The 1,056,513-nt window shown below is 44.8% G+C and overlaps 10 protein-coding genes, 3 long non-coding RNA genes, 1 other non-coding gene and 5 pseudogenes across 64 annotated transcripts; 13 read left to right on the top strand and 6 right to left on the bottom strand.

The window, feature by feature from the left end:
• Positions 1 to 30,112: 30,112 nt before the first annotated feature.
• LOC112669105 (U2 spliceosomal RNA) lies at positions 30,113 to 30,300 on the bottom strand. Its single transcript, XR_003142070.1, has one exon. It is a non-coding gene; the product is annotated as a U2 spliceosomal RNA (small nuclear RNA).
• Positions 30,301 to 104,648: 74,348 nt separating this feature from the next.
• ADA2 (adenosine deaminase 2) lies at positions 104,649 to 134,187 on the top strand. 4 transcript variants are annotated; one of them, XM_025461604.3, is made up of 10 exons: positions 104,649 to 104,801; positions 107,737 to 108,066; positions 110,107 to 110,332; positions 111,913 to 112,123; positions 123,203 to 123,330; positions 125,246 to 125,336; positions 126,657 to 126,765; positions 131,032 to 131,189; positions 131,782 to 131,984; positions 133,816 to 134,187. In XM_025461604.3, exons 2-10 carry the CDS (start codon positions 107,745 to 107,747, stop codon positions 133,976 to 133,978), a joined length of 1,611 nt encoding a protein of 536 aa, XP_025317389.1. In that variant the 5' UTR covers positions 104,649 to 104,801; positions 107,737 to 107,744; the 3' UTR covers positions 133,979 to 134,187. The 4 variants fall into 4 exon arrangements, with proteins under 4 accessions (XP_025317389.1, XP_025317390.1, XP_025317391.1 ...); XM_025461605.3 differs by lacking the exon at positions 133,816 to 134,187 and adding an exon at positions 132,224 to 133,700; XM_035706886.2 differs by lacking the exon at positions 107,737 to 108,066 and having other exon boundaries at positions 104,678 to 104,801.
• Positions 134,188 to 137,376: 3,189 nt separating this feature from the next.
• On the top strand, positions 137,377 to 140,186 carry LOC112669086 (nucleoside diphosphate kinase A-like; annotated as a pseudogene).
• Positions 140,187 to 153,697: 13,511 nt separating this feature from the next.
• On the top strand, positions 153,698 to 174,072 carry HDHD5 (haloacid dehalogenase like hydrolase domain containing 5). The gene is made up of 8 exons (XM_025461607.3): positions 153,698 to 153,860; positions 162,543 to 162,746; positions 163,804 to 163,916; positions 165,168 to 165,261; positions 166,579 to 166,612; positions 168,275 to 168,449; positions 172,842 to 173,030; positions 173,211 to 174,072. The coding sequence occupies exons 1-8, from the start codon at positions 153,735 to 153,737 to the stop codon at positions 173,542 to 173,544; spliced, it is 1,269 nt and encodes a 422-aa protein (XP_025317392.3). The 5' UTR covers positions 153,698 to 153,734; the 3' UTR covers positions 173,545 to 174,072.
• LOC112668968 (protein PET100 homolog, mitochondrial-like) lies at positions 170,455 to 170,760 on the bottom strand. Its single transcript, XM_025461608.3, has one exon. The coding sequence runs from the start codon at positions 170,719 to 170,721 to the stop codon at positions 170,491 to 170,493; it is 231 nt and encodes a 76-aa protein (XP_025317393.3). The 5' UTR covers positions 170,722 to 170,760; the 3' UTR covers positions 170,455 to 170,490.
• Positions 174,073 to 195,652: 21,580 nt separating the features above from the next.
• Positions 195,653 to 200,545, top strand: TMEM121B (transmembrane protein 121B). The gene has a single exon (XM_025461609.3). It carries the CDS (start codon positions 195,941 to 195,943, stop codon positions 197,711 to 197,713), a length of 1,773 nt encoding a protein of 590 aa, XP_025317394.3. The 5' UTR covers positions 195,653 to 195,940; the 3' UTR covers positions 197,714 to 200,545.
• A 5,755-nt stretch (positions 200,546 to 206,300) lies between these two features.
• On the bottom strand, positions 206,301 to 227,908 carry IL17RA (interleukin 17 receptor A). Of its 3 annotated transcripts, XM_025461610.3 has the most exons (13): positions 227,565 to 227,795; positions 218,173 to 218,197; positions 217,304 to 217,450; positions 216,264 to 216,376; positions 214,874 to 215,000; positions 213,259 to 213,306; positions 212,984 to 213,147; positions 212,283 to 212,366; positions 211,822 to 211,906; positions 211,072 to 211,083; positions 210,734 to 210,835; positions 208,690 to 208,731; positions 206,301 to 208,095 (listed from the first exon to the last, which is right to left on the bottom strand). In XM_025461610.3, exons 1-13 carry the CDS (start codon positions 227,706 to 227,708, stop codon positions 206,594 to 206,596), a joined length of 2,595 nt encoding a protein of 864 aa, XP_025317395.1. In that variant the 5' UTR covers positions 227,709 to 227,795; the 3' UTR covers positions 206,301 to 206,593. The 3 variants fall into 3 exon arrangements, with proteins under 3 accessions (XP_025317395.1, XP_025317397.1, XP_025317396.1); XM_025461612.3 differs by lacking the exon at positions 210,734 to 210,835 and having other exon boundaries at positions 227,565 to 227,908; XM_025461611.3 differs by lacking the exon at positions 211,072 to 211,083 and having other exon boundaries at positions 227,565 to 227,908.
• A 21,718-nt stretch (positions 227,909 to 249,626) lies between these two features.
• LOC112668978 (uncharacterized) lies at positions 249,627 to 265,183 on the top strand. Of its 2 annotated transcripts, XM_049102508.1 has the most exons (3): positions 249,627 to 249,948; positions 252,270 to 252,803; positions 265,039 to 265,183. In XM_049102508.1, exons 2-3 carry the CDS (start codon positions 252,327 to 252,329, stop codon positions 265,111 to 265,113), a joined length of 552 nt encoding a protein of 183 aa, XP_048958465.1. In that variant the 5' UTR covers positions 249,627 to 249,948; positions 252,270 to 252,326; the 3' UTR covers positions 265,114 to 265,183. The 2 variants fall into 2 exon arrangements, with proteins under 2 accessions (XP_048958465.1, XP_025317454.1); XM_025461669.3 differs by lacking the exon at positions 265,039 to 265,183 and having other exon boundaries at positions 249,632 to 249,948; positions 252,270 to 253,220.
• On the bottom strand, positions 263,562 to 1,010,162 carry CACNA1C (calcium voltage-gated channel subunit alpha1 C). Of its 39 annotated transcripts, XM_035706879.2 has the most exons (50): positions 916,215 to 916,714; positions 912,612 to 912,742; positions 856,565 to 856,886; positions 852,110 to 852,215; positions 529,371 to 529,510; positions 521,929 to 522,068; positions 484,459 to 484,617; positions 478,642 to 478,838; positions 467,170 to 467,273; positions 459,395 to 459,567; positions 429,704 to 429,778; positions 426,956 to 427,046; positions 419,820 to 419,846; positions 411,461 to 411,621; positions 410,340 to 410,565; positions 393,953 to 394,160; positions 392,892 to 393,012; positions 391,112 to 391,226; positions 390,232 to 390,352; positions 389,819 to 389,888; positions 373,089 to 373,221; positions 369,917 to 370,046; positions 368,685 to 368,744; positions 363,756 to 363,862; positions 361,460 to 361,547; positions 360,805 to 360,912; positions 359,919 to 359,971; positions 359,448 to 359,594; positions 357,833 to 358,034; positions 356,061 to 356,219; positions 355,362 to 355,472; positions 336,042 to 336,125; positions 335,346 to 335,429; positions 321,476 to 321,508; positions 318,078 to 318,206; positions 315,704 to 315,769; positions 313,839 to 313,930; positions 304,975 to 305,140; positions 304,273 to 304,400; positions 303,578 to 303,674; positions 301,578 to 301,680; positions 287,504 to 287,605; positions 285,024 to 285,151; positions 284,513 to 284,647; positions 282,698 to 283,050; positions 279,640 to 279,768; positions 275,791 to 275,897; positions 275,405 to 275,508; positions 272,989 to 273,324; positions 263,562 to 271,076 (listed from the first exon to the last, which is right to left on the bottom strand). In XM_035706879.2, the coding sequence occupies exons 3-50, from the start codon at positions 856,846 to 856,848 to the stop codon at positions 270,774 to 270,776; spliced, it is 6,495 nt and encodes a 2,164-aa protein (XP_035562772.2). In that variant the 5' UTR covers positions 856,849 to 856,886; positions 912,612 to 912,742; positions 916,215 to 916,714; the 3' UTR covers positions 263,562 to 270,773. The 39 variants fall into 39 exon arrangements, with proteins under 39 accessions (XP_035562772.2, XP_025317402.3, XP_035562764.2 ...); XM_025461617.3 differs by lacking the exons at positions 467,170 to 467,273; positions 912,612 to 912,742; positions 916,215 to 916,714 and adding exons at positions 467,585 to 467,688; positions 1,009,573 to 1,010,162; XM_035706871.2 differs by lacking the exons at positions 912,612 to 912,742; positions 916,215 to 916,714 and adding an exon at positions 1,009,573 to 1,010,162.
• Positions 276,360 to 278,332, top strand: LOC112669100 (thymocyte nuclear protein 1-like; annotated as a pseudogene).
• On the top strand, positions 603,658 to 632,185 carry LOC112668983 (uncharacterized). 3 transcript variants are annotated; one of them, XR_003141982.3, is made up of 4 exons: positions 603,999 to 604,447; positions 608,566 to 608,775; positions 621,305 to 621,455; positions 631,849 to 632,185. It is a non-coding gene; the product is annotated as an uncharacterized LOC112668983 (long non-coding RNA). The 3 variants fall into 3 exon arrangements; XR_007406404.1 differs by lacking the exons at positions 621,305 to 621,455; positions 631,849 to 632,185 and adding an exon at positions 609,465 to 609,557 and having other exon boundaries at positions 604,001 to 604,447; XR_007406403.1 differs by lacking the exons at positions 621,305 to 621,455; positions 631,849 to 632,185 and having other exon boundaries at positions 603,658 to 604,447; positions 608,566 to 608,925.
• LOC125753812 (uncharacterized) lies at positions 642,022 to 658,016 on the top strand. Of its 2 annotated transcripts, XR_007406406.1 has the most exons (5): positions 642,022 to 642,620; positions 643,288 to 643,470; positions 644,322 to 644,570; positions 649,472 to 649,723; positions 650,121 to 658,016. It is a non-coding gene; the product is annotated as an uncharacterized LOC125753812 (long non-coding RNA). The 2 variants fall into 2 exon arrangements; XR_007406405.1 differs by lacking the exon at positions 643,288 to 643,470.
• On the bottom strand, positions 736,422 to 850,010 carry LOC112668984 (uncharacterized). 2 transcript variants are annotated; one of them, XR_003141983.3, is made up of 5 exons: positions 846,799 to 850,010; positions 741,373 to 751,818; positions 740,847 to 741,028; positions 737,370 to 739,276; positions 736,422 to 737,155 (listed from the first exon to the last, which is right to left on the bottom strand). It is a non-coding gene; the product is annotated as an uncharacterized LOC112668984 (long non-coding RNA). The 2 variants fall into 2 exon arrangements; XR_007406402.1 differs by lacking the exon at positions 737,370 to 739,276.
• On the top strand, positions 763,987 to 784,491 carry LOC112668981 (60S acidic ribosomal protein P1-like; annotated as a pseudogene).
• Positions 875,310 to 886,639, top strand: LOC112669083 (mitogen-activated protein kinase 3-like). The gene is made up of 3 exons (XM_049102810.1): positions 875,310 to 875,778; positions 876,407 to 876,591; positions 884,875 to 886,639. Exons 1-3 carry the CDS (start codon positions 875,310 to 875,312, stop codon positions 886,024 to 886,026), a joined length of 1,806 nt encoding a protein of 601 aa, XP_048958767.1. The 3' UTR covers positions 886,027 to 886,639.
• LOC112668977 (40S ribosomal protein S3a-like) lies at positions 918,945 to 919,742 on the bottom strand (annotated as a pseudogene).
• Positions 921,384 to 923,818, top strand: LOC112668979 (ribonuclease P protein subunit p25-like protein). Its single transcript, XM_025461670.3, has one exon. The coding sequence runs from the start codon at positions 923,009 to 923,011 to the stop codon at positions 923,498 to 923,500; it is 492 nt and encodes a 163-aa protein (XP_025317455.1). The 5' UTR covers positions 921,384 to 923,008; the 3' UTR covers positions 923,501 to 923,818.
• On the top strand, positions 949,409 to 950,469 carry LOC125753811 (small ubiquitin-related modifier 1-like; annotated as a pseudogene).
• DCP1B (decapping mRNA 1B) lies at positions 975,980 to 1,030,026 on the top strand. Of its 3 annotated transcripts, XM_025461668.3 has the most exons (10): positions 976,027 to 976,166; positions 979,906 to 980,068; positions 982,402 to 982,442; positions 986,784 to 986,911; positions 1,012,711 to 1,012,777; positions 1,014,945 to 1,015,080; positions 1,022,486 to 1,022,614; positions 1,024,111 to 1,024,968; positions 1,027,253 to 1,027,501; positions 1,029,805 to 1,030,026. In XM_025461668.3, the coding sequence occupies exons 4-10, from the start codon at positions 986,815 to 986,817 to the stop codon at positions 1,029,883 to 1,029,885; spliced, it is 1,617 nt and encodes a 538-aa protein (XP_025317453.1). In that variant the 5' UTR covers positions 976,027 to 976,166; positions 979,906 to 980,068; positions 982,402 to 982,442; positions 986,784 to 986,814; the 3' UTR covers positions 1,029,886 to 1,030,026. The 3 variants fall into 3 exon arrangements, with proteins under 3 accessions (XP_025317450.1, XP_025317451.1, XP_025317453.1); XM_025461665.3 differs by lacking the exon at positions 979,906 to 980,068 and having other exon boundaries at positions 975,980 to 976,166; XM_025461666.3 differs by lacking the exon at positions 979,906 to 980,068 and having other exon boundaries at positions 975,980 to 976,166; positions 1,029,783 to 1,030,026.
• The last annotated feature ends 26,487 nt before the right edge of the window (positions 1,030,027 to 1,056,513 follow it).

Below are 1,056,513 nucleotides of genomic sequence, written 5' to 3'. Positions count from 1 at the left end.
GTACAAGTCGGCCAAGTCCGAAGGGAGAAAAACACTTCCGAACACTTGAGACCGGCTGGAAGTGTGGGCAAACTACAGTGAACCCCCAGGTGGAGGCACTGGCCAGTGCGAGGAGGTTTTCAGTCCTGGATTCATCTCCATCTCTGAGGGCCTTGGCCGGGCCCTGCACCCGCCTCTCGGTCTGGAGACACCACCCCCGACGCCTCCCTAAAGTACTCCGGTACTCACGGAAGCAGGCACGGTTATCATCCTCTTCTACCTCGAGCAGGGTCTGCGCTAGATTGTGGAGTGGGCTGTCTGCAGGTTCTCCCTCAGCTCTCCCTCACTTGATTCTGGTGCCTTTAATAACCTGTTGTGTTTCCATAAAGCAGCATTTAAAGGGGGAGGGGGAGCCAACTTCTTAAACTTAATTGCATCTTTTATGAGTCAAAATACTTCTAACACTGGCTCCCCCACACCCCTCCTGGCTTAGAAACGGCCCCAGAGTTTTGTTTCTTTATTTCCTCGAACTTTTTAATGACTTAAAATTCATCCTCAAATTCTACTGTATGCTTTCTTTTCTTTTCCCTTTTTAATTTAAATTCAATTACATGCTTTCATCTTTGGCAAAAATAAGTGTTTATCTAGATGCTCCCAAAGAGCAAAGGCTACAGTTTTGTGTGTTTATAAAGCTCTTCTGTGGATATCCTATTAATAGATGAGATATGAAAGGGGACAGGAGCCCCTCGAATTAATCACATAACCTGAATTAGATGTTTTCGGACTTTCTCCTCCCGTCTTTCCTCATTTCCTCACAGATCGGTTTGATTTTCCAGAACTTTTCCTTCTCTCTTTTTAAACATTACTGCTTTTCTTCATGTTCATTTCTAATCCATTATATCCTGACTGTTCTTTCCCCCAGTTCCTTTTTGCTGGGTCTCCATCTGTCTTCTCATTTTTGCCTGTATCTGTTACCATGATTTAACCTCTTTTATCTTGCCTCTCAATTGTCACCACCAGCCAGGGAGGAATAATAGTGCCCAGAATATCGACACCACCAGGAAGCAGAAAGGAGACAAGTTGTGGTTACTGCCGAGTGTTGGAGTCCTGGTTACAACCCCCCTTGGTTGGAAGGCTACTCTATTGTCCTCTTCCCTCCCCCACACCACTGCCCAGTCCTGGTCATCAACAAAACTGTCCTGGATCTGGAGGTGCCCCCTGGTGGTGATTAGAGAGTCCTCTTTCTTTCTCTTTGAGCACCTTTTTCTTGCTCTGCCTTACTTGCCCTGTGCTGCCTTTTTTTCTTCTGAGGATCCCATCTCAGTGTTCATATGGACCAGCACTCCAGCTTTACATCTGCCTCTCCTTCCCTTCCTTTTCTTTAAGACCTCCTTCTCTAATTCTGGTTCAGTGCCTGGTTGCTCCCTCACTGTGCTCTCCAGCCACCCCAGCTCTCACCAACAGCCTAGAACCCATTTTGGCCCTGGAGCTAAGAAGTCTTATATGTCTCTGGTCCGGCCGAAAGGATGGTCTGGGAGTTCCCCGAGTTCGGACGAGGGCCTCACGTTTGAGTCTTTGACTCTGCTCTGAACATTTGTCCCACTTGCCCCTGGGACTTCCCTACCTCGGAGTTATTCTCTGGACCGGCTTTTGGGCAGATCTCCTGGAGTCTAGATTACGACCTCTGTACCCATATGTTGGTCACTGGCCCTCCCTTATTTCTCTCTTTCTTTCAGAGTGGTATCTCACTCCAGGCTTTTTCCAGGTTGGCCCATTCTTCCACCCTCTAAACACTGTCTCATCTTCCTTAAAAAAAATGCACACAGCTCATACTTTCCCTTTCGCTCTCTTGCCTCTTTTCCATTTGTGAGTTGTGCCATTAACCTCAGATTCACCACAGCCTTCAGTTCCTTATCCTCTCCTAATCAAATGTTTTCGATTTTAAAAACCCCACAATAATTAGTTTGGCTAATCTGTTTTGTTAATTCATTGATGCTGCAAAAAATATTTCTATTTCTCCTTGCAAATATGCATTTATTTCAGTTCTGATGGAATCTTTATAGATTCCTGGAGGATCATCTGGGAAACTAACCACCGTTGTATAACACTGCTTCTTTGGGAAATACATTGCAAATTCCAAATGATCAGCTAAAAACATTTATTTGAACCTTGGAAGGTATGTGAGAAATAAAAGTGTGGCTTCTCCCATAACCACTGCTAACTAGGACTATAATCTAAATGTTCCAGTGTCCTCTCTAATGATTACACTGTTTCTGTCTTTCTACTTGAACTGCCTTTCTTTTCTTTTTGCCTAACCAACTTAACCTGGATTCTCCTTGTTTCAGTCCCAGAATCCAATTGGAGCAAGAGTAGAGTAAAACCTTACTTTGTCACTTTAGTTGCCTGTGTATAACTGAAGACCAGTTACCTCATAAATCCTTGCCACACCCTCACATACACCCTTCCTTTCTCATTACAGAGCTGCATTCCATAAAGTACCTATTCCCAAAGAGGGCTGTAAGCCAGACAACTTTAAAATTTTAGAAGTTGTAGAAAGTAAATTAGATTAGTAGTCAGGAAATAGGAATTGTCTGTTAGAACTAAGTCTCTTATTCTCTCTGTATTTCGTCTGTGAGACAAAGGGCTTAAGCTAAATGGTCTCTGTGTTCTGTGGCTTTGCCTTTAGAATAGAGCCACTATTTTAAAGTGGGTAGCTCCCACCCCATCCCCACCCCATCTATCCAATGACTTCTCCCAACAAACTGGTTCCCTTACCCACCTGAATTTGCTGCCACCTCCTCCTTTTTCTTTTCTTTTTTTTTTTTTTAAAGATTTTATGTATTCATTCATGAGAGAGAGAGAGACAGAGACACAGGCAGAGGGAGAAGCAGGCTCCATGCAGGGAGCCTGATATGGGAGGACTTGATCCTGGGTCTCCAGAATCATGCCCTGGGCCAAGGGGGCGTTGCCCAACCTCCTTTGTCATCACACCTTTTTAATCGTCTAGAAAGACTTAGAACTCAACCTCTTAGATCATGACCCACTCAAAACTCACTTTCTCCTAAAGCTTTCCCAAAACACCCTCACTTGGGTGTCTCTCCATGTACCCTTACACAAGAAATCACAGTTTGTATGATTCACTTATCAAGTACTCCTTTGGGTCATCTACTATTTATTTTGAAGTGCTACTTAAATTAAAAGATTTATAATTAGAGCTATCTTCTCAACCACATTACACTTTTTGGCGGGGAGGGGAACTGTCCCTAATATCTCAGCAATCCAATGATTAATTTGATTACATAATGACAATGCAAGAGATAGCATGACGCCATAAGACATTCAGAACTTCTTTAAATGCCTGTTGTGGATTCTTTTCCTTCCTTCTTTCCTCTGCCTTTCTGCTCTCTCTTCTTGGAACTCATTCACTCGGCATTAAAGATCAGTTTTTTATCAATACACATCTTCAGTCTAGCTTCTCCCCTGAGTTACAGTGTCATTTCCCCAGATGCCAGTCGCATGCTTCTCATTACCTTAAACTCAACATGTGGTGAGGAAGGAAAATAACAACCATGACAGACAGCTAGCACAACACTGTTCTATCCACCTCAAACACCCTTCCTGACTTTGTAATTCTTTTAATAAAACAACTATATTCCCAGACTCCTGGGTTCACTTTTTTTTTTTCATGGCACTTTCCTTTTTCCTTTCCTCTTAGCTAATAATTACTGTCTTCTTGGTTCTTCCTTCACGATGTCTCTTGTATCCCTTTTCTTTTGATACCCTCACTTTCCACCCTAAGCCAGGTCCTTTTCGTCTTACTGTATTAGATAGAAGCTTCCTGGTTTTCTTTCCTCTAGTTCCCCTCCACCTCTGACTTACTCTGTCTTGCCAGATATAGTAAAACAATACATCAGTTTGAAAAAGATTAATTTTAACAGTAAATTATTTGTTATATTTATTATAATTATTATGAGAAATAAATTAGTTCTTGAAAATATAATTATATTTTCTTAAACACAGTGTCTCCAACATATTATAATTTCAACATATAGGGGGATCCCTGGGTGGCGCAGCGGTTTAAAGCCTGCCTTTGGCCCAGGGTGCGATCCTGGAGACCAGGGATCGAGTCCCACATCGGGCTCCTTGCATGGAGCCTGCTTCTCCCTCTGCCTGTGTCTCTGCCTCTCTCTCTCTCTCTGTGTGACTATCATAAATAAATAAAATTTTAAAAAAATAATAATTTCAACATATAATCGATACAAAAAACATCAATGAATGATTTTACATTTTTTTTTATACCAAATCTTTGAAATCTGCCATGTGTTTTACACTTGAATGCACATCTCAGTTAGGACTAGCCATATTTTAGTGCTCAATCTGCCACATGTGGCTAGCAGCTATTGTATTGGGCCTTATGGATCTACACTACTCACTCTGTCCTCTAAATCATTGGTTCTTTCCTATCCAAACTCTGCTTCTCCATATAGACCTCAGGGAGGCATCCCTAGCCACTCTAGCCTACTGCAACCTCTTCCAACTTCTCTCTTTCATGAATGCTTTGTTTCACTGAGTAAATCTCAGCTCTTCCACGGGGAACAGTCCATAGGGCTCCTTTATTGCTGTCCTCCACCTGCTCCCTTAGAGCAGTCTACAGATAATTGATCATAAATGAATGTTTGTGAAATAAGTGTTTATTACTAATAAGTTCATAGGAAACACTAGTTACCCTCTCTACATATATCTTTTTTTTCATAAAAGTCTGTGACAGAACACAAATTATAATTTTTAAAGTGTCAACATGCTTGCTATTATGTAATCTAGTTAACCACTTAATTTTAAGATTACTCTCAAGCCTTTCATATGAACTTAATTGTTTTTAAGATTTTATTTATTTATTCATGAGAGAGACACACCGAGAGAGTCAGAGACACAGGCAAAGGGAGAAGCAGGCTCCATGCAGGAAGCCCAATGTGGGGCTTGATCCCAGGACCCCGGGATCACGACCTGAGCTGAAGGCAGATGTTCAACCACTGAGCCACCCAGGCAACCATAAACTTAATTTTCTACTTCCACTTAATTTCTCCAACTTCTAGTGATTTAATATTTGAGATTGATCTTCCCAGTTCTATTTTTTCCCTTTCACTGAATCAGGGTTTTGGTTTCTGCCTATTTTCATAAGGTAATCAAGTTCATTTTGTGTGGCACCAAGCTAAGTACTGTACAAATGAAGCTGCCAGGTGTATGTTCACAGTTTTTGCTGGAGGCTAGGAACATTGCCCTGGGACATAGGGCACACATGGGCAGTAAATGAACAAAAGGCAAGTTATAAAGGGATTAAATAAAATTGCCCTTGATCATGTCAGTGATGCTACCATTGCTTATCTTTTTGCTTCCTTCCTCTCTTGACAGCCTTCCAGCTCTGTCCCAACTCTCCTTCCTAACTGCCATGGAACCCGTGGTTACCTTTATCCGCCTTGGAAAGCTCGTCTGTGTTGGATATCCTGTAAAGCAGGTTTCAGAAGTGAGGCATGGGGGGAGAGAGAACCCAAAAAGATAGGCAACTGGTTGGGGAAGAAGATGACAGAAACAATAAGAGATAATTTATTGAGAGAGAAAGTTTACATTTAAAAAAAAAGCATATTGAGATAGGCAAAAGTCACTATAAGGATTCACTGTGAATAGAGCAACAGGTTCAGAACTTCTTTAGCTAAGCAGCAAGTATCATGAGGAGTACCGGGTGATGTATGGAAGGGTTGAATCACTGTATTGTACACCTGGAACTAGTATTGCACTGTATCTTAACTAACTGGAATTTAAATAAAAACTGAAAGAAAAAAAAAAGAAATTCTTCTGCTAACCATACTGTACTCTGTATAAATGTCTCCTTACCACTCACCCACATTTCCAGCAATTTCTCTCAGCATTTCTGTAGTTAATTACTCTTCCTAAAGCCTAGGTTGAGGTGGAAACATGCTCAGAGTAACTTGGTTGTCCTTTCTACCTGTCCACACCTTTCCTCAGAGCTCCTTAGGATGGGGCCTCTCATTACCATAAACTGAGACTTGCAGCCTCTGTGTCCTTCCATTGCTCTGCTCCGCAATAAGAGCTCTGAGGCCACCTGAGACCAGGGCTATGTGAGCAGCTCTCGCTCCCTCTCTCTCTCTCTCTCTCTTTTTTTTTTTTTTTTAACCTTAAGACTGGTAATTTGTTATAGCCATGAAACTGAGGTATCAGGCTTGAAACTCTCCTGACCCTGGTTGAGAGAGGCTGCTGGCATTCACAGTTTCAGCCCTGAACATGGAGGCTGTGGCTCTCTGGAGCATTGCTTCTGCTGCTCCGGCTGCAAGAAGCTCAGAACAGAGCCAGGGGCTAGCAAATACTATCTTAATGCCACATGCAGCCATAAAGGAAACAATTACAAATGTTAGCACTCAGTGGGTGAGAATAGAAAGGAGCTGAGGTGCCTTTCTACCATGGGCCCCCTTTTTGATTTTAGAACTCAGATTTTATTGCCTGCTAAAGAATTCTTCAATTCTGTTCTAGAAACTGAAACTAAGAATCAGCTCTCTTGCTGCCTCTGGTTGCTTAGTCCATGTGTATGCTGTTCTGTTCCAAAATTCCTCTCTGAATTCCTGGAGTGTCCATCCCTGGCCTATCTTATTGTGGCATCTCCCCTTGTTCTTGACACCAGGTCAAATAGCTTTGTAGCATCTCAATTCTTAGTGCCATTCAGAAGCTGGTGAATCTTAATGAGTTCTTTTCTTAATCTCTTTTCAAAGGGACTACAATCCTTAATTTCTTTAACTTTCTTTTTAATTATTTTAGCTCCTGTGTTATTCCTTTGGCCTCAAACCATCTCTACTCAGTTTAAAGGTCACATTATTTTGGTTGACAAAGTGCCCAGGGTTGTGTACAATCTGGCCTCACACTCCTTAGCTGGGCCAGAGTTGTCTCTCCAAATTGATTCATTCAATATAGAAATACACATTTAGGTAAAAAATTCGGTCTCTGGCCTTGAGGTTCTAATGCAGTTGATAGGATTATTCATATTCTATACACTGTTAGTATACCATATAATATTAAAGTCATAAAGAGGTATAAGAAATAATGTAGTGCATTTGGCTCCTTTTAGGAAGGAGTTCAGAGAAGAAAATATTTAGTGTGAGATGGAGTATTTGGAGGAGGAGGAAGATGGATTTTGAACTGAAACACAAGTGACTATCTTCATTTAGAGCTTAAGATCTTGAGTGAAATTCTATTGAATTCAAAACCAACTAAAAAAAACAATCAAGTTAGAATAATTTTTAACTTGAAGAGATATTTTGTGGAGAAAGCAGTATAGTATAAAGGTAAGAGCAGTGTTTTAGGATTCAAAAGACCTGGATTCTGGCTATAACTTTAGTACCTGGCATCTATGTGAGCCTGAGTATCACACTGCATTTTCTCAAATAATAATAATAGCACACACTCACTCCATTTACCTCCATGACTGATATGTGAACCAAAGGAGATAATTACTTAAACTATAAACAGCCATATACATATAAAAATTTACTGTTTTTATTATTTTTAAACCTACTTAATTCAAAAGTGCTATATTTCCTTAAAAACATGAACTTTTTCACTTTATCTGGACAGGTCCTGAGCAAGTTCTTTTCTCTGATGATTTATGTTCCACATCCATAGATTTAAGACAGGTGAGAAGGACTATAAAATATATATTTAACAACAACAACAACAACAACAACAAAAATATATATATATATTTAACATTTGAACAAATATAATCTTTGAAAACAGGAGCTATGGGGACACCTGGGTGGCTCAGCAGTTTAGCGCCGGCCTTCGGCTGGGGGCGTGATCCTGGAGTCTCGGGATAGAGTCTCACGTCAGGCTCCCCGCATAGAGCCTGCTTCTCCCTCTGCCTGTGTCTCTGCCTCTCTGTGTCTCTCATGAATAAATAAATAAAATCTGAAAAAAAAAAAAATAGGAACTATGTATTCTCTGGGATCTCTCATTAGGTACCAAGTATCTATTTTATTATTTCATTGGTTTTATTGATTTGATTGCTAAGTATCAATTAAGGCTATAAAGTTGGGCTTAGAAAATGAAATAAGCTGAGAGGTGTCCCATAATAGCAGTGAAGTCTCCCTCTGGTAGAGTATGCCTTAACCTATTAGCTTAATTCATACAGCATTTTTTGAGTACCTATCAGCTTTAATAAGAAAATGGAAAAAAAAGAAAAAAGAAAAAAAAAAGTGGAAAATAGGGGCACCTGGATGGCTCAGTGGTTAAGCATGTGACTCTTGATCTCTGGGTTCTGAGTTCAAGCCCCATGTTGGGTGTAGAGATTAACTAAAAAAAAAAAAAAAAAAAAAAACTTAAAAAAAATAAAAGCAGAACATGGAAATTAACTTTCCTTGCTTATTATCTTTATTTTTGAACTTAGAATAAAAAGCAAACATTTTTTTATAGTCTAGACTAACTTTTGATAACTATGGTAAACACTGAAGAGCAGACTATTACTCTGTTAAAGCTAATTTCATTCTTTAATAATAATTTTTATTTTTTTTATTTTTTTATTTTTTTATTTATGATAGTCACACACAGAGAGAGAGAGAGGCAGAGACATAGGCAGAGAGAGAGGCAGGCTCCATGCACCGGGAGCCCGATGTGGGATTCGATCCTGGGTCTCCAGGATCGCGCCCTGGGCCAAAGGCAGGCGCCAAACCGCTGCGCCACGCAGGGATCCCTTTAATAATAATTTTTTAAAAAGCCAAACAAAACCCAAACTTTCTACTTTTCATGAATAAAACTGTGAAATTAACATTGTTTTCTAATTTGATTTCTCTAGGCACTATTCAATAAGTATTTATTGAGCAGCTACAATGTTCTAAGGATTGTTTTAAGAGTTGAGGACCTAGAAGTCCCTGCGAACTTCAAATCTATTATGTTTATGGAATCATTTTTAAAGTTAATCAAGCCTCCTTCACAACCGCCTCCCTCATTCAACAACTGAAACAGAGCCTTTATGGTTGTTGCCTGTGTATAGTTGAAAACGTAAAAGGGGAGACCTGTTGGCAAACAAGGAAAACTATGGGAGCACCTTGTGATAACTGCAGTTGTTGTTATATGACTCAGTTATGATTAAGCTGTTGGATTTATTATTTTTTTTAAAAGATTTTATTTATTTATTCATGAGAGACACAGATAGAGAGAGAGGCAGAGACACAGGCAGAGGCAGAAGTAGGCTCCACGCAGGAAGCCGGATGCAGGACTCGATCCTGGGACTCCAGGATCACGACCTGGGCTGAAGGCAGGCACCAAACCGCTGAGCCACTCAGGGATCCCAAGCTGTTGTATTTAACTATGCCAAAGAGCAAGACATTTTTGGTAATACATAGTGCACAAGTTGGCTTTAATTCTGTCCTATGCCACTAAAACATTAGCCAATACGATGGCCTCAAAAAACATTCTGATCTAATGGTATGTCCCTGCCAGACCACACCACAGGAGTTAGCAAGCTTCTTAGTTAACATAGAAAAGACAAATCTCTAGGTACAATATTTAATGCTAAGCCTGGGAACTCGGAAAAGTTCCCAGCTCTCAGCCTTGGCCTTTAGAGCACTTGCAATGTGCCCATTGGAAACCCAACTTCCAACCAAGCTTTTAACTAAAGGCTGGATGATAAGCTGTGATAAATAGATTGATATCATCAATCCATTTGCAGGGGAACAAGTGTCTGTGCCTCAAAACCCATAACACATGGCCAAGAGTCATACTGCTTGTTGGCAATTCTCCCTGAGGCCAAGATAGAGGTGAAAGAACCATCCATGGCTAATTAGGGGGTGCTGGTGGGATGGTTGGTGATGGTCAGCAGTGGTGGAAGAGTGAAAAATCATATAACAAATGAAAAAGCATTATTATCACTCTAAGTTGTGACTGAAACCCAGTGGCTGGGCATGTGAAAAAGGCCTGCACAACAACTGAGCATTTCTTGCCCTTTCTTGGGGAAGAGCAGGATGTGGGCCTGGTATCTCCATGTCTCCCATTCTATTTCCTTTCTGCACAAGAGTCCTTTAATTCTAACAAATAGAAAGGAACCTTGTACCAATTGTTCACTTGAAGCTGCACTGAGATCTGGGCATTGGTGTAAGTGAGCTTCAGACTGCAGGTTACAGAAACTTAAGCATTGAGGGAGATCTGCTCTTTGTCATGCTCTCTGTAGGTAACTATGGGAGCTATAAACAGAATACTCTAGGATACCAGATGACTTTCATCCCCATTGGCTTTCCGACTCAGTTGACTCTATTTGAGATAAAAGGATGATTCCCAACTGCTAGAAACTCTGTCAACCCAAATGGGATATGAAATGTCCAGCTGTGTCCTTTCAGGTCTTCCCATCTCATCATCTGAAATAAAGACTCTGCCTGGGCCATTAGTGAGGAGCCAAGGAGAATAGAATTAGACAAGCTGGATATAGATGTAAAGAGCACAAATGAGATTCTAGATATGCTTATGCATGATAAGGACAGGCTTTGAAAACAATAAAGTGGAAGAAAAAAATAGAATTAAGGTGTTGGTGAGAGATTATGGCAACATGGAACCCTGGAGGGAGGGAACGTGAGTTAGAAGTGCATGGTAGCTTCATGGTCCAGACATGCCTTATAGACCCTCTGGGATAGCCCACCACCCACCCGGGCATGCTGACAGCCTTCATCGGATCATTTCCCACCTACAGGGATGAGGAGAGGATCACTGCATCATCAGCCAGACAGTTCTGGTTTTTATCAATTCTTATCACTCAAAGAAGTGAAATCTACCTCTCTGTAGATTTTATTTTTTTATTTTTTTTATTTTTTTTCTCTCTGTAGATTTTAGTCAATAATTCTTAATTCAGGAGCAAGATAAAAATACATTACTCTCTAGTCTACCTAAGAGAAGGCTCTAGCCATTGCCACTCTAAGATTTCTCTTTTCTCCAAGTAAATACTCCCAGTTCATGGAGTCCGTATTTATTTGTTCATTTATTTAGAGGAGGACTCAGATCTAGATTGTTCATTATTGTATTCCTAGCACCCAGAGCAGTGCTCTAGTATAGTAAAGTAAACCCAAACCAAAACGAAAACAAAATCATTTACTAAGGGCCTTTTCCTTGCCATGCATGGCGTTTGGCTCTAGATTCAGATTTATGAAGTTCAATAAACTAGGGTCTCTGCACTTTGGCAGATAATCTAGAGAGGAAGGCAGACAAATCAAGTGTTACAATTTTAAGTGTAGGCCCAATGTGGTATGGAGCACACACCAAATATATCCAAACTAAAATGGAACACCAGAGAATTCTTCCTGGACAAGGAGATAACTTGGGTGAAGCTTGAAGGATGGAGTGCCAGCTGGATAGAGCAGGGGAAGCAGAGAGACACAGTGGTGTGAAATAGCCAACGGGCTCAGCTGGATTGAAGTGAAGCATTTTGGTTGGTTGTGGTAGGAGGACAGAGGTGAAACCTGGGTCTTTCGTGCTAAGTTCAGAGTTGAAGCCTTATGCTAAAGCATTTGGAGAAGCTATTGAAAGATCTTAAGGAAGAGACTGACATAAACTGATTTTTATATATATTTTTTAAATATTTTATTTATTTATTCATTTATTCACAAGAGAGAGAGGCAGAAACACAGGCAGAAACACAGGCAGAGGGAGAAGCAGGCTCCATGCAGGGAGCCCGACATGGGACTCAATCCCGGGTCTCCAGGATTAGGCCCTGGGCTAAAGGTGGCACTAAACTGCTGAGCCACCTGGGCTACCCAGTAAATAAAATCTTTAAAAAAAAAAAAATGTCAAAGCTGATTTTTTTTTCCCCTTAAGAACTGAAGTGTCCTGTGATTTAAAAAAAAAAAATTTTTTTTTTGTTCCATTTTAGAATGAATATATGATGGTATGGGGCACCTGGGTGGCTCAGTCAGTTAAGCATCTGCCCTTAGCTCAGGTCATGATCTGAGAGTCCTGGAATTGAGCCCAGCATCAGGTTCCCTGCTCAATGGGGAGCCTGCTTCTCCCTCTCCCTCTGCTATTCTGTCCTGCTTCTGCTCCCTTTCTCTCAAATAAATAAAATCTTTTCAAAAAGTGAAAAATAAAAACTAACTGTAATCATAAAGGAAATATTATCGGTCTCTTTTTACGTTGTATAACAACTGATGTCCCCTGACATTCTTTGTGCATTTCTCAAGTATTTTGTTATAATTATGTGTTAACTTTAATAAGGAAAAAGATAGTAAACTTAAATTTTAATAGAAAAAGAAGAAATACATACTAATTATGGAGAATTTACAAATACAGTAAACAAGGGGGACCTGGCTGGCTTAGTCAGAGGAGTGTGCAACTCTTGATCTCAAGAGTAAGCTCAAGCCCAATGTTGGGTGTAGAGATTACTTAGGAAATAAATAAAACTATATATACATTTTGAAGTATATACAATAAAATTAATAATGCCTAAAATGTGCTAAACATTATAAAACTTAAGAAATAAAAAAAAAAGCACCCTACAGAAAAAGAAAATAACTGCCTGTGAAACCATTACCTACAGACTGCTGTTCACATTTTTCTATTCATCCTTCTAGGCTTGTTTCTTGTGTATAACCTTTATAATCAGGAGGAAAAACATCTCTCTCCACTCCAACTGCCCCTTCCCTGTCCCACTCTCACTGTCCTGCCTGGTGCTCACCTCTTTTTCATGGATACCCATAATTGTTTCCTTGTCCCCAGGGTCTTCTTTCCGGCCACCCTTCCTCACTGTTTTCCAAGTATCTGGGCTTGTGACTTCCCACCTTTTTTTTTTTTAAAAGATCTTATTTATTCATCAGAGACACAGAGAGAGGAGAAGCAGGCTCTATGAAGGTGCCTGATGTGGGACTGGATCTCGGAACTCTGGGACCACGTCCTGAGCCAAACGCAGATGCCCAACCACTGAGCCATCAGGTGTCCTGTGACTTCCCTGCTTTAAAAGATTTTCTGGGACCCCTGGCTGGCTCAGTCAGAAAAGCATATGAGACTTATCCCAACCAACTTACCTAGATAACTTTCAATCATCCTGAAAACCTACGAATTCGGCCTCAGATTTAAAGAGAGAACAGCTGGAACCCTACAGAGAGAAGAGTTCACACTTCTAACAAGTACAACTTGTTTTAGCTACTCTGCACTGAGCAAAATGACTAGAAAGAAGAACTCAACACAAAAGAAAGAATCAGAAATTGTACTCTCTCCCACAGAGTTACAGAATTTGGATTACAATTCGATGTCAGAAAGCCAATTCAGAAGCACAATTATAAAGCTACTGGTGGCTTTGGAAAAAAGCATAAAGGATTCAAGAGACTTCATGACTGCAGAATTTAGATCTAATTGGGCTGAAAATAAAAATCAATTAAATGAGATACAATCCAAACTGGAAGTCCTAACAACGAGGGTTAATGAGGTAGAAGAATGAGTGAGTGACATAAAAGACAAGTTGATAGCAAGGAAGGAAGCTGAGGAAAAAGAGAAAAACAATTAAAAGATCATGAGGAAAGGTTGAGGGAAATAAATGACAGCCTCAGAAGGAAAAAATCTATGTTTAATTGGGGTTCCAGAGGGCGCCGAAAGGGACAGAGGACCAGAAAGTGTATTTGAACAAATCATAGCTGAGAGCTTCCCTAACTTGGGGAGGGAAACAGTCATTCAGATCCAGGAGAGAGAGAGATAACCCCCCTAAAATCAATAAAAACTGTTCAACACCCTGATATTTAATAGTGAAACTTGCAAATTCCAAAGATAAAGAGTAGATCCTTAAAGGAGCAAGAGACAAGAGATCCCTAACTTATATGGGGAGAAATATTAGATTAACAGGCAGCCCTGGTGGGGCAGCGGTTTGGTGCTGCCTGCAGCCCGGAGTGTGATCCTGGAGATCCGGGATCGAGTCCCACATCGGGCTCCCTGCATGGAGCCTGCTTCTCCTTCTGCCTGTGTCTCTGCCTCTCTCTCTCTCTCTCTCTCTCTCTGTCTCAATAAATAAATAAAATCTTTAAAAATATATTAACAGCAGACCTCTCCACAGAGACCTGGCAGGCCAGAAAGGGCTGGCACGATATATTCAGGGTCCTAAATGAGAAGGACCTGCAGCCAAGAATACTCTATCCGGCAAGGCTTTCATTCAGAATAGAAGGAGAGATAAAGAGCTTCCAAGATCGGTAGAAACTGAAAGAATATGTGACCACCAAACCAGCTCTGCAAGAAATATTAAGGGGGACTCTGTAAAAGAAAGAGGAAGTCCAAAGAAATAATCCACAAAAACAGGGACTGAATAGGTATTATGATGACACTAAATTCATATCTTTCAATAGTTACTCTGAACATGAATGGGCTAAATGATCCCATCAAAAGGCACAGGGTTTCATACTGGATAAAAAAGCAAGACCCATCTATTAGCTATCTACAAGAGACTCATTTTAGACCTAAGGACACCTACAGCCTGAAAATAAAAGGTTGGAGAACCATTTATCATTCAAATGGTCCTCAAAAGAAAGCAGGGGTAGCCATCCTTATATCAGATAAATTAAAGTTTATCCCAAAGACTATAGTAAGAGATGAAGATGGACACTATCATACTTAAAGGATCTATCCAACAAGAGGACTTACAATCATTAATAGTTATGCCCCTACTGTGCGAGCTACCAAGTATATCAATCAATTAATAACCAAAGATAAGACATACTTAGATAATAATACACTTATACTGGGAGACTTCAACATGGCACTTTCTGTAAACGACAGATTTTCAAAGAACAACATCTCCAAAGGAACAAGAGCTTTAAATGATACACTGGACCAGATGGATTTCACAGATATTTACAGAATTTTACATCCAAGCGCAGCTGAATATACATTCTTCTCAAGTGCACATGGAACTTTCTCCAGAATAGACCACATACTGGGTCACAAATCAGGTCTCAACCATACCAAAAGATTGGGATTGTCCTCTGCATATTTTCAGACCATAATGCTTTGAAACTAGAACTAAATCACAAGAAGAAATTTGGAAGGAATTCAAACACGTGGTGGTTAAAGACCATCCTGCTAAAAGAGGAAAGGGTCAACCAGGAAATTAGAGAAGAATGAAATAGATTCATGGAAACTAATGAGAATGAAGATACAACCGTTCAAAAACCGTTCAAAAGGACTGCAAAAGCAGTCCTGAGAGAGAAATACATCGCAATACAAGCATCCCTCAAAAAACTGGAAAGAGGGCAGCCCAGGTGGCTCAGCGGCTTACTGCTGCCTTCAGCCCAGGGCATGATCCTGGAGACCCAGGATGGAGTCCCACGTCCGGCTCCCTGCATGGAGCCTACTTCTCCCTCTGCCTGTGTCTCTGCCTCTCTCTCTGTATCTCTCATGAATAAATAAATAAAATCTTTAAAAAAAAAAAACTGGAAAGTACTCAAATACACAAGCTAACCTTGCACCTAAAGGAACTGGAGAAAGAACAGCAAATAAAACCTACACCCATCAGAAGAAGAGAGTTAATAAAGATTCTAGCAGAACTCAATGAAATAGAGCCCAGAAGAACTGGGGAACAGATCAACAAAACCAGGAGTTGGTTCTTGAATTACTAAGCTAGATAAACCATTAGTCAGTCTTATTAAAAACAAAAGAGAAAAGACTCAAATTAATAAAATCACAACTGACAAAGGAGAGATCACCACCAATACCAAGGAAATACAAACGATTTTAAAAACTTATTATGAACAGCTATACGCCAATAAATTAGGGAATCTAGAAGAAATGGACGCATTTCTGGAAAACCACAAACTACCAAAACTGGAACAGGAAGAAATAGAAAACCTGAACAGGCCAATAACAGGGAGGAAATTGAAGTAGTTATCGAAAACCTCCCAAGACACAAAAGTCCAGGGCCAGATGGCTTCCCAGGGGAATTCTATCAAACATTTATAGAAGAAACAATACCTATTCTACTAAAGCTGTTCCAAAAGATAGAGAGAGATGGAATACTTCCAAACTCGTTCTATGAGGCCAGCATCACCTTAATTCCAAAACCACACAAAGACCCCACCAAAAAGGAAAATTATAGACCGATAGTCCCGATGAACACAGATGCAAAAATTCTCAACAAGATACTAGCCAATAGGATCCACAGTACATTAACAAGATTATTCACCATGATCAAGTGGGATTTATCCCCGAGATGCAAGGCTGGTTCAACACTTGTATAGCAATCACTGTGATAGATCATATCAACAAGAGAAAAAACAAGAACCATATGATCCTCTCAATAGAGATGCAGAGAAAGCATTTGACAAAATACAGCATCCATTCCTGATCAAAACTCTTCAGAGTGTAGGGATAGAGGGAACACTCCTCAGCATCTTAAAGGCCATCTATGAAAAGCCCACAGCAAATATCATTCTCAATGGGGAAACAGTGGGAGCCTTTCCCCTAAGATCAGGAACACGACAGGGATGTCCACTCTCACCACTGCTATTCAACATAGTACTAGAAGTCCTAGCCTCAGCAAACAGGCAACAAAAAGAAATAAAAGGCATTCAAATTGGCAAAGAAGTCACATTCTCCCTCCTTGCAGATGACATGATACTGTACATAGAAAATCCAAAAGACTCTACCCCAAGATTGCTAGAACTCATACAGCAATTCGGCAGTGTGGCAGGATACAAAATCAATGCCCAGAAATCAATGGCATTTCTATACACTAACAATGAGACTGAAGAAAGAGAAATTAAGGAGTCAATCCCATTTACAATTGCACCCAAAAGCATAAGATACCTAGGAATAAACCTAACCAAAGAGGTTATACCCTAAAAACTACAGAACACTTCTAGAAGAAATTGAGGAAGACACAAAGAGATGGGAAAATATTCCATGCTCATGGATTAGAAGAATTAATATTGTGGAAATGTCAATTCTACCCAGGGCAATTTACACATTTAATGCAATCCCTATCAAAATACCATGGACTTTATTCAGAGAGTTGGAACAAATCATCTTAAGATTTGTGTGGAATCAGAAAAGACCCCGAATAGCCAGTGGAATATTGAAAACCATAGCTGGGGGCATCACAATGCCAGATTTCAGGTTGTACTACAAAGCTGTGGTCATCAAGACAGTGTGGTACTGGCACAAAAAAAGACACATAGATCAATGGAACAGAATAGAGAATCCAGAAGTGGACCATCAACTCTATGGTCAACTAATATTCGATAAAGGAGGAAAGACTATCCACTGGAAGAAAGACAGTCTCTTCAATAAATGGTGCTGGGAAAATTGGACATCCACATGCAGAAGAATGAAACTAGGCCACTCTCTTACACCAGACACAAAGATAAACTCAAAATGGATGAAAGATCTAAATGTGAGACAAGAATCCATCAAAATCCTAGAAGATAACACAGGCAACACCCTTTTTGAACTTGGCTGCAGCAACTTCTTGCAGGATACATCTGTGAAGGCAAGGGAAACAAAAGTAAAAATGAATCATTGGGACTTAATCAGGATAAAAAGCCTCTGCACAGCGAAAGATACAGTCAACAAAACTAAAAAGACAACCTACAGAATGAGAGAAGATATTTGCAAATGACCTATCAGATAAAGGGCTAGTTTCCAAGATCTATAAAGAACTTATTAAACTCAACAGCAAAGAAACAAACAATCCAATCATGAAATGGGCAGAAGACATGAAGAGAAATCTCACAGAGGAAGACATAGACATGGCCAACACGCACATGAGAAAATGCTCTGCATCACTTGCCATCAGGGAAATACAAATCAAAAGCACAATGAGATACCACCTCACACCAGTGAGAATGGGGAAAATTAACAAGACAGGAAACAACAAATGTTGGAGAGGATGTGGAAAAAAGGGAATCCTCTTGCACTGTTGGTGGGAATGTGAACTGGTGCAGCCACTCTGGAAAACTGTGTGGAAGTTCCTCAAAGAGTTAAAAATAGACCTGCCCTACGACCCAGCAATTGCACTGTTGGGGATTTTTCCCAAAGATTCAGATGCAATGAAACGCCAGGACACCTGCACTCCGATGTTTCTAGCAGCAATGTCCACAGTAGCCAAACCGTGGAAGGAGCCTCGGTGTCCATCGAAAGATGAATGGATAAAGAAGATGTGGTTTATGTATACAAGGGAATATTACTCAGCCATTAGAAACGACGAACAACTACCATTTGCTTCGACGTGGATGGAACTGGAGGGTATTATGTTGAATGAAAAATAAGTCAATCGGAGAAGGACAAACATTATATGGTCTCATTCATTTGGGGAATATAAAAAATAGTGAAAGGGAATAAAGGGGAAAGGAGAGAAAATGAGTGGGAAATACCAGAGAGGAGACAGAACATGAGAGACTCCTAACTCTGGGAAATGAACAAGGGGTAGTGGAAGGGGAGGTGGGTGTGGGGTTGGGTGACTGGGTGATGGGCACTGAGGGGGGCACTTGACGGGATGAGCACTGGGTGATATGCTATATGTTGGCAAATTGAATTCCAATTAAAAAGAAAAGAAAAGAAAAGAAAAGAATATGCCTCTTGATCTCCCGGTTGTGAGTTTGAGCCCCATGTTGGGTGCAAAGATTATTTAAATAAATAAAACTAAAAAAAAAAAAAATGTTTCCTTACTCTCCATTGACTGCAGGAGAAAATCCAAACTCTTTAGTCTGGCACGCAAGCTGATGCAACCTTCCTGTCTAGACTCTCACCTTCTCCAAGAGTCCTCCTTTTTTCCACTGTCCCTTAGCAATACACACTTGGCTGCCTCTGTGTGTCTGCTGACCCTGATTCCTGGAATCCTCTTCTTTCTCAATACTTGGTGAGATCATCTCAAGAGTCTTCCTCCAAGATTTGGTGTTGACCCCCACCCCCACACCTCCGCAATACTTAGCCTTTGTGCACACCTCTAGCAGGTTCTCATTTTATTGTATGGTTGTCATGTGTGCATATTCATCCTCACTGAATCATAGTGTATCCCAAATGTATGTCATCATCTCCGTACCTCTAGCACCTAGATGGTGCTTGATGCATGGTATCTTTGTAGCTGAATGAATGAAGGAATGCCTACGTGTGTGTCTTTCACTTAGCTAATCAACTAGTATTTTCAAAGTGTCTACTATGTATTCATCATGTGCAAGGCACATGTGGAGCTGTCAAAAGGCTTTAAAATTTTGAATTTTAATACCACAAAGATTTCTTTGAGTGCTAATTGTTTGCTGTGGAAACATCAAAGAAGTAAAACACACAGTTTCCAACCTCAAAAGATACTTTTAATCTTTGTAGGGAGATACAACTTTGGTCCATGAAACAAATCCAAATAATACAAGCAAGTTCTATTAGATGTAGAGACAAGTGGAAGAAACCTACCCAAGTGTCATGGAAATGGCACTAAACTAAGATTGGGGTTCTTGGTTGTTTCCCCCCATCTATCATTTACTAGCTGTATAACCCTGGATGGGTCACTTCACTATCTCCTTGAATCTATTTTCTCATTTGGTAAAATATATGTTTTGATTTTTTTTTTTTTTATGACTAAGTTTCCTTCTAACTCTTTGATTCTGTAATTAAGTGCTATGAGATGACTGGAAAGGGAGCATTAACCATGATTTAGAGTTGTTAGAAGGAAGTTCATGCTGAAGGTGAAATCGAAGCTGAACTTGAGTGAGATTTTGGACAGCCAGAGAAGAGGCAGAAAGGCATTTAAGATATGGGGAACAACATAAACAAAGAGACAGGCAGAGACAGGATTGAGCAAGCATGCTTGTAGGGTAGACTAGACCAGGCTCTCTGGTGGAGAATGATTATTAGAGAGGGTTGAGAAACAGCCTGGGTAGGTTGCCTAGGGCCAGGAAGGACTTAAGAGAGCACAGGAACCAGTGAAGCTATTTTGGGATACTCGAAAAAGGCAGGACAGAGGTAATAGGGATCAAAATTAGCTTTGCAGCAGTGAGAAAAGCAATGGTTGAAGAGAAATTTCAAAGATAAAATCAGAAAGCTGGTGAGGCTATCCAGTCTGAAGGAAAGGGATGAGTCAAAGTCACATCTCACATTTTAAACCAGAGAAAGTGAATACACCAGGCTCTAACCCAGGCACCAACACCTCTAGAGAGAGGCTAGAATGCCCCCAGCAGCCTATACTGTCTGCCCCCTCTGGTGACTTTAGGGTTGAGGGCTGCTCTAGGATCTTCTACACACCAAATTTCTGGGGACTTTGCTAAGAACAACTCAGACCCAGTTTTCCTTTTTTAATAAAGATTTTTAGGGATGCCTGGGTGGCTCAGCGTTGGGCATCTGCCTTTAGCTCAGGGCGGGATCCCAGTCGGGGGATGGAGTCCCGCATCAGGCTCCCTGCATGGAGCCTGCTTCTCTCTGTGCCTGTGTATCTGCCTCTCTGTGTCTCTCATAAATAAATAAAATCCTTAAAAAAATAAATAAATAAATATAAATAAATAAATAAATAAATAAATAATAAATAAATAAAATCCTTAAAAAAAAAAAAAAAAAAAAGGGCAGGCCCCGTGGCCCAGCAGTTTAACGCCACCTTCGGCCTGGGGTGTGATCCTGGAGACCGAGAATCAAGTCGCAGGTCAGGCTCCCTACATGGAGCCTGCTTCTTTCTCACTCTGCTTGTGTGTCTGCCTCTCTCTCTCTCTCTCTCTGTCTGTCATGAATAAATAAATAAATCTTAAAAAAAAAAAAAAAGATTTTTAGTGTGCCTGAATGTCCTTTGAATCTATCAGATGTTCTGAAATTTCCAAATTTCATCTTAATGACAAACTACAGGAGTGTCTGGCTGGCTTAATCTATAGAGCATGTAACTCTTTTTCTTTCTTTCTTTTTTTTTTTTTTTAAGATTTTATTTATTTATTCATGAGAGACACAGAGAGGCAGAGACACAGGCACAGAGAGAAGCAGGCTCCATGCAGGGAGCCTGATGTGGGACTCTATCCCAGGACTTCAGGACCACGTCTTGAGTGGAAGGCAGACACCCAACCGCTGAGCCACCCAGGCATCTCATGGGTATAACTCTTGATCTTGGGGTCATGAGTGCAAGCTCCACATTGTGCATAGAGTCTACTTTAAAAAAGAAAAAAAGGGGTACCTGGGTGGCCCAGTGAGTTAAGCATTTGATGTCGGCTCTGGTCATGATCTTGTGGCCCCGGGTTGAGCGCGGAATCTGGCTCCTCACTCATTCAGGAGTCCATGTCTCCCTTGGTCCTCCCCCGACTTGTGCATGTGCATGTGTGCATGCATTTGTGTGTTCTCTCTCTCAATTAAAGAAATAAAATCTTAAAAAAAAAAAGAAAAGAAAAAGAAACTATGATGTCCTCCAGTCCCTTAAGAAATTAAAAGTTAGGGATCCCTGGGTGGCGCAGTGGTTTGGCGCCTGCCTTTGGCCCAGGGCGCGATCCTGGAGATCCGGGATCGAATCCCACGTCGGGCTCCCGGTGCATGGAGCCTGCTTCTCCCTCTGCCTGTGTCTCTGCCTCTCTCTCTCTCTCTCTGTGACTATCATAAATAAATAAAAATGTAAAACAAGAAAAAAAAAGAAAAGAAATTAAAAGTTATATTAAATCAGTATCAAAATTTAAAGATTGGGAAGAATGTGAACATCAATTTTGTATATGGGACGCCTGGGCGGCCTAGCAGTTGAGCATCTCCCTTTGGCCCGGGATATGATCCTGGAGTCCTGGGATCAAGTCCCAAGTCGGGCTCCCTGCAGGGAGCCTGCTTTTCCCTCTGTGTCTCTGCCTCTCTCTCTGTGTCTGTCATGAATAAATAAATAAAATCTTTAAACAAATAAAATAAAATATGCTGAAGGAAGATATTGTGTTGTTTTTACTTATTAATATGTATTCATTCTTTAATACTTATTTGTCAAAAATTGTTCTATGATACTGTAAGCTATGAAAAGAAAGATAAAGTTCCCTATTTTTAGGAAACTTCCAGTCTAGGGGAGGAGAAGAAAGGTAAGCAAACAATTATACTGTAATTTTATTGGTCCTGATCAGGAATGAGCAGTGGCAGGCAGCCATCAGCATTCTGAGCCTGAAGGTGCAGGAGGTAGTGACAGCATTAATGAAGACCCAGAGAGGTACCACAGCAGGGAAAGAGCAGAGTAAGAAAAAAACCTTCCCATCTCTCCCTGTGCCCACCTTCTGGTCCTTGGTGGTGCCTCTAAGGGGTGGGAGCCCAAGTGATAAGGTCTTCAGAGGTCAGCCTGTTGGGTCACTTAACAGGATAGAGAAGAGTCAGAGGATGAATGGCAGGGGGAAGTTGTTAAGAGAATAACCAGCCCAACAACGTGCTAGTCTATAATAGAGGCATAGAGAATTAGAAATCATGAGAGGCAGGACTGAGACCCCACCAGCAAGGGACTGGGTAGCCAAGACCTCCAACTTAAGCCCAAAGCAGGAAACAAGGTCTTTGTGAGCAGAGACACAAGTTGCTGTGATGGTGTATCTGTGACAACTAGGTTCAGGAGGGAAGTTGGCCACAAGTAACAACAGCAAGAACAATTACTTAAACGATATAAGATGTATTTCCCAAAAAGGAAGCTAGTCCAAAGGAAGATAGGTACGGAGGCTTTACAATCATCAGGGATTCAAGTTCTTTCTATGGACTCTGCCATCCTCAACACAGTTTCTGTCTCATGATTCCCACAGCTATCCCTCTGTGTTCCAATCAGCAGAAAGAAAGGCTGAAAATGGTCATGCTCCCTCCTTTTAAGGACACTTTCAGGAAGTTGCACACACCACATTGGCTTACATCCTATTGGCCAGAAATTAATCATAGGACCACACCCAGCCACAAGGAGGACTGGAGATAACCTCTCTATTCTGAGTATTCCTTCTTCCAACCAAAAATCAGAGGTTTCATTGAAGGGAAGAAGGAGAGAATAAATGTTAGGAAACAATTTGTAATCTCTGCGGAAGGAAGGGATAGAAGCATAGTGATTCCTAACAGATGCCTTGCCTGAATGGTAAATGTTTTTGTTTTTTTAAAGATTTTATTTATTTACTCATGAGAGACGCAGATTGAGAGAGAGGCAGAGACACAGGCAGAGGGAGAAGCAGGCTCCATGCAGGGAGCCCGATGTGGGACTCGTTCTCTGGACTCCAGGATCAGGCCCTGGGCCGAAGGGAGGCGTTCAACCACTGAGCCACCCGGGCTGCCCATATTTATTCATTTGAGAGAGAGAGAGAGAGAGAGAGAGAGAGAGAGAAAGTGCGAGCCTGCGAGCTCTGTCACACACACACACACACACACACACACACACACACACTTGCAAGAGTGGGGGGAGGGGCAGAGGCACAAGCAGACTGCTTAGCTTAGCAGGGCCCTGGATCATGACCTAAGCCAAAGGCAGACACCTAAGCGACTGAGCCACCCTATTGCCCCCTGGAAGATGTACTTAATAAAAACAGAAAATTAATTTTCTGTTCACAAGGCAACAAGATATGGTAGGAAAGTTGGAGAATTGGGAATTAGAATGCTAAGTTCTAGTTCCCCATTCGTTATTCACTAAGCAAGAGACCTTAAGCAAATCAGTTCACTTTCTGAATCTTGGTTTCTTCATGTGCAAAATGACACAGTTGGACTATATTCCTTTTAAAGGTTTCCCCTTCTATAGATGTCAGAAAGTTGTTTTCTGTCTAAGTTGGTACTAAGATGAGCAGAGGCTGGGGCGCCTGTGTGGCTCAGTTGGTTAAGTGTCTGCCTTCAGCTCTGATCATGATCCTGGGGGCCTGGGATCAAGCTCCACATTGAGCTCCCCGCTCAGCTGGGAGTCTGCCTCTCCCTCTGCCACACCCCCTGCTTGTGCTCTTTCTCTCTCTTTCTGTGACAAATAAATAAATAAAAATCTTTTAAAAAATGATTAGCAGAGGTTGAAAAATAAAAGTGTAGTTAGGGTAGGGTGAAGGATCTTAATGGTTGCTCTCCTAATTTTAATTAATTTAGATGATACATGTTCAGATTTTTTTTTTGGTTATTTGCTCTTCAAATATTCTAGAAACAGGGCAGCCCCAGTGGCTCAGTGGTTGGCACCGCCTTCAGCCCAGGGTGTGATTCTGGGGACCTGGGATCGAGTCCCACGTCAGGCTCCCTGCATGGAGCCTGCTTCTCCCTCTGCCTGTGTCTCTGCCTTGCTCTCTCTCTCTCTCTATCCGTCATGAATAGATAAATAAAATCTTTAAAAAAATATTCTAGAAACAGTCCATTCATAATATTTCGGGAATTTATACATTCAAATGAAAATATATCTGTATGTTTTGTCAAAATATTACTCAAAGGAACATTTTGAAAATCATACTGAATTTTTAAGATATTACATTGATACCTTAACAAAAGACCCCTCTTTAAAATGATTGACAAAAATGAAAGAATAGAATTTGTAAGAGCATCTGTTGGGTATTATTTTCTTTTCAAATTGGACTCCTTCTATACACTCAGAGCAGATCTGAGTGTATACTAAACTCTCAAAGTAGGTAAGTATATTTCTGACACTTCCCACTGTTCTACTTTCTTTTAAACACTCTTTATTTTCCAAGCCCTCAATATCCTCAATTTGTTCTATTTCCACCCTGGGTGAGAGGGACACTATATTACAAGGCAATTCATACTATAATAGTAGCAACTTCTTGTATTATCCCTTCATTTCCATTTTAAAAGTGTAGCTCCTTGAAAGGACAACGCCTTACCCTCAAAATGAGTTTCTATTCTATAGTGAATAGAATTGCAGGCTTCTTGTCACTCATCAGTATCTGAGAATTGTTTGTGTTTGTGGAGGGAAGGGACAGTATCCCTCAAATCCCACTGTTCTGGTCACCATCTGCTGTCCATCAGAAACCCAGCATTTTGAAGATTTTTGGCCTAGTTCTAGGAATAGCCTTGCTATTTTAGACTGAATGGTATTTATTAGAATATAGCAAGCTTTTTGTACATATACTTTGCATATTACTATTTTTGTATTTCAATTATATCTGAAAGTGTGAAATAGGTAATCAAAATGAAACAACAGACCATAAAGGATCAATCCTCTTTTCTGAAGGAGCAAAGCAAAATTACATGGTTCTAGACAATTCTAAGAATAGATTACTTTACGTTAGTAAATTTCTAATATGTAGAGAATGCAACACCCACCCACCTGCACACACGCAGAATTCATAAACTGAGAATATGAAGTGTGTCAAAAAGAGCACCTGGGTGGCTCAGTCAGTCAAACATTTGACTCAGTTTTGGCTTAAGTCATGATCTCAGGGTGGTGAGACAGAGCTCCACATCCTATTCTGTGCTCAGTGGGGAGGCTGCTTGAGATTCTCACTCTCTCTCACTCTCCCTCTGCCTCTCCCCCCCTCAAATAAATAATAAGTGTTTAAGAAAAAGAAGTATGAAAAAAAAAAAAAAAGAAAAAGAAGTATGTCAATGGAAGTTAGACTTGATGTTCTAATGAAAAACTATTGAAATTGAGCTTCCCTGTTGCATAAAACCAAGTCAGGAAAATGCTAGAAAATGAAGGGAGGTACTTAAAAGTGGGGCACACATCATTGGTGAGGAAAACAAAGTAGGATATAGTCATGAATATGTGGCTTTCCTAGACCACCTCTACGTAAGCATGTTATAGAGGATATAAAGGCATGGCTGGGAGACCAGCTGCTTAGGACAACCAACCAGAGCTCACACACAAGACTTTGTGGTCGATAAACTAAGGAACTGGGCACAGGGAAGAAAGAGGGGCTCTTTCTCTTCCCTACAATGTACAGGAGACTCCCTGTTTCTTCTCACTCTACTCCACATTCTTCACTAAAGCCAGATTCAAAAGGAAAGCCTAAATTTTCAGTTCAGTTGATTTTCTGTTCCTATAGGACTTGAGACCACAGGCTGAAACCTGACTTTCTGGTTCCCTGAGAACAACCATCAAGCAGGAGAGAACATATGGTAGTAAACTTGAGGAATTTACCTCTGCCAAGATTAGAATGGAACTGAAATTATGTCAAGAATTTGGGGATGTCCTCCAGTGAGTAAACGGTTAGGTCCATCAGGCCCAAAGCAATTTGATTCAATTCAGTTCAATTCAATTAATTCTTCTCAAAAAAACATAAGCCCCTATTATGTGCTAGGAACTGTATTAATTTAAAGGAACACAGGGGTATAACAGTTATGGACAATGTCCTCAAAGAGCTTGGAAAAATCAGTAGAAGACAGATACATACTTTTTTTTTAAAGATTCTTTTTTTTTTTAAATTTTTTAAATTTATTTATGATAGTCACACAGAGAAAGAGAGAGAGGCAGAGACATAGGCAGAGGGAGAAGCAGGCTCCATGCACCGGGAGCCCAACTTGGGATTCGATCCTGGGTCTCCGGGATCGCGCCCTGGGCCAAAGGCAGGCGCTAAACCACTGCGCCATCCAGGGATCCCTAAAGATTCTTATTTATTTATTCATGAGAGAGAGAGAGAGGAAGAGGAAGAGACAGAGGCAGAGGGAGAAGCAGGCTCCATACAGGGAGCCCCATGGGGACCTGGGACTCCAAGATCACACCCTGGCCTGAAGGCAAGTACTCAACTGCTGAGCCACCCAGACATCCCCAGATACATAATTGAAATGAACTACAAAGGATTCTCAGTAGTAAGGCAAGTAGAAGATGTATGCTGTATCAAGAAATGAGTCTAGTAAGCAATAATAAAGGCATTTCACTAAGTGCACTACTTGGAAATAATGGGGTATTCTCATCCCAGAGTGGCTTTGTGGTTAGTGACATGATAGAGAAACAAATAACTTCATATGTCCCTGATTTGAATTCATAGACCACCATCTGAATTCCTCGAAGTCACTCAGACTCCTACACCAGATAGCCTGGAAACAAATGTCTTCCAGGTGATCTAGACTGTGGCTGTGGACTAGAAATACTTTATTAAAGAATAGCTCTGAACTGGACAAACTCTTTGAGTTGCAGCAGGCCTTCTATCCAGGATTGTAGTTGATGGCAGGTAAGGGCTGGTTCATACTGGAGAGATATGCTGGGGTCCCATAGAGTGTACAGGCTTTGGAGCAGCTTGCCTGGGTTGAAACTCAGTTTCACCACTTACCTACCTGCTGTGTAAGCAGAGCAAGTCACTTGACCCCTCTGTGCTTCCAATTCCTCAAGACCCACGATGAGTGTCTCAAGTACCTTTAAGGCCCATGATGAAAGGGGAGGAAAGAACTTTTTAAATGCCTCCTATGTGCTGCATATATGAAGGGTATTATGTTCCTTTATACATAAGAAGAAATTAAGGCTCAAAGAGGTTAAATAATTTTTTCAAGAATACACAATCAGCAGAATGGGCAAAACTAAAGCAGAAAGATGAATGGTTTCCTCAGGCGGGTAGAGTGGTGAGGGGAGAAGTTTGGGGAAAAGGAGAATGACTGCTAATGGGTATGAGATTTCTTGTAGGGATGATGAAAATGTTCTATAATTGATTACAGCAATGGTTACATAACGCTGTGAATGTAATAAAACCATTTAATTGCACAGTTTAAATACATGATTTGTATAGTATATAAATTAAGTCTCAATAAAGTGATTTTTAAAAAAGCACAGCCAAGAAGCATCAGTGTCTGATTCAGACTTGGGCCAGGAGGATGACTTTAAGGCCAGCTCTTTTTATTACGTCACACCATCTCTCACACAGAACCTGGTGCATCCTTCTCACATAGGACACTATGTACACACACACAAAATCCAGGGATGGGAGGTAAGGGACTGTCCTTAGGTGCCTAAGGAGGGACGCCTGGGTGGCTCAGTGGTTGAGCATCTGCCTTTGGCTCAAGTCAAGATCCTTTAAATCTTTAACAAAAAAAAAAAGAAAGAAAGAAAGAAAGAAAAATAATCACCACTTAAAAATTCTTCTTTACACTTCTATTTTCCAAAAGTTTCACAAATAAACAGAACTTTTACAATAAGAAAATATTATTTGTAAGTGTAAAATTAAAAGAATAGCTCTAGTTTTTCAATTTTCTACTTTTCTAAGTTTTTTTAGATAAGCATGTGTTGGGGATCCCCTGGTGGCTCGGTGGTGTGGTGCCTGCTTTTGGCCCAGGGCATGACCCTGGAGTCCTGGGATCAAGTCCCAAGTCGGGCTTCCTGCATGGAGCCTGCTTTTCCCTCTGCCAGTGCCTCTGCCTCTCTCTTTGTGTCTCTCATGAATAAATAAATAAAATCTTAAAAAAAAAAAAAAAAGATAAGCATGTGTTTTTCTTATAATAAAATATTTTATTTTGTTTTTTTTTTTCCTAAAGATTTTATTTATTTATTCATGAAAGGCACAGACAGAGAGAGAGGCAGAGACACAGGCAGAGGGAGAAGCAGGTTCCATGCAGGGACCCCGATGTGGGACTTGATCCCAGATCCTGGGATCATGCCCTGAGCCGCAGGCAGACGCCGAATCGCTGAGCTACCCAGGCATCCCTCTAGAACCTCTAGAACCTTTTTTTTTTTTAGAACCTTTTTTTATAGTTGCTGTTGTTGTGTTTTTTATAAACACAATAATATGTGTTTTTTATTTATGTACTTTAGAGAGAGATCATGCCTGCAAAGAGTACGAGTGAGGTGGGGCAGAGGAAGAGGGAGAAAATCCTCAAGCAGACTCCCTGCTGAGCACTAAGCCTGACATGGGGCTCCGTTCCAGGACCCTGATATCATGACCTGAGACAAAATCAAGTCAGATACTTAACCAACTGAGCCACCCAGGCACCCCTATGGTTATATTATTTTTTATACTTTGGTCTCTAGTCCTTTTCAAATTAGCCTTTGTGAATGGTGTGAGGTAGGGGGTCAGATTCATTTTTTCTCCTAATTGTTCCAGCACCCTTTGTTAAAAATAATATCCTAATAGGATTGCTTTGGCACCTTCATTGAAAATCAAATAACTGCATATATGTGGGTCTAGTTTTGAGTTTTCTTTTTCTGTTTTTGTTACATTTGATTATCCTTATGTCTAGCCCCATTTTTAACTGAATTTTATAACTGGTCAGTTCAACATAATTTCTCTGGGCCTCAGTTCCTCATTTATACAATGAACTATTGTAGTTGCCTAATTTGTGAGGCCTCTTATATCTATAAAATCCTACAGTTCTTGGTTCTCAGCACCGCACTGTTCTATTTGTGCCAATCGTTTTTTATATTGATTCTATAGCTTGCTGGTTTTGAAAGAAGTTTAGGAATGTAAAGATCTGCATGAATTCCCTTTCTTTCCCGTAACTCTGGTGTCTCATTTCTGCCTCAAAATTTCAGAAAAGTGATTTGCGTTACTTAATGTTGACTAGAACTAGTAACAGAATCTGCTGTGTCTGCTGGTTTCTCTGGTAGAAGTATCTTATAAATGAAGACACCTACCAAAAGTTAGGACCGGGGAGCCCAGGTGGCTCAGCGGTTTGGCGCCGCCTTCAGCCCAGGGCCTGATCCTGGAGACCCGGGTTTGCGTCCCACGTCGGGCTCCCTGCGTGGAGCCTGCTTCTCCTTCTGCCTGTGTCTCTGCCTCTCTCTCTCTATCTATCTATCTCTGTCTCTCATGAATAAATAAATAAAATCTTAAATTTTTTATTTTTATTTATTTATTTATTTATTTTTTAAGTTAGGACCAGGGCACCCCCGGTGGCGCAGCGGTTTAGCGCCGCCTGCAGCCCGGGGCGTGATCCTGGAGACCCAGGATCGAGTCCCACATCGGGCTCCCTGCATGGAGCCTGCTTCTCCCTCTGCCTGCGTCTCTGCCTCTCTCTCACTCTATGTCTATAATAAATAAATAAATCTTAATTTTTCTTAAGAAAAAAAAGTTAGGACCAGCTATGACAATTGGGTATTCTATAAATAATGTACCTGCATACTTTATCTTGCAAATGAGGGCACTTTTGATATTGAAAGGCAGAATAATAATAATATAATCTTATACATACATATTATAACATATATAATTAATATATAATAAAATATAATTAATATAATAAATATGAAGTTACTATAGTGAAATATATAATTAATATACAACATAATTATTCCTGTATAATTATAAGATTGTATTATTATTATTATTTTGTCTCTGAGGGGGCCACCATTCCTGAAAGTACTATAATAACCTGGTTGATGTGTGGAGTGGACAGAACAAGCTCCTTTTCCATCTCCGTTCTCCAAAAATCTATTTAATATGTCCATGGATAGAGGATGTATCAGATATTAAAGTGATAGGAACAGATACTACACTTGATCTAAGCCAAAGGCTGAGAAGTGATGAAATGGGTAATTATTAATAACTGTGCCAGAACAACAGGTGTAAACCAAGAGTGCCCTGGAATGTATAGTAGCCCTGTCAATAAATCTCTTAGAACTCAAAGTCATTCATTCAATAGCCATTTTTCAGATGCCTAAGTGTCATGGTCTGTATTAGGTGCTGGAGAGTCTAAGACAGATAAACTGAAATTCCTGCCCTGAAGAGTTTTCTGTATAGCTAGGGAAGCAGATAAAAAAAATCAGGCAATTATTGTGAAGTGTTAAGTTCCATGATGGATATCAGCCCAGGGTAAGGCAGGCAGGAAAGACACCTGAGCTAAGTATGTATGTATGTATGTATGTATTTATTTATTTATTTAGATTTTATTTATTTATGAGAGACACAGAGAGAGGCAGAGATGTAGGCAGAGGGAGAAGCAGACTTCCTGCAGGGAGCCTGATGTGGGACTCCATCACAGGACCATGGTATCGTGACCTGAGCCGGAGGCAGTTGCTCAACCGCTGAACCACTCAGGTGCCCCAGTTTTTATTTTATTTTTTAAAGATTTATTTATTTATTTGAGAGGGGAGGTGCAACAGAGGGAGAGAATCTTTAAACAGACTTTCTGATGATCACAGAGCCCCCACATCAAGGGCTTGATCTCCTGACCCTGAGAACATGACCTGATCCAAAACCAAGAGTTGGATGCTTAACTGACTGAGCCACCCAGGGGTCCCTTGAGCTACGTTTTTAAACAACAAAGTGTTACCAAAGGGTTTGCTGAAGGTGGCAGAGGGTATGTTGTTGAAGGCTTTCAGGTACCAGCTAAGCAATTGGGACAATGAAATAACAGTATTAATAGCAAGTTAGATTTGCATAGCCTTTTAGAGAATTATCAAAAATTGGGTTGCTTGCCCAGAAGAAAATAGAGAAGCAACAGTGTCAGCATAGCCAGAGGAAATGAGAATAACAATCCATAAAAGAGATGAGCACTCAGCTCCTCTTGCAATTTCCACGGAGGCCAATCAACAGCTGCTCCCAAGGGCCCTGTTCTCCACCTACCTCTCTTTCTGCATTCCCCCTGGATGACCTCATCCACTCCCAAAGTTTCAAAGGATAGTTAGTTGTTGATGCCTCCTAAATGGGTATGCTAGTCCTGGGCTTTCTGCTGAACTGCAGGTCTGAATATTCCCTGCTCATTGACTCAAATTTAACATATGTACTAACATTTCCCTCCCTCCTCAAATCTGCTTTCTTCTCTGGTGTTCTATATTTTACAGAATGACCTCTCTGTCTACTCTGTTTGTTTTTTTTTTGTTTTTTCTTTTTTAAACAGGAGAAAATAAAATCTATTTGTTTTTTAAGTTTTTATTTTTTTTTTTTTTTTTTTTTTTTTTTATTTTTTTTTAAAGATCTTATACTTTAATTTTTTATTTATTTATGATAGTCACACAGAGAGAGAGAGAGAGGCAGAGACACAGGCAGAGGGAGAAGCAGGCTCCATGCACCGGGAGCCTGACGTGGGATTCGATCCCGGGTCTCCAGGATCGCGCCCTGGGCCAAAGGCAGGCGCCAAACCGCTGCGCCACCCAGGGATCCCTAAGTTTTTATTTTTATTTATTTTTTGTTTTTTGCTTTTTAAGTTTTTAATTCCAGTACAGTTAACATGCAGTGTATTTCGGGTGTACAATATAGTGATTCAGGGATCCCTGGGTAGCGCAGCGGTTTGGCGCCTGCCTTTGGCCCAGGGTGCGATCCTGGAGACCCGGGATCGAATCCCACATCAGGCTCCCAGTGCATGGAGCCTGCTTCTCCCTCTGCCTGTGTCTCTGCCTCTCTCTCTCTCTCTCTGTGACTATCATAAATAAATAAAAATTAAAAAAAAAAAAACAATATAGTGATTCAGAATCCTATACATTACTCAGTGTTCATCAAAATAAGTGTACTGTTAATCCCCTCTACCGGGACGCCTGAGTGGCTCAAGGGTTGAGCATCTGCCTTTGGCTCAGGTTGTCATCCTGGGGTCCTGGGATCGAGTCCCACATGGGGCTGCCCACAGGGAGCCTGCTTCTACCTCTGCCTCTCTGTGTGTGTCTCTCATGGGTAAGTAAAATCTTTAAAAAAAAATCCCTTCTTCCTATTTCACCTGTCCCCCCCCCCCCCCCACCTTCCCTCTGGTAACCACCAGTTTGTTCTCTATAGGTAAGAGTCTGTTTCTTGATTTGTCTCTTTTTATCCTTTGTTCGTTTGTTTTATTTTTTTAATTCCACATATTAGTGAAATCATATAGTATTTGTCTTTGACTTACTTCGCTTAGCATTATACTTTCTAGCTCCATCTATGCTGTTGCAAAGATTTCATTTTTTTTAAAGATTTTATTTATTTATTCATGAGAAACACAGAGAGAGAGGCAGAGACACAAGCAGAGGGAGAAGCAGGCTCCTCAAAGGGAACCCAATGTGGGACTTGACACTGGATCCCGGGATCACACCCTCAGCCAAAGGGGCTCAACCATTGAGCCACCCAGGCATCCTGTCTCAGTGCTTTTCAAGCCCTATTTAAATTCTCTTGATTGTAAGATCCCCTTCCCCACCTTTATTTAGCCTCAGCCAAAAAGGAGAACTGAAGCTTTCATTAAGTTACTCTGGCCCTTTATTAAAGGCTTGCTTGAGAGACAGTTGGGATTTGGCTTGCATTCTTTTCCAGCCACCTGAATGGCAGGTTGAATGGGTTTAATGGATCTAAGAGGATGACAGGGAAGGCCGGTGACTAATGCATTTAGCCACCTTATTTCCAGAACAATCACCTGAGTGAAAACCTTCTTGTCATCCTTGATCAACCTTGTTAAAGGGAGTTAGGCTGGTATCAGTCCAGTGCAGAATATGTGCTTGTACATACATGATATTGAGAAATCAGAGCCTTGTTTTACAATATCCCTCCCAGGTTTTGCTTCATGGTAATGATTCTCATTCTCCATGATCTGTCATCAACACTGGCGACTTTTGATCACCTTCTCCCTGAAACTCCAATATCCTTTAATTTCAGTGACCTAACCGTGTATCATTACTTCAAAGGCAAAACAAAGTTAAGAACTCTACTCTCACCACAGGGATCCTGGCTGGCTCAGTCAGGAGAGTATGCAACTCTTGATCGTGGGATCTGGAATTCAAGCCCCATGTTTGGTATAGAGATTACTTAAAAAAAAAATTTTTTTTTTTTTTTAAATTAAGACATGTGGAGTCAAACTGCTGGGGTTTGACTCTGGGCTCTGTGCCTTGTTGAGTGGGCTCAGGCAAAGCTCTCTGACTCTCAGAGAGCTTAAGTGATAGTACTTACATCATCAAGTTATTGTGAGAATTAAATGAGTGAATAAATTTTAAACACTTAGAATAGTACCTAGAAAATGATAGGCACTTAATTCATTGTCATTGCTTTATATTTGAATTCTCTCTGTTGCCTTCTTTGGCTCCTCTTCCAATTCCCTAAATGTGACTCAAAATTTGTCTATTTACCTTTTCTCCTCTACATAATTTCTCTCTCTCTCTCTCTCTCTCTCTTTCTCTTTCTCTCTCTCCTTTTTAGGTATGTAATCCTTCCTGTGGAAGGGATTGTATGGGAAGAACTGTGGACTCCACACTGGTTCTGATTTTTCTCCTGAGCTCCAGCCATACTTTCAGTGCCTACCAGATACCGACTTGGTTGTCTCGATAGCACCAAAATCAACACTCCCAGATCCTGACTCATCGTCTCAGGGAAACATATTCTTTGATGTCTTCCAAGACTTCCATGTCCATCCAAGTAGTTAATGAGCCCTTTATAATCTTTTATCTATATCCCTTCCATTTCTAATGCAATCCCCCAATTTCAGCCTATCTGACCTCATACTTTTCCAATTGCTTTAGGTTTCTTTTACCTGCACATCACCATCAATTAATCACAGATTGTACAAAAAATGTCCCAAGATTTTTCTTTTCAGGAAAACTCAGGACCTCTCTCTTATCTAATATATAAAATCCAAATCCATAACTCAGCATTTAAGGTTTTCCTGGCTCTGGCTCCTAACCGTCTCCCCTTTCTCCCCCTCTACTTCTACACACACCCATGTTCTAGACACCTTCACTTCCTCAGCCTATGTGTCTTTACTCACATCACTCAGCTTAAGATGGCTCTCCACCCAACTTTGGCTATTGAAATCCTAAATCCTACTTATCCTTCAAAACCTTATGTACATACTACTTCTTCAAGGAGGCCTTTCCTGACTACTCAGTTCCCTTAAGCTCTGTCAGACTTTCCACTATTTTTATTATACTTATCACATGCTGTCCTATAATTATTTATTTCCATGGCTTGACTCCCCAGATAGATTGCAAACATTCTGTGGGTAGAGATCCTATTCTGCATATATCTGTGCATCAGACTTGCCTGGTTCAATACCTTTCATATAGTAGAATTTTTTTTTTTTTTGAGATTTTATTTTTGAGTAATCTCTACACCCAATATGGTGCTTGAACTCACAAACTCAAGATCAAGAGCTGCACATTCCACCAACTGAGCCAGCCAGGCGTCCCCATTTATTCTTTTTTTTTTTTTTTTTTCATGAGAGACACAGAGAGAGTGGCAGAGACATAGAGGGAGAAGCAGGCTCCCTGCACGGAGCCTGATGTGGGACTCAATCCCTAGGCCCCGGATCATGTCCTGAGCCAAAGATAGATGCTCAACTGCTAAGCCCCCCGGGGGGGCCCTTATAGTAGACTCTTAATGTGAATGGATGGATAAAATCATAGGTCTACTTGTATCTGTGTATAATTTTTCCAAAAGATTTGGTGGTAACAACTGCTGCCATCAAGTCATAATCTAAACCAGAAAATACATTTGGCGAATAATTAAATTTCCTTGGCTCATTAAATCTTGTAATTTGGGAAGTGGCTTCAGTGATGTGGTCATTTTTCTGATAAGCCCCAAACCCAGACCATCAGTTCATGAAAAGTCAACATGTGGAAATGTTTATCAGCCACTAAATGCCAGAACAGAGTGGTTTTGGTGCTGCCAACAAGCAATCAATCAGAATATTTAATTCTTTATATCTGGGCCTGGAAGCTCATATAGGAATCGTGAGAAATATAAAAACAGTATAAGATGTTACTATTTCATGGAGGCTTTTGATCTGATTATGAGACAAAATCAGCATACTTGAAATAATTTAAAAATAAATAAGGCTAATGTGCATAGTATTGGATATAAGTGTCACAGGAATTTAGAGAAAGGAAAGATAAAAATAATACTACTTACCATGAGTGCATAGTATTTGACAATCTATTATCATTTATTCCATATAATTTCCCCCAAATCTTATGAGCTAAGCATTAGTATTCTCATTTTACAAATGCAAAAACCAAGATATTAGGTAATTTGTCCAAGGTCTAGAAATATAGCTAGAAAATATTATCATTTACCAGCTGGATTTCAAAACTATGTATCAGTGCTTCCATCTGGACTTCCAAAGCCCATTTCTGAAATTACAAATTATTTGTCTACACAAAACCTCAGTAGTTTTTTTTTTTTTTAAAGATTTTATTTATTCATTCATGAGAGACACAGAGAGAGAAGCAGAGACACAAGCAGAGGGAGAAGCAGGCTCCATGCAGGGAGCTCCATGTGGGACTTGATCCCAGGACTCCAGGATCACGCCCTGAGCCAAAGGCAGACCTCAACCGCTGAGCCACCTAAACTTCCCAAAACTCAGTAGTTCTTAAGTAGTTCCCAGCTTCTATATATGGCATTTAAAGCCTGACACAGGGGGATCCCTGGGTGGCGCAGCGGTTTAGTGCCTGCCTTTGGCCCAGGGCACGATCCTGGAGACCCGGGATCGAGTCCCACGTCGGGCTCCCGGTGCATGGAGCCTGCTTCTCCCTCTGCCTGTGTCTCTGCCTCTCTCTCTCTGTGTGTGTGACTATCATAAATAAAAAATTAAAAAAAAAAAAAGCCTGACACAATGTGTCTACAGTAACCTATCCTTTCAGCCTGATGGCCAATTACTCCTCCCCTTGCACTCTGGAAATGGGACATCTCAGACTCTGCCTCTTTGTAGAAATCCCATGGTTTAGGACTTTGTGTCTTATTTGTAAAAGCTTCAGATGCCTGGTTGGCTCAGTCAGTAGAGAATGTGACTCTTCATCTAAGGATTGTGAGTTTGAACCCCACATTGGGTATAAAAAAAGAAAAAATGTCTTTAAAATGTAGAGTTTATTACAAGAATTTGAAGAAATCTCACAAACCTCACAGCCAAAATCTGGTCAAGCTTCAAATGGATTTGGAACCTGGACCTGTAAAATGCTGGCCTTCCCTGTAGCCCCTGGTCCCATCTTCTCTTCTCTAAATATTTATTTTCTTCTTTCTCTTCTCCTGCAGGGTGGGCACATGGTAGAGGATCGCTGCTCCACATTTCCAAGTTCAACGTTTTCAGTTGCAAGGGTAGGGACTTACCAACACCGATGAACCTTGACTTCAATTCACAAATAGGAAGACTGAATGGTAGCTTGGGTCAAATGTCATCCATGGCTTGGGAAACTAGGGTCTCATCAATACAAACATGGCTGTTGCAACCCTTCCCTATGTCGGGGACACATGCTGGTTAGGAGGAGCATTTCTTTTCCTTTTTTTTTTTTTTTTTTTTTTTTAGGAGGAGCATTTCTTGAAAAAAGGCAACTAAAACTTAATTGCACCCAACAGATGTACTGCATTCTGCCTTCCTACCTCACCCTAGAAAAATCCTGACCCTCCTTCCAATCCCAGATCAAAGGCCATTCAAAAAATACTTTTTTCCTTAGAAATACCCATGTAGGGGATCCCTGGGTGGCTCAGTGGTTTGGTGCCTGCCTTTGGCCCAGGGCGCGATCCTGGAGTCCCGGGATCAAGTCCCACGTTGGGCTCCTGGCATGGAGCCTGCTTCTCCCTCCTCCTGTGTCTCTGCCTCTCTCTCTCTCTCTCTCTGTCTATCATAAACAAATAAACAAATAAATCTTAAAAAAAAAATACCCATGTAAAATGTATGCTGTGTGTTTTGCCTGGCTGTATGACCTCTCCTGTCGCACAGTTCCTTGCACGTAACAAATGGTCAATAATTGCCGTTGAAGTGAGTTAAGCAAAGGCAGTAAAAGTGTTTATGGCAAGCGGTGTTTGGTCTGGGCATTAAAGTCGGGACGTGATTCTCATCAATGTGGGAGGGGTCACCATAGCTGAGGGAAATAATGAGCCAGAGCTCAGGAGTATGAGAGCAGAAAAGAGGCCACTCTGAGTGGAGAGTGGTGTGGTCCCTGGGATCATCAGGGAGGGGAAGTAAGGCCCGTGAGGAGCCTTGACAGGTGGGTGTGCAGGGGAATTATACTTCATGCCACAGGCAACTGAGAGGCAGTACAGGAACAGAGAATGGCTTGCTGAAAGCAGAGAGTGGTAGAGGAACATCAGCCTGGTGCACACAGCAGAGCAAGAAGCAGCCAGTGTGGAGAAGGAAAGAGAAAGAGGAAGGAGAAAGGTGCAGAACCAACACAAGTTTGGAAGACTGTGTGTCTGGGACTAGGCCATAAGCTGGTAAGGACCATGGCTAAAGGAACAGGAAGGAAAGATCTAAAAGAGATTTTCAAGAAACAAACTGTAGAATGAGGTCTGTCATATTTGGAAGGCAGCTATGCTCACCACTATACCACCAACACAGTGCCAGGTCTGTCATATTTGCTGCCACTCTCACGGATCTCATTTCTATACATCAACAGCACTGTAAGGTACTCTCTCCCTGAGTTTAAGTGACATGACTATAATCACAGAGATAATGAGTAGAAGAGCCTAGATTTGAAACCATTCCTGTCTGAGTCTAAAGCAGCCACTCCTTCCACCATGCCACACTGCCTGGTTATACTTACAGCATTTTCTTAGAACTGGTGATGTAAGCCAGCATGTCTGAGCACAGGGCATCTATGTCAAGCTCCTGAAACCTTACCTCTACCCTGCAGAACAGTCTCCAGAAAATGATCAGGCTAGGTCTGCAAGGACAAGATGGAGGCAATTATGTAAACTGCCTCACCTTTCTGGGCCTTGAATCCTTCATCCATGAGAGGGGCAAAAATGTGGGATGTCACTTCTAAGCTCAGACTACAAGCCCAGTCCACATCCTTACTAAACCTAATGAGCAATCCTGAGCCAGAATCACCACCTAAGCCACATCTGGATTCCTAACCCTAAGAAACTGGGGGGAAAATATTTATTCTATGCTGCTACATTTTGGGCAATTTGTTACTCAGCAATAGATAGCTGATATATCCTGTGAGCTGACAAGATTCACAAGGACCTGGTCTGATGACAAGGGCTATGGTTTTGGTCTGTCAGCCCACTTTCTCCTAAATGGTAGCACATGGTAGAAGAAAGAGGCCCAGGGTGGACCCAGGACTCAAACCAGGCAGTCTGACCCCAGAGGAAAAGGCAAGGGTGGTTAATGCTAGTGAACAGCCAGAGCCATGTCCTTTTGGCTGACTGCAGAGGAAAGAAGCTAGGAAGGATATCCTTAAGAAACCATTGTGGGTTTTGTTCATCAGCAATGATGAGGGCTCCTTCTTCTGGAAGACTTCACAAGCTACTGATATTCTTTCCAGCATTAGTTTCTGGAACAGCACAGAGAAAGCTTTAGAAAAGCACCCGCTTCACTCTGTGAAGTTTTCTGATATATTTTCCAGATTAACAAAGACAAGTTATCTCAAGTCAGCTTCCTAGGCCATGTAACTTTGGTGGTTCCTTTGCTATTTAAGGGAACTCTATTTTTTTCTTAAGATTTTATTTATTGGGGGAAGCCCAGGTGGCTCAGCAGTTTAGTGCCACCTTCAACCCAGGGTGTGATCCTGGAGACTCAGGATTGAGTCCCATGTCAGGCTCCCTGCATGGAGCCTGCTTCTCCCTCTGCCTGTGTCTCTGCCTCTCTCTCTGTGTCTCTCATGAATAAATAAATAAAATCTTTTAAAAAATAAATAATAAATAAATAATAAAAAAATAAAAAGATTTTATTTATTGGGATGCCTGGGTGGCTCAGCGGTTTAGCTCTGCTTTTGGCTCAGGGGGTGATCCTGAAGTTTAGGAATCGAGTCCCGCATCAGGCTCCCTGAGGGATGCCTGCTTCTCCCTCTGCCTGTGTCTCTACCTCTCTCTCTGTGTCTCTCATGAATAAATAAATACAATCTTTTTTTTTTTTTCAAAAAAAAAAAGATTTATTGTATTTATTTAAGAGAAAGATAGAGCACAAATAGGGAGGAGAGGGAGAAGCAGACTCTCCACTGTGTAGGGAGCCCAATGTAGGGCTCCATCCCAGGACCTTGAGACCGTGCATGACCTGAGCTAAAGGCAGACTCTTAACCGACAGAGACACCCAAATTCCCCTAAATAAAATCTTTAAAAAATAAATAAAATAAATAAAACAACTTAAAATACAAACAAATAAAATACCTACTGGGTCAGATACTTCTTGATCATGTTTATTTCCTTTCCTTACACATTAGAGTGTTCACAGAAAAAATTAAGAGTAACTACTCACCCCTTCTTTTTTTTTTACTCACCCCTTCTTAATACACAAATCACCCTGTCCTTTCTAATGAAAACTTGGAGTTTCCTAATAAGAGACCTCATAGGTTAAAGTGTCCAAAATTATTAATCAGAGGCAGAAACCAGTAAATTATTAGATATTGTCTTGTTTTTCTTGCAGACATTTGGCCTTTGAAGATGATATCAGAGTGTTATCTGAACAAGTAAAAAAAAAGGAAAGAAAAGAAAAGAAAGAAAGAAAGATAGAAAGAAAGAATAAGAAAAGAAAAAGCTATTAACCAGGTTCCAGACAAGTAATCAAATAGTAGGAACAAGCAAGAGATCAGCCAGTCGGGGGAGAGCAGATTTACATCAGAGTAAAGGGGAATTTGCTCTCCACTTTATGCTCCCTAGCTATTTCTAGTCTCTCCAGGTAGCATCCAGTGCTCACCTGCAGGGTGCTTTGGGAGCACAGGTAAGCCATGCACTTGAAGGCTAAGGTTCAGGCAGGCCCGGGAAAAGCCTCCCAGTCACCAAGGTGCGCTGGTGCCTCTCAGGTGACTCAGAGCTCTCCTTTAAACTGAACTTAACAAATATAAAAATCAATTTAATCATAAAAATTGTGAATCTCAGCTTAAATCGACTTAGAGTTTTACCTGGGATCTAACGTACAGCATGGTGACTATAGTTAATAAGACCAAGGTAATAATGACTCACCAATGATTGTTCTGCAGGTCAGGAAAAGGATTCTAGTTCCCCTATTACAGGTGAGTTTTCCTGGTGAAGTTATTCTGTCTTCTAGCCACAATGGCCTGAGCACTTCAACAGATTTTATCTTCCTTTTTGATCTTTTTTTTTTTTATTTAGGCTCCAGGTCCAGTGTGGACCCCAATGTGGGGCTTAAACTCACAACCCCAAGATCAAGACATGAGCTGAGATCAAGAGTCAGATATTTAGGGGCGCCTGGGAGACTCCCTTGGTTTAGTGTCTACCTTCAGCTCAGGTCGTGATCCCCCGTGGTCGTGGGATTGAGTCCTGCATTGGGCTCCCTGCAGGGAACCTGCTTCTCCCTCTGCCCCTGCCCCAGCTCATGCTCTCCCTCACTGGCATTCTCTCTCTCAAATAAATAAATGAATATCTTAAAAAATTATAAAAAGTCAGAGCTGCCCAGATACCACTTAACCTTGCTTTTTGAACCCTCAGTTACTAAGACTCAAAGTCACCTTTATCCAAGCTAGAAAATGGGTAAGATCCCTTCTGCGTGATTTTTAATTTGCTAGGATGAAAGCAAAGAGGAGTAAAGAGAACTGAAAATAGAGAGAGGATCTGGTTCAGGTAAACAGTACCCCCAGACTTAGTTATTGACCCCACAACAAGTTATTGTGAAGCGTTTGGCCACCACTGCACAGTGGCAGTCCATGTAACGCTCTGGTCTATAGAACGCAGAGCAAGAGTTATGGGAAATGACCTTGTCTTAGTCTGTTCAGGCTGCTCTAACAAATAGATCACAGACTGGGTGGCTTATAAACAACAAAAAATGTATGTCTCACAGTTCTAGAAACTACGAAGTCCCAGGTCAAGGTGCCAGTGGATTCAGTATCTGTTGAGAGTCCACTTCCCCGGTCGCCTTCTCCCTGTGTCCTCACTTGGCAGGAAGGGAGAGAACTCTCTAGGGGCATCTGTCCCTTTCATGAGGGCTCCACCCTCATGACCAAATTACTCCTGCAAGGCCCCACCTCCTGATACCATTGCGTCCGAGGTTAGGATTTCAATATAGACATTTTGGTGGACTTACATTCAGTTTGTAACAGACTCCATCTTTAAAATCATACAAAGTTCTCCCTACTTAATTTCAATAGACAAAATCATGTGCTAGTGCAAGGCAAGCACCACAGAGGCTATAAAGATGAAAAGACACAGTCCTTGCCCTCCAGGACAAGGAAAATCCAGTTCACTTACAGAGATAGCCTTGTCAGCAACATTCTAAAAACAAAGAGGACAAAAGTGGGAACCAAGCAGAGAAAAAAACCAACGTGCCAAAGAAGCCCAGAGGAAGAGAGGGTTCAGTCACTCCTAGGAAAGGCATGTGCCAGGGCCTCAAAGAATAAGTAGGATCTGGATAGGCAGAAGCAGCCAGGGATCCGCAGAAGCAAAACCACAGAGGCATAACATGCCAGAGGAACCTGGGAGACTCCAGGAATTGGCAAATGCCTTTTCAATACCCCCATCTGCTTGTAATACCAGGATAATTAGAACAGTTGACTGCCATAGCCATTCCCAAGTAACTGAAGAATTACTGCCCTGACTCGAGAGGATAGGAGCTGGAAATGGGCAAAAACAGAGAAGCCAAGCTTTCGTGTGAACACAGAAGTCATAGGTGGATCATGACATCAAGCAGACATACAACTTCTAGAGAGATTCACCAGGTAAAGTTTCTCCGTGTCAAAGCTGAATGAGACTAGGGGCACTTGGGTGGCTCTGTTGGTTAAGTGTATGCCTTCGGCTCAGGTGGTGGTCTGGGGGTCCTAGGACTGAGCCCCAAGTCCAGCTCCTTGCTCAATGGAAAATCTACTTGTCCCTCTCACTCTCCTTCTCCCCCTACCCTTTCCCCTGCTCGGGCTCTCAAATAAATAAATTAATATCTTAAAGGGAAAAAAAAAAAAGGTAAATGAGCCTGAAGAGGTAACCTGACCAGCAGATGATGAGATATCCCTCATCTTTTCCCTAGGCTTCGAAGAAGTTCCTTAAACCAGCGCTTCCCAGATTTTTCCATCACAGTGTACCTACTTGCCAAGCCTTATCTGCCCTGCCTCTTATGGCACTAAGGAACTACGTGTCCCAGGCTCCCTTGCCCTCTAGCCAATGGGAGGCACCATGGAAACCTGGAGAGTGAGAAGAAGGAAGAAGCCAGAGTGTTCCTCCTCCTACAAAAGCCCAATGCCCCACAAAGACAGAGTCTCCCACATGACTCCATTGCTAGCTGGATGTCTCACTTCATGGTCCCAGCATCCTTCCCCAGGAGGCTCCCCCTTCTCCTGGCCAAACACCAGCCATCATGCCAACTCTGGGAGCCTGGGAACATCACCCAGTCCCCATGTCCTTCTAACACTAGCAGGGGCCATGGTTTCTGCACATTTCTCAATTGACTCATTATCCCTTGTTTGACTCCTTGGTTCTTACAATGCTCGTGAAACCAGCTTCTTGCACTGGAGTGCCCTTTTTCCTGATTGGATGCAGATTGATAAAGCAGAGAGGTCTGCTGCAGAGGGGCAATTTCTGTGCTATATCATGGTTTGCTTAAAAAGCCATGTAAATTTTGTTTATATCTCAGAATCTGTTTATTTTAATATGAAAATAATGTTTCCCAGAAATTGCACCATGAATCTGAAGCTCCAGAAAGATGTCTAACATTTGTCTGTGGCACTATTTTCCGACCCCTTAGCGTATTGATAGGGAGCTCCTGGATCATCCCTGGCCATCTGTGTTATTCTCCTTAAGCTACCACAACAAAATTCCACAGACTGGGGACTTAAATAATAGAAATTCATTTTCTCACCATTCCGTAGCTTAAAAGTCCAAGATCAAGGTGCCAGTAGGGTCAGTTCCTATGATACCCTTCTTCTTGGCTTGTGGATGACCACCTTCTCTCTGTGTCTTCCCATGGCATTTTCAGTGAGCGCATGTTTCCCAGTGTCTTTTCCTCCTTTTACAAGGACACAAGTCCTATTGGCTTAGGGCCCCACTCTTATGACTTTATTTGACCTTAATTACTTCCTTAAAGGCCCTATCTCCAAATACTGTCACACTGGGACTTAGGGCTTCAACACGTGAATTTTGAAAAATTCATGCCACCTTGTAACCTTGTAACCTTTTGGCAGAACTGCAAAGAATTCATCTCCATTATGAAGATGATTATTCCAACATTTCACAATTCCAGTACCCAGAGCCATTGTCTCCCCAAGGTCACTACTAAAAATGAAATTGCTGCCTAGGAGCCTTAGAATATCACCTCTAGTGTTCTCCTATTAGCCATTAGCAAATTACCACGCCAAAAGAGTCACCCTGGGAAGAGAAAGGTTCAAGGGTGTGGGAGTAGGGAGGATGGGAGTGAGTGTGGAGCTGTTTGAGCAACAGCCAGCTGTTTGAGGCTAGGTTGAGCTGGGGATGGGAGAGTGAAATATTCTTTTCTCTTTTTTCTTCTCCAAATTTTTTTCTCTTATTTTTCTCCTCAGTCAACTCCTGCTATGGGGCAAGTCCCACGTCTGCTTGCTCTGGGCACATGGTCATTGCTACACACCTGGCTGGGTCCATCTCTTTCCACCCAGCAAATGGTTATGGGCTGAGAGAGTACTTCAGTGCAGGGACAGCTGACTGGGGAAGCACTGGGGTCCACAGTACAATGAACCGGAACTTAGAGTCTTATGGAGGAACTCAGCTCTCTCCTAGTAGGGCTGTTTGCAGGTGGGTGGGAAGGGGTGGGGGTTAGGGGTCATTTAATTCAGAAGTTCAGAAAGTCAAGGCATTCCCATTCTTTTGTATTTTTTTAAAGAAGTTGCATCAAGTAAAATATGTGGATTTCACGTTTTAGCCAAAAAATAAAAAGGGAAAGGAACTACCATTGATGAAGCCTGAACACGATGCTAGGTGCCTTAATTATTTAATAATCCCCATAATGTTAGGAGATATTACCTCCCCACCTGCCAGCTGAAGACACTGAGGTCCCGGAAGGTAAGAAGCAAGTGGGGAGAGAGCCAGGACATGCGGGCAGTCTGACGCACGACCCATGCTCTTACTTACTTACACTGTGACACAAACCCAAATCTGAATCCACACACTACTTCTGTTTGCTGACTGGGCATAAAGAGGTTTAGTACCATCACCAAGGATTCTCAGCTGGTTAATGGTAGCACATAAACTGGAAAAAAAGAATCAGTTCTTATTATCCCCAACTTGCCATCAAACTCTAAAATGCAGCTCATCTTCCTTATGATTGAAACCACTTTTGGGATGCCTGGGTGGCTCAGTGGTTGAGCACCTCCCTTCAGCCCGGGGTGTGATCCTGGAGTCCTGGGATCGAGTCCCATATTGGGCTCCCTGCATGGAGCCTGCTTCTCCCTCTGCCTTTGTCTCTACTTCTCCCTCTGTGTCTCTCATGAATACAGAAAATCTTAAAAAAAAAAAAAAAGCCATTTATTCTGTATCTTTACTTTTTTTCTTTTTTTGCAAAACTGCAGTTAAAGTTTTACCATCAGGCTTCTTTGGTTGTAAGCAACAGAAATGGATTCTGGCTAAGGTGAGGGGAAAAGGAAGGGGAGAAGGCAGGGGTGTTGGAAGGACAGCTTGCAGAATCAAAGGAAGAGGGCAGCCTGGGTGGCTCAGCAGTTTAATGCCGTCTGCAGCCCCGGGCATGATCCTGGAGTCCCAGGATCGAGTCCCACATCGGCTCCCTGCATGGAGCCTGCTTCTCCCTCTGCCTGTGTCTCTGCCTCTTTCTCTCTGTGTCTCTCATGAATGAATAAATAAAATCTTAAAAAAAAAAAAAAAAAGAATCAAAGGAAGAATTAAACTACCAGGCTCTGGAAGGACAGGAACTTGTGTGTATTTTAGGCTCTGGTTGCAACTTACCTTCAGCCCCTGCGTTTCTGCTCAATATTTAAATTTCAAGGAGAGAACACCTGATTGGCTTGGGATGGGTTAACTGCCCTTCTGCTTGGAAGGGCCTCTGAGACTGACAGTCCCTCTGAAGTGAGAGGAAATGGGGGTAGTGGAGTGGGACTGTTCCTCTAAAGAAGGATGCTGGGCAAATAAAAAGAAAATCCCAGGGGTGCAGTATTGTGAGTAAATACAGTGGGAACGAAGAGAGGGTGGCCAGCCAAGGAGACCAGAGGAGGCCTGAAAACAAGCTCACAGCTGCAAGTTGTTTGTAACTGAACTTGCGAAGCATGGAACAAACACCCTCACCATTTTGTGGGGATTCTGTGGGCCCCAAGAAGAGAGGCAGTAACTATCTTTGCTTCTATCCCTTGGGGAGAAGTTTGGTTCAGTGATTGCTGGTGGAGATTGGACAGCTTAAGGCCATGGCTTTGCCTCTGGCTGCAAACAAGGATCAAGGTGACCATGGAATGGGGTAAAGACAAGGCCAATGTTCCCCTTGGTCATGAGTGGCTCAGAACAAACATGCATCTGCTGGCTCACCTCTGATTTCTCCAGCCTCTGACTGGCACCAAAGGTATGGGGGTGACCCAGAAGCCCCTGTTATGTTCACCTTAAAACTTAGAGATACTGAAACTGTGCTGTCAATTGAGCAGCTGGAGCTACTTGCAACTTGGCTAGAACAAATCGAGATATGCTGTAGGGGTAAAGTACAGAAAAAAGAGCTTGAAATACCTATTAACAACTTTAAAATATTTACTATATGTTGAAATGATAACATTCTGGATATATCGAATTTAAGAAAACATTAAAATTAATTTCGCCTGATTATTTTTTTAGCATGGCTAGTAGAAAACTTCAAATTGCATATGTGAGGGTGCCTGGCTGGTCCGTTGGCAGAGTGTGTGACTCTTGATCTCGGGGTGGTGGATTTCAAGCCCCACATTGAAAAATAAAATCTTTAAAAGAGAAATAAATAAATAAACTGCGTATGTGGTTCACATTCTATTTCCGCTCAACAGCCCAGCACTCTAATACTGAAGCTTGGCTTCATAATGCAGGTTTGGTTTTTATTAATCTCTGTAGACTCCTTGCCTTGCACAGAGCAGGTGCTCAATAAATTTTTGTTGGACAAATTAATAAATTATTAAATTTATTCAAAGCCGTGTTTATGCCATATGTAGAGTTCTTTGCTGGACAGATAATGAGAATGAAAAACTCATACAATCAGTACTTATCTTTTGATCATTCAATGCTAGTATGAGGGTTAAACCCTTCCCTGAGTATCAAGGCTAGAGGCTGGCGGACTCTGTGCCCCTTGCTTTCATCCCCCTGTGGCCCTTTTTTATTATCTCTTTGAACTCTCTCTGCATCGACCAAAAGACAATCCCGTCAAGGTTTAGAGGCTTCGCTGAAATGTGTGTTGTGTGGCAAATAAAGATTTTTATGGAAACGAAAAGTCTCCATAAATGAGGCTGTTGAATTATCAAGATAGATGGGGTTGTTTCCAAATCACTCTGAGTCCTGGAGAGACTGATTCCATGAACAGCCCAAGGCCACATGGCTGTCCTTGGTAGAGGTAGAACTAAACTCTCAGACTCTTATCTGAGATCATCTTCAATTTCACAGAGGAGATCGGGGTTGTCTGGCAGGAGCCCTTTTGGCCATCCTCCCTGCAACATGCGTGATATCTGTGTCCTCTCTTTCCTGCCTCACTCAGAGAAAGAAGGGATATCCTTACTCTTTTCCAAAGCTCATCTTGCCACCTGTGCCCCATGCCCAACCCTTCCCTCCCATTTAGGGGCTTGTTTCTACTCTCCACCACAGCTTTCCTATCAAGATGCCACAACCTCCCTGCCCTGCAAACCATTACTCTTCCCTAGCCCTGTGATCCTGCCCCTCCCGCCCTCTCCTCACCCTCTGTGAGCACAGTCCACCCCTCCTCTGCATATCCTAACTTCATCCTCTGCTGATATGACCCTTAAGGCTCCAATTTCACCTTGTCCCCTCTCCCGACCCTGCTCTCCAACTTCCTATTAGTCATTTCTGCTTGGATATGCCACAGGGACCTAAAGTTCAACGTGCCTAAACCAAACTCATAGAATTCTCCCCCAGACCTACTGCCTTTCATAGAGCCCTGTTTCATTTGCTCACAGATGCTAGATGACAGCCTCTTCTCTTTCATCTTCCCATTTAGCTGTCCTCCTTCAGCCCCTTTTCTGCTGGCGGCTTTGACTTTCTTTTGCCTCTTCCAGAATCCATTTACCCATCGCACACTTGGTACACTGAGTGCTAGGCGTTGTGCGAGGCTCTGGGGCTGCCACAGTGAACCAGACAGATGAGTTCCCTGCCCTCGCAGGTGTGTTGTGCCTGAATAGAGGTCACAGATGAGTCAGCAGGCAACTGTAATCCAGAGCAAGTGCTTTGTTAGGGGGTGCCCAGAGCACTGTGAAAACTTGAGTAGAGGTATCTAACCTTCTGTGGCTAGTGAAGGCAATAGGAAGACAGTAAGTTAGAACTGTAGGAATTATCCAGGGAGAGCAGAATTTAAGAGTGTTACCAGCATAAGTGAAGGAGCAGAGCCAAACAAAGAAACAAACAAACCAGCAGGACACAATGGTGAACTAAGGGTGCTCACTAGGATCCAAGCTTAAGGTCCAGGTGGGGAGTACATCTGAAGAAAAGCTGGCCAGATCACATCAAGCTTGTTGGGTGAGTTAAAGAGTTTGGAATTCATTCCAAGAACAATCCTGAACATTCCAAGAGTTGAGGGCAAGGGGAGGGGCTTAACAGGATTTGTGTGTGAACAGGGCCACTCTGGTCTCTCCTTCTTGTGGCAAACAGCCAGGAGGGAGGCCAGAGCAGACAGCAGCTCCTGCTGGAGACTGCAGCCCTAATCTAGGGAGGAGGCAATGGTAAATGGTGGCTGTAACTAGAGCAAGCGGCACACATTCATTCATTCCTAACCTTGATTGACTTTCTTGAGCACATGCTAGGTTGCAGGCACTGGAGGAGATGCCAAGATGACGCAGTCTTTCTGTACTGAGGAAGCTCATTGTCTGGTAAGAGAAATGATCATTTGTCAACTAAATAAAGGATTACAATGCAGTGTGATAGGTGCTATGACAGAGGTGAGGACAAATGACTACAGGAGTCAGAGGTGGGTGGCTAGGAGGGCTTCTAGGGGCGGCTTCCCCCCTGAGAGCCACAGTTCTTTCCCTCCAAAGGGAATCTCTGCCTCCCAACCCTGGAAGAGGATGTTCTTACTTCACTCAGAAAGGAAATATGGGGACACCTGGGTGGCTTAGAGGTTGAGCACCTGCCTTCAGCCCAGGACGTGGTGATCCTGGGGTCCCGGGATCGAGTCCCACATTGGGCTCCCTGCATGGAGCCTGCTTCTCCCTCTGCCTGTGTCTCTGCCTCTCTCTCTCTCAGGTGTCCCAAACTGTGACTCTTGATCTCAGAGTCATGAATTGAGGCCCCACATTGGAGGTAGTGTTTATTTAATTAAAACAAAATTTTTCAGGGTGGTTCAGCCAAAGTGTCTACCTTTGGCTCTGATCATGATTTTGGGATCCTGGGATTGAGCCCCATGTAGGGCTCCCTGCTCAGCTGGGAGTCTGCTTCTCCCTCTGCCTTTGTCTCCCTCCACCTCCTGCTCTTGCTCTATCTCTTGAATAAATAAATAAATAAATAAATAACATTGTTAAAAAATTTTTTTAATGAGGATAATATTTATTTATGCATATTTTTAAAAATTTTTATTTATAAAAAAATTTTATTTATTTATTCATGAGAGACACACACAGAGAGAGGCAGAGACACAAGCAGAGGCAGAAGCAGGCCCCATACAGGGAGCCTGATGTGGGACTCGATCCCAGGACTCCAGGATCACGCCCCAAGCCAAAAGCAGGCGCCCAACTGCTGAGCCACCCAGGCATCCCAATGAGGATAATTTTTAAATTTTATTATTTCATTGGACTCTTATAAAAATCTTTTGTAGCTGGAAAATAAGCCTTCCCTTTTTCTTCTTGCAGACAGCAGCCAAGGAAAAGGAGGGCTTTTGGTTAAGAATTTATTGCTGTCTCAGTGGGAAAAATTAGAGAGGGAGACAAACCCTGAAAGACTCCTAACTCTGGGAAATGAAGAAAGGGCTGTGGAAGAGGAGGTGGCGGTGGCGGGGGGAGGGGGGGTGTAATGGGTGATGGGCACTGAGGAGGGCACTTGATGGGATGAACAGTGGGTGTTATACTGTATGTTGGCAAATCGAACTTCAATAAAAACAAGCAAAGAAAAGTAAAATAATAAGTTCTCTTTATTTTTTTTATTTTTATTTTTTATTTATTTATGATAGTCACAGAGAGAGAGAGAGAGGCAGAGACACAACAGAGGGAGAAGCAGGCTCCATGCAGGGAGCCAGATGTGGGACTCAATCCCTGTTGTCATCCCTGTTGACATCTCGATCCCTGTTGACATCCCTGTATGACAACTCGATCCCTGTTGTCATATATATATATATATACATATATATTAAAGATTTTATTTATTTACTCATGAGAGACACACAGAGAGAGGCAGAGACACGACAGAGGGAGAAAGGGAGAAGCAGGCTCCCTGCAGGGAGCCAGATGTGTGACTGGATCCCTGGACCCCAGGATCATGCCCTGAACCAAAGGCAGACGCTCAACCACTGAGCCACCCATGCATTCCTGTTGTCATATATTTTACTTCTATCTGAAATAAACTCCACACTACATTGTTATAACTTTTGCTTAAATAGTTACTTTTTTTTTTAAATTTTTATTTATTTGTGATAGTCACAGAGAGAGAGAGAGAATGAGGCAGAGACACAGGCAGAGGGAGAAGCAGGCTCCATGCACTGGGAGCCCGACGTGGGATTCAATCCCGGGTCTCCAGGATCGCGCCCTGGGCAGGCAGGCACCAAACCGCTGCGCCACCCAGGGATCCCATAAGTTCTCTTTAAAAAAAAGAATTTAAAAAATAAATAAATAAGAATTAAGAAAAAGAATTTATTATAGTCTTATACAAGAGCCATAGTCTTCAGGGCCTTTTTTTTTTTGTACAGCTAAGGGAGGTGTATCTGGGATGTGTGGCCCAGCCCAGGGCCTGTGTCTTGTTACCAGATGGTCTGAAAAGGAGAGGGCAAGGGGGTGTGTGGGCGAGGAAGCACAGGAAGTACACACTGCCTGGCATGATAACAAGACCGGGCTGGCTCTGAGGAGGGAGCTGCCTCCTGACATTTTGGCTACACTCTCTCTACCAAGGGTTTCTCCTAAAGCCGCATGCGAGCACATGCTTGATGCATCAGTTGCCTTGCTGGGGATGAGGGGAGAGTGCCCGGACTCACACTGACAGCAAGACTGGGAGGAGCCCAGACGCAGACTGACACCCACCTGGGACCTCACTGGGAGATTTAGAGCCTGGAATGAGCTGAGCAGGATTTGCAGGGTTAAGTCACTGATCATCCAGGGTAGTGGAGGGAAGGGGTGTTCCTCCCTGGGATGGGATCAAGCCTCAGGCAGGGGTGGGGTTTTGTATGAGGTGGGATGGGGAGGGGGTGGTGGAACACGCAGGTATTTTGGCAAAAAGGAGTAAGGCTGGGGATTGGGGGCCAGGCGAGATGGCGGGGAGGGGGCGGGGGCTTGTATTTGGGGGATGCATAGGAGGCGGATTTCTGATTGTGAATTGAGATTTAAAATGCTTGAAAGCTGGGTGGGTCAGCGGCTGACCTTTGGCCCAGAACGTGATCCCAGAATGCTGGGATCCAGTCCCACATCGGGCTCCCTGCATGGGGCCTGCTTCTCCCTCTGCCTGTGTCGCTGCCTCTCTCTCTGGGTCTCTCATGAATAAATAAATAAATAAAATCTTTAAAAAAATAAAATGTTTGAAAGCCACAGTGCTAAAAGCAGCTGATGCTGAAGCAGGGCAGGCATGGAGGCAGATTCTTGGGTCTCAGGTCTCAGAGCTTCCTGGAGGAGCCATTCGATTTCCTGTAGCAGTGTTCTTTGCTGCTCAGGGAAAAGCCTCTAAAAAGGGTGTCGGGCACGTGACGTAGTGAGTGCAGGTGAATGAATCTCTCGCGGTTACATCGTGGGCACCGGTGAAGGGAGGGAGAAACGCTTGGCCTCTCAGATCACACTTCAAAGACCACAAGCTCTTAGAGGGAAAACCTGCACTGCATGGCTGGTTTGTGTGGGAGACAACTCCCTGGCTCTTTCCAGGTTGAACAGAAAGTACTGGGGACCTTAACAGAGAGCCGGGGACTTCACCGGAGGTCACCTAGGAGTAGAGGACAAAGGAATAGCACGAAAAGGGTATCTTTACCCATAAATTTTTCCCCAATGGTGGGCAAGTGTTTCTTGGGGCCAATTATGTGGCTGGTACCGTGATAATGGGCGTGAGGGAGTCAAAACCTACAAACCTGGGCCGCCTAGGAGGCTCAGCAGTTGAGCGCCTGCCTTCGGCGCAGGGCGTGACCCCGGGGTCACAGGTGGAGTCCCGCACCGGGCTCCCTGTATGGGGCCTGCTTCTCCCTCTGCCTCTCTATGTCTATCATGAATAAATAAGTAAGATCTCTTTTTTAAAAAAAATTAAAACAAACAAGCCTGAGTGCTCAAGGCGTCTAAGGTGGCGCGCACATGTACACACGGTGGCCGCACACTCACACAGGCAGGGAAAGGGACCGCCGAGAGGTGAGGAGGGGACCCTTCCTCCAGTTAGGAGGACGGCTACGGGCTGGGACGGGACGGGGCAGGTCTGCGGCGCCACGGACAAGCGCGGCACACTGTCTGGGGCTTTCCACCTGACGACGGTTCATCTGGTTGTAGTTAGCGTCGGTTAGGTGTCCACCTCCAGCATCCGTGATACGGTGAGGACACTCTGGGAAAACCTACCAGTTTAGTGATAGCAGCAAAGAGGGGAATGAAATGAGTGTATTTACCTGGGAAATCCCATGATTTATGAGATCTCAAGGAAGCAGTGTCTCCCAGTAATGTTAGGAGCCTGGGAGCGCAGACTTCTAGTTTTCTTGACTGGCTCTGTCCTTGACATATAGTGTGACCTTAGGACCTTCATCCTGCCTCATTCCCTTCATTTGCTGCTACTGCCCTGGCAGCTCGGGGAGCCTCTCCTTTGGGCGGACCTGCTCCCCGCCTCCCTCCACAGAGGCTGTGTCCAGGGCTCTGCCTTCACCCACACGGCCCTCCCCTCCACACACACACTGTGAGGTGTCCTCTCTCCCCCTGGAAATGAGGCTGTTTCCCGAAAGCCAAGGAAGAGGACACTGTGGGTACTCACCCATCATATACCCTGTGTTGGGGAGCTATTTATTTTATTTTATTTTTCTGGACATGTGCTACTGCGAGCATCACAGCATGTTTTACCCACATTGGACCACAGCTGTCCAGAAGCTAGAGGAAACTTCTCTTCTGGCCTGAACCCACAACCCACACAATGTCCTGTGCAATAAATACCAATCAGATTATTAATGAAATTTATTGCCCATTTTGTAAAGTGGTGACCACAGTTGCCTACCAAGCAATTTTAGATCATTAGGGAGAAAAGAGTCATATAAACATAAATTATTAACTTACAAAACATTTCCTTTGAACAAAACCTGTGAATATTTTCCCTCTTGTGGTTTTCTGATTCACATGAATAAGCTTTACTATAATTTACACATAGCCTCGAATATAATATACTCAGAAAGTTTCGAGGAACCATAGCACCTAAACCTGACATTAGGATTTCGTTTCCAAAATGAAAAATACTATTTTTTTTTCTGATTAAAGTAACTTCTATTGGATTGGGTCAAAGTTAGTAGAAGTTTTCCTAGAAAAGAAACAGGGGAATCCTGGGTGGCTCAGTGGCCCGGGGCGTGATCCTGGAGTCTTGGGATTGAGTCCCTGTCGGGCTTCCTGTATGGAGCCTGCTTCTCTTCTGTCTGTGTCTCTGCCTCTCTCTATATATACGTGTCTCTCATGAATAAATAAATAAGATCTTAAAAAAAAAAAAGAAAAGAAACACAGTTTCTTTGTGTTCTGGAACCTGTTTTGAGTGCTGGTTTTTACATGATACAAATGGTATACTTCATATTTTCTCTACTATATTTTTCCAACATGGTTTCAGGGAATAATTTATACACTGTACATATTCTGTTCTTTGGTGTTAAAAAGTGCCATTTATCGAGCTCAAAGTATGTGCCTTGCATTTCACATTTATTGGACCATTGATCTGTCCCAATAATCCAGGGAGAGAGGTTTCTTTTTTTTTTAAGGCAAGCGCCAAACTGCTGAGCCACCCAGGGATCCCCCGGGGAGGGAGGTTTATTGATGGTATGTTTGTGTCCCATGTGAATTCTTATCAAAAGGCCCCACTTACCAAAAGGCTCTTTACCAGGTGAGCAAGATGACCACCAGGCACCAGGTGAATGTCAGGGAGCTTCCTTCTCCATTACCCCAGGGCTTATACTTTGGGCTCAGGAGCAAAAGGTCATGGTGTCAGGAAAATGAAGATCATGTATGGATGATCTCAATAACATGAACTTCTTACCAAGGCAGACCTGACCCCCCACCTCTGCTGTGAGCTCAATTTGCAGTAGACCAACACTTCGTTATGGTGCTAGTCATTGGGGAGACCAGCCAGCTATCTGGTGACAACTTTATTACATTGGACCCCTTCTGTCATCAAATGGTTGCCTCTATTTTGTCCTTATCAGAATAAGCTCTTATCCTAGATTGTGTTTGCTTTCCTTGATTCTGCTGACACAAAAATTGTGAAGTTAGGGGTGCCTGGCTGGCTCAGTTGGTAGAGCATGCAATTCTTGATCTCAGGGCTGTAAGTTCAAGTCCCACATTGAGTGTAGAGATTACTTAAAATCTTAAAAAGAATTGTGAAGATAATGAATGCCTTAACCATCTCCAAGGTGTCCCACAAACATTGTTTTACAGTGAAAGATAAAAGTAATACACTGGAAAAAAAAAAAAAGAAAAAAGAAAGTAATACACTGCTGTCATAAGATTCAGTAGTCTTACCATGTACTCCATTGTCAAGAAGTCATAAAACAGTGGTGTGCATGGACTACCAGAGACATATAGCACTTTCAGAGATTGGTGTGTTATATTGCAGGATGTAACTTATGCTCTGAATCAATGACCAGCACAAGGATTGGTCCCTTCTACAGCCAAAATACACAGAGCTGAGGCACCTGGCTGGCTCAGTTGGTACAAAATATGACTCTTGATCTCAGGGTCATGGGTTCAAGCCTCACATTGCTTGTAGAGATTACTTTTTAAAAAATGCAAAATATATGGAGCTAAGAACCAGGAAACGAAAGTGGGCAAAATTATACCCAGTGACCCATTCACAATTTTTTTTTGCTTCCTATCCCCACGTATCTGTTCTTTGCTGGTTTAGGGGTTTTAGCACCCATGGAAAGAAAGCTTCCACAGGAGATATATTGAAATATAAGCTAATAGAGCTTCCTGATGTTTTTGTCTCTTTGTGTCATTAAACAAACAGGAAGAAGAGGGAGTTGGAGTGTTGACTGGGTCATTGATCCTTCCTTCCTTCAAGGGAAGTAGGATTGCTGCTAGACAATATAGATAGGGAGGAGGATGTCTTCCACCTCTTAGGAAGTATTAAGTAGGAAGAGAGCTACATACATACATACCCAATACATGTGGATATTGGGTTAGGTTGGGATAGGACTTAGGTCATGCTTTGGTTGTCCACTTCCAAACCTCCATCCTACCCATGAGTCTTTCCAGTGAAGGAGTCCTAGTGGAATAAAGGATCCTGCTTCCCACCATGGAAGGCTGAACCAGCATTCCCTCTTCCCATAGGGAACATCATCTATTTTAGCCCAATTCTTTGAATCTGGGAGGAGTGCCATAAAGATAAATAAATGGTTACTGATAATTCATAGAAATGGAGCCAAGTGTCCCCTAGAGACTTTCTGGGGTTATCAGCCAGACTGTTTCTGAAGTGGGTCTTGGCTAGGGTTCATGCGTGTATGAATAGATTTGGGTTTTGCCCATTTTCCTGGAGATCACCTTTCAGTTAATTCCTTCTCTTCTTGAGTTATCTATAGTTGGTTCTGTTGTCTTCAGTCAACAGCATTGATGGGTACAGAGGGGAAACAAGCACAAACACGAATCTACCTTTTGTGTCATGATTCAGGCTACACATGCTTTTTTCTTCCTTCTAGCACTGTTTTCTTTAGTTCACTTTTGAACAGATAGGGGATAGAGGGGCACCTGGCTGGCTCAGTGGTTGAGCAGCTGACTTTGGCTCAGGGTGTGATCCCGGGGGCCTGGGATCAAGTCCCACATCAGGCTCCCTGCAGGGAACCTGCTTCTCCCTCTGCCTGTGTTTCTGCCTCTCTCTCTCTGTGTCTCTCATGAATAAATAAAATCTTAAAAAAAAAAAAAAAAAGAGAGAGAGAGAGCAGAGAAGAAGCAAAACCTCAAGGGATGATAAAACATATCAATAACAAGATATTTAACATGTCTAGTTACATCTTTCACTCAAACTGAGCTATAGATCCTAAACACCTCAAAACCATAGCAGAAACAACAGAGAGACAGGAAGGAACTGTAGGCTAAGAGCTGAATTTATCTTACCTCACTGGAAAATGGAGCAAGGCTTTGGTTTTTTTATTCCACATGAAAGGAGCTTGGGGGTTGCCACTTCATCCTAGCAATAAGTGAAAAGCTAAACAGACTGAAAAAAATCAACATATTTTCTTGGATCTGTAAAAGAGGAGGACACAGGGCAAACTGCTGCCCCCAAGATTGGAAAGACAGACAAACAAACACAGGAAGTCATGGCTTCCCAGAGCAGAGACACAAAGCAGAAACTGGAAACCAGTGCTGGGGTAAGAAAACCTAAAGTATAATTGACGAATTGCTGGAGGCTCATGTGGACAAGTCTGAGAGTTAAAAACTCCAGGGGACCTAGTAATGAGGGTTCCCTGACAATGTTATGAGACTTGCCTCCCAGAACTCTTCCAGATTCCCATAGTAAGGAAAGAAAATCCCCTTGGGCTTCCAGAAGGGGTGGAGATGAAAGGAACCATTTTGAAATAGCCAGAACATTCTGTTCTTCTTAAGGAGGACCACTATCAGGGGAAACTAGTTAATCTAAACCTAACCTGCTGTGGTGTTACTAGAGTCTAACTGACCTGGAGAAAGGAAATAAAGCTTTAACCTCCTCTAGCCGTTCTATCCCACTCACAAGGGGATAGGCGTCACAAGGAGAATCTTGTGAAGGTCACAGTGTAGGCACAGGCTGATTGAAAGTCTGACCTAATCATAGGATTATAGGTTGCTTCCTCTCCCTCCATGCCCCACCAACTCATGGCTACAGGCCTATTTACAGCAGTTCCTTTTGCCCACTATTTGTCCGGCTATCAAGAAAAAAATTACAAGACGTACCCCAAAGCAAAAAACACAATTTGAAAAGCAAGCATCAGAACCAGATATGGCAGAGATGTTGGAATTCTCAGATTAGGGTGTTTTTTTTTTTTTTTTTAAGATTTTATTTATTCATGAAAGGCACAGGAAGAGAGCCAGAGACATAGGCAGAGGGAGAAGCAGGCCCCTTGCAGGGAGCCTGATGTGGGACTCGATCCTGGGATTCCAAAATCACGCCCTGAGCTGAGGGCAGATGCTCAACCACTGAGCCCCCAGGCGTCTCTCATATCAGGAATTTAAAAGAACTATGATCAATATGTTAAGAGCTTTAGCACCACCTTCAGCTAGGGCGTGATCCTGGAGACCCCAAGTCTTTTATTTATTTATTTATTTTTAAATATTTTATTTATTTATTCATGAGAGACACAGAGAGAGGCAGAGACACAGGCAGAGGGAGAAGCAGGCTCCATGCAGGGAGCCCGACCCACGTCTTTTTTTAAAGATTTTATTGGGATCCCTGGGTGGCCCAGCGGTTTGGCGCCTGCCTTTGGCCCAGGGCGCGATCCTGGAGACCCGGGATCGAATCCCACATCGGGCTCCCGGTGCATGGAGCCTGCTTCTCCCTCTGCCTGTGTCTCTGCCTCTCTCTCTCTCTCTGTGTGACTATCATAAATAAATAAAAATTTAAAAAAAGAATATCTCATTTAAAGGTTTTATTTATTTATTCATTCATTCATTCCTTCCTTCCTTCCTTCATTCGTTCATGAGAGACGAGATAGAGAGAGAGAGAGAGAGAGAGAGGCAGAGACACAGGCAGAGGGAGAAGCAGGCTCCCTGTAGGGAGCAGGATGTGGGACTTGATCCCTGAACTCCAAGATCTTGCCCTGGGCCGAAGGTAGATGCTTAACTGCTGAGCCATCCAGGCGTCCCCCAATTTTTTTTTAAGAAGATTCCTTTGAAGAAAGTTTTTTGCTTTTATCCTTCTCCTGCTCCCTGTGTTCTCCTTCCTGTCACCTTTTTCTTTTTTAAGATCTTATTTTTGGGGTGCCTGGGTGAGGGGGCTCACCTGGTTAAGCAACTACCTTCTGCTCAGATCATGATCTCAGAGCCCATATCAGTCTCTCGGCTGAGCAGGGAGTCTGCTTCTCCCTCTGCTCCTCCCCACTGCTCATGCAGTGTTCTCTCTCTCTCAAATAAATAAATAAAACATTTTTTAAAAGAAAATTTTATTTTTGGGTAATCTCTACACTCAACATGGGGCTCTGTTGTGCCCAAGATTGCGAATCCGAGAAACCACCAAGGAGCCGACACCGATGCAAACACATGAGGGTTTATTTACAAGCTCGAGCTTGGGTCCAAGTATACCCGACTTGGGAGCAGGGACTTGGACCCCGAAGTGGGTTACAGCTGGGTTTTTTATAGGCTGGTCTAGGGGATTTTCTACCATGGGCGTGGGCTCTGTTGTCTTTCTGATATGGGATTCTCTGCCGAGGGCAATTCTGAGCTCTGTTGTCTTTCTGATCTGGGATTACCTGCCAAGGACATTGAGGACATTCTGCAGTTTTTCCCATAAGTTCAGCTCTTATTCACAGGGGCCTAAGATGGCTGTACTTGTGCTAATGCTAAACTTTAGGTGGGACGGCCTTAATTTTTCTCGGCCTCCGCAGCTCCAACTCATGACCCCAAGATCAAGAGGTGCACGTGACACCGACTGAGCGAGCCAGGCACCCCCTCCTTTCCATCATCTTAATCTCTTTTCTCTCCATTTGCACTGTCATCATGCATGTACTCTTCTCCTTCCTTCTCCATCCCCTCTCCAATGGCAAGATCCTGGCTTCTCTGGCTAATAGATTTTGATAATATTCACCACAAGTGCGCATTATATTGGTAAACATTTGTGAGTGTGTATTTCCTGAACAAGTGCTATTTGGGGAAAAGTGAGCAGTTTGCCTTTTTCCAAACAATGTGCCTCTCTTCAGAACCATGCAAAGACTGCTGGAGGAAGAGCTGCCTTCCCATCCTTTCCCCAGAATTAGAATAATTCTGGATTGTAACCACTGTGTGTACAGAAGAAAAAAGTCATGCAATGGTAAACAGGGTTTAGAAATGCTAGTGTCACTCTTGCTTGAAGGTTTCCTTGGAGCTATGATCAAAGCTGAAATGTAGGCACAGGGAGGATGGGCAATGACAGAGGAAAGGGAGGGGAAGGAGAAGGCAAAAGGGAGACCCAGGAGATGCAGGAAGAAGAAAAAGAGTGGGGCACCTGGGTGGTGCAGTTGGTTAAGCCTCTGACTCTTGATTTTGGCTCAAGTCCTAATCTCAGGGTCCTGGGATCAAGCCCTGAGATGGCCTATGCTTACTGGGGAGTCTGCTTGAGATATTCTCTCTCTTTCCCTTCGCCCCTCTCCCCACTCATGCTCACACTATCTCTAAAATAAGTAAATAAAACCTTTAAAGAAAAAAAAGAAAGAAAGAAAAGGGAAAACTTCTCTAGCAGAACCCACAAAGGAGAAAGAAGCATTTAAAGTAACTGGTTTCTGGGGTAACTGGTTGTCTCAGTGAGTAGAGCCTGTGACTCTAGATCTCCTGGTTGTGAGTTCAAGCCTCACCTTGGGTATAGAAATTACTTTAAAAAAAAAAAAAATCTTGTAGCACCTGGGTGGTTTAGTCAGTCAAGTGTCTGTTTTCAGCTGAAGTCATGATCCCAGGGTCCTGGAATCAAGCCCTGCATTGGGGCAGGGGTGTATCCCTGCTCAGTGGGGAGTCTGCTTCTCTTTCTTCCTCTTCCTATCCCCCCACTCTTGCTGTCTTTCTCTCAAATAAATGGGTAAAATATCTTAAAAAATAAAAAATCTGCTGAGTGAAGTAAGTCAGTCGGAGAAGGACAAACATTATATGTTCTCATTCATGTGGGGAATATAAATAATAGTGAAAGGGAATATAAGGGAAGGGAGAAGAAATGTGTGGGAAATATCAGAAAGGGAGACAGAACATAAAGACTCCTAACTCTGGGAAACGAACTAGGGGTGGTAGAAGGGGAGGAGGGCGGGGGGTGGGAGTGATTGGGTGACGGGCACTGGGGGTTATTCTGTATGTTGGTAAATTGAACACCAATAAAAATAATAATAATAATTAAAAAAATAAATAAATAAAAAATCTTAAAAAATTATCTGTCATGATAATAATGGCTTACATTATAGATTATAATTTATAAGCTGTTTTCTTTTTTTTTAATAAGCTGTTTTCAATTACACATTTTTATCTAATCATACATTTCCCTCAAGGTTGGTATTATTATCATCACTTTATAGTTTAGGAAGCTGAGGCTTACATTTGGAGGCCTTGAGACTCATCTAAGCTCTCCTACTCCTAACTGGTCGATGATTTTATTCTGTCCATCACATGGCACTGCCTCTTCAGGGTGTACAGATTGTGCCAGAGACATTTTTCACCTTAGAGGAAAAGAAGAACCATTGAGGAAGAACCTTGGACAGAAACAAAAGGGAAAAAGGTATCTGTCCTCAAGCCCAGGGTGTCTGAAGGGAAATCTTTGCTCCTCTGGGTGATGCTCACAAAGGGGACTTCTGTATGGATGGTCCCTGGTTGGTCTTCTAACTTTGGGTTTCTTTCCTTGTCCTGAAGATGTGTGAGACCAGATAAACTCTAGACTTTGTTCTTCACGAGTGAGAAATATGAAGACAGCATTTTTTGAAAGTTTACTGAAACTTTCCCTTAACAGAAAATCCAGTGCTTTTTAATATAGTTCTTAATTTATTTCATAATTCATGTATATTTAAACTTGATCTTCCCCATATCTGTGAGTATTTCTCACACAATTCAACAAAGAAAGGGTAGTTGAAATTTTATCCACATTAGAACCCATCAGACACTTTCTGTGTTTTATTTTTTAAAGATTCATTTTACTGGGTACCTGGGTGGTTGTCATTTGGACATCTGCCTTGGCTTGGGTCATATTTCCGGGGTCCTGGAGTTGAGACCCACATAGGGCTCTCTGCTCAGCGGGGAACCTGCTTCTCCTTCTCCCTCTGCTTGCCACTTGCCCAGCTGTGCTCTTCCTCTGTCAAATAAATAAACAAAATTTTTAAAAGATTATTTATTTATTTATTTATTTATTTATTTATTTATTCAAGAGAAAGGCAGAGATACAGGCAGAGGGAGAAATAGGTTCCCTATGGGGAGCCGAACGTGGGACTCAATTTGGGGACCTGGGATCATGACCTGAGCTAAGGCAGACATCCAACTGCTGGGCCACCCAGGAGCCCCAATAAAATCTTTTTTTAAAAGATTCATTTATTGGGCAGCCCCAGTGGCCCAGCGGTTTAGTGCCACCTTCCACCCAGGGCATGATCCTGGAGACCCGGGATCGAGTCCCCCGTCAGGCTCCCTGCATGGAGTCTGCTTCTCCCTCTGCCTGTGTCTCTGCCTCTGTGTGTGTCTGTGTCTCATGAATAAATAAATAAATAAAATATTTTTAAAAATTCACTTATTTATTTGAGAGCGAGAGAGAACGTGTGCACACACATGAGTGGGGGGAGAGGTAGAGGGAGAGAGAGGGAGAGAGAGAACCTTAAGCAGATTCCCCACTGAGCATGGAGCCTAAGGCAGGGCTTGACCCCACAAAACCAAGATTGTGACCTTGAGACCATGACCAGAGCTGAAACCAAGAGTCAGTTGCTCAACCAACTGAGCCACCCAGGTGCCTCTGATTTTATCCCTCAGTGCATGCTTCTTTTCTTTTTAAGTAATCTCTACACTCAGTGTGGGGCTTGAACTCACAACCCTGAGATCAAGAGTCACATGTTCTTCCAGGTAGGCCAGCCAGGCACCCCAGTAGAGCTCCTGTGTTTTATTTTAAAGCAATTTTTACAAATATGGTGTCTCAGTTATGTCTCGCCACAACCCTGGGAGGTAGTGCTTATGTTCCCCATTACACAGGTGAGAAAACCAAGGCTCAGAGGAATAGTCCCTTGCCCAAAGACACACAGCTAGTAAGTCATTGAACTAGGGCCTGAGACCAATCCTTAGATCTCCAAATCCAGGAGACTTCAGCTCACATTTAGAAGGGCACCTCAGGGTGCCTGGGTGGCTCAGGCAGTCGAGCATCTACCTTTGGCTCAGGTCACGATCTCTAGGTCCTGGGATAGAACAAGAAGTCTGCTTCTCCCTTTCTCTCTCTGCCCTTCCCCCCTCAAATAAATAAAATCTTAAAAAAAAAAAAAAAAAGAAAGGCACCTCAATGGATAGGCTAAGGAAGGTGGGAGGCAGAGAATATTTTCTTTGCTTTAGGGATGTTTTCACTAAATCCCATTCTCAATCCCATAGCTCAGAGTATCCTATAGCTCAGAGGGATAAAGATGGGAAGAGGATGCCATTTTAGAGAATGTTCTTCAGAAACGCATCAGATTGGGGCACCCAGGTAGCTCAGTCAGTTGAACGTCTGCCTTGGCTCAGCTCATGATCCCAAGGGTCCTGGGATCCAGCCCCACCAAGCCTGGAATCGGGCTCCCTGCTCAACGGGGAGTCTGCTGTTCCCTCTACCTCTCCCCCTCCCCTTACTCATGCATGCTCTCTCTCTCTCAAAATAAAGTCTTTAAAAAAAAACCTTCAAATCTATTTTTGTTTTACTTATTCAAAAGGCATGCCCCATGTTTTAAATTCATATTTTCCCAAAAGATATTTTATTTTATTTTATTTTACCTATTTATTTATTTATTTATTTATTTATTTATTTATTTATTTTTTAATTTATGATAGTCACACAGAGAGAGAGAGAGAGAGAGGCAAAGACACAGGCAGAGGGAGAAGAAGGCTCCATGCACCGGGAGCCCGACATGGGATTCGATCCCGGGTCTCCAGGATCACACCCTGGGCCAAAGGCAGGCGCCAGACCGCTGCACCACCCAGGGATCCCCCAAAGGTATTTTATTTATTTATTTATTTATTTATTTATTTATTTATTTATTTTAAATTTTTATTTATTTATGATAGTCACACACATAGAGAGAGAGAGAGGCAGAGACATAGGCAGAGGGAGAAGCAGGCTCCATGCACCGGGAGCCCGACGTGGGACTCGATCTCAGGTCTCCAGGATCGCGCCCTGGGCCAAAGGCAGGCGCTAAACCACTGCGCCACCCAGGGATCCCCAAAAGATATTTTAAAACCAATTCAATATTAGTAATCAAATCTTTTTAAATTGATAAAAATCTCTGGTTATTGATTTATTTTCTAAAACAAAATAAAGGATGAGCACTGGCTGTTATTCTGTATGTTGGCAAATTGAACACCAATAAAAAATAAATTTATTATAAAAAAATAAAACAAAATAAAATAAGAGCTCTTATTGTCAGTTCAGGAAAACAACTGAAATCACTTAAGTGTTTCCTAAAACTATTGAAGGAGAATATTAAATATTCTCTAATTGCTATTTTCAAATAGAAAATAAATGTTTTGAGGGGTGGCTGGCCAGCTCAGTTGGTAGAGCATGAGACTCTCGGGGTGTGAATTCAAGACCCACGCTAGGTGTAGAGATTACTTAAATAAAAAACATAAGAAGGGATGCCCGGGTGGCTCAGTGGTTTATTGCCGCCTTCAGCCCAGGGCCTGATCCTGGAGATCCGGGATCGAGTCCCACGTCAGGCTCCCTGCGAGGAGCCTGCTTCTCTCTCTCTGCCTGTGTCTCTGCCTCCCTCTCTCTGTGTCTCTCGTGAATAAATAAATAAATAACTTAAAGAAATCAAAATGTGTTGAGATGAGGCGAGTGACTTCTATCCTTGAACCAGCCCCAAGCACCTGAACAATGCTAACTGATCAGGACTTCTGTGATTTGTACTTCTGTAAGGAGGCAAGAGGGAGGAATGTCAAGGTCTTTGAAGTTACAAAAGCTGCTACACTCAGTTCTGCTGTGTGTTTTTGCAAAACGATACATCTTTGGACAAAATGCTGGGATTTAAGTCACTATACAAATAGCACTTTCACAGAAATTCCTATTTTGAGGCTGGATTTCAGTGCACAGTTACACATCAACTCTAAGAAAGTGGTTTTTTGTGTATTCTGGTATTGTTTTTGTTCGTGGGTGTATTTAAATATCCTTTATTTGGGTTGATGGCAGCCAGAGGGGTTCTGAAATTCCCACTTGCTAGTGAGATAAACATTAGTTATTGTCACCCCAATCATCTTGACGGTGTGACAGATCCAGTGAAGGGCAGACCTTGCTGGAGTTCAGCCTTACACTGGGGGGATTCGTTGTGTCAAGGATATTTTAATTGGCTGTCTGCATTGTGTGGACTCATTAAATAATTGCTAAGCTTTTCCTTCATTTTGTGCTACACCAACCTGGTGACCAGAAACGGCGTTAGGGAGAGAGATGCTGGGAGCAGGGGCTGAGGCATAAGAAGCCACCCGGGTGGGGGGGTAGGGGGGTAGGGTGGGAAACAGAAGTCGCCCCCCGCCCCAGGTGGGAGAAAAGAAGGGCAGCAGAGGGGTTCAGGTTGGAGGGGGCACTGGACAGTCCCTCGGAATTCAGGGTTCCGAGCAGACAGGGAAGAAGTGTAAATGGACAAATGAGATCAAGACAGGCGGAGAAAAGCTTCAATAGAGGCAGATAGTCACAGTGAGCTGCCCGCCAGGAGCAGGGGAGAAGAGACTAGAGGGGTTGCGGGAAGGGATGACTCAAGTCCAAAGGGCTCTGGGGAAATGAGAAGGACTGCGGGGAGGGGCCCACTTTACTCCTGCAATGGGAATGAGACACAAAAGCTGGAAATGCTGAGCCTGGTCCATCAGAGACCAAATGAGGGCAATGACTGGTCACCACCTTATACCGGGGTTAGGACACTAACGATGAGAACTGAGGACCGGAGCAGCTCGGCTGGGCAAACAGGCCAAGGTCTTTTTAGTGTGAGGCTGCCTGGCCCTGAAGCAAATGGGCCCTGATTCCAAAGATAGCACTTAACTAAAGGAACAATAAGGGGCAGCCCCGGTGGCTCAGCGGTTTAGCGCCTGCCCTCCGCCCAGGGCCTGATCCTGGAGACCTGGGATCGAGTCCTGCATCGGGCTCCCTGCATGGGGCCTGCTTCTCCCTCTGCCTGTGTCTCTGCCTCTCTCTCTCTGTGTCTCTCATGAATTAATAAAATCTTTAACAATAACAACAACAAAACAATAGAGGTGGATATGATACAGTATTTATCGATTGATCCATTGACGGGCACTCAGGTTGTTTCCATATCTTGGCTATCATCAATAACATAGCAATAAACATTGGCGTACATAAAAGTAAATAAATAAGGAACAAGTCGTACACCCAGACTAAGTCATACTGGGCAGCAGCTAGCAACAAGAGATAAGGGCATGTATTGAAAGATAAATCACAAACCAAGAGTATGATTCCCGCTGACATGCACGTACGTCCAAGTGGGACAGTAGGCCTCTTGACTGACTCCAGATACTTTTATTGTTTACTTGGAAAGAAAGAAGGCGTGGAAAGTTGTGGTAAAGATGACCTGGAAGGAGAGACAGTAGACACAGGAGTCTCCCTACATTTGAGAGATCGTCCATAAGAAGGGAGAGAATGAAGGTATCTGGAACTGTCTGTGGGAATTGAGATTAATCTCAAGTGGAGTACCCTGCCTCAGCTGGGAATGGATGGAGCATAGCTCTGAGAAGGCCCATCTTTTTGTGCAGTGGGTAGAAACTAGAAATTACATGTTGCAACTGATAATAACACTATTTTGGGTCTTGCCTGGGGATCTCACAACACTTTTAAGGAGCACATCTGTTATCCTTGGGAGATAGGCCAATAGCATCGTCCACAGGGAACCAAGGGCTGCTGGTCTAGCCACACGATGAATCATTTTATGGCCCAGAATTGGAACTCTGACTTAGAGCTGGCCTGGGTTCTGGAACATGCTGCCTCCTATTGTTTTAGAACTTCAGCTCCATAGCTAGCTGCAGGTCGAGCCAGGTAGACCCGACGTCTGCTCACCTCATTGTCACTTCTCAGAGATGCCTTCCCTTAACACCCCCCACCCCCACCGGCTTGTGCTATCTACATTGGGGTTCGTGAACTTTAAGGTTTACCCCTCCACCAGACTGCAAGTACACTGGAGGAGGGGCCTGCCTCATCCTATTTGTTTACTGCCATGTCCTTAACACCGGTATTTTGAGAATCACTTCACTGTGGTTCCCTCTAGCTCCAACCTGGCATTTGAAACTCCCTGTTAAGGGGAATCCCTGGATGGCTCAGCGGTTTGGTGCCTGCCTTTGGCCCAGGGTGTTATCCTGGGGCCCTGGGATTGAGTCCCACATCAGGCTCCCTACATGGAGCCTGCTTCTCCCTCTGCCTGTGCCTCTGCCTCTCTCTCTCTGTGTGTCTCTCATGAATAAATAAATAAAATCTTTAAAAAAAAAAAAAAAAATGAAACTCCCTGTTAAGTAGGTGGGGTTGCCAGGAAGGTGCTGGAACATATCCCTGCATTTCCTAGGTAGGTCAGCTGGTGACCGCTTGATCCCACAGCCCCTGTGGTATGTGTGATTGGACTGGCATTGAACTGTTGGGTGAGACAAGCGCCAGAACCCACACCCAAGACTCCAGGTGCTCTGCTGCAAGCCTGGTGCTTAGAGGTGGTGCAGGGGGCAGACCCAGAGGGGAGGGAGGGACACAGGTGACTATATCCATCAGCCACGTGGCCTTGCCAGGCTCCAGGGAGCCAGGGAACAAACTTGGGGCGTTGCCAAGGAGGGTGAGTGTCACCCTTCCTCCCGCTCCCCCACCAGCAGCAGCCCCTGCCCTGTGGGAATGACTCACTGAAAATCCCTCTCCAGGGCCCAGGAGAGTTTTCAGCTTTTCCCTGTTCCCTTGGAGGAAGGTCTACCGAACTGCAGCTGGGGCCTGCAGCTGGGGCTTGTGGCTCCAGAGCTCCACCAGGTCCTCCCACCCCCTAAATAAGGGGAACAATGGCAGGGAGCAGATGTTTGCCTCCAAGCAGCTCAGGGTGGAGGCAGCAGCTCCCACTCCCGCCTCTGTGTAGGAGTCAGCCATAGGAAGGTGATGCCTCCCAGTGGGTGGAAAGGGGGGGGGGGTTGGGGGTTGGGCAGGGTAGGTGAAAGGAAAGAGATCGAAGGCCTGGATGGTGCCCCGATGGTGCTCACGGCAGGGGGGGGGGGTGTTCCTATGTGCCAGAGCTGGGCGTCCTGGTTCTGTGTTCCAGCAGCTCCCTCACCCCGAGTTACATGTCACAGCACCCTTGTGAACCGAGACTTTCCAGCCTTGCCCAGTGCACAGGCCAGCCGACGCCTTCTTTGGCATTAGGCCCCATCTGCATGGGCCTTGCCTCCTGGAGGAGCCTGGATGACTCACTGATGCTCCAGCGCTGAGGGCCTCCTGTATGGCAGCCCCATATGCCTGGCCACAGAGCAGTTCTGCCTGAGACCATCCCTAGCACCCTTGTTTTCTTTAATTTTTTTTTTAAAGATTTTATTTATTCATGAGAGACACAGAGAGAGAGGCAGAAACACAGGCCCAGAGTGAAGCAGGCCCCATGCAGGAACCCGAGATCTGTGGGTCTCCAGGATCAAGCCCTGAGCTGAAGGCAGCCAGGCGTCCCTAGCATCCTTGTTTTCTTTATCTTGACTTCACTTATCTCAGGTCACAAGTAGAGAGTGACAAGGCCAGAGACCCTCTCTTGTGTTTGGTGTGCCTCTGACCGCCCCGCCAGGAGCCTCTTTTGATTTTATGGATTTCGAGTGAGAACCACTGTACAAGCCAAGGAAGGCCACCAGTCATGGACCCCTGGAACCAGTGGATCCCCCAAACCAATGATAGGAGTTTGAGGAGGCAGGGGTGTGGCTCCTTTGGTGGATCAAAAGCAGAGGAAGAAAGATTTCCTTGGGGACCTGGGAGAAGCAGGTTGCTAGTTGTTGTCCATGGCAAATAGACCACTGCCCTCCTCTGGATAGAATCAGAGGTACCCCATCCTCCTCTACACCCCCCCCCATCCCTACTATGGAGCATTTTTATTTTTTCTTGGTAGAACGGGAAGCACCTTTCAAGCTTATTTGTGAACCTTCCAATCACAGCACCATTGGGCATCCGAGTCCCAAGAATCACTTTTGTGTTTTTCCAGGAGAGGGAAATGAGATCACTTGTCAAGAAATGTACATTTTCTCAGAAGACCTTGATGCCACGGAAGCAGCAAGGCACAAAACCATAAATGACGGACGGCTGAAGCACATGGGCTCAGAGCTTAAGGTCAGTGGGGGTGTGTTCCACGGGACTAGAGAGTGACCCCAGACAGACTCCCTCTTGAATGACATTTTGATTCTAAGCCTTCAAAATCCCCTCTTGGAGAGTGATGATCTGCCCCACTGGTACTGAGGTTCGGGTCACCCTCCTCACTGCAGGTTGGTGGCGTTCTGAGATTTCCAGGCCATGCAGCAGCCTTAGACTTACCAGGTCCTGTAACCCATGATCTGCCCTGCCATTGACTCGCTATTACCCAGCCTCTCTGAGCCTCGGGGTCACTAATGTGTGCCCAGAAGCTACAACAGATAATTTATTTATTTTTTAAAAATATTTTATTTATCCATTCATGATAGACATAGAGAGAGAGAGAGGCAGAGATACAGGCAGAGGGAGAAGCAGGCTCCATGCAGGGAGCCCGACGTAGGACTTGATCCCGGGTCTCCAGGATCGCGCCCCCGGCCAAAGGCAGGCGCCAAACCGCTGAGCCACCCAGGGATCCCCATACAACAGATAATTTAATAACTAAGTGAAATCATGTAAATATGAACGGCTCCAATAGATCCTAGGAGCTCTAATATTACTTCCCCTCCTCTTCAGTTTCCGGGAAAGGAAAGCGGGCGGTGGGTCAATAACGTCGGAGTCCTCCCTGGCTCCCTGGCCCAAGGCAAAGCCCCTGACCACGGTCCTGACGTTGGCAACACCAGCTCCTTCTTCCTGAACGTTTGCCTGGTTCTGCCGCGAGGCTGGAGTAGACAGTTTCAACCTCCCAGGAACTCCGCAGTACTCTCTGTCTGTGCAGGTCAGGAAACTGAGGCTCAGAATGATGGAACAGTTGATCCAAGTTCACAGAACGACAGAGGATAGCAAGGCTGGACTTGAAGCCGTCCATGCCCCGTGTTAACTCCTAGACCATGTCGCCTGCCCTTCACCCACCGCTGCAGCAGAAAGGCCCCCTCATTCCTGCGCTTGACTCCAGAAAAACCTTGGCCTTATCTTCTCAGGGAGGCCTGGCGGAGCACCCAAACGACCACCAAAATGGTTTAGGGTAAAGATCAGGACCTGGCCTGAAAAACAGGAGGCCCCGCCGGGCTCTGTCTGGCTGGGATGGTCAGGGCCTGCGCGGAAATCCTGCAAGTGGTTATGGTGGGGGAGGGCCTGGCCAGGTGGGAGTGGGGCTGTTCACGGAGGTGGGCGGCAGCGGGGCGGGCACTTCCAAGCTTCAGACCCGGGCTGTTCCGGTAAACAAGTGCAACCCTCAGCTCCCTGGAGGGCCCAGGAGCAAATGTGCGCATCTCTGCCTCTTTGCCAGCAGCTGTTTGCAGGAGGCCGCGGCCCCGCCGTCTCCACTGCGCTCCTCCAGGCTTTCCCCGCCCGGCTCCAGCCTCAGGAAGTGGCGCCGCGGAGAACCGCTCCTCCAGCCTCGCCTCCTGCGGAGAGTGTCCTCCCCGGGAGCGTTTCCTGACCTAATTAAGCCGGGTAATGAGTAGCTAAGAGGAAGGGCATAAAAGCCCTAGGCGGCTTAGAGCTGGGACACTTTATGACGGGGGCATCTGCAGCTGGTGACACTCTTAGGAAAGTTATTTCTCATAATCCTGGGAAGTGGCACACTGTTGCCACAGCAGAGCGAGCCCTGAGGTAAGGACGGGGAGTTATGTCACCTAGGGGGACCGGCCACAGGGTCCTGAGAGGCGCTGCCTGGTGGGGTGATGCTGTGTGTCAGGGAAAGGGCTGATCCCGGCCTCCCGCCCCAGTGCTCCTGGCTCCGCCTCAGGCTGGGGTGTCCTTGGTGACCGTGTGTGACTCCCTGGGGCCTGGGTTTTATGTTTCATTTGAATGATAGGACTGTGCACTGTGGGCAGTTTCCTAGCCTGGTGTCCGGCTCTGAGGAAGGAAATCTGAGCCAGACGTTGATCCCCACTCCCCTTCGGCCCTCTTTTAAGGTGCTCAAAATTGCATCCTGGAAAATACCGAGTGTCCCAGAAGCCCTGGCCTGGAGGACCAGGAAGACTGACAGCAGCTGGCCTAACTGGGTCCCTCAAAGGCCAGAAGTTGACTGTTTCTACCCCCAGCCTCTGCCCCAAGAACTCGAGACCCACCCCAACGCCTCACGCACAGCCTACTACCAATTCACCTTCTGCTCTTGCACTGTGTCTGTTTTGTTCATTTGTTTAAATCATTTCACATTCACTCTTGAGTTGGCCACCCCCCACCCCACCCCCACCCCTGCTGCTGTGTGTTGGGGAGGAGCACCCAGTCAGGGCCTGGGCTCTGGAGTGGGTTCCATCACTAAAGCCCCTGAGTGAGCTTGCTGGCAACAACATGTGACCTCTCAGCCATCATTCTCCCACGTGTAAAATGAGGGTGTTGGTGCTGCCTTGCCTCCAATATGCTTTGAGCCCACAATCTTCACCCTGTGAGCAGTGGGAAACATAATGTGTGATGGGGGAACACAAGGCTAGCTGAGGACAAGGCACGAGCCTAGAGCAGCACATTGACAAGTCCTTGAAAGAGGCAGAGGGACTCTACGGACTCAGCTGCCTCGATGTTCATGCTTTGCTAAGGGCAGGAGACAATCCTAGCCTGACCCCTATGACCCTGAGAGTCTACTTTAACATATAAAAATTCCTTCAGAAATTTCCTTTATGTCCAAACCCCCAATATACGTGTTGGCAATCATCCCCCAAGCACATGGCCCACCGACATACATCTGAAGGGTCTCATGACTCAGGTTTTATTAGACGGTAATAAGTGACCTTTTCCCAATGAAAGCCAGCCCCCTCAAGGTCCTGGAAACCTTGCTTCCAAAATTCCTTAGAGAGTACACGATGCTGAAACCCCTCCCAACTCCCAGGTCTATAATCTGCCACAGGCCCCGGGGCAGCAGTCCTTCCTACCCACGGGTCCTGTCCCCTGTGCTTTAATAAAACCACCATTTTGCACCAAAGATGTCTCAAGAATTCTTTCTTGGTCGTCAGCTCTGGACCTCACCTATATTTCAAAACTTCATCAATGTACATTTTCACACGGAGGGGCAACTTGCTCCTGTTACCAGCAGGGAAGAGCTATACCCCATAAATGTTCCTGAAGATGGAAGGGCCCAGTCTCCCACACCCCACAGTCACTATTTTGATATATTCTAATTTTTTGTTCTTTTTTTAAAATTTAAAATAGACTCCATGCCCAGTGTGGGGCTCGAACTTACAACCCAAGATCAAGAGTTGCACACTGTACCAACCGAGCCAGGAGGGCACCCCTTGATCCTTTCCAGTTTTCTAAAGAAGACTTGTTTCAGGCCATGTCATTGGAGTCCCATTTGCTCCATTGTGTTCTTGGTGGCCAGAGCCCAGGGCCTGGGGCCACAGGGAGTTTACATAGTCTCTTCTTTCTGTCATCTGTCTTCCCTCTCTCCCCTCTGCTGCTCTCATAATTCATCTACCCTCTTGGCCTGCTTCTCTTTCTTTTTAACCCAGTTTTATTGAGATAAAATTGACATGTAATAGTGTATGAGTTTAAGATATACAACATAATGCTTTGCTATAGGTATACATTGCAAAATGCTTCTCCTTCTAAGTGAGAATAGTCAGATCACAAATAACCTGGCTTTCCCCATCTTTCCCTCTTGCTATAGTGGAAGGAGACTTGGTGGCCAGATGCCTGACCAGGGAGGGCGGGCCTGAGTTGCACCCCCCTCCCTGCGAGGACGGCCAGGGCTCTCAGAATTCCAAGAGGGAGTCCCTGGACTTCAGAAGACGGGAGAGCAGGCCTGGAAGCTTCCACCCCATGACCTGCCCACCCTCCACTGGGTGGCCACGCCCAGAAGCCTCTGGCATCCTCCAGCCCTGCAGCAGCTGGGCAGTCCCTGGGAGCCAACTCCCTCTGAATGTGTAATTCTGGCTTAAAAGAGAAAGGGGGAAAGATCCTGTGATTTCCCAGGACACAGACAACTGAAACCTGATACTCTTGTCAAGGGAGTCCTTTCACTGAGAGAAGGCAGGGAGAGAAAGGGAGAGAGAGGAAGAAAGAGCAGGAAGAAGGAAGGAAGATGTGGGAGAGGCCAGCAGGCAGCACAGCATAGCTGAAGTGTGAGGACTCCGTGTGCCACCTGCCCTGGTCCTCGGCCTGACACTGACCCTTGAGGGGAGCCAAAAGAAAAAGTCTACCCTGTGTGAGAGCTGCGGTGGCAGTGGCTTCTGCGGGCCTGCCATCCTGTCTGCTCCTCGGGAGCCTCTGTTCCTCCTCTGGACAACTGGCAGCTCCTCCTCACCTTCCCTGCCTTTTGTGTGAAGGGGTCAAATAATGCAGTGGATAAAAATGCACAAAGGCTTCAGTACAGACCAATAAGAGGCAAATTCCTTCCTTCATCCAGCAAATACTCATCAATTAGCTGGACGAGTGAAAGAAATGCTATTCCATATGGTCAAATGAGTGGTCAGGGAGGAAAATGGTTCCAGCCCGACTTGGAAGGGACCCAGGTGCTCACCCTTGTCAGCTACAAAGAATTGCGGGGTTATTAAGCTAAATCACAGAAATTTGGGGAAGTTATTCTGTGACCAGCTCTGTTGTAAGTGCAGTTTGGGAGGCACCCACTTTGTATATGGCAAAGCATCTGTACATGAGGCCTTGTGTGCTGTCTAGCTGGGACAGCAAGCCTTCCAGCCCAAACAAGTGGGGAACAATATACAAAGAGGTCCAGTATGGGCTTCTGGGAAGGCCAAATGTGTGATAGGGCCCGTGGACGGTCCCATAAGCTGGTTCTTTTGTATCTTACAAAGAAGGCTTCTTGTAGGTAAAATATTCCTGATGTCACTCTGAGCTGGCAGTGTTTCCTGAGCTTCCATGGTGTGCCAGGCCCTTATGATGCCAATGTGAACGCAGCACACTCACCACCCTGGTGGAGCTCACCTACAACGATTGACTCCAATTTCATCCATGCACTTTTGCATTTTATAGTTCATTCATTCTTTTATGTGCCACCCATGCTTAAAAAGGAATTAAGGCAGTTTATAAGCAAGGGCAGCATACCATAAAACCCATACCAGATTGATGGGTGAGGTCCAAGCTGTAAAGGAAGCTGGGGCAAGAGAATCATGACACCAAAAAAACCTAGGTTCAGGGAAGGGTGGAATTGAGCCTAAAAAGCTCTGATCAGACACCTGGGTGGCTCAGTGGTTGAGTGTCTGCCTTTGGCTCAGGTCATGATCCTGGGGTCCTGCGAGCGAGTCCCCCATTGGGCTCCTTGCGAGGAGCCTGCTTCTCCTCTGCCTGTATCTCTGCCTCTCCCTATGTCTCTCATGAATAAATAAATAAAATCTTTAAAAAAATAAAATCAGCTCTGAGCTGCCTGGTGCTGGTGTCAAGGGAAATGGTGTACCTGATAAAAAGGAAGTGTAGCTTGTTGCAGCTCCCTTCTTTGGGGAACTAACATTCAGGCTCACTTACCACCACTGTCCCATGCACACTCGGCTGTGATCGGGTACATGTAGTTCTGCAGAAGCATAGAGCATTTGGCACCTTTGCACATGTGTTCTCCCATCTGGAATGTTTGGCCTCCTTAACCTGAGTGAAGACCATTGGTTGTGCCTCAAGATCCGGCACAGACATTACTTCCTCTGCTCAGTGTCCTGTGTTCAGGACCACATGCCTTCCCTGGGTCTGAGGTCCTCCTACTCTGCTCTGTCACAGCCGCTGCAGGGCACTGTAGCTGGTCCTCTTTTCTCTCCCTACCATCTGGTGAGCTTCTCCAGAGCAGGAGCATCTCCAGGTTCCCAAGGTGCAGGTGCCTGGTGCAGAGTAGCCAACAATTATTTGCTATCAACATTTTTTTTTTTTGCACTTAATTACAATGCCAAGCGCCGTGCTAATTTTCTTGCATGTATTTAACTCTTACAATTACCCTGTCACATAGGTGCTATTATTGGGTCCATTTTTCAGATGAAGAAACAGATTAAGTGACTCTCCTGTGGGTGCATAGTGTAGAGCCAGTCTTCTAACTCAGGCTGGTCTGACTTCGAAGCCATTGGAGAGTATGAAGCATTTTACATTCATGGCCTTTTGTTAGAATTATTTTTATCTTTAATTAGATTGTGAAGGAAAGAGGGAAAGTCTTCTCTCTCCCACAGTGCCTAGCACAGTGCTTTATGTATAGTAGGAACCTGTGAAAGCTTTTCTGGCAGCGACAGTTTGTAACAAAGACAAGTGGAGAATTACCCTGCTGGTGTGTGGTGCAGTAAGATGGAACTTTACATCGTCCTAATTAGCCAGTTGGTTTAATCATATTTGTGGTGCTCGCAGGCCTCAGTACTTACAGCTGGAAGGGACCTTAGCACTCATCAACTCTAACTCCCACATTTCACAGCCAACGAAACAGTTGCTGAGATGAAATGGCTCGTCTAAAAGCACACATCTCATTAGTTACAAAGCAAGGGCGAGAGCAGAGCTGACTGCCACAGTCCCGAGTCATTCTCCAGTCTGATTCACAAATTCACCCCCTTATTCAAATAAGGTGAGGCCCAAATCCCGCAGTAGGACGTTTACTCGGGGACAGCGCCCCTAGCGGGAGGGACGGGTCAGCGGCTGGCACCTGCCGGGCCTCTCCGCCCCTTCGACGGCCGCCAGGGCTTCCCTCCCCCGCCCGCCGCATTTGTTAGGGGCCGCTCATTGCCTTCTCCAGGACTAGGTCTTCATTCTCAGGTTGTGAGAGCCTCTCTTGCTTGAAAGAAAGGTATCGGCGAGCATCGATCCTTCTGACATGTACTGACCCCCCTTCTCTGAGCACAGCCTTGGCACAGACTCCTACAAGGTTCTCCATCAGGGCCTATTTTGCCCCCAGAGGACATTTGGCAGTGTCTGGAGACATTTGATGATCATAACTGGGGGGAGGGGTGCCACTGGCATCTAGTGGGTAGAGGCCAGGGATGCTGCTGAAAATCCTTCAATGCACAGGACAAGCCTCCACAACAAAAAATTATATGGCCCCAAATGTCAGTAGGGCCGAGGCTACGAAGCCCTGCTCCCCAAGGAGGGAAAATCTGTCCATGGACTTACTCCTGGAGAAGTATCACCTGCCTCCTCCCACCCCATGCAGTGGATCTTGGATCTACATGGACCTCTTCAGAGTCCCTTGATTTGGGACCTGCCATTTCCACCATTTCCACTGTCCACTTTCCATTCGGTGTTTCCATTTTCTCTCCCACAGAATATATAAATTTTATCAAGCATCAACTGGGGCCTCAGCAGAATGCTTGGTGTTTTAGGTGGGTTTCTTTAACTTTGCCTTGTCACCTCACTTCACCTGAAAAATATGGAGTAATTAAATTTGTGAGGTATATTATTTCTGTTTTACTGATGAGACAACAGGCTGAGAGGGGTTATGTGACTTGTCCAAGGTCACACCGCCATTCACTGTTTCAAAACCAGGTCCCGGGATCCCTGGGTGGCTCAGCGGTTTGGCGCCTGCCTTTGGCCCAGGGCGTGATCCTGGAGACCCGGGATCGAATCCCATGTCGGGCTCCCGGTGCATGGAGCCTGCTTCTCCCTCTGCCTGTGTCTCTGCCTCTCTCTCTCTCTCTCTCTCTATTGTAAATAAATAATAAAAAAATTAAAAAAAAAAAAAAAACAGGTCCCAACTCTCCAGCCTCATCCTCCTGCTATGTTCCACAAAACAGCATTGGGCTGTGCAGACAAATCTGAAACACTCGGTACAAATGGAAGCCAGGTTCTTTTTTCCTGAGAAATATCCGCTTCCTGCTTGTCCATAAAAAAGTAAGGAGAGACCTCTGAGGTATATGTCAAGTATACTTCAATTATAATTTTTTACTTTTTAAAAAGACTTTATTTATTTATTCATGAGAGACACAGAAAGAGGCAGAGACACAGGCAGAGGGAGAAGCAGGCTCCCTGTGGGGAGCCCGATGCAGGACTCGATCCCAGGACCTGGGCCAAAGGCATATGCTCAACTGCTGAGCCACCCAGGTGCCCCCATAATTTTTTAAAAGAGCTCTGAAGAAGTAGGAAAGCTTGGAGGAGAAGACAAGCTGGTACACTCTCTTCCCAGTTTCAGTGGCTTAAGCTTCTGAGGACCCAGGTGAGCCAGCAGTAACCCAAATTTAAACTCTAAATTGCCAAGGAGTCCTCTGGGGGCGTTCTCACTAGCCTGCTCCCAGCACCACCCAGCTCCCTTCCCTTGGAGGAGGCGCCCTGGGGTTCCTCTCCGGTCTCCCCCACCCACTGAGGTCTTCAGTAATGCCTGCCATTGGCACTGGGGACTTATTAAAACAGCACCAACTCAGAGCTTCTGACTACCAAACCTAGAGTCTGTTGTGACAACCTTTATTTTGGTGATAAGAATAAATGTGTGTGTGCGCGCGCGCGCCTGCGTGTATGTATATGTATGTGTGTGTGTGAGAGAGAGAGAGACAGAGAGACAGAGAAAGAGAGAGAGAGAGCACCACGAAGGCAGGCTACCAGAAAGGTGGCCTTTATTCAGGTTTATTCGGCCTCCTGGCCTCTGTGAGCGGCTTCAGGCTGCCCTCCAACCCAAGGATCTGCCTCCCTTGCAGTCTAGAATGGAGCTGGGCCCTTCCTGGGTCTGCTCAGATTAACCCCTTCCTTCTAACTTTCCTGTGCCTGGCAGAGGGGCTCTGGGCCAAGTGGCCAGACATTCACTGGCTCCAGGGCTTTGGATGCCATAAACCCATTTTCCTTGGGGACCCTGAGCTCCACGAATTTACTTTCAGAGAGCACAACTGTTTTGTTTGAAATGGCTCCGGGAGGAGGGAGAGCCCAGGTCTCTGTACACATGTTCCTCATTTGCCATTGGTGGGGAGCAAGGGGTGAGGGGGGCCAGGGAGGCGGGTGCTGGGGGTGTGCTGGGGAGGAGGCCACAGGAGGGGAGAGTGGGCTGCAGCTGCTGCTGCTGGGAAGTTTGGCTTGGGGAGGAATGGAGGGAGAGAATGCTAGGAAGAAGGGGTGGGGCTGGGGACAGGGGCGGCATCACGAGGGAGGAGGGAGCAGGTGGTCACTTGTTTATCTGCTCAGCTGTTTTGTGTCCGGGAGCCTGAGAGAGACACAGAGGCAGCTGGGAGGAGAGAAAGAACCCGGCCAGGGGTCCTCTTGGTCCTCCTGCCTTAGCCACAGGTTCTGAAACCGAAGCAGAACCACCAACCACCGGAGAGTGATTCATGGGGGCAGAGCCTGCCCTCCCCCTGCTCAGAAGGGTTTCTCTGGGGCCCAGATGCCGGCTTCTGCTGTGCAAACAGGCTGGCAGTGTCCTCCTGGCCTTGGCGCTGTGGTCATGGTCACAACGGGGCGGCGTTCCTGCTGGGTGACTCCCGGCACGAACCCTGGACATATCCCTGGGCCTCAGTGTGCCGTGCTCCCCTGTGTGATTTGGCACAGCCCTCAGGGCCAGACCGGCCTGCTCCTTAGCCTCAGCTCCTAGCCTTAGTATCAGCCTGACCCTGGTGGAAACGGGATAGCTGATTCCCACCCCTGCTCTGGTCTCCCTTCACTGATTTCAAGGCAGCCCGGTTGGGATTTCCCTCCTCACTGGCCCAAGACCGCATTGGTCCCCTTCTTGCCTCAGTGGTCCTCTCATTTACATGCTAAATCTTTGGGCAGCCAAGCTGGGCTGCGACTTCATCTGCCCTGACATCTTTTGATCAGGTGAATAAACACACCGCCTCTCTGGGCACCTGAGGATCCAGAGAAATTTGCTTTAATGACACTGTGCGGTTCAGGAGCTTGCCTGTTCCCGCCCCCTTGGCTCTTTCTCCACCTTATTATTTTCGTGTTGTTTGTTTGTTTAAATGAGAACATCTACTGGAACTTCCGTAGATGACTCCCTCTCCCTCCTCCCCTGCAGGCGAGTCTGATGCTGGAGGACTTTTTCTGCCCCACCCCCACCCCTTGGTGCACAAAGCCAGGGCATCTGGTTGACAAAGGGTGTGCTTCTCTGGTACTGAGCCTGGTGGCTGGGGACAGTGCAGGAAGCGCAGATGCCTTTTGCATGCGTCTCCGATGCAGTCAGTGGCCGCCAGCTCCTTTAAGGAGCCCAAAACAACCACCTCGTGAGCCCACAAGTCCCAGCTTGCTGCTCTCTGAGCGCGAGGCCCCTCGGAACTGTATGGTGCCTGCAGGGTGAAGGATGGCAAGGGCCCGTGGGAGGGTTGACTGATTTGGGAAAGAACAGTGAGACTCTCCTGGGAGAGGCTGGCAGAGTGGGACGGGCTGGAGCGTGGAGTCAGCTTTCAGTCTAGTTAGTACCTGCTTTGCTACTAAGCGAGTTAGGTGGTCCAGGGCCAGACTCTTCCCGGCTCTGGGCCTGGCTGTGTAAGGATTGGAGCCTCTGATCTCAGAGTCCTTTTGGACTTAGCAAATGCTCTTGCTTTTAGAATGCTAATTTCTTTGCCTATAGCCCATTTCCTTCTCCAGAGGCCAGGTAACCCAATAAAGTGGCCTGTTAATGGTGGTTGGTGACACAGCCACCAGCTCCAATGACTGCTTGCTTTCCAGAGCATGGAACCCAGATGCTCCGTCTGCAGCCCCCATTAAAACTTTCATCATGGGCAGCCCAGGTGGCTCGGCAATTTAGCACCGCCTTCAGCCTGGGGCCTTATCATGGAGCCTGGGCTCCCTGCATGGAGCCTGCTTCTCCCTCTGCCAATGTCTCTGCCTTGCTCTTGTGCTCTCTCTCTCTCTTTGTGTCTCTCATGAATAAATAAATACAATTTTAAAAAGATAATAATAATAATTAATTAAAAAGGAAATGCTTTGTCAAGTGTATTTGCAGTCATAGCAATAATAGTATCAGGACGCGGGGCGGGGGGGGGGGGGCGCTAAGTGGTTGAGCATCTGGCTTTGGCTCAGGTCCGTGATCCCAGGGTCCTGGGATCGAGTACTGCATTGGACTCCCCACATGGAGCCTGCTTCTCCCTCTGCCTGTGTCTGCCTCTCTGTGTCTTTTGTGAATAAATAAATAAAATCTTTAAAAAATAATATTACTAGCTATTGTTTACTAAGTGCCTACTATAGTTTACATATATTATCTTATTGGGTTCTTTTATGAGAGAGGTGCTATTAAAATCTCCATTTTAGGTGAGGAAATTTTCACTCAAAGATCAGTATGTTTTTGGTGGAGGAAATCTTTAACTCCCAGGCCAGCAGCAGCATTTTTTTAAAGATTTTATTTATTCATGAGAGACACAGAGAGAGGCAGAGACACAGGCAGAGGGAGAAGCAGGCTCCCTGCAGGGAGCCCAATGTGGGACTTGATCCTAGGACCCTGAGATCACAACCTGAGCCAAAGGCAGATGCTCAACAACTGAGTCACCCAGGTGTCCCCAGCACCAGCATTTTAGGGAAATTTCAAGCTGTCTTGGCTGTCCTGGCTAATCCTCTATTTATAGGAGGTATTTGCCTCAGCGTCTGTGATGCAAATGCCCAAAGACCCAGATCCCATTGGTCCCCACTCCAGCCTTTTGCAACATGTTGTGAGGAACCCCAGCAGCACAAATTTGGCTGCTGAACTTCTTGGGATCTGGCTTTTGAGGTTTTATTTATTTTTTTTTTATTTTTTATTTTTAAATTTTTTTCTTTTTAAATGTATTTATTCATGATAGTCACACGGAGAGAGAGAGAGAGGCAGAGACACAGGCAGAGGGAGAAGCAGGCTCCAAGCACCGGGAGCCCGATGTGGGATTCGATCCCGGGCCTCCAGGATCGCGCCCTGGGCCAAAGGCAGGCGCCAAACCGCTGTGCCACCCAGGGATCCCGGCTTTTGAGGTTTTAAGTCCCTCCATCCTCTGTGCTGCTGGTCACTGGTCAGGCTTGATGACCCTCTGCCTCAGAGGGATGTCAGTATAGGGCTTTCTGGTCGGTACAGGGAGCTGGCTTCTTGAGTCCACTTTGTTATTGCTTGTTTCAGTCAAATTGAAAATGTTTTGGAATATCTGTTGTATGCAAAATCCTACATTAATGGGGGTTTTCGTGGGGGATAGACAGCCAGGCGTGGTTCTTCTTAAGGAGCTTATCATCTCCAAAAATATTCTTCAAAAAAAAATACTCTTCAAATCTGTATTTTTGTCCCACTTTCCATATTAGCTATGTGATAATTTTCTCAAGTTCTGTAGAATTGTTCACTGGCATTTTATGGAATATATGGTAAGTCTGTTAATTGACTTGGGGAATGTCAACCTCATTTTTGATCTTTATAGTCAGGAATGACTTTCTACTCTGTCAAATGGTTGTAACTTCAGGGCTCAGTTTTTTTTTTTTTTTTTTTCTTCTTTTTTCAGGGCTCAGTTTTGTTGCCCATTGCCTTAGTATGCTATTTATTTTATCCAGCTTTAATGAGATACAATTGACTCATGACATTGTGTAAGCTTAAAGTGTACAGTGTGTTGACTGATACATTCATATTATACTGTGCTGTTGACTTTGTTCCTTTTCTCACCAGGAGAGATGCCCAGGAGTGGCTTCTGCGGTTCTGTATAGGGTCTAGCTCTTTCAGGGGCCGCCTTTATGGGAGACACATTTACCTTCACTCCAAGTCACCAACTAGGAATCCTGCCTGGTTGTCCAGCCCCAGAACCAGCTCCTCCTGATCTGGTTCTAGGGGCCTCAGCAGTCTCCAAGCTCTTTCAAGCCTCAGCTTCCAGGCTGAAACACTGGGGAGCCCAACAGTTGGGCAGAACACCAAGGGAGGGGACCAGGTGGGCAGAACTTGGACAACAGAGGCCCCAGTGTCAGGTCTCCATCCTATGGTCATCTTCATTTAGTTTATAGATAGACTTTGTGTTGTAAAAGGCTTTCCCCCACATTATCTAAAAGATTTTATTTATTTGAGAGAAAGAGAGCATGAGTGGGGCAAGGGGTGTGGGAAGAGCAGAGGCAGAGGGAGAAGCAGACTCCCCACTGAACGTGGAACCCAACGTGGGGCTTGATTCTAGGACCCCAGGATCACAACCTGAGCCCAAATCAAGAGTCAGATGCTCAACCACTGAGCCACCCAGGTGTCCTGTCTCTGAATCATTTTAAAGTAAATTAAAAACTGACTTTTCTCCTTCAAATATACCTCCAGAAAGTAAGGATACTGTCCTATACAGTCATAATAATACATCACACTTAACAAAATGAAAATAATTATCTAATTAAATCTAATATCAAGGCCATATTCAAGTTTCCCCATTTGCCCCCAAATATCTTTTGCAGTTGTTTTTTTCAAACCAGGACACAAAGATCATCCATTGCATTTTGTTGTTATTTCTCTCAAATCTATTTTAATTCAGAACAATCGATTCACCTTTGATAGCACTGTTGATTCTTGAAGAAATAGGTACTGACCTGTTTATCTCATATGCTATTCTAGACCATGAATTTGTCTAATTATTTCCCCATTGTGTTATTTAATTTGTTCCTTTATCTGTATATTTCCTATAAGCTGAAAGTTAGATCTAAAAGGTTTGGTTAGTAAGGCACCAGGGTGGCTCAGTTGGTTAAGTATCTACCTTAGGCTTAGGTCATGATCTCAGGGTCCTGGGATCCAGCCCTGCATTGGGCTCCCTGCTCAGTGCGGAGCCTGCTTCTTCCTGTCCTCCCTGCTCATGTTCTCTCTCTCTCAATCTGTCTTTCTCTCTCTCTCAAATAAATAAATAAATAAATAAATAAATAAATAAAATCTTAAAGAATAAAAAAATTGGGGCAGCCCGGGTGGCTCAGCAGTTTGGTGCTGCCTTCACTCTGGGGTATGATCCTGGGGACCTGGGATCGAGTCCCACGTTAGGCTCCCTGCATGGAGCCTGCTTCTCCCTCTGCCTGTGTCTGTGCCTTTCTCTCTCTGTGTCATGAATAAATAAATAAAATCTTGAAAAAAAATTTTTTAAATAAAAGGTTTGGTTAGATTCTGATAAAAACTTCTTGGCAAGGGGATCCCTGGGTGGCTCAGCGGTTTGGTGCCTGCCTTCAGCCCAGGGCATGATCCTGGAGCCCCGGGTTCGAGTCCCACATGGGGCTTCCTGCGTGGAGCCTGCTTCTCCCTCTGCCTGTGTCTCTGCCCCTCTCTCTCTCTGTCTCTCATGAATAAATAAATAAAACCTTTAAAAAAAAAATAAAAGTTGCCTTTAAAAAAAAAAAAACTTCTTGGCAAAAACATCTTAGGTACTGCCTCTGGTTTTATCTTAATTATGGAAGCTGTCATCAGGAGGTGATTTCCAGGGTGGAGGATAGGCAAGAAAGAGGCAGAATGTGGGGTAAAGGGAGTCTGGGCCTTCCCTCAGGTGGTTACTATAACAAATCTCAGAATGGGTGCCATGGCAGAAGGGTCCACTTTGACTGATTAGGAGCTTGAGAGGCAGGCTCAGGCTCAGGACTCTTGTGCACAAGTCCCACTGCCAGAAAGCAGTTGTTCAGAGCCATGACAGTGGCTCAAGGCCCTTCCCCAGAGCTTGCCTTACTACTATTAGGGCCCCTTCTTGTGGCTCTGAGTGGCTGAGGTGAAGCATAATGTAAGGAGAAAGGGCAGACTTTGGAGGCAGAGTGAGTACTGCAATTTTTCAACTTTTTGGTCTTAGGCAAGTCACTTGAACTCCTAGAGCCTTGGTTTCCTCGTCTGTGACATGGGCCCCTTAATGATCTTGCTTATCAGAGTAGTTTTAGGGATTAGCACTCTGAGGAGGGATACCTGGCACATGGTGGGTGCTCAGTAGACAAAAGCTACCATCAGTGAATACAGCTTTGGGCACAGCCATGGGCCCGTGGCCAGGAATGGGGCTGCCCCCTTAGCATCCCAACAATAGGGTACTGAATACTATTCCCCCAGGTGTTGGGGTGGAGTGAGGCTTGAAGCAGCTGTAGCCCTTCCTGACATAAGGGACTATTAATTCTCTAATTAAAACAAGCCAGTGGGTGGAGGCTGGCAGCAAACAAAGCCGTTTCATAGGTCTTCAGAGTTGGCCACCAGTATGTGGTGTGCCGGGTAACCCTCTTTGCCTGCTTGTTAATTTAATCCAGGACTGCTGGTTGGAAGTACATCTGCTGTAACGAAGTCTGTGCATTTGTCCTTTGTTCCCTTGGTTAACCTCAGAATCTTCTGTAATACAGTTTTCAGGTCTTATCATTTGCACATAAAATCTGGAGTTAAGATGAGGAAAAGCTCAACCTCTTGAGATTTATTTATTTATTGATTGATTGATTTTTAAAGATTTTATTTATTTATTCACGAGAGACAGAGAGAAAGAGGCAGAGACACAGGTCACACAGAGGGAGAAGCAGGCTCTATGCAGGGAGCCCGATGTGGGACTTGATCCCGGGACTCCAGGATCATGCCCTGCGCAGAAGGCAGGTGCTAAACCACTGAGCCACCCAGGGATTCCCCCCCTTGAGACTTAAAAACAATACCAACATAGGGGTGCCTGGGTGACTCAGCTGGTTAAGTGCCCGACTCCAGATTTTGGTTCAGGTCACAATTTCCGGGTTGTGGAACTGAGCCCCATATCAGCTCCACACTCAGCACAGCGTCTGCTTGAGATTCTTTCCCTCTGCCCCTCCTGCTGCATGGGCATACTCTCTCAAATAAATAAATAAATCTTTATTTTTTAAAAATATTTTATTTATGGGACTCCTGAGTGGCTCAGCGTTTGGGCGTCTGTCTTGGGCTCAGGGCGTGGTCCTGGAATTCCGGGATGAGTCCTGCATCAGGCTCCCTGCATGGAGCCTGCTTCTCCCTCTGCCTGTCTCTGCCTCTCTCTCTGTGTCACTCATGAATAAATAAATAATATCTTTTGAAAAAATATTTTATTTATTTATTTATTTGAGAGAGAGAGAGAGAGCACAAGCAGGGGGAGCAGCAGGCAGGAGAGGAAGAAGCAGACTCTCCACTGAGCAGAGAGCCTGACATGGGGCTCAATCCCAGGATCCCAGGATCATGACCTGAGCTGGAGGTAGATACTTAACTGAGTCACCCAGGCGCCCCCATAAATAAATCTTTAAAAACAAAAAGCAAAACAAAACAAAAAACCAATACCAATATAAACTGGTTAGATATAGCTTTCTTTTTTTTAATTTTTTTTTATTTTTTTATTTTTTTTTATTTATGATAGGCACACAGTGAGAGAGAGAGAGGCAGAGACACAGGCAGAGGGAGAAGCAGGCTCCATGCACCGGGAGCCCGACATGGGATTCGATCCCGGGTCTCCAGGATCGCGCCCTGGGCCAAAGGCAGGCGCTAAACCGCTGCGCCACCCAGGGATCCCTAGATATAGCTTTCTACATGAGAAACCCACCCCAAAATATGATTAACGAATTGAGCAAATGATGGAAAGCAGGGAAATATCCCAGTTGGCAACAGGACTTATGATTAGAATGTTATACTTTAGTCGGGACGCTTTTGGTCTCAAATAACAGAACGCATAAGTAGAAGTGGCTGTAACGGTAAGGGCGTATCTTATCTCATGTAACTGGAAGTCCAGCAGGAGATGTCTGGATGATCTGGCCACTCAACAACATCAAGGCTCTGTTTCAGCTTCTCTGTGATTATCTTGGCTCTGTCCTCATGATCACAAGGTGGCTGCTATAGCACCAAGCGTTACATACCGTTGTGACAATAAACAAAGATGGCAAAAGAGGGAAATCTGCTCCCAGAATCCCTCAGCCAATGTCAATATCCCCTTATGTCTCTGGTTAGAGAGACTTAGGAGTCATATGCCCACTCCTAAGTCAATTACTGTCAAAGAAGCCAGAATCTCCAGCATGGGTCAGGCCAGTCATATTTCATTCCCTTAGGCTGGGTCCACCTGAAAATATTGCCACTCTAAATAAAATAGTGAGGAACAAAGAAGGAATTGGGTAGACAACCATCAGTGTCTACTTTAGTAACTAAAGAAAGTCATCCTCAGATTGGCTCTGTCAAGAGCTCCCTGGGAAGTGTATCTGCATCAAGTCCAGCAAATTTAAGCCAAAAACCAAGATTGAGAAATGCCATCTTTATATGTAAGAAGAGGAAGATTCCAAAGAGATAGCAAGAAAAGAAGCAAACCCTGGGCTTTCTTTTGCCACATCAGGTACAAACCCTAATTATGAAGTTTCAAAATAAGACACATGGCTTTTTTTCAGAGGAGGTTGCTCAAGTAAAAAGAGCAGCTCCTTTTTGGTAAGAACCAAAAATGATCTTTGTAAACAACAAAACAGCCACAACGGCTCTGCCATCTGCCAAGAGTTGTACAGCCAGGTGCCTGGGGGCATAGGGCAAATATTTGGGGCCATGGTCTTGGGCCCCCTCCTGGGCCCCCTCAACTGATTTCATGAGGAACTGGCAAGTACACATTTGTTTGAAAGAAGCAGCTTCTAGTTTTGCCTTGTATAAAGGAGGGTCCAATTTTGCTTGATCTCCTGAATTTTTGAGAGGTTCAAAAAATTTTCAAATGTTTTAAATCTGGTGGACCAAGGGCAGCCCGGGTGGCTCAGCAGTTTAGCGCCTTCAGCCCAGGGTGTGATCCTGGAGACCTGGGATCGAGTCCCACATCGGGCTCCGTGCATGGAGCCTGCTTCTCCCTCTGCCTGTGTCTCTGCCAATCTCTCTCTTTCTTAATCTCTCTCTCTCTGTGTCTCTCATGAATAAATAAATAAAATCTTAAAAAAAAAATCTGGTGGACCAAGCATAACATCTGTGGGTTATGTTTCGACCTGCAGGTAAGTGGGCATAAAAGATATTATTGGGGTCATGGAAATGTTCTCAAATGTGTTGAAGATAATGCTTGTACAGTTTTAACTTGGTAAATTTACTAAAAATCATTCAATTGTACAGCTGAAATTGATGAATCATGTAAAATATGCCTTAAGAAAGAATAAAAAGATTTTTAACCTCAGACTGTAGGCCTGCTGCCTATGGACTGGAATATTTATTCCTAAACCCTGCTTTTGGCTTTGTAAAAGCACCAACCCTGCTGATAGCTGAGGATTGACAACACCAATTTGTGAGGAAGGGAGTAAGGCCTTATAGTGACTATGTGGGCCTTGGAGTCACTGGAGTCCAAGTCTACCTTCTCTGGTTACTGGCCATGTGACCTTAGACAAGTTAATTCTCTGTGCTAGCTACTGTCTTGAGACTGAGTTTTCTCATCTCTACAATGGACTGGTAATCTTAATACCTAAAAGATTAAATAAAATAGTGTGATATGGGGCAGCCCCGATGGCCCAGCAGTTTGGCACTGCCTTTTAGCCCGGGGTATGATCCTGGAGACCTAGGATCGAGTCCCACGTCGGGCTCCCGGTGCATGGAGCCTGCTTCTCCCTCTGCCTGTGTCTCTGCCTCTGTGTGTGTGTGTGTGTCTGTCATGAATAAATAAATAAGATCTTTCTTTAAAAAAATTTTTTTAAATTTTTATTTATTTATGATACACACAGAGAGAGAGAGAGAGAGAGAGAGAGAGAGAGAAAGCAGAGACACAGGCAGAGGGAGAAGCAGGCTCCATGCACCGGGAGCCCGACGTGGGATTCGATCCCGGGTCTCCAGGATCGCGCCCTGGGCCAAAGGCAGGCGCCAAACCGCTGCGCCACCCAGGGATCCCTAAAAATTTTTTTTTTTAAGAAATAGTGTGATACGTGTGAAACATCTGGCATAATGGAAGTCTTCAGGTACCAGTATGAGATGAGGATTTCTTGCCACAGAGCATACCTACCCATTCTGAGCCTGGACTGTGGTCTCTCCTTGTCCTTCGTGAGAGATGGGTTATACTCGCGGCTGCTTCCGCTGTGTGCAGTGGGTTGGAAAGACCATTGCTAACGCTCCCCCTCCCTGGAAGGAGGGCTCGGCCCCACGCCTCAGAGGTTCACACAGCTCACAAATTTGCGACCCACATTTTCAGCATAAAGAGATTAGATTCGGGACTTCCCAGGACCTCCAGGCGCCGTGGGCACGCACCCTGGGAGAGAGCCCTCCAAGGCAGTGTTCCTGCAGAAGTGCAGGGGTGGGCTTCTTTTCCTTGGGAATCCGAGGAGGGCTGATTTCCATCCTCTGTCCCTGTAGTCGGAGCAGGTTACTGTGGCCCAATCCCGACGGACGGGTTGTGTCCTCGGCGGTCACACACCCTAGCGGGCCAGTGAGGCGCTGCGAGCCTCCGCCGTGGGCCTGCCGTGCCGGGCGGAGGAGGCCTGCGCTTGTCTCCGTCTGATCTGGCCCCGTCACGGCCCCTCCACCCCAAAGGGGCCACAGGACACTCCCTTTCTCCATGCAAGTGAGTTCTGCTCTACTTGGTTTAGACGGTTTTCAGAGGTTCCCGACGTCTCACCCGAAAGAAGGCGCTTGGGCCGTGGCAGCCCCCCCCCCCCCCCGGGCGGCTCCCCGCGCCTCGCACAGGTAAACCCGCGGGGAGAACACAGGGGCCTCTCGGGAGGGCGTCAGGGCCCGGGACAGCCGAGGGCCACTCAGGACCCTGCGCCCCGAAAACAGGAGAGAAACCCGCGGGAGGCTGAGCGTCGGGGCCAGCCCTCGGCTCCGCGTGCGCCCCCCTCTGTCCGTCCGTCCGTCCGTCCGTCCGTCGCTCCAGGCCCCGCCTCCTGCCCACCTCCTGCCAACCTGCCGCGTGGTGGAGGGAGCCGGAGCCCCAGTCGAGGCAGCACGGGCGTGGGTGCGGGCCGGGCCGGGCCGGGCCGGGAGCCCTCCCCGGAGGGGGCGGGGCCCAGACGGTGTCGGTCGGTCCGCGGCCCGGTCCGTGCGCCTCAGGTGGCGCCGCGGTGAGCACAGCCAGGCCCGCGCTGCGGCGGTGATCTGGGAGGCCGGAGAGGAGACCGCAGCTCTCAGGGATGGCCTTAAAGACAGAGGAAGGACCCGCAGCTCTCGAGTCGTCGAGTGGTGAGTGACGGAGGCCCCCACCCTGCGGCGGGAGGCGGGAGGCGGGAGGCGGGAGGCGGGAGGCGGGAGGCGGGAGCCGCGGCCCGGGCTGACGGCCCGGCCCCAGCATCTCCTCGTTCGGATCCCCCGGCGCAGGGGCTCGGGACTCGCTTCCCTGTGGCCCCGAGGGCTCCGTGCGCCCCGGGAGTCGGGAGTCGGCCCGGCCCCCGCGCCAGAGTTACAGGCTCCTGGGGCTGAGACCCGAGCACAGCCCAGACTCCTTTAACCTCCACCGGGCAGTGAATGCCTCCAGACTCCATCAGGCAACAGCTAGGTTGCAGCAAGGGCCTCGTCCGTCAGCTTCTAGGGCCTTACCTTCACGATGCTTGGCCCACAGGGACATTTAACAAAGGACAAGAATGACATCTCTGATATTTTGCAGAGGGTGCTCTGATCTGAACGTGCTCTGCTGGGACGCCTGGGTGGCTCAGTGGTTGAGCGTCTGCCTTTGGCTCAAGGCGTGACCCTGGGGTCCTGGGATCAAGTCCCGCATCGGGCTCCCTGCATGGAGCCTGCTTCTTCCTTGTCCTGTGTCTCTGCCTCTCTTTCTGTGTCTCTCATGAATAAATAAATAAAATCTTAAAAAAAAAATGAACTTGCTCTGCTGATTCTGACAGCTTTGCTATCTCCTCACTGTCTCTTCCTTCAGGGGCAAAGATGGATTGGTGTTAGTATTTCTTACTCAATAGTACTCTGGGATGAATTGCATCCCCCCAAAATTCACACGTTGATGAGGATACGGCCTTTATTTATTTTTTAAAAGATTAAAAAAATGTATTCATGAGAGACACACACAGAGAGAGACAGGGACACAGGCAGAGGGAGAAGCAGGCTCCATGCAGGGAGCCTTGGGACTTGATCCCAGGATCCCAAATCAGGCCCTGGGCTGAAGACAGCCCTAAACTGCTGAGCCACCTGGGCTGCCCAGGATACGGCTTTTAAAGAAGTTAAAATGAGGCTATTAGAGTGGGCCTTATCCTAGTCTGATGCGTGTCCATTTTTTTTTAAGGTTTATTTATTTATTTGAGAAAGAGAGAAAATGACAGGAGGGGCAGTGGGAGAGCGAGGGAGACTCTCAAGCAGACTCCCTGCTGACCACAGAGCCCAACATGGGCTCAACCCCACCACCTGAGACAGTGACTCAAGCCAAAACCAAGAGTCAGAAATTTAAGCAACTGCACCACACAGGCTCCCCTGGTGTTCTTCCAAGAAGAGGAGATTTGACACCAGGGGTGCACACACGCACACAGAGGTAAGGCCCCGTGAGGACACAGAGAGAGGAAGCCACCTGCAAGCCAAGGAAAGAAACTCTGAAGAAACCAGATGGACTGACACTTTGATCTCGGACATGCAACCTCCAGAATTGTGAGGAAATAAATTTTTCCTGTTCAAGCACCTGGGGCCGTGGCACTTGGCTGTTTTGTTATGGCCGTCCCAGCAAAGCTAGAGAAGTAGAGAAGTTGAGCGCCCCCAGAAGGGAAGTATCTTCTGTCACAGACTAAGCACCCAGGCTTTCTGGAAATCCCCTACAGTTATGTATCACATGCGTGGGAGTTCCCAAAGGGGCCCTACGTTCCCACTGTGTCTTGGTCTTACTCTTTCTATATTCCCTACATGCACAAATATAGGGTCCCTGTCTCCATCAAGAATTCTTCCCTTGCCCCCAAAAAAGAATTCTTTCCCTGATCCTGGACTGTCCAAGCTCTTTTCCAGTCTCTCACATTCTGCCCTGCTTCCTGTAAGCACCCCTGTGACAGGTGTCACCTCACATTATAAGGGAGAACAAGGCGCAAGCCATATGTGGTTGAGAACATTGTCCCAGGGCTTGGTTCTCTTTGCTTGGTTCCATGCATGGGTGGTCTGTTTTAAGCTGTTGTGGCCAGCAAGATAGGTAGCCGTAGGGGCAGGCGGAGGTGAGTTCCTAGGCACCAGCCAGGAAGCTGCACGTCGGGGTGGGCATATGGAGATGTGAATCTAAACAATTCATGGGGGATCCCTGGGTGGCGCAGCGGTTTGGCGCCTGCCTTTGGCCCGGGGCGCGATCCTGGAGACCCGGGATCGAATCCCACATCGGGCTCCCAGTGCATGGAGCCTGCTTCTCCCTCTGCCTGTGTCTCTGCCTCATTCTCTCTCTCTCTCTGTGACTATCATAAATAAATAAAAATTAAAAAAAAATAAATAAACAATTCATGGGAAAAGACAGGGGAGACATAAATGTGCAGAAGACCAAAAGGCACCTAATGAGTGGAGCCCTAGTAGGGCCATTTGGACACCTGCCTGTTTGTTGAAGAGATCCAACAAGCGGCCTAGGGCCCAGGGGCCTGGGTAGGCAGGCTCCCTCTGCAGCACAGCCCACAGAGGCCTGTCAGACTGTTCCCCCCTTTGCTCCTGCAGGTGCCTAGAAAAGCTGCTTTCTCACCCGAATCCCTGTTTCCCAGGTCTGCCGTGGATGATTCTTTGCCAACTTTTGCCCAACCAGAGGGTGTGAGCTAAGTACACTAGAAGACTTAGCTCCTTTAGTTTTAGATAAAACTCCTTTCAAGTTTTATTTTTTTATTTTTAAATATTTTATTTATTTATTCATGAGAGACACAGACCGAGAGAGAAGCAGGCTCCATGCAGAGAGCCCGACGCGGGACTCGATCCCGGGTCTCCAGGATCATGCCCTGTGCTGAAGGTGGCGCTAAACTGCTGAGCCACCCGGGCTGCCCTCCTTTCAAGTTTTAAAAAACGCTTTGCAGTTAATAATTGCAGGCACTTCTTGGTTTACTTGTATTCTGGAATAGTGTTTTCTAGTAGGTCCTGAACTTACATAGAACAGCACTTTTGAGGATGGTGTAGATGGCCACATGGCGCAGTGCCACCCGCAGCGTGTTATCGGGGCAGCACCCACCGGACGCTCTGTAGAGGGCATCCTGCCCCTTCCCTTTATCACCGCCACGCTTGCCTAACCTCGCCAGGTATACTAGTGCTATGTTCGTGCTTGTCCAACACTGAAAACTTCCTGTTGGTCAGGCCTTGGGACTTAGTGGCCACTTGGAAGGATAAATTTAGGAGCCTCTCTACCTTCTGGAATGCCTCTACTCTTTCCCCCATCAACTCTGCCACTCATGTCAGGCACTTACAGGACGACGGTGTTACAGAGGCGAGGGCACGTGACGGTCTTCAACCTTAAGGGTGCGTCAGAATCTGGGGGGCTGGTTAAGGCACAGGTACCTGGGCACCACCCCCGGGGGTTCTGTCTGTAGGTCTGGGGAGAGTCTGAGGGTTCACATTTCTGCTTAGTTTATTATTCTAACTAGCTTATGCTGATGATCGTGGCTCAGGGCTAGGACAAAGGACTAGGATATCTCTTCGAGTGTGTGTAGCGTTTGATTTTTCCCTGCTTGCCTGAACACTCTCTTGAGAATGTGAGGGAAGCCTGGATCAGGGTCCTAAACAGGACTTGACAAAATAGAACCAACAGTGACTCTTTGGACCTAGTTTGTCCTACAATGTAGTTGGGCCTGAGCCTGATTTTTCATGAGCCTCTTCTTGACTCATGCTCTAAATTTCGCTGTGGGAGGGGAAATTACAAAGAAGGAAGAGATTTTCCAAACACCCATTAAGAAACATTATTTTTTAAAATATTGAATGGTCCATTCGTTTTTGTTGCTGATGCAACAAATTCCCACATACATAGCAACTAAGAGAGCACAAATTTATTTTCTCACAATTCTGTAGGTCAGAAGTCCAGGGGGGCTAAGCTGAGTCCTCTGTGTAAACTCTCCCAAGACCCCAAATCCAAGTGTTGGCAAGTCTGTTCCTCGCTGGAGGCTCAGGGGAATAGCTGGCTTCTAAACATGTTCACATTGGGTACCTCACTGGCTCAGTGGGTGGAGTGCGAGACTCTGGGTCTCAGGTTGTGAGGGCAAGCTTCATGATGGGTGTAGAGATTACTTAAAAATAGTGCCTATAAAAAAAGAAGGGGGGCTGCTCAGCTAGTGATCTCAGGGTCATGAGATAGAGCCTTGCATCAGGCTCGGGGCTCAGCACATGGTTTGTTTGAGATTCTCTCTCCCCCTGCCCCTCTTGCTTGTGCTCTCTCTCTCTCTCAAATAAATAAATAAATAAATCTAAAAAGAAAAAAGCAGGAAATTGCAATTCAGGTCCTAAGTTAGTCCCTCTGACCTGGATGGTGTTCAAGCTCTGACTCAAAGCAGTTGCTTCTTTCAAGGCTTTGGGTGGCCTCTGGCTTCTTGGGCAGCGTCTCCCTCCTTCATCTGTTCTCTGAGTTGTCTTCAGTTGTCTGAAGAGGCTTTGTAAGCTGATCCATCTTCACCGAAAATAGCAAACTCAGCTTACTGCAGGGCCGGGGTGCTCAAGGCATATACCGTCTGCCTCTTGTTTTAAGCCACTTTTCTACCCACTCCATGCCCTTGTCTCCACTCCTCTCCATTATCCCCTGGAGAGGCCTCAACTTCCAGCCCCAGTGTTGGATACAAAGGACTGAAGTATCCTGAAGCACTCCTCAGGGGCGGCTCACCAGCAATGAGCCCCTCCCCCACCCCAAAACTTGAGAATCACCGCTGCAAACGGTTCCTAGGGGGAAGTCACTGCAGGTTCAGATTCAGACAGTCATCTATGAGGGAAAGGAGCATTGCTCTGGAAGCCAGTTTCAAGGGCTGTGGAAAAGCAGACTAAGAAACAAAGACAGGGACTGGGCCGCAGAGAAGATCAGAAAAGGACAAGCAGTGAGATGGATGCAAATCTACTTTAATCCACTGGAATGGATTTCTTTGTAATCTCTCAGTGCCCCAGATAGGTAAGGGCTTCTGGATGGAAGGTAACATGCACCATTACCTCTCTACATCCCATGATAGTCTTTCCTGACTTTCCTTTGCTGCTACTCAGCTCCATCCTTCTTCCAGCTCCTTCAACTTTCCACCTCAGGACCTTTGCTCTACTCTTGGCCTGCAACGCTTCTTCCTCTGGCTAATTTCTATCCATTGTTCAGATTTATTTGAAATGACCTTCCTAGTGGGAAACTGTCTTGTACCCCCTGCTCTGGGTTGGGCCTCCCTTCTCTGCTGTTCTTGTCCTTCCATACCCTAACTGGAATTATTTTCAGACTTAACTGATCATTTCTTCACTTTGTCTTTCTATGGACGGCAAACTTCATGAGTGCGGGGACCATACCCATTACACTGCCTGGCATACAGCTAACATACATAAATATACAAATATACATAAATATAATAACATACAGTAAATACAGTTGAATGAATGAGAAGGAAAACAGAAACAAATAATTCATCATTCCTTTGTTGGTGATCACTTAATAAATGCCAGGTACTGGAAATATCAAAATGAAATTCAACAGAACCGTCCACAATCAGTAAACCCTCAGCTGAGCACATTCTTGGAAAGAAGAGTCAGATGTGAGCAGGAGCAGGAAAAGTGAGTGAGGAGAGAAGGTCCAGGCCACGGAGGCAGAGCACTTTACATTTGCTTTGAGTTCCCGCCTTTGGATTTTGGGCAGTACGTTCCTGGCCTACTTTTGTCCCCAGATAACCACAAGAAGTAAAAGTCTTCTTGGTCACCCTTAGTGACTGACCCCAGGAATCTGGTCCCCTTCTCCATGCTGGCTTGCCCTCAAAATTTCTTATCAACTTTCCCTGGTTCTTGCATCACCTTGTTCTCCCCAGCCCTGGTGGGGTTTTTATTATGCACTGGAGCCCACCCAGGTGGCGCCTTCCCTCCAGCTTGCTTCAGCTCATCACCCTGACAAAAACTGCATTTAAAGATTCATTATTTCATTTGCATATAAAAGGTAATCCTTTCTGCCCCTGGGCAATTTGTTTTTTGTATCCCATCTTTAAAAATATTTAAGAGCCCTGTATTTGCATTTTAACACAGACTCTGCAGGTTCCATGTTTGGAGGTGGAGTCATCCCAAATCTCTCCATTTGCGTTTGGAGGTAAAGAACTGTTGCCTAGGAAGTAACTCTGCCATGGAGCAATTCCAGCTGCAAACTGACGTTCCTAGGTAGTTGGTTGTAGTGAGGGTGGCACAGGGGCACACACACAAGCCCCAAGCCTGGATCTGGAGCTCAAGGTACTGAGCTTGCCCTAACCACCAGCACGACTGAGAGGCTGTGGGGGAGTATGAGGGGGTCTTTGGTCAGTCTTGAAAAAAAGTTCTGAAGGTGGGGGTATTCTAAGCCCGATTTGGGGAACGTTTTGAAGACTGAGATGGCCCTCTTCGCCGTTTTGACCCATCTCCTCCACTTGAACTGGTGTTCAGGGTAATTTGCTCTCAGCTCAGAATTTCTGGTGTGTCACTGTCCACAGACTGCGCTCCTCCAATGGACCCTAGTCTCTCCCCATGAAACAGGGCTGCAAGCACATTTTCATCAGCATCTGGAGAGGGGAGTGAGAAGAGGGTGGGGGACTTAGAGGACAGGAGCCCACATCCATCGCTGGTTTTCTAGGCTCCACCTGTGCCTGGGTGTCTGTCCCCAGAGGAAGCTGCAGACGAGGAGGCATTCCTGTCACTTCGTGCCCTGGGAGCAGAGGCCTCAGGCATTGCCCTCTGAGCTCCAGTGCCACACTGGAAGCCTCGTCCTGAGAGAGTCCCTGGGGTCAGTGGTAAGCACTGGGGCTCTTGGAGATGGACGGAGGATGCAGTGATGGGGGCAGAGGAGAGGGAGTGCTTTTCTCCCCTTCTCTCTACTTTTCTTTTCTCTGCAGTTCAGCAACCATCAGGCACCTTTAAATATGCCTCAGAGTAAACCTTTATATTTGGGTCTCTGCTCAGGTTGCCTTTGCTGACCTCTGAACCATCATTGGGGAGCAGTCTGGATGGGCCCCGTGTGGCAGGATGAGGAAAGCACAAGTTCATGTCATCTCCTCTTCTCATGTCTCCTTCCTTCTTCCTCTGGATGCTGCTCAGGGTCACGTCTGATGCCACCCCCTTTATGAGGCTGTCACCAACTCCCCTCCTTGACCCCCAAAGAATTTGGACCTTTTATGTGAGTAGATAATGCCATATATTGCTATTTAACTTTTCCATGTGGACCTGTCTCCTGAGATGCAGTGGCTTTTTACCTCTGGCTGTACATAAGAATCATTAGAGAAGCTTTTTAAAAAATACTAGTACCCAAGTCCCAAGCCCAAGGATTACAATTTAATTGGTCTGGGATGGGGCTTAGATGTGGGTGGCTTGTAAAAGTTTTCCAGGTAAATCTAATGTGCAGTCAAGGTTAAGAATTGGAGAACTGGGACCAGCATTCTGTAGGGCTTTCTTTGGTCTGTGTGGGTGTTGACCACTGACCTTAGGAAAGCAAGTGGCCTGCCTGCTGATAGTGGCCCCTGGGCAGTCTTGGGGGAAAGCGCAAACAGAAGCATCCAGTAAGAAGGTAGTGAGGGCATGTGCGGTGGGCGCTATCAGCTCATTCTCCAGATGTGTGATGTGTATGTGGTCTCCTGGCTCCTCTTGGGGGAGGAGACTGAGGTCCACATCCCTCCTAGTGATCCTTTGTGTGCCTTATTTATTTTTCACACACTTTCTGTTTTCTTCCCCTAGAGGGCTTTAAACAAAGGGCAGATGTAGTACAGTGATCGTAGCTCAGCCACTGACTTCGTGACCTGGACGGAGTTTATTAACTTGCCCAGACTACAAGTGCCTCACCTGTCAAATGGAGGCAAACGGCTTGCTTGCCTCCGAGTCACCATGAGTATTACAAGGAGAGATCCCTGTCCTGGGCTGAAACCCCTCCCCACCATCAGTTGGCAAAGGCTCAGTGTACAGTGCTCTCACTGATTTTACCTGGTCCCACCTCTGGGTAGCTGCAGAACTGACTAGATGGGTCAGCTATTGAAATCTCGGGGCCTCTGTGTCCACATCTTCTCCAGTAGGGATGATAATAGGTCCTCTGGAGATTTGGAAGATGGAAGGAGGTAAAGGGCAGAGCACAAGAGGCAGCCAGGGAGCATGGTTCCTTTTTCTCCATGTGCCCTTCTCTCTATGCCTCTGTCTCTCTCTGTGTCTCCTTGCGCAGGTGACTCTGTGACCTCCCTGAATAGTCACAGATGGGGAGGCTCTGGATGGAGCTTTGGGGAAGAAAAATCTTAAAAAAAAAAAAAAAAGATTTATTTATTTATTCATGAGAGACACAGAGAGAGGCAGACACACAGGCAGAGGGAGTAGCAGGCTCCATGCAGAGAGCCCAATGTGGGACTCGATCCTGGATCCTGGGATCATGCCTTGAGCCAAAGGCAGATGCTCAACCGCTGAGCCACCCCGGCATCCTGAAGATGTATATTAGACAATCATGGAAATATATAGAAAGGAAATTATAAGTTGAGGTACATACTGCGGAAGAAAAGAAGAGGATAGTATGAAGAGTGTACCAGAGGAACTGTATTTAGATTGCAGACTGTTCCCTGGGAGTTTCCCTGAGGGAAAGCATTTACTGTGGGGCCTGCAGGGTGGGCAGGAGTTGGCTTGGTAGAGGAAGGGAAAGCCCGTTCAGGTAAAAGGAGTCACCTTGAAAACTCTTCAAAGAATAAGGCTTCACCACAAGTGAAATGCTACAGGAAGGTGGGTCAGTGGGCAAAAGGGAGCAGGTGGGGCAAGAGAGTGGAGAGATCAGGGTCAGATAAAACATGGCCTAGCAGGTCAAGAAAATGAGTTTGAGTTCTACTATTAGTGTACTGGGTAGATTTTGAAAGGTTTTCAGCAGGAAGGGACAGAGGAACATGCTAAGATTTTGTGAGTTTAGATCCAGAGAATAAATAGAAAGGGACAATAGTGGAAGCTACTGGAGTAGAACAGGTCAAAGATGCTGGGGCCTCGTGCTGGGGACGGTGGAGACAGGAGATGAGCGTGACGGGTGCTGGGCAGGGTCTGGTGAAAGCTTGGTGTGGGAGAGGTGGATGCCTTCAGCCAGCTCCTCATCTACAGGGAGAATCAAATTTCTGACAGAAGCAATTAAGTGGATGGAGGTGCCACGTAATGAGGAGGGTAAAGCTAGAAGAGGATTGGGTTTCATGGGGAGATGAGGTAAAAAAGCCAGTATGAGCGAAGTTGAGTTTGAGATATCAGAGTTTGCTCCGTTACTCTGTCATGACATCAAGAGAGACATGAGCCTAAGGGCTTCTCTCTATACGGTTTCCTTGGTCAGTGTTTGCATCCCAACAAGAAGGACGATAAAAACAAATATTTGCTGAGCACCTACCATATGCCAGCACTCTAGTACTGAGATTCAGCAAGGAGCCAGGTAACATGGAAGGAAGAAGAAGCTCTGGGGATGTGGTTGGTGCACAGCATGGTGACTCTAGTTAACAATACTGTCTCACATACTCGAAAGTTGGTAAGAGGTAAATCTTTAAGAAATAAAGAAAAAAAGAAAAAATGGGTGCCTGGGTGGCTCAGTGGTGGAGCATCTGTCTGCAGCTCAGGGTGTGATCCTGGAGTCCCGGGATTGAGTCCCACATCGGGCTCCCTGCAGGGAGCCTGTTTCTCCCTCTGCCTGTCTCTGCCTCTCTCTGTGTGTCTCATGAATAAATAAAATCTTAAAAAAAAAAAGTTGGTAAGAAGTAAATCTTGATGGGCAGCCCGGGTGGCTCAGCGGTTTGGCACCTGCCTTCAGCCCAGGGCGTGATCCTAGAGTCCCGGGATCGAGTCCCACGTCGGGCTCCCTGTATGGAGCCTGCTTCTCCCTCTCCCTGTGTGTCTACCTCTCTCTGTGTCTCTCATGAATAAGTAAATAAAATCTTAGAAAAAAAAAAAAGTAAATCTTGGGCATTCTTACCACACGCACACTCAATGGTAACTGCGCGAGATGATAGATGTGTCAACTAACCTGATTATAGCAAGTACTTCACAATACACACACGTATCAAGTCATCATGCTGTACAAATTAAACTTACAAATGTTACTTGCCAGTTATCTCTGAATAGAGCTGGAAAAAGCAAGTACATTTAGAAAAAGATACCACGGTTGCCAGCACAGGCTGGTGGAGAACATGGTCCTTGAAGTCTGTCTGCCTGGCATAAACTATTTCATTGAGTCTGGGAAGCTGTGCCTTGGAAGCTGTTATATGGACAAGTTGTCCACCTCTCACAGCTGTCCCGAGAACCACATGAAACAGTGCAGGTAACACATCTGAGCATAGTGTTTGGCACACAGTAAGTGCTAAATAAATGTTCACGAGCTTTGAACTTGTGTCCTAAATGTTGAGATCTCATGAATGGAGACTCTAGACACTGAGCAAATGATTTCAAGAGCCATGGACCGTTGGATCACTCAGTCTTCACTTCTCAGAATTTGCCTCTTAGAGTCTTTTTTTTTTTTTTTTAAAGGTTTTATTTATTTATTCATGAGAGAGACACACACACAGAAAGGCAGAGAGACAGGGCAGCCCTGGTGGCTCAGTGGTTTAGCGCTGCCTTTAGCCCAGGGCCTGATCCTGGGGACCTGGGATCGAGTCCCACATCGGGCTCCCTGCATGGGGCCTGCTTCTCCCTCTGACTGTGTCTCTGCCTCTCTCTCACTGCATCTCTCATGAATAAATAAATAAAATCTTTAAAAAAAAAAAAAAAAAAAGAGAGGCAAAGACACAGGCAGAGGGAGAAGCAGGCTCCCTGCAGGGAGCCCGATGCAGGACTCGATTCCCAGACTCCAGGATCATGCCCTGGGCCGAAGGCAGGCGCCAAACCCCTGAGCCACCCAGGGATCCCCCTGCCTCTTAGAATCTTGACATGGCTCATCTGCAGTTCTCCAGTCTCTGGTGAGTGACAATCTGCTGAGCTCTGCTGGACGTAATGCCCGTGGTTTGTGTGTGACTCCACTCATCTCTCCACTCCACAAGGTCACCTGACCGGCAGGCGCAGCGGCAGGGGAAAACAGGAAGGAGGTGGTCTGACTGGTGCCATGCACTCAAGCCCAGGTTCAGGAGTCAGAATGCTCCACAGGGCTGACCCCTACCCCGCAGGCATGTTGTGCTCTCCAGAGGCAGTGCTCTGAGCTGAACCGTTTAGGGTCTTCCTCTGTATCCCTAAGAACTGTTAATACTGGGATCCCTGGGTGGCGCAGCGGTTTGGCGCCTGCCTTTGGCCCAGGGCGCGATCCTGGAGACCCCGGATCGAATCCCACGTCAGGCTCCCGGTGCATGGAGCCTGCTTCTCCCTCTGCCTGTGTCTCTGCCTCTCTCTCTCTCTCTCTCTCTATGTGACTATCATAAATAAATAAAATAAAATAAAATAAAAAATTAAAAAAAAAGAACTGTTAATACTGCTCCTCTTGATTCTTTCTGTGTTCACCATGACCTGCAGGCTTACTGCTGTGGAAGACTTAGGTCTCTCCCAGTTCCCCCCCTTGCTTCTATCACCACACCCACATTTTTTTATGTCCTATCATCCCAATATATTAATAGGATCCTGTCTGCTCTATGTTTGGTGCTGTATTCATGATCTCGTGTCGACATGGCTGAGCTGTCTAGCCATGTCTAGCCACTATGATGACTTTCCCTTGTCACCACAATTTATATTTCATAGAATTAGTAATTGTGTTTTGTTTTAGTTTTCCACTTTTAAAAAGATTTATTTATTTATTTATTTATTTATTTATTTATTTGAGAGAGAGGCAGAGATGCAGGCAGAGGGAGAGGTAGGCTCCATGTAGGGAGCCCAATGTGGGACTTGATCCTGGGACCCCAGGATCACGTCCTGAGCAGAAGGCAGACGCTCAACTGCTGAGCCACCCAGGCATCCCTTGTTTTAGTTTTCTGTCTTTTCCCCTTATTCATCCTCAAATTCTCTTTTCCAAAACTCCTAATACAATCAAACATCTTAGGCTTTCTACGAATTTCGTCTTGCCAAAATGCTTTCCCAGAGGCTCTTTTCACCAGCTCCAGCTGCTCTGCGACTGGCTGGCCCTGGGTGCATACACAGGTTCGGGCTCGGGCTCTTCCACCACGAATTTGGGAACTTCCTGTGTGCCTTTCTTGTGTTGGATCCTCTGTTTTCTGGATCCCCTGAATTCCCTTTTTCTGGTTCACCCTCTTGTCTTAGATACCTTGGAGGTCTTTCCTTCGTCCTGGGATTCTGCACTCTCCCTGCGATGACCTTGGTGTGGTTCATTTTCAGTCATCTGGTGGGCCTCCCAAGTACCCTTTCAGTCTAGACATGCATGTCTTTCCATTCTAATGTATTCTCTTGGATTATTTCTTTGGTTTCTCTCCATTCTGTTTTCTCTTTCTGGAAAATGACGTTTTCATACCTTTGATTTTTTTTGGCTGTTCATCCTTTAAAAAAAAAAAACTCTTTTCCCTTCAATTTTTCTTTTCTTTTTTTTTTTTTAAGATTTTATTTATTTATTCATAGAGACAGGGAGAGAGAGGCAGAGACACAGGCAGAGGGAGAAGCAGGCATCATACAGAGAGCTCGACGCAGGACTCAATCCAGGGTCTCCAGGATCACGCCCTGGGCTGCAGGCGGTGCTAAACCGCTGCGCCACCGGGGCTGCCCCAATTTTTCTTTTCACTGTCTTTTTGTCCTACCTTCTGGAAGACATTAATTTTATCATTCAACTTTTCTGTAGGTTTTCATTTTCACTCTCCATTATTTGTGCCAACTTAGTTTTCACTCTTTGGCTATCCCTTCTTTATAGCATCCTGTTCTTGTTTCATGGATACAATATCTTCTTTTACCTCTCCGACACTAATAATATTAGATGGAGTTTTCCTCTGTCTCCTATTCTGTTTCTTCCAAGATGCCTTTTGCTCTGTCATAAAATAACATGCCTCAGGGATCCCTGGGTGGCGCAGCGGTTTGGCGCCTGCCTTTGGCCCAGGGTGCGATCCTGGAGACCCGGGATCGAATCCCACATTGGGCTCCCGGTGCATGGAGCCTGCTTCTCCCTCTGCTTGTGTCTCTGCCTCTCTCTCTCTCTCTCTCTCTCTGTGACTATCATAAATAAATAATATAAAAAAAAATAAAAAAATAAAAATAACATGCCTCAAACGTAGGGGCTCCTTGATATCTGCTTATATTTAAGAGTGGGGTAATGAGAGGATGCTACAAGCCCTGTGTATATGGGGGAGTGGTGGTTGCAGGCCATACCTTCTGGTACAAAGTAATCTGGTAAATCTTTGTCAGTATCTTTAGGGCTATTCTCAGGGGCTGGTGAGAGCCCTGGGGAAGTCTTTTCCCTTTTCTTCATCAGGTGGTTGCTGATGTCTGGGAGACTAGTAGGGGAAAATTTTTGTTAAGTGTGCAAAATTTCAATATTATCTTCATTTTTAGTAGGGTATGCCATCCTTAGCTAGGCCAGAAACTGTTTTACTCTTCCCTCCAAGCAAATTTGCAGTACTCTGCTAAAGAGAGTATGGAAAGATGTCTGTGGCTCTAGGGGTTTAGTCTTTGTATTTAAATGGTCTAGTATGGGGGCACCTGACTGGCTCAGTCAGTGGGACTTATCAGTCTTGATCTAGGGATCAAGGGCTCAAGCTCCACATTAGGTATAGAGATTACTTAAAAAAAAACACAAAAAAACTTTTTTTAAGGTTTTATTTATTTATTTGACAGAGAGAGAGAGAGCACAAGGAGGGGGAGTGGCAGAGAGAGAGGGAGAAAAAAGCAGACTCCCCACTGAGCAAGGACCCCCCAATGTGGGACTCAATCCCAGAACCCTGCCTGACCTGAGCTGAAGGCGGATGCTTAATGGACTGAGTCACCCAGGTGCCCCTCCAAAAATAAAATCTTGAGGGGTGACTGGGTGGTGCAGTTGGTTAAGCATCTGACTCTTAATTTCTGTTCAGGTCATGATTTGGGGGTTATAAGATCAAGTCCCGTATGGTGCTCCATGCTGAATATGGAATCTGTTTAAGATTCTCTCTCTCTCTCTTCTCTTCTCTTGCTTGTGCTCTCCCTCTCCCTCTCAGGAAAAAAAGAAAGAAAGAAAGAAATATTTTCATGTGTATCATTTAACACACACACAAACTTACTTGGTAAAAAACTTAGTAAGAACATGTTATTCTTCCCTTCTGCAGATAAGGGCATTAAGCTCATAGATGTTACTAATTTTTTTCAAAATCACACAGCAATTACTTGAAAGAGCTATTTTTTTGCTTCCTGATAATCTTTGGCTATTAAAAGCATAAGGTGGGCAGCCCTGGTGGCGCAGCGGTTTGGCGCCGCCTGCAGCCCAGGGCGTGATCCTGGAGACCCTGAATCGAGTCCCGCGTTGGGCTCTCTGCGTGGAGCCTGCTTCTCCCTCTGCCTGTGTCTCTGCCTCTCTCTCTGTGTGTGTCTCTATGAATAAATAAATAAAATCTTTAAATAAATAAATAAATAAATAAATACGTAAGTTCCCAGTATCTAGAAAAATCATATTATGCCTGATAATATCTGTTCCTGTGTCCCACCTTTACGATTGGGCTCTCCTCCAGGGATCTGCCCTTCTGTCTTTTTTTTTTTTTTTTTTTTTAAGAATTTATTTATTTCCAAGCGGTTTGCAGGTCTTGCTGGTCAGTCTCCTGGGTTTGACCCTACTTCGGTTCATTGTCTCTGATCCTGTGTCCTGGTGTGCTCCCAGCCACTTTGCTCTCTGGTTCTCAACGTCTGGGCCCTCCACTCCCCTGGCCCAAGTAGCTGCCTGATGCAGAACTCCAGCCTCAAGACCTCCAGCCCTCCCCGGCTTTCTGTAGTTCCTGGCTAGGTCAGGAGCAGGTGTCCATCCTTTGACATGTGAACGTTAGTTCTCACTTTTAACCAAAGCTTTTGGAAAGAAAAGCCTTATCTTTAGCTCTAATCTGGTATCTTAAAAAAATCCTCTAATGATTTATGTTCAAAATTGGTGATTTCTCCCTTCTTACCCTTCTGTCAGTCAATTTTGTCTTTAGTACTTGTATGTTTCCTCTGATTTCACTGACTTGTAGAAACATTAATCTTGACCTTGTGAGGAGGGAAATTCTAGTTTCTCTGTATTTTCACTTTTGGTTTTCTCCTTGTTTATGAAACAGATGATCTTTTTACTTTTTGGAGAAGATGATGACAAGGGGCCTCATGGTTCTAGAAGTTTAGGAACTGCAGAAGCAGAAGTGCTGGAGGGTTTGTGGGTATCTCTGAGGCAGAAGGCCTTGAGAGAGGGCTGGGAAGGAGAGAGGCACAGGGCAGGTCTCTGGGGAAGGCGTGTGTCACATAAGTGACTGGTACCGTCTCATATTCTTTTTTTTTTTTTTTTTAGATTTTATTTATTTATTCATGAGAGATGCAGAGAGAGAGGCAGAGACACAGGCAGAGGGAGAAGCAGGCTCCATGCAGGGAGCCCAATGTGGGACTCGATCCCGGCCGGGCCTCCAGGATCACGCCCTGGGCTGAAGGCGGCGCTAAACTGCTGAGCCGCCCGGGGTGCCCATGGCTACTATTTCTTGAGAACTTACCAGGCACTTTGCAAACGTGCTCATCGTGGACCTGTGTAGTCATTGCTTTATGACCTCCATCTTCAGATTAGGAAACTGAAGTATCAAGAGTTTAAATACCATGGCTAAATACCACGGCCAAGGCCTGGGGAACCTGGGTGGCTCGGGTGGGTGGGCAGCTGCCTTTGGCTTGGATCATGATCCTGAGGTCCTGGGATCAAGTTCTGAGTCAGGCTTCCTGCTCAGGGGGCAGCCTGCTTCTCCTGTTCTCCCCTTGCTCATGCTGTCTCTAATAAATAAATAAAATCTTTATAAAAAAAAAATGGCCAAAACCACACAGCTGCGAATGGCCTGGCCTGGATATGAAGGTAGGCCAGACTCCAGCTTCTGGATATCAGGGCTCGAGTCCATTCCACTCTTCCTCTGGACCCTTTATGCTGCTTGCTTTCTTGCCTGTCCTCCCTACCCACATCACTCCTGCTTTACATCTCCCTACTTCCTCAAATAACTTAGATTTTCCCCCTAACACATTTACCTTCTCTCTCTCTCTTTTTTTTTTAAGATTTTATTTATTTATTCATGAGAGACATAGAGAGAGAGAGAGGCAGAGACACAGGCAGAGGGAGAGGCAGAGGGAGAGGCAGGATCCATGCAGGGAGCCCGACGCGGGACTCCATCCTGGGTTCCCAGGATCATACCCCAGGCTGAAGGCGCCGCTAAACCTCTGAGCCGCCCGGGCTGCCTCATTTACCTTCTCTTATATCTACCTTTTCACCCTCTGTCTAGAGGGTTGCCCCACGAATCACATTTGGAGGAGGGGTGTACTTCCCAAAGTGTGTAAGGAGACTTTGGACTCTTTTTGTGGTGCTTATTGTTTAAAACTATGCTCTAGACCCTACAAAGATACCTCAAACACAAACATACATATCCTCCCCCCAAATCTATTAAGCCTGCACGTGCACATGAACTCACACAAACACGCCTATAACTGCCTCAGAAACACATAGCCCCACACACGTACACACATGCACACACACAGAGATGTACATGACTTCCACACAAATACATGCAAACACACACATAGACCACCCACAAGTTCACACACGCACACACAGGTGTAAGCCCATATTCCCAAGCTTACTTGCTGCTTTGGCTCTGCTGGACTCTGTCCTCCTGGCCAACGTGTTTCTCAGGCCTCCAAAGAGAGACCAAGAGGAAGTGAAACCTGCCCCGACAGGAAGTGAAAACAGGATGGTGAGCTTTTCTGGTGCCTCTGACACAGCTGTTGGGGGCACTCAGCAAACAGTGCGCAGTTTTTGGAGCTGCTCTGAGGTAACGAGGGTCCCCTGGGGTGGGGGTCTAGCCATGGGGTGGCTGGGACGCCAGGCCCCTGGGCTTTGCTTACCTGGTGGCAGCCCTCCCTGCCCCCGCCCGCAGCAGCCAGTCCCTTCTAGGGGAGGAAGAAGGTAGCCTGGCTGCAGGGCAGGCTTTTGAAAATGGCTGTGGGCCCCAGGACGTTCTCGCAGAGTCACAGATGTACACGGTCTGTTGCCTTGTTCTTACTCCAGGAACAAATGATCGAGTTTTCATGCAGCATCTTTTAAAAGTAAAAGGAAATTAATGAGAGAGATGAAGCAAGTATGGTGGTAATTGTCATGGGGATTGTTTTCTCAGCCAGCTGGGCTGGGACCTGCAGGCAGGGAAAAGCCCCTAGATGCTGGGCCACACAACTACTTCTGGGGTCTGTGGAGAGGACAGAGGTGGAGATGGTAGAGCACAGTGGCCTCTGCTCTGTGTAGTAAAAAGGGAGGGAAAAAATAATAATAAAAAAATAAAAAGGGAGGGCAAGGGGGCCGGGGCCATTGTTTGCAGGATACAGCATGGGGTGGACAGGATGGTGACATAAATGTCGCTCTCCTCTTGCCCTCGATGTCTCAGCCGTTGCAAACACTGTAGTCCAAAGAGAGATTTGAAGCCTTCGTGAAGTTGCAGTGTTCTTCAGGAGTCCAACTCTCTGATTAGAAGAGTACAGCCCCTACCATAGCTGTGGTACCAGAGCAAATAGTATCCAGTTCCTTCTGAAAATTCCCTCTTGGGAGTTTGATGGACCTTATTTAGGATAATTGAATGTTGGCCTTGGAAAGAATCTGTAATGTATTTCAATGATTAGCAAGCTTTTCATCTTTTTCATATCCCTGCAGCTCTATTTACTTAATATCTTTCTTTTTTTTTTTTTTTTGAAAAAAAGATTTTATTTATTTATTCGTCAGAGAGAGAGAGCATGCACAAGCAAGGGAAGTGTCAGGCAGAGGGAGAGGGAGAAGCAGGCTTCCTGCTGAGGATCATGACAGGAGTTGAAGGCAGACACTTAACTGACTAAGCCACCAGGCACCCCTACTTAATATCTTTCTTTAAGTGAACTTGTTTTTAAAATTTTTTTATTCATCCTAAACAGTGATATCTTGTATTACTGATGATACATGTGTCACACTTTGAGGGCCACTGATTTAGTGGAATTCACCTTTCCACAGGTGAGAAAACTGAGACCTCTAGACATTAAGCAGTTTGCCCAAGGTCTCACAGTTAAAGACATACTAATTTGGGACTGATCCTGAGGTCTTCCAATTTATAGCTTTGATTCTTTCCAGGATACTGTATTATATTTTCAAGTATGCAGAAATAATTCCTTTTTTAAAAAACATTTATTTAAGTAATCTCTACACCCAACATGGGGCTCAAACAACCCCGAGATCGAGTCGCATGCTCCTCTGACTAAGTCATCCAGGCACCCCATAATTCTTAAATGAAATTCAAATAAATGACCCAGGTAAAGTCCTAACACAGAGCCTGGCATGAGGAGACCCTATACAAGCAAATTTCTTTCCTTCTGTCTTAAATCCTTGCTCTTGCCAACCTGGACTAGCTGCTTTCTAGAAGCTATTAACATTGCTTAGAGTTAATGTTCTGAAATGTCAAGATAATATTATCTTGGTGTGGCCATTGAGCAATTGGACTATGCTAGGAGCTAAACAAACCTCATCAACCGAGTTGCAGGTCTTCCATTCTGGCCCAGTTTCTTGTATTATTTGTTTACTTTTTTCTTCTATTTTTTCTTTTTCCTTCTGATATGTCTGTTATTTGGGTATTGGACTTCCTGAGCCAATAATCATCTCATTTGTTTCTCTCTTATTTTGTCCGAATTTCTAAAAGATTATCTTCAATTCCATCTTGTAATATTGCTAGTAAATTTTTTAAATATCAGCTTTTGTATTTTTAAAACTTTTTTTTAAAGATTTTATTTATTTATTCATGAGAGACACAGAGAGAGAGAGGCTGAGACACAGGCAGAAGGAGAAGCAGGCTCCCTGTAGGGAGCCCGATGTGGTACTTGATCCCAGGACCTGAGCCAAAGGCAGATGCTCAACCACTGAGCCACCCAGGCATCCCAGGAAGAGAGAATCTTAGGCAGATTGCATGGTGAGCACAGAGCCCAACTGGAGCCAAAACCAAGAGTCAGACATTCAACTGACTATTCCACCCAGGCACCCTTCAGAACTTTTGTATTTTCAATTTCTAAAAGCTCTTTCTCATTCCATTATTTTTAAAATTTTTTTAATTTTTAAATTTTATTTATTTATTTTAGAAAATCAGTTTTTTTTTTAAGACTTTATTTATTTATTTATTCATGAAAGACACACACAGAGAGAGGCAGAGACACAGGCAGAGGGAGAAGCAGGCTCCACGCAGGGACCCCGACGTGGAACTCGATCCTGGGACTCCAGGATCATGCCGTTGGCCAAAGGCAGGCGCCAAATCGCTGAGCCACCCAGGGTTTCCCTAATTTTTAAATTTAAAAAACATGTTTATGTAATCTCTACAACCATTGCAGAACTTGAACTGACAACCCCAAGACCAAGAGTTGCATGCTCCACTCACTGAACCAGCCAGCTATAATATAAAAAATTATAGGGGTGCCTGGGTCGCTCAGTTGGTTGGGAGTCTGCCTTTTGCTAAGGTCATGATCTCAGGGTCCTGGGATGGGAGCCCCATGTCGGGCTTCCTGCTCAGCAGGGAACCTGCTTCTCCCTTTCCCTCTGCTCCTTCCCCCTGCTCATGAGTGCTCTCTCTCCCAAATAAATAAATAAAATATGGTAATCTGAGAACAGAGTAGGAGAAGGAAAATCAGAGTTTGACATTGGAATTGTAGATTTTCAGTGACCCTTCTTTAGATATGTTGTTTCCAAGTCTGTGCAATTTCCTCTTCCAGGCATCCCAATGTCTGTGGGTGGCCCATCAGGGCGGCCAGCCCTGCTCTCTCTGCTTCTGATGGTGGCAACATCTGTTTTCTGCTCAACCATGTCCATAGATGAAGCACGAACCCAGCTATTGATGCGAGAGAGGATGATGCAGCTGGGGGGGCAGTTGGTGCTGACCCAACAGGAAGAGCTGGCCAACGAGAGGCTCATGGCCCTCAAGAAGGCTGAGGTGGCACAGGCCATGAAGACCCACCAGTTCCCCCCAAGCATGCACTTTTTCCAGGCCAAGAATCTCATTGAGAAAAGTGAGGTGTTTAACATCCTGAAGAAGATGCCAAAAGGTGGAGTTTTGGAGAGGGTGGTGTGGGGTGCTGGGAAGATAGGGGGAGCTAAACTGGCAGCCAGTGTTGTTATTGTTCTAAATGGAGCAGTGAGGAGCATGTGGCTGCCTCAGTCCGCAGAGCGTGGGACTCTTGATCTTGGGGTCATGAGTTCAAGCACCATGTTGCATGTGGGGCCTACATAAAAAAAAATAATAAAACTAAAAATAAATGAACGGAGCAGCGAGAACCCGACTTGGCTACTCTGCATCTTTGTTCTTGCTTGACAAGCTAGAGAGGAGGTGGTCCAGGGTGGCTGCTGGTTTATCCTGGAAACCCAAAGCCCTGCTTCCAAGGGGACTCTGCCTCAGAGACGGTAAGGTGTGGGTGCTGGGCATTACTGTCTTCACAGACAAAGCTGATGTGTCCACCCCTAAGGGAGTACTGGAGCCCATAGGACCTATTCTCCTTTCATGTCTTTTCTTGCATCTGACTCTTCTACCAGTTTTGGGGGGTCAGGTACCAAACAGGGTATGGTATGAACGAGCATCCTGGATAAACACATTTCTAGTAGGGTTTGTCTATAGTATATGAACATTTCTATGAATAGTAAAATAATTACAATCCTGCACACACAAATAACAGTTTGCAGGGACGCCTGCAAACGTGACTTAGTTGGTAATGTCTGCCTTGGGTTCAGGTCGTGATCTCAGGGTCCTGCGGTGGAGCCCAGCATTAGGCTTCCTGCTCAGTGAGGAGTCTGCTTCTCCCTTGTCTTCTGCTCTTCCCCCTGGCTTGTGCCCTCTCTCAAATAAATAAATAAAATCTTAAAAACCAAAACAAACACAAATAGTAGTTTGCAGCTTATAAGGACTTTTTTTTTTTTAAGATTTATTTATTGGGGATCCCTGGGTGGTGCAGTAGTTTGGCGCCTGCCTTTGGCCCAGGGCGCGATCCTGGAGACCCGGGCTCCCGGTGCATGGAGCCTGCTTCTCCCTCTGCCTGTGTCTCTGCCTCTCTCTCTCTGTGTGACTATCATAAATAAATAAAGAAAAAAAATATTAAAAAAAATAAGATTTATTTATTTATTTTAGAGAGAGAGAGAGAATGTGAGTGTAGTGAATAGAGGGGCGGACAGTGGGAGAGAATCCCAAGCAGACTCCCCACTGAGCACAGAGCCCATATGTGGGGTTCCATCTCAGGACCTCATGAGATCACAACCTAAGCTAAAACCAAGAGTTGGACACTTAACAAATGAGCCACCTGAGTGCCCCAAGGACTTTTCTATACCTCTTTATTTTAATGCTATAAATAAGTAGAGATTTAGAAAAGAAACACAAATTGGTGAAATAATATCCCCACTTGATGGAGAACATAAGGTTTAGCGAGGGTGACATGCCAAAGCTCACACAGCTGGAACCCCTAAGTGGCCAGTATCAAGGCCAGGTGCTAAGACAGAGCAAGAAGAGCAGAGGGACAGTGGATAGTGTGCCTTGAGGAGTTCTGCAGTCAAAATTGGTGTCAGGTCTGAAAGAAGCATAGGGCATCAGTGGGAATCCTGACGGCCGGAAGCTGCCTAGATGAGACCAGAAGCAGGGAATGCAAAGCCGGTATGTGGGACACTGGGGAGCAGGCTGAGAGGATCTGGACCAGGTCAAGGGAGGGGCTGAGGCTCCTTCCTGTTACATCCCTTTATGGGGATGTTGGGTGGTGAGATGGAGCCCAGCTTGAACCCCAGTCTAATGATTCCAAGCCTGATGCTCCCCCACCTCCTCAGGTTGCCTCTCTTGAATGAGGTCTAGTGAGGGAAGCTCCCTTCCTAAAGTGGCGCAGAAAAGGCTGTAGCCATCCCAGGGAGACAAAGGTATCTCTAGGCTTAGAAGCTCCTTGCACTGGAGTGGAGAAGGTGCATTATGAGTGTTTCCAAGGAACTCCACCAGACAGACATCCTGTGCTTCTCACTGCTTGCCCATCTATACTGTCCTCAGGAGCCCTAGGCCCTGGAATCTGGACTTCACCTCTTTTGCCTCATCCCCACCCCTGCCTTTCTTCCCTTTCCAGGGGCTGCCTTACACATCCATGACTTCAGTATCCTGAGCATGAACTGGCTGGTGAAAAATGTCACTTACAGGCCCCACTGCCATTTCTGTATCACCCCAAGGGGGGCGCTGAAGTTCAAATTTGCTTATCCAGCACCCCCAACCCCTATGCCAGCAGAGTGCTCAGAGTGGGTTTTGCTGGAGAAATATCGAAAGGAGCTGCAGAATGTCACTGAGTTTGACAACAGGTGAGTGTGGTTCAGAAAGAATAAATCATGTGCTCATTATAGGTAGTGGATGGAAGCGTGTGCGTCTTCCTCGCTACAGATCCATAGATGCAAATCTGGTGTTTTCTTTAAACTTTACAGGATGCTTTTTTTTTTTTTTTAAGATTTTTATTTATTCATGAGAGACACACAGAGAGAGGCAGAGACACAGGCAGAGGGAGACGCAGGCTCCATGCAGGGAGTCTGATGTGGGACTCGATCCCATGTCTCCAGGATCAGGCCCTGGGCTGAAGGTGGCGCTAAACCACTGAGCCACCTGCTGCCCTTTACAGGATACATTGCTTCATAAAAGCATTCAAATAGTAAGTTCCTGGCTCATTTAAATCCAATTTGATCTGCAAGAGGTATTAACAATACTACTATTGTTGCATCAAATGAGATTTGTCCAGATGCTTAATACCAGAAAGATGAAAAGTTCCCAGCTCCTGGAATAATGACAGTGCATTGGTGGGTGAAACACCTTGAAATCATGATAGAGTGACTTCCTAACACACTTGTAGAGTAATATTATAAGTAATAAACTATTTTAATCACAGAACCATCTACGGAGTGCCTTTACAAGGTTACTTCCCTTTATGAATAAGAAATGTGAAGCTCTGTACATGGCTAATCGGGGCAAGGCCTGGGTCTTGTGGTGCCCGGTCCAGAGTTATTTCCATCCTACCTACTGTATTAGCCTGCTGGGGCTGCCATCACAGCATTCTACAGATCGGGTGGCTTAAACAATAGAAATTGATTTGCTCACTGGTCTGGAAGCTAACAATCCAAGATGAAGACACTGGCAAGCTTGGTCTCTCCCCTGAGGCCTCTGTCCTTGGCTTGCAGACTGTGTCCTCCCATAGCCTTCCGTGTGTGTGCACTCCTTGTGTCCCTGACACCAGTCCCATTCTGTGTGGGCCCCACACCTCATTTAACCTTAATTACCACCAGAAAGGCCTTTTCTTCAAATACAGTCACATTGAGGGTGAAGATTTCAATGTATGGATTTTTTTTTTTTTTGGATTTTCTTTTTTTAAGATTTTACTTATTTATTCATGAGAGAGATAGAGAAAGAAAGAGAGGCAGAGACACAGGCAGAGGGAGAAGCAGGCTCCATGCAGGGAGCCTGACGTGGGACTCGATCCCGGGTCTCCAGGATCACACCCTGGGCCAAAGGCAGGTGCTCAACTGCTGAGCCACCCAGGCATCCCATCAATGTATGGATTTTAGGGGGATACAATTCAGTGCATAACACCCCCTAAAGAGAACTTGGTCCGACAGTGGGGTCGAGCTGGGTAAGCATGTGGAGAGGGGCAGGAAAGCCTGGTCGGTGGGAGCATCCCGCCTTGAGCTGGGTCCTGAGAGGCACACGGCGGATCTCAGGGAGGGGGCCCCCATCAGAGAGCTCCATGCTTCCCCTGGCCTCTCATCACTGCTCCTACAAGGCATTTGGGTTTGCTCCTGGCAGGAGAGGCAAGGTGGGCAGGAATCCTGCAGGTAGGTACCTGAAGGCTGTGGCTTGAAACACACTTCCTCAATTTTTCCCTTTGTGTCCTGGACAGACTGCTGAAGAATTTCACTCTGATGACTGAGAACCCTGAGGTGGCTTACGCAAACCAAGCTATTGTCTGGTCCAAGTTTCAAAGCATCTTCTTCACAATTTCTGGCCTTGTCTACTATGCGCCAGTGTTTAGAGACTATGTCTTCCAGGCCCTGGAGGAGTTCTACCAGGACAATGTGCTCTACCTGGAGCTCAGAGCCATGCTGTTCCCGGTGAGTCCACCCTTCTCCTCTGCTCTGGTTCGACTTTCAGATCTTACCCTGTAGGTCTTCACTGGCTCCCCATCCTATTGCTATAGGATTGGATGCTGGTTTTATCCTGAATGGGAAATGTGTCTTTCCAGGGCCCCCATGAGCAAGGAAACCTTGCTCTGTACTGTCTGGCCCCTATGATACCGTGAACATCCCCCTCACTGCCCTTTACACCCTTCTCTCATGACCCCTACTTCTTACCTTCTCCCAGATACACATTATTGCCTGCTGGCTGCTTGGGGTTCCCTGGCCTTGAACTCTGAGCAGTGTCTCATGCCTGGACCTTCCTTATCTGTCTTCTTTCATAACAAAATGTAGTTTCGGGGATCCCTGGGTGGCTCAGCCTGCCTTCGGCCTAGGGCATAATCCTGGAGACCTGGGATCGAGTCCCACGTCAGGTTCCCTGCGAGGAACCTGCTTCTCCCTCTGCCTGTGTCTCTGCTTCTCTCTCTCTCTCTCTCTCTCTCTGTATCTCTCATGAATAAATAAATAAAATCTTTAAAAAAAAATTTAGTTTCCCAGAGTCCCTCAGGACTATGCTCTTGGTCCTGGGACAGCTGATGGGTTTGGCAAATGGATCACCCTGGTAGCACTGGGGAGAATGGACTGCAATGAGAAGGTTGCCCAGTGAGAGAGGTGGGGACGGAGGCTGGGAGAGCAGGGGAATAGCAGGTGTGAGATGACAAAGCTAGGAGACAGAAGCAACGAGGAGATGTGCAGTGTGCTGGAGGAGGACTCCAGAGGTCTTACTGACCAACCATGTGGGGGTGAAGACTTTGGATGGCATTTGGCTTGAGTTGATTGACTTGAGTTGGGTAGTGACCTTGATGGAGATAGGGGATGTAAGAAGAGGAGCAGGATGGGAAGGAGAATAGAAAGTTTGGTTTTGAACCTGTAGAGTTGGAGGTGTCTAGGAGACAACCCTATGAAGATGTCCAGGAAGTGGCTGCATACATGACTTTGGAACCCACAGGAGAGTTCTAGCCTGGAAACAGATGTTTGACATTTGTCTGCAGAAAGGTAATCCTTAAAACTGTCAGAGGGAGGAGGTTCCCACCAAAGCAATCAGTTGAAAAGAGGAGCAGGCCAAGAAGGGGACCCTGCAAACAGAAATAAGATGGAAAGTTCATGAAGCAGGCTGAGAAGGAGTGTTATCAAAGCAGGAGAGAACTAAGATGGCCTCCACTTTAGAGGATGCCTTGTTAGAGCAGCCCAGGTGATCAGATGTTCCTGGCCCATTCCTTTGGGATGTCTGTTGGACAGAACTTCCCTAAGGACTATTTGTGGGAGGGATTTGGGTGCTGTGGGAGTGGGCAGGATTTCTGAATGTTTCATTTGGTGGGCTCACAGAGAGTTTGAGCTGCTTGAAGATTTTAAGTGGCTTGGGGTACGTGACCTTTATGTAGAGCTCTCCCGGATATTGTATCTTAACTAGTCTGCTCATTCATTGAAATATTCATTGAGCATACCAACGCCTTGGTGACTGACCTCTAAGTTTGTGGTAAGGTCTACAGGCTGGCATTATTTTGGCTTTGTTACCATATTCCATGGTCTTTACAGGCTCAGAAATTTTATTGTTTGTACACTCAGAAGTGATAGTGCTCCAGAGGACTGAAACACATTGACCAAATTCATAAGAGACAGAAGTATAAATAAGAAAGTCAGAATGCTGGTTTCCAGAGAAAACTATCAATTAGACCAGACACTTAAGCATCTTGATTGGAAAGTTCTCCCGAGAGAACTTCAAGATTTGAAGGCAAATCTTAGACTTTCCTGAAGCCAGGTTATAGCCAGAAGGATGTTGGTGAGCCAGAGCCCAGTAATAAGCCTGTCACTGGGATCCCTGGGTGGCGCAGCGGTTTGGCGCCTGCCTTTGGCCCAGGGTGCGATCCTGGAGACCCGGGATCGAATCCCATGTCGGAGTCCCGGTGCATGGAGCCTGCTTCTCCCTCTGCCTGTGTCTCTGCCTCTCTCTCTCACTGTGTGCCTATCATAAATTAAAAAAAAAAAAAAAAATTAAGGCTGTCACTAAGCTCTGAGAATCTAAGGGGGTCCATAACAGTGTTCTTAATCTTTGGAAAATCTGATGAAAATTATTATCCTTTTCCCAGGGTGGGTAAAGTGCTAGAATAAATTGACTTTATTGGAAAGTGTTTCCACATGTATCCATTACTTATCTATGAAACATAGCAATGTACAGAGATTCTGATATTTGTGTATTTATGCATTCTAAAAAAAACTTTTAAAAATATTTTATTCATTTATTCATGAGAGAAACAGAGAGAGAGAGAGAGAGAGAGAGAGAGAGAGGCAGACCATGCAGGGAGCTGGATGTGGGACTGGATCCCGGGACTCCAGGATCACGCCCTGGGCCAAAGGCAGGCGCCAAACCGCTGAGTCTCCCAGGGATCCCCCAGTTTGTTTTTTTCTTTTTTTTTAAGATTTTATTTAAAAAAAAAAGATTTTATTTATTTATTTGACGAGAGAGAGAGAGAGAGAGAGAGAGAGAAATTGAGAGAGCACAATCAAGTGGAGCAGCAGAGGGAGGGGGGAAGCAGACTCTCCACTGCTTGGGGAGCCTAATGTGGGGCTCCATTCAGGCCCCTGGGACCATGACTTGAGCTGAAGGCAGACTGAGCCTCCCAGGCACTCCCCAAATTTTTAAATTCTTTTTTTTTTTTTAGATTTTATTTATTCATGAGAGACACACAGAGAGAGGCAGAGACACAGGCAGAGGGAGAAGCAGGCTCCATGTAGGGAGCCCAATGTGGGACTCAATCCCGGGACTCCAGGATCACTCCCTGAGCCGAAGGCAGGTGCTCAACCACTGAGCCACCCAGGCGTCCCAATTTTTAAATTCTTGTTGGGATCCCTGAACTGATTTTATTACCCCCAGTTTGATCTAAAGTGTTCAAGGACCCTGTAATGAAGGATACACCTGTCCCAAGAACCAGTAATTCCAGTTTGTGGATCAGGGCTCCCCTTTCCTTCATAAAGCTTCCTCCTGGCCAATTCTCAGGACTGACCCACCTTTCCCCTTAGATATGTTAATCCCCACCTGAGGTTAGCTTAAGGCCCGGCCCTGGGGGTTCCTGAAGAGGTGGCTCCCAGATAAGGGTGCCTATCTGCCCTGGGGTCTGACGTTTGTGTGGTTGTGAAAGCTCTGAGTATAGTTCCTGGGAAGTGGGAGTGAGGGTGACCTTTGTGCCCACCGTAGAGCTTTCAGCAGTTTTGTGAGCAGAATAAATAAGACCTGGACACAAACGATCCTTTTACAGGAAGAGAGGGTCCATCCACCTATTAAGAGAAGACTTTCAAAAAGAGATGAGCTGGCAGTGGGCCTGGCCTATGTGAGGTATAAAAAATTTCACTTCCCAGAACAATTTATTCCCCTGTTTCAGCCTGTTTATTCTCCAAGTCTGGGCTCCAGCCCCTCTAAGTCTGTCCTCCTCTCTGGGTCCCACAGAAGCTGGTTTGTACGTCAGACAACCCCTCCCTCCCGCCTCCCCCACCCCCGCCCGAGTGCACATCTCTCGTCTTTGTCTCCTGGTGATGCAGATTTCCAGCACCAGGCATTTGTTGCCTCCTTATTTTTGTCAGATCGTGAGGTATTTCAGACGGACACGACACCTTGCGTTGCCAAGGGGCACCAAGAGTGATAGTCATGCTTGGTGGTGGTGGCCCTCAAACTTGGCTGCTGTATGAATAATCTGGAGGTGCTCTTTAAAATTCAGGTTTAAACCCCCACCTCCCAGAATCCTAGTTCTGTGCTCTTGGGGAGGGCCAGGAAGCCGCAAAATCCACTAGCTTTCCCCCCTCCTCTCACTGATTCTAATGCAGATGGTCCGACGCCGAGCACTGGCAGCGAGGGCCTTCTCTGCCTTGACCTTTACGAAGCACTCGGGCTGCGTAGCAAGCTTGCGCCGTACAGGCAGGAAACTGAGGCTAGAGGGGCCGAGGGCTCGCTCAAGATCACACTGGTGGTAAGGAGTGATGGGTAGAGGCCAGGTTGCTGGATTTTGTGAGCACTGAGGCAGCCCTGCCCCACCTCGGAGGAGCTCCCGGAGGGGGCACCGGCTTCGAGTCTCCTCCGTCTCTAGGGCAGAGCCCCAGGGGTGGCCGCTCGGCCCTGCTCAGGGCTCGCTCCCCGTGGGGCCTTCGGCGCGGGGCGGGCGCGGGGGAGGCGGCCCATCCATCGGGGCAGGGCCCTGGGCGCCCGAGGGCCGGAGGGGAGACGAGGGGGCATCGCGGAGGCTTCGGCTGTGGTGAGCGCGGTGACCCTCCTCCTGAGCCGGTGGGGAAGCATTTAGGGGAAGATGCGGAGAACTGGAGGGAGAGCAGTTGTTTCCCGCTTGCTCCCTGCTCTTTCCCTGCGGGGCTGTTTTCTCCTTGCCCCGCGGAGTGGCTCCGGAGTGGCTCCGAGATTCAGCTCCGGGACTTAGCTCCGAGCCCCTGCCTTGCTCCTAACCTCTCCTCCACCCTGCTCACCCCCCCGCCATCCTAGAAGGCGGAAGGCTGCTGGGATTTGGGATTCTGGAGAGGCCGAGGGGGATGGGATTTGACCATTTGTTCTGCTCTGACCCCGGAACAAAGGCCTCTTGCAACGGAGAGTCTCTGCCTTACTGCCCCCCATTAGCCAGAGTAGGGGGAGCCACCGCACATTAACAACTAAAAACCGCCTGCACGGGAATTCTTTTGCTGAGCCGCACAGCCTCCCCCTTCTTGCTTGTGGGGCTAATTCAGGGCCTGGGATGATGTTGATGGACTATCCTGGCTGCTCAGCCTCCTATTGTGTTACTAATGCTTGATAACAAAGGCTACTTGCCTTTAGCAACAGTTGCTAGGCGGGTCTTATCTCCTGGGCTCCAGGCCCTTCCCCCACGGTCGCGATCTGAGGCCCAGACTGGGTCCTGGCCAGTCTTCAGACTGGAGCTCTTGTAAGACCCCAGAGGATTATCAACAGGAGCTTGGCCTGCTGGCACTAACGGACAGGGGGTCTTAGGAGAGAGACAGGGTGGTGCACCCGAGATGGTCGTGCCCAGACGTTTTCTTGGACGCTGCTACTTGTGTAACAAACCCTACCGTTGCTTGGCCTACCCACTCCCTACCACCAGGGTTTTTCCTGGATTCTTGGCAGATCCTCCACTGAAAATTCCACCTGGCTTGTTGCTGAAGTCTCTTGTTACTGGTGTAACTCTGCAAGAACACAGACAATCGAGGTTGGGATAACTCTCTTAGCTGCTCCCCATCATAATAGCATTTATCCTGCTCTGCAGTAATCATGCTGTTTACTTGCCTGTCAAGTCCACAAAAATGGTAGATCTTAACCCTAGCTGGACATTGTACATTAGAAGCACCCGGGAGATTCAAACAAACAAACAAACAAACAAACAAACAAACAAATAATGGATTGTGTTCTACCCCAGAGATTCTGATTTAATTCGTCTAGGGTGAGACCCAGGCATTTCCATCTCCTCAGGTGATTCTAATGTGCAGCCAGAGCTGGGACACTGGGACCTGAGTCACTAGAAGACGGAGCTGCTCTGATGACAGGAGACACCCAGGGTCAGCAAGATTCTGAACGTCCTGTTGGAAAGTAGGACTGAGTTTCTTAGCCTTTCTCAGCCTTGTAATCTCCATCTGTAAAATAAGAACTACATGGTAGTGTAGTTTTGAAGATTAAATGAGATTGTGATATAAAGCTCTTGGCATATACCAGGCACATAATAGAAGCTCAGTTAGTGCATGCTAAATGCATGGTGCTCTAGTGGTGAAAACTAGTTATATTGATTTATGTAAATAGCCAACTTCATAGTTTCACAATTAAACTATAATTTAAAATGGAGATAATCTATATTGAATCCAATGTGTTTTCAACTCAAAAGGGCTTATTACATGGATATAGCAGCTTTTGTATCACATAGTCTTAGAGAAACCTCCTACTTGTACTTACTGATTGCTAAATTCTAGGATATTAACTCATCGTCCTAGGATAACTGCAGATTTTGAGTTGTTTTTCTACATCTAGTCTTAATAATAAGATTGGTAATAGGGACGGCCCAGATGGCTCAGTGGTTTAGTGCTGCCTTCAGCCCAGGGCCTGATCTTGGAGACCCGGGATCGAGTCCCATGTCAGGCTCCCTGCATGGAGCCTGCTTCTCCCTCTGCCTGTGTCTCTGCCTCTCTCTCTCTGTGTCTCTCATTAATAAATAAATAAAATCTTAAAAAAAATAAGATTGGTAATATTATTAATAGCTATCATTTTTTTAAGTTTTAATTTTTTAAAGATTTTATTTATTTATTTATTTATTTATTTATTTATTTATTTATTACAGAGAGAGAGAGAGAGAGAGAGAGAATGAGCTTGAGTACAAGCAGGGTGAGAGGCAGAGGGAGGAGACTCCCGCTGGGCAGAGAGCTGGATACTGGACTCTGCAGAACTCCATCCTGGAACCCTGGGAACATGACCTGAGCCAAAGGCAGATGCCTAACTGATTGAGCCACCCAGGGGACCTTAAGTTTTAATTTTTAAAAGTAATCTCTGCACTCAGTGGGGACTTGAACTCATAACCCCGAGATCAAGAGTTGCAGCTCTTCTGGCTGAGTCAGCCAGGTGCCCCAATAGTTATAATTTCTGAGTGCTTTCCAATTTTTTCTTTTTCTTTTTCTTTTTCTTTTTCTTTTTTTTTTTTTTGCCTTCTAAATATTAACTCATTTGATCCTTGCATCGATCCTGTGCTGTGAGGTATGATTGCCTGGGACAGAACATATCTCCACCGGGAGCCTGACCCAGAAGGCTGTCCAGAACCCTCTAGCCAACTGAGTACTTTACTTGAATGCCTGGCTTCCTAGCAAGTTTCTGACCTATAGTGGAGTGGCTGTAAGGCTGTGAGGCGTTGCAGGTCTCCCCCTGAAACAAGTCTCTTGTTCCTTGAAATCGGGGTGCTTGTGCACATTCAGATCCTGCCCTAGGTGCTTCCATAAAGCCTGCAGTTTCTTGGCCAGAGGCCAGAAGCCCAGGAGTACAAGATATGGGCAGCCCCTGTGGTGATTTACTGAGGTACCAAAAGACTAGGGCTCTGGCATCTGCAGCCCCAGGGGCCAGATTCCTTCTTCACAACCTTCCATGCTATGGGAACTGGCAGTGGGATTGGAACCCTGCAAGGCAGGGGTCCCAGATTCTCCTTCAATAAGTACTGGAATGACAGAATTGATGGCTTGGAAGTGCGGCCATATGCAAGCCCCCATCAGGTTTCTGGTTGTGTCATTTGCATATCTGCACAGACTTGTTTAATATGCCAAGGATCTTCTTTTAGGCAGAATTGTCATTTGTTGATTTTTTTTAAGGTTCTTTTGTTCCCTCAGTTCTGCTAGCACTACTCTATTGGCTACCCCTCTGATATCCATCTATTCATCCCTTCTTTAAAACTGCTGCCTGGGGCTTAGTAATGAAGAGTAAACTCTTCTCTAGTTAATGCTTATTTGTGGAGCTCCTGCACTAGGGCTATAGGAGGAGGTGGTGGGAAGATCCAAAGGACCTGGATCCTGCCGACAGTGGTTTACAATCCAGTTGGTGTGTCTGGGCAGGGAACTCAATAATGACATAGCAGTCAAAGCATGGGGAAGAATTCTGGTCTTCCCTTCTGCAAATCACCTAGAAAATGCCAAGAAAACTTCAAGTACCAGTTCTGGGTTTGTTTAATGCAACTGTTCTCGAATTTTTACACTCAAAAATTTTGGAGGATCCTAAAGAGCTTTTGTTTGTATGGATTATATCTATGATATCCTGTATAACCTAGCTTGTATTAGAAACTAAAACTGAGAAGATTTCAAAACTCAAGGCTATGCAAGCACACAATCCATTATTTGTCAGAGCAATATTGTCACAAGCGATGCAACTTCTGAAAAATTCTGTACCCTTATGCGAGGAGAATGAAAAAGACAAATAAGATCTTAAACTTTTCGGGGATCCCTGGGTGGCGCAGCAGTTTGGCGCCTGCCTTTGGCCCAGGGCGCGATCCTGGAGACCCGGGATCGAATTCCATGTCGGGCTCCCAGTGCATGGAGCCTGCTTCTCCCTCTGCCTATGTCTCTGCCTCTCTCTCTCTGTGTGTGTGACTATCATAAATAAATAAAAAAATTTAAAAAAAAAAGATCTTAAACTTTTCATGAAGAGAGTTTCTGATTTTGCAGACTGCCTGGAAAAGTAGGGGACCCACAGGGGTTCCCTGGCCACACTTGGAGGACTGCTGGGGTACAGCGTATAGGTTCTGTAGGCATCAAAGTTGTGAAGATTCTAGTGGAGCATCTGGAAGTCTGTAAGCCTTGATCAGTGGCAGGAAGAGTTCTTTTAAAAATCCTTGGTAAAGTAGGAGAGGATGACAGCAAACTTTTCTTTACCCTCTTAAGGTTCTTGTTTTGGGGCCTGCAAATCAAACTGACAAAAGCTTCATTAACAGGAGAAAAGGCGGACAAATCGCATTTGATGTTATTATTTAATTTTTAAGTGCTTGGAAGCCTTTGTGTAGAAAAAAGTGAAGCCCTCCAAAAATGGATAGATCAAGTGCTTATACACTATTTTAACCAGTGTTGATAAATTGTGGAGAAACAGCGATATAGAGGGAAAGGGGTTTGGGTTTCTGGGGTAGTAAATTGTGGTAAGGGAGCTATGTGGGGGAAGCTCACACAAGATAAGGGCTACATTACACCCATCTCCATGCTGACCTTGTGTCTCCAGTGATAAGCCTTGTTCTCCTGGTGCAGGGAGATGGGAGAGGGAGCATCTTCATGAGAGTTAATACCTTGCTTTTAGGCAGATAGGAGGAAGTCGCAGAGCTCTGTCTATGTTTATGCTTGATTGCCTTCTACTCATAATAATCCTTATGCAAAAGTAGCATATTTTAGGGTGGCATGTTCTAATCTCCTTCAGTAAAAATAATAATAGTAGCAGGCTATACTAGATTGATACTGAGTTAGCAATACTAAGGATTCTCTCCTCTGGAAAGTTCTGACAGCTTTAACTTTCAGTAAGCCTGAGCATGTCCACTCCTAGGCTAAGCAGCTAGGGAAGATCCACCTGCTGAGAGTGAGCCCAGTTGAGGGGCTGAGGCAGCCTTGTGGGGGACTGCATGAGACATCAGGCTTCAGTGGGCAGCAGCAGAGGAAACCAAAGAGCCAAGGCCAATGAGGCCAAGAGAAGGGGTTGGAAATAGCTGTTCATTCATTCCACTTCCCCCAACCTGGGTTGTAGGACAGGACCCTCGGAGGTGAAAGAGCAAAAAGGCTGCTCTATTGGCCTGGGGAGAAGAGGGTGCTGGGAAGGCTGCCCTGGAACAAAAGGCAGCACCTCCAGGGCACAGCTGGGAGGGAAAGGGCAGGAGCCCTGGGCTGGCAAGAGTGAGCAAGTGATTGGCTGGCAATGAGAAAAGGTTCCTGGAGACCACTGCGTCCTGGGATGCTGGGATGCAAGAGCTGACCCCAGTCAGGAGAAAGGATTTCTCTACTTTAGGTGATGAGAGAGCTCATGACTTCCATTCTGCCTTGCCCTTCAGCCTCTGCTCCCTGAATCCCAGCAGCTCTGGCTCTGTGTGGAACCATTGCTCCCCATGCCAGGATTAGCAATGCTTTAGCCAGAGGGGCCAGTGCAGAGCTGGCCCAGCTTCAATGCCATTTCCCTCAAAAAGCTTTTCGGGGATCCCTGGGTGGCTCAGTGGTTTAGCGCCTGCCTTCAGCCCAGGGCATGATCCTGGGGTCCTGGGATCGAGTCCCACATCAGGCTCCCTGCATGGAGCCTGCTTCTCCCTCTACTTGTGTCTCTGCCTCTCTCTCTCTGTGTGTCTCTCATAAATAAATAAATAAATAAATAAATAAAGTTTTTCTGACCCTATCCCCCTTTTCCTCTGAGGTCCCATAAACCTCTATTTAGCACTTAATTCTTCTGGCTTTGTATCACAAAAATGAATGGAGCCTGTCTTTGGAAACTCCTTAAGGGCAGGTGTCTTGTCTTACTAGCACTGGCTACCCTTCCAGAGCCTAGCCTGTTTTCTTACACAAGGCAGGGTTTTTTTGTTTTGTTTTGTTTTGTTTTGTTTTTAAGATTTTACTTATTTATTCATGAGAGAGACAGAGACACAGGCAGAGGGAGAAGCAGGCTCCCTGTGGGGAGCGCAATGTGGGGCTCAATCCCAGGACCCCAGGGTCATGACCTGAGTTGAAGGCAGATGCTCAACCACTGAGCCACCCAGGGGCCCCACACCATAGGGTTTTCTTTTTGTTTGTTAGTTTGTTTTATTTTGTTTTTTCGTTTTTTCACACCATAGGTTTTTAACTGAGAGTCATAGAAATAACTTCTGCATATTATTTCTTTGCATCTTCCTTTGTCTCACAATCTCTTTGGAAACTCCCATATCCTGTCCTCACCCTGAACTGCCACTTTGGCTGGGCTGAGAGCTGACCAAGTGGCTGAGAGCTGACCTCGTGATGGGGGAGGAGACGGGAGCTGCAGAGGATGCTGCAGGGGATACTACAGGGGATGTACCCACTCTTTTCCTGTCTCTCACAAAGGACACTTGTTCATTCTTGTTGCCTTACCCACAGTCCCTTACTGGCTCTTCGCACTCTGCCCCTAACCATGTCCACTTCAGGGGACATCCCACCTAGGGGTGGTAAAGTGAGGAGATGAAGTGGGTCCTTGGCCTCCTCTTTTTGGCTGTTTCCTATCCCCAGCTGACCTGTTCTGCATTCATTACACAAATGCCTATTGGGCGCTCACCATAGAGCTCCCTTAGAGCTCACCATGTGCTAGGCACTGCTTTAGGTACAAGGACCCAGTAATGAATGAATCAATCAGGCGGACACCCAGCTTTTGGGTGTTCAAGAGCATTCTCCCACATAGGACTAGGACTTCTGATAAATATCAGAGGTTGTTGAAGGCTCTGGACAAGGAAATTGTAAAGTCCGATCTGGCTTTAGATATTTTTGGCCATGAGAATGAAGTTCGCTCACCTCCAATGTCTGATCATGACCATGCTTCCTTCTCAGGTGTATGAACTGAATGGGACCGTCCATAGCCGAGAGTGGTCAGTGAGGACTTATAGAGAAGTGGCTTATATGTTTGCGAAAAAGCATCCTGGGTTCATTGGAATCAAACTCATTTATACGGATCACAGGTGAGAGAGAACATAGCTGAAGCTGCAGGATTTGGGAGAATGGGGTGCAGGCAGAGCCACTAGACTGGGAAGGGAGGGGAGGAGAATGGGAGGCTAGGGGACTGGTGTCAGAGACCTACCCCTGCTGCCAAAGAGCCATGGGCTTGGCAGATATGTTTGTGCATGTGTGCAAACACGTACCTCTAAAGTCATTTCCAGTTTGAATCCACCCCCCCAGGCTGAAATGAAGAACTTTGGTAATTTTCCAGAAAATTCTAGGTTCTGACCCCATGTTGGCCTGGATGACTCAGTTATGGATATGTTTTTGCTTATATGTTCAGATAACTGGCTCATTTCTTTGTTTCAATTTGCCTTTGGGGTTCTGCCTAATGTCAGCCATGTGCTGTGGATGGCTGTGGATGGCTTTGTGCAAGGCCTTGACTGATGACCCAGCCCTGAGGGACAGCTACCTCAGAGTCTGTGTGTGGACGCCCAGCAGGAGCATGGATGTGGGACTTGGTGGTGTGAACAAGGGCCCACTCTTTCCCCCAAGCAAGCGCAGAAAGCTTTATCGCTTAACTTCCCTTCTGATTTTACCAAGGCAGGCTCTCTCCTCCTGTCAAAGGGTGGCCAGTCTAAGGCCTGTGATACACAGGGCTGGGGATGTGGAGCAATCATATGGGGATCAACACTGAGTCAGGGCTTGGGGAAGGGCAGCTCCTCCATTTGCTCAGCTAACTCTAGAGGCTGGGCTCTTGGAGAGCAGTCAGACACCTCCTGCCCCATCCCTGCTGAGGCCCCTCCACTCCTTGTGAGGGCTTGAGGCTTGCTGAGTAGAGGCCTACACCTGTGTGCTAGTCAGCCAGGAGGGGGCTTGTAAGCTGGGCCCCCTGGGTCCCCTCAGAGGCTCCCTGGGGGTCAATAGCAAGAGGATGTGAGGGCTGGGCAGCAGGTGGTAAATGCTCCTGTGTTCCCTTAGAGCTCTGAAGGAGAGGGAATGAGCAGGTATGGAGGAGGGGGTGGGAGGAATCTAAGCCCACAGAACTGAGGAACAAGTGAGTCATCTGCTGTGCAGAGATCTTTGTTCTGTCACAGAGTTGTACCAGACTTTTCCCTTTGGTGCTTCTGTTGTGCTGCTTGCCTCGTCCCTATCCTGGACTTGAGCAGAGGGAGTGTGGAGAGAAGACAGACAGTTTGGTTTTGTGATTTCTGTAGTGCTTTGCTGATTTAATTGGAGGCAGAGGACTTATAGGTGCCAGGTCCAGCTGACCTGACAGGGACTTGGGTGATCTGTTGCATTTCAGGCTCTGCAGGGCACCCACTTCAGGAAACCATCCTCTCAGGGATGCAGGGCAATTTTTGAACGAGGCCTCTTTGCTTCATCCAAATGTAGATAAATGAAACTTATCCCATGAATCTCTCTTCCTCGTTTTGCTTTTCAGACACTATGGGTTCCTCTGTAGCCAGCCAGAGTCCTGGATAGGGTTCGGTTTGGGTGATGTATTTCTTTCTTTTTTTTTTTTAAGAGACAAATATTAGGATTGGTTTATTTATTTATTTATGAGAGACACAGAGAGAGAGAGAGAGAGAGAGAGGCAGAGACACAGGCAGAGGGAGAAGCAGGCTCCATGCAGGGAACCTGACGTGGGACTCGATCCCAGGTCTCCAGGATCACGCCACGGGCCAAAGCGGTGCTAAACCGCTGAGCCACCCGGGCTGCCCATGGGTGATGTATTTCTCAGATGTAGCCACTGGTAGGGATCCCAGTAGCCCGGGCAGCACAGGGTCATGTGGGCAGTGGGGCGAGGGTGTGGGAAGTGTTTGCTGTGTACCCTGGACCAGCTCAGCCCCAGGCACTAGTGGAGCCACTTGGGGGTGCCCAGCAGTGCCAACGCCAAATCATGCTGTTGCCCCCACTTCTCTCTGTCTCTCGCAGATTTAAAAATGTGTCCTTCATCATGAAATCCGTGCAAACAGCCATGGCGCTTCGAACCATGTTCCCCAGGATGGTGGCAGGGTTTGACCTGGTAATGGACTGTGCATGATGAAGCTGAGAGCGGGGCCCAGGAGCTGCTCTTCCTGCAGGACTTGGCAGCTCCCACCAAACCCTTTGTAGAGGCACAGGCCTGGCCAGAGCTTAGCACTGACCTTCTCTGGGGGCCAGCAGGATGAAGACAGCTCCAAGAAGGGGAGCAGAAAGGGCCAGGAGGCTGAAAGGGGGAGTTCCAGAATAAGGAAGGAATTCGAGGAGCTTGGGCAGTAATGGTGGGCTTAGTCCCATTCCCCTGCCATCCGCCCTCTTTCTACCTACCTACAGGGGGCTCTTTAAACTGTGGCACATGGAGGGGGTCGGCGGCGGCAGGGGGTCTGGAAGCAGAGATGGGGATAGCCCTGGGCAAAACTGTCAAGGATATAGAGTTGTACCTTGCCCCTCCATCCCATTTGCTTCCTCAGCTACTTCCGAAGCTGCGCATCCATAGGTGGTGCCCTGACCCTCCACCAAATCAAAGCCATAGCCAAGCTCCGACAGCCAGGGCACACTTCCCAGGTGATAACCCATCAATCTCATGAAGGAAGCTAAATTAGTTGGAGCTAACTGGCTCAAAGGCCATCCTGACTCCCTCTTATGGAAACTACTTTTTACCTGAGCCTGTGCTTAAGCTCTTGTTTTCAGACCATCCACAGTAGCATAAGAGTGGATTTTATTTTCTTCTTCTTTTTTTTTTTTTTTTTTTTAAGATTTTATTTAATTATCTGACCCAGAGAGAGAGCACAGGGAGGGGTGAAGGACAGAGGGAGAGGGAGAAGCAGCCTCCCTGGTGAGCAGGGAGCCCCATGTAGGACTTGATCCCAGGACCCTGGGATCATGACCTGAGCTGAAGGCAGACATTTAAATGACTGAGCCTCCTAGTTGCACCATAGGAATGGACAAAGGAGGCTGACTAAGCACCTCTAGTATAGAGCTTCCAGATCAGTCCCTAGAAGGACTGTAATGGACAAGTCCTGGAAGGAATTTGGGGTTGGAAGGGGGATAGTAGTTGTTCAAAGGGATCTACTTGCAAGGTCCAACTCATTATTAAGTCTGCACTCCATTCTACTACATTGAATATCCGTATTTGGCTTACTATAAAAATGTGTCATTGTCCCCTTCCCCAGCAAATTAAAATAGGCATTCTGAAGGAAATACACTTTTTATCCTAAGGTACTCTACTCGTGGCACATAGCTACAAATCCCGGGGTGTGTGTGGGTATGTGTCATTTAATTTGCAAAGCATAATTTTGTTGTAGTTACAGCTGAGGCACGGACCAAGCAGATGGCTCCATGTCCCCTCTTCTCTGTCCTGCAGGTGGGGCATGAAGACACTGGCTACTCCTTGTTTGACTACAAGGAGGCTTTGATGATTCCCACCTTGCATGGTGTTAAACTGCCTTACTTTTTCCATGCTGGAGAGACAGGTGAGCCATATGGAGACAAGCAAAACAGAGGAGGTGATAGATAGGAGGGGTCCTTATCATCACTCAAGAGAACTGATAGGATCCTGGGGCAGTATTGATATTGTTGAGAGTCGTTTTATTGTATTTGTCCATTTTGTATGGACAAATTATATGGGAATTATTTCACTTAATCCTGATGACAAGCCCCTGGAGAAGGAATAACAATATCTGGCACGTTAAATATATTATTACTGGGGATCCCTGGGTGGCTCAGCAGTTTAGCGCCTGCCTTTGGCTCAGGGCGTGATCTTGGAGTCCCGGGATCGAGTCCCGCGTGGGGCTCCCAGCATGGAGCCTGCTTCTCCCTCTGCCTGTGTCTCTGCCTCTCTCTCTCTCTATGTCTATCATGAACAAATAAATAAATAAATTGTTAAAAAAAATATATATAGGGATCCCTGGGTGGCGCAGCGGTTTGGTGCCTGCCTTTGGCCCAGGGCGCGATCCTGGAGACCCGGGATCGAATCCCACGTCGGGCTCCCGGTGCATGGAGCCTGCTTCTCCCTCTGCCTGTGTCTCTGCCTCTCTCTCTCTCTGTAACTATCATAAATAAATAAAAATTAAAAAAAAAAAATATATATATATATATATAATTACTAATTCTCACTCCAGTTCTGCTGGGAAGGTGTTTTTATCTCCATTTTATTTTATTTTATTTTGAAGATATATTTATTTATTTGAGGGAAGAGAGAGGAGGGGCAGAGGGAGAGGGAGAATCTCAAACAGACTCCCCATTGAACACTGAGCCAGACACCAGGCTTGATCTCAGGACCCTGAAATCATGACCTGAGCTGAAGTCAAGAGTTGGACTTTTAACCAACTGAGCCACCCAGGTGCCCCCCTCCTCATTTTATTGCCCAAGTCTCCAAATACAGTGGTTGGTCCAAGGGTAAGGAGCTAGTTATTAGTGGAGCTTGAGTTTGAGCCCTTTCTGATGTCTATTTTATAATGAATGAATTGTGCCTAGGAGATTAATTCACCTGTCTTAAGTCATACATGGGTTAGGTGGCAGAAGATGGACTAGGACCAGGCCTGCTCTAGCAATTAGGAAGCTTTGTCCACACTCATCAGTGCTGAAGGGGTGACCCCACCCAGCTCAAGCAGACCCCACTGCTATTGTTTCTGAAATGCCATTGGCTTAGCCACCCCTTTGTTTCCCAAAGCTCACTTCATAGGCTCGTGGGTCATCTCTCAGACCTTCCCATATCCCAGTCCTTAAAATGTGTAAACCCTAAGCAAAAGGAATCCCAGATCATGGCTGTAATTTCAGGTCAAAATGAAGATGTTGGGTGCTTAGATCAGGAGGAAAGCTTATTGCTGCATCCCACCTGGCGTCCCTGCATACCTGAGGCACCTGTCATCCTTAGAAGACCAAAGAGAAGGACACCTGGGTGGCTCAGCAGTTGAGCCTTTGCCTTTGGCTCAGGGCATGATCCCGGAGTCCCGGGATCAAGTCCCACATTGGGTTCCCTGCATGGAGCCTGCTTCTTCCTCTGCCTGTGTCTCTGGCTCTCTGTGTCTCTCATGAATAAATAAATAAAATCTTAAACAAAAAAAAAAAAAAGAAGAAGAAGAAGACCAAGAAGATAAGTGGAGAGCATTGGGGGGGCTTGAATTTCACAACCAGGTTGAAATCTTGCCTTATCACACCATCTCTCAGATGAAGGATCTGTGTACATTAATCTCCTTTTTCCTGACATTTCAAGTCAATTTAGATCAAAGGTGTTCTACAGGTTTGAAGAATTGTTTGTGGGGGTTAGGGTAAGGGGGTAGGGGTAGGGGTTACTAACCTTGAAGAGCTTGTGGTCTGGTTGGGAAAATCGTACTTAGCTGTGTGAAATCATCTCAACAGTATGAAACAGCATAATAGGATCTAACCACATTCTAAGATCCATGGCCCTAGGAGAAGATTTTGCCAGGAGCTGAGTATTTAATACCCAAGACTAATGTTCTTATTTTTTATTTTTATTTTTTTTAAGAATTATTTATTTATTCATGAGAGACACAGAGAGAGAGAGGCAGAGACACAGGCAGAGGGAGAAGCAGGCTCCATGCAGGGAGCCCGACATGGGATTTGATCCCGGGTCTTCAGGATCATGCCCTGGACCAAAGGCAGGCACTAAACTGCTGAGCCACCCAGGGATCCCCTGTTCTTATTTTTTAAAAGGAAGAAATCTTTGAAATTTTTAGATAGGAAACCAGTGAAAATCCACCCTAACCATGAAAAACATGCCCTAACCAACAGTGGGAATTGTTGGGTTTTATTCCTAACAGAAAAGTGAATTTTCATATTTTACCTGTAGATTGATAAGGATGCTTTTGGCTGCCGGGAATGGAATACATTTAATAGGTTTTGCAACAAGGTCATCTCTTATTTATTTTTAAATTTTTATTTATCCATTTGAGAGAGAGCATGAGCAGGGATGGGAGGCAGAGGGAGAGGGAGCTCAGCTTCCGCTGAGCAACAAGTTCAACATGGGGCTTCATCCCAGGACTCTGAGATCATAACCTGAGCTGAAGGCAGACACTTAACCAACTATGCCCTAAAGTCATTTATTTTACATAGTAAGTGACCTCTGCTGTTTTCATCAAATCCAGGGTTTCACCTTACTTGGTTGTCATATAGTCAAATTACATTCAGGTTTAACTATTCCAGCGAAGCAAAAGATAAGATATTTCCCCCAGGACATCTCCTTTTATCAGAGAGGAAGCCCAAGAGCTCCCCACCAATAACCTTCCAGGCCAGCATTAAGACTATCCTAGAAAAAAAAAAAAAAAAAAAAAAAAAAGACTATCCTAGCTGCAAGGGAAGCTGGGAGAGTCAAGACCTGTTATTTTCATGCTCCAAAGCAAGTCCTGCCTACAAGGGAGATACAGTGGGATGGCTGATGAACTAGGTAGCCAACAGTATCTGCCACCTCTTCGTGTTGGTCACTGATCTTGCAATTGATACTGTTGAAAATATAAGTTGAGGGGCAGCCCCAGTGGCACAGTGGTTTAGCGCGTTGAGCGCTGCCTGAGGCCAGGGGCCTGATCCTGGAGACCCGGGATCCAGTCCCACGTCGGGCTCCCTGCATGGAGCCTGCTTCTCCCTCTGACTGTGTCTTTGCCTCTCTCTCCTCTCCCTCCTCTCTCTCTCTCTCTCATGAATAAATAAAATGTTAAAAAAAAAAGAAAACATAAGTTGAGTAAGTATACATAAGTACTAATATTGACAGTTTGCAACATATTATTGTAAAGATAAACAAAATTCCCAGAAAATAGCTCCGGAAACGAAAAATGGAAAGACTGGGGCAGCCCCGGTGGCGGTGGCTTAGCGGTTTAGCGCGCCTGCAGCCCGGGGCCTGATCCTGGAGACCCGGGATTGAGTCCCACGTCGGGCTCCCTGCATGGAGCCTGCTTCTCCCTCTGCCTGTGTCTCTGCCTCTCTCTCTCTCTGTGTCTCTATGAATAAATAAATAAAATCTTTAAAAAAACAAAAAATGGAAAGACTATAGACTGTGGAGTCCTATAGACCAAGATTTGTTTTTTTGTTTTTTTTTTTTTGAAGATTTTATTTATTCATGATAGAGAGAGAGAGAGGCAGAGACACAGGCAGAGGGAGAAGCAGGCTCCATGCTGAGAGCCCGATGCGGGACTCAATCCGGGGCCTCCAGGATTGCGCCCCAGACCAAACGCATGCGCTAAACCGCTGAGCCACCCAGGGATCCCCTAGACCAAGATTTGAAACCGAGTTCTACTACTTAACCAAATATGCTCCTTCAATTTATAAAGTCTGTATAAGTTTCACCTTTCTCATGTGTTATATACATACATAAAGGCTTGTCATAGGGATCCCTGTGATAGGGATCCTATCATAAATAAATAAAAATTAAAAAAAAAAAGGCTTGTCATACTTCTCATTAGCATTGTTATAAGGAAAGTATGTGTGTGTGTGTGTGTGTGTGTGAATGTTCTTTTTCTTTTTCTTTTTTTTAAGATTTTATTTATTCAAGAGAGACCCAGAGAGAGTGAGAGGCAGAGACACAGACAGAGGGAGAAGCAGGCTCCATGCAGGGAGCCCGATGTGGGACTTGATAGTCATGTCCTGGGCCAAAGGCAGGTGCTAAACCACTGAACCACCCAGGGATCCCCTAATGTTCTTTTTCTTGCTTTAGAGTCTGGAGCCTTTATCTGAGGATGGTCTACAGGTCAGATCCATCTGATTGAAGACTATCTCTTTTTCCCCAGATTGGCTGGGTACTTCCATAGATAGAAACCTTCTGGATGCTCTAATACTGAACTCTACCAGGATTGGCCATGGATTTGCTTTGACCAAACACCCAGCAGTCTGGGCTGACTCCCGGAAGAAGAACATTCCCATAGAAGTCTGTCCCATCTCCAATCAGGTAAGTGAGATCCATGTGACCAACCCAGTACAATCTTCCCCTCCAGTCTCAATCTCTGTTCTGTTTCCCAAACTTTTTCCTGTATAATTTCTTGCTCCTTAACTCACTTGTTTTCTGTATTCTTCCACTGTCTCACTCTCGTTAGTAAGTTATTTAAGAATGGCCCTTTGCCTAACCCATTCATGACATTGAGGCAGCAATGAGGGTCCCCAATGGGGTGGAATTTTGGGCAGAGCCATAGACAAAGCTAAAGGGACAGTGAGGAAGGCCAGTGAAGTGGGAGGGGCCATAAGATACCGCTGCTTCCACAGTTGCTTGGGGTTCTTTGTGCACCAGCCTCTCTTGCTGTGTTTAGGAGAGCTGCTCTGAGCCAGACCAAGAAGAGACCAAATGTTTGTGGTGGTGAAGAAACTTGGAGAAAATTAGGAAGAGTATGAGGACTGGCTCTATTCTTTGTGTTGTACCCAGAAGTCATTCCAGTGTTCAGTGGTGATAAGGATAAGGAGCTGGTTATGCTACATGGTCTTACCTCACATGACAACTCTTTTTATTGGTCAAAGTTTGTCTTCCTCATTTGCCTATTATTGGGCAGGTTCTGAAACTGGTGTCGGACTTGCGAAACCACCCTGCTGCTGTCCTGATGGCCACTGGGTATCCCATGGTGATCAGCTCTGATGACCCAGCTATCTTTGGTGCCAAAGGCTTATCCTATGATTTCTATGAGGCCTTCATGGGCATTGGGGGAATGGAGGCTGATCTGAGGACACTCAAACAGCTGGCCATGAACTCCATCAAGTGAGTATCCTATGTACTTCCCAGATCTCCACTCCCTTTTCCACTCTACAATTTGCATTTATCTCTCTTAGAGTTTTAGGGTAGAAGCCTGGAAGATTTCTGTGGGTTTTCTTCACATCCTCTCTCTTTCATTATTGTTCTTGGACTGAGGAAAAATATGCTCTGCAAGCATCTGAGATCCCCTCACTGTTCCCTAACCCTTTCTCCTGGGGCTGACCTAGGTGCCTTTTCTCCTACAGGTTCAGCACCTTGTTGGATATTGATAAAAAGGCTGCCATGAAAACCTGGGAGGAGAGATGGGATAAGTTTGTGGCCGACCTGGCCAGGTGGCCAAAGTGAGAAGATAGCCATTTATTACCATATTCCTCTGCTTTCCTCTGCAAGCTGTTTTCACCTTTGGTCAGTCAGTCTTGAACCCACTCCAGTATGGTTTCTATCTCCATTTCTTTATCAAAACTGCCTCATGAAGGTCATCAATGGCCTCCACATTGCTTGACTCTCAGAAACACTTAAACAGTCTACCAAACTCATCTTTTTGAAATATTATTTTCTCTCAACCTCAGGCCATCAATTTTCTTGGTTTCCTCCTTTCTCTCTGGCCATTCCTTCCAGGGTCCCTTTTCCAGAGGGTCTTCTCTATCAGATCTCTGTGTTGAAATTCTTCAGGGCTCAGTTTTGCTGCTTTTTGCTTTTCTGTTCACATCTCTGCTTCTCTCCTCTACTTTTCTCTCTACTCAATAGTCTTTTTCTAGGTAGTCTCATCCATTCCTTTGCTTTGAAATATCATTTATTTGCTGATGATCCCCAGTTTATTCACTTGGATGGTTCACAGGAATCTCAGAAACCTATGTGCAATTCTGAACTTTCAATCTCTTTCCTTTCAATCTTTTCCTGGTCTTTCTCATCTTGGTAAATGGCACCTCCATCCCATCCCACTGAGTTGCTCTAAGTATAATTTCTCAGCAAAATTCTTGATACTGCTTTCTTCCCTGTTCCCTACATCAAAATGTACCTTGAATTCTGCACACCTCTCTATCTGTATTGCTGTTGGCTGAGTTCAAGCCGCTATCACTTCTTGTCTAAGTTATAATAGCCTCTTAGTTGATCTCTCCTTTCTTCTCTTTGCCTACTTCATTACATTTTTCACAGAGCAATGACTTTTTAAAAATTAATTCAGATTACTCCATTGTTTACTACTCAGTGCACTTAGAAAAACTCAAATGTTTCAACAGGGCATATAGCATCCTCTGTAACCTGGATTCCTTCCAGCAGCATCCCACCCTAGGCTCCCCTAGAGCACCAGATTCTGGCCACATTGGTCCTTTGTTCCTCAAATATCTCAAACTCTATGCTGCATCAGGGTCTTTTCTCATTCTCATTGCCTGGGAGAGTCTTTTTTTCCACTTTTGTCTAACTGACTCCTGTTCACCCTTCAAGCTTCACTTTTAATGTCCCTGTGTCAGAAAAGTTTCCTAGACCCCTAACCTGTTAATATCTCTCATGGCACCTTGCTTTTTTTCTTCAAGGAAGGAAATACCATAATAATATGGTATTATCTTACCATAATTTGTAATTACGTATTTATTTCTGTGTTTATAGTCTTCACTTCCACCAGACTGTAAGCTCCCTGTGGGCAAGTACTGATGATTGTGAATCCAGAGCCTTGCTCCATGCCCCAAACCTAGTCAGTACTCAATAAAGGATATGTTGAATGAATGGATATAACCTGTATGTTTTGAGCTGGTTGCTGAAGCAGGAGAGAACAGAACAGAGTCTCCCCCAAAGAAAAGACCTCCCGTGATCAAATTCTGGCTTCTGACCTGGTTTTCAGGAGAAGTAAGGCAAGAAGCCAGCCCTGTCTTCACTTGACTAAAGGAAGTGTAGGAGGATCAAAGAATTCATTAGAAGTCCCCAGAGGATTCAAGTGTCTGCTCATTCATCACCCATCACCTGCACCTGAGCTCAAAGGCCGCAGCCAACCCTCTCTCCATTAGTAGTTTATCACTATTTGGTTCATGACACTGGAAAAACTCTTGGTGATTAGAGGTCCTCAACCACAGGCTGGTACCCAGATGGAACAAGATGACCTTTCAGCTCCTGTCCAATTCTGACAGTCTTTGATTTATTGCCTTAACCAACCCCAGTAGATAGTATATAGGTCCCAACTCTGCCAACTTATGTTTAATAAATGGTGAAAATGGAACTGAGCAGAATGGACTTCTGTAGCAAGTTGTCATGATTATAGGCATCTTCCAGGAGTGTAAGGGCTCTGGCCTGGACTTTGTGTGATCTCTGATTTGGCAAATTAAACCAGCTGCTAGTCTTGTCTGCATGCCTTGTTCAATAGGCTGAGCCCTAGCAGAGAACTAGAAACATCAACAGAATCAGATGCTAAGATATGACTATCTGGGAAACAGGCTGTAGCCATCTTGGAACTAAGTAATATTTCTGCCAGGAGTGGAGTCGTTAAAACTGATTTCACTTATTTCTCCTGTAGGACTTCCCAGAAGGTACCCTGACATATGTTTTTTTGGAAAAACTTATGTGTTAATTGAATTTTTATAAATGAAATCATGCTGCACCTGGGGGCTTGCTATTTATTTCAAGGAAATCTGAAGCAAAGCCTTCTGTAAAACATTTTTGTAATTCGAATTATGTAGTCTATATTTATTTCTTGGAGTAAGGTTAAATGCTTTTTCCCTCTTTGTCAGGTAAATTGTCTGATCTGGAAAAACCTAATAGCCTGAGACACCAAGAGTCCTTGACTTGCCAGTCTTATTTTACAAGTCCCCATTATTTGGCCCATGATGAATTCCCTGGTCCAGCCCCCTCCTTCTGGATCCTGGAGTTTTTTTTGTTTTGTTTTTTTTTTTTTTGGGATCCTGGAGCTTTTTGTCAGCTGGCATAGCTCCCAGGGAAGGGCAGGGAGACTTCTCAAAATTCAAACCAAGGGAATGTTGTTGGAGATGCAAATCATCCTGTTTCTCAGCAGGTGAGAATTTGGGATCCAGCCTTAGGAAAAACCATGGAACATTTTTCTTATGATCTGAAATAATGTGAAACCTTCAGAAAAGTTGCAAGACTAGTACAAAGTACTCTAATGTTAGACTCTTTGTCTAGGTTCTCCAATTATTGACATTTTATGACTTGCAGTATCATCCTTTGTATATATATCTGCATCTTTCTTTTTTTTTAAGATTTTATTTATTTATTCATAGAGACAGAGAGAGAGAGAGAGAGAGAGAGAGGCAGAGACACAGCCAGAGGGAGAAGCAGGCTCCATGCAGGGAGCCTGATGTGGGACTCGATCTGGAGTCTCCAGGATCACGCCCTGGCTGCAGGTGGTGCTAAACCTGGGCTGCCCTCTGTATCTCTTTCAATGTCTGCAAGATAGATCCTATTTTTTTTTTTTAACCATTCAAGACTTAAGATGCAGCCATTATGCCCCATTACTCCTAAATGCTCTAGTATACATTTACTAAAGGCAGTGCTATTCTTCTGTGTAACCATCCAAATCAGGAAATTAACATTGATAAAACACTACCATCTGGCCCTAGCCCTTCCAGGCATATTTCTTTTCTGGCCCCAGAACCTAATCCAGGATCACATGTTACATTTAGTTACACTCTCTGTTGTTTCTTTTACTCTGGAACAGTTCCCAGTCTTTCCTTGTCTTTTGTGACCCTGACATTTTTGAAGAGTCCAGACCAGTTATTTGGGAGAATATCCCTCATTTCAGGTCCATGTACTGTTGCCTTGTGAAGAGATTCCAGGTCATACATTTTCAGGGGAATGCCTCAGGAGTGATGCTTTTTTTTTTTTTTTTTTTTTTAATATTTTATTTATTTATTCGAGAGATAGAGAGAGAGAGAGAGAGAGAGAGAAGCAGAGACACAGGCAGAGGGAGAAGCAGGCTCCATGCACCAGGAGCCCGACGTGGGATTCGATCCCGGGTCTCCAGGATCGTGCCCTGGGCCAAAGGCAGGCGCTAAACCGCTGCGCCACCCAGGGATCCCAGGAGTGATGCTTTGTCCTTCTCAGTGCCTCACATCAGGAGCCACATGGCTCAGGGCCTGCTGAAGGCAGTCTGCACCAGCAAACAACAAACAATTGTAAAAATTTCAGCCTGCTGGTAAACCAATGGTGGTTTGAAACTGGTCTTTGTAGGAACTTTTTTCTAAATTTTTTTTTTTTAAGGACGCCTGGGTGGCTCAGCGGTTGGGCGTCTGCCTTTGGCCTGGGGCGTGATCCTGGAGACCCAGGAACAAGTCCCGCATCGGCTCTCTGCATGGAGCCTGCTTCTCCTTCTGCCTGTGTCTCTGCCTGCCTCTCTCTCTGTGTCTCTCATAAATAAATAAATAAAATATTAAAAAAAAAATATATATTTTTTTAGTGTAAGCTCTCGGTTCCAAGTGGCACTCAAACTCACAACCTTGAGATCAAGAATTGCATGCTCTACCAACTGCACTAGCTAGGCAGCTGAGACATCATGGGAGTTTTTACACTACAGAAATCAACAAATTTTACAAATTTGTAGCACCCCCCCCCCTCGCGCTGTTCCAGCCAGTTTTTTTTTTTTTAAGATTTTATTTATTTATTCTTGAGACACACACACACACACAGAGAGAGAGAGAGAGAGGCAGAGACACAGGCAGAGGGAGAAAGAGGCTCCATGCAGGGAGCCCGATGTGGGACTCCATCCCGAAACTCCAGAATCACACCCTGGGCCTAAGGCAGGCACCAAACCGCTGAGTCACTAGGGCTGCCCCCAGCCAGTTGTTAAACATTTATCAGCATACCAATGTATACAATGTCAATCTGACCCATTATGATGATGTTCCCATTAATGACTTTGTCAAGGAAATGTCTGCCAGGATTTGGAACTGTAATATTTTCCACTTTGTGACTATAAATATTTAATGAAGAAACACTTTATGTAAAAATCTTATTCCTCATCAAATCTTTAACCCATTAGTTTTTGTAGCCGCTGAAGATTATTGCCTGAATATACTATTATTATAATCATTATTGTTCTTATGTCTAACCCTGTTATTTACTTGAGAGAGAGAAGGAAGCAAGGGAGAGCAAGAGCCAGGGAGAGGGAGAAGCAAGCTCCCTGCTCACTGAACAGGGAGCCCATGGAGGGCTCGATCTTAGGACCCTGGGATCATGACCCCAGCTGAGGGCAGATGCTTGACCAACTGAGCCACCCAGGTACCATCAATCATTACTATTCTAGTTACTTATTGATGTGTAACAAATTATCCTGAAACTTAATAGTTTAAGAAATAACATAAATTTATTGTGTCCTATAGGTTTTGTAGGCCAGGGATTTGGGAAGGGACCAGGTAGGCAATTCTAGTTTGGTCTCTCTCTTGAGGTTACGGTTAAAATGGTGGTGGAGCTGGAGCAGTCAGGAGCTGGCCAGGTATCTCCTTGTCTCTATACAATCTCAGGGCTCAGCGTAGGTCCTCACAATGGCCAATGTGAACTTCCTTGCAGTATGGTGGCCAAAGTAAGTGTTCAGGTAATAAAGCAGAAATGCTGTTGTCTTTTCTAATTTGACCTTGGAAGTCACATGGTATCACTTCTGCCAACCTCAGTTGGTCATCTCTCTCTGTTCTAAGCCCTCCTACTTTCAAGAGAAGGGGAGAGAGACCCCACTTTTCAATGGAAAACTCAAAGTCACATGTAAGAAGAACATGTAGGATTAGAGATCCTGGTAAAAAATATTTTAGGGGGGTGCCTGGGTGGCTCAGCCGATTAAGCATCAGCCTTTGGCTCAGGTCATGATCTCAGGGTCCTGGGATCAAGTACTGTGTGGAGCTCCCTTCTCAGTGGGAAGCCTGCTTCTTCCTCTCCATCAGACTGCTGCTACCCCTGCTTGTGCTCACTCTCTCTGTCAAATAAATACAATCTTAAGGGAAAAAAAGAAACAAAAAAGAAAACAAAAACATCTAAAAAAATATTTTAGAAAATATAATCACCGGGACACCTGGGTGGCTCAACAGTTAAGCGCCTGCCTTTGGCTCAAGGGGTGATCCTGGAGACCCGGGATCGAGTCCCACATCAGATTCCCAGCATGGGGCCTCCTTCTCCCTCTGCCTGTGTCTCTGTCTCTCTCTCTCTGGGTCTCTATGAATAAATAAATAAATAAAATATTTAAAAAAAAAAAGATAGGATGCTGCCTGATTCTGTGAATCACTGAATAAAGCCAATTAGATATCTTCATAGCCACTCAACTGAATTTCTGTTACTGGCATATAATAAGACACACACAAAAATATTTATAATATTTTATATTATATATTATTTAATATTTATAATATTAAAATACATGTATATATATTTCCAAATTTATCTGTGGGTATTACTCTTTTTTTTTTTTAAGATTTATTTATTTATTTATTTATTTATTTATTTATTCAGAGAGAGCAAGAGAGAGGTAGAGACAGAGGCAGAGGGTGAAGCAGGTTCCACGCGGGAAGCCCGACGTGGGACTCAATCCCAGATCTCCAGGATCACACCCCGGGCTGCAGGCGGCGCTAAACCGCTGCGCCACCAGGGCTGCCCTATGGGTATTACTCTTAATTGTAGGGTCAAGAATTCAAGCCTCATGTTGGGCCTACAGTTTACTTCAAAAAAGCAAACAAACATGAGTTTGCACTCCTATCTCCAATTCTGTTCAATACCATGGATTTATTCCAGCCTCAGGCCTTGTCATGTCTAACCCTGTTATTATTCATGAAGTGAGAAACCTGGCCCCCACCATTCTCCAGGTATCTCCATAGTTACTGATTCCCTGTGTGTGTAGTCCATCTTCACCCCCACCCCCACCTCAGCTGATCCTGCAGGTCCCTCTGGTCCCAGAGGCCTCAAGGGAAGGGAGGGGAACCAACAAACAAGAGGGAAGGAAAGAACAGAAAAAGATTTGGGGGCGGCACCAGAAGGAGTTGTGGCGGTAGCAGCTGGAAAGGACCATGGCCAACAGTGAACACCTTCATTGCCATCAAGCCTAATGGAGTCCAGCGCAACTTCGTGGGAGAGATCATCAAGCGTTTCAAGCAAAAGGGATTCTGCCTCACTGCTATGAAATTAATCCAGGCTTCTGAAGACCTTCTCAAGGAGCACTATATTGACTTGAAGGACCGTCCATTCTTTGCCGGCCTGGTGAAGTACATGCAATCAGGGCCTGTGGTTGCCATGGTGTTGGAGGGCCTGAATGTGGTAAAGACAGGCCTAGTGATGCTTGGGGAGACCAACCCTGTGGACTCCAAACCTGGGACCATCCGTGGGGACTTCTGCATCCAAGTTGACAGGAACATTATCCATGGCAGTGATTCTGTGGAGAGTGCGGAGAAGGAGATTGGCTTGTGGATCCAGCCTGAAGAGCTGGTGGATTACAAGAGCTGTGCTAAGAACTGGATTTATGGGGAAAAAAAAGAAAAAAGAACTGGATTTATGAATGACAAGTGATGAGGGAGCAGACCTCAGTGCTTTGTCCGTTCCATTCCCTCTCCCTCCTATGAGCAAGGGGCCAGGCTCTTGCAAATCCAGTTATTTTTGAGAACTTCCTTATAACCTGGAGGGGACCTCTTGGAGCTGGGAGTGCTCCCTGTACAGTGGGCCACCATCAGATTAAAAGGTTTCATCAAAAAAAAAAAAAAAAAAAAAAGATTTGGAAGGAGAAAAACTCATGGACTCTTCAGAGTTTGAAGAGATCTCTAAATAGAAAGTGATTGGGCAGCCCCGGTGGCCCAGCAGTTTAGCTCCTGCCTTCAGCCCAGGACATGATCCTGAGGCCCCAGGATTAAGTCCAACATCGGACTCCGTGCACGGAGCCTGTTTCTCCTTCTGCCTGTGTCTCTGCCTCTTTCTCTTTCTCTCTGTGTCTCTCATGAATAAATAAATAAAATCTTTTAAATAAATAAATATATAAATAAATAAGAAGGGATTCCCTGTGGTGTCACTGAAGCCCCTTCCAAGTACCTGCAGGTACCTCTTCTAAGACCAGTTGTACTCGTGGTTTAAAATTCTTTTCTCTTGGGCAGCCCGGATGGCTCAGCAGTTTAGTGCTGCCTTCCGCCCAGGATGTAATCCTGGAGTCCCGGGATCGAGTCCCACATCAGGCTCCCTGCATGGAGCCTGCTTCTCCCTCTGCCTGTGTCTCTGCCTCTCTCTCTCTCTCTCTCTCTCTCTTTGTGTGTGTGTGTGTGTCTCTTATGAATGAATAAAATAAAATCTTAAAAAAAAAAGACTTAAAAATTACTTTTCTCTAAGAGGGTCTTTCAAATATGTATAAGCCTCAGAGTCCCACAAAATCTGGATCTGGGTCTTGCTCTGGGTCAGCTCCTCATTTGGAATGAGGAAAACAAGGAGAAGATATATCAGGTTGAGAAGACTAGCAAAACTGAGATAAACGTTATAGGGTCTCAGCATGGAAGGGATCCTGAAAGCTATCTAAACCATCACCACTTCTGGAACAGCTGCCCAAATAATCAGTAAGAGCCACCCACTTACTTTTTAAAGCTCATCAGAATAGGATTCTGAGGCAGATTACAATCTGCCTCAGCCGCCCTGTCCAGAATCCCAGAACATCCCTCTTCCCAAGACCAGGATATTGAGTGACTGATTGATGGATTCCTTGCCTCTCACAAGAACTATCACTGGAGGATTGGATGTATATATATAACTGTATCTTTAGGCCAACATTAAGTTAGAGTGCTAGATTATTTTTTTAAGACTTTTATTTATTCACAAGAGACACGGTGGGGGGGGGGGGGGGGGCTGCAGAGACACAGGCAGAGGGAGAAGCAGGTTCCATGCAGGGAGCCTGATGTGGGACTTGATCCCAGGTCTCCAGGATCACGCCCTGGGCTGCCCAGAGTGCTAGATTATATATATTATTTTCACATACGTACTATGTTCTTTATATAGCAGTTCCCCTGTAAGTAACTTTTTCTTTGTCCAGGAAGGGTGTAAATAGAAGGTATGGGGGCTGGGAGTGTGGTGGGTCCAGGGAGCACTTTTCGACTGACTTTGCCAGAGAAACCTCCATATAGCACTCTGCCTGCATGTCATGGTGCCGCCAGGGCAGAATTGCCAAGTTTCATTTTGTCCCGGCCTTTAGCAAAAGCTTCCTCCTTCAGGGTGGCCTGGGTCTAGTCTTCCGAAAGTCTTTGCCTGGGGACTGGCCAGAGACCAAATGTGAGGGGGGTGAGGTCTGTCCTGGTCCGGCCCGACCTTCCTGGGGCTAAGCCCCTTCCCGGGCAGGGGAGGGTGGAAGCCTGGTGTTTGGATTCCTAGAATATTGGAGCTGGGAGAGGCCAGAAGATGATCTTATCTAACTGAGGACCCAGCTAAGGCCCAGAGGGGGCACACACCTCCGTCCAGGTCAGCAGTGGGTAACAGCGGGTTTCCAGGCTCCTGCTGCAACGCTGGTGTGAAGCAAGTGTCAGGGGCGGGTCTCCTCGGGCTCGCGGTGAGCCTAGAGCAGAGGGTGGAGTTGGGGCAGCCGCAGCCCTACGGAGCCCCTCACGCGCTCCGCCTGATGGGGACAGACCCGCCAGCCCCCCTGGGAGCGGCGATCCCCGCCCCCGGGACAAGCTGACCCTGCCGCGACCCGGGCCCTGCTCCGCGGTTCCGAGCCCGAGCCCGAGCCCGAGCCCGGAACCGGCTGGGCTTCTGTCCCCTCGAGGGGCTCAGGGCCTTCCCTTTGTCGGGGTCGCCGGGCAGGGCGCGGGGCCCGCCAGTCCGCCCGCCGCCCCGCCGCCCCGGCCCGCACACGGCTGTGGCCGTCCCAGGCCCCGCGGCTGCCACGTAGGGGGGACCGCCCGGGCCAGGAGCGCGTGGACCGCACGTGGCCATCAGCGGCGCGACCCGGCGGGAAGGGGCGTCCCTCCACCTGCGGCGGGCGGCGGGCGGCGGGCTGCGGGGGGCGGGCGGACGACTGCGGGCTGCGGGGGGCGGACTGCGGGAGGCGGGCTGCGGGCTGCGGGGGGCGGGCGGACGCCTGCGGGGGGCGGGCTGCGGGCTGCGGGGGGCGGGCGGACGCCTGCGGGGGGCGGGCTGCGGGCTGCGGGGGGCGGGCGGACGCCTGCGGGCGGCGGGGGGCGGACTGCGGGGGGCGGGCGGACGACTGCGGGCTGCGGGGGGCGGACTGCGGGAGGCGGGCTGCGGGCTGCGGGGGGCGGGCGGACGCCTGCGGGCGGCGGGGGGCGGACTGCGGGAGGCGGGCTGCGGGCTGCGGGGGGCGGACTGCGGGAGGCGGGCTGCGGGGGGCGGGCGGACGCCTGCGGGCGGCGGGCTGCGGCGCGCTGCTGACCCCTGGCGGCCGGCCGCGGGCCTCGCGCTGCGGGTCGCGGGGCTCTGGGGCCTCCGAGCGGCGGGCGGAGGGACGGCGGCTCAGCAGCAGCACCGCGGGGCGGCGAAGGCGCGGCGCGAGCAAACCGGTACCCTTCCGCCGGGACAGACGAAGCAAACGCCCCCGGGCCGCCCCCCGACCGGGCGCCTGGCTGCAGTCGGGGGAGTCCGGAACCCGTGACGCGGGCTCTGAGTTTGGCCCCACGCCGGGTGTAGAGATGCCCTGAATAAAACCTAACAAAATCCACCCTCGGCCTTCTAACCCTGGGGTGACTCCCGGCAGGCGGAGGCTCTTCCCCTCTCCAGGGACTCTGCGGACCCACGTGGAGCCTGCGCCCGGCCTCGGACTCAAAGGCCTCATTTCTTATCCCTCGAGGCGCTGGGCCGTGGGTTTTCTCGGCGACCCTTGTAGCACTCTGCCCTCCCCTGCTCTTCAGCTTAGCACCGCAGGCAGACACCATGGCCTATAGGAAGGCGGTAGAGCGGCAGCCCCGGTGGCGGTGGCGCAGCGGCTGGGCGACGCCTGCAGCCCGGGGTGTGATCCTGGGGCCCGGGATCGAGTCCCGCGTCGGGCTCCCTGCATGGAGCCTGCTTCTCCCTCTGCCTGCATCTCTGCCTCTCTCTCTCTCTGTCTCTCATGAATAAATAAATAAAAATCTTAAAAAAAAAAAAATGAAGGCAGTAGAAACAGTGGATAAAGGGGAAGGGTGTATCATCCTTCGGAAAATCAGACCCTGAGTTAATGCTGGACGGAAGCCCGTGGTGAGGGCGAGCTGGGAGATGGGACCGCGTGGTGTCTTCTCTTCCGCTCTGCTTCAGGAGTGATCGGCAGGCTCATGTTATCCCATGGCTATGTTACCCTGTCATCCTTTGGGGCTGGATCCCAGGATCCTGAGATCATGACCTCAGCCGATCATGAATAAATAATATTCATTACCATTTATCTCATGAATAAATAAATAAAATCTTTTTAAAAAAAGTATAACTAGGCAAGAACTTTGCCATAGTATTACTCTCAGTGGAATGGACTGGATGCTTACTAAATTTTTGGTTTGTTTTTTGTTTTTTGTTTTTTTTCTTTGTAAAGATTTTATTTATTTATTCATGAGAGACAGAGAGAGAGAGAGAGAGGCAGAGACACAGGCAGAGGGAGAAGCAGGCTCCATGCAGGAAGCCTGATGTGGGACTCCATCCTGGGTCTCCAGGATCACGCCCTGGGCCAAAGGCAGGTGCTAAACCGCTGATCCACCCAGGGATCCCTTACTAACTTTTTGAATTAATTGTATTTCCAGAAAACCCATAAGCCATATGTATTTGGAAATAAAAATAAGGTGCAGGTGGTTGAGCAACTCTTGGTTTCAGGTAGGAGGGTGTGATCTCAGGGTCATGGGATCAGGCCCTGCATCAGGCTCTGTGCTCAGCTTGGAGTCAGTTTACCCTCTGTCCCTCCCCACCACATTCGTATGTGTGCCCACATGCTCTCTTTCTTTCTCAAATAAATAAACCTAAAAAACAGAAACACAATGAATTTCTGTATGTTGATTTTGTATTCTGTGACTTACAGAATTAATTTATCAGTTCTAGTAATTTTTTGGTGGAGTTTTTAGTATTTTCTATATATAGTGTCATATCATCTGTATATAGTGAAAGTTTTACTTTTTCCTTACCAGTTTGGATGCCTTTTATTTCTTTTTGTTGTCTGATTGCTGTGGCTAGGACTTCCAGTACTATGTTGAATGAAAGTGGTGAGGGATATCCTTGTATTGCTCCTGATCTTAGGGGAAAAACTCAGTTTTTCACCATTGAGAACGATGTTCACTGTGGGTTTTTCACATGTGGCCTTTGGTATGTTGAGGTATGGTCCCTCTAAACCTACTTTGTTGAGGGTTTTTATCATGAATGGATGTTGTACTTTGTCAAATGCTTTTTCTGCATCTCTTGAAATGATCATGGTTTTTAGCCATTCTCTTATTGATGTGATGTATCACATTGATGGATTTGTGAACATTGAACCATCCTTGCATCAAAGGATAAATTCCACTCAGTTGTGGTGATCTTTTTAATGTATTATTGGATTCAATTTGCTAGTATTTTGTTGAGGAGTTTTGCATCTATATTCATCAGGGATATTCATCAGATCTATATTCATCTGTTCTTTCTTTCTTTCTTATAGTGTCTTTATCTGATTTTGGTATCAGGGTAATTAATGCTGCTCATAGAATGAATTTGGAAGCTATCCTCCGCTTCTATTTTCTGGAATAATTTGAGAAGTCTAGCAAATACCTTTATAACCATTACTTTAAATTCTATATCAGCCATATTACTTATATGTTTCATTTAGCTTTTTGCCATGATTTTGTCTTGTCCTTTCCTTTGGGACATAGTCCTGTGTTTCCTCATTTTATCTAACTCTCTGTGCCTGTTTGTATGTGTTAGGAAAGTCAGCTACATCTTCCGCTCTTGGAAGTCGTGGCCTTGTGGAGAAGAGGTCTTGTAGTGCCCTGTGGTGCAGTGTCCCCTGTTCACTAGAGCCCGGTGCTTCAGGGGTGTCTGCTGTGTGCGTTATGTGCACCTCGAGCAGTGGCTGGTTTGTCACATCCACAATGGTTCTCTTTTCCTGTTGTGAACAGGTGTTGTTAGTTAGTGGGTCAGTCTGGGGCCACCAGGGGCTTGAGTTGCATCAGACCAGGCACTTGTCAGAGCTGCAGGTGCTCTCCGTGTCTTGTCCTCTGAGAAGCTTGCCTTGTGGGCATGGCCTGCCGTCAGACCAGATGTCTGCCCCTAGCCCACTGCTGGGCTGTGGTCAAACTTGTGTGTGTGGTTTTCTTCTTCTCTGCTGTGGGTAGTGGTCATTTTGGAGTGGGGCTGGCCTGTTAGGGCTGCTTGCATGCTGCCATGCTTGTGGTGCAGCTTTGGATGGACTCCTGCCAAGTATGTGTTGGAGGGGACAGTTTTGTAGGACAATGTGGGGACAGGGCATGCTGCCAGCCAGGTCCTAGCCAGTCAGCTGCTGGAGGGGACCTACAGCTGCTAAGGAAAGCTCCTGCCTCAGCTAGGTTGGAGGGGGTGAGTCTGCAGAAGGGCATGGGGGTGGGGCACACAGTGCTTGCTAGGTTAGGTAGAGAATGTTGTTGGCATTGTGCTGGTTCCCACAGGTGTCCATGTGTCTAGGCAGAGGCTGGGGAAGGAAATGGTGCCTGTCCACTCTTTGTTCTTGGAGAGATCTCCCAAGGATCCCTGCCCCTCCAGCACACACTCTGAGGTTAGTAAATATATTTTCCCATAAACTCCAGGCATTTTTCAAACTGCTGCTTCTGTGCTGCATCTCAGTGGGGCTGTTTGTTGTGCTGTCTATTAATGGCAAGGATTCTACCCTCCTGGCTCTCCCAGAGCCAACCCCACTGATTTTGACAGTTCAGATTTTAAGCCCCCCTAACTGTTGGGACCCTCTGGTTTTCAAAGCCAAATGTTATGGAGATTCACCTTCCTCATGCAGGTCCCCTGTGCCTGGGATGCTTGGCCTGGGGACCTGCTTCTCTCCCTTCTGTGCCTGCAGATGGTCCCCGGGTCTGCTTCGCTGACCATGTCTCTACCCTCCTTACCTTCTTTGATGTGGCTTCTTCTCTGCATTTAGCTGTGAGGAATATATGCTGCCAGGCTTTGGGTTCTTTTCTGGGTTATTTATGCTGATATGGATGCTATCTAGTTCTGTCCATGGAAGAAAGTGAGCCCAGGGATATTCCTTAACATGTTTCTCTGGCCTGCATATTACCTGTAGAGTCTTTTTTTTTTTTTTTTTTTTTTAAAGTAATCTCTACACCCAAGGTGGGGACCCGAGATCGAGAGTCACATGTGCTACTGACAGAGCCAGCCAGGGACCCCAGAATTAGAATCTTGATAAGATTTAGGTGTGATTCTTCCCATGGGACTGTTTCATTCCTACCTCCTACCAATGAGGAGCAACCAGTCTGGACAGTCCATGACCTGTGCAGGGCTGGAGATGCAGCGGCAGTAACCAGATGGAGATCACACTGAGTCAGGGCTTGGGGAGGGGCAGCTCCTGCATTGGGTAAGCTTACTCAAGAGTCTGGGCTTTTGGAGGGCAGTTGGACTCCTCCCCACCACATCCCCCCTGAGTCCCCTCCACTCCTTGTGAGGGCTTGGGGCTTGCCGAGTAGAGGCCTGCACCTGTGTGCTAGTCAGCCAGGAGAGAGCTTGCAGGCTGGGCCCCCCTGGATCCCCTCAGAGGCTCCCTGGGGGGTCAGTAGCAGGAGAGTGTGAGGGCTGGGCAGCAAGTGGTAAATGCTCCCCTTAGGGCTCTGTAAGAGAAGGAATGGACAAGGAGCCTTATTTGGAGAATCCTGGCACAGCCCTGACACAGAAGTACAGTGCAGCTTGGGGACCCAGATCTGAGGAGCTGAAAAGGCCTAAGAGGGGCTGGTTTGAGTGCAGTGGTTTCACAATTAATTGATCACAGCCAGTTACAGATTTCTTTGTTCCTTCTTCACTCCCACTGCTTCACTTGAATAGGCCAAAGGGGCAGGGAGGGGCAGGGCAAGCCCAGGAAGGGCAGGTAGCAGGAAGTCAGGGGAAGGGCCACAGTCTTTGAGCAGGGAGGTAGATCCCTGGGGCTGCTAGGAACTCAGCCCAGGGATTCATTTGGACATCACATGCTTCCAAGATGTTTGGACCCTCTCTTCTCTTGTTTTCTTCCTTTTTCTTCACTCATCTCTGTTTGGTTTTCAGCATTTCCTTACCAGTCTTCTCTTGCTTCTTTTTCTCTTCTCTTCCTCTCCAGCTTCCCCTTTCTTTCTTTTTTTTTTTTTTTAATTTTTATTTATTTATGATAGTCACAGAGAGAGAGAGAGAGGCAAAGACACAGGCAGAGAGAGAAGCAGGCTCCATGCACCGGGAGCCCGACATGGGACTCGATCCCGGGTCTCCAGGAACGCGCCCTGGGCCAAAGGCAGGCACCAAAGCGCTGCGCCACCCAGGGATCCCCAGCTTCCCCTTTCACTCACCTCCCCGCCCAACTCCCATTCAGAAATCCACCTGCATTTCACATGGACACTTTGTATAGAGCACAGGTGTGGTGGGGAGGACCAGGCCAGGTGTGCCAGGCTGCCAGCCGCCAGCTCATTGCCTGAGTTTTAAGGAGCCCTCTCCTCATTGCCTGGTCTTGGAGCTCCATATTCAGGACAGCTTAACCGTCACACATGCCCTGGCTCACCTGGCCTCTCAGGCTGCAGTTCCCTGGAGCAGGTGGTGAGGGAGTGGGAGAGAGGGTGGACACAGGACAGGAACAAGAGCACCTGGCAAAGGCACACTGCAGTGGCAGTTCTGGGAGAAGGAGAATCTGAGCAGGAGCATTGGGCTGTGAGTAGAACTCATCAGTGTGGCCAGATGGCTCCCTGTGTTCTTCATTTTATTCTATGGCTGGGACAAGATGTCAGAAAGTCACCCTTCCACCCCTGTAGCCAAGGGTAAGGAAGGCAAAGATCTGGGGATGCAGGTGGGAGGTGGGCTCAATGACACCGTACTTTAGCCTGGGAGGTTTTAAAGTTTTTCTGTAAATGTTATCTGGTTACAAATTAGAGTCACATAATCTGAATGAGACTAGGTCATTATTTTTCTGACCAGGACTGCCACCCCCAGCCACAGCACAGGGCCCAGGGAAGCTCAGACAGGTCCTGGAAAGTGCTTTCTCTTCCAGAGCTCAGCCATACTGAAGGTCTGTCACCCTCACCCCAGGATTAACACAGCCACACCTGCTGTCTGATGGGTTCCAAGCAGGGAAGACTGATGGGCTAGAGAACATGAAGGAATGAAACTGAGCAGGAGCCTGTGGGGTGCTGATGTTTCAAACCCCTGGGTCCCTCTTTGGACCTTTGCTTTGCTCCTGTCATTGTGTCCTTGTGTCTTTGTGTGTGTGTGTGTGTGTGTCCTAGTGTCTTGAGCGCTGAATTGCTTCAACTTCCCATGACCCTGTTGTCCAGGTCTTGAGTCAGAGCTCTAATTGTGGTGCAAAAGATGTCATTCTTTGCTTCTAGAGGTCTGGAGGGGCCGGGAGCTGGCCTAGGCTGCTGGAGCCACCTGACTGCACAGGTGGCCAGTAATTCTGCTAATTGCCAGGGTTTGGGAAGGCAAATAGGGGTTGCTAGTCTGGAGCAAGTGGGGACACAGGCTCTAAGGATAAGTCCATAAATGCTCCTTGATTTCCTGCTTAAATCTTACTCCACTGAAAAATAGACATGGGACAGACAGAATAAATATCAGATTCATTACTGTCAACAGCTTGTTGGGACAGGACACAACAGATGTTGGAGAGGATGTGGAGAAAGGGGAACCCTCTTGCACTGTTGGTGGGAATGTGCACTGGTGCAGCCACTCTGGAAGACAGTGTGGAGGTTCCTCAAGAAGTTAAAAATAGAACTACCCTAAAAATAGCAATTCCACTACTAGGTATTTACCCAAAGGATACAAAAATACAGATTCAAAGGTGTACATGTACCCTTATGTTTATAGCAGCATTATCAACCATAGCCAAACTATGGAGAGAGCCCAGATGTCCACCAACTGATGAATGGATAAAGAAGACGTGGTCTATATATATAATGGAATATGTATGACTCAGCCACTAAAAGAATGCAATCTTGCCATTTGCAGCAACATAAATGGAGGTAGAGTGTATCATGTGAAGTGAAATAAGTCAATTGGAGAAAGACAAATACCATATGATTTTACTCATATGTGGAATTTAGGAAATGAACAGATGAACAGGTAGGAAGGGAAAAAAGAGAGAAGGAGAGAGGGAGAGGCAAACCATAAGAGACTCTTACTGATAGAGAACAAACCAAGGATTGATGGAGGGAGGTGGGTGGGGAATGGGGTAATGGGGGATGGATGGGTGAGCACTTGTTATGATGAGCACTGGGTGTTATACATAAGGGATGAATCACTAAATTCTGCTCCTGAAGCTAATATTACACTATATGTTAACTCACTAAAATTTACTTATTTATTTATTTTTTAAAAGATTTTATTTATTTATTTATGAGAGAGAGAGAAAGAGAGAGAGAGAGGCAGAGACATAGGCAGAGGGAGAAGCAGGCCCCATGCAGGGAGCCCAACGTGGGACTTGATCCCTAGTCTCCAGGATCACGCCCTGGGCTAAACCACTGAGCCACTGGGCTGCCCAACTCACTAGAATTTAAATAAAAATTTGGAAGAAAAAAAAGCTTGTTGTAGAACATGGCTCATTTGGGAGACAAAATGGGCTTACTAGCCCTCTACCCTTGAAACACACGAATCCAGAAGTCATTGGCACAGGTGTAAAAGGCAGCCTTCCTCACTACAGGGGCAGACTGGAACAGCAGGTCGCATTGATGGGCTGGTTCCCTAAAGGGAGAAAGGACAGAGCCACATGTGCCTCCTTCTTTCTGACAAGCCTACTCATCAAGTAAATTAAGTGTTCTGTGTCTGAGGTGGAGAGAAGCTAGTAGCGTTGTTAATAGAAGTTGTATTTTCAGGGGTGCCTGGGTGGCTCAGTCAGTTAAGCATCTGACTCTTGATTTCAGCTCAGCTCAGTGTTGTGACATCAAGCTCCACTTTGGGGTTCAGGCTGGGTATGGAGCCTCAAGATTTTCGCTTTCCTAATCTCCATCTGCTCCTCCCCCCACCTCCTTTTCTGAGGAAGAAAAAAAAAAGTTGTATTTTCAGGGAAACATGAGAAGGGAATAAGTATCACTCCCCAACAAAGATGAATTGTAACCTATTCTCAAAATTCTCCCTCAGCAAGACTAGGTGAGGCCTCTGGAAAGCTCTGTATGTGTCCCTTTACTGACCACTGCCCAGGTCCACCCACCTCCCTGCTGTCTGCTCCCCATCCTCCACTGGCTTTCTTCCAGCCACAGCACTCCCACCCTTCCTCTGGGGACCCATTAATTCTCCGGGTTTTTTTCTTTTGTCGGTCTCCTAGTGTGAGACATAAAATGCCAATTTCCTTTATTACCTTTTTATGTGGAAAAGGAAACCCCCATTTTTATAACCAGGCACAAAGCTGAATTTCCCAAACTTCTTTGCCCCTAGGTGTGGCCATGTGGTTAAGTTTTGGCCAGTGAGGTATATGCAGATGTTGTGTACAGGCACACCTGGGAGACATTGGGAGTTCAGTTCCAGATGACTGAAACAAAGGGAATATTACAATAAAGCAAGTCAAGTATATCTTTTGGTTTCCAGTGCATTTAAAGTTATGTTTATACTATAGTCTACTAAGAGTAATAGTATCATGTCTAAAAAAACTCAATATATCTTAGTTAAAAAATACTATATTGCTAAAAATGTTCACCATCATCTGAGCGTTGAGCAAGTCATAATCACTGATCACAGATCACTGTAACAAATATAATAATGAAAAATTTTGAAATATTTCAAGAATTAACAAAATGTGGACAGCCCCGGTGACTCAGCGGTTTAGCGCCGCCTTCAGGCCAGGGTGTGATCCTGGAGACCTACGTTGGGCTCCCTGCATGGAGTCGCTTCGCCCTCTGCCTGTGTCTCTGCCTCTCTCTCTCTCTGTGTCTCTCATGAATAAATAAATAAAATCTTAAAAAAAAAAGGAATTACCAAAATGTGATATGGAGATATGAAGTGAGCAAATGTTGGAAAAGTGTCACTGGGAGACTTGCTCAATGCAGGGTCACCACCGAACTTCAATTTGGAAAAAAATGCATTATCCATGAAGTGCAACAGAACGAGGTATGTCTGCATAAAACTTCTGGGAATTGTATCTATTCCCAGGCGTGAATATACTTTTTGGTCTTTTTTCATGATGCCTGGAATGTGAACACAATGTCCAAGCCTGAGAAGTGGAAGCTGTGTCATGAAGACAGCAAAGGAGCAAAATAGGAGCCTGGATATTTAATAAGTTGGTGGAGTCACAATACCAAGCCTTATTGTTCTTTCCTAACTTTGTGTATGTGAAAGAAACAAATTCATATCTTATCTAAGCCACTAGTCTTTGGAGGTTTCTGTTATAGTCAATCTTAGTCCTAACACAAAGTATGTATATAGGTAGGGATGAGCAGGCTTATGCACACAGGTGCACATACAAACATGTGAGCAAGGTTATAGTGATAGTAGGAGCATGGACATTCATTCATTTGCCTATTAATATTTTTCTTTATATTTTAAAAAGATTTTATTTATTTATTCATAGAGACACACACAGAGAGAGAGAGAGGCAGAGACACAGACAGAGGGAGAAGCAGGCTCTATGCAGGTAGCCTGACATGGGTCCTGGGTCTCCAGGACCTGGGTCTCCAGGACCACACCCCAGGCTGCAGGTGGCACTAAACTGCTGTGCCACTGGGCCTGCCCTTTTTCTTTATTTTTTAAAAAAGATTTTATTTATTTATTTGAGAGAGAGAACATGAGCAGGGGGAGGGGCAGATGGAGAGGGAGAAACAGACTCCCTACAAAGCAGGGAGCCCAATGCGGGACTTGATCCCAGGACTCCAGGATCATCATCCTAGCTGAAGGCAGACCCCAACCAAATGAGCCATCCAGACACCCCTGCCTACTTATACTAATTGAGCACCCATCAAGTGCAAGTCACCAGGATAGGACCAATAAGGAAGATGAAGACAGATCAGAGAGGATTTCTCTAGTTATAGATGGTTCTTAATCTTTTCTGGCTTAAGAAGCCCTAGAGAATCTTTTTTTTTTTTTCTTTAAGATTTTATTTATTTATGAGAGACACATACAGAGAGAGAGAGAGAGAGAGAGAGAGAGAGAGGCAGAGACACTCTGCCAAGGGAGAAGCAGGCTCCATGCTGGGAGCCTGATGTGGGACTCAATCCCAGGTCTCCAGGATCAGGCCCTGGGCTAAAGGCGGTGCTAAACCGCTGCGCCACCTGGGCTGCCCAGCCCTAGAGAATCTAAGGAAAACTTTTCCATATTTAAACACACACGTTGGGCAGCCCGGGTGGCCCAGGGGTTTAGCGCTGCCTTCAGCCCAGGGTGTGATCCTGGAGACCCAGAATCGAGTCCCCTGTCGGGCTCCCTGCATGCAGCCTGCTTCTCCCTCTGCCTCTTTCTCTCTCTGTGTCTCTAATAAATAAATAAAATCTTAAACAAAAAAGTGAGTTATTAAGTCCAGCTAGACTCAATAGAAACGGAAAAACCCCACCTTTTTAGAAGAGGACTGTCAAATAAATTGTGGATGTATTTTAAAATGACTACACCAAGAAATCTTCTACCTATTAAAGCAATTTCTAGGTAGTTTGATAACAGGAGGTGATTGAGAACATTTCGATCTTGGAAAGCCATTTCTCCTGGCAGGGTTTATGTGTTGGGCTACTGTATCGTGGTCAGTGCGAATCGCTCTGCCAGATGCTGCTCAGTTGCAGGTGGACTGACAAAATTAAGGTCTTGGCTTCACAGTTGAGGATCTAAGGGTATTGCTAACCTGTGAGGCGGCAGAGTCTCCGTCCATTTTTGACCGCAGTCTCGCTTCCTCTCACCTAGTGCTAAGAATATTGCAGGTTCAGCCATTTTTAGTGCGACTATATCCAGGGGACAGGTCAAAGGGTCTCAGGGGAGGGGCCTCTTAACCATTTCAAACGGTGGAACAGCTGTGCTCAAAAGCAAAGATGTGTGCTTACTTAGCTATGTGACCCTCTTTCGGGACAATTATTTTCTACCTTGTATTATAGTCCTGCCTCAGCCTCCCTGCTAAGTGAGTTTGCAGGCTTATGTGTGTGTCTGGTCTCCCCAGGAGTTAGCACAGAGCTGGGCAGGGACGACGATCATATCGAATATTCACTGAAAGTCTATACAAGGAGGGCTCCTCGATATCCTCCGAGGATTCCTTGACTGACTGGGGTCCAGGGCACTTCAACGTCAGAAGAAGGCTTGGCTCCTCGGCCGCCCCCGCCCCTTGCAAATAAGTATTAGTGCGTCCACAGTCTCCGGCTCCCCTGACAGCCGCGGCGGTGAGGGAGCGGAGGTTCCCGGAAGTCCGCAGGTGCAGGGGCCGTGCACACCGCCCCGCTCGCCGCAGGCCTCCGCGCGCTACGACGAGGGACCGTGCCGGCAGCTCTTCCCCCAGCAGGAACCCCACCCTCAGCCCGCGGGGCACGAACCTTCCGTATCCTGCCGGGTCCCGGCCCCGGGTCCCGGCCCCAGGCCCCGGCCCCTGTGCCCCCCACGCCCTGCGCCCCGCTGCCCCGCGCCGCACCGGGCCGCGGGTCACCGACGTGGGACTACAACCCCCAGATGCCTCGGCGCCGCCCGGCCGCGCGCTCTCCGGCCGCTGATTGGCTGTGCGCTCGGGGCGGGGCCGCGGGCCGGGGGCGCTGTCTGCACGTGCGCGCGGCGGGCTGCTGGATGGCTGTGCTCCGCGGCCTCGGGGCGGCCCGCGCGGCGCCGGGGCTGTGGTGGCGGGCGGCGCGGGCGTCGGCGGGGCTGGGGGGCCGCTGCCCCGGGAGAGGCCGCGCGGTGGACGCCGCACAGGTGGGGACTGCCAGGTTCCGGCCGGGCTGGCCCTCGGGCCGGGGAGGGAGGGGCGCGGGCCTGCGCCGCCGGGCGAGGCCGCGGACCTCGGTGCCCGGGTCGCTGCCGCGCGCGCCGCTCTGCGCCGCCGTCGGGGGCGAGGCGTTACTCGAGCCGGGCTGCGGGCACCACGCGCCCGGGGCGCCCCGGGGCTGAGCCGTGGCCGCGCCGCGCCGGCCGTCCGCAGAGCGCTCGGCGGCTTCTGTGCCCGTCTCCCGCTCGGGTTGTGAGCCCCGCGCTGCTTCATGATTATCCGGGCGGAGCCTCTCGGCCTTCACTTCCAGCTGCGTCTGAAAGAAATTTGGGAAGCGGCGATGGACTCCCCTCTGGGAGCCCGGAGACGAATGTGGGTTTCGTGCTCGTGGGCCAGCCCGTGCTGAGCACCGCTGCCTGGAAGGCCTGAGGGGCGAGGAACAGAACAGTGGAGGGTCCCTGATTTGTGCAGGTGCCTCAGTGATGATGATTCTCTCGACAGCTTTGGACGTAAATGTAACCCTGCAGTAAGGAAGCTGAGGCTTGGAGTCAGGTTTTTCTTTCTTTCTTTTTTTTAATTTAATTTTATTTATTTTTTAATTTATTTATGATAGTCACAGAGAGAGAGAGAGAGAGAGAGAGAGAGAGGCAGAGACACAGGCAGAGGGAGAAGCAGGCTCCACGCAGGGAGCCTGATGTGGGACTCGATCCCGGGTCTCCAGGATCGCGCCCTGGGCCAAAGGCAGGCGCCAAACCGCTGAGCCACCCGGGGATCCCTGGAGTCAGGTTTTTAAGTACTTTTCTTAGTAAGGCCAAACAGCTGGCGGACGACCGCGGGGACTCTAAGCCAGTGGGCAGATCTGTCACCCTCACTTGCCCCTGGGCCATTGGCTTTTTTTTTTTTTTAAAGGATAACTTCCTTTTCTAAAACCACAATTTCTGTATGTAATGATAATTTTTAAAAAAGATTTTATTTATTTATTCATGACAGACACAGAGAGAGAGAGAGAGAGGCAGAGACACAGGCAGAGGGAGAAGCAGGCCCCATGCAGGGAGCCCGACGTGGGACTCGATCCCGGGTCTCCAGGATCACGCCCTGGGCTGAAGGCAGGCGCCAAACCGCTGAGCCACCGGGCTGCCCTGTAATGATAATTTTTAAAAAGAAGATTTTATTTATTCATGAGAGAGACAGAGAAGCAGAGACACAGGCAGAGGGAGAAATAGGATCCCTGAAGGGAAGCTGATGCGGAACTCCTTCCAGGACTCTGGGATCATGACCTGAGCTGAAGGCAGATGGTCAACCACTGAGCCACCCAGGCATCCCAATAATGATAATATTGTACATTTTAAAAAAAGATTTATTTATTCATGAGAGACCCACAGAGAGGCAGAGACATAGGCAGAGGGAGAAGCAGGCTTCTCGCAGGGAGCCCGATGTGGGACTCCATCCAGGATCCTGGGATCACACGCTGAGCTGAAGGCAGATGGTAATTTTTATAGTGCTTTCACAGTGACCCCTCGATAATTTTAAATAACTACTTATTTCTAAAAACACATAGTACTTACTTTGTGCCAGACACTTCACAATTATTATTTTGTACAATTTTCATAACAACTCTGTGAGATAAGTACTGTTATTCCATTTTTACAGTTGAAGGAACTGAAGCAAGGAGAGGTTAAGCACCTTGCCCATGGGCATAGAGCTGGTCAGAGGTAGAATCTGGAATCCAGAGCTCTCTGGAGCTAGCTAGAGTGCTGGCTCTCACTGTTATTATTTTGCATATAGAACAGCTAAGATTCAGAGAAGTTAGGTGACTTGACCAGTGTTGCAGAGCTAAAAGTGACCACACTGGAAGCATAGAATGAGAATATGTTGTTAGAAGGACTTTTGCTGTCATTTATAACTATTGCATTGATTGCATCATCTTTGCAAGGTCCTGAGATATTTCCAAGTGACTTTCTTTTTTTTTGTTTTTTTTTTGTTTTTTTTTTTGTTTTTTTTCCAAGTGACTTTCTGATAGAGTAGAAAAAAGGGGAAGAAAGGGATGTAGCATAGCGCAACATTTTGGAGTACTAACTTTATTTTTAAGATTTTATTTATTCATGAGAAAGAGAGAGAGAGGCAGAGACACAGGCAGAGGGAAAAGCACGCTCCACGCAGGGAGCCTGATGTGGGACTTGATCTCGGGACTTCAGGATCATGTCCTGGGCCAAAGGCAGGCACCAAACCGCTGAGCCACCCAGGCATCCTGAGATATTTTATTTTTTAAAACTGTATAAGTTAAAAAAAAAACAAAAACTATATAATTTTCAAAAATCAAAAAACAGAATAATATATGAACCCAATTTCAGTAGTTATTGACATTTTGCCACATTTGCTTTGCTTGTCTTCTTCCCCTCCCTTTTATTCCCAGCTATAAGATTTTAAAATGAATGGCAGATTTCTTGTCACTTAACCCCTAAATTCTTTTGTGGGTACCTCTAAGAAAATGACATTTTAAACATAACTAAATGCTGTTATCATACCTAACAGTATTAGTAATTTCTGAATATAACTTAAAATCATGTCATTTATTTATTTTTTTAAAGATTTATTTATTCTGAGAGAGAGAGAGAGAGGCAGAGACACACAGGCAGAGGGAGAAGCAGGATCCTTGCAGGGAGCCCGATGCAGGACCTGATCCCGGATCCTAGGATCACGCCCTAAGCCGAAGGCAGACGCCCAACCGCTGAACCACCCAGCCATCCCAAAATCCTGTCCTTAAAATTTCCCTGATTGTCTCAAAATTATGGGCAGATAAGTTTTACATGTAAGCTTTCATTTTTTTTTTTAATTTTTATTTATTTATGATAGTCACACACACACACACACACACAGAGGCAGAGACATAGGCAGAGGGAGAAGCAGGCTCCATGCACCGGGAGCCCGATGTGGGATTCGATCCCGGGTCTCCAGGATCACGCCCCGGGCCAAAGGCAGGCGCTAACCCAGGGATCCCACATGTAAGCTTTCAGTAGCAAGTCCATACACTACAAGAAAAAAGTCAGGTCGTGCTCTAGAACAACATAGTTTTTACCTCCAGGGACCTGTCTTCTAAGAGTCACTAACTGTTTGCCCTTGGGAACGGATTTGGTGGTCAGGTAATGCTGCAGGGGAAAGTTCTCTTATGTTGGCTGAACCCTTCATTCATCCTTTGAGTCCTTCAATCAGTAAGTCAACCTTTGTTAAGTACCTGTGAGACCGTAAGGGCTGCACTAGGGGTGGGAGTTTAAGGGAAGATCACACCCCTCCTCCCTCTGGTCCTGGGCAGTGATTCTCTTTGAGAAGAATAAAATGATGACATCAGAAAAGAGCCATAGATTCTTTCCCCAGGAAAAATGGAAATTGAGTTTTCAGGGTTTTTTTTGGCCACTCTAATACCTATCCATGGGCCCCCGGTTAGGACCCCCATTCTAGCAGGCTTTGTTGAGGAAGAGGGGGGTCCTCCAGGGATCCTTGTGGGCCGTCTGGTGCATGAGCACACCGAATACATAGAGAAACCCAATCTCACATGGCTGGGGGCTGGTGGGAGGTGGAACAGTGTGCTCCAACACAGACACCTCAGTACCTCTTGTGTCCCTTCCTTACTCTCGGGTGCTGCCGTGGGGGTCATGGAGTGAGCTCCGACTTTGTCACAAGCCGAGTTTAAGGCCGACTCTGGGTGAAGCGCTTGTGAACTTGGTCACCTTTGAGTTTGGTTTCTTATTCATCCAGTCACATTGCCCAGTGAATCCATATTGAGCATTATGTACAAACCAGGCCCTCTTTGCTAGGTATTGTCAATTGGAGATAATGACACCCACACCCAGAGGATTGGTACAAAGATTAAGTTAGCGTACCTTTGTGATTTGTCCAGCTCAGAGCTCCGTATGGCTATGCCTCTGGAGTACGACCAGCAACAGTCTCTGGAGCCAAGAGTTTAGGTATTTCCCTCGTGGCATGTGAGATTTGACAAGTGTCTGCTGGAGGTCAGAATTTCTTTCCTGCTTATTTGAGTTGCTTGCCCTTCTAGTTTTCAGGGTCCCTTTTCACCTCTGACTTGGCACTGAAGCTGCCTTTGTTGAAGGCTGGAAGGTCTCGTGCATAGGCCAGCATGAAGGAGCTGAAAGACAGCCTCCTTGGGTGGTCTTCCCTGCTCAGGGGAGTGGAGATGGGGGTTATTACTTGATAGGCGCTTCATTTCCTAGTTTTCTTGTTCTGGAAACTTATCCCTTGGAAACTTATACCTCGGCTTCCTTGATCCCACACCCTTTGGATTTTCCTCCTCATACTGTTGCTCCTCACTCTTTTGCTGGTGACTTTTAGGTGGCCCTTCCTTAAATGGCGATATTCTTCCTGGTTCTCTGCAAGTCTTGCTTCAGCTCTCACTCTGCTTGTGCTTCTCAGGCTCTTCTCTAAGCAGAGAGTTTCTGGATTTTCCTTTCCAGGACCTCCTTCTATTCAGTGCCAATATCTTCACTTGCGTGTGTGACAGCTCCAAAGTGGGATGTATCTTCTGCTGTCCCCGACCTCCCAGCTGCCACTCCAGAGTGTCTTGGGCCAGTGAGTAATACCAGCATCCACTCTCCCAGGGTCTCAAAAGTATCTCAAAAGTATGGGAGTCCCTGTGGCCCCTCTCTCCCTCAGCCCTGCATCCTATTGCTACCAGGTCCTGGCTGTTCTGCTTCCGAGTTCTTTTTTTATTTTTTTATTTTTATTTTTATTTTATTTTATTTTATTTTTTAAAGATTTATTTATTTATTCATTCAGAGAGAGCGAGAGAGAGGCAGAGACACAGGCAGAGGGAGAAGCAGGCTCCATGCAGGAAGCCTGATGTGGGACTCGATCCCGGGTCTCCAGGATCACAACCCGGGCTGCAGGCGGTGCTAAACCGCTGCGCCACCAGGGCTACCCTTTTTTTATTTTTTTAAATTGTATTTATTTATTCATGAGAGACACACAGAGAGAGAGAGAGGCAGAAACACAGGTAGAGGGAGAAGCAGGCTCCATTCAGGGAGCCGGATGTGGGACTCCATCCCGGGTCTCCACGATCACATCCTGGGCTGCAGGCGGCGCTAAATCTCTGCGCCACCAGGGCTGCCCTTGTTTTTTTGTTTTTAAATTTTATTTATTCATTTATGAGAGACACACACACACATACACACACAGAGAGAGAGAGAGAGAGAGAGAGAGAGAGGCAGGCAGAGACACAGGCAGAGGGAGAAGCAGGCTTCATGCATGGAGCCCGAAGTGGGACTCAATCCCGGGTCTCCAGGATCATGAGCTGGGCTGAAGGCGGCACTAAACCGCTGAGCCACCAGGGCTGCTCTGCTTCCGAGTTTAACCTGTTCTCTCCCTTCCTACAGTTCTTGTTGCCACTACCTCATTAAAGCCACCATCATCTCTGTCTTAGATTGTAGCCAGTCCCAACTGGTCTCTTTCAACTTGACTTTCTTCGGTTCACTCAGTCTTCACTTTGCAGCCAAGATTTTCTTGTGGTGCTGGTCTGATATGAGGCCACTTGTTTTGGACTCCTTAAATTGGCCTACGAGACCTAGTCTGGCTAGTCTTCACCACCGCTATGGGTTTAGGTACCCCCTCATGCAGGCTCTCAGGTGCCTTACTTTCCCTCATGTCCTGATGTAGCACTCAGTGCAGACTGTGCTGTGACTGCTGGTTGAGTTGTCTTCCCTATTGAACCGTGTAGGCAGTCTGCCTGCTTGTCTAGTCTGGTGCTAAATGTCTAAATAGATATTTATTAAATAAAGCATGTATTTAACTCTTTTGCCTCGCTCAAAATTCTCTTCTAAGAAACTACCTTTGTCTAATTCTGGTTATTTACTCAGAGCTTAAGGACTCAGAATTGATTTGCACTTGTGAAAATGCTGCAGTTTTCATGGGTTTAAGTGTTTCCTGGACTGGTTGCTTTTTCTTTGACCCTAGCTGAAAAATGCAGAGCCTGGAGCACTTGTTCCTCACAGACAGAGCCCTGTTTGTAGAGTTGGTGTGTGCAATAGCAATGGTTTGGCTTAGTAGGCACCAACAACAGGAAAATAGCAAACAGGTTCAGTTGGATTTTTTTTGACATTTGAAAAACATCTTATATGTTAATAATAAATGGAATGAATTTTTAGTTGTATTTATTTTTTAAACTTTTCCTAAAAGATTTATTCATTTATTTGAGGAAGGATGGAGGAAGTGTGAGGAGAGATTGGGGGAGAGGAAGGGGAGAGCAGAGAGAATCTCCAGCAGACTCTGCAGAGTGTGGAGCCCATTGTGGGGCTGATCCCAGGACCCTGAGGTAAGACCCACACAGAAACTGAAAGCCAGACGCTTATCTGGTTGAGCCACCTAGGTGCCTCTAAAATTTTTTCCTGATTTTTATTGATTAATCTCTTCCCCTAACGTGGGGCTTGAACTCACTACCTTAAGATCAAGAGTTACTTGACCAAGCTAGCCAGGTGCCCCTGGGAATAATTTTTTTTTTTTTTTTTTTTATAGAAAGGATGGTGTTGGGGCAGCCCCGGTGGCTCAGCGGTTTAGCACCGCCTTCAGCCCAGGGTGTGATCCTGGAGACCTGGGATCGAGTCCCACATTGGGCTCCCTGCATGGAGCCTTCTTCTCCCTCTGCCTGTGCCTTTGCCTCTCTCTCTGTGTGTCTCATGATTAAATAAATAAATCTTAAAAAAAATAAAATAAAAAGGATGGTGTTAAAAGGGTGCCTGGGTGGCTCAAGTCAGTTAAGCATCTGCCTTCAGTTCAGGTTATGGTCTCAGGGTCCCGGGATAGAGCCCTGAGTTGAGCTCCACACTCATCAGTAGAGAGTCTACTTCTCCCAACCACCCCTCTCCCCCCTCTGGCTAGTGTGCATGCTCTTAAGTAAGTAAGTAAATAAAGTAAATAAATAAATATGGCCTTTTTTTTTTTTTTAAAGAACAATGTTTAGAGCACCTGGCTCGATCTGGGATCTTTAGCCCCATGTTGGGGGGAGAGAGTACTAAAAAAAAAATAATAAAACTTAAAAAAACAAAAGACAATGGTCAACTTTAGAAGTCCCAAGAAATGCAGATTGAGAGGAGATACCATTTTTTTGAATTTAAATCTTTACATTAAAAGATGTTTGCTAAACAAAAAAAAAAAAAAAAAAGATGTTTGCTAATTAAACTCTTCGATGCAAGTGAAAATCAACATAGGCAAGGATAAAGTGAGTTACCAGTGACCATGTAAGTTGACACATGTTTTTGGAGAACAATTTCTCAATAGGTGTTATATTATTAAAATGTTTACACTCTCTTGTCTTGTTACTCCTGATTTTAAGACTAGCTTAAGGGAAAAAGCAGTAAGCATGAAGAAGTTCCTTATAGCATTATTTGTAGTAACAAAAATGTAGGGCAACATAAGTGTCCAAAGGAGGGGAAATATAATATTAGTGGAATATTCACTCAGAATTATGTAGTTAGAAATGATGTTTAGAAGGTAGAGCTATGTGGGCAGCCTGGGTGGCTCAGTGGTTTAGCGCTGCTTTCAGCCCAGGGCCTGATCCTGGAGACCTGGGATCAAGTCCCCTGTCGGCCTCCCTGCATGGAGCCTGCTTCTCCCTCTGCCTGTGTCTCTGCCTCTCTCTCTGTGTCCCTCATAAATAAATAAAATCTTAAAAAAAAAAAAAGAAGATAGAGCTATATATATTGATATGGAAAGATAACTAAGAGATACCATCTTAAAAAAGGTCAGATGGAAAAGAAAGTACAGTATAATGCCATTTGTATTAGTTAATATAAGAAATTATGACTATACAGTTCTGGAGATATATAAGAGGAAACAGCACTGGGTAGAAGGAGGCAAGACATTTAAAATTTTTTTTATATCATCTGTAGCAGTTGAGGTTTTTTTAAAACTCCGTATGTTGTTATAGTAAAACAAAATTGTAAAAGATGATTATGAAGGCTGTTGTAAAGATAAAAATATTTGAATGTCAAACAACAAGCTGCAAAATTGGACATATAGTTGTCTATGTGACAAAAGAATAGAAAAAGAAGAGATAAGATCAGTAATGTTAAAGTCCTAGGATTTTTTTTTTTGTTTGTTTGTTTTTTAAAGATTTTATTTATTTATTCATGAGAGACAGAGAGAAAGGCAGAGACACAGGCAGAGGGAGAAGCAGGCTCCATGCAGGGAGCCTGATGTGGGACTCGATCCTGGGACCCCAGGATCATATCCTGGGCTGAAGGCAGGTACTAAACTGCTGGGCCACCCAGAGATCCCCCCTAGGATGTTTTTGAATTTCTCTATTTTCCAGTTAGAAGTTCTTTTATATTATGTGAAGATAGTTTTTTTTTTTTTTTTTTTTTTTTTTTAAGATTTTATTTATTTACTTGGAGAGTCAGAGCATGAGCAGAGGGGAGAGGCAGAGAGAGCGAGCTTGGGATCATGACCTGATTTGAAGGCAGATGCTTAACTGACTGAACCACCCAGGCACCCAATGTGAAAATAGTTTCAACCAAATAGTTATATGCTTAAAAATCATGAAGAGGGACTAATTATTATAGATGGATTTGCCCTATCAGAAATTGCATGTCCTCATGTGAGGGTCTTTTCCTTCTTCCCTTTTGCCTCTGGACTCAGGCTGTAGTGATTCTCTTCCTTCTGTGCAGAGCCCACCCACTTTCGGATTCTTGTTGGACATCGATGGAGTGCTGGTGCGGGGTCACAGAGTGATTCCCGCTGCTCTGGAAGCCTTCCGCAGGCTGGTGAACTCTCGTGGGCAGCTGCGGGTGCCCGTGGTCTTTGTCACAAATGCTGGGAACATCTTACAACACAGCAAAGCCCAGGAGCTGTCAGCTCTGCTGGGATTTGAGGTAAGAGGCACTGGAGACATGGAAGCCCAAGGAGCTGGTTGCCAGTGGAACCCCCATTCCAACTCTGATTAAGGTGCTTTTCCTGGGTTGGGGTACAGTGTCAATAAGCTCTAGGGCATTGCCAGATGGGTCAGTATTAGAAGATAACTTGAAGTTCAGCCCTAGCCTCATGGGTAGAGCCTTACAGCAAGGGCATTTTTTATATATTAATTCACATTGAGCACAAAAATTCTGCCCATGGATTTGGCAGTTTCAGTCTGCTGTCTTTGTATCCATTTTTTTCTGGGTTCAGTGTTGTCTCTTGGATTATCAGCCATTGGAAAGCGAGGGTCACATTTTTCTAAATCTATATGCCAGGTGGGACTCTGAAGTAATAGCCTTTGTTTCTCATAATGAAGAGGTATATATCTGAGTGAGCATTGTCCCCTGGAAGCAGTCCCTCTTCATTCACTTGCAGTTCCACGTGGCATATCCACGTTGACACATCCTTTGTTCAGAGTGGGTTGAGTTCAAGAGTCCTTCAGAACCAAGAGAGTAAAGTGGCTGATTGACTGGGTAACGCTGCCTGGGGGTGAATGCAGAACAAAGGAGTACAACTGGCTCCCTTCTGTGGTTTCCCGGAGAGAGTTCCGAAAACATTTTGAGTATTAGCTGCATCGTTGGAGTTAGTACTATAAATGTTATAAAAGCTAAGTCTTTGAGTAGAATTGAAACCAGAAAAAAAAAAAAAAGTCAGAGGCCGAGTTCTGTGACTGACAAAGAACATGAATGTAAACCTTGAGGTCTTCAGATGGAGGAACCAAGCAGGACTGGATTGGCAAGTGGTCAGATCCCACCACCAACCGCATTTCCTGCTTTGGTTTTTCTGGCAAGAGCCAAATTAGCTTCTTATACCTGTTTGGGTAGTGTCTAGAAGTGCTGGGTGTCAAAAAGGGCTCCGCCCCTTTTTTCTGGGCAGTTTTTTCCCTTCCTAGGTGAAAGAAGCCATCATGTCCCCATTATTTTCCTTTAACTACTCTGTCCTCTGCTATCCTCTGTGTTTTGGCTGTCCCCACAGGTGGAGCCGGACCAAGTCATTCTCTCTCACAGCCCCATGAAGCTCTTCTCGCAGTATCACAGCAAGCGAATGCTGGTGTCTGGGCAGGGGCCTGTGGTGGAGAATGCCCGAGTGTATCCTTTTGGTGCTTGTTCTGGCTGGTGAGGAAGGCGCAGGACTGGAGTTCTCCTCCCATGGATGAGGGGGAAACCAGAGTGGGGTGTTTCTGGCTGCATAGTATGGGGGCTCAAAGGATACGTAGTGGGCTCTTTGGAGAGGGAGGATGGCTCCTAGGTGTGGCGGGCCCTGGTGCCACAGTTTGCAAAAAGCCAGCCCACAGAACCTACTGGGGAGCTTAAAATACAGATTCTTAGTTCACTAGGTTGAGATAAAAATCAGCAGTCTGTATGTTAAAAGAGAAAAGTAGGTGATTCTCTAATTAGGTTTGAGAACCACTACTCCAGCACTGTTCCTCAGGGTGCTCAGTCAACTTATCAGCTAATATTAATTTACAGTGAACCTTTTGGGTATGTGCACACTCAAGAGGCAAGAAGAGTTGGTCCTTGTTCTCAAGCAGCTTTTTCATTTGCTCATTTGGCAGACCTGTGTTGAGCACTTCTTGTATACCAGCCCCATGCTTCATGCTGTTCAAGGACAAGAGGGACTGAGAACAGCCCACGGGACTCTCTTCATCAAAGGGTTTATATTGGAGGAGGCAGGAATAACATACCCACAAAGGTTAAAGGAGTATTTAAAATGGCATATGATTGGAGTGCCTGAGTGGCACAGTTGGTTGAGTGTCCCAAGTCTTGTTTTCAGCTCAGGCTGGGATCTCAGAGTTGTGAGATTGAGGCCTTGAGTCGGACTCTATACTGGATACAGAATCTTTAAGATTCTTTCTCCCTGTCCCTCTACGCCCCGCCTCTATTCCCTCTCTAAGAAAAAGAAAAGATTCCCAAGCCTTGACCCAGCAGTGATTTGCATTAAAAAAAAAAAAAAAAGATGCCATGTGATTGAAAGCTTGAGAGCACAGTCTGAGAGTCCCAGGTGTTGGGAAGGGACCACCCGGGGAGCGGCTATGATGGTGGCTTTGTGAAGGGGTGTGGCTCTGCCACAGGAGATACTTAGGTTTTCTGTGCAGGGAAGGAGCTAAGGAGGCTGGAGAGAGAAGGAAAGGGTAGGATCCCTGAGGCAGGAGACTGGATTGGGATAGGGTGGGGAATAAGAGAATAGGAGGAGCGGTGCCTCAGAAGTAAAGGCGAGGGGCCAGTGAGTTTACTTAGGCAGGGGGTGAACTAGTTTGGTTGGGACTGTGTTGGTTCTCCTCCCCTTAAAGGCATCTTGCCTCAGAACCGTCCAGCTTTGCTTCCCTGACCTAGCTGTAGATTGGGCTTCGAGAATGTGGTTACTGTGGATGAGCTGCGGATGGCCTTTCCTGTGCTTGACATGGTTGATCTCCAGCGGCGGCCGAAGTCCACGGTAATAAGGAATGTGCTCCTGGGTGTCTCATGTTTAGTTTTGTCCTCTTGTTCTCCACATGGGTTCCTCTTACCAACCTCGCAACCTCTCCCACTGAGAACTACATCTTGTTCACCATAGAGAGGCACATCTGACCAAGGATTTTGTTCCCCAGATATACAAGGATGGCCCAGGAGAGCAACAAGTTCCTAAGGGCTTTCCTTTCTGCATTGTTTGTAATTAGCTGAGAATCCTTTTCAAAGCCCTGGCACCTCCAATGAGGAGTTTTCTATTTTACCAGCTGGATTTCTGACTGTTGCTTGGGGAATCATTAACCTTTGTGGAATTAATCATTGTTGCTCCTTTATTCTGAAGCTTGCTATGGAGAGCTGTCCTTATGAGAAATAGCTTATTCGTAAAAGTAACTGGCAATTCTGAGTATGCCCATGTTCCTTTTTAGGTTTGGCTCATAATTGAACCACTGGTTGAATTTCTTAGTCATGGGCCTCTGATTGATCTTTTAGAGTATGACTGCCTGGCTCTTGATGGCTCTTGGCCGCCCTTCCTCGTGTGAACTCTCTGTCACATGGCCTGCAGTTTAAATCAGGTCACTATCAGGATGTGGGGAAATGCAGTTATAAACAGACAAGCTTTTATTTGTTTATGTAGCTTTAGTCCTCCTTCCTCTAGAGCTTTTGGATTGAATGGAGCACTTCATCTCTTTTCAAAGCTTCTTCCTAGGACCATGCAAATCATGTGGGGAACCAGAATGTCAGACTTGGAACAGATCTTAGAGTATCTCAGAGACTGAGCCTCACACAGGGGAAGTGATCTACCCCAGATCACACAGCTTGTTAGTGGTAGAGCCAAGATTAATAGTTTAGGGAAGGAATGGACTCTGGGAGAGTGGTAAAGGCTCTTGCCTCTTCATCTCATATTAAGAGAAATGGTCCATCATGCCCTGATGGCCTCCCCTGTCTCCATAGGCTCTCCTTCCTCTTAGCTGCCTGACTCTAGACTCTTGCTTGGCCTATATCTCACCTCCTGTCCCCTCTGGAGAGGGGCTACTGACCAGCCCTTCCTCCTGGCTGACCTCCTTATGTGGGTTCCCTCAGTGTGTTCCATGAAAGCCCTGCTTATTCTCTCTTCACTTTTGTTTGTGAATTTTCTTCCTCAGTCCTATCTGGCTTCTCTTTGTCTTGGGCTAGACCATGGGGGGTGGTCTTTGATCTTTCTAGTATGTCTTTTTTCCTGCTACCCCTTGAAACTGGCTATGTGGTTGTCTGGTAGTGGACAATGACCGTGGCATTGATGGGCCTTTTCTTTGTTTCTTGGCAGCCCCTTCCAAGGAATGACTTCCCTGCCATTGAAGGTAATGAGGGCCTCTGCTGGTGCAGATGTGGCTCTGGGCGGTCCTTCTTTCAGCCTTCCAGGTTGTTCTTGTGCAGCTGTTTGCCTGTAAACTGCCAGGGTGGCTGTGGGTGTTGGATATCAGGTCACCGGGGTTCTAGTCTCAGATCTACCACTCAGTACCTCTAAGATAATTGTTTTTAATTTTTCCTTCCCCCCATATCACTTGCCTTATTATTCCAGGAAAATTGTAAGTGTAGAAAACTGTAGCATGGAAAGGCTCCCAGAGGTAACATAGACCAGTATTTCTCAGCTCCATTCAACCCAGTTCCCCCTTGTGTAACAAAACTATTGTAATGTCCCCTTAACTGCCCTGCAATGAAATTCACAGATAATACAACTTTTGTGTATACATGTATTAAAAATTAACTAGTTAAATGTAAAGCCCTAATTGTAATAGGAGAAATAAAAGGAAAACTTTTTAGTAAGGTAATGTGTATTTTAATATGTAAACGATTATTCAGGAAAACATAATGTAGTAAAATGGTTATACCAAACATGGAATCACCATGTTACAGCTACAAATGCAGACTGATGTAGGTATGTTTATAGGTGTGTTTTATTGGTGACTCAGAAATTAGGGGCTGCATTGTCATTGGTGAAGTGATTTTCCAAAATAGGTAACATTGGTAAAATCTTGAAAAGATAAAGTGCAGTCTTCTCTTGACTTACGTACATGATAGTTACATTTTTAGAAAAATTGGTATTTATTAAAACGCTACTTTGTATTTACATGTAGAATGAAATTAGAGTTTAAGCTCAAATAATTATAAACAGGTTATTCACCCATATGAATGTCAGATGGGGCAGTCAGATGTTAATAGAGGGGGCAGTTTCTGATTGTTCCAGACCATCCTGAGCATGTAGCATTCCTGGTCCCCTCCTACCATCCTTGCCACTGTCAGTCATCATGACAAGATACATCCTCCAGTTTCTAGAACACCTCCCTAGGGGGCAGTGTTCCCTCATTGAGACCACTGGTTTGGTTCAGTCACTGGTCTTGTAGCTGATGCTGGCAGCTACCACGTATTGAGTGTTATGTGTCCATCATGAGTTAAGTGCTGTATTATATCTCATTTTTACCCTGAACAGTCATAGGTGTCCTCATGATGTAGCTGAGCTGAGGTTAGGGAAGGTAAGTAGCTTGCCCACAGTCACAGAGGAAAACGGACAGTCAGGTTTGGAATCCAGGTCTTTGTCATTCCAGATCCCCCTCTCCTAGCTGTTAGGTGCACTGGCCCCTGGTGCTCTGAGAAGTAGCTGAGGAAGGTGAGCCCTTTGCCAGGAATTTGTGGGTGAGATGGTTAGGAGAACATGAGTCCGCAGGAGGACGCAGGCCAGTGACTTGGCTGCTGGTTTTCTTTGTTTCAACCTCTTCTGTGAAGCATAAATAAAAATGGAATCCCTTAGGAAGTGCCTTACCAGGTCCTGGGCTCTGTTTACCTCAAGTGAATGAGTGAGTGGATCTTTGAAGGCTGGTTCTGGGAACTGTACCCTTGCATGGGTGTGTTCTGTGGAGGACAAACTTATGGTTGGGTGGCACCAGCTGGTATCAGCTTGCTTCGTGAGGGCCTTTCTCCTGCCTGCCCTGTAACCCTCACCTCTATGCTTTTGCTCTATAAAGGGGTGCTCCTCCTTGGGGAGCCAGTCCGCTGGGAGACAAGCCTGCAGCTGATCATAGATGTCCTTCTCAGCAATGGGAACCCTGGGACTGGTCTGGCAACGGCTCCCTATCCCCATCTCCCTGTCCTGGCCAGCAACATGGATCTCCTTTGGATGGCTGAAGCCAAGATGCCCAGGTAAGGACACAGGGTCTCTGGTCTTGACCGTGGTGGCCACTGTCAGCTGCTGCCTGGGCAATCCTCCTGACACTTTCTTACCATCATTCTGGTACTCTGGGCCATCAGACCCCTGCCTGGGTTGGCCCTGTATTTGCCACAGAGACTTGGCCTTTGGGAGGATTTTCAAGGGGTCACTTTGCATACTAATTAGTAAGTGAAAAGTATAGCTTACTGATCACTGAAGATATGTCGAAATGATCTTTAACACCTGACTTTTGCCGAAGATATGTCGAAATGATCTTTAACACCTGACTTTTGCCCTCCAGAATCTTTTGTTGTTGTTGTTTAAAATTTTATTTATTTATAGCATGAACAGGAGGGGCGGAGGGAGAGGGAGAGAGACACTCCATGCTGAGCCTAGAGTACAATGTGGGGCTCGATCCCATGACCCCAAGATCATGACCTGAGCTGAAACCAAGAGTCAGATACTCAACCAGCTGAGCCACCCAGGTGCCCCTGCCCTTCATAATCTTAACGGAACATTTTTTTTTTTTTTTTAACGGAACATTTTTTTTTTTTTTTTAGATGTTTAATTTTTTTAAAGTAATCTCTGCCCCCATTGGGGGCTCAAACTCAGAGCCCTGAGATCAGGTGTTGCGTGCTCCATTGGCTGAGCCTGCTGGGTGATGCCAGAACATGATATTTTTTGTCTGTGGAACCCAAATGATGAATGACTTCTGAGGCCAAGCAGTACAGCTGCTCTTTCCCTTCTCCTTGTAGCACTAGTTCCTTCCCATTTTGTCTCCTCCTGCCCTTAATATGTAGGAGTAGGGGAGCAGTAATTGTTCTGACAATTATGTGGGCTGGAGAACTGAGACCCAGTGGGTAAGTGACTTTCTCATAGGCACATGGATATTGAACAGGCCCCCATGCCCTGCTCAGCTGTGTAGACCTCCTCTGTGTGTCTGACCCTAAGCACAGTCTAGGCAGCTCTTTTCCTAGCTCTCGAGGGCCTTGCTGGAAGGGCAGCTGTGGCTGCTGTGTACTATTTGGCTGCTCTTATCTGCGGGGCCAAAGTCCAGAGTTTTCTTTCCCTGCTACTGATTCCCAGTGGACTGTGTGAATGATCCATCAACAGAGGGCAGCAGGCCCAATGCTGCCTCAAGTCACATGACTCAGTAACTCCAAAGAGATGGTGTTATGGTGTTTTCTTGTTACTTTATTTTTTTTAACTCCATAATTATTATTATTATTATTATTTATAAATTTATATTTTATTGGTGTTCAGTTTGCCAACATATAGAATAACACCCAGTGCTCATCCCATCAAGTGCCCCCCTCAGTGCCCGTCACCCAGTCATCCCCAACCCCCGTCCACCTCCCTTTCTACCACCCCTAGTTCGTTTCCCAGGGTTAGAGGAGTCTCTCATGTTCTGTCTCCTTTCTAATATTTCCCACTCATTTTTTCTCCTTTCCCCTTTATTTTTTTATTTTATTTTATTTTTTTTAAAGATTTTATTTATTTATTCATGAAAGACATACACAGAGAGGGGGGCGGGAGGGAGGGAGGCAGAGACATAGGCAGAGGGAGAAGCAGGCTCCATGCAGGGAGCCCGACGTGGGACTCGATCCCGGGACTCCAGGATCACGCCCTGGGCCGAAGGCAGGCACCAAACCACTGAGCCACCCAGGGATCCCCTCCTTTCCCCTTTATTCCCTTTCACTATCTTTTATATTCCCCAAATGAATGAGACCATATAATGTTTGTCCTTCTCCGATTGACTTACTTCACTCAGCATAATACCCTCCAGTTCCATCCATGTCGGAGCAAATGGTGGGTATTTGTCATTTCTAATGGCTGAGTAATATTCCATTGTATACGTATACTACATCTTCTTTATCCATTCATCTTTCGATGGACACTGAGGCTCCTTCCACAGTTTGGCTATTGTGGACATTGCTGCTATGAACATTGGGGTGCAGGTGTCCCGGCGTTTCACTGCATCTGTTTTTTTTTTTTTTTTTTTTTTTTTAAGAAACTGTGTGTATGGGCTAGGACTCAGGAGCTCTGCTGGGCAGCGCGAAGGAGCTTCTCCTCCCGCTGCTTCCATATCCTCTCCTTGAATTCTTCTAGCTCCCGACGTTGGTCCTCCTTCTCAGGTGGCCACAGCTCCCTCTTGCACTGTATGACATAGTCCTCAAACCACTCAGCCTGATTGGCAATCCAGAACATAGTGACAGGGAAGGTGAGGTAGAGTGTCATCCGAAACACCTCCAGCTTCACCTCCATCTCGCTTCTCCTCCTGCATCTGTATCTTTGGGGTAAATCCCCAGCAGTGCAATTGCTGGGTCATAGGGCGGATCTATTTTTAACTCTTTGAGGAACCTCCACAGAGTTTTCCAGAGTGGCTGCACCAGTTCACATTCCCACCAACAGTGCAAGAGGGCTCCCCTTTCTCTGCATCCTCTCCAACATTTGTGGTTTCCTGCCTTGTTAATTTTCCCCATTCTCACTGGTGTGAGGTGGGATCTCATTGTGGTTTTGATTTGTATTTCCCTGATGGCAAGTGATGCGGAGCATTTTCTCATGTGCTTGTCCGTGTCTATGTCTTCCTCTGTGAAATTTTTCTTCATGTCTTTTGCCCATTTCATGACTGGATTGTTTGTTTCTTTGCTGTTGAGTTTAATAAGTTCTTTTTTTTTTTTTATAAGTTTACTTTCCTTCTTTTTTTTTTAATTTATTTTATTTTATTTTATTTATTTATGATAGGCACACAGTGAGAGAGAGAGAGAGAGGCAGAGACATAGGCAGAGGGAGAAGCAGGCTCCATGCACCGGGAGCCCGATGTGGGATTCGACCCGGGTCTCCAGGATCGCGCCCTGGGCCAAAGGCAGGCCCAGGGCCTGTCTTTTAGTTTTGTTGACTGTTTCTTTTGCTCTCTTGTTACTTTAAAGGGTATATTTCTGGGCAGCCCAGGTGGCTTAGCGGTTTAGCCACCTTCAGCCGAGGGCATGATCCTGGAGACCCGGGATCAGGTCCCATGTCGGGCTCCCTGCAGGGAGCCTGCTTCTCCCTTTGCCTGTGTCTCTGCCTCTCTCTCTCTCTCTCTGTGTCTCTCATGAAAAAATAAATACAAATCTTAAAAGAAAAAAAAAGGTACATTTCTGCAGTTGGAGGTCAGATATTTTTTCCGAACTGTTCTTCCTACAGTTAGGGTGTGCTGACACTAAGTGGGAGTTTGGTTATGTAGGCTGGAATGGAATAGCGAGGCACAAATTTCAATTTATAAATCAGATTTGAGATTAACTTTCATTCACTCATTTAAGAATTGAAAATAGAATTTGTTATATAAATAAGTGATACGGAAATGTAACCATAATGTGTTGGACAGTATCAATTAGGATTTGGTTTAGCAGCCTGGGATGAAAACTCAAAAGGAGGGATCCCTGGGTGGCGCAGCGGTTTGGCGCCTGCCTTTGGCCCGGGGCGCGATCCTGGAGACCCGGGATCGAGTCCCACATCGGGCTCCCGGTGCATGGAGCCTGCTTCTCCCTCTGCCTGTGTCTCTGCCTCTCTGTCTCTCTCTGTGTGACTATCATGAATAAATAAATAAAATCTTTAAAAAAAAAAAAAAAAGAAAAGAAAACTCAAAAGGAAAGTGTCTTAAACAAGGTAGAAGTTTCTTTCTTTTTCATGTAAAAGAAGCATGGGGTAGGCAGTCCAGGGCTCTGTGGATGTCACACCTGTCTGAGACACAGACTCCTCCTGTCTTCCTGCTGTGCACGTCTTAGCCCTTCACAGCATAGTCCCAAAGGGCTGCCTGAGCTCCAGCTGCCAGACCAACATTCCAGGCAGCAGAGAGGAGGGTGGGGATGGAAAAGAGTACTCGCTCCCTGATTTTACACGTCCTAGAAGTTTAGCCTGGCGAGGTTGCACACCTAGCTACAGTGGAAGGGAGTACTTGTTTGTACACCTGGTTGTCATATGGTGAGCTAAAAACTGGCACTGAGAAAGAAGGGGAGAAGGGCAGCCAATAGTGTGCCACACATTTAAAGTGGAATTTAAACTTAGGTTTGTGGAGTCTGACCACCTGGGTTGTGATCCTAGCTCTACCACCTTTGGAAAGTTACATAATGTCTGTATGCCTCAGTTTGCTCACTTGTAAATGAGAATGATGACAGCTCTCATGGGGTTGTCTTCTGAGAGTTAAATGTGATGTGCTATCTATAGTGCTCAACAAGTGTTAGCAGATAACAAGAGGTCATAAAAGTAGGGTAATAAGTGTAATTCTTACTAGACATAATTATCTGTCACCAGATAAAGGGTGCTGGAGTGAAAGGTTGGTGTATAGGGTCCTGCTTGGAACTGGGGAGGGGAGGCCTGAGCAGCTGAGGTCTCTTCTCTGGCAGGTTTGGCCATGGCACCTTTCTGCTGTGCCTGGAAACCATTTACCGGAAAGTGACAGGCAAAGAGCTGAGATATGAGGGCCTGATGGGCAAACCGAGTGTCCTCACGTATCAGTATGCAGAGGACCTCATCCGGCAGCAGGCAGAGAGGCGGGGCTGGGTGGCCCCCATCCAGAAGCTCTATGCTATCGGGTAAGTGCTGTTCCATCTCATCGTTTTTGGACTTCCCTGCCCTTCCTCCCTCCATCCTCATCCACTGTTCCCCTGTATCGGATATATGCTAGCCCCACAACTATCCTCTGCTCTCTCTGCCTGGTGACACTGAATTGGGTCTTGTTCTCTTTCTTTTTCCGGTATGGCTGTCTCTGCCAGCGACAACCCTATGTCTGATGTCTACGGTGCCAACCTGTTCCACAAGTACCTGCAGATGGTGAAGCGTGATGGGGCCGAAGAGCGAGGGGCTGGTGGCTTGTGGAAGCCGCGGCCCTCAGCAACCCAGAGCTGTGCCTCTATCCTGGTGTGCACTGGTGTGTACAGTCCCAAGGGCCCAGAAGCCACTAGGCCTGCTCAGGATGCAGAGGAGGCTCCGTTCCACGGCCACCGGGACTTCAGCTTCAGTCCAGGGCTCATGGAAGCATCCCACATCGTGAATGATGTGAACGAGGCTATACAGCTGGTTTTCCACAAGGAGGGTTGGGCTTTGTAGTGAGGGCTGTCCGTCGGAGACAGGGGCAGGCGGGATGAGCTCCAGGGGAGTCCTGTTGACTAGCTTCTGGCCTGGGTCACTGGGTGTCAGGTCAGGGTTGCTTCCGTGACACTCTGTGGCCCCACAATGGATATTACTGGTGCCTTGGAAGAAGACACTGGCTTTTTCTCCTGCTGGGCAGTCGCCCCAGAATTGTACCCAGGTAACGTTTTGGGTAGAACAGCCAGGATTTTCTGGCCCTGTTCCTGTCTGCTTCTCCTGGCAGTCTGACCTCAGGCCAGTCGCTTTAACTCTGTGCCTCAGTTTCTTTTTTCATTTCGGTAGGGACTTCTGAAAAAAGGGGAAGTGGTGTGAAATAACGTGGAAATTTCTGCAGAGCCTGGCCTGCACTGAAGGCACCACTGCATGCCAGCAGTGTGTCACTAACACTAAAATACTGCTTTTTACTGTATTTTAGCTTATTGCCCAGAGACTTTTAGGCTTATTTTTTAAACTAAAATAATCATAATAAATATTCATTATGCTGTCTATCGTGAAGCGCTTCTGGAATGTACTAAAATATCCTGTGGGGGCTGGATAGTGGGTGAGCAATGTGGGTGACCCCAAAGCAAAGACATTGGTGCCATTTTGCTCCATAAAGTGCTGATTGATAACTCCTTTCCTACCTCGGCTCTCCTTCCCACCACCAAACCACCGCTGGCCTGCGAAGCCCGAGTCTGTCTAGGAATTAGTTATGACAGGCTTTGGCATGTACTTGACAACTCTGATACGGAAAAGAAAGGATCTTGTAAATGGTTTGTTCTGAAAGAAGGAACTTTTTTCCTTTAGTGATCCTGGAAAGTATGTTTCTTCTCTTCCTCCCTCTAGGGGCAGTCTAGTCACACTTTTCTGTGATCTGTGTTGCCCATGACCCCATGTTTACCAGATCCCCTGCTCCTTGCCCTCCTGTTACTCTAGCAGACACAAGCTGGTGACTCCCTCCTGTCTTCTCAAAATACTGTTACTCGACGGTATCTGACTGCCTTCCTGACCTCTTTGGATGCCTGGTAGTCATTTAGAAGGGAGAGAACATAGGAGATTGGGAAGGAGTAGCCACTGAAACAGGAGGGGAATTGTGAGTGGGTGTTTGGGAAACTGAGTGAACATGTTTCACAAAGGAGGGAGTGATGAGCTATGCTTACTCCGTAAGTATCAGCTTGGCTGTGTCCAAAGCCAAATGTAGCTCAACCCTACTGCTAGCACCCTGAGCAGCCTGGCTCCCGCTGAAGCTCTTCCCCCCCACCCCCTCCCACAGTAGACAGTAGCACTGAAGACAGTAGGCTGAAGGCTTGGGCTCATCCTTGTCTTCTCTAGTCAGTGCATCAGCATATCCTGCAGCTTTGCCTTCAGAATGTACAGAGCATGAGCACTTTCCAGCCTTCAATGTTTCCCTGCTCCAGGCAGCTGGCTTCTCTGGCTCACATTGTTGTCCAGTCTGGACCTCCCTGTCTTATCTCCTCCTCCCTCTCTGAGGCTCTCTGCTCAGTGGCCCAGAAGCCAGATCCCAAGTTTGACTTCTTTTCTGATCAAAACTCTTCTGTGACTTCTTGTCTTACCCAGAAGAAGAACGCACATTCTTTTCTGCAGCACAGATGCCTTTACATCCTGTTCTCTCATTTACCCCTGTTGTACCAGCCCCCCTGGCTCCCTTGCCAGTCCGGCATACCCATTCTTGTCCCAGGACCTCTGGACTTGCAGTTCCTTCTACCCTACTTTCATTGTCCACATCATGGTTCACTCCTTTCCTTTCCCCCTCCCCACATGACTTTTTTTTTTTTTAAGATTTTATTTATTTATTCATAAGAGACATAGAGAGAGGCAGAGACATAGGCAGGGAGAGAAGCAGGGTCCACACAAGGAGCCTGATGTGGGACTTGATTCCAGGATCCTGGGATCATGACCTGAGCTACGCAGGTGCCCCCCTCATCACTTCTTAAATGTCTCATGTATACGTCATCTCAAAGAGACTCCCTCAACTTCCTATAATAAGTAGTACTCTATCCCTCTTAACTGCTTAATTTTTTCTATAGTCCTTATCACCTCATGGTCTATATTTACTTTTTTATTCTGTGTCTTCTATTAAAATACAAGCTCCATGGACTTTGTCCGTGTTGATTCACTCATGTGTCCCCCATATGCCTGGCACTTAGTAGGTTCTCAGACCCCTGAAGCCCTCCCATAGTGTCCTTGAAACAAACATGATTTTTTTTCTTTTCCCTTGGACATTATGGCAAAAATGAAAAGACTATGGGTCTTGGAGTCAGGCAGACCTAGAATCAAATCCTAGCTGTCACTCACTAGCTATGTGGCCTTGGGTAATTTCCTTCACTTCTCCAAGTTTCCATTTTCTCATCTGTAAAATTGGCACTGGCAATGTGTATTTCATAAAAGAGCTATTTTAAGTACAGTACTGTATCATTTAAGATTTTGTTCAGCAGCTTGTTAAAGAAATCTAACTACAGTGGCTTGAATAAATAGGTGGTTATTTTTCTAACCAATAGGAAGTTCAGAGAAGGCATTTCAGGTTGGGGAAACAGCTCAAGGCTGTCATCAAGGAGCCAAGTGCTTGGCCTACCATCCTTACTATGTGTGTGTCTAGTTGCAAGATGACATCATTACACCCTTTGCCTCTCATCCACATTCCAAGGAGGAAGGAGGACAAGGTGAAGACAAAGCAAGTGGAGCTGAATTCCTTCATTTATTTATTTTTTTAAAAAATTATTTATTTGAGGGACACAGCACAGAGTTGCGGGAGTCTGGGGGAGAGGGAGAGAGAGAAGCAGACTCCCCACTGAACAGGGAGCCCGACATGGGGCTTAATCCCAGGACCCTGGGATCATGACCTGAGCCAAAGCCAGATGCTTAACCGACCGAGCCACCCAGGCACTTTGAGCTGGATTCCTTTAAAAGAACTTTTCCAGACTTTGGTTCTGTCTGATTGACTACAGGTGGATCAGACAGGTGGCAGTAGCTACAAGGAGGCAGGGACAGGATGCAGTATTGCTCAAAAACAATCAGGGTCTGTTTATAAGGAAGAATGGATGGTGGATAGGCAACTAGTAGTACAACTCTAGCACTTGAGACCTTAGAAGGCATTTAACTGTATTTCTGCCAAGTGCTTTGAGGAAATGGGTAAGCCCTGGCCTCCGAAGCACCTTGTCTTAACAGTCATCTGAGCTGCTGGGCTGGGTAACAGTCTTGCTAGCTTACATTTGTGCATCACTTAACCTTTTCCAAAGCATTTTAAGTTAGATGCCATTCATCCTTCTTTGTTGGAGCTTCCCAAAGCCTCTAATGGAGAATTCTTATCTCATTTTTATAAATGAAGGCACTGAGGCAGAGACTATTCATTCTTTCATTTCCAAAATATTTATGGAAGGTCTGCTGAGTGCCATAGCAGTGACCACTGTCTATGATACCTGCCCTCATAGAGTTCACCCTTCACTGGGATGTGTCCAAAGTCAGTTAACAAGTGGAAGGGCTGAGTTTGCAGTTCAGTCTCCTAAGCCCAGTGGTTTCCCTGAGACATGCACCATACTCTTCCCCACCCTTAGCACGCTGCCCTTTTCCAGGCAGGTAAAAAGCACTGCTTTTTATCCTGGAGCAGCTACTGTTGTATGTATGGCTCATGTGAGTTCTCCTTGGGCCAAATAGGTCAAGCTTACCAAATGGAATGACAGGTGAGTGCAGAAATGAGTTGGAAAATAAAGCCACTTATGACTATGTGGGGAGGAATCTTGCCAGAGTCCAGATTACTTCACTGCACATTAAAATAACAGAGTGCCAACATCTCTGTGCCTGTCTCTGGCTTTTCCCTTTGGTTGCCTGTCATTCTGACTCTGTGGCCATTTCCTTCTTGTGTTTGGGTTTCCTAAAGATACCACAAGTTATTCCAGACTGGGTGCTGAAGAGCAAGGGCATGCAACGGTACCTAAGCACATGTATGTCAGAGGGCAGGGCCAGCCACTCAGCTCCAGTGCATCTTGTCCTTTAGGGGCGTTGTCTAGACTGTGGAACCAGAACTCACAACCAACTGCTTCATTTGCTCAGTCCCAAACTGAATGAAAATGTTGCCTTTTTGTGTTTTCATAGAGCCAAGTGAACACAAAAAGGACTTTCTAAGTCAATCTGAACAGCAAGTAGGCCCATGTTTTTAATAAAATTATTAGCATGGTACAGAACTATTCCATGGGGTGTTCAGATTGAACAGAGAATTACCTTGGGTCTCCTCAGTCATCACCTAGGAGCCAGAACATAGGGGCACTTCCTTGTGTTCCCTTTGGTGGCAGCAGCTCCTGGCCTCCTGAGGACACCTCTAGGCTGCCGGAAGCAGGTGCATCTAGCAAGTTGGTAATCAGGACTCCCAGCAGAGCTAGGGTTGCCATAGCAACCGGATGCTGCCTTGAGGGTGGAATTTTAAAATATCTCAGCTATAATAGTGTTTTTCCCCCCCAGTCACTGTCACTTCCCCAGTGCTGCATGGTGCTGCTGAGGCTGGGGCCATCTTGGGACGCCTGTTTCTCTGCCTGGGGCTTTTGGCAGCTTCAGGGGTTGGAGGTGGGAGGATTGTCTCAGGGTGTGAACTGCTGGGAAGCTGACAGCTTTAGCTTTTGCTTCCAGGTTCCTCTAGCTCTTGGTTCCAAAAGCCTTCTGTCATTTTCTATTTTTTGGGAGGTTTAGAAGAGGGGTCTAGCTTGAAACTCTCCCCACCTCCTCCCACTCTGATTTGAGCATTCTGGCATACACTCCTACCAGATCGGCCTTAGCATTTCTGTGGACCTCTCTTTGGAGAGGGAAGGGGCGTGTCTCTTCTTGTCTTCTTGTCTTCCTCTTGTAACTTCATTTATTTACTTAGAAAATGATTGTTGAGCACCTACCTACTAAGCCCAAAGATAAGAAGTGAGAAACTGCCCTGGTCTTGAAGGAACTCACTGTTTTGACACTGGACTTGGACCCTATCCAACTCAAAACATTTTTATAAACTTGTTAAGACAGTGTTCTGTTGGCAGAAGGATACAAACCAATGGAACAATGGATGAATCGATAAAATGTGTATGGTTATATATACACATATAATGTATACATATATACAGTGGAATATTCAGCTATTAAAAAGAAGGAAATCTTGGATTTACAGCAACATGGATGGGCCTTGAGGGCATGATGCTAAGTGAAATGAGTTATTGAAAGATAAATACTGTATGATCTCACTTATATGTGGAGTCTAAACAAAAACGAAAAAAAAAAACCACTCTGGGGCTCACAGATTGGTGGTTGTCAGATGGGGGTTGGGGTGGACAAAATGGGTGAAGAGGCCAAGAGGTACAAGATTCTAGTTATAAAATTAGTAAGTTGTGGGGATGTAATGTACAACATGGTGCCTGTATTTAATACTGTATTAAAGGGCACCTGGGTGATGCAGTTGGTTGGGTGGCCCACTCTTTGTTCCGGCTCTGGTCATAATCTCAGGGTTGTGGGGCACCTGGGTGGCTCAGTCATTAAACATCTGCCTAGAGCTCAAGTCATGATCCCATGATGGGGGGCCTGGGATGGAGCCCCACATCGTGCTCCCTGCTCAGCAGGGAACCTGCTTCTCCCCCCTCCTGCTGTTGCCCCCACTTGTGCTCTCTGGTTCTCTCTGTCAAATAAGGAAAATCTTAGAAAAAATTAATCTCAAGGTTGTGAGATCGAATCCCACATTGGGCTCTGTGTTCAGTGTGGCGTCTGCTTGGGATTTTCTCCCTCTCCTACCACCCTCCCGCCCCCCCCCCCCCCGCTCATGCTCTTTCTCTCTAAAAATAAATCTTTTTTTAAATTTCTTATTTATTTATGATAGTCACACACACACACACACACACACACACACACACACACACACAGAGGCAGAGACACAGGTAGAGGGAGAAGCAGGCTCCATGCACCTGGAGCCCGACGTGGGATTCGATCCCGGGTCTCCAGGATTGTGCCCTGGGCCAAAGGCAGGCGCTAAACCGCTGCGCCACCCAGGGATCCCTAAAAATAAATCTTAAAAAAAAAATGCTGTATTACATATTTGAAAATTGCTAAGAGTACTTAAAAGTTCTTTACAAGACAAAAATGTTTTGTTAACTATGGAGATGGATGTTAACTAGACTTATTGTGGTGATCATTTTGTAATATATACAAATACCAAATCATTATGTTGTACACCTCAAGCTAATATAATGTTATATGTAAATTATCCCTCATTTAAAAAAAAGATTATTTTTTTAAGTACTCTCCACATCCAATGTGGGGCTTGAACATACAACCTTGAGATCAAGAGTTGCATACTCCACCAACTGAGCCAGCCAGGTACCCTAATTATACCTCAATTAAAAAAAATATGTTATATGTAAATCATACCTCAATTTCTTTAAAAAGTGTAAAACCAATGAAACAATGGATAAATTTTAACCTTTAAATTATACTGTATGCTGGGATGCCTGGATGGCTCAGTGGTTGAGCATCTGACTTCAGCTCAGGATGTGATCCCTGGACTGGGGATTGAGTCCCATATCGGGCTCCCTGTGGGGAGCCTGCTTCTCCTTCTGTCTGTGTCTCTGCCTCTCTCTCTCTCTGTGTCTCTCATGAATAAATAAATAAAATCTTTAAAAAATGGTACTTTATGCCTCCTTGCTGTATGATCATACAGCATCACAAACTCAGATAACTCAATAATCTCACTCAAATTACTTATTTAATGTCTACTTTTCCTCCTAGACTGGAAACTCTACTAAAGTTTGCAGAAAGGACTATGTTTCAAGGCACTTAGAATATAGGAACTAATATTCAGTTTAACAATTGCAATAAAGCATGGTAAAGATATATAGAAGCATGAATGTTAAGAGGTCAAAGGTAGAAGTAAAGCTTTTCAGTAAAGCTAGAACTCTGAACATAGTAAAATCAGATGAAATTTGTGGTCCATTAAATGGAAAAATTAGTAATTGTAAAAAAGTGGTAATTCTATATCCTTAAAGATTTTATTTTATTTTTTTAAAGATTTTATTAATTTATTCATGAGACTCATAGAGAGAGAGAGAGAGAGACAGGCAGAGGGAGAAGCAGGCTCCATGCAAGGAGCCCGACGTGGGACTCGATCCCAGGACTCCAGGATCACGCCTTGGGCCAAAGACCACTGAGCCACCCAGGGATCCCCCTCCTTAAAGATTTTAAACTCAACACATAAATGCACATTCATTCACGAATCTTTTCATATAGTTAATGCTATATATATTTGACATGGGTCCTACTGAATTTGGATCTTCTTGCATAAGCCATGCCTATAATGATCCATCATGTATCATTTCCACTATGGTTTCTAAAAAAAGAAATACATATATGAAATATATGAAACTATATTATAATATGGTTTAACTAAATTAATGTTGGGATTCCTGGCTGGCTTAGTCAGTAGAGCATATGACTTTTGATCTCGGGGTTGTGAGTTCGAGCCTCATGTTGGGTATATAGGTTACTTAAAAATAATATCTTAAAAGAATGTTTATTGCTCATTTCATAGTCTGATGTGGGTTGGGTGGCTATTCTTGGCCTTTCTCCTCCAAGTAGTGACTCAGGGAACCAGGCACCTTCCATTTTGATGCTGTAGTCTTCAACATATGATTTGCAAGGTCTCTGTGGAAGAGGGAAAGAGAATGGATGGATGACTGTGAAGGGATTTATGGCCAGAGCGGGAAGTGGTACACATCACTTCTGTCCACATCCATTGGCTAGGCACATGGTTCCAATGCAACTACAAAGAGGATGGAAAATGTTATCTTCCTTTGTGCCTAGAAAAAGGAAATGAGATCATTTAGCATCTACCCTGTCTTTGTTGCCATATTACTATTTACTGAAGATTCTGTTTTGCTAAATTTTTGTTTAAATTAATAAATATTGGAAGTTGTTTACTGAATTGATTATAAATGCTTTTCTCCTTTAATCTGTTAATGTGGTAAGTTATGGTAATACATTTTGTTTTCATCTTTTCATCTTCTTTGCATTCTCGTGATAAAACCTAATTGGTTATGTAGCATGTTGCTGTCTGCTATTAGCAAGCGTTTGTTCAGGAGCTCTCTATTTTCATAAATGAGATTGGTCTTTATAACTGTTTCCTACTGTCTTTGTTCAGTTTTGATACTGATTACAGTAGCCTCATAAAATGAATGGTGGTCCATTCTATCTTTTCCTATTTTTTGTAGCAGCTTGTTTATTTTATTTTATTTTTTTTAATTTTTATTTATTTATGATAGTCAGAGAGAGAGAGAGAGGCAGAGACATAGGCAGAGGGAGAAGCAGGCTCCACGCACTGGGAGCCTGATGTGGGATTCAATCCCGGGTCTCCAGGATCACGCCCTGGGCCAAAGGCAGGCGCCAAACCGCTGCGCCACCCAGGGATCCCTGTAGCAGCTTGTTTAGAATAGGATTATCAGCTTCTTGAGTATTGGTGGAACACACAGATAATTATCTGGACCTGGGAAATTTTGTGGGGAATGCTTTTAATTACTGATTCATTTTCTTTAATAATTAAATATATACTCAGATTTTGCCACCTCTGACAGTTTAGGAAGGTCATATTTTTCTAGGGCATTTATGACTTTTCTCTAAGTCTTCAAATACATTGTTATAGCATTGTTCATAATATTCTTATTAAAAATCTCCATTATTTCTATACTTAGGTCTCCTTTTTCATTTCTAATATTGTTTTATTTATACTCTCTCCCCTTTTCCTTAATATATCATGCCAGGTATTTGTGTATGTAAATGTCAATTTTAATTATTTCTGTTTTTAATATTTTCTTTATGTTTTTGTTGCATTTATTCTGTTCTTTCTCCCACTTACTTGGATGCTTAGCTTACTAATTTTTAATCTTCCTGCTTTTGTAACAAACACTTAAGGCTATAAATTTTTTCTCTAAGTCTTTGGCTGTATCACATTCATTTTGACAGTATTTTCATAATCATTTAGTTCTAAATATTTTCTATTTTTACATGAATTATTGGGAAATATGTTTTAAAATATTCCAAATGGGGGCACATGGGTGGCTCAGTCATTGAAGCATCTGCCTTTGGCTCAAGTCATGATCTCAGGGTCCTGGGATGGAGCCCTGTGTGTCAGGCTCCCTGCTCAGTGGGGAATCTGCTTCTCCCTCTCCCTCTGCCTCTCCCCACTGTTTGTGCTCTCAAATAAGTAAATAAAATCTCTAAAAATAAGCAAAACCTCCTAAATACCTGTTTTAAAAAATAATAAAATATTCTAAATGTATGGGGAGTGGTTGATTATCTTCCCGTTTTTTTGTTTGTTTGTTTGTTTGTTTTTTAGATTTTACTTATTTGTTCATGAGAGGCATACACACACACACACACACACACACACAGAGGGAGAGAGAGAGAGAGAGAGAGAGAGAGAGAGAGAGAGAGAGAGACAGACAGGCAGAGGGAGAAGCAGGCTCCATGCAGGGAGCCCGACACGGGACTCGATTCCAGGTCTCCAGGATCATGCCCTGGACTGAATGCGGTGCTAAACCGCTGAGCCACCTGGGCTGCCCCCGCATTTTATTTTTAATAATAAAGCCAAAAGCAGCTTTCTTTTAGTTAATATTTGCCCGGTTTATTTACATAAATGTACTAAAAGTATATATATATATATTTCCAGTCTTTTACCTTTTTTTAAGGATTTTATTTACTTGAGAGAGAAAGAGAATGAGCAGGGTGGGGATGGAGGGGCAGAGGGAGAGGGAAAAGCAGACTCTGCTGAGCAAGGAGACCAACATAGGGCTCTATCCCAGGACCCTGAGATCATGATCTGAGCCCAAGGCAGAAGTTTAACCAACTGAACCACCCAGATAGATACTGCATCAATCTTTTACTTTCAATTTTTGTCTTTATGTTTTAGGGCTATTCCTTGTAAAAAGCATATAGCTGGAAATTTAAAAAAAATCTGTTATTTAATGGGACATTTATTGTGCTTACTAATATATTTAGCTGTATTTTTTAAAGGGCTTATTTATTTGTTTTAGAGAGAGAGAGCAAGCAAGCACGAGTCCGGGGAGTGGCAGGGGGAGAATCTCAAGCAGACTCCCCACCAGTTGCAGAGCTCAATTCCATGACCCAGAGATCATGACCTGAGTTGAAAACAAGAGAGTCAGACACCCAACCAACTGAGCCACCCAGATGCCCCTAGCTATATTTTTAAAAATCATAGTTGCATTTTGGCTTCTCTTTTTCTGATGAAAAGTCTGCTGTCAATCTAACTTGTTCTTTGTAAGTAAGTTGTTTTTACTGTCTGGTTTCTCTTAAGATCGTTTCCTTGTTTAGATGTTTTGTAGTTTCACTTCAAAGCATCTAAGAGCATGTTTATCTTCATTCATCCTGTTTAGGATTCATTGCAATTTCTAAATCTCTGGAATGGAGGAGTTCTTTCACCAGTTTTGGAAAATTTTCAGCTAAAATTTTCTTTCTTTCTTTCTTTTTCTTTCTTTTCTTTCTAAGATTTTTAATTTATTCATGAGAGACAGAGAGAAAGAGGCAGAGACACAGGCAGAGGGAGAAGCAGGCTGGGAGGGAGCCTGATGTGGGACTCGGTCCCAGGACTCCAGGATCATGCCCTGGGCCAAAAGCAGGTGCTAAATCACTGAGCCACCCCGGGATCCCTAAAATTTCTTTATTGTCTTTCTCCCATCATTTCTAGTTTCTCCTTCTGGAACTTCTTTAGGCATATGTGGATCTTCCCAATCCATTCACCATGTCTTTTTTTTTTAATTTTTAAAATTTATTTATGATAGTCACAGAGAGAGAGAGAGAGAGAGAGAGAGAGAGAGAGGCAGAGACACAGGCAGAGGGAGAAGCAGGCTCCATGCACTGGGAGCCCGATGTGGGATTCGATGCCAGGTCTCCAGGATCGCGCCCTGGGCCAAAGGCAGGTGCCAAACCGCTGCGCCACCCAGGGATCCCTCACCATGTCTTTTGATCTCTCTTTTATATGTTCTACTTTCTAGCTCTCTACTGCATTCTAGATAATTTCTTCAGATTTATTATTAAATTTACTAGCTTTCTTCAGTTGTTCAGATCTTCCAGAATGTCATATAGCTTTCTTCAGTTGTATCTAATTTTTTGCTTAATTCATCTATTAAATTCTTTTCAGTGACTATATATTTGAAATCTGAGGTTCTGATTTTTAAAGAAAATTTCTTGTATTAAGTGATTTTTTTATGTGTAACATTTAACCCCTTTTATTTTAATTTATTATTATTATTTTTTAGTTATTTTCTTAGTGGTCCCTCTAGGGCTTATACTATCTTAGTTTATGAGGATCTACTTCAGATTTTTACTAATTTAACTCCAGTGAGATGTAGAAACTATACTCCTATTTCTTTTTATTCCCTTCTCTTTTTAGTGCTACTACTGTTATACATTAATTCTATCTATATATGTTACAAATCCAACAACACTTCATTATAATTATTACTTCATGTAGTTTTATGTCTTTATTTATTGAAAGAGAGCATGAGTTGGGGGATGGGGAGCAGTAGAGGAAAGGAGAGAGAGAATCTCAAGCAGGCTCCATGCTTAACGTGGAGCCTGACCCAGGACTCAATTCCAGGACCCTGGGATCATGACATGAGCTGAAATCAAGAGTCTGATATTTAACCAATTGAGTCACCCAGACATCCCTAATTTTATGTCTCCTAAAGAAAGAGTAGAAGGAAGAGAATGTATATATTTATAAAGTTTGTCATTTCTGAGAATTCAGGTTATCTGATGTCTGATACTTTAATACAGCTTTGCTCCCACCCACCTCCTTTGGGTTGTTATTGTCAAATATATTTCTATGTGTTAAAAGCCCAATAATAGAATTATAATTATATGCAGTGTGTGTGTGTGTGTGTGTGTGTGTGTGTGTGTGTGTGTTAACATAATCTCTATGCCCAGCTCGGTGCTTGAACTCACAACTATGAGATCAAGAGTTGCATGTTCTACCAACTGAACCAGCCAAGTACCCCTGCAATTGTGTTTTTTAAAAGACAATTTTAATAGCAGTTTTAAGTTCTCAAAATTGAGAGGATAGTACAGAGATATTCCATATACTCTGTTCCCAGAAATGCATAGCCTCCCTCATTATCAACATCACTTACTGGAGTGGCACATTTTTTAGTTAGCATAGGATGAACCTATATTGATACATCAGAATCACCCAAAGTCCACATTTACCCTAAGGTACAGTCTTGGTGGTATATATCCTGTAGGTTTGGACAAATGTATAATGACATGCATCCATCATTATAGTATCATGCAGAGTATTTTGACTGCCCTAAAAATCCTCCTGTTTTCCACCTATCCCTCTCTCTCTCCTAACACACAGCAACCCCTGATCTTTTTATATTCTCCATATTTTTGCCTTTCAAGAATGTCATATAGTTGGAATCATAGAGTATTTAGGCTTCCGAGGTTGGCATTTTTAAACTTAGTAATATGTATTGAAGGTTCTTCCATGTCTTTAAAAAAATATATTTATTTATTCATGAGAGACAGAGAGAGAGGCAGAGACACAGGCAGAGGGAGAACAGGCTCCATGAAGGGAGCCCAATGCAGGATTCGATCCCAGGACTCCAGAATCACACCCTGGCCCGAAGGCAGGCGCTAAATAGCTGAGCCATCCAGGGATCCTGTCATTGCATTTATTTATTTATTTATTTATTTATTTATTTATTTATTTATTTATTTCTGCCATTGCTTTTTAAATGAGTTGGAAGGAAAAAGAAATGTGCAATTATATTATCTTTTATAATTACCTACATGAGAACCTTTACTGCAATTGCTTTATACATAATTTAGAAGAAAGGAGTATAAATACACAATTACATTATTTTTTATAATTACCTACATACTGACCTTTACTGGAACTCTGTTTTTGTTGTGTATGGATTTGAATTATTGTTTTCAGCCTGAAGAGCATCCTTTGGTATAACATTTAAAAATAAGGTAGCTGTGCTAGCAACATTTCTCAGATCTTGTTTGTCTAGGAATGGCTTTATTTCAGCTTCACTTTTGAAAGATAGTTTTGCTGGGTATAAGAATTTTGCTTCACTTAAAAAAAAGATTTATTTATTTATTTGAGAGAGAAAGCACATGCAAATAGGGGGGTGGACAGAAGGAGAGAGAGAGAATCCTAAGCAGACTCTCTGTTGAGTATAAAGCCCAATGTGGGGCTTGATCCCATGACCCATGAGATCACAACCTGAGCCAAAAACCAAGAGTTGCTGTTTAGTGGACTGTGCTACCCCATGCCTCTTGTCTTACTTTTTTTTTTTTTAAAGATTTCATTTATTTATTCATGACACACACACAAACACACACACAGAGGGAGAGAGAGAGAGGCAGAGGCATAGGCAGAGGGAGAAGCAGGCTCCGTGCAGGGAGCCCCACATGGGACTTGATCCTGGGACTCCAGGATCATGCCTTGAGCCAAAAGCAGAGCTTAACTGCTGAACCATCCAGGCATCCCACTTTTTTTTCCTTTTAAGATTTTATTTTTATTTATTTGACAGTGAGAGCACAAGCAAGGAGGAGGCAGGCAGAAGGAGAAGGAGAAGCAGGCTCCCTGGAGCCTGATGTGGGGCTTGATCCCAGGGCCCTGGGATCATGACGTGAGCTGAAGGCAGATGCTTTTTTTTTTTTTTTTTTGAAGGCAGATGCTTAACTGACTGAGCCACCCAGGCACCCCTTGTTTTACTTTTTCTTTCAGCACTTTGTATACGTCATCTTACTGCCACTGGCCTTTACTTTTTTTTTCTTATAGTAGGCTCCATGCCTGATGTGGGGCTGGAACTCAGGACCCTGAGATTAAGAGTTGCATGCTCCACTGACTGAGCCAGCCAGGCAACCCCCCAGCCTTTAATCTTTCTGATGAGAAGTTAATTGTTAATCTTACTGGGATTTCCTTGTATATGATGTAGTTCTTTTCTTGATGTTTTCAAGATTTCCTTTTTGTCTTTTTATTTTATTTTATTTTTTAAAATTTTTATTTATTTATGATAGTCACAGAGAGAGAGAGAGAGAGAGAGCGGCAGAGACACAGGCTGAGGGAGAAGCAGGCTCCATGCACCGGGAGCCCGATGTGGGATTCGATCCTGGGTCTCCAGGATCACGCCCTGGGCCAAAGGCAGGCACTAAACCGCTGCGCCACCCAGGGATCCCTGTCTTTTGATTTTTTTTCTTTTTTTTTAAATCTTTATTTATTTATGATAGTCACACACAGAGAGAGAGAGGCAGAGACATAGGCAGAGGGAGAAGCAGGCTCCATGCACCTGGAGCCCGACGTGGGATTCGATCCCAGGTCTCCAGGATTGTGCCCTGGGCCAAAGGCAGGCGCTAAACCGCTGCGCCACCCAGGGATCCCTGTCTTTTGATTTTAACATTTTGACTATGATGTGTCTGGATCTCTGCATTTATCCTCCTTGGAGTTTGTTGAGCTAATTGGACGTGTGGTTTAATAGTTTTAATCAAATTTGGGAAGTTTTCAAGAAATTATCTCTTTGAATATTTTTTTCCTGCTTTTTTATTTCTCTCCTCTCCTTCAGGTACTCTCATTATTGTGTGTTGATATGATTAATGGTATCCCATATCTCTCTGAGATTCTGTTCATTTTTTTCTTCATTCTTTTTTCTCTCTGTTCCTCAGAGTGTTTAATCTCCTTGAATGTATCTTTAAATTTGCTGAGTCTTTCTTCTGCCAACTCAAATGTACTGCTGAATCCATCTAATGAATTTTTTCATTTTAGTTATTGAACTTTCAACTCCAGTGTTTCCATTTGGTATTATTATTATTATTTCTAACTCTTCATATTCTCTACTTGATGAGACATTATCCTCATACTTTCCTATAATTCTGCAAGCATGTTTTCCTTTAGTTCTTTGAACATATTTATAGTAGCTGCTTTATAGTATTTGTCTCCTAAATCCAATGTCTGGCCCCTCAATGGCAGTTTTTGTTGTCTCACTTTCTTTCCCTTTGTATGAGTTACATTTTCCTATTTTCTTTGTATGTTTTATAATGGTTTAAAACTGGAAATTTAAGATAATATAACTTCTGCAAATTGACCATGATCTCTCACTCCTACCTTAAGACTTTTTGTCATTGACATCATGAATATCATGGATATTTATGGCTGGACAAATTCAGTGAAATCTATTTTCCTTGTAGTGCGAAGCCTCTGACATCTCTTCAGTAGCCTTGGGTGTGCACCCGGGATCCTTATCATCCTGGGGTGGCTGCAGTTTTAGCTGGGTTCTCACTGTCTTTTTCCCTGAACGGCCTCTACCGCTATTACACCCAGCTGTTAATCTTCACTAATTGATAGCATATTGTTCTGTTATTTTTGACAATGCTCCACTTCTGATCCACTAGAGTTGGGCCCCTTTGCAGGGATAGTTCTTGAGACCAGTTTTTTTTTTTTTTAAAGATTTTATTTATTCATGAGAGACACAGAAGGAGAGAGAGGCAGAGACATAGGCAGAGGGAGAAGCAGGCTCCACGCAGGGAGCCCGACGTGGGACTCAATCCCGGGTCTCCAGGATCAGGCCCTGGGCTGAAGGTGGTGCTAAACTGCTGAGCCACCTGGGCTGCCCAGGAACAGAATTTCTACACAGAAAGCAGTGGGGAGGGTATTAAAAATCCATTCCTAGGGATAAACTATTATACTAGACTGGGAAATGGGGAGCTCCTTCATGGCTGTATTCACTGCAAGTAGTTTCTACCACACTCAGCTGGTGGAGAGAAAGGAGCAAATTGTGGCTTAAATGCCATAGACTCTTTTTTATTTTTTATTTTTTTTATTTTTATTTTTTAAAATTTTTATTTATTTATGATAGTCACAGAGAGAGAGAGAGGCAGAGACATAGGCAGAGGGAGAAGCAGGCTCCATGCACCGGGAGCCCGACGTGGGATTCGATCCCGGGTCTCCAGGATCGTGCCCTGGGCCAAAGGCAGGCGCCAAACCGCTGTGCCACCCAGGGATCCCTCTTCTTCTTCTTCTTTTTTTTTTTTAAATGCCATAGACTCTTGCTATTCTTACTGAGGTTTAGTATACTTTCTTGAATAAATGTTTTTCGATTTTCTGGATGCCATAGACAATTTTCAGAAATTTTAAATGTTTTTTTTTTATTTTTATTTTTTATAGTTTCCACCAGCTATGGTTGTTTCACTGGGGAAAAAATTTACAGAGATCCACACAATGCCATTCTTGGATGTACTTCTCCCTGCCTTATTCTTTTCTTTTGATATACCATTCTTTTTTTTTTTTTTTTTAAGAATTTATTTATTTGGGAGAGAGAGAGAGAACAAGCAGAGGGATAGGGAAAGGGAGAAGGAGAAGTAGATTCCTCACTGAACAGGGTGGGGCTCAAACCCAGGCTCCTGGGATCATGACCTGAGCCGAAGGCAGTTGCTTAACTGACTGTGCCACCCAGGTGCCCCTATACTATTCTTTTTATTTTTATTTTTATAGCATTATACTCTTTTTTAATGTTTTTAATCATTGTAAACCTATTGGTGGTATGGCTTTCATCATTTGAAGTTCTTGGTGGGGGGAGAGGGTCAAATCTTGCTGTATGTTTCATCTGCTGGCTTTCATTCATGTTGGGTTATTTCCTTATGTGTTTTGTAATTTGGGATTATGAGCTCGCTTTTACTGGTGTTTTATCTATGGGACTTCTTTAGACCTGGGTTGAAGGTATTGTCCCTTAGAACTCTTTACTATATAGTTGCTATATATTTGCTAATATATTTACTATATTTGCTTTTGGTAGGCATCCATGGTTATTACCCACCTACAGCCAATATTTATGTTAATTTTTCAGCATGAGATCATTCAAATTTCAAAATTTTTTTTTTTTTAAGATTTTATTTATTTATTCATGAGAGACACAGAAAGAAAGAGAGGCAGAGACACAGGCCGAGGGAGAAGCAGGCTCCATGCAGGGAACCCAATGCGGGACTCGATCCCAGGTCTTTAGGATCACACCTCAGGCTGAAGGCAGCGCCAAACTGCTGAGCCACCTGGGCTGCCCTCAAATTTCAAATCTATATGTGGTATAGGCCCCTGGTAATGAATTCCCAGGAGAAGTTTTTATTTCACTTCCAGCTTAGGCCTATGTTCATTCATTTACATGTACTCTCCCTGTTTGGATGGTAGATTTGTTTTTCTAATCCATCCCTTCATTGAGGTTTCTGGTTTTATGTAGGAAGGTCAGCTCTGCCTTCTTGCCTCATTTGGGTTGAATGCCAGATTCCTTGTCTCTGTTTGGCTATTAAATCCAGGTCTTCATCTGTGTGGTCCAATAGAACTTGCCACAGTGATTGAATTGTTTTGTATCTGCTGTCCCATATGATAGCCACTATCCACACAGGGCTTTGAGTACGTGAAATGTTGCTAGTGAGACTGAGGAGCTGAATTTTAAGTTACAATTTATTTCAATTAATATTAACTTAAATAAATTTAAATTATATTGCTGTTTATGGCTTATTTCGACCATATTAGACAACATTCCTTTTTTTTTTTTTTTTTTTTTTTTATGATAGAGATTGAGAGAGAGAGAGAGGCAGAGACACAGGCAGAGGGAGAAGCAGGCTCCATGCTCTGGGAGCCCGACGTGGGATTCAATCCCGGGTCTCCAGGATCACGCCCTGGGCCAAAGGCAGGCGCCAAACCGCTGCGCCACCCAGGGATCCCAGACAACATTCCTTATTGAGATAAAATGCATATGCGAAGGCATGCATAGCATCATTTACTTCACTTACCATTGTGGTTTTCAGTTTCCTCTTTATTTATGGCCCCAAGAATTTATCTTACTCTCTCTACTGGGCATTTAAAAGGACATTCAATTTTATCTTGTGTTTTTTTTTGTGGGCTGGAGAGGTTTTATATTATTTAGTTTACAGTATTGCCAGAAGTGGAACATAGTCTGCTTTCATTTTCTCTTCGCTCTAATCCATCATCTTTACTGGAAAGCAACTTTTCCAAGATGCAAATCTGTTGTTGTTACATATCTTCTTTCAAGAGTTCCCTATTCTCTCAGAATACAGCCTGAGTTCAGTGTGGCATATGAGGTCCTCTGTAACCTGACCCCTGCCTGTTTCCTCAGCCTTACCTTTCATTGCATCTTTGTGTTCTTCATATTCAAGCAGTGTCAAAGCCTTGTACTTCCTTAAAAGTGTCCACTATTTCATACCTTAGGTACTCTGCTCATCTTGCTCCTTCTACCTGGAATATTCTCCTAACCCCATCCCACCTCCTATCTGCTAACCAACATCTGCTCATTTTTACAACAGCTCTCACATCTCCACCTCTCTGAAGGCTTTACTGACTCCTGTTTTGTACCTCTTCTGGACCCTGTATAGCATTCGGTCACTTCGTTGCGGCCCCTCCCAGGGTGGACTCCTAGAAAAAGACTTGCTTTGTTTTAGTATCTGGAACCCCAACACCTAGCCCAGGGACTGATGCATGGAGGTGCTGATGTAGGGACTTCTTTATCCAAGAGGGTAGTGGCATCTCTGTGAGACATCCATGGGGCAGTTCAAGGCACATCCTTGCTCCAGATTAGAGGAGCTCTGAAGTGGGGAAGGGGTAATGTCTTCTTCAGAGAGCTCTAAAAGTAGTTTTGAGGCCTCAAGTTCCTAATAAGCCCAAGCTTCACAGACTCATCCTACTTCAGTTCCAGTTTTCTGCTAGCTTTTCTTTCATTTTCTGAGAGTCAGTATTGTGACTGTGTGGTTGAGAACCAGAGGGCCCTGCTTGTGTCTTTTCACCAACCACCTGTGAGGCTCCCCACACCCCTCTAACAGTTCTCTTTGGACCTTTTCTTTACTCTTGCTGTGAAGGTGAGAGGGCCCAGTCAGAGTGGGCAGATCAGGAAAGAGTAGGGCCTTGGATCAGTATGTGGATGGGCTGGCCCTGCCTCACTGAGCTGAGCTGGCTCAGTGCTGAGCCGGCTAGGAATATCTTTCCCTTACTCCTAGTCTGTCCACTGCTGCTCCAGGGAGGCAGGGAGCCCTTGGCCTTTCTGTTCCAGGAGAATAAGGATATTAAGTCTCCAAATGAAACTTACTCAGTGTCCAGTGTTTAGCAGGTTCTTAAGGAAATATATATTGGATTGAAACCTGCTTAGTTTGTCTCAGTCTCCCAGGCTGTTTATGAGCTGTTGCTATCCTGAGAGCACTGGGCTGAGAGAAGTCTAGATCTAATACTAACTCTGCCCTTAACGAGCTGTGTGACTTGGAGTAAGTTGCTTAACCTCTCTGCCTCCCAGTTTCCAGGTATTATGTGTAAAGTATCTAGCGCAGACCCCCAGTGCTTATGAGGTGCTTGGCGATTGTGTCTTCCCTTTTCTACATCCTTGTGGGATGTGTGCTCTCAGTTTATATATGAGAAAGTCTTCCTTTCTCTTCTTGTCATGTCTTTGTCAAGCCCTTTCCAGGCTGAAGCAAAGGCTGTGTGTGTGTGTGTGTGTGTGTGTGTGTGTGTATACACAGAAGATGAGAAAAAAACCTGGTGCCAAGAGGAGATCCCTCCAATACTCAGGCCACCAAATTGTTCTTTTGTGTCCTCTGATTTTTCATTCTTATTATGGGGTCATTTATCCAGGGTCTCTGCTCTGAAAAAACTGGGCTCTTACAGAAAGTTAATCTAACTTATTTATAGTACATTCCCCAGAAATACAAAAGATAGCTTCAAAGGCTGTTTTAATTCACGTTCTGGGGGAGAAACCCGTCCTGGCACACCTGTGAGGGGAGGGGCTGGGCCTGCCAGGTAAGAGCAGGAGGCGAGTACCTCTGAGTGGTGAGTGGGTCAGAGGAGCTCGCAGGTGTGGGGCATGGGGACAGATCTGTTAGTATTCTCTCAGGAACTCAGTTCTTTGCCTTCATCAGCTGCTTCTGCTCCTTCAACTGCTTCATTAACTTGAGCAGAAGTCTTGGGTCAGCTTTCAGGTTAGTTGTTGGCTGGTGTTTTCCCTGGAGGAGAGCTGGGGGACTGGCTATAATCACTTCCATTAGCAGTTGGCAGCTCCCCAATCTGCTTTTTAACCTGGACTGTCTCAGCCCTGACATCTGCTGTTACCTGCTGTGGTGCTCACACATGAGTGCAGGCTGCATCCGCTGTTTGTTCCCCACCTTACCCCACGTGGGTGGGCCTTGGCACCAGCTGCCATAGCAGAATCTCTCACACTGTGCAGTCTGTGCAGACCTGCTCCAAGTACCACTGTCCTAATGAGAGCAGCTTTGCTCCCTGGCACTTACTGGAGTGCAAAGCTGTTGGGGACAGACCTCTGAGTGTGGCCTCAGGAAGGAATCCAGCCCAGAAAACCATCATTAGTGCCTTGAGTAAATGTGTCCTAGGAGGCTAAGACAAGAGCTAAGTGGGATGATGATGATAATACCAGCTGCCTGTAGCTGAGTACATACTCTGTGCCAGACACTAGGCTAAACACTTTGAACTCATGACCTCTCTTAATATAACAGCCTGTTAAGGTAGATATTGGTCCCTTTTTGCAGTTGGATAATGTGAGGCTCAGGGAGGGGAAATAACCCCTAGTTCAAAATCACACGAACTAACTGGCAGAGCCGAGACCACCGTCTCCAGAGCTCATGTTCTTGCCACCAAATATCTCTGGCATGACTGGACATAGAACTTTTTAAAGGTTGTGTATGCCAGAGGCAGGTGGAAATTGTGCAGGTTGGTGGTTCTAAGGCCTATATTTACCACGAATTAGTTGTAGATAGAGACTGACCTGCAAGAGACTGGAGAAACTGACTCTTATTCACCAAGCTGATTGAGGGGCCAGGCACAGGGCAAGCAGCCACCATGGTGCCAGTGGGTCCTCCTCCCTGGCACTGCGTGGTGTCACCTAGGAAGGTGAGCCCTGGTGGCACGAGTTTGAACAGCACTGAAATCAAGGCAAGGAACTTGGAGCCTGAGTATATGGAGAAGGAGGGAGAAGGAGGAAGGGACAGACAGGCTTCCTGCCTTGCTTTGATGTGTCTGGGATGTTTGCATTATATGTTAGCCTCAGATTTTTTTATGTTTGAGCCCCAAATGCTCTTGTCATTGTTTCCTCCCCTAAACTTCTAAAGCCATAACTCTACCTGCTGCCTTCCTGAGTTATTGATGGGTATCCAGCCCCAGTCATGGAATAAATCTGAGGGTGTGAGTCAGAAGGAGCTCTGAGTTTGTTGGTGCAGAGCCTGTCCACAGTGGCAGGTTGTAACATTCACCAGCACCCTCTTGGAGCCTTGGTTTTATCAAGGGACTCGAGCACTAAATGTCCCTTCATTTTCCTCTCTCCTAGATACATCTTTATTATTCCTAATTCCCACTTCAAAGACCTCTGAGAATACGAGAGAACCCACTTGGCTGGGGCCGAATGAATAATTCTTTTACCTATGCTCTCTCCTCAAGTAGTCATATTCAAAGAACTGCTCGGTTCACTGGAAACTGGGACCTGCCCAGGGCGTCTACCGCTGAACCCCTCGCAGGGCACACGGGTAGACTGAAATCCACGTCTGGGCTGCTGTTCCGGGGCTTTTGAATCAGTATGGCCCCATCCCTCCATTGGTTTGTAAGTGCCTGAAGGAGAGGCGGGCTGCCCCAGGGGAAAGGGCACTGGGCAGGGTAGGGTGTAGGGCGAGAGCCGCCCCGCTGCCTGCAGAGCAAGTTGTGCTGACCAGGGGCAGAGGCCCGAGCCTGTCGTCTGTGCCTGCGGCTCAGAGGCACGGTCTGAGGCCACCCGGTTGCTAAGGCTTCAGCGGTTCAGCCGGTTCAGCCGTGGCATCGCTGAGCGGCTTCCCTGGGCATCCTCTGCTGCTCGGGGGAGGTCCCCCCGGCGCCGGCCCGCCCACCTGCCAGCCCCTCTCCCCTCCTCGAGGCCCCCCTCCGGGCTCCCACCCCGCGCTCAGGCCTCAGCTGCCCTTTCCCCCTTTTGTTCCCGCCGATCCAGGGAGCCGGGCTTTCTCCTCCTCTGGTCTCTGCTCCTCCTCCCCCCTCGAATCCAGTCCTGGTTTCCCCGCCGCCAGCCTCCCGTTCCTCCCCGCCTGGGCGAGCTCCCCGCCCCCGCCGCGCCCGTCGTCCCCGCGGGGGGTTCGGCTGCGCCCGACCCGCTGCCTGCCTCGGGGCTCGGCTCGCCCGGTCCGGCGGCTCCAGTCCGCATCTCGCTGCTGCCCAACCCGGTACGAGCCCCAGCCGCCGGGGCGGAGGCAGCGCTGGCCCCGGCCCCCCTCGGCCACCTCGCCAGCCCGGGGTCGGCGGGGAGGGAGCAGCCGGGCCGCCCCCCGAGCCCCTCCGAGGACAATGCGCCCGGCGCTCGGCGACCCGCGCTCGGTCTCGTCCTCGTCCGGCTCCTGCCCCGCGCCCCCCGCCGCTGCCCGGCTGCAGCCCCTCTTCCTCCGGGGGGCGTCCTCCCGCGGCCGGAGAGGCTCGGGCGACAGCAGCACCAGCACCAGCACCAGCCGGGGGGGCGGCGGCGGCAGACGCGGCGGGGGCGGGGGCGGCGGCGGCGGCGGCGGCGGCGGCGGCGGCTCCCCCAGCAGCAGCACCGGCGCGGAGAGAGAGGACGACGACGACGACAGCATCAGCATCAGCAAGCCGCTGGTGCCCGCCGCCGCCGCGCTCCCGGGACCCCCGGCCCAGGGGGGCGCCCCGGCCGCCGACCCCGCACCCGCCGCCGCTTCCTCCTGCACCTCCACCTCCACGCCCACCTCCTCCTGCAGCATGACCGCCGCGGACTTCGGCGGCGGCGCCGCGGCCGGGGCCGTCGGGGGTCCCGGGGGCCGCGCGGCCGGGGGCGCGGGCGGCTCCGGGACGGGCGGCGGCGCGTCCCGCTGCTCGTGTTGCTGCTGCTGCTGCTGCTGCGGCCGCCCGGGCCGCTCGGGCCGCAGGGGTCGGCGCCGCGGCTGCGCGCCCCGGCCCGGGTGCCGCTGGGGCTACCAGGCGCTGTCCGTGGTGCTGCTGCTGGCTCAGGGCGGCCTGCTGGACCTGTACCTCATCGCCGTCACCGACCTGTACTGGTGCTCCTGGATCGCCACGGACCTGGTGGTGGCGGCGGGCTGGGCCATCTTCTTCGCCAAGAACAGCCGGGGCCGTCGGGGCGGCGCGGCGAGCGGCGCGCACAACCACTACCAGCACCACCACCACGCGGCGCCGCCCCTGCACCTGCCCGCCGCCTCCGCCGGGGCGCCCGCGGGGGCCAAGGCGCGCGGCGGCCGCGGGGGCGCGGGCGGCCCGGGGGGCGGCCCCGGGGCTGCCGGGGCGGCGGGCGAGTTCGCCTTCGCCTACCTGGCCTGGCTCATCTACTCCATCGCCTTCACGCCCAAGGTGGTGCTGATCCTGGGCACGTCCATCCTGGACCTCATCGAGCTGCGCGCGCCCCTGGGCACCACCGGCTTCCGACTCACCATGGCGCTGTCGGTGCCTCTGCTCTACAGCCTGGTGCGCGCCATCAGCGAGGCGGGCGCCCCCCCCGGCTCGGCGGGACCCCTGCTCCTGCAGCCCCAGCAGCACCGAGCCGCCGGCTGCTTCCTGGGCACGTGTCTGGACCTGCTCGACAGCTTCACCCTGGTGGAGCTGACGCTGGAGGGCCGCGTGCCGCTGCCTGCGCACCTGCGCTACCTGCTCATCGCCGTCTACTTCCTCACGCTCGCCTCGCCGGTGCTCTGGCTCTACGAGCTCAACGCCGCGGCGGCCGCGCCGTCCTGGGGCCCGGCTCCCGGGCCGGGCAGCTGCAGCCGCCTTCTGCGCCTGCTGGGCGGCTGCCTGGTGGACGTGCCGCTGCTGGCGCTGCGCTGCCTCCTGGCGGTGAGCTACCAGCAGCCGCTCTCCGTCTTCATGCTCAAGAACCTCTTCTTCCTCGCCTGCCGCGGCCTGGAAGCCCTCGAGGGCTGTTGGGACCAGGGGAGTCGGGCCTCCCCCCGGGGAAGAGCGGGCTACGGAGCTCCGGCCCCCGCCCCGCCGCCGCCGCCGCCGCCGCCCCCTCAGGGAGGCGCGCAGCTGGGCCACTGCCTCGCGGAGGACGAGGGGGGCGCGCTCGGCTACGCCAACACCCTGGCCGCGACCGCCCAGAATTGAGGGGGCGAGAGGGACCGGGCTTGCTCTGCCCCTGGTCCTTTGACCGGCTCTCACCCGGGTTCCATCAGGCTCTACCTGGAAGACGGAACGGCCGGTTGGGCCAAGGGCTGCTGTGTCCTGCACCCTTCTGCTCAACAGCCCGGAGGGACACGAGCCGCTAACGGTGACGGTGACGGAGGAAGAGCCGCTTCCTGCTCTGTTCTCCCTCATCCAGCCTCAGGGGTCCGGGCCCTTCTGCCTCTTGCTTTACCCGCCGCCGTCCGAAGTCTTGTACATTGTGGGGGAAAACGGAGGACACGGGGTGCCCAGACAGGGGTGCTGGGCCTCAAGCCTTTCCCCTCGCTTGGAAGTGCCAGCTTCTTATAGGCTGTGGCCGTGTGGTCGTTGTCCCACGCCTTGAAACTGATCCAGAATCCACTGTTTCCCCTGGTGGGTCTCTTTGGATTTTTTTTTTTTTTTTTCCCAGATGGTCGATGCAAAGTCTGTCTGTGTGTATAGTATAGCTTTCTTGTGTCCACACTGTGGCCCCTTGCAATCAGTAGGAGATCTGGGGAGGCCCTGTCCTTCCCGCCACACACAGGACCGCCCTCTTCATTCCTACCTGAATTTGTGGCCATGAATTCCCAGAAAGAGCTGGGCTCCTGCGAGCTGCCCAGTTGCTCCCCTCCAAGGGAGAAGCTCACCCAGGATCTTCCTCAATTCCACTCCTCTCTTCTCAGCTTGGAGGCAGAGAGGGTCCATACACTAATGACCAAACTGCACCCTTTCTTGGGTGAGTGAGCATTTCTACCTCCGTGCTTTCGACTTTTGTTGCATCATGCACTGATGCTGCTTGCAAAAAACAAAGGCAAAATACTCAGAAGTTACATTCAACACGGCCACTGGATCCAGCTGGGGTTTGGTGCCAGTCTTATTACAGGGTCTGTGGAGTATCAGCCATTGGCTTGCCCTCCCTCTCTCTCTTCCTCTGCACCCAGAACTCTTACTCCTCCCAAGGTTTGTTGCTGACTGGGTCAGATCTTGGCTCAGAATGACAGCTTTGGTGGGGCTCCTGGATAGATGTGATGTTGGGGTTCCCATTGCTCAAGGAAATCCATTCCCCATCTGTCCTTCCTCTAGGAAGCCTGGTATAGATCAGAAAGGGTGATGATGACCTTTGTCCTCTGCTCTGGTTAAGGGAATTTCTAAGGAGAAGGCAGGCTGCTTGGAGAGGCTGGGCAAATCCTCCCCCTGCCCCGCCTTCCTCCCTAGGATTCTTGAGATGAATGACAAGGGACACCTAGGGGTTGCCCGCTCATAGTCTCCACGTAGGACATCACTCTTAGAATCTTTGAGGATGGGTAAGTATTTTTAGGAGAGGTAAGAGTGCTGGAGGACAGTTGGCAGCAAGGCCAGGAAATACTCACTTTCTTCCACCCCAACTAGGATGGGGTGGGGGACAAAACTGTAAGAATTTTTGTTTCCTGTCCCCCCTCCTGATACTTCGTGTGGTGTAATGAACCCTGGACAAAGGACCAGAAGTCATGGGTTGTAGTTTTGACTGTCACTCACTAGCTTTGAGTGACACATCACTTTTGCTTTCTGGGCCCCAGTTTTTCACTTGGGGACCTTCTCTCTCAACTTCCTGGGGGTTTGTTGACAAAAGACATCCATATAGACAAGACACAGAGGGGTTGGTATCTTGACCAGAGTTCTGAGCCTCCCCTACTGTCACAGTGGGGAACAACAGAGGAAAAATGTTTACTCTCAGTGGATTGTCTGTGCTTTCAGCCCCTCACCCTACCAGGTCCAATATTAGGGGGTTGGATTTTGCAACTAGTCTTTTATTTTCTGCCTCCTCCTCCCCATATCCTTTCCCTTTGAATTCTCTGTGCTCAAAGTTCTCCACCCAGACCCTGGGTGCCCCCCTCCCCCCGCCACCGACCCCATAGCTGCTCCTTGGATCTCCATCCCCTTTCTCCAGCTTTGCTCTGTTTCTCTGCTACCTAATCTCAGTGGCTAGGAAAGGACAATGTGTCCAAGCCATAGCTAGCTGCTCACTGGACCCTGCCCTACCCCTTTAGTCCTGTTTGGATGGTGGTTTCCTCTGCCAAGCGACTGACTGTAAAATCTGAGTGCTGTTGAGTTTTTTGGTGGGAGGCTGTGATAGGTTCTGATGAGCTACCACTTGCCCAGGTACATCGAGACACAGATGGCAACCGGGTCAGCTCTGCCTTCCAGCCACACTCACCCCTGGACACTGTCCTTCAAACATCTGGTGCAAGTACTTTGTGCTCAGGGGTCAATCCCTTCCTTCTGGTTTTTTTTTTTTTTCTTTTTTTTTTTTCTTGAGTGCTTTTGCTTTCTTTCCTTGCCCTACTCACAAAGAGACCTGACCCCTCAAGTTTCGCTTTTCTTGCTTTCTAGGGGCTTCTGTAGTGGGGGGGGGTGTCAAACGGGAGATGTTTTCCCTGAGGGTCTCATAAACAAGAGGTGCGCTGTCTCCTGAGGCATATGCCTGCAGTATAGTTCATAGAAAAGTAGCCCGCATTCAGAATTCAGTCTGCCTGCCTCCAACGTTTACGAAAGTAAGGTGCGCCCTTGATCTGAGCCTCTGACTCGTAATGGATTGTAAAAGGGGGTTGAACTGGACCCTGTCTCAAGGCTGTTCTGATAGAACATGGCTTGGTTCTGAGTCCATGTATTTTTGGCGAAGATTGCTGGCTGGAAGTTAGAGTCTGGAAGAAGGGAGGTGGCACCTCACTAGCATTGACACATTCTCCCCCCCCTTTTTCTTTTTAAAAATAAAACCAGCCTTTGTTCTGAAAATAAAAAACTTGAGACTTGTGACAAGCTTCCTGTGTGGTTTGTTTTAAGATCTTTCCCATCCTGGTTTCCTTACTAAATTCTTAAATGTCACTGTGACATTTGTCATCATTTTATAGGCTTGTGTTAACATTGTGAGTACACTTGGCCATTTCCTTTTAGGTGGTTGGCACTCTTCGGGGAGGCCTTGACCTGGGGGGTGTCTAGCCAGGCTTCCTATAGGCAGGGCTAACTCACGTGGGCTCTCGGCCTGGGAGACATTTCCCCAGCCACTGGGGGCTTTCACTCCCATTTCTAAGAAAAACTTACCAAAGGAAAGACTGAGCAATTTATTTTCAAATACTTTGCCCTCCTGTATTACTCTTGTCCCAGCCAGAAGCATGAATTATGTGTGAATGAGAAGAACAAGGCTTTTCTTTTTAACATCAACAACAACAATAATAACAATAACAAAACAATACAAAGGAGACTGTGAAGTCTAAGAACATTGAGTCTGCACAAAAATAATAGTGTGTGTGTGTGTGTGTGTGTGTGTGTGTTTTCCTTTAGTACAGAGACAGCCAATACTATTCAAAGGACTCGGTGCTGTTGCCCTGTGATGCTTGTGGCCATTCCAAAGACCAACAGAGGTTGGACCCAGAGGGAGAAAGAGGCAAAATCAAAGCCTCGGAACAACCAGGTCCTGTGCTTGGTCTGCCTCCTACCAGCTGCAACTGCAGGTGCTTACCTCACCTCCTCGGATGTTTTCAAACGGGAGCACTGTTACCCCACGAGGCTGTGGTCATAATGAAATGATGTGGCATATGCAAAAACAGTCCTTTTCCTCAGACATCTATAATCATAATGGTGGACTAAATTCACATGTAAAAGAATGACAGAGAAACATAGGAGCATGTCTTCCTTCCTTTCTAAATCCAGATGTAAAATAAGATGATGAATGTGACTAAGCATGTTATAAATATTCACGTTTCTCGTAGTTAAGCAAGCTAGGTCCACCCCTGTGTCAGTGGGACAATATGTGAAAGCACTTTGTGAAAGATGAAGAAATGGCATATGAGCAGGCAGTGTGTTCTGAGTGGGTAGGGCTGAGGCCACATGTGGGCCTTGCCCAGCAGTTGAGTCGGACTCTGTGGTTCTGGCCCTCGGGAGGAGCCTGGGGATGCGTCCTGTGCTTGCCTGCAGCAGGCTCTTGATGCATGGCGGCTCATTTCCATCTTCACAGCCATCTCCAAGAGAACTTTAGCTCCATTTTCCTGAGGTGCAGAAAAATAGAGTAGCTTGCCGAATACCACATGAAAGTTGGGAAGGGAATCCAGATTTGAGCCCAGGCCTGTCTGTCTCCAAAATCTGCACGACCCCAGGCAGCCTTCAGACTCTGCTGTTGAGTTCAACTTTCCTTATTAAAGCTGAATGGTCTGGCTAAAAAGCAGGGGCTGGTTTTCCTATTCTGTGTGAGTCCCAAGGAAGCAGCATTGAGCAAAAGTCAACCAGCAGGACACCCATGTCAGGGCGCAGGCAAAAGTCAGGGGCCAGACAATCTACTCTTGCTCCTCTCGGGTCACTGTTGTATTTTCTTCCTGTCTAATTGAAATGGAAGGATCCAGTAAACTAATAGCCTTGGGAGCTACTCCTCCTAGGAAGGGAATCTAGGACCTGGGGTCTGGGGAGGCATGTTAGACAAGACCTCTTGGTATCTGTCAAATATGAGAGTGGGGATTCCATGTTCCTCTAACAGACAAGGCTGGCTCGACAGGGCACAGCACCTCCTCAACCAACCCAAATGGACAGCATGTGAGTGTGTACCCAACGCCAAGATCTGGGAGAGGTGTCAGGGCAAGGAGGGCTGGGGAGAGACCCAAAGCAAGCTGATGGACCTTGTAGCCATTTAGGAGTGATGTGAGGCACCCCATCTTCACAGCCTGTACCCATGGGCTGGGGGAAGTCGCTGTATTTTATATTCTCCCACAATATAGAATATTGGATCATACATTGCTTTTGTAATCTGAAAAAGCAAACACTAGAGCAAGAAAGTCCTAACAACAGGAAGAAGCCTAGATAAACAGTGCCCCACTTTCCTAAACTGCTCCGACCCAGAACCAGGTCAGAGTGCTCTGTGCTAAGAGGCACTAAGACCTAAGGGAGCCTCTGGGCTCCTCACGAGGGCAACACCTGGACAGGGCGAGGGCCTCCATGTACTGAGTGCTCCCATGCATGGGACCTGAGACCTCAGGATGATTACCTGATCACATGAGTTGCAAGCAGTGGAGCCAGGGCTCCAGCCTTGGGTAACTGTTGCCAGCCTCTTAAAGAACCTCTCTCTTCCTCCACCTGACTGGAGACACCCAAGGCCAGGGCTGGAATACCAGTTCTGCTTTTTATTCTAAGCTCAAGCATACTTGGGCCCTCCCTTTCTTGCATAGCCTGGGGCAGCCAGTGTCCCATGGCCTTTAGCTGGTAGGTCTTTTCTGGAAGCTCAGGAGCAGAAGTGGGCCTGGCACTCCCCTTATTTATTTGGGAAGGGAGGGCATCAAGTGCAGAGTCTAGAGGCCATTGGATTAAAGCCTCCCACTGCATTGTAAGTACATCTTCCTCTCCTTTGTGCCATATTTAATATTCAAGGACAAGCAGAAACCAACTAAAATCCATCATACCCTGGCATTCAGAGATTCCAGCTCAAACTGCTGAATGAATCTTGAAGTGACTGACCAACTCCCTTAAAGACGAACACCTCTGAAGTTCTTCCTAAGCAGTAAAGAAAAACTGGTGTAGAAGCAAAATTGGAAAGCATGTCTGTATCACCATCTAATCATTCCCCAACCCTCCTCTGCTGGCTTTTTTTTTTTTGGATCAAGACAGCATGCAGGGAGTCCTGCAAATCTACTCAGGACTGGAGCTGGCCAGGTGGCAGCGTGCAGGCCCGTGCTGGACACCAGCCACAGGTACAGGACATTTTGGTCACATGTTGACTGTGGGTCCTTCCACCTATTTGAGCTGCTTCTGCTGTATTGTTTAAGAGAGGGGTTTGACATGAGAGACTCCTGACTCTGGGAAACAAAGGGTTGCTAGAGGGGAGCTGGATGGGGGCATGGGGTAACTAGGTGACGAGCACTAAGGAGGGCACTTGATGGGATGAGCCCTGAGTGTTATACTATATGCTACCAAATTGAATTTAAATAAAAAATTTAAGAGGAGAGGGGCTTGAGTGGTAGGAAAGTCACAGCTTGGAGGACATCTGTTTTTGGAATGGCATTTCTGGATGAAGCAGGATTTTATTAGCCACGTTTCACAATAATACAAAAAGAAAGGCAAGGCTTTATTTATATATACTCCTGAAGCTCTTGGCATTTGGCTGACAGCAGACACCACAGGTTGATAGGACCTCCTGCATTTATGGGGAGCAAAGGCCAGTATGAGACTGGGGACTCGGGAAGGGCAAGGATCTTGGGAGGAACCCAGGAATGACATTAAACGGTCCAGAAGCCCTTGGGAACTTCATGATTCCATTTATGTATGTTATGTCCACAACAGGTAAACCCAGAGATGGGAGGGAGTTTAGGGAGGTTGGTGAGGATTAAGGGGTGTCGGATTTCTTTTTGGGGTAAGAAAAATGTTCTAAAATTGATTATGTTGCTGGTTGCTGAATTCTGAATTCTTAAAAGCCATTGAACTGCACAGGGCCAGCCGATACGATGGTAAGTGTATCAAATCTCACTAATGTTGGTAGGAAAGCGAGTGGCAGTCCTGGAGAGAAAGGGGACACAGTGACCAATGTTAATTGAGGACACTTGGCCTCAAAGGCCAGCAAAGCTACAATTCAAGGTTTGCAGGGAATGCAATCTAAATGGATAGTATGCTTCTGGGCACCGGGACCACGTTGGCTGGGGCCAGTCTACCGCGATGGAGAGCCATGGCTCCAGCAAGGGAGAGTCGCCGTGGTGTTCCACACTCTGGAAGCTGGGAAACGTCCCAGAAACCTTGGTAGGCATCTGGAGCCGGGGAGGCCCACTTCCAGCTTGCTGGAGGGGACACAGAGCCTGAGAGGCGGCGGCCGGGAGACTGCAGCTCCCTCGCTCACGGTCTCAGACTGGGAGAGCTGCTAGAACAGGACCCATAAACTGGGGAGCCTATAGACACAGACATTTCTTGCAGTTTAGCAGCTGGCGAGTCCAAGACCAAGGAGCGGGGGACCGGGTGTCTGGCGGGAGCTTGCTGCCTGGCTTACAGGTGACCATCTTGCTGGGCTCTTGCTCGTGGAGGGGCCGAGGGGGCTCTCTGGGCTCCATCCTCATGACCTAATCACCTGTGCCTCCGCTACTGTCACACTGAGGATGTGTGAAGATACGTATTTTGGGGGTACACAGACACCCCGTCTGCAGCACTGCCCCCCCTGGTCCTTTGCTGTTGTCAGGCTGCGTACGGGCCACCCTGCCTGGGCTCCAGACCGGAGGCCCTATCGCCGTGCGGTGAAATCACACTACTGACGGGACTCCACAGCCAGGAGCTTCTTGACCTATAGCAACATGTGACTCAAAATAACTAGCAGGCGTTCTTACCAGAGTTAATGAATTTATTCATTCTTTTATTGAGACTCCCCCTTTTGCACACGTGTATGCATGTGTGGGACACACACACACACACACACACACAGGACCTGCGATGTTTGGTTTCCCATTACCTGTCAGAGTCCTCCCCCCTTCACTGAAGCCAGGAGCTCCAGCTGAGGGGCTCGAGGACAGGTAACGGAGCACACCCAAGTCCACAGCAGACAGCATCCCAGCATTGTTCACCGGGACCCCAGGCAGACAGAAGCCTCCAGTTTCTCCCCAGGGGCACTTCAGGAAAAACTTCTTCAAACACTGAGCCTTAGCATCTCTCCTCAAATACTGTCTTTGAACGTCAGACTCCTAAGTACAGAGTGGCATATTTTCCTTGCCCCGAAAGAGGTGCCGGGCTCTGCGTGCCTCCCGCTCCTGCCCTGCCTTCCTGCGCCCACCTGCTGTGAGGCCTCCACACCTCACACTCAGGCCTGGGGTCCCAGCTCTGGGGCCTCCCAAGCTTGGGGGCCCTGCTGCCCAGGGGCCCGGCCACGCAGTCCCAGAGACTCCTCTGCCGTAGCTCTCCCACTGACGGCAGCGCCGAAGTGAGAGCTCAGGATTTCAGACTTTTCTCCCAGCTGAATGCTGTTAGATTTCCCACCACACATTTCTATCCTTTCCAAAAATGATCTGAGGTGGCTTTCAGGTATGTTTGGTCCTCAGGACCCTTGTCTGCAGGATAGCAGCTCACCACATCAAAGGAATGCCAGGCTACCCAGCTGATGGCCCAGCCCTCCAACCCCCCAGCCTGGCCACAGCCCTTTTCCAACAGGGGCTCCGGCCTCTCCACCACCTCGCACCGCCCCCTCCCCTGGGACCAGCCCTCTCCAACCACTGTCTCTTGGCCCAGGTGCTCCTTCTGTGTATCCTCACAGCCCTGGGCAGACCTCTACTAAGCCTTTTCATTGCACAGGACCATCCTGTTTACTAATCTGTCACTCTCACTAATCATCAAGCCCCTTGGTGGCTAGGGCACCTGTGCAATTTACCTTTGTTAATCTCAGATGCTTGGCACCTAACAGGTGCAAAATCAATGCTGGATGATTGGATGACTGCATGATGGAGACTCAAGAACACTCTGTCACTAGCTCCTGGGAAGGGGCTGTGGATTCTTGCTGGGATAGAACATGGCCAGAGGGTCAGAGAGAGAAAATTAAGGGGGATGCCCAGGGATCAAGAGGTCTACATTTATTTTATCTTATGATTTTATTTATCTATTAGAGACACACACACACAGAGGAGAGAGAGAGAGAGAGAGAGAGAGAGAGAGAGGCTTCATGCAGGGAGCCCGACGTGGGACTCGATCTCGGGTCTCCAGGATCGCGCCCTGGACCAAAGGCGGTGCTAAACTGCTGAGCCACTGAAGCTGCCCAAGGTCTACATTTAAAGGCAAACATTTCACACATGAACAGATGCATATATACAGACACTCGTGTACACACACACTCCCTTTGCTCAATACCCTGAGTCTGGGGAGGCCCTAGGGCACCTCCAGCTCCACACTGTCCCAGCCAGAGTTCGTCTGAAGTTCTTGGAAGAAGAGCTGTCTCTGGAGGCTTCTCAGGCTCTCCAGATCCTCAGGAGAGAGCTGCTTGGCCGATTTTCCCAGGTCCTGCTCTGCTTCTTCTTCCTCCATTTCCATAAGTCCTTCAGGGGGCTGCGGGGAGCTCCTGGAGATATACCCCTGGTCGGACTGTACCGACTGCCGCTGCTCCTCCTCGTAGGGTGTGCGGAAGTCTTTGAGGGCCACTGCGGCTCTGTCCCACCCCTCCTGGGCCTGGCAGCTCAGGCTCTGTTCTAAGAGGGAGAACATCAAACCTTCGAGCTGCTCCCTTACGTCTTCTGGTAGGTAGCTGGGTGATGCCATCGGGGTCCTGCAGAGGGGAGGCTCCTCCGAGTCCATGGGGAGGCAGAGGACGCTGTTGCGCCAAGGGCCACAACCCTCCAACAGCGGGCAGGCCTCATCTCCCTCCACCACGGCCAACCGGCCAGCTGTGCTGCTCTCAACGGTGTGAGGGACAGGTTCCACCGCCTGAGCGGAAGGGACCTCTTTCACTGGGAACACCACAGTTTGCAGGGTCTGGGCCATCAGCTCTCCCTGGGGCTGAAGTTGAGGTTCAAGTCTTGACGGTCCTCTTCCTTCCTCACCGACAAGCAGATCTATCACCAGGCAGCCCTCAGGGGCAGGTTCATGCACCAGGGGCTTCTGCTTGACGATCCCTCTTCCTGGTGGCAGCAGTGGCTCTTCAAACACCTCTTCGTCCAGGGACGGGAGGTCCTGGTCATCTGCTGAGCCCAGGTTCTCACGCTCAAACCAATCAGGGCACCGAACCTGCCATTCCCGGAACCGCTCCACAGCCTCCTTGAGCTGCCAGCCACTGGGGCTCTGCAGGTAGTTCTCACCTGTGAGTTCCCCAACACGGTGCATCCGGCCAGGCTCAAACATCTCCAGATCTTGTATCCGGAAGTAAACTTCCTCAAATTTGTCCATGAGTGGGTACCTGGAAGTGATGTTGAAGAGGTCAGGGATATCGCTCTCGCTGCTGATGTCACGGAAGTAGCAGATGATGTAGGTGCCGAAGCAGGCTGGTTTCTTGAAGTCTGGCAGGATCATGTTCATGGCTGCTGTGAAAAGGTCCCCCGAGGGCTTCCAGCGGTCACACCGAAGCTGGACGGCGGGCTCCTCCCAGCCGAGGATGGCCTGCCACTTGGCCCGGGTGCCTCGCGAGCACAGGATTATGATCTTGGAGTTGGTCTCTACCATCTCCTGTTTCTGGCGGCCCACCCAGGTCATGACCCCCACCTCTGAGATGACCTGCTCCTCCAGCAGGTCAAGGGCCACCTCAGTGCCACAGACAGTGAGCAGGAACTGGGCGAACTTAAGGACCACATCCACGTAGAGGGGGTGGTCAGCAGAGTAGACAATCCAGACCTTCCTGGGCTTCAGGGGTGGAGGGGTCAGGCTGGTCTTGGGCTGGATATCTGAGAGAAAGAAGGAAAGCAGGAAAGCCAGGCCCACAGGTTCAGGTGTGCACCTGTGCTCATCCTCAAACCACAGGCCAAGGGCAGCACTCCTAGCTGGGCAGCCCAGGGGGCAGCCTGGATTAGGCACACACTGGCTCCCTAGTGTAAGTGATACAACCAAGGCCTCAGAATAAGCCAAATGTTGCTATTTCACTCATTCTGGCTGCCTGCAAAGAATCACAGTCTGGTGCCTTATGGGAGGGTGAATTTCTTTCTCAAGATTCCTATCTGTCTTTTAGCCTGTACTTTAATTATTGTAATTAAAAAGAAAAAAGGTCCAAAGGTCTGCCTTTGCAATACAAACCTGTTCTAGGTAGGAACTCTTTTCATAAAAGATGGTGCCCTTCCCTTCTTTGCTTGTCCAGGTGATTTCAAACATATTATCCTAGCCTCACCATTTGCGGTCCCCTCTGTGTGGGGTCCCAGAAGGTAGGTCCTCCCTGGTGAGGCCTCCTGAAGGAAGCCAGGAGCTAAACCGCAGGAGAGCCCTCCGTTATGCCTCCCACAGCAACACTCACCAAACCCAGCCCACCCACACCAGGAAACACTGACCTGTGTATTTACTGTCATTACCGTATTTTTCACAATGAGACCCTGAAAGAAAAAAAAAAAAATACTGAAGCAGCTTTTTTGGAAGAGAAATAGGGATCAATTTGCTGGGGCTTGTGACGGGATGCTGTCCCACCCCGACACAGGGCAGGCCCTGCACTGTGAGGGGCCGCCAGGTGTGAGCGCCAGGTGTGCCGGGGATGGCTGTGAGGCCTGGGAGAGTTACTGGTATGTCTGAAGCTCAGCACCCTCCTCTGTGAGTGGGTCTGTACAGCAGGGATTCAGCGAGACTGTGTGCAGGGCCTGGCACACAGTACGTGCTGTCGGCAGGAGTCTCAAGCATTCTGCACTGCTCCTACAGTGGTGACCTCTCCTGCCCCCGAGGAAATGCCCCGTGCAGGGAAGGCCCCCAGAAGCGTCCTTGCACAGGCCTATGACACAGCTTCAGACACTGCCTGCTTATGACACTTCCTCCTAGTATTTTTGGCGCGAGGAGGGAAACAACGTTCTTGTGCAAGTGCTCCCTCAGAGATACAAAGAAGGAACCTGCGGTGTAGGAGGCCGTCCCTCAGTGACGTGGCAGGATGGACAGAACCCACGGATGGCCAAATAAGACCCCAAGAGCCTGAGTCCCGATTTCCACCTTCTGGGCCTTGTCCAGAACTACCAGAAGACCGTGGGACGAGCATCCTCTTCTTCAGCCCGTGGTGCGGGGCACTCCGAAAGAAGGCCGGAAGTGCAAAGGCAGAAATGAAGCAGAGGGCCCCGCTGGCATCTAGAGCGAGTTTTAGTTTATAAAGCACTCATGGGGCACCTGGGTGGCACATCGGTTAAGCGTCAGACTCCTGGTTTTTGTTCAGGTCGTGATCTCAGGGTCAGAAGGTGGAGCCCGTGGGGGGCCTGGTGCTCAGTGGGGGGTCTGCTGGAGAGTCTCCTCCTGCTCCTCCCCCACTCTCTAAACTAAATACATCTTCAAAGTGCTCCCAGAGATGTGAACTTCCCTGACCCTGTTAACAGCCCTGCGGAGAAGGGTCCTCTCTGGGGGTCTTCCAATGCCTGGTGTGGTACTCCTCCCCTCGAATGATAATTCATGATGATCCATACTGAATGCTGACTAAGCCGTCAGTGTGGAAACTGCTCTCAGGCCATTGAAGGAAGGGCCCAGGGCTGTGGAGGGCCGTGGAGGGCCGAGCCCCGAAGCCAAAGGCCCATGGGCTCTCCTGCTCAGAATGTGACCAGCGAGGGCTGCAGGGAGAGGGAGTGGGTACTTATGGGCACCCCCTAGGCAGCCCCTCCAGTGGCTGTACCATTTAATCCTCATCACAACCTTGAGAGGGAGGCATTATCACCCCATTTGACAGAAGACAAAACCAAATCTAGGGTTTGTTAAGCAATCTGCCTCTGTCTGCAAAGCAGGGAGGCAGAGCTCAGAGCCCACCCAGAACCTTCTCTCTCACATCATGCTGTCCCTCACTGTTCTCCCCGACTGACGTACGAGCCTGGGGGCTGCAGGATGAGCTCCTTCAGGTTCTCCCATCTGCCTGGCTGATCATGTCTGATGCAGGGAAACCCTTTCCTAGCAACTTCCATCCAGTCTGTTTTAATACTATTGATTTCAGTAGCAATAAACATAATTGTGGCTGACATATGTCGAGCAAATACATGCCAGGCTCTATGCTAAGAATCCATGTATGTTATTTTGTGTGATCCTTATATTCATCTTATGATGTGGGTATCTTTATAATTCCCATTTTATAAAAGAGGAACCCGAGGCTCAGAGAATGAAGTAATTTGCCCAGGTAGTAAGTGCTGGAGCTGGTATCTGAGCCCAGGTCAGCCTTCCTGCAGGCTGACCCCTCGACCACCGAGCTTGCCGTGGCCTGAGAGAGCCAGTGTCAGGACTTCATCTGAGATGGGACGGCTGGCACTCAAGGGTGCCCTCTGAGCACAGCCTCACAGAGACGGGAGCGGAAAGAAGAGGACACAGGGAGCAAGGGGGACAGAGGAGCAAACCCCATGATGCGCCCCCACAGCCCCTGCCCCTTACCGGGTAGCCTCCAGGCCATGCAAACGATCAGCAGGATGACAGAACCCACCAGCAGGATGGCGATGCCCGTGATGAACCCATAAGCCCACAGGGGTATGTAGTCTGTGGGGGGCGGAACAGTATAGTGAGGCGGCTGAAGTGGCCCGCTACAGCAGCCCGGAGGTCCCCAGCGCAGCTGCCTGGCCCCCGGGCTGTCCTCTCTGGCCTGTGCCACGGCCCCCGGGCTGGCCTCTGGGTTCAGCCTTGTCTGCCTGGCTCCGGAGAGGCTTAGGCAGGAACTTCTGATGTGGCCTGAGGAATGGCCCCTGGGGAAGGACAGGAAGGATGGCTGGGCTTACCCGCAATGGAGACTGCAATGAGAACAAAGGGAAACAGTGTTCTTCATTATTAGCAGTTACTACAAAACCCATTGCCAACATCCACCCCGGCCCTCCACTGAGCGCTCCAGGCACCTGCTAAACTTCATGACAACATCTCCATGCAGCAGCCGGTTGTTGGTCTACTGAGAGACGCCCCAACTCCCACCCAGGAGGCCAGCCTCTCCTCTAGGCTGATGTGATGCCTGCGGCTCTCTGCCCCGCTTCTGAGTGAAAAGGCAGCCGTGGCGCAGGGGGCAGGAATGGGCTTGGGGTCAGAACCCAGAGCGCTGCCACTTCCATGGTGTGTGATCTTGGACGACTTACTGGACATCTCTGTGCCTCTATTTCCTCATCTATGAGCTGGGGGAGGGATGCTCTCCTTCATGGTATGAGGGGTTACCATTTGTGAGGATTAGAAGCAAACATGGTAAAGCACTCATGCTCTGTGGCCCAGACTGGAACTCTCGGATAATTACAGTTTTTTAGTCACAGAAGTTGAGGATCAGAAAGGTTAAGTATTTTGCCCACGGCTGCACAGCTAAGGACAGGCAGTCAAGAGTCCAACCCAGGAGTGTCTCCACAGCCCCACATTGCAGGCCTGAATACCTCCAAGGAAAATTAAAGCCCGCCCCCACCCTTAGAACCAAGTCAGGATTCAGCTCAAGTCAAGGAATGACCTTCATTCACTCTCCTCCCTAAAATGCCTCAAAGCAGCGATAGACTTCCTACCTGGAGCATCTGGAATCTCTGGGCAGGGAACAGTCACGGAGTGTCTGAGACAGTCGTTGAGACAGCTACTGAAGAAAGGCTGGATCTGGGAGAGTGGTGAGAGCAGGGCAGAGTGGGACCCTGAGACATTGGGTGGGGGGCTTGGGCCCTCTCCACTACTGCTTCCTTGCCAGCATAGGCAACAGACCCTGGCCAGCTACCCCAGGATCTCCACCTGCCTCCCAGGAAGGTGGCCTATTGCTACAGGGGGCCAAAAAAGCCCTGTCCAGGGGAGGCCTGGAGTATGGGGCCAGGAAAGGCAGAGATGCCGTCTCTGCAGGCAGGGAACCCTGGGGGACCAGGGAGCCAGGTCCTCGGAGAGAGCACGGGTCCTTGAGCTGGCGCCTTCCTTACTGTGTCCCCCAGGAGGAGTGCCCACCTGTGCAGGTGCTCCCACACTTGCGTGCACCACATTCACCCACCTGTACTTGGTGGCGGCAGCACCAATTAGAGCTTGACCCGGTGAGCATGATGTTGGCCCGCTGATGGTGTTCCTTGAGTGTGGGCTATAGGGAGGGGAGAGAGTGGGTCAGGCTGGCTGGGCACGAGCTGCCCACCTCCCCCAGGAAGGCTGTCCCCAGAAAGGCTCCCCAGGCTTTCATTCCAGAAAAGAAGACATTTCCCTGGGGCAACCGGCTCGTTGTTGGCTTGGGAACACATTTAGTGACTGGCATTTCTCTCTTTGCTTTGGCTGCTAGGGACCGTGGAGACAAGTCTGTGTTCATAAGCCAAAGGCCAGACACATGGTTTCTGCAGTAGCCCCATGCTGGCTTCATATTGTTTCATCTTTATTCCCCCTTTGTCTTAATATCTTAAAACTCTTCAGATCCTTTTTGCAACAGGTGGAATAAGAAAACAGAACCAGGGAGACTGTGGGGAAGGAGGAACTAGAAGGATGGGGGAGGTGAGCAAGGCAGAGATCAGACTAGACGAGCCAAAGGAAAGATCCAGCACTGACCTGCCTGGACACCACCATCAGAAGGAAAGGACAGGAGCAGAGCAACGCAGAACTGGGAGCAGCCAGACACAGTACCTGGCCAGGCTCCGGGCAGCAGTTCTGTCAGGACCCGAGGAGGCAGTAGCACAGAGCTACGGACGGGACTCAGGACAGGGCCGGCCTTACCTCGGGCACCATCAGGACACGATGGAAGCAGCTCCGATTCTCCGTGTGGGGAAAACTGGTCAGCAGGATCTGGTATTGGGCAGACTCATTCCACAGGGTGAAGTGTACCTGCAGCTGGTGGGCCTCCAGGGCCTCTGCTGTGATGTTGGGGTCCCACAGGCTGCCTGGCCAGGGTGCAGACCCGGATAGAGCGGGAGGGAGGGTGAGCGTGTGTGTGTGTGTGTGCGCGCACATCCGAGTCAAGACCCCCACCACAAGGCTGCCGGCGTCGTTACCTGAGCTCACACACGGTGTGGTCATCCTCATCCTGGGGTCCTCGCAGCCTGCCAACCCAGAAGAAGGGGAAACCACTGAGCCTCTGTCTTAGAAAGTCTGCCTTTTCAGACTCCTGACACCATAGATAACAAGCTCTTTCCTTCTGGGGAGTCTGTTCAAAGGTGGTCCCTTCAAAGTTCAAAGGACCGACCTGCTGCCCCAGCCGGAGGCCCCACAGAACCGGGTATTGACCTGGCTGTGCCACACCTCCTCTCTCAGAGAACCTCCCAGACTCAACTGCATGCCCCCTGAGCTTGCTTTGAGGGAGAGTTTCAGCCCACTCCAACTCCCCCCTACCCTGCCCCCATCAGCTTTCTCTGCAGCTGGCCTCTGATTCTTGACACGGGCAGAAATACTTTGTCCCCTCATGGCAGCATTTCTCACTTTCCTATATACTTCACCACAGGTAGTTTCTGATCCAGTTGGTCTGGGGTGGGTCCGTGAAAATCTGCATTTCTAACAAGCTCCCAGATAATTCAATGATGCCTCCACAGGCGTGGAGAAGGCCTTGAGGACCACAGCTCCACAGACACCTCCCTGAACTCTCCTCCCCAGTGGCCTTGACTATAACATTTTCACTTTGGTTTAAGAAGACATGTGACAGGTAGGACTTGCCATAGAGGAATAGGGCCTGAGTGGGTCTACTATAGGAACAAGGGAGGGGACTGGGGACACTCACTCATTTGACAAGCACTTGCTGAGCACCCAATATGTGCCAGGCACAGGTTTAGGCACCAGAGACAGACTGGTGAATAAGGTAGAGCCCTTGCCCTCTGGAGAGCACATTCCAGTAGAAGAGACCAAAGAAAACAAAGGCATAATGTAACGTCACAAAAATATCACGACAACGTGTCAGGCAGTGACAGGGTAAGCAGGCAGTGTGTGTCCATGTGTGTGTGCACGTGTGTGCATGTGTGTGTGCATGTGCAGAGTGCTCCAGGAATGAAGAAGGCTGTCATCATCCCTAACAGTTCCTGCTAGCGGTTCCTGAATGCCTACTCTATGCAAGGCAGTGAGGCTCTGGAGCTCGCATGGATGGGTATAGGTCACAGACCCGGTCCTCACGGGGGCTGCGGCTCCAGACGCAGTTGGCTTCAAACAATGGGAAATGTAGGTCATGGCTGCATGCTGAGGAAGACAGAGAACTGGAAGGCACACAGACATAAAATGATGTTTTGGAAGACAAACCCAGCAGTTTTCCCAGGCAGGATGGATTACAGGGGGAAGAGGAGACGGTGTCGCACACAGGATGGTGGTAGAGAAATGCAGGTAGGATGTAGTGTAAAGACAGAAAAGCCAGGCAGGGCAGGCGGGGAATGAAACAGACAAAGGTGCAGAGCAAGGTGATGGGAGCTGGGACAAGGCTCGAAGCAAGGGTTAAACTCTCCTGAGAACAGCTTGTCTTCCTGACGCTTCCTGGGCAAGAACTTCCCGACCACCTCCGAAGGAGCCACATGCTGACAATGCAGCCACAGCCCAGCTGAGCAGGGAGGCTGATGTCTGAGCTACCTGCTGGTTTCTTCTCAAAGAGGAAGAGCTGAGTGGTGGAAGGAATGGCTTGGAGGGCACTCTTACCAGGTACGAGGAAATTCTTGGACTGGTGGTTTGGGTCCCCGTCAGGGATGGGTTTGGGCAGGTGGTGGACAGTCACCTCATACTCCTGGCCAGGTTCTACCACAAAGTGGCTGAAGGTAAAATGCCACTGAAGAGAGGGAGGAAGGGGAGGTTGGACAGGTCACACACAGCTCTTACCCAGTGGCGTGTGCCCAAGAAGTCCACCACCTGCTACCTCCTGGAAGGTCAGTGACGAGGAAGAAAATAACCCTCACAGCAAGATCCAGCATCAGGGTAGGTGCATCTTTACCCTCGGTTTCCTCTGGTCTTTGCTGTCTACCTAAAAACCCTGGGTCTGGCTTCATCAGTAGGCAGTAGCGTCACATATGGCACAACGAGGGGAAAGCCAGTCCTCCTCTGGGTCAGCCCTCTCAGATTCCAGGACGATGGTGTCAGGGAGCTGAACCAGAGGATTCGGGGCTATTGGGAGAGCTAACACACCACGGGCAGTTAAAAGCCATTTGTTAAGTGACTCTTCCTCCTTAAATGGCAAAGCCAGGATCTCTTGAGAATGTTCTGGAGCTCAAAAGGGCAGAGGGAGGGCTACAGACCCCACTCACCCTGAGCCTGCAGACACGTTCGTTGCAGAGACAACAGAAGGTGAGAGGGTATTTTCTGGATGGTGCAGATGACATATATTGATTCCAATTCCCATTCTAATTTGCCTGGGGGTAGATGGGGTGGGGGCCCTTTGCTTTTAAGCTGATCTAGGCACCTGGGCCTCACCATCCACTAGCAGTCAAGTTTGGGATCATCATTAAGTATAGGGGAAGGGACCTATCTTGGCTGAGTGTGTTTGTGGAGATCTGCAAACAGGCACTTTTGCAGATTACAACAGGCAGTTTTCAAACTGGACCTTGCCCCAGAGTTACTTGGTAGGCCGGTTAAACACAGATTGCTGGGTCCTGCCCTCAGAGTTTCTGATTCTGGAACTCTGAGGTGGGGCCCTGGATACTACCTTTCTAACCGGTTCGCAGGGGGGTCCTGGGACCACAGTCCGTGATTCGATGCTTTAAACAAAGGAGATGAGAATCAACATATGACTACTGGGCAGCCAGAAGCAAAGTAAATGGAAAGGGCTGCACACTCCTTTGAGTGTGCCCCAGCCAGTACAGCGCTCTGGTCTGGGCAGAGCTGTTCCTCCTGGAGGCAGGCCCCAGATCACTCTGGGTTACAAAGAAGGAGGCAGGAAAGGGGGCCGTGGAAGTCCCTTTCCATGGGACTTACAACGAACAGTTAGGTAAAATCGGAAGCAAAGGCAGGGGTGGGCATGTCTGGAAAGCTTTCAAAAACCCTTCTGCTCCTCACTATTGTTGGAAGAACACAATCTACTCTGGGGCCGGCTGCTTACCCGCTTGTGATGATGCTTCAGTTTAGACAGAAACTCAAACTTGACACACACACGTTCATTGGTGTTCAGTTGCAGGACAGATAACTCTGCACCCTCCAGGAAGAGGATGCTGGCTGGAGGTCGGAGGGAGAAGAGGCGAACAGACTCAGATCAAAAACAGACAAACCACTGGGTGTGTCACTTCCCTGCCTGTCATGCTTACTCACTCTTAAGAGAAAATCTGCTCATGGTACCTAACCCTCCACTTCCTGTTCCTTCCAGCTCACTCTTGGGCCCACTGCTCAGCAGACACTTACTTCCCTGCTGGGCAAGGACCAGTGAAACTTCACACTGGGCCAGAGGCAAAGGCCGTGCTAGGGTGTTGGCATCATGGCCTGGGTGTCAACCCTGGCTGTCCCCGTGTGCCCTGGAGAGGCTGCGGTAGGCACCAGAGACTGGAGGCTGATAAGGAGGCTGACCTCCCTTAGGCCTTGGTCACACATGTGGGGCTGGCTCTTGTCAACTTCAACTCTCTATCCCTGAAGAGGTTTGGGGTAGGCGGGGGGGCGGTTGTTTTAAAAAATGCCAGCCCCTTGGTGTGGCTGGCTGGCTCAGTCAGTAGAGCAGGTGACTCTTGATCTTGGGGTCATGAGTTTGAGCCCCATGTTAGGTGTGGAGGTTACTTTAAAAAAATGCCAGCCCCTAAATCAAGGGACAAAGCACACTGGCCAATGTGCTACCATCTTCCAATAAATATTTGGTACTGCAGTCAGAGAATTAACCATCTGACTTTCTTTTCCAGGGTAGCAAGGATTCTAGGCTGAAGGAAGGAATGGTGGCTTGAGAAGAGACCATCGTGGGTTAATATCTAAATCACTAAAAACTTATTCATTTATTTCATGAAACAATGGAGGCTTTCAGCATGAAATCTGGACCCTTGTGTCTTGAGCACAGAACTAGGAGCCCAATTCTGAGTCTGGTGGGAGAGGGGGGTGGTCTAGCCTGTGGATTCACCTGGAGGTGGGTAGACCCTCCCGAGCCCCTCTGACATGCCCACTCACCGTCTGTCTGCAGGGTCCATCTGATGCCAATTATAGGCAATAGGTCTCCATGCTGGGTCTGTGCAAAGTCCAGGTGGACCTGGACATCTTTTGGGGATGAAGGAGTCAGATTTCGAGGGTGGATCCAGCTGTCATCCAGGCAGGTACCTGGAGCAAGAAAACACAGAAATCAGAGACCTGCATGCTCTGCAAGAACCTGAAGAAACTGCAAAAGAATGAGGTGTGCAAGCAAGATGCCCCAGCAGCGGCTCCAGAGAGCTAGACCTTGAACACCCAGGGGCCCGTGACCCTCAGCTCGGTTTATTACCCTGCCCCTGTCTTCCCCAGTTTGTCAGAGTCACTGCAAATCTTAGAGGTCTAAAGGGCACTTCAGGAGAGGAGACAAAGCAATGAAACTTGGTTTTGAGATAAAGCAGTGAAACAGGGCACAGGAAGGATGGGGTGGTGACAAAAGTTGATTTATTTTCTAAGCCAGGGCTCATCTCTAATTAGCACAGACACCTGAAGTATGTGCCTCCTTGAATTAAAACACAAAATAGGATCGACATCACAGATGTCTCTCACTTTTCAGTGATAAGCTTTGGCAAATCAGATCGTATCATAGACAAACACCAGGGCAGCACCCCAGACAATATTTTCAAAACCCAAAATAGCAATTCCGTTTCTCACTTTCTGACTTTTGCATAATGGGTATTCTTGATAAGAAACATAGGTGTATGCATCCTGGATTCTCAAGGACACCTCCCACTGAAAGGTGTAACCTTCACCCAGAGCCCAGGTGCAGGGGCGGCACTCCTGTCAGAGAGCAACATGAGGCTAGCACTTTATTAACAAGGCTACAACAGGAAGAGCAAAAACGGATGACTTACTATTCTTGACTGTGCAGTTTAGCCCCTGTGGAAAAAAGGAAGGAGGTAATTAGAGGCGTGAAGGAATGGCAATTCACAAGCCAGGCTCCCCATGCTTTCCCTGGCTCGTGCTCCAGGATAAAACGTACACGGCACCAACCTCAGTTTTGGGGGCCGCTCCTGGGGCAGGGAATCATCTCATCCTCTCACTTCTCCCAACCTGCCCATCCAGCGAAAAACAGGATGGCAGGTGGTGCACCGGACAACACGTAAAGGGCATTTTCTGGTAGCTGTTAATAGCCGGGAACTCCCCAGTTTTTTTTTTTCTCCCCAGTTTTAAAAGATATGGAGAGGGCTCTCCAGGGGCATCCTGCTGAAAAGCCCTCCAGCTATCCTGGGGCTTCCTGCTGGCTAACAGCGCTGCAAGAAGGGGAACAAAACCCACAGCCCTGGGACAGGCTCAGCCAAGGAAGAGTCACCAACTGGTTACCAGCGCCCTTCGATGCTAGGCCCTGTTCTGGGTGACTCGGAGGTGATCTTTCACTAATCCTCACTCATGCTCAGGACAAACTGTGATCCTCAGCCCTGTTTTATAGATCAGGGAGCTGAAGCACAAATATTACCTGATGCTGCCTCCCACTTTGGTGGTATGTGTGAACTCTAGCCCAGGGGAGCTCGGGAGAGCCAAATTTAGAAGCCCTATTTACAAACATCAGAGAATGTAATCACTGGCTTAGGTTTGGCCAGCTGGCTCTACTCTGGAAGGCAGGCACACACATCCTTGGAACTGAGTCACCTACTCACCACTTACCAGCTAAGTGACTTTAGGCAAGATACCAAACATGGGCAGGCCTTGATTGCTTCAACTGTAAAATCAGAATAACCAGAGGTACCAAACTTCATAGCATTGCTGAGAATTCAATGAAACACATAAAGATCTAGGGGCAGGGAGTGCGCTGGCGGTGATAGTGTGTGGCTGGAGGAGGGAGCCCCTCACTTTCCACTTCTAATCTGTCTTACAAAAACTTTCAGAGTGGAAATGTATTTGTGTTAACTGTACAATTAAATAAAGTAATACAGTGCCCCCAGACTGTTAAACAGGCAGCTTACTAGAAGCCCTAAGGAAATCATTATGAGGAATTTTGTTGGCTGCAGTGCCCAGGGAATCATGTCAATTCCTGCTAACGACACAGTATTTGCCAGGGTCTGGCACCTAACGGCTGCTCTTTCATCACTGGCAGCCCTTCCTTAGAGCTTGGCACATAGTAAGCACTCAATAAATGGAAGCTCTTATTATAAGGGGTGACCTCCACATCCTCAGATTTGGCAGTGGAGCAAGGGAAGAACTCAGGCTCCGGTATTTCTAGTTAGCTAAACTGGAAAGGTAGACCAATCATGCCATGTGGAGTCGAAAGTCAGATGGTGAAGCAGATCAGGAATACAATTTTCAGGACAACAGAAGGATTTGGTATAGGGGTGTACACTGGGTGCTGGGGCCAGCCTCTCCCTCAGGAGGGAGTAGAGAGACAGGGTTAAAGATGGGAGAAGACGCTCTGCCACCTGGGTTCATTCACAAAGTGGATACAAGGATAACAGCCTTGAGCACGCTCCAGACTGACTCTAAGCATGGCATTGCGTCCATACCCTACTTTCTGGGACACTAGGTTCATGAGCCCCAATGAGCCATTGAAACCCAGAGAGGTTCTCCTCAAAGTTCAAAACGCACCGGCTGCCTCTGCTCACTCTAGTGCCACTCTGTTTCCTGACCAGTCAGGACATTAGCTTCCATGCACATGCTTGTTTCTTCTTCCACTGGAAACTCCTAGGACTGGGCCACAGAGGACAATAAACTGGTTCTTTTACCTTTAGATGGGAAGCTCTTCTAGGGAAGGAATACAGATACCATTTGGGTAGCCCCCCATTATTTCATGATAGCTACTCCAAAGCCATTGCAAGATGATGGACATGAGGAAAGACTCCTGTTTTCATGCAGACCAAGAGGAAGTTGGAAGGGTCTGAAAAGGCGGTTGGTTAACAATGATGTGGGTGGGTATCCTCTTCCTCCTGGAAGAGCTTGCCTTGTCACCTTTTGGTACTGTTTTTGGTCTTGGTTTTTCACAGTCATTATTATATGTAAGTATTTTCCTTCTATTATGGTTTTGCTTATAGTTTTTATTAAAATGGCTTTGGAACCTTATCAATGACCTCTCTAGCACTTATTTATATAGCTGTCAATTTTCTCCTTCAATTTATTGATGTAAATGAATTATATTGATAGATTTGCTGATAATGGACCAACTTCACAGTCTTGGGTGAGTAAATCCTACTTGTTAAATTTGCTAATATTTTATGTAGAATTGTTTGCCTGTATATTCATAAGTGAGACTTGTCTATAGTTTTTTCTCTCTCTCCCTCCTTTTTCTAAGGGGAGGGGGAAGTGGGTAGAGGGAGAGGCAGAGAGAATTCCCAGCACAGAGCCTGGACCTGGGGCTCCATTTCATGACCTGAGCCAAAATCAAGAATTGGATGCTTAAGTGACTGAGCCACCCAGGTGTCCCCATTTTTCTTTTTCTGTACATAATTTATCAAGTTTTAGAATTAAGCTTGTGCTATTTTAAAAAATGGGTTAACTTTCCCTCTTTTTCTGTGATATTGAATGCCCATGCATTCCCATGGCTGAATAATGTGAGATCTAGTTTGAATCCCAATGTCCATCAAGACAATGGTTACATATTCTACTATCTGCTATGGATTATTATGTAAAGATGAAAGAAAATTAGCTACATAGGGGTGCCTGGATGGCTTAGTCAGTTAGGTACCTGCCTTTAGCTCAGGTCATGATCTTAGGGTCCTGGGATGGAGCCCCACATCAGGCTCCCTGTTCACTGCGAAGCCTGTTTCTCCCTCTGTCCTTCCCCCTACTTGTTCTCTCTCTCTCTCTCTCAAATAAATAAATAAAATCTTAAAAAAAATGAAATAATTAGTTACATAGATTTCTATTGACCTGGAGTGATGCTTAAGATGTGTTGATGAGTGAGAAACATAAGTTGCAAAGAACTTCTTATCCTATGATCCAATTTCCTATGGAAATAAGTGATGAAAAAAACCCTTTCATATATCTACATATATTTGAATATGATTGAATAAGCATATAAAATATAAAAATACACAGACAGAAAGCAGGTCATTAACACATGGATTACTGGGGGTAAAGAGACAGAAGCAGAAGAGATGGAGAAAGGGAAGATGAGGGGACAAGATTTAAACAGAAGAGAAAAATATGCGTATCAGTGAAATATAGAATAACTCATTCCATTAGAGGTCATGGCATGTTGATCATGGACACACATTATCTTCTCCCCCTCCCCAAACCATAGGAAAGTTCTGGGAAAGAGAACACTTTTATAAATTTTCATGGACAAAGAGGAAGCATCAGTGGACAAAAGATGTGAACAAATTTTTAAAAGCCAAAGTAGAAGGAGGAATAAGCAACTGGCTCAGACCAAGTGGAGGAACTTGCATCTGAGTGCTGCAGAAGGGAATAAGACAAGAGAGAAGCCAACAGAACCTTTTAAAGCATCAGGTCTTAAAGGTCTCACGTGTCCAGGGAGGTATAAACAAAGAAGCTGAGGGGGTATGGTTAAATGAAGGTCTGCATATAGAATTTTGGGAACCCTCACCTCTCTCTTCCTGCTCTGATCTCAGCCAAGCCCTGGAAAAGACCTCCAGATTCTGACATGTGAAAGTCCACTGACAGACAGGCATGTTCACCATTAGCCCAACCCCCTATAGTAAAGTCCAATGATCAATAAGCCTTATCTATACAGAGTATTTAATCAGCTTTTTAGGACCATATTCTTTAAACAAATTTTTTTTTAAATTAAGTTTCTCATTTTGGGATGCCTGGGTGGCTCAGTGGTTGAGTGTCTGCCTTTGGCTCAGGGCATGATCCCGGAGTCCTGGGACTGAGTCCTGCATTGGGCTCCCTGCATGGAGCCTGCTTCTCTCTCTGCCTGTGCCTCTCTCTCTGTGTCTCTCATGTCATAAATAAATAAAATCTTTAAAAAAATAAGTTTTTCATTTTAATTTCAGTATAGTTAAAATACAGTGTTATATTAGTTTCAGGTATACAATCATGATTGAACACTTCATTACATTAGTCAGTGCTCATCATGACTAGGACCTTATTCTTAAAATATTCTCAGACAGCCAAAGAGTATCAGATACTTAGGAAGGGCTTCCTGTAATGAAAAACAGATCAAAACATACAATTTTAAAAAAATGCTCTTGGAGGAAATGAAACAATGCTGGGGACAAAACAAATTAAAACAAAATTATAACAGTTTCAAAGAGATAAGAGCAGACGCTGACAAGGACAGGATACTGTGGCAAAATGAGCAAGGAGGGAATAAAAATGAACCTTGGAAATAAAAAATCTCAGAAGGGTTGGGCTGTAATTCAGGAAATTCCCCTGAAAGTAGAATAAACACAAACACAGCAGAGAAAATATATGAATATTAAGAGAATCAATTCAGGGAATCAAGGTATGATTAACTGGATTTCCAGAAGATTATACAGAAAACAGAATAAATTAAAAAGGAAAGAAAACACTCCAGAACTAAAGGATACATATTTCTAAATTAAAAAGGTTCATTGAATGGCCTGGAAAAAAAAGCCCAGGCCAAGGCCCAACATCATGAAACTTCTGGAATACCAGGAATAAAAAAAAAAAAAAAAAAACATCTAAATGTTTCTGTGTGTATGTGTGTGATAGGTGCCACACACAGAGAGTCAGAAAGACACTGGCATCCTTAGCATCTGTACTGTTTGCTAGAAGGCAACAAAACAATGCCCTCAAAACTCTCAGGGAAAATTATCTTTAACCTATGAGTTTTGTGACCAGCCAAATTAATCAAACAAGTGTGAGGACATATATGTGTGTATATATATATCCCTCATCTCCTTATACATTTTCTTAGGAAACTGCAGGAGGATATGTTCCAGCAAAATGAGGGAGGTAAACTCTGGGAAGAAAGACACAGGAGCCAGGACAGGATACCTAGTACAACAGGTGCCACAGGCCTAGACTGTAATCCATCCAGGCTGGAGCTGGAGAATTTGGGGTTCCAGGAGGGAGTTCTCTAGGGGGACGAAGGAATGGAACTGATGGAATATCTGATGTGTGGGGGAAAAGCAACACCTGACAAATATGATAGGAAAAAAAAAACTGGTTACATGGAAAAGTGTGGAGGAATTAAAGGAATTATCATCTCGGGAGGGAAAAGGAATTACACCAGGAAAGGAATATAATCAAAGTACACTTATCTGCCTCAGCAGTGAGGATTACTCGCTTGTTACAAACAGATGATGGGTTTCACTAGAATTGTGATGTAATTACAATGGGGACACGAGAGGAGACGCAGTGGAAGAAGAAATGTAAGAAATTAAAATTGTTATCTATTATGAGTCAATAGCTAATATCTAACGTTGACAAACCAAGAAAAACAATATAAGTACATCTAGAAATGTGGAGGCAAATGCCAGGAAAAAAAAAAAAACTAAAAGAAGTAAAAGTGATAATTTTTGGGAAAAAGTTTTAGGGAGTGGAGAGGGCTGGGACAGAGATCTGTTGGTTTGGGTTTTACTCTGGTATTTTAAAAAGATTTTATTATTTGAGAGAGAGTGAGTGGGCGTGCAGGTGCACAAAGGGGGAAGAGGCAGAGGGAGAGGGACAAGCAGACTCCCTGCTGAGCGCACAGTCCCACACAGGGCTCATTCTAGCACCCTGAGATCAAGACCTGAGCTGAAATCAAGAGTCAGATGCTTAACCAACTGAGCCACCCAGGTGGTGCTCCCCATTATCCCATCTTTACTGATCAAAAAACAGAGACACAGGGTGGACGGTGAAGTGGCCCAAGGCCCCACAGAGCTGACACTCATGTGACTTTTGCTCCAGAATCCATGCTCTGAATCACAGCTATACCACATGAATAATAAAAAGGACACCTACAACATGTAGGGCCAATATTCTCCATCCATAGCGGTGAAGATTAAAAAGAAGAAATTTACTTCACTGTGTCTACCTCCGTGCACTTGATAAACATTGAAAGTGTGGCCTCTGAAGTCAGAGACTGCTTTGATTTTCCGGGCAGCACTCACTAACTGTGTGGCCCTCTGCCAATCACCAGCCTCTCTAGAATGGCTCAGTCGGCTCAATAGTGCAGCCTGGTACGTTGTGAGTGTGTAATGAAGCTGTGCATGTTAACCCCCGTTCCAGGGCCTGGCACTGGGCTTCAGGGGAATGTTAGTGCCCTGGCACCTTCCAAAGCTAGTGCACATACTCTGGTGCTTTCACTTACCTACATCTTATGTGCTCTCCCCATCACCCCTGTGAGGGGACGGTCTTTAATAGGTGAGAACCCTGGCTCCTCAGTAGTGGAGTGACCCACCCAGGGCTGCAGAGCCGGTGAGTGGGGAAGGCTGACCTGGCATGACCTGGAGCCCAGGTCTTCTGACCTGGCATGTCCTCCCCGTTGCACAGCACTGCCATGTGCTGCTGGCTGCTACCTGATATTACAGTCTCTAGATGGTAGGCCTCCTGTGAGCAGTCAGAGGAAGAAGGCGGGTAGGATGGCCAAGGAATCTGTCAGCTATGCTGGTACCAGTGCCAGCAATGACCCTAGCCCTGACTGCCAGAATGCCTCTACATGTAAGAGCGTCCACAGAACACAGCTTTTCACAAGAGAAAAGAGGCATGGCCTCATGCCTTCGGCATGGCCACCCGAAGATAAGGGTTAAATCTAACAGTTGTTCCACCACAAGTCAAAACCACAAAGTGCTCAGGAAATAAAAGAATTTGTAAGACAACACACATCCCGTCTATAAAATTGTATGTTTAACACTCATCCTGACCAAATCCAAGTCACTGTCTTGCCATGAGCTTTCCTCTGGGCTAGCAGGTGTGGCTGGGGGAAGGGCCAACCAGGAGACCGCTCAGGCAAATGCAATTACTTATGGTCACTCCAATACTGATTTCTGTGGGGAACTCAAAGAGTCATCTAGGTTTTGAACCCAGGAAGCCAGAAAGAGCTCTATGCCTGGTCTCAGGTAATCACTGTTTTTTTTTTTTTTAATTTTATTTATTTATTCATGAGAGACACACACACACACAGAGGTACAGACACAGGCAGAGGGAGAAGTAGGCTCCATGCAGGGAGCCCGACATGGGACTCTATCCTGGGTCGCCAGGGTCACACCCTGGGCTGAAGGCAGCGCTAAACCGCTGAGCCACCCGGGCTGCTTTTGAAGCAGAGCTTGACATTCATTCACTCATTGCCCTGACTTTCATTCCACAAATATTTATCAAGCCCCTATATCCTGTGCTTGCATTGGTGGCCTAGGAACAGAACAAGCATGCAGAAGGCCCCTGTCTGTCTTGGGAGAGAGTCACTGAGCACTATCCAGGCTTTGGATAGGCATTTATATTCTGGAAAGTGGTACGGACACACTTTGTGATGGCACTTCCAGCTCTTCCACCGTGTAAGTGAGGAGACCCAGGCCTAGGCTGCCCAAGCTTGCAGAGATTCTAAGTGGTGAAGTCGGGATGCAATTGCAGGCCAAATTTGTGGCCTTCCCTCCCGTCACTATATTGTGCTGCATCCACTGAAATGCCAGTGGAGGCAGAGAAATCTGAAGGGTGTTGTTTCCTCCTTTTGAAGGGGACTAGTTCATGAAGCAGGCAAGCTGTGTGGAGGTGAGTGGGCCATGAGCTGGGTGTATATGTAAAGGCTAGGTGGGGAGAAGGAAGAATGTGGGAGATCACAGACAACTCTGGTTGATGTGTAACTCTCTGCAGCCCTGCCCCTGCTCATGACTCTCAGGAGTGCTTCCCACTGAGCAATTAAACTCTCACCCTCAGTCTAGCTTTGACACCAGGTCACCACGGAGTTCCACCTGCCTTTCTAGCTTCTCTCACTTCCCTACCATACACACCTTATCCTGCCCACCCAGGGGCCTTGGCTCAGCTCCCTTCTGCCACCTGGACTGTTCCACCATCTGTTTTGGAGGCTCTGACCACCCCTCAGGGCTGCCCAAATGTTTTATGTACCGTGAAGAACATCCCAGCTGGAAATAATTTCTCTTTTTTTTGGAATTCTGTATACTCTCTGGCTGCCTGAGAGCACTCGCTACAGGATGCCTCAGACCACACTGAGCACCTTCAAGCCTCTTCCCCTCCTAGAGGATTTAAGTTCCTGGACATCAGGGTCACAAGGGTGTTTCTTTATAGTTTCGTCCAGAGCAACAGTAGTTCCTTATATTTTGCAGGCTCCTGGCAAAGGGCCATCAAAATATGAACATGGAATTCTCTGGGTAGAATAGCTGATACCAAGTCTGTGGGAAGGATCTGCTGAGCGTATATCCCTTGCTTTGCCTAAAAGTGGGAGTCACGAGACTGTTTCCCAACATCTTTCACGTTAAAAAAAAAATTCCTGCTAAACAGTCACTCATCTTCCACCCTCTTGGCCAATCTTCCACAAAATTAGATAAGGAGAAATATCTCCTCGGTCGTTTCACATCCTCTGACTCAGATACTGGGTGAGAAGCAGTGGGGGGGGGGGGGGGGCCCGAGGAACCCGGACAGGGAGTGGAGACAGCGGGCAGCTTGGAGGGGAGAAGCGGAGGACGAGCACGGGAGCACGCTGTTCTGCTGCTGGTCCGTTTCCCTGTGAGGGGCCCGTCGGGCGGCTCCGTGGTTCCGCGAGCACAGCGGGGTGCAGACCGGGCCCCAGCGGTGGTGCTGGCGGGAGCTGGAAAGGCCGCGTCTTACCCCGCGCCCCGTCCCCAGGGCTTCGCCCTCGTCCCTCTGCAGAGGTGTCGGCTCGGCACCGCCCGGCGGCCTCGGCCCGCACGGCCCTCGGCCCGCACGGCCGTCGGGGCTCGCGCTCAGGGCTCCGGGCCCGCTGGGTCTGGGGGGCGGGGGCGGGGGCGGGGGCGGGGGCGGGGCCGAGGTCCAGCGGGTCCCGCGTCCGCAGGCCGGGGCTGGCGGGGCTCCTGGGGGGCAGCCTCGAGGACCGGGGCCCGCAGGGCGCACGGCGTGGAGGCCGCTGGTCCAGCCCCGGCTCCCGAAGGGCCCTCCCCGCCCCCTTCCAGCCGGCCCAGCGCCTCCCTCTGCCCCCTCGAACCCGGGGCCTCGCCGCCGCGCTCCCGCCTCCTGCCCCGGACGCCCGGCAGCGCGTCCCCCCCAAACCCTCCCTGCTCTTCGGCCCACCGCGCGGCCCCAGCGCTCCGAGCGTCCCCCGCGCCGCAGGTCCCCCTGAGCCCCGCACAGGCTTCCCGCGGGTCCCGCCGGGGCACCTCGCCCCCCTCCCCCCCCCCCCGCCCCCCGCAGGGTCCTCGGGCGCGGCGGGCCTCACCTCCTGGGCGCACGCTGGCGCCGGGTGGTCCAGGAGCCGCGGGGACGCGCGAGCCGGGGCCAGCGGGCTCAGGAGCAGGGCCAGCAGCAGCCGCCCCGGGGCGGACCCCGGGGGGACGGGCGGCCTGCGGCGCGGAGGCCCCATGGCCCGCACTGCCCGGGAGCGCCGGCGACCCGCGAGGGCCGCTGCGGGGCACGGGCCCGGGCCTTCCCCTTCCGCCCGGCAGCCGGGAGCCGCCCCGGCCCGGCCCGCTTCCGGCTTCCAGCCGTCCAGGGGCGGGCCGCGGGGCAGGGCCTCCGCCGCGACCGGGCCTCCCGGGCCGTGCGGCCGCTGCACGCTCCTCCCGCGCCCCGCGCCCGCGCCCCCCGCTGCCCCGCCCGGCCCCGCGGCCCGCCCCGCGCACCAGGCCCGGCTCCCGACGCTCTCCGCTCCCGCCTCGCCCACCCTGCGGCCGGCGGTCTCTCGGCCTCCTCGGCCCGCGCCCGTCCCCCGCCGCTGGGCCGCAGGAGGGGAAGCGCGAGCACCGTCGGCGCCCGCTCTGCGACCCCGAGCCCCGGCGGCGGGCGCCGGTCATGCACCGCCCCGCGCGCCCGCAGCGCCCCTGCGACCCGCCGCCGGACCAAGCCACCGGGCTCCCGGCTCCCGGCTCCCGGCTCCCGCCCCGACCACCGCGCCCCGCGGGGCGCCTCCGCAGCCCTCGCGTGCGCCCCACACCGTCCCCACCCCCCGCCCCGCCAGGCCCCGCGGAATCTAGACGCGCTTGGCTTTCCGCAGCGTTTCACGCTCCCCCGGGCGGGATGGAGCTGCCAGGCGGGCGGCGGAGGACCTCCTCCCGGCCCGAGCAGCCGCCGCCCGGGGCCGGCCACCGTCTCTGCGAGCGCCCGCCCGACAGCCGACAGCCGCGGCTCAGCTAGGCCTCAGGCTCCCTGGCCTCCGAACATCCTGAATTATTTCTAAAAGAGCTCGGGAAAGCTCTGCATCCTCTCACCCATGTGTAAGACGACACCTAAAACTTTTTTTTAAGGTTTTATGTATTCATGAGAGACACAGAGAGAGACAGAGACAGAGAGAGGCAGAGACACAGGCCGAGGGAGAAGCAGGCTCCCTGCTGGGAGGCCCTGTGGGACTCCAGGATCACGCCCTGGCCTGAAGACAGGCGCTCAACCACTGGCCACCCAGGTGTCCCCACACCTAAAACTTTTCATCCTCAACTTAAACGGATGTAGAGGATATAAATACTATTAAGATTTGACATTTGTAGCAGGGGGCTTCTGAGATGGCCCCATGATCCCAGTCCTGGTAGTCACATCCCTTTGTTACCTCTCTCCTTTTGAGTGTGGGCTGAGCCTGGAGCCTTGGTTCCAAAAACAGAATGCGACTAGACTAAGACAAAGGGGATGGGATGTCACTTAGAGGATTAGGCTACAAAGAGACCACAGCTTCTGGTTAGCCTCTTTCTGGGTTGCTGTGAGCTGCCCTATGGAGAGGTCCAAGTGTCAAGGAGCCGAGAAGAGCCTCTGGCCAACAGTCAGTAAGAAACTGAAGTCCTCCTTTCATAATTATTAATATATAATTGATCAAAATAATGTAAACACGACACAGGATTGATAAAGTAATTTTTTAAAAAAGATTTATTTATATATTCATGATAGACACACAGAGAGAGAGAGAGAGGCAGAGACACAGGCAGAGGGAGAAGCAGGCTCCATGCCCGGAGCCCGACATGGGACTCAATCCCAGGACTCCAGGACAGCACCCTGGGCCAAAGGCAGGCGCTAAACCGCTGAGCCACCCAGGGATCCCCAATAAAGTAATTATTAAACATAATAATAAACTGTTATTTGAAATTCACTTCTTATGAAATCAATAGTTTTTTCCCTCATGTATCTGTGGACAAATACTGCTTGTTTATAGAATGGGACTGCATTCATCATTTTAAATATTTTACACGTAAGCCTTGAAAACTTTATGTAAATAATTACACTGGTTTTCGTCATAACCATGTTACTCAATTCTTTGAGCCCCATCTGAGTTACATGCCAAAAATCACATAGCCATCCATCATCAAATATTTTTAGTGGTTTGGCAGTTGACACTTGACCTTTGGTTTTGGTAATGAAATATTTGGAACCCTCCTGACCTGAAAACAAAAATGTCCTTAGAATCCTATTAGACACCAATATTCAGGAGAGATACTTTTTTGTTTAGTGCCAAGGAAGTTTTTACATCCCTAGGGCTGGTGAGAGGTCTCCTTTTCTTTTGGAAGTGGAAGAAGGGCAAATGTGAAAAAGAGGTGAGAAGGGAGAAGATTGGACCCATACCTGACCCCTTGACAGCTGGCACCTTCCCAGGCAGGAGTTCTTGGAAGAAGACACAGAAATATTCAGGTTCTAGAAATCCATTTCCTTCAAGCCGGGGTCAGCAAACCTTTTTTGTAAAGGACCAGATAGTAAATATTTTAGGCTTTTCCATATGGCCTCTGTCCCAGCTCTTTAACTCTGCCCTTATAGCACAAAAGCTGCCACAGACAATATGTAAACTAAGGAGTGTGGCTGTGTTCCAGTAAAACTTTATTCATGAGCACTTACATTTGATTTTCATATAATTTTTACGTGTCCCCAAGTATTACTCCTCTTTTGACCTCCCCCCATTATTTAAAACTGTAAAATCCATCCCAGCTCCTGGGGTAGTAAAAGGAGGCCAGATTTGGGCCACAGGCTAATCTTTGCCCCAAAGCATCCATGGAGGCATGCCCCTTGAGAATGTGTATATTCTAGTTTGAACTCGTGATCCTGGTTTTCAACTCTAGCTACATATGAGAATAACGAGATGCTTGCTTTATTTATTTTTAAATTTCAGTTTAAACTATTATTAGTTTCAGGGGTAGAATTTAGTGATTCATCAGTTGCATATAACACCCAGTGCTTATTACCATCAAGTGCCCTCCTTAATGCCTGTCACCCAGTTACCCCGTCGCCCCACCCACCGCCCCTCCAGCAACTCTCAGTTTATTTCCTAGAATGAAGTGTCTCTTATGGTTTGACTGCCTCTCTATTTTCATCTAATGTTATTTTTCCTTCCCTTCCCCTATATTCATCTGTTTTGTTTCTTAAATTCCACATGTGAGTGAAATCATATGGTATTTGTCTTTCTCTGACTGATTAGTCATGCTTAGAACGATTAGATCATGCTTAGCATGATACCCTCTAGTTCCACCCATGTTGTTGCAAATGGCAAAATTTCATTCTTTTTGATGGCTGAGTAATATTTCATTGTGTATAAATACCACATCTTTTTCCATTCATCTGTTGATGGACATCTGGGCTCTTTCCACAGTTTGGCTATTGTGGACATTGCTGCTATAAACATTGGGGTGCAGGTGCCCCTTCGAATCACTATGTTTGTATCCTTTGGATAAATACCCAGTAGTGCATGCAATTGCTGGGTTGTAGGATAGCTCTATTTCTAACTTCTTGAGGAACCTCCACACTGTTTTCCAGAGTGGCTGCACCAGCTTGAATTCTCACCAACAGTGTCAGAGGGTTCCCCTTTCTTCACATCCTCTCCAACTGTTGTTTCCTGAAGTGTTCATTTTAGCCATTCTGACAGGTGTAAGATGGTATCTCATTGTGGTTTTGATTTACTTCTCTGATGATGAGTGATGTTGAGCACTTTTTCATATGTCTGTTGGCCATATGTATGTCTTTGGAGAAATGTCTGTGTCTTCTGCCCCTTTCTTGACTGGGTTTTTATTTTTGGAGTGTAGAGTTTGAGAAATTCTTTATAGATCTTGGATACTAACCCTTTATGTGATATGTTATTTGCAAATATCTTCTCATGTTCTGTAGACTGCCTTTTGGTTTTGTTGGCTGTTTCCCTTGCTATGAAAAGCTTTTTATCTTGATGAAGTCTCAATAGTTCATTTTTACTTTTGTTTCCCTTGCTACATAAAGTGCTTTAAGAAATACCAATACCCAGCCCCACCCTCTCCATACTGATTTAGTTGGTCTGGGTGGAGTCCATGCATAAGCTTTTTTTTTTTTTTCCTTTAAGAGTTTCTCAGGCAATTTTAATGTTGCAGCTTGATTTAGGCCACTATTTTGATTGCCATAGGCTGTGCCACAGCTCTCAGGGCATGATGCTGCTCTGTGCCATGGTTACTGCATTTCATCCAGTGGAAAGCATCACCAGCATAACATAAAGTGCAACCTGAAAGATTATAAAATGTAAGGGCACCTGGCTGGCTCAGGGGGAGGAGCATGTGACTCTTGATCTTGGGATCTTGAGATTAAGCCCCACGGTGAGTATAGAGACTACTTAAATAAACAAATAAATTAATAAATAAATATAAAAAATAAAAGATTATAAAATGCAAAAGGGTGGATGTCTTCAATTGAATAGAATCTTTTTCTTTTTTCTTATTTATTTATTCATGAGAGACACAGAGCAAAAGACGGAGACATAGACAGAGGGAGAAGCAGGACCTCAGGATCATGACCTGACCCAAAGGCAGATGCTTAATCACTGAGCCACCTAGTCACCCCATCTGAGTAGAATCTTGCCTACAAGGCTGATCCATCCTCACAGCAAGGATCCTGGCTTCCTCCCCACTGTGTTCGTCTCATTCTTTGGTGCATTGCTAGGTGTGACATGTTAAATAAATACTTGCTGAGTGCACTATTGGGTTGCTTTGTTTATTTGTTATTTGTTCTCTGGGCTCTGACTTTTTTCTCTTCCTATCTTTTCTGCCCAGACAGAGCCTCACCCTGAGAAAATAGGGGATGCTCTGTAAGTATTTGTGGATTCACTGACTGATTATGAAAGGTGTAGTAGGCTGATATCAGGAATTGGAGTCAGGCAGGAACTGGAAAACTTGGTGGTGTCTTTGATTATGGAAAAAGAGAAAAAAAACCCTGTCACCTGGCCCCCCACTGGCTGAAAGAGAACTTTATTCCTTTCCTGTACAGAAAAGCCAACGGCGTCCACTCAGCCCAGTTTGGTGGCCAGTTCTTTAGCCTTTGCCTTTTCCATCTTAGTGATGCAAGCCACCAACTTCAGACTCAGGACACTGCCTCCCCAGTGATGGCAGATTTTGTCATGTGTCATTGTCATTGGTCCTGAGGGCTTCCATCAGCTTAGTTAGAGCTCCTTTGTCTTCTGAGTTAACCTGTGTGAAGGTGACAGTGGTACAGGTCTTCCTGTGGACCAGCCACCCCAGCCTGGCCTTTCCCTTGATAGTGCAGTAGGGAATCCCCATCTTACGACACAGGGCAGGCAGACAGCCAGCTTGATGGGATCCACATCCTGTGGAATCAACTACCAGCTGAGCCTTCTTGTTTTCCGCCAAGGTGGTGAGAGTATAAACCTGAGCTAGAAGGACGGGGCAGCCTCTCTTTACTGGCAGCTTTCTTCTCAGCCTGGGCCTGCCAACAATCTCTGCTTCTTCTCTTGCTTTGTCTCTGGTCTGTATACTACTCCAGCTGAAGCTGTTGAGTAGTTGTTTGGCGGTCCCAGGCCTGGGTGAACAATTTAATTGTGGAAGGCACTTTTAGATGTTTGCAGAGAAGAGCCCTTTGCCACTGCAGCCAGTTGTAGTGGGGTCATTTGACAAAGTGGGTGAGGAACTTTTGGGCTGAATGTCCTGTCTGATGCCAAAATTCTTGGGCCTTTTCTCAAACAGGGCATTGACCACTTTCTTGGCCTCCTGCTTCTTCGCAACAGCAGGGGCAGGGCCACTTTCTTCCCCTTTGCATTCTTTCCTTTCACATCTTGGATGGCTGGAGGAGAGGGAAACACCACTGTTTCTATTCCTGGATGATGAGAGAGAGGATAGAGTGGTTTTTGCCATGAGGAAGAAGACTTAGAGTCTGGAGATAAGGAAATAATCTCTGATTGTCTCTCAGAGACATTTGTCTATTATCTCCCTGCATTTTCTGCCAGTGTATAATCTCAATGAAGAAAGATCTGGGAGTCTTTATCCACTGGAGTCCAGAAAGCACGTGTCTCCCAGCAGATGATCAGTAAATATATTTTGAATAAACTATCAAATAAATGTGTTCACTGAGGTTTCCTAAAGCCTGAGGGAGGTTTTTGTGTGTAGAAAAATTATTTACAATATTGGTGTTTTAATTTATTATTCATGTGCACTTGAGTTATGAAGTTTAAGTCCTAGTTTTTCCTCACCTTTTATTTTATTTATTTATCTGACAAAGAGAGAGAGCAAGCACAAGCAGGAGGAGAGGGAGAGGGAGAAGCAGGCGCCCCACTGAGAAAGGAACCTGATGTGATGCAGGGCTCAATGGTCCTAGGATCATGACCCGAGCCAAAGGCAGATGTCCAGCTGAATGAGCCACCTAGACACCCCTCCTCAAGCTTTTAAATACAATTACAGATCTTGGTAGTACATTTGGTAATCTAGTAATATTTATTTAAAATAAGAACAATCACTTTTAAAAAAAGATTTTATTTACTTATTCATGAGAGACAGAGAGAGAGGCAGAGAGAGAGAGGCAGAGGGAGAAGCAGGCTCCACGCAGGGAGCCCGAAGTTGGACTCAATCCCGAGACTCAATCCTGAGACTCCGGGATCACGCGTTGAGCCAAAGGCAGATGCTCAACCTCTGAGCCACCCAGGCATCCCAGAACAATTACTTTTATTTGTTCTTTGATTCATGTACAGTTAACTCATAAATTTAAGATTAAATTGTCTTTAAATATTTAACACAACTCAAAACTTGATTAATTACATTTTCTTAGACATTTCAAACCATATCACAAATTTTATGGGGCTGCTTCTCTCAAACATTTCTTTTTTTTTTTATTTATTTTTATTTTTTTATTTTTTATTTTTCTCAAACATTTCTAATGCTAACCAAGCAGACTTATCAATTTAACAAAGTATGTCTAAGCACTTAAGCAACACTTGCAAATCTAATGTTAACAAACTCTAAGAGGTTATTGCAGTAATGTTTCATATCCTGATTTGTTCATACTTTCTTGAGTAATCCCCTCTCACCCTTACTCTGAGTGTTGTCATTGGAATTGCGTTGACCAATGGGACAATAGCGTATGTAACACACTGGGGCTTGTTCTCTCTTACTGTATTGGGAATCCTTAGACTACCATGTGAGGAAGCCCTGGCTAACCTAGTGGAGGGTGAGAGACCATGTGGAGCAGAGGCTAACAGACCAGTCACCCTTCCATCCACCTGACATTGACCATTTAGCCTGACCATCAGTACCAGCTGGAAACAGACCAGATCAGAAGAGCTGTTTAATTGACCTACACAATGAAGAGAAATAATAAAGGAGAATTTAAGTCACTAAGTTTGGGGTATTAATGCAGCAAAAGCAAACTGACATTTAAACTGAAATTCTTCTTATTTCTAATAGGCCTTTTCAGGTCAGAGTTTTTCACTTGAAACTTGGACTGTCCATTCACTTTATGACAGAATCTCTTTCCTAGCCTTTGTGCTCCTGATGTGAGTTGATGAGGTATTGAATCCTGCATCCAGATTGTTACTAATAACTCTACTGCTTGATTGGATTCCATACCCTTCATTTCACTTTCTGTTATCAACTCTCATTTTAAAGTCATTTAAAAAAAAGATTATAGTTATTTATTTATGAGAGACACAAAGAGAGAGAAAGAGAGAGGCAGAGACACAGGCAGAGGGAGAAGGTGGCTCCATGCAGGGAGCCTGATGTGGGACTCAGTCCCAGGACTCCAGGATCACACCCTGAGCCACATGCAGATGCTTAACTGCTGAGCCACCCAGGCACCCCATTAAAGTCATTTTTAGATATTTCTCTAATGGTCAGTGGGGTCAGTTACACTTCTAACTGTAAAGTTTGATCTTTTTATTTATTTTATTTAAAGTAAAAAAAATTTTTTTAAAGTAATCTCTATACCCAACATGGGGCTCAAACTCACAACCTTGAGATCAAGAGTTGCATGTTTCACCAGCTGAAGCCAGAGGCACCCCAAGTTTGATTTTTTTAAACAAATAAATGCATTTGATAATTTCTTGACATAATAAACAATGCCAGTGCAACATAATTAATATTAATACCAAGGTGGTAAGAAAGAATAACACAATCATCGTTAATATATCTTACATAACCATCCTTTTCAGGAGTTGAAATTTTCTCCTAGGACATTTTATGTTTTTCCCCTTCTGGAGAATCATTTTAGGGTCATGATTTTTCTCAGATTTGTTCCAGTGAAATGTAATGATTATTTCTTTTTTATTCAAATTGTAATATCTCAGCCAGTGAAAGAGGCTTTAAATTTGCTCTTGTCTTCTCAGTGCCACTCCAAATGGTCTAAAGCATCTCACTTTCTGGGAATAAGGTATTTAGGCAACAGAGATGGAGTTAGCTACTTTTCACCAAGTTTTGGTTATTTCAGTGGTGTATTAGAAATCCCACTCAGGGCTCTGAGGGTGCATTCAAATTGTTCCATATAAGTCTGAAATGGGTGGTTTTGCTGTGGACCATTTTAATACTAGAAAAGTTGTACGATAGTAACCACCCCCCCCCGCCCCGCCCCTTATCTCCAGTTTTGCTTTCCATGGTTTCAGTTACCCATGGTTAACTGTGGTCCGGAAACAGATACTCTTTCTTCTGAGGTATGGTCAGTAGGTCAATAGTAGCCTGACATTTTATCTCAATGCTATGTCATTCCCCTCACTGCATCTCATCACAGAGGTGTTTCAATATCTCCCATCATCACAAGAAGGCTGAGTATAATAAATATTTTGAGAGAGAGAGAGACTACATTTGCAAAACATTTATTATAGCATATTGTTGTAATTGTTCTATTTTAATTAGCTATTATTAATCTCTTACTGTAACTAATTTATAAATTAAAATTTATAATAAATATATATGTATAGGGAAAAAAGCATATATAGAATTTGATACTATCCATGGTTTCAGGCATCCATTGGGGGCCTTGGAATGTATCCCTGTTAAAAAGGGGGATACTTTATTATACTTTTAAAAGTAGAGTTTGCAATAATGTTTTCAATATAATTTCCACTTTAGCCAATTCTTAATTGTTGTTCTGACATAAAAATATTTTATTTACCACATATGTATTTAAATTCAATACAACATTTCCAACTAAATTTAGCAGAAGTAAGAGTTTTAAGTTGCTAAACATTTGGTCACATTTTATGGAACAGATTGAAATAGAAACATTACATAAGTGGAGAGTTCCATCAAATTCTACAAATGATTAGCTTTGCTTTCTGGCAGGCAATATAAATGCATTGGGCTTTCTTGCCTTTATCACTTATCTTCAAGGCAGAGGAAGTTCCTAGCATCCCAGTCACCAGACTGTATCTATAGGATGTCAGCATCATTCTTCTCAGAAGCATGTTCTTAGCAGGGAGGGAAATTGCTGTTTTTCCATTTCTGTTTCTAAGGGGGATTAGAATTAGAGAAAGAAAGAAAGAAAGAAAGAAAGAAAGAAAGAAAGAAAGAAAGAAAGAAAGAAAGAAAGAAAGAAAGAAGAAAGAAAGAAAGAAAAGTGAAAGAAAGAAAAGAAAAAAAGAAAGGAAGAAAAGAAAAAAAAGAAAGGAAGAAAAGAAAAAGAAGAAAAGAAAGAAAGGCATCCAGTCCAGGGATTGTTAAACTGAAGTCCATGGATAAGTTCTAGGAAGTTTATAAACACTCAGAAATAATTTGCAGAATGTTTATGACTTTATGTCTCTTTCCCTGGAAAGAGAATTCACAAATTTCATCGAATTCTTAAGGAAGTTTTAGTATTACCAAAACAAAAATAAAACCACCACTAGCACCACAATTAAACCACAATATTGACTTAGTCTAATCTTTTCCCTTAGTGGTAAGTAAACTGATAAAGTAAATCACTTGCCTGAAATTACAGTCTGTGGCAGAGCCTAGTTTAGAGAGCCAGGTGGTAAGCCTGGTAAAGAAGTTAAAATTCTGGCAGTCCGGGATGGCTCAGCTGTTGAGCATCTGCCTTTGGCTCAGGGCAAGAACCCGGGTCCTGGGCCTGAGTCTCACATTGGGCTCCCTGCATGGAGCTTGCTTCTCCCTCTGCCTGTGTCTCTGCCTCTCTCTCTGTGTCTCTCATGAATAAATAAATAAAATCTTAAAAAATATTTTAATAGACATTTCACGAATTAATGTATGAATAGCCAATAAGCACATGAAAAGATGCTTAGCATCATTATTCATTAGGAAAATACACATTAAAACCACAATGAAAAAAATCACTGAACTCACAGATGAGAGTTCTTTCTCTAACAAGTCAGAGTAGGGAATCATCACATCCAGGAATAAATGTTAAATTTATATTTTAAAAGGGAACATTGAGATTTGAAAAAAGAGAGGGAAGGGATGTAATGTAATGTAAATGGTGGAATAGAAATGATATTGGGAGAAATTGTGCAAGATGAGTCAAAAGAGGGAATCCCTGGGTGGCTTAGCAGTTTAGTGCCCACCTTTGGCCCAGGGCGTGATCCTGGAGTCCCAGAATCGAGTCCCGCGTCGGGCTCCCTGCATGGAGCCTGCTTCTTCCTCTGCCTGTGTCTCTGCCTCTCTCTCAATCTGTGTCTCTCATGAGTAAATAAATAAAATCTTAAAAAAAAAAAAGATGAGTCAAAAGAATCAGAGGTTTAGAAGTGGTTCCCATTTATGAGAGACAAAGATGTGATGAGAGATACAGAATTTTGTGGAAGTGCTTGTCAGTAACGTGGGTAGAGGATAGTGGTCATTGTAAAGGAAGTAAGATATAAAACATTTGAAGAATATCTCTTAATCTGAATCCCAGCAGGCTTCTTCATAGGAATTGACAAGCTTGATTCTAAAATTTATATGGGGGGATCCCTGGGTGGCGCAGCGGTTTAGCGCCTGCCTTTGGCCCAGGGTGCGATCCTGGAGACCCGGGATCGAATCCCACATCAGGCTCCCGGTGCATGGAGCCTGCTTCTCCCTCTGCCTGTGTCTCTGCCTCTCTCTCTCTTTCTCTCTCTCTGTGTGTGTGTGACTATCATAAATAAAAAAAAAATGAAGACTGTATTTAAAAAAATAAATAAAAATAAAATTTATATGGAAACTCAAAGCACCTAGAATACCCAAAGCAGTCTTGGGAAAGAATAAACTCGGGGAACTTATATACTATTGGACATGAAGATGTTTTCAAAGCTACCGCAATCAAAACTTTTGGTTGGCACTGGCATAAGGACTAAGAAATACGTCAGTGGGACAGAGAGAGATTCCAGAAATCATGCACTTGTACGGCCATTTGATTTTTGACAAGGTGCCAAAGCAATTCGATGGGAAAAGGAAAGTCTTTAAAAAAAAAATAATACTGGAAAAACTAGGGATCTCTATAGAAAAAGTGAATCTCTATCCCTATCTCATACCATACACAAATATTAATTCAAGAGGGATCATAGATCTAAACATAAAAATAAAAACTTCAATGCCTCTAGAAGAGAACATAACAGAATGTCTATGTGACTTGGGAAGAGATAAAAGTTTCTTAGACAGGATGCAGAAAGTAATATCCACAAAAGGATATATGATAAATGACATACCATGAAAATTAAAAATTTCTGTTCATTAAACACACTGTTAAGAAAATGAGAAGATAAGGGGCAGCCCAGGGGCTCAGCGGTTTAGCGCCGCCTTCGGCCCAGGGCATGATTCTGGAGACCAGGGATCGAGTCCTGCATTGGGCTCCCTGCATGGAGCCTGCTTCTCCCTCTGCTTTTCTCTCTCTCTCTGTCTCTCTCTCTCTCTCTGTCTCTCATGAATAAATAAAATAAAATCTTTAAAAAAATTTTAAAAAAGAGAAGATAAGACACAAACAGGAAAAGATATCTTGTGAGACATACATCTGACAAATAATTGAAATTCAGAATATATAGAGAACTGTTTTTTTTTTTTAGAGAACTTTTTAATAGTAAAAATACACTCAATTTTTAAAAATAGGCAAAACATAGAGGTGCCTGGGTGGCTCAATAGTTGAGCGTCTGCCTTTGGCTCAGGTCGTGATTCTGGGGTCCTGGGATCGAGTCCTGCATCAGGCTCACAGGGAGCCTGCTTCTCCCTCTGCCTATGTCTCTGCCTATCTCTGTGTTTCTCTCATAAATAAATAAATAAAACCTTAAAAAATAGGGAAAATGTTTTAATAGACATTTCACAAATTAATGTATGAATAGCCAATAAGCACATGAAAAGGTGCTTACCATCATTTTTCATTAGGAAAATACATGTTAAAACCACAATAAAAAACCACTACGAGAATGGCTAATGTTGAAAATATTGACAATACCAAGTGTTGGCAAGGATTTGGAACAAACAGAACTTGCTACATTGTTGGTAGGAATGTGAAACTATAGCTACTTTGGAAAAAGTTTTTAGAAAACTAAGCATACAACTATTTTTTAGCCCAGCTATTCAATTCTTAGGTGTTTTCCAAGAGTGTTTTCCAAGAGAAATAAAAAACATATGTCCACAAAAGACTTGCATAAAAATGTTCATAGAAATTTTATTTATAACATCCTCAAATGAGAAACAGTCCAAGTCCATTCAACAGGAGAATGGATAAACGATGGTATATTTATAGAATGGTACAAACTATTGTTGGACACGATAGCATGAATAAATCTCAAAAATGCTATGTTGGTGAAGAAAGTCTTTTACAAAAGGGTGCATACTTTATAATTCTAATTTATAAAGTTGGATAGGTGACTAGCAGGCAAAACTAATTATGGTGGCTAAAAAAATTTAGACTAATATTTGTACCTTGGGGGTAGGGAACCAGGACTGACTGGGAAGGAGTGGGAATAGAATTGCACCTCAGGATGCTGTTGCAACAAGAGTATCACCAGGAGCAGCACAGGCCCGGGTGTGATCCTCCTCCTTCCTTCCTGGCATTTGGTTCTCTGGGGCAATATTTGGTAGTGGTGGTTAAGAGGCCACAGACCACTCTCCTCACAGCAATTGTGTGATTTTTTTTTTTCAACTCATTTTGTCTTTGACCTTTCTCAGCCACTCATTCGACATTCTCTCAATTCTCTGAAATTACCTGACTCTGTCTATTCTTGGGTCAGATATTAGTTGGATGTTAGTTTGGCTGGAGGCAGAAGACGTCCAGAAGAATGTTGACTTAAAAACTGTATTTCTATTGCATATGGAAGTTCACATCGGTATGGAGACTCTGCTTATGAGACCATCGCAGGGCCAGACTCCTTCTATCCTTTTATTCCACCACCCCAGGGGGAAGATCCTCATCTGCGTCTGGGGATAGCCCCCCAGCTAGTGGAAAGGGGGGGGAGGGAGAACATTTGAGTGTACAGTCTGAAAGGTGCATGCCTCACCTGTCCACATCCCATTGACCAGAATGTTTCTGATGGCAACAGAGGGTGAGAAGTGTAGTCTTATTAAGGGAAGCTATGTGCCCAGCTAACAATTCTTGTCCTATAAGAAAAGATGGCAGTGTCTGCCAGACAGGCTGGGCTCTTGACCTTTGTTTCCATAGGATAGGGCTGCAGGGCAGTTGTAAAACAATCCTCTACCTGCTCCCCATAGGGTGTATACATTTCCTCCTACCATGTGCCACAGTGTGGCCAGAGTTCAGATTGGCCCAAACCATGCTAGAGGCAAGGTGATTTTGAGATAGATTATGGGATGCTTATGGTCTGTTCAGAGTCCACTATTCCCTTAGATAGGGTGCTGGACTTCAGCTTCACGGATCCCATAGTCACTGCTGCTGAGATGAAAAAGGACTACTTACTGGAACAGTGTCCACATCCATCCCCACATCTGCCCCTCCATTCTGAGTAAGGTTGAATTGAGGATGCTTCCCTTTTCCTGCTGATGTTTCTTATATGTTCCTGTTTTTATAGAAAGTATATCCTCTGGTGTATTTGCTTTTCTGGCAGTCTATGCCATCTTTTATTTACTTCCACTGTCTCCAATAGGTGCTATGATGGAGAGAAAGTCTGGGCTGTGTCCTGACATCAAGCCAAGGGTAATGATATGAGTTCCTACATCAGAGTAATAGTTGTGGTTCTCCCACATGCCAGCCCTTGGTTGTTGGCAAGGACCCTCATAGCTGCAGTAGCTGTATCCGCTCAAACATGCCATGCCATGACAATGGTCTCTCTGGTTAGGGTATATTGCTTGCATATATACCATGCAGTTCTAGTAAATTGGGCTCATGCCTAATACGTGGCTATAAGACCTGTACATTATTTATGGGTTAGATGAAGACCTATTTGGGTCCTGACCTTGTGGGTGCATTATGAGGGGTAGAACAACATTCAGGATGCATCCTGGCACTGTCACTTCCTTATCTTTTGATGCTGGATCATGATCTTGTGCCCAGAGCAACATGATGATTTGCCTTCAGTGTCCTAGCTGCTTATGACTACAAGTCCTTCAGGTGACATGATCTGCCTGAGATTTCAATGGCTCAAGGGGATGTCCTTATTAGGCAAATGCAGACTTGCTCTCAAATTTGAGGTATCAGTTTGCTCTTTGGTTTCTCCATGGCTCCTACCAGACAAGGAATTTCTCTTGATGATAGGTCTTCTGGCTCTGAGTCTTTTTGGTTCCTGAGCACAGTCATCCTCATTGTGATGGCCCTGGAATTTCTGTAGATATTTGGGCTATGACTTCCTTCTGGCTGCTGTTTCAGAGACTGTGGGCATATTGCCTGGGCCCTCCATTTGCAAGAGTACACACTTCTATCATAGTCCTTGGTCTTGGTTATCTGGTTTATTTCTGGGGCCATGTGTAGCATGATTGAATTTAATTCAAACTAAGACAGTGTGAAATACATCATCTTAAACATCTCTCTTAGCTTTAGTGGGGGCTAGTACTTATTACTTATTTAGCTCCTTCAGGCAGTAGGTAGGGGTGCCACAGAGAGAACAGAACAAAGTCCTAATGTGAGCTAGTATTACAAAGTGGTGGTTTGATGAATATTAACCACCTCTAATGGGTGGGGCCACTTGAGGGTTTCCAGGGTGGCTTCCTTACCACACACAGGGTGGGCCTCTGTACTGATGCTGCAAAGTGGTGCCACCTCCCTCAGCTTCCACTAATGTTCACCTCTGTCTCTCTTAACTGGTCTGCTTCTTTTTTTTAAAAGATTTTATTTATTTATTCATGAGAGACACAGAGGGGCGGGGTGGGGCAGAGGCACAGGCAGAGGGAGAAGCAGGCTCCATGCAGGGAGCCCGATGTGGGACTCGATCCAGGGTCCCCAGGATCAAACCCAGGGCTGCAGGCGGTGCCAAACCGCTGCACCACCTGGGCTGCCCAACTGGTCTGCTTCTATGGAAGTTGCCCCTTACTTTGCTCAGGCTCATGCACTCTGACCTCTGGAATGAGGGAGTGAGGAGGTGTCCTGACATTCTTACTCTAATCAAAGACCTGTTCTTGAGATGATGGAGGTTGCCTGGAGTTCTCATACCTGGAACTCATGCGACATTACTTCTTCACTCCCAGTCCACTTCATTAGTACCTTGACTTTCCCATCTCTTGGCTGTCCTGGAGCTAGAGCCTTAGCCCTAACAGCACATACATCCTTGTTCTTTTAAGTCTTTGCTGGTGGCCCTAGGGATGCAGATGGACCTCCCCTCACCTTTCTATTTTCAAAAAACATGTTGCGTTGGATGCAGGTGTTGGGTTTGACCTACTGTCTTCATTTCCTCCTACTCATCATCAGTTTCACTACTGAGGAGTCCCTTTTTCCTAGAGCTGGGCTAGAAATTTCCCATTCCTTGCATTTCCCTCCTAAATTCCTTCCAAGCTCACTTGTCCCTCTTTCGCTAGTTGTTGGCACCAGATCAGTCAGAGCTAGGAAGGTGGAATCCAGTTAAAGATTGGATTGAAAGAGGGCTGGGCAGTTCTATGGGAAAACCCCTTTTAAATGTAGAGGCCTCAGCACCAGAAGCTGCCTTCAGCTCCCAGCCTTGGGCTTGTAGATTGTCCTGATGCCCAGAGAGTGCTACTTGCATTTATTTCACCCAGGACAGGGATGCTACCCTGAGTGGCTAATTCATGGAAAGCTCCACCCAGAAAGTGGAGAGTACCCATTCTGAGAGCCCTAATTCAGCTCCTGCTTCGAGTCAGCAAGCAGTACTCCAGGAAAGGCTGACTTGAACCACAGCCCCTCACTGCCTCTGAAAATTCAGCTCATCTAAACCTCTGGGTCTCATCCAGCCCACAGTGGGGCATCCCCAAAAGAGCCACAGCTGGGGGCCCAAAAAGGTAGCAGGGTACGGGAGCCTTTTGCTTACCTTGAATTTATCTTGTTCCTGCCTTGAACCACAGGTCTTTCAGACAAAATCCTGCCAACATCTGCCAAATGAGATCTTCCAGCTACCAGGTTTGGCTGGTTTTTTTTTTTTAAACATTTTTTTTAAATTTTTATTTATTTATGATAGGCACACAGTGAGAGAGAGAGAGAGGCAGAGACACAGGCAGAGGGAGAAGCAGGCTCCATGCACCGGGAGCCTGACGTGGGATTCGATCCCGGGTCTCCAGGATCGCGCCCTGGGCCAAAGGCAGGCGCTAAACCGCTGCGCCACCCAGGGATCCCAGTTTGGCTGGTTTTGATGAGAATGGTGACATGGTTGTTTTTGCTTTGTTTTATTATGAACCTAGCACCTAGGCTGTACAAAGGCCATCAATGGGCCAGGATTGACAGTGCTGAGGTTATTCTTGTTCCCCATGCCTTCCTGGAATTTTATGGAGGCACTCCAGAAGTTCCATGGTCGTAGCAGCCTCAGGGAGAGAAGAATCTGCCAGGTCGGGTCCTCTTATAATCTCTACTCCCCTGGTTTCTGGGGCTCTCCTTCTATCTCTTTGACCTTTCCATTTCTTTTCCTTTGTGGACTTCTTTCCCAGGTTCTGTCTGCATCCAAGGCTGGGCCACCACCAGGGAAGCTGGTAGGAAGAAGTTAGGGACCCAGGTGTCAGAGAGTGGCATGAGGTCTGAACAAATCCAGAAGTCCAGAAGTTAGCAAATGGGGGAGGGAGGACTGGGGGCTAACTGTATGTATGAAATTGCTGATATTTGATCATTTTTGACCTATAAAATCAGCAATTTTATTTGGTTCAGCTACAACTTCAGAAATTGCCTTATTTTATCTTATTAAAAGATTTTATTTATTTATTCATGAGAGAGAGAGAGAAAGAGAGAGAGAGACAGAGACACAGGCAGAGGGAGAAGCAGACTCCATGCAAGGAGCCCAACGCAGGACCCGATCTCAGGTCTCCAGGATCACACCCTGGGCGGAAGGTGGCGCTAAACCGCTGAGCCTCCTGGGCTGCCCCAGAAATTGCTTTAGTAGGGCCCATGTCCACCTATACTTTAAACAAGGCTATTAGAAGCTTCAGTAGCTTACACAAGGTAAACAGAATCAATTTAATCAGAAAAGGCTCCTCTTGGGGGCACTTGATGGGATTAGCACTGGGTGTTAATACTATATGGTGGCAAATTGAACTCCAATAAAAAAATATATAAAAAAAAAAAAAAGAAAGAAAAAGAAAAAAAAAAAAAAAGAAAGGACTCCTCTTTACAACTAGCAACTTTGCAGTTTCAGGAGGTAGTGAAAGTGCTGGAGTCTGACGTGAAATCATATAAAGCCAGGAAACAGCTCTTTACTTGCTGAAAAGTTAATAGCCGGCCTGAAATCACCCTCACTATTCAGGAGGGTGGAACAGGGCAGGAGATCTCTGTGTCTGAGCCTGGAACACCTGTCTGGGGTAATGTTTCAGAGCAGGCCCTGAAGTCCCATCATTCTATAGGTCTGTAAAACAGGCTGTGAGGAAGAGCATCAGCTAGGCTTTTAGAAAGAGTGGGGAAAGACTTGGTACTTCCAGGGTAGCCCAGACAATTTTCTGCAAACACAAAGGCTTTCTATAAGGAAGTCTGCCCTAGATGCTGGGATGAGCTGCTTACTACCTGTGGGGTCTTAGCCAACTAAAATTTTCCTAGCCTCAGTTTCTTCCTCTATAGATGGGGATGGTAATTCCTACCTCTTGAGACTGTGTTAGTCTACTAGAGGTGCCATAACTAATACCATTGGGTGGCTGAAACAATAGAAATTTATTTTCTCACAGTTCTTTTTTTTTTTTTTTAAGATTTTATTTATTTAACAGAGAGAGAGAGCACACAAGCACACAAGCAGGGGGAGTGGCAGGTAGAGGGAGAGGGAGAAGCAGGCTCCTTGATGAGCAAAGAGCCCAATGCATGGCTGGATCCCAGGACCCTGGGATCATGACCTCAGCCCAAGGTAGATGCTCAACAAACTGAGCCACCCAGGTACCCCTTTCTCACAGTTCTTGAGGCCGGAAGTCTAAGATCAAGGTGTTGGCTGGGTTCGTTTCTGATGAGGCCTCTCTTCCTGGCTTATAGATGGCTGTGTTCTTGCTATGTCCTCACATGGCCTCATCTCTGTGAGGGTGCAGAGAGAGAGAGAGAGAGAGAGAGAGAGATTGTTGGTGTCTCTTCCTCTACTTACAAGGACACCAGTCTTCTCAGTTTAAGATCTTATCCTTATGACTTTATTTTATTTTAAGTATTTATTTATTTATTTATTTATTTATTTATTTATTTATTTATGAGCGACAGAGAGAGAGAGAGAGAGAGAGAGAGAGGCAGAGACACAGAGAGGGAGAAGCAGGCTCCATGCAAGGAGCCTGATGCGGCACTCGATTGCAGGACCCTGGGATCACGACCTAAGCCAAAGGCAGATTCTCAACCACCCAGGTTGGTGAGCCACCCAGGTGTCCCTTATCCTTTGACTTTATTTATTACCTTTGTATGGGCCCCATCTCCCAAAACAGTCACATTGGGGATTAGAGTATCAACATATGAATTTGGAGGGGGGTGTGCAGAGGACACAACTCAGTCTAGAACAGACTATTTTGAGAGTAGCAGGTCATAGATTATGTTCTGAACATGGTAGCTCTTCTGATGTAGGTCATAGAAGAGGTCAAGCAGGTTCCAGTGAATCTGGCTGCTGAATAAAGAAGATCTGAGCAGACTAAAACAAAAATACCCCAGATCCTTGGTGAAGAAGAAATAAAAGTCAAGACACTCCCCTACACTAGATTATCAATATTCTGCAACACTTCTCTTTATGCTTACATGGTCTGTTTATTAACTACTGCTGGATCTCTTTTTCTTGATCCCACCTGCTCCTTCACTTCCTACATTTCATCAACCACAAGCTGTCCTTGATCTATATTTCCCATTCTCCTCTTAGTCCAAGCCTCCACCCTTGATGGATTAGATACTCACAGTGGCTTCCTATGTTCTTTTGCTACCATTCTGTCCCACCCACTTTCACACCCAGATAGGCTGTTAGTGTAAAGTGTACACTAGATCATGGCACCTCTCTACTTGGAATGTTTTGATGGCTTCCTATTATTTTTAGGATAAATCCAAACTTTATACCAGGCTTCCAAGGGCCTTCATTGTGTCTTCTGGCTCTTACCTGGCTCTCTAGTTTCACTGCCTACCAATCCCATTTTCTCATTCTCTGACCCAGATGCCTCTGTGTCACTTCCCAAACTGCTCTGGCTATCCGCACTTGTTTGCTCCCCACACTGTTGTACCAGACTATTTTTCAGATCTCAGGTTCAAAGTAATAGTACCCAGAAAGCCTTTATTAGAAAATTAGGCTGGGTAGCTAGCGCATGTGCTCATATTCTTTCTGTCCTAACAGATATCTCCCCATGTTGAAATCTCCTTAGTAGTCTCTATCTCTCCCTTCAAGCTGGAAGTTCTGGAAGGTGGCTGAACACGTTGATAGTTTTATTTATTGTAATCCCAGCACCTAGCATAGCATCTGGAACACAGTAGATGCCCAAATAAATAGTGGTTGAATTAACTAATTATCTTTTAAAAACCATTTTTGATATTTGTTTACCTATGTTCATAGCAGTATTATTCACAAAAGCCAAAAGGTGAAAGCAATCCCACTATTTACAGATGGACAAATGGATAAAGAAAATGTGATATATCCATACAATGGAATATTATTTAGCCTTAAAAAAGAAAGAAATTCTGACACAGGCTATAACATGGATGAACCTTGAGGACATTATGTTAAGTGAAATAAGCCAGGTACAAAAGGACAAATGTGGTATGATTTTCTTATATGAGGTCCCTAGAGTAGTCAAATTTATAGAGACAGAGAGTAGAATGGTAGTTGCTAAGGATTCAGGGGAGAGAGGAAATAGGCATTAGTATTAAATGGCTACAGAGTTTTGGTCTGGGAAGATAAATAAGTTCTGGAGATAGATGGTGGTGATAGTTTGATAAAGCATTATAAATGTATTTAATGCCATTAAACTATACACCTAAAAATGGTTAAAATGGTAAATTTTATGTTATGTGTACTTTGCCACAATAAAAAACAACACTAAAAATAATTTTTATAAAATTTCAAATGAGAAAAATAAACCTCCAGGTACTATTGGGGAGAGACAGAGAGAGACAGAGAGATAGAGATAGAGATAGAGATAGAGATAGAGAGAGAGAGGTAGAGACACAGGCAGAGGGAGTAACAATCTTCCTGAAGGGAGCCCGATATGGGACTCGATCCTGGATCCTGGGATTACACCCTGAGCCAAAGGCAGACACCCAACTGCTGAGCCACCCAGGCGTCCAAGCCATTGCTGTTTTAAGTTACTGAGTTTTGAAATGGTTTGATTTATATCAAGAGACAACCAAAACTCCATCCTCTACCAAATTAAACACCAAATTAAGCATGTATAATTGTATTACAGAGCATTCTATACATACAATCTAGTTTGTATTCATTATAATAATATCTACATAAGTAAAAAAGAAAGAAATCCACCTACAAATCCACCATTCTAATGCTTTCTCTATTTCTACTTATCTATACATTGTTTATTAGTTCATGATAGGCATCCATAGTGAAATGATGTTGTGGTTATTGAACACATAACATTTTGCAGTTTTTCCCTCTCTGAGCATTGTATTTTTCATTCACATATTCATCAAATATTTATTGAGATCTACTTTATGCCAGGCACTGAGGATTTAGAGCTTAAATGACTGCATACTTTTTTCCATATATTTAATAATTTACATAATAATTCCTGTGAAATTGTGTGAATCATACACTAATTGATCCAAGTGTTTCTTTTCTTGTCTATTTATAATTTTAGTTCTGAAGAATTTGTGGTAACTTACATTATGACTATAGTATTAAACCATAAAATTAAAATTGTCAAGAAAAAAATAAATATGCTATAGACCTAGTCTAATAGAATGACTGTAATTGAACATTTAGGTGTGAGATTTCAGGTAAGGCAAAAAGAAAGCAGTGAAGCAGTCATTCTCATTGCTTGACTTAAAGCAAGCTCATCATTCTTCTAATGGGAATGGAGAGACTGACTTCCCCACACAAGAGGGGCTGACAGTGGATCAGAGAGGTGAGGAGGTGGAGACAGCATAGATAGAGGAGGGCCAGCTCTTTCCAGCAACTTGGCTGGGAGGAAGAGTAAATAAGAGTGTTGAAGCTAGGTAGGGACAATGGGATGCTGGTGGGAAGATTCTGCAGAAAGGCAGAAATTGAGGATTCAGGGGACAGAGGGTCTGGGCAGGGTTTCTCAGAGGGTCCACGAATGGGATCTGGGACTCAGGTGGAAAAGGAGAGAGTTTCCTGGCTGGCAATTTCTGTTTTTTCAATTTAAATGAGATGAGAGTTTAGGAGAGTGGGGCTGGAGGTTTGAGAAGAATGGGAAAGGTACCAGATACTTCTTGTTGAATCTGCTGATGGTCTGTTCCAGATTCAGACTATTGGGCCATCTGAATCCAGGAACAGATCACGACACGAATATCACCAGGGACCTGGCTCAATATTTCGAGCAGGCTCCTGACCTCATACCAATTCTCACTTCTACACTGTAGGAGACTTGAGACTTGATCTGATGGTTCCTCTAGACTTGCTTTTCTGAGAGTGGTGATTCGTAGACACTGTGAAGACAGGCAGGTGGCACAGCCAATGAGGCAGCTAGCTGGGAGATTCCAAGGAGTGGAGCAGTTGGTGAGGAAGGAGGTTTCCGTTGAGCACAAAGGAAAGGAGAGAAGAAACAGAGCTTCAGAGCTATGGCAGCAGAAGCAGGGACACAGGTGGTCCATATGGGATCCACTTTTCCAGATGCTGCAGTGAGAATCTGAGCTTTTAGTCACCATGCAACACGTTACTGGAGATTTGATGCTTTAACTTGAGCTGACTGGGATTTGGCCACAAAGCTGTCTCTGAAGGAAAAAAAAAAAAAAAAAAAAAAAAGCAAAGACCTGTGGGCCTGGACACCAGCTATTTTATTTTCCAAAAGAGTTGGCAGGTGAGATTTCGGGAACCCATGGCCTTCCTCCTTTCTTCCCTGTCATCTCTGGGCCATGCACTAGCGAAGTAGGCAAAGTCCAAAGTTCAAGCTACCGAGTTAAACGCTCTGGTTTCTAATCCTGGTTTGTTTAAACGCTCTGGTTTCTAATTCATGTACTTGGCTGTATAATAATTGTGGAAAAGTTACTTAAGCATTCTAAATCTTAGCCTTCTTGTCTGGAAATTAAGACTACTTATCTCATAAGACTGTTCTGAGGAATAAATGAGATAATGAACCACATAACTGTCCATTTATAACAGAGGACTTAACACATAGTAAATGCTCAGTATTTGTATTGTTTCTCCACTGTCCCATCTACCCCTTTGGCTCTTCTTGATCAGTCACTGTCCTTTGTAGGCTGAGCAGGTAGTCTTGCATAGTACTCTATCCATCAGCTCACTCTGAAGCCTGCCTCTCATGATTCCTGTGTATGAGCTGCTTGAATGATAATGAATGATGTGACCTGATACTTGGGGGTAATTTAGAAATATTGCTGAGTCTCAGGTACCTTTGAAGGAGAATTTTCAGCATTGGCTGTGACAATTTATCAATAAAAACCCAAAGCATCTTAAAATATTTTATTTATTTATTTATTTATTTATTTATTTATTTATTTATTTATAGAAAGGAGGGGGGAGAGAGAGAGAGAGAGTGCACGCACTCGAACATGGGGGAGGGACAGGAGAGGGAGAGAGAGAATCCCAAACAGGCTCCACCTGCAGTGCAAAGTCTGACATCTGGCTCCATCTCAAGACCCTGAGATCATGACCTGAGCAGAAATCAAGAGTTGGATGCTTTACCAACTGAGTCACCGAGGTGCCTCTCAAAGCATTTTTTTAAAACCTCAGAAAATAATAAGTGTTGGCAAGGATATGGGGGAAATTGGAACACTTATATATTGCTGGTCGGTATGTAGGGGACACAACAGCTATGAAAAACATTGTGGTTGTTTCTCAAAAAAGTTAAACATATATTTACCACATTATCCAGAAATTTTGCTTCTCATTATATACTCATAAGAAGTGATTGTGGAAACTCAAACAAATTCATACAGCTATGTTCATAGTCGCTTCATTCACAACAGCCAAAAAGTGGAAATAACCCAAATGTCCATCACTGAATGAATATATAAACAAAATGTATTCTAACTATACAATGGCTGAATAATATTCAGGAAGGATAATTTGACACATGCTACAACAGGGGTGAAACTTGAAGACATTATGCTAAGTGAAATAAAGCAGACACAAAAGGATATATATAATATGGTTTCTTTTAGAGTATTCAAACTCAAAGAGATAGAAGGTAGAGTGGTAGTTTCCAGGGAGTGGGAGAGGGTGGGACTTAGGCTAAGGGGAGAGATCTATTATTTAGGGGCAGAGCTTCTGAAAAAATTCCGGAGGAGGATGGTGATGATGGTTGCACAACAGTGCAAAGTACTTAATGCCACAGAAGCGTATGCTTAGAAATGGTCATAATGGCAGATTTTGTGTTAATGTGTATTTCATTACAATAAAAAAACCCAAAAAATTTTATTAAATACTCTATATCTTAAGTTAAATGATTGGTCATCATCATGTACAAGAACATACATAAGAGAGGACAAGCACTGGCAATTAGCAAAATCAAACTAATAAAAATATTTACAATGTTTTACCCTTCTGTAAAGGTAATGTATCTAAACCACTGGCGCAGGGCTTGATATATATAGGCAGTCAATAAGTGGCCAATGTTTTTTAAATCATCATTACTGTTATTATTGTTTGTATCATTCATTATTTATGTTATTACTATTACTTTTATTATTATTATTAAAGTATGGTGATAGGTACCCTCTGAAGAGTTGTGGATGGAACAGAAGTCATGTGCAAGAAAGAAGGAAATGTTTCATTCCTTTTCTCTATAGTCTTAGGAAATCTTCTGGCAAAGATACGAAGTACAGAGGTTACCATGGGGCTTCTAGAACAGCCAGACACTCTTGATTTGTTAAATTCATTGATTCGCTCCATCCTTCCTTTGTTCATTTATCGAGTCTAATTAGATCCTTAGATGTAATCATCTATACTAGGTGATATGGGCATTGTAAATATGAATAAAGTTTGATTCTCCTACTAGAGACAGTAGGAGATATGTAGTTGTAGTGCATCTGGGCATGTCCTGAATGCATGGCTCTTATCATAGGCTGAAAGCTGAGCCAATCCCTTGGATGTGCTCAGGATTCTTGGCACCTGCTCTTACGTTCTGACCCTGTGTTCTTTTCCATTCCTGCCCTTCCTGAGGCGCTGTCGTGAGTTCTCCTGGTCTCGGGTCCTGTGGTCTCTTGAGAGTCTGAAGAGATGGCTGCAGCGGCAGTAGCTGGACTGATCCCTGTGCTACACTCTGTGGCTGGTGACAAATCCGGCTACTACATTGGACGGCAGCTGTGGTTTGGCTTCATTGCTGTGTATGGAGTGGTGGTGTACGTGGTCCGCATGCCATGGGCCCCCATCCATGAAGATTTCTGGTGCCACGGCAACATCACCAATGTTTGTTTAATTGAGTGTTTTGAGAAACGTTTTAGCAGTCCTGTAGTGGGAATTTGGTACTTCTTTTTCTTTATTTTCTTGGCCCTCTTCTTCCTCATGGAATTCTTCATGGCCCAGATTCGACATAAGCAGAACAAAGCCAAGTCAGTGGAGTCAGTGGCAGATGAAATGGAGGAGGGCTCCATGGTGGGAATCCAGGAGCATGTCCCTTCTCCAAAGAAGTCCATCCTGAACTTCCACCAAGAGAAGATGCTTTTGCTTTTGTACCTCCTCTACTTTCTCCTGCAGGTTGGTGCACAGTGCGTGTTTTTAGTCCTTCTCATGTACCAACACCTGCCCCTGGTGAGCCAAGCCGTCATGCGCTGCAGCACCGAGAGCTGCCCTGGACCCTATTTCTGCCTGATCCGGGGTACTATGGAGAAGCGAATGTCCATCTACACCCTCATTACCTTGTCCTTCATGATCATCCTCTTCTGCTTAGGTTTCTTCATGTACAGCATCCACCATTACCTGTTAAAAGGGCTTGCCAGTGCTAAGTTTTGGCTTGACTAACTTTTGGAAGTTTTCACTGAGAGTCTCCTTCCTTACACTAGGAAGCTTGTGTTCCTTTAAATATTGTGTCTGGGGCAGGGCTTCCTCCTGCTAACTTTCTTTGCTTTAGACCTTCATAATAAACCTTGGTTGTTCTTGTTTCCTTCCTCTACAGCCAGGCTCAAGTTGTCTAACTGTGGAGTGAGTGGTACACACTTGATAATATTTCAGTTTTCTCAAATGTACTATTTCATTTGATCCTCCCCAGAAGCCTGTAGCATTGAGCTTGCTACTTATTCTTCCAGTATCTTCCAATCAGGAAGAGTTTTCATAGTTTTAGAACTAAGAGCTTTAAAGATTCAGGAGAGATTGGTTGACTTGTGCTCTGGCCTCCCCAGTTTGTGTAATAAATACAGAGGACGTAATTCCTCTCCACAGGAGAATTCTCAGCTGGACCGGCAGAGCAGGTTTCCCAAGCTCCTCACTGTGGGCCCAGTTTCACCATCTCACTTGAGACTCCAGTGAGAACTGAATAAATCCGGATGAATCCTACTGGGGAGAGAATGAGTGTGGCTAGGGTGGGAGTGAGGTTTGGCGGAAGCAGTTCACTGAATTTCCCTGTGTCCAGGATCTTGCCTCCCTCCAAGACGGAGGGAGTTATGTTGAAACTATCTTGAGTTATGTTGAAACTCAACTCAAGTGTACACATAGGTTACTTACTAAGCATGCTTTGGGACAACTGATAAGTCCTGCTGTCAGCAAACCCAAGGTGGTTTGACCAGATATGGCTAAAGCTCTTCACATCTGGGGGGGAAGCGAAGATGGGGGTCAGAGTGAGTCTGTTACAGAAAAGGTATGGCTAGTTACCTCATCCTGTGCTGGGCAGTCACCCTGAAAAGTAATTTGAGTGACCATCCCATGCGTGAGGTTTGGGCTCCCTCCAGGTGCTTGGTGTGAGATGTGGAACAGAGGGCAGTGCCAAGAATCCCACTTTTTGGGTACAGTCTGTCTTGTCCAAGCAAGCACAGATGTTACCAAATAACTTAGTTAGAATTTTCTTGAGGCTGAGTGTGACAGACAGATCCCAAGGTGGGCCCCAATGATATCTGCCTCCTGACATCCGTGTCTTTATAGAAGTCCTCCCTTATGAATGCAGGCAGGAACTATGACTTCTACCCAATAAGATGTCACTCCTGTGATTATATCATATGATATATAACTCCATTTTAACAGGTTAGAACAAGACTTTCCCTTTCTGACTTTCAGAGGCATGCATGGCAAGGAATTGCCGGCAGCCTCTTAGAGCTGAGAGTGGCCTCCAGCTGACTGCCAGCAGAAAATGGGGTCCTCAGTCACACAACTGCAAAGGAATTAAATTCTTCCCACAACCTGAGTGAACTTTGAAGTGTATTCTTCCCCAGTTAAGCCTCCAGATGAGGATATAGCCCAGCTTACCCTTAGATAACAGTTTTGTGAAACCATGAGCAGAGGACCCATGCCTGGGCTCCAAACCCATGGAAACTGTGAGATAATATATGCATGTTTGCTTTAAGCTGCTAAGTTTGTGGAGATTTGTTACATAGCAATAGAAAACTAACACACTGACTCCAGGACCCCCTGGAGAGCCAGTGGAGGCCGAGTGGTCTCAGCCTTAACACATTTGCAGAGGCAGCTTTTCTTCCATCTCACGAAACACTTCTCCTTTGCTTTCTTCCAGCAGCTGGCCCAGTCATAGTTTAAGGGGCTTGTATAAATCTTAGCAGAGAGTGCCAGACTGAGGTGACTGTTGCTTCTGTCCCTTCTCCCCAGCCAGCCGGGGAAAGACTCTCATTGTCCTGAATGATCCATCTTGTTCTGCTCTAGTCTCAGCAAAGTGGAATCTGAGGTCCCAGCACTTTTTGTTGCACACACTATTGTAAATATGTGATCTTACTGGGCTCACACAGCACCCACCAGGCACAAAGCTTGGCAGTTGCAGCTGCTAGCTGCTCTCATCCCAGGCTGGACATCTTTGTGCACAGCTGTATGCAGGGGCCTCTGAAGCCCCATTTTGAAACTTAGCTGGGTTTATGGGGAGCCCACACCCTGTGGATGAAGATGCTTAGAGTTGTGTAGAAGGCTGGTTGCCTTTCAAAACTGTGAAAAATGTTAGGGATGAATCAACACTACAGCCAAGTGCTGGGGTATACCAGTGTCCTGAACAGTGTTTGGTACACAGTAGGGACTCAGTAAATACTGTTTGGGCAAATGGAATATAATCATGTGCTCTCAGAGAATCTTGATACTATTTCTAGGGCTTGTGGGTAATGGCAATACTATTTTTAAGTAGGTTTACTGAGAGTCAAAATTCAAAGTCTGGTTTATATCACAAGTAAACCTTGCATATCCTCTTTCCCTGGGCTCATCTTGGTTGCAGGCGATGGTGCCCAGTAGTAGGGTCTGTGCCATCTTGTTTCACAAAAGAGATAGAGGCTGTGTCAGATACTTCAGTTTAGCCACAAGGAAGGACAGTCTGCACAGTAATAGCAATCAGCTGACAGCTAGATTTGAGCATGTATTTATCTGGATAAAAATTGTTTTAGGCAGAGGAAAGAGCAAGGGTGGTTTATGGTCAGGGTTCAATCAGGAACAGAAATCACACCAATAATTCAAATGGGGAATTTGGTATAAAATCTTGGTAACTTGCAGGTGATTAGCTACTGAAGGGGATAGCAGAGGACTCTAAGTGATCTTGAGTAACAGTTGCAGGAAGCAGCTTCTGCCTCCAGGGCTGAGGGAGCATGAACAGGAGGGAATAGTATGACTACTACAGGAACGTGTAACCTGTGGGGATGAGAAAACTGCAAGAGGGTGACAAGCTTGAGTCAGAACTTATCTGTAGAAGTAGGGTAGATTGCCAGAGAGTGCAGGTGGAGCCAATCCATAGGGCTACTTAGGTGAGTGCTACCAAGTCTCTCACATACCAGAGCATTGGTTGCTGCGGCAAGAAATAGCACACTGGAATGAATTCCTTTTTTACTACCCTTGCCTCCTCGCGTCCTTCCAGTATTATCCATTTTATCTAATGACCAATCTTAACATCAAGCTACCTGGCAAAGGAGAAATGTTTACAAGGTCCAATCCCAGTATTACAAAGCTGGGCAAAAAAAAAAAAAAAAAAAAAAAGAGAGGCAATAAATTGGTAACTGGCACAGTCTACCCTTTTGGTAACTCAACTTCCATATGTATTCTCCTACACGCATCTGAACTTCCAAACAACAATGAAACAACTATGTCTCCTACCTAACAAGCCATAGATGTCTTTTGTACAAGGAGGAAGTGCTTACACTTTCTCCCAAATGGAGACACTCAAAATAGACATTACACCCATTGTTGACTGTATTCAGTACTTTCAGATTTGGTCACAGTTCCATTGAAAATTTTGTTACCTAATGGTTAAATTAAAAGTTTAATTGTAAAAAACCTGTGTATATGAGATAATAAGGGGAAGAATAAGAAAGAAAAAAATTATTACAATTTACAAATGAATATGTACACAAAAAATATGCAAAATGAATATAATCCTTGTAATAGGTCATAAAGTCATAGATGATATTTTTCCCTTCTTTACTCAACTTTTCCTTTGTCCTGAGACAGAAACTTAAGTGGTCTTTAATGACCAAATGGTCATTTCTTTTCTTTTTTAAAGATTTTATTTATTTATTCATGAGAGACACACAGAGAGAGGCAGAGACATTGGCAGAGGGAAAAGCAGACTCCCTGCAGGGAACCTGATGCGGGATTTGATCCCTGGACCCTGGGATCACAACCAGAGTGGAAGGCAGACGCTCAGCCACTCAGCCACCCAGGTGCCCCCCATATGGTCATATCTGAAGGCTCTGACTCTTCAAAAGTCTTGACTTTATCTTTTGTTGGTTTCCTATAGTTTTCAATTAACCTTTACTATTGGGCATGGAAATATTCTGGGTTCCAGAAATAGTCTTTAGTTCCCCACTGTGTGGGAGCAACTCAGTTTCCCACTGACAATTGTGATCAGTTACTCCAGCCTATAAAGTAACTCTTTTGTTCTTCTTGCCTGTTGGTTCAGCATAAGGAGCCCCAAATAGTCAAGTGGGAGTCTCATCTTCCAAATCAATGGGACCATTGTGTCCTTTGATAGAAACATTTCCCCATTGAGATCTAAGACCTTCAAACCAGAAAAGCTCATGATTGCTGGATGAGAAGTGAAAAATTCTGCCAATGTTTTTTTTAGGTATGATAGTGAGAGGAGCTTCTCTCACTTCTACCATTTGATTTAGAGGGCATATATATTCTGGCTATGTGAAATAGCACCACATGATGGTCTCTGATTCCAACCATATATTGCAGCCTGGTAAAAGATTGCACCCATATTTTCAAGGTGCCGTCTCATAATTGATATTATAATTGAGTATTCAATAAGTCATTCTACCTTTCTATTTAGAGAGCTGTTTCTGGGTGATGGTGTGGGTGTTGTGGGAAGCTGCCATGGGCACGAGCCTGTTGATACTTTGCTGTAAAATTAGTTCCTTGATCAGACACAATTCTTTGAGGTATATATCTATCTTTCAAGCACCATGAACCTCCAACCTGACACTGTGGGGCACAGTGGTGTTTTGGATTCTTAGGAATTAACATCAATTCAGAGCCTATGCCTACTGATCCCTTAGTAGTTTGGGTAATTCTTTGTCCAGTCCCTAGCCACTCTAATAAATGTCTATAAACATCTTCAGAGAAGTCTTTTTTAAAAATATTTTATTTATTAATTCATGAGACACACAGAGAGAGAGAGAGAGAGAGAGAGAGAGAGGCAGAGACACAGGCAGAGAGAAGCAGGCTCCATGCAGGGAAGCCTGATGTGGGACTCGATCCCAGGACTCCAGGATCACACCCTGGGCCAAAGGCAGGGACTCAACCTCTGAGCCACCCAGGTGTCCCTTCAGGGAAGTCTTAGAGGAATGTTTACTGTATACACTTGTGGCCATTCTGCAGAGGGTCTCTCCTTCAACCAATGGTTTCCAGATCTGTAAATTGGCTTAGGAATGGTAACTGGATGAAAGGTTATGAGTCTCCATTGCAATGACTCAAACCAGATCTTAAACCAACAGAACTAGAAGTTTTAGGTTCAGGTTGGTGAATTTTTCTGACAAAAGCCAAAGAGTAAAAATTTAACTTTGCAGGCCAGTTTCTGTCATAGCTATTCAACTCTCCTGGTGTAGCAGGAAAGCAACCATAGACAATAAGGAAACAAGTGGGTATAGTTGTATTCCAATAAAACTTTATTTATAAAAATAGGTAAAGGGCTGGATTTGGCATTTTAATAGGTGATTTCTTTTATTACTGTATGATCGGTTAACTACCAGTTGAGATCCTAATTGGCCAAAGCATTCTAATTACATTTGTTCCTGCTGCCCTTTATAGTAAATGTATTCACCTTGTCAGGCATATAACTATATGCTGCCTCTTGGCTTCTGTTACTCCAAGATTCCATTAATCCCATTGAAATCAGTGTAGCATTTCCCATGGCAATATCTAGTCTATAAATGTGAGTAACTACAGAGCTTTGAAAAGATGTAAGTACTCCTTCACTAACTTATTTCTCAAAATCTTGGTGATGGGAGGGTCTCCTGAGCCTTTTAAGGAGATGTGGTTGAGGGGATGGATATGCGTGTTGCACATGATAAATACACACCAACATTCCTATCTTCCTAAGCCTTCAGAGTCCTACCTCCCTATCAGATCACAGAAATGAAGGCATTTTACTCTCACTAAAGAGAAGTCACTACTGAGTCCAAGAGTCAGTTGACCATCTAATAAAATGCCAGAGCCTTTTCTAGCTGCATAATTTAAAATACAAGATCTAGAATCCCTAGCAAATGCACATATATAAATTAATTTGTTCTGATATATTTTGTTCTCCATGTTCTAAGTCTCTTAGAATCCACTCCCACACAGATTCCCAAAGTTTCTGCCAACATATATATTAGACAAGTCTTGTAACTCATTTAAAGTATAAGCCATTTCCTCCTGGGTCATACTATGTGTCTGAGTCCCTGAAACATGCTGAGATTTGACCCAAGTTGTGAGTCTAGTAACAACAAGAGGTGATGATAGTGCATCTTGAGGAGAATAAGCATCCTTGTCAAGACATCTGCCCCAGATGAGCTCCAGAGTTTTCTAGCAAAGGAAGGCTAGTCATTGTAGTACTGATCTGCTTCTATTGCAAAGAAATGCTCAGAGTGACTTGGAGATTTTAGAATCTCAACTTGAATCCTACCAGATTTCCTCATTCCAAATTTCAAGGTCTCATTGTTTCTCAGAGTTCTAATTTTCACATAAGAAAGTTGTAAAGGCTGCAAATTCAACTGCTGTTGTAATTCAGCCACTTGAACAGTTAAATTTGATTCAATATTGGTTACAAGAAATAAAATATTATATCAGGGCTGCCATGGAAGCTCTCTGATTCTCAGATTATGATCCTAAGCTTGTTTTTTTTTTTTTAAACAGTATACTCAGGAAAGTCAGTTCCACACCACAGTCCTTGTCATTACTACTGCCATAACAATAAGTGCAGCAGCCTCTTGGGCTCCCAGGGCATTTGCTATAATTAACACTTCATCACAAGTGATAATTTAATTAACTGGAATGCCACTCCTTATCATGGATGACTAGCATCTGATTTTCCACTGACAAGGAACTCAGCACTGCCCTTTGATGCAAACACCTGACCAAACTCATTCTCAAATCCTATCTCTGAGTGTCTGTCTCCCCAGACCTTCCAATATCAATTTGATGTCAGGGTCCAATCAGGAGACAGACCCCACACCAGTAATTTGAACAGGAAACATTTAATATAAAGAATTATAGCTTATAAAAGAGTTAACTACTAAACTAGAAGAAAAACTACTATTTCTAGGGCTGAGAGAGAGTAATTTAGGAAGAAACTAAGAACTTAGAAGAGCTCTCCCAACTACTCAATTCAAGGCTGATTCAGACCTACTTAGAGAGGCGTGGCTGCTATAGGATCACACAGCCTGCCAGTGCTAAGGAAACTTGTTGGAGAGTGTGGGTCAGAGCTAGTCCATAAACATGGTCCGTTGGATGGTGGAGAAACTTGCTGGAGGGCATTAGCAGGCTGGAGCTGGTCTGTAAGAGTTACTTAGGTGACTAGTACCAAGCCTCTAGCATTACCCCTCTACTGTCTATGTGCCTAAAAATAGCAGGCTAAATTGTGAAAGGAAATCTCTTTACTTTTACAATGTCATTTCAGTGCCCTCTATTGATGAAGACTATACTGACACTGAGCCAGCTGACAAAGGAGAAATGTTTGTTAAGGTTGAGCTCCCATATCACAGAGCAGTGTAAAAAGCATGAATTTAGTGCTGAGAAGCAATAAATTGATAACTGGCAAAGGACTGAATAAATTTTGTGCGTTTAATGGACAACAAGAAGGTCAATATAGCTGGAAGTGAGCAAGTAGGACAGAGACGATGGTGGGAAATGAGGTCTGAGAAGCAGAGAGGTAGATAAGGTCAGATGTTTTAGGCTATATAGATCATGGTAAAGACTTTGGATTTTAATTCAAGTGATGAGAAAACATTGGACAGTTGAGAGCAGTGATGTGATATAATCTGATTTATTTAAAAATTAGGTCAGTCTGTGGATACTTGACTTTAGAAGCAAGAGTGGAAATAAAGGAGGGTCAGTCTACCAAGCGCCAGCTAATACATTCCATCCTCTCTAGGCTACACCCTCTCTTGTGTTCTAACCAGGGTTAACAAATGTCTTCGTTGGACTGGGACAACTAGTTTTAGACAACCTACTATAGGGCCACTCTAGTTTTGACACAACTCAAATTCTCTCCTTTCCTGAAAACAAGCCTGACATTTCAAGATTGTTAGAATTTCTAGAAGCGACTGCCACTCATTGCTATGTTTAGGAATGCCTGAAGTCCAGGTAATTCCTCAAGACCTTCTCCCTAACACCTAAGAGTCTTCTCTTCCTTGCTCTTCATGAAAATACTATCATGCCATTAGTCTAATTCCTGATGTAGAGTGCTGGCATTCCTCTAACTTAAGATGCTCTAGAGAGGAGTCAAGGAGAGTCCCATTGACAGTAGATCAACTTTGAGGATCACCATACCCTGAAAGGAGTTTCCAGAAGAAATCTTTCCAGTTTCCTGAAAGGATGTTTAAGATGACAGGCATATGCAGAAGGTAAAGCCATCTTTCATTTCTTGCTGGATCTTAGAACAGAGGCCAGGTCACCTGCTTTATCTGACTCCATTGCTCCCCTAGCCAAATAAAAATTCCTAGGTAGGTGAAATAGAAGTTTGCCTCATGATGCCTCTGGCCCTTTTACCTAAACCATTACCCTCTTGCACATTTTGTCATGCTTTCCCTTCTTGTCTGTGCTCTCTCCTCAGTGCTGATAACCATTGCTCCCATTTTCCATCAAAACCTCTCAAATCTTTTATTTATACCCTCAGACCTTTGGTTTCCTCTGCGATGTAATGGAGTGAAAGAAGCTTAAAAAGTTTCCTCTCTAAGGGAAATTGCGTTTTAATAGAAATGTCTGATACCTGTGGTTCACGATGTTTGGTCTAAATAAGAACAACTTGCAGAGCTTGCTAAAATGCACATTGATGGGCTCCAACCTCCAAGTACCTGAGAGCAGAAGGTTTTATTGAGTATCAGGAATCATGCCACACATATCATTACATGCAAATGTCTTAAGTATATTTCCTGATTCCAAAACCGGGTCACATGGAATCTCAATGGGGCCTCAGTGAAACACCTGGGCTAAATGACCAACCTATTTGAAGGGAGATTTTGATGTTATTTAAATAACTGTAAAGAGTGCCAAGTTCTGCCCTGTGTCTCCTCCCGGTGGGATTCCTTGGGAAATTATATATATGGGCTTGTAGCCAATTAGAAAATGAGTGTTACACTATTATTAGCTGGAATAATGTCTAATCACGTACAACATAGCACGCTGTGAAGGCTGGATTGGAGCCCATTATTTTGGCTCATGGTCCATTCAGGGTCTTTCGCACCCCCCTCCCCACTTTCAACAGCCTAATTCTTGGGCTAATATACCCATATATGCTGTGAAGAGCAAGAGATTGAGAGACTGCTGAGCCCACTTACCCAGCAAGCCATATGGAAATAAATGGAGAGAAAGATTAGAAAGAGATAGAGATTTATAGAAAGAATGCTTAGATCTGCTTATTACATAGAGGCTGGATAATTAAAAAGTACAAGTCAGAGTGTCTTGTATGTATACTGACCTTTTTTTTTTTTTTTTTTTTTACCATGCAGTAATCCTATCCATTAGCAACTGTGGCCCAATTAGTGTCTAGTACTCTGACCAATCAGATCAATAGCCACATCCTTGAGGGGAGAAAGGAAGAAATGCGCAGAAACAGACTTGATGTAGGAAGAGTTTGCAGGTCAGGTCAGACCTAAACAGTTGACACCAAATTATAAAGCAGAAGTGAGGCCCAGTTCATGAGGGATGTCTCAGTTTGGTGACATGCTCCTATGGCTGTGTTTAATGCCTGCCATGGACCATCCCTCCATTCCTTTTACGCCTGTTCAGGAAAGCATACAAAATACAAGGAAGGGTAATTTCATTATAGGGTAAATCCAGTATCTGTTCTAGTTGGTTAAAGGTATGATTTGCAAACCTTGGCACTTTAATTATTAGTGGATCCTCTTATGGGTTGTGACCTTGTGCACAGGTTCTGGGAGAGTGCATTCCCAGCCTGCTCCCGTAGCTACTCTCTCCAGCCCTTCTACTCCTCTGTTCTTCCCCTACCAACCTTGGACTCCAGAGCTCAGGGTTTGGATGGTGGGGCAGGGAGGAGAGAGGCTCTGGAGAAGCAGGGAGGTTGGCTCATGTTCTGTAATTCCTAAAATGGACTCGATCATCCACTGGGTGTGTGTGTGGGGGGCAGTTTGTTGTTATAATTGTATTCAACTAAGATACGTGGATTTCTGGGACAAATTATTTTTACACAGGGAGTTATTCTGGAAGCTTTGTCAGAGCCAGTTTAATAATAAAACAAAACATTTTTAGTCTTTAAATTACTTTAATATACATAATCTTATCTCTTCCCTCTCTCCTTCTTTTCTCCCTCCCCCCTCTTCTTTCCTGCATTTATTCAAAACCAATTTTGTGCATTTCCAAATACTTGGTGGGGGGTGGAGCTGCTCTTCTATCTTGTGGATTATCCATTCAATTCCTCTGTTCTATTTCCTTGTCAACCTTTGGCCATTTTTATGTTAACCTTTTCATTGGAAGGAAGACTGGATAAATTGCTGAAATAAGGTTAGAGATTATCACTGGATTCGGATTTCCCATGTTTTTCCCAGCCTCCTTCCCCTTTGTAGGCTCTGAGGGGGTGATTTGGCCATTCGGTGTATTTTTGTAACCTCTGAGAAACAGGAGAAGAGGAGGGTTGTGGAAGAGGGAAGATACGATTAAACCAGTGTAGACATTGTTAAGAAATTTATTTGCAATTCTTATTTTTTGGTGTTTTTTGTTTGTTTTTTAAATAACATCATTCCTTAGATAAAAATGCAATCTTACAGGAATATACATAGCGTCTCACACAGAGATGACCCTGAAGCTCTTCTCGAAAGGTTACCCCTTCTAGATTCCCTGGCCTTTCTCGAGGGTGAGAAGGCGCAGCAGGCGAGGCCTTGACAATGGGGTTATTTGATGATTACAAACTGTACAACAGTATTTACAACAGTAAGACTGCGACATCGTGAAGCCTGGAGAGGAAAGTGTGGGGTGTACAAGGGTGTGGGGGTGGTGACAGGCAGGGGATGACAATGGAGGCACTGTCCATCTTTCTGCATTGCTCTGAGAGCAAGCATGACACAGTTTGGTTTAGGGGCATGAAATTGGGCCTGGGCAGGAGGACATGAGGAGAGGAAGGAGGAAGGGGCTGTTTCTGGAGCCTCTTATATGGACGGGAGTTTCGCTTGGCAGCTCTAGGGCTTTAAAATAAAACAAGCAGATGACGAGAGTAACAGACCTTCCAGTGCTTTAGCAGCTTGGGACCTGCCACCCTATTTCTTAAGGGACTTGTGTGTTTCTCTGCAGGTGGTTCTCCACTCCTACCGTCACAGATTTGTCTAAGTTTGTTTACGCCTTTGATATCCACATCCTGGTTTGTCCCTGACCCTATTCCCACGAGGCTCTGGAGGAACAGCACACGTTCTGGGCAGGAGAGGAAGCTGCTACAGGGTTGTGCCTAATCTAGTTGAGAAACCAAGAGATGGGTTATGAGTCTGGGAGGATAGGATGCAGCTTGATGCGTGGGTGGTGTGATGTGTGCAAGCAGAAAAGTGCCCATAGCATTCAGGTCACTGGAGTTGCCTCACGGAGGAGCCCTTTGCACAGGGTTGTTTGTTTATAGCGTCCACCTTGCTTCCCAAGGTTTCTTTTCTTTTCTTTTCTTTTAAGCTTTGATGTAGTTTCCCCATGTTGGGAAATCTCAGGGGAGGGGGTTTGGCACAGGACACAGTGACCTGTCCTCTTTTGCTCCTCCTGTGACCCTGTAGAAGGGAGCCTTCTCTTTCCTCTCTGGGTTGCGGGCTCAGGAGAGACTGCATGCAGAGTGTCTGAGGCCCGCAGGCATGCAGTACGGCGTGCGTCAGCAGTGACCCACTGCCCGGCTGGTGCCCGCTCATTCCCGTCCCTCTGCTTACACACTCGAGGAGCATCAGAACAGTTCTCTAGGCTCAAACAGTGAATAGGAAAAATCCTGTCCATTTCTGTGTTTCTTCACATAGAAATTACCCTCCCTTAAGATTTACAACCTCTTCACCAAGAGACCTCTTTAATAATGACATAGGTGAAACACTTTCTTATGTATGAGGTACACCAATGATTTTTAGATGGCAAATTTATAGTAAATGTTGGATTTAGGGTAGATTAAATGTCATGTTGCCCTTTCTAGGAACCTTATCAAGTCAGATTAGATTCTGGAAAGTCGGATGCATGGGACGCCCTCCAAAAGACGGTACAGCTATGAAGAGGCCAGTATGCAATCTGAAGGGAGAATATTTGACTCTGGTGATGTAACATTTCAAGCTTTTGTTTAATTATCTAGTCTTTGTCTTTTGTCTTCCTTAATTTAGTGGAGACTGAGGGGAGTTCTGTGGAAGTCCCAACTCTTGACTCTACTCTCAGTGTTGAATTGATTTGTTCAACTCAGCTCAATATATTTTGCTGGCAATCTCTAATTCCCTTTCAGAGACTGATCAAAGGGCTTTTCCAGTATATCGGAGAGCTGAAGAATCTACCACTGCATCTTTTCTGGAGCAAGCCTCTTAAAATCATGTGAGGGAAAAGTCTGATTGTAGATGTAGTTGTATCTCTCAATGTAGATAAATAATATTTAGTTCACAGTAATAATAGGGCCCGATGGCACTATTTCTACTCAAGGAAGTTACTCTGGTCCTCTCTCCACATCTCTCTATACAGTGCTCAGCCCTTTGGGAGGACAATATCATTTGTGCAGGGCTCAACCCCAGCACCTGCACCTGTCTGTTAAGGAAGTGTGTGTGTGTGTGTGTGTGTGTGTATGAGGATGAAAGTGTGTATGAGTGTGTGTGTATGTGTGGTGTTCAAGTGTGTTCCAACCATGTGGAAGTCTGGCAGAAACCACTTGCTACATTGGTATCTGGCTTCACAAAGCAAGGTTTCATTGCTTTGAAATAAAAAAAAGTTAAAACCAGAACTAGCTTCATAAACTATTTAAGAATCTGCATATTGGACTACTCCCAACTCCCTGTTCTGACAAGACTGAGGGGAGGAAAGGAAAGTGGGGGTTGGGCAGGAGGCTGGAATAGAGAGAATGGCTTGGGGAAAGGGAAAAACTATGCCATCCCTGATAGTTGTAGGACACTTCGTTTCCTTGTCTCTTTTCCTTATGTCTCTTCAGAGGGAGCTGATGAGGAACCTGGATGTGGTGACCAAGAGCTTCACTATGAACTGACCTGGGCTCTTATCAGCGAGTGTTTTACTAAATTGGGGCTTAAATGGGTCTCTTGAAAACAAATTGCCCTTTTGTGGCCTCTTTGCTAAAGGGTTTCTAACTCTTAGACAATGATATTTCATTTTTTCCCCAGGTCCCTCAGGATGGAGATGCCATTATCCTCTTCAGCAAAATTTATAATTATGGTTTGATGAGGCTAAAAGCCTGACTACCAGACTTACTCTGTATGCCTAAATTAGGTTCTTGTTACACATCTTGACCTTTAGGAATGATGGGTAGGTATCAAATGGCCTCTACGAAACCCTTTTGATGACTTCCAAACTCCTCATTTTCAGGGTGTTCTTATGTCTCAGGCATTGAATGGGATCCTTCTCCTGTGGTTGTCTTACTATCTATAGCTTAATGATCAGGAGATAATCTGGAAGGAAAATATTTGTGAGAAACTGATAGCTTCACTCCAGACAAGCCCCGGAAGAAGCAGGGTCGCAGGATAAAGACAGAGTAAGGAAGTCTTGTTCCTTTGTCCTTGGACCTCCCAGTCAGAGGGCAGCCTGTTAGACTCAGAAGGTGATGGGAGGGATTATGACTAATAACCTTTGAAGCAGAGCAGAGAAAAATTCATGGTTCAAGCCAAAATCTAGGAAAACTTTCTTCTCTTTTTGCCTCAAGAGCAAAAGAAACTTCTAGAAACAGGCAGAAAGAAGACAACTGAAAATCTCCCTGTTTAATATAGCCAGACACATGACTATTAAAAGGCCAAAGTGTAGAAATACAATAAGCCATTCAGATGAAAAATAAAAATCATGCTCTCAGAGCTTACACTGCACTTCTTCAGGTCCTTTTGGTCCTCAGCCATTGGCTGCTTTCTCTTTGCCACTCACAAGTTCTCAGAAGACTTGATGGTTATGTTTTACAAGGTCATAGGCAAAGTTCTGCTCTAGGTGGGGGGCAGATATCACTTAATACACAGGGGGTGAGGTTTGTGATTTTATGAATCATTTTATCCATCTGTCATGATGACAGGTATCTTTTTTTAAAGATTTTATTTATATATTAGAGAGAGAGAGCTAAGAAAGAGAGAAATAAAAACAAGTTATTTTTAAAAAATTTTTCTCTAAGAAAGAGAGAGAAAGAGACAGAATGAGAAGGGGAGGAGGGGCAGAGGGAGACAGAGGAGCAGATTCTCTGCTCAGCAGGGAGCAGATGCAGGACTTGATCCTAGGACCCTGGGATCATGACCTGAGCCAAAGGCAGATGCTTAGCTGACTGACCCACCTAGGCACCCATGATGACAGGTATCCTCTGTCAGTACCATACCAGTTGATCATGAGGTCAGGCCATAGAGACCCATCACCCTCCACAGGGAACTCCCATCTAAAACTCCTTTCCTTGCCAGCAGCACAGGGCCAGGTTCCCTTGGCACTGCTGATTTTGCTCTTGTAGGGTGCAAGACCAGCTGGCCTTCTGACAGAGCTGACTAGAAAGAAGGGACTCTGTAGGTGTGAGTGGTGGAGGGCAAGGGGGCACACTTAGGCAGGGCCTTAGGGGTAGCTGGCATAAGCCCAGCGTGTAGCCCATGCCACTGGCCAATGAGATTTGGTGATGCAGAAGACAAGTCCAAAGGGAAAAAAGAAAGCAGCATGAAAGTTTGAGTGAATGTGTGAGTGGTGTGAGTGGTGTGTGTGTGTGTGTGTGTGTGTGTGTGTGTGTATGTGTTTGTGTCTGTGGTCAGTTAAGATGCCAAATTTCTATCTAGGGACCACATGTATAGCAAGAATCAGTTATCAATCCAAAAGGGCTTCGCTCTCCATCACAACTAAAATCTTAGCAGAACGGTGGTAGGTATCTTGGAAAACTGGACAAAGATGACACCTAACTGTAATTTCTAGAAGGCCTCATGGCACTGAAAAGGAACCAAAGAAGTTTGGAGGGTTTAGTCTTGGAGAAACAGGGAGAAACCCTTCTGCTTCTACACTGTTAGTGTACCTGGGAACATTCAGCGTATTTCTCCACTTTTTCATGAATCAGTCCTTAAAAGTGAAACTCATCTTCACTTGTCCCAAGTAGGTCGCTCCTGTAAAGGGCTGGGAACATACTGGCACTGGAAGACATTCCCTGGGTAAATCCTAGATGAATGTTTGGGTCCTGTTTTCCCTAAATCACTCCCTTTTCAACCATCATTGTTGAAATCTATTTGAAGGAAACAGCATGGATAGGATGATGTTCTAGGTAGACGCAAATAGGCGTAAGAGATGCTCCCACAGTGTCTCTGGTTCCATTATCACTGCGAACTCCTGACGTGTCCTCCCCAGTCCTGGTCCCAGTCCTCTCCCTGTCTGCCATGCACATTAGGGGAGACCTGGAGGAAATCCTGCTCCAGAGCAAGGAGAGGATGAAGTGAATGAGACAGAGCTGACTTTGGGATGGACAAAGCTTTTACCTGGTTGCTGTTCTCTGGCCCCTGCTATCTGAGTTTGGGTAGAGCAGTTGCCAGAGGGAGGATTCCCTTCCCTCCAGCCAGCCCGACTCTAGCTCATCCTCTCATTCAGTGTGCGCTTTCCTGAGGAGGCCACCGAGGCAAGTTCACGCAGTGGAAGTGAACAGAAAAGCCAGCCACCTCTCCCATGGGGGATGCTCACGGGGCAGGACTGTCCCGAGACCAAGTCCCAATCAACTGGAGCAGAGTGGATAGAATGAAGACAGGATTAAGACATGTCCTGGTCTCTCAAAGCAAGTTGTAGGATGGATATACTTCTTGTATAGTTTTGGAAAAATGGAGGGAAACGGAAGTGAACACAAGATATGCAAAACAGTAATGTCCAAACCTGTGTGTGGATTGCAGAATAATGATTTACACTGGTGATACCTTTGCTCATCGTACAAATTAAAATAATATTTGTTCCCTTTCCCCCAACCACATATAGGAAAGCACTTCAGAGTTCAAGGGTAAAGCTTGTACACTCCAAATACAAAATGATTTACTTACATGCAGCAAAATATACAAGAAGTGAATTCAAAAACAAACTTAATTCAATTCATTATATTCGCTTGGCACAATTGCAATTCAGTTTTAAAAAAATATTTGTAAAATACTGAAACTGACCTGAATTCAAGTATAACGGTTTCTTCAACAGAAACATTATCAATGCAATAAAACATTACACGGAATATATCGAAGCAAAACGCCTTCTTGAGTTTTTCCCTTAAATTTCTGTGTGTGTGTGTGTGTGTGTGTGTTTTAAATACAGTTTTAATGCCAACACAACTCACAATTGTATTTTTAAAATGAATATTATTGCATTGTTTTTGCATATCTTGTGGACAGAAAATGTAAAGAGTTACTGATTCCCATTTCAGAAGCAGAAACAGTGGTTTGTTTTTGCTTTCAAATGGCCCCAGATTCAGATCTCCCCACGGTTAGACCAGAAAGGGGGAGCTGCACACTCATTCACACATGGGTGCATATACATGGACAACCCACTATGCACACACAGAACACACACACTCGCGGAGACTCTCTCACCCATGCTTCTCTCCGGCACCCACAGACACACCCCGCAGTAAAAAGAGCCCAACTCAATCACCCATATGTGCAAGACCATATCAAGTGCGTTACCTTTAAATTATAAAACCAAACCCAAAAAATTTTTGTTACTACCTACAGAAATCATAACAAATTATTGCGTATACACAATGGCTGGTAAAACTTGCCCACGATGGCTCTATGGATGGAGCCTACCGTAGAAAAAGAAAACCACAACCGTTTAAATAATACAGTAAAACCAAACCCAATTTACATTTGCAAAAGTGAAAACAGTAAGGTGGGTGGCTACAAAGCTTTGTAAACACTTCTTCCTCCCCTCCCCCTGGGAAAACAAAATTAAAATAAAACAAAAACCAAACAAAACCTGAAAACTGCAACATGCCATCAAGAAAAATGTCAAACCACAAAACAAAAGAGCGCTTGACAGAAGCTCAGCAGCACCTCGTCTTGCCAGGGGCTGGTTGCCCCTTCCCTGGCAGGCCCAGCCGCTGCTCTGAAGCGAGGTGGGCCTGTGCACGGCCTGTGATCCTGGGGCAGAGGGATGGGGGTGGTGGGGAGCCTTGGCCGTGAGGCTGCCGCATGCCCCTCATCGTGCCCTCCGCCCTCCTCCACTCCTGTCTCCTGAGCTCCTGAGCTCCTCTCTCTGTTCCTCCTCCCCCCTGGGATGGGGCTGGGTCCTCGCTGAAGTCCCACTCCTGCTTCCTTCTACAAATCCACAGGGCCCTGGCTCTATGGAGACAGTGAGGCTCATACGGAATATGTGCAAAATGGATTTTTTTTTACAAGCAAAGTTGAAAGACACCCGTTTGACATAGGGTCCTTTTGGTGAGGGCTACGGCAGGAAGCTGAGGCTCTCCTTCACGCCCGGAGGTGGGGGCAGGCGTCTCTTCTCTTGCTCTCCCTCCCTGATTCTTCCACTCCTCCTCACCACTCTACCTCTTGGACACGACACACACTAGGCTTGCTGCCTTCCTTCCCCCCGGAAAACGGACTCTGCACACCACCCAACTCTGCGTCTTGTCCCAACGAAATGAATGAAGACGCTGTTCCGGTTAACTCCAGGTCACGAGAACAGTGAGGCACTTCTGAAACGAACCCATTAGGAACATTGAAACAAATAAAAAACCCAGCGTCTCCCCAGCCCTGGCTCCTACAGGCTGCCGGTGTGGGCTCTGCTGTCCTGGAGCTCTTCCTCGCTCTTCTGACATGCCAGGGCGGCCGTGCAGGCGTCGCCCACGTGACCCCCCGCTTTGTCCTGCCCGGGGTCCCTGCAGTTAACAAAAGGTAGGAGGGTGCCGTTGGGGCTCTGCTGGGCGCCCCCACTGAGGATGTTGTCAGCGGCGTTCTCCATCTCCTCTATGGTCATGTCACAGGCGTCAGCCAGCTCCTGGGTTGTGACCTCGATAAACTTGGGATCTTGAGCAAACTGCCCCAGTCCTTCTGAAATCAAGACCTGAAGTGGGGAGGGAGGACCATGAAGAACCAAAGAGGAACATTATTCCCGGAGGACAGCTCTTCTCTCTGGGGCTGGAGCAAGGGGCTTGTAACTGGGAACCTTGGGAAGTGAGTGTGTGTGTGTGTGTGTGTGCGCGCGCGCGCAGGTGTGTAGGTGTGGTGGGAGGCGTGCTCGCAGGAAAGGAGCTGACGCGGAGCATTGCCTGAAGGAATCAGGGGTGTGCAGGCTGGAGGACAGCTGTTTCAGCTGGGGCACTCACTAACTGTTGTCAAATACCTGGAAGCTTGGCTCACAGAGGGACCACAGGGTGCTGCTGTGCTGCTGCCCAGCTGGAACCGGGCCTGCCCTGTCTTCTCTCCCCGCCCCCCGCACCCCTACATGCCCTCCTGTTATTCTTGCCCAGAAACCCTCACTCTCCTTTGGGGAAACCATTACCTCGCGCCCCTTGCCCACTGCTGGCTGGCAGTCTCTGTGGGGGTGAGGATCCTGGAGTATGATGTGTGCAAAACACCATGCATGTCTGCACCTGCCTCTGCTTCCGCTCCAAAGGGCCAGCAGGTGATCCCAGGGCGGCCCCCTCCTTTCTAGTGGCTGCTTTAGTGACTGGTCTTGGGGAAAGTGACTCAGCTACGAGCCAGGGTAGGGGATGCATAGTGAAGCCTGGAATGCCTCTCTCTTGGGTCCCTTTGCCCTGTTCCCCCGCTCCATCACTCTTTATTTCCTCTCCTGCTTGTATTTTCCTCAGAGCTCCCACCCTGTGCGGCATGCTGCATAAATGTTTATTTGTGATCTCTCTCTCTCCTCACCATGGCATGGGCTCATGAGAGCAGAAACGGTCTCTCGGCTGTATCCCTGCACCTAGAACAGTGCCTGTATGTGGTTGGCACTCAATTGGGAGTGGTGAACTGAATGAGAAATAACCAAGGCAAAGGGAAGAACAAGGTTTTGGAGCTAGGAGGGGCCTTAGAAGTCCTCTGGTTTAACTCTCTACCTCTTGCATGAACAGCCCGATGACTGGATGGGCGTTATCTCTGCTTGCATACGTCCAGTGATGGTGGGCTCACTCCTTTATAGGAAAACCCTCGTCCTTTTGGAAAAGCTCTGTTGGAAAGATCTTCCTCACATAACCTGAAATCTGCCTGCCTGTCTGGTAGGTTGATTTGCCACTCCATTTCTGCACTCAAGACACCCTGCCCAGGACGTGAGGCACCTTACAGATTTGAGGTGCCTGTTGTGGCCTCTGGAGCAGTCCCCCGTCCAAGTCTGCTTCCCTAACTCCCTCAACCGGATCTCGTATGAAATCACTTCTGGGGACCTTGCCAACCCCTTGCTGTGTCCTCCTTGGGGCACGTCCCCTGAAATGTGCTGCCAGGATCACATTAGATGCTCTGGCTGGGGCAGAGGACAGAGGAACTGGAAGCACTCTTGCTCTAGAATAGTGATTCTCAACCCTAGCTGGGCCTTAGAATCATCACAGGGCTTTAAAAAATACCCATTTAATGTGTCCCTAGGTTATTTTAATAAGCCCGAAGCTTGAGAACCACAGGTCCTGACTTTGCATGTGCACAAACACAGCCCAGGCCATCTGCACCCCAGAGCCAGTCCGCGTGGTCTATACACTGGGGCCCGGGGCCCTGATGGGGGCTCACTGGCCCACGGCAGGGATATGTACTCCATACTTCCTCCCCTGTGGTGGGCCCAGCCCAAGCAGAAGCCCATAGCATCTTGTGTGATCACACCAGCCTTTCTTCTGGAGGCCCTGGGAGTGAGGATCTTCCTGGCCAAGGGACTTGACCTCCACTCTCCTCCAGAAAGGACCAGAGACTCCCTTCTCAGTTCTTCATGCAAAGAACCCTTGCTGCCCCCAGCCCTCCTTTCCTCCTTGTGCTAGCAGCTCAGAGCCACTCACCGCTTCCACGAGGCTGCTGGCACTGCCGTGGAACTGCCTGCCCCGGGCCCCAGCCTGGCTGGGCACAGTGAGGGACACCGGCCGGGCTCTCCGGATGGTGCTGTCACCTCCTCCACAGGGTGTGGGCTCCTCAGACCAGGAGCTGCAGTGGATGGACGGGAAGCTGCTGTTGAGTTTCTCGTTGGACTCAGCCCCCTCCAGCCGCAGGGTGGGGATAGGCTGCGGGGGCCAGCCTCGGCTGCCGGGTGTGGCTGGGGGGGTGGCACATGGCCTGGGGAGCGTGCCAGGGGAATGGCTTCTCTGGAGGAGGGGGCTCAGGCCTGCCACTGCCAATGCCTGTGGACACACAAGGAGCATGAGTTACTGGAAGCAGTCAGGCTGGGAGGGACGGGCCTCTCTCTCAGCAGCAGATGGTCGCCGCTAGCTCGGCCTGCCTGGATCCCACTCCCATCATTTTCTCCCCTCTGGATCCTACCTCATCGAGACCTGGTGTTAGCTTCCATCACTTTAAAATAGATTTTGTGATTACGCCAGTCTGAAGTGATGGCTTCCTCCTCTAAACTCAGAAAGCTGTGATGGAGTGGACTCAAGATTGTCCACTTCTTAGCACTGGCCTTGTCGCTAGTCAGCTGTGAATTCTCTGGCTTTGGTTTTCTCATTAGTAGTCTAGAAAGAATGCTGCCCTCATCATCTGTAAAACCAGGAACACTAATGCCCTCTATCTACCTATCTTTGGGGTTGATGCGAGGTTCAAGTGAAATCAAGTCTGTGAAGATCTGTGCACTACACTGTGCACCATAAAGATGTAGACAGAACCAGTACTTATTGTTTTAAGTTTTCCATTTACGGGGCACCTGGGTGGCTCAGTCAATTAAGCATCTGCCTTTGACCCAGGATCCCAGGATTCTGGGATTGAGACTCACATTCGGCTCCCCATGGGGAGCCTGCTTCTCCCTCTTCCTCTTCCCACTCCCTTACTCCTGTGCTCTGTCTCTCTCTCTCAAATAAATAAAATCTTAAATTTTTTTTACAATGAACCAGGCCATGAATAGTGTCTTGTCGATCTTTAGCTCAGCTTGTCTCTGAACTGTTGTTCAAATCTTACACTGTATTATTATTTACATGTTGTGTCTTCTGGCCCCCACTCTGCTTAAAAATCCTGAGACTGGAGCCTGGCCCTCGTGTTAGCACCACAACGACCTACTCTGAGCTGATGTGTCCACGGGAGAGTGGCACTGTGCAGCGGGAAGGCCCAGCCTGAGGGGCAGAGGGACGGGAACACTGTGGTATGGGTGGGTGGTAGTGGAAAAGCAGGAAGCAGGGAGTGTAAATAAAGAAGAGGTTCTTGCCCGCAACATGATAAGAACACTGGGTGAAATGAACTTCTAGAAATCTTTAAAAATGGTGCACACAGTGTCCCTCCCCCTCCCCCAGCCTGCCAGCTTCCTCTGCACGTAGCTCTTGAGGGTCCCCAGCCTGGGGTCCCCGGTCCCCTGGAGACCTGAGGGAAGTGTAAGGCTATGCTCAATTTTCTGGAAAGCCCAGTGGAAATCATATTTATGCTGGCAATGCCACACAGGCTAAGTAAAACGGTGAATATTTTGAGTTGAAGTATTATCAACTTAGCTGAGCCACACTGGCTATCTTATGCATTTTATAAGCTTTGTTTGGCAAATGAGTGCCTTTGGGTATTAAAAAAACCCCACCTAATGCATAGGCCTGTGGCAGGAGAATATATAATTAGAGAGGAAAACAGTTTGAGAAACCTGAACCCCAAGTTGCCTAGATGTAAGGGACTGGCCTTTGATTCCTGGAGGTTTCCATTGGTTCTAAGATACTGAGACTATGCTGGACACTAGTGTCTTGGATTTCACTGGCTCAGCTGGAGGCAGCCGCAGCAAGAGGTATTTCAACTCTCGAGTCTCTCTGGACCTATTTTCCTTGAACATCAGTCCCTACTTCTCACCATGTTGTTGGCAGATTCTCTGATCATTTCTACATTTCAGTGGATGGGTTTGTGTGTGGCTAAAGCTCCAGGGATCTTGCAACTCTAGGCGTAAGTACATCTGCCCGAGCACTCTCTGAAGGGTAAGCCAATGTCCGTGCAGGGAACATCTGTGCTATTGTGGGAGGAAAGGTCAGGCAGGATCCTGGAGTCATTGGTCCCTTGGGGTCGTGTGAGGGGCACCTGCTCACAGTGCTTCCTAGGTGTCCCCCACTGCCATCCTCCCGGGGAAATGACAGACCTTGCTAAGGTTCTCACTTGCATGGATGGGCCCCCCTCATCTGGGGCTCCTAAGGCCAGGGGCTAGGACTATCGTGGTCCAACACAGGGAAGACAGAGTGGAGTCTTCAGATTTGCCCTAATCATGGGAGGTGTGTAGCCTGTGGGGTGACGGCTGAAAGTATGGGCTACCTGGTGATGAACCAGGTGCAAGGGCAGGACTGTCTTCTGAGAGATGTCTCCCGCTTGATTCTTCTGCCGCTTCAGACATTCCAGGTGGAAGGAGGCCCTTCGACCTGCAAAGGCAGCCAAAGAACTGTGATCAGTTCAGGGAAAGGGAACACAGGTCTGCAAGGGTCATACCCTGGGGGCGTATGGAGGCGTGCTGCTGGGCCTGGAGTGACCTCCTCTCTACTGTTTGCCCCTCCTAGCACATGGCATCTGGCCAAGTCCCATCCCTGCAAGCCCTGCCTCAGAAGCCCATCTCATTGCTCCGGAAATCTGCCCAGCCACTGCATAGGGGTTGTCAGTCACCCAAGTGCCTGACTGGTCACATCTGGAGAGAGAAGTGTATTTACCCAGGGAGGCAGAGCGGAGGAAACCCCTCTTTGGAGATTGCCGAACGTCCCTCTTGTCTTCCTCAGGTGGTGTTAATTGCCGATTTTCATCATCCTGATAGGACAGCCTGGAACACAGAACTCCTGGGGCTTATTCTGGGAGGCCGAGCAGTGCCACCCCGTAGGGACAGCTGCCGTCCTCTGGAGGCAGTCTGCTTTTTTTTCCTTATTGAAGGGAACCCCTGCTTTGTGCTTTCATAAAGGCTGGGGGATGGGGCAGCCGGAACTCGCCACTCCACCAGCCTAGGCCTGGCTTCTGGCATCACAGATGTTTCCAGCTCCTCATCCATAGCCTCTCTGCTCATCAGCCTCGCATTTCTGATTTGAGACAGTAGAGGGACTCTTGAGTCAAAGTTGGTGAAAAATTTCAGATGAACAAGATTCTTTTCAGGAATAGTTCGGGCTCCTCTGTTTACATATGTGGATGCAATTTTCATGAATACTCCCAACTTCAGCCCAAACTTCTCCCTCTCCCCCTAGTTTCTCCCCGGCCAGCCCCCTTCATCATCAAGGGACAGAAGCAGTTGCCTATGGACAAGTATCCAGTCAGCTGATCAGTGAACAGCAGAGCTGTGAGGGGCCTTAGGGGGCATCCGTCTACATGCTGGTGGCTAGGCCATTTAATGGGGGCTCACAATGAGAAATATACTGTACAGAGTCCCATATACATAGAAACACCTACTCGAACTTAACTTCTTGAACCATACTTACCTTCATTGCATGCCTTGCCCTCTGGTGGTTTCTATACTACCTTAGTCTATTCTATTTCGCTAAACAATATCAGTTGCAACCCACTAAGTTGATTTCACAGTCCCCAGGGGGAGTGACCTGCAGTCCAAGAAGAGGGGTGCATGCTAACCCTTCATTTTACAGATGAGGCCACAGACTCTGTCCCTGATGTGACTCCACAGGCTTTGAGACTGTGTGGCCTTCCCTGCTCCTAGAATACTGGCTTTGAGCCTTTGTAGATGTGCAGGAAATTTTCTGACTAAAGACCTCCAAACCTTTCCTCTCATTCTCAACATGGTAAGCTCTTCCTATTATATTTTCTTCTTATGAAAATTGTACCCACTCTTGAAGACCAGCTTCTGTTTGATCTTGTGCCAGGTGCCTGTTAAGGTCACCTTGACCTGCTTTGAATGTCTGTCCCTTTCATTGTTATGCCTCTTCTGAGATTTTAACTGGTTTGTAAAATATCTTTGAGTGCCGAGGCCTGTTTATTCATGATCTAGCAGAGTGCCGGGATGCACTAAGCACTCAATAAGAGCTAAAATGAGTTGAAGCGTATGCTTTTCCTGATTTCTATGGTGTATGGCCATGTAAAAAATTTGCAGCCTCTAAAAATTGAAAGGCTGAGGGCTGGTCCTTCCTTATTATAAGGTGCTTTTAAGAAAGATTCTAAAACAATGCACCTTAAACTTTATGAACACAACTCACAGTCATAAATACATTTTATGAGACTCAGTACACTCACATACATATTGGCAATTAAACAAATATTTCATTAAATATTACCTTTGTGACATTGGATACACTGTTATCTATTGTCTTATTCTAACCTATGCTATTCTGTATATTCTGTACTATGCTGTTCTTTCTTTTAAAGTGCTGATCACGGCCTGGACTTCTGGCACCTGATGGGGGCTTCTGGGGGGCAGATATAGAGTTGTCTCTTGTATCTCTTGGTTGATTCCAGAATCCTCTGCTCTTCAGCCCCCACAGAGAAGCCGTGCCTAGATCAGGGAAGAGGCTGGCTGGGGCTGTTGATAATAAGGGGCCAGTAGAAAACGAACCAAGACTAAGAACCCAGCGGGGGGCATCAGCTCAAGCAAATAACTCCAGCCCTCAGAAGCCTTCAGCCTCTAAAAACCGTGGGAAGAGTCTGAGCAGTTACTGGCTGATGATGTCAGAGCCAGAAAGCTGACTAGACATGGTATTGATGTGATGTGCAGCACCGGGGATCTTAAAGCACAGCCCAAGGAGACAGCATGCTGGGATGGTGTTCGCGACTCTGAGGCCCAAAACTTCCTTGGAGCCATGAAGCCTTCTAGCATAGCAACTGTGAAGAACCCGGCATTTCAGGACTTAACGAGGCCTGTGAGAGAGGCATCCCCAGACCACACACAGTTTGAGAAAAACAGTCCCCGTTATGACCCATCCAGCAAAAAGACAATCCCAAATGGTCCGTGGTGGATGTCCAGTTTGTTCAGATGGTTCATCATCCTGGCAGCTGAACTCAAAACCCTTCGCCAAGCTCACAGAGCTGCTGGAGGCCTCTTAAAAAACAGGGCTGTCTTCACTCGCTAGACACTTTCAATTGAGCCCCTGACCTGAGAGGAATTTGATTTTATTTTGAGGCTGGAGGAAAAGGAACCAAGTTAACTGGGACACAGTTGCTGGAATGGGCAAGAAAGACAGTCCCCCAGAAAACTCAAGCTTTTATAAAACAAAAGAAGGTGTGAAGAGGCCTGCTTGTTATGTTCATCTGGGTTTGTGTATACAGGTGGTGTTCACGTACCTTTGCAATAAAACATTAAAATAAAAAAGTGGTGATTGTCACAACCTAAGTAAACGTCACAACCTGCTAATGGGGTCTAGACCTGTAGTTAAAAAAAAAAACCCATCTCTTAAAAATTCCATCACTGACCAAAAAAATATATTAAAAAAAAAAAAGTATCTGCCACTGTTTGCCAACAGTGCCCTCTGCTGGGTGGCTTTAGTGTTAAGTACTTTCACGAACATTTGTCAATGCTTGTGTACTGAGCCTTATTATAAAATATACTTATGACAGTTGTTTTTATTTAAAAAAGTTTATGAAACAATGTTTTGAAGTCTTCCTGAAAGCACTGTATCACGAGGAAAGGCCAAGCTAACCAAAGACAGTGTGTGTAACATGTGTATAGGTGTGTGTATGTGTGAACACGTGCATGCTCATATACATGTATGTACACATATGTACATGCGCGCACATGTATGTGTACGTGTGCAAATGCATGTGCATATGTGTATGCGAGCATGTGTGTGCATGCATGTGTGAGCACGTGCATGTGCATATACATGTGTGCATGCGTGTGCACATGCATGTATGTGAACATGTCCATGCATATGCATATACGTGTGTACATGTATGAAAGTGCAAACATATGCGTGTACATACATGTGCACGCATGTGCGTATGTGTATATACGTGTGTGCATGTGTGTGAACGTGCACATGCACGTGTACATGCATGTGCACACAGTACATGTATGTGTGAACATGTGTAGATACCTGTGCGTACATGCATGTACACATGCATGTGTACATGTACACACATGCGAACATGTACATATATATGTGTGTATGCGCAACACACGTGTATATGCACGTGCACGAGTGTACTTGTATGTGTGAACATGTGCACATGCACGTGTATGTGCGTACATGCATGTGAACATGTGCATGCGCACATGTATGTGTATATACGTGAAAATGCGCACACATGTGTACATGAACGTATACATGTGTACATATATTGTGAACATGTGCATGCTCATGTGTATGTGTGTATATATACGTGTGTGTATGTGTGTATGTGTACGTGTGTGCATGTGTGTGAACATGCACACACGTGTGTACGTGTTTGTGTGTGGGGGCGGGGGGCATACATGCATCTCCCTAATAAGGTGATAGATGTTTGTAGGCTCTCTTCTGATATGCAATCTCCTTTCCCCAGGCGATACCCAGCGCAGGGATCCCAGGGGGCTGCCCTTCACCCCCAGAGCCTGTCCTACATGTGGGCTGGCCTGGGGCTGGGGCAGCAGAGCTCACATCTCTGTGGAGATCAGGCTGGGCTCACTGCAGTACTCGGCGTCTTCGCTCATCTTCACGTCATAGGTCTCGTCCTGAGAGACCTCCTCCTGACACACCATGGCTATCTGGCTCTCCCGGGAGTGGCACCTGAAGTGTCCAAGGGGGAGATATGTAGTCAGAACCTGCTAATCCCCATCATTCCCTCAGCAGGTGAGGTGTCACATGCACACATACTCACACGGTGAACACACACACACATGCCCACATACACACAACCGCTGTGGCCTCTTCTTCCCTGATGAAGCAGCAGAGCCACGGAAGCAGTAAGATCAAGATGAGGATTCCATGTGGAACAAGCATCTCTGGGTTAGAACCCAAGGAGATCTGAGTTCTGACTCTAATTCAGGTGCCCTCTGGCAGAAGTCACTGGCCCACCCCATGCCTCAGTATACCCATCAGTAAAACTGGAGTAACATATGCCCTGCTTGACTCAAAGGCTTATTGTGAGTAACAAATGAAGTAGCAGATGAGATGGGGTTTGAAAGGTGGAAAGGACCAGCTTTTAGAACAGGGTCCTGGGCTGCTCTGTCCAGGTCGGGGTGGGCCCTGAAAGGGCTGTCCTCTCCCTCTGCTAGAGATAGCCAGGCCTCTGGGTGCTGATTGGGCAGAGCTGGGAAGTTCCTGGTGTCACATTCTGCCACATCTTTGGGTTTGACATGGGCTCCTTGGAGTGACGGCACAGACAAGAAGCCTCACATCGATGGGTTTGTTCTCCTGGGCAGTCACCCCGAGTCCCTGCTGAGCTCGAGACCCTCCTGCACCAGGGTGTGCCTAGGATTATTCTGCTCACCCTTCAGGCCAGGGTCTCCTGCTCATTTGGACATGTCTTCTTAGCTCTGGTCCAGGTGTATTCTCCCTTTTCCCGTCTGTACCTTCCTCTGTTTTTCTTCCTACTGATCCTGAATGCTGGGGCCCACTTTACTCCCAAACCCGTGAAGATCCCATTTTATCCTCTCAGGGCTGAGTGCTGGATCAAAGCCCTAGATTTGACTGGTGGCCTGTGAGCTGTTACAACTCAAGAAGCTACCCTTCCGGGGCACCTACCAGGTTGTCCGGAGCAGGCCCTAACAGATGGCTGCCCATCCCATGGTAAGGACAGATGAAATGTTGAAGGCTCTTGATTGGTGGGAAGAGAGGGATGTGAGACGAGTTTTAGGGAGGTATAATGGAATGAGCTCGAGACAGAGAATGGTGGCAGGCGGGCAACACCACTTCTTGGAGGCTGCTGTGTACATGACATGCTGGCCCAGCCCCAGCAACAGCAAGGCCATTGCTATGGCCACTGCACTTAGCCTTGAACTACGCCATGAAGGATGAGGCCCCAGAGCTACAACTTTGGTTAAGATTTTCCTCCTCACCAAGCTGAAGCTTATGGTCTTGAGTGTTGTTTTTATCACTGTACTGGGAAGGGAGAGAGCTGATGCTTAGTGAGTACTTACTATGTTCTAAGCATTTTTTTTTATATGTTCTAGGCATCGTGCTAGGTGCTTTGTGTATACCATATTTCACGGATAGAGGTATCTGTGGGGAGAGGAAGAAAATCCCCTGATGTGTCTCTAAAAACCACTGTCCCTTCATTTAATATGGAACATAGTTTAATAGGAAGATACCCTTTGAAGGAGATGTTAGCTCACAGTGAGTTGCTAATGATGGACACAATGAGCCTTCCTTAAGACGAGGTCTTGATCAGCAGAGCAAGGGAGAAGGTGGCACTAGGACAGAGTCCCTGGAGGTCATAGGGGGTTTGCAGAAAAGTGAGGGGACCACCAGGACAGGCATGGGTCAGCCACTTGAATTTTGATGTTCCCCTGTGCAAAGCTACCCTTTCAGATCAGCATACAAAATCCAGCGCTGAGCACACTGCCCTGTGCATAGAAGGCCTTAGTATATATCTCTTGAGTAGAAGGACTCACCCAACACTGCTTTTGGGTGGTTTAAGCAGCCGTTCTTCCAGACAGTGAGGTAGACCGATGGCCAACGTCACTTGGCTGTCATCAGACACCAATGAGTGCCCAGGCCATGTAAGCTTACACGAGGTCACTTGAAAATGTGTTAAGAAGGGAACTGAAAGCCAGGGGGCCAGTATGCTGGCTCCTTAGATGAAAGCAGCTTCAGGACATTTGTCCAGAAAGACACTCACACTTCACGATTATTTTCTAAGCTCGTGAGCAGGAGAGATGTGCCCAAAAACATGGTATGCTGGCGATCTGCCTAGCCTTCTGTGGCTGTGGTGGGGGTGCTGTCCTGCCCTGTAAGAGCAGCTCCACTAAGGCGGAGGGGGCAAGATGCAGAGGCGTGTCCTCTCCCACCCGGCCTTGGGAACCCAGAACTGTTGATAGAAACAGAGAGGAGACCCTTTAGGACCAGGCTGTGCTTCCTGAGGCCCAGAGCATGGAAGGAGGCACCTACCGTCCCGGTATACCATAGCAATGTGTCCTGGAGCACCAGGGGTCAGAGGGTGGGGGAAAAAGCATGTGTCAGGAGGTGGGAGAGATCAGCCAAATTCCCAGGAATGATCCCACACTGGGGCAAGCGGGCGAGTGCTATGGCAAAGGCCTCCTGCCACCAAGATGCCTCTCCCAAGAGGGTTGAGAAGGGTGTAAAGAAGAGGTGGTAGCTCCATTCCCACCCTAAGCAGGCCAAAGGCCAGGTTTGTGCAGATTTGGGAAAGGCCGGGGGAACAGAGTCTATTGTGTAGCCAGGATACCAACATCCTGGGGATCAGGGGCTGGGTTCCTCTGCTTGGGGAGCATGAGAGAGCACAGGAGGTCTGTCCAGAAGTACACACCACAGGACACTCGACTGCCACGGGGCCATGCGCCTTCCCCCAAGGGTGGCTACCACACGTCGTCAAGGGCAAGATCAGGAGGCAGCATTTGCCTATCTCTCAAGAGGGGAAGGGGCAGCAGCCTCCACCCCAGCTTGAGGGGTGAGTGGTAGTCCTGGGGGCCAGACTCTACCCCCATGCACTCGGGGCCCCTGCACATGGGCCCTGGACGCTCACCCTCCCGCTTACCTCTTGGAGCTGAGCTTCCATGCAGCCTCCTGCACCCGGCCGGCAGGAGACAGGGGGGTTCCGTGGCCCTCGGCGGTGCTGGCAGCGCCAGGGTAGCCAGAAGGCGGGGGGAAGCGGCCCAGGCCAGTGTTGTTGGCATTGTTGATGTTGGCATTCGAGCCGGTGGACGAGTAGCTGCTGGGGGTGAAAGTGGAGTCCACCAGTTTCTCGTGGGATGGTGACTCGGCATCGCCTTGGCTGTTGGCCGCCTTATTGATGTGCAGTGGGCGCTGGGTGGTGAAGGTCTGGGGGAAGGCGCTCCTGCCGTCGCTTTGGTAGTAGCTGACGTGGTTGCCGAACAGGCCACCGGCCCTCTGGAGGCAAGACGGGAGGGGTGGGTGGAGGAGAAGGTTGTCTGCCTTCCAGAGAGCGCGGCCCCACTGGGCAGCAAGGGCACTCGGGGAGCTCTTCACCTGCATGGCCTGGCAGCTGGAGAGGGAGGGACCCATGGGGTCCCCTCTGAGACTGCTGGGGCACCAGGGAGGGACCTCTTGAGGGAACTGGTCTGGCAGGAAGGCTGCTGCCCTGGGACTTTCCAGCAAACCCCCGAGGACTGAAATTAAGTTTCAGGGATCAGTGTGGGATGGCGAGCTTTGGCTACTGCCAGTCGCTTGGTTTGGCAGCTGTGAGTCTGCCAGGCACTGGGAGGGCTGTGGGCAGAGGCACCAGAGGTTCTAATGAGAATTTTAAAAATGGAGATCCAACCGGCTCGTTGAGCTAGAAACTATGTTGGCCAAATGGTTTTGAGAATAAGGAGGACACACTGACTCCATTAATTATACTATGGCCTTCTCACCCCCGGCAGGATTCTTAGAGATTTCAAATCGGGGCCCACTGTTTTTTTCCCCTTCCTTGTCCTGGGGTGAGTGGGCAAGTAGCTATCGGCATGTTGGTCTGCGGGGTCTCACTGGGGCAGGGTTAGCATGGTGCTGTGTCCCTGAGGCCATTCGGTGACAGACATTTCACAGTGATGAGAAGGAGGATGGTGATGACAGGGCAGCCACGGGCAGGGCAGGCTGTCTTCCCTCCCCGTGTCCCCACGGCGCAGGACCCCTGAGCCGGGGCTTGCAGGGCAGCTGTGAGCAGGGCTCTGGTGCTGTCCTGGTCGGTGGCTTCTCCCTAGCTTTAGAGGGATTTTAGCCAAACACCTTCGGGGTCCACAGGGACCACAGTGAATGCAGAGAACAGGATGTAAGAGTTCCACCATTCTGGGAGAGTCGGGTTGTTTTTCACTATTCGAACTGACTCAGCCTCCCTATCCAGGAGAGGAGAGGGAAAGAAGGTTGGAGGGGACTTTTGTGATCTGGAGAACACATGCTTATCTCAAGGGGACAATTGCGGCTGGGCTCTACTCCTCTGCTGCCATGTGGGGAACATAAGTCAGATTCTCTGATTTTTAAAAGAGAAGTCAGAGGTCTAGATTTTTATTTGAATGTATCAGATTTCTGAAAGTTGGCAAACAAAATAGGTCTGCAGGTTAGAAGTGGCCAAGTAGATGCTTCTCCTAGGAAATATTTCCCTTAAGAAAACGGCCCCTTCCCTCTTTCTCCGAAAGCCAGTGACATTCTATGAGTTGCCATGTCCTGGGAGCCCAGGCTTCAGATGGAGTCAGACTTGGAGAGGGCAGAGGGATAGGAAGTAGATGAGTGGGAACAATTTGGAATCTGCCAGAGAGCTCAGGGCTTTCTCCCTGGATTTTCTTGGCAGAATGCCAGCCCACCCTCTTGCTTCAAACTGAACCTTATAAAAGAGAGCACTCCTGTGGCATCCACCTACCCTGAAGATGTCGTCTTCAGAGGCAGCAGACACAGCCTCCTTCATGGCCTTGTCCAGCTCCTCCTCAGCCGTCAGATCTCCAGAGATGGCCCGTCGGATCTCAGGCCCAATGTCATGCAGCGTGCGCAAGCCAGCCTGAAACCCAGAGGGACAGCCAGCCGCCTGACCCACCACCTCTGCATAATGCAGGTGGGCCTCCCAAGGGTTTATCTGTGTGAGCTAACCAGGATGTGCTTCGGGGCCTTGCTTGTCTGCCTCAGAGTGGAAGAATCCATTTCTCCACCCAAGAAGGATAAAGGCACGTTGGGACGGGGCTTGGAACAGGCAGGACTGAGGAAGGCAAGGTGTGTGGGAAGCAGTGTGTTCCCCCTTTGGAAAGGCTTGGAGCTTTCTGAAAGTTTCCTTCTGGAGAGACCTGGCCTCCAGCCCACTGCTGAGACCCCTGGCCAGAGGTTGGAAGAAGGTGACCAGGCCCTTCCTTAGGGTGTGGATCCCTCTCCTCGCCCCTTACCTGCAGGGATAGGGCGTTCCTCTGGGAAGGCTTGCCCACCAGGCCCTGTTCTTTGCGCTTCTTGAATTTCCGGAAGTACTCCTGGATCAGGAAAGTAGCATAAAACTTGCCAACCGTGACCTCATCATCTGAGACAGGAGAAGAGAGGACAGAGGGGAGGTTATGGGGGAATTCAGTTGGGCTTCATTCACTGTTTTCAGCATCCAAGCTTTCTTAAGGTTTTTAGACTTAATTTTTTCAAAAAGAGGTAGTCCATTCACATGGTTCAAAAAGGCAAAAATATATTAAAAGGTGTACAGTGAAAAGTCTCTCTCCCACCCTTCCCCCATCTGCCTAGTTATGATCTTTTAACAGATAACCTTTCTAAAATTAACTTCTTATTTTTCCAGAGAATCTTTCTGCAAATAAACAAACGTGTTCTTAGCCTCTTTTTTTTTGTAACAGAAGTAGCCTGTTGTCAAAATTCTCACCTTGCTTTAAAAAAAGCAAAAAGGCGTAAAAACCCTTAAAAAAGTAAAAAACAAACAAACAAAAAACAAACCTGACATAGCTCACTAATTTTTTTTGATCCCAAAACTTGAGGTGCCCATTATAAATTGACCAGTACCCTAAGCACAAACAGCTCTACTTAAAAATGAGGTTTGGTAGAAGTACCTTTCTTCTCTGAGTTTTGGTTTTTCTTTCAACCAGACAGATTGGGTTTTCTTACCATGTGGTTTGGCTGGGCCCCTGCTGGGCTTACCCCCAAGTCACACACGACACAATCAGCCTCTGTGTTGGGAATGAACCAGGTGGTGGAGAAGCCAATGAATCTCCAAGGACAACCCTACATGTCCTACAAGTAGCTTTCTTCTCAGGGAAATGGTCCCACAGGACAGCTGGTAGGTTAGACACAAGGGTCTGAGATGGTTCTCCTACTCCTAGTTGTCCCTTAAGAATAGCCAAGTCACAACAATCATGACCTTCCACATGGCAAACGCCTCATTCCCGTGTGGGAAAGAAAAATCTGAGTCCTCTGTCTAGAGTAGTCAGTGAGGAAGAGCTGCAGGGCAGAAAGAGCATGGATTTCTTTTGCCCCTCAGACCTGGGTTTGAATTCCGAATCTGCCGGGTACTCACCCTATAGCCCTAGGTCAGCTACATAGCTTCTAAGAACTTCAGTTTCTTGAGCAAACTTCACAGAAATGTTATAAGGATTAAATAATGTATGCAAAACATCACGTGGTGTTTGGCCTGTCTAGGTAAATGACTTTTCACTGAGCTCTAGTCTTGCTTCCCTTTGGGAAGTGGTTCTCAATGGGGCTGGTGTCACATTTTAAGGAGTAATTTGGGAACGTGTGGGATTTTTTTAGTTGTCATAGTGTGCTGTAGGCATTAGGTGGTTCGAGATGTGTGCCTTATAACACAGGCATGCTTTGCACAACAAATGATAGATTTGCATTCTGCTAGATGTTCATGTGGGGAAATAGCCTGTTTATAATTACCTGAGCTAAGCACCTAGCTTCATTTTACATATGATCAGAAAATAATTTTTTGCCTGGTTTTAATATACCCAGAATTTTCCAGGAATATAACTGCTGCGTAAATTGATAGAAAACCATATTTTACTTTGTTTCTGCTTCACCAAGATGGCTTTACATTTTGGAAAGTTGTATCCCTGATAGCAATGCTCCTTGTGGTATCTGAGTCACCTGCTGTACCTGACCCACTTATATCAGTCTGCATATGTTCTATGTACATGTGTATTATATTATTTGTGCATGTATGTACGTATATGTATGTATACATGTGTATATATTATATTATTTAATATGCTTAGTTATCCTTTACTTCAAAATGACAAATACAAAAAAAGTCAACATAGATAGTATTGTCTTACTCAATATAAGTGGATGCATGAAAGTATTTAATCAGTTAACTGTAACTTCTGGCATAGTGCCATAACCCATGTCTGAGCATGTATATATTGAAAAACATTTGACTTTAATGTATTTCATATTAAAGTGTTATATTAATATTTTGGAAATTATATCTGTTGGAAGGTTATAATTTTCATTCAGGATAGTAGTAGGTACATTATAAACTGTTCATTATAAAAAGGGGCTCTGGTTTTGACAGGGTAGAGAAGTATTACCCTAGGAAAAATGAAAAGAGTTTCAACCAAGAGGTGATCTCGGGGGAACTCTTATTCTGGGTCCTCATTATTTCCAGAGCAACCTTCCTGGTAGTTTATGGGGAAACCTATACTTTGCAGAGTTCCCTTGGAAATTCTGGTCTGTGAAATGCATGATTAGACCAGGTTTCCAACCTGATATCTTGTGTCTGAGTTTGTGAAGGCATGGCCTTCACCCTCATCCCTTCCAACCAGTAGGGCCTTGGAGCCCCATGGGATGGGCCTGGGGGAAAGCAGGCCTCCCACAAGCCTCATGGACTCAGAAACCAGGCAAGAGCCAAGAGGGTGGAGATCCAGGGAGCACTTACCACCCGCTGGAGGCACCACTTGGTCCAGCAGTTTCATGCTGGTTCGCTTCCAGATCTTCTTGATTATGGCCCGCAGCTCCTCGTTGGCTTGTTCTAGGTTCCCTGGGGGCAGAAAGATGCAAGGCTGAAAATGATCATCAGCCCCTTGGGGGCCTTCCCGTGCATAGGTAGGTCCCTCTGTGCAGACTGGGAAGTTCCTCTGGTGGCACCTTTGCCCACAGAAAGTCCTGGTCTATCATCTTCACTTTCTTTCTCTCCAGTCTGCACATTGTCACCTCCATCTTCTTTCTCTTTGTATTGCTCTCCATGCTCCTACTTCCCCTTCCCTCCGTTCCCTGTCCAGTGCCATTCCTTTCTCTTCCTCCCTGCCTGCTTCTTGGGCCAGCCAGTGGCAACCCTTCAACCCCACATGCTGCTTCCTCATGAGTGGCACTTGGAGCGGACCAGATAACTTGGCCGGACTGAGCTCAATGACCACCTGCCAGAGTATGAGGGGCTGCTCTGGTGCACGGCACTTCTCATGGACCTCCATGGGTGATCAAAAGTTTTCCCCCACACAAAGCATCCATATGCAGGGGGACCTTGAGGTCAAAGCTCGTTGCTGAGTGTCCTGTGAGGAATAGGTGGCAAAATGTCAATGTAGAAGCAGGAATCAGAACACACTGGGTTCTGTTTTGGAGCTTCTCTGGGTCTACTTTCTCGACTGGTGAAACAGGCTTAATTTGGCGCCTATCCCATGTGGCCTCTGGGACACTGGTGGTATAGCAGCTGTAAGAGAGGATGTGATGGGCAGTAGTCTAAGATTCTCTTAAGTTATCTCCCATCACCACTGATATATATACACACACCCTACTTGGTCCCTGGGCTATGATGGATTTTACTCCTGTGATTAGATTATATTATGTGGCTCCTATTGCCTTAAAATAGGGAGATTATCTAGATGGACCTGACCTAATCACATGAACTCTTTAAAAGTAGAGAGTTCTCAGGTGTAGATTTCCAGTTAGAAAATAAGTAAATCATGGAATGCAATGTACAGCATGGTGACTATGGTTAATATTGCTGTACTGCATGTTTGATAGTTGCTAAGAGAGTAAGTCTTAAAAGTTTTCATCATGCACAAAATTGTAACTATATATGGTGGTGGATGTTAATGAGATTTACTGTAGTGATCATTTCTTAATATATACAAATATGTAGTCATTATGTTGTACATCTGAAATTAATATGTTATATGTAAATTATGCTTCAATAAAAAATAAAACTAATAAAAGAAGTAATACATGAAGGAGATCAAAAGATAAAAGTAGAGACTTGTCCCCAGTTGGGAGCAGGAGGAGTGAGAGGTGACTGCTGTGGCCTGGGAGAAAGCACACACAGATGCTGTGAATTGAATGGAGAGAGGCAGCCTCTAGGGGGCCCTATGGTTCCCAGCTGAGAGGCAGTCCTACAATGGCAAGAAATGAATTTTTCCAAAAATGCGATAGGAGCCTCTGGAAGAGGACACATCCTCGTCAGTATCCTGATTTTGGCTTGGGAAGACTCTTAGCAGAGAACTCAATTAATCCATGGCTGGACCCCCACCTACGGAACTGTGGGCTAATGACTAGGTGTTGTTCAAGCCAAAGAATTTGTGGTAATTACACAGCAATAGGAAACAAATATAGGGATGTTTATTGCTACTACACAGGAGAAGCAGCAAAGTTGAGAGCTCTGGTGTTAGATTGTCTAAGTGGCAATCTGCCCTGTGGCCACACCAGAGAGGCTCCCAACAGGAGTAAGCAGAGGTGGCAATGGATGGACAGTGATGGGCCCCTGAGTCCCCTGTCAGATCCAAACAGTACATGGAGCCAGATGACAGTCCTGGGCATTCCAGTTATAGAGGCAATCCTTCATGGTTAAGTGTCCTTCCTGGTTAAGGTAGTTAGTGGTTTCTGACATATGCAATAAAAGAGTCCTAATTAAAATAATGCTCAAATATGCTTGCTTATTTTCTGTAGTGGGTTAAATTCATTCACCAAATTCATGTCCACATGGAACCTTAGCATGTGGCCTTAGTTGGAAATAGGGTCTATTGCAGATGTAGTGGGCCCTACATCCAGTACTACTGGTGTCTGTATAATAAGAGGAGAAGATGCAGAGAGACACAGGGAAGAAGGCCATGTAAGAGGGAAGCAGAGACTGGAGTGATACCACTGTGGCCAAGGAACACCAAGCACTGCTGGCCCCCACCAGAAGCTAGAAGAGAAGTGTGGAACAGTTTTTTCCTTGAGCCCCTGGGAACAAAGCCCATTGACACTTCTTCCACTCAGTAGGTTGTCTTTTCATTATGTTGATTTCCTTCACTCTGTGAAACTTCAGTTTGATGTAAGTTCATTTGTTTATTTTAGCTTTTTGTCCTTGCCTGAAGAGACTGGTCTAACAATATTGCTAAGACCGATGTTGAAGAACTTACTGCCTATATTTTCTTCCAGGAGTTTTATGGTTTCAGGTCTTACATTCAAGTCTTCATTTAAGTTTAGTGTATGGTGTAAGACAGTGGCCCAGTTTTATTCTTTTGCATGTAGCTGTCCAATGTTCCCAACACCACTGATTGAAGAGACTTCCTCATTGTATATTCTTGCCTCTTTTGTCATAGGTTAATTGATCATATATGTGTGGGTTTTTTCCTGGGCTTTCTATTCTATTCCATTGATCTATGTGTCTCTGTTCATGCTGGTACCATACTGTTTTTGATTAATACAGCTTTGCAGTATAGTTTGAAATCATGGAGCATGATACCTCTAGCTTTGTTCTTCTTTTTCGAGATTTCTCTGGTTATTTGGATTTTTTTGTGGTTCCATAGACATTTTGGGATACTTTGTCCCAGTTCTGTGAAAAAATGCCATTGATATTTTGATAGAGATTACACTGAATCTGTAGATTGCTTTGGGCATTATGGACATTTTAATAATATTAATTCTCTTAATCCATGAGCACAAAAGATCTTTCCATTTATTCATGTCTTCAATTTCTTTCATCAATTTTTTTAAATAAAGATTTTATTTACTTATTTGAGAGAGGGAGAGAGAACACAAGCGAGAGGAGGAAGGGCAGAGGGAGAGGGAGAAACAGACTTCCTGCAGACTCCCTACATCAGGTGAGCCTGATGCAGATTCTATCCCAGGACCCTGAGATCATGACCTGAGCCAAAGGCAGATGCTTAACCCACTGAATCACTCAGGTGCCCCACTTTCATCAATGTCTTTTTTTTTTTCATCAATGTCTTAAACAGTATTCAGAGTACAGGTCTTTCACATCCTTGGTTGAATTTATTCATAGATATTTCATTATTTTTGATGCAACTGTAAATGAAATTGTTTTCTTTTCTTTAGTGATAGTTACTAGTGTTCAGAAACACTGATTTCTGTATATTAATTTTGCGTCCTGTCACTTTACTGAATTCATTTATTAATTCTAACAGATTTTGGTGGAGTCTTTAGGGTTTTCTCTATATTGTATCATGTCATCAGCAAATAGTGACAGTTTTACTTTTTCCTGTCCAATTTCGATGCCTTTTATTTCTTTTTCTTGCCTAATTGTTGTGGTTAGGACTTCCAAAACTATGTTGAATAAGAGTGGTGAGAGTGGATGTACTTGTCTTGTTCCTGATCTTACAGGAAGTAAGTATGAGTATGATGTTAGCTGTGGGCTTGTCATATATGGCCTTTATTATGTTGAGATACATTCCTTCTATACTCACTTTGTTGAGAGTTCTTTTTTTTTTTTGAGAGTTCTTTTTTTTTTTATCATAAATGAATGTTGAATTTTGTCAAATGCTTTTCCTGCATCTATTGGGATGATCATATGATTTTTATCCTTTGTTTTGTTAATGTGAGGTATCACATTGATTAATTTGCGGATGTGGAACCATCCTTGCATCTCTGGAATAAATCTCACTTGATTGTGGTGTATGATCCTTTTAATGTATTGTTGAACTTTGGTTTGCTAATATTTTGTTAGGATTTTTACATCTATATTATCAGAGATATTGCCCTGTAATTTTCTTTCTTGTGGTATTTTTGTCTGGTTTTGGTATCAAGGTAATGCTGGCCTTGTAAAATAGGTTTGGAAGACTTCCTCTTCAATCTTTCGGAATAATTTGAGAAGAATAGGTACTAACTCTTCTTTAATTTTTGGTAAAATTGACCTCTGAAGCTGTCTGGTCCTGGACTTTTGCTTTATGGTAGCTTAAAAATTACTGTTTCGATTTTATTACTTGTAATTGGTATATTCAGATTTTCTATTTTTATGTGTGTGTGATTCAGTCTTAGAAGGTTATGTCTTTCTAGGAATTTATCCATTTCTTCTAAGTTTTCCAATTTGTTGGTGTATAATTGTAGTAATCTCTTATTTGTATTTCTGTGGTGTCAGTTGTAACTTTTCCTTCATTTCTGATTTTATTTATTTGGGTCCTCTCTCTTGAGTTTGGCTATCGATTTTATTGATCTTTTCAAAGAACCAGCTCTTACTTTTATTATATTTTCTTTGTCCCCCCATCTTTATTTTATTTATTCCTACTCTGGTCTTTATTATTTCCTTCCCTCTACTAATGTTGGGCTTTGTTCCTCTTTTTCTAGTTCTTTTAGGTATAAAGTCAGATGATTTATTTGGGATTTTTCTTGTTTCTATTATTATGAATTTCCTTCTTAGAACTGCTTTTGTTGCATCCCATAGGTTTGGAAAATTGTGTCTCCATTTTCTTTGTCTCAAGGTATTTCTAAAAATTTCCTGTTTGATTTCTTTGTTGACCCACTGGTTGTTTAGTAACACACTGTTTAGTCTCCACATGTTTGTGTTTTTTCCAGTTTTCTTTTTGTATTTAATTTCTAGTTTTTTTTTACCATTGTGGTTGGAAAAGATGCTTGATGTGAAATTAGTCTTCTTCAACTTATTTGTTTTGTGACCTAACTATCCTGGAAATAGCACTTGAATAGACTGTGTATTCTGCTGTTTTGGATGAAATGTTCTGTATATATCTATTAAGTCCATCTGGTCTAATGTGTCATTTAAGGCCAATATTTCCCTATTGATTCTCTGGATTATTTATCCATTGGTTAAGGGGAATATTAAAGTTCCCTACTGTTATTATATTACTGTCAATTTCTCCCTTTATGTCTATTAATATTTTCTTTATATTTTTAAATGCTCCTATGTTGAGTGCATAAATATTTACAAATGTTATATCCTCTTCTTGGATTAAACTCTTTATCATTGTGTAATGCTCTTCTCTGCGTTTTGTTATAGTCTTTGTTATCTATTTTGTCTGATATGAGTATTGCTTCATCAGCTTTCTTTTTTGTTTCTGTTTCCATAGAATATCATTTTATTGTCTCTTCAATTTCAGTCTCTGTGTGGCTTTAGATCTGAAATTAGTCTCTTATAAGGCAGTATATAAATGGATCTTTTTAAAAAAATCTATTCAGCCACTGTATGCCTTTTGATTGGAGCATTTAGTCCATTTACACTTAATGTAATTATTAATAGGTATGTACTTCTTGTCATTTGGTCAGTTGTTTTCTGGATGCAATTCTTCTGTTTCATTTTTCTTCTTTTGGTCTCTTCCATTGTGTTTGATGGTTTTCTTTAGTTATGTTTGAGATCCTTTCTCTTTATTTATTTTTTGTTTACCTATTGTAGGTTTTGGTTTTTGGTTAGCATAAGGTTCATAAATATTGACCTATATATGTATAGCTGTCTATTTTAAGCTAATAGTCACTTCAGTTTGACACATCCTAAAAGCACTATTTTTTACCCCCCCCAACATTTTATGTTTCTAACATCCTATTTGACATCTTTTAATTTTTTCAAAAAAGATTTATTTATTTATTTGTGGGGGGTGAGGAGGGACAGGGGGAGAGAGAGACTCTCAAGCAGATTGCCTGAACATGGAGCCAATGTGGGGCTTGATCTCATAACTCTGAGATTATGACCTGAGCGAAAATCAAAAGTCACATGCTTGACCAACTGAGCCACCCAGGCACCCTTGCCATCTTTTCGTTTTGTGTATTACTTAACTACTTGCTGTAGTTATAGTTAAATTACTATTTTTGTCTTTTAATCTTCATACTATCTTTTTAAATTGGACAATTTACTGCCTTTACTATATGTTTTCCTTTACCAGTGAATTTTTTTCTTTCATATTTTTCTTATTTCCTGTTATAGCTTTTTCTTCTTTTGCTTAAAGAAGGCCCCGTAACATTTCTGGTATGGTTGGTTTAGTGGTGATGAATCCCTTTAACTTTTGCTTGTCTAGAAAACTATCTCTCCTTCAATTCTGAATGATAACCTTGCCAGCTGGAGTAGTCTTGGTTGCAGTGTTTTCTTTCAGTACTTTGAACATATTATCCCACTCACTTCTGCCATGCAAAATTTATGCTGAAAAATATGCTGACAGTCTTATGGGGGTTCCTTTGTACACAACAAGTTGTTTTTCTCTTGCTGCTTTAAAAATTCTCCCCTTGTCTTTAACTTTTATTTATTTTATTCTTGTAAAGATTTTTATATTTATTCATGAGAGACACACAGAGAGAGAGAGGCAGAGAGAGAAGCAGGCTGCATGCAGGGAGCCCAATGTGGGACTCGATCCCGGGGCTCCAGGATCACACCCCAGCCTGAAGGCAGACGCCCAGCCACTGAGCCACTCAGGCATCCCTGTCTTTAACTTTTAGCAATTTAATTATAATATTTCTTGGTATGAGTCTTTTTGGGTTCATCTTGTTTAGGGATTTCTGTGTTTCCTGGAACTGGATGTCTGTTTTCTTCCCCAGGTTAGGGAAATTTTCAGCCATTATTTCTTCAGATAAGTTCAAATAACTTCAAATAGGCCTCCCTACTCCTTTCTGGAATTCCTATTATGTGAATGTTAGTACACTTGATGCTTTAAGAACTATTTTCATTTTTCAATTAACATATGTTATATTATTAGTTTCAGAGGTAGAATTTAGGATTCATCTGTTGCATACAACTGTGTATGTGCCCTCCTTAATGCCCACCACCCAGGTACCCCACCCCCTTGACCTTCCCTCCAGCAACCCTCAGTTTGTTTCCTAGAGTTAAGAATCTCTTATGGTTTGTCTCTTTCTCTGTTTCTGTCTTATTTTATTTTCCCTTCCCTTCCCCTATGTTCATCTGTTTTAGTCCTTAAATTCCACATATGAGTGAAACCATATGGTATTTGTCTTTCTCTGACTGACTTATTTCGCTAAGCATAATACACTGTAGTTCCATGCATGGCATTGCAAATGACAAGATTTCATTCTTTTTTGATGGCTGAGTAGCATTCCATTATATATATGTAATATATATATATATATATATATATATATATATATATATATATATATATAAAATGGAAATATATATATGTAAAACAACTTCTTTATTTATCTGTTGATGGACATCTGGGCTCTTTCCATATTTTGGCCATTGTAGACATTGTTGCTATAAACATTGTGGTGCATATGCCCCTTCAAATCACTATGTTTGTGTCCTTTGGATAAATACTCAGTAGTGCAATTGCTGGGTCATAGGGTAGCTCTATTTTTAACTTCTTGAGGAACCTCCATACTGTTTTCCCGAGTGGCTGCACCAGCTTGTATTCCCACTAACAGCGTAAGGGGGCTCCCCATCCTCTGGATCCTCACCAACATCTGTTGTTTCCTGAATTGTTCATGTTAGTCATTCTGACTGATGTGAGGTGGTATTTCATTGTGGTTTTGATTTGTACTTCTCTGATGATGAGTGATGTGCACTTTTTCATGTGTCTGTTGGCCATGTATAGTTCTTCTTCGGAGAAATGACTGCTCATGTCTTCTGCCCATTTCTTGACTGGATTTTTAAATTTTTGGTTATACAGTTTGATAAGTTCTTTATAGGTTTTGGATACTAGCCCTTTCTCTGATATGTCATTTGCAAATATCTTCTTCCATTCTGTAGGCTGCCTTTTAGTTTTGTTGATTGTTTCCCTTTTGTTTGTGCAAAAGCTTTTTATCTTGATGATGTTCCAATAGCTCATTTTTGCTTTTGTTTCTCTTGCCTTTGGAGATGTGTCTAGCAAGAAGTTGCTGTGGATGGGGTCACAGAGGTTGCAGCCAGTGTTCTTCTCTGGGATTTTGATGGATTCCTGTCTCACATTTAGGTCTTTCATCTATTATGAGTTTATTTTTATGTATGGTGTAAGAAAGTAGTCCAGTTTCATTCTTCTGCATGTGGCTGTCCAGTTTTCTCAGCACCACTTGTTAAAGAGATGGTCTTTTTTCCACTGGATATTCTTTCATTCTTTGTCGAAGATTAGCTGACCATAGAGTTGAGGGTCCATTTCTGGGTTCTCTCCTGTTCCATTGATCTATGTGTCTGTTTTTGTGCCAATACCATACTGTCTTGATGATCACACCTCTGTAATACAGCTTGAAGTCTGGAATTGTGATACCTCCAGCTTTGGTTTTCTTTTTCAACATTCCTTTTGCTATTTGGGGTCTTTTCTGGTTCCATACAAATTTTACGATTGTTTGTTCCAGCTCTTTGAAAAATGTTGAAGGGGCATTTTGATAGTGATTGCATTGAATATGTAGATTGTTTTGGTAGCATAGACATTTAAATAATATCTGTTCTTCCAATCCATGAGCATAGAATGTTTTTCCATTTCTTTATTTTTTCCTCAATTTCTTTCATAAGTACTGTTTAGTCTTCAGAGTATGGATCCTTTACCTCTTTGAGTAGGTTTATTCCTAGGTATATGGTTTTGGGTGCAACTGTAAAAGGGATAGATTCCTTGGTTTCTCTTTCTTCTGCTTCATTATTAGTGTATAGAAATGCAACTGATTTCTGTGCATTGATTTTATATCCTGCCACTTTGCTGAATACCTGTAACAGTTCTAGCAATTTTTAGGTGGAGTCTTTGGGGTTTTCTACATAGAGTATCAAGTCACCTGCTAAGAGTGAAAATTTGGCTTCTTTGCCAATTTGGATGCCTTTTATTTCTTTTTGTTGTCTGATTGATGAAGCTAGGATTTCCTGTACCATGTTGAACAACAATAGTGAGAGTGGACATCCCTGATGTGTTCCTGACCTTAGGAAAAAAGATCTAAGTTTTCCTCTTTGAGAATATTTGCTGTGGGTTTTTAATATATGGCTTTTATGATATTGAGGTATGTTCCCTCTATCCCTACACTACAGAATTTTTATCAAGAAAGGATGCTGTATTTTGTCAAATGCTTTTTCTGAATCTATTCAAAAGATCATATGGTTCTTGTCCTTCCTTTTATTTTATTTTATTTTTTTCCTTCCTTTTATTAATGCGTTGTGTCACATTGACTGATTTGTGGATGTTGAACTACTTTTGCAGCCCAGGAATACATCTCTCTTGGTTTTGGTGAGTAATCCTTTTAATGTACTGTTAGATACTATTAGCTAGGATCTTCGTGAGAATTTTTGCATCCATGTTCATCAGGGACATTGGTTTGTAATTTTTTTTTTTTTTTGGTGGGGGCTCTGTCTGATTTTGGGATCAAGGTAATGCTGGCCTCATAGAATGAGTTTGGAAATTGTCCTTCCATTTCTATTTTTTTTTGAAACGGCTTCAGAATAATAGGTATTAGTTCTTTTTAAAATGGTTTTTAGAATTCTGCTGAGAAGCCATCTGGCCCTGGACTTTTGTTTGTTTGGGAGGTTTCTGATTACTGATTTAATTTCTTTGCTGGTTATGGGCTTGTTAAGGTTTTCTATTTCTTCCTGTTTCAGTTTTGGTAGTTTTTATGTTTCTAGGAATACATCTACTTCTTCCAGATTCCCTAATTTGTTGGCATATAATTGCTCATAATATTATTTTATAATTGTTTGTATTTCTTAAGTGTTGGTTGTGATCTCTCCTCTTTCATTTATGTTTTTATTTGGGTCCTTTCTCTCTCTTTTTAAAAAAAATAAGTCTTGCTAGGATTTATCAATTTTCTTAATTTCTAGTTTTGTTGATATGTTCTATAGTTTTTCAAAATCTCTATATCATTGATTTCTGCCGTAATCTTTATTATTTATCTTCTTTTGCTGGATTTAGGCTTTGTTTGCTGTTCTTTTCCAGCTCCTTTTGGTGTAAGGTTAGGTTGTGTATTTGAGACCTTTCCTGTTTCTTGAGAAAGGCTTGTATTGCTGTATACTTCCCTCTTAGGACTCCCTTTGCTGCATCCCAAAGCTTCTGAATTGTTGTGTTTTCATTTTCATTTGTTTCCATGTATTTTTAAAAAAAATTTTCCTTTAATTTCTTGGTTGACTCATTCGTTCTTTAGTAGGATGCTCTTTAACCTCCATGTATTTGTCTTCTCTCCAAATTTTTTAAAAAGATTTTATTTATTTATTTATGAGAGACAGAGATAGAGAGAGAGAGAGGCAGAGACACAGGAAGAGGGAGAAGCAGGCTCCTTGCAGGGAGCGCAACGTGGGACTCAATTCCAGGTCCCCAGGACCACGCCCTGGGCCAAAGGCAGTGCTAAACGACTGAGCCACCCGGGCTGCCCCCTTCCAATTTTTTTCTTGTGATTGAGTTCAAATTTTAAAGCATCATGGTCTGAAAATATACATGGTATAATCTCAATCTTTTGGTACCAGTTAAGACCTGATTTGTGACCCAGTATGTGATCTCTTCTGAAGAATGTTCCATGTGCACTCAAGAAGAATGTGAGTACTTTGCTTTAGTGTGAAATATTCTGAATATATATACGAAGTCCACCTGGTCCAGTGTGTCATTCAAAGCCCTTGATTCTTTGTTGATCTGCTTAGATTATCTATCCATTGCTGTGAGTAAGGTGTTAAAGTCCCTTACTATTATTGTATTATTATCAATGTGTTTCTTTAATTTTGTTATTAATTGATTTATATAATTGCTCCCAAGTTAGGAGCATAAATATTTACCATTCTTAGTTTTTTTTTTTTTTTTTTCTTTGTTAGAGAGATCCTTTTATTATAGTAGAGTGTCCTTCTTCATCTCTTATTACAGTCTTTGGTTTAAAATCTAGTTTGTCTGATATAAAGATTGCTACTCTAGTTTTCTTTTGATGTCTATTAGCATGATAAATGGTTCTCCACCCTCTCACTTTCAATCTGGAGGTGTCTTTGAGTCTAGAATGAGTCACTTATAGATAGCATATTGATAGGTCTTGTTTCTTTTTTTTTTCAATCTAATCTGATGCCCTGTATCTTTTGATTGGAGCATTTAGTCCATTTACACTCAGAGTAAGTACTGAAAGATCTGAGTTTTAGTGCCATTTACCTGTAAAGTTGTTGTTTCTGTAGATTGTCTCTGTTCCTTTCTGGTCTTTGTTACTTTTGGGCTCTCTATTCATTCAGAGGATCCCTTTCAATATTTCTTGCAGGGCTGGTTTAGTATTCACTAATACTAAATGCTTCAGCTTTTGTTTGTCCTAGAAACTCTTGATCTCTCCTTCTATTCTGAATGATAGCCTTGCTGAATAAACTATTATTTGTTGCATTTTTTCCCCATTTAGCACAATGAATATATCATGCCAGTCCTTTCTGGCTTGCCAGGTCTCTGTGGACAGGTCTGCTGCCAACCTTATGTTTATACTCTTGTAGGTTAAGAACCTTCTGTCCTGAGCTGCTTTCAAGACTTTCTCTTTATCTCTTAAGTTTGCAAGCTTCATTATTTATTATATGTCGAGGTGTTGATCTATTTTTATTGATTTTGAGGGGGGTTTTCTGTGCCTCCTGGACTCATGCTTGTTTCTTTCCCCAGATTAGGGAAGTTAAAATTATTCTCATTTTTAAAAATTCTTTTTTCTTTTTGGGGTTCTGACTGAGTGATTTCCACTGTTCTGTCTTCCAGATTGCTGATCCATTCTTCTGTATCATCTAATCTGCTGTTGATTCCTAGTGTATTTTTCAATTCAATTATTGTATTCTTCAGCTCTGTAATTCCTGTTTGGTACTTTCTTATATTTTCTAACTTTTTGTTGTAGGTCTTACTGTGTTCCTCCATTCTTCTCCTGAGTTTGGTGAGCATCTTCATGACCATTACTTTGAACTCTACTTTGCCTGGTAAGTGACCTATCTCTATTTTGTCAGGGTTTTTTCCCCCTGGGGTTTTATCTTGTTCTTTCATTTAGAACCTATTCTTCTGTATCCTCATTTTGTTTGACTTTCAAGGTTAGTCTCTACAACTTAGGTGGAATAGTCACCTCTCTCAATCTTAAGGGGTAGCCTTATGTAGTAATGTCCCCTGTGTACATTGCATATGCCTGGAAGTTTTGGCTGGCTGGCTGGCTGGCTGGAGCTGAAGCCAGCATGGTGTGGGGGAGTCCAGGGGTACACTATACCTGGACAACCCTGATGGGGTTGGCTGGAGCTGGAGCAGGCACTGGCTAGAAGTTCTAGGGGTGCACTGAGACCAGAAGCCACGTTGGTGGGGTGGTTGGAGCTGGGCGGGCATGGATGGAGAGCTATCTGGGGGTTAGCTGGTATGGGCCAAGGGCCTGGGGCTCGCTGGAGTAACCCTGGCAGGCCAACCAGAGTGCCTGGGCCCTGCTCCCATCTGCACTATCAAGGTGGAAGGGAATGTAAACAATGGTGCTTATTGGGACCTTCAACCTGGAGAGAGTTCCAGTAGTTCCCCTTCCCTTGCCATTTAGTGGATGTGAGTGGATTTCATTCATTTATAGTCTTATTGCCCTTTAAGCCACTATTTTTCTGGTGTCCCAGGGTGGGTGAGTCTGGGTTTATGGCCAGTGCTATCTTTTCTCACTGCAAATTATCACACTGGTTCGGGGTGTGAGAGGGGTGTTTTCCCATGGTTACCATGTTTTCATCTTTCCTGCTATTCCTCTGTGTGGCCCCTCTAATCTTTGTTGTATAGAAGTTGTTCAATCAGCTCTCAGTTCTTCAGGATGAATTGCTCCATATGTGGGTGTAGATTTGGTGTGTTCTTGGGAGGAGGTGAGTTCAGAGTCTTCCTATGCCAGCGTCTTGGACCGTCTCCTTCGGCTTTTGTTTCTCCTTAGTTCAGCAACGTAACTTGAACTATTTTTAGTTTTTTTAAAGATTAGCTCATTTTTAAAAACATGTATCTTGCTGGTCTGGTTCTTGTTTTCCTTCATTTTAGATGTTTCTGTTATTTTCTGGAAGGATTTAACTGAGAAAAGGCACTTACTTCTCTGATGGATTATTTTTCCACACATCGGTATCTTTCTTATTTTACAAACAAAGAAGCTGAAGTAAAGAGAGAATAAATGACTTATCACATTTTAAACAAGCTTCAACAGCTGAATCTGAGGCAGGTGGTCTTTTGACCACACTCTACAAAACACTGTAATAAGCTAGAAGCTCTTGGAGAACAATCATATCTTCTTAGGTACATTCTTTATACCTTTTTCCACAGAGTGGTTCAGAAATAATTATCTGTTATAGGACAGCAGATTATCCCAGTCAAGGCTGCTGCTAGCCCATAGGGTATCTTTGTGCAAAGCAGAAGTCATCCTTTCAGGTAAACACAGCCTTGAGGGAGCATGGTCCAACTAGCAGGGCACAAATGAAATTTTAAACCCACACCTGTTGGCTGGCCGAACACCTTGATGCAGACACAGCCTGTACAATAGTATGTGATGACCCTGACCATCGTCACCATTTGCCAATATGACCCCTTTCTGACAGTTAAAACAAAGTTAAGCATTTGAGAGACCCACACAGTCAGTAAAATTCCATTTATATGGGGCTTAGCTCTGCTTTACGTAACATTCATCACTGTTTTAATTCTAAAGCTTTGACTTCAAGATATCACCTCGAATAATTTCTAGACATTAATGGAAGGCTAGAATTAAAAATAAATAAGCTAGAGACCAGAAGGCCATTCAAAGACCAAAGGAAACATGAGTAAGCTAGGCCTCTTCAACATCCCTGGATGTAAAGATTATCACTGAACCACTCCTCTGATCCTACACAGAATGGGAAGATCATGGGAGCACTTTGCAAGCTGTTTGGTTAGTCTTCTTGATTTTCTGAGTGGCTCTCCCAGTGACCCTCAGATGATGCTTACCTTCTGTTTTGATCCTCAGGGCTGTCCGGACCAGGGCAAACAGGGTGGCATTGAACATGACCGTCCCATCACTGTTCAGAGGCATGTTCATGGAGACTAGACGCTGGAGGGGAAGTGGAGACAAAGCTGGTGATTACAGCAAACAGTTCTCAAAGGACCCACAGAACCACAATGGCAGGAGAATGCTGGGATGGAGCCTTGAAACTTGTGTGCATGTGTCAGAAGCAGGCAGGGGTTTGAGGCATGGGTCACTAAAATGTATTTAAAACCTATTCTGGGGAGGATGTCAGCTCTGCCACAAATCTCAGCTCTTCCACACAGAGTGAGGGAGGAATAATATTTGTTCTTATTACATCATTGCTTCCACAAAAGGATGTTTAGCCCACCCAAACCTCTCCTTAGTTCAAATGTCTACTCAGGCATATGGGTGTGCTCTCTACTGGCAACAAAGAACAGCTGCATGCCAGGCACTTGCTGAGAGCCCACCTGCCAGCCAGCATTCATCCAAAGCCCTGGTAAGACAGTATCATAAGAATACTGTCATATCATAAGGATAAGACAGTAATGGTAGGTTTGCATGCAGGAGACAGTAATGGCAGGTTTGCATGCAGGATGCAGTGCATCCTCTTTTCTGTATACTGAAAAATATACCTCTGCATCAAGCTGGGCCAAAAGCTTGTTGACTGGTTAGGATTGGATTGCCCTTTTCCATCCTTTCTCACCACCCTAAATTGCTGCCATTGATAGTGCCCTGGTGTGGGACCCTCAATGCACACCAGAGTAATTATGAGAAAGAGCACCATGAAAGTCATTCTGACGTTTGCTCTCAAGATGTGGTCAAAGATGTTACTTATTAGATCACATGGTGTCCTCCTGTTAATCATAGTGCCAAGAGGAGTTATAATTTTCCTGACTGAATGGATCTTCTTGTCTCTCACAGACATTGTGAATTATGGTGCGGTCACTGGGAAGCTGAACATCCAGTTGCTAGCTGTCCAGGCCCATCTGGAGGCCATGATGGATGCACTATCACCTCATGCAGGACACACTTGTCCCTGCTTTTTTTTTCCATTGTGCTTTGACTTTCCATTTGTGCTTTTTCCCCCTCATATCTTCTATAACCTTGGAAATCTTCTAAAATCTTTTTTGGAACAAAGTGGAGATATAAATGAGAAAAAACTGAGTAAAACAAAGCACAATTCAATTTTCCATTTTCCACGAATGGATTATCCACAGTTGAATTTTTGTATCTGTGCTTCTATACAGCTCTCTGACCTCACTTTCCCCAACCCCTTTCAGCTCATTGTTATTCCAACAGGGATTACAGAATGGTGGAAATGGGAATTAAAATAAGAGGGAATAGAGGAGGAATAATACTCTCCAGCAACTGTAGGGCTATCTGGCTGGGATTACTGTGAGGTAAGGGAGGTGCCTGGGCACACAATTTAAGGGAGTGCTCACTCTCAGGATCATGTGAGGACCACACGAGCAAGAGTTGGGTCTAAAGAGTCTAGGATGCTTGTCTTTTACTTTTATGGGGTCATGGACTCGCTTAGAAATCTGATGAACATGACAGATCCTCTCTCTGGTATAATTTGTGAGTGTTTCAGGGATTTTGTACACAGTTTTAGGGCTTTTGAGGTCCCTGAAGCTGAAGCATGGACTCTTTAATAGCCCTCTGATCCCAGTAAGAGAACTCCTAATCCATCCATCCTTGGCTGGACGTCTTCCAGGATGCCTAGGTGGTACAGACTGATGGGACTGCACATGTGGCTCACTGGGTCAAGAGGCATTCACTTCAGTTTTCCTTTATACAATCTGAGGACTTACTGTTGGAAGGAACCTTAAAATATAATCTGGTTCAAGCTCATTTCTTTAATACATAAGTATTGTCTTCATTCCCTTAAAGGATCAATGGCCTGACCACGGTCACAAGACAAATAGGCTTCTTCCCTCCCTTGTTTTCTCTTTTTCTCCCGTGAACCCAGGTCATCTCTTACTTTGCAAGCCACACGGTGAGGGCACAGCTTCCCAAAACCCAGTGGGGGCTGAATCCGCCGGAGCAGTGTCACTACATCTAGGTGTTTGATTCGACCCCTAAAAGAGAGAGGAGAGGAGAGAAAGATCCATCAGAGGGCCATGGTCTCAGCGAGCAGCCCAGGACGTATGTACCAGGCTCTCCATAGCTGTTGCCCTATTGGTCAAACTCGGTACAGAGTTGCAGAATTGCATGGTAAAACCCCAAAACCAGTATATACATGTTTAGATTTTGATGAGCAATTTTCCACCAGGGCCGTGTTCAAGAAAGGGACTTTGAGTAGTGCAATTAGACTCTCACATATACTTGCTGCTGCAATCTAACCATGTGACCAAGAGGCATTTATTAACTGTTAATCAAATGTGATTGTATCCTTGAATCCGAGGTGAGAATAGAGTTGAGATCTACTTGACTCTAAACATTTTCACTTGAATACTTACTAGGATTTCCCATCCTTCTGTTCAACTGAAAATAGTTACATTCTTGACTTAGCCAAAGATGCTTGGCCTGTTATTGCTGGACCTTGACTCTTGATCCTGGGGTCTGGTGTTGTTCAGTGTTTCTAACTGGTCCACCCAATGCTAACCTGTGTTGAACCTCTTCTATAGGTATGGTCCTCTGGGCTTTGGAAATCAGTGTTTCCCTCTAGGAACTTACTTGGCTTCAGGATCATACTCTGCCCAGATTCTTTTAAATTCATCCAGATGATGGGGACCAAGAATTGACCAGTCCCTTGTCAGGTAGTCAAAGTTATCCATGATGACAGCTACAAAGAGGTTAATGATCTGCAGAGAACAGAGATATGATGAGTTTCTTGCCACCTGAATCCATTTTTCCAGCTGGTGCCATGCATGGTAGAAGCCACATTTCTAAAGACCAGCTATATTCATCATTTAAAACACCAGCCCCTGGAACTTGGGTCTCTTTGGTATGAATCTGACACAGCTCTCCTCAGAATGATGTGGAATGAACCCCACATGTGGGCTGGACAGCTTCCCTCATACTAAACTGCTGGGCAGTTTGTCCCCTAAGGACGGGGGCAGCTTTCTCCACCACTCTTCCTCACACTGCTCATCAAAGTGTCAAAAACATATGGGTTGCCTCTAGGCCTCTACACACATCCCTTTCTGTCCCCTGGGACAATGCCACCATGACAAGAGCCAAGAATGCATAAGAAAGATGCTGGTTGGGCTCACTCTGGCCCAGGGCTTTGTGTCCTTGTCTACTGATTGGACATTGCTACTAACTGAGTCTTTCCAAGTCTGTTTCTCTGACTGCAAGATGCAGAGATAGAGGGTGTAGGCTGCCTTGAACTGCATACTCATGACATGTGGGCTGTTCAGTCCCACCTCAGCTTACCAGGAAGGCACAGAGCATGTAGAAGCTGATGAAGTAGAAGACTGCGAAGCTGCTGCCACAGGGTGTTTCACCTTCTGTGCTGTTGCTGGGCTCCGACTCGGGGGCACACTTCTTTCCTGGCATGCAGGCCAGCATGATGTCCTGCCATGCCTCCCCTGTGGCACACCTAGGGGAGAGCAGTGAGAGGGTCTACCACCCGTGGGGCCCATCTCATATCTCTGGATCTTTCCCTCACCCCTTGCCCCATCCTCCTTTCCCAGAGGGAACTTCTAAATTGAATTTGGTGTTTATCATTCCCTGAATGCTCTGGTACATTCACTAAATATGAAAATACATGGCATCGTTTTGAATGTTTTAAAACTTTCCATAAATGGTAACAAACTATCTGTTCTGAAAAATCCCTCTGTTTGTAATTCATGTTAAGTTTTGGAGATTTTCCCATTAGCCTCTAGTTCCTCCATCTTAATGGCCAGATAGCAGTATATTCTATGTATATACCATTTTTAAAAACCTGCCATCTTGTTAAAGGTTCCTCTTTTTCTTTTCTCTTTTGCTATTACAAAGAACCCTGCAATCAACATGCAGGTCCATGCCTTGGATATCTGCTTAGAAAGTGGAATTGCCAGGTGAAGCCGACATGTCTTCACTTTCACTTGGTATTGCTGATTCTCCAAGGGTTTGTGCAATTTATGTTCTGGTCGTCACTGTGGGACAAATGCCATTGCTCTGCAGACCTATCAACTTTTTTCCAGTTTTACTGAGGTATATGGTGAATAAAATTGTAAGATATTTAAAGTGTCCATCATGACAATTTGAGTTGTGGAGGGATTCTTCCCACCTAGTTAACAGATCCTCAGACCTTCCTTATCTTAGAGCTGGAAGTGTGTGCCCTTCTACCAACTTCTCCCTATCCCCACTGCATCCAGCTCCTGGCAATTCCTTTTCTACTTTCTGATTCAATGAGTTTAGACTTGTCAACTCTTTGTATTAGTTAATCTTAAAAAATGTTGCTCATATGATGGATGTGAAATTATATTTCATTGCTGTCTTAATTTAGGTTTAAATGATTAATAGGTTAAGAATTTTTATCTTCTGTGAACTGCATTTTCATATTTTTGTCTGTTTGTCTCATGGGTTATTTGTCTTCTTGTTCATTGTGAGTTTTAAAATATATTTTTTCTATTAATACTTTGTGAGTTACATGTGTAGTAAGTACTTTCTTCCAACCTATGGCTTGTCTACAGCCTTATTTACAGTGAAGCTTATTTATTTTGAATGTATATTTTATTTTAAGATTTATCTATTTATTTTAGAGAGAGAGAGAGAGAGTGAGCGAGCTGGGGGAGGGGTAAAGGGAGAGAGAGAATCTCAAGCAGACTTCCCACTGAGTAGGGAGCCCAACAGGGGGCTCCATCCTATGACCCTGAGATCATGACCTGAGCTGAAATCAAGAATTGGACATTTAACTAACTGAGGCATGCAGGTGCCCCTGATTGATCTAACTTTTAAATTTCACTGCTTTTTGCCATCTTGTTTAAAGAAGTCTTTCCTTAGTCTCGGTGATAAAGATATTCTCCTATATGTTCTAAAACTTCTAAGATTTTGTTTTATATAATAACCCATTAATCTGAAATTTGTTTTTGTGTTCAATATAAGGTAGAAATATGCTTTATCTTTTCCTGTTTAGATAACCAATGTTCTTAATACAATTTATTGAATAGTTCATCTTTATCTACTGATTTGGAATATCCCTTCTGACATAAATTATATTTCTATAGATGTGTGAGTCTCATGATAGCCTTTTCATTCTCTTCTGTAGGTTTGTCTATGTTGGTACCAATGGACCACATTGTCTTAATCACTATAGTTCTATATTAAGTCTTGCTCTCTTATAAACAGTGGGTCCTTCCAGCTTATTGTTTTTCAAAATTGTCTTGGCTATTCATTTTCCTTTTTTCTTATACAGATACATTAGAATCAGCTCATGTTAGATGAATAATCTCACTGTGAGTCTTATTGGAATGGCATAGATTAACTTGGAGAATATGATATTTTTGTAACATTATGTCTCCCAGACATGAACATGGCACATCTCTCCATTTAGTTAGGCCTTATTAATGTCTTTTAAGAAATTTTTATAATTCCCCCATGTATATATTTTTTAGATTATTTCTAGGTATCTTACTTAAACAAAATGTTGCTATTATAAGCAGTACACTCAAGAAGCTATATTTCCTGTAAAGGCATACAATTGACTTTATATATAGAAGTTTGCTGAATTCTCATAGCTCTACAGTTTCTCTTGTGTAGTTTACATAGGCAATTAATTTTTTAAAAAGGGTTTATTTTCTTTTTCATGTAGTAAAATACACATAACAAAATTTACCATCTTAACTATTTTTAAGTATTTAGTTTAGTGGTATTAAATATATTCACATTGTTGTACAGCCATCACCAGCATCCATATCCATGGTTCTTTTCATCTTGTAAAATTGAAACTCTGCCTATTAACTGATAACTCCCCATTCTCCTCTACCCCTCGGCCCTGGCAACCACCACTCTACTTTATGTATTACAATTTTGACTAAGGACCTCATATAAGTGGAATCACATAGTATTAGTCTTTTGTGATGGGTTTATTTCACTTAGCATAATGTTCTTGAGTTTCAATCATGTTGTAGCATACTGCAGAATTTCCTTCCTTTTTCAAGGCTGAATAATATTTCATTATATGTATATACCACATTCTGCTTATCTATTCATCTGTCAATGGGCACTTGGGTTGCTTCCACATTTTGCCCATTGTGAATAATGCTGTTATGAACAGGAGTATATAAATATTTCTTCTAGATCTTGCATTCAATTGTTTGGGATATATACCCAGAAATGGAATTGATGGATCATATGGTAATTTTATTTTTAATTTTTTGAGGAACTATCATACTGTTTTCCACAATGGCTATGCCTTTTCATATCCCACTACCAGGACATAAAGATTCCAATTGCTCCACATCCTTGCCAACACTTGTTGTTTTCTGTTTTATTTTATTTTATTTTATTTTTTTGATAGTAGTAGCCCTTCTAATGAATATGAGTTTATCTTACTATAGTTTTGATTTACATTTCCCTTATGATTAGTGATGTTGAGCTTCTTTTCATGTGCTCATTGGCCATTCATATATCTTCTTTGGAGAAATGTCTATTCAAGTCTTTTACCCAGTTTTAAAAAAAGATTTATTTATTTATTTGAGAGAGAGAGTGAGAGAGAAAGAGACAGTGGTGGGGAGGGGCAGAGGGAGAGGGAAAGAGAGAATTCTAAGTAGATTCCCTGCTGAGCATGGAGTCTGATTTGGAGCTTGATCCCAAGACTCTGAGATCGGGACCTAAACCAAAACCAAGAACTTAGAAGTTTTTGAGGACTAAAACTTTGACTACCTTTTCAATTTCTATTGTGGTTAATTAAAAAAAATTCTTTTGAAGACAATTTTGTATTTATATTTTCCTCTTTTGTTGTTTTTATTGAAGTTCGATTTGCCAACATATAGTATAACACCCAGTGCTCATCCCATTAAGTGCCCTCCTCAGTGCCCATCACTCAGTTACCCCAATCCCCCACCCACCTCCCCTTCCGCTATCCTTTGTTCATTTCCCAGAGTTAGGAGTCTCTTATGGTTTGTCCCCCTCTCTCATTTTCCCACTAATTTTCTCTCCTTTCCCCTATAATCCCTTTCACTATTTCTTATATTCCCCATATGAGTGAAACCATATGTATATTTTCCTATATAAAGTCATCTACTTCTAGATTCTCACTTATATTGGCATAAATTTGTTCATAATATTTTATCATTTTAAAAATCTCTTCCACATCTGTGATTGTGTTACATTTCTTATTTCTGATGTTGTGTATTTTTTAAAAAATTGGATTTGATGAAAGTTTGTCTATTTATTGGTCTTTTCAAAGATTTAGTTTTAGGGTTTACTGCTAAATATTTTTAAATATTTTATTAATTTCTGCTTGTATTTTAATAAGTGTGTTCTTTCATACTTTGGGGTTATCTTTTTTTTTTTTTTTTTTTACTTTGGGGTTATCTTACTATTCTTTTTCCAGCCATTATTAGTTTGGTTATTATAGATTTTGCAAAATAAATTTTGGCTTTGAAATTTTCTTTGGTATTCATTGGTGCAACATGTAAATTTAAGATGTGCTTCTTTCATTCTTTCATTTCTAAGATGTATATCAGTTATGAATTATTTAGAACAGTGACTCAAGCATTTAAGTGTATAGATTTTGGAGGGAGTATTGTTTTTGTGGTTAATTTCTAATTTTTGCAGTACTGAAGTTAGAGAAATTTTAGAATCTATTGAATTCTTCTTTGTGACTTAAATCTTGGCTAATTTTTGTGAATGTTTCTGGGTGTTTAAAAAGGATATATTTTTTTCCACTTATTGAGTACAAATTGACTTAAATTTGTCAATTGTATTTTTAGGTATTCTTTACCTTTTCTTTTATTTTGTTCTACTTGCTCTGTCATTTTTTTACATGTCTCCATTATGTGTTTTCATTTTTTCCTTACCATTATATTAGTCTCACTGATATATTTCCAAACTATATTGTTAGACTCATGTAGTTTTATGATTTTTTTTTTAGTTTTATGATTGTTATATAATCTTGGTAGAATATACCTTTTATCAATATCAAATATCCCTCTTTGTCTTGTTTAATGCCTTTCACCTGGAATTTTATTTCTTCTGATATTGTTATTACTATTCTTATGTTTTTGGAAGCATTGTCAGAGACACAGGCAGAGGGAGAAGCCGGCTCCATGCAGGGAGCCCGACGTGGGCCTCGATCCGGGGTCTCCAGGATCACGCCCTGGGCCGAAGGCGGCGCTAAACCGCTGAGCCACTCAGGCTGCCCTACAGCTAGATTTCTTAAAGCCAACAACATGAGAGTGTCTATCTTTTAATAGAGAAATTGAGCTTTCAGTGATTAATAATCACTAAAATCACTTTGGAATAATCACTTTGTTTTTATTCCTGCCATCTTGTTTTATTTTCTAATTTTCTTTTTCTCCCTCATCCTTCTCCCTTCCTTCTTTTGTCTTTCCTTCTTTTTGCAGAATTACTAAGGTTTTCCTTGTTGATTTTTTTTTTTTTAGTCTAGTGATTTGGAATGTAATTTAATTTCTGTTTCTCTAATGGCTGGCCTTCAAATATTGAACATATCTACACACTTTCTGTTTGCTGTGTATGGACTTGAACGATATCTGTTTCCTTTCCACAAATAAGAGAAGAATGTCAGCACGCTTTCATGTTTTTCATTCTTCCACTATCTCATTCTTCCTATCTTGTTGAGATAATATGAGATTTCACTTTCAAATTGCTATCAAGGTTTTGGACATTTTCCCTTAATAGTTACTTTTTTTTTTTTAAGATTTTATTTATTTATTCATGAGAGACACAGAGAGAGGCAGAGACACAGGCAGAGGGAGAAGCAGGCTCCCGTGGGGCAGCCTGTTGTGGGACTTGATCCCAGGATCCTGGGATCATGACCCGAGCCAAAGGCAGACGCTCAACCACTGAGCTAGCCAGGTACCCCAACATTTACTATTTTTTTGTTAAAACATTTATTTAAAAAGTTTTCAACCATATACAAATGTAGAAAGTACAAAGATACCCTACGTACCCATTACTCAATCTTAACAACCATAGATATTTTGCTGTGTATTTCATTTATCTCTCTGACAACTCCCCTCTCCCCTTTTGGCTGGGGCATTTTATTTTATTTTAGTTTGGTTTAATTTAGCTTAGTTCTTTTGCTCTCTCACCTTTTAGAAAACTTGAAAGAGGAAGGGTGCCAGTGTGGGGGGTCCCTACTCAGTGGGGAGTTTGCTTCTCTATTTCTCCCTCTCCCTCTGCCCCTCTCCCTGCGCACACGCACTCTCCCTCTCTTTCTCTAAAATGAATAAATAAGTCTTTAAAAAAATTGAGAATTGACATACAATAATACATTAGCTTCAGGTGTACAACATAGTGATTCAACAAATCTATATATTATGCTCTGCTTACCGTGAGTAGAGCACCATCTGTCACCATACAACACTATTACAGTACCACTGACTATATTCCCTATTCTGTACCTTTTATCTCCATGATGGAATACTTTAAAGCAAATCCTGCACCTCATGTAATATCATTATATCAACCCTAAATACGCATCTCAAAAATAAAACAATACATTTTATATAACCACAATGTAATTATACTTAAAAATCAACAAAAATTTTTAATAACTAATACCTGTCTTAACAGTTATTTAGACTTAATGTAAGGTTCACAATTTCTTTGCTCATAACTCATAACTATAAGCTTTATGGCTTCTTTACTAATATGATTATTCTGAGATTAATTTCTCATTCTGTGGAAATGCATTCTTGTGTAGTTGTTTCAGATGTTTATGTGAGGGAGTAAACTTTCTGGATTCTTACACTTTTGGAATCAATTTTGCTTTGTTACTTGAATGCCAATTAGGTTGTACTACAGGTCAAAAAATAGTTTCTTCATAATACTGCATACATGATTTGTATTCTAGTATGTACTTTTGCTAGTGAGAAATCTAATGAAAATTGGCATTTTTGAAAATAATTCTCTTTTTTCTCTTTGGACACTTGTAGGCTATTTTCTTTATTTTTGGTATTCTAAAACTTCCTTATACTATGTCTGATTAAGGGGCTTTTTGATAACCTATTCTGCACTTAGTAGGCCATTTCAACCTGAAAGCTCATATCTTTATTTGAATTTTTTGATCATTCCTTCATTTCATTCTCTACATTTGTTCTGTTGTTTTTACCTAAACTTGTATTAGAAAGATGGGATTTTCAGTTCTATCCCCCATGCACTAATTTTTATTTTATATTTTCAATCTTCTTGTCCTTTTGGTTGTGTACTAGACAACCCTAGGTTTGATCCTTCAGCTCATTATTTCATTCTTCAGCTGTGCTCATTTTCTGAATATTTCAACAATGATGTTCTTCTGAGTTCTCTCTTTCATTTGTTCTAATTAATGGCTTCTCCTCCTCCCTTTTAATTTAATAGATGTGGTATGCTCTGAAATCTCTTTAAAAATATGAATTATATTTATTTTCAAATCTTTTGACTTTATATATTCTTTTTCTTCCTCATGTATTCATCCATCTGCTAATAGAGCATAGTGCCTTTCTGTATTGGTATTCATTTTCCCTGAATTACTTTGGGATTGTTATTAACCATTCTTTGGACTGAGAACCCAATTCACATCTCTGTGGCTCAAGTTCTCATTACAGATCTTCTCTGCGCATCATGGAATAAAGAGAACGTGTGCTGCCACATGAGGTGGGCAGGGAGCATCTCTTTGAGGGTGAGGTTCCTTGGGGGGACCTACTCTCCTTCTCAGGCCCCAAAGCCCAGAGGTGTGATGTCAAGTGCTGCTGCTTTCAGCTTGTGAGCATTAGCAACTGTTTTCCAAAGACAGATCCTTGAGGAGCCAGCCTCGTGATGACTCCAGGTCTCTCCTGAGCCTTTTACCTATTGATCCTGGAACTGCTCTCACTTCTTCTATAGACCATGCATTGTTAGAGATATGTTTTCCTCAGATCTTGTTCCTTTGTCTATTGAATCCCATCTGATTTCTTCCATTTACAATTTCCTCAACATTCCTGGTTCACTAATAGTACTATTTCATGTTTTTTTTCCTTCTTAGTACTGTTATGGGTTTATTTTTTAAAGAAATACCTTCTGTCGTCAAAGACTTTAGGAAAGGAGGGGAGGTAGAGCCATGTGCTCAGTCTTATACCTGCATTCAGCTCCAATACTTAAATATGGCACAGGCTTAAGTGTTGTTAAATTGGGACTTAACAATGGCCTTTGTATTCTTAAAGTCTACAATTTGCGGGAGGTGGTAATATCTAATGATATTTGAAGGGCTGTCATTTTGATTTAATACATTTTGAGCAATAATGAGAATTGAGCTTGGGTGTGGGGAAAGGATCCTATAGAACTTGGTGAAGGTGGAGTTATCTAATAGAGTGGATCTCTGGATCTTCTGGAAAGGGACCCCAGGGAGTGGTAGAAAGTTCACTGCCTCTCCCATGGCCAAAAATATGTAAAGTACATGAGCTGAAATGGACTTTAGAAGCCATCTGGTTCAGGGATGGTATAAAAAGTTCTCATCTACCAGCCCTGGCCTAGATGGTCTAGATGGTCTCATCTACCAGCCCAGGCTGTGAGGCACAGGAAAGTGAGAAGGAGGGCAGAGCAAGGGGGCATTAGGAGTCGGATAAGGAAGAAGCAGGCTGTAGCATGGATTCACTCACTCAGAATCAGGCTGAGAAACATTCTTTTCCCCTGCTAGGCCTGAGGTAGTGGCCTTCCAAGAAGGGTGAAGGCTCATGGCTGGCTTAGCTGGGGAGACTAAGTACATGAAGACATAATAACCTAATAAAGCAAATGGCATTGACAATGGCAACTGCACTTGTTTGCAAGGGAACCAAGACTTAGAGAAGTTATATGTCTTACACAAAGAGAATGTGTCACAGGCTTGGATTTGAGCCTGTTTGGCTTCTAAACCAGGGTGCTTTCAGTATTTGACTTGTGATCCTCTAGTATTTTTGGGTGGTTACTGGCAGGTGTGTCTGTGACCAGTGGGCTGCTCACTGGAAAGTATTATAAATAGCAATGGAACAACAGTTTTTTGGTCCAGGGAGGGAAGTCCAGCATCAGTTGTCTCCCTGCGAACTCCTCTGGAAGAGTTCCCTTTCATTCTATATCCAGACCATAGGGCTGTGTCATTTAGGTGTGTTTGTATGCATCTGTCCTCAGAGACTCACCTGAAGAGAAGCAGCACAGCTTGGGGGAAGGTCTGGAAGTTGTTGTTCCGGTTGATCTCTGTGGTGTCATTCAGGGCAATCTTCCCAAACACCTGAGCGAGGGGAGTGGAGGGGGTGTCAGTGAATGGTGGATAGAGAGGGTCCTAGTTCCCACTCATCATCTGGTCTCTTTAGGGCTCATGGGTGACTGTGGAATCAGGCCAGCTCATAGCTTAACTGAGTTCCTTGACATAACCTGGCAGTGCCTCGTAGGGGCAGGCACCTGCTGTCCCATCCAGCCTCTGATCTCTATCCTCCATACTGGATAGTGTAAGAAGAAAAGTACCCATAGGCCCTCAGAAGAGGTCCCTATAGGCCACTGGGAGATGGGCTGAGAGCAGGTGGATGCTGCAACCAGCACTGTGCTTCTGTCCAGGGACAGAGGGCTATCTGGTCTCCTCCTTTTTTTGACTGCAGATTCTTGGGAATGTATATTTTTTCTCTTAAAAAAAACTCTATTGAGGAATAATTAACAAATATAATTGTATATATTTAAAGTGTGCAGTGTGGTGGTGATTTGCTGTACAATGCTCGTGGAATCATTACCAAGACCAAGATAATTAACACATCCATCACCTCACACAGTTAACATTGGTAGCTTTTTTTATTTTTTATTTTTTTTTGGTATAGTGAGAGTGCCTAAGATCTGCTTGCAGCCACTTTCACCTACACAGCACTGTGTTATCAATTCCTGTCACCATCAGTGACAATTCCTGTCCCTCATAATGCAAGTCTCTGGCCTCTTTTCCTTTGCCACTTCAGTGCAGATGCTCAGTCTTCCAAATCCAGTTCTCGGATTTTGGATCGATCTGGGACTTGGGCAAATTTAATCCATCCCTGAAATTAGTGGGTCCCTTATTTCCTAGCCTTTTGAAGCTATGCCACCTTTTAGAAGCTGCCACCTTTGGTGAGATGGCAAGGTAGCTCTTCTCATCTCGAAAGATGTTGGCCCAGGAACCCGAGGTCTTTTTGCAAAGAATAAGCAGGGGCCTCTTTCTTAGAGAGCTGCTGAGGAAAAGCTCCTGGCTAGTGTGGGTGCTGCGCTATGGCACTCTCTGGAGCCCCGAGGAGATGCTGGCTGGAGAGCGCTGCAAGGTTTGAGGTAGGAGAAAGTGCAGTGGGCACCTGTGAGGCGCGGCCCCTGAAACTGCTACATGTTTGATCGGGAGAGCTTGCCTACCTCCCTCCTTCCCTCTTTCTCTCCTCCTTCCTTCTTTCTCTCTCCCCTCCCTCCCTCTCTGTCATTAGCTTCTCCCTAATGGTGCTGGGTTGGGGGTAGTTCTCAGACTGTCAGACCTGGGCAAGGGGAAGCGTGCTGTCTGACACACCCTTCGTGTTGTTTTCTGGAAGGTGCTCTCTCTCCTGAGGCCCATGGTGTTAATCTGGGAGTGTTTTTCCCTATGATCAGCAGAGACCAGGCCTGGGGCAAAGAGGAGAGAAGTTGCGTATAGCACTTGGCCGTTCACCCTGCCTAAGGACACCCTTTGAAGGGATGTTCTTTTTTGTCTTTTTTTAAGATTTGTTTATTCACGAGAGACACAGAGAGAGACACAGAGAGACAGAGACACGGGCAGAGGAAGAAGCAGCTCCTCGCAGGAGCCTGATGTGGGACTCAATCTCAGGACTCTGGGATCATGCCCTGGGTCAAAGGCAGACACTCAACCGCTAAGCCACCCAGGCACCCCCGAAGGGATGTTCTATTTCCTGTGAGCTTCTTGGCCTTGGAAGTGGAAGCAGAGCGGGGGACAGTCAGGTGTCCGGGAACGTGGGGCTGGGAGGTGCGAAGGGAAAGTAGAGGCAGAAGAGCAGCGGGCCAGCTGTCCTACCTGCATCCCAATCACCGCATAGATGAAGAACAACATCACTATCAGAAGAGCCACGTAAGGCAGGGCCTGGAAGGAAGCACAGGAGACAGGGTATGAGGCCGGCAAGGGGTGGCGGCCAGAACCCTTCCTGGGGGGCGCTGCAGCCTGGCTTTAGGAGGAGGCATTTCCAAGAGCTCCACAGAAGTTCTGGTCACCAGGAGGAAGCCAGCCTGAACCACAGCACTGACCTCTCATTTTCCTGTGGTTTTAATTACCTAAGAAGCAGTGTGGTGTACTGAGAAAAGCAGGCTGCAGAGGAAGGAGTATATAGAGTAGGGTACTGCTTTGGTAAAAACAACCAAGGATGAGCAAATGTCCTCCAACTAGACATACGTCTTTGCGCAGCTAGGAGAGACCCGTGGAGGATACACTCCAAGGTTTCCTGAGGAGGCATGGGGTGGAGGCAGGTTACACCCTTCCTTTACTCAGCTTGATGATATTCTGCTAGTTGTAATAAAAATAATTACTAAGGAAAAACTTAAGTGAAGGAAGGATCATGGACTCAAACCCTATTTCTGACACTTTAGTCATGGGAGCTTGGTCATATTACTTAACCTCTCTGAGCCTCAATTTCCTTTTCTGAAAAATGAGAAGAAGATTAATTACCTCTTAGCGGTTCTGTGGAGTTTAAATGACTCAAGGCTCACACAAAATGCGTAGTGTGATGCCTTCCACATAGTTGGGTCCCTTATATTTTATTCACTCCACATATTCTCTGCCTTTCATTTTAGAGAACTAAATTTTCCAGAGTCCCTGCTGCTTCTCCTGGGGAGCGGCCTTCTGGGGCTCAGGGCCTGTTCTGGAATCAGCGAAGCCGCATGATGGAGCCTAGGCGACGCCTCGCCAGTGTCCACACACCGCTAGATGGCACTGCGCGATCACACGGATGCCTCTTCTGTTGGGCTTGGGCTTCTGCTCCTCACAGCTACAGGCTCTGCTGCCTTTTCCTAGCCTGGGCAAATGTGTGTGGGGTTGGGGGAGGGGGGAGGAGTATGCTGACAGCCTGTAGGGTCATCACAGGTGCAGGACCCCAGGGGTGCACCCATGGACAGGGTCAGCCCCCACTCTTGCTCTCACCGGAATCCTCAGATCCCCTGGGATTGGGCAGGGCATGGCACCCACCGATGGGGAAGGGTGGGGTGGGAGGGGGCTGGCAGGGAGGGCAGCTGCAGCTCATCGTGAAGTGGGGAGCCAGCCTGGGCCTGGTGCGCAGAGGACTGGGTCTGAGGAGTGCAGCTAGGCTGGTCCCGTCAAGGGCCTCGGGTGTTGAGTTCCAGGGCAGGCAGTGGCCTGGAAGAGGGTTTATGCCTTTGGGACAGAATTCCAAAGCCAGGCAGGTACCTGTCTGCAGAGCACTTCTGGGGCTGTACCTTCAGTTCTGGGCACATTTGGATCAGGGCCCCACTCTTAGCCTGTCCCCGGGTCCAGACTGGCCAGAGCAGGGGACATGGAAGGAAGCCTGAGATAGGTGCTTCCGAGGGCAGAGAGAAGCCGCCTTCAGCATTGGGCTGAGGGAAGCATGGAGTACATGCAAGGGTCCCTACACTTCTTATCTTCAAGGAATTCGAGTGACCTCACAGAATTTGCTTCTCTTTAACTTCAAACTTACATAACACTCCTCAGAGATGGCCAGGGGCGATCATTATTCTGCTTTCACAGATGGAAAATAATGGCTGAGAAAAAAGAATTAATCCTATAGTTAGGCAACCCTGAGCCCCTGTGAGGAGACCATCTCTCCTTGAGTGGAGCGACAGCAGGGTTCTGGAGAGTCTGGCTAAGTATCAAACAGGTATGGACAGCAGATATTGCAGAAATGCCTACTGGGAGGAAGGTGATGGCCAGATCCTGAAAATGCCAAAAGTGGGAGGGCCACTGAGGTTATCAGATCATCCGGGACCCATGTTTTTCCAATTTTTTTTCCACCACAAAACCTCTTTGTGCAGTCATTTCTTACAGAAAAATACAGAGACAAGAGAACAGAAGGGCTTCAGGCTCCCCCTTAGCTCCCAGCCTTCTCTACCCTGACTTTGAGGGAATCTGGGGCTCCAAGAGCATGCTTTTGAAAACCACAAATTGAGTCCAAGGGCCTCATTACAGGCAAGAGGGAAGCTGAGGCAGAGAGTGAGGATGGGGTCACACAGCTGCCAAGTAGCAAAGTAAGCCTGGCACTTGGCATTCGTACTCAGCACCCAACTCATAGCGCCGCTCCTTCTTTCCCTCCTGTCCAGGGATGCAAGGTGGAACTGTGGGGAGCCTCTCGGGGAGCCCCGCCTCCACCTCCTGGGAGCTCAGGAAGCTTTTCTCCTTGCAGCCTGCTGACGGTGGAGGTGGCTACCTGGAAGGATTTGATGAAGGTCCACAGCAGGGTCCGGATGCCCTCCCCTCGGCTCAGCAGCTTGACCAGGCGCATGACCCGGAAGAGGCGGAAGAAGGTGATGGAGATGCGGGAGTTCTCCTCTGCATTCTGGAATCCATCGGCAATAGGAGGTGGTAGTTAACACAGCAACAGAGGGGGCGGGGTGAGAATGAGGTGGGCCCTGCTCTGAGCAACACAGCCCTTGGCTGGGGGGGAGGTAGGGTAGGGTAGGGCCAGCTGCACTAGATTCTCTCCCCTGGGCCACATGGAAGGCCAGATGCTCACCTCTTCCAGGTAGACAACCCAGGTCTGAGGTCTCTGCAGAGCCAAGCTGTGCCCGGGCCCCTGAGCCCATAGCCCTGTTTATCTGTTCTCCTGTTTCCCGCTTCAGTCCTAATTCTTAACCCTCTGAGTGGAGCAACAGAAGATTCCAAAAGGAATTTCCATATGCTTTGAAGTCTTCAGGTGGAGAGCTAGCTGCCTTGGGTGCACCCTGCCTTAGCTGCATGCTGAGGAAGCAGCCCCAGCCTCGCTTGTGCCTGGCTTGGATGGGTGACATGCATCCTGAGTGGGATCTGGCTTTCTGCAAGGTGGTTGGGCGGGTCGTGGCCTCCATTCCAGCCCTATGTATGACTGCACTGGGGGTCCTGATGGGCAGGGTGGGCTAACAGCAAATAGGGTTGGAATGGGCTGCCCACGGCTGAGATCTTGTGCCCTGGCAGCTCAGAGCTCTAGAACTCCTGCTGTGTGTCACCTCTTCCCACATGGGTACAGGGAGGGTGGGAACAGGGGTGTTGCTGACCTCAGAGAGTGTCTGTTTGCAGCCCTTGCCTCACCTCAGACTCTGAAGCTGTTCCCCCTCTACCGGGAGGCCCCAGTCCTCTCCAGGCTGCAGGCGACCCTAGAAGGGGTGTGGGGCACAGGCAGGGTGAGGTGGGGAACGGTCACTCTAAGGGAGCCCTAGGTAAGTCTGGGCCCTGGCATGAGAGGACTGAGGGATTCTGCTTAGAGCAGATCATCTCCTCAGGGGAGTGCCGGAGTGCAGAGGCAAAGGGAAGGTGAAGAACTGAGTCCAAGCTGAGGCAGGGGAGGAAGGTATCTGTGTGAGGGCTGCTGGGGTCTGCTGGCTGAGGGCCCTCCTCGGCCTGTTGGGCCTGCAGGGGCCTGGGGCCGGGGCACGTGCCTGGCCAGGGCTCAGGGGCAGGACAGGCTGCCCTGTCACCCTCTGCCTCCAGACCTGAGAACAACCCACACTGACCCTCTGACCCTCCTCTTGCCCATGCCCGCCAGAGGGCCCGTGGTGGTAGCCTCCTGGGAGCCACCTTCATGTCCCCCAGAGCTAGTGCAGCTCACCCAGCCCTGTGGACACCAGGAGAGAACGGACCATTGGGCTTCCTGTTACCATTCCCGGGGTGTGCGTCCTCAAGGGAGGAGTCTCCAGGTCATTGGCTGGGGGGGAGGCCCTCCCCACTGCTTGATTCTTTGCTTTCTTTTTAATCACTTCCAGGCCAAGATCCTCCCTGACAACTTCCACCCCTTGGTAGCACCCTTGAAAATCCTGCTAGCGCTAATGCCCTTGAGGGCCCCCATGGGCCCTTTGTTCTAACCCTGTGGCCTGTTGACGGTCACCGGTCACCGACATGGCCAGTGGTTCCCGGGGCCACCCATCTTCCTCCTGTTCAGCATCAGAGACCCATGTGGGCCGCGGAAGCCTTCAGAGGCAGCTGCTCCAAGCCAGCACAGCCTTACTCCCTGGGAGGGCTGCACAGAAACATGCCCGAAGGGTCTCTCCTCTATCTCCCACTCTCCAGACAGGGCAGGAGCCGCAGTATTTCTTCTGTTTTCAAACCAGAGCTGCCTCAGATCCGCACAGGGGGCCTGTTCCCCTCAGGCAGGGCGGCAGGGCTGTGGCAGGAAGGCCAGGCAGGCGGCAGCCTCGTCTTGCCCCTGCGTCCTACCCTGCCAGGGTAACTTGGAGCCTTTGATGCCCTTAATCTCTGCATTTCTATCACCCGTGTCTACTTGAAATTCTATTTTCTCTCCTTAAAAGGAGGTTGTGTTCCCCCAGAGGGGTAGGCAGAAGAGGCTCAGGGTTTTATAACTCAGCTGTCAGTTCCACTGTGTTTGGGAAAGGAGAAAAAAGAAAGAACAAGCTGAAGTGGGGAACTTCAGCTGTGAGTGTCAAGAGTTTGAGAAGTTGGTGCCACAGGGGCATCTGGATTTGAGTTAAAAAATAGAAGTCAAGTTTGCAGTTTGAGTTCCATGCTGGGCTCAAACTCCGTCCCAAACCCCTGCCCCCCGCCCCCCTCCAGCTGAAATTTCCTAATACTCCGGAAGGAGGACAAACACGTCTCCACGTGCACACAAAAATGTCCTCTCGTAAACCAAAGGACAATGCAGTGAAGCAGCAGACCCCAGTGGCGGCCCCTGTGAAGCAGGGTAGAGCATCCAGGCTCAGCCTTTCCCTGGGCAGCCTTCCAGCCAGCCTGGGATGGGCTGTGTCAGGAGGCACCACCTGCTGACCCAATCTTGCCCCCAATAGGCTGACTTTCAGGGAATCAACCTACCCCCTGGTCCTTAAAAAACTCACACCTGGCTCAGTTTTGAAACATGTGATGGCAGCTTTTTAGAGAAGCCTGTTCCAAGGAGACTTCAAGGTCATACCTAGCAGCCTCGCTCACTTTAGGCAAAGTGAATCATAGAGTCCTACATGAGGAGTGCTTCAAACAAACTCCTGAGTTTGTTTTTCTGCATAGCCTAATTTTAAATGAACTTTAGGAATTTAGAAACATTCATGGGTAACTTTGTTGGAGTGATGGTATTTGGCCACACTCTCAGGAACAGATTCCAGCTTATGACCTTTTACTTGGGCCTTGAAGTCAGAGCCCATGGGGTGGGAGGCAGTTATAGACACTGGATGGTTAGTGGGAAGTCACCGTCTGACTTTCTGTCTCCCGGCTGGATCATCCTTCCCTTTCTTCCTTTCTCAGGAGGCCTTTACCATGGTGCTCATGGGTGCCCTGTGCAAATTTCCCCCATCTGATTAAAGCTAGAGATTTTAGCCCATGCAGTCCTCAGAATGTTAATAGGAAATGGCCTTGGGTCCAGTTCTCTCCCGGTAGCTCATTAGATGGTCAAGATCACAGTGAATTATCACCCAGAGGAAAGCTTGGGGAGGGTAAAGAACACCATTACACAACAGCACGTCACAGCTCACACGCGACGGAGCAGGCGAGGCACAGGACAGACACAGTGGCTACATGCAACGGGAGCAAGGCTGGCCTCCCAGAGACACAGGGGACTAGGGTGGGTGAGGGTGGGGGTGTTAGAAGAGGGTCACAAGAAGCTAAGAGCGTCGTCTGGAGGGTCGGTCTTACCATAAAGGGAGAGCATTGGGTATGTTCAGCTGGCTTTAAAGAAAGGCAGATAGAAATAAGCTGTAATGAGTCTCCAACGAAGATGCCTGGTACTCTAGGTCTTGGCTAACACAGGAGCAACACCGTGGCAGGAGAGGGCAAAAGGAAACAAGTGAAAGAAATACAAAGCATAGGCCTGGCAGGTTCTGGGACATCACTGTGAGTGTGGGCTCTGCATAGGTGTGTCTCACATCTAGTGAGGACCCAAAGGCCTTCCCTACTCAGGACCCTCTCTGGCCACAACGAAATAATTCACACACTCGTTACAAATGAGGTCTTCTGAATTTTTCGGAGGGAAGTTTTGTTTCGTTTTGTTTTCTAAAATGAGTTCCGTGTCCTGAGATAACCTTTGAGGGCTTGTACTTTCTGCACATTAGCTTATCCTGGGCATTGCCAGCTGGAGGAGAAGGACTTTGCTTATGCTTGGTGCATGTCCCTGCCCAGACATATTTGAGCAAAGGAGGCCAAAGGCAATGGCCCTTCAAATTTAGGGGAAAACTCAGTTTTAGTTGTCATTGAGGAGGATCTAAAGAGGTGGTTCTCAAGCCTCTCTGTAGCAGGGACTCATCCTCAAGCTTAGATTCAGGTGGGAGATGGCCCTGCTTAGCTACGACTCTATAGGTGTGGAGAGCCTTGGCCATTGATGTGAAATGGTGAATATATATATATAGCGTATCAAGGCTTTGCACACAATTTAAGGTATTACTATTAACACTTCAAATAGCTATTCTCACGGATCTGACTGCTGAGTTCATTTTGGGGCAAGAGCTAAAGAAACTAGCCACCGGTGAGTATCCCATGGCAACCTCCAGTTCCCTGAGCCTATATCCAGGAAGATGCTCCTCCTTTCTGGGCCCCAGCACTCAGAGATCAGCCTCTGACTGGTCCTGATCATCTGAGCTGTTAACTCTTTCGAGAAGGTCATGACTTTGCTTTTACCCTCCACTTTCAGATGGTTGCTCTTGTGTTTCTGCTTTTAAGGTACAGACCAAGGAAAACTATAATGGAATTTTGAAGGATGGAAATGTGCACAGCTAGACATTTACTTTCAGACTGAAAATACTTCTTTGGTAACAGATTTCTCAGCAAATTCCTTTTTTTTCCTACAGCAAATTGGTAAGATGTCTTTTTTCGGGAATGATGGGAGATAAAGGGTGAGGCAAGGGAAGAGAAGGGAAGGGACAGCTCTCTAGTCCTTTACAGAGCACATTCTAGATCTTGGTTTCTGCTTTAGGAGGAATACCAGCTGCCAGGTCAGTCCACAGGCCTGGAGGTGGTGGGATCACTAGAATTTGGCTAGCAGGCAAGATAGAACATAGAAACACACACACACACACACACACACAGGTGCACACAACATACACACATGCACAGAAGACATCTCTAGCTGCTTCAGTGCCTGTCCTCCTGTGTTAATGGCTAAGGAGTTCTGTGTTTCTAGAGCGTCAGTGAGGGAGGGAGTATGAGGGCCAGATGGAGGTAAACCTATGCTACATGTGACGCCAGGGCATCAGATAGAGTTCCCAGCAGGTGGGGGCCATTGTTCTTCTCTTGGATCCATCCTGAAAACTGCCAGAACTGCCCATCAGTCCTAAGAACCCTGGGCAAATGCCTGAGCATCCTCTGGGTCAGTCCCATCCTGAACAGGACCAGAACGGAGACAATTTAGAGAACCCACCTGGGTCATCTGGCCAAAATGAATGAGTCCCAGCCATGAAAAATTTTAACCATTTTACTTCTTAAACGTTGAGAATTCATGTGGGATTTTTAGATGTCTTAACTGTGTTTTCTTGTTGCTTTTTAGCCTGTCACAGCTCTCATTGAGGATCTTGTCTACTATTACTTTGAGACTTAGCTTCAGGTGTGTTCTACTCACTTTGATTGTATCTTATTATTTTAATAATATGTATTAACAATCCTTAGGATACATCTCTATAGTAGGAGTCAAGAAATCAGGAAGAGCAATGAGGGCAGTAGGAAGAAGAAGGATGGGGCTCTCTGGGACTCCTATGTTGGGTTCCCAGCCCAGGTAACAACAGCACTCTTAGGAGTCTCACACTGGGAGAATCCAGAGAGTCATAGATTAATTTTTTTCTTGGGCCTTAAGTTATGCTTTTCAGAGGGCACCTTTGGTGTGCTAGAGCTGTGTTTGTCAATGTCTCATATAGCCTGTTCATATTTGAAGAACTATGTTCATAAGATCCATGGTCTCAAAAACAACTAACCATAATAAAATCAGAAAGCAATCACTGGGTGATTTTGAAGTGGAGATAATAGGAAGAAGCCTAACATATAGCTCTCACCTTTGGAGAACCCACAGTCTACTGACATACTGCCAAACTTCTACAGACATTTTCTCAATGATCTTGAGTAGTCATTTTAGTCTTTGGTACCCTGCCCTGCTGTAAGTGGAATCCCTTGATTAGGTAGAAGGGGAGCTTGGACCTGCTGGGTTTGGGCATCTGCACCTTTATCCCAGAGTCATGTTTATGCTGTTTGCCACTCTCTGTGGTTCCCTGGTACACTGTCTGGAGAGATCATCTAGCATTAGTTCTGCTTTTTGAGCTAAACTCAGAATTGGTTGGTAGCCTGGAGTACTTACGCCTTCCATCTCTGACCCTTTCCCAGATTTGTTCCCAGTTCCCCTTAGTTTATAGTTTCCCTATCTGTGGTCTTCCTGGGGAAGAAAGGGTAGAGAGCCTCCCTGAAGACTCCTCTTCCATGAGCCTGGAGACCCTACTTGTACTGCCCTTCTAGAGGGAGAGAACAGAGCTGCTCACCTACTCTGAACATTCTGGCAGAATTTCATATGGCATCCTTTCCAGTAATGGTAGGCACTGAGCAGCCAATGATTTCATCTTTGTTTTCTAATGATCTGGTAATTTTTAAGGGGTTTAAAGACATTGGGCAATTAACTTACTTTGTTCATGCAATTAGTATAAATGAAGTAAGGCGGTTATTCCATAGGTGAGGCAGGGGTAGAACATTTTCAGAAAGTCCTGGCTAGTGGTTCCAGCTAACAGGCTAAGGGCAATAGACAGGAAAGCCTGTTCCTTCAGTACTTATATAGATTACCTAGGTTTGGTATAACTGACAACGACAATGTGAGTGGCACTGGGCAGCAAATAGGAGATATTCTTGGAAAGTTGTCTTTCTCAATTAAGCTCAGGATCAAATGAGAAGTTATCATCTGAGTGGATGAAGTCTTAGTTTCTGGAATCTTTAGACCATGCATAGGGCCCTGAAGGATGAAATTCAGGGAGTACCAGAAGCTGGCGAAGAGAGGGTTCTCCTAGATGGAGGGGATCTTTCCAGTTGTTAACATTATAGTCTCTCTGGAGAACTAAAAGGTTGTTGAAAAATAGCTCTTAATCATTTAAAAAAAGAGACGTTTTCTCATCTCTTCTTCTTCTTCTTCTTCTTCTTCTTCTTCTTCTTCTTCTTCTTCTTCTTCTTCTTCTTCTTCTTCTTCTTCTTCTTCTTCTTTCTTCCTCTTCTCTTCTTCTTCTCCTCCTCCTCCTCCCCTCCTCCTCCTCCTCCCTCTTCCTCCTCCTCCTCCTCCTCCTCCTCTTCCTCTTTTCTAAACACAGCCAGGAGGCAAGGATTACTAGGGATTAAAGGCTAGGTAGTAGATATCTAGGCTGTAATACCCAATCAAGCTGTCTTCCAGGATGTTCTCTCGAGATCAGGCTATTACGGAACATTCTGAAGAGATCATAAGCTACTGCTGCACCCTCCTGGACATGCTGACTTTGAAAGATAAAGATTACCTTCTGATTCCCCTAGGGAAGGCTGGCTTTTGGCCAGGTTGTGAGCAAACCCTACAGAAGAGAGCTGCACAATCCACTGGTGCCATTGAAACAATGGCTATAATATCAGAGTCACTGAAACTCTACATTCCTCTGAAACAAAGTCAAAAGCAATGTCACAGGAGCATGTAAATCTAGCTACCAAGCTACAGAATTGTTGCTTTTTTTTTTTCTTTTTTGAAGTACTCTTGTCCAGAATTTAGGGAGTAAATCTAATATAAACTCCATTTTAGACGACCTGAGGGTCCGGGTCCAGCTGGCATCCCTCCCTGCTCCCCAAGGCTCTCTGCTTCTCTGTACTCACAGTCTCTAATATCATCTCCATTTGATCTGCAAGACAGGATGGCTGGTTGAGTTGCAAGAGTGTCGTGTGGGATGGTGGAAGCCTGAGGGGTTTTGCTGGTGAGACTCCAGTTAATCTAAGTTGGGAGGACAATTATCAGGCTGGTACACACAGAGAGAGGCAGGAGTCAGAGGCTTCTATAGACATTTAACACCACTGTCATGGTCAGGAGCCAACAAGTGTAGGTTAAGATGGGGAGGTTAGGTCTTCATTATCCTTTTATCTCCTCTTCTAACCAGGAACTAAACTGTGGCCCCACAGATGTGGAGGATATGGGAGATGCTGAATATTAGAGCCACCAGAGATGGCAGCAGGGAAGGGAATTTTAAGGACGCCAAAGTAAAATACATTTTAAACTGTAAATCCTCTGAACTTGCATGAAGAGCTTCTTTGCTAGGGAGATGCAAGGCTTAAGTAAGCACAAATCACCTGGGATACATAGAAGCTGAGGGGGAGATGTCAATGGCTTTCAGATTTAAGGGCAAATGAAAGAAATATGGTTCGTTGAAAGCCATTCTTAGAATTTCCATTTTGGTTTGTGGAGGAGGTCTTTGGTCTTTGGAGATAGATCTGTGGAGGAGGGGTGCCAAGGAGAAGGGAAAAAGGAGGGGATGACAAGGGAGGCAAAAACACTGAACAGAAAAGGGCAGGGAGAAATGAAAGAAAGTCCAAAGATGAGGCGGTGGAAAGTGGAAAGAGCAGCCCCCCTTCCCCTCTGTCCACCATGTTGGAAACCTCCTGGCTTACACTGCTTACTAGAATAAACTTCTGGCCAGAAGGAGAAGGGCCCTTCTTGAATCTTTGTGGTTACGGACACACAGTTGATAGAAATGCCTATTTGGAACTTCCTGTAAGGGGGTCTTTGGCCCCAAGGGGACTGTTGGAGAGGTACCCAGCTGGCGTTTGCTGATTCCTGGCTCACTCTTGCTGCTCCTGCCTCTGTGTGCTAGACTGCAGAAGGGGGACAGCTGTGACCACTGTGTTATTATTGCAAGCAGCCTAAGCCCCAGAAGTCACTGTGTTATTCACCTGCAGCCTGATGGTTCCCCAGGTGCTATTACCTGCCAATAATTCATGCTAAACAAGACTGATTAAATTGCCAAGGTAGTTTTATCTTCCTTGGGAAGGAAAGCCAGTATCCTTCACTCAAATAACAAACCAGAGACCCATGAAGAATAAACGAATGAAATCAGTTTGTCTGCAGTACTAAAACATCAACAAATTCTATATGAAAGAGAGAGAGAAAACAAGCCCAGAAGGACAGACAAGGAAGGGGGACAGAAAGCAAGAGTATGAAAGACAGAAAAGGCACACTAAATAGGAAGAATAAATGGTGAAGGCTATGCTTTTTGGGGCACTCCTGGGTAGTTCTAAACCCACCTGAGGTATAGATCTCTCACATTCCTACTAGCTCATGAAATGTTCTAGGTCCCTTTGCGTTAGAAGCTTTCTGGCAACCACACTGACAGTAGCTTGCTAGCCTGTGGGAACAAAAGTAAGAGACACTGGCTAGGCCCAGATGGCTGTCTGGCCAAACCAAGGGGTGTGTTGTGACAGCTTCCTTCTACTCTTCTATTTTAGGGGAAAGGAGAGGGCTGTTTTTGGACAGAAATGATGAGAATAGGAAGGGAAAGGAAGAAAAATAGAGGAGAAGAGAAAGTGAAGAGGGCAGAAGGCAGAGGCCAGGAGGAGCTCTGATGGGTCATGACTGCCAGAACACTCAGATGACCCAACATAGGCTGAATTAAGAACCCAGACCAGGATGTCCTTGAAAAACAGGTTCCCATGACCTCTCGGGTCAAGCCTGCAGGATACTTCTCAAGCCAACAGCTTTGGGAAAACGTGCACACCAGGCCAGGCCTGACTTCCTATCACATCTGACCTCATGATGCTCTGTGGTCAGCTGCCCACACAGCAAGCCTCACCTTGCAGAGCCATGGGGGCTTTGAAAATGGCTCCTCCATTGTCAACTAGACTGCTTGTACCCAGATGCACTGCTAAATCTCCTGAGGGACAACTTTGTTTCCAAGCAGAGTAGAGAACTGCCTTTGTAGAGCAACTGGATGGGGAGGGTAGGGAATATCTTTCTCACTCAGGTTTCATGTTCCTGAAAGTCTTATATTAGACACACTAAATATCCAAACTTTAGGTTGAGCATCACTGATTTCTTTTTAAGGGTAACATTACTTTTTGGAAGGGTAGCTTCCTAAGTCACTACCACCCTAGTATGAATTAGTATATTGGAAACAGACACCTTGGTTGCATGACTTTTGTTGCGAGGCTGGGGTTGTACTGAAAGTGGGAAGAGGCAGGAAGGGAGATGCAAGAGCAACAGAAGAAGGGGTCTAGCAAAGGGAAACCGAAGTATAGAGAGGTGTCAAGGATCAAGTCTGCCTCATCCAGCTTAGTCTGAGACCGCCAATCTTGGTTTAGTCTACCTTAGAATCAGCTCTGGCCACACTGATCACTGTCATGTAGATAATGTCTGGTTAACCACCAGTTGAGCCCCCTACACTAACGCACCTGATCGGGAGTCAGGGGCCAGGTTCTCAGGGTTGGCCTTGCTATTAACAAGCTGTGAGAATGAGCAAGTTGTTTCTGTCCCTGCCCTTCTGTGTCCTCATCTGTAAAACCGGTATATCCCCAGGCCCTGTGGCACAGCAGATGGCTTGTGCTCTCGTGTGGGATATGTGGAGATGGGCTTGGGCCAGGTGGTGTGCAAAGTTGTGTCCCCTCTAATGTTCTTGGACAAGTCCACTGTCTGCCTGCTCCCTCATCAGGGCTCTGGGGGGGCATCATCCCTACCCTTCTTGTGCCCCTTCTGGACGCTTCCCTACTACGTTGGGGGCAGGGAAAGGCAGACCAGGTGGGCCAGGCCTGCTTCTCCCTATAGGCACTAGGGTTTGAAGGCTGGAGAGAGGGTGTGGAGCTCTCTGACTCAACCAAGGGGTCCATGTGTCACACATTCTCTGTGACTCAGGATGACTCCTTTCCCCGCCATTCTAGGCTCTGAAACCAGAGCAAGGAATGAAACTTGCTTTATTATTTTTATGGGGAGCCAGTAAGGGGCAATTACTTGTCCTATGGGTCTGTGGTGGAAAGGTACCACTGGCTTCAGGGGCCAGGGTGGAGAAGATTTGGGGCAAGCACATAGAGGCCCCTGGGTGACATCTGTGGACGCTCCCTGCAGCTGAGCCCCAGTCCCCAGTCTTGTTACCACCCTCCCCCTGTAACTACCCCCTCCTCCCATTTTCTTCTCAAGCTGCAAATGTCAAGTGGTCAAGGGTAGTGGGGGCTGCTGTACACTTTGCCCTTTTCTCCTGAGCCCCATTAATCAGGCTCATAGGTCAGGAGTATGCAGACCACTGCCTGTCTGAGCATTCCCAGGGCAGCCTGGGCTCCCTTGGTCCAGCGCTGGCAGCGCCAACTCACCATGCTGACAGTGCACTGAATGAGAACCTGTGGATGGCAGGGGCCCCTCCCGATGCCATGGCCAGGCAGCCAGGCCCAGGGAGTTAGCCAGCGGGCTCTGTGGAAGTGGATTTGAGATCCTAGTCTTGCCACTCATTAGCCATGTGATCTTGGGCCACCTCTTAATCCTGTGTGCTCAGTGTCCTCCTGCAGAGAATGACTGCTCTGAGACGGTAATCTGATCACGTGCATGATGCCTTTAATGTAATGCCTGGCACATGCTTCTCCAAGAGAAGCCACCGTTTCCCTCTTCTTCCTCCTCTTCCTCGTCCCTGCCTTGTCCTGATCAGCTAAGATCACAGCTAGTGCCATTGTTAATGAACTTGATTTTCCTGCTCTGGTCACTTCTGTGGACCAGCACTTTGGCACCTAAACAAATCCTCCAGATTGTTTTCCCTCTGAACCTTCCCAGAAGCCCTTACTCTGTCCTATTTCTCTCTCTGAAGGTCCCTCTAGGGCCTGCTGTCTGGAGAATTTTCACATGAGCCCAGCCAAAGCCAAGTGAGCCAATTCCCACAGGCTTTGGAAGCTTTATGAAAGGAATGCCCCTCTAGAATCTGCAAGGTGGTGAGGGGAAATGAAAATGTCTCAAACTAGATCAGAAAATGCCCAGGCCAGCATCATGGAATGCTAGATCTCAAGGACCTGCTGAGACCATCTCAACTTGCTCCTCCTCCCCCTTGTGCCTTGAGGCCCAGAGAATGGGGTTCTTTGCTCTAAATCACAGGGATCACTGCTGCCAGAGCTGAAGACAACAGAACCCAGGCTTCTTAATTCACACTTTGGGACTATTTCTCTGTATCCATAAAGCAAGGATCAGGGCCTCTCAGCACTTTCTGCTTGGGAATGGACTCTAAAATGCAGAACAAACAAGGAGAGCATTGGCAAAGGCTGTTGTCCCAGGCACCAAAACTGATCACAGTTTGGGGTGTTAGGAAGCATTTTTTTGACATTCCATTAACAATCACAGGGATTGCCTCTTTGGGTTTTCCCTCTGGGAAATATCGCTTCAGACCCGAGAAATAAAGGAAGACTGGAACGGAGGTGCTGTGGCGCTCTGTCCTTACAGGGCACACGAAGAACGGGGAGCCTCAGCCAGGGAACAAGGTAACTCCTCAGGGATGATGAGGGGCGCAGCCAGTGCCCAGGGCAGTGATGCAAGGTGGGGCCTCATGATCTGCCTCCAGTTACATCTGCATCTGTTCATCAGCATCTCCCAGAGCGAACAGGAAGGCAGCCACAGAGTGGCTGTGAGCACAAGGCTGCTGCCCTCCTCCTGCTGGAAGCCCTAGCTCAGCCCTTGTCTCTCCTGGGTCTTCTTCCCTCTCTCGGTGCTCTTCAGCACTGTTGTGGCTTTGAAGAGCATCTGTATGCAGCTGACTGCATGCCCCCATGCAGGGTTGTGCCGGGACTGTGCCTGTGGAGTAGGCCCATCGAGGTCTGAGTTGGGCACGGTGATCAGTAGGTGCTTACTTTCATCTGGCTGAACCTGTCCACCATGTTCCAGAGTCTAATCATATCCAGGAAATTAAGGACCCTCACAGTGTCTGTGGGTAGTAAGTTGTAAATTAGACGGTGCGCCCCACTGTCTAGCTGACATTTCCGCTGGCAGGTCCGGGAGACACATCTTCACTGAGCTCCTGTCTTCCTCACTCAAACATGCTTTACCTGCTGTCCTTCCTGGTGGATACCAACTCTAACCTCCCACTGCCGAGGCTTTAACCCCCCAGGCATCCTGGACACCTCTTTCTCCCATACCCATGCCCAGTCTGTCAGGAGACGCTGTTCTATTTTCAAAACAGATTGAGAATCTAACCATATTCCTACCACTTCTAATGCTCCTGCTTTGTCACCAGCTACCATCGCTTCCCACCTGGATTATCGCATTTGCCTTCTGAGTGGTGTTTGGGCTTCCACCCTTGACTCTCATAGACAGCAAGGCGGTCCTTTGTAAACATGTCAGATCAATGGGATGGCTCTTCTCGAAGGCACCAGAGGCTTCCCTTCTTACTCAGCATAAAAGCCAAATTCCGGCCCCCTGGCCAGTCCCCTCTCTCTTCTTCTCCCCTGCTCAGTAGACTCCAGCCACAGTGGCTGTTCCCCTGGGCCCGAAGCTCCTCTCCCGGATACCTGCATAGGTAGCTCCTTATGGCCTTCACATCTTCGCTTTGTGCCAATGTTGCCTCCTCAGGAAAGCCCATCTTAATTTGACACTGAGCCTGTCTTCTCTGTCTCCAGAACCTCTGATCCCCCTAACTTGGCATAATTTTTTCCAAAGTACTATTGTCATTTAGCATACAGTACACTCGATATTCCTATTTTCTATATGTATGGCACTGCTCATCGTCTGGTTATTCCCCCTGCCCTGGAATGCTAGCTCATGAGAAAGGAGCTTTTCTTTTGTCCACTATTGTATCCTAGGTGCCTGAAATAGTGCTTGGCACACACAGAAAGTGAGACTATAAACTTCACAGTGAAGTGAATAAGTGATGGCCTGGGATTGGTGGGAAACCCGTTCCGGAGAGGGAGGCCCACTAGGGCCTATGTATTGAAGGTGAGGAGGAGAAAGAAGGCATTGAGAGGACAAGAGTATACATGTGGGGGGTTTTTGAGGGCAGTTGGAATAAGTATGGGATTTGGTGAGGGAAAAGAGAGTTGATTTCCGTAGTTTTAAAAGAGCTAAAGATGAGTGACAGGTGAAAAGCCCTCATGGATTCCTCTGAGGCTAAAAGCGTGGATTCCTGCCAAATAGAACATGTGTTTGGGAATGGATATCTTGTGATGACAGTATGACTAGAAAATTCTGGGAAGGTCTAGAGTAGCACCAGGAAACCACCCCAGACTCATAAGCTGCTGGTGACTTGAAGGCAGAACCCTGTGGTGGAAGGATCTATACACCTAATACCTAGGTATTGCTATTAATACTATAACACCTCATACGTAGGTATCATTGCTTCTTAGTTTGTCATTCACACTATTGGCTGCTTCCTTGCGTGTAGGGTTGTGCCAGGACTGTGCTTGTGGAGCAGACCCATTGAGGCCTGAATTGGGCACAGTGATCAATAGACGCTTACTTTCATCTGGCTGAACCTGTCCACCATGTTCCAGAGTCTAATCATAGATCCAGGAAATTAAGGACCCTCACAGTGTCTGTGGGTAGTAAGTTATACTTAGATATAACTGGTTGGAGATGAGGCCCTTCCAGCTATTCCAGTAGGGGTTTTGGAAAAAATGTCATTTGCTTGGGTGCTGTAGTCTCTCCCACTCAGTGGTGCTTTACAGTTACATAGAGTTTTAAAATAGATGCTCTTGTTCAGCTCAAAACACACTGCAGTAAATATCATCACATTCCTTTGACAGATGAGGAGACTAAGTCTTTGGACATTTTGTTAACTTCTATGGAGATAAGTTTTGACCTCACATCCGGCCCCTTCTTTCTCTCCTGCACTGCCTTTGGGACTTGGGTGATATTACATTTATTCTCTTTGTTCAGAAGCCATTCACTGGGCAGTGGGTCTCTGGACACCTCCTCTTGCTCTTCATTACACCGACTGTCCCCATTTGATCCCCAGACAACCCTACAGTAATGACTTTTAACAAATTCTTCAATCTGGAGGTGTGAAGAAAAATCTCCGCATAAGGTGAAGGGACGTTTGGAAGAGCTGGGGTGGACCTGGACTCTAAGGTGGTCATAACTTTTTGTTTAGAAAATGGGAAAAGAACCTGGATGGTTACTTAAACTATAAATTACAGACCATAAGAGCTGAACAAATCCTGACTAGTGGGAATTCCTGCGCGGGAGTTATGTGAACTGTATGTGTTTGCTGAAGGCATCTTGGACTGAAGAGACAGGAACTCTGGCCCCAGGCAAAGTGAGCAGGCCATCCCAGGAGGCCTGGGTTCCAGCTGTGTTGTCCTGAAGGGCACTTAAATCTCTCGGTCAGCATCTTTAGGGTCAGCAATTTGAGGATGATAATTCTTGCCTGTCATACTCACAGGGCAGTTAAGAGTTACCTGAGATAAATGCCAGGTGAATTGCAAATAGAAAACCATTATACAAACATAAGGATCTGCATGATAATTTCATGCTCCGTTCTTGCCCTGGCCACCTCCTATCCCCAACACAGCCACTCTTTCTGTAGAAATTTTATACCCTAGTGACTTTTTTTTTTTTTTTGCTTTGTTTTTCATTTAAAAAAACCCAGTAGTTTGGGAGAAAATGAAAGGTTGAATGATACAGGTCTTATTGACAGTGAGGACCAACAGGGTACCCCTTCACCACCTGGGACTTCAGTGGGCCCTCCCTGCATCCAGGGGAGCAGCTTGCTGTCAACTTCCTGCATTTTCCTGCCGGGCTTCCGGTCCCTGGGCACAGATTCGTATGGACCTGCACTGCTGTCTGCAAAACATGACTCTCTGAAGGCAGAGCTGCTGTCTCTTCCCCATCTCTCTCCTCACACACTCTCTCCTTTGAGAGCACTGCCCAGCACCAGCTACAGGCACAAAGGCACAGGCTTTTAGAAATTCGGTGACTCCTGGCCCTGAAATGCACCTGACATACAATGTAGGGCTCCTCTGGCCAGAAAAGCCCAGAGTGTGCTCAGAGTGGTGAGATGAGGGTGGCTGTGAGGGGCAGGAAGGTACAGAGCATGAGCTGAAAGGTGGACTTTTAAAAATAATCTGATGGTTTCCTGGGAGAAGTCAAAGAGCAGTGTGTACACACACACACACACACACACACACACGCGCACACACACACACACCATGAGACAAAGATAGCCCAGGGGGGATTTTGGAGACAGAGGGGCCATCAAATCTATAGCTAAAGGGTGGGCAGGGAGGGTGCAAGAGGGGGATGTAGGGAAAGTGCAACAGGCTCCTGCCAACGTCCATCTGCTGGAAGGGGAGTGGACAGACTTCTAGTCAGGGGAGTCAGGCAGATAAGATAACATGTCAGTTCAACTGCTTGGGAGCAAAATATGGAGTGGAGGGGGAGGGTAAGGACGCAGTAGGGAGATGGTGGCAGTTGGTAGGATTGGTTCAAACATCTTAGAACAAAACTCTATAGCATCTGCTCCGTGCTGTTATTCAATGGTTCAGTGCATCAAAGGTTTGTGCAAGTCTCTTAATTAAGGAAAAATAATAACAACAAATAAAATTAAACAACACGTGTTAAAGACTAACCTCAAGTGGGCTTGCCTATAGATAAAGAAGGAAGGTTTCAACATGCCAGGTAACAAAAAGACATGTGCAGGAACTGGAGGGAGCTGTATAGGAGGAGACAGCTCGGGAGATGATGGCAGGAGGCCCTGGGCGGGGGCAGGGGCCAGGGTTCTGTCTGAGGCCAGGGAGCCAGGGACAGGGTTGTGAGGGGATTGAGGGGTGGGGGAGAAGCAGGCAGGTGTGAGAGTCAGTTCTCTGGGCCACATCATGTGGGAGTGAGGTGCTCATCCCGAGTCTGCTTCCACAGCAAGCGGGAGGCAAGGTCCCCGCCCTCGGAAAGAGCTCCTGATGGACCACACAGCCACCTGGCTCTTTGGCTGCTCCAGGGAAGTGGGACCCAACAGGAGTCCTGACATGGCCCAGATCCCCAAAGAGCTTGGGGGGCTGGGCTGCCTGCACTGGCTGCTGACGTTTTAGTGTCAACATAACACTAGCTACATTACCCCAGGGGGGCTCACAAGGCAGGCAAAGTCCAAACCTTAACTTTGGTGGTCCACCTTGAGAGAGCTCCTTTCCAAGGTGCTGTGGAGGTGCAGGGGAGACAGGGAAACGCAGCAGTGTGGAGGGGAGGTGGGGGGTGAGGAGAGGCTTGGGTCCCTGCCCCAGTTGTGGCCCAGAAGTTGTAAATATCCCCTCATTCTGGCACTCTCTGGCTCCCATAGCTGCGTCCTCCTATACAGTGTGAGTCATGCCAGGCTCATTGGAATGGGAGAGAGAGAAGATGCAGCAATCAGGACGTAAAAGGAAAGGGGAGGCCTAACTCGTTCCAAAAGTTAAAAAGAAAAAAAAAAAAGAACAGAAAAGTTCAAAATAAAGCAACAAGAAAAAAATCCTTTAAACCAATTTAAACAAATAGAACAAATGAAATGAAAATAAGGAGACGGGGAGGAGAAAATAAAATGAAGAAAAAAAAAATGAACCGGGGCAAAGACAAATGAGTGTTAGAGCAGGCACGGACAGTTAGGGACAGACGCCATGTACTTACGTTTACCTCGGTGATTGCTATATCAACAATGCTACCCACAACAATCAAGGCGTCAAATGTATTCCATGCATCACAGAAATAGTGCTGCATGGGGCAGAGAAGCCGAGGAAGAGAGAGAGAGAGAAGAGAAAGAAAAAAAAAAAAAAAACAACCAAGAACAAAGGAGAAAAACAAAACAAAAAGGAAGAGGAAAAATGAAAAAAAAAAAAAAAGCATGAAAGAAAGGAGAGAAGAGAAAAAATGAGAAAAGAAAGAGGTTACGTGGGCATATTAAATACTCTCTTACCACTCTACAGTTCTGGCAGCTCAAACCTGGGCAACCTGGTTCTCACGGGGCGGAAAGGCCTGACAAAAGCTGGGTTAGTACCGAGGTTCCGCTGGGCCGGGCGCCGGGGAGGGGGCCGGGCAGCCCCACGCGGCCGCCCCCCCGCTCAGCTCTGGGCCCCTGGGCCCAGCGCGGCAGGGCAGAGCCGGCCATGCAGAAAAAAAGGAGGAGAAGCTCCCACTTTTTTTCCCCCACAGACGACGGCAGGTTCAATAAAAAGCATGACTGGAGGGGGGTAAAAACAGGAAATTAAAAAACCAACCAAACAAAAGGAGGTAGAGAGAGAGAGAGAGCGAGAGTGAGAGTGAGGGGAAAGAGAGGAGGCAGAGGAGGAGGAGGAGGCTTCCTGGGGAGGGCAGAGTCATACTCACATTAGTTTCACTGAGAATGACGTCAATTATGCTGCCAATTACGATGAGGAAGTCAAAAACATTCCAGGGATCACTAAAGTAACCCTACATAAGGGAGGGGCAGGCAGGATGGGGATTAAAAAGGAATATTAGACAGACAAGAACAGAGCAACATCACCATCAGAATCACCGTCCGGGCACCTCAGTGTTGCTGCTGGAGTTGGGAGCACCCTTACTGCGGCCAGGAGCCCAGGAGGGAAGCGGGGGCGCGGGGCTGGGAGGCGGCTGGCCCAACCCTCCTGCCCCACCCTCCATGGTCACACAGCCCCCTTCCTCCAGATCCATCCCACCTCACCACCCTCCTGCACAAAGGCTCTTTCTGCTTCCCTCTGGGGGCAGGGCTGGGCATGGGAGTAGGCAGTGCGAGTGGCAGTAGCGCAGGGACATGGCTGGACTCCCTTCTCAGTCCTCGCTCAGCATCTCCTATGTCCCCGGTTCTCCTGCATCAGAGGGGCCCGCTGCCTGGAGGCAGGGAGGGACACAGGTGTGTGACTCCCTCGAGGTGAGTGGGCCGTGGTCCTATGAATGATCTGGGAGTTCCAAAGTCCCTGAAAACCACAGCAGCGTGGTTCAGTAGGGTGGCTGGGTCATCTGGGCTCAGCGGTGACTGACGTAAAGCTTGCCAATAACAAGAGGACTGCGTCATTAAAACAATACCTGCAATAAGCTGGACGCCCTGCAGTTAGAATCAGGATCACCCCTGCTCCAGAACTGAACACGCCCTGGTGTTTCCAGGGACAGCTCTGGCCTGGCAAAAGTTGTACTAACTGAAAGGAGACAGAGTCCACGTCTGTCTTATAGTTTGGTAGTGTCAGATATGGCCCCAGCTAGTGCTTTGGGGGTGGGGGTGTCTCCTAAGCACCTCCCCTAGGTTCCTTTCCTAACATCATTAGTTTGAGGTAGAGTCCCATTGAAATGCAAATGCCAACCAAAGTGAAGGAAATTATCAAAGCCTGAAAACTAGATTGAGAGGAGGAGTCTGGGTAGAGGGTATGTGGACAAAGACTTTGCAGGAAGGGAGTGAAGGCAGTCGTGCCATAAAGAGAGATTATGGCCCCAAGTGGTAAGGCAGTGTCCCAATTTCACTGCTGTACCCTGTACACCTGGATTTCATTTGTGTTCCATTGTATTTGGAGAAGGGAAGAGATGTTATTGAAAGACTTTTTTGAGGTCTTGGACAACTAGTCAACCAAGGGATAGGCTAGAGGTTTCCAGGAGTCCTGGGAGGGTGGACTCTTCACAGAGTGGACAGGTCTCTTGTCTCTTTGAGAGGTGGGAGTCTAGAGCCTCTACTCTGTGGCCACATGGGGTAGAGGCTCACAGGTCAGGCAACTCCAGGGACTGGATAGTCATACTCCCCAGGAGTGGAAAGGAAAGGACCTAGTGCTAAAGATACTTGTCTTCTTTTTAAAAGGACATTTGCATCTTCACTTTTCCAGGGAGTGTTCAGTAAAGGAGACAAGACAGGGTTGGACCACATTTGTTTGGCAGGATCAGCATTTTCCTGTTCTCTGGGCCACTAGTTGGGGCTTCCAGGAGATGGGATTCTAGAAGTTGGGGAGTGGGTATGAAAGCATTCAGGGTCCTAGGAGAGTTTCCCAGACTTCTTTCCCCAGTTCTCTTGAGGGCTGCAAACTCTCCCTTTTAATTTTTTACTCACAAGAGCCAAGAGTCTGTGTTCTTCCATTTCCTCCTGGCTCTATCCAGCTCCCTGAACTTCCCCACTTCCCAGCCATGCCCTCTTTCCAAAGGGATCACAAGACATGCTGTCCTAGGGCTGTTATTCTTAGAGTGGGAGGTCAGGTCACAGGGAAAGGGGCCTCTTGGTTCCCAGGCATTTCTGCCAAAAGAAAACAGAAACGCCATGGCGGAGACTTTGGACAGCCAGACTGGGGAAGCAGAGGTTGGCCAGGGCGTGGGTCAGGTGAAGGTCAGCTGGAAATCATGGCTTTCTTGTTGGCTTCCCAGAATCATTTCTGAATATACTAGAGCCTTTGAGGCAGAGAGAGGCTGTTCTTTCCCATTTAAGTCACATGTTATAAGCAGGAAATAACCAATTCCCTCCCCAGTTCTTAGATATTATTCACAGGGCAACTGGAGAAGACTGATTTTTAAGGAGGAGAGGTAAAGAGTGAAGACCCCAAATGAACTATAAATATGCATGTGTCTTAAAATTAGAGTTTGGAAAACACTGGGGGAGTTTCTCTCGATGGAAATACCATCTTTGTGGGGAGAGCTATTTCAGAAGGGAAGGGGAGACAGGGTCAAGGAAGAGAAAGGAGAGAAACAGGAGCCAGACCAGGAATGTTCAGCATCTAGCCTAGAAAATGCCATAACAAAACATTATTTGGGTGTGGGGGCAAGAGGAGAGATAGGGAGGGGGAAGGCTCAGCGCTCAGGACAGGAAGTTGAGTTGGTCTTCTCCTTCATGGGAGACCTGCAACAAAACGGATGAGCCGGCCTGGTCTGCAACGCCTCTGGGAGAGGAGAAAAGGGAAGGAAGGCAGAGAGTAGGGCAAAGGCCAGGATAAATACACAGGTTAGTCAGCTGCCGAGCACCCAGCGAAGGCTGACACTTAAAGGGACCCTGCCAACCTCCCGGTTGGGCATTGCTCATCACCCTTTCCCTGAAACTCATTTGTGTACGTGCAGATGGATGGAAAACACAGGCCAATCCACTCCTTCTTGACTGTGGCCCCCTCCCAATCTTCCATGACAGGCTTCCACAGGTGGGGCTGTCTCAAGATGAATGCCTCATGCCTTGCCTTTGCCCTCACGAGACTGTGCTGCTGGGGCTTTTGATCCACTCCTCCGTCCCGGGGTGAGCCACTTGGTAGGCCCAGTGCCAGGGCCTCCACAGGCTGCGGAGACCAACCAGTTGCCTTATTGGACTCTGCTCCAGGAGACTTACACATAGCTAGAATGCAGGGGTGAGGGAGCCTGCCTAGGAGGGTAGGTGACAGGATCCCTTTAAGAGGCAGCTTTTCACCCCCACCCATCCACCCACCTTCCCCATGCCTTTGTCCCACAAGCCCATCAGTTCTTCAAACTGGACCATGAAAATGATTTTGGATCCAGCTTTCAGGTCTGTTTCCTTCATCCACCTCCTCTTCTCACTCTCAATGGTCCTTCTGCCCACCCAATCCACACCCATCCCCAGAAACAAGGTGATCTCCATTTAGACACCTGGCCAAATCTCTAAGTGGGCAGGCCCTGGAGGGATATTTTTTTTCCCCTGCACACTCTGGAGTGTGAGAGCTTAGTGTTCTCTCTCTCTCTCTCTCTCTCTCTCTCTCTCTCACACACACACACACACACACACACACACACACAAAACCCAAAACAAAACAAAACAAAACCCTGTTTTGCCTACCTCCTCATTTGCTGGAAACCACAGGTAATACAGATATTGGGGGTGTAATGGAAGAAGGAGGGTGGGAAAAAAATCATAAGCTTTTTCTCTTATGAAATCAGGTTGACCTAGAGCCAGGTTAAACCTGTCACTCCTTTCCCTGGTGATGAGGTCCCAAATGGTAGGGTAGAAGTCAAGGTTAGGGAAAGGGTTTTCCTTGCTCTCCCTGAAATGGTGAACCAAACCTCTTAATGTCCAACTCCCCAGAGTCAAGCAGGGCTGATAATCCAGAAGGTATGGTGTTTCGGGACTAGATGGCTTTCCCTTGATGTCCTTAAATCCTGCAGATTCAGTGGGTTTTCTGCTTTCAAATTCCCAACCTCCGTGGGTGAGTTCAGAAGATGGGCCTCTCCTCTAGCCTTCCAGGGGATGCTCTTGTGTGTATCCACTAAGGCCGAGGAGTGGCCACCCCTATGATCTGCAGTTGCTTAGACCCTCAGCATGATCCATTCTCCTGAGAGCTGCTGACCCTCCGCTCAGTGGCTGAGGTGGGTTGAGAACATGTAGGCAAAACTGATACTAGCTTTAGCAAATCATTATTAGAAAGGAACACCATGTTATGCATTTTGAATGCACAAGAATTGTGGATTTTCCTCTCTTGGGTTCTCTGTGCCCTGATTCACCTCCATCATTGAAACTATTTCTTTTTATTTTTTTATTTTTATTGAAGTTATTTCAAATTAAAAGAGGCAGTATTAAGGGTATGGTCTTGGCAGGTAGGGTGTCAGTTCAAATTCTACTTCTGGCACTCATAAACTGTGTACTCTTGAGCAAATAACTTCACCTTTTTGTGCCTCAGTTTCTCTACCTGTAAAATGGGAAAGCTATAGGTCTACAGTGGGGATTACATGAGACAATACACGTAAAACACTTGGACCTGTGCCTGGCCTGAAGTAAGCTCTAGATAAGTCTGGATGACTGTCAGGGTTAACTCAAGTTGATCTACCTCTCTCCTAGTTGAACGGGATTCACAAGTTTCATTTTGGGGGTGGGACTGAGTAGAAAGGCAGGCAAAGCCCAGGTGTATAGAAGGAGGGAAGGGTCAAAGGTCCTGGAATCCTGAGCTTGCCTTTCATCTGCATCTAGGACCTTTTCTGCCCATCTTAAGTCTCTAGTGAGTAGTGTGACTGTCTGGAGACTCTTGCATGAAATCTGGCTGGTACTGTTTTGAGATCGATGACAGTTTGCAAGTTGTCATGGCTAAATTTTATTAGACGTAGGGTAGTGTGGACAGTTAGCTGCCAGGTCCTTAGAAACCACTATTTCCATTGGGGGAGACCGAGGACCCTTTTCTTCTGCCTGGAGGGCCAGGAGGACAGGAATGGACTGTCAGGTGGGCCTGTTTCTCACCTTTAATCCCGGGGAGCAGGGCTGAGAGGTTGTAGGTACGTGCCTTTGCCCTTGAATGCTGGATTCTCAGCAACTTCCCTGCCCAGGGCAGAGGCCTCCTCCGTGATCTCAGAGACAACAAAAGCTTTAAAACAGATTGGTGGTGAGAACGTATCACAAGAAAATCTGCACACCTGGGAGTATGCTGTGCATTCTTATTAGGGATTTTGAGGTAAGAATTCTTTTGCTGCCATCACTCATTTTTTTCCTCTTCTCTGTTCCTGCCTGCCCAATGCAGAATCTACCTCCAATGATAAAATGAAGGAACCCAGAGGGGGTGATGAGGAAACTTTCCTGGCCTGATGTTCAGAAAGCCAACCTGGACTTTAAGTCTGTCTGGGGCTATTTACTTCCAGGGACCTGGAGCTCCAGAGAACATTGCCAGGCACAGTGTTGACGTGAGAGATCTGAGCCAAGATTAGAAGTGGAGGTGCTGGAATTGAGACAGAGAAAGGCCAGGGAAGGAGGAGTGTCAAGAGGGAGGGAGAAGCCAACTGGCAGGAGGTAGTGATGCCAGAGAAGCAAAGGGACTGAGGAATCACGTGAGAAGCAAAAGGTGAGAAGGGCACAGATGGGGAAATTCATGGAAGGTAGATGGCAGAAGCAGAGGGAAGCAGGGAAGGAGGAGTTAGAGAGGAAAAGCTACACAGTTGGTGGGAAGTGGGGAGAAGGAGAAAGGAGTAAGAGGAGGGAGTGGAAGAGAGCATGAGCAGAGGCAGGCGGGACACATGGTCCCGGGAGGCAGGCCTAGGGTCTCTGGTGGCTCTGCTTCTCCGGGCGAAAGCCGGGAGTCTACACAAAGCTGGGGGAGGGGTCAGGCCACCCACTGGAGGCAGGGGCCAAAGATGGCTCATCCTCACCCCAGGGCAGGGGGTCCCTGAAAGAGAACAAGAGCCCCTGCTTGAGTGAGCAGGCATTCGAAAGAAGGTACAGGAGGCAGGGAGCTGCGCAGAGGCAGGTGGTGTGGCCGGGGGAGGCTGTGTCCAGTGCCTTGGGAGCACTGATCTCTCTTGCTTCCAGGTGGTGGGACTGAGACGTGGGGGACAGCAAATGAGTCAGGGAGAGGTGCTGGATGCAGCTGGCAGCACAGCGGCAGTGGGAAGAGTCAGTCTCATGGAATCTCGTGGAACACAATGGTAACTGACACCAAGCAGAGATAATAGGAATTGTATTATGTTAGGACGTCATTTAGACATAACAGTAATCATGGAGATTAGTGGCGTCTACTGGAGAAGTTATAACCAGAGCATGCAGCTGCTCCAGGCCCCCGGCAGCCTGGGGAGGCAGTGAGGATCCTGCCCTCCTCTGGCAGCTGCTACCCTGCGATGTGCTTATTCGGAAGCTCCTGGAGGCTCGGGCTGCACAGACCCCCCAGGCTTGGGGGGGTGGGGGGCAGCGGACACAAGGGGGCAGGAGCAGACTGCGGGCTAGGGTTAGGGACTGGGTCCTTGCCCCAGTGGTTGGTGGGGACATAGCTGCTCCTGAAATTGGTGGAGGAATGTGCACTTTGACCTGGACACCTTCTGCTCCAGATTTTTTTTTTAATTAAGTGTTTTCCTGCCCAGGAACATTTTAAAGGCCCTCTTTCACCGATTTCTCTCACCAACACATAATGAGCACTGACTAGGTGCCTAGGACTACACACAATTGAGTAGGTCTGACATTTGCACCTTCTCTGCGAGCAGATGAAAACGTGGTTATCGGCTCAGCTCCTTTTGGGGACCTCAGCAGGTTCCTTCTGTGCCCAGTGTGCACCTGCGTAGGTGGCAGGGTCCCAAGCTGCCTCCTGCTGCTTCCGAGCTTCCTGCTGCCAAGGTCCCCTCCAGGACCAGGGTGCTGAATGGATGTGTCCCCATGGTGGGGCAAGGGTGGGCAGACACGGTGCAGCGTATGCGGGCAAACCGCGGTTCAAATAAACACCACGGACACTTTTTGAAGGAGAAGGGAAGGGAGAAGACGGGCAGCACTGGGAGCAGATAATGAGGAGGAGCCGTCCGACCCCTCGGCCCCGGCCCCGGGGCTGACTGGGACCTGGACCTGTGACAGCCCTCTGTGTTTGCCTGCCCTGAATGCTCTCTCCTCCAATCCAGCTGGGAAAGCGCTCCCAACCCAGATCCGACAGGTCCCCTCCAAGCCCTCCCTGACCTGAGCCCTTCTTAGTGAAGGGGCAGGTGTGGCCCAGGTGCAATTGTGAGAGGCAGCACCTGCACCTGCCCTAGTGAATGAAACGTGAATGCAGTGAGCTACTGCGCTCGTTTCCAGAGATGTGCTTTGAGTTGAGCAGGCAAGTTCCCACAGCCTGGGCTTCCTTCCCTGTCAAACAGCAACAATCACTGTGCAGCCCCGCAGGCTTTGGGAGGACAACCTGAGTTCCACAGGACGTGTCCAGTACCTGCTGGTCGCCGTGTTGCTGCCCTCCCTCTCCTGGCCTGTCTGGTGGCTGTCCTGCGCCGCCCCCTCCCCTGCGGCAGTGTCTGGGAGCTGGCCGGGCCTCAGGGCTGCTGGGGCGGCCGTGACCCCGAGCCCTGCAGGTCTGGGGATCCCTCTGCCCCTCCGGGACTCGGTGTGTTCTGGTTTCTCAGCGGCAGGGAGGGAGAAGGGAACCACAGTGTACTTTCCACTGGGCTTCTTTACACAGTGTGAATAATTTTCCACATTAAATAATTTAGTGTAATAGCTAATACCACCCTTCCCACACAAAGGCTTTATGCAAGTCATGTAATTATTTTTTATCATTCATAGTGACTTTCAAGCTCTTAAGCCCAGGCAGGAAAGAAACCTGTCACAATGTTGTAACAATATGCAAATCCCTGGGTATAAGAGCCCCAGTGGGGAGGCCCCTCCTTGACAAAGCCCATTTGTGCCTGTCTGCGGGCCCTGTTTGGCATCAGGTACCCCATGGACAACCCACAAGTAAATAATAATCAGGGTAATGCCACCTCACCAGTCAGGCTGCTAAGAAACCGGCAGGAGCCACCCCACCCAGTGTGCAGCCAGGGCGGGGCGGCCGGGGTCCTGTTACACGTCATTCCCTTGCTGCCTCCCTTCCTGCTCCTCTAAATGAGACGTTCATACGTATGTGATGAGGTTCCCCTGCTAGGGGGAGATACTGGTTTCTTAATCATTTGGATAAACAGGTTTCAAATATTTCAAGACTTAAGTGAGAGGCTGAAGGGAGTCCTACCTCAGCGGGAGGCGCTGGTTCTCACGATGGGGCGCGCACTGCCCTCTAGGGGGTGTTTGGGAACTTGCAGGGGCGCTGCTGAAATTCAGGAGGGCAAACTGGCCTTTAGTAATGGGTGGGTGGGCCAAGGACGCTGCAGGTCCTGCTCCTCATGGGGCAGTTCTGCCCGTGAACTGCAGCGTGTCCGGTAGGACTTCTAGAGACATGTAGGGTGCCACCTGCAAATCAGGCCCCTCAGGTATAACTTAGGTTTCAGTCAAAGGTCTCAGATCTCTGCTCTTTCATTAACCTCTGCTTTTTGTATGGAATGATTCTTCTACTAAATACAGACTTTTCCCATTACGTTAAAATTCAGGGTATATATATATATACATTATATAATATATATGTATGCACACATATAAAAACACATATAGGGGGATCCCTGGGTGGCGCAGCGGTTTGGCGCCTGCCTTTGGCCCCAGGTGCGGCCCTGGAGACCTGGGATCAAATCCCATGTCGGGCTCCCGGTGCATGGAGCCTGCTTCTCCCTCTGCCTATGTCTCTGCCTCTCTCTCTCTCTTTCTGTGTGACTATCATAAAAAAATAAAATAATAAAATAAAATAAAAAAACATATTTATATATCTATTTGTAATATTTATATAATATTCATTTTATTTATATTGTATTTATATCTATTTGTAATAAATAGATATTTATAAATATATAAAGTGTGTACATTTATATATAAATACATATAAATACATAATGTAAAATATATAAATATTGCATAACCTTTATATATATAAATATGACATATGTGTATGGATGAGAATTTTGTATACATAAGGATTTAAATTTCCTCCAATCTTCTTTAAAGAAAATAAAGGAGGTATTACAAAGTATTTGTTACAAAAAGGGAGCCTGGTTCTAAAAGATCAAAAATCACTAGCCTAAAAGGATGTCTCTGTTTCTATAGAACTCTTAAAAGGAAATATATTGCTTGCTCTTCGGGTTTTTAAAGTTGAGTTTTCCCAGGTTGGTGAGGAAATAGAAAGTCATTCAATCCAAGGGCCATTCACATTTCTAGGTTAATTTACGCTGAACGTTGGCCACTAACAGGCCACTGAACTGGACACTGAGCCTCATGTTCTACCCATAGCATCCTTGAGATAAGGACTCCACAGATGCTCCCCCAGGACACATGGGCTGGGTCTTCCTTGGGTGGTGCTGTCCTTGCACTACAGGACATGGGCCCGCATCCTGGGCCCTGCGCACTCAACTCTCAGGACCAGCTTTGCCTCCTTGGATCAGTGTGATACCTCTGCAGACTTCCAAAACTATATTCTGTGAAACAGTAGTCCTGGGAGATGTTAACTGGCACAATGAAACAAGACAAATAGACCAAAATACAAGGTCCCAGTCCTCTAAAAAGGCTGCAAGTGTGGAATCTCATAGCCTTTACTTGGGGCTTTAACCTGGAGCACATGACATGCATGACAGGCTCTGTGTCCTGCATGGAAGAAACTTGTCTAATTACACTGAAGGCAGGAGTTCCCTAGTTTAGATGGCCACATCAGGTCCTGCCTAATGCCATTCCAGATGGCTGCTCCCCAGGCATCAGTAGCCACTCCCTTGGCTTTCCATTTCTGCTTCCCTCTCCAGCAAGTTCTTGGGGGTGACCTGAGGAGGGTGAGAATTGAGGGGAGTTTCCTCATAGGAAACTCAAGTTAGAGCTTGAATCAAGGGGCTGGAATAATTTGTGAGGAAGAAAACAGGGTTCCTCAGTTTCCCCAGGGGATGCTGTCTGTGGAGGCCAGTTTTGGTTTGCTCTTACTCTGGTGAGATTTCCAGAGTGCCTGAGAGGTGCTACTGTGTTAGCACCTGGAGGGATATAAATGTGGGTAAGAGGTAGTCTTGCTAAAAGAGGATCCTGACCTTCCTTGACTCCTCTTCATCATCAGACAATGTTGCAACTCTGCCCACCTCTCCCCATCCTCCACGGCTGTCACCTGCATGTCCAGTACCTGCTTCCCCGCTCAGCCCATATCAGTGCATGTTCTTCTCTAGGCAGTCAGCATGCTGGTTCAAACACATGCATCTGATGGTAGAACTCCCCCTAAGGCCTGCTCTGTGTGGATTCTGAGGGCAATCTTCATTAATCCGTATCCCTTCCACATCCTGAAGGACCTGTGTCCTCTGACCCCTCCTCTCGCTCACTGTTCTCAGTTCCCAAAACAAGCTGAGCTTGCCTGTGCCTCAGGGCCTTTGCTCTCCCCTCTTCCTGAAATGCCCTTCCGGCTTCTTTTCAATCCCTGGGTCTCAGTTAAACCAGTACCTTCCTGACTACCTTGTCTGAAGGTGGCCTCTTTCTCCCAGCATAGCACTTGCCCTATTTCATAATCCGTTGGTCTCTGCACTACACCATGAGCCCTGTGATATAGTACCATGTCTCCGCATCATCACTCAGGTGCTCAATAACAATTTATAGAAAAAAAAGATGGAAAAAGCAGTACTAATAGGTGGAAATTACATAGGGGCACATTTCAGTTCAATATAAAGAAGGATTCCCAACAGAGCTGCCCGTAGAAATCTCTCCTGGCAAAAAGGAGGAAGGTTTAGAGATTTCTGCGTTGATGGAAGATTGATGATCTTAATGATGTTTTCTCACATTAATATTTGGACTTTCTTTTCCTTGTTCTCCAGTTTCATAATTTTCATGATGCATTCAGGCATGCATACATTCAACTTTCACTGAATGCCTCTCATGGGACACAGGTATGCATATGAAACAGTTCCTGCCTTCCAGGAATTTGGCAATCTAAGTTTTGTCTGCACATCTTGCAAGTCTTCCCATTTCAAGTGCATCTGCGTGTGTGTGGGCATGTGTGGATGTATACACATTAACTTGTAGGCTATTTGGTGTAGTCACCTCTGAGGTGACTATCTCCTCTCTTGAGAGTACCTGCCACTTTAGGTTAGGGAGGGAAATCCAGAAGGTCCAGACCAATGCAAGCAAAACACAGGTGCCAAGGACAGAATGGGCGAATGAGGGGGAAAGGAAGGTTAGGGGCCTCAGAGGAAGCGGAAGGACATGGGAATGGAGTGACTCTATCAGTTTGCATAGACTTGTTTCTTGAGACTGGCTTGCTTTCCTTTTGTCTCTGATCCGTTTTTAAGGAAGAATGTGAACACTTGCTGAGGACCCACTAGATGCACAACAACATCTCAACATGCTGAGATGATATTTGTTGTTTCAAATATGGGTATGGACAGAGCTTGCTTTTGAATCACCTAAAACTGCATTAAAATGTCCCCCAAACAACTAAAAACTAGCTCTGCCATCTTGACACATCCTTGGATTTTCTCTGACCTTCAGTTTCCTACGTCTCATAGGACTTGTCTCACAAACAGATTGAGAGATCAAGAATGGAGAAAATCTAGTTGTAACGTCTGGTTCTTTAGACAATATGTATTACTCCCTTCCCTCCTTGTTTCTGAGTGTTATTTAATTTAAGGTATTGGAATTGATTCAAAATGGGTTCACGTGTTTATTTATTCACTGCTTCTTAAGTAGGGACAGGAATACCAGCCTGAATAGGTTTACCTATTAATTATTAGATTGCCATCATTAAGATCATCAATCTTCCATAGGGATGGATGCGATGATAACCTGGGGACTCTCTAAGATCCAAGAATGAGCCACAGTTAGGGAGGTCTGTTCTTAAAAAGGTGAGGTGAGCAAGGCTGCGCTCACTAGCCTGCTTCTCGTCATCACTGTGTCCCTGGTGTCAAGCACACTGCCTGCCATGTAGGTGCTCAACATAATATTTGCTGAGCTGTTGATGAACTCTTAGCCTGTAGCAAAACACTAGCCTGGTAACATACAGGCAAAGAGTTCCTGAAATAAAGAGTGTGAAGAAAGACAAGGCCTAGGGACAGAGAAAGAGAGGAAATGGCAAGAAATGGAGCCCAAATCTTGTCCCTGTGATGGGGTTACTTTAGTCACAGGAAAAGGTGAGTGATAGTTTTAGATGTTGTAGCATGGCTTATGCTGTGTCTTATTCTCCAACTTCAAGGATGCATTAGGGTCAGCTTGAAATTATATTATGGTGTTAGGCAGAAATCTGTGTGAAGGGATAGAATAAATACACTTAGGATAAGAGATGACAGAGCACCAGAATTGCTAACGGGTCGATTTTAAAATGGTAATGGACAAGAAAGGCACGATAAAGCAGGAGGCTCCTTTTTTGGGAGTTAGAGGGCTGGTGCAACCTCCCCAGGCTAAGGAGCCCTACCATGTTCCATCTATATGGCACCTTCCTCAGAAGCCATAGGTACTTTTTAGATATTGCTATGATCCACAGGCTTGTGTTTCCACCCTACCCCCACACTCTGCATTTCACATGTCAGAATCCTGATGCCCAAAGACATGGTGTTAGGAGGTGGGGTACTTGGGAGGAGACATCATGAAGGTGAAGCCCACAAGAATGGGATTCATGCTTTTATAGAAGGGTTCCCACAGAGCTCCTTTACCCCTTCCATCATGTAGGGACACAGTGAGAAGGTGCCAGCTGTGAACCAGGGAGATGCCCCTCATCAGAGAATGTAACCATACTGACACCTTGATCTTAGACTTCCAACCTCCAGGACTGTGAGAAATACATTTTAGCTGTTTATAAGCTACCCAGTCCCCAGCATTTTCTCTAGCAGTCCGAAGGAATGAGCACAGGCATCACCTTACTCCATCTCACACAGTCTGATGAGTCTTCCTCCTTCACAGAGAAACGGAGCTAAAGAAAGAACTGCACTAGGAGGGAGAGCCCTACTGGCCCACCCCCAACTTATTCAGTGACGCTGACATGGGAGTTGGGCTTTCTGGTTCTCAATCTACCAGCATTTCTTCTCTTGTTGGTGAGTAGATGATTAAACAAAGACAGGAAAATTTGCTTGGTAGAAAAGAAAGCCTTGCAAAAATGATTGCATCACACAGAAACCTATGCTTAACTTGTTAGCAAGTGGTGCAGTTAGAGCCAAAGGTACAGTTGGAGATGAAGTAGATTTTAGCCGGCAATGTCATTATCTGGCAAAAACAAACCAGGTTTCTAGAGAATATTCAGCTTTCCAGAAGAGGAAATGGCCCTGGTTTGCATCCTTTCCTACTGGTCATCTTACTTCTACCTTCCTCCTCCTGGTCCATTACTGGGCTATAGAGAAAGAGTCCTGAAATAGATGTTGGCCTGTGGAAGAGCGTGGGGTATCTGAGTCTCTCCTAGCCAGGGAGGGGTAGGGAGTATCACCCAGGGGCAGGCCTAGGCTCAGGCCTGAATGGTATCCTGTGTCTGGGGTCTTCTTGGCTCCTTGGTTGCTGCACTGGTGCATCTATAGGAAGTCTGGCCCTGCCATCCTTCTCACTCCATCTGCCCAGGCTGACCCAGGGCCCCTGGGGGGTTGCTCAGGGACTGGATGGCAGCTGACAGAACTCCTGTGCTGATCAGCAGCTTCTCTAACACAGGCTCACATGTCCTTTTCTCCCTGGGCTCTGTTTCTGTCAGAGTTGGCAACACTTTGGCACCCATTCTTTAGTGCACCCCCCACCACTTGCCTCCTTTGGTGGACAGTGAGCATATCTGAGTTTGGAAGCTAATGAATACTGTAGTCCAGATATGATACCCTGGTCTGAATAGGACAGTAGGCAGGGCTCATTTCTGGTAAAAATGGTTTTCTTTTCCTGGGGTCAGAAAAGCAAATGAGCTACTTGCCATGGGGCTTGTGTCATCACTAAGATGCTCTCCCAGCTTCTCTTCCTGCCTTGTGAGTATCAGAACGCTGCTCCCTTTCCCCAGGGGACAGCTTGCTTATGGAAGACAGGCCTCCAACGCCTAAAAGTGGGCCCATGTCTGAACAGTCTGGACCTTCAGCTTCAGAAGCCCCCTTTGCATTTGTAGAGGGCACGGGTGCCCCTGGAGAACCCCAAGTTGGCATCTTTATGACCTCTTCAGGCTGTGTGTGGAAAGCTATTGGCCAAGGGGAAACCAGATGCTGGATCTTTAAGGAAAGAAACTTCCAGACATGGATGGAACTGACAGAGTAGACTGAGAAATTGGACTTCAGACTTTCTTTGCAAGTGTTCTCTCTGAGTGCTTCCTGGCCATCCACCCCTCCATTCCAGCTTTCCTTCTGCCTGCTAATAGGCGAACCTAGAGCCTCAACCTAGCCCATACCTGTCCCTTTTGCCACAAGCCCAGTGGAAAAAAGTTAGCTCCATCTTGATCATGCTAATATCCCCAAACACTCCTCCTTTGCCAGGGCCTATGCCCACCTTTGTCAGGGCCAACAATCCTTCCCAAGAGAAGAATCAACAGAGTATGAAACAAACAACAGAGTATGCAGAGAAAAGATTGCTCTGGGGACCATTGGAAGCCACGGGATGCCCTGCACTGTATAGGCATGATTAGCAGCAGTAAGAAGAAGGTGGCCTTTGGAGAAGATGCAGAGCAGGCTGGCCCTGGCTCAGGCACTGCGCAGTGCTGATCACTAAGAGGACCATTTGAGAGCCTCCTGTCTCTTCCTTCTCATAGCCTGGTGGCTACTCATGTGGGTGGGACCATAGTGAGACTGTGCCCAGTGCTGGGCTATAGGGAGGGGCCTGACAAGTATTTGACCTCCATGGTCCTGAACAGCTCTGATTCTCAAATTATCTCATTAACCAGGCTTCCTTCTAGTTATGACTCATCCTTTGCTCCCAGCCAAAGGAAGTGTGCATGAGCCACTGATGGACTCCTCAGGACAACAGACTGAGGAAAGGAGGATCTGCATTCTTTGCCAGCATCAGCCCCTGCTTCCAATCTCATCCTCTCTCTGTTTCTCTACTCTCCAAGAAGCAGCCATGGCTTCATTGCCCTCACGTCCTCTTTCCAGAAAGATAACAGAGACTACACAAAAAGACCCCCAAAGCAGAGACAATAGAGTGGCAGAACAATTACTGCCCCACTGTTAGCTGACACTATTAAAATGTTAGCCAGGTTCTCTGTGTTGGGGGCAGGGGACAGGAGTCACAGCCCCAGGCAGTTCAGGTTGCTTGTTATAAGGCATGTGGGAGCCTGGCTGTAGAAGCCATTGGGCAGGGTTAGGAGGCCAGGCAGGGCTGAGCTGGGGAGATGATGTGGCTGGAAGGCTGGCACCCCCCTTGGAAGTGACATCAAAGCTACCAGGCAGCCAGTCTCTGGCCAGCATTGGGGATATGTGAGGTCAAGGCTCTACATCCTGGGTCAGGTAAGAACTGGGTAGGGCGTAGGGCTCTCAGATGTCACTTTCACTAGGGCATTAACATACTATCAGGAAACCTAGTCTGAAGTCCAATGGACTGGGAAAAAAGAGTAGCTGGGTGCCCCAGGGATCACCAGGGACACACCTTATATTCAACCTCTGCAGCAGACTAATTCCCGACGGCACCTGCTAGGGCACTTTCTCTGCCTTCCTTTGGGCCTTCCTTAGCTCAGAGACTGGTGGGACAGGATCCATAGGGAAAGAACCTCAGCACTTGCAGGTGACAAGGGATGACTTTGAGAATTGGCCAAGTCAGGAGAAAATCCACACTGTGAGATCCCAGAGCAAGAGACCATCTTACCCTGACAAGAGGGCTTCCACCATCATGAGTCAATTTCTGGTGGAAAATTAACAGCTGGAGAGAGAGTGGGAGGGTGAGGTAAACCATCTGGCTTCATGAAGCCAGCCAGAGCAGCTGGGCTGAAGAAACCAAGATAGACAGAGAACAGCAGAAGCTGGGAATATTATGGGAAAGAGCAGTGTCTAGAGCTGTGCTGCCCAATATAGCAGCTGCTGGCCACATTTGGCTATATAATTTTAAATTAATTAAATATATTTGAAAAACCAATCCTTGGCTGTACTAACTACATTTCAAGTGCTCAACAGCTACAGGAGGCTGGTGGCTATATTATAGACAGCGTGTGTGGAATATTGCAGGAAGTTCTATTAGCTAGAACTGGTCCAAAGACCTTGCTTGATCCCTTAGGTTTGAAATGCCTCTGGGCCCTAATTTGTCCTGCATCATGAAAGTAAGTCCCAAGGCTTCAGCTGCTCTTATTCAAGAAGCCTGGGGTGGCAGGAAGGTCAATGAGCGATTTTACTTTGGTTCTGTTCACCTTTCTAGACTATTCTCAAGTTGGGAGAAACCCGAAAGGGGAGGCCATGGCTCTGATCACAGAGAGCTGCCAGAGTCAAATCCCCTCCAGCATCCTCCCCTGAGGGAGATACAGACCTGCTTCTTCATCTCTTCATGACCCACGTGAAAGTTTACAGGGAGCAGAGTAGTCAGGAGCCTTTTTCACTGGGAGAACTCCTACCTTCCTGGGCTAAGGAGAGCAAACCTGAAGCCCCTCCCCTCCTCCCCTCCTCATGGTGCTTGCTGAGTCATTGTCAACAGCAAATCCCAGGCAACCAAGTGATATCACCACCCCTTCTGGTACTAAAACCTGTAGTTAACAGTGGAGTATCTGTGACTGGCACTGCTTCTGGAACCAGGTTCTTGCCTCTCTCGCTCCATGGTGATGTCAGAGCTGCCCAAGTGGGCTTCAGCCTTGGGACCACCCAGGGTCTTCCTATCAGTGAGAAAGGGTTTGCTGGCAGCTTCCCTTTCTCCTGCTGTTCTCACTCTGGGTAACGTCTAATCTAGAGTTTTCACTAGGATGTTCAGAATCCTTGGATCAGTTTAAAGAGAAAGGACATGTTTATAATACTGAGTTTTCCAATTCATGAACACGATATATTTCTCAACTTACTTAGCTTTCTTTAGTTCCTTTCTATGAAATTTTATAGTTTTCTCTGCAGAGATCTTAGTAATTTTTTGTTAGATTTATTCTGAGGCATTAGATATTTTTCAGTGCTTATCATAAAGAATATCTTAATTTTTTGTGTGTGTCTTTGCTGATGCATTTCAATTCACTATTAAGAGAACAACCCAGTTATCTAGTTACCTTCAGACAATTCTAACCAAGACTTTTCCATGCTGGCCAACTTGGTCCTACACAATCATGTAGGACCCAGGTACTTCTTTGGGAAAAGTCTTTCTTATTTTACTCTATCTTATCACAATAGAAAACTAGGGATTGAGGAACCTAGCAGTCACTTTATGCTTTAGACCATTACAGCTAGCTACTTCCTAGGAAATGGCTTATTTCTTGATCTGCAGGGTGTCTTTCAGGCTGAGGACCCTGTAGGGATCAATTTCATTTGCTTTGTAGGGCAGGTTTGCCCAATATATCTTCTGTGGTCATGAGGTATAATTCACAAAGTCCACTGCAGGGCTCTACAGACTGCATCAGACATCATGAGAGACACATCTGAGTCAACTGTGGAATGACTCAAGGCTCTGAAATATTTAAACCATATGTCTCATGAAATGAGGTAAAAGTGGTGCCAGTTTCCCTGTTAGAGGCTGTCATCTGCGACTGAAGCTCAACTTGGCAATGAACCTGCATTCCCAGCCTCACTGGTCACGTTGCTGTGGGCTGTGAACCTGTCAGTACTGCCAGGCCACATGGTTTGGAATAGGACCACAGGTAAGCAGAGGTACCATGGTCCCTATGGAAGGTGACCAGGGACATTCAGTGGTCTTTTCTAGGTCAGGACAAAATTTATGCCCCTGAATTAGACTGGGCTTGGAATGGAAAGTGAAAAGAGTATACTTACTACCCTGGAGGAGGTAGGAAACACCATTATTATCACCAAATGACATTTATTAGGAGTCTTATTCTCTGAAAATTAGCCAAGACCCCTAGGCATTCTTTGAGAGAAGGAATCAGCATTGCAAGAATATCTTTGAAGTCCCTCAAAGGTTGTTTCCTTCTTTCTGAAAAGCACCCAGCAGAACACCTGGCATGGAAGATGCTTGCTAATAGCTTGGAGTGGTGGAAATTACATCAACTAAAAAGTCAGGTTTTATTACCAGTTCTGCCACTTAATAATGGTGTAATTAATTAATAGTATACTTAATTGCTCTGAGCTTCACTTCCCTCTTCCCTAAAATGAGGATGCTTTTGAGGGTGTTTTGAGGATTACATGCAATGAGGTATGTGTAGCACATGTAGGTTATTCAGAAATGTTAGTTGAATTTTAATTCAAAGAAGATGATAGACATCTTGTTAAAGGAATATGGATCCAACAGCCCAGAAGCACTCCCCCTGCCCCAATTAATCCCAGGACAAGTAAAATTTTGAATAAAAATGGAATATATAGATAAGGACCCTTCCTTTTTGTCTCTTGTTGATCTATGTTGTATTTATAAAAACAGTAAAGGAGGGGGAGAGAACGCTCAAAAAGCAAGAGAGGTTTCCTCAAGTCTATTACCATATAATTATTTTAGAACAAACGCTTTCCTTCTCATTGCTCTCCAAAAGGAGTTGAGCTAGCTAGGGGAGCCACTGAGTTGCAGTTATACCCTCCTTCAGAAGTAGGTGCCTGTGTTGTGAATCCCAAGCCAATGGATGCCAATGATTCTGACCTGTCTTCAGGGGTGAAAGACGGTGTGTGATGCTCAGGTCAGTTTACTCCTACATTACCCAGGAAAATAGGGGTGGGCTGGTTAGCAAGGGCACAGAGAATCCAAGGTGACAGCCAATCCCACCTTCCTTATCCTGCCTCATTCAGCCAATGGTTCTAATCCTTCTCCTAGCCTCTTTTTCCAGAAATTGCTCACAAGTAGCAAACCACAGACATTTGTCCTTCATGTACTGGAAAGTGCAAGAGAATAATGAACAGGAGGACCCCATAGGCTGGAACACTGAGCCCTGAGCAAATGAAGCCCTGACTGGTCCTTTTGCAATGAGAGTGGTCTGTATGGCTGATGAAGTGAGAGAAGAGTAGAACAGCAGCCTGAGTGAATCTGGGGGGCTGGTTGTGAAGAGGTTTGGCTTGCCAGTCTGTGGGCATAGTTCTTCTAGAATATGTGCTGGGGGATGAGGGTGAAGACAGGGTGGGAAAGGGGTGAAGAAGGACCATCATCTGCCTCCTTGGAAGAAGAAGCTTGGCTCACGGAGGAATCTGTTTCCTATATTTTCCAGCCACAGACTAGAGCGGAGACTCTATTTCAAGGGGTTGTTTTGGTACAACTCAATTAGGAGTTGTACAACAATTTGGTACAACAATTTAGGAGTTGCAACAATTATCTTCCAAGAAGATGGGGTCTTTCACTGATTATTTCTGCCCCTCACTCTCCTTCTTTCAGTATTTGCATTCCTCTTCCCCTTCTCTATCCCTTCAGTGCCTACAGACCAGACACCTTTTTCAGAGGCCTACCTTGGGTTTGAAGGCAATGAGCTTCAGAATCATCTCCACGGTGAAGAGGCCAGTGAAGAGCATGTTGAGGATGTTCATGGCAATTTTGAATAGGCAGCTCTGGCCATAGTGCTGAGGGGAGGGGAAGGACTGTGAAAATGAGGCAGGGACAGCCCTACTCCTTACCACCCTCCTCTCAACAGAGATCTTCCTTGAACCAAGCCCTGGAAGGCCATTTTCATCTCCATGGGCAGCCAGCTGGACTCAGGAAATCCTGCAAATTCTTCCCTTTTCTGCTAGCTCTGAAAACACATGTTGGCAGAGTTCTGTGTTCCTGCTTTGACTGGTTATGACAACTTTATGGAGACTTCCAGTTCTCAAGAGAGCTCAAGCACAAGTTGACCTCCCTGAAGACAGGTGGATATAGAATCAATCTCTATAAACATGCCTCATAATAACAAACTCTTCAAGCTCCCCCTGTGTTCTCCATTTCCCTCACTCTTAACATTTTATTAACCCAGGCCTCTATGGATTCTCTTATAAGTTCCCAGAGAGGAGCACATCCTTGAGAAGGGACACTTGTTCTGTTTTTTCCCCCCTCTTGGCCAACAAGAAGGTGACACTCTGGAGACAGCCATGCAGCTCTTCTACACTTCATATCCTTCCCTAGCATTCTCCCTCCTACAGGGATCATGGATCTAGGGACCCCTTCAGACTGACCTGCATGGCCAAGCAGATGGTGTTGAGCAGGATGAGGACGAACATCAGGTATTCAAAGTAGGTGGAGTTGACCACATACCACACTTTGTACTGGTGCTGGTTCTTGGGGATGTACCTCCGCAGGGGCCGGGCCTTGAGGGCATATTCCACGCACTGTCGCTGGGAGGGAGGCAGGAGGAGAGGTGGGGTGGGAATGAAGAGAGGGGATTAGTAACCTGGATGATATGTGTGGAGATGGCAGAGGAGGTAGGATGTGGATGAAACCACACACCTAGGGAGTCACAGAAATAATCTATTTCTCTGGCTCATTTACAGGTTTGCGATGTTATTTGGACTTTTTTCCCCCCTATATCACTCCCTCAGTCAGAGAAAGAATCACCTCTAGTCAGTCTCCTTACCAAGATTTAGTCAAGAGGTTTGTGTCTCCTTTTTTCAACTTGGTAATGCCTGGTATACTGCTGACACTTAGTTGGCATTTGATAAATACTTACTGAATGATGGACAGTTGGTCTTCCCATTGATTTTTTCCTATGCCATAGACTCTCCTTGAGGGGCGAGCACTTCTCAGCTTTTCCTTTCCTTCCTGTCCTAAGTCAATCTTCCTTATTTACCTATATGTCCACATATCAGAAGACATAGTTCAAGGATAGGGGGTAGATCTTGAGCTAGCTAGATTCCTGGGAATCCAGCACATATCCAACTCATTTCTCTGTACCAGGCCCAGATTCCCACATCAGAAACTGGGGAGTCACTCTAGTCTTTTCATTTACCCTCAGCCTCCTCATCCAATCTGTAGGCCTGACCAATTTTATTTCCTCTTATTACTATGCCTACCACCATTATCATTAACCTGACAGTAGATCAGGCTCTAATCAACTCTCATCTACACTTTCTAATTGGCTCCCTTCTTTCCCATCTCACTTCTAACCCGAAGGCAATACAGCAGCAAGAATGATGAGTCTAAACCCAAGAGGTTGACATCAAAACCCATGAGGGGTCCAGCTTGCCTAACTGGTGTAGTGCTGTGTGTCTTGTGCCATGTGCCTTCCCATACAAGATCTTAAGTCACTTATGGACAGGAATATAGTTCCCCCTGACTCTTCCCATCAGAGAGCCTAGTTGGGGAAGTGATGTCAGTGACCATATGCTGCAGCCCTTGTAATAGCTTCATTCCTCACTGATGGAGTTGCCAGCTCTTTCTTATAGACCAACAGAATATCTTACAATACTGTCATTACCATTATCATTCCTACGTAAGCCTCTTTCTTGTCCCCACCTCATGCACAGGCTTTTGTGTTTTACTTAAGGAACCATTTACTAGTGGTTTTCTGAAGCCCTTCTCTTCCCCATCCCTGAAACTCTCACTCCCTCATCATTCTAGTTTCTTTCTTCATTATCAGTGTGCCAACCCACGTGGGCAACTTTCTGACTTGTCAACTTCTGAGACGTAGGGCATGAAGTTTTTTTCTCCACAGAATCTATCATAGAGTCCCTTAAGTAGATGCTTAACAAATATTTGTTGGCTGAATGCACTTGTCAGATCCAGGATCTGCAGGCATTTGCATTTCTTTTGTCTGGGCTCTTGCAGAAGACTGACAGCCCTATTCCCTCATTGAGGAATGGACAGATGATCTTAGTATCTGCATGGAGATCTCTTCTCTGACTACAGCTTCTCTTCTGGGTGGGCCACAAGCTGCCAACTGCTGTCATTTCTCACCTAGCTCTGCTCCCCCCTGCCCTGGCACCTGTTCCTCTCCTTCCTAGGAAGCTACCTGGTTCTTGTCCAGCTCACAGTTCTTGTATTCCTGCTCCCCCTGCTCCTGGAAGGTGACGATAACGAAACCCACGAAGATGTTCATCATGAAGAAGGCAATGATGATGATGTAGATGATGAAAAAGATGGAGATCTCCACACGGTAGTTGTAGATGGGGCCCTTGTCTTCTGTGTGGGAGTCGATGGAACGGTACAGCAGCCTGCAGGAGGAGACAGGCCCCACAGAGGGAAGCAGAGAAGCAGTGTCACCTCTGTGGAATGATGGCACCACTGTTCTCTTAGGGATCCTTGGATCAGGGGAGCTGGAAACAGTTCTAGGCTGGGAGTCAGAAGATCTGAGTTCAAGGCCTAGCTCTGCCACTTACTGGTATGGGACCATGAGCAAATAAGCCTCTTTGAGCCTCAGATTCGTCATCTATAAAATGAAGACAATAATTCCTAACTTTCCTACCTTACAGGGTGGTTGACATAATGTATATGAGGGTGTTCTGGAACTGTCAAGAGTTATTTTAATGTAAAATGAGTCATGGACATTGACTTCAAATACTGGAAACATTAGTAAATATTGAAATAGCTTTGCAAACTGGCATAGACTCAGAGGATGTTATAGTGAACTTAAAATAAATCTATCTGAGAGCAAATATCCATTTAGATAAAAATACTAGATGAAAAATGACCCAGGATTATTCAGATTATCAACAAAGGTTTGGATTCATACTTAGGTAGGTTACATATGTATGCCATTTGTTTGGGCCTGGACTATGTGCCCATTACATTTGTTTCTCTTCATGGACAGGGATTATCTCCTCTCTTTCCTTTGTTATTCTCTACACTATTCTGTTATTCTCTAGGTATTATCTATATTTACCACATAAGAATGGTGACTCTCATCTCAGATCCATGTGCTATTACTGACTTAGATATATTTAGAATTTTCTAACTTTTCAACAATAATTTCCCTGGAATACAGCAGGTAGAGGGCATGGGGAAGCAGGTGTCTATACAAGATATATGGAACACCAATGGACAAGCTGTCTAGTAGAGGTGATGCAGTATAAAAGGCCAGCCTGGCTGATCGAGGCATTATCTCTGCAGAGGAATTTAGACTCAGGCTTCCATCCCTTTCTTACTTCTCACTGTAATTATAGGCAAGTTTTTTTTTTTCTAAGGAGATTGGGGTAGAGTCTAAAAAACAAATATCTCTGTCATTTCTACCCACATTAAGTGCATGTTGGGAGTAGTAATCTTGAATTCTATGGTAATCCAGGGAGAAACTCACTGGTAATCTAGTGGACAAACTCACTCCACTCCTAGATGCCATGAGAGTAATGACAAAGACCCCTATAATTGTGGCTTACTCTGAGGTAGAGAAGGGGAGTTAAAAGCAGCTCACTTTTGGTTGGACTTTCTGAAATGTTGACATCTTCTAGAAAAAGAAGGGTCTATGTTTCAGCAATGACTATGGTACGAGGCTTGTTCTAGAATAAAACCTCATTGCTTAGGAAGGACACAGGTAAGTATGACCTCTGGGAAGGAGTGTGGACAGTAATAAACATTAGGGAATGTCTTGGCCTCTTATATCAGAGTGGACAGGACTTGATTTGTATACTCACTCTGGCCACCCTTCAAAGGTAGAGACGGTAAAAAGGGCCATCATGGCTGCCAGAACATTGTCAAAGTCAAACTTGCTGTTCTCCCAGCTGCGGGGTTGGATGATGGGGTGGTCAACCTCCCCGTCCTTGTATGTGATGTAGTTACCCCTGAAAAAGAAAGAAGAGTTAATTCTCTGGTCTCTCGTCTCCATTCACATGTGACCCACCAATGACTCCTGGCTTGCTGGGTGGGATGAGACTGGCCAGACTTAAATCCCACAGTGCTAGCCATTGGGAAGAACTTCAGTGGGTATACCTTTCAAGAATAGATAATCTTACATGTCATGTCAATGTGATCAAATTACCCATGGGTAAAAGTCCAGCTGTCAGTGCCATCTCAGAAAGAACGGGCTGTCCCTCCTCTCAGGCCAAATTACCAACCTCCCAGAGTTAACTAGCCTCGGTGCTGGCTGCCCTCCAGCTTGTACTCACTTGCATTCCGCCTCGGTCTGTTTGGAACTATCTGAACAGGTGTAGAGCTTTCCCTGGAAGGCAGAAGAACAAAGTGATTGGAGATGTTCATTAATCAATGAATCAGTCAAAAATTGATTAGTGATCATCTCTATAGCCCAGCACTGTGCTAGGAACTTGGGATGAAAATGCAAGGAGAGCAGAATCTAATCAGGAAGATATGACTCGCATATACAAAGCAGTCAGCAAATAAAGATGCTTAGTGCTGCAAGTACCACTGAAATTTAAAAAAGGGGGGGGGGAGGGGACTCTACTCCATGAAAGCTGGACTCTTTTGGCTGGCCCAAAGAAGGTGGAAGTGGAACGGGATTTGGAAGGATAAATTAGATGGGAGGAAATCAGGGGAATTTACATAGTTGGTGGGAGAGGGCAGGGGGAAGAATGCTTCAGATGGGGGAACAGCAAAAATAAAAGGATTGAGCAGAAAGAGCAGAAATCAATAGCCAAGGAACCTAGAAGCAGTGAGAGAGAGCCTGGGTGGATGCAGGGCTCAGAAAGCTAGGTGGAGATGGGTGGATTTGATGCTGTTGATAATGGGGGACCACTGTGGGTTTTAAGCAGGTGACTGACATGAGGTTTTAGAGAATAAGAGTCCCTCTCCCTTTCTTGCTAGAAGGAAGGGCAGGCTGTGCTGTGAGGGTGAAGGGTCCTTGGCTTGGTAGAGAGCACCTCCTTCTAGGCTCTTCCTCTTTCCCTGGGCTAAGCTGAGAGGAAGATTGAGGTTCCGCTCATCCCAAGTCTGATCCGGGCCGCTGTCCTCTTTTTGTTGTATCTGTCAGCTCTCTTTCTCAGGAACACTGACAGGAGGGGAAGGAAGCAGGAGCACAGATCAGAGCCAAGATATTACCTTGAAAAGCTGGACCCCAATGCAGGCGAACATGAATTGAAGCAGTGTGGTGACAATCACGATGTTCCCGATGGTCCGGATGGCGACGAACACGCACTGAACCACGTGCTGCAGTGGGAAGAGAAGAGTTTCAGGAGTGCCTGCAGCTTGAGCTTCCTTTAGCCAAGCGACGAGCCTTTCTGAGGAGTTTGCATGAGCAGCCCCTTTGCCACAAGAGGGAAGATTGGATTCAAACAGGCAAAGTACCTTCTCAGGTTCACATAGTGATGGAATCCAATGGAATTCAAAGTCCCCTGATGGGTTCTAGGTGACTCCATGGACAAAAGCCCTGCTAGCTTCCCATTTTATAGGAGTAGAAGCATGGGGACCTCTTCATTATGTGCGGCCCAGGGCTTGTGTGTGCATCTCCTTTTTGTGAGAGTTTTGCTTAGAAGTTCTGATTTTAAGTGACTGGCTGCCTGTCCTTGTTCTCTTTCTTTGTGAAGTGGAACTGGTGGTATAGGCAGGAGAGTCCAGGCTCCAACACAGCAGCCACCTGCTCTGGCCATTTTTCCTCCCTCCAGCCTCCCCATCCTGTTGCTTAATTTCCACCAACCCATAGCCAGATAGATGCTTGCTGTACTGATGGCTTCCCACCAAGGCCCATGCTTCTCACCTTTAGCCCCTTGGCTCTGTTGATGGCCCTCAGGGGCCTGAGGACTCGCAAAACTCGTAAAATCTTCACCACATTGATTGCACTGGACCTGGGAGAGGGAAACAGGGCAGGAGAGTAAGCTGTTTTAGTGGAGCAGGAAATCATGTGGTGAGGGAGTGTGTTGACAGGCTGAACCCAGGTAAACTTGAGAAAATATAAAGTCTGTTTTGGGAACTTTCTCATCCTGGGACTATTCTCCAGCCCCTAGAAGAGCCTGGAACTTGCTTGGGACTTCTTGTTGGTATGTAAATAATATGAATAATATGTTTACCATGAATCATTAGCAATATAATGGGCTACTCAGGAGAGCTTTAGAAAAGAAAAGAGAAACCCCAGCTCTGCCACTTAACAGTCAATTCACCGAGGATAAATTTCCTAACTTTTCTGAACCCTAGTTTTTCATCTGTAAAGTGGGTCTCATAAGGTTGTTGCAGGGATTAAATGAGGAAACATACCTGCATCATCTAGCGGTGTGCTGGGCACATATTATGAGCTGAATAAATGGTAGCTTTGTTACTATGTCTGATGAAGACATCACTGAGCTTGAAGAAATGCTATACAGGTGATGGAGTTTCAGATCTTGTTGGCTGGAGGTGATGGGTGTGGGAGAGGATATTCTGGTGTTATCTCCAAACATGTGTCCCTAGGTAGTCGCCCTTTATGTGTGCATATAAAACCCACTGGTTCATAGAACACTTAGGACTTGAAGGAACGGATTCTACACAGCAGGTTCCACACACCTGGATGCTAGGGCCTGGCCAAAATTTCTGGGAGCCTCAGGCTTTTGCTGTTTGCCAGTGGAAATGAGGCACCAGGGTGCAGTTCTCCCCACAAACCACTCAGCAGGAAGCCTACATGGTTTCTGCAGTTATTCATCAACCCAGCCCAGGTAGGGTCTATCTTACACACTACCCATCTGATTGAGATATCTTCTCAAGCTTTTGGAGATTCTCATACCCACCTTGGGACCTAAAAAATGTATGACACATCAGCAAATGCTGATTTCATTCTACATGAGGTTAGGATAATGTGCTCAAGAGGGAGCTGGTAGAAAGATCTGATTTCTCTAGTTCATGGCTCTTTTTTTTTTTTTTTTTTTCATGGCTCTTTTATTCCAAAGGGCTCAAAGGGCATTCCTAGTTATCCCAGTGTCTCAGGGAGGGAGTCTGTTTGCACTGAATGGCAATGGAAGGGATTTTTAAGGTTGGAGGTAGGTGGGGAAGGCACAGACTAAAAGGAGAGGGGGGGTTCTTGGTTCACAGTTAAATAGTAGTTTAGTGATAGGGCTGGGCTGATAGAATCTAGACTTGTGGGCTCCCAGGCAGACAGCTGATACAACTGATGATCACAGAAAGGGTCTTACTCCTCATGTCCAATGTCCACTCTTTTTAGGCTTACCACGAAAACATCCTTGGAAAGAGAGACTCCTTTCTTGTGCCATTGGTATGACCTTGGGTAAATCTCATGTCCTGAACCTCCATTTTCCTGTCTATAAAATGGTGGTAACAGTCCCCTGCCCTGTCTGCCTTATAGGTTTTTGTTTTTGTTTTGCGAGGAGTGTAGAAGAATATGCATGTAAAAGTGCTTCGAAGTTGAAGGGAAGGGTTAACATTAGCAGCAGATAGAACATGGGAAAAACTAGTAATCAGGTCCTTTTAAATACGAGCAAATTGGCAACCTTGGCTGTATAATGGAGTCACCTGGAGAGCTTTTAAAATTCTTAAAGTCCCAGCCTGTACCCCTAGACCAACTAAATAAAAACTTGGGGAGAGGGATCCGGGGCAAATGTGTTCCCTGAAACTACTCAGGTAATTCCACTATACAGAATAGATTCAGAATCTAATTTCCTTTCTCTTTCTTCCCCCACCCATCTTCTTCTCATCAGGTTCTCTGACTGAAGAGAGAGAGGGAAGGAGGAAGATCAGAGCTGGTCATGGCAATGGCAGGCCCTTGGAGCTGAGGATAGCCAAGGGCACTGAGCGTGTCGTGGAGGAAATGGGAAAGCCCTAGAGACATTCCTCTCATTATAACTGGGCCTGGCCCTACCTGTGATGGCAAGATCCAGATATTTAAAGTGTCACACCATTAAGGACGTGTACAAAAAGCCATCAGGCTGTACAAGTCAGGGGCTCCACCCCGTTCCTGTCACAGTCACACTGGTGGCCATGCAGGAATGCCCTCCAGAGTTTTGGTCATCCCCTCTGACACCCATTTCCAATTGTGTGTCCCCATCTGGGCCTGAGGGAGCCCTACTCACTGGATGCCAAAGGAAATGAGGGACACGCTGACCACCAACAGGTCCAAGATGTTGAAGTAGTTCCGGCAAAAAGAGCCCTTATGTAGGAAAGCCCCATAAGCAGTCATCTGCAGGGAGGTACAGAGAAACACAAACATTAGTGTTCCCTGCCCAAGTTCCAGAGATCCCCTCATGCCTCCCTCTCCTCCCACAGTATCCCTTGGGCAGGGCAAGCTGAAGAGCAGTGAGAGGACTAGGGGCAGGCAGGACTGCAGAAGGAGAGGCAAGATCAAGGACAGCATTCTGTAACCATTTATACAACCACCACACAGTTCCAAGCTCGAGATGGTTAAGTGGCTCCTTCTACCTATTAGGCCACACCAGACTCTTCCATCCTATACTTGAAGCCCTTTCAAATTGCGCACTGCCATCCCTCTCTCATTTTCCACTGTTCCTCATCACATGTCCATGACTCTGGCCCTGAGGGGCCCTTTGCTGACACTGCCCAGACCAGGTTGCCCTTGGATACAAACTTCCCAATCTCCTCTTTAAATTCTGTCAACTCTCAGGGCCAGCTTCAGATACTAGGCATCTGGGGAAAAATGGGTTATGCCCAATGGGGTGACCAACTGTCTTGGTTTCCCCAGGATTTTCCTGGTTTAATACCAAAAGTCCTGTGTCCCACTTAGGCAATTCCTCAGTCTCAAACCGGGACAGCTGGTCACCCCAGAGCTCAGTGAGAAGTTCTACCAATAATTTTGGCAAATAGCATCCCTTCGCTTCCTAACCTTAATTAGTGTTTATGATCTATACCACATATTCTAAACTCAGTTTTATTATCTTGCTTCTAAACTGATGATGTTCTTTGAGGCCAGAGCTGTGTGTTCAGAGGGGCAATGTGGTTCCATAGTTAAAAGCATAAGCTCTGGAGCCAGGCTGCCTAGTTTGAATCCCAAATCTACCATATTTTATTTGTATGTCCTGGAGCAAGTTGCTTAACTTCTCTGTGTCTCAGTTTCCTCATCTGAGAAATGAGGGTAATGATAGTATCTACCCTATAGTGTTGTAGGCATCAAATGAGTTTTTACAGGTAAAACACACTACCCTGGAAATACTAAGCTTAATCTAAGTATTATTTGTCACCATAAAGAACTGAACTTGGAGCCAGATAGTCCAGACTTGAATTCTGGATTCTTCCTATATAAGGATGTCCAATGTCCTCATGGACAGCAGCAATAGATATCCGGGCATACTATTCCCTGTCTTTGTTAGGCACACACAGAAAAACAACATGTAGGCCCTTTGAAGACTAAAATAGGAGCACCTGGGATGGTGATCGCTCTTACAGGGCTTGGCTATTATTACTTCTCTCTGAGCTCAATATATAGCCACTGTAGACGCTCAACGAATAGCCTTTCCAATTCTGTTAACTTGAATTAGGAGCCAGCAGATTTCCAGGTTAAGGGTTGTAAAAGGCCATGGGCCGTGAAGCATCAGTCAAAGGGAACAATTTGGAGCTGGTGGCTGAGAGACTCAGAATGGCTCCCTGGTCATCTGGGGTCCAGTTTATCTCTTTGGAATTAGAGCATGCCTAGGGCAGTGTGTCCGCAGAGCAATTCAAAAGCAAACATAAAAGAAACTGGCAAAAATAGCTCTTGCAACCTAATTCTTTCCATTTATCTCTTGCTGCAGGGGGTCACAGAGGACTCAGGCACCTGTGTCCTGCAACAGTTTCTAGAAGTAGGTATATTATATAAAAGGCTGGAGGGGAATATAGTTGGAGATTTCTCCTGAAGGCCTACCATCTGGAGGGGCTTGCTGTCCTGTCTCCCGCCAAAGATCTGGGACTCTAGAGACTGGACTTGGGATTCCTATGGTTCATTTAACTAAAGAGTCCCTGTGCCTGCAGAAGGCCAAGCACCTTCCCCAGCCATCTCACTTTCAGTCTTAGAGAAGGTGCTGAGTCTGACCTTGCCTCACTCCTAGCTTGGAAATTGTGAGGATACTACTGAGCACCACAGAGCCCTCCACAGTCAGGAAGAGCACTCCCTGAATAGGTACACTTGTGGGACTCACAGTGCCGATGCCTGTCCTTTGACTTTGGGGTTCTAGGAGACCTAGAATGAGACCAGTACTCCAGAAAGTGTGTGTGTGTGTGTGTGTGTGTGTGTGTGTGTGTGTGTGTATGTAGTGGGTGGGGGTGACACATGCCTAGGTAGAGCCAGAGGAAGACTGGTCAGGAGAGAAAGAGCAAGTAGATGCTGAAAAAATGGAGAATTTATTTGAAAATTATCCTAGGCATTTAAGACAACAGAAGAGGCCAGGTTCAGGTATCCAATGCAAAGTGTCCTTCCTTTACCCTGTTTGGCTGATGGCCATCCACTTAGTTCCTGCTCCCTTAATGTTCTAAGCCATTGCATAGGAAAAGTCTATTGCTGGGGTATTTTCAGGCAGAAGGAAGAAAAAAGGTGGGCATAAGATTGTTGACTGACTGAGCTGGAAGGGTAGGAAAACCCCTCTGTCCATCCACAGGTGACCACCACATGCCCAGGAGCTTTTCTAGTTACTAGATGCATCTTGTAACTTGTACTCACTGGGCCTGGTTCCTCCTCTATGTGATAGTCCTTTGCAGTATGCAGGCCAACCGTCATGGCCAAATGTCCCCAGGTCTTTCTATTGTTCTTGAGACTAAATACCCCTTGGACGGTGGGAAGCTGAGCCATCGGGCAAGGCAGAGGGGCCCAGTGGAAGGAGGTGCAAGGAAGTGGTGTGGGGACTGGGGTTTATATTTAAAAGCACGCTGAGTCACAAAGGGAGTAGAAGAGGGAGAGGGTGAAAAGAAGGAAGGATCTTATGACAATGCTTGCAAAGAGACCTTTCACTTCTGCTTGCATGGCAACCTTGAAGGAAAAATAGCACCATTGAAATCCATGAGGGGAGCTCTGTGGAGTAATCCTGAGAACTGGTACTCAGAGCTTTTCTTGTCCTGGGAAGGAGTTTTGGATAATTGTGTGTCTCCCTGAGTCTGAAGACCAGGAGAACTCAGCTCACCATGGAAAGAGGGTTTTTTTTTTTTAAATAATAAATTTATTTTTTATTGGTGTTCAATTTGTCAACATGCAGAATAACACCCAGTGCTCATCCCGTCAAGTGCCCCCCTCAGTGCCCGTCATGGAAAGAGGGTTTTACAGAGTATATCTTAATGCAGCCAGGCAGCTCTTGGCTCCCCCCCACCCCAGGAATCAGGGCCTGGTCAGATCCACTGTCGTTGAGTAGAAGAGAAAACCCAAGGAATACCCTTGGTCACTGGAACCAGGGATAGAAGGTGGGGGTCTGGACAGCTCAGCCTTTTGGAGAGAAAGACACAGTGGAGGCACCCCAAACTGCACCACTCAACTTCTATCTGGATGTGACAGGATGTCATGTGCATTAAAGAGTTGGGTCATGACTTGGGAGTTGCATTAGTGAGGAAGGGTGTGTCTATAGGCTGGCTGTGGCACATGGTCAAGTGTGGACAGTGGCTTGCAGCACCCCCAGGAAGGGGGAAAAGGGAGCCTGGACTCCTTGGGAGGAGGAGTCTTAGGTCATCATCCAGGAAGAAGACACCAAACTGAAGCATATGCTTTAGAGCCTACAGCCCTTCTGTTCACACTAATGGTAAAATACATTCTGTGGTTCTGAGGAGGCAGCAAATGCTGAAATACACTTTTCCCGGGTCTCAGAACTCACACCCTGAGTCTCAGGTGGAGTGGCTTGACTATGCATTATTTTAGAGGCTCAGAAGTATGCCAGAAAAACTTAGAAATAATAAAATAAATATAAATATTATAGTAATGATAAATTCATATAAGTAATAAAGTAAAACTTAGAAAACAATCTCTCTCATTCCCATGCTCTTAGAGGTGGGCTCCACTGAAAGGATATGTCTGTAGCAGTTCTGCAATCATGGCCATAGACCCTGGGGCGGCCAGCTGCAGGCAGGGCTGGGCTGGTGAGCTCTCAGGACTGGGGCTTGGGAACTGGGTGCTCCAGTTTCTTTCAGCTCTTGGTTCTCCCCTGTGCTCAGCTCTCTAGTACAATTTTCCTTCCTCCATGCTTAGGGCAAAGGGCATTGTAGCAAAGCTTTTCAGTAGGAAACTGAGGATTCAGAAGTAATCTACAGTTGTCTGTTAAAAGCCCTCATTGGAAGACTGGTCCCAAATCTTGCATTAGGCCTATGCTTACTATCACACAGGCCCAACTCCGGCCAAGCTCTGGTGCTTGTCACTAATGCTGAGGAAGGGATTGACAATTTGTTGACAAATTGATTTTTTGACAAAGTGATTGTCCATGCCCCATGAGCTTCTCCACTCTTGGAGTTTGAGCAGCATCTCTTCTGGGCAGGATGAGGGAAAGGAGTTCTAAGCAGGGGTCAGTCATCAATTACCGGAGATGGGGTATATGTGGGTGTGTGGGGCTTAGTGGGGGTTGGAGTCTGGCACATTGCCAAACCTGGCGATAGGACAGCATCAGTGTTGACACTGTGAGTCATATGCCTCTTCCAGACTGCGAGGAAGCACAGCAATAGGGGTGGGTTTCTTTTGCTTCTGAGCCTGAGCAAAGCACATAGCACAAAGTGAGGGGCGCTAATTCTTCCAATCTCAGGACTGAAAGTAAAAAAGAGAGAGTGAAAGAAACAAGAGAGAAGAGAGATAGGCAGATACAGCAGAGATAGATGGGAGAAAGAGACAGAGAGTGCATTGCTCAGATTGCATTACCTTAAGGATAATTTCTAATGTAAAGATACTAGTGAAGACATAGTCTGCATTGCCTAGGATCTGAAAAATAAGCACAATTGGATTAGTGGCTCTGAGAGTGAACTTGACACCAACAGAAGCATGTGTGTTAGCGACAGAGAGCTAGTGCCGGCTCCTAGAGGATGGGAAGAGGAGAGAGGGGTTGGGGCTTTACCTTCAGAGCAATTTCAATGGTGAAAATGGTAGTGAAAACAATGTCAAAATAAAACAGAATCTGCAAAACAAAAAGAAACAGGGTGGGGATGGGGTGGGAAGGGAGGGAAGCAGGCTGGAAGGAGAGTTCAGCTCCAGAACCACACTACACATCACATCAGCTTTCCCACATGGAGACATATGGAAGTGAGTTAGGAGATGAGTAGTATATATACACAACATTGGATCCTGAAGCAGGGCTGGCCTCAGGCAGCTTAGTGGCTCCAGATGAAGTCCCCAGACTGTGAGGGGGAGCCCCCAGGGCAGGACTCAACTGGTCCTGGGTCTGGGCAGCATTTGGTTGGATGCTTTTCTCATTAATCCAATTTACTTACAAACTCCAATCAGACCACTGGGATGTGTGTCAAAAAGACAGAGAGTAGGGTTTGCTTTTTATTGCAGGAAAATGCCAAATGCTTAACTCACGTTGGTGTGACTCAGCTAGCTTCTCATGTTGGTGGAAATCCTGGTGTGTTCTTTGGGGCATGGGAGGGAGCATCTTCCAGGTGAGGACTGCCTAGGCTTGGGGCAGACTACATGGTCTCATCCACCAGACGATGGATCAGACCTAGGACCAACATCTTTCTAAGAAAACTCTGGATCAAGCAGGCTGCAGGACCACCAAGTTGTTTGGCATGGGTAAGGCTTTAGGTCGGTGGACTCCTCTTCATGCCCACCTGGTTGGGATTTTTACAAAGTTTTAAGGCTTCGAGATATAACAATTCTTACTCTAGCCTTTAATGTGGTTCACCAGAGCCTTGGGTGGGTCTCTAAATTTAGTTTTCTCCCCTACACAAGGTCACTGAAGCTATCCTTTATATAAGGTCAGCCTCACCATTGGCACCTGTTTGCCAAGGCTCCCCCTGTGTCCCTCAGGGTTTATTGGGAGCAATGCTGGAAGTCAGTGGCTACTTTTTCTTACTAAGCATACAAGGAATCAGAGCTTTCATGGAAACATGCGTAGGACAATGAGAATCCTAGTTTGCCAATCAGGCCAGCCTGAGGCATTTGGTACATATTCTCTTATTTGTTTTTGATGGTTTCTACCAAAGCCTTAGTGTCTTCAAGAATGTTTATTGTGCATCTGATTATAATATTTGGAATTGGGATCCTGATTGAGGTCAGTAGCAGAGCTGTGGGCCCAGTCCCATTCCCGGGAGGAAGAGGTGCAGGGGAAAAAAACGGAATGCGTACATGGTTCCTGAAGGAGGTGTGCTGGACGGGATCTTCAGCTGCCAGGGAAATGCTGCTGAGCAGAATGAAGAAGAGGATCAGGTTGGTGAAGATCGTGTCATTGACAATGCGGTGGCACTGGAGGCGAAATCTGCGTGGGGTGGAAGAGAGGACAGAAGCATGTCAGGAAGGCAAGGAAAGCAGCTTCCAGGTCTCTGGAACTCATCACTCCTCTCAGCTTGTGAAAGGTGCTTGTTAGTTTGGGGATGGGCTTTTTACCCGATGTCTTACTGCTGCTGGGTAATGACAACCACATCTCACCCCTCTCCATGCCCCTCACTGTGAGGCACATCTGCACAGAACTTTTCAGTTCTAAAGCACTTTCATAGGCAGTAAGTTTTTGACATTTTGGTGGGTTACATCTGAGACTTTGGTGAATCCCCAAATTTTCATATACTTCTGTAACATTAACAACTGGCTTTTTTGGGGGGGACTTCTTTGTCACGTCATTAAAAAATCATTTTATAAGATTTTCATATTTTTATGTATAGGGAATGACAGAGCCACCCAGAGATGTGGATGGTGAGAAGCCAGCTAAACCTACATTCTGGCTAGGCAATTTGTTCCTGTGTAATAGCTTCAAGGCATGCCATTCAATTCTACACTTCAGCATAATTACAAAGAACTACATGTATGGACTTCTGAGCATTCACTGACAGTGCCACAAATGTTAGATCTTTGAATGCCAAGTGTGTCTTATACACTATCTCTTACTGGCAGCTTAGGAAGGGGATATGGTGTTATTATCTCCATTTTATAGATAAGAACACTGAAACCTGAGAAGGATAGGCTGGTCTAGAAAGACAGCTTGTAGAGTGGTGTGTGTGTGTGTGTGTGTGTGTGTGTGTGTGTGTGGTGGGGGTGGTGGGGGTGGAGGTGGTTTCAGGGCTTGAATCCAGGCTTTTAGACTTCTGTTCACAGCATTGTTGGTTGACTAAGTGCTCTGAGAGACCCAACTGCTGTGGAAGCAGCAAATCCTGGGAAGGGTAAACCCTTTGAGATAATTCTGGCTTCATTAGAGTTAGGATGTTTGCAATGATTATCCCTTTCAAACTAACAAATCCACTGACCCAGGGTCTGTGTGATAGGCAGCCAAGAAAGATAGAGTTGGCTGAGGATAGATGCCAGTAGTAAAACTGCTATCAGGAAACTGAATTTCAAGCCAGATATGAGGCAGGACACAGAAGCCTAGGACTGAGCCAACATCCTTTAGAAGCATCTTGAAGAAAGCTTCCCAATCTTAATTTAGATCCACAAGAATCTCACCAATTAAGATGATGTATTGAGGTCACAATCAAAGATCTTTAAGCATATAAGAGAGGATGGGCCACTAAGATGGTAAATCAGAAGAAACTACAAATAAGTGCTTTCGAACCCCCGCCCAAAGACTATGTATACTGGACATATCAGATAGAGAATGCAGACAGAATATTTAACAGAACAAATGATGAGCATGAAGATGATGAATCAACAAAGGAAGTAGTATATATAGACAGATGGATCTGGAAAATCAAGCATCAAATGGAACTGTTTGAAAGAAAAAAGAGTAAGTTGATATAAAAGGTTTAGGGCACCTGGGAGGCTCAATGGTTGAGCATCTGCCTTTGATTCAGGTCATGATCCCAGGGTCCCGGGATCAAGTCCCACATCAGACTCCCCGCAGGGAGCCTTCTTCTCCCTCTGTCTATGGCTCTGCCTCTCTCCGTGTGTCTCTCATGAATAAATAAATAAAATATTTTAAAAAATTGGTTTAAACAGTAACATAGACAAAGTTGAAGAGAGAATGAAGAAATTGGAAGATATATCTGAAGAAACTACCCTGAATACCAAAAGAGAGACAAAGAGGTGAAAGATTTGCAAGACACAGTAGGAGATAGGAGGACAGAATGAGAAGGTCTGACATATATTTAATTGGAGTGCCAGAAGGAAGGATTAGAGAGAAAGAGATTATGGATGCAACATTTCAGGAATTAGAAATTCTTTTTCTAATTTTTACTGTTGTTCAAGAACCAGAGAAAAAGATAAATCCATAACATCCCATGCAGGATAAATGGAAAGAAAAGAATATTTAGATACGTAGTAGCAAACCTAAACAACACAAAGGCAACAGAAGATGTTCAGATCAGCTGATGATAAGGGGCAGATTATCTATAAAAGAATGATAGTAGGAATGGAACAGTACAGTCTAATATTATGTTGAACTGAGACACAAACTCTATTGACCTAAAATTGTGTACATAGCAAAACTATCTTCCAAGAACAAGAAATGAAAACAATTAGAGATAAACAAAGGCCAAATGACTCTATCATAAGGAACACTAGGGGCTTCTAAAAAATGTGTTTAGAAAGAAAGAAAATGATGGCAGAATGATGGACTGAGATGTACAAGAAAAATGATGAATAAGTAAAATGGCAAGTTGTATATTTGTATCCAAATCTAGGGCAGCCCCGGTGGCGCAGTGGTTTAGTGCCACCTGCAGCCCAGGGCGTGATCCTGGAGACCCTGGATCGAGTCCCAAGTCAGGCTCTCTGCATGGAGCCTGCTCCTCCCTCTGCCTGTGTCTCTGCCTCTCTCTCTCTCTCTCTCTCTCTCTGTGTGTCTCTATGAATGAATAAATAAAATCTTAAAGAAAAAAAAAAGAACATAAATCTCTAAAAAAATCCAAATCTACATTGCCTATTAATAATAATAATAATGATAATGATGATAATATCTAACTTGTTAAGTTAAAAATAAAGATCAAGCCTAAAATACCAAGCAATAAGAACATGTAAGGTAGCGGGGCTGAGGGGAGTTAAAATAGTAAAAGCTCCTTCTATTTTGCAGGAGGAGGTTTAGGATATTGCTTAACTTTAGACTTTGTTAAGTTAAATGGACTTAGTGGATCACCAAGGGTAATCACCAAAAGACTACAGAAATAGTTTACACCTGTCAAAAAATGGAGGGAAAAACAGACATTGGTCTACTGATTTGGAATCCAGGATACTTTTCCCTAAATCAGTGCCTGTTTACACAAGTTGTTGGGATCTGGGAAAGTCCCAGGTTCCACTCAGAGATTGGAAGATGCTGGCATCTGCTGTGCTTGTGGCATGGAGAGAGCAGAGTCCCACCTTCCCCACCATTCATACACACCTGTTGTTGGGGCTGAAGATGAAAAACGCACTGGCTTCTGGCATGGGCACTGCCTTTTCCTTAAGGTGCAGCTCAGAGAGTGGTCGTGGGCGGGGGCCCACAGGCATCTCAGGCTCCTCCTCATCCTCTTCTCCTGTAAGAAAACAAAGCGCACCATTCTAAATAATTCCAGCATTCCCATGAGGTTTTACCACTGTGCTGCCTACTTCCAGATACCTTCCTACTGACCAGAATCAAGACATCATTTGCATCTCTAAAAATGAGGGGTATCAATTAAGACACTGAGCTCTCTCTCTGTGAGTGCTAGAATCTTTGTTAGAGAGACTTTTCTGGCAGGAGATGACAAGGGGGGCTATAAGTAGGGTGACTAGTTCAATCCCAGTTTGCCAAGGACTGTCCTGGTTTCTAAACTGAAATTCCCACACCCAGGGGGCTCCTCAGTCCCATGCAGATTCTGATGGTTGGTCATCCTAGTTGTAAAGCACTAGGAAAGGTGATCAGGTAAGATTAGGGCATTGCCAGGTGTACTTGTCCATCTAGGCTGTAGGTAGGGGAATGGGTATGGCTCATAAGCCCTCCAAGCAACCCCATCCTTGAAGGTTCTAGGAGTTTAAAATTAGCACTCCCATTCCCCCAAAATGGTCACATTTACTGTGGACCAAAGGCCAATGGGTTACTCCTTTGCTTGCGAGGTCATTCCTTGTGGTAGGAAACTACTGCATATCCTGTTCTGATCAAATGCATTAAAAAATGTTTGGAAAGGGAATGGGAATGAGAGCATGGGCTCTCCAGCCCATGCCTTGATCCAAATATCAGCTCTGTTTCTTTCTGGTATGTAGTCTCTCTGTGTCTCAGTTTCCCCATCTGTAAATAGGCTAATAGTACACGCACACCTCAGAGTGGCACCTGGCTTATAGCAAGTGCTATATAAACATTAGCTGTTGTTGTTATGATCTCTACCCATGGGAAAGACAGCCTGTAAAGTAGTGCTTAGCATCTTTCTCAGTCTGACCTCTGTCTGCTCTTATTCCCTGACAGATTTTCCACTCACAAACTGTTTTCTGAAGGCTCATGGTAGTGGGTTGAATAATGTGCCTCGCAAATTCATGTCTAGCTGGAACTTCAGAATGTGACCTTACTTTGGAAACAGTGCCTTTGCAGATATAGAGTCATGATGAAGTCATACTGGAGTGGGATGGGCCCTAAATCCAAGGACTGTTGTCCTTATAAGGAGACCTAGAGACACACATGTGAAGACAGAGGCAGTGATGGGAGTGATAAGGCTGAAAGCCAAGGAATGCCAAGGACTGCTGGCCACCAGCAGAGATGGGAAAGAGGCGAGAGAGGGTGCTCTCTGGAGCCAGATAAGGGAAGATGGTCATGCCAACACCTGATTTCAGACTTGTAGGCTCCACACTGTGAGAAAATAAATGTTTGCTGTTTTAAGCCATATAGGTCATGGTAATTTGTTATGAAAGCCTCAGGAAATGAATACAGTTGCCATGTGCTTTCTCCTTTCCTTTCCTCATGCTGTCTCCGTATTTCAACTGCCCTCATCTCCCTCTCCACAGAACTAGAAGGACTCCCATGATAGTCAGCATCATTCATCTGGCTCTATCCTCTATCTGGGCTCTTAAGAATGACCTTCCTGTGATCCCAGAGCCCTGTTGGCCTCCTCCATTCATTGGCACTTAGGACAAAATAGCTTGAATGCCTGATTTTACGTGTACCTGTTCCATCTCTTGATGTGCTGAGAGAGACACTGTGGAGAGAGACACTATGCCCTGCACTCATTTCCCTTATTTTTTGGTGATGATTACACTTTCACACCAGTATTTACTTTATAAGGAAGGGATTTTGTAAAAGAAGAAGGTCAGGTGAAAACCAGCTGTTGGAAGTTTATCTCTTGGACCAGCTATGTCTCTCCATGCTCTCTCTTCTTCTGGTTAAAATGAAGGTAGGTAGTGCAGAGAAAAAAAAAATGCGATATAGAAAGTGTTTCTTTATCAAAGCAAGAGGCATTTAGAGACCCAAGGCTTTTTTGGAGGACCAGCAGAATACAGGCATAAATCAGTTTTTCCCTTCATATTTTTAGCAGGAGAGAGGTGTGAGATGAAAAATTGTTGTCAGGCCACAGGTTGAAGCTTTCTAACAAAAGCCTGGTAGGTAAAAGAAAGGCAGAGTCCCTAGTGAAGCAAAATATATAAAACTGGAGTTGGCCTAAATCACAATATCTTAAATTCCTGCCCAACTGTTTGTATTCTTTTCACTTTTGCTCTCAATGACCCAACACTTTCTTATTAATGATAATTTGGTAACAGGTATTTCAGTACTTATTTTAATCATGCATGTTCATAGAAAAACATATTTACTAGCTTTGTGGTTTTCTGAGTTCCTGGTGAAGAGTTTTGCATGCTCTTTCATCAGCAATAGCCTGCCTCTCTGTTTATGAAGCTCTACCCAGATTTGCATTCCTGGGAGAAGCAAGTCAGTTGATCCATTCAGACACAAGCCAGCTGAATTCCAGGCATAATGCTTAAGGAAACCACTTTTAAAGGACAAATCCAAATTTGTAAAGGGCCAGAAATCTGACAGCTGTCACCCTTCACATGTATGATATATAAGGAGGGAGGCTGACAGAATAAGAAAAATCAGGTAAAGTTCTGTTTCGGGGGTTGGCAACTGACCCACCTAGACTCCTGCAACCAGATGCCAGTGGAATCCCTTGGGAATCTTTATTTCTCATCTCCATTCTCAGAGGTTTTGAAAAGCGTGGTCAGGAAGATATTGCTGCACTTTGGAGGCACTGCTGCTTTCCAGATGGCAGGCATCAGTGCTCAAAAGTAAAACCATGGTGCAGCCAGATGCCCCACTCTTGGTTCTTGCTGATCCTTGCCCCCACCCCATTTGATACTCATTTTCAGCTCTGTGATTTTGTTCATGGCAGATTCAGATAATATTATTTCTAACACCTAGTGCCTACAGCATACTGAACACAAAGCTGTGGTTCCTGCCCTCAAGGGACTCAGAATCTTTAGCGTGGTCCCAGAGTTCAAAGGCATGATTGGTAAGACCACCTGCCCCAAAGTGAGCTGTGTGGGTGGAGATCCAAGAGAGAAGGCCGAGGATGCACCTGCTGCTGCACTGGACATGTTTTCTGCTGGCTCAGCTCTGAAACCTCATCTCCTTCCATTGTTCATTCTCTCTCCCAGGCTTCTGGGCCACTAGCGAGTCCTAAAGAATATACCCCAAGTTCCACCAATTCTCTGTATCTCCAGCACCACTGCCCTGGCCCAAGAGGCCACCACCACACACGGGACCCTACTAATATCCTCACTGCCTCCAATTCTTCCTTTGACCATATATTGCCTCTTCATGAGGCACAGTCTTCTAAAGGTAATTCAGACACCGGATTATATCTTCCTCTGAGAACCCTGGGTGATTCTCCATTGCCTCAGCTCAGAACCAAACCTCTTGGGTGGCCTTTCAGGTACTGCCCCACTTGCTCCTGCCTAGTCCCTGTCCAACCCCTACCTTTCCCCTTCATTCACTTTGCTCCATGCACACAGGCCTCTTTGGATTCCTCCACAGATCATTCTGCCCAAGAGATTCAGCATTTGCTAGCTCTCCACCTAGAAAGCAGTTTCCTCTGACTCATTCAGATTTCAGTCTGAATGTGTCTCCTTAAAGAGACCTTCACAGATCACACAGCCATAGCAGCCCCACACCACTGAGGAGCTCCCTAACATAGCCATTGGCTTCATTATCTCCTTGCTGCTTACTGCTACCTGATATTATTTTTTTAGTTGGCCTCCTTTCTTGCTCATTGCCTGTGTCGCCACTGAAATGTAAGCTCCAGGAGAGCAGCAGCCTTCTCTGTCTTGTATCCCCAGTGCCAGGCACACAGTAGGAGCTTCATAGGTAGTTTTTTTTTTTTCATTATATCTGTGGCAGAGAGTATTACCTCTGGTTCTTTCTTTTGTTGTAAATTCCTTTTTCTAATCTTTTTGTCCAGTGAAGAATGACTGTACAAGTGTGCAGAGTCAAAAATGTCAACGATGACCCAAACAAAATACAGACTAGACAATTCTGAATAGTTCAGGAACCAGAAAATGATAGAAAAAATAGAAAGAAAAAGAAAAGAAAAATGAGAGAGAGAGAGAGAGAGAGAGAGAGAGAGAGAGAAAGAATGGGGGGTGGTGGAATGGGTGGTAATGAGAGAATATAATCTCACAGAGTGGATAAAACAGGGTGATCCACTTGATCCTGAGTGTATTTTGTTCTGTGTTAAAAGATACTAAATTCCAATGGTATAAAAAAGAAAAATTTATATATATATAATATATATACACATATATTTACAAAAATAAAATTGAATACAGATAAAGGAAGTCAAAAATGAAGAATATATTTATAACTTGTAATTGTAAAATTAAAAAAAATTTAATATATTTTTTATTGGAGTTCGATTTGCAACATATAGCATAACACCCAGTGCTCATCCCATCAAGTGCCCCCCTCAGTGCCCATCACCCAGTCACCCCCAATCCCCCACCACCTTCCCTTCCACTATCCCTTGTTCGTTTCCCAGAGTTAGGAGTCTCTCATGTTCTGTCACCCTCACTGATATTTTCACTTATTTTCTCTCCTTTCCCCTTTATTCTCTTTGACTATTTTTTATATTCTCCAAATGAATGAGAACATATAATGTTTGTCCTTCTTTGATTGACTTACTTCGCTCAGCATAATACCCTCCAGTTCCATCCACATCGAAGCAAATGGTGGGTATTTGTCGTTTCTAATGGCTGAGGAATAGCCCGTTGTATACATAAACCACATCTTTATCCATTCATCTTTCGATGGACACCGAGGCTCCTTCCACAATTTGGCTATTGTGGACATTGCTGCTATGAACATTGGGGTGCAGATGTCCCGGCGTTTCATTGCATCTGTATCTTTGGGGTAAATCCCCAGTAGTGCAATTGCTGGGTCATAGGGTAGCTCTGTTTTAACTCTTTGAGGAACCTCCACACAGTTTTCCAGAGTGGCTGCACCAGTTCACATCCTCCCCCAACAGTAAAAGAGGGTTCCCCTGTCTCCACATCCTCTCCATCATTTGTTGTTTCCTGCCTTGTTAATGTTCCCCATTCTCACTGGTGTGAGGTGGTAACTCATTGTGGTTTTGATTTGTATTTCCCTGATGGCAAGTGATGCAGAGCATTTTCTCATGTGCATGTTGGCCATGTCTATGTCTTCCTCTGTGAGATTTCTGTTCATGTCTTTTGCCCATTTCATGATTGGATTGTTTGTTTCTTTGGTGTTGAGTTTAATAAGTTCTTTATAGATATGGGAAAATAGCCCTTTATCTGAAAGGTCATTTGCAAATATCTTCTCCCATTCTTTAGGTTGTCTTTTAGTTTTGTTGACTGTATCCTTTGCTGTGCAAAAGCTTCTTATCTTGATGAAGTCCCAACAGTTCATTTTGCTGCTATGAACATTGGGGTGCAGGTGTCCCAGTGTTTCACTGCACCTGTATCTTTGGGGTAAATCCGGAGCAGTGCAACTGCTAGCTTGTAAGGCAGTTCTACTTTTAACTCTTTGAGGAACCTCCACACAGTTTTCCAGGTTGGGCTGTACCAGTTCACATTCCCACCAACAGTGCAAGAGGGTTCCCCTGTCTCCACATCCTCTCCAACATTTGTTGTTTCCTGCCTTGTTAATTTTCCCCATTCTCACTGGTGTGAGGTGGGATCTCATTGTGGTTTTGATGTGTATTTCCCTGATAGCAAATGATGCGGAGCATTTTCTCATGTGCTTGTTGGCCATGTCTATGTTTTCTTTGGTGAAATTTCTGTTCATGTCTTTTGCCCATTTATGATTAGATTATTTGTTTCTTGGGTGTTGAGTTTAATAAATTCTTTATAGATTTTGGATACTAGCCCTTTATCTGATATGTCATTTGCGATATCTTCTCCCATTCTGTAGGTTGTCTTTTTTTTGTCAGTTTTGTTGACTGTTTCTTTGCTGTGCAGAAGCTTTTTATCTTGATTAAGTCCCAATAGTTTTGCTTTTGTTTCCCTTGCCTTCATAGATGTCTCTTGCAAGAAGTTACCGTGGCCAAGTTCAAAAAGGGTGTTGCCTGTGTTCTCCTCTAGGATTTTGATGGATTCTTGTCTCACATTTAGATCTTTCATCCATTTGAGTTTATCTTTGTGTGTGGTGCAAGAGAATGATCTAGTTTCATTCTTCTGCACGTGGCTGTCCAATTTTCCCAGCACCATTTATTGAAGAGACTGTCCTTTTTCCAGTGGATAGTCTTTCCTGCTTTGTGGAATATTAGTTGACCATAGAGTTGATGCCCCATTTCTGGGTTCTCTATTCTGTTCCATTGATCTATGGGTCTGTTTTTGTGCCAATACCACACTGTCTTGATGATCACAGCTTTGTAGTACAACTTGAAATCCGGCATTGTGATGCCCCCGGCTCTGGTTTTCTTTTTCAATACTCCCCTGGCTATTTGGGGTCTTTTCTGATTCCACACAAATCTTAAGATGATTTGTTCCAACTCTCTGAAGAAAGTCCATGGTATTTTGATAGGGATTGCATTAAATGTGTAAATTGCCCTAGGTAGCATTGACATTTTCACAATATTAATTCTTCCAGTCCATGAGCATGGAATATTTTTCCATCTCAAGTTCTTTCAGAAGCGTTCTGTAGTTTTTAGGGTATAGATCCTTTACCGCTTTGGTTAGGTTTATTTCTAGGTATCTTATGCAATTGTAATTGGGATTGAATTCTTAATTTCCCTTTCTTCAGTTTCATTGTTAGTGTATAGAAATGCCACTGATTTCTGGGCATTGATTTTGTATCCTGCCACACTACCAAATTGCTGTACGAGTTCTAGCAATCTTGGGGTGGAGTGTTTTGGATTTTCTATATACAGTATCATGTCATCCGCAAAGAGGGAGAGTTTGACTTCCTTTTTGCCAATTTGAATGTCTTTTATTTCTTTTTGTTGCCTGATTGCTGAGGCTAGGACTTCTAGTACTATGTTGAATAGCAGTGGTGAGAGTGGACATCCCTGTCGTGTTCCTGATCTTAGGGGAAAGGCTCTCAGTGTTTCCCCCTTGAGAATGATATTTGCTGTGGGCTTTTCGTAGACAGCTTTTAAGATGCTGAGGAATGTTCCCTCTATCCCTACACTCTGAAGAGTTTTGATCAGGAATGGATGCTGTATTTTGTCAAATGCTTTCTCTGCATCTATTGAGAGGATCATATGGTTCTTGTTTTTTCTCTTGTTGATATGATCTATCACAGTGATTGTTTTACGAGTGTTGAACCAGCCTTGCATCTCGGGGATAAATCCCACTTTATGGTGAATAATCATGGTCATGGTGAATAATCTTCTTAATGTACTGTTGGATCCTATTGGCTAGTATATTGTTGAGAATTTTTGCATGTGTGTTCATCAGGGATATTGGTCTGTAATTCTCCTTTTTGATGGAGTCTTTGTCTGGTTTTGGAATTAAGGTGATGCTGGCTTCATAAAATGAGTTTGGGAGTATTGCATCCCTTTCTACCTTTCTGAACAGCTTTAGTAGAAGGTATTGTTTCTTCTTTAAATGTTTGATAGAATTCCCCTGGGAAGCCATCTGGCCCTGGACTTTTGTGTCTTGGGAGGTTTTTGATGACTGCTTCAATTTCTTCCCTGGTTATTGGCCCATTCAGGTTTTCTATTTCTTTCTGTTCCAGTTTTGGTAATTTATGGTTTTACAGAAATGCATCCATTTCTTCTAGATTGCCTAATTCATTGGCGTAGAGCTGCTTATAATACATTTTTAAGATCTTTTGTGTTTCCTTGGTATTAGTTGTGATCTCTCCTTTTTCATTCGTGATTTTATTAATTAGAGTCTTTTCTCTTTTGTTTTTAATAAGGCTGGCCAATGGTTTATCTGTCTTGTCAATTCTTTCAAGGAACCAACTCCTGGTTTTGTTTATCTTTTCTACAGTTCTTCTGTCTCTATTTCATTGAGGTCTGCTCAAATCTTTATTATCTCTCTTCTTCTGCTGGGTGTAGTTTTATTTGCTGTTCTTTCTACAGTCCCTTTAGGTGCAAGCTTAGCTTGTGTATTTGGGTTTTTCCAATTTTTTTGAGGATGCTTGTATTGCAATGTATTTCCCTCTGAGGACTGCTGTTGCTGTATCCCAAAGATTTTGAACAGTTGTATCTTCATTCTCATTAGTTTCCATGAATCTTTTTAATTCTTCTCTAATTTCCTGGTTGACCCTTTCATCTTTTAGCAGGATGGTCTTTAACCTCCACGTGTTTGAGTTTCTACCAAATTTCCTCTTGTGATTGAGTTCAAGTTTCAAAGCATTATGGTCTGAAAATATGCAGGGGACAACCCCAATATTTTGGTATCGGTTGAGACCTCATTTGTGACCCAGTATGTGGTCTATTCTGGAGAAAGTTCCATGTGCACTTGAGAAGAATGTGTATTCAGTTGCATTTCGATGTAAAGTTCTGTAAATATCTGTGAAATCCATCTGGTCCAGTGTATCATTTAAAGTTCTTGTTTCTTTGGAGATGTTGTTCTTAGAAGATCTGTCATTTACAGAAAGTGCTGTGTTGAAGTATCCCAGTATTAGTGTATTATTATCTAGGTATGTCTTTACTTTGGTTATTAATTGATTGATATAGTTGGCAGCGCCCACATTAGGGGCATGAATATTCATGATTGTTAGGTCCTCTTGTTGGATAGATCCTTTAAGTATGGTATGGTGTCCGTCTTAATCTCTTACTACAGTCATTCTCTAAAGTCTAAACTTTAATTTATCTGATATAAGGATGGCTACCTCTGCTTTCTTTTGAAGACCGTTGGAATGGTAAATGGTTCTCCAACCTTTCATTTTCAGGCTGTAGGTGTCCTTAGGTCTAAAATGAGTCTCTTGTAGACAGCAAATAGATGGGTCCTGCTTTTTTATTCAGTCTGACACCCTGCATCTTTTGATGGGATCATTTAGCCCATTCATGTTCAGAGTTACTACTGAAAGATATAAATTTAGTGTCATCATAATACCTATTCAGTCCCTGTCTTTGTGGATTAATTCTTTGGGCGTCCTCTTTCTTTTACAGAGTCCCGCTTAGTATCTCTTGCAGAGCTGGTTTGGTGGTCACATATTCTTTCAGTTTCTGCCTATCTTGGAAGTTCTTTATGTCTCTTTCTATTCTGAATGAGAGCCTTGCTGGATAAAGTATTCTTGGGTGCAGGTCCTTCTCATTTAGGACCCTGAATATATCCTGCTAGCCCTTTCTGGCCTGCCAGGTCTCTGGAGAGGTCTGCTGTTAATCTAATATTCTTCCCCATATAAGTTAGGGATCTCTTGTCTCTTGATGCTTTAAAGATTTTCTCTTTATCTTTGGAATTTGCAAGTTTCATTATTAAATGTCAAGGTGTTGAATGGTTTTATTGATTTTAGGGGGGGACCTCTCTATCTTCTGGATCTGAATTCCTGTTGCCCTCCTCAAATTAGGGAAGTCTCAGCTATGATTTGTTCAAATATGCTTTCTGGTCCTCTGTCCCTCTCGGCGCCCTCTGGAACCCCAATTAAACGTAGATTTTTCCTTCTGAGGCTGTCATTTATTTCCCTTAACCTTTCATCATGGTCTTTTAATTGTTTTTCTCTTTTTTCCTCAGCTTCCTTCCTTGCCATCAACTTGTCTTCTATGTCACTCATTCTTTCTTCTACCTCATTAACCCTTGTCTTTAGGACCTCCAGTTTGGATTGCATCTCATTTAATTGATTTTTAAAATCTGCCTGATTAGACCTAAATTCTGCAGTCATGAAGTCTCTTGAATCCTTTATGCTTTTTTCCAGAGCCACCAGTAGCTTTGTTTTATTCATTCATTCATTCATGAAAGACACGGAGAGAGGCAGAGACACAGGCAGAGGGAGAAGCTGGCTCCATGCAGGAAGCCCAATGTGGGGCTCGATCCCAGGTCCCCAGGATCATGCCCTGAGCTGAAGGTGGGCGCTGAATCACTGGGATACCTGGGATCCCCCACCAGTAGCTTTATAATTGTGCTTCTGAATTGGCTTTCTGACATCAAATTGTAATCCAAAATCTATAGCTCTATGGCAGAGAGTTCTGTGCCTGATTCTTTCTTTTATGGTGAGTTCTTCTTTCTAGTCATTTTGCTCAGTGCAGAGTGGATACAAACGAGTTGTACTTGTTAGAAGTGCAAACTCTTGTTTCTGTAGCGCTCCAGCTTTTCTCTCTTTAAATCTCAGGTTGGATTCATAGGTTTTCAGGATGATTTGAAAGTTATCTAGGTAAGTTGGTGGGGACAGGTGACTTGGGGACCCTACTCCTCCACCATCTTGCCCTGCCCCCCTCATAGGTAGTTATTAAGTGAATGAATACCTCCACGGTTTCTTCCAGCTCCCTGTCTATGACAACAGTACAGTCCTGAAATAACTTCTGTCCTCTCCAGTGTCCCAAATGCAAAGCCCGGCCCAGCCTACCCTTCTTCATAAAGGCTGGATGTCTCTCCCTGCTCTCACCTCACTGCTCTGTTCTTGCTGGAACCTCCAGCAAGTAGTTCAAGCACCCTGCCCCCACAGCACTTGGTGTTGTCCTGTGAATTCTCTGGTGTCATTGGCATTTCTTTTTCAGGTATCCTTCTTAATTCTAAGTCCTTAATGACTCTTAATATCTCTATGTTCACTCTAATAAATGAATCGATTAAATAAAAGCACAACCTTGGCACCCTGCCTAGGTGAGTAGATATTTCTAAAATTTAGTGTATACCAAGCTGGGGGGTGGGGGCATGCTCAAACAACTGCTGAACTTTGGGGATTAAACAGGGAGGGAAGGACTGATGTGCCACTGCTGGCTGGTTGGTACTTTGTGCAAATCAGAAACAGGCCCCTCCGCTGGGTGTTCATGGGAGGGCAGAGGCCCTGGCTCGGGGAGTACAGGCTGGAGCTGAGCCCCACTCAGACACTTCGGCACAAACCTTTGGGTGCAACCTGGACAAGCAAGCACAGCAGCCTGGGCAGGGGGATGACGTCAGGGGGTGGGTGGGTGATATAGGGGTAGAGTAGGAAGCCTGAGGGGGAAGTAGGGGCAGGAAGAGATATGAGAGGATTCTCCAGCCTGCCCTTTCTCTCTCTGGGAGTCTTGGCCATAAGTGGGGCAGGTGCATTGCTTGCCAGCGCTGCCTCCCAAGGGGCATCTATGTGAGGTGGGCACAGCAGAGGCCAGATGCCCAGAGGCTGCAAAGGGCAGGGTTGGTAGGATGATGGTAGATCAGGTTCTCTGCCTTCTATGGTTCAGAAGAAAGAAGAGCAAGTGGGAATGAGAAGTTGACAAGAACAGAGACAGCAGGCCAAGTGATCCTGGGAGGAGTTCTTTGGGGACTTCTGCTGCACCTGGTGTTAAGGTTCAGGGGGGTGACCTGCAGAGACAGGGGAAGGAGGAGCTGGGAAGCAGAGGCTGGTCCCGTGGAGGAAGGGGGGCATATGAAACCACGAGCTTTAAGGGCATACCACCACTGGGTGAGAAAATGGAAAGCAGGGACAGTGAACAAATGGGGGGCTGTTGGTGCTGGTTCTCAAGGCCCGAGTGTGGCGGTGGGCTGAGCAGGACAGCTTCATTATCTACGGACCACAGGTCCCAACATTGGTGTGCTAGATGCCTGGAACCAAGAGAAACCACGTGGGTCTGGGTCTGCAGAGGCTAGAGAAGGGTGGCCACACGACCAGGGAAGGGAAACCACAAAAACCCGAAGAATCCTGAGAAATCAGCAGACTGTGAGAATAGCTTTTCAATTTAAAAGCAAAACCATCCTAAGAATCCTCAAAGCTGAGTCAACAGAGAGACTTTTCTATTGTGGCTAATATGGTGACAATGTCCTCGTTATTATTTTTTCCCCTGACCTGCTTCTCTTTGATTTCAAAGGGCAACAAAGGAGAGAAAAGGCATGACTATATTTAGAATGATGAAACCAGAGATTCTTGTCATGGGTGTGGCTGCCCCACTGCCTGGTACAAGCAGCAGGCCTGGGCTACCTACAACTGGGTGCCTATGTGAAAGGACCCTCAAATCCTCCCTCTGCCCCCTGTGCTGTGTGCAGGCTGGCTCTGCTTGGGGCCCAGAGGGATTCCTTTTCTTTCTTTTCTTTCTTTCTTTCTTTCTTTCTTTCTTTCTTTCTTTCTTTCTTTCTTTCTTCTCTTTTTCTTTTCTTTCTTTCCTTTCTTGTTTTTATTGAAGTTCAATTTACCAACATATAACACCCAGTGCTCATCCCATCAAGTTCCCTCCTTAGAGCCCATCAATCACCCAGTCACCCCATCCCCCTGCCCATCTCCCCTTCCACAATGTGTTGTTTCTTTCCCAGCATTAGGAGTCTCTCACGGTTTGTCTCCCTCTAATTTTTCCCACTCAGTTCCCCTCCTTTCCCCTATAATCCCTTTCACTATTTCTTATATTCCCCATATGAGTGAAACCATATGATGATTGTCCTTCTCCGATTGACTTATTTTATTCAGCATAATACCCTCCAGTTCCAGCCACGTCGAAGCAAATGGTGGGTATTTGTCATTTCTAATGGCTGAGTAATATCCCATTGTATACATAGACCACAGCTTCTTTATCCATTCATCTTTCGATGGACACCGAAGCTCCTTCCACAGTTTGGCTATTGTGGACATTGCTGCTATGAACATTGGGGTGCAGGTGTCCCGGCGTTTCATTGCATCTGTATCTTTGGGGTAAATCCCCAGTAGTGCAATTGCTGGGTCATAGGGTAGCTCTGTTTTAACTCTTTGAGGAACCTCCACACAGTTTTCCAGAGTGGCTGCACCAGTTCACATCCTCCCCCAACAGTAAAAGAGGGTTCCCCTGTCTCCACATCCTCTCCATCATTTGTTGTTTCCTGCCTTGTTAATGTTCCCCATTCTCACTGGTGTGAGGTGGTATCTCATTGTGGTTTTGATGTGTGTTTCCCTGATAGCAAGTGATGCGGAGCATTTTCTCATGTGCTTGTTGGCCATGTCTATGTCTTCCTCTGTGAAATTTCTGTTCATGTCTTTTGCCCATTTCATGATTAGATTGTTTCTTGGTTATAGTTTGATAAATTCTTTATAGATTTTTAGATACTATCTGATATGTCATTTGCGATATCTTCTCCCATTCTGTAGGTTGTCTTTTAGTTTTGTTTTGTTGACTGTTTCTTTTGCTGTGCAGAAGCTTTTTATCTTGATTAAGTCCCAATAGTTCAGTTTTGCTTTTGTTTCCCCTGCCTTCATAGATGTCTCTTGCAAGAAGTTGCTGTGGCTAAGTTCAAAACGCTTGGTTGTGCCACTCCCTCCCGCCCAGCAGCCCAGAGACGGATGGGGGCTGTGGCCACCGTCCCCACGCTGCACGCCAGGTGGCTGGACTGCCTTGTGGGAGCCACGGCCCTCAGGAACCTCACTCCTGCTTCTGGGTGCTGAGCCCGCCTTGGACCCAGCACGAGCTGCCTCCGGGGAGGGGACGGGAGGCCACAGGGAGGCCCGCAGGCGGCCGGTGACAGTGGTCCTGGGTCAGGTCTCTGGTTGCCCGGCACCGTGCTGTCACCGTGCCTCACGGGTGGCCCTGAGGCCTCTGTCTGTGAGCACACCCCCCGCAGCAGGGAGCCAGTTGCTATTTGATGTTGGGCGTTTTTAAAAATTAAAGGTGTTTGAGTAAAGCAAAACAAAACAAAACAAACACAAGCCTGTGTTCTCCTCTAGGATTTTGATGAATTCTTGTCTCACATTTAGATCTTTCATCCATTTGAGTTTATCTTTGTGTCTGGTGTAAGAGAATGAATGGTCTAATTTCATTTTTCTGCATGTGGCTGTCCAATTTTCCTAGCATCATTTATTGAAGAGACTGTCCTCTTTCCCTCTATCCCTACACTCTGAAGAGTTTTGATCAGGAATGGATGCTGTATTTTGTCAAGTGCTTTCTCTGCATCTATTGAGAGGATTATGTGGTTTTGTTTTTTCTCTTATTGATGTGATCTATCACATTGATTGTTTTACGAGTGTTGAACCACCTTTGTATCCTGGGGATAAATCCCACTTGGTTGTGGTGAATAATTTTCTTAATGCACTGTTGGATCCTATTGGCTAGTTTCTTGTTGAGAATTTTTGCATTTGTGTTCATCAGGGATATTGGTCTGCTGTTCTTTTTGGTGGCGTCTTTGTGTGGTTTTGGGATCAAGGTAATGCTGGCCTAATAAAATGAGTTTGGAAGCATTCCGTCCCTTTATATCCTTCAGAACAGCTTTAGTAGAATAGGTATTGTTTCTTCTTTAAACGTTTGATAGAATTCCCCTGGGAAGCCATCTGGCCCTGGACTTTTGTGTCTTGGGAGGTTTTTGATGACTACTTCAATTTCCTCCCTGGTTATTGGCCCATTCAGGTTTTCTATTTCTTTCTGTTCCAGTTTTGGTAATTTATGGTTTTACAGATATGCATCCATTTCTTCTAGATTGCCTAATTTATTGGCGTATAGCTGTTCATAATACATTTTTAAAATCTTTTGTATTTCTTTGGTATTGGTTGTGATCTCTCCTTTTTCATTCGTGATTTTATTAATTAGAGTCTTTTCTCTTTTGTTTTTAATAAGGCTGGCCAATGGTTTATCTGTCTTGTTAATTCTTTCAAGGAACCAACTCCTGATTTTGTTGATCTGTTTTACAGTTCTTCTGGTCTCTATTTCATTGAGCTCTGCTCGAATCTTTATTATCTCTCTTCTCTGTTTGGTGTAAGCTTTACTTGCTGTTCTCCAATTCCTTTAGGTGTGAGATTAGCTTGTGTATTTGAGTTTTTTCCAATTTTTTGAGGGAGGCTTATATCGTGATGTATTTCCCTCTGAGGACTGCTGTTGTTGTATCCCAAAGATTTTGAACGGTTGTATCTTCATTTTCATTAGTTTCCATTAATCTTTTTAATTATTCTCTAATTTCATGGTTGACTCATTCATCTTTTAGTAGGATGTTCTTAACCTCCATGTGTTTGAGTTTCTTCCAAATTCCTTCTTGTGATTGAGTTCTAGTTTCAAAGCATGTGTTCTGAAAATATGCAGGGGACAATCCCAAAGTTTTGATTGTCTTCCTTTTTAAACCTTGAAAATACACACACAAGTACAGAGACTTGTGTAGTGAATCTCCATAGCCAGCTTCAACAGGAGTTGCTGGAGTATATTTTAAAACAATTTCTACATATGTTAGACCCTAGCTATACACATGGCTACATTTATAAGATTGAACTACAGAAACACTACTGCAGGAGCGCCTGGGTGGCTCAGCAGTTGAGTGTCTGCCTTTGGCTCAGGTTGTGATCCCAAGGTCCTGGGATCGAGTCCCACATCAGGCTCCTTGCAGGGAGCCTGCTTATCCCTCTGCCTATATCTCTCTGCCTCTCTCTGTGTGTCTCTCATGAATAAATAAATAAAATCTTTAAAAAGCACACACACATACACACTACTGCAGTAACAAAATAAACAAAAACTACTTAAAACCATTAGTTTCCAGTCTATATTCAATATTCCCTTAATTATCTCCAAAATGTCATTTTAGTTAATTTGTTGATTCAGGACCAAGACAGAATTCCCCATTGACTTTGGTCAGCATGTCTAGCTCTTTCTTTGAAATCCCGCAAGAATTTCCACCCAGAAGAGGTTTCAGACTTCAGACACACTTCCTGCTCTTCCTTTGATCCAATCCCCAGCAAGCCACATTGTCTTTCTCTTGAGGTGGGAGGTAAGTGAGGATGGAATGATTGCAGCGAGCCTGCTTCCCAGGGGAAAGAAAAGATGGCTGCCAGTGCCCTTCCAGATCGGGGCAAGGGAAGGCCAAAAGGACCAGTGGAGGGAAGGCCAAAAGGAAAATCTAGCTTTGTTAATACCGGTAGAGGGTTTTTAGCCACTTAATGTGTTTACCAACCTAAATATAGCTTCACCTCCATAGAGAAGAAAATGCCAGTAAAACAACAGTCCCTTGCTTGTGTGCAGTTGACTGCAGGCTTGAAGTTGGTAGTAACAGCTGCAGTTGTAGGGAAAGGAAGGCAACCTCTGGCTTATATGGGATGTGGAGCTTCATGAAGCAGAGAAGTGAATTCTGGAGGGAGGCTTGAGGACCTCTGACAGTAAGCCCTCTCAAAGGAGACTGTCTGCCAACTTATGTATTAGAAGATGAGAAGGCTGAGTTGCTAAGAGTTCTTTTTATAATAAATGAAAGCATTTCACAAAGCAACAAGTGGGACATCTGTGGTAGCAGCTGTCCTTGTGTTCAGTATTGCCATCCGAGTAAAGGCAAGACAGAGTCGGGATTTACTATTATTATTAAGTGAGTGTCATGCTGCAACATGTTATATTAATAAATCATATAAGATAATGATTTTATGGCATAAGATATAATAAAACCTTAAATGCTTATAGAACCCACCTTCCAAAGGGCATAAAGGCACTGCTTAAACACAATTTATTAACTGTTATGTTGTTTTTATGAGGAAACCTGTAGATGATAATTGGTAATGCTTAACTACAGATACAGAAGACATTTAGCAGTGCAAGGTGCTTGTAGAGGGAAACTGGAACCACTGATCCCTAATACATAGCTACTTCCACGTGGCTTTAGAATCTAGATCCCTACCACCAACCTCCTAACCTCAGGGTTAGGCAGTGGGATTGGTACCTGTATTTTCTGGGTTGGGGTAGGGACTCTTATCCTCATTTTCATTGGGCTGGAGGTCATCCATGTTGATCTAGGCAGCCAAAGGAGAGAAGGAGGAAGAAGCCAGTTAGATACATTCCCTAGTTAGTGAGGCTTGGAGTAGACTCGGAATTGCATCATAATCAGTGGCTGAGCTGTTGACTCAAAAATATATCCTTGTTATCTTGCATATACCCTTTAAGACATCAATAGACGATTGAGACTCAACCAGTCTGCCTTCTCTTCAAATTGCTAGTGCTCCTCATAGGCTTTCTTCCACTAAGTCTCTTTCTTTCCTTCTTCCCTCCTTTCCATGGGTGTCTGACCTGGGAAGACTGTGTCCTCCTTCTCCCAACAATGGCCCTGCCAGCTCCTGGAAGGAGATGGCTTCTTACCTTAGTGGTGGGTGGGGACTCTCCATCAGCTGTAATGGATTTCAGTTCAATTTTTTCCTCCTTGGTTTCCTCCACTGCTGGCTTCTCCACTATCTCTTGTTTCTTCTCTGGGCTGGCAGTCCTGGCCGGTCAGCAGGAGGAAAAATTAAAGGGATGTTTACTGAATGATAGGAAACATGAAGAAATGAACCACTCTGTGGTCTCCTGGGGACTAGTAGGAGCAGATTCCCTGGGCCTATGTCCATGTGCCCTCAATCACAGATGTCACTGGGTTGGACCCACCTGGCCACACCTTGCTCTATCTGGTACTCAGCTGACCTCTTTCTGTTTCTTAGCTGCTCCATTCCCTGTCTGAATCAGAGAAAGGTTCTCGATCTGATTCAGGATTGGTTCCTGGGAGACTCAGTCCAATATCCAGGAAACGTGAGACCTATGATAATCCCATTTAGATAAGAGAAGACAATGCAGGGCTTTATCTTGCTTTCTGAACACTGGAGGTAAATTATCAAGCAGCAAAAGGGACTTAGTTAGCTGGAACTTCATTTCCCCTCTGAGTGGCTGCCTTCCTCCTCTCCCTATCCCTCACTCCCCCCACCTATCATGATTTCCCTTCTCAAAAAAGAATCCCCCAACTTCTCAAGTGGGTGGGGAAATCCAGCACCTTCACAGAGACTGTAACTCACGATGGACCATACATTAGAGCCATGGCAAGGAATTAGGAGAGAGGCCTAACTTTCTGTAGGAAGCCCCAAACCCAGTGCCCTCTAGCTGAGATGGCTGACAGAGGCTAGCGCCCAAGCTTCTCTTTATCACTAAAGGGGATGGCATTCCAGAACTGGGAACTCTGGGGCCCTGGGCCTGGGTAAGCTTAGAGGGTTACCTGGCCAGCTTCTTTCTCTCTTTCTCTTCTTCCTCCTCCTTTTGGGCAGATGTGAGGCTCTCAGCATCAGCCAGGTTGTCCACAGCAATGGCCAAGAACACATTCAGTAGGATATCTGTTTGTGTCCATTCTTAAAGAAAATGACCCTTGGCCTTGGGATTTTTGGTGGGCACAGGGAGCAGGGAAGGTGCAGGACATGCAGTGATAGAGTTCCCCACAGAATGAGCTCCACGGTGACTCACTGTGAGAGTTCCCAGTCCAGGGTGTCCCTCTTCCCCATTACCCTCTTGGCTACTGGGAGTCTTCTAAGGGGTTGAGAGCAGGCTAGTATGCAGGCTTGAGTGGGCAGTGAGTGAGGCCGTGAGCCTGCCTTGCTCTTTAATTGCTAGGTTTCGTTATTGGTTTCTCCACTGAGATGACTGGTTGTAATTGCCATTATAAACAGCACCGTCCCTAGCAGAATGCAGAATGCTCTTAAGAGCGGTTCTTTAAAACCGGGCACCGAGGAGGTGACCCAATCTCTGCCAACTCTTCATGTGAGCCAGTGCATACAAAGACCCTTGGAGTATTGAGCTGGAGCTGGCTGAATCTTGGGAACTTTGAAGTGAAGCGACCATTTGCCTCTTTCTATTCCCCCCCACCCCCCGCCCCGACCTTGAATAGAAACGCTGCAGGTCAGAGAACTGCAGAAGCAAAGGGAGTGTAGCTGCATGGAGCCTCAACATTTGTTAAGTCTAACTTCCACCCCTAGGCCCCCCAGACAGTCACCCCACTTCACATATCAGGAAGCCACAACCCACAGAGGTGATGGGCTTGTCCAAGGACACTAGTATGTACCTGTTCCTGGTCCCCTGGCATTGTGGCAGGGGCTTTGCATACATTATCCCATTAAACCTCACCATGACCCATTAAGTAGGAGTCACTAACGGTTCATCACCCTGTTTTATAGACACTGAGGTAAAGAGCTTTTAGTCTGCTGAGGTCACCAGCTGGTTAAAGGTGAAACCTGTCTGCTGACATCAATGCCCCTGCTCTCAGCACTACATTAAGCTATGATTTAAATGCAAATCTTGGGCCAGATCTGCTTCTACTTTACCATCTGTCTCTGAACACGACCCTCACACGGTTATGACCAGGAGGAGAGAAGACTGCCTGCGCTTGAGACCGTGGAAACCTGCCCATGGCCTGGATCAGCGAGGACCTGTCAGGTCTGCTTGGTGAAGCCTGTCCAACTCTGCCTGGGACTAAAGTTCTGGAGAGCAGCTTCGGAGGGAGGGACACTGAGCAGAAAATAGGGAGGAGAGATGAAGGTCATTTCAAGGATGATGGCTCAGATCCCCTGGACTGTACTTCTTACCTCCAGTGGCACCAGCCTAGGGCAGCCAGGGCACCCAACTCCAAGTGCGTTCACACTGGAATCTATGTGAGTAGCTGTATATGCACGACACCAGAGGGCGTTGTTCACCTAGACTATAACCGAGAACACACCTCTTGGAGTTGGGCGACACTGCATCCCAAACTGGTTCAGGAAGATGAACTTCTATCCCGACCTATGCCAAAGCTCCAGGCTTCCACCAAGACCCACCTCCATGGCTAAGGTGGTTCTGGGACAGGACACATTTTCTCCCCAGAGCACACCTTTCCCCTGCTTGCCTGGGGGCCCTGTGGGCAGGCAGCCACACTTTTCAGCCCTGAGTCAGGACCTGCTGGGCACACGTATTTGGCTGTAGGCTGAGGGAGGGTGGGGCAGCAGGGACGGGGAGGCAGGAGCAAAGGATACAGTTTCCACAGATGAAGAGGATGATGAAGTAAATACAGACTAACATCCCTGGAAAAGAGGGGCCGCCATAAGCCATGATCCCATCATACATCACCGAATTCCAGTCCTCCCCGGTCAGGATCTGAATGACACATTCCCACCAATAAGGGACACAGCGTTAGACCAACAGCAAACCCCAAAACTCCCCTGCCCTGCCCCACTGTCTTAACAAAAATCTAAAATCTCTTTTTCATCTCTTTCCCTCCTCTCAGCCCCCAGTTCTCCTCCCAGGGGCTCTGAGCTAATCACCTGGGCAAGTTTGACCCCATCCTTCCACAAAGTGCATGGGCCCTGGCATGATATTATTTGAGAAGTTACTGGAAGGGCTTCCTGGTCAAAGTATCTGCTTCTACTCACATACACTGCACAAGATGGCGGCCATCAGCCTTCCTCATGGCTTTTACAAATGTGGTCATTGAGAGAGTACTATGCTGTTCCAGCTTTCCCCAAGATTAGTCATTTGGGCACTATCTTTAAGATTTTGGCCACGTCCATATATTATTTTTCTTGTAAATCAATCTACTTTGAAACTTCAACAAGTGCTACTTTAGCTTTTCCCTACATCAAAGTATCTATGAAATGGCAAATTTGATGGGCTAGTTATATTTTTTCCAGGGGCAAGCATGGTGGGTAGTAAAGACGGAGAGCTTCATCACCCTCCCCTCCCCCAACGAGGGCAGTCTGCTTTCCTTTGTTTATACTTCGGGCGTTCATATAGAATTTATTTGAATAAAGGGTTCTATGGTTAAGCAAGAATTTTTAAACTATATTTAATTACATTTTTCCCCCCAGTGGTCCATCTAACAGTGGAATTCCATGGGGGACTGAGGATAGAAGGAACTACGGAAAGAACTCGAGACTCTTCTGGGCATGGTCCCTCCATGGCTAATCTAGGCTGGCTTTGGTTGCCCAGTGCAAGGGTGAAGCTTCCCACCACCCTTTCAAGGCTCTTTCTCCTCCCAGCCCCAACCCCACCACTCAATCACCCTCCCACTCACATCCCAGCAGAGAAGAGTCCATACCTGAAACACGGTGAGGAGGGACTGCGGAAAGTTATCAAATGTGCTCCTCCGAGTCTGCATTTCATCAAAGTTGAACTTTCCTCCAAAGAGCTGCATCCCCAGGAGGGAGAAGATGATGATGAAGAGAAAGAGGAGTAGCAGCAGGGAGGCGATGGAACGCACAGAATTCAGCAAGGATGCCACCAGGTTGCTTAAGGAGTTCCAGTATCTGGGGACCAACATGAGGGAGATTAGTGTCCTTTCTCTACGCTTTTCTTAACATCACTCTTCATTCACACATTCAATAGAAATTTTAAGATAAATTACAACTCCTTCTTTTCCCCTTTCAGTGGAGTAGTAGTAGTGGTGTGGATTGGGCTGGTAAGCTCATGATTAGAGTGTGGAGCTAGTTAATTCAAGGTCCCAGGATAGTAATGTGTAATGGCGAATAGACGGAGCTCAGAAGTCCGAAGCCTGAGTTTCAGCCTAGCTCTGCCAGTTGCCAACTGCTAGTTGCAGTTGGGAAGTCACTTAACTTCCTTTCTATTTGCCTCTCCATCTGAGAAAATAGTGATAACAGTAGCACATACTTAATTAGGTTATTGGGAAGATTACATGAGACAAAAAAACAAAAACAAACAAACAAACAAACAAAAACCCAGCCCACCTAGCAACAAAATAAAGAATAAACAAGTTGGATTACATCAAACTATAAAGCTTCTGGTCAGCAAAAGAAACAATCAACAAAGTGAAAAGACAACCTATGGAACAGGAAAAAATATTTGCAAACATATAGCCGATAAGGGGTTAATATTCAAATACAGAAAGAACTCAGACAACTCAACAGCAAAAACAAAACAAAACAACAACAATCAAAAAACAAAACCCCAAATAATCCAAGTCAAAATTTGGCACAGGGGACACCTGGGTGGCTTAGTCAGTTGGGCATCTAATTCTTGATTTCGACTCAGATCATGATCTCCGGGTTCTGATATTGAGTCCTGTGTCAGGCTCCATGCTCAGCCTAGAGTCTGCTTGTCCCTCTCCCTCCCCACGATTGCACATGTGCATGCTCTCTCTCTTTCTCAAATAAGTAAATAAATAAAATCTTAAACAAAAGAATGGTGTTTAAAAAGAAATTAAGCACAGGACTTGAATAGACACTTTCCTAAAGAAGATATATGAAAGGTCATCAAATACAGGAAAAGGTGCTCAACATCATTAGTCATTAGGGAAATGCAAATCAAAATGATCACCTCACACCTATCAGAATGGATATCATCAAAAAGACAAGAGATAACAAGTGTTGGCAAGGATGTGGAGAAAGGGGAACCCTGGTGCACTGTTGGTGGGAGTGAAAATTGGTGCAGACTCTGTGGAGGTTCCTCAAAGAGTTACAAATTAACTACCATATGATCCAGTGATCCCAATTCTGGGAATATACCCAAAGGAAATGAAAACACTAACTCCAAAAGATATCTGCACTCCCCATGTTCTTTGCAGTATTATTTACAATAGCCAACCCAAGTGTCTATCAAGGGGTGAGTGGACAAAGAACTTGTGGTATATAACACACACACACACACACACACACACAGAGGAATGTTATTCATCCATGAAAAATGAGGAAATCCTACCATTTATGAAAACATGGATGGACCTTGAGGACATTATGCTAAGTGAAATAAGTCAGAGAAAGACAAATACTGCATGATTTCCCTACATGTGGAATCTAAAAGCAAAACCCCCAAAAACCAAAAAACCACCTACCTCATGGAGAGATCAGATTCATGGTTATCAGGGGGTGGGAGGAGGGAGAATTGGATGAGAGTGTCAAAAGGTACAAAATTCCAGTTAGAAGATAAATGGGTCATGGTGATGTAATTACAGTATGATGGCTATAGTTATCACAGCTCCATTATATTAACAGCAGATCCTAAGAGTTTCCATCAAGAAGAAGGATTTTCTCCTTTTCTTTTTATTATATTTATATAAGACAATGGATGTTAACTAAACCTATTGTGGCAATCTTTTCATAATATATGTAAATCAAACCTGCTGTATGCTTTAGGTTCATACAGTGATGTGTGCCAATTATTTCTCAATAAAACTGAAAAAATATAATTCCTACTCTTAAAAAAAAACACCCTACTATAGTGCCTGGCACACAGTTGATAAAGGTTAGTAATTACTGTTATTGCTATTGGTCTTTAGACAGAAAAACACATTAAAATTATATTTTTCCCAAGAATGCTGCTCTCAGCCCAGGCAGCAACTGGTCACCCATGGGTAAGAGAAGGTACAAGCCTTAGTGAGTTTTCCCAGATTTACCCTGCTGTCCAAAGAATTGGTTTTTTTAAAAAGCCTCTCTTCTGTAGATTCTGATTCAATAGTTGTAGTTTGGGCCCCAGAAATCTAGATTTTTAACAAGCATCCAAGATGATTCTGCTAAGCAGGCAAGTCTGGGAAATCCTGGGTTGCAGGAAACCCATCTCACCCACAGGGTGGGAGTCTGTGAGTAAAGTAGAGAGGTCTTCCCGGGCAGAGGTGGGCCATTGGTGGGGTTCCTTGGAGAGGAAGCCCCTAGTCCTTATAATCACAGACCCTTTCTCCACTGTAAATACAGAGGTTCTCCATTATAGCCTAGGGAAAATCCCTTCCTCTTGGAATAGGGGAGAGGTGTGGGCTGCTAATGGCTGCTGGATGTGTCTTGGGTCAGTGAGTGTAAGGAAACACAATGCACCATAGCCAAAGGAACACAGCTTCTAACTGCAGCAGGTACAACAACAGAGAAGTCTTACTTTCTTAGCTCCACCTTTGGCCTGTCTGCCTTCCAGGTCACGATCTTTACCTCCTCCACTTCAGGCATTCCCAGCTTATTACTAGTATATACAGTGAATTGTTTTTTGCCACTTAACAGGGTGACATGCAAATCATTCCCATTATAGTCTCACAGCTGCACCTCAGCCTCGGTACTTCTCTCCAGAGAATAGTTCCATATTAGTTGAAAGAAGCATATGGGCCAACCGTTTGGATGTAAATGCGAACTTCTTCCCAGCCTGAAGTCTTTAATGCTCCTTTCTCCTTCACGAATTCAACTTTTCTCTACCTCTATTTTGTCTGCCAGCCACACTTCCTCTGTTTGCAGAATATTAATATATGTTTATTTGTATTTGTTCTATAAATGCTCTTCAGTGTTTTTCATTTGTGACAGGCTCTGAGTTCTTTTTTTTAATAATAAATTTATTTTTTATTGGTGTTCAATTTGCCAACATACACCCAGTGCTCATCCCATCAAGTGCCTCCCTCAATGCCCGCCACCCAGTCACCCAACCCCTCGCCCTCCTCCCCTTCCACCACCCCTAGTTCGTTTCCCAGAGTTAGGAGTCTTCATGTTCTGTCTCCCTTTCTGATATTTCCTACCCATTTCTTCTCCCTTCCCCTCTATTCCCTTTCACTATTATTTATATTCCCCAAATGAATGAGACCATATAATGTTTGTCCTTCTCCGATTGACTTACTTCACTCAGCATAATACCCTCTAGTTCCGTCCACGTTGAAGCAAATGGGGGGTATTTGTCATTTCTAATGGCTGAGGAATATTCCATTGTATACATAAACCACATCTTCTTTATCCATTCATCTTTCGTTGGACACCGAGGCTCCTTCCACAGTTTGGCTGTTGTGGACATTGCTGCTAGAAACATCGGGGTGCAGGTGTCCCGGCGTTTCATTGCATCTGTATCTTTGGGGTAAATCCCCAGCAGTGTAATTGCTGGGTCGTAGGGCAGATCTATTTTTAACTCTTTGAGGAACTTCCATACAGTTTTCCAGAGTGGCTGCACCAGTTCACATTCCCACCAACAGTGTAAGAGGGTTCCCTTTTCTCCACATCCTCTCCAACATTTGTGGTTTCCTGCCTTGTTAATGTTCCCCATTCTCACTGGTGTGAGGTGGTAACTCATTGTGGTTTTGATTTGTATTTCCCTGATGGCAAGTGATGCAGAGCATTTTCTCATGTGCGTGTTGGCCATGTCTATGTCTTCCTCTGTGAGATTTCTGTTCATGTCTTTTGCCCATTTCATGATTGGGTTGTTTGTTTCTTTGGTGTTGAGTTTAATAAGTTCTTTATAAAACTAGCCCTTTATCTGATAAGTCATTTGCAAATCTCTTCTCCCATTCTGTAGGTTTTTAGTTTTGTTGACTGTACCCTTTGCTGTGCAAAAGCTTCTTATCTTGATGAAGTCCCAATAGCTCAGTTTTGCTTTTGTTTCTTTTGCCTTCGTGGATGTATCTTGCAAGAAGTTACTGTGGCCGAGTTCAAAAAGGGTGTTGCCTGTGTTCTCCTCTAGGATTTTGATGGATTCTTGTCTCACATTTAGATCTTTCATCCATTTTGAGTTTATCTTTGTGTATGGTGCAAGAGAGTGGTCTAGTTTCATTCTTCTGCATGTGGATGTCCAATTTTCCCAGCACCATTTATTGAAGAGACTGTCTTTCTTCCAGTGGATAGTCTTTCCTCCTTTGTCGAATATTAGTTGACCATAAAGTTGAGGGTCCACTTCTGGGTTCTCTATTCTGTTCCATTGATCTATGTGTCTGTTTTTTGTGCCAGGACCACACTGTCTTGATGACCACAGCTTTGTAGTACAACCTGAAATCTGGCATTGTGATGCCCCCAGCTATGGTTTTCTTTTTTAAAATTCCCCTGGCTATTCGGGGTCTTTTCTGATTCCACACAAATCTTGAAATAATTTGTTCTAACTCTCTGAAGAAAGTCCATAGTATTTGATAGGGATTGCATTAAACGTGTAAATTGCCCTGGGTAACACTGACATTTTCACAATATTAATTCTGCCAATCCATGAGCATGGAATATTTTTCCATCTATTTGTGTCTTCCTCAATTTCTTTCAGAAGTGTTCTATAGTTTTTAGGGTATAGATCCTTTACCTCTTTGGCTAGGTTTATTCCTAGGTATCTTATGCTTTTGGGTGCATTCAAATTGGCAAAGAAGAAGTCAAACTCTCCCTTTTGGCCAATGACATAATACTCTGCATAGAAAACCCAAAAGCCTCCACCCCAAGATTGCTAGAACTCATACAGCAATTTGGCAGTGTGGCAGGATACAAAATCAATGCCCAGAAGTCAGTGGCATTTCTACACACTAACAATGAGACTGAAGAAAGAGAAATTAAGGAGTCAATTCCATTTACAATGGCTCTGAATTCTTGAGGACAGAAGTTTCATTCTTCCATTCCCTCCATCTTTGTCCTCACCCAGTAATGTGTGATAGACTGCCTGGTGCCTCAATAGGCTAGAGGTGGTAATACTTGTTCTGCTTAAAGCAAGAAAAGAACCTCTCTGGGGCTAGAATACCTGCCCCTCTTATACTTGAAGCAGTGTTTGCATCCCTGGCTGGAGAGGAAACTGCCTAGGATTTTGATCATATTCTAAATACTGATTGCCAGGCCTCACTTTACAACTATGAAATTATAATCTTTGGCATTGGGGTTTGAGTAATTTTCATGCAACCTCTCCAACACTTGTCAGTAGGCTGGTATTTAGGAATCAATAACTTTAGGGCATATTTATTTATTTATTTATTTATTTAAAATTTTTGTTTATTTATTTATCATAGTCACAGAGAGAGAGAGAGGCAGAGACACAGGCAGAGGGAGAAGCAGGCTTCATGCACTGGGAGCCCGATGTGGGATTCGATCCCGGGTCTCCAGGATCGCGCCCTGGGCCAAAGGCAGGCGCCAAACCGCTGCGCCACCCAGGGATCCCTAGGGCATATTTATAATGAGAATTTCCAGTTCTATCAGAGGGGAGAGGGTCAGCACATGGGTTAAGGTCACAGAACCCTCTAGAGATCTTCTCTGTGTTCAACTGTCATGGAATATTCTGGAAAAGTTTTTATGGCCATAGAAGTTGGAAGCCTTAATTTTCATGAGGTGTATGGACATGAGGGAGATAACTCAAACCAGGCTCACGACTGAGGTTCAGAGGTGTCTGACAGCCACAGGGACCCTATAGGGGGGCAGACAGGGAGGCCCCAGACTGGACAGAGGTTTAGTGGGGTGGAGCAGCCAGGAGGCAGAGAGGGAAGGGGATGTGGGAGGAGATCCTCAGAACACCAGGGGTTCTTGGGAATATGGAGGCCATGGTAGAGAAACAAAATGAGTCACCAATGGAAGAGAGCTCTTTGGAAATGCGGAGCATGACAGATGGCAGATAGTGAGTACCAAGAGGGGCTGGCAGTGGAGCAGGGGTGAGGGCTCTAATGGTCGGAGGGGTTGGCAGTGGGGTGGAGGATTTGATTAAAAGTGAGGACTCTTCTTATGCTTCCCCATGTCTCTCAAGATATCCAGGGAAAGTCTGTGTTTCTCTTGGTCAACCAGTGGTGGGCTCAGAACATGAGATTTGTGGAAGGATAGAACTCTTACCCCATCTTATCACTTAATAAGTGACAATTGTAGTTTCTGGCTCAAGACATAACCCTTGCAGTCACCCTTCATGTATCTTTCGCCCCCCACATCAACAGGTGAAGCCTGAGTCTGGTCATTTCCCACTACTCTGTCACCAGCTGAGCCAGCAATCTTCTAGCTGGATTTCTGCCACTTGATGGACTACCCTGCTTCGACATTTGCTCCATGCAGACTTTCTCCATGTTACACACATTTCAGGTGAAAGGCCCTTAAATGCACCATGCTTTTTTTTTTTTTTTTTAACTTATTAGCAATGAATTATAACACATTGAAAAAACCATCTAAATCCACTGATACTTAAAAAAGGAGGGAGAGTCTTCCTTTACAGAATATATCAAATGAATAATATGAATGAATGAATGAATGAATGAATGAAAGATCACCCTTTTGCAGCAGCAACTAATTCAGGTAAAGATTATCACAGACACTAAAACCATAAGGTGAAACATCATTGGCGAGTAGGGTATTCATACACTCTCAAAGTATGACTCCATAGATTACTTATTAATCACAAAGAGAAAGAGTACCTTAACAGTGGAGAAATCTGGCAGACACTCCCTTAACCAAGTCTCTACACTTAGAATCACCAAAAACAAGACAAACTTATATTACATACTTCCTGACACGCCATGTGATGGGAAGTAAATAACCATCTATGTACTCCATACCCCTGCAGCAGGAGGCCCTTATAAACTGTAAGTCAGGGCAGCCCGGGTGGCTCAGCGGTTTAGTGCTGCCTTCAGCCCAGGGCATGATCCTGGAGACCAGGGATTGAGTCCAACGTCGGGCTCCCTGCATGGAGCCTGCTTCTCCCTCTGCCTCTGTCTCTCTGTCTCTCTCTCTCTCTCTCTCATGAATAAATAAATAAATAATCTTAAAAAAATAAAAAAAAAATAACTGTAAGTCACATCAAGTCTTAACACAACTTCAAGTCCTGTTAGACCATGCAGGATCAGCCTTTACTGCCTCAATGACCATATCCCCTCCCATCTCCCTACTCTTTAGCTCTAGCTCAGTGGTCCTGGGCTGTCCCCTCAGCCTCCATGCATACTCCTGCCCTGGTGCCTGTCTTTCTGCTGTCTGCAGAAGTCTCCTCCAGAACTGTGTGTGGCTTGCTTCTTCAGTCCCTGCAGGGCTCTGCTCAAATGTCCCCTCACCACAGGGGGTCCTCCCTGACCAATTCTATCCCCATTCCTGCTTTTAATATACTCATCACCACTTGCCTCCAGAATATAAGGCCCACAGGAGAAGGGAGTTCACCTACTTTGTTCATACTCTCAGTGCTTACAACAGTGCCTAGTAAAGGAGGTGATTAATGAATATTTTGTTGAGTGAATGAATCTTTCTATGAATATGACATATTTATACTTACTGGAGGGAAAAACAAGGGGACATGGGTTACTCAGACACTCCTGTGCGTATGTGTGTGGTGAGAGCAGGGGTGGGTTGGTGGTGGGACCTCTCACACACATACTTAAGTCAAACATACTTTGCCTGAAAGCAAGGAGTGGCTATTTGCACCTCTTCCATACCATTTCTTTTCCTATAGCTTCTTTAAATTCACAGGCAGAGTTTTTGAGGTTCCTGACTGTAACACTGCCTAAGTCAAACTATTATGTATCAAGGGAATAGATAGATGGTTGCCAGAGATGGGGGGGTTGGGGATGTGTACAAAATGGGTGAAGGGGGTCAAAAGGTACAAACATGCAGTTATAAATAAGTCCTGGGATGTCATGTACAGCATGATGACTATAGTTAATAATACTGTATTGCATATTTGAAAGCTGCCAAGAGTAAATTCTAAAAGTACTCATCTCAGACACACACACACAAATTTGGAATTATATATGGTGACAGATGTTAACGAGATTTTTTTGTGGTGACCATTGTGTAATGTACACAAATATGGAATCATTATGAACACCTGAAACTAATATGTTATATGTCAATTAAACTTTCACAACAAAAAAAGTGATCATGTATCAGTTACCCTACAGAAAACATGGTTGTTCTGGCTTTGAGACCCTTGTGCTAGGATTTCCCCAAGAGCTCTGTGAACATGTGTTTCCCTTGTGGAAGAACTCCCATCCTGGTGGCTCAAAACCAATGCCTGTGGGTTTGAGGCCTTAAACTAGTCTTGAAGAGACAGACTGCACCCAGGTGCACAGACATCAGCCTTCCTCCTCCCTGGGTGAAAAACACCCAGGCGGAAAAGATACTGCATTGAGACCAGTCACACAGTTAAGACACAGGGAAGACAAACAAATGGCTGTTTACTCTGTTTCCTTCAACTTCTCATGTTAATTGGGGCAAGGTGGATGTTGCTCTGTGGCTGGCTTGACACCTGTACTTTTTGTTCCTTTGAAGCAGAATTAAGGTAGGAAAGCTGGTGCCAGTGGCCTAGCATTATAAGAGGTATACAGCTTGTTGAACAGACGGTATCCATCCCTAATGTGCACATGCTTGGAGATGTTTTATGTGCTCTCTAAAGGACTGAGACAAAGGGATTGTTGTATTGATGTTGTGGCAAAGAGCATTATTAGGGTTCAAAGAAGAGCTGGAATTTGGAGCCTGACATGCCTTGGCTGATAGCAGGAGATAGAGTTAGGGGCCTCATTACCACTGATATCGATGATATTTGTAGGTGACAGGTGGCAGCCTCTGAACAGGGTGACATGAAATAGCATTTAAATGAAATGTTGGCAGCCCTGCAGGTCCTGAAGCACTCTCCTCCATAACGTCAATCTGATTGTTGGTGGCTGTTACTGTTATGGCGTGAAGATCAGATGATGCCTCAGGTCCCAGAATCACTCTCCTTTTTAGATATATTAGCTTCTAGACATAAAAACTAAAAGGGTTAACCACATATTAGCAATCAACTGAGGCTTTTATCCTAATCAATTAAAACCATGAAGCACACTCACAAAAAAAAAAAAAAAAAAAGAGCTTTGGAGAAAAGTGAGCAGCAGCAGAACAGTAATGTCTTAGGCCTCATAGAGAAACAGGAAAACAAAATATATTGTCTTCAGTGCACACATGCATCCACATCTACAGAAGTCTCCATTCTATATTTGGGGATTCGCAGCCCTATATGTATATACTCAGCTTTTGAGACTCCCCTCCCCCTATCCCACCACTCTCTGACACTTCACTGGCCATGGTCATCCTTGAGATCAACTTTTCAATTCTCCTGTGGCTCTGAATCATTCTCTCCAAAGAGGTCTTTGCTCTCCCCATCCCCTATCCAACTCGGCCCACTGTTCCCTCTAAAAAGTAGAGAGCATGTGAGGGTTTTCTTACCCAAGCTATTTCTTTGTTACCTAAAATCCCTCACTTGTTGGCTATGGCTTCACTTTGGTTACCTTTTCCCTCTGCCTCTCTTGGCTTAAGTGACCATCGCCTGCTCAGGCATCCTGTATCTCTATCATTCTTTCTGCTCTAAGTCTGTTTGGGCCCTATGGACTTCTTTCTCCCTCATCCTCAATGACAGAAAGTGACCTAAGCCTTGCTTGAACTGGAATTTTCATCCTGTGAACCTTTGCTTCAAATAGCTCAGGGCTGGGTCCTTTACAGTCTAGGTATGGAGCAGATCATTGAGCCTGCTATAAATAAAAGATCTTCAAAACAACAGTACCAATAGCTTTAGGGTGCTTTGTAAATGCTTCAGCCTACTTCCTTTCTGTTCTAAAGAAGTTCATAACTAAATTTATACCTGTCCCATCTCTTCTCCTCCTGAGGGATAAACCACCCCCCACCCCAACAAAATTCCTTTCAGTGTTGGTGGCAGTGATCTATTGTTGGTAGAGTATTTATAAAGCAAATTTCATGTGGTGAATCTATGTGGTATGAGGCTTCTGCACATCATTCCTGAGGGAGGGTGGAAGAATGCAGGTCATATGAGATACTTGGGGGAAGCACAGTAGGCTCATTCAGGGAGGAAGCTCAGCCTTGCCCTCACCTCTCCCTGTGCCAGCCACAGAGACATATGAGGTTGGTGTACAAGGACTAGTCCTTCAGTAAAGTTGGCCCCTGGTTCTGTAAGGCACAATAGATCCTGGAGGAATTAGTGTGATGGGAGGCTGAATTAGGCATATGCTCATCCAGGAAGAGCCAAACAGAATTTTATAATAGGGTCTGGAATAGCCAGGGGCACAAGGCCAAATCTATCAATTTACTTCCTGCTGATACCTACTTCTGCTCTTTCCATCCTAAGAGAATGCACATTTTATGTGTTTTACTTTAGAGTCAAACCCTGCCTTGGATAACAAGTTCAAAGGTCTTGTCTTCTCTGTTTGTATCAGAGGTCTTGGCCACATTGAGAAAGGAACCTCCTGGGGTAATGTAACCTGGTCATGCTGGCAAGGCTGTCTGGTCTTGACCTCCTGTGAGCTCCTGGACCGCAGAGCTACTCAGTTCTGCTAGTGAGCCCCTGTATCAAATGTGTCAGGGTTAAGAAAGGAGCACATTCAAGTCATCCTCACCTGTGTCTTCTTAATCCCCAGTAGATGATACGAGCTAGTCACCATCCCAGAGAATAACCACCCTTCATGCTAACGTCAGTAAGCAGGCTCTTGAGTCTGAGCTGCCTTCTCCATAGACCCTGACCTGGAAACTGGGAGATGCTAAACATATCTCTTTAATAATGGTCTTTAAGGAGCTCAGAACCTTCATGGTGCCCTTAGAGGGCTAGAGTGGGGAGGATGGGGGTGGTGTAGGATTGGATCAGATGCTCATGGCCAGACTGGCAATTGAAATGGAGACATTTAGAGCCTGGGGAATTTGTAAAAGGCTCTCACCTTGGGGCTCTATGAAGCCCATATGTGATCGTGATTCACCAGTAAATCTGTCTGTGCTGAGTCAGCCCAAACTCACATTTCAGGGCCTGGGAAGAGAGCCACAGGGGAGGAGCAGTAGGAGAAAGAAAGGGATTTAAGGTTTAAGAGAGAGAAAGCAAGGGCTGGGGGGATTTTAGTGCATTTAAAAACCAACTGTATAAAAAATGAGATGTGATTAGTAGATTGGAATCACATCCAAATTTAGTCTGAGGTCTTTCTTCCTCTCCACAGAATGTATACATACTTGATATTAAAAACTGGTAGCATTCAAGAGCTCCCAAACCTCAAATCAGGAGAAAGAACTCAACCTATGATGTGGCTGGAAGGCCCAATGTCATGGGTAACGTACCCAAAGATGACAAAGATTTTGGCAATGTGGATGCCTCTCTGTTCTCACTGAGGCAGGAATCATGCCTTCTCTATTCCATAATTTATCACTCCTAATATTATCAACACTTAGGAATTGACTGATTTACAGTAGAGTACAAGGTTCCCAGTCTTCCTTTTTTTTTTTTTTTAATGAGACATAGGATAGGTGGCATTCATACACATAGTATACTCTTTTTTTTTTTTTATAGATGAATGTATACACTTTATTGTCATGGTTAGATTCTGAGTTTCTAGGTGATAAGAATTAAACATTAAAATGTCCTTATATCTCCTCTGAATCATAATACATACACATTTGATACATGTTATTTAATGAATAGAAATCTAATACCTCGTTGACACGGAGGCCTCTATCAGCAACTAAGGCAAAAACATAAACAGGAAGATGGCTGTTGCTAAGCACACTTTTTCCAAAATTTCACATAGTATACTCTTGAAAGCATTCTCAGATTTTGACAAAACACTAAAAAAAAATAAGCATGCTAATTATTCACTTTCATCACATATCATATTCATATTTGTAATATACTGAAGACTTCAGGGAGCGTAAAGAGTGGGAAGTCCAGACCATTCTTGCTCGTTCATAAAAGCATTTGGGAATGCCAATGGCCAAAGGTGAGGGTGTCACAGGAACAATATTGAATTTACTTGTATTTATTTATTTTTTTGGAAAAGAAACTGTTCAAAAACTTTGGTATTGCAGCTCCTATAATAACAAAATACTTGCTACACACTGTTCAACTGCTCTGGACATACTATTGTGTTTTGACATCATGGTGGAAGACTCTAGGTCTAGGTTAGTATTCCAAACTCAGACCACAGGTCAGGACCTATGGTGAGGTGAGGAAAGGGAAACTTGGAATTATAGGAAGGGATACATGAATCCATATATACACCAAGCATTACAGCATTCTAAATAAATAGCCTGTCTTGTGTATAAAATACTACTTTTCAAATGTGCACAGGTGTATAGGAATTAATAAAATTAAAATAATTTAAAAGCTTTGCTGAATTCCTAGTAGCTCTTTATCATTATATGTTTCTCCAGTCAAGAATTCTCAAAAAGTACAATCTTAACATGGTTAGGGGCTACAGTGTAGAGTGTAGATGAAAGAATCAAGATTTCCAATGATATATGAAAGTCCCTATTTTAAGGCAGGGAAGAGGACAAAGGACAGCAGCAGGAAATTAGCAAGGGTTCTCAAGGTGAAGTCATTGAACTACCAGCATGGAACTCTCTGGAAGTTGCTGGTCAAAATCTCTAGTAGTGTGGGTCCTTCATGAGTTCTCTTAATGAGTCCAACTAAGTTTGAGAATCAAAATCACTGGTTCAGAATGCATTGTAAAAAATGCTTCTTAATATACAAATATTGAGATATCACAAAATATTCTCCAAAAGGTTTAAAAAGAAGAGAGAGAAATATGCTTTCTTGATGGCAGGACCATGCACAGATAACCCATCTTGAGGGACCATGATATCTACTCCCAGCCCATATCTTAGGTATTGTCTTGGTTACTAGAGTATATTTGAGACAAGGTTCAGAGGGGCATGGGATTCCCCACATAGTTATAGACTCTATGTTGTTTTCTAAAAGCTCCCAGAGGGGTCAGAGGCTTTCAAACAGGAAGATGATGGCCTTTGCCAAAGGAACTTCCAATTAGATAATTAAATTATTCTGTTTATAGACTTTATAGAGACCTGAAAATACCACCAATCTTTCTTGTGGAGGAACTATAGGACACTCTCTGCAAAGACAGATTTTAAAAAATGACTTCTTGGCAATAGTTTCAGCTTAGATATAGATAAATTATTGATTAGAAGTAGAATGACTGTCAAATCTCTTCAAGATGCTATGACAATATCTAAGAACAAGAATTCTTTTCTATAGGAATCTAAAAAACGAAAGCAAAAACAAATTCCCAAACACACAGACTTTTGAGAATTCTTTAGGGGGCACTGAAAACTGCAAGTGAAAAATAGCTTTCACGAGACCCAAGGAGGAGCAAGCAGAATCAGAGAAGACCTAACATCAAGAACCAACTTGTAAAAATTCTTTAAGTCGTGTCTCTGGGACGAAGATGGCAAGACAGTTTAGCAGTCAACTCCACAGTTCACGGTCATGGTTAGGAGCACAGAACCTGATGTCAGACAGATCTGCTATTTAATCCCAGCTTCACCCCTGAGCAGTTTCTGTGGCCTGGGAAAGTGACTTAAGTCTCTAAATCACAGTTTCCTCATCTGTAAAATAGGAATAATGATAATAGTGCCCTGCTCTGACCCTGTCTTACAGATGATAAAGTCCTGATGCATGTTAATAATAATTGTTATTATATTTCTACTACTTTTACTACAAACTAAGGGTTTTCTGTAATGTCACGATATTCAGGGCATTCAGAAAGAGCTTTTTCTAGGGTGAGAAGTGTTAAACACATGGGGTTAAATTCTGCATGTTCTTGGAATCCATCCTGTAACATTAAACCTTCTTCCCCAGGGACTCTCTCCTGTTCCTGACTTGCCATAGCATGTATTCTTCCCATCCCAACATTTGCCAGCTCATTTTTATTCTGTCTTAGATTTTCTTTCAGCGGCTCTCAGAGCCTCTACTCTCCTTCCTCCAAATAACAACAATGATAATAATTAGATTAATAATAAACCCTCTGACTGTTCAGTGTCCCTGGGTCACTGACCCCTGACCCTTGACAATACCACAGGAATGAGTATATGCTGGGGCATCACTGAGAGAGCCAAGAACAGAACAGCAAACTAAGGGTGGCTTTGCAAGCCCTGACACTCACACAGCTGAATTCAGAATACACTGAGCAGGGTGTGGTTACTTCTGGGTCTTTGAATGAAAGGTACCAACCCCATCCTCTTTTATCCCCAACACAATCGAATTGATGGTTTCAGTGTCCCTATTACCAGCTGGGCTCCCAAAGCAGAGACTCTTATAGAGGAAGCTTGTACCTCTGGGGAGTAGAGTTTGAGCCCCCTCTCTACCACATGTTTCTAACATGTCCCTTCAAGGTTGACCACAACCCATAGTGAGAAATACCTATTATGCTGCAACTGAGACATATGTCCCAAAGATTTTTCTGAAACAATGCTTATGACCATGTGAGGCCTTCTGATATTTTCCTATTCTATTTCATTCTTTCATGCAAAATGAGAATGTGAAGAAATTGGAGCCTGTATACATTACTAGTGAGAATGCAAAATGGTATAGTCTCTTCAAAAAACAATTTGGAAAACAATTCCTCAAAATCTTAAATGTAGAGTTATCGAATGATTTAGAGATTCCATTCTTAGGTATATATCCAAGAGAAATGAAAATGTACAACAGTACAAAAACTTGAATATGGATGTTCATAGCAGCATTATTCATAGTAGCCAAAAGGTAAGATAAACCAGATGTCCATCAACTGATGAATGAATAAACAAATTCAATGTATATCCATACAATGGAATATTATTAAGCCATAAACAGGAATAAAGTACTGACACATGCCATAACATGGATGAATCATGAAATCAATATACTAAGTGAAAGAAGCCCAGTCATAAAACATCACATACTGCATGATTTCATTGATAGGAATTGCCAAGAATAAGCAAATCTATAGAGATAGAAAATAAATTAGTAGTTGCCACTTGGAAGGAAGGTGGGGTAATTGATGAGTGGGTATGGGTTTCTTTTGGGGTGATGAAAATGTTCTAAAACTAAATTGTGGTAATGGTTGCAAAACTCTGTGAATATATAGAAAAAAACTGAACTGTACACTTTAAAGGGGTGGATTACATACTCAACATATGTGAGTTATATCTCAATAAAGCTGATGAAAAATGATGGTTGTGATCCAATCAATTGATTTCACCACCCCAAATGGGTCTCAACATAGTTGAAAATTACTGTCCTGGAGCATGCTGCCCACCCCCATACCCCCGCCTGTGCCTGTCCTCTTCATGAGAATCATGGCTTGACCTGGGGAGTGGGGGAGGCTACAGTCTTTGGGTGGGGGGATGTACAGGCAGATGGAGAGGAGGTGAACGTGTAGAAGGAGGGGTGAGAGCCATCTGTGGCACAATAGCCATCATCTTTCTCCAGTTAAGGAATCCTGACTGCATTTTCGGCGGCACATGCACAGCAAAAGGACCACATTGTTCATTCTCTCTAATAGCTGGGATGGCCACAAGAACAGAACCTTTGGAGAAATCTCTGCAAGAGCTCTGAAAGGGGCTGACTTAGCCAGGGTGGGTGCCCCTTTGGGTCCCTCACCCTTTCTTTTCTCTCTGCCTTCTCCCTGCTTTCAAACATGACGGCTCAATCTCTGGAAGCCACCTAATAACCCTGGAAGTGGAGGGCAGCCCTAAGGCTGTCAAAGCAAAGGACAGAAGGGGACTGGGTCCCTGATGACTTCTTGAAGCTACCTGGGTTTCCCACCTCTGCACTTCGTTTATATAACAAATCCCGAGTTTGCTTATGCCACTGAGTTATCTCTGGTATTAGCAGCCAAAGGAATTTCTAAATGATATGCCATCTAAATGAAGAAAAATTCCCCTCCATCATATATGAGACAAGAATAGACCTTTTAAGAAATAACAGCTACTCTCCCACCCAGGCCTTTCTGCCTTTCTTGCCTTCTGGAAGAACTTCTCCCCGAGTCCCAGTTCCCAAGGGACATGAAAACCAAATACCTTGTGATTTTAAATATCCGTAGGAGCCGGACACATCTCAGCACAGAGATGCCCAAGGGAGACATGATCTTGGTCTCCACCAGGATGGTCTCCAGGATGCCCCCACACACGATGAAGCAGTCGAAGCGGTTGAAGAGGGACACAAAGTAGGCCTGCAGGCCCAGGCTATACATCTTCAGCAGCATCTCTGCCGTAAAAAGGGCCAGTAGTGCCTTGTTGGCCGTGTCTGGTGGGTTCAGGCAAGGGGGCAGGATCCCAACATGGGAGTGAGAGGAGGGAGGCACAGAGGAGGAGAAAGGAAACAGTAATTATCACCATCTCCCTTTCCAGCCAGGACACCTCTCCCCTGTGTTGTTGCCAGAACAGAACAATTGGGGCCAAACTGACAGGAAAGGGGTATCTAGTTATAATCACAGTAAACATGATCTACTACACATCAAGGGTTTGTGTGCTGATCTTTATTCTTCCCAGCCACTTTTTCAGAGATGAGGAGTGAGGTTCTGAGAGGTGAGTAATCTGCCCAAATCAATCAGCCAAAAGGGGGAGCCAGGCCCTTAGTAATTCATCCTCTACACTGGGAGGCCCACCAGCACCCGGATCTGCTTGACTCCCTGGGAGTGGAGCTGAGGCACTGGCTAGGGGTCCAGGGGAGGGTGGTGGGTATTAACAGCCCATCGAGAACAGCTCCTCATGCTCAGGCCATGACAGTCCTCTTTCCTGGCTTTTTGCTCACCTCATCCACACGTGTTCTGGCAGGCCTACCTGAAGGCTATATAGTAAGGCCTGAAGTACTGAAAATCCAATCTGGGAAGTTGGCAGCCAAGGGCCCGAGATGGCCAAATGAGAGGCAGCATGTGTTCTTGTCACCAGCAGTGACTGTTGGGACAGGCAGACTGTGTGGGTCCAGCCAGATGAGACACATCGGTTTACAATGAAGTTGTGCATTTTACTATGGGGCTGGCAAGCTGTCAGGCCCTTCGTGTCCCCAGCATGGTGCCTACAAAGAGTCACAGCCACTGGCGGTGTTCCCATCAACTTTGTGCCTGTGACTATTTCCTCCCTAGGATTCAGGGATGAGTTAGCAAGAGTAAAGCAGGATAGTGCCAGGGATAGCCTCTCACCTTGGACCTCTGTGAGCCAGTGGGGCTGATTGTAGTGTTCTGAGGCGATGGTGAGTGTGTTGAGGAACACCAGGAAGATCACAAGCCAGTAGAAGACATTAGACTTGACTGCAGCACGACACTTTCTTCTGCAGAACCGATTCCACCGGCGCCAGTAGCGGCTGGAAAAGGAGCAAGGAGAGAAGGAAAGAAGGAGGCAGAGGTGGCTGTGAAATTCAGTGTTTTTCCAATCTGAAAGGCACCATCATGGTTTCCTTTCTCCCCTTAATGGACCTGGCCTTAGCAGAGCGGTGCAATCTGGTGGCGAGGAGATAAGCTTCCTGTCAGGTTAACTGGGCTCTGCTTACTTATGTGGTTTTGGGTGTGTGTGGCCCCGACCCTTCTAAGCTTTGGTTCTTCCATTTATAAAAAATAGGAATAGGGCCAAGCTCACAGGGTTGTTGTGGGGATTGATAAAATACCATATAAATGCATCTGGTATTAATGTGTATTTTTATTTTATAATAATGACATTATTCAAAATTGTATTGTACAAATTAAGAGCATTATTTGTAGTGATGGTAGTAGTAGGACTACTAATGTTTACCATTAATGAAACCTCATCCATGCTTGTTATTGTACTAGACATTTCTCATGTCTTCTCTTTAATTCTTTAAATAATCCTGAAAAGCAGATGTTACCCTGATTTTGAGGATGAGAAAACTAAGGACCACAGAGGTTGAGTAACTTGATTGTTACCACATAGTGGCAGAGCCAAACTTGGTTTTCTCCCCCCAGTCCAGTCTCTTGCCCAGGTGCTACCTATCTATAAAGTATAATGGGTAAATCTGGATCAGAGGTTCTTTGCTTTTATGGCATTATAGAACATTTTGAGAATCTCATGAATGGTTACTTCCTTTGTTCAGAAAAAAATGAGCATACCCACACATACACACATCTCTATATGTAAGTTCATGCAGCACACGGCCCCTTGGAAGCTTGGCCATGGTCCATATAATATTGCTTTGGTTTCTTGGTTAGGGATTTATGTCAGTGATTCTCAAACCTGGCTGTACATAAAATTACTGGGGGGAAGCTTAAAAAAACCCATAAGCCCTCACCAGTACCTAGGCTCCAACTCCAACTAAATCTGATTCTCTGGAAGCTGGGTAGTTTTTAAAGCTCCCCAGGTGGTTCTAATCTGTAACTATGGTTGAGAACCATTAAGCTAGATGGTCCCAAGGAGTCACTCACATTTTAAAATTCTATGATGGAAGAGTTTATAGCTTGTCCCTAATTTCATCCTATTTAGATACAGTAAAAACTACATATCTATGTTTGGTAATTCCATTGACCAAACATTTAATACTGACAGTAGCAATAAAGGAGAGAAAGAAGGGGATGCTGGAGAGGTGTTTGGGAGGGAGACCACAGAGGCCAAGCTGAGGATTTCCAAAAAGAGACTGATGGGATTTGATTTTAGAAAGCCAAGCAACCAACAAAACAATGTCTAGATCAGGGGAAGTATGAGAAATGCTCTTTCGGCCATCTGAACTGGAGATGATGAAGCAGTAGCCTTATTAATGGAAAAGAGGACACTGAGTTCGCAATGCCATTTTGGAGGCAGAATCAATTGGACTTTGAGCTTGACTGGATGTAGAGGGTAAGAGAGAAAGGTACGGAAGGGACAGCTAAAATTTCTAGCTGAGGCAATTTGGAAGAGTGGCTCCTCTAACCAATTTAGGTACAGACAAGGAGAAGCAGTGCTCTGGGCAGGGAGGTTGCTATGAGGAGAAAGGAGGGGCACTCAGCTCAGGAAGTAGGCCTGTGGTCATGTATGTAAAGAGACCCAGCAGGCAGTTGGAAGGCAGAGCCCCTGTTTGGGTAATAAAGAAGGCAGGGGGAGGAACAAAGCAGCTTCTCAGAGCAACAGTCCCTGAGTATCTGTATTCAGGTCTATTTTAGGTTTCCAGAAATGCAGACCCCACTCACCCCCAGAATTGCCTTTCCAGATCACTTGACTTTATCTATATTTTCTACCTACTATCTGTGGAAAATCCTGTTACCAAATCTTTGTTAACATCTATTATGAGATTAGAAACGTGAGCAGTACATCTAAGAAGAAAACTGTTTCCTTGGAACAGCAGGGAGAACTTAGCTTTTGGCTTGCAGAACAGGGAGGGAAAAAAGAATTAATCAAATAATATTCTGATCTGACCCTAACTCACTGAAGTGCTCAAATGCCATCTCCAGTGAGTGCTATGCTATGGAGAAGCTGGAACTTGTCAGGGACAGGGACACTTACCTGCTATGTGGGGCTAATTCACTACATAGAGAAGAAATGTATCAGGGTCAGAAAATTAAGGTTTCCAAATGCATAGGAGGTTTTCCTCCCCCAGACATACCACCATGGGTAAGAGTGAGGATGGGGGAAGGTGAAGAGAGGGGCAAAGGATGGGACAAGGGGTCCTAGGCAGTCCTCAGCCTCCTCTGGAATTTGCCAGGTCTTGGTAGTGAGGAGTCCTATCTTGCCAGGGCAGGACACTGCTTCTTTCCTGTCATTGTGGTTATTAATACTATAGAGAAATTTTGTATGACTATTTTCTCCCTGAAAAATGAAATTTCAGGACAAACTCTATCTGACTTTAAATAGCTTACATTGTAGTTTCAAAGGGTGTTTTAAATAGATATAATCTTATGTGAGAGGAATCACGGATAATTGTTATTTGGAGTCCAAAGGAATCAAGTGTGCATTCTTTTACAATAAGTAGAAACGGACTTGGAGTCAGGTTAGTACTGTGAACTTGATTAAGCTACTCTTTTCTCAAATTTGGGACTTGGGGTGTCACGTGGCCAGGCCTGTCCGATGGGTCTGGAACTGCCTGACTCCCTGAAGGAGTGGCTGTCAGAGACAGGGTAGTAGCTGTCAAATGTGCTGTTCCTGTGCACAGCCATTCAGGGGAGTCACATTTTTGCGCTGGGTGGGGGTGGGGGTAATTACTATCCAGAGAAAGTATTTAAAGATAATTATACACCTCCCACTCTTCAAAATATAGCTTTGCTTGACAACTGGTTTCCTGGCAACTCTTCCTACGGTATAATAAATGTAATGATTTATTAGAATGTGTAAATTTATTTGTGTGTTTACATATGCATGGAGGATATAGAAATTAAATGATAAAATAGGGAGGAAAAATTTGCTCGTTATTCACGTTTCCTTCATATTAACTAGAAAAGTTATTTATTACTTTAGAAATAGAAGTTCCCACATGTAGACATAGGACAGAAGGGTGGATATGAATGTGCCTGATCTATTTCTTCAAAATTCTATATCGATGAAGTCCCATGGGAAATTTCTGCTCAACTCACCCTGGGATCCACCTTACCAATTCCTAATTATGGACCCTGCTCTTGCCTTTCCACCTACGTGGACTGTCCCCACAACTGCAGGACCTCCCCTTTCTATGTCCTGCCCATTCTTAAGGGCTAAGCTCAAGTCCCAGCCTCTCCATGGTAAACTTTTCTAGTCATTCCAGGCTCAGAATTCCTGCATTTCTCATTTCTCAGAATTTCTGCATTATTCATTTTAGGCGTACGTTAAAGAAATATTTATCAAATACCTATCCTGGGATAGGTACAAGATATTCGTCAGTCAATGCAATAGATACAGCCTTTTTCTGCGTAACAGTCATGTGGGCAATCAAAGAGTATACTTAGCACCATGATGGCCTTTGCAGAGGTGCCATAGGAGCACAACAAAAGGCCTCCCAGCCAGTGGTGGAGAAGCCAACAAAGGTCACACACAGGAAATGGCTTCCCATTTCCCCAGATTGTCAGCTATGTTTTACTGTTTGGTTCTTGCCTCTCCAGTGAGATCATAAGACTCTTGAGGGGACGGGACTGTGTCTTGCACTTTGATATAGAGCCACAGTACTTAGTGCAGTCCATCTTACATGGTAGGCATATTTGACTGACAGGCTGGGAGAACAGCAGAGACAAACTCTATGCAGATTTTCTTGTCTTCTCGCTGAAGACAAGGCTTGAGAGCTGTGGAGCTCTTGTGACCCAGGGATGAAGGTGAGGGTGAAGAAAGGGCATCACTCCTAAAAGAGTTTGCTGGGCACATAATTTTGTACAGGCATCTAGAAGAGCAGACAACATCAAAATAGTGGACACTTTCAGCTCTTTCTAGTGGCCAGAATAAGTTTCTATCTTTTCTTTAACTGAGAACAAGCAACATGGAAAAATGATTAAACTCTTTCATATACTATACGTAACTTAGAATGGACTATCAGAGAGTAGACATATTTGGATATATGCCTTGTCCCAGCTGCTCATTTCACTGGAGATGGGGCAAGACAATCCTCCCAAATTTTAGAACCCTACGGCGTTCACTTCTGTAAAGTCAAGATCTAGAAACTCCAGCAGGTTATCTGATTAATCCCTGCAAGTTGCACAAGACTTTCTAAATCATTTATTTCTTAGCTCTTTAAATCCTATTCCTAACAGTGAGCCCCACGTGTTGCAAAATCCTTATTGTGACTGATTCCTCCGTGTGGAGACTTGGGTTATTAAAAGAATACCCTAATACTGCCCTAATATTATGTCAAATAATTTGCTGAATTTCCCCTAAAGTCTCTCTTCTAGAATTTCTTTTAAATAAGCTGTGACTTTGTATCATTCAGTATTGCAAAATAGGCTGGCTGGAAACTCAAATTATCTTGTCATTGTTAAACTGAGAAAATGATCAAGATACTTTAATTTTTTTAACTCAAATTTTAGAATCTTTTCTAGAGTAAAACAGGCTCTTCACTGCTTATAAGGTTATTTATGAGTTGCAAAAATTCTCTCTCCATTTTCCCTCTATGCTACTATGCTTTTCAATTGTGCCTGACACAGACAGGCAGAAAGTATGAGGACACATTCTTCTTGCATCTGTAGTGGAAACCTTCGCAGCAGACAGAAACAGCTCTAGGTCTACTTTGATAATTTTTATGGAATTTTCAATCCATTGCCAGCCTTTGATATTTTTTAAACATACACCCTCAGTGGGATGTAGCATCTTAGAGGGCCATCATTTGCTATCTGCTCAGACCTTTTAGGGCCATACTGTCTGGTATAGTAGATATAAGCCACATGTGGCTCTTGAGCACTTGAAATTGGCAAGTCCAAACTGAGACATGTAGTAAGTGTAAAATACACATTGGATTTCAAAGACTTAGTACAAAAAATATCTCATTAGTAATTTTTATATTTACATACTGCAGTGATCATTTTTTAGATGCATTTGGTTAAATAAATTGAGATTAATTTCACCTGTTGGTTTATTTTTTTTTTACTTTTTAATCTTACTACTAGAAAAATTTAAAAAGTGCTAATGCAGCTCAATTATACTTCTATTCAACAGCACTGCTGTAGAGCTATGGGCCTATGCCTAAGATATAATAGCTGAGCAGAAACAGGGTTTAGTATTCTTGGGCAGAATCTTTCACTAAGCTAGCATGGTGATTAGCAATACAGGACCTATGTATGGGTTCTGACTTAGCCAGATGGGAGTGACCCTCAGCCTCTCCCAGCCTCAGTATCTTCATCTGAAAATGGGTTGGATAATAGTGCCATACTACTGGTAGTATGCCTTTTGGGAATACAGAATCTTTTTTCTGTATTTCTGTTGTATCTTGAATAGTAGCAGTAGAGGGAGAAACCTTTCCCAGAGATCTAATGGCTGGAATACAGGAGGTTAAGTAAACAGCAGGTAGGGCTGAGTCTCGAAGCTTAGCAAAGAATCTCAAGGTTTAGGGGGGCTGCTGTTCTTCTCTTTTGTCAAAAGCATGGATTATACCATAAGCAACTGGATAGAAGAATGTTCCCAGTATTTTCTGGGCAATCTCTCACTAGAAAGAATGTGTATAAAGATATTGTTTCTCTTCCAGTCCTTCAGATCATGTTCATCTATTTGTTCACTCATTCATTTGTTCATTTATGATTCATTCATTTGCATATAATGAGAACGATATTTTGGAAAGGTTTTCTTTCTTAAAAAATACTTATTTATTTATTTATTCATGAGAGACACACACAGAGAGAGAGAGGCAGAGACACAGGCAGAGGGAGATGCAGGCTCCATGTAGGGAGCCCGATGTGGGACTCAATCCCAGGACTCCAGGATCATGCCCTGAGCCGAAGGCATACCATCAACCACTGAGCCACCCAGGCATCCCTAGAAATTTTTTCAAAGGGATTTTTATATCCCTCTACTCTTTTTGTGTGGAGGCTTTGTAACTGTCAGGAACACAAAGTGCTTTCTCAGCTTTGGTTGTCAAATTAGATACTTTGTTTGAGTCGGTGTAAGCCTATCTCTTACTGAGGCAAGACCATTCATTCATTCATTCATTCATTCAGCAAATATTAGTTCAGTCCTCATTATCTATTAGCCACTTCTCCAGATGCCAGAGATAAAGCAGTAAAATCTGAGCATTATCAAGAGAGAAAGGATTTTTTATACCTCTAGAATTCTTTTTCATGTAATAAGGGGTAGGTCTGGTAGACTTGACCCTAGATTTTTTAATTAAGGAGGCTTTGGCTTGAGAGAAAGGGGAAGGGGAGAAAGGCCTACATTTTTCAATTCCATTGAATTATGGGAGAAAGAAGGTATCAGAAATAGAGGTGAAAGTCAGACACCAGAGTGCTCACTTAATTCTCAGTCCTGGGTGCCAAGTCTCAGAGGTTACAGAGGGTTGCTTTAGAAATACCCAGAGAGTAATGGGGGAGGCCCAGAGACACTGAGGCTAGTGGGTAGCCTCCACTGAATGTAATATGGTGGGTGGAACCTGTAGGCTCTTGGGAGAATGTCAGCCTTTGGCTCAGAGCTCTATCCAGGCTGGTACAGATACAGTAGCAGGAGGCAGATAGGTAGGTGAGCCTACCACAGTGCTCTGTGTTCCCTGTAGCTTGTTCATGAAGTGTGAAGGTCCTGGAAGTATCCATGCACTCAGATGAGGTGTGGAGATGCTGAAGTCAGTGGACTGACTGACAGAGCTTAGAGGTCAGACAGCTAAGGTGGAGATTTCAATATTAAATGCAAATATGGGGGCCACGGATACTATAGGGGTGCATATCCAAACTAGATGGGCTGCTGTATCCCAGTAAGGACCAGTTCAGAGAGAAGCTCAGACTAATTATCAAACAGTAGAGATAGGCAGAAGACTCAGAAGGATTCCAAGAACACCCTTCACCAAGCCCTGTTGACTTCCCAGGATCTTGAAGTTCCCTGTCCCCATGCATCCAGACTCCATCCTGGAGAAAAGCTGAAGAAGTGGAAATATGAGAGACTGAACATTTTACCTTCAGGGACTATTTAATACATAGCATTGGGTTCCATTTACCCAGCTGGACTAAAATTTAGTGTTATTTATGCTCCTGCTACACAGTAGGTGAGGCTAGGGAGCAAGATTAGATCAATTACAAAATATAAACAACCAGCATTTTTGGCACGTACAAGCTTTGTGGGGGAAAATTCACATCTCCACTCACAAATCCATTCATTAATCCATTCAACATATATGTATGGACAGCCCCTGGACAGGCACTTAGCTAGGTTCTCTAGGAATCTGTCTGAGGCATGCAGAGACTATTGAAGCCTGTGAGGCAATAATTGGAGTATAGTATGCTAAGTGCTCTGACAGAGGTATGAGAAAAGCACTAAAGGAATGAAAGGAGGCGAGCAATTTTCCTGTAGAGTTCGCAGAAGGTGTAGGTGCAGTAACATTTGAGGTTCTTAACAAAAACCTGAATTCTCCAGATGAAGACATGTGGACACAATGATTCAGGTAGAAGAAGGGTTACATGGAAAGGCCTTGATATCTGAGAGGACAGGGAACGTTCTGGTGACTGCAAGAAGTTCCATGTGGTTGGAACAAAGAATATGTGAAGGGGAGTGCAGGAGGTGAGGCTGGAAATGTAGACCAGAGGCTGAAGACCATGGGTCCTGTGGAAGATGCAGAAGCAGAATAGTGTCATGATCCTATGTGCTATCCATAATCCTTAATGTTCCTTTCTTACTGTGTTCCATAAACATGAAGTAGGCAAGAACAGTAGCAAGTGTCCACATTATATTTATTTTAACTGGACTTCATCTTATAAGGAAGACACAGTAGGTCTCACAACCTCCTAGGGATGGTGCTTTCCAAAAAGACCAGCAAAGAAAATGCAACAGATAACAACACCTGAATTATATGCAGGATCTGATCTAAAAGCCTTTTCTTGGTAGTTATACAAAAGAGAGCAGTTTCCTCCTTAGAAGGTGTTACCTTGGGCTACCCAAAAGTGTAGCCTGGGAGAGAGCTAGTGTGCAGTAAGAAAGAACATGCATTTTACTCACCTGAACTTTGATTTAGAAATCCGGTGGCTGAAAGAGAAAAACAAGACATTATCAAGTGACACATACACATATTCTTCCATTTAAAAGATGTCCAGCAATCCCAGAGAAGTTTGATGGCCCTAGGCGACTAGAAATGTGTGCCGGACAGATGTGTGGAGTGAAGCAGAACAACTCTGGAGACAGAACTCTATTTGTGAGCATCTCTTGGTGTATTTATGTGTATGAACATGGAAACTAGGGGCAGGCCCAGCTGACAAGTCTACAAATCTGTTATTTTCTAAGTGGAACCAATGGTCTCTAGAGAGGCAGGGCACCATGTGGCACACAGCATCTGCACAGCAGGTCCCATGAAGTCAGGTTAGGCCATGTGTTGGGAAAGCTACACTTTGACAAGAGCCATGGAGGAGAGGAAGGCCACAGGGAAGAACATGTCATCACAGACCCCACTGCTGTCCGAACAGGAGCCTGGCCAATGCTGGGGTATGAGGTAAAGATAAGCAAAAGGAGCCAACTTGGAACTGAGAGGCCACTACAGTCCTGGCCTGAAGGCTGTAACTGGGCCTAAATGAACAGCCACAGGTCCTGACAGAAACAAAGGAAGCTGACAGTCATGTGCAGCCTTGAAGATGTGGAGGACTTCTGGGCAAAAGCACAGGGCAGGCGTGACTGAAAGGGTCATGGCGTGGGGAAAGAGGTGCACTGGAAAGGTAGATGCTCCAGAGAGGCCCTGAGGCTGCTGAGTTCATGTCAGAGGGTCCAGGGAAAACTAGGAAGAGGAAGAGGCTGGGAGAAGAGAAAGAGGAGAGAGATAGAGATAGAGAGAGAGAGAGAGAGAGAGAGATAGAGAGAGAGAGAGAGAGAAGGGGTGAGAGAGAGGGAAGAAGGGGAGGGGTAGGGAATGTAAGTACTTGAGACAAAACAATTGAAGGCAATGTGTCAGAAAAGGCTTTGATGTTCAGGGTGTGAACAGGAGAGACTGCAGGTGGAGCACCCATGCTCAGATGGACACACAGAGGGATGCATAAGGCAAGTTAGAGATGAAGAAAGTGATGGAGACACCAGTAGGGAGACAAAGATGCAGAGTGAAAACAGGAGCAGGAGTTCAGGAGGCAACTGCTGTGAGCCTGTGTTGTTCCAGCTCAGCACAAAGTGAGCTCTTGTCACATGGCAAGAAAACAACCCCTCTCATTATTTTTTATTAAAAAAAATTAAACTAGAAGATGTGACAGGTGGCAAAGCCACCGTGCATGAGATAATTATATCTCTGGGGCACTGAGAATCCTAGCCAAGTGCCTTTACTGCTTTGAACCGTTAGCTAATAAGCTTTTCCTATCCCCAAGACTGCCTGCTAGGGCTGGAGTGTTTAATCACATGCTAACAAAGCATGTGCGGGGGGGGGGGGGGCAGGAGCCAAGAGTAGCATTTTTATTTAGAGCTACAGTTTAATGGGGGAAACAAATGTTTTCCAGATGCTAATTGGTTGATGGGAAATTGGGGTCCTCTTTTCCCCAGCAGGGCCATGCTGAGCCTGGGGACCTTTAGGGTCTTCACTAGGCTTACTTTCAGACAGTTGACTGTCTTTCTTGTTAGGCATGAACCAAAGTGGATGACCGAGGCCTTTAGTCTCGTGACTCTGTCTACAAAGCCTGCCCATCCCTAGGCCTTCTCTCAGAAATGTCTCAGTGATCCTTTCTGGGGTGTCCTTTAATGCAGACTATGTCCTCTTTCCTCTCAGGCCAAGTGGGTCATAAGCAAAAGTGGGTTGTCAAAATCTAAAATCATATCTCCCAGAGAAATGACTCTGGGACATGGATAGAGGGGGATCAGAACTGAGATGGCTTTTGGAAATGAGGTCCTGATCCTAGTTCCAGCATAGTCATGAGTTATAGGACCTTCCTTGGCATTCTGGCATATTCTAAAGAGGAGGAAATGGGGCAGAATTTTCTTTTCCATGTAGTTACAAGTCCTGATGTATAACCCTTGACACAACACTCGAAGACTGATTTTGTTGTTGCTAATCTCAGGAGATTGTGAGCATGATTTTAGGTTCACTACGTCAGAAATGTTCATCCCCCTTTAAGTACATTACTTAAGCACCCCTACTTAAGAAAGAGAGGGTATTGCTCAAGTGGCAAGTGTCTGGAGACAAGGGAAACCCCAGCTCATGGAGAGCTGAGGTTAGAACTCTGTAAAGCCCAAGTGTCTGGATTCCTCCATACTACTTTATAGAGGTGGGAGTCAACAGTAGGACCCCACTTCATGAAAACAGAGGGACCCCATTGTTCAGCAGTCTCACCTCTTGGGAAATAACCACTGGCTCAGAGTTTGGAACATTGGTCCATCTCACTGTGTGAGTAAGCAAACTGAGGAGCACATGGGACCTGGTGTCATGGCCCCCCACTCCACACCCTGGGCTGGCTGATGTGTGGCAGATGCTTCCTCCTACTGCTTTTTAAACCACTTCAGACTCCTCAGAAGACTAGAAGCACTGGCTTCTCCAAACCCCAATGGGGCATGCAAATTTGCTTAGAAATCTTCTTGGCTTTTTCTATCATTATTGTTCTAGAGAGGTACAATTCCTACTTCGTGTTTTTAGAAGGCTTCTTGAAGAAGAGCAAGGAGGTAGAGAAAGTAACTCACACTTACAACCATCAGAGCAATCTTACTGGGTTGGACCTAAATTTGCTTCAACCCGAGATACTTTCTCTGCCCAGGTCTCCAAGACAAATCTTCTGGGGAACCATGATTTTCTTTGTTGATATTAATGTTCAAAATTAGAGACACCCCCCAAACTCCTTTCATTCGCTTAACTTACTTCTTGGAGGCCTATTTATATTTCAGCTTTTCTCCCTTTCTTAGAGTAATGAGCACAATATGTTTACTACCTGTGATATGAAACAGTATCTCCCTGAATTGTCCCAATTTGCCTCCAACATAAGTCAGATGGCACTGCAGTCACCATCTAGGCTGACACACATCTGACTCAACCTCCTTGACACCACAACTTCAGCACTGTCCACAGCTGTTATTACTGGAGAGTAATGGATCTTGTCATCGCAGAGCACTGCTTCAACAACTGGGTGCTGAAGTCAGTTGCTCCACATTCTGGCCAGAGTCTCCTTCTCTATTCATCCTCCTGCTCTTCTTCTGAACCCCATCTTTTCCCTCAATGGGTCTTCCTCATCATTCAGGCTTAACTTCTAGTTCTTGGTTTGGTCCCACTGTCATATCAATGTTGCCCTCAACACACTGCCTGGGACTTCTACTTTGCCTGCCTAGCTAAATTGCCACCCTGGTTCACACCGCTGTCTGTTTTTAGTGCTTCTGGGCTATGCAGCCTGCCAAAAAATATGTCAAATATTTTGCGAGGCTGCCTTCACATTTATGATGTCAGGCTCCACTGTGGCTTCAGCACTACTCAGTGATCTTTTAGTGACTTCTTGGTGACTCACTAGTTTGAATCTTGTGTACTGTTCTTCAGGTTCCTAGGACACCTAACCTCCACTTTCTGTGATGAGATGACAGGTAATTTGGTATGACTCCTATCATTGACTCTCTGTATCAGAGCCTATTTCTGATTCTATATTCTTTATAGAACTGTACAATTTGAGAGTCTGGAAAGGATCCTTAGATATCACCTGGATCTATGGTTTGCAATTTATTGGGTTGTAGAATATTTCATTCATATGAAATCTTACATGGAGTCCCAATATGTAAAAGACGTGAAAGTGGCCCCCTTCTGTAGTAGCCCCTTCAGGCAGTTCCCAGGAGTTGTGGGCCTCTGCTAGGAGCACCCTGAGCCAATAATCAAGCCAACTCTTTTGTGTCAGAGGGTGAGATCAAGACTCAGATGGGAACTGCTTTGGTTGAGGTCACATGGCTAGTTGGTGGCTGACTTGGGACTTGACCCCAGGACTCCTGATGGCAGGTCTCTTTTCCTATCTTCCATTTAGTCCAAGAGATAAGGAACTCCTTCATCCTGTGTAAATCTAGTGTCTCTAATTGTGTCTTTGAAGTCCATCTCCCCCTCTTTTTAGGCAATGTCTTGCTATAATCACTCATTTCCATTCAGGCATCTTTAGCCCCCTCCCCTCCTTCACTGGTCACTTCTCTACTATGAAGACTGTCCCAGAGTTTATTATGATGGGAAATAAGCCATCACTTGGCCATTGCTGCCTCTTTTTCTACCATCTTATTTTCCCCTCTCCCTTTCATGGCCTCACTTCTGGAATAAGTGCTCTATGCTAGCTCTTTCCCACCCCTATCCTTCACTAAGACTCCAGCTCTCACAAACAAGTCTTGTAGGGTGTGGCTCCAGAATCCACAATTAACCTAGCCACTTTCTTCATCTCCATGGGTGACTCTAGCCTGAGCCAGCATCATCTCACACCTCCGTAATTGCTATCGAGGCTGCTGCACTGTTTTGTGCTATGTTCCCTGTTGGCCTTGCTTCTATCCATTCTTTCCCTGACATCCAAGTAATCCTTCAAGAATGCAAAACTAATCTGATTAACCTCCCTAGCTAGCTCCATGTTCTTGTAATTTCTCATAGTTTTGTGATATAGACAAAGATCATTAGGGGCTACCAGGCCATGTTCCATCTCTAGCCTCATCTCTCCCACGCCCCCCACATGTGCTGGCCTGCTGCACTGGCCTCTCAGTTCTTTCATCTAAGAGTTTAAAACACTGTTGCCTTGGACTAGAACACTTTTCCTTGCTCTTCACCTCAATAATGTATGTTCACTCTTCAGTTCTCAGCTTAAATTGAATTCTTCAAAATATTGTTTCCTGAGGCACCTGGGTGGCTCAGTGGTTGAGTGTCTGCCTTTGGCTCAGAGCATGATCCTGGGGTCCTGGGATGAGTCCCGCATTGGGCTCCCTGCAGGGAACCTGCTTCTCCCTCTACCTGTGTCTCTGTCTTTCTCTCTGTTTCTCTCATGAATAAATAAATAAAATCTTTAAAAACAATGATTTCCTAACTAGCCTGTTACTGACCCTACATTATAGCTACTTTTCCTTCTTAACCCTTGTCCCTATTTTTATGACTTATTTACTTGTTTATTTTTTTATTTTTAAAATATTTTATTTATTTATGAGACACACACACACACAGAGGCAGAGACATAGGCAGAGGGAGAAGCAGGCTCCACGCAGGAAGCCTAATGTGGAACTTGATCCCAGGACCCTGGGATCATGCCCTGAGCTGAAAGCAGACGCTCAACCACTGAGCCACCTGGACATCCCAACTTATTTACTTGTTTAATGTCACTTCTACACCAGATAAAATCCTGGCACTGTGTCTAGGCATTTTATATGCCAGAGTAAATGCATGAATGTGGATATTCATAAGACTAACAGGGACCATTTCTATAGAGTTCTTCCAGTCTGCAGAATGTGTCCTCAAGGAAATGACAGATATACTAGAGGTACCAGCTTCCCTCGCTGGAGAATAATCATGTTCTTCTTCCAACAGATCTTCATGTTCTCCTGAAATGTAATTTCAAGTGGCTTCCTAGGGCTAGGAATTTCCCTGGTCCCTCCTGGTTTGCAACTTGGGGTATGCAGGATCTTCCACCATCTTTTCTACAACCCTTCTTGGTGGCAAGACCACAGAAAGGACTGACAGAATTAGAAGGTATGCAGGGGCCCATTTGCAAAAACCTGAGTGCTTGCTTCGTATGGTTCCAAAGGGAGAAGAGAAAAAGGCTTGGACTGCTGTTTAAAAATGTAATTAGCCCTGTATTTTAACAACATTTTGACAATAATTGTTTCCCAATGATGCCGAGAAATCTGCAGTGCAGACTCCCTGGTGCCACTGTCAGAATGAATGATACTGAAATCCCCGTGTACCCTGGCAATAGAAATTGTAAGGGCTGGTCTGTTCCTAAGCCTTGTTTTTCCTTCCCCTTTCTGGAGACCATTCTCAAAGCTGGCAAGGTTTGTGTTCAGACCTACCTACAGAGAATCTTTTTAAAAGGGTTGGGGTTTGCTCAGACTATTGAGTCATTTTGGGGAAGAAGGGTAAAATAAGATGCTGTTCCACTGATGGAGCGATTTAAAAACTAATTTTATTTGGGACTGGTCCTACTTAGAGCTTTCTGTATGCAGTGCCTTTCAGTGACTGGCGTGAGTTTACAGTTCTTGCACCACCAAGCCAATAGAAAAAGCAGGCTCCACGTCCCAAAGCAGTCCCTGAATGCTCCAGGAGGCCTCAAACCCGAGGTCAATGTAAATCCCTGACAGAATCTGACTTTAATCTTTGGACTCTGCTGAGATGCTGGTAATAGAACTAGCAGTTTGCTTATTTTAGCAATTAAACTATTTTGTCCCCACCATTTTTTTGGTTGGGGAACGTTTCCCAGGGACGACTGGTTTCATTTTTTAAGATAAAAAATGGGTGATTGTGATAGTTCAAATGTGAACTGTTCCTCTGTGCATGTAGCTCAGTCCTGGGCCAGTCAGCTCCCTGAAGCCTGAGGCCTGGGGTCTGGCCCAGCGGAAGAGAAGCTGTGGGCATCTAGGCTGGAGCTTCTTTTGGAGGAGGTTGGCCATGTTCCAGACTAAGCACAGGTGAATTTTGAATTGACTCAATTTGCTCCTGAGGCATCTCTGTTTCCCTTCACTAGGTATGTAACTAGAGTTGCAGAAAAGAACTAACATGTTGATTATATCCCAAGGTATTTTCTTACCTGTTTACTCTTCTTCAGGTCACATTTACCAGAATGGAAAAGGTGGTTAGCAGGACCCAGGGACCCTCACAAAGGTGCCTCATGTGACAGTGGGTGAGATGGGCTGGGAAGAAACAGACTTTGGAGCCACTCCCAACCTCCCCTCTCTGTCCCCTACCCCTGTCCTGTCTTTCTCTGATGTAACGGACAAGGGTTCAAAATCCTGAGTCAGATCCTCACTGGAGTACAGAACTGGAGACTGGTCTCAGTGTTAAGACTCCTCCCCTTGCTTACGAGCTATACTCAACCCAGGGCCCTCTTTTCCCACACAAGTCACTGCTTGAGCTTTCTGTTTCTCTGACCTCTGCCACACTCATGATGGGCCAACCTACTCTGACGTCAAGACACAGCATCCCGGCCCGCACCCCTGGAAAAGCCCCATTCCCTGGGCTCTCTGTGCCTACTCACGCCAGTCTGGCCCCGCAGTTCTCTCCCTCGATGTCACCTCCAGCCACGTTTTCGGTGTTGACAGACTCGGTCTCGCTTGTGGGCATGCTCACTACAAGAGTCAAAGGGATGCAGAACAAGGCATTGAGGGTGGGGAGGAAAGGGGAGAGAAGAACATTAGTTTTCAAAACACCCGGTCCCAAGACTGTGTGCTGCTTGGGAGGAGGAGAGGCTTAGCAGCTTCTGTTAGTGGGGGGCAGCAGTACTGCTGTGAGTAGGTTGGGGCACTGGCACTGCCATGGCCAAGTTTGGGGATTTCCTTGACCGTCATGCCTGCTGCTTGTCTAGGGTGAGTTTACTGATGGAGCTTACTTCCTGAAAATACTGACCATTGAATCCTTTCCTACCCTCATCTCTGTGCCCTCAGAAAAGCTGTGTAAGCTTTTCCATTTGCGTCTGCTACTAGCCATAAAAAGAGAAGCTTTCATGAAGGTATTTTATTTTGCTTTTTTCTCCACCCACCAATTCTAAGAGGTTTCATCCCCAAACTTAGGGTCCAGCTTGTTTGTAGGAAGGATGTTTTTGTTGCCTCATGAAGTCCTAGATGGAGTGGAAGACTGCCCCATTTCTTGTAGTACACACTGGGTCCTAAGTTGGTTCCATCTAGGATGGTATCTGAAATAGGGAGCTTGAAATAGAGGACTATTACCAGAATCAGGTACTAAGATTCAAAGTCGCACTGCAGACACCAGGAATGAGGAGCATAACTGTGGAATCCACCAATTAAGTTTAAATGTGATTTGAAAATAGACTGCAGGTAGACCGAGATGTCACTTCCCCTTCCAGCAATCCTGATGTTCCTACCCCAGCAGGCTGACTGGGGATATAAACCATCTAATTCCACTGGTGCCAATCTGTCTGGTCAATCTCTACTCCCTCCCCAAGGCAGCAATGGGCTGCATTTCCATGGTGGCAGGAATTTTCTAGCTTGGAACCCGATGTAGTGGCTTAGAGAAACATTATTTTATTATTATTTTAAAAATGTAAACGGAAGTTTCGCTTAAGAGAGCTCTTCCTCTTCACCTTCTCTTACCCTTTTAATATGGCACAACAGTGAGTTTTATTTTTGGTAACCCTTGTTCTTCAGAGTGGCCATTATAGCATTGGTCCTGGTTCCATTCTCCTTGAAGAACAGAACTCCTTGAATGGTGAGAAAATCACTAATCCTCTACAGCCACAGAATCTGCAGTTAGTGAGGGTGTGGCATCAGGTGATGCAACACCACGTATGAGTCCCCTAGCCCAGGAAAAACTTTTAGTGCTTATATGGGTAATGTTATTGGATGGAAATTTTCCAAGGTTCTTTTCTTCTGGGTGAAGACAAGATGGGTGGGTGAGAAGAGACTCATTTCAGAAACATGCAAGATCCAAATAGAAAGCCCATGACTTACCATATGTTTGACTGTCATGTATGAGAGACCTCTCTACCCTAGGACTCCTTTTTAATACAGTTGGGTAAAAAGAAATCTAGATGCCATTTCAAATAAGGTAGGCACTGGATGAGACTTTAGATATTACCTAGCTCTAAATGTTCCCTTCAGTTTATAGGAAAGTGAGGTTTAGGGAAGGGAAGTTCACACAGCGTATTTGGGGTAGGACTTGGTTGGGAGCACAAATGTCATGACCCCCTGCACCATGGTCATCTTGATTGGCCCTCTGTTGACTAGTTCCCTACTCTACCTTAAGATAAGATGAGGTTCCTATAGCCAAATCCAGAGATGAGGCTCTGGAATAATCATAGGAGCATGGTGAATAGCCAAATGGTGGTGTTGAGTTTCATAGCATTTACACTCCATTTATAGCCCGAGGTCTGAGGGAGTTGGTGTGTGAGCCTAGACCCTAGGGATGCTTTTAGCACTAGGAGTTGGGAAGACAGCACCTTCAGAGCTTGCCAGATTCCTTGCTCCACCCACACTAAGGAGGAAGTCATACAGTTGAAGAGTCTTCAGTCTTTCAATCCATCTGTCTCTGGCCATCTCTGACCTAAGGTTACTTTAACTCTTCAGGCAACATTGTTTAAAGTTAAAGAGCTCTGGGGCATCTGGATGACTCAGTCAGTTAAGCATCCAACTCTTGGTTTTGGCTCAGATCATGATCTCAGGGTTGTGAGATTGAGCCCAGCATTGGGCTCTGTGCTCAGTGCAGAGTCTGCCTGGAATTCTCCCCCTTCTCTCTGCTCTCCCCTACACCACAAATAAACACACAAATAAATCTTTAAAAAACAAAATTAAAGAGCTCTGACTTTGTGACACTTTGCTCCCAGAAAGCCCCTTATGTGTTAGTGGAGTGGTATGATGGTGGTGGTACTAAGCTTAGAAAGACAACCAAATTAAGAATGGGTGGGCCTAGGCTTTAGAAGAACTATATCATCTCCTAAATAAAGGAACTGCCTGTATCAGTACCAAGGTGGCATCTACAGTGACCTTAATCTTGGTTGGCACTATCCAAAAGAAGGGTTCCATCAAGGAATAGCTGCTGCTGATTGTCATGTCTGCTGACTTCATACATATGAAGAGATGATAAGATAGTGGCTTTGAGGCAGACAAATTACCATCCCTTATAGACACACACACACACACACACACACACACACACACACACACACACATTGATGACCACCGCATCACAAGCCATTGAGAAAAATGCCCTCCCATCCAGTCTGGTATGTACCAATGCACATTTACACACATAAAGCACAGGGGAACATTACCATGGGTTTCTGTGGAGTGACTAAACCAAGCAAACTTCCCTTTCTTCTGATCAAGCAAGCCCGCTGGAGTGCCTCCTTTCACAGACAAGATGGTCAGTGTCAAGAACCAGGAACAAGACATCAATAGAGAGCATGCAGTCAGCCAAGGGCAAAAGAAAGAAACAAGGAACTCAGCTTTCACATAGAACATCCATTTTCATCTCTGAACATAAACTAAGAAAATTATAAAAAGCAATAAACCAAAACACATAAGAAAACATAACAAAGTAGAACCAAAACCCCAAATCACATGAATTAATGACAAAAAACAAATGATAGACCCTAAGAAAAAGGAATTACTCCAGCAGAAGCTTTAGTCTACACTGGTCTATCTAGTTAGTGGCTTTGAGGGAAGAGCTTCTTGGGAGAGGCCATCATTCATCCCTGTTGCCTCCCTGGGGAGGTGCACCTTTTACAGGCTCCAGTCGGGTAAACTGCTACAATCAAACTATAGCATTGGTGCTTCCCTTCACACTGACCAAATGGCCCGATGACTTGACCTCTTCCTCACCTGTAGTGAATCCACCCTCTCTTACCACTTACACTCAGATCATACCACTTGCAGATGGAAAGTCCACAGATCTACTTGCCCCTTTGTCCAGTTCAACTATCCAGTCCCATTCAATAAAGACCCACTAAGTGTTTCAGACCTGGTCATATCCAAAACATATATGTATTAATCAGTTTAAACAGGCAAAGCAATTGCTCAATTGCTTATCTACAATTAGTCTTTTGAGGAGCTTGATGTATAAGGGAGAAGAATTCTGTAAGCTTCTTTTGGCTCTGGGCTATAGTTGAAGAATAGGGTGCTAGGGAGATTGTATAGATGCTGATTACCACAAATGGAAGAGGAGGAGCTCTGTATTCTGCAGTAGACTTTGAGTTCTGGATGTTAAATGCTTTATCTAATTCCAGAGAAAGAATTTTCCCACTCTGCTTGGCAAAACTAGCATGAAATGCACCTCTGCCAGACCTCTACAGGGGTGCTGGGGATAAGCGGTGAGTGCAGTTTAGTCACGACTTATTAATGAGGTGGGAAATCTGCTACCACTTAGGAATGAAGCATGTAATGTGATGAGGAATGGGTAAGTTGCCCCATCAGTTCCAGGAAAGGGCATGAAGGGAAGGCCAATCCAAGTGTTTAGGTGCTTCTCTATTCCCCTGAAACTTGGATCATGTTTAGTGAGCATCCTTGAACACTGCTTGTTAGTGAGGATTCTGAAGACTGGTTCCTGATAGAAAAGGATCAGTCTTATTTTTAACCTAGGTAAAGGGCCATGTCCCAAACACATATCTTTAAAATACAAAGCTTAATACAGAGGAATAAGACACTTCTCAAAAATCCTATATGAAGAAAGCACTGAGGGTCAGGAGCTGAAATGAATGGCTTGGTTTCAATTTGCTTTCTAGCAAAAGATAGATCTCAATTTAATATAAGTCACTTATATGAGCATCTCATAAGCGACCTTTTGTTTGGAGGTGTAAAGGTCAACATGAGGCTGTCATTTACCAAGTTTTTGGCTGCTCACATGGTTGTCTGGGAGAATAGGAGCCCTGGCCAGTGATGGAAAGCTCAGAACATTGTGACCTGCTAAACAACAGAAGCATTATTCAGCTTCTGGCTTTGGTATCAATATTGCCCCATACTGTTTGATTTCAGAAATAACTGCATGATGACTTTAAAAACAATAGAAAGAGCTTGATAAAAACATGGCTGTTTGGTATATAACTGAATTTGACCAGGTCTTTAATGTGGGCAAAGTTGGCAGCCACCGACTTGGCAAGTGATTTGAAGAGCACATAAATCATCTCTCTTAAGAGTGTGCAATAGTGTTGCCAGATTCGCTTTTTTGGGGTCAAGCCGTATATCTGAAGGTTCCTTGCTGAAATGAAAAATATCTCACAAGGAAGGAGCAGTACATTAACATATTAGTGTCAATTTGTGATAGTTTATCCTGAAAATACCTAAGAGAATAAGATGGGTGAAAATGCAGTTTGTGTTCCTATTATTAAGAGGTTAGGCAGCAGGATCATAGTTGATTCTTTAAGGGATTTGTTGCCCTAGAGACACGAACTTGGATTCCTTCTTGGAATCTAGTGCCCAAACTGTTGAAAGATGAGAATTATAAATGCTAGACTCTTTTTTGGTGGATAAGCTGGAGACCCTGCCTCTTTCTTTGGCCACTCAGATGATGAACTGGCTGGAAATTAAAGCAGAAAGATGGCAAAGAACCTCTCCCCTAAAGGCAACTCTCTTGGTGCTTGTAAACTGAAGCTTGATGTCTGCTTCTCTGCTGACTGTGTCATAATAACATGCCCTCTACAGAATGACATGTGCCTCTTGAATGATTTAGGAAGGATTTTACTGAGAAAGAATGCTAGAGAAGAAGCTAGTTTTCTAACTTTCTAACTTCATTGTTAGCAGGTAATATACATCAAATCTCGCTGTCCTGTTCCTTGACTTCTGCTGAGATTTCCAAAGAAAATGAGATTTTCCTGAAAGAGAAATTAACAGCTGCCATTGCAGGTGGTGTATGACATAATTACATTTTTAGTAATATCACAACTGCTACAATGAGTTGTGTTGACTCCATCTCACCAACAACTGATTATATCTTGAATTAAGACTTCTCTCTCCAAAATATTTTCTCTTGGTGGCAACTCTTGTTTGAATAGTGCTTAGTAGATGATTTCTGCATCTCAAGGGAGCTAGTTCTTGTCTCACAGCAACCAATGTCTCCTCTGACTGCTTGGAGAATAGTCGTGTGGATTCTGGGGGGATTATAAAAAGCCATTTCCTATATGGGATAATCTCCTAAGTCTGGAAATCATATGAATTATGCTGGAGGAGCACTAGATCTAAGCCATGGTGAAGATTGGCAGTTCCGAGTACATTTGGGTTTGCAAACCCTCTGATGGTTTATTTACTAAAATTTAAGAATCCTTCATTAAACACCAGATAGTGCTTTGAAAGCATGGTTGCACAGATTAGTTGGCCCGCTTTTCCAAAGCTGTGGTCAACAGAGTTCTCTGTAAAATGAATGTCTCTAGTCAGTTCCTCAAACCACTTAAAACAAACCTCCAAGTGGTGAATCTGCTCCAGGTTGTCCCAGTGTGTTATCACTCATGCTTTCCATAAAAAGAAATTAGAACTTCAGTTAGCTACCATGATGTAATATGTATCCCCAAAGATGGCCATACTCATCCACATGCATAAAAAATGACTCCAAAAGGTGCTCTTATCAAGGTTTGAGAGTAAGACCAATGTTAGTTTTGATAAAGAAAATGAAAGTCACTAAGATTACTTAGCAATCAATTCACAAAGTAAACAGTAAGCAAAATCTCTTTGGTATCCTTTCCTTTACTCTCTTTTTCCTCCTGCTTCTTTTTTTTTCCTACCACAAGGATTAGGGGAGATACGTGAAGAACAATCCACACATAAAATATCTGGTCTTGCTTCTTGAGGCTGTCTGCCTTAGATATTTTTATGCATCACAATTGACTGGGTGACAATAGAACAAAGCTCCACGTAAGGGAATGAGGAATGGACCTGGGAGAAATGGAGAAATCTGCTTCGTTCTGAAATCTTTGGTCACCCAAAGGGCTTTGATACTATCCCAGGAACGGGGCTTTGCAATGTTCTGTTGTGACTTTCAGCAGGAATAGCTGTCCTCTCTCAAGATCTGCTAAGAAAAATGCCCAGTCTTCATTCTGGAATTTAGCTGGCAGCCTCGTTACTCATCAACTGCTATCAATCTTTTATCTCCTTTTGTTGAGAGAGGGTTGGTGCATCAGGGCCAGACATCCCCGGCAGCGGTAGGGGTGTCAGAAGCCCAAGATGCGGAGGGCATTTCTCACCCAACCTGACCTTCTCCAGTGCTGTGGAATGCTGTATGGAGCCAATGGGCTGATTCCTGGGTCTGCCAGACTACTGGGATCCAGTTGCTCAGGCTTCCACGCTCTCTTGGGATGAATGAAACAATTTGTCATTTAATTGGCAGATGCCCACTTTATTATCTTTTCTGTATATGAGTGGTATTATACTAATAATACTAATACTAATAAGTACTAATCAGAGTTATGACTAACATGCAAAAGTATTCCTAATTTCCTACCCCACTGACTCCAATCTGGAATCTAAAGCTCCTATAGTCTGGCTCCATGTATGTGTGATGGCCGAGTGTGCCCCTCAGAAATTCATATGAAGTCCTAGCCCCTGTATTTTAGAGTGCAGCTCTGTTTAGAGAAAGGGTCTTTAAAAAGGTAATTAAAATAAAAATGAGATAACAAGGGCAGGTTCTAAACCAATGTGACTGGTATGCTGATCAGAAGAAGAAATCTGGGCACAGACACACACAGAGAAGACAACGTGAAGATACAGGGAGAAGATGGCCATCTACAAGCCATAGAGAGAGACCTGGAGCCCGTCCCTCCGTCATGCCTCTCAGAAGGAACCAAGCCTGCTGATGCCTTGATATCGGACTTCTGGCTTACGGAACTATGGGACAATAGTCAAGGGGTCAAGAAAAAACAGCCCTTGGACCAAATCCGGACTGCTACTTGTTTTGTAAATAAAGTTTTACTGGAACATAGCCATGCCCTTTTGCTTATGTATTGTCTGCAGCTGCTTTCACACTACAGCAGAAGAGCTGAGTGGTTGCAATAGAGGCTCCATGCAGCTGGCAAAGCCTAAAACAACTATTAACTGACCCTTCAGAAAAAAGGCGGGCTGACTCCTCAACTAGTCAAATTTCATCCATTCCTGGAGGCCCGGTTCTCATTTGCGGAGCCTTTTGTGACCACCCACTGCCACAGAGTCCCCTCTTCTGAGCTCCGGGAACATTGGGATCCACGAGAATTTAAAAATAAAATGTGAATTCAAGTTTTAGTTCCATCTTCTCCTAGCCCTGAAACAGGTAAGTTATTTAACCTTTCTGAGGTTTCTCTATATGTAAAAAGAGATTAATGATACTATTTAGCTCATGAAGTTCTAGTAAGGATTAAGTGAAATAATACTTACAAAAGCTTTGTAAAATGGTGAGTGCTATAAGTATTTGCTAATATTACCAACTAATTTTAATCTGTTTTTCTTATAGTTTATGAGTATTAGATTTATCTCCCTAAGTTATAATTTTCTCAAGGCCAGAATCTTTATATCAGAATTCTTTGGACTCCCTTTCAGATCCTAGTAGTATTAGATTTGGAACTATAATAATAATAACACTTTTTATCTTTAATGGAGTTTTAGGGGCTCTCCTATAAGCTGGACATCTTGAGGGTTTGTCCTTCAGATCATCCTTCATCCCTCTCTGCTATGACTTGTACTCTAATAGGCTGACCTTTGTAAACTACATCAACAACTTCTCTTAGGCTAGGGCTTTGTGCTGCGTTGACTAATGGGAAGTGCCAGTAGGATGTATATGAGGCCTGAGGAAAGTGAAGCTGAGGTATTTATTTCCCTCATACTGCATGCAGGGCTGGTATGGATGCCTCTTGTTGCTAAAGACCACGGGTCTGATTATGTGACCCTCTCCTCATAGCTACTTTTTCTAATTTCTGGAAACTGCTCCTTCACTTTGTCCCTTCAAGTCCTTCCAGCAGGCCCACTGGTACTATCCCTAGGGTACTCCATCATTCCTTGTTGACTTCCTTAAAACTTCCTGCATCTTTTTATTAACCTCTTCTTAAATCACCTACTTTACAAGTCTATCTGTTTTCTATCAGGAGAAAGACTGATGTAGCCCTCTGGTCCACAGCAAGGTAGATAGTAGCATCCCACTGCCAAGTGAGATGTATTCATGAGAAACACAGAGAGGAGAGAGAGAGGGGCAGAGACACAGGCAGAGGGAGAAGCAGGCTCCATGCAGGGAGCCCGACGTGGGACACAATCCCAGGTCTCCAGGATCAGGCCCTGGGCTGAAGGCGGCACTAAACCGCTGAGCCACCTGGGCTGCCCTTTACTAGGTTTCTATACAGTTTGATAGATCAAAAATGGCCAAGTATAGTCTCAGCCTTTATCCAGCTCAGAGATTTATGAATCTCCCTAGTACCATGAGTCTAGGAAATGCCAAAGATGATCCTTGCCTTGGCCTTGCCACAAAATAGCTCCAAACCTTGTACAAATCACATGATGATTTGGGGTCTAATTGTCTTCATCTTTTACATTAATAAATTAAATTAGATGACGGATTGTAGGTCTCTTCTAAGGGAAAAAAAGGGAGGAGAGGAGAAACGTAGATTATAGAAAAGAATGAAGAGATGATGAGAGAGAAAGCAAAATGGAGCCCAGCCATGGCAGACGGTCTGTGTTAAAAGATCACAGAGAAAGGTGCCACAGCCTCCAGAGCCTTCTCAGAAGCTTCATGCCAGCCAAGGCCCAGCAAGGCTTCTTCCACATAAGCAATTAAAACCCAGTTGATGTTAAGGCATCAGAAAGTAAATATAAAGCAGGATTAAATATTAAGAAGCCAAACAAAGTGGCCTTATTAAAAAGGCACAATATAAGCATGATGCGCCATCTTCATAATTATTATTACTGCTATAAACTGGGAGGAGGCATAAATGCCTGCCCTTGATCTGCAGCCATAATCCAAAGAAGAAAACCAGGGTCGTTGTGCTCTCAGCAGGCTCTAAACAGTGTTCCCAAGCAGAAAGTTTCTCTCCACAATTGTGGCGCCACTGAGTCAGGTATCGACTCAGGTAAGGGGAGGTGGGCAGTGGCAGGAGAAGGCAGGGGAAGGAAGTTCAGGTACATCAAACAGATGTCTGAACTTTGGCTCATGGCCCTCCTTCCTCCCCCACCCTTCCCCACTTTCATTAGGGGAGGCAGGACAGTGTGGAACATGTTCAGGCCCTAGGCATGTTGGGGGAAAGAGGACATCTGATCACACAGGAAAGCATGGACATCCCCATGGAAAACAGAGCTCACCAAAGCCACCGGAGTTGAGATGGGATCTTCTGGACATAGATGAAGGTGGCCTTTCTGTGTAAGTTCTCTTTGGAAGCTCAATTCTTTTAGTCACAAAGTAATTTTAGGCTGGAAGAAGGACATTATTCTAGTCTCAAACGCCTGATTTAGCAGTAGCTGGTCCCCCATGTGCTTTGATATAAAAGGGACAGAGAAGACTTGTGTCTCCAATCCCTCTTCAACCCAGGCCATTGATGTCTACTGGTCATTCTTCATTTTAGTGTCTTGTACCCTCAGAGTGCAAATACTTTTGGATGTGTAATAGTAGTATCAGTCATTTCTATCTTAATACTAGTAGTATTAAGTAACAGTTTTTTGATCAGTCATTACATAATGGCTACTCTTTCATGGACTTTACATATCTAAATGATTCAAGCCTCAAATAACCCTATGAGGGATTATATGTTCCCATTATATGCTCCCATTTTATAGAACAGGAAATTGAGGCTTAGGGAATTAAGTCATTTATTCAAAGAAAGCAGCTAATAAGATCCAGCATTTGAACTGTGGTAGATGCTATGCTAAGTCTCCCCTCTTGGCTGTTATGTATATTGCATGAATTTATGAACTCCTTCCCTAATCATAAGAGAGGACTAGAGAGCCGTGCAGATGTGTCTGGATCACTGAGAGGAGAAGAGGAGCAGAAAGTACAGGTGGAGGTTCTTGGGAGAAGCCACTTATTTCATAATCCTGCCCAGGGCCTCCCTGTCAGCTCTTCTGGACAAAGAGGGGGAGGCAGTAAGTAGAGCAGCATGGTTAGGAGCATGGGTTCTGGTGCCAGGTGGCTTGAGTCTGCAACCTGTCTTTGCCACTTTGGAGCTCTGTGACCTTGGACAAGGTACTTCACTCTCTGGTGGCTCAGTTTCTTCACTGCAGAGTGAGATCTGAATTCTACCGGCATTGCAGGGCTAGAAGGGGTAGCCTTCATTTTACAGGTGAGAATATTAAGGTCCAGAGAAGGTCAGTGGTGTGCCCAGGCTCACAAGGCTAGTTGGTGATAAAGGAACAGTCCTCTTTCCACCATCCAGTGCTGCCACCTTCCTCACTTGCCACCCACTTACATCACAGAGAGAATGAAAGTCCACCCTGGAATATCATAGTTGAGCTCACCCCGGAATTTAAAAGTTCCACTGTGGGTGAGTTTTACACTTTGCACCTTGCTCACTGCTGTTTACAAAGGCTATAGAGAGCTCACAATTCACTCTCATGTTCTCTTTTCTCTTGGGCTCTGCTTCCCCTTCATTGTTTTCTGCTGCTGGAGATAATTTTGACCCAGGTCAGATCCTGCCAGGAGAACCTCCAGGGGCCCAGCACAATCTCGAAAGATGTGGTTACCCACAGAGCGGTAGCCGCCTTGGGTAAGGAGCATTGCCTCTATGGAAGGGTCTTAACCTTGCTTTCTCCTCCTGCATGCAAGGAAGTTACTGCCTTAAATTTCTAGGCTGCCTCCATTAGTGGCATTTATGTGAAGTGAGTCACTTTAGCTCCCAACCCCATGGTGCCTCTTCAGCCCCGCCATTTCATCAATGAGTTTATGGGCTGCTGTCAGAGTATCAATCAACTCGCCCTCCTCTGTGGCAAGTCCTTTACTTGGATTAATCTCCCAGCTCTGCCTGCTGGAGGTCTGCAGTTGTTATGTTCCTCCTTTCTGCTCCGTTTGGGCAAAGACCCAGGAAAGGGGCGATCCCTTCCTCTGCATCAGTTAGATCCTGTTAGGATGGGGTTCAGAGCTCAGGATCATGTTCCTGAGGGGCAGCAGCCAGAGAGGTGAAGTTCTCAGGTAGAGAACTTCTGGGATGGTGAAGGGTGGTATGTCATGTTCTGGGAAAAATTAGAAAGGTTTAATCTAGATAAGGTAGGTTAGGAGGCCTCATTGGCCTCCTCAAATATTTGGAGTCTTTTCACTTCAGGGGAAGATATTGCCTGGTTAGAGTAGTTCTACAAGGATAAGGCATCAAAGAATAACTGGGGGGTGAAGATTTTTGCCCTAACATAAGAAACAATTCTAAAGTGGCCTGGCTGCTTTGAGACACTAAGAGTTGCTCATTATTGGCAGTTTTCAAGCCTTTGCTGGGGGTTTAAGTGGAGTTTCCTAAGGTTTCTTTTGCTTAGAAAAAATAAACTGAGCTTTACAACAAGGATGCATCATCATGTTGTGGACTGTGGGGAGTGGAGTGGGGGGCCCACACAGGAGGAGTTCTTGAAGTCCTTACCTGATTCTCTCGTCTACTAGGGGAACCTTCCCTCAGTACCATTTTATCAAGTCACATCACTGTCCTGCTCCACACAAAACCCGAGGCCCACCTCCCGAGGCCCCTGTGATTTGCTTTCACTCTACTCATCCAAACTCCCATTCCATCTCCACTCAGTGAATACTTGGGGCCAGGCATTCAGCTCTCCTCTTCATCTCTGGTATATGCCACATGGGGCCAGCTTGGTTTGGTGCCATTGTATGCAAGGTGCTTGCACCCATCTTCATCTGGTCTTTGCCCTGCTGGAATGTTCCCTGGGCTCCTCCACCAGCACAAGAGCCTCTTTCCCTCCAAGTCCTACTGCCTTCCTGAAGCCTCCTTGAATTCCACAGAATCAGCATTCTTTCTCCCGAAACATGTACTATTTGTACCAAGTATTTCAATGTTCTGGTATATATACAGTCCTTTCTCTGCTCGCTAGAAAGAGTACAGCTCTGTTTCTCATTATGCTCAGGAAATGATGCCATTTTAATTCTCACAACCACCCTGGGAGACAGCCAGGGAAGGTGTCTTCATTCACAGTCTCTAGATGAGGAGACTGAGGCTTTGCAGGAGCAGAGCCAGGGTGAGGATGCAGATTTTGTCTGTCTTCTGCTTGCTGTTGTTCCCCAGCCAACAGTGCCTTTGACTCTGGCTCATGAATGGAAGGAAGAACTGTACCTCACTGACTCACCCGCTTTTTTCTGCTTTACTCGCCTGTCCTTTTCTTCCCACCACAGCTTTGAGCAAGCAGGGCACCTTCTATGGCACGATGCTGATTTCTCTGGGAAACCAGATTGGAAGTGCTGTGGGGCCGGGAGCAGGACTCATAACTTCTGCTGGAGGCCAGGGAGGCCATCCACAAGCACTGGTCAGCACCAGAACAAATATGCCCCATTTAGTTCTCTGCCATGGCTCTTCTTCACCCTCAGAGAAGGGTACAAATGAGCATGTCTGGGATGGGCCAGGGTCAGCATGGTTTCATTCATTCTGTTTCATCAGGGTGGGGACTGGAACATGCACAGTCAGCCACCCACTGAAGGCTCCTTCCTCCCTCTTGGGCTATACTGGGAAGGGCCAAGACTTAGCCACTGCTGGGTAGGGTTGGTCATGCCCACAGCAGCAGGGGTGACTCTGAACCAGGCAGAAAAGCAGAAACCAACCCCAAACCTAATGTACAAGAAGAACTGGTAGGTTTTAATACCAGACAATGTCATTCTATTATTCTATTCAATAGCCTCTCCTTCTAGATTCTTCCTCCCAAGATTTAATCTGACTCAAAGGTATTATTTCACCCTTCATCCTTCCTCCCTCTTTTCCCTAATCTTAGAACTCTTCTGTCATTTCTCAGGAGAGTTGGGCTTGCTGGAGAGGCTGACAGTTCTTCTTTCAGAAGAGAGAAAGGGTTTTTGAAATCTAGAGAACAGGGACCACTGTTTCAACAAGCACAAGGCCTGGAGGCACTGGCAGGAAGCTGGAATGCTAATGCTCCCCAAATCCACTTTAAATGGGAGGCAAGACCTTGGGTTCACCTGAGCCTCACTGCCTGGGGTGCAGTGCTACCTCTTGGTCATTGCTTCCCTTCTGGATCCTAGATTCTATGAGGATTCGTGCTGTGTGCTCAGTGGCTCAGGAAACCTAGAAGGAAGGACACAGAAGTTCTGGTTTTCAGATGGAGTCTCTGTCATGGCAGATAGGACAAGGAACAGACTTTTCAAATATGGAAAAGAAGTGCCAGTTGCGTAGATAACATGATGAACAGGTGCTGGTGGGTCTGTATCATGGGGACATGGGGACCTCAGGCAGATTCACGCAACTCTACTTCTTTTGTTACTTGCACTGTGGGAGTAATCCTTATCTGATGGCTAGCTGAAAAGGAGTGAAGCTAGGGCATTTGCCTGATTTAGGGAAAGAAGAAAGGAGACAGAAGCCCATTTTTTATACAATAAAACTGTAGGATAGTGAGCCTTCTTGCAACAGACAGGAGGGACCAGGCACAGAGGTCGGCACTGGTGAGGAAAGATGGGCTGGATGGGGGTTGGGGAAAGAGACACAGGCTGAGAGGTGTTGTGGAACCTGTCTATGTCAGAATCAGGAGCCCTGAGTTCCAGGGTTCTCCTCAGTACTAACTCAGTGTCTAGGAAAGACACATAGTCTTAACAGCTCAGTGCTTCCCTCATTGGTTACTGGGAAGACCAATGAGAAGAGGTGGGCAATGATGTCAGAAGCACACCCCTAATGGAGCCATAAGGCAGGAGGGAGAGCGGAGATAGAGAAGCAATTAGTGTGAATAATTAGCTGAGTCAGGATAATTAGCACTGCCTTTGGGAGAGCACTGTTGCACCCCTGACACCTCAGACCAGTGTGTGGAAGTGAAACAGCTGCAGGTGTCAGCTCAGGAGAAAAATTTTATAAAAACTGGAGGTGCACAAAAATAGAAGGGGTTTCTTGTGACTGAGTGAGTTCCTCCCACAAAATGTTCAAGAAAGGGGAAAAGACTATTGTATGGATGCTATAGAGGAGTTTCATGTGTAGATGGAGACACCAGGGGAGCAGGAATGAACCTCTGTGACACTTGCTGGTGCTGAAATTCTACCATTCGATGCTTTCAAGGCAAATGAAAGTTATCAGGATACTGGCTCTGGGAACAGAGCAGAAGAATGTGGGCCATGAAGTAGCTGCTGGATGCTGGAGAGAGGCTTCTATCTTGTAGCCACCTGCTGCTCAGCCAAGAGGAGGAGAACCAGGGTCTGCAAAATGAGGACATTGTCTCCCTGGCCCAGCCACTCATCTCTTCTGGAATATAGGACTCAAAGAAAAAGTGCCAGAGGGGGCTCTAAGGGATCAGAATGCTCAAGTATTTATGGAAAACCAGAGACTGGTTATTACTTTTACATCCTAGGAAACTGAGGCCTAGGAGGGGAAGGGTTTGTGAGATCACAGAACACTTTGTAGTGGAGCTGAGACTAGGAACCAGGTCTCCTGACTGCTTTCTGGGGTCTTCCTTCCCCTCTACTTCTCCTACCTATCACCAGGTATTTTGAGGTCTACCTTGTTCTTCGTGCTTGACTCTCTCCTGCCTGACAAAAGAGAAAGGCTGGCCATTAGAGTCAGGCAGCCTTGGGCATGAATCCTGGCTAAGTCTCCTGTTAGCTGCTTGGTCTTGGGCAAATTATCTGAACCTCATCTTTCTCATCTGAAAAAAATGGAGATAATATTACAGATCCTGGAGGCTTAGGTGAGGATTAAATATACTATGAGTTAGAGGAGGTACTTAATAAGTGGTAGCTGTTGTTCATAATTTTCAATGATAATATTCCATGTGTTGAATGCCTGAACACTGTATGTATTTATTGGGGAAAGGAAAAGCAAAATGCAGGCTAAACAGAGGAATCTCAAGATCACTTGCTTTGCAGCTAAAAGGTCATCTGGAGTCTGAACACTTATTAGTGATGATGTATGTGCTCCCAGGGCCAATTCCTAAGATCAGCTGTAGTTAACCATGTTCCCTTTGGGGCCATCAACCTCCTCCATGTCTTCATCATTGTTGTCAGTCCTTTCATGAAATATTCATGAAGTTCCTACTGTGTGCTAGCAGTGACTTACCCGGGCCATGGTCCCTGCCCTGGAAATGCTTAACAGCTCATGAGAAGACAATCTGTAAAAATCTTTAACTACCATTAACCGTGAGAAACCGTAAGTGCAACTGGAAAGAAGGTAGCTGCATTTACCTCCCTTTTGAGCTCCTTTAATTCTTTTTTTAAAACCCTAAATGAAACCAACAACCTGCCAGAGATTGTGTTCTGCTCTCCTAACCTGCCATCTGCCATGCCATAAAAGGCTATTTGTGACCACAACCTGGGCACCATGGTGGCCCTTCTAGCCTTACTCTGGATGCCTCTTTGGGTCAATATGAAAGCACATGGGTCCTGGGCCCTTTTAGAGGGATCCTGCCACAGATTTCTATAGCTTATTTGGAAAGAATCTTTACTTCTATGAACCAGTGACACTAGTAACAGCAAAATGGAGACTCAGTTCCAGTTTGGTTTTAAATAGATTTTGGTCTAAACATATTTATTTATTTTAGTATGCAACAACTGGATTAGCCTAATGACAAATGTCATCCCCTACCATTTCCAGAGCAACATGCCATTTCCGTTAGGAGCCATCCTTCCTAGCCAGACTGAGGCATGGAAAATAATTTTGGGTCATCAACAATTCCCTTCAGTTTCACTGATCTGATTAAACTTAGAAACGGAAAGGGGAATTTACAAATTAGACGCTGTTCTCTATTTATTACCAGAATGGTTGCTTTCCACTACATCCAGGAGATACAGTTGAGATCTCATTAAGTCTCAGCTTGTGATAACATTTACTCCATAAATCTCCATTGCATCCAGTGAATGAAACGAGCATTATGCCAAAGACCACATAATGGATGAAATCAAACCTCTGCCCCCTTGGAAGAGAGTTGACCTTTTCAAGCCTTAAAGTATTCAGCTTTCCCATCCTAAAGAAGCAGCTAAGCATTTATCCTTGGTACTCTCTTAACCATTTCCTGACTGCCACTACTAGCCAGCTAGCTGGCCTCATGGAGAGAGAAACAAAATAATGGTATTTCTGACACTTCTCTGGGTGCATTAGAAGAATAAAGGGGAGAAGAGGCGAGGACCTGAAGAAAAACACCATGGAATGATCCTGTCCTCTTCCAGAAGTTAGAAAGAAATGTTGGCAGATAAGAAATGGAAGATGAAGCATTCAATTTGTATGTTTGATTCATTATATATCCTCTGCTGGATCAGATCTGGCCCTTCCTGGTTTTAGTTCTGACACAGTGACAAGGCAGGCCCCAGTCATCTGCTCCTAATGGCAGAGTTCCAGACATTCGGGCCAACCCCACTTTTCTCCCTCTATCTCCACCCCCTTTCTAGTGGAGATTCATTGACTGCCTATCTGCCAGGCTCTGCGCTGGTGTTGAGAATACCAAGTTCCCACCCTCACAAGGTACGACACACGGCAGATGGTAGAAGATGGATAAATAGACACACTGTATTGTGTAGGCCTGGAGTAGGTGTTCTGGGAGTGAGGAATGGTGGAGGGGGAGGTAAGGGTAGGAAGGTAGGAGCAGAGACAATGCAGTTCCAAAGGCAGATGGTGGAGCTGGGCTTTCAAGGCAGGGAGGGCAGAATGTGGTGCCAGGAGGGTCTGTGGAAGAACAGGCTGGTTTCCAGGGTTCGAGGAGTCCTTCAGGAGACCCTATACCAATCCTTGGAGTCTGGAAGCTGCAGGCTTCTAGAACTGACTAAATTCCTCTGGAGTATGATGGATTGGAAAGACCCAGGTTTGGTTCAGATTCTTAGGACTACAGCTAATGTGTGCCCATTTAGAACTATAGAAACAAAACAGATCTGGAAGGGGTTTTTGCAGCTGTCTGGCCCAACCCCTCCTTTTACTTTTGAAGGGGCTAAGAATGATAGATTGGTGGTTGGTAACTGAGTGGGAGCTGGAAGCTTGGGCGGCCTGTTTATCCCAGGCTCCTCAGTTCCACTACGACACATGGACTCTCCCCACCCAAAAACCCTGATCCTGCTAGGAGAGAGAGGTGAAGGCCAATTCATCTCACATTCCTGTACTCTCAATTCCTCTAATCAAGGGACATGACTGCATGGATTAATGTGATTATGGAAATTATAATTAATGAAAATGATTGTATACCATCTGAAAGGCTCAAGAAGGTTTACAATTTTTACTGAAGTGTGGGATCTTCCTGCTGAAAACCTAGGGCACTTGCTTGGTTGTCAGCAAGTGACCATTGCAACTTCTTAGTCATTGCCAAATGGCAAAACGGGCTGTGGGTCGAGGGGGCTAGGACCTTCTACCATTGGCATTACTTTCCATGCCAAGCAGAGGCTCTCCTTTCAGGTGATAGTGGAGGATCTTTTTCTCTGCTTCTGCTGGGCACAGCAGACATCACGCCAAGCTTCTAGTCATACTGAACTTGGCTTACCGAAGCAAGTGATAATAAATATGAGACTTGAATTCTGAATATTTCTGAAAAGAAAGGGTCCTCAATTTTTTCTTGCCCATGTGGATGGTGTGTGTGTGTATGTGTGTGTGTGTGTGTCTACATGTATGTGTTGCTATTTTCAGAGAATTTTGTTAACATAATAACTGGCCTGATATTAGATACCATTATCATATCTCATGAGTTATTGAAATGAGATACAATGGTTGGACAGGCTGATTTGAAGTTTGGAAATGGTAAGGTAAACAAAGACTTTTCCCCTTATAGCCAGCCTGTCGAGCATATAATTAAGGCTTTCCACCTCATCAGTAAGTCGTTGAGAACAGATCTTTTATATCACACCCAAGCAAAGCACAGACAGGTCCCAGGGCTCTTGTATAATTCTTTAACAGCTTTGGGTCCTGTGTTTGCATTTTCTCTTGACCTCTAATCTTGACTGTTTGTGTTCCTGTGATGAGGCACTGTGAAACCCTGCGTAGAAGAGTTCAGGTGTATTAGTCAAAACCAACTTTATGTTTGGCAAATGAATTTTTGAACATGATTTAGGAAAGCATCAAAAGCTTTTTGATCTAGACATTTAAAAAGTATCTTAAAAGAAGACAAAAAAATATCTTAACACCCATACTTTTTAGTAAAAAACAAACAAAAAAACCAAACCAACACCAGAGAAACTTGTCAAAATTCAAATATATATTTTTGGAAAGGACAAACTTTAAACTTCTTTTATCGAAGCTCTGTCTAGTGAATCACCCTTACAGATCTTTGCTGGGGATAGTTTTGGTCAGTGTGATAAACTAATATGAATTAAGTCTTTATTGCAAAGAGTATATATGCACATGAATCTGAGTAAATGGTTAAATCTTTCTCTTCTCTCTCTTTTTTTTTTCTCCTAGGCTATCTGGAGATTTCACCTGGAACAAGACATTCGACTCCTTTACTTCCATCTTCCTCAATGACCTTCGCAGGAGATCATTCATTCAAGGACAATATTTTGGGAATAGGGTCTTAAGTGCAAACACATTTGCTTGTTCATCCTCCTGTTTGAGGATGGGTGGTGCTGAATGTCATGACATGTGTGGGTCCTGCTGGTGGATCAAAACTGGGGGCAGGAGGAGGAAAGTTATGGTTTTTTCAGTGAAGCCCAAGATTAGGTTTAAAGTTAGGTGTTTGGAAATGAACAACACTGTTGTTCTGTTCCAGAAGGCCTTTGCCCAGTTCCCACTATGTCACCCTTGAGTACATTCTGTGATTTGCCCTGACAGTGTTGAAACCTGCATGCATCTTTGAGAGAAAGTAAGTTTGTAAGCACCATGAATGGGAAGGAAATCTGCCCTTGACTCTCTTCAGAAAACAAACCAGTTCTAGAGGAAATAGGGCCCTATAGAAATATAATCCAGATGCTTCTTTTAGCCTTCAGGGCACTTAACAGGTAGGTAAGGCACAACTGGATGCTGCATGGTTCTGCCCAGAGGCTGGGAGTTAGACTCAGGGATCTAAAGACCCCTTTGTATGCCAGGACTTTAGGATTCTGTGATTTTCTGATTGTGCTGGAGCTATCCACTTGGCTAAAGAAGGAATCCAGGGCCCACTATAGGGATACAGAAAGGTCACTGCAATGGACTGAATGTTTGTGTTGCCCCAAATTTGTATGTTAAAACTCTAATCCCAATGTGATGGCATTTGGAGGTGGGGCCTTTCGGAGGTCATTAGGTCACAAGTATATAGCCTTTAGGATTGGGATTAGTGGCCTTAAGAGGTCAGGGAGATAGCATGCGTTCTTTTTACTATGTAAGGACACAGCAAGAAGACACGCTCTATAAACAGGAAGAGGACCCTCACTGAGAACTTGACCATGTTGGCGCTCTGATCTTGGACTTGTAGCCTCCAGAACTATGAGAAATAAATGTCTATTGTTTAAGCCAGGCAGCCTATGGTAATTTGTCACAGCAGCCTAGACGGAGGCAGGAATAATACTTAACTGGATTGGCCTTCTCCATTCCAGCTTTCCCTCTTCCACTGCCTTCAGCCCAGCCTAACACTGACATTTTTGCCTTCTGGTTTTAAGAGTTCCATCCATCTTCCCAAGGGACCACCTTTCTATTAAGCAACTCCTTTAGGGTGATTCTCTGTTGTTCTGACCAGGCTCTAGTCCTGTCCCACTAACCATGAGGCTTAAACACAAAGTGATCACAATGATTAATAGTCCAGCACTTACAGCAGGTACTATAGTTATTTAAGAAGACGAAATCTTTCCTATTATATGGGAGCATAAATCTCTTCTGGAAACACTGTAGTTATCACCAGAGGCATGTGCATTTCCATTTGATGAAGTAATCCTGAAGGATGGAGCCATCAAAGCCCTATGTTTGGGGTTGTTACTCAATTTTTTTTTCTTTTTTCATAAGTCACTTAATCATAAGGGCAGGGATTAAATGACATAGAGTCACTTGAATTCTATATGTGATACCTGTCAGGGGAAAGATACTGCTTGTTGGTTTATGGTCATGGATAGAAACAGGCCTTGAACAGCTGGGACCGAGGGTTGACATAGCTCCCAAACAAACAAACTTCCAGGACAAACAAACTTCCAGGAGGAGTCTTTCAGTGGGACAGGTCACTGCTGTAATTCCTCCAACCATCCCGGGGTCTGGAAAAGCACAGGGCATTTATTCCAAAGACTCCTTAATCGGCTAGCCCCCAGGACTGTCCTAGTGGATGCAGGTGCCTGGTGGAGTGCCATCTTTGCAATCCGTTCCCCTTCTTTGACCCTCATTTTTGCCATATCAGCTCCTGAAATGACTGACCTCCCTGATTTCAGCTTCTCCCTCCCCCTAACCACTTGCTCCCATCAAGGGTGTGGTGACCTTTCAACAGGGAACTCTGCTTAAGTCTCTTTGGTGGTTCCTTCTTATCCACAGGATAAAGTCCATATCTGAAGCCCTTTGGGACCAGGGTTGTCTTCCTTCTGGTTCTATCTTTGGTTTCTCCCCATGCACCCTAAGATCTTTTTCTTCTTCCTCCTCCTCTTCTTCTCCTTCCTCCTATTACTTGCTTCTACACTTGATATATGTGGCTCCCTCAGTTTACAATGTCCTTTCTCATCCTCTTGGCCTTGTGAACTGCTCTCAGTCTGTGGGTATCACAGTCCCTGTCATGTGTCCACCCAACCCCAGTTGTTCTTCTTCTTCCTCCCCTCTCTGCCCCAGCACTTAGCTGGAGCTGAACACTATTCTGACATGGGGATGGGAGCCACACCCACACTCCTAGGCCTGGCTTTCAAAGCCACCTGCATGCCCCTCCACACTCCCTCTCCCTTCCCTCTTCTGATGACCAGATGTGGAGAATCGGAGGCTTCTGAGGCCCAGGGGATGGTATAGCTGCTAGTAGGAAGAAGTCCTGGTTCCTGAAGACTGTGTGGAGGTAAACTTCCCCTCCTAACAACACCAAATCCACACTGAACTGTGGAACAAGAAGTAACCTTCACTGTTCCAAGCAACAGACTCGATTTGGAGATTGCCTGTGACGATGACTAACCCACCCTGATTCTAATGGCACCCTTTTAGAATCATTCCCTGGGGAGGCAGCCCTGTTCATCCTCTCCCAAATGCTACTCTCGCTCCTCTGAATTTCTCCAGTACCTTGTCCATGCCTTCAACTCTCTGCTGTAATCTGTTTATGCATCTGTCTCCTTAACTAGGCTATAAGTCCTCTTAGGACACTGACTGTGTTTATTTTTTCCTGGTATTCGAGTGACCAGTTGGTACTTAAACATGCATTGAATGAATGCACAAATGTGTCTCTCAAACAAACATATGTATGACCTTAGGAGGTCTTCCCCAAATTGTTCACGACTGTAAGCCAACAATCTCAGTTTCTGTGCTCCTTCCACTGGTCTTCCATGCCACGTGCCCTGATGATGGCAATATAGTATGTGGTTAATCTCCCTCCATTATCAGATGATGATTTTCCACATCAGCAAGCAATGATAGAGGCAAGGAACTGTCACTCCTTCTTCTTCACTAACAACCTTCTGACAGATAATATATCTTGATGTGACATGGGACTTTTGTCTCCCAGTGTTTATATGGAAGGAAGGGAGGGGTGGGTGTTTGAAGTCAAAGGCAACTGTACTGTGGGTGGCTCTGTTTGGGGGCTGAGCACTGGTTATTGGAAGAAATGGATTAAAGGGAAATTTAGGATGTTTCATCTCTCCTTTAATCCCTTTGCTGAGCTACTTCCAGCTCCCAGGTGTGTCAATCCATTTGCAAAACACCAAATTAAAATAAAATCAGTACTTTCGTGGGTGCCTACCCTGGGTGAGGCTGAAAGGGCAGATCCATTGGTCAAAGAGTTTTGTGGCTTCGTGTAGGTGACAAGACTTTTCCAAAAATACCACATATAAACTCGTAATTATGAGGCCGTTCCTGGTCAGAGAGCCTTCTTCTGGGCCCCTATAATGCCGAGGTTCCTGGGATTATCAGAGGCTTAGAAGTGATGACCATGCAGCATTGCACAATCCTGCATTGTCAGAGACAAACTATATCACATACCTCACAGCGGATTTGCCAAGGCAGGAGAGTGGATGGCCAGTGAGCTACAATACCCTATTCCTGGAGAATTCTGGTTGACAACATTCTCCTCTAATCAAGTCCAAAGGGGCTCTGAACTGAAAGAAACTCTAGTAGGTCATATAATTCATATGTTTTCTTTCAAGCAAGAGCACCTCTTAAACCATTTCAAATGGATTTTCAAAAAAAACATTAAATGTATTTTATTTTTATTTTAAATAGGCCCAATGCCCAGCAAGGGGCTTGAACTCATGACCCTGAGATCAAGAGTCACCTGCTCTCTCGGTGTGTCCATTGAAAGATGAATGGATAAATAAGATGTGGTATATGTATACAATGGAATATTACTCAGCCATTAGCAATGACAAATACCCACCATTTGCTTTGACGTGGATGGAACTGGAGGGTATTATGCTGAGTGAAATAAGTCAATCGGAGAAGGACAAACATTATATGGTCTCATGCATTTGGGGAATATAAAAAATAGTGAAAGGGAATAAAGAGGAAAGGAGAGAAAATGAGTGAAAATATCAGTGAGGGTGACAGAACATGAGAGACTCTTAACTCTGGGAAATGAACAAGGGGTAGTGGAAAGGGAGGTGGGTGGGGGGTTGGGGTGACTCCGTGATGGGCATGGAGGGGGGCCCTTGGCAGAATGACCACTGGGTGTTATGCTATATGTTGGCAAATTGAACTCCAATAAAAAAGTAAATTAAAAAAAAAGAGTCACCTGCTCTAATGACTGAGCCAGCTGGGTGCCCCCCACTCTTGTGTTGTTGTTGTTGTTTTATCTCAGTTAACTTCTTTGTTTTTACTTTTTTGCTTGAACAAGATAATGTCACTACTTCCTTTCATGTTTCAAACATGATTTTATAATCATAAAGCTCATATTTTTCTCTTTTTTTAAAGATCAAACTCATGCCCCTTTATGCTAACATTTAAGTCAAATTTTCCCTGCCATTATCTCTCCTCTGTTGCCCTCCCCTCTCCTCCTTTTCTCTGTCCATCTTGCTTTGCCCATTATATTGAAGGTGATAAATGCTATAACAAGGGAGATGAAGAGGTTACTCTGGCCTCTGAGGAGTTAGCAGGGCCCTCTTCTAGTTTCCTTCCAGTTGGAGGAGGGGAACAGTCATGACATCGCTAAGGGGAGGGGCCATGGTATAAGGAGTATATAGGAGTATAAAGGAGTATAGTACACAGTCAGCAGAACTGGCTCAAGGCCTACCTAGCTGAGGTTAGGGGCAATGTACAGGGTGTGACATGAACAAGGTTGTCTCTGAGCCTCGGTTTTCTCATCCATAAAATGAAGATATGAGTCCCCACCACGTAAGATGATCTTGGGGAGGATATAATGAGACAATCTATGTCTTCCCCACCCTCCTTGCATGCAAGGAAAAGACATGTCCCCTGTCATGCCCTTACCCCTGTCCTACCTCTACCAGGAAAGCCCATAAAGGACTGATATGTGTCCACTATTCAATCTCTGAACCCAAAAAGCACAAGCTATGGAACAATGACTCCCTCTCCGAGGGAGAATGTGGGAGTGAGGGATCTCCCCTTCTTGCTCTGTTGACCATCCAGCTTTCTCTTTTTTGTGAATCTATAATTTTAGCTCCTTCCAATTGTTCTTATAGGCCCACTTTCTTAGCCCCTAAATAATTTCTACCCACCCTATCAATGATGATACATTTTTCAAAGGCCTACTGTGAGTATGGCTAAGACTAGACAAAGGGTATTTGGCCAAGTAGGTAAAACCTTAATATTCTTAATCCACAGAGCTGGATTCAATTCAATTCATTTCAATATTTTTTGGAGGGGGAAATGTCTATTAAATATAAATCACTGTCCTGGATGCTAAGTGGGAGAGTGAATAAGAAGTTGGAAAAGCATAGTCTTTGCCTCTCAAAGGCTTTCTGTATGACAAGAGGGCTGATCCAGCCCCACTCGCACTGGTGAGGCAAGGCAAGGCACTGGTGAGGTGAGAGTGTTTGGCAGTACCTGTCCTGAGAGGGAGAGTCTGGGAGGACTGCAAATGTGCTCCTGGTAATGAGCTGATAGGCAGGGTTGGAGCAGGTGAGTAGGTGAGGAGGGAGATGGTATTCTAGGCAGAGATGCATGGAAGTACAGAAGCAATGAAGTAGCAGGCCTATTTGGAAAACAAGAATAGTCTGGTTTTGCTGAAGGGGAGAGGGAGTGATAGGTTGAAGCCATTGACTGGGATAGATCAGAGGTGCTGGGAATACAGATACAAGATGTTTAGGCTTTATTTTGCATCTGTGGGGAGACATTCATAGCTTTGAGCAGAAGACTGACATGTCAACTCTAGAAATACAAATTCCTCTACATCATGCAGGGTGTGTGGAAGTAGGGCCAGGGGCAGAGCAGCGAGGTGGCTACCTTGGGGAAGAGAAGTGGAGAGAAGAGGAGGGAGAGGGTGGTGGGACTTTAGGGGGGAGTGAAGGGGAACAACTGATAAGATGGGGTGGCTGACTGAATGAAGGAAGGATCACAGGAGGAGGGAGGAGAGAGAGGAAGAAGAAGCACTTCTAGTCTAGTACCTGGTAGCTGAGAGGATGGAGAAGCTGCTGAGACAGAGGCTCAGAAGACACTGGATGGGATAAGATCCTGGCTGGAAGGCAGAGGATGCCCTCCTCTAGGCACTGGAGAAGAAGGGGGCCTTCCAAGACCTGGGGCCTCACTGACAAGTCCTGGCTTTGCTTGGTCCTTCAAGAGCTAACAATCTCTTTGCTTTGTCCCTGCTGGGCATGTGATTGGCCAGTGTTCCCAGGAAAATAGCTCCTACTTGTCCCCTTCACACAGCAAGAGCAGCAGGAGTGATCTGGTGGCTTGGTGGGTAATCCTGCAACCCTGGAAAACTGCAGCACTGCCTAGCAAGTGCCTGGCTGGGTGCCTGCTGCCATGGGCATTAGCCAGTAAAGTAAACCAAGAAAAAGGCAGGTATCTAAAAAGGTGTAGGAAGCCCTCTTCTGGTACATTTCTCAGCTGGTGTTGACTATATTTCTCACCATAAATGTAACCATTTGTCTTCTGGAGCTTGTGTGTAACTGTTTTTTGGCATGAGCCCCTCTAAAGACACAGCCCTGTGTGTCTGTTGTCCACCTACAGCTTGCATCACCACGGAGCCCTGGGCTTTGCAGGGATGCAGCAAGCTTCCTTCTGTCTTGAGAGGGCACTATAAACTGGGAGTCTCCCTGAGTGAGTGGTGGTGGGGATGGGGTAGGGAAGGGTGCATAGATGCCTCCAGAGAAGGAACAGGGCCCTAAGGCTGGCTTGGGCAGGCCATCAGTGTCTGTCAAAATGCTATGTGGCCTTTTCTTCTCCATTCCTCCAGAAGCATACAGCCTTCATTCATTGAGAAGGCTGTTGTGGTCTCCAAACAGCTCAAAGTAAGCAAGCTTTACCCCAAACTGGTTTTGTTTTAAGAAATATATGGCAGCTCCCTGAGATTGACATGCCTAACTTCTCACTGTATATTCAATACCATCCCTCAGGTAGCTCTCCATTGCTCTCCAGGCTGGGACCATCTATAAACTTGCAGGGCCAGACAGCACAGCAGCCAGACTGTGCTCCAAAGGCAGATGTGCTACTGGTGGAAAGGCTACCTGGGTCTCTGTTATGACTTGATCCCCCAAGTGAGGTACTACACAAGATACTGGGTCCAGGGGCCCCACCCAGGGGTACTGATTAATACCAGAGCCAGAAAAGTCCATGAAATAGCCTCACTGCAGAGCCCCAGGGTATAGCGGCTCCTACTAGTCACCAGCATCTTTAGGGAACAGCTCTCTGCCATTCCTCAAGAGCCCATACCTTCCCATGACACTGCAATCTTCCTACCTAGCCACTGTGCTTGTTTACAGGGGTTCCATGCCCTTTTGCTGGGCTTCAAATGGCACTTTGCAAGACTGGAGCATGATTCAGAGCTAGTAGAGAGCAGATGTGTGTATGAAGGCACTCCGAAAGGGAGTCATTAGTGATGCCACAAGAGAGTCACTTCAGAACAGGCAGAATGAGAAAGTTACTCAAGTCTGGCAATGGTCTGAGCCTTTCTGTTCTATCGGCCCAGGGCAGGGCAGACGATGCTTTGCCAAAACTGGCTTATGGACAGGCATTCACAAACTTTTGTAAGTCACTTGACTTATATGGGCAGTAATATTTCTAAGCCCAGGGCTTTGTCAGGGAGTAGGGACATAGGGTGAATTAAGGGCAGCTGGCTGAGAACCTCATAGTAGCAGGCATGCAAAGAGGGGAACACACCCCAAATGCCATGGGAACACAGAGGGACGGTTAGGGAGGGCTTTTGCCCAGAGTTGTCTAACAAGGCTTCTCTGAGGAGCACCATGGTGTGGTGGAGAGAGTCCTGTATAGGGAATCAGGGGACCTGGCTCTGAGTCTTGCCCTCTCTAATAATTAGCTCAGGTGAGTTGTTCCCATGTTGGACTCTAGTTTCCTCATTTTATCTCTAAGGCCACATTCCACCACTGAAGTTTCAGGACCCTGATTAGGACCAGTTGGGAATTAATGCAGAAGACAAGAGATATCTGGGGTCTGCACAGAGTTTGCTTTCACGGAGTGGCATGGGGTCAGGATGGTCCTCCAACATGTAATAATGGAAGGGTGCAAAATAAGAATGGAATAAAAAAAAAGACAATTGTTAGTATTTCTTCTCATGATTGCAAAGCCAGATGCATGGTGGGATTCTGTCACAGAAATCTAGATGTGCCGTAATCCCCGACCACAAGTCAAGTCTAGGGTAAATACTGATTATACTGATTAAAATGTAAAAAAAAAAAAAAAAGGTTGAAATAATGATGCACATGCCCTTGACGTGTATATAATGTAAATCAGTGATATTCAGATTACTGCTCTCAAGTCACATGGGGCCCTTTTGTGGGCAACCCGCAGCTCTCATAAGCCCTTACATTTCTGTATTTCAATAATACACTATCCTAGACTCTGCAGGGCATGTGGCAGCCACGCAGCTCTGTCAGTTAATGATGATTGCAAAAGTGGCTCCCAAGTCATGTAACTGAACACCACTGGTGTAAATATTTAATCCTGCTTATCTATGTGGAAATTCAATGTTTTGATTCTACTGTCTGTCTGTCTTTTATATGCTCATCCACATAAATGTCTGTCTTAGACTGCAAGCTTTAGAGGGCTGAGAATGCATTTAAATTGTCTTAATGACATGATACAGAGATGCCCATATGGATAGATATTTAATAAATGCATTTTTTTATCTTGAGGAGGAAAAAGAAAGAAATGTCTGACTTTATCTCTTTCTCTACGGCTCTCTCTCTCTAATGACTGGCCTATCAGGTTCAATATTGAAACTGGAAAATTGGCCTTGTCCTTTGGAGCAGTGTGTCTCTCATGATGACAATGGGCTCTGTGCAGCAATGATAGTTTTATAAGTGGTGCCTTCAAAAGGGATGCTCGTTGCTGCATCCAGGAGGAGCGCAGGCCTCCACATTACCCTAATCCTTCCCCAAGAGGAGCAGGGCTTGGAGACCAAGACCCATGTGGCTGTCTGCTAAATATGCTATAGTGCACAAGCATGCCCCTTGCTTGCTTCTCTTATTATTGGTTCTAAGATGGCTCTTGAGTATCATTTTCTCCTTTTCCCAAGGCTGTCTGTAAGCAGTTGCAGAGGCAATGCCTAGTACTAAAATAACTGTAGGGAATCCCTGGGTGGCTCAGTAGTTTAGCGCCTGCCTTTGGCCCAGGGCGTGATCCTGGAGTCCAGGGATCAAATCCCACATCAGGTTCCCTGCATGGAGCCTGCTTCTCCTTCTGCCTGTGTCTCTGCCTCTCTCTCTCTCTGTGTCTCTCATGAATAAATAAATAAAATCTTTAAAAAAAATAAATAAAATGACTGTAGATGGAGATATAATGCAAGGCTGGCCTTTGGATCCTAGCCTTTTTAGGGCCACAGGCAGCCTAGATTGCCTGAGTCTCCTCTCTCCTTTCTGGAAACTCTTAGATGGCTGGCAGAATGGCCATGTCAACAATAGGAGGTCTGCAAACAATGCTTGATACCGTTCTGTGAAGTATCTAGACTCAAGAGACTCATGAAAGGAGACTCTGATTTGCCCTCAAGCTTTGAGCCTCACCATTTCACCCACTGATGACCTCCACATTGGTAAGCCCAATGACCCACTTTCAGGCTTTTAGGGCTCACCCTGCTTGGCCTCAACATGGACCCTCCTTCACTTTTCTTCCTGTCTTTGTGGCCATGCCTTTCTAAGTCTCCCTTGCTGGTTCTTCCTCATCATTCCTGTCTCCCAACGATACTGGGGCCCAGGTTCTTAGGATGCATCTCATTTCTGTCTACACTATGCTCTCGTATCACAGTTAGGTGAATGCTGACTCTGAAAATTATAAGTCTGTCCCAGACCTTTCCCCAATTCAGATTTATCCCAGTTGCTCACTCAACATCTGTACTTGAAGTCCAATGGACATTTCAAACTTAAAGGCCCAAGATGGTTTTCCTGATACTCTTGCCCTGACATCTTTTCCTGTCACCGTCTTCCCTATATAAATAAATGATGATTCTGCTCTTACCACTTTTGAGGACAATCGCTGTGGGATGCCCTGACTTCTCTGCCTCTCACATCCCATATCTGATATATCAGCAAATGATGCCATTCTGGAGCCTGACTACCACCTCATGTTACCAGGCTAGTGCAACATCATCTCTTGAGGCAGTAGTCTCCTGTCTGGATCTCTACTTCATCCTTGCTCACTTTCATTTCATTCTGCAAATGGTAGCTGGCATGTCTGTGAGGGGTGGGATCCCATTAAATATGTGTAGGCCATGTCACTTCTCAGTTCAAAGCCACCAGTGGCTTCTTGACTCACCTCTTGTAAATATCCAAGTTCCTACAATGATTTTCATGATCTAGTTCTTGGTTAACTTTGGACCTCATCTCCTACCAGTGTCCCTATTACTCACTCCTCCCTGGTCACATTAGCTCCCTTCTGTTTCTATGTCAGCCATCTTCCTGCCTCAAGGCCTTCGCATTGGCTATTAACTCTGTCTAGAATGCTCTTTTACCAAATATCTATGTTTCATTTCCTTCAAGTCTTAATTCAAATGCTACCTTCTCAGTGGGGTATTTACTGGCCACCACTCAATACTTCTGTCTCTCTCTCACTATTTTATCATTCTCCACAATATTTGTGGAGACTCTAGCATACTATTTAATTTATTGTCTGACTCCCCACTAGAAATAATTTCCATGAGGGCAAGGAGTTTTGATTATTTTGTTCATTGCTATATCCCCAGTGCCAAAAACAGTGCCTGGCAGAGAGTTGCCCCTTAATGGATAGATGGAGGGAAGAGAGGAGAAGAATGAATGAACTAGAATATATATTTTTTGTATAATTTTACTGGCCACATCATTTACTCTAATAACTTAGAGAAATGCTTCCCAACTATGCCCTTTCATCTCTATTATCTTCTCAACCCCTGTTTCTTCTACTTCCTCAGTGGTTTTGTAGCTCTTCCCAGAAAAAATGAGTAATTGGGCTCCCTCTAGGTAAGCCCAGCTACCATGGAATGTGCCATGGAACTGTTCCCGTGCTGGAGCCAACTCTGTCTTACCGGTGCCCACTACGTGTGGCATCTCATGAGTGCTGACGGGGATTCTGCCCAGAAGTTGCCAGAGCCATCGATGAAGAGTAATAATATCTTTTTTTCCTTAAAAGACTATTTAATTTTTGAAATTAAAAGAACTGAAAAATATGCTAACTGTAATCTTAACAATTTCAAAGGCTAAGATATTACTTTAATTGAAACACACATGTAAATTGTAGCAGCATTTCTCCCCTCGTATTTGTTTTGAAGGGCAAACTATGAAGTTCTGAAGAAGAGAATATAGTTCCTAAGTCATAAAATTGCCTTTTCTGTAGATCTCTTAGGTTGCCAATTTCTTAATAATTAAATCACATCAACTCTGCTTGTAATTGGACTTCCCCAATAGACAGCTCTTTGGACCCATTTTCTGGCTCCATTCTTAAGTCTTTTATATTCACTTCATTGCAAGTGTCTATTTTTACTCTCTATATCTTGCTTTTTTGGATACTTATTCCCTTGATCCAACCCCTAGAACTATTCCACCATCATCTCTACAACTGAAGGAGCCAGGTTCCCATTCCATCCTTCTAGGACAGGTTGGCTGAGGACATTAAGCAGACCCAAAGGTCTCCTCCAGTCACGGAGAAAGAGTACAAGGTGAGAGGCACAACAGTTTCCAGAGTCCAATTTCATCCATATTTGGGCTTACGAAAATTCGGCAGAGACCCTGTCCATTGGGATAGGCATTCAGTATGCTCTTCCCAAAGCTTAGCCAGAATGTGGGTAGATGGGCCTTGTCAATGTGATCTGCTCTAGCAGCAAAGGATACTCCATGCTGGGAACTCCCTGGAATTTATTCACTTAGTGAGCAAGGCAGAGAAGCAGCATATTTCTCCTTGGAAGCTCTTGCTTTAGCCAGAGAACGAATAACTATATATCTCTGTGGATGACAATGAATTGCTAAGTAAGTAGTAGACATTGCACATTTTTAACAACATGGTAAGAAGCATACTCATCACCATTAATCATAAATTAGGGGCTCCACCCTGACTTAAGGTGAAGAGATGAGCCAAGATACCAATTCCTGTGACTTAGAGGTAAGCTTCTCTGTCACTCACAGGCCAACTTATTTATTCACCATACCAGTCAGTTCACAAATGAATCAACTACTCCACAGTACCATCAACAGTATAATACAAGCTGCCAGGCATTTTTCCAGAAAGACCCTCAATGGCATCATTGCTCACTGTGACAATCCATCAAAGGCGTTGTCTCCCAACTTCAAAACTACTCAGTAGAGCATTTAAGGTCTCCTTATGTTATTAATTTGTGTGTTATGAGTCTCTTGTTATTTATGTGTTTTATTTTTGTATTTGCACCTTGATCAGTGCTATCAGAAAGGGAACAGTTGATAGATGTATTAAATCAGTCTTTGAAATGAAGAGCACAGGTTCTGTTCTCTATTCACATATTTGACTGTCTCCTTTACCTTTTACCTCCACCTGATTTTTCTCCCAGATTCCCAGTTAGAACTCAGTTACTAGTGAGTAGAAACACATAGAAACCAACTGGGGAGTTTGAACATAATGGGCATAATTAATGGCTGTTCATAAGGACAAGAAACTAGACTCACATATTTATATATGTGTGTTAGGATATATATGTATACACATTCCTACGTAATAGGGGTTTTAGGGCAGCCCGGGTGGCTCAGCGGTTTAGTGCCACCTTCAGCCCAGGGCGTGATCCTGGAGACCCAGGATGGAGTCCCATGTCAGGCTCCCTGCTTGGAGCCTGCTTCTCCCTCTGCCTATGTCTCTGCCTACCCCCCACCCCCCACCCCCGCCATCTGTGTCTCTCATGAATAAATAAATAAATAAAATCTTTTTAAAAAAATAGGGGTTTTAAAACTTTAATGGGAAGACCATAATCTGCTCCCCACCCAAAGAGTTAGAGCCTAGAGGAGGATGTATGATTAAAAAGAAAAAAAAAAAAAAAAAAAAGAAAGAGTCCACCTTAGCAAAATCTCAACTGGTTTTTAGACTCTTTGGATTCTAAAAGGGATGTGAGGCTTTACAGGTCAATAGCAATTATTTCACATCTGTGACTAATTTCTATGAGCAGTAAAGATAATCAATATATTGAGTGTTGCTCCAGGAAGACAAACTGTAAGAACAAGTTAGTGGTAGAAGATCTCACTGTTCTGGCCCATTTCCTCCCTCTCCCAGAGCCCAGCCCAAGACAGGATGGCTGCTCACTGTTTCGGGGCTTCTCCTCATCCATGCCTTCATCCTCATTCTCAGGGTCGATGTCCTCTGCCTGGGTGATCCAGTCCAGGTAGCCCTTTAGGTCCTCTTCCAGCTGCTGCTTCTCTCGAAGCTTCTGGAAATCTCCCCGAGCTTTGGCCTTCTCCCTCTCTTTGGAAAACTCTCTGGGGAGTGAGAACATGGAGGAGAAGGGCCAGGTGGGCAGGAAGGGGAGATGGAAATAAGAAACAAAGGGATTAATTTCTTCACAACAGGAGACCTGCCCACCTGCTCCTGCTTTCTACAGTGTTCTCTCCTCATCCTAGCCTTTGTCTTTACTCTCACATAAACAGAAAGTCACCAAAGTGAACATTCTTGACATAGGCTACCAGAGTACAAAGGGATGGATAAAGTCCACTTCCCTTATTCTTGGATCATGGTCACAGCCTTTGCCTTTTAGTAACAACTGTTCTCCAGTGACCTGGAAACCCCTTTCAAACAGTCACTAAAAACCCTCCATGACAGTTATGGATCGTGCATTTTCATTCTGCCCAGAATTGAGTGGTTATTGGAAAACCTCATAAGTGGTTCTGGGTGATAAAGGCGTTAAGGGCCAGTGGTGTGCTGAAGTCCACTCACCCACACTGATTCCTAGGATCCCACCACGCATGGCTCTTCACTGCTCTAGCTTCACTGATGTCTCCTTGTGGCTTGAAATTAGCGTAGTGGGGATATTTACACCATGGAAATTGGCAAATGCCACAAACAAGGGCTTTTTTCCCCACCAAAGAGCCAACTGGTAAATATTTACCAGTATACCACTGATTTAAGGCCCAGGAGATTTAACTACCTCAACCCCCATTCTTATTACTAGAGTTTGTTTTGCCACTTTCAATATGCCTGGAAGGATTTCTAATCTAGGGAAAGTTCTTCCCCACAAGGAGATAAATGAGGACTCCAAACACAAGAAAATGTCCTGGGGGCTGCCCTTTCAGTTAAAAAAAAAAAAATCTAATCAGGCTGGAAAAATACATAAAAGCAAGATGATATAAAAGTTAAATGATGCATTCAGTTTAAAGTAATAATGAGTAGAAATTGGAATTGGATTGGGATTTGCTGGAAGAAAGTTCTATTGAAAAATTTCTGACAGAATGGGTATTTCTTTCCTATTTTCTGATTTTGTCCTTAATTTCTCTCTGACTTCAAATTCACTTTCTGAACAGGAAGGGGCTGGGAGCAGAACATAATTATCAAGAAGGCTAGTTCTCAACTCTCAAAGCAAGTCTTTGTCTTTTCTTCCAAAACAGGTACATTAGGAGCATTTTAGTCTTTTATATTCGGTTTATGGGAAATGGGGGGAAATGTGTGCATGTGTGTATGTGTGTGACATGCACTGAGCATCTTGGTTAATTCATAGAGACATGATTCCTCCTTCTCTCCCCAGTAAAGGCCTAGTTCAGAGCAGAAGCCTGTAGAAACCACCTTGAAGGAATGTCTTGCACAAGTCATACCTAAGGAAATGCACCTTGGAAGGAAGGGCACAGCAACAAATCATAGGAGGACAAAAGCTTCTGAATCCATTCAGTCATATAGGGGTGGCTCTATCACCATAACCACTATCTAGTATTTCCATTTTGTGTGTGCTGCACATCTTTTTAGCATTCACCATTTTTATGGATAAAAAAGGTGTTAGGAATGGGAGTGGTCTAGGGAATTTTGTAATTGGCAGATGTAGCAGTTCTCAAGTTAATGAGTTTTTTCAACTGTTATCTTAATGATGCTCTGCTTTGGATGGAATTTTCTTCTTCAGTTTGATTGAATTCAATTCTAATTGGATTGAACTTGCTCTTTCTCTGGCTTCCTGCCAACTGGCAGGTACCTTCGTTTCCCTCCCAGGGAGTTTAATGCCAGGGAAAGGGGCCAGATTGACAACTCCAAATGAAGATAGAAGCTTTGCCTTGCTTTGTTCCTTCCTTCCTTTTGCTGTTGGGTATGAGCATGGATAGATCGCCTATATCTGGTCTTACCCTCTAGGCTGTGAATTTGCTCTCTGAAGACAGTCACTTTAACAACACTTCCTTCCCAGTGCAAATTAACTCCAGCAACTGCAATTCCAGGACCCTTCCCTCGGCTATCTTCCTGCCCACATACATTTGCATTCTCCATTCTTTTTCTGTGGAGGGGGCTTGGGGATTCATTTTAGCTCTTTTGGGTTATTTCACAGAGGGCTTAAATCCTAGTTATATAACAATTACCCATACTGCTTCTGGAGTCAGGACAACAGGGTTGGGATCAAACTGCAGTAGGGGCAATTGACCCCGTCCTGTGTTCCAGCCTCTGCTCCGTGGAATGAAAGCTCATCATCCATTCCCTAAGACCCTGAGGAACTACCATAGACATCTATGAGGAGAAAAGAAAATGAGGCTGTGTTGGGGGTTTGAAGGGAATAAGAAGAGGCAGGGTTGGATCTGAAGCCCTGCTGGCTCCCATTGGCTCCTATGGAGTGAGGATATAACTCAGCTTGTGGCTGGATGGAAAGTGAGCCAAGTTTCTTTCTCCAGACTCCATGCAGTATGGGATTTGCTGGGTGGTGGTATGTGGTTCTCTTTATCTCCTCACCTGTATGCCAGCCATGTGCCTACTCTGAGGACTGAGCTAATGAAGACATGAAGCCCCAGCCTGACAGGCTGTGCTGGGCCCAGGGACAGAGCTGGCTAGACAGTCAGTCACAGCCATGGGATTTGTCATAGGCAGGAGCAGAGCTCCTGCCAGCAATGGCCAACATGAAAAATGAGGAGTAGAATCGAGAGCTGGGGGCCAGGGCTCAGTAATGTAAAACATGCAGAGGGAGCTGTAGGCGGAAGATCCAATCAATACAAAAGGCTGGGGCTCTAGGCCCTCTGATGATCAATACAGTTGATTCTCATTATTCACAGATTCTGTATTTGTGAATTTGCTTACTTGCTAAAATTTATTTGTAACTCCCAAATCAATCCTTGTGTGCCTTTGTGGTCAAACCCAGACATGTGCAGCAGGGCAAAAAACTAGAGTCATATTCCCAGCTAAGGTTAAACATGGTGACACTCTGCCTTTCTGTTTCAGTTCTCATACTGTAAACAAGCGTACTTTTTATGGTCTCTTTAGTGCCATGTTGTTCACATTTCTGTACTTTTTGTTGGTGGTTTTTCAGTTAAAAATAGCCCCCAAGCACAGTGCTGAACTGCTGAAGTGCTGTCTAGTGTTCCTAAGTGTGAGAAGGTTGTGGTGTGCCTTAGGGAAAAAAATAAATATGTTAGATAAACTCCGTTCAGGCATCAGTTATAGTGCTGTTGGCCATGAGCTCAATGTTAATGAATCAACAATATATACTAAATAAGATGACTTTAAACAGAAACACACATAAAATAAGGTTATGTATTGGTTGCTTGAAAAAAAGGCTTGTTGTGACTAAAGGCTCATAAGATCGTTGTTCTGTATTTCTCCTGAGAGTAGTGGTTTAGGGACACCTGGGTGGCTCAGCGGTTGAGTGTCTGCCTTTAGCTCAGGGCGTGATCCCAGGTCTCAGGATTGAGTCCCGCATCAGGTTCCCTGCGAGGAGCCTGCTTCTCCCTGTCTGTGTCTCTGCCTCTCTCTGTGTGTCTCTCATGAATAAATAAATAAAATCTTTAAAGGAAAAGAAATTTAAAAAAAGAGTAATGGTTTAGTATTCATTAATTCGTGTTCATAGTGACCTCATGGAATACAACTACACAGATAATGAATATGATTATAGATGTTGCTGTCTTTTCTGCTCCCACCTACAAAGAATGCACGTTCTGGCATTTCTTGCTTCCTTCTCGGTCTACACATTGTGTCTTAACTATAGTGCCATGGTCTGGTTATGCTTTCAGGTTGCAAAATGCTTCCCAACCAAGCCACCTGTTGTTTTAGGGAGAGAGACAAGCCATCTCCTGGTGGGAAAGAGGGCAGGATGACTATCCATCTAAGAGATTCTGAGTTCCTTGTATACTGAAGGCACATGTCTGAAGTCCTCTGTTTGCAAGAATTTAAAACAAAAAGTGACCAGATTCCAGAGTCCACAGACTTTTACCTGACTATAGCTTAAGTGCAATTTCAAGAATCTCATTGTCACTGCTTTCATTTTAGTAGGTTGGATAGAAAAGCAAATGTAATCTAATTCTTGTGTGTACTAATACCAGTCCTGTGGCTTGTGAGGATCAATAGATAATGAACATGAAACAATTTTGAGAAATCCCACGATATGTATTCTTCACACTGACTCTATCTGGCCTCATAAAGAATAAGATGTTTTAGGTATGGGAATGTTCCAGATAAAGGGTTACCTAACCCTCTGGTGACTAAAATCTTGGAATATTTACGTTTTGCTTTACAGAGTGTCATCTTTCCTTCATGAAAGTATCTTTCCTTGGTGACTGAAGGACATAATTTATGAGGGGATGAGTTACTGTGTTGGACTGTATAATAATATTGTTCTTAGTTGACAGGTGTGGGGTCTCAGGCCCCTCCAGTTCCAAAATTATCCAAGGCTGTAGTTCTACCAAGCTAGGGGTCTGCTCTCTCTCAAAGACTATTAACATTTGCAGGGCCACCAGCCCTGCTAAACAACTCTGCCCTACTGCACCCTCCTGAGTGGTGGCTCTGCAGCTTCCTCTTGGGTTTTTTTTCTGTTCCCAGTGGCTGTTTCCAACCAGCATCCCATGGATTGCTTCTGCCTTCCTCCCTGCTCCACTTGCTCCTCCTCAGTTCACTTGCTGCTCTTTACTACCTCCCCCCCCCCCCCACACACTTCTTGACTCTAATTTTTAGGAACATGGGTTAACACCGTTAAAACGGTTTGGGAACAGTATAACATAGAGGTTAGAGAGAGAGGCCATGGATTTACATTGTTTGGGTTTAATCCTGGATCTTCCATTTTCATCTGTAAGAATTGAGGTAGTTTCCTCACCTGAAACTCAATTTTCTTCTCTATATTTGGAGATATAAATAGCACTTAGCTCATAGGGTTGTTGTGAGCATCGGAGAGTTATCCATCAAAAGCTCTATGCACTGAGCCTGCCATGGACGCTGGTTTCTGTTAATGTTAACATTGGAACAGTGAATTTCATGGAGCTCTGAGAGCTTTTTGGTTGCTTTTAGAAGGTTGATTTAACTAGAATTCTTACTGATGAATCAGTGGGGGTTTTGTTGCATTCTTGTGGTGACTTTTATGTTATTGTCCTGATTGATCAAGATGCTGACTCAAAACTGAAATCACTGCCATCACATGGTTAGCCAGTAAGAGCCTAATTCCAGGTTTTGTTACTGTTTGGATCCAGGGCAGTGCCTGGGGCACTTTTGACTGGCTCCCTCAAACCAGGAAGGGGAGATGCTTGCCCAGAGACACTTCTCTGTCCATGCAGAGGATATGCTCTGCAGCCCAGGAAACCTTGGAGATGGTCCATCAGCAAATCCAGAGCTGTGAGGAGCAGGGAGCCCCTCTCAGGGAACTCTACTCAAGGAGCAGGTGCTGGGGAAGGTGTCCCACAGAGACCAATGTATGGACTCTAGAGCTCATAGTTCTAAAGTCTGAAAGCCTTAATGTTCCTGTTCAGAGTCTATTCATGTTTGGAGTGTTACTACATGCCAGGCTTCGGTCTAAGTATTTTTACACACACAATCTCAAAGGGACTGAGTTGGTCCAAAACATGGTCTTCAAAAGGATTTTTCTCTCACATCTGCAACTGCTGCCTTTGACTTCTCTGCCAGGAAGACAACTTTACTGGGGAGGGGGTGCCAAGAGTGACTGTGAGCAGATACTCTGCTTGAAGAGGGTCCTTTATGGGCTCATGCTAATTCTTAACTCTGGATTCCTGGAAAGATTTTCACTTGCTTAGATTTGTTCCTTATCTCTTGGGGAAGAAAGTGGAATCACATTTTTTTTTTTTTAAGGTTCAGAGCTCTGGCTTATGTTACAGTTCAAGTTCATTCAATGTATACTCAATGGACAGTGATGGGAAGATGGGATCTAGGCTGTGTCTGCATTCTGGTCCTCATTCTGATACTTATAAGCACAATGACAACACACAAGTCACCTCTGGGCTCACTTTCCTCATCTTTAAAAAGAAAAGGTTGAGGATTTTATTCAATAATTCCAGTTATGACAGGCACCAAGTAAACAATAATCATTGTCATGATGGTACCATTATTGAGCACTTTACTATATGCCAAGTATTTTACACAAATGATCTCCCTCTATCATCACAAAAAGTTATGAGTTGGTATTATTATCCTCATTTTTTTTTGGATGGCTAGGTGAAGTTTAAAAAGGTAAAGTTGCCCAACATTATGCATCCAGCAAGTGCAGAGCTGAGATATCCAAATTTGTCTTGAGTGGGAGTGATGAAGTTATTTTTTTCAATGCTTTGATTTACGTATAAACACAGGGGCATTTTCTTGTGTTGGAACACAAAAATGAAAACCTTTATACCTTCCAGGCAGCTAATATCTTCATCATTTTACCCCTGATGGAAGACACTAGTTTCCTATGTGGCCTTACCTTGGCAAAAGGCATGGTGTCATCAAAGTCCCTAACAGGCCACCCACCATTGGGAAACAGTGAGGGTGGAAGAAGATTTTTTCCTTCACTAAATCCCAATGACTAAACCTGATGCTCCTGCATGGCATTAGGCTATGGCAGGAGATAGGACTAGCTGTTCCCAGTCTATGTACTTGGTAAAAATTAAATGCAATCATTCCTGTCATGTCTGACTTTCTCTCAGCATTAATGTCCCTGGAGACATAGGAAAGGCTATTCAAAGCAGCTGACCTGTCTTGAGCGAGGCAGAAGTAGATTGTCCCCCCTCCCCCTTGTAGCAAAGGCAGCAGAGTAGGTAACCCATGAGCAGGTCACTAGGAGCATTTAGGTGCTAGGCCTTGGCATGGCTGATGTGGACTCATGAAGAAGGTAGGTTGAGGAATGGCCCAGTGAGTCCACAGTGTCAAGGAGGCCATCCCCAGGGCGGCTTGATGCCCCCATTATATGCTATTTCTACCACGTTTTAACTTCATTGGAGCAAAGGCTGGAATTAGGCAAACTTTATGCTTGAAGCTAAGTAGATAAACTTAAAGGAAGGTATGTTTCATCTCCTCTATTCTCAAATAATCTATGGCTTTGAACAGCTAAGAGCCATTTCCATTCAGAAAAGGGGCATACTAGACATGGACTGAAGAGTCTTGAATTAGAATCAGAGAGAATTTTATTTAGTTTGTATTTGTTTATGTATACTTTCAATCAAACTCTTATTACCCCAGCCCATTCGACACTGAATAAAAGCTATCTGAAATCTTTACTGTTAGCCTGCCACCAACTATAATCAGGCAAGTACCTAGTGGCAAGGCTATGGCATGTGTTAAAAGCACAATCTATGAATCTTCCCTCCAATCCCTCCTGCCAAACCCTTTCAACTCAAGGGTCTTATCATGTAGCTTCTCAGGTAGAAGGAGAAGTATCCTGCCTACCTGAATAGCTGCTTGAGGGTGGGAGGGGGTTGGATGAGGTAGCAGGAGACAGGTAGGCCTAAGTATCTCCTCATGAAGCCCAAACCAATGGATTAATTAATCCTTGTACATTTGATCCTCTGTCCAGCCAGGCCAAGGACATTCACTTCAAGGCTCCTGAGGTGCCCTTTTATCCCAGGTTCATCAGAGCCAGAAAAAAGAATAAAGCCAGGAATAGCAGAAAGAGTAAATAAAATAAAATCAAGACCTTTTTCCTTGGTCCTGCTTACCCGCTAAGAACACCGAGAACCAAGTTAAGTACAAAAAATGACCCTATGATGATTAGTGTAACAAAATAGATCCAGGGCCAGTCCCTTCCTACGGCATCATTGACCTGGAAGAATGGAATGATAGTTAGTGAGGCACACTCAGCAGCCGAGCATGGCCAAGTGCCCATCACCGGCTCCTGGACACTGACCCAAACAGTGCCGGGACCCAGGGATCCTCTAGTTGCAAATCAGAGGCCAAATAGCCTGCCTGGCCAATGGGTTGGAATCTGTGGTTGAATGGGGACTTTTTTTTTTTTTTTTCTGATTTTCCTGGCCTGTTAGGATCCCATCTCTGAGGACCCTGGTGATGGATACAGTGGGACCTGGGACCTTGCTCGGCTGCAATGTAAAGAATACATAGAAACAGTCAGCTTACCCGCTCAACACACCGAGAACCAGATTTAGAACGAAAAAGGATCCAAAGATGACCAGACTGACAAAATACACCCAGGGTAACTCATAGCCCATAGCGTCCTGCATCTGGAAAGATGAAGGCAGGTTAGGAAAGAGAGAGCAGAATGAGTTAAAGTGAGGAGGCAGGCAGGAAGGTTGTGGGTAGAACAGGAGGAGACTAGCGAGGCTGAGCCAGGATCCACTGTCACCTCTGGCACCATCAATATTCAAAACACTTCCCCACAACCCTGTCCTGGACCTTAAGGGATCTTTGCAGGCACTGAATGCAGGGCAATCTTTCCTAGCACTGTCTGTTGTTTTATTTTCTGGAACAGAAAGATTTCTACAATGTTTTTACTTGTCTAATAAGGTGGATCACCTAAAAAAATGATTTTTTCAGTGTAGGATGGTTTTAGGTCAGTGAGGTTTCTGTGGTATTAAATCTTCCACTGTCCCCCAGGGCAGCCTAACCTTAGTGTCAGGAGTGCCCCAGCTCTTCCTGACAGAGCCAGAGGCCCAGAAACTTTGAGCCTGCATGAGGAAGGAGAGCCTTTCTTAAGGGGCTTTCCTGAGCTGGGCCCAGAGTTTAGAAGCCAAACTTTGTGCTCCACAAGCATGCAGGGCCACAGCCCAGGAGGGACAGTAACTTTGGTTACTTATCCAGAGAATAGTTCCTGTCCTGCAAACACATTTCCTGTAGCCTGGAGACTGTGACCAGTACCTAAGTGGATAATGGAGGCGGCCTCTGACAGGTGGCAAACCCCTGCAGTAGCTGGGGGCAGTAGTGTGCCAGAGCTGGATCCTCTGGGCTTTGGAGAGCCACCCCGTAGCTCTTTCCAGGTCCGTGTTCAGTGACGTCACTAGGGTAGCCCAGAACTGGCCACGGCGGGCAGAGTGGGCAAATGACGTAGATCAGCCCCCACTCTGCCCTTTGCCCCTAAACAGGTGGCTAAACATTTAGCAGCGCATAGCTGGCTGGAGGGTAGGTATAAACGTGATGTGAAGTCACAGAGCAGCCTTTTTTTTTTTTTTTTTTTTTTTTTTATCAAACTGGAAGTTTGTTCTGATTTAGTTTCTCAAATCTATTTCTTTTAAAGCTTTCGGACTAAACAGGATTTAGTCTTATCTTCCTAAAATGAACCCTGACTCTGTCCTTGTGAAATTGCCTTACAGGAATCCAGTTCTTAATATACAAGCTTCCCAAATGATTGACATTAGTGGATCTCAGAGTGTGGCCCTGACCTGTTTGGAAATGCACACACTCTGCCTTCCCTGAAACTCTTTAAGTGGGTCCAACAACCCATGTTTTTACAAGCCCTACGGCGAGTCTGAGAACCACTGATTTGCACTATTCTCCATACCTCTCAACTTCAACTATAAGGGCACAAGTACTGTGATTCACTACCTGTCTCTGCTTTGTTGCATGGCAGTGTTCCTTAAAGTGTGATCTGAAGACCACCAGAATCAGAATCATCTGGAAGAATTGTTAGCAACGCAGACCCCAGGGCCATTTCTCCCAAATCTGCACACCTCATAACTGTGTGATAATCACCCAGGTAGTTCTAAAGCCAGGTGCCTCAAATGAGTTACATGTGTGCTGGGATAGTACCACCCTCAGCCCTCAGGGCTTCTCAGCCTCCAAGAAACCTTACCCATGTGCCTAGGGATGCTGGACAAATACTCTCTGTGTGCTGTGAGTAAAAAAGATTGAGAAGTACTGGGAGATTTACCTTGTTGGACTGGTTTGAAGTGTTACATCCTGAAACATTCTTTTCAAATTTAATACTACTTATCAGGGGTTACTATATTTTGGTTGGAGGAATCTGCCAATGTGGCCGTGGCATAGAGTAAAAAATTATGCTAAGGGCTTGGGTATCATGGATCTCAACTGAGTCACTGAGCAAAGGAAGAACTCCCAACATATGTCCACTTAACCATGTCATAATACAATTCAATTCAACATGAATTTATTGAGCATTCCCATTCCCATATATTCTTGCTGTTTTCCACAGAGTGTTTATCCCTTTCTAACTGTGCAATTTATTTATTTATTTATTTATGTTTTTATTTATTTATTTATTATGTGCTTGTGTTCCATGCTTGAATGTGAGTTCCCTGAGGACAGTTAGTTTTGATCTGGTTTGTTCACTGGTGAATCCCCAGCTCCAAAAACAGTGCCTCACACATGGCTGGTGCTCAGGAAATGTTGGGTGAATGAATGAACTTGATATGTGCCATAAATAGGAAGCCCTTGCTAGCATGGGGACAGATAAATAAAAGGCAGCTACAATGTGAGGTGGTAAATGCAGTTGTAAGAATAAATATTCAGGGTTATAGAAGTGCAAGGGGAAGAGTGGCTGTATGAGGCTTGGAGAAGTAAGCAAGTGCCAGAGCAGGCAGGACTGGGTAAACCTTGCACTATGAGGCCACTGAAGGCAGGAGTGCAGGAGTGGGCAGGAAGCCCAGAGGCCATGTGAGCCTGTGACAGGATTGGGGGTTTCCTAGGAACTTGGCAGTTATTAAAAATAGAACCCACAGCTGAAAAGCCATTCTGGCTCCGGAATGGAGGCTTTGCCCAGTGGCTGAGGACTAAAATACCCAGCAAAACAGCAGTTGTTAGGAAAGGCAGGGCAGAAAGGTTTGTATGTGTCAGACTCCGCTACCATCACAAGGGACCCGGGAACCTCCTTTAACCAGAAAGTAAATGTTTGAACCAAGGCTGCAAAGGAAACCAAATTCACAGAGGGAAAACCAGTAACCATCATCAGGAAGAGAAAGTCCAATAATCACCCAGGAGGAGAAAAAGAAAACTGCACCCATACAAGAAGGGAAGGGACTGATGAAATGAGGTGAGGGACAAGAAAAGCATGACGGACAGCTAGCCAACCATAGGACACTTAATGATTGTAAGGATGGCCATGTGATCCCAGGGTCTCTATGTCACGTTTTATTATAAGGAACAATGACATAAGCCTTTCACTATTCTTAGCAGTGGTCTCATTTGAGTCCACATTTGTTCAATAGTATTTCCTGAGTGCCTACTGTGTGTAAGACATTGTGTTCAGTCAGTAAGAGTGACAGGGTTAAAAACAGCCCTGGATAGGAGAAGATATCTGTGAGGAGGCATTCATGGAAACTGGATCTAAGTCCATGAAGCCTCTAAGTGTCCTAGCTTTTCCTTTCTCAGGTTAAGTCCTGCCAGTGAAGGTCAGAGTCCTTTCCTCTTGCCTAAGTTAGGGAGGGTGAGGAGGTCAGGAAGAGCTGAGGGAAGCTGTGGACTCCCCCCTGAGAAAAGGCACACACCCATGGTGCTGTGCATACAACTCCATGGATGCATGGACCCCATGTTTCTGACCAACCCGCTGCTCTGTGCTAATCCCAGAAGAGCTTTTCCCAAGAGTGGCAATGGGGGCCTGTTCTGAGTCCGTTCTCCTGCTTCGCCCTGGATCTCAGACGTCCTTACCTTCCTCAGGACAGACAGGAACCGGTAGTTCCAGGAGGCATGCTTGCTGCAGTGCACCCTCCCAGAGCTGCCTCTGGAGCCTGGGCAGATGGTGAGTGGGTGCAAGGGCTGGTTGGCACTCAACCAACTTCCTTAGAATGAAATATCTCCTGACTGGTTCCTCATAACCCTAAATTTATGAACAGTTAACCTCATAGAAAATACAGTTCCCTGAGCCACGTATCTCTCTCAAGTCAACAAACCCATGAATCTCAGAGGTTTCCTTGGGCTCTTGTTCAGTTTGGGTGTCCTTTCATTTGTGTCACAGTTGGGTGACTTACAGCATAATTAAGAACCTCAAATGGAAGGAGCTACAAACCACCTTGCCCCTAGATAGCCCATAAAGAGTTTTGTGATAACCTTATGACCCACAGATAACTTCAGCATCTCATGATAGCCTCATGACCCAGATATTCCACTGATATTCTCATGATAACCTCATGACCCATAGATATTTTCATGACCTATCAAAATTCCATAGAGAGCCAGGGCCACATCTAGGAGACTCATGGTCTCTATCTCTCCCTTGTCCTATCCTTCTGCTTTGGTGTCTTCCTTGCTGTGGGACCGTTCTTTAAAAGGTTTAAGACATAGAATAGCAGGTGAGGGGCAGGAGGTAGGAGGACAGATGGGAGATTAACAAGCTTCCAAGGTGTTCCTAAGACCCCATGTCTTCCTCAGCAAGTAATGCTTGGCAGCCACTGATAGGTGGTTCTCTGGTCTGTCTGGGTCTGGCCTGAGAGGAAAGCGCCCCTTTTTGTTTTCTCTTTTACTTTCTGCTCTTTATTCTAGGCCACCTACTTTGGGGGCAGACTGGATAGAGAGCATACAATGCTGGGTGTCTCTGAAGTAGGGCGATGCCTGGAGTGATGAGATTGATGTCTTAAATCAGCTGGAATGGAGCTATTAAGAAGAGAGAAAATAAATAAAGACGTACTTTTAAAAAATGACCTAGATTGCTGATACCCTTATTTAGAGGTGAAAAAAGAATAGGTTTTCTCAAGCCATTAAAGCTTTATGTTTCCTAGGCCTATAACAAAGGAAGCTTTGTGACTTTTCCAAGGAAGGCATATTTAGGCATCTTGATGTCTACCACCAAGCAGCCATTGCAGCCTCTAGGCCCAAGGACTAACAGGACGACCCCAGCCTTTGCTGAAACACATAACTTACTATTCCAAGAATCCATAGACAGACCAAAGGTAATACCAAATGAAAAACACAGAAGAACCTTCTAAAAACAATATCTAATTCTTTGAGGGCAACCTCAACCTTAAACCTTCAAATCCAACATATTTTTTTTTCACAAAAAAAAGAAAAAATAGGAGGAACAATACCTCCTGGGTCCTAGTGCATCAAGGCCACTCTCAATTCTAGCTGATTTCCATGAGTTCTCAAGACATGGCACTTTTTCCTGTAAGGTTTGTGGCACAGGCACTGTATATCTAAAAAGACTAACTACTTTCAGTGAATGCCAAGAGGGCTATCACTTGACACCAAAGACAGGAGGTATAGACCCATAAAAGTCCCAGTGCTTTCTACAAAGTACAATTAGAGGACAGGGTTTGCTGCTGCCATGAATGCCAGTGCCCAGGGTGATGGTTCAAAAAATCTGTGACTACTCTTGACCTTTGTCACCTTGCCTGTGGACATAGGGTTTTCACCTGTGGGTCCATCAGTGAGCAAGCAAGTTAGACAACAAGCTTCACTTGACTCCTTCTTGTCCCTGTACTTGATTGTCATTGTACATGGAAAAACTGTGAGTGCCTCAAGGTATAAGCAAAAGCCTGCATTATGTGGCGGAAGACAGCAGAAGGCTCCTAACATAAAGGGAAGCCAACAAAATTAACTCCTCAATCTATTAAAAGAAAATCCCTGAACTCAGATGGAATTATGCACTGACATTCTAGGGGAGGCCAGGAAGGGTTTGAGTAGAGTGGCAACCCCAGGTATGAACACTTGTGTAGGAGACAGCTGGTTCACAGCCAAAGGAAGATACATTTATTTGTCCTGGGCAGCCACCAGGTGTGGGCTTGAGTTTGATGCCTGTGACTGTACCTCTAGGCAGGTGGCCTTTCAGACACCTTGGGTGAGAACACTTTAGGGAAGCTGGGCTGTTTCTTGGTTCTGTTTTAGGTTCCCTCAACAGAACCAAGAAACAGTTCTCTCTAATTTCCCAAAATGCAATAAAGCTTGCTTTCCCCATGGAGGGGGGAGCCTCAAAGCCAGTGAAATTCCCCTCTCTCTTGGAAGTGTTCTGTACCAATGCAGAGCTCTCCCTTAGTGTAGTGTTCTGTCCTAAGTCATATTTCCTTGGGTGTGTCCTCTATCTCTTCAATTAGATCTTAATTCCTTGAGGGGAGGACTTCTCCCCAACCCTCCATCCTAGTCCCTACTTAGTCCTACGAACATAGTAAATGCTCAATAAATGTTTGTTAAATAGAATTATTGAATAATAAGGACTCATCTAATACCAGTGAAATGAATAAAATAAAACAATAATTAAATAAATAATGGCTTTGAGAGATGATAATTCTCTTTCTTGATATACTTATAAACCACTAATTTATTTCTTTGTTTAAAACAGCATGGGCACTAAGTGGGGAGAACTCTAACAGAAGCAGATTAGAAGTTAAGGACTGCAGGGTCTAAAGTAGGACCTCCCAGTTTCTCTGCTCTGATACCTGTTAAAGAGCCCAGGATGCTGTTTCTAGGTTACTTGAGGATTTTTTCCCCAGCTCTTCACTTAGAATGAGTCTTAGGTCATAAATAGAACTCAGCTCCTTTTCTGTTTCTTGATGCCTTCAGAGACTCATTTTCTATATTCTGTAGTGAAAAAAAAAGTGGCTTTTTGAAAAAAAGATGGAGTGGGGGAAAAATAGGGTAAAGCCCAAATCAACCTGCCTGAATAAAAGACCTTTGTCATAAATGAGAGATGTTTCAGCAGCTTCAAGAGCAGATATGAGTGGCCGTCTTGGGGTATGTATGTGTGTGTGTGTGTGTGTGTGTGTGAGAGAGAGAGAGAGAGAGAGAGAGTGAGTTTAGTAGGAATATCTTCCCAGCATGTCCAGACACGTAAGTGGGACAAGACAAAGTGTGGAACTGACCACTGACTTATGAAAGGTTAAAACATTAGAATTTTGTTCCCAAGGTCTCCTGCTGAGCCCAAACTATCCCAGTTGCTACAAAAGACACTACTTATGATTCTAAACATCTTTTCTTTATATGACTTCTCATTAAGTATTCTTCCTAGACTTATTTTTAAGTTCAATTTGTATTTTTAAAAAAGTAGTGAAACAACTGATCCTGGAGAAACCAATTGCAGGGGGACAATAAGTGGTGTCAGAAAGAAGTGATCCCACTATGCTGGTGGTAGGTGGGGTAGGGTGTGATTCCAGGAAAACCTGGACCTGAGTGCTTTTACTGTGCTGCACAGTATGAAATATTCTTGGGGGCCCTGGGTCAGGAGGGCATTGGGTAAGCAGAGATCAGTAGAGTCCTCTGGATGAAGGATTATTCAGGCATCTAGATTCCTGAAGAGCTAGAAACATGTATTCTTGGGCGACGCCTATTCTAAGTGCTGCCTCTCTTTCCCACAAGTCTCACCTGCAACCTGTTCCAGGTGTTCCAAATCCTGGGCAAGCAGCCATGTTATTCTGTTTCGCAAGAGCATGGGGCTATGTCAAGTACAAATTCAGCACTGAACAGACACTCGATTGGTGTTTATGCTATCTGTGATCTGGCCAATGTGGAAGGGATAATGTTCAGGATTTCAAACTGACATGATGTGGAAGGGATAATGTTCAGGATTTCAAACTGACCCTAGTCCTTAGACAATGTCTGAGAATCCTGCAAATCATCCTGATTCAGCAGCCTTTTCTATCTTCAGGAAGGCACATGTTCAAACCATGTAAGACAAGTATTTTTAAATTATATGCAGGGAGTTAGGGGTGTTTGTTTAAAAAAATTCATAAATTCGAATGTACAAATGGAAACCAATGGTAATGCCATACAATATTGGATTCTTCCCTGTCTTGGTGCTACACTACTTCTAAAGAAGACTGAAACTTTCTTTTACTCACTTGTCCCCTTTATTTTAGAAGAGGCATGGACATTCTGAGAGTAAATGAGATTGTAGCTTATGAAGACATCGCCCAAGGAAACCACACCTCAAACTGCGTTTTGGCTTAGTTTCCAAATCCTCAATGTCCCCCACCCCTTACCCTGTCACCTGTAGACTTGGTAAAAGAAATGTTTCAACAAATTGTTCACCTAGTTGGAGCCATGACCCAGTGTATGGCCAATAGCTTTAACATCTGAGGAACTCCTCAAGTATTAGTTGGCCAAGTTTGATCTTACTTTTTAGTTCACTAACTCTTCAAGATGATAACAATGGGATGAAATAATGGATGTCACAGAAAAAGAGAAATGGATCTGATATTACCCATAGTAGGAGGCAGGTGTCTGCCATTTGCTACTGTTGACCTCCTTGATCCCTTCCATCCCAAGCTATATCTAGTGATTGAACCTATTGCTTCGTTAGTGCTTTAATGGTTGATTCTCTCCCTAGGAACATCTATCCAGCTGTTTGATAGTTCAGAGTGAATCTGAATCTGGGGTTTCCATTCATTGCTATACTTGAAAATCTTGGTTGCTTCTTCCAACATCCTCTAGACTTGACCCTTGGATTTGAAGGGAAATACATTGTTCTGAGTGGTAGATCCTACTTCCCCAATTTCCATGGAAAAATATAGCTTCATAGATTGGTTCAAATCCAGTGGCATGAAAGCAGCACCATGCAGATTGAATAGGTTAGACTTCTAGGGCATATTTCATATTTCAGCTTGGGCATCAGAATCACCTGGGAAGACTTTTCAAAATGTAGATACTGGAGCCTAACTTTGGAATTTCTCCATTCAGTGGCTTTGAGGGAAGTCTGGGCATCTTTATACTTCGACATCTCCATGTTTTAAACTAAAGTACATTGGGATTTGAGAGGCTGTGGGTTTGGAGATACAGGCCCAGAGGTAAGAAGGAAGAATGCTGAAGGGGGAGGAAGAAGGAGAGAGAGAGAGAGGAAAGAAGGATGAAAGGAAGAAGTGGCCATAGAAAGGTCAAAGCGATTAGACAAATTGAAAGCAGGAGCATTGGGCTGGGAAATGCTTCCATCACGAATACCCAAGTATGAGGCTGTTTAAGCTTTAGAGGTGTGTGTGTATGTGTGGGTGTGCATGTGTGTGCGTATGCACACCCCCCCCCCCCCACACACACACACAATATGGCCATTTTGGGAAGGTGCTGGGAAAATCAGAGACACATGTCCCATGAGCCTGGGATTGTTCCTTCACCTCTGACACTTTTTCCGTTCCCAGCCTGAGCTCTATCACACACACCCCAGGGGAGAAAGCACAACACAGCTGCTGAAAATTGGTAGTTGCAGTTGTGTGCTTCTTCTCATTTCCCACCCTGGCTGTCATTAGGACAGTATTTCTTTGGGTCACATCTGGCTGGTGGGGTATCAATGACTTGTGGTGAGGGAGAGGGAGGGAGTGATGAAGGAAAATCACAAAAATACATCAGGGCCATCAGCAAAGTAAATTATACCTATTCCCCCAGCCCCACACATCCACCCACTCACTGCCACCCTGCCCTCAATTTGCTGCCATGGAAGGCGTTCTCATAGCAACTTAAGGCATGGGTTTGAAGCTCATGTCATGTGGCTCTGAAGCAAAGTTCCATATGATCTTATGTTCTAGGGTCTATCAGAAGCTGCCCATGTGCAGAAGATTGTTTCTGTCTTTAGCCATAGAGATCTACCCACGGTAAAAGGACCACTTGGGAATTTGATCAGCTTTGCTAAATGAAATTAATTTGCCTAAGCATAGTACATTTAATTCCCTCTTTTCCTAGAAATTATTCAAAATAAAAAAATTATTCAAAATCAGTTTTTATCGAGCATGGGTCTAAAAAATGTTTTCTCATGTTTCATTTTAATTAGAGGGAGAGGTGATTTGACTTTTGTCTTTTTTTCAAAGTATCACAACATCACAACTCCACCATGGCACAGGCTCCAGTTGTACCACCATTATTCAGTTTAGATTTAGTGTTTATCTAGACTGAGCTTTTCAGTCTGAACTGGATGTTATTTATATCTGAATATGTACCTAGGAGCTTCCCCGACATGCAAGAAATGCTCAATAAATGTTTGCTGGGTACAAAGTTCTTGGGTAAGTTTCAAGTAGTCATTTGCAGAGAAGTATGCATTTCACAGCAACACGGGGTTTTAGCATGTTGACTAGAACATAAAAATTGGGAAAAGAGGGTTTTGAATCAATAGGACCTGGTGCTTATGAAAAAATTAACAGATACAATACGATACCCTGTATCACATCTCTGTGTTGTTACAAAGCTCTTCTGATTTTAGGAAGAAGTCAACACCTCTCTTGGCTTCAGTTTCTTTCTATCTGGCAGCTCTGTTCAACGGGAAGACATTCACTTCCCTCTCCCTCTTTCTTGCTTTAGTATGTAGGCACTATTCCCTTAAGCAGGCTGTTAGACTGTTTTCGGCATGGCCAAATAAATTTGACTATTTGCAAAACTGTGGGTGAGATGGTATTTTCAAGACTGGCAACAAACATTTTTCACCCAAACGCTGGAGAACAACACTGGATTCTGGCAAGTCATTCCTCAAGCTCAAGTAGGAGATACTACAAAGAATTATATTTTCTGGAGCTTTCACAAATAATGGACTTGACTCTGCCAGATGGAGACAGCTCAAATATGGTGTGTATATTTGCCTGTCCCATAGGCAGAAATCTGGCACTTTAATAGTTTGAAGGTTGGAAAAGTAGTGTTGGCTGCTGGATAATAAAAGGGGCATCTTGAAAGTAAAAGATTTACCATTGACTGGTTGACACTTAGGAAGCGGTATTTCTAAATATGCATCACACAACCAGCAGTGTTTTGTTAGCAGTGAAAATGATGGCAATGTATTGGTCTGATGGACTATTCTAATATTATAAGGTAAGATTAACATGAGAAATAAAAATATAATAGCATGACATCATGCTATACAATTCAATAAAAATGGTTTCTTGTTAGAAGACCAGGCCTGACTTTTCTCCTTAGCCCTAAAAATTAATAACTATGCTCTCTAGCTCTCTTTTGTGGACCGATGCAAGACAAGGATAAAAACAGAAGAAACTCTACAGTAGGAAGGGGAGTTGAATAGAATCCTTGTGTCAGGTTTGGTCAACTCATTCACAGAGCATCAGCTGCATGCCAGTGTTTCTCACTATGGTAGGACAAACTGACAGATGATATTTTGCTTAGGCTGGTGGGCAGACAGAGAGACTCAATAGATGCAAGTTTCATGTTTTGTTTCTCAGGAAAGACCTGGAAGAAATCAAAGACATTTATCAACTATTCCATCAAGGTGTATATGTGACCATAAAGTCATGGGGAGAGTGGAGAAGGGAGATGTTGAAGAAAGGCTCGCAGCCTTCTGGACTCCCCACCTCTGCCCATCTCAAGCTACGTACCCAGTACAGCACATCTGTCCAGCCCTCCATGGTGATGCACTGGAATACCGTCAACATGGCGAAGGCAAAATTGTCAAAGTTGGTGATGCCATGCTTGGGCCCATCCCACCCGGGCTTGCACACAGTGCCATTCTGGCACTGCCGCCCATGGCCTGTTTCCAGAGCACAAGGGGAAGGATCATCTTCTGCTGGAACATCTTGAATGATCAGCGGAAAAGAGAAGGAAGCAGAGGGGATGGAAAGAGATAGGCAGAGAAAGAAGGAGTGAGAAGTCAGAGAGAAAAGTGATAGGATAAGGTTAATGGGCTAGGCAAAACAACCATAGCAACAATAATGTAGAACAAGTTTTCATTAGTTCCCTCATAGAGGAATTAAACAACATAAGGAACCAGATACTCATTTAGGCTATTGATTTTGAAAGTCAGTACTTTCAACTAATTATAAAACTGTATTTTAACCTTCGCAATTGATTTCAAAGATAGTAAGGCTATTGCATATTCTGTTGTAACATGTTGGCATCCTGGTCAAATGGCCAATTAAAAACTGTGATCATGCAATCACTCCAAGTGGAAAATATTCTGAAAAATGATAGGAAGTCTATCTTTTCTTTTTTTTTAGTGATAAAGTATCTATGAACACTTCCATTGGAATACCAGAGTTTAGGTTGAGGGCTATATTGACTGGAAGAGTCTTTCACATAATTAGTGAACAAATCCCATTCGGTAACACTTTCTTCATTACATGTTACAAGATACAATACCAGTGATAAAAATCATTTTATAGTGAATCCTTATGTTGATAAAGGACCAAAAATAAATTCTGACTATAGAGGGGAAGTAGCAACCATAGTGGCTTTTATTACAACCCTTGAGTACAAACACTGCTGACTCTCTTTTATGTATGTCATGTGTAACCTTGTGGCACTGCTCTTTGGTCTCCAGCATTAATACCTTTAAGAAGAGAAGCATCATTTTCTGACCTCTAATCAAGACAGAGCGGCAGTGGATGACAGAGAGAATGCTCCCTAGGTACAAACAGACCTTTTTTCAGGAAACTGTATAACATATGTACTGTGGCTACAGATGGTGTTTGGGCTAATTTCACATGGTGAGAAAAGCTACCAAAAAATCAATAATTAAGATGTAGCTTGTATTTTTGGTGTGGAGGCACCTGGATGGCTCAGTCAGTTAAGCATCTGCCTTCAGTTCATTCATGTCAGGGTCTTGGGATCCAACCCCACATAAGAGCCCCGCCTCAAGACATTGAGCCTTGCACTGCATTGGGCTCCTTGCTCAGTGGGCAGTCTGTTTCTTCCTCTCCCTCTGCTCCTCACCCTGCTCATGTGCTCACTCTCTCTCTCAAATAAATAAATAAAATCCTTAAAAATAGATTAGACTGATCTAAGAATTCCTATTATGGTAAAATACTGGGAGTCTTGACCCAGCTATGGAAGGTAATGGTTTGAAATTCATAGAAGTTTGTGAAATTAAGGACATTGTCTCTTGCTTGTAGAAGGTAACAGTAATAAACAGAACAGACTTCAGTCCTAACAAATAATTGCCTTTAACAATAGTGAAAATATGCTCTCAGATAGGGAATTTGCTTATAGTTCTTCATTTCGAAATAACAGGTCACTCAGGATCTTTTTTTGTTTCATATGCATCAAAACAATTACAAGTGCCTAGGATCTCTGTAGTGAAGATTACTGGTTGGTTGGTTGGCTCTTTCTCAGTTTGTGCCTGCAAATTTGCAACTGTTTACACAGAGGAAGATGGAAGATGAATATTAATCCTAAGTAAGGGACTGATCTTACGAGAATGGAGTTGAGCAGCATGCTTGAAAATATATGCTGGAGTGTGTCTTCTTGGCTTTTTTTCTTTTTTTCTCTCTTAACAGCTTTATTGAAATATAATTTACATGTCTTACAATTCATCAGTGTAAATGTACGGCTCAATTATTTTTAGTAAATTTATATAGTTGTGCAGCCTTCACCACAATCCATTTTAAAACATGTCCATCATTCTCCCAAATTCCTGTGTGCCTGTTTGCAGTCAATCCCTGCTTCTCTCCCCAGCCCCTAGCAACCTGATCTACACTCTGTCTCTATAGCTTTGCCTTTCCAGAAATTTCATAGAAATAGAATCATGCGATATGTAGCTTTTTGTGTCTGTTCTCTTCCACTCAGCATAATGTTTTTGAGGTTCATCTGTGTTGTTGCACATATCAGCATAGTATATTCTCTTTTGTTGCCAAGCAGTACATTTCACTGTACGTCTATCCATTCACCAGCTAATGGACATTTGGATTGTTTCCAGGTTTGGGCTATTGTGAACAGTGAGTGCTGCTTCCTGGCTTATTCTTGGCCTGGTGCTTCGGGTTATGTATGAGTCTTTGTGTGATGACCAAGGTGTAAAGGTCTGCGTCACTGGTCCCTGTACTGTTGGAGAGAAAGACAGCATCCACACCATTTCCTGACTTCGGGATCTGGCTCCCAACAGGACTCCACTCAGGAAACTGAACTCTAGTCAATTTTTTGTGAGTTCTGAATTTTTGAAATCTTTGGAGATTTGGACATGAGTTTAAACAATGGGAGGCTATAAAAGGGGGGAATTCACTAAAAAGTGAACCCCAAACTCAAAGAATACATAAAAAAGTGAATAACAAACACCCCAAAAATAGAGAGACTGAGAAACCAAGAACTAAACAGATCACATGTTCTGTTGGATTTCTCACTCATTCTGGTGATGGCTTTCTACTGTGATGTGTTCAGTCTCTGTGATAAAAGGAGATGGGAGAAAAAGAGAAGGTGAAAAAACAGAGGGACAACTTGCATTTCTTTTTCTTCTGCTTTGCTTTCTAGTGAATAACGATGCTATTAATCTTTGTATTGTGACTGCTCATCTGACAGCCTTCCTTGTATTCTCTATTCCTGAAACAGGCAAAAATAAGGAAAAAGTGAAGGTTGCTAAAGTGAATTCTGAATGTCCTTAAGGTAGAAAAACATATTTTGGAGTTTTACAAAAAAATATATGTTGAAAGGAAAATGGCATCAAGGGGAAGTGATCTCATTAATAAAAAAGAAAGGGATGAGGTTCAGAGAGATTATCTAAAGGCTCAAGCGCCACTGCTATTTTAAATCTATCTTGAACAACAATAAAAAAAGATTTGAGAACAATTAAGAAGCAATGATGATCTGGTAAAAATAGGTATCTATAAAAAGCACTAACGGGAACACTTGAAAAATATGAACACACATCAGCAGGTCCTTGCAACATGCACTTGAGGGTGAGGGGAAATTAGTTTGAACATGAAAATGTGTTGGTTTTCTTTTGCAGAGTCATGAAGCTGGAGAAAGAAACAAAGATGTGGACCCTACGCTTTAAAACAGAAGTGAAGAGAAACAGAATCTTTCTGGAAAGTCCAAATTAAGTTTGTGGTAAAAGAATGGTGAATGGGGATCCCTGGGTGGCTCAGCAGTTTAGCACCTGCCTTCGGCCAGGGGCATGATCCTGGAGTCTCGGGATCGAGTTCCGCATTGGGCTCCCTGTATGGAGCCTGCTTCTCCGTCTGCCTGTGTCTCTGCCTCTCTCTCTCTCTGTGTCTCTCATGAATAAATAAAATCTTAAAAAAAAAAAAGAATGGTGAAGATTAGGAGAGATTTTAGAAATGCAGTTAATACCAACAAGAACATGAAATCCTGGGAGAGTGCCAGTTAGGGGTTCCAAGGAGAAATCAAGAAAGACAAAATCAATTACTTTTTTAGGATCCAACTTTAAGGAGCGAATACAATGAGAGTAATTTCATTTCTAGGTTTGAGCCAACCAATTCTTTGCTGGTCTCAGGGGTAATTAGTGTGCTTGGGAGAGCAATTCAGAGTGACCTGGCTCAGAGTGCCATCAAACAGATGGGACAGCCAGAAACAAAAGGTGTCGGCATATGGTGATGTATCTGTTGAGGAACTAGGAAGGCACCTTGCAAATGCCTCTGGGATCGGAGAAAAATTGCCTCTTCAGAGACCACCTCTACAGGGAACTGGAAGGGCAGCCTAGAGGCTGAATAATGGTCCACCCAGCCAGCTCCAGAGCTTTCTTTATTGAAAACATGGCTCAAAATCCAATGTGTCCTACAATCCACAAGCACATAAAATTCATAGTCTGAGAAATAATCTTAAAGTACAGAAAGAAGAATTTGATCTAAATTCCATTAAAAATATGACAGGGCTCACAAGCACCTTTTATAATCTAAGTTTGCAGAAAAATATGGTAATTTAATCCAAAGTCTGAAATTAAACAAAACAACAATCATTCATTCCAAAGGTGGTACAAAACTCTCCAAAAACACATGGGGATTGGTTTCAAAGATTGCAGATATTTGGTCTTCTTCTCTATGGCTGCATGGAGTACGACCAGATTCCACGTTTTTTTCTTCTCATTAGTTTTAGTCACTATGTAGGTGGAAAAGGCCCTGATAACAGTACTATCATGTTCTGTTGGGAGTGATGCAGTAGGTCCTTGGATTTGTCATCAGATGGCAGATTTAGGAAAGGGAACTACATGAGCTCCTGATTGCAGAGTATTGAGTGAAAAGGCTTCTATGGCCAGCCAGGTGTCCTCAGCCCCTCTTCTCAGCAGGGAGCCTGACTCTGTACAGAGTGAAGTCATCTTCCTGGTGGAGCTGGCATGCTCTTCTCTCTGGAACACTTCTTGCAGTGTCTGTCCTCTGAAACCCTGGCTCCCCAGGCTGTTGGTCATTTTCACTATGGGAACTAACTTCCCTTCTAACTTGTGGGGTGAAGGTAAAATCCACCACTAAATAATATGATGCATCTTCTGGTATCACTCCTTGTTGTACAGATCTGTCCCTACTTATGGTTCCTAAAGCAAGAGGGGTCAAATTTAATTTAAGCAGTACAGATGGAGAGCAATGTGGTATCTTTTAAAGATTCAGACAGATGCTCCCCTTTCTTCACCAAGATGCCAAAACCAAGATGAAAGATCTTGTTGTTGGAAGAAATAATCACATAAATTTAACACTCCCCTTTCGGGGGGAAGTATTTTATTTCAACAAATTTTTATGCTAAACTATTTTATGTATCTAAATTTTGTTAATTTCTGTTTAAATGATTTTTAAAGGTGCAGCTGAAATTTTAATAACCTAAGACAGTTTGTAGCATATTCCACAAACCAAAACTTTAGTCCTTTTCAGAGAAGTGCTTAATGGGTCAGCATTGCTTATTAAATATATCGATTTATAGAAAGGACCTGGAGAGAGAAGTGTCAGAAAGGCCTGCCTGTAACAAGGGGCCAGGAGAAGCAGAAAACACTGAGCACAGAGGAGGCAAGATCAGCCCCGAAGGGTGGACAGAACCCAGGGCTTTTGATGACAAGGGACACTGAAGGACCAATGAACAGAGAGACACACCATCACTACATCAGTTCTGATTTTTAAATTAAAATACTCCAGGTTGTCTAGGTGATGTTTCTAGATTTGCACAGCTCATTTAAACTGTTTAGTAGTGCTGGATGGGAGCTTGCAATTAGCTGTTCCAACAGAGATCTATTTAGTATCTTAGTGCAGGAGGCAGCATATCAGTCTCATAACAGGGATGTATTTCATTAAAAAGAAATATTAGCTGAGAGGAAAAGAACACCAATCTCTGCCTCTCATGTACCCATGGAATGAAAAGATGAGTGCTTCAGTGGAGGACGCCTGCCCTAGCACCTCTGGTCATATGGTAGCAGTTCACCCAGCTACAAGGAAAGTAGTGATAAGACAGGGAAATTTCTTGAGAGCTGGTCACTCGGCATCTTCCCTTACCTGCTATGCCTTCCTGGTTGTAGCAGGTCTTATGCATTTTCCCCATGAAGAGCTCCAAGCCGATTATGGCATAGATGATAATGACAAACAGCACTAACAGGGCAATATGCAGCAGGGGCACCATGGCCTTGATAATGGAATTCAGAACCACCTGGAGACCTACAATGACAAAATCAGACAGTAGTCATGAGCACATCAGGTTCCATTTACTGAAACAAGTGCTATCTTGGATGCCGTAATGACATGATCTCATGTAATCTTTTTAGCACCTCTACCAGTGATATGTCATAAACCCCATTTTTTAGATGAGGAAAGTGAGGCTTAAGGTCACCCAGTCAGTGAGTGACAGAGCAGTGATTGATAACTAAGTTGGCCTGACTCCAAATCTTTCTTGGAGGCACATGCAAATGGAAGGACTAGCAGATTCTGTGCTTCTAAGGGGAAGAACATATTGTTTTATCCAGAATGGTCCAATTTTTAATATCCTGTCTTAGAGACAGCCTAGCATCTTTTTGTTCTAAACCAGTGTCTCACTACAATAGAGTTAACTTGGACTAGAGACAGCCCTGCAAGGACTCACATATTACTCAATGTGGGATTACTAGAGCCTATGGCTGAACCATCTGCCAGAAAACATAAATCTAGTTGTCAGGCATCTAGGAGGGTGGGACTTCCTTTGTTGAAACTGATTCATACCTTCCAGGATACAAGTATGTGGTGGGACCTTCTCTCCAGAGATTACATGAGTGGACCTCTCTGCCTATAGATTTCCAATCAGGCCCCTTTCCCTCAGAGCCTAAATCTGAAGAACATATCAGCCTTCCATTCAAAAACCCCAGTGAAGGGAGTTCATGTTTAATGGATGTGTACTTTCCATCTGGGGAGATGAAAAAGTTCTAGAGATGGATGGTGGTGATGGCTGCACAGTGTGAATATACTTAGTGCCACTGAACCATACACTTAAAATGGTTATAATGGGCAAATTTTGATATGGATATGTTACCACAATAAAAGCTGAAAGTACCCAGATCCTGTCAGGAAAAAAAAGTAAATGAAAAATCCTATTTAGCATATGGGTCTTGTCAGTGCACCCCAAAAGTCTTTAGGCTTGTACTATTGTCTTGTGGCAAAAAGGATCCCTGAATTTATGAGCTCAACCCTCTATGACACCAAGAATGCTCTTTGTTTAAAAGGGATGTTACAAGTTTTCATTTGTAAATAGTGGAGCCAGAGTTATCAGAAAGCCACCCCCAGATTACATCCAGTCCCAAGAAAGCTTTCTGTCTACAGTGACTACACCAAATCTTCATGTCTAAGGAGAGACGTGGGAGAAGGACAGGTTCTCCTTCCTTACCTCTAGGCCAGTTGTGCCAGATTTTCAGTTCCTAGAAAATCTTGTGGCCACCTTTGACATACATAAGGTGGGATACCTACCTGTGGATCTCCTATACAGGGCCACATCTAGCGTCTCCACCTGAGGTACCCACCCAGCTGTGGACATCCTTCCACTCTTCCGTGTATTGGGAGTTTCACCTTTGTACTCACCCATGGCCCTCCCTATGCACTGGATAAACAGTCTGGGTCACCCTCTTCCCAGGCCCCAAGGCAGCCACTGTTGTTTTGTGATTTGGTGGAGTGATTTTCACAAGGCTAATTAGAGGAATTCTCCCTAGCTATTAAGCCAAGATGGGGAGAGGCAAAAAAAATATAAAAGAAGAGAAAAGCTGGAATAATTTTACCTGTGAGTTAATGAGAGTGCTTTTGCAGCTTCCCATTAGAACAAGATGTTTTCAGATCCAAATGATTTCATTAATTAGCAAGTTGTACACACATTAGTGTTAAAGTAAGTGAAGCCATGGAGGAAGTTGAAAACTGAACTGCAAAACAAGTTTCAGAGGTGTCTGCTGGTGGAGGAGTGCTCTGAGTGCTCCTCACTGAAGGGGAGGGAGATCTCTGGCTCAGGCCTACCAGGGCCAGCAGCAGGCTTTGTTATCAGACCTTCGATGCCACCGCCTGGGGTGCTGAGAAAGTGGTGGGAGACACAAAATGGGAGACTCCCCTTTGTGCTGTGGCCAGAAGTTCTTCTGCTCTCAGAATCCTTCCTGTGCCCTTCATGGGGCACAAGGGCTGGAGCCTGAAATACTTTTCTGTCCACTCCCATCCCCTGCCCCTCATTCTCTGCATTGCTGGTCAAAATAGCTTTTCTTTTAGCCTCAAATATGCCATACTGGCAGACCTCAGAGATATTGAAGGTTCAATTCCAGACCACTGCAAGGAAAGGAATGTTGCATTAAAGCAAGTCAAATGCATGTTTTGGTTTCCCGATGCATATAAAGGTTATGTTTACACTACGCTGGAGTCTATTAAAGCGTGCAATAGCATTATCTCTAAAAACTCAACATATATACCTTAATTAAAAAATACTTTTTTTGCTAAAAAATGCTATCATCTGAGCTTTCAGTGAGTCATAATCACCAATCACAGATCACCATAACAAATATAATAATAATAAAGAAGTTTGAAATGTTGTGAGAATTACCCACATGTGACACAGAAACACTAAATGAGCAAATGTTGCTGGGAAAGTGGCTTGGCAGATTTGCTTAATGCAGGGTTGCCACAAATTCTCAATTTGTGAAAAATGCAGCATCTGCAAGCACAATAATATGAAGTACAATAAAGCGAGGTATGCCTGAACTTCCTCTGCCCCAGGGCTGTGAAGCATGCTGTCCCCCTCAGCCTGGAAGACTTTCCCACAGTCCCCTCCTACCTAGCCTTCAGCTCTCAGCCCAAGCATCTCTCTTCCCCAAGCTCCAATATATCTCCTTGGAATGATTTTCCTTCCTTTGGAGCATTAGTCTCACTTCAGAACTATATGTCTATTTAGTGGTTTTTGAGCATTTTTATTTGTCTTTCACATTGTACTGAGTTTTGTGAAGACAGGAACCGCCCGCTCTTTTCACTGCTTTAGCACTAATGCCTTGCTTGGTGCTCAGCATGTGGCAGGCACCCAGCAAGTATTTACTGAAGAAGGGACAAAACTCTCAATCTAGGTTAATGTTCTTGCTGTCATGGTGATCTGATGGACTTTGCTGCAATGGAGTCTGCTCTACAGGTAAGGATGTGAATGGACAGGTAAGTTTCAGAGGCCTGCAAACTTAGGCAGAGACTACTGAGTAGGCTACAGAGAGGCCAAAAGGAAGCTACAGCAGTCCGTGGGGCTCCCTTCCAGCCATCAGGGATGCCACCAGAGTCCTGAAATAATGCTCTGTTCGCCCGTCCCTTTCTCAGCTGGGGGCCATACCACCCACCTGAGCACCCAGTCCAGAAATCTGATTCCTGAGGCTTTTCCCTTTAACTGGTTACCAAGTCATGCAAGTTTGATTTTGAAGTATCCTTGGACGAGAACAAATTATTTTTACTATATAAGTAACATATGAAAAATAATGTATTATAGAGAAAATGACAGAGAACATAGAAAATCATAGAGAAATAGAAAATACTTATTATAGAGAAATTAAAAAACATGGGAAGCAAAAAGAAGAGGGAAGTCATCCCTTATTCCACCACTCAGAGATGACCACTGTTGCCTTTGGCATGTATTTTGGATATTTTGGTTCATGACTTGTTTTCTTCTTCTTTATCCTCTTGGTGTTTTTCATTCAGTTAACAGTCTCTTTATGTCCAGTTTTACCCAATCTTCATGTTACAGTTAGAAAGCTCATGCTGAAGCACAAACTGGGGGCACCTGGGTGGCTCAGTGGTTGATCATCTGCCTTCAGCTCAGGTCATGGTCCAGGTCCTGGGATCAAGTCCCTCACCAGGCTCCCTGCTCAGTGGGGAATCTGCTTCTCCCTTTCCCTTAGACCTCCCCCCACCAACACTTGTGCTCTCTCTCTCTCAAAATAAATAAATAAAATCTTAAAAAATAAGGTACAAACTGGAATGTGTTGCTCCCCTGATGAAAAGTCCTTTGATGACCCTCACCACCTACAGGTAAAACCCACCTGCCTCCTTTCATACTTTGATCACATCCGATTCCAGTTTATACCTTACATTCCAAGAATATACTGAACTGTCTAAAGTTCTCTCCTTTCATGGCTCCCTATCTTAGCATATGCTATTCCACCTGCCTTGAATATCATTCCCTGCAGCCTCTTGCATCTTCTCATCTTTCTATCTCAGCACATAGTAGTGACTCAATGCACATGAAACAGAATTACATTTGTAAGCACAGGCTGCCTTAGAAAACACTAACCACAATTATGAAAGAATTGGAAACCATGTCATGCAATAATCTTTAGAAGAAACTGAAGATATATTGTCAGGAAAAGATAAGACTCATGGAATGGGAAAAGCATAAGCAGAGAGGGTGATATCAATGATTTTCACATGATTTAAACTGCTATTTTGAGGAACAGTTAGATGAATTTGATGTAACCACATGGATGGAACCAGGACTAATGAGGAGGTTTCCAGAAAAGGTTAGGTTCAACAGAAATGAAAACTATCAAAAAACCAGACCTATCTGAAGGTAGAAGGAGATACTTTAAGAGATAGTGGGATAGCCAAAATATGGAAAGAGCCCAGATGTCCATTGACAGATGAATGGATAAAGAAGATATGATTATATATATATAATATACATATATCATATATATATGTAATGGAATATTAATCAGCCATAAATAGAATGAAATCTTTCCATTGGCTGCAATGTGGCTAGAACTAGAGGGTATTATGCTAAGGGAAATAAATCAGTCTGAGAAAGACAAATACCATAAGATTTCACTCATATGTGGAATTTAAGAAACAAAACAGATGAACATAGGGGAAGGGAAGGAAAAATAAAATAAGATAAAAACAGAGAGGGAGGCAAACCATAAGAGACTCTCAACTCTAGGAAACAAGCTGAGGGTTGCTGGAGGGGAGGGGGATGGGGGGATGAGGTAACTGGGTGATGTGCATTAAGGAGGGCACCTGATGAAATGAGCACCTGCTGTTATATGTGACTTATGAATACTAAATTCTACCCCCAAACTAATAATACACTATATATCAACTAATTGAATTTAAATAAAAAAATAAAAGAGGTAGTGGGCTCTCCATCTTCAGATGTGTCCAAGTATTGACTGAACAAGTTCTTGGAGGAGGTGCCTTGTTGTCATTCAGCCACTGGGTGAAGAATTGCCAGGCACACTAAAGTCCCCTATATCCTGATTAACCTATTCTGAAGACATTACCATGGGTCAGGTACAGCTCTCAGCACTCTCCTTGGATTATTCTATTTCCCCCTTCATAGGCAACAACCTATGAAGTAGGTACTATTATTAACTGTATTTTACAGATGAGAAAAGTGAGTCCTAGAGAAGTTAAATGACTTTCCCATAGTTACATAGCTGGTGAGTGGTGGTATGGGGTACAGCGCCAGGCAGCCTGGCTCCAGAGCCTATGGTCTTCATCATTGTGCTAAATGTTTCCCTATACCAACTAGACTGTGGGTCTCAGCCTCTAAAATCTGCATCTAATAAGCAGTAACACATGTTTGCAACATCTGCAGTGAAGGTTGAGAAGCCTACTTCCTGCTTTCAGGAGAGCCCACATGTTTCCAAGCCAAGTCCAGGAAAGGCTTCTAGTTTCTGCCTGCTTTCCTCACAGCCAGGCCAGGATGGCAGAACTCAGGCTGCTGCATGAAAGCATAGGGCCAGAAGTCGTTCTTTCCCATCCATCATACAGACTGTAGCTCTCAAGGCCTGGATGCTTAATATCTTTTCTTTGGGACTGGCTCCCAGCTGTCCCAGAAACAGTTCCTCCAGCTCAAGCTCTAATTTGGAAAACACATTGATATTTTGCCACCCAAGTGTTCTCCTGCAATAAGCCACACTTACAGATAAGCAATTGCTAGGCCCTTCTTCAGGGCTGGCTGATCATGTCGGTGGAAGCAAATGGGCCCTAGGTAAGCCTAGTGAAGAAACTACTGGAAAATGCCCTGGTAACACAAGATCAATAAAAGCCTACAAATGAGATGAGTCTATTTTCCTAGCCTCAACTCAGGATATGAGATCTGACAAATACACGTGTACTAATGGGGACAATAAGGGAGTATATTTGATATGAGAACTATACCAGGAAATTTGGAACATAGAGATCCACACAGGGATTAAACATATCATCTAGAAATTCAGGGTCTGTTAATCTACAATTCATGTCAGGTGACCTCTTGGTAGAAGGAAAATCTCCCAAAATGCCCAATATTCAATGCTGAATTTAAGAAAAGGACAGAGATGGAGCTTAGTTGGCATATGGCCTTTTCTTTTCTCCCTCTTATGTTGCTGTTAAGCCCTGGACTAATGGCTGCATGCCTTCAGGGGTCCAGCCTGCAAATTCAAGGTCAGTAAAGGCTTAGAGGATCTGAGTTTATAAATCATCCTATTTTTTCCTTTAAAGATTAAGAGAAATCATCAATCAGTTATTGAAAGTAAAACCTGGCTTCTTTCCTGAAGGCAGTGTTGAGATTAGCCTGAAAATGCCCTGGCTGACTGAAGTTGGTGCTTCCACACCTGTTACAGATGGTCCACCATGATGGATACATGGCTGAAGACACATCCTACTCTTGTTTTATAAAAGAGCATCCCACTAAAGCCTGCTTTGGTGATGAATTGTTCTTTTCAGGGCCCCAGGAGTCACATCAGGAAGGAATTTGAAAATGACTTTGTGAGCAAGAGCCTGAACAAGGAAAATGAAAAGTTACTGGGGCTGAAAGGTAATGTGCAAAAGAGTTGTCTTATCAAGCGCTAGACCTACAGGCTCTGTTCTTTTCATGTAAACTCTGTTTCCATGCTCCTTCTTTTGAACTAAACTTTTAAGTCATTCTGGTATAAAATGAGAGGAAAGGGAAAAATAATTGAAGACCCCGCCAAATTGGAGATCTTTGCTAATATTAGTTTGATTTCAGTGTTTAGGTTCCACATTGACTTAAGCGTTTTTGTTGGTGGCTAGGAATGTACACTTCATGTCCAACTTTTCAGACTCCACAGTTCCAGCCAAGCATTCAGAAAGCAATAAAAATGATCAAGAAATTCTGATTGTAGAACTGACAAGGAAACTGCTGAGAATCACTGAACCAGCAGAAGAGTGGTTTGGGTTTAGTGTAGTGGTGGTAGGTACAAGTTTCTCATAGATAGACTCAGTTTATCAGAACAGGAGGAGGACTTTGGGATCACCTAATGTAGTATTTTAATCTTCACTCATTCAAAGGATATATATTAAGTTATGTTTCATGGGCCACCTGCTATGTTAGGGTTGGAATAGAGTGGTGGATAAGAGGTCTATAGGCATTGTAATGGAAGCCAAACATTAATCAATCATACAAATAAATAATTACCAATGCGTCAAGAGTTTTAAGGGAAGAGAACAAGGTATGCTGAGGATCATCCTTTGGCACAGAGGGTAGAGGAAGGCTTCCCAAAGAGGAAGGGAACATGGCCAGGTGAGTGGGCAGGTAGACAGGTCCAGGCAGAGAGGTCTATAAGTTCCAGCTGAAGAAGGTTGCCTGAACAGCTCAGGAAAGACCTATGGCTCTCCTAATTGTTAGCCTCATGCTTTTTCTTTGGCTTTGTTCTGCCTATTAAAAACATTACTGGAAGGAGATTTGGGAAACCAGTTTGCTGCTTGTTTGAAGTATGGGAAAGCAGAAAATCACTTTCACTTTCGGAGAAAACAATTCAGGAAGCACAATGAGAAAGACTCTCCTGACAACTTCCTCATTTGTAAAATGGAGGAAATAATCCAAGCCACAGGGAGAGCAGAGGAAGGCAGGGAATTGGGCCAAGAGTGTTCTACAGGCATACCTTGTTTTACTGTGCTTTGCTCTGCTGCACTTTGCAGATACTACATTTGTTTTTACAAATCGAAGGTTTATGGCAACCCTGCATTAAGTCTATTTGTGCCATTTTTCTCGGCAGCATTTTGCTCACTTTGTGTCTCTGCATATTTTGGTAATTTTCAAAATATTTCAAATGTTTTCATTATTATTATATTTGTTATGGTCATCTGTGATCTTTGATGTATCATTGTAATTATTTAGGGGTACCATGAACCCCACCCATATAAGATGGCAAACCTAGTAAGTGTTGTATGTGTTTGCCTGCTCTACCAACTAACTACTGAAACACAATAATATTGAAATTAGGCCAGTTAATAACCCTACAATGGTCTCTAGGTGTTTAAGTGAAAGGAAGAGTTATGTGTGTCTCTCTCTCCTTTTAAATCAAAAGCTAGCAATGATTAAGCTTAGTGAGGAAGGCATGTATAAAGCTGAGACAGGCTGAACTCCAGGCCTCTTATACCAAACAGCCAAGATGTGAATGCAAACGAAATGTTCTCGAAGGAAACTAAAAGTGTTATTCTAGTGAGCACACACAATTAAGAAAGTGAAACAGCCTTATCGTTGACATGAAGAGAGTTCTAGTGGCCTGGAGACCAGATCTCACTAAGCATAACATTCCATTAAACCAAAGCCTAATCCGGAGTAAGGCCCTAAGTCCCTTCAGTTCTATGAAGGTTGAGAGCGGTGAAGAAGCTGCAGAAGAAAAGTTTGAAGCTAACAGAGGTTGGTTCATGAGGTTTAAGAAGAGAAGCCATCTCCATGACATAAAAGTGCAAGATGAAGCAACAGGCACTGATGGAGAAGCTGTAGCAAGTTATTAGAAGATCTAGCCAAGATCATTAATGAAAGTTGCTACACTAAACAGATTTTCAATGTAGACAAAATAGTCTTATATTGGAAGATGCTTTCTAGACTTTTATAACTAGAGAGGAGAAGTCAATGCCTGGTCTCAAAACTTCAAAGGACAGGTTGACTCCTGTTAGGGGCTAATGTAGTTGGTGAATTTAAGTTAAAGCCAATGCTTTGCCATTCTAGGGCCCACAAAAATTATGTTAAATATACTCTGACTATGCTGTATAAATGGAAAAACAAAGCCTGGATGACAGCACATCTATTTACAATACAGTTTACTAAATATTTTAAACCCACTGTTGAGAACTACTTCCCAGAAAAAATGGTTCCTTTCAAAATATGACTGCTCACTAACAATGTACCTGGTCAGCTAAGAGCTCTAATGGAGGTGTACAATGAGATGAATGCTGTTTTCATGCCCACTAATGCAACATCCATTCTGCAGCCCATGGATCAAGGAGTAATTTCAACTTTTACAATTTAAGAAATACATTCTGTAAAACCACAGTTCCTACTGATAGTGATTCCTCAGATGGATCTGGGAAGAGTAAACTGAAAACCTTCTGGAAAGGATTCACCATTCTAGATGCTAGTAAGAACATCTGTGATTCACAGCAAGAGGTTAAAATATCAACATTAACAAGAGTTTGGAAGAAGTTGATTCCAACCTTCATTGCTGACTTTGACAGGATCAAGACTCCAGAGGAAGTAACTGCAGATGTGGTGGAAAGAGAAAAAGAACTACAAGTAGAAGTGGGACCTGAAGATGGGACTACATTGCTGCAATCTTGTGATAAAACTAGAACAGTTGAGGAGTTGCTTCTTATGGATGAGCAAAGAAAGTGGTTTCTTGAATGGAATCTACTGCTGGTGAAGATTCCATGAAAACTGCTGAAATGACAGCAAAGGACTTAGAATATTACATAAACTTAGTTGATAGAGCAGTAGCGGGGTTTGAGAGGATGGACTCTGATTTTGAAAGAGGTTCTACTATGGGGAAAATACTATCTAAGAGTATTACATGCTACAGAGAAATTGTTCATGAAAGGAAAAGTCAAACAATGGAGCAAACTTCATCATTGTAGAGGAATATATTTCCATTAAACAGGTGCCCAATAGAGCATTGTCCTTACCATGTCCATTAAGACCCCTATTGTCCCTAGACCTGAATCACTTTGGACCTGGGACACAGATGTTGAGGAAGTGTAGATAAAATACCAACATTTCCCAGGAGGAGAATCTAGGATGATGCTTTTCTTCTTTAACTACTACTTCTCCTTAAGTTTGCCCTGGCAGAAATACTATCAGAGGGGCTCCCCTTCTCTAATGAGGAGAAACTGATACCTAGACAGTAGAGAGCTCTTCTTCTAAGGTCAAAGTTGTTTTCTCCAGGCCACCACACACAACTGTGCATTCCTTACCTGTGAACCTATTGAGCACCTATGAAGTACTCTGCTGATCGCTATGGGAGGTGGGGGAGAAGGATAGTGCAATGCAGTGGTTAAAGCAGAAGGACCCCTGGTTGACCCAAATGACCAAGTTGAATCCTGGCTCCACCACTTCTCAGACAAGTGACCTTGGATAAACTATTTGATCTCATCTTAAGGTAAGGATGATGATACTCCCTACCCTTGATTAAACCAGTTAATTCACATTAAATACTTAGAACAATTGTGGCGGATAGTAAATGCCATTATTATTGTAAGCATGGTCAAGCTATCAATGGAAACCTAAAGCAGTGAATGTGCACACAGGTTACCTGGAATCTTGTTAAACTGCAGATTCTGATTCAGGCTATGTAGGGAGGAGCCTGAGTTCTATATTTCTGAGCATGCCTGGGTGATACCAAAGCTCTTCTTGCTCCACTGACCACACTTTGGGAAGCAAGGCTATAGAGCATGCTGGTCACCCTGGGAGGTCACAGCAATCAATCTCGTCTGGTCTTGCTCTTAAGTAGTTATTGGATTTTCATCGTAGTAGGGTGATCCTTGTCACATCACTCTTGTCAGATAATTTATATGAGGGAGGAGAGGCAAGATGGCGGAAGAGTAGGGTCCCCAAGTCACCTGTCCCCACCAAATTACCTAGATAACCTTCAAATCATCCTGAAAATCTACGAATTCGGCCTGAGATTTAAAGAGAGAACAGCTGGAATGCTACAGTGAGAAGAGTTCGTGCTTCTATCAAGGTAGGAAGACGGGGAAAAAGAAATAAAGAAACAAAAGGCCTCCAGGGGGAGGGGCCCCTCGAGGAGCCGGGCTGAGGCCGGGGCGAGTGTCCCCAGGACAGGAGAGCCCCGTCCCGGAGGAGCAGGAGCTGCACCGACCTTCCCGGCGGAAAGGGGCTCGCGGGGAGGTGGAGCAGGACCCAGGAGGGCGGGGATGGCCTCGGGCTCCCGGGGACACTAACAGACACCTGCGCCCCGGAGAGCGCGCCGAGCTCCCAAAGGGCTGCAGCGCGCACGGGGGACCCGGAGCAGCTGGGGGGCTCGGGGGCGGCTCCGCGGAGGGGGCTGCGGGGCGGGAGCAGCTCGGGGGGGGCTGGGGGGCGGCTCCGCGGAGGGGGCTGCGGGGCGGGAGCGCGAATCCAACAGCGCACACCGGGAGCACAGGGCGCCGGGACACAGCCCAGGATCCCGCCTCCCCCCGGGACAGGCAGAGGCCGGGAGGGCCCAGGACAGCGAGGACGCTCCTGCCCGGAGCTGAGCAGATCAGCGGCCCCGCCCCGGAGCCTCCAGGCCCTGCAGACGGAGAGCTCCGGAGTTACTGCGGGAGCTGACTCCAGGGCTCCAGAGCTGGCCCCGCCACTGGGGTTGTTCCTCCTGGGGCCTCACGGGGTAAACAACCCCCACTGAGCCCTGCACCAGGCAGGGGCAGAGCAGCTCCCCCAAGTGCTAACACCTGAGAATCAGCACAACAGGCCCCTCCCCCAGAAGACCAGCTAGACGGACAACTTCCAGGAGAAGCCAAGGGACTTAAAGTATACAGAAGCAGAAGATACTCCCCTGTGGTATTTTTTTTTCTGTTTGCTTCCCCCACCCTTTTTTCCCTTTCTTTCTTTTTCTTTCTCTTTTTTCTTCCTTTTTTCTTTTTCTCTTTCCTTCTTTCTCTCTTTTTCTCCTTTTCCTAATACAACTCGTTTTTGGCCACTCTGCACTGAGCAAAATGACTAGAAGGAAAAGCTCACCTCAAAAGAAAGAATCAGAAACAGTCCTCTCTCCCACAGTGTTACAAAATCTGGATTACAATTCGATGTCAGAAAGCCAATTCAGAAGCACTATTATACAGCTACTGGTGGCTCTAGAAAAAAGCATAAAGGACTCAAGAGACTTCATGACTGCAGAATTTAGATTGAATCAGGCAGAAATTAAAAATCAATTGAATAAGATGCAATCCAAACTAGAAGTCCTAACGACGAGGGTTAAAGGAGGTGGAAGAAGGAGTGAGTGACATAGAAGACAGGTTGATGGCAAAGAGGGAAACTGAGGAAAAAAGAGACAAAACAATTAAAAGACCATGAGGATAGATTAAGGGAAATAAACGATAGCCTGAGGAAGAAAAACCTACGTTTAACTGGGGTTCCCAAGGGCGCCGAAAGGGACAGAGGGCCAGAATATGTATTTGAGCAAATCATAGCTGAAAACTTTCCTAATCTGGGAAGGGAAACAGGCATTCAGATCCAGGAAATAGAGAGTCCCCCCCTAAAATCAATAAAAACCGTTCGACACCTCAACATCTAATAGTTAAGCTTGCAAATTCCAAAGATAAAGAGAAGATCCTTAAAGCAGCAAGAGACAAGAAATCCCTGACTTTTATGGGGAGGAGTATTAGGGTAACAGCAGACCTCTCCACAGAGACCTGGCAGGCCAGAAAGGGCTGGCAGGATATATTCGGGGTCCTCAATGAGAAGAACATGCAACCAAGAATACTTTATCCAGCAAGGCTCTTATTCAAAATGGAAGGAGAGATAAAGAGCTTTCAAGACAGGCAGGAACTGGGATCCCTGGGTGGCGCAGCAGTTTGGCGCCTGCCTTTGGCCCAGGGCGCGATCCTGGAGACGTGGGATCGAATCCCACGTCAGGCTCCCGGTGCATGGAGCCTGCTTCTCCCTCTGCCTGTGTCTCTGCCTCTCTCTCTCTCTCTCTCTCTCTCTCTCTGTGACTATCATAAATAAATAAAATCTTAAAAAAAAAAAAAAAGACAGGCAGGAACTGAAAGAATATGTGACCTCCAAACCAGCTCTGCAAGAAATTTTAAGGGGGACTCTTAAAATTCCCCTTTAAGAAGAAGTTCAGTGGAACAATCCACAAAAACAAGGACTGAATAGATATCATGATGACACTAAACTCATATCTTTCAATAGTAACTCTGAACGTGAACGGGCTTAATGACCCCATCAAAAGGCGCAGGGTTTCAGACTGGATAAAAAAGCAGGATCCATCTATTTGCTGTCTACAAGAGACTCATTTTAGACAGAAGGACACCTACAGCCTGAAAATAAAAGGTTGGAGAACCATTTACCATTCAAATGGTCCTCAAAAGAAAGCAGGGGTAGCCATCCTTATATCAGATAAACTAAAATTTACCCCGAAGACTCTAGTGAGAGATGAAGAGGGACACTATATCATACTTAAAGGATCTATCCAACAAGAGGACTTAACAATCCTCAATATATATGCCCCGAATGTGGGAGCTGCCAAATATATCAATTAATAACCAAAGTTAAGGCATACTTAGATAATAATACACTTATACTTGGTGACTTCAATCTAGCGCTTTCTACACTCGATAGGTCTTCTAAACACAACATCTCCAAAGAAATGAGCTTTAAATGATACACTGGAGCAGATGGATTTCACAGATATCTACAGAACTTTACATCCAAACTCAACTGAATACACATTCTTCTCAAGTGCACATGGAACTTTCTCCAGAATAGACCACATACTAGGTCACAAATCAGGTCTGAACCGATATCAAAAGATTGGGATCATCCCCTGCATATTCCCAGACCATAATGCCTTGAAATTAGAACTAAATCACAACAAAAAGTTTGGAAGGACCTCAAACACGTGGAGGTTAAGGACCATCCTGCTAAAAGATGAAAGGGTCAACCAGGAAATTAAGGAAGAATTAAAAAGATTCATGGAAACTAATGAGAATGAAGATACAACCGTTCAAAATCTTTGGGATGCAGCAAAAGCAGTCCTGAGGGGGAAATACATTGCAATACAAACATCCATCCAAAAACTGGAAAGAACTCAAATACAAAAGCTAACCTTCCACCTAAAGGAGCTAGAGAAAAAACAGCAAATAGATCCTACACCCAGCAGAAGAAGAGAGTTAATAAAGATTCGAGCAGAACTCAATGAAATCGAGACCAGAAGAACTGTGGAACAGATCAACAAAACCAGGAGTTGGTTCTTTGAAAGAATTAATAAGATAGATAAACCATTAGCCAGCCTTATTAAAAAGAAGAGAGAGAAGACTCAAATTAATAAAGTCATGAATGAGAAAGGAGAGATCACTACCAACACCAAGGAAATACAAACGATTTTAAAAACATATTATGAACAGCTATACACCAATCTTCTAGATTGCTCTTAGGCAATCTAGAAGAAATGGACGCATTTCTGGAAAGCCACAAACTACCAAAACTGGAACAGGAAGAAATAGAAAACCTGAACAGGCCAATAACCAGGGAGGAAATTGAAGCAGTCATCAAAAACCTCCCAAGACACAAAAGTCCAGGGCCAGATGGCTTCCCAGGGGAATTCTATCAAACCTTTAAAGAAGAAACCATACCTATTCTCCTAAAGCTGTTTGGAAAGATAGAAAGAGATGGAGTACTTCCAAATTCGTTCTATGAGGCCAGCATCACCTTAATTCCAAAACCAGACAAAGACCCCACCAAAAAGGAGAATTATAGACCTATATCCCTGAAGAACATGGATGCAAAAATTCTCAACAAGATACTAGCCAATCAGATCCAACAGTACATTAAGAAAAGTATTCACCATGACCAAGTAGGATTGATCCCCGGGACACAAGGCTGGTTCAACACTCGTAAAACAATCAATGTGATTCATCATATCAGCAAGAGAAAAACCAAGAACCATATGATTCTCTCATTAGATGCAGAGAAAGCTTTTGACAAAATACAGCATCCATTCCTGATCAAAACTCTTCAGAGTGTAGGGATAGAGGGAACATCCCTCAACATCTTAAAAGCCATCTACGAAAAGCCCACAGCAAATATCATTCTCAAGGGGGAAGCACTGGGAGCCTTTCCCCTAAGATCAGGAACAAGACAGGGATGTCCACTCTCACCACTGCTATTCAACATAGTACTGGAAGTCCTAGCCTCAGCAATCAGACAACAAAAAGACATTAAAGGCATTCAAATTGGCAAAGAAGAGGTCAAACTCTCCCTTTTGGCCAATGACATAATACTCTACATAGAAAACCCAAAAGCCTCCACCCCAAGATTGCTAGAACTCATACAGCAATTTGGCAGCATGGCAGGATACAAAATCAATGCCCAGAAGTCAGTAGCATTTCTATACACTAACAATGAGAAAGAGAAATTAAGGAGTCAATCCCATTTACAATTGCACCCAAAAGCATAAGATACCTAGGAATAAACCTTACCAAAGAGGTAAGGGATCTATACACTAAAAACTATAGAATACTTCTGAAAAAAATTGAGGAAGACACAAGAGATGGAAAAATATTCCATGCTCATGGATTGGCAGAATTAATATTGTGAAAATGTCAATGTTACCCAGGGCAATTTACACGTTTAATGCAATCCCTATCAAATACTATGGACTTTCTTCAGAGAGTTAGAACAAATTATTTCAAGATTTGTGTGGAATCAGAAAAGACCCCGAATAGCCAGGGGAATTTTAAAAAAGAAAACCATATCTGGGGGCATCACAATGCCAGATTTCAGGTTGTACTACAAAGCTGTGGTCATCAAGACAGTGTGGTCCTGGCACAAAAACAGACACATAGATCAGTGGAACAGAATAGAGAACCCAGAAGTGGACCCTCAACTTTATGGTCAACTAATATTCGACAAAGGAGGAAAGACTATCCACTGGAAGAAAGACAGTCTCTTCAATAAATGGTGCTGGGAAAATTGGACATCCACATGCAGAAGAATGAAACTAGACCACTCTCTTTCACCATACACAAAGATAAACTCAAATTGGATGAAAGATCTAAATGTGAGATAAGATTCCATCAAAATCCTAGAGGAGAACACAGGCAACACCTTTTTTGAACTCGGCCACAGTAACTTCTTGCAAGATACATCCACGAAGGCATAAGAAACAAAAGCAAAAATGAACTGTTGGGACTTCATCAAGATAAGAAGCTTTTGCACAGCAAAGGATACAGTCAACAAAACTAAAAGACAACCTACAGAATGGGAGAAGATATTTGCAAATGACCTTTCAGATAAAGGGCTATTTTCCCATATCTATAAAGAACTTATTAAACTCAACACCAAAGAAACAAACAATCCAATCATGAAATGGGCAAAAGACATGAACAGAAATCTCACAGAGGAAGACATAGACATGGCCAACACGCACATGAGAAAATGCTCTGCATCACTTGCCATCAGGGAAATACAAATCAAAACCACAATGAGTTACCACCTCACACCAGTGAGAATGAGGAAAATTAACAAGGCAGGAAACCACAAATGTTGGAGAGGATGCGGAGAAAAGGGAACCCTCTTACACTGTTGGTGGGAATGTGAACTGGTGCAGCCACTCTGGTAAACTGTGTGGAGGTTCTTCAAAGAGTTAAAAATAGACCTGCCCTACGACCCAGCAATTGCACTGTTGGGGATTTACCCCAAAGACACAGATGCAATGAAACGCCGGGACACCTGCACCCCGATGTTTCTAGCAGCAATGGCCACAATAACCAAACTGTGGAAGGAGCCTCGGTGTCCATCGAAAGATGAATGGATAAAGAAGATGTGGTCTATGTATACAATGGAATATTACTCAGCCATTAGAAATGACCAATACCCACCATTTGCTTCGATGTGGATGGAACTGGAGGGTATTATGCTGAGTGAAGTAAGTCAATCAGAGAAGGACAAACATTATATGGTCTCATTCATTTGGGGAATATAAATAATAGTGAAAGGGAATAGAAGAGAAGAGAGAAGAAATGGGTAGGAAATATCAGAAAGGGAGACAGAACATAAAGACTCCTAACTCTGGGAAACGAACCTAGGGGTGGTGGAAGGGGAAGAGGGTGGGGGGTGGGGGTGAATGGGTAACGGACACTGAGGGGGGCACTTGACGAGATGAGCACTGGGTGTTATTCTGTATGTTGGCAAATTGAACACCAATAAAAAATAAATTTATTATTTAAAAAAAGATATTTTATATGATCGGTAAAGTGCATGAAGTCAGTGTTGGATACAGAAAATACTACATCCTAATTGATATCAGGGTCCTATAGGATTCTTTACTACAATTTTTCTTCTTCTTTTTTCCTAGACATATGATCATGGCAGAGGGTGAGACAGAGAGACAAATACCTACACTGCACTGCTGGGGAGCAAAAGTGATGTATGCTAGTGTCTCCTTCCAGTAACAATAAAAGCTATCTAACAGAATTATGGAAAGGACCCTGATGATTATGACCCAATCCTGCAACATTACAGGAAGGAATTGCTCAGTGTCAATTTTCCCTCTTGACAGCAGGGCCTATATCATCAGCACTCTTACCAAGCTTACATCTTTAAAGGTTACTTATGTCCACCAACTGGCAAACCCATACTTTTGCCATGGCCATTATTTGCCTTGGCCCAGTTGGTGCCATTCATTACTCCCTTCTTTTTGAAACTCTCTCCCACCTTGTCTCTGTGACAGGTGTACAGCTGTAGTTCTTCCACTTCCACAGTTAATTCTTTGCCTTCCCTCTCCTTCCTCCCTTCTGAACCTCCTTTAATTTGAAGACTATTACAAAGACCAAAAAAAAAAAAATGCAGTTGCTACCTATGAAGAGCTGTAAGCTAGATGGAGAGGCAGACATGGAAACAGCTAATTGCAGAAATGGGTGACAATATTCCTAATAATTATGCCCAAAGAATTGTGGGAGCAATAAGGAAGGGGAGGAATGTACATGTGAACTGTGTCAGTGGGTGAAGCTTCCTTCTGCTCTTTTTATTCAGTTAGTCTTCTACTCCTTGTGTGGCTGTGTCTAACTCTGTTTTTCTCAGGAAATTCATCCACTGTCTCTTAAAAGGTTAGTAGTCACCACCATTAGATGAGCCCAAATTTGCAATTAGATTTTCTTTGCCTTCTATTTTGGGTTCAAGTCATATTACTCTGTAAGCCTATTAGATACTTCTGCTGGGTTGTCCTACCTTCCATCTCCTCACACTCAAGAAACCTAAACCTGAGCTCATAGCCTTTTTCCAAAAATCAGTCTCCATAAGGTTCAACCTTGGCTTACTTCTTCTTCATCAATTGCAGACAATTCTTCATCCCATAGCATCTGTCATATATGCTCTTCCTACTGCAGCCACTGCTGTCCTTGTCATCTTCTACCTGGATTGATTCACTAGGCTTCATGTCTCCAGTTCTTTTCCACTCCAACCCATTCTGCAGCATTGGCCCATTACTCATCCTAAAACTGCCCTGCTCAGAAACCTGCAATGGTTCCATCACAGAAGATAGACTCCAAATTTCCTTTTATATGATCTGCATATAGTAGGTACCCAAAATTTACTTGCAGAAAAAAATGAAACCAAGTGACAAATCATAAGAGTAGGTTCCAGCAAAAAATGGGTGGTTACCAGGAGTGGGAAGGAGAGTGGTTTGTGGAGAGAGTCATCTTGAGAAGGAGGTGTGATGGTGCCAACTCAATAGCCTGCAGGGAAGGATCTAGGGACATGAAAACTCTGACCTCACTCACCTCTCTCCTACTGAGCTCCTGCTCTGCTCCCTATTGATTGGATCCAACTGAAAGCCAGAGGGCAAGGCAGCTTTTTGCTGTACTCCATCTGATCAGCTCCCCTAGGCCTGAGAGCAGAGTAGAGAAGGGTGTGGAGTAGATGTGGTGGGGCAAATGGAACGCTGTGGCCAGACAGAACAATGAGTTTAGGGTAGTTGGCAAAGTATCATGGACTTTCTGTGTGCCACTATCACCATTCTATTAGGAGGAACCACCCTATTGACTCTAACTCTCTAGCCAATCAGAGTTGGTCCTCATCTTCCAACGTCATACCTGACTGACGTTTAACAATGAATGCTCCTATCAGCATTTCTATCGTGACAATCAGATAGATTGTCACCACCATCATCAACAATATCAGCTTGTGACTATTGGTCTAAAGCTTATCTCTGATTCACATGAACTTGTTTGGACTGGCTAGAAATTACAGGTGTGATAAAACTCACAGATTATGTTTTATGCCTTCATTTGGCCAACAAAGAAATGAACACTTTTTAATGGTTCACAGGCTTAAAATGGCTTTCAAAAAAAAAAAAAAAAAAAAAAAAGGTCTAGAACCAGGAAGACAGTTCCTCTTGGGTTTAGGAGTAAGTTTGTCATACTGAGAAGTTCAAGGATGCTGGATGCATTTTCTTACTGGAAAAGAGTATTCCTATTAAGGGAGGAAAAACTCTTGCCTGGATAGCTTTCCTATAGTCTCAAGTTTTATTATTTTTTTTACATGTTCTTATTAAAATGTCTTTACTCATTAGAGGTTTCCATTTCTTTTTAATTTAACCTTTCCATATTAATAAATTTATGCATCTCACAAGTGGTTTAATGAGCACCAAAGGAGGACTGTTGTCTTAGGAAAGGGTTGGCAAATACTCTGTTGCCTAATAAATTTAAAACTTTAAGAGAATTAAAATATCAACCTTGATATTGAATTAATTTTTTGTATTAGCAATATGGGTTGGAAAGAGAACCTCAGAGAAAAAAAATACTTAAGAAATCCTGATATTAGAAGAAAATAAATATGGCAAAATGGAAACAAGACAATCCAAAGTGAACGATAATGATAATATCATTTCTTGAGGACTACAACTTGTTCAGCATAACACACCTGGAGCTGGAATTAAAAGCTAAGCTAAGTTTACTTTAAAACCTCAACTGTTAGCTACTATCTAGATAAGAATGGCAGATATACTGCATCACTCTCTGACACTTGTGACAGATGTTGTTATCTATCATGGCTTCTTTTCCTCCTGTCCTAGTTGGGGCCTTGCAATCCTTCTCAACAGTATCATTCTCATGACAGCTCTAATCCTTTGGAAGTCTTTGGGATCATGATTTGCCATCCCTGTAAATGCTGCCTCCCTACTGGTGACAAACTATTATCTTTCTGCTACAGGCAGAATAGGAAACAGACTTCTTTTGGCACTTGTCAATGATTCAGCTGCCTGGGCCTGCACTTTTTCTTTTGGTTTAAACCTCTTTGAAAAAATTGTAAAATACAGCATACATACAGAAAAGTGCAAAAAAGAAAGAGGTTACAGGATATAAACTATCATAAAATAAAGCCATATAATGAACTATAACTCAGGTCCAGAAACAGAACATCACCAGCTCTATAGGAGCCCTACTCGTGCCCCCACTGGTAGTACCCCCTTCTACATCTAGATAGCCACTACATTATACTTCAGTGGCATGTCAAAAAGTATTTTCTTTACAAAAAAAAAAAATCTTGAGTCTATCAATAGATGAGAAAAAATTTCATAAAATTCAGCATTTATTCTCCAATCTCTAGCATTCTTTTCTGTATTTCCCATTCTTTTAAAAAAATTTTTTTTTTAATTTTTATTTATTTGTGATAGTCACACAGAGAGAGAGAGAATGAGGCAGAGACACAGGCAGAGGGAGAAGCAGGCTCCATGCACCGGGAGCCCGACGTGGGATTCGATCCGGGTCTCCAGGATCGCGCCTTGGGCGCCAAACCGCCACCCAGGGATCCCTCCCATTCTTTTAATTTTGTGATTCATCCTCAGTATTTTCCCCTGACCTGTTTTCAGCTGTGCTAAATCTTTTCTAAATCCATTCACTGCATGTTTTATATTTGCTATTGTATTCTCCATATCTAAAATATATATATATATTTAATCTTATGGTTCTCTGGAAAATGATCAATCTTGTTTTTGATCTTTTTGTATATAGTAAATACAGTTATTTATTTTTTAATTTATATAGTCAATATAGTTATTTTCAAGTCTATCTCTGATAATTCCAATATCTGAGTCCCCTTTGGGACTATTTCTATTGTCCACTGTTTCTACTCATTTTCATTCCTGTTGTCTTGTTTCCTTGTGTGCCTAGTTATTTTGTATTGTGGGTTAGACCTTATTTTTGCAAAATTGCTTTTCAAAATAACTTGAGAACTTTGATGATGTATCCTTTTCCAGAGAAGATTGATATTTGTTTTAGTCAGGCATTTTTTTTCAAGTTTCAGAAGAGATTTAGAATATTTTGTTCAGCCTTTCTAGTTGTACTCAGTAGGACAGTCGATCCAAACTACCTCATGTGGCATTTCAGAAAGGAAAAGTGATCTGTACTTCATAAGAAAGACTATGTACTGAGACACTACCACCCCAGATCCAGGTAACTGGGTCTTTGAATATGTGGACATATTAAAAAGGGTTGGGAAATCTCTGCTAGTCAAATTCTCTTAGTGCCAGATTCTGGATAGAGCTTATTTGAGTGAAGTTTCTGTGAACTGGCTATATACAGAGTGAAATAACTGGTAATAAGATTAAACAGAAGGGAGTGATGGTTGGTTACAGACACTGCTGATTCTTACTCCTTTCAGAAATGTGTAAAAGGTACAGCTTTTAGGAAAATTGAAAAATGTCTCCATGATTCAGGCGGCAAATGAGACATGATTACTATAGAGTTATCAAGTTGGATGAGTTACTAAGATAGTCCCGATTATATCTCTTTTTTCCAACAAACATTATTATACCCAGGCAACTCACAGCTTTCTCTTCCCTAGCTGTTCTTGAGGTAGAGTTTAACAAAGAAACAAACTTGTTTATTGATGCCAACTTATGGTGGCTCTGTATGCTAAAGTCAATCTTTCTATGAAACTCAAACAAAATGTTCTTAGGATTCCAGACTTATTTATTTCCCTTCTTGGCTAAACTCACAAATGAATCAATAGAGGCTTTGGCACTGATCAAATTTTCTATAGAGGGGAACATCTCTAAGCATTATGCTCAGTGTTTTGTTTTGTTTAGAGAGATTTCAGATTTACCGGGAGAAAAAATGCCAGACTATTTTCTCCTCTGCCTATAATAGCTGTGTGATCTTGGCAGCCATGTCACCTTTTTGGGTCTAGGTCTCAAAAAATCTTTAAAAGAGGGTATTGGGTGAGAAAGCCCACTCTGGATCTAAAATTTGCTGAGTTATTTTCTAAATATCTTAAGAAAGATTTTAGTACTTTTTCTTCTTCCAACTACCACAGTGCCTGATATATAAGTCCTCAATAAATGTGTGACTAATGAATTAACACATAACTTTTATAATATAACATAGAATTATATTATATAATATATAAGAAATAATATTATTTGTAATTTATATAATGTTTGGGGAATACTTTACTTCTGCCAACATATTAGTCACCAATTTTGAGATTTAAAAATCAAGCACATTTCCATTCCTAGCCATTTTGGAGAAAATAGTAGCTGATGTGCCCTCTACTATAAACATTAAAGAAGTAGGCAAACTATGAGGAAATTATTTTCAGGAAGTGGACAAAAAGCAGCACAGGACAGTAATCCCTGAGAGAATTGAAACTCAAGAGGTAAACACCATAATTCTGTGACTAGGAACAATTTCCTCATTGCGGCACCAAGAGCTACAGTCAAAGCAGACACACCACTGCAGCTCCACTGATCTGAGAAGGCAGAGATCAGATCAGAATTTAGGCAGCTGTAGTGGCTGTCATGTGACATCAAAGAGGAGGCAGCTAGGTAGATAAGGAGCCCTAGAAGTTTGTGTAGGGGTCTCTTATGCATCCATGGCTGAGGGCTGGGTCATACATGTGCAAGGTGAAACCAATGAGGACTATCAGATAGGGTGAAAAGCAGAAAAAAGGGCAGCCCCGGTGGCGCAGCGGTTTAGCGCCACCTGCAGCCCAGGGCGTGATCCTGGAGACCCTGGATCGAGTCCCACATCGGGCTCTCTGTATGTTGCCTGCTTCTCCCTCTGCCTGTGTCTCTGCCTCTCTCTCTCTGTCTCTATGAATAAATAAATAAAATCTTTAGAAAAAAAAAAAAGCAGAAAAAAATACTATAGGCTAACCAGTGCTGGGGAAAGAGCAATGTCTGTAGGATGGCATTCTGGGCCTGCCATAGTGGGCCCATTAATACCCTGGGCATCTGAGACACCAAAAGATACACCTGGGATAAGTAACTTACCTTACAGTAAGAAAACTCTTGACAAAGCCTGTAAGGAAGTTTGACAAGATCTGAAAGGAAAATGGAGTTTGGAGGTTGGAGGGCTTTGGCTTTCAATCAGTTTGCACCAACAAGCAAAAAAGCCAAGCTTACAAAAGTTCACGGTGATCAGCCAGTAACTGAACTGCCTGCTGAATAATCAACACTCTTAGTAAGAAGACAGAAATCAGTTCTTTATAACTTATTACTCATAATTCCAGTTTTCAGAAGAAAATCACTAGCTATATAAAGAAATAGGAAACTGTGATACATTATCAAGAAAAGTCATTCAACAGGGAACTTAAAATGAGATTGCTCAGATGTCAGACTTAGCAGACAAGGATTTTTAAAACATCTTAGAAAATGTTTAAAGAATTAAAGGAAAATATAATGAAAGAGTTAAAGAAGTATATGGTGTTAAAGAGAGAACAAATAGGGAATTTCACAGGTAAATTGAAATCATAAAAAGGAATCAAATGGTGATCTTATAAAGAGTGACTGAAATGAAAAATTTATTGAATACATTTAATGAAGATGAAGACAGCAGAGAAAAAAGTGAGTGAACTGGAAGAATAATCAATAGAAATTATTCAATCTATGAAACTGACCAAAAACAAAACAAAACAAAACAAAAAGACTGAAGAAAACTGAACAAAAGCCTCAGGAACTAATGAGATAATATAAAATGGCTTAACATAAGTGTAATTGGAGTCTCAGAAAGGGAAGAGTGAGATTGGAGCAAAAAAATACATGGATAGGGCAGCCCTGGTGGCTCAGCGCTTTAGCGCCACCTTCAGCCCAGGGCGTGATCTTGGAAACCTGGGATGGAGTCCCATATTGGACTCCCTGCATGGAGCCTACTTCTCCCTCTGCCTGTGTCTCTGCCTCTCTCTCTCTCTGTGTCTCTCATGAATAAATAAATAAAAATCTTAAAAAAAAAAAAACCATGGATATTTGAAGAAATAATGACCCCAAATTCCCCAAACTTGATGAAAGCCTTTAATCTGAAAAGCTCAGCAAATTCCAAGTAGGAAAAATATAATGAAATCCTCATGGGAGATTGTAGTCAACTGCTAAAAGCCAAAGATAGAAAATCTCGAAAGAACTCAAGAAAAAAAAGAAACATGGATAGGGGAACCATAATAATAAGATTAATGACTTTTCATCAGAGACAATGGAGGCCAAAAAAAAAAAAAAAAAAGAAAGAAAAAAGAAAAAAGGGACAGCAGCTTTATAGTTCTGAGAAAAAAAAAATGTGTCAAACAGGAATTGTATATCCAGCTAAAATATTCCTCAAAAAGAGAATAGAATAAAGACATTTTCAGATAAACAAAAGCAGAGATAATTCTGCAGCAACAGATCTGCTTTTTATAAATCCTAGGGGATGTATTTCAGGGTGAGGGGAAATGATATCAGAAGAAAATTTGGATCTATAGAAAGGAATGGAGAGCACTAGAAATGACAAACAAGTGGGTAAATATAAAAGATTATGTTTACATTTTTCATAATTTACTTAAAAGACCACTGACTATTTAAAGCAAAAAAAATATATTAACACTGTAGGATGGGGTTCAAATATATGTATAAATAAAAAAGATGTATGATAATCACACAAGACAAGGGATTGGGTAAATGAAATTCTACTATTGTTATTATATTTGCGACTATACACTTTAAATGCATGAATTTTATTGAATATAAATTCTACTTCATTAAAGTTAATTTTAAAAAATGAATTGTAGAAGTTCCTCTTCCTCTAACCAGTCCAACTTGGAGCCTGAGGTAGGTAGAGAGTTGGACCCACAGGAATACTAATAGCTAATATTTGCTGAATGCTTCTTATGTGTTGAGCACAATTCTAAATTCTTTATGAGCATTCATTTATCTATGAGGTAAATGCAATTTTAACCCCCATTTTATAGATCAGGAAACTGAGGCATTTAGCTAATAAGTCGTGGCCCTGGGAATTTGAACCTAGCAGTGGGACTCCACTGTCTATGTCCTCACGTACTAATTGTCATGGATCAGCAGGAGGGAACAAACCAAGAATAACAGGTACCTAGGGCTCATTTTCTGTCTATTGATCATTTCACGGGACACTGACCTCACTATATCTTCATTTTCTACCCTCCTCATTTTTCCTTCCAGCCCTTATAAAGCATGGGTTTCTTGTAAGCCTAAGTGGCCTTTATTATTATCATTATTTCACATTAGGTTACTGTCACCTTACTGCTGGCTGATATTTCATGTTTGGGGTTGGGGATCTCCAGGAAAGGGCCAAGCACAAAAGAAAATCAATCACGGAGCTTCCTGAATTTAAGAAGATTTCTCCCTTTGTGAGCTGCACCACCTGCTACAGTCCTGGGCACATGATCAGTGCTTTATTAATATTGTTGACTCACTAGATGACATATTCCCCCACCAATGATTGCTAATGTATTGGGAGGTCAAAGAGTGAAGGGATTTGCCAAAGGTCATGCCCTGTTGATGACTATATTTAGAACAAGTGATTTAAAAAAGAAATTCTCAGGTTATGGCTGTTGAAGCCATTGAAGCACAGGATGATATGGCTCAGAAGAATTTTAGGGTTAGTGCAGCTTAACCCTTTCATTTCCCAAATGAGGAAACTGAAGATCAGAGGTTAAGCATTCAGGCCACCTTGCTGGCTAGACTTAGATCCCTGGTTTCTTCACCTACAGACCTAGAGTACCTCCCACTTTCTTACAAATCCTTAGGTGGCAATGATACCATTTCTCATCAGCTCCTGTAAACAAAGAGGTTCACCAACCATCAAAACATAAATAAACTAGCACTCTATCAATTGTCCTCAATCTTGAAAGCCACATGGAGCCCCCTGATGGGAAAATGTGCCCTCCTCCAGACAACAGAGACCCGAGTCCTATAGGGAGTATTCCTGAGTCGGAAAATAGTCTGAACCCATCTCTGTTCATTACTCTGGGAGAAGCACTTGGGACTATATTTGCCTATCTATAAATTAGGGATAATGTCCCTGCCTTCCTGGACCACTGGGCCGATTAATCAGCCAATAAAGCTCTTGCAGTCTGAAAGCCTTGCACTGATGCCGAATATTGCTTTTAGTTGGTGGTAACCCTAACATTTATCACCGCCTACATTTGTTCTTAAATCAAAAAGGGACATTTTCATCACTGGGGGAATGTCTGTGCTTTACTTCAGTAAATATGAGAAGTTATTGTGTGATTGGAGGCGTTTGTTGTCATTATTAGTTTTTCAGCTACTGTATGTAGAACAGCAAATGATAGAGATTTTCCTGGTTTAGTCAGATACTGTTATTGATATTCAATAACCTCTTAGTAAAACTCCATGACAACAGGGCCTGGAACTTTTGAAATATGCTCATTTTTAAAATTAACTTGTTTTGCTGCATCTGGGTCATCATCTTTTTCTTACAACTATGATGCCATGGCTCATCGCCATCCATAACATCTCTCTTCAAGAGGTGGATTTAAAAGAGTCTTTTTTTTTTTTTTTTTTTTTTGCTAGAAGCTCATGGGGCTTTAGGGGTAAAACCTCATCCCTGTCCATCACTAATCTCACGTTGTAGATAAAGAAACTAAGGCAAAGTGAAGCAGGGAACAGAAAGGCTGGCAGCAGAGCTGGGACTGTGACCATGCCCCTGACTTCCTATTCTGTGGGCCCTTTGGAGGCATCTGGAAGGGAGAGGTCAAGAGCTCCCAAATCAGAGGGAGCTGGTTTTGCAGTGGAATCATGCTGGGTGATGTAGGAGAGGGTAGGCATCAACTTCCAGCTGCCTTGGACCTGACAGGTTTTGGGGACTGGGGGCAGAGTGTATGAGATCCTATTCTAAATTCTATTCTGTTTCTGGTAGGCAAGGCATGCCAATACCAGGGAGCAGACTTCAGACTCCTCACAAGCAAAGCAGGCCATGTTTGTAATGTTAAAAGGCGATGTTGTTTCTAGCTGTCCTCCATAAGGTCTGCTCTGCCTTAGTGAACACAAGCCAGCAGGCTGTCCAGAGCAGGGAAGTGGGAGGGAGCACTGACATTCCCTCAGGCTTCCCTCTTGGGGTGACTGTGAGCTAATGTGTGTGAGGGAGCTCTGTAAGCTCCAAAGACTATACAAAACCAGAGGGTCCTATCACGACTCCTCTCATTCTTCTTAGAGGTGCTGTAGGAATTGAATCCTGTCTGTCTGCCACCAGGGAGCTGTGTGACCTTGAGAAAGCCATTTACGATGTCTGGCTGCAGTGTTCTCATCTGTAAAATGGAAACTTGCTTGGACCAGATATCTAATGTCACTTCCCACTCAGACATTCTTCAGGAATGGCACCATGAGAGGAATGCAGGGAACAAGGTGTCCTGTTTTAGTAAAAGAAAGTGGCAGGGGCACCCAGGTGGTTCAGTTGTTGAGCGTCTGTCTTTGGCTCAGGGCATGATCCCAGAGTTCCGGGATCGAGTCCTGCATCGGGCTCCCTGCAGGGAGCCTGCTTCTCCCTCTGCCTGTGTCTCTGCCTCTTTCTCTGTGTCTCTCATGAATAAATACATAAAATTTTTAAAAAAGTGGCAGACAAGAGACCTAGAAGATGCTGCAGAAAGCATTTCTGAATAGGATGGGCAGTGGGATGGGCAATAGCCTCGTTAAGTGGTTTAAGGTCCCTCATTTTGGTTTTAGGTTCCATTACATTTAAGACATCCTTTTAGGACAAAAGGGATGAAAAGGCAGAGAAAGCAAATTAAAAAGTAAGGGGAAAGGGCAGCCCGGGTGGTTTAGTGGTTTAGCCCTGCCTTCAGCCCAGGGCGTGATCCTGGAGACCCAGGATCGAGTCCCACATCGGGTTCCCTGCATGGGCTGCATCGGGCTCCCTGCCTGTGTCTCTGCCTCTCTCTCTCTCTCTCTCTCTCTCTCTGTCTCTAATAAATAAATAAAATCTTTAAAAATAAAATAAAATAAAAAGTAAGGGGAAGAAGGAAATGAAAAAGAAGAGAGAGCAGAGAGTAGAGAGGCAGGAAGGCCGGCTCCTGGCAGAGAGAAAGAGCATGTGGATGGGCGGAAGAGACAGAGGCCAGGCAGGTCAGGCCCTTCAAGTTACAGGTAGAACAGAGATCCAGAGAGAACTGACCCACCCAAGGTCCCTGAGCTAGGTGGCATGTGAAGGCAGGGCTGAAATCTGAGTCTTCTGCCCACATCAGGCTTGAGCTCTCCTGCATCACCTGCAACATGGGGTTGCAGTTTATGGGATTGTCACATGAACCAGAAGAAAGGGAGGTCCAGGAAGGTGATGAGACAGGCAGAGGAAAGAGCAGGGGGTGAGGAGAGAACAGCATTCACTTGAGTCTCTGCTCTGACTTATTGGTCTTCTCTGGGACTCAGTTGCAGAATCTGTAAATTTCAGGGGCTGAGTTACTTGATTTGCAAATATCAGCTCTAGGCCGACTTTCCCTCACTGAATCTGAAACAATGAGGTGTCCTTAAATACAGGGAGGGAGCTTTTCCTGGGACCATCTCTGGTATCTGAGCCCTCCCTGGCAGTGCAGACATCCCCTGGGAACACTGTCCTGGGAGCAGTAATGGTGACTGCAAATCCATTGAAGCCCAAAGTAAGCAAATTTCAGGCAGGATGGCATAACTGCTTTTGAACCATCAAAGTGTAAAAACACTCAGAAAAGTTGTTTTTAGCAGCTCTAATATGCCGCCAATGGGTCTGATTAACTGGCAGCATTTGCTAATCAGTGTGGCCAATTTCACAGTTACTAATCCCCAGGAGGGGAGAAGCCATTCTGGGGGAAAACTGCATTACAGGATGAGTATGGTTCACCTGGGTACTTGGGCACTTCCGGTGAGTTTTTAACTTTTGCAGCAGGAAGTTTTAAGTCAAGAATCCACCCTACCAATAGCAATAAAAGCAGTGTGTTAGGTGTTGTGTAGTGTAAGATCTCTGGCAGAGTGCTTGGAGAGCAGGATGCCCTGGACTTGGCAGGGCAGGCTGGGCAGGGTGGGAGAATAAGAGGCTGCTTTGGTCTGGTTCTGACCCCAGCTTTGCCATCAGCTAGTTGTGTCCAGGGTGGGTTAATGAATCTCCCCGGAATCCACACTTGCCATCGGTTCTGATACTCTTATTAGGAAGCTCCTGAGGCATTTTGCTGTCTCTCTGCAGTGCAGTCTTTTGAATGTTTTCAGTGCAGAGAAAGAACAGAGTCTGCTTAGAAAACTGCCTTCCTGGCATGGCGTTCAGGACTGCAGTTTGCTCTGTGCCGATTTGCCTCACCGGCTCTTGCTACTTCCTTCTCTGTGGTGGACGGGTCCGCGAATAGACCTATGGGCCGGCCTGGGCTGGCTTGCCCTGGTGACCCAGATGAACGAGGTTTTCACCCTGAATGTCCTTTTATCTCCATCCCTACATCTTCTACCAAAAACTTAAGGCTTGCTTCAAATACTGTCTCCTCATAAAGCTTTCCTAGGCTGCCACAGTCCCTGGGAAACTCAATCCTTGAATTTACCTCTAAGGAACATAATGCCTCTCTGGTAGTTATTGGTCTCATGTTGTTATTTAACAATTAAGTGTTCTTTACCACTTAAAGTATGTCTGTTTTGGAGCACCTGAGTGGCTCATTCGGTTAAGTGTTTGACTCCTGGTTTTGGCTTAGATCGTGGGCTTGAGCCCGGCGCTCAGTGCAGAGTCTGCTTCAGATTCTTTCTCCCTCCCCCTATGCCCCTCCCTGCTTGCACTCTATCTCTCTAAAATAAATAAATGAAATATTTAAAAAATATATCTGTTTTGTCTCGATAGTGATTTTGCCATGTACTCCTATTTTATATGCCTCATGTAATATAATGTGACAGGATATAATATAAAGTAACTGCTAGCATTTAATGAGCACTTACTATAAAGCAAGGCACTGTATAAGTGCTTTGCATGTATTAACTCACTTAGTTTTTCTTTTTTTTTTTTCACTTAGTTTTTCTAACAACATATGAAATAGGTTCAACAATTATTTCCATTTACTGGCACAGAAAGGCTTAGTAGCTTCCTTAAGGTCACAGAGTAAATCAGTGCAGAAGCCAAGAATCAATTCTGATTCAAGAGCTCACGCTCAAAACCACTATGTTCTATCTCTTCTGGCAACTTCTACCTGGTATCCAATCAACAGATATTTGTTGGCTGATTGGTGTTGATTTGTTTTCAGGAAGCAGTTCTAATCTGAGCAAGGAAAAATGGGAAGAAAGGGTTTGACCCTTCTCCACATATGGTTCTTAATGCTCCTTCTCACTTCTCAATTAGGAAGCAAACCCTTGTTCAATAGCTAAATGTTTTCTATTCTGATTCCAGAAATGACACTTTTAACTGAGAAAGAGCTAATCTTACAAAAACTCATACCAGAGGGATAGCATGTCCCATGAAAAGTCTCTAAAGCATTCAAATATCTTAACAGATGGGGACAGTTTCCTATTTATCTCTGTGCCTCCAGGGCCTTGTTTAGGCTTGGCTCACAAAAAGTGCTCAATAAATGTTCACGGTCAATGGATGCTATTTTCTAAGGCTGGTGCTTGTGTTGCATGGAGGTGACTGCTCAATCCAGTCACCTTCACTGTTGAATCAAGAGTTTTTGTGAAAGACCTCACAAATCTAAAAAACACTTTCTCACTTCCATCTATGTCTGCTCTCTTTATTCAATCCACTCCTGAGAGTTCTTCTCCAGGAGGGCATATGGGATTACAAAGGAGGAAATAACCCTTTGCTTATTGCTCCACAAACAAATGCCCTCCTGTTGCATACATTGCAAATATTTAATCACAACCCTCGTTATTGTTCACGTTCACTGTGTAATGTTTATTCCATATGGCCTACCCTTCAGAACAGTATGCATGCCTCACAGCACTCCTGCTGGGGTGAGTGGTGCCTCACAAGCAGTGGGAACTGATTTCCTTAATTGTAGAAGTCTTAATGAAACAAAATGGACAAACCTTTCAATTACACAGCATTGCATCGGAAGAGTCAACTAATTTTACATCTGAAAACTTAAAGCCTTACTGTGTACAACTCCAGGCCCACAGTCATTCTCTTTTCTTTTCATAATTTTCTAGAATATGCCTCCTAGTTACTTATCCTTCAGGGTCTATCCCAATGTAACCTCGTCCAAGAAGCCTTCCTGATTTTTTATCCCCACTCCCAAAAGTATGGCATCTCCAAAGCATACTTGTCATAGACCTCATCACATTTTTCTTAAACTTTTTTTCTGAGGCAGGGGGAAGAGGACTCTCCAAATTTTGTTCCATATCATCATTAGTTTGAACATCTTTTCTTCTACATTTCAGCCTGTTTGAGAACACACTTAGCATCTGATTCATTTTTGCATCTGCTGTAACAGCTAGAAAAATCTTGTATCAAGTGTGCACTCAGTAAGTTTTGTTGAACAAATTAATATATGATTTGTACCCTTACAATCATCTCTGTCACTCTGTGATCTTAAGATTTCAATGATGGAGTTCCTGGGTGGCTTAGTTGGTTAAAATGTCTGACTCTTGATTCCGGCTCAGGTCATGATATCAGGGTTGTGAGATCGAGCCCCAGAGCCTGTTAAATATTCTCTCTTCCTTGCCCCTCCCCCCTTTCTCTCTTACTCTCCCTCTCTAAAAAAAATTCCAATGGCATTTAATACACATTTGGACATTTAAAAAATAAGAGCAATTTTTGAGGCTTAGAGTTATGTATCCTACAAACCATTCAACTAACATATTTATTACAAGAAATAACATACATATCATCTATGTGTACATCCATATATCACACAACTGTCACCAAGATCAAATAAGATAGAAGACATAAACACCATCTGGAAATGCTAAATGAGGCATATATAAATGGAAGGTTGTTTAGCATTAGAATTCTAGTGAGCTGGTTAGTTCTTAGTAACTGCTTTGTATAGCACTGCCACATAGTATAGCCACCACGAAGTGGCTGAGTAGAGATAGTCATTCATTCTACAGAGATTTATCTGGCACTGTAGATGCTGAGGATATAACAGGGAGCAAAATGAACAAAAATTGTCCTCATGGAGATTATATTCTCATGAGGCAAGGGGTAAAAAGTACATAAATAAGTAAACATAAAGTATGACAGATGGTGACAAGTGAAATGGGAAAAATAAAGCAGGGAAGGGGCATAGGAAATGTGAGAATGACTGACATGGGATGGGGGGAAAGCAGGCCTCTCTGATAAGATGACATTTCTGTGGAGACCAAAGGTGGTGACTAGGCCAGCCCAGGGAAGAGCTGGAGAAAGGGCATTCCGGACACTAGGAGGAGCAAGTGTGAAAATGCCATGTTGGTAGTGGGTTTGGAATGTTGGAGGCATGGCAAAGAAATCACTGAGGCTGGCAAGGAGGGACAGAAGAGAAGGTTGGAGGGAAATGAGGTCAGAAGAGAGATGCATGAGACCGTGTAAGGGTCCTGCGGTACTCTGGCTCTCACTCAGTGAGTTAGGGAGACCTGGAGGGCTCTGAGCAAAGCGGTGACGTGTATTTTATCAGGACTTGTTTTAAGAGGATCATGCTGGCTACTGTTACCACTAAGCTGTGGCAAAGGGCAGGAGTGGGAACAGAGAATCCAGTTAGGAAGCTATTATATTAATCTAGGTGAGAGATCTGGTGGCTGGCTGGCACTGGAGGTGAAAAGAAATAGGGAGTTTCTTGGAGGATATGGCTGATATGGTACTTTCTGAGGGACTGGATACAACAGAAAGCAATACATTCAAGATTTTTGGCTGAAGTCACTAGAAGGATGACTTTACAGGAAAGACTTTGGGATCACTGGAGGTTCTGTTATGGATGTGGTAAGTTTGAGATGCTTAGAAATCAAATTAAAGAAATGGACTAGGCAGGTAGGTATACAAGTCTAGAGTGTAGAGGAGAGATCTGATCCGGTGACATAGAGTTTGTAGTTATTAGAAGACACATAAGTTATATTTAATGCCAGGAGGCTGGACATGATAACCGGGAACCAAGTATCCCTGAGATAGAGAAGAGGTCTGAGGATTGAGCCTGCAGCTCTCCAGTGCTAAAAGGATGAGGATGTGAGGAGAAATCAGCAAGTGATTCTGATAAGGCAAAGCAAATGAATTAAGAAAGAAAAGTGTCTTGGTAGCCAAATGATGACAGTGGCTCAAAGACAAGGGATGATCAGCTGTATCCAATGTTGCAGTTAGTTGTTTTTTTTAAATTTTTTATTTATTTATGATAGTCACAGAGAGAGAGAGGCAGAGACATAGGCAGAGGGAGAAGCAGGCTCCATGCACCAGGAGCCTGATGTGGGATTCGATCCCAGGTCTCCAGGATCGCGCCCTGGGCCAAAGGCAGGCGCCAAACCGCTGCACCACCCAGGGATCCCCAATGTTGCAGTTAGATCAAATACAATGGCACCAGGGAACCGACCACTGGACTTGGTAATGTGGAAATCACTGGTGGTCTTGACAAGTAATGGAGGAGAAAGCCTGACTGGTGTGGATTTAAAAGAGAATGAGAAGACAAGAATTGAAGACAATAGATAGAGGCAACTGTTTCAAGGAATTCTGCTAAAACATGAAAGAAGACACCCAAAAGTTCTAAGAAATGGAAGGAGGAGGTATTTGTCTAGGTTTGTAGTGGTAGGAGATATTGCTGACATTTTCCTAGATGATGATATCAACCAAAGTAGCACAGAGTACTTGTTCACCATGGTCTACATACTCTATTTAAAAGTCACACAGACACTTTTCTAGGAGAGAGGGCGACAGGCTGGATCAGCCCTTTCTTTAAACTCCAAAAAGAGCTACTCTGTGGGTGGCCCATGGAAAACAGACAGAGTTGTTAGCCCTATGTGTAAGCATGAAGCCACCTGCAAGGCTGCCCACAACTGCAAAATCATCTCAGTATGATCATCTTTAATGACAAAGATATCTTCTTGGACTGCATGGCAGGTAATATTAGGGCCTTATATTTGAGTTTCTGTATCATGTCCTCATCTTCTTGATAAGAGAATTCCAAGGCATGTTACTTCTTCCTGACCACCACAATACAGTTCTACTATTAATTAAATGCATATGAAGATGGGACATCTTCTTTAGGAAATTTCTACAGTGAAACCCTAGCTACTGTATCTAATCTGATTCTCCTTTTTAATGCATTGAAGCACAAGTGACTTTAAACCATATGCACTTCTAATTACTGTACTAGAGTAATAGCTGGAACTATTTCTGTTAATAACAAACTCCTCAATCTTTTTGTGTTAGACTGTACTGTTTGTTCACAATTATTCACCCATGCTTCTCTGTAGGTACAGTATACTTCTGTGTCCCATTATCCCTGGGACAAAGATAGCAATGTGACTTGCTTTGGCCCCTGGAATGTGAGTAGCCATGATTTAAGCCATTTTGAGCAAAAGCCCAAAATATGCTTGTATAGCTTAGCTCTTTGTCCCTTTGTGAGCATTTGCCCTCTGCCATGAGAACAAATGGCCTACCTGCTGGATGTTCCTTCAACCTGGGCTCTGGAATGAGGTAATATAAAGAAGCTGGTCAAGCCCAGAGTTCAGCTGAGCCCAGAAACATGGCAGCTGGGCAACATCTTTATGTAACATAACCAGGTATAAATGTTTCTGGTTTTAAGTCATTTAGAATTTGGGATTGTTTGTTCCTACAGCAAAAGATGATTGATACACTCTTATTACATAGTCAGATTCCTCAAGTGTAAGGACCATATTTGTTCTTTATGATATGTCCTTATACCCAGAACAGTGTTCTGAAAGTGTGGGCTCCTAATAAACACATACATAAGAGGGTAAGATTCCTTTGTCCACTGTTTGGTGTTTGTTAGATAGTTTGGTTGCAAGTTTGGAATCAGCTCATAGTTCCTATCACTGACACACTGGCTGCACCAACACCATATTAAGCTCCTTACAATCATGTTCAAAGTTATTCTCACCCTCCTCATTCCTTGATTTTGCTTTAGTGAGTTATGGCTGACTAACCAAGAAAGAATTTAGGCTTCACAGAAGGGAAATTGGATCTTGGCCATCAGATACAGTTGACCCTTGAACAATACGACTTGAACTATGTAGGTCCACTTAAAGATACACTTTTCTTTTATAAATACAGAACAGGACTCTAAATGTGGGGGCTTTTTCATATGATTTTCTTTTTTTAAAACAAGTTTTATTTATTTATTAGAGAGAGAGAGTGGGAGAGCACGTGTGGGGGAGGGGGAGAGGGGGAGGGAGAAGCAGACTTCCTGATGAGCAGGGAGCGCAACTCAGGACTCCATCCCAGGGCCCTGGGATCACAACCTGAGCCAAAGACAGAGGCTTAATCAACTGAGTCACTCAGGCACCCTCCCTATATGATTTTCTTTTCCTTTTTTTTTTTTTAAGACTTTATTTATTTATTCATGAGAGACACACAGAGAGAGGCAGAGACATAGGCAGAGGGAGAAGCAGGCTCCCCGCAGGGAGCCCGATGCAGGACAAAATCCTGGAACTCTGGGATCACGTCCTGAGCCAAAGGGAGATGCCCAACCACTGAGTCACCTAGGCATACCTCTATATAATTTTCTTAATAACATTTTCTTTTCTCTAGCTTACTTCATTATAAGGATATATAATATATATTATATAATATAGCATATTACATATATATATGAATATAGTATATGTAACATCTATATAAATATGTGTTAACTGACTGTATGTTACCAGCAAGACTTTTGGTCAACAGTAGGCTATTAGTAGTGAAATTTTGGGGGAGTCAAAAGTTAATGTGAATTTTCAACTGCACAAGGTGGGGGTCAACATATCTAATCCCCATATTGTTTAAGGGTCAACAGTATACTATTTCCATTCTTAGATTCCCTAAAATAGTTAAGGTCAAGTAGAAAGAATTTGTTCCAAATTTATTTGTGTGGCTTAGCTCCACATTCACTTTTGAGTTTAAGACAGGCCACAAACTTTGCCAAGGGGGTCCCACTGTAAAGAAAACATTCCAACTTCTGCCTTCATTTATCTAGTAAATTCCTCTACCTTGTATATGTGTAAAAATTGACGACAATCAACAGTTATATACCAGCTAATCCTTTACAAGAAGTGGTATTGTATGGAAGGAAAGAGAGTTGGTTTGGAAGTCAGGAGACCTGGTTCTAGCGCTCCTCTGATGTTGGTTAATTAGGCTACTTTGGGAAGATCTTTTCACTATTCTGTGCATGTATGGAAAGAATTGAACAGGTTAATATAAGGTCCTTCACATTTCCATGGTAAAGGTTCAGTGTTCAGCGGATTGCTCTGTTTTCCTGTCCTCTGCTCCCATCTCCAAGCTAGTCTGGTTTCAGCCCAGTCTTAAGTATGGGCCAGATCTGATGGAGCTGACTAGAGAGGGAAAAATCTCAGCACACAAATCTAAAATTATGTTCAGGTTGCACCAATAGGTCAAGGAGGAGTGGAATGAGGAGCTCTCTGAAAGCTGACTTAACCCCCAGAAGCAACTTGGGCTGTACTTTGTTGGAGCTGATGCTGGTGCCCAAAGCTTCTGTACTCAGGGCCTGGGGCTGAGCCATAGTGGGGCAGGCTTCTGGAGGAAGAGGTCAAAGAAGAGCTGTCCACATGGCTGATACCTGGATAGACAATATCTCTTCAATGCTCTTCTGCCTGATTCAGAGAGCTGAACACCCCCAACCCTTAGGCAAAATCAGTTCTCATGAAGACGTGCAGCCTGTCCATAAATAGGGCTTCTGAAGCCAGAAATATCCCATTTGACATGAAAGAAGGAGACGGTTGAGAGAAATTGCAAATAGAACTTTTTAAACATTCCACTGATGCATTTCTGATTGTTCTTTGGAAAAACACAGAAAGTAGAGATAATCTCATTGGCTAAAATACCTTGCAAGCCTCCGGGATTAGCCTTCTTTGATCACCTGGCTCCTCTGCTGCAAATGTATTTTGATTCCCAGCCCAGGACCTTGGGGGATGGCTCAGATGGCCAAGGGATTGCTTTCTCTGTGTAGCCTGTTTTCATTTCACTGTTTGGCTGCTGTGGATGTTTTTCAGCTGTTTACAGGAGCTGGGACCACAGTGTGTTTTAATGGACCCACATCAGAGTTAGGTTTTCTAAAGTAAGGGAATTCATTTAAGAAAAAAAAATGCCTCGATCTATATGGAATAAATGGAATAAATATGTGTTGACTGACCATTCAGCAAAGGACAGCAGAGGGTGGTGACAAAATACACTGCAAAGCAGAAGAATGGCTTTACTTACTTGGGACTCCAGACACCAGCCTCAAGGGGCGCAGCACACGGAATGCTCTCAGTGCCTTCACGTCAAATCCAGCTCCTTTTCCTCCTAGAGCATTTGCCCCATCGGCTTTGGTTGCTTGTTCTAAAATTGCACTGAAAAGCCTAGAAGAGAGGAAGAGGCGATGGAGCTATCAGATCCTGAATTCTCTGAAGGAAGCCTGGGATAGCAGAGTTTGCAGGCGTCCCCAGCCCAGAAACCAGAGCCAAAGAGTGTGTGTTGGAAGGACTGTGACCATCATAAGATGACATTGCCTCAGTGTGCATATCACTGTGCCAAGGGCATGACCACTGTCCAGGGAGGTCTGAGAGACAATGGCCAGACCCTTTGCAGTCATAAAGCTGTGCAGGAACACAACTGGTTTTGTGTAAGCTGGGCAGCCTGGACAGAAATATGAAGTTGCTAAAGTTTGCAGCAGTGCCATGTTATGTCCACAATAACCAAACTATGGAAAGAGCCCAGATGTCCACTGACAGATGAATGGATAAAGAAAATATGGTATATATACACAATGGAATATATAAATGGAAAAAATGGAAAAAATAAAATCTTGCCATTTGCAATGACATGGATGGAACTAGAGGATATTATGCTAAGTGAAATAAGTCAGTCAGAGAAAGACAATTATTAATTATATTATGTCATTCCTATGTGGAATTTAAGAAACAAAACAGAGGATCACAGGGAAACAGAGTAAAAGATAAAACAAGAGGAAATCAGAGAGATTTCTTAACTATAAGAAGTAAACTGAAGGTTGTTGGAGGGGAGGTAGGTGAGGGATAGGGTAACTGGGTGACGAGCACTAAGGAGGGCACTTGATGGGATGAGCACTGGGTGTTATATAAGAATGATGAATTACTGACCTCTATCTTTGAAACCAATAATACATTATATGTCAATTAATTGAATTTAAATAAATTAAAAAATATTTTTAAAAAGTTTGTTGTAGTGCGTCCGTCCCTTTGGAGTGCCCTCTCCCCAGTCCATGGTTTCCTAGCTCCTGCCTTCACGTGGCTGGGACCCACATCTCTCTCTTCCCTACCCACATCCTCAGTCCTAAAGATGCCCCTTAGATTTTGCCTGGGCACAAATAAATGATTCCATAGAAATTGGCTTTGTGCTGCAGATACAAGGATGAGAAACTGAACACTGGCTTTAGCAACATGCAGATTACTGAGGCTTTGAAAACATCTCTTTTGATGGAGTGATGGGGACAAATGCTTAACAGATATGGGTTCAAGAGAGGATAGGAAGGAAAGTTTGAGATAGCTCTAACAGAAATATAATGCAAGCCACAAATATGAACCATATACGTAATTTAAATTTTCTAGTAGCCACATTAAAAAAAGTAAAAAGAAAACAGGTGAAATTAACTATGATAATATATTTTATTTAATACAGCATAACCAAAATATTATCATTTCAACTGTAATAAATACGAAGAATTTTTAATTCTTCGCAGCAAAGGAGTTTGTCACTCCTTTTGTACTGAATCTTTGAAATCTGCTGTGTATTTTACATGGACATTATATTTTAATTTATATTAGCCACATTTCAAGTACTGAGTGGCCACAGCATAGACAACCCTTCTGAGGAATTTTGCTATTAAAAGGTAGTAGAATGGGCATTGAGGGGGGCACTTGACAGGATGAGCACTGGGTGATATGCTATATGTTGGCAAATTGAACTCCAATAAAAAATTTTTTTAAAAAAAGGTAGTAGAGGGCAGCCCGGATGGCTCAGCGGTTTAGCGCTGCCTTCGACCCAGGGCGTGATCCTGGAGATCTGGGATCAAGTCCCACGTTGGGTTCCTGCGTGGGGCCTGCTTCTCCCTCTGCCTGTGTCTCTGCCTCTCTCTCTCTCCTCTGTGGCTGTCATGAATAAATAAATAAAATCTTAAAAAAAAAAGTTAGTAAAAGAAAAAAGATGGTTGCCAGAAGAGGGTGTGAAATCAAGAGGGTTGTGTTTGTTTTTAAATGGGAGAAACAGCAGCATTTTTATATGTGATGGGAGTTATGTAACAGAGACAGACAATCTGACCATGCAGAAGTGAGAGGACAATTACTGGGAGGATTGATATCCTTCAGGAGGCAGGAAGGAATCTCCTGCACCCTGAGGGGTACTGGCCCTAGACAGGGGAAGGGATGGTTTATCATGGCTCAAATGGGAAGGCACATTATAGGGGTACAGATGTTTTTTCCTGATTATACCTGTTTTCATAGGGAAACAGGTAGCAAGGTCATCGGCTTTTTACATTGAAAATGTGAAAGGGGAGCAGGTATTGGAAGTTTAGAGGAGGCAAAGGTGTAAGAATCACCAAAGAAAGCAGAAGAGTGAATGGGCTAGGCACATAGAATAGGTTTGTCAGGTATCCTCAAGGACCTATTTGAAGTTGGTTATCACAGGTGTAAAGTGAAACCCATCAACTCAGCTTTGCATGTTTCTTTACCCCTTTCAATGGCACAGCTTCAGGTAGCAGGTGGTTCTCTATCTAGTTGGATTTGACTGGAGTTGGTGTTTTTCCAAATGAGCAAGGTAAATGGAGAAAGAAGGATGTTGACTGTGCATGTAAGTGAGAGATTGTGCTGGGGCTGGGCATCTAAGCTGGTTGAAAGGAGAACTGGACATGATGGGCAGAGGAACAGAGAGAATGGAACAGGAAGAATGGATTGTCAGAGTCAAAGTGCTGGAGGGAGAGAGCTAGAAATACCGATGGTAGTGTTTCCAGAGTAGAATGTTTGGTTTGAGACTATGGGAGAGGGAGCAGTTGTTAGTTATGGCAGGGATATTGGCTATAACCATGGGAGTGGGCAATTGAGACAGGACAGAGTCAGGATTCCTGGCGGGAGGGGGGAAATATCAAGGAGCCAAGAAGATACTGGAGGGGATAGCAGGAATAGTGAGTTTGGACAGACTTGGGAGTGAGCCAAGAGCTCATGTCTTCAAGGAATGAGGAGTCCCTAGAGGCCTATAGAGTACCCCCCACAAAGAGAAGTAAGGGTGGAAGGGTCTGATCACACATCAGAACTGGAGGTTGCTAGGAAGGGGGAAGGGCCAGCAGCCTGAAAGCAGAAATAAGAGAAATTCAGGGCTCCTCTCCGGACTCTGGGCTGTGGATCAAGGCATTTGGGAGAGAGTGGCCATCTCTTGAGAGATTGCAATGAAGCAGGACCCTTGGAAGAGCCAGGAAGTTAAGTGACTGGCTAGAGACAAAGCTGAAGGTTTAGGGCAGCATTTGGGCCATCTGCTTATCTGCAAGTGAAATTTTGTTGGAGTGCAGCTACACCCATCATTTATGCACTGCTGTTGTCTGTTGCTGTTTCCTCACTAGGGTTGAATAGTTGGGACAAAGTGTGAGCTGAAAATGAGTATCTGGCCCTTTATAGAAAATGTTTGCTGACCCTGAATGGGCAGTGGCCTGTGAGGAGCAGAAAGCACAGTGGAAAGGTCTCAGTGGGATGGCTAGGGAGAGGGGGCACAGGATGCAAAGCGCCATGTGGGGATGGGAACCTGGGATCTTGGGATTTTTGTGGTTAACAAGAAAAAGAAGGAATTGGACATGGGGCAATTTCTGTCCTTTGTACTAAAGATGATTACCAATTCACTGTCAGCAGAGTGTGTGCTGGGTCATGGCCTAGGGTCACAAAGGAAGCCCAGGGATCAGGACCAGGTCTCCATACTTGAGGCCAGGCCAACCTTGTTCTAGAGAAATAAGCTTGAGCTCCTGAAATGACTCATGCTCAGGGAACTGGATCTGGAAACAGAAGAGGCTGTAGCCAGGGGCTTAGCTTTGCAGAAACTCATATCAAGGCAGGACCCAGGAATGGGGAGGTTGACCTAGATTAAGAATTTCTAAACTCTGCTCCATGGAACTCCTTGAGGACTTCTTGGACATCAAGGCCAGAGATAAGTGGCTGGAATATAGTGGCTTTCATGGGTCTCTGAGTAAGGCTTTGCTTGAACAATGGGTTCTGAAGCTAAAAGAACTTTGACAACTCTAGCCAGACCACATCTAAAGTCCTTCTCAGCCCTGTGATTCTTTCAGCTTAGCTTGACAATTTGATGGTGTCATATACGTTAGCTAGTGATGCCTTGAACCCCAGGCAGAGTTGCCAGGATGGGGGAATCGGGCTTCTTTCTCTGCAGAGAAATGTTCTTTGCACTGAAGTCTAGATCAGTGAAATCTTAGAAAATGGAGACCAGCTTTGCAAGTCTGTCCAACAACATTCCAAATCCAAGCCAGATTTGGCTCCTAGTATTTCCTAGAAGAAAACAATATGCTTATTAGGGTGCAAGATGTTCACAAAATATTATTTATTGAAGGAAACAGAGGTTCGACAACTTTCTTCTCTTTCCTCAGTCCCAACTTAAAGCAGACACTTTATTAAGTGTCTAATTTTAATTTTGAAGGGGTAAAAATATTCAGGAATGGGTCTAGGAGGTGTTCCTGGCTTGTTGGGTCTGGTGTGATTCTCCTTGATTAGATACTATAAAGCTACTGCTTGATGCCTACCTGTCACTAAGGGCTGGATGCTTGGTGACAGGGAGGTAGGGGTAAGGATTCTCCAGGAGTTGTGTCTCGCAGTTCCTTAGCCAGACATTGGAGTTTTTAAAAAGAGACAATGAGGCTCTAGAGGATCCAGAAAGTCAGAAAGGCAGGGCCACCATACTGCAAGAGAGATAGTAGCAAAAGCCCTTGTGGTTGAAATAGAATGTCTCAGGCAGGGGGATTTAGTGAGGATCCCTAGGTCCCTGGGTTGGTCCCTGGGTTGGGGTGGGGAGAGGTAGCTCACAGAGGCCTCTGAAGTCCCTCCTACTTTCACTCAGCAGTTCCATTTCCCCACTGTACCAAAGAGACCCTTCCACTTTCGGAAGAAAATGTGACAGGTTTGTGGGGGTTAAGAAATGCCTCTTATCACAGGCTTCCAGCATGGCAATGCAGAAATGAGAGAGCAGCTTTCTGCCTGGCACTCAGACAGTAGGCAGGCAAACCCAGCTTTCCCAGGGCAAGGCACATTCCCCTCTGATTGCAGGAGGGCAGAAGAAATTTTCCCCTAAGTGGCTGCAGAGGAGCCTAAGAGAGTAGGTATTTCCCAGGAGACATAAGGGAAACAGAGGGATATCCATTTAATATGATTTTTAAAAAAGGGCAGGGAAAAGAGACATAGCTGAAGAGAGGAGGTTGAGCTACACCGTTTGTGTGTGTGTGTGTGTGTGTGTGTGTGTGTGTGTGTGTGTGTGTGATTTCTCCAGTTAGAAGGATGGGCCAAGATCTAGACTAGACAGAGAGCCCCTAGGACAAATGCCCTTAGAGAAGAGAAAGTAGGTGTCAAATATGTCCATGTGTGATATTAGTGGGGAGGAAGCCCAAAGGCTTATGGTGAACCACAAGCTAAGTAACCTCTAGTATCATGACCTCTGTGGCTTAAACAGTCAACCAGAGGCATCTTTTGGAAGAGGGCCAAGTCTAGATGCTTTCCTCTTCATCAGCCTCATGGCCTAGAACCCAGGAAGATGTGACTGAAATATGGGTTGAGCCCACAAAGTCTGCCCTCTGTGCTTACTGGGAGGAACAGCAGGGTGAGGGATACAGCAAGGTCCAAACAAGCAAAAGATGAGCAAGGGTCACCAAGTGTGCAGCTGCATGATAAGGCATATGATCCCCCCATCCCATAGCTCCTGTTTGAGCTCTGACCCATACTTCCTCTTTCTACCTCCCAGGCTGTAGGGAAGGCCATGAAGAGGGCAGACAACTCTAACTCATTCCATAAACATGAGAGGAAGAGCTTCTCTGCCTAAATAAAATTAGTTCCCGAAGGTACCCTTCTCTCTTATCATGTCATTCCTGGGGCTCTTTTCTATGCATGTGTGAAAGGTTCCCTAGAGTCTGAGGCCTTGAGAAATACATTGAATTTGAAAGGACTAGGGGCCTTTGGAACAAGGCACCTTAAATGCCTTTGCTAGGTTTACCGACTTATTTCAAGGCATTTATTTGTTCAGTTACTCTTTTGTTTATCCTGGTGTAAACAGAAGCAGCAAGATCTCTTATAGCTGCATCCTCACTCTGAGTCCTCAGGAGCCGGATCTATGCCTGGCAAATACTCCAACAACTTTAGTGCTTCTCATGTTACCCAAATATCCTTTGGAGTTAATGTGGCCAAAGTGTGTCATTCATTGGCTATGCAAAAAAAGACAACAAAGAAAACCTCTAAAACAGTTTGAAACAACCTTTATAAGTCATCCAGATGCCCAGATACAAGGAAATAACTTCTAAATGGTCTTGATTTGCTCTTGCTATTTCCTGCAGAAAGACCATACACTCACATGAGATAACCAGCAGTAAGTGCTCTGGAGGAGTCCAGAAGGACCTGTGTCTTCACTGGGATGGCACAAATGGTGCCAATCAAAAATAGGTTCCTGGGATATGAGCCTAATGACATACTGTAGCCTGTTGGAACACCAAGGGAATAAAAATGCAAGGTGGTCACCACATGACCACTCTTCAGGCTCAGAGAAACAACAAATTAGCTCAGAGAAGCCAGCTTCTTCTGATGTAGAATCTGCTGTAAAGGTGCTCTCTTTTCATAAAATAGATAAGTGGTTGGAACTTCATCAACTGTGTCTTAATAAACTATGTTTCACATAGCACATGTACAAATATTTCACAGAGGATCTTTTGGTAAAGTTACTAATTCTTAGATAAGGAGATCATCACTTCCAAATTTTATTTTATGATACTTTACATTGCCTTTTTAAAAAGGCTATATTGATCTTGCTTTATCTTATGCTACAGTAGAATAGCATGTTTGGGGAAGGTGTGTTTGGTTCTACTTATGCCACCAGAACCTTGGCTCTTCATAGTTCTGTCTTCTCCTCACCCACCCACCTCAATAGGCTTGTTTCCTGGGGCCCTGGATGAAGCCCACCATAGAGGTGAGAGCGAGCCCATAGCACCTTGTATTTCAGCTGCGCCCCCACCCCCATGTCCATGTGCTGCTTGCAGGCAAACTGGACTAAACCCTGCTCAGGGACACAGCTGGGGAACTGCCTGAAGAGCTGTCCTGTCGGACAGATGCAGCTGGAGATGGAATAAAAGACCTTAAGCAGGGGAATCTCTTTGGCTGCACAGAGGACTCTGAGTTCCATTAAAAGCACTCAGATTCTACTCTGTGTGTGTGTGTGTGTGTGTGTGTGTGTGTGTGTATGTGATCCTAAGTGAGAGCTCTTTTCACTTTGGAGAAAGTCTGGATTCAAAGTGATTTTTAATGGATCCTCTCATCTTGCCTAGTGCCCAGTGCCATTGTGACCAAATCAAAAAGGGATACAAATACAGAAGGAAAAGGAGGCACGTGTTGGTGGATGGTGAGGCGTGAAGGGAGGGAAGACATAAAGGTAGTTATACTTACCCTACAACCACAATTATAAAATCTAGTAAATTCCAACCATTGCGGAGGTAAGCGTTGGGGTGAAAGAGAAGTCCATAGGCTATTACTTTTAAAAATGCTTCCACAGTAAAAATTATGAGAAAGAGATATTCCACTCGTTCCTAGGAAACAAAAACAGAGGGAGAGAAAAATAAAGTCAATGGGATTGGAGATCTGGAAAGTTCTGAAATAGCAGATCTCACAAGCAGGTGGGGGAGAGTGTGTTGCCCCCTCTGTGGCAGGATCTAGGGGAACACTGGGTAGGACCCTCAAGCCAGATTACCAACTTCACAGTCTGTTCCAAACTTAGAGCTCCACTTCATTGAGCATTAAGGGTTTTTTTAGTCTTTAAATGTCCCCTGTTAAAATGCAAGTGTTAGGGTGGTAGAAGAGTTACACATTTTAGAGAAATATCTTATGTAGTTAATCAGTAAATACTGTTGGCAAATTGAATTCAGATAAAATATTTTTAAAAATTCACACACACACAAAATCAGTGAATGTTTCATTGTACCTTCTCAGAAGAGAAGTCATAATGTCTTGATCCAGAGGGAAATGATGCCAGGACAGAGGAGTATAGTGCTCAGAAAAGAGGGGACAGTACTACAGGAAAAAGTGCACCATAACCTTGAGGTAACAAACCCTGAAGATAACAGAAACCATTTTGGGGGAAGGTACTAACCACATTCTCCAAAATGATAGACCAGAAATATGGCCGCAAAGAAGTTGAGGCATTGAAAATCTCCCACAGCAGCTGAAACACAGGCAATCTGCTCATATACACTGACCCTGGACCTGAAGTCTGTCTCTTTCTTGAGAAAATAAAAATCTTTGTCCAAAGACATACACTTGTCCAAAGACAGAGGAAGATCAGCATTTCCAGGATGGAGGCAGGCACTGAGGTGGGACGGTGAAGAGAAAAGGCACATCTCTTTTCTCAAGGGGTGGAAGGTAGTGTTTTTCCTCCTTCTGCCACCTTGAGGAAGGCTTTGCATTTAAGGATGAAACTGCTGTCCCTGGGAGCCCACACTTAACAGGACAAACTTGTTGGCTCAATTAGAGCGAGCCGACTCTGTGCTGATTCACTGGCTTCCCTCACCACTAATTGCTTTCTCCCACAACCTTATTCCCAGTGCAGAGCCTTAATAGTCCCCACCAGGCGAAGTCTGCCTGGATGCCTTCATGCTCCACTGCTCACCTTTGCAGGAGCCTCAGCCCATCTCTCACTGGAGCCACAAAACACTAGTCCACATGGCATTCGGCCACAGATCCTCCAAGCAGGACACTCCCAATCACAGCCCCCAGGAGGCAGCAGGCTCAGACTCCTGGACCTAACTTCCCATCCTGTTGGGTCAGATGGAGCTCACGGAAGACCTCCAGGTCATACCCACACTGTGGAGACAGGGCATCACCTGCTCCCAGCCTAGATTGCTGGAAAGGTGCTCCAAGACTGGGGGCATTGGAGCCTGATGGGGAGCTCTGTGGGGAGAGGTCAGCCCACACAGAAGCCTGTGCTCCTATCCATTCTTTCCTGATTTTCTAGACTTGGAATAAGTGCTCATTTCACCATGCCCACCTCAAGGTGAAGCAGTTTGAGAATGCAAAGTAAATAAATGCAGAATTCTGGGCCCTACCCAGACCTATTGAAGCAGGTCTCCCAGGTATGGAGCCAGGAAAAGTGCATTGCAGACAATTTAAGGCATTTCTGAGGCACCCTAAAGTTTAAGAACCACTGATCCATGTACCGATGAAGACCCTGATCAGGAAGGAGCTGTGAGAAGGGAATAGAGAGACCAGCATTAACCAGCACCTCAGAGGCAAGCTTGTCTTTTACTCACTACCCATTACAGAATCATAAAGTTGGTCTGGGCACATGGCTGCCTGGGGTGGGGGAGCATGATCCAGGAACAATTAGTATTATGTGGGAACCTCTAGTCTTTAAAAATTAGGTGATGTAAAAAAAAATTAGGTGATGTTGGGTTAAAGTGTCCATCATTGAAAGGGAAAGCATGTTACAAAAGGGCATAGTGCAACCTGAGGGAACTTATGGAAAGTGTGTGTGTGGAGAACGTTAGGTAATGCTGGCATCTGATCAGCTGGAGTGAAAACAATGGGGCTGGAGAGGTGGCCAGGAGTAAGATGACCAGGGGCTTTGTGGCTACATCTGGCTGCTTGGATTCTATTCTGAGGAGATCGTGAATGATGGACTCAGATGTGTACAGTAGTCTGTCATGGACCTAGAGAGCGAGGGTGGTGATGGGATTGGAGGGAGTCAGGGTGGTGACCCATGCAGAGATCATGGAGGCTTGAGCCAAGATAGACAGCAGGATTGGTGAAAACTAGATGGGTCTGAGAGATAGAAAGGATGTGATTTGGTTTCTGGTTGCATGTAGGGGTTGGGGGAAGAGGCGGCAAAAGAACTACTGCCCCCCTCCCTGAGTTTTCTAACTTGGGTGACTCTGGATGGTGATGCCTCTCACTGAAGGGGGAGACTTTGGGGGAGGGACATCAGTTCCAGGTTTGCTGAATTAAAGCATTTGTGGGACATTCAGTCAGGGCTACTGGTGATCAGGTATAGAGGGTTTCGGGGGAGTTCAGCTTGCAGGGGTGGGCTAAAGTAGGTTGCCCTGGTACAACATGCCTAAAAAGAGGAGAGATGAGGCTGGAATCCCTCTACATGAGGGGCAATCTCATCCCCTGGAAACCACTTTCATATTATAGGAATGTACTTCCTTAGCAGAAGTTATAAGATCCTGCTTAAAGCCATTGGGTCAGAGAGAGAGAATCTTGGAGGGTATCTAATTAACCACTTCACAATCTAGAAGAAATGGATGCATTTCTGGAAAACCACAAATTACCAAAACTGGAACAGGAAGAAATAGAAAACCTGAACAGGCCAATAACCAGGGAGGAAATTGAAGCAGTCATCAAAACCCTCCCAAGACACAAAAGTCCAGGGCCAGATGGCTTCCCAGGGGAATTCTATCAACCATTTAAAGAAGAAACAAAACCTATTCTACTAAAGCTGTTCCAAAAGATAGAAAGGGATGCAATACTTCCAAACTCATTTTATGAGGCCAGCAGCATCACCTTAATTCCAAAACCAGACAAAGGCCCCACCAAAAAGGAGAATTATAGACCAATATCCCCGATGAACACAAATGCAAAAATTATCAACAAGATACTAGCCAATAGAATCCAACAGTACATTAAGAAGATTATTCACCATGACCAGGTGGGATTTATCCCTGGGATGCAAGGTTGGTTCAACACTTGTAAAGCAATCAACGTGATAGATCATAGCAACAAGAGAAAAAACAAGAACCATATGATCCTCTCAATAGATGCAGAGAAAGCATTTGACAAAATACAGCATCCATTCCTGATCAAAACTCTTCAGAGTGTAGGGATAGAGGGAACATTCCTCAGCATCTTAAAAGCCATCTACGAAAAGCCCACAGCAAATATCATTCTCAATAGGGAAACACTGGGAGCCTTTCCCCTAAGATCAGGAACACGACAGGGATGTCCACTCTCACCACTCCTATTCGACAGAGTACTAGAAGTCCTAGCCTCAGCAATCAGGCAACAAAAAGAAATAAAAGGCATTCAAATTGGCAAAGAAGAAGTCACACTCTCCCTCTTTGCAGATGACATGATACCGTACATAGAAAACCCAAAAGACTCCACCCCAAGATTGCTAGAATTCATACAGCAATTCAGCAATGTGGCAGGATACAAAATCAATGCCCAGAAATCAGTAGCATTTCTATACACTAACAATGAGACTGAAGAAAGAGAAATTAAGGAATCAATTCCATTTACAATTGTACCCCAAAGCATAAGATAACTAGAAATAAACCTAACCAAAGAGGTAAAAGGATCTATACCCTAAAAACTACAGAAAACTTCTGAAAGAAATTGGGGAAGACACAAAGAGATGGAAAAATATTCCATGCTCATGGATTGGAAGAATTAATATTGTGAAAATGTCAATGCTACCCAGGGCAATTTACACATTCAATGCAATCCCTATCAAAATACCATGGACTTTCTTCAGAAAGTTAGAACAAATTTGGAGTGGAACAAAGATTTGTGTGGAATCAAAAAAGACCCCGAATAGCCAGGGGAGTATTGAAAAAGAAAACCAGAGCTGGGGGCATCACAATGCTGGATTTCAAGTTGTACTACAAAGCTGTGATCATCAAGACAGTGTGGTACTGGCACAAAAGCAGACACCTAGATTAATGGGACAGAATAGAGAACCCAAAAATGGGCCTCAACTCTATGGTAAACTAATGTTTGACAAAGCAGGAAAGACTATCCACTGGAAGAAAGACAGTCTCTTCAATAAATGGTGCTGGGAGAATTGGACAGCCACGTGCAGAAGAATGAAACTAGACCATTCTCTTAAACTAGACACAAAGATACACTCAAAATGGATGAACAATCTAAATGTGAGGCAAGAATCCATCAAAATCCTAGAGGAGAACACAGGCAACACCCCTTTTGAACTTGGCCACAGCAACTTCTTGCAAGAGACATCTATGAAGGCAAGGGAAACAAAAGCAAAAATGAACTATTGGGACTTAATCAGGATAAAAAGCCTCTCTGCACAGCAAAAGGAACAGTCAACAAAACTAAAAAACAACCTACAGAATGGGAGAAGATATTTGCTAATGACATAGCAGATAAAGGGCTAGTATCCAAGATCTATAAAGAACTTATTAAACTCAACAGCAAAAAAAAAAAAAAAAAAAACAAACAATCCAATCGTGAAATGGGCAAAAGACATGAACAGAAATTTCACAGAGGAAGACATAGACATGGCCAACATGCACATGAGAAAATGCTCTGCATCACTTGCCATCAGGGAAATACAAATCAGAACCACAATGAGATACCACTTCATCAACAAGACAGGAAACAACAAATGTTGGAGAGGATGTGGAGAAAGGGGAACCCTCCTGTAGTGTTGGTGGGAATGTCAACTGGTGCAGCCACTCTGGAAAACTGTGTGGAGGTTCCTCAAAGAGTTAAAAATAGAGCTACCTCCTACCCAGAAATTGCACTACTGTGGATTTACCCCAAATATATAGATGCAGTGAAACACTGAGACACCTGCACCCCAATGTTTATAGCAGCAGTGTCCCCAATAGCCAAACTGTGGAAGGAGCTTCAGTGTCCATTGAAAGATGAATGGATAAAGAAGATGTGGCCTACATATTCAATGGAATATTACTCAGCCATCAGAAGAGATGAATACCCAACCATTTGCTTCGACATGGATGGAACTGGAGAGTATTATGCTGAGTAAAGTAAGTCAATCGGAGAAGGACAAACATTATATGGTCTCATTCACTTGAATATAAAAAATAGTGAAAGGGATTATAGGGGAAAGGAGGGGAACAGAGCGGGAAATATTAGAGAGGGTAACAGAACATGAGAGACTCCTAACTCTGGGAAACAAACAAGGGGTAGTGGAAGGGGAGGTGGGCAGGGGGATGGGGTGACTGGGTGATGGGCACTGAGGGGGGAACTTGGCGGGATGAGCACTGGGTGTTATATATTGACAAATCAAACTCCAATAAAAAATATACAAAAAAATTAACCTATTCACTTGAAAAACCAGTATGCTGATAAGATACCAAGGCCAGGGAGGCATATGCAGAAGATGGGAAACCAGAGGTCCAAGAGTCCATTCATTCGTCTTGCCTTCCTGGTGTCAACGGAATGTTTCTCACTGGGCCTCACTTATCCCCAAAGACACAACTGGGATCTGATATAGAACTGAAAAGGGTTCAGAGGACCAGTAAGAAGGAGTCTGGATAAAGAATCCTGAGAAGGGGCAGATGCCTGTTGCTGTAGTGCCTGGAACACATTTATCTGTGCTGCTAATTGAGGGAGTGTGCTGATGGTCCTATTGTATTCATTCTGACCTTAGAGAGATGAATACCCTACAGTTAACCCCACCCCACCCCACCCCACCCCCACAAACCCAAGACAGATACAAACAAAAACTTAAACAAGTGAAACAGCTTGGTTGATCCTTTCAAAACATATGTTGTGTTGCCACAGAACACCTGAGGGTGAAAATGAATGGCGTGGAGAAATGAAAAAGTTTGTCCAAGACCATTCTGTTGCTGCGCTGATGTCTTGGCACCTCTGGTCCTGTGAATACACACTCCTTCACAGCCCTCCTCCTGCCTAAGTTTTCAGGCCAGAGTTGTGTGCTCTCCTGAATTGCGAGGGGGCCACAGAACTCTTTGAGAATGCACAAAATTCAGCCTGTGAATGGCCCTTTTTTTCTGTGATTTTGGGAACTCATGAACTTTGCAAGCCAACCTGGAACAGACTAAGGACTAAGGTTCCCATTCCTGCAGTTCTGGGTTGAGGCTGGAAAGGGTACAGGGGGCATAAACACCTGCAGAAAAGAGGATGTTCAAGGCTGGAATGGGAATACACTGAAATGGAGTCTTTTTGTGGCTCTTGGAGATCCTCCCCAAATCACAGGTGAAGCCCTACCTGCCTGGGGCAGGTGTGTTGACTTTGGCCTCTCAGACTCTCCTGTCTTCCTTCCTTCCTGTCACCTTCTCCTATCCACAGCTATTTCTCCTTACTGCTTCCTTTCCATTCCATTTTCATCTTCTTCTCCCTTCCTTTCCTCTTTCCCTGCTTACTTCTCAGCATTACTGCTGGCAGCTGGCACCCATGGCAACACTCATGTCTAAAATATTAAAAAAAATATTGTGGAGAGAGCCCCAGATTCCAGGAACCATGATGCCTTCTAAACACTTGTAGAACTAATAGACACTGATGAGTACAGTGTCTATTTTAGTTTTCCATTTATTTTTTCATGTACACATATCCTACCTTTCAACTATATTATAAGCTCCTATAGGACAGAGATTTTATTATCTTTTGATGGTAATAATCTTGATTTTGGTACCCTTGGTGGTGTATCTTTGGGCAAGTCACTTTACTTCTCTGGGTCTATCTCCTCATCTATAAAAGAACTAGGTAAGCATTAAAAAAAAAATGCAGCACTGCAGAGAGCCCTAGGCTTCCACAGTGCTTCTCTGGGGGCAGTTACAAGTTAGGGAAGGCTGAGAAAGTGGGGCTTTGCTCACTAACCCCCTTGCTACCTTGAACCAGAGAAGTACCATTTGAACCTACATGCTAAGTTGTCCAAGGATCCTAACACAGTTCAAAAAAGTCCAGAGAACCAATATGATGGGGTGTGGACTCTCTATACAAGATAAAAAAGTAGCCATCTCTGACTAGTCTGGAAGACTTTTATTGGCTTAATATGCTGGTTTCTGCATAAGATTTTGTTTGAGAAGAGGAATCACTGCTTTTTGTTTTGTTTTGTTTTTCTTGGAATTTTGAACACCAATTCCAAAGTGGTAGAGGACTTCCAAAGTCTCTTCAATGCCAATCCCTGGTATGTGTGCAGTTCTGCCTTAAGGCACAGTCAGATTCCAAGACATGGAAAGGAACAAAGAGTTCTTCTCCTCATTTTTCTGAGGATCACTATAAATACAAATAGATTTTTATAATAAAAAAGTTCTTCAGTAAGGAGATCATTAATATTTGGGCTTTAGAGAACGCGGACTCCTTGTGAGCAGAAGCTATGCCAGTGTACAGCTCCTTAGACAAGGACAACTACAGACAGCCTGCGATGTCTATACATATGTGATGTTTCTGCGCACATGTGCGTGCACACACACACACACACACAGCACAGTGGAGTAATAACCACCATCTGCACTGAGCACTATACAGCTTATACTTGCTATATAACAGACCAAGGTGTGAGAATTAATAAGAAGAGAGCCTGTGTGTATGCATTTAAATTTATGCAAGTGTATTTATTGAAGATGCCAAGATTTCTACACCAAACAGAATTGATGAGAAGCCCAGTCATACAATTCCATCTCAGTACAAGGTGCAAAGACAAGAAACGCAATAATAATGTGTCAAATAGCACCCTGTATTCCAGATTGTTTCATAATTTAAGTACCATTCAACCTGACCTCTAAATACAGCCTCCTGACTATCTCAAATGAAGGGAGATGAAGAAACTGGAATACCTTAGTTCCTCACTTTCCAATTACTCTCTTGTTCCTTTATTCCTTCATTCAGTAGGTCACAAACATTTCCTGAGGCTCTGCTCTGCCCCACACCACTTGCTGTGCTGCAAGTGTCTCTTAGGACACTGAGGGACTTGGCAGAAAATAAGAAGCTGGAAGGACTTCATACAAGGACACATATCCCAAGCTCCTCATTATATAGAAGTAAGAGAACTTGTCCAAGGCCACATATCCACCCCATGGATGAGTAGTTGTGTTTCCTGAGGGCTGGTCTGGTGCTGTTTCTGTTGTAGCACAGTGTCTCTGTCTGTGGCCTCTGTCTGTGAAATCCTGGATTACTGTGCCCATCGGAAGCTGCTGGGCAGTAAAGGGCTACCTATATGGTGTGGCTGGAAGGGTGGCATCTGGAAGATCACTCGATCTTCTTCTCTTCTGGTGTCTCTACTGATGCCTGGAATTCAGCTATGAAGAAGCCTTTTTTCCATCAGTGGAGGAATGATATTCACACAATGGAATATTAAGCCATAAAAAAGAATGAAACTCTGATCAGCAACAACATGGATGAGCTTTGAAAACATGATGCTAAGTGAAAGAAGGCAGTCACAAAAGGGCAAACATTATAGGACTCCAGTTATAGGAAAAGTCTAGAATGGGCAAATTCACAGAGACAGGGAGTACAGTAGAGGTGACCAGGAGCTGGAGGGAGGGAGGAACTGTTTCAGGGCATGACAAACTTTGGAAGTAGACAGTGGTGATGGCTGCACAGCATCTACAGTATAATTAGTACCCCTGAAGTGTACACTTAAAAATGGTTAGGATGGCAAATTTCATGTTATATAGAGTTTACCGGAGTGAAAAAAAGGGAAGCATTCCTTTGGATCTTAAAGGCTTTCCAACTTTTAGGGGTCTCCATCTAATGTATATGACATCATGTTTAGCCTATATCAGCCCTCACCTTAACGGACTAATGCATCAGCAAGTTGACAGCATAATCTTCTGTGAAACCCTGGACAGATGCCTGGGGCACCTGGTTTGGGAAGAAGGGAGCTGGGAAGGGACATGGGAGGCCTCTGAAGACAACTGCTTCAATTTCACAATTTTTGGAGGGTAGGTCCTTCTGAAGAGCCTTATTTAGAAGGTTTCTGATGGTTCAAATGGTCTGGCCTCAAGACTCAGGACTTTTAGTAAAGGAAGAAGGGACAGGACAAACAATTTAATGGCCTAAGAGTAAAGCAGCTTTGAGAAAACATGTTTCACCTATTTATTGAGGGCAAGAAGCAACTGAAGCTGAGTGAGTTGAGAAGTATGCCAGTGTCATTGGTTTTACAGTAGCTCAGTTTAAAAAAAAACAACAAACACTCTCCTCCAAATGGACTGTTTCTCCATGCTTATCCATGATGCTAATTTGAAGTGACTTAGCCACTTACTAATTTCTCAAGTTCATGTCTTCCTCTCTGGAGGCCGGCCTTGCCTTGGCTGCCCTAGCACAGTGGCACCTGCTTCAGATCCAGAGTGCCAAGCCGGCCACCTCAGATGTTGGAGTATGGGCCTGTCTGCTCCTCCTGAACCCTCACTGCCCCTGCCTCCAAGATGGCACCTCTGTCCATCCCTGGGTCCCTTCCCAGTCTGGGTTTCTCAGTGTAAACTCCCATAGGGCAGAGACTGGCCTGCTTAAGTTCTTTATCTGATGTCCAGCATGTGGTTGGTATAGAGGGAACAGTCAATGTTTATTACATGTTGCCTGCATCACCCTTGTGGAATGCCCAAAAGGCACATTGGCCAGCCTCCTGTGCACAGCAGAAGATCCTTCCAGTTGACCTCTTCCACCTCAGGCTACCATTTCCTTCTAAGGTGGCCCGTCCTTCACCGGGCAGCTCTGGCTGTCAGAATATGGCCAGCCTCTTCCTCTCTAAGGAGTTCACCCCGGCTCAGGGATATTACCTTTTCTTTGGGGGTAATGGAGTGGAGAAAGTGACAGATTTTACCAATCAGGCCTAAATTACTCCTGGTGACAATGGGGCATTTGCTCAGTGACCTGTGGGCTAGAATGTAATTTCCCAAATGGAGAGAGTTTGCAGCCATGGCCTCAAAACTCTCATAAATGCTCACCTTCTTTTGAGGAGTCACACCAATACCTGGCCCAGGGAAATGGACCCTATCTTTTCACCTGTCTCCACTGCCCATCTCCATGTAGGCCTCCATCACTGGTTGGGTATTAAAGCAGCTTCCTAACCCCTCCCATTGACATCTAGGCTGTTTTACTGCATGAAAATCTTCAACTGCTCCCTTCTGCCTTAAAGTGGAATCTAGCCTCCTTAGCCTGGCTTCCAAGTCTGTTGAAGTCCAACCCCCACCTGTCCCTCTGGCCTCTTTTTTGGCCACCACCCTGAGTGGTAGTTTCTGTCATTACTGCCATCCTAGCACCTGCACACAGTAGGTGTTCTGCACACATTCATGGAGTGGACACCCCTGCTCCAGGGACTTTGAATGTCCTCCCCTGATGTTCTAGCTCTGCCTATTCCCATAGGAATGGACAGCTAGAGTAGTGAGTAGTACCAGCTCTGCTGCCTCTCCCTGTCTCCTCTCCTGCCCCGATCTCAAAGTAGGTAGCACAACTCACTTCTGTGCCTCTTTGGGTCTTCTTGACTTCAACAAAAACTAAAGACTTAGTCCTTATATCTTCTTTCTATGATCAAAGCAATTTAAATAAAATGAAGCCAAAAACTTCTCTGTATCCTGTTTGCTGGGTTCCATGTGTTCCAAAGGTCTTTGCTTCGTCTGTCTCCTTAGTCCTTAGATCTACAGTAATAGGTTCCATTCTGGCTAAAGAAACTCCCAAACCCATAGCTGTGAGCATTTCCCTTGTGTCTCTGGGAACTTGACAACTCTCTGCCTCTTGAAGTGACTTACTTCAGTTATGGCAGAAAAAGGTGAAGGATGTCAGTGCTCTTCAGGAGTGGAGGTATCCATGGATTTAGAAGGTTTGCTAACCATGTCATAATCACCAGTGATAACTCACTGGGTAGTACTTTGCAGTTTGGACACTTTCCCATACATTTTTATGTTGAGTCTCATGACCTCTTTGTGAAACAGAAAGGGCAGATACTCTCTCCTCTTATTCCTCTTACTCTCACTTTCCTTTCCTCCTCACACCACCACCACTACTATCATCAGCACTGCCATCACCATCACCACCACCACCACCACCTGCACCATGTTCACCATCACCATTACCACTAATACCTCTGCCACTCCACAACCACCATCATCACCATCATCATCACCACTGCCATCACCATCACCACCTGCACCATGATCACCACCTCCCCCATCATCACTATCATCACCATCTCCACTACCACTGCCACCATTTCTTCCTCCTCCACCACAGCTGCCATTAGCTCCTGAATTTGAGCCTGGATGCTTTAGTTATAATATTCATAGTAACTCTGAGGGCAGCCCAGGTAGCTCAGCGGTTTAGCGCCACCTTCAGCCCAGGGCATGATCCTGGAGACCTGTGATTGAGTCCCATGTCTGGCTCCCTGCTTCTCCCTCTGCCTGTGTCTCTGCCCCCCTCCCTGTGTCTCTCATGAATAAGTAAATAAAATATTTTTAAAAATAATAGTAACTCTGTATGATGGATTAAAAATATTATCTCTATTATATACATGAGAAAGCTTATCAAAGATATCTGGTAATTTTCCAAATAGCCCTGCAGTTAGTAGCCAGTAGAACCAGGACTCTAATATTTTTTTGTTTTGTTTGTGGTTATACTGATAAATGGACCCCCACTCAGCTCTCAACTACTCCAGATCCATTTATCTGGCACCTCTGTGATAATAGGAAGTGCATAGGGCTTTATGGGGGGGGGGGCTATACTGAATTATTTTTGTCAAAACCTAGTAGTGTGAAGCAAGTGCTTGAGATGCATAGCCTGCTTGGCCCAGGGCACTCTGTATTCCCACTAACAATGTGAAGACATGTGCTCAAAATGCTGGGTATAGTATGGACCCCTGCACTCTCTTCCCACTCCTAACCAAAGCTGGTCACTACTTGTGAGGAGCAATGTGGCCATAAACCATCCGTTAGTCTAACCCAGTGAAGGCCAGTCTATTCTCTTCCATCCATTGGCTATGGAAGGGGCAAGTGACCCATCCCTGGCCAACGTGACATGAAGGGAAATTTTCTGGGATGCCCATAGAAAAGATTCCTCATTGATTAGAAGGGAGAGAGAGAGACATACATTCATAAGAGCACTATAATCTCTTTTTTAGCTGGACATGCTCATGTCTGTATAGGAAGCCTGGAACCATGGCAACCATCTGGGGATCATGAGGATTTCTAGTTGAGGACAAGAGCAATATGCTGATGGTGGCAGACAGAAAAGGTGGAAAGAAGTGGAGTCCTGGATAAAGTCGTTGAACCAGTGAATCACCTTAACCAACTTTGGTGCCATCCTAGTTTGTGGCTTATTTTATGTGAGATAAAATTTCCTTATTGTAGAAACTATTTCAAGCTGAGTTTTCAAGTACTTGCATCTGCAAGCACCCTTACTGATAGGTTCTATTTGCTATCTCTACACATCATTCCTCGTTTAGCATCTTTATCCCACTGCAGTTCCAGGGCTTCCACCCCTTATCAGCCATTTGGGTCCATTAGAACTAAGCTTAGCCTCCCCCAGCCAGGAAAGGCAAGAGCTTGTGAACACTAAGACAAATGCTCCTCTGTCTCCCGGTTAGCTCTCAGCCTGTGCGTGAGATGCTTATTTCAGATTATGGTCTCAGACTAGATCTAGAGAGCTCAGCCCAAATCCTCATCAGAGGGCAGCGCATGTATCACTGTGTTTAGCCTTGTTTCAGCACAGGGTTGCCGAGACAAAGGATATGGTTGTGCGAGGCATTAGCATTATAGTCCTGAGAGAGGTGGGGGGAGGGGCACAGAGGATCCCCATCAACATCCCAGCACCAGAAGCCTGGAGATGGAGGATATGAATGCAGACCTGGCATTTCTCTCCCTAGTGTGGGGATTGTTTGTTTTGGTTTTTTTTTTTCACCCTTAAATGATGAAGAAATTTCTGAGCAAGGAAATTCCTAGAACCTTACTTTTATCATGCCACGCCTCTCCTCAGGCACTTAAAGGATTTTCTTACTGCTCATTCATTAGGCCCCAGCTTTTCTGCTTGAATCTTTCTCTTCCTACATATGTACCTTGTCTTTTCCCAACACCCACCACTCGAGTTAAGATGCTACTTTCCGGCATGACTAGCTCCATTCCAGCCTCTGTGGCTCCTTGCCTGGCATGTTCTTACTTCCTCTGGGGCCAATTGGATTCCTTCTCCCATTGGAGGGTTGCTTTGACTTCTTTAGGGCTTTCAATCTTATTTTTCTCTGGGCCCTACAGACTTATGGGAATTCTTATTTGGAATTTTTACATGTCTTTATGGCATGTTTTATACGTCTTCTGATTGTGGCAAGTGTCCTAGATGTCTCTTCCCCAATCAGGGTGTGACTGCTCTGATTTGAGGGCAGGAACTATGTCACAGTTTCCCTCTGCCCCCCACAAATGCCTTATATAGGGCCAGAAACTGGAGGCTCACAGATTCTTCCAGTGCAAGTTAAAAGGACACCTAGAGGACATCAAGGTCAATTTTGTAGTCTTAGCCTCTTTCACATGCTTATGCTTTTTGCTTTATAATGTGCTTTCACATTTTCTTCTTATCTGCTCCCCAGACAGCCATGTGGGTCAGCAGGCTGTCTATCACCCACCCCATGGTGTGCAACTCCAAGGAGTAGAAAGAAAGGGTTCTTCCCCAGCAACAGCCTTACCCTCCGCCCCTATAAAGACATGTAGCATCGTTACTCTGAAGAACATGCACCCGCCCTGAAGGGCAGAGGCTAAGGACTGAGGCTGCAAAGAGTATTTGACTTTGTTCTGCCCTCCATGGGCTCATAGTTGGGCAAGGAGGCAGGAAGGATGGGCCTGATGGAGAGGAATTCTAGCATAGGGTCACATTTGCTACTTGCCGAATGAATCCTGCAGGTAAGAAGCAGATGAAAAACATGGAGAAAATGTGGGTTTCCAGGGGCTAGAGGCCAGCATATGGGGTGAGCTGAGCCAGAGGGGTGAGCCTGGGTGATTTCCCAGGTGAGGGGGTGATTTCCATATGGGAAGTGTAAGCTCCCACAGACACATAAAGAGGAGACCATTTTTGCTAGAGAGTTTCCATTGTGGGAGACAAAGCTGGAGAGACAGATAGGGTCTAAATTAAAGCAGGTCTCAAGTGACATGATAGAGTCTGTGCTTCATACGAGGGATTTGTCCCTGAGATTTGAGGTCTGTGGTGACTTGGACTCATGATAGTGTGTGATCATGGGGTCATGTGTGCCAAGATGTGTTTTATGAAGACAAATGTGGAAAGCAATCTCTAGGCAGATTAGACTGAAGTTAGAAGACTCTGCAATAGTCCAAGAATGAGGGGGATCCCTGGGTGGCTCAGTGGTTTAGCGCCTACCTTTGGCCCAGGGCATGATCCCGGGGGTCACAGGATCGAGTCCCACATCAGGCTCCTGCGTGGAGCCTACTTCTAAAAAAATAAAATAAAAAAATAAAATAAAAAAATAAAATAAAAAAATAAAATAAAATAGTCCAGGAATGAGGTGACGAGAATTTGAACCAGAGAAGGATGGAGCAGTAGAACAGGAAAGCAGTGACAGTTTCAGAAAACACTAGGATGGGAGGCGGACCATCGAGCATGCCACCAAACATCATTCAGAATGATGGGAAGAACAAATATTGTGTGCTGCAATAGAGTCCCGAGCAGGAGCTGGCCAGAGCTAGCAGAGTGGCCTGGGCATGTCACACCAGCTCTCTGGGCTGTGGTGTCTTTATTCACTGAATGCAAAGTTTGGCCAGATAATCTCCACTCCCCTTCCTGCTTCCAGCTGGAAGGCTACCCAGCATACGGGGAATTCCATCACACCGGCAAATTTGAGTTTTAAATTTTAGATCTCTCACAACTATTGCACCTTAGCCAAACTATTTAAATGTCACATGCCTCCACTTACTTAGCTATAAAATGGAGATAGTATCTTTCTTTTGAGACTCTTTAAAGACTGAGGGGGAAAATGTACACTAACATGTTAAACAGGAAATACTTAAGAAATGTCTCCCTCCCCAATCCTGCCCTCCTCCCCATCATGGTTCTAGAATCCCATGGTATCTGAGAAGTGATACAGACACGATGAGGAGAAGCAAAAGCATCCAAGTGAAAATGTGCACAGGGGACTGGAGATGATAGATGGTGGGTCAGAGCTGAAAGTGTGGATTTGAGAAACCATCTTGCGGTCAAAGCTGTGATAGTTACATACAATCCATGATCAAACAACAGGGTGAAGTTGATGAGAACAGAGGTGAAAGGTTCGAGAGGGGGATGCTAGCAAGGGGGTGGCCCAGAAAGGCATTTATCAAGACCAGCATAATTTTGCCATGTCCATGGATGTTTTGCATTTTATACTTAATACTTTTGTTTTAAATCACCTTGCTTTTCTTATATAGACATTTAGGAAGGAGACTTTTATTTTTTTTTTATTTATTTTTTTTTTTGGAAGGAGACTTTTAATTTTATTTATTTTTTTACTAGAAGTATCCCTGCTACCAAAAAAGGTGACAGTTAAAGAACTCTTAAAGAACATGCCATACTTGGGGAAACACTACACTCAAGAGCTGTCCCTTGAAAGGAGTAGACTAACTTGACGTGGCTATCAGAAGCCATCAGAAGATAGGAGGATGGAAGCAGGACTCATCAGTAGACACAACAGGGAGGCCGATTTTGTCTTTTAGGAGAACTCCTTAGAGCTGGTATTCTCCAGTGGTGGGAAGGGGCTGTTTCTGGGCAAGTCACTTGTGTGCGTGCATTCAGGGGCTAAGCCTCAGGTAGAGCTGGCCACATCTCTTCCAAGATCCTTCTGATGACCAATGGTACTTGATGCCATGAGGTGCTCTCACCTCTGTGAGCAAAAAGGAAGAAATGGAAGTGAATGAATGGATGGATGCACCAAGGCAAAGAAAGGCTGTTTTCCACACAGGCATGGGTCCAGGTCAGCACACTGCTTTGGCTATGTTGACTTGCTGTCTTTCCTCATCATGCACCTGGACTTGCCCAGGCCTGAGGCTGCTCTGGGTCTTGTTGCCTCACAAGAGCATCACCCCAAGAAGGCCAGCTTTGGCTGTGTGTCCACTGGATCCACCAGGCTGGATGCCTCTTCTACTTCAGCGTCTCAGCCTACCTCTTGTGCTGAGACAGGCAAGTGGCACCATTATTCCAGGCTCCTTAAAAACCGACAGGCCAGGAAATGAAATGCCCACCAGCTGCAGCCTAGCCATACTTCCCATGTGGTTCAGAGACATTGGCATGCACATCAATTTCAGTGAACAAGAGCCATGGTTGGGCAGCCAGCTCCTCTGGTGCTGGGTGCCAGGTAACCAGGACCCTCCCTGTCTAAGTGGCCCCTGGCTCCTGCCCCAAAGGGAACACTCCCCTCACCCAGACTCTGTTTCTGCTTTTTTTGCCTCCTTAATGCTCTGGTTCTGTCCTGGTGGCTTGCTCAGAAGGCTTGGGAAGAGGACCATCAGGCTTTGTGGTGTACAGAATGCATCTGGGCATGAAACATCAGGCTGGAGGGAACCTGGAAGCTTTTGGGGTCCACTGCCTTCTTTTCCAGATGAGGATAGTAAGGAACAATGAGGGGTAAGGAGTTGCCCAAAGCCACAAAAGTTTCCTAATACAAATGACATGGTAATAACCCTCATTTGCATGATTTTTTAAAAAGCTTATTGCATATATGCCTTTTCTGATCTATTCATACTTCCTCCAGCATCTAAACTTCCATAGCACTTCTGATAGGACCAGACCACCGTGGGAGAAGAGTGTTTGCAGTAATATCCTGCCCTGCGCTGTAGTGAATTGTGAGCACATGCTAGTTCCTTCATCAGATTATGGTGCTGGAGGTCAGGGTCTAGGATGCACCTGTGTGTGTATCAGCACACCCAAAACAATGGCAGAACCATAAGGCCCTGATCTGTTGCTGGCTACCATGTGCTGTGCACACCACTTTTCCTTTCTGGGCCTCAGTTTCTTTAGCTCTCATATGGAAATAATAAAATCTACCTCACAGGGATGTGGTGAATTTGAAATAAAGAAACATAAATAATATTTATTAAGGCCTTTTTGTAGGTGTCAAAGTGTTATACAAGTACCAGTTATTATGACTATAAAAATGAGCAAAAAAAGAAAAAAACATGACCTAGCATGTGAATTGAGCAGTAAGAAGTCCTAAGTTCTCAGTCAAGATTGAAGCAGACAGAAGAGAAGCTCAAGCAGGTGCTCTATGAAGGCCCTAGAGTAGGGCCACTGCCCCCTGCTCATGCCCACACTCCCCTCTGGCCTCCCTCTGGTGTCAGCCTCAGTCACCTGACCCCGTGGTACTGATAGAAGGGTCCTGGGGTGGAGAATCACAGACTCCTAGAGCAGAAACCGAACCCCAGCACATTAAAGCGAGCCACCCCTCCCTGGCCAGCTCCCCCCTCCCCCCCCTCCCCGCCCCTCCAGCTGCTAGGGCAGGTCTTCCAGGTTGCTCACCAGGATTCCACAGACACTGATGACACCTGAGGCCATAGAGGTCCTGGAGCAGCGATGATGCAAAGGTAGGCTCTCTGCTCTGTGGATGCCCTCGGACCCTTCCTGCCCTGGGAAGTTTGTGACTTTGCCCCTGATGTCTATTCCTAGCCTCTCTGCTAACCGCATGCCTCTCCAACGGGGCTCACTTGCTTCTCCTCCCAATCGTGCTGGACGTCTCATGCCTGAACTTCTCGGAAAGTGGCTGATGCCTATACCAAAAGCAGATCTAGTTTAAAAAGTGTTTCCTTAAAAAAAAAAAAAAAAAAGTGTTTCCTTCAAACTGCAAACAGTCATAATTTTGGCTTTTTATGGGTGTCTCCTTTTTCTTATAAAAACGGGTTTGTTCTCCTTGCTGATCAGTTCAATTATAATGATATAAATCAAGGAGCTATAAAACCCAGGACATGTCCTGAGAGGGGAGTTGTGGTAACAGTGATTCATGGTCTGCTCCTTTGGGGACCTCCGCAGGGGTAAGATGAGTTTGAGCTGTCTCCCAGATGAAGACAGATTTTTGTGATAGGTGACAAGGGGGATGTGACTCTTGGGATCCAGAACACCAGGAGATACCGTGCCTGGGGTTCCTGTGTTCACCCTTTCCCTGGGCCCCGAGGGAAACAGCTCACCACCCAGAAGAGCAATCATTGGCCCTTGAAGTGTGGCTTTTGTAGAGACATCAGAAGTCAGGGACAGTGCTGGGGCACTGGGTGACACCGAGTCAGCAGTCGGTGTGTTTCCAGGGTGGGAGGCTTGGCAGCAAAGGAAGGTTGAGGCAGGGCAGGGTGGTCAGACCTGCTCTCTCTACCAGCCTGTGGTGATAGAACTTTGTGGGGAGAGCTGTTGGGAACACATAGGAAGGACTTTCCATATTCCTGTGAGAATACCACCTGTACAACCAGATCCCCACTGTATGCTCCAGGAAGGACTGTCTAGTGAGTGGCAACCGAAGAGCAGAGACTGGTGCTGTGAGAGTTTAAAGGGTCAGGAGGAAGGAAAGGAAGTAGTGTTTATAGAGTACCTGTCATGTGCTAGCACTGGCTCTCATACATGCCTGACCCCAAGGATCAAAGAGTTACAGGTAACCCTCCCTGGGCTGGGTAGGGAAAGAGCAGGAGGGTGAAGCAGACCCAAGGCAAGTGTGAGGGAGAACAGGTCTGGATTCCTGCAAACTGTCCTGGGAACTATCCAGAAGGCTGTATAATACCACGAATCAAGGTGTCTGGGCCCTGTTGCTATTAACCATCTGTAGGTCCTCAGGTAAGACACCAAGGGTCTCTGGACTTCAGTTAGAAATAAGTCCTGTCCTGCTACGTCATGGGATGAAATATAACACAGTGGGTCTGTAAAAAGTTAGGATCACTGCTGAAGCCTCAGGCCTCTTCTCTCAGTGCACACACTTCCTCCCTTGCCAGAACTGGCCTCAACACCCAGGGTCATGGAAAACACCCTCCTCTATTACCTAAGACGGGCCTACCCAGGTGCAGCTGGGCTCCTGGAGTACTGCGATGATGTTCCTGGGAGTGAGCAGAGCAACAGTATCTACCAAACAGCTCCCAGCAACTCTTGCAAAGCAACAAAGCCATCTCCCAGGCCTCTAATCCACTCTGTTGGTGTTCTTATAAGACGAGAAACAGACACACAGAGGGAGAAGTCCACGTGGCCACAGAGGCTGAGGTTCAAGTGATTCATCTAGAAGCCAAAGAATGCCAAGAGTTGCTGGCAACACCAGCAGCTAAAACACTGTTCCCCTAGAGAATGGCCCTGCTGACACCTTGAGTGTGGACTCCTGGCCTCTAGAACTCTGAGACAATACATCTATTGTTTTAAGCCACCCAGGTTGCCATACTTTGTTAGACAGTCACTACCTGTGATGCTCCCAGCTTCCAGTTCAAACAGACCTGACAATGATGAGAGGCATGGATGCGGGGTCAGCTTCAGCCTGGCTGGCCTCCTGACCACCCACTGCAAAGTCACCATCCAGACAAGCAGAGTACTTTAATGAGCTCTGTTTCTTTAGTCGTGCCTCTAATGAAATGTCCAGCCACTCAGGGGGCATCCCATTGAGTTGGGAGTTCACTGGAACAATGTGGGTCAGAGTACAGAGAAGTGGGGCTCTCAGGTTGGACACCCCTTTCAGGGAGGGCAAAGCTGGACTCAGAGACAGCTCCGTTTGTTTACCAACCCACCATCCAGCTACTAGCCATGGCGCTTAATTAAACATCAGCCAGGTGTCTTCCAGGTGCCATACAGGTGGGGCGTATAGAGAGCGGGAAGACAAGAATTACACTATCAGGGAGGTGGCAGTCTAGGTTGGTAAGATGAGTACCCGAAAGAAAAATTAATCACCAAGTGTGCGATGCCGCAGATGGCCCATGCAGACTGGCTCCATCTGCCATTGAGGCTTCTTAGAGCAGGTGGCCAGGGTCCTGAGCACTGAAGAAGGGCTAGCATGGAAGGCTGGAGGGCAGGGAGGGGATCCTGGGTCAGGAGATAAGCTGCTTAAGCACAAGGCATCTGACCACCTGGCCCTGAGGATCAAAGGGTTACAGGTGACCAGCGTCTGACCACCTGGCTAAAGCAGGGGTCTGCAGGGAAGGATGGTGCAGAGGCTGGAAAGGCAGGGTACAGCCCCATCAGGGAGGGCTTCCCCCATCAGGGGAGTGTTCTGCAGGCAGTGTTGAACCAATAATGCATAAGTGAATCTTACGAAAGCACTTTTCAAGTAGAATTGAAACAGATTTTCAATTTCCAAGCAAGTAATACAAGATAGCCTTTCCTTTGAAAGTATTTCTCAGCTTGAAAGCTTTGAAGTCATGGAGCTGAACGTTTGATCTGATAAGGGCTCACTAATACAGTATAAACACTGCCAAGCTGACATTATTTTGCTTTTAAAAATCTGCCTCACAAAATGCTAGCCATTCTAGGCCTAGCCAAGACCACACCTCCACCGGGAGCCTTCCTTGATTGTGTGGGTCAGCAGCGACCCATCTCTGTGCTACAAATTCTTTTGTCTTAATCAACTGTGTGGTGCTTCCTGGGCTCTTGTCAAGATTTCATGGATCAGTAAAACAGCAAGACCAAAAAGATGTTAGGGACAGACTTGAGTTGCCAACTTTTTATTCTGCCAAGTAGAAATATTAAAAATAACAATGACCATTTATTCCCTCTTTTGTTTTATAAAAGAAAGGAGAAACAAGCCCAGAATGAAGAGCAGTTGGCAGCCCCACCACCCCTGCCATCACTTATCCGCTCACATTGCACTTTGCTTATTTTTCTCATCTAACTGCAGCCCTGTAAATCTTCACTGTGGACTGGCACAAGCTGGTACACTGGCTTTGGGAAACACTGGTCCTTTCCATTCTTGAGCTCATGGCGTACTTCCCATGTCCTTCCTACTAAGGCATCTTTTTACTCTGGTACTCGAGGCCCTCTAGGATTTGGCACCAGCTGACTAATCTGTGGAAGCTGGCAAAAACGGCCATGATATTTTGTCACTCTTCTCATCAAGAATCAGTCTGAACTCTAGGGAACAAATTAGGGTTGCCAGAGGGGAGATGGCAGGGGATGAGGTAACTGGGTGACAGGCATTATGGAGGGCACTTGATGCAATGAGCACTGGGTGTTTTATGCAACTGATGAATCACTAAACTCTACCTCGGAAACTAATAATATACCATATGTTAATTAAATTGAATTTAAATAAAAAATTTAACTGAATTTAAATTTTAAAAATCATAGTCTGTCTACCTCTTGAATCTGTGCTGACTTTGTTGATTGCTCTGACCAATAGGATGCTGTGGCAATGACAGCTAAGCCTAGGCCTCTGAGGTCTTGCAGCTTCTCCTACCATGTGAGTGAGCCCAAGACAGTCTGCTGGGGAATGAGGGATGATGCAGAACGAGCACCCAGGTATCTCAGCCATCCCAGCCAACACCAGTATGAACAGGCCAGCTCTAGTGACCCAGCAGCTGATCACAGACACTTGAGCAAGCCCAACTAAGATCAGTGGACACCTGCTTAGTCTGGAAGAACTGCTCAACTGGGTCTAATACAAATCACTAACCTGCAGAAATGTGAGCTAAATAAACGGTGTTTGTTTAAGGTCACTAAGCAAGCTTGCTGACATATTACCTTTTCCACAACAATTCCCATAGGCCCTCTTAAAAAAAAAAAAAAGATTTTATTTATTTATTCATGAGATACACAGAGGGAGAGGCAGAGACATAGGCAGAGGGAGAAGCAGGCTCCCTGTGGGGAGCCCAATGAGGGAGATCCCAGGACCCCGGGATCCCAACCCAAGTCAAATGCAGATGGTCAACCACTGAGCCACCCCGTGCCCCCCGCCCCGCCCCTTTGCTCCTTTTAAATATAATTCAAGCTTTCCTGTTTCTAAGAATTTGCCCACCCTCTTTTTTCCAGGTCTAAAATATCTGTTCCCCTTCTCCTCAGATTCTGCCCATTCTTAAAGACTCAGGTCAACTGCCTCTTCTTTAAATAGCTTTTGGAATGGTAGCACTGACCATACATGCCACTCCCTTGGCCCTTAATCACACTCATCACCCTATGGCATTTCTTGCACATTGTAATTAATTATTTCTGATAAAGTTAACTTCACATAGGTTTGTCACATCTTGCCTTCTCTATTAAATTTCCAGTCCTTCATGGGCAAAGGCCTGTCTTACATTTAGACTCAGCTTTTAACCCAAAATCTTGCAAGAACAGGTATATTTATTGCTCACTGATTGATGAGATTTGGAAATTCAATGAGTATCTGAAAATAACCATGCTGGATCAGTTCTCACCAATGTACCTTCCACCCAGCTCTGAGCTGTATCCTGGACCCTCATGCTTTTTCATGGGGTCTGAGCTCATTTTTCAGTCTCACCACACTTTCTTGAACATAGGGAATGGTCACCTGCCCCCCTATACTAACACCATGGAAGTCAGAGAGGCACACCTAAACCAAAACAAATATCCCCCTCTTGCCAAATTATGCCTTGGCCTCCCAAGTCTCCAGGAATTTCTAGAACCCTCTGGAAACCTTCTTTCTCATTCCTGTGACCTTTCATTTGTCCTAGGCATGGGCATTGGATAATCTGGGCTTCCTGGGCTTTTCAGCCTTCACTAAGGTCTTTAAAGTGAACTACAAAGCTTTGTGGGAGAAAAACAGATAAAAAGCTTAGCATTGCAAATGAGGAGAGCATTAAGCCCAGGCTGGAAAAATGAGGTAAGTGCATTCAAAAAAGCAAGAGCTCGGAAGACTGGCTGCCAAAGGTTAAACAGTGAAGGTAAAGGCTTCTTGCTCTCCCAGTTTAATCTTCTGGTTCAGTTTTCTCAGATGGCTCATAATGAAGTCAGCAACATGCTGTTCCACCCCCTCTTCCTTCACCTCCTGCCTTGCTCTGAGTCCCTGTCCCATGTTCCCAAGCAGTCCCCTAGCTGGGCCCCTTTCTGTCTTATAATCTTTATCATTTTCTTTTCTTTTCTTTTTTGAGGGAGAGAGAGAAAGAAAGAGAGAGAGAATTCCCCTCACAAGCGGGGGTGGGGTGGGGGGGCGGTGCTGACAGGTCGGGGGAGGGGCAGAGGGAGGAGAGAGAGAGAATATTAAGCAGGTTCCACAGACTGAGCCACCCAGGCATCCCTGACCATTTTATTTCCTAACAGCATAGATAAACTATTTCATGTCAGAAACTGAAGAAAGCTCTGAGGTGAAAAAGGACAATAAAAATGAGCAGTATCCCACTTCTGAAGGTAACCATTGTCAACATTTGGGTATGTATGATCAATCTATTTCCTCAGTCTGTGTATTTTGGTTTTCCAAAATTGTCATCATACTGTTCATATTATTTTATAACCTCTTTTATTTCTACTTAACAGAAGGTTTTAAACATCTTACATATGATTCAATTTTGTCTTCAATATCACTCTCAGTAACCTTACAGCATTCTAGTAGCATGGATAGCTGTATTATTATTTATTTAGCCATTCTCTGTAGAATGGTTAAATTTGGTGTGGTAGGCTTCTACTCTATCTGTAATGACTTGAGGCCTGCCCTCTTTGGGGAGGTTGAGGGCCAGAGGCTTCCTTCAGCCCCTTGCTATATGCCATGACTCTTCTGTGACTCTCCCCTGGATGCTCCTCCTTCCTTCCCATGGGGCAGATTGCCCACCTGCCTCTTGGTTTTGCCATATTCTTTCCTTGGAATACTCAAGGTCCTTCTTTCCATCTTGCTCATTCTTGCAGAGGTATCAGAAAGACCCCTTTCATTCATCGATGACTCTTTCTCTTTTTGTGGATGAGCAGAAGAGCTTCTATGAAAAGTGGAGCCCACCTTTCCAATCAGGAGAACTCACATTTCCCCTGGGGAAGTGGCTTTGGCTTCCAGGGAGCCAGGGTCTTTGTCTCCACTCAGCACAACACAGGAACTCACGCCCACCTCTGTGTAAGCACACTCCATGCCTGAGCTCTCTGCAAAGTGTCACATTTCTCTCCATCTCCCTGTCCTGAAGACACAATTCAGTTGGTCTATTTTTATCCAAGATGCCAAACATCCAAGAAAGAAGAAGTGAATCTGCCTCATGCTGAGTGAAAATGGCCCCATCCTCCCATCTCCTGTCCTCAGGAACAGGCTTCTAGCTCTCTTTTACTCTCCCTCTTCTCTGCCTCCCCATTTGCCTTTATTTTTCCTTTCCCTCTGCCTCTCTAGCTTTTCTCTTATTCCCACCTAGTCCCTCTGTTCCCTTGCTTATCCCTCTCAGATTTTCCCTTCTCCACCTGAGGGACAGGCAGTTGTGCACTTTCAGCATTCACGGAGTTGCACAGGAGTTCAGCTAGTTGAGGCATTTCTTGAAAATTGCTTAAAATTTGCAGAGACCCACTGAAAGTGGAAAAACACAGAGCCATGAGCATCAGCTTGCAAAACTGATGATGCCATTAATGAAACACCAGGCCTTGCTAGCTATGGATGGAGAAAAAATTTCCTGAACAGTGTGGAACCACAAAATGAGCATGAGTTATTAAAGAAACACTGACAGCTTATACAGCCTTGCCTGGGAGGGGAGTGAGAGAGAGCAGGTGTGGCCCACTCAGCCGCCACTGTGAACCTACAAGTACTGCAATGGCCTACAAAGCAGTCTTCACTGTGCTGCTCACATCCTTCACTGGAATGATCTGAGATTGAGGAAGATGGGGCTTTGACTCCCAGCTAAAATTCTCTCCATGCAACATGGGTAAAATGTCTTCTTAAATCTGTCTTCATTTTGTTTATTAGGCTTGTTGCTTCTGACTGATGGTTATAAATCCTGAGGTAGAGAGAGGACAATGAATTCTGGGATCATATATACCTGAGAAGAGTCCTAGCTATGCCATTTGCTAGCTGATTACCAAACCATGGCTAATTACTACTATTATTACTACTACTATTGCTACCACCACCTCAACCACCTACCACCTTCCTTCAACATACTTTATCATGTGGGTTCTAAATTCCAAGTGTCTTGCATGAATGATTTCCTTCATTTCTCACAACATCATATACAACCATATAAGCCCTCCCCTATAGATGGGGAAATGGAGACATTGAAAGATGAAGTCAACTTGGCCAAACCATACAGATTATAAGTGCTACACCAAGTGTTTGAATCCAGACAGTCTGAGCCCAGAGTTCCATTACTTAACCTTTCTTAGCTTTTTTTTACCTATATAATGAAGACAAAATTAAAGCCTACATTGTATGATCATGGTTACATTCATGAAAGTGTTCTATAAACTGTAGAGTGCTCTATAGAGGTACTAGTTGGCATCAGTCCCAAAGTATAGCTTTCCTTTAGTGGCAGAGAGAACCTTCTCATATAATGATCATAGGATCACATAAGTTTAGGGTAGGAAAGGAGCTCAGGTGTCATCTAGTATAGTTTTCCCCTTAATGCAAGATTAGATAGATTCATGATGTAAAGAGACCTTGCAAGTAACCTGGTGTAACATTAGCCAGAAGTGATCCACCCAAGATGGCACAGGAAACCATGAGCAGAGTTGAGTGTAAACTCAGACCTCCTGGCATTTGGCTCATGCACATTCCATTGCCCCAGGGAGAGCTGCCCCTTCGGGAGATACTGCTTAGCTATCACTATAGCTTTACTTGCTGAGCCACACCACAATCTCAGAATCCTTCTCAACAACAGTGCTCCAGGCAGCTATTATCAATCCATCATTGTTGACTTATAAGTTGACAGTTCCACTCTCTTCAAATGATATACAGGGTGACCATATAATTTATCATTCAAACAAGGGCACTTCTGAGAGCAAAAGGGGGTACTATTAATAATTACATGGTGACACAGGAGTAAACTGGGATTATCTCAGGTGAACTAGAAACTATGGTTACCTTAATTATACCTCAGTGACTCTCCCAAAATATCCAAAATACGAACTCCTTATAGGGTAAAAGTGCTAGGAAACTGACTTGAAGGAAGGCCTGTTGGGAGCATCTTCCTACAGGATGGCGGGGGATGTGAAGGAGAAAGGAAGATGCTCTTTTGGTAAAACAGGATGAAGGCTTACCTTTGGTTCATAGATGTGTCTGCAGAAGCCACACCACCAACATGGGTTGATTTTCTATTCTGCCTCTATTCCACTGGCCTGGAAAAGCTTATTACTTTCCCAGCTGAAAGCCCCGGGTGTCTGTGAATGGTCCCCTCCTTCCTTCTTCCCTTCTCTTTCTCCTCTTTATACTGAATAATCGTTTCTATGGTAGTTTAATTAGCCAATTATGAATGTTTTTGGGTATCTTACAGAGGAAGAATCACTTTGTTTACTTGCTGGTAATTAAATGGGCTACATTTGATTTCTGTTTTGGGAGATTTATGGGCATTTTCTTTTTGTAGATGGTAAAATTGAAAAATTAGTCTAATTATTGATGGATTTCCCTAAGCAGAGAAAAGGAGAATAGTATTTCATTCATCGCCAAGTTCACCATGTCTTAGCATGGCCATAAGAAAGGGCAGAGAATTACACTAATATTATAGACCATTAAGGACCATTAAAGAGACAGGAAAGGAAGCTACCAACATCCATGGAGAGAGAAACATTTTGTAATAAGAAGGGATTCAACTGATGAACTGCTTTAGTTGGGCTCTGTTGACGTCTTCCTTCTCAAACTTTGAAAGTTCCTCTCACATAACCCTATTTCTGATGGTGAATTCTATTTGCCCCTTAAAAAATGAACCACAACCAAGAGTTTAATTAACAATATGAAGCCTTGAGGGTGGAAGATTCTAACCACTGTGGCCTCTAATTTGCTGTATGACATTGACTTACCTCTTCTTGGTCCTTACATTTTCTCAGTTATGAGACAAAGTTTCCAGAAGTTATCACATCATTGAGTTATTCGAGCAGATTATATTATAAAAATGGTTGCAAAGCTAGTTAACACAGAAAACATACAACATGTTTTATAGTTATAAGTTCCCTGTAAAGTGTTGTGGTGAGCTCTAAGTTTTTTGACCCTTTGAGTTGACAGTATGAGGAAAAATAATCTGAGAATTTTATTTAAAAACAAATAAAATTGACTTCTTAGAACTTCAGTTCTGCTGTTCATCAGATCCAGTCAACTTTTTGGCTATTACACCACTTTATTTTATTTTTATGTTTTATTAAGATTAAAAAAAAATTATCTTAGAGAGCAAGTGGGCAGGGGGAGGGGCAGAGGGAGAGACAGAGAATCTCAAGCAGATTCCATACTAAATGTGGAGCTGACAAGAGGCTCAATCCTATGACCAAGATCACAACCTGGGCTGAAATCAAATCGAATGCTTATCCGACTGAGCCCCCCAGGCACCCCACTATTACACCATTTTGAACTTAATTCACAGGATCTGGCTGAAATAGAAGTAAGTTCCCTCCAATTAGATATGAGAAAGGACTAAGGTTTTAGTGCACCCATTAGCATATACCTCTCCCCAGATATGCACAAAGAGCTTTGCATACAAAATGTCATTTAATCCTCACAACAACTGTAAGAAATGGGTGTATTTTCTCCATAAGGAGACCGGGCTCAGAGAGGTTAGTGACTTGGGGAGCTAGGACCCAAGTCTGGCTCTGACTAAGCACCCCAGCCAGAGGTTCGATGTTGTGACACAGATTGCGTCTAACTCCTGCTTCAATGTTTCAAAGTTCACAACGATGTTCCAGGAAACTTGCTTAAAGAGACACTGAAAAATCACGTTTTTACAGGACACACTTAAAGGAACTTAGGTAATTTGGATCCCAACAGTGCTCTCCTCTCACCTTGGCCCATACCTGCTTCAGGACGGACACAACTAAATGCATCTCCAGGGAGAAGTCAGTCCAGGACGCAGCTCAGTGACAAGCAGCCTCTCCTGTGGTAGGACACCAGCTCTGTCTACTGAAGGGAGCCCCGTCCACCTTGTGACCCCTCCTACCACCACAGACACTTCACTGGTGGCTTCTCCCTGGTCCAGTTTCTCACAGGGATTAACAGTGGAAGCTGGGAGGAAAGCTATGGCACTGGGTACCAGGTGGAGGGCAGAGAAGCAGGGGATGGGAGGGAGGTGTAATTAGTGGGAGTGGTGCCATGTCCCTTTGGATTCTGTGGCTCCTAATCCACTGGCACTCACTCTCCCTCTGCCACCCACTCCCCCCAACACAGTCACGAGCACACACACTGTTTTGCCTGATGCTGTTGTCCATGTGTCCATGTTGGCCTGAGTTATCCTGGCTGTGGCCAAAATGCCCTCACAAGGAAGAACCTGGCAGTGCCCCAAGCAAGGCTGAATATATTTTGTGAAGACCAGGCAAACGCATGTGGGAGCCACAGATGGTGGCAGAGGTCCTGGTACTCACTGTGACAGACCTCTGAAGCCAACTTTACCTCAGCACCACCTACCCTCTCTCCAATTTGGCTGAAGCTGGATTTCAGAGTTGAAATCTCTTGAGGGGAGATGCAATGTACACCTCTGAGAAGTCTATTCCCTTCCCTAATGTCACAACTGCTCTTAATTGAGGTCTCACTGTGTGTCCTGCAGAATAGGTTTATGCCCCTCTCTGGGGGGCAGGGCTGGGGACCATTCTCTAAAAAGCCCTAATCAGGACTCATGGACCATCAAGCCTGAGTTTATTTATGGGGCCAGAAGGTGTGACATCTAGACCACATTGCCAAATTCTAGGCTGTATGGCCCCCAGTTATGCCCTAACAAATCTAGTTAGATGTGATAAGCGATCCTTGGTAGATCTGGGTTGATGGAAAGGAAAGACACAGGATTGGCTTAGAGGACTCAGTTTGGGGGAAGGCATTTGGCCTCTCTGGGCCTGTTTTCTCATCTTTAAATGAATGCCCCTTCCCTTCACCTCTGCTCAGGCTATGAAAAAGCACATATAAAGTTTGGTGTGCATGTTTATATGCATGTTTCCATAGAGGTCCATAGCTCTCAAGAGACCATAAGGGCTCTGGGACTGCATGAGGTGGTCTAGTTCACTGGGGCTCAGCAGGGCCAGTGTCAGGCTGCAGACACCTGCTTCAGGAAGGTGAAGCTCCCAGGCCAGCTGCCCAGGGGTGTTACCAACTCCATGCAGGCAAGGGTCAGTCTCGCTAATTGGGCTGCCTGCATGCTCTTTAAAGCTCCATTTACTTGCTGGAGGACCGACCCAGGCTCCTGTTGCTGTCTTCAGGGCAAGTAAGTGGGACATCCCACAGGGAGTCTTTTCTTCTCTTCCCACCCTCTTCCTCCTCCTCCCCCTGGCTCCCATTCTCTAGTCACACCTCCCCCACACCGCTCTAGCCTAGCTGGGCAGAAATGTGTGGTGTGGGCAGAATTTGTTTGTTTCCATGGCTCTCCCCCTGCCTCCCTTCAGGTCTACACCCTTGTCAGGTTCTCCATATTCTTAAAACCTGCTCCCAGGAAGGATCGAGTGTTAGTAATTTATACCTTATTGTAAAACAAAATCCTGGAGGTCCCCCTCCTTGGGGTGTCTGCACATTTCTGTGTTCATATCTGTCAGAAATGCAAAAGACCCTGAGAAAGGGTAAAAGAATGTCAGGCATCTTGCCGTGGGAGAGGTGGAGCACTTCAGGACTTTACCAGGGTTCTGAAACCCCTGAAAAACCAGCCTTGATGTTATTAGGGTTCTATATCTAGGGGGACTGAGTGGGATCAGGCACTCAGAAGGTTATAGCAGGGACCCCAGAGTCGGGAAAGGAACAGCCCCTCCAGTCTACATATATGGAAATAAATACTTAAATAACATCAATTTTCTCCACTATGTCTAAGCCCAACAAGGGCTAGAACTGCACCTGGTTTTGCTTACCTGCAAGCCCAGTGCCTGTGTGTGGGAGGCTCTCACTCGGAGCTTGCTGAATAGATGGCTAGAAGATGGTCTGCCCAGAAACACCTCGCTTGCCACTCTGGTGCCACCCTCTGTCACTGGCTGGAGGGGTACAGGGGGAATTGGGGCACAGCGAAAAGTCTCCTGCCCAAAGAACCCTCCAGCCAGTTTCCTGATTTCTCAGCATCCACATCACTCACTTCTCAAGGGCCTTTTCAAGGAGATGTGATTTTGAACTGAATTATAATGTTACCTGGGATGGATGATACCTTAGCACGGATTAGTGTCTCTGATTAATGGCATCATTACTTCTCCTGTCTCATCTGCCCGGACCCCCCTTGCAGCCAAGGCACATGCCACCAGAAAACAGAGGAGGACACAAATTGGGGCCCCTGGCTCCCAAAGGCTCAATGGGGACCATCAGCACCCACTTCTTGGGAAATCCTTTTAAAAAAGTGCTGGGCCCCACCCCCACAGATGAATCCAGTCTGCAGATGAGCCTGAAGCATGTGTGTCTGCAAAGCCGCTCAGAGGACTGTCTGGTCAGCCAGACCTAAGACCTGCCGACCAGCCACAGTTGTCTGAGCCCTGCCATTTAGGGGCCCTGGAGTAAGGGTAAAGGTCACCCCGTTTTCACGCTGCTCACCTCAGGAAACCTCCACACAGGACCAGCCTATATAACATGCATCAGAGTATTGAGGACATGGAGGCCCAGCTCACCGAAGGCTCCAGGTTCAGGAAAAGGTCTCCATCAGAATGGCATGAACTGAACTTGATCTCACCATCAGACCAATGTCATATCCTTCCCTGAAGCCCGATGCTCAGCATTTTATAGGAATGACCATATACCAGATGAGATGATCATAAGCACGCATATGCCGTGTGCGTATGGAAAAAGAGTTCTCAAAACAGGGAGATGCCATCACTAGTGTCAAAGGAACATCTATCATGGAAAGCCCACCAGCGTGAGTAGGGGGAAGAATGCTGGATTTGGAGCTAGGACACCAGAGCTTGAGTCTAGCCCCTGCTGTTACTGGTGAGGTGAACCCCGGCCAGTCCCTTAGCCCCTCTGAGCCTCAAGGTCCTCATTTGTGAAAGTGATGTTGGTAACGCTCTTTTCTGAGGGTTGTGATGGAGATGAGGATGAATGAAATCATGCATGTGGGCCTCTCTCTCATGGTAGGTGCTAAGTAGAAATGAACCCCGCCCCCCCGCCTCCAGCCCTTGTTCCTCATGGACATGTTCCCTGGTGCAGAGGGAGAAGTCCCAACTGCCAAGAGCCAGACTCCTGCCTCGTCCCTACTACTGGCCCCTGAGAGCATGCTGGTTAAGAGTCCAGTCTCTGGAGGGAGACAGCCTAGCCTGCCTCTGAATCAGGTGTTGCTACCTACTAGGGATTTGACCTTGGCCAAGTTACATTAACACCATGCATCAGTTTCCTTATCTGTACAATGGAGATAATAGTAGCTACCCCATAGGGCTGTTATGAGGATTCAATGTATTAACATTTGTAGATATTACAAGTTATCCATCCCTCCCTCCTTCCTTATTTCCTCACTTTCTTTCCCTCCTTCCTTTCCAGTGGAGCTTCTCCAATGTGCCTGGCACTGTCCCAGGCCCTGGGAACATAACAGTGCATAAGAAAAGGTCTCTGCTCTCACAGAACTTGCATTCTGATGGGGAGAGGACACTGAATGAGTGACAAAACATTTTTAATAGGGCTAAGCTGTTAAGAGGAAACACGTAGGACATTAAGGGAAGGCCTCAGTGAGAAGGAGGCGATGAGCTAGGGCCCGAAGGGCAAGTAAGAGCAGGCTCTGTGTACATGGGGTGTCCTGTCTCCTTGAAACTCTGAATTCAAGCTAGTCTGAGACCTGGGCCCCTCTGGGAGGATGAAGAGGGAAGGTGGAGAGACAGACATGAGATGAGGAGCCACCTGTGGACAGTGAGATCACTATGAGCAGGTGTCAGAGAAGGCAGCAGGTGACAGCCTGGAGTGGGGGTGTGTGCAGAGGAAGGTGGGAAAACAAGAAGAAGAATGTAGGCAAAGAGAGGAGCAGAAAAGAAGAAAAGCACTAGGCGCCAGTGGGGACTGAAGGAAGACACAGTACTGATGGAGAATCACTAATTACACCTGTTGTACTACAGTCAGAGCACATGTGATCAGCTGTGGCCACATGGGGCAGGGCAAGGGGACCCAGAACGCATGGGCCAGCCCACTGGCGGCCACCCTCCCATGACTATGGGGTTGATCAAATCAGAGGTGCTTGGGTTCCAGAGTCAATCACAGGTTTTTGTTCCTTCTTGTGGTGATCTTGTTATTGCTGCTATTATAGGTTTTTATTTTCACTCTCTGTGGGTTGGTAGAAAATAGTGTAAAGCGTTTCCACGTGGAAGAAAAGTGAATATTGCCTTTTGTAGGGTAGCAAAGCAGGATGGCAGCTTGCAGGACAGCAGGGGGACTGGCCGGGCCCCACGAGGGGCTAAGTCAGAGTCCAGAGTCAAATCCAGAAATGTGGGTCGAAGAGGTTGATGTGGTTCTTGGAGCATCAGTGGGAGTGTGGGTGGGGATGCCAACCAGGGAAGAAAGGGGGTGAAAGGTAAAAGACAAGTAAAAATTGTTAGAACAGAAAACTGAAAAATAAAAAGGAGGTAAAATGGCAGAAGAGCCAGGAAGAGAAAACATGTAAGAGCTAGAAAGAAAGCTATAACATCTGTTGGAGTCCATTTACCACCCAGAATGGACAACCAGGGTGAAGGTCCCCACAGCCACGTTCATGCTGCCCTGTCTTCCTTCAGTCCCCACGGTCCCTTGCACACTGAGCCCAGTCCAACAGAAGGGGGTTGTGATGCATGTAACAGGAGCCCACAGCGCATCCAGGGGGTCCATCAAATGTGCCCTGCAGGGAGAGCCTGCTGGGCATGAATTGGGCACGTCTTTGTCTCACACTGCCTCTAGGAACCCACAGATCACCTAACTGGATATGAAGGAGCACTGTTTTGGCTTCTCTGGGGAGAGTTGGCCATTTGTATATCGTCTGTGTGGGAGGAGAGCCAGCGATCCCAGTGCCTCTGCCCAATGGAAGCCAGGATCTTCCGCAGACATCTGACTGCCTTCTGGCTAGACGTCAGCCCCTGGCTCAGGCCTGGATACCCTCAGCGAGACGCAAGAGCACAGGCAGCCTCTGCTCTAGGGTAAGTAGCCTCCTCTGTGTCTCTTCTTCCCATAGCGGCTCTCTCCAACCCCTGGGCTTAACAATGTCAGGGTCTACAGAAATGGACTCCATACCCAGCTGGTATCAAACAGACTGCTCCGATCAGATGTGCTGGTGTCAGGGGGCCCAAGTTTTGATGGTTTCAACCATCATTTATTATAAGTTTGTCATGTTCTAGGCACTAGGCTGGGCACTGGGGATCTGCAGATAAAGAAGCAGTAGCCCTGCCTTGAGAAGCCTATGCAGGAGAAGGCCCAGACAGGGAGAGAGACCATTTCAATACAAGATGTGTGCTGAGGACAAGTCATACCGGGGAAGCTTTGAGGGCTCCCTTCCCCAACACCATCAAGACACAAAGGACATGTTAGCCTTATTCTAGACTCAGGCTCCGTGTCTGACACTCACTGGACCACAAAATCCTTTTGGATTTCTTTATGTCAGAATAACTATTAGCATCTCAAAGGACACAGGCTTTCTTTTCCTGTGAGGCCAACAGGCAAGGAGCCCTGGTCTAGTATAAAGGCCCAAGCTGGACGTGGTTAATATTCACACCTCCCTAGAGGTGAATCTGTAACAGCTCTAGGCCTACCTGCTATCATCTGTACTCAGTCAGAATTCGGTCATCCACAGGAATCTGTTCCCCAGAGCTCCTGTATGGCTCAATCTTTTGATCATCTCAGTAAAATTCCCATCCCCAAGCGCTAAATCATGAAGGAACTGGAGGGTCATTTTGGGCAGGGGTTAGTCCTTTGAATGAAGAAATGGGGTGAGGCCAGGGAGGTGAGGAGAACGAGAAAAGAGAGCCAACTTGAGTGATAGCCATGTGTAGACACAGTAAGTCGGTGAGTCCCTTTCCCAGGGAGGCTGCTGTCGTCTCCATTTTACAGAGAAGGAAGTGGAGGCTCAGAGAAGTCAAACAACTTGGCCACAGTCCCATCGCAAATGATGGATGCAGGTCTTGAGCTTGACCCAGCTTCCCCTTAACCCTGTTATCTTCACTCAACTGTGGTGCATCTCCCTCATGCAAGGCATTGCACTGGGGGATGAGGCATGCAGGGGGTTATTTCAACATGCATCAGGTAGCCTCAGCTTTTGAGGAGTTTGTGATCTAGTCGGAGAGGAAATCACATGTTCAAATAACGATAGAACAAGGTAGAATGTGAGAGTGCCGGGGAAGGGGAGTTTCTCTCCAGCTCAGGGGAGGGGAGGCTGCGTGGAGGGGCCATGCAACCAGGCTGTCAAGGACAGGCAGATCCCAACAGAAGGCTCTTTAGGTGGAAGGAACTTAGTGGACAGAGTCACAGAGGTGGGAAAGGACAGGGTGGCTTCAAGGCCTGGGTAGCCCAGATATAGACAGAGGTAGCCACGAAGCCTCCAACAGCAGTTTGCAGTGTGGTACAGAAAGTGGTTTCGAGACAGTGGGCTTTGGGATGGCTCATAGGAGCATTTTATCAGAGCTGTGTTGATGCGTGTCGGGTCCAATAAATTTACATTTCCATCTCAGCCGACTTCATTTGGCAGGAGCAATGAATTCACATGGCAATTAGAGCGGCTAAGGGGAAGGGTAGAGGAGGGCATGAGGGTGGGAGGAGGGGGGAGGGGCACTCACAGCGTATCAAGTGGCTCGCATTGCTTTGGTAGGTCATTCATTCACCACTGGGTGGGCCCCGGAGATGACTGATTTAATGAATGTCTCTTTCTGCCAGCCTCTAAACTTACATTATAAATTTTGCTTAATTTGTTAGATCTGGACAAAACTGCATGTTTCGTGAAGCCTTTCCTCAGTGGTGTGCCCTTTCCTCCCCCTATTTACTCTACAATCCTGTCATGTAGAACAGGTGTGCTGGTGTGCCTTTAGCATCCTTCTGATGTCGACAATCTGAAAGTGCATTAAGTCCATCTTATGAACATCTGTTAAACATCTACTTATAGACATATTGATCAAGATATTGACTTATTCCTTGGTTTAAAAAAATGAGATGATTTATTGAGCACTTACTACAGACCAGAGATGACTGAATGAAATTGAACTGAATTCATGGGAGGAACAGGACCCAGATTTCCTTCCACACAGCTCAGGGCTCTTTCTTCTGAGCCATGAAGCAGAATGCATGCGATCAGAGCCTCCTGGGCCCGAGGGCTTCCAGCCAGTGTGCCATTGCCATGCCCTTGGTCTTGACCTCTCTACTTTGCAGAGACCCTAGATTGAGCAGCCAGGTCTGCCAGGCACTGCCCCTTGTTCCCAACATGTCCAAAGATACAGGGCCTGAAAGGCACTTAGTGAGTACCTCCTCATAAGACTTGCCACCTGACAGGAGTTTCTTTGAGGGACCTTCTATCAGGTTACAGCGCCAAGTGGAGAGGCCCTCTCTAGAATGTTTATTATCTAAGGGACTGGAGCACCGAGCACATTCACTCAGGTGCTTCTGTCTAGGGGCTGCACTTCCAGGACATTTTCTCAGACTCGATGACCAAGAACCAGGCTGTCACTCACCACAGACTGTCCCCTGGTGTCTGTGGGGCACTGGGGAATACTATAGGTGAGAAATGCCACTTAGGCATGCAAGGACAAATGCCAGTGGATGCAGTGTCTGTCTCTAGGATGCCAGGCTCTAATGAGGACTTGTGTTAAGAGCAACTAGCACCTTCTCCTTCTTCTGGTCTAGGCCCCTGAGACTGACCTTGTGGGATCCCTGGACTGGGCTAGACTGGGGTGAGTAGTAGCGGTGCTGGGAAGTTAATGGGCTGCAGCTGCTCTGGCTGGTCAGATATATTGTGTCTAGGCCCAGAGCTCACCCTCCCATGAAGCCTGCCTAGTTGCTGAGCTGGCTACATGGGAAGAGGTGTTAGATTTGGATGGCCTTAAAAATCTGGGCTCTGACCATGTTCTGAGACAAAGACCTCAATGTGATGGAGGTGGGAGGTGGGGGAGGGGAGGGTTGTCACTGCCCAGTCTCCTGCAGCTGCTGGCCAGAGAAGATGGTAAGCCTTTCCACTGGGCATTCCCACCACACTTTCACCTTTCCTGGTATCTCTCCTAGTTGTGTGACTTTGGTCAAGGCACTTAAACTGATTGAGCCTCAGTTTTGAACTTGTAAAGTGAATAGTGGGAATAGTCGTCATAAAAAGATAATGACAATGTTTATGTTTTGTGGTTGTATGGGGTTCAGGTGAGATGTGTGTTGAACCAACATTCATCTGGGACATCCATCCCAGTGTGAGTACACAGGTTGTTTTGTCTGTTAATCTTCTGCATGGTCAGCAAGCATGCCGTTCTTACTGCTATATATTTACCACTCCGTGAATGTATAAAAAATCGAGGCTAATAAGAGCTCATTGAATGGTGGATACTGTTATTCCAAGTGAGGAAAAAGACTCCCAGAAGGTTCATAACTTGCCTGAGGACCCTCAGAAGCTTAGCAACAGAGAGGTGATGAGAACCCAGGTTCTCTGACTCCTGGCTCTTTCCCCTCTGCATGCTCAGGCCACAATTTACAGAGAATTTGCAGAGGCTAGTCCAGGCTGTCTCCTGTAGCAGATGTTCACTTGGGCTTACTGCTAACTGCTGAGGTTGATGAGTCTGGAAGGTCCGAATCCTCCAAACTCCCAACCACCCCTTGGGGCCTTGGTCAGAAACTGACTCCCAGACCCGCACACCAGATGTGTCAATACCCAATGAAGGCTGAACTAACCTCTTAAGTGTCCACTAATTTTCTCAGACTGGGCCTGCCTTCCCAGCAGAGGTTGAGGACGTCCTGGTAGGAGGTGCTCTGGGAGTCAAGCCATAGGGTTGGGGACTGTGGTGAGGGAGAGAAGGAAGGTTCTTCTATTCATGAAGTTGCTCTGCCTATGGGCCTCTGTGGGTGGTGGACACCTGGCCAGCCCTGTGTAGCTGAGAGAAGGCAGAGGAGGGCAGGCTGGTAGGGGTGGACCTGGGTAATGGGGAGGCAGGGCCAAGCTTGATCAAAAAGATGGCTCTGGGCACCATAGGGCATTTCCTATCCCCACATGGAAGCTCTGAGGGAGAGCTGGGAAGGAGAGAGCATCCGAGTTCAGAGGCCTTCACCTCTCAGGGCCCTGTGCCTCCACAAGACTCCCCAGATGAAAAAAAGCAGATGTCTACAGTTCCTTCAGGGAGTCTGAAACAGAAGGAAGGCTGGCTTTCTATCTCTCCTCACTGAGGATGGATTTAAAGGCACAATAGAGGGGATTACAGGAGAGAGCCTTGGGGTGGGCAAGGCTGTGTGCTTGACTAACACACCCTTCTCTCTACTGCCAGGAGCTCTGCAATTTTTTCTCATTACAATGCATCTCAGCAAGCTCCAGATAGCTCGGGGGCCCCTGGCTTGAAATATGAAGGGTGGCCTGGCCACCTCATAGCCGGTTTCTAAAGTAGCTGGAAGGGAAGTAGGACAGTGCTCCTCTGCTGTTCCTCAAGAGTTTTAACTGTTCTTGAAGCCATTTTAGCCTCCAGGAGGATCAGAGCTCCTGTAGTAATTATTGGTAGTTTGTGTATAGTGTAAAATAGAAGCATCCCATGCTGGTGTGTCCCCATCTCCAGCCCCCATTCTCTAGCTCGAAAAAGTCTTCCAGGTGCCTCATCCCCAAAGACCCTATGCTCTGACTACCTGCAAGTTACGAGTTCTTTAGAATTGGCCTTTTCATAAAAATCCAGAGAAAGTTCTGCTTTCATTCCCACTTGCTAAGAGTTCTGGGTGGGGACTGGTACTAGACATGAGGATGTCTGGTTTTTTCTTCCCTCCTAAGTGATGGCAGCTCCTGACATCTCACTGATTTTAGGAGGCTGGGAAGAGGTGAGATCTGCTAGGGAATGTTGGAAACACCCAACACACTCACCTGGGGAGCTCTGAGCGGAGGCATCCTAACAGTGGGATTTCTGCTGACCCAGACCTTCCCAATAGCGCAGGACAAGCCTCTCCAGAGAGGGACAGAACCTAGCAGTTATATGGAGGGGGCTGGGACTCTTGTCCTGGAAAGGAGTGTCGGGAGAGAAAGGCCAGAGAAAAATCCCTGTTGCAGTAGCAGACAGCAAGGAGAAAAAAAAAAGGACAGGGAAGTCATCCACATACAGCATTATCTCCTGAAAAATATATGCATGGTGAGTGTAAACACACATACACACATGTGCACATGCATGCACACACATGCACAAGGTCCAGATGTTTTATACTCCAGGCATGTTTATTCTGATTTCAAACGTTTGGTTTTGGTTTCTTTTACACAAAGTGACCCATGGAAATCATGGTCTTTTAAAAATGAAAACTATATCATAAACGAAGTTCCTTGCAGGGGTTCACTTCTTGAAAAACTCTTAATGCAAGGTGTCTCAGTGATCTAGGGTGGGAGGCTGGTTCTTTATGTTCTTTATGCTGTGGACAATGGGAAGCCAGAGTTTCTTGTTTCCAGAAAATGGGTGGTGGTGGGCTTCTAAAATGGTGCTCTGCAAGATGCCCTGTAAGTAACAGATTCTGCAATCAACATGGGCATTGAGACTGGATAAGCCACGCTGCTCTGGAGAGGTGAACCTGTCCCTCTGGCCAACTCTAATAGAAGCAGGATGCATAACCCCAACATGCAAGGTTGGCAGCAGAAAACAACCCGGAGTCTGTGAGAGGAAGAAGCTGCCAGCTTGCTGAGGCCCGGTGGCTGACAGGTAAGGATGATTCATCCCCACCCCGATAGAAAATTCTCCTCTGTTTGCATTCCTGTCTCCCTGAGCTGTCCCGCTCATCCATCTCTCTGTTCTGTTAGTTCTGCTGTGTGCTCTTCCTTCCCATCCTCTCATTTTCTTTCTTGCCTTATTATTTCTTCCTCTTGCTCTGTGCATCCCACCTGAGTTGCCACCTCCCCTGGTGGACAACTGCCCTGTGTTAACTCTTCTTTCTCATATTTGGTACAAGAGCCATGGGAGGCATTGAGAAAGCATAGGTGACTTACTTTGCTAGGGTGAATACTTCAGCTTCAAGCACTTTCTACTCCTGTAAAAGGGGGTTGTGGGGATACAGAAGGGAAAGAGCAAAGGGAAAGAAGACCTGTGCTGAAGGCATCTAACTTTGAGGGGAAAAGTGGACAAAAAAAATCACTTATAATTTGGATATTGCTTCAAGCATAATTGTCAATGAAAATAAAAAATTATGGTGACAAGCCTCAAAATAGGAGTCTTCAAAAAAATATTTTATTTATTTCAGAGAGAGAGAGAGAAAGAGAGAGAGAGAGCATGAGCAGGCAGGAGGGGCAGAGGTTAAGAGAGGAGTGGACTTCCTGTTGAGCTGAGCAGGGAACCTAACACAGAGCTCGATCCCAGGACCTGACCTGATCATGACCTGAGCCAAAGGCAGACACTTAACCAACTGAGCCACCCAGGCAACCCCCAAATTAGGAGCCTTGATGGAAGTTTTACGCACACTGTCTAGTCAATGCTGGTTCCTACTCATCAGCAATAATCATCAAGGAGATTAGGCCGATGGTGACACCTTTGTTTTTAATCCCTGATAATGACTGATAATGACTTTGACTTTATTAGAGATGAGGAGCCTAAATGTAAAGCTGGTTCAAATAGGATGAGTCCATAGGCATGACCCAATTCTCCTTCCCTCATCTTAATGATGAGGAATCTGAAGCTCAGGGGAATGAAATGATAAGCTGGTTAGTGACAAAACTGGAACTAGAACCCAAATATCCTAATTCAAAGCCCACTGCTTATACTGTTATTACAGGGTGTTTCATCCAAGTAGTGTTTTAAATACTAGCAGCTATGATAAGAACAAAAGGACAAATCCAACATAAGCATATTTGATCACATAGGCTAATAAAAGTGTGAAAGGGACAGCAGGCATCAGTTGAAGAAGCTGACAATTAGGACAAGAAGAGAAGTGTCTGCACAAGTAGAATTAATTAATTTTATGGTTGAGAATGTGCACTAGTCAGATATATCTGGGATTGGTATTGTTGAAACAGGGCAGAAGAGATGGTAGGGAATGAAATGTTATGACAACATAGTACTTATCTGATGTTATAACTGTTGCTCTGGAAATGTTTAGAAAGATTAACATAAATAAGATTTCAGAATTAGGAGCCCTTATCTATAAAAAATGAGAGATTTCTTTTTAGCTGTAGTTTTTTTTAAAGACTTATTTATCTGAGAGAGAGAGCGAGAGAGAGAGAGAGCACAAGGAGGTGTAGGGGCAGAGGAAGAGAGAGAATCCTTTTTTTTAAAAAAATATTTTATTTATTTATTTACTTATGAGAGAGAGAGAGAGAGAGAGAGAGAGGCAGAGACACAGGCAGAAGGAGAAGCAGGCTCCATGCAGGGAGCCTGACGTGGGACTCGATCCCGGAACACCAAGATCATACCCTGGGCCGAGGGCAGGCGCTTAAGCCGCTGAGCCACCCAGGCTGCCCCAAGAGAGAGAATCCTAAGCAGACTCCCTGCTGAGCGCCAAGCCCGATGTGGGGCTTAATCTCACGACCCTGAGATTATGACCTGAGGTGAAATCAAGAGTTGGACGCTCAACCAACTGTACCACCCCAGCGCTCCTAGTAATATAGTTTTATATACTAAATTGAAAAGAATAAGATTTCATTAGCTAGCAAAAGGAAATGAAACATGGACAGAAATCCTTCCATAAAATAAAGTGGCTTTGAGACTTTTACTTCTGAAAAGATGAAGCAGACATATTTTTCCCTATTCCTCCCACAACATGCAACTAAAATCCATAGACATACATAAAACAAACATAAAAAGACTAAAAAGTAGAGAGAATAAAGTAGACTGGTTAGGAATCTCAGGATCTGAGGAATGACACAGGAGTGAGGTTCTTGGGTTTCCAGGCAACCCAGAAATGCTAATGGGTACAGACAAACAAGTCTGCTCTCTTTAACCAAAGGCCTAGGAAAGGAGGTGGCCTACCAAGACAGAAATCTTTTCCCAAATTGTAGTAAAATATATATGACATAAAATTTACCATTTTAGCTGTTTCTTTCCTTTTTTTTTTTTTTTTAAGATTGTATTTACTTATTCATGAGAGACAGAGAGAGAGAGAGGCAGAGACACAGGCAGAAGGAGAAGCAGGCTCCATGCAAGGAGCCCGACGCAAGACACGATCCCAGGACCCCAGGACACGCCCTAGGGCCGAAGGCAGGCACTAAACCACCGAGTCACCCAGGGATCCCCATTTTAGCTGTTTCTAAGTGTACAGTTGTGCCATTGAGTACATTCACAATGCTTGCAACCATCACCATTACCCTAAACTGAAACTCTGTACCCATTAAATAATATCTCCTAATTAATCCCTCTCCTCAGCCCCTAGTAACTACTATTCTATTTTCTGTCTCTTTAAATATGACTACTCTGGGTACCTCCTATAAGTTAAATCATACAATATCTGTCCTTTTGTGTCTGGTTTATTTTGCTTAGAATAATGTTTGCAAGGATCTCCAGTGTTGTATCATGTGTGAGAATCTCCTTCCTTTTTAAGGCCAAAGAATATTGCATTGTGTCTTTATACCACATTTTTTTTATCCATTCATCTGTTGTTAACAATTGGATTGTTTCTGCCTTTTGGATTTGGTGAACAATGCTGCTAGAAACCTGAGTGTACAAATAGCCAGAGTTCTTGCTTTCACTTCTTGTGAGTATATACCCAGAAGTGGAATTGCTATATCATATGGTAATTCTATATTTTTTTTTTGAGGAACCATCGTACTATCTTCTATATAGTTGTACCATTTTACATTCCCATCAGCAAAGCACAGGGGTTCCAATTTCTGCACATGCTTGCCAACACTTGTTATTTTCTGTTCTTTGGATAATACCCATTTTAATGAGTGTGAAGTGGTATCTCATTGTGGTTTTAATTTGCATTTCCCTCTGACTAGTGATATTGAAAATCTTTTCATGCGCTTATTGGCCATTTGTAAATTATCTTTGTAGAATTGTCTATTTAAATCCTTTGCCCATTTTTAAATCAAGACAGAAAAATTTAGACTGTAATCATTCTATTCTAGCCAAACTCCACAGAAAAAAAAACTGTTGCTCCACCTCCATTTACTTCAGCAAAGACTGAGTGGGGAGCCTTGACTACTATCTTCATTTTCCATCTTCACCAGGCTATAATGAAGCCCCCTGCTGGGGTGGTGTTGGACAAGGCCAAGTGAGGAGTCAGAACATTTTTCCCTCTGGGGGATAAGGAGGTGCCTCAGTACCTCCATAGTGTCAGTGGAGACCACGTGGGGAAATTGGACTTTCATTCCAACCTGGAAGTAATAAGGTACACACACCCACAACCCTGCTGAGGTTATATCAGTGGAGACCTACTGGAGAATCAGGTCTTTGACCACTGCCCAATGACAATGAGGCCCCCTGTGATGCCCCAATCAGGATAGTATGAGCAGAGTTCTAGTGGGAGCCTAAATTACCACCAGCAGTAATAAGAAGACCCTGCCCTCCTGAGTGTCAATGGAGACCAAATGATGAACCTGGACTTCCACTCCCACCTGGCAGTAATGAGGTGGGATTCCTCTTCTCTGCTGGATTGGTGTCAAAGGAAGCCAGCTATAATGGAATACTTTAAATATTACTCAGAATATCTAGTTTTCAATCAAAATCATTCATCACGCTAAGAATCAGGAAAATGTCAAGTTGAATGAGAAGATGTAAATCAACAGATACTAACACTGAAATGACCCAGATGCTAGAATTATCTCATGAAGATTTTAAAGTAGCTATCACAAAAATGCTTCAACAAGCAATTAAAACAGAGCTTATAACAATGAAACAACAACAAAAAACAGTCTCAGGAAAAAAAAATAAAGAAAATCTCAGCAAAGAAATAGAAGATACAAAGAAAATTTAAATGGAAATTTACAACTGAAAAATATAACAAAGGAAATTAAAAAACTCAGTGGACATGCTCAATAGCAGAATAGAGACAACAAAGGAATCAGTGAATTTGAAGACAGAACAATAGAAACTACCCAGTGTAGACAACAGACAGATAATAGGTTTTAAAAAGTGAACAAAGTGCCAGACACTTGTGGGACTATTATAAAAGACCTAACATTCATGCTATCATAGTTCCAGAAGGAGAAGAGAAAAAGGATGGGGCTGAAAAAGTATTTAAAGAAATAATGGCTAAAAATCCCATAATTTTACAAAAGATACAAACCTACAGATTCCGGAAACCAAATTGTCCCAAACATGATAAACCTAAAGAAATCCACACCAACAAATTGCACAGTCAAATCCCTGAAAATTAAATCCAAAGAAACAATCTTGAAAGCACAGAAGAATAAATGAAGTGGTTACACAGAGGGGGAAACAAGTCTAATAACAGTGGATTTGTCATCAGAAACCATGTATGTCAGAAGAGAGTGAAATAACATTTTTTCCAAGCACTAAGTGAAAAGAACTGTCAACCCAGATTCTATATCCAGCAGAAATATATTTTATGAATGAAGGGAAAATGCATGTACTATCGCAGATGAAGGAAAACTGATAAAATCTGTTAATAGCAGACTTACCTTTAGAATGGCTGAAGGAAATTCTTTAAGCAGAAAGGGAATGATTTTTATTTATTGGAAAATGAAAAAAAGGAATTTTAGATCATCAGGAAGAAAGAACAGAAAGAGCAAAACTGGAGGTAAATACAACAGACTTTCCTTCTCTTCTTGAGTTTTCTAAATTATGTTTCATGGTTAAAGCAAAAGTTTTAACACAAATGTGTTTCTCATGTATGTGGAGAAAATATCTGCAGTGATTACATTATAACAGAGAGGGTAAGAGGAGAAAAATATCTACAATTTGAACTGGTAATTAATTAAGTAGTAAATGTAATTAGTAAATTAATTAGCAAAATGTAACACCAGTAGGCTGATAAATTATGTTTATATTATAATGTAATACTGAGAACAACCAATGAAATAGCTATAAAAGGAGATATACTCAAAAACACTAGAGGTAAATAAAAATGGAGTTCTAAAAAATGTTCTGGTAATCCACGGGAATGTGAGAAGTCATTTATATAACGTTCTAAAAATGACAAAAATCATATAGATGGAGAGCAAATTAGTGGTTTCCAGGAATTTGGGATGGTGGGGAGGAAAGGGATGGGTGTGACTATATAGGGGTAACACAACTAAGAATCTGTGGAGATGGAACAATTCTCTATACTGATTGTGAGGGTGCTCACATGAATCCACATAGGTAATCAAATGGCACAGAAGTACACTTACACTCCGGACCAATATCAGTTCTTGGTTTCGATACTGTACTAGAGTTATGTTAAATGTAGCTTCTGGGGTATAGCAGATCTCTCTGTAGTATCTCTAAGTTGCTATGAATCTACAATTATTTAAAAATTAAAAATAAGGTGACTTGGATCTGTAGAACATATCTGTGTTTCATTGCCCCACTTGTCCTGATTTTCCTTGGGGAGTGGTTCAATTCCTTCACTAAGGAATCCAAACCAGCAAGCCTTGCTGGCCAGGTGGAGTAACTGAAACAGGGGGTGCCACCAACAAAGTAAGTTACCCTGTATGGTTTAGCAACATATTTAGGGAAACACCTGTTGTGTTCTAGGTTCACCTGTTGTGTTCCCTTCAATTGAAGGGAAACTAGGAATATGTATAACATGGATCCCTCCTTACAAATCTTAAAGCTTGTCTTTTTCCAGCCCTTCTCAGTCTTCTATGCTTGGCTCTTTACAAACAACAGCCACAAAACCAAACCAAACCAAACCAAAAGACAAAACCCAAAAATCCAAAATCAAAACTGAAAGAGAGAGAGAGAGAGAGAGAGAGAGAGAGAGAGAACCCCAAAACAAAAACCCAGTCACAAACCGTGTAATCTGTCCATGGAAATCTCAAATATTTCATTTCTTCCCATGTTAATAAGCAATCCCCCAGAAGCTGACAAGATACATCATTTATCTTCATATATGCTTGTCCACTTAATTTTCTGGAATCCAAGGTATCTCATTCATTAGATTGGGAGCTTAGTTCTTCCTTCCCAGCCACATGAGAAGGGTTCATGTTGGAAGGGCATGTATACCAGGATGAACCTTTGAGGTGAAATAGAATCTTATCTTCCGATTCAATCTCTATTTATTCAGGATTGTACATGGTTGAATGCCACTGATTTAACCTTGCCTAGTAAATGCTAATTATAAATATACAGACAATACCCTCATACACATGCAAAATGCCTAAGTGGACCCCCAACACTAAGAAAAGGAACACACAAAATGTTAGACTGAGGAGGGTTGAACAAGGGGACGTATATTTCCCTCAGAAAGAGAGGTTTGGGCTGACCACCATGAACATTTCTGATTAACATGAAGAGGCAATAAGGTGTATTTTTGAGGAGGTTGAGACCCTGACAGTTTTGAAGACCTGAGGACGGAGGCTCGTATTTCCTGGGCTAGGTTAAATACTATTCTTGCCAGAGGCATAGGGATTAGATTCTCAACCTTTTTCACAGTGAGGCACACAGAAAATGACAGTATTTTCATGGTATCCAGAGGGAGTTGAATGAAGCATGCTCATGGTTGGCTGGAAGTGACTGGCCCAGGGGACCCTGTGTCTCAGGCCCTGCCCTCAGGTGTACCCCAGTAACCAGCAAGGAAATTCTGACCAAGAGGACCTACTATAAGCTTTCAAGGGTGGAATTAGGCATTTCCCTAGGAGTAACGGGCAGTTCTGAAAAAGCCCTCTGGGGCATTGGGCCGATCTGTGGTCTATGGGGCAAAGGCAGTCTTCTATAAGCCATCATCTCTGTGGTCTTGCAGTTGGGAAAAACATCCCCTGATCCATGCATCCCTGAGTGGTGGTAGCAGACATCTACCTGGGACTCACTTGGGAGATGGGAGGGGGTGGATGGAAGAGATGGGGGGCCTTCAGGTTGCTGGGAGTGATCTTCTCATCTGTTATTTACTGTACTTGTCCTAATCATATAGTGTCAATGCATCTATAAATTATCTTGTCTCTCAGCAGCTGCCAGGAATGATTAAAGCTGTCATTTAATCAAAAGTTTAAATTAATTAAAGGGAAAAAAAGGGAAAGGAAAAGCAGCCTTAGAATGGCTGTTCCGGACTTTGCAGAGTTGTCGAGATGAGATGCCAGTGTGGGAGCTCTGTGCTTGCAGTTCCCACCAGATTCTTCAAATTCTACCTCCTCCAGGTCCTCAAAAACACCACACTCACTTCTGCCTCCAACACCTTCACTCTGCAGCCCTGACAGATGAGTAAACAGGAACCTACCCAGCTGTGGGGCAAAACTGGAAGGTCAACAAGGAGTATCTTTTTTTGTTTTTTGTTTTATAAATTTATTTTTTATTGTTGTTCAATTTGCCAACATATAGAATAACACCCAGTGCTCATCCAATCAAGTGCCCCCCTCAGTGCCCATCACCCAGTCACCCCGACCCCCCGCCCACCTCCCTTTCTACCACCCCTAGTTCGTTAGAGTTAGAGGAGTCTCTCATGTTCTGTCTTCCTTTCCGATATTTTCCACTCATTTTTTCTAACAAGGAGTATCTTTGGCCTGGAGTTTTGTCCACTTCAACTTGATTTTGGGGGGATGAGACCCTGACTAGAAAGGAATTAAGGGTATTGAAAAACAGGCTGGCCTCTAGGAAATTTCGGGGAGACTGGCTTGTTCCTTATCACTTTAGTCCTACATCCCAGCCTTGTGTGTCTCTGTAACGCCACCTAGATACCCAATTTCCCCTAACCTTGTCCCCACAAGACCATTCCAACTCCCCTGATCCCAAGATCCTCATGATCTGACTGTCCCTTTCAACTCTCGCCCGTCTCAACAAAACAAAACAATATTGCTCCTCGCAGGGGGCCAAATGGGTGGGGAAAAAATCCAACAAATTTATTACTCATAAGGTATTATAAATGATGATGGCTTAAATCAGCACCCAAATAATAAATCCTTGAGGGAAGCAACATTCTGGTGATGGTTGTGGTACAGCATGCTCTTCCTGTTGCCCCTGAGATCAGGCTATGAGGTGCTCACTTGCACTGGGGCCCCACAAGGCATCTTGGTGATAGGAAGTCATCGCTAGTCAACTGGATTATCTCCAGTTTATAACATCAGTGTAGTGTTTTAAGATTTGTGAATTGATTTCATCTGTGATGTAGACGGAGCCAGTATTAACATCCTCATTTCCCAGATAGGACCACTGAGACTCAGCGAGGTTAAATGCCTTGTTTAAGGTCTCACAGTAGTAAGTGGCAGAGTGGCCTGGGAAACCAAGCCCATTGTCTTCCACACCCATACTGCCTGCCATGCCATCTCCTGCCCTCCTCTTCCAGCTGGCTCCTTCCAGGTTGGCTCCTATTCTCCAGAGCTCACAGTGGTGGTGGGAGCATGGGGGGCTGGCTCTGGCCCCTAAAAGCACATGGCATTGTCCCTCCAAGCTGCCCCCTTGTCTGAGTCTCCTAGCCAGCCATGCATGTTGCACACAGCACTCTCCCCTCACTTTGTTATCATACTTAAAGTGCCAGGAACAAGAGGGAAATATAACATTAAAGTCCTGGAGCACTGCCTGCCAATAAGATTAATAACCCGAAAGGTCAGGTGCTGCTGGGATAATTATCTAGCTTAGGTGAAGTCATAGAACCAGGCTGAAAATCAAAGTTTTCTCAAGCAGGATGTTCCAGCACTGCCATCTTATTATGGAGACACTGTAATTCAGCTCATATTCCTGCTCTCTGTCCAGAGGCATGCATATGCAACATTCATGCATAGAGAACATCCAAGATGCTTTAGGCAAGGGTTTCAAACTATGTGGTTCCATCCTCATGTAGCTGACTCCATGTCTAGAGCCTTCTTTGATAGAAAACTAGGAAAAAAAAAAAGAAAAAGAAAACTAGGAGACACTTTGTTCCCTTCCTTTCTATTGTAGAAATGTCCAGAAATATACAAAAGGAGCCCACATGCACATCTAGGTTTGTATTTTTACTGAACATTCAGTGCTTATTATGTACTTGCTTTGTGGATATTAACTCACTTAATCCTCATAATGATCCTATAAGTTCTATTAGACCCATTTTAAAGATGGGAATACTGAGGCACAGGGAGGTTATGTAACTTGCCAAGGAAACAAAGGTAAACAGTGGAGGAGCTGGATTCACACCCAGGCAGTCTGGCTCCACCTATTTAGCATTGAATCAGGGAAAGAGAGCCTGTGGTTGCTTCCCTGTCTGCTAGGTGTATAACCTTATTAAACTCCATGCCTCCATTTCCTCATATGTTCAAAGAGGGGACCTGTCTTGCCTGCCAACCTCTTAGGTTATGATGATCACATAGGACATAGACATGAAAATGTATCTGTTATTTCAAGTGTGTACCATGAATATGACTATAATAAATTTTATATCACTCATCTTTAAAGATACAGCTTAAGCTTTCATTGGTGGCTCTGGTTTTGGGTCTTAAATTTGAAGCTAGTCAACAGGTCAATCTTATTTGATTCAATGCCTACCAGAGGACCACATATAGGTAAGTGCCAAAGAAATATTTTGGGATGCATGGTTGGATGATGATAAAACATGAAAAATAAAACGGCAAACTTTCACCCTTTCTTCAAAAAATAATTTAATCAATTCTTTCAACCCTAACCATGAAGCTTCTAATAAGCAGGAAAAAAACCCCCAAAAGGTGATCACCCATACCCATGTGGCAGGACTTGAAAGTGAATTGGGAGTGCCCTTGTATACCATCCAAAAGACTCAGTGCTCTGAAAGCCTGCTCCACACTTAGCCTGGGCAAGAGTCCTGCAGTGGAGGTAGAAGCACATGTTCCCACTCCCCAAACCCCAGAAGGAGGCCAAACAGACCCAAAAGAGCTGAGGAGTCAAAAGCCCAAGTATGGTACTCAGAGAATAATTCTGACCTGTACCAAACCTTGAGGTGTCACCAGGAGCACCTGATATTCTGGGAACGTTGCAGGGAGACTTAAGGAGGGAAGGGTATATAGAGAGTGAGGGGCGGGGAGTGGGGGAGCAGGGGAGCAACAGGAAAGTGGGGAGGAAAGGCTCAGAGGAAGGAAGTGCAGGGCAAGGGCAGGCATGGGATCAGGTATTAGGGAAGTAGCAGGCTAAAGCAAAAAGTAGGGTTTGGGGAGCAGAAGGAAACAGCGGTAATGGTTGTAGTTCATAGCCATCACATATTTACTGACCTGACCTGGTGTCAGGCATTGAGTCAAGGGCTCAGCAGTGGGCACCTTGGTGGGGAGGCAGACAGACAAGAGGGAAAAGCCCTTCCAGTGAGAGTAGGGGTGCTGTGGAAGGCATACTGGGGACTCTGAGCTAATCTGGACTATGCAGAGAAAACTTCGTGCTGAGTACCTTACTTGCATTATTCTGTTCAGTATTCAGAGCAGCCGCATGTGCCAGGCAAGGATGCAAGGCTTGGCGAGGCCAAGGTCTTACAAACAGCAAGTGGATGATGGAGCAAGCCCTCAACTCAGGTTCTTCTGACTCCAAATCACATGCTTATGATAACCTGGAAGCTGATAGGCACCTGCTCCACATAAGCCACCCAAAGTTTGCTTCTCCATGAGCTATTTCTCATCCCAAAGCTCCTAATTTTGGTTTAGCTTTAGAGCTAAAGCAACAAGAGAGCAAGGAATGGCCCTAGAGTCAAGGGAGGCTGAGTTCAAATTCCAGTCTACTAGAGAGGCATCATGCGGGCAGGTTACTTAGCTTTGCTGAGCCTCAGTTCTCATTTTTGTAAAATGTATGTAACATGGCCCACCTCACAGTGTTGTAGTGAGGAATGACTGAGGCAATGCAAAGTCCTAGGCACCTAACCCATGTTCGATAGTACACCTATCTACTCTCCCCTCCAGGAAGTGAAATTTTAAATATGGGCCACTGCTGCTGTAAGACACATTGTTTAAATCTCCTAAATCCCTGGCAAGAGAGGGGATCAAACCTCTAATGCTTAAAGGCAGGCACTTTTGCATTGACATTTCCAAAAAAGCCAAGAGACAGGAAAGGCAGGGCTGATTCCAAACAATGAGTTACTAATGATCTGAGGTCACTGGAAGCAGCTCTTCAGTGAAACAAAGAGTAAACCCATGTGGGGAGAAGGCAGGCACTAAACTGGACATAAAGCTCCATTTTCTGGGGACCGTGGCCTCGGAAGGCTCTTAGGAGCTCTGAAGACGGAAAGGAATGAATTGCCTAATGAGGAGGATTGTGTCCACTGTGGCCCTGGGTCGGGAAAGAATGCAGAGGGGCTAGGGTGATGGTCCTCATAAAGCCACTGCAGGCAGCCCCTCCCACCCCCGCCCCAGTTCTCTCAAAGGCCTCACGCAGCCTCCTTCTTGCTTCCAGTCCACAAAGCACTCCACACGCATCTCCCCTGTCCTCTAGATAACTCTGGGAGAAGCTCAGCCCGTCGGAGCCTCCATCTCCTCCTCAGTAAAGAGTCCTGTGAGTCAGAAAGGTCAAGTGTTCAAGGTCAAACCCCTGGCACATGGTTAGGTCTGCGTGGATACCCACTGTGGACTCCAGGTCGAGGGGCTGTGGCTCCGGTGTGGCAGCCTGAGCCCCGCGCAGGCTTGGCCCCGGCCAGAGAAGCAGCAGGGGGCCGCTGTCCCTCCCCGGCCAGAGGCACCTGCCACCTTGTGGGCTGCACACCCCGACACCCACCACCCTGTTCCAGGCATATCTGTCAGGGCCCACTGCCAACCCCATGATTAATTCCCAGTCTAAACAGCTTCAGCAGTGACATAACTCACCTCCCTCCGGGTGTATTTAATATCACTAATAACAATCCTACTTAGTGTGACAAAACCAGCTAAATACACCTCGGTCCTCCCATTTCCCCAAGACATTTTTGCTAGAGCCCTCTGTCCCTCTGTTTCCCTTATTTTCGTGTTCTGTACTCTGACAGATTCCAGGGCCTATTCACTCTTCGCTTCAGCTTCCTGTACAACAAAGCAGAATCTTCCTACTGCTGCCACTCTGCCCAGACCTACTGTGCAAGTTCCGTCTGCTTTAGGGCTGCAGGCTAGTCCTTTCAGCCCAGAGCCAGAAGCTGTATGAGGCAGGAATGGCCTGCTCCTGGTGCCGCTCTCTTTCCCAGGTGCAGGGTGCTAGGGCCTGGCTGAGGTCCTCCTGGGAGCTGGTTCCAACCAGCCCATCCCCTCACTCTTCCTGAGGATGTCAGCGGGGCCAAAGGGAGAAGGAGCCGGCAACTGAAAATTAATGCCAGTTCATTGTTCACTGGGAGAGAGGAGAGGAGAGAGTGGTGGCGGGTAGGGATACAGGAGAGCAGGCCAGAACAAGGAGGGTTCTCATGGCAGGACCTAGAGGCCTCTTCTCCCTTTGGGCTGGAGGTGGGAGCCCCAAGGCCCCTTCCAGTTCCATGGATCCTTCACTAATGCCTTGCTCTACTGTATGTGCTGCTTCCAAGATGCGAGTTGTGGGGCCCACCTTGACAAGCCAGGACGCTAAGCACAGTGTCCGGGGGTTGGGCTGTGTGGCTTGCATACCCCCTCACTTAAACACTGAAGGCTCCTATAGAGTGGCCAAAGAAATGGCCATTTGGTCTTATAAGAGTGGAGGTTTGGGGACAGAAGTGAGACGTGGAAGTGAGCCCCAGAGGGTGAGATCATGGGGTGAGGTCTCCTAAGCCAGAGTCATCTGGTCATAGGCATTTGCCCAGCACCTTCTGTGAGCCAGATGCTGTGCAGCTCAACAGTGAGGGACTGGATGTGGGCCCCACTAGAGGATGCTCCAGCTCAGGGAGCAGGTACCCAGGAGAGACAGCACAGATCTGTGAGTTCACAGGCAGAGGGCTCCCAGGTAGGGATTGGGGCAGGGGAGACTTCACTAAGGAGGTGACAGTTGAGTTACTCCTTCAAGGGCAGTGATGAAGGGCATTCTGGACAGAGCAAAGAGCATGTGCCAAGGGCTTGGGAAAGTCTGAGAAATGGTGGTGGTTTTGCTTACAGGGGGATAGCTTGGGGAGTGGGGCCAGGGCTCTGAGGGCCTTGTTTGCTGTTCTCAGAAGCACAAACCTGTTCCTTGCATGATGGAAGCCACTGCAGGATCAGATTCATGTTTCAGAAACATGACCCTTTGCATTGGGCAGAGGATGGCTGGCCACAAAATGCCGAGTCCCAGGCATGCAGGGCAGGTCCAGCCTCGTACAGGGAGGCCCCTCTTTTATCTGCCTCTAGGACTGCTCTTCTGGCTTCCCCATTACAGTGTTTTCAGAATCCTTTCATTCTTAAGGCTCCAAGCAAGAATGTGCTACAGCCTCCTTGCCTGACCTGCTGGGCCTCTGTTGGGACATCTGATCCAAGAACTGCTTAGTGCATCTTTAGGTGCCACTCATCTCTTCTCCGGACCTGGCACAATCTCCATTTCTTTCCATAGCTATGAGCAGACCTGGAATTCTGGAATGCACATTTCAAATGCTTCCTTAGACAAAATCTCAACTGCTGATGATAGCTCTGCGGAAGGCGAGGAGGGCCCAAGGCACCAAGGACCCAAGCTGCCCAACTTGCAGATAAGGAGATATGGCTCACAGAAACCATCTGGCTCCTGAGTGGCAGGTGTCCTGACTCACAGACCTGAGTTCTGGCCCCATGTAGCACCACTCATTGTCCTTCTCTGCCACAGAGGCCAGCCAGACTCTCTGGTGGAAAATGTCGACAACAGTTCAGACACCATGCCAAAATATTTGTGAGCATCTGATAGTCGGGAGAAGGCTAGCAAAAATGGCAAAGTCACTTACAGATGGCAGCAGATCAGCTGTGGGCTGTTCCTGCTCAGCTGTGGCTCCACTTGGGGACAGGGAACAGGGGTGGCACAGAAAGAGAAGGCTGTGCTCCCCACAACTAAACACAGTTAGGTACCCACAATCACTCTCCTGAGCTCCAGCCACATACTTCCTCCCAGGCTGACTTAATAGTTGAAGAATCTCAGGATGCTCAAGGGGAAGGACACATTCATTCAGAGGCACCTATCTAAATAGGGGGCATGTAGTTTGGAAGAGCTTATTTAGTGTGATAACTCTATACGTAGAGATGAAGAAGTATCTATTACTTTTATGATACAAATCCCACAAAGTAAAGCTCAACACAATTTTCTCAGCCCTGGAATTCAAGGACTTCTGGGGAGGGGCAGATGTGTGGAGGAGGCCCTTAGAGCTCTGAGTAATCTTGGCTACTGGAGTTTGCCCAAGAGCAAAACAGAACTCAGAGGATGCAAATAATGACTTTTAAAGAGTGCATTAGTCTTTAGTGCACAGAAGCGAGAAGTCCTCCCCTACCCTTTGGAAGAAGCCAAACAGCTTCTTCCTCCTAATTGCTTTGCCAGAGGGGCCTGAGTTTATCCCAGTCCTAGGCCTGTCCTTGGGCTGGTGGTGGAGATTCAGGAATTGCAGGCTCTGGAACTGAGGCAGGATGTCTCTTGGACCAGACCGTGGGGTACTCATACTTCAGAGTCCCCCCTCCTCCCCAAGGGACCTTCTGCGGCTCATCTGGGGACAGATCATGCCATCTGCCATAGCCAGCTGTCAAAATACCTAACTGCTTTCTCCTCACTGTCCTCACCTCCCCCCAAATCCAAAACTAGGGTGAGGGATCTAGGCGGAGGGAAGAGAGTACATTAGATTTCTCAAAAGGCTCCTGAGTTGAGAAACCAGCAGGAAACCCTCTGTAGACACTAATGCCACTCATCTGGAATGGGGTGTGTTTACTATTCCCACCATCTCTACCATCAGCCCTATTTGGTTTATAGGCCTACTTTGTGCCAGACACTTTGGATGCCTTAATTCCTCTGCAACCATAAGCTGTTTTTTTTGTTTTGTTTTGTTTTTTTGTTTTTGTTTTTGTTTTTTGTTTGTTTTAAATCATTTACAGGGCCATAGATTCTGGACTTGCCCAGGGCCACAAAATCAGCAATCCACATTTGAATGCAGATGTGTTGCCTTACACACTTTCCCCACACCTTGCCATCAGCACCAGCTGAAAGCCACTCCTTGTCCCATGCTGCACCATAGCTGATTTGCCCCAAGACCCTTGAAGTTCCTGGGAGCTCTGAACAATTGCCCCTAAGTGACTCTGTGACTGGAGGGGTCTGTCACTCAACTGAGCTCCCACTCTTTCCTGTAAAGTCCAAAGTGACTAATGGCTTAGGTTCCATTCTGCAATTCAAGGACTTCTGACATTTCAAAAATAAAAAACCTGTTTGCTCTTCTTCTTGGTGAGATAACACTCCACAGTCCCCCATGTCTAAATCAGGAAGCAACTGCTGTTTAACACAGGGGTTTCTCAATGGGGGTCCATCTTTAGAGGGTGGCTCATGAGCATCTTGCAATTCTAAACAAAATGTTGTATGTTAGTACATAGGTACATTTTTCTGGGGAGAGAACCTTTCATCAGATATGAAAATAGCTCAGCAAACCCCCAATAGTTAAGAACTACGAACAGGCTGAGTAACTTGAAAGAGACAGATGTATGGCACAGAAGTATCCAAATGGGGAAAGAGCTAAGACAATGCAGCATCCCTCTCTGGGTTCCAGACTGGACTTCCAAGTGACCAGAGTCCTGGGTTTGGGATACTTCAACAGTTTGGTTTTATTAAGTGTTCACATACTTCCGAATGGTGTGGCCCAGCCAAGCTTGGACCCATGCCTTCGGAAAACCACTAATGAAACATTAAATAGTTGGAGAGGCCTAGCTTCATGCCAAAGCTGTTGGCCAGGAGAAGGCTGCTGTGTGGCCACAGGCGGGGGGCTGCTGGGTCCCCAGAAAATTTAATAGGTGATGACACGGCAAGTCCTGGTGACAACAACTGACCCTGTTCATAGGGACCCTATGTTTCAGGATCCTCAGCTGATGTCTTGGAGGACTGCAAGACCTGGGCAGCAAGCCACTGCTCAGCTGAATCAAAGCTCAGCACATTCTCCAGGTTATAAACCCTGTCAGGCCTGCCCCCAAGACACTCGTTTGGCTGGACTGCCTTTCTGTCTCCCAACCACAGAATGAGAAAAAAACCCAAAACCCAACCTCTACTTGGATAGACCTTTATGTACTCACACCTGGAAGGGAGCAGAAACAGCTTTGCTAGGTGTATACTCAGGAATAATCAAGCTGCAAATATCTGCACATTTCTCAAAGTGATCCCTCTCTCCCCCTCTCTCAGTTGCCCCGATCTTAGAAGGCTTAGAGTGCAGACACGTGTCCCTGAAACACACACACCTTGGCACAGGCAGGACCCCAGGGAATAAATCAGCTCTTTAGAGAGAATTCTATATTCTAGAAGCTCTATTTACTCAACCAAGGTATTGAACTCAAAGGCCAACACTATGTAAAACACAGCATTCACACATACTTCCCACATCAGCTGAACCCTAACAACCAGTCAGGGCCATCCACTGCAGAAGTTCAAGGGTCAGACAATGGGACTGGGTTTTCAGGCTCCAGGGAGCCAGACTCACTACGTGATCTTGATAAATTAAGCTCTTTGGCTGCATTTCCTCCATTTGAAAATTAGGGACCATAATACCTGAATCCTGGCTTGTAAAGATTAAATAAGATAACGTATGTCAATGCCTAGCACATTCTTCATAGAAGGCTGACATTCTATGAGAAACTGCTTATGTGACATAGATCTGGGCTGATAGAAATGCAAAAGAGAAAGTTGTGAGTCAGGTCCCTGTTCACCACCCAACTTGTCTAAAATCACAGGGCTCAGTGATGCACAGAGAGGGCCTGCCTTGTAAGATATATGTGGGAACATATAATGTTTGTCCTTCTCCAATTGACTTACTTCACTCAGCATAATACCCTCCAGTTCCATCCACGTCGAAGCAAATGGGGGGTATTTGTCGTTTCTAATGGCTGAGGAATATTCCATTGTATACATAAACCACATCCTCTTTATCCATTCATCTTTCGATGGACACCGAGGCTCCTTCCACAGTTTGGCTGTTGTGGACATTGCTGCTAGAAACATTGGGGTGCAGGTGTCCCGGCGTTTCATTGCATCTGTGTCTTTGGGGTAAATCCCCAACAGTGCAATTGCTGGGTCGTAGGGCAGATCTATTCTTAACTCTTTGAGGAACCTCCACACAGTTTCCCAGAGTGGCTGCACCAGTTCACATTCCCACCAACAGTGCAAGAGGGTTCCCCTTTCTCCACATCCTCTCCAACATTTGTGGTTTCCTGCCTTGTTAATGTTCCCCATTCTCACTGGTGTGAGGTGGGATCTCATTGTGGTTTTGATTTGTATTTCCCTGATGGCAAGTGATGCAGAGCATTTTCTCATGTGCGTGTTGGCCATGTCTATGTCTTCCTCTGTGAGATTTCTCTTCATGTCTCTTGCCCATTTCATGATTGGATTGTTTGTTTCTTTGGTGTTGAGTTTAAGAAGTTCTTTATAGATCTTGGAAACTAGCCCTTTATCTGAAAGGTCATTTGCAAATATCTTCTCCCATTCTGTAGGTTGTCTTTTAGTTTTGTTGACTGTTTCTTTTGCTGTGCAGAAGCTTCTTATCTTGATGAAGTCCCAATAGTTCATTTTTGCTTTTGTTTCTTTTGCCTTCGTGGATGTATCTTGCAAGAAGTTACTGTGGCCGAGTTCAAAAAGGGTGTTGCCTGTGTTCTCCTCTAGGATTTTGAAGGAATCTTGTCTCATATTTAGATCTTTCATCCATTTTGAGTTTATCTTTGTGTATGGTGCAAGAGAGTGGTCTAGTCTCATTCTTCTGCATGTGGATGTCCAATTTTCCCAGTACCATTTATTGAAGAGACTGTCTTTCTTCCAGTGGATAGTCTTTCCTCCTTTATCGAATATTAGTTGACCATAAAGTTGAGGGTCCACTTCTGGATTCTCTATTCTGTTCCATGGATCTATGTGTCTGTTTTTGTGCCAGTACCACACTGTCTTGGCTTTGTAGTACAACCTGAAATCTGGCATTGTGATGTCCCCAGATATGGTTTTCTTTTTTAACATTCCCCTGTCTATTCAGGGTCTTTTCTGATTCCACACAAATCTTAAAATAATTTGTTCTAACCCTCTGAAGAAAGTCCATAGTATTTTGATAGGGATTGCATTAAACGTGTAAATTGCCCTGGGTAACATTGACATTTTCACAATATTAATTCTGCCAATCCATGAGCATGGAATATTTTTCCATCTCTTTGTGTCTTCCTCAATTTCATTCATTTGGGGAGTATAAATAATAGTGAAAGGGAATAGAAGGGAAGGGAGAAGAAATGTGTGGGAAATATCAGGGAGGGAGACAGAACATAAAGACTCCTAACTCTGGGAAACGAACTAGGGGTGGTGGAAGGGGAGGAGGGCGGGGGGTGGCGGTGAGTGGGTGACGGGCACTGAGGGGGACACTTGACGGGATGAGCACTGGGTGTTATTCAGTATGTTGATAAATTGAACACCAATAAAAAACAAATTTATTAAAAAAAAAGATATATGTGGGAAATCTCAGGCAGGAAGAAAGAAAGAGCTTTAACTTGGAAAATCTGCTTTCTCCTGGACAGTTCCAAGCAGAAGCTGCTCTTTCAGGGCTCTGAGGGACGCTGGGCTCCTTCTCCCTGTAACTACTGCTTCTGACCACTAGGGGCACCCAGATTCTATCTTCAGGGTCTTGAGAAAACATTTATTAGGCTAAAATAAAACTGGGGGTTTTCAGATAAAAATTTCACTAGAAAATCAAGAAAAATAAGAATGCAAACACAAAACACAAACATATAGAATTAAAGTTAATAATGCAGAACTTGGCCTCTAACTGATGTCTAGCCCCAGACTGGCTTGTATCTCATAGTATATCCAACCTCTTGATAGATGAGAAAACAAATCATGAAGACTTCGCACCCGGGACAGACTGGGTTGGTACGACCTGCTGCATTTCCTCTCAGGGTGGGCTCCCATCTCCCTTCTACAGACCTTGCTGCTCAGTCCCACCCCTTTCCCTACTGCTTCTCTGAAGATTTGTTGGGTAAGCCAAGGGGAGAGGCCTTCTGAAACCCTGGGTTTACAGTATTGGAAACACGACATATTATGACCTCATCTCCACCAGGGAGAGAAGATGGCTATTTTCTTCAGGCAGTAGGGGTTCTACTTTTTTGTGTAATGAAGTAAATGGTTTAATATTTAAAGGGGTACCTGAGGGAGGAGGCTCAGATTTATTCTACCTCTTCCTTTGAAAGTCATGCACCAACGAATGGAGAAATTTTTGTTTTATTAGTCAACGCTTTTTTTAAGCCCTGTGATTCTGAAGCCTGTGTTTGTCACAGCTGTGTCCAGGTTTACCTTGTGAGATAAGGAATGGCTCCTGTATCCACACCAGGGAGAAGCTACAACAGGAGCAAGAAGAGGCGAGCACCAGATCACGCAGGGCTGGACCACCGTTGGCTTATGCTGGGATCTTGAACAAATTAAATAGACTCTTTCCCAGGCTCCTTTTTTAGTCTAATGCAGAGAAGTAGACCGGACCCTATCCTGACAAGTCATTGGTAAAACAGAATTTTAGTTCCAAGAAGGATATAAGCCTGAGAGAATAAGGGGAACTAACATCTACCAAACACCTACTTTAGGCATCTGGCATACTTCATTTAATTTCCACAACAACTCTAGCTGTAAATGAAGTATTCCTATAATCTTCTAAAGACAGAGGCTTAGAGAAGTTCAGTGCTTTTCCCTAAACCTAAAGCTAGCACAGGGTGGCTGTGAGATCTGGGCTATCAAGCCCCAACGCTCTTTCCACTGACTATTTGCCCACAGTTACACAGCCAACTGATGACAAAGCTAGGAAGCAAGAAGGATTCCAGCAGTCAGAAACCTGTATTCTAGCCTCACCACTGGATGCCGTGGCCATCCTTGGAGGAGCAGGTGTTGAGGGCCTTGCCAGCCGGGGATGAGCCCACTGTTCGGGTCTACTGTTAGAAGTTCCTCCCATACTGCTAGCCCCTGCTCTACTTCACTACTAATCACCTGGAGAGGCCTCCTCAGCCCAGGTGGTGTGTTCTGCTATTTGTCAGGCAGGGTCTATTGAGACGCACTCATCTGGGGGCCCTGCCTCTCCTAGTAAGCCCAGATTTCCAGGAAAGATGAAGTTGCAGTGTTAGCTTTGGGTATAAGGCTGCTAACTCCAGGAGTGGCTGCCAGGGTGAGCTTTGACTGAGGGGCATGTGTCCAGAGGTTCGAGTGCGAGGTAGCACTTCATTAGGGGCTTAACACGAGTCGACGGTCTGTCAAAATTGCAGGGTCCTTATTCGATGTAAGGACCGAAAGCCAGAGAGACATTAAAGCTCTCTAGTTGCCACATTTCTGCTGAATGTGCCCATCAACACATCCACATGGGACGTGGGACCAATGCCAAGAACACTCAGCCCATGTCCTCTCTGGGTGACTCCTCAGATACAGCGCTCTACCTCCCATGTGAGCATCTATGATGCTTCTCCAGCCTGGGTTCAAGTCCTCTGCGCAAACAACAATGAAGAGATCTCTTTTACAAGCATCTTGGAGATATAGAATCACCCAAAGACAAATTCCCTCAAAAGGAGAAAGTAGCTTAGGGAAAATGAGAAGTTGCTCTGGGCCCGTGCCCAGATGATGGTTTCTCAGAAATCTACCACCAATCAGTGGATACATCTAAGGAGCCGGCAAATTGGATCCTTTCTCTTTCCACCATCTGACAAAGTCTGCTCGAAGATGCTCAGACAGGTGGAAAGCTAGTGGGGCTCCTGTAGCTTCCTTGGAAGGAAAGAAGCGACTATGTTGCCAAATTTTTCTAATGAGCACATGACTTTTAAAAAAATTTTGAAAAATTAAGTTACTGTGGATACAGAGAGGGCAATTATCAGATGGAAATAGTTTGATGGTAACTATGAAAAGACTGTAAATAGATGGTTCATTATTTAGAATGAACCATAGTGAATTATTAGAAATAATTCACTTACCCCTCCCCTCTTGCTTAACATCTAGAACAAATTATGATAGGTCAATGTCTGGGGAAAATGTTGACTTTAAAATTATAATAATTTTTCAGCATGATAAAAATATCATCTGGCTTTTATCCCCTTAGAATTGGGTTTAGAAATGAGAGAACACTGACAGCATACTAAAGGCGGGATTGAGGAGATGGTCGAATGTGGTAAAGTCTAGAGCAACGCTGTCCAACAGGACTTCTGCAGCACTGTAAATGCTCTGTATCTGTGTTGTCCCTTATGTTAGCCAGGAGCCATGTGGCAATTCAGCACTCAATATGTGGCTGGCAAGATTGAGGAACTAAATTTTTTATTTGATTTATTTTTAATTAAAATGTGCCTCGTGGCTAATGTATTGGGTAGTACAGGTCTAAAGGGCAGAGTTAAATCTTCATTATACAAGAGCTCAGTGTAAAATGTATATTTTACATTATATGGTAAAAAGGGACTTCCTTAAGATCCCATCAATCTGAAAAGAAATAATTTTTGTGAAACCTCATCTCATCCTCAAACTCCAAACTTCCTCCTTTGCTTCAACTCCAAATGTTAAAGAAGCAGCTGCACTTTGCTGTTTCCTCCTCTCCATCTCCCACCCCACTCTAGCCATGGCTCCTGCTCAATCACTTTCCTGAAACTGCTCTTTTAAAGATCCCCAAATGACCACCTGGGTCTGAGACCCAGTGGCCTTTCCGTGGCTCTCTCTGACTTTGCTCACTGAAAGGAGCAAAGGATCTGAAGATCCTTCATGGTTCCCCTTTCTTTAGGGTTAGATGTTTCCCAAAGGTCAAGCCTGGGTTCCTAAGTCCTCTCAGTTCCATACTTAACTCCCAGACTAAATTCGTCTCCCACCACATCTTCAGTCAATCCACTGAAGAATCGATATGGATTTCCAGAAAGAATCTGCCCCCCTCAGCCCCAAACCCAGAGATATGGATGTACCATAAACATCTCAATAAGTGCCACAAACTGCCTTCAGTGAGGTCAGACCCAGCTCCATTATTACTTCATGTGAATAGAAGCCCATCTTCTTGGTCCTCCAAAGTAGACTTCTCAGATCCTAGCAACTTAGTGTTTCTCCTCTTTAATGTCAGGCACAAAGTCCTATCATTTCTACTGCTAAGTTCTCCTCCTTTTTGTCCTCCTTGACCCTGCCTTAGTTCTGGGCCACCCCATCTCTACTGCTCAGAGAGTCTTTGATCTGGTCTCCCTACCCCCAATCACTCCTTACTCTGGCCTTCTCCACACCTTCTCCAGATGTGTCTACTAAAGTCCAGCAGGCCACAACCCTGCACACATGTGAGAGATCACAAACACACAGAATTAATGATGCCTTCAAGAGGTTAAAGCTCCTTAACAGGGCCCCAACCCATTTCCCAGCTTTATTTCCTGCCTCTCTCTTTTTGTAAACAATGGCCTCTGGTCACACACTCTCTCCATATCTTTCTCCCCCTTTCTCTACAATCCTACTTCTAGAGTAATCCTATCATTCTTCCAAGTCTAGCTGTCATGTCACCTCCTCCGATTCTTGAACCCCTAAAGCCTAACCACTTCTTCTGTTGTGTTCCCAAAGCACTTTGTTCCTAAAACTATTCCTTATCAAAACCTAAATAAAAATGTACCAAACTGAATGATGGCAAATTGTACTTGTGTCTTTCTTCCCCAATAATTTTTTGGGGAGAGGATTGTGTCTTATTCATCTTTGGTTCTAGTATCTAGAACAATGCCTATCCTATATAGAGAATGCTCTGTGACTATCTTCTAATGTTAGACATTAGCCAAAAAAGTTTTTCTCAGATTCTGTCCTTCATGCTCATTATATATAGGATGACTGTGTGTCCTGGCTAGCCCAGAACAGTCCCAATTTACCTCAATCGTCTTGGTGTCCTATTTGGTTAGGGCCTTCATTTCATTCTTGCAAGTATCCCTGTTCAAATGCTGAATTATATGGTCACCCTAATCATAGGCTTGGGTTGTGATCTTTTACATAGAAATCTTCAAGAAGAAGATCTATTTATAAAGAGTTTTGAAATCAAACTGCAAGGGGTAAGGAGATGGGTTAGATGACCTCTCAACTTCTACTCCTGTAATAAGGTTCTATGATTCTGTGATTTCTAGAAGTGCTCTTAAGAGAAGCTGTAATCAAAATTCAGCCTGATTTCCTCAGCTTGGGAATGGGAGACACCCCTTGACAGCTTTCTGTAAACTCTGACAAATGAGAGGTAGGAGAGGCAGGAACTACATGAGTACATCCTAACCAGTTGGAACTTGCCCAGAAAAGAAAGAAGGAAGGAAGAGATGAACTCAGGGCCAGAGGGGTTAGAGATGGGGATGGGTGGGTTGGAGCAGAGCAGGAGTGAGAACAGAGCACAAACATATGGGATTAATGATGCCCCCAAAAGGCTGGTGACAGGAGGCTTATTTTAAATAACTGTCAAGGAAGAGAAAAACGAGGCCCAAAGTATGGACAATCAGGAGGCAATGTCAAATCGACAGAGGCAGTTGTCAATGAAATGTGGCTAAGCAAGGAAGTGTCTTTGACAATTCTAAATGTCTATCAGGTTAGACACAGGAGTTATACAATGAAATATGGCACTGATCATGCTAAAAGGTCACTCTCCTTCATTCAGAGGACAAGCTCACAAACTTCCTTTTTACTCAAAATTTAACCAGCTTGCCTCTCCTACTTGAAAACAAACTCTAAAACCGAAAGCCCTTCTTGATCCCACAGAATTCCCTCCATATACGGCCCTCTCCAATCCCTGCCTTTTGCAGTCCAATGTCCTGAAGGAGTTTACACATTCATCTGCATCATCTTATCCCTGCCCCTCTTCTCGGCATGGTGTGCTCTGGCCTCTGCTCAACACTGCATCTGCACTCTTGCCAACCTCACAAGTGACCAACATGCTCTGAATCCAAGGAGCACGTGACAGTCCATATCTTATTTAACCTCTCCAATCAGCAAGAATGTGGGACTCTGTTCACCACTCACTCCTCCAAACATGTCTTCCTTGGCTTCCATGGCTCCACACTTCCCTGGGTTTCTTTTTTTTTTTTTTTTTATTTTTTTTTTTATTTTTTTTTTTATTGGTGTTCAATTTACTAACATACAGAATAACACCCAGTGCCCGTCACCCATTCACTCCCACCCCCCGCCCTCCTCCCCTTCTACCACCCCTAGTTCGTTTCCCAGAGTTAGCAGTCTTTACGTTCTGTCTCCCTTTCTGATATTTCCCACACATTTCTTCTCCCTTCCCTTATTTTCCCTTTCACTATTATTTATATTCCCCAAATGAATGAGAACATATAATGTTTGTCCTTCTCCGACTGACCCTGGGTTTCTTTATATGTCTCTGGCCCTTGGGGGTCACCAGCCCTTCTTACTCTGGCCATTTATTAAATACTGATGTCCTGAGATACCTCAAACTCCTCTTACTCTACCCATTCTTCTTGGCAATGAATGGCCTTTGTTTCTGTGGGTTCAGTACCATCTACAAGCTGATGACCTTCAGTCTGTATTTCTCTCCTACATCTCTCCTCTAAGTTCCAGAGCTGAAAATCTAACTCCCTCCCAGATAACTGCACTTGTGTGCATCATGGACACTGCCAACTCCACAAACTCAGAGATGAGCCCTTGGACTGATCAGCCTCCCTACCTCTCCAATCAGATCTTCACATCTCCCTCACCTTTACCATGAAGTCCAGCCATCATGTTCCATGATTTTGCTTCTTGAATGCATTTGCTTCTATCCATCCCAAAAGCCTTTTCACATTTTTATCTCTTCTGAATGACTGTGAGTGAGTTCTCTCAAATACAGATCTGATAGTAAGGTTCCCTTGCTTTATGCTTTCAGTGGTGTTCTACCATTTCCAGGATAAAATCCAGACTCCTGAGAATGGCTTCCTAGACCCTTCTTGTCTTGGCCCCTGACTCATTTTCCAGCCTCAGCTGTCACTACTCATATCCTCACATTCTATGATCCAGCTTTGTTCTGTTCCTTAAACACACAGAGCTCTCTCTGGCCCTGGAACCCTCACATGGGATGTTTCAGTTCCATGGAACACCTTCCAACCATCCTCCTTCCTCAACATTAGGCCCAGGCTTCACCTACTCTGGGGAGCCATACATTCCACAGACCAGGAGGTAACCCCGAAGCCAGGAAGTTTCCATTCCATAGCATGTTTTACAGTAAGTGCTTGTTTCCTCACCTGAGCCCCTGTGACTCAAAGTTCTGTGAGGACAGCCTTCTCGCCTGCCTTGGGCACCCCTGCATTCCAAACCTGAAACAATTAAGCCTAACTTAATAAAAGAAAAGTGAGAACCATCTTCCTTTTGGGTTCCACAGCAGCAGGAATAGAGCACTATCCACTTACAGGTTCAGAAGCAATCGACTCTTTAGGAACTCAGAATGGCTGGGTCACGTGGTATTATGGAGGCGGGAAGAGCACCGCGCTGGGGACCAGGAGACCTGCAACATGTGCTGAGCATCTACTATGCTAGGATGTAGGTGAGCAGGCTGCGGCCTCGCCCTCAAGGTGCTCACTGTCTAACAGAGGAGGCAGAGAGAGAAATATAATCAGAAAGTACTGTAAGATTCTATATGAATAGGTCCTAAAGGCAGAATGGTAGACTTGGGGGAGGGGGATTTGTCCTAGTGTTCAGATACTGAGCTGAATTCGGAAAGATCAACAGGCACTTGCCAGGCCAGAGTGGAAGCAATGGATGTTCCAGGCACGAGAACAGTGTGTCACATGCAAGTGAGAAACAACATGACACTTAGGCCACTGTGTGGCCTTAGTGGCTTAGGCCACTGCAGGTAGTTTTGTGTGGCCAGACTGAAGGAAGCTGGGAGCAGGGGAGAAGTTTTTCAAGAAATTATCCCAGAGGTGCAGTGAGGAGCCAGATCCTGGCCAAGGGCACCCAACTTTGATTAGACTCAACTGGGGAAACTTTAAAAAAATTATGCCCACAACATGAGCCTCACCCAATGATATAAATATTTAATGACTGGGTTGGGTCGGGGGCTGATCTGTTGCATTTGCTACTTTCATGGCATGAATACTCCCCAATGGCAGATTTTAGGCTCCTGAATGCAGAGTTGGGAAGATACTCACAGTAGCACAGCATTATATATTTCCATCATACAAATGCAATCAATGCAAATAACCTCAAGAGCATAGTCAGTAAGAAAATACAGTCAAATCATTAGGAAGTGATGGATTTTGAGTATTTTATGACCTTTGTTTTTAATGTAATTTAGTCGTAGGTTTATATAGTTTAATTTGTAATAATGGCTGTGTTTAACAACCCACTTGTAAAATTCCCGAACATTTAATGACTGGCTCTCTGGAGCCAGGCAGAGCAGCTCCAGCTGCAGCACACGGTTGGTCCCAGCCCAGATTAATTTTGTAGAATCAGTAAGGGTGAGGCCCAGGCATTGGTGAGTTTTAAAAGTCCTCCAGGTGATTCTAATGTGCATCCAAGGGTGTGAACCACCAGTCTGTGAACCATATTAAGGAGTTTGATAGTTATCCTAAGGGGAAACTGGGGCCATTGAAGGATTTTAAGACTTTTAAACAGAGAAATGATTTTATCAGGATTGCATTTTAGAGAGAACTCTAGCTACAGAGTGGCAAATGGATTAAGACTGCAGGGAAGAAGACAGACTGGTTCAGAGGTGGTTGCAATTTTGCAGGCAAAAGCTGGCAGTGATTTAATGAAGCTATGGGGAGTGGGGACACTGGGAGAGGGAGGGACATCATGAGGGAGGCCATGGAAGACAGCTCTAGGTCCCAGATGCCCTCGGGTGTAGGGGTGCCACAGGGACAAGGTAAGGGTGGCCATAGAAATAAATTTATTTGTTGGTGGATACTGAGAAAGTGGGGGAAGTTCTTTTCTGATAGTCTTTCTCTTGGTTTTGTATCTGAGATGGGCAGTGAGGCTCTTCTGCTGTGAGAGAGGCCTGAGTGGAACAGACGACTCCGGCCAATGGTTCTGGCTGCATCCTGCAGTGAGCAGCCGTGTGAATCCAGGCAGGCCAGCTTTCCCAGCTCTAAAGTGAAGGAGTTCAAGCAGATCCCTCTAACGTCTTTTCCAGCCTGGAGACTGATTTTATCTCACTGGCATTTGCTCATGTTTTCACTGTCTTAACTTCCTATGTGACTCAAATTACAACCTGTTATGGGTATAAAGACTCATTTGCTCTGGGAATCCAGACTGCATCTTTGTAAATCTCCAGGCCCTTGGAAGTGATTTTCAGCCTCTCAGAATGAGCACTGGTTTGTCTCTCTCCATCATCCTCTCTTTCCCCGGTCACTTAGCTCCCATGCCGGAAGCTGACCATTCCCTGACCCCTTTCCAGATGGCATCCACGGGGACCATTAAAGCTGAATGGGACACAGAAAGCCCTTTGGATAACTGGTTTTGCACTAAGTTCCAGTGGACCAAAAACCAAAAGCACTTGCTAATGATGAGGAATGGGGCTCTGTTCAGATTGCAAGGGAAGGTCTGAAAGCTTCTGAAGCCTGATGCTCCAGTTTTCCTGTCTCCTTCACTGTCCCTCACTGGTGCTAGAACGGTCCAAGGTGAGGATTAAGTTGGTTCAGACTGGCCATGCTACTCACTTTTCCTGAGCTTCCCTTCCCTGTCACTCTTGGCACTCAGATAAGATAAAGTGCAAGACTGTCTGCAGGAAGAAAGATAAAGAGCAGGCACATAAAGGAGACAGGGCCTGACCAAGAGCTGGGTACCGGAGGATAAGCATCTTGCTTCTGTTAGAGAGGATGTGAGAAGGCTTTCCATAACCGGACCCCGAATGGCTAATAGCTCGAATGGCTTCTGCACCCAGTCCTGGGACCCACAAGGAAGAGCAGGAGAACTGGGAGGGAGGTGAACACCACATACTCGAGTGAGGGGGCGAAAGATGCACAGCTGCGCAGCCTTGGGAACTGAGATCCAATGACTGTCTTCAGGCACATGGATTCCTGCAGAAAGACAGGTGACTGGTGACTCCCCACGCATGGGACAAGCAATGGGTGGCAGGCAGGCAGGCGGGACCGGGCCGGGTGGAAGGCTGGTCCCCAGTGGTGCTGTGGCTCCCCTGTGTGGTGTGTGATCACAAGAGGCAAGAAAATTAGTCTGCGGGGGTTTGAGAACGAGGGTGCTCCTGTCATTCACTGGGGTTCAGCTGAGGTGCCGGTGGCAATCGCATGACCTCTTAAGGACCTCGTAGGGAGGGATCTGTGATTTCTCTGCTCATTAGCACCTGGGGCAGGAAGGGAAGCCAGGAGGTGAAATGCTAATCAATTAGATTTCCTGCCTGTTAACAGTTCTTCTAAAGTGATTAAAGGAGAAAGTCAAAAACAGTGGTTAGTTCAGGACTGGGCTCCCTCTCCTCCTCTGCCCTCCTGTAGCAGGTCATCTTACATATTCTGGTTTCTCTGTGGGCGCCACTGGGGCAAAGGGTATTTCGCTATATTTTTGTTTTTTTTCTCTTTTGACGTGGTCGGAATGTCTGGCTCTCCCCAGGAAGGCATGGGAAAAAGGCTCTTCTCTGTGCTCTGGCTCGACTACAAGATCCTTTCTTTGGATGATGATTATCGCTGTTAACATTATCATTACAGACGAAGCAGTGACAATTCCCAACTTATTCTGCTGTTTCACTGACTGCCCTCCTCTCTGTCTGGGAATTTCAGCCTTCTATTTAGAACAGCCTGCACGCATCCTGCAGCCACAGCCGACCCCTCACTCAACTGGACAGGAAGACACCATCCCTTGGAAACTGAGGAGAAGGAGCACATTCTTACCACCCAGAGAGCTGCTGCTACACTGTGGGTCCCTTATCACCCACTAGCTATTGTGATGTGAAGGACAGATAAAGGGAAAATTCAGGATCCCCCAGATTAAATGTTACCACAAGACTCCCCGCTTCAGTCTCCACTGCTCCCCAGCCGCCCTCCTTTCCCTGAGCTTTGTAAATGCTGCAGGCACTGTGGGCAGACACCTGACAGTGTTTAGTGCTTATGACAAGCCAGGCATGCCTCAGCCATACAGCATCCCATTTTATGGATGAGAATGCTGAGGCACGAAGAGATGAAACAATTTGCCTAGGTCACAGGGTTAGTGATAGCGGGGGGACTTCAGGCTCGGATTGGAAACGAGTTCCAGCTGGCTCTGGAGTCCAAAATCCTCACCCCAGGGTCTACCGTCCCCACCCCCAACTAGAGGGCTTGAGCAAGCCCTGCTCAGCCCACAGTCTGCGGCTTCCAAGCTGTGATCCAGGCATCCAGAGCAAAGGCTCCTTCCCTGCCACAGGACTCTAAGGAACACTGGGGGAATCTCAGGAAATAACCTGACCCAAGTTGTCTGAGGAGCTCTGGTTTAAGTCCTCCGGACCCACACTGATGCAAGTTCCTTTTCAATACACATGAATTATTCTCTTATAAAATGAGGAGGTAAAAGAGTGTCCAGGGCAAAATCATTCTGGGGTTTCCCAAGTTAGGAACGTTTCCTTGTAGAGTATGTGTTTGGTTTCAGCTCTTAGCACATGCAGCTTCCTCCTACATCTTTCCCTCCCCTGGACTCTATCTCTCCCATCCCAACACTCACATAAGCTCAGAGTTGCACCCGTGACGTACACCAGACAGAAGCAGGACAGGATTGAAAAGTGAACTGTCAATGCGGAGTAGGGCTCTGTATGTAGCCTTCTGGTTAGTGTTCTGGAGCCCCTATCAGTTCCAGGGATGCCTCTGGATCCCTTCTCAAAATAACATTTTAAAATGGAAATAAAGGATTGCAAAGAATACCAATTATGTTGAAATATAGTTATCAAAAATATTTAAAAGATGAATTTTCAATATAAAAATACATACACTTTACCATTTAATGTATTAAATACTAAACCTAGTGGACCACCAGAATTTTGAAGTACTGGTGAGGGGAATACAATCCTTTTGAGACATCTGTAACTATCTCAGTGGGATAGGAAAACACGCATGTAAAACACGCAGTAAAAACTGGTGGACGAAGTCACAGAAACTGCTACTAATACTGTGGCTTGTTGTCTGTCTTCACAAAGGAATAACATGATACATTTCAGTAAGAAATCTGAAAAGATCCAATTATTTCCCATCCAAGTTCATGGACTCTCTGGAATTCTATCTACAGACCTTGAATCCTAGGTAAAGAACTCTTGATTAGAGCAAGGGGGACGTTTGGGAAAACAAAAGAGAAATGAACCTGTCTGCACTGGGCTGGAGGCAGAACTTAATCAGAGAGGGGCCCTGGGATTCTCGGGTAGCCCTTGGGAAGCAGTCTCCTAGGACTTTCCCAGATGCTCCAATTCTTAAATAAAGTTGTTTCTATTTTCCCCCAGGATATCTCCAAGTACTCTGGAAGATTTTTTTTCTCAAGCATTCCCAGTTGTCAAGCTCATTATTACTGACTTATTAGTCAAATTTCAAATGAGACGTGCTATGGATTGTTCTGCGTGCAGCTCATCTGGTTGGAGTGGAAGTGATGGTGAGCAGGCTCCAGACTGTGAGGAGCCTAGAGGGAGACGAGCTCAGTTCCACGTCACAGGGTACCACTGAGCTGTCCAATGGTTGGAATGGTCTTCAGGGTTAGCCCAGAACTGATACAATGTCCTGGGTTTTACGTTGAGGATAACCTAGGGAGGGGAGCCAGCTTTACAGAGACGTTGCAGATGAGGCAGGGACACCAGGGACACCCACTTTGGGCAGTATCACTGGGAAGCCATTTGGTCAGTTGCTTTTCCGGTTACTTTATAGGATATTTCAACCTGAACATCCATCATCCACTTCCACGACCCTGGCCCACCAGGTCCGGCAGCTCTAAAATCATCAAGTAGAAGAGCAAGGTGGATCCCTGGGGAGCATCTCATTTAGCAGCTCTTAACCTCTGGTTCAGGGACCTTTGAGAATTAGAGGCAAGCAGTGGATTTTAAGTCCCTGAAAAATGCCCAGAAGCACATTTGTATTTTGCATATAGTTTCAGGAACTTCAAGGACTCATTGAAGCCTGTTCAGGTTGACGATTTTTTTTTTTTTTTTTCAAATCTATCCTCCACCTTCCCCCATTCTTCCAGACAAAACTGAGGCCAGAGAAGCCAGGTGCCTTCCCATAGCCACGGGCAGGCTGAGGGCTGCTGTTACATGGTTCTCAGCAGGCCCAGGAAGGCAGCCGGCCAAGGCCCTGGAAATTGCTTTTCTTCTTCCATGGGCTCTAGACCCCCTGCCCTCCCCACACTCTGTCAGGAGAAAGTGCACATCCCAGAACACAGGCCAAACTCTGAAGGAGCCTGCACCTTCTCCGGGTTGTCCTTGGGGAGTATGCCACAGTAGCAGGGCATCATCCATTTTATTTGCTGTAATGAGAACATTGCCTTCTTCCAACCGCCCCCCCCCCCCCCAAACTGGAGCTCCCAGAGAGGCTGGCCTATCATTTAAGGCTTTATCTCTATACAAATAATAAATGCACAGAGCATGGGCATGGGCAAGTTAATTAGTATTATTATGTCTTTAATTCTAATGTTGCTCACTGACAGAGCCCTTCCGTGCCAGCTTTCAGGCCAGAACAAACCTTCGTGATACCCACTTGGACAAATCCCTCTGCAGAGAGGGCCTTTCTTGTGCAGAAAGGAGCAGCATCTTCCCTTGGGGCTGGAGCATCTGGAGTGTCTGGCAGGTGAGGCTGCTATGTAAGAGAGAGCTAGCTCCTCAGTGTGGGATGCCCCCAGCCACGATACGGGGTTCACCGCGAGAATGATCGGGGCCCTACAGGGACCAGGCTCCAAGGGCCTCATCAGAACAGGAGGATATGTTGAAAGCTGACCCAAATGGCTTGTGTGTAGTTGTTCTCTGGGAATGAAATGGGGATGAGTAAACATCTGAAATCAAACCAACCTATCTAGGGACCCAGTTTACTAGAAAAGGTTAGTAGAAGACTCCCAGAGGGACGAAAAAACAATCAGTTGACTATAGCTAGAGAACAATCGGTGAGTGCTCCTCCCACCATCACAACACATGGATGGAATCCTTGCCTGCCCTCTTGTCGTTGGTCCTGCCCTCTTGTCGTTGGTCCCATCGAGTTGCCTTTTGGCAGCTCTGTCTGAATCACAAGTCCACGGTCCAGGCACTGCTATTCAGTTAACCCAAACTGCAAGCATTGTACCTTTAAGGAAACAGGCAGCTTCATGTATGTAAAGCCAAATAAAAAAAAGTGGCATACAAATGCTAAAGCCTGCTTTGCACAAGGTGGGGTTAGACTACACAGGTGCCACACATGGCAAGTTACACAGCCACGGAAATGGCATCTGTCTTCGTGTGGATATGACCCATCACCAAAGACTGTGACGTGGAAAAGTGTATAGGGCATGCCCAACCATTTGGGTGGACAGTTGAACATCTGGGGGACTGGAATATCACTTAGGTGTGGGGACATGCCAGGGGCCCAAAGCCCAAGGGAGGCGTGGTGGTCTGTCTGATGGTGAGGGTGGGTAGGGGAGGAGCAGGGCTCAGCCTCACCTCTGGGTGGATCTGCCTTGGACCTGCCACATGACCTTGGCAAGTTATTCCCCTCTGGGTCTCCTCTCTTTACCAGTAAAATGATGGTGGACTGAACAACCTCTAGGACCCACACAGGCTCACACTCCCATGAGGCAGGCCAAGAAAAAGCCATTCCAGCCGAGAGTGTCAAGATCCTCCCACTTCCTTTACACTTTTAACAACACATCTTCCTCGCCCCCAACCCCCATGTGAGTAAAATTCTCAAGGTTAAAAGCTTTTTCCACTTATGCTAAAATGTGGAAGAGAAAACTGATAAAGGGACATGAACAGTTACTTAAGATTTCTCTAAAAGGCTAAAGGAGCTAAATAAAGGGTTCTCGATTATCAGCCCAGGACAGCCTATCATCACTGCTACATGGACAAATTGTATTGTGTGTCAGAGCACACGGAAGACGCACAATAATTTATCAGTCAGGACCCAGAAAATTGTACAGTACAAGTACCTCAGCAGCTCCACGCATCCCTGCCATGCCATCCCTCCCTCGCTTCTGCTTAAAGGGACACTGCCAAGAGAGGCCCTGGATCTAGGCCTCAGTTAAAGCACTTTGCAAAAATCTAAAATGAATCGAAATATTACATTTTTAAAAAATATTTTATTTATTTATTCATGAGAGACACACAGAGAGAGGCAGAGACACAGACAGGGGGAGAAGCAGGCTTCCTGCGAGGAGCCGGACGTGGGCCTTGATCCCGGGGCTCCAGGATCATGCCCTATGCCCTGGGCTGCAGGCAGAGGCCCAGCCGCTGAGCCACCCCTGCGTCCCAGACAGAAATATTTCTGTGACGTTTATAAGTAAATCACAAAAGGAGGAGAATGGTGTTTTCCCTGCTTGTTCTCTCCCACCGTCCTGGGGTTTCCTGCCATTCTCAAATGCAAGCACAAAGGAGCTAGATCTGTGTAGTAAAGGTGGCCCCGACCAGGCAGACAAGCGAAGCTGGCCGAGGGGCCCGCGGCTGACGAGGAACCGGCCTCGCCTCGCCGGCGCTGTCAGAACAGGCGGGTCTGACGGGCGAGGCGGGCTCTGCGGCCCAGGCCCGGGGGAAGCAGCTTGCCCTGTCGCGCAATCTTCCTTCTACCACGGACGGTATTTAGAATCGCCGGGACGTCATGGCGATGCAAAGCAAACCGACTTTTTGTCAGTTTTATTATGGTTTTTAAATTCTGCACCGACAATGTGTTCCCTTCTGTGTGTCTAGGGTGACGCCTCCCACCACCTGCCCTGGGCACGGCCCTGCACACACTGCCATTGTGTGCGACACACTGCCCAACCGTGCCTGTGTCTGATGGCTTTGAGGGATCACAGGTCGTGAGGACGGGTGGTTTTGTGGAAAAAGAATGTTAAAGAACTACGGGTTGCAGAGGGCATCGAGGGCGCTAGACCTGGCCGTCACCTGCGCATAGAGCCTTCCAACCGCTCTGCACGTGGGGGCCCATGCGTCCCTCACGACTCCCAGACCCCTCCCTGCAGGCTGATCTCTAATTTCCCAACCTGTGTGTCTGAGGCTGTTTCTACCTCTGGCATCCATTCCCAAGACCTGCTGCTTCACTTGGCCCCAGGCAGTTATTAACCCTCTTGTGATCATGAATTATATGATTTCTTTTGTCGTCATCATCTCCAGAAGAAGCTGAAATCCAAATGAGGGCAAGTGATTTCCATGAGCTCCCGGCTGAATAGAAGTTATAGCTCAGCTCTGCTGAGGGCTCTCAGCCCACTCCACCCTCTTCTCAGCTCCAGGGCACCAGATTCCTTGGCAAACCCCTTCTACCCAGCTCTCGGGCTCAGGACCTCATTTGGAGGTCTTAGGACCACCTCCTTTCCCTGGGTCTTCCACACACGAGAGGTGGTGATGTTCCACGCCTCTATTAAGGAAATGCTGGGCCATGTTCTGGATGGCTCTGAGAAATAGAAAGAGGTCTAGGAGCCGGCACTCTTGGTTTTGAACTTGGGCCAGCCATCAAATGTCAGTGAGCCTCACTTTTCTCCACTGCACAGTGGAGATGATACAGCCTATCTTGTAAGCATGGGTGTGGGTGACAGGATACACCGAACACAGAATGTGCTCAGTGCACAGTATCTCTGGTTATACTTGCTCAGTACCTCCTGGCTGTCTCCCCACAACCAATATGGCAGTTTGAACATACTAATGGTAAATGAAACAAAATCCTAATTCCCTCTGAATTTGGGTCTTACCACCTGTGTTGACAGCCTGTGGAATGTAGGTGGAGGGCACTCAGCAAGAAGGCTGTCCTTGAGGGCTGGGCTGTGAATGGGTCAGGGGCCATGGTGGAGCTGGTGAGGTCACACTCATTTGCCTCTGTCACTGTGTTTGTCCTCACACTGCATGGGATACCTTGAAAGCCCTGCAGCTGGCCCCTGAGCCTTACGGCATGACAGCATCATAACTGAGTGCTTCTGCTGAGAGCCACCCCAACCTCACCAGAATAAATTGTACTCACAAGTAGCAGAGGGAATGGGGGAGGAGGGGAGACTAAACCCCATGAAATCCCCGCTTTGCTTTTCGGGTGAAACTCACAGCTCATGCTGGAGTTTAAATGCTAACTGTGGGTTCCTGGGACAGCCCATTTAATTTCTCCTTTTGTTGGCTGGGTCCTAGCCATCCTCTCTTCTCCAGGCCCCTCCTCAAATATATCGCACCAGCTGGGGAGCTGCCCCGCCCCTAATTATTACCCCAGGGCTGCCAAGATGCAGGCCCCAGCACTGCAGAGGATGGCACCAGAGCCCAGAACATGACAACAGCAGCAGCAGGTGGGCCTGAAAGAAAAGGCCAGATTATCGTCTCTGTGATTACTGTCATCCATCTCCAGCCAGCAGGCAGCAGAGCATATTTCGTGTGGGGCCTCGGTGCGCCGCACTTTTGGGGCTGCCACCGCCTCCCACCCCTTCTCTGCTGAGCAGACCAGAGGCTGAGGTTTTTCTGGGCAGAAAGGTGTGCCTGGAACATATGCTTGCTTCTAGCTACAGATGTAGCGTCACTTAGCCCAGAGCAGTAGAACCCCAATGGAAGCTGTGTGCCTGAGTGTTTCTGGGTCAGTTTAGTGCCCCACGCTTCCCCCCGGGGCTTCTCTGGACAGAAGCTGACAGCAGGGCTCTGGCCTTTGGCCTGTTACAGAAAACGGCAGCACAACCGTTTCAAAGTAAGTGAGGCTTGTCTTCCACAGCTCCCAGAACGTTCCCTGTTCATTTATTTGTCTTCCCATCTATTCATCTATCCAACCACCATTTTTTTGTTGAGACCTTGGCAAGCACCAGCACTATGCCACGTGTTGGGGATATGAAGCTAAGACCTTGCCCCCGTTCTCCCCACCACCACCTGCCCCGCTCCCTCCCCAAGCTCAGGCGCATTTCGTAAGGACTTGGCAACAAGTCTGAGAGGAAGGGGTGCTTGTCCTCATGATCCAAGGCTTGGAGCTCAATGACTTGCCTAACATCACACAGCCAGGGCTCCCACCTGGACTTTTAGTCCCTTGTAGCCTGGATGGCAGTACGCTTTCTACTGCAAAAAAAGATACCGTTTCCCCAAGGCTGAGGCTTTAAAGAGAGACTCCATTTGGGCTCAGCTGCTCCTACTATCTGAGCAATTGTGGTAATTCAACCGAAATTTATCAAATGCCCGTGAGTTTGTCAACCACCGGGCAAGGTGCTAGGCAAAGGATGCTGCATGGGGCCCCTGTCTGGCCCACTTCCTATCCCTTCTCATTTGCTTGCTGGGTGGTTTGGTTCTTCTCTGACAGTGCCCAGGTTGGTTTAATCTCTTACAATCCTCCCATGTGAGAAGATCCTGACTGGTTTCACCCCTGGGAAAAAAAGATAGCTCTCAATCCATGTGGCCTGGCCAACACTTCTGCTTTCAAGTGTGGTTAGCCTGGGAGTTACCCATGAGCTCAAGACAATACCAGCAGGGCCAAGGGCTCTGCACCGACTAGGTTACCACTGTCAGAAAGCCTCTGGTCCTACTGAGCACATTAGCAAAATGCTAAGGCCAGGACTCAATTTGATAATAATAACTAATAAAAAGCATCCTTATGGTGTGATGTGTGGAGAGTATAGACGGCAGGGGCCTGGACAGACCCACGGGGATAATTCAATATTGACTATAAATGGGAAGCTGAAAATACCTTAAAAAGGAAACGTGCTCATCAACAAAGAGCTTTCTAATCAGAGGGTGATATAAATGAACGTGACCTTAAGGAGTCTTTCACTTTGTAGTAAGAAAGCTAAGATGCAGTCTACTGGTGGCTGATGCCCTGACTCAAGGTCCCGCAGGAGCTGGAGGCGAGGCCAGACCCCAAGCAAGGCCAGGACACTGGGTGACATTTCCATCAGCAGTTCCCTAGCTGAGCCATATCTGTGCCCAACACATCTCAGGTCAACCCAGCCTGCCAAGGTTGCACGCAGGGGAGACACCGTCCAATATTGCAGCAGTGCAGCCGAGCTACTTCCTGGGTGGCTGCTCAGCCCATCTACGGCCCAGAGAGAAGGGCAGGTGTGAGAAGTAAGCCGTGGACCCAGGTTTATGTTCCAGCTCTGACTCTTCCTTAGGAACATCACCTTGATAAATCACTCACCACTCAGTTTCAGCTTCCCCATCTGGAAAATGGGATACTAATCTTCTCTCCAAAAGCTTTCATACAAATCAAAACATATACTATCACTGAAAGCACTTTGTTATTCTTGCTACCCGATTCCCACGCAATGCTGCCAAACTCTGAGGCTCCCCTGCCACAAACCCTGGTGTAGAACCACCTGGTATTCCAAGAGTCCAGCTTCTACTGGATGCATGACTTGGAGACTGAAGGAATGACTTTCAGCCTTGTTTGTTTTCCTGACTGTGCTGTTTGGATGCAGCAGGGCTGACACTGATGGGAGATGGTTTGTCACCTAATGCTAATGTGTCATTTATGCAGCTGTGGGTATTAGCTCTATTAGTATTCTCTGGCTGTTACATGAATGGCTAAGGAGCCCGCTCTGGAATGGACAGAGAAGGAGAGGACAAACTGTAGAGGTGGTGACCTCTATGTGGGTGTGAGCTGCTAGGGAGCCCTGACTGTTCTGTCAAGGCTCAGCAATGGAGAAACCACCCCTGGCTGGATTCCCATCTAGTAGCCAGGCTTGAAAGGGCAACATGGTATGGCCTAGGACACGCTAGAGTGAGAGGTGGAGGGATGGTGGCCTGGAAAGCCATGTTCTGGCAGCCTACCCAGCACATCAGCCTGTTGCATGCTCATCAATGAACAAACAGTAGCACCCAGTTCCCAGTCACACGAAAACAAGCAGGTTTAAGGAAGGCATGGAGAATTTAGGAAAGCTTCAATGGAAGCCACAAATAACATGAAAGCAGAAAAGGGTAAAAACAACAATTGCCATGACAATAAAAACCTCAGTATAACCCAAAATGGCCAAATTTCCTCAATATTGCAATACCAGAAAATTCTAGCACACCATGGAAGAAAGGCAGGACCCAAAGGAAGTTAGAGAAAACTAACCAGAAAAAAAGGAGAAAATGAAAATGAGTGCTGATAAGTAAAATGTTCAGTCTCTAACTAGTGGGTCAGGCTGAGCTAGAGACAAGGCATGCCAATGGGTGGATTGGTTTTAGAATGGGGCAAAACTAGGAACTGACTCTCTAAACTACACCTTAACCTTAATCTTAAGAAGGTATTAAGGTAATACTTTGGTTTATTTTTATAGGTTAAAGGAAGGGCATGTGAAATTATTATTATTTTTTATTTTGATGATATGGAGAAGATAGCAGACAGGAAAGACTGGGCAAACTGATATTTTTCAGTACTACACATACCCATCTCTCCCAGACTGACCTGAAATCAAATAAGCTACTGCTCAAGATCTGCCTGTGGTATAAGGTGCACTGAGTCAACCTGATGTTGCTATAGGAACCAGATTCCTCCCCAGTGCCATAGCAACTGAGAGTGTGTTGAGCTCACAGTATGCTAGTTTGCTCACACTCCACATATCAGAAGCTTGGGAAGAGGGCAGCAGGGGGGGTCGGGGGTGGGGTGAAGGCTATTCCTTCCCAGACCAATTAGCTGAAAACTCAAATAAAGGAGGCTCACTTTGAATGGAGACAATCACAAGAGGTGTGCATCCTCATTAGAATGACTCAGAGATACTGGGGACATCCTCAAACTTTTGGGGCCCATCTGTGGTTTTTTGTGTCATGAACTATGCTGTCATCAGACAAGGTGTTTCACTGAGGAAGGCTTTCTTTTAGAGTCAAGAAAACAATAATAAACATAAACAATCATCCAGCAAGGCAGAAAAAATTTAAAAAGCCAAATGTGAACCATTCTGAAGCCTGGGACCAATACTATAGCTCCTTTCTGAATTTCTAAGTGACAGTGAACTTTCCCATGTCAGAGCAGCTAAAAATGGAAGAATAGAAGAAAATCACAGCACTTGCTTCCCTTAGAGACTTTCGGTGATCTGCCTCAATTTATTTGGCCTGGTGTTAAGGCTGTCCTATCATCAGGGTACAAATTCAGCCCTCTAAGCAGCCTGTGATTTAATTCCACAAATTTCAATAATACAGTCCAAGAGTTGTAGATAAGAGAGTCAGTTATCATTTAGCATGTGTCTCCCATATGCCATATATTGTTGGTGGGCTTTTTATATAATTAGGCTATAGGCTCAACCCCTCCCCACCCCATGCCACAATTTGTTACTCTAAGTGATCTCTAAGTGTGGTCCCCGGACCAGCAGCATCAGCATCACCTGAAGCTTGATGAGATACAGTCTCCAAGGTCCCAACCCAGACCAACTGAATCAGAAACTCTGGAGGTGGGGCCTCACAATCTGTTTTTCACAGATGAAATGATTCTGTGGCATAGGAAAGAGAACCGCTGGCCTGAGAATCTGTGCTACTTTTCAAGCTTTTGTCTGGCCTCTAGTCAGTCATTGATGAAACTACAGACTTACTGTTGGAAGGGTCTTTCAATGGCTTCTAGGCCCATTTCTGCTCAATGAAGTCTTTCATGATCACTCCTCAAGGAGGGCTGTTCAGCCCTGTTGTCCTGGGCAGTTTACCGTTTTTCAAGATGAACTCTCATTTGTTCACACATTGAATTGTTATAACTCCTACCCTATATTATTCTCAAATTGTGTCCATTTAACTCCTCCCCAAGAACTAGTTCTGCTTCCTGAAGTCCCTTCAAATTAGACTGATTTTTCTTTGTGACAGCCCTGTCATGTAATTGAAATCAGCTATTACACTGTCCCTAAATATTCTTCTCTCTAGGCAAAATCTCCATAGACCCTTATGTAACAGGGTTTCCAGATGGCTCTTCTAGTTGCCCTCATTGAATGCGACCAAGATGAGATGAGGAATCTCCTTAGCTCCTGAAACCATGGACAGCCCAAGCTCAAGATGTGGTTTGACCTGTACAGAGGACAGGAGACTGTTGTCTCCCCCACCTGGATACCACAGCCCACCATGAAGGCGACCCAGGTCTGCTTTGGTTAAAATGTCATCACCAATTGTGGAGGCAACTAAAGCCCCTGGTTTTTTCCATAAACACAACAATTAAGTTAGGAAAAGGATTATTTTTTGAGCTTGCGTGCAGAACCTTACATTTCTAATAATAAATTTATCTCATTAGTTGTGGTCCAGAACTTTTATTCACAGATTATTGAATTTATTTTTGTACAGTATAGAAAATGTAAAATTATGCATATTTATTTGCCTTTTAATCTTTGTTATTATGCTGTCCATATGTTTTATATCCTACTATTAATGTACAATGAGCATTTTGACTTGTAAGCTTTAAAAACATAATTTTTATTAGCTCGTCACATGAATTATAACACAATTTATTTAAACATTCTACTTTGATGTTAGTTTATTTCCATTTTTTTGCTATTATACATAATGTTGCAATGAAAACTGTACATAAATATAAATCACCACCTAATTATTTTCTTAGCCTAGATTCCTAAAAGGAAAGTTATTAGTGAAAGGGTAGAAACATTTCAAAGACCTAGAGTATTTGTATAAATTATTTCCAGGAAGGTTATAATTTTTTTTATTTCTATGTGAGAGTCCACTTCACCAAAACTTTGGCTAATATGCTAGGTTTTATTTTTTTTTATTTTATTTTTTTATTTTTATTTTTTTTAACTTTTATTTATTTATGATAGTCATACAGAGAGAGAGAGAGGCAGAGACAGAGGCAGAGGGAGAAGCAGGCTCCATGCACCGGGAGCCCGACGTGGGATTCGATCCCGGGTCTCCAGGATCGCGCCCTGGGCCAAAGGCAGGCGCTAAACCGCTGCGCCACCCAGGGATCCCATATGCTAGGTTTTAAAATAAATCTTTGTCAATTCAATAAGTAAAAAATGGCATCTTGTTTTAATTTGTATTTTTGTTTTTACTAGTCAGGTTGATTTTACTAGTCAAGTTGCGAATGAATCTGTTTATGTCCTTTGCCCAATTTTTCAATAGGGGTGTGAGTGTTTTTCTTACTGATTTCTCAGATCTCCTTATCCAACAGAAATATTAATCCAATCATTTTAAGAAATATTTTCCAAGTTCTGTTTGCGTTCTAAAAGTCTCTAATATTTCTCTGTGTAAAAGTTTTATATTTTTATGCACCAAATCTCTTAATCTTTCCCATTACCTTTATGTTTAAAAAGCCCTTTCTAATTATGAGAGCAGTTAAATATTCATTTTCCCCTAATCTTTATGGTGTATTATTTTTTATGCTTATTTAATTTGTTTTGGCTGAATATATAAGGTAGATAAGTAAAGTTATTTTTCTCCCAAATACTTAATTACTGAGCACATTCACTCATCTACTTCCTTTAGATGGATTTTATTGCTTCCTTTATTATATAGTAGATTCTTAAGAGCTATATTTGCACCTAAATAAGACATAGCCTTATTTCAATTTTTTTGAGAAACATTTTAAGGTTCTTTTTACCATACATGAATTGGAGGTAATTTTAAGCTACTTTTGTAAGGGAAAACAGATTTTGTTTTCTAATATACAGTATGAGCTACATTACAGATACAACAGATGCATTTTCTCCTTTGCCTCTGAACTGATGCAATACTTTAGGGCTCTAGTTTTCCACTTTGAAAATGTTGCCATTACACGAAGGTTTTGGGCACATTTGTTTTCAAGAATTTTATTCTATATATCAGCAAATATAACCAGAGTTTACTTCCTAGCTGTTTTGTTTCACTGCTCTACCTGTGGATTCCTTTACCTATACTATTCTATTTAATGCTGGTAATACATTTTCTTATATAGGAAAGAATCCTTTCCTCACTAGTGTTCTCTATATGTTTTTCTTGGTAAATTCTACCTGTTTATTGCTCCAGATAAATTCTAGAACTATCTTTTGTCAAGTGTTCTTCTCACTACCTCCACCCTCCAGAACTATCCTGGGTTGTTGAATAAAATTAGTTATGAATTAATTTGAAAATATCTGAGTGAACATCTCCATAATGTTCCCTCTTTCCATGTTTCCATTTATTCAAACTACGTTCTATATCTTTCAGTTAAATTTGTCATATAGTCTCATGTATTTAATTTTGGATACTTTAAAAAGCTACTAATTTTTCAAGTATTTATATCATATCCAGCCACCTCCATGTGATTTTTATTAATCTTAATCATTTTTAGTTAGATTTTCTAGCCTATAATCATATTGGTTGCAAATACTGACAATTTTTATCTCTTCCTTTCTACTTTCTGCTTTGTTACATCCCCTAGACCTTTACAATGTTAGTTAGCAATGATTCTAGTGCACATCGTTCTTGTTCCTGATTTAAAACAAATGCCTCCAGAGTTTCATCATTAAATGTTTGCTGTTGGTTTTAGATACTTTTTAAAAAACCATGTTATGTATCATTCTCTTTCTAGTATATACTGAGTTTATTTAAAGTGGATATTGGGGGACACCTGGGTGGCTCAGTGGTTTAGCACCTGCCTTTGGCCCAGGGCGTGATCCTGGAGTCCCGGGATTGAGTCCCACATTGGGCTCCCGGTGCATGGAGCCTGCTTCTCCCTCTGCCTGTGTCTCTGCCTCTCTCTCTCTCTCTCTCTCTCTGTGTGTCTCTCATGAGTGAATAAATAAAACTTAAAAAAAAATAAAATGGATATTGGATATTATTGTATTATGCATTATTTTTTAATTGATTCACTAATGTGATACATTAAAGTAATAAGTTACCTAACATCAAATAGTTATTGAGTTCATTGTATATATCCTACCTAATTATGAATTCACTGGATTCAATTTATTTTTCATCTGTGTACATATGTAAGATTGCTATAATCTTCTTTGTGATAATTTTGTCAAGATAATGCTATTTTTACTAAATACATTTTTTTAAGGAGATGGAAATTTATCGAATACACAGTGAGCAGAACAGCAGAGGAGAGGCTATCTGCCTATAAATTCTTAATTTTAATCATTTTCTGTGTTTTGGACAAATGATCTAAAGTTGAGACTAATTTGTCCATAAAGTTGCAATTGAGATTTTTAGATTTATTAGCATACAACTATGAATAGCATCCATTCTCTTAACCTTAGAATCTCCTTTGTATATATTATGCTTCCTTATTATTTTTATTTTTTTATTTCTAAACTTTCCAGAGGTCACATAATTTTTTATTTCAGAGCAATAGCTCCTTGATATATTTATCAAATCTATTCTTAGACTGTTTTCTAAATCATTAATTAATTTTATTTTTATCCTTTCTGTATCATTTATCTTTCATGAGTCTGTACAACAACATGGTTGGGTTTTATTTTCTAATCTAAATTTGAAAGTTTAAGAACATTTAACTCACATATTTTACTACAGTTGATATGTTTGACCTTACTTTTGCCATTTTATTTTGTGCTTCTGGATATTTTTGTGTATATTTATTTTCTCAGTTTTTGTTTTATGGGCTATATTTTAACCTCCTGGTGTTCTTAAAAGTTAAAAAAGAAACCCTGATTTTTAACCTTTACACTTATTATATGCATATGCAACAAAACTTCTATAATTCAAGAAGTCCAAAACAAAACTATGTTATAGCTCCCCTAATTAAGACAAGCATATATGATATATTTTAAATACATGTAATACTTGATTTCTTTGAGCATTCACTATTTCCTTGTCATTATTAATTTAATCTTGTATTATATGCTCAATTTGTATACAATTATTCCTCAAAATGTAGTATTCTTAAAATTAATTCTAATTTCTATTTTGTAACCACAGTTAACAAAATTAACAGGATCAATAAAAGCTAAATTTATTAGGTACTTGCTATATGTCAGGAACTGCATCAAGTACTTTAGCCACATTTTTTACTTAATCTTTATAGAAATCTCACTTTTTCAGTGAGATTCACAGAGGTTAAATAACTCTTGCATAGTCCCACAATTAGTAAGTGGCAGAGCTAGGATTCATTTGCTGGTCTCTCTGATCCCAGAGCCTGTGCTCTTGATTATTATGCCCTAGCTCTATTTAATTGGTTTCAAGTTCACCATTGGTCCATTTTATGCTATCCTCGAGTCCTTGATTTTGATTCATTTCAGTTGCCTGAATATTAAGGATTAATTGATTTATTATCTCAGGAGGAAGATATGAATGGTTTATTTTCTGAGGCCTTGCATAATCTTAATATGTTTCATAATATTTTTCTATCTGAATTATACCTTATCTAACAGTCCAGTTCTTTGGGGACTGTCAGTAGGTAGATGTGTGGAATGCAGGCCAGGAATGTGCCTCGCAAGCCATCCAGCCGCACTGGTAAGAATACCACTTGTTCTTTGATGTATGCTCTTGACTACTCCATAATTTATAATGTGATTGGCAATTTTAAACTTGTTGGTATGTTTATAGGTATTTTATTTGGAAATTCTTAGGAAGTTTGTCAAGCATGTTTGGTCTCCTGCTGTGTTAAGTAAGAAGCCAGCATGGATCTTGTAAATATTTTTTTTCTACTTGTGGCATTAGTCATTTCTCCTAACTCTGTATCTTCAACAAATGTGAGGTTTCCTTTTTCCAGTTTCAATGGTAGACATGTTGACAAGGCCTCGGCACCATTGCATTAAACTAGAGGCTTCTCTCCAGATTGACATCAATCTGTTAACCCACATTCTTTGATTAGAGTTGGCCAATCAATCACAAACCTATTTTCCACATTTTTCCATACAGATATCATGACAGATGTTCCAAATGCCTTATTGAAATTAACACTATCTTAGGTATTGATTTGATCTAAGGCCTAGTAATCCCACAGCTAAAGAAAATCTAGTTAATTTGGCGTGTTCCTAAAATTAATGATTTTATTCTAAAGTACACATACACTTCCTTTTAGGGAATTTATTCTAAGAGTGTGTCAGGGAGTAACATCAAGTTTACTATTCTAGAACCATTAGACTTTAGGAAATCAAAATGTTTGTTTTCTCTGGCCCCTCTACGCACATTCCATAATTTCACTAAGATCACTGTCAAAAACTCTAAGAAAACATCAGGAGGTTCTTCCGCTATTTAGGATAAAATTGGTCAAGACAGACTTTAACCCTTTAATTCAGGTAGATAATGTAAATGCATGTGTTTAATTCCTCTGTAATTGCATTTGTTGTGGTGCTTTGAGCCTATAGGCCATTCTCATATCCTATTCTCCTTCTCCCTGCAGGATGCAAGACATTGGTCTCAGCATCCTCCACAAGCCTCTGCTTGTTCTGCTCTTCATAAATATCTTCCCTTTCAGAGACTCTCATGGAATCTTAAGACCATTCTCTTTTCTGCACTTTCTGCAACATCTTTCCTGGTATCTACGGGGTGTATTCTGTTTATGAGTAGGAACCCTAGGGTGACTAGCTGCTCTCTTCCATGATGCTCTTACTGCAACCAGCTCTTCCTCTTTGCTCAGAACTGAGTCCAGCATGGTGGTCCCCATTGCCACTCCCCTTTCATTTTAAGAGCTGGAACTCCCAGTAACCCATGGCAAGAGTGTTCAATGATCCATTTCAAGTTGAATGAGACTTTTGGCAGAAAATAAGACTATTTTGCTTCTGTACCTATTTTATGAATTGTCTTAAGAAATCATTATTCATATTTTTGTTTATACAAGCAGTCCATGGTACATTTCCGCAAAATGACTTAATTCCTTCCCTCTTTTGATCCTTGCTAAGTCTGCAGTAGGCTGTCACACCCAGGTATGGGCTTATTTTAATAATGTGGACCTCGCTGACCCCCAGAATCTCTCCCAACCTTTTCCAAAGGAGCTGCAGGTGTGCTCCTATAGCAAGGTGTGTTCCTTGATTGTCACCACACAGTCTTGAGTCACAGACTAACTCTCAGAGATGCCTGCAAAAGTTGCATTTTCCCCTTTGCATTAATCTTTCTGATCTATTTTCTTTATTCTTATATACATTCATGTAGAGACCTTCAGAATCACAATGATCACAGAAGAAAATGAGCTACAAGGAGAGGTATCCACCTTCACTCTGATCTCCCCTCTCATTGAGGTCTGAGGACTCATGCCAGAGGCAGGAACCCTGGGGCTGAGGCAACTGACTGATGGGTTAGGGCTGCCTTGGGAGGAGGCCCAGGACTCATCCACACCAAGATGAGGAAGATGAGGACTCTCAGGCTGATAGAACACTTCCAGGTTATCTTCCTTGGCCTCCCCCATACACATTATACCTATTCCTTCACAGAGGGAAGGAAAGAGGGAAGAAAGAAAATTCTGGAAAACAGGAAGATGGGGAGAGTGGAGAGAAGACCCTAATGTGGGGCCTATAGTGGGCACTCTGAAGTACCCCTCTATTGAGCATCCTAGCAGCCTGAGAAAGACTTCACTGAGAAGGGATGAGGAGGAGCCACACAATACACATTCCCTCTGACAGCCCTAATTGGCTTTATTAGCACAGGTTGCTAAGTTATTGGGAATGGATGATGGCAGTAGTCGAGCCAGGTCAAAATAATGTGGGATTTATAAAAACATAAGAATGACATAGGGTAGGGGAGGGATAATTCTATCTGGAGTTTTTCAAGATCTTCCCAGTGTATTATCAGATCAGCTAAGGTGGATTTCTAGAGCTGGAAATCCTGCAAGGCAGAGTGTCTCCTGATCCTCACAGGGAACTCCTGAGGGTAGGCAAAGCTATGAGCTCTCCAGGGAGAGGGTGTGACAAGGGGCAAGAAAAGTCAGGGGTGGCTCTGAGGGTGAGGGTCATGGCCCTCTGAGAGCTGAAATTCGAATATATGGGAATTCAAGAGTTCACTCCAGATAGAAAGAGACAGTTCATCTTAGATGCCTGACACCTACTCACCCCTGGGCCATTATCACATATGACTAACAGCATGTTACAGCCACTGGGAGGGTTTTGATGAAGATAATTTTTATGTGGAGATTTCCTTAGAGTGAGAAACCATCTCTTATCATCTGGTTTGCACCTGGGCAGGAGAAAATCTCCCCCGAGTCTGCCTAGCAAAGTTGCCCTAGCCACTGGGCTCAGAGCCTGGGTCAGGTGATGCGTTCACCTCTGAGCCACATCATCTCTCATTCTCCTCACTCTTTCCTTTTCTGCCTCATCACACAGTCTGTAGTCACAGGAGATGGAGAAGGACCAGACCATAAGCCTGAAATAGCTTTCAGGGAAAAAATTTTTTAACCTGTCAAACTCTGCTTTCTCAGCGACAATACTCAGCACCTACTACATATTCCACATAAAAAATATTCTAAAACATGGTCTCTGCCTTTAAGTTTATAGTCCAGCTGGAAAGGATGGGTGCACACGTACATGTACAAGTACACCCACCCTTGTGCACACACATGCACATGCATGCAAATACACACACACACACACACACACACACACACACACCTATTAGGAGAGTATGGTAAGCCCTGAACTGTGCTGTATTTACTGAGATAAATTTAGTAAAATGTAAAGGAATGGCTGCAATAGCTTAGATGGCTCTGTGGAAGAGAGAGGATATTGATGGCCACAAAAGTAGGCAGGATTCAGAGGAGTAAAGGAATGGGAAGGGAATGCCAAGTGGCAAGTTTGAGGGAGCAAAGGCCAAAAGCCCCACTCTAAGAGAGAACCCTTCAATTTCTGATGTGCACAACAGATCTTAATCACCCAAGTCTGCATCATGGCATGTAGACAGGTGCATGCTTTGTGACTAGGCCCCTGTGTGACACTAAGATACTCCCCCAAGCCTGTGAGTGAAGGCAGGGGCACACTATATTTATCTATATACCCACAGAGCATAGCACAGTGTCTGGGCCAGATGGACGCACATGCACACACACACACACACACACACACACATACACACACACAGCCACCACTTTTAAGCACTACAATGTGCTAGGTACTAAATAAGACACCTTATAAATATGATAGCTAATATCTATGAATGGTCTGTGAGGGAGAGATTATTATTCTAATTTGCAAATGAAGAAATTGAAAATCAAGAGGATAACTTGGTCAAGATCATGATTAATCAGAGGCAGAGCTGGAAGTCACACCCAGTCTGACTTTAAAATCTGTGTTTTTTCCTGTGTCTTTTTCAGCTGCATAAATGAAAAAAAAATAATAGTGGCTTTATTTTTCTCTCAAGCCTCTGTCTAAAGAAAGATGGGCTGGGATGACAGATTCATGGTCATCGAGACTTGTTTAGCCATCACCAACCCTTTGCTTCCATTGTATAGTCTATTGTGGCTGCTAGAATTCCAGCCATTACAACTGCATTCCAGGAAACAGGAAAGAGGAAAGGAGGAAGAAAAAAGGCTCATCTCTCTCCTTTAAGGAGGTTTTATTAAATTAGAGCATACAGTATTTTAGTTTACATCTCTCATTGGCCAGAAATTGCCACCAAGTCTTATAGGAGAGTAGAAAATCCAGTCTTTTTAGTCTAGGTAGCAATGTGCCCAGGTGAAAATCAAAGTTCAGTTACTATGGAGGAAGGCTGGACTAGATGCTGGGGTAGACAACTAGAAATTTTTCTTATACCAAAACATCATTATTATTTTTTTAAGTACCAGGGTCTCCAATGCCTTAGAAGCAAAGTTAATAATTACTTAATTGCCATTGGAGCTTTTTTGTTTTTTAATACCACTGTAGTCTTTCGGGCCTATCTCAATAGGGATAAAGCAAATAAGGCCATGAAATAATAATGATTCCTCCCTGCAACATTCCTATGAATGGTAGTCTTTGATTACAGGCTCCACATTAAAAAATATACAAAAAACTGTTCCAAGGCCAAAGAACAGGATCTGTAGTTTGGTATGCTGCCTCCAAGTGAAAGAAATGGGTGTCTGTAGTCACATGTGGCAAGCAGCAGCCTCACACATGAGCCAAGTTAACTGAGGATAGGCATATATGCTTCTTCATTTGTCCCAACTCCCCAGTGCACATTATATAAAAAGAAAAAAATCACCAAGTTTGAACTATTCCTGCACTCTGAGATACTGCACTGGACCTAAGATTGTACATTCTTCAGGAGCTCTTTGTGAGATCCAATCCCTCAAACAACCAATGTAGACAGAAGGGAATACCTGAAAAACTTTGGGGATCAACTAAATCCTCTTCCATTTCCAGAGGACACCAGACCAGGAGAGGAAAAATGACCTGCTTATGAGTGAAATGGATAGTCTCTTAACTCCCAGCCTCTTTGCACTCCAGCCCCACCAGGGCAGGGATGGCATTTTCTGGGACTCCTCAGCGCTGGCTGACTCCACAAAGCTGTCACCCAGGACCCTGGTCCCTGCTAGTGAAGTCAGGAACAAAAGGTGGGATGAGCATTTCCTGCAGCAGCTTCATGCCTATGCCTAAGGAGAGGCATCAAGGCTCCCATGGGTGGTGAAACACCTTGCTGGATGCTGAAGGGGAAAGGAGGAATTTGGGGAGGTGTTTTCTCTTTCTCCATATACCAGCCTTGGTTCTCAATGACTCTCCTAAGACTCCTCTGGGAGAATTTGTTAAAAACAGACTCCTGGACTTCCCACCCAGACATTCTGAACCCAGGAATCTAGGTGGGACCGAGGAAACTGCATTCTGAACACAGAGATGTGGATGCTGCTGTCCAAGTGCTGATTGGAGCACTAGTGACTGGGAGCCTCAGAGCTAGACATTTCAGCACCTGCACCACCCAGGGCCTGGCTCGTGGGAGCAGGTGCCAGGTGGGGGACCCCATGACCCAACTTCTTGCTGTATTCACCACACTCTGTGGTCAGGGTTTCCTCTGGTAGCTTCATGCTTCCCTTCCCCTCTCTTTAACTGTCTTTTCTTCTCTGGTGGTGATGGGGAGCCAGCTAATTGCCAGCCTTCACATCCTAACCCTTCACCAACTTGAAGCCTGCTACTAGGTCACCTGTCAGCCTGCTCTTCTCCCAGTTAAGTCACCCCCTGCCTCTCACCTCTCTGCTGCGGTCCCACTTCCCAGCCCATCAATCATTTCCACTCTCTCCTCTAAATGCTCTCCAACTCCCTCCAGTCCTCTTGAGCTGTCTTTGTTCCCAGTTCTTCCCTTGAACAGTTTGTGTCTTGTGAGATAAAAAAAAAAAGAAGAAGAAAGAAAGAAAGAAAGAAAGAAAGAAAGAAAGAAAGAAAGAAAGAAAGAAAAATCCCTGTTCCAAAAGAACTCGAAGGCTATTTTGACAGGATTAATTTAAGAAACCTCCCTGTTGCATCCCAGCACTCCGGAAAGAGGCAGGTTGCATAAGAAAGTCTAAGGAAGGGACTATAAGGAAGACGCCATCATTTTTATGGCAACACACCCCAAAAGTTTTCTGTGTGCTTACTAAAGAGACAAGGTGAGTCTACAGGGTTGACAGCCTACTTGATGGCAGGCCCGAACATTGGGAAGGACTGCTTAGCTTCACCATTGATCTTGGTGATGGAACTGGGTGGGCCAGGACTCAGCAGTGGAGAAGGGTGGAAAACAGAATGCAAAGTGGGATCCAGAGTCAAGGGAAGGGCTGGGTCATCGGTAGCCTTGGTGCCAATGATGGCCATTCATCATAAGCATAAATTCACTTTGGAGAAGATTTTTAAGGGATGCAGAGCCTTCTCGAGGTTATGATATGAAAGATCAGCTAGCCTGGGAGGAAGGAGGAAGAAGGGAAGCAAGATAGAGAGTAAGATGCAAAGAGGGACAGAGTTTAGCAATCGAGGCAGCAGGAAGACAGCAGGAAGAGGAAGACAGTGAGGACAAGAGGTGTGGCAGAAAGGCAGGGAAATTGAGAAAGAATCTCTCTCTGCAGCCTCCAGAGGCCTAGAACAATTACCCCCACCACCCAGCAAGGAAAGTTAGAGAGTGGGCATCGGATTCTAAATATTTCCTGAGAGGTGATCTCACAGAAGAGCCAAGCAGGTGAGCATACTGCTCTCCCACCCACAGACTACCTACCGCTTTGTGGTTAACCTGGATAGCTCAGTGTCTAGAAAGCGGAGGCACTTAGTAGCTCATAACTTAGCACTTTTCTCTTTTCAAATCCTTCCTTATATGCTATTTTGGTCTTCCCAGTGAAATTGGCACTTATTAGTTGTAAATTCCTAAGACTATGAGCGCTGAATTTGGAGACCACAGTTAATTCCAGGTCCTACTACTTATTAGGTGTGCCTCCAAGGAAGTCTGTACATCCTAGGTTCAATTTCTCGGCCAATAAATGGGAAGGGTTGTAATTAGATTCAAACGAGATGATGTAATTATATGCCAAGAAACATTAGTGGAATATGAATGCCTCTTTCTCTTTCTGCACTGGGTATACTGAGGATGAAAGAGAAAGAGAGAGAGAGAGAGAGATACTATTTCCCCTAAGCCAGCATCAACAATGAGCAGATGGGTAGGGCAGAGCAGATCCCTTTTGGAGAATGGCAGCTCATTCTTTCTCCATCCTATGATGGAGCCAAGGATGCTCCATGGGGAGCCTCTCTGGGGCTCCTCCACTGCCGAGGAGGTAAGGAGTTCCTTGCAGCCACTCCTCATATGGCGTGAATATGCTGGCTACGGACATCACAGGTGTGACTATGATAAATTACTGAGAGCTAACGTGTTAGGTTTTGTTGTTTCCCTTTTTTCAGGAGGAGAAAGACCGGCACACTGAGGTGTTTCTTCTCCCTTTGGTTCAATCCCAAACTATGGCCCAATAGGTAATTTTGTTTGTTAGCCTCTTTGTTCACCAATTAGTAATTTCAAACAGCTGGAGAGAGGATTACTCACCTTGAGAGGAGGGAAGTGTGTGCTCAAGGGAGATGTCACTTAGGGAGAAAAGAAGAACTTTCCAAATACAGATGAACCAACTAAACATGCCCAAAATTAGACACATTTTCAAGAGGGCCAAGAAAAGAAAATGAGTTTTATTTGCCTCCCGTATGGCCAACGTGCCGCCCCCTGGTTTCTGGGTAGTTCCACTCTCTAGTATCTACTTTCATCAAGAAACAGAAATACCAGCTGCTGCAAAGCAAGGTAATTCTCTTGTAATTTTAGATCTTCTTGAAACCAGGGAGTATAGCTGGGGAACAGCAGGTTTTTCTGGATGGAACAGAAAATCTAATCTTGAATAAGAAGAAAGCTCCAGTTTGAGTCTTGTCTAACTTTGGTTCTAGTCAGTGAGTGAGAGCCCAGAGATCACTGTGTCTATTTCAAAAATGACTTAAGAACACCCAGGCAAAACAGCCTTATGTCTTTAAGACCCCATGAAGAGGATGGAAGGATGGGAAGAATCTGAATTTTTGAGAAGTGGAGGGAAAGGATGAAGCAGTGCTCTGGAGTGGGTAAGGCATGGACTCTGTGTTTGGAACCAGGGCGTAACACATTGGAGCTGTGTGACCCTGGGCAAACAATGCAATCTCTACGTGCCCCAGTGGCCTCATCTGGTATAGGAACTCTGATAAAGGTAAATGAAGCAACGCACCAGAATGCTTCATATATTTTGGGTCAGGCACTGAGATGACCAAGTCCAGCCCCTGCCTCAAAGCAGGTAAGAATTTATTATTCCCATTTACAGGTCGAGGTCAGACTGTCATTACTGGTGTAGAAGAGATATGAACATCCTCTTTGTGGGCTACAATGGAAGAATGCTGCTCTGCCCCTCACCACACTACCTCTAAGTACAAATGCTGGACGGTCCTGCACTTCTCCAGCACCTACTACAAAAGGTACCCCTGGGGCAGTGGTAGTTCTTAGCTCCATTTGTTTCTGGGTGATGAGAAGATCATACTTCTTATAGCTCTGAGATGCATGATAAATTAGAAGTCAAGGCTACTCACTTGACACAGTTTATGAACTTTTAAAATATTCACAGTCATCCCTGTGCCCCTGGGCTCAACTTCTGGGGCCTGGGCTAGCCTACTGGTGTGGGCTTGACCAGGACCTTCTTCACTTCAAATAGGAAGCAAAGCAAAGACTACACTACCGCACAGGGTAATTGGTGCATTTGCCTAATGATTGGCGGGCAGCTTAGGTTCAATTCAATTTGATTCAATTTAACTAAATGAATTCAATTTAGTGCATTTATTGAGTGTCCAACTAAATGCAAAGGATCGCCCTGGTTCCTGAGGGGTGGGGGCAGGGAGGAGTGGGTTGGAGCATGATATAAGCAGCAGGATCTTGCCCTCAAGAAGCTCAAGGGGTGGAGTTGGACAGACACTGAGACACGCAAGTGAGCATTACCGATGTGTTGGGCTGGTAATTCTTTGTGGTGGGGCCTGTCTTGTGTATTATAGAATGGGCAGCGGTGTCCTGATCTGTACCAGGGATGCCAGTAGGACCTATCTCTAGCTTTGACAACCAAAATTGTCTCTGGACATTGCTAAATGTCCCTTTGGGGGCAAACTGCCCCCTGTTGTGAACATTGCTGTACTGCGTTCTATAAAAGAGGCATGAACTCTGTTATGTGGACAAAGAAACAAGTGACCACTGTAACCAGGACTGGCTTCATCAACAGAGTGATATTTGAGCTGGGCCAAGTACCGCTTCTATCTTCACAAGGGAAAAATAAAGCAGGAAATTCTAGTACTCTGTATGAAGGGACTTGTCATAACCTCCAGACTACAGAGAGTGTCTCAAAATATTTAACAATTAGTGTGGCACCCACTGCTCAGAAGTCCTAGGAATAGGGCAGGAGCAGAGTCCTGCATCAGCATTAGTTGTGAGCTGCTGAAATGTGAGATGGTGAGAAGGTCCTAGAAGGGGCACAGGGAGTTGCAGGGCTCAGAGCAGCTGAAGTTTTTCAATACTGTAACAACTGATGGGGGAAGGTGATCAGTGGATCAGTGGAACGCCAGCCTGCTTTTCCCCCTCTGGAAGAGAACAGATCTCAGAGCTTAATTCATTGGTCTTAAATGAAGGCTCAAAACCGGTTTGGCCTGACAGTGGTGAAAAACCCCTTTCTAATTCAAGAGTTTGTGCTGAGGGGACATCTAACAGAGAGTACATACTATAAATATTGTTGGGGAGGGGTAAGGGAAAACAAAGCTGGTTTTGCCACTGTAGGTTTAATATCCACTTTACAAAATGTTATGGTTCCTTGCCAGTCCTCCCAAGGTGCCTCCCCCTAAAACCCTGAGCATTTGGCTTCATTTCTTTAGGGTTGTTTAGCTTGTCTACTGTGCAAACCTGGGTTATGTACAGTTGCTCACCAAAACAGTAGCTAAGGCTGGAGCAAACCCGCTGGCTCTGAAATGAATATTTAGGTTGAACCTGAAAGGGAGAGAGTAGGCCAAGGAAATGAGAATGAGCCAGAAATCAAGACTAGTCCAGCTCTTAAGCATTCTCTTGCCACGCTCAGAAAATTTAAATTTTAACCCACTCTGTGGGCAGGAGTACCTTGGCTCTTTCTGGCAGGCAGTTCCCATTTCTGGTCTTTTCCACATGACAGGCCACTGTACCAGTAGAGGGCCATCCCTGTGGCCCAACCGGAACATCTGCAGCCAGAAAGACATTTCCTCCCTCTGGGTCCCTAGTTCTCAAAGATGGGATTCAGTTGCACTGCTGAGTACCTTCTCAGTGCCTTTCAAAAACAACTTCCCATCCTACCAGCATTTTGGTAATGACTGCACACCGTGGCAGTGTTCCTGGCTAGCTGCTTTGCTCGCTCTTCTAAAGAAAGATTTGGCTTACCGGAACTCCAAGAAGGTGGCTGAAGAATGACCCAGAGACACTGGAAGAAACACAAAGCCATTTGCTTGGCCTTGCGCTCTCCATTCCCTGCTTTGCACTGGCTTCTGCAACAGGCATGGGCAAGGGGAGCAGGGATCTGAGGGCAGTGCAGTCCCACGGGGGATGCCAGGGGAGGGGATGCCCGGAGGCCATTGTGCAGAGTCCATACGGAAGGTGGGGCATGCACAGGTTTCGGAGTTCCTGGAGGACAGATTCCAACCATTTTTTTCCTAGCAGACCCCTCCGCACCCCCCTGCATTTCCGAAGAACACCCCCAATTCCATCATTTTCACCTGCCTCCTGGGCCACCGCATGGACCACCTGATGATAGTCTATCTCCAGAACTCTCCCCTCTCATCCTGGGAGCACTGTTGCCAGATTAATCACTCGAAAACAAAACTAGCACTGTTTTGGATCACCTCTCCCTCCACGCTCAAAAAGACCCTGCTGCCTACGGTGCAATACTAAGATGCCTACTGCCATTCAGGAGGCAGAAGGTTTGGTTCCCCCACCATTCTGGCCTTGCTCCCCCAGCTGCTCTCCACACAGCTCTGCTTCAGCCAGGCGGATCTAATCATAATCCCCAAGACTGGCTGCAGCACCCACCCAGAGCATCATCCCCTTTAAATCCTGTCCATGGCTGAGCCACGGTTCACGCTCCACTTCCTCCAAGAAGCCCTCCGGACCAGAGTGCATTCCCTGGCCCCCAGCACCACTGGGGAGCATGCAGCACATCCAAGGCCACATGCCCTACTGCCTTCTCCACGGGACACTTTGGACTTTGATTTGCTTAAAGCAGACCCTCACAGTTCTCTCCTTCTCTGCCTCCTACCATAACAAGCCCTGCTTGTTTGAGCTCCAGAGCTCCTGGAGGCTGAGGACAGTGCTTGATCCAGGAAAGTAATCTAGGGCAGCAGTGTAGAAGCATTCCTGCAGGGGACAGGTAGGGAGTACAGGAGCAGAGCCAAGAAGACATAGGTCCCCACGCTGCCACAAGGCACCACAGACTTTAGAATTTCCTGAAACCAAGGGGGCCCCCACTTCCTAGGCTGAGTCAGACCTGAGGAGACTCATGAGTGGGGCTGGATACAGTCCACCATCTCTCCCTCTGGAGATTCCATCCATATGCCAGGATTCCGTCTGATGCCACCTTCTCTCAACACAACACCCTTCAGCATCCCGGCCTGAGTAATCTGGTCCTCCTCTAAATTCTCACTCACCTGCTTTGCCGTGATGCAGATTCAACAGGTGACCTCCCAGCAGCACCCAGCACACTGCAGTGCACACAATAGGAGCCCCAGCCCCACATTTTCCCCCACAATAACCATCTGTCAATCCTTCATGTGTACGCTTTGGAGTGAAAAGGCATTCATCTTGCAGAGTCTCATCGGACCCTGGTTATGTCAGGGTGAACATTACTATCTAATTTTACAGACTGGCAACACAGGTTCAGAGAGGCTAACTGCCCTTACAGAGCCCATATCATGATCAGAAGTAGGCCAGGGATCATCTTGAACTGGTTTTCTGTCCCAAACACTTCAAACACAGGATCTCTCTCTCCCAACAAATAGTCTGGTTCTTATTCAGTGGTCCTTGGGTCCAAGCATCCCCCTCCAAGACTGAGAATAAGGCTGCTACCAGCAAAGGTGGGGTGGAGAAACAGCAGTAAGACAGGGAATTTACCTGGCATATCTTGTGGAGGTCTTCCAACCCCACCACTTTTTACCAAATTTTCCTGCAACCCACACACATCAAGTGCAGGCAGCTTGTTTTGTATGATTGATGAAGACTTCTTTTTTTTTTTTAACCTAAGAATTTAATTACAGGGGAACAGTATTCCCAGAGGGGCTGTCAATTGAAGTCTCACCATATAGACCTTCTGACAACCTCAGGCCACTTAGAAGACCTCATTAGCCAAGTAGAGAAGGGGGAGAAGAAGATGACAGGCCCCTGGGGCAGAGAGTCTCTTGTCAAAGGCCACAGTGTGGATTCTGAGACATTATATGAGCATCGAATCTGACGATGCCCCACACTGCCTATATTCTCACCAAGCTGCTGTGAAGCAAACCAGAAGCACAGGAAGGGAATGTTGTAACCCTGGACACAGAGGCAGTTGTGCTACATTTGGGGTAAAAGCCAGGCATTTTGGCCAATACATTTGTGAGTCAGGCCACGTTGAGCAGGGCAGGTTACTCAGGCCCTCTGTACTGGGTAGGCAGAAATGTGATAAAACAGGAGTCCTACTTCTGTTCTCAGGCCTTTCTGGAGCCTGGGGATTGTCTCCTTTCGCCAGTGTCCTCATTGGATAATTTCTGGACCCATGGTATGTGGGAGAGGCAGTGGGTGTGGATTTGGGGTAGGAGTGGGGAAATGGACACTCTAGTCGACACAGAACTGCAGATCCTACAGCAGGAAAACATGTTCTCTTGAAACCAAGCCAAGACTGAAACGGTCGTGATATTTTCCACTCTGTAGCACTAGAGACACCAAATCAAATGAGATGATGACTGAAGAAAAGTTCTTGAGGAAGGATAAATGGGAAAGGAGGCATCACAATCAACCAGTCCCTCCATGACTGGCCTCTCAACCTTACATTCACTCAGTCCTTGCAAAAGTCATCACTTATCAGGCTGCATTAGCCACCCTGAGGAGAGAGGAGCAGAAGAGGCAGGGACAGGGCCCAGGGAATGAGGTTCCCTATGCACTTCTGACTCCTGACACCGGCAACAGAGGAAACCAAACCATACCTGGGCTGGGAAATGGCTGTGAGGACCTGTAGCCTGTGTACTTTGAGCCCCCCAGACCTCTGCATTTCAGCAGAGGCATGATGGAGGAAGGTGATTTCTCTTTAGCTGATGGCTGTCAGAGTAGAATTAGGGCAGCGACTTTCAACAGGGACAGTTTAGCCCCGTTTCCCCTGGGGATATTTGGTGTGTCTGGAGACATCTCTGGTTATCACAACCAGGCGGGGGTGGGGGCGGGGTGGGCTGCTACTGGCATCTGGTAGGTAGAGGCCAGGAATGCTGCTAAGCATCTTCCCGTGTACAGGAGTGCTCCTGACAGTAACGAAGTCTCTGTCCCCAAATGTAGTAGGGCCAAGATGGAAAATCGTGAGTTAGAGTGTCTGATAGCTCCTTCAGCCACTGCCTTCAGAAAGACCCTGAGGGAGCAGACCAGAGGGCCTATGGGAACATTCCAACAATTTGATGGGTATTTGAAGGCACCTTCATCCTTCAATGATCTGACAGGTCCTGCCAGGAAGAACACAGAGGGACGCCTGAGTTGGGTGGGAGATTGAACTGGGTGACCTCCACGGTCCCTTCCAACCCAAGAGACTCTAGTGTCCAATGATGAGAAGGCCACGGTGGGGCCAGGCAAGGGTGGTAAGAGGGGCAGAGCTCAGCTCTCGTTCAGGGGAGAAGGGCAGGGGGGATTTATACGGTTGTAAATTACATGTTACATGGATTTACATGGACTTACATGGCCAATGACTGAGCCTGCAGGGAGTGCATGTTACCCACACAACAAGCCATTGGGGCATCTGGGCTAATCGGGTTCACTGACATTAACTGGCCCCCCAACCCAGGCCACTTCTTCCTCTATCTCCTGTCAATGGGCAACGAGCATATTCTGCTTCATTCTCCCCCTTTGATCTTTCTTTTTTCTACTTGAAAGGCAGTATAGTGTAGTGGTTAAGGGCATATACTCTAGAGTCACATTGCCAGGGTTCAAATCCCACCTCTTGTGACTTTGGGCAAATTATAGGACCTCTCTAGTGCCTCCACTACCTCATCTATAAAATGGGTAATGAGAGTGTCCTGCTGCCTATGTTTGCTCTGAAGTAAAGTGGCTGCCACAGTGGCTGGCATGTGATGACCATTCCATCAGTGTCAGTTAGGATTAGTATTGTCCCAACCTAACCTCTGAGGAAGGCCCAGTCCTGGGCTTTTCTCAGCAATGGGTCCTTGAGTTGGTAGAGTGAGGTGGGGTCTCTGGTCTTACTCTGGTGTGGTGAGAGAAGACATACTCAGCAAGAAGAAATTCCACAGAAGGCACCAAAACAAAAATGCTATAAGAATGAAGGGGTCTGGGGCATCTGGGTGGCTCAGTGATTGAGCATCCACCTTCAGCTCAGGGTGTAATCCAGGGTCCTGGGATCAAGTCCCATATCAGGCTCCCCTGCTCAGCATGCTTCTCCTTCTTGTATGTCCCTGCCCCTCTCTGTGTGTCTCTCGTGAATAAATAAATAAAATCTTAAAAAAAAAAAAAAAGAAGGAAAGGGTCACCTCACTAGAGTTTTCCAAATAAACTACAGAGTGAACAAACATGATTCCCAAAGTGCACATCATAGCCAGAGACCCCAAAAGGAATTCTGAAGCCTTTTGTGAACCCTGGGGCCACTCCTTTCACCTTGCTCCATTTCTTTCTCTGATCTTCTCTGTAACTACTACATATTTCTATATTGATTCATGGGAAATTAATCTTTCCTCTCCAAGACTAAGCAAATAACCAATCTTCAAATTCCTAGCAGACTGTGGTATTTGTGGAGCATATACTATATGCAGAGCCCTTTTTGGAGAACACTAGGTGCCAGACCCCATGCATACACAATCTTACCCCCATTTTATGGAGCAGGAGATGGAGGCTCAGAAGTTGAAATAGTTCAATAGCTGCTTTATAAAGCAGCAGAAAAGCAGAGCTGGGATTTAAAGCCAGAGTTGTGTGAGTCCAGAGTTCTTCCCAGTTGTCCACAGTACCTTCCTCCTGAGTCCAGGAGGCACACGGCACACCCATGACCATGCCACACACAGGGCTAACATCTCAGGGAGAATGCCAGCACAGGCTGCAAGCGAGGGAGGACTTTCTGCTCATACTAAGGTGCTCCTGGCCTGGCAGAATCAAACATTCGATATAAAACGTTTATCCCATGCAAACCCTTCCATTTTCCCCCTTAACCTTCAAAAAAGATGATTCCAATGAAGACGGTACTGGAGAATCCCCCTGATATTCTGTTGGAATTTCCTAGCTGGTTAAAACCCAGCCTGAACTGCCTCCTTATCACAAACCTGCTAAGGCCGTTTTCTATACCAAGTCTCAGCTCCATAAGCTGCATTTTGGTGACATCTCAATTGGAAGCATGGTTTCAGTTCCCACCCTAGACGTATCTTTGCAATTCACAGGAATGTACTATTAGAGCAAAGCAGTCCCACAACCTGCAGCCTAGGCTGCTCCTCAATGGTTGTATGACCTTGAGCATGTCACCATCCTCTCTTTGGGCCTCAGTTTCTCCATCTATCAAGTGAGGGGACTGGGGCATCCTTTCTGGAGCTATCATCCTCCAATTCAGCCAGAATCCATCCAGAGCAGCCATCCTCTTCACTGTTCTGGGCTAACTGAACCCCAAAGAATAATGCTGTCAGAGGGAGTCCATTAGGAAGGCATTTGAGGATCGGTGGGCTTCAAAGGGGAGCGTTTCCTACTGGCATCGGAATGCTGACATAACTGGCTCACATCCATCTACGTCCCTATCTTTCATCTGGGAAGTCCAGGAGGGGAGCAAGCTCAGGGGTCATTTCCCACTGTCCTCTGGTTACTGAAAAAGAAACCTTTTCCCCGAGACATTCCCGGCTCCTTCCCCAGGGCACCCCACGTTCCGGGTCCCTCCGGGAGAGATCTTAAAGTGTGGCAGGCAGACGGAAGTGCGAGTTTATATTCAGCATGCCAAACATTCTCAGGATGACTTCTAAACATAACCAGGCCTTAATATAGTGTCTCTCCTTGTGCTGACTACTCGCCTGGAACCCTTGCCCACCCAGCTCGTGAGCCCCGTTCCGTCGGGGAGACTAGGTGTCGTCTGCACCAGATGCTCGGGCTCGGCGAGAAGGCACCCCAACAGGACAGGGGCCTCTGAAGCATGCCAATCACCTCCACATTGGGCTTGTCTGGCTATGTGGCTGAGAAGCTGTGTGACTCAGCATGGGCTGGAAATCATTGGAAGTCCCCCCATCCCAGCCTAGCTGGGTCTGAAGGGCCCAGTTCCCTCTGGCCAGAACTGGGGGCTGTCTGCTGCTTGCCCTGAGGAGCGAGGTGGGTCTGCAGACCTGTAACCCAGCTGGGGAGCAGCAGGTCCAGGTGGGTCAGGACTGGCCTGGGCCTCCCCTGGGCTGCCTGGGCCCCTGCCCACCATGGATAACGATCCCACTGCTGGGCCATGGCAGGCGAGCAGGGGCTCAGTCACAGTTCAGAGTGGGTCTGCCGCACAACTGCCTCACTGCTTTTTCTAGGGCAGGTTTTTCTCCCCGAGACCTCACAAGAGTTCCCAGCTGGCACCGACTCTCTCAGTATGTTCCCAGGGCTGTTCCCAGTGGCTCTGTGAGAACAGCCCCAGTGGCTCTGTGAGAACAGCCCCAGGGTAGAAATCCTCACTCCCAGGTCCTCCCCTGGGGGTCCTGGCCCCTCCTATGGATTCAGGTCTGAGGTCTGAGACATCCCTTCCTGCACACACAGTCTAGTGCAGGAGAGAAACAGGAGGGTGAAGTCAGGGTCTGAGACCTGCTCCCAAGGTGGGAAGAAGCTGAGGGAACCACCCAAGGACACCAGTGGGCCCCTCTGGCCCAGTGTTCACAGTTCCGGCTCAACTGAAGCAGAGCGGGAACAGGCCTGAGTGCGGCAAGGGGGTCCACCTCCCAGAAGCTCCAAAGGCAGGAGCTGCGAGCTTGGCCCGCTTGGCTTCTGGGTTCCCTCCTCCGAGATTCTCTGATCTTCGGAACTGCACTCCTGCTCACCAGGACAGGGAATCTCTGCACAAGCAGCATGTGGGTGTCGGGCCCAGAGCCTGCTACTGTGTTTTCTTCTGGGCTGCTGCATGCAGGACCTCTGTTGAAGCTTTTTACTAAACCTGCAAGTAAATATGTGGAGCCTGGCTTCCTTCCTTCCTTCCCCCATCTACCTCCATAAAGTATATGCTTACACAGCTGGCAGATGCTTCGCAGAGTTGTCTTCAGAAGGAAATGAAATAAGGAATGCTGTGAATGGGCCTTGCACACAGACCCAGATGTTGGCGGAAGTGCAAATGACAATGAAATGATCTGGAAGACAGGCAATCACGGGTGCTGGTAAATCTCAGTCCATTCCTCACTGACAATGTGGGAAGAGCATGGAGTATGCAGGGAGGCAGAGGAGGGGGCACCCACTACTTCATCTGGATGCTAACTGCACACATGTGGCAGGCTCAAATACCTCTAGAGACAGGGTGCAGAGTAAGGCACGGTCTTAGGGAATTACGGGGCAGGGGAGAGGCTAAAGATAGAATACATTGCTGTACAAGGAGGGGCACCTCACCATCAAAAAGGGGTCAGATTACCTAAGTCCGATAGGGTCTGAGGCCCTAGCCAGAGTCAAAGGGCCACTCAGAGGACTAGCCTTCTGAAAAGAGAGGTGGCATGGGCAAAAATCCAGAGGTCAGATGATTCAAATCACGGGGTACTCCCAAAAGAGCCTTTGAGGTGAACCTGAAACCAGGTAATTGTCACACATACATTGCTTTGTGTATTTATGTATGTTCCTGTATATTCTTATCATGAAGTGGATACAAATATTTATTATATTTATTAGAAATAAGCAAAATGTTTATTTCTAAATGTCACCTTGTAAGACCTTCCCATCACCTGCTGCTGAGACCCAGCAAGCCTACACTCTGTCACACTGGAAGACAAAGGGAGTCATCCTCCTTGAAATGTGCTCCCAGGGTATGCCCTGAAGCAGATGTGCAGGAGACATTCAGAGAAAGTGAGGAAGTCCTGGGCTGAGCCACAGCCATGAGGACACATCTAGCTCTTCTTGGGGTCTTGTGACACATTTTAAAAATAGCATGCCCATTGCCCCAAAGCAGTGGAACAACGGCCACATTTCCTCTAGAACCTGGGCAACATGAGTTTGTCCCATGCCTAGAGAGTGTGTGGAGCACCTCTGCACACACGTGTATATGCAGACATGCATGTGCGCACATGGGCACAAGCATGCACGCTACAGCCCCTGCCTCTCACAGCTCCACCCACAGACAGACAAGCCGCGGGTATCGCCTCCCAGAGAGCAAGGTCCCAGGGAAGGTGGGCTCCCAGCACCCCAGAGGGCCTGCCATGGTTCTGGATGGAAGACAGAGGCCGGCTGGGCATCAAGGAAAAAGCTCCTTGGAGTGTGAGTGCGACTACGGCTCCAGATCCCTTACACACTTAGCTAGTCTCTAGTCTCAGAGGTGCTGGGTAGGGCCCTGAGTGGGTGGCTCGGTTTCTCCTTTCCTTCTTCCAGGTCCTGGATGTTGGAATTTGGCAGGGAAGAAAGAAGAAAGGGGAACTCTGCTATCACCTAAATATCATCCCTTCTTCCTTTTAGGAACTCGGGGAGACATCACACTATGACCCAACCTGTTCAGCCACCTCCATGCCGTGGTTCTGAAATGAATGATTTCAGGCAGCCAGCCCAGACCGACCTCCATAAAGAGGAGAGGCAACTCGTGTAAAGAGGTGGAAAATCAGCTTGTAATTAAGAACACAGTCTGCAAAATTAGGCAAAGGGGTTCAAATCCAGCTCTGGCACTTTCCAGCTGTGAGATCTTGGGGAAGTTACTTCAGGACTTTGTGTCTCAGTTTCAATAACCATGAAACAGCAATGTTAACAGAATCTAACTCCTAGAGTTATTTGTGAAGATTATCCAAGTTAATATATATAATAAATCGCTTAGGAGTTAACCAAGTATTTATTTATTTATTTTTAAGATTTTATTTATTTATTCATGGGAGACACACAGAGAGAGTCAGAGACATAGGCAGAGAGAGAAGCAGCCTCCCTGTGGGGAGCCCAATGCAGGACTCGATCCCAGGACCCCAGGATCATACCCTGAGCCGAAGACAGATGCTCAATCACTGAGGCATCCCATTACCAAGTATTTAAACCATTAAAATACTTCAGAACTAGTTAGTTAATAGCTACTGCCCTAAGCACCCTTGCCCTCCAAGTCTCCCACACCAGTCCTTCCTTGGGGCCCCAGGACCCATGATGCAGCTATTAAGGAGTTAACACCTGGCATACGGGTGGAAAGAGGAGAGAAGGCAGTGTCTGTATCTAGAGTGGTACCTGTATCCAGCATGGCTCTATAGTTTATACACCATCCCTGCACCGCAGATTCTTGCAAAGTCCTCCTTGGCCTCTGCAAACTTGCAAGTACTTCCAACACCCCCTACTCCTCACCCCCATGGCACTCTTGGGGAGAACGGAGCAATCCAGTGAATTTCAACCATTCCCACAATCCACTGGTGAGAAGGCCACCTGCTTGCCTTTCTCCTGGTTCTCAGCAGGCAATGCTTCTCCAGATTATTCAAACCCAAAGCTGCAAGGTTCAAGGCCACAGAGCTTGACCTTGCATGATACCCAGCTTTGGTTCCAGATGTTTGGGAAAAGCTGGACTTAATATTCTGAAAGCGAGGCAAAACCCCAAGCCCAGTCTCTTGGGGCTGTAGCACCAGCTTGTCAAAGTGAATATGCCTTAAAGAAACAGGAGTTCAATCCATGTCATCCCACATCACTGCACACCATTTACCTTGTAATAGCTCATCATCCGTGTCTTGACTGACATTGGGGCAGGTAGAAGGTAAGATGTTAGAGTCAAAAGTCATGAGTTCGAGCCTCAACTCTGCTGCTTATTAGCTGTGGGGCACAAGGCAAGTCCCCAGCACCCTCAGCCCCTTGCTGGTGTTCCCTCCAGGAGCATGGATGCTGAAGGGAAGGTAAAAGCTCTGACATGGCCAGGCACCCAGTTGGCATTCAAAAACCCATTCAAGGAGGAGGTTTGGACTATGCATCTTCCTGTGTATCTGACGTATGATGAGCCCTCACGAAAAAATAGCATAATATAAATTTTAAAGGGGAATTGCTTGGTCCTTGGATCTGTAATGTAAACCACCCTAAAAAGAAAGCAGCAATGTCCACAACAGCCAAACTGTGGAAGGAGCCACGATGTTCTTCAACAGATGAATGGATAAAGAAGATGTGGTCTATGTATGCAATAGAATATTACTCAGCCATCAGAAGAGATAAATACCCACCATTTACTCCCACATGGATGGAACTGGAGGGTATTATGCTGAGTGAAGTAAGTCAATCGGAGAAGGACAATCATCATATGGTTTCACTCTTACGAGGAATATAAAAAGTAGTGCAGAGGACCATAAGGGAAGAGGGGAAACTGAGTGAGTGGTGAAAATTAGAGAAGGTGACAAAATATGAGAGACTCCTAACTCTGGGAAACAAACAAGGGGTAGTGGAAGGGGAGGTGAGTAGGGGGATGGGGTGACTGGGTGACAGGCACTGAGGGGGGCACTTGACGGGATGAGAGCACTGGGTGTTATACTATATGTTGGCAAATAGAATTTAAATTAAAAGAAAGAAAGGAGAAGGAGAGAGACTCAGTCGAGGACATGAGGCATGTCCCTACCCCCCTGGGGGCAAGAGAACCTTCAGAAAGAAGTGTGAGAAGGCACACATGCAAAAACACTTGCACACCCAGACGATGGACGTCACAAAGAACTTCTCATCTTTGCTGCATCATCCCATTTAACAGGCTGTCAATTTTCAGCTGACCCTGTAAACTTCCTTAACCTAGGATCTTCACAGGCAAATTCCCTCATAGCAGGTAGCAATCAGCCTTAAAAGGGCTTGGGAGATCTCAAAACGCTCTTGAGAAAAAACAAGGACATCCCAGATTTCAAGAAATTCCAGACCGCCTAAAAGATGTCTTTAGCAACCTAATTCCATCCTCAAGGTGGGTTGCTCCTTAAATTTACTGCCTGAGGGCACCAAAGATTTTCAAACAATCACTGTCAGATCCTCCCGAGAGCCCAAGGGCAGGCAACACCGCTTTCTCTCTTCTTAGGACAGGATCCAAACTGATCATTAGGCAGGGGACAAAACAGTTATGTTCGAAAAGTAATTTACTTTTAGTCAAAGAAAACGGGCCCTTGTTGGGGCTGTGCATGTGTCTCTGGCCAGCATCCTTTTCCCATTTGCTACTCTCCTGTTCACATGAATAGCTCCTTCTCCAGCTACCTGCCAAACCATTTCCCTACTGCTGTGTAAACAGCAGCTCAGGACCCATTGTTTCCAGGAAGCATTATCTAATTAACACTATAGATTTTGCAACCTACGGTTTCTCTTCCCGGCCTCCATTCCCACTCCAGGCACTCCTGTCATTACTGAGCAGAGACCCCTCATGCAGCCAGAGCTCGGCTATTAGAACTATAGATAAAATAAGGACACCCAGCTAGATCTGAATTACAGCTAGACAGAAGAAGAAGAAGAAGAAGAAGAAGAAGAAGAAGAAGAAGAAGAAGAAGAAGAAGAAGAAGAAGAAGAGGAAGAAGAAAGAAAGATCATTATATATATATATATGAAAAATGTTTATCTGAAATTTGAATTTAAGTGGGTATCTTAGATTTTTTGTTGTTACTGTTTTTGTTTGCTTTGTCTTTTGCTAAATCTGGCAACCTTATCTGCTATCCATCTTCCTTGTTTATACATCAGAGAAAGAGAAGAAAGATGTCTGTCAAGAGCCAATAAAGAGAGAGGTCACAAACCTGTGCACTAGGGCTCAAACATTCTCTTCGAAGCGCAACCTCTTAAACCTTTACCCAGTCACTTACACTCACTTTTGAACAAGGTCTGTACCTGAGACGAAGGTAAGCAGTTGCTAGAGGAGGCAGGCTGCTGGCAGAGAAAGAGCCCCAGGCTTAGAATCAGACCTGCTTCTCTGTCCCGCTGTCCTCTTCTCCTCTCCATGTGGTCACACTGCTTAACTCTTAAAAGCTGCAGGAGTTCCCCCTCTTCTTTTTAAAAAGGTTTTATTTATTTGTTTGAGAGAGAAAGAGAGAGAAGGAGGGGGAGAGGGGCAGCAGGTGAGGGAGAAGCAGACTCCTGGCTGAGCAGGGAGCCCAATGCGGAACTCAATCCCAGGACCCTGAGATCATAACCTGAGCTGAAGGCAGATGCTCAACCACTGAGCCACCCAGGCGCTCCTCCCCACATTCTAATCAACAAATCAGAGATGATTCTATTTACCTTGTAGAGCTGATGGAAGGACTAAATAAAATGCACACGAAAAACACTAAATAAACCTAAGATCCTTGTTATCACAAAGAGACACACTGAGAGAAAAAGAAAAGCATCCTGCAAGAAAGGAAGCAAACTCTAACCATTATACAGAAGCACCACAAAGACTAGCTGTGGACGTAATACAGGCACGAAGAACTCTGCATTCCCTGATAAAACAGAGGTGTCACTTCATTCTGCTATAGCATGGATGTTCGAAATGATGGCTTTGGGGTATCTTGATTAAATATATGATCACATGTATGATTAAATGATTATATTTCACATGTTCTGTTGAAGAAAGCAGCCAAAGTGTCTCATCCAGGCAAATCTAGCTAGGCCCCAGGGCTTCCACATTTGACACAGCCTATCAAGCACCAAGAGAGTTGCTTTAAAAAAAAAAAAAAAAACTGGGATCCCTGGGTGGCACAGCGGTTTGGCGCCTGCCTTTGGCCCGGGGCGCGATCCTGGAGACCGGGGATCGAATCCCATGTCGGGCTCCCTGCATGGAGCCTGCTTCTCCCTCTGCCTGTGTCTCTGCCTCTCTGTCTCTCTCTGTGTGACTATCATGAATAAATAAATAAAATCTTTAAAAAAAAAAACCTATTGAGTACCTACTATGTGCCAAGTACTGTGCTAGTCATATTCCATTCATGAGATTAGAAAGAAACTCTACGTTCCAAGCAAGTGGCTATTATCTCTCTCGTAAATATTTGTTGAATCAATGAAGCAGGTGAATGAGTCCCCGAGGTAAATGCACAAAGTGTTGGAAATGTGAAAAGGACTCAGGATAGACATGTGTGTGGATTAACTCCTCTTAGGATAGGTGAGAGCATAGGGCAGGGAAAAGAAAAGGCACCGGTACATGCATAAAGTGGAGCCCCAAGAGAACTCTGCTCCATCATGGAGGGCACTTAGCATGAGTTACAGGGAAAGTAATATTGTTGGAAGTTTAACTCAGCAATTACATTCATATTATACACTGGAGATGAGACTGATGAACCCGAGGGAAGCCATTTCTTTAGAAATAATATTTAAGTGGCTAATAATAAATAAGCCATTCCTTTTCTGTAATATTTGGAAATAATATGTTCTGTTTTATTTTCCTAACAAATGGCTGGGCCCCATTATCACTCCCATTGTTCTAACCCATGAGGACAGGTGGAGACCTGCCAGGACAGCACACTATGGACTCTTGGAAGACAATTACTTGGAGATTGGGCCCCATCAGGGGATTCAATGGAAGTGTGAGAACATCAGACACTTTGGAGGGAGTGCCATCCAAAGTGGTGTCAAGGGCTTGCCTAGACCCGAAGAAATGGGAGGACACCCCTCCTCTGTGTCCCTTCCTCCCCCGAATTCACCCCCTTCCCCCATCACCTCCCCACATGGAGCTATTATATTGATCACTTTAAACTGGTTTAATAGGTTTTACGGGCAAACCCGATCATCTTATTATGAGTTACCATATTGTTTTATGGGATAAATGCTCCCCCCTTTTTTTCTCCAGATTTCAGTATTAGCCTTTGTTTTAAAGAATAATCTTAAAATTATACTTATGCAAGTAAGTAGCATAAGTGAGAGTTACATGCAGCTATGAGCTGAGTGGGGGTCTTGATGGTGTGCAGACGGGCTGCAGTGAGTAGGACATCACAGCCAGGACGAGGAGGGCTGACCCAATAAAATAAATCCCATCAGTCAAATTCCCTATTGACCTGTTAGTCATGCCTTAATGTGGCCCATCACACAGATGTACATGAGATGAGGTGGTTGGAGAGCTGGGGGTTGGGGACCATCAAAGAGATGACAGACATGGGCTCATCCTCAGGAAATTCATTTTCCACACTGGACAAAAGCCATGAAGGCACAAAGCTAACAGAAGTGCATGGACAACATCACAGCAGAGTAGGGCCAGCACAGGAGAAGGTCTCTGTGTGAGCACTGAGGCCTGGCTACCTGTGCAAAATGCAAAGCCAGCGAAAGCAGCTCCTCCAGAGCTAGGAGTCCACCCTGACGCTGAAATCAATGCTTCAAAAGGCAGGATCTCACTTGTGCTGACTTGAAATCTTAAGGAAATTTTATCTAAAAGGGTTTTTAGAGATCAGATCATTTAATCATTCATTGGAACTGATGGCGGGCAAAAGGGTAAAAGGAAGGTGATTATCTTGTGCCAAGCTCTTAAAGCGTTACCTGATCCTCACACAAGTCTATGAGGCCAAAGGCATGATCATTGTGCACATCACCTGCCCAAGTTGCACAGCTAGCATGTGGGCAAGGGACCCAGGGCCGTCTCCCCAGTGCACAGGCTCTTTCCTTGCTGCTTCAGACCTCGACAGGTGAGGATGGCAGGGGCCTGTCCAAGGGACGGGATGGAGCAGCCTGGCCTGGCGAGGCCCAGGGCCCTAGGCCGATCCCAGCACACTTCCCACGTTACAGCTACTTCTCACGTGGTCTCCAAAGTGCCTACACTGCATTTCAACCAAAGTCCAAAGCTGGTTGGGAATCAAAGGCCCCAGTACATCAAGTCAACAGTTAGACGTGGACTATGATCTCTTTTCAAGGAAATTTCAGATACAGATCAAATCAATCCCATCTCGCTATGTTTCTAGCAACTATCCAATTTTTTTGTTGTTGCACCAGAATTTTACTTCAACAGTAAGTAGAAATAAGGATGCCCCTGCCTGAGTCTAGACATATTTCATTAAAGATTTTACAGGTGGCTCTTGAGCTGTGTTTTAAAAGAATGAAGGTTGGTTCAGAAAACATTTTCCCATGCTATATCATGCTTGTTTGTTCATTCTTTTCAGATTAGTAAAGACAATGCTCAGATAACTAGCATGGGTATGAGGAATTACATACTCTGCAATTGAGAATCTAGATTTGAAAGAGCTTTCGTAAGGGTCTTGACAACATATGCAAGAGGGCCTAGCATTTCACCTACAAATCCCCCTACTAAAATTCCTCATCAGGAAAGCAAGTACAAAAAGAGATGTATACTGAATAAAGTTGCATATATTAAAAAGGTATATATAGAAGAATAAAGTTATTTCTCATAGTGCTGTTGATGATAGAGAATGTTCTCCAAACAGGAAATTGATTAAATACATTGTGGTACCTTCATATAATTTGATAATAGGTTACTATTACAATGATACTGTAGATTCATATTTAATGCCACAGAAGGCTATTCAATGGTACGTAATTAAAGAAGAGCCAGGCTATCTAGTACTATGTGTAGCAGGATTCTTTTTAAAAAATTATATATTTCTGCATTTGTATGGTTAAGGTTTGAAGGATATATGCATAAAAGCAGTGTCCCTGAGGTCTGATATTTTGAATAGATTTTTTTCCTTTTTAAATCTTTTAATTTTTCTATAATGATTATGTATTACTTGCATAAGTATAATTTTAAGATTATTCTTTAAAACAAAGGCTAATACTGAAATCTGGAGAAAAAAAGGGGGAGCATTTATCCCATAAAACAATATGGTAACTCATAATAAGATGATCAGTTTTGCCCGTAAAACCTATTAAACCAGTTTAAAGTGATCAATATAATAGCTCCATGTGGGGAGGTGATGGGGGAAGGGGGTGAATTCGGGGGAGGAAGGGACACAGAGGAGGGGTGTCCTCCCATTTCTTCGGGTCTAGGCAAGCCCTTGACACCACTTTGGATGGCACTCCCTCCAAAGTGTCTGATGTTCTCACACTTCCATTGAATCCCCTGAGGGGGCCCAATCTCCAAGTAATTGTCTTCTCCATCGTTACTTCAAACTCTCCTTCCCAACCCACACCCCATCCCTCCAGGCCTTACCCAATTACCGGGGAGCAGAAGAATGGCTTCTGCCCAGCCAGCACCTGAGATAAGCCATCTGTGGCCACTGCCAATCAACTGGGAAGGGCCATGACTCCCCATACCAACTTCTACTGGGAGGCAGGGGGACATCTCTGGTTTGCAGGCCACTTTTGACTCCAAGACGCCCTAAGCAACATACTTGATATTACTGATGATGTGGGTCCTAACAATGTTCTCTTTTTCCCCTTAGCATCTATTTCAACAGCCTCTTGCTCACAAGCAGCCTTATTCTGCTCCTGACTCTGTCATGGTAACTGTTATGTCTACACAGATACCCATTTCACTCTGATTCTTTGACTTACTGATTCCAAAAGGGTTTGCTGCTCATCAACTAGCCCCTTGTCAGATACAAGGAAGCTATAACAGAAAACAAAGAGTTGCCCCTCTTCCACCTTACAGAGAGCCAACAGTGGGATTTAAAGTTGACCAAAGCAAGCTCCACCACAGAGAAAAGTCAGCCTGGCTGTAAAAAAATGCCACTGGAGGGTAGGGAGGAGGTATGGTGGGAGAGTGAGATAGAACCAGGCAAAGCAGGGGTATGCCAGTGTTAAGAGGCTGGACTTAATCCTGGAAGAGTTTTTCCAGGTGCTGAAGCAGGAAACAGACACAATGAAGGAGAGTGGGGATGATTTGAGTGGTGGCAGCCTGTGGCACATTGGAGGGGGCAGACCAGAGGCAGGGACCAAATCGTCGTTAGAGGGGAGGGGTTCGGTCACTGATGCTTTCAGAGGGGGTATTGGAGAACTGTGATTCTGGCTCAGGACCCAAGAGTCCCACATTTGGCCTTACTAGCCCTGGGCCCTGGGGCACGTTTCTCAGCAACTGTGGGCAGCCCATTTTCCATGGGTGAAACGCACACGATAACCCTGCCCTCAGATGGATCTCACAGGGCTGCTGCAAAGAGCTTTACACTGTAGAGTGCTATACAAATGTTAGCTATTATTATTAAATGACTGAGACAGTATTTGTCAGCAGCTTAGTTCTGCTCAGTTGAACACTGCGCTCTAAACATTTCACCAAATACCAAACAGAACTTTGTTATTTAGGGAAGAGATTCAGGAGCTTTCATGGAACACTGCAAAATCTAAACTGCAGCTAAAAACACAACTATCCCAGCTTCCATGATAAGCATTTTCAATCAGGTGGGGCTGGGGAGCTTCTGGTCACTGGAACCCTTATGCCCATGCCCAGAGCACCCTGCAGTTGCTTGGCTCCAAGAGGGGTCTGGGTGTAGGAAAAGTATAACAGGAGGAGGGTACCCACAGGGCCAAAGCCCATGATCCTGGTCTCCTCTGGGTTTGTTTATCCAGTGGTGTACCCCAAGGGCTCATCTACCCCACAACCAGAGCTGCTACCAGAGACTTTCTGAAGGGTCCAAGTTCCCGACAACTTGCAATCACTAAACCTTGGCCTTGGAAGGATCCTGCGGCAAAACTGCCTCTCTTCCTGTCTACCTTCCACCAACCTGTACTCTTCTTGAGGGCAGGTATTCTTCTCCTAGTATCTGGAAAAGGGCCCAGGATGTAGTCAGCTGTCAGTATGTATGTCAAATCTTGTGTAACGGGATGTTTGGATAGGTAGATGCATGGATGCATGGTGAATCGCTAAATAAATTCTATGGCATTTCAGACCCAATGTCAAATCAAGAAAATACCAATCCATTCCTTCCCCCTTTTCAGATGCAGCCACCTGTTCTTCCAGTTTCTCACTCTTAAAAAAGAAAAATATTCTCCCTGTGACCCTCACCTACCCCAACATCTGCACTCCATCTGCTTCATTCTTCCACCATTTCTGCCTACGAGGAGGCTGTTCTATTAACTCTGAAGTCTGATGTGGCCCAGAAACCTCTTCCCCAGGACACTCCTAAAGAGGAGGAAATGGCTAATGAGTTGGCACCAGTTCTTCCTTGGATAGGGGATGAGAAGTTTCAGGGAGGAGGGGAAAGAACCCTCCGGAAGGGTAATAGAATTCTATTTAAACACCATGTTTTCATTTATGTTTTTCACTAAGCACAAAAGCTCCCCTTTAAGCCCTCATCTCCTGGCGAACAGACTATTCCTGCCCATCTGAGTCACGTATCTCTGGGCAGCCAGACCTTCTGACTCACTGGTGGTTGAAATCTCAGATTCACAATACCACAGAGCTACTAAAAATAGGAACCATGTACCTGGGCCCCAAAATAGGACAGAGACAAACATGGCTCTTAAAAAAAAAAAATACTGCCCTGTTAATGTAAAAATCAAAGCGGGGCTATGATTGTCCTCTTTCAAAGGGTCTTCAAATTTAATAAAACCCCCTTAAATCATTTGGAAATTGGCAGGCTAAATGGACAGATATAATAGATAGAAAGACAGATGGGCAGAGTTGGAATAACTCTGCCTAACACATTCTGGTTGTTTTTATTAGAAAAATCTAGATCTTTAAATTAGCACTGGGTATTTCACAGCAGTGGCAGGGAAATGAAACTTCTCATCCATGCTTGGTGGCGGTTTCTCTCTTGAGAATCAATGTGGCTTAAAATAGTTTGGGAAATTGTCACAGAGAAACAAAGAGGATGCTTAGGGTTTTGTTTTGTTTTGTTTGGAGAAGTTTTTACTCCTTTTCTAGGCTTTTGAGGTCTCCCTATGCTAAAATCTTCCAGCTTTTTTTTCTTACTACTTAAAAACTGCGTGTACTCTAACAGCCTTAGGACCAGCCTTGAGTTGTTTTTTTTTTTTTTTCCAGCCTTACGTTTTTGGGGAAAGATATCTATATCACTGCCATACATTCTTTTTGCCAAAAGTTGTGACAACTTACTTCATTCTGAATCTCCACTCTAGAATCTACCATGAGCTTTCACTTGTGCTGCCTTGTGTGACCTCAAAGCAATCTATAATGAGGTCAGGCAGATGTCAGCCCTCTTAGTCTACAAGACAAGACACTGGTGCCAGAGGAGCAAGTGCTCAGAGGGAGCAGGTCACTCAGCAGGCAAATGGCAGATCTGGGTCTCTAACCCAGGATCCCACTCACACATATCGAGCACATGGAAATACATTTGGAAGAAAATAGAGCAGATCGGCTTTCTGGCAATGGGAGGGAACCAATGTGTGGATATCCTGCCCTGGTAGCCTGCTAACCATGGAAAAATGCCTTTCCCTCTTCTTTACCTGCACATCTTCGAACATTTCAGGTCATTTTTAAACTAATAACCTCAACAGAGAGTAGGTGACCTAAAGTAAATTACCTCTGGAGACCATCTTCAAGAGGAAGGAAACAGCTCTGACATAATACATTGCAGCTGTTTGTTTTCACTGGTGTTTTTAATTCCCAACGACTTCCGGCAGGTGGGAGGCTGCAGGCTTGTGGGTGCAGAGCACTGGGTCACGGGACATAAATCATCAGGGCCGCTTGTGGAACACAGAATGAAACTCCAGCAGCCAATCTGAGGCTGCTGGGTGAACAAGAGTAATTCGGGTGGTTACAGTCACACTCTGCCTGCAGGGGCTTCAGATAAGGCTGGGGCCCATGAATGGCCACCACCAGCTCAGAGTATGTGTAAGAGTCCCTGAACTGGGCTTTTGGATGTCTCCACCTTGGGGCATTCACATAGATCTATGAGGGCAGAGATTGAAGAAAGGAGTGGGAGAGGCCCTAGAAATGTAGCTTAGGAACACCAAATGAATTATGAGCTTGTCTTTCCCAAATATACAATGGGAACCCTAAAGTATGACATATCTGTTAAATTTAGGAATACAATTAAATTGTTGAGAGTTGATTACAGCAGGCTTTTGGTATTTGCCATCTTATTAACCCTTGCTATGAAACCTTGAGCTTATTATCTTTGTTTTACAACTAAGGAAACTAAGAGTCAACGAGGTTAGAGAATTTTCTGGAAGTCATATAACTAGGAATGAAGTCAGCACCGAACTCTGATGTGTCAGACTTCAAAGCCAAGTTTTGCCTAACAACAGTATAATTCCTCTGCCAGATGGAAATGGAGTCATCCTAATGAACCAACACCATTATTCTCTGGGCCTAGAGTAAGTTCTAGGCCTATGGCAAGCTTTTCCCCTCTTTCAGCTCTCCCCTGTTCCAGCAGCATCATCAGTGTGTGCTAATAAACACCTGCTGAACTGCAGCGGTGCTGGGCGCCTTCATCTGAAGGTGGTCTCCTCTAGAATAGGACAAATTAAGAGTGGCCAAATGGGAGCTCCAATACATCTCCTGCCTTGTATGAATCTTTTTCACGAGTTGGGGTAACCTGAAGGAGAAAAGTTGATAGCAATGGACAAACCCACCTAGCTGAGGTAAATCAAGCTGTTGGGGAGGGAAGCAGTGTTAGAAAGGATCTAGCTCATCTCCCTGCCCTGGGGGCAGTCTTTGAGGAAGATCTTAAATCCCAAGGAGTAGAAAGAATAAGGGTCTAGAAGTCAGAAGACTGGCCCAAATCACCAATGAGTGGAGGCAAGTAACTTAATCTCTCTGAGCCTTGTTTCCTTGTAATGATTTGTGTCCTGACTTTCTCAGGATGCCCTTATAAAAATCTGATAGGGTGACAAGTGCCATTGCACTCTGAACACCAAAGAAGATACCCAAATGTTAGGCATTTCTTCTCAAGGCTCTCTGGGAGAGAGTGAATGGTGTCTTTGCATAATTTATTTCTGTTTATTCACTCTTACTGTTAGAAAGTCTTCCGGATGCCAAATTAAATCTCTCCCTGCAGTGTCCCCTGCAGTTATGACTTCTGAGGTGATGAAGAACACGGGGCCAGAGCCATTCTAACAGCATGGGCTCCTTGCTACTCGAAGGCTATGTAAATTACCTTCGAAAGTGGACTGGATGATACGCTAATGCTTCCAACATTTAGGCAAACATTTTACCTTTCCCTTAGGCCACTAAGGGATGAGAATTACAGGAGAAAAAGAAGGATGCTTGTCTTTCAAATAAGAAGCCTGAGGAAAACCAAGATGAAGAGGAGGCAAGCAAGCTGACTAGTCAGGATGGAAACCTAAGGAGCAGCATGCTGATTCCAGTCCCTGTTGGCATTGCCCAGGGGCCAGCCAGGGCAAGAAGTCAGGCCACAAGTTCTGGAGTCATTCAAGCTCACAGGGAACTCCAGCCTGTGGAGTTGGACTTAAAGGTAATTAATTAATTAATTAATTACCTTTAATTAAATGTTGACCTTGTGTAATCATTCAATCCCTCCTAGACTGTTTCCTTATCTACTGGGGGTTTAAATGAGATTCTACAGAACCTCCCATGACCCACAGGAGGGTCACCCTCCATATTGTCACTTTGACCCTCTTGTGTTCGTTCCTCTTTGAAGAACTGGGACAGGAGCAGGTCCAGGAGGATGGCTTCAGGGCTCCTGGGAGGGAAGACTGTCTACACACTGGACTTTCTTCACAGGGTCATTGCTACTTTATTCGTTTTCGCCATGATTTTCTGACTTCAGAATATTTGCTTACGATAAAAAATGTGATATTATTGAAAAACATTAGAAAGAAGAAGGAAATGCTACATAGGCATATCTTACAATTCTGGTTTACTTCTTTCTGGATTTTAAAATATATGTTTTAAATGTAATTGAGATTCTACAGCATGTACATGGTTTTCTGGTATTTCACAGGACATTATAAGATAAGCATCTGGTAATGCTGTTAAAGACTTATCCAAGATATCATTCAGCAGGCACATCTTATTGCTTAGAGGGACCACACCAGTCCCGATCGTCGAATACTTAGGTTGTTTCCAATTTTCACTTTTGAAAATAACACTGCAATATGATATTTGTACCTAAATCTTTACATATCTATATATTTTCTTCGAGTAGAAGCAGGGCTAAAAGTTATGAATACTTTTCAGGGTCTGAATGCAAACTGCCAAGTTACATTCCAGACAAGTTGACGGAAGCCCTTTCTGTTGGAAGGGCTCAGGAGTTCCTGCTTTGCCCTCACACTCTGCTTCCCTTACTAATTCTGGAGGCAAAACAGGCATTCATTATTGTTTAACTTTTTATCTCAAAATGATTTCAAACTTACAGAAAAGTTGCAAGAGTAGTAAAAGGTACTCTTAGCTACCTGTCACCCAGACTGCTCAATTGTTAGCATTGTATCTTATTTGCTTGATCATTCTCTCTCAATAGATGTAGTATTGTATCTGTAATACATATACATACATAAATATGTACATATATTTTTTTCTTTCTGGGTCATCTGAGAGTAAGTAACAAATGCAATATCCCTTTGCATCTAAATACTTCAGGATATATTTCAAAAGAGCAGTCATTCTCATGTAGCAAAATTAGAAAATTTACATTGATACTGTATCTAAACTGAAGACCTTAAATTTCACCCATCATTCTTTTATTTTCCATTTATTTATTTATTTATTTATTTATTTATTTATTTATTTATTTTAATTGGTGTTCAATTTACCAACATACAGAATAACCCCCAGTGCCCGTCACCCAATCACTCCCACCCCCCGCCCTCCTCCCCTTCTACCACCCCTAGTTCATTTCCCAGAGTTAGGAGTCTTTACATTATGTCTCCCTTTCCGATATTTCCCACACATTTCTTCTCCCTTCCCTTATATTCCCTTTCACTATTATTTATATTCCCCACATGAATGAGAACATATAATGTTTGTCCTTCTCCGACTGACTTACTTCACTCAGCATAATACCCTCCAGTTCCATCCACGTTGAAGCAAATGGTGGGTATTTGTCATTTCTAATGGCTGAGGAATATCCCATTGTATACATAAACCACATCCTCTTTATCCATTCATCTTTCGATGGACACCGAGGCTCCTTCCACAGTTTGGCTATTGTGGCCATTGCTGCTAGAAACATCACCCATCATTCTTAATAGCCAACCCCCCAATCTATTTCTGCATTCAATTCAAAATCAAGTGCATTACATTTATTTGTCATATCTCTTTAGTGTCCTTTAAATGGAAGGATTCTCTCAGTCTTCCTTTGCCTTTCATGACCGTGACATGTTTTGGAAAGGAAAAGCCAGGATATTTGTAAAATGTCCCTCAATTTGGGGATTTTCTGATGTTTTCTCATGATTAGATTAAGATTATGCATTCTGGGCAGGAATACACATAAACGATGTTGTATCCATCTCAAGGTATCACAGTGTGGGTACATGATGTGGGCTTGTCCCATTTATGGTGAGCTCAACCTCGATCTCTTGGTATTTGGGCTGCTGCCCTGGAAGGTTACTATTTAATAAGTAATTTCTGGGGAGATACTTTGAGACTATATGAGTATTCTGTTCTTTGTGAAAGGAACACTTACTGGTTTTAGTGTACATTGGCGATTCTTATTTGAACCAATGGGCTATGGCTGAGTGGTGACTTTCTAATGCCATCATTCCTTTCACATTTGTTAGTTAGCATTTTGTTTCATGGGCAAGCTGTTCTTATTCTTCCCCACTTATTTACTCTTTGAGTTATCTGCATCAGTATGGATTCATGGATTCTTACTTTATTCAATCTGTTAATGTCATTTATTTTGAAGCTCAAATCATCTCAGATTTAGCTCTTTGAACTGGCTCCTATGTCCTTGGACACATCCTTCAGCGGCACTACTTTCTGGCACCAGATATTGCAGGATTCTCTTGTGTTTACTTTGCCTTTGATTTATTTTAGTGGAGAGCATTATTTAGAGACCAAGAACTGGATGCTAGTTTTGCTAATATTCCTGGGGTGTCACTTCTCTGTCCTTCCAGCAACTACAGAGCTAGGAAATATGTGTATATGTGTGTACATATATTTATACAAAGCCATATACTTATATGTAATGTGTATGCACATATATAATGATATTAATATGGAATTTATTTCTAAATTAGAATTTTTATTAGTTATTACTTACATCAAACATTTTCCCAAATGTTTATTAGGAGGATATTGTGTGGATCTTTTGCTCATTTATCTATTATAGTCTTTGTGTTTCTTATTCCTTTGGATATATTTTTAAATATAGAAGGCAAAACACTACATTTGTGGTAAGTACTTTAACAAATTCATTACTTGACTTTCTATTTCTGGTTGTAGAGATTTCCCATTTTTTGAAGTTAGAACTATCATTGACTTTTGTAATTTTTTCCATTGTTTTTGAGCTATTAAAGTCCTCCCCAGCTAAAGATCTGATATTCACTTCTATTTTCTTCTTTTTCCATTAATCTATTTAATCAACTTGGAAATTGTGGCAAAACTGTATGAGATGAGGATCTAAATTGCTTTGATATTTTTTCCAAGTAGCTAAACCGTCGTAGCACCTCTTATTATATAATCCTTCCCTTCATCTCTGATTTATCATTGTTGTTTTTAGAAATTGCTTTTGTATCTCCAACTGGCCAGGTGGTTTTTATAGAGGTTTCAGGGTAAACTGTTTTTCTCTCCTAATCTCACATAATTTAGAATCTTGGATAAAGAACATTCTGGCTAAGCATGTGGCCTCTGCACTAAAGTAAGGGTCCCTGGATTCAACCCCAGTGCACAGCTTTTGCACCTGTAAAACAGAAATATAATTGTACCTACCTCATAGGTTATTATGAGGATGAAGTGAATCAAAACACTTACAGTGCTTAAAATGGCACTTAGCACATGGAAGAGCCCAATGTTAGTCATTATTACTTTTATTACTGTGCTTCAATGTTAACTCCTGTATTTATTTCTCAGATGGGCAACTGAGGTTCAGAAATGTGTGATGACTGTCCTGACACACCCACCCAACCCTCTCACACTAGCACGAAGAAGGTGGTTCTCTTTTATTTTTTTAAACTTTTTAAAAAAATTTATTTATTTATGATAGTCAGAGAGAGAGGCAGAGACACAGGCAGAGGGAGAAGCAGGCTCCATGCACCGGGAGCCCAATGTGGGATTCCATCCCAGGTCTTCAGGATCGCGCCCTGGGCCAAAGGCAGGCACCAAACCGCTGCGCCACCCAGGGATCCCAGTGGTTCTCTTTTACATTCTACTCAGGTAGAGTGCCATTATCTGTGCTTTTAACTTATGCAGATTCTACTATGAGATGGACAGGGATGGAGGGAGGGAAGAAGATCATATGGGTGAACCACCCACCTCTGCACTCCGCATATGTGCGCCCCTCTAGAAGTGGGAAGATACCAACTTAGTCTTTCTTAGCTCCAGTGAGCCTTTCAAAGAGATAGCATCTCACCACACTGGTGGGTTGTGAGTGTTTAAAGATGGGTATTTTTCCAAATAGCATGGCCCCTAAATGCAAACCAACTCCTGTACTTCCAACTGGAGCTCCACTGCCCCGGCAACAGACTTCTCATCTGAATGGAGCGAAACCAGCTGTGGCGGCCTTCCTGAAAAGGCCACTCTGCAGCCTGGTAATTTCCTAAAGGATTTGTAGGGGAATTTTTTTTTTTTTTTTTTTTTTTTTTTTTTTTTTTTACTATAAAGACCATGACAGTCATGTCCTAGGCACCTAACTGGCACTTTTATACCTTGGGTCTTTCCCCTCTCTAACTCTAACCTCATAAGGTGCATATGACCATATCTTTCCCACACTTAGAGCGTCTTACCATATCCCCATTTTCACTCAACTACATGGCATCTATAGCTAGTGAACATAAATGTTTTCCTTTTCTCAAAATGCCAAAAGCAATATTGATTGATCGATTGATTGAGATTTGAAGAGCCTAGGGTTATAAGGCAGGGTAGGTTATGTGACATGCACAGAACAGGACCACTTACTTGATGCCATCCCCAAAAGCACTATCTATTAATGAGGGTGGGCACCCAGCGACTCCCTGTCTTGATTGGGGGGCCTGGCACTGGCCGATACATTGCTACTACAGATGAGGGGAGGCCTTCCTGATGAGTTAGTTTCTAAACTTGGCTTGAGTACGGCAAACAACCGTTATAATATCAAGACAGCACCTAATTCTAGCTAATATACTACAAAGTTCTATGTGTTTGAAAAATTGTAATAAAGAGTAGAAAATGTTGATGCTCTTATTCCACTAATCAAAACCATTATGAAATTATGCACAGGAAAAGGACAGGATCCTGGTAGAGAAGACAGGTGCATGAGTGCAGTCATGAGAACACTGGTACCCATCAGGGCCAGTGGTGTTCGCACATTCACTGTGGCCAGGGGACCATCAAAAGGAGTGGGACACCACCATACACCAACATGGCTCTCAGGCACTGTCTTCAGCTCCCTGTCACAAAACGAGGAGGTGCTTACAGCAAACTTCATCAATGCCCATCCCGTTGTTGCTCCTGAACAAACCAATTTGAGAGGTAAGAATAGCACAGGGATGACAACAAGCAGGACTGGTTCATGTGCAGAAAACCCCACTTGGTCCCAGTTGAGGCACTGCATTGCTCTTTAGTCATTCTGTGGAGGCTGCGAGGAGTGCTCTTGTCTAGCTGCACTGTCAAAGTGTGTGCTGTAGCTGATTAATAGCACAATAAGGAAGGCAGTCACTAAAGATGACTTTCTAATCGGGATGACACAGTAAAAGCCCCCATCTAGTCATCATTGTTGTACCATACCAAGATGGTAAACAAATGGCCCGAGAACAGACCAAGTGGTGTTTTTTTTTTTTTTTTTTTTTTTTTTTTTGGTCAAGTGGTGTTTATTCACTCTGTTTCCACCTTCCATAAACCTTATCTGTCAAACCACATGCCCACCTAGGTATTTCATATGAAGCTGTTCACGCTGGTTTGAAGACTGCTGATCTGCCTGTGTTCACCTGCGTTCATAACGTCTTTCCTAGGGTGAATGAACAAAAGTAGGCATCTGACAATCTGGCCTGCCTTTGTTGCTCAGGCTGACTACCCCGTACTGTGTGTACTACAAGTGCAAAGTCCATCTCTATCTTCAGCTCATTTCAATGCCCATTCTGGGGACAGAACTAAGTAACAACTGTGGACAAATTAAAAGGAATGAAAATGCTGGAATCATGGGACTTTGCTGCTATGATAACGTCTAAGAATGTACGTTAAACCTAGGCACAAAGCTCCACTGGGCAGACACTGTTCGGCGAGGGGTGGGGAACAGAATATCCATGGGACCGTTCTGCTGCCCAGATGCCAAGAAGAAAGAACTAGGCAGAGAATCTTGAGAAATCCGGGACACTTCAATAAACGTCAAAACTCAGGGATGATTGAAGGGGCACCTGATAGCACAGCCAGCATCCTCTCGACACTTCATGCATGGAGAGCAAAGGGGCAAGCAGCCTCGCCTCTTTGACAGATCTAACAAGATTGCTCTTTTGGCTGAGGTGCTATCAAAATTCTCCTCTGCAAAGAACTGGTCTCCTATCTAGGCCATCTGGTAGATGTATTTTCCTAAGGAGTAATTACATGATCTCATCTTTTGAATTAGATATTCAGGATGACAGGCCATAGGTGAAGGAGGAAGGTAAGGTTAAAGGAAGCATCTAAGGGTTTTTCACCAAGATGCCAGGTTTCAGGGATAACCTCACCTACCAGTTCTAGTCATGTTCACTGTCTTCTTGAATTCATCTCCCTTTATGGGTACGTATAAGGAAGCAACTGAACTTTCATCTTGCTTTTGACAATGCAACCCTCCAAGGTCACTATTTTTCATCATCGCCCTCCCTTCCTTCCCAGTCATGCTCCAACCAGCAGTGTCACTGAGTGAACTTCACCAATCAGGTTCATGGGTTCTAAATTCCTGCCCATATCACACAATACTTCTTAGAACTAAGGTCATCCTCATAGTCTGTTAGAAATGGATGGAGTGTGAAGGTCATTTGGTCAAAGTTTATCTTTCTATAGTGGATTGGTTAGCTACAAGGCCTCAGAACTAGCTATTGACAGAATCAGAAAGAAATCTCAGAAATCCTGACTCTACCACTGAACTTCTTTGTATAGAAATAGGAAGAGGGGCAATCCAATTAACTGAATATTTCTGGTTAATCGTATATGCCTGACAATGTGTTCATTTTGGAGTATTTGCAAAGGAAATGTAAGTACTGTGTGTGCTACAAGTGCAAAGAATTTATTAAGCTCCTGAAAAAAGCAAGAGGAATAGACATCCAACATCCAGGATCTGAGTCTCCAGGGACAGGTCTGGGCTTCCTCTTTTTGTGAATTAAACAAAGTAGAAGCTTACTTATTCCTTCTTATATAAAAATCTGGAGGTAAACAGTACCTACATAATTTATACATGCCAGATGCTGCCAACTCTCCATTGACACATCTCCAGGGTGTGGACCTCCTATCCATGGACCAAGATGGCAGCGAGAGCTCCAGCCATCACATTTTTGGCAGAGGATAAAGAAAGAAACAAACAGTGATAGAAGAAGGGTAGGAATGGCTATTAGAGGGTAATTGATGTCTCTGCCACAGCACTATTGAGGGAATGTTCACCAGATCATGAGCCTCCTGGAGTCCCTGCACTTGCATATTTTTAGAAAGCTTCCTGAAGAGTTGCTCATGCATACCCCTACCTAAGGACAATTAGATTAGATCCCATCTCAGTTACCTTTCAGTCATAAGCCATTCCAAGTGACATGAAATGAAGAAAAATCAATGAAGTATCACATGATGCTGTGTTTCAAGCAGTAAGTCCAGTGAGTTGATCGATGTAACCAGGCCTTAAAAAGTGGGTGAAATATGGACTGGGCCCCCAAGACCAAGAACAATGTTAAGAGCTGCAGGTGGTATTCACTGCAGACACACTATGAAGGAAGCTAAGAGGGAGGAGTCATGCCTGATTCAATTTGTGGAAAATCATTACTGGAGTCTCAGGGCAGCGGGGCAGTGACTTTAGGCTGGGTGCCCGGGCCATTTTCAATGAGACCAAGAACCTGCCTCATCCAGGAAGAGGGGCCTGGGGGTCGCTGAGAATCCAGTGTCTTGGAGTTGTAGGAGAGCTCATCAAAATGCTGATGCCGAGGCCCCACATCAGATTTATTTAATCAAATTAAAATTCTCTAACATACAGTATTTATTTTATTTTATTTTTTACGACTTTATTTATTCATCAGAGACACAGGGAGAGAGAGAGCGAGAGAGGCAGAGACACAGGCAGAGGGAGAAGCAGGCTCCATGCAGGGAGCCCAACGTGGGACTCGATCCTAGGTCTCCAGCATCACACCCTGGTCCAAAGGCAGGCACTAGACTGCCGAGCCACCCGGGTGTCCCTAGTAATGTTTTTAATTTGCAGTTTTTACAAGATTCCCAGGTGATACTTAATGAACACGAGCTCAGAGTTCCCTCTCAGGCAGGACACTCCCTGTGAAAGACATACCATAAGGCCTTCATCCCCTTAATCCCACTCCTGCCCTGCAATGGGCTTCTTTTCTCTAGCATGCTCTCTCCCCTCTTATTTTTAAGAGTCTTATTTTTCTTTTCCTTTTCCTTTCCCTTTTTCTTTTCCTTCCCCCTGCCTCTCTTAATCCATCTCTCAAAATCCCTTCTGAAAAACTTAATGAAAAATAAAGTGCTCCTGAAACACGGCTAAGGTGGAACTCCCTACCCCTAGCCCCTCCCATGTCCTTCTCCCACAGTGACCAGCAGAGGGCGCACAGGGCCGGAGGTCCAAGGGGGTGGAGGGGGGAGGACCCCTGGGAAAGCCAGCTGCAAACCCAGAGTGGGGGCCTGTGTCCTCCTCCTGCCCCCTCCTCCTCCCTGCTCTAGGGAAAGCCTCCTGCTGCTCACGGAGCCCGGGGCACAGTGGCACTCAGGACGTGACCAGGGCAATGCCACCTTGACCATGCGGCCAGGACTGGCCTTACTCACAAGTGCAGTTGGCAGCTATTACAGGATTTGAAAGGAAGCAGGAAAAAAATCTGTTTGGCTTCAAAAGGGACCAGAGTGAAGCTACCATTTATTGACGGTTCCTCTGGGTGCCAGGCTCTGTGCTGTGTGCCCAATGTGCAGAATATCACTTAATCCCTGGGTTACAAATCATATGGCAGGAGCCCAGAGAGCTTGTGTAATTCACCCTCATCCATATTAATGAGGATCAGGATTTGATGTCTGTCTATCAGAGCCCATATTCTTTCCAATAAACCTATGCCATGACCGCCCTCCCTGCCCCCAAATGCAACCACTAGCCAATTACTTGGTAGGGATTATCGGCAAATGTCCTACAGAGTGCCCCATTAGTGAACTCATCTACCATTTTGTGACCAAGTATTCTTACTGCATCAGAGAGTTTAGTGGATAATTTTCCAGTGTGAAAGGAGCTCAGAGGAAATGGGACTGGAGATTAGACAGCATCGGAGGGGGGCAGAGGTTGCTCGGGAAGGGCTTTTGGAGAGGGTGGGTGCTCTGGACCAAAGGTAGCACAAGGCGGGGGAGGCAGAAGGGAGCTGGAGAGGGCAGTGCACTTGCCCACCTCGCAGCACTGCACAAACTTCTCAGATGGCTAAGTGCTCGCAAAAGAGCCCATGCCCAGGTGGAGTTTGAGAACAGACCTGGGTTTAAATCTGTGTGTCCTTGACTCAGTCACTTCACCTCTCTGATTTTCTCATCTGTGGAAATGGAGATGAAGGTTCCCTTCTTGCGGGGTCATGGTGAAGTCCATAACCAAGGTGAAAGTGCCCAGCACAGTGCCGGCATACAATAGGTGTGCAATCGCTTTTCCCTCATGGGTGCATCAGACAGCAGGGCAAAGGCAGAGGCAGGCCACGCAGAGACCCAGCTCAGCTCCCCTGGCCCAGTGCCATCCCCCCCACACCCTACCACACAGGCCCATCAAGCAGGTGATTTATGGAGGCCTGTTTATTTCCATTTCATATTGTTAATGACCTTTGGAGTCTAGCAGCAAGTCTGCCCTATTTCCTACTTCAGACAGAAGAGCAGAACAGAAAAGCAGCTGAAAGCATCAGGATCCTGGCAACACTCCTTCTCCAACAGGTGCGGGCTGAGGAAGCAGTTTCCCAGGCAGACAGGGCCTCAGTGGCTCTGAGTGGCAGGAGGGGTTGGGAGTGCTGTGCACTCCTCTTGCACATATGAAACTGCCTTGAGCAAACATGGGGACAAATCCAGCATATCGTCCGAGTACATGCTCGGGTGCCCCGGGGCAAAGTTGCTGGGCAATAAGGTCACAGCTAGTCCCTTCCTGGTCCAGAGAAACGACAACATGAAACATGGAAAACCTCCAAAAAGCAAGACTGATAAAGCAACGAACACTTGTCGGACTCCCCCCAAGCGTCCACTGCCCTGTGAGGTGCTTGCATGTCTTGCGCAAGGCCGAGGAGGTCCATGGATGTCAGCCCCACCCTTCACTCTTCTGAGGGAAACTGAGGCTACTGTGAGTCACTTTCAAGCATCAGAGCTGGGACTTGCACTCTTATTTTTAGGCTTGGAGAGAAGGATTGACAGTTCTCTGGACACTTGGGTTATATATAGAGCCAACTGGCTTGTTCTCAAATGGAAATGTCCAGACAGACTACACCACCCGGACGCACCAGAGCAATGGAAAGGCCTACCACACAGGAGGCTGAGCGGGAAGGGCTTGGCTCTCAGGTGCTCTTCTGCCACCACCACTCCCCACTCCAAGCTCTCACCCATTCGGCTCTGCTTGGAAACAGGACAAGGTCTGCCCCCACTCGAGACAGAAGGTCCCCAGCCCATCCCTCAGCTCCCAGACACCGTCTGGAGGCTGTCTCCAGAAGCTTGCCTCACCTGACTCCCTGCGCCGACTCACCACAGAGCCCTACTCAGCCTCTGTTAGGCTCACTCTTGTCTTACTGCGGTTCCCCAAGCCTCTGGTGAAGATACCACCTAGGAAAGAGCAGCACAGGAGCCACTGGAAAGTAGGTTGTGAGGTGAGCTGGTTTTCACCAAGCGAAGAGTCTGCTCTCTTCAGGGCCGGAAGGGGGCAGGTTCAGGGCAGAAGGTTCAGCATATGGGGACCCGCAGGGGGAGGCCAGCGTGGGAGGGTGGGTTCTGGGGCTGTAGCCAGCCTCCCTCCGATTTGTTTCCAGGTGGTTCCATGCTCCACCCACCCAGAGCACCCAGTCACCCCCCTGGGTCCCGTCCTTGCTGGCCTGGTCCACCAACGAACCAGGTTCTTGTCTCCCCACTGCCCTTGCCAACAGGAGCTGCGGTGGAGAGCACAAACCCACTCAGCTCCCGAAGAGCAGAGCCCAGCCATGCTGCCACCAATGAAAGCTGCTGGGCTGCCTTTTGTTTTTCTCTGGATGGTGAGCTTAAAGAACAACTTCAAAACTTCAAATTTACTTAGAAATGTGATTTACCAGATTGAGAAGACACAGCAAGATCTGCCGGAAAAAGAGCTGCAGCTGTGTTTGGCTGTCTTCTGCATGTGCGCGGAGAAAGGGAGAGGGAGCCGGAGGAAGGGGGAAGGGGATGCAGAAGAGCAGTAACATAGTGAGAAAGACTCGAGAGCAGGGCTGGGCCAAAGCTCAGGTGCACGATGTGGACCGTCAGAACTGACAGTCCCATGAGCAACTGAGTTGGAGGTGACAAGCCCTCTGCTGCCTTCTCAGGCTTGTTCTGAGCTCCAATGGGATGGCGCAGTTGGAAGAGATTGGAGACCGTACGTGGAGCATCATGACCAAGAGGGACCACTGGGGCACCTCGCGGTGGCAGGATACATGATCCCTGGAGCTGATGTGCTGCCCCCTTCCCAGCCCTCGGGCAATCCTCAGAGGTTTCTGCATTTAGGAGCACCACTACTACATTCATTAAAAATAGAAACCATCATCAGGGCGGGGGTGGGGGGGGGGCTCCAGAACCACCTGTGAGTCACCAGGTTGCACCTCGTGAGCAAGTGGACCTTCCCAGATCCTCAAGCACTGCTCCTTGCACATCCTCGGAGCAGGCATATTTGCACGGCAAGTACCCTGCAATGGTAAATGGTATGCACCTACCAGCGTAAGGCAACTCAACAGATTCAATTGATTTCTTTTTTAAAAAGACTATTTATTTGACAGAGAGAGAGAAAGAATAAGCAGGAGGCACAGGCGGAGGGAGAGGGAGAAGCAGGCTCCTCACTGAGTAGGGAGCCCCAAGCAGGACTCGATCCCAGGACCTGAGCCGAGGACAGATGCTTCACTGACTGAGCCACCCAGGGGACCCTGAATTGATTCCTTATAAGAGTCTATAAAGAAATGAGTTTTAGCTATTGAACAAAATATGATGGCTCGGCAGCTACATCTAGTTCTGAGCTCTCTTGCCAAGCTGAGATGCCTCCCAGGAACGCAGCGGTCCCTCAGAGGTGGGAGTTCTCTGGACGTACACACCCAGGTCCCTCTGCACTATACCTTTGAGGCAGGAACCTGACACCATCACAACATAGTCTGACTTTGCCCTTTTCTGCCTCAGAGTCTTTGCATTAGCTGTTCCTCTGCCTCTAGCGCTCTTCCTCCAGACTGTGACACGGCTAGTTATCTTCCCTCATTCAAGTCGCAGCACCTTCTCAGACAGCCCTCAGCTCCCACCCTGTGATTTCACTTCCTTCTTAGCATCTATCGCAATCTGAAACGACTTGCTTTTTTAGTTGATCTGCACTTCATCGTCTGTTCTCCGTACCCACCCCACACTCACACATAGAGGGAAGCTCTAGCTTACTCACCATGGTATCCCTAGAACCTAGTCGTCCCTGCTGACATCCAGCAGGTGCTCAGTATGTACCAACTCACAAGGACTAATGAATTAATTAACTAATTCATCCATGTCAACACATGGCTAAGTAGTATTGCATTAAATCATCCCATCAGGACTATGAGGTGGCGGGGGGGGGGGGGTTGTCCCCATTTTATGGATGGGGAACTAAGGTCCTGACCAACCTTGCTAGCAGTGGGAGACTCCATGGCTCTACTGCCCTCACTGAGGGATGGAAGGCAGAGGCCATCCTGTCCTACCAGGGGACAGAGGAGGGACTGAGGTTCCACAGGCACTTGCTCCTTCCCCCACCACACTCTAGAAACCAGAAAGAGGTCCCCTGGGAAAGGTGGGAGGATTTGAAGAGCCATCAGGGCTACAGCTGGCTGCAGTGACCCTGGCAGCCTGAGCTGGGCCCAACGGGCAGGCCTGTGTTGGCCGGAGGACGAGGTTGTGCCTCACACACCTTTAATTTTCAATAATGCAGCGACTGTAGCATGTGATTCCAGGCTGCAGCCTCAGCCACCCGTAGCCATACACAGCTGCTGCTACAGCGGTCATGGCCATCGGAACCTCTCCTCTGCTCCAAGGATTCTGGGGGATCCAGCAGTTCTGGCTCTCACCCAGGACCTGGAACTGTCGTGGCGTGTGTGTGGAGAGTGTGCAGAGCGGGGCTGGGGCGGGCCCGGGACGCGTGCAGACAGGCTCAGGTTTCCAAGCATGTTGGGAATACTGGCGTCCTTGTCTTCTGCTCCTGCCCTTAGCCGCCTTGGCCTAAATGCCCAGCCTAGGCTGCAAACCTCAGAGATGAGCTTAATTAATACAGTCCTTCTCTCAAGGGGCACCGTGCCCTGAGGGTGGGTCACAGAGAAAGGCAGCCTTAGAGGGAGGCGATGGCAACCCAGAAAGATCTTCATGCACCTGATTCGGGAAGCAAGCCCGGGGCACCAGTCCCTCCCCCCGCCCTTCCTCGTAGTAACCAAAATGCCACGGGCACAGAAACGGGAAGGGCAGAGGCCCAAGGGTGACGATCACGTGTGCAGCCCGCTAATTACAGTAATTGCTATTTAATGCTCTGTGTGTATTTCCTCAGACTACGCAGGACCTGAATAGGACATATTGGTATTGGATATTTGGGTATTTGCTGTTTTCTTTTTCACTACAAATATATATATTCAACAAACACATGGGAAATACATGAAAGCAAGACTGAGACTGCCATGGAGGGTAGAGCTGCTGGCTGTTCGGGCGGCTGGAAGAAGTCAAGGCTGCGAGGCTGGGTTTAGGGAGTGTGGGTCCCACAGGGCCTGGGGTCCAGGATGTGAGTGCAGGCACTGACTAACCACTGGAAATCCGATGTTTCTGCTCAGTTTGGAGCCAGGGGCCCCGAGGTCAGTAACAATGGGGCTTGTCCTCAGGCAGGGGACACACCCAGTGGCCTGAGCCTGGACCAGCTAGAAGCAGAATCCCTGGGGGGCAGGGGGCGGAGAGGGGACTGGCTGCCTGAGAAGGGAAAGGAAATACGTGATGGCAGAGTTAAGAGACCATCCTGCAGCAAAGCCCCAAGGGGACCTGCTGCAGAGGGGTGGGGAGCTGGTGCCAAGACCAGAATAGCTCATGGGGCTTCCTCAGCCCTGGGAAGCGGTTTGTATTTTCCCTGAAACACTAAAATGACTCAAGCGTGAGGAATTGAAATGTCTGGCGGGAACCTCCTGTGTCAGGGGGTGCCTCCCTGGGTTGTCTCAGGATCTGGCCCCTTCCCCCTGAGCACTCCTGCTGCCTTCCCTCCCAGGGAACATTCAACCCTCCTCAGCCCAGCACACTACCTGCCCAAAACCTGTAGATGAGTCAGATAAGATTAAAATCCACAGCAAGAGCAAAGCAAGGAATGAAAGTCTGACAGGTGGAAGAAGATGGGGCCTGCTCTTGGGGGGTTGCGCAGGTCTGTGATGAGACCTCAGGAAATGAGTAGCAGCCACAGCCCCAGGCCTGAGGCTCACCTCTTGGTGCCCCCACAGGTGGACCCCGGAAGCCAGCCAACCAGTGCTGCCAGGACCTTTTCCCAAGGAGCAAAAGGGGTACAGGGTGCAAGGGGTGTCAGGAGCTCAAGCCACGCAGGACAGCCCGTCTGCTTCCCGGACTGCCGTGTGGGAAAGTGATCCGTTCTTGTACGGTTCCTGGCAGCCGCACATCACATAGGCTCTGGGAGGGAGCCCTCGAGGCTTCAGGGATCCACAGGGATCCCTGCCTGGTCAGGGCAGTGACAGAGCTGACGATACAGTACAGTAGGAGGGCCCTTTGACTTCCTCCCACAGGGGAGCCTGTGAACCTAACGTTCCCAGGAAAGAACCAGTGTCCGAGACTTATGAGCACCCCTGGAGACAGGATTAGAGCCTCGGGAAGACGTCAGTATTATCAGAAATGGAGCTCAATTCTGAACGTCTCAGTCATTGTCTCAGGGAGCAGAACTCAGAGGAGTAGCCTGGCGTGACTTCCTCCCTCCTTCCTCCCTTCCCTCCTTTTCTCCGTCTCTCTCCCTTTGGACACTTCCTTCCTGCCAGCACTGCTGCACAAGTGTCTGCCTGCCACGTGGCATCGAGTCCCCAGCTGTGTCCCAGCAGCCACTCTGACTCCGCTGTTTCCCGAGACCCCCAGCAATGGGTCTCTAGACTATGAGCCTCTGGAAGGCAGGGGCCATGTCCTTGCAGACTGTACAGCCCTGGGCCCGACACAGTGCTGGACACAGAGTGAGCACTTGAACAACGTGGCCAGCCACTGGGAGGATAGATGGATGATGCCTCTTTCTGGTCTGCACAGCAAACCTGAGAATAAAGACCAATTTATCCCAAGTGTCATTGGATCTGTCTGCCTTTGGTCTTCATCCAGGAAGGAAGGTTCTTGCAACGTGGTGCTGGTCTGTGGCTCAGTACGGCAGGCTGACACCATGAGTGTCACACTGCCCCGCCCCCATCACCTCACTGAAATCATTGTTGAAGTGTCCACAAAGTAAGATGTCTCCTTGTCTTGCAGCCACCTGTCAGGCCTGTAATTACTTTTCGCAGCTCTCATAAAACCTTTTCTGACTGTGTGGGTTCCAACTCCAGAAGGAGACTGAATGGAGGGGCCTATAGAAAAGTCTTCAATCACCTGATTTGGGGAAAGTCAACTAGGCTAGAACAACTTGCACTTTCCTGGTCATTCCTAATTACAAGCAAGCCACTTGTACCCATCAGCCCCACTCCCAACCCTAAGCAAACCTTCCAGTGTGTCTTGGGAGTACCTTACCCCATGGCTCTCCACTTCCTGCCTCCATAGCACGTGTAGACGGAACATCTCCTCAGGACTCCGCCTCCGGGAGCTTCCCCCCACTAATTAAAACATGATGCCATTTATTTATTCCTTCCAATGAGTTTAAGTCACTGTGTTATCACCTCTCCCAGGGCTGGTTTCAGTTTAATTATGAAATGAAAGGCGATCATGTCTTTTTATCTGCTCTCCTGAGATCTCTTCATGTAGATCACAGCAGCAAAGGGACCTGAGGAGTTACAGCCATCCCCTCCAGAACTGGCCTCTCTCCTCTCCGTGTCCCCACGTCCAGTCATCAGGGGGACCTGCCCTCATCCACAGTGCTCACACCCTCCAAGACATTACTTCTGTTCAGCGGGATTCAGACACAGCAAAAATTTACTTACTGCATTCCTTTTATGTTTAAAACAGTTTTTTCATTTAAAACAAATTGTGGCAAAATACACATAAATAAAAAATTTACCATATTAATCAGTTCTAAGCGTACAATTCATTAGCATTAAGCACATTCACATTGCTGTGTAACCATTCTCCAGACTCTTATCTTGCAAAACAGATACTCTAGTACCCATTAAACAACTCTTCCTTCTCCCCTACTCCAGCCCCTCCTCATCACCATCCCACCTACTGTCTCTGACTTTGGCTACTCCAGATACTTCATGCAAGTGGAATCATATAGTCCCTGTCTTTTTGTGACTGGCTTATTTCACTCAGCATAAAGTCCTCAAGATTCATCCATGGTAGCCTGCGTCAGAATTTCCTCTCTCTCTAAGGCTGAAGAGCAGTCCGTTGTACGACTAGGCCACATTTTGTTTATCCATTCATCCATCAATGGATGATGGGATCTCTTTCACCTTTTGGCTGTTGTGAATTATGCTGCTATGGACATGGGCGTACAAACATCTCTTTGTGACCTAGCCTTTCATTCTTTTGGATATATATCCAGAAGTAGAATTGCTAGATAATATGGTAGATCTGTTTTAAATTTTTGAGGAACTTCCATACTCTTTTCCATAGTAGCTTCACCACTTTACATTCCTGTTGACAGTGCATGAGAATCCCAGGTTCTCCACATCCTCACCAATATTTGATTTTTTTTCTCTTTCTGTTCTGTTTGGCTTTGATGTGGAAGGTAATGATAGCCTGTCATATTTCAGGCACTATGCTGAGTGCTTGGCCCACATAATCTCATTTAATCCACAAAATCATACCAACACTCAGTAGGTGGCAGCCACTTCCCTGTGTCACTGGCCATCTTTTTATGCATTTCTCTCTACTGGCAACCAGCTCTCTTGATAGCATGAGCCTATGAACAGTCGCATAGGGTGCCAGCAAGGCCTTGACTAAGCAGATACTTGGTTACTTGGTCACCTTTGTTGGTGAACTAATGAGTTAATAGTGTTTCAGGCATCAACAAGTAGTTAAGGAGGTCTCTTTGGCCACAGGGGTCTCCAGGGATCTAACCCTACAGACGCTACTCTAGCCATGCCTGAGCCTGTGCCTGGCATTTTGAACAGAACTAACAAGGACTTTCCTCACCAGCTGAAGCAGACTTTCCAAAAGCAACCAGTCCTATGTGAGCATTATGTGTCAGTTCTATCTTGGCTTGTGCATGAAGCAGATTTCCAAAAGGAACATCCTTTAGTACATGCCTGAGGAAAATTTTCTCCACAAACAAAAATAATAGCCAATACTTTGGAATGTTTCCCACATGCCCTGCACATTACACACAGTGAATGACAGAACCCTCATAACAACAGTGAGGTCAGTATGATTATCCCCATTTTATAGAGGAGAAACCTAAAGTCTCAGAGGAATACAGGTACTTTCACAAGGTCCCATAGCTAGGAGATAGCAAAGCTGGGATTTGACATCACAGACCATGCTCTTAATTGCTCTGGATGTGTCCATCTTTGGGGGTCTGCCCCAGGCGAGTGGAAGATGAACAGGCCCCAACCCTATTCTCTTAATGGAGCTAGTGACCTCCTGAGTAGGGGTATAGGGCCCCCAGTCACCTCTCTGTCCACAAAGCCCCTGTCCTCTGCTAAGTGCTCATGGCTTGTGATTATTCTCATGCTCAGAGCTGGTTCTGGAGAAGCCAAAAGAGTCTTATATACAAAGAACTGTAACATTGATCTTTCTGTTGATGAGAAGAGGTTCCCAGGGTTAGAGAACATTAAGGGATTTTGTGCAAAAAGCCATGTATTCTTAGAGCACTCTTAATCTAGATCTAAGTATAATCTCAGAAGATTTCAGTTCTGGGGAAACAAGCAGCAGCTCTTTTAATTGTATTTCAAAACTAATCATTCATTCATTCATTTGCTCCGTCAGCTGCATCCACATACCTAAAATAATGCCCAGAACTTAAACTTTGCTCCATAGGTTTTCTTCCCATTCCCCCCGCTCCTGCAAGCCCTTCAGGGGAGGATGACTGAGGCACCCCTGGAGCTCTGTTCTAGGCATGGTGAGCAGAGGTCTCCCTTCCTTTCTTTCTTTGATAGAAACTGCCAGTGGCATAAGGGACTGCTGGAGCCTATTCTTTCCCCTCATAAATCAAACACATTGACAACACAGCTTCCTAATCAAGAAAGCAAGAAGGGCGGGTAGCTGGAAGGAAAAATACACAAATATGTGGCATGCTTACTTGGGCACTCATCAGCCGAGTTGATGGTGGCTGGTCTCATGTTGTCATAAATTCAGTCTTAAGCAAACACTCATTTCTCTCATTCCCAGATTACTGGTACAAAGAAAAGCAGCCAGTCATGGATGATATCCATCAAGGGAGGGGCAGGGATTCATGCTTGCCTAAATCCCCCAGATAAGTAAGGAAAAGATGACCACTCCTTTGGTGCTCATCTGTGTTTAAGCACTTGGAGTTATAAATAAATTAGAAACTTATAAACCTTATAAATAAATAAGACACTTTGTGAAAAATTATCAATGTAGAAGAACTGGTGGAAGAAAAGTTTGAGGGACATGAGGATGCTGGGCCCTTCTCTCTCATATAACCATCAAAAGGAAGAGTCTTTTATAGGCTAACAGAAAGATTATCCTGTGAGGGGTCAGAAGATCTGACCCTTTTCACTTTGAGAAGTCACACCTCTGTGTTTCCTTTTGTAAAAGCAAGATGGTGGTTGGGGGTGAGGGCAGTGGAGAACTGTTCTTACATTATTCTACATTGAAAAAAATTCATACTGGTGGAACCACTTTGTAAAACTGGCAATAGTAAAACTAAATATACACATACCTGATGACTCAGGAATTCCACTCCTAGAAATTACACTTAAATGAAGTACATGCATATGTTTACTATTTTTTTAAACCAACTAAAAATCCATCAATACCAAAATGGATATAAAGACTGTGGTTTATTCACATGATGGAATATTATTTATTAATGAATATGAGCAAATAACAACTACAGGCCACAGAATGGATGAAACTCAAAATAATTTTGAGGGCAGAAAACTAGACCCAAAGGTACATATTGTATGATTTCATTTATATAAAGTACAAAGAAGGAACTAAACTGGGCTACACAGTTAAAAGTCAGACGGTAGTTAAGGGAGAGGGAGTGACTGGAAGGAGACACCTAGGGGTGCAAATAATGCTCTACTTCTTGATCTGGGTGCTAGCTACACAGCGTTGACTCTGAAAATCCACCAAGCTGCACTGTACACTTACAGCTTCTAATTTTGCCATATTCATGTGTTAGCTCAATAAACTTTATATTTATTTATTTTAAAATATCAGATGATATGGGGAGAATTTTGAACTCTCAAAAAGAAAAAAACCTCTAAGATAAAAATTTGATCCTAAGGTAACCCCTACTGGATCATGTTCCTAGGCATTTAAATACATGAGCAACACAGCTGATCCCAAGAATAAGAGAAAGTGGGGGCTCCAGCCTCTCTGGCCCCTCAGAGAGAGCAGGTCACATGGTTAGATTTCTTAACATTGTCACCAGGCCCAAAGAGACCAGGAAGCGGGAGGCGAGAGAAGGAAGAAGAGGAGGCAGCATAGTAGGGGCTGAGCCCTTCAGAAAGATGCTCGGTTTCCAAAGCTGGGGCCCTGTGCTCACAGAATCACAGCAGGCAGGAGGCTGCCGATTTTCCCTGTAGCTTCTCTGGCCACAAGAAAGACGCATGGCATATGATGGAATTGCTTTGATGGTAATTATTTCCTGCTCAGACAGGGAGGCGATAGATCATCTCAGGGGAGGCTCATTAATTGAAAAAGTGTCAATAGATAAAGAGCAATAAAAGCTTTTTTTTTTCAGCTGAAAGCCTGGTTCCATCAGCCCCATCTGCTTCGTTCTCAACCAACCTGCTAATGCCGCTTCACCATTAACTGGGTCCCCTTAACTCCTACCTGACAGACTTGCTTCCTGAGAGAGGGAGGGAAGGAGCATGTGTTTATGTCTGAGGGCAAAGCTTCCACTTCCTTTAAGTCCGGAAAAGCCACTGCCCAGATGGTCTGAATTGACATTAGGAGTGACCCAACAAATGTTGTCCCAAACTGTCATTTAGTTTAAGCCTCACTGCAAGGGTGATCTTTATCTTTTCTTGGGGATTTTCTCGGCCCTTAATCTTAGATTTTTTCTCTTTCCAAAGACCTCTGAGCTAGTTTCCTACTGAGTAGCAGCCTACCAGAGGTGCCAGAAGAAATCGAACTCAAAGTCCTCACTTCACTTTGTGAGCAGTTTCGAAGAAACTCCTTTTTTTTGGGGGGGGAGAGGGGGGAAGGAAGTGAAGCCTGAATTATCACCTACAGTGTGGTTTGGGGATGACCCGTATCTTCATAGGTTAACTCACTCCACAGAATGTACTGGACTCATGTTCCAAGGACCGTGCTCCCCTTTTAGTCTGGCTTGACTGATACAGCCATTTGTCACTCAAGACATGGAGGGGATGTGAGGGACTGGTGGGTCCCAGGGGCATAGCTCCCTGTTATTTTCCATATATGCCCATGAGACACCCTGGCATTGTGTGGAACTGTTCCCAGAGAGCAACAACTTCACTCTCTTGTATTGCATGGTGGACAGCGAGGAATATTCTAGACCCTCATAGTTTGCATAGTCCCAAAGAGCCTTTACAGCCTGATCATCCTACTTTTTTATGGGGGGGGGGGGGAGATACACATAAACATAAAATTTGCCATCTGAACCATTTTTAAGTGTATGGTGTAGCAGCATTAAGTGCATTCACATTGTTAAGCAACCACCACCATCATCCATCTCCAGAACCTTCAGCCTACTTTTCAATGCCATCATGAAATTAAAAAACTAGTCCCCAAGCCCATCTCTAGTTTTAGCAGCCATGTACCACTATATGCCATGGCTTTCTCTGCAGGCCCACGATGGCTGTAACCATCCCTTGCTATATGCATACTGCATTCCTAGTTAAATAAGCCTCTGATGTCTGACAGAGCAAGTGAAAGGGGTCATGCCTGTCACTGATTCTAGGCAAACGTGTGAAGCCCCACTTGTGCTTCCCACATATAAGCTGCCTTCCTTGCCTTTTGGTAGAGAAGAGACTTAGGAAGCCTCTTATGTTGGGACTCATGGCCACCCAAGAGGAATTGGGCCAGCTTGGGTCCAATTTCACTTTTTTTTGAAAGAAAAGGGGGAAAGTGATAATCAAGGGTTTGTGCACACTCCAGTTGATCTGCCTGGCTTAGTTTTAATGTAAACAGTTAATTGCAGTCGTGCAAGCCGTGGAGAATATAGGGTAGTTTTAATTAATTCCAGTACATGCCATGCACTGTTTACATTCCAAATTACCTTCAAGTCAGAAGTATGTGACTCAGAACCACAGTTTGGGGACAATAAAATTCTACTGGTCGCTGCTTCCAGCATCTGGAAGCCATTTGCTAAAAGACACAGAGTTTGCTATTTGAGAAAGTTAGATGTGCTTCAAGGGAAGGATGAGGTGACAGTGGCTATCTCCCAAGCTGCTGACATAAGGAAAGAACCTGGCCAGCCTCAGAGTAAAAGTGATGTCCTGTGGATTCTGAGCAGAGAAAGGGAAGCCCTGCCATTTGCTGCCATCAGCATGAAAGGAAGCCTAGGATGAGAGCCTGGGGAAAGATGTTATACCCATGACCAGGATTAGATTTCTAGAAAGTATTTTGTGTCGTTATAGGCACCAGCCTTTGGTTTGCTAAAATTGGGGTTGTCTTCCTTTTCCCATTCCTTATCTACCTCCCACCCAAGTGCATTTTCCAGGATTCACAGAAAACTCCATCTGCATTAAGAAGAGTGTTTGGAGGCAACAGTTGGTTTTTCTGATGTGCTTGAGAACATTATGAGTTGATTACATGATATCTCTAAAACACACTGGGTCCTTGGCTCCTCTTATGCACTGAGAACTGGAACCCAATGAATGAAAGAATCCTGTGAGTAGAAGGCCCTTGCAAATTTCATCTAGTCCATCCCCCTGCCTTTAGGCAGAGCTAAATATAACCCACTCTGTACTTTCAGGCATCGACCATATTATTTCCCTCTTCAGATCTGAGAAAAGAAGGCTGGGTTCTGAAAAAATCCTTTGCATTTGCTCCTTTGGAAGTCAAATTTCCAAACGAGTCCACAATGCTAAAGGGTTTATAGTATCTCTCTAAACAAATCAAAACTTCTTGTAAATCCTATTATTTGTCAATGTCATTTTGTCTCCCACTCATTCAAAAGCCAAGTTAGATTTGCCGGTGATACACTTCAAGAATTCTGCAATCTCAAGTCTAACTGGATGGCATGGATATCACTCCATCTTTCCATTTAAGGAGCCTGAAGGGAGTAGAGGCAGGCCCTGGAGTCATACAGACCTGAATTGAGGCCTTGACTTGGGTTAAGTTACTTCCCTGAGCCTCTAACTTCTTGTGAGTAAAGTGGAGATAAATCAACAACTTCCCAGATGGGGGTATTAAGGGTTAAATGAGCCAAGAGTTGTAAAGGGGTTTTGAATACTAAATGTTCCCACCAGGGAAGCCTAAGTGGTGAGCTGAATGGCTCTGGGGACCATACAGGGAGCTCTAAATGGGGGATGTCACAGCCTCCCAGGCCACCATGTATGTCTCTGACTGCAGGCAGCACTAGGTACATGCTCCCTCCTGGAAACTGTGGTGTCTCCCATACACTATGTTAGGTGTTTGGCATTCCACTGATAGTTCTGCTCCACTTCCTCATCCCTTCCTTCCTGGACTTTAAGTCACCAGAAGGCAGGGATCACATCTGTGTAGATCATTGAGTGCAATATGGTGCTTGCAAAACCATGAAGAAAGTGGCGCTTAATAAATGCTTTTTAAAACAATCATCAAGATGATATGGCTGTTACATGTTATCCTCCTTAATAACAAAAATGTCTTGCTTCTTTTTCTAACCCACTTGGACAGCCAGGGACTGGAGTTTCTAGCCTTATATCCTAGTATGTGGGTGTTTGAATGATTCCTATAATTAAGCAGTCTTAGGTCTTTACTATTTACATCAGCATTTCACCAAGTGTAGTCCAAGGATTAACTGCATCAAAACCACATGGGGTGAGGGTGGAAAGGGAGTGTGCTAGTTAAAAATGCAGATTCCTGACCTGCACCCCTGACCTCCTAAATGATCATCTCTGGGGCCAGAGCCAGGAACCTTCCTGGCATAATAAGTGCACCTGGCATAGCCTCTATGGTTCCAAAAGCTTCCATTTCTACCCTTGCTTTTTATTTATTTTTATTTATATTTTTAAAGATTTTATTTATGTATTCATGAGACACTAAGAGAGAGGCAGAGGGAGAAGCAGGCTTCCTGCAGGAAACCTGATGCAGAACTCGATCCCAGGACCCCAGGATCACAATCTTAGCCAAAGGCAGATGCAAACTACTGAGGCACCCAGGTGTCCCTCTTGCTTTTTAGAGTCTGAAATAATGGGCAGTTGTATTGGTCTTTCAGAATTGAGAGTGTGACCAGTTAGTTGCATAAGTGGGCTTAAGCCAGAAGAATTTGCACTTTCTTGCCCTGTGCAAATTCAAATGCACCAGAGAGCAGACAAAACTCTTCAGTACTCTAGGATCACAGCACAGAAAAGCAAGCTCCATTCACAGCCTCAAAAGATGAAGTGTCTTTCCTGGACAATATCCCTGGATTCATTCCACATGGTCCTGGTCCTTCATGATCGATGGCTCTGTAATTTTTAGAAAATGCCCCAGTGGTTGTGCTGCCCAGTCAAATCTGAGAACCAAAGTTGCAGGCCATCTGCCTCCACCCCAATGAGCTTTGCCAAGAGGCACAGCCATGCAGCGGGGAGACCCACAAACCCGGGGCAGCAGGGAGCTGGATTCTAGTCATGGCTCTGTTGCCTTCAAGGAGCTGTGTGGTCCTGCACAGCTCCCTAGGCATCTCAGTGCCTTAATGTGTCTCAACTCACTAAATCTACAGCTTTCAGATTTTATTCTGGCAATGACATCCCTTGCCAAAGAAACTTAGCCCACACCTAGATGCAGAAACTAGAAGAAAGTGCAGTGGTCATCACCACCTGCAGCATCCCTGAGGGCACGTCAGCGGGAGCCCAGAACACAGCCCTGGGATGATCGAATGTCCAAGTGACACCTGAAGCTCTGCACATCCCAAGGCTGCACCCCAGGAGTGGATGAGAGAGGGAAGTCAGCACACTCGAGAGTGGATGCAAAGAGCTGGCTGGCAGGATGATGTCTCATGCTTCGGCTGGGGACCACACAGATGGCTAAGAATGGGATCTGTGTAGCAGTGGTGATTTGGCAAGGGAGGGTCCATTCCACCCAAACCTAGGCCCCAGGGACGTGGAATTCCCCTGACAGAAAATGGACACGATCTCACTTCCTACCACCGCTGCTGCAGGAGCTGTTCCCAGACAAACAGGCCTGGGAACTGTTCCTCATCTGTTTGTTAGATGGAAGTGCATTAGCTCTTCTTCCAAAGGATATTTACATATTAAAGACCCCAGTGATAGGTCCTGCAGCAAATCAGCATGTTTAGCATGTTTCTAAACCAGCATGTCTCAAAATTTTTTTGACCAACAGACCTTTTTTACAAGTAAAGTTCATCTGACATTCTTTGGAAGACAGTGTGTGATACACAGAGGTACAGTTTCAGGAGTGCTTGGAGTGTGGGTTTTGGGAAAAGAATAACATTCTGAGGATCTGGAGGTGAGGAAAAGCAGAAGAGGGATTATTTTTAGGGTTTTTCCCTTCATTTTACATGCTAGGGGACAAAAGGTGACAGGACTTAACTTTATGATTACTCAGGTCCTGGGACTCAAACTAGCTATTTGTGAGGGGCCTGCAGGGTCCTGCACATTTGCATGCTCTCTGGTAGAATCTCTGGAGAAGACAGCGGACCCGAACAGGAGGCCGGCGCCGGGCACCACTCTCCCTGAAGGCCGCCTGCTGGCCTCCTGTTCAGCTCCAGAGTGTGTCCAGCCACAGAGCACATGGGCTGAAGGTGTGCGGTGTCTGCTCACTGCACGCTTCTCATCATGAACCAGAGCCTGGGAAACGTCAATCTGCACAACCAAACCATAGCTTCTGGAAGTTTCCCAACTCCCTGCCATATCATCCCAGCCTGTCACCCAACAAGGATCCATGGCACAGTGGGTCTTCCTTCACAAAAAAAAAGAGAGGTATGGTTAAGAACACAGCACCTGGGGCAAGACTACCTGGTTTCAAGTCCTGGCTCCACCGCCCGTAGCAACAGAACTTCTGGAAAGTTCCTTAACCTCTTCATGCCTCAGCATCTTCAACCGTTAAAATGGGGGAACGTCCATGAGGATTAAATGAGTTAACCTAAGTGATATACTTAACGCGTCTGGCACATAGTAAACATCAGGAAGGTGTCTGTTGTTGTTAATGTTATATCACTACTCAGCCTCACTGGCAAACTGTTCTTTGGGGGGAGGGGGTGGGAAGGAGAACACCTAGTCTGGGTTGTTTCTGAACCTTTGCAAGGATACACAGCTAAATGAAAGGCAGGATGGTGGGGAGAGCATCCAAGATGGGACAAGCATGTTGTCACAGAGGGGAGGAGCACCAGACTGGGAACCAGGAGAGCTGCCTCCATGTGAGGCTCCGCCGTGCACCTGGCCTTGTGACCAGGGACAAGTCTCCGGTCACAAGCCTTGGCTTTCCCCAGAGTAAAATGATGGGGTTGAATTAAGTGATGTTAGAAATCTGTCTCAGATTTTAAACTCCATGTCTCTAGCTAGGTACTAGATACAGGAGGGGCTGGGGAGGCCCAAGGAGCCAGATTGCATACATAACTACCCCCGTGGTGTGTGCATCTGTGTGCTGGACACGAGCTCAGGGAAGATGGATATGCAGACGCCTCCCTCAGCCCCTGCTAAGGAGTCTCTGCCCAGCGGTCCTCTGAGTGGCTCAGGATGGTGCTGATGCCAAGGCAGATATCTTTCTAAAAATATGCGCACACGGCTGTCATCCAGCTACTTAGAGCTGTGTTCAACGAGGTAAGAATTTCATGTCATATTCAGGATGAAAACTCCGTAAAAATTGAAAGTCCCCAGGTGCAGCTACTTCTTTCCTCCACATACTGGGTTCATCCTGACCTGTGCTTCTTTCCCCCCCAAGAGCCTTGCTTCATGACCACGTGTTGAACCTCAATTAGCTCCATGTTTCGATGCAAAAAGCATTCAAAAATCTTTTGAATTTAAAAGCTACTGGCTGCTCTGGCTCAGATGAGTGTCCTGTGTGGTGCAGAGAGGGCTCATTCACTGGGAGGTCTGGACACACTTAGTGCCTGTAAGAAATTGGCTTGCTGTCCATTTACGGACAGAGGGTGTGCCTCCTCTGGACACTTGGTGATGTGAGCTGACACTTCTTCTTCCAGCTTTGTGAAGCTGCTCTGGCTCTGCTCATGGAGTGGAACGGCGCAAAACACAGCAGGGCAAAACAGTTTCCAGTGGAGGTGCTCTCACATGTCCACAGAAACCTGGCTCTGGGAGCCCTGCCCATAGTGCTGGGTTGCTTCTGGTTGCTAGCATCCTGAGCTTGGTGCGGCCTGCCTTGGAGGGAGGAAATCCTTGGCAACCCCAAGGAGTCTCCTAGACTGGGCCACGCTCTGAGTTTCTCCTAGGGCCCGGTACCTTCTCAAGCGCCCTCTGCCCCTTTACACACACACACACACACACACACACAAGCACATGCATGTGCTAATGGGCGTGTGCTCACAAGGTGTGCACTGACCCTGCCTGACAGACTCATAACTCACCAGAATCCACTGTCTGAGGTTCCACTTTTCACCAGAGTTCAAAGTCCTTGACAGATATCTTCTTGCCTGTCCTCGCCTGAACTCTGAGAGCTCTGATGGGAGAAGGGGCAAGCACAACCCACTCTCCACCCCACAGGTGGTGGACAGGCAGGTGGGGGAGATGGAGCCATTTCCCCAGGCACTAAGGGTGGCTCCTCAAAGGGCCCACATAACCGGGCGGGCAGCACGCTGCTGCCAGGACTCCCTCCACAGCCTCTAGCATGGTGCACACTTGCTGTGTGCAGGGAGAATAGGGATGGGAACCCAGCAAGACAGTCTCTCCTGCAGCAGCCCATGTCCCCAGACACGCCAGTTGTCAGCCAGCCCCCTGGGTGCCTCGGTGGGATCAGGGGCTCCCTGTGTGCTCAGCCCTCTGGAGCAGTCTTGTCCATCTAGACCAATTCACTCGTGGATGCTGTTAGGGCTGAATGTGTCCCCCCCTGCCAATTCATACCTAGAGGTCTGAGTCCCCAGTACCTCAGAATGTTACTGTACTTTGACATAGGGTTTTTAACAGAGCTAAGTAAGTGAAAATGAGGTCATTGTGGCAGACACAGAGGGAGGGTGGTGTGAAGACAGGGAGAAGGTGGCCATCAACAAGCCAAGGAGAGAGGCCTCAGAAGAAACCAACCTGGCCAACACCTTGATCTCAGACTTCTAGCCTCCAGAACTATGAAAAATACATTTCTTGTGTTTACATCACCTGTCTGTGGTACCTTCTCTGTGGCAAACTCATACAGAGCCCTTCACTCATTTTCCAACCTGTAAGACACTTGCGTGGCTAAAAGCCATATTCATGAGCCAGTACGTCGGCTCCAACACTCAACCCTGTCCCCGCCAGTTAATGCCAAAAGCTCCCACAGCTTGGCTGAAGGAGGAGATGCAGGAGGAAGCAAGAGAAAAGAAGAAAGGGTCTGGAGTGATGTTCCCCACACCACGCACCCCACAGCACCAGGCTGCCCTTTCTCTACAAGTAGAGCCAGCTTGGCCTCTTGCTCTCTGGCCTCCCCTACTTGCACTGTGATGCGTGTTCTGTATTTATAAAGCCTCCCAGACAGGGGCACAAACCTCTCACCAACTCAAAGGCAACGAGATCCAGCCAGAGCTGGATCTTACGGCAACCAACATGGAGATGGAGCCAACATGCTCCCAGTCCGAAATTAGAACGCGAAGGGCAGAGAAACAAAACAGACCAAATGCCATTCTTCTCATGAGGGAATATTTACTGAATAGTTTATATATACTGAATGAATCTTATGTAAGAGTCAACATGTTCAAAGCACTAAAAATAGGTCTGGATACATTTTGGTGAATAAGCTATTAATGCATTTAACCCTTCTAAAGAAAAAGCACATATGTAAGAAAGGGTAAGCGGCCAGCCCCTCACCCCCAACCCTGGCTGCCTGGGGACTATCAGAGGGGATAGGACTCAGATACAGTTGGACAGCCCCCACCAGCAGAGAAGAAAAGTCCACAGGTTTTCAGGAGGGCAGAGGTACAAGGGAAGGAGCTTCCAGGAACTGGTGGCTTCCTGCAGCTTACCTCAGAAGACCATGGAGAGCACACAGGAGGCAAAGGCCTAGCACTCACCCTCTGTCTCGTCCATAAGGTGCCCTTCCCTTTCCCAGCCCTGGGGCCAGGGTCAGGGCTGGCGATTGGATTAAAGGATGTGGATGAGGCCTCCGGGCAGGAATTCATAATGCGAGTCTCACCATCTCAATGAGGAGCCCAGGCAGCCAGATTTCAGTTCGTAAACACTTGTCGGTCACGAAAACCATCCAGCCTCAAAAGCAGTATCCTTTTCAGAAACCCAAACACTTTTCCTTGTAAGTGAACCAAAGTTTACAAATTTTTTCCTAATAAATCAGTTGGACCATACTTCTTTTATAAAGTTATTGACCCAGAAACAAATCTAAAATGTCTTCAAAATAGCCTCTCAAGCACACTGATGGTTCATTGAATTGCAAAGCCTGACGAGTCTCTCCTCACTTTTATTTCCAGCTGGTTAATGACTAGGGAACATTATACCAGGAGTGGAATCTGGGGTGCCCATCCACTGCTTTGGCCAGTCTGGGGTATCTCGGGAAAAATCTCTTCAGTGTCTGGGGCCCCTGTGCACCTCACTTGGAAAATGGAAGGGCAGATGGCATCTGTAAGGCTCCTTCAGCCCTTGCTTTGTAGGACCTTATTATCCCACTTTTCCCCAGGAGATTAGCCTAGGACACTCGTTTCTCAGAACATTCCCTGGTGCTCCACAGGAAGAAGTGTTCTGTGGTCAAGAAAGTTTGGAGGTGATGCGGGCTTCTTTACCACAAGACTTCTCTGAACCTTGAAAATGTTAATGAGCAATCTGTGATTCTCCAGGAGGGAATTAATAAGGCTGCAGCATTTTTCACAAAAGGTATGAAATCTGACTATTTGAAAAAAATTTTTTTACAAGACTGGAAAACTTTTGAGATCCACAGAGAAAAGCAGGATATGGAGCTAGTCTTCAGGGACAGATGTTTCTACTTGTGTCCCCTGTGTGGTGGCCCAGAGGAAGGAGGATACTCGCTCACCTCCCCTGAGTCAGCCTAGCTCTGGAGCTGTGTGCCTCCCCAGACAGTGCTCTTTGGGCCATGGAGGCCATGTCCACGCTTCCTGGGCAGACCCACTGCTGAGACCTGCTCACCCCTAGAAGTAGACTGCGTGCCCACAGACCACTGGGAGCTGTTCAGAGGCCACAGAAGGAAGTGACCCTGATGAGAAGTGGCCGTGTGGCTCAGGATCACAGGCAGGCAGCGACTCACCACCCCAGCCCCAGCTGTACCAATGTCGTCCTATGCTGCTCCTGGGGAGCACCCCCCCTTCCACATGACTTGTCTTCAGATTCCCAGCAGGTTCTTGACTCAAGGCCCTCTCCCTACTCCCTCAAGAAGGCCCTCACCATCTTCAGAGCTCATTGAGTTCCCACCCTGGACTCCTTTAGCCCTAGAGAGTTCCAGTGACACAATATAGCTCTTAATTACATATCCTCCCATCTGGCTCCTGTTCTTCAAACAGTGCTAACTGTGCTTTCCAGACCACACTGCTAATGTCCTGAAGGAAGAGAACATTGTCCTTTCTTAGTCATACCACCAAGCATCAAGCTGAGCAAACAGTAGGCACTCAATAAATGAATGTTAATTAATTCATTTTGGATAGTAATTGGGACCTACCTCACTGCTTTCCCAAAGATGGCTTTTGTTCTTAATAAATATGTCATGAGTGTGATGTGCATAAGATTACTCCAATCCTCCCCAGAGCTCTTGGTTCAGATAAGAATTCAAAACTAGTCTCCCCGCTCCAGCACCAAGAGTTGTACAGACTCCAGGATCAGAGTTTTTACTTCATATCCTTTAAATCTACTAAATTTCTCTCTTAGTCTGTAGCTTCCACTTGAGTTACAAAATGGGTCATGACGATGGTTAACACTTACTGAGTATCAGTGACGTGCCAAACATTCTACATGTATTAATTCATTTAATTCCCAATGCTTTTATGAAGTGGGTATCATTGTGGTGATGATGAAATGAGGCTTAGGGAGCATAAGTATCCTGTCTGGGTCCCCTGGCTCATAAGTGGTCTATCTAGTGGACCCCAGAGCCTTCAGATGATTGAAAGGAAAGACATAAAATCTTTTCCTGGAAAATGAAAATTAAGTCTTTGCTTTCCAGGCTGATTATCAAATCAAATAATAACAATAAAAATACTCATTCCTTATTCTTACCTGCAGAGATTCTGTTTCAGCAAATCTGAGTGGGGCCCAGGAATCTGCATTTTTCTCAAAGATCATCGGGTGATTCTGATGGTCATTCAGGATTGAGAAGCACTGATCTGATCTGAGCCCCGCTACCTACGGCACCTGAATTACACCACACCAGGCATCAGGCAAGAGATCATCAATTAATACTTACTGACACCCACTGGGTAGGAAATGGGAAACAGCTGGTCAGCATGCCAACCCTCCCTGCTTCCTTCCCTCCCCTTATACACGGGAAAATATATATAGTTTAATCCACTAGGCCTCAAAAGTGATGTCTGGGTGAGGTGGGGAGAGCCTAGAAAACGTGGGGCCTGAGGCACCCTACATCAGTATTTTTAAAGCTTCCGTGGTGATTCTAATGTGTAGCTCACACACTTGTCTTTTTTGGGATGAAGGACTCTGGCCATTCGGCCTTGACCTTTGAAAGCTCCTTTCTCACATAAATAAAATGAGCAGGCTGCTCCTAGCAGCTCCAGCTAATTTAAAAACTAATAACGTTAAAATGTTTTAATACCCTCACTGGTTCAGTTCAGCCTCATTAGGAAGAGTAAATAAAACAAAACATATTCCCCACATATGATCAAACTAAGAAAGTCAAGTCGCTAAGAGATGGTGACCACATCAGTGTCACTCTGAGGGCAGCTTTCAGCATACTTCCCTGCACGACTGGCGTCACAGACACAAAAGGTCAGGGTTGGGAGGGCCCTTGGAGAGCTCTTCCATGAGCACCCCAGACCACGAGGGGAAGTGACTCACACCTGCTGGCAACATCACAACCAGAACCCAACCCAGTGGCCCTGGATGGCACCCTGGTGCAACAGCAGTCGGCCAGAGAGGTTTCCAGACTCTCTTTGCTTTCCAAACGCCAGGACAAAAATGAATAATCTCAGTCACTGAAGCCTTGATGTGAATTGAGGACACCGTCACCTGAGGGATACTTGCATTTTAATTTCTAGCATGAATGATTTCATTTCTTGTTAAAGAAACCTGAGCCCCCGTTGAGCTTATCACAGGGCAGGCAGGGTGCCCTACTCTCCACACACACTTCCCTTTACTTACACATCCCAACAAGCTACAAGCAGTAGCAAGGCTTGCCCCTGTTCCTCAGATGGGGAACCTGAGGCTGCAAGATGGCAGGTGCCTGGCCCAAGGTCACAACAGCATATATGGTGTTTGAACTGAACTGTCGGACTCCAAAGCCTTTGGCTATAACCACTGGGGATATTGTCTTCCTCAGACTGGACTAGCCAGCAAGCGAGTAGATTTTGGAACAACTGCAAAGGGCCGCTGAAACAGAAAAGATGACCTGCTTCAAATGCTTCCCTTCCTTTTTTTCCCCTCCTCCTCTTCCTCCCCCATCTGCTCCTCCTCCTTTAAATGTGTGTGCGGTTTTTGGTTTTGTTTTGTGTTTTTGGCAAGTGCTGGAGTGTGACAACACATCTATATATACCTCACGGCTAAAAATAGATACAAGTATATATGTGTTACGCATATATGCATGTGCAAGGGGGATAGAGAAGTTTTCCGAAGTAAAAGATGTGAATGTACACCTGTGTATACACATATATAACGTACGGATACTCAGACACATATAACGTATAGACAGTCACATACATCTATTATGCATATATTTAGACTGAGCAGGAGGAGGGGATCCAGGAGTCTCACAGAGATGCAACCTGCACGATTTCAATGTCAAAATATCGCTCACAAAATTCACAAGCACGCAGTGAGGCTGGAGGGTGGGGGAACCCGGCACCTGGGCATCGGAACACCAACACGCGGAGGTGGTTCCTCAGCCATCTCTCCCCCCTCTGCCTATGGTCTTGGGAGGCAGAGGCAAGAGCCCACTTTCTTACAACCCACAGGCTTTTGAGGCGTTAAAAATAACAATCTTAATGACAGCACGTGTGAACCAGGCCTGTGGCCTTGTCTGTTAACGGCGACTTTCTGATTCTGCCAACGGTTCTCTATCCTCCTGGCGCAGGTGGAGTCGCTCTGCCCGAGCCCGGCCAGCTCCGTGGGGGAAACAGCCTTTAAATCCTCTGGTAAATGGCCCCGTCAACAAGGCAGCTCCCTGCCGCGGCAGCCCCATATGTTCGGTGCTCCCATCGCTGGAGAGTAAGTGACAACGAAAATTTGGAGGGCAGGCCAAGGGGAAGGCCACTCAGGAAGCTTGCGGACATCCGCAGAGGTAGTTTATTACTGAGTCGTTTGCTTCCCTGCCCTGTACTGGACATCTTTCCTTTTCTCAGGAGTGTGCTGCTCCCCCCTGACTAACCAAGGGGGGGGGGGTACCCCGGAGGCGGGACCCAGGCAGAACGACGATGACAACACAGTTGGCTCTCTAAGCCCATCCCCATCTCTACAGTCAGTTCCGTGGATTCATTTGATATGTGATGAGCTAAGTGATTCTGATAAGAGTGTTCGCAAGTTAAAGTTGTCTCTTTCCCTTAGAGGATCATGGAAGAGCAGAAGCAAAGCAAAGCTACGACGGAGGAGTTTCAGGCAGCAGGACATTTACGAGGAAGAGAAATCCCCACCCCGCGCCGACGGCTGTTTCCTGATCCTTGGACCACTGACCAGCGGCGCATCTGAAACTAGGTGGGGCCCCTTATAACCCCAGCTTCTCTTCCCTTTGTCCTCACTCCTCGGCTCCACGGTAGAGAATTCAGAGAGTGGCTGCTTGATGTGGGAAACTATGGCAGGAGGCTGGGGCCAGTGGCCGGGCAGCAGTGTGGGTGGTGGCAGACAGCAGGTGGGCTGGGTTGAGGATATTCTGCAAGCAGCTCTGAAAACTTCTTTGGGTTGGCGTTGAAAGGGAAAAAACACTGGGCCTGCATGCTTTTTGACCCCAGTAACCTTTTCTCCAGCCTGTCGCTATGTGGTGCTGCAATGGCCTGGGACTGAGGGCCCGGAATGTAAAGAGCCAAAGCCAATGTCAGGGCTAAGTCTTTCCTCAACATAAAATGTCCTTGTTGCCTATGACCTGTTTTTCAGCCTGTGAGGCCAGAACGTAGAGAAATGCGTCAGCTATTGTTTGTAGTCAAGGGTTTTAGGTTCCTCTGTCTCCTGGGTAAAGATTCCCCGCACTTTCTGCATTTCACAGTGAAGAGACTGCTCCTCATAACCATTAGGGCAGAGTGGCTATCACGTCCCCACTCCATTAGCATGGATAAACACTTGTGCTCACTCATCATCTGTCAACATCTCTCTTTTCCCCACTCCCTTTCTATTTTTCCATCTTTAAGGCACAGGGCACAAGTCATCCATTTTTATGACACCTGCTGAGCAACCTCATTTTTCTGACCACTCTGGCATGTGACACCCCTTCCATTCTCCCTGCTTCCTGCCAAGGCTGCTCCTATATTAGAGAAGAGGGCAAGACCCAATCACAGGAACAAAGAAGCCGCATGTTGACCAAACAAAATGATGAAAAAAAATCCATGCCGTCTGCCATATGAGCTACTCATAGGTGCACACAGAGAGGTTAGGTGCCTGAGTGTAGAATCAGACAGTTGCCCCACTTCCACATCTGCCATTTAAACAAGTATGTGACCTTGATCTTCTCAGAGCCTCAGCTGGCTCATCTGCAAAATGGAGGTATTGCCAAGCGACAAGGTGGTTACAACATTTAGATCATACGATCATAATGGGCCCAGCACTCTGCCTGACCTATTGTGATGAACAGCAGACATGGTAGGCATTGTTTTGTTTAAACCCTTACCATTCTTTTTTTTTTCCTCTTTTTTAAAAATGTCTTTTTATTGGAGTTCAATTTGCCAACATATAGCATAACACCCAGTGCTCATCCCATCAAGTGCCCCCCTCAGTGCTCGTCACCCAGTCACCCCCCTTACCATTCTTAATACCATTTAGTAGCTCTTTGGACCCCTCAGCTAGGCCAGAATCATTATTATCAACACACATTCATTGTGTTACTTTGAGAGAATTCTGCTATGTGCTGGTAATACAGGAGATAGAAAACATTCCCTGCCCTGGAAAGAGAAATTTGGGCACAAGGGCACACTTGTCATGTACCGAATGTGTGATGTATATAGTAAGGGCTGTACGCTGTCAGAGGAGTGATGTTTCATTGAAGGGGGGTTGGTCTGAATGAAGACAGAAGTGAAGGACAGAATGGGAGAGCATTTTAGATAGGGGGTGAGAGAGCGAGGAGGGGCACAAAAGGAATATGAAATAAGAAAATTGGTTTGGCCAGAGTCATTGTTTCCTAAAGAATAATGGAAAATAGGTTTGGGGGGATTACTAAGTGCCCACTGTCAGACTAAGGATGTTTATTGTTTACTGTGGCTTCGCAGAGCCACAGAATCTGTTGTAAAGGGGATTCGAAGAGCAAAAGAGGGTTTAGGAAGAAGACTCTAGTGGAGGCCTTTGTGTATGCCTCCGCTAGAGTCTTCTTCCTAAACCTAGTGGGAGGTTATACACAGGGAGCCAGCTGGAAGACTACGGTAACAGTCCAGGCCCCAAAAGACATGCTGGAAGAGGAAATAGGAAGAAGGTAAGATGTGAGACAAATGCCAAACAAACCTCTTCCCTGAAAAGAGTGTGCCACAGAACCGTGAGCCCAGTTATTACTTAACTGACCATGGAGATCCCACAATGGGGGTAGGCACGACCACACATGGACAGGGACTGCCTGGCTGTATTTTATGCTTCACTGATGGTGAAGATTGCCTTGACTACTTCTCTTGGTCAGTGTGACCAACAACGTGTCTATAGTCCCAGCAGCCAGAGATGCTCCTTATTTACAGTGACCTTTGACATATTCACTAACAAAGCTGCTTTAACCAGCAGGTCTACTTGGACTTGTCTGGCTTGGATGGCCTGCGTTCCACACTCATCGACTGTCTTCTTCCTTTCTTAGCCTGGTTGGCATTCTTCAAGCTCCGTGATGTCCATCAACAGACTTCAGAGACCGCCTTCCCTGCTCACAGAGCCACTTTTTTCTGGACTTGCTTTCTGCCTGGATTCCCACCCTCACTACTGCAGCCCAGGCATTCTTGACCTCTCTGACCTACCCCATCAGCCTCCCAGCCCACTCTCCGTCCTCTACCCATTTGCCATCCCACCAGACAGGCCTCCTCCCTAAAAGTCATCAGGGTTCCTGCTGACCACCTAAAGGAACAGACCCCATCCATCTCAGGACATTCAGGGCCTTCGCCTGAATATAGACTCTGACCCCAGTCTTCTACATCTCCAGCTTCATCATCTCTCCTACCAGGCTGCCTACTCAAGCTTCCTTAGAAACGTCAGCCACATTCATGCCCCATAGCATGGGCAATGCTCTTCCCTCTGCTTAGAATGTTCTCCCTTCTTTCTCTGCCCACACTGCCAACCTTTTTTTTCTGACTAACTCCTACTTATCTTCAAGTTCCAGACCAAATGTATCCTCTCTGCAACTCCTTTTATGCCAGGCAAAAAGCATTCCCTCCATTTAAAATCATTCATACTTACTTGGTATTAGTATACTTAATTAATTGGTACTTCATTTTATTTTTTTAAAGATTTTATTTATTTATTCATGAGAGACACAGAGAAAGAGGCAGAGATGCAAGCTCCGTGCAGGGAGCCCAATGCGGAACTTGATTCCATGACCCCAGGATCATGACCTGAGCCAAAAGCAGATGCTCAAGTGCTGAGCCACCAGGGTCCCAGGTGTCCCAGTATTTCATTTTAAATCACGAAGACTATATTTTTATATGGAATTCTGTTTGAATGTCTGTCTCCCCATGTGGATAGTCAACACCCTTCACTCCAGGATTGTGCCTTGGATTATTTTAGATTACCGGCACCTAACAATGGCTGGTGCATATTATCAGGCAGTTAATAAATGGTTAAATGAATATACTAATACAAAAGAAGACTTCTAGTAGAATTACTACAAGAGTTCCCTGTCACTTCAGAAAGAAAAAAAGGAATTAGAGTACAGGCACTGGCAGAAGCTGGGAGTGGCTGGGATCTATTGATAATTTGTCAAACTTAATTGTCTTTAACAATAAAGCATGATTCTGGGCTCTGGTAGAAATATGAATAAAAGTAATGAATGTATAATCTAGTTTGGAAAACAAAGTAAACGTATGTAAAAAAATGACTAATAAGCCAAAGAAAGCTATTCTAAAGGTCAGTTATGAAAGACTCTAGGTTTAGAGGCATTCATAGGAATCACAGGATTAAAAAGTATTAATTGTTAATAAGCATACTAGACATTTAGCTTATCCAAGTGCCTACAGACAGGACCACACTATGTCACTATGTCACGATCAGATAAGAGTCATCCACATGCATATATTATTATTAATAAGCAGAAGGGCATTTTACCTCTGTCAGGAAAAAAACCCTAGTTCTAATGACTCTAGCATACTTATGCCTCAGCTTGAGTCCATTTCTTTCACTTTTGGTTGCAGAGATTTTTAAAAGTATTGCCGTTTCCTCACACAAAGCCTCCAGAGGCACGTGGACTTTTCCTCAGGCGCTGACTGGCCCTCCCAGCCATGGTAGGGGCTGGGTGCTCAGACCCGGAGAGGAAACGAGGTGACCAGTCATCATGATGTGCTACACCCTAGGGACACCTCAGGGGCCAGATGCCTCACCTCCTCCCCTTCCACTCTCTTTTCCCCTCTCCCACCCCCGGGGGTAGAAATGTACCAACTGCGGCCCCAGATTTTACAAGGAGTCTCCATGAAAAACCAAGTAACACACAAGTATTTGTGGCCTGGGCATATACCAAGGAAAGTATAAAGGAGCTGCAGAGGGAAGTGGAATTTCCTGAGCTGCCAAGGGCTTTTTGAACTAATAAATATGCCAGAAAATAAAAGAAAGGAAGCAATTATAGAAAGCTCCTTGGCAGTGCCCCTCTGACCAGGCGCACAGGTTCCCACCAGCACACCAGTGTGGGCCCAGTGCTACAGGGCACAAGCAAAACCGAAAGAGATGAATGGCAGGAAGGGACACTAAAACACATTGCCACTTGGCCCTTCACCAGGGTTTGTCCATTGGGAGCAGAGATCTGGCTGAGAACTGGAAGATCCCCAGGCCACGTAGAGAAGGTAGCTTTGTTTAGACAGGCTACCTGCTCTGCCCTCCCTGTTCACCTATAGCTGCATATAGCTATATGGCTCTATGCCACCCTAGCCCCCATAGCTAGGCCACCCTAGCCCCCATAGCTAGCTTGCTATGGCCACCGGAACACCTAGTGCCTTTGCAGACGATAGTCAACACGTGTTTGTTGACTGACTACATGAGACTGAAGAGAGGTCAAGGTCACACAGCTATGAAGTGCTAGAGATTTCAGACATGGGCTGATTCCTGAAATAGTGCTCCTGACCTCTATGCTGTGCAATGTGGGTGTGAGGACACAGAGGGCGAGAAAGGGGACCTAACCTCATCCTTCTCCAAATCCTTAGGGCATCTGCAACAATGTTCTCTATCTAGAGGAAGGACACACAAAATGTACATGGAATTGAACTGTCATCTTAGAGGTCCAGAACCACTTCCAACTAAACACACATGTGCTTCCTTCTCTAATATTCCACAACAGGATGGCCCTGTCTTAGGGGCCCCATCATTCGTTTCACTATCATACACTTAGTACCACTACCTTCTCATCTCCTTGTCTCACTTCCCCACTGTCATCTTCTTAAGGATAAGTTCAAGTCTCATGCCTCCTTGCCTCCCCAAGAACCAGAACAAGGCCTGGCACTTAGTCATGCTTAATGGATGTCTGTGGACCGGTCTCCTCTCACTTCTAATCCTAGTGATGCCCTCCTGTTGGTCTTACTCTGAGCCTACTGTTGGTAGGCTCAGAGTAGCCCCAAACTGGGAAGGTCATTAAACCCAACCAAGGAATGAGGAGCTGAAACACCCCTTTCTTGCCTTTTCAGTCGGAAAAATGCTTCTGAACAAAAACTCAAAACAAAAGGTAGGATGGCTCTCTCTTCTTCTGGCACGCTAAGGATTTCTGGAAAAGATTTTCTTCCTGGTATGTGCATCATTTTTCCCATGGAGTTGACAGAGGTGACGTAGTGACAAACGGACCAACTTCAGGGGGTTGGTTGCACTCGCCTGTCTTGCTCCTTAGAATGGACAACTGGCAGACTGACAGTGGCCTGGATGTGCTACCCAGGGAAAGCGTTTCCAAACGCTGCCAGTTGGAAGTTGCTCTAGCTTCTGTCACAGCCAGATCTTGTGTTCTCCACTGCAGGATGCTGCTGTGACAAGTTTTAATAAAACTGTATTTATGCCGAACACAAGACCAACAAAATCTCCAGACTCTAACATCTTATTTACAAACATCTCAATCTGAAGTAATCAAAACAGTTGCAAAACTACTATTACCTTCTTTTTCTCTGTCCGCTCCCTGGTGTCCTACTCACCAAGGAGCCGCATCCAGAGAGAGTTTGTAGTTTCCAGAAACTACCAGTAGGTGGCGCAGCAAACTCTTCAGGCAGGCTCCAGGGCAGGGCCTGGAGTGGGTAAGTAAGGGCCTGGGACTAATCCCAGTCTCCATTCCATCTTGATTGTTTTGGCTGGTATCTCTGGATTTTGAGGCTCCCTCATTAATTAAGACACTGCTCCACTTCCAAATAACTTTTTTTGGCTTCAAAGGTAGGATCTTTTATCGTTTTGTTTTAGTAAGGGTTACTATTAAAGTGCTTGCTATGAACCAGACATATTACCGGTGCTTTAGATACTATTAATCCTCTCAATAACCCTGTGACGTATTAGTTATTACCTCAGAGTACACGGGATCTAGGACTCAGCACGTTTAAGTGGCCCGCCCACCTGGTTGGCAACTGGTCGAGCTGAGGATTTCAATCCAGTTCATAACTCCAAAATCCATGCTATAAACCACCACCATTTTTCCTCAACAGGTTGGCTGATTTAGACAACCCATTTGAGAAAGCTGAAGATGTGCTTCCTTAGGGTAGGCAGGAGATCATCCCTCTGTCGCAAAGATCCCGTACCCAGCACTGCTGATAAGGGCAGTTTCATTCCTGAAATACCAGTCTTTCACACATCTCACATCCCTGGGAAAAGTTACTTCTCTGGGCAAATTTAACATTTTACTCCAGGAAGAGTCCTTGATTCCTTTTCTGCACAGGTTTGACTTCTCACTCCCTATGACACTGGGTGGAACAGCCCTGGGCCCAGCAGAAGAGGTACTGGGTGGAGTAACCCTGGGCTTGTTCCCTTAATAAGCCCGGGGTGGGGGTGGGGAGGTTCCTCTGGCTTTCCATGGACAGTCCGATGAATCATGTCCCCACTGCAGCCTGCCCATCATGCCTTCTGCTCAAACTCCCCAGATCTGCATGGCTGCGAAAGGAAGTTCCTTAACATAATTTCTTTCCCCCAAAGAAGGCATTTTCTCTGCCTCCAACCAGCATTTTTTTCCCTCATTCTTATAATTGTCTCCCAAAGTGCCTGCTTCAATGTCTCACTCATGGGACCGTCACCCACAGGCTTCCTCAAGAAAATCAGCACCACCTTTCTCTGAAGCATGTACCTGTCCTGCTGAGCCTAGGGGTCCTGGAAGACAGCATTCCAGCATCACGCCTTTCCTGATGCACCAATCCTCAGTCGCCACGACATCTGCCGAGGGAGTCAGGTGCTGGCCAGAAGGCTCTCCTCTGGCACTGATTCTCCACCTGTCCACACTTACCGACCTGCAGACTTAGGTCTGCGGTCCAATTAAAACAGTAACTCTTCAGAATGGGAGCAGTTGGCCATAAATGCCCAAGAACTTCCCCTGAACTGGCTTCATTTTTGCAAAGGTGACACAAAGGTAATGTCAAAGGAACACTAAGCTAAGAGTCAAGAAAGCAGGTTTCCATCCAAGTTCTATTGCTAACTAGAGGCATCATTTTGAATAAGTTCCTTAACTTCTCTGGCTTCAATATCTTCATGTTTAAAGCAGGAGGGGTGGACGCAAGGTGATCTTCCAAAGGCACATATTCAGTGATTCCGTGGGACTTGACACAAACTTCTTGTAGAAGAGTAACTTGAGCTGACAGAGTGTGAGCATGTACGTGACAAAACGGAAAAGAAAGAAAGACAGGAAGGGAGGGAGGGAGGAAAAATCTGTGTTTGCCTACTCAGGATCCTAAAAAAGTCATTCCAGACCTGAGTGTGCCCACCATGTGATCATAAGAACCTTGGACCATTACACATACAGTCCTGATACATTTATCATGCAATACTATGTCTATTGATATGCTCCGATGGCACAGGAATCTCAGTGAGGACAGGGACTGTGTTTATCTACACCAGCACCATATCCCCGGGAACTGGCATCATGCTGGCACATTGTAGGAACTCAGTAAATATTTGTTGCATGAATGAACAGATGTACAGAGCTGATTTCCTGATTATAGTAGAGCCCAGATGGCAACCACACATTTCCTAGTCTCTGTAGCCCTTTTCCAACCCTCCCCTGGAGATTTCCGTAGGAAATCATTCTTATTGTGAGCTCTGTCCCTAAGGTTTGCCTCTGAACATGACTGGCTGTCCTCATCCGGCCCGTTCCCTCCCAGAGCTCCAGCAGACTAAGAACAACTCTTAGGTCCAATGCCTTAACAGCTACCCCCACTGGAAGACACACAACTTGCTGGCAGGCCATGTGCTCCATTCTCCCACACAGAAACCCTGACTCTCGTACCCTCGCTCTGTATGGTCTGCACCCCCCTCACATTGCATGAGAGGAGACCTGACATTCCCCAGGAAGCTTTAGGTCCTGCCAGCTTTTCTGACTGCCTGGGGGCACATCTTTCCCATATGCAATGCATTTGGTACATAATTAATCAAAGACATCAAATGTCAATGTCAGTGAAGCCCTGGTTCTTTCACTTTGGTCTACTTTGCATGAGGGAACCCTTCTAACCTGACTGGCATCCTGACAATTTGGCATTTCTGGATCCTTACTGAAAGGCTGAGGTGGAGGGCAGACTTTTAATTAAAAATCGCCTTCCTATACATGTGTTGCCTTGCCATTTACATTGTAATTTTCAGGTCACACACGCCTATTAGTGGTACTTTTTGGCTGCTAGCAGTGGCAGCCCTGCCACAAAAGCTCCACTACAGAGCCCGTTGACTGGGGCTGCCAGAGCCAGTGGGCACGGGTACCCTACACTGTGCTGATTCATCCGTATGCTCCTCCTCACATCTTCTGTAGACATAAGTATGGGGCGGTGGGTGGTCCCCAGGGGATTCTAATTCTTATCCCCGACAAGACCAGGGATAGTCTGACATGCCAAGGAAACAAAGCATAGAACACAGGGAGGTTCTCAGCCCTGCACCCCAATTGGGTAGAAGAACCACTCCTGAAGGTCTCGGAAAACATAGACCCTATCCAAAAACACCAGCCCGGTAACAGAAGAGCTGACTCAAAGAGGAAAATGGAACTGCAAACACACTTAATGGGAAGGAGTGGAAAGGGTACTTTCTGGGTGCAATCAACCTATTCCAGAGCAACTGATGATGCTTTCTGGGTTGCCATGGCCGGTGATTTGATTGGTCCCTGAACTGCCCAGGGGGAACAGAATCTGCACAAGAGTTTCAACTCCAGAGTGAGGTAAACAGCCTATCATCATGTATTTGGCAAGAAATCATCAAACCTTAGGGAGAGGCTAGCAGGAAAAGCTAAGGAGGCTTAGGGCAAATGACATTGCTATCAGCAGCTTGCTACACATTCATGCTCAAGAGAAAAAGGCAGTGAGAGATCGAGTCTAACTTCACTTCTCAAGAGGACAAGGAAAACCACTGGATGTCCCTGGGTAGATCTAGGTTCCCTCTGATGGCTCGGTGATCAGTGGAACTCCTAAATATCCCTTGTACTGCCACATGGTGCCTGGCACACAATCTAACCGTAGAATAGTTATCAGATGATGAAATAAACCTTTGACTTAGTATCGTCTTTTAGCCACAGCTGTCCATTAGAATGACCTGGGGAGTTTGAAAAAATTCTGATGCTCAGGTCACACAAGTAGAGATTCTGAGTTATCACTGAATTGCCCATACTAGTGATTCTCCAAGTGTGGTCCCTGGCCAGCAGCATCAGCATTATCAGGGAGCTTACTAAAATATGCATTCTCAGGCCACATCCCAGAGCCCCTGAAACTCAGAGGTGCGGCCCAAGCTTTCCAGGTGATTCTGATGACCGTTAAAGTCTGAGAACCAAGAGGCTTCATTAGACTGAGAATCTGGGCATTGTTGCTGTTAATCCCAGGGGATTCTAATGTGTGGCCACAGATGAGAATTAGTAATTTAAAGAATCCGCACAGTTGCTCCCTATGGCACACGGTGTCTTTTACCCAGAATCATGAAGCTGGACATAGCTAATCGTCAGACAAGACAACTTCTAGACCATGCAGGCTGAAACTGCTCTTCAGGGCAATGATCTCAACTACTGAGGAAGCACTGAACAAATGAACTGCTTTGATTCGTACCCTCTTGTTTCTCTGGAATTGCACTATGAGTAGCATGCCTCGAGGGACATTGGTCATTTATCCAGTGACACTTCATAAGGGCACATGTGTCTGGGCCACAATCCAAAAGAGCAGGGATGACTCATCACTTGCTTCTGTCCCTCACCTCAGGGAGCTCAGGTGAAAAGGGTGCCAGTTCCCAGAAACCCTCTTCTCTAGAACACTCCTTGGGAAGAAGGGAAGAGGGACTAAAAGTACCAGAAGACCAGAAAGGAAAGAAAGTCCCCAGGATGAGGAATCCAGAGGGGGTCTAAATGGCCACCCGGAAACAGACTCCTGTGGGAACCTCCTGTATGAGGGTAATTGAGAGCAGTTAGCCAGAACAGACACCCAACATCTAAATTTCTTAGACAAGCCCCCACTCCTGGACTTTGGATTTTTATCTCCAGAAAAAGAGAATAAAAATCTGCTGAAAATTCTGTGGGGGTTCCAATGTGCTTGGAGTGGAAGGCAGCTACCACCATTTATCATCCTGGCAAATGTCGGCACCTGAGACCCACTCTTTTGGGACAGTGAAGAATGCGTTTATCCTGTGAGGAGTACCAGTCAGTAAGAAACAACAAAACTGTAGGAATTATTCCCCTGACTCCATTTCCCTCTCTCCAGAGGAGAGCAGCTCAGGAGAGCACTAATGCCTAAGTTACATAGGGATTTGTTCTTGGCTTGTCTCCCCCTACTGGCCAGTGAGCTCTCCAGGGCAGGGACTGAGCTCCCACTCTGCTACCAGCCTGCCGATGCCTAGCACCTCATCTGCGCTAGAGCCATCTGAGCTGCTGAATGAACCTCCTGAACATGGGTTTCCACCAGCAAGAAGAACTCAAGGCCAGACTGCTACAAAAAAAACTAGTCACTGGGTCTCCAGGCTCCGTGTTACCGTGATGTCCTCCCCACAGGGGCCTACAGCAGATCCTTGGGTGTGCATCCTATAGACAGGGGCCCTTAAAATCCAGCACGCTGCCTAACACACATTTTCCTCTGCTTGCTTCACCTCAAAAGAATTTTATTCTAGGAATACCTGTCTCCAGGACATTTCCTCAAATTCCTTAATTAAAGAAAGGTAAGAGTTCAGGACAATCAAGGCTCTTATTTTCTATTCCCATTGCCTGTAAACAACGGAGCCTGTTTCCCAGGCCGCAGTGAGTTTTGACATGAAGTCCACAGGAAAGCCAAACAGGCCAGTCTAGTTTCAAAGTTCTTTGCAAAGAAAAAGGACAAGGCAGAAATGGCCCGATAGAAATGATGAGCATTTAGCTGGGTGATTCTCTGTTCATTCTAGTAACTCTGGCAGTCTGCCGTGATTTACATGAGGCCAGGGCCCTTTCAACATTCAAGCAAGCCAACAGGCAAAGGCATGGGAGACCTTCACTTTTGTTAGAGTTTAGCCCCAGGGAAACCTCCCTGGGCCTCAACCTCCTTACCTGTAAAATGAGGGCTGAACTAAAGGGTCTCTAGGGAGACTTCCCATCCTAAACAGAGGATGATTGGAAATACTACAGAGTATGAAAAGCCGTGCAATTTACCAAGTACTTTCCTCCCTCCAGTGAGAAGTGACCAAACCCCACCAGCAGTGCAGTATCCCTTGGATTTACAACTTTAATCCCCAATAAAACAATCCCCACCCCTGCCCCCAAAATGTCCCTGGGTAGGGAGGCACCAATCTCTCTTGGAGCACACAGATCAGAGGCAGGTTGTTTAAAAAGAGTAGAAATAATGTCAAAGAAGATGGAAGGGGATGGAAGGGAGGCAAAGAACACAGAAAGTCAGTCTTGTCTACAACTCAGTTTGGAGGACGTCCAGCTCTGGAACACAGCTGAACCCTCCAACACAAGTGATCAACCCTCTTGGGTCAGGAAGCATCTGCAGAGTTTCAGAGAGCAGAGCTCCTGGTTCCAACAAGCTGCTGCTCTGAGATGGCCAGCACAGGCTTGGGGAGGAGGGAGGATTCCTCTGCTACCTAGGTTCTCCCCCAGCTTCCATGCTACCTTCACAAGTGGTGTGCTGGAAGCATTTCACAGACCACCTTACAGGGCACCACGGCGGGGAAGCCCCGACTTGCAGCCTTGCCTATTGCTGTGGTGTAAACTCTCCTCCCACCGTCCACTCTGAGTACTGAACGCAGAGTTCAGAGCAAGGAGTTCAGTCAGCTCTCAGGAGCCATTCCAAATCACTTGATCCAGGGAAGGAAAAATTCCTAGTAAGTAAATATGCAGAAACATGGAGAGTTTCTTGCAAGGGAACGGGGTCTGGGAGACAAGCAGGTGCCAGCACTTAGGGTCACCTGGTTCTCCCCCGGAAAGAAGCTGGGCACCGCCGGGAGCAGATCTGTCCTACTCCAGGCTCGCTCTGGCTTCCAGCAGGGCTCCCCATAGAGCGCAGGCTGGAGGGACGCGCCGTGGCCACGCCCATTCTGTGGCTACCGGGAAGGTAGTGGGAGGAGGCTTGAGAATAATGAAGTTCAGAGTTTACCAATGGCAGTTGGTTATCCCTGCCCCTCGCTGGGGCCTCACATTTGAGCAAGGCCAAATCCAGAGCCTTGTTGTAGCTTAGGGGCAGGACGGCCTTCTGGCCCAACTGCCAATCAGCCAAGGAAACCGGACAAAGCAAGACCCCATAGAGTGCAAGGCCCCAAATTATGGTAAATTACAAAGGCACGCTAATCACTTACATGTGTACATGTCTCAGAGTGTACACATCGCTTTCACACACACACCCCACCCCGAAGGTTGGTACAGTTCTTTCCCTAAAAAAGTTGACAGCGTAGAAGTGGGAAGCGTGCCTCAACCAAGAGAACTGTTCTGTGACAGGCCCTGAGGTCCTGTCCTGCTCACCCCTCATCCCCCAGCCCCTCATAGTCTCCTCCTTTCAGCAGCTCTTCCAATTCATTCCATCTTGGCAGCAGCCTCTTGTGTAACTGAAACCACAAGAAACTTTTGTTTGGCTTTTAATTCAGAAGAAATTCCAGTAACTGGGTTCCCACTACTTAAAAAAAAAAAATCAAAGCTCTGCTCTAGAGAATTCAGCTTTTCCCTTGAGCACAATTATTCACAGAAAATGTATTTCTTTCTTGGTCTTCCTAGCTTCGCCCAGCCCCCTCCCCCACCCTCCTGAAGCCCATTCTATGCCAGGGAAGCTGGGACATCTGCAACACATCGCCCTGCATGCAGCTGGGCCTGAGTCCCTAGCACTTCCGGAAGGCCAGGCCTGAGACAGGGGTGGCGTGTTCCTGTTTTGTGGCTGGAGCCAAGCAAGTTAAGAGCTGTTGAAAGATGTGCTTGGCTGCTCTCTCTTCTCACCCAGGGTACACTGCTCATTTTTGTTTGGGACAGGCAGGGGCCCAAGGAAGCAAGGAATGAGATCTATAGGCTTCCAGGCCCCCCTGCCTAGGAAACAAGCATAGCCAGGGTTGTCCCAGCCCCCACAGGTCTATTTCTAATACCTGATAACATCCCCACAAACAGCTGGTTGCCCTGGTGAATTAGTAACGAGCAACTGCTGGTAAGTCAGGAAGGAAAACTTAACTATCTTTGAGGCCTTTTCTATTCAAAGTGGGGCCCAGGATCCTCAGCAGCAGCAGCAGCAGCAGCAGCAGCAGCAGCAGCAGCAGCACCTGGGAATTTGTTTAGAACACAACGTCCTGGACCCCCGTCCTGGATGTACTGAGTCAGAATCTGCATGTTAACAGTTTCCCTAAATCAGGCAACTATATACACATTAAAGTTTGAGCAGCACTGTAATAAGAAAATGTGCCAGTAACATTTCAGTTCAGCTCACTCACAGCCTAGCACACAGGACTGACAGCTTGGGGCAGGGATTCCCCATCCCTGTGTGTTGGGTGTGGACATAGTGTAAGCAGGTCTATGGTTCTCCCTTGTGGGGACAAAGGCTCTAGCTTGTCCCAGCCAACCTGTGACTTCAGAATCTCCCACAGCTTGCATTTTCAGTAAAATTCTAGCAGAGAGGGATCCCTGGGTGGCGCAACGGTTTGGCGCCTGCCTTTGGCCCAGGGCGCGATCCTGGAGACCCGGGATCGAATCCCATGTCGGGCTCCCGGGTGCATGGAGCCTGCTTCTCCCTCTGCCTGTGTCTCTGCCTCTCTCTCTCTCTCTCTCTCTGTGACTATCATAAATAAATAAAAATTAAAAAAAAAAATTCTAGCAGAGAGTCCTACAAAGTCACTCTGTCTTCTCTTGCCCCTCCCACTCTAAAGCCTGAAAAAAGCAAGCTACTTTGTCAGCCTCCCTTGTAGTTAGTTGTAATTATGTGACTAAGTTCTGGCAAAAAGATGAAGGAGAGGGAGCCTAGCACCTTGCCTCTCAAAATGCAGTTTCTACCAACACCAACATATTCTGGGAGCTTGGTCACAATGTGGATTTTCAGGCTCTGCCCCAGATCTACATATCCAAATCTGTGTTTTTTTTTTTTAATATATTTTATTTATTTATTCATGAGAGACACAGAGAGAGGCAGAGACATAGACAGATGGAGAAGCAGGCTCCATGCAGGAAGCCTGATGTGGGACTTGATCCCGGGACTCCAGGATCACGCCCTGAGCCAAAGGCAGACGCTCAACCACTGAGCCACCCAGGCGTCCCAAATCTGTGTTTCAACAAGACTCCCAGGTGACATTTATATTGAAATTTAAGAACTATTATCCTGGGGCTTCTGGGAAAGCGTCTGTTTTGCATTAAAAGGGACTAAGTGCCGCTGGCACATCTTCCTCCTTCACCCTGCCTTGAGTGTGGATATGATGCCTGGTGCTGCAGCAGAAAATGTTACTCGCACATTTTCTTGAATAAATGAGAAAACAAGTCTAAGTATGAAAAGGCATAGTATGAGGGAGTGGAGTGATAAAGAGCCTTGGTCCTCGGTGGCATCTTGAGCTGCTAGACAGTCCTGAGGCTACTTGTAGACTTCTTAAGAATGCTATTGCTTGGGCTGAAAACCTTCCTTTGAGAATGCGGAAGGGTCTTAAGTGAGTTAACCAAACCTGAAGAAAGCTAAATCTATGGAGACCTACTACAGAAAGACTGCAGGTCTCCTGCTTCATACCCCTTCCCTGGCAGGAATTGGGTGAGACCCACCTGTTCCTGACAGCTCACTCAGTGGGCACAGCTGGCTCAGACATCCTGTTCACACACATACAGAGCACGCTCATCTCCTCCTCCTAAGTTCCTGCCTGGGTGTCATTCTCCCCTCTGATGTGGCTATGGGGGAAGAAATAGTCAGGGTGACCTTCTCCTAAACTCACTGCCTCAGGCAGGGCCATTAAGGCCTGCATGGGAGACACTCAACCTCCACAGAGCTGCCAGTCCCGCCTCAGTCCTCAGACAGGCTCCATTCCTGTTGGGCAGGGTATCAAAGCATTAAATTCAGTAAGCCAGGAATGCATTCAGGCTGTCCGGTGCCTTTTGGCTCTCAAGACTGTCCTTACTTTGGGAATAGGAAAGAAGGAGGAGAAAGCAGGAGAAACTGGATGTATCCCAATCCAGCCTCCAAAGTGTGATGTCATTGCAAGTCCATCAAATTCCAGAATTGTCACCCCTGGATCTCTTCCTTCCAGAATTTCCAACCAGTCATCTGGCTTTGAGGATAGAGGGAGATGTCTCAGTCTGTGGGTATATAGGTTGAAAAGTTCTGGGCTAGTTTTGAAATAATAATCATTATCAAATTATTAGGTAAATCTATGTAGATTTTTCTAAAGGAAGATAAGGAAGGCAAGAAGGAAGGCAAAAAGGTGAGAGGAAGGAAGGAAAGAAGGAAGGAAAGAAAGAAGAAAGGAGGGAAGGCAGAAAGATTTAGGCTTGCTGCATGGAATTTTATTTTCTCCCTTAATATCTATGGCTCTTTAGATTAATTACTCCCATGTCGCTGACAGGGCAGTGATACACATGCTGTGGAACAGTACTCAGCAATGAATAGGAATGAACCACAGCTACATACAATAACATGGATGACTGCAAAAGCATTTTGCTAAATTGAAAGAAACCAGACTCAAAAGGCAACATACTGTAGAGTCATACAATATTCTGGAAAAAGCAAATCTGTAGGGTTAGACACCAGATCAGTGATTGCCAGGTGCTGAGGGAAAGAATAAGTACAAAGAGGTATGTGGCAATATTGGGGGATGAGGGCAATGTTCCCAAATTGACTGTGATTGTGCTTATATGATGGTATACATTTGACAAAATTCATCCAACTGGAGACTTCTGCTTATGGCCAGGATGGGATAACAGGGACCTGATTTATACTCTCATCTGAAACAACCAAAGACTAAAACAAATAGGGGGAAAATGTATAAAAGAATTTTTTTTAATTTTTATTTATTTATGATCACACACACAGAGAGAGAGAGAGGCAGATACACAGGCAGAGGGAGAAGCAGGCTCCATGCACCAGGAGCCCGACGTGGGATTCGATCCCGGGTCTCCAGGATCATGCCTTGGGCCAAAGGCAGGCACCAAACCACTGCACCACCCAGGGATCCCCTAAAAGAATGGTTTTAAAGATTCTGGACATCAGGCAACAAAGGCATTGCCTGAGATCGTCAAGATGTGGGAATGACTGTCCTAGGTCACTGTCCCCTTAGAGTCTGTGGGCCACAGTATGAAGAGGGAGAGCTCAGGTGGAGCCTGCAGACTCCCTGAGTTGAGGAGATAGAGCAAAGAGTCTGGGGAGACCGAGGTGGCTAGACTTCATAGGACAGAGCAATAGAAAGGAAAAGGAGAACTCCAGAGATCTGTAAATAGTCCCCTTGGGTGACTCAGCACAGTACTGACCAGTGCATGTATGTGACGGAACTGCCTGGGGCACAGGAAAGAACTATATTAGTTTTTATTATTGTGTGACAAATTACCACAAACTCAGTGGCTTAAACAACACATATTTATTATTTCACTGTTTCTGTAGGTCAGAAGTCTGGGCATAGCTTAGTTGGGTACTCTGTTCACAGCCTCACAAGGCTGTGGTCAAGGTTTTGGCTGGGGTATAACAATATCAGGAGGCTCCACCAGAGAAGAGTCCATTTATAAGCTCATTTAGATTGATGGCTGAACTCATTGCCTTGTGGCTATGTAACAACCTTGGGCTCTAGACACTGCAGTTCCCTGACATGTGGGATTCTCCAACAAGACCACTTATGTCATTGAGCTCACAGGGAAGCTTTCCAGCTCTAAGTTGAAGTCTTATATAACATAATACAATCATGCGAGAGACACCCATCACTTTTACCACGTGATATAACCTGGTCACAAAAGGGTCATCCCATAATGATCTGTGTCATATTTCACTGGTTAGAAATAAGCCACAGGTCCTACTGACACTTGAGTAGAGAGGATTACACAAAGGGTATGAACAAGAAGGAGCAGGAATCACTGAAGATCACCTTAGGGTCTTTCTGCCACAGAACCATCCATCCAAGGGGATTAAAGGGAACAGTGCCCAGTACTCACACAGAGTTGGGAATAATGCTTGTTCCTATTAACCAGAGTGTTAAAACTCATAATTCACAGGGCACTGGGTACTCAAAATGGTCTTGCTCCAGTTGTGGGAAATGATCATCCCCAGGCCAAATGCTTCTCTGGCTAACAAATATTAAAAGCCAGACAAAAAAGGATCAAACTGTTTTCAAATAGCTTAACTGAGTCCCAGAATAAAGTTTAAAAATATTTATAAAGTTATTTTGAATTAATTGAGTTGATAAGAATTCAACATTAACCAAGGCAAAATTTATGTCTTTCATCCGATGCAAGAAAGCAGGAAAATGAGACCCAAATTAAAAAGAAAAATCAATTTAAATTGATCCAGAATGACACAGATGTTAGAATTAGCAGATAAGGATATTAAAAGTATAATCATAACTGCATTCCATATGGTCAAAAAGTTAAGGAGAGACACAAAAAATATTAAGAAGATCCAAATAGTCCATCTAGAGATGAAAACTACTGCATCTGAGATAAAAATACACTGACTGGGATTAACATCAGATTACACATGACAGAAAAAAAAAAAAACACTAGTAAACTTGAAGACATAGTAATAGAAATTATCTGAAATTAAAGAAGAAAAGATCAATTAAATAAAATGGCAAAAGCATTAATGAGCTGTATAACAGCTTCAAGCAGCTTAATATATATGTAATCAGAATTCTCACAAGAATGGGGAGGAGAAGACAGAAAAAATATCTGCAGAAATAATGATGAAACTTTACCAAATTTAATTGTTAAAATATTAACTCATAGATTCAAGAAGTTTGATGAATTCCAAGCACAACAAACATGAAAAAAAAAAACTAACTACATACCAAGGTACATCATAATCAAATTGCTGAAAACCAGTGATAAAAAGAAAACACTAGAAGTAGCCAGAGCATAGACATGTATGTGCAGAGGAACAAAGACAAGGATGGCAGATTTCTTGTTGAAAACAATGCAGGCAAGAAGATGGTGAAATAGCAGTTTTAGATTATGAAAGAAAAAGTTGTCAAAAATTGTCAAAAAATCTCATACTAAGTGAAAAATATCTCTCAAAACTAAAGGTTAAAATTTGTTTCTTCAGACATATAAAAGTCATTACTGGTATACCTGCACTACAAGAAATGTTAAAGGAGTCCTCTCACCAGAAGGAACGAGATATGAAATGAAAATGGGGACCTACATAAAGGAATGAAGAATGGCAAACAGAAATGTATGTATATTTTTTTCTCTGAAGTACTGCATAAACAAAAATAATAGTGTATTATAAGGTTCATAAGAAATGTGTAAATAGAGTGTATGAAAATAGTGTAAAGACCATGAAGGGAGAAATGTGACTATAGTATTGTAAGGTTCCTATGTTAAATGGAAGTGGTATAGTAACACTTGAAGGTAGACTGTGATGAATTAAGAATGTACACTATGAACCCTAAAGCAACCATTAAATAAAAACAAAACAAAGAATTTCAGCTAAGAGATAAAATGAAATAAAAAATATTCAATCCAAAAGGAGGCAGAAAAGAGGTAAAATGGAAAAAAGAGCATATGGGACTCACAGAAAACAATAACAAGATGATAAACCTCACCATATATTGATAATCATATAATGGTCTGAATACCCTCAATTAAAAGTAAGAGACAATCAGATCAGATAAAGATTAAGACCCAACTATATGCTGCTTACAAGAAACTATTAAAAATAAAGATACAAGTGGGTTAAAAGTAAAAGGTAGGAGAAGATAATACTAACATGAATCAAAGGAAAACCAGAGTGGCCACATTAATGTCAGGCAAAGTAGAGCTCAGAGCTAAGAGTATCACTAGGGATGAAGAAGATATTTTCACGACAATAAAGGGGGCAATTCTTTAAAGGGACATAACAACCCTAAATATTTATATACCTACTCCAAATACATGAAACAAAAACTTTTCCTTGTAGAAACTGGCAAGCAGATCTAAAATTCATATGGAAATGCAAAAGATCAAAAAAAAAAAAAAAAAAAAAAAGGAAATGCAAAAGATCTAGAATAGTTCAGACAACATGTTTGGAAGAGAGAAGAACAAAGTGAAAGGGATAATTAATATTACCTGATTTCAAGGTTTATTATAAAGCTATGGTAATCCAAACAGTGTGGTATTGGTGTAAAGACAGACCAATGGGTCAATGGGACAGAATAGAGAACACAGAAATAGACCCACACATACATGGAAACTGGTTTCAAACAAAGAAGACAGAGAAAAGACAAGCCACAGACTGACATAAAATATTTGCAAAGCACACATCTAATAAGAACTAGTATCTATGGAGCACCTGGGTGGCTCAGTTTCCACCTTCAGTTCAGGTCATGATCCCGGAGTCCTGGGATTGGGCCCTGCATCAGGCTCCCTGCTCAACGGAGAGCCTGCTGCTCCCCCTGCTTGTGTGCTTTCTTTCTGTCAAACAAATAAATACAATCTTAAAAAAAAAAAAAAAACTAGTATCTAGAATATATAAAGAACTCTCAAAATGCAATGATAAGAAAACAACTCAGTTATAAAACGGGCAAAATATATGAACAGATACTTCACTAAAGAAGATATGTGGATGGCAGATAAGCATGCTCAATATCATTAGTCACCAGGAAAATGCAAATTGAAAACACAATGAGATACCACTATATACATGTAACAGGAAAAATGAAAAATATTGGCCATACCAAGTGTCGGGGAGGATATTGAAAAACCAAAACTGTCATATGAGTGAAAGATGGTACAAGTACTTTGAAAAACAGTTGGCAACTTCTTAGAAAGTTAAACATACACTCCCATATGATGAAACCACTCCACTCCCTGGCATTTATTCAAGAGAAAGAAAGCACATGCCATAGGAAGATTTATACATCAGTTTTCTTTTTCTTTCCTTCCTTTCTTTCTTTCTTTCTTTCTCTTTCTTTCTTTCTTTCTTTCTTTCTTTCTTTCTTTCTTTCTTTCTTTCTTTCTTTCTTTCTTTCTTTCTACATCAGTTTTCATTGTGACTTTACTTGATTAGCTTCAAACTGGAAACAAGCCAAATGGCCATCAACAAGTGAGCAAATTTTGGTATATCCATATGATGGAACAGCAGTCAGAAATGAGGGGTGAACTATCAATACGTCCAGCAACATTCACACACCTCAGAACAATTATGCTGAATGAAAGGAGTCAGTTGAAAAAGAACACACACGTACAAAATTCCATTTATAAAAAACTATGGGAAACATGAACAATGAGGATGGAAAGCAACAGAGGAGGATGGGGAGGATGAGCTGGAGGAATTACCAAGGGGCAAGAGGAAACTTTTGGGGGTGATGGATATGCTCACTGGCTTGACTATGGTAGCGGTTTCACAAGTGTACATGCATGTCAAAACTTTTCAAAGTACAAGCTAGAAATATGAATGGTTGGTTGTAGGTTGATTATGCCTCCGTAAAGCCGTTTTTAAAAATTCATAGAATTGTAGACCTAAAATGAAATAATTGTACTGTATGAAAATTATATACCCCAGTAAACAAAAACATCTTTTTTAAAGATTTCATTTATTTATTTATGTTTGTTTGTTTGTTTGTTTGAGAAAGAGAGAGTTCAAGCAGGAGCAGGGGAAAGAGGAAGGGCAGAGGGAGAAGCAGACTCCCTGCTGAGCAGGAAGCAGGATTCAGGCAATCTCAGGACCTTGGGATCATGACCTGAGCCAAAGGCAGATGCTTAACTAACTGAGCCACCCAGGCACCCCAACAAAAACATCTTTAAAAATAAATGGGAGATATACAAGCCAGGAGGAAACATCTGGGTGTCTCTGGTGACTTCACACATTGGTCTGTTCCTCTCAAATGTGAAGTCAGGTACACTGTTTGCCCTGTGGACCATACTAGCAGCAAGGGCAAAGTTCCTGGCATCTGTTCTCCAGGCATGCTGTGGGGAGGAGGGAGGGTGGGTCCCCACTGCTAGCCTTGAAATAGACCAGGAATTAGTGCCCTGGGTGCTGGTGGCTGTGCGAAAAGCGGTGACAATATGTAACCACCTCAGTGTGATCAGATTAAAGGTGGTTTCTGCCTCTAATGTAATATCTCTGGGCCCTTTTGCTGTGCTCTTTGTCAGTGTAGGTATAATAGGATCAAGTCTGAGAACTAAGTGTTAACATGCAATAAAGGGGCATTAAAGAAAACAGACCCATTTGTGTCGAGCCCTTGGCATGGGAGGGAGGAGAGGACAGAAGCCACTTTTCTGTTAGGTGGAGGAGGCAAGAGAGAGAAGGCTCCTGAGCCGCCCCGGGCACTCAGTCAAGACTTAGGTGTGAGGGACTCAAACCCTGCTCTGCTGGGATCCTTGAGACGACTGGTGTTGGGGCATTCTCTTGGAGTCCTTCCTAGGAGCCTGTGGTAGTTCTGGGGGCCCCACTGCTGCCTGAAGCCTCCCTAGATGCCTGAGCAGGGGGGTTCTGAAGGGGTCTTTTGTTAGAGAGCAAAGACAGAGAAACTGCTACTGAGAAACCAGGAGCAAAATCCTTTCCCTACCTATCCTCAGGACAAGAAAGAGAGAGGTGTGTGCGTGTCCTTCCATTTGCCTGTCTACTGAAAGAGAGAGATGAATTAAACGAAATGTTTCTAGACCATGAGCTGATAAATATAGCTGTCAGGAGTCACTGCTAGTAATGGCGCTTCTAAAGCAATGGCTCATTGTGTTTCTACATCTGTGAAATGGGGACGGTAATAACCAAAAACTTGTGCGGCATTGGAAGAGTCACCTAGCTTACGAGGGTGCCTTACAGAGCATGAAGTGCTATGTGAATGTTAGTTATCAACATTAGGTGAGGGTACAGTCTTAGCGTGATTTTAGGAAAAGGAAAGCTTAGCGTGATTTTCTGCAGTGACTCTGCAGCCCTTCTGGCATGCTGGAAAGAATTCAGGTCACAGCAGAGGTGCCAGAATTTGTATACTCCAGGTAATTTCATCGAATGGCTAGAGTTTATATTTGAGATCTGCTCTGGTCCCTGCACCCCTGAATCAGGTACACAAGCTTCCAGGCTCCCTTCCCATTTCTTGACCCAGTCTACCCTCAACCCTTTTGGGAAAAGCACCCCAGCTGAACTTGCTTTTCCCAGGCTGCAAACTTTCCTTCTGCTTCCAAGTATCTCCTTATTCAACAACTGTCCTATTGGGAACCCCATTCTTTTATAGTCCTGGTCTCTGCTTTCAATTACTCTGGGAAATATACCCATGCTAAACTGTAGAAGCTGTGCATGTTTTCATCCATTTGTCTGCCCTGTGAATAGGGGCCTTAAATGTTTTCTCACTATATTCCATGGGGTATTAAAGGTTCTGGAGAGACACCTGAGGGGCCGCCTTGTGGAGTCAGGGGAAGCTGAACAGGTGGGCTCCGTTCCGCTCCTCCTCATGCATGTGAACCAAAGTAGCCCTGACCTTTCCTGCTCTGTACCAAGTTTTGTTAGGAGAAAGGATTCTTTGGGTTATAGACTCCCAGGAAGGAAATGGCAGATTCTCCCAAATCCCTGCACATGGGCAGCTGTCTGCTCCCAGGAAGCCAGTCAGCCTCCTTTTGGATAGTATGCAATCAAAATCCAGATTCTAGCCCAGAATTGCCAGCCAGCTGTATGTCTTGAGCATATCCCTGCCCTACCCATAGGCACTGAATCATAAAGTCACTGGGCTCAATGACGGCAGAGTTTCCTCCTGGCTCTAAACTTCTTGTTTCGGGAGCATCCATTACAGCAACCCTCTCCTGAGAGGGCCTGCTAATGGATACCCACCCCTGGAAGGTGCCGAACACCTCACCATTCTACAGTGCCAGCTCCCTTCTCCCCCACCCAAGCTGCTATGGCACCGTAGTGGCTCCCTTCTCATCCTAACCTGGGACAAAAAGCCTCTATGCAGTTTGACTAAAAGCAGCTACCTTTCCATGAAAAATGGTGCACAGATCTGATGGTGCTTGTGGGCAGAGGGACATCCAGCCCAGTTCTCTCTGTTCTGTGGATAAGGGCTCCATGAGTGGGTGCAGGCATGCCCAGAGCAGGTGGAGGTGGCAGGCCAAAGGTGGGAGTGAGGGCTTTGTGGGGCTGGAGGCTGGGAGGATGCACAGGGACTTGCGTATGCCTGTGGGGTAGGGGGTGGGGAGTCCAGTGCTGACAATGAAAGAAAGCTAGGGCAGAAGAGTTGAGGTTGCATGCCCACTAGGCAGTCCACAGGAGGCAAGGAGCTTCTGGAAAGACACTGCCTGCAAGACTGCCCCCTCCTAGGGTTGTGGTGAAAAGCCAGGGTGCACAGACAAGGCAGCGGACACACTTAGTACCACATGGTCATCCACCTCCCCTTGCTCTGGACACACACAGAAAGTGACACAAATTGGGGAAAGGGGAGAAGAATCATGTTTGCTGGGCTCACACTGCCCATGAGGACGGCTCACTAACAGGACAGCGATTACATACCAAATGCACTGCAGCAACTAATTTTCAAGGAGATCAAAATAAATCAGAAAACAAAACTGTTCTGACAGCAGAGAAATGTGGAAACGTGTTAAGAGGTAATTATAGTCCTTTCTCCCTTGTTTCACCCGCGTTTCTCCTGCCACTGGAGCAAGCACTGAATCACAGCCGTCATTCGTTGTCAAGAGGCCTGCGCACTGAAGGAAGTGTGCAGGGCGTGCCCAGGCCGGGACCGCTGCCAGCAGGCCTGGCCGCCTGGGACCAGCATCTACTGACGGAGACATTCGTCCCATGCTTGACCCTCGAGGATCGGGGGAGCCAGCATCCCGTCCCAGCCGGGAGCCTCTTTGCCAGCCCGCCCTGGCACTCCTCCACCATCTGGGGCTCCTTTAAGGCAAATCCCATCACCTCGTGCTCCAGACAGCACCCCTGCACTGGGCTGCAGAAAGGTCACAGCCTGGGAGTCACAAAGACCTGCTGAGTTCCAGTGGCCCTGGCTTCTAGTTAGGTGGCCTGGGGGAAGACACTTGAGTTCTCTACACCTTGGTTTCCCCATTTGAAACCAGGAAATATGAATGCCTACCTCATGCAGTTGTCATGAGAACTAGAAATCACTCCTGTACGACGCCCACCACGTGGCATGCTCCACTCAAGGTTGCCATGCTCACCATCACTGTTATAATAGCTTTCTCAAGTCTGAACCGAACAACCACCAGGTGCGGCAACTTAGGGAGGGCACGGGAGGCCCCCTGGGAGGTGGCAACATGCTGGGACCTCTCTCAATGGGACAAAGGTAAACACTCCCTCTTCTGAGATGAGCCTCCTTCTACTACATGAAGGGAACACTCACAGCTCAGAAACATCAAGAGATACTTCACAGCTGAATAAATGAAGCCAGCGGGGCTTTTTCTTATTATAACTATGCAAAGATGCTAATATCTGGTAGATACCTGGGCTCCTCAGCATTTTTTGAGATGGCTGCTGGGTATCCAGCTTAGAAACAGGTCGGGCAGAATGATGACTTGCTGCTATAAAGGATAAAGCCATGTAGGAAGCAACATGTACTCTTAGGCTGCCACCATCACCATCACCATCATCATTGCCAATGGAACACCCAAGTATATCATGCCACTCCTTAAACCCAGGGCACAGATCATTCCTGCTGAGTGCTACACAGAACTCAGATGAGCAAGCCCTGTCTGCTAGAAGCTTCCATGTAAAACCCATGTTCATTACACTGTACAGTCAATCAACAGCTACCCATCAAGCGCTCACCAGGGTCAAGGGTAAATCCTGCATACAATTGCTGTCAGGCATTCTGAGAGGAGCAGAGAGCCTCCTCACCTACTCCCTTTCTCTGCCACCAGACCACGCCTTGCCCTTCAGGTATGAGAGCATAGTTCATCTTTCAAGCCTGCCCAAGGCGAGCATCCAGAAGCATCTCCAGCACCAGTGCAGTGCAACTCTCTTTCTGGAAGTGGCCCACTCCAACCAACACATCCCAGGCCCCATGAGTCTCTCACTTTCTGCTTTGTGCTAGCTCCTGCCATAAAGAGTAGGAGTCCTGAAAATCCTGTGGGAAATTTCTTGTTTTCTGCACTACTCAGAACCTAGCCAAGCTCCCGATGGGACTCTCATATGAACTCAGGAGAACTTCTATCTAGGACCCACATTTGCCTAAGCCAAAGATGGTTCTATTGATCATCATCTTTGCATTCCTCATGGGGCTGGGAAACATTTGTAGAATCGTCAGGCCAAAATCTGGTACCACTAAACCTTGGATGAGGCAAGAAAGTAAAAGGAAGATGTTGGACTGACCTTAAGTCATTAAAAGGTAGAAAGAACCTTTCTAATTTTATTGTATGTGCTGCCGAAGCGAGCACAGGTAGAACCTTTCTTTGATCAATCCTTAATCATCATCATCATCATCCACTTCTTGGGTACTTTGTATATTCCAGGTTCTATCCTAAACATGTAGCATGCCTTAGCTCAAATAATTCTTAGACCAACCTCCCAAGGTAGGTGCCATTATCATCACCATGTTGCAGATAAGAACCCTGGGAGGCAAAAAAGTAAAGGAACTTGCCCAAGGTCACACAGCCAGAAGTGGTGGAGCCAGGTTCCCATGTGGGCAAGCTGGCTCCTGAGTCTACACCATGGTGCCTCTCATGAACCAGCCACCTTCCCAGGGCTTCACACTGATGTCTACTTTTCCTGTCACCTCCTGAACATGTGGGACTCTTGCTTAGCCAGGGAGATGGCTCTCTCCCTCTCTACAGGCACACTCTCGATGGGGCCCAATGACTTGCAAGTAGCCCATAGGACAGCTTACAGAGTTCCTTGAGCACCTCTGTCTGTCTGGGCTTTGTTTGCCAAGTCATTCCAAGGAGGCTAGATTCTTCTTCTGGTTTTCTTTTGATTCCCAGGAAAGATGAAGGTCCTCTCCCCAGCTCTGAAAGGAAGAACATGTCCCCAGGATACTGGCTCCCCTGTGTGTCCTAACCCAGCACCCAGAGGGGCCCCCCAGGCTGCACAAGAGTAAGATTTCTTCTCTACCAGTTCTATTTCTTCTCCTAATGCCATTTGCCTTGGCTCCTGGATCCCCATTTTGAGCTACTGATGTTTAGATTTGAAATGATAGTCCTATCAGTAAATAAGCCTTGACAATTAAGATATAGTAATAAGCAAAGGTATCATTGAGTCTTTTTGCTTCTAAAAGGGACAATATTAAAGTATAACACATAATATAAGTAGTTCCTTTTTAAGGGCCAACATCAGAGTCTTACTTGCCTATAAATTGATGTCTTTTAGTTGTGGACTTACTTTATTCATGTCCTGGGCCTATAAACATGTGTTCATTAGAACAGATAAATATGCTGTAGCACTGGTCATATGGTGACCTGCCTCTGTTTCAGGAAAAGACAGGGCCCGAGGCAATAGTCACAGCCCTCCTGCTGCCACCTCACAGGTATCTGAGAGGCAGAGCTGTCTCTACATTACAATACTGATGTATCAAAGAGACAAGAAAGAACTCAACTCCCTCAGAGTGGATACGCCCTACAAAACCATCTGTGCAAATCCCTGTAATGCCAGTCCCTGCAAGAACTGCTAGGAAGAAACTCCTTCTTCTGTGTTCTTAAAGAAGTGTTAAAAACATAGAAGTAAATCCCCAGGTAACAGCAAATCTGGGGGGCGGGGGACAAGGACTAACAGATTTCCCTGGTGAGGCTGGTATTTGTAGCAAGAGTAGGTAAGGTTGGAAGCCAGACTGTGGAGTGGATCCAGACTCTATCTTCAAGCAGGCAGTCTCACTGCAAGTTTCTTGATGAAAGAGAGGCTTGAGGGATGTCTGCCACCTCACGGCCTCACAGATGCTCCACATCCCCAGAGCCCAGGAGGATGCCCTGCCCAGAAGAGTATGCCTCGTAGTAATAATAGCAAATGTTCATATGTGGCACACTGGACACCAGGCACTGTTGGCCATATTTTACACACCTTAAGTCATTCGGTCCTCACCTGCATAGCCCTAATGTCGATATGATGGTGATCCCCACACTACAGACGAGGAAACCAAAGAACCAAGATGTTAAATAACTTGCACACAGCCAGTTAGAGGCTTGAGTTCAGGCTGTCTAGCTTGTGACCCTGAGTAAGGGAGAGCCTTTCTGAATGCTTCTCCCAAGTCTCAGGGATGTCTCCATTTTCTGTTTCATGTCAAAAGGGAAAATACCAGCTCCAGTGCTGCACCTTAGACTTAAATCTACAGACATTTTTTTTTTTTTCTATTCAGGATGGAATGGAGAAAGAGAAATACAGAGTGGAGGAAAATCTGCATTTCACCCAAATTGGCATTGGAAATCATGAACCAGATTCCAGGCCCTAGCAGCCCAACCTGAGTAGAGGCAGCTGGCTGCCTCCTAAAGGCTGTAGATGACAAAGCCCACCCACCCCAGGACACCATGGAAGAGGAGTGCCCAGCAAGATTCTGGAGAGCAAGAGACAGCAACATGAGAAAGAGTGGTGGGGGACGTTATCCCAAACAGGTCCATGATGGTCTTAAAGAACAAGCCACAGACCATCAGCCCTTGGCAAAAAGGGCGTCTGTTGTCCTTTATCTCTCTGTTCCTTCTCACCTTGACTGCATCCCTGCCTATCACTGGGCCTGGCCCAGGAGGGAAATGACCATCTGGTTGGCCTGGATATGCTAATGACCTCACGTGCTCTCCCCTTAAAGTGGATTAAGACTCTAAGATCCTAAAGAATCATCTGAATAGTAGCCTCAGGATGCCAGAGAAGTTAGGAACCATAAGTCCTACCTGAGACATATTCAAGGACAGATTTCAGCCAGAGGGACAGTCTAGTGACTTCCAGCTCTGCTTCCTGATTCCTGTCCTCCCTTACCACAGGCTCCTGCTGGGCTGCATGGCTGTAGTCTTTGCCCAAAGAGGGCTTACTGCATCTTTAGAGTGCTTGTGGACCTGGTTGAGTCAGGTCTGCTCATTTTCACTCCCCAAAAGGGCCACCTTGTCACCATTATGTCAGCCTCAAGGTGTCTCAGTTACTCTGTTACTCTCTCCTGCAAAGTGTGAGGCACGATACACAAGTGGGGGCTATTAAATTTACTCAAGACAACTGGTAATAAAAGACAAAGTTGCTGCCCTCCCAAAGCTGATACTTTGCCAATAAAGGAAGTGAATGTGGGATATTTCAGAGTTCCCATATTGTTTGAGCAATGTGTTTTGCGGTAGGCATGCTAGTCTTGGGGACAGAACAATCTGAAAGTGGATTATCTCCTTATAAACTCCCCTTCTCAGGAAGAGCTTTGCAGAGATGGCTAAACTAATGCTATAAATAAGCACTTGCTCTCTGCTGCCTCCCTTAGATCCACTATCTGCCCTCCCCACCCTACTCTGTGTCCTGAAAGGCTGATGCCTATGGACTGTGTCTTCCAGGTGTTCCCACTCTCTGGCTTCAGGCTGGATTGGCCAATGAGAAGCACCCGTAGGACACTGGAACACATGAAAGAAGAGAAATCAGGTGTTCTCTTTCCACGCCCACCTGATGTGGTACCACTGACCCAGCAGTGGCCGTGTCCTTGCATGACCATGGTCTCCAGCTCATGGTCCCTCCTCCCCAGCTCCAGCTCTCACTGGGCTCTAAGAACATAATTTCCTCCCCTTTGACCCAGTCCACTCTGGCTCTGGGGGCCTCAACAGCCTTGCCGGCTCCCTTGCCTTCTGTGAAAATGCCCTTCAATAAAAGTCTTCTTGGTTGAAGCATCAGCATAAAATTCCATTTCCTATGGTGATGTGACCAGACACCTGATACCCATTCTTCATATTTAGTCAAGGAAGATATATAAACAAAACCTGCCATGGCTAGTTGATTCCTTGCCTCCAGGAGTGGTTATATCCAGACCCATCCAAAATAGGCAATCATCCTTCTCATTTTTCAAATTCTCCCCAGGACAACATATGTCTATTGTCTGGAGGGCGGCGTGTGATGCTGAATCCAGAACTCAGGGGCTTGGAGCTCCTCCACCTTCAACTCTGCTCAGGTACTTTACTCTCATTCCCATTGACAAACAGGAGACAGCTTTTCAAACCAAAGCGGGCACATCTCCTTAAGCATACATATGGATAGTAGAATTCAGGCAGATTGGGGCTAGTTGATTTCTCTCAGCCAGTTTATAAATCAAGCACTAATCCCCATGACTCCTCCTGACTCCAGGATTAGTATTCCCTCCTGGCCTCCAAGGAATGTCTTTTGCATATTGAAGTCATTTTGCTCATTGCTCACCCTTCCCTGAGTAGATGCGGAGGCATTTTGTAACTGTCAGTGTTTTGACAAAGTATGAGTATTTAATCATATGCCCATTACACCCTCCCTACCAGCACATGTGGGCTTGCCAGTGCCTGCTGCCAGGGCAGGACAGCGGGCAGGGAACGGACCAGTTCTGGAGACGCCAGGCCGGGGCAGGGGATTGGGGGGCAGCCGAGGAGGCAGGGCCCTCCTCCTACAAGACCATTTGCCCAGGAGTGCATTTGCCTTCATTTCTACTTCAGGAAAGGAATACTCAGCCTGAGCGAACAGAACTGAGATTAACTAGGACAGGAAAGACCATTTTGTTCTTTCCCTTGCCTCTTCTGGAACTAAATCATCTTTGGCAGATGGTGTTTCTAGCCACGGTCTCCCTAGGAAACCTACCCCAGTGCCTAGCAACTTTCAGCCCTGGGGAGTCCTTGCTGTGGTCTAGCTTCATGCCCAGGATGCTCCTGGCCTCAGGCATCCATACTCCTCTTTCCACCAGATCTGGCACTTGGTGGAAGAGATCCTAGGAGGAACCTTCCCAAGAGTGTGGATGTCAGAAGTCCATTGATTCCCCTGCTGGGAGTCCCTGGCCATCGCCCCAACAAATATGCGGCCTCCTACCCTCTCCAATGCTCCCCCAGCTCCCCAGCTCCCCAGCCCCCCCAGGCTGTCTGTAAGCATTTCCTTTGCAGCCACCTCCAAACTTCCCTTTCTTAAAAAGAAACAATTTTCCAAAGCTCTGGGAGTTAATCCATGAAATCCTCTGGAACAAAAGCAGCTGGCTTGAGCCCTGGATAAGTCGATCAACAAACACGCCAGAGTCCTGCATGGTTCAGTGTTCTTTGGTCCAGCCACCCAGTATGGATCTACCCAGATCCTGCCAGTGACCCTTGGCTTCTCCAACTCTTACCTCTCGGGCTCTCAGGCCTGCTCTTGCCATACCCTTGAAAGCTGGACTCCCTTCAAAGGGACAAGGCATCATTTGCCCTCTGAGTCTCTGCCTCTTTCAGTAGCTACCTGATTAAAACTTTTGGAGCAAGTCAAGGTTCAACACCAAATGAAAACAAACTGGTCCCTTACAAAAGGCACAGGCTGTTTAGTATAAATGGAGGCCCCATCTGGTTGTTATTCTGGAAGAGAATCAAAGACCCTTAAAACCTGTTTCTTAGATGACAACAGTGGAAAAAAATTAAAAAATCAAAAAACAAAAAACAAAACAAAAACCACTCTTCATTTTATATGCAATCGATTCTGAATGGTGTTAGATGTGAGGTGAGTGCTCTGAGACTGAAAGAACAGAGGAGCAGGCCTGGCAAGACCAACCAAACACCAAGATTTCCCAAGAATCATGGGTGGGGGGAGTGATACCCCTCCCAGAAGTGCCACATGGAAGGAATTCCAGCGCGTCGGGCTCCCTGCTTACTGCCCTGGACAGTCTGAGACATCCCGGTGCCCCTCTTTGGGGAGGGCAGGAGCTCAATGCAGGCTGCCTGGCCAGGGCTCAAGATCCTACTGAGGGCAAGAGTTTCTGTCAGCTGGACACGTTCAAGCTGGACCCAGCAGCAGTTCTTCAGCTTCTTTCCCTCTCTGAGCCTCAGTTCCTCATCTGTAAAGTGCGCATGGTAACATCTAGTGTTGTGAGGCATCATGAGAGCTATGGATTTTTGAGGATGGAATATGGCGCCTCCAGTTGGGTGTTCAGTTGTTCCCTCCCTGCCCAGTTCTGCCCACACCCTACTGCCAAACTTCCCAGGAAGTGCTAACAACTACTATAGAATAGGGCTTATCTCACCATTCCTTGCTGTGTGACCTTGAGCCCATCACTCAGCCTCTCTGGGCCTCATTCTATTCATATTTAAAATGGGGATAATAATCCTAAGGTACCTAATAGGTTTGGTGTGGGGGTTAAAGGAGAGTATGAAGCAGACCCCTAGTCTCCCTTTACTTGAGGAACATTTCTTGAGCACCTTTCATGTGTCTTGTGCTCTGTTGGGCTTTGGGAAGAACCCAGTTCACTAAATAATAGATGCACTTGTTATTAACAAAAACCAGTCAACGTAGTGCTATTATCCTTTGGGTTACGGATAGGTAAAGAGAAACTCGGAACAGTTAAGTACATCTGCCAGGTCACACATCAAGATTCAAACCCACGCCTGCCTAGTTCCATACATGACACCTTTTGATATGTGAACTCCCTCTAAGTCTCCCCAAGTGCTTTCCCATTATATCCCCAGACTCTCACAGTGTTCCTGGAAGTGGGAGGACCTTGCCGGGACCTCTTTTCTGCTTACAGGGAAACTGAGGCCCACTACTCACCCAGCATGCCAGCCCAGGCCGATTTCCCCGACTGGACCACACCAGCCATGGCTTCTCTTGGAGCCCAATGTGGCTTCCCGGCTCTGGGCCCACCCAGGGAGAAGGGGCACACATGCATCATGCCAGCCCTGGCAGCACCAACCTCGAGAGTCCCATGCTCTGCCTCGCAGGTGACAGGGACACTGCAGAAGGAGCCTGAGAGCAGGTGTTGGAGGCCCCCGGCGCCACCCCAGATCAATATGCACAGCTTAATTACTTTCAGGACCTGGCCATTTGCTAGTGCATCCAACTTGGAGCTGTATGCAGGATAACCAGGCCATATGTTTCTGACGGCGGACCTCCCAACACATTCTCAAAAGCTAACCAGCCCAGAGGCACTATTCTGAAGGTAGAGGAAGGGAAAACGTCAGGCAGCTTTAGGGAAAACAGGGGCTTTGGGGCTGGGAGAATGTGCTTAATGACACGCACATGGTGATCCGCATGCCTGCCTATTCATCCCTGGCAGCCCGTGTTTTCTGAGCTCTGATAATGGAATAGGAGAATTGCTACTCTGTGTCCACAGAGCCCAAGGATGAGGCATTTATCTCATCAGATTGTTGAGATACAGTGTGGGTGTTTTGATGTCATTACTGCATGGATAGCAGTGTGCAGTGGAGGGGAGCAGAGATACCAAGATAAATCACACAGGATCCTTTAAAAAGACACTGAGAACAAGAAGACTATCAGCAGTATGTCTGAGCCAGAAGGGGCCCCAGGGATTGCCGGTCAACCCAGCACCCCCTTTCATAGGAGACAGAGGCCGCCGTGAGGGAAGGAACTTGTCAAGGCTAACCGTGAGACAGTGGTCGAGCCTAGGCATTCCCTCTCATTCCCAGGCTCATTTCACTTCACCAGAGGCTTGAATTCTGGAATCTCCAAGGGGAGGAAAGACAGTAGAGAAGCACACCTCACTCCACATTTACAGGCAAGATAATCCCCCAGGGGATGCTACTCAGAGACCACAGAATGAAGAAGATTTGAAAACCTGTGCAGGACAGGAGGAGAAGCATGTGACAGGTTTACAGGAGTCCCAGATCCCTGCTAACATTCCACCTCCCGCACTACACAGCAGAAACCAGAGGGGGCACGAAGCAAGACACAGGGGGCCTCCTCTTCCTTTCTTGCCTTGAAAGAAAGCACTGAGCACCTGTGGGTTCAGAGGGGCCCAGGCCTGGGATTTTTCACACAGAATAGGAATAGAACAAATTCTGTGTGCTGGCTTCAGCTCGGTAAGTTCAGAGCCATTGACCGGAGAGCAGAGGGCTGGGCACTCTTCACCTGGAGAGGCAGACAGTCATGGTCATGCTCACCTCCCTCTAGAAGCCTGCGTGAAAGTCAGCTCCATTCTGCCCACTTCCAGAAGGGCCAAGGGCCTCCCCCCAGGCCAGCAAAGATGCTGATCTTCAAACTCACTGTCCTGGAATCCCTGGTATTGTTGCTTAATTCACCAGGTCACTTGAGGGTAGGAATGACCTCAGCTCATCAGGCAGGCGTCCTGGAGCTGATATTTAAGGAGAAATCCAGAGGCTTAAGTAGTCGTCAAGAAAAATACAGCTCAGACAACTGGAAGGAGAGAGGGATTTGCAGAGAACAAAGGGACCAATACGTGGGTTTGGGCAGGACAGAGAAAACAGCTCTGGGATGGGGTAGGAGGTGGATGCTGACAGATGAAGAACAACACGGTACAGAGCTAACTCTACCCCACTGAGGACAGGGTGTATAGTGAAGCCAAATGGGGTACCATCAATTTTAAGAAAAATATTTCTTGAGGAAGTACTGGCTGACAAGGAATCCATGTTTCATCCAATGCGGTGGCCAGGTTGCCAAAAGGGCTGGGTGACCTCAGGACTGCCAATCGTCCCCTAAAACCCTGATCTGGCAGTGAAAAGCCCACATGGAGGAGGGTTGGAGAATCGGAAGAACTATGAACACATAGCGCATCTGGGAAGGTGCTCGCTGCCTGGCACGGACACAGGGTTAAGTGATTTGCCCCAGGTCATAAAGCTTCTAATTTGGACAGGTCATGTGATTTCTCTGGATCTCAGTTCCCTCATCTGTAAGGAGAGAGGGCTGGACAGGATGCTATCTTTGTCAATTCTGACATTCTGCAGGTCTAATCAAGGACTTCTGATCTGCCAATTGCATCTCCCTGGATAACTGCAGCCATCTGAAGACAGTCCCAGGCGAACAACAGGGCCAGAGGACTGGTCTAGAAGGGCTCCCGCCTCCAGCCGGGAGGCTCCCACAGAGGCAACCCCTGTCTTAGGAGACACCACAATAAACCCTGTGTCCATTCCAATAAACCCTTCCTGCCCATCCCCTGGGAGTCAGCTCTGTTTGAAGTAAGGCTTTAAACTCTGTCTTCTGCTGCCCACTAGGGAGCACCAGTGGGGAGGACGAGGGAGGGAGTGGGTGAGCCTGGCTGCTCACTGCTCTTTGGGTTTAGTCTCAGGGTTTGAGGCTGGCTCTACGATGCCCCTTCATTTATCATTTGATCCCAGGACCTGAACCCTTGGCAGCACAAGAGCTGCTATTGTTTCTCTCTCTCTCTCTCTCTCTCTCTCTCTCTCTCTCCTTCCCCTCCACTCTCCCCTTTGCATTTCTCAGGTCATCTCTCTAATTTCTCTCTACTGTAGCCTGGGCCTTGCCGGTCATCTTGACATCTCCACTTGTATATCTCAAACTAAACACTTCCAAAAGCCAACACCTGGACTTCCCCAACTCTCAACCATCTCTCGCCCATCTTAGATCATGGCTATCTCCAGCCTTCCAGTTACTTAGGCCAAGAAATTTAGAGTTGATCTTTATGCCTCTTTCTCTCATAGTTAACATTCAACACACCAGCAAATTATGGCAGCCATACTTCTAAAATACATCAAGAATCCTGCAATTTCTCTCCACCTCCACTGTTATCATCCTGGTCCAAGCTACTAACATCTGCCTCCTGGACTACTGATCTAGCCTCCTGACTGATCTTCCTGCTTCTATCAGCTCCAGCACCCTCCCCTTCTATTCCCTTTTAAAACATCATCAGATCATGTCGCTCCTTTGCTTAAAACCCTCTAGAAGCTTCACATTTCCCTTGGAGTAAAAGCCATAATCATCCCAATGACCTATAAGGCTCTAACTATTCTTCCCTTGCTCCTCACTGAACTCAGTTCAAAGAACTCACTGTGCTGCAGCCACACCTGCCTCCCCCCTCCTCCTCAAACACTCTCAGCATCGGGCCTTTGCACCTACTGTTCCCTCTGCCCTTGAATCCCCTTTCTACTGATATCTATAAGACTTACTTCCTTATCCCCTCTAGGTCTTGCCTCAAATGTCATCTTCTCTAATTATAACCCCTATCCTGGCACACCCTGTCTCCTTCCCTGCATTAATACCCTCTCTGTATCTAATACAATACATTTTACTCTTCTTTCCTTTATTTTCTCCTATTCTTTTTCTCCGTCCATGAAAGCTCCCTGAAGGCAGGGAGTTTTGTCTATCTTTATTTCTTTATTTAATTTATTTGACAGAGAGAGAGAGAGAGACAGAGAGTACAAGCAGGGGGTTGCTGCAGAGGGAGAGGGAGAAGCAGACTCCCCACTGAGCACGGAGCCCGATGTGCGGCTCCATTCCAGGGCCTTAGGATCATGATCTGAGCCAAAGGCAGACACTTAACCACCTGAGCCACCCAGGTGCCCCAAGGGAGTTTTGTTTGTTTTATTCACCATAACAACTGATGTATCTACAAACATGCCTGACACATAATGGGTACTCAATACATATTTGGTGAATGAATATAGCCCCTACCCTGTAGGTTCCCAGAGAATACTTAAAAAGCAGGGGCCAGAAGCCATTTCTCAGATCTGCCACATGTTTCTGATCTTCTATATGCTGTCACTCCTTCCTGCTCCCACTAGCTTTCTGGACTCTTACCACTTGTCCCATCTTTTAGACATGCTCATCCTGATCCTGAGCCCGTGAAGCATCACTCTGGTTGCTGGGCCACTTCCTGGCTGTCTCCATTTCCAGTCTGGCTAACTCTGACTCTGCCATCCACAGAGGCCAGTCTTCTCTGACCATGGGCACTGACACAGGTCAGACTCCTGGTCCCCACTCCTGGCACTTCCTCCTCCACCTATGGCTGCACACCCCCACCCCCACGGCCGGTGCCAGAGACACAGGTGTCAGCCACAAGAAAGACTGCTATTGCAATCACAAATCTGAGCCCTCCTCTGACTGGTCAGGGTCCCTTTATTCTTCCCCTTGGTGGCAGATGAGGGAGGAAACAGATAGGGGACTGAAAACACACCAGGTGTTTAATAGATGGCTAAGTGAAAAGAGTTTCTAAATTACATGCCAACACAGTAGCTTGCCACAGCATTCAGCCCACTGCTTGCATTATGGCTTTTGGACTCAAAGGCCAAGGGGAAGGTAGTTGGGAGTGCCAGCTGATTGTAACATGGTGTGCAAGTCTCCCGATGGGAGGATGTTGCTGGGCTCTGGGCCTGCATCTCCAGGGTGACTGACCATCCACTAGGCTGAGCTGATCAGTTTCTGCTTCTACAACTATGAGTCCTGAAAGCACTGCACTGTGCCCCTTGGCAGGCCTCCGCTGATCCTGCCCATTCCCTCCTTACCTGACTCTGCTCTAAGTCAGAAAACTTAGATTCAAGTCCTGGCCCTGGCACTGACTCACCGTGGGACCAGATTGACACGGGGATGCCGAGAAGACAAACAAGATGATGGAGAGGCGAGTGCTTTGCTTCTTAGGAGCAAAGGCATCTTTGTGACGCCCACATAACATCATCTCCATATTAGTACATGTGCACGATCCTGGCACTGCAGCCTGAAACAATCCAGGCCCTTTCAGGGTTCTCACTGGCCAGATGAGATGTCACAGGACTGCTCTGCTACAGCAGCAGAGGCACCTGTTGGGTATGTGGGTTGTGCACACAGGGAGCAGGAAGCAAAGCCTCACTTTCTTCAAGTGCTCTGCCCTAATATGTATAGAAACTGTCTCTGATGCAGTGCCCTAGCTAATGGTGATGTTTACACCTATAATTTACTATCTAGTGCTTACCATGTGCAAAACAGTATAGTAAATTCTTATGATTTTTTAACCCAGTGGTTCTCAAAGTATATCCCAGGGAACCTCAGAAGGGTGCCTAAGGGCCTTTCAGTGTGCTGCTGTGAGCCTAAAACTATTTTCACAGTAATTCTAATGTTATTTCCCTTTCTCCCTTTAATAGTCTCACCATGGAGTTTCCAGAGGCTGCATAACTACACAACACATGATATTGCATCATATTGGGTGACAAAGCAGATACTAGAATCTGTCTTCCATTAAGCCAGACATTAAAGAATGTCATTCTCACTAAATTTTTTGTTTTAGAAAACAACTATTTTTCATTAAAAAGATGTTTTATTAACATGTAATGAGGCTTTAGGGATGAATTAAGTTTTAATTTCTAATATAGTAAACACTGATAGCTATCACCCACACAAATAAAAATTCTTTGGGTCCAATTATTGGGAGTCCAATAATTGTTGAGAGTATAAAGGGGTCCTGAGACCAAAAAGGTGGAGAACTGCTTCTCTAACTCATTTAATTCTGAGAAAAATCCTGAAAAGTCTGTATTATAATTACCCCCATTTTAGGAACGAGAATGTTGAGGCTGAGAGAGGCAATGGCTTGTCCAAGATCACACAGCTAAAAAGTGGTCGAAAACACAACTTGAGCCAATTTCCACATGGATCCCACATCCATCCTCTGGACCATTATACCACACTAAGTCCAAGACAGGCCTACGGCCTCAGAGGCAGAAGAAGCAGGTCCTTGCCTCTGTGGGCCACCTGCACTCCTCTTTCCTTACCCGGACTGTGTCAGCCAAGCGCCCATTATCAGGCCAATGGGCCCAGCACAGCAGGAGTCAGTGATCTCATTGAGAAGCAGGCAGCCTGCTGTCCTCCACGCTGACCTTGCTGGACCAATGCCTTCCGAGGTGGCTGCCTTCTTCTGGACGTGAGTGTGCAACCTGGGGATGCCAGCTGGGAAAGAGGAGTTCTCAAAGTACAACACCAAAATACCCAAGAAAGCAGGAATTTAGTTTATAGTGCTGTTTACCTATGCTTTTTCTACTAAATTTTTTAAAGCATAAATTGGCTAATTTTTAATGATAATTTTTTTTAAAGTACAACTCTTGCCCTAGTTATATAAAGAAGGTTACACACCTAGATCCGAGACAGCTTGGGGGTTTTTTAGATTTTATTTATTTATTTACCCACGAGAGACACAGAGAGAAGCAGGTTCTATGCAGGGAGCCTGATGTGGGACTCAATCCCAGGTCTCCAGGATCATGCCCTGGGCCGAAGGCAGCACTAAACCACTGAGCCACCCGGGCTGCCCGCTGAGTTCTTAATCCAATACCACCAGGCTTCTGACCACAGAAGGCAGGCTTCCCAACCACTTCCTCCTGTCAAGAGACCCTCAGAAATTCGGTCCCGTTCTTAGCTCTCACTGGACACTTCAGAGTAACTTATTTCTGGTCTTTAACCACTAATTCATGGAGGGTTTTGTTTTTGTTTTTTCTTTTTTTGGTTTGTTTTAAGACAAAGATATTAATTTTCCTCATTAGTATTTGTAATTCCTTCAGAGATGTTTTAACTACCTGGTTCCCAACCAAATGAAGAAGTGGCTTCCAGCTGATGTTTTTTTAAGCCAAATGGTCACAAAATTTAGCCTGCATTAGAAAAACCTGGTGCACTTGTTAAAATACATATTGTTGGGTCCCAAGGTTGGAGGAGGATTCCCATTCTGTCAGCTGGAACAAAGCCCAAGAATCTGCATTTCATGTAGGTTCCCAGGTGAGTTTTGATGTTAGTTCAAGACCATGTTTTGGGCTTTAAGCAACCTTTCCTGGCTTCTCTATAGCCCTGAATTCTTTTTTCCCTCCACACAGAAAAGAAAAAAAAAAAAAACAAAACAAGAAAGTAAAGGAAATATCTGATTGAGCTATCTGATTTCCCCAGGCCCATGTAAAACACTTCCAGTTAGGAAAAGCCATTGTTAGTAATCATGCTCACTCATGAATGTAATTTCATCTCCTCCACTGATTTTTGGAATTTAAAACATATACAAGTTAATTCATATTGAATTCATAACATTATTTATTAACCCATCTCTCAATTCTACTTTTTAAAAGGGCTTTTTGCCTCTCTTCCTCTTCTGAAAACTTAAAAATTCATTTTAATGGAACAAAATTAACCAGAACTTGATAAAAAAAATTACTTCCTTTTAATTAGATGATGCTCCTGCATCTATAATAATAAATAGGATAGAAAGTAATCAGTCTCTTAAATTTTGAGTCATGTGAAATTGGGAGGGAGGTGATTAAAGTGGTAATGTTCCATTTGGACAAGGCAGCATCATCGAGTGGAAAAATATTAGAGGGAGGCACCCGGTTCCAGGTACCACACTGAGTGAGGCTCAGAAGAATTTCTTTCTTTTTATACACCTCAGTTCCACCATATATATTACAATAATAAAGTCTTCCTAAGAAGACTGTTATGATAAAATTACTTGTTTTACCCCACACCATTTTTAAAAAGGGACTTGAGAGATTTTTAATCACACATAAAAAAGACAAAATGACAATTATGAAAAATTAATAAGTATTTTTAAAGTATACCAGCAAAAGGCATAATACAATTATTCTGACTAATCTCATATGCTAGCCTAAGTTTCCTGGCAGTTAATCTAAAGAAGGAAATTATTATATAACTCTCTTATCTCATTAATGGAGAAGGTGACTCCTCGAAGCAATTAAATGAGAATATGTATATAAAAACTTTTAGTACATAACCAGAAATAAGATGTTATTATTAAGGTTCAAGGCAGAGGTGAGAAATGAGAGCTTACTCTTAGTTGGGCAGACCCAAAACTCTTCAGGCAAAAGCGCTGAATGCAAAGCTTGCCTATATCTTTTCTCTCCTTCCTTTGGCTTGATTCTCAAAGAAATCTCTGCCTCCTGGGGACTGGGAATGCATTTACTGAAGGTAGATCTAGGGTTCTCTCAGGAGAAAGCTAAGAGTATAATGTTAATTGAACCATATGAACCATATGAAAATGCCATCTTTGTAGGGCAAAAAAATGTCAAATATCAGTGATTTCATATAGTTTAGCCTAAGAGAATGACCAAATGAAGTGCAGGAAGAGGAGAAATGAGGGGAAGGAGGAGACAGGTATAAAGAATATATAATTTCAAGGCTTTCTTTGCAACTCTGATGAGTGTAAAAGAAATCTGAAGATTGGAGAGGTGTAACTCACTGAGAAACTCACTGCCTGAGAGCCTGGGAGAATCTAGAGGAGGAGAGATCAATGACAATGGTTCAAGAGTTGTGGAAGAGGGAACTGCGCTAGAGACTATGCGAGCTAGGGCAGAGTTGGCTGCTCACCAGACCCAGTTCTCTTTGCCCTGGGTACTCTGGTTGACCACCTTTCTTAGCCTCCTTCTCAGACAGATGTGGCCACATGACTAAGCTCTGGCCAAGGGAACCTCAGTGAAAGGGACAACCAATTCCAGGCCTGGCCCATCAAAGCCACCATCATCCTCCCTGCTCATTCCTCTGGCTAGCTGGCTGCTGGGCGCCACCTCCTTGGAAGCTACTTCCTGAAGACAGGAAAACCTTAATGCCTCAAGATATAAGGAGCAGAGACACCCCAAGACCCTGATTGGACTTATATGAGTGAGTTAAATAAGCTGCTGTTAGGCCACTGTGATCTCAGAGTTTGTTACTCAACTAATGTAACAGGAAGGGGTAGACAGGTTGACATTCTTGTGCCCAGAGAAGACCTGAACTAAATGGGAGGAGAAAGTGTTCTGTACTAAAAAAGATAGTGTTCTGATTCCCAGACCTGAGAACACCCCAGAATCACTGGGAGAGCTTTTTCATCAGTACAAACTCCCCTACACCTGTGTCTGTTGAATTTCCCCAGGATACTCTTCCAACTTCTTCAGTAGGTTAGGACTCTGGTCATCAGACTGGAATCAGAGCATATCTGGAAAAGATATGGTTGCGACATGTCCCCCATCAGGTCTAGTTCTGCAGGCCTGGGAACTCCATCTGCCCTGCATCTTGGCCCTTCATCTTCTCCACATCTCTAACTGGGTAACTGGTATGTTTTAGTAGCCCAAGGACCCTGGAAGCTCATCAGGGGCCAAGATGATAGCTTTTACATTTCTTTTTGGAGTAGCATGAAGCTAGGCAGGTAATACAAGCTCATTTAGTTCATTTGATTTGAGCTGTTATTTTCCATATACCAGAACATTGAGGAGGGGGAGGATTTCTAGCAACCTACTCACAGGAGACTAGACTTAGCAAAGCCATCCCAAGTGCATATATAATTCATTTTTAAGACACCAGTCAGGTCAGGAGGTCACTTATCACTTTTTGCTTTGACAGAGAAGATGATCAGTTATCAAACTTTAACACGCACAAGAATGAACTCTGAAACCTATTAAAAATGTACGTTCCTGGAATCAAACACCCCCCCCCATGTTCTGATCCAGTAGTTGGGGTGGGATCCAGGAATCTGGATATAGGACTTTCCTTCTGCCGCCCCACTCACAATTCCTATGCAAAAGGCAGGGAGCAGTGGGTGTGATGGTTAACATCTGTAAGGTGAGGTCAGGGTCAGGTTTATCATGTTTAATATTGCATCCCCATAGCATACGGCTCTAGTCACAGGAAAGCTATTAACTATCTGTTGAATGAGGACTCTCATCTGTCAGATTTATCCCAAAATGCCCTTCCTCAAAGAAAGGAAATGAACTGGGTGACCTCTCTGGTCCTCTGAAGGCTGCCAGCTCACTATCACATACTCAGTAAACTGGGAAGTGCCCCTCTGGCTGCCTCAGACCCATCTGCTCCGAGTTCTAATTGAGGAAGCCAACCTTCTTTGATTGGCACTTCCCTCTGGTTCAGCCAGAGACCATCTGTACCCACCACCTCCTGACAGCTCAGACATCCCTTCCTCTCTGCTGGTGCAGACAGGCAGGGGCATTAGTAAGTAGGCCTGGACCTGGAGGGAGAACCTGCCTTCCATACCCTGGGGTGACCCCAGGACAATTTGCAAGCCTTATATAGATTCTCAGAGCTCCCACCACCTGGGGAATGATGCTTTCCTGATAACCAGGCTTTATTTCTGAGGCAGAACTGTGAGCACTCAATGCTGTGATCTCACACACTCTCAGTACCTCAGTAAAGCCAGTAGGTAGCGAGCATCTTTATCCTTGTTTTTACAGATGGCAAATAGAGGAAATCTGACTTGCCCAAGGTCACACAGCAGGTCAGCTGTGAAGCCAGGGAGGGCATCCAAGCTCTCTGCATCCAAAGCGACTACTTTCCCACAGCCAAAGCACCATTAGGTTTATGGGGGATCATGGTTGCTTTAACTCAAGGCTGTCACTCCCGAGTTTTGCATCAAAGCATATGTTCTTCAGAAATGTACTGAGCTAAGCTTTGTCTCCTCATTTAAAAAACCTCTGGGATGAGTCTCAAAAAGACCATTCCTCAATCACCAGCCAATGTGAAAAGAGGAGAGAGGGATAATACACGATCTTTCTCTTGCTAGTGGAAATGAATCTACAGTTCTCAAGATGGGGAGTGGGCCATATTAGAATCTCCTGAGGAACTTTCTCAACGTGAATCTTCTCCTTTCCCCAGAGATTCTGATGAATCTAAAAAGCTGACCTCAACCCTGACTCCAGAGCAACCCTAATGCCAAATATAACAAAATGGAGCACTTTGATCAGATTTTTCCTTTTCCCTCATCCTCTCAGGTGGATGTTTAATAGTCAAGTGGACAAAAGGTGAGCAGCAGGAGAAGCCCTGACCCCGAACAATCATTAGCACAGGGTGGGACCCGACACACACCTGCATCGGTTTACTGCAGCATAGATGGAAAAGACACAAGAGCAAAGGGGGAGGGGCTCATTCTTGAAGCTGGCTGTCCATACTCCCACACCTCCACTCAGAAACTAGAAAACTAGAAAACTCAGGATCACAGGGTACACATCCAGGGCTAAAATAAAAAAGGAGTATAGCCCTGTATAAGAAAGAAAAAAATCAGAAGGGCTCCTCCTGATGATTAGGAGTTATAAAGATAAATAAGATGCAGGCCCTGTCCTCAAGAAGCTTGCTATTGACAGAGTTCTGTGTTGCACTTTTTAAAAGATTTTATTTATTTATTCATGAAAGACACAGAGAGAGAGGGGCAGAGACATAGGCAGAGGGAGAAACAGGCTCCCTGTGGGGAGCCCGATGTGGCACTCGATCCCAGGACTCCAGGATCACAAGCTGAGCCAAAGGCAGATGCTCAACTACTGAGCCACCCAGGCGCCCCAGAGTTCTGTTGCTTTAAGACTCTCTTCTGTACTGATATTCTCCTCCTTCCCATCTTTGAGCAACTAGAGTATGGATGCCTGTCTAGGGGTTCCACAGTGATGAGCACAGTACTGGACACATACAGTAAAGTTCCAGAAAAATGAGATGATTTTGCATCCCATGTTGTAGGAGAAAAAGCTATACATCAGTGTAGGATACCTCCAGCAACTTCTCCCAGACCTTGTCAGTCTTTGCTGTAAGTGAGACACAGCCAAACTCAAGAGTGCCCAGATGAAAAAAAGAAAAAAAAAAGAGTGCCCAGATGAAGTCAGCCAGTGCATACCTTAAAGCTTATGACTGCATGTTTACTGGCCAAACTCCTTCAGATGCACCGCCCCCCTTTCTGGATGCCCTGGCTGTTTCTTCTCCCTCTCGGAAAAATTCTCTCTATTGGTTTTGAGGTTCTTTCAAATGGTCCCCTAAACCAGGTATATGGGATACGAGGTTTTCTCATCATTTGTTCAGCTTATAAATCGCTCCCAAAGAGACAAAAGAAACGGCCTTCAATTGTAACAAGACAGGCATGAACATCAGAATGAACTTTCTGACAGCAAGTACTATTTAACTGGGACATAGACAACCAGTGAGGGCATTTATTGATGACCTAGTATGTGTGAATGCGTGCTATTTCATTTACTCTTCAATGCCCTCCTCTCAGGCAGGGATCATTATTTCAGAGATAGAGGAAAATTATAGCATTTCTATGACAGATGTTCTAAAAAACAGGAGCCATAGACTTAGGTTCTTATGAATTCTAAATAGTCCTCTGGAGGGAGAAAAGGGTCCTCAGTGTTGCCTTGCCTCCATTATACCCAGAGCTGCTCAGAGAGCCATCTATAATCAGTGATCGAGGAAGGAGTTCTGAGGCTTTGGGTGGTGGCCAAAAATGAATCGTCCTTTCTTCCCTCTTACGAGTTCAGAACCAATTAAAAAATAATACAGGAGACACACAGAATGAAATCAGACTAAAAGCTTCATTACGAACAAATTCTAAATTGGAGAATGTGGCTTAGATGGGTGGTTACAAAGGGCTGCCTAATATTTCACTCAGACTTAAACCTACTCACCCAACCAAAATGTGAGACTGTTGTCGGATTTCTCCACAGAGCCAGAGCCTACCCCAGCAACTTGGTGAGCTCTTAATGAGGACCTAGTAGATTCAAAAGAGAGTCCCAGAAGGGGCTAAGTTAAACTCATGAATAATCCAAACTAAGGGACATCCTCTAAGTGATGACACAGAAGGCCTTGGAAAGACCCAAAAAGATCTTGGGAAGTTAAAAAAAAAAAAAAGTAAGTGGGAAGGAGCAGAAGCCTGGAAAGAAGACAGAAGGGGCTTGACTCCCAGGTCTGTGTATAAAACATACAGCTGTCCATGTACAAATACCTCGATCTGATCTGGCATTTGCTCTCAGTGGAATAATCTCCTGGACAAAGAGGCCTCTACCACCTACAGAGACAACCTTGACATTCAAAGATCATCACTTTTGTCTTGCTTCCTCATGTACAGTAAAGACTGTGCATTGGGACAAGCCATGAATCATGGCAGAAGCCTTCAACCCTGCTTCATGGCCTCCCAACCTCAGCTCTTGACTTTCTGGGTTTCTCTGTCCCGCCTCTCCCCCTGCACCTCCCACCCAAGACTCTGCCCTCCTGTCCCTCTTGCATCCTCTTTCCAGATTATCCTGGAGACCCAAATGTTTGTGTATAATATCAGAGCTGATGATTTGAAGAGGCCCTTGACTGTGGCCAGATCACAGAGGCCACTCTGAATAAACCAGCCCATTTTTGGACTTTCTTTTTTAGGCAGACTGAATATTTACACACTGGGAGCAGGCCCCGTAAGAGCTCCCCAGCATATAATACATCCATGCAAGCAACCATCTCTGGTGAAAGAAAAATCATTATTAATTGGAGTTAGAGCACTAATTTTAACTGCAGCAGGAGCTGAGCTCACTCGATTTAGTGGTGTGCAGACTTTTCCTGAACTCCAGTGGATACTTCACAAATAACAATAAAAAATTTAACGGCAGGACAAACATGGAGTAGGCTACCCAGCCTCACTCATTAAACAACCTTCATCCACCAAGCTTGAGGATTCAAGCTGTTTTATGTGGTGGGCCACATTGCCTCAGCCTGCTGCAGATGAGAGAATAAATTTTCATGGTGTGTGGAGTTGCAGTAAGAAACGGGTTTCATTAGCCATGTTTCAGAGATGCAGAAACCAAAGGCCAGGGAAAGGAAGTGAGTTAGGGTCGATCAGAGGTGGTGCCAGTAGTCCTTGCAAAGCCCTACCTCTCACCCCGGGGCCCTTACTCTGTTCTGATTCCCGAATTGTTTTTGCTTCATGGAGGCTAGGAAGATTCCATCCTCTGCAGAGCTTCAGGGAAGCTGTTTCTGATTATTTGTCCAAGAGAGACATAACCAAAAGAGCATTTGGGTTATAAAGTGATTTCTTGCTCTACCCGGCAGAAGTCATATATATACATTCACATGGGACCGAGGCCGAGTTTGGTCACACTTGCAATGGCAGCATCTAGAAGGACTCCACCGAACCGGGAAGGTCGGGGGTGGGGACCTCAAGGGCTGTGGCAGGTCCCTTTGGGTAAACAGGAGGACGTCTGGCTGCTTCCTGGCAGCCTTGCTGAACTACCTCAACCTCCCTTCTCTGGAAACCTCTGCTGGAAATCTACAGGAGGGGCTTCTCCCCACCAACCACCCCCAGCACCTGCTTTTCATAGGAAGGTTTCAGCATGGTTTGTCTGAGCCATTTCATACCATCACACTTGAAAGTTCGGTGTTGCTCTGACTAGCTATCAACTGTCCACTCCTAGGCTGAACTGCAGTCCTTAAGAAACAGGTCGAATGAACCACATTTTCTGCTGGTGACTTGACTTCCCTTTGCCCTTCCTCTCCATGGCCTAGTAAGACTGTAAATGTACTCCATGGCTTGCTGTGCTCTTCAGAAGCTTTCAGGGATGGTTTTCTGCTCCCTAGTTATTGATGAGGCAGAAATGACACGATCCAGGAGGATTCACAGACACACATGCATGTGCACACATGTCAAACTCAGGACTTTCAAAAGTGACATGACTATTCTACAGAAGAGCTGTGCTGACTCAGAGCGAACTGTCCCTCCTTCTGCTTCACCCTGGAAGTTCTAAGTGCAGTTCACGGTAGAAGTGACTTTGGTGGGTGGGACGGATACTTTTCCAGCAAACCCATAAGGACAGAAAAGCCAGCTTAGACTGGTTGGGCAGAAGACACCATGAGGACCAAAGAATAAAAATCAGTTATTTTTCTGGGAGCTTCTTTTCATCTCCACCGAGAGTAGAACAAAATCCTAAAGCACATAGAATTTCCATTACAGCCAAAGAAGAGGTATTGGACAATGAGTCACTAGACAGTGGAATGAGTGCCGGAGGGTATGGCATTGGCACCACCATGGTGATCAAGCTAGGAGGCCGGCTGGGGGAGGGAGACAGCTGGAATTTGCTGCAGATCAGGATTCCATGTCTGACTCAGCCATTCAACACACGCCTTGAGTACCAGGTCAGTCTCTCTCAGCTTAACCAACAGGCACACCATCACCCACCTTGTCCCTTGCTGTGAGGATCAAGTGAGATAATGGATATAAAGGTCCTCAATGAACCACCCAGAGATCAGTTATCATCAGCCATACCCATAGTCCTGACTAAAGGTCTTGGGATGGAGAGGTTCTTGGGCTGGATTCCATGTTATGGGCATAAGCAGGAAAGTTTCTACCATGGTAAGTAGCCAAGCCCTCCCAATTCCAGCAGTCAGGGAGGTGAACAACCCAGAGCTAAAGATAAAGACGTCCCACATGGAGAGCTCAGTGCAGGGAGCTGGGCAGCTAGGGGGCAGGAGGCATCCATTCAGCAGGTGCCCCTGAAGCCAGGCCCTGTGTGATGTGCCATCAGGGCCTGTGGGGGAAGAGTGGAAACAGATGGACTGACAGAAACAGCCCTGTTCCCGAGGAATCACAAGGAAGGCAAGGCGGTTGTCTCTAATTCAGGGCCTCCACCAGAGCCCTGAACTAGACTTTAGGCCTGGCCCACCTGGGGCAGGTCAGTTGAGTCCTCTGATCCCCTCCAAGAAGGGAATGATCATAACCTGTGTGTAGAGACTCACAGGGGAGCCTAGACACCACAAACTGTAAAGGGATAACAGTAAACACTCCTCTAGCATTTACTCCGTGCCAGGCACTATCTAATCCTTTTACAACTAGAGGTCGGCAAACTTTTTCTGTAAAGGACTAGGCAGTAAATATTTGAGGATTTGTAGGCCAGACGGTGTCTGTCACAACCACTCATGTCTCCTTTTGTAGCAGAAAAACAGCTACACATAATACGTGAATGAGTGAGCATGGCTGTGTGCCACCAGAACTTTATTTACAAAAACAGGTGGTGTTTTGGCTTGTGGGCTACAGTTTGCCAACTCCTGCTTCACATATATTTACTCCCCATAACCTTATAAGGTATATATCTCTTTATACTCATTTCACAGATGAGAAGGGTGAGGCCCACGGATGTCAGATAGCTTGCTCAAGGTTGTACAGCTGGTGAGTGACAGAGCTGGGATTCAAACACAGGCAAGCTGGTTCCAGAGTGCATGCCTCACCTCTCGGAGAGCCTCCGCAGCATACTGTAAGTCAAGATTCCCCAACTGAGATGTCAGTCACATGTGACAAGAGTAAGGACAACCTGAATTTACCGAGGGCCTATTATCTGCCAGGCACTGTGCCAGCTGGGTCCCACAGGGGATCCTCACAGCAGCCCTGTGAGACCAGTGCTATTATGCCCCTCATGTTACAGATGGAGAAATTGTGATCAAGGGTTGATGTCACTTGTCCAAGGTCCCAGAGCTGGCAAATATCAGAGCCATAACTGAGCCTATGGCTGTCGACTCTGAGGCCCACTCCTCTCACCTCCATACTGTGAGGCCCTACAGCCACGAGGCCGCATCTCTTTCCCTTCTCTGGTTCACTTCTCCCAAGCTCCTTGCAAAAGTTGCAGTGGGATGCTGTTCTCCTCAAGAGTTGATGCCCACCGAGACTTTGGAGTCAGTGTGAGCACATATGCACTGACGCAGATCTGCACACTTGCTTAACCCCAGACAGAGAGGAGGACTCGCTTACGTTTTCTGTGGCTGCCATACCCGCTCCAGAATCATCTCTTGCATGTCCTGGATGTCACTTAGCAACACATCATCTGTCAGTTTCTATGGCACCATGGGCTTAACGTCTCACTTCCAGTTTGCTAATAAAAACATGGGAAAATGGAACACAGTAATGGGCCCTGGCTCCTTCACAATGGAAAGAGATGTTCCCTTGGGTCCCTGGCCTTGCTGTAGAGGAATGTTTCTTGGAAGGACATCATGGACATTCCCAGCATTCCAACTCTGGCCTCCAAACTCATCTGCTCCTCTCCTTAGCTGGTCAGGAGTTGAGCAGGAAAGAGACACTGTTCACTGGTTGTGTTTGTAAAGAAGAGTCCATCAGCCAGGAAGGAGTCAAATGTTACAGACTGAACGCTTGTGTCTCCACATCCGTCCGGAAATTCATATGTTGAAGCCCTAATCCCAATGTGATGGCATTTGGAGGTGGGGCTCTAGGAGGGAATTAGGTTTATATGAGGTCATCAGAGTAAGCCCCCATGGCGGGATTACTGACCTTATAAGTAGAAGAGACACGGGAGCTTTCTCTTTCTCTACTCAGCCAACTACCCCAGGAAAGAAAGGCCTTGTGGGTACACAGTGAGAAGGAAACTCTCTACAATCTAGGGATCCAGCCCTTGCCAGTGTCTTGATCTTGCACTTCCAGCTTCCAGAACTGTGAGAAACAAATGTCTGTTGTTTAAACCACCCTGTCCATGGTACTCCGTTCGGGCACACTGCGCTAAGACGTCAAAACAATATACAGTAGAAACAGAGAACAGGAGGACTACTGCACTTTGTTCCTTTACCAGGAGCCAACCCTCCCAGGTTAGAGACACTGTTGTGCTGTTATCTTTCCCAACAAAAAAGAAACACACACATATACACGTGGAATTTAGGAGTTAAAGAAAGGTCTGAGTAAACAAAAGCACCGAATAATCCAGCTCAATTTTAGAAATGGCTTTTTCTTTTTGAGAATGGGAGAGGTTTTTCTCTGGTCTGTAGAGGTTCTCAACCATCTGTCCACCTTCTGCAGTGGTCACAGCATTATTTCTCCTTTGTTCGTGTTGTGAGTGTGTATGTGGTTTTTGTTTGTTTTTTGTTTTGTTTTGTTTTGTTTTTGCTTTGCCACTAAAATTCAAGTCGTCTTCCTCCCCCTTTGTTCTTTGAGGAACAAAGAGAAGGAGCAGCAGGTGAAATGAGAGCAAGTGGAAGCTACGGAGAATTCAGTGGAAGGACAAAGAGGCTTGGCAAGAGTTTGGGGTTTAAGAAGAAAAAAGAATGAGTGATTGAAGATTTAACAAGTTTCAGCAAAGATTCCTTTGTCCCATTGCAAAATCTTGCCATCACAGGAAAGAAAGAGGAAGAAGCAGGAAATCGGATCCCACTCTGGCCCTTCACCAGAAGAATGAGGGAGCCCAGAGCTCAGCCATAGAGACAATGTGACCACCCAGAGGATGCCCTCCGTCACCCTGCTGTGTTAACACAGGACGTTCCATCACCATGTGGCACGAGGGCGCTTTCTCCACCCCAGCAATCCCTGAGGGATCTCGCAACAGAGGTTATATTGCATCTCGGCACACGTGAATTTAGCTAATGAAACCCACTGGGAACATGGAGTACAAGGACAAAGAAGCATCAGACTTACAGGAAAGACAGACCCTACGGAGCTGACAAGGCAGAGGAGGTGCAGGGGATCCACAGGTGACCTCCGGGGAAAATGCAAGGGTGCTCCAACCTTCATCAAATGTGCTGTGACCACATAAAGAAAGCAAGGTTAGGCAAAGCCACCCCTACCCCCAGCGTATTTTTAAGAAGAGCATAAGATTTGTTTCCAAAATAATCAGGGTGAAAACTGCACAAGACAAAACAGAATGAATTAGAGAAGCTACAAATTTTCAGGAGTCAAGGATTAAAGGAAGGAAATTGATATAGCCTTTCTTAATTTATAGTCTTAGCTTTCCTCAATTTTGAGTGAATTTTAGTTCTACCTCTGGGGGAGCTATTCCAGGACGTGACACACAGGGGAACGCAGGGGAGACAAGTGATCCCGGAGTGGATGGGAGAGGTAGAAGCCGGGGTATACCTTCTATGCACAAGGCTGTCACCTCCAAGAACTGGTCTCCTTGAAGATAGCAACTTGCACTTCTTACAGATTGAGTCACAACTTCAGGACATCACCATCTGCCCCACCTACACATCTGTCTAACGTGCCCTGGTCACCACCTGCCCTCACGCACCCCCTTCCACTGCCTCATGTTCTCCAGGGCAAGGACAGAGAGCTCGCTGACATCAGTAGAGCTACAGGGTAGCTCCATACCCAGGATACAGCACTGACTTTAAGCAAGTCACTGCTGGGATCTGTGGAAGAACAGGTTAGGGTAGAAGGTAGCAATTAAAACTACAGATGCAGCAGCCACGCGGGCTGGGTCCTCACCACGGCCCTAACCCTCACAACACACGGGACCGGGGGAAATGAACCTAACCTCTTAGCTACTCTGTGCCTCAGTCTCCTCATCTATACAATGGGAATATGATAGTATCTATCTCATAGCAGTGTTGTGAGTTACATAACTAACGTATTAAGAATAGTGCCGATTCCATGGAAAGTAAACTGTGAGTTTTAGTGGTTATCCAAATACGTTTCAGGAAAAGAGATATGGCTTACGGGACAAGGGAAGCCTGGGAGCTGCCATCCAAAAAGTCTCAGCAAAGCACTATATTCAGCAGATGATTTCTTGGCTCAGAATTCTTTCTTAGCTTCCATGGCTACAGAACTGGATCTGTACTCCTCCGCCGGGCAGTGAAGGCCTGCAGAACCTGCCCCTTCCTGGCCAGCACTGTTCCTCCCATGCTTCCCTCCCTCCTGGGCCTAGATGTCGTGTCCCAGCTTTGGAAACCCCGGCCCCCACCCCCAGCCCCACTCTATCCTCTTGCCTAATCAGGGCCTGTCCCCTCTATAGGGACCCACATTCATGCCCAACATTGTCCTCCTGTGGCACTGACCATGGACATTCTTCATCTTAGCTGTCACCCACATACATGGCCATCTGCACCAGGCTCCCTCTCTTCCTTTCTTTGCTGGTCCTTCCTCTCAACACCATATGGCCAGTGCCTAATGAAGACTCTGGACAGGGAGCCTGGCTTCTATGACTCTCTTGCTACAGGCATATAGCGGGACAGTCACCACACTGAGCCCTCCGCTAACGGAGTGACACTGGGCGGCCAGTGCTTTGCTGGGTGCAGAGCCTTAGAGAGGGCCACAGTCCCTCATTGCAAATTCTCAGGGCCAGGCATATTTTGGAATTCTGGATGCTTCAGGTTCTAGAAAGGTCATGTGTGTGTATACTGTACATAATACCACAGCAGGGCAAAGGACCCCACAAGTCAATACACTCATACCATGAACATATGAATAGTCACTCTAAGCAGGTGAAATAGAGATAATACCTGCCCTTGTGTCAGTTGAGGTCACTCTGCCCCCAAATGAGTTTGGTCAAGTTTTCTGCCAAATGGATAGTGATTGAACTGCCATTTTTCAGAGATTTTCAGATTTTAGAGTCACAGAGGAAGGGCGATGCAGCTATAATAGGTGCTATGGGATTTAACAGAACATAAAATAAAAACAAACAAACATGGTAACTGCTGCCTTTAAGGAAGGCAGTGCAAAGCACGTGAGCTCAGACACTTAGATAGCCCTCTCTGAGCCTCAGCTGCCTAGTCTGCGAAATGGGAGGACACACACCTGACACGGACAGGTTTATCAAGCACCCAGCAAATTCCTGGCCAGGGATTCTGTAAGGATTCTTCCCTTTACTATCTATCCCATCAGCAGAAACTTCAACACTGGATGGCTGAGTACTCGTGTGCTAAAGATGTCCTCAGGAGAACTGAGCTGAGAAAAACCTACCTAAGAAGCTTCTTGGAGAGAATGAACTCAGAGCAAATCCTGCTGCTTCCGTTTTGTTAAAATCCTTAAGCTTCAGTTTTGTTGTATACAAAGTAGAAGAATAGAAGACCATTAACTGGAGCACCTCCTTTAAAGTATGCAGAATCCTGAGGAACAGCACCTATTCCACAGGGTGGCACAAAGCATGTGGGCCTCTCCACATAGCCATGCAATCTCTCTGCCTTGTTTGCTCTTCTTTCAACACTTTCCTAAGACACTTTGATTTCAAAAGACATCAAACACACAAACACAATTAGGCAATCAGCTCAGCAGCGGGGCAGAGTTCATAGTCAGTGAGAGAAAGCCAGTGGGATGTCAGGGTAAGAGACGAGATGGAGGCCTCAGGCTCGAAGGAGCTAGGTTTACAGTTGACTGTTTGTTTTTGTTGATAAAAGTCAAGTCTTCCCTGCAATGTCCACTGTGAAGGGAGTTCCTTTTTGCATAAATGAACCTAATCCCCCTGTTTATTAACACTAAACTTGACATTTATAGCTCAAGTGCTTTACTGGCATTAACCAATAATCCCCAGCACATTCCTGTGGGGGAGTTCGACACTGGGCTCTGAGCTGCTCCACAAGGGCCCTCGCACAGAGCAAACAGGCCCACAGCTCTGCCCTCAGGAGGAAGGTGCTCACACCACCTACCCCCGGGCCTTTTCCTCACAGAGCCCTACACACTGGGATTCCGCTCACACTTCCAAGTCCAAACACAGTGGGGAATGTGTACTGACCAAGCCACGGTGAGCACGGCTGGTACCTGAGGAGCTGTTCTGGAAGGAGCTGGCTGTCCGTGGTTTACAGAGTGTTGTGGCGGCCGGGCCGGGCTGAAGGATAAAAGGGCTAGGTTTGTCTTCACCTGGCATTCCCCCTTGGGAAACACCCTTCCCAGCCGGGTGAAGAATCCAGGTTCCGGCCCTGAGCGCTTCTGTTGGTGAAAGAGCTGCAACCAGAGTCAACACCACATTCCTAGGCTAGTGGTCATGAGCAAAGCAGGCAGCTAACATTCTGCAAAGCACACTGGGAAGCTAGAGGCCTCTTAATGTAATTAATGAAGGCCGTAGCTAGAAGAGTCTTGGAGTGAGCATGTAACTTCAGAGTGAGGAGGCCGGAGGCCTGAAACAGAAAAGGAAATCCTAGCAAAGCACAGCAGGGACGGATCCAGAGGGAGGGGAATGTCTTGGAGCTATCCAGAGAGCACGTTCTTAATCACCCCGCCTGGAGCTTTTAACCAGTTCCTTAGCAAAAATGAATTGGAATGTTATCATAACTCGGATGCATATCCACCATTGTGTAAAGCTGGCCCCATGTTCAAGCAAACTGAAGATCATTCTCTTTCCATTATGTCGACCTAGTTGTCTTCCACTCATTTTTACTATCTACGTAAAATCTCATGTTAAAAGGCTCCTCCAGGTACTGTTACATAGGAATATTTGTGTTGAGGGAATCTCATCTAACAGTTGCAGAGAGGCACTCAGTGCCCGGCACTGGCCTAAGCAGATGAACAGCGCCCTTGTGATACTGCTGTAACAAAGGACAGTGCGAGGTGCCCGGCGTTTGAGCACTTATCAGTGCAGGGCCTTGTTCTGGTGTATTAGCACATGGAACTTTCCTTAGCTCTGCTCACCATCACAGGAGGCAGGCCTTGTTAGCCTGGGTTTGTGGATGGCCTCATGGTGAAGAAACCTGACACTCCGGAGTTAAACTGGCTACCACCGAGAATTCATCAAACCCAGGCCAGACTACAACATGCCACCAGGCCACTTCATTCCTTCCCATCTCCCAACTCAGGGATCCTGGATGGCGATCATCTTCATGGAGGCTGCCACATGTGCTACACCACATCTGTGACCAAGGGCTCCTGGCCAACTATGAGCAGGGCAGGGAGAGTCCCAGGGCCACCGGGTCCTGACAATCCTCAGGCACTGCCTGGTTTGCATGGCACTCTCAGAGGGCATCACCACTTTCCTGATTCAGTTTGTCAGCAATTACTTACCAAACGGCTCTACAGACATCTCTGTACTAGAATTCATCCCTGTCGCCGGTACTCACAGCCTGGTCAGAGAAGATCACCACACATCGAATAATCCAAGATCAATTCCCATGCCATACAATGAGTGCTGAACAATGAGGAAATGTATGGCATCCACCTTATGAATAATAACCCCCATAACAACAAGCTTCTCACTCCTTAAGGATAGTACCTAACAGCTTACCGAGAAAGAGGATCCCATTCTCACAAAACAAAACACCAAACCTCAGGAGAAAAGACCCAAACACTGGAAAAAACTCTACCAGTTATAAGCTGCACGACCTTGAGTAAGACACGTAACCTATCTGAGCTTCAGTTCTTTCCTGTTGAGTTAAGAACAAGAACGTTTGTCAAGCCTACCACACAGGGTTCTTCTGAGGGTCAGGTGAAATCATGCATAGGAAAACACTCAAAAACTATAAGCCGTGCAACTGAACAGGTCATATATTATTGCTCTCACTTACCAATGAGGAAACAGGTGCCAACAGCAGAACCAGGACTAGAGAGTAGGTTTCCAGACCCTTTGGCCAGTGGTGTTCCTACCACGTGATGTTGTTTCTCTAAGTTCTAGGGGCACTTGGGAAGGGAAAGAGCCAGTCAGGCCTCAGTAGCCCAGGAAGACTCTTTGGAGCATAGGTCACACACCCCCAACCAACAGGCCAACATGATCCACAGAGGTGTTATATTTGGCTGGTATAGTTATTTTAAAAATTTTTGTGTGCCAACACTTATGAAGCATTAGGTTTCACCAAAAATGCATATTACCTTTCTTAAATCAGAAGGACTCGTGACAATAGGTGGACATTCCCTCATGGTGATAATCTGCTGCAGCTACACCTTTAGGGAACATGTGTTCTTGTGTGTCACCACTCCTCCATCCCCTACTGTTTCTCCAACCTGGAGGCCAAGTGTCAGAGGCTATTTTTCACGATTCTTATATTGCCATTTTCCTGCCACACTGGGGATGAGCACACATCTATGGGAATACAAACCCTCTCCCTGCTGGGGGAGGCCTGCTTCACATACGTTTCTCGCCTGGCTCTCGAAGGCATGGGATTCTGAAACCTCTGACCTGAAGGCCACAGAGAATCCCAGGAGGTAAGGAGGCAGGCTAGGAAAATAGTGCGGCCATGCAGTGACCCTGAAGCAGAAGCCTGACTGGAATGAGGGGCTGTGCGGATGGGGACAGGGACAAGTAGAGGACTGGAAGATGTTTGGATCAAAAAATGAAGCTGTGTTATGGAAGGAGGATCTTGAGTGATGATGGTGACAGCAGGGGACCAGGGGACAGGGCATGGTAATACTGCCTTCAGGCAGAGAGGGAGCAGAGGTGCCCGTGACTGAAAACGAGGAGAAATACTTTGCAAATTCATTCATTCAACACAACTGTCTCAAACGCTTATTGTGTTCTAGGTACTAGGAAAACATCAGGGCTAAAACCAGACCCAAATCCCTGCTTTCTCAGCAGAGACCACCAAGTTGGGAAGAATCTTGCCACAGAACCTACCCCCCTACCCCCGTTCACGATCCTGCCCATTAGGTGTCCAGCAAGCAAGGACAGACAAACGGCAGAATTTATGGTTTTCCCCCAGACGGCTGCTGAACAGGAGGGGGAGGGGGGTTGGGGGGGTTAATGGGTCAGAAATGATCCACCTGCCCCTGCTCAGCCCGTGAAAGCACAAAGCGACTCGAAACCCCACTCATTAATCTTCTAAGACATTGGATGAACCTCAGAATTACGGCATAGACAGTGGGGTCTGTCATTCCTCTGACCTATTTTTCCAGGCTTCTTACATTGTGTGATGGATCACATGTATATTCCCCCACACAAGCACTCTCTTCTGCTCACCTGCTCTCTGGCTTGTGTGCAAGCCACACACACACACACACACACACACACACACACACAGAGTTACCTTTAAGCTTTTTCAGAAGGGGTCACCTTGACACAAGATAGTCTTATAGAAGGGGTACTCTGCATGTGAAAAAAAAGAGGAAACACACAGGCATAGCTCAGGGCACCTCATGACAATTCTTTTAGTTCCACTGTGGAGGAGACAGAAAAACTAATTACCCGGGCAAATGAGGAAAATGATAGAGTATTTCCATGTAAAGTGGAAGCATGATAAAGACTTTCTTCCACCAGGGTGGCCAAGGGCAATGCAAAGAGGAGAAATGTTTGTAATATTTCTGCCCGTAAGTACATAATCACTAACTACATCCACCACAGGTTCGCTACTTGTTTTGCTCACTGGCCTCTAGCAAGCACCATGGAGCTGAGAAGGGCAAGCAGAGAAGGAGCCGTTGGTGCAAGCTGGTGATGTGGAGGACTGGCACATGAACTGGGCAGACGCAGCAAGGAAGAGGAGGCATCCCCTAGATATCCCTAGATATTTACTATGCACCTGGCACTGCGCTGGCCACTAGGGCTGCTGGCATGACAGAGTGGGAAGGGGTGGACGAGGGCCAGAACACCTAAGATGACCACCCTGGCAGAGGAGCTTGGAGATGGAGGGGGGCCAGAACATGGAAGATGACCGGGAGGTCTTGCAGATGAGTGGGCGTGACAAGGAGTAAAGACTACAGCAGGCAAGTATAAGATAGAATCAAATGAGAGAAAGGGTGTGTGTGTGTGTGTGTGTGTGTGTGCGTGTGTGTGTGTGTGTGTGTGTGTGTGTGTGTAAAGGGAAGATGGACAACGGAAGAGAGGAAAAATAATGTGGTATGACAGAAAAGCCTGTGGTTGAGATAACTTGGATTTGAATGCTAGTTCTTCTACATGATCTTGGGCAAGTTACTTAATGCTAAAGCTTCTGTGTTCTCGTACTCAAAAATGAGGGGAGGGTAATAATATTTATCTCCGAGGATTCTTCTGAGTGTTAGGTGAATGATCTACATGAGAGCACCCTGCCGGTGCGGCAGTGGGTGTGCAACAAACGCTGTCCTGCTCACTTGCTCCTTGACACGTGGGGGGAAATCAGGCCTTCAGGGCCATATGCAAGTCAGAAAGAAGGCTGCAGTGAGCCTTCAAGGAAATACCTCTCCTCTTTCCACCCCATACCTCCTAGACACAGCCAGGACTGGCTATGTGAACTGTGTCTGTCTGTGCATTACTTAAGAAACCCTTGAAATCCCCTCAAGGATCATTCCATTTGGGTTAGGTCATACATTCCCAGAAACCTCTTGTTCAAAAGCAAGTATAATCCCTGGAAGGAACCTCACATGGGCCCAAACACCCACTGAGATGGTGGGATGAGGGGATTTGGAAATCCAGGCCTGGTGGGGTCTTCCCACAAAGGGAGGGGAATTTCAGAACAATTTCACTCCCATTAAGTGAGAGAGGCGGCCTGGGTGAGGGTTCCAGGTAGGGGCTTCGGGCTGCCAGAGGTCAGCAGGGTGCATGGAGGGACAAGAGAAATGGCCACAAGAGAGGTGGAAGAGGAGGGAAGGTTGAGGCCAACGTGGCCTACTTTACTATTTGCTAAAAACCAGATATGGATGAAGAAAGTCTCTTTTGCCTTCACTTATACCCATCAGCACCTCTAGGCAGAAAGGCCAATATCAGAGTCTTTGGAGGATGGAGAGGGAACCCAGCTCTAACACCAGCCTCTAAGACCTTACAAAATATCTTGCCCCTTCAGAAGCCATTCTAGCCAACTTGAGGGCTCAGACCTGGGTGGCCAGGCTGCACCTAGCACCCCCATTGCAGCCCTGCCTTATATTCTGAGCTCAGGTTAATCACTTTTTTGCATTTTGCCTACTTCAGGAAAGTTGCAGCTGCATGCTCACTTATCAAAGACCCCACCAGGAGATTTGGAAAATATAATACAAATTCTTCTTTAACCTTCTTCCTTGTCAAAATTGCTCACTATTACCAACTTCAAGCAGGACTGTGTTACATCTTCTTCTTCTTTTTTTTAATAGAGAAATATTACCACAACCACTACACACCTAAGTCCAATGAGAAAGCTGGTAATGAAGGAGACCCTGCCAGGCATCAGACAGTACAGAGTGTCACTGCTTCTTGGAGGATGACCAACCAAGCGGAGCAGAGAGTTATCATCACAAGCTATCTGTGTTTCATGTAATAATGCCCTAATGATTCAATTAGCATTGATTCTTCAGCAGCAACAATATTTTCTGACTGATCCAGCAATCTAGTGCTCACTGTTGATTGATACAATTCCTATGAGTAATAACGCAGTTTGAAAGAAATTTAATTCTTCACAAATCACGTTTAAGATCTTTTCATTTTAATGTGATCATTTCCCACCTTGTCCCCCCACCCCTGGGGGTCATCAGAGCCCTTCAGTGGGTGTCTCCTGCTGGGCACCCCTGCTGCAGGTCCTCCCCGTCACTTGTCTGGGTATCTTCAGCCCTCGCCGCCCCCCACAGATGCTGGGTGGCCGCAGCCAGAAGAACAGATGGGGCACGATGGCTGAGGCTCAGTGAATGGTCCCCAGCACACAGCCGCGGTGGAAGCAGCCCAGGCAAGAACCACTGAAGCAGGCTTTCTGAAAAGCTGCCCTGGTAACATCGCTAAAATTGGAAAGCAGGCAGGGTGTGTAGGGGGCAGAGTGGGAGGCTGGTGGGAGAGGAGAGGACAATCAAAAACAGAGAAGGGAATGAAAACAGACGATTGGAATAACATCTTTTACCAGTTAAAAACCAGACTTCCTGAGCAAGACGCTGAAACACTACAACTAGCCAGAGAAACTCCGGGAAAGGAGCTCAGGGACCAGGCCATGGGGCCGAGGGGCTGCAGCCTCCGACCCTCTACAGGCTCCGCGGAAACTCACTCTGACACTATCTCCACATCCGTATCCTCCTCCGGCTGTGGCTCCCACCAAAAGCCTCTCCAGGATGAAATGTGTGTCACCCCGGAAGCCAAGGGAGGTGCTATTGTCACAACCCATCCTGTCCTCTAGGTGACCAGGCACCAGCCTGTGGATGGAGTCAGACTGGGTGCTCTGTAGGTAGCTTCCCTTCAATCAGTTCTGCTGCATCTCTATGCCAGCTCTGATGTCTCCAACCTGACATTTCTATGGCCACTACCATCTTGCCCCTGTCAGCCACTGTAACAGAACCAGAAGCAGTAATAATGGCCTGGAACATCTGAAGAGCTATGTGAGTCTTGATGCTAGATATTATTACTTCGTGTGATCCTGTTAACAATCTTCTGGAACAAGCATTATCTCCACTTTACAGGTAAGGGAATGAAGGTTCAGGGTGGTTAAGCAATGTGATCAAAGACATTTGGTAAGCTGAGGAGCTTACTAGGCAAGGTGAAAACCCTTGACCTTTAAAACCAGAGTTAGGGGCTCCAGAACCTTTCTGCATCATTAATTCTCAGCCACAGCCATGGAGATCTCCTAACTTCACCTCTTCTTCTCTACTTCTTACAAGTACAACCCTTTTATTCTGCTTCTCAGAGACAAAGATGGGCAACAACTCTTCAAAGAATCCTTTTGGACATAGTGACCTTCTACCCAAAGGACCAAGGAATCCAGATCCCCTCCCTCGTCTGAGAAGAGCCAACCCCCTCCTCTTCAGAACACTCCATGGATCCATTTAAGCCCATTCCACATTAACTCAACCCATCGGGGTCCCTACTGAGCTCCCTGTTGATTCTGACTCACAAGGGAGTCAGACTGAGGGATCCCCCTCCAAATATTCTCCAAGATTCAAAGTGATTTCAGTGCCATTCATCCCAAACCTCTTCATTTCCCAAACCGTTCACCCTTCACCACCCTGTGCCAGCCAGAGAATGTATGTGAAATTTCTGGGTCTGACAGACATCAGATTCAAGGCAAGAACTGCTCAAATTCTTTCAAAATTCAGGAAAAGTGTATCTTTGCTCCATTGCCACTATGTCTATGGGAAGATCATGTCAAAATCAACTAATTATTTGGTTACTCCTTTACAGGAAATACTTCTTGGCTTATATACATATCTTGCTTACTATCTATACTGGTTACTCTGAAAAGAAATGCTTCTTCTGCCTAATAGTTGGCCAGTTTCGTGGGCATAAGCCTTGGTCCCAAACCTGATTCCATCAGCTTTGATAATGAAGACCAGAACAAAGGGTCTCTGGAAGCAGCAGTGTTGTTTGGCTTTTAAATAAACCTACATAAAAGAACACATGGACAGGAGCAGCAGTCCAAACTACATTTATTAATTTTAGGTTTTCAATATTAAAACCAATCACCATCAGTTTTATACCACTTAAGATGATTTGGAGTAAGTCTATAAGAGCAGAGCTTGGGAGGGAAAAGGGAAGCAGTGTAGGTTTTAATTTAGACTGACAGAAAATTGGTTCATTAATGTTCTATCAAAGGATGCCCCTTCCCGAAGTTTTGCTTAGCAGTGAAAACAGTGCTGTTAGCTAACACTGGTTTCTTGACGCTTATATATATAACTGAAGAATAAGGTGAGTGAGATTAAAAGCATTGTCTGTACCCAGTTCTTCCTTAGGTCACATCTTCATGAAGCCACATCATTAAAAATGAGGTTCCATGGGAGGCAGGAAGACCTGTCTCTCCTTTCCAGTTGGAAATGTCTCAAAAGAGGTCAACCATTGGTCACTGAGAATTGAGTGCTCAATGTCTTCTTGAGGCTCAACACAACCCTCTAAAGTGTTTCCATATCTGAAAGGTGCCTCTCAAGAAGTCATGTGGCCAAGCTAATGCAACTGAGTTCATCGTTCCTATCAAACAAGAATAACTAAAATCAGCATTTATGTTCCATTGGGTCGTTTTGGTTTCTTTTTTTTCTCAGCTCCATCAAACATTAGGTCATCTCAGGGGTCTCAATGAAGAGGTACAGAGTGCTTATTTGATGATGTCATCCAAGTGAGATGGACAAAGCAAACCCACACCATCGTCCCTTGAGCAATGGAGGCCATGGAGAGAGGCAGAAAGGGAAGAGAGGAAGAGGAGATTGTTCCAAGTTATAAGAGGTGGCTTTTACCATAGCACATAAAATGAAAATCTGATCTAGCAAGGCACACTTTTCACGGATTCCACACACTAGAGTTAAGATTCCCTATGAGGCCACCATGTGGTAGGGTCTGATCTGCCCTGGCCCATTCACTACTGGATTTGCCATATGCCCCATACTACCAGTAAGCAGATAAACCAAAATACTGACACATTAACACAGCAAGACCCAGATGTGGTTATCCACCAAAACTCAAACCGGAAGAACAAGAGTATCCCAAGGCACTGCAGTATTCTCATGGTGTTGGGCAGTTAGGATCAGAAAACACCCTGGAGATTAACTTCAAGATTCCAGGGAGGGGAGGAGGTTCTGAGTATCTAGACTCTTCACAGCAAGTGGAAGCCCCTGGTTGTAAGGACGAAGATACAGCAGCCTAGCGTAGGCAAGGCATCACTCTCTGCATGTCTCAGGAGAACAACTGGGTTCACTTCAACTATCGGCTCAGCTCAGGTGGCTGGCCACACTCAAGACTCAAAGGATGTGGTTACCATGGTGACTCTGCCTCTGTGATGGAATCTAACTTTGTGTCTGATCCCTTGTACATCGCTGGGGTGTGGCTGGGTGAACTGTATGTAACAAAGACTCAGAAAAAAATTAGAGCCAAAGCTAGCCCAGAAGTACTGAAGTTAGCCCAAGAACAAAAGAAAGACCCTTGGCCAATACACAGAAAGGGACGATACAATCTTGCCATTTTCTATTAAAGTCCTAAGAAAAGTAGTTTTTTAAACAGAAATTGATGACTCCTTGCTACTACAATTCTTTTCTTTTCCAGTGGATCACTCATTCAATTCATATTCGTATTACTCTATTGCTGAAAGAGCTCTCTATTTAAATGGAAGAGTTTCTTCCACAGCCAGTTAAGTGCAATCTGACAGTGAAAACCAAAGAATACTCTACCAAGGCTTTGCTATGGGGTTGTATGTGGACCACGAATTAGCCACATGACATCACTGGGAGCTGGTTGGAGAGGAGACTCTGAGGCGCCACACCCCAGATCTACTGAATCAAAATCTACATTTTACTAAGATCCCCAGATTATTCATATGCAAATTCAAGTTTGAGGCATGATAACCCAAGGGGCACTGTGGATTCTTCTCTGAAAATCCTTGGGGCTGGGATAGGACAGAACCTATGTGCCTTTGGTATAATGGGTAGACTGAGGCCAAACTGCTTGATCTCCAAACCTCACTCCAGAACAAATGTTTATGAGCAAATTTAATAACTTCTCAATGCCTCAGAGTTCTCACCCATAAAACAGGGATAACAGCAGTACCTACCTTATCAGGTCCTGTGAGCACCGTGAGTTAATTATGTACAACACTTAGAATACTGCCAGTCCCATAATAAGCACTATATATGGTAAGCTGATAGACAGTAGGATGTACATGAACTGGAACTGAAGAATGGAGACCAGAAGTGGCTTCTACATCTCCTGTGCATGTAACTGCCTCTATCCGGCCTATTAGAGACAATTCTTTGTTAGTCATTCATTTCTTTGTCCCCTCCCTACTCCCATCTGCCATGGCCCGGCTTTGCACCCTACTCCTAAGGAGTCATACAGATAGAATTTGAAAAGTACTACCCTTTACTTGGTCACAGGCCTAAATCAACCCCCATCACCCCCATCTAGCTGGTGAATTATACAGTCAGTATGTAGGAGAGATGGCCCCTTCCAGTGGTTATACAATCTCCTGATCTCCTACTTAAAAAACAAAACAAAACAAAAACAACCCCCCCCCAAAAAAACCCAAATAAACAAAAAAAAACTCTTTAAAATAAGCTAGCAATTAAAAAATGTCTAACCCATGATTTTCTGAGTGAAACAATCAGCCCTGAGTTGCTCCAGCCCTTGGCATCTTCATCCCACAATGTAGGGGTTGGTTTGGTGCCCAGCTGCTGAACTGGGTGCAAGGGAGAAAATCCATGCTGATCCAGGCCGAATGACTTTCCTGACTTGGTAGCTCCAGAGATTAGCTTGTCATTGTAGAGCAACTGAGTTAATTAGGAATTTCTGTGGAGTCAGAATTCTGAGTAGTAGAAAAGAACTGGAGAATAAGAATGCAAGAATGGCTACCCTGTACCATAAACAGCATTTCTTCTCCACACTGTCCCTTGAGGCTTGGAGAGTTGGGGAAAGCACCATCTCTTCAGAGAATCAAGTGTAGAGATAGCTGAAAGTGGACAAGTGCATGTTTGGAAAGTTAGGAATAATACTGTCATAATTCTTCCCCAGAAGAGAGTTAGCATGCCTCAATCCATGAAGATCCCATACAAGTCCATAGCATGAGGTATCAAGAAGTCATCTTCACAAGGACTTCAGCCATAGCAGGGTGTCAAAGCACGCGTGATGGCTATCAGTTATGATTTTTACCCAGAATCTCTTGTCTCTTCTACTGCCTTGTCTGAACCAGAGCTCCTGGGAGGGATTTTTGCCTTCCAGCCCTTCACCTCTCACTAATCCACAATCTGTTACCTTTTTTTTTTTTTTTAAGATTTTATTTATTTATTTATTCATGAGAGACACAGAGAGAGAGGCATAGACACAGGCAGAGAGAGAAGCAGGCTCCATGCAGGGAGCCTGACGTGGGACTCGATCCTGGTTCTCCAGGATCACGCCCTGGGCTAAAGGCGGCGTTAAACTGCTGAGCCACTGGGGCCGCCCTCTCTGTTACTTTTAATTGAAATAGTTAAGCTATGTAGGTCAGCTCATTTAAAATCCTCAAGGGCAGACCACTGCATTATAAGCAGGATGAGCCCCACAAAGTTGTTCTCTAAACTGGATTTCATGTATTAAAATATAGACACATAGATACACACAAACAAAATTTCGTGAAAACCACCTACACAAAAACTGAGATGGGCACGAAAGATCCATATCCATAATTGGGCCACTGGTCATCTACCAAGCTCAAGGTTGGAGCCACCCGAGAAGAATGGCACTATTTGCTGAGAAGCACACCCCAGTTGCCCATCTTTGACACATCTGGCAAAGGGATTCTCAGATGCCTGTTACTTCTCAAGGCAAACACCACTGATCCTCTTGTCCTCCCATTTCTAACCAGAGTGCATAGCAATCAACTTGACCACAGCTCCACTATTCCCTTCCTCCCAAGAACAGGCAGTAAGTCGGTCATTGTGTGTATATTTTACATGCCAAGAACACATATGTGTTCAGTGGCATAAAATACTCATAATTTCATGGATGCCAGAAAGGATCAATATAGAGAGAACAAGCCTTAGCATCTGTTTTCAGTATTCCCACCTTTTCCAAAGGCAAAAAAGACCAACAGACGCTTCCAGACAATTGGCTTGTTTGATAGGATAGTATTGCCCTACCAGCAGAAGCCTCTGCCAGGGACACCTTTCAGAGCTGTGAAAGGGATTCTTAGTCCACGTATGCTCAAAAAGTTAAAGGAAATACTAATAACAAGCCACAGTCAGAAACACTGAAATAATGCCAGATTGTGTTAAACCAGTGGGAAGCACAGGGTGTGGGAGTGGAGATAATGCACATCCAAGTGACCTTAAGTGACATCACTGCTAACCTCCTTCCATCTGAACCCATATCCAACTTGATAGGCAGGTGGAGAAGATTAAAGTCAAGTAACAGATCTTTGAAACATACTTTTGCTGAAGAGATCCTTCTGGGGTCTGAGACCAGTTTGAGGAGGAGGACTCCTACTCCGCCAGGCCCGTAGGAGAGGGAAACACTAAAGACGGAGCCCGATTCTTGCGGCAAGCCTTGACTCCTTCCTGCAGCAGACTGTTTCACACAATGGTTAGAGTGAGCAGTTAGATACCAGAAGTCTTTTCAAGTCAGTGTATTCATCTTCAGCCTCCTTGCATAAGGCCTAAAGGAGTCAACCACCCAGATGTCAGAATCAAGTCATGGGCAAAAGTTTTTAATGATACCAAGTGATGCTGTGCCAGGGAGTAGCCTGTTCATATTCTAACAATTTCTGGATCCAAAATCAAAATTAAAAATCACTGAGGCTGAATCCCCTACATTTTAGAACACTGAATAATCTTAAATGAGTTCTCATAATGGGCAGTGACCAAGAAGAAAAAAAAAAAAGTACTATCTCCCAGATTTAATAGAAGACACTGTATTATAAGCTCCTCAGGAGAACTTCAGTCACCACTGTGAGTCTAGCACCAACCCCAAGGCCTGACACACACTGTGTGCTCAACATTACTTGCTTTGTGCAAGAGTGAAAGAATAACACTGATTCTTTCAAGGGAATTTAAAATTACCACCAGATGGGTGATATGTCCATGGTGACAGATCTTTAAGACCATTGAAACTTAAAGTAGCAGGGCCACAGATTGTTCCGGGTCCATGACAAATAAGGACCTAGTTGACTCTCTTTCAAAATATGAAGCTCCCTTCAGCAAGGAAATAATGATATAAAAAAAGTTGATAGCAATGAACACACCTCGTGCCCAAATCTTGGTTTTTAAATATCATTCTCCAATAAAAGAAACCAGAGTGCCTTGGAGAAGTGTTTGATTCCAGGGCTGAGGTAGAAAAAATTCAAGATGATTCTGGAGCAGCTCCTAGTCCAAAAGCAAGAAAATGATTGAGGGCTGAGGGCACGTTGAAGGCGACAGGAGCTAACCTGGGAGAGCTCTCAATGGCCAAAGCTAGAACAATTTGAACAACAGAACAAATAAGAGTAATATTAAATTATAGCCCATAGAATAAAATAACATGATAGTGATATTATTAATTAAATTAATTAAATTATTAATTTTAATAATTGAATAAAGAAAGAAATGAGGAAGAAGGGATAGCTCTTCCTAATAGAAGAAGGTCAATTAAGAGATGTAGAGGAAAAGAAGACAATAGAAAAATTAGGCAAACACCACAGTAATAAATATTGCAGGCAAGGTCCGCAATGTATGCTAAAATTACAAGCAAAAGTTTGATAAGCAATGAAATATTATACGCAAAATATCTCCCTCAGGATATTAATTAATTAGAAATGGAGAAATAGCAGCTTTACAGTAGATAAACCCAACAGACACCACCTTCACCAAGTGATAAAGTTTAGTGGCACCAGTAAAAACACATTCTAACATCTTTTGCCCCTGTCACGATAGAATGCAGAGGGCACATTACTTCTGTGATATTCAGAAGTTTTGTATGTATCCTGGAGGCAAAATGTATTACCTCAATCTAATCATGATGAAACAGACAAACCCAAATTAAGAGGCATTCTCCAAAATAATTGACCTGTACTCTTCAACAACAGTGTCAAAGTCATGGAAAAACAAGGCAAGACTGAGGGACAGGCCCGTGTTTCTGGGAGACGCTAAAGGAGACTTAATGACTAATCATGCAGGACCCTGTATTCGACCCTGGACCAGAAAATAAGCTTAGGCAGAGAAACTGGGGAAATCAAAAGGAAGTCTGAGGTTTAACTGAAAGTATTGTACTAATGGCAATTTCTTCATTTTAACCATTATATTCCAGTTATGCAATGTATAAACATAAGAGGAAGATGGGTGAAGGATCTATGCACACTCTCTGTGCTATTTTTCAACTTTGATGTGAGCCTAAGATTATTTCAAAGAAAAATGTAAAAAAAAAGAAGAAGAAAAAAAAGTCAAGTAAACTAAGCACTGTTTATAGACACAGTTGATTTACATTCTGCCACAAGCTCATGATCACACTACGGATTGGTAACTGGTAACTGGTCTACCAGCTGGGGCCCACATTTTGAGTAGCACTATACTAAATTATTTGCAATTTACCAGAAAGTAAGGAATCAAAACACCTTCTTGTTCATGCCTAATGAGTATCATTAGGTCCTGTGTTCAAGCTTTATACTCAGTAGGTACGTGTTGCTCACAAAGTAAGAAATTGGGAGTGATGATTCTCATTCTACTCTGATTTTAAAAGCAAAATAAAAAACAAAAACAAAATAATCCTGTTTGTGACAGTGTCAAGGTTGTTGACACTAACCTTGGTTTTCTCCTAATTAAACTGGGAAAATAATGTGTACCCCAACACCTTTATAAGGGTTGACAGGGGGCCGAAATGAGATAAACTGTATGGAAGTGTTTTGAAATCATAAAAGCACCATTCAGGTGTAACCTTGTCTTATGAGTCACATGCTTAAAAGTCCTCCTTTTCATTATTTTCAGAAATGGATGGCTTAATAATTTGTTACCAAAGATATCCATCCAACTTGAGAAATTATTTCAAATTTACTGAGGACCTACTATGTTTTAGGCATTGGCATAGCCCCTATAGTAGATAGAAAAATGAATTTCACATGGACTCTGGCCTCAGTGAGTTTCCAGCCACAGGAAGGAGGATGACACATATGTCGATAAATGACAATACCACATTAGAAGTGGAAATTGCCAACTTCCAGGCAGGCACCCCACACAGATATGGGAAAATCAAGGACTTGAGCCAGCTGCTTTTTCCCTTTGTGACCACACAGTTCCTTTGTGTACGTCTGTACAAATTACTTCCAAAAATGAATTCCACATGATAAATAACAAATGATTACTGGATTGATAAAGGGAAAAGAGATGAGGCTTTTGGAGGCAGAAGCATGTGTTCCAGTAATGGCCAGTACTTATGAGCTTTAGGTCTTTGGGCAAGGCCCTTAACCTCAGTCTCTTCCTCTGCAAAATGGGGACAATATGCTACCCACCTCACAGAACCACTCTGAAGACTGAAGGAATTCATACAAATCAAATACTCAGAACAGTACTTAGCCCACAATGAGCACTACACAAGACTTGTTCTTTCTTCTTGTCCTGGGGAAATGTATCTATGGCTTTGTGACTGATAGTAGGGAAAAATACCCCACAAAATCAAAACAGAAAACTCTAGTTACAAAGTCCTTTTTGCTCCAGAAAAGCACAGATCCTCTTGAGTGATCAGGAGAGAATGAGGACAAGTCTGTAGTGCACAGACTAGCTGGTTCCCAAGGCTGTTGATGGTCAGGATGGGTGCTGTGTAATGTCGCTCACAACTCCCACCTGCTCCCCTTTTAGCCTTTTGGACATTTGAGTTCATACTCTGGGCTCTCAAGTCCCCAAGTCTTCTTGGGGAATTGGGGCGATCCACAGACACACTTTGCAGTGACTGTATTTGCAGGCTCTCACCACATCTCCCCACCTCTGCTGAGAACTCCCATCCTCCTTATCTGGCACAAGGGAAAGCCACAGTGAAAGGGTCTCTGCCTTGCCCTGGCATGGCCTCAGGTCTTGGCTTGTTCTTATTTCTTTTTTGTTGTTGTTGTTTTTGGTTTTTTCGCTTGTTTGTTTTTGTTGTTGTTGTTGTTGTTTTGTTGTTCTTGTTTCTGACACACACCGGTGTGTTTTGGTCTTTCCCACAATGTCCATTCAACCACAATCTGGACATGTTCAAAGCCCAGCCCTGGACTGGTGGAGAGGCCAACAGCTCCTCACTTCCTGCTACAGTGTCCCCAGCCCACAGCAATGGAAAACCATTCAGACAAATAACAAGGAAGGGCCAAACCCACAATCCAAACCATATTTCTCCAGGCCCCTCCTCCTCTATCTCCTCCACTATCTATTCTCATCTGTCCTCGTAACCCAAGGCAATCATATTCTCGGCTTACATGAAGGTCCTCTGATTCGATGCTCACACACACACACACACACACACACGCACAGTGATTCCTCCACACGTGATTTCTCTACACGGCAGCCACATTCATCCTGTTATAACACAGACCATGCCACTCTCTAACTCAAAATCTCCGATGGGCCCTTACTCATTCCAAGAGGTAATGTCCTTCCCATGGCGCCCAAGCCCTCCTCCTTCTGGCCTCTAGTTAGCACCCTGTCCTACCTTCAGCTAGCATTCCTCCTAGCTTGAGCCACTCCAGATGTTCTGGCCTCCTTCCTCTTCCCTGAGTTTACCCAGCCACTCTCACCTCTGAAAAATTGCTCTTCCAATTCCATCTGCCTGGAATGCTTTTCTCCCAAATATCCACCTGGCTGGTTCCCTCAAGCATCCCCTTGGGAAGCCTTCTGTAATCATGTTATTTATAATATAAGCCACTACCCACACCTACATCCCCATTTTACTGCTTTATCTTTCTCCACACACTTGTCACCACCCAACATCATGTGTTTTACTTATTTAATTTATTTATTGTCTCGCCCTAGTATAACCTATGGGCAGGGAGAGCTGTTTTATATACTGCTAAATCCCTAGTATTCAGAACAGGTATTCAACAAATACTTGTTGAATAAAGGAAAGAAGGAACTGAAAAATCTCTATACATATATATACAAACACATGTGCTTATATTCCTACGCATGCATATTACAGCTACTACTTCCTGAGCTCCGACTACATCCCGGGTACTGGATGAGGCCTGCAAGGAAGCACATGCACTTTGCACAAGTATCTAATTAATGCTTTCAATGAGCCTGCAAGAAAAAATATACTTATGTACATTATAAAGATTAGGAAACTGAACTTGCCTAAGTAGTCAGCAAGGAAAAGAAAGCTGGATATGGTCTCCAGAACTCCAAATCCCATGCTCCTTCTACTAGGCAACACTGTGTCTCAGTACTCGTGTCCCTTAAAACTCTTGCCCATTAATGATAATTGGCCAGTACATCTGCTGTATTTCCCACCAGATGGAGCCTCCTGGAAGTCCTGGCAGTGTCTTCCCCTCTGTTTCCCCAGGACCTGCTCATATAGTATAGTTCCTGGTGCATAGTCAGTCTCCATTACGCACTGTTAGAAATGTTAATTTTCCCTCTACCTGAGCTGACAGATCGTCAAGCACTTATTCCTCTTTCCTCGGCAACTAGGGCACATCTGACTCAAGTCAGAAGAGGGAGAAGCATCCTGCTGCATTTATCTTCAAGAAAGAAGAAAATCTCAGACAGGCGAAGAGCAGCACTGCTCGCACCAGGCAGCCACGTGCCCCCTCAACTCCCCCCCCCGGCCCCCGCCCAGGGGACCCTGCTGACACAACCACAAAGGTGAGAAGATGGAAGGAGTGCAGCTGGGGGAGAGCTGAAAACTAACCTGGAAAGTCTCAAAATCTTGACTGTGCTTCCCCCCTTTTTAATCTCCCTTACCCCCCCAAATCCATAACCACACCCCTCTATTTTTACACGCAGCATGCCAACCAGATTCTTAGTGAACTGGAACTCACACTTAACTCCTGTACTGTTTTACCTTCACCACTAGCTAAGGCAGAGTGGGGGAAAACACGAGGACCACTTTACCAGTGTAGGCTGGGAGAGAGTAGAGCACAGTAGTTCACATCATGGACTCTGGAGTGGGACAGACTTGAGTCCACGCCTTGGGCAAGTAGGTTCTCTCCTCAGCTTCTATTTCCTCTGGAAGATATAGACTGAGCAGCCTCTACTTTTATAGAGGTGCTGTATTAAGTAAAAGAGTCTATTTGTGTCAAGTGCTTAACACAGTGCCTACTACACAGTAAGTGCTCACTGTTTGTATTTAAAAAAAAAAAAAACTGGGGATCCCTGGGTGGCGCAGCGGTTTGGCGCCTGCCTTTGGCCCAGGGCGCGATCCTGGAGACCCGGGATCGAGTCCCACATCGGGCTCCTGGTGCATGGAGCCTGCTTCTCCCTCTGCCTGTGTCTCTGCCTCTCTCTCTCTCTCTCTCTCTCTGTGACTATCATAAATAAATAAAAATTAAAAAAAAAAAAGAATAACATTTAAAAAAAAAAAAAACTGACCTGAATATTACATTAGAGGACAGCTCCCTGTATAGGGTGTTGGAAAGACATCTCAGGGCCAGGGACAGAGTTCCTGCAAGCCACCTGAGTTCTGCAGCAAAATGCAAGCCTAAATGTCATTTACACCCTATTCAAATGTGTCCCAGAAGCCTGGAAACTCTTCCTCTACCACTTCTGTACCCAGACAGCAACCTGCCACATGGGGACATTGGACAGATGACCCAGAACAGAGAGCCTGGGAAGAGACTGCATCACTATCGCCAAAGCAGAGTAGTTTTTTAACACCTGAGGGAATTTAAACTCAGATTTTAAAAAATAGGGGCACCTGAGTGGCTCAGTTGCTTAAGCGTCGGACTCTTGATTTCGGGTCAGGTCATGATCTCAGGGTCATGAGACTGAGCCCCACATCAGGCTCAGTGCTGGGTATGGATCCTGCTAAGGATTCTCTCTCTCTCCCTCTCTCTCAGCCCCTCCCCGCCCACTGTTGCACTCTCTTGCTCTCTCTCAAAAGAAAAAAAAAAAGAAAGAAAATTACTGTATTTCTTCAATTTGAAAGAATCATAGATTTTTAAGACCGACATTATTTTACAGACCAATAAGAAAGAAAAAATGCTGCCCACTAAACCACAACATACCATCCATTATAAAATGCATGCCAATTTTAGAGGAATTGAAATTTAAGGAGAATGTATTCATTTGAATCAATGAAATATAGTATACCAAAGCAGAAAGAAATTGACACTATGTGTACTGTCAGGTAGGAGTGATAGCTGATGTTTAAATAACCGTGGGCTCCCGCTGCCTCATCAGTACACTGTCCACTGTCCTTAAATGGAAAGCTGGATGAAGATGCCTCATGGCTTCTTCAGGAGGGAAGGTGGGAAGTGTTGTAGAAATGCAGTGACTCTCCCCAAGCTGAGCATAGCCAGGGACTCCGTGTGGCCTTCTTACAACAGCACAGCACCATTATCTTCATTTTACAGACTCAGGAAGATTGAGTAACTTGCCAAAGATTAGCTGAAAGTGGAGCTGGGATTCCAATTCGGGTCCGTCCAACCACAAAGCCCAGTGTGCACATCGCTAGACTGTACCACCTGTCTGGGAGATTCCTCTAGCTGGACAGAGTCTCCAATTAGCCTGACAGCTTGAAATGCTAATGTCCTCAGGAAAAACTGATACTAAGGTACAAGAATCATTTTCCCAGAAAGGTGGTCTTAGAGAGAGGGAGAGGGGCACTGGAAGGAGGTCCTAGGCAAACTCGGGGAGATAGAACTTCAGAGGCGAGGGTGACTAGCTAAAAAGAGGAGGCCAGGGCCCAAGGGAAAACCCAGTGGCCCACCCAGAAGTTCTGGAGTGAACACTTAGCTATGATCCCCTCCTTCCACAGGGGCCACAGTGTCAGCAGCAAGGACAGCTACATGTTTAAGCCCCAGACAAGGTTAACATCTTCCACCTGCTCAAGAGTCCAGGTGTCGCTTGTTCAGATTTACTGCTTACACAATGCATTCGTTAGAAAAGAATTTGCACTACAATAGGCTGTTTTTCAAGGGTCCTCCTAGTGCCAATAGAATACTTGAAACTTTTGCTGAAAAACAACAGGGAGAGAACCTGAGAACTAAAGGAAGATGGGAGTCAAGCTCCATGTATTTAATAGCTCTGATGACCCAAACTCAGTGAAGGACAAGTTCCGAGCTTGCTCGCTTCCATTTTGAATCTCCTTGGAGGAAACAAAGACATGTGTAATTATTAATAGCAGCAAGTCAGGTATTAGCCATACTGTGTGCTTTGGGGACAAATAGCAATTTTAAAATGTGAGATATTGAGAGGAAATACAAATATCTATATGGGGCTTAAAATCTTTGTGCAGAAAATCTGTCATTGACAGGTGGTCTTTAAATGCAAGTGGCTTTAGAGGGCTGATGACCTTCCAGAGAGAAAGATAAGGTGTTCAGAACAAATGCAGAGTTCAAAGACTCGGCTTCCATCTTAGATCTACCCTGGTTGTGTGACCCTGGCCAACTCATTCAACTTCTGAGTTTCCCCAAGTGTACAGCGGCAGTCATCAGTATCGGTCCTGCCTACCATGAGAGCTAACTTTTGGTATCAAAGATCATACCAGTCAAAGAATGCTGTAAACTATGAAGAAAAACACAAATAGCAGCTAATTAAATTAATTTTGACAGGTCTTACTACCCCCTCTAAGAAGAAAACCGCACACGTGCATGCACGCACGTGCACGTGTGTGTGTGTGTGTGTGTGTATAAGCTACACACCTGGGGGGTTGGCTTCTCTAAGCAGCAGCCAGGGATTTAGTGAGTAACCTAGATATCATTGGAGAAGTAAATGGCATTCTCTCTGAGGCCAACCTTTCAAAGTGTTTAATTGATGGAGAAGTGAGATGTTATATAGGCTTGTGAAAAGTTCCTCAAGATGATTCGTACTCAGATGATTCGGTGGTTGCTCTTGTATAGCTGCCTTGCTCCTAGGGCCTTACCATGTCCAGCTTGATTTGGATCTCATTCTCATGAAGACCTACAATGCAATGACCACAATGTTCAGAAAGTGAAAGGATTGTTGCCTACTACCCTAGAACACCCTCTCTAAAGCATACACCTTTCTTCCTTCAGGATTGTAAGCCTTAATATGAGTCTCAGTTGCACTGGGGAAGAAGAAACAGTGATAGAAACCTTAACACCCAGAATCTCAAACCAAATTATCCAGAGAATTGCCTCTGTAGCCCCACCTCCACCTCTTACTGAGGCTCCCTCGCTCAGGTCCAAGGGATAACATCTGGCAATTTTATTTACAGAAAACAAGGTTCCCATAGGACTCAGTTTCAGAGAGGTAAGAACTTCCCATTTCATCTGTAGATTTTTGATGTGAGCTCTGTCTTAATAACCAGATTTCTTCTCTTTCAGTTCTTGTTAATTATTTATGCTACTGTTGTTTGTATCTTAAAACACAAAGATAGTATTTGAAATATTGTTCTCCTTAGCTGCCTAGTTTCTGCCTTTTTAAGAAGATATTAGAATATAATCTAGCAGGCAAGGCAGGAATCTAGTCTTTATAATTCTCTTTGTGCAACACTACGTTAAGTGCTGAATAAATACTTTTTAATGATGCAGCAGCTGGAAGGGTTCCACACATTATCTTATTCATATTGAAGATATCCTGGCAAAGTGAACAATGTCTCACAGATGGAGAAACAAAAAGCAGAGAGGTGAGGTGACTTGTACAAGAGAAGGAAGCATATCAGAAAGGGAGGCCTGACAATCTGCACATTCTTCCATTTGGGGTGCTATTGGTCATTCATCTCAAAAAGCCACAACCTTAAAAATAAAAAGTTCTCCACTCCTACAAAATTTGGGCATGACCAAAAGCACTTTATAAATTTGATAGAAAAAAAAGAGCCCTCATCATTGATTGGCTCAGGGACACATCGTCCCTTTCAACCAAACATCAGAAGATTACTCTGTAAGCAAAAATACATTATCATCCCCATGTGCCAACAGCAGCAGTGGCATAGTGGTATGTACATGTGACCTCCTATCTCTGGACCCCAAGATGCTTTAGATTTAATTATCTCCAACATCTCCCTATTTGCTTATACGAAAGAAGCCAAGTTGCCTTTTCTTCATCAGGAAATCAATACCAAGTTATGCTGCTGCCCAAGATCCCAAAGTGAACCAACAAAAGATCTTGACCTCCAAAGTCATCTTCTAACACAAGATTCTATCCTTCCCTTAATATTAAAATACAATGTACCTGACCATCCCTGCTACTGCCATGAAGTGTCAGAACAGGTGTCTGGGAAGTTGAGAGCTCACCATGAAGGGAGGATGGGAAAGGCACTTCATTCTCTTTTCGACTTAAGTTTAAGAGAATGCTTGGATAACCAAGTTTAGGTGCTTGGCCAGGTGGATGAGAAGTGCAGGAGAGAGTTCTAGAATAAAAATGTGTGGCCCATTTACATACTGAAGGAGACTGGAAATCACACTTTTTCATCTAGGTCTCTTGAGACCAACCATGTTTATTATAATAAAAATTCCATTTCCAAGGTCTGAACACCATTGTGAAGGAGAATTACAAAGTGAAACTAACCAGGAGCATGGGGTCAGTTGCAAGAATCAACCAGCAGACAACAGGTTCAGTTTTTAATCCAACAACCAAGGCCAGCTGGCAATGAACTCTCACCTCTCTACCTGTCACAGTCCCTAACATTTGTAAGGCCCATCTCGAACATTACATTCAAATTGCTTTTCTCCCGATATCTCCCAAATGCAGTATTCCCTCCCTTCTTAAAGCCTTCAGAGGATTTTATGTGTACATCTTTTATGGGATGCATCACAATCTGAAAGGAGTTGTAGATACCTGTAAAGTAACCCAGAATGTACTTATGTATTATTTTGTATTCAACATTATTTATTGAGTTCTTGCTATAGGCTTTATCTAAACTCTTTAATAATACACAGAAGTTTCTTAAGGTATGGAAGCACAATTTATTCTTTTTTTTTTTTTTTTACCTGACTAGCGACTAATACAGAACAGGCCTGTATTAATATATGTGGGGTAAAACTGAATTCAAAACCATCGGTAGTGCTGGAAAAACAACTCAGTAGAGAGGCAGGATAATAGGGGAGTTCAGATTGTGAACCTTGGAGTCAGACATGCCTGAGTCCAAATCCTAGATTAGTAACTTCTTAGCTTTGTGACCTTGGACAAGTTACTTAACCTCGTTTCCTTATCTGTGAAATGCAACCAGCAATACTTACCTCCCAGAATTAATGCAAAGGCTGGACAAAATGGTGTACGTAAAGCAGTTGGCACAGTACCCAGCCCAGTTGTCACTGTGGCTATTATACTTCCTGTATAATTCAACAAATGGATGGTAGGATTATCTACCACAGGAAGGGTGATGAATGTTAAGTCCAAAGGAACTGCACTATTGGCACACCTAGTTGGCAGCTCTCGGGGTCCCTGTTCAAAATGGCAAGGCTAGGATTCTTAGAGTCAGAAGGCATTGCTGGGCACCAGTATTCCTTCCAATATAGCCATTCAGCCCAGGAGCAGCTCATCCTTGACCATAACTGGTGTGTGCTATATTTTACACACCTCAGTGAGGCTGGGAATCCCCAAAGAAATCAACCTCAGAGATTGGTCAGGCCTGGCTGCTTCATTTCCCTTTTTCCAGAAATCCCAAGCTGAAAATAGAGGTTCAAACCCTGATAGTATCAGGGACACATTTTCCATACAGCTTCTCTTTGGAGAGGTAAGGAGAGGTGACTCTCCAATGGGACACCGTGATGTGGACAACACCATCTTGTACACTGTGAGTCCTGCAGAGCAAGGCAGGATGGCCCCTCGCCTTGACCAGTTTAAGAATTTAAAAATCACGTGCCTGTGAGTTGTTCATCAGTGTTTCCATGCATACCCATGCCATTACATAAGGACCATGACATTTCAGATCCCGGTGTCTAGGGTCCATTAAAAAGTAAATATCTCCTTTTAAATGGAGAGGCAGTGCATTTCTCCTTCATCCTTATTCTGACGGGTGCCTCCCTCCATTCAACTTTGCAGGTTCATTTCCAATAGGTTTATGTAACAAAACAGCTGAGTGATATATCAGAGGAGCTCTGGGTGTGGCTGTTGCTTAGATGGCATTGCATTTAGAGATTTCCAGTGAATGAGAAAGCACTCCATTTCAGAGCTGCCCACCTCTCGGGACAAGCTAATTGTACCTTAAGTTCAGAATGTCCACTTTTTCCAGGGCATGGGATCAGAAGTGAGCTGGCCTAATACTTAGTCAAAATGTGGCCCTTCATTGCACAAGATGTGCACTACAGTCCTCCACAAATGACCCATCCCCAAATATATTTGTGCCAACAATCAAGTCTGTGTGTGAAGTCTTGGACCCTAGAATATTAATATTTACATTGTGTTTTTCCTCCTAGAAAATATTTTCTCATCTCTGTCACTTAATCCTTGAAACAACTCCATGAAAACATTATTACTGCTTTCATTATTACTATGGTCCATTTTCCATTTGCAAATCAAAAAAGCAAAGCGTCTGTGTGTTAGAGGCTAAGTGTAGTGCCCATCCGCAGCAGAGCTGGAAATCTGACTCCATTTTACTGACTCAAACCCAATGTTTTTCTAAACCCAAACTTTCTGAAGAGAAATATCACCCTCTGAGTACTAGGGTATTTGATCTCACTGATTTATTCACTATTGTGTGTAATCAGACATAGTAAGACCAACCATCACTTTCTAAAATAACACTTGTTTTTCAATTTTAATTTCAAAATGTTTATCATAGACAATTGTTAAGAATCACAAATATTCAGAAAATAAATCATTTGTCATTTCATTCCCTGGAAGTGGCTTGTCATTAACCCTCTGATGTACATCCTCTTAGACCTCTCAAGATATGGTATATCCTATCTACACCTATATGAGATATAAATAGAGTTTATATGTTTTATGAAATTAAGGTCATATTATGGATACTATTCTATGTTTTTCCATTTAGTTCTCCATCAACATCTTCCCATGCCATTAAATATCCTTCCACCTTATCACTTGAATAGCTACATGGTGTTCCATCACATGGATGCATCCTAATGTAGCCAACTAATCCCCTAGAGACTGAAGAATAAGGGAGAACAATTCAATTATTTCAGGTTTGACTCTATTATGAATAGATGACAGTGAAATACTTGTAAATAGTCTTTGTGTGTATTTCTGATTATGTCCATTGGATAAAATCCTCTAAAATTCTTGGACCAAAAGGAATGAAGATTTTAAGGCTCTTGAATATTTTGAACAAACTGCCTCCAAAGTGAGTATAACCATTTCCACTGCCCAGCAGCTCTGCCTCCAAAACATGTCCCATTCATCCCAATGGGCAAATCATGTCCATCTACCTCACCTCTCCTGCTGGTACTAGGTACCAGCTTCCAGCCCTCCCAACTGGTCTCTCATACCCACCCCCATCCCCCACCAAGTCTATTTTCCAATCTACAGGAAGGTAATCTTTCAAAAACAATAAACACGTTACCCTCCCTGCTGTCATGATCTAGTCCCTGCCTACCCCTCCAACCTCCTCACTCATCACTGTCCTGGTCATTCACTGTGTGCCAGATTTCCTCTTCTGTTCCAGACACACACACCAAGCCTGGCCTGCCTCCTTTGTACTTGCTGTTCCCAGGACGCTTCTTCTGTTTCTTTGCAAGCCTAGCTCCTTTTGTTATCATGGCCCCAGAGGGGTCTTCCCTGGCCACTGATTTAGGTAACTCACTCCCTATCGTCATGCTATCCTGTCACTTTGCTTTGTGTCTCTTAGATTCCTTTTTCACAGCACCAATCATAACAGGAAGACTTCTTATTGATTTGCTTACTACTCTATGTTCTGTCTCCTTCTCCCCTTCCCCTCCCCCACCACGCACAGAAAATGTAAACTCTCTTGCTCACCACTGCACCACCAATGCCCATCCACATGCCCAAGCATCAGATGTTCTCAGTAAATACTTGCTGAGTAAATGAATGCACAGAAAAAAGTAGTTTTAGTATGACCCTAACCAAGCATAATATTAGAGCTAAATATAATGATATAATGTAAAACATTATCACCTGGTGTCTTCCAGAAACAGGGGGAAAAGCCAAGAGATGCCATAAATGATGGCAAGTCAAGACTGATGGATAACTCAGGCTGTGATGGCTCACCTGCATCACACAGATCCAGCAGAATCTAACCAGAAATTGAAACCGAAAACTGCATCCTTTAAAACTAATCTCAAAAAGAAAATGGAAATTTACCATAAGAAATTACAACATATAAGAAAACACCTGAAAGTGTATTATTCTCTCACATTATAGAGATATTTAAATTGTCTAGTTTAACCATTTACATCGACATGGATGGAACTGGAGGGTATGATGCTGAGTGAAATAAGTTGGTCGGAGAAAGACAATTATCACATGGTTTCACTCATATGAGAAATATAAGAAATAGTAAAAGGGACGATAAGAAAGGGTCCCTTAATTAGAAAGGGGAAAAATTAGGGAAAATTTAGAAAGGAAGACAAACAAAGGGTAGCAGAAGGGGAGGTGGGTGGGAGGTTGGGGTGATGGTGACGGGCACTAGGAGGGCACTTGATAGGATGAGCATGGGGTGTTATACTATATGTTGGCAAATTGAATTTAAATTTTAAAAAAGTTCTTAACACAAGAAAAATTAATAAATTGTCTAGTAAGCTACAGATAGGGTGATACAACTTGTTTTCATAATTTGAAGACGCGACATGTTATTAGAAACAAAAAAATGGAAAGCCTAGAGGTGAGACCTCTAGATTACAACAGCAGCTATGGCTATGCTGGTGAGGCTCGCAGCCACACCAGCACTGCTGCCTCCTGGGTGGACAGAGGCAAGGCTTGTGCCAACCGCCTTGTGCTGAGCCCCCACCAGGGAGCCAGCACTTCACCTGGCACTTGACATGTGTAACCACACTGCAGCCTCCCGACGACTCTCCGAGGCACTGCTATGCCCACTCTGACGGATCAGAACCTGGGCTCCCCTGAGATCACAGAACAAACTGATTGCATCACGATTCTGGCAGGTACCTATCCGACACATGCTTTTTCCAAAATGGTTCAGCTCACCCACAGCACAGTTTCAGAAATGGGGTGCCCAGATTCCCCTCGCCCTTTCCACCAGCAACTGCTGACTTGGGATGCAGGAGGCAAAGAGTCATTTCCTTCCACCTCTGAAGAGCAGGAAGCCCTTTCTACAGTCGCGAACCGCTTTCCCTGGATGTTTCTCTGTCAATGTCACCGTCTGGAGTTCATCCAGTGTCAGAGTCCTCGTCAAGGATAGCCACTCTCCTGGGCTCCCCTTGGCCCTGGGTCAGCAGGCCACACAGCGTGTCTTTCCTCTCCCTCCCAGGGCTCTGGGTCCGACAGCACCTCTGAAAATCCTTTTTGGATATAATCAAGCCCTCCGTGTGTGTGAAAGGAAATGTTTCCAGGGTTTCAGGTGCTCCAAAGAGAAATCCCCACAGTCATTGTAAAAGATTTGTTTCTTTCTCTAATCTGAATCATCATGAAGGAATAAAGCCAAGCCAATTTCAGGGAAGAAGGCTGGAGCCTTCCCTCTGGAAGTCTGATGGGAAACTCGATGTGAGTACTTCCACTTACAACTCCAGAGAGCGGCACAATCTTGAAATACTTGATTCTGGGTGTTTTTTTTTTTTTTCCAATAAATGAACAACCACAACAAAATGCTTAGTTCCTAGTTGGTCTGATAAAATAGTAAGAAAAGAGTTTCCTGAATTGAGTAGTCAGCCCTGTTTGCTGGTCTCCCTGCCTCAGCGAGGCCCTCTGATGGGAGATAAAATGAGGGCAGGAGAGGGAGGAGAGCTTCTTCTGACATCACACCAAGAGAAGAGTAGAGCTAGGATAGAGACACGTGGAAGCTGTAAGGGACAGGCACAACGTGAAAAGTAAAGCAGTTCTGTGGGCTCTTTCCCTAATTCTCTGCGTAGCCCACAGAGGCACGTGAGCAATCTTCTATTGAGAAGTGTCCAAACCACGGTGCTCTCGGTGATCACAGAGGGCACAGCAATTCTGCAAAGAAGACTCCACCAGGCGGACTTTGAAAACAAATAGACACATATTTGCTGAGTTGGTTTAATCTGGCACAGGCTTACACTCAACCTTTACTCCCATATGTCAAGCACACAAATGCACATCACCAATTTTACCACTGACAGCTTCCCTCCCATGCCGAGAGTCTTGTTTTCCTTGAAAGGCAATTCCCAGAATGAAATATGGAGAGGTACATAACTCATCCAACGACTTTCAGGCTGCTAGACACTGACTAGTCAACCCATGGTCAGTAGCCACTGGATGATTAAAAACCAGTGATCAGATTCCTCTATGTGCAACCTACAGCTGATAAGAGAACCTCTCTGCCCCTCCTTTTTTTTCTGTTATAACAAAACAGATCTTCTTAAATATATTTCACATATTGCAGTAGCCTGGACATCAAATGTTTCCCAGAGTGAAATTAAATATAGCATTTTATTTGGAACAAGCCAGCCTAACTCGATTTTCCCCTTCCAGCATCGCCACATAGAGACCTTCCATTTGGCAGCTGAAAGATGTGCTCAGCTCTGAGCTGGACTTAGAACTTCCTTCCACAGTCTTACAATCCATCTGTTTCCTCTGCCCTAGTTCAAGAGCTTCAGAAGTCATGGAGGGGGCTGTCTGGTCCTCTGCCCCCGGGGGCCTGTCTTGAAGGTAAAATATCTTTCTCTTCTCAGTAGAGCCTCTCTAGGCTCCTTGTGACCACCATCCTGAACCACTGGAAACAACTTCCTAGAAAAGGCAAATGCCATGGAGCAGTCTGTCCTGGACAGAGGGAGTGGCTCACCTCTAGGATGTGGCTACACATTGCTCATTACTGCATGTTGCTCATGCTGACCCTCAAATGAGGGCAGGAGAACTAAGCAAATGTTACTACATGCCCACGGATGACTGTGCATCAGGAATATAAAGGTTATGAAGAAGCAAAGACTGTCAGCACAGGTGGGATGAGGGGCAACCTTGAGACCCCAGACCCAACATGCTCACTTTACAGATGCAGCCACTAGACCCAGAGAGGACATGGCACTCTTAAGGATCCCAGCAGCAGGCAGTAGCCCCTGTGGCTTCCAATATCTTGGGTCAAGGCTTGCCCAGGAACCTTGGGGAAGTTTAGGGGAGGACAAGCACCCAGGAGATGCCTCTAATGAGTGCGTTGTCAGCAGAGGCCTATGGTGAATTTTCGACGACAGCTGTCATTTCCTGGGGCCTGACAGGGTACCTGGCAACTCTTTAATTCCAAAAACAGCTGTGGCACAAAGAGATGTAAGCTCAGAATCAGGCCCCAGGCCCATGAACATCAAAGCTACAAGGTGAATCCAGTTTGTTTCTAACTCTGAACTCAACTATGCCATTTTGCCTCCCTATCCTATGACCTCCCTTAGCCCTCCCCAAAACAGAGCCATATCTAAGAAGCCAGATCAGGTCCAAATGAAAACCCTTGCTGCAAAGCTGTCTATCAAGTAAGATCCAAAGTGTGTGTGTGTGTGTGTGTGTGTGCATGTGCTCATCTACACACATGCAGGAAAAAGGACACATCTAAATACCAAGTGATTCCTAATTTTCTTCTTTATAAATTTCTGTTTTTCCAAAATATTAAAACAAACTGTTCTTACTAATCTGAAATTGAATTTTTAAAATTGTGGCCAAATACACAGAACATAAAATTTACCATCTTTACCATTTCCGAGTGTACAGTTCAGAGGCATTAGAGTACATTCTCATTACTGTGCCACCATCACCACCACCATCCCTCTTGAGAATATTTTTCATTTGGCAAGACAGAAACTCCATACCCATTCAACAATCGCTGCCCAGTTCTCTTCCCCAGCCCCTGAAAACCACCATTCTGCTTCCTGTCTCTAGATGCTCCATATAAGTGGAATCATATAGTATTTTTCCTTTTATGTCTGGGCTTATATCACCCCATGTAATGTCCTTGAGGTTCCTCTATGCCATAGTCTGTGTACACTCTCCTTCCTTTTTCCTGCACGTACATATACCATTCAACTGTCCACGGACACTTGCGTTGCTTCCACCATTGCTTTTTAGATTTATTTATTAAAGAGAGAGAGAGCATAAGTGAAGGGAGGGGCAGAAGGAGAGAAAGAATCACGGGCAGACTCCACACCCGGCAAAGAGCCCGATGCAGGACTCAATCCCAGGACCCTGAGATCACAACCTAGGCCAAAACCAAGAGTCAGACACTCAGCTGGGTCACCCAGGTGCCCCTTCTCCTGCTTTTGACTATTGTGAAGAATGCTATGAATATAGGTGTACAAATAACTTTTTTAAGCACCCAAACTTCTTAAATCCTGAAGGATATTTTCAGAATATGCTACTGTAGATTAAATATCAGGTTATGTCCTCTATTGGTCCCAGCCTGGGAAACAGAGCAAATTCTATGCTGTGGTCTGTACATTTTGCCTTCTGTCTCTAAACACCTTTAGAGTGGTTCTAAACCATTGGTTTAAAATGGTTTTCAACCCTGGCTATACATTAGAATCACCAGGGGTGCTTTTTGAAAATACTGATGTTCAGGCCCAGCTGAAGACATCTGAATCAGTCTCTGGGTTAGGCAGAGGATTTTTTTTTTTAAAGCTTCCCCTCTCCCCAGTTATTCTGCACGAGTGAGAATCGCTGCTATAAACCCTTTTCTTTGGGGGCCACTTCTCTTTATTTACAAAATCTCTGCCCTGCAAATAACTCCCTTTCTCCCAACAAAAGTGAAAGGGATTTGCTGGCCAGTCAACTACCCTAGTTGTTTGCCTGATTACATCTCAAGGAGAGACCCTCGATGCACAGCACTGCCTCCTCCCGTGAAAGCCTTTTATCTCTAATTGTGCGATAAGAGCCTGCCTCTTTCTTGGAAAGGAATGCCAACATGTATAAGCAGGTAAGAAGGTATTTCTGGGCTTACTCAGTCCTTACGGGAATTATAACCTAGTCCTTTTAAGGCAGCAGGGACAGGAAGAGAGAGAGACAAGGTGTGGTCCCAGGCCACATAAGGGCCAGATGGTGGACCTGTGGTTCCAGGTCCCAGGCCTGGAAGGAAGCTCCTGAGGAGGCTGGTTTCCTGGACTCGCTGGAGGAGATAGAGGACCTGGGCCATGCTCACATTCCTCTGACCCTAAAACACCCCCAGGGCCCTGGCCTCCCCCATTCTCACCCAGGACTCCCAGGTATATCCTCTGCTGTGTCCTGAGGACAGCCAGTGTGGCTTTGTCCGGTTCTATATTTGGCCACTTCCCCTCTGTAACCAGCACGCTAGAAGGCACCTCTGTGCTCTTGTGCTCTCTGATCGCTCAGTTCTTGACAACAGAGGCTGTTGCTGTAAAGGGGGGCATCGTGACTTCCCCAACAAGATGAGTTCTAAACATCGCTGTCGGAAGCTTCACAACCAAAGGTGGACATGAGAGTGGCCATGGCAGGACATCCCCTAGAACGGTTTCTCTCTCTGCTGCTCCCCTCCAGAGCTTTCCTCTCCCAGCGAGCAGACCTGCGGCTCCAAGGCCCTTCACCACTCCGTGGGGCTCCTCCGCCTTTTTTGGGGAGAACCCTCCAATCAGGATATTGGAGGACATCCATGCTGCCATCACAGCAGCAGCTTCCTGCTGCCAAGGACTGCTCCACTGGAGACCCGGGAACGGGGCCCTTTCCTCTGCCCTGGCCTCCTCTGGAGCCTGCATGTAAAAGGTGGGGACATGTCTGGACGCCAATGGGCAGGTCAATTCTGTTGGGGGGGAGGAGGCTGCTCCTCCATCTACATGAAATGTTAACATAACAGAATGCCAAACAGTGCTGGAAGACAGGAATGACAGCAGGAGTTCAGAGGACAGATGAGTGTGAGCTGGAGAAGCCAGGGTGCTGCAGAGAGGCCACAGAGCACGGGGATTAGGGGGATGGAGATGCCGCAGCCAGGCCTCACAGGAAGGGAGAAGGTACTGTGCCCCAGGGGACAGGGCCCACCTGGGTGTGGCCAGGAGGAGCCAGCCCACCTCTAAACTCTCCTCTGCCCTCTCAGGCATGCTGGCCCCTCAACGTCATGAGCAGTAAGGTTAGCGGAGTACCTGGCCCAAGAGATAACCAGAATCCATCCTAAGAAGTGTGCAAGCTCATGCACGGGAACAGAGAGGAAGTGTGGAGGGGTAAGGAACACAGAGACCAAGGCTCTGAATAAAGCCACAGAACACCTACAAATAGCAGACTGAAGCAGAAGCTGGGGAACGTACACGGCTTGTCTCTGACATATCTCGGACCAGGGAGCCCAGAGTATGAATATGTCTATCTTGTGCAGCAAATCGTGGTGGGGCACCTACTGAGCATTAGCACTGATGAACTCCTAAACTGCCTCCATGTTTTCATGCCTCCTTCCTCCTGACTTCCCACTCAGAAGGTGCTCAGCTCCAGACCCAGAGGACACACTCCTCTGCAACATCAGGAAGGGACAGGAGGGGGGACACGGAACATTAATTGATCACCTCCTCAGTACCTCCTTTAGGTGGAGGTGAGATGGTTCTGCACGTTTTATGGGCAAAGAAACAGAAGCAGAGAATAGCAGAAATGGTGTTCAAATGAACCTCACTCATCAATAAATTATATTTGCTAACCAGAAGTGTCTGCCCGAGGATTAAGCCAGGCCTGCAGGAGTAGGGAAAGTGAGCCGGGCAGGAGGACTATTTAGTGGTGCCATCACTCAATTAAAGTGTATTGGTCACTGGGAGGGAGCTAACTCCTGAAGCCCTGGCCTGTGGTTGAGATCCATTTTTGAGCATATTTACATAAGAGAAGGAGCACAGTGTAACCAAAAGGGCATAAGGATGTGGACACATATGGATGGGCCTAGGTTCATTTTTAGCTCTGTAACTTTGGATTTCAGCTTTGTAACTGAGAAAAAAATAACTAAAGGAGTCAAAAGAATCCTGGTATTGTTATCCTGGTGATGCTCAACAATAGAAAACTATTAACTTTCTTAAGCTTCTATAACAATTATTCACAAATATATTTACCTAGAATAAAAACCCAATAAAACTTTTGAGTTGTCTGTTGAAACTGGCTGAGGTCACTTATTGATCATGTACTGATACGGAGCAATTTCCCAGGTACAGATAAGTTGGGGGGAAAGCAATACAGGGCAGAATGTGTAAGTGTTCCTGTCAGGGGTGAAGAAGTCAGTATACATCTGTATGTTCTCTGATGTGGAGGTCCCCTTGCAGGGACAGGCCCTGGAGGTGAGGAGCAAGGACAAGAGAAACTTTTCACAGTTATACCCTTTTGTGGATTTTTTATCTTGTACTACATGATTCTGCTACCTTTTAAAAAACACATAGAAGGCACGTGATGAGATGAGCACTGGTGTTATATGTTGGCAAACTGAATTTAAAAAAAGAAAAGAAGAGAAAGAGGGAAAAATAAATACTAAAAAAAGAAAGAGAATATAGAAACATGATTAACTTGGAAATGCAGTTCACTATAAACTGCACCTAGGCAAACAAATGGTTAATTTAAAACACTGTCATTTGCCTTATAAATGTGGCCCTTGTGGGGATGGTCAGTTGGAAGTCTGACCTGAGGGGCACACACTCTGCCCAGACCCCTCAATCTGGACTCCAGCCTGGCTGTTTCCATGGGGCTTCCCCAGCTGATGAGCTTGAGCATTAGAAGTACCCAGTTTGATGTAACTTTGCCTCATTCTTATTTATTGCCTACTATTACTTTCATCTATGTGTAGATTGCTTTCCTCTTCTGTTTCTGTTAGGTTTCTATAATAATAGTTAAATTTTCTTTTCCTTTTTGAAACCAAAAATATAAAAAATACATAGAATAATTTACTTAGAAGAACTCTGAGAAAAAAAAGAAATAAAGCTATTCCAAGGAGCTGAAAACTTTGGGCGAGCTGGCGGGAGTAAATAAGCGGTGGCATATTTCGTGGCCCAATGGAGAGGTAGTCGCCGAGGTCTCCATGTCCAGAGAACAGTCTGGGGCCACAAACAGGTGGTTCCAGGGAGTCCTGCCTCCATCGCTCATTACAGAGCCTTGCAGTGCCAACTTCAAGATGAGCCATCACAGCCAAGAGCCACCTCCCTGGAAACGACACTTCATAATGATTCTAAGTCTCTGGTTCCCATAGCACCTTTTATCCAAGGAGTGCAAGTGCTCGTGCACAACCACGAGGGCCCCAAAGCCACCAGCAAGTGAAGGGGGCAGTTCCCCGCATCTGTGAGGACCATGACCCTGAGGGGCCTGCAGGGTAAGCACCACCCAGCTCCCTGGGCCAAGGCTCCCAATTGAAGTCCTCACTTCCTGTGACCCCGAGGCAGTCTGGCCTCCCCATGTCTCAGTTTCCTTCTTTGCAATTTGAGAATAAGAACAATACTTATTTCACAAGCTTAGGGTGTAGATTAAATAACAGCCAGAGTAACAACTAACATGTATTGTTATTTTACGCCAGACACTGCGTTAAGCCACCTGACACATATTTATGTGACTATGATCCTTAATTTATACGAGAGGAATTGAGGCAAGAGAGGTTCAGGAAGCCTCCCACATGACAGAACTGGTGAGGGGAGCCCCAGAACCTGTCACACACACTACTGCTCAGCAGGTTGCCAAGGAGGCCCACCCAGAAATGGAAACACTGAGGCACAGAGCAGCTGCCCACTCTGCCACGCTTTCTCCCATATGACCTTGAGGTCCTAGACAGCGACCTCTATCAGCTGATGTCAGGCAAGCCAAGACAAGAGAGCACAGTGGAGTCACTGCTTCTCAGCCTGAGGGCCAGGGGTGCAGGCAGTCCCTGGCGGATTGGAGGCCTCTGGTCCCCTTGACACTGGCAACAACCTCCCCCCTCTTCAGGACCCAGCATCCAGGGCCTTCTTGACCAACCGCAGAGAAGGTGCTAGACAAACCTGCACAGATCCCAAGGTACCTGCAACAGGAGAAAACTGGTTACTGTTCAAAAGCCTGTGGCTGCCACTGAAAAATGTAAAGAAGGGATGGCCCAACGAAAGGAGGGGCCGCCCGGAGCCAGCAGGCCCATCTGTAAACAGAGAGTACGTTAGGAATGTGTAAGCAGCGCCATAAATCCCTTTCAGCTGCCTCCCGTCCTCCCTCACGGACAGGGCCCCCTGTCCCGGAGGCCTCGGGCAGGAGGGGAGTTTGGCGGCCGCCTCTGATGGCCACAAAGATAGCGCCTCGCGGAGTGGCTGTCACCGAGCACCGCACCGGGTAAAACAGACACACAGGGAGCTTCACTCATTAACATTGGCGTTGCCATGACAATGAGCTGTTGCCAGGTAGCAGAGAACTAGGAGAAGAGTGAGAATTAGCAAAGCCTAAAAATAAAGCCGTTATGTTTCTTCCCCCGTCTAGATGTCCATGTGTAACAGGCAATAATCTCGCCTCCGCCTCCGCCCTGCCCTCTCCCCAGCCGCCCCGTGGCGGCTCCCGGCCCCGCCAGTCCCACGAGCCCCACAAGGCAGGGGTGCCCCTCCCGGGCAGGGCTCACACCAGAAGGCCCAGCTGACAGGCAGCACCGAGAAAGCGCAAAAGCCAGGATGCACGCTCCCCTCCTTGCGAGGTCAGCCTGGCCTCCAGACCGAAGCTGGGCCCACCCCCAGTGGCCACATACTCACCCGGCCAGACTCCTGGGCTCAGAAAGAGTGGGAAGTGGCAGGTGCCCTGGCCTAACTGATCATTTTTTCTCTTGTAACAAAACACCTGAGTCAGCCTCAGCCCCCGAGGTGTCTGTGGAAGTCAGGGGCCTGGGCCGGGAAGCCGGAGTGTGGTTCGTGGTTGCCCTGATAACTGTGATACCACAACAAGGGCCATCGTGATACTAATGCCAAAAGGTAAGAGAGTGTTCTGATAAAACTCATGGAGCAATTTGTAAACATCTCCCAGGGACGCCCGGGCAGTGGAATTATTTTCAGGGTCTTCCGGTCTGGTTCTGATATCGGAGGAGAAAATGCACGTGTCTGACGGTTACATGTTTCCTTTGTTCATCTCTCCCCAAGAGCCACAAAGACAGAAATCACATCTGGCTATTTGCCCTCATAACCTGAGTGTCTGCTGTCATCCCAGACACACAGTCAGCACACAACAAACAAGGAGCACCGCCTCAAACACGGCAGACAGCATTCTGCGTAAATGGCAAAGATATCAACAGTAATAATACCTGACCTATATAAAACACCTCTCTTTCTAAAATTCTAAGCTCTGCCTTCTAAGAACTAAATCCTACTTTCTATCCAGGTCTCTAGTCTCAAAAAAATGGTTCATCACATATACAGGTATATTGTGCTCTAAGCAGATCAGAGAAATTAAAATCCAGAATTTTGTTAGCAATGATTTCCTTTACTAGTAATTATAATAAGATTTCCTCAAATGTAGACCTGCCTAATGTCTTTAAAGTATAATTTCTTTAATGTAGTGTGTGCTAATTTGAATCTCTACTTTGAGTGAAGCCAGCAGCAATGACTAAATTTGTGGTTTCTCTCCTTCTACCAGACTCACCCTTGAGTTATCTCCCTCTACCATGGCTGATGTGCACTCAACAAATGCAAACAGTAGCTAATTTTAATATTAGTGCACGAAGTACGCACTTAAGAAACTAGAGTCATTATTTCTCTCACCATCACACCATAAAAATATATAACCCAGAACGGAACATAAACATTATTTCTTGGTTCTTCAACTGTTCTGGATTATCCAGTCATTCATCCAAATGCCAGTTCCTGCCTCTGGTCCCCCCAAAGCTCGTGCAAATAATATAAAAGTAGCAGATAGAATGACAAGTAAAGGAAGGAGCAGAACAACTGGGGATTTGAGAGCAAGCCCCATCAATCATCCCACGCCCCATCCCAACCTCCAAGCAAGGCCAAACCTGTATGAATTAATTTATGCTCTTGAGAGAATGAGAATCAGCAGGTGAAGTCCTACCAAATAAGTAATAGTGATGCACATGATGGCTGTATCTCAACAGGACTCCAGAGAGGTTCATATTCTTACAAACCTACAGCAACAGTAGCCATCAAGCCTGCTTTCAGCATTGCCTCTAGAGAAGTTAAAGTTCACGGACATGTTCCTTCTCTTCCAAAGTCTCAGACACCCCCAGACCTCTACTAGAGGGACCATGTATTCACAGGGCCTGATGTTCTCATAACCAGGCACAGCCCAGACCAATCTGAAAATGCTCCTGGAGCATGTTTTCTACAAGCGTGGTTTCTACAGTAGAGCTCTTCTGAAAACTTTATGATCCCTTCTACTAAAAGGTACACGAGAGATGGCTCTCCCCATCACTATGCAACGATGTTGCTACATAAGATCCCAGCTTGTCCTCATTACCCATCCATATACCTTCTTCCTTCTCTATGGCACAAAATACCCAGTTACAGCTGCAGATTCCAATGGGAAGGGGTTACTCAACAGATGGAGGTGAAAAATAGATGTTGAATGACTGAATCGGCAAATGAAAAAGCTAGCCTAATGCTTTTCCCCTAAGACACTCAGATTATTGGGATGCTTCCAAAAGGAGAACCTTGGGCTCAGTTCTCCGAGATCCCACCAGTCTAAGGTTGATCGTGTTTGCCCATTACTGTCTTTGAGATCATATGCCCCAGTACCAAATGTCATCACCAGCCCTGTGAGAACTGGGTTTGGATCCATTCCCAACCCTGAATCACCTCACTCTACATCATTTCCCCAGACTTCAGAATCAAGGCACCCCCACCAATCCTAGGCTTCCTCATAGGGAAGGGAAGCAAGGCAAGCTACCTGAACACCCTCAAAGAAAGACAGCATAAATCTGAATGCTGTTATTAGCAATATTGCCATCACTTCACTTGGGACATTCTTTCACATGTCACTACTTCTTCCTGCCCTAAAGAGTTCATATTTTCCACCATGGCCCCGGTGAAGTGAATCTCTAATGATGACCCTAATGAAGCTGCTGAAACATAGGTAGACGTCAACTCTGTACTAGCCACTCCTCCCAGATGTTCTGTTGCAAAAACAGTCTGATAAAAATAAAATCACGCCAAGCTGAAGATCAGATTCCTCTCCCTGCCCTTCCTTCCTTCCTGCAACAGATAAACTTGTTTTCTTACTTTGCATTTGCCATTTTTAGAAACAAGTTAGAAGTAAAATGCAAGCCTCTCCTGGAGGAAAGGATAAGGGTATCAGTCTCTCTCTCTCTCTCCCCACTCTCTTCTCTCTCTGTCTCCTCTCTGGCATGTGTTACTAAATTTTATATAGCTTGACTTGCTGCATCTCTGATATGAGCTGCTTATACACAACATAACCAGACACATATTTTTAAGAGTATGCATCACTTAAAATAACTGGATTTTAAGCCTTCTGATTTGAGGTGAGAATGTGGTTGGAGGACTGCATGGGTCTTGGCTCTTGAGAAAGCAAGGCAATTAGTGTTTTTAAAGAAATGTAGGAGTAACCCTTCAGGAGGCCACTGACAGAAATATAGAAAAATCGGACTTGCTTTTTGCCCCACCAGACCCCCTTGGAAAGTACAAATATCCTTTCATGGATGGTTTCCAGAGATGAGTTTTCTGAAGCTCAACGCAGTTATTTTAAACGTCAGCTCCTTAAACTGTATTTCTAAAATATAATTAGCAAATCTTTATTCTTGGCCAAACAACTGCTAATAGAACACTGTGTGTATGGTGGCACAAGCCAGTTAAGAATCTTATAAAACAATGCCCAAAATACAGAGTGACACAGACACCCTTCTTTCTGCCTCTGTCTCTTTCTCTCTCTCTCTCTCTCATACAAGTACGCACACAGATGGAACACCATTTGTCTTCCCAGAGCCATCAAATTTCGGGCACATGATGACTCCTCCCAGTGAATTTCTTATTATTACAACCATTAACAGACCACTTCCAACTGTTTGTTCATGAGGATTATTGGTATTTGGTTTTGTTTTTTTTTGTTTTTTTTTTTTGAAACATACTGGAATATAGAATGGATACTTACAAAATTTTTAAAGGTATTTGATTACTGTTTTCATGAAAACAATTCTAACAAGAATATACCTCACCCCAACCAAGACTTCAGTGGGGTATAGTATGATTGGTTACTTCTTCCTGGAAGCCATTAGGACCAGGGAGTAATATTTAAAAATCACCCACCTGTCAGAATGGATATTACCAGCCAATAGAGCTGGCCTAGGGCTCTGGAGCCCTTTGCCCTACTCGGTGTACATCTTCTATTTACTGGCTGTAGGGGAAGGCCAGGACTCCGAGGCAGGGGCCCAGGTGGTGGCGGCACTTGGATGAGAGTAACTCAAATGCTCAGAATAGTTGGAATAAGAATCACGTTTCTCCATTATTTCTATGGTGGGGGGAGGGGAGCGGGGAGTACTCAGGCCCTAAGTTAGACCTCAGGTCAAACGAGAGGGAACCCCCAAATAACCAACCAACAACAAAAAGAAACCCAAAACCAAGGTATTTATTATGGTGGGAAACAACTTTTTTTTTCTGGGGCGGGGTAAGGAGAGGTTTAAGATAAGCTGACTTCTTTGGCTTACTCATCCCGGGGGTTCCAGTTTGGGCTGATCTTCTGCTACTAGGTATGATAAGTAAAAACTGATCATAACATACTAAGACACCTCCATATTAGTTGGTAAATAGCCATTTCCCTGAGTTTCCAAATGCCCTGCACCACCCAGGCCCCCTTCCTCAGGCCTCCTGGATCTTCCCTTGAATCCACTAAACAGAGGGTTTATGCCAGGCAGGGCAGAAGACTCCAGAACCCTGCAGCTGCTCTCCTGGCCAGGGGTATCCATTCTGATGAGTGCTGCCGGACCAGCTATTAATAACATGTGCAGTCCTAGTCATGGTCTTGCCTTAAGACTATCTCAGCTGACATAGCTCTCCTAGCCAAACCCATGGTGACCTATCCAGCACGCGTCATCTCCCCTCTTGTGAACAGTGCTCTATCTAGCTGTTTATTTGAATTATGTCGTGTGTGTGTGTTTTCAATGTGCATGTCTTCTTATTCCTCTCAGACGTAGAGATAGGAGGCTGGCATCATACAATGTTTTATGTGTCTTGGCTTACCACTTTATATTTAACACAGTACCTGGTGCATTGCAGACACTTAAGGATTGTTCATTGGAAAAGACTTCTAAGGTCTGACATTCCAACAGCCATGGCCTTTAAGTTTATTCCCATCCTAATCAAGCCCTGCTGGTCTAGTCCCCTCCATGAAAACTTCTCCGGAATCTCCCCCTAAGTGATTCTGTGTTCTTTAATCCCTAATGAATCAAAAGACCATGCTGTACACTCCAACACCTAATTTAACCGTACACCACCTTATGTTATGTTCCTTACGAGAAAGTTAAATTCTTGTTGTTTGTCTTATCACCTCAACTAGATTATAGATTCTTTGAAGACAAGGACCACGTGGGAAAAGGTACATTTTGGTAATCCATTTCTGAAAGTCAGATGTTCTGTGGAAAATGGTAACTTATTTCCCATTATTTTAAATAGGAAAAATTACAATGTGTTGCATTACATCAACCCCAAACCAAAATATGTTATAATGTATTTCCTAAAATGTAAGCAAAGAACAGCACATAACTATCATATAAACGATCACATTAGGATGTAAAGTGTTTAAAATAGCACTTCCTGACCTCTCAGTTGAATGTGCAGAAGCCTGTTCACCTGGTTTCTCCCAGAGCTTTAAAAGGGCCCAAATAGATGACCTCCTTCTAAGAAGGTTGGCAGTCAGGAAAAGGGAAAGGAAGAGTGTGTTGGGGGTTGCAAAAGCAATGTGGTCCACCTCACTATTAAACTGGCTTTGCAAATCCTCCAACACATGTGGCCAAGACTCCTCCCCTGGGGAAGGGATGAATGTTCCTTTGATGTAGTCACATGCCTCTCTTAGCCCCCAAAACAGCCACAAAGTACATCTCCTTTGTAGACACTCAGCGAGCTCTACAAAACACCTACAAATATTTACCGTGTACTACAAACTGTATTTGAACAATAACTTGAGGCTTTAAAATGTTATATTGTTGGGGCGCCTGGGTGGCTCAGTCAGTTAAGCGTTTGCCTTCAGCTCAAGTCAAGATCTCAGAGTCCCAGGATAGAGCCTCACACGGGGGCCCCCTGCTCAGCAAGCATTCTTCTCCTCCCTCTTTCTCTGCCCCTCCCCCAACTTGTGATCTTTCTCTCTCTCCCTCTCTCTGTCTCAAATAAATAAATAAAATCTTCTTTCAAAAGTTATTTTGAGTTTGAGGGATAGAAATATAAATCTTTCCTATATAAATATCAACTGAAAAACATTTTATTCAGAGCTGTGTATAAAATATGAAGCAATGGTATTAGAAATGAGGATATATTCTCCCAGGAACATGTTAACAGGGGAAACATTCTGCAGGAGAAACCTCTATTTCTTCTGAACCTTTACCACCTTTAGCATAATGATGGGTACGTGGCGTATGTCCAATAGGTACTGAAGGACAGGGAGTTAGTATATCTGATCATTGACTACAGAAATGAGATGAGACTGGGTTGGAGAGCAAGAGAAATCCTACATTGGCCATGCTGGCTATTCAAAAGAGAAAACTAAGAACCAACACTCACTGGACACTGAGTATGAGGTAGGCACACATGTCAGCTCATTTAATATTCATGATACCCCAGAGAGCAAGCTATCGCCAGTCCCATTTCACAGACTGGATAGACAACTTGACTAAGAGCCACACAGCTAGTCGGTGGTGAAATCTAGAATTGTATGTGGGCGTAACTGCAAATCCTGAGCCTCTTGCACCATTCGTAGTGCCTCCTCTCAGGTCAGAAGCACAGTTAACCCCCAGGCGCTGCCATTCTCTCTCCCAATCCCCCAGCATCTCATTTTATCTTTGAAAATGCTACCCTGTGCTTCTGAAATCACTCATCTACATTGTATAAGTAGGAATGTAGTCAACTGGCCTTCTTCCTTCTGGATCTCATCCCAAGGCCTGGATTCTACATTGCATAGAGCTCCTATGGAAGCACTAGATCTCAAGTGGACTACTTGATTTACACGAAGTGGTCCCAGTTTGTCCCACTCACCCTTCTGCTCTCTGAGTACCTCCAAGTCAAGGTTAATCCCCAACACAGACCATGTACACCAAACCCTCTGCCTACCTCCTTACTCAAAATCATCAACCCAAGAGGAGGAGCCCGTCACTATTTATTCATCCGACAACTATTTCTGACCTGCCAGCATTGGGCTAAATATTGGGGGTATGACAATGGAGAGAAGATAAGGTCCTCAACCTCACCCAGCTACTGGGGTGACAGACAATCATACAAATAAATACATAATTACAGATTATTTTAAGTTCTATAAGAGACAAGAGCAAGAGAAAAGGGCAAGATAGGGCAATATAAAAGGTTCTAACAGGAAAGAAGATTTAGAATAGGAGCTTCGGGAAGACTTGTCAGATGAAGTGACATTTAATGAGACCTGAATAGAAGGATACGAAAGAGAAAGACAAATTAAGAGTGAGTGCCTCTGGGTTGTCGGCCTCCTCCCTGTAACCACCACGACCTGCCACCTCCCAAACCCCCGCCTCCACCTGCCTATCTCCAAGCTGATGATGTGAGAACCCGGCCTCTCCAGGTGGAGGTGGGGTGAGGGGGACCCTGAACTTCCACACACACAGGTTTCCCAGTTCGGTGTGCAGAAGCTCATCACCTGGTTTCACCCAGCCCTTGATAGGGGCCCAAATGGGTGACCTTCCAGGAAGGGTGGTAGCCAAAGGAAAGCAAGAGATGAGGATGCAGACAGGTTGTGGAAAACCACCCTGGCTCCACAAACCCTGCTGTGCTTGTGGCCAAGACCCCCTATCCTTCTGGGAAGGGACAAATGTTCTCTGGTGTGTGTGTAAAAATTTTTAAATATGCATTCTGAGAGAAATGTAACTTGTCTAGTTCTGATTCATTCATAACTCATCAAATTTGTTTTGCAAGCACTGCTTGATGTCCAAGAAACTGCCAAGCCTCCCTAACCCCCACAACCCCCTTTGAAGTGGTGGTTATGCAGACGTCACACGCCGGCCTAGGCTCTGAAGAACAGACCCCAGGGCTCTGAGCCCTGAGATTTGGTAAGAAGCAGACCTGCTGTGAAGGTCTTCCAGCCACAGCACCCCGCGCTACCCCCTTGGGCTCTGTTTAGCAATCTCTCTGGTGTGAAAATGTATCCAGAACACATTAGTGAAAGGCCCACGGGTGTGTAGGGAGAAGAGAACTGGGGGAACGATAATCAATGTTTATTTCGTTTGTTTGCTGACTGAAGCTATAATGTGTCAGGAGTCAGGTGAACAAAAAGAAGTGTCCTCCTTTTCTAGATTCAGAAAACTGCCCTAAAAACAGAAGGGACAGGCTTCCGTGACTAAGCCCAGTCCCAGAACTCTAACTTCCTACTTGATTCTGTGTTGAATGGACCTTCTCAGCCAGGAGCAGTGTGTCCCCAGGGAGGCAGTCAGAGGTGAGGGGGGTACTTTGGTTGTCACCAAGCCTGGGGGGGTACTTAAGTGGGGATGAACATCAAGGGTTCTAAACACCCTGCAATGGGTGAGACTGCCCCTAACAAGACTGGTCTCAGCCAAAACGCCCCTCACACTGAACAATAGCTAATGTAAGGGGAAGAAGCCCAGGCAGTAACGACAGCACTCAGTGGCCGCGGGGGTGGGGGCAGGGGGGACAGCTCAGAGACAGGACTGTAGACATAATAGCCTATGCTACCTTCTCAGTACTGGCGTGTTGCTCCTCTGACCTTACGGTCTGACGGCCTGAAGAGTTTAGAGGCGTGTCCCTTTAAGGGAAAGACTGCATATGTTTCACTCTAAACAACACTCAGTGTGGAAATCAAGTCACTTTCTAAAACTCCAGGGTAGATACTCCAGGGTATCTGGAGGAAAGATGCTAAATACTTCTTTCGTGGGATCCCCATGATGATTTTATCTCCGTAGGGGGAAAAAGGCTTCCTAGGCTTCTATGCTCAGGCACTTTGATTTCCAGATAGAAAGCATCTCTTTATGGAGAAGAGAAGTCTACCTTGGATTGCAAGACATGGGGCATTTTGTCAACACATGTCTTCATCTGTGGGGCTTGGAACATTCTCAGGGCCCGTGGCCCTTTATCCATGAGCCTCACCTCACCTTCTGCTTACAGAGAAGACAACAGAGCTTGTACTTTACTCACAGAACATTTTTAGATTAAACGAAGGGTCTAAGGATGGTGTCCAGCAGGATGCTTTCCCCCATGTGAAACAAGGTCCGTTTCTGTCTTCTCTGTTGTGACTGTTGAGATGGTTGTGCCTTTCAGGAGGAAGAGGGCAGACAAAGCACCACTGGATTCTGAGTGCCCAGAAGAGAACTGATGGTCTCCTACCCCCAAAATAATTCTCATGCCTATTAATAAATGCTTGAAAGGTCTTTAAATGATTCAAGAGAAGACTTAAAATATGAAATATCTAATATTCATGCAGGCTATAAATGACTGCGATCTAGTTCTTCAGTCCTTGTGCAAGTTTTAACAGGGAGAAGAGCCTGAAATATACAACAGCATTGATTGTCTGGAAGCAATGGGGACCGAGCATCATGAAAGTAGAAAAAGACACAAAAGGAGACGTGAGGCATCACAGGCATGCTCAGCTGAACCAGCTATGAGACACCAGGCAAGGCCCTCACTGCATGAGCCTCAGTTTCCCTGTTTGTGAAACGGAAAGACAGAGTTGCATGTTCTTAAAGGCCTTCCAACTCTAAAACCCTGTCAGTCAAGCCAGTGATTGAAAACAGTGACTCCACATTGTCCAGCTCAGACAAGAAGTGGAGGCCCAAGGTCAGCCATAAATCATTTCTCTAATATAAGTTAAAGAGAAAAAAAAAAAACAAATAGTTTTGCACACGACAAAAGTTTTAAAAAATGTAAATAGTATTGCCTTTCCTCAGGTGCTCTGTCCTTCTGAGGGAGCAAAGGCTGTGCTGGGGTGAGGCCCTCAGTTCACCCATAGACTGGCAGCGTGCCCAAACCATGGCCTCCTTCTCAGAGCTGGTCTCCATTGACTCAGCCCTCATCCTGCATGATGATGAGGTGACGGTCATGGAGGATAAAACCAAGGCCCTATTAACGCCAAGGGTGAAGGTGTTGAACCTCTGCAGCCAGGCTTGCAAAGGCCCTGGCCGATGTCAACATCAAGAGCCTCACGTGCAAGATAGGGACTCCTGGACCCACCCCAGCAGCTGATGCTGGACCCGCAGGAGGTCCCGCTCCCTCCACCATGGCTTCCCCAGCTGAGGAGAAGGAGGCGGAACCAAAAGAAGAAGAATCTGAAGAGGCTGATGATGACATGGGTTTTGGTCTTTTTGACTAAACGTCTTCTGTAACATGTCAATAAAAAGTTGAACTCTTGGGGTATCTTGGTGGCTCAGTCTGTTCAGCAGCCAACTCCTGATTTCTGCTAAGGTCATGAGTTCAGGGTCATGGGATTGAGCCCCATGGAGGGCTCTGCACTCAGCAGCGAGTCTGCTTGTCCCTCCACCCTGCTCCCTGCTCGTGCTCTCTCACTCTAAAATCAATCAATCAATCAATCTTTTTTTTTTTTTTTTAAAAAGGCTGAACTTTTAAATAAATAGGTGGTCAGTGCTCTCTGAGTCCTTGTCAGGAAAACTGATGAGGAAATTGGCATCACTGGCTACCCAAAAGCAATCGCTCCTTGTCCCTGGCTCTTAAGGTCCAGATTCTGTTTGGTTGTGACCCCTCTCTCCCAGTGATGGAGGGAGGTCCTAATTCATCCAAACTGGTCAAGATGATCCCACTCTCCTTGCAAAAGGGACATCTGACCAACTCCTGGCCAGTGAGACATGGCAGAGTCTACTGGATTCATCTGGGAAAAGCTTCCTCACTCTTAAGAAACACTCAAGAGACACTTAAGGGACTGGAGAGATGTGTCCAGTCCCCCAGACACTGCTGCTTCTGCCTGGGATGTCTGCAATGGCTATGGCCACATCATGATCTCAGGGGAGCTCTCTGACAACAGGCACACTGAAAATGGCAGAGCACCAACAATCAGGAGGATCCATGCCCCTAAGTCCCTCAGGAGATGATGGGCATGATGTAGTGATAGAACAACCTGGAGCCACCTGTCAAAGGTCAAAAGGGACAGACTCACCACAGGTGTCAGGAGAAATGACTGTGCAGCCAATACCTAACTTACAAGAGCTAAAATATTTGCTTCAAGGAAAGTTTAGAAAAGACTTTTGGAGAAAAGACTATGCTTAAGAACAATTAAGAGTACATCAAAATGCATCCCTCACCTTGAAAACTAAGAATCACATAAAATAAACATGCTGCTCCGCATGTCACCTCTTGATAGCCTTGTCAAAGTGAATGCCAGCCACAGCAGCCTTGGACAACAATGCTTCGTGGGCAGGTTCTCTGTCCTCCTCCATTAATGCCAGGATGCCTTGTATGACATCCCACCTCCCACCTCTGACTGCCTCACCTGGTGCAGCCTGAGAACTGCACAGTAGAAAATGAAGAGCCGAGGTGCCTGGGTGGCTTAGTGGGTTGTGTCTGTCTTCAGCTCAGGTCACGATCCTGGGGTCCTGGGATTGAGCCCCGTGTCAGGCTCCCTGCTCAGTGGAGAACCTGCTTCTCCTTCTCCTCTGCCCCTCCGCCTGCTTTTACACTCTGACTCTCTCTATTAAATAAATAAATAAAATATTTTTTAAAAAAATAAAATGAAGAGTTTCTATCAAAGACACTAAGAATTTACCTTTTCTACAAATTTGATTCAATTTCTGTTTCTTAAAGCTGAAGTCTTCACAATTTGGTAATGGAGAGTCAGTGATGCTACCTGGCACTGAAGCATCCCCCTTCCCCCCCACCGTGCACATGGCACAGGCCAGGCCTACAGTATCTGTTGTTGTAAGGATCTTTAAATGTGAGTCATCCTCATGCCTCAGGAACATGTCTCAAAGGCCTCTGAGGGGAGGCCTCTAGTTCAGGGTAGAGTAGCATACCTCAGCAGCTTCCTGAGAAGCCTCTTTCCTTGGGGGAGGCAGAGGCGGGGCCAGGGCCATGTGGGTAGGAAGAGGGGAGGTAGTTCCCCAGGTCCTGACCCCCCTGTTGCCTTCAAAGATGCTTTCAGCTGAACTGTCAAATCTGAGTGTTTTGTCCTAAAGGAGGAAGGCACCAACGCAAGCACCTTCCTTCCTGAGGGTGCCCTTCACTGCTGTCTCAGCCATACACCCACATAGCCTCGAAAGGTAACTCGCAGTCCTCTCCAGGCTGTGGTCAGCACTCCACTTTCAATGCCCTGTCACCCTCTGGGCCAGGCCAACCACATAATGATAGAAGATCATTTCTATACAAGGGCCTTCCGGTAGCAAAAATTCATTTAGGAGGAAATAAATTTGAATCGAATTTACTAACCCCAGAACATGTAAATTAGGGGAACATTCCTAATGAAATTGCTGCTAGGTTTAGAAATGATCTCAAAGTTGCATTTCAAAATACAGGTTCGTTTCTGCACTGAACCGATTCACTGGGTGGTTGTTTACAGGTTCTATTAAAGGGGACTCGAAATGTCAGGTTTTGAAATTAATAAAAATTAATTTCTGTTTGTTGCTGTTCATTTAAAAATTAATCATCCTCCAGTTTGGGTCCTATTCAGTCACTGATTTAAATGTGGGAAAGCTTCACTTATCTGAATTCGAGGAAGAGGTAAGAGGAAAGTCTTGTCTAAACTGATGAAAAAAATCCAAATGGCTGATTATTGAAGAAAAACGGTGCTAGAACTTGTAGTATTAAACATATAATAAACTAAGATTTAAATGAACACTAATAAGTAAAATAGAGTTAGTCACTGAAAAATCACAATCCATAATAGGTTTTTATTACATAATAATGAATTACATTATATCACTGAGTCTTAATTTTTTAAATCAATGGGAAACACAGTCTGTGTCAGAATTCCTGGGGTACGATTTGAATTTAAGCTTCACAGTGTTCAGGATTTAATCGGGCATTTCCGATGGTCAGTGTGCAGCTTTAGTAAATGCGAGATGCAGGGAAGCAAGAGAAAGAGGGGGGGAGAAGAAGGAGGGAGAGAGGAGGGACAGGGAAGAAGGACGAATGAGGAGGGGGAAGGAGAGGGCAGGGGAGGGAAGGGAGGGAAACGGGAGCCACCCAGGAAAGAACAAATAATTTCTTAAGTTGGGGATCTCAATGAACATGCCTTGGTAGAGAAAAGCAGCCAAGAAAGTGGTGACATTTAAATTTCCCAAGGGCATAGTGTGCCCAGTCTGGGCTGTAGTGAAAGACCTTACTACAGTCTCCTTGTTGTGACAGCTTTAGCCCCCATCTGAGAACAGGATGGCACCCCTGGAGGAAGGGGTGCTGTGGGCCAGCCTGAGCCTGGTAGAGAGCCAGCTCTGGATGTACTGCTGGGCGGGGACTGGTGACATAGAAAGGACCAGAAGATGTTTTACAGGCCCAGGGCATCCATTCTGAACCAGAAGGCAGGCTGCCAACAGGTTCTGTCCTGCTTAGAACTACAGAAGCCCTAGAGTCATCCCTGCTGGTTACCCACCTTGTTCCTATCAGCTCTGGACCTCCTTGTCCACACAGTATTTAAAAAGATCCAGGAAAAAATGCTGACAGGAGAACACAGGGCTACACATACCGCAGCGTCAGGAACCCTCAATGGCGCCGCTCTCCTTGCTGCCTTCCTGCACTAGGCTGGAGATCTCTAGCTAACCTCTGGCTCCTTCCTCACTTCTCTCTTATCACAGCAAAGATTAATTGGACATCCTGGTTTTACACTTCAGTGCAGATGTGTTTATGTTCTCGCTGAAACTGCTGATAGCCTTCCAAAAGTGGTTTAAGACAGAGGGAGTCTGTAACGGCAATCCCATACTCCTCATTTGCAAAAATATTATTTTCCATTATGATTCATGGTAATATAGAGTGTTTCAGCTGTGTTATGGGTTAGGCAGGCCATCCTGGAAATGCCATTTACAATTTTCTAAATTTAAAACACCAACTTAACGATGAATAAAAGAGCAGTTCAAAATTGGTGACTGTCTATAAATTATTTGTGAGTGAAAAACTCGATGGATCTTACCAGTGGAACTTCATTTAGGCTTTCACTACATCTAAGCAAGGAAATCTGGATTATATCACAGTTCATCACCTAAGAATTAGCAAAGAATCCTGGATTCGTTCACTCCTACTAAGAAGGTAGTTAACTGTAGAGTGAACTGGCAGGTCACAGGTATTCAGGGTAGATGGACAAGAAAGGCTTCCTGAAACAACAGGAGGGCTCTGGGCTCCTTGTCCCAACTACCCTGCATGCAACCAGTCCGAAAGATGAGCTATTGGAAGAATGCCTGAAAGAGTCTTACGAGTTCCATATTCCAAAAGAAAGCCCTGCTCTACCCCAGCCTTGAAGATATAATGACCAGGGACAGTACACCTGGGGGAGCAGGGGGCATGGACTAGGAAGCTCACCTGATCTAAACTCTCTGGGACCTTGGGCCATATGGCTGAGAGGTCTCTGTCTCCAATGGGCTGGGACTCCACTGACATAAAATGAAGATGTGAGCTAAATGGTGCTTGGGGACCATTCTTGACCTGTCACACACATTTCTGAGTTTGGGGCCGAGAGGAAGACTCTTTCCTGTTGGACACACTATCCCTAGCAGACTTTAATTGCAGGGTACAGAATCAGATGTACGATCTTGTGGCTCCCTAAGAACTATGTCCCTATTCAGTGTAGGATGCTAATCCATCCACCTTCCCCCTTACCCTCATCTCTACTACCATTTCCTGAAGTAATGGTTTCCTATCTGTGGCACTAACACCATTCACTTTGTCCAAGACTAGAAAATATTTTGATAGAAGACAATTTTTTTTTCTTGTGACAACAATGTTTCCCAAAGGAAGCTGGCTCTGAAATAGCAGAGATGTCAAACCACAGACATACGTAGCTGGTAACACTCTTGAGCCCATCTAATCCAATCCCGTCTTTACCATGGCAGAAACTGAGGCCCAGAGTGGCAGCAACAGTGGCACAGCCAGGAACCCAAGCACTCTGCTCCCTACTGTCCTGTGGGAGAACATGACTTCCTAGTTATGAGTCCCTGCTTCCACAAGGAGGGTCTCGCCCAGGCTCTGCTCTCCAGCCATGTGATCAGGGCGGGTCTGAGGACATCCCAAGGCATTGAGATCACACACCCACTCCTCATGAGTTTCTGTCTGGACTAAACGACAAAGGTATCGAGAACACAGAGCACAGTGCCAGGCACGTAATGACTATTACTGTCATCCCTACTATTATTATCAGTGACTCAAAAAAATACACACATCTCTTCTTCCATTAAGGGAAGTGTATTTGGTCCATTTGCCAGACATTAGGACATATTCTCTATTTTGGTAACTTGAAATTTTTCTACCAGATCGCATCAGAGCCAAAAAGACATCCTAGTCACTGTTTGCTCTTAGGAATAAAGTGTCCCCCAGTGTCCTCACAGGACCTTTGTTTGGAAAGTACTCCTACTTTCTCCAGTGATGGTATTTTCAGACATTCCAGTGTAGGATGCAGGGTAGAACCTGATGAATCTGAGGGCAAGAAACCCACTGACAACTGCCACCGTGTTCAACAGCAGGGTCGGGACTTAGCAAATGGGTGTTCCTGCGTGGGAAAATGTGACAGTCAGAGGGAGCACAAGTGTTCATGGGCAAAAACAGTTCATCAAATAGATGAGGCCCCAAACTCTTCCAATCACTGAAACACAGCATTCATAGTGGGACATAAAATGAGACCATCACAGAACTGGAAAGGGGAGAGGGGAAAGAATCAGGCAAAGAACCCTAAAAAGGGGCAAAGTGTGTCCAGGAAAAACATTTATCAGGAGGTCTCCAAGAGAAGGAACTGTCCACGGACAGAAAGGGAAAAACAAAAAACAAAAAAAAAAAACAAAAAAAAAAAAAGAAAGGGAAAACAGAGTTTACTAGCACATACGAAAAATGACTGAGGTATTCCAGTTGCCTAAACGTTCAACACAAGTAAACAATGTGATGTGGAAGGAGAAAGGAGGGGAGGACAAGGAGGAGAGGAAGAGGGAGGGGGAGGAGGCAGAGTGGAAGGAGAAGGGAGGGAAGGATAAGGAAGAGGATGAGGGGACAAGGGTGAGGGGATGAGGGAGGGGGAGGAGGAGAGAGGGGAGGACAAGGAGGAGGAGGAGGGAGTGGAGGAGGGAGGGAGAGACAAGGAGGAAGGAGGAGGAGGAGAAAGCAGAGGGGGAGGAGGAGGGAGAGTAGAGGACAAGGAGGGAGAGGGGAGGACAAGAAGGAGAGAGGGAGAAGGGAGGCAGCAGGTAATCTCAGCGTATACTGATGGAAATGAGCTGCCTTTAACAGGAAGCAACAGCCTCCTCCTCATGGGCCAGGTAGAGCTGGGTAATCGTGAGTTAAAGGCAAACACAGAGTCCAGGTGAGGTGGCCAGGACTGGGGAAGAGGATGCTCGTGAAGACGATGGGTAGCCTTGGGGAAGACGACCAGGAGGCACCTGGCTGCTGTCTATGATACCAACAAAGATGTCCTAAGGAAGAGAGAATGGGTTTTCCCCTCTAGACGGCAAAATGAAACACAGCAGGTAGACGATAAAGGCAAGCAGCCCTAAGAAAAATTTTCTCAGGATGACAGATATCCCTCAGATGGATTTCATCCCCAGAGGGGTTGGGGCAGAGGCTGGATGGCCCAATGACTTGTCAAGGCCATGGTGGGAGAAGGCCCTCTGCCTGGTGGGCCTGGGCTCCCTGCAGCTCTGGGACACTGGGGACCCGGCAGGAGAAAAGGCTTTGGTCCCCTCGGCCCATGCCCAACACTGTCAACTGCTCGGCTTGCTGGGGCTCGCTTCCTCTACTTCTGTAAAGAGAAGCAAAGGTGCCCGGCCTGCTGCAGGGAAGGACCCCTCCACTTCCTCAGCCACCTCCCCTCAGAGTCTCATGCAAACCAGCTCCCCAGGGTAACAAGTTTGCACAGGGCCTTGCAGGCAGGGCCGGAAAGCCTCAGCAAGCCTGTGAGGAGACCGCTGCGGGCCACCCCCAATGCAGGTGAGGAGTCCTAGAGCAATGTCTGCATCTCCTGCAGGCGCTGTACAAATTTAAACCTACCTGGAGCCACTTTGTGAATCTCAGTAAAAAGATTTCTGCTGAAACAGACAGCTACTTGAAAGGGTTCTCCTCCCATTTATATCTAATGTGCTAAGTTCTGACTTCTGAGTGCAGAGGATAAAGGCCCATCTCCGTGGATAAAAGCACAGCATGAAGCTATTTGGCCCCACTCCCCGTCTGCAGCTGCATCTCTCACTTCTTCCCATTGCATGCTCTCCCCTTGAGACTCAGTGTCACTGACCACACAGCTCTGTGCCTTCTAATACCCGGTGAGTCAGAGGGCAGGTGGGAAAGGAGTCAGCCACATTTTAATTGAGAATCTACTATGTGCCATGCACCCTATTACACATTTTCATTTTTTTTTAATTTTTATTTATTTATGATAGTCACACACAGAGAGAGAGAGAGGCGGAGACATAGGCAGAGGGAGAAGCAGGCTCCATGCACCAGGAGCCCGACATGGGATTCGATCCCAGGTCTCCAGGATCACGCCCTGGGCCAAAGGCAGGCACTAAACCACTGCGCCACGCAGGGATCCCACACATTTTCATATATCATCTTATTTCTCTCAACAACCTTGCAATTTTTGTGGCAACATTCCCATTAAGGGAAACTGTATACAAAACAAATAAAAAGTTACTTAAAACAAAAATTTGTACCACCTGCTTCTGCCTTCAAAGCAATGGGTAAATGAATCTCTCTACCACCCCTTTTCCCTTGTCCAAGGAGATAGGTCAGACCCCCATCAAATGGCCCGTCCTGTGGGAAGGCACAGCAGTGGATAGGCAGCGGAAGGCTCTGAGCAGAGTTTAGGATACACTAGATGGAGCTGAACTGCTCCGCATAATAAAAATAGAGAGAGGGAGAAGTAGAAAGGGCAAGAAATATATTAAAACCCTAAGGCTTGTGTCGGCAAAAATGTCTGGAAGGCTTTTTAAGCACAGAAATTTCAAACATTCAATATTCACATTACAATGACGTGGACTCCCTTGAGCTTTCCAAAATCTGAATATAGGCTGATATACTCATAAAAACCTTGTGTGAAACTGGAGTGTGTGTGCGTATCTGTATATCAAAGGGGAACAGGTCCATGTGAGGGTCTGTCAGAAGCAGAGAGGAGGGCACAGTCAGAGAAAGTGACTGCGGCTGACCCTGGAGACACTGAGACAAGTCCCTAGGGAGTGACCACAATCTGGGAGAGGGCACGGGATGAGGGCTGAAGCTGACACCTGGGACATGCAGGGACCGGGCTCAGGGCCACATAATTGCTGGTTGAGGGCTGATACTTAACTCCAGCTCTGTCCGAAGACATATCCAACTTCCTTCCTTTCCTAGAAATGCTCATCTCACGCTCCTGCTCCCTCCTGACCCAGCACCCAGCACTCAACATCCTCACCATACAAACTACACGCACTCAATACTTACCTCTCATGGAGCTGCTCTGACTTCCCCAGGGTGGACAAGTCGCTCCTTGCAGTGCATAGGCCACTATGTTCACCAAACCTGTTTCTCCTCCATGTGAGTGCAGAAGCAGACCATATTTTCCAGAATTGCATTCAAGCCAATGGAACATGCAGGAAATGATGAGTACCACCTCTGGGCCTGAACCTTAAAACTTTGGGTGCAACTATCCCTCCCTTCTCTTATCTCTCATCTACCAGCCAGATTCGGGGAATCTGGAAGAAAATTTCCAGGCCTAAGAGGATGGCACAGCCTCAAAACAGAACCTGGGGCCCGTGAATGTCCCCTGTCACCACCCTGCCTATCTAAGTTGGACTGTGCTATAAGAAATAAACCTTTAATCTGTGAAGCCACCGAGAGTTGGGGGTTACTCGTTACAGCAGATAGGCCATTCTGACTAATACACCCTTTCCAAGGCTGCCATGAAACTTGTTCATCTCTCTACCATCCACCTTGCCGACCAGGTTATATTTCAATCTTCCACAAAAAATATCTACTTTCCCACTGGGCTGACCTCCTCAAGGAAAGGAACTATCTTACATTCATTCTATGTTTTCCACACCTAGAACACATAGTTTATAGGTGTCCTCACTAAGTGTGTACTGAAGAAGGAAATAAATGAATGATAGATCCCAGATGAGCCCAATGTCCAACTGGGTCTGCACTACCCTGAACATTTTTAATTAAAAAAAAACACCAGCCTTCGGACCAGCTAAGCCCTGGATGAAGGAAAGAGAACGGCCAGAAGGTGTGGCAGGGATTGGGAAGCTTCCCCTCTTCTGCTAGGTTCCCATCGTGCAGGCATACCTAGGCAGAGGCTCTAGAAGAGCCAGCCCTCCCCATATCTTTACTCTTCACTTCTGAAAATCTGAGCTGGTTGATACAATCCTATTTAGAATTTATATCCTTCCTTCTGCCAAAGGAGCTGAGGTAACTGATTTAATATCATCTGTTCGGGACACTTAGAAATTTTTCACATTTCTCAGGGAACAATTCTTCTGTTTTACAGTTATAAAAACACCACCAAAGAGGAGACCAGAGGACTGAGAACCTAGTATAATTTAGGCCATGAAAGTGAATACCAATTCACTGAAGTAGTCTCTTTCTTTCTCTCTTTCTCTCTGGGGATGGGAGGTGGGAAGGGATAAAAGAGACTATCTGCTGGGCACAAGAGGCTTGACGCCTGTGCCCTACAAGCTTTTAATTGTTCCACAGAAACATCTGAAAATTAAAAACAAAAACAAAAGTAGGTTTGGTCCAAAACACAGAAGATGCTGGAAAATCAAAATGGATATTTAACTCAACATTCATAAAAGTTAACACTGTGTCAGCCAGTCAAATGTGGCTCAACACACAGAGTTATCTATCAATACAACAGAGTTCCTATCGCAAGACCAAAATGAATAACTTATTCTTAATAAAACTCAACATTATAAAAAAATACAACCATTGTCTCTAACTTCATTATAGCAGAAACATACTACTTGATGTGGTTTGTGTGGATACATTTTACAACATCTGATACGCTGAAGGGCAGAGTGATTATCAGGCCTCGGGAAGCTTCACGCAACCCTGGGAGCACATAAGTCATTACACCACGTGGCCCCTATGTACTGGGTTGATCATAAGGTTTTTTGGGTTTTGTTTTAATTCTGAGTGAAAGGACTCACACACAGGCTGCTTGTTCTGGTTGGCTGTCGGCTTCTCTCTGATAGCTGTCTTTTCCCAAGGACCCAGCCAAGGTTTCGAGGAGAGGCCGCTGGGCTGGGGCGCCTCCGCTGGCACCCTCCCTGTCACTGTGCAGATGGGATGGCTCAGTCCCTCTGAGAGGTCAGCAGATCCAGCTCCGAGATCCTGGACAGGGCCTTAGAGCCTCAGGCCCTTTGCTGCAACCGTGAGGAAATGTAGCATCGGCATGAAATCTGCCTTTACTTTCTTAGCTATCTCTCGTTAAGGAAGGTAAACGGATGTACCCTACCCTGTGTGGATACTGCTCCTGGTCCTTTTGGCCACATCTGGCTTACTCCACGTTGGCCTGACAGCAGGCCTGTCCCTGACACGTGCCCTCCAAACTCTGAGTCTCCTCACGCTTACCTGGCATGTCAGTACTTCACTGTTACGGGGCAGACTTTCTGAAAACCACAGCGGCCAACCACGAAGCCACTGCTCAGATGCTGCACTTGGGAAGAGGCTCCAGGTCCAGAGGGAAGTTCATCCTTCACCGCCTCAACGTCTCTCTACCCACCACTGGCCCCATCTCAATTCCAAATGCAAATCACTTTCTGGTTCCCTGGTCATTCCTTTGGCTCACGATGAAGTGGCTGCTATTAGGAACACAGCTCCTCAGAGAGGTGGCTAGGCCGGAGGGCACTGGATTTGAATTCTGACTCTATGGATTTGCATCCTTGACTCCACCACCTAAAAACTGTGTCATGCGACCCCAGGCAGTCACCAAAATCTCACTGAGCCTCAGTTTCTCCTTCGGTAGGATGTAGAAAATAACACCTGCTCACAGAATCACGGGCTAAGATTCTAAAAACACACAGTGGTACACAAAGGTAAGACACACTTTGACCGAGAGTCCGTGCACCTGACTGCTGGCAACGAGGAAGCACGGAGTCATAGCAGAGATGTAGGGTGAAAGAGGGGTGGCGTGTGTTCACAGCCAGTCTGGGGAAAGAGGCCTGCGTGGGATGAAATGGAAAGTGCAGTCCCCAGAAGAGAAGAAAGAAGCGTCACATATGTTTCCAGTGATGGGCACTGGGGTCCCACAGACCTGAGGTCAGAGTCTCCGCTCTTCCTTGCTGCCCATGTGACCTATTCTTTTTTTTTTTTTAAGATTTTATTTATTTATTCATGAGACACACACACAGAGAGAGAGAGAGAGAGAGAGAGAGAGAGGCGCAGAGACACAGGCAGAGGGAGAAGCAGGCTCCATGCAGGGAGCCTAATGTGGGACTAGATTCCAGGTCTGCAGGATCATGCCCTGGGCTGAAGGCGGAGCTAAGCCGCTAAGCCACCGGGCTGCCCCCATGTGCCTTATTCCAAGAACCTGCTCCTCTTGTATAAAATGAGGATAGTGACAGCCCCTCATGTTTATAAATGGCTTTGCACAGTACTTGGCACACAACAATTGCTCCAGAAACCCTACTATTATTAAATGGTTATCTACATTAAGACTAGACTTTTTTTCTTTTATTTATTATTTGAGAGAGAAAGACAACATGAGCGGGATGAGGGGCAGAAGGAGAAGGAGAAGCAGGTTCCCCACTGAGCAGAGAGCCCCGACCACAGAGCTCAATCCCAGGACCCTGAGATCGTGACCTGAGCCGAAGGCAGATGCTTCACCGGCTGAGCCACCCAGGCGCCCCAAGACTGTACTTTAGAGACTGGTAAGTGCTAGATCTCAGGCACAAATTGTGAGCAAGTCAGCGGTCTATGAATCCATAAGCAATGTCGCCACTGGCTCCTGTGGGCCCCCCCGCCCCCCGTGTCCTGCTCTCGGTGCTTCTCAACCCGTGACACCCCACCCCCCCTCCACTCCCCCCCCACCCCCCCTGTCTGCTGCTCACTGCGTCTCAGCGTACATTCTCTGACAGTCTTCCTGTCCCCATGTCGGTCTCGGGCTGTCTCAGACTCTGACCTCTAAAGTTCTTCATCTTTCTCTTCCTTCCTTTATTCCTTTAAAAACCAACAGATTAAAAAAAAAACCAACAGATAAATGAGGCCACCTTCGTCTGGGCGGGCGGCGGACGGCACTTTCTCGCTGCCCGGCGCTCCCACGGCCTGCTGTCCCTCCGGGGCCGCGGCCACACCTGTCTGGCTCTCCGCAGAGGCTCACTCCCGAGGGAGAGGAGCGGGCACTCGCGGGCCTGGTTAGCGGCCGTGACAAAGCGACAGCCTGATTCGACCCCTCCGCAGCTGCAGACGGGACGGGAGGCGCGGGAAGGACAGCAGCTCCCGCGGGCGGCCGGCTTGGGCCTCCCCCGCTACACGCTCCGGCCCGCTGGAGGGAGCTGAGGCCTTTATTGGCACCACCCAAGCCTAATCCGGCCCCGCTGGGCAGGCTTCCCGGGAGGCGAGAGGCCCACAACACGGCTCCCCGAAACCGCAGGCCGCAGGGGGAGCAGAATCTGGCCACTGCCTCCTCACAGGGTGGGGCTGGGGAAGGCGCTCGAAAGAGGAGCCAGACCGTGGCCGGAAACGACCGCAGGCCCGGCTGGGAAACTGGGAAACGAGCTGGAGCAGGCCGTGCGAGGGTTTGCAGGGCTCTCTCCACGAGGCTCCAAAGATGGCAATGATGTTGTGTGAAATCTAGGCGGGTCTCAGGGGCAGGAGGAGGAAGACATGGCCCACGAGGAAAGGTGACCAAAGCCACATGGCAGCTTCTGCCCAGGGCCCCCAGGCAGGGCAGCAGGTGAGAGCCAGCGGACAGGCCGAGGGGCGGCCCTGCGGACAGCCACTCGAGGGATCCAGGTGAGGCCCTAAAGCCCCGACGGCAGGTGGATTCACAGGTAAGAGAGTGCTGGGAACTGGATGCAGAGCAGGTATTGCAGGTGGGAGGAAGACCTGCCTGCCCCCTCCCTTTTTCCCTCGGCTGCACCTGCCAGCCACACGCAGAAATAGAGAGGGACTTGTCAGCGGTAAAGTGGGAGTAATGAAACCAGAGAGGTAGAAACACCAGAGAGACCAGTTGGAGGGTGTCAGTGGAGACATCTGTACCTTCACACTGCTTGGCAAGGGGCCTGGTGAATGAGCTACAGCCAGCCAGGTGGCATTAGCCACTGCAGAGGGAGATCCCAGGGCTTCCAGAAGGGCAGGCTCACCTCCCCTAGCCCTCGGGCCTCACCAGACATACCCCTCCACCCCACCCAAAATTTAGCTCCCCATCCCTTTACATAAGACTTTAACCCCAGCTTAAAAGCAAATACCCATGGAATGAGAAGCATCTTCAGGGATTTCCATTATTCATCACCATTAAGATCCTAGTGCTATGAGTATTTTGTGGAGAAGAGGAAGCCACCAAGCCACCAAAGAAGAAAGCAGCCTAGAAAACAAGATTATCTGCTTTTTCATGCCACCTCTGCACCTGTCCTCCTCACCAGAGGGTAAGCCCCAGGAAAGCCAGACTGAGCCCAGGTCCTCACTGTACTTCCAGTGCCTGGGATGCCTGGCACATGGTAAGACAAGTAAGAGGTAAGTGATGAAGGCATGAATGAACACACAAATGAACAAGCTACACAGGGAGATACAGCTCTCGTGGACTATTTCCTATTCTCAATACAGCTGCATGCTAGGAGGTTCTGTATGAGGCAAATCACCTCCCATGCTGACGTGCTCAGCTCTGACAGGAGACAACCAAGGAATGGGTGCCCTAAAGTTGACGCCAAAGGCTACAAACTAACATGAACTTAATTCAAGTGACCAGGGTTTCGCCCACAATGACCAGAAGCAGCTGTGAAGTTCTGTCCCTTTGGTGATAAACTTGAGGGCATTGCAGGGGAAGTCAGAGTTCCCACCACACAGTTCATGGAGCATCTTTGGAGACATACAAAGGATACAGAAAACTGGGCAAAAAGTCCAAGTCTCCTAACCTCAGAAGGCATATTGAAAAACAAGTCCCCTTAGCTGCCAAACACAGAGCCAACATTCCTTTCCTGCCTGCTTTTACCATCATACACCTGAAAATCCTCCAGAATAACAACATCCCAGCCCTGGTGCCTGTTTGCCTTGCCTGGAAATCAGAAGCTGCAGGCAGTGGAGGATGGGATGGAGAAAAGAAAAAAGAAGACTTGTTACAGAAAAGATTGGGCCAATTAGGAAAAATTGCAAAAGCTTTCAGACCGTGCAGGGGCTCGCTCTCCTGCACACACACCGCAATCTCTGTCTCTCTTTCACTCGGATGTAATTCATAACAGATTTTACGTTTACAGGAACCAGACAGAAGCAATTTCCATGTCAACTTTTCAGACCGGTTACAACTAAGGATCTCAGGAACCTCTGGAGACAGAACTGATGAGGCTTACCTACCTGCCAGAGAGTCAGGCCACCGACCACCTGTTCCTGTTTCCTGGGAATCTCGGGAATGAGGAGAGGAGGAGGGCCCAGCAGTGGTAGCCTTGAAGGCTGGTTCATGTCCTCAGCCCATATCTCCCAGACCACTTTCTGTGCCAGTGAGCCCACAGCACACAAGAGTAATTCTTAATTTTTGTAGGATCATGAAGCACTTTGAGAATCTGATGAAAACATGGGGGCCTTTCTCGGGAAAAATGCACCTATGCGTATGCATGTGCACGCGCGCGCGCACACACAGACACACACACACACACACATTTTTATATATATTCTCAGTAGGTCTCCAAACCTACCTATGCCTCAGAATCATTTGAGCAACTTCTCAGATTATGGTGCAGCCCCTTCCTGTGCTCACCAAAACAGAGTCTCTAGAGAAGGTGTCCCAATGTTTGTATTGAAGAAACCATTCCTGGGATTATGATATTCAGGTGAGCACCAATCTGTGAGCAGGTTTAGTCCCTGCCTAAGGGACTCAAGGAACGTCAAGTTCAGCATCTCTGTCCCCATCCTTCACCCTTGCAAGAGAACTTTCCTGTATTAAGCCAGACACTATGTTAGGCTGGTTTCCCTAAATTAATTCATTCAATTTGATTTTCACAGAAATCCTGAGAAGAAAGTAGTATTTTCCCCCATCTAATAGGTGGAGAGACAGAGACTCCAAAAAGTTAAGGAACTTGCCCACAATATGGCATGTGGCAGGTTGAGGACCAAAACCAGTACCTGCCTGAATTTTTACAAGGATGACACCATCAAAACCCAGCCAGGTGATATCTGGGTAAGTGCCCCTCCCATGTGCTGCCCCAGGGCCCTGGGTGTGCCTCTATTCCAGCATTCAACCTACTATGTTACTAGTTTGCTCGTTTCCCTGTCTCCCTGCATGGAGGGAACATGGGGGCACAACTTCATCACCTTTGAATCTGCAGCCTCAGCACAGTTCTGGTCCATAGTAGACATGAGACAAGTATGTCCTGGACATACTACAGAGAAAAGGAGGGAGTGTACAATTGAGCTGACCACTTCTCCCTCTAAAAATTCCACCAGAGAAGCCACTTCCCCAATTTTGTGCCCTCAATATAACAAGGACCCCCCCCACACACATGGCTCACCAACAGGCAAGGGACTTTGAAACCTTCACACACATGATTGGGTTTCCATTTTAGGTGGTGTGGAAGAAGAAAGGAGAAAGACTTGGGGAAGGCACAGGAGAGAGGGACTGGAACAAGCAGTCACAAAGGAAACCCATGAGAACCTCTGCCCCCAGGAGTTATGGATCCTGTCACTGCAGTATGCCATGCTTTCACTCAGGTCACACCTACCCTTGTGTTTGCTTCCCCTATATTACCTCATTGCTCGCACAGTTTTACAGTGGTTCTTGTCAGAGGGCATTAGTAAAGATTACGTGGGTTCCATCATCATTACTTTTCTGTAGATGGAGACTCACAAGTCATCTGGCCAGTCCCTTCCAATGCCAAAACTCCCCCTCCAACATCGCTGACAGACCTCCAGCCTCTGATTGAATGCTTATAGGGATGACGAACACCAGACCTCTTGATGAGTTCTAGTTCTAAACAGCTCTCTGCTGAACCCATAGCATCCACCCACTGTCTGAGTTCTACACCAACAAGTGACCCACAATCCCTCTCTACATGACCACCTGACAATACATCTTCTTGCCTCGGTCCTACAGCTGTTCATTATGAGCCCTGGGCAAAGTATCCCTTGTAATCCATTATGTAGGCTTCAGTGTTCACATCTATAAAGTGATAATGCCAACAAAACCAACCCTGTGGGGTTACTGTGGAGATTCAACAAGCTCTGCTTAAATGATATCAGGTATGTAGGTCTCTTGGTCTACAACAACTCCAAAATATTAGCTCTTGCTGATCTTTTTTCTCTTCCCCTAGCCTACATACTAAGTGCTACCCATCTATGAATGCAGCTTGGGATGGTGCCATAGTTTCAGCAGCCCTGATCATATAAGAATAAAACATATACCTGGACCGTTTTCATGTGGACTGTTCTCAAGTCTGCTCTTCCCAATTGTGTCTTTGAACAATTGAGTTTGGGAGCCAAAATATCAGACCCCAACGTTTTCCTGTTTGCTTCAGCTCACCATGTCAATCTATTATGATCATTTTGATCTTAATTCCATCCCCACACCGAAGGCCTTGATGCTGCCCCTTCCAGGGGTCCCTCCATTTGCATTTTACCGACTCTAAAACTTCAGCTTAAGATGAGAGTCTGGGGGCCTTCCTCTTTGAAATTAACTCAGCTCCACATTTTATAGAAGAAAATGCAGTGCAAAGGGATGAGCTGGTTTATAGGAAACCAAAGAGATGGTAATGGTCATTGTAATCATTGTCTTGGCTGAGCACTTCCTGTCTACAGATACTACAGGAACGGGTCTCCTCACAGTGGCCAGCATCTTGGACCCCAGAGGGCAGCATTCACCTCCATGTACCCCACACCCAACAACATACCAGACACACAATAGGTACCTAAATTCTTGTGGAGTAAATGAATATGTGATCTCATCTGACACTCACAAAAATCTTCATTTAGAAAATGACAAAAACTAGGCTTCAAGAGACTCCAGCACCCATTCAAAGTCCCCGGGTGCTTCTGGGAAGTGCTGTGATTAGAACCCAGTTTGCCTGGCTCCAAAGCCAACCCCTCACTTTATTGCAAGAATGTTCCAGTATGCAATACCCTGGACATTCAGGGGAAAGCTTTCCACATCACATCACTGCAATCACATGTCCCAAACTTATATCTAAACAAGAGAAATGGGAAAAACCTACCAAGATTAAAATATCTTTGAGCAGAGAAGATCCTTTAGCCTCTCCTCCCAAAGTGACTCACTCTCTGGTTCCATTCTCCCACTGACTCATCCTGTCAGGACATTTGGCTTCCTCTGAAAGGAGAAGGGCTCCATGCCAGGCTTGCCAGTACCAGGCCGGCTGGGTTGCCTAGCAGATGCTGGCTCCAGAGAGAAGCAAGGACTATTGCTTCCGTATCTTAATGCTCTCCCCTCAGATTGAGGTTTATCTTCTCTAGGCCCTTCACCCTTTGCCAGGTGCCAGTAAAGAGAGATGCCAGGGGTTACCTCCAACTACATTCAGGAGTATGGGGTGTTTCTGTGTGTGTGGGTGGGTGTGTGTTATGCCTGCATGTTTGTTTCCTTCAAATATAAGGTTCCAATCATTCATTCATACATATACCATGTACTCAATCTCATGGTAGATTATAATGGAAGTTACAGGCACTAGAAGATGTGCTCCCCATTCCAGCAAACATGAGCAAAGACTCAGAGTGAGGCCTGCTTAGGAGGCAGTAGGGCAACCCACCTGCCCAAAACAAAAGCTTATGTGAAAGGGTGGAGAAAGAGGGGCAGAGCCTTGAAGATCAAGTGTAAAAAGTTCTAACTTTCTCCAGTGAGACAAAGAGAAATTATGAAAGCTTCCTTCACTGCAGACAAGGAATGCAGAGGAAATAGACTCTCAGGAGATCAGTCCAGCAGTGGTGTGTCCAATGGTTCAGAGAGTGAAGAAACCAAAGGCAGGAAGACAAGAGCTCTTCCTGAAAGAAGACTCACATCAAATAAGTGCAAAACAAGAGTACTTTCATTCAACTAATGAATACTTATTTGTGATCATTATTATGAAACTCTGATTGTTCCTTCAGAACCTACTGATTTACTTTTTGCTCGTGCTGTCTACTTTCCAACCTTACTAATTTTTGTTGCTTCCTCTGCATGTCTTTATTGCTGAATCTCTTCCAATTTGTGAAATCAGGTCTGGAGCCAAAATCCTAGCAGCATTCGATCAATTAGGATAATATTCTAAACCAACACTCTGAGTCTGGGTGAACCTTTGGAATGCAGAGCCCAGAGTTCTTGCATCAATTACTAATCAAGCATTTGATGGGGCAATGGGCTGGATGACTTCAGAGGCCCTCTAACCTTAAAGAGTTTATGGGTCCATGGTACTAACTCACTGATAAGTTTCTCTTCTCTCTCTTCAACAGACAGCTCAGTGGGTCAAAAATCTGGCCAAAACCACTAGTTTACTGACCTACCACCACTAAGCCCAGGGAATGCTTTGTCTTTGGCAATGCATCACCCACTTACTCATGTGCTGTACCCCATACCTGTAAAGACCACCAACACGTGGAGACACTTAAGAGGACACTCAGATTATAATAAAAGACCTTGAATTTCAAGTCTTCAAACATTTATTTTAATGACTGTTTAACGACATAATTCATTAAACAAACACTAGATTGTTCTAACCACAGAAAAGACCCCCATCACTTCTATCTTTTTGTTTTCCTCTTAGGGCCTGTGCAATTCATCTGACAAAAAAGAGCACACCCATAGGTCCAAAAATCTAGTACTCACACAGCCCCAAAGGCTCTGTGGTGGGATCCAGGATGCGACCCACTGAACGCTGAAGAACTACCGTCTTCAAGAAAGTTGCTGAGTCTGCCCAGGGGCCAGGAAAGAGGGCATTTTCCAGGAGCTGAGACATGTTCACAGCCTTTTGTGACAACCTTGCAGGGAGGCCAAACTCCCGGTCTTAGTATCCAGCTCACCAGCCCCAGATGCCTTGACACCGAGAGACAATTGTTTAGATCCTTTATGAAGCCTTGTGCGGACCTGGATTGTTTGTAGCACATAATCTCACATGAGCACCAACTCTTGAGTTAGACTCACCTGTGCCACAAGCAAGGTTCATGCCTCCTACAGGTATTTTTAAGAATAACAGCTAACAGTACATGACCCCTTGCAAATGGCAAACTGTGAAGCACTCACTTTCCTTCCCACCAGCTCCTGGATCCTCAGGAAGCCTCCTGGTAGAGGGCTCCATTTCCTGTCCTGTCACATCAATGGGTATCAGCCGCTACCAAGGACTGCCATTCTTTTGAAATGTTTTGCCACTTCCCCAGCAAGCAATTTTCCTTTCAGTAAGAGGCAGAGAGCCCATTCTAAGTTATGACATCCCTTCGTTGGAGAATCAGCTCCCCTGATTATGTCGTCTTTCTTCTTTGTAGAACCTGCAGCTTGAGGAACCTTGTAGTGCAGAGAGGCCTGGCCTCATCCCAGTTCCTCACTTCCCTTGGTGTGTCTCGCCCTCTTAGTAGGCCTGTGGGCAAAAATCTCAGAAGGTTACAGAAAATCACCTGCAAGGATGACAGAGAATGACAAGAAGAGATGCTTGCAAGCTTTCTTTGAGGCCAAATGTGCTTGAACTAGATTCAGTTTAAAATGTTTTTAATTTAAAAAATCATGGTTTACATTGACATTTGGGGGTGTCTGTGGCTGCTTTCACTGCACACACAAACCCAGAGGAGAAGATGAGAGGGAACAGCTACTTGACAGGGATTCAGGCCACTCGTATTGTATCCTCTCCTAGTTGCTAAGCATCCAGAAATTCCTCACAGCCTATGACAGGTGGGAGTTACAGGCAAAGACAGATGCTCATCCACAAAAAGGCCTCTGGATGCTGAGCAGGCAGCAGGGAGGAAAAGGTGTGCCCGAAGCTGACTAGAAACTCTGGATAGGAAAGGGTGCCCAGCTGATGTGCAGCCAGAGTCGTCAGGTGCCTCTTAGTGAAGCCACCCCTCACCAGGCTTAGAGGGGTGACCCCGGATAGATGGATGGCCTATGCCACCACACACCCCTCACCAGGCTTAGAGGGGTGACCCCGGATAGATGGATGGCCTATGCCACCACAAATGTGGGCCTAGCTCTAGAATAACTGGGCACCCCCACTGCTATCCAACACCAATTCTCTAGTGATGGGGAAAATGTTCTGAGAGCCTTGTAACCAAGAATAAAAGGAGATGGGTCAAGTAGTGGCATTTCCCCTCATGTATCATAATTTTAGAATGGGATGGAATTCGATTTATCTGGGATGATGGACAGATAGTCATTCTGGGTGGAGTCTAGGGGGAGGAAGGTTTCTGCCCTGGGATTTTAAGTTATGAAGTGCTCAATAGTACCCAGGAAAATGCTAAACCTAGGAATTTAAAAGGATAGTTTAAGAGGCAGCATTTCCTGTAGTCCAACCACCAACCAGATGCAGAGTTCCCCTCCAAACAGATGAAACACCTTGTATCTCTCTTCGCAGTACCAGCTGGCAGGGAAAAAGCTTTCTACTTTTAAGTCTAAACTCAGTTCCACTCTTACCTGTCTATTCTATCAGAAGTCACATCATATACCTCTGTTCAAAATCCTTCAGTGGCTGCCCAGCTCATTCAAGGGAAACGCCAACATTCTTGAAATGATCTACAAGGCCCCCATATGATCTGCCCCCACTCACACCTCTCTGACCTCCTCTCAGTTTACTAACTTCCCCTTCATTCACTCCACACCAGCCACACAGGACTCTTTGTTATTCCTCAAACACTGTAGGCATGCTCACTCACACCTCAAGACCCTCTGCCTGGGATACTCCTCTCCAACATGTAAATGGCTCATTTTTTCACCTTTGTCAAGTTTTTGCTTAAACATCACCTTCTTGCGGGCCTTCCTGATCTATTTAAAATTGCGACCCCAATTCCCATACCCTCCAGTACTTCCCATACCCCTGTCCTGCTTTATTTTTCTCCACAGCCCTTGTCATCACCTAACACAATGTATCAACTCACTGGTTTGTTTGTCTTCTCCCACCAGAACTTAAGATCCAAGAAAGCAGAGATTTTTATCTATTTTGTTCACTGCTGAACCATCAGGAGTTAGAACAACATTCAACATATAATAGGAACTCAGTAAATAGTTGTTTAAGTAAATAATGAAAGATTTATCCTTCTTTGCTAGGACACCAACTTATTCTGAAAACTGACAAATGATAGGAAAGCACTTGTCCTGCCTTTTCTATCAAACTGTATTTCAGGAAAACTAAATAAATGATAAGAAAGTGTAGTTTCATATAAAGGACTTCCAACTACTAAATCAAAAATGGGCATTTCATAAGTCCTAATGGGATAACAGGTATGGGTAACAATCATCACTGGATGCTAAAATCACAAGGTGGAAGGTTGACAGGGCTATGTGATGGAAGGAGCCACCTAACAATCTCTGAGCCCATTCACCAGTCCCAGTATCGCTAAAAGTGATTGCTGATGTACTGCAACAGGAAGTGTACAGTCCCAAAAAGAATACCCTTGACCCTCCCTCCAAAACAAATGGAGCGTGAATCTAGCTTCTAGGTTACAGGAAATAAGGAGGATAAAGAAACAAATTAAATGACAAAATGAGGAAGTAGTCAGCCAAATCAAAATGTGGGACATTCTACAGGACAACTGACCCAGTTTCTTCAACAAACAAATGACATTCAAGAGGGGAGAGAGGACAATTTTTGATAAAAAGAGATTTAGGACATACAAGCCAATGTAATGTGTGGACCTTATTAGGATCCTGATTCAAACCAACTGTTAAAAGATATTTTTGAGATAATAAGGGAAATTTTTTAAAGATTTTATATATTTATTCATGAAAGATACAGAGAAAGAGGCAGAGACACAGGCAGAGGGAGAAGCAGGCTCCCCACGGGGAGCCCAATGTGGGACTCAATCCCAGGACCCCAGGATCACGACCTGAGCTGAAGGCAGACACTCAACCACTGAGCCACCCATGCATCACAATAAAGGAAATTTAAATATGAACTGAGTATCAGATGATATCGAGGATTTACTGAGTTTTGTTGGTGTTATTGTTGTCCGGGATGATACAGCCATTTGGGATTTTTTTTTTAAGTCTTTGTAGAAGATACACATTGAAGTATTTACAGGTGAAATTATAGATCTTTCTCAAATTATGATGGGGTTATGCCCTAATAAAACTGTAAGTTGAAAAAAGAATAAGTCAAAAATGTATTTGCTATACCTAACCTATCCAATATTATGTATGGCTTAGTATAGCCCACCTTGCTTAGGACATGTATGCTAACCCATAGTTGGGCAAAATTACCTAACATAAAGCCTATTGTATAATAAAATATTGAATATATCATGTAATGTATTGAACACATGTAATGTATTGAACACTGTACTGAAAGTGAAAAACAGCATGATTGTGAATGTATCCATTGTCGACCCTGTGATCACAGGGCTGATTGGGAGCTATGGCTCATGGCTGCTGCCCCACATCATGGGAGAGTATTAACTGCATATCGCTAGCCTGGGAAAAGATCCAAATGCAAAATTTGATGTACACTTTCCACGGAGTCCGTAGCACTTTTGCACCATCCGTAAAGTTGAAAAATTACAAGTCAAACCATCATAAGTCAAGGACCATCTGTATATAATGACAAATTTGTTTTCAGATGTCTCAGAAAAAATGTCTTGAGGGAAACAGATAAAACTAACTTGGCAAGTGTTGATAATTGTGGAGCTGGGAGATGGGTATATAGGAACTGATTATACAAGTCTCTTTGACTATATTTGAAATTTTCCATCATAAAGCCATTTCTAAAAAATACAAGTTGCTGTTTTATAGGTAAACTTCGTGAAGTAAAAAATAATAATAATTCAAAGTACCTAGAATAATAGTTCTGTCCATTCCATCAGCTCTAGATGGAGGTCAAATACTAGAAGCAAAAGAGTTGGTCATTTTCTGATTTTAGATGTACCCAAGTGCCTTGCCTCCCTAGTTTAAAGATAGCCCCTCTGGTTTTTATCCTGAGACAAAGGCCAGACCATCTTGTGACTTCTAGAATCTTCTCTCTTGCCTGAGAGTACTAACAAGATTAGCCATCTGTTTATCTGGGTTCCTGCTTACCTTTTCCATGTAAGGTCACACATCCCTCTCCCTCTCTGCTTCCTTCCCCTTGAGAAACTCCCATGTCCATTCAGTAAATGTTCTTCAACCACATCTAAATATGTTATGTAATAAATCTGTGAACAAGTGTGGAAAGTATTAAAACTCACCCTCTGATGTCTGTTGCTGATTCTAAAGAGGAAGGGGGGCTACACTTTATTAAATTCCAAGCCCATAAAAGGTAGGTGTTCCTGTCCCTGTCTCCCAGATGAGGAGACTAAAGTGCAGAAACATTGGGTAAATTACCTGCTATCACAAAGCCAATCATAATAACCATCATATATGTTGTGCTTACTTCATGTGAGGGACCATTCTAGTGTAAATCTGCATTAACTTGTTCATCTTCACTACAACCCTGCAAGGCAGGTACTCTTCTCCATTTTACTGACAGAATTTAAGCACTGGTTAAGTAATCTGTCCAAGGTGACAAACCTAGTCTGTGGTTAGAGGGGTGGTGGCGTGTGTCAGAGGCAGGGCTTCAGCTGAGTCTTGACAGTAAGGAGGATGGGCTCAGGCAGAAGCTGGAGACACAGGTGGAAACATGAACTGCACATGAAGCATGCATCCCATTGTGCCCATGTGTGAATGGAGCGACATAAGTCGGGTCTCCATATGTCCCAGTCTGCCTGGGCCACTCTGTGTGTGTGCCTATTGTCCCCATATAATTATTAACAATGCCCCCTTTCTTTCTGAAATGTATCCCCATTTGGGTAATAAATTATATGATCATCTTAATTATAAGCTCCTCCGGGGTAGGAAAAGCACATATAGTCAATTAATCAATACCCACTGAATAAAAGGTTAATGAATTTTTGTGCATGGTGATGGGCCTTCCTGGAAATGAAGAACTGATCAAGAAATGGTCTCCATGGTGTCCCTATGAACTCTTTTGAATTCTGTGGCTCATAACTCTTTCCTAACTACCCCCCTCAGATGCAAATGTCTGCTCTCTCCCACCTCTCCTGGGTTATCCCACAGCACCTCTGAGTTCAATGAAGAAATGGATCTGGATTAGAGCCAAACACACAAACTCTTAAACTTTTCTTTTGTCACTCCTACGTAAGAGACATCCCTGGGCATGTCATCAATCCATCATTTCCCTTATTTATGGTAAGTCCTGCTCTCTCTTAGATGAAGGTCAGTCACCTGTCCTCAAGTATGCCTGCAACTCAGAACTCAGCGCTTCCTGATAAATCTCTCTCTTGGCTCCTCATCAACTCTGTAGTCACCTACTACTTCCAGGCCAGTGAGGCACCAGGCAAAGCTGACAAGTTCTCCTTCCCATATTCCCTGTCCCCATCCCATAGACCAGGTTCATCAGGGCAAGTGTACTCTGGTTTTCTTCAGTCCTAACATCTGGTAATTCCTAATTAACTCCAGACCCTTATTTGTGCTTCATCTCCTTACTGTGACATTAAGACAATCCCCTTTCTCTAATTCTACCACACTATTCTGGTTTATTGCGAGGTAAGATTACCTATCTTTACGGGGCCAGAGATAAAGACAGGTGAAAGAATTGAACCTTATTTTAAAATCTGAGGCCATTCTCCCAATTTTTCTGTGGGTCTTCATTGGACATATATTTTAATACTTGCATTTTGAGCTCTTCAGAAGAAAAACATAACATAACATAAATTTGTGAGATTTTCTTATCAACATTAATAATAATAATTTTTAAAGCTATGATAATTTGGTCTTGATTCATTGCAACCATATGGCACTTATTGGACAAAAACATTATCACTTAATTAGAGGACCAAGAGCTCCCAGTGATGTGACAAGAGTCTGGAAATGCTGCCTTCTCAATTGACATTAGAGCAAGACAGAGACTCTGGCTCAGACCACAAGGAGAGAGGGGTGAGCACCTTCCTGTTGCCGAAGTAGTAACTGGCTTTCCTTTCTCAAGTTCCACCTTAGCTTTAGGTCCTCTGTATCACTAGATGTAATGGTTTATACCATATTCATCAGGGTGGCACTAATTGCTATAACAAATATGCACCAACATATAGGTGGCTCAACACAGCGGAAGCTTATATCTTGTTCATAATAATTCCAGATAAGTTCCCCCTCACAGTGGGATTCAGAGGCCAGGCTCTGTGTCCACAATGTGGCCATTGTGGCCATCTACTGGTTTTCTCATCCCATGGCCATATCATTTGCTGTTCCTTCTCTTTATAATGGTCTTTCTCCCAAACTTATTAATAAAGGGCCCCTTGCCATCGGTCATAGCCCAAACAGCATTACCTCAGAGAGGCCTTCTGGGCTACCCCTCCAAAATAGCTATATCTTCCCAGCACTGTTCATCTCATCATCTTATTTTTTCAAAGCAATTACAAGTGTTGGAAATAATCTTATTTAGTTGTTTACCTCATTTCTATTGCTCTCCTATTAGAATGTTAGCCTTGTTATATTATTTTCCATTGCATTTTCGGCACTTACATCCCCTAGTAGACCCTCAAAGGAAGAGAGGGACAGAAGAAGCGCAGGAAAGAAGGTCCAGGAAGTTTAAGTGATGTCCTGAAGGTCACTTCTCCAGGAAGTCACTTATCCTGAACAGAGCTCCCTCTGTCTGAGTTCTTCTACTAAATTTTTTTATAGACTTTCTGTGCAGGGTGCTCATCACTCTATGATGGGAAGAGAACATGCATTTTGACTTGTCCTTCCCACAATGGTGATGTTGTGTGGCATGCCACACCCTGTCTCATCTCAGCCTGCCATTTGCAAGTTGGCTCGAGTGGGAGACTCTTGACACAAAAGTCAAGGGTTCAGTCTCTGAGGGAGCCAACTTCCTCGGCTCCAAGGAAAGTTCTGTTCTAAAGACACACCTCTAACTCTGGCCAAACAGCTACAGAACTTACTACCCTGACAGGTCATGTTGCTCCTGCCTGGCTTTTAGAGACTGTGACAATCAGCTTCTCAGACCAACATCCCCCTCACTATCTGGGGATACTCCAGATAAAAGACTTCTCAGCAATCCAGCCCAGTATTTGGAAAGCCATGTATGTAAATTAACCACCAGGTGCAAGCTGTCTTTCCCTGCCACAGGGCATTCTACAGGCTGCATGAGCTATACAGATGGAGAGTTCCAGATGCAGACACCAACAGCCCTCTGCCCTGCCTCCAAGTAGAACAACTTAAGCCTCTCAAATCATGAGGGTTGGAAAAGTTAGGACCACCAAAATACCTGTCCAGAGCCCCTGCCAGCCTGACAAGATCTCTCCAGCCTCCAGGGGCATGGGTAGTAGCATTAGCCACATTCCTTTCTGCTAGATCACTCATCTGTCCCTAATCGATCTATTCCAACCCAGCTCAGCCTCTAATGCACTGTTTCCCTCGCATTTGCTTCCCACTGAAGGCAAGAAGAAAGCAAAAGCACAGGCAGCAGAAAAGAACTGGAATCCCCTTCCAATCTCCACCAGCCCTCTGGCTTCTCAGACACACTTCACATTCCCCAGGGAGTAAGAACTAGGCGTCTTCTACCTCAGCTTCCTAACTCTTGAGTTGGAACATAACGTCTTTAAGATGGTGACTCACTACAGCAGTGAAAACTGACTAATTATTTTGATCTTCTTGAAGCCACTTGCTTCATTAGTGGATACTCTCCATCCTGGGCTAAGACCCAATCCTGCAGTCAAACTTGGCTGAGTCAACTACACATGAAATGGCAGGACAGCCTGGCCCCTCTCCTTCCCTTAGGTCATGCCTGAGCTCCTCTCTCCCTCCTGTCTAAAATAGGCTTTTCCTTCTAAAAACAGATGTCTGATCTAAATCAATAGGTACCTCAGAGCAGAGGGCTTATCCTCATATTGGGAGATATGCTCCCTTCCTCACAGACCTGGTCACGCTGAAGCCACATTAAAATGAATGAGACTGAGTAAAAATCCCACTATCTGAAGATACAAAGAACCTTTAATGTCTCAGTCCTGAAGAGACTTAAATCAGAGCTGAGATTCACAGATCTAATGGCCACCCAAAGCTGGGCCTGAGATACCATTGTCTGAGCACCTATTATATGCTGGGGATAAAAGTTAAATAATAAATAGGCATAAAAACTGCCAAAACTGCAACAGGGGAGAGTTCCTATTTCTGCCTAATCCATGCTCTTTTGAATCACTTTCTCTCAACCCCTGGAACTGATCGCCACCTCCCACTTTGGCCATCCATAGTTCTCAGATGGAACATCATAAAGAAGTCAACATGCTTCCTCAATCACCTACTTCCAATATAATGGACCTTCACAAATAGAATTCTAAAGGCTATGCTTTCGCCCATGATAACTGATGGGATAACACGATCATGTTATGAGTTACATCAATGGCAGGTCCAAAGGCAAGGAAGTCAGAGATGAACTTGGTGTAGGCTTCACAGCACCCTCAAATCCACCTGATTACACCAGAACTGATAAAACAGAAGCTGACAAAATGTCAAGTGTAACCAAACTTGAATATGTCTGCCACAAGCACATTATCCTATTTCCTCATATTTTCACCAAATCCAATTCAGTGGCCACAATGTAATAGAAAAGAATCACTATGGAAAGACACACCATGTTCAAAAGCTCAGTCTGCAGAGCAGAAAGCCAAGCAGCCAAAGAGGGGCCATGGTGGATACTTAGCTAGAATCTCTCTGAGGACACGGACTGCATCTTAATCACTGTGATACACCAGGCCACAGGTGTCTAGTAAATATCTGAACTGATGCACTCATGCACTCCAAATTGGGAATAGATCAGAGAAAAATTTTAGAGCCATAGAAGACTATATCATTTAGTCAACTCTGAGTAAAATGACATTCATTAAAGTAAAAAGCCAAGAAGGAAATTCACCAATTGCCACACCAGGCCTTGCAATCCTAAAAGGAAAGCCTTGTTTGCAGTTGCATGCAGAAAACAGCATGTAAGAATTATGTTGCTGCCTCTGTAACTCCTAAAACCTGATGTTTCATGAACTGAATGTAGGATTAACTTACCAAGGATGATATACTCAGCTAGTTTTAAGAACTAAAAGGCCTGAGCTCCTACTGAGGCAAAGCACATAAAAATGTGCGATGATGAAGGTGAACTACTGGGTACTGGACTGCCCTCCTGAGCAAGGGCAGATGTTGCTTTTCAGCATGTCATCCACAGTCTGACACGAAGGAGCTCTTTGCTCTCCAGGAAGCATTTGCAGGTGCAGAACACTCTGAAGTTTGGGGTAGCTTCACCTTCTATTGGTTCAGAACCAGGAAGTGATGAAATCAACATGCCCATCAAACTGCCATCAGCATCTCCTGAGGCTCACAGAAAACTATTCTAGAATACTTTCCCACCCCTCCCATTTTGAGTAACCCTACTGCAATATGTCCATATCACTAGATTCTTAAGAGGCCCAACTCCTTCTCTTTGAAGACTAAAAAAAGTCAAAGTCAGATCAAGAGTAGGCAATTTAAGATAATATGAATAACCAAATACCTGTTGTTATACAGAGGGTCTGAAGAGAGAACCAGAGAAATTTAAAGGTTGTTAACTACCTATGGTACATTCATGTGTTGCTTTGTGCCTCCATTACCTTAACATATATTCATAAACCATAGAACACCAAGTATATTTTTCTCTGTTGGCATCACCTGACGTCTGGGCTCAAAGGTCTGTGTATACCGCTCTACAAAACACAGACTCACAGGAACCCTCAGCTCTGGTAAGGCCAAGTAATTTTCCCATTAGTGGGAAAATCATAATATTAAAGCTATAAGAGACATTAATGATCAGCTAGCTCAACCCCTCATCTTACAAAGGAGAACACTGACTCTGTTTTATCCATCAGCATCCTATCTCTCTACCTCTTCTGGCTCATCCTTCACACAGATGCCAAGCCATGTTTCTGAGACACAACTCTGATCATTCTACTCTTCTGATTAAAGTTCTTCCTCACATCCTTCAGGATAAAACTCAAATTCCTTAGTGTAACACACAAGCCTCTTGATAACCCTGGCCTCTGCCTTTCTCCAAGTTGCATATCCCTCCAACCCCCCACAATACACATATACACACTCCCCTCCAATCATACTGAACAACCTGGAAGTTCTCAAAATACTCATGTGAATGTTTTGCTTCCAATATGTTAAGTCTTAGCTTATATGGGACCAATCCTCTCTGAATAACTATTTCCTAATAAAAACTCAAAAATAACTATTTGTGTGCACTGGAGGGCAACCAAAAGCAGTCAGTAACTGGGTAAAGGGAGCATGGGACAAGTTTTCTGGGTTTTGCAACTTCTTGCTTGAGAGAGGGCCCCAATAAGTACCCTGTGAAGTGGCAACAAACCAGATAGAAACCTGCAGGATCAGAAGATAGAGTCTGAGACAGTTGAAAAATGAGAGAAGAAATCCCAAAAGGAGAGATCCTCAGAAGGGAGCTCTAAATTCTGCATATAAACTCCATAGAAGGGCAGCCCTGGTGGCTCAGCAGTTTAGCTCCACCTTCAGCACAGGGCCTGATCCTGGAGCCCTGGGATCGAGTCCCACGTCAGGTTCCCTACATGGATCCTGCTTGTCCCTCTGCCTGTGTCTCTGCCTCTCTCTCTCTCTGTCAGTCTCTCATGAATAAACAAATAAAATATTTTAAAAAAATAAACTCCATAGAAATCTCTTGTTGACTCTAAGCTACACATGAGATAGATTCTAAACAACCCAGCTAAGACTAATAGAACTGATCAGATATTTCAGTTTCTGCCCACTACAGGGAAAACAGAGTTCGATGTTTTGAGTCCAGCCAAATTCAATACCTCTAAAATAAAAAATTAACATTCTTCAGAGGGACAAATAGAATCCACAGGCTCTACAATGTATCATTGACAATGTCCAGAATATAATCCAAAATTGCTATACACATGAAAATACAGTCCATACTTAAGAGAACAGGCAATCAATGGAGAGGAGCCCTGAGATGACTCAGAGTTTGGAATCAGTAGACAGGATGTGTCACACACAGTGCTTTGTCATCTGTGCCTCTGCACATACACCAACCTCTATCTGAAAAACTCCTCGCTCACTGCTAGATAACTCTTACTCATCTAATCTCAGGTCTCAGGTCCCCAAGAAGACTTCCCAGTATGCCTCATTCTTCTTGATCACTCAAGAACTTATCTAATTGTCTGGTAACTTGCCCACCTCCTCCCTCAGCTTTCTGAAGGGTAAGGAATGGATTGTTTTTATCTATAACATTGATGCACAGCACAAGCTGGGTGATAAATGTGGGTTCAATGAGTGAAGCAATGAATAAAGTGACTGAGGCTGATGTTACAAGCTTGAGTATCATTGACTCATGGGTAGCCTCTTTGTACTATGCTCATACAGTCTTTTTGTATGAGTCCTTTTGCTCTTGCTGTGTCTGATGTAGGTGGTTCCTGTGGCAAGGAATCATATGGGCTCACATCCTGCATATTCCCACATTCAATATCCTGCTGACTAGTCTCCTTGATCCCCATTTTCCCCTAATATGGGCCTTATTCCTTCTTAATATCAATTCCCAACACACCTACTAACACTTTCTCTTAGAACAATTAACATAATTTTAGCTAATTTTTATTGAGTGCCTTCCATAACATCAGACAGGCACAGTGCTAAGCATTTACTAAATAACTAACCCATTCAAATCTCCTAAGTCCTTTGTGAGGGAGGCATTATTATTACTGCCATTTACATATGACAAAACTGAAACTCTGAGGTTATTTATAAGGTTCGCAATTGGCAAACTCATTTGCCCACCAAACTAGGCAAAAAAAAGAGACTTTGAGAGAAGCTGTCTTTTCCCTTATTTCTGACACTCCTTAGGTATCTCACTTCTAATATAAAGAGGCATTTTGAATGGGGACAATGTATCTAGCCATAAAATCTAAATAAACATTCAAAGCCATATAAAGAATTGGTCTGCCAACCTAAAGATAACCTGGGCAGATGCTGCCTCCTCATTCTGTTTGAGTTTCTTTTGCCCACTCAAAGAAATGTGAGTGGGAATCCCATGTATTCATACTGAGAGTGGAGGCATCTCTCTGCTCCTGGCTGGGGCTAGAGAATATAGGGGACAAGTTGAAGGAACATGGGTAAACATGGCACAAAAGCCCACTGTCCCAACAGTATAGACTGTTTGCTGGGCCTAATAGGATTGGAAAAACAGTTTGAGGGCTGTTGTAACACAGTACCCCAGAGATAAACAATCTCTGAGAAATCACTGGAACACTAGTGGGATTAATGGGCAGAAGACACTTTGAAGTTTTGTCCTGTCCTGTTTTATCCAAAGCTATTTCTTCATACACCACATGCCCTTTACAATGTATGCTGTTTCGATTATTTCTTTTTACTCTCTGAGTATTTTAAAATGGCTTTCTGGTTCTCCTTTATCTTCTGGAATTCTTTCTGATTCTGAGAGCCAATGTTGAAACTCAGTTAAAACATAAATTGTCAAGATAAGACATGGGAGATCTGGAAGTCCTAAATATTGCTCACCCACCATGACGAAAAGCATTATTTTGATCAAAGTCTTTTCTCTGTTTCATAAAGAAGTTGTATGCTGGAAACCTTTACAAAAACTTGAACTTTAGGGTAACACACACCCACCTCTGGAGTTTGTCCAAAAGCTGCTTGCAAGGTAACACTCAACACACATTTTTTCATTTAAGCAGAAAAGGATTATCTAACATCTCATTTCCTCACTAACACTCTCTAAAGCCAGGTTATGTTCTTCATGCCATTTTTGCAGTTAGTAAGATTGAGATATTCAAGGTCTTTAAGTGATTTTTCCAAATATCTCACAGCAAGGCAGCTAGAAAATTTTGATTTACACCCAAAGTCCTTTTTTAGTCTCCATTGCTTAGAGCACTGAGCCACTCTCCAACTTTCAGACTTGAGAAACTTCATTTACTTAAACCCAGAGCAGGTGGGGGGAAGGGGAGCAAATACTATGGTGGATCTGTTGATTTTGGTAGTTCAAAGACAAATCAAACAGTCTCTCTTTAGCAAGTCACCTCAAGAATAAAGTGTCTCATTAAAACAATTTCTTTAAACTTGTTCCATTTTTCACAATTTGGTTAAAAAGTAAAGGTTTACACTTGATTTATTTGCACTGGCAGGAAGCAAGACTCGTTCATTCGAATCACTCACCAGAAATCTGAGACTCCAGAGAGTCAACCTATGTTTTTGTAAGTCTCTCCCAATTCCATAAATTATGGAACTCTGTTAAAATGCTATCATGTGCATAATTAGTACTGCTAGTGTTCTTATTAGAACTAAAATGATTTTCCTCAAATCATTACACTGCTTATTACAATGATAAAAGCATTGTCTTAAAAGACAACCAAAAGTTTACAAATCAGAAAATGCTCACCAAAGAATTAGAAGACACACCCTTGTGATTCCCAATTATACCAATTATTATTACCACCACTATTTATCACCTATGTTATGTAGGTACTACATATGCTTTATCTCACTTATTCCTCAATCATCCTATGAAACCAATATTATTAACTTTATACTTCTGAGAAGAAAAGTGATGTCTAATGAGGTAATTTGCTCAAGATCTCATAACTATAAGTGATAGGACTAGAGATTTAAACTCAGGACTGAAAGCCATCTATTCCAAAACACTATTCAGTATTCCCTTATTCTCCTTCCTGACCTCTCTCTGAGATAGGAAGAGAATTTTTTTAAGTTACATGCAGCCAAATCATAGATGCAGGTGATAAGCCAAGGAGAGCTTAACAGGTTGCAGTGGAGAATGCATACAGACAGGTAAAAGCAATGAGAATCTCTCTCGATTAACCTATAAGAAGTCCTAGAACTTCAGATTTGGCATAAACCATAGAGATCATCCATTTCAACTCTTTCATTTTACAGATAAAGACTGCAATCCAGAGAGGTGAAGGGATTCATCCCAGGTAACAAAACCATGTCTCCAGATTCCCAGGTCTCTGCTTTTGCTATAAGCAACCACTGTGTTTCATTTTGGGGAATCTCAAATTCCCATGTCAGCATTCACTTGTGCCCAGCACATTCAGACACCTTCAGAAAGAGGAAAGACAAGGCAGATCCAGTGTCTGACTCCAAAGAATACAGCCAGAATAACTGCACATAAAGCAATCACGAAACATGCAAGGCGATATTTAATAAAGCATCAGCTTGAACAACAAGCAACAGTGTCACATGCATTCTGGAATGGAGACTCTACAGGAGAAGTAATGTCTTGTAGGCAAGCAGGAGAGACAAAGAGAAGGAAAAGAGACATTCCAGGCCCTGTGGATGGAAGAAAACTGAGTAGCTTGGTCCAACATGGCAGGGTAACTAACAACTTGGTTTTCCAATTACTCAGGCAAACTTAAAGAAAAATATGTGAATTTTGATTTCTATGTACAGATTGATACACTCTACTTCAGCTGAGTTGCAGGCCCCAGAGACTGAGAAGCCAGCTTCGCATGCAGGTGGCTCCAGTTATGTTTTCGATAAGCCACAAATAGCCTTGCTTTGTACTAGGGCCATGACCCTGACAAGCCATCATCATCACTGGAATGCCTTAGAGGCCAAGGGAAATGCACAGAGCCGCCAGAGTCTTTGCAACATGGATCCAAATCCTGGGGGATGGGACCACAGCCTGACTCAGCACTGGTAAACTCACTTGCCAAACTCTTCTGGCACCTGGACCAGACTCCAAGACATTTCTGGATCCCATTTTTCTGAGAACCTTCACCACCAGCTGAAAGCCATTTTCCTTCTTTGGAAAACAGAAAAGACTACACACATGCCTCCCATTAAGAAAAGTAACCAGTCTTGTTAGCAGGTATGGACAGCAGGCAGAAGAAGTATTGTGGTTTATAAAAAGGAGCACAAAATGTAGAGTCCAAAGACTCCTGTCCTGCCTCAGCCATTTGCTCACTGCATGAACTTGGCAATGGTGCTCGAGCCATTTCGGCACCAGCTTCCTTATCTTTCAAAAGTGAGGACACTCATACTGCCTATGCTTGATAAGGCTGTTATGAGGTGCAAGCAACATAGGAGGAAATTCACTATAAATTTTAAAGCCTACAAATTTCAATGGTCATATTTTAAATACAGAAAGCATATCCATGGGTTTTCCAGACATATGGCAAACGAGGGACAGAAATTATTCTAGTTTTAATGAGGGTGAACAAGAGGACAATTTGCTTTGGGTTGGTTCTCAGTAAAGGAATCCACAAAAGCAGACTGAGGAGGAAATTTCCTCTCGGCAAAGTTCTGTCTTTATAGGATGTCCATCAACTCAGAATGGCAAAGCTAACACTTATAAGTTACCCTTTAGGAAGCCCCTCTCATGACCCAGGCTCTGTGCTAAGGGTTCTGTATTCATTACTTCTAACTCTCCTTCTTACAGAGGCAATTTCTCCCCCCTGTCCTCTTGTTTATTCCTCTACTATTAATTGAGGGCACTTCCATCCCTCTTCCCATCCCATTTCTAGGTCTCCCTATTGATTGAGTAGTATTTTAACTAGTTACATTCAGGGACATCCAATGGACAGAGTTAATGTGCCTCAAATGCATGTCTTGCTTTTGCTTTTATTTTTTTGTTTTGTGGATAAGAAAGAACAGACCACATCCCTCTGTAAACTATCCTGTTTATTTCCTCCAACTTTGTCATGCACTCCCAGCTCCATGTAGAAAGCAGACTGGGTGGGGCTTGTCTCTCTATGGAGGTAAAATCAGCATCCTTATCCCGGCTGCAAAAATGGGGGCTCAGGATCTGCTTCTCAGAGCCAGCTGGTCTGGACTCTGTGCCAGGAAACAGGGGGTCCTCAAATGGGAGGGAATATTTCTTAGATAAGTGTTATACTATATGTTGGCAAATTGAATTTAAATAAAATTTTAAAAAAGAAAGAAAGAAAGTGGCCACCTCTCTCACTTGGAGAGTACCATTCTTTGGAAGTAAGATCCTTTCTGAGAGAGCACAGAGAGATGAAAAGGTGGATGGGAGGATGTGAAACCAAAACTGAGTGTTGAACCTAATACAGTGAACCTGCAAAATAGGTATCATTATCTTCACTTTAAAGATAAGAAAACTGAGGCTTACTAGTAAATAAACGGATATCAGCAACCTTACCATCTGGTTAGAAATACAAAAGTAGAACACACCAAGACAAACAGAAAATTCAGTACCAAGGTCTGTGGTGTTAGGGCTAAGTGTCCCAGAAGGTCAGGATGTCTTTCTCCAGAGCCTCTGCTGCCAAACATGATCCCCCAAACCGTTTCCACCCCTTGAGTCACCAAAGACGTCAAATTTTCTATATAGTCACCAGCTTAGCTTTCTTTGGTCTGGGCTCAAAAGCTAGAACCACTGGAGACCTCTGGCGCCCTTTGTTTACCCAATAGGGCTCACACATGTCCATCTACAGCTCTGCTCCCCACACGGAGCAGCTGGGCTTTACCTCAGGAAAGTGCAAGTGACTTTTACAGGGTAAGAAAGTAGGCCATAGCTTCCATCATTTTTCACAGTTTGAGGCTCCTATTCTCTCTGGATTCATTTGCCTTGTCAGAGCATTTATCTCTGCTTCCATGAAGCTGCGTGATAAGGTGAATTGCGGGGAGAGTTAACAGGTGGGGCTTGGGCGCCTTTACCAGCAACTCCAGGCCCTTGGGCCAGCCCCCAGCAAGGGGATGAAGCAGGGAGTAGAAGCTGATCTTCACACCCCTCCTCTGCCTTCTGTGGGGCCGACAAGCCCCTCAGGATGAGTGAGCCAGGGTGCAGGGCCTCACCTACTCTACTCCCAAAGATCCCTTTCATACTCCCCACACTGCCTTTGGCAAGATTTTGTCAACCAAATAAATGGTGCTGATCATTATTATCTCTCTCTCCACTCTTAAATTTATCAAAGATAGATGGCTACTAACCATCTAACCAGCACAGAGTGACCAGAGCTACAATGCCAAGTCAGTAGATACTCTTTCAGCTGAGAGCAAAGGACCTTGACATTTTAGTTACTCTTTATAGCCTTATCTTGAATAAATGGGCAGTTTCCAGTAGGTGTTTTGAAATATTAAAAAGAGCTCTCTGGCCACCATTATGCCCTTGATGAGATGTCAGAGTACGCAAACTCCAAGATGGAAATTACCATGATAATGGTCCATTGTCTTTTTCCCCTTAGGACATTTATACTTTCTTTAAATTCCAAAGTCTTCAAAACTCAAACTACTGAATCTCAAATAATTAGATTTCTTCCTGAAAGTGAAAGTGTAAATATTGTGGGGGTGGGGGGGTGTCAGAAGGTCTGCTGCAGGCCCTCCCAGTCGCCCCGTTCTGCCTAAACTAAGGGATGATTTAGGGATGTGGGAAGGTCAACATTTGGCCTACTTTGAGGATGAGAGACAGGAGAGAGGAAATGAGCACATGTCAAAGCAACCGTTTGTCCATCCATCAAGAGCCTGTCAGGAATTATGCTCAGCAAACTGACCACAAACTGTGCCTGCTAGAAATTTATGATTTTCAACCACATCACACTCAGTAAAGATCTGCGAGAAAGAGGTACAGGACAGGAGATTACTAGTTCCCTAAATTTAGGGTCCCAGTATGAAGGGCCAAAACAGGAGCAATTAAAAAAAAAAAAAAGACGAACACTGAAAAAAGAAATGGCCTCAATGTCCAGAACATAACAGATGCTCAAAAAAAGATCTCCTTTTGAAGGGGGAACACAGGGCTAGCTGAGGACAAGGCACGAGCCTGGGGCAGCACATTGACAAGTCCTTGAAAGAGGCAAAGGGACCTTCCTCTATGGACTCAGCTGCCTCGATGTTCATACTTTGCTAAGGGCAGAAGGCAATCCTAGCCTGACCCCTATGACCCTGAGAGTCTACTTTAACATAAAAATTCCTTTAGAAATTTCCTTTATCTCCAAACCCCTGAGATACATGTTGGCAATCATCCTTGGCACATGGCCCACAAATACACATCTGAAGGGTCTCATGATTCAGGTTTTATTAGACGGTAATAAGTGACCTTTTCCCAATGAAAGCCAGCCCCCCCAAGGTCCTGGAAACTTTGTTTCCAAAATTCCTTAGAGAGGAGGCTATCCTCAAACCCCTCCCAACTCCCAGGTTTATAATCAGCCACAGGACCAGGGCAGCCACTCTTCCTGCCCACGGGTCCTGTCCCCTGTGCTTTAATAAAACCATCATTTTGCACCAAAGATGTCTCAAGAATTCTTTCTTGGTTGTCAGCTCCGGACCTCACCTATATTCTTCATCACTTTCACATATTCCATTGGCCTCTCTTCTGTCCTCCATCCTGAATCCCATGTTTTCCTTGATTTATAGTCTCTCCTTCTGGTGAAGAACTTCCTCTAGGAGCTTCCTAAGAAAAAGTGCATGGGAGCTAAGATGTTTTTGGTTTGGGATTTGTTTGTTGTTGCCGTTGTTCAGATTTTTGCCTATCTGAAAATGTCTAACAAAGACATTGTACTTTGTTGTATGAATGGTAACTTGATTGGCTATAAAATTCTCAAGTGGAAATTTTGTTCCTTCAGAATCTTGAGGGCACTGCTCTGCTGTCTTTCAGCTTCTATTAAAACACCCTAAACCAGGTTGATTCCTGGTCTTTTGTAACCTATTTTTTCTCTCTAGAAACTTGTAAGATGATTCAATTGTCCTCACTTTTCTGAAACTTCACAGTGATACACCCCTGGCATAGGCCTACTTCTTCCATTTGTATGGGCACTTCATGAGCCCTTTCAATCTGTACATTAATGCCCTCCAGTTCTAAGAAATGAACTAAAATTGTCTCACTGGATGATTTCCTTCCCACTGTATTTTCAGTTATCTCTTTCTGAAACTCCTAGTATTCACAGGTTGGACTTCTCAGACCAGTTGTCTAATTGTCATTGTTTTTTTTCTCCTAATTTCCATCTCTGATTTGGGGGGTTTTTGCCCTACTTTTCTAGAGAGTCAACAATTTTGCTTTCCAACCATTCACATCCCTCAACTAACCATATTTTTAATTTCCATGAATCCCTTTTTTTTTCTTGAATGTTTCTTTTACACAGAAATCAGTTTCTGTTTCAGCGATATAATTTCTCATCTCTAAAGTCAGAAAAGAATATTGATGGTGGTGGTTTGTTTTAACTTTTCTTCTCCTTGCATATTCTGTTTTAAATATGGCTCCTTTGCTTGTTTGCTTTGGTTTCTACTTTTGTTTTAAGGAACTTCCTCAAACATTTAGATCCTCTTAACTGACTAAGCATATTTAAGAGTGAGACAATAAAAAACTGTCAGGACAGTCTGACAATGGGTAAACTGGCTTCATCAACTGGGCTTTGCTGGAGAGGGTTACCGCTGAATTGTCCTATTGGGTAGACTCTGCTGTATCTTTAGGCTAATCTACTCTGCTAGCCTGAAGGATATTTAAATCTCCTGCCTAGATTCAGGCCTAGGGGCTGGTATTGTGAGATCCAAGTAGGGACACAGTTCAGAAGTCTCAGTCCTGGGGATCCCTGGGTGGCGCAGCGGTTTGGCACCTGCCTTTGGCCCAGGGCGCGATCCTGGAGACCCAGGATCGAATCCCACATCAGGCTCCCGGTGAGTGGAGCCTGCTTCTCCCTCTGCCTATGTCTCTGCCTCTCTCTCTCTCTCTCTCTCTCTCTCTCTCTCTCTGTGACTATCATAAATAAATAAAAAATTAAAAAAAAAAGTCTCAGTCCTATTTTCACCCCTAGTACACACCCTAATTCTGCCAGCCATGCCCCAGTCCAGAGAGCTTTTCCTTCACCCTCAATAGAGAACAACCATCCAGTGTTCAGCTGAAGGGGAAAAGAGTACTGACTGTTAGGATAGGAGTGGGATCTGAGATCTAATTACTCCTTCAACAGACCTTGAACCCATCTCCTATTTGTTGCCCCATTTACAACACCATTTCCAAAGATACCTGATACAACTAATTCCCAAACCTTTTGGAAGCTGTGAGCTGAGGGTCTAGTTGTCTCGATTTTCCTCACTGTAGCTCAGGATTTGGCTATCTCATATATGCAAAGTCAGTTGCTACTTGTCCATCCACTGTTCAGACTTCAGAATATCATTGCTGTGCAACCACTGCCACTGGATTGCAGGAAGGCAGGGCGTTTCCAGAGAGTTCAGGATTCAGTTCCAACCTTAACCTTCCATACCATAGCCAAGGAAGATATTGCTTCTAGTGGTGAAATGGGACACTAACACTGCTTTAAAGGAAGTGCTGAAGACACCCTCATTTTAATTAACTGAAGACAGTAAAGGAACTGTGCACTAAACACCAGATCAACTTAACTGAGGCTGGGCATAATGAGAAACTAGAGGAAAGGACAGGTCTCTGCAAAATTATCCAAGAAACAAAGCCCAGTAAAGCAGTTATTTGCAGTCATATGGTTGTTAAGGACCATGGCATGGGAGGTCTGCATGGCTCAGCAGTTAAGCATCTGCCTTTGGCTCAGGGCGTGATCATGGAACCCCGAGATCAAGTCCCACATCAAGGTCCCTGCATGGAGCCTGCTTCTCCCTCTGCCTGTGTCTCTGCCTCTCTCTCTCTGTGTCTCTCATGAATAAACAAATAAAATCTTAAAAAAAAAAAAGGACCATGGTAAAGAATCTCAGGCCAAATATGTCATCAAAGCATATTTCAAATACAAAAATGAACAAATAAAAACACAGCCCTCACATATATATGTGTGTGTGTGTATGGTTGTTGGCGTCTCCTTTTCCATTCATTTTGTTTTTGTGGCTTATGCATTTTTAAAGATTCCTTTGACATCATTTTAGTGTGGTTTTGGAAGAAAGCACTCAATCTGCCATATTTATCTGCGATTTCTAAGCTACTGTATTTTTCTCATTTCCATATCACTTTATTCTATTTTTACAAAATATAGCATACATTCAGAAAAGTGCATAAAACATATTTTTACAGATTAATGAATAAATAGAAAGCAAACTCTCACGTAACCGCCATCCAGATCAAAAAACACAACACTGCCAGCCCTTTCCCAAATGGCCATTCCCAGTCATGAATCAACTCCTCACCATCAACACTGCTACCTTGACTTTGCCTATAACCACCTCCTGAATTTTCCTTATGGGTTTTACCACTTATGAACGTGTACCTTAAAAAAAGTTTTGTTTTTGCCTATTTTTAGCTTTATATGAATAGAATCCTACTGAACATATCCTTTTGTCTTGCCTCTTTCACCCAATATTATGTTTGTTGGATCCATTCTTACTGTTGTGCCTTTGCTATCGGTCTTTTTCTGCATCTTTACCTTTTAATGAAATATACTTTACAACATTAAAAATAAAAGTGAGAGGTGTTAGGAAGCTATGGAAGTGGCATGTAAAAAAAAGAAGTTAAATAATTTGCTCAAAGTTTAAGACACAAAATCCTCAGATTCAGAAATATTTCTCTTTTAAGTGTGGAACATAATTAGACTTTTCAAAACAAGTGGAAAGCTCCCCTAAAAATGGCTTTCCAGGGATGGCTGGCTCATCCTCCCACCTTCAGGAGGATATGCACTAGTCTCAGCACCCATTTCCTCATCAGGAGATGCCCTGATTTTGAGTTGGTGATGTCTTCTAAGAGGTAGCATCTTCTCTCAGCAATCCAATATATTCTTATAGCACTTTTAAGTCAGCCATAGCCCCAAGAGACATGAATCTCTACAACCAATTATTCTTTATGTGAGGAAAATGGATTGAGGTCAGAAATACCTTAGGAGTCTAGTTATTCTAGTCAGTTCTAAGAAGGCTGGAGAACAGCAAGAAAATGGCAATTAAAACTCATCTAGTTTAGAATTCTGAAAACACATCCTTAAAGATTCTTTTAGGGTAATCCTATTTTTTCCAGACAAGAAAATCAAAGCCCAAGTGAGATAACATTATTTGTCTAAGTTACAAAGCTCAGTGGGCCATTAGGCTCTCAAGGCTACATTCTCTTCAACTGTGGAAGGCAGGTATACCACATGATCTCAAAGAGCCTGAAGAGTCCAAACACTCTAACTCCTGTTGTCAGGCAAATCAATCCCACAATACAGGAACAGCTATCATGAAAGATGTATGTTCACACTGTGTTCTCCATGAGAAACAAGGCCCTTTACACATAGGAGTGTGATTCTCTGTGTGTATATGTGTGTGCATGCCTGTATAATTGCAAGCAAAGAGAATTATGTCTGCATTAAAAGAGTCTTCCCATAATGCCATAGGATTTACCAAGTAGAAAAATCGTTCATCTCCTGATACCTCAGTAAACAGAGGGAGATTGCACCTGTACCCCCAGGAAGGCAGGATGCACTCTTTAAGAATACAGAGCCACCTCAGGAAACAAGCACTAGAACATCCCACTTGGGGAGCTTTGTCAACATCAATACAGCAAGCACAAAGCACCCACCTACCATCTATCCTGCAGGGAGTTTGGCAAGACAAGGTTGATACATGAAACTGTGAGAAAACAGTACAAGGCAGTATGCTAAACTCTCTGATCAGACATTCTGTGCCTTTGGAATTGAGAGAAGGAAGGAGGCAGCCTGTGTAGGAGTCATGAGAGAAGGAGTTCTTCCGAGCTTTAGTTTCTTCTCAGTGTAAAATTGCCTGATAAACCCGCAGTGACTTCTACCCCAGAACCTTGGATTCTCCCCACAGCAAATCCCAAAGTGTTGGAGCTATAGTGAGAAACATCTTCAACTCCCAAGTCACACACAGGACTCCTAGCTAGGAAGCCTGAGTCCTGATCCTAGGTCCTCCACTGGTCCACACTGGCATGTGTGAGAAGACTCCCTTCCTCTAATATCTCAAGATCTCTACTTGTTAAGTAGGCACTAGGATGCTGGACACAGAGAGCCATGATGCCCATGAATGGGACATGGTGCAGGAAGACTCTAAGGTTCACAGGAAGGAAATAGCTCCACATTTGAGGTTGTGCTCTTTCTATAACCTGGAAGATTTTGTTTTCTGATGCCCTACCCTCTATCTCACTAATCCAAGTCTCAGAACTGCCTTTCCAAGTGTACCGTCCCTCTCTCATGCCCTGGCCTGTCTCAGCAGCATGTGGCTAGAGTGGGATGCAGGATTTCTTAGTTGTTTTTTAAGTAGGACCTGTCACGGGTGGGGGGGGGGCGGGGGGGATGACTAAGCCTCTTTTTGTCAGGAAGAACCCAAGATTTTTAAATGGACATCCTACAGGAAAAAAATCCTGTTGCTGAACTTTATAGAGGAAACCTCCCTGCTCAGAGAAGAAACCTCAAAAATGTCACTGGGTAGGAAGGTGAACGCTTATTCTTTTCTTTAATTTAAAAGAACTTCTGCCCAGTATTTTGGGAAACAGAGAGCAGAGTGGAAGCAAAGGAAAAGAAATGTCCAAGGATAGCTGAAAGCACAATTGAAGTGATGGAGCTTGGAGGGATTCTGTGATTATTTAGCTTTGCTGAGATAATTATTATTTAATATTTTGCCAGCTACATTCCAACTATCTTATTCATGATCTATGCCTGTGTACCTCCAAATGAAGAAGGCAGACACCATTCCCTTCCATTTCCAGTAAGAAAAATTAAAAGGTGCAATAATGGAAGGCATTTTAGCACAGGGTTACCACACACCCTATACTGGACAGAAAAGCACAATTACAGTTTGGAGTCTTCCCATTCCCAATGAACATAGTCCCTGGCTCCTTCCTAGCAAGGAGTTCATCCACTTCTTTCTCACCTTAGCAGAAAGTGGATTCCAATATAAACAAAACACATAAAACAGCTAAGGTACCAATACTTATATCAGACAAAATAGACTTTAAACAAAGACAGTAGCAAGAGGCAAAGAAGGACATTACAGAATGATAAAGGGACCAACCCAACAAGAAGATATAACAACAATAAATATCTATGCACCCAACACAGAAGCACCTAAATATATAAGGCAAATATTAATGAAACTGACAATAATACAATGAGAGAAACTGAAGTAATACAATAATGGTAGGAGACTTTAATATCCCATGTACATCAATAGATCGATTGTCCAGACAGATATCAACAAAGAACAGTGGCTTGGAAAAACACTTTAGACCAGATGGACATAACAGGTATAAAAACAGCAGAATACACATTATTTTCAAGTATACATGGAACTTTCTCCATGATAGATCACATATTAAGCCACAAAACAATCTTAATCATTTAAGAAGATTAAAATCCTATCAAACATATTTTCTGATCACAATGGTATACAACTAGAAATCAGTCTCAGGAAAAAAATAACCTGCAAAAATACAAACACATAGAGGCTAAACAACATGCTATTAAACAACCAATGGGTGAATGAAGAAATCAAAAAGGAAATTTAAAAAATACATAAAGACAAATGGAAATGAAAACACAATGCTCCAAAATCTTTGGGACACATCAAAAGCAGTTCTAAGAGGCAAGTTTATAGTGACACAGACTTACCATAAGAAATAAGAAAAACCTCAAATAAATAAGCTAACCTTACATGGAAAGGAACTAGGAAAAGAAGAACAAAGCTAGTAGAAGAAAGAAAATAATAAAGATTAAGGAAGAAATCAATGAAATAGACTAGAAAAAATAGAAAAAGATCAATGAAACAGGAGCTGATTCTTTGAAAAGATAAACAATACTGATAAACCTTTAACCAGACTTACAAAGAAAAAAAGAGAGAGGACTCAGATAAACAAATTCAGAGATGAAGAAGAAGAAATAACAACCAGTACCACAGAAATACAAAGAATTGTCCAAGAATTTTTTTTAAATATATACGTCAACAAATCGAACAACCTAGAAAAAATGGATAAATTCCTAGAAACATACAATCTTCCAAAACTGAATCAGGATTAAACAGAAAATTTATATAGACTGACTACTAGTAACAAAATTGAATCAGTAATCAAAAAACTCCCAAAAAACAAAAGTCCAAAACAGATGAAGATGGCTTCACAGGTGAATTCTACCAAATATTAAAGAAGAGTTAATACTTATTCTTCTCAAACTATTCCAAAACATAGAAAAGGAAGGAAAACTTCTACCTTCATTGTACAAAGCCGGCATAATCCTGATACCAAAACCAGATAAGACACCATAAAAAAAGAAAACTACAGGTCAATATCTCTCATGAAACAGATGTAAAAATCCTCAACAAAATATCAGCAAACAGAAATCAACAATACACTAAAAAAATCATTCACCACAATCAAGTGGGATTTATGCCTGGGTTGCAAGGGTGGTACAATAGTCACAAATCAATCAATGAGATACCTCACATTAACAAGAGAAAGGATAAAAACCATATGATCATCTTAATAGAGGAAGAAAAAGCATTTGATAAAATGCAATATCCGTTCATGATAAAAACTCTCAACAAAGTGGTTTTAGAGGAAACATACCTCTATATAATAAAGGTCACATATGAAAATCTCAAAGCTAACTCCATACTCAGTGGTGAAAAATGGAAAGCTTTTCCTCTAAAATCAGGAACAAGACAAGGATGTCCAATATCACCAATTTTATTCAACATAGTATTGGAAGTCCTCACTGCAGCAATCAGACAAGAAATAAAAGGCATCCAAACTGGTGAGGAAGACATAAAGTTGACACTATTTGCTGATGTTAAGATACCATATATAGAAAATCCTAAAGACTCACCAAAAAAAAAAAAAAAGTTAAAATTGATAAATGAATTCAGTAAAGTTGCAAGTTGAAAAACTAATATACAGAAATCTGTTGCATCTGTATACACTAACAAGGTCGCAGAAAGAGAAATTAAGAACACAATTTCATTCACAACTGCACCAAAAAGAATTAATTAACTAGGAATAAATTTAACCAGATAGTGAAAGAGTAATACTCTGAAAACTATAAAACATTGATGAAATAAATTAAAAATAACACAAACAAATGGAAAGATATCCCATGCTCATGGATTGGAAGAATTAATAGTGTTAAAATGTCCATACTACCCAAAGCAATCTACAAATTTAATGTAATCCCTATCAAAATGCCAAGAGCACTTTTCACAGAGGAAAATGGATTCACAAAACTAGAATAAATAATCCTAACTTGTATGGAACCACAAAGGACCCTCAATAGCCAAAGTAATCCTTGAGAAAGAGCTGGAGGTATCACAATCCCAAGTTTCAAGATATACTGCAAAGCTATAGTAATCAAAACAGTATGGCTCCAGTACCAAAATAGATACATGTAGCAACAGAACAGGAAAGAGAGCCATGCAATAAATCCACACATATATGGTCAATTCACCTGTGAGAAGGAGGCAAGAGTATACAATGGGGAAAAGACAATCCTTTTAATAAGTTTTGCAGGGAAAACTGGGCAAAAGAATGGAACTGAACCAGACTTATCAAAAAGAAAAGAGAAAAAACCCCAAATAAATAAAATCAAAAATGAGAGAGGAGAAATAATAACCAACACCACAGAAATACAAACAATTATAAGAGAATGTTCTGGAAAATTATATGCCAACACGTTGAACAAACTGGAAAAAAGGGATAAATTCCTAGAAATATATAAGCTACCAAAATTTAACAGGAAGAAGTAGAAAGCTTGAACAGATCAATAACAGGCAAAGAAATTGAATCAGTAATTTAAAAAAAAAAAAAAAAAACCCTCCCAACAAACAAAAGTCCAGGACCAGATGGCTTCACAGGTAAATTCTACCAAACATTTAAAGAAGAGTTAATACATATTCTTGTCAATCCAAAGATAGAAAAGGAATGAAAACTTCCAAGTTCATTCTTTGAGGCCAGCACTATCCTGATACCAAAACCAGATAAAGATACTACTAAAAAAGAGAACTACTGGGGCAGCCCGGGTGGCTCAGCAGTTTAGCGCTGCCTTCAGCCCAGGTCGCGGTCCTGGAGACCTGGGATCAAGTCCCACGCCAGGCACCCTGCATGCAGCCTGCTCCTCCCTCTGCCTGTGTCTCTGCCTCTCTCTCTCTCTCTCTCTCTCTCTCTCTCTCATGAATAAATAAATGAATTTTTTTTAAAAAAGAGAGAATGGCCAATATCCCTGTGAACCACTCAGATGCAAAAATTCTCAATAAAATACTAGAAGGCAAATCCAACAATACATTTTAAAAAATCATTCACCACAATCAAATGAGATCTATTCCTGGGTTGCAAGGGTGGTTCAATATTTGCAAATCAATTAACATGATACATCACATTAATAAAAGAAAGTATAAGAACCACATGATCATTTCAATTTAGAAAGCATTTGACAAAGTACAACATCCAATCATGATAAAAACCCTCAACAAAGGAGACTTAGAGGGAACATACCTCAACATGATAAAGCCCATACAGGAAAAACCAAAAAACCACAGCTAATATCATCCTCAATGGGAAAAAAACTGAGATCTTTTTCTCTACAGTCAAGAACAAGAAAGGGATATCCACTCTCACCACTTTTATTTAACATGGTACTGGAAGTCCTAGCCACAGCAGTCAGATGACAAAAAGAAAGAAAAGGCATCCAAATCTGCAAGGAAGAATTCAAACTTTCACTACTTGTAGATTACATGATATACTATGTAGAAAACCCAAAGACTCCACCAAAAAATTGTTAGAACTGATCAACGAATTCATTAAAGTTGCAGGGTACAAAATCAATGTACAGAAATATGTTGTATTTCTACACACCAACAATAAAGTAGCAGAAAGAAAAATTAAGAAATCAATATCATTTATAATTGCACCCAAAACTGTAAGATACCTAGGAATAAACCTAACCAGAGAGGTGAAAGACCTGTACTCTGAAAACTATAAAATATTTATTAAAGAAACTGAAGATGACACAAAGAAATGGAAAGACATTCTATGCTCATGGATTAGAAAAACAAATATTAAAATGTCTATACTACCCAATGCAATCTATACACTTAATGCAATCCCTATCAAGATACCAACAGCATTTTTCACAGACCTAAAACAGTCCTAAAATTTGTATGGAACCACAAAAGGCCCCAAATAGCTAAAACCACCTTGAAGAAGCAACACAAAGCTGGAGGCATCATAATGCCCGACTTCAAGTTATATTACAGAGTAGCAGTAATCAAAACAGTATGGTGCAGGCACAAAAACAGACACATAGATCAACCGAACAGAATAGGAAACCCAGAAATGATCCTATAAGTATATGGCCAATTAATCGTTGACAAAGTAGGAAAGAATATCTAATAGGAAAAAGTCTCTTCAACAAACAGTATTGGGAAAACTGGACGGCAACATGCAAAAGAATGAAACAGGACCATTTTCTTATACCATGCACAAAAATAAATTCAAAATGGGTGAAAGATCTCAATGTGAGACCTGAAACCAAAACAAAACAAAAAAAAATTCTACAAGAGAGCACAAGTTAATAACTTGTCTTACATCAACTATAGCAACTTTTTTCTAGGTATGTCTCCTGAGGCAAGGGAAACAAAAGGAAAAAATAAGCTATTGGGACTACAACAAAATAAAAAGCTTCTGCACAGCCAAGGAAGCAATCATCAAAACTAAAAAGCAACCTTATAGCATGTAAGATATTTGCAAATGACGTATCTAATAAAGGGTTAATATCCAAAATATATAAAGAACTTATAAAATTTAACACTCAAAAACAAATAAGCCAATTAAAAAATAGGCAGAAGACACGAACAGACATTTCTCCAAAGAAGATAGTCAGATGGTCAACAGACATATGAAAAGATGCTCATCATCAGGGAAATACAAGTCAAAACTACAATGAACTACCACCTAACACCTGTCAGAAGGGCTTAAAATAACAATCTTTGGCAAGGATGTGGAGAAAGGTGAATCCTCTTGCACTGCTGGTGGGAATGCAAACTGGTGCAGCCACTCTGGAAAACAGTACAGAGGTTCCTCAAAAAATTAAAAATAGAACTCTCCTATGATCCAGCAATTACACTACTGGGTATTTACATAAAGAATACAAAAATACTAATTCAAAAGGATGCGTGCACCCAGATGTTTATAGCAGCATTATCTACAATAGCCAAAGTATGGAAACAGCCAAATGGATAGAGAAGATGTGGCATATATATATATATATATGATGAAATATTACTCAGCCATAAAAAGGAATGGAATCTTTCCTTTTGCAACCATGTGGTTGGAGCTAGAGAATATTACACTCTATGAAATAAGTCAGAGAAACACAAATACCATATGATTTCACTCATACGTGGAATTTAAGAAACAAAACAAATGAGTAAAGGGAAAAAAAGAGAGAGAAAGTCAAGAACTCTTAACTATAAAAAACAAACTGATGGTTACCAGAGGGGAAGAGGGGAAGGGGATGGGTTCAGTAGGTGATGGGCATTAAAGAGGACACGTGTTGTGATGAGCACCAGGTGTTATATGGATGTGTTGAATCACTATCTGTACACCTGAAACTAATATTACACTGTATATTAATTAATTAGAATTTAAATAAAAATTTAAAAGAAAAAGAATGAAACAGGACCACTTACACTATACACACACACAAAAAAAAACCTCAAAATGGATTAAAGACCTAAATGTGAAACCCAAAACACATTTAGGAGTGTGTAACTCCTAAAAAGAAACTCCTAAAACTCCTAAAAGAAAACTTAGACAATAATCTCTTGGACATTGGCCTTAGCAACATATTTATGGATATGCCTCCTCAGGCAAGGGGGGGAGGAAGCAAAAATAAACTATTGGGACCATGCCAAAATAAAAATAAAGAAAACCATCAACAAAACAAAAAGGCAACTTACTGATCGGGAAAAGATACTTGCAAATGATATATCTGCTAAGGGGTTGGTATCCAAAATATATAAAGAATTTGTACAGCTCAACATAAAAAATAATCCAATTAAAAATGAGCAGAGAACCTGAATAGACATTTTTCCAAGGAAGACATACATACAGATGTCCAACAGATACATGAAAAGATGTTCAACATCACTGATCATTAGGGAAATGCAAATCAAAACCACAACAAGATATCATTTACACCAGTCAGAATGGCTGGCATTAAAGGACAAGAAATAACAAGTATTGGGGAGGATGTGGAGAAAAGGGAACCTTCATGCACAGTTGGTGGGAATGTAAATTGGTGTAATCACTGAAAAATAGTATGGAATTTCCTCAAAAAAATTAAAAACAGGGATGCCTGGGTGGCTCAGCGGTTGGGCGTCTGCGTTCGGATTAGGGCATGGTCCTGGGGTTCCGGGATCGAGTCCCACATCAGGCTCCCTGCATGGAGCCTGCTTCTCCCTCTGCCTGTGTCTCTGCCTCTCTCTCTCTCTCTCTCTCCGTGTCTCTCATGATAAATAAATAAAATCATTTTTAAAAAATTAAAAACAGAAATACCATGTGATCCAGTAATTCCACTACTGAGTATTTACCCAAAGAAAATGAAAATACTAATTTGAAAAGATGTATGCACCTCTATGTTTATTGCTGCATTATTTATAATAGCCAAGATAGGAAGGCAATCGAACTGTCCACTGATCGATGGATGGATAAAGAAGGTGTGGTGTGTATATACAATGGAAAATACCTCTGCCATCAAAAAGAATGAAATCTTGCCATTTATGACAACATGGATGGACCTAGCAGGTGTTATGCTAAGTGAAATGAGACAAATACCATGTGATTTCATTTATACATGGAATCTAAAAGACAAAACAAGTGAAAAAACAAACAAAAAAAATACAGAGAGCAAACTGGTGGTTGCTGGGGAGGAGGGGAAGAATGAGTGAAATAGATGAGGTGATAGAGAGGTACAGACTTCCAGTCATAAAATAACTCCTGGAGATGACAAGAACAGTATACGGAATACAGTCAATCATGTGATAATATTGTATCGTGACAGGTGGTGACTACATTTAAAATGGGGAACATTGAGTGATGTACAGAACAGTCACATCAGTATGTACATGAAACTCTTGTAACATTGTATCTCAATTATAATTTAATAAAAAAAGATTTAAAAACTGATCACTGATCACAGATCACCATAACAAATATACTAATACTGAAAAGTCTGAAATATTGTTAGAATTACCAAAATGTGGCACAAAGACATGAAATAGGCAAATGCTGTTAGAAAAATGGCACTGAGAGACTTGCCTGATGCAGACTGGCCACAAAGCTGCAATTTGTAAAAAACACAGTCGGTATCAGAGAAGTACAATAAAATGAAAACAACGAGTGGCCTCCTGTCACCGAAGGACCAGTACTCTCAGTACTCTACCATTCCACTTCTGAGGACCTAGAGTAGTCAAAGTCAGAGATAGAAAGCAGAGTGGTGGCTGCCAGGGCCTAGGAGGCAGGAACGAATGGGGAGTTTGTAATAATGAGTTTACAGAGCCTCAATTTGGAAAGGTGAGAAAGTTCTGGAGATGGATGGTGCTGGGTGTTGCACTTAATGCCACTGCCATCATTGATACACTTTCAAATGGTTAGAATAGAAAATTTTATGTCATGTATGTTTCACCATAATAAAAAAGAAAGGAACCTCCAACCTAGAAAGAAAAATGAATTATGTAAGTGAAATGCTTCTGTAAAATGAGTGCTGCCATCAATCTCAAGAATAAGAGCCACCTCCTCAGGGAAGTCATGATGGGCTGTTTTTGGACCAACAAACATAGGAAAGGAGTAAAAGGGAACCAACCACTGCTCTGCCTCAGTGGACACTGATGTTTATTATTAAACTTAGATCAGAAATGAGGCTGTCTCCTTGCTCTTCATACTGCCAGTCTGTTCCATTGTGACCATGATGGGCAGCTGGATGCCCCAAACTGGCTTTTTTGGAACTCTACTGGTTGCCAGAGGCACAGGCACCTCTGCTCGCTGCTCCACCCTCCCTAGAGTGCTGCGTTAGTGTTATCCAAAGCAGCTCCTCACCATGACTGCAATCTGTGGCAGCAGGAAGGGAGAGAGGGGAAGGGCAGGCACACCTTTCCCTTTAAGGGCAAAACCTGGGAGCTGCACACATCACTTCAGCTGACATCCCGTTAGCCGGAACTTAGTCACACGACCTCACTAGCCATAGACAGGCAGCCAACTGTAGTTCGCTTTCCATGCAGTCATGACCCTTAGTAAAAAATCTATTACTATTACTATTACTATGAAAGAGAGCGAGAGAACAAATACTGGGAGCCAAGGAATTGTTTCTCTCATTAGTGGAGCCAAGGACCTGCCTTGTAGGAACAACCCCCACCATGATGTGCATACCATCAAGTGGTCCACCATCATGTGGCTAAGTAGGGAACTCACTGCACATCTGACACTACCCCCAAGCCAACTGACCATTACCACTATTCACAATGAGAGACCAAGTTCCCGACTTCACAGAAAAATCAAGGCACCAGAACCAGGAGGGTTTCAAATCCACCCAAGTATGCTGACTGTAAGTGATCCATTGGTGGCCACGTCACTGTACAGTTCAGATCCCTCCAAAACATGCTATCTCCCTAGGGCAGCACAGGTTCAAGATACAGTGTCAGGCAATAAGCTATCAAAACAGGCCTCTACCCAATCTTTGGCTCGTCCACCCACATATGAGTGATGGATTCCTGAGGGTCCACTGGCGTATGTATTTGGGATGGAGGAAAAAAAGCTTAATGTGTCTGTCAGAGCAGCCTAGTGTCAACCCTACTTTTCTGTAGCACTTTCATAATGACAGAGGTCAAGACAAGGTATAAATCTCCCTTCCTCATCAATATAAAACCACTTCTGTAAAGCTGGCTCTGTGCCCCACTTCAAGACTCATTCTATGACAAGCGCTTATTCTCTGGCTGGGATGTACCCAGCCTCCTGGCCAGATCTCTTGGCCTGGCTACTGAAAGGGATAGGAGAGGGAGAGAGTCCAAAGCAAGTGAGTCTTTTATGCAGAGTTGCTCCTGAAAAGGGAAAGACTATTTTTGGTTCTGCTACTCCAAACCTATGCAAATAGATGATGAATGATGACCACGGCTTTAAGTCTATAAAAATGGCTCCTCAGTCAGACACCCAGCCCTGCCATCCCAAACGCATTTTCTAGCTACCACTGGTGGTGCATACAAAGAACACGGGCCATGGTACAGATGACTTTAGTTTTATTTGGACCTGAGCAAAATCTAACTTAACCTCAGTTTTCTTCTTCTGTAAAGTCAGCTTCAGGTTTTCTGTTGGCTCCGATGATCCACATCAAAGTGGAGTTTAATTGTGTTCACATAATCCAACACCACTGGTAGAATCTATTGTGAATAAAGCACATGAGTTCAGTGGAACCAAATGAATTCTGGGACTTATATCTCCCTTCAATGGCCAAAGAGACCAACAGTCAACTCAGACATAAGAGCCAATGCAAAGGAAAATATGCAGGACACAAAGTCATGAGCTGCCTCAGGCCCTTGGCACCTGCCAAGGAGGCTTACTTAAAGTGCTTTGAAAGTATTGCTGTTAAATTTCTAAAAATAGGAGAGATAAAGATAGTTCTCCCTTGAACTACCTACTTGAGAAAGGGAAAAGCAGGAAAAAACTGAACACTCAAACTTGTGGGTTAAATTTGAGTCTGTGTCATTCATTGTCTTTAAAACACCAACGTAAATAAGTATTCACTGCACGCCAGCCCACGTTTTTCAGCAAACACCCTTTCCATCGGAACTCAGAGAGGGAATAAAATTAGCCTTACCTATTTCAAAGCCCCCTAACTTTCTAGAGGAGAGGGAAAGCATTGCTGCCATCAATGTTGCTTTGTAGCCTGCAAGTCTTGTTTGGAAATTCAGAGGGCAGGATATCATGATGTGAACAGACTTCTTCCTCTTTGGTGAGTATTCTTGATTCTGAGTCTGTGAAAATTCTCCTGGAATGCCCTCTGTTTTGTCTTCCCTCTGCTCTGTGCCCCAGGAAGTGGTGGGGGCTTGCGGGAGAGGGACATTCTTATTCCTCTTAAATTCTTTTGACCCATCAGTTAATGAACACAGGCCTCCTTCCATGCAGTCGCTCCTCCAGAGACCAAGGCCAGCAAGGCCTGTCCTATCCTGCCACTCATTCTTACATTGCAGGCAGACTCTGACTTATCTCAATCTGCAAGCAGTAGACCAGCCAAATCTGCGATGGAATGCCAACTTCTCATGAAAGGCCCCTCAGGGCTGCCACTCTTGCTGCCCAGATTCTACCACCATGTCAGGGCTCTCTGTTACCCACTCTCCTCGTTAGATCTCTGACTTCTAATATATGGTCTCTGTGCCTGATACCCCATCACTAACTGTCATTACCTAGACCCTCATCTTTGCCTTCTGCCTATTGTGTAGTCTTGACTCCTAAAGCCAGGCTGGTTCCTCACTCTGCCTACTATCCGTATTCCCAGGCCTCTATGCCAACATTCTCCTTCAGCCTGTGCCCCGGGCTCAGACTCCCCATTTCCCCAGCAGCCCTGCCTGGGATTTGCCCCAGCCTGGCCCTTCACATGCCCTCTGAGAGTTGGGCTTCCTTATTTGGGCATTGGTTCCCCTAAGTCTGGGTCCCACCTGCTGTCCTCAGTTGACACAAACTTTTCCCATTGCATTTCAGGCCACTGTCTCTTACTCAAGGGCAGCCCTGATCCAAGAAACTTTCGGTATGGTAGACAGTTAATAAATAATCAGGAAAATTAAGATACTGTTGAAAACCAGAAAGACAGTAGCCTGCTCTACTATTGTAAGAATTCCCACAGCTGGGATCTTCCTAGATTTCTGCTTTGCAAAACACCATCAATAAAGATAATTCTTGCAATCAAAATATTAAATGGGTCCTGGGCTTTTTAAGTGAGTCCAAGAGAAGGGACTATGACATTTCCCATGATATTTTTCCAGGCCTGTCTCTCTTTCTTTTGGCTTTGAGCCTAGAATGGATGCATGCTCAGCTTGATTCTTTACACCAGCCTGGCATGAATCTGAACATATGCATTTATCCAAGTATTTCTAAAGCGTCCCAAGAACAAAGCACAAAATCCCCAAATGGGTCAGAGCTGCCCTTTCTTCCTCAGACATTCAAATGTACTTTGAATACCTGCATTCTCAGGTCCAGCAAACTCATCAGCTTCCAAGTTAATTCTACATCAGCCCCAAGGTCATCTTGCAAGATTTCCTCTGCTGCTCAGGTGACCCCTAAGACCACATCTTCCCAAATGCAAGATGTCATGTCCCTGACGACTCTGGGAAAAATCAAGTCTTATGTGTGGAATCTCCACTACAAAGGCCAAAAAACAAATCTTGGGGTTGGTCCAGACAGGATGCAAAGCGATGACTCCCACAGATATCCACTAGCCTGCTGGTAAGATGGCTTCTAGTAGTCCGCAGGGCTGAGGAAGAAGCACAAGTCCCAGGCCACACTCTCTAGCCTCCACTTGCTCACCTCTGTGGTCTCAGACACCAGACCTCTTCCCCCTCCTCGGGCCCCTGTGACAACATATCTGGGGTAGACGTGGTTGCAAACATTGAGTACGTTGCATTTAGGGTCACATCCTAGCTCCCTCATTTCCTACCTTGCCTCCAAGCCTGCTTCCTTGCTTGCAAATGAGAGCTGAAAACTATAGAGTTGCAGAGTTGTTATTAAGTTTAAAGTTCCTGGCACATGATACATACTCTAGAATTGTAATCATAGTAATCGTCATCAGTATGATTAAAGATAAATGGTAGCTAAATGGAAGATGTGACCCAGAACCCCTGGACTATAATGCATTCTCAAAAATCAGGAGCCCTGGCCTGGCCATAGAGAGAGTTTGGTGAGATACACAAGCGTGAACAGCAGAGGTTAGTAAGTGGAATCTTGGGGCATCGGTTGGAAGACAAGCTCAGATGCTTCCTTGCCCACGTGTGGAATCAATATCTCCATGGCAGGTCTTTTCAAGGCAATATTTTAATATGAAAGGCAGAGAGAATAGTTCCAAAGAGAACTGTCAGGCAGAAGGGAGTTTATTTCACAAGAGATTTATCAGAGATTTCTGTGGTTGTGTGGATGATTGGGTTGCTGCAGTGATATATTTGGACTTTTTCCCTCTTCTTTCTCCATGGTGAAGTCCCTTCAGAGATTTCTTTATGACTTTATAATGCTAATTCCTTGAACAATTTTTGAAAGATCTGACGGGTTTTATATAAGTATATATGTGTATGTATATATACATGTGAACGTACATTTTTCGGAAGCCCTGGAAGTTGCATCAACCCCCATCCTGAGCAGCCTTCTAAATACTACCGGGTGTCCAGGTGGCATGTTGCTTCCCAGTGGATCCCACATGACTGACAGTAGTCAAAATCCAAGGATTTTGAATCAAGAACATGAAAACCCAAGTGTTAAAGGGTGAATTTTTCAAAGTGGTTTGCCTGGGAGGAAACCTGCCATCTATTTAGTTACCAAAAGAAATCCCCAAAGAGGTTCCAGAAAGTAGAATGAAGTCTCCTTTCACTTTATAATTCACATTTCCTCTCCTTCCCATCTGGCCACCATATTCTCATTATTTCCTTTGGTGTGTTATTGTCCTAAGTCTCTCTCTTTCCATTCTCTCTTCAGCTCCCCTATTCATGCAATTAATTTGGAGCCTCATTGCATCTTTTCTCTCCCCATCAGCTCCCTTTCTACCTTTTCTGTCAATAATCAAGTTAATGGAAATCACCTTAACACTTGTCATAAAGCGGCAACAGTCCCTGGAAAGGATTTAATAGCAGATAATTTCGGTGAAACGCCAACACCCGCAAAGCCAAGTGTGTGCTTTGCTCATATTTAGCGTTTCACTCCCCAAGGCTGCCTGAGGAAGTTATCAATAAACCTCTCATCGTATTAATGTAACCTGAAATCGAGCTGTCCGGAAAGAAGCCTGGCCCTGCTAAAACAGCAGAATTTCCCTCCACCTTCAACCCCCATCGTACGCTATTCTAGCTCTCCTTTCTCTCTGGTTGGCCCTATTTCTTTAAAATAATTCTAAAATTTAAACCTTCAATTCCTTTGAAGCTTCTGAAACACTAGACAAGTGAATCTCAATATTTGAGGGATTGCCACCCTGTATGAGTGATTTGTTTTAATTTCCCTAGATGCCATCCTTATCCTTAAAGCCCTGGATCGTATGCATACAAAGATAGGGATAAGAACCAAGCAAGGGGCAGAGACATGCCTTATGGTGAAATGAATTTGCTTTGATCATCTGAGGGACTGAAGCATTCTCGAGGTGGGGCGGAGGGGAACCTGTCTGTCCTTTCTTTCATCTGCCCACAATAGGATGGACTCAAGCTGCCCTTTGCCCTCTCAGTTGCTGGCTTCCCTCCCTGCGTCCTCCTTCTGGAGCACCTAAGTCCTACATAAAGAAGTGGACATTCCTCTTGAATGACTCAGGGCCTGAAAAATCACAGACAAACCACACAAAACCCTTTCAATAGAGAAGAGAGGGTATGGTGTGGAGGGCTATGTGAGTTGGGTTTTACAACGCTTTCCCCTTCTGTCTGGCAGGTGAACAAAATCAGGTATTGAGAGTAGAAAGCGGTCTCTTCAAGCTCAATGGGAAAACAGATCATTAAATGCTATGATGTAAGCAGGAACACGGAATGTCCTTCCAGGTGGGTCTGCTTTTGTCTAAATCCTGCCCTTTCTCTCAGGTCAGGAGCCACTGCTGTTCAGTTGCCTTTCCCAACGACCTCAAATCTGGGGCTGCCCTCCTCCCTGGCTTCCTGCAGCACTTGGCTGGCATTTCCCCTCATCAGGACCCCCAGCACAGGGAAGGTACTCTTAGTTCTCTTCTTTGATACGAGCATCCTGACTTCCCAACCAAATTGCGTGTCCCCTGCCACGTACTGCTACTCAATAAATATTGGCTTAATTAACAATGTAAGAAGGTGATTCTGACTCTCATGTTGATGACAGCCAAATCAAGTGCCAATGCCCCAGCGAAGCCTTTCCTAAGGACAATGAGAATTTTGGAGCAAGATCCAGAGAGATCCTCAAGCCCTCTCTGCCTTCTCTCAATGACTAGTCCATGATATTCTAATTGGTTCTTGTCACTCAAGTCTGACCTAAACTCCCCCAGGGCAGGAGCCATGCTCTGGCCTTTCCTTGCACTGCCCAATTCCCACAGTCCAAGACACACCTACCATACCTGGCACAGTGACAGAGCAGAGTGGTGACAACAATGCCCTCTCTGCTTTGTCACCATCACTGGTGTGGAATTAGTAGGCACTCAATAATAAAAAATAACAATACTTTCCATTTGAATGATGCTGCACAATTTTCAAAGAGCTTTTAGAAACATTATCTCTAATGAGGTAATGCTCCTCACAGAAACCCTGTGAGTTAAGTAGGTATAATTAGCGCTAAGCAACAGATGGAAACTGAGGCTCAGAAAGGTTCAGAGACTTGCCCACAGGCAGGCTAGCATTCTAGGTCAGGTCAGTCAGCAGTTCTCCTCTGTGTTGCAGGGTCCCTCCAGACACTAAAATGCTAGACTCCAACCAACCCTCAGAATTCAGGCAAGAAAGACCAACACCAGGAAAATCCATAGCCTCTACCAAACCCCACACTTGGCAACACTTGACATTTACAATAGAGATTAATCTAGTGTTTTCCCCCCCACAATGTTTTCTATAATTGAATGCCCCTTGCCAAGCCCACCCATGTGTAGTCAGCAAGTGAGTGAAGGATGAAGAAATAAATCAACAAGCAAAAGGAAGGAATAATCCCACAAGAAGTGCATTGTCACGTAAATATAACCAAGAGGTTTCAAATCTGAAAAATCCACAAGTTTAAGGAGAGCTGATTCCAATTTCTAGAATTACAAATGTCTGAGATAAAACACCTCTAACGTAAGCAAAGGCCCACAGAGTAAACAAAGAGTTTTATTATTTAGTTCCAAAAGGCCAAACCTAAGAATACTACATTGGATAAAAGGAAAAGAAAAAAAAAGTATTCAGGCAGAAAACTCTCCTTATTTTCTTTTTAAGATTTCTATTTATTTATCTGAGAAAAGGAGTATGAACTGGGGGAGAGACAGAGGGAGAAGACCCGCTGAACAGGGAGCCCTATGCGGGACTCGATCCCAGAACCCTGGGATCATGACCTGAGTCGAAAACAGATGCTCAACCAAATGAGCCACCCAGGTTCCCCACTTTTTTTTTTTTTTTAACAAAAAATACACAAGCTTTACTAGAAACGTCTGGCTACAGGGAGAAAAAAATGACTTTGGCAATCCAGAATTTCAAATTGTCCTGATATGTAAGAAATGACAGCAGGTGGCACTGAGAGGCTTGGCATCTTCCCACAATTAAAACACCCTTCAAACGCAGAAACTCCTTTTGCATGAGAATTGAGTTTCCTACTGAATAATTTCATAGTGCTGCCCTCCGGCCTCTAATGTGGGCCGACCCTTCCTCTAGGGGTGTGTTTTCTTTCCTTCTGGAATCTTCTCCCTTAGGACACCTTAGGACTTTGTACCTAAGGTGGGACCTTAGTTCAAACAGTCACAATCTATTCCCCCACATAGATTTAGATTTCCCCTCTCTCTTCATCCTTTCCAGTCAGCAAGTCTCAAGTTCTAAGACCACTTTAACAGAACGAAAATTCCACAATTCCAAAATTCCACCCTAAAACATTGTTTTAATCACATTATTGTAAGAGAAAGGTCATCTTTAAAATACAGCCCTCCCTTCCATGCAATAAAGTGACCATTAGTTCAGGTTTTGTTTTTTCAGTAGCTTCAGTAAATATTAATTTCAAGTAAATAGAGTCACACCCAAACATAAATGTAAATACTTTAGGGGCCAATTATAATTGAATAATTAGTTATTTAATTAGATGCTGGGTAGGTACCTGTCTCACTTAGATAGAATGATACCCCATGAGGGCAGGAACTGTGTATCTCAACTACTTCTGTGTCTTAAATATAGTAGGCATTCAGTACGTATTTGTTGATGAATGAATGCAGATCACCCCAAAAATGTTTAGATTGAACCCTGAGAACTCCATGTTTATATGTCAAAATCATACCTGTCCCATGGAATTACATCTCTTATTTTTCTTACCCGGAGCCCCTCCACTGCTACCACTGGTCTATCCAAGTCGTCCACAACCCTCCAGGTGTCACTCAAGCTCCTCTTCCTCTGACAGCAAAAGGCTGCAAAGGCCAGATACTCCAGGGAGGCTCCAAATGCTCGCCAGCCACCATGGGACAAAGGAGTTTATGTACTTCCCTATGGGATGGCCAGAAGGCTTCCCCTCGTGAATGAGGAAGTAGAGAAGTTGCCAGGTTACAGAAGGCTAGATCACTGAGACTAGAGTGTCCAGGAGGGTCAGGAAAACTGCCTCCAGAGAAGCCTGGCCCCCATGCCCCTGATGCACTCTGACAGGAGCTGCGGACAAATTTCTGTGAGCCCCGCCTTTCCCTTCTCTCGCTGAGATCTATGCAGGCCCACTGGCAACATACAGTTCACTCTTGGGATGCCAACGTAAATGCAGAAACCCTCACCTTTCTCTGTTGAGCCCCTAACACTCTTCTGGATGCTTCCTGCTCCTTTGGAGGCCTTTGCAAGCTAACAGGACCTGCTGACCTCACACTCAGAACAGAACCCAAACCCCTCAGCATGGCCTAGATGAGGCAGCTCCCTCCCATCCCTCCGACTCATCTGGCATCCCTCCTCACCTTCCTTACTGTGCTCCAGTCACTGCCACCAGACCCCCGTGGGAGTCTTTGCCCCAAGCCAGGCCATCTGCAGGCTCCTCCCGAGCACCATCAGTGCCCTTCCTCCATCACCACCTTGCTGCTCAGGTACCCTTCCTCACAGACATTTTCCCTATTGCCCACCCCCCATCATTCTCCACCTCCAGAGCTTTCCTACTTACTTCTTCATGGTACTGGTAATCCTATGAAATTATCTTGTTTGTTCACATGCAGTTTTTTACTGACTGGAGCCACAGAACATAAGCTCCTGGAGGGCAGAGACCTTGTCTGTCTGTTCAGTTTGTATTTCTAGCACCTAGCTGGTACACAGTAGACACTCAAGACACATTCATTGCATAGATGTGTGAACGACGGTGCTGATGCCAAGTCAAACGGTCTAGCAACCAGGCAAAGACCTCAGACATGCAAATGTAGAAGGACCATCTAAACACAATGATGAAAAATGAACAGAGGTCAGAGAGGCAAAGACACTTGCCAAAGGTCAGCCTGCCAGTTAGGAGCAGAGAGAGGTCTAGAATACCAGGCTGCTGTTGTTACAGGCACTCTCCACCCTGCCAGGACCCCTCCCCCAAGCAAGTTCTCTCATTCACATATTCACTTGGTTATTTATTCAGCAAATACTCATTGAGTGCATTCTATGTTTCCAGAACGGTCCTTGGAGTAAAGTCCAAATCAAGAGTGCTGGGATCCCCTTGGCTACAATCCTAAAGAAATTTCTGGTGGCAGTGAATGGATCCTCTTGCTGGGGCATTCCACAATCATTCCATAAATCACCCATCTTCCACGACTGGTCCCAGAGCAAACTGGGGCCTGTCCTTGTCCCTGTCCCAGGATGGAGATTCTCCAGTTACAGAACAGGTCTTCTGCCAGAAACACAATGACACGTGGCCACAAAAGCAGAGAGGAAGGGATACCACTTCGAGGGGCATGGAACACGCTGATTGAGTTGCCACGGGTCTACTGAAAGCTTATTCTCCTCTTTGGACTGAACCTGGCAAAGATAAGCTGCTGCTCAGGCCTCTGCCAAACCTGTTTCACATGGCCCTGCGTGCCAGGGAAGAGGAAGAGGACCGGCCCAGGCCTTCCCTGCTCAGCCATGGTGTGTAGGGGAACTACAGGGGAAGCCAGGGCTCCTCCCCGTTGCTCCACAAGAGGCCTCTCCTTCCCACTCACTGGAACCAGGACTTGCTAAAGGAAACATCAGGACCAGGCCTGCAGTAACCACCCTACCTAGAGACCTCCAGTTCTGACTGCATTTCCCCTTCCTCTGGGGCACACATCTCAGACCAGTAGGCCAAGGAGGTAAGACAGGGACGGGAAGAGCAGGTCTTGAACTATAGGAATGAGCTAAGATCTCAGGCCCTTGAGGTGGAAGGGACCTCCTCTGCCACGCAAGCTGCTATCTACCAGCAGCGCCGCTATAGCAAGGACGCCAAGAGCTCACCCTGCCGGCACCCACACTCCCATCGAGAAACACCTTCCCCTACAAAGCAATGCCTATAACAGACTAGCCAGGTACTCAGCAGGTCCATATTAAGCCCCTGTGGTATTCAGGCACCATGCTGGATACCATACAGACATGATCCCTGCTCACACACAGCCTATCATTAGGGAATGTTATGGGTTGAATTGTGTCCCCAAGAACATGACTCTATTTGGAAGTAGTCTTTGCAGACAGGATCAAGTTAAGACAAGGTTACACTGGATTGGGGGACCCTAATCCAATGACTGGTGCCCTTATACGAGGAGGGAAATCTGGACACAGAGAGACAGATACCTAGAGGAGGCCATGGGAACGTGGATACGGAGACTGGAGTGAGATGCCTAGAAGTCAACAAGCAGGGAGCATTAGGAGCAACACCAGGAGCTGAACAGAGTATTGCCACAGATTCTCCCTCGGAGTGCCCAGAGGGAACCCATGCTGCTGACACCTTGATTACAGACTTCTGGCATCCTGAACTGTGAAAGAAAAATTTGTTTCAAGCCACCAAATTTGTGGTAATTTGTTAGAGCAGCCCTACAAGCTGAACACTGTGAGATACACATACAAATAAACAAATTAATAATGCTTAGATCATCCTCATCTGCAGGGATGCATTCCAAGACCCCCAGTGATGCTTGAAACCTCGGATGGTACCAAGCCCTACACATACTGTGTTTTTACCTATACATACACATATACTCACGATGAAGTTTAATTTACAAATTAGGCACATAAGAGATTAACAACAGGGATGCCTGGGTGGCTCAGTGGTTAAGCGTCTGCCTTTGGCTCAGGGTGTGATCCTGGAGTCCTGGGATCGAGTCCCACATTCAGGGGACTCCCTGAATGGAGTCTGCTTCTCCCTCTGCCTATGTCTCTACCTCTCTCTCTCTCTCTCCGTGTGTCTCTCATGAATAAATAAATAAAATCTTTTTTAAAAAAGAGATTAACAATAATAAAAACAAAATGAACTATCATAACAATATGAGTTATGGTCTCTCTCCCTCAAAATCCCTTACCATGCCTTACTCACCCTTCTTGTGGTGACGTGAGATGATAAAATGCCTGCACGATGACATGAAGGTAGGCAAATGACACTGGCACCATGACACAGCCCTCGGCTGCTATTGACCTGACACTACGTCAGGAGGACCATCTGCTTCTGACCTGCTTGACTGCAGGTAACCAAAACCACAGAAAGTGAAACCACATGTAAAGCGGGCTACTATATCTGGAAAATGCTATGGAACCATGAAAGGGAAGAGGAAGCTTGCTATAAGAAGTGGCTTCTAATCTGAGCTTTGAGGTTACAGAATAGTCAACCAGAGGAACAAATAATTAAAGTTGCTTTCCAGGGGTCAGGGAAGGCTTCCAGGGAGCAATATCTGGGCTAAGACACCAAGGACCAATTGCATTTAGCCAGGCAAAGTGGGGGAAGCAGTGTTTCCCAAAACAACAGTGTGAGCAGAAGCCCCTCAGTAAAGGGGCAGAGAGAGACCTGTTCAAGCCCAGCCATACTGGGGTGCAAGTGCGGGAAGGGAGTGAAGGTTTTCTATGGCCGCATGACAAATGACCACAAGCTTAGTGGCTTGAAAGAAAGCCCACTTGCTAGCTCACAGCGCTGTAGGCTGAACACAGAGGGACCAGGTTGTCTGCTCAGGATGATATCGGGGCAGTGACAGGGGAGTCCTCTCTCAAGCTCCATCACATTGTTGGCAGAATTCCATTCTTTGATAGCCGTCAGCCCGGATCGCTCTCACCTCCTAGAGGTCATGCTCAGATCTTAGCTACGGGGTCCCTCCTTTTTGAAAACCAGCAACAGACAATATCGCACACATGGAATCCCCCTGCACTTTGAATCTTTTCACCAGGAAGGACACCATCACTTCTGAGGGGTCACCTGACTAGATCAGACCTCCGCCCTTCTGTTCTTCCCCCTTTCTCAAAGCCACTGTATGGGGATAGCATGTCCCATCCCAGGCATGCTGTCCTGTCCTATCCACAGGAGAGCCCCACGATAATGAGGAAAGGACGGATGGTGCAAGTGTGCAGGGCACTAGGAATCATCTCAGAATTCGGCCACCAAGTAGGCTAGCAAGGTGGGCCAGTGGCATCCTACAGACTGACCACACATGTCCCTGAACTTTTCCCTCTGGCTTCTACTTCTGTCTGTATTCCTCCTTGGAGCCTGTCCAACTGCCACAATTCAAATTCACCTGCATTTTGAACTGTGAACATAACCCAGCTCTCAAGCATACTCTCCACTCCCCAGTGCCTGCCTCCCTCCACACCATCAGAATCCACCTGCAAGCACGGGCTACTCTGAGGTCTGTGCTCTCCGAAACTGTGAAGGCCTAACCCAGCCACGAGATGCACAGCACCATGGTCCAATCTGCAGAAGACCTGATTCAGCCCACGAGGTTCCCTTCTGGACATCCTTCCTTATTCTCAACATCCGACCTTGTTCCTCAGGACTCAAGGCACTGGGGAGGAAGCCCTTCTCAGGGAATGTTGCTGTGTGTCCTAGAACACAGAGAGACAAACTTCCCGTGTTTTCATGTCACTTCTGCTCTGTATTTGAAGAAGTCTTTACAAGTTGCAAGATAGTGCTGGGAACTACTCGTCCCCTACACTCAGCCCTGGCCAAGTCATACGAACCCCAAGGGGCAGTGAAGACAAGCTCTGAATGAGCTCCCCAGCAAGGGGCTCCCCACACACACACATGCTGGGTCCCAGGCCTCAGCCTGGGCAAGGAAGGGACGGCTGTCCCCTTGCCCGGCTTTCCCTGGCTCCAGCGGCCCAGCAGCACTCTCAGCAGAAGCAGGTTATGGCCACACCACTCACCATCCATCTTGGAAAGGTCAGGAACTAAATTTGGAACTTGGCTTTTAGTTCTTTTGCATCTCTAAGTTATCTTGAGAGGAGGCTAAAGGAAAAAGTTCACAGAGGACCATGCCAGGAAAATAGAAGTAAATATATCAGAGACCGAATATATGTGTCTAGTTTTAATAATGGTTATTGTAATAATGCAGCTACATCTATATGGCCCTTTACATCTTCTGGAGCATCTATATGCATCCTCCCATTTGAACCTGCTGTGACTCTGTGAGGTATGAGCTATTAACGATTTCACAGCCAAGAAATCTAAAGGCTGGGGAAATAAAGGGACCAGGCCGGGCCACTAGTTGGAGGCCGAACTGGAGCTAGAGCCCAGGATGGTGACTCCAAGCCCAGGGCTCTCTCACTGCCATCACACCGCCTTTGGTTTAGGCTGAGGCTTTCTCATGTTTTCGCATCTCCCGTGGGGCCTGGAGGCTGCAGGCAAATTCCACGAAGCCACGTACCATAGAAGGCTTGTGGCTCACAGCTGGGGCTGGGTGCTCCTGAGGCCCCCCACACCTGGCTCTGCTGGCCCAGCTGCTGGACCGCACTGCCCAGGACACCTAGAGAGCCCCTAGTTCAGATGTGGGGCCTCTATGGTTCTTGGGAGGTGCTTGCAATGACTCGGTCCCCAAGAAGGCTCATTCAGGTTTTTAAGCTTGTCTCAGGAAGTCAGGCTGATTCTGAGTCCCCCACTCCAACCGGGAGGGTCTCATCTAGTTAGGAGGCCTGAAGGCCTATTTGGTTAAGGATCTCAGCTAATGTGAGTCATGGGCCCTTCAAAGAATACAGGTCTCCAAGCCAAGTCTTCTGCTCCAGGCAGCAGTGGATACAGATGAGCTTCCTCCTCACCCACCTCCCACACTTACCAGACAGCACTGACTAGGGGCTGTGCACCATGCCCCAAGTTCTTCACAGACACAGCACAGCCTGAGGGGCTCATTCCCTACATCCATCGTCCCTAGACAGATCATTGCATATGATACAAGCATGCTGGTTGAACCCCCAGTAATGAAAGGACCATATTCTAGACAAAATACCCCTCCCTCGTTATACCTTAGCAAAGCCACAGAACACAGCAGATAAGGGCATGGACTGAGGAGCCACACTCCTGGGGCAAGTTAGTTCATCTCTCTATGCCTCATTTCCCTGATCTTGAAAATGAGATGATTATAATAATAATAAGAGCATTATTGAATTCTTGAGAGGACTAAGTGAGTTAACACTGTAACATACTCAGAGCTGCAGCAGCAATATCACTGTGGGCCACACGGGTGTGGATGGTGCTGCTGTTGTCACTACTTGTTGAAAGACACTAATCCAATAACTTCAATCATACAGAAATCAGTAAGAAAAAAGGGAATAAAGAGAAAAAAAGGCCTCTGAGCAGCCAAAATAAATTTTCTAAAATCTCCAAATTGAAGCTAATGCACCTTATTCACAAACGAGCCTCCTCAATCAGAATCTATTTACTTTTACTTTTCACATAACTATAATAGCTTTGGTTGTCTAGTTTCTACACTCTCAGGAGAGAGGGAACAGCAAATTAAAAAGGTTGGTCCCGAAGCAGGAGACACCCTAAGAAGGATGGTGTATGACAATGATGCCCAAAGACCCTCTCGGTCACAGTGTTCTGGAGCCATCTGGACTTTCCCTCATGCTCTCGATGGCTTTATGGTATTACAGGAGTTTACAGGTTTTAATTGAAATTTTCAATGATTGTGCAGTCCCAGAAAAAGCATTAAGTATGTTGAGAATTTTTCTTTTACAGATACAGGAATTTTGATTTTACATTCTAGAAAGACATTCTTCAAATATACTCATGCTGAAGCTTGGTACATGAAAGGGGTTCCATTACCCAAAGTGTGAATACATATGGGACATTTTCCCCCCAAAATGAAGACAGAAGGCTAAAAATGGAGCAAGAGGTGTCACCATACTTAGACTTCAAAGAATCATCTTCTCTCACCCCATCCACTGGCAAATGCAGAACAGACAATGCCTTCTCCTCTAAAATATTTAGTGAGGAAACACTGAGTCAAGCAATTGCCCCAGGCCCCTGAGGTTTTATGATGATTACAAGAAGCACAACACAATCACAGAGCCTGCCATGCCCTGGGAAATGCCAAGCCCGGGACACGGCCTCCCGGTGAGCTGTGCTGACCTCCTCTGCTGTGCTGGCCTCTGCAGTACACCCTAGCCTGCTCCTAGCTCTGTCCTTTCTCCCAGTGGCATCAATCCTTGGGATGCGGGTTTTCTCCTGTGTGTGGCTTTAAACCACTGCAATACTTGAGTACAGCATTCACCATGGTGTGTTCCATGGAATACCATTCCTCAAGCTGTCTTGCGGTGGGAAGGTTTGGGGAGGTCCCGGGATCCCCGGGGGCAACTTAACCCACAGGGAGGCCACTGTTGCATGAGGGTCGAGAACACACAGCTGGGGGTAATCGCCTCTGTCTACACAACACCTTCACTCACAGCTCTGTTTCCCAGTGCAAATTACTTCAATTCTCTGAGCTTCGGTGTCCTCATCTGTTAAATGGGGGTAATAACATCCATTTCATAGGCTTATTATGATGCTTAAATGCATTAATATACTCAAAGTGCTAAACAGTGACTATTGTTATTGTGTGAAAGACTTCAAGGAGGCTTACCATAAATTAACTTTTCCTCAGGCTTACCAAGTTTATTTTACAATCAATTTTGTTTGTTTGTTTTTTAAATACCTGTTAATACTACTGCAGAGAGTTTAACCTTTGAAACATTTTCTACCTCCTTCCATGCTCACAGCAATCCTACATACTCCAGAGAACAGAGCAGAGAGCCCACGCCATGGTCCCACACAGCCTTGAGTTCAAATTCTGACCCTGCCACTCACTCACCAAGTCACTTTACTTCTCTGAGATACTATATCTTCCCCTGAAATAAAGGGATACAAACCTGGCAGGGGTCATTCATTCACTCAACAAATATTTATCAAGAGCCTGACATGTGCCACTTACAGCTCAACACACTAGGGATAGAGCAGCAAGTGAAAGGGATAAATTCTCCACCTTCAAGGAAAGAAATAAATAGATACTGTAATTTATTACTGTGGAGATTAGGAAGAGTGTTTGCAAAGCACTGGTACCTGATGGTCACTCAATAAAGGCAATTATTATGATTCAGCAGGTTTTATTACTCCCACCGGCCAGCAGAGACACAAACAGGTAGGTCAAGTGACTGACATAAGGCCACACCATTCAGGTCTCTCTTTCTAGGTCAGCGCCTGCAACCCCAGCTCCAGAAGAGCTATTCAGACTGATCTACATCCAGCTCCCAAGCAGACCAGATTGGTCAGACCCTCAGGGGGGTTATCACACTCAGTGGAAACACCACAGCGCACTAATTCTTTCAGCTGCAGACTCGAAGCCACCACCTGCCCCCAGCCCCCTCCCCCTCTCACCACATGGCAAATGATGCAGTAGCGATGTGGCTTGTTACCTGCAATTACCTATTAGTGTGTTTTATAACCCTAGCACCTCTGCTGAGGCTATGAGTCTGGCGCGTTAGGATGACACATAGGAGATAGCAATAATCAATCATGTTCTGTTGATGCAGGAGAGCCCACAATGACTTCTCACTCCTAGACGAGCCTGATGATAAAAGAAATCACAGCTCATGGCAGGGAGATTAGGGACCCTCAAACTGGCATTTTTATTTCCTTCTCAAATAGCTCTGACTTGGAGCTCTTAAGCTCGGTGCACAGGCCTTGGACTCCTCTCAGAACTTGTAGTGGCCCAAATGCAGGGCCCTGTGGAGCATCTTCAGCCCTGCCTGCCTGGGGATGGGAACCCTCAGCTTCACAATGCTCACCCACACCTTGGCTGAGAAGTGACAGACAGAGTTTTTCCAGGCACAAAACACCTGTGGAGGTGGGGATGGAGTCCCCCATCAGCCACACAGGGCTGTCCCTTCAGGGCGCATCTCTCACCATAAATGTATCTCCACTTTGCTCCCTATACAGTCAGATGATGAGGGGGACAGACACACCGACACATGTCAACCTTGCCAGATTAGAGTTACTAAAAACAGGGCCTTTCGGTGCCCTCTCTCACCTCCTGAAGCAAACACCCCTGAACACCCCTGATCCAGACTTACTCCAAGGAACCAGCTGGAGGGGATGGCTTTCAGCCTCTGGTCCTAAAGAACAACACGCATTTGCTGTGCCAGGCATTGTTCTAAGCATTTCTCATAGGTTATCTCATTTAACCCTCATGGCCGCCTATGATGCCAACTCTAATCACTGTCCCACCTTTACAGCAGGAAATGGGAAAATCTGACATCCCAACCTTCTTCCTAACTTAACTCAAAAGCCTCTGACAAACCCATCCCCCTGAGCCCTCTCCTATCCCTAGCAGAGATGCAAGCAAGCACAGCCCCGAAACAACTCCTTTTCTGGCCTCTCTGCCTCTGCGGAGAGCCTTGCTCTTGCTCCAGAAAGTACACAGCACTGTTCTTAGCACAAAGTCAAATGCCAAATATATTCTCTTAATATTCAATCCAAGCCAAGTTTTTGTGGACTTCAGAATTTGAGAGAACTGAGAGTTTTCCCACACACAATGAGGTCGTCATGCTCCCAGAGGTTGTTCAAGAGACACCCTACAATGTACCTACTGGGTAACGGTTATTGGTGGAATAGGTTTATAGCTGCTATATTATAAATGATGTGCTGCAGAGCAGGTGGCATTGCCAGTAACAAGACTGTGAATACAGAGAGAAATGTCGTGTCACGGGCCAGTTCGGTTTCATTATGTTTTGCTAACATGAGGAAAAGATAACAAAGATGATGGATTTGGGTGCAAAAGTATATGTTAGGTGGAGCATAAAACAGACTTTTCTTTAAATAATGAGAGAAAGATCCACAAAAAAACAAAACAAAACAAAACTCTATACCGGAATACTTTTCATCTCTCGGAATGAGAAGAAAGCAAAGTGCTAGAAAAATAAACGGGGGTTATATTAAGGAGGCAGGAGAAAGGAGAAGGTGACGGAGAATGTATGGAAGCTGACAAATCTGCAAGGGAAACCACAGCAGGAGCAGGCGCAGATGTGAGTTTGCCAGTGTGTATGAAAAGAAGACTCTCTGCTAATTCTGTGACAGCATGAGTGTGCTTTGTTAAACAGTCTGTTCTGAACTCGACAGAGTGGGAAACCTCTCGGCAGCTGACGTGTCCCAGGGAGAGCTGTGGGTAGGCAGTGGCAGACTGGGGAGGGCCAGCTGAAGGAGGGTCCACTCTAGGATGACAAGCCCCCTCATCAGTTACTGGGGGAGCCCCTGACAGCGAGACTCCCGGGGCCCCCTTCAAACACAGAATGAGGGTTTGGGGGGACCAACCCCGGGAGTCTGCATTCTAACCAGCTCTCCATATGATTCTTACTCACCAAGGTCAGACAACCACTGCTGTCACCATCGTCCCTCCTCTGCTGTTTCTGAGAGCCTGCCTCTGAAATAGCACTTCCTTATTTAAAAGATGGGACCATGCCATGAAAGTAATGGGAGAATTCTTGAGCTTTATTTTAGGGGTACCTAAATGATCAAGGGCCTGCGATCTGGCATGACGGTGACGCTCCACAAGCCTTCGTCATGCGCCTACTATCTCAGGGCCTCAGGAAGACTACTATGTGGACCTCTGTCCTTTCCTCCCATGCTGGGCCCTGAGCCCAGCCTCCCCTGTGGGCAGAGCCATCCTCCTGGGACTCCCAGGCTGCCAGAAAGACCAGGCTGAGAGAAACTGGTCTCTCTTTTACCTTCGAGAACACTCTGACCTTTGCTCCCGGGGCTCTACTCCCTGCAAGTTTCCCTCCAACTTCTCAGGCCAAAGCTTGGTCATGCCCTCTGTGGCCCCATTCCCTCCATCTGCCCAGTGGCTGCAGCCCAGGACACCAGCTCCTCGTGTGGTCTATCCTAACAGTGCTCCAAGCCCCCATCGGTGGCTTCTCCTTCCATCCATCCTCTCACTCCTCCCTCTGCAGCACGAACTGCCTCCTGAGCCCCTAAACCATATCTACCACCCACTGGACATCTCCATGTGCACATTCCATGGGCTTCTCACTCAACAAAGCTCAAATTTACCCCTCAGTGTTTCCCCTTAAATGTGACTTTTCTCCCAAAGTCCTCCTGGCCAATGGCACATCACTATTGCAGGACTCAGCTCTCTGCTTCAACAACGGTATCCACCAGGTCACAAGTCCTAAATCCACCACCCTCCTCTCCATCCCTGTTGTCACGATCACCTGGATTTCTGTAGTTTCTTTTCTTCTTCACAAACACTGAGGCCTCCATCGTAGCCATGTTCCTTATGCTGCAAAACATACTTTCTCAAATATACTCCCAGATCAAGCCCTCTCCTGCTCTTAAGATCTTCAGGATCTTCTCATTACCTGCAGTTAAGCTCAACTGCTGGCAGGGGCCAGGAAGCCCCCCATCACCTGGCTCTTCTCATTCACCTGAAACTCTAGTCATAAAGGGCCTTTGTACATGTATACACTTCAGCCTGAAATGACTCATTTGGCCTGGAAATCACCTCTTTTTAGTAGATACAACTCAAATATGTCCTCCCATGTGAAACCTTCCCTTATTCCTTTCCCAAAAGCAAAACGAATCCCTGCTTCCTCCCTGACACCCTGACCCCTTGTAAGACCTTTCATTATTTGCAAACATCTATCTGTATATGTTTATCTTTTCTGTCTGCTTCTTGAAATATCTCAAACACTATGCCTAGCTCTTGGCATGGATGCTTGTCAAATGGCTAAAGGAGCACAAGACGGACCCATGGAAGGAAATACCAGGAATAGAACACAAGGCAAGGGGCGACTGCAATAGTCCAGGCAAAAGGCCATGATGGGCTGGGAAGGGCTGGGATGCCATTGATGGCATGATGGCAACATTGCCACCAACCCCCAACATAGAGCCCTCCCTATGGCTCTTCTCAGAGCCTTAGACATCTCATTAATACAGTAACTTATAAGGTAGATACTCCCATTTTATAGACAAAAAAACGAAGGCAGAGAAAGTTTACACAAATGACTCTGGAAATAGAAAGGAAGCTAAATGTGATATGTTGCCACCAGAAAGTCCATATCCGAATGTCTGCTCAGATGAGTATGGCGAGAGGAAGAAGGTGTTCAAGATGGCAAGGTGAACAGAGCCAGTGACCAGCTAAAGGCAAAGGTCAGAAGCAATGTTCCTGCATGGTTTCTTTTGTCTTCCTTTTGGAGACTAGTTGTGTAATGAGAGAGAAGTTGAGTCCTATGTGGGCTTGTTTGAGGTGTCTGCAACACATCCTGGCACAGGTCACTGTGTGCCAAAACCACACCGGGTACTCCAGGATTGCTGTCTGCCTTGCTCTTCCCCAGAACCTCACAGGGGAGCGTTACTTCCATATTACAGACCAGGGATCGGAGGTTCAGAAAGGCTAAACAACTCCACACTAAGATCCAGATTAAGATACAATGTAGTAAGGCCAAGACAGGAACACTTGTCAGCCCAACTCAAATTTAGCTCCATCCAAAAAGTCAGTAGTCAACCTGACCAATTAACAGCCCCCCAACTCCAGCCCATGAAGAAGTTTTCAAATGCATAGTCCCAGGCCATGTCCCTGAGCTACTAAATCTGAATCAGATGTACCAAAGCATTGGGATCTTTCTGTTGAAGCTATCCAAGTGGTCATAATAATCAAGCCAGTTCAGGAGTCCCCGCTCCGGTCCACTAGGAAATACTAGTCCAGGCCTTAAGAAAGAGCTCAGAGCTGGACACAGAAATCTAGGAACAACCTACTAGAAAGGGAACGTGAAATTGTGGAGCCGAGCTCACCCAGGGGAGACCATAAAAAGAGAAAATTAGAGGACCAGGACAGAGACCTGGTAAAAGTTCCTGTAGAAGCAAGATGAGAAACTAGCAGAAACAGGTAAAAAATGGCAAGAGATAGGATGAGACTTAATAGTAACTGTCCCATAGCCATGGGTCAAAAGAGTTCTGCAAAGGGGCATCTCACAACATAAGATGCTGCAGAGAGAAACGGGAAGAGGAGGGCCCAAATCACAATGCTCATATTGATTACATCCAGAGAGTGGAGTAATAGCCTCACCTATAAACCAGTGTGGGTTTGGCTTGGCTGTATGTTTCAGGGGTTTTCTAATACCCCTTAGGCACTGTGCCCCCGTCCCGCGAAGTCAGTGGCCTTCATCATCCCAGGGAAGGTATGACACAGTGGAACGCAGAGGACAAAAGTCACATCATGGCTTCCGAGTTCAAGAAATGTAGGTCAGGCATGGAGGGCAGTCTGGAAAACCACAGGAGGATTCTGCTGGGCCATTTGCCCCAAAAAAAGATCCCAAGATGGTGAACCTGGGAGCATCAGCCAGGAAACAAAAGTGAGTGAGACCCTGGGGTGTGTCCCTGGAAAAGGGCCTATTAAATCTTCACTGTGTCCCCGTTCCCAGCCCCAGCATGGCCAGGAGAGGTCCAGAGCTGCAGATCAAGAGACCCCATGCTGGGAATGAGAGACCACAGGGCCTGCATGGATCAAAGACCAAGGCCCTTCCAGGAGGGATAAGGCCACCTGCACAGTGTGGATCAACCACAGCAGGAGTGGCATGTCCCCTTAGCTCCATAAGACAGTGACTGTAAGCTGCAGCTCCAGGGAAGAGGCTGAGAGCCCTGCGCTTATAGACGTGACGTTCATGCCACCAGCCGACTGGAGTCACAAATTAGACAGGATGCTTGGTCATGGGAAAGCAAAACCAAGTTGCATTTCTTTCCATCCTGAGTTTGCAACTGAGATCCATATCTTTTACTTTCTAGAGATGGGGACGGAGCACAGAGCACTCGGAGCTGAAGAGGGAGCAAAAACAAACTGGCAGAGGTGGCAAATGCAGACTCTTCTTGAAAAAAAATTTCAAAATCAAAAAATTATATATATTAAAGGAAGTTCAGGGATAGGGCAGGAGCAAGAAAGAGTGTGCCTGTGTGTCCGTGCGTGTCCATGTGCACGTCATGTATGTATGTCTATGTGTGCACGTGTGTGTCTGTGTGTGCATCTGTGTCTGGGTGTGTGTCTGGGTGTGTTCCTATGTGTGTATCTGCATATCTGTGTCTGTGTGTACATATCCGTGTGTTTGTGTGTCTATCCATGTGTGTGTCTGCATATGTATGTGTGTCTGTGTGTGTCAGTGTGTGTCTGTGTGTACACGTCCATGTGTCTGTGTGTCTATCTGTGTGTGTCCGTGTATGTGTGCCTATACATGCATACATCTGTGTGTGTCTGTGTGTGTGTCAGTGTGTGTGTCTGCATGTCCATGTCCATGTGTCTGTGTGTCTATCCATGTGTGTGTCCGTGTATGTATGTGTGTCTGTGCATGCATACATCTGTGTGTGTCTGCATATGTATCTGTGTCTGCGTTTGCATGTGTCTGGGTGTGTGTGTGTGTGTGTGTGTGTGTGTGTGTGTGTGTTTGTACTGGAGATAAAGGAAATGTGAGCACGCTTCTTTCATTTAGTAAGTCACTGGCCAAGCTGTGCCTTAAAAGAGGACAGAACTGCTCTAGCAACTAGAAGTCCCTTTTGCACCTTGCACTCTCTGTTCTACACCCCCGAATTCCTAGTGTAATGGCACGGACAAAGTTCACTGGCTGTCCCCATCACCTCTCCCTCCACCTATCTTGCCTCCCCCTTCATTTTCAAGGAATAAAAGAGCAAGAAGCAACTGATACTGCGAGGCCTTGAGAGGCCTGGGCTTGCATGCTGGTGTCATTCTTTTATAAAAATACAGCCTTATTGAGGTATAATTTACATACCGTAAAAATCACCCACTGTTAAGTACACGACTCAATGATGGTTAGTACAGTTATACAGCTGTGCAACCATCACCACCATCTGGCTTGACAACACCTCCATCACTCTGCAGTGGGATTTTAAAAATCCACTGTCCCTCCAGCAGTCCCTGCACCCGGCAACATCCACTCTGGCTCAGCAATAAGTTGGCAGTAAGTTGACACGAGCAGCCCAGGCTCCCCTCTCGTGCAGCGCCCCCCTGGTGCTGCTAAACAACACCCCCCCCCAGCTCTGTGGCTGGGGTGGGGGGGGAGCTGGGGCAGAGAATAAGCGCAAACTCTCTACCCACTTTCCCCATTGCTTTTGCCTAGAGTACACTCAAAGCCTCACTGTCTGCGGAATAAGACACAGATTCTTTTTTTTAAGTTGCAGATTAAGTGTGAAGCTGCAGGGGTTTCGGGAGGACCCGTGTTAGGAGAGGGAGGTGAATGCACAAAGAAGAAGAGCCAACGCAAGAGGCTCCCTCTCCTCCAAGGGCCATTTGGGAGACACTTTTGCTTGTATTTCTTCTAACACAGTAAAGATTTCTTGCCTGTTAAGAGACAAGGTCATGCCTCAGAAAGCCGTGTGGACTGCAGCTAACGCTCAGCCTGCCGACTCTGGCCATGTCATCACTCGGAGCTCGCTGTTCCAGCTCACTGGAACCTGTCCCCGACACGCGGCCCAGCCAAGCCCCAAGATGCAGCAGCCCAGCTCGCACCAGAACACCTTACCCAATATGGGGCTGGGGCAGACGGTCAGAACTGGGGGAGATGGTGGAGAAGCTTAAAACGCGCCTCTGATTTAGGTGCTGAAGGGGCTAAAGACAACATTGAAGGTTAAAAAGCAAAAGAATGACAGCTGTGATGCCATCAGCAGCCAGCCACAACAGGAAGGAGAATTTTGTGACCCTTCCACTTCTTTCCAAGCCGATCTCATCAGACATTGCAACCTCGCTAATTAGGGTTAGGTGCTGTTGGCAGGGCTAGATGCGCTTTGGGGAATCACATGAAAAGTTATGGTGTCTCTGTGCGGGGAGAGAGAGAGACACAGGATTTTCCTACCGCCTGTGGCTGCCCCAATTTTGCCAACTGCATTCCAGAGCTCTTTTCCTCCCATGCCCAGACAGAGTAAAGGCCTCTGTAATGACTTCACGCTCAGCCAAAAGTAAACACAGTCCGCGCTTTTTCCATGGACAAATTCTAAACCCAAATTGCCAGCGCTGGCTTCCCAACAATCCAAATGGAAAGCTGCCTTTCCCAAGAAAATAAAACCTTTTCAACTAAATAATGCATCTTGGCTGCAAAAGGAAACTTTCCTAAAAGCTTCCTAGAAATTGCTTCTCGTGCCGTGATACTACAGATCACCTGAGCAAACCCTACCAATGGGACACAGTCACTTAAAATAAATACAAAAATCATTCAATAATAAAAGCTTGCTCCTGCAAACACCTGCACTTGCAACACATTTTGGAGCCCTCAAAACACATACACACTCACACACAGCTCACTACCACCTAATTGGAATATTCTTTCTGAAAATGGGCTGTGATAAGACAGGTGCTGATTTAAATAAAGAGCAACAGCACTTGAGATCTGAGCTCAGCAGCACTTTTGTGCATGTCAAACACACATCTCACTTCTCCACACATTCCAGCTTGAATCCGTGTGTCATCCAAGCTCGACCCTCCACCAGGAAAGAAAAGCAGAGAGAGACTTGGGACGGTGGACTTACCAGGTTGGAATTGGTGGCATTGGAGTCGTCTTCTGGAAAGGGAATATAGATCGCTAAGGCCACACAATTGGCAAAAATAGTCAGTAAAATAATTATTTCAAATGGTCTGAGGAAGGGAGTTAAGGAAGTCAATGCTACAGAAAGCACAAGTGAAACAAACATACATATATATTTTTTAAATGAATCAAAGATTCATAAGAATTTTGTTTAAACAATACATTCCAAGCCCCTTGTATTCTGAAAAGAAACATATGCCTTTTTAAGTGCTTCTAATGGGTCCCCGCCAAAATTTTTCCTAATATGTCAAAAGCAGTGGAGGCCAGTCGCGTGCCAGAGTAAACAGATTTCTAAAAACTTTTTTTCTTCTTCTTTTATTTATTTAGATTGCACCGGACTTCATTTTCCCCCATGTATGTTCAGGGTTGCTTCTACAGAGCAGGGCCAGCTCCGGTGGGGACGGACCGTCCCCTAGATACCCCTTCTCTCGTGGTTTCCACGCTGCCACCTGGGGCCTTGAGCTAGGGGTGGGAGAGGCAAGACAGACTTGACTTCATGAATTTTCATTGAAATTTGGACATTCGCTTTTGATCTTTTAATCTGAAGTTTAAAGTGGTCCTTTTTTCTTTTCCTTCCACTTTATTTTTTGACATCTTCCACAGAATCTGAAGACAGCTAAGAGCTCTGGACCCTCAAGAGCATGGCAGCACGTGTAGTTTGCATTCAGAGCCGAGCAACTGTCTTTCCTCCACGGCCCAGGTCTGTGTGGGAAACCTAAACCTTCTGCAGTGGGTGGAGGCCCTGCCTTCAGTTGGCCAGGGCTTATGTTCTAAGTCCTCCTCACTCCCATATGTGTGTGCTGGGATCTAGAGGGTAAGCCAAGCTCACTCACTAGCAGTATCAGTGAGGCTCTTGTGCCCAGATTTCTTTATCAAACTATCAGGCAGGACACATTCTCAAGAGAAAAATGAGTTAATATAATAATTATCCTTCCATCCTGCACCCTCAAATGAAGGCCAGAAAGGGGAGGCTTCAGAGGAAGGCCAGTGTATGCTCTTCAGGCCCCATCTCCCAGGGTTCCCCCACACTGCCAAATTTCCAGCCTCAGCCATGGAGCCTAACAAGATGAGGAAGGGAAGAGGGTAGAAATTGCTGGAAGAAGGAACCGCCAAAATAAAAAAAAATAAAAAAAAAAAAAAAAAAGAAGGAACCGCCTTTGTGTCCCAGGGAAACCTGTCTTCAAAGTTAATGAACCAAAGCAAGGAGACAGAACTCTGAGGTCATCTCGTCCAAACCCCTGAGGCCCAGAGAGCCTGAGTCATGTTCCCAAGACCCCACAGCAGGTACTTTCCAATCAGGACCAGAACTCAGATTCCCTGACCACAGAATCCAGCATCCATTCCCCTGCTGGGAACAGCCTCTGACCTGTGTTAACAGGGCAATTCTGGGCCTGGAAGGCATCTTAGTCAAGGCTTTAGCTGGTGTGCTGGTTATCGATCCGTCTCAGCCCCACAGACATAGCCAAGGGTCCATTTACCCAGCACACCTCATGAAGCTTATCATTTTCTGCCTGTGCCTTGATATCAAGAAGACAATATGTGGTCTAACCCCCAACTTGACAGAGAAAAGAAAATGACCCCTCCCAGACTCCAAGCTGACAAGTTACAGAGCCAGGTCCAGAACCTGCCCCCCTGACTCATCTTCTCCAAGACTCTGTGCTGCGCCTTGAGTTGGCCAAGGAACTAGTAATGACAGTGGTGGTGTTGATGAGGACGGTGATAGCCACAGGAAGGAGAGAGCCAACACTGTCAGTGTACTCGGTGCCAGGCTCTGCTCTAACTGCTCCACACAAACACTCTGAGTACATAACCATCATCCTCATTTTTAAATAAGGAAACAGGTGAAATGTTAACTTGCCCAGCATCACACAGCTTGTGGTAGGATGGGATTCAAACCCAGGAAGTTTGGTTCCAAAGTATGAGTTTGCAAGGACTCTTCTACACTGCTCTATCCTGAAGTTACCTTAAAGCATTTTTAGAAAGTTATTACTTTAGACCTCCTACCACAAAACCCCTTCCCTCCTAGCCCTTTCTCCACTTCACATTCGGCCCAGGGGCTGGTCGGTTTCATTCCCATCATCTGGTCCCTTGCGCTCCCACCACCAGGGCCAGAGCACATCAGTTCAACTGAGCCAGACCTCATATATCCAGTCTTCAAATGTCAACTTGTTCCCTCCACCAAAGTGGGTGATGGCTAAGCCTGGGGTGTTTCTTACACTATCAATTCTACATCTTCCCCCAACCTGGGCTATCTGTCCATCATCTTATGCTAAAAATGCCTGCCTTACTGCCAGAGAAGATACCATGTAAAGAAACAAAGCAGGCAGATAAGAAAAGCCATCAGCTGCAAAGTGGAGAAGCCAGGTAAGACCTGGAAGCATACTATGTCACCCTGTGACAGCCAGGTCATTTTTAAACTGTCTTTCCTTCTTAATGACAGCATCAGATTCCACTCTTTCAAGGAACGCTGACTAGCAGATACACCAGACCATCTCCTTACCTGTCCAGCTACCCTTCCAAGGCAATCGGGGAATGCCATCTGACTAGCACTGCGGAGGCTGGCTGCCTCCTTTCCTGCAGGGGAGAGGGCACATTCCCCCAGGTGGAGTGGCTGCAGCACCCCTCTGCCCAACATGGGGGTGCAATGCAGGGACTGAGTACCACAGGTGGCTCTGGGTTATGGCCTTGGTAACACTGCTGCTGACTTAGTCAACAATCTTTTCATGAGTCCCTGACTCAGGCCTCCTGTGGCTTTTTAACCAGTTTCCATGGACAGACTCTGCAGCCCTTCCATTTGGAAGGTATTGACCTTGGTTACTCCCCATTAGAGATGAGAAAACAAAAGCTCTGGTGATTCAAATGACCCCTAACCCCTCAGAACACAGGTGACAGAGCCATAATGGGGCATGGTTCAAGCCCCAGAGATCCAGGTCCCACCATATCCCAGTAGGCTGGATGGCATCCCCTGAACATCTATCGTAGTAGGTCTCCTCTGTACTGGGAATGCATAGGGAGTGCATGGATTTAGGGCTTGGGGAATCTAGATTTGAATCCAGCTCTATTGGTTGCAGGCTGTGTGATCTGGGCAAGATCTTCAGCTTCTCCAGGCTTTGGTGCCCTCCCCTTTGTGGGAGCCTGATCCACGAGGCCCACAGCTCTCCCACTACCTGGTTCTGATTGAGCAGTTATGACAGCAGCATGTTGGGGCCTCCCAGAGCTGAGCCTCTCACCCACTCCTCTGGGAACGGGAAGCACACTTGGCCACTCGGGACAGATGGCCGCACTCAGCTCACACGGGTTCTCTCAAAGTTACTTTTTGAGTTGAGGGGCTCAAATATTTAGAGAACTGAGATTTCTTGCTGAACAAAAGCTTTTCTCTCCCAAGCCATCTTCTTGGCTTCTTTCAACCACTACCTGGTAAGGCCTTAAATCTTTCAGTGGAAATGCTGAGCTCATCCTGAGCCTCAGGAGACGTGGTAGCACTACCTAAATGAATTCTCACTATGAAAATACCCAACACTAAGTACCAGGGTTCTAGTCCTGTCACTGACCATATGACCATATAGGGCTCAATGTCATCGCTGGGCAAAGTCAGGGGTGGACCTACTAATCCTGAAGTTCCTTTCGATCTCCACCAGCCCACAATTCCTGTGAGGCTTGTAATTCCACAGTGAGAGCCTGGCCCTTCAAAGCCACTTTCTCTGTAGGACCCACTCACTAGGTTCTACACATACAAAGTGGATCTATGTTTAAAACTCCAGGCCAGTGTTCTCCACTTTGGCTACACATGAGAGTCATCTGGAGACCTTTAAAATATGCCTGCATGGGGCTCAGGTGCCTGTATTTTGCTACAACTTTCCAGGCAATGCCAACGTGCAGCCAAGTTTGAGAACCACGGCTCCTAAGCCTTGAACCACAAGCCAGGGTCACTAACCAATATCCTCTTGCACTTCTTGGTCTCCTTCACCCTAGAGACAGGGAAGGTCATGAAATTACACCAGTACCATGACATGGGAGGCAAAGAAGGCTCTGGAGGAGCAGCATGTAACCACTATTCACCCAATACACCAGCAGATCCTTAGACAGGCTCAGCCAGGTGAGATGATATTTTATAACAACCTCTTAGGTTTTCTCAAATGGGTGCACACTGTATGAAAAAAAATATGTGAAATGGGGACCCTGCTTGTTATTCCAGCAGACTCCTGGGCCCTCTCCCCAAACATTCTGACTCATCAAGTCTAAGGTAGGGCCTAAAGTTCTGTATTTACACAGTGCCCCAGTGATGAGGATGTAGTTGGTCTGAGCTCAGCCAACACAGCTCACCACCTGGGAGAGTACGTGGGGCTGGCCCCACTGGGGCTCCTGGGGCACCCTGCCCAGCCCAGAGCACAAAGGATATTTCCATTCGACGATGCTGATGCACGCCCTCCGGATGGGGTTCTTCAGAGTCAGGCAAAGTAGGGCGCGGGGTGGGCGCGTGGCCGTTGTGCTGCCCTGCTTCTTGGGTTTCCCATACTGCTGCCGCTTCCGCTGCGTGGAGCTGACCGTGGAAATGGTCGCGTTGCCGGCGCTGCCCATCAGCTTGGCCTGCCGGGCTGCATCGATGGCCGCCTGCCACGACAAGGCCGCACCCGGCGTGGGGATGTGCTCAGGGGCGAGTCCCGCAGCTGCATTGGCGTTCATGTTGGCATGAGCTGGGCGTGGGCTCCCATAGTTGGAACCTGCAGGAGAGGACAGAGGACGGCAGTTACTAGGGAGAAGACAGGAGAGCTTGGAAAAGGAACCCAGACTCGCAGTTTTTAAAAAAGTCTTACTTCGAACTATGGCAAGAGCCTGGGATATGGCACATGAAAAAATTACTGTGTGATGCCGAGAAAAAAGAGTCAGGAAAACTATTCTTGTTCTAGTTTGGCTGTGTGACCTTGGACACGTCACCCCTCCTCTCCAGTCTCACTGACTCACTTTAGGCAACAAGACAGGAGATGTACCATGCATTACAGCATACACGTATGGTACATGTATGGACCTAGAAACTTGGAGCAAGTGAGAAAAGGAGGATGCAGAAAACGGCGCATATTCAATGTCATATATGTCAGTGACATTCATAAGAATACATATAAATAAAGGATATTCATTAAATATAAGAGAATGGTTGTTTAAGGAAAGTGAGGAGGAAAGTAGGATATGGGGATAAAAACGAAAAATGAATGAATGAATGAAAAGAGAATCATTGCATGAATCAATGATGACAAATGAACAATGGACTGAAGAGTGTAATTCACTCAAGTCTCTGCACCAGAGTTCCAAAAACTAAAAATAAAGTAACAAAAGGAAGGAATTGGACCAAAATAAGGTCACATCCAGATACCTCAAACCCATCTGGGCAATGAGTGTTGGTTGGATAGAAGGGGACAGAGGGCTGTGATGGTTTTACATAATGTCAACAAATCCTCTGACATCCCTCCCATTAAGAAAGAGGATCTATGTCCCTTCCTCCTGAAAGGGGGTTGGTCTCCAGTGACTGTTTTGACCTATTAAATACATAAGAAATGACAGTATGTGACTTTCAAAACAATGCAGTGTACCCTGAGGCTACCATGGGGTGAGGAAGCCCAAACTAGCCAATGTGGAGAGCCCACATGCAGGGTGGGACTCCCAGGAGCCTTCCAGCTGCTCTGCTTACCATTTGACTGCAACCTCCTGTGAGAGCCCAAGCAATTCCTGATCCCTAGAAACGGTGGGAGAGAGCCGGGTGCTTGCTACTATACACCACTTTGATATCTGGGGAAGGGGGCTGTGTACAGCAGGGATTGACAGGGTCGGGTAGTGACAGAGGGTCGCTGTCAAGGAGGAAACCTCCATAGGGACCAGTGAAATCCGGAGTAGAGACATCCACACTTCTCTGGTTTAAAGGCAACTGAAGCCTTCAAGTGTGCCCCTCAGATATTATACATACTTGGTGGGTACTCCTCAGTCTGGTCACCTGGATGTCTCACCCTAGAATCCTACAAGGTTTACCCAGGATTGATTCAGCCTGGGCCCAGACCTGAATGTCCCAAAAAAGAGGCATGACCCTGAGGCTTGTCACCTGGTCGGGTGCAGTGGGATCAAGAGAAGCAGCAGAGAAAAGGGTGACAGCATGGGCAGCGAGCCTGGCATCTGGATGCCATGTCAGTTGCCCAGAGACAACTGGAGCAGCCAGACCAGTGCACATATGTCACTTCCAAGGCTCCCCATAAGGACCCTCCTCTCTGCCCAGTGTACACAAGGATCTTCTACAGAAGCTGCTCAGCCCAGAATAGATGGCCTCGTGGGGCCCCGTTCCTCTCCTCGCTGCAACTCACTAGTATTCAGATAAACACCTGGCACCTCTCCCAGCCACCCCTCCCTGCTCTTATCTTGGATTGATCATTCAGTGTTCGACCTTCAAGAAAACTTCTGCTCCCCGTGTGACCTGCTATCTAGACCCTATCACGTCCACCACTAGCCCCGTGCTGCCCACCACCACCACCCAGGGGATGAGCGATGACCTAGCTTAGCCAGACACTCTGTACTAGGGACAGACCCCAACAATCTCCTTGGGCTGCACATCTAGCCAGACTCTGAGCTTTCTGGTTATATTACTTAAGGAACTTAGCTTGGGCTAGCTCGAATTGGGTTTCTGTCCTTCACAACCAAACAAGACCTGATGAGCATGCTTGTTCAATGCTACAAAGCTTGTAACTGTCTGGGCTGTCATTTCTGCTGAATTCCAAAATCTATGTCCTTTCCATTATCACACCAGTGATAGACAACAACTAAGTTTCCGCTCTCATGCCAACTGATTGACATGACTGCCCAAAATGCTGTACCTAAAAGATTCTGAGACTTCTCTGCATATAAGGGGAAAATATGTCATGATAGATTAATGATGTCTGCCACAGGTATGAAGGGTAGGGAATGGTATCACAGATGCCACGAATTTACCACCCCTGTATGATACCAAGATGAGCACATCAGGTCTTCTTTACCACCAGCTGGTCCACTGCTTCCTGTCCCCTGACAGCTGCTTCCTGCACTATTGCCATCTGGTCCCTATGGCATTAGAGCCTCACCCCCACTCCCCAGGGCCTGGAAAATTGCCTCTTTGCTATACTCAATTCATGGCTATATTCTCAACATGACGCTGGCTCCTGTCTCACCGTACAGCCCATTCACCCCCTCCTATCCTCTGCTGCAGCTGCTCCAGGCAGCTGTTGCACCCCCAGGGGTAAACTATTTTACCCGGAATGTCAGGATCATGGAGAACCCAACACTTCCTATGAGAAGTCCTCTCTCTCACACACCTTGCCATCACCCTCCCTGCACTCATCATGTAGGTCCTACACCTAAAGCAAGGAAGACTCCAATATGACTGGGGCTTTCACTTCTCTTGTCATACACCAGAGGAAGAAATCAGAAGACAGTGTTTGCATTAATAAAGGCACCTGATATACCAAAACCGCTTCAATAACCAGCAAGCTTTCATATCTCCATTTAACACATAAGAAAACAAAGGAGTGTATGACTCATTAAAAAAGGTCACAAAGTGAGACAATGAAAAGATTTCTGCAGCACGCACAGGACTCATGGTTCACTACTACACAATACTCCACGTCCTTAGAACTCACACAAGCGCCCCCACCTGCGCACACACGTGTGCTCACACACATGGCCACAAGCAAAGCACATGTCTCCTACTGGGTTTATGGGCCTTGAGGTGGCAGGGGCTGCATGTCTGACCTAAGAATATGCTTCATGTTTGGCGTGAACAGCCCCTTCAGTAATCCCCAGGGCACCTCTGACACCATTGGAGTGACCAATAAACAGTGGCCTAATCTCATGTCTTACTGGGTTTGCTGGGAGGGCTGGAATTCAAATTTCGTTCATTTGATCTGTGATACATAATTTTTCCTTCCTATACTCCCTGCTCAGGATGGACAACACTTCATAGACTCTACTTTAGCTCCTAGACTAACTTCTCTTTCATCACATACATAAAAGCAGCCATGTCTCCGCCACTCTCAGCCTCTCCAGACCCCAGATCTCTTCTCACAGCTTCTTTCTGGTTACTGTCATCAAATTCCAACTTTGTACTCATGCCCAACCCCCACCTTAATCCACCTCTCTCCTACCACTTGTCAGTTCCCAAAACCAAGCAATCCTGGAGCTTTTTTTTTTTTTTTTTAAGATTTTATTTATTTATTCATGAGAAACAGAGAGAGAGGCAGAGACACAGGCAGAGGGAGAAGCAGGCTCCATGCAGGGAGCCTGACGTGGGACTCGATTCCAGGACCCTGGGATCATGAGCTGAGCCAAAGGCAGATGATCAAACACTGAGCCACCCAGGTGCTCCAATCCTGGAGCTTTTAGACAATGTTTCAGAAGAAGGCAGGAAGCACCAGCATGAGAACACATCCATTGCCTCAGAAAGGCTGTGTCAGGGGATATATCCTATGCACCCCGAGGTATTAACATTGAGAGCAAGATGACCATGGCTCTGCAGAGCCAAGAAGTGGATCTGAAAGTCACGTCTTGTGACAGGCTGACTTCTAAGCCACCCTGCACCATGGGTGACCTTATTTATATTCCCAGAGCCGAGGACCTCTCTGGAACACACCATCTGGAGAAAGCACATACGAATAAGCCCATGGGGAAAAACTGAATGTCAACCTCTCCCTAACCAGAAAACAAAAACACAGCCTCCATTATTTTGGTCCTGGAAGCTCTGAGCATTTCTATAGCCATGTAACTTGACTAAAGGCACTGCCACAGTAAACACAGAGCCACACACACTAGTGAGACAGGGGTGGCCCCTCCGGGTGAGCCTCCCCTTCTCTAAGCAATTTTCCCCCATTCACTGGGATGGTTCCCCACCCAGACCCAAGGCTCTCTTAGTATTTGCAGGTCCCACTCAGTAAGGGGGCACAACTATCCAAGAATCCCAGGAAAGGAAAATCACCATCTTAGGCTCAATATTTCTGAACCCAGAGCAGTGCCATGGAGGAAGGGCAAGCAGCATTATGTCCCTGACTGCTTTTGTTAGCACAAAATAACTACCCAATGCAAAGAGACCAATTTTCAAATTATAAAGCTGATTCAAAGCTCCGTCTCCTGGCTGCCAGCTGAAAAGATGCCACCGTTTAAGCCTGCTCTGGCTCCTGCCTTACTAAACTATTTTTACTGATGTTCTCATCCCTGAATGAGCCCCAGAACAGCAGCTCAGCAGATTGGGCCACACACAAACAGGTGGGTGCCCACAGCAGCAAACTCGCCCTCACACATAAGAAAATTATTCCCATTTGTCAAATGGCCCAGCTCCCCTGAGTTTAGACAGCAACTCCCTCCTCCTACACATAGGAACTGCTGCTTCTCCAAGGGACCGGGACAAGGGCAAGACCCCTACCCAAACTGGTCAGCCACAGGTGATTCTGCTCTGCAAGGCCCAAGGAAAGAGTCCAAGTCAGGAGGCGATGGCTCATGCTTCCCTGGTGCCCCAGTAAGTGAAGCACGGAGCTGGGGATCCGAAAGGTAGTCAGTGATGAAAAAGTGGATTTTTTTCCCCTTTACTCCATCTCCATCCGTGCACCTGATCCAGGGCCTTATTTTTTTTTTTTTTTTTTTTTGGAGTTCAATTTGCCAACATATAGAATAACACCCAGTGCTCATCCCATCAAGTGCCGCGCTCCGTGCCCGTCACCCAGTCACCCCCACTCCCCCACCCACTTCCCTTTCTACCACCCCTTGTTCATTTTGATCCAGGGCCTTACAGAAGATGTTCAACATCTATTTGCTAAACTGCAATATGATGATGTCATGCTAAAGATGAAGGCGGATAACAGGTAAACCTAAGAAACTGTCGGAGTCGCCCATCTATGCCCCTAAAGCATGGGCTTATTCAGGCTCTTCCACTTACTTCTTGGATATGGTTGTAGGAGGGATTTCTGAAGGAAGAGGTAGTGAGCAAGACTTCCGTTCCCACACCATCTGCCTGGTCCAATCCTCCATCCATTTCTTGCCAGAATGCTGTAGTAGCCCCCTGACATTTCTCTTTCCTTGCCTATCCCCAACCCAATCTCCATACAGCACCCAGAGTGACCTTTTAGAAATATAAATCATAAATCAAGTCTTGTCATTCTCCTAGATAAATCTTTTCAAAATAAGGACTCTGCCATGACTTATGAAGCCCACATAGGCTGCCCCTGGTCTCCTCTCTGAGCTCATCTCATTCCTGTCTCAGCCTGGTCCAATGCAAGCCTCACATACTAGCCTCATTTCACTCCTCTGAAATGCTCTCTTCTTATATGCTGCAGTGCCTTTGCATATACTTAGAATGTTATTCCCTCTACTTTTGGCTCTCTCACTTCAGGTTTGGGCTTAAATAATTCCTTCTCAAAACCCCCAACACTGATCCTCTAATGTAAATAAGCAGAGTTCAAACATTGGCTGCCAGTATGCTCCCCATCTCTCTGTCTCCATACTACCCTTGAATAGAGATGCCCAAACTCCCAGCACTATAAAGAGACCCCCAATTAGCCACATGTGTGGAGAAAAGTACAGTGCTGCAGATGTGCCTCGACAGCACAACCTCCCTCAGCTTTAGGACCTTCATCTGCACACAAAGGAGGTCACTGCTAATGACCAGACTTTGTACCCAAACTAAACCCAGATCGATTTATGGAAAGTGAGAAGCAGCAGTTCACACTTGGCAGGTAGAGAACTGTAAATGCATATCCTCCTAAAGTCCTAACCATCCTCTCACTTAGCAATCTCTATAGAGCAAAGGAAATGCTTTCTCTCAGGCCAGGGTATCACCCAGGATCTTCGCAGAAGCCCATTTAGCCCTTGCTGTCTGTCATCTCACCATGTGACCACGGGCTTGCATTCTCTTTAAGACTGTAGCAGCCAACCTGAAACAGAAACCATGCTTTCTCTGCCCATTAAAGGCCAAATGCTAGAAAGCAGGGAGCCCATTAATCTTCTCTATCTAGAGTGTTACAGAGATAGCTGGGAAACTCGAACAGGGAAGATACTGTCTCCTGGTCTTGAGATACCCAAGGCTCTGTCTGTCTTACACTCAGTGGTGCTCATGCAGTGAAGGATCAGTTCTGGCTCAGCCCCCTGCGACAGATGGGGTAGACCAGTGGACTAACTGAGCAGCTCTTCCAAACTCCTTCTGTTGTGTCTTCCTGTCCTGCAGAGGCCAAAGAGCTAAAAACTCTAATTTCCAACCTCCCTTGTAACTGGACTTTCTGATGTAGCTATGGAGTTTGGTGAACTCAAGAAGTAAACTAAAACTCTGTCTGGTGGGGAAAGCATCTATTTCACCACTTCGAGGCCAGTAAGGCTCTGGCAATACTTCCCTGATCCCTGGAAAGTGTATAAGGTAGTGTGATCCTGGAGCCAGCTCTTGGCATAGTGGCTTCCAGATTCCCCAGCTTCCTAATTACAGCAGAATCCTGGGCCCCTTGATGGGCCAGCTCTGTAGCATTGTTCTGGGAGTCATTCCTAGAGGTCTGAACTAGAGCCTGCTCTCCCAACCCTTCCAATTATTTCATAAGCCCTTAAATTCCCATATTAACTATGTTTCCTCTCAAAATGGCTACAGCAGTGTCTGCTGTAGGTCCAAACCCTGACTACAAATGTGGTCTACAGCCTTGCTGTCTAATAGAACATCTACAATGATGAAAATGCTCTATTAATTCTGAGATGTTCAATATGGTAGCCACCAGCCATTGCTGACTGTTTAGCACTTGAAATGTAGCAAGAGCAACTCTAGAACTACTTTTTAAATTTTATTTAATTTCAATTAATTTACATATAAATAGCCACAGCTGGCTAGCGGCTATCATACAGGACAGCACAGGCCCACATTAAGAGGAAGTCCTAAAGGAAAGCATAATTTATGATGGAACTTTTTTAAAAAAAAGCAATCAAGAACTGATTCAGATGCTGATAGGTGGGTGGATTTTCTGATCAGGAAATAACCACCCTATGCAAAAAGACATGTTTTCAAAGCATAAGACAGCCTGAGACCCAACAAACAACATTAGAAGCCAAGAGTCATTTTTCAGTGGGCTAATCCTCTTGACAACTGAATGAGAAATTAATGTTCCCATTGGACAGATGGGGAAGCTGACCATTCCCACCAACCTGAGTTGGTCCTAAGTGAGCCCCAGGACACCTCAGGTGGGGTGGAAACCTCTCCTTTGACGAGCACTCAAAGGGTCTTCTCTGTGTGTCACATCTGCTGCCTCTACCTCTCACCTGAGCCATTTTCACACTATTTTCAACAGCATTCTCTTACATTCTTCCCTCACCCTTCTACAAACCTCACTCATGAGAGATGAGGATGCTCAGAACAAATCCATCACCACAGCGGTCAAACCTGCTCTGAAACAAAAACAGGGACCCAAGGACATCTGTGGCCACCCCCTAGACTAAATCGTTCAGACGCTGCCTTAAGTAAAACTATCTCCTTCCTATTCTACCTCCCACTCCTCTCTAATGACTGGGCCAAGGCAAAGAACCTGGGGCACTTCAGAAGCTCAAGCCAACAGGAAAAATGGTAAAGCTACTGTCATTCACATCTTCTAGTGATCGAGCAAACTAAATCTTTTCTCTGTTTTTCACAGGGCAGCTAGTCAAAAGAGAGAAAGAAGGGAAAAGAAATCCTAGGAGGGACTCCCATGAAGTCCCTGCAGAGGAGATCTGCCAATATTACCCTGGCTAGAGGACTCTTAACCATAAAGCCATTTCCCTCACATTACTCAAGGTCATATTGACATCAGAGAGCAGGTGAAGAAAAATAGCAGAAAACAAACTGATAGATGCACATACTAAACCACTAGCACTCTCCAACCAAAGATAATAAATTGCAACAGTAACAAAACATTCCTTCCACTTACATCCAAACAGGGAGAGGAGGGAAATCTCAACCTCCTGCTATTTGAATTAAGGCACCTATCACCACCTGGTGATGGCAAACCTAAATTACAGGACCCAGTTGATGAGTTGCAGTTTATCAAAAGTCACCATTTCCACTTATTGAAGGCCATTGCAAAGTAGCCATTGTAGTGGGGGGAAAAAATAGGTCCAGCCCTGACTGAGGTCAAATACCAGCTAGAAAAATGGAAAAGCCTTCCAGATGCAGATGTCTGAGGACAGGCAGGAGGATTGCCACAATAGCCTGGCACAACACTGCAAAGACCAAACACTGGCTCAGTCTCCTTGGCTCCTGCTAATGCATGCCTATGTGGGCCCTTCTGATAGGTGGGCCCTTCTTGTATTCTTCCAGTGATTCCTACTTAAGCTTCTTGAGAGCAGGAATCACCTTTGTGGCCTCAGAAACCCTGGCAGACTGGTTGTCACCTAGTAGGTACTCAAAACACATTTGCTGCATGGGGGTTCTTTTGCAGAATTTTTATTTGGCCTTCAGAGATCTCTATGCGGAAGTTTACAGTGATGATGCTATTCGATTGTTTTAGATTAGTATGTCATGTGTATGTTTATTTCCTTTTTTAGAGAGACAGAGAAAGCATACACGCAAGTCGGGAGTGGATGGAGGGGCAGAGGAAGAGGTAGAGAAGACTGTTTGCTGAGTGCGGACCCCGACTCAGGGCTCCATCCCACAACCCTGAGGATCATGAACTGAGCTGAAATCAAGAGTTAGGTGCTCAACTGACTGAGCCACCCAGGCGCTCCTCATCTGTTCACTTCATATGTTAGGTGAATATTTGTTTTTTATCCCTCATCAGAAGGGAAGCCTCTAAAAGCAGGCACCTTTGTCTATTTTGTTCACCACTATATTCCCAAGAGTCCATATCAGCCTGGAGCATGGTGTGTGCTCAACAAAGATGCATTGAATGGATGAGTAAATATCTCAAAGTATAATTGTCCCATTGCATTTTTTCTCATAACATTTTTAATTACTTTAACTTTCTGGCCCCAAGATACAGAGGGTTTTGCTGCTTTGGCCCCATTTTACTGATGGGAAAACAGAGACACAGTGTGTCTGCGCCTCTCCCTAGTACCAGAACTAGAACATGGGAGGCAGCGCCATCTTGGTATGGAGGACAGTTTTTAGTGTCCTAGTGGTCCCAACCTCCTTCCTTCTCACTACCTGGGAGGATAGGGTGACAGACTCATTTGCCCAAGTATTTCACCCACTGAAGTGGGCAGGGCATCCTGGGGAACCAGAAGTAATTCCTCTGACTCTATTCCATGCCTGTGAATGCCCAGCCACACTGCTGCCGTGGAATGGCATGTGGTCTCTGCAACAGGGGCACAGCCCTGCTGAGGCTCAGAGCTCGCAGACTCAGATCCTCCAGGCTATGAGCGGTTCTGTTCTGCGGGAGAGAAGGTCTGACTGTGTCTGGTACCTCTTCAGCCCTCCCGGGGCCAGGGAAGGCTGAACTCCAGAACTCTGTCCAGCGGGAAGCAGGGGCTGATCAACCCCGTAGGGAAAGCAATGTAACACCCCTAATGAGAGTCTTTAAGGGATTCAATCATTATACTACCCTTCTCAAAAGCTACCCTAAAGGACTAATCCAAGACGCCAGCAAAGCAATGTACCCGGGTATTCACCACACTGCAAATTATACCAACACCAAATTGAAAATCACCTATAAGCCCATCACAGGGGGACTGGCCTGTGATGCCATATCCCCATGAAAGAATTTTAGAAGCCATAAAAATTATGTTCTGAAAAACAATATATAAAAATATTTCACATGATATTAAGCAATGGAAACAGGACCCAAAAAGATATGTTCTGTAGGATCCCAATTTTTAAAAAGACACTTTTTTTCCATAGAAGAAAGACTAGAAGGAAACACATAAAAATACTTCTAGTTGTTCAACTATACATCAATCTTTTAAAAGGTCATCTTTCTAGATCAAGAGCATGACAAAAAGGATTTAAGATCTCTACTGTTTTTACTAAACTTAAAAGAAAAACACACTTACTGTTGAAAAACAGAAAAGTCCAACAATTTAAAAACATGTATCTTAGAAAGTCCCTTACCTCACCATTAATAAATAGACTCATGTGTCTGTCTAGATTTTGTCCTTAAATGGCTAGAATAAAAACTTATAAAAATGGTATGAAGAAAGGAAGGAAGGAAAAAAGTAAGGCAGGCAAGCAGGCAGGCAGGTTACTACTGATTATCTTCAGGTGGCCACATTTATTTGCAGAAAGGCAGTTCAGCCTAGAACTCAGGGCCCTGGACTTAGAATCCAGGCAGAGTAAATGCAAATTCCAGCTCTGCTAGTCACTAGCTGTGTGGCTGGAATGGTCACCTCACCTCCCTGGACCCAAGATTCCTTATTTGTAAAATAGAAACAATAACACTGCCTATCACACAGCATTGCTATGGTGATCAAATGAGTTAATAAATATAAAACTCTCAGAATAGTGCTGAGAATAAGAACTTTGTAAGTCTAGCTCTTTTCGAAATTATTATATTTTCCAAATTCTGTTCAGTAAATAATTCTTTGGTAATCAGAAAGAAAAAAAGTTATGGTTTTGCTTTATGAAGTATACTTCCAAAATTACTGTAGCCAAATCAGTATGAGATTCTTGTCCAGCCCCTGACATACCAATTGGTGGGGGAGGGGGGCAGTGATCAGGGGAAGCTGTGCACATATACTCCACCAGCCAAACCAGCTGCCCACCTTCCTAGGCTGCCTGGAGCCTCCTCCTTCCGACCCCCAGCACCACAAGAAGATACGAGCTTCTGCCTGCAGCCCCAGAGACACATGAAGTCCCATGAAAACTCCACCTGCACCTCTGTGTGGCCCTCTGCTGATTCGAACCTAAGCTCTGGACAAAGGATAATTGCACCTCTGAATCTCCAGCTGCAGTGCTCTATAAACAAAAACATCTAGGTTTCGGCTAAAATGAAATGGCTGATTTGAAAATTAGCCAAGATACATACATGGGCAAGATGCTTCCTTTTTTCTTGTGGTCTTGATTTGTAACAGCAATTCCATTAAATATCAGTTGGGTTCCATGATGTGTGAACAGGTGTGTAGCATAGAGAAAAACACTGGGGCCCAGGGTCACAACACCTGGGTTCAGGCCCCAGGTCTGAGGGGTGCCATCCGTATCAACACAAACCCTTCAAAGAAGTTGAAGCAGAAGTAGACACTGGACTGGGGGTTGGGGGGCTTGGCGAGCTCTCCTCTGGCTGGAGCACAGTCTCACAGCATCAGAGCCCAGGTCCCTGACCCTGTGACTATCGCTCCCACTGCCAGCCACACTGCCAAGTAAGTACCTAGTGATGCTGGCTTCTCAGTTTACTCATCTGTAAAATACAGACAATAATACATTCCTCATAGGACAATCGCAAAGATTAAATGAGATTAGGCCTATGAAAGTACTACCCAAAAATAAAGACGCTTAATAAGAAACATTCCCCAGATGCCCACATATAATGCCTCAGGGCACTAAAGAATACCTCATTACCAACAAAAGAAAATAAAACATGAAAGCTGTTTTATATATTTAAAAAAATGTTTTTCCCAGAAGCACACCCTCTGTGTTAAGCAACCCACCTCTCAAAAACTGCTATATCTCACATACAAATTCAATAATGTCAATTTGTGGAAAAGTGAATCTATCCAGAGAATTCAGAATACAGAAGATTCCAGAGATCTTTGAAAACTGTGTTCCATTTTCCAAGGAACTTCTATTAGTGAAAGTTTCTGAAGTTCTTTCATTATCTGTGGGATTGCACTGTGTGTGTGTGTGTGTGTGTGTGTGTGTGTGTGTGTGTGTTGGGGGGGTGACTGCACATATTTACACAGTGATAACACAATACACACAAACACACGGCCCATTTGTCCTACTCCTGATGTTTCTAATTCTCATTAAGGTAGGACAAAAGAAACACATTAGCTTATTCCTCTACACTTGCAGGCTATTTAATATCAGTGCTTTGTTATAAAGTATAATGCTTCTTACATTTGGAAAAGTCAAAGCCATTTATCATTAATCCCCACAAAACCTCTGCCAGACGGCAGGCAGACAAGAAGGTGGAAGGCAATGAGAAAATAAGCAAGTCCCCCTGAGCCTGTTGTTCCCTGGCAAACATTAAGCTTCAAAGTGCTCTGAAGCCATCCTCTTTTCTGAGTTTGGAGAGAGAAGAACCAGAGCAGAAGTCAAGAGAGCTGAATTCCAGTCCCCGCTTGATTACCCATTTGTTCTGTGCAAGTCAGACATATCACTTTCCTTCTTTGGCCTTCGGCTTCCTCTTTAAAATGACGAGGCTCAACCAAACACCATAAGAGGTCTCCCAGCTCAGAGCCTCAGGTCCGGAGCTCTTGGGTCCGGGCATCTCACTGTCCCCCATCCCTCCTCCCCAGCCAGTTTAACTCCTCCCAAGTTCCTCAGTGCCTGGATCTCCTCCCTACAGGCCTCAAAGATGAGGGCTGAGAAGGCCGGCCCGACATCCAGTTCCCTCTGCTCACGAGCTGGGCTCCTGGCTGGAGAGGCGGCCTGGAAGAGTGGGTGCTGGGCTATCCTAAGAGGCTGCCTCCAATATGCTTACAGGGCAAGGTTAACTGAAGGGGCCATTCAGCTAGGAAGGGCAACGGAGAGAAGAGGACCCTCCAGCCCTTGTTGTGTTTCTAATTTATCATTCCAGGGTTTCTCTGATGACCCCTGCGGGTTCCACATGGTTTACACAGAAGTCCTCAAAGTCAGAGAGAGCCCTTCACCTCCATTAGGAGAGTATTCTCAAAAAAATCAGAAAATGACAAGTGTCAGCCAAGACGCAGAGGAAGGATGGCCCTTGTGCACTGCCAGTGTGAACATAAAATGGTACAATGGTGACGGAAGGTAGTATGGAGGTTCCTCAAAAAATTAAATACATAGGGGCACCTAAGTGGTTCGGTGGTTGAGCGTCTGCCTTTGGCACACGTCGTGATCCCGAGGTCCTGGGATCAAGTCCCACATCGGGCTTTCCACAGAGAGCCTGCTTCTCTCCCTGCCTGTGTCTCTGCCTCTCTCTCTATGTCTCTCATGAATAAATAAATAAAATCTTTTTAAAAAAATTAAACACATAACTACCATATGATGCAGCAATGCCACTTCTGAGTCTATACCCAAAAGAATGGAAAGCAGGGACTCAAAAAGATACTGTACTCCAAGGTTCAGAGCAGCATTATTCACAATGGCCAGAAGTTGGAAACAGCCCAAGTGTCCATCGACAGATGGATGAATAAACAAAATGTGGTCTCTACATACAATGGACTATTACTCAGTTTTATAAAGGAAAGAAATTCTGACATGTGCTGCAGAATGGATGACCCTCGAACACACAATGCTAAGTGAAGTCAGCCCATTATAAAATAAATCGGGTATGATTCCACTTCTATGAGGAGTCGTACCCATAGAGAGAAAAAGTAGAGGGGGCAGCCAGGACCTTGGGGAGAAGGGAGAAGCAAGTTTGTGTTTAATGCACATGAAGATGTGCATTTCATGAAGATGCACACATGAAAAAGGATGGTGAAAAAGGATGATGGTGATAGTGCAATGATGTGACTGTACTTAATGCCACCAAATTATACACTAAAATTAAGGGGTACCTGGGTGGCTCAGGCGGTTAAGCATCTGCCTTCAGCTCAGGTCATGATCTCGGAGTCCTAGGATCGAGTCCCGAGTCAGGCTCCCTGATCAGCAGGGAGACTGCTTCTCTCTCTCCGCCTGCCTGCCCCTCTCCTCACTCATACTCACTCGCTCTCTCTCAAACAAATCAACATGCACATGAGAAAATGCTCTGCATCACTTGCCATCAGGGAAATACAAATCAAAACCACAATGAGATACCACCTCACACCAGTGAGAATGGGAAAAATTAACAAGGCAGGAAACAACAAATGTTGGAGAGGATGTGGAGAAAAGGGAACCCTCTTACACTGTTGGTGGGAATGTGAACTGGTGCAGCCACTGTGGAAAACTGTGTGGAGGTTCCTCAAACAGTTAAAAATATACCTGCCCTACGACCCAGCAATTGCACTGTTGGGGATTTACCCCAAAGATACAAATGCAATGAAACGCTGGGACACCTGCACCCCGATGTTTCTAGCAGCAATGGCCACGATAGCCAAACTGTGGAAGGAGCCTCGGTGTCCAACGAAAGATGAATGGATAAAGAAGATGTGGTTTATGTATACAATGGAATATTACTCAGCTATTAGAAATGACAAATACCCACCATTTGCTTCAACGTGGATGGAACTGGAGGGTATTATGCTGAGTGAAGTAAGTCAGTCGGAGAAGGACAAACATTATATGTTCTCATTCATTTGGGGAATATAAATAATAGTGAAAGGGAAAATAAGGGAAGGGAGAAGAAATGTGTGGGAAATATCAGAAAGGGAGACAGAACATAAAGACTGCTAACTCTGGGAAACGAACTAGGGGTGGTGGAAGGGGAGGAGGGCGGGGGGTGGGAGTGAATGGGTGACGGGCACTGGGTGTTATTCTGTATGTTAGTAAATTGAACACCAATAAAAAAAAAAAAAAAAAAAAAAAAAAAAAATCAAATAAATAAATAAATAAAATCTTTTTAAAAAATTAAGATGGTAAACTTTGTTATGTGTTACATAATATAAAAATATTAAATTTTTTATTAATTTTTTATTTAAAAAACAGAGATATGAGTGTTGGACCTGACGCACTTAAAGGAATATTCCCAGAGGAAAGAAATCTAAGAAGTGGGAGACTGCCTTCAAAGGAACAGAGAGCTGGAAGGTGAAGGCGTCTGGTGTCCGCTATTCAAGCTGTCCCTCAGGAAGGGCTGGCTAGGGTGAATGCAGACCAGGCCAGAGGGAGGTGCGTGGCAGGACAAGTCTCTACCCCTACACAAGTGCTTCCTTGCAGGGCCTTCTGCTCGGGCCCTCAGTATGTGACACAAGCCCAGAAAAGGATGCAAAGAAGTTTGGTCATAAGTTGTTTCCAATTATCAAATAAATCACACACGCACGTACACAAACATGTCTTCACAACTGAATGAAACCAGACTTGCATCCAACTACATCTACAGTGCACTCAAACACTATTCAATATCAGGCGTCAGATCTTTGGCTGGGAGAGATGGGTAATCAGAATGTTAGATCAATCCCTGGCTTTCCACAGTTTCAGTCGGGTCCCAAGGCTCTGCTCTGAGCACCTGGCGTGTCTCCAGGGCAGGCTGTGAACGAACGTTCATCGCTGAGCTCTGCTTCCCAGTCCAGTGCTTGACACACATCAGGTATAAAAGGAAGTGTTTGCTGAAGGAATGTGATTTCTACTCCGCATCCCGATGTTTTTAGGTGAGGGGACAAGTGACATGATTCCCACTGCTAAGGATGAAACCAAACAGACAGAAGCACAAAGCCCTCATCCAACGAGACCCAGATCAGCCACTCCTAAGCTCTCCAACTTCTCTGGCATCTTGACTCCATGCTCCTTCCTCAGACCTCTCACAATCAGGAACCTCTTGAGCTCTGTCCTCCCACGTGTGGATGTGTTCCCTCTCCTTCCTGAGCCTCAAGGTGCCTTTTCTCTTCTTTCTGCTTGGCTTTTTCTGACTCCTTCTTAGCCCGGCAGTCTTGACCCCTCCTGCTCCTCTCCTCCATCTTTACCTCCTTGGAGGACTAAGGAAAACATCTGATGCAGGCTCTCCTTGGGTGTGGCAGGGATTCAGAACAAGGGCTGTGACTTAGAGTGGGGGTCCCTGGGGACCCAAGATCTCAAGATGGGACTCTAGCACTGCCCAGATTCTTCCCCTGAGCATCAGGTCCATCAAAAGCCTGGGCCAGCAGGAAGTGGAAGAGGAGACATGGAAAGGTCTACTTCTAAAAACCCAAAAGTAGAAGGCAGAGGTCAACATCACCTTCATTCCTCATCTCAGATTGGAGCTATGATCCAATGGAGCAGAAACCAGGGCTGTGGAAGTGCCATAAAACTCTACAATCTTTGTACCTTGGTCGCTCTGTCTATGTGGCTTTCCTTCAACCACATTCCCACAGTAATTACAATGGTTCTGCCCTTTAAAACAATGTGAATCTAGTCCTGGCGGATGAAGGCAGCTGGGAAACAGTGGCCAAGAAGAGCATGGGATCTGTAAAAACTGAGTTTTAGGGACAGGCTACAGGGGAGCTGAGTGGACAGTGAGAGCCAGAAAAGAAAGCCACAAAGTCTAGTGGCAGAGATCAGGAGTCACATGAGACCCAACTTCATACTCTGTGGGTCCGACAAGCCCTGTGGGCCTGGGCAACTTATTTAACATCTCTGAGACTCAGGTACCTCTGAGCTGTTTCGAGGATTTTATTTTATTTTTTTTAAGATTTTATTTATTTATTCATTAGAGACACAGAGAGAGAGGCAGAGACACAGGCAGAGGGAGAAGCAGGCTCCATGCAGGGAGCTCAATGTGGGACTCGATCCCAGGACTCCAGGATCACACCCTGGGCTGAAAGGCAACACTAAACTGTTGAGCCACTGGGGCTGCCTACTTCGAGGATTTTAAAACATTGACAAGCACTTGGCATGGCACAGCCATATATGAAATTCTCAGTGAATAGTTGGCATTAATCACTATTGCTTTCATTGTTGCTGTTGTGATTAAAGTGAGCTGAATCCCCGGGGGCCTGCAGCCGTGAAGGAGAGGTGTGGGGAGGCCCTGGCCTGAGAAGAGCTGTCAGGCTCAGCACCACGAAGGCCTCTGCAGGCACCCCAAGGTAGACCCCACCAAGCATGTCAGCGATTCACAACCCTCCACATTTCCACCGAAGCACATGCTGCCCCGCCCATCTCATTTCCTGATCAGCTCCCCTTGGGTCACGAAGACCATGGACCAAAGCTGGGCATGTGGGTCTCCCTCTCCTCCTCCGCTAAGGAGCCGTGTGACTCTGGACAAATTCCTGTCTCTGTGTTTCAGCTACCTCATCAGTAAAATGAAGGAGTTTACTAAATGGTCTCTAAGATCCTATATATTTTTTTGGCCCTCACTGATTCTAGAATTCACATGTGGATGGCAGAAGAGCTTATCATTTGGTACACGCTGACAAAAGAAATAGGCTTCCTCGAGGGGAGCTCAGTGCCCCACCCCACTCCTCAATTCCCTCCTTTAATACTAATAAATAATTGAATCTGAAAAGTACCTAATAGGGCAGCCACTTAACCAGGGCCAGCCCCCAGAGCCTCAACAAACACAGACCAGGATGACCATGTCTCCTTGAGAGCAGGATATGTAGTGTTTGCACTCCACAGCACCCGGCTTCTGAAATACATACTGACTAATTAAGCTGTTCTCCTGGTCCTTTCTGATGCACCCAAGTTTCAGAGCAGGATGCTGCTGGAACCATAGTCACCTGCTCATTAGCTCTCCCTGAATGTCTGACTTCGTTTGGCAGCCTTCCTAGATTTGGTGTTCCCAGTCTGTGAACGGATTGGAAGCATCTTTCTAAAGGCCAGAGGTACCAGGTGGAGAAGGTTATTGGGGCAAATGGGGCGTTTGCTGTTGTCTGCTCTATGCACTCAGTACTCTACGAAGTCCCTTTTAATATAAAACACGCATGGACTAAACATAGTCTTGCTACTGGGTGGTCCCCTGGCAGCCTGCAACTACAGACACTGTTTGCTAAGCATCATTGTTTGCCTTTTATAAAGAAAGGCAGTTTTCCTTATAAAACTATGGGCTTAGGACTCCCACTCAGGATGGCAAATGCCTGGTCCAACCTCCCACTTGAGCCAAGGAGTTATGGAATACTCCCCCCACCCACTCACTGACCCCAAATCATCAGTGATCGCACAACTGTGTAAAGGCATTGGTGATCGGGGAAGAGACAGGAGCTGCTGCCTGGAAAGCAACTTCCCCACATGAGCACACATTCACCCTCATACACATGTACTAATATGTATGTACAAACACGCGTGTGTCCCCAGTGTGTGACTCACAGGCACAGAGTACCACCACCTTCCTCTGTAGGCCCCTGGTCCTTGCCACCGCCTTCCTTATAGCCACTCCAAGTATGTGTGGGGGTTCTCCTCTGTTCAAACGTAGCCTTGAGAGCAGAGCCCCAGCTCCTCCCACTCCACAGCCCCCACAGCGCTGGCACAGGGTGAGTGGTCCAGAATGTCCGGGTGTGTGGACTCGCCTGGGGCAGACCCCGTGGGAGCCTCAGACATACGAGTCGCTCCCCTGACCTCCTCAGGTCGGGCTGCACATTTGCCCACACAGACACGCACCCACACGCGCCTCTCCAGCAGCATCTTCCCAGCCAGGGACCTTGCTTTTTCAGAGTCCATAACTAAATTTGGACTTGAAACGAAAGCAGCCAAGGCGAGACTGGCCCAAAGGTTAGCTCCAGGCAGCTTAGCTTTCCAAAGCACTTGGTTCACCTCTGCCAGAGCACACGGTTCCAAGCTGTCACCGTCTCCAGCAGCTCCTCCGGCTCCAGTAACTGGGGTGCCCCTCCCTCCCCCTCACCTGTGGCTCCCAGACTCCACTCACAAGGGCAACGGCTTCAGGTGGAAGGACAAGCCCAGGAGATACAAGTTGCTGAGGGACAAAGAAGATGAGTTTTGGAATGAAAGAGATCTCAGTTTGAATCTCAACCCTCCCCTGTTTAGCTGAGTGATCTTAGCTAAGTTAGCCCAACCTCTTCGAGCCTCGGGTTGCTTATCAGTAAAACAGGAGTAACTCCACAAGGATAAATGGGATGTATTAACATCAGTGCGTGCTCACCAGAGGTTAACTATTTCAAGCCAATGCGGTCTCTGGAGTTCGCAGTGCTAATAGGTGCTGTGAGACACAAGGAGTGACACTCCCCTTCCCCAGCCCCTGGAGGCTGCCAGTTCTCCAGCAACTTCTCCCAGGCCACCCCAGAGCACAGTTGGACTGAACTATCCCAAACAGAACAAACAACACCTAGAGATGGCTTGCCCTCAATGCCACATCCAGAGTTGGCAAGACTCTCTCACACTTCCCTGAATACAACAGCCCAGACTCGTCACCATGCAGATGGGGTTATACAACCTCCAAGCCTTTGGGAGACAGAGCTTCCATCTGGCTGGCAGCTTACAAATATTTGACCTTATCAGGCTTGAATTGGAATAGAAGGATAATTGAGGTTTCATATGAAATTACTGTGCAAGTTATGTACGACCCAATCAGGCTTGCAGGGCATGTAATGGTTTCATTTGTTTGTTCCGGGGATACTTGGTGTGCAGGCTGGAGGAAGGAGGCCAGCCCTGAAGTAGAGCCCCCGTGCCCTTCATTTCTGCGCTTCCCGTCCTCCCTTAATTGGCACTCCGCAGCCATCTTCACAAAGCCTCACAGAGCCGTCCTCTCCTGCCCCTTCAGGACAGCCTCAGGCTTTCCCTGGGCCATTGGGAGGAGACGAAAAGAGAACCGGGTGAGGTAGGGAAGCAGGCTCGTGGAGCCCCAGCATCTCCTCTCAGAGGTACAGACACTCAGGTCCCGAGGAAGCAAGCCGCATGCCCTGGGCTCCACATCCAGGTCAAGGTCAAGCTGAAACTTAAGGCCAAGCCTCCAGGTTCCTACATGCTTTTTGACTAACCCAGGTCAAGGCTGAAGCTGGCAGGTACCTGATGATAAAGTGGCCTATAACAATTCCTCCACCCACCGCTCTTTACATGGCAGAGGCCCAGTGTGGCAGGCAAGAATGCTCCCCCAAGATGTCCACATCCTCATCCTTGGAAATTGAATACGTTACCTTACATAGTAAAAGAAACATTGCAGGTGTGATGAAGCTGCTTGTGAGCTAGGGAGATTATCCAGGACTATCCAGGTAGGCCTGATATCACAAGAGTCCTATTAAAGGAGGCACGAGGAGAAAGGAGAAGATACTACCCAGCTGGCTCTGAAGATGGAGGAAGGAGCTTCCATCAGATGGAAAAGGCAAGGAAACAGATTCTTCCTCCAGAGCCCCCAGAAGGAATGCAGCACTTCAAGCCCACTTTAGACCTCTGACCTCCAGAACTGTGTTTTTTTAAGCCAGAGTTTGTGGTAACTTGTTACAACAGCAATAGGAAACTCATACCCTCAGAAATATATCTGTGTAAAATCATCCAAAGTTGAAAGCAGCAGGGAGAGGGTAGAGTTAAGCACTCTCGGTTATCTGGCCCATGGCCACGAGTAAGCTATACATCTGGCACTTCTCGAGGGCAAAGTCCTTGCTGCCCTCAGCCTGCCCAGCCCTCAGAAGCAGGCTGGGGCCAGATGTCTGGGGCAGGGGCAGGGGCAGGGAGTGGTACAAGTAGAACAGAAACAAAAATTTCTAGGAGTTGATTAAAGATTGTGTAAAGGACTTGCATAGACATTTCTCCAAAGAACATATACAAATGGCCAATAAATATTTGAAAAGATGTTCAATTAATAATCAAAGAAAGACAAATCAAAACCACAATGAGATATTCCCTCACATCCATTAGTATGGCTACTGTCAAAAGCAAAACAAAAACCCAGAAAATAGTAAGTGCTGGTTAGGATGTGGAGAAATCAGAATGCTTGTGCACTGTTGGTGATAATGTAAAACGGTGCAACTACTGTGAAAAACAGTATGCTGTTTCCTCAAGAAGTTAAAGATAGAATCACCGTATGATCCAGCAATTCCACTTCTGGATATATGCCCAAATTAATTGAAAGCAGGTCTGGAAGAAATATCTGTACACCCATGGTCATTGCAGAGTTAGTCACAAGAGCCAAGACATGGAAGCTACACAAATGTCCATTGAGAGATGAATGGATAAGCAAAATGGGATATATGGGAATATTATTCAGGGATGTATATAAAGGGAATATCATTCAGCCATAAAAAGGAAGGAAATCCTGTCACAGGCTGTAACAGGAAAGAACCTTGAGTACATTTTGCTGGATTTGAAATAAGCCAGTTAAAAAAGACAAAGGCCATATGATTCTAAGTTATAGACAGTACGTAAAATAGTCAAATTCATAAAACAAGGCAGAATGGTGGTTTCCAGGTGCTGAAGGAGGGAATCATTCAATGGGTATAGAGTTTCCTTTTTCAAGATGAAAAAGTTCTGGAGATCTATTTTCACAAAAATGTGGATACACTTAACACTATTGAATTGTTTACTTAAAAGTGATTAAGATGGTAAATTTTATGTTATGTGCTTTTTACCACAAAAAGCAAATTTTAAAATAATAAAAAGCATCTGTGTCACACTCACCAAATGAGCCCAGCTGGGGCCTGAAGGCCTCCTACAACTTAGCATGTATGACAATTCCCACTACTTGTGCCTTTATTTCCACACTTTGGTGTTTGTCTTTTCAAGAAGATCATGAGCTCACTGAGGTCTGGAGTCTCGTCTTATTACTCCAAGTATCTCATACAGCAACCAGCACTGTGCTTTACACACAACAGGTGCTCAAGGAACACCTGAGTTGAGTTTAATTTTTCAAGAATATGGCCTTAGCTCCTACAAATTCATCCTATTCTTCCAAAGTGGTGCTTATTCTACTGCCAGCCTCCATAGGGTCAGGGATGTCAGACCAAGTACCAAGGAGACAGGAAAGAATGCATCAGAGCTTCTGGAAGAGGCCCAGACTATAAGTAAAACAAGTACAGTTATTCTCTAAATGCTCGTATGACAGAATTTCTCTGCACCCTGCCCCAGCCTTCCTCCTGTGGCATTAAACAGGTAAATTGCTCAAGAACACAAAATCAGAGGTAAAAGCAGAATGGTTCACTGGGAACAGGGAACAGCTTCAATTTGGTTAGACTACGAAGTACAAAATCTCAGAGCCCCACAGACCATCCCAGAAGTCATAATACAGGTCTGGGGAGACCTCCTTTACCAATTTAGCATCTCTTTGATTGGTTTAAAAATATCAACAGAGTGCAAGCCTCACACAGTGGTATCCTCTGATACTCCTTCGATGCTGTGATTACATATAATAACCACTTCAACTAAATTCTATAAACAGAAACGTTCATTACTGTGCATGTTGATAGTCATCTCCTGACATAACTCAAGCCAGCATGAGAATAGTGGAAAGGTCCCTCTCCTCTTGTCTGTAAGCTAAAAGTCAGGCCTGGGGCCCTTAAAGTGTATTGGAGTACCTATTGAGGTAATAAGGGAGAAAACAAGACAGGAGTACCTTCCAGAAATTCTTGCTTAAAAGCACTACTTAGAGAGCATTTATTATATGGGCCAGGTCCTGTTCTTACAATTATACATATATTATTTAATCCTCTCAATATATCCATAGGTAAGCATATTGCTATGTCCAGTTTACAGATGAGAAGACTGAAGCACAGAGGAACTAACTAACTTGCACAAAGCCACCAGTTCAAACCACGCAGCCCGGCTGCAGAAGGTGTACTTTAACCACTGTGATCACAGCCTCCATGGTTAGGTCTTTGGCCTGAGGTGTTAACTTCCAGCGTCCTCTCCCTGCTCCCAAGCCCCCAACCCTGCAGAGGATACTACCTCAGGCCTCACTGGGAGAGGCATGCAAGTTTAAGGAGCTACTTCTAAGAAGTAGTATTTGCAAATAACCACACATGTCCCAAGGCAAGAACCAAAGAGCAAAGATGCAGAGAACTGGACCTAACACAACTATGATTCTATAGGATATTTTACTTACATATTCTAAAGCATGTAGAAACATGAACAACTTCTCACCCCCAAATTCCTGAAAATTCATTCCATCCCATTCCCACTTAATAGACCAACCAAAGAATGCCTGAGTCACACAAAAACAGACACATAGATCAATGGAACAGAATAGAGAACCCAGAAGTGGACCCTCAACTTTATGGTCAACTAATATTCGATAAAGGAGGAAAGACTATCCACTGGAGGAAAGACAGTCTCTTCAATAAATGGTGCTGGGAAAATTGGACATCCACATGCAGAAGAATGAAACTAGACCACTCTCTTGCACCATACACAAAGATAAACTCAAAATGGATGAAAGATCTAAATGTGAGACAAGATTCCATCAAAATCCTAGAGGAGAACACAGGCAACACCCTTTTTGAACTCGGCCACAGTAACTTCTTGCAAGATACATCCACGAAGGCAAAAGAAACAAAAGCAAAAATGAACTATTGGGACTTCATCCAGATAAGAAGCTTTTGCACAGCAAAGGATACAGTCAACAAAACTAAAAGACAACCTACAGAATGGGAGAAGATATTCGCAAATGACGTATCAGATAAAGGGCTAGTTTCCAAGATCTATAAAGAACTTCTTAAACTCAGCACCAAAGAAACAAACAATCCAATCATGAAATGGGCAAAAGACATGAAGAGAAATCTCACAGAGGAAGACATAGACATGGCCAACACGCACATGAGAAAATGCTCTGCATCACTTGCCATCAGGGAAATACAAATCAAAACCACAATGAGATACCACCTCACACCAGTGAGAATGGGGAACATTAACAAGGCAGGAAACCACAAATGTTGGAGAGGATGTAGAGAAAGGGGAACCCTCCTGCACTGTTAGTGGGAATGTGAACTGGTGCAGCCACTCTGGGAAACTGTGTGGAGGTTCCTCAAAGAGTTAAAAATAGACCTGCCCTATGACCCAGCAATTGCACTGTTGGGGATTTACCCCAAAGATTCAGAGGCAATGAAACACCGGGACACCTGCACCCCGATATTTGTAGGAGCAATGTCCACAATAGCCAAACTGTGGAAGGAGCCTCGGTGTCCGTCAAAAGATGAATGGATAAAGAAGATGTGGTCTATGTATACAATGGAATATTCCTCAGCCATTAGAAACGACAAATACCCACCATTTGCTTCAACGTGGATGGAACTGGAAGGTATTGTGCTGAGTGAAGTAAGTCAATCGGAGAAGGACAAACAGTGTATGTTCTCATTCATTTGGGGAATATAAATAATAGTGAAAGGGAATATAAGGGAAGGGAGGAGAAATGTGTGGGAAATATCAGAAAGGGAGACAGAACATAAAGACTCCTAACTCTGGGAGGCGAACTAGGGGTGGTGGAAGGGGAGGAGGGCGGGGGGTGGGGGTGAATGGGTGACGGGCACTGGGGGGGGCACTTGACAGGATGAGCACTGGGTGTTATTCTGTATGTTGGTAAATTGAACACCAATAAAAAATAAATTTATTAAAAAAAAAAAAAAGAATGCCTGAGTCAGTAACCTACAGCGTGAGTGGGTGATAAAATAAAGCAATGGAATTCAGGCATCTTGAAACCTTACAAGACAATAATACCTCTTCCACTTAGGAAATCATTGGGAAATATTACCCAGAGACAAATACTTTAACTATGAGCATGTCTCGAAAGATGTATGAGCCAAAAAAGCATCACACTCAGCTTATTTTCTCTAGATTTCCAGAATGAGAAATGATTTTGAGCTTGCTCATCCACCTCCTGCCACCCAGCAGTTCGCTTATGAGGCACCTGAGATGGGCTCTCCCACTCACAATGTTTACCAGGAAAGCATATGACTTACCCTCTCAGGAACCTATACCCTAGATTCCAAAATTCTGGAATTAATGAACTCTTTCTTTGTCTCTTACCTAAATATCTCACACTAAAATGTGAGATACTTTCTTTTTCAGAGTAACAAAAGAACATCTACTGTAGCATCATCACCTTTAAAACAATTTTTAAACCAACTTTTTACAAATATGTAAAGATTGGCTCTTCCCTTCAGGCTTATCTCCTTCAAGATATACAGCACTGATTCTCTTGGCTTTCCAAAGCTGTATTTTCCAATGTCTTGCTTATTTTATGGCTCTCATTGCAACTGTCTATATTCTCTAATTGTCTCTAAAAATAGAGTTGCAATCCATAACCAGTACTCATAGGAAGGACTTCAAAGCACTGGACGTTATTTAAAAGACTCTCTGCCCTTGGACCAAGGCAGGCTCTCATCCAAGGAACACACATGGTGATGGCAGGCAGGTACCAAGGATCAGATGGTCCAGTCTCAGACATAGAAGCCAGGCAAGGAGGGTTGCTAGGAAACTAGAGAGATGTGGCATCAAGTCTAGCCAAATCAGCAAGGAATGAGGAATTAGCCAACAACTGACCGGAAGGTTTGAGAAAATGGGAAGAAAAAGAGCAAACAACAAAAACCCAGACTGAGAGGTAGAAGATCCAAAGGCTTGGTGGCAAAGCCCTGGCCAAGAAGGGATGTGGAATATAAGAGAGCACCCAAGGTGAAAACCTAGGATCGCATGCAGTGGCAGAGAGTGGTAATGCTCACTAATACCTGTGTTCTCTTTTTTGTCCTGGGGCCACAGATAGCCCACAGTATACAGCCTCGCTGGTAGCTGGACATGGCCTTGTGACTAAGTTCTGGTCAATGAAATGTGAACAGAAGTGATTGGTGCTGTGTCCAGTCCTGGCCTGGGAGAACCTCCCACACATGAGCTCTCTTGTTTTCCCATCTGCAAACTATTCTCTTTCTTCATACATCAGCTGGATGGAGAGGTCTCTGGAGACCTAAAAGAGGGCAGAGCCTCAAGAAGAAAGGAACCTGGGTCACTGAATCACCCTTTGGAAAGCCACTTGACGAGGAATCCCGCATTGTGACAAAACTAAAAAATAAACTTTGTGTTGAGCCTGTGAGATCTGGGGGCTAGTTGTTACAAACAGCCTTTCCTTACTAATACAGGGTCAGAGAAACAAACATGCAACAAAGTAGTTAAAAAAAAAAAAAAAAAAAAAGGAGTTTAACATGCCTAGAAGGATTTGAAATCAAACGATTTGAAACACCTATAAAAGAAAAAACAAATCGATGTCAAAGTACCTCTTTTACTTTTGTAATAGGATTACAAGGCCAGTGAATCAAAGGGACACTACAGACACAGATTCAGAATATTGCTGAATAGGGAAATTAATAGTCACATGGTCCAGAACAAAGTGGAAATGATTGGCAAGCCACCCAATAAACCCAGAATCCCTGTTGTGTAACATGCCCTGTGCTAAAAGCCATGGCTACAATGGTAAAGGGGGCACAGTCACTGCTCAAAGAGGACCCCGGGCAGGAGGGAGAGGGAGGAGCGCAGTTCCTCTACCAATGACGAGGTGTTTAATGGGTATGCCTGGAGTGTGACAGCAGCTCAGAAAAAGGATCCCTAACTCATTCTGGAGCTGTCAGGGAAAAAGTCCCAAAGGAGCCGATGCTTGACCCCAGCTCTAAAGGATAGAAGTCAGTTGACTAGAAAAGGTGAAAGGACAATCCTGCCAAGGGGAAGAACATGTGCAAAGTACAAAGGAGTAAACAGCATTTAGGAACCATCACTAGATAGTACGTCTAAAGTGTAGGGTTGGTAGAGGGGAACAGTAAGAGATCAGCTGGTAAGACAAATAAAGGCTAAACTACGAAGGACCAGCCATCATTCATGGTCAACAGAGAGCCAACAAAGTGCTTAAAGCAATATAATGACATAATCTGATTTGTGCTTTTGCTTTCTGGTGACAGAGCAGAGGATACACTAAAAGAAGTGAAACCAGGAATAGAGAATCTAGTCAGAAGGCTCTGATAATCACATAGGCAAGACAGATCAGAGTCTGGGAAGTGGATTATGAAATATTAAAGAAAAGAATCTCTAAGACCAGCTAACTGAACTAGCTGTGGAGTTAAAGGAAAACAGGCATTGAGAATGGCTCCCTGGTATCTCGCTTACCCAATGTGATGGTGCCATCACTGAAATAGTGATCACAGAAAGACAAAAAGGTTTTAGGGGGCATAGAGGTGATGAAAGGACTTTGAAAAACTCAAAACATTCTGGAGATGTCCAGTAGAAAATTTAAAATATGAACTCAAGACAGATATGTGCGCTGAAAAAGTAGATTTGAAAGTTATAACCACACCAATGATAGGTTCAATAATGGGCACAATTGACATTGCCTAAAGAAAGATAAGTGGAAAAAGCCAGAAACAGAATTGACGTCACCTGTGTGGATAATCCATTTAGGTGATCTGTAGTTAGCTGATACATAGGTGCATTAATGATTGATGCATTCATAGATGCATTGATTTTATGCACAGGTGTTTAGAGCATTGATTCGCAGATGCATTTAAACTTGGGTCTCTACTGATGTGACCCAGGGCTCTGTCTTTGGCTCCAGCTTTTTAAACACAGAATTAGGAACTTGGATGAAGACAAATTGTCAAATGTGCTGCTGACACAAATCTGGGTGGAATAGCTAGTAAGTTGGAAGGTTGAATCAGTATTCAAATGACCTCAATATGCTGCAACTATGGTCCAAACTGACAAGATGAAATATAATAGGCATGAATGTAAAGTACTGCACTTAGATGAAAAAAATGTCACTGCCTGAACATAAGGTAGGAGGAACCCTGGCTTATCAGCAATTTATATAACAAAGACCCTAGGGGCTTTAGTAGACTGCAACTCAATGTGAGTCAAAGGAACAGCAGAGCTGCCAAAAAGGGCAAGTAAAATCTTTACTTCCTTAATCTACATTCGCAGCCCAGAATCAAGGAAGCAGCAGCCTGAGCATTTAGCACAAATTCACCCACAGCTGAAGTCTGGGAAACAGACTCTAAGAGGGACAGCAGCAAACTGGAGGGTGACCAGAAGAGGATGAAGAGTGAAGACCAAAGCCACAGGGACCTGGGTAAAGAAAGTGGGGACAAGAGACCTGGAAAACAAGCTTTGAGGGGGCATGGTGGCTTGCTGCAAAACTCCAGAGGGCTGGAGTGGAGATGGCGGCGGCGGCTCAGGGGGGCGGGGGCGGGGAGCCCCGGGGAGCCGATGGGGTCGGCCCGGGGGTCTCGGGGGAGGTGGAGGTGGTGAAGGGGCAGCCGTTCGACGTGGGCCCGCGCTACACGGAGCTGCACTACATCGGCGAGGGCGCGTACGGCATGGTCAGCTCAGCTGACGACCACGTGCGCAAGGTTCGCGTGGCCATCAAGAAAATCAGCCCCTTTGAGCATCAGACCTACTGCCAGCGCACACTGAGGGAGATCCAGATCTTGCTGCGCTTCCGCCATGAGAACGTCATTGGCATTCGGGACATTCTGCGGGCGCCCACCCTGGACGCCATGAGGGATGTCTACATCGTGCAGGACCTGATGGAGACAGACCTATACAAGTTGCTCAAAAGCCAGCAGCTGAGCAACGACCATGTTTGCTACTTCCTCTACCAGATCCTGCGAGGCCTCAAGTATATCCACTCAGCCAATGTGCTCCACCGGGATTTAAAGCCCTCTAACCTGCTCATCAACACCACCTGCGACCTTAAGATCTGCGATTTTGGCCTGGCCCGGATTGCCGATCCTGAGCATGACCACACTGGCTTCCTGACAGAATATGTGGCCACGCGCTGGTACCGGGCTCCAGAAATCATGCTTAACTCTAAGGGCTACACCAAGTCCATCGACATCTGGTCTGTGGGCTGCATTCTGGCTGAGATGCTCTCCAACCGGCCCATCTTCCCTGGCAAGCACTACCCGGACCAGCTCAACCACATTCTAGGTATCCTAGGTTCTCCATCCCAGGAGGACTTGAACTGTATCATCAATATGAAGGCCCGAAACTACCTACAGTCTCTGCCCTCCAAGACCAAGGTGGCATGGGCCAAGCTTTTTCCCAAGTCAGACTCCAAAGCCCTTGACCTGCTAGACCGGATGTTGACCTTTAACCCCAACAAACGGATTACAGTGGAAGAAGCACTGGCTCATCCCTACTTGGAGCAGTACTACGACCCAACAGATGAGCCAGTGGCTGAGGAGCCTTTCACTTTCGACATGGAGCTGGATGATCTACCCAAGGAGCGTCTGAAGGAGCTCATCTTCCAGGAGACAGCCCGCTTCCAGCCTGGGGTGCTGGAAGCCCCCTAGTCTGGACAGACACCTCTGTTCCTTGGGGCCTGGCTCTGCCTCCTGCCTGCCCCTCCCCTACCGGACTGTTAGGAAATGGACACTGTGCCCCACCCAGACCCCTGGTGGCCCAGGTCGGGGCAGAGGGTGCACCTGGCCACCTTCCACGGCTTTGCTCTGGCCTCCTGCTCCAGGCAGGCCAAGTCTCCCTCTGCCCCGCCTCCCCTCCCAGGACCTGAGGGGCTTAGGTGGCCCCAAAGTAAATCGCCCTCTGCTGCTTGCCTTCATCTACCCCAGCTATCCCAGTCTCTGGTAGTTCTGGAATGGAAGGGCTCTGGCTGCCCGGGGACCGACTGAAGGGTGGTGGGGGGATGGGGGACACTGACCCATTAAAACCCCACCCCGTTTTCCCTGAAGGAATATTCCTAAGGCTCCAGGGCTAGTCCCCCTGAGGAGCAGGGCCCAGGCCTAAACCCCCTCCCTCAAAGCTGCCACATCTAACACCCCCTGCTGCCTCTGTGTGTGGGTGAACAGAAGTGGAGCTGGGGGCACGAGGACAGCCTGGTGCCCCTGCCCACCCCTGTGCCTGTATCTAATATATAAATATAGAGATGTGTATATGAAAAAAAATAAAAAAAAACTCCAGAGGGCTAAACAATATGAGGTAAGCACATTTGCCTTGTTCCAGATGAAGAAGTAAGATGAATGGGCAGAAGTTATAGGATAGCAGATTTCAACTTTATCCTATTTCAAAAGATAAAAGCTCTTCAAAACCAGAATGGCTGCTTTGTGAAGCTAGTGAGGCCCCCTTCCCTAGAATTATCAAAGCAGAAGGTATACCCCCTATTAGGAATGCTAAAGAGATTTCTGCATCAGGCAGGAATCTGGGTGGATCTGGGTCCCTAACCTTTTGAATTTCAAGAACCAGTAACATCTCTTTATAATTTGCCATGTGAGAAATTTTTTTCAAAAATCAACTACCATCTACTATCACCATCATTTCACAAAAATGAAGACATTTAACACCAAAGAACAGGGAAGAGATTTTATCAGCATAAAGGGCAATCCTTTATAGCAAGTAAACTTAACTTTCTGAAAAAACACACCTAATTTTTCTGACTTTGTAAGGGCCAGAAAAAAACATCAATCACAATTCCACTGTCTCATTCATTTATATTCCCAGCACATGGCATTTAGCAGGCACTCAATAAATACTTGCTCAATAATGACTGAATGAATGCATGCATTTAATATATAAAGCCCTGGGTTCCACAGAGTCCAAAAGCTTCTCTACCCTATCATGAACCTATATTTATTGACAGCTCTTGTCATTCCTGGCACTGAAACACACTACAGTGAGGGCCATTAACTTCCCACAATCCATTCTCCAAGCAATGAGAGTAACAATGCTTTATATTTGTATTGTGCTTTAAGATTTACCAAGCATTTTCTCAGGCTATCATCTCACTCAATTGTTTTTACAACACAGAGATTTGTACCCTGAATTTCCAGCCAGAGAAATTGATTGAGTTTGGCTTTCCCAAAGCCATCCAAGACGGTTGAGTCAGAATATGAACATAGCTCTCCAATTGCAAAGTGGATGCTGTTCCCACCTGCCTCAAGCTTCTCCCTAAGCAAGGTATAATAAACCTGGTCCTCTGGCCCTTTTGGGAAAATTGAAATGCTTTGGTTTAGCCACAAAACCACAGAACACAGGCTTCAACAACATAAGCTGCCCTGCTACTGCTGGGATCTATAGCCAGGCGTCCTTAGGGAAAAGCAGAGAGAGAGTTGAGGAGCACATAGCTTCCATCAGCAGCAAGCCAAGAGCCTTTATTTGCCTTCAAGACACCATCTGTGCACCAGGCCTTCTAACACTGGCATTTTACATACATACATACATACATACATAAACAAACAAACCTCAAAGATGATGACAGTGTGTAAGAAGCCAGTATGGGAACCTAAATTCAGAGTTCCCCTTCCATGCTGTATGCAAGCCAGTTCATGTGGGACTCCCCAATGAGTTGTTTTAGCCTGAAAGTAACCACCAATGCAGGAAACCAACAGTACGCTCCACAATTAAAACCACAGAAGATACAAAAAAACAACCACCACCAAAAGAAAGAAAAAAAAAAAGTTCACAGACTTCAGCAATTAATTTGGTATGTGTGTATGTGTGTGTATATGTGCGGATAGAGAGACAGGGGAAGAGAGGGAAAGATCTCATAGAGATTTGAGAACACACAGCGTTTTTATTCAAAATATAGGAAACTGAATGAAGACTCCTTGAATGTGGGATATCTCAGCACCTCTCCTCCAGTGTGTGACTAGAACATAGTAGAGTGTAGCTTAGCAACCCTAGGTGCTAGTTTTCTCACTGGTAATTCCTTGGGTAAAGAAATCCGAGCTCTATGACCCACAGTCCAGAATGCAGTGGAGCATCTCAGTAGGGCAGGGTCAAGGTACTGAAGCAGCAGTAATGGGCATCCTGAACAGATAATAAAGGCAGGGGTTTATGGGAGGGAGGAAAGAAGGTACGTGCTCTAAATGCCGTGATCATTACTGCATTCCCTAGCAACATGGGGCTGGCAATGTTGTCAGAATACCACATAAAAACTTGTGAAATCAGAAAACAGACATCCAGGAGACTGCTCACCTGTGTGACACACAGTAAAAACACAGCCAGGGCATTGGGTCTGAGTAGGGCATGTCACACGGGAGATCAAAGAATGTATGAGAGGGGGACAAATGGGGCATCAGTTTACCGGAAGTGCAGAGCCAATGTCTGACTGGTCCAGATAGTCATTTACCCAGAGGAGTAAACAGTGAGGAGCAGAGCCCTATCGAAAAGCAGGGACTGTGAGGTTAGACAGAGTGGAGTTTAAACAATGATTTTATCACCTTTCTAATATCATGGTGGAGGCAAACTGTTGGTTGACTGCATTTTGACCTCAGCTGGGTTTGGCTCACCCACACTTATTGAACACATACTACCGCTGGACATTATACTGAGCAATGGGAGTACAAAGGTAAATATATCCTCTTTTCTTACCTCCCCAAATGGCAACATTATCTTTTCGATACGGTCAGTGTAAGACTAGATGAAATAATATAAATAACAGTTTTTGGCACACAGTAAAAATTTACTATCCATTAGTCGTTATTCTGGTGTTAATTGTGAGTATCCAAAGGTCAGTGTCTGAATATTTCTCTTTTTTGTTCTGAATAGGGAAATATTTTAAATAACAGTTCATTATTTCTCTGAAAAATAGCAAGACCTTAAATGCATTAAATTCTGATCTTTGCACCCACCCCATCTATCACTTATTAGAACCTTATTATTGTTTAATGTTTAAAACCACCTTATTTTCGAATCATCCTAAATCTTAGTCTTCTTTCAAAAAAAGAAGCAGCAGCAGAAGGAAACAATGCTTCTTTACTAAACATGTGGCTTGGTAGTTCTTTCTGCAGAGATCACTTTAGAGGTGCATGTCGTCAGTCTCTGTCTGTATGAACGATGCCTTTCCATCCGAAGTCTTGACTGAAAATCTAGCTTTGCACAGAACTCTAGCTTGAGAGTCACTGAGCACTCTGAAGATATTATTTCATTGTCTCTCAGCCTCTGTTGTAGCTTGATGAGGACTGCTGTTTGTAGATAATTTGTCTTTTCTCCTTGCTTGCTTTGAAGATTTTCTCATTTTCTTTGACCTTCCAGCAGTTTTCTCTATTGAGTGTCTAGATGTAGATGTATTTTTAATTACCCTACTCAATACTCAGCATGCTACAATGTAAAAATCAATATTTCTCTTAAATTTTGGAATTTCTTGGCATTTTCTTCTAAAACAATGTCTTCTCACCTTTCTTTCCATTGTCTCCTAGAACACCATCGAAGTATATATTGAACCTTTCATCCTGTCCTCCAGTTCTTTCATTGCTCCTCCATGGATTCAGTACTTTCTCAGTGCTGAAGCCTGGGCAGTGTCCCATCGCAGATTTTACTTTCTGCTAGGCCTGACCTGATGTCACATCCATTCATTAAAGACCTTTATTTAAGTATACTGAGCCCTGTTTTCAAAACTTCTCTTTTTTCATAGAGCACTATTCTTTTCTTAGACTTTCTATTTCTTCTTTGATCTCTTTGTTTAAACAAATGTATTTCATCATCTCCTGGAATCATCCTGTTACTTTCATTCTTGGAACACTAACTTTGCTGCTTATTGAGTCTGGCTGGCTCTAACTCATGGACGTTTCTTTTGTTACGAGGTTCATGTCTCCTATTGTGAGTTCCTCTTCAGGTGGGATTATTTATTTTACAAAAGTGTTAGGGGTCCTGAGATGTAGAAGTGTGCTTCCAAGTTGTTTGTATTTATTGTTGAAGGGCTCTCATGGGTATCAATTATCCTAGATCTAGGATTTGTTTGTTTGTTTTTTATTGTGGCAAAAGACACACACATAACATTTACCATCGTAAGCATTTTTAGGTGAATGGTATGGTGGTTAACGACATGCACTGCTGTTCAGCAGATCTCTAGAACTTTCTCATCTTGTAGAACCAAAGTTCCATACCCAATGAACAACAATTCCTCTCAGCCCCTGGACACCACCATTCTGCTTTCTTTCTGTTTCTGAGAGTTTGATTAATTTCACTTAGCATAATGTCCTTAAGGTTCATCCATGTTGTGATATATGGCAGGATTTTCTACTTTTTTAAGGCCATCATAACAAATCACATCAGCCCAGGAGGCTAAGACACATATTTACTCACAGTTCCGGAAGCTGAAGTCCAAGATCAAGGTGTTAGCCTGATTGGCTTCTGGTGAAAGCTCACTTCCCCTCTTCCTGGCTTATAGATGAACACCTTCTCACTGTGTCCTCATGTGGCAGAAAGAGAGAACAAGCTCTCTACTGTCTTTTCTCATAAGGGCACTAATTCTCTCATGGGGGCTCCACTCTCCTGACCTCATCTAAACCAAACTGTCTCCCAAAGGGCCCATCTCCACTTACTTGAGGGCTTCAATATATGAATTTGGGTGGAGGACACAATTTAGTACATAGCAGTATGTATATACTATATTTTCTTAATCCATTCATCTAACAAAGTCCAAAGTCCAAGATATCATTTTTTATAACTTTTTTTATCCTAAAGTTCCTATAATGGGCAAGGAGCATAAATGCAGACCCCCTACATATGAGTGGTATAGGCAGACAGTCCCTCTTTCTCACAGGTGGTACAGTAAGCCCCAGGATAGATGGTAAGCCTCCTTGCTATTTACTCCAGGACAGTAAACAGAAGTTTGCTCATCTCTCTTAAAAAGCTCTTGAAGGTTCTGGGTTCTATCCAAGGGCTCCATTCCAGCCCCCTGAAACCTTGCATGCCTGACCCAGACCCTCATCTTCTACTCCCACAGCCTATACTCTTATCCAGATCCAAACTTCTGTGGGTCACCATGCCTTAGCTATTTTGAACCTATTCTTTCTTTTGTAGAGTTAAAATATGTGTATCTATGACACAGGACTGTTTTCGGACTTAAGTCACACAATTCACATGAAGCTCCTATATAAGGCTTGGCATACACCAGATATTCAATGAATCATTGCTACTTTTATTTCCAAACCCCAATTCAGCCCAGTCCAGCCAAAATCACTCCTCTTCCTCTTAAAAATGTCATAAAAACTTAAAAGCTATAACATTATCTACCTTGGACTGCCCACACAATACCTCCCCTTTCTTATGAAAAAGACAGGAGAAGAAAACATGAAATACAAGACATGTTAACAATCAGCTACAAAGTCTGAACCCCAATATCATTTCTGTATATGAGATAGCTCCAATATAAAACACTTGCTAATGTATGGATTCAAACAAAATGCATGGAACTCTCACCAACCTAACACACACACACACACACACACACACACACACACAGTTATTAGTTTTATCTAAATCAAATTGATCATAAAGATAAACATCTTAAATGTCCATTCATCCCTCAAGCAGGAAACATGTTCATATTGTATTAAACACTGGTCAGCCTGTTGCTAAACATTGAATTCCAGCTAGTTCACAACACAATAGTTTATCCTAGCTTAGAATCTGTTCCAGATCATGATAGTCTGTCTTGCCTTAGTCAGTACTTCTGTCCCTTTTGTTGGATTCCATGAGTGGTTGGTCCATGATTTCCCTTGCAGTGGAAAGTACCATAAAGCAAAACCCCAGGTCCTTCCAACGTGGTAGCTGCATGTTCTGAGAGCGGGAGGTTTCCTGGGCCCTTCTCATAGGCAGCCCACATAAGAAGTCCCATTATATAAAGCAAGAGCTCATTTTAACTGAGTCATCTTACAGAAATCAACAACAGTCCCAATACCAGCATGTTTGACTTCAGAATAAATGGGAATCAAACTTGAAAGAAAAGAAAAGCCAGGGGCAAATAATTTCATGACTGCAAAATATATAGTGCTAAAGAGGTAAACTCTTGCTCTTTCCTACCCCTTGGAAAACTGCTCTAATAAATGAAAATATATTGGAAAGAGAGAAGAGGAGAGGAGAAGAGAAAGGACGTGAGGGGATGGGATGGAAGGGAAGGGAAAGAAGAGGGAGGGAGGGAAAGAAGGAGGGAGAAAATAAGTGTGGTTTACCCCCAAAAGCAGCAGACTCCATGCAAACCATGTGTGCATATTCCTTTATTGCCTGTGTCCTCTTGGAATGTATTCAAAGCAAAGACATTAAGCATGTGTAATATCCAGAAGTGAAAACAGCCCCTCTTGACATAGCTCTGCAGGTTTCTGCCCTAAATGAGATAGTGAATCAGAAGGTTACACCTGCGGCTGGGTTGGGAAGAGAAATAAAAGCGTTCCACAATGTGTGAGCGTGTTGGGCAAAGACTGAGTCTAAGACAAGCCTGTGCAATGAGATTTTTTCCAGTCAGGAAAGGCAGAGCCAGGCTACGCTTGTTTCACCGCAGTGCAGACAGTGACAATTCCAAACTGATAAAGAGAGACCCTAAAATAGGCCCTCTATATCAGGCTGCCCTGCATCCCTGGGAAAGAGCCATTGTGTCAACTGGATGTCAACCCAAGCATTTTCTTACTGACCCACCTCCCTGACTTTCATCTCTAAACATGCAGATAAACAAATACGACAGTCTCTAGAGATTATTTCTAAATATACCAACCCCTGTTCCATACCCAAATGGATTCCCTGCCTTAGTGCTCCACAGGCAGAGGCAGACTCTCCAGCCTGAGCCCTGGCACACCCGCTCCTAGGAGAAACCTGGCACTCAGGGCACAAACCGAGATTCTTGCACCTTGGTTCTTGCTACCCTAAATCTGAGGTTTGGACAAGGCCATTATGCTGACACCACTTCTGAGACAAGGCACATTCTTAACTCAAATTTTCCTCCTGCTAGGGGAAGTCTGAGGAGACCCACAGGCTTGTTCTGCCAGCATATAGGCTGCTATGTAAGCTACCAAGAAAAAGCTTAAGGGCCCAGCAATAAACTCTCCAAATGAGAAAAGAAACAAGATAATCATGGCAGGACTTTTTAAGAACCAGGGCTCAGAAAAGAGGTGAGCCAGATTCAAATTCTAGCTCCACCCCTTACCAGCTGTGCAACCGTAGGCAAATTACTTATGCTCTTTGAACTTCAGTTTTCTTTGCTGTGAAACTGGGATAACAGGAGTTCCTACCTCATAAATGGGAAGTGAGGATTAACTGAGATTGTGATGCACGCAGCAAAGTGCCACTGGAAGCCATGAGCAAGGGCGGAGGGAGTCGGCCTGCACCCACTGAGTGCAAACACTCCAGGAGGAAGGTTCTGATAAACAATAGCTTATTATTCTTCAGAAGGGCCTCCTTGCAATCATCAAAGTCCCTGGTTGCAGAAACAATCCAAACGGAGGCCTGGGCTAGGGAAAGTGGGGGTGAGAAGATGTTGGCTGTCATGACGCTAAACTGTTTATAACTGAAGGAATGCATTAAGACACTCACGCTCAGAGAGCTGATTTATGTTAAGTAAATGGCCCCACATCTTTTGGATGTCTCCACTTGAGCTCTCTCTGCTGCCTGGCCATTTAAATGCATGGCTTGATCCGGGTTCCCATTTGGGTGTTGGCAGGTTGAAAGGCACTTCCAAAGCCAACAAGCTCTAAAAAGCCAAATAAGGCCACACTCAGACCACTCTAGGTGGACCACAGGGAGGCCCCCCGAGGATGCCAGAAGATGGTGAGGGGTGACTCAGACAGCATCAGCTGACAACTACACAGTACAAATGATTGTGGGTTATTTTCACTTCCAAACAAAATTTTCCATCCTATAAACCCCAAAGTATTTTACCAAAGCAGTGGGATCTAGTTCATCAGCCTGCTGCTACTGACAGGACAACCTCTTCAAGCAGGGAATAGATACTATTTTGAGCCACTGCCCTAGCACACAGCCTCCTGGCCCTGAAAGAGTGTATCAACAATAATCAACTGGGTAGAAATCTTCTGGAGACCCCGGAGGGAGGGGAGGTGTCACAGAAATTTTATGGTACAAACAGAGGGAGCAAGAGATCAAGGCTCAACTGCTCGTGACCACCTTTGGCAAGCCAGATAATCTCTGATCTATGCACTAAAAACAAATCTGTCACAGGGATCAAGTGAGAATAAAATAAGATACTATGCCTGAGATGCTTTGAAAAATATTTAGTGTAAAAAAAAAAATATTTAGAAAGACAGTATAATAAAACTATAAAGTACTATCTAGTGACTCCTCCAGGAAAGTTAAATCAGAAATTAGAAGCTCTCACATTTAATTCACCTTTCAAATTTTGTCTATGATTTACCAACCTACCTGATTAAAAAATGTAACACAGAGTTTATAAAAATGGGAAAGTTTCTTCTTTTTTTTATTTGTTATGCCAAACACATATTTCAGCTGATTCTTTTGTCATCATTGAACTGGCTATTTGTTTGACAGAAGTGACTGAATCAGCTGGCTATTAAAATACAACCTATGCATCTGTCCATCTCTACCAGGAATAGTCTAAATAGTAGGTGTGCTACATGCCTTACCTGCATTCTTAAGGCTGTGGCAGACAACACTTATCGACTGCTACACTCTCTCCCCCCAACCTGGGTAACAGACTCCCCTTCAACACAAGGAAGTTCAGACAGCCACAAACAGTCCTGAATGGGCACAAAACCTGAAACCTATTTGTCGTCTTAGCTACATCTTTTACCAGGCTCGGTAAAATCATCTACAGAATGATTTTCATCTTCCTAATTCCTCCTGAACTTAATTTGCTAATGTCTAAAAAGAGACAAGATCTTTCATTTCACAATTAGACAAAAGGCTGGACAGGCTAATACTTCAGAAAGGATATAAAAAGTTGATTTAAATTTATAGAAAAATATAAACAGTGGATTCCAGCATCCCTCTGAGCAGGTCCTCGTGGCCCTGTTCCTTCTGGAGCAGCTCCTAAGTGCATCACTGAAGAAACCATCCTCCTCCCACCCTCTGGATGAGGCTAGCCTCAGGGGACATCAGAGCTCACCCAAGACACACCCACGACCACCAGGATGCACAAGGACAGTGCTGCACGACTCTGTCAGGTATCTGAGCCCTTTTTTCTATGAGCATGTTTTGACAGAGGGAAGAAAAGGCAAAAGCTAAGAGCCCAGGATCCCTTAAAGTGATGTGAAGAAGTTCCGCAGCAAGGGAAAGAGCACAGAAAGGGGAGATGACAACCAGAGATAAACCTCCATGACACAGAGATAGCAACTAAACCCCATAAAAATCATCTTTCATACTATGTTTGACCCCTTTATACCAGAAGTTGCTCAACTCCTGGACTAGGCTTTTGCTTTGTTTTGTTTTAATTTATCCCTAATGGGATTATGGTATCAGTGCGTACACTGTAAAAAATCTGAGCAAGACTTCCAGAGTCTAGAGGATTTACTCACTTACCAAAAAAGATGGTTATAACAATGGACCACGTTGCCACCTCTGAGAAATTCTAATGCATTTCAGCCAGTGGCTCCCTTGTCAGCTCCAAGAGGGCAGATGCCCATCTGTTTTATTTCTCAATATGTCGAGCACTGTGTCTATCCAGTATCTGCTAGACATTTCATACATGGCTGTCAAAATTGGTTACACTTGTTTATGCCCTCTGCCAAGTGGCTATTACAGTGCCAAACTCAGAGCAAGCTCTCACTTAACGTTAATTGGCTGATTGATGATTGATGATTGATAGTCTGACCTGTCTTTGATTCCCTAAGTAAAGAAAGCAGAATGAGTTAGCTTGATATATCTGGTATGTACCTAATATACCTAACAGATACCTAATGTACCAAATATGTATTTTAATGTGTGCCTAATATATACCGCTTATACTTTATGATATTAAAAAGGAGAAATAATGGGCTGACATCCAGAAAGTTTAAAATACTCTACCTGAAAAAGTCCCAAAGGATAGGCCAGAAATCATTAGGTGCCATAAATATTAAAGGAGGCAAACTATTAAATTTCATCATGTCACATTGGTTTCTGACAGTTTCGCTTATAAATACAGTTTTACTAAAGGACCAGCTCAGGGAGAATGATTTAACAAACCAGGCAGAGGTATATTTATAATAATCTCTCCCTCGTAAATGGGTCAAAACTTTCCAAGCATGTCTACATCCATGATTTCATTTGCCCTCACATCTTTGTGACGGAAGTAGAATTATTATTAGTGGTCTATAAAACATGGATGCAAATTCTCAGTTCTGGTAATAAGGCAGGCTGAGCTTAACCTGAATGCGCTGTTTCTACAATGCAGAGATATAGTGAGCAATGTTGGCTGACACTAAGCAAGGGGATTCCTTGGTCCCAGGAAGGAAGAAAGAACTTAAAGCTGAGTAACAAGCCTAGGCACTTACAGCTCAGATGGCCCTGGAGGATGTGGGCCAGAGCTGGGGCTTTAACATTACATGGCAGGAGACACAGCTAGGGGACCCCACAAAGCCAAGAGTGGAAACCAAGGCCTTGACCAATAGCCAAGAACCTGGAAAAACTGTTCCCCAGTAAAAAAAGACCCAGTCTAAAATCTCTGCCCCTTTCCCAAGGAAGAGATAAGGAGATGACGACTGACACTTTTCCTGTTGCCTCAAGAATCCTCCAAGAGAACTGGAGCAGTTATGTAGACAGGGTAAGGAGAAAGGGCGACAATGGGAAGCAGCCTGCAACTCCAAATTTTGATTAAATACAATAGCCTTTACTGGGCTGAGTTGATGACAGTATAAGATGACTGGATTCAAGCTACTCTCTGGGAGATACCATACCACCCACATCAGGGAACTGTGTGATATAAAGAACCCCACAGGGACCATCAAAGAACCCACAGAAATGCCGCCCTAAGAAAGAGGCAGTGTTGAGATGACTATCATAGCAGAGAACATAATGGCCAGCCAATGTCAGGCAAGAAACAGTACAAAGAAGAGAGATTCTAGCCCTCCATCCCCTAAGTCCCTCTCCTCTGCCCTAATCCTAGCAACTCAGAAGTAGGGGAGAAGTGGAAGAACTAGAAGAAGAAGGAAAAAATTAGGTCATGCCACTCGTCTCCATACAAATCTGAAAGCCATGGGTAGGGCCTGAAGTAGTCTATGGACTTTAATAGTTGCAACATGAGTCTTAATTATTGAAATAAGACTATTCTAATAACTGAATGTGAGTGGAAAGCAAAGAGAGACCTTAGAGAATGTGAAAGAACAGGGAAGGGAGACCCAACTGAGAGAGTCTGAATGCAGCAATGGCAGAAAAATTAAAATGTTTCCTGTTTGTATGAGTCAGTTCATTACACATACATATTCCACTTATCTCTGACTGAGATTCTGGGTCTGACCATTTTTTTCTCACGATAATTAAAGCAACAGTATGCTGTGGACACTTCAAGTCAAGAAGCAAATATCAAAAATGTTTCTGGACCACTGAAACCATCAAGATTACCTACTGGAGGCAAATGCAAAATGGCACTATTGCAACACCTCCATAACTCAGAGTGCTTAGAACCTTATAGGAAAAAAAATCACAAAGAAGACAGACTCACACTCAAAATGTATATGCCATGAAAGGAAATGATCCACCACCAGTGAAAGTCAGTGGATAAAAGAAACGGGATAACCATTCCCTAAGGGCTGAAATAAATAAAACAATTTTAAATAGACTATAAACATTTCATATTTATAAACTATATATAATATTTATAGTATTCACATATTTTTAAATTACTAACAATCTAAACTATGGAATAGAAACCAAAGGGGGAAAATACACTATGAAAAAAGCCAAAACATTTGAGAAAGAACAAAATAGAACTTTTAGAAATAAATAACCATGAAAAATAAAAATGCATTTAAAGGTTAAGCAGGGGCAACTGGGTGGCTCAGCCAGTTAAACATCCTACTCTTGATTTCAGCTCAGGTCATGATCTTGGAATCCTGGAATCAAGTCCCACATTGGGATCCACGCTCAGTGTGGAGTCCGCTTGAGGATTCTCTCCATCTGCCCCTCCCCTCTCTCTCTCTCTCTCTCTCTCAAATCAATAAATAAATCTTTAAAAAAAAATAAAGGTAAGAAAGAGATGAAGAAAAAACTGGTAAACTGGAAGACAGAGCTGAAGAAAATATCCAGAATGTAACAAAGAGGGATAATGAAATATAAGATATGAAAGTGCATTTAAGAGAAAATGTACAATGGTAAAGATCAATATATATTTTAAAATAGAGTTCCAGAAGAATAAATAGAAAGAACAGGAGAGAGGCAATATCTGAAAATGACTGAAAATTTTCCAGACTGGAGAACAACATGAGTTTGTAAACTGAAGCATCTCACCAAGTCTCTAGCAAGACTTTTTAAAAATTCTGTATTAACATTGTAAAACTGCATTAACACTAAAGTCAGAGTATCTTTTTAAAAGTCAGAAGTGTGATTCAGGCCTACAGCAGACTTTTCATCAGCAACAATAGAGCCCAGAAGAAAATGGAATAACTTCAAATTGCTGAAGGAATAGAACTGCTAACATAAAACTTTTACCTGACATTATTCATGAGTGAACCAAAAGAAATAAAGACAATGTCAAACAAAGACTGAAGAGGTTTGAAATCTACCACCATAGACCACTGCTGAAAGAACTACAAAACATGTGCTTCCATACCAAGGGAAGAAACCCAAAAAGAAGGAAAGATGAAACAGAACTCCCTCACAAAGACTTCCTCAGCAGCAGATTCTTTGTCACATCCACAGCATGTTAGATACAGCATCCCCAATTCAAGATCTCTCTCTCAAGGTCAGGGAAATACAAGACATCCCCATGCCTTTAAAGCCCAAAGCCTTTTCTCTTTGGTACTATTATTGAGGTCACAGAGCAGGGTTGTCTTATATTCTTCCTTCAACACCCCAATACATTCTTAGAGAAAACTTGGCTCAGAAATATTCTTTAAGCATTTGAGCCTACACTACAATTTCCCCGTGTACCGGACAGTATGTAAACAACTAGATGAAAAAAGTTTTCTCCTGCTGTACTTCAATTAATCCCTATGAAATATTCAATAATTGTCATTTATAAATGGATTCTTTTTAAAAAAAAGATTTTATTTATTTATTTGAGAAAGAGAGAGAAAGCACAAGTGGGTGGAGGGACAAAGAGAGAGAAAGAGAGGCAATTTCAAGCAGACTCTCCACTGAGCAGGGAGCCTGATGCAGGACTTGATCCCAGGACCCAGAGATCATGACCTGAGCCAAAGGCAAACGCCTAACTGACTGAGCCACCCAGGTGCCCCAAGAGTAAATGGATTCTTAATGGAGAGAGGGGGTCTTGGTGTTAGCAGATGCAGATCCTCAGACATAGGGAAGTTAAAGGATTCAACCAAGTTCTGAAGCAAAAGGTTGAACTCCATCTAAATAAGGGGTCTCTGTGCCCAGATACACCTGTACCTTGTGAAAACATGGTGTCTTTCAGAGGTTTCAAATGAAGAGACACTGCTCTCTCCTCCCCTCTGCCTCTTGTCCCTCACACACATATGGGCATACACACATACACACACCACAGGGAGATCCTTGGGGCATTTAGCCCCCAAATGTTAGAGGAACATTTCCCTAACAGTGTTGGGCCTGAAAAACACAAGTTAGATGACCTTTATTGCCATTTTATCCTCTCTTCCAAAAAGACCACAACCTAATTGTAACTCCTCCAGAGGCACTGACATGTGCCTGTCCCTGGTCCAAGTGTGCATAAACGTGACCTTACAAGGTGCTATCTATGGATGTCTCAACAAAGAGCTGTGCCTACCTCTCAGGGACACCAGGCCTATTCCATTTCTTCATCCAACTCAAGAACATTTTTATAGTCATTTTCTGATTCAGGACCTTCTCTTCTCCTTCATTCTATTTTTTAGCCAAGTCAAACTCTAAGGAAATGTCTTAGGACCAGTTGTCTAGAAAGTGTAACAGGCATTGAGAAAACCTGTCCATCCAGACTCAGCCCATGCTGGTACCATCAGAGGAAAAGGGTGGCTTCCAAGTTTCCATGAAGTGGAAAAAGGGAAAACCCCAAAGTCTTGCCACCCAGATCCAGCAAGAGATCAAGGTGGAGTCAATGTTACTTTGAGGTTCTCCAGAACAAGGCCAAACTCAGCAAATAGGTTTCCCTTATGAGGACAGACTGGGTAAAACAGTAGCCACAGGATCCATCATACCAATTCCCAGAGGTTTCTGGGCAGGCCAACAGACAAAGTGCCCCTTCCTTAGCTAAAAAGGGTAGAAAAAAATGTGCTTCCCAGTAAAGGCTTCACCCCTATCCCTGGGACTACCCCTACACTATGGTCAAGTCTAATAGAAGAGGTGGGGATGGGTGCAGGGAACTGGAGGAAAAAGGCAGACCTTGGAACCACTGGACTGTACATACATTTCACCATGGTGATCAGTGCAGAGAACTCGGGTGGAAGTGCAGGGGCCTAGCTTCCCCTACTCAACTCACCAGGGCTTTGCTGCCACTACACCTCCCACTGCCCCTGGGCAAGTCTTTCCAGTCCACAGATGGTCCCTGCACGCATGACAAGGACTGGGATAGAGCGTGGAGATGCCTCCTGATCATTAACCCTTTCTTGGACCAAGCACTATCCAGCAGAGCATACTTCCATGGCATTCAAGGGGTGTTACTGTTCTTGGCACCAAAAACTTACATCCTTTCATTAAACATTCAGGATATCATATTTTTCTTGATTGCAGGGAAATCTAGGCATTGCAAACCTCAAATGGGATCCAACCTGAGACTTTCCAGTGGTTTGTAACATTTTTGTTGTGAGGTTATGAGAGGGAGGAGATAAAGAAAAAATCATAAAATGTTCTGTTCTCAGGAATTTGATATACTGATATAATGACATAAAATCATAGAGCTTAACACTTTGCAAAGGCTAACCGGTTCTCCAGAAAACCAATACCATAGGCTGGGAAGCTTGTTTGGTGTGGATAGGGTGCATGAGAAGACAGGCATGGGAGCAACATGCAGGCAGGTCATTCTCTATGTAACCACTCTTAGGCTGACACTTCTCATCTGGATTATCCAGAACACTCCTATCCACTGTTCAGCCATGACTGAGGCCAGTAGTGCAAGTTCCTTGTCCATGATGTCCAAGACGGTTTGTGACAACTGGATGTTTGATGTGCACTTCTATACCAGTCCTGATGTGACCTGCTTCCTTCCATCCTTGTCTTGAACACGACCTCAGGTCTCTGGAACATGGGCTCTTTACTTGGGTGTCAGTACCCAGAAGGTTCGCAAGAAGCCAAATTATGAGAGCTTTAGCAAATTTTGTTTCCATGCACCTATCCTTACACACACACACACACACACCACATGCACGCACATACACACACTCACACACACAGGCATGCATACACATGCGCACACACACGTACATCCTAGTCCACCACCCTCTACCTACCCTTTTAAGGCTGCCATCATCCACACCACCCAGGCTTGCCATCTTCTTCCTATTCTTATGTTCCCCCAAGGAAAGTCCACCTGCTCCTCTGTACATCCACTCAGCACTCATGGCCAACCAACTATTCTGACGAATAGTCTACGTGAACAGAGGCAAGCTAGAGGATTCAGACTCACAAATCCTACTAAAAGTATGTGTCCTAGGATGTCCATGCCACCTCAATTGTCTTAGGCAACTGCCTCCATTCTCCTACACCAGCTCTAGCTTCACTTATCTTTGCCCCTTGACCTACTTAGTGCCATCTCATTTTGGCAAACTCAATTCTGGGGAACCTTTCTCTAGAACTGCTGATCACTGCTGGCCCCTAACTCATGTTTTCTGACCTCAACCAGGCTCCTTCTGAAACTTAGAAACCCTTACTGATATCTTTGGGATGTCTCATAGTATATTCTACTAACTGTTACCTCTTTGTGTCTTCAAGCTCCGACTATACTACAACTGCCCTCATCTGTCTCAGGATCCAGCATTGCCATCCCTCAGACCCATAATATCTCCTTTTTCAGCACCCACCACCACCACTCTATATTTTCTCATCCTCTTCTTACTGTTGGTCTATTTCTGAAGACAGAATTGTACCTACTGGGCTGGGGTTAAACCTCCTGTTCCTGTCCCTTGACCCCACTGCCTTCTTCCAGATCCACTTCATCAACAGCCCCCCACTTCCATGTCCAGTCTCTCATGTGCCAACAAATTCATCTCTTCTTTCTCCTTCACAGTTAAAAATCTTGAAAGAGTGATCCACACGTGCCTCCCGTCACACCTGCCATGCCTCAGCACTGAGCAATCTCACTGACTGCACACTGATCACTCTGAGCCCACTCACAAAGTCCATTGCTGACATCCCAATCCTCAAATCTAGTAGAGTTTTCTCAGGTCCCATTCTCCCTACCCACTTCTCTACTCAATAGTGATAGTGATGGCCTTCTTGCCCTCCATGGCCCCATGTAGTAAGGCTCTCCTTCTACCTTCCTGACCATTCTGGCTCTGTGTGCTCCATTCCATCCCCTTCTTGACCTTTGAATGTAAGGCCTCTACCTTCAGCCCCTTCATCATTTTCTTCTCTCTGTTCCTTCTCCCTAACAATGCCATCCATTTCCACAGCTTCAAATATCACCTCTAAATGAATTCTAATTCCACACATATGCTGGGTATCTTCCATTTACCCTCTACCCTCCCCACCTAGACTACAGCAAAGAGTTCCCTTGGCCTCTGGCTTTTGTTAAGAAAGGCCCTTCCTTCCCTCTCATGCCTGGACTACGGTCTCAGAACTGTCCCCCTACCTGCAGTCCTAGCACCCCTACCTCATCCTTTACCCCACTGCCTGCCTAGGCTTCTGGAAGAGCAACTATGACCACACTATTCCTCACTCAAACACTATAAATAGCCCTCTACTGCCTACCAAAGCTCTTCAGCCTAACACAAAGGATTTCTATATGTTATCCCTCTCCTGCCATCCCAACCTTCTCTCACTGCTCCCCATATATAATCTAAGCTCTAATCCAATTCAACTCACTCTTCCTTTAAAATCCAATGCATATGCCTTTCAACATATTATTGACTATACCATTCTTTCTCTTGGGAATGTATACCCCTCCTCTCTACCCCATTTATGTCCACCCTTCAATATTCAATATTCATCTTTGTATATGCTTTCTCCACTTATTCCATCTAACTGTGTCACCCTCCTTCTTTAAGCGTTTCACCTTCACCTCCCTGTAACAACAAACATATTCTGCCTTTTATTATACTTGTATCTGTGAATGGGGTGTGTATCTTACATCTCTTACTCTATATATTCCCTAAAGGAAGGGATCGCTGAGAGCCTGTAACCTTGAAGATCTCCTTTAATCTAGAGATCCTATGAGCAAATTCCCTTACAGATAACAGATGCTCAAAACTTTTTGTGAATGATCAACATCCCAATTCTGGAAGGGGAAAAAACAACTTAAAATTATTTTCATCACAATTGGCATGAGCTACCCATTTCAGGGACATTTCACAGTCAACTTATCTTAGGAAAAGGCTTCTTATCTCCTAATCTTTCAGACAGTTGGGCATAGGTCAAAATTTTTGACTATTAAATAATTGAAAAACAGAGTCAGAAGATCCTATCCACTGCAGACCAAATATGAGATATGAGTCACTGCGATCCCCTTGGATTGGAGCTTGGAACCCCAGGATGACCTGGCCACCCAGACATGACAGCAGAGGTTTTGACCTTGGAGAAGCACCATGCAACATTTTAGTTCTGGAGTGGCCACAATACACCTGTAAGCAGGTCCAGGAGGCAATGTGAAGGCAGAGCCTACAAGGGAAGAATGTGCTCACAGTGGGATTAAACTAAGTGTATTGTTCTCAAAGCAACCTGCATTTCTGTCTTAGCATACTGAGCTCTGCTAATCTTAGAAACACACACACAAACACACACACACACACACACACACACACACACATTTATGGCTAGGTTGAACCCACCAATCAGAGAGCTTGAAATGGGACAAAAAGATGCACAGGCTCAAAGCCTAACATACTAAAAAAACTAAAACTGATGAGTTTTTTTTCCTTCCCTAACCAGCCAAGTTGTTCAAATTCTCTGAGACCATTTTTCCTCATCTGAAAAACTGGGATAATAACACTTGTCCCATGACTTCAATGGATTTTTTTTGAAGAATGGCTGAAATAGTAGACATGAAAATGACTTAAAAGTGTTTTAAACAATCAAAATGTAAGGTAACTTTATCACTTTTAGGTAAAACAATTACCAAAAAAAAAAAAAAAAAAAAAGTCCTCCCAAGATTAGAAAGAAGCGTCCTGATCATTAATTGGTCCATTAATCCCCAGCACAGACCCATCAACTGTTAAAAATGTCCCCTTGTTTATCCACTCCCTTCTCTCTTACTCTCCTCCTCCTTTCCTGATTCTCTCCCCTACTTCTTTTCCATTGTACTTTTTTCCTCCCTTGCCTAGACTTCAAATGGTGTGAAGAGTAGGCAACAGCCCTGGAACATGCTTTTTCCCCCAGGCAACTCCAAAGCTGGGAGACAGAGACCCTATCAGCCAAGCCACACTGCCCTTCTACCAGGACAGATGCACAACAGCCATGGAGGAGGACGCAGCCCAACCACACAGTAGGGGGAAGCCTCCTCTCCCAGGGTCCTCACAGTTGTCAGACTGGATCCCGCTCCACAGGCGTGGGTGCCCCTGGACTAGACAGACAGGCAGACGGAGAGAAGGAGACAAACAGACTAAATAGCTTCGTCTTGCCAAACACCCATTTCTTGTCAAGTCACAAAGCCAGTCAGCATGGAGGTAAATGCTGAAATGGATCTAGAAAACTTCATTATTTTTTTGGAATGGAGGCAGCATCAAAAGACAGCTGCTAGATTGCTAAACACCTAATTAGAGTCAAATTTCTGATAGAGGCACTGGGAGCCCAGAGAAACTACTAGATTCTCATTACTGACATAATGGAACTTCCTAATACTATATTCTCCGCTGCACAAGATTCAAACTGGGGAGCTGCACAAGGAAACAGTTTCTCATAGCTAAAAAGTCATAATTCGTACCCAGCAATTTTACTTCTAGGTATATGTCCAGAAGAACTGAAGACGAGGATTCAAGCAGATATATGTATGCCAACGTCCACTGGAGTAATCACGAGAGCCAGAGTATATTCACAACCCAAGTGTCCGTCAACTGATGAATCAATAAACAAAATATGGTATATACTTACAATGGAATTATTCAGTTGTGAAAAGGAAGGAAGTTCTGACACCCACTACCACATGGATGAACCTTGAAAACACACACAGTGAAATAAGCCAGGCACAAGAGGCCAAATATTGCATGATTGCATGTCTACGAAATATCTACAACAGGCAAATTCACAGAGAGGAAAGTATATCAGATGTTAGCAGAGGCTGGGGAGAGAGGGAGAGGGGAATTATTGCTTAGTGACTACAGAGTTTCTGTCTGGAATGATGAAAAAGTTTTAGAAATAGGTAGTGGCTGAGGTTGAACCACACTGTAAATTAATGCCATGGAACTGTAATACTTCAGAATGGTTAAAGTACAAATTTTGTTACATATACTTTACCACCATAAAGAACAATTTGTAAAGGTCATCATTCACATCTTCTTCAAGTGTCAATAAATGTGACTTGTAGACTTAGCTTTACTGAGAAAGTTAAAAGAAATAAATCTTAAAACCATTCTTTCTGTAACTGAAAGTGCTTACTCTCACCTCCAAATGACACCCAAGTCCCTAACTAATCTCGTGCTTCCTTTTAACTGAATCATTTATCATACAGATTGTCACGACATACCTAGCTCCAAAATGCATGAGATGTGCTGCCAACAGCTAGACTACACAGATGAGCTCCAATTATAGAATTATTATTGCTCACAATAATGCATGAAAAATCCATACAGACAGAAAGTAAATTCATGATAGCCAGGGGCTGAAGGGAGGGGAAAATGGAGAATGATTGTCAATGGGTGGGGGTTTCTTTTTGGAAGTGATGAAATGTGCAGGAATTAGACAGTGGTAACGATTGTGCAACTGTAAAAATACTGAAAACCACTGAATTGCATACTTTAAAGGATGAATTTCATGGCATGTGGATTATACCTCCACAAAGAAGTTATTTAAAAATCAATCAATCATGAAGTCCAAGCAACTCAGCTGGCAAGGATGGTCCCTTGAACTCATCAGAATCTTGAGAATATAAACTGTCTATTTTCCAGGAGGGAATTCCTAAGAAAACATTCTAAGAATGGGTGGTGAAGTGAGGCCACTCCAAGGAGTGGTCATCTCAAAGCCAAGATCTCCAGGTCTTCCTTTAAGGTCTACAGAGGGATCTGAAGAACCAGAGAGGGCCCAGTTAGAAACCATGAGCACAAACGAATAGCTAGAGACTGGGACTATGAGGAGTGGCATGCAGAATGACCACATAGCAGTCACCAAAGAACAAGTGTCCACCTGTTTATCTACTACACGTAACCAGCTTTTCCCCAAAATGGATGGATAGTGAGTTCTTCTTCTTTTCCCCATGTGGAGAAAGAAAGAACAAACGCTTTGAAAGTCTAATAGACTGGATGTAATTCCCAACTCCAATACTGTCTGGGTGATCTTGGCCACAATCCTTGGTCCTCAGTTTCCTCATCTGAAAAGTATCCAAACTTGACTCATGGACTGATACAAGGACAAATGATACTAAGTGGATGAAGCCCCAAGAACATTGCTGGAGAGATACTAGGCATTCATTAAGCAGTAGTGCTCACTCCTGCCCCATTCCAAAAATATAAAAAGGAAGAAGTTATACTTCAATATAGCTTTTTTTTTTTTAATAAAAATGAAAGCATGGATGGCTCCACAGATCACAGGACCTGAGGCTGGTGGGGAGAGAGGGCCAAAGTGCAAACTTACATGTACATTTTCCAGCACACTTTTTAATGATGAGATTATTTTTGCTTTAGGAAACTAAAAGCTAATCTGGCACTTAAAATGTGAAATTAAAACCCTTTCCTGTTGTGGTAAGTGTCTCAATGCTGTATGGAACTGTTCCCCCTCTCTTTATCTACAAACCTCCAGCACTTTTACTATATTAAAAAAAAAAAAAAAAAAAAAAGATCTTTTTTTTCCCCCTAAAGCCAAGGTTTATATTTGAAGCAAAGTTAAAAAAAAAAAAAAAATGAAGCAAAGTTTTACTTTCCCAGCAGTCTAATTCATGCCAGAAAGCAAGGAGAAGTTTGTTTGCCCAGGTGGTGTCCTTTCTGTTCTTAGTGGTCCTATTTCCAGATATTTGGACCATGAGAGGACTTCTGAACAGTTTGGCTTTGGACCTCAGGCTGAAGGCAAGGAGCCTCATGCCATGGGTGGGAGAAGATGACAGCTGCTGGGCCTAAGGAAGTCCTGAGTCCCTGGGTCCTGATCCTCTAGTTGGAAACAGCAGTCCGGATGATCCCACAGTCCTAGCATCCTACTAGCCTCACACTGGTCAACAATTATAAAGAATACCAAAATACTAGGCCTATCTTGACCAGTTTTTCACTTCCTTGATTATTCTGGTATCAGCCAGACCACCTCAGACTCTGTTTCTTTTTGTTTTATATTTTTATCCTTGAAATTCTGAATAGTGTCACCATCCAACAGCACCTACAAAGTTGTCTGAAATGCTCTGAAAGTTGTTTAACGCCACAGCTTTTTCAAACCCTAGTGGTCTGCCTTCTGATGAGGATGATTGATACATCCTCTGGATCTCTGGATACACAGAGATTTATACTCATTCTGCCATATGGGGCCTCGCAGCTGCCCTGTGAAGCTGACCAGCTAAGGATTCTTATCTCCATTTTATAGACAAAAAAAAAAAATGTAAGACTTGATTCCTTCAAAACTCTCAAAGAAAAAGATCGAGTCAAAGAATGTGACCTCAGTCATTTTTCTAGCTGTAGACTTATTTACTTTTATTTATTTTTCTTACTTTGGCAAACTAACATCTTTAAAAGGTTTCAGCCCAACGTGGATTATTCTGGAAGGACACAAACAATATAAGTGACTGAACATGACAGAATGGTCACAAAGTAAACACGGCTTAATTGAGTAATCAAGACAACGTTTCTACCCACAGGCTATCTGGGAAGAACATTCATTTACTGTCTGGGTTTTGGTGTGGTTCTCTAAAGACAGGACACAAGATTATCTTTTTTTTTTTTTTTTTTTTTTTAGCTAGGTTCAAGTGGGCAATACCGAGTGTTGCCACGTGTATTAAAAGAATCCCCACCCTGGCAAATTGGCAGTGTGACTATTTCATCAGATTATCACCACACTCCAGGATCTCAAAAGCCACATCTCTAAGGGTGAGTCTAGCCCATGCCTCTGTCTTAGAGCTAGAAACCAAGTCAGCCTCAAAGGCCTTCCAGTTTTCCGTATATAAGAGCATCCATCAAACAAGGCAGCCAACAAGCACGTCACGGATGACAGGAACGTCAGAGGCAGGTCCTAGGTGAACTCTTTACCCTGTGCTGGATTTTTTTTTTTTTTTTTTTTTTTTTATTTATTTAGGATAGTCACAGAGAGAGAGAGAGAGAGAGAGAGGCAGAGACACAGGCAGAGGGAGAAGCAGGCTCCATGCACCGGGAGCCTGACGTGGGACTCGATCCCGGGTCTCCAGGATCGCGCCCTGGGCCAAAGGCAGGCGCCAAACCGCTGCGCCACCCAGGGATCCCTACCCTGTGCTGGATTTAAACCCATGCTCCTTATTGAAATGTCCCCTGGGAAGAGGGACCCTGACAAGGAAGCCTGGAGAAGCCTTTGTTCTTCCAAGTCAGATGGAGTCCATGGCAGCCTGTCCTCTGGCCAGCTGGGACCTGAATGTGCCCATGGTTTCTACCCTACAGACAACGGGTGTCCCGGCCCTGGCCAACTGCCCCTACCGGCCCGACGACAGGAACTGCCCAGAGTTGGCCAAGGGGAGCGCTACAGCACAGCCTCACCCCTCACCACCCTGCCCCTGCCCTGTGGCCTCGAGCGGGACAGAAAAAAACAGCTCAGAGCTCCATCCGTGTACAGCACAGTGAGCTGAATTTCACTGCAGCTCCTCGCAGACTTGTATGAACTTTTTACTCTACTGTCTGAGAAGTTATTTTTAAACCTTTCCAGTGACAGAGACCCCACCCCACCACCACTCTACTTCCAAATCTAACATCTCGGCAATGATTTTAAGCCAGTACCAAGGCGGGATTGGAGCGAGGTAGAAGGGGGGAAGTTGAAAGGTTTAGAAAGCAGTTTTCCAGAAACACGAAGCAATGCCCTCCCACGGGGTTTAACAGATACCAAGTGTGGTCAAGAGAAGGCAGGAGCAAAAGGAGCCTGGAGACCTTGTTTTCTGTCACAGCCCTCCCTGAGTGACTGACTCTCTGGGAGACTCCATTTTCTCAACTGAAAGAGTTTGTCCTAAGGTTCCTTAAAATGCTCTCATCCTAGGGACGCCTGGGTGGCTCAGCGGTTGAGCGTCTGCCTTCAGATCAGGGTGTGATCCTGGGGTCCCGGGATCGAGTCCTGCATTAGGCTCATCCTGCTTCTCCTTCTGCCTGTGTCTCTGCCTCTCTCTGTGTGTCTCTCATGAATAAATAAATAAAATCTTTAAAAAAAAATGCTCTCATCCTAGAAAGTAAATTCCCAAAGAGACATACTTATTCTATGGCTGTTTGACATGTGCTTCAAAGTTCAGGAATCTAGAACCACCCCCACCCTCCACCCTCTTTCTGTCTCTCTCTCTCTCACACACGGTGCAGCAGGAAGACATTTTGAAGCAAACATGTCATGGAGAGCCATGGTTTGGCTTGGGAGGGAAGGAACTGAAAGGTTTTGGCTTCTTGCCAGTCAGCCCACCCTTTCCTCGTCCTCTGCTCCAAGCCAGATTTACTATCCCTCTCATCCCCTTGGTCCCTAGGGAAGTAAGGGCCTATTTTCAATCTCTGACTTTTGAGCTCCAGGCCCAAACTGTTCTCCTCAGGGCCCTTAAATCGCCACCTGAATTTAATGCAGTTCCACAAGTAGTAACTGTGTTCCCCAAATTCTCCACACAACCCACCCTGGGGCAAACACCCCCCCACCCCCACAGTCATCTGGGCCTCTTCCTGCCAGACCGGCTCCCTGATGCTCCCAGCCACTTCACAACTCTGCCTCTTTACAAGGCCCCCCGGGCTTCCACCCACACAGAGGCAGCGCCGCCGACTGCCTGGGCTAGAGCAAGACTCTTGGGGGTCCCAAGGCTCCTGGGAACCCGAGACTCCACTCTGCTTCCCTTCTTACACGAGCAGCTGCCCCCAAGGGCTCCTAAAGCACAGAGAAAGAAACAAGGGCTGCTACAGTGTTCCAGGCGTGCTCTTGAACATGCATGCACCCCATCTGGGGATTAGGGCAGCCAGACCACCTCGCCCGGAGTACCAGCCTTCGGGTTCAAACAATCGCATTCATTGCCTGACTCCCTCCACTTTGCTCCTTCGGCCACAGCTTCAGTCAAAATCGAAGGGCCTAGCTTTGAAACAGCACTGAAAATCATTCCATTTTCCCCAAGGGATCCTGTCACTTTTACTTGTTTTATACAGTATCCAATCTTGAGGTACATGTAAACAGGTGTTTACTAAATTATTTTAATAATGACAGCCATGGCTGGAAGTGTTGTTTCATTATCAGGATGCTTAGCACTCATGTTGCTAAATATTTAGCACCTGATATTTTGCAAAACAATTCCCCATGTCTTTTTTTTTTTAATTTTATTTATTTATTCATGAGAGACACAGAGAGAGAGAGAGCGAGGCAGAGACACAGGCAGAGGGAGAAGCAGGCTCCATGCAGGGAGCCCGACGTGGGACAAGATCCCGGGTCTCTGGGACCAGGCCCTGGGCTAAAGTGGCGCTAAACCACTGAGCCACTCGGGCTGCCCGTCTTTTTTTTTTTTTTTTTTTTAATCAGTCTTTCAGCTCTCCTCCATGGTGCCCAACTTTAACTGAGGGATTAGTGAGGATGCATCGGATCAGAAAACAGACTCAAGCAGTGTGATTATTTTGCTGATCTGTCTTGTTGTTAGGTCTTCCAGTGTTTCCCCCAATCTATCCACTTTCTTTAGAGTCTGCATGGGAAAATCAAATTGTCTCCTGCTTCCGAACGCTGAGCACTGATTTCAGAGTCCGGCAAGGAGGCGTGGGGACGCCACGGGTTGACCTGTCACTACCATATACCAAACAGCTGCCCCACCAGGCAAGAAGCATTGCTGAAAAGGAAGAAGACATTACAGGGCACTCATCTGCCCTTTCTCCACACGGTGGCGAGGGTTTCAGGCCTCAGAGAGTCTGCCACAACAACTGAGAAAGCCAAAGGAAGGAAGGCTAGAAAACACCAGGAGCTGCAAAACATCACTGGAAATTAGAACAAATCTCAGTTACTGCCTAACCTGGGTCCCCAGAGCTTCTCTGCCATCACCCAGCAGGAGCCCAACCAGACTCATAAACAGAAATCAGCTGTGAAGTGTACCCAGTTGTTTTTGTGTGTTTTTTTTCCCTAATAAAGTTAGGAAAATGTCTCTTGCCTTTGAGCTGGCCAGCTCTGTAACCCTATAGGTCAGGGTTTCCAAATCCCAAATTTCTGGTCACCTCATGCTCCACTGGGCTTGGGAATTACTAGCCTCTCTGGTTACTAAACCATCAAGGGTAAATCAGGGAGAAAATTAATATACGGCCATAACAAGTTCGGTTAATCGCCCAAAAGGCTCCCTCAAAGCTCAGTAGGATGCTGTCTGTGCTAGAGGTAAGCAGAAGTAGGAGGGAGAGTGTGCAAGAGTGGGAGAAATCCAGACTGTGCAAGGTCAGTGATGGGGGGATCCTCTGGTGTGTGTGGTGGCATGGGAACGTGCACTGCTCTTGGGGGTTCTTGGCTCTGGCACAGGTGAAGGCATGATCAAAGAGTCACAGCACACAGGAAATTTTCTCCAAACCCTCCCAATGTCTTTCCTCACCAAACCCAAGGGGAGGTTTTAATGTCTGCCCCTTTCCTGACTCCTAAGCCCTGGAGCGCCACCTACTGGGAGAGGCAGAAAGCACATCCACTTCAGGTCTTTCTGAGTGCGATCATTCGTTCATGGGGATCATTCGATCACCGGGACACGCATTCACAGGGTCACGTATCAGGGGCCTGGAACGAGCAGGACTAGTGCTAGAAGAGAGGATATGAGGATTAGCGGGGCCTCGAAATTCCCATTCAGGATGCTTCAGTATACGTCCAAGGTCTTATAGACATAGAAGAAGGCACTTAGGGCAGTGTTTAGTCAAAGAAAGAATTGCAGAGAGAGTTCAAGTTCAACTCTGAGAGGTGGCTGAAGGGACTAAGGGCTCACCATTTCATCTGCAAACTACTATACCTAAACATCTACTAGTAGAGAACAGTTCTCCACTTAATATGAAGTGGAAACGTCCGGTCTTAGGTGACTGCATCACCAATATTCCTCTCCTCTCCCCAAAGTGCATTAATCTTTTGTGTAATCTAAAATATATTTTCCTTATTCAGTGTGTGTGCATGTGTGTTTGTGGCGCACGCATGCACACATTTAAATACTGTTAGTGTGCTCTGTGGATATAGCAGATAATTGGTTCTTGTAATATAGTCTATTATGTAGTATTTTGATACACTGGAAAGTATCAGAGCAATATCAGGAATGATATTTGAGCCTCAATATCGCCTTTTCTCCAGTTTCCTCCCTCCAGTATCCAGAGAAAGAGAAGCTAATGTCACGCTTTCTATAACCTATACAAGCTGAGATGCAAGTGATATTGTTCTATGACCATTTGTAAAGAGAGTTAACTGTGATCATTATTATCATTACTTTATTATGATGATTACTATTCAGCTGTATTGCTAAGTAGTTAAAAGAAAAGCACAGTGTGTCTTCCACTCCCAGAACACATGTTTCTCCCCTCTGCCTTGTCTCCAGCAGATAAGGGACATTCTGATGTTTTATTTGCTAACTGGTTGACTATTAAGAAACTCATTTGCTAGCTGGAGCCTGCAATGGAAAATCAGCCGAGAAAAGTGGGAGGCTGGCAGGGTACCAGAGCAGATACGGCACTAGAGGTGAGGCGAGGCCCACATGAGCCACTCCCAGCCTGAAACCCAGGGTCAAAGGCCAGTCCTTCAGTGAACCTTCAGGCTATTCCACTGCACCCACTGGTCCCCACACCCCAACTCTCAACACACACACACACACACACACACACACACACACACACACACACGCTGAGGGGCAGGGGGTGGGGGGAAGGGCCAATGCCTTCAGTGCCTCAAATCTGTCAGGAAGAGAAGAATGTAAAGCCTCGCACTGGCAACTTTTTCGGTTCTCCACTCTTTAGTTCGGCACCATCACTGATCTGAGGTAATCACTTGGCTTCTCTTCTCTCTCTCTCCTGAAACTCTACCCCCCAATCATGTTTCATCACCCCTTCCGTTATTAAACCACAGCCACTCTTTCCTTGTAAATACTCAGGCTTTTCCAGGTCTGCCTCCCCTACCTCCATCACCCGCCATCTCTCCTCCCTGCAAAAAGCCCCGGGCAATGCCAATGACCAGGGAAAGGGGGATGGGAAATGGAGGAGGAGACAGGGATCCTGGTGCTCTTTCACCTGAGAACTGCATCCAGGAAGGGAGGCAAAATTGCTCCTGTGAATTATATAATCACTGCAGCTTCAAGGGAGAGAACTGGAATTCAGGTTGCCATAGTGTTTGTTGGCATGTTGCTGGAAAGGCAGAGCTCCTGGCCACCGCTCACCCGCTCCTGTCCCTCCATCTTTCTCACAAACCTCTCCAGGGTCAGTGCTCCTACTTTTAATATCTGCTCCCTGATAGGTGTGGGGTGGGGGGAGGGGGTTCCTGGGGACAAAGGGGCAAAAGAAAGGAAGGAGGTGAAGAGGGAACCTAGTAAACTACTGAAGATTATCGTTATGTGAATAATAATTCCTACCACCGTATACTGCCATTGTTAGTGACAACAAGGACAACAAATACTACTGAGCTCTCCTCTCTGAGGCTGCTCACACTGAGTTGAGAACCTGGAGGGGAGACATCCATCCCCACTCTTCACAAATATCACCCTTTCCTTTGTGTCTCTCATCCTCAACTCCTACTGCATCCACTGCTCCATCTGCTAGGAAGGGGTCAGGGGAACAAGTGAGGGATGGGTCATGGCATAGAGAAAGTCTGGGACCGAAGCTGTCCTTACGGCAAAGCCCTGGCTCACCCTAGAACCCGTGGCCCTTGACAAAATTCTTTCACCGGGAGGTCAGAATCCCCCCCACTGCCGCTCCAGCTGGAAAGCAGAGGGATGGCTAGCCCCCAGATCAGTGTCACGATGGACAGAGACCAGGCAGGTGGCTCTCAAGGACAGGGGCTCTGTGCCCAAATGTTGGAGGAGGGGGGCACGAGGAGGAGGCTGGGAAGAAGAAACACAGAGGCAAGCCTTCCACCAGGCTGGGGTCCTCAGGGAACCACTTCAAGTACCCCAGGAAGTAACAGGACCAATAGCCACAGGTATTCAGGAGGAAGCAGTGGAAAGGAAGAGTGTAAACAGGCAGATTTGGGAAACTGGGAGAGAAAAAGAGAAGGCTACACCCAAAAAAGACCGAGAAAGCCTTGGAGACAAGACAGAGATGAAGCTGGAGGCTGCCGCGCTCCAGCCAGGCCATCCCTCCACACTCCATCATAACCTGCGCTGCTGAGCGAGGCCCGAACATAATAACTTGTTAATATGGGGGGGGGGGGGGGGGAGAAAGTTTCCAAGAAGTGGGGAGTTACCTGAAAGCCTTTCCCCCTCACTGGGGGGAGCTGGTGACACTTGATGCCAAGGCTGGAGACGCTGGGAAAACACTGGGCAATAGTGTGGAGCCTCGTGAGCTCGGCACACCCTTTCATTATTTCCTTAGACCATGAAAAAGCAGAGCCCACACGCCGCCCGCATCCTCGGGGCTTACATCCTCAGGTGCTAGCCCACATGCGGGTGCCAACACGCGCGGCGTGGGTGCGCTCGGGGTCAGCGGCGGGAGAGAGGCGGGTGGGGGTGAGCCGAGGGACACAGAGGGGCCCGGGGAGGAGAGAGGTGCGCAGACTCCCCTCCGCATCCCGGAGCGCGCCGCGGGGCCGGGGGAAGGGGCAGGGGCGCCGGCAGCCAGCGGGACGCCCGAGGCCGAGCGGGTGGGGTGCGCGCGCGCTGCCAGCCGCGCCCCGCGCGAGGCGAGGGACCCCCGCCCCGGGGACTCGGCGCCGCCGCGCCCTCCCCCGCCCCGCGGCCCCGCGCCGCCGGCCGGGCGGCCGGGCTTTCCAGGCGACGGCGAGAAAGCGAGGCACGGCAGACACTTGGGGAACTTTTCCCCCTCGCCTGGAGATTCATAGGAAACACATGCTCTGGAGGAGCCGGGCACGGCGGGGGAGGGGCGGGATTTTTCCGCTGGGGCTGGCGGGCGGCTCCGGCCCGGGTCCCCCGCGCTCCCGCCGCCCCGCGCCCCCCGCGGACGCAGCCCCGGGCCACTCCGCAGGGACCGGCCCGGGGGCCGCGGGCGAGGGCGGGCGAGGGCGGGCGAGGGCGGGCGAGGGCGGGCGGACCCGGCGGGAGCCCCGGCGGGGCGGCGGGGTCCAGCCTTACCTTGGTGGTTTTCCTCCGGAATGTACATCCTCGTGTTCTCATTGACCATTGAACAAAAATTGGTTTGAAAGGAGAAGCGGCCACGAAGAGGAAGAAATGGCAAAACACCCCCAAGCGGGTCTGGATTAATCCCTCCTCCGAGGTCGGCGGCTTTCGTGCAAAATTCGAGGAAGCCGTGGATCTGCAGTGTTTCTTCTTCCCTTTGGCGATTACCTGATTCCCATTATCGCATCGAACACCGAAAACTGCTCCTCTCCACTAGTGCCTCCTTTTGTGAAATTGTAATGCATCCTCGGTACATCCGGGCCCCTTCCAAGAATTTAGCACCGCACCTCTGGCGGCTACACCATTTGACAAAATAAATGGAGAGAGGCAGAGCGAGGAGAGGCGGGAAGGGGGGGAGTGGGGCAGCGGGGTCTGCCCGGGCCAGCGGGGCCGGCTCGTCTCGTCTCGGCCCGCCCGCGGCGCGCGCTCCCCCGGCCCCGGCAGCTCCCTCCCGCCGGGCAGGTCCAGCGGGTCCCGAGGGCGAGCCGGCAGGAAGAGGCGCCGCCGCCGCTCCGGGCCGCGCCGAGCGCCGTTCTGGCAGGGAGCTGCTTCTGCAGAGGCGGGGAGAGGGAGACACCGGGCGCGCGAGAGAGCGCCGCGCTCCCCGCCGCCCAGCCCAGCCCAGCCCCGCCGCGCCGCGCCCGCGCCCGCGCCCTCCCCTGCCCGCGCCCGCCCGGCGCGCTGGAGGCAGACGCGCTGAACGCTTCCAGATGTGGCGGCGGCGGCGGCGCGCGGGAGCGGGGAGCGGGGAGCCGGGAGCCGGGAGCCGGGAGCCGGGAGCCCGGAGCCGGGAGCCCGGAGCCCGGAGCCCGGAGCCCGGAGCCGGGGAGCAGGGGAGCCAGGGGCCGGGCGCACGGCACGGGGCGCACAGCGCCGACGCGAGCCCGAAGTTGAGCTCCCGCTCCGGCCCTGCGCCGCGCCGCGCAAGCCAGCCTGCTGCCCGCATGACGTCAAGGGGAGCGGGGCGAGGCGGCCGCGGGCGGGGGCGGGGGCGGGGGCGGGGGCGGGGCGGGGGCGAGGGGCCGCGGGGCGCCCCGGGGGGCGCGGGCGCGGGCGCGGGCGCCGGGGGAGGCCGACACACCCCGCGCCCCCGGCCCCCAGCCTCGCGGGTCCTCGGCGGCCCGAGGCCTCCGAGCGGAATTCCAGGACGGGGGATACAGCCTGCCCGACCCCCGGAGTCTCTTGGCGGATCGGGTGACCGAACAGAACAGCAAAACGAGCTGTGATTCCGCGATTCTGTCTGATCAATTCTAATCAGCGCGGTTGTAGGAGTGACATGCAGCGGCGAGGATGGAGAGGGGAGGGGAGACAGAAGGGCTGGAGAGGCGGGGCCTCGCTGGGCGGCGGTGCCCCGATGTCTGAACAGACGGGCAGACCCAGGTTTGCTCATCCCTTGGAGGCAGCCGCGCACCCGTGCTACCGGGATATCCTTACCTACTTCTCTTAATTATTTCTGCCACTCCCAGAGGAATCTACGGAGGGCCTCCTCTTCCCGCAGAAGCAAACATTTCTCTCCATCACTCTGCGGCCACAGCAAGTTCCAGGGCACCCCCTGCAGGCCCGGGCTGCTCTAGGATGGGCCTTCTCAGCCCTAGCAGGGGACCTACAGTTCCCTCTGGGAAAACCTTTACCTCCCTGCCCTCAGACCGCCTCCCTCCCAGCCACACTCATTCCTTGGGTCCCCATGCCTCTAAGCAACTGCCTATGCCGAATTCGTATCGCCTGCACAGACCTCCCTTCCCGAGTGCCAAGCCACACAGCCAGACTCAGTCTCCACCTGGGAGTCTGATGGACTCCTCAAATTTTACATATCCAAGCACGGAATTCCTTCTGTTCTGTGCAAAACCTGCTCCTCGCACAGCCTTTCCCATCTTGGTTGTTGGGGCCAAACACCTAGAGTCATTCTTGACATCCCTTTAGTTCTACCCTCAGGTATATCCACAATGTGGCAGCCGCGTCGGGGTGCGCGCGCGGGGAGCGGGGTTCTCAGTTTCTCCCCTGCTGGCTGCTCCCCAGGTCTGAGCTGACATCATCCTTCACCTTGAGTTTCTGCAGTAGCTGATCTTGCTGGTGTACCTTCCCCTCCCCACCTTTGGTATATTCCCGATACAGCAGTCACAGTGATCCATTTAAAACGTCACATCACTGCACTCCTCCGCCCCAAACCCTCTAGTGGTTCTCATTTCACTTAGTAAAAGCCAAGGTCCTTAGAATAGCCTAGAAGGACTCACATGAACAGCTGTGTACACCTTTTGTCTCCGACAGCTCTCCCAGCCATACCAGCCTCCTTGGTATTCCCCAAGCACTACAGGAATGATCTCTAACCCCCTTCCCCCACCCCATCTTCTCTCTGTGTGTCTCTCTCTGTCTCTCTGTCTCTCTCTCTCTCTCTCTCACACACACACACACACACACACACACACACACACACTGACCCCTTTGTTCAAGCTGTCCCCACCAAGGAACACTCTTTCCTTAGATGTTCTCTTGGTGAACTCCCTCACTTCCTTCAAGACTTTGGACAAATGTCACTTTCTCAATGAGGCTCATCCTAACTGCCATATTTAGTACTGCAACCTGCCCACACCCCACCTACTGCCAGTCTCCCCCTTTTCTCTACTTTTTACATGTTTTTTTTTCCCAAATAAGATTTTTTTTTATTTGTCTCCATTAAATGTCTGAATTTTAAACAGACTCTTGGACTGGTGGTTCATATCCATCAGCTTGCTCAACTTTAGCACAGGTCTCATTCCCAGTAGCTTTTCCAGAACTACTACTTTCACCATGAAGCTCCATGAGTTTTCCCGATTCTAATTTGGGCTTCTTCAGCATTTTTACTCTTCTAATGAAGACATCATGGAGTGGATAAATAGACTGACAAGCTTTTTCTATACCTTTTCCAATGCTGTCTGGAATCAATTTATTGACCACTTCTTTCAAGTCATTTGCCTGCACCTCTCGGGTCATGATTTCCATCATTTTTTTTTCCAAATTTGGCAGACCTGTTGGTGCTGAGCATAAGAGGTCTTCCAAATCTGATTACTGTGTTTTTTAGCAAAACCAACACAAAATAGACAAAGCAAATAACCATCGGTAGCCTTTACATCAACTTGAGCTTCAATCATGGTCTGCCATTTTTTGACCATGGAGCACATTTTGTAACAGGTAAGATTCATGCCATGGAAATTAGTCAGGCAGTTTTTGCGCTGCACATCCTCAGTAATTAGCTTGAATTTTCTAAATGCAACTTCATTATTCTGCAGATCAGCAAGGCTCACTTCAAAAACGCGACCCTTGAGACCATCAGATGCAATTTTGGTTCCTTGAGTTCTTGTGACTAGTATTTTTCCAATATTTCTTATATTGAACATAGCTGGTGCTTTCACATCATATCAATCTTTCTTAGAAAATGGATCAACCACTTTCTTCTTGGCTCCTTTTTTTGCTGCCTTTCGTAAGGTGCTTGTTCTTGCCAACCGCCATGGCGCTGCTCTCTTTATATAGTATTTAATCTCTAACATACTACATAGCCTAGTCATTCATCAATTGTATTATTCATTGTCTGGATGCCCCACTAAAATGTGAAACCCACCAGGACAGGGATCTTTGTCTATTTTATTCCATTGTATCTCCAGTGCATAGAACAATGTCTGGCAGACAGCAATTACTTCATAAATAGATGTCAAATGAATGAATGAGTGAGTGAGTGAGTGAGTGAGTACTTGAGATGGTTTAGGAGAGCTATAATTCACTGCATCAAAATGCCTCCTTCTGTCCCCTGCTTGATACCTGACACCTCACCACTCCATCTTCAGTCCTCTGGCCAAGGGTTTTGGCTCCAGTTGAAAATGTAAATGCCCCTGGGAAAGGCATGAAGATTTATCGGTCATCTTCATCCTTCTAGATTATACAAGTGCCTACCTTTAGAAAAGCAGTCTAGATTTAGAAATAGTCCAGATTTTGTTGGTTACAAGAGAAATCTGACTTCTTTACCATTCTGGTGTTTTGTGTTTTTTTTTTTTTATAAGATTTTACTTATTTATTCATGAGAGATGGAGAAAGAAGCAGAGACACAGGCAGAGGGAGGAAGCAGGCTTCCTGCAGGGAGCCCTATGTGGAACTTGATCCCAGGAATCCAGGATGACACCCTGAGTGAAAGGGAGCCACTCAACCGCTGAGCCACCCAGGCATCCCCATTCTGGTGTTTTCATACTGAATTTTCAACCTAATAGAGAAAATTAGAAATGACACAAATCCAGATATCTCTTCTGTTTAGCTTTTGGATGCATTATAGTCCTGTGTCTCATAGGCCTACGTACCTGGTTATTTGTTTAATATTGAAATTGGTTTCCATCCCCTATACACACTGTATCACAGAAAAAATAATAGCTAACACCACTGAGGGATGTGCACTGTGGTAAGTGCTTTACAGGCCTTACTCATATGATCCTCATTGCAGCCCTAAAAGAAGCTGTTATTGCTAGTATCTCCGTTTTATAGATGTGGAAACTGAGATTTAGAGACTTAAGTTATTTGTCCAGGGTCACCCAGCAGGAAAACTGTGGAGCTTGGGTTTAGCCCAGGAGTGTCTGACTCCAAACATCCACTCTTGGAGGGGATGTCTGAAGGCGATCTCTGGAGTGGGTAGAAGGATGAAGAGTTTACATGACAGTAAAATGACCACAAAATGTACTTCTGAGAATTCAGGGCACGATAACAGAACAGAATGTATGTGTGCTAGGGTGCTACATGCTAGATTTATAGCCAGGCTTTTCTAAAGGTAGGCACTGTATAAACCTAGCAAGTAAATATTACCTTCATGCTTCTTTAGTTTCATTTTTCACTTCTCTTTTCAGCTGTGAAATGTGTTCTTTCCTTTCCAGAAAAAGGTATTTCCTGAATATTTGGTCTTGCGTTGTATACCCTATCTCGGCTTCTAACTTGGGAACACAGCCCTTGGTGCTCTCTTTTGAGGTAACAAATTCTCAACATGACAACGGAAATCATTCTGAGTTCTGATTTGAGGATTTGGGAGGTGGTGGGGGCGGCAGTTGAAGTCTTTCTTGCTCTCTGACTGCGTGATCTGATTCTCCAGCGAAAGGGGCTCCTCTCTGTCATAGTTCTTCTGCCTGCATAGTGCCACTCCGCCTGTGTGATGGTATGTTTCTGCATAGTATTGTGTTTGTATATGAATGTGCCTTGTCTCCACCCCCACTACCTTTTGAATGTCTTAAGGAAGAGAACTGTGTTCCTTTTTCTTTATGTATAGCATAATGCTCCATACCTATGGACACTTCAATGTATGTTGAGCGCGTGATTCACTCTGGAAAAGATTCCCTAATATGACCACAAATATTTCCTTTGGAAGGAATTCAGAGTACACTAAATTTGCTCATTGTGGCATATATGAAGAAGTAAAAAGCTTGGAAACAACCTAAAAATTCCACTTAAAGGGTAGGTTAAATATCATTGAGAGGTCACCCACATATAAGAAAAGAATCTGTTCTTCAGAACAACCCTAGAAAGGAAGTACTATTATCCCCACTTTACAGGTGAACTGTACTGAGAACACAGAAGGCTAACTGATTTGCCCGTTTTCATGGGTAGTAAAGATCAGAAGACCTAGGATCTGAACCCCAGCACTCTGTCTTCAGAGTCTATGCTATTAACCACTTTATAGATACATGAGGTATATTCACACCATGAAATCCTAACACAGATGGGAACGATATTAAGGAATGTTAATAACATGGGGAAAGATTATTTACACTAAAAGAAAAACAGGTTGTAACATACCATGTATGCTATGATTCCATTTTTCTTCTAAAGACAGGTGTATGTTTAAACTAGGAAAAAGACAATACAGGGTTCACACCAAAATGTTGTCAATAGCTTTCTTTGGCAGGTGGGATCACAGGTGAATTACTCTTTTTTTTTCTGTCTGACCCAAGGCTTTGAAAGCCAGGCTGCCAGGGAAGAGGTGAGTCAGAAGGCTCTGCTGCAGTGTGCCTTCCAAAGGTTACCCTCTTTACCTCAACAGGGCTGCAAACAGCAGTGCCTTGGAACCAAAGCGGCGTCCACACAGGGGCTTTGTATTGGGGCCAACTTGACCGAGCTGGAACTGTATTTCCCAGCATTACCGTCCCTGCTCGGTTCCAGGTCCGGATGGCCCATCACAGATATTTGTGGAGCATTTGGAGGGTAGAAGTGAAGCTGCAGCTCTCATGCTATGAAGGTCAGTGCACGACTACGGCGGCCGCTTCAAACTTGCAACACTTTGCAACCCATCTGGAGGCTTTCCCTGTTGGCGTGGTCCACAGCTTCCCCAGCTCCTGCCAGATCTTCCCCTTCAGCTATTCTGAGGCTGGAGCACAGCTTATGTCCAGGTCCATGGTAAAGGTTTCTTTTGGTTCCAAAGTCAAGGTTGGAGGACACCTGAGTGGCTCAATCAGTGAAGCCTCTGCCTTCAGCTCAGATCACAATCCCAGAGTCCCAGGATCGAGCCCCACATCAGGATCCCTGCTTAGCAGACGAGTCTGCTTCTCCCTGTCCCTCACCTCCCCTGCTCATGTGCTCTCACTCTTTCATAAATAAATAAATAAATAAATAAATAAATAAATAAATAAATAAATAAATAAAATCTTTTTTAAAAAGTCAAGGTTGCTGCGCGCCATCTTGGCTCCAGATCGACTTGGAGGCGTGCGCAGCCCGGGCGTGGGCCGTGAAGTCCAGACACCACAGCAAGTGGGATGGAGCACTATCGGAAAGCTGGCTCTGTGGAACTCCCAGCACCTTCTCCAATGCCGCAGCTACCTCCTGATACCCTGGAGATGCGGGTCCGAGATGGCAGCAAAATCCGCAACCTTCTGGGCCTGGCACTGGGTCGATTGGAGGGTGGTAGTGCACGGCATGTGGTGTTCTCAGGTTCTGGCCGGGCCGCAGGGAAGGCGGTGAGCTGTGCTGAGATTGTCAAGCGACGTGTACCAGGCCTGCACCAGCTTACCAAGCTGCGCTTCCTGCAGACTGAAGATAGCTGGGTGCCAATCTCACCTGACACGGGCCTGGATCCCCTCACAGTGCGCCGCCATGTACCTGCAGTGTGGGTACTGCTTAGCCGGGACCCCCTAGACCCCAATGAATGTGGCTACCAGCCTCCAGGAGCACCCCCTGGCCTGGGCCCCACATCGAGCTCCAGCTGTGGCCCACGACCCCGAAGAAGGGTTCGAGACACTTGGTCCTGAAGATCTGCGGAGCAAGCTATTTTCCAGGCATGACTATCTAAGAATGGCTTTACCTTCTCTGAAGAGCCTCTTGTAACTGCTCAACATCCCCAACAAGACCTGAATCTGCACAAGCGGGCCTCCCTGTCGGGCTTCCCCTTCTGTCTGGTGTGTGAAAAGGGACTGCTATGAAGAGTACAGGTGTGCGGTCTCAGCTGGGTTCTGGATTGCTTAAGAAGGGTTTACTTGGCATTCTACCTATTGTGCCTCTGTTCTTTATTCTGACAGAGATCCAAGGAGTGGGTTAGGAAATAAAGGTTCTGCCCATTTGTCTGATGACCATTTGCTTGACCTGCTATGTGGAGGTGGGATTAAAGTAGGGAGAGTCCCTGTACCCTCTTCCCTACCCCAAGTTCAGGGACATTTTTCTTTCTCTGCAACATTTATTACAGTTTAGTGGTTAAGGTCATGGTCTCAGGTATTGACTGCCTGGATCTGAATTCTGGTTCTGCCATTTGCTACTAAGTTACTGCTCTGGACCTTGGGCAAGTAGTGCTCTGAGCCTTAGTATTCCCATCCATTATAACAAGATATATGTGGTGCTTACCTCATAAGGTTGTTATGAGGATTGAATATAGAAATATACACATATGACTTTTAGATACCTCTTGGGCATGTAGTACTATGTAAATGTTAATTGCTATCATTAATGACTCCACTTACAAACATGTTTTTTCTATCTTAAAAACATAGCTCATGGGACACCTGGCTGGCTCAGTTGAAATATCATGTGGCTCATGATCTCAGGGTTGTGAGTTCAAGCCCCATATTGGGTGTAGAGATTACTTAAATAAACTTTAAAAAAACAAAAACAAAAACAAAAACAAAAAAAAAGTCAAGGTTGGAAGTGGCGAGAGAAAAATAAAAATAAAAATTGCAATTGTCTTTAGGGGTTTTGTCTTGATCTCATGCTCTCCCACCCTGCATCTGGCTTTTCTTCCAGACTTCTGGCCCTGCTGACCTATAGCCACTTCAGCCCCATCACTGGGTACAGTCTCAGCCCTACAACCAATCCCTTCCACCGTGTCACTCATAGGGGTACATCTTCCTCAATCAAACCTAATTGATGCATCCCAGCATTTCCCAGGTCATGTGCCTGGATGTTTTCATGAGTAAATAATAGGTAGTGCCTGACACATAGGTGCCCTTGATATATATTGTTGAATTCGTACTGATTACCATCACTTAATAACACTTAGTGAGTGTCAGGTTCTATGACAGGCACTTTAACCACAGTTAAGAGCCTCGTCCTTGGAGACAGGCCAAGCACAAAATCAGGCTCTCTGTGCTCTAGGCTGTGGGAATGTGGACACCTGACTTTACTTTCTACAAAATGGAACTAACAATGGAACCTACCTCTCAAAGGCGCTTGGGGGAATTAACAACTCAGGCAAGGCTTCTGTACTGCACTCATTAAGGCTTGTGTTATCATCCTTCATCTCCATAAGAAAGACTGTCAAGTGTCTGATATGTGACTGTACCACAGTCCTGCCAAAGAGACTTACCACCCCCATTTAAAAATATAAGACAAGCTAAGAGATTAACTTTCTTGCCCAAGATTGGGTAGTCAGTAAATGGTAAAATTGGGATTTGAACCCAAGTCCATGCAAATCCAGAGGCTGTGTACAATCCACTCTACTACATAAAACCAGTCAGGTACTGGAACTAAAATGGAGTGGGATGGACAGCTTCAGGAAAACTCACCCCACTCACAAGTCAGAGACAGAGCTGAAGAGGGTGTAGAGGGGCCCCTTCCTTCCTTCTGAGAGACCCCTAACAACCTTGCTGCCTTCACAACCCATGCCAGTATGGAAGAACCTCTACTGGCAGAGTTCTTCCCAACATTACATTGAACTCACTCTTCCTCACCTACTTATCTAGAAGCCACAGGACAAAGCAGATATCTACTAACCCACTGGGTTGTCTTTACATATTGCATTTAAGGAGAGCTCTCCTGGAAGTTCAGCCACAGTTTCAATCCCAAAAGGAGGCCAGAGTGAATGGAGTGTAGGGGGAATTCAATTCTCATCCTACAGCAGCCTCACATATTAGGAAAACGTTGTAGTAATACACCCACCCTTGTTACTTTCAACAACACTTCACACCCAAAGGCAGAAAGCAGCAAGATGGTCAATGGCCTGATCCTGGGGACTGCCTGTCTTGGCAGAGAATTAATACCCTGTGTGAGTTCAAATTATGGCACTCTCTTTCTACCTCAGCAAGTCACATCAGCCGCCCGTTCCCCCTCTGCCCCATCTGCAATATGGAGCCAAATGGCCTCATCTCTTACGGTTCTTTGCAAAGAGAAACTGATACCAAAAGAAAAGCTAAGTCATTAAAACAATTTTCTTAATTAGTTTTCAAAGCCCTGAGAAAGTTGGCTTCATAGGGATGACCTGCTGATGTTCCTTCCTCAGAAGGAACGCCCTGAGTCAAGTCTCAGAGCCAGTCCAATATTGTGTCCACCTCTGAGGTGCTCAAGGGCCATCACAGGGTAGTAGCCATTCCCACAGGTATTAATGTCCTAGGGATGCCATAAAAAATTACCACTAGGGACGCTTGGGTGGCTCAGGGGTTGAGCATCTGCCTTCGGCTTGGGGCGTGATCCCACGGTCCCAGGATCAAGTCCCACATCAGGCTCCCTGCATGGAGCCTGCTTCTCCTTCTGCCTATGTCTCTGCCTGCCTCTCTCACTGTGTCTCTAAATAAAATCCTTTTTAAAAATTACCATTAAATGGGGATCCCTGGGTGGCGCAGCGGTTTAGCGCCTGCCTTTGGCCCAGGGCGCGATCCTGGAGACCCGGGATCGAATCCCACGTCGGGCTCCCGGTGCATGGAGCCTGCTTCTCCCTCTGCCTATGTCTCTGCCTCTCTCTCTCTCTCTCTCTCTCTCTCTCTCACTGTGTGCCTATCATAAATAAATAAAATAAAATTTAAAAAAAAATAAAATAAAATAAATAAAAATTACCATTAAATGGTGGATTAAAACAACAGAAATTTATTCTCTCGGGTTTGAAGGCTAGAAGTCAAAAAAAACCCAGCAGGGTCATGCTCCCTTCAGGGTTTCCAGGGGACCATCCATTCTTTGCCTCTTCCAGCTTCCAGTGGCTATTGGCATTCCTTGACTTGTGACCACATCACTCCAATCTCTGTCTCTGTGGTCGCATTGCCTCCCCTTCTCCTGGCTGCAAATCCTCCTCTGCCTCACACTTACGAGGACATTTATCATTGACTCACTGGACAATCCGGAATGATGTTCCATTTCAGGATCCTTCAGTTAATTACATCCACAAAGACCATTTTTCCAAATAAGGTAACATTCACAGGTTCAGGGAATTAGGATGCGGACACATATTTTGGAAGACCACCACTTAACTCACATAGTACCTTAACTTAGACTAAGTTCCTGCACCCATTCTCATTTCATCTCAAGTCCAGCATTTACTAGTTGCTACAACTTGGGCAACCCTTCTCTCTCCCTCCTTGCCCCCTCAGTTCATTTATCAAATGAAACTTATGGGCAGATGCTAAGACTTAAATGAGTGGCAAATAAGTCCAGCACTGTTGCTGGACTATAGAAGGTGCTTCTTTCCCTCAATATTCAACCTCACACTTGTAACATCTCTATGGGTTAAACATCCCCAGTTTTTATATTAAAGAAATTAAATACTTGAAGAAGTTAAGTACTTTGGCCACACCTAATTTTAAACCACACAAGCGCATTCTGCTATCCAGCCTCTCTACCTCTTTAGCTTCTTAACTGTTCCAGGCCAATTCCAAAAGTATTCCCTGGTGCTAGATAGAAAATGTTTTTCTTTTCTTTTTTAATTTTTTGAAATTTAATCTTAAGTTTTCATTTTAATTCCAGTTAAAATACAGTGTAATATTAGTTTCAGGCGTACAATATACTGATTCAAGACTTCCATACATCACCTGGTACTCATCACAACGAATGCCCTCCTTAATCCCCATCACCCCCTGCCCGCCTCTCCTGTGATAACCATCACTGATAACCATCAGTTTGTTCTCCGTAGTTGAGTCTATTTCTTGTTTCATCTATTTATTTTTTTCCCTTTGCTTATTTGTTTTGCTTCTTATATTCCACATATGAGTGAGATCATATGGTATTTGTCTTTCTCTAACTTACTTTGCTTAGCTTACTACTCTCCAGTTAGATCCATGTCTCTGCAAATGGCAAGATTTCATTCTTTTTTATGGCTGAATAATATTCTGTTATATATAAATACCACATCTTCTTTATCCATTCATCAATCGACACTTAGGCTGCTTCCATATCTAGGTTATTGTAAATAATGCTTCTACAAACATAGAAGTACTTATATTCCTTTGAATCAGTGTTTTTGTGTTCTTTGGGTAAATACCTAGTAATGTGATTGCTGTATCATAGGGGAGTTCTATTTTTAATTTTTCGAGGAACCACCATACCGTTTTTCATAGTGGCTGCACCAGTTTGCCTTCCCACCAACAGAGCATGAGGATTCCTTTTTCTTCATATCCTCACCTGTTGTTTCTTGTATTGTTGATTTTAGCCATTCTGACAGGTGCAAGGTGATAGCTCATTGTAGTTTTGATTTGCATTTCCCTGATGATAAGTGATTATGAGCATCTTTTCATGTGTCTGTTGGCCATCTGAATGTCTTCTTTGAAGAAATGTCTGCTCATGTCTTCTGCCCATTTTTAATGTGATTATTTGTTTTTGAGTGTTAAATTGTAAAAGTTCTTTATATATTTTAGGTACTAACCCTTTTACTGGATATGTCATTTGCAAATATCTTCTTTTATTCCATAAGGTTGCCTTTTGGTTTTGCTGATTGTTTCCTTGCTGTGCAGAAGCTTTTTATTTTGATGTACTCCCAATAGTTTATTTTTCTTTTTGTTTTCCTTGCCTTGGGGGACCCACCTAGAAAAAAAGTTGCTATGGCTGATGCCAAAGAAGTTATTACTTGTGCTCTCTTGTTGGATTTTTATGGCTTCAGGTCTCACATTTGGGTCTTTCACCAATTTTGAATTTATTTTTGTGTATGTTGTAAGAAAATAGTCCAGTTTTGTTCTTTTGCATGTTGCTGTCCAGCTTTCCCAATACCATTTGTTGAAGAGACATTCTTTTTCCCATTGGATCTTCTTTCCCGCTTTGTTAAAGATTAATTGACCATATAGTTATGGTTCATTTCTGGCTTCCTATTCTGTTCTATTGATCTATGTGTCTATTTTTGTGCCAGTACCTACTCTTTTGATTACTATAGCTTCGTAATACAACTTAAAGTCTGGAATTGTGATGACTCTACCTTTGCTTTTCTTTTTCAAGATAGCTCTGGCTATTTGGGATCTCTTATGGTTCCATAGAAATTTTAGGATTGTCTGTTCTAGTTCTATGAAAAATGGTGTTGGTATTTTGATGGGGATTACATTAAATGTGTAGATTGCTTTGGATAGTATAGACTTTTTTTAAGTTTTATTTATTTAAGTATTGAGGGCTCAAAATCATGACCCTGAGATCAAGAGTCACATGCTCCTCCAACTGAGCCAGCCAGGTGCTTCTGGGTAGTATAGACATTTTAACAATATTTGTTCTTCCAATCCATGGGCATAGAATATCTTTCCATTTCTTTGTGTCATCTTCAATTTCTCTCATCAGTGTTTTATAGTTTTCAGAGTATAGGTCTTTCACCTCTTTGTTAGGTTTATTCCTAGGTGTTTTACTATTTTGGGTCCAAGAAAATGTTTATTTTTTTTTAAAAAAAAAGATTTTATTTGTTTATGAGAGACAGAGAGAGAGAGGCAGAGACTAGGCAGAGGGAGAAGCAGACTCCTCGCGGGGAACCTGACGCAGGACTCGATCCCTGGTGGGGATCAGGCCCTGAGTGAGCCGAAGGCAGATGCACAACTGCTGAGCTACCCAAGCATCCCAAAAAAATGTTTTTCTTTTTTTTTTAAGATTTTATTTACTCATTTATGAGACCGAGAGAGAGAGAGAGAGAGAGAGAGAGAGGCAGAGACACAGGCAGAGGGAGAAGCAGGCTCCATACAAGGAGCCCGACATGGGACTCAATCCCGGGTCTCCAGGATCACAGCCTGAGCCAAAGACAGACACTCAACCGCTCAGCCACCCAGGCGTCCCTTAAAAAATACTTTTCAAACTAAACTGTAAAATGTTCTCTTAAATAGATGTTCCAGAACTTTCCCCCTCTAACCAACTTTATAAATGTTTTCTTCTCCATCATTCCTTAAATGCATCCTAAGTACACTACTATCTTTAAAACATGGTTCTTTCCCTGGCCATCAGAAAGCAGCTATCAAGTCTCTTGTTCGATCCACAGTCTCTCATTAATATAACTCCCGAAATATGATTTCACCTTTCCTTTGATATTTCAGCTGGCATTCAATCCATAATGTCATTTCTCCATGACTCCTGGTCTTTCTCCTTCTTACCTGTGGATAATGGTTCAGTTCATATCTGTGCTCTGAATCATTCTTTCCTGAATTGTCACTTTCATCTATCCTTCTTGTAATTCCATGGCATTAATTTCCACCTTGCTTCCCTCCGAGATCACAAATCATGTTAGGCTCGAGTTCTCAAAGCCTTGAAAATTTTTGGTTCTTGATATAGACCAGGTAACCCTTCGCCTGGCATTTGGGAGAAAGGTACTTTATTAGACCAAAAAAAATGGGGAGGGGATGTTTGTTCCCTAAGACATCTTTTTTAAAGATGGTCCTCTATTATGACTAGATGCTAGGGATCTTTTATGGCTACACACTTGGGTCAACCTGAGGCAGTCCCATCCCTGTACTAAATCTGCAAGAATACCAGTATAAGCTACACAGATAAGAATAATTCCAAATATTTACATTCTTAGGAAGTAAACCCAAATTTCCTATAACAAGACCTGACTTAGTCACTCTTTCTTCTAAATTGCTGGAAAGTAGTTTTCCCGGTCCCAGGAGATGAAGAAGTTATAACTAATATTATCACCATTACAGGTCAATGCTCCATGACACATCTAGGTAACAACTTAGACAAAGCAAAGTCAAAGGGCTTTCATGGCCCACAAAAAGGATATCTTCTTAATGGTGACTATCATGAACGTGCCAAATGACTTCCATTCAACAACCAGGTAGAGCCAGGTAGAATCAAAAACCTGGCAGAAAAAAAAAAAAAAAAAAAAAAAACCTGGCAGAGTTTTCAAGTGTGACAGGACACTCACAACCATCTCTTCATATGACCCTGAAGATCTAGCTCTATCTACTAGAGAGATCTCAGGTCAAAGTTACATTTGAAGACAAGTTTCATTCTTTCAGTTTGCCAGCTTTGCCTTTTTCTATTATCAGATTCAAATTTTCTGTTCTCATGCTCAATCCTGTTTCTATAATCATTTTTTTGCAATGAATATAACTGTATTGCTCTATTATTTATCACCAAACCTTGGTAATAATTCTTTCCCAAGATGACTAACACTTGTTATAAAGTAACACCTACATCAGCTTCTTCAATGATTTAATCTCAATAATATTCTGTTTTCCTCCCCTTCTGTGCATATGGAAGAGTCTACTTCTCAAACACTCTGTATTTGGACACACTACTGGACTAGTTCTGAGCAATGAATTTTAAGTAGAAATGATATGTGTCACTTCAAGTTTGAGGTGATGAAAGGCCTTGTGTGAAGTTCCTGTTTCTCTCTTCTGCCACGTAATCCAGATGCTGAAGCTACAAGATGGAGAAGCATCCATCAGCCTAGATCCCTGAGTGACTTTGTGTGACAGAACCTCTCCCACAAACCCCCTCTGGACATGTAGTATGAGCAAGAAATAAATCTTTATTGTATTAAGCCCCCCAAATTTGGAAGCCATCCCCAATGAGTGACTTTGTGTGTCCTAACAGACAAGTATAAAACAACATCTGTGTGTATGTGTGTGTGACCCATGTGTGTTAGGATTTTGCCAAGTTCTGATTAGTTGAATTCTGATTAGTTCCATTCCAATCAGCATAAAATCAGCCAACGATTCTAATTTATAAGAGGGTAAGTTGTAACCATAATGACCTTATGATGGAGTAATATTGAGAGCATTTATAACTTATGTAGCATATAATAGCTCTTATTTGTTCTAGATAAATCAATGACAGTATCCACTTCAACTGATTCTGTAGATGAAATACCCCCAATACCTATTTCTCTCTTAAAATATGCTGAAGGTAAAAGCATACTTATGCCTGCATTTATATTGAATAGTTTATGCAAACTACTCTTGTCTAGATTAATCAAGAACATGCTAGCAATTTCCTAAGTGAGTTTGGGAAGTGTCGGAGTAGTTAATGGTATCTCCAAACTGATGTATGGATTACCCTCATAGTATATGGATGGTTTTAATTGAATCAGTTTCCAGATCCCCAACTTTCATATATATTCAATCTTAACACTGGTTGGAGGACAACATGGGGCAGAGGCTTGAGGCTGCCTGACACTCTCCCTTTCTTTTTTTTAAATTTTTTTTTTTTTTTATGATAGTCACACAGAGAGAGAGAGAGAGAGAGAGGCAGAGACATAGGCAGAGGAAGAAGCAGGCTCCATGCACCGGGAGCCCGACGTGGGATTCGATCCCGGGTCTCCAGGATCGCGCCCTGGGCCAAAGGCAGGCGCCAAACCGCTGCGCCACCCAGGGATCCCCACACTCTCCCTTTCTTTTCTGACTTTTCACAGCCATCCATCTCCTACACCACAGAAGAAAGGCACACTTTCACACACACAAACACACATGCACACATCCATTTCCCACTAGGGCACCAAAGGAAATATTTGAAATATGGTGTCCAGAAAGCCTCCTTTGATCAGATACCATCCCCTCCAGCCAGCCATCTTTGTAAGACATATATTTGGGATATTTAATTTTTATGTTAATCATTATTTTATTCATCATTACTTCACTTGGGGGTTAATAGCCAAAATGTATAAAGAGCTTATACATCTAAACACCAAAAAAAACCCCAAATAATTCAATTACTGATGATCTGATGACCCAAATAGACATTTTTCCAAAGAAGACATATATATGCCCAACAGACACATGGAAAGATGCTCACCATCACTAATCATCAGAGAAATGTAAATTAAAACCACAATAAGATATCATTTTACACACATCAGAAAGGCCAAAATAAAAAAGACACAACAAATAAGTGTTGGTGAGGATATGGTGAAAAGGAACCCTCTTGCAATGTTGATGGGAATGCAAATTGGTACAGCCGCTGTGGAAGCTTTTGAAGTTTCCTGAAAAAATTAAAAATAGAATTACTGTATGATCCAGTAATTCTACTACTGGGCATTTACCCAAAAAACTCCAAAAATACTAATTCAAAAAGATATATGCCCCCTATGGTTATTGCAGCAGTATTTACAGTAGGCAAAATATAGAAGCCACCCAAGTGTCCAGATGGATGGATAAAGAAGATGTGATATATATATATGTATATATAGTATACATATATATACATAATGGAATATTACTAAACCTTAAAGAGAATGAAATCTTGCCACTTGCAACAACATGGATGGAGCTAGAGGATATAATGTTAAGTGCAATGAATCAGTCAGAGAAAGAAAAACACCATATCATTTCACTCATATGTGGAATTTAAGAAACAAAAGAACAAAAGGAAAAAAGAGACAAGTAAAAAACAGACTCTTAAATACAGAGAACCAGCTGGTAGTTGCCAGAGGGGAGGTGGGTAGGGGGATAGGTGGAACACTTATCCTGATGAACACTGAGAAATGTATAGAATTGTTGAAACGCTATACTGTTGAAATAGTGTATGTTAATTATACTTGAATTTTTAAAAAAGCTTATAATGTACTTATTTTGCTCAGTTGTATACTAATAATATTAATATACTAATAATATTAATATTAATAATTCAACCCAGAAGAAACTTGTAGCACCAAGCCTTATGGTCACAAGAAAGTTTTTGTAACTTAAATTTAAATTTATATACCTGTTTTTGTCACAGAATACTATGATTGCATAATCAATAAAGACTTTTTGGTATAAAAAATATATTGCATCAGGGTAAACTTTTATGGAGGAAATGGAATGGAAATATGTTTCTATGGTGAAAAAGAAATGATGCAAAATCTTTGTTTAAAAAAGAGCTTTTAGATAATATTTTTGAATGGATAATAGAAGGTTTCAAATAGCAATGGTGTTTATATTTCATTGGAAACTTTTTAAAGAGGGATGCAACAATTTTATTTTATTTTAAACTGTCAAGATCTACAAAGCACCAGAAATTGCATCATTTACAACCATTTAAACTTATCATGAAAATTCTGGGATGTGAACTTGAAAATGTATAATGAGGCACATACTTTTTCAAAACTCTTGGGGGGAGGTGCAAGCAAAGCCGGGTAGGGACTCATTCAGCAATGGCTGAGGCCTTTGGAGGCCCAAGCCGGGAGGCAGTTGATAGGCTGGCCCTGCCCCTGAGCACTAATGCACGTTGCTCTTCAGGAGAGGCAGGCTACCAACATAAGTGCTGAGAGTGTAAGTACACATTTGTGAAACAAATTAACATCTCTGATTTCTCTGTTGTTCTATCCCCAACATGATCTTGAGCAATTTGCCTCCCTTCTCAAGGTTTTTAATCTTGAGATTCTTAGAGAAAGAAATGCTAAGTGTCATATGGTCCTGTCTTTTGTTATCCCAGAGAGTACAGAGAATGTCCAAACACTCCCGAGGAGTCTTTTTGACCCTAGATTATTTGTGTTTTATTCCATGACAGGATTGTTCAATTTTCAAGTATGTCTTTAATCCATAAAGGTCCAAAAGAGCAGACCCTGGGATTTCACTGCCTTTGTCTACCCTTTGAACAACTTGAGATTGGACTTTCTCAGCCTCAGAAGAAATTCTCTCAGTTCTGGTCTTTGGTCAGGATTTATTGAACAGATCTGAATCTCTCATATTTTCATTTACCGTCTAGGAGCCAAAAGGGTTACTTACTAGAATTTACTCTGGGTTCAAAGCTTGTATCTCTTCCTACCTGGCTGTGTAACTCTGGCAAGTCTCTTATGTTCTTTGAATATCCGTTCTCCCAACCATAAACTGGGAAACACCTAAGGAGAGGGCTCTCAGTATAATACAAAGTATTAACATGAAAATATGTGGTGAGTGAAAGTAGAAAAATAGCAGGGTATTTACTACCAGGAAAATGGACTTTTAAATTTTTATTTATTTATTTTATTTTAAGCAGGCCCCATGCCAAATGTGGAGCCCAACACAGGGCTCGAACTCACGAGATCAAGATCTAAACTGAGATCAAGAGTCAGACACTCAACTGACTGAGCCAACCAGGTGTTGCAGGAAGATGGAATTTTAAATCATCTTTGACAATCTGTGGTAGCACCCATTAATCACTTCTGGTCCAACCTAAGTATCATTAAGCACAATTCCAGTTCTTACTTTTTGTCTTTTAACCCTTTTTTTGAAAAAAGGAAACAGTTGGCCACCACTTCTTATGTAAGAGTCCATCATCTGTTTGAAGAGAAGATACTTGAAATCAATTCTTCAGAAGCAGAAGTCAGGAGTATTCAACATGTCCACACTACCCAGCCTATAGAATTTGATAACCAAATTTGCCAAATTTCTCATGAAAGACAAATTCAATTTCATTGGTTTTATCCCAGTAACCATTTTCTGCTTGAAAATTTCCCTGAAAACTCTGAAAGCAATCTTGTACAGGGAGAAGTTAGATCGACTAAATTACTAAATTATTTTCTGTCAAGTTTATTCATTTAGCTAAGGTCCCATCAAGATGGATTGTTCTGCAGGTGGCAGAGCAAGCTCCATTTCCTGGGACTGATCAATGTTACACAAGTTTTGGTAAGCATGGAGCTTAAAACATTTCCCATTACACAAAGAACTCATTTAAGCCATATTCAATAGCTTTTTAAATGCCCAAATTATAAATTAAAAAAATTAAAAGATGGAGTTTACGTGTCCAACCTCAAAAAAAAAAAATCTAATGGTTAACCCTCTCATTACTGAAGTCATGTGGATAGGAAAGCAGCATATGGGTGGCAAAAGGTTAAGTGAAGAGGGGCTAACTTGAAAGAGAAACCTGGTGCTATCATGCCTTCAACAAAGTGATCAAGTAGACAGATTGGTCTCTGCCATTCTCCATCTCTGGGCATAAATCCTGCCATATTCCCCCTCCCTCATCTCCAGAAGCACTCCCTGAACACATATGGGCATCTAACACCCACATGATGTTTCATGGGAACTCAAGTCTATATTCCCCTACTCAGACACAGGGATGCTCCCTCCTGCTTACAGGGCCTCATGGTCCAAAATCATCCTGCATACCTTCTCTCCCACGTTCAAGTTGCCATCTTTCATCCTTACCATCTGTGTGACACTTGTCTGTCATCTGCCTGGCATCTTTTGCAACCTATAAGACTCAGCTCAAGAGTCATGTCCCGAAGGCTCTTCAGACCTGTTTAGGCAGATGAGCCTTCTCTTCCTCTGTCCCCCATAGAGCCTTGTAGTAATCTTTATGAAAGCACCAGTTGTATTGCTAATTATTATTTGTTTATTTGAGTTATTTGTTTACCTCCTGTCCCTTTGACTGGACTTTGAGCATTTCAAGGGCAAGAACCATTTCTATTTGCCTTTAAATTTCCATTCCCAAGAATAGTGTTTGGCTTATATTAAGTGCTTAAGAAACATTTGATGAATGAATGAATGAATGTTCTATCAATCTCTGGATGTGTTAGCATTCATCCAAAGGAATATATTGCTAATGGTGCAATTTCAGACATGTTGCAGGCTTATAGAGGAGATATTTTAGGACCAGAAAACCTGCCCTACTTCCCACAATCATTTCACAAAAGTATCTACATGAAAGGCTGGCCTTGAGCTGGTAGCTAATGTTCCTGACAAAGCTCCCTGGTAGGTTACCCACAGAGATTAGATTAAAAGGAAATTGTTTCACTTGTCCTCTTATCATTGTTTAATGAGCTACCTAGCTAAAAAGACCCTCTTCTAGGGATCTGGGACTCTGTGTGCAAGTTTTTACTCTTATTTTTCTGCTACAAGGCCCCTGTTACATACAAGGGGCTATTGACCCCAAAGACCATCACTTGCAGTATCTGTCTTTTGCAATTTCCTACCTATAAAACCTGTGTTTACTTACATAACACTTGCAATCCTTGCATTTGCCAATGTTTCATCTGTAATACCTGGACTTATCCATTTCCTTTTCCCAGCATCTGTCTTTTACTAGCACATATTGACAAAATTCACGTTTAGGGATTTCACATCTTAAAAATTTGGGCCCAGGACAGTCAGGGAGTTGCTGTGATGTTGAATTCCATCTCTAGGACATGATTTAAATGAAAGAAAAATCAGATCAAGCAATAAAAAGGGGAAATATCATGCAAGTCAGATCTGTTCCTACAGTAACTGGAAAGAAAATGGACACAAAAACATATTAGCAGTCATCACATGTCAGAGCTGCCTAGCAAGCAACTAGCACACTGTTAAGCATGGGTCCAGCTAGTTCCAAGAATCATATCTCAACAATTCTCTTATTTTTTCTTTTTTTCATATTTTTTAAAGGCCTGGCGTGGAGCTCAAGCTCACAACCCCAAGATCAAGAGTTGCATGTTCTACTGACTGAGCCAGCCAGGCACCCCAAGGATTCTCTCATGTTTCTTTGGCTAATCAAAACCCTCCTAACATCCAATGCTTATTTTTAAACCTGGTCTTTGTATCACAAGTGGCCAAGTAAATCAAAATAATATAAATGAGAAAGAAGTATCTGAGATGCAGCACTAAGAACTTAGTGTCTCTGAGTAATAGTGAGAACTTACCAGTCTGAGAAGCCTTAGGGATCATCCTTTCAGTAAAGATCAGTCTGTTATGTAGTTAAGTGGTTGCCCACAAAGTGTCAAGTGAGTGATTAAGGAAGTCACCCTATCCCCTACAGTCTCCATCAGAGTGCCACAGTGACTCAATTTCAACAAATAGAAAAACAATCTTTAGATTAGTGATTTGTTAAATATCCTTCTTCTGAGAGAGAGAGAGAGAGGAGAGAGAGAGAGAGAGAGATAGCACACACAAACATGTGTAGAGTGGAGGGGAGAGGGAGAGAGAATCTTAAGCAGGCTCCGCACCCAGCACAGAGCCCACAGTGAGTCTGGATCTCACATCCCTGAGATCGTGAACTGAGCTGAAATCAAGAATCTCATTTAACCAACTGAGCCACCCAGGCGCCCCAAGTATCCTATTTTAGATTACAACATCCCAGTGAAAAAGAACTCATCCAGGTGCCTGGGTGGTTCAGCTGGTTAAGTGATGGACTCTTGATTTTGGCTCAGGTCATGATCTCAGGGTCATGAAATCGAGCCCCATGTCAGGCTCTGTGCTCTGTGGGTAGTCTAATTATATTCTCTCTCTCTCTTTCTCTCTCTCCCTTTGCCCCTCTGCCCCTAAAATAAATAAATAAATCTTTAAAAAAAATAACTGCTCAAGTTTTGAAGTCATTAACAATTTAAAATGAATTATCTTCTCATGTCTTTTTTTTTGTACTGGGCCATACTGAGTGCATAGTCTTTGTTATTTGTCTCTCTGTCTGGGCTTCTGGGGGAAAGGTGGTCCAGGGAGGAGGGGATGAGAGTGGAAGGGAATAGAGGGAGAAAGAAGCTTGAATGAGAGAAAAAACTATCATAAAGTAGGCTGGTGGGCTCAAAGAAGAACTACTTCACAATTTTGCCTGGAATCAGTGTGCTAAGAATCTACCTGGAAGGACCCTATTTTTCAGTGCTCCTTGAATTTTAATATCACAGGAATCAGCTGGGGGTCTTGTTAAACTACAGACTGATTCCATAGTCTGGGGTGGAGCCTGAGACCCTGAATTTCTCTTATGAGGTCCTAGAGAAGGCTAAAGCTGCCAGTCCCCAAGCTTTGAGAAATGAAAGGTTGCATAGAAGGCTCAGGTATTTTCAAAACTTTGTGCTATTCATCAGGTGGAGAATGGTTAGAATCTTTAGCTAATTTAAATTCTTTCCTGACTTTTCTGTACAGCACTAAGAACTAGCTCTGCAATACACCCCCACCTAATTCTGCACACGCTCATTCCCAGGAGACTTGCATCCAGGTAAGACCATCCTGCCTTTTTTCTCCCCTTCAGACACCCAAGACAATTTTTTGTATGCCCAATGATCTTTTTGTTGCTATTTTGTTTTTGTTTTACTTTGTTTTGTTTTTAGAGCAGTTTTGGGTTTACCATAAAATTAAGAGGAAAGAACAGAGATTTCTTTTTTCCCGTATACCCACCCCCTCACTCATTACCAACATCCTTCACCAGAGTGGTATGTGTATGTGTGTGTGTGTATATATATATATATATATATATATATAATTTTTTTTACTGAGGATGAACCTATATTGACACAGCGTAATTACCCCAAATCCAAAGTTTACCTAAGAGGTCATTCCCCCCCCCCCAAAAAAAGAGGTAATTCCCAGTGTTGTACATTCAGTGGGTTTGGACAAATGTATAATGACTACATCCATCATTATAATATCATACAGAGTATTTCCTCGGCCCTAAAATTCCTCTTCATTTGCCTATACATCTCTTCCCCACCCCAACCACTGATCTTTTTACTGTGTCTATAGTTTTACCTTTTCCAGATATTATATAGTTGGAATCATACAGCACATAGCCATCTAAGTACCCTACAACTTTGAACAAACAATTTTAAGACTGAGTTGGGTCCTTAATACACTTTAACTTCTAGCTAAGTCTGAAGTAATAAAAGAATGGCTGTCAGCAGACAGAGTCCAGTGCTGTTTGATGATACCAGTAATAAAAGCAAGAGAAAATCTACAATCTCACATTTACATTTCCAGAAGATTAAAATTCCTCTCATGCCTACCCAACAATGAATTCTTTATTTCTGTATCCTTTTAAAGAGCTTGAGGAGGTAAGAGTATACAAGTGAATGGCAGGTTAATCCATCTTGCAATGTGATCCAGTCATTGACTGAAGCTGCATTCACTCCTATGGACCAACAGTCCCCAACTCAAGATGATTCAACTTAAGATTTCTTGGCTTTAAGAAGGTGCTAAGGTGATATGCTTTCAGTAGAAACTGTATTTTGAATTTTGGATTTTAAATTTTGAATTTTGGATCTTTTCCTACACTAGCAATATGCGATAGGGTCCTCTGTCTTGGGATGCTGGGCAGCAGCAGTTGGCCCCATGATCACAGGGTAAACCGCTGATACACTTAAAATCATCCTGGTTTTCACTTTAGGTACCATATTCAACACATTACATGAGATATTCAACACTTTATTATAAAATAAACTTTGTATTAGATAACTTTGCTTGACTGTAGGTTAATGTAAGTGTTCTGAGCACATTTAAGGTGAGGTAGGCTAAGCTATGATGTTCAGGAGGTTAGGTATATTAAATGCATTTTTGACTTATGGTATTTTCACTTTAAAACTGATGTATCAGGACATAGCCCTATTATAAGTAGAGGAAAATCTGTATGGATGAGGCCAGAAGCTCAGCAAGCTTAGCTGGTAAAACTCTGCATGGGATAAACTGTGCCTGACAACTCTTCCCTTAAGTGAGCTAACTAATACCACCAGCCTTAAGCAAGCTGTCCTCTGGACACATATACCAAAGATAGCAGACAAGAATGCTTTGAAAAAAATAAAAGGGAAATAAGTAAAGTTTGTCTTCAGCATCCTCTTGCTTTTTGTGTGGAGTCTTTGTCTTTGTTCCTGGCAAACCTCCATCTTCAAGGGTCCTGAATCCTCCCGTACTAACCACAGTGAGTCTGCAACAACTCTTTTCTCGGGCCAGGAAAAGGTTACATGATAATGGCTTAAGGTATCATCCTACCTAGAGCATTGACTTTTTAAAGATAGGCAAGGATAGGCAGGGTGAAAATCTAGCCTACTGTACAACTGCCCTCCTCTGGGCATTCACTTTCTCAGTTGTCAGGAGCTAGAGGCTGGTGCAACACCCTCCAAAACGGATGGCCATGTGCATACCCTGCAGAGACTCTAAAAGGTCCGGCTGAGTGACAGCAGCCCCTCCATTGTTCATTCCTTCCTATCGTCCCACTCTATGTCACTAACAGAAAGGTAGCTTTCTGGACTAGGTCTATATGGCATCATTTCAAATTTCAGCTACAACCTTTTCACACAACAAACAATTATTTTTCCCAGAGAATATTGAATCACACAGGATACCTGTGCAGCACTTTTAGTGTGAGCTGTTACAGCTTTTAGAGCTAGAAGACTCCTTGGAAATCATCCCTGACTCAACCCTCATGTTTATGAATTTAAAAATAATAATAATAAACCCCAAAGAAGGGTGTCAAAATAGAATGGATGATTCCTAAGGCTGCAAAATTAGGACCAGAATTCTCCCCTCCCCTAAAGCAGAAGATCCACAGCATATACCCTCAAGGAACAAGACTTAAATCACAACCAAAGAGATTTAGATGCAGCCTAAAACAAACATTATATGTTCTCATTCATTTGGGGAATATAAATAATAGTGAAAGGGAAAATAAGGGAAGGGAGAAGAAATGTGTGGGAAATATCAGAAAGGGAGACAGAACGTAAAGACTGCTAACTCTGGGAAACGAACTAGGGGTGGTAGAAGGGGAGGAGGGCGGGGGGTGGGAGTGAATGGGTGACGGGCACTGGGTGTTATTCTGTATGTTAGTAAATTGAACACCAATAAAAATAAATAAATAAAAAAAATGCAATACAAAAAAAAAAAATAGATGCAGCCTAAAGAAGAACTCACTGGTAATGAAGATGATTAAATACTAGGATAGACAGCCATGGGGAATTGTGAAATCGTCCTCCCTAGAGATCTTTTAAAATAGGACAGTTAACCATCTGTCTGAGATGGTGTAAGTACAGTCCTGCCTTGGAGGTAAGAAAATGATGACATGATCTCCTTACCTGTCAAATTTTTGGGTTCTATAGTCACACCTGGATATAGAGACACATCATGAGGATCCCAGGTTGAATCTGGGCTGTGCCCCTCACTGGGATTCAGACGTGTCCACGTTGTTGAGAGGGTAGAGGGCCGGCCCTGTCTGCATGAGGTGGGAAGGTGTCTGCATGGAAGAGATTTGTACCGGGGTTTCTGGAGGATGGGGGGAAGAAGGGAGCTGGAAGAAATGGAGATGTCAGTTTCCAAGTTCTCCCCTGCCCCACTCCGGCCCCCTATAATGCCCCCTGCCCCCTCCCAGCCATATGAGTCTAATGAACTGCAGCTGATGCCAGCAGAACCAAGGGACTCCAAGAAACACAGACACAAGCATCCCTGTCACTATGTCAGTGACAAAGCATAAGAAGAATGGTTCCCCCCCATTTCTGTGGAGAAATTCAAAATGGCTCTGGCCTAGTGAAAATGTCAGGGCAAACAGCCTCTTTGCAGGACTTTAACGTGCAAGTTTTGGAGCAGCAGGGGACATTGTCTTGAAGCAGCCCTGAACATCCTCTGCAGAGACCCCGCTGTACCCCAGCGGAGACCCGGGGAGACCCAGCCCTGCCGGGACGCTGAGATCCACCTGCACCAGCAGGGGGCGCTCGCACTTGAAGTGCAAGACTGGGCTGGACCGGGGACTTCAGGCTTCCAGGTCTCTTACGCGTGCTGTTTTCTCTGCCTAGACCTCTTTTTTTCTTTTTCACCCCTTCACCTTGCTGGCTCCCGAGTTGTTTCCACTTAGGTGTGTTTGGAATCCCTCAGCATCCTCCTGTAATTCCCTAATTATGTTTATAATAGACTTAAAATCACCTGTTTACACATCTCTCTGCCTATCCAGTCTATAGACAAGTCCTTGATGGGAGTAACTCTGTGTTATTCACTAGCATGTATCCATCTAGGTCCTAGAACATGGTAGGCACTCAGAAAAATATATGTTGAGTAAGTGAATGAATGAATGTATGAATGAGAGAGAAACTACAAGCTTTAATAACACTAGATGGCACAATTAGTCCTAGAATTATTTCTAAGTAATTGGCTATTGGTCCAACATCTCCTCTTTTAGCTTGTGTGTCTGGCGGTGATGGGGGAAGGTTACTTTAAACAGACTAATAAAATAGAAAGGATCATTAGGGGTCATCTGCTGACTCCTTCTTATAATATTTTTTTCCTTCTTATAATATTAAATAACCCTCACTGTACCTTCCATATCAGCCCTTCAGCCTGTGCCTGAAGACCACTGAGCACCCAGAAAGTCAAGTGTGGTTGATTTATTCATTTCATCTCTGTACTCCTGTGACGATGAGAAAGTTCTTCCTAATGTCGACTTGAATTTCTGTTGCTTTGATTTCTTCCTTGTGGCTCTAATTTAGTTCTCTGGCACCATGCAAAAAAAAGCACACTGTCTTCCACATACCAGGGAGACATGGAAAATGGAACCTGGCCTTTGGATATGAATCTTAGCTTTGCTACTTACTAAGTGTGGGAGTTTGGGTAAGTCATTTAACCTCTCCAGTTTCATCACCTGTACCCAACAGGGTTATTGCAAGGACTAAGACTAGTTAATGCATCCCAAAAGTCTGAGACATAGCAGATATTCAAAAATGCTACTGCTATTATTAATAAATATTAGAATACAGACCATTAATATAGAGAGGCAATATAGATAATATACTAAGTAATATATAAAATCTTCCTCCCTTCTCCATCAATCTTTTGTTCTCTAAGCTAAAACACAAGCTACTTTCACATCCTCTCCATCCTCATCTCTTTCTCGATCAGTGTTCCTCTCAAAACAGGCTACCAAAGTTGTGCTGTCGCCCAGGGTGGTGACTGGGGCAGAACAAACCACCGCCACCTTCATTTTGCACATAATACTTCTATTCAGGGGGCCTACGGTTCTATTAGCTTCTTTGGCAACTGGATCTTCTGTACTTCCTGAGCATTTCGGCCATATTACTCTCCTCTCTGTGGTGAGACAATTGCTGAATTGTGGGGGCGAGGAATATGATACAACAGAGGGATGGAATCTGTAATTTTGTTGTTGTTTTTCTCATCTGTTTTAGCATGAGATTGCTAGAAAATGTTCACTCTTGGAATTATGAGTAACCCTTGAGGCCCTGGAGATGATGCCCCTGACCCCTTAAGGATAGTAAGATCCCAGGAGGCATTTAGCATAGAAGGGTGGGAATAAAGCTCAATTTTCCAGGAAAGAAGGTATAGTCAGACTTCTGCATTTTTAAGGCATAAAAGTAGCCTGGATCTGGAGGGGAAAGGGGACCCATGTTCTAGGTTCCAGAGGTGTCAGGGGCCTGAGCCCCATGCAGAATTCCAGGATAGATGTGCAGCTCAGACAGTGTCTGCTCGTGTGAGCAGGGTAAAGGCCACTGTGTGTGAGTGGGCATAATGGGGCACCCATGTCAGGAGCCAGAAAGAAGAGCCAGCTGGACACAGAGACTAGGCTCCACTTGCAGGAGGTGCTGCCCACACATGCCCCAGGATTCCTTATAAATTAGGAGCTGTGTAGCCCACGTACCCCCTCTCTAGACGCAGACTAAGTCAGTGGGATACCCTCAGGGAGAGTTCAGCTACATCAGTATGCCAACCCCATACTACTATCAGTGCCATAGGGTTGGTTTGGCATTTACTTCCATCACCCCTATCTTCAGTTTAAAACCCTTTTGATCAGATTGGCAAACCCTTAATTTGTCATAAAGACACCCAAAAAAAGTAAACACTGTCGACAGGGACGGGGGAGGTGTTTTATAGGGAGAGAGATTCTCTCTCTTTCCTGATTTGTGTTATTATTTCTAGCATAAGGCCTGCAGCTATTGTTAAATCAGAACCTAGTTCTATAAATACTTCTGATTTGAAAAGCCACATTCACTTTCTCTACTTCAAAATCCAAGCCCGAGATGGCAGCAACACCTCACGGATATAGAATACACAGAAAGCATGGCACAACTGTTAGCACCACCTCCTGATGTTCTGAGCTGCCTGTCCATAATTCAGAGGACAAGACAAGGTCACTAATAAACACCACTGAACTGTGTCTCCTTTCACAGCTCCTGCATAAAAATATTGCATCTCCAATGAACACCAAACAAATGAAATGGATTGGTTTAATTCACATCTGAACACCCACAAACTCATCTGCCTAATAACCTTGCTGTTTCCAGCAGGTTTTCATGCTTGTCAATTATTCTGAAACATCAATTGTCCTAACTTTGACTTCATTTAAAGATGCATTTGGCAGGTTTAGTTAGTAAAGGAAGAAAAACCAAGATGCTAAGTCCATTTTTTAAAAGTCCTTTGCAAGAGCATTGGAGTTCTTTCTCAATGTGTGCCACTGATAAGCACGTGCTTGAGCCTCCTGCCTGGAGGAGGCCCAAGTTGGGGAAGGTGACAGGCTGATGCTCATGTTAGCGACAGTCTGTGACACTGAGGCCGATGGGAGTCATTATGATATAGACACTCAGATGAAACCTAAGCCTGGGAAAGAGAGGGATGGGTGTTTGAGATGGCAGGAAATTCCCCCACCCCACCCCCCACCACAACATGCCCTCCATCTCCAGCTGCCAGGACTCAGGCAGACAATGTCCCTCACTCACATCTGTGTCAACCTGCACAGAGTTTGCAGCAAGGAGGGGGTCCGAATGGGAGCTAGGGGTTAAACTTTCTTGCCGCACAAAACACACACATATACAGAGAGGAGGAGAGAGAGAGAGAGAGAGAGAGAGAGAGAGAGAGAGACCATTTGTCTCCAGGATAAAGAAATAGCAAACAAACATGACGGTTACATATTCGTGGTGAGACTAAACACAAGTGCCTTCTCTCCCCTGAGCCTGCCATTGTTCACTCTCAGGGCCTCTCAGGAAGGGTTGAACAGGACTTGAACTCTTCAAGGGAATTTTTTTTAAAAAGAAGAAAAGAAAAGAAAACCACTGAGCCATCTGTATTGCAAATGGTACCAAAAATTTTTTTTGGCTATATGAGGAAATCCAAGGAGATATTAAAGCTTGTTTCCCACTGAGATAGAATTAACTTCCACATACTCTAGAACCTTCCAAATGTAGGAGAGAAAAGAGGTGCCTGGATGGCTCAGTCAGCTAAGCATCTGACTCTTGATTTCGATTCAGCTCATGATCTCAGGATGGTGAGATATAGCCCCACATCAGGCTCCACGCTCAGCAGAGTCTACTTGAGATCCTCTCCCTCTGCCCCTCCCCCTGCACTCTCTCTCTCTCTAAAATAAATAAGTCTTAAAAAAAGAGAGAGAGAGAGAGAATATAGGAGAAAATGAAGGGGGAAGCACTTTGTCTTTGATAGGAAATTGACACTAGGACAAAAGAGAAACCACCAAGAGGCAAAGTTTATGTCCAACAATAAAGTTTTATGAAAACAAATCATTCTATGAAAGATAATAACATTTAGCACCTCTATAGGACATGCTCCTTTAAATCTCTTATATACAATAACTCAGAGAATCCTTACAACCACCTGGGCAGCTACCAGCCCCACTCGTATGTGAAGAAACAGCACAGAGAGTGGCAGGGTTGGGATTGCGTGCTAGACAATTGAGGAGTAGAAGTCAAACTCTGAAGGGTTGTGCTGCCTCAGATGCTGAACTGAACCCGCAGCAAAGCCTGGCGTCCTGCTGATTCTGTGCAGAAAGGGGAAGCAGAGGGATGCCTGGGTTGGCCAAGACTGCTCTGGCCAGGCCACTGTCGTAAAGTTTCACTACAGTTTGGGTTCCCAACCATGGCTGTCCCCTGGAAGAGCATAAGCAGGCCTGTGCCTGGGACCCACCCCAGAGGTGCTGATTTAATCAGTTAGGAGTTCAGCCTGGGCATTAGGATTTGTAAGTCTCCCCAGTATTCTGTTGTGCATTCAAAACCTTTGCTCTGGAATAAGGGGAAGCCAGAGAGGAAAAGAGGCAGAGGCTCAAGTGGACTTACTTTCAAACTTTACGTCCATAGAAAATAAGGGTGGATATAAAAAGAAACTTATTCTTCAACTTTCTTCTGCCCAAAGACATGGGACAAGGAAGGAAGGATGGGAGCCAGGAAAGCATTGTCTTCCAAATGGTCTATCCTGGAGAACTCAGCTCAACTCTATATTCACCATGCTGCCTACCTGTGTGCTAAGGAACCTGGCCCACCATTTAGCCAACTCAAGCTCACCTGGACACCAGAAGGCTCAGGGAAGCAAAAATATGGATAAGCTCAAGTTTCCCCATACTGAGATCATAGTGATGAGAAAGAATCCAGGTTGGGCCCCTAAGAGAATGAAGAGGTGTCTGACCCTTTGGATATTCCAATTTTGAGGAGGAGGAGAGGGTCTGCCTGGTGGAGACCAGGAATGGCCATGGGTATTTTACATAGCAGGGCCACAATGAGGAACAAAATCTCATTAGCAACGCATGTTAGGAGACCTATGAAAAGGTCTAGGCCTCTCTGTCCATCCTTAATCAGGAATAAGTTACACCTGTGGAGACCTGTCTTGCCCTCAGCAGCAAGTACACACCTGTGGGTTCTTGCCCATCACAGGGAACAATGAGAAGGTCAAAGAGGTCAAGACAAAGCTTGCTTCTGCTTTGGAACCTAAACTCATGGGCATGTCCCAACCTGCTGTTGGTCCTCTTGCTGGCTGCCTAACTCACCTGTTGTATTAAAGTCCACGTTGGATCCTTTCTGCCTCAGCTAATCTGAGTTCAACTTCTCTGAGTTGACGCTGGACCTACAGGGTGCCTGGACCTACAGGGTGGCTTGTACACAGCTTCAGACCTGTGGAGCATGGCCTTGTCCTGCTCAGGCTCTGTTGCTCATCAGATCTCTGGCTGCTTGCCCTGCCTGTTTCTCTGCCCTGCTGTGGCCCATGCCTGTCCTCTGGAAAGATTAGCACAAATAATCCCATCAATAAAGAAAGACAACTTCTTAAGCACCTGAGAAAACAGGGCACAGACCCCTGTATGCAGACAGAAGGCAGAGTCCAGGGCACACCTGAGAATCATGAAGAAGGACCAAAACAGTACAGGTAACCATGTGGGATCAGGAAAGGGAGGCTGCTGCTTTCCTCACCACAGCCCAAATAGAGACTGAACCCGCAAAATTTGGCTTGAAAAATATGTTTTTGGCACAGTAGTCTATGAAGTTCTTGGTTTATGAGGGTAAGGAAATTAAAACAAAAGACATTTATGTTGGGCAAGATTTGATCTTGACAATGTTCCTTTAACTGATGTAAAATGTGATGAAATTGACTGTAATTGATTCCAAGGAAGGATGCCAGAAATTCTTCAGCTTTAGATCCAACCTTAAAATGTGAATTATTGGACCTGATTAGGATGGTGATGTTATTTTTTTAATCTCTCTTCTAGAGTTCAGATGTTCATCCTTATAGACAAGGAACTCATCAAGTTAACAAACAGAACACCTCAACATTATGAAATGACACTTACTTATTGCTCTCCTAATCTACATGATGGCATTGTTGCCAAGAACCAATGGGGCCACATGTCAGCTAGTTCCACTTGGGATCATCCGCAGGCTGAACTGTCCAGCCTCTGAAGTCTGTTCCTTCTTCATGGTAGAGATGCCAGCCCAATCATCCGAGTTCACAAATACCTGGGCACAAGCACGTGTCTAAAATGGCCTCAGAGATAAGACTCTAGATAGGATAGTAGGTGGTGAGCTTTCTCTGCCCTTGGGCTCCTGTCCTGAGAAACTAGGGACAGGTTGGTAGTAAGAAAGGGGACCACAATGTAGTCTCTTATCAATGACAGAGATCTGGAGTGAAAGGGAAGAGAGATATAGGAAACGGAAAACTGTGTTGTGGTCAGTTAGCCTCACTTCAGGGGGATGCTGGGAGATGAAAGGGAAACTGGGATCCTTTAACCAAAATGCAGTATAAATATCAAGAAAAGGAATAAAGTACTGATGCATGAAACAATGTGGATGAACGTTTAAAGTGTCATGCTGGGCACCCCGGGTGGCTCAGCGGTTTAGCGCTGCCTTCAGTCCAGGGTGTGATCCTGGAGACCAGGGAGTCCCGCGTCAGGCTCCCTGCATGGAGCCGGCTTCTCCCTCTGCCTCTCTCTCTCTCTCTCTCTCTCTCTCTCTCTCTCTCTCTGTGTGTGTATGAATAAATAAATAAAATCTTTTAAAAATAAATAAATAAGTAAATAAATAAATAAAATAAAGTGTTATGCTGAGTGGTTAGCCAGATATAAAAGTTCACATATTGTATGATGCCATGTATCTGAAAAATCCAGAATAAGTAAGTCTATAAAGACAGAAAGTGGATTAGTGGTTGACACGGGCTGGGAGGAGGGGGAATGAGGAATGGCTGCTCTTTGGGGACCGGGTTTGCTTTGGGAGTGATGAAAATGCATGGTGTCCAGATAGAAGCGCTGGTCGCTCAGCATTGTGAATGTATGTAATACCACTGAACGGTACACAATAAACGGGTTAATTTTATGTTGAGTGAATGTTACCTCAATAGAAAATGATTTTTTCTAACTGCAGCATAAACATATTGGGGCAAAGAATACAAAGTGGTTTTGGATAGACTGCAGATATTCCAGGATTGTGTCAGATGTCACAATTTGGAAAATCCCAGAAGACTAAGCAAGTCATTTCTGGTGATGGGGACTTCAGCCCTCACTCAATTATCTACAACATAACACAAGCTTCCAGTTCCAATAGCCTATGATCTTATCACTCCTCCCACCACATGATAATGGCTTTAACAGACATGAGGGAACACACACCCACAAACATGGTCATCCTTGGCATCAAATATAATAGGATCAACAAGTTACAATGCATCCAAGGGGAGACGGATTTGTAAACCCCGGAGTGAGGTTCTGCCTACCCGAGGCCACTGCAGTGCGGAGACCCTGGGTGAAGCCAACGTCACCATGTCTGACCAGGAGGCAAAACCTCAACTGAGGACTTGGGGGATAAGAAGGAAGGAGAATACATTAAACTCAAAGTCATTGGACAAGATAGCAGTGAGATTCACTTCAAAGTGAAAATGACAACACATCTCAAGAAACTCAAAGAATCATACTGTCAAAGACAGGGAGTTCTAATGAATTCACTCAGGTTTCTCTTTGAAGGTCAGAGAATTGCTGATAATCACACTCCAAAAGAACTGGGAATGGAGGAAGAAGATGTGATTGAAGTTTATCAGGAACAAACAGGGGGTCATTCAATGATTTAGATATTCTTTTTATTTTTTTTCTTTATCCTCAATCCTTTTTTATTCTTAAAAATAGTTCTTTTGTAATGTGGTGTTCAAAACGGAATTGAAAACTGGCACCCTATCTCTTTAAAACATCTGGTAATTTGAATTCTAGTGCCCATTATTCATTATCACTTGTTTTCATTGTGCTGATTTTTGGTGATCAAACCTCATCCCCCTTCATATTGTCCTTTCCTTTTTAAAAATTACATGTGTGCACAGAGAGGCCACCTTTTCCAGGACTGTGCATTTTCAGGCTTGTGATAAATAAGATCGACCAATACAAGTGTTCATGATGACTTTCCAATTGGCCCTGAAGTTCTAGCATGTGATTGCTTCACTCCTGGACTATGACTTTCAGTGGGAGATGGAAGTTTTTCAGAGAACTGAACTGTGGAAAAATTACCTTTCCTTAACTTGAAGCTTCTTTTAAAATTTGAGGGTCTGGACCAAAAGAAGAGAAATATCAGGCTGGAGTCAAGAAGACAGAGATGATGAGAGTAAATGACTAACTCCAAAGATGGCTTCACTGAAGAGAAAGCATTTTAAGATAAAAGTCTTGTCAGAAGATCCCAGAAAAGTTCTAGTTTTCATTAGCAGTTAATAAAGTTATTCATGCAGAAGTGTATTCAACAGAACACTACTCTTTTTTATTTTATTTGTATTTTTTGGCCTGGGATATGGGTTTTATTTTTTTTTTTTTTTAATTTTTATTTATTTATGATAGTCACAGAGAGAGAGAGAGAGAGAGAGGCAGAGACACAGGCAGAGGGAGAAGCAGGCTCCATGCACCGGGAGCCCGATGTGGGATTTGATCCCGGGTCTCCAGGATCGCGCCCTGGGCCAAAGGCAGGCGCCAAACCGCTGCGCCACCCAGGGATCCCTGGGATATGGGTTTTAAATGGACATTGTCTGTACCAGCTTCATTAAAATAAACAAAATATTTGTAAAAACAAAAACAAAAAAACAATGCATCCAAGGGAAAGCTACAGAAGAGCCCAGGATTCAAAGAGCTAATGATTCAAACTTTAAAAAAAAAACTAATGTTTATTGAATATTTACTCCTTGCCATGCACTGCTGGCAGTACTTGTATGCGCACTGATTTATCTCACCTGCACAACAGCTGTTTTACAGCTGGGGAAGCAGAACTCGAGGAACGTTAAGGAGCTTAAGTTTATGTGAGGTCATACAGCTAGCAAGGGTGGAGAAGAGATGTGAGCCCAGACAGTCCAAATCCAGTACCTACTTGTTTAACCTCTGTGCTCTATGGCATCTGTAAGCAGAATCCACTTTCTTTTAGGTTCTAGTTTAGCTCTAAGGTTGGTGCTAATAGCCCCATCTTGGTCATGGCTACACTGAGGAATCCAAGAGTCATTAGGAAGAATAAAGAACAGTGGACTGGTAGACAAGAGATCAATGTTTTATTTTTTTCTATTTATTTATTTTATTATAAATTTATTTTTTATTGGTGTTCAATTTTCCAACATATAGATAACACCCAGTGCTCATCCTGTCAAGTGCCCACCTCAGTGCCCGTCACCCAGTCACCCCCACCCCCCGCTCACCTCCCCTTCCACCACCCCTAGTTCGTTTCCCAGAGTTAGGAGTCTTTCATGTTCTGTCTCCCTTTCTGATATTTCCCACTCATTTTTTCTCCTTTCCCCTTTATTCCCTTTCACTATTTTTTATATTCCCCAAATGAATGAGACCATATAATGTTTGTCCTTCTCCGATTGACTTACTTCACTCAGCATAATACCCTCCAGTTCCAGCCACGTCAAAGCAAATGGTGGGTATTTGTCGTTTCTAATGGCTGAGGAATAGCCCATTGTATACATAAACTATATCTTCTTTAACCATTCATCTTTCGATGGACACCGAGGCTCCTTCCACAGTTTGGCTACTGTGGCCATTGCTGCTAGAAACATCGGGGTGCAGGTGTCCCAGCGTTTCATTGCCTCTGTATCTTTGGGGTAAATCCCCAGCAGTGCAATTGCTGGGTCGTAGGGCAGGTCTATTTTTAACTCTTTGAGAAACCTCCACACAGTTTTCCAGAGTGGCTGCACCAGTTCACATTCCTGCCAAGAGTGCAGGAGGGTTCCCCTTTCTCCACATCCTCTCCAAATTGAGGAAGACACAAAGAGATGGAAAAATATTCCATGCTCATGGATTGGAATAATTTAATATAGTGAAAATGTCAATGTTACCCAGGGCAATGTACACATTTAATGCAATCCCTATCAAAATACCATGGACTTTCTTCAGAGAGTTGGAACAAATTATTTTAAGATTTGTGCAGAACCAGAAAAGACCCTGAATAGCCAGGGGAATTTTTAAAAAGAAAATCAAAAAAAAAAAAGAAAATCATAGCTGTGGTCATCAAGACAGTGTGGTACTGGCACAAAAACAGACACATAGATCAATGGAACAGAATAGAGAACCCAGAAGTGGACCCTCAACTTTATGGTCAACTAATATTCGATAAAGGAGGAAAGACTATCCACTGGAAGAAAGACAGTCTCTTCAATAAATGATGCTGGGAAAATTGGACATCCACATGCAGAAGAATGAAACTAGGCCACTCTCTTGCACCATACACAAAGATAAACTCAAAATGGATGAAAGATCTAAATGTGAGACAAGATTCCATCAAAATCCTAGAGGAGAACACAGGCAACACCTTTTTTGAACTCGGCCACAGTAACTTCTTACAAGATTCATCCATGAAGGCAAGAGAAACAAAAGCAAAAAATGAACTATTGGGACTTCAAGATAAGAAGCTTTTGCACAGCAAAGGATACAGTCAACAAAACTAAAAGACAACCTACAGAATGGGAGAAGATATTTGCAAATGACGTATCAGATAAAGGGCTAGTTTCCAAGATCTATAAAGAACTTATTAAACTCAACACCAAAGAAACAAACAATCCAATCATGAAATGGGCAAAAGACATGAAGAGAAATCTCACAGAGGAAGACATAGACATGGCCAACAAGCACATGAGGAAATGCTCCGCATCACTTGCCATCAGGGAAATACAAATCAAACCCACTATGAGATACCACCTCACACTAGTGAGAATGGGGAAAATTAACAAAGAGATCAATGTTTTAGATCCAGCTTGGTCATTGCTATGGTTACCATGGGGAGATTTTACAATCTCCATGGCCCTCGGTATCCTCTTCTGTAAAACTGAGAATTAGGCTAGATCAAGTTTTCGAATTATTTAAGCAGCAGAACTCATTCTTAGAATGAAATGTACTTAGAAGGCCAACATGCACAGGAGATAAAAGTATGGAGCTTTTCTGGATGAAGGTGGCAGAGGAAGAAAGCAGAACCCCTCTCCATGCCCCACGCAGTTCCTGAGACACTTTCTTGGAACCCCCATGACCCTGTGGAACACAGTTTGAGACCCACTTGAATAGAAACTCATGCAGTTCTTCTGAAAATAAAACCTAAAAATCTTAATTTCAATACCACATCTTTAGGCTTTCTTCAACATGGTGGAAAGTCACTTTGCTCAAAGATACTTGTTTGGATTGATGTCCTTATACAGAATTGGTGAAGATCAGGTAAGAAGTGTAAGTGAGGGGTGCCTGAGTGGTTTAGTCAGTTAAGCGTCTGCCTTCTGCTCAGGTTATGAACGCGAGGTCCTGGGATTGAGCCCCACATCAGACTTCCTGCTCAGCCAGGGATGGGGGGCCTGCTTCTCCCTCTCCCTCTGCCCTTCCCCTCCACTGACTTGTGTTTGCTTGCTCTCTCTCAGATGCACACACACTCTCTCTCAAATGAATAAATCTTTTTTTTTTAAAAAAAAAAAAGAAGTGCAAGTGGGGTCCCCCCAGGGATGTAACGTCGGACCAACATAAAAATGTTCAAAACCTCAGCCTTCCAAGGATCTCCCCTATTGGGAGACAAGCTTTCAATTCAGAATCTGTATGTTTTGTCTAAATACTAATTACGAAGCTGCATCATTTATTAGAGTTTTACATCAATCAATGCAGTACGACTTCATTCTTCATAAAACTTGATCCTGACATCTGGCTGGATTCCTGCAATTAAACTTGGTCAATGAATAATGGGTCAAGAAATGTCAGGAGAGGCTGAGTCTCTCATAATCATTCTGGAAAGATCAGCTGACAGAGACCTTCAGGGAAGAGAACTTCTGCTGTAAACGTCCATGCTCAAGTCAGCCCCTCTCACTCCACAGGCATTTATAAATTCAAGTTTGCTGCAGTGCTTGGAAGAGGTTATACAATTGTTATGGTGCAGTGTTCAAGGCAGACGGCTACCCCATAACTCAGAGGCCAAGACAAACAGGAATATATTAATAGCAGCCATAACATAAAGATAATTTATTTTCAGTATCTGGGAGCTAAGGGGATCAGCAGATAAACTGTTAAGCATTTAGGCATTAAAGCAGTGGACCTTTTGGGGTGGAGGGAGCGGAGGGGGTGTTGCAGCTTGCACAGAAGTTGGACTGAGAGAAAGATTGATCTCCTTTGGAAACAATGCAGCATCTGAACCAATTAAGCTAAAAACAATTATGTGGTTATGGGCAACACCAGACAAAAAGGAAAAGATACGTTCCTACTAAACCCCCTTGCTCTGCCATCTGGGTGGCATATACCATCCCAGGGACAAGCATTTCTTGGTACTGGAAGGGAGATTATACCAGGAAATATTTTTCTTTTCCCAATCCCCTCTCGCTCCACATCATGGTTCAGATTGCTGGCCTGACAGTAGGAAACAAACAAACAAAACTTCACTATTTGAATTTAATAAAATATCACAGTACCTTTCTTTGGGGAATGGCAGGAAAGAATTAGAAGGCTATTTCTCTACTTTTTTTTTAACCCATAAAACCTGAAGTGAAAGAAACATTTTGCAGTTTTTGTTTTTCTTTAACACACAGCAGGGAACACATTTTGATTGTGTACTCCCAGAACAGATACTACACCCTCCCCAAAATAAGACGAAGTAAACTTAATTATAAAATAGTCTGACTGCCCAACAGGCTGACCATAACATCACAAAATTTTGTGCTTATGCTGTAAACTCACACAAAATGCTTATAATCAACCCTAAAAAGTAATAATATCAATATTGTTTTGCTCTTAGGAGCTAACATCAAAAATTAAATGTCACAGGGGTATACATCACTGGCGGGCTGTGTTGAAAAGTGAATTGATGTTTATCAGCTACGAGGTAGGACATGGCCTTCTGCAGAGGCATAAAGGCTACCGGCACTCTCGCTCGTAGCTTCCTCCACATCCAGTGAGTCATCCTCATGCTCTCAGATGTGCTCCGCTCATTCATTCCTAGCCTCTCTTCACCCCCTTCCTTCTCGTGCTGTACTCAGCAGGAATTTGAATCAAACTGACCCATCTGTCCCTGGGCTTACTCCCCACTCCACTCAATTTTTCACCTGAATCCAACATCATCATTCTAATATACATATGTGCCATGACACTCCCCTCCTTAAGAGGTCCAGGGGTCCCTGTTCCCTACAGGATCATCCAAATGCTTTAGCAAAGCCTGTAAGCACTTCACCATCTTGCCCACCTCACCTTTTTAGCATTTTCTCCTGCTCATCTTCTCCTTTGCCCAGCCAAACACACATAGACCTCCAAATCCTACCTCCCTCAAACCATGGAACATACTCAATTACACTTGTAACTGTCTCTCCTCTTCCATTTGATAGGCCATCAGAAATGCCAACTCCTTCAATAAAACTTTCCAACATTCCTAGGCAGTTGGTTTTCTTATCTTTCAAAGCATTTGCACATATGTCTACCAGTAATCATTTGTTCTCTTGTTTCCAGTAACTGTCTTCCTTCCTGAGTTATCTTATATAGGTGCCAGGAGAGAGACTGTCTTTGCATAACCAGTACCTTGCACAGTAGCGGGTACAGAGCAGGCCTTAATAAATGACTACTAAATGACTGTTAAATACAGGAGTAAAAGAATTCAAGTGTTTACAACCTCAGTGAGAAAAGAAGACAAAAATATGTGAAGTTTAAATACTTAGCAATAGAGATCAGTGATAGTTCAATTCAACTGATAGAAGGAACATGAGAGAAAAACAAGTGTCAAAAAAAAAAATCAGTATTTTGCAGGAGGGCCTCTCCAAGAGAAGGTATTTGAGTCTCCAGTGGATGAAGAGGATTTGAATCAGAATACAAAAGACAAAACCGTATTCCAGGAGGCTGGAATGTGAGAGAAAAAAGAAAAGCAGGAAGGCTCAGCCTTGTTTGAAGGCTAAAAATAAAGCCATCCAAGAACCATTTTGGAGGCTTCCAGTAAACTAGTCCTCAACAAGAAAATGTCTGCCACTCCACTATGCAGAACACACAGGGCAAGGACAGGAAAAGCATACTGCCACATTCACTTCTAGAGCCCATGTGTACCCCCACCATGCCCCTTGTGGCTCGCCCACCAGCTATTGACCTGGGGGTGGGGGATCACACATCATTGGCCCTGCTCTGCTGAGACACCATCACCTGCAGTCAGCATTTACAGGTGTTGCATGGATCATGGAACCACAGAACATGTTTCCATATGGCCAGAGGTCATTCTTCCACTCTAACTGTAAGTAGGAAACAACTCTTTCCCCTTCCCTTCCCTACAGTCACAGAAATACAAATCCCACAGAGATGCAAATAATTCAGGTTGGAAGAACTAGAAACTGCAGCATTTTGTAGAAGGTATTAGAAGGGAGCATCCCCAGAAACCAGTGCTTAGAAACTATGCTTTGACAGGTACATAAATGAAGCCCAGTAGCTAGTAAAATGCATCATAAAGAGAGAAGGTGACTTTCTAGCACAGTCCAAACAAGAATGCCACAGGATATGCTGAGGAGACCTAGCCTGGGCTGGTACAGAAGCCATGTCCATGGCCACACTGGCTGAAGGTTTGCACCAGCTCCTCAGAAGCGGGATGGAATGTTGGTGCCTGCTTTAGTCTTCATAATTCATTAACTATGAATGCATATACTAAAGTACATAGACATCCCCCGGTGGGTCAGAAGTGAAGATGTTCCCAACAGAACGCAGAACTTTTGTTCATCTTAACCAAATCCCAAGATAAAAAAGACTGCTGCTCATCTGCCAATATCCACTGGCACACGTCCCACACGGCTGCCCAGAATAAAGATTACATTCCCCTCTTCCAACAGACCAAGTTCTAGTTGTGGGACTGCGAGGGAGTGTGAGCACTGCAGTTCAACTTTCAGCTCCCCTTCTTTCATCCTGTCGCTGGGACTGTGAATATGCCAGGGAGCCATCTTGGGCCGTGCTGGCAAAGGCAATGTTCTAGGTGTGGCAGTTACCCTAACAAGATAGAAAGGACCTGGGTGTCTGACACTGGGAGACACCGGCTTGCTTGAAGGAGAATCAAATGTCTGCCCCCACTTAATTCACTGTGATTTAGGGTTTCTTTTACAGCAGCTGAATCTGTAGTCCATCTAAAGATGTCATGTACAAATACCTGGGTTATGTGGATCCTGCCTGACAGAGCTAAGACTCCATGGCCCTAAAGGAAAAGTCTGAAAGGCAACCCCCCCATGTAACTTTCTCATGATGAGCCCATTTGCCTGTACACATCACTCTGATGCTCTACTCACAGTGCAGTGAATAAAAAGACCTCAGAAAATATCTCTTCATTGATTGAAAGCCTATGCGCTTTGAGTCAAGAGAAGGAAATGCAAACTCTAAGTCTGTCCATTCTCAAAATATGAAGCCTTATAAAAGTCCTGAGCTGGATATGAAGAGCTGGACTTGGTAATTGCTTACTGCAACCCCTTCACTTAAATGAGAGACGTAAAACTAGTCAGAAATCCAACTTTCGTAATTCTCAATGCAGGCTCTCCATACCTGACTGCCACTTTGAAGGAATTCACAGTCTAAATGAAGACTAATGAGCAGTGAAACATCATGTCAAGCAACTGATGTTATAAGAAAGTGTTGCGCAGATGTGTGTGATTACATGTTGTTTGTCCTTTTCCTTAATTGGCAGTCATGGGTTGAGCCGCATTTACTTAGGCCCATTTTTGTTAAACTGGATTTAGTAAGACAACTGAAAGTGCTCCATCCAAGGAGCATGGACATGACCTCTTCCAGTTGACTTTTTCTGAAACAGTTACTTGAAAGATCCAGCTGCAGTTCCACATCCCACCTCTGCCCTGCTCTTGTGAAGTCTGCCTTCCTGGCATTTACAGCAGGCTGAGGAAGTAATGAGGAGATCCGAGAGCTCCCACATTAGCCAAAAGGAGGAAGCTCTCACTCAGCAGGTGGAGGTTTCTCCCAGGGAAATCCTGGAGGCCCATTGTTCCTGTCAACCACTATAATGTGCCCATAAATTTCATCTGACAGAAAATACGATGTCAAAGGAGTAGAAAGTAACAAAACCCAAAAATGTAAAAGCATCCTTGCCAGAATTCAGCTATCATCCATACATAGGACTGAAGGTACAAGGAAAGAAACCATCCATACACTCTGCACCCACACCACTGCAGCTGCCTGCTGGGGCTTTCTATGGCAGTGAGATCAGGGCAGTGAATGGGGACTGGGTTTTACAGGTATTAACCTACAGAACTACAGAACACTAGATGCACCACATAGCCAAAAAAAGGTTGGCTTATTTGTCAGCTTGATCGTTTCAATGGTGGGCCCAGAACCCATTAATTTTCAGGGCTCTGCATAAAATGATATTTCAGGGCTCCCTGTTTTCAATATGTTAGGATTGTTTTTTAAAGATTGATTGATTTTAGACAGAGTGTGTGCAGGCACACATGTGCAAGTGAGGGAGGGGTAGAGGGAGAAGGAGAGAGAGAATCTCAATCTCCATGCCTAACTCTGAGCCTGATGCAGGGCTTGATCCCACATCCCCAAAATCATGAAGTGAATTGGAATCAAGAGTTTGGGGGCTCAGATTAAAAGGGACGGAATACTTCCAAATTCGTTTTATGAGGCCAGCATCACCTTAATTCCAAAACCAGACAAAGACTCCACCAAAAAGGAGAACTGTAGACCAATATCTCTGATGAACACAGATACAAAAATTTTCCACAAGATACTAGCCAAGAGGATCCAACAGTACATTAAAAAGATTATTTACCATAACCAAATGGGATTTATCCCCGGGATGCAAGGCTGGTTCAACACTCGTAAAACAATCACTGTGATAGATTATATCAACAAGAGGAAAAACAAGAATCACATGATTCTCTCAATAGATGCAGAGAAAGCATTTGACAAAATACAGCATCCATTCCTGATCAAAACTCTTCAGAGTGTAGGGATAGAGGGAACATTCCTCAGCATCTTAAAAGCCATCTATGAAAAGCCCACAGCAAATATCATTCTCAATGGGGAAGCACTGGGAGCCTTTCCCCTAAGATCAGGAACATGACAGGGATGTCCACTCTCACCACTACTATTCAACATAGTACTGGAAGTCCTAACCTCAGCAATCAGACAACAAAAAGAAATAAAAGCCACTGAAATTGGCAAAGGAGAAGTCTCACTCTCCCTCTTTGCAGATGACATGATACTGTACATAGAAAACCCAAAAGACTCCACTCCAAGATTGCTAGAACTCATACAGCAATTCAGCAATGTGGCAGGATACAAAATCAATGCCCAGAAATCAGTGGCATTTCTATACACTAACAATGAGACTGAAGAAAATGAAATTAAGGAGTCAATCCCATTTACAATTGCACCCAAAAGCATAAGATACCTAGGAATAAACCTAACCAAAGAGGTAAAAGATCTATACCCTCAAAACTACAGAACACTTCTGAAAGAAATTGAGGAAGATACAAAGAGATGGAAAAATATTCCACGCTCATAGAAAGGAGGAATTAACATTGTGAAAATGTCAATGCTCCCCAGGGCAATTTACATATTCGATGCAATCCCTATCAAAATACCATGGACTTTCTTCAGAGAGTTGGAACAAATCATTTTAAGATTTGTGTGGAACCAGAAAAGACCCCGAATAGCCAGGGGAATATCAAAAAAGAAAACTAGAGCCGGGGGCATCACAATGCTGGATTTCAAGTTGTACTACAAAGCTGTGGTCATCAAGACAGTGTGGTACTGGCACAAAAACAGACACATAGATCAATGGAACAGAATAGAGAACCCAGATATGGGCCCTCAACTCTATAGTCAACTAATATTCCACGAAGCAGGAAAGACTATCCACTGGGAAAAGGACAGTCTCTTCAATAAATGGTGCTGGGAAAATTGGACAGCCACGTGCAGAAGAAGGAAACTAGACCATTCTCTTACACCAGACACAAAGATAAACTCAAAATGGATGAGAGATCTTAATGTGAGACAAGAATCCATCAAAATCCAATAGGAGAACACAGGCAACACCCTTTTTGAACTCGGCCACAGTAACTTCTTGCAAGATACATCCACGAAGGCAAAAGAAACAAAAGCAAAAATGAACTATTGGGACTTCATCAAGATAAGAAGCTTTTGCACAGCAAAGGATACGGTCAACAAAACTAAAAGACAACCTACAGAATGGGAGAAGATATTTGCAAATGACATATCAGGTAAAGGGCTAGTAGATCTAGCCCAAGATCTATAAAGAACTTATTAAACTCCACACCCAAGAAACAAACAATCCAATCATGAAATGGGCCAAAGACATGAACAGAAATTTCACCGAAGAAGACATACACGTGGCCAACAAGCACATGAGAAAATGTCTGCATCACTTGCCATCAGGGAAATATAAATCAAAACCACAATGAGATACCACCTCACACCAATGACAATGGGGAAAATTAACAAGACAGGAAACAACAAATACTGGAGAGGATGTGGAGAAAGGGGAACCCTCTTGCACTGTTGGTGGGAATGTGAACTGGTGCAGCCACTCTGGAAAACTGTGTGGAGGTTCCTCAAAGAGTTAAAAATAGACCTGCCCTATGACCCAGCAATTGCACTGCTGGGGATTTACCCCAAAGATACAGATGCAATGAAACGCCAGGACACCTGCACCCCGATGTTTCTAGCAGCAATGTCCACAACAGCCAAACTGTGGAAGGAACCTCAATGTCCTTTGACAGATGAATGGATAAAGAAAGATGAATGGTCTATGTATACAATGGAATATTACTCAGCCATTAGAAACGACGAATAACCACCATTTGCTTCAACGTGGATAGAACTGGAGGGTATTATGCTGAGTGAACTAAGTCAGAAGGAGTCACAAACATTACATGGTTTCATTCATTTGGGGAATATAAAAAATAGTGAAAGGTATTATAGGGGAAAGGAGGGGAACTGAGTGGGAAATATCAGAGAGGGTGACAGAACATGAGAGTCTCCTAACTCTGGAAAATGAACAAGGGGAGTGGAAGGGGAGGTGGGGGGGGGGGGGCGGATAGAGTGACTGGGTGACAGGCACTGAGGGGGGGCACTTGATGGGATGAGCACTGGGTATTATACTATATGTTGGCAAATCGAACTCCAATAAAAAAAAATACAGAAAAACAAGAGTTTGGGGGCTCAACCAAGGAAGCCACCCAGGCATCTCAATATATTAGGAATTTTAAGACAAGGACAGCAGAGCATTTAAAGCAAGCTCAGAGCCCTTCTAAGGGGGAAGGTACAAGTTGCACACCCATGAAGCCCTGGGTAACCCTACTTTCTATAACATTCTCTTTTTATACCAGGCAGAATGGTTTGTTTATTTATTGGGTATTCTAGCTCTGGACCCAAGGTGCCTGTATGTAAAACTCCTCTGTCTATAAGTTGAGTGACCCTGAGCAAGTTATTCAAGCTCTCTGAGCCTCAACTTCCTTAGCTATAAGATAGAAAATGATACATATAAAGTTCCTGGCATAGAAATACCCAATCAGCCAGGAGGAAGCCAGTTGATTGAGAAGTGTTCTGAATGATAACCAGTGATTAGGGATTATCTGTGAACTCAGTATCTAGGAATAATTTTACTACTGGGAAAAAATAGTCAATATGTGGATATTTCTGTATTTACCCTAGGGACTATTCTGAGACTTGTGTATGGCCGTAGGAAGTCAGTTCCTGGCAGTGAGGAGAAATTATTGGTAGACATCTATGGGGTTCACACAGGAAAAACTTTCTAATACACCACATGTTGAGACTATCTAATGAATTCTCCATCTTCAAGGGCATTCACGAAGGCTTAACAACCATCTTGTCAAGACGCAGAGCAAATTTATGTATTAGGCAGATGGCATTCAAGTTCTCTTCCATTCCTGAGATGCTGTAGATTCAGTGTAGTTTCAGTGTTTCTATTCTGTAACTACAATGTCTAATTTTATTCCTTCCATGGCCTTCCACCAAATCAGCCCTTCTGTCTTCCCTTCTTTCCCCTTCAACCATTTCATTCCAGCCAAGTGTACTTATAGACTCGGGAAGCTTAAAGTATCTAGAATTTTTCTTCTCTTTTTCTACTGTATCTGTCTTAAGGTATCTACCTTCTCCCATCCCCCAGTGCCTTCTATTTTTATTCCTTCATTCTGAAGTTAGCTTCATGTAAATCAGCTTCAGGAAACCTATCCTGATTAATGAGTTGGGAAGGAAGGTACCAGGAAGTAAAGGTACAGAGCAGAGATTTGGAGAACAGTCCTAGGTATCCCAATCAGCTCTCCCAGGTTCTCTCCAACAGTGAGTGACTCTGGGCAACTTACTTAATATTCCTGATCCTAGTTAATTCATCTGAAAAATTTTCATAATATTAGTACCCACTCCACAGAGCTATTCTGAAATTTAAATTTCAGAAATTTAAATTTCAGGTATCTAGCATCCAGAGAGTCCTCAGTGAAGAATGGCAAGTGTTTTACTGATGTCCATCAAAGGGCATTTGCTGATGGGATTCTGTTCCTACCTTTCCTTCAGGTTCCAAGAGAAGTGTGTGTGTGTGTGTGTGTGTGTGTGTGTGTGTGTGTGTGTGTGAGAGAGAGAGAGACAGACAGACAGACAGATACAGAGACAGAGGCAGAGAGACAGAGAGAGCCTCTCTGAAAGAACCATACACCTTTTAATGTTTGTCTTTAACCCTATTTTAAAGATTGTCCACCATGTTCATGCCATGATGCTATATAGTAAGAAACTTAACAAATGCTTCTTCCCTACAGAAAGTTAAAGAACATGAGGAATCAATAGAACATAAAACCATCTACCATTGCTATCTTAAGGATACCATTAGGTGGTAAATATTAAATATGTGTAGTTCATTTTAAATAATATTTAACATATTATGGGCACTAAAAAACAGAATTGATCTGTGAGCAAATCCAACAGTGCTATAGTTAACAGTACCCCCCTCACAAAAATAACATGTTACATTAGAGGCCATCTGGATTCTATTTCCCACCCTCAAGCATCTCAACCTCTGCTTTTCCCCTTCCTCTTTCCCTCCTACCAAACCATTCATTCTGTACCATTCTGGGACAGTTAAAGACTCACACAGCTCAGACCCCCAAGTCATGACTCAGGGAGCCACTCAGTTTGACTTCTACTTTTTTCATTTCAATAGTATCCACAGAAATCAGGAATCCCTTCTCTCACTGGAGAGTGACAGATTTTACTCCCTCATTAGGCAATGCTTAAAGGACGGTTAGTTAGGGACTTGGAACTGCTGTTTTAGCTGGTTTCAGTTTATTTGCATGTTTGTAAGAGAGTTGGACTAGGAAAGAAAACCCAATATGATGGCGAGGGAAAAGCTCTATCTTTTGTTTTACCATCATAGCTTTACTCACATGTAAATTCGAGTGCTGTGTTTTTAAAATCAGATTTGCTGTGTATTAAATTGAGTTCTCTGTCTCTGCCAGGTATTGGTCAAATTGAACTGAGTTTTCTTCTCAAATTAGTTGAGTCATGCTTATTAAGATAGAGAGACCAAATTAGCTCTGTAAAATCAGCTACTGTCTTGTGTAATGCCCAAACTTGGCTGCATCTCAATCAATGGATCAAGTGTTTGCCCACAGCCTTGAATTTCATCTTTCCTCACTTCTTCTCTTTTATCCCAGCTATTTTCTCAACATTCTACCTTCCCTTCTACTATGAGTGGTGTGCAGGAGCCAACTCACACCAGCTGGTGAGAGAAGATTGTAAAATTTTCAGAAATACAAAATTTGAACCAATTGTTAAACATAACAGGTATTAAATTATTTAAGCTTACAATTAAATAGGTTACATAAAAAACAAAAGGGAGAAGCAGTCAAAAACCTCATTACTTCCTGACCACTTTAACTACATTCTTGGAGTTCTTGGAGTTACTTACATTTGTGTTTGTTGAATGGTGGAAAACCATAAGCTACTGAGCATCTCTTCCCTAATCTGCATCCAGTGGCGTTAGTGTTGCTATGTGAAATCAAGTCATAGTGAGATATCTATAGCAGGTAAATCAACAAATGTTGCATATCAGCCTTTGATGTGTTGTTTTGTCCACTGTTTGGACAAGGGGTCTGCAAACTCTGGCCAATGCCTTGATTTTGTATGGCTCTTTAGCAAAGAATAGTTTTTATACTTTAGAGTTTGTGAAAAAATATTCAGAACCTCACTTTCTTAGAGACGTTAATATTGTGTTGTGTCAGTCTAGAAGGCAACCTAAGGTCTTTCTGATTTGTTGTGCTATGTCTTCCAGGCAAGATGTGAACCTCCAACTGGGCTTTTCTTGCTTTTTTCTACCGCCTTCCTGAGAGTGAGGACTCTGGCATTAGGATTTGACTGACAACTGAATTTCATGGAGCACAAAGCAAATGAACCCAATCATCTTGCCACCAGACTCACATTAGCTCCACAGACCCAACAACAGTAAAAATACGTTTTGATTACTAGAAGCATTAGATAAGACCAAAAAAAAAAACAAAAAACAAAAAAAAACAAAAACACCACTTCACATCACAATGGTAAGTGGATAGTTGGCAATTATCCAGGTCATTGGATCAGTGTAAGTAGCCAGACCATTCCACTCCCCTTCCTCAAAAAAGTCTGGGAGCTTAATGATCTACTTTGCCAAGATTAACTGGGAAATTACAGAATCTGTGTCCTTTTATTTTTTAAGGGTGAAAATTCATCTCTGATGAATTCATTTCATCCTGAAATCCATAAATGCTTGAGAGTTCTTGAAGGAGCTGTCTTCATTTAAGCCTGCGAAGCATCACCTGAATTCTTTAGATGTTTACCAAGATGGCAGTTCAATTTCAAAGCTGAAAACCAGCAGAAGAAAACATTTCTGTTGCTCTGACTCCTTGTCCTTTCCCCAATGTGCTCAGGGTTTTGATACCTGGCATCAGAGTCCCACCATCCCAGTCCAATTTAGGCCCTCAGTGTCATCTATTTCTCCTAATATTACCCTGTCTTCAGCCCACCTATTTTCTACATTGTAGCCAGAATTATCTTTCTGCAAATCAGATGTCACTTCTCTCTTCAATTGCAGCCGGTTGCCTAGAGGATAGACTTTCAATACCAAAGTCCAAGCCATGTCCAGAAGACTCCTAAGCATGTAGCTCCAGTCTATCTAGAGCTGTATCCTTGATAAGTAGAAAGCTTCTAAATCAATGGTTCCCAAACTTTAACATATATTATCTGGGAACTTTTACAAATCCTGATACCCCAGTGACACAACACCAATTAAATCAGAATGTCTTGGGCTGAAGCCAGCATCCGACATCTTAAGTAGTGCCAAAACTATAATCGTATTTTGGTCACTCAGATTCCCTGGAGGACCAGAAATTGTTCTTACAACTTTTACTTATGTAATTTTATAAATCTATTGTGATAGTAAACATGGTATTTGTCTGTATTTGATGTATCTCCTCCATCAAACTTTAAGTTCCTGGAAAGCAGGGTCTGTTTTTAATTTTTGTCATATTAATGATATTTAGATAGTACTTGGCAACCTAATAGGAGCACAACAAACATTTGTCAAATCAAAGAACAGATGGATGAACAAATAAATAAATTATATCAAGTGGGAGACATTAAGCAGAATGAGGTTTAAGAAGCTTAATATAGGGCAACCTGGGTGGCTCAGTAGTTTAGCGCCGCCTTCCGCCCAGGGCGTGATCCTGGAGACCCGGGATTGAGGCCTGTGTCAGGCTTCCTGCGTGGAGCCTGTTTCTCCCTCTGCCTGTGTCTCTGCCTCTCTCTTTCTCTCTCTCTGTCTCTCATGAATAAATAAATAAAATCTTTTTAAAAAAAGAAGCTTAAAATAAGGAATACTCTTCCTTATTTAAGAAACAAAGCCATTCATGTCATTTTTTAATAAAGTGGATCATTTTAAAGGATGGAGCAGCCCATTTGTCACTGAATTGATCACCATAGTCCTTAATAAATGATCATGGTGGAGAGAACATTGCCCTGTCTAGTCCTGTTCTGTCATTACTGTTATTATTAAGTACTTGATATGGTTCAGGTGCTTTAGTTGTATTTTCTCGTTTAGCTCTCAACAACAATCCTACAAAGTAGGATTCTTTAAAAACCTCATTTCATAGAGAAGGAAACTGAAGTTGACATGGGATAAGGAATTGCCCACACTAGCTGAGCCACATTCAAACCCAGGAAGTTTGTCCTTGGCACAGAGGCTGCCAACCAGGCTGCCCAGTGGCTCTCCAACCTGGAAGTAGTTAGACTCATTTCAAGGAGATTTACCAGGGCCCAACCTGAGAGTTCAATTAACTTGTCTGTATGAGCCCTGGCCATTGGTACTTCTTTTAAAATGCCCTCCGGCAATTATAATGTGTAGCCAGGGTTGAGAACTTCTGCTCTAGGCTCTCTCTACTCTGAGTTGATGTAACCTCACAAAAGCCACTCTTTTAGTTTTCTTCCCTCCAAAAAGTGGCTGAAATGACTTATCTTGGCGATAATTCAAGCTTGAATGCCTAGGAGTGATCCCTGCTCCTCATCCATCCCTAACCTCAGGAATGGGCAAAGAGGCAAAGAGAAGGCTCTTGGGATCTCCATACGTGGACTTCCAGCCAGCCTTTGCCTGGATTTTTTAGCCCCCACTGAAGGAAAATTGGAGCTATGACAAGCTAGTGCTATAGTTTATTTCATGAAATGCAGTGAAGGAATAAGAGCGGTATATAGCTCCTTGGAAAGAATAAGAAAGAATAAATGTAGCCCATCGAGTATACCTTGCTAGCCCTACTTGAAGATGATCACTCAGCACTGGGGAAAGAGAAAGTGTATAGGAGAGTCTAGTGACTAGTAAACTAGCCCTTTCATAGCTGACAGTGGTCTCCTCTGCCCTGTCAGTGTGACAAGTGTGAAGAAGTAGAGAATACAGTCTCGGGAAGGGAAATTCCTAGGGAGCAGAATGAGGGAGGGCTAAAGCAGATGAAAATTGCTGGTAGTTCGAGTACGTACTATTCATATAGATGAATACTCCAGCCAGGACTTGGTAGTATCAAAGGAGGAAAGGACTGCCCTTGGGAGGGTCTTACTTAGTCTGCTCTGCTCTAAGGCCAGAGGGGATCAATGTGGCTTTAGGATATGCTGTCTATAGCACTACTCAGACAAGTCTCTACTGCCTCTCTAAGACCAAAAGCTCAAACCACCCAAGAAAATTCCAAGTGTAAGAATGAGCAGGGCCCAGTCTCTCACTCTTAGGGCCATTCCACCCTGGTCTGGTCCTAAAGAGAAGATGTACAACACCTTCATTTTGTTACTCTTGGCAATTCACTTAAACCAAAGGCTTTTTGTGCCTCTGCCATGTGCTCCCATAGCATCCTAAACTTTTTATAAAGCACCAACCCCACCTGATTGTCATTACCTGTTTGTGTGTCCATCTTCCCAGTTAGACTCTAAACTCCAGAAGGGCATGGCATGCTTGTCTTGTTCACTGTAGTATTCTCAGCTCGCAGCTCTATGCCTGTCCTATTATAAGAGCTTACTAAATGTTCACTGGGTGAATAAATGATTAAATGTAAAGGCTATCTGACAAACGAATACAGCAATACTTGCTATCTACTTCACAGGAAACTAGTGAGACAGGAGCTGCCCTACTTATTACAAGAGCTCTCCCAGTTTAGACTAATCATGGCTTATTTAGGTTAAACATGTTTGTTTACCTGACATTTTCTTGTTTTATTATAAAGCCCATATAATTCTTAACAAAGCAACTAAAACTGAACAGTGGGTTCAGTGTTTGCAGTTCTTTGAAAATGTATTAATACTTAGGGCCCTCAGAGGCAGCGACCCCATAACAGTGTGAGACAGGCTTGCTGGGGTCATAGCCACTGCTCCTAGGAGTCTCCATAACAGCAGCAAAGGTCAAAGCCCTGCAGAAGGCCACTTATTACCAACAGGAAATATAGAAAAAAAACACCCGGCCCTTTAATCGTTAAAATACCTCGAGGGGAAAAAAAAGCTGTGTTATAATCAGGCTTTATCCGCAGAGGAAGTAGAGCCTTCTTTGGACCCTCAAATCCTGATTTTAAAGCCTCATACATCATGATTATATCAAAATCCTTAAAGTGTTTCTTTCAAAGAGCTCTTTCAAGAATACTCACAATTGTTACAAAAATAAATGTTATTATCCCCTATTACAAATAAGAAAAACTGGTCTGGTTTCTATATGATTTCTCCTCTAATCACAGAAATAGGTGAAAACCTAGGGATGCTGATCCCCAATCCACAAAGCTAGTACCACTGCCAACCTGCCTTACTTCCAAAGACAGTACAGACCCTGAGAGCACTCAAGACTCCTGCAGTACACCAGAATGTAGACCTATATTTGCAATTTTATATATAGTATTTCCTGTCCCCAAGTTCCTAAGGACATCCAAGAAATAAATCAGAGGCCTGGCAATAGCGATAATGTTAAAAATTAAGAATCACAACCATTAGCAAACTAAAAAGGGGTAGAAATAATTCTGCACTTTGCATTAGTACATTTGTTTACCATACACAAGGTGCCTTTATAAATGATAAAGTACTAATTCTCATTCTGCATGTGTGACTCTCTTGTCCAGAATGTAAATCCTGCCATAATCAAAAGCAATGGCCAATGACAAAACATTGAGAGTGCCCCATCTTTGCACCAGGCACTTTATATTCTAAGCACTTTACACACATTATATGATTTAGCTCCCACAACAACCTGAGGAGGTACATGCTATTATTGTTCTTATTTTGTGGGTGAAGAAACTGAGGCCTGGAGCTTAATAGAACACCCAAGTTTACATAGCTAGGAGGAGATGAGACCAAGATTTAGATCTGGGTCTCTCTGACTTCAAAACTCACGTTCTTCATCATTATACATACTCTCTCCCCCCAAAAAAGAATTATGCTGCTATGACTGAATTACATTCTCCATAGGTTAGGGATATTGAAGAAATCCCAATCCCAGAAAAATAAGTCAGTGAAAGTTACTCAGAAATACTTCTGATCATTAAGGTATCCCCAAAGCACATGGCCAAAAAATCAGTGACTTAAAATGATACTAGAGTAGAAATACAGGTCAAATCCAATTACAGTGGATCTCAAAGGAGCATCCAAGCTCTTATGGTATCCTGGAACTTGATTATATTAAATAGTGCCTGCTTCAACTACTAAGGGACACACTGATCCTCCTTCCCTTTCTCCGAATTCTGGCACCTGTCAATATATCACAATTTAGCCCTTGGTTATATATTATGTTTTATTGTTCACCATTTTTTCATGTATGCTTAGCTTTTTTCCTCAACTAGATTTTAAGTTCCTCGAGAATAAAAACTAGGCTTCATACTTTGTTGCCCTTTCTAATTCATTATGTGCTTATAATGTGCACAAACCAGGTGACAACTAGATGTGTTATTTATTGACTTATTTAACAAAAATACCGGAGTTGGCGACCTTTTTCTGCAAAGGAACTGAGAGTAAATATTTTAGGCTTTGGAGGTCATCTGGTTTCCGTTGTAGCCACTCAACTGTGCTGTTCTAGGGTGAGAGCAGCCCTCTGGCTGTCTATCAATACACTGAGTGTGACTGTGCCCCAATAAAACTTTATTTATGAAACAGGCAGAGGGCTAGATTTGGCCTGTGGGCTATAGTTTGTCAAACCTAATAGAGACTATACAAGACAGGCTTGAGGGTCCAGGCTGGGAAATGTTTTAAAATCTCAGCATTCTCTCAACAGATTCTACACCGCCTCCTCAGGCCTCTAACCCATTTTTAGAGTACTGGCTCCTGACTAAGCCAAGTGTTCTTCCAAACCCTCTTACCTTGGACTTAAGTTTAGTTCAGCACAATATTTTGCTGTTCATTTTCCTTTGGGGCTTCACACATCAGTTTAAAAAGAGAAAAATCAATCACCGAGTGGAGAGCTGACATGGTAGGTTGTATTGATTATAAGTAATCAGAAAATCCTTCAAATGTATTCCATCTAGGACTCCCTGACACTTTTTTCCGACTGCTTCCTATAGACTGCCATGTAAATCGTCAAGGTAACTTGAAATAGGTATTTCACCTGGATTAACAATCTGCAGAGAGAGCTGATCACCTTAAGTGTAGCAAGGGTAAATATTCCTTCCTCCCAACAGTGACTGTTTTTCCCTCTGAGAAGGAAAGAGCACAGAAAATGAAGGATGACACCCTTTCTCTTTCTTGATTATAACATTCAGCCCTCAGTTTTGACATAATGTTAATAAGTCCTCAATACGCTGCTTTCCTGACCTAATTTCAATGTGCATCAAACAGATTGTTCATTATTGTTTCTGGGCTCATCGACATATTGGTAAAGACTGCAGCATTTGAGATGACTGGAGGTGGTTCAATAGCTAGCCACGCAATCTGGAGTGGGGAAGCATCCTAATTCAATCACTTTATCCCACAGAGAATTGAAGTGGCCTGCCTAGAACTGTGGATTCTACCCAAATCAAATAATCATAAGGTCATCCCTCGACGGTGTTGGTAGTGCCACAGTGAACTGGCTGGCACCACACACACCTAGGTAACATGAGAAGCAACTCAAGTTTGCTGTCCTAATGCAAAATCCGCTAACAACCTCCCACACTCCCACTCTGCCCCAGGACAAAACTTTATGTGAAATTGGCCACATTCAGTATCAGCTTTCTGAATCATGACGCAGAGCTGCCTGTGTTTGCAGAGACATGGCAGATGGTCTATGCAACTTCCACGGTCCCTTCCATGGTGCACTTGCAAAATGGAGATTTGTCTTCTGCTGTCTCAACACACCCTTTCCACATCCTGCTCTCCCTCTTAGCATTCAGGTGCTGAAACTCACAGACGTTAGTTACTGCAGTGGTCTTGTGTTTTAAGCCTGTAATCTCTTCATGTGGAATTAAAGGCACTTCTCATGTTTTAACATGGTCTAGGCATTGGGAAGCAACTAGAAAGACATCTTTAGTGCAGAGGTCCTCTGTGCCCACTAAGCCTGACCCCTGACAATGAGGTAAAGTGAATAGGTTTAGTGGGACTGGCGGAGAGAGGCAAAATGAGATTAGAAGAGAATGTGTATGTGTGGTCTCCCCATTCCAAAGAGCTCCAGTTACCCCAAGTCCACTCCAGGCCAGGTTAGCAGAGGTTTAATCCAGGCAGTGGCTGGGCCCAGACTGGAGAAATTTCAGGCTTGAGCAAAGGCTCACCCAACAGGTCCCTTTCTTTCCCACATCTGCCCCTTCTCATTCTGCTCCAAGGCCCTCTGACAGCTATTTCACATCTCAGCTGCTTGCAATCTCATGGAACAGACATGTATTTACTATATTATTTATTCCTCTGTTTTTGAAGTTTTTGATAAGTATGTTTTAGCTCACATTATCCATTTTATAGAAATCCTGGGAATGAACTGCCTTGGGAATTAACAAGCTCCTTGTCAGGACGCCTGGGTGGCTCAGTGGTTGAGTGTCTGCCTTCGGCTCAGGGCATGATCCAGGAGTCCTGGGATCAAGTTCCACATCTGGCTCCCTGTGAGGAACCTGCTTCTGTCTCTGCCTTTCTCTTTCCGTGTCTCTCATGAATAAACAAGTTCTTAACAAAATAAAAAAAAATTAAAAATAAATTAAAAAATAAAAACAAGCTCCTTGTCACACAGAACTTTGTTGAGACGAACTGAACAGTGGCAATGTAATTGGACAGGAAGGATCCTTCTGGGCTTCTATTAGAAATAATAATAACAAGGGCACCTGGGTGCTCAGTTGGTTGGGTGCTGAACTCTTGGTTTCGGCTTAGGTCATGCTCTCAGGGTCTTGGGTTGGAGCCCCTGAGCTCAGAGAGGAGTCTGCTTATCTCCCCCTCTCTCTGCTTCCCCTGCCACGCTCTCTAAAATAAATTTAAAAATCTTTTTTTAAAAAAAGAAATAATAACAATGATGAAACTAATGCTAATGATGATGTAGGGTTGTTTTTTTTTTTAAGATTTTTATTTATTTGAAAGAGGGAGAGTGAACAAGAGAGACACAGAGAACACAAGCAGTGACAGACAGAGGGAAAGGGAGAAGCAGACTCTTGGCTGATTGGGGAGCCCGACATGGGGCTTGATCCCAGGACTCCAGGATTATGACCTGAGCCAAAAGCAGACACTTAACCGAATGAGCCACCTAGGCGCCCTTGATGATGTAGTTATAATAAGAATAGCTTTTCTCATTTGCAGAACATTTCCTAGATTGTAAATCTTTTTCAAGTAAGCTAACTTGATCTCATTTATTTCATAAAATTGGTAGGGCAGATATTAGTTAGGATCCCCAAGTTAGGGACGCCTAGCTGGCTCAGTGGTTTAGCGCCTGCCTTTGGCCCAGGGCGTGATCCTGGAGTCCCGGGATCAAGTTCCACATCGGGCTCCCTGCATGGAGCCTGCTTCTCCCTCTGCCTCTCTCTGTGTGACTCCCATGAATAAATAAATAAAATCTTAAAAAAAAAAAAAAGGATCCCCAGGTTAAAGGTAAGGTCACTTGTAGGTCACATAGATAAAAAGATGTTATTAAAGTAGTTTCCCTTTCCTCTTCCACTGTATACTGCTGTCTACAAAAGAAATGAACCATGCACTGAGAACAACTGGTAACAAGCTTCAAACCATTTCCCTCCAATAGGAGAAAGAGGGCATTCATTAATTCCTTACTTCTATCATCTTTTAGTACAAAATTCCTAGCAAAAAGGACGATTCATACAGGCAGCACAAGCAAACCATCAGTCATTTAAGTCATTTTAGAATCACGAACTCTTAGGGGGCATCCTGGAAGCTCCTCTTTCCCCTCCATTCCGACACATTCTACTCTAGGACAAATGCAAAACTTGGAGGTCATTTACACAACAAAGAGCACTAGTAAAGCAGACTGTGTATTTATGTTTCAGATTGTTATGCCATAAAAGTCAATTTATATTTATATACAAGCACTCATACATAGCTACAAAACCAAACATTTTCGTTTATATCTCTATTTTCAAACAATTGAAATATAGTATGTTCAAACAATTACCTTGATGGATTAGGTGGTGGATTTTATCTTAGTCATTTCAATAGTATAAAAATCATAGACCTGAACATTATTTTTTATCACATTACAAACTTGTTTTAAATTCTAGTATAGGGATCCCTGGGTGGCGCAGGGGTTTGGCGCCTGCTTTTGGCCCAGGGCACGATCCTGGAGACCCGGGATCAAATCCCACGTCGGGCTCCCGGTGCATGGAGCCTGCTTCTCCCTCTGCCTGTGTCTCTGCCTCTCTCTCTCTCTCTCTCTCTCTCTCTCTGTGACTATCATAAAAAAAAAAAAAAATCTAGTATAAAACTTTAAATACCAAGTGTTGGCACATGTTTTATCTCATAATGACAATTATAAAATAATCATGAAACCCCAAAATCATGAGTAGCTATTCAAGGTATCATAACGAGACTTCCCGAAACACAGTGGAAGTATGCCAGCACTGTGGAAGCCAATGGAAGTTAATGTCACATGGATTAAAAAAGAATTAGCCTATTATGAATGGTCTTTTACTAACATAGAGCCTGCAGCTTGGTATGTTTGGATAAGTAACAACGACCTGATTTTACACAGGTTATTTAAGCAGAAAGTTGGCAGAAGTCTGTCTTCATCCTAGAAGATTGGAGCTTTAAGATTTTCGGGGGAAAAGGAATTTTTGAAAAAGAGAACAAAGCTCCGTGGTCCAGTAATGAACAATATGGCAATGCTGGAGTCACTGCAACATTATGGTTTTGTTTTTTTTTTTCTGTGTGACTTCTAATCCTTGTTTTTTCCCTTTTCTTTCTTTTCCTTACAATATAGAAAGTTTAAAAAAAAAAAACTTCCCATTTTTTTCTCTCTTCCTTTGAATGTAAATTCTGAAAGATCAGGACTTGTTATTGTATGCTGTTTTATTCCAACTTGGATTTCAGTATTCTATAAGTCATAAGCTCTAAAAAAAAAAAAGAAAGAAAGAAAGAAAGAAAGAAAGAAAGAAAGAAAGAAAGAAAGAAAAGAAAAGAAAAGAAAAGAGAGGGCAGCCCCGGTGGCTCAGCGGTTTGGCGCCTGCCTTTGGCCCAGGGCGTGATCCTAGAGACCCGGGATCGAGTCCCACGTCGGGCTCCCTGCATGGAGCCTGCTTCTCCCTCTGCCTTTCTTTCTCTCTCTCTCTCTCTCTCTGTGTGTGTGTGTGTGTGTCTCATGAATAAATAGATTTTTTTTAAAGGCATTAAATGAGTAAATTCAACTAACTCACGGTTTAGTTCAATAGAATAAGCATTTACTAAATCTCGATTCACAAGACATTGGATCAACTATTAGGGAGCCAACTAGGGTGAATCTATGTTTCCTGAAATATTGGGAAAGGTAGACTTTATCCATAGACCCCAAGACTCAAAGGCAAATTCCTTTACAAAAGAAATGTTAAACGTTTGCTAAAAACTTTTAACAAAAATGTACATCCAGTTATGCAAGCATCAGACCGACAACATCCTCGAAGGTTTAAAGACCAAATCCCCCATCACAGACTTTCTAAACGCCGACCGATCTCACCAGAAAAGACTTCAAGTACTGAGAAGCTGTCCAACTCCTGGTAGTGGATATGTGTTCCCTAGGCTTCCATTTCTCACTTGAAAGCTCAAAAATTATCATTGTCAACAATAATTGCTCTTGTTTTCCTGGAAGTGACAGATGCATGTTATTTATTTTTGAAAAAATGTCTATGGAATACCTGTCTGAATAACCACGGTCCGTCCATCTTTCTTCCAAGTAAGAAGAGTGTGCCGTGAGTATAAAAATAAATACTAGTTCAGCTTGCACCTCAAGCACAGCAGCATTTTCCTGGAGACAAATAGAGGGTACTCCCGCGTGCAGCACGTGTGCTTTGCACACACTTGTGGTTTCTTCAGACAGGACTTAAAAAGTGTGGGCGCCTGGGTGGTTGAGCCCCTCGCTCTCGGTTTCCCCGGGGTAGTGACCTCAGGGTGACGAGGTGGGAGCAGGGCCTGCGCTGCTTTGCCCGCTGCGGGGGGGGGGGGGGGGGGGGGCGCTCAGTCTACCCCACCCCGCCCCTCCCCACTCCCCTGCACGCTCTCTCAGAAATAATCAATCTTCTAAAAGTGAGCCAAACAGTTGGACTCTAATAAAATCAGGGATTTTTGCTACTTCACCGAGAACACCCTCCAGTGGCCCGGGCTTTTAGTGTCGTGCCCTGCCCGGCCGGACTCACTCGGACACCTGTACTCTCGCTCACCATTGGTGCCGGTGTCAACGCGGTGAAAGAGGCCAGCGCAGCTCAGCAGCGTCCTCAGAGTGGTTTCGACCTGGCAGGGCCCTGAAAGGGTCTCGGGGATTCCCGGGGGCTCGAGAACCAGGGTGTCTGTGCATAGGGAGATCCCAGCGCCCTTTCCCCTCAGTTTATTAATTCCTTGGGCTTATTTATTATTGGAGGTTTGGTCACTGATCAAAGACAAGACAGGCCAAGGCGTGCAACGCGTCCGAGAGGGGCACCTGCCGCGCCCGCTGCTCCAAGGCCCGCAGAGCGAGGAAGCGGCCCTCGCGGAGGGGAACCGGCTTCAGCCCCGCAGCGCTCGTCGCGGGCGGGCTTGCGGCCATCGACTAGTACTGCCTCGCGCGTGTCGCGGCGGTGGGGGCGGGGGCCGGCTGGAGAAGCGAGGCCGCCCCGGACCTGCGGCCGCCGCGCGGTGTCGGGGGCGAGGCGGCTCGCTCGCTCTGCGATCTATTGAGGGTGGCTTCCGACAGCGCTGGCTGATGCCGGGGAGGGAGGGAAGATGGCGGCCGTGGCGGCTGGCGGCCTGGTGGGGAAGGGGCGCGACATCAGCCTGGCGGCCCTGCAGCGCCACGACCCCTACATCAACCGCATCGTGGACGTGGCCAGCCAGGTGGCTCTGTACACCTTCGGCCATCGGGCCAACGAGTGGGTGCGTGCGGACGCGCCGGGGCCGCGCCGGCAGGGCGAGGGTGGGGAGAGAGATCGCCAGCCCCGGGCCGCGACCGCCCGCGCCCCGCCCGCGCACGGAGGGCTGCAGGTGGACGGAGACGGACGGCGGCGGAGGGCGGTGGCCGAAGCCGTGGCCGCCGGGTCCCGGCCGGCCGCTCGGAGGAGCCCCCGACGACCCGCACGTGGGGAGAGCTGAGCGGTCGGGGGCGGGCCCGGGGCCGAGGCGGGGGGGGGGGGGGGCGCCCGGGGGGGCGCCCCGAGGCCGGAGGACCGACGGGCTCCGGGAAGCGGAGCCGCAGCCGGGCGGCGCGGGGAGCCGCGCTGTGGGGAGGCGGGGGCTCGGGTGGGCCGCAGGGGCGGCTGACGCTGGCGACTCGGCGACGCCAAGTGGGAGGCTCCGGCAGAGGCGCGGGGGCTGGGCCTCGCCTGCCCCGAGGCTGGCGCCCCGGCGAAGGGGGTCGCGCAGCCTGCCCGGACCGACGGGCGCCCGGAGCCCAGTGCGCGGCCAGCCGGGTTACTCGGCGCCCTTCTCCAAGCAGAAACCCGGTGAATAGCCATGGAATGAAATTGGACTTCCTCGCAGTTACAGTGGGGCAGGGGCCTGAAACGCCTGAGTCCTGCTGCGTGAGGTTCTGTGGCCCCCCCACCTGAATGCAGACAGACGTAGTTTCTCTTTTCCTCATACGGTTTTTGTCCCAAATAGTAGTCCGTTCGTTATATAACCCTCCATCATTTTAAAACAAGTTACAAAACAGTATAGAGAACTGAGCGCGAATGAATGGATTTCAGGGTTTTTTCTTAAAGTATATTTTCCAAGACATCAAAATTCAATCAAGGAAAACACGCATTTTGAGCAAATTCATGTTTTTTTTAACATCTGCATACATTTACATAGCCTCCTTATTGCTAGCGTACATCTTGAGCAGTCTGTAATAAAAAAATTCACCTGAAAATCATAAACAAAAGTAAAAAGATTTAAAAGGAGAGAGAAGAGAACAGTTTTGCCCTAAGTTCTTAAGTGAGGAGATTTGCTGGAACGGAGTAAGGAACTCAGGTCTGTACTCTTAGTCCTCCGCAAAAAAGGAAAGCAGGGAGACCTCTTTAATCACCATCTGTAATAGAAAGTACACCACTTGGTCAGGAGAGAGGTTATTTCCCCCTAATTTTAGGGGGAATTTGTCACCTGGGTCTTTATATGTATAGAGGACACTGAACAGTGTACTGGACAATCTCATCAATGGGAGTTTAGAAAAAATACAAAGATATGATACATATTGTATTGCTATTATATTGCTCTATAAGAAAATGCCAAAGACTTAACGTGTTATTTCTGTCAAGGCAATTTTGTAGGAGAGAAAGGATCTCCGTGAGCCTACTTGTCAGTGAGATTAGAGTCTGGAGAATCTTGAGAAATTGTTAACATGCAGAGGAAACCATTCCTTTTGGAAAACAATTGTCTCCTACAGGCCTTTGACAGGAAATCTGTGATAGATCCCTGTTAAAATACTTACAGAGGTTTATTAGATAGCCAGTGAAGTCCTTCTAAAGCCTCATCAAAAGACAGAAGTGTCACAACGCATTATTTACAGGAGTTATGTTTTCCTGCTTCCTGAGCTTGTTGCCTTCAGACAGGGCATAATTCATTCAGTAAAAGGTCATTCTTTCAAAGTACTAATCTTCAAGGCTGTGGTAGCCAGAAGAAAGAGACCTAGTTCAGAGGTAGAGCAGTTGCTCAGGGTAAGCAGTTTGTCACCACTGTCTCCATATGTCATCACTCAGGGCCTCTGGACTGGAGCCCTTTGAACATAAGCCTACTGAAAGTATAAAGAACATTCTTGAGATTGGAGGTGAAAGTATATGCAAGAAAGCAGATGGGAAGTAAGGGAAGGAAATTCTTACTACACTGAAATAGATGAAGAATGACTTCAGGCATTTAGAGCAGGAGGTATTAGAAATGAAGGGTAGACAGAAAATGAGGTGCTTGAAGGAAAGATGAAGAAAAATAATGTCATGACTGGAATCAGAATTTGAGAGCTAGAACTACTTCTCATTATCTGAAAAGACTGCTCCCCCCAAATACCCAATTGTCGTTTGAAGAATATATTTTCACCTTTCAGTCCTTGGAGTAGTGGCTCGTAGCTAGTTTTGATTTTGTCTCCAAGGAACATTTGGCAGTTATCTGACCGAAATTTGTGGTTGTCACACCAAGAGAGAACATGTTACTGGCATCCAAAGGATAAGCCAGGGATGCTGCTAAATGTCCTACACACAGGACAAGCCCCCATGACAAAGATTTATCTGGCCCCAAATATCAAAAGTGCTGAGCTTGAGAAACTGCCTTAGAATGACTATTATGTTTCTAGCTAGTGTTTTCTAAGTTTTGTGTGTATTGAAATCATTTGGAGTTTTAAAAAGTATAACCTTCCAGATTAAAATCTCCTTTTGTAGGCATTTGCTATATGTTAAAGGCTCATAGGTGACTTAGATGCTACATGCATGATTGAGAGAGACAAATTTATGGGGATAAATGGAGACCTACTTTTTCATTATATTAACATAGATAATTAGTAATGTAGAGATTGCTTTGGGTGGTTTCAAAGGTGTTAAATACTGTGCCAAGTCACAGTAATTGGCCAACTGGCACAATTTTGTATTCCATCTTATTTTAAATTTTGAATGCTTAATTTTTTAATACATGTTAGATTTTATAATAGAGAGTAATAGTAAATCATTAAATTGTACTTTTAAAATTTTAGCTAAAATTCCCCAGAACTAGAAACTATAATTATTTAATGTAGAGGTCTTTGCCTAGAGGACCTAAGAACCTAATAAAATCTTGTTTTAACTATACTCCAGAACCCCAACCCTGGGCTTGGCCCAGAAAGAAAAAAAAAAAAATCTGTTTATCCTTGGATAACTCTGGAGGGACTAGGAAAATACATGAAATTGAGCCATTTCAGCCTTGATAGATCAGAATGTACATTTCCAAAGCCCTTTTTTTGTCCAGGTATAATAGAGTACTTAAAATATGTTTTTTGGGGGGCAGCCTGGGTGGCTCAGCGGTTTAGTGCAGCCTTCTGCCCAGGGCCTGATCCTGATCCTGGAGACCCGGGATCGAGTCCCATGTCAGGCTCCCTGCATGGAGCCTGCCTCTTCCTCTGCCTGTGTCTCTGCCTCTCTCCGTCTCTCTCTCTCTCTCTCTCTCTCTCATGAATAAATAAATAAAATCTTTAAAAAAAATTTTTTTCTTAGATATATGGGGGTTCTTTTCAAAGATTTTATTTATTTGTTCATGAGAGACAGAGAGAGAGAGAGGCAGAGACACAGGCAAAGGGTGAAACAGGCTCCTTGCAGGGATCCCAGGACTCCAGGATCACACCCTGAGCCAAAGGCAGATAGATGCTCAACCGCTGAGCCACCCAGGTGTCCCTGAAATACGTTTTTTAAATCAAAAGATCTGAGTATTCTAGGCTGGTCGCCTCTTTTCAGCAAAGAATCTGAGAGAATAATAAACTAGTTAGTCCAGTAAGACCTGGCAAGAACTCTACTCCAGGTATTCATAATGAAGATTTAAGAAATCCTGATACACTTCAATGCTGATGACAGTGCTCGTGGTGGGCAATATACAAAGTGGATTTTGTTTGGTGCAGACTTTCCTAGTTACAGGTCTGGATCCCAAGGAAAACTCTCCAAAACTGTTGCATATGTTCATTCTACAGGGAGACCAGGTCTGGTATTGGGCTGTGGAAGTCGCCTCTAGTCAGTGAGGGGGAATTTCAAACTTTTTCAGGACGCGTTGCAATTGAAGAGGGCCACAAATTCTTTAACAGTCTTTCAATCAAGAGGTGGGGTCCATTACCTTGAGGCACCGCGCTAAATGAAGTAAGTCAGACAAAGACATACTGATATTGTTTGATCTCACTAATTTGTGGAATCAAAAAAATTGCCTGTTACAAGTTGGAAAGAAATTTCAGGAGAAACATGAACATGCTTTTAACATTTCTGATTCTGGATTTTTCTAAACTAAAATTGGGCATTAATATCTTTTTTTTTTTTTTTTTTTTTTTTTTTTTTAAGAAAAGGTAATTTCCATTACTACTTCATGGAGGAAAAAGGGAAACAAGTCAAAAGCTGTTAGCTTTATATGTGCTTATCTATAGAAACATCCTGATTTGGATCACTAAGATGAAACAGTCTAAGGTCAAATACTGGAAGACATGAAAGTGTTTTGGCCTTGCAGCAAGTGGTCCTTGCAATGCATATAGATAGGCTCTTGTCTAGTTCCTTAACCTGTATTTCTGTTTCAGCTTCTTATCAATGTAACAAATAATATAAATATTTAATTTTTACACATTTATTCTTAAAGGCTCTGTGGACTGTAAATACTTGCCAACTGTACCAATTCGACTTTAGGAATGCCACAAATTTTTAGACTGTTTGGGTAGTATTGATTGTTCTGTAGTGGCCATTTTCTTAGTGATTAATATTGTGGCATTTTAGGTAACGCTTAGCGCTTAAAGTGCACCCAGGATATAGATTTCTCAACAGATAAGAATTAACTATGTTTGTTTACACAAGGAAAGATAATAATGTTTTGGTATCTTTTTTTTTTTCATTTTGACTTTGCATTTTTCAAAGCACACTGGAAGAGGGCCACATTTGAGAAGTAAGACTGTTTTTCACAATACACTGAAGTTATTATATGAACTTGATAATAAATCCAGTTAAAGGATGATCTCTAACTTTCGTACCTATGTTTATATATTAGAGAAAAGACTAAAATTGTTTTAACTGCTATAAACTATTTTTAATTGCATATTCTATTTTTTTTAATGAGGATTAAAATTCTTATTACTAAGTAATTGACTCTTAATATCCATTTGCTCTTTAAAAAGTGTTTGGTGATGTTTGATATAATTTGGGACATAGCGTACTTTGATTTCACTACTCCTAGTACAGTTCTTTGGGCAGAGAATATGTTCCTGAACTAAGGCAGCAGTTTTCACATAGCATACATCAGAATGAGCTGACAGCTAAAAGAATATGAGGTGGGCCCAGAATTTGAGTCAGTAGATCTGGGAGAAGCCCAAGAATTTGCATTTTTATCAAGATCCCAGGTGATGCTGATACTGCTGGTGTGGGGACCATACTTTAACACCCACTGAAGTGAGGTGACCAAGAAAATTGCTGAAATTACATGAGCATATGAGAGAATCATGCTTCCAATGTTTTATGTGCCTTTAAAAAAAGTATCATTTAGTATTAGGCAACGGCCTTATAAAGAGTGTATTTTTCCCCAAAACTACAGAGTACTTAAATTTTGAGTGATTTTAGTAATAGATATTAATAGTAAAATATTAGGAGGTTAAGTAGAATGCTGAAATTAAACCATATAAGTAGCAAAAGTACCTTTTAAATTCTAAATTATAATAATCTGATTAATAATTAAAACATTTTCTTTCGTATGCATGGTACTGACAAACATTTTCATCAGGACCTGGGCTCCTGTCTTCAGAGATATGGAAGATATGGAAGAGAGCCTTTCCATATGAACAGAAATGATAGTATATCACCTTCACTTTATCATTTAAACAGTTTCTCTCAGGTAGATTTCTTGAGTCCTGGCTTATCAATGTTTCTAACCTGATTTTAGAGATCTGGATTAGACTCTAAATATTTCACACCACGTTGGTGATTAATTTGTCTGAAAACTACAGCATCATTGTTCTCTCCTGTGTTGTAGTCAAAGTAGGGTTATTGGCAGATCATCTGCTCTCCTAGGTGACAGGATATGGCAAGAGAAAATAAACTCAGAAAATAGGGATAATGAAATGCGGACACCAATGACTCTGCAGCTTGCCACATATGCAGGTCACAGGGTAGAAGAAAAGGCAGCGCACTTATCATCTCCTCTTTCAAAGGAAATCCGTGGGGTGTATTTTTGTATCTCTTTAGCCAGAGATGTGATGCTGTCCCTGTTTTAGTAAAGGGCGATAATGATGGTTTATTTCATAAATGACAGAAGGAGAATGGCTGCTTCCTCTTGCTTAATCAGCAGAACCATAACCATGCTGAGAACCTGTTCTCCTTTCCCTAAGAATAACCCCTCATGTTACAGGTATTTGGCCTTACTTGAAACTGAATGTTCTCTAACCTCTGAAGTTAAGATTAATGAAGAGAATATACATATTTTGCTGTTTTGTTTTTGTTTTTAGGAAAAGACTGATGTAGAAGGAACCTTATTTGTTTACACAAGGTAAGAGTATTTTACTTTTCTGAAGAAATTACAGTCTTTGAAAGAATATTTTAACTCAATGGTGTCACTCTTCTTCCAAATGTAGTTTTATTTCAAAGAGAAGGAAAAAAAAAAAACCCACCTGAATCTTAGTTTGAAGTTTTTTTGTTTTTTTTTTTTAATTTTTATTTATTTATGATAGTCACACAGACAGAGAGAGAGAGAGAGAGAGGCAGAGACACAGGCAGAGGGAGAAGCAGGCTTCATGCACCAGGAGCCCGACGTGGGACTCTATCCCAGGACCTCAGGATCATGACCTGAGCCAAAGGCAGATGCTCAACCACTGAGCCACCCAGACATCCTCCAGAGTTTAAGCTCTAATATTGAAAAAAAAAAAAAAAAAAAAAAAAAAAAAAAGCTCTAATATTGATGAACTTAAATCTTTGTGTTCTTTTAAAAATAGTATTAAATATATTCTTTGGAAAAAGGTTTTTATTGGTCACCTCCCCACGCCTCTGCCTTTGACTCTTTAAAGAAGTATGCTCCAAAATTAAAGATGTCTTTGAGTCCTTCATTATATAGTTAATAGAATATATTTCAGGATAGATTTAATAAATTCATGTTTTTGATCATTTGCATCAGAAATTGTTAATATCACATAAACACACAGAGACACATAGTATGTATATTGTCTTAATAGTTAAACATTTTATTCACATAAGCATTCACATAAACTGTCCATTATTGTCAGTGGGAGGATGAAGATAAAATACGAAGTCCTAGCACAAACCCTTCTAGAGCTAAGAGCTTCATTGGGGAGGTAGAAAATGCACACACGCACACACCTATATATGTTTTACACATTGGCATTTAAAGATTAAACCCTCCCCCAAAATAAATAAAAACAATAAAAATAAAGATAAACCCCAAAATACAGATAGCCTATCCTCAGTACCATTTGATAGGTGATAAGCAATGGATGGGCTGCTATGATTATGGAAGGCTTTATAGAATTGTTGAGTCTTGAGTAGGCCTCAGGAATAAGGTAGCACTTAACTTGCATAAAGGAGATGGAAGGCCTGTCTCAACAGGAGGAATGGCAGAAACTGAGGCATAGAACCCAGTGTGGTAAAGAGACTAAGGAAAATGACTTTTGGCTACAGAGAGTTTATTTTGGTTTATATCAGTTAGAAGACAGTATGAAAGAGATTTTGCTAGCTTGGAATCAGACCAAGGATTTTGAAATCTATCTTCTTAGCAGTAGGGAGTCACTGAAGGTTTACGAACAGGGAAGAATAGAGTATGGCAAAATATGTGGGGAAAGTCAGTGTCTTAGCATTATGAGGATGCACTGGTTCTAGAACAAGTTGGAGTTAGAGAAGACATTGAGAAGATTATTGCAGTGGAGTAGATAAGAGATGATGGAAGTATGGACTAGAATGGTGGAAGTTGAGATTGAAAAAATTTCTTGAAAGATTGCACATTTAGAAGGCATGACGAGAGATGCCTGGGTGGCTCAGCGGTTAAGCGTCTGCCTTTGGCTCAGGGTGTGATCCTAGGGTCCTGGGGTTGAGTCCCACATCAGGCTCCCTGCGTGGAGCCTGCTTCTCCCTCTGCCTGTGTCTCTGCATATCTCTCTCTATCCTCTCTCTCTCTCTCTGCCTCTCTCTCTCTCTCTTTTTCTCTCTCTGTCTCTCATGAATAAATAAATCTTTTAAAAAAAAACATGGTGAAATTTTTTAAAATCTAAGAATTTGAAATAGAAGACTGAAAGAATGACAGAATCATGAGCAAAATGGAAAGGCAGGAAGTGGAGAATCTAGTTTGAAGGTAATTTTATTTTGAAATCATGATTGTAGAGTGATGGCAGGGCATTGAAATGAGATGCTGGGAGCCTCAGGACAGGTCAGGGATGGAGATACAGAGCTTGGACTCATCTGCCTTAAACTGGTTGTTGAAGCCATGAGAGAACAAGCATTCTCTGAAGGAGAAGAAAGTGATGAGGGCTAGTGGTTGAGTTTTAGGGGCCCAGAGATACAGAGAGGAGTTAGCCATACAGATAGAAGCAAAACAAGAACGTTGTGGAGAGGCACAGTGCAAGAATGGCAGAAGAGTGCAGAGTTGGAGGCAGAAGCCACAGGGGGTGGAAAGAAAGGAACAAATGAGCAAGGCCTTCAGAGTAGGTAGAGGAGGCTGGCTTATTCACAGTTTCAGAAAAGTGGTGGGAGTGCAAGAGCCATGGCTACTTTAGTTTACATTAGTTCTAAAGCATTCCAAAATCACCAGAACATACCACCAAGTGAGTATATGCTACTCTTGAGAATTTTGAAGTGTGAAAAGAAAACCAAATGGATGAACCCTGACTTATACCAAGCGTACACACACACACACACACACACACACACACACACACACACACCGTGCATTTCTCATTCACTTCTTACAGCTCTACTACTGTTTTGAGAAGTGAAAGATGTATTAATATACACAAATGATTTGTTTTAGGGATTTTTAGTAGGCCCTCTCTCTCTTTTTTTCTTTTTTTGGCTGCAGAAGATTAACAAATTATACAAGTATTTTCTCTTTGTACCCAAACCAAATACAAGTTTGCATTTTCAAGTGTTTTTTAATATACTCTGAGTTCTAAATGGAGCTGTCAGTTAAACCATTAGGTTTAACTCTTTCCCTGTTCCTTAATCTCTTCCCCAAATCTGACTCCTCAAGAGTCAGATTTTCCCATCTCCCCCTTCCTGGGGGATGGACCAATCACCCCACCATCAGATGGATGCCAGATTGTAGCACATTGGTCTTTCCTCAGTAGAGAATAACAAATGCTCATAAAAGTCAGAAGGGAGCTTTTAGTACAGGTAATGGAGCTGCTGGTGATAATATTTTGACTTGTGTTATGGATATTGCTTTAGAGGAACTGGCACATTCATCCCCTGAGCCTATTTTATAAATTAGGAGATGGTATAGTAACTGTACTATTGGAGAGGCGAGGTCCTGTTGTGATAATGAAATCCTTGAAGAATCAAATTCTGATTCTGAATAAAAACACCTAATCCCATTTTAAAAATTATTTCTTTTCTTTATTTCCTCCCATGGCTTGCTTTCTGTAATACAGAGTTCATAGAGACACCCACTGGTGATTTTTGAACTTGACACTTTCAGAGGACCCTCTCTCAGAGATCTTGGGAACTCTTTTTTCATTCTTCCTTGGAATTTAAATTAAAATGATTATCACAGTTATTCTAGTATGTATTATTTGCACACCACCACTTTACCTTTCTATAAAATGTTAGGCAAGGATTGCCTTCCATCAGTTTTAAAATTGGAAGTCTCAAAAGAAAACTCTGTAAGTAGTACTGTTGATGAATTTTACTTCTTTAGTGGCATCAAATGGTTAAGGTGAAGTAAGACTAAAATGTAAACACTTTTTCTCCCTATTGCTCAGAACATTTCTGTGGGTTGGTTACCCTGCTGCCCTAGTTTAAAGTAAATAAATGAATTCTGCTTGGTTTAGTTTCAGCATAGAAGCATTTGGTGTTTCATTTGTCATTTGATTCAGCTAGTGGCACCAGAAGTTGCACAGTTGTATTACTATATGGCTGTCACCCAAGAGTAGACAAATGCACATGTAGTTGTTAGAGTTACACTCTGTGTAATTTGGGCTCTTTCTGCCTGTCAGAGTAGGCACTGAAGGCATTCAGTGAAATTAAAAATAAAAAGTCACTAAATGACACATTTTTACAGAAAAAAACTCTTATAGTAGTTTATCGGGTGGTTTCCTTTATATTGAAGAAAACAAAATAACTGCTTCTTGCATTAAATTCTACAGTCTTTTAATTATATCTTATTCTAGGTTCGTTGACCAGAGTGGCATCATTTCTCCAAGAAATTTTACAACTGCAATTTCAAACCAACACTAACATTTTCTATGAAAAATTTCTTCCTATGATCATGATGTGCACTCTATATTAACTATCAAGGTTCTTTCAAAGTATCCATGAGTAATTTTTTTAAGTGATTATTATTTCTGCATTAAAGGAGTTTACAACCTAGGTGGGGAAGCAAGATATCTATACACACATAGCTAAATAAGTAGGACTTGATTTTGCCCAAGGAACAGGAGTGGCAGTCATGCTGTGTGTACTACAAGTAGTACATGAATTAGCATACGTCAGTCCTATTAGCCAGGAGTAAAGAGTCAGTGCTTTATATGTGTGCAGTCTGCTTGAACAAAGCTGTCTATACAGATCAAAAAGTTGAGAAACACATTCGAATAGTACTTCTACTGAAGTACTGAGTCTACTGAAAGTGGACTCCTGTTGAATAATTTGTCTTTTGATATCCTCCCTACAGGTCTGCTTCTCCAAAGCATGGATTCACCATTATGAATAGGTTGAGCATGGAAAACAGGACAGAACCCATTACTAAAGACCTGGATTTCCAGCTCCAAGACCCTTTCCTTCTCTACAGAAATGCCAGATGTGAGTCTTTCTTAATGCATTGAATAGTTTTATTTCTGCAGTTTGGCTAAGTGTTTAAAACTGTATGGTAGATGTCTTTGTGTTTGTGTTTGTTATCAGTGACGACTCATAGGGTCATCAGTTAGCTCGGGAAATGCATGTCCAATGAGGGAATAGCTTCTTCCTTGTGAAAGTTTAAATGAAAACTATGTGAATATGATGATGTAAGTATTTGAACCCTTACAAATAGCTTCTTCTGTGGCTAGACCTGTTTGTAGTGTGAACCCATGAGAGATTTTAAACCTCAGTAGGGCTGAGTGAGGCAAATCTTTGGTCAGGAGACTCCAGAGGAGTAGACCCTTAGGCAGTGCTACAAATACAGAATTAATGATTCAGCTAGTGGCATTTTTTCCTTGTGTATCACTTCTGACTAAGCATCCTGATAGAATATTGGAGGGAGAGGGCCAGTATTCTAGAATTGCCATCTTTTGAACACATAGTAAATGAAAAACCGAAGTCCAAAGAGTTTTGGTCATTACGGATTTTGTAACACTTTGTAATGTTGAAGTTATATTAGGTAAGTAAATGGTCCTTGTCTGATTCAAAATGAGTAGCAATCACCTATCCAATATTCTCTCTCCATTTTACTCTTGTAATTATCTGACCACTTGTGTTGGACTACTGGGCAGCCCAGAGAAAAATTGCTGAAAAATACATGAACTGCAGGAGCATCTCCATACACAGAAAAACGAGAGCATACCTAAATATAAATTGTATGTGTATGCACATGCTCTGTGCTTTGTGCATAACTTTCAGAAAGACCTGGCAGTTAAATGTTTTCCATACATTTTTCACCTTTGCTCTTGAGATCAAAATACAAGAATTTGCCAACTGTATACTATTCAGTGTAATTTTAATAATGAATATAATGCAAATATTATTTAATGTTTCAACTGCAGTGAATTGTTTTGAAATAAATGTAGCATTTTAATTTAATTATATTCACATATAATCAGTTTGCCATGTTAAGTGGTCATCTGTTATTTAAAGAATACAGTTAAGTTCTTTGAGAAAAAAAGCCATTAAAACTGTGACGTGACATCAGTGTTAAGTCCTGTGAAATGAAAAATTTAGTAATATAAAGAAATATTTTATTCTTTACTCCTATTTCTTTCCTAGGAGTGTAGTTAAATCAATTGTAGCTAATAGTTACTTGAATTATTTGTGTGCTTATAGTTATGTCTGGTTTATTTCTTTTAGATTATTAGATTCTGTGTCAAATTAGTATATAATTCAAATCCTAATAATATAATCAGAAAAATAAATATAAAATAAATGAATATTAGTGATTTATAAGAGTCGTGTTTGGTTGTTCTTATTTTGGATAAATACTTGGCCTAGTTAGTATAGATAATATTTTATTTTAAATTCTTATCACAGTATTATATATCACATACTATATCAAAAATATAAAAATACAGACTCTCTTTAATGTAGTTGATTTAAAAAAATAACTTTCCTAAGTCCCACAGGGTTTATCTGGTAGGAAATACACTGTTTGGTTGTAATAAACATATCAAACCTTACCTTGGCTCTAGGCCTCTGCTGGTAGCTTCTGATGGCAAGTGGCCATGGAGCCCTGGACATGTAGCCAGTCTGAACTGAGCTGTGCTGTGAGTGTAAAATACACATTGATTTGCAAAGACTTATAGTACACAAATAAAGATTAAGGAAAGCTCTCATTAATAATTTTATATTGATTTATCTGTTGAAATGATAATATTTTGAATCTATTGAGTTAAATAAAATATATTATTAAAATTAATTTCACCTGCTTTTAATTTTTTTATTTAAAATTATATGTGTGGCTCACATTATGGTTCACATTATATTTCCATTGAACAGCATTGTCCTAGGCATTTTAATTTATTTTACCGTATTTCATAATCACAACTTTGTAGGGCAGACATTTCACTGTCATTTTGCAGATGAGAAAAGTGAGGCTCAATGAGATGATAGATCTGAGAGAAACCCATAAATTCTGCTTTTTTTTTTTTTTTTTTTTTTTGCTTCTACACCCCCTGTACTGTTCTCTATACTATTGAACATGAATGCAGATTGAAGGCAGCCTTTTGGATGCATAACAAAATATTTCTATAAGAAAGAAATGAAATTAGTTGAACAGCAAAGAACGGAGGGGATTGGATCCATTTACCTTTCTGGGCTTATTTGCTTTTTATTTTCCCCTTAATATCTGATACTAATTACCTTTGTAGCCATAGTCTTTGGTTTTAGTGTATTTGTAAAAGCCTTTTCGGTCTCTGCCATCAAAGGTTCACAGAAGACTTTACCCCGGGTTGCTTTCAGGGTCTCAGATACCTCTCAAATGTGTCTAAAGAATTCAAATATTTTATGTAATAATCCTATATGGTTTACATATTCTCTAATAACATACAGATTGTCCTTTGAACAGTAAAGCCAGCTTCACCTAAGAATGGTTTTTAAGACTCTACTCCTCAAGACTTTTATAATCAAGAATCTCTGTATAGTCTTGGCATTTCACTTTGGCCTAGGTATGTCATAGGCCATATTTGGACAGATAGAGTTGATTTAGGTTTGTGGTGAGTTTTCTCATGGGTTGTTTTAGAGTCAGTAAGTTAAAAAAAAAAAAAAAAAAAAAGAATACCTAGAGAGGCAATTATCCCTGTCCTAGAGGGGATGAATTTAGAAAAGCAAAATCAAAGAATAAAAATCTTAAAATTTCTTCATTTAATTAAAAAAAATGACGTTTATAAATAAGTAACTTTGAATTTTGACCAAGCACAAAACATACAGTTTTATTACATTAAAGGATTTATAGTTTTTAAACTTGGCTGTACTAGGGTTTGACCTATATAAGCTTTAAAAGTAAGACAGCTGTTAATTAAGGGCAGAAATTCATTTATTCAGCAAACATTTACTGAATGAGCATTTACTGTCTGCCAGGCACTATGTCAAGGCTTTATATGGGTTATTTAACTCATAACTTTTTCTTGGAAATGTTGTTATTCTTGTTTAATAAATGAGGAAGCTGAGATTAAAGAGATTGAAGTCATTTGCCAGGGTCCATGACAATTTTGAGGTAGAAATAGCATTTGAATTGAGAAAGCCTAACTTTTATAAAAGCCCAGGCCCAAGCAGTGAAATTTCTAACACATATGAATGATGCATTTGTCTTTGCGTCTTAATGATGCATTTATCTTTTAAGAAATACTTAGTCTTTTTATTGCACACTCAAAAGTTTAAAAAGCAAGTTTATTTTTTTAAGTTGAGAATCTCTTGTATCTCAGTTATTAGAATATCAAAAACCAATGTAACAAAAAGCTTAATTTGACCATTTCTTTTCTAGTATAGTCCTTTGTTTAGCAACTAAAGACCATTTAGTTGTAAGTTACAGACAGCCGAGGCACGTAGATTTCAGAATTAGACCAACATGTTGATTAGAATGAAATTCTTTTAAGCTGCTTGATTTCATTGCAGACATAAGCCTGGAGCTTAGAGGAAATGATAAAAGGCAAAATCAAGATATTTAAGATCAAAGTTGTTTCAGAAACTCCTCCTCAGTTTTAAAGTGAATTTACCATATTGGATAGTTTTATATTCAGAAAGAAATACAATTTAAATCCTTTATTAACATTTGTAGGATCTGGGAAAAACTTTAAATAATGGAATGTGGTACACAAAATGAAAATAATTACAGACAGTCCTCGTCTTTCAAATAGGCCATGACCTGGCAGTTCCCTTTTGAAGTAATTTGTTGGTGGACTCTGGTTAAACGTGGCATATTGAACACATTCCTATGGTTTTCCTAAAACTGTTGAAATGACAGTAAACGAATAGGGATGCCTGGGTGGCTCAGTGGTTCAGCGCCTGCCTTTGGCCCAGGGCGTGATCCTGGAGTCCCGGGATTGAGCCCGCACTGGGCTCCCTGCATGGAGCCTGCTTCTCCCTCTGCCTGTGTCTCTGCCTCTCTCTCTCTCTCTCTCTCTCTCTCTCTGTGTGTGTCTCTTATGAATAAATTAGTAAAATCTTTTTAAAAAAATGATAAATGAATAAAAAGAGACATAAACCCACAGAGGTGGAGGATGCATTTCATGAAAATGATGAAGTAAATAAGAAAGAGGAAGATATGCTATGATAGCTTTATTAATTTATTAACTTTGTCTCCCTACAGAATATTATATATCTCTGCTCTGTTGATGTCAGACTTGACTACATGATTTGATTCCTCCCCCCACTGACCCACCCTTCAGGGAAGATATATAGTGTCCCTGTTGACCTCAAGCATGGTCATGTGAGTTGCTTTGGCCAGTAAAATGTGTGTAGATGTGGTTTGTGTCACTACTGAGCAGATACTTTAAGAACTAGTTCATGATTCACCATGTTTCTTTTCCTTCTTCTGTGATGACCAGCAGTGTTCTAGGCAGAGGCTGCTCTGTCAGCCTCAGTCCTAGATTGAAAATAACATGGCACAGAGGAAAAAATGACCCATGATGGACATGTAATGTGCACAAGAAATAAATCTTACTCATTGAAAGCCATTGGGATTTTGAGGATCATCTGTTACTGAAGCATAATTTGGCCTGTTACGACTGATACATAAGCCATCCAGGAAAAGGGGGATCCAAACACTGGATGGAGGTTAAGGAATTCTGAGAACAATGGTAAAGAGGAATCCCATAATGACCCCTGTGCAACCAAAGATAAGTCAGTCTAAATTAAAGTATAAGGATAAAGGGCTTGGGAAGGGTATCCAATAAAAACTTTACAAATAATACTTTGAGTCTTGGCACATTTCCAGTTTCTTGTTAAGAAAGTTTGATGATGCTATAGAAACAGAAAACTAAGAGAGGGAGGGATAAGTCCCAACAAAAGGCAATTCTTAATTCCTGGGAAAACAAAATATTGTAAAAGAAAGGAGATATAATCATAGTACACTATATGGCTCTGCAGATTATAATAATTATAAATGCAGGGGATCCCTGGATGGTTCAGTGGTTTAGTGCCTGCCTTCGGCCCAGGGCATGTTCCTGGAGTCCCAGGATCGAGTCCCACATCGGGCTCCCTGCTTGGAGCCTGCTTCTCCCTCTGCCTGTGACTCTGCCTCTCTCTCTGTGTGTGTCTCTCATGAATAAATAAATAAAATCTTTAAAAAAATAAATTATAAATGCAGAATATAAAGAGTTTTATACTTATATTAGAAGGATGAAGGAGAGTGTGTGTTTGTGTCCTAAAGAAGCTAAATCTTTTTCAATGACCTTTAAAAAAAATCAGGAAGTAGTGTATATACAATATATAGAAAAAGAAGTTTAAATGCCAGAAGAAAAGTTGGATGAGAAATAAATGGAGAGCAGTAATCAGGAATGTAATGGTTAGAGAGGAGGTCTGCTATTTGTAATAACAAATTATAAGCCTTATAGTATAGGACTATTTAAATTATGTACATGTATTATTTTGATAATTAAAAATTTTTAATTGGACATCAATACATAAAAACAATATTTTAGTTGGTGATTAGGTTTCTGAGTCAACTCACAAGAGTCTTTGTAGCCCATTGTACACATACTGAAGAGTAGCACGCTAACCTTATAATGATACACATGTGAAATATAGCATTAGCATGTATAGCATTTCTATAGGAAAATTCACTCGAGTAAAACTTACCTATATCCCCAAAAGTATAACTTCCTTAGCTACAGGGTCTTGTAGTGCTCATTTGTATGAACAAATTATTTGTAAGGGTAAGTATTCATATAAATTATATTTTCGCATGTTTGGTAATAATAAAGTAAGCTGAAGCTTTCTCAGACAATTGCTAAGTCCTAGTTCAGTAGTGGTTCTGCTATTCTCTCCTTTCCCTTCCCACATCCATTCCAGTTCAGACTTTTCATTACCTGTTAGTTAGGAGTATTTTTTAACTCCTTATAACAAAAAGGGATTAAGCTTCCAGCACCAGCCAAAGTATAGTAAGTTCACTATCAGACATCTCTCCCACTGTTTAGAACTAAAAGTTCTAAATACAAAAAGCAACTAAGTGAAGATTCTGAAAGTAAATAACAGGCATATTGGGAAAGGAAATAAAAAACTGAAGAACAACCAGAATGGTGGTGAATTTCTGGATTTTAATCTTCTGTCCCGATGGCGACTCAAGAGTGGGCCACGTTGCAAAACTATGGACAAGAACAACAAAAACTAAGAGGAAACTCCTCTTTTTAGTTCAGGAACTGGAAAAATAGACTTCTGTGAACTACAAAGCATGAAAAAGAATCTCCCTCTTTCCCCCTTTTCTCTCTCCTAGCCCTACCCTGAAGCCAGTTGCAGTGCAAAGCTGAACTGCCACTGGGGCAGTGATGATGATGGCACAGTCACCTAGAGATCCCAAGAAACTGCCTATCTCTGCCACAGTAACTGGAAACCAGGGCCCCTGTGGTCTAAAGACTTAGCGGGGGTTAGGGGAGGGATGGTGGTGGTAATTCCTATTATACATTTTAATCTCTTTCTTTTGCTTCACTCTGTGAGCAGCCCAAACTATGCAGACTGCCTGGCTGCAATAAGCTAAAACTCAGAGACATCCTGGCTATAGCCAGAGGTCTAGGAAAAAGGGTCTGAGAGCTGGAGAGTTGGGGAGATTCTAGAGGAGAAAGCTGAATAAGAGCTCCTAATTCTGATTATGAACTGACACAAGTCCTGGTCTTACCTGTGAGATTCACATACATGTAACAAAGACAAATATAGCAAAGGCTTTGATAACTCACCTACAATATAAACCACCGTCCTAAGTGGTATATATGTAAGGCAAGCACAATTTTGAAATGGAACTGACATGGGAACCATTTCCCACAAAAGGCAAGAGAGAACTTTCTATCTAAACCTAAATGAGTTGGATACCTTCTCAAACAAAATAAACATTCTCTGGGGGTGGTTTTAAGAGTGCTTGGAGTCTCACAACACAGCCAAAATGTTGGATATTTGGTATAATCCAAAATTTTTTATCATATAAAGAAGCAGGAAAATCTGATCAGCTCTCAGGGGGAAAGCCAATTAATAGATGGCTACCCTGAGATGATCTAGATTTTGGAATTATAAGACAGTGGCTTTAAGACAGTTGTTATAACTATGTTCCATGAAGTAAAACTGGATACTCTTAAAATGAATGTAAAGAGAAGGGGGATCCCTGGGTGGCTCAGCGGTTAGGCGCCTGCCTTTGGCCCAGGGTGCGATCTTGGAGTCCCGGGATCAAGTCCCGCGTCGGGCTCCTGGCATGGAGCCTGCTTCTCATTCCTCCTGTGTCTCTGCCTCTCTCTCTGTCTATCATAAATAAATAAATAAATCTTTAAAAAAATGAATGTAAAGAGAAATTCTCTGCAGAGAAATAGGCGTGAAAAGAACCAAATGAATAATTTGGAACTAAATAATCCAGTATTCACTGGATGACCTTAATGGCAGAATACAGATGACAGAGGAACAAAGAGTCAGCAAACTCCGAGAGATCAGTAGAAATTATCCACCCTGAAGAATATAGAGGAAACAGATCAAAACAGAACAAACAAATACAGCAACCTGTAGAACAATATCAAATCTGAATTTGTGTCATTGGAGTACAATAAAAGGAGAAAAAGACTTGTTTAGAATTTTTTTTTTTTAAGAAATAATGACTGAAATTTTTCCAGTCTTAGTGAGACACGAATATATGCAGTCAAGAAACTCACAAACCCCAAACAGGATAACCCAAAGAAAACCATGCCTCTTAAACATCATAATGAAACTGCTGAAAAACTGATTTAAAAAAAAAAAATCATGAAAGCAACCAGTGGAAAATGATACATATGGAGGAAAAATGTTTTGAATGACTACAGATTTCTCTTCAGAAACCTAAAGCCCATATTGACAGTGAGGCAATATTTCAAAGTGCTGATATTAAAAGAACTGTCAACTTAGAATTCTATCTCCAATGAAAATATTCCTTGAGAATTAAGGTGAAATTAGGCATCCTCAGATAATAGAAAATTTTAAAAGAATTGTCAGCTGATCTGCTCTAAAAATAAATGCTAAAAGTTCTTCAGACTGAAGGGAAATTATGCCAAAGGGGAAGTTGGAACTGGAGGGTGCCTTAAAAAGAGCAACATATTTATGTTGCTTATTAACTTTGTCTCCCTACAGAATATTATATATCTCTGCTCTGTTGATGTCAGACTTGATTACATGATTTGAATTAGTATAATGTATATATGTACATATATACATATATATACATATATGCACACATACACACTAATAGTATATATTTATAATATACTATATAATACGCTATACTAGTTACTAATATAATTATGCTATACTAGTTACTAATATACTCTTAGTGTGTATATATATTTTTTATATATATACTATTTTATGTACATATATGTATTAATTTTCCTCCTTTCAAGATCTTTAATGCACAGGATTATTGAAAATGAAAGTTGTAGTGTTGTCAGGAGGGGGGGGTTAATATATGTAGATGTGATATCTATGACAACTATAATATAAAGAGGGAGAGTAGGGGGACCTATATAATTATAAAGCATTTACATTTACTTGAAGTAGTAAAATGAAAACTGTAATGAGTGTGAAGTTAGGTATCTATATTGTGATTCCTAAAGCAACCACTAAAAAAAAAAAAAAAATACAGAGAAATATAGATACCAATAGATAAAATAGAATACTAAAAACATTTCAAATAGTACATAATTAGGCAAGAAATGAGTTAACAGCAGAGCCAAACATAAGAAAGACAAACAAAACAGTAGATCTAAATCTAACCATATTAGGTACATTAAATGTAAATGGCCTAAACATACCACTTAAAAGACAGAGATTGTCAGATTGGATAAAAAAAAATCATGACCCAACAATATACTGTTTATTTAAAAATCCACTTTAAATGTCATGATACAGATAAGTTAGAGGTAAAAGAATGGAGAAATGCATATACCATGCAAATACTAATTAAAAGAAAGCTGGAGTGACTATTAATATCAAGACAAACATTAGAACGAAGACCAGCAATAAAGAGAGACATGACGTAATGATAAACGGATCAGTTTATCCAAAATACATAACAATCGTTATTATGCTCTGAATAACAGAGCTTCCAAAAAGTGTGAAGCAAAAAGGAATAGGAATAAAAGAAGAAATAAATCCACAATTATACTTGGAGACTTCTGTACTCTACTTTCTATAATTGGTAGAACGAATGGACAGAAAACAGCAAGGCTATAGAAACCTGAACAACATCAACTTACTTGATTTAATTGACATTTGTATAACATTCCATCTGACATGAGCAGAATACGCATTCTTCTCAAGTGCACATGGAACATTCCCCAAGATAAACTTCATGTGTCATAAAGCAAACCTTAAAATTCTTGAAGAAATTGAAATCATACAAAGGATACTCTCTGACCACAAAGCATTTGAACTTAGAAATCAGTAAAAGAAAGTTATGTGGAACATCCCCAAATGATTGGAAATTGAACAACACTTTTCTAAATAACTCGTGTGTCAAAAAGGGAGACAAATTAGAAAATATATGAACTGAATAAAAATGCAAATATATGTCAGACATCTGAGGTAGGCTTAGTGGGAAATTTATGGCATCAAATACTTATGTTAAAAAAGAAGAAAGCTTTCAAATGAATAATTCATGCTTTCACTTTAAGAATTTTTAAGAGAGAAGCAAAACTCAAAGCAAGCAGAAGGAAAAAATAAAAATAAGCACAGAAATCAATGAAACAAAAACAATAGAAAAAATCAATGAAACGAAAAGCTGATTCTTTGAAAAGAGTCAATAAAACTGATAAAACCCCAGCCAGACTGATCAGGGGCGGAGGAGGTGGGGTGGTGGCAAGGAGAAGACACAAATGAGCAGTATCAAGAGTGAAAGAGTGAGTCTTTACAGAATTAAAGATACTGTGGTCTACTCCATGTCCGTCAATTTGACAACTTAGTGGAACAGACTAATTCTTAGAAAAACACAAATCACCAAAATGTACTCAAGAAGTAAATAACCCAAATAATCACATATCTATTAAATAAGTTGACTTTGTTGTAGAAGTTTAAAACCTAACAAAGAAAACTTCAGGTCCAAATGGATTCATTGGTAAATACTACCAAACATTCAAAAAAAGAAATAATACTAATTTTACACTAATTTTACAATCTTTTCCAGAAAACAGAAGAAGGAGTACTTCCCAACTTACTTTGTGAGCACCATTATCCTGATACCAAAACAAAACAAAGACATTACCAGAAAAGAAAATTATAGACCAATATTCCACATAAACATAGATATAAAAGTCATCAACAAAAACATAGGCAAAATAATGTTGATAGCAACAGTGTTCACAGTAACCAAAATGTGGAAACAACCCAAATGTCCAGTGGTGGATGAATGGATAAACAATATGTGGTATATACATACACTGGAATATTATTACACCTTTAAAACGAATGAAATCCTGATACATGCTATAACATGGGTGAACCTTTAAGACTTTATGCCAAGTGAAATAAACCAGACACAAAAGGACAAATACTGTATGATTCCACTTGCATGAAGTACCTAGAATAGTTGAATTCATAGTGACAGAAAGCAGAATAGTGGTTACTAGGGGCTGGAGAGAGGAGAGAATGGAGAGTTAGTGTTTAATGTGTTCAGAGGTTTAGTTTGAGATGATAAAAAAGTTCTGGGGCTAGGTGGGACTAATGGTTGCACAACATCATGGATGTACTTAATGCACTGAACTGTACACTTAAATGTGGTTAAATAGTAAGTTTCATGTTATTTGTTACCACACACATACAGCAATACTAGCAAACTGAGCCCAGGAACATATAAAAAGGACGATATAGCATTAATCTTATAGTTTGCAACTGGCTTATCCCCTCCATCCAAAACCACTATTAGATTTATCTTCCTAAAGCATAATTCTGATCAAGTGATTTTCCTACTCAAATCTTAAATGCCGGGATCCCTGGGTGGCGCAGAGGTTTGGTGCCTGCCTTTGGCCCAGGGCGCGATCCTGGAGACCTGGGATCAAGTCCCATGTCGGGCTCCCGGTGCATGGAGCCTGCTTCTCCCTCTGCCTGTGTCTCTGCCTCTCTCTCTCTCTCTCCCTCTCTCTGTGACTATCTTAAATAAATTTAAAAAAATTATTAAATGCCTACCAAGTAAACATTTTCATCAGGTGTCTAAAGCCTGCTATAGTCAGGTCCCAGTTTACCTGTCTGGCCAAGTCCACCATTACTTTCACGCACTTGTCTTCTGTTTTAACCAAACAACTATATGCTTTCCCAGAATACTCTTTAATTTCTTATCTCCATGCTTTTGAACATGCTTCTTATTTTTCCTCCTTGAATTCTCTCCCTAACCCTGACTAATCTCTACCATATAAATTCTCATATTTCAAAACCCAGCTGAAAGTGGACTTCTCCCTAATGCTTTTGTAATTCCTCTATCTAGTTGTAATTTCTTGCTGCAACATGTACTGTCTTATGTTGACTTTTGGGAGTGTTTATTGAGCACTTGTCTGTTGATAGGGTTCTGTGCTAGGTTTCAAGAGTTCAATAATGAATAAGACACATTCCTTCCCTCTTAGAGTTTACTATCTTAGCACACAGGACAGACATATAAATGTTTGAAATACTCTAAAGGCTGAGCTGGGAATATACAACAAGCACTTACTAGTACTTATATTTTACCATATATCTGTCTTAGTTTCTCTATTAGAGTGCGCATGCTCCTACGAGGCAAGGTATCGTACTCCCCTGCAGCACTCAATTCCTTGCATAAAGTGTGTACCATTAAATATCTGCAATGAATACTGAACTGTTTTTATTAGATTTCTTTATTCAAGGCAACCTATAAAGTTTAACGAACAATTGCACACTATTTCTTCAATCTTTTATCTTTTGGGGCATTATCCAACAGACAGTAAAAATAACTTAAAGCTCTGGGTGATTCCTGGATAGAATCTCAAAATACCAAACAATTTCAGCAGCTTACATAGGAATTCCTCTGTTCCTCAAGGTTGCTTTTATACAGATAGTAGTCATATTTACCTAAAAGTTCCTAGAAATTATTGCAAGTTGTGAGAATTAGTATATCCTCATCTTGAGAAATTTAATAACTCTAGTAAGAGATCTATAATGTGGGAGAGTTAATATAATGTGAAAGTCCTTTATGAAACTTTTAAGTTTTAAAAAACATCATTTTATAGGATGTTTCCTTCAAATTGTTTTACTTTAAAAAAAAAACAAATTGTTTTACTTTTATTGAGACATTCTGATTTGATATTTAAGTTTATTCACTACACCAAAGTTGGTATTTTAATTACGATACATGAAAACGGGTCATGTTCCTATTTTCCAGTGGCCCTGTCAAACGACAATAATATGGCTTAAACAGTAAGGTTTATGTATAGATATTTTATCTGAGAGTTAAATAAATCCTTTTTTCCATGTTTGTAGAAGCAACCAAATCTATAACACTTTATCAAAAATAGTATTACCAAACACTAGATTTAAATTGAATCTTGTAAGCATTAACCATAAAAGACAAAATAAGTTGTACCCCATCAAAAGGAAAAATTTCATCAAATCAAAAACTTCTATTCTAAAGATACCTTTTAGAAAATGAAAAGGCAAGCCACAGACTGGGAAAAAATATTCACATTGCATATATCTGACAAAGTACTTATATCTAGAATATATAAATAACTCTTAAAACTTAATAATAGACAAAACGCAGTTTAAAAATTGGCAAAATATTTGGGGTGCTGGCTGGCTCAGGTGGTTAAGCATCCAACTCTTGATTTCAGCTCAGGTCATGATCTCAGGGTCATGAGACTGGGCCTCTGCATTGGCTCAGTGCTCAATGACTCTGTTTCTCTCTCTCTCTCTCTCTCTCTCTCTCTCTCAAATAAATCTTTTTTTAAAAAATGGCAAAATATTTACAGACACTTTACAAAAAGAAGGTATATAAATAGCCAAGAAAGAGATGCTCAACAATAATCATCAGGAACTTCTAAGTTACTGTGTGTAGCAATAGCTTATTCCTCCTTATTGCTGTGTAGTATTCTGTAGCATGAGAATAGTGCAGTCCTTTAACTTATTCTCCTGTTGATGGATATCTGAATTATTTCTAGTTGTGAACTATTGTGAATAAAGTTGCTATGAGCATTCTGGCCCATGGTTTTAGTATATGTGCTGCCAAAGTGAGCACTGGCCCATGGTTTTTAGGTAGATATATGCACTTACTTGTTTTGAGTTTTTAACAACCACTTCATATAAAGATTTGTTTAGCTTTGATAGATACTGCTGAACACTTTTCTAAAGTTATGTGCCTATTTGTTCTCTTTCCAATAATGTCTAAGAGTTCCAATTGCTTCGTATCCTTGTCAACACTTAATATTGTTCCTTTCAACTTGAACTATTCTAGGAATTCTGAAGCGATATCTCATTGTGGCTTTAATCTGCATTTTGCCATAACTAATTGTGTTGAGCACTTTTCATATGTTATTGCACATTGGATAGATATGCAAATTAAAACTAGCACAAGGATACTACATTACTTAGTAGAGTAGCCAAAATTTTAAAAACTGACATTATCCAAGTGTTAATGTGAGTGTTTAACAACTGAAACTGTCATACATTGATTTTGGGAGGGTAATATGGTCAACCAGTGGAGAATGGTTTGGCAATTTCTTATAAACATAAGCATAATTATCATAGGATTCAACAGGTCGCACTCATAGATATTTACTTAAAGGAAATGAAACCACATGTCCACATAAAAACTTTTACTCAAATGTTCATAGCATTTTTATTTATAATAGCCAATAAAGCCTCCCAAAAAACCTTGGAAATAACACAGATGTCTATTCATCAATAAGTGAATGGACAAATTGGTATATCCATGTATCCCTACTGCTTAGCAATAAAAACAAATGAGCTACCAATTGGTTCAACAACATGAATGAATTTTAAAAACATCACGAGCAAAAGAAGCCCTCTATAAAAGAGTATATATTGTATGATCCCATTTATATGAAGTCTAAGAACAAGCAAAACCAATCTATGGTGGTAGAAGTCAGAAAACAATTGTGTCTGCCGGGTTGGTGGTAGAAGTGCTATAGTTGTTGCCTGAAAAGGAGTGATGACAGTGCTTTAGATCTTGTTTGGGTAGTTGATTACCTGAGAGTGTACTATTGCCAAAATTCATCAAACAAAACACTTCAAGCTCTGTGCCTTTTATCATATATAAAGTATTGTTCAGTTTTTAAAAGTAGAAATAATTTACCCTTATCAAAGGAGACCTTAAATAAACGAGTACTTAAATATCATTGGTTGTTTTTCTGTTCTGTCCTGGCATTTTATTAACCAGCATTTCATCTCATCTAGATCTCTTCTTCTAAGTTGATTAGAGTGCTACAGTAACTCTTCTCAAGTTTGTATCTTTGGCTTCCTCAATCTGGTAGTAGAACTGTCTTTATCCTAAAACACGTCTTCAAAAAAAAAAAAAAAACACATCTTCAGGATTTTAAACAAAATTATACCAAAACCTTTCATGTAATTTGACCTCAACTGAAAGTTTTAAGTAATTTGAAGTGATGAAAATAGGTTAACTTGAGTTTCTAGTTTCCAGATTGTTGGGAATGCTATGCCTCCTTTCCTCTGGCTTTGGGTCATCTATTTTCTCCACATGGCCAAAGAAAAAAGGTTTCTTTTTGCTAAATATGTGAAAACCTGTACAACTTCATCTTTTTTCCTGAGTGGAAGGAATTAACTTCCCTTTTAAGGGTCATTTTTTTTTAAGTCAATTTTCTGACGGAGAAAAGCCCTGGTATTTCTTCTGCAGCCCTTCTTCTAGAACAAAATGTATAGTAAACAATCAATATATGGTAAGTGATTAATAAGATTTTTCTTGATGGCTATTAGAAAGCATATTATGAGATGTAAGCTTTAATTTTTTCCAAAGCTCCAGTTGAAATGTAGCTGGGCAGAGACATAATAAATAATTGTAATAAGAAAACCAAATTTGCAAACAAAGGTAGGTCATAATTTGGAAACAATATTGCTCATTATGCTTGGAATGCATTTTGTGAAATGTTTTCACTTTCACTATACTGCCATTAATTAGTTGATTATTGATTATCTAGGCTATTGAGAAAGTAATGGCATGAGCAATAAATTGCAGAGGGCAGAGACTGCATCTTCGTATTTGGTTCTATGGTACCAAATAAACACTGAAAATGAACAGAGCTAGATAAGAAATAGACACATATGGTGTACTTAACGTAATTCCCAAACCATTTGTATTAATTCCAGAATTGTCCTATATGGACATATGTCTGATATTTTTGTCCAGCTTTGAAGACATTATGCTTGAGGTGATTGAGAAAGAGCCGAAAAATAGCTCTGCTTGCTTGCTTGCTTTTAAATATTTTATTTATTTATTCATGAGAGATACAGAGAGACAGGCAGAGACATAGGCCGAGGAAGAAGCACACTCCCCACAGGGAGATGTGGAACTCTATCCTAGGACCCCAGGATCATGACCTGAGCCAAAGGCAGATGCTCAACCACCGAGCCACCCAGGTGCCCCAAGGTCAGCATTTTGAAATTCCTTCCTGTTGGCCATTTCATGGTAGAGATTGAAAGTCCCACCTCTCAGGGTGCCTGGGTGGCTCACTAGGTTCAGTGTCCAGCTCTTGATCTCAGCTTAGATCTTGACCTAAGCATTCAAGCCCCAGGTTGGGTGCCACACAGGGCATGGAGCCTACTTAGAAAAAAAAAAGAAAGAAAATCCCACCTCTCAAGCTAATAACACAGAGCAATAACAGAAGCTGAATTATGTGGTTCCCCCTTGTTGTGGCTGAGGATGTGAAGTCTCCTTTTTAAGCCCTCTCTTAGACTTCAGGTCACATGGAGGAATAAAAGGTCTAACTACTTAACAAATTTTAAGATCTCAAGACTTCTTAACCTTGGAATCAGTTCAGGCAATTATTACAAAAGCAATTTGAAAGGTTAAAAGTGAACTCTGTGTAAACTTATTACTAAGAAAATGAAAGTCTTATCTGCCTACAGGTAATTGAGAGTTTATTTTTCCATTCTAAGGTACTTAGTGGTGTATTGATCCTCAAATAATAGTTCTTAACCTTCTTTGGGTCACAGATCCCTTTGAGAATCCGATGAATTTCTTTCCTGCCTGACCCCACAGTATTTTTTAATTGCCTGCTATGTGCCAGGCATTGTTTTGTACTCCCTAGCTCCAAAAATGTCTGTTTGCATATATACATATCATTTCGCATGAATACAACTTTAGGGATTTTATTGAATTCCTGAAGCCCTTTAGAGTCAAGAAACATCTTTAAAATAACTGTATGGCTAAAATACTTGACATTCTTGCTAGGCAGAATGTTAGTATTTGCAGGAGTAAGAAGAGAATGTTCTGTTAAGGATCTGTCCAGCAATATAAGATCCTTAAAGCAAACTCATTCAGATCCTGGGAAGTATGGAATGGGGGACAAGGAATTTGACATCTCATATGCAGTTAGAATAGGTAAAGTATACAGCCTTGCTCTTCTATTGTACATGAGAGCATCATTGGTTGCACTAGATAACCAAGGATTCTTTCTACCAGCTAGAAGTCTGTGCTTAGTAAGAAAGAAAGACCACCAAAATTTAAAAATTGAAATGTGGTCGCTGAATCTTGCCCAGTGTCTGTAAGTCTCCTTTGCCATTCTAACTGAAAAATTGTTCCATTTATTATGCACCAGTGCTCCTAAAGCTAATGTGTTTTAATGTATGATTAAAGGTTATACATCTCCTGTGACTTGAGTGATGAAACTTGTCACTCTGACCTTAACCCAGAATTACTCTTTTGTTCTGTCAATGCTCAGTTCAAGCTGAAAAGAAAAGATCTAAACTCTAAAGGAGGTTGTTAATCTAACTGGCATCCTATCAATTAAAGAAGGCTCTGAAAAGCCTCATGTAATGCAAATTTTCACTTGTGAGCCATGAGGTACGTCTGGGTTTCATGTTTTTGTTTTTTACTGTGTTGAGTTGTGATACTGGTAGCTCCTTGAAACACACAAGGTGGGTAAACAATGCTTCTCTTCACCCTGACCACCCAATTTACACAGCCTCCAGACTTTCATCATTTATTATCAGGGGACTCCTAGATACAGAGCCATCACATAAATTTAATGGGAAGCTGTATATGCATTTCTAAACTTATTTGACTTAGCAATCTGGCATGCTTAGATGAAGAATCCATGTGGCAAAGGTGATACACAGATACTATGTGAGAGAGAAATTAAAGTGAAGTTACTTTTATTTTATCCTAAACCATAAACACTTTTTTAGGATTCTCCGCTTTTACCAAAGAAACACCTGCATAGTCATGCTATTTGGATTCATATAACTACATTTGTGGCTCAGAGATAGACTGTATTTTATATTTTGTTTCTAAGAGTTTGGCATGATCGAAGTCTAAATCTTGGCAGAGGAAAAACTGGATGCCAAAATACTTTCTGAAATGCTTACTGTGTGAAGTATCTTTCAGTTTCTCTATGCTAACACAATGCTTTACAGATAGTAAGTGCTCATTATGGCTACATTCAGTGTTCATATCTGTCCTTTTAGAGTCTATCTTTTATATTACTTATTTTTGTCCAAAAATCATTTAGAAAATAGTTTCAGATGATCAATTTGAAACTATTGGTTTAATTTACTTCTTAACCTACAGAAGGAAAAATTGCAATTTTTCATATTCTTCTGGATTTTGGAGAAAGAAAGCAATTTTAACTAAGAATTTGTGTTAGAATTATCCTATATACGGCCTTGGAGCTCTCATTTAACTTAAGTGGGACCAAAACATGATTCAGCTGTTTATAACATAAAAGGCTTTGGGGAAAGTAGTATCTCCTATATCCATAATTCTAGATTAAGGTCAAATTGGAAAAAGTACAGAAGCTTTGGCTCATTTTCCATCAGTTGAGCAGAAGTATTCAGCTCCTTTTGGTAGGGCACTTAGAAATTTTTCATTGATTGTATACTTTATAATTAGGGTATTTTCAGCAAAGCTATTCTTATAATTATTAAACACTTGGTTAAGGGGCACCTGGGTGGCTGAGTGGTTGAGCATCTGCCTTTGGCATAGGTCATGACCCAGGGTCCTGGGATCGAGTTCCACATCAGGCTCCCTGCATGGAGTCTGCTTCTCCCTCTGCCTGTGTCTCTCATGAATAAATAAATAAGATTTTTTTTAAAAAAAGCACTTGGCTAAATAATCTGATTCAAATATGAGGAAGTTGCTTTTCATTGGAACAAGTGTTGATCTGTAGAGATACTCTTTTATGTTTAGGTTAAACATATATTTTTTGCAAACTACAGTTGTGTGAGATAAGACTTATTTTACTACATTGAGATTTACTTAAGATAGTACATTTTCAGTCTGTTGCCGGAATAATTGACGTTGCATATAAATCTTATGTTTTTAAGATAATTTAGGTACTTGTATATGTAATTGCAAATTAGTATGATTAGACATGACTGGAACTTGAATTCTTTTTTTCTACTAGATCGAAGTACTATTATATTCTGAAGATAAATGGATGTGATTTTGCAGATTGAATATATTCTTTGAGCTCTTAGTTGCCAGGGCCTGACAGATATTCAATCAGGAAGACTGATACATGGTAGAATTGTTGTAATAATAAATACACATAAAATGAATACATTAGTGCCTGCATAGTGCTGGATCAATAGAAATACACAATCTTAGGGAGCTCATCCCCCTAATGACAAAATCCCATCAACATTACTAATACCTAAGGTTATCAAATGTTTAGAGCTAAATAAACTCCAGTTAGAAGGAGAAATAAAGGAGCAATGTAAGGAGAATCCTCATGCTGTAATCCCTGGGAGAGGTTGTGATCATTGAATACAGAGGATCTAGGACATCTAGTCTGGGATGTGTAATTAGTCCAGAATGGGATAACTATTAATATTAACATTACAAGGAGTATTGATAGTCTAAGATCTTGATGTCTAATTTCAGTTCAACTCAGCAAATATTTGTTGAACGTCTACCACGTGCTAGTCATTATACTGGAGCTCATAGTCTAGTGGAGGAAACAGTTTTATAAATACTTAATTAGGACATGCGCTTGCTTTATTTATTTATTTACTTCTTTATTTATTGTCCAGGGATATACAGAAACCTAAAAGAGGAACAGAAAAATTGAGACCATTTATCCCTAGAGGAATGGGAAAACCTGAGTCTTCAGGAGGACTATTAGCTCAGAGAGGAGGAAAGGACACTTTGGGGAACACTTGTTTGTTATTTCTAGTCTAGGAGATTTTGAAATTAATCAGCAGGATTATGAACAAAAAGAAAATATAAATTTAAATGACAGAAAACAGAATAAGTTGTTCCTATTTATTATTACTGATGACTCTTTTTGCTTCCTTTTTAAAAAGGCTATTTATACTCTGTTAAATCTCTTAGATTAAAGGAACTTTCCCTTAAAATAAATAAAATTAGGAAATTAGTGTATCATGGCAGAGATTCCATCTGGCCTTTCATGAACTTGAGACAAGTAGCAGACCTCAAGAGTCTCATTTGGGGAGGATAATGACCTCTGTGGAGATTAGGAAGGTCTAACAACATAACATGCATTTGCTATAAATAAAAACTTTTTAAAAGATAAATCCATCCTTTGCTTTTTTTTTTTTTTTTTTTTTTTTACGATTTTATTTATTTATTCATGAGAGACACCGAGAGAGAGAGGCAGAGACATAGGCAGAGGGAGAAGCAGGCTCCATGCAGGGAAGCCTGGTGTGGGACTCGATCCCAGGACTCCGGGATCATGCCCTGAGCCAAAGTTCAGACACTCAACCGCTGAGCCACCCAGGTGTCCCCATCCTTTTCTCTCAAAATAATAAGTGCTGGTTTGTAGTTGGAGATACATATTAATTTAGTCCAAATTATATAATGCTTTAGTTGAGAGATTGTTTTTGTGGTTGTTGTTTATGGCATTAACTTTCTAATGAAGTTAACTTATTTAGAAAGAAAGTTGTTATACTCCACACTATTTATTTAGATTTTCTGCTGTTTCTCCCAAAAATGTTCATGAGGATTAGCCACCCATAAAATAGAGACTGCTTCTCATCTACCGTGAACCTTCCGATGTTTTGAGATCATAGGATCACTGATTTGTGAGGTGCAGTAAAACTATGTCATATGAAAAGAACCAGACCAAGGGCCAAAGATAACAGTGCTATGTAGACTCTGTGGCCAGTGAAGATTTTGTTTTACAAGATTGTGTCCGTGTTTGGTCAGTAGAGCTAAGGCAGAAGGTGAATGAAAGAACATTACTTTAAAGGCATTAAACATGATGAAGAAAAACATTTTTAGTACAAAGCCTTCCAAATGGGGTAGAAGTATAGAATCGACATAGAGCTGCCAAACATAGTTTGTGTTTTCCATCTGTGGCTGCCAGTACATGGGCAGAGTGATTGCTGTCCTCGTACTCGCCACCGTAAAAGAATGGCCAATACTAGAAATCTCGGATTCCTCTTTCTTTCCTTCCTTCCATACTCATCACCTCCCACCCTTCCCTTTTGCCTCTTTTCCTCTTGAGAGTCCATATGAACCTTGGTTTTAGAGAAGGCTCATTCCCATCTCTTATAATCAAGCCTACAACTCAAACATAAAACTTGTTTCAGTCTTACGTATTTCATTTGTAAGGCTAGAGGAAGAGCATATTTCAGAGCAAACAGATGGAACCAGTCAAAACGTCTTTAGCTGAGTCATTTCACCTTGTGAGACCACACATTCCTCGCTAGTGAAATAGGCTATTGAACTGCACACTTCTCAGCTGCCTTCCAGCTCTAAAACTTCACAGTTCTAACTTTCTAATTTCCTTGCTACCTTGCGATCTTTCAGGGGGTAACAGCTGTGTGTGTGTGCTTACTACCAAATACCAGCAACCAGTCATCATCAGTGTCAATATTATAGAAACTTGAACCAGAGAAATGGTACCATAAATCAAGAAAAATGATATTTGAGTGAAGTCTCTAAAACAAATGCTTACATCAAATGTATGATTAGATGCTCTTGGCTCTTACATTGGGCTTATTATCCCACTCATTTGGGAAAGACTTGATGAAAGGAATGGGGTTTGAAAGAATTTTAAAATTTTGGTTTATCCTTCAGCACGCAGAAGAGATTTGTGTAATTCACACTACCCCAAATCCATAGTTTTCCTAGTGAAAAAAAGAATTTAAATGCCTTCTTTGCTGCATTCCAACTAAGAAATATATATCCCTGTGCTTTTGAGTGAAATTACTGCTAAAGGGAGAGAGAGAGAGAGGAGAGTATTACCCTATCAGATATCCTTCTCTTGCCTGTCTAAATTTTACATGTGGTTATGTATTATCTATTTCTTAACTGTATGGAAATATGCCTTTATATTTTAAAGTTGCACAAATATTAGTCTGAGTCCTTGGTAAAAAATTGCAAGCTACCATTCATGATTTGGAGCTGAAAGATATTTGGGGTAGAATATGGAACAAATGATAAATGTCTTAAAAGAACAGATTATATAGAAATATTTGTTAGGAACATAAACTAGATGAGGTAAATCCCCACAGAACATCCAGAATGAACTAACACTCCATGCTAATAACAATGCAAGAGTTTGGGATGCCTGGGTGGCTTAGCAGTTTAGCAACTGCCTTCGGCTCAGGGCATGATCCTGGGGTCCTGGGATCAAGTCCCACATCGGGCTCCCTGCATGGAGCCTGCTTCTCCCTCTGCCTGTGTCTCTGCCACTCTCCTTCTGTCTCTCATTAATAAATAAATTTAAATCTTTTTTTTTAATAAATTTAAATCTTAAAAAGAAAAAAAAGAATCCAAGAGTTCTTTTTTTTTTTTTTTTTTTTTTAAGATTTTATTTATTTATTCATAGAGACACAGAGAGACTCGATCCAGGGTCTCCAGGATCACACCCTGGGCTACGGGCGGCGCTAAACTGCTGCGCCACCGGGGCTGCCCAGAATCTAAGAGTTCTAAATGAATGTGTATCTAAGGACATTTTGAGACTGCCTCTGATGACCTCTTAATTAGCCTCTTAACATTTTATCAACTTTAGATTTTTCTGCTGAAGAAATCAAAAAAGAAGAAAATACCATTATCAGATACCATCAGCTTGCTCTGTCACCTATGTGTACCTAACAATATTCAGACATGAAATCTAATACAAGATTTTGCTTTCCTCAATCTTCCACACAGAATTAAAAGGAAAAGGGAAGGTTGATGCTGCAATAGATACATAAAGGCAATATTACCTTGCCTGTTGCCCCAAACAATGGTTTTGTTTCTGAGTGAGAGTTTCCAAAGCATGAGATAGACCAGGACAGTGTGATTTTCGGGAAAACTTCACAACTGTGCTGTTGAAAAGTCCTGCATTAAATACGAAGAGGATTGCCAAAAGGATGAGACCTTATGTCACACATTCTAGACATCATTAGAATATTTTGGAGTACATTTCAATATGTTCTTCCTATTCTTTCCTCCACTTTGGGTTTCTTACCTCCAGGAGGGATGTAGAAGCAGTTGAGTTGAGCTTCATGCACCAAAGTGCCCTTAAACTTCACCTCTGCTTCAGCAGCAGAGTGGCTGGAAAGCGGCTGGTATGCAGGCACAGAGGGCTGGCCAAAGGCTCGAAGCATGGTCAACTTCCAGATGTGTGCTCACGGGTCAGATTTTTTAAGGAAATAAATCTCTTCCTTGGGAGCTTCTCCCCTTGTAACTTCCTAAAGCCCAGAGATTCTTCCCACAGTAACGTTTTAAGCGTTCCACGGGCTTAAACCGCATGTCACCTCGCTGCAACTTTAGGTCACAGTGATTACTTTTTCAGATTTAGAATTTGAAAAACCACACCTTCTTTTTGGGTTCTTTTCAACGAGTTTTTCCTTCCTCATCTGCCATACTCACTGCCCACCTAAAGATGGGCCTCTTCCCCAGTGGCTCTACAGGAAAACTGGAATTGAGACGTGAGGTAAATGGCTTCTGTCAGCATGTCAGCTCATCACCTCCCTGAGGCGTGATGATCTCTGGTTTTCATATATCACCACGAGCTGCTTTGATATACCCTCTTGTGCAGGAGAGCGATAGGCTTGTCCAGGGGTTGGGAGGCCTTGGGCCTCAGAGGCAGAAAACTTCGGTTGGAATGTGCACGCTCATGGGCCTGCTGCCCCCTTCCCTCTGGAATGCAACCCAAGTCGCAAAACTATTTTAAGGAGAAAAAACTTAGGCCCAGTTTGACATTTTATCTTGGTGCCAGGACTGTTGGTAAATCTGTTTTTTTTCTACACTGACTGGTTACATTTTATGTTCAAACTGAATATTAAATGGGATGAAAGTGCTATTTCAGAATGAGCCGTTTTAATCTTGAAGTCATGTTGTTTTAGAGATAAATGGTTAGGTCCTAAAGAAATCTCCAGTGTTTTAAATAGTATTACAAACATGGTTTTCACGTTGGAAAGATGTTTTCATAGCATTTTTCCTGCCTAAATCTGCATTTCAGTTATCTCATGATAATGACGTTGTCAAACTGCTTTTCTGTTTGTATCAACAGTTTCCTTGGCATTCCACTCTTAGGAAAACCTAATTCCTTATGTCAAATGCCACAAATATGTAACATCAAACATAGAAACAAAATGACACTCAGGACATTTCTAATATCCTACAGATGAGGCACAAATGGCTGGCTTCCCTGCTGCCACGGGACCTGAGGTTTCTTAGTCATGCTGTCTTTCTCCCCTGTTACCACCTTTCTTTTTTGATGCTTTTGGAAAACCCAGTCTCCCAGGAAAGGAAGTTATCACTATAATCAAAAAGTAGGGTAGGCGGCTAGTTTTATAACTAAGATTAAAACCATCATAACACAAAAGTATTCAGATTTATTGTCTTTGAGTGTCCGTGATCCAATGTACTTTTCTTATAGGGACACAAGGCTAGGTGGGTTAGTGTGTAGCAATATGTGTAGGCAACCCAAGTAGGCATTAGTGTCTATGGTCTGCAAACAACCTTGAATGAAAAGTTTTAAGATACACATTTAATGATTTTGAGATGAAAGAACTTCTTTTTGATATTAAGGCTGTCTTAGCACATAGGCTTCAGAAATCAGATGTTCTTTTTTCAAAAGATTATCAATGTGTTAAAGAGGGATATTTGTATGTATTTCTAAGAGAATAAAATGGTCTTGTTCAAGAAAATGCTAGACGGTTCTTTACATTTTTTTCCCCTCTTCACATGTTGATTGGTAAGATAAAGATTCCTGGCACACTAATCATAAAAAGTTTAAAACCCGATGGCCACCTTTTGGCAAGTCAGTAATTCAAATTTGTAGGGTTCCTTTTAAAAATATCTCCTTAAAATAGTACTAAGAAGACATTTCTTGAAGCTTTTGTTATCTGAGTCATTACTGACAAGAAGCAGAAATCCCACACTGAGCCATTGGTCAGGTTGGGGGGGGGGGCTGTCAAAGCATCACAGCTGTTTTTGTTTTGTTTTGTTTATTTATTTATTTATTTATTTATTTATTTATTTATTTATGATAGTCACAGAGAGAAAGAGAGAGAGAGAGGCAGAGACACAGGCAGAGGGAGAGGCAGGCTCCATGCACCGGGAGCCCGATGTGGGATTCGATCCCGGGTCTCCAGGATCGCGCCCTGGGCCAAAGGCAGGTGCCAAACCGCTGTGCCACCCTGGGATCCCCACAGCTGTTTTAATGACCAAATAATATTCACATAATTAAATATTTTGAATGTTTAAATTTTTAAACGTTTTTCCTTTAAATAACATATTTTGTTGGTTTTCTTTGCCCTATCACAATATTTCTGCTGTTTTCAAGAAGCTTTTGAAAATATATCTGTAGCTAATGCATTATTTATATGATTAATACCACCAGATCCTCAATTGGATCTTTATAAGTATTTTGAACTATTTAGCCTTTGCTATAAAAATGATGTAGATAGGCACATACTAAGGTATACAGTTTATTTGAAAATTGTTAAGTGAATCCATAGCAGCTACATTATACCACATTTTTCTTTCATTACTAAGTGATTAAGTCATGGTCACATCTCATCTTTCAACAGTTGTAAATTTTCCATATGGGCATTTTGAAGTCAGAGACTTGTTGTTGAATTTTATCTATACTCTGTCCTAACTTGTGGCTAATAAAGCTAGTTTTTTTGGTGAACATATTCGTGGAAGGAAGAGGGCGGGGAGAGGTTTCTAGGCCTAATTTTGTGAATCAAGTTTCTGGATACTTCACAATAAAGATGAAGTATGTGTAAAAATGTGCAAATGAAGTCTGGACACAGTGACATTTCAAAGCCAGGAGTTTAGAAATTCTGATTTCTAATACAGATTGAAATCTGTATTCACTCCTTTAAGCATTTGCCAAATGCCTGTTACGTTCAGGTGCTATGTTGTTAGAGACAGTGCACTTAATTGGGGACCGTGTGTATCTGCATATGCGTAAGACCACTCAGAGTTCTCTGTGAGCTTAGACAATTCCAACACTAGGTTTTCAAGCTTAAACTTTAAGTGATTGGTTTCATTTATCCCTAAGTATGTATTTTCTTCAAGTTGGCAAGGAATTTCTTTCCATTTTGTAGTTTTGAAGGTGCTCATAATTTGTTTGATGTGCTTTTTGCAGTGTCCATTTATGGGATTTGGTTTTATGATAAGGAAGAATGCCAAAGAATTGCAGAGCTTATGAAAAAGTAGGTGCTGAAAGGCTAAGTATTTTTCTGGACATGATGCTTTTGTTTGTGTTTCTCAGTGTAACTCCACTATACTCTTAGCAGAATACATCTCTCACAGCAGTCCTTCCCACCATGGCTAGGAAAACATTTACCATTACTTAAATGAAAAATAAACATAAGTCACAACTTTTTACATTTTCAGTAGGTAAGATTTATCATGGAGAATGGTTCATCTCATTTTTGTTCTGCATGTGTGAAATATCTATAATATGAATTATTCCAGATGGCAGTTTTCTTCAATGTTTTCCTCATTTGTAAATCAGCAGGGTTCTTTTTCCTCTGAAAAGTTATCAGTATGGCTGTCAGTAAAAAGAACATTTGGAAATTTTAAAGGCTGCTACACCTTCTCTAAGATCTTTCATTTCCTTCCCGCCCTCAACGATTTCCTTTAACTGCAAATCCATGGTTGTGGAAGCTCAGTTTCCCCCATCTCAAATGCTCTGAGTACTTAGGATAGACTCTATTTTTAATCTGATTGGAAATATCTGTGTTAGTATCAGTTTAGTAATTAGTAAGCAGTCCCTTTTTTTATTGCTAGTCTCTTTTTAATCTCCTGATACCTTGTGGTTTGTCTCAACTGCGTTTGGGGAAACTAAATCAGGGTCTGCCTGTCCTACTGTTGGCTCCCCTGACTGTACTGAAAGGGAGGCCCAGGTAAGCGTGCTGTCTCCTTTGTGACTGGGCAATTCTTTGATCAGTCCTTGAGCCCTGAGGCTGCTCCCTAGGAGGCAGTTATCTCCCTGCTTTATGGGGATGGTTTAGAGCCTCAGAATGAATTAAGTTTCCTACATATGCCGCATCTCAGCCCGTGACTGGCATCTCAGCCGGTGACTGGCCTCCTAACGCACAGTATTGGCTGCTGCCCATGCACATTTGACAAAACATCTCCATCTGTAGAAGAACCATTTTCCAATTTTAAATCCTGGGGCAATGAAATGACTAAAAAGTGACCCCCCCCCCCAAAATGAAGTGTGGGGAACACTTTTTTATAAATAGATTTATGAAAATCTAGCTCGCGATAACTATTTGTAGGTAATCAGCTCATGTTGCAGATGGTGATTAAGTGTGTTCAAACTAGTATTTACCCCCATAACAACTAGTTCCTAACACATTCATGTTATTGTAAACCGTACAACGGATAATAATAGCAGGATTTCATATAGATGAAAAAATACTCTGTGGCTCAGCCAAGAGACCATGTTCAAATTGTTAGCATTCTGCAGTAATTACTTAACAGCTGGGGCAGAAAATTGATTGTTGACTAGCAATAAGCAGCTGATATGTGTGGATTCTGAGCCCTTCAGAATTAAATCTCCCCGTAAGTTCTCAGGTCTCTTTTACCATAAATGACATGGCAATTATAAAAATTTGAGCTGAAAGTCAAAGCACACAAAAGGAAAAGGTGTTTTTCTCAGTGTCACCTAGCACCATATAGGAGCAACCTGGTCTCCCTCCTGTATTGTTTTCAGGGAAACAGAAGACCTCTTCATTGCTCTAAGTTTTTTTTAATGCCCTGTCTTCTAGAATGGAATCTTCGCTGTTTTAAGTTATCAGAGGACTATAGGATTTGAGTTGCTGAAATCAATTTTGCTTTGACTTCAAGGCACGTTGAAACAAGGAAGGGAGGGGAATCTCGATTTGCCGTGCAGTTTGCTCAGTGTTTGAGAACTCTGAATTGGGTTTCCTCAGCAATTAATGAGTCCTTTTAAGAATGCTCTAAATGAGGAGTTGGCCGACTTTTTCTGGAAAAAAACAAAAAAAAACAAAAAAAAAACATAGTATTTCCAGCTCTGCGAGTCACAACTACTCAACTCTGCAGGCCTTGTGTGAGAGCTGGCCGTAAGTGTAAGTGACGCATAAACCAGTAATTGTGGCTGTTTGTAACTTTCTCTACAAAAACAGGTAGTGGGCCCGATTTGGCCTCTAGGACATAGTTTGCCTACTCCTCCTCTAGGTTCATACATGTACTCAGTATACTCAGGATCTCAACTCTTCTTTCACTTCCTAAGCAGTCTTACTTCCACTATGACTATAACAAGATAAAACAAGTGAGTGGGACTTAGATGGTTTTAAAAGCCACTTAAGTTCGTTTTTCTTGTGTGGATTTTCACCTCTATTTTTCTAGCCTAACTCAATATGAACAGTTGAAAGCCCATCAGGGAACTGGAGCAGGAAACTCCCCAATGATCCTCAATTCAGGAGAGGGCAAGGAAGTAGATATCTTACGAATGCTCACCAAGGCCAAAGATGAATACACCAAGGTGAGTTTTTGTCTTCCCTTGTGAAACATACTTAAATCCTATGGTGGTAATATGCTTGTTGAGAAAGGCTTATTCCTTCCACCAAATAAAATTGAATGAAAAATTAAATCTCTATTTGCTTTTAGCAGGCTAAAGAAGACCATTTGTTTTAAGTGGATGAAAAGGTAGCCTAAGAAATCAGCAGCCTTCCTATATGCAAATAGTATCCAGTCAGAAATTTTCCTAGAAGACGCCATTTACAGTAGCAACTATTAATATAACATTCTTTGGAATAAAATGAACAAGAAATGAGCAAAACCTCTATGAAGAAAACGTTTAAACACTCCTGATAGGCATAAAAATAGACTTGAACAAATGGAAAAGTATGTGTGTCCTGATTTTCCTTCCCTTCCCCAGTGTTCATCTGTTCTCTTAAATTTCACATATGAGTGGAAATCATAAGGTATTTGTCTTTCTCTGACTTAATTCACTTAGCATGATACACTCTAGTCATCCACTTTGTAAGTTTTCTTAAACTTACGAATTTACAGAAAATAAAAGGGAAGAGAGGAGACAGGCAGGCAGAAAACAAATGGCACCAAGGAAGCAATCAGAAAACTCCTGAATGAAGTGGGACATGCTAAAGGACAACTGGCCAAGTTTCTCCAGGATGCCTTTGGTTTGATGGTTGACTTACCCTTGATTGGTAGACTGTGAGCTCCTTGGGCACAGAGAACACCCTGTATTCATCTTCATAAGCCTAGTTGTCTTCTATGTTCCTGGCACATATGTGCTGAATAAATGGTTGTTGATTGACTCAATGTATATGAATACGAATTAATCATAGTTTCATTGTCCTTCGATCAGAGGGCTGGGACAGAGACACTTTAATCTCATATGCGGTCAGTAACAATGATTTCTGTATTTTCCATTTTGCTTAATTCTTCAGCAGCTGTTAAAAAACATTCTAATGACTTAGCAACTATCAATTAATTATATTTTACCTGATTGTACTATGTCAGATTAATCTGAAATTGCGACATTTTGGGGACACCTGGGTGGTTCAGTCAGTTAAGGATATGCCTTCAGCTCTAGTCATGATCCCAGGGTGCTAGGATCAAGATCAAGCCTCACATTGGCTTGATCGTTGAGGAACCTGCTTCTCCCTCTTCCTCTGCTGCTCGCCCTGCTTATGCTGTCTCACACTCTCTCTGTCAAATAAATAAAATCTTTTTTTAAAAATTAAAAATGTAGGGATGCCTGGGTGGCTCAGCAGTTGAGTGCCTGTCTTAGGCTCAGGGCGTGATCCTGGAGTCCCGGGATTGAGTTCCACGTCAGGCTACCTGCATGGAGCCTGCTTCTCCCTCTGCCTCTCTCTCTCTGTGTGTCTCTCATGAATAAATAAATAAAGTCTTTTTTTAAAAAAATAAATAAAATTTAAAAATTTTAAATTTAAAAAATAATGACATTTTTACCCTCCAGGAACTTAGGTTCTGTGAGGCAGCATAACAATGGCCAATAAATAATAAATGCAAATACTGAACAAATTATTTTCTTTCTTCTCCCTCCCTCCTCAGCGCACACACACACACATACACACACACACATATTTTATTATTTTTATTTTATGGTGTTTTGGCATCTTAAAAGTCTTCTGGTTGGGACCAGAATCCTCCTCCCTGGGCTAGCCAAGTTTCTGTTTTTGTTTTTTTTTTATAAGTAGGCTCCATCCCAGCATGGAGCCAAACACAAGGCCTGAAATGACAACCCTGAGATCAAGAGCTGAGTCACCCAGTTGACTGCCCCTGGGCTAGTAGGCTGCCTTTGACTTGCAAACTAACCACCCTGCGATGTCCCTCCTCTATCTGACCCCCGCACCCCAGGAGGCTAGTCCTCTGCCCTAGTCATCTCAGGTCCTGGGACTAGAGACCACCCTAGTGTTTAAAGCCTACTGAAAAAAAAAAAAAAAAAAAAGAAAAAAAAAAAGAAAAAAAAATAAAAAAAAAAAAAAAAAAGCCTACTGAAAATTATCCAACTAGCCAATCCTAAAGTGCAGCAACCCCCATAGAGGCTCTTGCCTTGGCTTTCCCCTTGCTCCTGCTTGGTGTTTCCTGCCCACCCTGAGGCCTCCACAGGTGGCCCTGCAGGGTGAACTGTGCCTCCTGCTTCTAGGACCTCTGAGTATATTTTGGTTTCCTGAGCCTCTCTCCACAGTTTCCTCTTTTTTTTTTTTTTTAAGATTTTATTTATTCATGAGAGACAGAGAGAGAGAGGCAGAGACACAGAGGGAGAAGCAGGCCCCATGCAGGGAGCCCGATGTGGGACCCGATCCTGAGACTCCAGGATCACGCCCTGGGCCAAAGGCAGGTGCTAAACCCCTGAGCCATCCAGGGATGCCCTCCACAGTCTCCTCTTGTCGCTGCACCTGACTGTCTCATAAAAGAACACGGGACACACACACACACACACACACACAGAAACCCTCCTCTGTGGTCTTGGAGACAATTTAGGCCATTACTTTCTATTGTACCTATGACTTGCAGTGTTTCCCCCTCACTTTGTCCTTCAGCAGGTACATATTCTTCAAGGCCCAGTTAAAATTCCACTTTTTACATGGAGTTTTCCTAGATCTCTTCATTCAGATTAATTACTCTTTCAACTGAAATCACCAGCCTGTTACTATTTAGAATTTATTTTGATCTTCCTCATTTATTACAGTTAAGTAACTTCTCCCACCATGAACTTGTTGAGGTCAAAACAATGTTCTGTTCATCATTACATACCCCCCAGATTGGTTGTGGTATAATGTTGACCTGAAGCAGAAATATTTAATCAGTATATAGAGTTGATTTTCTATAAACTCAAGTCCATGTTATATACATAATGTTAATTGCTCCAACCATGTGGTAAACAGAAGTGATCCCTTCTGCCATTAACAGCCAGATGATGAGCACCTGCATGATCCTTTTAGTTCTCTGCTCTAAATTCTTCTTTCCTCATTGCGTAGCATATGAATCTTCAGATTCTTCAAGGATTACATAATGTTGCCCCAGTCTATTCTCCTAACCTCACTACCTTCTCCCTGCACTGCCCCCTACCAATATTTAAAACTCCTGCCAAACAGAGTAACAACATTGCTTCCTGAAAGCACCTTCATGGCCTCCTTCCCATGCTGTCCCCAGTCTTCTACCTGTCAACTTTGTCCATCCTGTTATTTTGATCTGCACAACCAGATAAAAAATGCTTCCCTGTGACCTTCCATTGCATAATGCAAACTTGCTTTATATTTGCTTGTGTTTGTGTCCCCTCTTCAATACACAGACATTTCAGAAAATGTGAGAATCATGAGTAAAATGGCTCTGGGATACTTCAGGAAAGGGGGAACACAGAAAGAGGTAAAAGAGAAGACAAGATTTCCCTCAGAATTCTTATGTGAGGAAGTACCTGTCCCATCACTGGGAGTATTCAGGAAGAAACTGCATGATGGGGGATCCCTGGGTGGCGCAGCGGTTTGGCGCCTGCCTTTGGCCCAGGGGGCGATCCTGGAGACCCGGGATCGAATCCCACATCAGGCTCCCGGTGCATGGAGCCTGCTTCTTCTCCCTCTGCCTATGTCTCTGCCTCTCTCTCTCTCTCTGTGACTATCATAAATAAAAATTAAAAAAAAAAAAAGAAACTGCATGATGATATACTAGGATACAAGGGGAAAAAAGGTCTCACTTCTCTGGGTAGGGATTAAATTCAGTGACTTCTGAGATCTTCCCAACTTCAGAATGCTTCAATTTATGAAAATCCCAAAAAGTAAGAGGAGGAAAACTTTTGATCTAGGGGTATATGATGTTGGTAAAGTAAGCCTAGTGACATCAGATGCAACTGTTTCCATGAATTTAATAAAATAATTTGAGAACCTTATTTTGGCCAATATTTTGTGCTTTTCCCCCCAAAGAAATAGCTTTTTGTGAACCTGCTATAAAGTAGCGTGATGTTAATTTGAACTTCACCTCCTTTTACCTCCTTCCTATTAGACTTCTAGTTGAGACCTAAATGAACAATAAAACCACCAACTCTCAGTAAGAAAAAGAACCAGGGCCAGAAAGGATCTTTTGCCATATAGTTCTGAGTATGTAGAAGTAGACTGTTTTGTATTTTGTGGTTTAAGGCAAGGATTAATAGCTCTCTTTTAATATATCGTGACTTATTTATGAAATTAGAGAAATTGCTAAGTGTCTTCTGATGTTCAATGAGAAAATTCAAAAAAGTAAAAAAGGGAAATAAAAAATATCCATAATCCTATAACCCAAGGATGTCTACTTTTAATGCTTTCAGTGTATTTTCTTCCAGACTTTTCTCTTGGCCTGAGTACATTGTGTGTGTGTGTGTGTGTGTGTGTGTGTGTGAGTAGAGAGAGAGAGAGAGACATAGAAAATGAGATCATGTGACATAGTTTTTAGGGCTTTAAAGAAGTGCCTCAGGATCTCTATGGAGAATCCATTATACACTTTCCAAGTCTTTTTTTTTTTTTTCCAAATGCCTTAAAGTTATTTAGGTCAGGAGATGCATAGAAAAAATAAAAAAAAGGAGATGCATAGAAAATTAAACAGCTGGAAAATGAGCTACAAACTATTGAGGTAGATGATGTTTATTTTTTTTTTTTTTTTTTTTTTTTTTTTTTTTTTTTTTATTTTTTTTTTTTTTTTTTTTTTTTTTTTGATGATGTTTAATTCTGAGCAATTTGTAGCAATTTTTACATGAAAGCAAGGCTTCAGTGATAGTGACACAGAATACAGCTTCTAGCAAATTTTACTTAGAAAGGCTACCTAGGGCTTATGCATAGCAAGAGACAGAGCAGCCTCTTGGCCCAGATATTCAGTGTATAGTGAAGGTAGGAGAAAAATCTGTTTCTCCTTGTTTGAAATTCAAGGTCCCTGAACATAGAGAATGAAAAAGTAGGGGTGCCTGGGTAGCTCAGTCGATTGGGCATCCAACTCTTGATATCGGTTCCGGTCATGATCTCAGGGTTAGGATATCAGGGTTGTGAGACGGAGCCCTGCTTTGGGCTCCACACTCAGCATGGAGTCTACTTGTCCCTCTCCCTCTGTTCCTCCCCCCACTTGCACTCTCTCTCTCATAAATGAATAAATAAAATCTTTTTTTAAAAAAGGGGGGAAAAGTACAGAGGCATTCAGTGAAAGTAATCTGAACATCCACTTTCTTTTACATAGCAAGCAGAAGTTAAAGGCTTTCATGCTAAAATTTTGTAAGTGACTCTATCTTAGGCTGTATTCTTTTGTTGGTTATTGTCTTTGGAAAACCAGGCCAGTTGGTCCATGCAGCCATACCATTAACCACCAGCATGCACCTAAGAATTAGAAATAGCATTCTATGACTCATAAAGGGATTTCACACCCCAATTAATGTAGTGTCAAATATCCAAATTACTGATAGAATTCTTGGAAGAAAATTATAAGTCCTTTGTACAATTAACTGTACAAACCCAAGTGAACATGGTGGTGATTGACCCCATACTCCTACATCCTTGAATTAGAAAATACAACCCAGTGACTGTAAAACATTGGAAGCCTTAGGTTCCTGAGGTTCGAGATTATGTTTATAGCTCATTCCATTTCAGGGACAGTGTGAAATATTTTCTTACGTGAGGCCTTGACAGTTGAAACTAGCAATGCTATAGAGATTATAGAATAGAAGATAGTGGTTTTATATTCAGTTTTATTTGGTGTTTTTACAAGGTAGATAGTGCCATCACTGCTGTTCTTTGTGTTGTGAATCCTACTGTGTTAGCAGTTGTATGGTTGGTGAGATTAATGTGTGATAATGATTCAGTGTATGAAAAGATGAGTCTTGTCTCTTGTCTTTCTCTGTGAAGTTTTAATTTGTAGGGAGTGGCTCAGAACACTCAGATTTGAATTACTCTGTTTATGTTAAAAGTCAATTATTAAATAAAGATGATGTTAGTAATTTTTAAATCAGTGCTTTGAGTCAGTTTTACTTTTGGGTTTGTAGACCAAAAAGGATCAGTTGCTTTGATGATACAACTCTCCAATTTTAAGTCAACTGCTAATGGATGAATAAAACCATAATGTAATCCAGACATGGCATTTAAAGAATTTGTTTTTATCGCTGTTTATCAAGTATTAGACTTGGTATTTTTAAACTATTGCTGCTTAAGCATATCTTTAGCCTTTCAAATATCCAAGTATCTCAGAGCCTCTAGGTCTTGCAGGCTGCTGCTGTTGGTAATATTTTAGGGCACTGCAATTGTGCAATACTAAGAAAAATTAAATTGGAATTTGATTTATACTCAAATATAGCTCATATCAGAGGAGATTAAGTAATTTTCCTTTTGCATGAAAATCTACCAAAAAATAGCTACCAATTAGATGAAATAAAGACTGAGAAGTTACATTCTTTTATAAAGATTAAAGCATGAAACCATATAATGATTGTCCTTCTCCGATTGACTTACTAAAAAAAAAAAAAAAAAGGACGTTTGCCATGCAATACCACTTTCAATCAAGCATCTGTGAAATGTAGATCGAGGAAGGGAATTCTCAGCCTTGAACGATTCTGGGCCCTGCTCCCTTGGCTTTCACACTGACCTGGGTCCAAATGGCTGGGAAAACCCTCAGCAGGAGGGCCCTATTTCCCTCCCTCTGAACACTCGTTGCCTGTCTGCTTCCCTTAAAAAGAAAGAAACAGGGACGCCTGGTGGCTCAGTGTTGGGCGTCTGCCTTCCTGGGGTCCTGGGGCCCTGACTCCCGCATCAGGCTCCCTGCTGGAAGCCTGCTTCTCCCTTTGCCTCTGTCACTGCCTGTCTCCATGTGTCTCTCATGAATAAATAAAACCTTTGAAAAATGCACAAAGGAATAATTAATTAAAATGAATGAATGAATATATACATAAGCAAGCAAACAAACAAATAAAATCGATCAAGGGGTGCCTGGCTGCTGGCTGGCTCTGTTGGGAGTGTGGGACTCTTGATCTCAAGGTTGCTAGGTCGAACCCTACCTTGAGTGTAGAGATTGTATAAACATAAAATCTTTAAAAAAATTTTTTTTCAATCAGTCACTAAAAGCAACCTGTCAAACCCGGGGAATATAAAAAATAGTGGAAGGGATTATAGGGAAAAGAGAGAAAATGAGTGGAAAAAATCAGAGTGTGACAAACCATGAGAGACTCCTAACTCTGGGAAACGAACAAGGGAGTGAGTGGAAGGGGAGGTAGGCAGGGGGACGGGGTGACTGGGTGATGGGCACTGAAGGGGGCACTTGATGGGATGAGTACTGGGTGTTATACTATATGTTAGCAAATCGAACTCCAGTAAAAATATATACATATAAAAAAATTTTTAAATAAAATGATTAAAGCTTCTTTAACACCAACAATGAGGTTCTTTTTTCGATTTCAGTGTAAAACCTGTTCTGAGCCAAAACAGATAACCAGTTCATCTGCCATCTATGACAACCCCAATCTCATCAAACCAATTCCAGTGAAGCCCAGCGAAAACCAGCAACAGCGGGTACCTCGGCCCAACCAGGTATGAAATCCTCTGCTTTCCATCTGTAATGCCTCTATAGGACTGTTAAAGAACTTCTACCCAGAGTATAGTCACAGGGGAGCCTGGTACTGTTCAAGGATGCTTCAGGATAAATCCAAGAAGGAGAGATTTCAAATTTGAGATTGTTTTCATTTTAATAATATATTCTTTCTAGAAGAGTGTTGAACTTTTTAATTTTGGCATTTACCATATTCTGCATTCGTCTCTTGGGGATTTGAACTCCTTAGAGGATAATGTATTTTTTAAAAACAGTAAACTCATAACGTTGTCAGAACTGACAGGAATATTACCTGCCAGGCAGGCATTCCTCTGAGGTCAGTGGTTGGTTTCCCAAGGCCACTGAGAAAAGGACAGCCAAGGCAACAACATTCAGTTAAACATCTCAGAGCACTTCCTCTGCCCCAGGTACAGTGCTAGGCACTGTGTGTGTAGAATGGCATTCCTTTTCTTATGAGTGCTATGAAATTCCCCTGGAGATCTGCTGATTTGTCACTGTATTCACATCTAAATATATAAAACTGATAGCATTTGGGGGATAAGTGTAGGTATTTTCCAGAATAGGGCAGCACAAAATCACTACTCTGCAAGTCCCATTATTGATTGTAAATGTAACGAAGCTATTTCCACTACCTCTGGTTATACCTCATTAAAGGTTCAGGTTTTTTTAAGGAATTCATTTAAATCAATTTTGAATGAGCATAAAGCCAAAAGAGCTAAAGACTGGCTAATGAAAGTCTTGTATTGAATTTTTGAAAAAATAAATCTTTTCTAATTATCTTTTAGCTTGCTTTTATTGTTTGGTATCTGTGGAAATTTTTTATTTTAATGAAGAAATTGGAATATGTTGACATTAGAATAAAGCTCATGTTTTCTTAGTCCAACAACACAGAAAACAGAAGGAGCAGGAGGGGATACAGGGCAGGAACGAGGTAGCTTTATGACTGACGAGGCCAGGGCAGATTGTATGTATGCATATGATGATTTTTTTAAAGCAACTGGTGTATAGTTGAAAGGATCAAGTTAGGTTAAATGACTTATCCTAAGTTTCTCTAATTCTACCAAAAGCTACTGACCTCCTTGTGTTCCTGAGTGTTCTCAGCATCTTCTTATACTCTCAGGGTTAGGTGGACTTCCTGTTGAAGAGATTATTTCCCTTTTAGTAACTATAACTTTGTACCATAGTGGCTCCCAGTCTGTGAACCCCAGGCCCATTGAGAGCTGTTCTGTCAATCAGCAGATGCTAAAACATAACCACTGTCTTGGGTGTGGGAGCGTCTAAGAATGTTGTGAAATTTTTTTACCTGAAAAGGAGGTCTTAAGTTTGTAAAATTGATTAGAATTAAGAGTTTTTTCATCCTCTCTAATTGATCCAATGAAAATAGAAGAAATCATCAGTTAGGCTAGCTATGTTTCATAGCCTGCCATACAACCAAATTAATGTAGACTCATTTTTCAGACGTTTTTGTTTTTTCCAGACTTTAGACTCCGAATGCCAACACTTGTCCTTGACGGCTCTCTTTGGAAAACAGGACAAATCTCCATGTCAGGAAGCTGTGGGCTCCCCACAGACAATCCACCAGCAGCAGCAGCAGCCACTTCCGATGAGGCAGGGGGTTGTACGCTCCCTCTCCTATGAGGAACCCAGAAGACACTCACCCCCCAGTGAGAAGCAGCTCTGTCCAGCCATTCAGAAACTCATGGTCAGGAGTGCAGACCTCCACCCACTGTCAGAGCTGCCTGAAAACCGGCCCTGCAGAAATGGCAGTACCCATTCTGCTGGGGAGGTTTTCCTGGGACCTGTCCAGCCAGGGTCTCCCCATAGCGTTGGGACTTCTCAACATGTCCAAAGTACTTCCAGAACTCAGAGCCTGTTGGAGAAGCTTCAGAGTGCCCCCAGGCCAGCGAATAAGTATGACCCTAGCACACCAGCACCTGCCAGCTCAGCTGCCCCAAGCCTCAGCACCACTGTCCCCACTGCTGCACCTGGCGCTCCAGTAAAGGGGCTGGCGGCTCAGGCACAAGTGGGGTATTTCAATGGCTCCCTTACACCTCAGACACTCGGACATCAGACTTATGGAAAAGAGCAGCCCACACATCCAAGACCAACGCTCCCCCTGTCCGGTAATCAGACTAGCAGTTCTGGAGTGATCTCCCCTCAAGAGTTACTGAAAAAGCTTCAGATTGTACAGCAGGAGCAGCAGCTGCACGCGTCTAACCGACCAGCCTTGGCCGCAAAGTTTCCTGTGGTAACTCAGAGCTCTAGAACAGGGAAAGCCCTGGAGTCCTGGATGGACAAGACACCCAGCACAGAGAAGCAGACTCCTCTTTTTCAGGTAAATACCTGTGGGGTTGGGGGGGATGGTATTGCTACAATATTTAGTAAGTACTTGGTGAAACTTAGAATCCACTTCAGTGCTCTAGGGACATTTCTGTGTAGAACAGGGTGCCAGAAACCATATCTGTGCATCTTATTATCACCATAACTTTCTGCCTGGAGAGAGAATCCTTTCTTTGTTTAGCCATCTGGGGGCTTCCCTCCTTTTGAGATACTTTATTTGTAGAGTTAAGTCTTCACAGTGTTATAAGGTCTGAGAGAAGCTCATGGACACAGAAAACAACACAGACATGCGAAAGAACCCCGAATCTTTGACCATAAATGTTCACTGTCCACTTTGAAATCATTTGAGATACCAGACACCTGGTCTCTTCTTATTTTAAAATCATGACTGTTTATTTATTTATTCAGTAAATATTTTGGAGCACTTACTACATGCCAGGCATTGTGCTTCCTGTGGGTACACACCTGCGGGCCTGTCACGAGCAATGAGGCTTGCATACCTACCACCTTGACAGGGCCCGTAGTCCTGGAGGTACTTGAAGTCAACAGAAAAAAACGTATTAGCTCCTCAGAGGTACAAGCTGTTTTTATTTCTATCACCAGTGTAACTTAATGAAGATGGAGAGAGGGGTAAGTATGCCATCGAACTCCCCACGCCCGCCCCACCACACATGTGGAGGGCCAGTCGGGGAAATACTGTGACAGTTAGAAACACTCTGTCCTTCAAGGCAGGTGACCCTCTGTATCAGTAACTTGGAACAGCAATAAAACCACAGCTACTTCCTTGCCTGTGAGTAACATCTGAAGATCTGACTGATTTTTTCCCCCATTTGGATTGGTACAAATTCATTGAAAAGGCATTGGGTTTAAAAATTAGGACATTCTCTTTGCTTATTACAGATGTCATCATTGGTCCTTTTGTCATGTTTTGGCAAGTAGCTTACAACAGTTCCTCAACAATCCTTCACTTTTTTGAAAACAAAGATGATGAGCATGTAGCATAAGTCTTTGTATATGTGAGAGCCTGAGTGAAAGTGTTCTTATTCATTATTTATTACAGTCTCAAAGAAAGGTTGTTACCCACCCTCATGCTCACTTCAGTGTGTATCGTCCCCTCTCTCTTATACCTCCTTTTTTCTCTTGGTGGGATGGGACACGAGGGAAACTAGGACACTAGATGGGACACTGCAAAAGCTGGAGTTAGTAGTTTGACATCAGCTGCTGCAGACACAGTCCCATTTCTCTTCAGCACCCACAGGTGTGGAGAGCCGATCACAACAGTGCGTGTCTGTCAGGCACACAGTGCTGGGACCCCCGCTGTGGTGGCATCCATTCTAGCTCTGCTCAAAATGGCAGCTAGGGGTAGTTAAAGGAAACAAGCACCCTGCCTTCCTCTAAGCTTCCTTCTGCCCACAAAGATACTGAGGGAGTGATTATAAAATCACAGCAGCTTCTAGACTCCTGGCCTCTATGACCCCCTTCTCGTGAATTATTTTGGGGCATTCGAAGGCCGATAAGTAACATTCTTCTTTCTCTCCTGCATTAGAAACAAATGAGAGCTAGCCGTGGGAGTCAGACCGGGATCAGAATGTCACTTGCATAACTGGGAAAGCTATTGGAAAACTTAATTATAGGTCTTTAGCCACGTGAGGTAGACGTACTCGGAGTGACAGCAAGTCAGTGGCAGTGCCCAAGCACGACCCGTCCTCCTTGCCCCTGAAACTTGAGCTGGAGAAGCCAGTCATGTGTACTGTCTCCAAGCAGGCCGATCCTTTCAGGAAGGGACTGAGGAGGGGTGCACCCAATAAGCATGCCTCCCTCCCAGGCAAAGAGAGGCTGGGAACGGTCCTCCACGTGGAGAAATCAGGAGCAGAGATGTTGTGGGTGCCCCCAGCCAGTGCGACAACTCACGTTGGTGGCTGGAGCTTGAGGTCAGAGTAGTGGACAACTGGGGAAGAGGCCAGCAGTCCTACATGCACACTGCCGAGCGATAGTAGTAAACCAGAAAGAGAGTCACTCAGGGTGAGCTTCATATGCCATGGGAGCCATAGTCACGATGGCGAGACCACTTGAGCTGCTTGGGAAGATTGACAAAAGAGAATCCATGGAAAGCTGAGCAGGAATCGGGCTCCCACAGGCTTTCCCACCCAGTGCAATGGGAACAATTCATACTGAAACCCATTTACATCCACTCTTGCAAGTGAGGGGCCTCTCTGTCCCTTTGCCTTTCTTTTCAATGAGCCACTATTTAACTGCTGCCCTCTATTTGCCATGAGCAGGCCACTTCGCCCCCGCATGTTCCTGCTACACTGGCTCCTTCTCTGCTTATGTCCCCCATGGTGTTCACACAACCCACCTGTGCCCCGCTGAAAGAGAGGGATGCTGGCCTCTTGCCCCTGGGAAGCCAAGAACCAGCTGCCACTTCCAGCAGCCTCCTCCTGCCTCTGCCAACCCAGGAGCCCCCCGTGATCACCAGCAGCCCACTTACCAGGCTACAACTTCAGGAAGCACTGCTATACCTCATCCAGGTAGGAGAGCCGCATTGCCTCTTCTTTCCTTTCCTCACACTGCCACTCTGAGAGAGTCAGTGAGCTGATGCCTACTTAGTCCTCCCCAAGAATGAAGAGACCATGTAACAATTGCACCTAACCCCAGCGGCTGCTGTGCTGTTAACTAGATGAGATTGGGTATCTCACGACATCGAAGATTTTCTAATACAGAGGATTAACTGAGTCCTCCAAGCTGTTACCTACCAGTAAAGAAAGAGGCGCATGCTGTGTAGTTAAGCAGCCCCTGGAAGGATCGTGGGTGCTGCACAGCGTCCAGACAGCTCACCACTGGGCAGTAGAGGTGAGAGCCATCTGGGACAAGTGGTGGCATTTAGGGGAAGCTCATGTGCACTGCTGAAGAAGGGAACTGTAGGGAGGTAAGTCGTGGCTGTACGACTAAGGGCATATTTTACAGATAACTCTGAAACCTGCTAATTAGGACAAGACTTTGTCATCCATGAGTGTCTCACTTAGCTCTGTGAGGAGATACAATGTGGCAGCTGACACTGGTTGAGAGCTTTGTGCCACACACTGTCTTAAAATGTGTTACATACATTAATGCATTTACTCATTATACAACAACCCTATTATTTTTTCTGTTGGAGAGACAAGGAAACAGGCTACCTCAGGCCTGAGGTGAGAGCTAGTAAGTACACAGTGGAGCTAGGATTCAGCCCCGGTCTGGCACAATGCTCCTGCCCACCACACTGGGCTGGACTACCACAGTAACAGGAATGGAAGGGGCAGGTCCCGTGGCACCACTTGGACATCCACTTAGCAAAGCACACCCGAAAAATAGATGTGAGGCCTTGGAAAGTGGGACACTTTTATCCAGACAGACTTCAGACACCTCAGTTAACATAGCTACGTGTCTTTTTTGTATCACCTTTAAGAAAATTTTTGTGGCACTTGGCTCAAGCTTTAGCAGACTTTCAGAGAACTGGCTAGCACTTTGCAGTTGTCTTATTCTAGTTGAAAAGACAGTGGTCTCTTATTATTAAAAACATGTTTTAAAGGCCACGTATTGTAGCAAGAAGGGAAGGAGCGGGGGCTAGAACCCAGCATCTGAGAGTGAAAGCAGATGAGCAGTCCACTAAAACTAAACCACAAAGGAGTGGGCCATACTAATTCATGAACAAATACCAGGGTAAAAACATTTCTCGCCTTTTCAACCCATTCAAGATAAGTTTGTGACGACTTAGGACATCTATAAGCTTTTTTTATGAGCAATAAAGAAAAAAAACTTAAATTTAAAGTGAAAGTTTCTCATTGTTTTTCTGGTTCATTCCATTTAAAAAAACATGATTCCAAAGATCTCTGTATAAGAGCCAAGACTCAAATTCTAGAGCAGGCCCTGTCTGTTGCTAGGTAGAAATTTACATTTATGTTCCCTCCACTCTGCACACTTTACTGTTCCCATGTTGAAGACACCACCTTCCTGATGAATGCTTGAAAGTCACTCATGCACTCTGTGTTTAGCCCTCACCTGTTGGTAGGACACAGTCTCACACAGAGACTTTGTGGCTACTTTGTAGGAAAAACAGGGGTAGCATCGCTGTCTTTCATTGCATGAGAATAATGCTAGCTTTGTGCGTGGGGTGCCAAGAGGGAATGAAGGAGGAATGTGAAATGTGGGTGAATTGCTAAAGCTTTAAAGGATTTGAGTGGGAGGAGAAGTCTCTAGAATTAAAAACCAAGAGCACCACTGTTTAGACCCATGATTCTCCCTCAGCCCCCAGCCAGGCAGAGGAGCCCAGAGAGACTACCAGTCAGTCTCACTGCTGCCCACTTGCCCAGACAAAAACTTCCTATAACTACTGGGAGAATTAGGCTCGTTTTGGTGATATAAATGAAGCATATTGCAGGTAAATCTTAACTAATGCTGAAAGCAAAGCGTACACATTGTGGGAGATTTTGGAGGACACCTGAGAAGCCCTGGCAGCCTCCTAAGCAAACTTGGAGAACCCCTAATCTGGATCATTGCCTCGCAGGGCAGCCTTCTGTTAGGACCCGAGTCTTTTCATTCCATACTGCCATGTGGCTGGGCTGCCCATGGGGACTGTATGTACCGAGCACCTGTCGTGGTGACTGTTGGAGGCCAGCGGCTGACTTGGCCAGGCCTTGACCTTCATGTGTGCAGTGAAGGACTGCCCGCCATTGGAGCAGACAGGTAGAGATGCACATCTTAGTGTCAGCACACCAGCTCAGCTCCAACACAGAGGAAGTCTTGGTTCCCGCCAGCCAAATCACATTCCCTCAGGTCTCTTGGTTTTGTTTTCCAGAACGATGACAACTTCTTAAACATCATCTATGAAGCTTATCTCTTCAGCATGACACAAGCAGCCATGAAAAAGACCATGTGAAAGCCAAACATTTTAAGACTGATTTTCAAAGTCCTGTGGCTCAAGGTTCTTTCGTGTCCATGGTGTTACCCTAAATGTTTCTGCCCTTTAAAAAAAAAAAAAAAGTATATATAACATGAAGTAAAATGTTTCAGAATTTTCTTTAGTCGAGATTTTTTTTGTGATCACATCAATCAGTACACTTGGTACCAAGAATCCAGTGGATAGAAAAAGTTTTTTGCTCATATAACACAGCAAATTCCAAGCTTCAGTTATTTTTTTCCTTACATGTAGGGGGCCACTTCTGCAGGAATTAGCCTCTCAGTAGGAAGGGCTGTTCTGGAAACTTGGCTTCTTTTTTATTAATAGTTCTGGTGGTTTCCCCGTTTGCCAGCTCCCTTGCCACAGTGCACGCCGGCCACCAGGTGGCAGTGTCACCCCACAGACTCACCTCCAAGCCCTGCCCCAGCCCTTGGAACTGAAGGTTTTCTTCTACCAGACAAAGTAAACCTTTCATTTGTAAAAATTCGGTTGGCACGTGTCCCCCCCCCCCCCCCCCCCCCCCCCCCCCCCCGGCCTTTGAAGGGAAATTATCTTAAAGGTATTTATAGCTAGTTTCTAGAGGATAGTTGTTCTAGGAGACCACAAGTGGCCCAGATTTCCAGTAACACTTCACTTATCCTGCTCATGTTATTTCTTTTGGATGAATATGCCTGCCCGTGTTTCCAAATGAACATTTTGTCATTTTTACCAAAACATACTGAGGGGAAGGTCACAGAAGATTTTTAAAGGCTTTTCTTAGCCTCTAAAGAGAGGTAGTAGGTTGTTTAGGGGTATGATGGATAAGGACTCTTCAAGCTACATAGCAGATTGATTTTTATGTTCACAGAGATGAGGAGCTTAATCTTGGAGGGAGTCAGAAGAGCCCTTGCCAAGTTGTTAAGGCCCAAAAGTGTCCATATGGGAATTACTCCCTGCTGAGTATTAGTAATAAATAAAGCGTTGCATTTCTGTAGCTCTTTTTATTCTTAGATCATAAAAGAATCTCTCGATTACTGCATGGAAGACAGGTTTTATTCTAATTTTATAGGTCATACAGAAGGCATGGGAAAAGTAGATTTCCTCACAGCTCTGACTTGGGCTTTAAGCTTTGGCCCAGCAGGCAGGCACACCGCCAGTGGTATTCCTCAGGATACCACCTCCCACACCTCCTGCAGGAGTGTATCTTTTCTTCTAAGGAGACAGGGTGGGCATAAAGGAATGGACTCTTACTAACCTCTCACGATGTGCCTTCACACTAGGAAGGGGTCTGTTGTTACCTTCTTATGTTTAGGAAGGGACGATTAATTTCTATTTTTTTTTACATCTCTTACATCATCTAACACAGCTGTAAACCCATGTGACGCTCTAACAAAATACTTGAAATTAATCATTGCACATGCAACCTCTCCATATTCTTATAGAGAGAGACACACATGGATCTATTATCCCAAAATCAGTGATTGTGCTCACTTCTGTAACACACATACTAAAATTAGAACAAAATATACAATACACTTAGACTGCTTGCCAACCTTTTCTTTAAAAAAAATTTCTTTGATCATAATTATATTTTGAGAGTTGCTTCTCTAGGGAGAAACAAATTCCATTTTAAATGTTTCTAATCTACCTAGAGGTAGAAAATGGCTAATTTCTGAATTTTTTTTTTAACCTTAGCATTGAACAAATAGAATAGAGATCTCCATTGCAGCACCTCATGTGAAAAGATGCACCATGCTATGTGACAGAAGAGTGTGAGCCCAGCATGGCCAGGCCCTCACTGCAGGCTTCATTTGGGCCTTTTTAGGTCAACACCGCAGTGATCTGTTTTGAAAAGTAATAAATTCTCCATCCTTTACTGGAATGAATCGCTTTAAAAGTGACAGGCCCAATTCATTTAGACCAAAGACTAAGTCACCCTTTCAAAGGACACTTGGTGACAGAGTGCTTATTTCTTCTACGTGGCAAGCAGAGGAGAGCTTCTTTGTACAAAGAGCTTTCTCTAGAGTGTCCAAGAAATAGGCAAGAAGAGTTATCTAAGGCACTCTAAGTTAGATTTCATCTATAAATTAACTTTCCTTTTTCCCACTCTACACCCCAAATTCTGAGACCATCACGAATGCCACTCCTGGGTGCCACTGGCTCCCGGACAGCAGTTTTAAGCTAACTGAGATAATTGTCCTAAAGGCAGCGTCATCCAATGCAGTGGATTTCAACCTTGTAGAAGTTACGGAAGTCAGTTCTGCCTGCTGTGGGGGACAGAACACATAGCCCTTGTCAGACAGACTTGCCTTCAGTTCCTGCACATGTGAGCTTCCCTGAGATGCAATGTTTTTGTGTGTAAAATGAAAGTAATACCCATGTCACAGGGCCCTTAGATGGGAGCAGTTTATGGAAAGCAGTTCTCTGTGCCATGCACTCTAGAAGTACGGGTTCCTTCCTGCCCCCTCTGTTATTTGCCGTGTCCCAGTACCTGGATCAGGATGAGGCCTGCAGCTGCTGGAATGAAGCTCACCTGCCATCATTTGTCAACTGCTGTAACCTCAGTATTAAGTCTTACATCGACGCTTATGTATCTGTGGTCACCTAACTCTCTTCTCCCCTTCATCTTTATCTCTATCAATAAAATGAAAGCAGTAACGCTTTGCCCCTTCCTTCTGAAGGAAATGTCATGAGGTCTCTAAGACAAAGATGTCAGTGTGATCCAAGATGATATTGTTTCTGCCCCTGTGTTTATGAGTAGAGCACCGTTTTAATTGGGTAAAGCACTGTTTTAATTGTAAAGCCAGAGAAGACAGTGCTGTTAATAGAATTGAACTTCTATTGTAGTCCTTGAACTTCTGAAAAGACACACATTGCTCAGTCTCCCCATTTAGAAGGCCAGGCATGGAGGTAATTGCAGAGCAAGAGAAACATCTGTCAGTATCTTTAAGAATTTCCTAGTCTCTGTACCCCATCCAGCTGATACCCACAACTGGCTCCTTCCAACCTTTTCAAAAGGTGGACCCAAAGCAAGAAATTCTCAGGCCAAAGGCTCTCCCATGAAGGCACACACGGTTTGCATCTGGTAAGTTCATCCTTCCCTGAAACACTGTTAGCTCAGACACATTTCTCATGTCCTGACAGACAGGACTCTACTTGTTTCCTTTTGAATGAGAAGTGTGCAAATCAGGGAAGATCCCTGTCCTCCTTAAAGACACCCTAACTATTGGATAACATTAGTCCTCTTCAATTCTCTCGGTTGTTGAAGAGAAAACCAACAGTTGACACATGTTAGGGCCTACGCCCCTGGGGTGTAATACCAAAAAGGGGAGGTGTCACATCAACGACCTCTAAATGCCAGGCTTCACTTGGGTTCAACCATATGTCAGTACAAATGCAGGGAGGGAGAGGAACTCAGAATTGAGCTGTGAAGACAGTTCTTTGTTCTACTGGGCAGGGCTGGGCTGTGGTGTGGAGGTGGAGGGTGCTGCATAAGGAATGATGTCTCCAGACTCTAGACAAACTGGCAGCTCATTCCTCCTAGCTCCTGCTCTATCCAGCTCCTGCTTTATCCAGCTCCTGCTCTATTCAGACATGTGCCTCCTTCTCCCTTTTCAAAGCAATCAGCTTGCTTCCTAGGCTTTGGAACATTGAGCCATCTTTAAGGCTAAATTTATCATTTGCAGCCAGCAGGTTGTAGCAACACTTCAACATGTACAGTTGCTTGCCTGCACAGATTGGTGGGTCTCCCCAGCATTTTGCTGAATACTTGATTTCAGGTTTCAAATGCTTGGCATCCCCCTCCCTCTTATAATTAGGATAGTGAGAGAGGCAGTTACAAATACTTGGTATATTTAACTCAACCTTGAGTAGCTAGATAGATATTCACCAAATTGAGTTATGAGTAATGCCTCCCAACAACTTAGAGCCTTGAGACAAGTACACAAATAAAAACTGCATGTGCAGACTGTGGCCTTAAAACATCAAGGGGTGGGGGTGGTGGAAAGCAGAGCGCTGTTGGTAATGTTCTCCAAGGGCTGAGCAGTGCAGACAGGCACTGTGGCTCTGAGCCAGCTAGCACAGCCCAAACCATGCAGCCGGGTGAGGACGCATCAACTAAGGGTACATCAGGAAGGAAGTGAAGAGTGTTCTAAATAGGCAAGAGAAAGGGTGGCAAGCCAAAATCTGAGGACTTCCCTACAAGTCAAGGACCAAGGTGGAAGGCACTAACTACCTGGGTGAGAGTTAAGGTAGAACATCCTGCCAACGTTGGCAGGAGCTGAAACAGACGCTCAAGATGGCTGGGAGGTGTTGCCAGCTTAACGATGCTAAGCAACAATCAGGCCACTGATCTAGAAGACTGCGTATTGTCAGTGGCCCCATGGTGGAAGCTGCAGGTCCCATCCAGCTGTGTCCACATATGATGCTGTGGAAGATAGACCCAGTGACAGAAGCTCTGGCTCCTCCAACAGATTTGTTCTCACTTCCTGCCACCAGGCTGATAGGTAATGCCGACTGTGTCTTTTTGCAGCACAGCTAGAGCCTACACACTCGACTTCAGGCCTGGAAAGACCAACAGGGGGATGCCTGGGTGGCTCAGCAGTTGGGCGCCTGCCTTCCGCTCAGGGCGTGATCTGGAGACCTGGGATTGAGTCCCGCATCGGGCTCCCTGCATGGAGTCTTCTCCCTCTGCCTGTGTCTCTGCCTCTCTCTCTCTCTTTCTCTCTGTGTCTCACATGAATAAATAAATAAAATCTTAAAAAGAAAGAAATACTGAGCAACTTAGGGGTACCTGTAGTTAGGCAAAAGGTTTGTCTCAAATCCATAAAGCATGGAGCCTGCTTCTCCCTCTGCTGTGTGTCTCTCTCTCTCTCTCTCTCTCTCCTCTGTGTGTGTGTGTGTGTGTGTGTGTGTGTCTCATGAATAAGTGAATAAAGTCTTTAAAAAAAAAAAAAAAGACCAACAGGGCAATCCCAACATGTAGGCTGCCATGGGCATCTTCTCCCGCATGGCAAAGTGCAAAGAACATAGAGTCCAACAGTTCTGGATTCTAATCCTACCATCTCCTGTCTCTTTCCTCAACCAAGAGAGTAACAAGGAAGAAAATTAATTTCCTATGTGTTTATCATGGGAACATAGAGGTTGTCATTTTGAGTCAGAGCCATCCATGCTCCAGTGTCATTTTCTGTTGGACAGCAGCCCCAAGGAACGTGCCAGAAGAGGAGCTTGCTCTTCACTCCCATCAGCCTCAAAGGTTAGGTGTATCCCAGCTTGTCTTTGTTGCCATTTATGGCTCCATCGTAGATCTGCCCAGAATTCTTTTTGATGCTTTCATATTTCCTTCCCATTGCACTTCCCCAGGGTTATGAGTTCCTTTTTATTCCGGGCTGTGTGCATAGTAGCTACCTAGTGTGCCCAGAGGCTGAGAAACTGTGGCTTGACTGAAAATCCATAAATATCAGACCCTGATAGGCTGAGGGGGGCTCTGTTCTGTGGTGAGTTGCCCAGCCTACATGTGAATGTCCATAACCTGTCAGGTGTCTGTTGTCCCCAGGCCAAATACAGTAACGTCAGCTCAAAAGACATCCTGATTTTGGAGTCCTGAAGAATGTTCATCCACCCCAGTGCTTTCCCTTCCCTGGGAGATGTCAGAGAAATGTGCCTCATCAGGTTCATATATCCCGAGAGCATGTCTACAATCCCATCCTTTAGAAATAAGCTGCTCTTCCCCCAACTCTTTCTCACGTGCCAACTTTGGGGCCACTTCATTTATGCATGCTTGCATTCATTCACTCAGTAAACATGAACTGAGCTCTCTGTGGAGAGACATAAAAGCAAGTAAGATCTAGTCCTGCCCCAAAGATCTTACAGTCCACGTTGCGGGGAGACCAATTACAAGACGTATCCAGGGTAGTAATTGACAGCAGGGGATATTCCAGCACACCTAAAACAAATGGGGGTGTAGAGAAGGCTTCTAGGAAAAGGACCTCTAAGCTGGTTCACAAAGGACGGGTAAGGGTTGACAATATGCAGGGAGGCAGGTGTTTGAGGCAAAAAAAAAGTTGGTGTAAGACATAAAGGCAAGAAGCAGTAATGGTGTGTAGCTGGATGGGAAGGAGGGAGGTGGAATACAAGCCACATGGTGTTGCTGGAACTTCAGGGAAGAACTAGAGAGTGGCAGGAGATGTGGCCAGAGAAAGCCCAGGCTGGACTCCGGGGACAGTAGAGAGTTGGCGATTCAAGCAGGAAGGGCCTTGGTCAGGCCTCCTTGTCCCACATCCCTGGTTGCTGAGAGGGGAAGTGCAGGGAAGATAGGATGAGCAGTGGGGGTCCTGCTGGGAGCCGAGGCATGGTCCAGGCGAGAAAGGCTGACGACCTCCTTCCAGGCAGAGGGAGTTGAGATCTTTTCAAAAAGAAGGGAGAGTTACAAGAAATATTTAGAAAGCAAAATTAGTAAGACCTAGTAATAACGAAGATGATTAATAACTCATCTGTGGAGAGGAGGGGAGAAACAGTTTTCCAGCTTGGTTGACCAGGTTGATGATAATGAGACGGAATGAGGAAATGCTGGCTAGGGTTAATAGCAATGATAGTGGTAGTAATAACAGTAATACTAGCAGAGAGCACCTATTAAGTTCTTCATAGGTACCAGGCACTTGTCCCAGCACTCAGTACATTATTTCATTTGTCCCGCATTGAAATCCAAAATATCCCCAATTTTATGGCTGAGGAAACTGAAATTCAAAGAAGTTTATTTCTTCTTACTTGGACCATTTTACTGAATCCATTCGGAGGCAGGACCATTGTTCCCCGCTGGCCCCGCTGAACACGGGTGTGGGAGGCAGGAGGCAGGACGGTCCCGTGGCAGGCAGCCCAGGCTTGGGGAAAGGAGAAGGCACAGATCCCCTCATGGAGCTGATGGCAGCAGAGCAGGGCCAGTCACAGGACTGAGGGCACCTGAGTCCCCAGGTACCTCCCAGGGGCTGACCCCAAATTCTGGGATATGTGGCCCTATAGGGACCCAGGGTGTCAGCAAAGGGCCCCACGGCCTCCCTGTGGTCTGTGGCTCTCAGCAAAGTCTCCCCTGACAGCCTCCTCACCTCCTTGGGCAGAGAAGAATGTGTCTCTGCCCATGTGTGCCAGGGGGGCTCTCAGGAGCCCAGGGAGGCTCCCCACTCACTCCAGCTGTCACTCCCTCCAGAGAACATGAAGGAGGCAGCGGTCACTTTGCACTAGGACCTGAAGCTGTTCGCTGGGTTTAATGGGCTGAAATGGGATGGTGAGGGGACTGTCCACCCACGTGCCCCCACCGCCCATGCCTGGCTGCCCCGTGTAAACGCCACCGGCCAGGGCATGCAGGAGGAGCCATGCCCGGAAGACCAGAGCTCTGGTTCATGCTTTGCTACTAACCTGCTACGTGACTTCACCCCACTCTGGATGTCAGCTTCTCTTGGTCATAAGATCAGATGATTAGACTTGATAAAAAAACAATGCCTCCCATTTGAGGAGCTTTTTGCAGTTCCAGACTCAACGACCCCGTGAAGCAGGTATTTCTGTGGTTGTTCCATGTCTGAGGACCTTGGGCAACTGGTAAGCTAGTGGGGACTGCCTCTGATTTGGGGGACTTCAGGGAACCTTCTCTTACTCAGATACTGGGATACTTTTTCCATCACACTCCGCTCCAGTGGGAGAAACGTAAAGAATGACATCTCGGTAAATAGCACCACTCACCACTCCTGCTGAAGCCCGCAGAACCTCTCCAAGGGATTTTGTGGTGAATGAAGCTCCTGACAGGCCTACAGACCCAGGATATCACAGATTCACGTCTTTTCCCTTCTTTGGTGCCGCCTGGTGGTCAGCGACAGGGGACCACACCATCCATCATCCAAACCAGGATACTTCTGGGCAAGAACTACTAATAATTACATCAAGCCACGGGCAGAAACCTGCACCATCCTGGACAAATTGGGACAAATGGTCACCAGGTATATCGCCAGCGATCCCCTAGTTCAGGGACACAATTAACACTGGCCTTAGACTAAACCTAAAAGAAATCAGACTGCCTACCAGCAGCCCTAAACTCAGGAGGCTGAGTTCTGGGCCTGGCTCTGTCATTAATTTGCTGTTCGTAACTGAATCCAGCCATGTCAGTGCTCTGAGCCACAGCTTCCTCTGTCAAAGGAAGGGTTTGAGCTAAATGTGGTTTCCCCCAGCCTCAGCATCCAGCCCTTGCTTGTTTGGGGTCCTTTCTTTCTCGTTAAGATGGAAGTTCAGGGGAGGTCACTGGTAGTCACTGGTCCTGAGTGTAAGATGGCCCCCCTCACCCTCCTCCACTACTACCTGGAGATTGGTCCCCTCCATTCCCCGGGTTGGGGTGCTCTGAAGTGTAGAGGGATGGCTCAGTAGTACCATTCTGGCTCTGCCATTGACTTGATCTGAGGCGCCGGGCAAGCGATATACATTCTCTGAGCATCCCCTCGAGAACCCTGGGGGTGATCCTGCTTGCTTCTCTCGAATGCACTCCATAACCTTGGCCAAAGGCACTCCCTGATTACAAATGCGAGCCAGAGAAAGGATCTTGTGAGATCCTAATCCGAAGCTTCCATCTGCTGTTGAAGGCAGGGCCCAGGGATGCATCCCAAGGCTATGCGATCAGTCGACTGCCTGCCGAAGTAGGGCCACAGCCTTCGCTCCCCTGCTGTGGCTGCCTCTTGCGACTTCCCTTGCCTCTGCCCCCAACACAGCACAGCTCTGTCCTCCCCCCTCAAGGACTCAGGACTCGTCAACCTTTAGAAGTCTGTGTTTATTTATAAAGCTGCTGCTGAGAGCATCTGAGAGCATCTTACAGGCATTAATTAAGGAAGGTTCACAGCAAGCCCGGGAGGGAAGGAAGGGTTTGAGGCGAGGATTCTTTAAAGAACCAGTTTCTCCCAGAGAGGCTGGTGCCTCTCCCCAATTTGTCTTTAACTTCTCACTCTCCTCATAACACACACACATACACACACATGTGCACATGCATGCGTACACACGTGTGTGCACTCAATAAACACATACACACATGCATCCTCACACATACACACACCCCAGCCCATTCCCAGCAGCTTTCTAGCATCCTCCACCGCAAACCTCTGCTCACTTCATCCCTCACTGCATCTCTGATACCTCCCTGAGCCTCTTCCCAGCGGGTGCTCCACGGTCAGAGTCACTTCACCCCAAGGACCCTCACCCCTCACCTCTCCTCTTCCCAAAATCCACTCCTAAGTGTTCCGCACATTCAGCTCCCCTCCCACGCGGTGCAGAAAGAATCTTTCCCCCTCCCCTTAAAGTGGGAGGGGTTGGAAGGGGAAGGCCAGGATGGAGAAGGAAGGCAGGTCAGTATGGGTGGTAGGCTGCTCTATCAGCTTCCAAAGTACCACAGCCTGGGGGGTGTCACAGCAGAGAGGTGCTCTTCACCGTCTGTCTGGAGGAAAGAGGTCTGAGATGCACGAGTCAGCAGGGTTGGCTCTTTCCAGCCCCAGGGTCCTGGGGAGGAACTGTTGCGCTCCTCCAGCTTGTCTTCTGGTGGTTTGCTGGCGAGCTTTGTCATTCTTTGGTGCCCCAAGTTCTGCCTTCATCTTCACATGGGGTTAACATGCACCCGTCCACCTCCAAGTGTCCACTTTTCATAAGGACACCAGTCACATTGAATTAGGGGCCCCCCTCATCCAGTACGACTCTGTCTTCACCAAGCACGTCTGCAACAACTCTATTTACAAATAAAGCCCCATTCTGTGGTACCAGGTGCTGAGACTTCAATATACAAATTTGAGGGACATACAGTTCAACCCAAAACAACTGTGTCACAGAAAACAAGGATCCTCCTAGGCCCCTAGTTACTACTTGTCAATGGTGGCCTGAGTGACTCAGGAGAAATGTCCCTATTCCGACCCTGAGCTTATGACCCATCGCCCAGCAGTGGAGGCTCCTTACCTGGACAATCCAAACATTACTGTATATGAATTCCTTCAAAACTGGCCTTGGTGTGTATGTAACTCCTTGCCAAACACACAGCCAAACACACAGCTCAGGTTTAGTCTGGTTTCATTGCCAGAGCGGAATTGGACGTGGGAAGTTTTAACCCCGAGTGACCAGAGTCGGGGACTCTGCCTACCTGGTACCTGTCACTCTCTTGGATTCCACTATTGACATTGATCCCACCTGCTCTTGGCAATGAGCCCTGATGGAGATGGTGACCTCAGAGTCCCACTGCCCACTGACTGCGGACACTCCCAGGGTTCACTTAGGTTCAAGTTTCTAAAGTTAACTGCCTCCACTACACCTCTGCTGTTGCTCTTCTATTTTCACTTTTTCTGTCAATTTCTGCCTCTTTCTACGTTATGTGCACACACACACACACACACACACACACACAATTGAATTAATTATACTCCTTAGTTTCTATAAACCTTCATTATTGGTTTACACAAGAACCCTTTTTTTATTTTATTTCTTTCTTTCCTCGCAGTCCCTTTTTTTCTAACGGACACTCACAACCGTTCTCTTGAGTCCATATGGACTCAACACCCTTAATTATCAGGGAAATGCAGACTGAAGCCACAATGTGACACCACACACACCCACCAGTGGCTAAAAATAATAGGCTGACAATATCTTGAGTTGGCAAGGGTGGGTATCAATTAGAACTCGCATATGCTGCTGGAGGAAGCCTCAAACGGTGTGTAGCGTGTCAGAGGGGACGGTGCCTACTATCCTGTTACCTTTGGGTTTGTATGTGTTCCTACAAAAGGCATATCATTTTGAATGCATGAGCTTATTTTTTATTGAAGTATAGCAGATACACATTAAGTAATGCAAACTCTTAAGAGTAGAACTTAATGAGTTTTATAAATAACTGTGTGAGTGTATCTGGATACACCACCCAGACTAAGATATAAAAACATCTGCATGGGTCTCTCATGGCAAGTTCTCAGTCAAAACTAACCCCTGGAGAGACCATCGTTCTGACTCCCACCATCGTAGATTCCTTTCTTGAACTTCACATAAATGGAGTTATGCAACATATAATCTTCACAGTCATTTTTATCTGGCTTCTTTCACTCATCATTATGTTCATTTTTTAAAATCTCTATATGGTATTCAGACATCTGAACCTTTGAGTTGTTGGACCTATTGATAGTCAAGTGTTTCCAATTTTTATACTCTTCTGAGTAAAGCTGCCATGCCCATTTTTGTGCATGTCTTTTGGTGAACATCTGTGTTTATTTCTTTCAGGTATACACCCAAGAGTGGCACTGTGGGGCATAGGATAGTAGGCACCACCCCCCCTCTGACACACTACATGCCATATGAGGCTTCCTCCAGCAGCATATGTGAGTTCTAATGGATACCCATTCTTGCCAACTCAAGATATTGTCAGCATTTTATTTTTAGCCACTTTGGTGGGTGTGTATGGTGTTACATTGTGGTTTTCTTCTACATTTCTCAATAATTAAGGGTATTAGGCACCTATGCCATACATGCAGTTATTGGCTAGTCATGTATGGTCTTCGGTGAAGTGTCTTATCAGGTTTCTTTTAATTGGCCTATTTGTTTTTCCATATTGATATGTCTTCATTCTTCATATATTTTCACATAAGTCACATGCACCCACATTTTGTTCACACAGTCCCCCCATTGCTCTGTGTGTGCATTCCTGTATCATATGACTGCACTGCTGGGACTGGGAAGGCACTCAATCCAGGAAAATTTTGTCCTCACACCTGATAACATGCAAATTGTCATACAGAATCTCCATCTCCCCACACTTCACTGATGCTAGAATGTGTTAATCTTCACTCCTTTGTGCTTAAGTATTTCTGTCCCAAAACTGAGCTCTATTGTATCAATTGCAGAAAAGCCACAGAGAACAGCTCCCAAGCTCCAGACAGTGCACTGGGGCCCCCAAAGGAGACTCGAGTCCTCACACCTCAAAGACTTGGATTCACTAGGTCTGGAACAGGGGCTAGGAGGCTGCATTTCCCACAAACTCCCCAGATGATTCAATATACAACCAGGTTTGATTTACTCAAGGAGTGTTTATTGAGCACTTACTAGTGTTCAATAAACACTCAATAAAGTACTGACCTAGGCATTGGAACAAAGCAGTGAACAAAGCAAACGAATATTCTCTCCTCAAAGAGAAGCTGGATAAAAAGCAAGACAAGTAAAATATGTAGAATATATGAGAAAGAGAAACACCAAGGAGGAAAATTAAGCAGAGAAGAATAGCAGTTTCCGAAGGAGGATAATAGCCTTTGACACGGTTGTGAGGTGGGGGTTGGGGGCCTTAGTGAGAAGTACTGAATAAGGACCTGAAGGAGGTTCAGGAGTGGGCCACGGGGGAGTCTGGGTCTAGGGGAAGAGAATCCAGGTAAGAACACAGGTGAGGACGCAGCTGCTGCTCCTTTGCTTATTAACTCTTCTCTGCCTCTCACCCTTTGGCTACACCTGGAGCACCCTTTGCCAAATCAAATAGCCATGAAACCTGTGAGGAGGCCTCCTGCCACTGCCTACATTCCAGCACCCACACATCACTGGTTGATCATGCAATACCTGTCCACTACTTGCTTCCTCCGTCCTACTAGACCTTAATGTTTTGGGAATCCTTTGTGTGGCCACATTCTTTTGGGGAGGTGGGTCACAGCTCCAGCCAGGAAGGGAATCATGATTGCTTTAAGCTAGTTATGGCAGTCCCCATTCCCTTGTCCATTACTCCTTCAGGCATGAGCCTGGAATGTAGTCTGGCTGTTGAAAAATAAAAGTCTGCCAGATGATTTCTGCAGCAAATGTTCCTCACAGGTAAGAGATGCCAAGGTAAAACCAGTCCTTCGTCTCCTCCAAGATATTATCATGTCTGAATGTAATGCCTAGAACAATGGCAGCCATCTTGTGACCATGAAGAGAGCTAGATTGATGACATTCCAAAATACTGAGGATGACAGGGAAGAAAGGTGGAAAGAACTTGGATCTTTGGTGACTTCATTGAGCTGCTGCATTAACCAACTCTGGAACCATCTAGAGTTTTTATGTAAGATATTAAATTGTCATCATTTAAGCCAATTGAATAGGAATTTTCTGTTACTTTCAGTCAAAAGCACTAACCCATATCCACTCCATTCCCATACCCTGAGGATATTTAGGACATCCTTCCAATAGGTCCCTGAAGATAGGAGCTAGGCAGAGTCTCCTCTCTGCTCTTAGGGCCTCGTAGACCACCAGCTGCTTGGGATACACATGGGCTTGCTTTTAGACTTCATCTGCCACCACAACAGTATAAAGCAGGTGGAACAAAGAGCAAAGATCCAGGGAGAGTCAACTGCTCCAGCTCTGGGTCCCCACACTTCCCTATTGGGTTGGAATTTCTTGTGTCTGCCTCCTTAGCAGCCTGTGAGCTTGCTCCAGAGCAAGAAATTACCATCATCCTAGTGGCTCTGAGTCCTCTGGGCCCTGCATAGCACGAGGTACATGCTAAGTGCTCAGCAAAGGTTGGCAAGACATGAATAGCAACCGAGAAACAGGAAAAGAGGAGAAACAGAATGGGGAGGCAAAGAGGGAAGAGCAAAGAGGATTAGAGAATTGGGGGAAAGTGAGGAGTGGGGTCCCAGAGGACTGTTTGCAGAGAAAAGTGTGTGTAGTGTGGCTTCTTCATGGGGACCATGAAGAGAGAAAGCAAGACAAACCACGGGATGGAGACCCAAGGGACCCAGAGGCCAGTGGTCATGGACAAGTGAGCCTGAGCACAAAATTATCAGCAAGCCCATGTGGTCCCCCTGCTCCCTCCCTCCCATCTGCTTCCCTTCCTCCCACGGCACCTACTCTTTCTCTCTCTCTGTCATTCTCTCTCTCAGAAATGAGAACATGGCTTATGCTTTATAGGGATGAACCTCTAGCTGTATGTAGCTCCAGCCAGGCATGAGCCTGGAATGCCGTCTGCATTCCACCTAGCATACCACCTAGCTAAGGTTCCCAAAAATGCTTGGAGGATTCATTAGAACCAATACCTGCCTTTTGTTTCCTCACCTCCACTGCTCATTCGGCTGCTCCAGAATAGTTGCTGACGCAAGCAGAGGAAAAACTGCACAGATGTCACCCACCCCCACCTCCAGGGATTTGCTGCAGACTTCCTGTGATTCCGCCTACCTGCATTATGGGGGACTAATCCACGGACTGTGGCCAGGGGTATGGGGATTGTGACAATGACAAGGAGAACCATGATGACCACAGGATTCAATGAGCACTTGCGATGTGCCAGGCAGCTTGGAGGAATGCGACCCGCATCAACTCACATCCTCCCAACACCTGCAGGGCAGGTACCACCACCTTCCATTCTATTGGAGAGGCAGTTTAGAGTCTCCCCCTACCCAAAAATGAGAGTAGCTCCAACTCTCATTGGCCGCTTGACCTTTTGTGACTTTGTTTCCCCAACATGGAGGCAGAAGCCCGTTCCCCAATCCTGTGAGATATTCCCAAGGGTGTTGTGAATGAGAACGTTAGCTCAACCAAGGCAAGGCCTAGGCCTATCCCGCTGAAGGACGGTTGGTCAATGGAATGAGAGCCCATTAATGAGAGCAAGATGCAATTTACCACATGTTGGTGCCTCATTCAGTTTCTTGACCAGAGTAAATTGACAAAGCTTTGCCTTACTCACGTGTTCTCCCCACTCAGGATGAAATACATGAGAACTTCCTCAGGTCAATGGGGTTCATTTCAATCACACATCGGTGCAATTGGTGAGGCAATATTTTCCATACAGATTGCTTCAAGAAAGCCCTGGACAGCAGACCTGGATCCTGCAGGGTCTCCTCACTTTGTTTTGCCCTGGAAAGTGCCCACCCTGGGTGTTAGCCGCCAGTGGGCACTGAACAGGCCCTGTCTGGCCCTTCTGGAATGCTGCCCCTGGGAAGCTCCAAGCTGTGATTTCTAAGCAAACTTCCAGCCTGGACCAGGTATCGCAGCACCTGGTCTGGCTCCCTGAGGAAGCACCTCGCTCCCTGCCAGGGCCAGCACCTCACCACACTCTCACTGCCTTTGCCCCACTCCCCCAGCCTGCTGTGGCCTGTAGGACTTAGCACTGGTGCTCCTAGCTGCACGTTGCTACGTTTCAGCACCTGCTCCCAGCAACTTGCTCTAGCTGGCACGGGCCCTGGTGTTTTTAAGGACAGGGCCAGGTTTTGAGACTCTCATTGCCAGAATAAGGCTGAACGATTCTAAATTTAAGCTGGCCGTGGTGTGGCCTGGGGAACTTATTTCCACTCCAATCTTGGTGGCCAGGCCAGGCCAGGCACTAATTCTGACATTCCTGGGGTGGACGTTCCCCAGGCAGGCTGCAGAGTGCCCCCACTTCTGAAGGTGAAGTGGATGGCTGATTTCTAAGGGACTCTCCCAGGATTCCTGCCTCCCCCACCACGAGGAGGCACCAGAGGTCTCTCCTTAGGTGTCTCCTGCCTGGGCCCCTCTGGTCTCCCTGCTCAGGGTCAGCCACCTGCCTGTCCTGGGAGTGGAAATGCTACAAAAGGAAGTGATGAAGGCCTTTCTACATGATGCGATCCTAGCAGGAGAGTCTCCTCCAGAGGACAGTGGGGCTGTTCCAAGGGGAACAGACACGGTTTCCACCTTCCCCCATGGAGAGATTCCTGGACACTGCCCGTTGGCCTGGCAAGATGAGAACTGCCAAGGCTCCTACACCGCGGGCCAGCTGACTCAGCTCCAATCTGGTCTTCAGATTGTCCCGACTTGGTACAAGCCCTTTTACACTGCGTATCCCCTGGCCCAACTTCTCTTATTTTTTCGTATATTTGGCACATACCATTATAGTAGTTTCAGGTGTACAGCATAATGATTTGATAGTTGTCTATCCTGTGAAATGATCTCCACAATAAGTCCAGTGAACAATTTTTTTGTGATGAAAACTTTTTTTTGAAGATTTTTTTTAAATCTTTTTTTAAAGATTGGGAGGGTGGTGGAGGAGCAGAGGGAGAAGCAGATTCCTCGCTGAGCTGGGAGCCCAATGCAGGGCTCGATCTCAGGACTCAGAGATCATGACCTTAGCTGAAACCAACAGAGTTTACTCAACCCACCAAGCCACCCAGCTGCCCCTGTCATGTCGATTTTTAAAGTCTACTCCCTAGCAACTTTCAAATATACAATACTGTATTATTAACTATAGCCACCAAGCTGTACATGACCTTCCAGGACTTATTTATTTTCTAGCTGAAAATTTATACCTTTTGATCCCTTCATCCGTTTCACCCTACCCTGACCCCCTGCCTCTGGCAGCCGCCTATCTGTTCTCTGTGAGTTCAGGTTTTTTAGATTCCATGTGTAAGTGAGATCATAGAGTATTTGTCATTCTCTGTCTGACTTATTTCACTTAGCGTAATGCCCTCAAGGTCCATCCATGTTGTCAGAAATATCAGGATTTCCTTCTCTTTTATGGCTGAGTAATATTCCATCTTATACATAAAATATTCAGTTGATCCTTGAACAGCATGGGTTTGAACTGTGCAAGACCACTTACACGTGGATTTTTTAAAGAACTGACAGCAAAGCCACAAGGCATTCATTTACGACTGCCCAGCCCATTCTCCACAGAAGCAAACCAGAGGTGATGGGCACAGAGGTTGTACTTGTTGCTCTCTGAGTGGCCAGGAAGGCCACCGAGGCCCATCAGCAGCCCCCGGGCAGGACCGGGCGGGCCCGCAGGCCAGCCACATGTGCCCGCAGGATGGTCAGGTCAAGTGCCCAGGGCTGGCAGGCAAGAGGCCAAGCAGAAGTGGAGGGATGTTGCCGTGCTGGCCACTCCCAGCACCTTCATCCCCAGGGTCCTCCTCCTGCCAGACTCTGGGGCTGCTCAGGGAAGCCATCAGCCTCTGGCCACTCCCAGACCAAGTGAGAACCCCTGCCCTCAGTGGTGCCTTAGCCCTGTGACTTCCCTGAGGCTGGCGCATTCATGTGTGGCCACAGCTGCCCACGGCCGAGGGCTGGTGGTGCACCCTTGGGCCAATGGGGCAGCTGTACTGTAACTTCAGGCCACAGTTGCTGCCCATGGCCTGCCCGGTGGCTGCCACTGCTAAGCCAAGGCCACCAGGCTATGGAACATCACCATCCTGAGACCCAGCCTGACTACCTGCAAATTTCTACAATAGACATATGTACAGTGGTATAAATGTATTTTCTCTTCCCTGTGACTTTTTAAATATTATTTCGTTTATTTATTTATTTTAAAGATTTTATTTATTCATGAGAGACACACAGGGAGAGAGGCAGAGACACAGCAGAGGGAGAAGCAGGCTCCGTGCAGGGGCTCGATGCCGGGTCTCCAGGATCAGGCCCGAAGGCAGGCGCTAAACTGCTGAGCTACCCAGGATCCCCCTTGTGGTTTTCTTAATAACATTTTATTTTCTCTAGCTTACTTTTTGTAAGAATATAGTATATAATACATTTAACATACAAAATATGTGTTAATGGATCTTTCATGTTATTGGCAAGGCTTCCGGTCAACAATAGGCTGTTAGCAGGTAAGTTTCTGGGGAGTCAACAGTTATGAGTGGATTTTTGACTGTGTAGGGTTGGCGGGAGCCACAACTCCCACTTCGTTCAGGGATCAACAGCATGCACCACATTTTCTTTATCTATTCATCCATCAGTGGATATTTGGGTTAGCAATTAGCAAGCATAAGGATGAATGCAGCAAACAAAGGATGGGAAGGGTAAAAAGAAAGCGTATGGACCTCTGGGGGCATAGCGAAGCAGTAAGCCAAGACTGACAACTGTAACTCTCAGCCCACTTGGTCATTGGTTGGGCCAGGTATGAGGACAGGTTTGAGACCTTGCTTCCCAGTCTGTGTTTCCACAATGAGGCTGCTGTCCCCATGGACGCCGGTTGGTCTCTGGCATGGACAATGTCACACTGCCACACTATCTACACGTAGGGGTCCTGAGTCCTCCAGAACCAGAATTGGAAGCACACAATCCTGGTTCATTTGCAAGCTCTCCCTTATTGGTAAAATGAGGGAATTACTTGCTTGTGGCTGGTGCCTCTCAGCAAAAACTTCCTCTGGTCCTTCCTCTCAAAGCCTGTACCTTCAAGATTGAATTTCCTCTTGAGACCTCCCCACACTCCCCCTGGGGCTGTGAGCAGGAGGAAGATGCAGGGAGCTATGGACTTTCACCAAACCCTTTACCACCAAGCCCTCCCCCTCTCCCCTGCTCCTTCTCTCAGGGTCCTCTTCTTGGGGTTACTTTCTGCCCATCTCTCACCCTCCTTCCTGCTCCCAAACACACACACACACACATACACACACACACACACACTTCCCCTGACTAGCTACCTGGCCAGGTATTTATAGACCATGCAGGTTCCCCAGCGACCTTCTCCAGCTGCCTGCCTGGGCAGCCTCTCATTAGCCGGGTATTCTCTGCCCTGGTGCTTTGATGTGCCTCAGCCTCTCTAGGCAGAAGTGACGAGTCGGAGGCCTGATATCCTACAGGCAACTGCACCAGCAAATCCAGGTTGAAGCTAGGCTGATATCTGGCTGTCACCTGCATTTGCAGTGTTTCTTTGTGGTCGGTTGGGGGATTGTGCGTGTGGCCAGGCTGGGGGAGGCGTGTTTGAGTTAGACTGTGGCACTTTGTTCAGTGGCCTTGTTCTTCTCTTTCTTCTCCTTAAGAATAAGAATTGGACGAGCCATAATAAGGCACTGAGAATCTGAACATTTATTCTCCCTTTTGAAGCTCTAGAATCCAGCCAGAGCATTTTTTTAGCAATGGAAATTTTAAAAACTGGAAGCAGCCTCAGGGAGACAGAGCAAGGTGTCCAAACTCCTGGCTCTGCTCAGGGCTACTGTAGATGCTTCTCCTTTTTTTCCCCCCTTAAAAAAAATTGTAGCTGAAAAAACCCCCACACAATTTACCACCTTAACTGTTTCTGAGTGTACAGTTTGGTAGTGCTAAGTATGTTCACATTGTTGTGTGACCAAGACCAGCTGCCAGAATTCTTTGCACCTTGCAAACCTGAACCTCTATGCCCATTAAACACTAACTCCCTACCTTCTTCCCCCAGCTTCTGGCAGCCACCCCTCTACTTTCTCTCTGCATGAATCTGACTACTCTAGGTACCTCGCAGCAGTGGAATCATACTTCTCTGGCTTATTTTACTCAGCATGAGGTCCTCAAGGTTTATCCAGGTTGTAGCCTGTGTCAGAATATCCTTCTTCTATGTTCTAGTGTATGGATACACCAGATTTTGCTTATCCATTCATCCATCAGTGAACAGTGGGGTTGCTTCCAGCTTATGGTAATGTTGCTAGGAACACAGATGCACAAATATTGCTGATGTCCTTTGTGTCATTTGAAGATGAAATGAGACACCCAAAGGACACCTGGGTTGCTCAGCAGTTGAGTGTCTGCCTTCGGCTCAGGGTGTGATCCTGGGGTCTGGGATTGAGTCCCACATCGGGCTCCTTGTGAGGAGCCTGCTTCTCCCTCTGCCTATGTCTCTCTGTGTGTGTCTCTCATGAATAAATAAATTAAATATTAAAAAGAAAAAGAAATGAGACACCCAAGACACATGTGCAAAAGGAAAGGGCAGTGAACATCTTGGCATGGTTATGTGGTGGTTTCCAGATTGAAGGCAGGGCTCCGGGAGGGATGGAGGGGAAGAACAGGCAGGACCTGGCCTGATTTTGCCCCCCCAACTACTTCCTACCAGAGAACCTCCACTTCCAACCATTTATCCATTCCACATGTATTCACCTACTTGCACTGAGTACTGGTTTAGGAGGTGGTGGGAATGCAGCAGAGAGAAAATCAGACCATGGTCCTTGTCTTCACAGAGGTTACACTCTAGTGGAGTGGACAGCAGATGAACACAATCCATAAGGAGATACTATATAGTGGTATGTTTGATGGCAACCCCTAAGCAAAACAAAAAACCAAAAACAAAACAAAAAGAAAAAAACGCAGTGTAAGTCAAAAGCAAGACAATGCTGGGAATAGAGATATGAAATGTTGAAGGCAAAGAAAATTTTAGATCCTGTGGCCACAGAAGAATTTACTTACTGAAAAAGCATTAAAAACAATAGAAATGTAATCCACCCACCATAAAAGTCACCATGTGAAAGTGGTTTTCAGTATATCCATAGAGTATACCAGCACCACCACTATATCTAATTCCAGAACAATGTCATCATACAAGGTGATTTTGGAGAAATATCTTACGCTGGATATCTTCCATCTCCTCCCTCCTCGGTGCTCTCTGCCTCTGCTGGCCCAGTTGGTGGGCCTGGGTGGGCTGCATCAGCGGGCTCCTTCTTTGGAGCCTCCAGGGGGCTGTAACAGCTGGGAGCGCCTGTAGGAGATGAGAGGAGGAAAAGGACTTGCTCCTCCAAGTCCCCTCTGGGTGGGGTCCCTGCAGACTGGTGGCATCCTGAGGCCACTGTCCCTGTGGGGTTGTCAGCACTACGGAGCCACTCCCTTCCCTTCATCCCTTTGGGCCCAGGGACTGGGTACCCACTGTTTCCAGCCCAGGACACAGCACTGTCCTTCTGGTTTCCCCACCCGTCCTGTCCATGCCTCTGTAAATGGCCTCCTTGTTACACTCCTCTCAAGCCACTCAATCAACTGTGCCGTCTCTTCCTGCCAGAGACCCTGGCTGACAGGCCTGATGGAAATGAGAGAGCCAGCCACCCAGGGGCAGCAGGGCAGGCGGAGCCACACAGGGGACAGTGAGCTCAAAGGCCCTGAGTGGGTAGCAGGCCAGACTCGCTCAAGGAACAAAATGCCACTGTGGAGTAACGGCAGACAGCAGAGACAGGCCAGGGAAGAAGCCAGGTCAGCCCTGGAGGGCCTTGTGAGCTGGGACAGAAACTTTGGCATTTACCCTAAGATGGGAAGCTACTGAAGCTTATGAGCAGAGGAGCAACATGGTCTGACAGACAAAAGGAGCCTGGCTGCTGTACTAAGAATAGACTGGAGGGGGCAAAAGCAGAGGGAGGAAGCCGGGCAGGCAGACAGAGGCCCAGCAGGAAGTATGTGGGACACTCAAAATGGGATAATCGGAGGGAAGTTTCTTTACAAAGGTGTGGATGTAGAGGAAACACAAGAGTAACCCAGGGTTTAGCAGCAGCTGAGCTGTTAACACTTTCCAAGTCATGGAAGGAGTCTAAAGTAAGCATTACAGTCGATTTCATATGTCAGCTTCACTGGGCCACATGGTGCCTGGACATATTTGCATTATTCTGGGTGTGTCTGTGAGGGTGTTTCTAAAAGAGATGAACACAAGTTGACAAATTTGAGTAAAGTAGATTGCCCTCCCTAATGTGGGTGGGCCTTAACCAGTTGAGGGCCTGAATAGAACAAAGGCTGACCCCTTCTGTGAGTAAGAAAAAATTCCTGCCTGACAGCCTTCATGCTGGGATAAATTTTTTTTTTTTTTTTTTTTTTTTTTTTTGCCTTCCTTCAGATTCTCACTATTGAGATCACAGCTCCCCCTGGGTCTCAAGCCTGCTGGCCTTTGGATTGAAATGACATCATCAGCAATCCTGGTTTTCAGGCCTTTGGACTTAGACTGGAACTATGCCATCCACTCTCTTGGGCCTCTAGCTTGCCAACTATCACGCTTGCCAGCCTCCTTAATTGTGTGAGCCAATTCTTTATAATAAAATATTTGTATATATACATCCTATTGGTTCGGTTTCCCGGTGGAAGCCTGGTTAATACAGAATGATGGTTGTACAGAGGTGGCCACCTGAAGAGGTGCAGCGGTGTTGAGTTGAGGGATACAGCCAGCACGAGGAGATCTATCTTTCCAGGCTCCTGCCAGGGCTCCCTGTTAGCTGAACTCAGCAGAAACGAGAGGGCCTCAGACTCAACAGAGGTGGTTCACACAGCTGAGTCTCCAAGGATGCATAGCAGGGTGCATAATGTGAGCCTAGATCTAAAGGGGCAAACAGAAGGTACCCAGCACAAGCCCTAGGAAGGACAGTCCCACAGTCTAGGAAAGAGGCAGTGGTGGCTTGGGCCACGGTGGTGGTGGTGGGTTGAGCAACGTCTGAATTTGGATATCTTTGTAAAGCAGCGCTAGCAGGATTTGCTGATGGCCTGAATGGAGCAGAAGTGAGATGAGAAAGGTCACAATGACTCCAAGGTTTCTGGCCTGAGCAACACAAGGATGGGGTTGCCATTAATTGAAATAGCTTTCTTCGGCTTCTGCAAAAATTTCTTTTGAAGAAAGGATTCAATTGCTAACAGATGTTCTGAAATCCCTGATAGTATATTTTATATTTTGTCAACAAAATGCACTGACCTTGCCTCATTTGACCTTTACCATCCCCTGAAGCAGGTAGGGTTTGGGGGTGTTCGATGACCAGGGGGAGATTGAGCCTGGAACAGCACCTCCCTATAGCTGTGCTCATTCATATTCACAGGATGAATGAAGGAAAAACTGACGTGGAATGGTGAGAAATACCAATCTGTCATACTGTGTTGTAGAATTAGGCCTGGAGACCCGATTGATTCCATTGTCTGCCCTTCCATGGCTCAGGTGGGGAGAGCCCAGAGATGAATGAGCTCTGGCCCAAGCCCAGCCCTTGAGGAGCCAGCAGCCCCAGTACATGTGGCTAGTCACCAAGTAATGTAAAGCAAGGGGTTGTGTGGAGAAGAAGGGGAGAGCAGGGGTGGGGAGGAGGGGAAGGGAGGCAAGGGAAGAAGAGGACAGGATGCACACACATCTCACCAAGCTTCACCCTAAAAGGGAGGGCTTGGGGACATTCTCACTGACCAGCCTCACTGAGCAATGGGCAAAGATGGACATTTGAAGTCTGTGCGCAAAGGAGCTTGGCTTAGATACAAGACTCTGTTCTATCTTTTACTTCCCCTTTCTTTTCCTTCCCATCCCCCTGTTCCCCTGTACTGCCACACTCATGAATCAATACTTTCCAATAGATGTAGAAGTGTAGCAGGGGAGATTTGAGTTATATTTTAGAGAGAGCTAATATAATTCCTTCATAATCTAGATATAATCTAACTTTCCCCAGCCTCATCCCCTACTTCTCCTTTCTTTCCTCCCTTACCCCTAGCTCTACCACCCTCACCATCCTCCCTTATCCCTGACCTTATGACCCTCACTGTGGCAGTTTTAAAACATGTCTGCAAATTTTGGGCCCTCTTGTCACGGAGAGGTAGAGTCTGTGTCTCCTCTCACTGAGCTCGAGTCACACTTGGAGACTAGCTAACCTATAGAATATAATTAAGGTGATGCTCTGGGACTTCCATGGCAGACCATGAAAGGCAATACAATAGCCACTCTATTCCCCTGGGATTCTAACTCCTGGAGCCCAGCCACCGTGCTATGAGAACACCCAAGCAGCCTGCAAAGTGAAAGTCAGAGCAGGTCATGCAGAGACAGACTGAGTCCCATAGCTCTAGCCCAGCCGAGTTCCCAGCTAACAGCTGGCACCAGCTAGCCAGATATGCAAGTAAACTGCCCCAGACATGGGTCCTTCAGCCCTATTAAGCTATCTCTGCTGGCACTGCATGAAGAGCCTCCCTGCTGGGCCCTGCCCCAAAAACACATTCATAAACTAAAGAAAATATTGCTTTTATTTTAAGCCACTAAGTCTAACTTAGTATGCAGTTATGGGTAACTGATATTCTCACTATTTTCCAACAAGTATATGCAGTATAACATGCCCCTGCTTCCCTTCTTTTGTTGCTTCTGTTTCCTGTATGCTGCAGGGGCCTTCTAACCATCTGTTGAGGAGTCTCCAATTGGTGAACTCCTGGTTATCATTTAAAGCCCAGTTCAAATGCCCCTTTCACTCTGCAGGCTTCCCTAAAACTTCCCTCTTCTTTTTTCCCCACCACGGAAAAAATAATGCTCCCTCTACTATTTTGCCAAATACCTCACTTATGCATCTCACAACCCAGCTTGCTTTAGCAGAGTGTTTGTTTGAGATTGGCCTCCCTGCATAGACTCCAAGCATCTACTTCAAGCACCCTACCAACCTTCATGCCATCTCCATGCATCACATCTCAAGGGTCTGGTGAGGGGACGGACTCCATGAAGATGCCCTAGGAAAGTGAGTTATGTTGTATTAAATTGTGAGGGTTTCGAAATGAAAGATGGACCAAGAGAAAGTCAGAATACTCTTTGCCATATGGCTCTTAAAAATAAAGCCACAACATAAGTTCCCTCCTAGCTGGCAGGAGGGAAGCTAGGGAAGCTCTATCCCAGTGTCCAGCTAAAGGATGAGTCTCTGTAGGTTCTGAGTTTCCCAGCAAGACCTAGCTTAAAGCTTGATCATTCCCTCAGCTCTATGCTCTGCTTCCACACTTCATTTTCTTCCTGCTAAGAAATCCCTTATCTGAAGTTCCTGGGCTCTTGAAGTCCTCTGCCCTCCCCCATGTTCCCTGCCCCCACCACAATCCCTAATATGTCACAACAGCCACAGCATACCTCTGGTCCATGGTCCTAATGACCCAAAGGGTGTCAGAGTAACAATGCACACAAAGCAATATATTTCAGAGTCATTTTTTAAAGATTTTATTTATTTATTCATGAGACACACACAGAGAGAGGCAGAGACTCAGGCAGAGAGAGAAGCAGGCTCCTCACAGGGAGCCCGATACAGGACTCAATCCCCGGACTAGGATCATGTCCTGAGCCGAAGGCAGAAGCTCAACCTCTGAGCCACCCAGGCATCCCTTCAGAGTCATTTAAAAGGTGTTTCTCTCAGGACAGCTGATTAGGCACTTGTAGGGTGAACTACCTTAGCAGGTCTTTCAAAAGACATCACATTACTCACCATTAGAACACAAGTGTTTTCCTTTACAAGAACTCAAGGTCTTTCCCAACAAGTCTGAAGGGCTGGGTGGGGTCCAGGCCACTACTGCATCTGTGAAATGAGCAATATGAGCACAGGTAGAGTTTTCTTTCAAAGCAGCTGGAGGCAGTCAGAGCCTTCAATGAGCAGATGCCAGAAAGGGGGTGAGGGGCCAAGTTCTGTGGGGTCAGAAGCTTGCATAATTTGGGGGTGGTTATTTGCAGTAGAAAAGGAATACAAATTATAAATATAAAAGTAGACATAAAATGAATATTTAGGATAAAAATCGCTCAAAATAATACATTTTAAGGTGATGAATACCACAAAAATCATAAAACCTAGAAAATTACAGATTCTTCTTATTAATGGCCCCATATGCCCGTGTAGCACTTTTTTTCTAAATTTGCTATGATTTGTAATCCAAAAAAGATGGAAAACTCATCTGAGATTAGGCATTCACAGGAACAATTCAAATGCATATAAAAAGTTGCTGCCACATTAAATTGACCAAATAATCATGCAACCAGATTACTCTGATGCTACACACTGACTTATTGATGACTACGTGTAGGAGTTTTGTCACTAGGAACACTTGCTTCTTCAGGCATTTCTCTGCGTTGGTGGCAATCCGTGTGCCATTTCGCTGGAAGCAGCAGATTTCATCAGGACATCATCAGATACCCTGAGAGGCACTCTGATCCACATCCGTGCACCCTAAGACTTCCCATGCTGTGCTCAGGTGGCACCACTATCAGACCGGACCACAGACCCAAGGATTGTGGCCAGGTTCTGTTTTGTGTAATCCCCATCAAAAGAGAAGAAAACATAAGACGTGTTTGTAATTACATACATTCAACATGAACTACTTTCCTAACACGAGAGAACTGTGTTGGCCGGGCCTCGATCAGAACCACAGCCTCTGCTGGTGATATTACTGGTCTCCTCTTCAGAAGAATCTGCCCAACTAATTTCTGGCTCAGTGTGCTCCAAACCGCATTCTTCCTTGCCCTCCCACATGCTCCCAACAGGGGGTGCTGTGGGACATTCACCCCGCGACAACCGAAGGCTACCCCTGTCCTGATGAGTAGGGCTGGCCCTGGCAGTAATCCGAGTGTTCCTGGAAGCCATTCCCACACCCAGATGCTTGCAGATAACTTGTCTAGGCAAGGAAGTGGCAGTGAGCTACAGAAATATCTCCCGCTAAGCTCAAATTAACTGTTACCCCAATTCAATTTAGCTGGATCCCCAAAATGCCCACAGGCACTCAAACATCACCAAGACAGAGAAGTCGCTTGTAGTTGGATTATCTTACTTTAGCGTGTATTACAGAAACATTCGGGGGGACGGGGGTTGGCGTCCAGCTTCCCAGCAAATACGTGCCCCAGCATGTGCGGGCTGTGGGGGCCAGAGGGTGTTGACATTATCGAGGAATTCATCAAAGGCAGCAGACTTGGAGACATGAGTCCCAACTCGGTCACCTAGCCTCCCTCAAGGGCCCCCTGAAAACAGGGATGGTGACACTGACCTCCCAGGACGACTCTGGGGTTTAACACGCCAATTTATTACATCTCCTGGTAAGCAGGAGTGCTGGACAAATGTCTCCTGTTGTTTTCGGATCAGTGTCACTCCTCCCCTTGGGTCCAGAAGGAACAAGTCTACAGGATTGAGTCTGCCTCTTTAAGGTATGAGGTTGTGCTCTGACCCCTAATGAAATGAACGGAGCCCTGTCCTCTGGAATCAGGGTAATCCTGCTGAGGTCACTTCTGCA

The sequence above is a fragment of the Canis lupus genome, chromosome 27 (assembly GCF_003254725.2).
Source record: "Canis lupus dingo isolate Sandy chromosome 27, ASM325472v2, whole genome shotgun sequence".
NCBI classification, from domain to species: Eukaryota; Metazoa; Chordata; class Mammalia; order Carnivora; family Canidae; genus Canis; species Canis lupus.
The sequence above is the reverse complement of the archived record's forward strand: the minus strand, read 5'-3'. Positions and strand labels throughout refer to the sequence as shown.

Coding starts and splice junctions, on each gene's coding strand:
- LOC112669083 (XM_049102810.1), top strand. CDS start 875,310: ATGTCCGGGTGTGTGGACTCGCCTGGGGCAGACCCCGTGGGAGCCTCA. Junction 875,779..876,406: donor TTGGAATGAAAGAGATCTCA/GTTTGAATCTCA, acceptor CTTGGTGTGCAG/GCTGGAGGAAGGAGGCCAGC. Junction 876,592..884,874: donor GGAGACGAAAAGAGAACCGG/GTGAGGTAGGGA, acceptor GCAAAACTCCAG/AGGGCTGGAGTGGAGATGGC.
- LOC112668978 (XM_025461669.3), top strand. CDS start 252,327: ATGGCTGCAGCGGCAGTAGCTGGACTGATCCCTGTGCTACACTCTGTG.
- IL17RA (XM_025461610.3), bottom strand. CDS start 227,708: ATGGGGCCTCCGCGCCGCAGGCCGCCCGTCCCCCCGGGGTCCGCCCCG. Junction 213,148..213,258: donor CACACCGTGTGTGAGCTCAG/GTAACGACGCCG, acceptor CACCCTGGCCAG/GCAGCCTGTGGGACCCCAAC. Junction 212,367..212,983: donor GTGTCCTGATGGTGCCCGAG/GTAAGGCCGGCC, acceptor CCCTCCCTATAG/CCCACACTCAAGGAACACCA.
- LOC112668968 (XM_025461608.3), bottom strand. CDS start 170,721: ATGGAGGTGAAGCTGGAGGTGTTTCGGATGACACTCTACCTCACCTTC.
- CACNA1C (XM_025461617.3), bottom strand. CDS start 1,009,711: ATGCTTCGAGCCTTTGGCCAGCCCTCTGTGCCTGCATACCAGCCGCTT. Junction 283,051..284,512: donor CTGAAGACGACATCTTCAGG/GTAGGTGGATGC, acceptor TCTTGCCTCCAG/AGGGCCGGTGGCCTGTTCGG. Junction 271,077..272,988: donor CCAGCAGCCTCGTGGAAGCG/GTGAGTGGCTCT, acceptor TCCCCACTTCAG/GTCTTGATTTCAGAAGGACT.
- LOC112668979 (XM_025461670.3), top strand. CDS start 923,009: ATGGAGCACTATCGGAAAGCTGGCTCTGTGGAACTCCCAGCACCTTCT.
- HDHD5 (XM_025461607.3), top strand. CDS start 153,735: ATGGCTGTGCTCCGCGGCCTCGGGGCGGCCCGCGCGGCGCCGGGGCTG. Junction 165,262..166,578: donor AGCGGCGGCCGAAGTCCACG/GTAATAAGGAAT, acceptor GTTTCTTGGCAG/CCCCTTCCAAGGAATGACTT. Junction 173,031..173,210: donor CAGAAGCTCTATGCTATCGG/GTAAGTGCTGTT, acceptor TGTCTCTGCCAG/CGACAACCCTATGTCTGATG.
- DCP1B (XM_025461665.3), top strand. CDS start 976,017: ATGGCGGCCGTGGCGGCTGGCGGCCTGGTGGGGAAGGGGCGCGACATC. Junction 1,022,615..1,024,110: donor GGGTACCTCGGCCCAACCAG/GTATGAAATCCT, acceptor TGTTTTTTCCAG/ACTTTAGACTCCGAATGCCA. Junction 1,024,969..1,027,252: donor AGCAGACTCCTCTTTTTCAG/GTAAATACCTGT, acceptor TGCCATGAGCAG/GCCACTTCGCCCCCGCATGT.
- TMEM121B (XM_025461609.3), top strand. CDS start 195,941: ATGCGCCCGGCGCTCGGCGACCCGCGCTCGGTCTCGTCCTCGTCCGGC.
- ADA2 (XM_025461604.3), top strand. CDS start 107,745: ATGTCTGTGGGTGGCCCATCAGGGCGGCCAGCCCTGCTCTCTCTGCTT. Junction 108,067..110,106: donor CCTGAAGAAGATGCCAAAAG/GTGGAGTTTTGG, acceptor TTCCCTTTCCAG/GGGCTGCCTTACACATCCAT. Junction 131,190..131,781: donor TCTGTCCCATCTCCAATCAG/GTAAGTGAGATC, acceptor ATTATTGGGCAG/GTTCTGAAACTGGTGTCGGA.